Source organism: Loxodonta africana, chromosome 23 (genome assembly GCF_030014295.1).
Source record: "Loxodonta africana isolate mLoxAfr1 chromosome 23, mLoxAfr1.hap2, whole genome shotgun sequence".
NCBI lineage: Eukaryota > Metazoa > Chordata > Mammalia > Proboscidea > Elephantidae > Loxodonta > Loxodonta africana.
In genome coordinates, this window is record NC_087364.1 from 65,162,938 (window position 1) to 66,316,370 (window position 1,153,433).

Below are 1,153,433 nucleotides of genomic sequence, written 5' to 3' on the forward strand. Positions count from 1 at the left end.
CTTTTACTGAGCCTTTCATTATTATTTTTCTTCTTAACTTTGTATACTCATAATTTCCATTTGCAAGCTTTTTCCCTTTTTCCAATCTTCACACAAGTCTGATTTCCACATTTTCTGGATACATACACTAGCCATGAATTCATAATAAGGAACAGACTTTATCCATTTTAACCCCAAGTAAAGCGTTAAACTTATTCTTGATGAACATTTCTCTCTCATATTAGATTGAAAGCTACTGGAGACCAAAATCTCAATCTTTTTGCCCTCTGTGAAAATGTATAACATTGAGTTTGAATGTGGTAGCCTCTTCAAATATTTTTTGAGTTAAAATCTAGATAAGAAAATAATTTTTTAGTGTTATATACTTGATGACCAAAATAAAAGTAAATACATATGTATAAGTAATAACTTTCATATTAAAATATTTTTAAAAATTAGCAACATTAATGGAGTTCTAAATAAAGTATGGAGCCTGGTGGCAGAGTGATTTAGAGGTGAACTGCTAACTAAAAATTGGTTGTATGAATCCACCAACCACTCCTTGGAAACCCTATGGGGCAATTCTACTCTGTCCTGCAGGGTTGCTATGAGTTGGAATTGACTGAACTGCACCAGGTTTTTTTTTTATTATTATTAACATAGAAAAATTTTAGCTACAATTCCACCACTCAAATAAAAATGCTTTTATTAATTCATTTTTCCTTCCAAACCTTAAGTATAAAAACCAAACCCGTTGCTGTTGAATAGATTCTGACTCATAGCAACCCTGTAAGACAGAGTAGAAATGCCCCATAGAGTTTCCAAGGAGCACCTGGTGGATTCGAACTGCCAAGCTTTTGGCTAGCAGCTGTAGCTCTTAACCACTACGCCACCAGGGTTTCCAAACCTTAGCTATGAGGGCTTATAATTTCTACACAGTTATAATTATTGGTATATGCACACTGTTTGTTTTTAAAATCAGCTTTATTGAGGTGTAATTTACCTAAAATAAAATACACTCATTTTAAGTGTACATATTGAAGAGTTCTAACAGATTTATATACCTATGCAACCACCTCCACAATCAAGACGTAAAATATTTTATTACTGCGTTCCAATCAATCCCCCACAGCTCTGGAGCCTGGCAAACACTAATATGCTTTGTTTCTAGATATTAGCTTTGCCTTTCCTAGAGTTTCGTATCAATGCAAACATATAATATGCAGTCTTTTACACGTGGCTTCTTTTGCTCAGTATAATGTTGCCACTTATATTAGTAATTCATTCCTTTTTATTTCGGTGTAATATTCAGTTGTATGAATATACAACAATTTGTTTCTCTGTGTATTTATTGATAGACGTTTGGGTTGTTTCCAGTTTTGGGCTATTATTACTAAAGCTACTTTGACCATTGGAGTGCAAGTGTTTGTTGGATGTATGTTTTCATTTCCTTGGGGTAAATATTTAAGAGTGGAATTGCTGGTTCATATGGTACGTGTACATTTAACTTTATAGAATTTGCTTAGGGGTACCATTTTAATTTCTCACCAGCAATGTATAAGAGTACCAGTTTCTTGACATCCTCATATGGTATATAATTTTATTATTATTTAACATCATTTTATAATGCATCTTAGTCTTCACAATTTTTATACTTTGAATATATATGCGTATATATGTGTGCACATGTGTAGATACAGTTACAAATGTACATACAGACATAGAAATGGATATAAAACAAAAAGCCCGCTGCCTTTGAGTTGATTCCAACTCATAGTGACCCTGTAGGACAGAGTAGAACTGCCCCTACAGGGTTTCCTAGGCCTTAAATCATTACAGAAGTAGACCACCACTTCTTCCTCCCGCCCAATGGCTGCTGGGTTCAAACCACCAACCTTTTGTTTAGCAGCCCAGCACTTTAACCACAGCACCACCAGGGTTTCTTCCTCAGGTATAGGTATTTTTCTTATTCCATTGCTGTACAGTCGATTCCGACTCATAGCGACCCTATAGAACAGAGTAGAACTGCCCCATAGGGTTTCCAAAAACAGGCTGGCGGATTCAAACTGCTGACCTTTTGGTTAGCAGCTGAGCTCTTAACCACTGCACCACCAGGGCTCCAGATATAGATATATTTAATTAATGGAGAAAAAAGTGCTAGCTGGTAAAGGAATTACTCCTTTTCAAGTTATTGATACAAGGGTCTGTAGCCTTATTTGTATCTACAAATTTTCTGACTAGGACCGGCCCTTGATGAAATTGAGGAACAAGTAACGGTTTTGTTTCATATCTCATCTTTCCTCTTGGAGTACAACTCCGCTTCCTGTACCTCATCACCAAGGTGTCTGTCATTATAAGTTGCACCTCTATCTCAGTTTTTCATCCACTTTGGAACAAAAGTTATTTTTTTTTTTTATACTTTGCGCTCCTGATTTGTATCTAACATACTAAGCCTTTAAACCAAAAAACCAAACCCATTGCCATAGACTCGATTCCAACTCATAGCAACCCTACAGGACAGAGTAGAACTGCCCTACAAGATTTCCAAGGAGCACCTCACAGATTTGAACTGCCAACCTTTTGGTTAACAGCTGTAGCTCTTAACTACTATGCCACCAGGGTTTCCACTAAGCCTTTAGTGACGGAGATTTCAAGTTGTATATACAAATGGTCCTTATTCATGTGTTGTTTGAAGAATTATCTCTTCCATTGGTTAAGTTGGAAACCCTGGTGGTATAATGGTTAAGAGCTACCGCTGCGAACCAAAAAGGTTGGCAGTTCAAATCTGCCAGGCACTCTTTGGAAACTCTATGGGGGCAGTTCTACTCTGTTCTATAGGGTCGATATGAGTCAGAATGGACTCTACAGCAGTGGGTTTTAGTTTATTGGTTGTATCCCTGAGAATACATTTGTTCCTATCTAGATATTCTCTGGCTTTTGAAGGTGTCTAATTCCCACCATGCAAAAGAGTATGTGGAAGAACAAAGCATCCTTTGTGTGTTGTGTGTGTGTGTGTGTGTGTGTGTGCGTGCACGCACACGTTCTCCTCCATGTATGCACCAACATGTGTTTTACTGTCCTGGAAAGACAAGGTGTCTGTCTCTGATATCTTCATAATATTCCAGTATAGGGTGAGTTGGATACAAATTTCCCACTCTGAATTTTTCTAAATTCTCTAATCTTTATACAGTCCCTTCTTTGCCTGGCTGAGAAAACTGAGTATAAGCTTTCCTGCCTCAGTGAACTTATGTTCTCTCAGGTGGTTTGAATTAGATACTGCAGTCCTCAATCACTTAATCACAATTCTTAGTCACAGACTAGGTCACAGCCAGTCAGCCTCAGGGGGCGGTCAAATTCAAGATCGGCTTATTAGCATCAGCCTGACCATTTCTTTGTCTTTCTGTTCCCACAGTTGTGTGGAGAAAGTGCAGAATTCTGGCTACTTTACAAAACTTACTATTTCCCTCTTTAATTCCCCTTAGTTTTTGGCTATGGGGCAGCTAGAAAGGAATGGTCTTTGGAGTCAAACAGATCAATGTAGGTATGTATGTATGTATGAATCGATCTATCTACTGTCTTCCCCTCTTCCTCCCTCCCTACCTTCCTTCCTTCTTTATTTGTTCATATGTTACTGAAAAGGAAATGAAAGAGTGTGGCAAAATTTCAAACAAGACAAGAGAGTATACAATGGAAAGCAAGTATCCCCTCAACCTCAGGCCTCTAGACTCCTCCCACAAAGGCAACCAAGGCTAGCGTTATCTTATGTATCATTTTATAAATTTCCTATTTATAATCAAGCGTATGTTTGCAGGAGGCCTGCTGGCTCACTGGTTAGGAGCTCAGGCTGCTAACCAAAAGGCCAACAGTTCAAATCCACCAGCCGGTCCTTGGAAACTCTATGGGGCAGTTCTACTCTGTCCTGCAGGGTCGCTATGTGTCGGAAACTGGGCGGCAATGTTTTTTTTTTTTTTGATATTTGCAGATATTTATATTATTTTAAATAGCTCAGATAGAAACAACCTTTTTGGTATCTGGCATATTTTCACTTAAATTATGTCTTGAGTATTTTCCAAAACAGTACACACAAACCCACTTCATTCTTTTTAAAGACTGTGTTTGATGGCATAGCATTCTACCATCCAGATATAGGTTATTTCCAGTTTTGGAAAAAATTATTGTTTGTTATTAAAACAGTACTGCAGTGAGCATTTGTATAGATGCTTGAGGATAATCATAGGAGACACCTCTAAAGTGGATTGCTGAGTCTAAGCATTTACATTTTGATCCAAACCCAAACCGACTGTTGTTGAGTCAATTCCGACTTGTAGCACCCTCCCTCTAGGACAGAGAACTGCCCCACAGAGTTTCCAAGGAGTGCCTGATGAATTCGAACTGCCGACCTTTATCGTGAGCAGCCGTAGCTCTTAAACACTAAGCCACAAGGGTTTTACATTTTGATAGTTATTGCCAAATTGTCCTTCAATGAAGTTGTATTCACTTAGCCTCTACAGCAATGTTTGGAAGTGTCAGGTTTCAGACTATATGCAATCAAGCTTTTTGATCTTTACTTCCAAATGTATTTTTCTTCAATAAAGAGGAAGTAAACATTGTCTCTTCCTTTCTTCATTCCTCCACTACCTTTAATTTTTTTTTTAAACACAGAATAACATTCTAAAGGTGATAACTTATTAGAGTTAACCACAATTCCAAATGTTGACTATGTAATCCCTCCTTATAAGGAGGAAACCCTGGTGCCATAGTGGTTAAGTACTGTGACTGCTAACCAGAAGGCTGGCAGTTTGAATACCCCAGGCACTCCTTGGAAACTCCATGGGGCAGTTCTACTTTGTCCTATGGGGTCACCGTGAGTCGGAATTGACTCGATGACAACCGGTTTTAACCTTATAAGGAAGAAAGAGGTGTTTCTCTGGGCCTACATTCGATTTCCATGCTTCAATCGCTCTTTGCTTTAACTCTGCCCACATACTCGTAGGCAGAAGTTTTAATTGGGCGTTCTGCTTTTTGAATCTCACGTAGAATGTCCATCCGACTCATTTACCACAAAGTAAAAAAAAAAAAAAGAGAGTGAATGTGGCCATTAGAGTTATGAATAATTTGAGTCAAATGTAAATGTGGAAAGAAAAGAGGAAAACCCTGATTAAGTACACCTTGCCCTATGCCATGGAATACAATACACATTTACAGTGTTAATTATTTCCACTATCTATTTAAATGCTGTGAGATTGAAATATGAATATGTTAGGTATTTAAATACTAATTTACTTAAAAAACTGCACTTTATTAAAACATCATTATGCATATTTTAAAGCTAAAAGTCTGTGCTATGCAGACCTAGATGTAAAATTCTCATTCATTGTCCACTGAATGTGAGGGAAATTGGATTTGTCAGGAAGCTGATTGATATCTCGAAGTGTTTTGTTTTCAGTGACTGGCACTGCCGAGTTACAACCATCTATCATCTAACAGGTAATTAGTCAGATTTCTCATCATGAGCCTTCAATCCTGCTGTTTTATTATTGAAATACTGCAAACCAGTAGGCAGTTTGAATGCAGATAAAGTTCTCTGTCATGGTTTTAAGGACAAAGACAACATTTTGCAATTCAGCAAAGTGAGTTTGAATAAAAGTCACCGAAATGTACTTTTGGGTCTTACAAGGAAATAAATAGGAAAAACGTAGTTTGGTATCCCATTTGTCCTGTACAGGGACCACTGAGAAACTTGCTTTTTATAAAGACAACCTAATACCTAATACTCTCTGAAAAACTTGCTTTATTATAACATTTTACAAGTAGAAAGTTAAACAAAAGATTATAGATGGCACACACACCTTCCTCCATTTTCCAAGATATTTTGAGATGGTGAATAAAAGCAATTTATAATTAGCGGTAGCTTAAAAAAAAAAAAATTTTTTTTTTTTTTTTTTTAATATTATGAAGGAAACCCTGGTAGCATAGTGGCTAAGTGCTATGGCTTTAACCAAAGGGTCGGCAGTTTGAATCCAACAGGCACTCCTTGGAAACTCTGTGAGGCAGTTCTACTCTGTCCTATAGGGTCACTATGAGCTGGAATCGACTAGACGGCAATGGGTTTGGTTTGGTTTTTTTAATCACGAAAACCTTACTCTTCTTAGAAATATTTTTGCACAATGAAGTTTAGAAAATAAAATAATTGGAAACTCCAAAGATGAGTTATTTGTTTATTCTTGTACAGCTTTTCATTAAACAAGCTTGCTTCTGAAGTTGATGCTAAGATACTTTTGGGAGCTTTTTTTTTTTTTACACAGTTTATAGATCTAGGGAAGATTATTCATAATACTGACATCTCAGTAAGAATGGTAGCTTAATACCATCAAATATTATTTTCTTGACTTCATCCAAAATCATTTATCATTCAGAGAAATGGATCACAAAATAACTCTGTATTCCAAAAGTCACAGGACACCATAGTCATTACCTTTTAATGAGTTATGAACATCTCTCTTCCTTCAAACTTCCTGATGTGGGAAAGAATACATTTACATACTTTCTCAAATCTGAGTTAAATGATAATTTTCTTTAACCCAGAAAGTATTGTATATGCAGCACATAAAAATGATATTTGAATTTACCAGATCAAACCACTTTTTAAATTTTTTTCTTTATTGTGGTAAATATATATGTAATAAATCGTTTGTCATTTCAACATTCTTCACGTGAGCAATTCAGTGACATTGGCTATATTTGTCATGCTGTTCAATCATGGTGACCAGTTATTTCTCTCAGTGAATGATAGATTTTCCTAGAAAGAAACATTTTATGTAATTGACTTTGCTTTTAACATATGAACTACATTCTAGTTTTGTATGAGGATTAAATGTATAATTTTCATATGTCATGTATAATGTGGACATTCCATAATTTCTATGTAATATGTACAATATAATATCAAATATTGGCTATTTGCTTGAATGCTGATATTATAAATTTTTCTTTATTAAAGATACATGAATGCATACGTGTCTCTGTGTTTCTTTAAATAGAATAAGCTTTGGTGCTACCATTAACATTTCATAAAAAAATGAATACCAATTTATTAAAAACCATGATTGCTTACAGTATCTTATACACTGTTGTAAAAATATTTGTATAAATATTATCATACAGAGAATAAAAAGTTAAGCCAGTGGTTATAATACAAAATAAGCCATCTTGTTATGTAGATAAATAAAATATTACATACACTGTTCAAAACAGAGAATGTGTGGTAACTTGGATAAAACCACAAATCTCTATTCTCATACAAAATGCAAAGTTACGAATTTCTTGAGAATTTTGTTTAGATAATATTTATGCAACACTAAATGAACTCAAACTGAAGCCTTAAGTCAAATTCCAAGCTTTTATAAGCATTGAGATGGAACACATATATCCTGTTGGTGTGGCCCATCCTAACTGAGTGTATTGAATTTTACTTCTGGTTATAAGAGAATAGAAATTTTTAGATGTCCATACAGTTGACCACTTGACTACAGTGTTGTATAATAATAATTATTGTTAATAACCAAGATTTATTGGGTGTTAGTTTCATTTGCTCATTTAACGCCCCCATGAAGGAAGCACTAGTATCATTCCCATTTTGTGGGTGAGATACTGAGGCTTAGAGAGATTAAGTAATTTGTTTAATTTCAAATAGCTAGTAAGGTGGTGGAGATCGGATTTGAATTCAGGCACTTTGATACCTGTCTTAGGCACTTAGTCTCACTGTCTGCTAGTGCCAAAGCATAATATGACTCTCACGCTAAGCACTTCTCTGGTCACATATTTTGGAGAGACCAAGTCTATAAAAGTCTTCATGGCACCAATGAATGGCATGTGTTGCTGTTGTTAGGTACTGTCAAGTCGGTTCCTACTCATAGCGAGCCTATGCACAATAGAAGGAAACACTGCCCGGTCCTGCGCATTCCTTACAATCATTGTTATGCTTGAGCTCATTGTTCCAGCCACTGTGTCAATCCACCTCGTTGAGGGTCTTCCTCTTTTCCGCTGACCCTGTACTCTGCCAAGCGTGATGTCCTTCTCCGGGAACTGATCCTTCCTGACAACATGTCCAAAGTATGTAAGACGCAGTCTTGCCATCCTTGCCTCTAAGAAGCATTCTGGCCACACTTCTTCCAAGACAGATTTGTTCGTTCTTTTGGCAATCCATGTTATATTCAATATTCTTTGCCAACACCACAATTCAAAGGCATCAACTCTTCTTCGGTCTTTCTTATTCATTGTCCAGCTTTCACATGCATATGATGTGATTGAAAATACCATGGCTTGGGTCAGGCGCGCCTTAATCTTCAAGGTGACATCTTTTTGCCCTTCAACACTTTGAAGAGGTCCTTTGCAGATTTACCCAATGCAATGCGTCTTTTGATTTCTTGACTCCTGCTTCCATGGCTGTTGATTGTGGATCCAAGTAAAATGAAATCCTTGACAACTTTAATATTTTCTCCATTTAACATGATGTTGCTTTTTGGGCCAGTTGTGAGAATTTTTGTTTTCTTTATGTTGAGGTGTAACCCATAGTGAAGGCTGTGGTCTTTGATCTTCATTAGTAAGTGCTTCAAGTCCTTTTCACTTTCAGCAAGCAAGGTTGTGTCATCTCCATAATGCAGGTTATTAATGATTCTTCCTCCAACCCTGATGCCCCGTTCTTCTTCATATAGTCCAGCTTCTCGGATTATTTGGTCAGCATACAGGTTGAATAGGTATGGTGAAAGAATACAACCCTGACGCACACCTTTCCTGACTCTAGACCAATCAGTATCCCCTTGTTCTTTCCAAACAACTGCCTCTCGATCTATGTAAAGGCTCCTCATGAGCACAATTAAGTGTTCTGGAATTCCCATTCTTCGCGGTGTTATCCATAGTTGTTATGATCCAGACAGTCAATTGCCTTTGCATAATCAATAAAACACAGGTAAACATCCTTCTGGTATTCTCTGCTTTCAGCCAGGATCCATCTGACATCAGCCATGATATCCCTGGTTCCACGTCCTCTTCTGAAACCGGCCTGAATTTCTGGCAGTTCCCTGTCGATATACTGCTGCAGCCTTTTTTGAATGATCTTCAGCAGAATTTTGCTTGTGTGTGATATTAATGATATTGTTCTATAATTTCGCCAATGCCTTCAGAGCAGCTTGGACTTCTTCCTTCAGTACCATATGTTCCTGATCATATGCTACCTCTTGAAATGGTTGAACATCGACTAATTCTTTTTGGTATAATGACTCTGTGTATTCCTCCCATCTTCTTTTGATGCTTCCTCCATCATTTAATATTTTCCCCATGGAATCCTTCACTATTGCAACTTGAGGCTTAAATTTTTTCTTCAGTTCTTTCAGCTTGAGAAATGCCAAGCATGTTCGTCCCTTTTGGTTTCCCACCTCCAGCTCTTTGCACATGTCATTATAATACTTTATTCTGTCTTCTCAAGAGGCCCTTTGAAATCTTCTGTTTAGTTCTTTTACTTCAGGAATTCTTCCTTTTGCTTTAGCTGCTTGACGCTCAAGAGCAAGTTTCAGAGTCTCCTCTGACATCCACCTTGGTCTTTTCTTTCTTTCCTGTCTTTTCAGTGACCTCTTGCTTTCTTCTTGGATGATGTCCTTGATGTCATCCCACAACTCGTCCAGTCTTCGGTCACTAGTGTTCAATGCATCAAATCTATTCTTGAGATGGTCTCTAAATTCAGGTGGGATATACTCAAGGTCATATTTTGGCTCTCGTGGACTTGCTCTGATATTCTTCAGTTTCAGCTTGAACTTGCATATGAGCAATTGATGGTCTGTTCCACATTTGGCCCCTGGCCTTGTTCTGACTGATGATATTGAGCTTTTCCTTCGTCTCTTTCCACAGATGTAGTCAATTTGATTTCTGTGTGTTCCATCTGGCGAGGTCCATGTGTATAGTCACCGTTTATGTTGGTGAAAGAAGGTACTTGCAGTGAAGAAGTCGTTGGTCTTGCAAAATTCTATCATTTGATCTCCAGCATTGTTTCTATCGGCAAGGCCATATTTTCCAACTACTGATCCTTCTTTGTTTCCGACTTTCGCATTCCAATCGTCAGTAATTATCAATGCATCTTGATTGCATGTTCAATCAATTTTAGACTGCAGCAGCTGATAAAAATCTTCTATTTCTTCATCTTTGGCCCTAGTGGTTGGTGTGTAAATTTGAACAAGAGTCGTATTAACTGGTCTTCCTTGTAGGCGAATGGATATTTTCCTATCACTGACAGCGTTGTACTTCAGGATAGATCTTGAAACGTTCTTTTTGATGATGAATGCAACACCATTCCTTTTCGAGTTGTCATTCCCAGCATAGTAGACTATGATTGTCTGATTCAAAATGGCCAATACCAGTCCATTTCAGCTCACTAATGCCTAGGATATCGATGTTTATACATTCCATTTCATTTTTGACGATTTCCAATTTTCCTAGATTCATACTTTGTACATTCCAGGTTCCGATTATTAATGGATGTTTGCAGCTGTTTCTTCTCATTTTGAGTCATGCCACATCAGCAAATGAAGGTCCCGAAAGCTTTACTCCATCCACGTCAGTAAGGTTGAGTCTACTTTGAGGAGGCAGCTCTTCCGCAGTCATCTTTTGAGTACCTTCCAACCTGGGGGGCTCATCTTCCAGCACTACATCAGACAATGTTCTGCTGCTATTCATGAGGTTTTCACTGGCTAATGCTTTTCAGACGTAGACTGCCAGGTCCTTCTTCCCAGTCTGTCTTAGTCTAGAAGCTCAGCTGAAACCTATTCTCCATGGGTGACCCTGCTGGTATCTGAATACCAGAGGCATAGCTTCTAGCATCACAGCAACACACAAGCCCTCACAGTACGACAAATTGACAGACATGTGGGGGAATGGCATATAGAGTCATCCTTTTTTTTTTTTTTAATTAATTTTTATTAAGCTTCAAGTGAACATTTACCATTCCAATCAGTCTGTCACATGTAGGTTTACATACATCTTACTCCCTTCTCCCACTTGCTCTCCCCCTATTGAGTCAGCCCTTTCAGTCTCTCGTTTCCTGCCAATTTTGCCATCTTCCCTTTCTCTCTATCTTCCCATCCCCCCTCCAGTCAAGAGTTGCCAACACACTCTCCAGTGTCCACCTAATTTAATTGGCTCACTCTTCATCAGCATCTCTCTCCCCCCCGCTGACCAGTCCTTTTCATGCCTGCTGATTTGTCTTCGGGGATGGTTCCTGTCCTGTGCCATCAGAAGTTCTGGGGAGCATTGTCTCTGGGATTCCTCTAGTCGCAGTCATACCATTAGGTATGGTCTTTTCATGAGAATTTGGGGTCTGTATCCCATTGGTCTCCTGCTCCCTCAGGAGTTCTCTGTTGTGCTCCCTGACAGGGCAGACATCGATTGTGGCCGGGCACCAACTAGTTCTTCTGGTCTCAGGATAATGTAGGTCTCTGGTTCATGTGGCCCTTTCTGTCTCTTGGGTTCTTAGTTGTCGTGTGACCTTGGTGTTCTTCCTTTGCCTTTGCTCCAGGTGGGTTGAGATCAACTGATGTATCTTAGATGGCCGCTTGTTGGCATTTAGGACCCCAGGCGCCACATTTCAAAGTGGGATGCAGAGTGTTTTCATAATAGAATTATTTTGCCCATTGACTTAGAAGTCCCCTCAAACCAAGTTCCCCAGACCCCAGCCCCTGCTCCGCTGACCTTTGAAGCTTTCATTTTATCCTGGAAACCTCTTTGCTTTTAGTCCAGTCCAATTAGGCTGACCTTCCTTGTATTGAGTGTTGTCTTTCACTTCACCCAAAGCAGTTCTTATCTACAGATTGATCAATAAAAAGCCCTCTCCCTCCCTGCCTCCCTCCCCCCTTTGTAACCACAAAAGTATGTGTTCTTCTCTGTTTTTTCTATTTCTCAAGATCTTATAATAGTGGTCTTATACAATATTTGTCCTTTTGCAACTGACTCATTTCGCTCAGCATAATGCCTTCCAGATTCCTCCATGTTATGAAATGTTTCAGAGATTCGTCACTGTTCTTTATCGAGGCGTAGTATTCCATTGTGTGAATATACCACAATTTATTTACCCATTCATCCATTGACGGACATCTTGGTTGCTTCCAGCTTTTTGCTATTGTAAACAGAGCTGCAATAAACATGGGTGTGCATATATCTGTTTGTGTGAAGGCTCTTGTATCTCTAGGGTATATTGCGAGGAGTGGGATTTCTGGGTTGTATGGTAGTTCTATTTCTAACTGTTTAAGATAACACCAGATGGATTTCCAAAGTGGTTGTACCATTTTACAATCCCACCAGCAGTGTATGAGAGTTCCAATCTCTCCGTAGCCTCTCCAACATTTATTATTTTGTGTTTTTTGGATTAATGCCAGTCTAGTTGGTGTGAGATGGAATCTCATCGTAGTTTTAATTTGCATTTCTCTAATGGCTAATGATCGAGAGCATTTTCTCATGTATCTGTTGGCTGCCTGAATATCTTCTTTAGTGAAATGTGTGTTCATCTCCTTTGTCCACTTCTTGATTGGGTTGTTTGTCTTTTTGTGGTTGAGTTTTGACAGAATCATGTAGATTTTAGAGATCAGGCGCTGGTCTGAGATGTCATAGCTGAATATTCTTTCCCAGTCTGTAGGTGGTCTTTTTACTCTTTTGGTGAAGTCTTTAGATGAGCATAGGTGTTTGATTTTTAGGAGCTCCCAGTTATCTGGTTTCTCTTCATCATTTTTGGTAATGTTTTGTATTCTGTTTATGCCCTGTATTAGGGCTCCTAGGGTTGATCCTATTTTTTCTTCCATGATCTTTATCGTTTTAGTCTTTATGTTTAGGTCTTTGATCCACTTGGAGTTAGTTTTTGTGCATGGTGTGAGGTATGGGTCCTGTTTCATTCTTTTGCAAATGGATATCCAGTTATGCCAGCACCATTTGTTAAAAAGACTATCATTTCCCCAATTGACTGACACTGGTCCTTTGTCAAATATCAGCTGCTCATACGTGGATGGATTTATATCTGGGTTCTCAATTCTGTTCCATTGGTCTATGTGCCTGTTGTTGTACCAGTACCAGGCTGTTTTGACTACTGTAGCTGTATAATAGGTTCTGAAATCAGGTAGAGTGAGGCCTCCCACTTTGTTCTTCTTTTTCAGTAATGCTTTGCTTATCCGGGGGTTCTTTCCCTTCCATATGAAATTAGTGATTTGTTTCTCTGTCCCCTTAAAATATGACATTGGTATTTGGATTGGAATTGCGTTATATGTATAGATGGCTTTTGGTAGAATAGACATTTTTACTATGTTAAGTCTTCCTATCCATGAGCAGGGTATGTTTTTCCACTTAAGTATGTCCTTTTGAATTTCTTGTAGCAGAGTTTTATAGTTTTCTTTGTATAGGTCTTTTACATCCTTGGTAAGATTTATTCCTAAGTATCTTATCTTCTTGGGGGCTACTGTGAATGGTATTGATTTGGTTATTTCCTCTTCGGTGTTCTTTTTGTTGATGTAGAGGAATCCAAGTGATTTTTGTATGTTTATTTTATAACCTGAGACTCTTCCAAACTCTTCTATTAGTTTCAGTAGTTTTCTGGAGGATTCCTTAGGGTTTTCCATGTATACGATCATGTCATCTGCAAATAGTGATAGCTTTACTTCCTCCTTACCAATCTGGATACCCTTTATTTCTTTGTCTAGCCTAATTGCCCTGGCTAGGACTTCAAGTACGATGTTGAATAAGAGCGGTGATAAAGGGCATCCTTGTCTGGTTCCCGTTCTCAAGGGAAATGCTTTCAGGTTCTCTCCATTTAGAGTGATATTGGCTGTTGGCTTTGCATAGATGCCCTTTATTATGTTGAGGAATTTTCCTTCAATTCCTATTTTGGTAAGAGTTTTTATCATAAATGGGTGTTGAACTTTGTCAAATGCCTTTTCTGCATCTATTGATAAGATCATGTGGTTTTTGTCTTTTGTTTTATTTATGTGATGGATTACATTAACGGTTTTTCTGATATTAAACCAGCCTTGCATACCTGGTATAAATCCCACTTGATCAGGGTGAATTATTTTTTTGATGTGTTGTTGGATTCTATTGGCTAGAATTTTGTTGAGGATTTTTGCATCTATGTTCATGACGGATATAGGTCTAACATTTTCTTTTTTTTGTAATGTCTTTACTTGGTTTTGGTATCAGGGAGATGGTAGCTTCATAGAATGAGTTGGGTAGTATTCCGTCTTTTTCTATGCTTTGAAATACCTTCAATAGTAATGGTGTTAAGTCTTCTCTGAAGGTTTGGTAGAACTCTGCAGTGAAGCCGTCTGGGTTAGGACTTTTTTCTGTTGGAAGTTTTTTGATTACCGTTTCAATCTCTTTTTTTGTTATGGGTCTATTTAGTTGTTCTACTTCTGAATGTGTTAGTTTAGGTAGGTAGTATTGTTCCAAGAATTTATCCATTTCTTCTAGGTTTTCAAATTTGTTAGAGTACAATTTTATGTAGTAATCTGAAATGATTCTTTTAATTTCATTTGGCTCTGTTGTGATGTGGTCCTTCTTGTTTCTTATTCGGGTTATTTGTTTCCTTTCCTGTTTTTCTTTAGTCAGTCTAGCCAATGGTTTATCAATTTTGTTAATTTTTTCAAAGAACCAGCTTTTGGCTTTGTTAATTCTTTCAATTGTTCTTCTGTTCTCTAATTCATTTAGTTCAGCTCTAATTTTTATTATTTGTTTTCTTCTGGTGCCTGATGGGTTCTTTTGTTGCTCACTTTCTATTTGTTCAGGTTGTAGGGACAGTTCTCTGATTTTGTCTCTTTCTTCTTTTTGTATGTGTGCATTTATCGATATAAATTGGCCTCTGAGCACTGCTTTTGCTGTGTCCCAGAGGTTTTGATAGGAAGTATTTTCATTCTCGTTGCTTTCTAAGAATTTCCTTATTCCCTCCTTGATGTCTTCTATAACCCAGTCTTTTTTCAAGAGGGTATTGTTCATTTTCCAAGTATTTGATTTCTTTTCCCTAGTTTTTCTGTTACTGGTTTCTAGCTTCATTGCCTTGTGGTCTGAGAAGATACTTTGTAGTATTTCGATGTTTTGGATTCTGCAAAGATTTGTTTTATGACTTAATATGTGGTCTATTCTAGAGAATGTTCCACGTGCGCTAGAAAAAAAAGTATATTTTGCAGCAGTTGAGTGGAGAGTTCTGTATAAGTCAATGAGGTCAAGTTGGTTGATTGTTGTAAGTAGGTCTTCCGTGTCTCTATTGAGCTTCTTACTGGATGTCCTGTCCTTCTCCAAAAGTGGTGTGTTGAAGTCTCCTACTATAAATGTGGAGGTGTCTATCTCACTTTTCAATTCTGTTAAAATTTGATTTATGTATCTTGCAGCCCTGTCATTGGGTGCGTAAATATTTAATATGGTTATGTCTTCCTGATCAATTGTCCCTTTTATCATTATGTAGTGTCCTTCTTTATCCTTTGTGGCGGATTTAAGTCTAAAGTCTATTTTGTCAGAAATTAATATTGCTACTCCTCTTCTTTTTTGCTTATTGTTTGCTTGATATATTTTTTTCCATCCTTTGAGTTTTAGTTTGTTTGTGTCTCTAAGTCTAAGATGTGTCTCTTGTAGGCAGCATATAGATGGATCGTGTTTCTTTATTCAGTCCGTGACTCTCTGTCTCTTTATTGGTGCATTTAGTCCATTTACATTCAGCGTAATTATAGATAAATAAGTTTTTAGTGCTGTCATTTTGATGCCTTTTCATGTGTGTTGTTGGCCATTTCATTTTTCCACATGCTTTTTTGTGCTGAGACGTTTTTCTTAGTAGCTTGTGAGATCCTCATTTTCATAATGTTTAACTTTGTGTTTGTTGAGTCGTTACGTTTTTCTTGAGTTATGGAATTGATATTCCTTTTTGTGGTTACCTTATTATTTACCCCTATTTTTCTAAGTAAAAACCTAACTTGTATCCTTCTATATCGCCTTGTATCACTCTCCATCTGGCAGTTCAATGCCTCCTATATTTAGTCCCTCTTTTTGATTATTGTGATCTTTTATCTATTGATTTCCATGATTTCCTGTTATGTGTATTATTTTGTTTATTTATTTATTTTTTAGAATTAGTCTTAATTTGTTTGTTTTTGTGCTTTCCCTATTTGAGTTGCGTTGATATCAGGACGTTCTGTTTTGTGACCTTGTATTGTGCTGGTACCTGATATTATTGGTCATCAGGCCAAACAATCTCCTTTAGCATTTCTTGCAGTCTTGGTTTAGTTTTTGCAAATTCTCCAAACTTGTGTTTATCTGTAAATATCTTAATTTCTCCTTCATATTTCAGAGAGAGTTTTGCTGGATATATTATCCTTGGCTGGCAGTTTTTCTCCTTCAGTGCTCTGTATACATAGTCCCATTCCCTTCTTGCCTGCATGGTTTCTGCTGAGTAGTCTGAACTTATTCTTATTGATTCTCCCTTGAAGGAAACCTTTCTTTTCTCCCTGGCTGCTTTTAAAATTTTCTGTTTGTCTTTGGTTTTGGCGAGTTTGATGATAATATGTCTTGGTGTTTTTCTTTTTGGATCAATCTTAAATGGGGTTCGATGAGCATCTTGGATAGATATCCTTTCGTCTTTCATGATGTGAGGGAAGTTTTCTGTCAGGAGTTCTTCAACTATTTTCTCTGTGTTTTCTGTCCCCCCTCCCTGTTCTGGGACTCCAATCACTCGCAAGTTATCCTTCTTGATAGAGTCCCACATGATTCTTAGGGTTTCTTCATTTTTTTTTAATTCTTTTATCTGATTTTTTTTTCAGCTGTGTTGGTGTTGATTCCCTGGTCCTCCAGAAGTCCCAGTCTACATTCTAATTGCTCGAGTCTGCTCCTCTGACTTTCTATTGTGTTGTCAAATTCTGTAATTTTATTGTTAATCTTTTGGATTTCTACATGCTGTCTCTGTATGGATTCTTGCAATTTATTAATTTTTCCACTATGTTCTTGAATAATCTTTTTGAGTTCTTCAACAGTTTTATCAGTGTTTTCCTTGGCTTTTTCTGCATTTATCCTAATTTCATTTGTGATATCTTTAAGCATTCTGTAAATTAGTTTTTTATATTCTGTATCTGATAATTCCAGGATTGTATCTTCATTTGGGAAAGATTTTGATTCTTTTGTTTGGGGGGTTGGAGAAGCTGTCATGGTCTGTTTCTTTAAGTGGTTTGATATGGACTGCTGTCTCTGAGCCATCACTGGGAAACTAGATTTTCCAGGTAATCAGCTAAAAAAAATGCAGTCAGATCCCTATCTGAATTCTCCCTCTGGCTCCGGGTATTCGGATGTTAATGAAGCCGCCTGGGGAGGTGGGGGAGGGATCAGAGAGGTAGGAGTGTAGCACCACAGAATATAGAGCTGATCAGCGCGTTCATGCTCCGCCCCCATCCGCCAAAATCCGGGCGGGACGGCTCCCCAGTTGGGACGCTACTCTCCTCGCTCCGAGACCAGTCACTTCCTCCCGGGGACTTCTCCCTCCGGTGCACAGCACCGCTGGCGCAAACGGGGTGGGCGTCTCCCACACAAACGGGTGGTCCCGCCCCCAGGGTCTATTCAGGAGAATATAATTGGACCCCGCTCTCACACCCTGCCTGCTTTCGCCAAAATCCCAGCGGGATGGCTCCCCGGGTGGGACACTGCTCTCCCCGTTCCAAGACCAGTCACTTCCTCCCGGGGACTTCTCCCTCTGGTGTGTCGCGCCACAGGCGCGAACTGGGTGGGCCTCCCCCCGCACGAAGGTGTGGGCCCCGCCCCGGGGTCACTTTAGGGAAATATAGCTGACCCCCCCCCCCCCGCTCGCGCCCCACCCGCTTCCCGCCAAACTCCCTGTGGGCCGGCTCCCCGGCTGGGACGCTGTTCTCCCCGCTCCAAGATCAGTCACTGCCTCCCGGGTCCTTCTTCCTCCGGCTGCGCCGCTACGCCGCCCAGGCCAACCAGCTAGACTCTCTCCCGGGATGGGTTCGGGGGGGTAGGGCTGGGCCCCTTGTCTGTGCCGTCTGCCCCCCTGGGCTCTGCCCCAGATCGGGCTCCGAAGGTCACCTGCCTGGCACGCTGGCTCCTAGTTCTGAAAACGGTCGCTGTCTGCCCATATTTGTTTGTTTTCTGTGTCTAAGTCTGTGCTTGTTGTTCAGAGTTCGTAGATTGTTATGTATGTGATCGATTCACTTGTTTTTCCGAGTCTTTGTTGCAAGAGGGATCCACGGTAGCGTTCACCTAGTCCGCCATCTTGGCCCCGCCTCCTGAGTCATCCTTTTTGATGCCACCTGTTGGCCACTGCCTACTGGCCTTCCCTCTGAAGCTTCCTTTGGTCGGCAGTGTTATTTCTTCTCACACATTACTCTCATCAAGAGACACAAATTGTTTTTTTACCCATTAAATTACATTTTCTTTGGAGTATGTGGGAGGCAATGTGGTTTGTTGGAAAAAAGCATTCATTCTGGAGCCAAAAAGGTCTGGATTAAGTTTCAAGAAGGGTGTGTACTAGAATGAGTTACTTAACCAGTCTGAACCTCAGTATTTACCTCTATAAAAAGGGGATTGATAAGAACACCTGTTCTAGCTATTCTGTGTGTCCTGTGTGTGCAGGTGTTGAACAACCTGCTCTCTTCCCATATGCCACTGTTTCCTACGATTCGAAAGTTACATTACATCTTCTGGCTCATGTTTCAGTATGTTGAGACATACCACTAAAGAAAAAACAGGGGGAGAAAAAAAAAAAAAAACAGAAAACTTTATTCTCTTTGGTTTAATTTAACTGGGGTAATTTGTAGCTGGTAAATTTTTTATTATTATGTACCTAATAAAACCAAGATTTTTGATCTAACCCTCCTGTAAGAATGGTGGGTAAGGTGTCAGGATATATTTCTATAGTGTTTGGTCCTAGTATGTTTCCCCAGTGTTTCTTAATAATTGTATTTCTTGAAGTGTGCTCTATGGATCAGTTATAATCACTTGGGGTCCTGGGTAAAGACACAGATACCTGGGCCTTACCCCAGAGCTAGTGAATCACAATCTCTGAAGGAGGGGATCAGGAGTCAGGACTATGCAAGGAAATATATTATTGTCTTGGTTGATTATCTCTGCTTGACATGCTACAAGGTAAAAGGGATGTACCAAGATTCTAGATTTTGGAAGTTCGCAGTCTAATGGAAATGTCAGACACACAAATAAATTACAAAATAACACAGTAAGGGCTAAACCAGACGTGTATAAGATGTGTGCCAGAAAAACATAGAGAAAGAAATGACTAATTGAGCTGCCCAGGGAAATAAGAGAGGGTCGGTTACCTTTGGGACATGGCAATTGAGGTGACTTTTGAAAGACGGGTAAGATTTCACCAGGGAGAAAGTGAGGGTTGAGTACAAAGGGATACTCTAAGCAAAAAGCAAAAGGACTGGTATATTAAAAGAGACAAATATGAGAAGTGAATTTTGAAAGAGTACTCTTATACATTGTTCTTGGGAATATAAATTGTTATAGTCTTACTGGAGATCAAGTAGCTGGTAACTGCTAAAATGAATTGTACCAATCATTTGATCCTGGATTTCCACTTTTTGGTATCTACTCTAGGGAAACACCCAGCATATGCACACAGATGTGTACTTTGCAGGAAGCAATCTAATTGCCGCTCATCAAGGGAATGGATAAATAAGTCATAGTGCCTTGATTTCTATATATACCAAATATGTATTGATATTCATTATTATTGATATCTATGAGTAGCTGATGGAGTAGTGGTTAAGTGCTACGGCTGCTAACCAACAAGGTGGGCGTTCAAATCCACCAGGCGCTCCTTGGAAACTCTATGGGGCAGTTCTACTCTGTCCTATAGGTCACTATAAGTCAGAATCGACTCGATGGCAATGGGTGGTTTATGAGTAGCCAGGCACTGTTCTAGGCACTGAAGATACAACAATGAACAAAACAGACATCAATATCTGCCTTCAATGGACTTCCTTTATGGTGTGGAGGGGAGAGAGGTAAGAAACAATAAAAAAGTAAGGTATTGAGAATTTTAGATTGTGGTAAGTGTTACAGAGAAAAATAAAGCAGGGAATGGGATTGGAAGTGCAGGATTAGGGTAGGAACACGGAAAGGGTGGTTTGCAACTTTAAATGGTATAATTAGAAAGTCCTTAATGAGAAGGTTGCATTTGGACAGATATATGAAGGATGTGAGGGAGGGAACCAGGAGGATATTTGGTAGCGAGCATCTAGTCAAGGTTTGAATAAATGCAAAGACCCTGAGAGGGGCCTATGTGGGCATCAGGGATTGAATTGTGCCTCCCCAAAAATGTGCGTCAACTTGGTTAGGCTGTGATTCCCAGTATTGTGTGGTTGTCCTCCATTTTGTGACTCCAATTTTATGTTAAGAAGATTAGGGTGGGATTATAATGCCACCCTTACTCAGGCCACCTCTCTGATCCAGTGTAAAGGGAGTTTCCCTGGGGTATGACCTGCACCACCTTTTATTTCTCAAGAGATTAAAGGAAAGGGAAGCAAGCAGAGTGTTGAGAACCTCATACCACCAAGAAAGCAACTAGGAGCAGAATGCATCCTTTGGACATGGGGGTCCCTGCACCTGAGAAGCTCCTTGATGAGGGGAAGATTGAGGACAAGGACCTTCCTCCAGAGCTGACACAGAGAGAAAGCCTTCCCCTGGAGCCAGTGCCCTGATTTGGACTTGTAACCTACTAGACTGTGAGAAAATAAATTTCTCTTTGTTAAAAGCCATCCACTTGTGGTATTTCTGTTATGGCAGTACTAGATAACTTAGACAGTGGGATAGCAAGGAGGCCATGGGGCTAGAGCAGAGGCAACAAGCAGAGACTAGCAGAAGAGGAGTCTAGGTAGGTGGGTGAAGATGATTGTGTAGGTAGGTGTTGTAGGTATTGTGAGGACTTTGGCTTTGACTCTGAGTGAGGGAGAGCCATTGCAGAATTTCCCAGAGAGGAGTGACATGGTCTACTTTATGCTTTAGTAGGATCGCTCAGATGCTGTGTTGAGAACAGACTGAAGAGGGAAAGGGTGGAAGCTGGGAAATCAGTTTGGTGGCTACTGCAATAATCCAGATGAGAATAATTGTAGAGCTGTGGTAGTGATATAGTGAGAAGAGCTTGGATCCTGATGTATGTATGTGGACAATAGGGCCATCAGAATTTTCTAACAGATAGAATTTAGGGTGAGAGGGACAGAGTTGGAGTGGATTTGAAGGGCTTTAACCTGATCAGTAAGAAGGAGAGTGGAAAGAGTGGCTTGGTGGGAAGAAGGCCACGGGTACAGGTCTGAGATGTCTGTGACGTCCTATTAGAGACGGGGAGAAGGCAGTTTTACATATGAATCTGCAGTTCAAGGGAAAGGTCTAACCCAGAGACATAAACTTGAGAGCTGTCAGTGTGTAAGTGGCATTTAAAGTCATGATATGAAGGAGACCCCAGGAATTCCAGAATTTGGAATGATACTAAGAACTTAAAGAGAGCAGGGGAGATGGTAGCATCTGCTGACACTAATAAGCCAACACATAGAGTTTATATGTATCAGGCACTATTTTGAAGGATTTGCATTTACAAAATCCTATGAGGAAAGTAATGTTATTATTCCCATTTTCCAGATGAAAAGACTGAGACAAGGAGAAGGTAAAGTAACATGCCTGGAGTTACCCAGGTGGTACAAGGGTAGAGCTGGGACTTGACCTTAGACTGGTCTATTCTTAACCATAGACAGGATTAAGGTAAGTAAACTGCAGAATAATACTATAGCAAGTTACAAATGTTATAAAGCCCTCAAAAAATTGTTATTTATTCCTGGATATAAATGTATATGAAAATAATTGCAAAGGAAAGATCTGCACCTATATACATGTTACAGGAATTAAAGATTTGGTGTGGCTTGAGGAGACCTCAAATTCAAGTGTAGTAATAGTTACATGTTTTGGGAAATAAAGAACCACTTGAACTGCCTCAGTTTTCTGATCATAAATAGTGTTTGTTCCCAGTTACTTCATCACTCTTGAACCTAAGTAGATTCTCAGTTGAAAAGGCTTTTTGGATATGAATTAGAAAAACAATGCTTAAGGATATTGCTTTATGTCAGAAATATTATAATGAATGTATGCACAATAAGTGCCAACCAAGTCCCATATTTTTAATATAATTTTACCCCAAGAAAATTTGTCATGGATGGACTTGGCCTGTATAAGGTAGTGAGGTACTACTACTTGCTATCTACTCACTAATTTGAATTGGTAATCCCTGTCTAAGGTATATAAAGTGGATTTTTGGATTTCACTTCAATATGCTGTCTACTATGCTAATATTTTAAATGTCTTGCTAAGGGAAATACTAATTCAATCAAAGAAGACTCTACTGCTTAAAAAGCCTGTCCATGCAAACATCCTTGATTATTAATTCATTGAATCATAAATAAAATATAAGTTAAATTAATTTTGACTTTGCATTCGGTTTCATCTTAAGGCCACGTTCTGCCCTTTTGCGGACCAGCTGATATCCCCAGGAAAGATTTGCAGCTGTTTCCATAACCAGGGCTATAATGACTCACCTGCCAGACCTGAGCTGCACCCCTTGTGAGAACTCGTGGCAGGGTATTGATTTCTTTAAAGGCTATTAACATCCTCAATGATGGGGGTGTGAAGGATAAAGGAAAGAGAGACAGGAAGAAGAAGCCTTGGAAACATTCAGATAAGTTTTTGAAATGGGTGTGTGTGGAGAAGTTAATCTGCTAGGTTTCTGACCCCCACACCTAAGTAGAACACAAGATTGGTCTAAAAAAAATCTCTTAGTAGCAAAGTTTCTCCGCTATTTGGCAATTTCTGCCTGAGGCTAGAAATACTAGGCATGGTTTTCTCGCAACCACTTTCTTTCCAGTAAGACACGTGGAGTAGAATGCGTCATGAATGTCTCCATATTTGAATAAGAAAGTATGGTTAGAGCACGTGGACATAATACTGTACCACTGTCATCTACTCAGGAGTCCTGGTGGCACAAGTAGTTTGTGATTGGCTGCTAACTCGAAGGTTGGCAGTTTGAAATCATTCAGCGGCTCTGTAGGAAAAAAAAAAGTCCTGGCAATCTGCTTCCATAATGATTACAGCAGAGAAAACACATGGGGCCTCCCTGTGTTAGGGGCCACTTTAAGGCAGCTGACAACACCATCTACTCATCTCTAAATTGATGAATTGGATAAACATTTATTTAACACAGATATTAAGCACTATGCTTGATGCTGGGTATACAAGGGTGAATAAGGCCAGGTCCTCTCCCTCAAGGGATTCACGATCTGGGCTGAGAGACAAGAAACACAACATAAACATTTGAACACCATAAATGTGATACTGTCCTAACATGTGAATGAAGATGGGGGAATTCTAAAAGTAGTGACTAATCTCTTTCCTGAGGGAAGCACAGATGGAAGATTTCCAAAAGGAGCTGACATTTGGGCTAAGCTTTGAACCCTTAAAGCTTTTCAGCATGGGAATAACAGGATCACACTCTGTAGGAAAGATGGCTGTGATTGGCGTGTTGAGGAGGAATTGCAGCGGTTGAGAGATTGAAACATGTGGCTATTATAATTCAAGAGATGATGTGGGGCTGGATTTAGGGAGTGAGAAGTAGAAGGAACGCATGGATAGAAGACAGGTTTGGAGAAGACGTGGTGAGCAGCTGGGCTTTATTGTGGTGTTTGAGAGGAAAACCAGAAACCGGTCGCTGACTCACGGTGACCCTATAGGACAGAGTAGAACTGCCCCATAGGGTTTCCAAGCAGTAGCTGGTGGATTCAAACTGCTGATCTTTTGTTTAGCGGCCTGAGCTCTTAGCTCCACTTGAGGTGAAGGAGAAGGCAAAATCCAGGTTTATTTTCAAGTACCTAGTATAGGGGCCCTGGTGATATAATTGTTAAGAGCTCAGCTGCTAACTGAAAGAATGGTTGGTGGTTCTAACTCACCCAATGGCTCTGTGGGAGAAAGACCTGGCAGTCTGCTTCCATAAAGATTACAGCCAAGAAAACCCTACGGGGCAGTTCTACTTTATCACATGGGGTCACTATGAATTGAAATAGACTCAAAGGCACCCAACAACGGGAAGTGTAGATTACCAGAGGTTTTTTTAGGGGGGCTAGTGAAGTTTTTTTTTAGTGGAGGGAGTGAGTAAAAGTTCAGTTTGTGGATATTCAGTTGAGAAAGTGGGTCTGGAGCTTAGAAGGGAAGAGACAGGGAATTAATCACAATTTTGTTTTTCTTTAGGAGTTATCAGTATACAAGTGAAAGCTGAGGCCTCTTTGGCTGATGTTGCCCAGACAGTAGTTCTTTTTTGAGTAATCTTTCCAAGTCCCACTTTCTGAGGCTCAGTTGTTACAATTCACTGAATCTGTTTCTTAGCCTTAAAAAACAAATAGTAATAGTACCTCCATCATGAGTTGTTGGTGAGACGATTGATAAAACAGAGTATTTAAAACACAGAACATGGCACATAGTAAGTACGCAATCCATATTTGTTATTTATGTTGTTCTTATTTGCTCAGAAGCAGAGATAGTAGAGGGCTGAGAATGGTGAGTGTAAACCACTCCTCCAAAATGTTTATGATGAAAGGCATGAGAGATGTGGGGAAGTTCTTAGGGAGGAAAGCTTTTTCTTTCTTTCTTTTTTACCATGGGGAAACACCCAAACAAAACCCATTGCTCGCGTCTACTCTGACTCATAGCGACCCTATAGGACAGAATAGAACTACCCCATAGGGTTTCCAAGGACCAACTGGTGGATTTGAACTGCCGACCTTTTGGTTAGCAGCTGAGCTCTTAACTACTGTGCCACCAGGGAGAAATAAACATGTTTATAAGTCTATGTAAATGTGGGTGGATTGAAGATATGAGAAAGATGGAAAAACTTTTGGAGTTAGGCCAGGAAGAGCTTCTTTGGGCATGTTTTTAGGTTGTAATCTGGGGTCAGCACATTATGGGGACCAAAGAAATGTTTGTGGAATGAATGAAAGGATAACATCAGGTACACAATATCAAAGATGGAAGGAAAAGGGACAATGAGGGTGGTTTAAATTTGGAGGTAAAGGGAGCTCTGTTTTCTGGATGAGAATTGGGCACATGTGGTTGGGAGTTTGAAGGAAATGATGTTGTTGTTGTTAGGTGCCACCGAGTCAGTTCTGCCATGTAGTGACCTCATGTACAACAGAAGGACACGTTGCCTGGTCCTGCACCACCATCACAATCGTTATGTTTAAGCCCATTGTTGCAGCCACTGTGTCAATCCATCTCATTGAGGATCTTCCTCTTTTTTGCTGACCCTGTACTAAGCATACTGTCCCTCTCCAGGGATACTGTCCTTCTGATAACATGTCCAAAGTATGTGAGATGTAGTTGCGCCAACCTTGTTTCTGAGGAGCATTCTGGTTGTACTTCTTCCAAGACAGATTCGGTGGTTCTTTTGGCAGTCCATGGTATAGTCAATATTCTTCTCCAACACCACAATTCAAAGGCATCAAGGTAAAGGTTCAGAAACAGCTTCTGTGGGGAATGGGAAAAGAGGCTGGCCTGGGTGTTTTTTGTTTATTTTCTTTAATGTCCTATTGATTTTACCTGATAATTCTGCCTAGGACATAGATTTCTTCTCCTTTCATACCTTAGTTCAGACCTCTGATATCAGGCTCTCTACTCTTTAAAAAAAAAATTTTTTTTTTGTGCTTTAGGTGAAAGTTTACAGAGCAAATTAGCTCCTCACTCAGCAATTAATATACAAATTGTTTTGTGACATTGGTTGCAAACCCCACAATGTGTCAACACTCCCTTTCTCCATCCTGTGTTCCCTGTTTCCATTTGTCCCATTTTTCTGTCCCATCCTGCCTTCTCATCTTTGCTTTGGACAGGTGTACCCGTTTAATCTTGTATACATGATTGAACTAAGAAGCACCTTTCTCACTGGTATTGTTTGTTTTATAAACCTCTCTAATCTTTGCCTGAAGGGTAAACTTCGGGAGTGGCTTTAGTTCTGAGATACAGGGTGTCCGGGAGGCCATAGCCTCCAGGCTATATATTCTTGCCTTGCCTCCTAGTCCAGTTTCTAAAAAGCCAACCAGTCTTATCTTAAAATTGCACATATCCTGATATATCCCTAGTTTTATGCCTTTGCACTGCCTAAAGAAAGAAAAAAATCCTAATCCCTCACCGTGCTCCTTCGCTCTTGTTCGTCCTATCCCATATGTCCCAGGTTCCAGTAATTCTGAACTATGACAAGCTCTTTCATTAGGCTGACATATACTATAGTGTTCCAAAGATAACACCTTTGAGAGTTAAAGGGGCGCTATGAAATCATTGTCAGGACAACAGGCAAAAACTGGATCTCGGTGCATATGACCACCCTGATTTCTCATATTTGTGTCTTTTAATCTACTGTTCCTTTTGTTTCTAATCTCCTCTCTGTGCTCAACATCCATTTTCTCTTTGCTGAAATTCTATCCATCCTTCAAATCCATCTCAACTGCCATAGTCCAGAGGTAAGCAATCCCTCGGATTTCCCTGGATGTTTGTTTCAATTAGTCATTTTCCTCTCTGTGCTTTTTCAACACACATTTGATATACCTCTACATTAGCCCTTACTTTGTTTTGTAACTTTTTGTGTGTGTGTGTCTGGTCTTCCTATTAACTTCCAGAATCTAAACTCTTGGTGTATCCTTGACATCTGGTACAGTTTCAGGAAGAGAGAAGTCAGTCAACAATAAAATCATACGTTCGCCTGAATTGTAGTTGTCACGTCTGTCAATGTCCCTATTAGACTATAAACTCGTGGAGACTCTGATTGCTTCCAGTTCATCTTTCTTGTTCTCTTTATTACTAGCACTTTATCTGGTAACTAGAAGGTCCTGAGCCATATTTGTTGAACGGGAGAATAAGCAGATATTAAAAAATGCACTTCAGTTTCAGGCTATCGGTATATAATTCTAAAACCCTAATCGTGAAGGAATATTGTATTTGATAGATTCCTCACTTGCTAAATGATTCCCAACCTGAATTTTCAGCCCTTGGGTTACTTTTCCAAGGAGATTATTTTCTGGGTAATGGTGATTTAAACCTCATAATATGTTTAATGTTTGGACAAGCAAATCCTATTGGCATCAGTTGTACTTAAATGTGCAATTTCCTGTCATTGTACTCTCTGAATACCATGTATAACAACTGTATCTGGGGACTGCTCCAGTTTCCTGAGCTAGACTTTATTGTCTGTGTAGCGAGAGGTCGTGGTGAGAGAACTTTCTGTGAAGCAACTGAGGAATTATAATATTTTGTGGGAAGAACAGATGCTGTTTTGTAAACAACAGGCATAACAGTTGCTTTCCATGAGTTGTCATCCATGGAGAAACCACAAAGCAGCCCTCTCCTCCTGATGGAGAGACGAACTGCTTGGGTGTCTGCCTGAACATTTGGGAGCTTCCGAATGTTCTCTGATGGTGTTTTAGGGGGTTGGGCCTTTTAGCTCGTCTGCTCTCTGCTAGTTGCAAAATTCAGATAAAAGACACGGGGCAGGGTTTTTTACTTTGAAGCAGTTACTGCCAGAATCTTTCAACTATTTAAACTAGTTGTTGAGTGACACTTCATCATTTGAAAGAATCGATGCTGTCAAAGGCTGCAGCTGTCCTGGCCATAAGCAGTTACCACTCTGATGTGTCATAGACCAAGAGAATCAGGGTTTTTATTATTGGCTTTATTTTTAGCTTGTGTCAGTTAGTCATGCTGACTGAGAGCTGACACCAAGCCAGCATATAATGGGACATCATGATTTGTCACTTTTATGCATTCACCTTGGGGCAGTCATTATACCCAGTGAACAGCTCACGGCTTCTCGTCCTGTGGCTCTCCCTGCCATCTCTGGCTCCTGCTGTGCCAGCCATCATGTTTCTCTCTCTTACTGCCAGCACCATCTCTAGCCTGGCCTTTCCACCTGGACTTCTGTTATTGCTGATAGCTCCCCAGCTCCTGGGGCTCAACTAATGTCTGAAGCTGTAGGACGGTCTGTCACTGAAGTGTTGTTTTCCAGAGTGTAGCTGAGAGCTAGCTGTGCACGAGGTTATTGGGATAAGACACATCCCACTCTGTGTGCTCGTGTGTTCCTGCCTCCACTTGCAGACAACAAAGGTGCAGCCCATTTGTTGTTGTTGTTGTTAGCTGCTGTCAAGATGGCTACAGCTCAGAGTGACATGTACATGAACAACAGAACAAAACGTTGCGTGGTCCTGCACCATCTCCCCAATGGTGTGCTTGTTGTATGCTCAACTACATCATCGTGGCCGCTGTGTCTTTTTAGTGTTTTCCAACATAGGGGCTCACCTTGCAGCACTGTATCACACAATGTTCTGTTGTGATCCATGGAGTTCTCATTGGCTAAGCTTCAAAAGTAGATCAGCAGGCCTTTCTTCTTAGTCTGTCATAGTCTGGAAGCTCTGATGAAACCTGCACACCACGGGCGGCCCTGCTGGTATTTAAAGTACCAGTGGTATAGCTTCCAGCATCATAGCAACATGTAAGGCACCACAGTATGACAAACTGACAGGAGCTCATTACAGCTGGTCAAATGGGCGTTAAATAGATTGCAGTGTAGCTGTATAGCAATCTTCAGAGACAGGGCTCAAGAATACTGCCCAAATTTTAAAAAGAACTCTCAGGTTTAGAGAGGCCCATGATATTTTTGTCAAGTGACTTTTTGAAGCCACTATCTATTATTATTTTAATTGAGCCCCAAGTAGATTGAATATATTTTTAGTTCCTTATTTTGTGCTTAGATGATTGACAAAAATATTTTTCTGATGAAAATTATCACAATAATAAAATAAATGTGATGGTACCAAAGACTGTTTCTATTGTACCCCCCCCATCAATAGTAGAATCAATAAATAAATGTTTTTTGGCAATTACAAATAATGTTACAATGAACAGTCTTGTCCTTGTCTTTTGGCCTATGTGTATGCACACAGTTTTGGTATAAAACTTGGATTGAAATTATTGGGTCATAGGGTATATTGTATGTTCAGTTTTAGTAGATATTTCCTTTTTCATTTAACTTCCTATCATAATTACTTTTATTTATTGCTACATCCCAAACCAAACCCATTGCTGTCAAGTCGATTCTGACTCATAGCAACTCTACAGGACAGAGTAGAACTGTCCCATAGGGTTTCCAAGGAGCAGCTGATGGATTTGAACTGCCAGCCTTTCGGTTAGCAGCCAAACCCTTAACCGCTGTGCCACCAAAGCTCTAATATTGCTATGTAGTCCTTTAAAACTAATCTCTAATGATCACTCAATACTTCATCAGGTGGTCATAATACAGTTTCTTAATAATTTTTCTACTGGTTCAATATTTTGTTTGCAATTTCAGAACTCCTTAAAAAAGAGTTTGTGCCATCTTCATTAATTTTGGGTATAACTATTTTATTTGTGGAGTACCCAGGTGACACCCTAGAGAGGACATTCATAAGTCACTTTGTAAGGTGCTGTTCAGTTGATTCTGACTCACAGTGTCCCGATATGACAGAATAGGACTTCCTGTGCTGTAATCTTTATGGGAGCAGATCTCTGGGTCTTTATCCTGTGCAACTGCTGAGTGGGCTTGAACTGCCTAACTTTTGGTTACTTACCATTGCTTTGCACCACCAGGGCTCCTTTTCATAAGATACACATGCAGTTATTTATCTGCTAATGAGAACTAGGCACTGGGATAGGTGTTATGTTTATGATGACAAGAGGCATTCAGGTAAACTTACTACCACGTGGTCGAGTCAGAGTCTTGAGTGACTCTCACTCTCACCCGTGCCCTCACCCTCTCTCTCATCCTTTTTTAAGCACAACTCATAGAATACCGCCTGCTTGGCACTCCACCTAGATATTTCTCATTTAACGCTATATTTGGAGATTCTTCCCTATTAGCGCATATGGGTCTCCCTGATTCTTCGAAATGACTCACACCCTTTTAATTTGCTAAATAACTAATTAACGCAATTAAACGAATATACCATTAGGTTGAGAAATCAATAACCAACAACCAAGACAAAATCTGTAGATTTTGGTAGACCTTTCCACTATATGAAAGGCTTTTCAGACAGGAAGCCCCATGCTCAGTAAACATGACCTGACATATATAGTTCATTTCTGCAAAATGGCCAAAAATTAAATATTTAATTTATCTAATTTTTAACTAAGTGGTTGTGGTAACTTCTCTGTTTTTTTTTTTTTTAAACAAATGGGAGAACCAAAATTCTGATGTATTATTCAATTAAACCAAAGAAACACAGCAAGTGGTATAGAAGCCAGGATTACAGTTCAGGGGCTCTTCTGGTTCATGGACTGCTTATTAAGCCACGTTTCAATTAGTGCATCATTTCATATTCCCTGGTGCCTCATGTGAATGCAAAATGTTTAAGTTAAGGAGATTATGTTTTTAAGAACTCCAAATTGAATTTGAGCATAAATTCCAGGAAGCAGACTCACCTTCAGAATAAAAAAAGGATAGTATAAGGAGAGGGTCACACAGGAAGATAAACTCAGAAGGATCGCGCTTGCCCTTCTTCCCTGAGGGTACTTAGAAGGGCCTTGAGGTTCAGGTACATAGCTCAGTGTAAGAGAAACTCAACTGTGATCAGATGAGCTTGGAGAGTGTCTCAGAATTAGAAGTAATTTTTTTTTTTCTGTTTCTCTCTGGTGTTCTTTGCTGTGCTATTTAGGTGAACCTTCCTATAGCTATGGAATCTAAGCCAATTCAACCTACATAGCAGGTGTCTCATAAACACTGTATCAAAGTGACTTTTCATTTGATTTGTTTTTGCTTACCTGTTGCTATTTTTAAGGTTTCATCTCTTCAATATCTGTTGGCTTATTTGTCAAAAACAATTATAGAAATTACAATATTTCAAGACAAATGAGATACTTAATATTTAAACCAGTAGAGGTGTTAAATATTTGATGATCAACGTAACAATGCCTAAAGAAATCTTAGTGTGACCGTATTAGAATTTGTTCAGCTACTGCCTCAAACAAGTACAAAACTAAGTCATGTGATAAGAAAGGTTTTCTAATACATCCATGAGTAATACATGTATACATGATATATACTGCAATCTTGTAACTCTCAAAGGTACACAGTATGCTAACACTTGATTTCATAATTTCCTCTAATGATGATTATACCCTGCTGCTAAGAACAAAAATCTACTATAATCTGTTTTCTATTCATTTTCAACAGTGGGATGAAAACCAGCTTACCCACATACCCAATATTTACAGTATATTTGAGGATAAGTCAGTAGTTTCTAGATATCGGACAAAAAAATTATTTTGAGGTCCTCCTCCTTTTAAAACAAGGACAACAACCAAGCAGATCCATTATTTCTCTTGTTGATAACTAGAGAGTTTATTAAAAACAAATTACTTTATCTTACAACAAGTGACACATTTCTTCTACTACGATTGATGTAGAGTTCTGTTTTACTTTTCCTTTGGGAAAAAGAACTTTATTTAAGTCTTGAGTAAACTCTGTGAATAGGCTACATAACAACAAACTGCATCTTATCAATAGCACTGTAGAATTTTCTTAGCTACTTTTGTTGTCATTACAGTTAATTTTAGTATATTAAAGGGCATCTGGAGTAAAACTGAGACTCACTTCTAATGAATAAATATTTCCTTAGCAGAGTTAATTACTTCATTCTTTTCTAGTTAATCTAGTTAATCGGAAATGCCAAAAAAAGATATATACATCACAGTTAATCTTTTCACACTGATATTCTCTACTGAATGATATGCAGAGAAATACATTTCTTTCATTAAAAACAGAGAGAGACATGAAGTTTGATGATAATTCTGTGAATTTTAATATTTTACAAATTTGAAAGGAAAGAAATTTGGTGCTGTGTTTTTGCACCTACACATGCCACTCCTTAATATGCTGTTTATAACGTGATAGTTTTTTTCCAGACTGGTATGGTACAGTTCAAACAAATATTTGCTAGGGTTTAGTTTCTGGGACAGAATCCAGCCAGTCTAGTGAGTTTAATCACTAAGGATTTGTTAACACAGTTGCTATGGAGTCGATTCTGATTCATGGCGGCCCCATGTGCGTCAGAATTGAACTTCACTCTGTAGTTTTTTTTCCGTGGTTGATTGTTCCGGAGTAGGTTATTAGGCCTTTCTCCTGTGTGCCTCTGGGGGGACTCAAACCTCCAACCTTCCGGTTAGCATTAACTGCACTACTCCGGGAAGCTGACTCTTGGAGAGGGCCAAAGAGACAAACTCTACCTTGAGCTTTTAGGGACACCTGTAACTCCTGAACTGGGCTAATAAGGTCGCTGCTGATGTTGCCACGATCAGGAATCTGCCTGTTTCACTGGGAAGCTGCCGTAAGAGCCCCAACCTCCCTGCTGCTTCGGACATAATTTCTACCAGCAAAATGAATGTCGCATGTAGCTTTTCTCCCACTTAATTCAGAACCAATTCTAATCTTGGATGAGTACATATGATGACAGAATATCACATCTGGAAAGCCAAATGCAGAGGAATCTGGGAAGTTTAGTTTTTTGTACTTCAGCTTTCATAATACCTGAAGGTACCTTAGAAGGAGGTTGAGAAACATATTCAACGAATCGACTTACAGGATATGCCACAAAAAAGAATAATAACTAGAATGCACAGGTTAAATAACTGTGAATGGCTTAAATAATGTTAAATGTAGTTCAGTGGGACATTATCTTTTTATAATTTGGCAACAAAGATATTAATTCCTATTCACAATTCCCCTTGTCCTTGCGTTGAAATTCACATTCCTTATCCTCTTTTTGACGTTCAAAGTTTCCAAAAGTGGACATTTCCATAACCATGACTTCTTACCCTCATGAGTTCTTACCAATATTCATTTATTTCACTTCTCCAACACATACTATTACAGTTCTACCTCCATGCTCACCTGGTAATTGTCTTTCTAAAATTCTCTTCCTTTTTCCTTTTCTGGCCTCATTTAATTCTTATCTAGTTCTCAAGGGTCAACACAAGTTTTATTCCCTCAGTGAAGACCTTGCTGAGCATCCTTTTCACAACGATATTTTCTTGATTTGACTTGTAACAGCATTAATTCTCCAAATGACACATGACATCCTCTCTTCTGTACACTATTGGCATTATAGAATTCGTGGTTGCCAGAAATAGAAATAGACTCTATCTATTTTGTAGATGGAAATCATAGATTCATAGGGTCCTGGAAAGGTTGAAGGTCTAGCTAGAAAGTGAACAAGAAAAAAGGGCTAGGGAGCTTACACCACAGCAAATATTAAACCAGAGATATAGACCTTAGCATGCTCTCAGTATGTTGCAATAATAGTTGACCTCCAACCATCTCTATATTGTTACATTACTTGTTCAAGGCTTTAAGTCCCAGGGCAGGGGATAGCTTTTCTGATTGGGGGAACCTTAGACACATACGTGATCACTGGCAGGACAGGTACAGGAAGAAGGACATTCTGTTTCCTTGGAAGGGAGGTGGTGGCTACCTCGAAGACTACGCACAACAGGGGATTCTCCAGAAAGGAGTTTGGTTCACTGTTCGTGCATATTCTGATTCTCTAATGTGATTGCAAGGCCTTGCTTTGTGTGTCTTTCATTTCTTGCACAATAACCAGAAAATTTCTAGGTACATTGCAGCTCTCTGTATACACTTATTGAATTAATTTAAATAATAAAATACCATCTTTAAGTTTCTCAGCTTTTATGTTCACAAATATGAAAGAAAGAGGGGGAGGGGGAGAGGGAGGGTGAACTGAAAACTTCTCAATGTCTACTCCTACATGCTTTTAATGAGAAGAGAGATTAAGCAATTAACCTGTGTCCTGCCATTTCAGTTTTCAGCCCTCAGTTTTTATCCAGTTCTCTTCTCCTGCAATTCTCTTTTAAATTGATAGCTGGGTGCCATCGGAAAGAATGGTAGATTCACAGAGTTCTCCAAGCTTAATTCGCAGACAAAGTGTGGTGACTTCAGCAGATGACAATCCTATGAGAAATCTGGAGGATTGCAGAAGTTAAAACGTAGAACTATGGACCAGACTATGGGTGAAAAACTATCGATCTGCACCATGCTGGTAGTCCAGCTAATTGTCAACATGACACCTGTCTGTAAGAAGTTCCTAAAGGATCTCTGCTAGTTATAGATCAGTAGATTCCACTTTCCTAATGAAAAGATGGTAGTGTCTATACTTAAAGGTAGGTTTTATGAACAAATAAATATCTTGAAAGCATATTACGTTTCCTCAGTGGCTTTATTGCTACAATGTAGGCTATGCTCCCCCACATTAGGTGAACTGGGTCAGGGCGTTAAACAAAACTATTCCTCTGCCAGGGCTCTGTCATTATGGGATGTGGGATGGTCACAGAATGCTCCCCATCCCAACTGGCAGTCAGATGGCATGTCTGGTGCCCATAGAATGAGCCTCAATTTCTAACCACCCACATTCACTTCCAGGCAGGCAGCAGTTCTGACTGTGCTATATGACATTTTTGAAACTTCTCACATTTATTCCTCAATGTCAGAGCTTGAAGTTTGGGAGCAATTTTTTACCACTGTGATGAATGGATACATGAATTTCAACCTGGCATGAGGACTGAAGAACTGAACTGGCTGAGAAATTCTTTAGGGTACATCACAAATTAGGGACAGAATTAGAATGAAAATTCACAAGTACTGAGGTTCCAGTCTGTTGCTTAGTCACCAAATACTTCCTGTATTCAGCCTTCAGTCATGGTTCTCGCTTTAGACTGAAAGACAGGTTTACTTATGAAAGTTGGTACAGATAGTGTGACAGGGAAATGGGCAGGAGCAAGAATCCAAGTGACGTTTTTAAATGTGGTGTTTGTGGACACTGCCAAATGTAGGCAGTAAATATTATATTCATTAATTCATATTTATTTTTAACTTTAAAGAGGATATATGATTTTAAAAATTGGCATTATAGAAAAGGAAGAAGAAAAATTTATAAAAAGCTGCCCCATCATCCCAACAAAAGTTTTTAATATTAGCTGAATTTCCTTCTTTTAGCATACACATATATGTATTTCTTATTAAGTGTATTATGCTGTAATTTTGCCAGTCTTTAAACAATGCTTTGAAAATTAAAAAAAAGTAATCGTAGAAGAATATTTAACTAAATATTATTGTGAAGATCAGAATTCAATGGTTAGAGTTTTAAAGAACTGGACTCTACTCTGAAATTGTACATGCAAAATATGGTATAAATTCATGGCTTGCCATACAGTTCTATAGAAAATAAATATTTATTGAACAAATAAACATATATATGTATATATACACACATGCATATATATATATATCTGTGTGTATAACTTTATATGTAAGAACAAATGTTATTGGCTCGATTGGTTGTTAGGAGAACACAAAAAATAAAATATTCAATGGGATTTATTTCATAACATTATGCAACCATGTATTACGTACTTATTGCTCTATACATACCGTGCAGATATAAATTCTCTCCATATAACAACCAAGAAAAGCATCTCCATTTTACAGATGATGAAACTGATACTTAGAGAGTTTAAGTGACATGTACAATTTCACAAAGGTAGTAAGTCACTGAACTTGAACCGAGTCTCTGGGTGGTGCAAATGGTTTGCATTTGGCTACTAATGAAGGTTGGTGGCTGGAACACACCTAGTGATGTCATGGAAGAAAAACCTGGAAATATGCTTCAGTAAAGATTACAGCTATGGGACTCAGTTGCACTCTGTAACACATGAGTGGTAATTGACTGGAACACAATGGCTTTAGGTTTTTTTTTTTTTCTGATTCCAAAGCCATTCCACTTTGTATCAGTGTCTCTGTTACAAGAAAAACAAATTGAAATGATAAGAATGTACCTTTCAAACAGGAAAGCGGTGTAAACTAGTATTTTCCTCTATTACTCCTCATGATAACCTTTCTTAAATGAAATATATAAACCTTTGTCTTTGTATTTTCACGCATCTGCAAAAATGGAAACAAACAGGTCTTTGTGGAATTGCCTAGTTCATGGAGTTGCTGCTATTTGGATGCAACCAGAATGTGCAAGGCATGCTGACTTTGGTTTCTGAATCTTGATACTTTCACAAAAGATTAGATTCAATTAAAGGCCTATGTTGTCGTTGTTGCTGTTAGGTGCCATCGAGTTGCTTCCAACTCAGAGCGACCCTGTGTACAACAGAACAAAACACTGCCAAGTCCCGCGCCATCTTCACAATCGTTGTTATGCTTGAGCCCATTGTTGCAGCCACTGTTGTCAATCCATCTCATTGACAGTCTTCCTCTTTTTCGTTGACCTTCTACTTTACCAAGCATGATGTCCTTCTCCAGGGACTGATCCCTCCTGATAACATGTCCGAAGTATGTGAGATGTAGTAGTTTTATATAAATGAAATTATACCGTATGCATTCATTTTTGTCTGGGTTCTTTCAGCATAATTATTTTAAGAGTCATCTTTTTTTTTTTTTTTTTTTTAAATCACCAAATAGCATTTCATTGTACGTATTTACCACAATTTGTTTAACCATTCATCTGTTGCCAGACCTTTGGGCTGTTACCAATTTTGGGCTATTTCAAATAAAGCTGCTATGAACATTCCTGCACAAGTCATTTCATGGACTTCCACTTTTTTTTCTCTTGGGTAAATTCCTGGAAGTGGAATGACTGGATCATATTGTAAATACATGTTTAATTTTAAAAAGATATGGTCAAACTGCTTTCAAATGTTGTACCATTTTACATCCCTGTCAGTAACCCATGAGAGTTTCAATGTTTCCACATTCTTCCCTACATATGGAAAGGTCAATTTTTTTTTAAGCCATTCTGATCTACCTACCATTAAAAACAATGATATTAGTAAGTTAAACTATCATATAACTTTTTTGATGGCATCAACATACAGACTATAGGCATATTAGTTAGTAAATATTAAAAGGATAAAACTTCCTTTCATTTGCATTACATAATATAGTCATAATTTCATGCTTGATAGTGTCATGAATATTTATATTTTAGAATATTTCAATTAACATGACAACTCCTAGGATAGAGGAAATGTTAGTTATGGGTGTTTTTGTGGCTTCAGTGAAGTTTTTTATAACTTTCTTACAAAGTTCTTGTATTTTTTTCCTAGTCTAAGATATTTTGTGAGATTTTGTCATTTTTGTGAACGTGATTTTTAAAATTTTATCTCTTAAAAAGTTGTGATTGTTTATAGAAACAGCATCTTACCCAGCCTCTTTGATATACTCTTATTCCTTCCAATGGTTTATCTATAGATTCTTTTGAATTCTCTATGTAGACAATCATTTTGCTGGCAAATTACATCTTTTTTCCTTTTTTTCCAATGTTATACCTCTTATTTCTTTTTCATAACATAGTGCATTGAAATTAAACATTTTTTTCAAAATGACAAATTATTAAGGGCCTCTTCTAAGTGTTCATTTTGGATCAAACAGGTGTATGGTATGGTGCCCTTCAAAGACGTGAATTCTAGTCTGTGCTGTTTATTATCTGCATAACATTGAGTGCCTAATTTATTTACCTAAGTTTCAGTTTCCTCGTATGAAAATAAGGATATTAAAAATATTTGCTAATTGCTTTACTGGAATCCTGTGAGGATCAAATAAAATAAAATAAGTGAAAAGAATTTTTGAACTGTGAATTGGCGTGCAGGGATGACATTACATGCCTATTAGGGAAAAGCTATTGCATGCTTCATGGGCCTATTGCGAGGGAGCTATTTCCTTTATCAGTAAGTTTATAAAGAGGCATTGGCCTGTGTAAGAATGTCTGTTTTTGCTCAGTGATAGGCTCAGAGCCAGCCATAAAAAAGGTAGCATGTATTTATGAGAAATTAATATAAATCATGAGAAAATCATAACAGCTTGATGTTTCAGAAAAGTGGTGGGATTTTGAGAAAAAATGGGCTATGTTAATAAACGTGTTAGTATATGTTGGATGCATCTTAAGAATAAGAATTCCCTTTTTTTGGAAAATTTATCATATAAATACCTGAAATATAAAGTCTTGTCACTATAAATGACATATCTTAAACACAATGATCATCATTGCACTTATATTTTGATGGTTTGTAGAGTTCTAACCATGACATGATTTTTACATAGTTTTGCTCTCTCTTCCTTTCTTTTAGGAAGAAATCACATACTGTAGCTAAATGGACCGGTTAATACTGAATTACTCATCAGACTGATCATCAAGAAAAGTTCTGATCTTTGAAGTAAGACTTGCATTTTCATCATTGAACATTCACTCTTGTTGATCAAAGGCAAACCAGTTATCAAAAGAAGAAAGAAAAACCAGGTCAAAGGTGAAAAACAAAATGGGGAACAAACTGAAAGAAAGTATCTCTTGCCCTTAGCTCATTAGTTAATTGTATGGTGTTTTAAAAAATCATATTTTAAATATTTTATTTATTGCAAGATAAATGGATTATGTTAACTCGTTTTGTCAAGTGGATACAAGAAGAGAATTTATGGTAAACTATATTAACAGGAAACATAGATTTATATATTTGATAGTCAAAAGGAATAAATCATTTATAATAATGAAAAAGAAGGGATTTTTCCTACTATGAATCTACCCAGAATTTATAAATTATGGTATTTTCCAATGTTCACCAAAATGGATGAAATAATTATATAGTAACTTTATAATTATGCATATGTACCTAATGCCATGGTAGATAGTGTTCAAGCAAGAAAGATATAGTTCTGTCCTTGAGGACTAATAACCTTAATTTTTCCCTGAATTTGAGCTAGTTTTACTGAAAATGGATATGTGTGAGTGCATGTTGGGGGAGGAAGAGAGGAGAATGGAGGAAGGTGTATTGACAGGGAAATCATTGATCACGGAGAAGGCTATGGCTGATCATTGCATTGCCCTAAGTCTGAGCTATGGAGAAAGGTGTATAGTAATGGCTTGGATGTTGACCTGTGAGGCTTCTAAATCAGTGGGTATGTTGAAGCTATTTGTTGGAGAATGTTATTTTAGCGTTATCCTAAATAAAGGATCACTGTAATAAAACTATGGAATCCTGTGTATCTTCAACCTTTTCTATTATTTCTTCCAATTTACTGTAACCTGACTTTTCTCAGTCTTCCATCTATATTATTCCTACCATTTATTGGCTTTCAGTCCCATATCTCATCTACTTAAATGGTTTCTACACAAGGTTCAGCATTTTCTTATCCACTCTGCACGCTCATCACTGTCTCTGTGCTTCTTGTCCAACAATGGACTTGAATTTCCTATGTCACCTCAGTTTTGCTGAGTTGAATCTCCAATTTATTTCAGGCATGAATCAGCTATCATCCTCCCCTTAGATCATGCCAACATTTGGAAGATCTGAATATCTTAAAGTAACAACTCCCCTCACCATACTGTCCTTGATTTCACTTCTTCCACTCCTTCACTTCCACCATCCTGGACCTTCTGAAGGTGTTTGTCTCCCTCATTGTGACTTTTGATCTTGGACTCCTTAGTTGTCTATTACTACACCTACATGTTTGTTTCATGCCTTAGCTTTTACCAATGTTTCTGTTCAGAATATACTCCATCTATTGAAACATTCTTCATCTTTCAAAAACCATTCTGAACATTGTTTTTCTGAAGCATTTTCTGTTCTGTTCAGTTACAATCAACCAGTCTTAAATTTGATATTGCTTCACGATTTACAAGGTGCTTTATCCTACAACACTATATTTTCTTATTACCACACCTTATGAATTTTGCTGTCATTTCATCCATTTTAAAGAGAATTAGTAACTGGCAAAACTGGATCTTTAAATGTGGTTTTACTCCTTGTCCTTCTATCTGAGATTGCCAGGAGCAACTCCTCTGAATTTGATTAATATATCATTTGCATAATTCAATGATACTTAACATATTTTTTGTAATACCTATAAGAGTGCCTGCTTCTAAATTTTAAGCTCTAGAATGATGTCTTAATTTCTTTTGGCATCCTAGTGCATCTAGCTCAGCGCCTTAAACATAGAAGACGTTCAAAATCTAATTGTTGACTAGACGAACAAAGTAATTAAAGGACATTACAAAAGATAGAGTGTTGGGAGCCAGAGGCAGGATGTAGAGCAACATGCTTTGTGTAATACTATTTTGTAAGTAAAACAATTGTGGCTTAAAGAGGGCAAAGGGTTTCTTGGGGTCACGTCACAAATTAGGAACAGAAATAAAAAGAAAATGCCGAGGCCCTGAGGTTCCACTCTACTGCTTAGTCACTGAATCTGTCTTCTTTTCAGCTTTCAGTCATGGCTTTCCTTCTAGATTGAAAGGAAGATTCACTTATGGAAAATGGTGTGTGTAGGGTGACAGGAATGAGAGTCTGGCCCCATGACATTTCCACACGCCCTTAACAAGATCAGCTATGTTCAGCATCTTTCTTTATCAATTTTGCCTATTTCACAAGCTCTCAGGTTAAAATAGGTCCTCATTTCAATTTGTTCTCATAACTACATAGATGTTATGAAGATTAGTGATGCAAGACACATGCTATACTGCAAGCTGCAGAGAAGAAAGGTGTTACATAAATACAAAGCATGATTATTTCTGTTTTTTTAGTGACAAGATTAGCCTTATCAACACGTCATTGCCAGGTTGCTGAGCTACCAGTAGATGATATAAATCTTTTTTTCTTTACGTAGATTAAAGTGCAAATGATTTCCTTTGGGATACTTGGACCATTTGCTCCACTTAAGCTTTTTTTTTTGGGTACGAAGGATGAAGGGAGAAGGTTAGAGGTGAGATTAATTTTAGATTTTAAAATGCATAGGATGTCAAACAGGAAAACCATTATGAAGAAAGAAATACAAAAAGGAATATTAATGTGGAAAATGCAGCTTTTTTTGGGCCCTTGCTTGTATTTCTTGTGATGTTGAGTTTACTCTGAAATAAAGTTTTATCAATAGAGAAATGCTAGAATTTAGAGTTGATTCTAATAAACATTATTTTATGAAACTGGTGCTATCACTTAATTCGTGATTCACACCATTCATTTCTGGAAGGTATATGTTTCTATGTCTCAAAGATCAGGAAATAATACTAAGTCATAGAAAACTTTAGCTTCTCTTCTGTTTAATGTATGTGCTAGTATGTTGGCATTTTTATATGAAGTAACCTCATACCTCATGCTTAGGGGAACAGATTTTCTTCTACAGCCTGGTGACTTGGTGTTTTAGTTATCTAGTGCTGCTATAATACAAATACCACTAGTTAATGGCTTTAACAAAAAGAAATTTATTCTCTCACAGTTTAGGAGGCTAGAAGTCTGAATTCAGAGCACCCAATTTAGGGGAAGGCTTTCTTTCTTTGTTGGCTCTGGGGGACAGTCCTTGCCTCTTTTCAACATCTGTGGGCCCAGCGTTGCTTGGAGATGTCCACGTGTCTTGGCATCAATCTTCCTCTGATCTAGGAGTTTCTCGGCACAGGGCCGCCGGTTCCAAAGAACATGCTCCATTCCTTGCTCTTCTTACTTGGTGGTAATGAGGTCTCTCTTCTCTCTGCTCGCTTCTCTCTTTTATATCTCAAGAGATTGACTCAAGACACAACCAAATCCTGTAGATTGCTTCCTGCCTAATTTACATAACTTCCTGTAATCCTACATTATTAACATCACAGCAGTTAGGATTTACAATACATAGGATAATTCCATCAGATCACAAAATGGAGGACAGCCATACAATCAATACTGGGAATCATGGCGTAGCCAAGTTGACACATGTTTTTGGGAGACACAATTCAATCCATAACAGTTGGTTTGATGGGTTTGTAAAACAAATAACCCTAGAATTTACTGCCAAGAAGATTGATTCAACATAAACTAGGACAAAGTGAAACTCATTATCTTTGTCAGACATGCTCCTAAAATTAGAACAGTGAATACTAAGTATCTCTATATACCTAGTCCATGTGTTCAATGACCTGGGCATATATTTGTAGCTAACTCATTCTGGCAAGCAAATGGAAGAGCTACACTGCTCAGAATCATCTATCCCTTGGGAAGTGTTCCTGAGGTTTTTCTGTGGCTCATGTGGGCAACTGTGAAGTGTCTGCTTTGTAGAGTTCCCAGGCTGATATTAGACAAGTTCTGTGGTGTGGAAATCTAGGCTCTCAACTGAATATTTGTCTCGTTTCCAAAGGTGACCCACAATTGCTTCTTGAGGGAAGTCTTGGCTTTGCCTCCCTCCCATGAAGAGGTAGTTGGGCCTTCTGCAGGATGAAAATCCTGGACAGGCTTTTCAGGTATCATAAAAATCATAACAATTCTATCAGCTCATCTGGAATCCTAAGTATGCAGCTGCTTTTTCAAACACCGTATACATCATCCAGGCCCTCCTTTTTCAGTAATAAGTGATATTCCCCAGGCTATCCATCAGATGGCTTTTTATGTTTTGCCTCAAATCCTCACCTATATATTTCTGACAAGGAAACCAAAGCTTGGAGAAACGAAGCAAGTTGTCCGGAATCAAACATTTTGTCAAATCCAGATCTCCTTCATTCCAAAGCCTGTGATCTTTCCCATATATTATCCTTAATCCAAAGTCTGAAAACCCTGGTGGCATAGTGGTTAAGAGCTACGGCAGCTGCTCACCAAAATGTCAGAGTTTCAAATCCACCAGTTGCTCCTTGGAAACTCTATGGGGTAGTTCTGCTCGGTCCTGTAGGGTCGCTATGAGTTGGAATCGACTCCATGGCAATGGGCAATGGGTAATCCAAAGTCTGACTATGAGAAGTGATATTTTTGCGAGACGTTAGTCCAAGGACCTGTCCTCCATTAACCTCTCTGGATGCTCTTGGCTCCAGTTTAAAGACAGAATGGCAATAAGGTCATCTACATCAGCTTAGACCTGGGTGGAGTTGCTCTCTCTGCCTTCAGCTTCAATTAAAAGAGATTCCAAGAAGCAGCAACATTTGGTCTATTTTTTTCCCAGATTAAATGCCATGGGAGAATTTCTTTTAGAATAAAAACAAAAAAGCATTTGAATTGATTCCCAGTTATGGTGGCTCCAAGTGTGTCAGAGTAGAACTGTACTTCACGGGTTTTCAATGACTAATTTTTTGGAAGTAGTTTTCCAGGCCTCTCTTCTGAGGTGCCTCTGGGTGGACTTGAACCTCCAGCCTTTCGGTTAGCAGCTGACCATATTAATTGTTTGCACCACCCAAGGACTTTTAGAATTTAGAGCTTAAGAAACAGAATTTCCTTCTGTGAGGAATTAGTATACTTTCTGCTTTCAGTTAATAAAGGCTATATATGTCTCTCCAAGTTCCTTTTTTATGTTGGCTCTCATGAAGATCAGAGGCAAATGGAATATTTAGTCATATGAATGATATTAAGGCTTTTGGCTAAAATACTTGCTTTCTTCTCCTCCCTTTGGTTCTGGTTTTCTAATTTAATAACTGTATTTTGTATGTTAATTTGTTGCAACCATCTCAATTCTTGTCAATAAATGAGAGTAAGTGCCTTTGTAAAGAAAACAGAGCTTAATCCTTCGTTTACCTTTTGCTTTCTTATGCTCTCATCAAGAGATATTATATGCTATACAATGTGTTCTGTGATACAAGAGGATCTGATGTTTAGCTAAGGATACTAGGGAGAATGACCATGTTGAAGATAAAGGGTTCAATTATATTTATTCAATGCTTACTGAGTACAGACTGTGTGTTATGACACTGTGGAGTATTATAAGCATTAATATAAATATAGTCTATGACTTCTCCAGCTCACAAACTAGAAAAAAACAAAAGATAGCATACTTTACACTTAATTTCATAAAAAGATAAAAATGCCATAAGAAAAATGAAAAATCTTTAGAAGGTTTTCTATTAGGACAGTGATATTTTAAAACTTGAAACCATCTGTGATTAACCTGCTGAAACCCACTGCCTTTGAGTTGATTCCGATTCCTAGAGACCCTATAGGACAGAGTAGAACTGCCCCTAGGGTTTCCAAGCAGCGCCTGGTGGATTCCAACTGCCAACCTCTTGGTTAGCAGCCATAGCTCTTAACCACTAGGCGGCCAGGGTTTATCCATGATAATGACTTCAAACCTTTATTCTGGAGGTTATACCTGGATAGCTCAGCAACTCATTCTAATGTGTGCTTAACCTTGTGACCTGATACTCCTTATGCTCACCTTTTTATCCACTGCAGCAGGCATCATAATGGTGTTTTATTACTGTATTGATATTGTAGGCTGTGGATTAGGTATCACCTTTGGCATACCAGCCCACCTCCCTCTTGTCCATTCAAGAAAACAGATAGGAATGCAAGTGAAGGTGACATTATTTTAGGGATACTCTTCAATCTGTTCTCATTGTATGAATTGTCATCTATACAAACAGTGAATTACTCACAATCCACACACCTGATTATGACTATCAACATGCCAAGAGAATTGCTATGCTAAACCAAAAGAGTGAAAATCGATTGCTTTTAATTTGGTCCAATTAACACGTAGCACTTTATTGATACACCTCGATAGTGTCTTTGCTTTTCTAAACCCAAATATTTCAATTCCTTTTAACCATTTCTTATGTCTTATTTTTATTTATTTTTTTCTCTTGGGGTGACCAGATTCCTTACTGGGGTTCTCCACCAAATCCATATTCTTTTATTTATTTATTTATGTTGTGCTTTAGGTGAAAGTTTACAGAGCAAATTAGTTTCTCATTAAACAATTAATACACAAATTGTTTTGTGACATCATTTGCCAACCCTGAAATGTGTCAACATTCTCCCCTTCTTGACCTCCATTCATTCAGGTTTCCTGTCCCCTTCTGCTTTCTTGTCCTTGCCCCTGGGCTGGTGTGCCCATTTTGTCTCCTATACATGGTCGAACTACATGTATTATTGTTTGTTTTATAGACCTGTCTAATCTTTGGCTGAAGAGTAAACTTCAAGAGGAACTTCAGTACTGAGTTACAAGGGTGTCTGGGGGCCATACTCTCGGGGCTTCTCCAGTCTTTGTCAGACCAGTAACTCTGGTCTTTTTTTGAGAGTTTGAATTTTGTTCCACACTTTTCTCCCACTGTGTCTGGGACCCTCTATTTTGATCCCTGCCAGAAATATGTCTTATTTTTATTGTTAAACACCTCAGTGCCTAGTTACGTAATAGCTACTAATGGAAGACAAGACTTACTGGTATCTATGGACATGAGAGCTTTCATTCTGAACTGGACATGTTGCCTGCCTGCACAGTCAATTCATTGGAGGATATCAGGTCTCGTTTCATTCAATACTATGAATAGTAAGGAAGTCAGGGTTATGGCCCTTGAATATAGTAACTTCATAAGTCTGACAGAACTTTCACCTTTTGTGCCCCTCAGGATGTCTGAAATTTCTTAAACAATATAATATATATAATTTTTAATTACACCCATTAGAGAAAGGTAGGCAGGTATCTGATTTTGGTTGGGCTTTTGGAAAAGTTTTACCACAATGATAATACAAGAATGATCTACTAAGTTAGTCAGGATAGACCAGGTGATGCTGCAGTAACATACACCTTTTAAATCTCAGCAGTTTAAAACAAAAAAGATTTGTATTTCTATATGCAAACAAAAAAGGCCAAAAGGATATCTCTATGAGGCTAACAGTTTTTATGACTATAATTTTTAACGGTTGAAAGAGATCACATTTAGTGGATATAGCATGATTTTACTTATCCACTCTCCATTGTTGAGCATATTAATTGTTTAGCTTTGCTGGCTGTTGTGAAGGCTGACAGTTATAAGGCCTTCAACAGCTACAGGTCTTCAATTTGTAAAACAAGGATAATAATTCTCACTTCATAGATTTGTTGTCAATATGTATTAAATCTTGAATGTTAATTATCTGAAATAACTCCTGGAACAAAAGTTTCCTTCTTTCCCCTTGGATGATTTAATAAATTAAATGGACTCTTTCTTCTTTATTCTTGCTATCATTCTCACAACTTTGATTTTACATTTTTCTGAATCAAGTCCAGATTTGGTCTGCCATTTCAGGATGCCCCCAAGCTCCAGTCTGACTCTAGCCTAGTGGCTCTTAATTGGGGGCGATTTTTTCCACCAGAGGACATTTGTCAATGTCTGAAAACATTTCTGATTGTCACAAATGGTGGGGAAGTGGGTGGAGAGATGGCTAGTGGGTGTCTAGTTGGTAGAGGCCAGGGATGATGTTAAATATACTATAAGGGACAGAATAGCTCTCCTGACCAAGAAAGAATTATCCAGTCCAAAATGTCAATAGTGCTACTATAGAGAAACCCTGGCTAACCTAACTTCCTGGTTTTATCCCCAACTTCTCCGATATGGTGTTTGTGGTTTTGGCTTCTTCTTCTATTGTATATGTCTATATTCCTCTTATGGTCCTCATAGTTATCTTGCCTTGTCTACTTTCAGGAGAAGAATCATATTTATCTTAGCATTTTCCAAATCAGGTACTGGGTCTTGACTTAAGAGGCTATGAGTTGATATTTACTTAAATAATACAAGGTACTGGGTATTATTGTTGTTGTTAGGTGCTGTTGAGTCAGTTCTGACTCATAGCAACCACAAAAGAGGAAAACACTACCTAGTCCTGTGGCATCCTCACAATTGTTGTTATGTTTGAGCCCATTGTTGGAGCCACTGTGTCAACCCATCTCATTGAGGGTCTTCCTCTTTTTTGCTGATCCTCTACTTTACCAAGCATGATGTCCTTCTCCAGGGACTGATCCCTCCTGATTACATGTCTGAAGTATGTGAGACATAGTCTTGCCATCCTTGCTTCTAAGGTGCATTCTGGTTGTACTTCTTCCAAGACAGATTTGTTTGTTCTTTTGGCAGTCCATGGTACATTCAATATTCTTTTCCAACATCACAATTCAAAGCAGTCAATTCTTCTTCAGTCTTCTTTATTCATCATCCAGTTTTTGCATGCATATGAGGCGATTGAAAACACCATGACTCAGGTCAGGTGCACCTTAGTCTTCAAGGTAACGTCTTTTCTTTTCAACACTTGAAAGAGGTCTTTTGCAGCAGATTTGCCCAGTGCAATGTGTCTTTTGATTTCTTGACTGCTGCTTCCATGGCTGTTGATTGTGGATTCAAGCAGAAGGAAATTCTTGACAACTTCAATCTTTTCTCTATTTATCAGGATGTTGCTTATTGGTCCAGTTGTGAGAATTTCTGTTTTCTTTATGTTGAGTTGTAATGCATACTGAAGGCTGTGGTCTTTGATCTTTGTTAGTAAGTGCTTCAAGTCCTCTTTACTTTCAGCAAGCAAGGTTGTGTCATCTGCGTAACGAATGGTGTTAATGTGTTTTCCGCCAATCCTGATGCCCTGTTCTTCTTCATATACTCCAGCTTCTCGGATTATTTACTCAGCGTACAGATTGAATAAGTATGGTGAAAGGATAGAACACTGATGCACACCTTTGCTGACTTTAAACCACTCAGGGTCCCCTTGTTCAGTTTGAATGACTGCCTCTTGATCTACATACATGTTCCTCATGAGCACAATTAAGTGCTCAATAATTCCAATTTTTCACAATGTTATCTATAATTTGTTATGATCTACACAGTCGAATGCGTTTTCATAGTCAATAAAACACAGATAAACATCTTTCTGATATTCTCTGCTTTCAGCCAGGATTCACCTAACATCAGCAATGGTATCTCTGGTTCCATGTTCTGTTCAGAATCTGGCTTGAATTTCTGGCAGCTCCCTGTCTATATACTGTTGCAGCTGCTTTTGAATGATCTTCCCCCAAATTTTACTTGGATGTGATATTAATTATACTGTTTGATAATTTTTGCATTTGGTGGGATCACCTTTCTTGGGAATAGGCATAAATATGGATCTCTCCCATTCAGTTGGCCAGGTAGCTGGCTGCCTTTGAAGTTTCTTGGCATAGACAAGTGAGCACTTCCAGGGCTGCATCCATTTGTTAAAACATCTCAATGTAGTAATGGTAAAAATGCGGGAGCATGCCCATGAATGTCTTTATTTAAACAGGAAAAATAATCTTTTTTTTAAAAAGTGAATGTGGCACACACGTGAACCAAATGCAGCATGATTGAACAATCAAAGATTGTACTCCCTTTATATTATTTCACTAATATAAAAAATACAAATATTTACCTACGCTTTCTTTATTAAGTAATAACTAAGCACTTTTGTAATGTTAGTATACAGAATAGTAGCTTTCATTCATATGTAAATATGCTGACATCAAGATTTTATGCTTCATAACTTTATTCTGTGACCTTTATATTTCATTAAGCTATTTTGTGGCTATTCTATACACCAGTGAGAATTAAATCTGAGGATTTTAGCAGGTACACATGTATGTCGTTGTGTGCCATGGAGTGGATTCTGACTCATAGCGACCCTATAGGACAGAGTAGAACTGCCCCATAGGGTTTCCAAGGTGTGGCTGGTGGATTCAAACGGTTGATCTTTTGGTTAGAAGCCTGAGCTCGTAACCACTTCACCACCAGGGCTCCGTACACATGTATAAAAAAAAACCAACCCAGTGCCGTCGAGTCGATTCCGACTCATTGCGACCATATAGAACAGAGTAGAACTGCCCCACAGAGTTTTCAAGGAGCGCCTGGAGGATTCGAACTGCTGACCCTTTGGTTAGTAGCATAGCACTTAACCACTATGCCGCCAGGGTTTCCTCGTACACATGTATAGTACTTATAAATTTTATGCTCCAACTAGGAATCAACATTTTCACCAGCTTATTTCTTAAGTTCTGATTTTTCACTCCAGTGACTTTGTAGAGGACTTACAAAGTGATATTCCACAATAAGTAACTTCAGAATGGAAGATCTTATGAAAGCAACTTCTGTGCTGTGTTGTGGGTGGAAATCAGATTGGAAATGGTTGTAAACTGAGTGGGAAGTGAGGTAATGGGGACACCAATAATAAACAATTCTACTGAGAAATTTGGCTGCAGAGGAGAAGAAAGGATCTGAGAGTAGCTAGAAGGGAAGTGGGGTGGAGGAAGAATTTATTTTTTAATTGGGGAGAACCAATTATGTTTCCAAGCCACCAGTGTAAACATTTTTGATTCATTTCCCTCTTGTTGTGCCAACTAAAAACTTTTTCCATGTAAAATTCTTATGGGTTCCTCAACACTCCACTAAAATCAGAATGCAAATTATATGCATCACTCACACTCAACATTTCATAATTATTGAAAATGCAGCAAAAATATATCTTAAGTGATCCCAATATATGATACTTTTATTGTTATTACATAATTTCGGCCCATGATATAAGTTTTATTTCTCAACTTATAACTTTTAATAGACATGTTTCCATCTTATATTTATTAATGATGGTGTTCATTGAAGAAATTTTGTTGGGGACATAATCCCTTTTATCACAGAGTCTTCGTGATGAAGCACCATCAGAAAAAAATTTTTGCCAGGTATCAACTCCACAGAAAGTTCCATTTTTTCAGGTAAACTGCCTGTACATCTTGTGCCTGATTACATTTTCTTCTTGGCTCTTGCTGCTAGAAATCTTGGCATCAGAGCCGAATGTTGACTCACTTACAGCATTAACACAGGCACTTACCGTATGAATTTCTTGAGTACGGAATCTTCGGACTGGTCTCATCTTTGCTTTCTACCATTTTTCCATTTATTGTGTTTCTTGTTTTATAGTGTGTGTTCCAAACACTTTATTGGAAATATTTGGAGTAAAGTAATAAAGTGTAAATAAAATAATATTATTAAGATTAAATTTCTTTGTACGCCTATAGAACCTAATAACTCACACAAAGTCCTACTGATCAATAGGACTGAATATATTAAAAATGAGCAAATAAATAAACAAAACAACAACAACAAAATGTACCTCAATCTGGCCTCCCTTCTTAAATGTTCTGAAACCAATGTGGGACTTTCAAACCCCAGTTATGGTCTTCCTACAGGGAGTTAGGAGCTACAGACTGTTACCACGGTAAGTTTGCTTCAGTGACATCTTTCTCCGTCACTAAATTTTACAAAATGTGTATGGGTGAGGGGAAATCCTGAATATTCTCTTTTTGGAGTTTTTGTTTAGTTCCTTGTTAACTGAAGTGTGTTCCACAGACCACCAGCTTTGGCAGAATCAGGAGCTGGTAAGGAACACATATATTTTTTTTTTTGGTCCCACCTCTGACTCACTAAATCAGGGTCTTTGGTTTAATAATATTTCCAGGTGAATTTATGTACACATTAAAATTTGAGAAGCATTGATTTAGACTACAGAAGGCTGACCTTGACTGGTGTTAAGGGTATAATAATTTGAGAAATACAGGAGAATTAGTCTACTTCAACATTTATATTTATTGATTCTCTAGTTTAATTTCCCCAGGTTGTTTTGAATAGAGTAGGTTAACATTTTCAAATTATGGTTTTAAAACCGTTTAATTTTGCTAAATCCAAACACATTAGCAACCACTAAAAAACCCTATGAATACACACACATGCACATGCAATCGGCCTATATATTAATAGGCAGAACTTTGAGTAGGCTTATGATTAATATAGGAGTATATGTAGAGAATGGGAGCAGTGGTGCTTCAGTGGTAGAGTTCTCACCATCCATAAGGAAGCTTGGTTGGATGCACTGTCAAGGTACCTCGTGCACACCCACCACTTGTCTGTCAGTGGAGCAAGTGGAGGCTTGCGTGTTGTGATGATGCTGAACAGGTTTCATTGGAGCTTCCAGGCTAAGAAGGCCTAGGAAGATAGGCCCGGTGATTTACTTTAAAAAATCGGCCAATGAAATCCTATGGATCACAACGGTCTGTTATACAATGGTCATGGGGATGGTGCGGGCCCAGCAGTGTTCCATTCAGTTTGGCATGGGGTTGCTATGTGTCGAGGGCTGACTTCATGGCAGCTAACAACAACAACACCTGTAGAGAATAGTTTCAGTTATTAGTTTGCATTTGTTCTCTCCATGTTGCCATTGTTCTTAGAGGCCAGCGAGTTGGTTCCTACTCATAGCAACCCGATGCACAACAGTACTAAATACTGCTCAGTCCTGTGCCATCCTCACAATCACTGTTGTTTGCATCCATTATTGCAGACACTGTGTCAACCCATCTTGTTGAAGGTCTCCTTCTTTTTTGCTGATCCTCTACTTTACCCAGCATAAAGTCCTTTGTCAGGGATGGGTCTCTCCTGATAATATGTCCAAAGTACGTGAGATGAAGTTTTGCCATCCTCATTGTACTTCTTCTAAGACCACAGATTTGTTCTTTCTTCTGGCTGTCCATGTCCAATATTCTTCACCAACACCATGATTTAAAGGCATCGATTCTTCTTTGGTCTTCCTTATTCATTGTCCAGCTTTCACATGCATACGAGGTGATAGAAGATATCGTGATTTGGGTCAGGCACACTTTAGTCCTTAAAGGGACATCTTTGCTCTTTAACAGGGTAGAGAAGTCTTTTGCAGCAGATTCGTCCAATGCGATACGTTGTTTGATTTCTTGGCTCTTTCTTCCATGGGCGTTGATTGTTGAGCCAAATAAAATGAAATCCTGGACAACTTCAATACTTTTTGTGTTTATCATGATGTTGCTTATTGGTCCAGTTGTCAGGATTTTTGTTTTCTTTATGTTGACATGTAATCCATACTGAAGGCTGTAGCTTTGATTTTCATCAGTAAGTGTTTCAAGTCCTCTTCACTTTCAGCAAGCAAGATTGTGTCATTTGCATATTGCAGGTTGTTAAGGAGTCTTCTGGCAATCTTCATGCCATGTTCTTCTTCATATAGTCTGGCTTCTAGGATTATTTGCTCAGCATACGGATTGAATAAGTGTGGCGAAAGGGTACAACCCTCATGCACACTGTTACTGGTTTTAAAGCACACAGTATCCCCTTGTTCTGTTTGAATGACTGCCTATTGGTTTATGTACAGGTTCTTCATGAGTATAATTAAGTGTTCTGGAATTCCCATTCTTCACAATGTTATCCATAATTTGTTATGGTCCACAGAGCTGAACGCCTTTGCATAGTCAATAAAACACAGGTAAACATCCTTCTAGTATTCTCTGCTTTCAGCCATGAGCCATCTGACATCAGCAGTGATATCCCTTTTCCCACATCTTCCTCTGAATCTGGCTTGAATTTCTGGCAGTTCCCTGTTGACATACTGCTGCAACCATTTTTGAATGATCTTTAGCAAGATTTTACCTGCATGTGATATTAGTGATATTGTTCAATAATTTCCATATTCTATCAGTTCACCTTTCTTTGGAATGGGCACAAATATGGATCTTTTCCAGTTGGCTGGCCAGTTAGCTGTCTTCTGAATTTCTTGGCATAGATGGGTGAATGCATCCAGCGTTGCATCCGTTTGTTGAAATATCTCAACTGGTATTCCATCAATTTTTCCAGTATTGTTTTTTGCTAATGCCTTCAGTATAGCTTGGACTTCTTCCATCAGTACCATCAGTTCTTGATCATATACTACTTCCTGAAATGATTGAATGTTGACCAATTCTTTTTGGTATAGTGACTCTGCATTCTTTCTATCTTCTTTTGATGCTTCCAGTGCTCCTCAATATTTTGCTCATAAAATCCTTCGATATTGCAGCTCAAGGCTTGAATTTTTTTTCTCAGTTCTTTCAGCTTGAGAAATGACGAGTGTGTTCTTCCCTTTTGGCTTTCTAACTCCGGGTCTTTGCACATTTCATTACAATATTTTACTTTGTCTTCTCAAGCTGCCCTTTGAAATCTCCTGTTTAGCTCTTCTACTTCGTCATTTCTTCCATTAGCTTTAAACCAACCCACTGCCGTTGAGTGGATTCTGACTCATAGCGACCCTATAGAACAGAGTAGAACTGCCCCATAGAATTTCCAAGGAGCACCTGGCGGATTTGAACTGCCGACCTCTTGGTTGGCAGCTGTAGCACTTAACCACTACGCCATCAGGGTTTCCTCCCTTAGCTTTAGCTGCTCTTTATTGAAGAGCAAGTTTCAAAGTCTCTTTTGACATCTCCATGAGTTCACAAAATTTCAGGCACACATCTGCTTGTAAAAGGACAGTGAATTCCAGCTGATTACTTTATGGAATTAGTTCAATAAAAAGATTTTCTGTTATGATCTCTCTTCCTTTCTCTCACCATCCATCACTGACGAGTTTGTATTACAGTATCTGTATATATGGGTATACCAAACCAAAAACCACACCCAGTGCCGTCGAGTCGATTCCGACTCATAGCGACCCTATATAGCTGCATCTATATCTGCTCTATCTCAAAGGAATGACCTTGTGGCTAATTAGTCAATTCATAGACCATAGGAAATATACTGGAAATATGAAATATACATAGACTAGAAGGAATCTTATCACACTCGTCAGTTCAGTCCCTGATCTCTAGTGTAGGTCTAATTCCATCATTCCAAAATTTCCTCATTAAAAGCCAGCTGAGCCTTGTGTCCCAGCCTCTGTATATTAGCAAGCTCCCCATGTAATCTTTATGGATCAGGCAAGTTTAGGAAATGCTGAAATCAATGAGTAAGTATATGTATAAGTTATTCTCCTTTTAGAAACAAAGTTCAAGTGATATTGCAATTATTACTATATTTTCTAACTCAGATTTTTAACATGGATTTAAACTTAATGTGAAAACTCTGTACTATTTAACCCACTGCTGTTGACTTGTTTCCAACTCATAGCAACCCCATAGGGTTTCCAAGGCTATACATCTCTATGGAAGCAGACTGCCACATCTTTCTCCCACAGAGCCACTGGTGGTTTCAAACCACCAACCTTTTGGTTAGCAGTCGATCAATCGACTATACTGTTTAGTATTTTATATTTCAGAAGAATCTAAAATCCTTTGAGAAGTCAAAAAAATCCAGTGTTTTGTGGCTCATGTTCCGTTTGTTTTTTAGTAAGCTACAAAAGCAGGCCATGTTATTGTAAAAATGATTTTTTTTATGACTATGAAAGAATAAATTAACAAACCGTGTATTTTCAACATATGTTTTGGTGTACAGCAACATCATTAACTTTTTTTTTGTCTTGATGTTGATATTTGTGCAGTCTGAATTAGAATGCTGCAGGACCAGAGTATTTGGTCTATATCTGTGACCTTGGAAAGGACAGCTCAAGTCAGCAACTAAAAATAATAAATGCAAAACAAGGAAGAGTCTCCAACTGAGGTGGCTACTTAGAAAAACTAAACAATAATTATTTCTGGCAAGGTAGGTTTTCTCCTTTTCCTCATGGTTTGGGAGTCAAACGTACATTACCTGCAGTAATAGACTTTTCCAGGGCAAGAAACTATTCATATTCATGTCACAGGAAATATTTACAAGGCAGCAAAATGCTCAAGGATCAGAATCAATCAGTAACATTTCCGAGTTCATATTCCCATATGCTTCCTTGGCACAATAAAGAAGAAAAATTCTGATGTTGTATAGTACACTTTAATTAAAAACAAAACTTTTCTACAAATCATGGAAGTTCCCCAATCATGCAGACAAATGTATCATTTTGCCATATCGTAAACATGTATCATCACTAAGTGGAAACGAGGATAGAAACCATACTGTAGATATTGAGTATTTTTTTACCTCTGAAATACGAATTTATTTTGGATTATTCGGATTAGGTTTTAAAATATTGCCATGTCAGGCTACATCAGGAGAACTTAAACTGTTGGCTACGTGACACAAAGGCATCTAAAAACTTTTAATTCTTTTAAAAATTACTAGAGTTGAGGTTTTAGTCATTAATAAAACACCTAATCATTTGTTTTTACCAACTTATGTTAAGTTTCTCTTAATTAGAGACATATGACAGTTTATGCCAACAGGTGATGATATCACTATTCTTTAACATTTTATTTCACCGTTATTTTGGTTGCATTTTAATGAAGAAAGGTCAATAGTAGTGCATATAATTCAGAAAACTTTCAAAATAGGATCTGACTATGATAGGGAAATATTAGTCAATATGTTTGTGAGAACATAGCATTCCATTTTATGTGATGAATGATTCAATGCACATGTTCATTGTTTTTGAAAAAAGTCATTTAAATGATTCAGAAATACCCAGGCTAACCAATAGTTATTTATCATCATTTTTTTTTTTTTTTTGCAAAATACACTCGCTTAAATGTGGTAGAAATAACGATATCAATGTGTATTTTAAATTTGAAGTTTCAGGATTAAGGTATTAAATGGACTGTACTATTTTTTTTTTTTGTACTAAAGAGGTGACTCTTTGAACACTTCTTATTTACAAGGAAGTCATGATTGAATCAAACATCTGAACCTAAGATTTACTATAGTCATCAAACACTTCCCCCTGGCTGTTTGGATTAGAATAGTCCTGAATTTCCTGAAAAGGCCTGGAGAGCTACTAATTTCATGCAAAAATGATTAAAAAGATCTCTATTTGCAGACATACGTATTTTTAATAGTAATCGCAAATAAAGTAACAAAAATGAAATGAAGAATCAAACCTGTCTTCCCGTCTAAATAAGCTATGTCTTCATATTGAAAAGGGAACCCTGGTGGCGTAGTGGGTAAGTGCTACGGCTGCTAACCAAAAGGTCGGCAGTTGGAATCCACCAGGAGCTCCGTGGGAACTCTATGGGGCAGTTCTACTCTGTCCTGTAGGGTCGCTATGAGTCGGAATTGACTCACAGCAGTGGGTTTTTGGTTTTCATATTGAAGTCAGGCTCTTGGACTCTACAAGCAAAGGATAAACTAAGAAGAAAGTGGAATGGCAAAATCTAGAACATAACAAAATACCCAGCTTCTTGTTGCATGAATCCATAAGTAGTAAAACTTCATCTTCATGACTAGCTTGAACATGCTTTCTAAGTTAGCCAAGATCGAACATAATATAAAGTTTTGCATTTTTTTTTCCTCTACACTTCGAGTTGCACCTGGCTGTAAATAGCTAACTAAAGTAGACTAATGATACGCTCAGTGTCGACAACAGCCGTGGAGTAAGCATCTCCCCCTGTCTGGGTTCTCCGGTGAACTCTAAAACCGTTGGCTTTTAATTCAGGAACACACTCTGAGGAGCATGTCCCCTGCTCTTTATTGCATTCCAGGGGCAGCTCCATCAAAGCGTATCACCATCACTTAGCACAGCACTTACTCTCTCTAATAAAAATCCACTCCAGGTGCTATATTGAATGGATTATTATCAACAGAGGATTCCAAAATTTTGTTTATGCTCCACTCTTTCAAGATTCAGGGCAGCCTGGAGTCCCAGATGTGTTTTATGAATGTCGATACGACAACTGAAAAAGATCTGATGCATAAAGATGGTCAGGAGAGAGCTGTATTCTGACCCAACGTTCCATATTGTTGGCTTAGGAAACCATTTGCGGAGAATCAAAGATGGTTACTAAGCTCCTCAGTGAAAACAGCATCAAAGGCAGAAAGGTTGAGAAAGAAAAAAAGAAACAGCAACTGAGAGAAAGACAGGGAGAGAGGGAGGAAGGCAGGCAGGGAGGGAGATGTGAGAGAGAGAGAGAGCTGAACAACAGAACTGGGGAAATAATTCTTTAAACATTGTAGTTATTTTAGAAAGAATTCAAGAAATACCTTATTTCTTCCTAAAGGAAAAACAAAACAAAACAAAAAACCAAGGACTTAATGGATCTAAATGATGCTATCCATACTCCCTTCCACGACTGCCTAAGAAAAGCAGTTTAATACTAAACCCACCGTGCATACAATATTCAAATCCTGGTAGATTAAGCAGAATATACTCATTTGAATGATAAGTTTTTGTGTCAAAAGTAGATCTTTGTATATGTAGTAATTATATAAAGTCAAAGTCTAAACTCCACCATGGTATACAGTGGTCCCTCGCCTGTCCCCCTTTCCTCCTTCACCACCCTCCTCCTTTAAGTCTTCCTGCTCTCATATTTTTATGTTCTATTAGAACTAGAAGTCCTACTACTCTCCATGCATGCTCTTTTTTTTCTCATCTCTGTGGCTTTGCACATCATCTCTTCTGTCCTTTGGACTGCAACCCCCCTTTTATCCACCTAACTCAAGCTCATTATTAAGGCTCAGATCAAGGGTTGCTTCCTCCAAGAAGCCTTTCTTGGTGTCCTCACCTTCTCCTAACCCAGGTTTCTGTGCATTCTAAATACTCACTCATTTCTCAATTTTTTATAATTGTCTGTTTTTATGTCTTTCTCCTTTACCAGCTTCTTACTTGCTTGACTGCAGAAACTCAGTTGCATACATCGCTGTAACACGTGTTACTGGAACATGTTATTGTTGGCTGCTGTACAGCAGTCTCCAACTCACAGCCACCCCATGTACAACAGAATGAAATGTTGCCTGGTCCTGTGCCATCATCACAATTGTTGGCATGCTTGAGTCCATTGTTGCAGCCACTGTGTATTTTGAGCATCTTCCAACCTAGGGGCTTATCTTACAGCACTATATCCACAGGTTTTTATTGACTAATCTTCAAAAATATATCACCAGGCCTTTTTTCCTAGTCTGTCTTAGCCTGGGAGTCCCAGTGAAACCTGTCCACCCTGGGTGACCTGGCTGGTATTTGAAATATTGTTGGTATAACTTCCAGCATCATAGCAACATACAACCCGCCACAGTATGACAAACTGAGAGATGGGTAATAGTCTGAAACACAAACAAACAAACAAAAAAACTAACCCATTGCCATCAATTTGATTCTGACTCAAGTGACCGTATGACAGAGTAGAACTGCCCCCATAGGGTTTACAAGGAGCAGCTGGGGGATTTGAACTACCAAATTTTGGTCAGCAGCTGTCTTAGTTATCTAATGCTGCTACGACAGAAATACCACAAGTGAATGGCTTTAAAAAAGAGAAATTTCTTCTCTCACAGTCTAGGAGGCTAGAAGTCCAAAGTCAGGGTTCCAGCTCCAGGAAAGGCTTTTTCTCTCTGTTGGCTCTGGAGGAAGGTCCTTGTCATCAATCTTCTCCTGGACTAGGAGTTTCTCCATTCAGGAACTACAGGTCCAAAGACATGCTCTGCTCCTGGCGCTGCTTCCTTGGTGGTCTGATGTTCCCATGTCTCTCTGTTCGCTACTGTTTTATATCTCTAAAGAGATTGGCTGAAGACACAACCTAATCTTGTAGATTGAGTCCTGCCTCATTAACATTGCTGCCTCTAATCCCATCTCACTAACATTTTAGAGATAGGATTTACATCACATAGGAAAATCACATCAGATTACAAAAGTGGTAGACAATCACACAACACTGGGAATCATGGCCTAGCCAAGTTGACAGATATTTTTGGGGGACACAATTCAATCTACGACAGCAGCCAAGCTCTTAACCACTATGCCATCAGGACTCTGCCTGGAACATAGTAGTTGTTAAGTAAATAATTTTAGAAAATACAAATGAGTGAAAGTGTCTATTCAGTAAGGTGTATATCTATCCAATGGAAAAAATGACTTGAAACACTTTATAAAGTAAAATGTCTGGGTACCAGTTTTGTAATAATTGTAGGCTCCAGTTAAAAGCCTTTAATTGCTGACTAGAAAAAGCCCATGTAAGAAAAAAGTTTTGGTAGGCAGGGAGGCATTGAAATAACGATTGTTACAAAGCAGAATATTTGGGACATACTGCAATGAGTTACTCAGAAATTGTCATTTTTATTTCATTGAATATCTTTTTAAAAAATACAGTGGTTTCTGTCATTCATTCATTTATATATTTATTTTTGGGAATTTATCAGAGCTATGCAGTATATATTGGGAAACCCTGGTGATGTAGTGGTTAAGTGCTACACCTGCTGACCAAAAGATCGGCAGTTCAAATCCGCCAGGCACTCCTTGGAAACTCTACGGGGCAGTTCTACTCTGTCCTATAGGGTTGCTATGAGTCGGAATCGACTCAACAGCAGTGGGTTTTTTTGGTTTATGCACTATATTAGGCTCTGAGGAAACAAGGCTGTGTATGGCCCATGTTTTGTCTCCGAGTGCTCCTGGTTTGGTCAAAGGTAATATACTACAAGACCCTGGCCTAGCAGATGAAGAAAAATTCTCATAGAGAGAGAAACAGACAAGTAAAATGTGCAGACTGAACCAGAGTGGGTGGGGGAAACAGGATGCGGGAAGGTGGGGAAACAGAAGTTCCCAGGAAGCATCAAGGTGGGTAAGAGCTTAGACCTGCGTGGTTTATTTCCCTGGGAAAGACTTCCACGGAAGGAAGAGAAGGAAAGCAGTAGAAAAGGCTGCCGAAGATGGTGTGAAATGCAAGTAGGAGTGGTAGTAATAGTAGTAGCATCAGAACCTGTATAGCTTCGGGGGGAAAATGCAAATCAAAATCAGCTCAAGGCTGATTCCTATGAGGTGGAGGTCAGACATGTATTTCCACTCTCCAGACTTTTTACCGGTTCTGACACCTGCTGTCCTCACCAAGGCACTCTCTACTTCTCATCTGGGCTCGATAATCTGTTGCAATGGCCACACAGAACTTATAGACCATACTTATAGTTAAGTGGTTTATTAAGGAACAAGATACAACTTAGGATCAGGATCAGGAAGCATGCAGGCCGTCTCCCTTCTTCGTGCAGGACAGCTGTCTCAGTTCCTTTAGAGTGAGAAGGCCTCCCTTGGCCCCCTGAGTACAGGTTTCCTCTAGGCCCCCGGAGAACAGACCCCCTGTTGGTCCAGGAATGGCCTCGTCTCTACCCCCTGAGGACAGGCTTCTCTTGGCTCTGCTGTTGGACCCCATTTGGGCCTCTCACTGTCTTCAGTGTTACAGCCCTTGACCTGTGTTAACAGCTCTTTTAGGAGGTTCCTTGCTTTCTCTCTTTCTGCTTCTTCTTTCTTTTTTTGTCCTTTTGCTTCTTCCTGCTGCTTCTTTTCCTGCTTCCTTCTGTCTTTAAAACCTCTGGGTGGGGGGTGGCTGCTTAAATATACAAACTACTTGTCAATTTCAAGGCATGGCACTCCCACCAGCACCATGAACTGACCAATCCCCTTTCGATAGGCCACAGACATTTTGTTTGCATGGTATGCCGCAACTCACCTCATTTGCATAATGTATTGACCAATCCCTACAAGGTACATACCAATCACAGTGCAGGCTGCAGCCCAGGGCCAGGCAGAAAGTATCGAACCACGCTTGTTTACAGCTTAGTCAGGAAATGTCAACCGACATGGACAAAAGTAACAAACCCTCTGGGGTAGAAAACGAGGGCAAAGGCAACCGTCAGGGCTTAGGGGAAAAATCTCTCAAGTTGTTTTTCTAACGAACAAAGGAAAATGGCCACATAAAGGAACTCATTTCACCACAGAGGAATTACGGTCAAGGCTTAGAACTGGTTTGAACCCCTTCTCAGAATTTACATTTCCACCCCAGATATACTAAATCAGAATCTACATTTTAACAAGATTCCCAAATGATTTTTGTATATAATAATTTTCGAGAACCACTACTCTACTAGTGTTTCTCAGAATTGGTCCCCAGCCAGCAGCATCACCTGGGAACTTGTTAGAAATGCAAATTCTCAGCAGGGGTTCCAAATGAAACAAACCAGTTTATGGTGGAGGAGGTGGAAGGGCTACATCTCTGTTGTTTATTAGCTTGCAACATTGAGTTGAACTAAGCCTCATTTTCCACATCTGTAAAATGGGAATAGAGTAAAGATGAGTAAAGCACAAAATCTTGATCCAAAAGCAAAGTGAGAAGCAGACAAAAATTCTGTTTTCTTATTAGAAATCAAGGTAATTTCCAGCATGCTTTTGTACAGAGACTATGACAGCTCTCAAAAGCTGAAATGGATGTCCTTCTGCGGTAGCTGAGCTCTCCCTGACAGAAGACCCTCTGAGCAGCCTAGGCCAGGCAAAGCTGACTGAGCAAGGCAACACTGAGCTCCCGAGCTCAGCATTGCTTTCTCTTCTCTGCATTTGTAGCTCAAGGCGTTAACCTTTCATCATTATTTTAATGATGTTTTTATGTTTAATTTAACCGTAAATCACATTAACAGAGTTTTGACTGGTATGTCAGAGAGCTTAAGAGCTGAGTTAAAATCATTCCGAGAGCTAAAGAATTTGTCAGGTCTGACATGTTTAGTCAAGATGATCCAGTCAAGTGTGGAGATGTCAGAGAGATGCTGCAGGATAGTATTTAATTTGTTCAGGATTTGAGGGGTGGAAATGGACTTGTAGTAGAGCTTTTGCCCCATGTTAGTAACAGTTAAGAGGATAATTTATGGCTTTTACTGAGGACACTAACCAAGGCAAAAATGCCCCTCTAAAGCAATTAATTATATATTATGCTTAAATTGTTCTCCAAAGAATGTGATCATACTAGAACATTGTATAATTTAGGCAACATCAGTGAAGTGCTGTATTTTCCTTCTATAGGATAAATAGGCATTTGAAATGAAAGGCTGCTATTAATTTTTTTTGTTTCAAAATGTTATCTTTAAGGGTCAAAAATCCCATCTATGAGGTTTTCACTACTAAAGGCTTTTTTCTTAAAACTTTTATGTCACACACTAGGTATTTATTGTACAAAAATGTAAAATATAAAAACCAGTTGCTTAAAAAAAATTTTTTTTTATAGTTTGACATAAAAAATATATATATTTTATTTTATAGTTTGATATAGTTTTTTTTTTAACTCTGTTCTATGAATAATATTAGTTAAAAAAATAGATACTCTCTAAAATATAGGTGCTTAACACAGAAGTTTATTTCTTCTTCAAGAGGGGAATGCCAGAAATGGAGCCAGCAGCCCATGGTGCTCTGCTCCCTGTGGTCATTCAGGGCAGTGCTGTCATTAGCACCTGTAGCACCTGGTGCTGTGATTGTCCTGGGTGTCAACCTCCAGCCATGGGGAAGAGAGAGAGTATGGCAAGTAAGTTTGTATGTTTCAGATCACAAAACGGTGAACATCCTTCCTGCTCACGCTACGAAAAGTAGTCTAGCTGTGAGAACACCCAAAAGGGAAAACATTCTGATGTCAACGTTTGCCTTTTGCCATAGCACATATACTAACACATTCTGTAACGTTGTTTATTTACTTGGCCATATACCTCAAAATTCTTCCCTTGTTATTTATATCACCATCATTTCGTTATACCCTAACTTATTTGACTTGTTTAGTCAATTTCCTGTTAAATACGTTAGTTATTACCAGTTCTTATGAATATTTGCAACAGTCTGGTAACATTCTTGTATCTTTTTATTCTAGTGTAAGTCTTTAAAAAATTCCCACAGTGGAATTGCTGGGTCGAATGGTAGGTTCTTAAAGAAAAAAAGACAAATTGACAAATTACCCCCCGGAATTTATATTCCCACCATCAGTGAGTATACCAGTTGAAGGGCGTTTTACTCTTTGACAATGGGGTCTATAGGTGGAAGCTGAAAATCATACTTAGAGTACAGTATCCTTTTTATTTTAGTGTGAATTAAAGAATCATTCATTAATTACTTATTGAACATTTACTAAGTGACTGACTTGTGCTATATAGAATTCAAGAAAATTAATTGTTTTTCATTGAAGTATCTATTCAAGATATTTAATAGTAAAAAGGAGTTTTGGTTTCCTGCCTCTCCCCAGTTCAGTAAATGCTGCTTTGGTTTTTCCTGTGGTTATAGAGGAAGAAAGGAGCCCTGTTGGTGCAGTGGTTAAAGCACTTGGCTGCTAACCGAAAGGTCAGCAGTTCAAACCCACCAGCCGCTCCATGGGAGAAAGATGTGGGGTCTGCTTCCATAAAGATTTCAGTCTTGGGAACCCTATGGGGGCAGTTCTACTCTGTCCTATAGGGTTGCTGTGAGTCATAACGGACTCGACAGCAGTGGGTTTGGGGGTACAGAAGCAGAGGGTGGGGAGAAGTAAGAGTGCTTCTTAAAATTAGAGTAAGGTGCATAGTCTATGACAAATTCATACAAAAAATTAGGTATCTAAATTTATCCATAAGAATTATATTAGTGAGTTAAAAAGAATTTCCATCCAGTTCAGATGACTATAAGTTACAAAAGTAGTTAAAGGCAAAACAAATCCAGGGAATAATAAACACTAGTTTGAAGAAGATGATGAGGGATGACCTCAGGATCCTGCGGCAGTCTGGGCTTCATGTATTCCTTGAAGAGAAAGGACATATAAGTAGATAATTGTTATCTTAGTAAGCTTTGAATCCCTATGGCAGTAGTAGCCCAAGACAAGCTTAAATTTGATTTGAAACACTAAAGATGCTTTTAGACGTAGGGTTTTCAATGGCTCATTTTTCAGAAGTAGCTAACCAGACCTTTCTTCTGAAGGGCCTCTGGGTGGACTTGAACCTCCAACTTTGTGCTTAGCAGCCAAACGTATTAACCATTTGCACCATTTGAAAATAAAGATGTATTTTTTTCTCATCGGGGTATATGGAACCCCCCTGAATTCTATACATTCTTAAGTTGGGTTAAGAATCCTTCTGTATTCAAACTGATAACAGCAATTGGAAAGATTAGATTGGAACCCTAGGGGGCAGTGAATTTATGCTAGTGGGAAAGGAACAACTCGAAAAGGAGGCTGAGAATGATTTCTTAACCCAAAGAATGTAATCAATGTCACTCAATGATACATGTAGAAATTGTTGAATTGGTGTATGTTTTGCTGTGTATATTCTCAACAACAACAAAAACAAAATAAATAAAAAAAAGAATGCTTTTAGGGAGGAGTAATAAAATTGATACATTCCGTGAGCTAAGCTTTGCTCATTGTTTCGATGGTTATTTTCAATATAGTTAATGATCATTATATGCTCCTTTAAAAATGTAGTGTTTGGATATATTCTGAAATCATATAGATCACTTTAATGATAATCACTCTGCTCCCATCTATTATTTAAAATTACACTTAGGTTTAGTTTTATCTTAAATTTATATATGTCCCAAATTTAAATTTGCTGCCATGTTTATGTCTATATTAAATGAAGATAATTTTTTTTACCAAATTCATCAATTAGAGTCTTATTTGTTTTACTTGTAAGAGATATAATTTATGAGATATAAATTTCTAGTGAAAGTAAGACCTTGTGCCTTCCTGAAATATAGTATCTATGGAAAAATCTATTTTTCCAAAATTGAAATAAATATAGCCTTTGTTATTAGAAACATGAGTTATATAAAAAAACCAAACCAAACCCATTGCCATTGAGTAGATTCCAACTCATAGTGACCCTATAGGACAGAGTAGAACTGCCCCATAGAGTTTATAAGTAACGCCTGGTGGATTTGAACTGCCAACCTTTAGGTTAGCAGCCATAGCTCTTAACCACTATGCCACCAGGGTTCCCACATGAGTTATAGGTATGCATATATGCACTTCTGTGATATATATGCTTTTCTATGAACAGATATGTTGATGCATTTTACACTTACATGCAGAAATCTGAAACTTTTCAGACAGACACTCTGTTGTCTACATACTCAGAACAGCCCTGTTCAGGTTCAAAAATAATAGAGAGGTTTTCAAAATAAATGGCATAAATGCTAGAAGTTGAGGTAATAATAATTAGGGCAACAACAAAAAAAGCAAATAAATCACACAATAAAAGAATTCATATTCTTTTTACAATATTTAAACAGAATTCTTGAAGTATAAATTTGTCTCACAACTATTGTTAACTTTTAAGAGTTTTTTTTTTTTAAACTTGTACTTACCTGAGGCCACTCAATCAATTAATTCATTAAGCATACTTACACTAATGGGCATACCAACCCAGGGACAAAACAAGAAGGCGGGAGGGGACTGGAAACTGGTAACAGGGAGCCCAAGTTCAAGAAGGAAAGAGTGTTGACAAGTTGTGGGATTGGAAACCAATGTCACAAAACATATGTGTATTAATTGTTTAATGAGAAACTAAGTTGCTTTGTAAACCTTCATCTAAAGCACAATTAAAAAAAAAAAAGAATACATACTATAGGGTAATGCTATTCAGCTATATGCAACTCCTCTTAATGGAGTCAGTTTTCCTCTTCCAGGAAGCATGCTGGGGATGGACTCAGGCTAAGCTACAAGGCTGGGAGTGGTGTGACTGGGCTGGTGGCCAAGGCCAAGGAATGCCTTTGCAACAAGAAGGAAAACATCTGGGCCTGGACCTGAAGTCCCTGGGAAGGCTGACTGCCCAAGGACATGAGAGAAAAACAATGAGCCTCGGTCCCAGCTGGAACGGTGTATACACTTGTGTTCCCTGCTACGCAGTTGTGGAGTGCTAAACTGGTCCAGCCGCTGCCCTAGACTGACGGTCCCATAAGTAAGCTTCCTAATAAACCATATGTCATGATCATTGGTTCCAGGGTCTTAGGTTTCTTGGAGATATGGCTGACCTTGGGTTCAGGTGCCACTGAGTTGTTACACAACACATACAAAGTCAATTTTCCTCAAAACTTCGTAGTCCACTGGGGGAGACAGACTAGCAAATGGAGAACTACATTTCAAATGGTAAGTGGTCTTACAGAAGGAAATCCTAGGTACTCTGGGTACACACAAGGAAAAGAATCAATCTGGAATACCAAGGAAGGATTTCTGATGGAGAAAGAAGTCAGAGATGATTTGCATGGGTACTAGTCATCTCTTGAAGCATTCAATAACTTGTTTAGCTTTGAAAATTTCTAAGTGAGCTATTGCCAATAACAAAGACTGTTGATCACTCAAAGAGAAACATATCTAGCTTTTCAAGTATAAGGACTGTAGAAAGGACTGGAATGTGATCTATACTGAACGACAGGGTCTATTCAGCTTGTCATCTTTTTGCATCAATTGTTTTTGCTGTGACCATTCTAGACAATAGTATTTCCAAATGTTATTAAAGTATACACATCCTAGAACTTAGGAAAAATTCATATTTCATACATATTAATGATTATGATGAGGTGTGAGAAGTTTAATTAAGAGTTTACAGCCACTCCTGTAAGTTTACAAGTGTTCACAATCATGTTTGAATAGACTTGAAATGGCTGAGGCCAGTGGGGATTTGAAGAACTCGGAATGACCTGAAAGAACGTCAAATCAGACCAGAGACATCTGGAAGCAAGGAGGTAACCTAGGGTCGGAGTTTCCCTGCCATCAAGAAGACCTTCATTTTTAGGAAGGTGGAAGGTCTCTCTCTGTAAGAGGCTTCTAACAGCTGGGTTGTAAAAGGTACAGCTGGAGTAGTTGGAAGGGAGACCAGAAAGGCCTGAAACTGCAGAAGAATGAGGGTAAAATGAGATGTGACTTGCTCAGGGCAATAAAAGAAAAGCAGGAACAGCTGCAGGGTTTGGATCTGCGATGCACTGCAAGCCCAGTCTCAGAGAAAGCCTGAATGAACAGCGATGGGAAGAGTGTGAGGGTGTGTTTCTAACCTAGAAGGCACTGAGGATGCCCCTTTACCCATGTGGGTGCGATACGCTGCCCACCACTACCCTGCTAAAGCACCTTGAAAAGCAGCAAGCTCGTGATACCCCCAGGCCCTGCTTGCAATGCAGACCCAAAGGGGATGCAAGGCCAGGCTGGCGTCCTTGGTAAGAGGCAAGCCATGCGAGGTGGGGCAGCTGATGGGAGAAGAGGTGTGGGGTGTGTGTGTGTCTGAATTGAATTGAAACTGTTCATTGGACACTCATACCAACTGTATGTTCTAAGTGAGTTTGGTATATTGCAAGTTCTTAATAGCAACATTGAAAACATTCCCCAGCCTATTTATATACATGGACTAATAGGGAATCAATTTTTCTACCAGTAGTTTAAAAATGTTAAAACATTATATGTATTTACACACACTCACATATATCTGAAGATGCAGAAAACAAGGGCTTAGGAAGGACCAGGGTTTTGAAATGGTTCCTGGTTCAAATCCCTACTGAGAATTTGCATTTCTAACAGGTTCCCAGGAAGTTATACATAAGAATCACCTGAGGATCTTGTTAAACTGTAAATCCTGATTCAGTATATTGGGCCAGAAAATATAGATTCTGATTCAGTATATCTGGGGGGATGGAAATGGAAATTTTCAGCAGGGACTCTGTTAGAAATGCAAATTCTCAGCAGGGATTTGGACAGGAGTGAACTGGTTCAAAGCCCTGGGAAAGACTAATGTGCTTAGAAAATTCTAAATGATGAACTGGAGGAATGAAGATTAAAAGCCAGAGAGAACTGAATTGACAGACATGATTATGGTTTTAGGCTAGCAACATCTGTAAATACTGTGCTAAGAGATTCTTGGAACTCTTCACTGGCTAGTCAAACCAATTATGTTCTAAGGTTGGAATGTTGCAGGTTCTTAATTGGAATAGTTAAAACATTCCCCCAGTCTATTTATATATGGACTAATAGGAAATCAATCTAACTTACTGTACAAGTAGTTAAAAAAAAATGTTAAAACATTTCCATAATTTTGAGGTATTTCTCATCTTAATTATAACAGAGTACAGTAGTCAATTAATTTTATCCTTCATTATTAACAATGAGCTTTTATGAAATTGCTGCTTGGTATAAGAGCTGTTCTCTGTCTTTGGATCATTAGTTTTGCTGATATGAATTTTAAGGGAAAAAAGATATTAATCCCCCCAAAATGTCTTTTCTTCAAATTGTGTAGCATAATTTTTTTTTTTCACTTTTGCACTGCATAATATAGTCTGGCAAAAAGTAAGCGTGATCTTAATTGTTAGACTTGTTTATTCCAAGGAGGAACCAATGGAGCACTTAGAGTAATTAACATATTTTCTCTGGTCTTCTCATTTTGTTAATGATATTTTATTGAAGGCTGTGCAGTAATTACTGCCCACCGAGGTACATAGGCTGAAACAAATTAATGGCCAATGACCAATAATGATTACACTGGTAATTATCTATTGTGAAGTATAAGCAGAAAAAAAAAATTGAAGTTAAAAACAATGTTCTTTGGAGCTCAAATTAAACTGTATTGTTAAACTGTGCTAAAGATCGTATTAACAGCCCAACAGAGGAATGATATTCTAAATGTTTATCGTCATTTCCACCAGTTTTATATAAGTTAGAGAGGCTGTAATTCTTCAAGCGTTTCCGTTCCACCTTGTGGAATAGAGAAGTAAAAGTGAAAAGAATGGGACACATTTTATTTTTACTTTTAGGTCTGACTTTTAGGTATTGGTAGCACATTTACCTTAACGTGGCAACACCATTTTCAGTAATTTCAGGAAGTTTAACTAGTTTTCTACATTGGAAAACAGTATTTCCTTCTCTCTTCTTAAGAGGAGGTATTTTCCCAACTGCTTCTTACCATCTATACTTAAGAGATGCATAAAGAGTAATTTTCTCATAACATTGCCCACTATGATTTAGGAGAGAGGGGGATAACAGATGTTCGCAAAATTTTCATGGGATACGATTTGGTTTTGTGAAGTTGAGCAGTTGGAAATTCCTTTCTTTGTACTGCCCACTTCAGCTTATATATTAAAAAAAAAAAAAAAAAGTCATAAACCTTAGCTGAGAATTAATGTTGAAATTCGCTGGACCAGAATACAGGAAACTTGGACCCTAAGTCTGTGTCATTAATTAGCTGTGTGAATATTGACAAGGCACTTATTGTCTCTGGACCTTGGGGTTTTCTGATCTGAGAAATAGGAGCCCGGCGCTAGATCACCTCCACAACCACTCATGAGCTTTAATGTCTTATAAGAAGTGTTGTAATAGGGATCACCAAAAACAAAAACAAAAAAACCCAAGCCCATCGCGGTCAAGTCAATTCTGACTTGCAGTGACCCCACAGGACAGGGTAGAACGGCCCCACAGGGTTTCCAAGGAGCACCTGACGGATTTGAACTGCCAACCGTTTGGTTAGCAGCTGTAGCACTTAACTGCTACACCACCAGGGTTTTCAGCAGGGATCACAGGAGATTGGAATTATTTCTCTTTCTCTGGTTCAGTTCTCATGGGACAATAGCTTAAGATTTTTAGGTGATTTTAATTATTCGGAGTTTAGTTTAAAAAGTCAACTTTTGTTATCTTTAATACCCAGGCCCAATCAAATACTCAGGATATGGACTAGAATAATCAATTTTTGCTCACCTGGGTAGAAGAACTGATACTAGCTTCCAAATCTGAATAACTAGCCTAAGTATGTACTGTATTTTCAAATGAACTTTAAAGATAATTAAGTAAAATAATGTGATTTTCAGTTAAAAGTGTTAATAAAAGTTTAATGATTTTGCTTATTATATTTTGCTCCTTGTAAGAATTTGTACAAGATCAGATCAAAATTAAATTTCGTGGTATTTTTGTACCTTAACTCTTAGCACATGGAAGTGCTCAATAAACATTTGTTGAAAGAAAGAAAAATGAATGTCAAAATACCTTTATTTGTTCTTTGGTATTCCGTATGTTGCTATGTTGTTTAAAATTGTTTTCAAAGTCAAATATCTTCCTCTCACAAACAGGAAGTTGATTTATGATATGACAACTTAAATGGTTTATGATGAGGCAATTAGGACTTTGTTCTTTAAGTTAAGGCTCATTATTTTGTTGTGGCGATCACAATGGAATTGTGACCTTGATGTTGTGAATTGAATATCATCTCCAAATTACTCTTTTTACATATGAGAAAATTGAGCATAATGAAGTTGTAAATTGCTAGATTCTTGTTCACTGCCCCCAAGATTTTAGCCTATCTACTAAAGTGTATTGTCTTGGAAACCCTGGTGGTGCAGTGGTTAAGCGCTAAGGCTGCTAACCATAAAGGTCAGCAGTTCGAATCTACCAGGTGCTTCTTGGAAACTCAATAGGGCAGTTCTACTCTATCCTATAGGGTCGCTATGAGTTGGAATAGACTTGACGGCAATTTTTTTGGTATTAAAGTGTATTAATGTCTTCTCTAGAACCCACAAGCAAAAGATGGAATAAATTGTTATTCAGCTTTAAAAATTTTCAGGAACTGTGACTGGTTTTAATTTTTCTTTTCAGTTCATGGGAACTGGCCTGGTACGTCTGGCTGAAATTAGATTTTTGACAGTTTTTTATTTGTGCCCCATTTGGATGTTTTTCAAAATGTCCAGACTGTTCACATGATATGTGAAAAAACACTGCTCCAATGGCTTAATTCAAATTGTCTGGCATACCTCTAATTTGAATTGTTAATATTCGCAGATTATTCTTAATAAAATAGAGCTTTGTGGCTAGAGTTTACTAGGGAAATTACCAGAAATTACAAAGAAAATTTTTAAAAATTAAAAAAAAATTTTTTTATTGCCTCTGTTAGAAAAGCCTGGGTTGAAGTGAGAGGAGAAAGGACACAGTAGCCAAAATCACTCCCTCTTATGACATAATTCCCCATTGGAAATGATCTTGGAAGTCATCTATTAGTATATTTAGATTTAGCAACATTGGCAACTGAAGGTCATAGAGCTGTGCTTAGAGAATACCAAGCTGCTAGTCTTGCTACACCCATAATTAGCAGTAAATTTTAATTATGTTCAAATCCAGTATATGCTTGTGTATCTGTATTTTAGCAATTAAAAAGGCAGTTTGCTCCAATATTAAGTTATAAACTGTCTCCTATCTTCATCAGTAATGAATTCAAAACAAAACAAACAATGGGCTCTGAAGGAAATGATTAGCTAGAAGCGTAACAGAAAAATAAAATGCCCACTAAGTGGATATATGTTTCTAACTGTGAACTCAAAACATGCTTTTGCTTATTTTGCTCAAGATCATCTAAAGAAAGTTACTTAAAAAACAGATTAGAGCCTGAAATTTGTTTTATTTAAAAAAGGATGGCTTTACAAAGGGAAACTGTGGGCACTTACACTATAGCCTTGGCTCTCTAGCTGAGCCGCTCGTGAACCTGGGCTAACAGCTTTATCACTGGGGGGCTCTGTGTCTTCACCTGATGTTCTATGATTTCCTGTTGGAGTTATCACTGAAGTCCTTGTCTAAAGTTCTTTTAAAAACTATTTGCTGTGTTAATGATTTTAACTTATATCGATTTCATTATAAATTCTCTTAAAATTTATATGAGCATTAATTTTTTTTAAAGTTTTAAATGTGTGTATGTATATCTTATATGTGGAAAATAATCCAAAGGAGTAAATTATTTTCCTTATTTTGTTCACTTTTTAAAACAATACTTCCTACCACGCCATTTTGCCCATTAACGTGTATATTGGAATTATGGTCAAAAGCGTATTACATGTATTATTTTTTTTTTGGAAACATTTCAAATCTCTGTTCAAGGACTGACTGGATCGTGCTTTCAGAGGCTTTTCAAGGCATCTGTTCTTAGCCACAGCTGAGAATGGGGCCCATCGTGCAGACTGGAAGGATCCACCTAGAATTTGTGGAATTAAGTCCTTGCACCTGGATATAATTGTCGTGCTGCTGTGCTGGGGTTTTCTTAAGCTACTGGTAAAACAAATTAGCTCAATTTAAACTGGCATCCAGTAGGGAAGCAACAACTCACCTCATATAATGTTTTTCAAATAATTATTTTTGTATTGCCAGTTTTATCTCATGAATATTTTCCTGGGGGCTGGGTGAGAAAAAAAAAAAAAGTAGCTAAATCCGAGAAGTGATAAAAATTCTACTCGTGTTGTAGGCTTTGATATTGTTGCAGTATAATTAAGACATGGGTAAATGTGCGATTATAATTTCAGTTTGGTTGGATTTTCCCCCCACTGAACAAAACATAAATTCAGATATTTAGTTGTAAGATAGAGTTTAAAAAAAAAAAATCCTCCTATCCACATGCAAGTTTCATAAACCATTACCATATTTACTGTGGTAATGACATATCTATTTTCACAGCCAGGGAAGATGCATGCAAGAGTCATGATAGACAGTAGACAAAGATTCATTTATGTTTGTCAGCAGAACTCATCGATCCCGTAATGGTTATGCATTTTTGAGTCATTTATACTTGGCAACCAGATTCAACCAAGTGTTCTGGAAATCCAATAAATTCAAAACCTTAATGGCTGGTTAAGATTGGGACTGATGCTAGGGGGCTTATGGGGCTAACGCACGTGTGTGTTTCTGTGGTTATTCATTACTTATCTGTTTCGCACAAATTTCATGCGCACCAGTGAGGTGTCAAGCAGGATTCCCAGGACTAAGCACCCAGTCGGGAAGCATGGGAAGTTCCTGCCTTTCTCAACTTTATACTCTAGGTTTGGGAAACAAACAAAAAGAAAAGAAACAATGTAATTTCGGGGCTGAATTCTGGTAACTGGGCTGGCCTTGTGCTTACTGTTGGTGGCAAACATTGCAGCTGAGTTTATCAATAATAAGACTACTACTTCTTCAGGAAATAACAATTTATTCAGCTCTATCCAATGCCAGCTATTGGCAACTACATACATTGTCTGATCAAACCCAGTCAGTTATCTTACGAGACTGGTATTATCGATCCACTTTACAAATAAATGATCGAAACTCAGAGAATGTGAAAAGCCACCTGAAGTCACCAAGCTAGTCAGTTTGGAACAGATTTTAATAATGTGTGTACCAAGATATGCTTATGAAATTATAACATAAAATAGAAATAGTGTGAAATTCCAAATTAAAAATTTATGCTTTATATATGATGTGCGCATGTGTGTGTATGTGGCATACGACAGTCTGTGGTATATATGTATATTTACATATGTACACGTATATTGTCATATGTATAAATATTTGTGCATGTATTTAATGCTATTAATTTTGCCTCTGTAGCTCAAAATAATGGTGTCACATTATAAAGCTATCTATGAAGGTTCACCAAATATCATCACTTGTTTTTCAATTCACTGATTCTTTTGTTAGTACAGAAAAAAGCAGAAAACAAGTGCAGCAAAAACAAAAACAAACAAAAACCCTGCAACCTGAAAATCAGGAGAAATACAAGTTTTTAGAACGAAGCATTTTCAGAAAGATCAAAATAGCATATGTTCAAAATTAAGTAAGAGAACATTTTCATTTCCCCATGGGATGATGGAGATGAAGACTGGTCCTAACTGCTGGTAGTTCATTTCTGCTTTTGTCTCTCTAGGTATAGAGAAAATAGAACTCACCCAAGATGCTTTCCATGAGTTTAGGTACACAGATGGTGATTCTGTACAGACCCAAGTGAAGAGATGGCCTGGGTATAAATATAGGTGATATGAATAAAAATCTCATTTTGAAATGATTAAGCCATTCAGAGATTAGGAAAAAAACTAGAATATGTGTCTGTAGTTAATCGGTTCAACCTCAGTAATTACTGAATACAAGAAAAAAAAAAAAAACCCAGTTTGTATTCTTTGGGGTAAAACCTCCTCACAGACTGAATTGTACAAGTATACAGTTCTCAGAGTTAAAGGGAGACATTTTATAAGGATGTATCTATTTTCTTACTTTTTCTAGGGGGCACTTAGATCATTCTGTGAGATTGGAACCAGCCCGGGAGTAATCTCTCACAGAACTACATGTTGCCTTAGACAGGTCAGTGAAAGCAAATCTCTTATAGTTCTAAAATTTTTCTTAAATTAATATTGGCCCAAAATATGACAGGATTTTACATTTTCCAAATTATCTGATCTAATCTTAATGTCCCAAGTGCCCCTTAATGTAACAGAAGAGAAATTAAATTGTGTTTTGTTGAAAGATAGTGTTGTGAATACTTATTATAAGGCTCTAGAAGTTACCTGTCATAAAAGATTTGTTTTTATGGAGCTGGATGATGTATTGTCAATTTCATACAAAATCCTATGTTTTCAAATTTTTGATGTCCCAAATTTAATTTCACTAACTGATACCCATGGAGCAGTTATACTAATGTGATGAGGAGGTAGGTAATTGGAAATGAAGAGGTGAACATTAATCTAGTTGCTCCAGACAAAAACTAAGGAGGCATCTTTGATTTTTCCTACTTCATTACTGCCTTCTGCCTTCAAAATAAGTATTATGATTCTATTTATTTTTCTGTATCTCCACTTGTACTAACCAAGTCCAAGCCACCATCTTTGTCACCTGGAATATTGTGCTCGCTTCCCTACCCCTGGCCTCCCTTTTAAACTCGAAGCCAAACCCATTGCCAATGAGTTGATTCTGACTCATAGAAACACCCTAAAATCCATTCTCCATATAGAAGTTCTCTCTCTCTATTTTTTTAAAGTGTAAGTCAGATCATATCAATCCTTCTTTAAAAGCCTTCCAGGGCTTCATTCATAATGGCCAAGACAGGAAGCAACTCAAATACCCATCAAATGGTGAGCGACAAATTGCAGTACATCCATACAGTGGAATTCTTTCAGCAACAACGAACAACTGTTATATACAACAGCGTGGAGGAGTCTGAAATGCACTATGCTGAATCGAAGAAGCAAGACATAAAAGGCTACATGATTTCACTTACATGATATTCTGGAAAGACTGTATGGACGATCAGGCACGTGGGACACAAAGGAACTTTTTGGGGTTATGGAAATAATTTCTTGATTGTGACAGTGACATGATTTTTCACATTTGACTAAAGTTATCAAACGGTTATCTATAAAAGGGTGAATTTTACTGTCTTCATATACATATAGGATGACCCACATGTATATTGGTAGTCCCATTTCCATAGAATGAATGAAGGCATTCCCTTCTAGAAAAAAATAAGAGAATAAACATGTCCTCATAACAAAAAAAAAAAAAAAAAAATTTTTTTTTTTCATAATGAGCCTCCCTTTACCTGGGCGGATTGTACATTTGTACCACATAGTTTGTGAAGAGCTGCTACCTAAAACTACATATAACCCCCAGTGCCGTCGAGTCAATACCGACTCATAGCGACCCTATAGGACAGAGTAGAACTGCCCCGTAGAGTTTCCAAGGAGTGCCTGGTAGATTTGAACTGCCGACCCTTTGGTTAGCAGCCGTAGCACTTAACCACTACGCTACCAGGGTTTAAAATTACATATACATGAGGTAAATTAGACCTCAATAAATATGACTTAAAAAAAATTTTATGACCTCTCCCTATACTTAGAACAAAAATCCACACCCCTGACCACAGCCTCTAAGGACCTTTGTGAACTAGCTCCTGCCTGCCCTTCATTTCTTCCTCTGTCTTACAATATTCCAGGTTATTTTAGTGATCACCTATAAAAACATCTACATTATTGGCACTTAAGAATAATATTCAAAATTTATTAATGGAAATTTTAAATATAAAATTCTAGATTAAAAATTCTTTGACATAATATTATATTTTCTCATGTAAATGAAAAGTCCTATCTGTAAAAACTGTGTTCATCGTAAGATCCTGACTCTCTCTTAGTTTATGGTAAAGGAAGAGGAGAGACAGTTATTTTAAACATCTGAGATGAATCACGTTCAACTCATTCCATGGCCAGGTATTGTCTGTGAGTTCAACATGATGTAAGAAAAGATGAATTTATGTTGTATTCATTAATTAAACAAATTTTTTTACACATATTATGTAACAGGATATACAAAGTAGCCATTGTTTACTTCATAAAATACAAAAATTGAATTTTATTAAATAAAAAGCTCTCATTTACAAATAAAATTTATCGTACGAACTTCAATTACATGCGTTTCAGAAGTACATCTGTTTGAAATTTGAATGTGTGTCAGTGCTCAAACATATAGAGGGTAAAACATACACGGGGCAGAGAACTTGTGAGGGAAACACACACACACACATACACTTTATTCAGTTCTAAGAAAAATGTGCTATTGTAATAATGGGAACATAGAGAAGTAAAGATTATGTTCACTTTTGGTCTAAATTAGATTTACAAAGCTTCCATAAATGCATTAAAACAGATTCACATAAATCACTAAAATGTCATCTTAAAAAAGAAAATTCACATTTATTATCTGATAGTATACCTCATCACGATGATCACATTCAGATATTATGTACCCCAGGAATGTGTCAGAACTAGACACAATTTTCAGTTCATGTGAGAAATAGCAAAAATACAAGTTCATTCTATAGTGGGATCACGAGAACTCAATTTTTATGAGTTTTTCAATTGTCTCTTTCTTCTTCCCTCCTTTCCCCCTCCCTACCTCCCTCCCTTCCTGCTCCCCTCTCTCCCTCACTCCCCTCATCTCTTCCTGCTTTCCTCTCTTCTTTCTTTCCCACTTCTCAGTCTTCTTTAGCCTCCCTTTTCTTGTTACACTCACTGGAAAGATCATGGCCGTTAGGAGAAGTTTCCAGTTTATGGCTCTACAATATCTTCCATTTACCTGAAACTTGCCATTCAGCACGAAGATAGTCAACATACAGATTGCTTACTAGCCTGAGTTCCAGAATTTGTTTCTTGTTTTAAGATAATTCTCTTTTAAGGTGTCCAAGAACAGGATGACATTACTCAGGGGAACATCTTGCGCAATGATGCCACATCCCTCATTTGACCAAGAGCTTGTTTCCAGCTTTTATAAACCAGCGGGGTGACCTTGAGTTTCCAAGAGAGGGCCTCAAACTGATCGGGAAAAGCTCTAGGTCTTGAAAGAGCTGTTCAATGTTACAGACATTCAGGGGGTTGATTGATAGTTTCCTCACCTGTAAGATAGCTCCTGGGAAGTTCTAGGATGTGACTTTAAACTGGAACGACTCTTTGGAGTCAGATTTGATATAGCACAGTCTCAACACATTCCTAGTTGGAAGTTCTTCCAGAAAATCTGGTGAGTCCTAAAACTTCCCTGCAAATCAATCTGCTCAAAGACAGCACAAACAGGAAAATGTAGATAAGGGAAGTATCAAGGTCAAGGTCTTTCTTGGTGCCTTTTTTTTTTTTTTATGGGTGTACTATCACCTAGTGGTTAAAAGTCCTGGCTCAGGGTCCAAATCCTAGTTCCACCTCTGCTGACTGCATGATCAGAGCCTCAGTTTCTTTCTTTACAGTAATGTGGTTAGCTACCATTGAGTTGGCCCCCGTATCATGGTGACCTCAGACTAAATGCTTCCTGGTTCTAAGCCATCACCGTGATTTGTTGTGGATCAGACCATTGCGATTCATAGGGTTTTCACTGACTAATTTTCAGAAGTAGATCAGCAGGCTTTTCTTCCTTGCCTCTTTAGTCTGGAATCTCCACTGAAACCTATTCAGCATCATAGCAACATGCAAGCCTCCACTGACAGATGAGCAGTGGCTGTGCATAGGATACGTTGGATGGAAATCAGATCTGGGTCTTCTGCATGAAGGCAAGAATTCTACCACTGAACCACCACAGTACCATAAATTAATATAGGAGTCCCTGGGTGGCACAAATGGTTGTTCTCAACTACTAGCCAAAAGGTTGGTGGTTTGAACCCACCCAGAGGTACCTCTGAAGACAGGTGTGACAATCTGCTTCTTTAAGGTCACAGCCTTAAAACCCTATGGAGCAGTTCTACTCTGCACACATGGGGTAGCCTTGAGTTGGAATTGACTTGATGGCAACTAAAAACAACATAAACACATGGTTGTATATATAGTAACAGCGATAATGATGATAAGGATAATACACGTCTAATGAAATTGTTGTGAAGATGAAGTTAATACAGTGCTTAGTACAAAAGAAACTACTTACTAAATCTTAGCTATTCATATTGTTGCTATGCTATTGTTATCCCAAGCTTCAGTAGATAATTTGGCCATCGTTGAGTGAATACTAGGGGTTTTTGAGTTCTATCAATTATAAGCATAATTGATACAACACTTGCAATAAAATTTATATGTAGATAGATGAGCACATTGATAACTAGAGTTCAAAATGCAAGTGAATGCTGGTATTTAAAGTATTCACCATCAGTTCCTGTAGAGATGGGAAAATGTGTTTTGAGTCAATTTACATTATTAGTTCAGTTTTATGCACAAACCTTTCATTTTATTGATTTTGTAATTAGGAATAATATTTAATGGCATCAAAATATTACTTAAAGGAGGAGGCAGCTTAAGAAGTAAGCTAATATTTATTACATCTTTGAAGGGTCACATTTCTGTGAGAAATCAGATTACGGTGAGAAAAATGGAATCTCCTCTTTGAGTTCCTTCAGCATTTTGTAATGTTTCTGACACAAAATGCTAAAACCAAACAAAAATCCTGTTTATTGCATGTTATCACACGTTTTTCTTGGCCAATTCTACAGCAGGTCTAGGAAGCTAATTATTGAAAATTCATTTTCCAGCAAATAAACAGGCAAACACTGCCAGGTTGTTTTAATAAGGAAACTTAGATGAATTTGTAATAAAAATATTTAATATAATTTTTAGGATGCCTGTTTCATCTTCATCCTCTTTTTTCTCATTATTATTATTATAGTTGTAGTGCCCAGAAATGACACATTATTAAATGCCAATGAACAAAGGTCAAGCAAAGTTAATTTATGCAGCTAGAAATACGGGAAGACCTTTTTCTATTTTATACATTATCTGTACAGATTATTTTTTACCAGTTGGGTACTTCCAGATCCTCAAATGAATGTTATTCTCAACTATTTCTTCTCCTGTCTTAGCCAGGCTAAACCACAAAGGACAAGTAGCTCCAAGATTAGTGAGTGCTTCTCAGCTGTCCCAGAAAAGTGCTGTGCACAGGACTGAGGAGTTTCCCAGAAGGCCTGAAAAGACTCAGGAGCAGCATTGTTTAGCAGAAACATCCCAGGATTAATGTTTGTTTCGGAGGCATCTTCTGGCTTTGTGATCTTGGGCAAGTTCCTTATTTTCCCTCATTTCTTCACATACAAAATGAGAGGAGTAATACCTTTCTTACAAACGGTTTAATGAGAAACAAAGGAGATAATGTTTGAAAATATTTGCTAAACGTGAAGTGATTGTTCCAGCTAACAGTCCCACGTTAGTTAAAAGTGTGCAATTGATTCAAATCCTGGCTCTCAAATGGGAATAATAATTGTGTCTACTGCAGACTGTTGTTGGAGGGAAGTACTACACCTAAAATCCGTGGGGCAACTCTTGACACATATCAGGGACCAATTACCTAATAAGCAAGACACAAAGATGTGGTGAAACCCGCATGAAATTGTTCACTCCAGGTTAGTAAGCAAACACAAGTCAACCCATGTGTGCCTTGCTTACTGATGAATCTGCCCCTGCATGTGGTAATTATTATTAGTTTTTGTTATTAGTCCACTAATGCTTATTTTCGCTGAGAAGCAGATCAAATAGACATACTTAACATTTTAAAGGATGAAGTCTTTTTGAAATTTTTTGGTGATACCATGTTTTTTCACTAATGGAATGGATTCCAAATCATTGTTTGTTGATGGTTTTTTTATTATTCAAGAAAATGGGGAGCCAACTGTAAGAGGGCCATATTGGTACCATGGTCCATGAAGTATAGCACAAATGTAGTACATATCAGTCCCATGGCCCAGGAAGGGCATCACACTTCTTGGTTACACTTGAGCCATAAAATAGTTATCAGGGAGGTGAGCACTTTATAAAAGATGCCATCAGGGAGGTGACTAATGCAAACTGGTCATATCTATTCCATGTTCCATGAAGCACATTACGCGTGTGGTGTATGTCAGTCCCATGGCCTAGGAAGTGCATCACAAGCTGTTTTCACCCCCAAAATAGCTCATTTACTTGAAGATTCTGAATTCCAGTAACCATACCTTCCCAATAACACAAAAGAAATAGTAAACTTACTTGCAAGCCTTATCTCGCTGTACAGATGCCAAAAGACACAAGAGTTTCACACAATCACTCCTCTGGGAAAGCATCCCCTCATACAAATGGCTTTCAACACTCAGACCGACCTCCTTGTTTTTCAGGCAGTTGCACCAGTATCCACCATGATGCCAGCATGTACTAAAAGGGCTCACATATCTGCCAGGGGTGGAAAATGTGAGTAGTGCTTATAGATACCCATATACATGCAAGAACGACAGAGAGATGAAATTAATTTTTAAAAATGGAATGAAAAGTAGAACGACCACATATTGCTCACGAATATGTCATATTTAAGTTTGATGTTCTGTGCGGTGATAAAATCCTTTCAATTACAGAAATATTAACTGTTAGAAGGCATCTTGATCCTTTAGGTTTTTTGTGTTCCTTGGGCATCTCATGTGAACAGCAAATGAGATGGCTAGGGAGTTTGCTGTCCAATGACTGGCTTTGACTAAAAACAATGTTTCTAAATGGAAGATTCTTTGCATCATCTCATAGGATTTAGCTTTTCTAGTGTCCTTAGTAATTAGTGCAAGTAGCACTAACCAGGGCGTCCATGAACATTAAGAGCTGTCCTTCGTGATCTAAAGAAAGAAAGATAGTGTTTCGTGATACGTGTAAAATAGGTAAGCTCATACGCTTGTGAAGATGGGTGAAATGGAATGGCTTTGTTCTATATTAAATACTTTGGGCTAGTGGTTCCCAGATTTTAACAGGTGCAATGAGGGTAACAAAATCTACCAAAATGAAGATACTTCTCTGGTCAGGTTTGCTAAACAGTAGATTAACCAAAACTCTCAAATGAGGCTTTAATTGCAGCATTTCTCAGAACTTTTATTATATTAGCAGGTATTCAGGATCTCTAAGGGTGGTAGTGGTATGTTTACTATGTTTATTAATATTTGACCATTGAATCCTTTTCTTGAGGAACTATTAGAAATATGTTTTAGGAAATTCTAGACCAAAGATCATTTAGTTTTTTTCCTTCATTTTTAAAAGAGGGGGGACACAGTTTATTCACACCCCAAGACTGCATATGAGTTTAGAATTTTCCACCACATTCCCGCTTTGTTTGGCCAATTCCATAGGGGTAAGTCTTGCAAAGCGAGCTTATGAGGCAACTTCTAAGAACAAGGAACTGTGGATCTTGGCTTCTCCCCTTCTTCCTTCTCCCACTTAAAAGAGTGCATGTTATCCTACAGAATAAAAATCCAAAACCCAAACCCATTGCCATCAAGTTGATTTCGACTCATAGTGAGCCTACAGAACAGAGTAGAACTGCCCCATGGGGTTTCCAAGGAGAGCCTGGTGGATTCAAACTGCCAACCTTTTGGTTAGCAGCCATAACGGTTAACAGCTACGCCCCCAGGGTTTCCATCCTACAGGATAGGTCCAGAAAAACACTGGTTTTGCCTCCAAGAGGGTCTGATCCTGAGAATGGAGAACTGAAGCAAGGTTGCATTTATGATTTAAAGTATGAAAAAGAGACAATGCTCCAAATGAAAATTGACATCCACAAGAATAGCCTTGGCACTTTGAAATATTGTTTTGTAGGGGGAATTAGAGACATCAGTAAAATCAGGTCTTTGTTGATAACAGTTGTTATTAGTATCATGAGTTTTACTCATCCTACAGGGAAAAGGGAAACAATAGAAAAGAAATGCCAGTTACAAATTTTTTTGTGTGTATGTGGAATTTTGTTCGTGTTTTACACCCTTATCGCTACTGACATTTTGGGCCAGATAATTATTTGTTGAAGGCGGCTGTTCTGTGCACTGTAGGATGTTTGGCAGCATCCCTGGCCTCTACTAACCAGATGCCAGTGGCATCTCATTTGCTAGTTGTGACGACTAAAAATGTATCCAGAGATGGCCAAATGTCCCCAGGAGCAAAATTGCCCTCAGCCTACCTATTTCCTACAAATTTTCCCCATTTTGCTACTAAAAGATGGATATAAAAAATTGATACATGCCATGGTTAATCTTGTGTGAATAACACAATAAAACTGCAAGTAAGTTTAGGGAGAATAACAATTCTTTAATGGGTATTCTGTCATTTTTCAAAATCTCAGCCCAGAAGTACGAGATCACTTTCTAATTTTACTAGCTGACTTGTTTTTATCCTTCTGTCTTGACTGATTGCCATTTCCTTTTTAAAGAACATCAGCAAAGCTTTCACTTTCTGTCTTAACATGTTTAGAAAGGAAATTAGTAAAACTGTGACTTAAAAATATCTCCCGGTTGGGATAATCTTTCTGAAATTAACAAACACAAATCATTTGAAATAAAGTGAGTAGTTGCTAAATATTTTGGCTAAACCAAAAAGAATGGGAAGGCATACAATGCCTTGTCTAATTATAGTTTTACAGTCTTTCGGGTTATAACCTCACACCTATTTTTTTATTTCTCTCAATAATTTCAGTCTTGTGTATCAGCGTATGGAACTCTCTTACAAGACTAGGAATTGAGGTGGTTCATGATAAATTGAAAAATAAATTGTCTCAGAAAATGAGCTTGCAGTTTTCTGACACTATTAAGGCTAAAAATATGGATTGCAAAAATACTGTTTTAATTGTTATTTAATTATTTTGTTTATTTTTATGTTTTACCTTATTTATGTTTACTTTAGTCTTGAGTCTCCAGGACTGAATAGTCACCTCTGCAAAGGAAAATGGTAGATTTAAATTATTTCAATTCACACTGGTTTCAAGAAACAAACAAAAAAAGAAATAACTGAAGAAAGGAGACATGTATTATCTGACACTACTTAGAGCCTCAAAGCTGATGTAAGTGATATACTCATGGGATAATTTAACATTTTGACAATTTCTTCTGCTTAAGTCATATTCAAATATATCTCTTCCAGTTTAAAATAACCTATCTAATTACAGTACAGGTAAAAATGTGAGCCCAAAGCAATCTATATCATCATTGAATTGCAGGGACATTATTTTCTTTTTGCTTTCCGAAGGTTCTTATTTGAGTACAGAGTTTTTAAATGATACAAAATAGATTCACCACCCCGTTATTTTTTACAGCTTATGTTAGTCTTGAGTAATAAAAAGCTTAAAGCTCATTTTTCAATTTTATATATGATTACATTTAAGTTAATCTTAAAGAAGATTTGTTTTCCTTTTATAAAAAGACTCTGTTACCTCTGTCAGATTACATTAGAGGATTTAGATGACATTCTTGTACCAGAAAAACTACAAACACTTCTACAGGCTATGCATTTATGCAGACACAATAAGCATAATCCAATTTTTATAAAAAGCAAATATGACTACAAAATAAAAATACCTTCCTGAAATCAGACAGGTGATTTGCTTCAATTAAGAAAAAAAACTTAAAAGCTTGCTCCAAAAATTTAAACCAGACAAGTCAGCAGAATTCCTTTGCCAAAGGTCAAAAAGATTGCAGTAAAAATCCAAACAGAATATCAATTGGGAACTGACAAGACAAAGGAAGTGGACGAGCCAAATGAATTTCTTTTTGAATACACATTTGCTCATCTTTGTGCCAGGGTCAAAAACTCAGAATTATGCTGAGATAGAAATGGTGACTATGTGACCTGTTATTTAACACGTGTTTCTAAAGAGGTTTATAATTACCAAATTAATCTCTGAATATATTAAAAACCTATTTTCACAGGCTGTGTGCAAGTGAAAAACGGGCCAGACTGCTCTACCTGCATTGATACGAGGCATTTCATTAGAAGTATTTGTTTTTGTAGTTATTGTGGCTTTGGGAACAAGTAAATATAAACAGCAGGAGACATACATACAGAGGCGATGCAACTGGAGGTTGTCAGAGAGCAGTATGGCGGTTCTGAGAGCTGAATTCTGCTTGAAAGAAGCTTTGTCTCAGTATGCGTAAGAGGCTTTGCCACTGTATCCGCCCTCTGGGGAAACTACTCAGCAGGATAGGGATTACCCAGTGGTTTCCTATAGTTTGTGCTTCCCAGTTCATACAGAACTTGGTTCCCTGTCATACATTAACTCAATAAGTACTAACTTTCCATCTTTTTTTTTTTTTTTTTCATTTTGGGATTTTAAGTCTTTTGGCAAAAATGTGGTAGATGTTAATTCAGAATCTGAAAAATGTTTATGGAACAGGATTGAGAAAGATACCACATGTTTGACATGTACGGATAGCAATAAAGCATATCTACTGGTAATTTTGCAAGCTGAGTAATAGACATTTTCTGAAATTGATGTACCTTTTTTGTTGGTAGCCCTACCAAACATGTCCAAAGCACAAATGGGCCATATTTTCATATAACTGCTACTCAGTCAAGTAAAGTTCCAAATGTATTTCCATTCTAACAATGAGATGCATTCATTTCTTTCTTTCCTTTTTCTTTTCTCTTGAGGCTTGACAGGGTTAATTCTATTTAGCTGTGGGAAGACTGTGCTTTGGTGGAAACCCCGTGGTTATTCCAAACGCATGACCATCAAAAAGCCAGATTAGCTGAGCAAGGAGGTAAAGGAAACTGTGCACTTCCTGTCTCTTAAAAAAGCTAAGATTACAGAAGTATTTAATAACCATTGTGGGTTTTAATAGGAAATTGTATGAACACTTTTGGTTATTCGCTCAGTCTACGGTTGCCATTGAAGATTGTTTTTGTTTAAGCTGGTTTAGATATCTAGAAAATGTAAAACCAGGATCCTATGAAGCATAGCATTGCCAAGTAATCAACTATAAAAAGACATTAAAAGTTCTTTTTGGATATCTCATTTACACTGAGAAGAGTGAGTTGCACCACGGCTAAAGAAATAACAGTAATTGTTTTATAAGCACTGTGAAGGCAATAAAATGTGTATTCCTTATGTAGGTCCAAATGCAGCAGCTGGATTTGGCTTTATGAACCATGAAAAATAGTTCCCATCTGGAAGTCGATGTTGAATAAAGATGCAACAGTACGACAGCATTTTACATGAAACGTTTTATACGTGTCTAGCAGAATCATTGGCACTTTCTCGTTCTAAAATTGGAAAATATTAATTAGGATCAATGAGTTTAATGTCAAATACCCAAAACTCTCTTAATCTCAGCATAGTGTTTGTTTTGTTCATTAAAAACCAAACGAGGCAGCAGCAAAATTCTTTTTAAATTTTCTTAATATTTATTATTAAATAACATTTATTATACTAATAGTTTATTAATATTAATAGTATTAATTATTGATATTATCATTAACAGTTAATATATTAATTAACATTAATAGAAATAATAGTAATATTAACATTAATTAATAGTAACATTAACCAATATTGATATATAACTTACTAAAACTTATTTATATGTATATTTTTCAAAGTAACTTCTCTTTATGTGGAAAGTCCACCATATTACATTCACTTGGTTCAAATACTCTGTTTTCACACTTGTTATCTATCAGAATGGGCACAGAGTGGAGAAGACAAATGATCATCAAATCCTCACTACCTTGCCTCAGTGGCATCACTAGGGGTGGTGTCACCCAGTGCAGTAACTCATGGTATCACCTTGTGCTTGCCAATTACCGCAATATTATAGCTAAAACACCAGAAAATTTGACAAAATCAGCAGCGGCAACAATTCTTTGATGTCTGGGTTGTCCTGAGCATTTTAAGTTGTTTGGTAGCATATCTGGTCTCTACCCAGTACATGCGGAGCCCTAGTGCTGCAGTGGTTAAGAGCTCAGCTGCTACCAAATGGTCGGCAGTTCAAATCCACCAGTTGCTCCTTGGAAACCCTATGGGGCAGTTCTACTCTGTCCTATAGGGTCACTATGAGTCAGAATCCACTCGACATCAACTGGTTTGGTTTTGGTTTTTGATCCTCTATATGCACCACCCCTCCCCACCCTATTGTGAGAATGGAAAATATCTCCAGATGCTGTCAAATGTCCCCTGAGGGGCAAAATCATGCCTGGCTGAAAATCACTGGTGTAATGTTTTGTCAAGAGATAGAGAAGCAATAAGTATTTGTTGTGTGTCTATTACATGCAAACCTGTGAATTATGAGCTTGGAGATACAATATGTACTTTTACGAATATTTATAGGGTAAAAGATTATAGATACAAACTCATATAAATAATCACAAATTAATATATGATTGTTCAGGAAATAACATTACAACCCCAATTCTGTAAGTCATTGCTGATTTTGATTAGTAGCTGAACTCTTAACCACTGTGCCACCAGGGTTTCCCTGTCTAAGGATAATGGTTGTTGAAACTGCCAAGGAGTAGTTTTGAATACACCGTGAGATTTTTACTCATATTGTTCTTAGGTTTCTGTCCCCTCTTCCTCACATTCTGAGACTTGTGCCAGATCCCTGGGGAGAGGGCCTGTCATGAAGAATATGAAAAAGAAAGTCCTGTTTCTTGTTTTTGTAACACAATGCAACATTAGGTGGAGTGAGGGGAGGTCCAGTAATAAAATTCCCATCTGTGTGAATATTGGTGTATTATGCATTTTTTCCAAAATTTTGAGATCTCTGCTAATTTGAGAAGTTGAAATATCAGGACTCGACTTCTTAGTTTATATTTTAAATACCCTCTTATCTAATTTCTGGAATATCTTTCCTAACTCAATAAACAGAAATGCAAAGAAATTTTAGTAATGTCATGCAAGAAACCAGTTACAATTTCTGTGTTTGCATTCATATGTTTAAAAAAACATTCTCAGAATGTCTTTTCTTAGACAAGAACTTGTGAAAGCTTTAGTTTAGTAAATTAAGTATGTAATTTCTATTATGCAGCAGTTTTGAATTCCTAGATCTCTGTTATACTTTAGAAACATCATTATTTACTTTATAACAGATATTTAATCTATCTGTTATAAATATACTTTAAAATTTCTAGGAATAGACTTAAGTTATTGAGGCAGTTTGTGGTTATTAAGATATTGTCAACACCACCAACAACAAAAACAACTTATATGTCCTGTTCCGTAATACCATGATTTAAAAAAAATCATTTTTTAAAATAGTTTCTCTGAGAAGTAATCTCAAAAGCTGCCAGGCAGGAGGTCCATTTATCAGACCCCCGAATTTTATAACGACGCTCACATCCATTTCCCAAATCCCATTCAGTCTTCTTAGATTGTTGTTGTTGGGTGTTAGCTATCATCAATTTTCTCTTTCTTTTTCCTGGAATTCTTCCTTTCTCTAAACTTTAAATTTATTCTTACAAAACACCTATTGATATACTTGGAAAAATATTTTTGCACATTTCTTTCAGATAGCTTATTTCTCTTCTTCCCTCGTTATAATTCTATGTATGCTACCAATGCCCATTAAGTTGTCTTTGAAAATATTTGTCTCTGTTTTGAGCTTACTCTGAAAGAGAGAGACCAATGGAATAGCCGAAGTGGCACTTTGAAGTATGGCGCTATCATTTATCACTCTAGTTGGAGAATAGATACTACTGTTAAATTGTAAAAAGTAATCCCTTATTGCTTATACACGTGAAAATGACTCGCTAGTTTGCAAATCATCTGTCTTAATCCTAGTGAGCCTGGTTTGGCCCAGTCAAACAAAAATGTGAGTGCAGAAAAATAATGTGGACATTCAAAGTGCCCAATGGTTCTAGTCTTTCACAAGAGTCAGTATTTAGGGAATAGATGCAGAAGGAGGTAAAGGGTATTTAAAATGAAGGACTCAGAGAAAAGAGGAGAAGTATAAATATGATTCCTCTAAAAAATTTAAAGACCAACAAGTAGAAAACAAATGTAAATGATAGATAGTAAGCTAATCCCTAAGTTAACTTTCTTTTTTGTTTTTATTATGTAGAGGAACTTCCTGCCTCGAAATATTTTTTCTTTATGTGTGTAGCTCTCCAATGATATTGAGAACTCCCCAGCACAGGGATTGCATTTCATTCTTTAGTTCCCTGGGCTGATGAACTGAAGCAGCAAGTACGTTCGTTTGAGCCATCAGAAGAAATGACAAAAACTTGCATAAACTTAGTGGTGCTGGAAAATCATCCCTGAACTTTAAAAAATACTAAACATTTTTTTCAAAGTGTGGAAATTATATAATATACATGCATGTAGCCAGTATGCATGTAACAAATGTTGACGGTTTACCCTATTTGCTTCAAATTACTTTTAAAAGTTCCTCTTGTATTCTCTTCAATCACTTTCCTCTCCCACTCCTCTTGTAGGTAATCACGTTCTGAAATAGATGTGTTTGCTGTTTATATCCTTTCCAGGTTTTCTTTAATGCATTTTAAGATTTAATGTACATTGTGGATTTCAAGTGCATAAAATAGTGTCTCACTGTTATATTTTAATTTACACTTACATTTTCCTGGTTTCTGGTGAGATTGAGCAACATAATGTAGGTTTATTTGGCCTGCAAAGTTTCTCTTTTATGAATTTCCTGTTCATATCCTTTGCCCATTCTTCCGTTTTTATTTTATTAATTTTTTTAACAACAATTGCTCAAACCAATGAGTTACATGCATTGCCAATATCCTCTTCCTGTCTGATTTGTCTGGGTTTATAGTGTTTTTTTTTTTTTTGTAGAGGCATTTTGATTTTTAAGCAGACAAATTGATCCTTTTTTTTTCTGATATGAGCTGTTGTTGTTTTATTTAAACAACCTTTATATACCATTAACCACATAAACATTTTCACCATATTTTCCTCTTATTTAAACATTTAATCATTTGGAATTTATTTTGGTGTATAGAATTCGTTAGAGATCTTATTTCATTTTGTCCCATATGAATAGCTTATTTTACTGGCCCTTTTTCTTGAATTCCCTTACTCATTTATTTGTAATATCATTTACTGTCTTAGTCACCTAGTGCTGCTGTAACAGAGATACCACAAGTGGATGACTTTAACAAAAAAGTTTATTCTCTCACAGTCCAATAGGCTAGAAGTCTGGATTCAGGGCGCCAGCTCCAGGGGAAGGCATTCTCTCTGTTGGCTCTGGAGGAAGGTCCTTGTCATCAGTCTTCCCTTGGTTTGGGAGCATCTCAGCACAGGAACCTCTGATCCGAAGGATGCACTCTCCACCCAAGACTGCTTTCTTGATGGTATGAAGACCCCCTGTCTCTCTACTCGCTTCTCTCTTTTATATCTCAAAAGAGATTGGCTAAAGACACTATCTAATCTTGCAGGCTTCATCAGTATAACTGCTGCTAATCCATCTTATTACATCATGGTGATGGGATTTACAACACCTAGGAAAATCACATCAGGTAATAAAATGGTAGACAATCATACAGTCATATGAGGGAATCATGACCTAGCCAAGTTGACAGATTTTTGTGGGGGACACAATTCAATCCATGACATAGGCCGAGTGTCTGCATAGGCTGTTTGTTCTTTAGTCTCTGTCCTGTTTCACTCATCTATGTTTGCTCAAATGCCACATATCATTTTAATTACTATGCTTTTATATTATGCCTCAAGATGTGCTAGGGCAATTCCTACCTTTTTTTATACTGGCAATTCTTAGCCATTCGCTTTTTCATATGAAATTTAGGATGTTGGTCAAATTAAAACTTGGTATTTTTATTGGGTTTGTATTGAATTCAGACATCAATTATGGAGGAAATGGCATCTATGCATTTGAGTCTTTTTAACTCTGAACATTGTATATCCTTCCAGTTTCAAAAGGCTGTTTTATGTTCTTCCTTAAATTTTGATAATTTTCTCTATAAAGGCCTCAACATTCTATTGTTAGATTTATTTCCAACAACCTTATTCATTATGCTAGTATTGTAAATGGGATTTTTTCCCCTACTTTAGAATAGCGACCCATTAGGGCAGAGTAGGACTGCCCCAGAGGGTTTCCAAGGAGTGGTTGGTGGATTTGAACTGCAGACCTTTTGGTTAGCAGCTGAGCTCTTAACCACAGTACAACCACGGCTACTGTAGAATAGATAGTGTTTAAGAAGTCTGAGTTTTGGAACCAACTGCCTGAGTTCAAATCTGTCTCCACTACAGACTAGCTATGTCTCAGTTTATTTAGCTCTAAATTAGAAGTGATAATAACTCTTGCCCAATAGAGTTGTTGTGAAGGGTAATTGAGTTGATATGTGCACAGCATATAGCAAAATAAAGTTGACCTATTAGCACTATTCTGATTCCTATTACTCCTACTCCTTAGTTTTTGTTGTTATAAATGATACTATTGATTTTTGTATGTTGGTCTGTAGACATTCTTGGCTATTCTTGATAAAAAAAAAATCATATGATGCATGAATAATTGTTTTTTTTATGTTTTTAATTCTGCTCATTTCTTGTCTTATTGTGTTGGCTGGGACTTCTACTATAACATTGTATGTAGGCACATTGCCAATATCTTTACTTCAACAAATTAGCATTTAGAGAACATATATTCCAGTTTCTCCTTTTGCTAATGGTTAATTACCTTAAAAGTTGTAATCTACCTTCTGCTTGTTTTAGATATTTTGCAAAAACACATGGAACCACACATCATATTGTTCTATATGCCTAAAAGGTTATTCCTCTGTCACATTCATTTCCTTAACTCCTACACATCCTTCAAGACCCAGTCTGAATGCCACCTCATCCATGAAACCTGTGGTTTCTCCTAGGTGGAAGTAACATCTTCAGACTCTTAACTCCTTAACCCTTCCCAGAATTTCTCTTAATTATTCTCTATTTTAAATTATGGGGTTTATATGTGTTTTACTTTCCCCACTAAGTTCAGATTTTTGAGGTTAGGATCAGTGTCTATTTTGTTTTGGATTTCTTTTCCTGCTCCCAGTCACTGGAAAATTCATATTCAGTAAATAGGACATCAATAAGTAAATGCAAGAATAAATAATATTTAGAACAGAATGTCAAGAAGATCTAAAGTTTATTTGGGAAGAAGGCAAAAAAAGAAGCACGTTCTTATTCTCTCATGACAGCCTGTCGTCTTTCTTTAAAAAAAATGCATATGACCATGAGTACACCTATATGAGATTAACATTCTGCCACAAAGTAAGAATTTGACTACCAGTGTGATTTTTGATTAATTAATTTTACTAGAATATGTGACATGATAGAAAGATAGTACAAGAGCACCCTCATGGGAACAACCAGGATACACAAATAAATGTCATTCACTTCTTTTTAACTGAAAACTTAATCATCTATCCAGCTTTCTTCTCTCCAGTTTAATCCAGGCCATTTGAAAAGAGTTCTTTGGAGAGATATTTTTCAAAAAAGTAAAAGTAAGCTGACTCAGGTGTTTGTAAATATAACATGTTGATATTTCCTCCTGTCTTTTTTTGTTTGTTTGGACTGTACATGTTTTTAAAACCAGGAGAGGCAGTCCCTAATGGAAAATCTACTGTTGTGATAGCTATCATCAGTCACCCTTGGAACTTTTCATAGTCACTTTATCTTAAATGGGTTTTGCCCCCTCTGGGGTCTCTAAATTCTCAACATTTTGACCAGTCGTCATAGCAAATAGAAAATGTCTGGCATAAATAGTAGGTTTTCTTCTCCGAGAAGGAATAGAACCCACCATTTTTGTTTATGAGTCGCACATTAGCTTTGTACAAAACAGATTCAAACATGTAGATATCAAATGAAGTAAAGGTAATTTCCCAAGTTCATAATTTATGCTATGTCTGTTTTTAGGAACACAACGTTAGTTTTTCAAAATATACCTGCAGGGGCCTGCAGGGTTCTCCAGGCCAGCATCTGCTCCTAGAGGCTAGGCTTCCAGCTTGAACTGACTTTCAGGACCTTCCTTCAGGCAAACACCTGGAGGCAATCATCTGCAGATGCCAGTCTGCAAGCAGATGTTTATGGGTAGGACAGCAGCACTTTATGCCATTTGAACAGCTGGGAGGAGAGGAAAATGTACGAGCTCTCCTTTCCTTTGTGTCATTTGAAACTCCCTCAGGGCATTCTCACCTGGAACCCATTTTCCTTCTCTTCTGGCCTCAGCTTATTTTGATAAGGAAAGAAACTAGCCTCACTCACACTTCCAGTTTAAGAGGAAGTTTGCTCTTCTTGACATTAATCACATTGGCTGAGAATGTTGGTCAGCAAGCATTCCTCTACTTGTTGAAAATAAATTCTCTTTTCTAAAAAGTGAGCTTGTTGAAGGGATACTTCTAACTTTGTAATTATTCTTCTGTGTGGTGCCTACTACAAGTCTGAATACATGGAGACACTCACGAATACTTGTGATTTCCAATTCACTTCTCAGGTGTGGCAGTAAACAATGTGAATAATTTTATCCATCCTTTAAAAAATACATCCTCAGATATGGTTCACTGATGAGATTTACTTGGGGGAGAACAAAAAACTATCAGTTTGAAATAATGTTTGAGGGACATATGAAATTTTCTTGATTTTTAAATTTTTAATCAATTCAATATATTGACCAGTTAAAAAAAATCAAGTAGTAAATGATGACACGTAATAAAAAAATGCTCGTTTTTGCCCCATCCTTTGCTGATTTCAGTCTCACAACCTCTTCCAATTGCTTCTGTTTTAAGTTCCTCTCTTGCTTAGCTCCACAACACCAAATTTTATGCAGATACCTTTAATTTCTTGATTTGAGACACTAGCAGTTGACATCTTGTTATAAAAGATGAAAATTAGTTCACATTAACCCCATCTTTTCTTCTCTTTTTGTCCCAATTTTATTAGCTTTTTTATTATTTTTAATTCTTTTGTTGGATATATTATGTATCTTTACATAATATATTGATAACTCTATTATGCCATCAACTTTAATCAGTATCTCACATTGCCTGGGTGTAAGATACCACCAGTGATCCTGCCCCCCATCCACCACTTATCCCTAACTTTACCTCCCACTTTCTCTTTTCTTCTTTCTTGTCTGTGGCTCCAGCTTGAAATGGATAAAAGTGTGTCACCTTGGCTTTGGAGACTCCTTGCGTGTCAATTGCAGTCACTGGGTGTTGGAAATATTTAAGGTTCTTGGCTGCTAACCGATTGGTTCCCAGCCCACCCAGAAGTGCCTCAGAAGACAGGCTTGGCTGTCTACTTCTGAAAAATCAGCCATTGAAAGCCCTATGGAGTACAGTTCTACTCTGACACACAGGGAGCCACTATGAGTCAGAATCAACTCGATGGCAACTTTTTTTTTTTAATGTCAGTTTAGCCATAAACGTCACTCATGAGGCAGGAATCGTGCACATGAGACAGCTAGATGGCATTGTAAAGAAACTAGTAAAAAATCACTGTAGAAATACTGAGGATGATGCCTTTTAATTGTGAAATACTTAAAAAAAAAATTGAAAATGGAGTCATACATTTTCTGTCTTTAAAAATTGCCTGTCAAGTTAGTGATGAAGAAGTGTGAATGAAATAAGCTAATTTGTAAGTAACTGATTCAAAACAGGGTGTATAGGGCAATCAGATAGATGCTACTGTGGTCTAGCCATACATTTCACAAGTATAAAACTTAACACTTGCATTATTTTATTTATGTCAAAATTGTGTACCACGTCTGTAGGATTAAAAAAAAAAATTCTTATTAGACATCAGAATTTCCTAGACAAAATATGTATCAAGAAACTAATTTTAAAACTTCATGAAAAAATGAAAAAAAAACTTCATAAAATCAAATGTAGTAGGGCACTACACATATGAAAAGATGTTCAACTTTTTACAAAAGGAAAAAAATCAAATTAACAAAAAAATAATTTTGACTGTCAGTTTAGGAAAAAACAAGATAGATATTTTTCTTAAGATACGATATTAGCAAAGATGAAGCAAAATACACACTCTCCTGAACTGCAGGGAGCGTTATGAATAGATACAACCTTTGTGACAATCTATATCAAAATTTAACTTGGGTGTATCCTTTGATTCAACAAATTTACTCATTGAAATTTATTTTCAGGAAATGGCAAATGTACAAAGATGACTTAAAACATTGGAAAAACATTGTACTAGCTGGCAAATAGCCTAAATATCCACTAATTGGTCAAATAAATTATATATGTATCATTATTAATGTAAATCATATATTTATTCTATATAATAGAAACCTGTGGTAAATAGAAATGATATTTGTATATTCACATTTGTCGATAAGAAAAAGTCTCTATATAAATGTTTTTGAGTGAAACATGCAGGGTAAAATGCAGTATTATATGTCAAGTTCATGAAAAATTACATGTATATGTATCAAGTGATGTCTAGAATCATGTTCCCAAAATGTTGAGTGAGTCTTCCTTGGCAATGGGATTAGAGGTGATACATATAATGGTCTGTATAGCATTGACATTATACAATGAGTACATGTTTTAAAAGATCAGAAAAAAGAAAAACTACTCCTGTTATAATTTTGGGAAACTCTTTTTGAATGACGTAACAATATATACTTTATTTTCAGCATTAAATTTCATCAGAATTAAGATACTTATTCATTTGTTCCCCTTGCCTAGTTTCTGTAGGGATGCTAATTAGGCAGGCTATTTTTTTGTAGGAAACACTTGTGGTGTAGTGGTTAAGAGCTATGGCTGCTAACCAAAAGTTGAGCAGTTCAGACCCACTAGGATCTCCTTGGAAATCTTATGGGGTTGTTCTACTCTGTCGTATAGGGTTGCTGTGAGTCAGAATCAACTCAATAGCAATGGGTTTGGTTTTTTACCGGTATTTATTTGTAAAATTTTCTACAGGGCTTAAAAATTAATTTCATGTCAAGGATGATAGAAAGGGTAAATTGAATTGTAAAGATTGTTGCCTGTTTAGAATTTGTTCAGGAAATTGTTCAGGTAATTTATTCAGATAGTCAATATGCCATTTAAACATAGGTAGTATTGTACAGATAACTAATAGACAAGGGCCAGATTTTTCTTTTCTTCTTTAGTTCTCTGAAATTTAGTTTACCTTGGGAATTTAATTTTGATAAATAAAAAGCCGAATATTTCAAGTAATTCAAGTATGTAATTTAAGTTTTAGAAAATTATGAGCTAAAGTTATAAATAGAGCTTGTTTTGATCAAATGCTCCCAATAAAAGTCTAGTTTTAATAATAGAGTTGATGTGACAGATTTTAAAATATATGAACAGCTTGTAACAAAATGACAGTTGTAGTGGATTTCCCTGTTTTTCAGCTCAGAACCTTTCAGCTGTCTTATCTTTGCAAGCTTCAAAATTAAATTCTCACTATCTTGTAGAAATAAAATATGGCATGCTTCCACAGAAGTGGAATCATGATTTAAAGAATTTTTCTTAAGTAATTTTAAATCGACAATAAATGAAATCTACTACACAGAATAATAGTAGGTGTCATTCAATATGAATGAAATTATGATGCAAATTATAAAAGAATGCAAATTGTAAAAGTGTCATGGATAGACAAAGAACTCTGTACTTAGTGTGAGGCAAATAAGTACTGTTTAATTTTTTAGGGAAAAAAAGAAACATTCAGTAAACCCTTCATATTGTGCTTCATTTTTCTTTTTATTTAAACTTCTTAAAGAGAAATTTTACTCCAAAATGAAAACGAATGAATCTGATGTAGTATGTTACTCATTAGGTAATGACACTCTCAGATCACTTACCTTTTAATATTTCTGGACTGTATGGAAAATTTCTCATCTTTTGTTGATTAAACTAGGCCCCAATTTTTTTTTTTTCACTCAGGGCTTTTAGTATTTATTTCTGTGTTGATAATGCACTTTATTCAATTTATGACAATGTCATTTCTTTCTAAAGTGGTTGGACCCTTTGAAGTATGTCTTCAGTGAAAGGATTGAAAGGGATTCAATGCTAAGTATCTTATCTTAAAAAGTGAGGAGGGTTTTGGGTTATCTAAAACGTTTATCCAGTATCCAGTATGTCAATATATGGAGTGGTCATGTAAATTTTTTATTTCATTTTAATTTCTTTTAAATGTAAGAGAAAATGTCTTGTTGCATTTGGAAACCTGCAAATTTTCAACTGAAGTTTGATTTTACTTGGAAACAGAGATTGAAGGTTTTATGATGGAAATTGATGATAATGACATATACCAGGATGATTTAGAGTTGGTATGTGACTGAGAATCTTAGATCGTTATACATATTCTTTGAAGCTACTATGTATTCCATCTGGAGGCCTTGGGTTATATACTTTGTGGTTTCCTTCAAGAACGGTAATTGAATATTTTGAGACAAAAAGTTATCAGCAAGACTTCCGATCTACTTTTGGGCTTTTTTTTTTTTTTTTAAAACCACTGAGTTCCCTTTCTAGTTTTAGAGAAAAAAAAGAATAGTAGTTATGCCTATAAAGTAATTTTATATCTTCATTCATTCTTTTGGAAAACTATTTGAAGATGATGTTATCTTCTTCAAAAAGGAGTTTCTTCCCTTTCCTCTGGTTTATGGGAGCACCAGCAATCCATGACAACCATAATCCCACATTAGATCTTGATATATTCTGGGACATAGTGATGACTTGAAGCTAGGCAGCAGTTCATTGTAGAACTCCCTTACTTCACGTGTAATTTAACTCCTGAATAGTAGCTCTTGCAGTCCCAACCTAAAGTAGTGGTTAGTTTATTAAAATTTAGCCCTGGACCCTAACTTTTTTCTCTAGTCCTGACTGTGCATCAAAAGAGCAGCTCAGCTGATTTCTTGCCTCTTCATGATAGGGAAATACTTGCAGGGTAAAGACAACCCAAGAACCAGAGTTACTTCTCTGGATCTTGGGATGATAATTCCTGACTATATTGGAAGCTCTTTAATACTTTTTAACATATTTTAAAATACTTCACTAGTTTTTAAGTTGTCTTCAGTGTGAGAGTGTTTTCAAATTACTCTATCATTAACAGAAGAGGAAGTCCCATAATTTCTTTTAATTGTAACTATTCCCTCATTTGGAAACCCTGGTGGCATAGCAGTTAAGTGCTACGGCTGCTAACCAAAGGGTCAGCACTTCGAATCCACCAGGTGCTCCTTGGAAACTCTATGGGGCAGTTCTACTCTGTCCTATAGGATCACTATGAGTCGGAATTGCCTTGATGGCACTGGGTTTGGTTTTTGGTTTTGTATTCCCTCATTTATTCTTGTGTGTTCTTTCTTGTGAAAATATTATTGTTAATAATCATACACACATCAATATATGTGTGTGTGCAAATATTTTTCTAGTTGTTATCTAGCCCTAATAAAATCAAAATTAATGAGGGCAATGGGTTTTTTAGATATACAGTTTTTATTTCCTGACTCACATGAATGTGTATGCACTTTCGCGTCAGACAGACTTACATTTGACTTTTGTGGTCACCATTTACTGGCTATGTAACCTTGGGAAAGATAAGATAACTCAACTCTCTGAGCTTAGGTTTTCTTGTGTTGTAGAGAACAGAAACTCCAACCCTGCTGAAGTAAAAATCAGAGAGATTTACTGAAGCCAAAGCACCATTGCAATGGGAGATCATGAACCCTCAGGCTGAAGATCATAGATCTCAGAGGGAAAAACGCAAGTCACAGGTAGTTATAGTGATGAAAGGAAAAAACAAAACCACAATATTCTGATTGGTTTACAGTAATTAAGTTCAGTCAAATGCAGGACAAAATAAAGCATACTTTTTAACATTATTGGTTAATGAACACAGCTGGCATACATTCATTAGCTAAAAGTCATAATTGCAAGACATAGGTTCACCAAGGGGATTTCATGTTGGTTACAAAGTAATTACTTGATGGACATTTTCAGGAATGAGCTGTTAAAACTTACCTTGCTTAGAGTATCAATCTCTGGAGGAGATTGGGAATGAAGAGTTTTCATCTAGGAACAAATGAGTTTCCATGAGGTATTCACATTATTTTCCTTGACAGCAAAGAAAATAATTTCCTTAATGATAAGTAAGAGTTTGTTCCTATGCAACAGAGTTAGACTGTACAGGAAATGTTACATGGAGCTCCCAGGTAACACAGTTCAAATCTAGTTGAAAGGTTGCATGGAGCTCTTAGAGTTAGCTCAGTCATTTTAAAAAAGATCAGATGCCCCTGTTCTGATTCTATATCTCTTATCATTCCCTCCTTTTTATCAAGGATTTTGAAGAACATCCTTTGATCAACTTAAGAATCGGTATCTTCTGCATGGACTTGACTTGAAATTGTCATGAGTTTTACTACTCTTTAATGGCCACTTGAGCCAAAAAGTATTTAAGACCCCAGATGCCACATGATAGAAGTGGCTGGGCACTACTACATATTTTTACCTTGCTATGGTGGAGTTCTCATCTTCAGAGCTAGCTGGTCTTATGTGGCCCACAAACGAGTAACTCATTTTCTGCAAGGTTTTTCTGGAAGTTGAGCAGGATTGATTTTCTTCACCATGCTATTGCTGAACATTCATCTTCAGTGATCTTGGTGTGAACAATAGATAGGGTGTGGCTAAATTGGAGGAACAACTTGACCTACATTCTGAGTCATCTAAGCTTCTAATCTAAATCATGAAGCTTCTCTAGTTTGAGCTCTTGAATGCATTTTTGATATACATAATTCTCTGAGCATGAGATGAACCAGGGTTTCCAGTTCTTATCAGAGATGTACATCTTAGAACGTTTTATAATTCCAATAATAACTATTATTGCTAATATAATTAACCCAGTTTGCAACAGAGATTGTAACCAAGAATCTACACTGTTAAGTAGTCTACTGAAGATATCAAAAAATAATGGTAAAGTCATAAGGGGTATAGAATGTAACCAAACAGCTTTTTTGTGAGTCTTAGCAATATCCTGTTCAGCTTCTCCGGTGGTGTGAATTCAAGAGCAACATGAGTTGTTGACAACATACTCCTCATTGTTGCGGGGGGTGGGGGGGTAGAAGGAAGTTTAGAACTATTCTATGGTCCAGTACTACCTTTACCAAAGATTCTAAAGATTTTTGTTATGCAGCCATTCCACTGGCTAGATCATCAGCAATTTGAGCCACAGTGGCAGAGAGATTGCTAATGGACTGTTCTAATTCCACAATCCCAAACCATGGTACAGTACTGCGTAAAAAGGGCCAACCCTATTCTGGGGAATCAGTTGTGGCATCATTCAAGAGGACAAGTTCTCTCTTCTGTATGGACACAAGTTTCAAATCACTGTTCCATAGTACACTGTCATTGTATGAATGGATACTCATGGGAACTCCTACGGTTCCTAGGGTACATTGGCCTAGCATATTCCAATCATCTAAACCTGCAAAGCCCAAGTATAGGGTGAATCATCTGATTTATCCCTGAAGTAAGCTAATCCCCTACATAAGAAGCCATATCTAGATGGGCCATATAATACACCTGTCTTAGTTTGAATGTTAGGAAAAGGGATGGACTAGTTGGCCCTCTAAAGCCAGTTTCCAGTTAATGAGGCATTACAAATGAATAATACTCCAAAGTTTAGTGAAATAAGGCATTGGGCAAAAATGTCCCATATGATATTTGTTGGCTAATTCCACTGATTTAGCTTAGCCTACATGGTTATGTTTATGAATATCTTGAATCACTGGAAGGTGTAAGGAGCTAGGCTTCACTAACTTGTGCTTAGGGGGTGGTCCCTCCATAACAATCTGTGTTTCAATGTGGTCATCAATGCTCTTGCTTCCACATGCACTTTTCGCTTTTTGGAGACATAATTTGATGGCTTCTGAGGCAATGCCAAATAGTTCTTGTAGGGGTAATTTCCTCAACTAAAAAATCTTCATTATCTGCTGACTTGCATGGCAAACAGGCTTTAAAGGGACCATCTGCTACATTTCCAACCACGGTTGCTTGGACTAAGGAGGGAGAGTGTAATATTGGATTTTGGGGAGAATTCTCAAAATTGTAGTGAAACGCTTAAGCTACAGCTACTGAGCAGGTTGCCCCAAAATGTTGATTCAATCTGTGGATCGGGTCATTGGTCTCCATAGATCTGTAAATTTCCAGTAAAGCCTTGACCATAGGAACATGCAAGCACCTGGGAAGGGCCAGCCTCTGATGTGATCCAATCCACAGACCAGTAATATGGTCTTGAATACACCTGGACTGAGTCCAGGAGGTGGCTTAGTCTTCTGGGGCCAAGTTTAAGTAAGTGGCTAAGGAGTCCATAATTATTTCATCAAAATGTTCCATCATTCCCTCCTTTGGGGCCCGATTTTGTAGGGAGCCAGAAGCCACTTGCTTGGTCATGGCATCTGTCAAATTATTGCCTTTAGGCTCCTCAGTTTGGGGTAGGCTCTTTGGTTGATGAACTTGTACTTTAACTACTGCTGTTTCTGAGAGCAGCAGAAGGGCTTCTAAGGGGTCAGCAACTAAGGAGCCATTTTTAGTTTGGGTCCCAGGAGTTGTTATGAACCCCCTTTGCTTCCATCGCTTCCCCAAATCATGAACAACTCTGAAACGATACCTCAAGTTCATATAAATGGTTACTGTCTGTTCAGAAGCCAGTCTGCAAGCACAGGTGAGTATAATTAATTCAGCTTGCTGGGCTGAAGTAACCTCTGTAAGGGTGCCACTTTCCAAGATCTTGGTGGATTTCATGATGGTGTATACTCCCTAGTAATGAGAACTAGAAGGGTTTAGCTTAGGGTAAGATCCATCAACAAAAAAACTAAGGAAATATTAGGGAGAGGGGTTTCTTGTAAGTCTTGTCTGGGAGTTAACAGCAGGTCTGTTACATCAGGAAAATTGTGGAAATGATATCATCATCTGGAAGAGATAACAAAGTTGCAGGGTTCAAAGAGTTAACTGTCCATAACCTGACATTGGAAAAACAGCCAAAAGACGAAACTCATACGAGGTTATTCCACTGGCTGAGAGGTGTTGAGTTAGAGCAGAATTGAAAGTAGCTGACACTTCATGGGGGACATAAATATCCAGAAATTTCCAAGCACTATATTTGATGTAGCTACTGCTATTCTAGCTGTTGCTGTGACTGCTCGAAGGCAAACGGGGTATCTGTGAGTGACTGGGTATAACTGCAGGCTATGGTAACAAACAGATTGCTGTTGACCTCTGTGGGTTTGAGTAACAACACCCAGGGTATTCCCAGCTGTCTGTAGGGCATATAAGGAAAAATCTAAATCATAAATAAGAAAACCAAATCTGGGGTAGTGAGTAAGAACTCCTTTAACCTAGAGACAGCTTGAACGCCTTCTTCCGATGATTGAAAACGATTGGATGCAAGCCCCTTTAAAAACTGGTAAAAGGTTGGGCCATTAATAAAAAATTAGGAATCCATGCATGGCAGTAACCACATTGAACTAGAAATTCTTTTAATTGCTTCTTTGTCATGGGGACAAGAAAGGCCATAATGGCATCCTTTCTCTTGGGGCCCTAAATATTTCACTGCTGGTAAAGCTAGCTATAACTTTTCTCTGGACACTTTGTGCTCTCTAGCAGCCAAATGCTGTAACAGCAAAACACTATCCTCTATGTAAGCTTGCAATGAATTTGAACAGACTAAGAGATCATCCACATACTGTAATAATACAGCTCCCTTTATGAACTGTAGGGGCTGAAAATCAGCTTGCAAAATCTGAGAATAATAGGTGGGAGATTAAGTAAAAATCTGGGGCATGACACTCTAGGTATGTTGTTGACTATCCCAGGTGAATACAAACAGTTACTGACTGTCTGGATGCATTGCAATACTGCAAAAGGCACTGCAGAAATCTACTACCGTAAAATAAGTTGCATCTGGGGGTACATTAGGCAAAAGTAAATGGGGACTAGGCACAATGCAGAATCTTGGGATAACAATATGGTTAAGTGCCCTTAAATCTTGTACAAATTGCCAACTACTGCCACTAGGTGTCTTTACTGGAAACACAGGAGGGTTGCATGGGCTAGTGCAAGGAATAATGAGCCCTTTGGCCAGGAAATCTTTAATTATGGGGGCCATTCCATCCTGATCTCTCATTTTAAATGATATTGAGGAACTTTGGGTAAGGTTTAGATGCATCAATCTAGACTTTAATAGGTTCTGCTGACAGAACTCAGCCAACATTGTGGATGAGCTGGCCATAAAGTTTCTGGCACAGTAGAGAAGACAGTCTAAAGGTGCTGTAGCTTCTTGGGACTTAGAAACCTGCAAAAGAAGGGCAAGTGCCTGTAGGTGGCACAAGGCTTCCTCCGAGTCTACCTGTTTAGAAGGACCAGATAGATCTAAGCTAAATTTCTCCCTGGTCAGTAAATTTGTTGTGGCAATTTCGCTTTGGTAAAAAGTCTTCTCCCAGTAAATTAACAGGAGTATTTGAATTTAGTAAAAAAAAAGAATGCATATCTTCAATAGGTCCTAAAGAAATAGCTACCGGCTGAGAATGAGTTGAAGTTTGTTCACGATTTGAAACCCCAACAACCTGAGAGGTTTTAGTACTCCAGGGTAGTGGCTTTTGCAAATGTGTGGGGTTAATTGTGAGCAGTGTGGCTCCTGTATCAATTAAAAGTGTACTTGGTTCACCATTAATTTAAAAGCTGGTTTCCTCTGTGAATTTAGAACCACTGCTGGAAAAGCCTCTAATGTATCCCCGGAGCCCTGTCACTTGGGCTTGAGTGGGGCTGATGGCAAAACACCAGATTTATTTTTTAAATTTAAGACAGTCCTTCTTAAAATGTCCAGTCTTCTTAGAATAATAGCAAATCCCATGGACTCCAGAACAAGGACCTGTAGACCTATTTCTGAATTCAGGTTTAGATCTCTGATTACATCCAGGAGATTGTAATTGTAGACATAAGTTTGTTTTGCCGAGGCTTCATTTTTACCTTGGTTTTTTAGCCTTTTGTTCTAAAGTTTTAGGGATTCAACAAATACATTTAAAGTTTTTCTTCAACTCAAATGACAAAAGAAAACTAAATACTTATCTGTAAATAAGTGTTTCTAGCTCCTAAAAACTGCGTTTTGAACTATATATTACCTTTATTTTTTCCTATGTACCTAAAAGTCTTTATATCATTCTAGGCACACAGGTATTATTGAGTCTGATATCCACTTGACCTCTCTTCCTCCTTTCTGTTCTTTCTCTCTTTCTTCCTTCCTCCCTGTCTCCCTTCCTTCTTATATTTTTTATTTTTAAATGTAGCATACTGTCAGGAAAGTGCATTCAACATATACATATATTTAATGAAAAATTACTAAACACTCATGTAAGTACAATGCAGGTCAAGAAACAGAACCTTTGCATTTTGCTTCTTTTGCTCAGAAGTTGGTAAATTCATCCACGTTGTGGTGACTAGTTCTAGTCCATTTATTTTTATAGCTCAAAAGTATTTAATAATATATTTTTCTTATCCATTATTTGTTGATGGATATTGTTTCTATGTGGCTTTTTTGAATATTGCAGGTGTGAGCATTCTTGTATATGCCTCTCGATACATAGTTGGATTAATTTCTCTAGGGTATATAACCAGAATTTGAATTTCTGGATTATAAGAGATGGCATTTTTAACTTGAGTAGGTAATGCAAAACTGTCTTCAAAGTGGTTGTAGAATTTTACATTCTCATCATGATTTATGAGTGCTTCAGGTATTCCAAATTCTTTCGGTATTGCAGGCTTAAAATTTTTTGTAAATATGGTAGAGTAGTTGTATTTCATTGAGATTTTAATTTGCATTTCCGAAATCTTTGAGATCCTTTTCATGTTTTTAAAAACTATTTGGATTTTTTTTTTAATTTTGAGAAGTGCATATCTCTTATTCATTTAAAAACATTGTGTTTTCTACATGTTTCTTATTAACATGTGGAATTTCAGGCCTTTTCCTCTTAATTTTGTGCAGATATCTTCTCCCACTCTGAAGTTTGTTTTTCACTATCCTAATGATTTTTTTTTTGGTGAGTAGAAGATATTCATTTTAATGAAGTCAAATTTATTAATTTTATACTTTATGGCTAGTGCTTTTTTTGTCTTATTTGAGAAATTTTCCCCTATGCTGAGGTCGTGAAGATATTCTCATGTTTTAAATATCTTTTAATTTTTTTTTCAACTTTAGATCTTTAACCCACTTGGAATCAATTTTTTGTATGGTTTGATGCAGGAGCTCTATTTAATTTTTTTTTTTTTCCATGTGAATAGCCACCTTTTCCCCACTGCTTTGCTGTGGCACCTCTGTCATAAATCAATTGCCCATATATGTATGGTTCAGTTCTGAGCTGTCTGTCCTAGTTCGTTTTTTTCTATTTGTCTATCCCAAACAGAGCACAATTTAAAATGTTATAGTTTTATAATAAATATTTATATCTGGTAGAGAAAGTTCTCTAACTTTTTCTTCATGTGTATCATAATTATTCCTGGACTTTTGCATTTTCATACAATTTTAGAATCAAATCAAGTCCATCAAAAACCAAAACCAAACAATCCTTGTTGGAATTCTAATTGAAATTGTATTTAAACTGTAAATCAATTTGGAAGGAATAAACATCTTTACAATACCTAGTCTTTCAATCCCTGGACATGGAATAATTTATCTATTCTACAAGGTTATTAGAATGAGCAAATGTTAATAAATGAGCAAGTGTTAGTAACAGGTTTAAAACTTTATCTGGCACATAATGTTTACATATTTTATATAACCCATTGTATATATAATATGATATATTATATATAATATGATATATTCAATATATAATGTGAATATTATATGTATATATGTTAGATCATCATCATTATTACTAATAGGGGCATTATTATGGTATATCTCTCTATTTAAGCTTTCCTTATTGCTTCACAAAAATTTAATACTTAAAAAAATTTTTAATAATTTTTTCTGCAGAGATTTTTATAAGAAGTCTTGTTCAGTTTATTCCTAGGTACTTGATATTTATTATCTATTTTAAATTGTTTATGTATTTTATTTTATTAGTTGCTGGGACATAAAATTTTAAGTGATTTGTATATATTGATTTAAATCTAACAACTTGCCAAACTCTTTTATTGATTCTAGTAATTAGCCTATAGAATATTTTGGGTCTTCTATACATTTAATTTTATTGCCTATTAACGGTAACATTTTTTTCCCTTTTGAACCTAATGTTTCCTGTCTCCTTTTTTTTTTGTACTGAATGGCTAAGACCTGTAAATATTAAGTATATGTGCAGGCAGTAGACATTTTTATCTTTTCTCTCATCTCAAAAGGAAAGTTTTCAAAGCTTCACCATTTAATATAATGTTTGCTATAGGTTTTTGAAGGTATGCCTTATCAGGTTAAGAAAGTTCACTGCTGTTTGTAGTATGGTTCTAATTTTTGTCATCAATGGATTGGGAATATTATTAGTGCTCTTATAAAATGATAAACATGTTTATGAATTAATAATGTGTTTATCTCATTATCTGTTAATGTGATGAAATGTATTAATTGATATTTTAATGTTAAGCCAACATTTCATTATGGCATAAATTGGACTTGGTTGTAATATAATTTCCTTTTTATATATTAATAGATTTTATTTCATAACTTTTTAAAGAAAGATTTTCATATTCCAAGTGAGACAAGATTGGTTTTTAATCTTCCCTTCTCATACCCTCTTTCAGGCTTAGTATGAAGTTGAAGAGTATGACAAATTTCTCTGTTCTTCAGAAGAATTTGTATATGACTGGAATTTTTTCTTCAGTAATTATTTGGTAAACTTAACCATTAAACAGTCTAAACCTATATTGTAGTTTTCTTTGTGGGAAGATTTTTGATATTTGATTCAGTTTCTTTAAAGGGTTATTTGGGTTTTCTATTTCTTCTTGAGTCAATTTTTTTTAATGATACATTTCCTAGGAATTTATAAGTTTGTTCATAATATGCCCTTTTTTTCTGTTTCATGTCCACAGTATCTGCAATGATTTATCTTGTTCGTTCCTGATATTGTTTCTCTCTCTCCTTTTCTCTTGTTTAATCTTGCCAAAGGCTTTGTCTTTTTAAACAACCAATTTCAGCTTTTTGATTCTCTCTGTTTTATGTTTTTAGAACATCTTATTAATTTTTGCATTTATCTTTATTTTACTTATTCCACATTACTTTGGTTTTATTTTGTGATTATTTTCTAAGTACTTTAGATCGATGTTTTGTGTGCATATTTGATGAATTTTCAAACTTTCTCCTGAGACCATTTGCTTATACTTTAGTGGATAGTAACAATATAGGACCACCTTAAATCTTCAAAGCACTTTTTGGAACTTAAAGTTGCAAATCTGTGAAAAAAACAAACAAATGAAAAAAACATGCTGTTACTATAGCTTCTCAGGGATGAGATTTTAGGGTAGCAAAATTGTTATCCATTATGATATACTGCTTCCTTAAAAAATGATTTTGATACATGAAATGATGGGTTAGCAGAAGTTTTGTGGCAAGAGGGATTTCTCCTTAATGAGGAAGGCCTTGTCCCCCGAAGGTAGAAAACAAATCAAAACAAACAGTACATGTCTAATAATATAAATATTAATAATAGTAATAGCTCTATGTATTGAACACTTAGTCTATGTCAGGCACTGTTAAGTTTTTAACATACAATATCTTATTTAATTCTTACAGCAGTCTTGTGAGGTACTCACTATTACCCTCATTTTGTCATTAAATGAACAGACTCAGCAAAGTCAAGCAGTTTGCTCAAGATCACAAATTGGTTAACGGTACAGCTGAGATTTATCCTCAGGTTCTCAAAAACTCTAAAGTACCACACTGTGAGGCTGATCTACCTCCATTTTTATGAGGCAAAAAGAGACATATTCTGTATATTCACAGTATAACTTCTTTTTAGAAACATATGGGCAGAGAAAAGGGAAAAAATGAGGCCCATAGTATCATCTTTGGCATTTTTCCAAAAAGTACATTAGCATGTTAGTATAGAAACAGTTGTTGGCAAAGGAAACACCTAAGCCCTACCTTGCCTTGCTCTCTTACTTAGACAGTTAATTCATTTTATCCAGTCTTGAATAAATTCTCAGGGTGCCCTAAGCTACTTTTATGGAGGAAAGGTCATAAAATAGGTTTGAATACTTCTAGATTGAAAAAAAATTAAGGCACTCTTTTCTATTTGATTAATGTTGCTGCCTATAACATTTGAAATTGACGCAAAGGCCATTTTAAGAAAAGAGAAATTGAGAAAGAAAAACATAATTGTTTAATTTTTGTCAGCATTTAAGTGAAGAGTTTAATCAGTCGATTCTCAGTTTTAATGGTCATAAGAGCACATAAACAAGCCAACCAAAAAAAAAAAAAAAAAGGGAACAATCGGGAAAGGGACGATTTGTTAACAGATTCAGGTATTTATTAACTCAGGGTCTCTCTCTCTATTTGGGGAGGGGCAGGAAATACAGGTGTTTTGAAATCCTGAGAAATTTTCTTTATGTTGCTGCATTTAGTTCTATTAATGACACCTGAAGACAATGCTTTGCTAAACAAAATCAGAACTGCTTGCCTCTGTGCTTGGAAATTCAGGACTACTTTGCTCTGCTATGTGTCTTATAATTTCTTATGAACTTTTCTTATTTTCCTGGAGAATTTGTGACACTGAATTCAAATTATCCCTCCAAATTGTAAGTTAGACCACAGAGCTCCCTTGCTTAAATCCTTCAGCAGCCTTTCTTTGTCTAGAAGATAAAACAGAAATCCTACAGCTAGTATACAACGCTGTTTGTTTTCTGGCCTCTGGCTACCTATCCAGTATCTCTTCAAACCTTCTCTACAGTTCCTCTGCAGTTTAGTTACACCAAGTTATTTGTTATTTCTCAAGTGGGCCTTGCTAATTCAGTCCTCTGTGCGTCACACATGCTCTTCTGTCTGTCTGTAATTTCCTTTCTTCTTTGACTTCAGTCGTCTTTCATCCTTTACAACTCAGTTCATCTGTCATTCCCTCTCTAGGGCTCTCAGGCCCACTACAACAGAAAGATGCTATACCTTTAATCCTCTAAGCCTCCTGGAACCTTATCCTTGGTTCTGCTTTAGTACTTTTCCACTGCATTGTATTTATTTACATGCTTAGTACTTCTCTGGTTGACCTCAAGCCTGGCAAAACAGTGAAAGCAAACTATGCTTCGTTGAATGAAAAAGTACATAGCTGATACCTAGCTCACAAGATTGTAAAACAATATATGTGAAAACCCTTTGTAAGCTATCAGATACTCTTGAAGTCGTTATTTATATATCGATCTATTTCTTTACCTGAATGTTCATCACACAACCCAGACCAGACCATTCGATAAAGACATCTTAAGTAGGGTCAAAAATCTTGCATTTTCATGATTGAGTCTGTAAGATGCGCAAAGAATATGAAGATCACTTTCTGATACCAGAAAGCATATCATATATGTTGTGGGACAAGACATATAAAAACAAAGTCTTTGAACAGCAAATGAACCAAGACCATCTATGAAAGACTAGACATTTGATGCTGTAGGAGATTCTACTGAGTGTGGGGTAGGAAGGCCATTATGAGGAAGAAGATTTTGAATTAGATAGGGGAAATTTAGAAATGAATGATCGTGATCTTTTAATTGAAGGGTGCCATAGAGGGTCATAAAGGAGCTCTTCTTCTCTATTAAATTTCATATACTATGAATACAACTTCCTCTTTGAAATAGTCTCCTTCATGAAATTCTCTAGCGTTGGCTACATGATAAAATCTTGTTTATTCTGCAAGATTTAGCTCAACTGCTTCTAAAAACACTCAATGAAAGTATTCCTTTCTTTCCCTGAATTTCCAACAGTGTTATATAATTTATGATCAGGTTCAGCTTTATATAAGCCAGCCCTCCTTCCTCAAGCAATACAGATGTTTATTTATTTATTTATTTTCTGGCTCAGCAATCATCATGGACTCACATACTTTCTATTTTTCTTCTCTATTATCCTTTTTTTTTTTTTTTTATCCTTGTCACCTTTCTTCTTCCATTTTTAGAGTTATCTTATCATCCAAAATGGTTGCTGGTACTCTAGCTACCCTGTTCAAGTTTCAGGCATTAGGAAATAAGAATGAAAGAAAGGCAAAAGGGATGTGGCCCTATAAACAGCTTTCCAAATAATTTAACTCAACAACTTAAGCTTTTGTTTCATTAACCTGAGCATCACGTGACCACATCAGCTGCAAGTGAACTTAATAGCAAACCACAACTAACTACAATGGTGACTGAGATCATTGTGGCACAGAATAAAATTGGGGTTGGGCATTAGGAAGAAGGGAATCATGGATATTGTGTGGGTAGCTGTCAGTCTCTACCACAAGCACGTTCTTTTCTTGTTTCTTGGGACACTCAAGTTATTAATGGCAATGTTTATGTTCCCCACTGAATCCTGCCACCTTGATAACAAGGGTCATAGCCTATAAGTGAACTGGTAAAGGGAATTAGTTAAGTCTGTGAGGACAGAGAACTGGATGGGATCAGAGGGTGTGTACTGGGGGATAACTGAAGATAGACAATGTAGATTTGGGCCATATTATAAAAGTAAAAAAAAAAAAAACTATTATTAAAAGTTATAAGCATTTATCTCAGTTTCTATTAAGGATAATCATGGAAATGAATTTGGCCTAGAAGACCTTCTTATTTAGAAATTATCTCTGAAATGCTTTGAAAAATTTATGCTAACACAATGACAACTAGCAGTCCCATTTCCCATCCTCCTCAGAAGAATAAGTAGATATGATGTTGAGCTACCCAAAATAAATATGAGAATTCAGGAAAATTAGCTGAGGCAAAAACTGACAAACAGAAAGTCTACACAGAGAAATGGCTCTTCCACATGGGACATTTCCTCCAACAAGATAAAATGGAGAACAAGGAAAACAAGACATTTTGTACATTTGACATTTTATACAAAGTAGCTCTCTTTTCATAGAGATTTGCTTTCATTTTTGTTTGTTTCATTAAAATCATGTTTTGTTTTGTTATTTTTAATTCAAGTTCCTCACATTAAAAAGTCTTTCAAGAAATTTTTGGAATGTTGATCACTACTTTATCCACTGTGGACAAAGCAATGTGCTGTCCTAAATCAGTAGTCTCCAAGTTTTTTTGACATATGGGTAAAACATTTTTTGAGCTCTTCTCAATATATTAATATTTATTTATAACTTTTTAGTAAAATATGTTATGGCATTATAAAATATAAGCCAATATAGAAATTAAGTAAAGGATGACATGAAAAAAAAATCAATAGGAATTCTGCTGTTTTCCTCTTACCCTACAAGGGATCATCTTTCGTGCCCCCTGTGGTATTTGCATACTATTTTGGATAACACAGCAGAAACCATATCAATGCTGTCTTTGTATAGGAATAGCTCTGGAATGTTTTCCTCCTGAGAGCCTTTCCCACTAATATTAGTGTTAATTTTTAAGACTAAGTAAGGAAGAAAGGCAGAGAATGAGAAACCTTATATCGAGTGACAAACCTTATTCACTCGCATAATCACCTTCCTTACGTAACCCTGACCTTTTTCCCTTTCTCCTGGGGAGTTAGGAAGAATGTTGAGGTTAAACAGTGGTTTTCAAACTTTTTGAACTCAGGATCCCATTATATGCTTAAAAATAACTGAGGACCTATCAATTACACGGGCCCTATCTATCAATATTTACCATATTAGAAATTGACACAGGAGTTTTAAAACAATTGCGTATGATTCATTTAAAAATAACTGTAATAACAATTACATAAGTGAATAAATAATACTTTTATAAAAAGTAAGTATATGTCATAGATTGAATTATGCCCCTAATTTGGCTGTGCCATGATTCTTGTTATTGTGTGATTTTCCTGTATGTTGTAAATCCTGCCTCTATGATGTTAATGAGGGAGGATGGGTGGCAGTTGTGTTAGTGAGGCAGGACTCAATCTACAAGATTGGATTGTGTCTTGAGGCTATCTCTTGACATATAAAAGAGAGAGGGGAGAAGAGAGACAGGGAGACCTCATACTACTAAGAAAGCAGTGCTGGGAGCAGAGTGTTTCCTTTGGAACTGGAGTCCCTGAGCAGAGAAGCTCCTAGTCCAGGGGAACATTATTGAGAAGGCCGACAGAGTCAGAAAGCCTTCCCCTGGAGCTGACGCCCTGAATTTGGACCTTAGCTTATTGTACTGTGAGGAAATTAACTTCTCTTTGTTAAAGCCATCCACTTGTAGTATTTCTGTTATAGCAGCACTAGATGACTAAGACACTATATTTTCCAAAATTAAAAAAAAAATTAGCTAGAAGAATGAAATTGTTTTGTATTTTTGCAATCTCTTTAATGTCTGTTATAACTGAAAGCTGAGATTTACATATCTGCTTCTATTTTCAATCTGATGGGATAATGTTGATGAGGTTGAAGTACATGAAGGAAATCTGGTTTCACAGAAATATGTCTTTGGAAATGAGAAGACCTTGTGAACCCTTTGGAAGGATTTTAGACCTTGTGAACCCCCAGGAGTCCTACCACACTTTGAAAATTGCTGAGATAAGCCAATATTTATTTAAAAGTGTGACAAACCAATAAAGAGAAATCGAGTATGATTCCTTTTATTGTAAAGGGAAACACAATATTTGTATAAATAAATACCTTATTATTTTATTTTTACGAAAACTCAACTCTATCAGTAATATTTTGTTATATTGGCTATATTTTCTTCTGTTTAAAATGAGGATCCAGAATGTTTGCTTATATAATTCTGAGGAAAAAAATGTGTTCTGTCCATTTTCTTTCCCATTAAGTCTGCTAAACACCTATTGTATGCTTAATTTAGAAAAGAAAATGTCTTTACTTAAAAATCATTTCACATACAAATGAGATAATGAATGTGAAAAGGCTTAGTCTCCATCCTCCCTCTTCTCATTGCCACTCTGGAGTAGGTTCTTCAGAGAGACAATAACATTTTGAGGAAAAGTTTTCCTTAAGTTATTTAAAATATATGTAAATATACGTACACATATCCATACCCAAAAAATACCTTAGGAAAAATACATTGTATATTTAACTGAATATGTATTGGGTTTAAAGGACAATACGTGGGCCTGTTTTCACATTTGATTATGATCAATGTAGACTCTGCGGTTGAAGGGCGTAAAACAGAGCCTGACAGAGTCCACAAAGATTCACAAATCACTTGGAATGCTCCGTGGTTTCTTGGGTGCTGATGGTAACCTGCTAATTTTATGGCTCGGCCTTCAACTGTTTTACATGGACATGTGCTTTGCCTGGATATGTCAAATCACATTCTATATAGTAGAAATGAGGGAGTGTGGGATTCTTCCTTCCATTTCTTTACCTGGTTCCTGTCATTCTTTACAAAGGCATAGCAATGTCCCACCTAATGTATTAGTTTCCTGTTGCTGCTACAAAAAATTACCTCAAACTTAGTGACTTAAGCAATAAAAATTAATTTTCTTACAGTTTTATAGGTCAGAAGTCTGACACATATCTCACTGGGCTAAAATCAAATTGCTTAAGGGTCTGCATTCCTTTATGAAGACCCTAAAGGAGAATCAATGTCTTGCCTTTTCCAGCTTCTAGAGGTCACCTTGGCTCATGGCCCCCTTCCTCCATCTTCAAAACTAGCAAGGTAGCAACTCTCTGAGCCTTCTTCTGTCATCACATCCCTTTTGGACTTCAGTTGGTAGAGGTTCCTTGCTTTTAAAGACTCAAGGAACCCTGGTGGTGCAGTGGTTCAGCACTCATTTGCTAACAGGAAGGTTGGAGGTTGGAACCCACCAACTGTTCCACGGGTAAAAGATACAGCAGTGGCAGTTCGCTTCTGTAAAAATGACAGCCCTGGCAACCCTATGGGACAGTTCTATTCTGTCCTTAGTGTCCGTCCATATGAGTTGGAATCCACTGGAGTGCAACAGTTTTTTTTGTTTGTTTTAGTGATGAGGTTGGGCCCACCCAAATAACCTGGGATAATTCCTTCATCTTAAGGTTTGTACCGTTAATCACATCTGCAAAGTCTCTTTGCCTTATAAGGTAATATATTCACAGGTTCCAGGACTTAGGACACAGACATCATTGGGGGTCGTTATTCTGCCTGTGCATCCAATTTAAATAAACCTCACTGGCTTTGTTTTTGTTCACATTCATTTTTAAAGCAAAAACGGTAGGTTAAAAAGGGGAAGAAATGTATGGGAAAGTAATATTGATGTCATCAGCTACAGTTTGGAAAACAGATGTTTAAAAATCTATTATTCCACATGTATTTAGGTTAAGACAACAGAATTCCATTACAGATTGTGTTTATTACATACTCCATTTTACTGTAAGAAAGACTACTATCTTTACTTCGCAGTCAGCTAATGTATCATTTGATCCACTGTCTGCCATGGAGATCACTCATTCTAAGAGAATATTAGATAGCATATGGATCTACATAAGACAACGTGATATGAATGGGCATGAGTTCTGACGTCTAGTTTTTTATTCCTTAAAAAATGTCTTTCCTTTTATCTCTTTTTATCTGACCTCTTATCCCAGATTCTATTGCTTTATAGATCTTTTCAGCTGTTAGTTAGACTGACATATAAATTGTCTTTACACATTAAAATGACTCTAAGGGAAAGGAAACTCCATTCCTCGCTTTCGATCAAATTGTTTAAATCAATGTAAAGACAAGTATCTGAGCTAAATTTTCGTAGATTGCCCTAGGTGAATTATCATTATTTAGGGGCTGATTCAATCTGAAAAATATGTATTCTGAGTACGATGTATTTCATCGAATAGATCCATGTATTATATACAGCTCATCAATCTAAAAAAAAAAGTTAATTTTCTGGATGTATCAGGTGTAAAACATGCATAAATTATAAAACAATTATTATTTTATAAGTGCATTAAAAAAATTTATTGTTAGTGCAGAAATCTCCTGGGTCATTGCCATGTATTTTGAGGACTGTAGATTATCTAGATCATCTGAGTAGGGTTTTTAAAAAAATTATTATTATATAAGCATTCAGGTCAATCTAGCTTGGTTAAAAAGCCACTCATATATCTGTGAAAAGGGCAGGGATAGAGCTGGGCCTCAGAGAGAGCTAGACTGTGAGACTTGGATATTGCCAGGACTCTGTTCTCTCTGTTATGACTTCTTTTCTCTTTATGTCCACTCAGATCACAGATCTCTGACTTCCTCTACCTACCACCTGACACCTGCATGTCCAAGAAAGCTGATCTTTTCTTACACCTAATTCAGAAAAATCCCAGGAAAAGAATCTGACTGGCTTTGCATGGGCCAATATCCAAGGCTGTAATCTTTATGGAAGCAGACTGCCACATCTTTTTCTCAAGGACTGGCTGGTGGGTCCAAACCACCGACCTTTTGGTTATCAGCCTAGCGCTTGACAACTGTGCCATCAAGGCTTCCTCAGCATGACCAGTATGGCCATTTTCATGTATGGGAGTGGCCTTGAGCCAGGTAGACACCTCATTTGTTTTCTACACTTCCGTCAGTATCCAGACACTATTTGACTCATATCCTATTTTAGTCGACTGTCTCTGAACTTCTCTCTTCTTCATTAAATACATCTCATTACATTTGTCTATTTACCACAATATAGCACACTCCAACTTATCCTACTGGAGCATGTCTTTTAATTAACATAGAACTGCACACATGGATGTCACTTGAATCTGTGTCTTTGAGTTTCATACTTTCAATTTTTCACAGAATGCATTAGAATATATGGACTACTTTTGTTCTTTGTCTTCATCTTCATCACCTTCAACATTCAGTAAATTGATTTCACAAATATTTATAGAGGACATCTATCTCTCTATCAGCTCTATCTTTATCCTTTCCTCTGTTTCTGTATTTGCATCTGTCTCTCTCTGCCTCTCTGTCTCTCTTTCTGACTCTAGTCATAAGTAAATTATGGCCATTAATTTTGTTTGAAGAGAGCAGGGGTTATAAGTTCTACTGCCTATGACCAAGAACTATCATTCTGGGCTATACAGCACATTTATTTCTTTGGAAGCATGAACAATAGCTAGGTTCCTTCCTATCCTCTGTATTGACTTTTTCTGTTACATGATGATTATGGAGAGAAAACATGTATAGGGAGATGCTGTTTTGTTGGGTGCCAACGAGTTGGATGCGACTCATAGTGACCCCATGTGACAAAGTAGAACTATCCTATAGAGTTGTCTTGGCTGTAATCTTTATGAAAGCAGATCACTAGGTTTTGTCCTGTGGTCCTCTGGGTGGATTCAAACTTTTCGTTAGCAGCTGAGCACTTAACCATTGTTCCACCAGGGCTCCTATAGAGATAAATCTACATAAAAAGTGGATATGATCACAAAATAACTAATTTTTTAAATAATTTACTAGCATTGTTCTTGATTTAGAGTAAAAAGACTAACAAGGCAAAAATGAAACATTTTTGAGCACTTGATAGTTTGTCCTTAATCCATTATAAAAAGACAACTATGACACAAATTATGTTTATTGGGTATTTATTATGTCCCAGACACTGTTCTAATTTCTTTACTGGTATTAGTTTATTCAACTTATAATAATCTATGAGGTACTACCACTACTCCCTATTTACAGTTGAGGAAATTATAGTTTTTCAAATTTCTATGGATTCTGTAGCCAGTTGTATTAGAACCATGATTAGAACCCAGGTTTTCAGATTCCAGAGCCTGCACTCATAACCACTCATGGTGTAGCTTCAGAAAAATGAATTTTATCTTGTAATAAGGGGTACACAAACAATATGAAAAATGTATGTGACCATAGAGGAAGATATGATTTAGTCTATGCATGGTCAACTGTAGGTAGAGACCATGTTGAGGAAAGTTTCATGGAGGAGGGGATATTTAAGCTGCGCCTTAAATAATTGATAGGATATTGCCATGCAAAGAAAGAGAAGGATGTTATAGGAAGAGCCATTAACACAAACCAAGGCACAGAGTTTTGAAATTGCATGAGATGTTAGTCAAATAGAGAGTAACAGTAATTGGAATAGGGAGGATGAGGCTGGGAATGGCCTTGAACATGCTAGTAGAGTTAAAGCTTTATTTTCCTTCAAGAAAGAAATGACTTGAAGTCTATGCCAACAGTCTGGCTGGGAGATGGTAGGATTCTGCCCCCACCCCCAAACCTTCTCGAAAGAGGGGGCAGTGCAACTGGAGAGATGAAACCAGCAGGCTTAGCAGGTGATTAGTGAAAGAAAGCATTCTCAGAAAACATAACTTGAGGGACTGGATTGAATTTTGGCTCTATTAACCAAGAACAAAGACAAAATAAGTTTGAAGAGAAGGGAATGAGGAAAGCAGGTTGAGAGAGAAGCTATTGAGTTGTTTTGAACCTGTTTATTTTGGACAGTATCCAAATGGTAATATTCAATAGGAGGATAAATATATGTACTGGAGCCCTGGTGCACAGTGGTTATGAGCTATGGCTGCTAACCAAAAGGTCGGCAGTTCAAATCTACCAGCCGCTCCTTGGAAACCCTATGGGGCAGTTCTACTCTGTCCTATAGGATCACTATGAGTCAGAATCAACTGGATGACAATGGGTTGGGTATACCTCTATCTATATCTATAGATGTGGGGAGGGGGCTTTTAGGGAAGAGGACTGCGGAAGCGGTGATAATTGAATCCATGGGAGTGGATGAATAGCTCAGAGAGTGCAGGACAGTTACAATGGACAAGTCACATTTCCTGGTCCTGGAAGGCAGATTAATAAGGAAGTATTTGACTGGAATGCTCTTGCCACAGAGGTCTGCATAATTATGTTTGAAAGGTTCAATTGTATTGTTGTGAATAAACTTAATTTGCTTATTTTCATTTCTATATAGTGCCCCACTGCAAGGATATAGAAAAAACATTTAGTCTTACTACTCTTGATGAACACTGTGTATAAAGAGTGACTACTTAATGCCAAACTGTGTTCTAAAATGTTTGTGTCAATTACACTCACACCAGCAGTGTATGATAGCTTCTGTTGCTCCTTGCTAAAATTGGATATTGTTGGGCTTTTAATTTTTTTTCTAATCCAGTGGGTGTGTAATGTCCCTTAGTTTAAATTACCATATCCATGATTTCTCATTAGGTTGAGCAGTCTTTCTTTTGCTTTGTTATGTATATCTTATATTGTGAAGTGTGCTTTGCGGTCTTTCACCCACTTTTCTGTCTTTCTGTTTTCTTCTTTGGATTTGTACTTCTTTTTATATTCTGGATACGAGTTTTTGCCTGTTATATTTGTTGCAAATATCTTTTCCAATTCTGTCAGTTACCTCTTTGCTCTTTTAATAGTGTCTTTGAAAAACCCCTGGTGGCTTAGTGGTTAAGAGCTATGGCTGCTAAAAAAAAGGTTGGCAGTTTGAATCCATCAGGCGCTCTTTGGGAACTCTATGGGCAGTTCTACTCTGTCCTATAGGGTCATTACTATGAGTAATCAACTCGACAGCAGTGCGTTTTTTTTTTTTTTTTTAAAAAACAGAAGTTAATTTTAACAAAGTACAATTTCTCAATTTTTACTTTTGGGCTAGATTTTTCTTTTTTTTGTTGTATTTTCCTTAAGAAATCTTTCTCTATCTCAAGATCAAGTAGATGCCCTTTCTAATATGTCTAAACCCAAAAAAGCAGAACCATAAATCTTCTAGAAGATAATTAGGAAGAGCTTCTTTATGATCATGGGCAGAAAGAGTTTTCTTAAACAAGACATGAAGTGTCTATAACCTGAAATGGTTTTAATTTTCTGTACAATGTAAGGTTGGGGTCCAAACTGATTTTTTCTATATAACCTCTCAATTGTCATAAAATGATTTATTGAAGACTATTCCTTTCCTACTGCTCTACATACTACCTTTGTCATAATAACTCTGATTTGTTTTTTTGGTTTATTTGTGACAATTCCACACTTCATTAAGAATCGTTTCACCTTGTTTTTTTTGCCTAAAGAGTCTGTTGGATATACATAACTTTTAGCATTTGCATATAAATTTTAGAATTAGCTTGTCAAGATTCAAAAAATACCCTCTTGGTATTTGATTGAGAGTGTATTGAATCTGTAGAATAATTTGGAAAGAATTAGCATAGTTTTACAATTGAGTCTTACAATCTAGAACTATAGAAATATATTCACTTATGTGCGCCTTCTGTAATGTTTTGCAATGGCATTTTGTAATTTTTGTGTGGAAATCTTACACATCTTTTATGAGATTTATTGCTAAGTAGTTGGTGTTTTTGATGCTATTGGAAATGGTACTGTTTAAAATTTCTTTTGTTTGTAGCTGGTTTATAAAAATGCATTGATTTTATGTGCCAATTTTGTGTTCAGTGAACCTACTAACTGTAAAAATGTATACATAGATTCTGTTGGGTTTTCTACTTATATAATAATGTTATCTGAGAATAATAATAGTCTTGTTTGTTCCCTCTCAATCTTTCTTTTCTTGCCTTACTCCACTAGCTATGACTTAATTACAGTGTTGAATAAAAATGTGTAGACAGGACATCCTTGCTGTCTCAAAGTGAAAACTTGCAATGTTTCACCACTTCATTTGCTCTAGGTTTTTTGTAGATAATCTTACCCGTTGCGTTGTTGTTAAATGCCATCAAGTTGATTCTAACTAATAGTGACTGTGATAGATAATGTTATGTGTCAACTTGGCTAGTCCAGGATTCTCCGTATTATGTAATTATCCTCTATTTTGTGATCTGATGTAATTATTCTCTATTTTGTGATCTGGCATAATTATCCCCCATTTTGTCGTCTCCTATAAAGAATGTACTGTAATCACCTCCTTGGTATGATCTGATGTGATCAGCCAGTCGGTTGTAAGGGAAGTTTCCTCAGGGGTGTGGCCTGCACCGAATATGTATGTATATTCTGGAAAAGCTTGCTTGCTAGCTCGGAATTCTCCACCTGGCTCATCATCATCCGAACTGCGGTTCTTGGGATTTGAGCCAGCAGCCTGCTATATTGCCTAGCGATCTTGGGATTTATCAGCCTCCATAGGCTGTGAGCCAACAGCCTGCTGTATCACCTGCTGATCTTGAATTCATCAGCCTTTGCAGCTTGTGAGCCAGTGACCTGCCATCTGATCTGCTGATCTGGGGGTTTGTCAGCCTCCACAACCTATGAGCCAGGTGGCCTGCCCTCTGACCTGCTGATCTTGGGCTCATCAGCCCTTGCCACTGCTTGAGTCAGGAGAAGCCTCCGGCCTGATGCCTGACCCACTGACTTGGGACTTGCCAGCCTCTACAACTGTGTGAGCCATTTCCTTGAGATAAATATCTCTCTATATATGTGTTTCACCGATTTTGCTCCTCTTGAGAACCCAGCCTAAGAAAGTGACCCCATGTGACAGAGTAGAAGTTCCCCATAGGGTTTTCTTGGCTGTAATCTTTAAAGAAGTGTACTGCCAGGTCTTTCTCCTGCAGAGCAGCTGGGTGGATTTGAACTGCCAAACTTTCAGTTGTATTGTTTTGATTTTATGAAATTCCTTTCTATTTTGTCCAGCTAGTTTTTTTTTTTTAATCATGAACAGATGGTGAATTTTACCAAATATATTTTCTGCATCTATAAAAATGATTGCATGATTTTTATTTTTTAATCTGTTAATGTGGTAAATTACACTGAATAATGTTAAATCAGTTGTGCATTCCTGATATAAAACCAATTTCATCATGAAGCATTCTTATTTTTATACAATTATGGTTTCAGTTTGATAATATTTTGTTTAGGACGTATGTATACAGGTGTGATTAGCCTTTAATTTTCCTTTCTTGTCCTGTTCTTGTCAAGGTTTTGCTAATTCATCAAATCTTGGATCTAAAAAGATATCAGGGATCACCTAATTCACTTCTTAGGTTTTTCATGTAAGGAAACAGAAGTCCCAGAAAGAATAAGAAAAATGTGTTCTAAATTTTTAGGGAAAGGTTTTTAGGTAACTCTTTCTTCTTCGAACAGAGATCAAAAGTTCACTTCACGTATAGAATCATAATGTAATTGTTGGAAGATATTTCGAGACCATTTACACTAGAGGTCTTTAACCTGGGCTACATTTGTGGACTTCAGAGTCCACGAATCTCCTAGTATTCATCAAATATACTGTTTGAATAGGAACTAGTGCATTTTTCTGTGAAGCAGGTCTAGAGAATCAACTACCTCTCAACAGGATTGATGACTCTGAGAAGTTGCCTTCAGGCTGGGATTGTGTTTCTGATGAATATTTGAAGCTTTCGGCACCCCAGAGAATTAAAAAAAAAAATTATATCAAATCAAGACCCTTATGGTTTCCATAGAAATTTTAGATTTAACTTAGCAAGTTCCAAGGATAAGAAAATAAAGGCTCATTTATGGGGGAAAAATGGTCCAGATGATGTCCTTGGCGTATTTTGCTCCTTTCCTCTCCTCTCAGTCCTCTTTTTGGGAAGATGGGACTTTTTCAGACTGGACACTGAATACTTCTGGGACCCCTTACTATAGAGATTGTGGGTGGAATGGGAAAGTTTCTTTCATGATCAATGTTCGATGACAAAGCTTTTGAAGTGAGCCAGTTCCTTGAGATAAATCTCTCTCTCTGTATAAATATGTTTTACTGATAAATGCTAGGTTAAGGGTGAAAAGCCTTATGATCTTCGCTTACTTTCAGGTATTATAGTTGAAGAAGAACCCCAGACAGTAATTTCTAAATCCCTGACCCTTTATCTCTGAATCTTTTTGTTTTTTGTGTTGAATGGGTAACAAGCCTCTTCGAAATATTTTGTACTGGATTTTTCAAACATAGTTATTCGCTCATCCAGTCTAATATGTACCTTTTGACATGTTACCTTGACATAGAGCAGTCGAACACATATATGTGCAATAGTAGAGAAAAGTTTCGCTAGCAATCATGTGTCACATTTATGTCTAGGGCCTCTTATGATACAATTTTCAAAAGACAGCAGCCCAGGACAACAATAAAACAAATACCCGGATAGCATAGTGGTTAGGAGCTCAGCTGCTAACCAAAAGGTCAGCAGTTCGAATCCACCAGCCACTCCCTGGAAACCCTATGAGGCAGGTCTCCTTTGTTCTATAAAGTCGCTATGAGTTGGAATTGACTTGATGGCAACAGGCTTGGGGTTTTGTGGTATATATGAAGCAATGGCATTTCCAAAGATCATTTTTTTTTTTTTCCTAATGAAAACAACACACCAAATACAAGGGAGTTGATGTAATCCAATCCATCCATTTGTTGAAGGTTCTAATCAAATTTAAAAGCAAGTGTGTATGTTTCAGAGAATATAATGGGGGCTTCTGTGGTGCTAGTAATGTTTTGTTACTCGATCGCAAGTGCAATCATTTTGCAAAATCCCACAAGCTGTACACTTAATATTTGAATGTTTCAGTATGCATTTTATATTTCATTAAAAAGTTTGCAAAGAAAAAAAGAGTCCATGTTTTAAATGTCCATGACGTGGTTCTTATGCTTCCTTTTTTTTCCGGTACTTGTTCTGCACAGAAAGATTTGATCAGAAAGTCTATGTACTGTTATTTGTTTTCGTCTGTCGGATTTGCATGTGTTTTCAGGTAGTCACATAAAAACTGCATTACACCAAACAAACTGGCCTCAAAAAATACAGAATGTGCTCTATGTACGTCAGGTGACTTAAGGTTTTCCAAACAGTGTTCAGAGATTCCATTTATGTACCCAAATTGCGAACTAAGACTTAGAAAAATGCTTCCCTGAGGTGAAGTTAACTTGCCTGGGACAGAAGATGTTTTTAAGGATGCCAGCCTGCCCACTGTATGGCCCAACTGTTTATTCAGCTGAGGCTTGGATGAAAGCCACCACATCAATGTCACAGTCTCTCGGCACATGTGAGAGAAATACATGTGATACATAGCAAATTAGGTGTCATGCTTTGGGAAGGGTCGAATGGGAGTGATTTGCCACTTTTAGCAATGCTCTTTTTACTGTCAGCTGTGCCTTTGAGAAAAGCATTAGAGATTCTTGTCACAGATGTTTCTTTCATAAACTGTTGTGGGAGAATGACATTCTGCAAAAATGGTTTACTACTCTTCTTTCTTCTTTCGGGGAAACAAAGTACGCTCGTCACTCTGGTCAAATGGACTCAAGGAACGCTCTTCATTTATACCACAATAGTATTAAGGATCATGACATTTACAAAGTTGATTTTAGAACTTTGTTGGCAAATGTTCTGTGTTGAGGTGTTTATTCAAACGTGCGTGCTATTGAGGAGGGTTTGTAAGACTCATTATGGGGGTGGGTAGCAACCAGCTCTTTGGGTATTTTAAAACTGAAATTAAAAAATAAAAAGTTTGTACAATTTTTATTTAAGGATTCACAATCAATTAAGGTAATTCATCTTTAGAGCATATTACACTAGACACGAACTACTATTATGACAGAAATTTTTTTCTAGCTCAGCCATTTTTGTTTCTAAGATGATAAAGTCTGTGAGGAATGATAATATTTGTATGAAAAAACACGCTTTAATAGAATTGGGCCACCAGGGCTCAGCTTGATAGAATTATTTGCTGATAATTTTAAAAAGAAGGGACAAAAAGCTCCTCATCCACTGAGAATTTTAATTCATTGCTTCCATTTGGTATAATTTTCACTGAGAACTTGGTAAGTAAATGTAAAAGCATTCCGCACATAAGTAGTTTCCTGCTGAACAAAAATACAGTTACTATAGCAACCGCAACATCACATGGGATCTAAGAGATAGAAAGAATATTTTACAACAGGCATGTTATCTTTGTCTCATACTAATTTTCCTACTTTATATATGTACAAATCAGAATATTTTACTTTGATGCTGTATGAATTTCCAGTGTTTAACCCTTCATTAAAGATTGATTTTTTTCCTTTAAATGTTCCCTGTTACCTACAGAAGTTTTGTGTCTGTGTGTATTTTAAATACGTTACATCACACATATACATACCGAGGTATATAAATGTCACTTGCCTACGTAGCTATTGAAGGTTAAAATAGGGCAATTACCTACTTTTTAAAATGAGTTGGTTACCTTTTAAAATTTACGTGAAAAATAATGCCCTGTATCATTTTGAAGAAGAAGAAGAAGAAAACTGTCTTAGAGCGGGTCAGACTTGCTTACTGAAACATTTTTCTGCTCTTTTCCCCTAGGTTTGAAATATAGTCTTTAAATGTTTATTTTTACAAGACTTCCATTCCTTTTACTGACAGGGAAGTTAAAAAGTTTTATTATTACTATTATTATTAATTGAGTGTAAATGAATGAAAAATACATGGCAAAATTCCATTTTTCAGATGCATGAGTATAAAAGTTATATTTTCCTTAACTGTTTTTACTTTTTATTTTTTTAAAGCACAAATACTTCGCAATTTACTTCTCTCTGAGACAGAAAAATGTAGTGGAGCCCTACTCTAGAACTACATGGTAACACTGTATATCACACCATCCATTCTGGCTGTACTTTCGCATCTGTTTTTACAATGAAATGGTTGAGGAAGGGTATTTACCCCAAATCATCTTTTCTTCACCTGTTAGTTTTGTGAACCGTGCTGTTTTCTGGAAGTTTTGCTAGCTAAGAGGCTCATTGAACTGCTGTAGAAGTAGCCTCAAATTCTTTTTTTCATAACTTTCCTTGGTGAATTCCAGACTGAAGGCGCGGTTTTGAAATTGAAGGCGACCGAAGAGATACTAAGAGAACTCTTTGGAGTGTGTCTTCTCCCTTTCAACCTTAAAAAAAAAACAGTAATATTGTAGTTGATGGATATTCAGACTTGAATTATTGGAGCTACCAGGCTTTTTTTTTTTTTTTTTTTGGTGGGTGGCAATGCCTACAAGATAAACTGAGGGTGATTTTTGATGAAAAGTGTCATAAGGTTGTACAAACAATCCAAAGAATAAAAAAGCTTGCATGGTTTGCAAATATTTGTTGAATTGCATTTATATACATATGAATTTCAAAAACATGTTGATTCGTAGGCTAAAACTGTTGTTTTAAATTGTGGTTTAAAAGTTGGTTCCAGGTTTGACACCAGCAATGGTTCACAGTCAATTGCATGTACTCTGGAGGTTAACATTAAGAGACAGCATGCTTTTACTATGACTATCTTCTTCCCCAGTAGTAAAAAGGGACTTTTTCATTTGGTTGGTATTAGTAAATGAATTTTTTGTTTACAGGCTGCTTGATTGTTATGGGAAAGTGTCTTCTTCCACCTCTGCAGTGAATTGCTTAATATGGCCCTTCTAGCCATAGTCTTCATAACCTCCACCAAATGACGGGGTGAGGCTATGCAAATGAGGTGTATGGAACCCTCATAAGGGGATTGGACAGTTTTGCCATACAGCTAAGCTTAAAGGGAGACAGTAAGAGAGAGAGAGTAGGAGCTGTAACATGGAAGACAAAGAGGGAGAGCTGTAACACCAGAGGCGAGAAACAGTGGCAGACAAACGGCGGCAGCAGAACCAGGAGACTGGCAGGAGACAGAGCAGTGGGCTTCCCAGTCCATGGAGCAAGAAAGCTGAACGCCTTTGGGTAGGAGGCTTGATGGCACAGTTAGTTGCCTCCGGGCACTTAGTGGAGATAGATAGGCTTACTGGTGGAGTGAGGTGCCTCGGGGCACTTATCGGCATCTCAGCAGAGCTAGAAGAGCTTTGTAACACTTGCTGAAGCTGGGCAGAGGCCAGGCCAAGGGGCCGAGGGGCCAAGCACCAGGGAGAGATCTGGTTGTGGAATAGCTGAGAATACGTCCTGATGGAAGAACTGTATCCTGAGCACTCCTGAACCTGAATTGTAACGTATTGCTTCTCTGGTAAACCCTACAATCATGAGAATTATCTGTGAGTTCTGTGTGGTCATTGCATTATCAAACTCAGCAGAGAAGTAGAGGGTATCATAGGTGGGATGGTTCGTGTCAGAATTGGTAAAAAGTGCTGGGTAAAGGAAGTATGTCTGATCTTCGCCTTATAGGAATTCAGCCTTGGGCTGTTGATCTTGATTCTCCTCCCTGCTTGTAAAGTTAGAGGAGGTCAAACACTTCTGCCACACTTTTTTTACATCTCCCTACATTGTGTTTCTTACATGGTGTTGGTTATTTGCAATAAATCTTGGGTATTTAATTTGAAATAATGAGAAAATAGTAAGAACTTGGCACAAACTCCTCTTTCCCCACCATGCCATGAAATTGATCAAAATTGGGTTGAATCGGCCAGGCATTTTTGGGTACTTGCGATAAATCTTATGTATATTTTCCATTTCAAAGAATGATAAAATAGCAAGATCTTTGCACAAGCCTTTTCTCCCTCACCATGTGCCATACAGTTGATAAAAAATTTGGTTGAATTATCCAGACAAGCTGGTGGGGGCATTGTCAGGCCTTCAAGAGGCTAATCTTAACTTCCCCAAAGCTTTGTCACCAGGACTGTGTGCGTATGTATATTGACAGTAAAGCTAGTGGGTGGTGTGGACAAGGCAGAGGTATTTGTAAAGGTACCAAAGAAACAGATGGAAATCTGATGCCGAGCTTACTATTTTTACTGTTGGGAATCAATCAGAGCCATGAGTGGCTGGCAGTCATAAGGTAGCCACATGGTAGTCACGTGGAAGACTGAGCATATAGGTCTTCAAGGTTGGCTGGCATTGAAGATGAGTTTGTTTCTCTAAATGCCTTGTCTGCAAGATAAGGCACTAGCTCCTAGGTAAGGGTGGTGTCATATTATGGTGCATTTCCTTGTAACTTAGTCCCTCTCCAAACACAGATGCATGAGACACAGAAAATATTTATTAAAAAACCATGCATACTCTCTTTAGAAATATAATTTTTTATTAAAGTAAAGTAAAACTCAATCAATAAATAAGTACTCAAGAGATGGTTGATTTGAAGAAAATACAATTTGTAGAAGCCATGCAGAAATAAGAAACCCAGACATAGTTAATCTTTTTTCTTTTGAACCCTCTCAGGGAAGGCAAACTTACTCAAAACTAGTGCCAGCTCACGTCACTGCCTTTCTACAGTGGTTCTCCAGGACTTTCACTCTGTGGCAGGTCAAAGGAAGTTCACTTCTGTTGACTCTCAATGATCTCATTAGAAACATGCCTTGTCTTAGGTTTTGTCCTATCCATGCTACACTAGGGAAACCCTGGTGACGTAGTGGTTAAGCGCTACAGCTGCTAACCAAAGGGTCGGCAGTTCAAATCCACCAGGCACTCCTTGGAAACTCTACGGGGCAGTTCTACTCTGTCCTATAGGGTCGCTATGAGTTGGAATCGATTTGATGGTGCTGGGTTTGGTTTTTTTGGTATGCTACACTGGAGAAGCCCTGGTGGCACAATGGTTAAGCACTTGGCTGCTTACCTAAAGGCCCGTGGTTTAAACCCACCAGCTGCTCTGCGGGAGAAAGATGTGGCAGTCTGCTTCTGTAAAGATTTACAACCTTGGAAACCCTATGGGAGCAGCTCTACCCTGCTCTATAGGGTCCTATAAGTCAGAATCAACTTGACAGCAATGGGTTTTTTTCCTAGGATGAAGCAATCAATGCTTATTCTTCTTGAGTTGGGGCTTAGGCTGCTAGAACTGAGCTGCAATCATCAAAGAAGAAGATAGCTTTAATGCCACCAGTATCTTTACAATCAGAATTTCTTTCTCAATTAGAAGTGTCTGCTCTGCTCCTCCCCTTCTAACTCAACAGCTCAAGCCAATTAGCATACAATAAGGATTAGTACCTAAACTGACAGCCCAGAAGTTTTAAAACCACAGGCTTCAACGGTACTTTCCTCTCCACTGTTCCTCACTCTCCAATCTCTATACCTTCTTAAGCGGATCAGTTCTTGTACAAATTTTGAATGTTCACAAGAGTTTGTAAACTGTTTTAAGAAGTGACCTTCCAACCGGTAGTTACCTTTTTTTTTAAAAGAGCCAAGATTTCTCCAATTACTCTGACCCAACTTGTTCACTACTCCATTGCTGAATTCGATTCATGCTGAACTTTTTTTTTCCCTTAGAAATAGAAAACTAGAAAATTCTAGACTGATAAAGCAATTTTGCTTTGGGATTCTTCAAGCTGTTTATGAATTATTTTTGAAACTTTCCCACCAACTCTGAGTTGTCGAGAAAACAGATGGTCTTAGCGTGCAAACAGTAGACTGCAACACATATTTGTAAATTACAAGACTTCTTCCAAGTGAAATATTTTAATTATGTTTATAAAATATGGCAGTGAATACGTGCTTGATGTAAAATGATCAAATAATGCAAGCATTAAAGTAAAAATAGGTCACTCTTCACCCCTCTTTTGGTCCCATTCTCTTTCTCATAGAAAACCAATGTTAACAGCTTGGTAAGCGTCTTAAGCCATTTCTATGCATATGCACGTGAGCATACAGCTCTATAAAATATGCATATTGTTCTCTGCTTTTTTTCTCACTTAGCGCTATATCTTGGAGCTCTTTCCATGTCAGTACATATAAATATACTTCATTCTTTTTAACATGTATACAGTACAATAAATATTTTCTATTGCTAAACATTAATGTTTACTTAAAAATTTTAACATTATAAACAGGCCACAAATATATATTTTTGTCCGTGCATAAAGACTTCTGTGGAATACATTCCAAGGTGTTAAAATGAAAATGTAGTTTAAAGAAATTGTAAGTAATGTAATTTTATAATGATTCTTAGCTTAGGCTATTAGAATTTTAATGTATTTTGCTCAGTCATTACAATTTAAGAGAAATATAGAGAGATTTAAGAAAGTGGTTTAGAGAAGATAATGACAGTAATTAAATAAATGAAAAATGAGATCTCTGGAGTTAAGCTGGGAGTAGGGGCAGTGTAGCCACAGATGAAAAAGCTGATTTAGAAATCTGCCTAGTTATTTCCCTCTCCTGAAGCTTGTAATGGATTTGCATTCTAGCAATTTAATTCAGCCAAATATTATAAAGACTTTGTTGTTATATATTAGCTCATATGCTAGGACTGAGTATAAATGGCAATTCTAAAACCTCTAATCTTTGAGGTCTTAAAATTGGACACCAGTGTGATGGTGAATGTATGTGTCAACTTGGCAAGGCTGTGATTCTCAGTGGTTTGGCAGACACTAAGTAATCACCTTCCATTTTGCGATGTGAAGTGAATGGCCTATCCGTTGGAAGGGGAGTTTCTTGGGGGCAGTCTACATTCAGTATATAAATGTATGCTCTGGCAAAGCTTTCTGTCTCTGTCTCTCTCTTCACCCCGCAGACTTCTCGTCAGTCTCCAGTTCTTGGGACATAAGGCAGCTGAGGCCTTCAGCCTGTCACCTGACCTGCAGATTTTGGGTTTGTCAGCCCCTGCAACCATGTGAGCCAGTAGAAGTCTTCAGCCTGTTGTCTTTGGATTTTGGGATTTGCCAGCTCCACAATTGTGTGAGACATTTTCTCACAATTGAGGGAGCCATTTCCTTGAATTAAATTTCTTTCTCTCTCCATCTATATGCCTTTCAGTGGTTTTGCTCCTCTAGAGAACCCAGACTAAGACAACGAGTAGGCAATTGGCACGTAGTTCCTCCCAGCTCACAGTGACCCCATGTGTATCAGAGTAGACGTGTGCTCCACGGGTTCTCAATAGCTGATTTTTTGAAAGTAGATCCAGGCCTTTCTTCTGAGGTGACTCTGGGTGGTCTTGAACCTCCAACCTTTTGGTTAGCAGCTGAGCATGTGAACCATTTGTACCACCCAGGGACTTCTGAAACTAAATAGGCATCTGTATTTTTAAAATGATTTATGTAAAAACCTCTCTAGATTCAGTGCTATAAAAATATCCTTGAGTTGATTTTTTCCCATTTAGGTTCCCACTGCTTAATTGGTTAAATAATAGTATTAATTTTGAACATAAATCTCATCCGTATAAGAATTTTCATTTCTTTACAGAGAAAAATCTCGTTGCTGGTAATGTTAGGTGCTGTTGAGACAGTTCCAACTCCTAGCGACCTGTGTACAACAGAACAAAACACTGCCTGGCCCTGAGCCATGCTCATAATCTTTATGCTTGAGGCCATTGTTGTAGCCACTGTGTCAATCCATCTCGTTGAGAGTCTTCCTCTTTTTTGATGACCCTCTACCAAGCATGTTGTCCTTCTTCAGGGACCGATCCCTCCTGATAACATATCCAATGTATGTGAGACGTAATCTTGCCATCCTTGCTTCTAAGGAGCATTCTGGCTGTACTTCTTCCAAGACAGATTTTTTCATCCTTTTGCCAGTCAATATTCTTTGCCAACACCATAATTCAAAGGCATCATTCTTCTTCGGTCTTGCTTATTCATAAGAAAAATATAAGACTTTATATTACCTTCTAGAAACAATGGCTCTGGTTAGTACCATTCACATGACACTGATCAAAAATCACCTCCAGTGAATTTATTTGTCCACTTTCTGGTATTCCTTAAGAGATTTTAGGCTTAGTGACAGGGCAAATTTTTTGTTTATCTTTGTATCCTGTTGAACATTCAGCATAGTTTCTTATGCACAAATGATGTTCAATAAATATTTCTATGAATAAAGGGTGATTTTTTTTTTTTTTTAGGAGACGTCTTTGCTTCTGGGGACAGGTTGCTTAGGAAAAAACTAACAGTGCTATAAGAAAGGTAATTACAAAAAAATATATTACTGAGTTTTTGGTTTAAGTTTACACGGGAAATTAGGTTCCCATTTGTCATGGATTGAATTATGTCCCCCCCAAAACGTGTGTATCAACTTGGTTAGGCCGTGATTCCCAGTATTGTGTGGTTGTCCACCATTTTGTGATTGTAATTTTATGTTAACAGGATTAGGGTGGGATTGTAACACTCTTACCAGGTCACATCCCTGATTCAAAGAAAAGGGAGTTTCCCTGGGGTGTGGCCAGCACCACCTTTTATCTTACAAGAGATAAAAGGAAAGGGAAGCAAGCAGAGAGTTGGGAACTTCATACCACGAAGAAAGCAGCACTAGGAGCAGAGAGTGTCCTTTGGACATGGGGTTCCTGTGCCTGAGAAGCTCCCCACAACAGGGGAAGATTGAGGACAAGGGCCTTCCTTCAGAGCAAACAGAGACAGCCTTCCCCTGGGGCCAACGCCTCGAATTAGGACTTTTAGCCTACTTTACTCTGAGGAAGTAGATTTCTCTTTCTTGAAGCCATCCACTTGTGGTATTTCTGTTATAGCAGTACTAGGTGACTAAGACACCATTTAACAATTTCTACACATATCGTTCAGCAACATTGATTACATTTTCCACACTGTATCAACATTTTCATTATTTCCATTCTGGTTGGTCCGTTTTCATTATTCTTGCTTCCTTGCTCCCTCCTCCCCCTTTTGGTCTCAAATAGATGATTTTTTCTTTTTAATACAAAAGGATCATAGTACTCACTGGTAATATTGTTGATTTTATGAGCCAATCTTCCAGGACAATATTGAATAAGAGTGGTGATAGTAGGCATCTTTTTCTCATTCCCATTCTTAAGGGGAATGTTCTCAGTCTTTCAGCGTTTAGAATAATGTTGGTTGTTGGTTTTGCATATAGGCCCTTAATTATGTTGAGGAATTTCCCTTCTGTTGCTATTTTGCTGAGAGTCTTTTTTTTTTTTTTTTAAATCAGGAAAAAGTGTTTGATTTTATCAAATGGCTTTTCTGCATTAACTGAGATGATCATACGATTCTTTTTCTTTCCTTTATGTGGTGAATTACATTGATTTTTTAAATGTCAAACTATCTTTCCATTCCTGATATGAATCCCACCTGATTATGATGTATGACTTTTTTGATATGCTGTTTAGTTCTGTTGGCTAGAATTTTGTTGAGAATTTTCGTGTCTATATTTATGACGGATATTGGTTTGTATATTTCTTTTTTTGTGGTGTCTTTTTTTTTTTTTCCCCTGGCTTTGGTATCAGTGTGATGCTGGCTTTATAGAATGAGTTGGGAAATATTCCTCCTTTTTCTATGTTTTGGAAGAATTTCAGTAGAATTGATGTCAACTCTTCTCTGAATGTTTGGTGAAATTCCTGATGGAAGTCATCTGGACTGGAATTTCTTTGTTGTGAGTTAAGCAAGGTAATTTAAGGAAAGTCCAAATGATAGAGACTTAGAGTTGTCATTCCTACATAGGAAGGGCAATACCTGTCATGGACTGAATTATGTCCCCTCCATAATGTGTATATCAACTTGGCTTGGCCATGATTCCCAGTATTGTGGGCTTGTCCTCTATTTTGTGATTGCATTTTTATGTTAAAGAGGATTAGGGTGGGAATATAACACCCTTACTAAGGTCACATCACTGATCCAATGTAAAGGGAGTTTCCCTGAGGTGTGGTCTGCACCATCTTTTTTATCTTATAAGAGATAAAAGGAAAGGGAAGCAAGCAGAGAGTTGGTGACTTCATACCACCAAGAAAGAAGCACCGGGAGCAGAGTCCATCCTTTAGACCTGGGCTTCCTGTGCAGAGAAGCTCCTAGTCCAGGGGGAAGATTGACAAGAAGGATCTTCCTCCAGAGCTGACAGAGAGAGAAAGACTTCCTCTGGAGCCGACGCCCTGTATTTGGACTTCCAACTTACTAGACTGTGAGAAAATAAATTTCTCTTTGTTGAAGACATCCACTTGTGGTATTTCTGTTATAGCAGCGCTAGATGACTAAAATAATGCCTTTTTATAAGAACCACATTTTGTATTATTTCAGAGAAGCAATATCTGTATAGAAAATCATAATGAAAAAATTATAAATGAGCTTCTCCAGAAATACTACTGCATTTGGATGTACAAAATATATAAGTTGTGGGATGTTATAGTCGAAATTCTGGGTTTCTTTTATTTGATATTATGTAATGTGAGTTTTTGATGTTTGCCAAAATATTTTTAAAAAGCAATTATTTGGAAGAAAAATTTAAGAGTAATCGTGCTCTAAAGGAGGAACATGGTGTACTAGAAAGCTAAGTTAAAGCATGAAAATAAGGGGATAATGTAACATAGAGACTACCCTTACATCATCTAACAGATACCAACCACCAAAAGTATGAGAACATTAGTATTAGCAGCATAGAGTAGGAAGTTGGAGACAGAAATAGAATTCCATAGACATTTGTAGCAACTTTTTTTTTGTTTCCACCTTAAGAAATATTTTTTCTTATCTATTATTGGGCTATCAGGAGAATTTACTGTAAAAGGGTTTGATATTACAACATTTTATGACAGTATTATTTGACACTGTAAAAGTAAAATATTCTTTTCTGCCTGACTCCAGAAGGAGGTGACTATTATACTGACAGACAGAAATAAAAAAATTGATTAAAAAAAATCTTAGGCTGTTTTAAAAAATGGAACAATTCAACTTAAAAGCATTCCAAGTAGTAAGGGCTTCTACTCTCTCAAAAAAAGGCACAGTTTTATTGTAATTTGCTTGCTTCACATAAATTAGTCATCGTCTGGGTGTAACTTTGACTTAATTCTTTATACTCTTTGGTCAGTTAAATGGGGACACCTTCTGTAACTTCTACTACAAACGGATGATGCAGGGTTGGTGGGATTTCCGGAAGCACCACGGGTCTCTTTACCTTGTAACTTTTATAAAATAATGGATCTCAAAGAGTTGGGGGTCTAAGATGGGCCAGATTAGTATCCAGAATTGATTGGTGAATTGTAAAAAATTCCTTCAGAATTCTTGATGTTTTGTATCAATTAAAGTGACAAAGGAAATGGGTCAATTGTAGGCAGTAAATTCTGAGAGGCACCATACATTTTTTTGTGTTCATATATTCATAGTTTTGCTACTTTATTTTTGGTATACCCATGTGAAGACAGGATAAATTAACAAAACACAGAAGAAAATTTCTTTAAAACTCAATTTTAGTAATATCAATTATTGCAAAAATCACCAATGACATTTTGGATATAGGAGAGGTGGAGTACATAATAATTTTATACTTTGTAATCTTATTGCTTTCTAATGCATTGGCCTGGATTGCATCCAATAAAAGCTTTCTGCCTAGACAAAATTTGCTCAGCTTTTGGTGAATAGGATTTTCCCAGAGTGAAACTAGGAGCACTCAAATTACAGTAATTTATTTTTTTTATTAGAATATGATCCTATAAGACACATAAAACTATTTTCCAGTGCTACATTTATTTCCATCGCTTCTTTCTTTGCCAACTATGAATCATTTAAGTATTCAGTAGTATTCTGTCTAGAAATAATTGGATGACCACATAGATGAGTCCTGTATTTTTGGAACCGTTTATGACATGACTCTGGAAGATAATTTTCTTATGTTTTATACTGTGTAACTGGACTGAGGCTCACTGAAGGAATAAGCCATCCTATTTACGTAATGTAGAAATACACTCATTATGTAAATGGTACTAGTTGAAATGTAGATGGTAAAGTTTTCTTCTGCTACTTTTCAGTAACATTCAAATCAGTAAACCTTGGGAGGAAGGGAGGGAGGGAGGGACGGAGGGACGGAGGGAGGGAGAGACAGAGTACCCTGGTGGTACAGTGGTTAAGAGCTGCTGCTGCTAACCAAAAGGTCAGCAGTTCGAATCCACCAGCCACTCCCTTGGAAACCCTATGGGGCAGTTCTACTCTGTCCTGTAGGGTCACTGTGAGTCAGAATCCACTCGATGGCAATGGGTTTGGTTTTCTGGTATATATATATAATACACACACAGTGGCTCTTAGCCTGGTGGCGATGATTAGATTCACAGGCTCAAAGAGATGGAAACCATTTAGAGCAGTGTGGTGGAGAAAGCTAGCTCTTGGGTAATCTTAGAAAAAAGGGTGCAGAATGTCTCAATGAAGAAAAAAATGCTGTGATAGGCTTTTAAGTTTTATGCTACATGTTTGACTTTCTATGAGTTTGTCTTGGGCATTGGGAACAGATATTCCAGTATTCTAATTCTCTTGGCTGTGTAGTGAATTATGTTCCAAACAACAGTGCTTCTGATGACATCTGGCAATGCAGATTGTGGTGTTCTTTAAGGCCAAAATTTCTGTGCAGGCCAATTTTTCAATGCTGAAGTTGCCTCCTCGTGGCCACCTGCTTTTTAATAGAATATTTTCCCCCAGTGCAAACAAAAAGCCATCTCTAAACACTTAGCTACCAGCTTAAAGCCACGGGGCAACCCTTGCTAGTTTTCTATATTCAACACCTCTGTGTTTTGATTAATAATTCTAAAATAAGCAGAAGAGATTGTAATGGACAGGGAACTGTTTTTCTACAAGTTTCCCTGCTATCATTTCACTGACGTTAAACTCCGAGGGGCCAGCAGATGAGTTATTCACCTGATGCAGGGAAGAAATGTCATTTACTCTTTGTCCCCCCTGGAGACTTTTACAGATTTTACCAAAACATTTTGTAAACTTCTATTTTTATTTTTTTGCTTAAAAATATGGAAGACCTGGACAAAATGGATAGGGCTCCTTCAAGAGTCAAAAAAAAACAAAAAACAAAAAAATTCAATTTCATTGCTCAGCATGTATCATTTTTTCTCTGTTTCAAATTATTTTGTGAAAGTAGATCACCGTGCCTTTTTAATACAGAAATTTAGTATTGTGTATTGAAAAAATCATGTAATAGAAGAGTCCAGCCTTCTGTGATTATCTTTTTATAGTTAAAAAAAGGAAACTTTCCTAATGTTTATTAGTAAAATATTTTTCCATTCGTTTCATAAGAAACGTAACATTTAAAATAATATTTGTTCCTTGACTATGAGGAATAAGGAATATACAAAAATACAAAGAAATTAGAAAGCAATGTTTTTGGTCTTATATACTAAAACACTGTTTTGCAAAGAATGCTTTCAGGACAACTCCAAAGGTTAAGTGGAGTTGCTGAAATATTTATCTGAGGCCTGATAGGAAAACTGTTGGAAAACAGCAGCAAGCCAGGAAGAAGTCTTATAAAAACCACAATTTCCTTTAGAGAAGATTTCCAGTAATGCACTGATCACGGTATTGTGTATATGAAACAAGCAAAGAGTTCTTTTGCATTTGGTGATAGGTAATATCTGATACACATGTCTAAGTCAATTTGTTGGGGCTAGAGCATTTAATCAGTCAGTTGTTACGTTCATATGTATCCAGAATATGATTTCAAGCCCACATTATCGTAAACTACCAATAGAAAGGCTTATACCAAAAAAAACCAAACCCAGTGCCATTGAGTCGATTGTGACTCATAGCGACCCTATAGGATAGAGTAGAAATGCCCCATAGAGTTTCCAAGGAGCACCTGGCAGATTCGAACTGCCGACTCTTTGGTTAGCAGCTGCATCACTTAACCACTATTCCACCAGGGTTTCCTAGAAAGGCTTATATCCAATACAATTCTTATAATTTTAATTTTTAAAGTGAAAATGAGTTTGAATAATTGCTAAAGACAAAGGCAGCTCAAGAAAGTGGAAAAGGCTGTTGGTTTTATGAAAATAATAGCTCTGATAGCTAACGTGATTGAGCCTTTGCTATGTGGTAGGCATTGTACTAAAGATTTCACATGTTATTTTTACAGTTAATCCTAACAAGGACTTCGAGGTGGAGACAACTGTATGAGGGGTAGCCCTTTTTTATAGACAGGGCAATTAAGCGAAGAATGTTACCTGAGAAGACACAGTGCTGTCAACGCTGGGATTGCCTACCCAATGTTCATTTCTGCCACCAGAATCCCAAGGGTAGCAACATGTCCATCTGCATGTGACCGATTATTACTAGTGAAAACCAACGGTAGGCAAACTTTTTCTACAAGGGTCAGATAGGAAATAATTTAGGCCTCGTGGACCAGGCAATTTCTGTTGCAATTACTAAACTCTGCTGTAGGAGCACGAAAGCATCCATAATTAAACCCTGGTGGCCTAATGGTCAAGTGCTACAGCTACTAACCAAAGGGTCGGCAGTTCAAATCCACCAGGTGCTCCTTGGAAACTCTATGGGGTAGTTCTACTCTGTCCCATAGGGTCGCTATGAGTTGGAATCGACTCAATGGCAGTGGGTTTGGGTTTTTTGGTATGGCTGTATTCAAAGGAGCCCTGGTGGTGCAGTGGTTAAGCACTTGCCTGCTAACCAAAAGGTCTGGTGTTCAAACCCACCAACCTTTCCGTGGGAAAAAGATGTGGTGGTCTGCTTCCACAGAGATTTACAGCCTAGGAAACCCTGTGGGGCAGTTCCACTCCGTCCTATAGGGTCGCTGTGAGATGGAATCGACTCATCCACAACGGGTTTGGTTTGGTTTGGCGTGGTTGTAAAACTTTATTTACCAATCAGACAGCAGGGAGCACTGGGCCTGTGGAGTTTAGTTTGCTGACCTGTAGCCTAAACTATTGATGGTCATCCCATTTCTCACTCTTTGAGCTGCTTCTCCTGTGATATTGTGCTACTACTCAGATGAATGAAGTTGAAGTAGAAACATGTTGTGGGGGGCAGATTTGAGACCTCTATGGTTGGCTCTGTTTTTCCTTCTTCCTCTTTTCTTTCTGCTTTAATACTTTGCTGGAGTACAAGCTGTCAACTTGTGGCTAAGAGGTGACAAGAATGGAAGAACAGACAGAGGAGTCGCCCATAGCAATTTTCAGCAGCTGGACCATTGCTTGTCACTGCCTATCTCTACACTAGAGAAAAAGAAACCATTATTATTATTTTTAAAAATCATTTGGTTTTGTTGTTGTTAGTGCAGATGGAGGGAATCCTAACTGATATGTCTCTCTAGAAATTTAAACATAAAGGCATAATCATAGAGTTAAAATTATTCAATGTTGCAATATTTCAATATACAATGGTATTTTTGTGTTTAAAAATTTGGCCATCTATGTTTAGGGCAAACTTGAATCTATGCTAGTTTAAGAGACTATGAATTTATTCTTTACTACAAGTTATTTTTTTTTTATTCTTTTATAGACCTCAATATTTTCTGGGAACTCACGTAAGTCTCCTTTCTTATCGTTTGCCTCACTGGTGGTTCTCAAACGTTAGTTTCTCACTCAAATATGCAAACTACTTCAGAGCTGGTTGAATGTTCAGCTCCCTGAACCCCACTGCAAAAGTCTCTGACGTAGCCGTGTCATACGTAAGCTAGCATTTTAAATATTCGCCTCAGGTGAATATGAAACAGGTGGTCTTGAGAAATGCTGCTTTAAAGTCTAGACTAATTTAACTGGGTAACGGGGACCAGTGTGGTGGTAGCTTTATGAATACGTGCATTGACAAAAATTGTGAATCTAAGACTTCTCTCCTTTTACCCCAACAACCAAACATCTGTCTCACAGTAATAGCTTTTTAAACAGAATTTCTGCTCTGTGGGCTGGTAATTTGCTTCAGTGACATGCTTGATTTCTCTTTTTTTTTTTGGCTGAATGGTGTTATCCAGTAGATTTAGGGTTGGGGCATTCAGAGTTGGTTAGGTTGTAAGTACATGGTTGTATTTTTCTGGCTTTAAAAAGGAAGACTGTGTGGATGGTACCCAGTATTTCAACCACAGTAGGTATGCAGTAAATATTTGTTGAACAGGTGGTAGCTTTTTAGAATTGGCTGAGATATAAGTTGTGACAGTGTTTGATCCTAAAATTTTTTTTTTGTACTCATGAGCAGTAAATCATTATGTATGAAAGGCACCTTATGAAGTCCAGGTGTATCCAGTGGTGCTTAAGATCATGTGCTTTGGAACCAGAAGGTCTAGGTTCAAACCTTGACTCTACCACGGAGTGCCCTTGAGTAAGTTATTTAGCCTTTCTGTACCTCAGCTTTCTCATCTGTTAATTGGGTATGCTTCTCAATTCCCCACTTCATCCCGTTACTGTGAGGATTAAATGAATTAATACATGTAAAACAATTAGAACAGGGCATGGTATATATGTCTTAGTTATCTAATGCTGCCATAACAGAAATATCACAAGTGGGCAGATTTAACAACATAAATTTATTTTCTCACAGTTTTAGGAGGCTAGAAGTCTGAATTTAGGGCACTAGCTATAGGGAAGGCTCTCTATCTATGTTGGTTCTGGGGGAAGACCTTTGTTTCTTTCACTTTCTGGTCCTCAGTTCCTTGACGATCTTCAGGTTGCATCTATCACTGGCATTTGTCCTTGTTTCTGTGCCTAACCTGCTCCTTTTGGCTCTCAAAAGTGTCTGGTTTAAGACATACCGTACACAGGTATGGCCTCATTAGCATAACAAAGAAAACCTTATTCCCAAATGGGATTATATCCACATACACAGGGATTAGGATTTACAACACTTATTTTGAGCAAACACAATTTAATTCATAACAATACACGTAATCCCTGTTTTATGACGGGGTTCAGTTCCAATGACTCTGTCAAAGTAGGTTTTCATTATTATTGCCTTTCATGATCAGTATCTTATAAATTCTATTTTTATTTGTCTTTAGGGGTTGCCATGAGAATGATAACATCAGCAAATTATGCATTGCGACATTGTATGTACAAGTAGTCCCCAGTTTATGACATACTTGAGTTACCACGAACAGCACTTACAACCACAATCGACTTATAACTGAGTAGTCATTAGAACGGAACCCTGTCGTAAGTCTGGGACTACCTGTTTTACATATTAATAATGAAAAGATGTACCAAAAAAAGAAAAAACCAAGTGATTGTAAGTGCGGTTCATCATAACTTGAATACGTTGTAAGTCAGGGACTCTTTGTATATCCTTAGTAAAAGTTAGGAAATACTAGATTTATATAAACACAGGCATTACATTCAGGCAGCCAGTAGGCAAGCTGAACTTAGGTAAATACCGTGTTTTTCAAAGTTTGAGTTGGAATATTTTTAGACGCAAAATGTATTGTCTAGCTTGTCAAAGACCCCATCACTCTCTTTTAATTGTCCCTGGACCTCTCACACATTTACATTAACTTCCCAGGAACCAAAGACTTTAGAATTGTGATCTTTGCTCACAAATTATTGTTATGTTTATAATTAATGTTAAAAATATAATGGAAAACTTGATTGACCTTCTTGCAGAGATGGAATTAGAGTCAGGAATAAGCTAAAACATCCAAGATTTAGGATACATGTGGCCCCAAAAATGAGGTATTGCAATGGCAAATTGTAATGAAAAGTCTTCAGTGGGACTTTCCTACGTGGATTAACCAGCTAAATCTTGCTTGAATTTAAGGAGAAGAAGCATCGGGCCCCAATGACAATTCTGATTCTAGCACCTGGAGTTAGTTTACATTTCTGTCTCCAGAATACCTTTCAGAGTCTCTCCCTTGCACACAGCATTTACTTAGGTTAGACGGTTCAATTTGCTGTTTCTGCCACTGGCAACTTTACCCAAGAGCATTCTTCCTACAGTGCTTCAGGGTCTTCCCCTATGATGCTGTCAAAACTCTTCCTTCTCTCACACCCTATAGCCTGGATCTGTAGGTTTTAAATGTTCCTTACTGCTTTCTACCATGAGACTACACATGTGGAAAGATTATAGGCTTTTAAGACAGAGAGTCCAAGGTTAGAATTCTCTCTCATTTGTTTGTGGGCTGACCTTGGACAAGTTACTCTCTCTGAGACTCAGGTTGCTCATGTATAATGGGATAACACTACCAACCTTTCAGAGTTGTAGTAAGCATTAGAGATAGTGTGTGGTGCTAGAAGGAGACTCCTCTCCCTGGTGACCCTGGTTTTGCTGCTGCCTCTACAGTCATTGCTGTAGTTGATCCAGGAACTGCAAAGGCTCTACTCCACCACTGAAGTCATGAAATGAGACACAGGAGACTTCTAACTTTGAGTTATTCCAACGCTTGATTTATTCTCATACCACAGTGTCAGTTCAAGGTAGGAGATGAACAGACTGCATGAGAAACTGTGGTTCTCAAAAAATGCAATTCAGAGAGAGGCATTAAACACACGCCTCACACTTGCCTTCTGATTGATTCCCTTGTGCTCTCCCTCCAAGCAGATGTCCTGGCAGGGCAGGGAGCCTGGCCTGAGCTACAAATGGCTTTTATAACATTGCTGCTTTATTGCCTCTTTTTCTGTATTAGGAAATCTCCAAATAGAAAGAAGGAAAAAGAAATGAAATTATCAGTAGGGTCAACGATAGGCTGGCTGCTGGGGGTTTGGCCTTTAAACTCCTGCTCACCTCGCCAGTAAGTGCTATACTTCACATCTAGTCTCAGTCTTGTGTGTCTATGGTAAAGCGCAGTGATGACACATGATGGGTGTCCAGTAATGAGTGCCGGTTACCAGTACCAATTCTCATCTCCTAGAGGGAGTTGCTGTTGTTCATTTCTTTATTTCTCAGTATCTAATATATTGCCTTAACTGTAGCAGGTGCTTACTGCACTCGTTAACTAACTAAATAAAAGTCTTGTAAGATATCAGGAATACAAGAAGACACCGAGAATGTGGAGGTCAAAGAATGCAACTGGGGAGAATAGAGGATGAGAAAGGGGAACAAGAGGGTGAAAAGGCAAATTTTACTGATTTACAATTTTGATGCAGAATATACTTAATCTAATGTGTTTGGAGTTGGAAAGCCTGGTGGTGTAGTGGTTAAGTGCTACAGCTGCTAACCCAAAGGTCAGCAATTCGAATCTGCCAGGTGCTCCTTGGAAACTATATGGGGCAGTTCTACTCTGCCCTATAGGGTCACTATGAGTTGGAATCGACTCTACAGCAGCAGGGTTTTTGGTTTTAATGTGTGTGGACTCGAAGCTGAGAACAAAGGTACTTCATGTTCTGCTGTTGTTGCACAATGGTTGTTAGGGTCATTGTTAGTGCCATACTTTATCCAGTTTATTCAACCATCCAGTTAGAAATATTTGCTGAGCACCTGTCCCTTGCCAAGCCCTGTGCCAGGTGCTGTATATACAACCTGAGCAAAACCAGACAAGATCCTTAAGTTCATGAAGACTACAATCTTCTGGCAGAATCAGAGATTAATTAAATAATTTCTTTAAAATATAGAATGATTATTCTTTAAAATGCTAGAAGAAATTGTGTATTGTTCTATGGAGGGAAAAATAAGAAGGACTGACATCATGTACGATCAAAAAATGCCTTTCTTATAGAAATGATACTTGACATGAGATGTGAAGAATGCATAGGTGTTAAGAAGGGAGAGGGCGGAGTAAGGTAGAGAAGAACACTTTCAACTGAGAGAATATTAGGTGTCAAGGACTTGCTGAAGGAGCACATCACATTTGAGAAATGTGAAGCAAACTCAGTGTGGCTGGACCACTCAGAAGAAATGGGAGATGAATCTGCAAGTGACCTCCGGGCTTGAAGACTTGGATTTTATTCTGAGAGCAATGGGAAACCATTAAAGTATTTTGAGCAGAAAGGACATAAGATTTCCATTAAAAAAAATTGCTCTGCCTGAAGTAGCATGCAGATTGGAAGGGTTGAGAATGAATGTGACTCGATCAGGCAGGTTCTTTGTTGTAGGCCAGGTGAGAGGTGAGGACAGCTTCGTGGAAAAAGGGGTGAATGAATTTATGAGGATCTCAGGAAGTAAAATGATGAGAAACTGATAATGGATAGGATACAGGCAGAAGAAAGGGAAGTGCCATGGATAGATTATGCAAAGAGATGGTGATATACATTGAGGCTAGCAATGCTGGACAAGAATCAAGTTTGGAAAAGATCATGAATAATTTTGGGGAGGCAGGTGGTTATGCGGGAAAGCCATATTATACTGGCTTTCCAAATGCCTTTCTTATCAGTACCTAGATGTTTTTTCTAGAGATGACTTAAGAAAGACTTCTCAAGGCTAAAAAAAAAACAATACACAATCTATTGTGTGTTATCTGTAAGTATCGTTCATCTCTAAACTTAGGGAAGAGTAACCCATACTGAAAATGTGAAGGGGAGAAGGTATTGATATATTGCCATAGGCAATTATGGGCACCAGGTATATTTCTGGCTGTTGATCACCATAAAGAAAAAAAATCAAGAAAGAGAAAAATAGTCATAACCCTGTCATCTCAGCATATCATTGTCATTTTTCCATTTTCTATTTTGTATTCATGTCCTTATTTATTCATACTTGTCTACAGTTGTAATCAAAGTATACATTCCACTTTGAGAAGCAGCATGGTGTAGTAGGAAAGGATACACTTTGGCAACAGATGGACTTGGGTAAAAATTCCTGCATCGCTTCTTTCTAGCTGCGTGATCTTTAGCAAAAATGTTAACTCTCTAAACCTAAACTCCTTCATCTGGAAAATGGAAGAAGGTATAACTGTGCTCTCCACTTATTGTTATGGTAATGATGAAAAAAGTAATATTTTGTATAAAATATTTAGTGTTTGGTGCCTAGTAGGTGCTTAGTAAATGTTAGATACTTTCTTTCCCTTTCTCTTTGTAGGCTGCTTTTTCCACATGGCATCATACTGTAAACATTTTGAAAGACTGGTATTTTTATTTATTTTATTTTTGTAGTTATACTTTGATTTGCTTCATAACATCTCAATGAGTCTGTGTTCCATAATTTTCTTGAACCAGTTTTTTATTGTTGAATTAGCGAAGTTATTTTGATCTTATTCCTTAGGGTTAAATGTCTCATACTAGGGTCGTATTATGGCCATATTAGGATGATTTGTATGTTTTGAGGATGCAAGGTACTTGTACCGCTCCTCAGAGTTACAAATGTGTGCACATGCCATCCATATCAAAACCTTGCTCTGATGTAACATGAGCTTCAAAGATGGGGCTGGGTGTTGGGAACAGTAACAGCCCAGTGAAGAAGAGCAGAGTTTCTGGAGTCAGTCTGTGTGGGTGGAAAATCTCATATCCTCCATTTATATGTGACTTTGGGCGATTACCTAACCTCTATTTTCCTGTCTCTAAAAATGGAGACAATAGCATCTTCCTTTAGGGTTTCTTTGAGAAGTAAATCAGAATAAATATAGTGCCTACACCTAGATCTGTTGCTATCAAGTTGATTCTGACTCAATAGTGACACTATAGAACTGCCCCTTATGGTTTCTAAGGAGTGGCTGGTGGATTCGAACTGCCAACCTTTTGCTTAGCAGCCAAGCTGTTAACTAATATGCCACCAGGGCTCCAATGTTGTGTCTAAAAAAAAAAAAAAAAAAAAAGGTCTAGTATATAATAAACACTGTAAATGTTAGTTTTAAGTTGCTACTTATTGTAATATCTAGTGTATAGTTTAAACTGTTACAACAAATATACTAACTTAATATGATACCTGTCCTGATACCTGTTTCATGATAGAAATTTGTTTCCCTCTTACAAAACAGTCCAAAGCCAGAAAGATGTCTGAAACAGATTGGCGTCTTTGCTCTATAGACTCATCCAGGGACCCAGGTTCCTTCTACATTGTTGATCTGCTATCCCATGGGGGTGATGCCTTTGTCTGCATTGTCGGTGTTGGCTCACCAGTACCATGGCAAGGGCATAAAAGAGTGGAGTCAGAATGGAGGATTATCAGTTTCCTTTTTAAGGATGAGACTCAGAACTTGGAATCAATATTTAAATTCTCATCACAGAATTTACCTTATTTTGTTAAATTGAATGTCATTGGAAACCCTGGCGGTGTAGTGGTTAAGAGATACAGCTGCTAACCAAAAGTTCGGCAGTTCAAATCCACCAGAGGCTCCTTGGAAACCAAATGGGGCAGTTCTACTCTGTCCTATAGGGTCACTATGGGTTGGAATCGACGTGAGGGCGATAGGCTTGCTTGTTTTTTTTTTTTTTTAAATATGGGATTAATTGTAAGACAAATCATTATTTTACATATTTAGTGATTTCTTATTTTTTGTATTTTATACTTGTGTAAAGAGTTCTTTTTGATCTAGTTAGACATAGTTTTAAAAATATTATATTTTATCTTTCTTACATACATAAACAGAAAAATAAAAGAGCAATACATTTATTAAGGTATTCCCAAAACTTCTTTACGTCTGAATGTAGACCACTAAATCATTTTTTGACTCAGAATTGTTAATTGATGTGTGCAGACTAGTGCAGTGCAATGAATTACTTAATATGGCCCTTCTAGCCATGATCTTTGTGACTCACACAATGATTAAGTGGGATTATACAAAAATGGTATATGGAACCTGTGATGGTTGGGTTATGTGTCAACTTGGCTAGGCCATGATTTCCAGTATTGTATGGTTGTCCCCCATTTTATGTGTTGTGGATCCTGACCTCTACTTGTTGATGAGGCAGGATTGGTGTAGGGTGTGTCTTGGGTTGAAGACTTGCAGGAAATCATGACTTAAGTCCACCCTTACTCAAGTTATGCCCTTCCCAGGGGTGTGGCCTGCATGCAGGATATGAGTGTGTCCTGACAAGTCTCTCTCTCTCTCTACATCTGGATCCTGTATCTGGTTTGTGATTGATTGACCTCTGATTCTTGGAACTTGAGCCAGAGGCCTGCTGTCTGACCTGCTGATTTGGGGATTTGCTGGCCTCCATCATCTGACCTGATTTGCCAGCTTCTGCAGCCTTGTGAGACAGCAGCCTGTGGTCTCAGCTTCTGGTTTGAGTTCATCAGCCCATGTAGCCACACGGGCCTGGAGAAGCCGACCCCTGATCCACGAATTTGGAACTCGCCAGCCTCCAGCTGTGTGACCCATTTCCTTTATACGGTTCGTGAATTCTGTGAAGCGTTGCAGTGAATTAGGGAACTCAAAGACGAGAGGGAGTGCTGAGCGGAGAGGGAGTAGTTGATGTGAGAGATGATGGAGTGGTACAGCAGTTTGGAAGGTTGGACATTTGGGATATATTTAACTTCCACCTCATAGGAACCAGATTTGTGTTAATCCTTATAAATTATTCTTTTATGTAGAAATGCCCCATAGGGTTTTCAAGGCTGAAACATTTTGGGAGTAGATTGCCAGGCATGTCTTCCAAGGTGCCTCTGGATGGTTAGTAGTCGAGCACCATTTGTGCCAGCCAGAATTGTTAATGTCTGTGTTAATTTGAACATTATTGTTCTTCATGCCATCAAGATTATTTGTGATATGGCCTTTCTTAAAAGAGTGCTCCACTACTGTCTCCAGGATTTTACTTCAACCACTGACACCCCTTCTGTAATTTTGACACTTTCTTATTTGAAGAAACTCATATATTTATCTTTCATCAATGAAATTACATGTCACTGGAAGTTAAGCAGCTTCTTTTCTAAGTCAGCAGGAGGTTTATGACAAATTGATGATCAATACCTCAACGACAGTTCTGTGCAGTGCGTGAATTATTCACATCAACTTCTAGTAGCTTTCCATTTCCCCCCACCCTTTCTGAAGGATTTGCTTTTAGTTGCTTTGTTTGCTTTGTAGAAGTAACAACAATGCATACAATTAGGTAAGTGATGACAATAGTGACAGTTATGGCAAATACCTTTTTTCAAAATAACAGAATTCTTAGCTGCACACATGCCAGCCCAGAATAAGAAATTCATTTTCAAGCCTCTTTTGCAGCTAATTGTCAGGACTGGGATTTTATTTAATTTTACTTAAAAGTCAATAAATCAGAATGTTATTGTTCATGAGTACTGGCAGAAAACATGAGACTCCTGGGTCAGAGACAAAGGATTTTAATACTTATAACATAGTAAGCAGCATAAGAACCAGCAATTTCCATTGGTTTTCCTTGCCCCCTAGTTCCATGGGGACAAGTCATTGGAGCCCAGGTGGATGCTACACATGCAGTGCGTTTGTGTCACTGCTGAGGAATTTGAACAATCCATTGCTGTTATTGCAAACAGTAAGCACTAAAAGTAAGTAATTTGTCCCAAAGGGAGAAATTACCTTATCCCTTAAAGTTGCTTGATGTAAGCACAATTATGAGAAGTAGCTCAGGTAAAGAGTGGTCCAGGCTTGAACTACTGGCATACCCCAAAAGATGCATAGAAGCATAAGGCAACCGTGGAGAATTGTGTCCTAACACTAAATATCATCATGAGACTAAATTCTGGCCAACAGGACACAACTTGAGATGTTCTGTGGCAATTTCTGTGAACTTTTTTCAAAGAAACACGTTTCCTTTTTTTTTTTAGTGTACTTTAGAGTAATGTTTACAGAAAAAACTAGATTCTTATTAAACAGTTAGTACACATATTGTTTTATGACATTGGTTAACAACCCCATGACAAGTCAACGCTCTCCCTTCTTGAACTTGCATTCCTTATTAAGAGCTTTCCTGTCCCCTCCTGCCTTTTGGTCCTTGCCCCTGGGCTGGTGTGCCCCTTTAGTCTCCTTTTGTTTTATAGGCCTGTGTAATTTCTGGATGAAGAGTGAACCTCAGGAGTGACTTCATTACTGAGCTAAAAGGGTGTTTGGGGGCCATACTCTCAGCATTTCTCCAGTCTCTGTCAGGCCAGGAAGTCTGGTCTTCTTTTGTGAGTTACAATTTTGTCCTGCATTTTTCTCCAGGTCTGTCCGGGACCCTCTGTTGTGATCCCTGCCGGAGCAGTCAGCGTTGGTAGCCAGGTACCATCTAGTTGTACTGGACTTAGTCTGGTGGTGTCCATTAGTCCTTTGGACTAATCTTTCTTTGGTATCTTTCTTTTTCTTCATTCTCCCTTGCTCCCGAAGGGGTGAGACCAGTGGAGTATCTTAGCCACTCACAGGCTTCTAAGACCCCAGGCGCTACTCACCAAAGTGGAATGTAGAACATTTTCTTCATAAACTATGTTATGCCAGTTAAACTAGATGTTCCCCGAAACCATGTCCCCATAGCCCTCAGTCCAGCAATTCAGTTCTGGAGGGAGTTTGTATGTGCCTATGGAGCTTCCAAGACCTTGGAAACATGGCCACTTTTTTTGTTCTTGTTCTTTATCCTTCTGTCTGGGAAGGAGAGGTTTGCTGGAGCAATGGTTAAAGCTATGGACTGATAACCAAAAGTTCAATGGTTTGAACCCACCAGCTGCTGTGCTTCAGTAAAGATTTACAGCCTTGGAAGCCCTATGGGGCAGTTATGTTCTCTCCTATAATGTCGTTATGAGTCGACAGTAGTGGTTTTTTTTCCCTGTGTGGGATATGAATGATACCGTCTTGGACCATGAGGAAGACGACAACTCATTAAAGATGTTGAAGTCATGAACTGAAAACAAAATAAAACAATCAAAAAAACATTTGAATCTTGAAGATTTGGGGAGCATAGATACTGAAAAATCTCTTCTGGTTATTTATTGTTGCATAATAAGTCACCCCAAACCTAGTGACATAAAACTTCTATCATTTGTTATTATTATCTTCCACTGATCTAGGAGTTGAAAGGATTCAGTTATGTGGTTTTTGCTCAGAGTTTCTATGCAGTTGCAGTCTGACAAAATCATCTCAAAGACTTCCTCACACATCTCACTGTTGATACTTGTGAATCTTCTCCACATGGTCTAGGCCTCCTGCAGCACGGAGGCTGAGTCCAAGATTGAGCATCCCAAGAGAAAGCCAGGTGAAAGCCATAATTTTTTTTTTCTATCCTAGCCTCAGAAGTCACAGATGTCATGTCTTCTGCATTCTCTTTGTTAGAAGTAAATCACTAATACCAACCCATATTCAAGGGGAAGGAAATTTCACCCCACTTTTTGTTGTGTCAAAGAATTTTTGGGCTTATGTTAGAATCACCAGATTAGCCCCAGATTACTTATCTGCAAATCCTTCATACATGAGGGTAAGAATATATTTCTATCTTGTTGAAGCCAAATGTTTTTGGATATTTATTTCTCAAAGCCAAATTCAATATGAACTGATATCCCTTAAAAACATGTCAATTTCTTATCTTATTATAAAAAGCTAAGGGATCTGATTAGTTTATGTCCATATTATAAACGGAGTTTCAAGAATTAGACTGATTTTCTCACTCACCCAAAGTAGTTCACAAAAGTGGTTCCTGAGATTCAAAGTGAAAGGAAAGCTTTTAAAACACACCCGTGTCCAACTCTCTTCTTAGTCCAATTAGACCAGAGTCCTTAGTGGTGGGGCTTGATCATTTGTGCTTTTGAAAAGGTCCCTGGGTGATTCTAATGTGCAGCTAGTTTTGAGAATTATTGCTATATTTTATTTATTTATCTATAATTTCAAGTTGTCAACATTTCAACCTAAAATAACATCAAAAGAATACATATGCATGTACGCTGTACAGGTGAACCAAGAATATCTTCATGTATCATAGTCTCAAGTCTCAAGACCCGTTTTAGTCTCTATTGTTTAAAAGTGTTGTACTTCTACCATAGTAATCACCTTGTCTCCCATTTATTAAATGACACCAAGTATATTGAATAAATTATCGTGGCAATCAGTACATGAGAGAATGTGACAAGAGAAGGGGTCAATATCATTAATTAAACAAAACCCAGGATGATTCCAACATGTATGTAAGGAGTGTGCAGGTATGTAGGAGGTGTGCAAACAAAAGAAAAAAGAACTGGACAGGAAATATCAAATAGTCATGTGGATCATCTAGATGTACTAATATTTGGAAAACCCTTAGCTTTATGTGTGTGGCATTCTCAAACTACCTAGCCTAGGGGAAATTATTGTCAAAGTGTAACAATAACAATAATTCTGTAAGGAGAGAAATGAGTTTTATTGTCGGATTTGTTACAGCCAAAGCTGGGCTAGCACTTGCTAAAATACCAAGTGCTACGAAGTCAGGAAGGGAAGAGAGATTTTTATAGGGAGGGCTGGGGGTTACGCTTGAATCACAAGTAAACTTTTCACAATATCAGTTACACAGACTTTGTCTAAGCAATTTCCTGAGAACGATTTTACATAGATATCTATTTAGGGGACAGGTTTGTTATTTTCTTTCTGGAACATTCATATCATTTGCTCAACTGTAAACCACAACTTTGTTGTGCATTAATTATCAGTATTCTTTCTGAGAACAGGACAATTTTATCAGTTTTAAGTAAGCATAACCATGTAGTTGCTCATACAAGGGGGGTGCACATATTTTGAAAGCAGAAGCAGGGATTTAGGGCAAAAAGGAGAGTTCGATTCAAATCTGCATCAGTCACTTAGTCATGCCAGGTGCCTCAGTTTTAAGGTGTCCTTACATATTATCAAAACAATTTTCTGTGTAAAGTCACTTCATTTCTGAAGTTGTTTTCAAAATGAAAAAATTACCATAGCCAACTATAAGTTATTACAATTGATCAGTGAATGAAATTCTAAAAACTGGCTTTCAGAAGCAGAGTTGGGGAGATTTACAAACTAAAATACAGTTTGATGGTTTTTCTTTTGATAGAGGTCTATTTTTCCACTGGAAATTTAACTAATATCCTTTCTTTTTTCTTTTATTATCTCTTTTATTCTTAAAAAAATGTTTTGGGGGTGATTTGCAGAGCTACGTGCACTTCAACAACATAAAAGATAAATAAGGGAGGAAATTTGAAAAAAGCAAAGTCAAGGGTAGGAAGTCACAGTTTTTACTATTAGTATAATATATGCCATTCACAGATATTAAGAGATGGTAGTAAAATATTAGTGCATTTTATTTATTTATTTTATTGCAATTAAAATAAACAAATTATCCTCTTTACATTCAACCATTGTTGAGTACTATGATAGAACTCTTTGGAGAGCAGCCTTTTAGTTAGCCATACTTTGTTACAGGTTTCAGAAGGCATGAGAGGTTCTATAAAAACCTGCCTTTATGACATATTGTAGGTCTTTTTCTTTTCATGATGGGCATATTTGGATTTCATGGAATAAGATGTATTAACTGCATGAGAATATACCCAAGTTTATTGCTATGTTCAAATTTGTAGTACCCGTTTGTTATATTATTGTCTTCCAAGTTGAATAACACTTTTTGATCATGCATACCTATTATTTGCAGTTATTTATCCTGAAGTGTTTCACTTTTACCCATTTCCAGTCTTTGCCTCTCTGCCTGTTTTTATTGCTGTAGAATTTCATTTTGGTCTTGTAGTTTATTTGATTTTTTTTCCTTCTAAAATTAGTATTGGTTATATGGTTTTCTAAAGTTTGAGAGTTCAGTTCCTTTCATAATTCTACAACTTTGATGAATTAAATAAATTCTTAAACACTCATACTGTTATTAATAACTCATTTATATACTTCTTTAATTAAGTTGGTAACACATAATTTTACATGTTGACCATTTATATCCTTAATTTATTCTTATAGATGTTAAGTAAATAATAAGAAATACATAGGATTCTTATAAACAATTTAATAAAACTTTATTAGCCCATTGTCATTGAGTCAATTCTGACTCTTAGGGACCCTATAAGACAGAGTAGAACTGCCCCATGGGGTCTCCAAATCTGTGAATCTTTATGGAAGCAGACTGCTATGTCTTTCTCCTGTGGAGTGCCTGGGGTTTGAACTGCTGACCTTTCGGTTATCAGCCAAGCCCTTAGCCACTACGCCACTAAAAAAACCCACTGCCGTGGAGTCAATTCCGACTCATAGTTACCCTATAGGGCAGAGTAGAACTGCCCCATAGAGTTTCCAAAGAACACCTGGCAGATTCGAATTGCTGATCTTTTGATTAACAGCCGTAGCACTTAACTGCTAAGCCATCAGGGTTTCCAATGTGGCACTAGGGCTCCTTAAACAATTAATATTCCATGTCATTTGTATGGGCCAACATTTATAAATTATCAGACTTCGTTTTCATTCCATCATTGAATGTTTGTCTCTTCATTGACTAAAGTGATGACCTCATTAAAAAAAAAAAAACTATTCCAAGATCAATTTTAAGGGCATTCCTAAGTGTTTCACGTAGATGGATATATCAATTTTCAGGTGTGTATATTTATGTACTAGAAATACACAAAATAGTGTTGGTAATCTGGAATAGCAAATTCTATTTTTTTTCTTTTTGCTACATTGTGATGAGGTTACTATGAAATATTATGTAAAGAAAATAAGAAATCCTCAGATCTATTATTTATCTGCGATAATTTTATATCACTTGATATATAAAATAAGAACCTTAGCACACTGTAATTTCATTTTCTTCCTTCTATCTTTGTGCTATTGCTGTCAGAAATTTTTTTTTTTTTACTTCTGTACTACAATATAATCCACAAAATACATTTTTTCCTACCACTAAGCCAACTTAAAAATTGTTTTTTTATTATTATTGTTAAATTTACTCTCACTGGTACAATTTCCATTCCTTTGTGTGTATGTGTCTTCTTTTTTTTAAGATCTGATTCTCCATCTGGGATCATATTTCTTATGTCCTGAGAATATTCTTCAATATTTCTTGTGATGTAGGTCTGTTGGCAATGTATTCTCTTGGCTTTACTGTATTTGAAATAACCCTTACTTTGCATTTATTTTTGAAAGATATTTTCACTAGATACAGAACTTTCGGTTGACTTTTTTTTTCCTTTTATTACTTTAAAGATGTTTCTTCATTGTTCTCTGGCTTGCATAGAATTCTAACAAGTAGTCTGCTGATTTTTTTTTTTAATCTCTTTTCTTTGTCTGAAATTTTTTTTCTCTCTGCTTTATGATCAAGAAAAAAAATGTGTCTGGGTGACTGTGTATGTGTCTGTGTGAGAGAGAGAGAGAGGGAGAGAGAGAGAGAGAAGGAGGGAGAGAGAGGCCATTATCTTTTCAAATGATTCTTCTGCTTTTGGGACTCCAATTGCACTTATATTAGACTGTTGTCTGTTGTCCTACAGCTCTTGGATGCTTTGTTAATTTTCATTCTTTTGTCTCGGTTTGGATAATTTTTACTAATCCCCCTTCAAGCTCCTCAACTGTGTCCAGCCTGCTGAAAAGGTCTTCAAAGGAATTTCTAATCTCTGATATCATAATTGTTATATCTAGGATTTTCATTCAAAAACTGTATATATATATATTTCACCTCTCTAATAAAATTCACCTTCTGTTCATGAAGTTGTACATATTGTCTACTACGTCCTTTGACATTAATTGTAATTACTTTCGAGTCACCTGTATTTTTCCAACATCAGTATTATTATTATTTTTTGCCTCTTTGTGTGTCTCATAAGTTTTGACTGAATGTCAGACATTGGGTGCTAGAATAGTAGAGCCAGAGATAAATATTAATTACTGTCAGAAATGGGAATGCCTTATTTTTTCTCAGGCCATAATGTGGGGATTTGAGTCTCTCTTGTTACTGTCTGAACTGGATGAAGATTTTGCAACTGTAGCCTTCAATATACCACAGGCTTCACATACCTCCAGCTGCTGATACATTATGTTTAGTATAGAGTGTGGATGTCAAATTTTTTTTTTCAGTATTCCTGTTATATCCTCCATTTCCAGCATTCTCTGTATCCCCAAGTCATAGTGAAAGTCTCTCTCCACATTCTTGCTCCTCCCTCAGAGATAGCTGCTATTGTTTGTTACTTGATACTGGGTTTGGGTTTGGGGGTAGAGAGTTTTCAGTTCTCCTTGTCTGGCGTCATTCTAGGTAGAGCCTGTGCATCTGGGGTTCAGGAGAAGAAACTTCTCAGAGATTCTATCCCTCCATGACCTTGGCAATTGGTTCTGTCTTGTTTCAGTGTTTTGCCCTGGGCAGGAGAGAGTTTCCTACCCTCCCACCACCACCTCCTGTGGTAGCCAACTTCTGCTTTGTATCATATGGTTTCCTGTACCTAAGGAGTTTTCCTGCTTTTTCCTCAGGGACAGAGGTATTTTCAGTTTACCTTTTCTGCTGAACAGTGTTTTCCTGGCTCCCAGAAGCTTAAAGGTTTTGCTTTGTATGAGAAAAGGATCCACAATAGGAGGTAGTGTTTCATGCCTGTTATATGGTCACCATCAATAAACCTGTGCTATCAAAAGAAGCTCTCCTGTCAGCTGCTCTGTCCCCAATCATTTTTATGAACCCATGAAAAAGAGCTTGGGAATGGGAACTCTCCTGGGGCTGTGGCTATCAGTTGTTCTAAATTGACACAAAGTGATATATACTCTGCCTTTAAGAATGTCTTAAAATATTAGAACTTCTTAACCCACTTTTATGGAGACTACTCTTCCTTCAGTACTTTACTAAAACTGAAATCCATGACAACTTCAATCTTTTCTCCATTATCATCATGTTGCTTATTGGTCCAGTTGTGAGGATTTTTGTTTTCTTTATGTTGAGTCATAATCCACATGGAAGGCTGTGATTTTTGATCTTTATCAATAAGGGCTTCAAGTCCTCTTCACTTTTAGCAAGCAAGATTGTGTCATCTGCATAACACAGGTTGTTAATGAGTCTTTCGACAATCCTGATGCCCCATTCTTCTTCATACAGTCCAGCTTCTCGGATTATTTGCTCAGCATACAGATTGAGTAAGTATGGTGAAAGGATACAACACTGATGCATACCTATCCTGACTTTAAGCCATGGAATATCCCCTTGTTCTGTCTGAAAGGTTGCCTCTTGGTCTAAGTACACTTTCCTCATGAGCACAGTCAAGTGTTCTGCTATTCCCATTCATTGGAATGTTATCTGTAATTTGTTATGATTCACACAGTTGAAAGGCTTTGCATAGTCAATAAAACACAGGTAAACATCTTTCTGGTATTCTCTGTTGTCAGCCAAGATCCATCTGACATAGCAAGGATATCCCTTGTTGCATGCCCTCTTCAGAATCTGGCTTGAATTCCTGGTTGTTACCTGTCAATGTACTGTTGTAACTGCTTTTGAATGATCTTCAGCAAAATTTTACTTGTGTGTGACATTAATGATATTGTTCAATAATTTCCACATTCTGTTGGATCTCCTTTCTTTGGAATGGGCACAAACATGGACTTCTTCCATTTGGTTGGCGAGGTAGCTGTCTTCCAAATTTCTTAGTATAGGAGAGTGAGCACTTCCAGTGCTGTATCTGTTTGTTGAAACATCTTAATTGGTACTCCATCAATTTCTGGAGCCTTGTTTTTTGCCAATGCCTTCAGTGCAGCTTGCACCTCTTCCTTCAATACCATCAGTTCTTGGTCATATGCTACCTACTGAAATGGTTGAACATCGACCAATTCATTTTGGTATGCTACTCTGTGTTTTCCTTCCATCTTCTTTTGATGCTTCCTGCATTATTTAATATTTTCCCCATAGAATTCTTCCATATTGCAACTCTAGGCTTGAATTTTTTCTTCAGTTCTTTCAGTTTGAGAAATGCTGAGCATGTTCTTCTCTTTTGGTTTTCTATCTCCAGATCTTTGCACATGTCATTATAATACTTTACATTGTCTTCTTAAGCCACCCCTTGAAATCTTCTGTTCAGAATGGGAGGTTGTTATTTTTATAAAATTATAATAAGTAGTATAAAATTACAAACACTACAATAATGTCAGCCCCTTATAAATTTTCACATTTTGGAAACAAACATTCTTCGGTAATGTTTGGTCAACCCTGAGAAACGTGGTGATTATGAATCACATGCACATTGCCTAGAACTGGGTAAAACATAAAACTCCTTGCAAGAATGTATATGATTAGGAGTTCTAGAGTTTTGGTCATCCATTCACATGTGGTTATCCTACTGGCAATAATTCATCTAGAAACAAAGAACAACCCTCAAGACACTAGCTAGGTCAGTTGTTCTTGACAGATGGCTGAAGGTTAGAATCATCTGAGGAACTTTTAAAGAATATCAATGCCCAAAACTCCATCCCCAAAGATTCTGATCTAATTGGTTTGGTATAGAGCCCCAGCATTGACATTTTGAAAACAATTTTTATTGAAGTATAACATAAAGTTATGTTACTTACATAACAAAAGTACTTACAGTTTGATACATTTTCATGAACTAAAAAGACCCATTATCTAGCACCCAGATCAAGACACAGACTATTACCAGATCCCAGAAGTCCCTCTCATAGCAGACAGGATTGAGAAATACTAATCTGGCTGATGACCATGTAATGTTGTGGAACTTTAAAGAAAGAAATGATCCTTTCAAGGTGGGATGGAGGCATGAAGAGAAAATATTTGTTCGTCCCATGGAGGATGCGACATCTAAGATTGGGCTTGAAAGATGGCAGAATTTGGAGATGTGGGTTTTCAGGAAGGTTATAAATAGACTAATGTGAGCAAAAGAAGACAGGAAATGAGTATGATATTTGGGGAAAGAGGAATGTTTCAACTTGGTTGCACAGGAGAATGTGTGAGATGGAGTAGAGCAAAACAAGGTGGAGAGTTGAATATTTGTAAATAGAGCCCAACTTAATATGGTAGAGAACATGACATAACAGTAAATAGTGTGTTGAATAAAGGTAAATTGTACCCTAGCATTTTTATGGTGTTAGGAATTTGCATTCCGAACTGTGCATTTAACAATCTAAGAAAAAGCTATGGTTACTTAAAATATACATGTGCCCAGTCACATTCGCTTGATAATACATTATATGGTTTAACATTTTTATTCATTTACTTATTCTGAATAATTTTCATCTACGAGTTTAAAAAAAAACTATTAATGTTAATTCCCTTTTTTGAAAAAGATCCTCCCATTCTTAAACTATAGGCAATATTTTTAGATCTTCCAGGAGCTTAAGAAGAAAATGAAAACCATTATTGCAAGTATAGATAATCTTTTATTTCAGGTGAATATGTATGCTGAATACAAAATTCATCATAATATAAATAATTAGTCCTGTCATTTAAAAATGATAATTATCTCATTTACATGTCTATGACTTTTAAAATGCATCATACTTGTTCAATAAATTACATTCTGGATCATATCAGTATCTCTTCAAGAAAATGAAGTTAAATCTTTGTAGTAACCAGGAGTTTAATTTTCATTAGGCCAGCTATTTGGTAATTAGTCATGCACCATAAATCAAATCCCCAAGTCTTCTCCTGGTTTCTTAATTGAAAATTATTGTTTCTTGGCTCTCTAGTTGGAAGTGCAGCAAGCATGATTGTGATCGATGTGGAATCTGGCGCAAACAGTTTGAGACAGTCAGAACTTGATAGATCATTGCCCTGAAGGCGCTGGTAATGGTGGGTAGGCAGAAATCTCCAAATTAAAGATTTGCTTTTAAAATTGCAAGAGAAAAGATAGCTCTGGCATACCAATCTCATCTTGATATTTTGGGCACTTTTTTTTTTTTTTTTTTTTTGATGCCTGTTAGAATTCACCCATTTGCACCAGTAACTATGGAGACAAAATTGGGAAATCCAACTTTTTGTTTGGGATAAATGTATGAAAACATTTCCCATTGATGTCATGAACAAATATTGAATTTGTTGGTATTTTAGAGCAATTTGAAAACATTGACTAAAAACACTCTACTCATCTGACAGCTAATCTGAGAGAACAGATGGCTACCCAAGTATTGCCCCCAGTCATAAAATCATTTCAAATATGATACTGTTGAGGCTAAATAAAAGACTTTGCAAGTAATAAGGAAAATATTGCTTCATTGAATGGCTGCAGCTTGTTACCATTTTTCTTCTGACAATCTAGGAAGATTTCCAGGGAACTTTGGTCGTGTTTGCAGTTCTTTAGTTAAGAACAGCCACAGGGTTTTCCAGCATTCATTTCTTGTTTCCTAGTGGCCTGGCAGCCAGGACATGATGAGGCACACAGCAGGGAGTACTGTGAAAGGCATCATGCGTTTCAGTGTGGAAAGTAAAAGAAGCTAAAAAAAAAAAAAATCTGGGCACAAGAGCCATGGTTGGAGTTTGAAAATCACCTAGGCCAATGGACCCTGAAATGAATGCAGCATTTTACCCATTTCATGTGTCAAGTGAAATGGTGGTGAAAGGTGGGTGTCTTGCAAAAAGTTCAGAAAGACTAATGTCAGTATTATTTAATCCAGAATAATCACAGTATTATTACATGACTTGTTGTTGTTGTTGTTAGGTGCCGTCAAGTCAGTTCCGACTCATAGTGACCCCGTGAACAACAGAATGAAACACTGCCCAGTCGTGCACCAGCGTCATAATCGTTGTTATGCTTGAGCCCACTGTTGCAGCCGCTGTGTCAATTCATCTCATCCAGCGTCTTCCTCTTTTTCACTGACTCTCTGCATAACCAAGCACGATGTCCTTCTCCAGGGACTGGTCACTCCTGATAACATGTTCGAGGTACGCGATATGATGTCTTACCATCCTCACTTTTAACGAGCATTCTGGGTGTACTTCTTCCAAGACAAATTTGTTCCTTCTTCTGGCCAAAACCAAACCCAGTGCAGTTGAGTTGATTCTGACTCATAACAACGCTACAGGACAGTGTAGAACTGCCCCATAGAGTTTCCAAGGAGTGCCTGGTGGATTCAAACTGCTGACCCTTTGGTTAGCAGCCATATCACTTAACCACTATGCCACCAAGGTCCGTGGGATGTTCAATATTCTTCACCAAGACCATAATTCAAATGCATCAATTCTTCTTTGCCTGCATCTGAGGCAATTGAAAATACCATGGCTGGGGTCAGGCATACCTTAGCCCTCAAGCTGACATCTTTGTTTTTAAAAACTTTAAAGAGGTCTTTTGCAGCAGATTTGCCCAATGCAATGTGTCTTTTGATATCCTGACTGCTGTTTCCACGGGTGTTGATTGTGGATCCAAGGAAATGAAACCCTTGACAACCTCAATCTTTTTCCCATTTACCATAATGTTGTTTAGTGATCCAGTGGTGAGGATTTTTATTTTCTTTATGTTGAAGTGTAATCCATAGAGAAGACCGTAGTCTTCGATCTTCATCAGTAAGTGCTTCAAATTCTCTTTGCTTTCATCTTCCTTCAATCCTGATACTGTGTTCTTCATATAGTCCAGCTTCTTGGATTATTTGCTCAGCATACAGATTGAATAAGTATAGTGAAAGCATGAAACCCTGCTGCACACCTTTCCTGATTTTTAAACCATGCAGTATCCCCTTGTGCTGTTTGAAAGCTTACCTCTTGTTCTAAGTACAGGTTCCTCATGAGCACAATTAAATGTTCTGGAATTCTCATTTTTTGCAATGTTATACAAAATTTGTTATGATCCACACAGTTGAATGGCTTTGCATAGTCAATAAAACAGAGGTAAACATCTTTCTGGTATTTTCTGCTTTCAGCCAAGATCCACTTGACATCAGCAATGATATCTCTTGTTCCATGTCTTCTTTTGAATCCAGTTTGAATTTCTGACCTTAGTTACATGAAAACTTCTACATGGCACATTGAAATAATTTTGGCTGGTTTTATGAAAATAATTTAAATAAAGCTCTTTAAATTATGGTTTGGATTTAAATAAGAATTAGCTAGAAAGCTTGTGGAGATATGATATATAACTTTGAATTAAAAGGCTCTCACTATCCTTCAAAGAAAATCCCCAAATTAATTATATATGTACATCTTACTATCTTTACGATTTTGAACACATTGTTAAAACTCTTTTGACATAAGTTATCTCATCTATAAATAATGGTGTTATAATAACTGATCTCTGATATTCTTATTCTTTTCTAATCTAACACTGTGATTATGTGGAAAATTAGTGTATGAGTCTAAATTACTCATTCTTGATCATATTATGTTTTTGCCTAGAAACAATAATTAAAATCCATACTCAATTGCATATGGTGTGTGTACACGTGTGGGTGCATGCGCTTGTCTGTAGATGTGTGTGTGTGTGTGTGTGTGTATGTATGTTAGGGCATGTGTAAACAGGTTTATAAACCAACTGGATGCAGGCCTGATTCTATTAGCAGGTGTGCTTTGTTTGGACAACATAGTGTTTAAAAAAAATCTTGAATGTCATCAAAATTTCAAAATCTGGAAATGTCACATAAAAATCTGGATTTCTGACTTCTCTTAAAAAATGGAAAATAAAGAAATACACCTTTTCACAGGAATGTAATTGCCTAGGGCTTAATAGTGGTTTCTTTCTTCCATTTACAATAATCCCCTAACCCCAGTTCTTGTTTATGCTGAGGCTGGGTGTCAGTTACCATTTATTGGTGTTCTTGCCCTATTAAACACTTTGTTCTATATGGTCTTCTTACTGGTTTATGTTATGTATTGTGTTGTTCATGGCCAAGCTTTCTGCAATGAAATCTCCAGTAGGCTTAATGATAATACAGGATGCAATAAGTAAACATGTAACTGAAGTGCATTAATTTTTTCTTTTTTGGTAATTAGGTAAATCCTTGAGTACTGACATGCTTTTCTCTCATCCCCCAGGTCAGCCATTCAAATAAAAAAAAAAAGCGAACCTAAGCTTCTCTGATCTGTCCAGCTCTTCATTCTATGAGTGCTGCTAACCTTATTAAAATTTGGACAAAACTTTGAGGATTCAGGAGGCAATGGGAACTGCATGTGCTGAATTATACTCTTTTTGTTTTTCTCATCTGTTAATTTTTTCCCTCTTTTCCTGCATTCTTTCAGATTAATTGTGTAGGTTTTGATATTGTTGTTGTTGGTTGCCATTGAGTCAGTTATGGTTCTGGAGATCCCATGTGTGAAGAGTAAAATTGCTCCAAAGGGTTTTCAAGGCTCTGATCTTTCAGAAGCACATCGCCAAGCCTGTCTTCTGAGGTGCCTCTGGGTGGATTCAAACTGCCAATCTTTCAGCCAGTAGTCTAGTTCTTAATGGTTTGCACCTCTCAGGGTCTAAATTATACTCTCGACCTGATGATCCATCCTTTTAACCACTTATTTCATGGAACAATGGCAAACTGAAATCAAAGCGACTTCAATGGAGTCTGAGTCATGGTTCAAGCCAATCTCTGAGCCTAGACCCATCAATGACAATTGGTCCAACTCATATAGTTGGCTAGTGTTCTAAATAAGCTGAATTATACTCCATGTGTGACCCTGTCTTCCAATCTATCTTCCAACCTGGATTACTCCTGGCATTGTATTAGAGATGCTAATAATAGTCTCCTCCATGCTACTGCTTCATGCTTCTTTCTCCCCAACTCTAGTAGTCTGAGAAGAGAAAACTGTACCAACTAACTCCCCCTGGGCACTGACTACAGCAGCTGACTTGATCAGGCCAATCAGATTAATTCTCCCAGGAAATGGGACTAAGACATGAAGACTGAGACATTTAGCTGTGGAGAAAGATCCTAGAAGACCCTGAAGATCCTAGAATGATACTGCCATTAAAAAAAAAAAAAAAAAAAAAGCTGTGATAAAATAAATACCTGTATAACAAAAATTGAAATTTTAATATTTTTTAAGTGTGCATTTCAGTGCCATTAAATTTATTCCCTGTGCTGTGCAATTATTGTCACTATCTATTCCCACCACTCATCAGTCAGTTTTTCATATGGTGGTGGCTTGTGTGTTGCTGTGACACTGGAATTTATACCACTGGTATTTCAAATACCAGCTGGGTCACTCATGGTAGACAGGTTTCAGTGGAGCTTACAGACTAAGACAGGCTAGGAAGAAGGACCTGACTATCTACTTTTTTGAAATTGGCCAGTGAAAACCTTATGAATAGCAGTGGATTGTTGTCAGATGTAGTGCTGTAAGATGAGCCTGTCGGGTTGGAAGACAGGGTCACTCGTGGAGCCCCCCAGGTTGGAAGGCACTCAAAAGACAACTGGGGAAGAACTGCCTCCTCAAAATAGACTCGACCTTAATGACACGGATGGAGTCAAGCTTCCGGGACCTTCATTTGCTGACGTGGCGCCACTCAAAATGAGAAGAAATGGCTGCAAATATCCATTAATAACAGGAACCTGGAAAGTACAAAGTAAGAATCTAGGAAAATTGGAAATCATCAAAGATGAAATGGAATGCATAAACATTGATATCTGAGGCATTAGTGAGCTGAAATGAACTAGTGTTGGCTATTTTGAATCAGACAATAGTATATAGTTACTATGCCGGAAATGACAACTTGAAGAGGAATCGTGTTGCATTCATCATCAAAAAGAACATTTAAAGATCTATTCTGAAGTACAATGCTGTCAGTGATAGGATAATATCCACATGCCTATGAGGAAGACCAGTTAATATGACTAGTATTCAAATTTACGAACCAACCGCTAAGGTTAAAGATGAAGAAATTGAAGATTTTTATCAGCTGCTGCAGTCTGAAATTGATTGAACATACAATCAGGATGCATTCATAATTACTGGTGATTGGAATGTGAAAGTTGGAAAAAAAAGAGGGATCAGTAGTTGGAAAATATGGCCTTAGTTAATAGAAAAAATGCTGGAGAGTGAATGATGGAATTTTGCAAGACCAACGACTTCTTTTTTTTTTTTTTTTTTAATTCTATTAACTTTTACTGAGCTTCAAGTGAACGTTTACAAATCAAGTCAGACTGTCACATAAAAGTTTGTATACACCTTACTCCATACTCCCACTTGCTCTCCCCCTAATGAGTCAGCCCTTCCAGTCTCTCCGTTTGTGACAATTTTGCCAGCTTCCAACTCTCTCTATCCTCCCATCCCCCCTTCAGACAGGAGATGCCAACACAGTCTCAAGTGTCCACCTGATATAATTAGCTCACTCTTCATCAGCATCTCTTTCCTACCCACTGTCCAGTCCCTTTCATGTCTGCTGAGTCTTCGGGAATTGTTCCTGTCCTGGGCCAACAGAAGGTCTGGGGACCATGGCTGCCCGGATTCCTCTAGTCTCAGTTAGACCATTAAGTATGGTCTTTTTGTGAGAATTTGGGGTCTGCATCCCACTGATCTCCTGCTCCCTCAGGGGTTCTCTGTTGTGCTCCCTGTCAGGGCAGTCATCGGATGTGGCCGGGCACCATCTAGTTCTTCTGGTCTCAGGATGATGTAGGTCTCTGGTTCATGTGGCCCTTTCTGTCTCTTGGGCTCAGTTATCGTGTGACCTTGGTGTTCTTCATTCTCCTTTGATTCACGTGGGATGAGACCAATTGATGCATCTTAGATGGCCACTTGTTAGCATTTAAGACCCCAGACGCCACATTTCAAAGTGGGATGCAGGATGTTTTCATAATAGAATTTATTTTGCCAATTGACTTAGAAGTCCCCTTAAGCCATAATCCCCAAACCCTCGCCCTTGCTCCGCTGACCTTTGAAGCATTCATTTTAACCCGGAAACTTCCTTGCTTTTGGTCCAGTCCAGTTGAGCTGACCTTCCATGTATTGAGCATTGTCCTTGCCTTCACCTAAAGAAGTTCTTATCTATAATTAATCAGTAAAAAACCCTCTCCCACTCTCCCTCCCTCCCCGCCTCGTAACCACAAAAGTATGTGTTCTTCTCAGTTTATACTATTTCTCAAGATCTTATAATAGTGGTCTTATACAATATTTGTCCTTTTGCCTCTGACTAATTTCGCTCAGCATAATGCCTTCCAGGTTCCTCCATGTTATGAAATGTTTCACAGATTTGTCACTGTTCTTTATCGATGCATAGTATTCCATTGTGTGAATATACCACAATGTATTTAACCATTTATCCGTTAATGGACACCTTGGCTGCTTCCAACTTTTTGCTATTGTAAACAGAGCTGCAATAAACATGGGTGTGCATATATCTGTTTGTGTGAAGGCTCTTATTTCTCTAGGGTATATTCCGAGGAGTGGGATTTCTGGGTTGTATGGTAGTTCTATTTCTAACTGTTTAAGATAACGCCAGATAGATTTCCAAAGTGGTTGTACCATTTTACATTCCCACCAGCAGTGTATAAGAGTTCCAATCTCTCCGTAGCCTCTCCAACATTTATTATTTTGTGTTTTTTGGATTAATGCCAGCCTTGAAGACCAACGACTTCTTAATTGCAAATACCTTCTTTCACCGATGTAAACTGTGACTATACACATGGACCTCGCCAGATGGAATGCACAGGAATCAAATTGACTACATCTGTGGAAAGAGACAATGGAAAAGCTCAATATCATCTGTCAGAACAAGGCCAGGGCCTGACTGTGAAACAGACCATCAATTCCTCATAAGCAAGTTCAAGCTGAAACTGAAAAAAAATCAGAGCAAGTTCACAAAAGCCAAAATGTGACCTTGAGTATATCCCACCTGAATTCAGAGACCATTTCAAGAATAGATCTGATGCCTTGTACACTAGTGACAGAAGACCAGATGAGTTGTGGAATGACATCAAGAACATCATACAAGAAAAAAGCGAGAGGTCATTGAAAAGACAGGAAAGAAAGAAAAGACCAAGATGGATGTCAGAGGAGAGTCTGAAACTTGCTCACAAACATCGAGCAGCTAAAGCAAAAGGAAGAAATGATAAAGTAAAAGAACTGAATAGAAGATTTCAAAGGGCGGCTCAAGAAGACAAAGTAATGTAAAGCAAAGAGCTGGAGATAGAAAACCAAAAGGGAAGAACATGCTCGGCATTTCTCAGGCTGAAAGAACTGAAGAAAAAATTCAGACCTCGAATTGCAATAGTGAAGGGTTCTATGGGGAAAATACTAAACAACGCAGGAAGTATCAAAAGAAGCTGGAAGGAATACACAGAGACATCGTACCAAAAAGAATTAGTCAACGTTTAACCATTTCAAAAGGTAGCATATGATCAGGAACCAATGGTACTGAAGGAAGAGTTCCAAGCTACACTGAAGGCACTGGCGAAAAACAAGGCTCCAGGAATTCATGGAATATCAATTGAGCTGTTTCAACAAATGGATGCAGCACTGGAGTTGCTCACTCATCTATACCAAGAAATATAGAAGATAGCTTCCTGGCCAAATGACTGGAAGAGATCCATATTTATGCCTATTCCCAAGAAAGGTGATCCAACCGAATGTGAAAATTATAGAACAATATCATTAATATCACACACAAGCAAAATTTTTCTGAAAGTCATTCAAAAATGGCTGCAGCAGGATATCTACAGAGACCTGCCAGAAATTCAGGCCAGATTCAGAAGAGGTCGTGGAACCAGGGATATCATTGCTGATGTCAGATGGATCCTGGCTGAGAGCAGAGAATACCAGAAGGGTGTTTAACTGTGCTTTATTGATTAGCAAAGGCATTCCACTGGGTGGATCATAACAAATCATGGATAACTTTGCAAAGAATGAGAATTCCGGAACACTTAATTGTGCTCATGAGGAACCTTTACATAGATCAAGAGGCAGTTGTTCAGACAGAACAAGGGGATACTGATTGGTTTAAAGTCAGGAAAAGTGTGCATCAGTGTTGTATTCTTTCACCATACCTATTCAATCTGTATGCTGAGCAAATAATACGAGAAGCTGGACTATATGAAGTAGAACGGGGCATCAGGATTGGAGGAAGACTCATTAACAACCTGCATTATGCAGATGACACAACCTTGATTTCTGAAAGTGAAAAGGACTTGAAGCATTTACTAATGAAAATCAAAGACCACATCCTTCACTACGAATTGCACAACAATTCCCACAACTGGACCAATGAGCAACATCATGATAAACAGAGAAAAGGTTGAAGTTGTCAAGGATTTCATTTTACTTGGATCCAGAAATCAACACCCATGGAAGCAGCAGTCAAGAAATCAAATGACACGTTGCATTAGGCAAATCTGCTGCAAAGGACCTCTTTAAAGAGTTGAAAAGTAAAGTTGTCTCCTTGAAAACTAAGGTGTGCCTGACCCAAGCCATGGTATCTTCAATCACATCATATGCATGTGAAAGCTGGACAATGAATAAGGAAGACAGAAGAAGAATTAATGCCTTTGAATTGTGGTGTTGGTGAAGAATAGTGAATACACCACAGACTGCCGAAAGAATGAACAAATATTGTCTTGAAAGAAGTACAACCAGAATGCTCCTTAGAAGCAAGGATGGCGAGACTGCGTCTTACATACTTTGGACATGTTGTCAGGAGGGATCAGTGCCTGGAGAAGGACATTATGCTTGACAAAGTACAGTGTCAGTAGAAAACAGGAAGACCCTCAACGAGGTGGATTGACACAGTGGCTGCAACAATGAGTTCAAGCATAAAAATGATTGTAAGGATGTTGCAGGACTGGCAGTGTTTCATTCTGTTATGCATGGGGTCGCTATGAGTTGGAATGAACTCAACGGGACCCAACAACAAGAACAAAAAAGAAAATGCAAGAAATGATGGAGTAAAAGAGCTGAACAGAAAATTTCAAAGGGCGGCTTGAGAAGACAAAGTAAAGTGCTATAATGAATTGTGCAACGACCTGGAGTTAGAACACCAAAATGAAAGAACATAATTGGCATTTATTAAGCTGATAGAACTGAAGTAAAAATTCAAGCCTCAAGTTGCAATATTGAAAGTGTCTATGGGCAAAATATTGAATGATGCAGGAAGTATCAAGAGGAGATGTAAGGAATACGCAGAATCACTGTACCAAAAAGAATTGGTTGATGTTCAACCATTTCAGGAGGTAGCATATGATCAGGAACTGATGGCACTCAAGCAAGAAATCCAAGCTGTTCTGAAAGCATTGGTGAAAAACAAGGCTCCAGGAATTGACGGAATACCACTTGAGATGTTTCAACAAATGAATGTAATGCTGGAAGAGCTCACTCGTCTATGCCAAGAAATTTGGAAGACAGCTACCTGGCCAACCAACTCGAAGAAATATATATTTGTAACCACTCCAAAGAAAGGTGATCCAACAGAATGTGGAAATTATTGAACAGTATCATTAATATCACAAAATAAAATTTTTTCTAAAGATAATTCAAAATGTTTGCAGCAGTACATCGATTGACATAGGAACTGCCAGAAATTCAAACCAGATTCTGAAGAGAACGAGAACAAAGGATATCATTGGTGGTATCAGATGGATCGTGACTGAAAGCAGAGAATACCAGAAAGATGTTTACCTGTGTTTTATTGATGCAAAGACATTCGACTGTACGGATTATAACAAATTGTGGATATAGTTGTAAAGAATGGGAATTCCAGAACACTTAGTTGTGCTCATGTGGAATCTGTACAAAGACCAAAAGGGATTTATTTGAACAGAATGAGGGGATAATGCATGGTTTAAAATCAGGAAGTGTGCACCAGGGTTGAATCCTTTCACTATACTTATTCAGTCTGTATACCGAGCAATTCAAGAAGCTGGATTATATGAAGAAGAATGTGGCTTCAGGATTGGAGGAAGACTCATTAACAACCTGCAATATGCAGATGACACAACCTTGCTTGTTGAAAGTAAAGAGAACTTGAGGCCCTTACTGACGAAGATCAAAGATGATAGCCTTCAGTATGCATTGCACCTCAACATAAAGAAAACAGAAATCCTCACAACTGAATCAATAGGCAATATCACAATAAATGAAGAAAATATTGAAGTTGTCAAGGATTTCATTTTCCTTGGATCCATGATCAACATGCTTGAAAGCAGCAGTCAGGAAACTAAAAGACACATTGTACTGGGCAAATCTGCTGCAAAAGACCTTTTCACAGTGTTAAAAAGCAAAAATGTCACTTTGAGAGCTTATGTGCACCTGACCTAAGCCGTGGAATTTTCAATTGCCTCATATGCATACAAAAGCTGAACAATGAGCAAAGACGACTGAGGAAGAAATTGATGCCTTTGAATTATGGTGTTAGTGAAGAGTATTGAATATACCATAGACTACCAGAAGAACAAATAAACCTGTCTTGGAAGAAATACAGTCAGAGTGCTTCTTAGAAGCGAGGTTCTGTCTCAAGCAGTCTGGGCATGTTATCAGGAGGCATCAGTCCCTGGAGAAGAAAATCATGCTTAGTAAAGAGGGTCAGTGAAAAAGAGGAAGATTCTTAAGGTGGATTAACATAGTGGCTGCAATAATGTGCTCAAACAGGAACAATTGTGAGGATTGCTCAGGACTGGGCACTGTTTTGTTCTGTCGTACATAGGGTTGCCATGAGTCAGAACCAGCTCGTTGGGCTCTAATAACAACAACATCTATTTCCAAAAGTTTTCATCACTCTGAACAGAAATTTAGTGACCTTTAAGCAATAACGCCCTATTATTTCCTTCTCCTATGCCATGGTACCCACTAAAAAACTTTTGTCTTTATGCATTTTCCTGTTCTAGATATTGCATATTACCGGTATCATATGGTATTTGTCCCTGCGTGTCTGACTTATTTCTCTTAGCATAATGTTTCCAAGACTTATTCATGTCATTGCATATATCAGAGCTTCATTTTGTTTAATGGCTGAATGAATACTCCCTTGTATGTGTATGCCACATTTTGTTGATTCTTTCATTTGTTGATGAGCATTTGCGTTGTTTCCTCCTTTTTGTTGTTGTGAATAATGCTACAGTGAACATTGGTGTACAAGCATCTGTTTGAGTTGCTGCTTTCAAGCCTTTTGGGTATATACCTAGAAGTGAAATTGCTGGGTCATATGGTAATTCTGGAGCCCTGGTGGCGTAGTGGTTAAGAGCTTACTTAGCTGCCAGCCAAAAGGTCAGCAGTTCGAATCTACCAGTTGCTCCTTGGAAACCCTATGAGGAAGTTCTACTCCATCCTGTAGGGTGCTTATGAGTTGGAATTGATTGTATGGCAATAGGTTTTTGGTTTTGGTATGGCAATTCTACTTTTCAATTTTTGAGGAGCTACCAAACTCTTTTCCACAGCATCTGCAACAGTTTATGTTCCCAGCAGCAACGGATGAGGGTTGCAATTTCTCCACATCCTTGTCAACACTTGTTATTTTCAGTTTTTCTGAAAAATAGCCTTTCTAATAGTGTGAAGTAGTATCTCATTGTGGCTTTGACTTGCATTTACCTAAAGACTAATGAGGAACCCTGGTAGCATAGTGGTTAAATCCTCAGCTGCTAACCAAAACGTCAGTGGTTTGAATCTACCTGCCATGGGGAGAAGATGTGGCAGTCTGCTTCCATAAAGACTTACAGCCTGGGAAACCCTATGAGGCAGTCCTATTCTCTCCTATAAGGTCACTACGAAATGGAATTAACTTGATGGCAATTTTTTTTTTTTTAATGACTAATGTTGTTGAACATCTTCTCATGTGCTTACTGGCTGTTTCTACATCTTCTTTGAAAAAAGATGTCTATTTGAGTCCTTTGCCCATTTTTTAATTATGGGCATACCTCAGCGATATTGTGGGTTTGGTTCTAGACAACCCCAATAAAGCAAATATTGCAATAAAGCGAATCACACAAATTTTTTGGTTTTCCATTGCATGTAAAAGTTGTGTTTATATTTCACTGTAGTCTATTAAGTGGACGGCAAGTAACATCATGTCTAAAAAAATATACATACCTTAGTTAAAGAATACTTTATTGCTAAAAAATTCTAAGCATCATCTGAGCCTTCTACGCGTCATACCCTTTTTGCTGGTATAGGGTCTTGCGTCAATGTTGATGGCCCCTGACTGATCAGGGTAGTGGTTACTGAAGGTTGGGGTGGCAGTGGCAATTTCTTAAAATAAGACAACAAAAATGAAGTTTGCCACACCGGTTGATTCTTTCTTTCACAAAAGATTTCTCTGTAGCATGCAGTGCTGTTTTATGACATTTTATCCACAGTAGAACTTCTCTCATTAGTACAGTTAAGAGATGTCATACAACAGACACAGAGACCTAGAGAGAAAATAGATGCTGAGTGGGGATACCTTGCCTACTGAAGTCCACAAGTAAGTAGAAAAGATGTACCTGGTCTGCTCACGCAGTGCCTTGAACCTCTGCCCATCAGGGGCTCCCCTCTGCGAAGCCTTTCCCTGGGTGTGCTGAATTACTGTGGCTGAAATGAAGGCCGAAATGAAGGGCCCTGGGGAATCGACCAGGTAGGCCAGGTCTCTCCTATTGGCTCAATATGTTGTGACCCGGCCCCATCAGAAGCTCCGCCCACTGCTCCCGGAGGCTGTCTCCATGGTGATGTAAACGAGCCTTAGCCCCACGCACCGACCTTCACTTGGCTTACCTCTCAAGCCCTGCGACTGCTTTATCTACTAAGTTTATACAATATTCTAAATGCTTTGTTGTCATTTCAACAATGTTCACAGCATCTTCACCAGGAGTAGGTTCCATCTCAAGAAACCACTTTCTTTTCTCATCCATAAAAAGCAACCCCTCATACGTTAAAGTTTTATCATGAGACTGGAGCAATTCAGTCACATCTTCAAGCTCCACTTCTAATTTTAGTTCTCTTGTTATTTCCACCACATCTGCCTTAACTCCCTCCACTGAAGTCTGGACCCCTCAAGGTCATCTGTGAAAGTTGGAATCAACTTCTTCGTAATTCCTATTAATGTTGATATTTTGACCTCCTTCCACGAATCATGAATGTTCTTATCGGCATCCAGAATGGTGAATCCTTTTCAGAAGGTTTTAAATTTACTTTGCCCAGATCCATCAAAAGGATCACTATCTACGGCAGCTATAGCTTTGTGAAATGTATTTCTTAAATAATAAGACTTGAAAGTTGAAATTACTCCTTGATCCATGGGCTGCAGAATGGATGTTGTGTTAGCAGACATGAAAACATTTATCTCCTTGTACATGTCCATCAGAGCTCTTGGGTGACCAGGTGCATTGTCAATAAGCAGTAATATTTTGAAAAGAATCTTTTTTTTTTTTTTCTGGGCAGTAAATCTCAGTGGTGGGCTTAAAATATTCAGTCAACCACGGTGCAAACAGATGTGCTGTTATTCAGGCTTTGTTGCACCATTTATAGAGCACAGGCAGAGTAGAGTTAGCATAATTCTTAAGGGCCCTAGGATTTTTGGAATGGGAAATGACCTTTGGCTTAAACTTAAAGTCACCAGCTGCATTAACCCCTAATAAGAGAGTTAGCCTGTCCTTTGAAGCTTTGAAGTCAGGCATTGATTTCTTCTTTCTAGCTATGAAAGTCCTGGGTGATATCTTCTTCCAATATAAGGCTGTTTCGTCTACATTGAAAATCTGTTGTTTAGTGTAGCCACTTTCGTCAATTATCTTAGCTAGATCTTCTGGATAACTTGCTGCAGCTTCTACATCAACAGTGCTTCATCTTGCACTTTTATGTTATGAAGATGGCTTCTTCCCTTGATCCTGATGAATCAACCTCTGCTAGTTTTAAGCTTTTTTTCTGAAGCTTTCTCACCTCTCTCAGCCTTCATAGAATTGAAGAGAGTTAGGGCTTGCTCTGGATTAGACTTTGGCTTAAAGGAGTGTTGTGGCTGGTTTGATTTTCTGTCTAGGCCACTAAAACTGCCTCCATATCAGCAATAAGGCTGTTTTGCTTTCTTATCATTCATGTGTCCCCTAGAGGAGCAGTTTTAATTTCCTTTAAGAACTTTTCCTTTGAATTCACAACTTTGCTGTTTGGTCCAAAGGCCTAACTTTTGGCCTGTCTCAGCTTTCAACATGGCTTCCTCACTAAGTTTAATCATTTCTAGATTTTGATTTAAAGTGAGAGATGTTCATTGTAAGGCTATTCATTGGCCTAATTTCAATATTGTCACATCTCTGGGAATAGGGAGGCCTGAGGAGAGGGAGAGAGAGATGGGGGAATGGTTGGTTGATGTAACAGCCAACACACACACATTTATCCATTAAATTTGTTGTCTTATATGGGTGCGGTTCATGGCACCCCACAACAATTACAATAGTAGCATGAAAAATCACTGATCACAGATCACTGTAACAGATATAATAATAATGAAAAAGTTTGAAATATTGGAAGAATTACCAAAATGTGACACGGGGACATGAAGTGAGCTGTTGGAAAAATGGCACCAATAGACTTGCTGCATACAGGGTTGCCGCAAGCCTTCAATTTATAAAAAATGCGGTACCTGCAAAGTGCAATGAAATGAGGTATGACTGTAGTTTGTTTTTTTTTTGTTGTTGTTGAAATACTGCCGTTTTGGGGAGGTATTGATGTGGCGATGAGACAGTAGTGGTGCAGGCACAGAGAAAGACAGAGATAAGACACAGCTGGGCTCAGTGAACCTTGCATGTCTTTCCAGCAACTGTGTTTTAGGAGATTTCTTCTGATCAACTTTCATTTGACTTGCAAACAAATGATCCCTGACTAGATAGATACACTGAGATTTTCTTAGATAAATTTATGTAAATGTAATCAATAGAACAGAAGGTATGCTTCTTTTTAAGGCCCTTGATATTTCTAAATCATTCTTTGGTAATGCTGAACTCAGTTATGCTCCTATAAACGGTATAGGAGAGTAACCATTTCTCTGTACTGAAAATTGGCTTCTCAGGAAATTGATATGGAGTTGCTGCCCACTTCCAGTTACTACATTGTACATTAAATCTTTCCAATAATAAATATTCAAGATTTTCACACATAGTAAAAATTTCTTTACTCCAGTATTGTTCTGGTGATAAAAATTATATGAAAAACCCTGTAACTTCTCGAGCTCTGCTACATCTTTATATAAAATATGATACAAGTATATCCAATTAAGCATGGGAAACTAAACACATGTATTTGCCACAATTCTTTCCTCAACTGCAATGTGAAGCATATAGAATTTACAAAGCCAAAAGGCAAAGAGTGTGGGAGAAGAAATAACAGAGAGGATGTTAGCAGGTTTTTTAGAAGGTGGAGAGCAGATGTATAGGTAATAACTGATTTATCAGAGTAGAAAGATTTGAAACTTAAATGCCTGCAGAAAAAGACGCCAATTAGAAGTAAGACAATTTGCCGTTCAGAACCTTGGGAAGGTTCTGAACTTGGAGATACCGGACATCACAAAGAGGGCAGTGAGACTTGAGATATAAGGCACAGAGCAAGATGTGGGTGAGGGAAATAAGAGAACTGGGGGCATCCCCAACTGAATTACCTCAGCTGGCCCCCAGAGTTTTAGTACCAAGGCTACTATTCACTAGTGAGGTGACTGGCAATAACTGAAAATATCCACCCAAACATACATTGATCTAATATGTTAGGGTTTCCCACAATATAAGAAATCTGCTTTCACTAATCATTAAGCCCTTCCCACCTAGGCAGAATCTCTAGTCAACTTTTTGGTGACTCACTCTTAAAAATGCTAATGAAGAGCCAACCAGATGCAGACATTTGAAGAAAGGCAGAGATTAAAACAAAAAATGAAAAAAGAACTAGAAAGAAATACAGAAAATTCAGTGAACAGAAGAAAAAGAAAGCTAATTGATATCATCAACAGATAAAAGAAGTTTGGTCCCATTAAACAAGAGTAGAATGTCATAAAAAGGGACTAGGGACTTAGAACAAACTCTTGGGAATTAAATAGATCGATAGATTAGCAGATTGGTAGAGATCGATAGATTGTAGAGATTGGCAGATTGGTACATTGATAGATCGATAGATCAGTGTATCTGTAAATCGATAGATAAAGTGGGGAAAATAAAAGACAAAAGATGGTTACTAGAAAAAAAAAATGAAGATTTTCCATGAAGTCCAACATCAAGATGAATAGGAGTTTTAGAAAGAGAAAACAGAGAACTACTACTGGAAAATCGCCTAGAATTTAAGGACATGAGTTGACAGATTGAAAAAATCTACCCGGTAGTTAAGCAAATCAAATTTAATGAAAATGATTTTCAATCTAAAAATCTATCCCCATCCAAACTCTTGTTCAAGTAGGAATAAAAGCATTTTCAGACACAGAGGTTTCAGCAAATTATCTTCCACGTGCTTATTCTCAGTAAGATACTGCAGGAAACGCTCCATTAGAATAGAAGTTAACCGGGAAAGAGCTGCAACAATGGGCTCAAGCATAACAACGATTGTGAGGATGGTGCAGGACCAGGCAGTGTTTTGTTTTGTTGAACATGGGGTCACTATGAGTAAGAACTGACTCCACGGCACCTAATAATAACAACAACAACAACAACAGGAGAGGGAAAGACATGAGCTCTGTTTCAGATGAAAAACGAAAGGAAGTTCCAAAATAATGGCTCTGTAATGCACCTAGAGAGCCACCAGATCAGATTTCACAGCAAATCAGAGAACCCAAAGAGAAGGATTTCCGGGGGACTCAATGGACCTGATTCATTCTGACCATGTGAAAAATAGTATTGAGATAGTTATTACAATTCTGTTGAAAAGTTAGAGGAGGAATTAACTACAGACAAATAGTACAGCAAACAATAATACACTAACTTCAAAAGGCAAATATTGACTTACGAAACATAACAAGTAATGCAGGAAAGGAAAAATAATCACAGTACACTATTTGACTCAGCAGGGAACAATGTTTATATAACCATAAATATATATGTAATATATATATATTTTTTTATATATAATCACAAAAGAGGAGATTTAGGAAGTGTTTGCCTAAAACAGTACTTATAATAAATGGAAGTTAACAGGCAATATAGAAAATTGATGTATCATGAAATATAAGTGCACGGTGTTTATTTAGAGATATGGAAGCAAAAGAGGAAATTTTAAAATCAAGTAGCTGTCCTTGGGGAAAAGAATCTGGTAAATTAGGAGATTTGAGTCAGAAAATTATTTTTTTTTTGTTTGTTTTTCTTAAGGCTTTCAAAACTGAATGCATTAATTTGATTAAATAAAGCATTTAAAAAACAGGTAAAAATTCAAAACAGTGCAAAAATTTTTCTTCCACTTCTGAAACTATTTCTCCATGTCAACATCTCTCATCCCAGAGGCAACCACCATTACCACTGAGTTTTTTTTTTCAGTCCTTCCAAAAATAATCTAAATAATTTCAAGCACATGAATGTGTATATTGACGTTGTTGTTGTTAGGTGCCGCTGCCAAGTCGATTTTGACTCATACTGACCCTGTGTGACAGAGTAGAACCGTTCCATAGGGTTTTCTTTGCTGTAATCTTTATGGGAGCAGATCAGCAAGCCGTTCTTCCAATGCACCTCTGGGTGGGTTCCAATCTCCAACCTTTTGGTTAAATATTCGTGCCACCTAGGGACTCTCTGCCTATATGCGGACATTGCCAAAACTTCAAGTTTGTTGGACAATGACATTGTACTATCCGGGAATTTTAGTTGCTAATAGTATTCAGATGAGATATTAATCACAAGTTTTCTTCCATGTTCCTATGTGTTTCTTTGTATTGACTGAAGATTTTTTTTCCCTCTATCTGAGCCATCTTTCCTTTATTTATGTATTCTAACACTAGGGACTGTTTGTATTGTTCTATGGCAAAATACCCCTGGTGGACTCACTGAGACTTGAACCAGGACCTAGGAACCACACTACTTCAACAGCAACATGGCACAAATGGAAAGGTAAAAATGGATCTGCTTAAGTTTGTATGCTCTGCCTCCATTTTCAGTAGCATGAGGTCTCTGGGCATCATTTTGCCTTCTGTTAGATACTTAATCCATCAATAATCGTTTCTTCTTACTTCCAACATTACATGGACTAAAATACACTTTCAGCCTCTTATCTATTAGTGCCAAATGCAACACAACATAAAAATAGTGATAATTAAAAAAAATTAATATTTTGTAGTTTTTTTGTTGAAAGTATACACAGCAAAGCAGGTTCCCTTTCAACAATCTCTACACATAATATTTAGTGACAACGGCTACATTCTTCAGTTTGTGTCAACATTCTTGTTATTTATGTTCTAGTTGTTCCACTTCCATTAATTTAGCCTCACTGACCCCAAAATGTTCATTTATGCTTTAGAGTAACTCTTGTCTATTTGGTCTCACATGGATAATTTTTAAAAGAGCGCAGTTCTCAAGAGTGAAATTCCTTACTTTTGGAACTAAGCTGCTATTTAGTTAAAAGGTGTTTCAGGGGATAGTTTCTGTTCAAGGTTTAAAGAGTGTCTCAGGGTAATAGCCTCTGAGGTTTCTCCAATCCCAGAGAGCCCAGTAAATCTTGATTTTTTGAGAATTTGAAGCACTCTTTCACTGTTTTCCCCCTTTCTATCAGGATCCATTTATTGTGACCCCGATCTGAATGTTTGATAGTGGTAGCCGGGCACCATCTAGTTCTGGTCTCAAGGTAGAAGAGGCCATGGCTCATGGAGACAATTGACCCTCTCTTCCGGTTCCTTCTCTGATTCTTGGATTTTCTTCATTCCTTTTTTCTCCAATAATTGTACCTTAGATGGCCGCTCTCAAATTTTTAAGACCCCAGCTGCTACTCACCAAACTAGGATGTAGAAGATGAACTTTATAAACTATGTTATGCCAGTTGATTGAGTTGACCCATAAAACTATAACCCTAAATGTTCAAATCAAGAAAACTAATCCAGTGAGGTGACTGGTTACATCTAAGAAATATCCATTTCTATGCTCCTATTTGATTTATCTTATCTACCTACCTACCTATCTAGTTTTTATTTTTTTTTGATTGTTGTTGCAAAAAAGATGATATCTTAAATGCAAAAATAATACAGAAAATAATATGCCTTTGTAATCTATATTCGATATTTATGTGAGGGATCTAAGGGTAAATATGTATATGATATCAAAGAGGCTATTACATATTAAAATTTTTTGTTAATATTAGATTTCATAGTGAGCATTCTTCAAGCGTCTTTCACACAAAACCTCTGTACTGAGCAATAAACGTATTAATGAAATGCATTGTTTAGCCTGTTGTGATGCAGTGATAACTTCTGTAGATACTTTACACATGGGTTTTCCTTTGAAAATTTATGACAACACATGCAGCAAAAGCTGGGTATGATTTTTAAGGTAAGACTGCTTGGTTGTTCTAGGGGTCTACCTGTTCTAAGGGAGAATGTTCCCCAAACTCAATGAGAGATTATCCTCATTTTTGTCCACAATTCCTAGAAAAGTTCACCCTTTGCCATTATACAAAAATAAACATATGTTGAAATACTAATTCTTAATAACTAATGGTATGAAGGTGGGGACACTTGGTCATTTATTATTCAACCTGGAACATACCAGGGTATTAAGTAGAAGTGAACAGTGTTTTAGGGTCTTGGATTCTATAGTAACCCAGTAGCAGAAGGGGATCACTCCCTTACTCTATACTATTGACACAGGGCACTTAAAATGAGCCTGAGAATGAAAAATGAAACCTAACACCAATGTCTTTCTCAGTACTCTGCATAATCTACCGTACTTAAGCTCTTCCTGTAAAATCCTGCTGCTTCTCTGTTGTTTGATACTCTGACCATTTGTGAACCCTTGAACTCTGACAGAGAGGAGGGACTTGGAGAGATTGTCATCTGATCTATGTTAGGAGGCGAAAGGAATAGCTTTCTGTCTAATAGCACTTCTTTCTACTTAACAGTTGGTGGGAGATTAAAATGATCTAGGTGGATAAGGCTGGTTAAAGGTCTGGGGACATCATTTTTTTGAGAAGGCTGTGTACATGTCAAAAAACAGGCAAGTTATTAGAAGAGAAGGATTTTTTTTCTCCCCTTCTTTCTTGTCTATATGTTAATAGTATTTTAAAAAAAAACTGCTTATTTATTCATTTTTATAATTTACTCCAAGTCTTGAAGGAGAACGAGTTCCCGCTATGCTACTGTCCAGCCAGGATCATGGTTAGACGCTGACATTCTGAGTTTCAGCCATATTAATTGCTGAATAAAGGCTATAATCCCTCTCTCTTTGAAGCCCAAGGCTGATTTTTAGGCAACACTTCAAAAGCCGAGCACAACTGAAGAGGAATATTTCCTACCAGCACTGAATTACTGTGATTGACTCAGCTTGCATTAGTTTACATGTGCCTTACATATTTGGCTATCCAACAAAAGTTACTGGCTTTTTATATTAGAGAGGAAACGAAAAGAACTTCTGTGATCCAAAAACTGATCTATAACTCCTCGTGAGATGTTTAGATGGTTGTTTCAGCCACCTTCAAAACAGAGACACCTAAACCATTCTTTTCTGACGGTAGAAAGTATCCTGTTTGAAAGTTTTCTCTCTTTTTTTCCCCTCTCTTCTTTTGGCTCAGCATCATATAAAGCCATCAGTCCGAGTCCACTATGATTAATGACAGAAGTCTATGTAAATAAGGCATTTCAGACATTCTCCAAGTATCACAACCTTTGGAAGCCTTTTACAAAATAATAATTTTCAGCTTCGGCTAACTGAAATTCATACCCGATACATGTAAAGCTGTCGTAACGACAATTCTAAAATAAGGAAGCGTGTTGCATGTGTTCTACCAAAAACTAAATAAAAATGACAGCCACCAAAAAAAAAGAAAAAAGTAAAAGAAAAGCAAGCAAAAGGAAATTTATGACCGATATGGAACTTTTTATCGGTGTCTATTTCACTGACAGGTTTTTATCTCTGCATCTGTACTATACTATAGGGACTTTCTCATACGGGATTTGCCAAGTAGACTTAGCGTGCTATGTTTGAGAAAGATTAACAGTATTTCAGATCAAAGGAGGATCCTGCTGCACGGTCTTACGGGATTGTCATTCACTCCCATTATGGCTCATTTGCACAAGATTTTCATGTAATATAAGCCATTGTTTTGATGGCAGTGATTTGACATAAAGACAGGGCCGAACTGCATCTCAGCGTCCTCCTTCGTCAGGCTGGGGGGTATTCTGGTCCCAAAGAACTTGCCAATCATAAAAGGCAACTGTTACTCAGCTATGGATCGGTCCCTTCTTTCCTACAATCCTCCCCCGTCACCCCCTGGTTTTTAAGGTGGAAAAGTACTTGAATGTGCGTGGATACCATAAAAATCAGACAATGCCTATTTGTGCTAGATTAGATACAGTTTAGTCAGACAAAGTTTCAGATACCCTATTCAAAGAGCAAGTTATGAGCTATTTTAGTGACCTGCTTTTTCATCTTGTGCTTTTTGCCATGCTTATTTTGATTTGGAAATAACTCGGAGTGGTGAAAAGTTATGCCTGAGCTACATTCAAAACTTTTCCTTAAGCTATATTTGTGTTTTTCTAGTGATTTCGTTTCACGGCTCTGCATAGAATACATATTTATATATACTAGTCACTAACTTTCTCTTCCTCTTTCTGCAAGTTAGCTTAAAAAAAAAAACAAAACAAAGAAAGGCGAAATTGCTGCTTTGATGGTGCTTGACAATATAAATGAATAAAAAATATTGAGTCAAAAACCTGAATGATTCTGTGGTTTTATTTAACTAGAAAGTCTTCATATTAACTCTCACATTTCTCGCAAGGTAAACCTTAATTTAGATGTATTAAATACACAAATATCAGCGAAAGGAAAATATTGAAATGGTTTATTCCAATTATTAAATTAAATGTAAAGAATTAAGAATGAAAACTACATTAGAATACAACCTATTTTTAGTGCCTGGTTTGAGTTTTCAAAATTAGAGCACTTTTTAAATCCACAATTGTAACTCTTTTACAGCTTTTGAGAGTACTGACAAGGTGCTGGTTAGTTTTGCCTAACCTTTGTTCAGTGGATTAGATACAATGATGCATCCCAATTTTTAGGTTTCTTAAATTGATTTTGGAAGTTTCTTGTCTAGATTTTGTGTTTAGGACAAAATTGATTTGAATTTGTTTTGGGATTTTTACTTTATTTTTAAATTCTTTACAGCACACATAGTGTCATAGAAAAAAAAGAAAAGTGAACTCATATGATTTCATGACACTAGAGGAAAATGCCCATTTTTAAAATTTTTATAGAGGGATGAATATAAATTTTTCTTTTAAAATTACCTTCTTTCGATTCAACCTCAAGCAGTTAATGAAAGAAATGATGTATTTGTTATGTAATCTGGAGAGAGTTTTATACTTCAGGGCTGCATTCAAAGCTATTGTAAGGAAGCTAGTATACTCAATGAAATAGCTTTTAAAATACACATTTACTTAGAAAAATAATTCACAAAAATAACCAAAGAAATTGAAAATCAGATAAAGACATGGAATATTTTCCCTCAATTTTTATTTTGAAAAATTTCAGACTTACAGAACAATTGAAACCCTAATACAAAAAACACTTACCTTCCTCCACCCAGAATCAACAACTATCACCATTTGCAACATTTTGCCTTATTTTTTTCTCCTAAATCGTTTGTTTGAAAGTAATGACACCCCTAAAATTTTCAGTAGGCATTTTCTAAGCACAGGGCCGTTCTTTTACATCACCGTAATGCCAGAAAAATTAATATATTTCTACTAAAACAAGTATCAGAGTGTTTAAAATGAGTTATAGATTAATTAGAACTGAGGGATAATTAAAAATACATATATACTTAATAAGAACTGGAACAACTTTAATGATCTATTACATAATCCCATTTTAAACTAATTTCAGTATAAATTCAGACTTTATGTGTTAATACTTCCGTTGGAATTTATGGATAGGTTTTGAAAAACAAGCACTGAACTTAGCTGAATGTGTTTTGCTTTCTGATACACATTCAAAATACATGAACAACAGCGCCCTCTACATTTGGATAGCTTGCGATGAAAAAGATTTTACTGGTTCAGAAAAAGAGCATTTTAACAATAATCACTGTGGGTTTGGGGACAGATGATGTGATTTAATACATTACAAAATTATATGGTAATCTCTCATATGAGTTTATAGTATTTTAAACCATCGGTTTAGTATGGGAAACGAAAAGCTGGAGACTCAGTATTGCCCCATTCTGCAAACAAACTGACAGAAATAGTAATGATGACAAAAGAGCAGGCTCTCCAGGAAAGTATATAAGCCTGTTTCAAAAATCACTGTAATCATATTATTTAGCAGATATTCAGAAAATCAGTTGTAAGTAGTTAAAATTATATTATTTGCCTTTCACGCTTATATAAATGGGACCTTAAATGTTTTCAAATTTGGAAATGATCTCAGGCTTTTAAAAAATGCTTTATGGTTTTCAGTATTTAACTATTGGAGAAAACACAGATTTAGGATCTAACATTTAATATGTTTGCATGAAATAAAAAAATTAATTGGCATGTAAGTACATTTTTTTAAAATTCTGTTATTTATGAAATTATAGACATAAAAATGTAATCATTTTATATGCAAACTCTCATGCCTCTAATTAATTAGCAAAATTATCCCCTAAACAATGAGCATATCATCCCTTAAACAATTGGGAAAAGAAAAACTGCAGAAAGATTTTATAGGTTAAAAAAAAAAAACAGATTTTTATAGCATGGAACAAAAACTTTAAATATGTATTTGTAATTCCTTTTTTAAATTATGAAGACTTTACCTTATGACAATTAAAATGTAGTTTGTCTGAATAGTCAGCTTCGTTAAAAAAAAATGTGTTAACAGCAATACAATCAATTCAAAGTACTGGCACTTGAAAGGCTTCGTTGTCTGTGTAACTTTTTTTTTTCAGTAAAACTTTTCACTTCAGATAAATAATTCTTGTTTTAAAAATATTATTTAGCCTAAATGTATTCTTTTAAATTTGTTTCAATCTTGCCTCACTAGTAAGTTTTGAGGGCAACTTAAATACTTTAGCCCAAAGTTAAAATCATTTAGTAAATTATTTGTAAAGCTGTCAGTGGTCAAAGATTGGATTAAGATAGTTAAAAACTGGAAACTTGTGTTATTTCTTATCGATTCAATACAAGAGCTTCAAGCAAAAACTTGCATTTTTATATTATTAAAAATAGTCAACCACTAAAATGCATGAAAGCCCTGCAGACCACGTTGTAGATTTTAAGGTACAGCAAACCTGAATAATAAAATAGTTTGTGGGGAAGAGAATAATGCTCTTTGAAATTCTCCCTTTAGTCTTTTCCTTTGCTTTCAGTGCCATGAAAAATCCTAGAGCAGGCTCTAAATTTACGAAGACAAAGTGCCAGTGACTCTGGGATCATCTTGTTCATTTCTAGAGCAAATTAAAACAGTGAAAGAATGGTGCAAATAATTGTTTCATATGTTCTTTGCTTGTGAGTGCTGTAATCATCGGGCCTGATTTACAAATGCAGACGTGAAGGTCTCTCAGCTCCCTGCAGGGTAGAAGACTGTTACTTTGGCACTCACCCTCTCGCCCTTGTAATCACCACTCAAAACTCTGCCCTGGTACTTCCAATTCCCAGTCTCTTGATTGAACACCTCATTCTGTGCTAACAAGGTGTCCAAGGTATTTGAACAGGGGCTCCAGTTGGAAAATTGTTAATGGTTTTGCTCATTAAGAGTTGCTGCACTAGTTCGGGTAATTTGATAACTGTCTAAATTACAAGTTGATTTTTTTTTCCCCCTTCAGCTTAAAGAAAGATGCTAAATTTAAGACAGTAACAGTAATAGTTCTGTTTCAAAATTGACAAGGGAGTAGAGTGCTGTCTGGGTCATTATGCAATAGTTTTCACGGGATTAATGAAATTATCTTGAATGTCTAGATTTATTCTCCGGTTATTTTCAAGATCTGATTAAAGAAGAACCAAATAAAGTTAGAGACAAGAAAAATCTTCACAGAATGCACTTAAAGACTAGCTAAGATTTCCTGGAAGTTTAAGAGATGAAGAGAAAGCGACAAAAACGATTTCTTTAAAAATGTGAGGAAAAAAAGAGTTATAACTGTATTTTAAACGCTTTCTGTTAAAATCATATTGATTGATTCTGTTTGTCACCTATTCTGGTTCTACAAATATACATTTAAATAAATATACAGCTGCTTTATTTTATAAAAGTTATAGATAATATTGACTTACTTTAAGAGTAATTTAGAATGACTTTTTATGATCGATAATTGCAAAGTGTCTTTTCATTCAGAGACAATTTTAACAGATCTGTTATGCTGAATGGTTACTTAGAAAAAAATTTCATATGTGGTCTGAATGCTTCAAATTGATTTTTAAAAATATACATACAAATCCTAAAAACATTTTTAATGAGTGAAATCATTTGCCTCTGCTCAAATGACCTTGACAATGCCAAATTATTTTATTTGCATCATTTACTTCTTTCTCTTTCTATACTTTATCAAAGATGTATTTCCCAAGTGGAATTAAGAAAGCTGAATTAAGCAAAACTCAGTATCTGGAGATTGTTTGGTGCAGTTTAAAATCTGTGATCTTCTTTATCAATTCAGATTTAAAAGGGAGAATGTTTCTGAACAGAGTTGTTCTTGCATGTTCTCTGTCTATGTCGTTTCTTTCTTAATCACGGAAGGCTATTACGAAGTTTGACAGCCACATCTCCAGGGATTTATTTTAAATTATTTTTAGTGATTTGGACAGTGGCCATTTCATCATAGAGATGAAAAGGTGGGACATGAGATTCGGTGGAGGATGGAAGTTTCTCCCCTGTACCGAGCAAAGGGCTATTTTAAAGTGATTTATGTGGCAGTTTTCCTCTGTGTCACTATTATGTTCCTACTGCCTGAGTGTGACAACACGGTGCTTGCTAACATTTTGGTAATAATTTATTGGGATGAGATTTTTTTGCCTGGAGTTCAGCCGGCAAGCCTTTTAACATTCTGCTAAAAGCCGTAAGTTCTCTCCAGGCTTATTTATTTTTCACTTTGGAACGGCGCACCCACACAAAAACCTGCCTACATAAATCTGCAACTTTTCTTTCTGAATTGGAAGTTGAATACAGACCATGACTTGTGCATATAAAAAAATGCAGAAATAATGCCCCCTACTGTGTAAGTATTTTTGTTTTTCATGAATCAAGCCCAAAGTTATTTAAATTAATTCTGGTCTCATCATGATAATAGAACATCATTTTTTTTTTTTTTCCCTCTTAAAAATACTGATGCATGGACGTAATTTTACTGGTTATTTGTCCAAGTTTCTCAGGCATTTTTTAATTTTAAGTGAAACAGGAAAAACCAGATGGCTATAGTTTCGTGTTAACAGGCTTTAATCAATCCACATGAAAATACAATTTTTGATGTTTACGAATCATTATATTTTTCATTATACCTTTGAAAATCTAGACAATGAAGTATTTATTTATTTATTGTTTTCTTTCCCTGTGTTTGCATTGAAAGCTGTGGAATTGATTAATCAATCCAGATCTCTGAAATTTTGCTCTTTGAAGTTGGGTGTTATGATTCAGAAATTCTCTCACTCACGTAAGCCAGACACATTTGTTTGAAAATAATGGCCCTGACTTCTCTGTGTTTGGCCGTAAGCACAGGTAGATTGATAATATAAGTTTTGTGACAGCCTTGGGAAAGTAGTGAAAAATAAGCTAGTTTTTTTTTTCTTTTTAAATCTTAAAATCTTCAACACCTAATTTGATGGATCTTCCCAGCTGTTTGTCACCACAGAGACTTCAATGTACCCATGACTGCATTAGGGTGAATTTTGGAATATTTTTTTTAATGGAAAGTAGTTGAAGACTGGATTTTTTTCCCTCCACCTTGGGAGCGATTCAACAGATTCCTGCTTGGGAAATCTGATTGATTTCATAGTTACATATCTGTAATTAGGATATGACGAAGCCATAAATTGAAGTGATAAATATTAACTAATGAGAATTTTAACCTTTTCCAAAGACTTTTGGAGTTTTCTATTGGTTCTGCGATTTTCTTGACAAAACTATGTAATGCCACTGAAGAGAGGAGAAAATTGTTTTATGAGGCTTTGGCTACATGATTTCAATGCATGTAGTCAATTTTGGTAATTGGCTTTTGCACCTAGAAACTGCTGGTCCTGGAAATCACTCAAAATTTAGTTATATTTATTGCATGGACAAAATCCTTTTGAAACACAATAAAAGAAACTATCATATACCTAGATTTTAAAAATGTTTTGACAAGACGTTTTAGTATTGATTCACTTTATATCGATTTTATTTTATTCACAAACTCAGCATTATAAAACAGGGTTGACTCTGTAAAGTGAAGGGTCACTTTTTTTTTTTTTTTTTTTAATGAAAGCCTAAGTTTGCATGTGGTTCAGTGCTTAATGTGTTATTTGCTTTTAGTGATTATTGAGAGGCATGCTCATAGTTAACACTCTACCTTCTACAAGAAGATAATGTATTGAATACTTTGAAAGCCAGAATCTCACAGTAAAGGGACAATGAGCATTTAAATACTTATTTGTATCAGCCTGTGTGCTTGTTATTACAAATGATGATATAGCTATTGCTCGGATGTCCTAGGTCTTAAGTCGTGATTATCATAAGAAATCTAATGATGTAGCTCTATAAGTTAACCTACAGAGAGGAAAAAATGTTTACAATGATATAGTAGCAATAGGAATTATTTTTTAAGTGACTAAAATATGATGAATTGCTAGGCCTGAACATATTTGGCCTAGTGTGAAATTGTTCTAGGGTCTGAGAAAGCTGGCTTCACACTGATTTCAGAAGAATGCACACTTTCTTTACCTTGTCTATTATAATTATCCAAACTCAAAAACTGAAGTTGATATTGAAAGGGACATTAAAGGTCAGTTTAGAGGTGGGAAAGATGAAATACAGAATTAAGGTAAATTTGCACATAATTTCTCATATAGACCTTGAAGTTTAGTCAACCATCCTTTCAATCCCTCTCCCACCTTGGTCACATCAAAGTTAATACCTGCTTGATGGTTATATTGAATGGAATGATCGCAGTTGTGCTGGTTTAGATTCGCTGAACTATTGAAGATGACTTGGTCCTATTCATCATGCATTACCAAACTCATTGCTGTAGAGTCGATTCCAACTCATAGTGACGCTATAGGACAGTGTAGAGCTGCCCCATAGGGTTTCCAAGGAATGCCTGGTGGACTCAAACTGCCGATCTTTTGGTCAGCAGCCTAGCTCTTAGTGATTGTGCCACGAGGGCTCCATTATGCCTTAGTTACTTGTTAAGCAAAGTCATGATGAACGGAGAAAAGACTGAAGTTGTCAAGGATTTCATTTTACTTGGATCCACAATCAACACCAACGGAAGCAGCAGTCAAGAAATCAAAAGACTCATTGCATGGGGCAAATCTGCTGCAAAGGACCTCTTTAAAGTATTGAAAAGCAAATATGTGACCTTGAGGACTAAGGTGCTGCTGACCCAAGCCATGGTGTTTTCAGTCGCCTCATATGCATGTGAAAGCTGGACTGAAGAAGAATTGATGTCTTTGAATTGTGGTGTTGGTGAAGAATATTGAATATACCATGGACTGCCAAAAGAACAAACAAATTTGTCTTGGAAGAAGTGTAACCAGAGTACTCCTTAGAAGCAAGAACTGCGAGACTATGTCTCACATACTTTGGACATGTTATCAGGAGAGATCAGCCACTGGAGAAGGGCATCGTGCTTGGTAAAGTACAGGGTCGGCGAAAAAGAGGAAGACCCTCAACTGGATGGATTGAAAGAGTGGCATAGCAACAATCGTGAGGATGGCGCAAGACCGGCAAGTATTTCCTTCTGTTGTGCACAGGGTGCTATGAGTCAGAACCAACTCGATGGCACCTAACAACAGCAATTTGTTAAAACAGCTTTAAGTCATTCTTAATGCAGGGTCCAAAGGTCAGAAACAGGATCACAAGATAAAATTCTGCTAAATTATTAGCAAATTCGTGAAGGCAGATTACTTCAATAAACTGAAGTTATATAGAATATGGGAAAATATTGAAAGAAGGAAAAATTTTTATAGGCTTGAGAATGGTTTGGTTTTCATGGTATTTTTATGCCACTGCAGATGACACACCATATTTCAGAAGAAAGATCTAAGTGTATTTGTGTGTAGGTACATGTGTGTAGTTCGGTAGCGGATATAGGGTCCATCTACTGTCTAGAAACAACCCACACAAGCCATGATTGAGGGAGGCAAGGAGACAGTTTTAGGAAACAAATTTCTGGGATCTAGCCAACCAGGTGTGGCGTGTTAGTAGCACATGATGAATGTTTTGTGTAGGTATAGTCTAAGGGGAATGGAGATAAAAGAGCAATTGTGCAATCAGAGGTGGTCTTGAGAGGCTTCACAGAGGAGGTGGCTTTTTACATAAGTTTTGAGGGATAAATAGGAGATCATTATATGAACAAGGAGTATGGATTAGGCTATAATAATGGAAATCCACCCTGTGATCTAGCCTACTGGGATATCCTCTTGTTTCATACCTGTGTGAATTTTCTTAAGTTCCTCCTTCTCCCTTGAATATACTTTTTTCCTCTTTGTCTACTTGGAAAATGCCCATTCATCCTTCCAAATCTGAGTGGAGTGATACTATAGTTCTTTAGCTTTCCTGGACTTTTTCTTTTGCCCCAAGCACAGTTAAATTCCCTCTAACATACTGCATATCATATTGTGTTCCAAGTTACAAGAGTAATAAATGCTGACTTAGAAAATAAGCATTCAGGATCCAACAAGCAAGGAAAATGGTGTTAACATTTTAACACCCTATTTTCACACACAATCCACACACATGCACATATGTACTTCCTATATACACCTTCCATATTTTCATATAGCCGAGATGGTATTATTCAGACAATTTTTTTTATCCTGCTTTGTTTACTTTATATAATATTGTGAGTGTTTGCTCTTAGAACTGCATCTTCCTTATTTTGGTAACTCAATTCTCGTTGAGTTGAATTGAACAGATGTAGGTTTTAGAAAGGAAACTGGGGGTGGTGGGGAAGACAGATTGTAACCAGTTATTAAAATGTCCCAGCAGAGAGACAATAAAGGGCAGGGCCGGGGCAAAGGGAGTGAGGAGCAGAGCCGGGTAAAGGCACAGCAGTGCAGGATGTGGTAGAGAGAGGTCAAGTGGGGCAAGGATCTTAAAGGGACACCTGAACTTTGCAATTACTAATTTTTTAGTGATGTTGCAATCGTTTGGTGGAAGTAGAGAAGCAGAAGCAAGATGACCGGGATAGAGAAATAAATGAAAAGTAAGACATTAGATGCCTCAAGTATGAATTGTTTCCCAAGAATTTTTTTCAAAAGAGAAAGAGATAAGGTAGGAGCTTAAGGAGGAAGCAGAGGCCAGAGAAGTTTTTGTTGTGGTTTAAGAGAAAAATAAACACATTTTGATTCCAAGTGAGAGAAACCAGTGGAGAGAGAAGCAGATGAAGATACAAAGGAGAGAGGGTAATTCTCAGAATAACACCCCAAGGAGACAGGAGGTAGAACACAGAAGAAATTTGCCTAGTGTTTTTAATGCTTGCAGTTTGGCATTTCAGAGTTTAGAAATTAAATGTATGTAAAAGATGTTTGACATGGTTTTGTTTTGTTTTTTTTAATGTGAACAAGGACTATGTGATTTTTTTGATCAGAGTCCTATGTCTCTGTGATTTGGAGCTAGTTTACATTTCTTGAGTGCTTCCTTTACAGGGTTGCAATAATTCAGTCCTCACAACAACCTAATAAGATAGGCACTATCACCATTCCCAGAGTCCCTTGGTGGCATAAACGGTTATGCCCTTGGCTACTAGCCAAAAGCTTGGTAGCTCAAGTCTACCCAGAGCACCCCGGAAGAAAGGCCTGGCATTCCACTTCCATGAAATCACAGCTTTGAAAACCCTACATGGAGTGCAGCTCTGAACCCCGTGGGGTTACTGTGAGTTGGAATCAACTTGATGGCAACTAGTTTATCACTATCCCCATTTTATAGATGAGAAAACTGAGGCAAAGAAAGGTTAAATTACATGCCCAGTGTCACACAGCTAACAAAAGATAGAGTCTGGCTTCAAATTCAGACAGTCTGATAACAGATTCCAAATTCCTGTATTGTCTCCCTGTGCTTCTAACCCAATAGGCCCATAGAGAGGCGTTCCAGTGGGTCTTCACTCGGTGTTAATTTTGATGGCTCCTGGTTGGTGGAATATGGCATGCTTTTTTACTTTTCTCTTTGAACTTGGTAATATTTCTTGGGTTTATTTTAAAGAGCAGAGTTCTCCTTTTTGTGCCTGTCTTTCCTATGTTGGGTGTTGACTTTTTCTTGATGTGTACACGGTAGAGTGTTCCAAGGCTTGATCCTGTACCCTGCTCTTCTCTCTCTCTCTTTTCTACTGATCTCAGCTGGTTTCATGACTTTAAATATCATTTAGATGCCATTGATTACCACTGTAGGGCTGCAGTATGGATTTCTCCTCCAAATGATTGACATCATCATTCAGATGTCTCATACCAAAACCAAAAAATCCGTTGCCGTCTAGTCGATTCTGCCTCACAGCAGCCCTACGGAACAGAGTAGAATTGCTCCACAGGGTTTTCTAGGCTGTAATGTTTGCGGAAACAAACTGCCACATCTTCCTCCTGCTGAGTGGCTGGTGGATTCGAACTGCCAGATTTTCGGTTAGCAGCCACCGGAAAAAAAAAAAAAAAAGAAAACCAAATCCATTGCCATGGAGTCAATTCTGACTCATAGCAACCCTATGATTGGTTAGCAGCCAAGCTCTTCCACTGCACCACCAGGGCTCCTTAAATCTCCTTTGCCTACTTTCTTTTCCTTGAAGAAATAGAGCTTATTTTAGGAGATCTTTTAAAAATTCTAGTTAGTAGCCTCATACAAGTCAGAATTTTTTTAACTCCCAACTAGAAAAAAGTGGTCTAAGATACGATTAACAAGAAAATAAAAGAGTGCTTCCAGAAATAAAAATGCAATTAAGTACAGAAATATAAAATTTGGTAAAAAGGGTGGCTTATAAAGGCAAGGACATTTCTAAAGACGTGGAGGAAAAAAAAATCTTAGAGAATAATTACAGTCATGGGAATGCTAGTGCAAAGGCTCTGTCTTGACTCAGCCTGTCATGTTGAAGGAAGAGCAAGGAAGCCAGTGTGACAGAAACATAGTGAGTATGGACATAATAATAGGAAGAGATGAGGCAGAGAGGACCACATCTGGTAGTACAGTGAGGCTAATTTCCTCACTCTACATAGTAGACAGTTAGGAGATGTCACCTAAAACTTTATGAGAAGAATAGAAGTTCTGTGATGGCTTTCATGTCGCTGTGATGCTAGAAGCTATGCCACCATTACTTCGAATACCAATAAGGTCACTCATGGTGAACAGGTTTTAGCAGTGCTTCTATACTAAGACAAACTAGGAAGAAGGACCTGGCTATCTACTTCTAAAAAAATTCGTCTGTGAAAATCTTATGAATAACAACAAAATATAGTCTGATATAGTGCCAGAAGATGAGCCCCTCAGGTTGGAAGGCACTCACAATATGACTGGGGAAGAACTGCCTCCTCAAAGTAGAGTTGACCTTCATGACATGAATGGGGTAAAGCTTTTGGAAATGCCATTTGCTGTTGTGGCATGACTAAAAATGAGAACAGCTGCAAACATGCATTAATAATTGGAATATGGAATGTACGAAGTATGAATCTAGGAAAATTGGAAGTAGTCAAAAATGAAATGGAATGCTTGAGGGTAGGTATCCTAGGCCTTAGTGAGCTGAAATGGATTGGTATTGGCCATTCTGAATCAGACAATCATATGGTCTATACTATGCTGGAATTGATAAATTGAAGAGGAATGGCATAGCATTCATTGTCAAAAAGAACATTTCAAGATCTATCCTGAAGTACAATGCTGTCAGTGATAGGATAATACTCATACCCTTATAAGGAAAACCAGTCAATACAACTATTATTCAAATTTATGCACCAACCACTAATGCCAAAGATGAAGAGATTGAAGATTTTAGCCAACTTTTACTGTCTGAAATTGATCAAACATGCAGTCAAGATGCTTTGATAATTACTGGTGATTGCAATGCAAAAGTTTGAAAAGAGGAAAAAGGACCTATAATTGGAAAATATGGCCTTGGTGATGGAAACAACAGCAAAGATTGCATGATAGAATTTTGCAAGACCAATGAATTATTCATTGGAAATTCCTTTTTTGAATCACATAAACGACTACTAGTTTTTGTTTTTTTATATACTCGGACCTCACCAGATGGAACATGCAGGAATTAAATCGACAACATCTGTGGAAAGAGATGAAAAAGCTTAACATCACCAGTCAGAACAAGGTCAGGGGCTGATGGTAGAACAGACCACCAATTACTCCTATGCAAGTTCAAGTTGAAGCTGAAGAAAATTAAAACAAGTCCATGAGAGCCCAAGTTTGAGTATATCTCACCTGAATTTAGAGACCATTCCTAGATTAGATTTGATGCATTGAACATAATGACCGAAGACGAGATGAGTTGTGGGATGACATCGAGGGGCATTGTACATGATAAAAGTGAAAGGTCATTGAAAAGACAGGAAAGAAAGAAAAGATCAAAATGCCTGTCAGAAGAACTTGCTTTTGAAAGTAAAGCAAATGGAATAAATGAAGTAAAAGAGCTGAACAGAAGATTTCAAAGGGTGGTTTGAGAAAACAAAGTAAAGTAATATAATGAAATATGGAAAGACTTGGAGTTAGAAAAACAAAAACGAAGAACGTGCTTGGCATTTCTCAAGCTGAAAAAAACTGATGAAAAAAATTCAAGCCTCCAGTTGCAATGTTGAAAGATTATATGAGCAAAATATTGAATGATGTAGGAAGCATCAAAAGAAGATGGAATGAATAAAGAGTCACTGTACCAAAAAGAATTGGTTGACATTCAACCATTTCAGGAGGTAGCAAAAGATCAAGAACCAATGATATTGAAGGAAGAGGCCCAAGCTGCACTGAAGGCCTTGGTGGAAAACAAGGCTCCAGGAATTGACAGAATACCAGTTGAGATGTTTCAACAAATTGGGGGCAACACTGGAAGTGCTCACTCATCTATGCCAAGAAACCTGGAAGGCAGCTACTTGGACAACCAACTGGAAGCGATCCATATCTATGCCCATTCCAAAGAAAGGAGATGCAACAGAAAGTGGAAATTATTGAACAGTCGCATGAATATCACACACAAGTAAAATTTTGCTGAAGATAATTCAAGAAATGTTGCAGTAATACATGGACAGGGTACTGCCAGAAATTCAAGCCAGATTCAGAGGAGGGTGTAGAATGAGGGATATCATTGCTGATGTCAGATAGATCTTGGCCGAAAGAAGAGAATAGGAGAAAGATGTTTACCTGTGTTTTACTGACTATGCAAAGCATTCAACGTTGTGGATCATAACAAATTATGAATAACATTTTGAAGAATGGGAATTCCAGAACACTTAATTGTGCTCATGCAGCAACTGTACATAAACCAAGCAGCAGTCCTTCGAACATAACAAGGGTATATGATATGGCTTAAAATCAGGAATGGTGTGCATCAAGGCTGTATCCTTTCACCATACTTATTCAGTCTGTATGCTGTGCAAATAGTCCGAGAAACTGGACTACACGAAGAAGAACATGGCATCAGCATTGAAGAAAGACTCATTAACAACCTCCGATACGCAGATGACACAACCTTTCTTGCTGAAAGTGAAGGGGACTTGAACCACTTACTGGTAAAGATCAAAGACTACAGCCTTCAGTATGGATTACGCATGAACGTAAAGAAAGCAAAAACCCTCACAATCGGACCAATAAGCAACATCACGATAAATGGAGCAAATATTGACATTGTCAAAAGTTTCGTTTTACTTGGATTCACAATCAACCCCGGTGGAAGCAGCAGTCAAAGGATCAAATGACATATTGCATTGGGCAAATCTGCTGCAGAAGACCTCTTTAAAGTGCTAAAAAGCAAAGATGTCCCTTTGAGGGCTAAGGTGCACCTGACCAAAGTCATAGTATTTTCTAACACCTTATACGCATGTGAAAGCTGGACAATGAATAAGGAAGATTGAGGAAGAACTGATGCCTTTGAATTACAGTGTTGATGAAGGATGTTGAGTATCCTATGTACTGCTGAAAGAACGAACAAATCTGTCCTGGAAGAAGTAGAGCCAGAATAATCCTTAGAAGGGAGATGGTGAGACTTTGTCTCATGTAGTTCGAACATGTTATCAGGAGGGACCAGTCCCTGGAGAAGACATCATACTTAGTAAGGTAGAGGTTAGCGAAAGAGAGGAAGATGCTGGATGAAATGGATTTACAGTGACTGCAAGCATGGGTTCAAACATAGCAAGGATCATGAGGACGGCACAGAATCGGGCAATGTTTCGTTTTGCTTTAGATAGGGTCACTGTGAGTCATAACTCACTCAATGGCACCTAACATCAACAACATAAAGCTTATTTACTAATTATATTATGTAAATAATGTTAAATTCAAAAGTAAATAATAGAGATTAAAATTAATATAACAAACATTGCTTAGAAGAGAAACTAAGATAAAGCTATTTTCCTTATCTTTCAAGCAGATTCTATACATATATGTAAAATAGTAAATTTAGAAAAAGAGTTATAACCATGTTATTTAGACTTACGATTTTAACTAATCGAAAAAAGAATAACAAAGTATTAAAATGTTTAATTCTATGGAGTGAAAGTGGCATAGTGAAGAATACTCCTGCATTTCATTTAGTACTGTTCTTTTGTATTTGAATTAATTTATCATGTGCAAACATGCCTTATAATACTAGAATTTGTAGAACAGGTAAATGAATTGAACATGGGTAATGGCCATAGTAGCATGTTTTACCGTTCAAACTTGTTCCTCAGAGTTCGGGCTCAGGTGTGTCAGAGGTTACTCCAGGGGTTCAGGGTGGCTCAGATATCATGAGCTGCACTTCCTACCCTTGACCTCAGCAGAGCAGTTGTGCTTTTGTCAGTTTTTACGACAATTGTCATATTAGATTTCATTTCAATGAAGGGTTTTATTTCTCATTCTCTCTCCTTTCCATTCCTTTCTTCCCTCCTTTCTTCTTTTTTTAAAAACCACTTCTGAAGTGCTAAGTACGTAAATTTCAGATTCAGAATAGGCTTACATTTTGATCTGTGACTTATTGGTTGGGTGATCTTGATGTCATTTTATTTATTTATTGAAGATTTAATACATTTAATGATTTCCTTCCATTTATGCTATCATATATTATAAAGTGGAAACCCTGGTGGCGTAGTGGTTAAGTGCTACGGCTGCTAACCAAAGGGTCGGCAGTTCGAATCTGCCAGGCACTCCTTGGAAACTCTATGGGGCAGTTCTACTCCGTACTATAGGGTCGTTATGAGTCGGAATCAACTAGAGGGCACTGGGTAGGTTTATATTATATTGTTCTCTTCACAAAATAAAACAATTTCCAGACTATTTTTTGACAGTATCAAGAAATATATAAGCGACAACAAACAAATCTGGACAGTTAGGAAGAATAGTGATAGGAAGGACCAAGTAGAAACTTTTTGACTCCCAGCTGCCAATGCAGTTTATCCCCACAGCCCTGGGACTTTCCAGGACAATTGCACTCCTCCTTACAGCTCCACTAAACATGCACAGGAATTCTCCTCTGGTCACCCCAAAGTAAGACTAGGTGAGAAATTACGTGGGCTATCTCAGATAATTATAGCAAAAGATATTGCAGTTTAATTAAAAAGAAAATCTAGATTTTCAATTTCTTAAATATTTAACCTATGTTACAAAATAAAGAAATCTTGGTGTGAAAAGCACATGCTAAGATAAATATAATCGTAATTTAATTTTGAACCTCTCAGGGACTCAATCCTCACATATAAAATGAGACAATATTGGTTTTGCAGAACTATTTAAGGTATGTTATTTTTGTTAGGTGCCAACCAGTCAATTTTGATTCAAAATGACCCCATGTGACAAAGTAGAACTGCTTTTATGTTTTTTAGGCTGTAATTTTACAGGAGCAGATTGTCAGGTATTTCTCCCACCAAGCCACTGGGAGGATTTGAACTGCCAACCTTTCAATTAGCAGTTGAGCACTTAACTGTTGTGCCACCAGGGCTCCTTAAAGTATAGTCAATTCTGACTCATAGTGACCCTATAGGACAGAGTAGAACTGCACCATAGAGTTTCCAAGGAGCACCTGGCGGATTCGAACTGCCCGCCTCTTGGTTAGCAGACAGCACTTAACCACTAAGCCACGAGGGTTTTCCATTAAAGTATAATACAGGGTAATTCATATAAATTATTCAAATGAGGGAAAAAACATAGAGTCTTCTCCACTGATGTCAAAAAGACAAGATCACAAAACTTAATATTCATTTTTGACAATAATTTCTTAGTAAAATAGGAATAGATAGATATTTTTAATATGATAAAAATATTCAGATTTCAAGCCAAAAGCTTAATGGCAAAATCAAAACCAAACCAAACCCAGTGCCGTCGAGTCGATTCCAACTGATAGCGACCCTGTAGGACAGAGTAGAACCGTCCCACAGAGTTTCCAAGGAGCGCCTGGCAGATTAGAACTGCTGACCCTTTGGTTAGCAGTGGTAGCACTTAACCACTACACCACCAAGGTTCCCAATGGCGGAACACAAGAACATTAATCCCACCACTATTATTTAACATTTTTGTGGAATTAATAGCCAATGCAATTAAGGAAAGAAAGAAAAAAATACCCATGAAATTAAAATATTGGTAAGAAATTGAAAAAATTATCTTTTGCAGGTAATAGATATAATAATATAATAAAACAATTCTAGATAATAAAATGAAAAATTAGAAAAATAAGAGAATGTCATACCATTTTTATGATTAAAATAATGCTATTTTAATCATAGAGCTTCTGCTCGGGAATGTTTTTTCTCCATGAGTGTTTATTCGTACTACTCTTTTTACCAGGGTTGTAATTATGACTCTTCCATTTAAAATTACATTTTACATAAAATAAGAGAATGCCTAGCCCCAGAGGGACTCTTGGGCAATAATTATGGAAGTAGGTAGAAAAAGATCTGGCAAAAGAGACCAATAGGAACAATCAGAGGAGCAGAAAGAATGTCACAGAATTTAGGGTTATAGAAAAGCAGACAACAGTTGGAAGAAAGAGAGCATGGGAAATAGAAAAAAAAATAGCTTGAAAAAGCGAAACATAAAGAATACTATGGAGATGGTGCTAGGTATAACATTTAGAAAGTCAGTGGTCATGTTTAGCTGAGTAATTTCAGTAGAGTGAGGAGGCTGATATTAGATTGAAATGAGTTGAGTAAAGATTGTATAGTAAGAAATCGAGGTAGAGAGGTCTAGAATGGCAATTTAAGAAAGAGGAAAGACCAAATAGTTATTATGATGTTTTTACACTGGGGATTTTTGTAGGCAAAAGGAAGGAGGAAAGTTTTAAGATGATACAGTATCTTGGAGAAAGTGAAATAAAAGCAATTAATAGTAAAAATAGAGGAATTAGTCTTGGTCATCTTTGAGAACAATTTCCCCATAAAGACTGGCATCAAGAAGGCCAGAAAGTAGATATATGACTGAAATGTTTGAGGTGGAGAGGAGCAAAGTGGTGGACCCACTAGTCAGATGGTCACAGTCTTCAAAGTCAAGTAAAAGGAAGATCATCTGCAGAATGTTGGGTGCAGCCATGGAATTAGGTAGTTAAAGAGAGTAGAGGAAGTTTGGTAGATGTGTGTAGGGCATGTCATACAGTAACAAATATGAAAAGAATTACAAAACTTGTGAGCAAGGTAAGAACCTAGTAGAGGCTAAAAAAGAAGGCAATAATATGAAGGAAACCTAATCAGCTCCCTTCTGGACCTCAAAGAAGTTATTCAAGATAATCTGGCCTTTTTTGTCCTGTCATCTTTATTTGAGCATCAGAAATTGTGCCCTGAATCACCATTTGCAAACTCACTTCCATTTTTCAGACCTATTCCAGTTTAGTTAAAATAAAGAAGGAAAATCATTTATCATTTAAAAATAACTTTCATTATCTCTCTCGGAAATTCTCCTCTCAAGTTCATACCATTGTTATGATTAAAATATGTATGCTTGGATTCTAGAATGTTTTCTATCCATTAATGTTTATTTATACCACTCTTCTTACCAAGAATGCAATTATGACTCATCCATTTAAAATTGCATTTTACATAAAAGCCTCTTCATTCTGAAAGTGTTATTGTGTGTGACTCCTTTCAGTTTGATTTTTGTCCCATCCAAGAACCACTTCAGGGTAAAATACTAGTTTTAAATTTTTGGCATTTGGATTGTCTTGAGGGCTACTCACAAATCTGAGATTCCTTTGAGGTATTCCAAACGTTATATTTTTATGTAAATCCCTATATATTTTAGCATAAATTCTTCTATTGCTTTGGCCATGGAAAGGGCGAGCTTCCACTAGCCTCTGGACAGACACTTTACTCATTCTGCACTGAGGTTGTGGAGTTGAAATTGACTCGAGGGCAGCTAACGACAATGGTTAAGAGAGTTTCCAGGGTGGTGCAGATGGTTAAGGAGCTTGCTAACCTAAAGGTTGGCAGTTGGTGTCCACCCAGAGGGGTATCCGAAGAAAACGCTGGCCATCTACTTCCGAAAAATCAGCCTCTGAAAATCCCACGAAACACAGTTCTACTCTGACCCAAGTGGGGTCACCATGATTTGGAGACAACTCAACGGCAACCAGCAATGTTTATAAAGATCTACACCTGAATTCTGGTTTTATCACTGACTGACTATTTAACCTCACTGAATCTCAGTTGTCGTTCCTGCCAGTCTGGAATGACTTTTTCTTTCCACTCAGAAATTTCACTGGAAGCCTGTATTAGTTCCTATCACTGCTGTAATAAATTACCACGAACTCAGTGGTTTAAAACAACACAAACAATACAAAACTATTACCTTATAGTCCTGGAGGTCAGACGTCTGAAATGGATATTACAGGGCTAAAATCAGGGTGCCAGCAGGGCTGCATTCTTCTGGAGGTTCTGTGGAAGGATCTGTTCCCCTGTCATTTCCAGCTTCTAGAGTCTGCCCACATTCCTTGGCTGTGGCCTCCCATCCACCTTGAAAGCCAAAAACCACATCGGTCTGATCTCTGCTTCCATCCTCACATTTCCTTTTCTGACTCTTCTGCCATCCTCTTTCCCTTATAAGGACCCTTGTGATTACCGTGAAGGTTGGCAGTTCAAATCTTCCAGGTGCTCCTTGGAAACTCTATGGGGCAGTTGAACTCTGTTCTATAGGCTTGCTATGAGCTGGAATCGACAGCAGTGAGCTTTTTTGTTGTTGTTGTTTTTGCGTGTGTGATTATTTTACTCAGATAATCCAGGATGATCTCCACACCTCAAAATCTTCAATCGCATCTACAAAGTCCATTTTGCCACTTAAGGCACCATATTAGAAGGTTCCAAGGATTAGGGCCTTTAAAATGCCTGCAAAAAGAGCAGAAAGTGTACTCTATAGATTACCACTCTCTGCCTTATGACTACCAAGAGAAAGTACCACTTTTACGGAAATTCTTCACATGGGTGAGGAAAATACGTGGGTCTTTTTTTTTTTTTCCCTGAGTTTATTCGTATAATGAATGATCTCTCTCAAAATGCTAAAGTGGAAGGGTTTTATTAGCATGCTTGAGCACTAATTAACAAGGACACTTGTTCTTATTTCATTTGACTTTCATAGGTCCATCTGCAGCTACACTGTGGAAATGATGCTTCTCTCCTGCTGTAACGTCCTCCTTGTATCACCCGTGTACGGCTTCATGCTAGCCGAAAGGTCAGATGTTACCATTATTTATGCTAATCTCAATTTGCTTTTCTGCTGTCGACAGTACAAATAAAGCTGCGGCGATTGATTACACATCCCTGGCAGTAGAAGGACCACGCAGTTTCATCAATGAAAACATTGAGTCATGTAACAGCTCAATAGTTATATGCAGCCTCATGAGAACAACAATCAAAACCAAGTCATAATGATATGAATATTTATTGGGTACCTCATCCTGGTTTGGTAATTTTAATAATCTGTAAAAATAAATAACTTTAAAGGGGAGCCTTTTAGTTCTTTACTGAATACTCTTTTGGTACAGCATCTTCATATTTGGGATTTTGAGTAATTTGATATTGGTTTTATTGTCTTTATGTTTTATTATTTTGCAGTCATTTGATTTAATTCTAAAAATGGATAAATGCCATATTTATATATCTGTATTAGTAAACACATTTCTGTGTCTGACTCAGGTCTTTGTCTTAATTAGATACTGTTTTGGTAAATTAGGCTGAGGAAGAGTTGAAAATGGCATAAATGTGTAAAAATGATTTCTTAACCAAGAGTTAAAATACGTACATGTAAAATTTGATCATCGGAATCATTGTTTAAGGCTCTTTAGTACATTACTAAAAGAGTAAGTAGATAAAGAACGTGTAACTTTCAAACTGTTAGAGGGGTAGGTAGTCAACGAAAATATGCCAAATGTACTTATTTATTCATGAAATATTTAATGCATGTCTTCTACAGATCAGGAATTTTTCTCGGAAAAGTAATCCAAATAAATTAGTAAGCACAACAAGTGTAAATAGAGTAAAATCATCTATTAAATATCAAAGGCTTTCAGGTCGTATACACTGGTTTTTAAAGCTGCAGTTATGTATAAATGACACACCTAAGCCTTGAAATATCTAAAGTAAAAGATCAGACTTACAAGGTAAAACCAACAAATGCACGATCACAGTGGGACTATTTTTAATTTCTCTTTCTGAAACCAGTGGATCAAGCACACCTAAATTTAGTGAAGACACACAAAAAATTCTAACATATAGACTGGATGTTAAAAATTAAAAAAAAAAAAGGTTACTTTAAACATTAGTAGTACAGGTACATCTTTTTTTTTTTTTTCTAGTTTTCATTGACTAGATTGCCAGACCCTCCGATAAATCTACTCAATTACAAGACAAAATCTTAATAAAATCTTCTGGGTCTGAAACTAAAATCCTGTGTGCCGTTGTTCTGTGCCATTGAGTCGATTTCAACTCATAGCGACCCTGTATACAGTTGGTTAATAAGCTTTAACGGAACCTGCTTTCTTCTTCTCCTTGTTCTTTGCTTTTCTATGGAGAAGGTATTGAAGAGTATGATACATCTGTCCTCAAAAGAAGGAGGAGCTTTCAGTGACTTTGAGGTTGAAGAGATCCTGGCCAGGCCATGGGCTTCACACTCACCCCTTTGATCCAGAAACTCCTCAATAAAATGGTTTGAACCCCTCAAAGAAAGAGAACACGTATGAGAAAGTATACACTCACTAAAGCATCCTCTAGGAGTGAGGGAAATTATACCAGCATATCTAATCCTGTAGGATATAGATACACTTTGCATCTTTAACACACTGAGATTGCCTACACGAATGAGGAAATACACAGAAAGTTTAAAATTCCACAACTCTGCATTCTTGTTGCCAGGAAGAAAATCACAAATGTGGGCATTCTAAATTTATTTTGGTAAGTAATCTTAATGAGGAAATCTTGTTAATAATAAATAAATTCAGATGCAATATGAAAAACCTATGATATTCAAAAGCCTTCTTGGTTGTTTAAATTGGGCTACATTTTGTTCTGAAGCGTGGTAGATAATGTGGTACTATGTCATTTGGATTCCTTTTTAGTGAAGCACAGATTGGATATTTTAATACAAAGAATGGTTACAAAACCCAGTTATATCATGTCTTCTTGACTTAAGGATGTTCTTTTTTGGGTATGATAACTAGTGAATGCACCAGCTTATATCCACAACGAAATGAAACCGTAGCCTAATGTTCACCATCTATCAAACGTTGGATCATCCTTTCACATGGGAATAATAATATTGATCAGATCAATCAGAAAAGACAAAAATATGAAATGAATATCTCAAATTATTGTTTTTAGTGTTTTGGTCTGCATTTTATTACTAACTGGTTCTTCTGGCTGTTATGTGTTATCTCTCTGAAAAGTATTTCTGATAAAACAAACAAACAAACAAAAAACTGACAGCATTGTTGGATTGGAGCAGCTGCCACCTTTTGGTTAGCAGCCTAGCTCTTAACCGCTGCACCACCAGGGTTCCAGCGTTACTGATGCTGTCGTTGTTGTTAGGTGCTGTTGAGTCAGTTACGACTCATAGCGACCCTACCTACAACAGAAGGAATCACTCACTGCCCGGTCCTGCACCATCCTCATGATCGTTATGCTTGAGCCCATTGTTGCAGCCAGTGTCAATATTCCTCTTTTTTGCTTTCCCTCTACCAAGCATGATGTCCTTCTCCAGGGACTGATTCCTCCTGATAACATGTCCAAAGTATGTGAGCTGAAGGAACATTATGGCTGTAATTCTTCCAAGACAGATTTGTTTGTTCTTTTTTTTTTTTTTTTTAAATAATTTTTATTGTGCTTTAAGTGAAAGTTTACAAATCAAGTCAGTCTGTCACATATAAGCTTAAATACACCTTACTACATACTCCCATTTACTCTCCCCCTAATAAGTCAGCCCGCTCCCTCCTTCCAGTCTCTCCTTTCGTGACCATTTTCCCAGTTTCTAACCCTCTCTAGCGTCCCATCTCCCCTCCAGACAGGAGATGCCAATACAGTCTCAAGTGTCCACCTGATACAAGTAGCTCACTCTTCATCAGCATCTCTCTCCAACCCATTGTCTAGTCCCTTCCATGTCTGATGAGAAGTCTTCGGGAATGGTTCCTGTCCTGGGCCAACAGAAGGTTTGGGGAACTGGAATGCCAGGATTCTTCTAGTCTCAGTCAGACCATTAAGTCTGGTCTTTTTATGAGAATTTGGGGTCTGCATTCCACTGTTCTCCTGCTCCCTCAGGAGTTCTCTGTTGTGCTCCCTGTCAGGGCAGTCATTGGTCGTGGCCGGGCACCATCTAGTTCTTCTGGTCTCAGGATGATGTAAGTCTCTAGTTCATGTGGCCCTTTCTGTCTCAGGCTCATAGTTATCGTGTGACCTTGGTGTTCTTCATTCTCCTTTGATTCACGTGGGTTGAGACCAATTGATGCATCTTAGATGGCCGCTTGTTAGCATTTAAGACCCCAGACGCCACACTTCAAAGTGGGATGCAGAATGTTTTCATAATAGAATTTATTATGCCAATTGACTTAGAAGTCCCCTTAAGCCATAGTCCCCAAACCCCCGCCCTTGCTCTGCTGACCTTCGAAGCATTCATTTTATCCCGGAAACTTCTTTGCTTTTGGTCCAGTCCAGTCAAGCTGACCTTCCTTGTATTGAGTATTGTCCTTCACTTCACCTAAAGTAGTTCTTATCTACTAACTAATCAGTAAATAGCCCTCTCCCACCCTCCTTGCCTCCTCTCGTAACCACAAAAGTATGTGTTCTTCTCAGTTTATACTATTTCTCAAGAACTTATAATAGTGGTCTTATACAATATTTGTCCTTTTGAATCTGACTAATTTCACTCAGCATAATGCCTTCCAGGTTCCTCCATGTTATGAAATGTTTCACAGATTTGTCACTGTTCTTTATCGATGCGTAGTATTCCATTGTGTGAATATACCATAATTTATTTAACCATTCATCCGTTGATGGACACCGTGGTTGCTTCCAGCTTTTTGCTATTGTAAATAGTGCTGCAATAAACATGAGTGTGCATGTATCTGTTCGTGTAAAGGCTCTTATTTCTCTAGGGTATATTCCGAGGAGTGGGATTTCTGGGTTGTACGGTAGTTCTATTTCTAACTTTTTAAGAAAACGCCAGATAGATTTCCAAAGTGGTTGTACCATTTTATATTCCCACCATGTTCGTTCTTTTGCCAGTCCATGGTATATTCAAAGGAGTCCTGATGGCGCAGTGGTTAAGAGCTATGGCTGCTAACCAAAAGGTTGGCAGTTCGAATACACCAGCCACTCCTTGGAAACCCTATGGGGTAGTTCTACTCTGTCCTACAGGTTCTCTATGAGTCAGAATCTACTCAGCGCAATGGTTTTGGGTTTTTTTTTGGTTGGCATATTCAATATTTTTCACCAATGCTACAATTCAAAGGAGTCAATTCTTCTTCAGTCTTCCTTATTCATTGTCCAGTTTTCTCATTCATATGAGGCAATTAAAAACGCCATGGATTGGGTTGGGCACACCTTAGTCCTTAAAGTGACATCTTTGCCTATTAACACTTTAAAGAGGTTTTTTTGCAGCAGATTTGTCCAATGCAATGCATTGTTTTATTTCTTGACTGCTGCTTCCATGGGTGTTGATTGTGGAACCAAGTAAAATAACGTTCTTAACAATTTCAATCTTTTCTCTGTTTATCATGACATTGCTTATTGGTCCATTTGTGAGGATTTTTGTTTTCTTCATGTTGGGTTGTCACTTAGTTATCTAGTGCTGCCATAACAGAAATACCACAAGTGGATGGCGTTCACAAGGAGAAATTTATTTCCTCACAGTAAAATAGGCTGAAAGTCCAAATTCAAGGCGTCAGCTCCAGGGGAAGGCTTTCTCTCTCTGTCTGGTCTGGAGGAAGGTCCTTGTCCTCAATCTTCCCACAGTCGAGAAGCTTCTCAGGCACAGGGACCCCAGGTCCAAAGGGCGCATTCTGCTCCTGGTGCTGCTTTCTTGGTGGTATGAGGTCACCAACTCTCTGCTTGCTTCCCTTTCCTTTTATCTCTTGAGAGATAAAAGGTGATGCAGGCTACACCCTAGGGAAATTCCTTTTACACTGGATCTAAGTACGGGTGGTATTACAATCTCACCCTAAATCCCTCAACATAAAATTATACTCACAAAATGGAGGACAACCACAGGATACTGGGAATCATGGACTAACCAAGTTATTACATATACATTTTTGGGAGGGCATAATTCAGTCCATGACAGGGTGTAGTTCATACTGACGGCTGTAGTCTTTGATCTTCATCAGTAAGTGCTTACTGATAGTATACAGAAAATGAGATGTAGTCTCCAAAACATTGTTAACCTAAGAAAAATTATTTTTTGGCTTAAAAGGATTGCCCTTCACTGCTGTTTTTGTTGTTAGTTGCTGTTGAGTCAGTTCTACAAAATTGTTCCACAGGGCTTTCAAGGCTGTGACCTTTTGGAGGCAGATTGCCAGGTCTGTCTGCTACCAACTTTTCTGTTCATAGATGAGCACTTAACTGTCTGTGACACCCAGGGAGTCCTTGCTCTTCACTACACACCCCTAAACCTAGCACACTTCGCTAGCCTCAGGACTTTTAACATTTTTGGTGATTGATTATTCTATTGGCCTCAGATGAGAAGGGCACCTTTGGATAGCTCCAGAATCCCCGACCTGAGAACTAAGAATAAAAATCAGGAATAGAATCTCTTTCCCTGTTTAGGGATTTGTTATTCTTTCTGTTTAGTATTCTTTATTCTTATTTGCTATTCCTATTCTTTATTACAATATTTTTAAAAATTAAACTTTCACTACTGGTTAATTTTTTTCCCCTGAGTTTCTTTCTGTCTTCTATTACACGTGATTACATGTTCAAAGATGAAGGAATTGAACAAAGTTGAACAAGGGAGAGTTGAAGTGAGCCATTGGTGAGTCAATGAACTATTTTGGTTAAAGTTTTCCACTTATTGCAACAATAAACTTGTTCGAATGAGTTTGGATTTTTCAGCATTAACTAGCTGGATCCATATTTTCCAATAAGCGCCGTATGGAAATCTTCTAAGAGTTTTCTCAACATTAGTGGAAAATATAATGCCACTTTATTTATTTTTTAAAGGTAACATTTACACTTGTAAGCTGTTATGTTTACCTGCAGGTATAAATTCCGCCTTAAATATATGTTTCTTGTCCAACAACATAGACCTGTTAGTTGTTGTTAATTGCCGTGGAGGTAGCTTGCAGTCATAGTGACCTAAAGTATAAAAGAACAAAACGTTGCCCGGACCTGCACCACCTTCATGATTGTTGGTATGTTTGGATCCATTGTTGTGGCTATTGTGTCAGTCCATCTCACTGAGGGGTTCCTTATGTTTGTTGACCCTCTACTTAACCAAAAATGATGTCCTTTTGTAGGGATTGGTCTTTCCTGATGATGCTTCCTAAGTAAGTGAGCGGAAGTCTTGCCATCCCCTTGCTTCTAAGTAACATTCTGGTTGTTATTTCTTCTAAAACAGATTCGTTCACTCTTCTTGTAGTCCATGGTATATTTAATATTCTTCATCAACACCACAATTTGAATGCATCAATTCTTTTTCTGTCTTCCTTTTTTATTGTCCAGGTTTTGAATGCATATGAAGCAACTGAAAAGACCATGGCTTGGGTCACGTGTGCCTTAGTCATCAAAGTGATTATCATTGCTTTTTAACACTTTAAAGAGGTCTTTTGCAGCAGATTTGTCCAATGCAATACACATCATTTGATTTCTTGACTGCTGCTTCCTAGAGTGTTGATTGTTGATCCAATGAAATCACTGACATCTTCAATTTTTTCTCTATCATTTTGTTGTGTTTGGGTCCAGTTTTGAGGATTTTTGTTTTCTTCACATTCAGGTGTAATCCATAGAGAGGGCTGTAGGCTTTGGCCTTCATCAGTAAGTGCTTCAAGTTGTCTTCATTTTCAGCAAGCCAGATTGTGTCATCTGTATATCACAGTTGTTAATGAATCTTCCTTCAACCCTAATGCTGCATTCTTCTTCATATAATCCAGCTTCTTGTATTATTTGTTCAGCATACAGATTGAATAAGTAAGGTGAAAGGGTATAACCCTGCCGCACACCTTTTCCAATTTTAAACCACTCAGTATCCCCTTGTTCTGCTTGAACGACTGCCTCTTGATCCTTGTATGGGATTCATATGAAGTGTTCTGAAATTCCGATACTTGGTAATGTTTGCCGTAATTTGTTTCTATCCACATAATAAAATGCCTTCACATAATCAATAAAACGTAGGTAAACATCTTTCTCATATTCTCTGCTTTTGGCCAAGATCTATCTGACATCAATAATGAAATCCCTCATTCCCCTTCCTCTTCTGAATTCAGCTAGAATTTCTAACATTTCCTTGTGGATGTAGAGCTGAGGTTGTGTTTGAGTTATCTTCAGAAAAATTTTGTGAGCGTGTGATATTAATGTTATTATTTGATAAGTTCTGCACTGTGTTGGATCACCTCTCCTTGGAATGGGCATGAATATGAATCTCTTTCAGTCGATCGGCCAGTTAGCTGTCTTCCAGATTTCTTGGCATAGAAGAGTTAGAGCATCTCAACTGGTATTCCATCAGTTCCTGCAGCCTTGTTTTTCACCAATGCCTTCAGTGCAGCTTGAGCTTCTTCCTGTAGTACCAGTGGTTCTTGATCATCTACAACCTCCTGATATGGTTAGACCAATTCTTTTTTGCAGAGTTAATTCAAGATTCTTTGACTGTAGGTTGGCCTCCCAGAAAACAATTGCTGTCCTGAAAAACTCCATAAAATTTGGCTATGACCCTGTGGTTAAGTCACTCAATCCTGGTGTGGCAGTTTGCAAATCTGTCCCAAACTCTTTGACTTTTCTGCCATCAAGTCATTGGGTTTAGATCCTATACCTTTGAATTTGGGTGGTCCCATGGCTGCTTTTTACTTCTAGAGTACAGCAGATGTGACACCATGTGCCTTCCAAGGCTGGTGCATTAAAAGGCATGCAGTTTTGTCCTTATTTGATGGTGCAGTTATGCTTGGAGCCCTCAGCTGCCATGTAAAAAGTCTGTCTACCCTGAGGCTGCCATGCTGCCCACGTGGAGACATCACGTTTGGGTGTTCTGGTTGATATAATCGGCCCAGCCCTGCCTTCTAGCTTTCCTTGCTATGACACCAGGCTTGTGAGTGAATAAAAGCCCTGTAAGATCCTCCAGACCAAACTTCCACCAGCTGAGTACAACTCAACCTCCATCAATACCACAGTAAACAGAAGAATCCCACAGCTGAGACTAATCTGAATTTCTAACCCATAAAGTCATGAGGTATAATAATATAATTGTTAAGAAACTTAGATTTGAGATTGTTTGTTATACAGTAAAATAATCACTTGGTCATCTGTGAGGCTTGGACTCCGCATCCCTCCCTTCATGCTAGGGGTGAAGCTCTTGCTTCCCTAGTTGGTAAGCCTGATATGGCAAATACCATCACTATCTTGCACTGTACCAGAAAGAAATAGGTGCTGAAGGACCTGCACCTGTGTGTCTGCTCCTGTCTCTGTTGTTTTTCCTGGTGAATACTGTCCCAGCAGACCTGGAGTGTGTATGGTTTGACTATTGGCCCTAGTTTGCACAATATATAGGTTTTTCAAGGTTCCATGAGGTACTTTGAGACTGTACTAGAGAATCTAGATATAAATTGGATATCAAAACACTAGAGAAAAAAGATACTCAAAAGCAGGGTACTGATCGCACTCTACCATCTTGAATTTTCTGGGACAGTCCTAATTCTAAATGTTCTATCTTTATCATCAAAAATTATTGAGGTATCTTAGAATTTCATACATTTTTGTGTCTAAATTATTTATTCCAGACACTTTCACTGGGAGAAGCACAGAATCTTTTGTCAGACTACATGTCCCAATTTTGTGTTCAGAAAATAGGCCAATATACTTTTAACTTGAGGTTACAGTGCAAAAAATTTGGCACCTCAGGTAAGAACATAGAGGCTGAAGGCCTGCTGAACACAGTAATAAAGGGGTAAGTGGAAAAAAACACTTTCTATATAAAGTCTATATTTAGATCATAATACAGATATCCTGAAAAAAGTAATAATTTAGCTTATTTTTTAAATAGCTGTAAAAATGATCCTTATAAATTAACCTGGTAGGTTTGCGTTACTTCATATTTTCTTGTGAATTTTTCAAGACGTATTTTTAGTATTATATGAGAAAAAAATTTAACTCAGAAAGAAGCTACTAAAATTCTTTAACCTAGTTTTGTGCTTGTCTTTTTTTTCCTAGTAACTTATGATGTTTTTTAAAATATTCATTGGTATCATGAAAACTGTCTGTTCTTCATCCGGTAGATTAGGAGTGAGAGGAAAGCCAAAAAAATCTCGTGGTACCATAACTCGAATGGGCTTTGAGTATTCCACAAAGGATGATTATGGGGTTAACATTGCATTGATGTGTAGCTTGCTATTGTTGTTTTTAGCTGCCATGGAGTTGGCCCCCAACTCACGGTGACCCCATGCACAATAGATCAGACCATTGTGATTCACAGGGTTTTTCACTGGCTGATTTTTCACAGGTACATCACTAGGCCTTCCTTCCTCGTCTGTTTTAGTCTGGAAGCTCTGCTGAAACCCATTCAGTATCATATCAACACACAAGCTTCCACTGACAAATGGGGGATGACAGCACATTGAGTACACTGGCTGGAAATGGGAACCGGGTCTCCCGCATGGAACGTAGAAATCGTACTACTGAACCACTATGGCCCTCTAAGTAGCTGCTTGCCATAGCTGAACCTACATGAGGCACCACGTTTCTCGAGATCACTAACCAAGGCTTCACGTACTAGCCCATATAATGACAGTCAAAAGGTAAGAGATTAAATCAGTAGAGACAACCTAAGTCTTTCCCCTTTCTTCCAGGATGTGAACGAATCTAAGTAATTCCAGCATTGTTGGTGCACATGATTAAGAAATTAAAAAAAAATTGTAGCCCCCACATTTTGAATTATACCTGTAATTATACCATGGAGTAAATTTTACTACTATGCTATCTTGGTGTCTTTTCTCTAATTCATCACTACGTTATTCTTTAAAGCTACTTTTATTACCTGCCTAAACTAGATTGTCTTTTTGATCAGTAGTAGTCTATAAGACAAGAAGATATACCTGTACCCTTTTCCTTTTTTTAAAAAAGATGCCATAATAGTTAAAAGAGACATGACTAGCAGGTAAAATTTTAAGATCATTTATAAAGAAACAACAAAATAACTAGATTCAAAAACATTTTGATAGTGTTTATTTTGTTTAAAAGTGTTTCTTAAAGGGGATGGCCACTCTAAGAAATAAGAAAGGGTGCCAGCAGAAGGCAGAAAACAAAAATGAAGGCCTTGGTCAATGAGTAATTCAAATAATTGAATTAAAAAAAAAAAAAAACTTATCATGTCTTAGGTGAAAGTCTACAACTCAAGTTAGTTTCTTGTTCAACAATTCATACACATGTTGTTTTGTAACATTGATTGCATGAATATCGTTAAAGGAAGAAAGGAAAAGGTGATTAAATGAATGAGTTATTTAGTTGTCTGGCTTCCTCATTGAAAGTAACTTGAAAGCGGTTGAATACAATTTACATGGGTCAGATGCAAATAGTTGAACTGTGTCTCCATATTTTCTGTTTCTGATTGGAAAAAAGAGAGAAGATCTGGAAACTGAGAAAATGGTGAAAAAAGCAGTTGGAGGCCTGCCTCCAGATCAGCCAGGCAGCTCTTTTTCAAGAGCATCGCAGCTTAATTAAAGCTGTGTAACCATGAGGAAGTTATCAGTGCTTCTAAATTAAAGCCTAGAATAGGGGAAAGTACTCTAAGGAATTTAGGAACTTTGCAGCTCAAGCAGCAGGTGGCTTGCCAGAAGTCATGGAAAGGAAAGGAAAACAGAATATTTCAACTCCTGGGAGCTCTGTATTGAATGCAAAGGCACACCGGGAATGGAAGGGAGCCCAGCTTTTAGAGAGTGATTGGTAAAAGTTCGGTAAGGTAAAACTCTAAATGGAAGAATTTGTATTTATTTAGCTGATAGCTTCGTGGTGTGCCTTGAATATAATGTGCATGGTTTAATGGGGAGCTCAGGAAACCCTGGTGGTGTAGTAAAGTGCTACAGCTGCTAACCAAAAGGTCAGGTGTTCGAATCCACCAGGTGCTCCTTGGAAACTTTATGGGGCAGTTCTACTCTGTCCTATGGGGTTGCTATGAGTCAGAATCAACTCGAAGGGAATGGGTTAATGGAGAGCTCATGGGATCACAATGGGATGTCCTAATTCTCTTCCTTATCAGTAGTGTGATTTGTAAAATGAAGATGATATGGTTATTGTAAGAGACATATGAGATAAATTCTTTATAATTTGCATGGAACAATAACTTTTATGTATGCTTTGTCCTTACTTTATTGAGTTAAGGCATTAGAAGGGGAAACATTAGCTGGGGTATAGATTTGTCTTATAGTCTCACCTACTTATGCCTGGAAAGTAAGGGGCTGAAAGGAAATAATATTTTTGAGCACCGACTCTGGGTCAGGCATGGTGGTAGGCACTTGATTACTCAGTTCCTGGGAAGACTATGAGATGAATAATCTTATATTTTACAGATGAAGAAATTGAGCTTCAAAGAGATTCAAGTTTATGTGTTCGATGGAGTCCAACATAGATCTGTATGTCTTAAAAGATCATGTTCTTTCTATTCTCTGACCTTCTGGATGAAACTCTATGATTTCATAGGCATCAATGATGTATCTTCAAATTGTAGGCATAAGGCCCAGGAGGGGGAAAAAAAAAGCTTCTTTGGCTATGAAAGGAGAAACCTACCAAATGACAGATAATAACACTCATGTGGGGTGGTTCTTCAATTCCTCCAGCATTTTTATTCATGGCTGTTTCAGGGGTCAGCATTCTTATCCCCTCTTGACCCTGCAGTACCCACAGATTTGATAATAATTAAAAATCAGTATAAATTTCAGTTGGTGTGATTAACTCTTCCATCATTATTTCTGATAAAGGCAATATGTTGAAAAGCTAAACTGTATTAAAAGGGACACAGCAAAAGCTTATTTTGGGCCTGTTGCTGGGCATCGTTTCATTGAAACCTCCTGATAAACCCACGAGGTGATTTATGATTATCACCCCATCTTACAGGTATTAGGATCAGGACATGAGACGTCGCCCACATTCAGACAGCTAGTAAGTGGTGGAGCCAGAATTTCTAATGCCAAAGGCCTTGCTCCTGGGCACTGAGCTCCCCTGCTGGATGCAGGTGGGGAATCCATACGCTCTGTGACCATCATCACTGACTTGGTGTTCAGGAAATACGGGGAACACTTTACAGACAGAAACTTTCCCAGGGCCCTTGAAAACATTTTTTTAATGTTGACTCAACTGGTCACAGAATGTAAAGTCTCACACACACACCCACACTCACACACATACCTCACAATATTTAGGGAAAGAATAGGTGAGGCAAGTGACTTCAGAACTCATTTTGTGAAATGATTTTCAGGGCTAATTGAATGGGGCTTGAATATTTCCATTTCCACTTGAGATACATGGTTTGGAAACCACATCCTCAGTCGAAATCTAACTTCCGTTTCAGCGAAGAAAAGAACATCCTACGTGAACAGCTTGGTGTTGTGTGCCGTCGAGTCGATTCTGACTCACAGCGACCCTACAGGACAGAGTAGAACTGCCCCATAGGGTTTCCAAAGAGAGGCAGGTGGCTTCAAACTGCTGACCTTTTTTTTGGCCAGCAGCCTGAGCTCTTAACCACTTTGCCACCAGGGCTTCAAATTTATGGGTAAGAAAATATCATTTTTTGTCACCGCACTTAGAATGATGCCATGTGTCTGCAGGCACATTTCTGAATTCAACATTCCTCATGATCTCTGAATTTTCTTACTAAAGACTGGCTTTCAATATCTAGCCACACCCTAGGGTGGATGTCAGATACATTTTTGTTGTTGCTGTTTTTAACAAAACATCTGGAACTTATTGACGGTATGCATCAGTGATGGTTTTCAGTAAAATTGAAGCCAAAATCTTGGTGGAGTGTGAGTGCATCATGTTTATGTCATTCTTTATGTGTCAAATTCAAAGTCCAAATGTTGGTTCTTACCTACGGTGGCAGGAGTCCCTGGTAGGCGCGAACGGTTAAGCATTTGGCTACAAATCGAAAGGTTGGCAGTTTGAATCCATCCAGAGGTGGCTTGGAAGAGCAGCCTGGTGATCTGCTTCCAAACAGTTACAGAAATTGACTTGACAACAACTAGTTTTTACCTACTCTGGCATCTGAAAACATAATTAAGCACCATCATGTGATTTGAGGGATTTCAGCTAAAGACGATACACAGTATCCAGGTGAAATAGCAGGTTAATAATTCAGCAATATTAATATTACTGTTAAATAAATTTCTAAATGCTTAGGAAAAGCTACTCCACAAACATGCATCCTTAAATATATATATTTCATACAATTAGAAAGAGACATATTCTGATTCGGATTCTCAAAATGCAAGCATATTCTCTCATGATCTAGATAATAAAATGAGAAGATAAAACTGGATGATCCTCAAACCTTGTTGCAGTAGTGGAGCGGGGTCCCCTGGGGGTTGCAGGGCAATTCTGAGGCTCTTGACCTGCTCTCAACAGCTGTTTGGTGGAAGTCTCTACAGAGTTCATTAGCAGAACTCCTGGTTGGGACCATGCTAACTGGATCCCTTTACCATCGTCACCACACTCCCTTTTATCATATCCCTCCATTATCACTTGTCCCCCTTCCCGGCTTGTTCCATTAGCACTTCTACTCTCCTGAGAGGAATGAACTAACTCTCTGTCTCTAATTCTCTCTCCTCTCTTTCGCTTTTCCTTCCTTCCTTGTCGTGGCTGTTTCTCTCAAGCAGACGCGTGGGTTTCTGGGTACATTTCTTTTTCTCCCTCCATCAAGCAACTGCTCTTGACTAGTTTCAGTTCCTGTAATGAATAGAACTACCTGAATACCTTATATCCTCTGATGGAGGTGTGTCCTCTTCCTCTGTGTGGAGGCAGGGAACAGAATTGGTTAAGAACACAGACTTTGATGTTAGACTAGAACTGGATTGAAATCTCAGTTCTGACATGCTGTGGAATGCAGTTCACACTACTTAATCTCCTTTGGTTATCATTTACACATCTGTGAAATGAGGAGAATGGTATCTACCTAATGGATATTATAGACATTATGGAAACCATTGTTTGAAAGGCACTTTATGCAGTGCCTGGAACAGAGCAAGGACAAAATAAAGAGCAGCTCCTTTTCCAATGGTAAGATATCTGTTGGTCAGGTAAGACTGGTCTCAAATCTTTGGCTTTACTAAACTCCATTTAAGTCATTCCTCATGACCGTCCTGGTGAGGCTGTCCACCCTGTAGGCACTTCTTTCTTCCATTCACGTGTTCATTCTGGGCCCTACTTAGAACATACATTATAGCTTATCCCCAGGTACTTCCTGCCCATCTGCCGCAGTCACAAGATTAATCTCTGGGAAATTACCATCTGATAAACTTTAAGGCATTATTTATTCCTTCCAGCCACTGTGTGTGCACTGTAATGACCCCGGAGCGGCGAGGGGGAAATAGGGATGGAAGGAGGGTGGTGAGGGAGAGCAGGGAGTCCCTTTAACATCTTGTAGCTATTGTTGGGTACCACACAGTCTATTTTCTACTCACAATGACCCCATGTGACAGAGTAGAACTGCTCCATAGGGTTTTTAAGGCTGTAATCTTTATGGAAGCAGATTGCCAGGCCTTTTCCCCATGGAGCCACTGGGTGGGTTCGAACCGTCAATGTATCAACCAAGCGCTTAACTATTGCACCACCAAGGCACCTTTTATTTTGGTTTTGTTTTTCTTTTTAACATCTTAAAGGTCTTCTATTCCCAAGGGTAGAATTCTTGGCAATGGACCAGTTGTTCGGTCAGAGGAGCTATTCTGGGTCAGCACCTTCCCTGCCTGCTCACTGGCAAGCCTATTTCCAAACCCTCCCTGGCTTCTTGACTGCAAATAGCTGCTGTGTTTATTGCATATATGCTGAGTGGGAAGAGTATCAGGAAAACCACTATGAGCCTGACACCATGCTAAATATATTTAATTTTTTGTGAATCATTTGCAATCTTATTTCCTTCTCGAAATATTTGAACCAAAAAAAACCAAACCTATTCCTGTTGGGTCGATTCCAACTTATCGTGACCCTATAGGGCAGAGCAGAACTGCCCCATAGGGTTTCCAAGGAGTGGCTGGCGGATTTTAACTCCTGACCTTTTGGTTAGCAGCCGAGCTCTTAACCACTGTACCATTAAGCCTCCATAAATATTTGAGGTAGGTATTTTTATCCCCATTTTACAGAGGAGAACACTGACCTTCAGAGAAGTTAAACAGCTTGCCTTAAATCGCTCAGCTAGGAGATGACTGAGGTCATTGCTGCCTGAAATCTGGCTTCACTTGGTACATCATTCTCATACTGCCTGTCTCTTGAGGAATTCTGAAAAATGACAACTCTCTACATCTTTTTTCCCTCAACAGCATTTCATTCATGTTCAGAGACGGAGTTTTTTTTAAAGGACCAGACAGTAGTAGTGCCTAAGTAGTGCCTAGGGATCACTGTTTCTTCATTACCAAAACTTGGAAAACCAAACCCATTGCCATAGAGTCAGTTCGGACTCATGGCGAACCTATGTGTCAGAGTAGAACTGAGTTCCATAGGGTTTTCTTAGCTGTAAACTTTTCTAAGTAGATTGCCAGGCCTTTCTTTCACAGAGCTGCTGGGTAGGTTTGAATCACTAACCTTTCAGTTAGTAGTAAAGACCAAACCATTTTTGCCACCCAGGGACCTTGTTTCTTCATTAGGAAGGAGGAAAAGCTAGAAGGAAGAGCTAGGTGCCTTCTGCACAGAGGTCCATGCAAATGACTTCTGATCTACCAAATAGTCATAACGATTTCTTCGACTTCTGTTTGGGCGGTGATGCCCTGTCCTGGTCCTCTTTTTGTTTAAACAAAGAAGTAAGGATGTTTATTTTCATTGTATTTGGCTTTCCTTGTAGCATGATTTTTTCTAGAATTCGCCTGCTTTCATTTAGATACAAGTTTTCCACCAGAGTTTATATCAGAGTTTTTTGAAGCTAAAGGCAAAATGAGCACTGGCTTATGTTCCTGTAGAATAATATGTACTTGTTGAACACTTAAAAATGGGTAAGAAAGGGGTTAGTTACAACTGGTAACTTTCAAATACTGCCCCTTTTTGCTTGGACACATGAATATCTACCATTTTACTTGGTAAAAAGAGTTCAACTCACCTTCAGGGCATAAAATTCACTTTCGTGGCATAAATTCTGCAATGTTTTGTGTAATTCTCCATTGTTTTGTGAACTGATGAAATTTCAACAGCCGTAAAACACTGATTTTTCCACTTAGTACTGTTTATGGTCAAAAAAGAAATCACACGGAGAGGAAAAAATGAAGATTTTGAGTTAAATTTTGCAAACAAATGGCCTGCAAGCTGAATCACACTCATAGATATTTCTGGTTTGGCTCTCCCAGTATTTCGGCTCTGGAGTTTGTTTCACTTAAATTAGTTGCCAACATTTAGAAATTAATAGATTTCATATACAAATCCAAGTGTCTAGTATCCCTGGAAAGATCAGAAAACTGGATTTGGGGTAGCAACTTTCTGCTTTTGTGGGGCTCACATGTGCTCCGTTTTGCTCCAGTTCTCTTCTGGCTGACTTATTTATTCGATTTGCTTAGCTCCTGAAGGCATTTGAGTTTCTCGTCCCAGGTTTAAGGAATAGCGTTCAGGTTATATTTCAAACAAATTAATTTTTTATCTGCTTCCTAATCACCTCTCTTACCACCTGTCGCCTCCATTTTTTCTGAGTGGATGCTCAAAAGATCAGACTAGCGCCCAGAATTGACTTCTAGCCACCAGGCAACCACTAACTAGAACAGACTTAGGCCACCACAGAGCAATGGCAGGGACTAGAGGTCTCCTGCTGTGCCAGGTTTTCACTGTTTTGTTTCTAAGTCATGGGAGGATCCAGAGGCATCTTAGGGAGGAGCTTCGGTAGTCAAGACCATAGCCACCACTCCAGTATGGAAACGCTTCAACATTTAAACCAGCTGTACTGCTGTGCTGGGCCTAACCATGGAGAATCAGCTCTGCCTTTGTTTGAGGAGAAGTAGATGGTGTTCCTGCCTTTGCACACGCCCTGTACTAGTCTGGCTCTGTACTTTTGACGTGCTTCTCTGCATTAGCCCTGTGTACGTGTGTGGGGGGGTGGGGAGGGTGGTGGGTGGGTGCATGGATCGCATTTTCTTACTAGATTTTAGCTTTACAAAGGTAACACTTTGCTGTGTATAAGGTTCCAGTTGCTGTCAAGTCAGTCCTGACTCATGGCGACCCCATGTGTGTCCGAGCAGAGCTATGCCCCACAGGGTTTTCGAGTGCTGATTTTTTGGACATAGATCGCCAGGACTGTCTTCCAAGGTGCCTCTGGTTGGCCTCCATTCTCCAACATTTTGGCTAGCGGTCTATACAAGCCAGACAGCCCATAAGTATATATTAGATGGAAAGGAATTATTTACTCCAAGTCTCTGTAATATCCATAGTCATATGATAAGTGAAACCATGTTTGGTTTCTTTATGCGTGTTTGATTTTCAGACAGGAATATTTCATACCAAGAAGTAATCCAGTCAGCACTGTCCTATAGAAACCTATCTGACCAACACATAAAGCATCTTAAACCAACTAATCTTTAACCTTTAAAATTCAAACATAAACAGAAGAAGAATTCATGGATTTGCTAATTGTCTTATCCTGCTGTGGCCTCTAAGAGGTATTTTGTCTTTAGCTACTACCTACAATAATTAAAGCAGAACCTAAGAAAATCAGACAAAAAGTATAAAGGTCATTTTTGGATCACTAGATATTGATAGTGCTTTTTATTTTGTCCTCTACTATAATTTTAAGCTTTGAAAAATTGTAATACAGCTGAAAACAATAAGAAGAAATAATTGCTAGAGGAAATATTTCCATTAAAGTGGCAGATTAGGGAGAAAGTCAAAATTTCTGGCTGAATACAAATTTTCTATGTTTAATTATAGAATGTTCTTAAAAAATGGTAGAGGATTTTTCTAGTAAAATCCATTAAAGGAGGGTGTATTAATAGAGAAGATTTGGCTCAAATGTTCCATGTGTTCCCCTGAAATACTTTCTAAATGAGACTTTTTGAGAAGCTTTATCATAGAGTCAAGGAATTTCATTCTGTTTAGACAGTACAGTGAATATTAATTTATACTTACCAGGGTTTAAGAGACTATTTCTCTTTGAAACAATGGATTTTCTTCTAACCCTGCCACCTTTTGTAAAAAAGATGTCTTTGGAGATACTGGTAAGGCACACACAGTGACTAAATTGACTTTATTAAATGAATCTGCTCTGTTATTTTGCACCAAAAAAAGAAAGAAAAAGGGTTATATGTATTTTGAGATCAGATGACTTAAAATTCATTTTAAGAGAAAACACTAGTAATTGATGAAAACATTTTTCTTTCCAATCTCAAAAGATTTCATTTCCAGGTAACTATGCATGCAAACGGAGCTGTGGGGGTGCAGTGTTTAGGAGATCGGCTGCTAGCCAAAATGTTGGCAGTTCGAATCCACTAGATGCTTCTTGGAAACCCTATGGGGCAGTTCTACTCTGTCCTATATGATCACTATGAGCTTGTTATGGACTGGACGGCAACGGGTATACACGCAAACTTTCATTTTATCATAATGTCAAGATTATTATAATTACTTTGTTAAAGCGATCTATAATATCAAAGTTTAGATTACACAAAGAATGGCTAGTCAATTCCATTTTCAAAACAACTCTACTGAGGCACAATAATGTTAAAAAAGAAATTCTAGCCAAACTAGAATCCTATCAGTAGAGGGCAAGATAAGGGCTGTGCTCTGGTTGCATTGGCCTGGTTTGCCTGCCTCTTCTCATCCTCTCCAGAATTCTGGGCTAAGTCCAGGGTCTTCAGCTGGCAGAGCTTAGCGAAGGCTGTCAGCACCAAGATGATAGCAGCAAAGCTGAAACTAGGGGCTGCCTGCAGTCAGATGCTGAGTCACACAGCAGGAGATACTGGAATAGAGTCAGGCTACTGGAGAGGAATCCAAAATCAGTAGGCTCTGTTGTGGGAGGACATCTTTTGAAGACCCACAGAGTTTACCAGTCTTAAAGGTGCAGTGCTTTGTAACAGGGACATGACAAATAGCTCCAGCAGTATGGGCCTTTTATCTTCAGTAGAAGATTAAAAGTGTCTCCTTATTTCTTCATGCCTTACAAGCTGATTGACCATAACTTCTTGTGAGCTTGCGTGACCAAGCCCAGTCAAGGACTGCCATTAATTGTTTTGCCCTAGTTTACTAAGACTTCTGGGTTAAGCTGACCCTTCAGTTGAGTTTTCTGGGGAACTTTAAAGGGTCACCTTAATACTATGGTAAGTCTTCGACACATCTTCTCAACCTCTTTGCATTTTCTGTTGATGTCAAGATATCTTTTCTGCTAAAAAGGCAATTGTCTAAGCCACAGGATTAAATCCTAGAGGCACAATTTGAGCAACTCATGGAGTGCCAACATTCAACTGAGCGTAGTTCTTCAGAGAAGGTCAAGTTGTTTGGTATGACTGAATTATTTGCTCCTAAAACTTGAGTCTAATATTAGTGAAAACAACATGGGCCTCAGTCAGAAGACCTGGGAACTTTTATTAACTTGATGACTTGGGTGCCAAACATAACTTTCTCCCCTTGAAAATAATTTCTAACTTATAGGCTTGTAAGAATTAATAACATGGTGCCTATGTCATTTTTTTTTTTTTTATGTCATAGTTTTGGAAACCCTGGTGGCGTAGTGGCTAAGTGCTATGGCTGCTAACCAAAAGGTCGGCAGTTCGAATCCACCAGGTGTTCTTGGAAACTCTATGAGGCAGTTCTCCTCTGTCCTATAGGGTCTCTATGAGTCGGAATCTATTCGACGGCACTGGGGTTGGGGAGTGACGTAGTTTTAAATAAAACACTACACAATTTGTTGAATAATTGTGGTTGTTTTTTTTTTAATACTTTGCATATAGGTGAGGTCAAGCAACAATGGGAAGCCAACTTGATAATATGAATCTCTTATAGGGTTGTTCTGAATCAGAATTGATTCAATGGCAGTGGGTTTTTTTTTTTTTTCCTTTGGTTTGGTTTTAACAAGAAAATTTGTTTTCTTTTTATATTTCTGTTCTGAATCATTGAATTATCTACCTATATGAAATATATGGTTATTTTCTAAAGATCTCAAATTATAGAAACACAGGTGGTGGCCGTATTTACAATATAAGTGTATTCTCCCTTAGTCCTTCTCCCTTGATGCCCAGTACTTCTTTATTTCCTTCCATGGGTCCTTTTTCTTTTACTGTTTCTTCTGGTTCTCTAGTTTTTCTCTCATTACAATTTTATTACATACCATGAATTTAATGACAGCTTATATAACCAAAATTCCTCAACCTGCATTTTTAGCTCTGAAATTTCACCTGAACTCTAGAGTAATGCACACCTAGGTAGTCAACAGATATCTGAGCTGTGCCCTCTCTAATCCCAAGCTTTTAAACTTGCTTCTTTTTCTATATTCCATTCTTCGGACACACTCCACCCAAATCCATTCTCCTCTGGAGCTAGGATTACCTTCCTTAAATGCCAATCTGATTATATTATGCCCTAAAACCCTTCTAATTACTTTCCAAAAGGCAGTGGTAGTTTAGTGGTAGAGTTCTCATCTTCCACATGGGCGACCCAGGTTCAATTCTTAGCCAATGCACCTCACGTGCAGCCAACACCTATCTGTCAGTGGGGGCTTGCATGCTGTTATGATGCTGAACAGATTTCAGCAGAGCTTGCAGACTATGTTTAAAAGGCATAGTTTTTAATAGTATACGTCAAAGACACAAACTAAGTTTTCCATGTACACTCACGGGAAGAAAATCCTCGCAATCTACTTCTGAAAATCAGCCAATGAAAACCCCATGTATCACAACGGTCTGATCCGCAACCAATCATGGGGATGGTCCAGAATTGGGCAGCATTTTGTTTGGTTGTGTGTGGAGTTGTCATGAGTCAGGGGCTGACTTGATAGCACCTAACCAACTGCTTCCTATTACCTTTATACATGACATTAATATCTGTTTATTTCTCCAAACTCAACTCTCATGCTTCTCACCTCACAGAGTTGATTTGTGATTTCCCAAGTGTGTTAGGCAGCTTCTTGCCTTCACGCTACTATTATGCTGCTCTCTCTGCCTAGAATGACTTTTCTGGCTTTACCTGCCTCGCAAGTTCCTATTTAACAGTCAAATAATCAAAACATCTTTTGTAATATCTGTCACCATATCCTCTAAGAAATCTCTCCTGCCTGCCCTCACTTCCAAGGAGAGTTAATTGCTTCTATTATTGTACCTAGTAGGCTGTATTGCAATTATTCGTTTATGTGTCTGTCATGGACTGAACTGTGTTCCCCAAAAATATGTGTATCAATTTGGCTAGGCGATGATTCCCAGTATTGTGTGATTGTCCACCATTTTGTCATCTGATGGGATTTTCCAATGAGTTGTAAATCCTACCTCTATGATGTTAATTAGGTGGGATAGGCAGCAGTAATGCTAATGAGGCAGGACTCAATCTACAGGATTGGATTGTTTCTTGAGGCAATCTCTTTTGATATATAAAAGAAAGAGGTGAGCAGAGAGACAAGGGGATTTCACACCACCAAGAAAGCAGCACCAGGAGCAAAGCGCATCCTTTGGACCCGGGATTCCTGTGTAGAGAAGCTCCTAGTCCAGGGGAATATTGATGACAAGGACCTGCCTCCAGAGCTGACAGAGAAAGCCTTCCCCTGGAGCTGACGCCCTGACTTTGGCCTTCTAGCCTACTAGACTGTGAAAGAATAAACTGCTGTTTGTTAAAACCATCCATGTGTGGTATTCTGTGATATCATCACTAGATAACTAAGACAGAGGGAGAGAGAGAAAAAGCAAGGAAGGAAGAAAACCAAAAGCACATATTTTATTAACAGAACGGAAGCAATTACCTTATTTTTCCAAAGATCTCGATTCTTCTTTTCTTCCTCCAAGCCCCACCTTCCCTCCTTATTATCTTCCAACTTTAAAATGTTTTATGGGGTAAAAAGTAAAGATAAATACAAACACCAAAATGTTTGTGGAAGAGCTGGATTACAGGCCATGACAAATATTGGGAATAGTTACCGTATGTACTGTGCAGACAGAGTAAGCAAATGCTGCCATTTTGTTAAGGTTAATTGGAATGCCAAGTACAGAAAATCAGTGTGTTCTACAATAACACCACCCTGTTAACCTGTGTTTTGGTCAAAGTAATTTTTAAATAGTATGTTCTGCTAAATTCTTGTATCCTTGTCTTCTCGGTCAGAGTGGATATATACGTGCGGCTTGTGTAAATGTAGTTCTTCAAAGTTTAGTTGATCTGGTGGCTATACTACTCAAGCATGTGTCACATATTTTTCACTCAAATGGACAACTTGCAATTTTCAGCCATTCCAGGGCAATAGTAACTTCTACTCCGTTCTTTTTGACGATTCTTTCAAAGCCCTTTGATGATTATGCACATCATATGACTTAGAGCTATGTCTGCCCATTTTCCAGCTTCCCAGTTACACATATTATAGTTGTTTGATGCTAAAGAGTTATAGTGCATAACCACATGGAGAATGAAAACAGAATTTTAATGGATTTCAAACAAGAATAGGAGCATACACCTAGAGGGAAGTACTCTATACTTCCCTTGAGTAATGATAGCACCATTTACGTGAGTACAAGCCAACTCTTTCTTCTCGTCTAAAAGGCCTAGTTTTTAATAGTATATGTCTGGGACGCAAACTAAGTTTTGCATGTACACTCACAGGGGAGCTTTACACTCCTGGAGTAATGATTAATGAAGTTTCCTCAGTAGACTTTTAGTCACAGTCATATGGATTTTATTTTCTCCTTCATTTAGTCACAGATTTACTTATTTGTCTTTATGGGCAGCTTCTGACCTTGGAATCTATGCAAGCACACTTAGGCAAAAGTACAAGAACAATAGTTCTGGAAAATGCAGGCCAGTGTTACTGGGAACTCTTGTCAGAAATTAACTGTAGTTAAAGAGATCTGACTATTTTCAAGCCTTTCATTTTCCATCCTTCCCTATCAATCCCGTAGCACTGCAGATGAAAGCTCACCATGGAATTTTGAATTTGTGCCTGTGACACATTTAAAGAAAGTTCTTTAAATTTTCTTCTATCATTTCATACTAAACTCAAGAGTTATGCTATGTCAGGGGTTGGTGACCTTTGGTATGTGTGCAAAAAATGGACTGGTAGATGATTTTGAGGGACAACATCTTAGGTACATTCCTTCTTCCTGACATGAATAGTCCTTTCCTTCCTCTACATGTCCCTCCTCTTAGCTCCAGGAGGACTTTACACCCACCAAAACCCTTATCCCATTTCTCTTTTAGTTTGGTTTCTACTTGCTAAAGGCAACCTTAAAGGAGACATGAGGAGACAGAGGAGTCTTAAGAGTTTTAAGGCTGGAAGGAGGGGGGATTGAGGGATAATATCATATTTATAGCTGGGCAGCTAGATTCACTGCAGCCGAGATCATAAGATCATAAGTAAAAAAAAAAAAAAAAAAAAATTTTTTAATAAGTAGACAGTTACAAATTGCTTCCTCAGTCCAAACTTCATTTTTAAAACTCATTTCTTTTATTCATAGTTTCAACAAAGAGAATCTTAGATATTTGTTATAAAATTTTACAAATATTCTTATAGTTTCATTCCTCAGTCATCCTGTTTTTTTTTTTTTAACTATTTAATTCCTATCAAAATTTCTTTTTATAGACACCTTTTCTAATCCTGTGACCAATGTCACTGCTTCCTTCTGAATTGTATCCAAGTTATCTTCTCTTAGGTTGCCAATAACCAGATGTATCACAACAGTAATGTCCAACATTCCTACATGCTATGCTGTTATTGGAAACCCTGGTGGCGTAGTGGTTAACAGCTACAGCTGCTAATCAAAAGGTTGGCAATTCGAATCCACCTGGAGCTCCTTGGAAACCCTATGGGGCAGTTCTACTCTGTACTATAGGGTCACTATGAATTGGAACTGACTTGATGGCAACAAGTTTTTGGGTTTTTTATGCTGTTATATATATATATATATATATATATATATATATATATATATATATATATACGTATCCCTTTTAAATTCATTTCATTAATTGCAAAGATGAGGCTACGGATGAATTTGAAACTATTCCTTTGTGTGTATCTGAGTTCAACAATTGCTTTGGGGGATAAAAAAAAAAAGTAGATTGAAATATTCCGGTCTCTTGCTCATTTTGCAGCCCCAGTCTGAGCACCAGACTTAAATTTATTTATAACCATGAACAATAGTTTTCTCCTTACATTTAAATAGTTTAATTTAACTCTTAAATTATACCACTTAAATTATGGCTCTTGAGATTACTTTTTTTCCTGAATGCTTTTCCAACTTAGTTAGATTTCCTTGAATCTGAATCAAATTTTCCAAGGGATAAGCAAAATCTCCTTTCAGGATTTCATGCTTAAAATGAATAAGAACGATCCCCCTTTCATTATCCAAGTCAAGGATAAACTGTATGAAATCTATGGCCTTAGTACCATCCAGGAGGTTCCTCTTTGTTGGTGTTCCAGAATGTGTAAATTAGAAACAATATTTCTCTACTGCTTGGCCATAGCCATCACAGTCTGGGAAATGAACACTGAATTCCCAAGCTGTTTGCTAAACTTGGGTATCTCATATTACTGAGAAAGAGTTAGGTAGGAGAGCACAGATGGTTGTCCTCGGCAATGCTGTTGAGACATTAGAGTTTTTTTGGGGGGAGGGGCTAAGGAGGGGGCCTTGAGGTGGACATGGGTTGGGGAAGGAAAACTCCTGGAAGACAAGAGCCCTGTTCAATATATAATGAATTCAGAATAGTCAGCTCATTGCCTCATGTGATATTTGAAAAACTGCTCAACATTAATTGTAGGCATTGTTTCTGAGTATAAAACAGTAATTTATTTTTTAAGGCATGTATCAGAATTGGTTTTGCATGTGTAACATGTATGTGTATGAGAGACAGAGGGAGAGAGAGAGAATTTAAAAGTGATAAATGACAAACAGATCCATCTTACCATTCTTTAGGGATTAGCCAGGGCTGAACCCGTGTTTACTAAGTCATAGGCTAATGTTCTTTTCCACTTGCCATCACCCACACATAAATATCCTAAACAAAACAGCAACAGGTGATTCTGTTATGGTTGAAGCTTACCTATCTGAATTTTATCTCTTCCTCGTAATGAATTATGGCCTTTGCTACGACCTGATAAAATTTTTATCAAAATTAGCAATCCATTTCCATTGATTGCATCACTCATCTTTAGCACCTTTCATATTTTATTTATACATATCTGACTTTTTTCAGTGACTTAGTAAATAAATTTAATGATAAAAGAAGATATTCTGCATATGCTTAAATCAGGAGATTGTAATATTTCAGCTGTTTTATTAGAAAGTTCTAAAACCTTTCAAATCTAAATTACAGATAAAATGTTGAATTCTAGCTTTATCAATTACAACCAAGAGAGAAAAAAAATGTATGCTACAGAGGTCTGTCTTTACAGATTTTATTCCTTCTTTAAATAATTTTCTTTATAAATTAAGTATGTATTTAACAAGAAAAAAAGGTATATGGTGTGTGTATAGTTGTGAGCCCTTAAATATTGTGTATGTGCTTCACAGAACTTTGGATTTGACTAGGCGTCAAGAATATCCTAATTCTCTGCTAATAATTTTTTATGTCTTATAATCAGAAGGATTTTCCAGAGACTAACTTCTGGCTCTTATTTCTTCACTGAAACCCAGTACTTCCAGCACCGGGCACCACAGGATCTATTCATATCACAATGCAATCTCTGACTCTGCACCTTAGGCCACTGTACTGAGTGAGTCAGCCCAGTGGGCAGTGAAATATTTATAGAAGCCATTGCTACATCTGTATAGCTAACAATAACTTCACTATACATGGAAGTGACAATAAGCCTCATAAATATATCCTGCTAAGCCAAAATAAATGTATCGCCCACTCAACTTCCCCTTAGCTGGATCCTGAATATGCTTACAGTTCCAGTACAATAACAAGCTGGTAAATGTTTAACAGCTGGTCTCCACTATACAGTGTATGTACATATAAATGTACAGATGGTTATTTTAGATTTTGTTGACATAAGGGTATGTAGCACACAATTTACAAATAATAAAAGTATACAATACTCTAAATCCCATACAGTCAATTCATTCTTAACAGAATGTTTTCATTGAACAGCAATAAAAAACAACCAACCAACAAGTAGACAAAACTTGAACAGAATAGAATAGAATGATAGCCATTGAAAAATGTTTATTCCTATCCCTTTTCCTTCGTTTTCAAGCCTTGAGGTAGTCCCTATTAACAGTTTCCTTCCAGGCATTTTTAATGGAAACAACAAGATGTATTGATTAAGAGCCCAAATACCTGGGATCCAATTCTGGCTGTGCCATCTACTCTTTATGTGATCTCAGGCAAGTTACTTTACCTTTCAATTCTTCATTTGAAATTAGGAACAATAAAAGTACTTACCTCAGAAGGTTTGTGTGAGGATTAAATTGGTTCGTATGGAGAATTTAACAGTTAATTAACAGTTAATTAGGATTAAAGATTATATGTATATACATATATATGTAGTAACACATAACTTTACATATAAATAAATCTACAAATTAAAGAAGGAAACACTGCAAACTGACTTGAATTTTGGAAATATACACCTAGTATGAAAAAGGTTATCACCCCCTTTAGTTTATGTTCATTGAGTCATACAGTCACACATTTAACAAGTGTTTATTAATCAGGTAATAGGTATAAGATATTGTACTAAGCATAATAGGCATATTTAAGCACGAATAGTCATATTCTCGAGCCCTGGTAGTGCAGCGGTTAAGAGCTACAGCTACTAACCAGAAGGTTGACAGTTCAAATCCACCAGCTACTCCTTGGAAACCCTATGGGGCACTTCTTTTCTGACTATAGGATCGCTATCAGTTGGTATTGACTCAATGGCAATGGATTTGGTTTCTTTGGTTTTAGCTATATTCTATTCTCAAGGAGCTTAAATTTTAGTAATCAAATACATGTATCTCCTGGGTGACACAAATGGGTTATGCTTGACTATTAGCCTAAAAACCGGTTTGAACCCACCCAGTTTCATCTCAGAAAGAAGGTCTGGCGATCTGCTTTTGTAAAGAATATAGCCAAGAAAACTCTGTGGAGAGGTTCTACCCTGCAACATGTCGGGCCGTCACAAGTCGTAACTGACTCTGCAGCAACAAGTTAGTTTAGTTTATATACATATACATATATGTATACGTGTGTGCATTTATGTGTGTATTATAGGATACATATATATATACAAAAGTACTTGTATATATACATATATATATATATATATATGGCGCTCTGGTGGCACAGTGGTTAAGTGCTCATCTGCTAACAAAAAGGTCGGAGGTTCGAATCCACCAGCCACTCCTTGAAAACCCTATGGGGCAGTTCTACTCTATCCTATAGGGTTGCTATGAGTCAGAATCAACTTGATGGCAACATTTTTTTAATTTTTTAATATTATATATATATAGGAAACCCTGGTGGTGTAGTGGTTAAGAGCTACAGCTGCTAACCAAAAGGCTGGCAGTTCAAACCCACCAGGTATTCCTTGGGAACTCTGTGGGGCAGTTCTACTCTGTCCTATAGGGTCGCTATGAGTCGGAATCAACTCGACCACGGTGGATTTGGTTTTTGGATATATATATATGAGCATATACAAGCATTAAAGAAAGAAGATATCTGTTGAGTGTATGAACAGAATCAAAGTATAGAGCTTTGGGTTCCCAGATAGAAGAGATAGCTCCTAACCAGTGTTGTGTGCAGTGGCATCAGGATCTGGAAAAGGAATCATAGCAGTGGAAGATTTAGTCTGATTCATGCAAACAGGTGCCAAGTGGTGAGTTAAAGGCTGAATTGCCACCAGGTTAAAACACACAGTGTTTTAAAGGTTTTTTTTTTTGCCACGATTTAAAAATTGGAGTCCCCCCCCATAATAGTCTGTATTATTGGCGCTCCTGGAATGATCTGGCAGCATTTAATCTTTGTTTCAAAATTGCAACAATCATTTGGAGCCGAGTAGTGGAAAGAGCTTCTACTCTGTGGTTGACCTTGTCTGGTTCTTTGAGGGCCTTGGTTTAGGGAGGGCCACTACAGACAGAAGAAAGAAAGAGAGAGAGAAAGAAAGAAAGAAGGACGGAAGAAAGGAAGGAAAAAAGGAAGAAGGGAGGGAGAGAGGGAGAGAGGTAGGGAGAGAAGGAAAGATGAAAGAAAGGAAGAAAGAAGGAAAGAAAGAAAGAGAAAAACATTGCAATAGTTCAAAAGAGGTTAAAAAAAGATTAGAATCAACAGTCGTAGAAGTGAAAAAGAAAGGCTAGATATGAGGGAAAAAAAAGTAAAAGTAGAAGCAATATCTTTGAGTGCCTAATTGGATTTAGGGGGCAAAAACCAAACAAAAAAACACCCCAAACAAAAGACAAAAGTGGAAGAGGCAAAGATTACTTTCCAACAAAGGCGACTGAAAAAATGCCAAAAAAATGCGGTCTTAGATTGGAGACTGCATTGAAGAAAAGATCTCAACATCATTTTTATATAAAATGAATTAAAATTGCTGAGAGACAATCCAGATAGACGTAGTCAGATTGTGTTTGGAAGTGTGGTATCAAAATTCAGTGAAGTGGATTGAACTGAAAACACAGCTTTGATAATTGAAGGAGTGTCTACAGGTGGGTTTGGTAGGAGAAAGAGTCATGGGAGAAGAAAATGAAGGTAGATTCAGAACCAGTGTATGTCAACAGAAAGAATTGTCAGTCAGTTTTCTGCTGTAAAACCATATCTAGATAGTGGCAGTGCGGTGTTATGGAAAAATCACAGTTGGGGGGGCAGGCATTTTTTCTCCTCAGTCAACATGCCTTTACAGCTGGCTACATGGTCTATATTAGGGAGATGAGAAAGCCCTGACCCACATTGTCCCATGGAGGAGAGAAGGCCACTAATCTCCCTATGGTAAAAAAAAAAAAATGGTAGGTAATGAGAAATACAGGGAATTTGTTCATGGTAGGAGGAGGCATTGGCGATAAGAAGCTAAGAAGTAGATTAAAAAAAAAAATTCTACCTCTGTTTCATCCAAAAAAAAAACCCAGACCCATTGCCATCAATTTGATTCTGACTCATAGCAACTCTATAGAACTGAGTAGAACAGCCCCATAAGTCTCCATGAAGCAGCTCTCCTAAATTCTAGTTCCTGTACATACTGAGCCCTTGTATATCCCACCTGCACCTAAAATTCAATATGCATCAGAAATACCAAGTGTTTGGACTTTGTAATCAGAAAGATTTCTTTTTGAACCCAGCTTTGCCAGTTATTAGCAGTAAGATTTGGGCAAGCACTTAAGCTCTCAAAGCCTCAGCTTGCTTACTTCTCAAAAGGAGATAATAATATACATCTCATTAGGACTCCTGAAAGTATTGATTGAAATAATACATGCAAAACATCTAGTGTCTGACAACTAATTAATATTTCAAAATGGTGGTTAACATGAGGCAGAAGCAAGACACTATAAAAAGTTGTCCCAGGAACCCACTGCCGTCGAGTCGATTTTGACTCATAGTGACCCTATAGGGCAGAGTAGAACTGCCCCATAGAGTTTCCAAGGAGAGCCTGGTGGATTTGAACTGCCGACCTCTTGGTTAGCAGTCGTAGCACTTAACCACTACGCATGGAAAAGACAGAAATACAGTTATTGAACTGAGTCACAGACAGGTGGTTGTATGTAAATTAAAAGACAAGAGCTCAAGGTATAAGGCAAAAGGAACACAGCCCAGCCAGCTTGGTTTGAGGCTAGCCTGTTAAGTTCCTGTTTGCTTTGGACAGTATTTGTCCTAGAGTCTTATGAGATCTGAAATTATATCTGGGCTTCAATAGGAGAGTGTGATTGGGGCAGGTGGCCAAGTCGATTACTTCAGAGTGAGCAAAGAAATGCTGTCAGGAAAAGCAAAGTTCTGGCTAAGGAGGAAAGTGGATGATGCCTTTGTGGATAGCAGAAAAATTTAGGGAAAAATTTTCACAATCCATAAGGCACAATATAAGGTCTTGGCAGGCAATGGGTGTCTGGAGTGAGGAACGACTGAACTAGAAGAGGTTCTGCGTTTGGAGAGGACAGCCAAGGAAAGGGTTTGCACTGTGGTGATAAGTGTGGGCAGGAAAGACATTTTTAGGCATGAACGAAGGGAAGAGGTGACAGGCAAACTCTGAGTAGTTTGTAAGGAGAACCAGACAACACATTAGAAATAGGTTATTGATGAGGGTATCACGGGCCTTGTATATGAGATCTTTACTGCAGGCTTGCTCAAAGTAAGTTTGTCCAAGTAGCACCAAGTCTCAGCTCTTGATAAATGCTTGCCTTTTAATATGTTTGAACTGGGCTGAAGTAGGAAATGAAGAGGTTAGCCGTGGATAAGAACCTGGACCCCCTCAACTACTTCTATATGTATTAAAGGACAATCTATTATATGGCATCTGTTTAAATTAAATTGTTTAACGATTCTTGAAGCCTATTACATTCAACAGACATGCCTGAGTATCAGATGGTGCCAAAGTTGCCTCAACAACAGCATATTAGCCTATCGTGTGTTAAACTATACCCAGTGATAGTGGTAGTGATATATTCCAAAGTGTGAACTGGATTCCAAATTTTAGTCACTGAAAAATCCATGGCATACACAGATTAAAGACTTCCTTGCCTTCCATGTGGGAGACTGGGTTCGACTCCCGAACAAGGCATCTCCTGTGCAGCCACACACCCATCTGTCAGTGGCGGCTTTCGTGTTGCTACGATGCTGAACAGGCTCCAGTGGAGCTTCCGGATTAAGATGGACTAGCAAAAAAAGTCCCGGATATCTACTTCTGAAAATCAGCCAATGAAAACCCTGTGGATCACAATGTTCGATCTGCAACCGATCATGGGGGTGGTGCAGAACTGGGCGACATTTTGTTCTGTTGTACTTGGGGCTGCCATGACTCAACTGCTGACTCAACAGTAGCTAACAACAAAAATCCGGGTTAAATATTGCTTGTTGCTTAGTTACTGCACTATTTTTTTTTTTTTTTAGTTACTGGCAATTAGAGTTCTTCCTCCACCTGTTATGCTTTTTTTTTTGAGAGACAGAAATATACCCAATAATGATATGTCACATAATTAAACTCATGGATCAGTCCCATCTTGCATTGTTCCAATCAGGACCGGCTGTATCTTTCTAGAGTCTGTACCACATGCCGGAAGGATTGAAGCCCAAACTATCATGACCACCTCTGAACTGTTCTCCTTTTTCCCACGTGCCCATGTCTTTACAGTCATGTGTTCTTCTGTGCCCTCCCTGAAATAGAAACTTCCTTCCGTGTGGCATGTTTGACGTCCACCTTAAGATATGGCCACTAAAGAAGAATTAAGGTATGTATCAGAGTGAAATCTAACTTCAGAATTTCACAAGACTAGGAAAAGATTTGTATAATATACGTTTTTGCTGGGCAAGTGGAAAGTCCTAATTCCTTTTCTTCGAAGGAGAAGATTTTTGATTCCTTCTAGCCGAGGAGACTTAATAGATGTAACAAGACTGGAGACTTGAGCTTGAGGAATTATATAATTTTAATACCTAGCATAAAACATCTGAGACAAACATACTTGAAAATTCTATATGACACACGAGGAGGAAATCGGGAATAAAGAACCAGCTAAAGTGAATCTCTTGCCTGGGGTTAAAAGGAGGCCTGGGGAACTATTTCCATGACTGTGCTTTCCGAACTATGAAGTTAATACATTAATAGAGATGGTGCTAACTATAGCTTTTAAATAAGTTCATATTCAGCTTAGATGCTTAGTCTAGAAACTAGGGAATCTACAGCTGTAAGAGGATGTGGCTGCTCTAGGAGAGGAAAGGGTTAGGGGACACCATGACCGATTCAGTTCAGGAGACCGACAGTGGAGGAACTGGTTGGCAAAGCTTTACCCAGGGTGTCCCACTGTTGGAGAACTAAATACTTTGCAGATAAGGGAAATTTCCCTGTATTTAGGAGAGAGCTTAAGACAAATTTCAGTTAACCATGTTGCTGTCAAGGTAATTCCGACTCAAAGCAACTCTATAGGACAGAGTAGAACTGCCCCATAGGATTTCCGAGGCTGTTCAGAAGCAGGCTGCCACATCTTTCTCCCACGGATTGGAACCACTGGCCTTCCAGCTAGCAGCCAAGCGCTTAACTACTGTGTCACCAGGGCTCCATCAATTTCACTTAAATTAGTATGAAAGCCATTCTGTTTTCCCAACTTCAAGAGGCCTGAATGTCACAATGCAATTTATAGGTATGCCACTGAGTGAACTTTTACCGGAGAGTTTGGCCAACAGTTTATGTTTTACTTTTGGAAAAACTGAATGCTCTGGTGTTAAGAGTCACACCCCATGGGAGCTGGGGGCTATGGAACTCTGAAAGAGAGCTGTCTGCTCCCAACTGGGATCCACGCAGCAAGCATCCCAGTGGGGCCATTAATATTCCTACTCCAAGAAGATAAACCACGGTGATCTTTACCATCCTTCTGCTCCAGTGTTTTGAGGACCCTGCTTACAGTGCCCAGGTATGGCTCAGATTCCTTTAGAGTTGTCAATGTATTGTTTTACTAACTCTAGATTGGGATGGCTTGTTGACTTACCACTGTCATTTTATGTTATTTTTTTTCCAGTTAAATTTTTGCAGATCTTAATAAGTTTTTTTTTTTTAAATTTCTGCAGTTAGGTTTTAATACAAATTCATTCTCCCCAAACTTGGTTGATCCAGGTGCTGTGAGGTTATCTTACCACTTTCATCTGCCTTCATACTATTTGTCAAGGTAGCATCCACCTAGTTTAGTTGCAAGATGAAGTACCTTTGCTCACAGGAGACAATTAATTCAGTGAACCCTCATAATACCTGTTACTTAGCCAGAGAAATGAACCTTTATAACAAAATGTGTTCTTGTCTTTAATCTGCAGGTCTCTTCGTGTTCTCATGCTACACATGTGCCTGTGTTTTAAAAGTAGATTAGAATTGACAACAAATAGTCACGTGTCCGAATTTTTGACGGAAAATAAAATGAGCCCCTATGAACAGAAAGGCTAAAATTCATCTCTTCTTGGCCTAAGGTTTTCTTTCCTCAATATCAGTTATCAGTTTAATATAACATGGTTGACTTAACAATGATATATTTCAGGCTGAAGGCAGAAATGAATTTTGCATTATAAATTGTTTTGAGATGGACTCAAAGAGTATTTCATTATATAAGAAGGGCAGCAATGAAACACGTGTGGTGGTCTTTCCATCATTACTACCTGTGGCCCATTTGCGGAGATGACATTTTTCAGTGTGACAGGGAATATTAAGCAAGTGATAGACAGTTATTAGCTGAAGTCCTGATATATTTACACCATGGGAAAATGCACTTGGTATTTTCTTTCTGGCAACTGGTCTGCCGTTCATAATTTGATGGAAAATTGATTAATCACACATTTAACTCAATGCAAGATCTTCTGCACTGTAATAAATTATGGCCATTAATCAATAAGTACAAAGTAATTCCAGGAGTCTGGAGACATGCTGGTTTCTAATAGAAAAACTTGCACTTAGGCCTTCCTGCCAGTGACCACTTCATCTGAGGTATTTTGCACCTGCCTCAATCCAATTAGATGACATAATTAATGAACCTCAATGCCCTTGATAATTTGTTATACAAAAGAAAGAATGTTTTGGCACATCCATTAAAACCTGATGTACAATATTTTGCAGAAAAGGGGAAAAAGAATTGGTGAACCAATGCAACAGAGGAGCTTACGCGGAGAATCTTGGCGTTCCGGTGTAAATGTGGGAAGCAGCAGTCTTAACGTTGGGTGAAGATTCGGTTGCATTTGTTAAAAGAATTCACTGGGTTCTTTTTTTTTCCATCAGAAAAGTGAACTCAGCCTGTGTGCAAAAAGTTGCATGCCATCTTGTTTCTTTTATGACAAATTAAATGGTGTGATTAGAATAAGTATTCAGGAAGTATTGTTTCAGAGGCAATCTAATAAATGTTTCCTTGGTTAAGTATCAGTTACAGTTTTACATATCACAGTCATTCTGCACCTGTTTTGTGCAACTAACAATAGGCTCTCAATAGATTTTTGTGAGGGAAAGCCCGGGAAGATAAAAAGAAACCCTGTTTACTGCTAATTCTGTCACTAGAAAACGCCAGGAGTAGACTGTGTTTAGAGACTTTGAAAAACAATTAGCTATGGATTATAGGACTGAATGGCCTTTCCTAACTGTACCTGGAAAATGCTTTGCCCGTTTAATGCCTTCTAAGCTGTCACCAAGCTTGAACTTCAGTCCCAGTGATTAATGAAAAGCTGCAGGGCACAGCTAGAAGCTAAAGTCTCAATTATGAAAAAGCAGTAACTAGTTTAATGTGCTGATGCTTTCATACTTAAAGTGACAGCTATGAAAAATGGCAATATTTCCAATCACACTTTAGTAATTTATCATTCATTTATTGGCATGTCCAATGTGCTTTTCTCCCGCTGGTCCTTTTCTCTTTCTAGGCTTCTGGCACTACGACACTGAAGAATACAACGTGCTCTGGTTCTTTACAAAGCAGACCTTCCGTTTTGGAAGCTAGGGCCTACCACCATAAAGTTTTATGTACGTGCGTGTGCGTGCATAATTTACAATTAGCGTCATCATATAGCAATGAAGTTACAGATGTCTTGGAAAGAGCCTAGTTCAGGGACCCCTGTCTACTTCCAAGTCACAAACTGCTACCCTAATCCCTGACAGACATCTTGAATTATATGCTTTTGATTACAAAATGAAATAGACAAGGGTGGGTGGAGGAATCAGGCTAAGCCTACACGTACCAAGGGGAAATCAATCTAAATGTGTAGGCAGTAGACAAGTCTAAGCAACTTAAGGAGCAGTAAGTGAGGTAGGGGAAGACAGACATATTTTCCGTGGCAGTGACAGCAAGATATCTTGTAAAATTATTTAGTTTTAATTTTAGTGATACATTGCTTGGTCAATAGGTATGTTCATGTCTCTTGATACAGTTTTAGTACATTGTGTTAGGCTTTGTTTACTGTGGTATGTGGAGGGCTTAGCATAGTAACTGGCACAGCACCTGGTGAGTGGACAAATGAACAAAAAGTGAATCCATGAAGCCAGGGGCTTTCATTTTCATTAAACTTCTCAAATATGTTTGGGTGTCCACTGGCTGCTAACCGAAAGATTGGCAGTTAAAATCCACCAGCTGCTCCTTGGAAACCCTGTGGGGCAGTTCTACTCGGAATTGACTCAACGGCAAAGGGTTTGGCTTTTTATGTTGATTGGGTGTTACAGTACTTCTGTTCTCCTTAATGGGAATGAAGGCACAAATAAATGTAATTAATAGTTCTTAAATTGCAACTGTCTAGGATTTTGTTGAATTTAGCTTTAAAAAATACTATGGGTTATTAATACTCATGAAATTCTTATAAATATTACAGGTAATATTTAAAAGGTGTCTTAGGTTCATTTGTTCTCTGGATTTTTTTTCATTAAAATTATTTTTCTTTAATTACACAACATGTTTTAAAGTTAAAACTGATATTTATATATCATAACACATAACTTCTCAATAAAACAAATGGTAGGAACTATTTTAGGAGCGTAGAAAGAAAAGATACAATTAAAAAAAGATCTTACTTAACTATCTATACAGGACCCAATTGGGAATAGCAACTTGAAAGATTAATAGGAGGCTTAGCGGACAGTAAGTTTACGTCACTAGGGGAGGAACAATTTGGAAAATTGAGAATGGTTGTATAACTTGAAGAATGTAATCAATGTCACTGAATTGTACATGCAGAAATCGTTGAATTGGTGTATGTTTTCCTGTGTATATTTTCAACAACAACAACAAAAAGATCTTACTTATAATCTGTTAGTGGGCAACATATTTTGTTTTCTTCAATGGTGTCATCAATAATGGGAGATACCATGTTGCCTAGGTTTCAGATCTCAAATTTATAAATGACCATTTCTACAAATGAGGCCCTAAAACTCAAGCTTCAAAGCAGGTGGCAGTTTTGCCAGTAAAATATGCAAGAGACCGTTTTCAACAAAATGGGCTTAATGCACTTCCTACTTGTTTGTCCTGGTGGAAGGTCAATTTTGAACCATACAGCGGTTGGTACTGCGCCCAAAACCACATGGATCTTGGTTTTTGATGAGCTAATAAAACATCATATAAGCCCAGCAGTAAGAGTGGTCTGCACCTCATTCCTCTGGTAAATAAGAAAGTGGGTTTGATCTGCTCCTGTAAATAAAGCAGAGCAATGACAAGCTGTTCACATGGGCTTGAGCCTACCAAAACTGCAAACATAAAACTGGAGACTAGATTGAAAACCTAATTTTAAGTCCAACAGACTATTTTTCTTTACATAAAAAGACCAAAGGCAGAATTTTTATTTTGCAGATCAGGGTCTTTAATGCATTTGGAAAAAAGCAATGCAACAATGTAACTACATGGAAAAATTATGTCCCTTTTGGGCAATCATATTTAGCCGTATTAAAAAGTAGATGGCTTTGGTTAATTTTCTCTGTGATGTTTTTTGTCTGTGAAGGGTTATGTAAAAGAGCATGGTCCACGTTTATTCTATTGCCTCTGAGTCAATGCAAATAACTAGTAAGGCTGTTTTAACTTTACATGCCGTTGGTTCCTTAAACAGTACATTGTCACTCTCATTTCAGTTTTCATATCTGTTGATTTTTATTTTTTTAATGACACTATTGTCTTCTCATACTATTTAACTTACTTAAGAAGTTTCTTCTCAAAATGCTTCCAATCATTTTCCAGAATTTAATCTTAAATTTAAAGCTGATCATACTCTATATTTAAGCCTTTATTACGGTTCTGATCTATTTCTTGAGCATGATCTGGGTGGGGGCTTTGACGACAAGCCGTAGTTTTCTACACATTTTACCAAACATCTGTGAATTCGCTAGCGCACTTTGAAATGTAGCGTGGGGTATTGTCCTGTAACTCTCTGTAGATACTGATCCAAGCCTCTGTCCACAGACATGTCTTTACTCACATATTTGGGTGCACACACATACCACTCTCAAACACATACACAAATATCATGTGAACACATACACACAACACATGCACACACACATACATCTCATGCAAACACACATATACCGCACACGCAAACACATCTCATGCAAACACACACAACACACACAAACACACATACATCTCATGCATACAACAGATCTATCTCACACATACACACATGTATATCTCATGCATGCACACACATGCCACTCACACGCAACACTCTACTCTGGGTATGAATAGAATTTCAGTTCTTTAATCAAGGCTATCAAACTCTAGTCCCCTTTAGTTTAGTCCCAAACAGAACTTTTCTTTTTACTTAAACTATATACATATATATACACATAATACACATATATTTGTATATATATATATAGACACACATATATACATATATATGCATATATATATATATGATTCTCTAAATAGTTTTATTGAGAGAAGGGAAGAAAAAGTGGTTAAGTCAATTTTAACTATCTGTTGTAACCAGGTGGTAGAAATACTGTATGTTGTTGTTAGGTGCTGTTGAGTTGGCTCTAACTCATAGTGACCCAATGTACAGCAGAATGAAACACTGCCCAGTCTTCTGCCATCCTCACAATCGTTGCTATGTTTGAGCCCATTGTTGCAGCCACTGTGTCACTCCATCCCATTGAGTGTCCTCCTCTTTTTTGCTAACCCTCTACCTTACCAAGCATAATGTCCTTCTGCAGGGACTGGTCCCTCCTGATAACATACCCAAAGTACTTGAGATCAAGTTTCGCCATCTTTGCTTCTAAGGAGCACTCTGGCTGTACTTCTTCCAAGACAGACTTGTTCATTCTTCTGGAGTCCATTGTATATTCTATATTCTTCACCAACACCATAATTCAAAGGCATCAATTCTTTTTTGGCCTTCCCTATTCATTGTCCAGCTTTCTCATGCATACGAGGTGATTCAATATATCATGACGTGGGTCAGGTGTACCTTAGTTCTTGTTATGGATTGAATTAGGTTGTATCGTGAGCCAATCTCTTTCGAGATATAAAAGAGAGAACTAAGCAGAGAGATGGGGGACCTCATGCCATCAAGAATAAAGAACCAGGAGGCGAACATGTCCTTTGGACCAGGGACCCTGAGCTAAGAAGCTCCTAGACCAGAAGAAGGCTGATGACAACAGAGAGAGAAAACCTTCCCCCAGCTGGCACCCTGAATTCGGACTTCTAGCCTCTTAGACTGTGAGAGAATAAATTTCTGTTTGTTAAAGCCATCCACTTGCAGTATTTCTATTATAGCAGCACTAGATACCTAACATCTTTACTTTGTAACACTTTAAAGAGGTCTTTTGCAGCAAATTTGCCCAATGCAATACGTCATTTGATTTCTTAACTGCTGCTTTCCATGGTTGTTAATTGTGGATCCGAGTAAAACAAAATCCTTGACAACTTCAATATTTTCTCCATTTATCATGATGTTGCTTATTAGCCCAGTTGTGAGCATTTTTGTTTTCTTTATGTTGAGGTGTAATCTATACTGAAGACTGTAGTCGTTGGTCTTCATCAGTAAGTTCTTCAAGTCTTCTTCACTTTCAGCAAACAAGATTGTGTCATCTACATAACAAAAGTTGTTAATGAGTCTTGCTCCAACCCTAATGAATGTTCTTCTTCATATAGTCCAGCTTCTTGGATTATTTGATCAGCATAGAGATTGAATAACTATGGTGAAAGGATACTTTATATTGGTGTGCTATTTCACATCTCTTCCAAACTCTGTGTTCAGTGATGTCATGGAGGTAGCTTGAAATTAGCTAAGGTAGGAATATTTACACCACAGAAATTAATAGACTCTAGAAATGAAGGCACCCTCCAACCTTCCCACCCCACCACTGTCTAGAGCTGGTTCTTAAACATTTGCTAGTATACCATTGGCTTTCATAAACATCAAATTAATATAATGTGATTTTACCACAATATAAAATTGATATTTTGATGTTCATCATAAATATTAACAGGAGGTTATTCAAATGCTATGATCAGGAGTTTTTTTTTCTTTTTAAAATTAGAACCAGTAATTAGAATTACTAGATAAACTGAATGTTTAAGGTCAATTGACGGATAAACAGTCAACAAATATTACTAAGTCTCTGAGTGTAGCCAAGAGTCCTTTAGAAACTGGTATATGAAAGTTTCCTATTGTTGTATTATGGTTTTTAGGATGTTGTCCATAACTATTATCTAAGGAACTCGTTTTGAAGGACCAAATGAGTCTGGAGATACTTCTCTCAGACTTAAATGACTGATAGAGCTTTCTTTTCTTTAGCCTGTGGACAGTTTTGCGTTACAGAAGTGGTGAATCTTATAGATGATTATGTCTGCGTCTTTAGCTTGACTGTTATGAAGTTCAGAGACAAATATGCAGCCTCCTTTAATGATTGCTCAGGACTTTCTGATATGCATTTTTCTGTGTCAGTGTTAACACTGGCTTTATTTCACTGTTCAGTCTTGATTTTCTCTTTATTCTGTACTTTACTTTTAGTGGACATATATGGAACTGTCCAATCAGTATGCCTTATCTGGGAATTTCACCATCTCTGTTGCCTCAAGGGTCTACTTAACCTGGCTTAACCTGACTCTTGGCCGCAGTTGATTGGTCCCTGACCAGTTGTTGGCCAAATGAGTCTCTTTCTTTTGGTTTGGACTTGCGGCAGAGAGACGCAATTCAGTCTCTCTTCAGAGACCTCTAATAAAATGAAAAGTTGGTGTTCTTGGGTGAACCTGTGTTATTCATGGACCAAAGCCAGAGGAAGGCAGTCAGTAGTGAAAGAGTAGAATGGAGCAGATTTTGGGCAAGAGCACAGTTAAGAAACACGTAGGGAGTGTGCTGACCACATTTGATTTCTTGTGTCCAGTTGTTACTGAGGCAGAGCTGTGTTCCTGTTTTTGAATTCCCTGAGCCATCCTCACAGTCTTAAAATAATTCCCCTTTAGGTTGGTACTTCTATTTGATTTTTGTTATTTGCAAGCAAAAGTTTCTTGACAAATGCATTACTTTTTATTCCATTGTACAATATTTTTGTAAAATAACACAGCCTATTTATTGGTAATAAGGCAATATGTAAATAAATAAAATATTTATAATCACTACTATATTATTCTAATATTTTATGTTGACTAAGTTTTCTAGGTGATATTAAGAGAAGTGCCTTATAAAGAAGAACCATGAAGATTGTCCATGGCACTTCCCAATTAAGTACATGGAAAAAAATTGTTTATTTTTCATTTACAGTGGAGAAGAAAATGCTTCTGCAATTTTTCTTTGTGGCTCAAAATTTTACTACCTCCACCTCATCCCTTCTTCCCATAATTCTTTTCCTCCTCCTTCTACTCCCCTGTCTCCTCTTTGTCCCCCTCTTCTTTTGTCTTTTCGTACTTCTACTTTCATTTATTTTCTCTCCCTGTGGTCATTAATAATTAAACTTAGGTATGAACTCTTACACATTTTATTCTTCATCACATTTTGTTATCTAGTCTATGCTCTAACTTTTTGCATTAGTTGGTGTCATAGATTGAATTGTGCCCCACCAAAATATGTGTCAACTTGGCCTAGCCATGATTCCCAGTATTGTGGGGTTGTCCTCTATGTAGTTGTAATTGTCCTTATGTATTGTAAATCCTAATCTCTGGTTGTGGCTAATGAGGCAAGATTAGGTTATGTTAAAGAAGATTAGGGTGGGATGCAGCACCCTTACTCAGGTCACAGCCCTGATCCAATGTAAAGTGAGTTTCCTTAGGGTGTGGTCTGTATCACCTTTTATCTTACAGGAGATAAAAGGAGAGAGAAGTGAGCAGAGGGAAGGGGACCTCCTATTGCCAAGAAAGAAGAGCCTGGAAAGGAGTGTATCCTTTGAACCCAGCGTTCCTGAGCTGAGAAATTCCTAGAGCTAGAGGAAGACCAGACAGAGGAGAATGCCTTCCCCTAGATTTGGCTCCCTGATTTGGGACTTCTCGTCTTCTAAACTGTGAGAGAAGAAATTTGTTTGTTAAAGCCATCTACTTGTGGTATTTCTGTTATAGCAGCATTAGATAACGAAGATAGTTGGTATTATAACAAATTACCAAAACCTTAGTGTATCAAAAGAACATAAATGTATTTTTTTTTATAGTACTGTACATCAAAGAGGAGCCCTGGTGGCTCAGTGTTTAAACCATTTGGCTGCTAAACAAAAGGTCGGTGGTTCAAACCCACCAGCCACTCCATGAGAGAAAGATGTGGCAGTCTACCTCTGTAAAGATTTACAGCCTTGGAAACCCTATGGGGGCAGTTCTATTCTGCCCTATAGGGTTGCTATGAGTTGGAAACAACTTGACAACGGTAGGTTTGGATTTTTGGTATTTCAGAAGTCAGAGTCCCACAAGACTAAAACCAAGATATCTCAGGGCTGTGTTCCTTTCAGGAGGCTTTAGGGGAGAATCTGTTTCCTGCTCATTTGTATTGTTGGCAAAATTCAGTTCATTGTGTTTTTAGGACTGAGGTCCGATTCCTTTGCTGGTTGTCAGCTGAAGGCCATTCCCAGCTTTTAGAGTTTATCCTTATTTCATGGCCTATGGTCCCCTTACTTCATTTTCATAGCAAGCAATGGCTGGTGGAGTTCTCACATTGCATCTATCTCCTGCCTTTCTCTTCTACTTTTAAGGACTTATGTGATTAAATTGGACCCACCAAGGTAATTCAGGATAATCTTCCCATCTTAAATAAAGCCCTTAACCTTAATCATATTTGCAAAGTCCCTTTTGCCATGTCAGGTAATATATTTACAGGATCTGGGGGTGAGGGCATGGACATCTTTAGGGGCCATTATTTGTCCTGCCACACTTGTCATTGGGCTTCTCCCTTCCCATACTTCTGAGTTATGATGTAGTTTTTTGTTTCATACGTGTGTAAGACTCCCCTTATAGGCAATCCTGGCAGTCTACAATTGACATAATATACCATTTTACCCAACAGAGCTCATTTTACCAGTGATAGGCTTCATCAGGAGACCTGGTGGTACAGTGGTTAAGAGCTATGGCTGCTAATCAAAAGGCTGGGAGTTCAAATCCACCAGTTACTCCTTGGAAACCCTATGGGGCAGTTCTACTCTGTCCTATAGGGTCGCTACGAGTCCAAATCGACTAGAAGGCAAAGGGCTGCTTCATCAAGAGAAATCAGTTGCTGAGGGAGGACAATATGTTTGGTGAAGTAGCAGGCCAGTGAGGGTGAGGCAGAACCTCAGTAAACTGGATTGGCACAATGGCCACAAGATAGACTCAAACATGCTGGTGAATATGAGGATGATGCAGGACCAGGCAACATTTTGTTCTGTTGTACATCAGGTCGATATGAGTTACAGTTGACTCAGTGGCAGCTATATATCTATTACTATCAACTCTCTCTCTCATCTGTCTATCCATCCTTTCTTCATTTGCCTGTCCTTCTGTATTTCCAGAAGTGGTTATTGGCACTAAAATCTACCCACTCACCCAAACTGGAGGTTATCCTTGACTTCGCCTTACCACTGTTTTCTAATTTGCAACTTGCTAAGTCCTTTTGATTTGTCATCCATCACCTCTTTCAAACCTGTTCCTTCCTCTTCATTTTCTCTATGTCAGTGCACCCCCTCATCGCCTCTCTCCCGATCTATTGAAGCATTCATAATAATTCACAGAGGTTCATATTTGTTTCCTTCCCATTGCTCTCCAATGCATTCACAGCTATTTTTCTTAAATACATCTCTGATCATGTCTCTTTTTTTTTTTTTTTACGTATCTCGATGGCTCTTCATAAGCACTGAAATGGTCCATGACCTGGCTTCCAGCTTTCTTTTTCTTATCTTTGTTAGTCCCTCTTCCATACCCAGTCCTTCTATACAGTTCCCTGTTTTACGTGGGAACTTAATGCTCCCTTTCCCTTCAAATTATTTGGTTTTTTTCTCCCTTTTCCAAGACCCTGCCATTGACCCGGTAAACTGGTCTTCACCAGTTAAGACTTAATTCAAGCCTTCTATGCAAATGGTTAACATGCTTGGCTACCAACCAAAAGGATGATTGTTTGAGCCCACCCAGAGGAACCTCAGAAGAAAAGTCTAGTGATCTACTTCCGAAAATTCAGCCACCGAAAACCCCATGAAGCACAGTTCTACTCTGACACACATGGGTCACTGTGAGTTGGAATCAACTCGAAGGCAGCTGATGTGGTAGCACATAACTGGCAGAGTGGTGCATGCCCTCCTCTGAGCCTTCTTTGGACTTCGTTTGTCCCTCTTTTCATTGTTCTGCAGTAGATATTTTACTTTTATATATATGTGTGTGTGATTCTCCTTTGTATTTTCTCTCCTTGGAGCCAGCTGCCATGTCTCTGTCATCTTTGTCTACCAAAGGGCCTACTATAGTGCCTTACACACAGAAGACACACAATAGCACTGACTCAAAGGACCCTACTTTGCAAAGGTAACAAGACTTTTTTTTTTAAATGTCTGTAATATATATTTTAAATCCAATTTTTTAAGCTGCTTAAAATCAGTGCTGGCCTAGAAAACACAGCAACTGAAATCAGCAATTGAAAAGATGTTATCTATTTCTTGGATAGAGGTTTGACCACCAAATGATGTTGGGGCTCCCGAAGACTTTTAAATTACTGAATAAACAAGTTACCACCAGTAAAGAGTTTTAGATATTCACAGGAAGCCCATTTGGTAAGCATGTTTCAAGATCATTTTTAATGCTTTTTCATTATATCAACGATAATTAAACTACTTCATATATGTAATTATGTGACCTAGTAATCGAGACAATATATTATGGAACTCTGTAAAACAAGTCTTAGAGATTTGTACTTCTTCAGGGCTCGGTTAGTACTTAATCTGTTTCTGGCCACCCGCTGAGCTGGCCTGGAAGAAACTGCCCTTTGATTTCTTTTATGAAATGGCCTTTGAGGGCAAAAATAGATGAGAATAAATCTTAAAAGGTTTGTTATAAATATTCTGTTTGGCATCATGTATCATTCCAAAATGCCAGAATAAAACACTTAACTAAAAAGGGTAACTTTGATGTCTTAGACAAATAAGACTAAACCCACCATTATAGGCTGTTTATAATATGCGCTCCTCAACAGATTTGCACCGAGTCCCAGATAGTTCCCTTGTCCAGTCGGTAGTGGCAAGCAAAAATGAGGAAAACACTTCCACATTTACAATTCGGGAGCTGTTTATATATATACCCTTTGCCGTAGTCAATTCCAGCTGACAGAGACCCTATAGGACAGGGTACAACTGCTCCATAGGGTTTCCAAGGCTGTAAATCAGAAGTTGACTGCCACCTCTTTCTCCCACGGAGAGGCTCATAGGTTTCAACCACTGACTTTTAGGTTAGCAGCCAAGCGCTTAACCATTGCACCACCTGGGTGCACTCTCTCTCCCTTTTTCCTCCCTATTTTTCTTTGTCTCTTCCTTTGTCCCCCCCCCTTTCTCTATATAATTGCAGCTTCCCTTTCCCCATGTAGTCCTCAGTTTTTGCAGTCTGTGTGACCAGCCAATGCTTCCATCTCTCATCAGAACAAATGTACTCAGAAGGGAGGAACAGGTCATCGATGATGCCATCCTGTTCTGTCCTTTAATCACAAAAGGCTTATTTAAAGCCTGTGAGAAGCCCGAGGGTGAAAACAGCGTACAGCTACCATGGAATGGGTTCTAAGGCTCTCGAAATCTTTATTTTCTTAAGAGTCAATACAAGAACAATGACTGTGATAAAACAACTTAGATTTCTCTTCCAAAACAAAAAAAAAAGGAGGGAAGGATTCCTTCTCTCTTTTTACCTGTGAATCAGATTAACCAGTTCACTCTCTATCACTTATTTACTCATTCAGCTAACATTGACTGGCTGCTCACTTTGTGAAAGGCACTGGTTGTTAGAACTAGAATAAGGGTCTAAAACTAATTTATGCTTTGTGTTCTTACTGTTACAGGTCTAACTTTCTGAAATTTTTACCATGCCCAGCTGCTGAATTTTCATTGCGTATTTCATTTTTAACTTTTTTTGCCAGAAACTTGTTTATTTTGACCAACTACCACCTGTTTTATTGTGAAGGGGCCTACAAGATACAGATTTTTTGATAGCATCGTGTCAGAGAACGCTACTTTCCTGAGGTCTTTGCGGAAAGGGTTATGTGGAACCCCAAACAGTAAGAACAGCCTTGTTAAAATGGAAGAGTCCAAAGAAATTGTGTTGGAATATGCGTCTTGGGTTGAAGACACCTTGATCAGGCAGACAGTTAACATGATATATTAAAGGGACAATAAAGATCAGAAGTGTTTGAAATGACTTAAATTTCTGAGCAAGTTAACATGATATATTAAGGGGACAATAAAGATCAGAAGTGTTTGAAATGACTTAAATTTCTGAGCAAGGAAATCAGAGAGAAAATGGGGCTGTAGAATAAATTAATTATTTAGAATATAAGAGATAAATGGCAAGATGAATTCTGAGAGAGAATATAGATTTATAGAAATAATAAAGAAAAAATTAAAGCCTAATCTAAGAAAAATAGGATAAGATAACCGAAACTCCAAGAAAAGTTATAGGCCCCCTTTGCTCAGTTGTGTGCTTGCTTTGACCCATGCAAGCTCTCTCTCCCTCGGAAGAAAGACATACCAAGGAGGAAGGCTTATATGATTGAACGAATGAGCAACTGAATAGGCTGAGGAAGAAATGAAAATAGAGTTCAAGAGTGAGAAAAATGAAGAGATAAAATGTTTGATAAGCAAGTGTGAAGACAGAAATTCTTGGTTTTTAAAAAAAGTAGTTAAAACTTTGAAACTATAAGATACCTCTCTATAGAAAGAAGCACATCAGTCCATTATTTTCCCATCAAAAAACAAAAGGAGTTTACATTTTCTTGTTAGGGTGCTAGAGCAGCACAGCAAACATACACACAATCAAATCTGTTACCAAATTGGCTCTGACTTTTCATGGCCACATCATGTGCCTGGAGTAGAACGTTAGAACTGTATTCCATAGGGCTCTAAATGGCTGTTATCTTATGAAAGTAGATGGCCTGAACTTCCCTCTGTGGCACTGTTGGGTGGATTTGAACCTCCAACCTTTTGGTTAGTAGCTATGTGGGAGCTGTTCACACATGCACACACAGGGACAAAAGAAGTAAATTTAGAGAAGAACTATTTAAAATATTTTTATGCCTTTATGTTAAATGAATAGATTACAGTGTGTTAGTTTCTGAAACACTAAAGGTGAAAAATTTTATAAAATTTTAAAACTATCTTAAAACATATTATCCTAAATTAAAATTTATAATAACAGATTTAAAATAACACTTCTGAAAAAGAGAAATAATTATTATTTTTAACCTGCAAATTTAATAGATAGGGTATACATATGTTACTTTAAATTCATTTATTTTTAATATAAATGACACATTATTTTTTGAATAATAAGTATCAGAGATCTTACCACTATAATTTTTGGTAATAATTTATGATGCCATTATTCTTTTACGTATATGTACATGCACTTGAATAATTTGTGCAGGTTACAAAGGAAAGATATGTCTAAGCTTTAATTTCCTGTGGCAGTAAACCTATATTCTGCAGAAGATTAAAGGTAGCCTCTAAGCGTTTATTTATTCATCATGTCGGATGGGTGAAAAAGGATAGTGGCATGTTAAAAAAAATGTATCACACAGGCTATTTATTACTTGTAATTCTATCTTGCACAGATAACTATCCCTAGCATTTTAATATCTATTCTTTTATCATACCTTACAATACACATCGTCTGGTAATTTGCTTTTCCACTCAGTATGTCATGGATATCTTTCAATATCAGCAAATAAAATAATGATTGAATATGTTCTGTATTTTTAAATGTGTCATAATTTATTAAAGTCATGAGGACTCTCTAGTCTACGTCATATATATATATATATATACATAAATATATATATACACACATGTGTCTGTGTATGTACGTGAGCAATGGTTAAGAGCTTGGCTGCTAACCAAAATGTCAGCGGTTTGAATCCACCAGTTGCTCCTTGGAAACCCTATGGGGTGGTTCTACTTTGTCCTGTAGGGTAGCTGAGTCAGAATTGACTTGACAGCAACCGGTTTGGTTTGGTTGGTATATATATATATCTATATAGGAATTTCCTTCCTTGTTTCCTGATGAATCATTGGGCCAATATAATACATGTTCAAAATTTTGTTACATATTTCTAAAAGTTGCTAAAAAAGACTGTACTCACACTTTTAAACCCGTTGTTGTCCAGTTGATTCCAACTCACAGTGATCCTATAGGACAGAGTAGAACTGCCTCGTGGGGTTTCCAAGAAGTGCCTGGTGGATTCAAACTGCCGACCTTTTGGTTAGCAGCTGTAGCTTTTAACCACTAGGCCACCAGGGTTTCTGAACTTATACTTTTATCAGCAGTATATAAGAGTTCATGTCTCAAACACTAGACAATACAAGTTATTTCCTTTATTTTTAATGTTTGCCAATATAATTTTGGGGAAAAAAGGCATTTTCCATTAAAATATCAAACTTGCATTTTTAATTAGTGGAAAAGTTGAATATCATTTTATTTCTATTAATGTATATTGGCACATTACATTTCTTGTTTTGTGAATTATCTTTTCAGTTTTAGCTCTTTTTTTTTTTTTACTGAGGTGTTGGTCTAGTTTTTCTTGATTTGTAAGAACCTTTTTTTATATATTAGCAATTTTGTCTCTATTACATGTTTGAAAAATCTTCCCCCAGTTCAGCATCCAAATAGAACAATTTAAAAATTCTTTTATTTCCATGAACAAAATAAGTCCAAGCACTGGACGATAGAAAAGACTGTTGCTTTTCACTTTAAATTCAAGTAGAAGAAAAAATACTGAAGAAGCTGTTGCTGCATTCTATTTTAAAATAGATTTCTGCAGCAATTTAGGTTAATTCATCATTTCCAAGATACATTTACTCATGAGGGTGTTTGAATCCCAGTATTACTGTAATTACTTATGCCAATGTTAAATAATAAACTGTTAAAAATTATTGGCTATTTTAAGAGAATCCTGGACAGAGCAGGAGAAAAATGTAAAACAAAATTCAAAATCACGAAAAAAGACCAGACTTACCAGACTGTTAGAGACTGGAGGAACCCCCAAAACTATGTCCCCTGGGCATTCTGCTAACTCAGAAGTAAACCTCTCCTGAAGGCCACTTTTCAGGTAAAGGTGAGACAGGCTACAAAACAAACAATAACACGTTTGAGAAACGTACTTCTTAGTTCAATCAATATACAAGATCAAATGGGCAGCTCCTGCCCAAAAGCAAGACAAGAAGGCTGGCGGGGACAAGAACTGGACAAATGAACACAGGGAGCCTGGGGTGGAAAGGGGGAGTGTGCTGTCACATTGTGGGGATTGCCACTAATGTCACAAAACAATATGTGTATAAATTTTTAAGGAGAAATAAACTTGAGCTGTAAACTTTCACCTCAAGCACAATTAAAAAAAAAAAAAGATGATTGGCTATTTTAGAAGAAATATTGAAACATCGGATGAAATCAAAATGACTAGCGTTCAACATTGGAAAGACTTAGTTTGCGATCTCATATTATGACTTGTCTGATATTGGATATAGAAAGAAAACCTTGATCCTTAGAGACCTACCCACAGGTTGAAATGGCTGCCAGTTGTCCTTTCCCCAGGACGCCCGGAGTCCATATTCAGTCACATCACTGTCATCTGTGTGGTTCCTGTGTAAGATCTTATTTGACTTCTTTCAATGAACAGTCTTTCCATTCTGTTTTTATTTGCCAACAGTAGAAAATATGTCTACAGTTCACTCACATAATGAATGGGGTGGGAAATTAATTCTGTGGGGACTGAGATTGTTTGGTTTGTCATGAGACATGCTCGACATTTACTGCTTGTTCCCTTTTGTGCTATTGTAGTACACTGTTAAAAGATTGTGCCATAAATCCAAAAGCATGTTTTGCAAAGTTCATATCTGCATTTGCTACCTTTAATATTAATAGGAGTGTATCTTTAAAGTGAGTAAATTGAGAAAGTGGCTGAAACTATAGTTTATAAAAGAAGATTAGTGGGTTTAATATGCGCTGGAGAGTAAAAGAAAAATCTTATTACTGTATGGAGCAATTACCTCATAAAGAAGCTAATACAGCAGGCTAGGGAGTCATTTTTAACAAGGTTTTTATGATGTGCAAGTGTAGGCAAGTTAATGAACTTATCTTTCGGGTTATTTTCAGATTGTAACATCTCTTCTTTTCCAGTTCTTGTGCTTTAAAAAGTAAAATACATTTAATCACCGACAATAAAACTAATTCATTACTTTAATAAATCAAGGACAATCTTATAAGGTAGGCTTCGATGTTGTTGCAATAATGCTGGAAACCAGATCAGGTGCTAATGTTTAGCACAGAACAGAGCAGAAGGTAACCAGGAAGCTTATTTATTATTTAAATTAAAGTGTCTCATTCTGACAGTGCATAGTCATTTCGGGAAGATTTGACCCCCTTTGCAGCTACTGGATGCAGGAAGTGGAAACAAAAGAATGAGACAATCCTTTTTTTTAAAAATAATCGCCCAGCTTGCTGCAGCATGATCATTTGACAGTGGCACAAAAATTTCTGGAGAATCTTGTATTTCACATAACAAAAACGGGGGGGGGGGACCCTGGAAATCCAGGGTACCCACCTGCGTGCAACTTGCAGAAAGCCTTCGGGATTATTTAGGAAGAGAATGCGTGCACTTTTCGGCTCAAGGACAACAGACACGGCTGAATCTTCATGCTAATTCGGAGATGCTTTCTGTTCAAGAAATGTGATAAATTTGTCCACACAAAGTGGCTGAAGAGGTAAATGGATGAAGAAGTGATGTGAAAATAAATCCCTTCATAATACCAAGCCCAAACTGGACTCTCGGGAACAAGTTCAGTACCCATCACGTGAAATTATGGTGACAAACCCAAGGAAGCCTGGTGGTGCAGCGGTTGAAGCACTCGGCTGCGAACACAAAGGTCCGCAGTCCAAACCTACCAGCCGCTCCACTGAAGAAAACCGTGGCAGTCTCCTCCCTTAGAGATTTACAGTCTTAGAAATCACATGGGGGCAGTTCTACTCTGTTCTATAGGGTCTGTATGAGTTGACTGGCAATGGTTTGGTTTTTGGTTTTAAGGAACAAACACACACACAAAATAAATAAATACCTGATTTTAATTTAACTTTTCTTCGACATTAGAATACCAAAGACGATAACTGGAATTAGAATGGCCGGTGTAAAACCCTACACGGACTACGCATCTAGGAACAGTACTGTCGCTGTTGTTAGTCGCCATGGAGTTGATTTGACTTTTGACAGCCCCCAGAAAAGAACTGCTCCGTAGAGTTTTCAAGGCTGTGACCTTTTGGAAGCAGATTACCAGGACTGTCTTCTCAGGCCCCTCCAGGTGGGTTTGAACTGCCAACCTTTTATAGTAGGGTGCTTAACTGTTCGTGTCAGGCTGGAACTCCTGAACCGGTAGTAGACACAGGTATAACTGTGAACTAGGGGCTCATTCTCTCCAGATTTTATCAACCTGATAAGACAGCCTTTCAGAGCACCATTTAGGGTCCAAGGGCCCTGCAGCCAGACTCTGGTGGCTAAGGTCCCTTGAAATGTCTGTGCTGAGTGTCTCTGTTTGCTAGACTTTCCCTATTTCCTTTTACTGTCTTTACTTTTTCTGTCTTCTGCTATTCTGTGGGCACCTTCTCTGCTAATCACAGTGGGTCATATTGAATTTAAGTGGTTCATGCTACTATGCTAGCCAGCTGATAGAATACACCATTTACAGATGGTAAAATGCCTGTTTCTTCAGATTACTCATGTAGAATGCCGATCATAGAAAATTGAGGCACGATAGCAGGCTGGTGGAGAGGTACTGTACTGTCATCAGCGTTCTTTGTTGCTGTTGTTAGCTGCTGTCCCGTCAGCCCAGCTCATGGTGACTCCATATACAATGGAATGAAACACTGCCCAGTCCTACACCATTCCTATGATCCATTGTGGATCAGACCATTGTGATCCATAGGCTTTTCACTTGCTGATTTTTGGAAGTAGATTGCCAGGCCTTTTTTCCTAGTCTTAGACTGGAAGCTCTGCTGAAACCCGTTCATCATTATAGCAGCACACAACCTACCACTGACAGACAGGTGGCAGGTGTCCTTAAATTACCCTGTACAAGTAGCTGCCTACTCGGAGTTTCTCTGAAGTTGACTTTGCCTGGCAATTGATGTTAGATAATAATAGTATATTCTTGTGCTTGGAAAAGTGTTTTGCTCAGCACAAATTAATTAAAAAACACTTTATATCCTTTAATATATGTTTCCAGTATGTACCGTTATTTAGATTTTTGCCCGAAACAAACATAGGCAGTACAAGCTTGGGCATACTTAGTATACATCGTTAAGAAGTCACTGTATGTGTTCTGTCTTGGGGACTGGTTTCTGAGTTACAGAAATTAGATATCTTAAAATGATTTTCAAATAATGGCAACTCATCCAACCCAGTTTTCAAAGGTAACAAACCAGTATAAGGACAGAATTTCTTGACGCTGAAACAGTTTTTGTTATGATCAAATAAGTGTATACTCGTGTGTTCTTCCATATTGACAGGTTTTACTCCCAAAATAAGAGTGCCTGGGTGGCACAGATGGCTAAGTGCTTGACTACTAGCTGTAAGGTTGGTGGTTCAAAACCATCCAGACGTGCCTTGGAAAATAGGCTTGGTCACAGCCTTGAAAGCACTATGGAGCAATTCTACTCTGCATACATGGGGTTTCAATTGAGTTGGAATCAACTCGAGGGCAACTAACAAGAGCAAGAATAACTCACAAAATAATTAATTATTGGCTGTAGGAAAAAGTCTGATGGATTATTATGTGTTTTTTTCTTTTTCCCCAAATTCACAGGAGAAAGGGCTGGTGATATGCTTCAGTAAAGATTACAGCCAAGAAAACTCTATGAAGAAGTTCTGCTCTGTCATATGGGGTAGCCATGAGTAGGTTTGGTTTGGTTTTTTGTTTCTTCCAAGGTCTTGGCAGAGAAGTCATTAGTAAGGAAAGCAACACCCAGCAACCTAGAAGGCAGTCCGGAATGCTTAAGCTCACTCTGGAGATTTAGTTGGATGTTGGATAAAGTCTTACACTCAGCACTGGACTGAGGTCTTCATATGTAATATCCGTCTTTATGCTCCAAACCATTCTTGTCACTTTCTCTCCTCACATCACTCCTCTCCAAATCTTCATGTGCATTGCTGCTATTCTTAAGCTTCAAGGGGATGAATACTTCTGGGATGTTCTTCTAGGTCAGGCCAATAAGACTCCTCATGAGAGGTAAGGTGTGTAAGATGGGACAATGGGAAGAAAGTGGAGGGAACATTGAAGAGTTAGTAGGCGTGTGCTCCAGACCTCAGCATCTGTGGCATGGACATGGAGTTGATCACTGTGGTTTTGGCAATGAGGGTTGGGGCCGGGATGGGTCTTGGGTAGAATAGACAAAGGCATTGGGTGGTGAGGTTTGATTAAGATAATCCACAGTCATGCCAGCTAGGATGCACGGTCCAAAGCTTCCAGATTTCAGAGAGGTGACCAGTTGGCAGAGCCCAAATGCGTAATGCAACTGTGGGACTTGCTTAGTAGCTAATTTAGCTCTTACATAAACTTGTAACTTTTATTCTTTCTTCGTTAATGCAAAAGAAATTAATTCCTTAATTTTGGTATTTAGACTTTTAAAATTTTTCATTCCTTTCTTCCTTGCTCCTTAGCTCCCTCCCTTCCTTCCTTGCCTATTTTCTACCTTTCTTTCACCCTATTATAAGCAGCACCATAATTGCCACCTAGGATGAAGTTCTAGAAATAGAACCACTGGATCAAAAATATATTAAAAAATCAGAGGCTTTTAGTATTTCCAAAAAAGTTACAAATATTCTACCTACTTCCCCACCCTCCAGAAATATGAGACTTTATTTCTCCACCACTCACCTTCGGCAGATATTATCACTTAACTTTTCTTTTTGGTTGCTGCTTATTCAATAGACATAAGCTTCCTATCGGACATAGGACTCATCAGAACTCGATGTTCCCCAGAAAATGGACCACAACTTTCCAAGATGACCTTTCTAAGGAATAATTTTACATTCTATCCCCTTGAACTATCCTTTTTTACTGAAATAGTTCATCTAGCTTCCCTATCTGTTTACATAACAAAAACAATCTCAGTGTAAGAATTATAATTTGCTGGTTCCCTAGTCGTTAAAAAATTCCTGATCTTGGGTCACATTCTGGCCTTAAGACTAGCTAATTGGTTTTAGAAATGCCCTTTCTTTTATGCTTTTCCTAGAACAATGGAGTCGTCAGAGGCCCCTAGATTTTTTCTTGTCCTTTTCTTGACGGTGTTCTACAGGCAGTCAATTTAAAAGTTGGTCACAAGTGCAACTGGGTGTAAGGACTTAGTCAGCTGATGTTATCATTAGTGACCATCCACAAAGACAGCAAACATCTCAGGAGTAGTCCACTCACAGTAATGGCATTCGGGGCAAAGTGCATGCGTATATGTATGGATCTATATGCATATTTTTGCTGGAGGTGGACGGTAGCAAATAAACATAAAAATAAGTACAAGTAAATAAATGATTGTGCGGATGAAAGATTCAATGTGAAGTGGCATTTTCCTGAAAAATAAAAGTGTGTGCTGTTATTTTTTTTGCGATCGTAGAAGAACATATAATAAGCAAAGAACGCATCCATGATGACCTTCCATTCTTTGGAAACAGGATTTTAGCAGATTCTGTAGCTTTATCAGCTAGTTCAGCTTAAAATATGTGTCATTTCAGTCCTATGCCAGTTGAATATTGCAAAGCCCACATGCTTCTCTAGTCCCTCTTTGTCTAGAAGCTCAGTTAGCAGCCCGCTGAGCATATAGATTCATGGACATGTGGTAGATGTTACCTGTCTTGTTTTTGTTAACACATTCCACATGCCTCTGGCCCGTTTTATGAAATACTTCCCATTCTCTATTCTATGTATCTCAATTTCCTGCTGTTCAGAATACAGCCATTCTCTTTCATGTTTTTTGCCACTGAGAATATTTAATATAAATGTTTTCTGTTCATAAATTTATTTTACATATAAATAATGATTCTTTCAATGTAGTTCAAGACCACAGAGGGCTAATCCTCTCTAAACCATGTGGTATAAATATTTTAACTTTAAATACAGACTTTAAAGACAGGGATTCAATTGGCAGGGAAACAGTCTATTTAAAATCTGTTGCTCAGATAGACATCAAGTAGAACATCACACATTCTCATTTGCTATTAGCTGTTTGTTATTTGGAAAACCTTTTACATGGATAATCAACCATGTAAGAGTTGCGAAGCACTTTACAAATGCATTTATTAAAGCCGATTTGCTTAGAGTGTCTCTGGACAGACGGCAAATAGATGTATTCATACACAAAAATGGAGACACCGAGCTCTTGACTATAATACACGCTGGAGCCCACCTTTCATCTGATAAATGAATGAGACCTGCTAATCCGAATCTCTCCTGATTCATTATCAGGCCTGCAATATAACGTACCCTCTTAATCACACATGGGGGCCGAACACTCTCCCTCCACATCCTCTCTGAAATCCGAGGTTTATGTCTAATTAGGACTGGGAATCACTCAGCCAGAGCTGTCAGCCTCCAGGGTCACTGACTGAAGCAGCTTCCCAAGCAGCTTTCAAAACTGCTGAGAAATCTGTCAGCGAAGATGCAGCTGAAGAACCTCCACACAAGGCCAAGCTCTCCTTACCACGCTCAGGACTCGTCGCGTGGGCTTGATGGCATTTCTGTGCTCTGCTCCAATTCCTCAGGAATATGGTACATTCTCTTCCTCTATCTGTGGGCCACAGTCTGGTACAGAAAGAGTTTTGGCCTAAGAATTAGGAAGGGCCTGGTGGTAGCCTTGGCTTTGCCATGAACTAAAGGCAACTCACTCAGTCTCTCATTTTCTACAATAGCCAAGTGGACAGTAACTCTTATCTGGTCTGATTCCTAAGAATATTATAGCAATTAAATTAGATAAAGGGCACAAAAATATTTCAGAAGGCTCAGTGTTGTTCTTCATCTTTGTACTTTTCTGATTTTAGATTTTTCTGCTATAAACGTATAATACTCTAAGTACGAAAGAATCATATATACTATTTTTTAAAAAGGTGTACTTACATATGGTATAGGAGCCCTGGTATCACAGAGATTAAGAGCTCAGCTGCTAACCAAAAGGTTGGCAGTTCGAATTCACCATCTACTCCTTGGAAACCCTATGGGGCAGTTCTACTCTGTCCTATAGGGTTGCTATGAGTCGGAATCAGCTGGATGGCAATGGGTTATATGTGGTATGAACACGTTTTAGGGAATGCTTGCAAATTAAAATAACAAGAATTAATAGTGGCAGAAAAGGTCAACATGGGCAAAAGTGTGCATAAAGTAGAACCCTAGTATGAGGTGAGTACGTAGTTAAAGGCTTGAGAAATAAATCAGTACAAATATACACTTTCTGAATCATAACATCATACTCAAAGCAATCTCAAATATAACACAGAAGCTTGTCCTGAATCCAGCCCCTGGTGTTACTTAAGAATCAGCTGTAGCAATGAGGCTATCAGGAATTTAGGGGCTTAAGAAAGATCTTCAACAAGGTCTTACTTTATGGTGATCAACCCTTTACCAAGCAGAGTAATAAGATTTGTGGCACCTCAGTAATTTAAGGGTGACTTTTCTTTTCTTTTTGTACTAGGGTCTAGGGTTACTATGGGTTGTAATTGGCTCAATGGCAACAGGTTTGGTTAAGGTTTTTTTGCACTGTTCTTGGTGAGGCCATAAAAAGAGGAAGAACAGAAAGTAGGAGCTTTCTTTGTCTTCTGAGAACTTGCTTCCAGTCTTATGAATAGTTAATCTCTTTCAATAGTTGATCCCCAGTTCACTCCTGACCATCAGAGCACCAGTCCTTTCCTCGAAATGTCCATAAGACGATTCCATTCGCATATCTTGCCTTCATTACATTCCCTACATCCCCCAAATCACACTGCTATTCCATCTGGAAATGATACCATCGTGTCAGTGGAAAAGTAGACATTTAAAAAATAATTTTTGATGTATCTATATTTCCTAAAAGAAATTATAGGAAACCAGTAAAAAAAAAAAAAATTTTTTTTTTTTTTAGTAGTTTGGTTAGTGGCTGCTAGAGAGCATGTACAAGAGGGGAAAGAACCTGTCATCCTCTAGCCAAACGATAAACCTATTTAAGTGATATGTTGGTTACATTTTTAATGATGTGTTAAATTGGCCCTTAGGTAACCAGGTCACAAGGTTAGTGGAGGGCAGTATTAGTTGGGGAGGAGTTTTGAATCTCCTGAAGCAATAATCTCCTTCCTTCCCTGCTGATGGCAGTAACAAAGGCTCATATGCTCAACTGTCTAATTTAAAAACTATACACACAGACATATACGTGCACACACATATACATATATAATTTTTTTTTTAAGTGTATTTTAGCCTCATTTCTTGGACTATGACAGTTGCTTTACATTTTCACTTCAATACTTAAACTCACATTCTGGTCATTTCTGCTGTTAAAACCACCTTAAATCTTATTGGCATTGGAAAGAACAAAGGACATTTCATGTTATAGAGCCTGTAAACTTTTCACTTCTAGAAAGAAAATAGGGAGGTAAATATCATTTCTTCTTGCTATGTAGGAAAGAGCTTAGTTTGGGAACAAAACAAAATAATGAAAGTGGTCCCACAAGCAATGAGGATAAATCCATTACATAAGATACGTTACTTAAAGGTCACAGTTGTAGAGAGTGACAGGAGCGTGTTCATTTCACAGTCTTCAAGTCAGTATTCTCAGCACCTAACCCTAAAGTTGCTAAAAAAAAAAAAGTTGCTAGGAGACCTGAAATAAAATACCTAATTCCTGTTTCCATACCTTGAAATCCTCTCGCCTACCCATCATGGTTCGAAACACCAGCAAAATTTCTGATTTATACTTTATTTCTTCTCCATAGCCAGTTGGTTTTCAAGTGGCCTTGATTTCCTCTTTGAAATATCTTTGATCACACTGATTTCTATTCTTTATCATTCATTGGCATTAATACATTGCTCCAGACGAAACCTTTCTTGTTTCAAATATCAATTACTAAAGCAGTCTACTTAATTAAATAACTGTATAATGGTATGTGTTGAGAGATTATTGCTCTATCACAGAATAGAAATATTAAAAATAATCACAAAAACCAAATTACGTAATTATGACAGGGAAGCCAAAGCAAATATGAAAATGAAAATATTTCAGAACAAAACTACTTATTTCAGCAACTGTGATGTGTTCAGGTATATTAATGGGGTAGCTTACAAAACTGAGTGGTACGTTTTCATAGTAGTCCCAAAGGTGGTACATGTAGGCACTTCCTATGTCACTTATGGTAAATATTTGTGATCAGTCGGAACAGAGGGAACTATATGGTCTTGGAAATGCAATACATTTTATTTGTTATGAATAATAATAATGTAATTTTATTTTGGAGAACCTGTATTCAATTTCAGTTATTCTTTTCTATACTGTCTTAGCATTCTACCACTGGAATTGAAGAGTCAAGTGTGTACATGATTTTGAAAGAGGTATAGTATTTAGTGTTTTTTTTTTTTTTTTTTAGTAGTTTTAGCAAAAGGTAAATTGGGGGAGAAGGTGAGAAAATAAATAGCAAAAATTCGTTGAGAAGACATTAGGTGAATGCCTATGAAATTGGGTATTGGCTATGCTATCGTAAAAGGGTATAATCATTTGAAAATTATAAACTACCTTTTTTCTTTTGCTTTATCTCAGTAGAACGTCTTCACTCTAATCAGTTACGCATCCATCTGGCTGGGATCCATTAGACATGGGGAGATTAGACATGTTACAGAAAGCATACAAATAGAAGGAGCAAATGCAAAGTTGAATTATGCACCAAGACAATAGCTTAATAAACCAAATTATTGCATTGAAAAAGGATTTTCCAAATTACTTATTCTTCTCAGTTAGCATATACAAGCTCAGCATTGAGTACATAACACCTGGAATTTTCTATATAGAAAAGATTCTCTTTGGACCAGAGAAGGCGAAGCCAGGAGACTTGCTGCTACAGAGCCAAAACCAACCAACCAACCAACCAACCAACCAAAGAAACATACCAAACCTGTTGTCCTTGAATTGATTCTGACTCATAGGGACCCTATGGAATGGAGCAGAACTGCCCCATAGGGTCTGCCAGGCTATAAATCTTTAGAGTTCCACGACTTTCTCTCACAGAGCTTCTGGTGGGTTCCGACTGCTGACTTGTAGGTTAACAGCTGAGCTGTTTAGCCATTTTGCAACCAGTGCTTCTGAAGTTGTAGTTTAGGGTATGTTATTTTTTTTATTAAAGAATAACTTATCCACCTTAGAGGAAATGGGATAGAGGAGAGAGAAGGAAGGAAAAGAGAGTCAGGCAGTTGTGAACCTGAGATCTTGGCTCAGAGAAGAGCAGCATGAGACAAGCAGCATGCTAAATAAGACAGTGTAACTCCAAGGGCAAAAGCGTGTTGGGAAGATGATCTGGCAAATATCCCAGTTGAATCTATTTAGCCTTATGCAAAGAAAAAATTGCCACCAATTTTTGTTTACACCAATAGGACTTTAGATTGTGTAAAGATGTGTATGTAGATATTAGTACCTAGTATAGTCCCTGGTATGTGGTAGATGCTCAAAAATGTTTGAGGACTTAAGGAATAATTAGATAATCTCTTGCACTAGGACCCAACTGTCCTTTATATGTCAATGGTAATTTTCCTTGGTCTCTGAAGTGAAAAAAAAATGCAATATTTCCTTTTGTTATGTTGGTTTGGTAATTTCTCTCAGAACAAAATATGTATAGTAGAAAGGGTATTTATAGATTAGCTCTAAATAATAACTAAAACAGAAGCACAAATTAAAAAAAATACTGTATGGAGGATTTAAAAGATTATTTTTAGGGAAAGAGGGTGTCTTAAGCTGGGTTCTCTAGAGAGGCAAAACCAGTAAAGCATTCAAGTACATATATACAGAGATTTATATCAAGGAAATGGCTCAAGTGGTTGTAGAGGCTGGAATGTCCCAAGTTCTTGGGTCAAGATAGAGGCCTCTCCTGATTCACGTAGCTCTGGGGGCTGGCCAACCCAAGACTGGCAGGTCAGAGAGCAGAGCTTTTACTCCCAGGCTGTGAAGATCAACGAATCCCAAGATCAACAGGCAAGACTGCAGGTAAGCTACTAGCTCAAGTTTCAAGAACCAGAGTTCAGACAAACAGGAGCCAGCTGCAGGATCCTCAAGCCTTGCCAGAATGTCCACCTATATTTAATGAAGGCCACTTGCCCAAGGAAACTCTCTTTCAACTGATTGGCTACTCATAGCACATCCCAACATGGCGGTGATCACATATCAAATTTTGTCATACATCACAACATCATACAAGACTGCCAAACCACAGAGAATCCTGGCCCAGCCAAGGTGACACACAACCTTAACCATCACAGTGGGGGATATTTTCTCTTGAAATGTAGGAAGCATCTGAAGAAAAAGCCAACGTGCAACAGTTTGTTACTATTCTCAGATGATGTCCGTTCCCATGCCCAGGCATTCATGTCCTTGCCAAAAGCTGTGAGCTGCACAAATGTGGGGAATTGCATGGCACACAGTGGGCCACTGCACAGGTGTGTGTCTCATGAGCCCTTAGTGATAGCCAGCTTCCCAGGTGCAGGAAGAGAATGGACTAGAGCAGAAGTTTAACGCAATTCAGTGGCGTAGGGCACTACAAGAATAAAATGAAAAACAAGCAGAAATACTATCAAGGAGATTTTCAGGGGGTTAGCTTAATGAATGAGGTGATACTGGCAGTACGAGTGCTCTTTCTATTTAAGTTTTTTTTTCTTTCTTTCTTTCTTCTTGTCCCCTCTTCTTTTTTCTAGTTCTGATGCAACAGGACATAGTGACACAGGGGACTGCACTGCAAAGCGAAGCAAGGCTAGAACGGAAGGAAGTGTTAAAGGTTTCTTTATAAAATTCATCAGACATTCACGCCCAACTTTACAAATCAGGGCATGCAGTCCTTCAATCAAGGAAGTGAGGAAATGCATTAATGGGTGTCAGAAAACAGATTAGTAGGGCATCATCCTGGAACCAGCAGTCCTGTGAAATGGCAAAATTCAACTGTGAAAGGTGGTTCTTGGCAATTCGTGTTGTTTGCTTCTAAACATTTTTCACTGTAAATGACTGCATAAGTTATCAGCGTTTCATTACTTATTCCTCAGTTCACAATATGTTATTGTTGTTATTATTATTTGTAACAGATTCACAGATAAATAGTGAGATAAAGGAAAGTTGGGATTTTAAGTTCTTCATTTAAGTTCGAGACTATCAGAATAGCTGATTAAGGTGGAAGGAAAGCAATGTTAAATTTAAATTATGTGTGGGCTTTATATGCAGCAAAAGAGAATTGGGGGTGGGGGAACTATGTGAAAATTAGAGACGAGAATGAAACCCAAAGCCCATATCATTAATTGCATGGTTCGGTCTCTGCCTACTTCTCCTACCTCATCTTCCTCCTTGCACGGCTGGCTTCGTGGGCCCATGACCTGGGCAGTTTCACAGTCCCCCAGCTCAGAAGGGACCCGTGCTTGCTTTAATGCTCTGCTGTTGCTGTCTTGAAAGTCTTGATAATTTTGTTTTTGAATTTCTGCTTTGTAAGTGAGAGAATGGATCATGCCCATGAGCAAGGTAGATAAGCGAAGTGCAATGTGTGAGTCCACTGTTTCTTTATGCTCTAGTTGTCTATGCCCCATAACCACAAAATTGCATGGACTCATAACTTGTAGAAATTCAGTAAGCCTCACAGCGAGTACAAGGTAAGTGTATTACAGCTACAAATTCATAAGTAGGCTAACAGCCCCAGAAGCTATATACTCCTTTTGAACCAGACCATGCTTCAGATGCGGAAATAAGATAACGCATTTTCAGAAATATGAACAACCAAGCAACCCTACTGTATTCTCTCTTACTCTTACTTTCCTTTATCAGTCAACCACTTACATTGAAAATGATGACATAGAAGGAAAGAGAAAGACAGGGCCACTCACTTTCCACTTCCAAACCCAAACCAAATCCTTTGCCATTGAGTTGGCTCCTACTCATAGTGACCCTGTGAGTAAAAGTAGAACTGCCCCATAGGGTTTCCAAAGAGTGGCTGGTGAATCTGAACTTCCGACCTTTTGGTTAACAGCCAAGCTCTTAACAATTGTGCCACCAGGGCTCCTTCTTTATTTGTCTGTAAGCTGAAGGTAGAGAGCGTTGGTAAAATGCGTATGTATCAAAAAGTGGAAAAAAAAAAACAACTGAGTTAGCATTTCCACTGTTCTGCTGTCGTTAGTTTCTTTTGAGTTGGTTCTGATTCATGGTGACCTTATATTCAAAGAGAATGAAACATTGCTGGTCCCGTGCCATCTTCATGACCATTGGTACGTTTGAGCGCATTGTTGTGGCCATTGTGTCAATCTGTCTCATTGAGGGTTTCCCTCGTCTTCACTGACCCTCCACTGTTTTATCATCCGTGATGTTCTTTTCTAGCACGTTCAAAGTGAGTGAGCCAAAGTCTCACTAGTCTCGCTTCTGAGGAGCATTCTTGTTGTGTTTCTTCTAAGACTGATTTGTTCATTCTTTTAGCAGTCCAGTGTATATTCAGTAATGCTCACTGACACCCCAATTCAAACGCATCAATTCTTTTTCTTTGTCTAGCTTTTGAAGGTATAAAAGGCAACTGAAAAGACCATGGCTTGAGTCAGGTGCACCTTAGTCATCAGAGTGACATCTTTGTTTTGTAAGAGTTAAAGAGGTCTTTTGCAGCAGATTTACCCAAGGAAATAGGTGCTTTGATTTCTTAACTCCTGTTTCTATGAACGTTGATTATTGATCCAAGTAGGATGAAATCATTCACAACTTCAGTATCTTCTTTATTTATCATAATGATGTTTATTGATCCAGTTGTGGAGATTTTTTATTTTCTTCACATTCAGGCATAATCTGTACTGAAGACTGTAGTCTTTGACCTTCACCACTAAGTGCCTCAAGTTGTCTCCATTTTCGGCAAGCAAGGTTGTGTCATCTGCATATGGCAGGTTGCTAATAAGGTTTTCTCCTATTCTGATGCCAAGTTCTTCTTCATATAGTCCAGTTTCTCCGATTATTTGTTTAGCATACAGATTGATTAAGTAAGGTGGAAGGATATAAGATCTATAAAATACAAACTGTGATTCTGGTGATTTTGCATAGAAGATAAATGCTCATATATTTGCATTTAAATCTGGCGTTGCACAATATAAAGATGAATGGTAAAATTCATGCTAATAATTTAATGTTTTAATTTTTTTAGCTTAGAATGAACACCATTAGAAAAAGGCTTTATATTTTAGCACTCTTAATGGCACATTTTTCCTGCTTTTTGTACAAGGCGCCCACATTTTCATTTTACACTGGACCCTGCAAATTATGTTGCTGATCCTGCTGCCACTCTTCCCCTTGACCACTACACTCCAGCTGAATTTTTTTCTTTTTTGCAAACTCCGTAGGTCTTTCCCATCTTCATCTTCCACCAAACACTTCTGTCTGCCGGTAGGACTTCTACTGTTCTTCAGCTGGCTGTCTTCCTTTATGTCTTAGTGAAATATCATATTCAAGGAGCTGACGTCCTCATTGGTCTATATCACTACTCCTTGCTTATCTCCTAGCGCTTTTCTCTCCCCCCGCTCTCTCTTTTATTGATGTGAAGAATATATAACATCATATTTGACATTTTGGCCATTTTTAAGTGTATAATTCAGCAAAATTAATGACAGTCACAAGACTGTGCAACTGTCACCTTTATTTCCAAAATTTTTCATTATACCAATAGAAACTGAGTACCCATTAAGCAATAACTCCCCATCCTTCCTCCCCCTAGCCCCTAGAAATCACTAAGATACTTTTTTATCTCTGTGCATTTGCCTATTCCAGATACCTCTTATATGTGGGACCATACGACTTTTGCTTTTTTGTGTCTGACTTATTTCACTTAGCATAATAACCTAACTCATTTCAAGATTCATCCATGTGGTAGAAGGTACCCAAGCTTCATTTCTCTTTATGGTTAAACAAACTATTCCATTATACACACACACACACACACAAGTATATATATGCCAAATTTTATCCATTCATCTGCTGATGGACACTTGGGTTGTTTCCATGTTTTGACTATAATACTGCAATGAACACTGGGGTACTAGCATTTGTTTGAGTACTTGCTTTCAATTCTTTTGGGTACCTACCTAGAAGTGGAATTGCTGGGTCATGTGATAATTCTATGTTTAACTTTTTGAGAACCAAATGGTTTTGCACAGTGGCTGCAGTGTTTTACAGTCCCATCAGTAACAACAAGGGCTTCCAATTTCTTCACATTCTCACCAACACATGTTATTTTATTTTTTGATTATAGCCATTCTAGTGAGCATGACAGGTCACTGGGTGGTGTGAACGATTTGCACTGGCCTGATAATCTAAAGATGGATGGTTCAAACCTAACCAGCAGAAGAAACTTCAGTGACCTGTAAAGATCATCGTTATCCATAAAGATTACAACCAAGGAAACCCTGTGGAGCAGTCCTACTCTATAATACATGGGGTGGCCAGGAGCCAGAATCAACTCAATGGCAACAGATTTGACTTGTATTTTTGGTAGTGAGTGTAAAGTGGTATCTCATTGTGGTTTTGATTTGCATTTCCTTAATGACTAGTTAATGCGTCAACTACTAATGCCAAAGATGAGGAAACTGAAGATTTTTTACAAAACTCTGCAGTCTGAAATTGATAATTACTGGTGATTAGAATGGCAAAGTTGGAAACAAAGAAGAAGAATCTGTAGTTGGAAAATATGGCCTTGGTGATAGAAGTGATGCCAGAGTTCACATGATAGAATTTTGCAAGACCAATGACTTATTCATTGCAAAAACCTGTTTTAACAACACAAACTGCAACTATACATGTGGACCTCACTGATGGAAAACACAGAAATTAACAACATCTGTGGAAAGAGAGGATGGAGAAGCTCAATATCATCAGCCAGAACAAATCCAAGGGCCAACTACAAGACAGATCATCTATTGCACATATGCAAATTCAAGATGAAGCTGAAGAAAATTTTTAAAAGTCCACAAGAACAAAAATATGACCTTGAGTATATTACACCTGAATTTGGAGATCACCTCAAGAATAGCTTTGATGCATTGAACACTAATGACTGAAGACCGGGCGAGTTGTAGGATGACATCAAGAACATCATATGTGAAGAAACCAAAAGGTCATTAAAAAGACAAGAAAGAAAGAAAAAACCAAAACGAATGTCAGAAAAGACTCAGAAACTTGCTCTTGGACATCGAGTAGCTAAAGTGAATGGAAGAAACTATGAAGTAAAAGAGTTGAACAGAAGATTTCAAAAGGCAGCTCGAGAACACAAAGTAAAATATTATGATGAAATGTGCAAGGACATGGAGTTAGGGAAAAAAAAAAGGGAAGAACATGCTCGGCATTTCTCAAACTGAAAGAACTGAAGAAAAAATTCAAGCCTCGAGTGCAATATTGAAGGATTCTATGGGCAAAATACTGAATGACACAGGAAGCATCAAAAAAAGATGAAAAGAATATACAGAGTCACTATGTCAAAAAGAAGTGGTTGGCATTCAACCATTTCAGGAGGTAGCATGTGATCAAGGACCAGTGGTATTGAAGGAAGAAGTCCAAGCTGCACTGAAGGCATTGGTGAAAAACAAGGCTTCAGGAATTAATGGAATACCAATTGAGATGTTTCAAAACATGGATGCAGCCTTGGAAGCTCTCACTCATCTATGCCAAGAAATTTGGAAGACAGCTGCCTGGCCCACTGACTAGAAGAGATCCATATTTGCACCCATTCTGAAGAAAGATGATCCAATGGAATACGGAAATTATTGAACAATATCATTAATATCACATGCAAGTAAAATTTTGCTGAAGATAGTTCAAAAATGATTGCAGCAGTACATCAACAGGGAACTGCCAGAAATTCAACCCGAATTCGGAAGAGGACATGCAACAAGAAATATCATGGCTAATGTCAGATGAAAACTCTGGTGGCATAGTGACAAGTGCTACAGCTACTAATCAAAGGGTCAGCAGTTTGAATCCACCAGGCACTCCTTGGAAACTCTATGGGGCAGTTCTACTCTGTCCTGTAGGGTCTCTGTGAGTCAGAATTGACTCGACGGCAATGGGTTTGGTTTTTTTTGTGTTTTGGTTTAATGTCAGATGGGTCTTGTTTGAAAGCAGAGAATACCAGAAAGATGTTTACCTGTTTTTTATCAAGTGTGAAAAGGCATTTGACTTTGTGGATTATACAAGTTATGGATAACATTGCTAAGAACGGGAATTTCAGAACACGTAATTGTGCTCATAAGGAACCTGTACAAATACCAAGAGGCAGTCATTCAAACAGAACAAGGGAAAACGACATGGCTTAAAATCAGAAAGGTTGTCCATCAGGGTTGTATCCTTCCACCATATTATTCAATCTGTATGCTGAGCAAATAATCTGAGAATCTGGACTATGTGAAGAAGAACAAGGGATCAAGATTGGAGGAAGACTTATTAAGAACTTGCATTATGCAGATGACACAATCCTGCTTACTGAAAGTGAAGAGGATTTGAAGCACTTACTGATGAAGATCAAAGACCACAACCTTCAGTAAAAAAAACAAAAATCGTCACAACTGGACCAATAGGCAACATCATGATAAATGGAGAAAAGATTGAAGTTGTCAAGTATTTCATTTTACTTGAATCCACAATAAATGTCCATGGAAGCAGCAGTCAAGAAATCAAATGACATATTACATTGGGCAAATCTGCTACCAAAGACTTTTTAAAGTGTTGAAAAGCAAAGATATCACTTTGAGGACTAAGGTGTGCCTGTCCCAAACCATGGTATTTTTAATCACCTCATATGCAAGTGAAAGCTGGACAATGAGTAAGGACAACTGAAAAGGAACTGATGCCTTTGAATTATGGTGTTAGCAAAGAATATACAATATACCATGGGCTGCTAGAATAACAAACAAGTCTATCTTGGAAGAAGTACAGCCAGAGTGCTCCTTGAAAATGTATATGGAGAGACTTTGTCTCATGTACTTTGGGCATGTTATCACTAAGAACCAGTCCTTGGAGAAGGACATTATGCTTGGTAAGGTAGAGAGTCAGTGAAAAAGAGGAAGATGCTTGACACAGTGGCAGCGACAACAGGCTCAGACGTAGAAGAGATTGTGAGGATGGCTCAGGACTGGGTAATATTTTGTTGTGTTATACATAGGGTTGTTATGAGTCGGAACCAACTGGGCAACACCTAACAACAACACAACAATGACTAATGATGTTGAGTGTCTTTTCATGTGCTTATTGGTCATTTGTATATCTCGTTGTAATAATGTCTATTCAAGTTCTTTGCCCAATTTCTCACTGGGTTGCTCACCTTTTTTTTTTTTTTGCTGTTGTTGTTATTGTTTTCTAATAGTTATTTATATGTTCTGTATATTAAATCCTTATCAAATGTATGGTTTCCAAATATTTTTCCCCATTCTGTAAGTTGTCTTTTTACTTGATAACGTCCTTTCATGTCCAAAAGTTTTTAATTTTGATGACATCCAATTTATCTCTCTTGTCTTTTCTCTGTCATATCTAAGCATCCATCGCCAAAAAAAATTAAAAAAAGGTCTTGAAGATTTACCCCTATGTTTTCTTCAAAGCTTTTGTATAGTTTAAATTCTTACATTTACTTTTTTGTTCCATTTTGAGTCAATTTTCCTATATGGTGTGAGGTATGGGTCCAACTTCATTCTTTTGGATGTGGAGATTCTGTTTTCCCAGTACCACTGTTGTTGAAGAGACATCTAGTGGATTTGGCATTCTCATCAATAATCAATTAACCATAGATTTATAGGTTAATTTCTAGACACTCAATTCTATTCCATGGGTCTATCTGTCTATTCTTATACAAGTAAAACACTGTTTTGACTATTGTCACTTTGTAGTATGCTTTGGAACTGGGAAGTGTGACTCCTTCTACCTTCTTCTTTTTTAAGCTTTTTTTGGTGATTTGGGACCTCTTAAAATTTCATATGAATTTGAGGATCAACTTTTCCATTTCTACAAAGAAAGCTATTAGAATTTTGATAGGGATTGCAATGAATCTGTAAATTACTTTGGATAGTATTGACATGTTAACAATATTAAGCTTTCTAGCCCATAAACATGTGATGTCTTTCTGTTTATTTAGGTCTTCATTTTTTTTCAGCAATGTGTTATAGTTTTTAGTGTACAAGTCTTTCGCCTCCCTGGTTAAATTTACTCCCAGAAATTTTATTCTTGTATATACTATTGTAAATGGCATTGTTTTGCATTTATTCTTTATAATTATTTATTAATTGTGTAATCTACCCTTCAAAAAAATCCATCTTCCCAATCACATTGTAAGCACCTCAGGAAAGGAACTGTATCTGTTTACTCACCAAAGTGCACTAGTATGGACAGAGTAAGCAGCCAACCAATATTCATTGAATGAATTAATGGAATTTCATTAGAAGAAATTTTGTATCCAAATAATAAAGAAAGCAACTCATCATACCAGAGAAATGTTATTTCAAAACCTGAATGTCCCTAAGTAGGCTGGCCAGACAAAGGCTACCCAATTAAATTTGAAAACAACTTATACTTTTTTCTGTATTCAGAAATACAGTGAACTTTTTTTTTTTTTACTATATGTATGCCCCATGTAATATTTGTTTATCTGAAATTAAAAGTTAACCGGACACCCTGCATTTTTATTTGCTAAATCTCACAGCCTTATTCTCAGGAATCATTGCAAAAAGATTTGAATCCTTCAATAAAATGTGAGTATGAAAAGAGCACAGTGCAGTAGCTTGACCCCTGTTTCAGTTGTGAACCCCCGTGAAGAGTCTAATAAAAATCTCTCCAGAAATGTGCACATAACCATATGTAGTTCCCTTTCTGGGAGAGGATTTACAGATTCTTCAGCCCATTTGATTCCCTTTGCTCTCACAATTCCACATCTAATTGATCTTTGAATCTGCTACTCATACTCAAATCTACCCCCTTGTTTCCATTCTCAGGACCACTTAATTCAGTCATCTGTCATTTGGATTAATATGGTGACTTCCTTACTGGTCCTTCCTTTAGTCCCTATACCCTTTAGTTCACTTTCATATAGTCTGTACACTAGAGTTCTCTCCCTAAACATACATTGGATCTTTTCTCTTTCCTATTTAATATCTTTACATTACCTACAGAATAAGTCTTTACGATGGCATAGTAAATTTTGGTTCATGCCTGCTTGGTGGTAACTTGTCTCCTCCCATTTCATTAGTACTGAACTATTTGCATATTCCCAAATCTAACTCTGCTGTTTTTCACCCCCATTTGTTGTGCTTACCATCCTCTTGGTCTAGTATGTGCTCTCACCCCATCCGTTGTCTGCCATGCAGCTGCTCTTCTGTGATGTCTTGCCTAAACCTCCTCCTCATCCCTACCTCCACCTAAGGCAAAGTGGGTGACTGTCAGTCTTCCACACCCTCATTCCTTGTATATACACCATACTCAAAGTAAATTATGCATAATTCTAGGGTAGTGGCTGTTTCACTCATGGTTGTAACTGTAGTCCTTGCATAATATCTGACACATAGTAGATACTCTATAAAGTTTTGACAAATGAATAGATGTTCATGTGTTTCAATAATTATTGCCGTTACACACACTTCTTTCTTTCTTTTTTTTGTCAACAAATCAAAAAGTAAAGGGAAGATTGCAGAGGTACTGGTGTGGGTCGTTATCTTTTTTATGCAGTGTTGCTGTAACAGAAGTACCACAAAGGGGTGGCTTTAACAAACAGAAGTTTATTCTCGCACAGCTTAGAAGACTAAAAGTCCAAATTCAGGGTGCAGCTCCAGGGAAAGGCTTTTTCTTTCTGTGGGCTCTGGAGGAAGGTCCTTATCTCTTTTAACGTGGTCCTGGGAGATCTTCGTATGGCTTGGCATCTCTCTTCCCCCATCTCTGCTTGCTCACTTGCATATTTTAATCTCTTTATCTCAAAAGAGATTGACTCAGGATACATCATACTAATCCTGTATCATTAACATAGCAAAGACAACCCATCCCCAAATGGAATTATAACCACTGGGATAGAAGCTAGGATTTACAACATATATTTTCAGTAGACACAATTCAATCTGTAACATTCACGGTGGCCCTGAAGGATTTATTTTAGTAAGGGACCCTGCAAGATAATAGTGTGAACAGCTCTTAGTGCTTTTCTGAGGACTAAGCTAATCAATGGAGCCCTGGTGGTACAGTGGTAAAGAGCTCAGCTGCTAATCAAATCCACCAGTTCAAATCCACCAGCCACTCCTTGGAAACCCTATGGGACAGCTCTACTCTGTTCTATAGGGTCACTATGAGTCAGAATCGACTCGAAGGCAACAGGTTTTGTTTTGTTTTGTTTAAGCCTATCAATATTTGTGAAGATCACCTGTGAAGTTATGACCAGAATGATGTCCTCATGTAAAAACTAAGTAAATAAATACGTTTTCAGAATGAAAAATGGAAATTTTTACATTACTGTGTAAAAAATTTAGGCAAATGTGTATTTTTTCTTTTTCTGTTTAGTTTTTTAAATGCGAAATTTCACATGAAGCATGATAATCTAACGAAATTGTTCTATTTGGTTTATCACAAAAAATAAATACAACTAAAAAAAAATGGGAAATACGTGTGAAGCCAGTTGTTTTAAACTACAGCAGGTTGAAGTACAAACGTAATGGCATCTTTTATCAGTATTGCCTGCCTTGTTCAAGTAGACTGTTCATTAAGTCGAGCTATAAACTTTCAGTCATAAGGGATATGTGTTCTTTTCTAATTAACAATTGTTTTTTTTGTACCTAAGTAGCTTATGACTGCATTCTTATTATAAAATGCAAATGCTACATTTGTACACATAGAATTGAATGTGAAAAATCTCCCCTTGGAGAAATACCCTCACACCCTCAATTCACACTGCCCTCCCAAGAGATAACCATTGCTGATTCGATTCCTGACTTGAAGTCTTTCTACTGTTTTGCACATATATTTGTATCTCTCTAAATACAGGCTTTTTTTTACATAAATAAAATTATATTACATATACTTAGCTGTAAAATTCTCACTTAATGAAATCTGCAGTGGACATTTAGAGTATACCATCCTTTTCTGGCTACAAGTAAATCTAATTGTTTGTTGGGAAACCCACCATAGCCCCTCCCTCACATACACTCTGAGTTTGGCTGCATTGACATAGCTAATCAGCAGATCCCTCTTCCAGGCTACACCAACTGGCTTCTGAGTTGGGGGGGTGGGGGTGTCAGAGCCAATGAGAAAGGAGAGGCACGATTAGGACTCCTGGGAAGGTGTTAGATGCTTTGCAAAGTCAGGGAGTCCCTTCTCCAGGTCAGACTTAATTTTTATTTCTTTAAAAATAAGTAATGAGGCATGAATTTTAGGGCATCATTGTTCCAACAGATCTGTGAAAATGTTACAAGCCTGCTCCGATGTTCTCTATTGAAAATAATTTTACACAATGTTAAGACATTACTATATGCTAGGTTTAAAAAAAAAAAATTTAGTGTGTTGCCTGTGAGATTTTCTGTTTTTTAGTATTTCTAAGCAGGGCTGGCTACCATCATCCCTAAACACACATAAACATTTTGGCAGGTATCCTGGGCTTCTACTTCATGGGAAAAGGGTTTTTCAAGCCCTCATATAATACCTTATAAGGTAAAAATGATTGGCAGGGATGCTATCCGTCAAAATATGACCTAATTGGAAATAAGTTTAATGAGTCAGGTCCTTCTCAGGCCTCAAGAACAACATTAAACAGCAAGCTGAGACAATTATTAGATAAATATTTACTCTAGGAATTATAGTTAATTTATTATGCGCATATGAATTGATTTTTTTTTCCCCCCAGAAATGTACCCACAAATCTTGGGGTGACTTTTTTGAGAATTACGGTCATATTTTTTCCTCCACCATTTCTGAAGCTAGAGAGAGGAAAAACATTACTAAATTTAAGGAGACTGTTAAGGGAACTTCCAGCTTACAAAGAATATGACCAAATGTTGCTTGGACAAGACAGAAAATCAACTTATTTCATTACAGTTGCCAGAAGCAACACCTTTTGTCCTTAGAAATGAACAAAGACGAGGGAGGGTGTGATCTGGTTGCTGCTGGAGTTGCATGAAACGATCCCCCTCACCCTCACAGGGCTTTAAAAACATTTTTTACTTAAGCAGTTTGAAATGAGTTTTCATCATTTGCAGCTAAGGGTTCTGACTAATGGAGAGTCTGTGATACAAAGTTAAGACGTGGTTTCTTATCCTTAAGGAGTTTATAATAATGGAGCCACAATGCAGAGTTAGAGGTATACATGCATAATGGACTTCTGAAAGACCCAGGAGGTCTTTGCTGAGGAGCAAATGCCTGAATCTGAATTCCAAATAGACACTAGTGTTAGATGAATGAAAGGTAAATGGACATTTCAGGCCAAGATAAAGATGTGAAAATGCATGGGGGTGAGAAAGAGCATAGTGAGGTCAGGAATGTGCAGAAGGTTCTTTTTCATTCAAAATATATAAAATGAAAAATGCCTGTACTATAGGGATAAAAAAAAAATGATTAAAACAGATGAAGTTGTTGCCTTCAAGGATCTTACATTCTAGGAGTGGGAAACAGACAATAATCAGTAACATAAGCTGTTGGTAAGAACTATAAAGAAAAATAAAGCATATTGAAGAGAATGGTAGCGTAAGAGGGAAGTGTTATTTTCATTAGGTAGGTCAGGGAGGGCCTCCCTGATGAGGTAATGTGACAAAACCCAATAATTGTCTCCCAAGATCCATGTTTACTTTTTCTTTGGTTATAGGACACTTGAGTTTTAGCTGGTCACAACTAATTTCCCAGCCTTACTTGGAGTTGGTTATTCAGCTCTGGCCAACGGTATAAAAGTAGAAGTGATGTATGCCCTGAGGCTGTCCTCCCCTTGTCTTTTTTTCCTGACTCTAGGTGGTACAAATGGTTAACAGACTCGACAGCTAACCGAAAGGTTGGAGATTCAGGTCCCCACAGATGTTACCCAAAGCAGGCTTTGCTCAGTGTGGCTTCTCATCAGTAAAGACACACTGAGGTGAGGAGGGAGAAAGAATGTTTATTGCAAGTGTGCAGGCAAGGAGCAAGGAGGTGTATACCTCAATTCAAGCTCTGTGAACAAAGGGAGGCAGAATATTTTATACTGTCTCTCACAAGGAAGTAGGTGCAAACATTATGGACTACATAGGTTATCACGGCAAGCAGGCGCAGTAAGGCAAATTGCATTTTTTCGTTTACATGTGGGCTCGTAAACTGGGTTTGACTGGCTTGAGCCACACCCAGGACTTTGAGGACAATGGACAGGAGGGGGCAAGCTCCAGCTGATCTGAGTAGCTCTCAATTGAGCCACACCCAGTGTTATCACTTAAGGCTTTCTATGAGTCAGAATCAACTTGACAGTAACTGGTTTTGGTTTGGAAGCATCTCCTGTCTGCTTTGGTTATCACAGAGGCAGCTCAGAAGAAAGGCCTGGTGATATAGTTCTGCAAAATCAGCCATTATGAACCCTATCAAGTGCAGTTCTACTCATACAAATGGGATTGCCATAAGTCGAAGTTGACTGAATGGCAAGTGGTTAATATCTGAAAGGTGAACACGGTAGAGGGAGATGTCACAGTTGCCCTAGACTGTGACGGAAGTTGCATTTTGAGGCTGGCTAAGGAACATGATTGAAGATGCCTGAGTTCTTAGACTGCTTATGCTCAGATTGATACATGAAATAGAAAATTCTACCTTGCTTACACCATTGTTATTTCAGCATTTGTTACTGCAGCCAAATCTGTATCCAAATGAACATAGGCAACACTTGATCAGTGTTTGAAACAAGTAAAGAATCATGAAGATATCTGGGCAAAATCTTTCCTGGTAAAGGGAATAGCAAGCATTCCTGGTAAAGGCACGGGCCCTAATGTGGATCATGTCTGGAATATTCTTATTACAGCAAGGAGACCAGTGTGACTGAAGCAGAGTAAACAAGAAGGAGAGTGTTAGGAGCTCAAGTCAAGAAGTTCACAGAGGCAAAATCTCCTGCGGACTTGTAGTCCATCGTAAGGGCTTTACATTTACTTACTCTGAGTGATATTGGGAGACACTGGGGAGCTTTTAATTAGAGTGATATAATCTGTGTTTTACAGGGCCATACTGGCTGTGAGGTGCGGAATATTTGTGGGGGCAAGAGTGGAAGTAGTTAGACCAGTTTGTGCTGTATCAACAATCCAGAGAGAGAAGATGTGGCTTGGAAAATATGGGAAGCTAAATGGTAACATTTAACTATATATAGATATTTTAAAGAGTCAATAGGATATGGAGAAAGTTTGTGGGAAGGCAGATTTAGGCGCTAGGAAATGAAGTGTTTGGTTTTGGACACAATGCACTTGGGATGCCTGTTAGACAAGCAAATAGAGAACAGGTAGTTGAAAAGATAAGTTTGGAGTTTCAGAAAGAGGCCTGGACTGCCGAGATACTTTTGGGAGACGTTAGCCTATAGATGGAATTTAAAGCTATCAAGCAGATGAGATCACCAAGAAATTGTGTGTAAATAGAGAAGAAAAGAGTTCTGGGGACTGAGCCCTGGAGCACTCGATGACACTTAGGGGTTGGGAAGATGAGTAGGAATTAGCAAATGAAATTGAGAAGGAATAGCCAAATAGGGAAAAGGTGAACCAGGAGAGAGTGGTGTCAGAGTGGACAAGGAAAGGAAGGGTTTCAAGGAGTTACCAACTGTGCCAAATGTTGCGAATAGGTCAATAAGATGAGATCTAAACACTGACTATTGGATTTAGCATGTAAAGGTCATTAATGACCTTGAGAAGAGCAGTTTCGGTGTACCTCGGGACAAAAACTCAAATGAGTGGGTTGAAGCAAGAATGGGCAAGTTGGAGGGGGATCTGGGTTTCAGGGGCTTTTTTTTAATAGAAATTGTTAGGAATTATTTCTGATGGAAATTAGTGTAGAAATTATTACTATTATTATTCAGTTTTGATGGGAATTGTATGCTGATGGAAAAACAACCAGACGGGGAAAACAAATGATTCAGGAAAAGAGGAGATCTCTATAGGAGTGTGGTCTTTGATTACGGGACCGGGGCTGTATCCAGCCTACAAATAGTGGAGTTGGCCTACCATCTCAAATTTAATTGGTAAAAAAGGCCTAAACATTCTACTTCATCAATATATTATCTTAGCATAATTTATGTTTCTGATATCTGAAGTGTATATCTTTGCAAATAAAATGAGTTCATACATTTTCTTTGGACATTGTCTTAATAATAATTAATAATAATTCTTAGTGTTCTCTAAATTATATTTGTTGTTATTGTGTTATAATGTTTTTCTTCTTCCACAGGTTTTGTTTTCATTTTCTCAGATTTTTAAAAAATGAATTCTCCTACTCTTCCACCAATTCCATCTTTTTGTATGTTGTTTCTTGTCCTTACCATAAAATATTTATCTATTGACTATATAGGAAACCCTGGTGGCGTAGTGATTAAGTGCTATGGCTGGTAACCAAAGGGTCAGCAGTTCAAATCCGCCAGGCGCTCCTTGGAAACTCTATGGGGCAGTTCTACTCTGTCCTATAGGGTCACTATGAGTCAGAATCCACTTGATGGCACTGGGTTTGGTTTTTTTTTGGTTTATTGACTGTATGCTAATATACTCAAAACTCAAACCTATTACTGTTGAGTCAATTCTGACTCATAGCAACCCTACAGAACACAGTAGAACTGACCCTTAGGGTTTCCAAAGAGTGGTTGGTGGATTCAAACTGCTGATCTTTTGGTTAGCAGCCAAGCTCTTAACCACTGCTCCACCAAAACCCAAAATGTGTACTAGATATCAGGAATGTTAGGCTTTGTTAGTGTTTCTGAGTATTGACCTTCCATTTTGGAAATGGGTCCTGTGTTTGGATATCCTGCTAGCCCTCACATTTGAATAGTGAGTCAAATAGCCTTATGAATAATTGGATCATTTTTTGCAATTAGAACTTTTTCCTGTTTTTATAATTTATGGTATGGTTGAATTGAGCAACCTATAATGAGTCATTTTACTGAGGCTTTTAAGGAAGTTATTTCTGAAGCTCTGCCCTAAGAGGCTAAGATATGTCTGAATTAAAGAGAATGACAGGCTGCAATCAGGACTATGAAATAAAGGTGCTCAGTAAGCAGCCTTATTATAATCAGAAAGTGAAGGAAACGGATCTGTCTTGTGTGCAAAGACAGAGGAAATGATGAATACCTTAGGTAACTCATTCTGTGCAAAATCAATCTTTCACTGTCAATTTTAAATGAACTAATTTGTTCACAAATCTGCTCAGTCAGTTTGGAAGCATACTCTGTTCCTTCATATTAGCAAATCCTTTAATCTTGACTAGTCCACTGAGTAAGAAATCTAGAAACGTGTTAATATGATTGGACATATGTAGTAGGATAAGAATTGATTCTTTTAATTAGTGTCTGCTCAAGTTAGAGTCCCTTTCTTGGCTGAACTATTGACCTACTAATATATCAAGAGATTATGTTACGACTAACATATATCCAAAGTCCAATTTAACTCTTTCATTATCAGTCTATATTACAGCAAACTTTCTGGAGACTAATTCCTTTATTTTTTATCTATGAAATTTTAGATTTAGGTGCTATAATATGGAAAGCAACAAATACATAGATTTCTGAACATTACCTCTTTACTCCACAACATAGGTAGGAATTGTATCTTGACACAGTTCTCACTACTTGGGGAATCCAAATTTTTCATGAATTTAATTGTCATTTATTAAAATAAAATGATGTCCATTTGCATTTCTTGCATGAGCCTGGTTTTTAAATAATTAGAATCCGAAAGCAGATTTCTCTCCACGGTTATAGAATAATGTGAGAAGGAAATCCAGGAAGTACTGTGTGAATATAAATTTTGTCATGCCACATGGAAATGAGGTATTCTAAGTATTGTGACTCTTCGTGTTATTTTACATAAATTGGTAGTTACTGAGTAGACGTGTGCATTTTGATTCAGAAAGGGAGAAATATGGAAATTATGTGTAAAATGGATGGCTATAAAGCCTCAAGATATATTTCAAATGTATTTGATTTTTTGTTTATGTATTTTTTAAATATGTCTAAGTGAATTACTTGAGTCTATGTTAAAAGAACAACTATAGATGAAAATGTTAAGAATCATTATATACATATTCTGTAGTATTTTTTGTTCATATTGAAGACATAAACTCATAAATATTATCGGTTTAGCTGTTTTATCAGTTTTTAGGGGATTTGCCCCTCAATTTAAATACTTAGAGAATAAACATAGTATCTAACAGTGAATTTGAGTGGGGCTCTGTTCACACATTTCACAGACACCACAGTAAGGATTGTGAGGATTGGGGGGCATTTAATTCCCTCAGCAAACCTTCCTTTTCCATCCCCTATGTGCAATGTCCTGTACTAGACATTTTGTGGCATTTCAAAAGGCATCAGACATTGTCCCTGACTTAAAGGAACTTAAAACTTTAATTTCTGAAACTATGCATTATTTTAATCCCAAAGCTGGGCTACATGTCGCCCAAAACTGGTAGCACCCTCAAGATGGTTCTACTTCTGTGTGTCTCAGCTCCCTTGAGGGCAACTCCATTCTTCCAGTTAATCAGGCCCAAAACTTCTGGCACCATCTTTAACTCCTCTCATTCCCTGTCACCCCGTATTTGGTCTGGCAGGAAATACTTTAACCCTTTTGTGCCCAGCAGTACATACAGTGACCATGAAATTTTCAGCCTCCGGGGTTTATTGGGAAGCTGCCACACCGTTGACAGTGTGTGTTGCTGCAAGGCAGGGGCCTTTATGGCTATCTGAAACCAAAGGTACGGACATGTGCCACAAAGTACTGTTTTTACAGGGTATTGTATGAGGTGTCTGAATTTTGGGTACAAAAAAATAGAAATTTTGAACATTTTTATTTGTTACACATAGGTAACAATACACCCCAGTGCGGGCTCTGGGGTATAATTAGTAGTATTTCATAGGTACCACTAAACACTTAGGGTAGGCTTGTGGGAGGGGGCAAGAAAAAAAAATCCATACCACCTACCAAAAATTCAGACACACTCAAAGATTCAGCATGCTTCCATTAATGAAAACACACAGTATCAACAAAAAAATTCAAAGCAAAAAGTGATTGGGTCACCAAAGGGTTAAAGAATATTCAGAATCTCAACGTTTCTCCTCCATGGTTTTCTGGTTTGTCCCAGCCAAGCCCAACTCCCTCTTGGAATACTGTAACAGCTTCTTAACTGGTATCCTTGTGTCTAGCTTTATCGCTCCCCTCAACCACTCTATGCTTTATTCTCAGCCCAGCTCAGAGTGATCCCGGTAAAACTGATGTCAGATCCTATCTTTATCGCCTCTCAGAACCTTTCAATGACTCTTTGTTTCACTTATCACAACTGGCTAAATACTTACAATGGTTTATAAGACCCTATAGGAACCCGCTCCTTCTTATTTCAATGACTTCTTCTCCTAATTTTCCACTCACTGTGAACACTGGTGGCGTAGTGGTTAAGTGCTACCACTGCTAACCTAAAAGGTCAGGAGTTCAAATCTACCAGGTGCTCCTTGGAAACTCTATGGGGCAGTTCTATTCTGTCCTTCCTATAGGGTCACTATGAGTTGGAATTGACTCAATGGCAACAGGTTTGGGTTTTTGGTTTGGTGTTCCAGGTATGTTCTCCTCCTTGCTATTACCTGAGCACCTAGCTCACAGTGCCGCCTTAGGGGATGGGCCCCTGTTCCCTCTGCTTGGGAGGTTCTTCACCCAAATATCCACCTGGCTAATACTTGCACCTCCTTCAGTCCTGCTCAAATGTCACATTCTCAGTGAGGCAATTGCAAGCTCCACTTCCACAATCCACATTCTTCTTGCTTAACGTTGTTACTCTTTTTTCTTAGCGCTTTCCAATTTCTAATGTATTACACAGCTTAATTATTTATTATGTCTATTTTTCCTTGTCCATCTCCCCAGAATCACTGTTTTTTGTGCTAAAGTTATTCTAAGCACCTAAAATAATGTTTGGCACATGTTAATGTTCAATAAATATTAAGAGTTGAAATTTACTCTAAATTATGGTTTGAGTGTCAAAGATTTACAGTTCTCAAGTGACTCGCTTGCCCTATGTTATATTATTGCATTATTTAGTTTCTCTTTTCATTTCTAAAGACATCGTATGTGTTTCCCTATAAAGCATTGATATTTGACTCTGCTGATGTCTACACTGACTTGTAATCGTGATAGAATGAACCAAAAACTAAATATCAGTCTCACTAGTTTTACCTGTTGGTGTCTTGAGCTCTTGATTTGTGGTTGCAAATTCAGTGAGCTCTGCTCTATGTATCTTTTGGTTTGTTCGTTTAATGATAGCTGATGCTATTATGTCCTACTTGGAATTAGTCCTGAAATAAAAGCTCTTGAATAATCTCATATTCACATGTCCAGATTTCCTATTTGTTCCAGATATATGATGAAAGACCTCTGTTTTGTTTTTAATTTATTTTAACATCTTAGTCCCCAACTATACTTAACTACTGTAAAAACTGGTACCCGTTGCCATTGAGTCAATTCCAACTCATAGCGACCCCATAGGAAAGAGGAGAGCTGCCCCTTATGGTTTCCAAAGAGTGGGTGGTGGATTCAAACTGCTGACCTTTTGGTTAGCAGCCAAACTCTTAACCACTGTGCCACCAGGGCTTATTCATGGTTACTATTCTTAATGTTTGGATACTTTAAAGTGATCAATAAATGCTTGTTTATTAACTGATTGAATTTAAAGTCTATTTTTTTTTTTTTTTTTTGGTGGGGCAGAGGGAGTGCTAAAAAAATTCTTTTGGTATATTGAGAGAAATCAACTGGAAGAATGGCCTTATCTGGTTATTGGCAATGCCTTGTGAAAATGGACTTCACTGTATAAGCTAACTTTAATATAAGACATAAATAAGCCTCAGATTTTTCAAGATCAAGAGTGCTAATTATGTGAAATGGTTTATCTGTTTTGAAAATTTCAAATTATGTTTGTCAACACATTCTGTTGTTGAGGCTCTGGAGAAGCAGAAACACTACTCCCTCTTGCACACTATTGGTGGGAATGCAAAATGAAGCAATCCCTAGGCAGGGGAATTTGGCAATAACTAGCACAATTCACCTAACAACAACAACAGCAGCACAATTCCATACACTTGGAATCTTGGGCCTAGTTCTCCAAATGAAGACCCTTCAATGAGGATTCATGTACAAATGAACCATTTATTAGGTGCTCCTAGGTGACTCTGATGAGGTGGTCAGGGCAAGGAGGAGGAAGAAGAAACCTTGCAAGGGTTCAATTTCAGGAAAAATCCTCAGAAAAGAACTTTAGCTTAATCTCACAGGGATACCTGAGGCAAAAGAACTGGACTGTCACACGTTGATGTTAGTCCCTCCTTTGCTAAAGCCTACTCTGTGTAAATGTAAATTCATAGGTGCTCCTAGCAATCTGTGCATGCAGGACTAAGCTGCTCTAATGCACTGAGAGCAGTCCTCTAGTTGCAGCTGCAGGCCATTAGAAGCTAAGGCTCACAGAAGCTGGGGGGAAGTGCACAGAAATGGGAAGAAGGGAGATCCCGAAAGAGCAGACTGTGCCTGCTATATTCAGCAACCTCATCTCTAAGAATATGTTCCAAAGACTTACCGGCGAAAATAGGAAATGGTGAATGCACAAAGCTATTTATGGCGGCATTACTTATTACACCGAAGGATAAAACCAGCTCACATGTCAATCAATAAGAGACGCCTTGGTACATTCACATAATGGAGAATCTTACAATTGCAAAGTTAATTAGGAAGATACCTATCTACTAACATAGAGTTTTATCCAGAGTCAATCATTTAGTAAAAAGCAAGTATGCTAACTTTTATGTAATGAAGTAGTGGAAATATGAATATTTATATTATTAATTGCTTATATTTTCAATTATAAATAATATAAAAAGGAAAAAATAACAATGATTACTTTCATGGGAGCAAAGGATCAGTGTGATAGTTATGGTTTTGTGTCAGCTTGGCTACGCCATGATTCTCGGTGGTTTGGGCAGTCATATGATATTGTGATCACCTCCATGATGGGACCTGTTGTGAATAGCCAATTGGTTGAAAGGGAGCTTCCTTGAGTGTGTGGCCTTCATTGAATATAAGTGGACTTTCTGGCAAGGCTCATGGCCTTTTGCTTGCTCTGGATCCTGCAGCTGGCTCCTGTTCATCTGACCTTCAGTTCTTGGGACTTGAGCTAGCAGCTTACCTATGGTCTTGCCAGCTGGTCTTGGGATTCCTTCATCTTTGCAGCCTGGGAGCAAGAGCCCTGCTCTCTGACCACCCAATCCTGGGTTTGTCAACCCCTGTGGCAATATGAATCAGGAGAAGCCTCTTTCTTAACCTATAGACTTGGAACATCCCAACCTCTACAACTGCATGAGCCATTTCCTCGATAGAAATCTTTCTATATATATATACTTTACTGGTTTTGCTTCTCTAGAGAGCCCAGCCTAAGACAATCAGAATGGAGGGGAGAGGGATGGAAGCATGACTTTTGTGAGTGTACCTTGTAGTGAAAATATGTAATTGTTTAACATGATTGAAACACAAATTTAAATGTGAAAATTCCCTAAAAATTGAAAAACAGTTGAAACGAGTAAACCTAACTATATATCATTTTGAAGGAATAACCACACAGAGAAGAGAAAATTAATTTAAGTGACTTTGAAATTCATTATTTTGATTGGCTATCTCTAGTGTATTACATTCAGGGCTTCGAACAAGTTCTGTCCAGTTCAGTCCTTGCCCAAGAAGCGAAACTCAAATGGACCTGAATTTCTAAAATGTAGGAGTACCAGAATTATCACCAGAAATGGAAAAATTATGGATTGAAGCCCTGCTAGAAATTTAATCTCCTCTATGAGTCGGAATTGACTCGATGGCACTGGGTTTTTTTTGTTTGTTTGTTTGCTTGTTTTTTTGGAAAACAAGGCAGCATATGCATTGTATAGCAAACAAATCTCTTGACCAACAGAGCCAGAAACAGTGGTGCCTCACTCAAAGGTGGTGGCCAACCATTCTGATCTGAATATGCATCACTCTCCATAGTCTTGGCTATAATCCAATCTCCTGAATCAGGCTCCTAAAAGGGCTCATTATGCCTTTCCCAATATGCCCGTTCCAGGGTTTTAACCTGTAATTTTTCCCATTTCCATTATTGTTACACTTTAACCAAATTAAAAAAAAAATTCAAGTCTATTCAGATTTCACTTAGTCTGCCATGACTGAACCAGTTTGAACTGGTTCAAAAATCCTGATTATATTCAAAGGAAAAAAAAAAAAACTGTAAAGAAATCTTAAACTCTATTTGACATTTTTTTGTAGTAAGCACACATGTAACAAAATATTTGCCACTTCAACAATTTTCACATGTACAATTCAGTGAAATTAATATCTTTACCATGCTGTGCAAGTATCACCACTACTTGCACAACATGATAAAATTGTTTCCGAATTTTTCCTTCATCCTTAACAGAATTTCAATTAATATTCTTAATTTAATGATAATATTAATATTTTTATTTTGAAATAATTATAGGTGCATTAAAGAATAAAGAAAATAATTATGTTAATATTGTCAAAAACCATGATTTTTTAAAGAAATTTATAAAGTCAGAGGTAAAGAAAATTATAAAGTCAGAGAAGCTAAGTAAATCTCTATAATCTCAAATAAAAAATATCAGTATTAATTCAAATTTTATTTTTCTTTTTGAAATATCTTTATTTCCTCACTTTGTGTACTGGAAAAGAAGTCATGAAAACTCTGAAGCAATGAGCATCACTATTGCCCAGGTTATGATCTCTAAATAGCACCTCCTGCTGAAAAGAATCAAGGCTCCTCGAAGAAATGGCTGACTCCAGAGCTGAGCCGGGAAATGTCCAAACAAGGACTGAACATTTTTTTTATACCAGAAAGCAAGGAAGACCTCTAAGATTATCAAGTAAATATGTGGCAAAAGGATATAGAAGCCAATTTGAAAGAGCTCCAATTGGCCTAAAATTGGACGGTTTGGACATGAAAAGAAATTATGACTGAAATTGATAAAACATATCAAATATAGAAAACTCTATAAGCTTTTTAATGCAATCCCTAACAAAATTCCTGTCAAAATCCCAGCTGCCTTTTGTTCGTTTGTTTCAGAAACTGACAAACGAATCTTAAAATTCCTTTGGAAAACAAGGTTACCTAGAAAAGGAAAAACAATCTTAAGAAAGAAGAGCAAAGCTGGTGGACTCATACTTGCCAATTTCAAAACTTCCTACAAAATTACGGTAGTGAAAACAAGGTGCTACTGGCATCAGGATAGACATTTTTGCTCAATGGAATAGACTTGTGAGTCCAGGCATAATCTTAACATTTATGATTGATTGATTTTCTACAAAGGGGTCAAGAAAAAATTTAGTGGGGAAAGAATGTCTTTTCAACAAATGATTCTGGGACAACTGGGTAACCACATGCAAAGAAATGAATTTGGGTCCCTACCTCACACCATAGACAAAAAATTAGCCCAAAGCACATCATAAAGAAAAGTATAAAAGCTAAAACTATAAAACTTTTAGAAGAAAATAAAGGAATGAATCTTCATGATCTTGTATTAGCCAATAACTTGTTAGATACAGTAGCAAAAACATAAGCTATAAAAGGGAAGATTGAAAAGTTGGACTTCATAAAAATTTAAAACTTTATGCTTCCAATAACACCATCAGAGAGTGAAAAGACAACACACAGGCTGAGAGAAAACATTTGAAAATCATTCTTCTGATAAAAGACTTGTATCCAGAATTTATAAAGAACTCTTACAACTCAGTGATGAAAAGACAAATAATCCAACTTTAAAAATGGACAAAACATTTGACTAAACATTTCACTAAAGAATATATATAAACAGCCAATAAATATGTGGAAAAGTTCTCAACATCATTAGTCATTTGAAAAATGCAAATAGAAACACAATGAGATAGTATTTTGGCTGTAGTCAAAAGGACATACAAGATAAAGTGTTGGCAAGGATGTGGAGAAATTGGAAACCTAATTCATTACTGGTAGGAATGTAAAATAGGCAGCCACTTTGGAAGACAATTTGGCAGTTCTTCAAAATGTTAAACATAGAGCTACCATATGACCCAGCAATCCCACAACTAATTGCATACCCAAGAAAAATGGAACTATGTGTCCAAACAAAAACTTAGACATTAATATTCATAGTATCATTATTCATAATAACAATGGAAACAATCCAAATTCCCATCATCTAATGAGTGCATAAACAAAATGAGTGGATAAACAAAATGTGGTACAGTACTAAAAACCACTGAATTGAACACTTTAAAAAATACATCTATAAGCTTAAAATAATACCTCAAAAACATGCATGTGTGTGCTCATGGTGTGCACACACAAACACACTGTCATGATTGTTGATGGCTAAAGCACAACCTTACTATTCTGAATACTGATAAAACAAAAGAATAAAAAATCACATTTGTCAAATTGTCCATTTAATATAAGCAATATTTATAATGTTGTTTCAATTAGATACAATTTGAAAACATATTATACAAAGCCCAATACGTTAAAAAGTAGCAGGTTAAAAATTTGACAGTATACCTCATAGTGCATAGAGCTAGAAATCAATAATGCAACAAAGTTTATGCTTTATATATATGTTTGGATTCTAACATTGTAAATAATATTAACATTTTTTAGAGATTTATTTACTTTTCTTTCCTGGAGCTTTCTTCTTGTGGAAGAAATACTTGGCCTACTGAAAAAAAATTAGAATGCTGACAAAATGAATGTATTTTGAGTTATCATATACGTGTGTGTGCGCGTGTGTGTATGTAACTCATACAACAGTTCCCTCCCCTTCCCCTTAGGGATAGTATGAATTTTGCAAATGACTACTTTTAGACCTTAAGCTTTCAGCAAGACACTTTCTAAAGGCCATGAAAATCAATCAAAACCAGCAAAATACCATCATGTCATTAGCACAGACATACATTAGATGAAAGCCAAAATAAATTTCAATTTATACTAGAAGTGGAGAAAACCAATAGAACAACGATCTAAATGACTTGTTTGATGTTGAAGAAAAATGAACAGAAATTAGAGCTCAATGGACCCTCTCACCCTTATACTTTGCTCATAGATATAATAGCTTTGACATTGTAACAGTGTTTTGCAAGACTTTATACACCGTCTTGCAAAACATTATTACAATGTGTATTTATATATATATATATAAATGTTCAGTTGTACTTATCACCCTTATTGGACTTCCAGAACCAGTCCTAATTTTTACATCTTGAGGCTGCAAAAACCCAGTTCTGTCTTGCAGTAACAGGAGCACCTCACGAGCTAAGGACTGGCAAGAAGGGAAACTGGTCAGAGCATCTGCCATCTCCATGTGCTGTCTTGGTGAGACTTGTCAGTCCTCCCTGCCTTGTGCACTGATGCCGAAGGCTCCCTCCTGACCAGATCCTACTCATTTGCCAGGCTCTCCCCATCATGGGGAGTTACACCGGCAACCGATCCTCATGCTCACCCCGCTGTCAAAGCATTCCAATTTTTAATCGCTACATGACTTGTCAGATTGAATATGAACCACATGGCTTCAATTAAAACCTCTCTAATAATGAGAAAACCAGGAAGGAAAAAACGTCAACTATATCTTGGGTCACCATTCAGATTTTGAAACTAATTCAAGAACATATAGCAAGTGAAATGTATGTTTACCTGTGGAAAAAAGCAATTGTTAATTCCTCAATTTTTACAACAAACCGATTCATTATCAAAAGCGTGTGTCTGCACTCACTATACACTCTACTCACTGACTAAGGTCCCAATTGACTTCTCACAGAGTCTGTTTCCACTATGGAAAGGAATCCATCTCCCATGACTAGAGAGGAGACCTGCCAGAGTCCAGTTCCAGAACTATATACCATGCCTGGCACTTCCTTACCTACATTCTCTTTGTAGCTCTATTTAGTGGGAAAAATCAAAGCATATTTTAAGAACTTTTCTTGAAACTTAGGATAATGAACTTTATTTTTCTGAGAATGTTACCTGAATCATAGTCTTGGTGGTTTTTCCTCTCAGAGTTCAAAATTTTAAATTACCACAGGATTGAGAATTGAAATGAAAATGGAAGGTGATTTTTTTTCTTATTAATTAAAAATCGAATTTAATTTACTTGCATGTATGTGTGAGTATTAATCTATCTTTTAGGACACGTATAGAAGAGTCATGTCCAGTATTATTTCCTGAGTTCTGCCAAGGTTTTTTTCTATGAAGGTGAAAGTCACATCAACTAAGAGGCACATCAGACAAAAGTTTGTAGAAAAGAGCTAATTGTATGTAGGATTTTTGTAAACAATCGAGTGCAATGTTGCAGCGTACCCCCACCATTTTAAGAACATGGGGTTGTTGTTGTTATGTTGTTAGGTGCCAACGAGTCTATTCTGACTCATAGCAACCCTAAGCACAACAGAATGAAACAATGCCAGGTCCTGCGCCATTCTCACAATTGTTGCTATGCTTGAGCCCATTGTTGTCAATCCATTTCATTGAGGGTCTTCTTCTTTTTTGCTGACCCTCTACTTTACCAAGCCTGATGTCCTTCTCCAGACAACATATCCAAAGTATGTGAGATGCAGTCTCTCCATCCTTGCTTCTAAGGAGTATTCTGGTTGCACCTCTTCCAAGACAGATTTGTTCATTCTTTTGGCAGCCCATGGTATATTCAATATTTTTCTCCAGCACCACAATTCAAAGGTGTCAACTCTTCAGTCTTCCTTATTCATTGTCCAGCTTTCGCACGCATATGAGGCTATTGAAAATACCATGAGTTGGGTCAGGCATAATTTACTGCTTAAGGTGGCATCTTTGCTTTTCAACACTTTAAAGGGGTCTTTTGCAGCAGATTTGCCCAACGCAATGCGTCTTTTGATTTCTCGCATGCCGTTTCCATGGGTGTTGATTGTAGATCCAAGTAAAATGAAATCCTTGACAACCGCAATCTTTTCTCCATTCATCATGAAGTTGCTTATTGGTCCAGTTGTGAGGATTTTTGTTTTATGTTGAGATGTAATCCATACCGAAGGCTGTAGTCTTTGATCTTCATCAGTATGTACTTCAACTCCTCTTCACTTTCAGCAAGCAAGGTTGTGCCATCTGCATAATGCAGGTTGTTAATGAGTTTTCCTCCTATCCTGATGCTCCTGTTCTTCATGTAGTCCAGCTTCTTGGATTATTTGCGCAGCATACAGATTGAATAGGTATTCAATCAAAATTAATCAAAGGTGACGCACACCTTTCCTGACTTTAAACCATGCAGTATTCCCTTGTTCTATTCGAATGACTGCCTCTTGATTCATGCACAGATTCCTCACAAGCACAAGTAAGAGTTCCAGAATTCTCATTCTGTGCAATGTTACCCATAATTTGTTATGATCCACACAGTCAAATTATGAATCTAGGAAAGTTGGGAATCATCAAAAATGAAATGAAATGCATAAAGATAGATATCCTAGGCATTAATGAGCTGAAATGTACTGGTATTGGTCATTTTGAATTGAACCAACATATGGTCTATATATGGTCTATATGTTGGGAAAATATCTTAGCAGTAAAAAAATTCTATATTTGGCTTAATTCACAAAAAATGTCAACTTCTGTCCTGATGTCTCTGATCTTGTTTCCAGAATATTCATTTGGTTGTCTTTTTAGTTTTTTTTTGTTGTTGTTCTGAATGTCAACAAGAAGCAAAAAGTTGTAATGAGTTAATTGATGGTTTTGTTCTTAAAACAGCACCCGATCAAGAATTTTATCATGGAAAGTGAGGGCTAAACAAATAGCAAATCCTGGAGAAAGTACTAACTGTGTAAAAGTCCCCATTTACCAGGTCTGCATTGTTGGCATGTGCCACGATCCCTCAAACTGGAGAACATTTTAATGGTTCAGAGGCCACAATCCCATTAATCTTCTTTGGAAACATGAAGCACAGCATGTCTCATCTGCATACAAAAGCTCAGCTCTCCATTTATCTTTTCATCAGGAAATCAAGAGATCCATTCTACCTACCTTTTTCTTTTCTATCTGACTTAGGCCAATGCTGGACCAAAGAATATTTTGACAGAGGACATCGAAACACTTTTTTTAAATATCAAAATTAATTTCCAACTTCAGAGTTTATCCAGTAGAAATATTTATGAGTGCCACGTACAACAAAAAGCCCTGGTGGCACAGTGGTTAAGAGCTACAGCCACTAACCAAAGAGTTGACAGAATCTACCAGGTGCTCCTTGGGAACTCTATGGGACAGTTCTGCTCTGTTCTATAGAGTCGCTATGAGTTGAAATCGACTTGATGGCAACAGGTTTTTTTTTTTTTTTTTTAAATGTACAATAACACAAGACTGTAGGTCCTCCTCAACAGACTTTGGTTTCTTGGGTGCATCATCATGTTTTATTAATCCTGGCATCCACAGTAGAAATAGAGTTCCTGGTCATGCATGCTGTGAGTGGATTCCAGCTCATAGGGACCCTATAGGACAGAGTAGAATTGCCCCATAGGGTTTTTAAGGAGCAGCTGGTAGATTTGAACCACTGGCCTTATGGTTAGTAGCCAAGATCTTAACCACTATACCACAAAGCTGCTTATGCCACAAAGCTGCTTATGAAGACAGGAACTAATTTCTATTAAGTTAATAGAGAATGCTCATCCCAAAAAATTGTCATCCATAACGACTTTCAAATTAAATACATAGAAAGAATCATATGCTTAGAATTTTTAGCCTTATACTTTGTTACAAACACTGGGATTGAATATTATTTAATTCCATGCTGACCCTTACATTTTCTACCCACTACACAAGTGTAAGCTACACATAGTTGCAGTGTCTAGTCAATTTATCAAGAGAAAATGGAAATGTCTCAGGTCCAGTGAATGGAAAATTCCAGAATGTTTCCCGTTTAAGCTGTTCACTTCAGTTGACACTTTTAAAGTTGGAAGAAGTTGGAGAAATTGGACAATGCCTTAACCAAGAAATCTAAATTAATATCACACAAAACAGGCAAATGAAAATCATGTGCCTCCAGATGGGATACTCTGAAAAGTATGTCTCATCAGTAGGTAGTATTTCAGCCCAACATACTTAAAAATTAATTTAATCCTGAGGAAACACCAGAGAACTCAAATCAAAGGGCATTCCATACAATGGTCATGATATTGTAGTGGTTAAGCCCTATGGCTGCTAACCAAAAGGTCAGCAGTTCAAATCCGCCAGTCGCTCCTTGGAAACTCTACGGGCCAGTTCTCCTCTGTCCTGTAGAGTCACTATGAGTGGGAATCAACTTTGACGGCAATGGGTTTGGTTTGGATTTTTATGGCATGAAAATCAAAGGAAGATTGAGGAACTGGTCCAGATTAAATAGACTGAAAGAAGCATTTAGTTAATGCTTGTACAATTCTGTACTAAATCCTGTAGCAGGAAAAAATGTTACAGAAGACACTGTTGGACCACTGGTGAAACCGGAACTGGAATGTGTTACAGAACATGTGGGAGGGTTATGTCCCTGCCCCCCCCCCCCCCGCCCCAGGATCTCTAGGCTTCAGGGACAAACCACTGCCCCACTGAAGCCTGAGGTTCTACCCAGATAACTAGCAAGGATAAAGAGAGAACATTTTACCTGGCCCCCAAATGTCTAATCATACCCTCCTTGGGTTGTCTGGTGGAAAAATCTGCATTGTTCTCAGTGCGATGAGTAATGTGCCCCTTGGAGTATAGAACTGCCTGGGGGAGTGACTTTGAGGTCTCTCTACTATGGTGCAAAGTGGGAGCACGAGGTGGAAGAGTCTTTGTCTCTGTGTGTAGAGCTTGACGAGCCAGGGAAACTGCTCACCGTAGAAAGGTTCCTGTTTGCTATCTGTTTTCTGGGAGTAATTAAAAGACTTTCATTAGCCAACACTATATATCTTGCGTGTACGTCTTGATCAGACTAGGTGGATGTAGGATCTGTGGAAGGGTAGTTGGGGACCTCATCCTAATAGTCTTGTGGCTCCCTAGGATCATGGGACTGCCTCTGAGATAACCTGTGTATGCAACACAACAGGCTTGTATCAATGTTAACTTTCCTGAATTTGAATGTTCTTGGTCCTAGGAAATTCACATAGAAGTATCATGGGGTAATGGAGAATGAATGGAGCTTATGCAATCTATGCTCAAACTGTTGAGAAAAAATAACAGTGTGTGTATACACATATGCACGCTAATTAAAGGTGCTGCAGTGTTTTCAAATCTGGCAAAAGCAATGATTTTTGAATTATGAATCTCACAAATGTGAGGACGTTAATTATAATCATAAGGGCTAGACCTCTTCTTATTTCTGCAAAATACCTTCTTTGTGAACATGCTTATTCTCCTAATTTTGGCTCTCATCTCTGGAGGGATAACAGCCTGGATCTCCTTAGTTCCAGACCCATATTTCTAACTGCCTTCTGGAATTTTCCTTAAGCTTTACCTTAGGCTTCCTGTGTCCAAAACTAAACTCATGTTTTTTCCCCGAAAACTGATTCTTTACATCTTTTTCATATCTAATCAAGGTGATAAATAACATGGCTAATTTAAAAAATTGACTGATAGAAACAGTTTATTTATCATGAATTGCATAACTCAGTCTTCCACTCTTCTTGGAAACTGGGGCATGGAGTAATATGTCAAAAGGAGAAGAAAAGTGTCACGTCTGTTTTGTTTTGTTTTACTATTTTTTGACTTTATACCTGATTGAGGAAGTAGTGATTAAACATTTATGGAGTAGCTTAAAAAACCAAACAATGCTTTCATAACGTCTATTTAAATCTCACTAAATGCTTTTTGAGGTTGAAATTTTAACAATTACCTTAGCATTTTTTTTTTAAATGCTAAGGTAATTGTTAAAATTTCAACCTCAAAATTAAAATATTCAACATTTTATGTTTGAACTCGACCTGAAATTGAACAAGTGGAATTACTTTGACTTCTTTTGACACTAGATTTGCTAGGACCAGCTCCAGTGTAACCCCAAAAAACTTTTTTTTTATAGTTAAGTAGATTATGAGATGGCAATACTATCCAACAAATCAATTCTAACTTAAAAACAAGATAAGACTGAGTTCAATATTTTTATTTGTGTGGGAGTAGGAGGAAGTGGTAGAGGAAGAGAGAGAAGTGAGCGGTGCCAGGTTGAATGTTTCTCTAGGAAAAATAGAAAATCTGGATTTTTTTTTTTTCTGGTACTATGTACCAGAATGTTAGTTGGCTATTAACTCCCTGCTTATTCTTCTTTGAATTGTTGGAACCAAAGCCATGTGACATTTACTCTATAGCTTCTTTGTATGTTACATTTTTTATTTTCTTTGGACAAAAGCCCATGGCAACTTACTTGATTGGGGCAACAGATACGTAAGCTTTAGAATCTTAGAATTTATCAAATGCAAAGAAAGGGACCAGATCATTTCAGCATTAAATTGAAATAACGTGCGTTTTTAACAGAAGCACTATTTAAAATCTTTTACTCTGGGGTCATGTTAAAATAGGCTTCTCTGAGAGATTGCTGTAATTTTTTTTATATGTATCTTCAAGATTTGTAAACACATCTATGGACAATAGAAATTTTCCTTCTCCAGAGCTGTGGTATAAGCTTCGCTTCTACTTAGAGATTTTTAGAAGTCTTAGATCTGCTCCTTTTATCTTCACAAGTAATTTTAATTTCTTAATTCCCCATCACATTAAAATATTAACCTCTGCTCAGCACCCAGGATTCTGCAGTGTTACTCAATGAAATCTGATTTCCCATCTTATCCTTGTTCCAGGATCTGGTACTACTAACATTTGTGAAATCACTTCAAAACGGCAGAAACTATAGGGAACAAAACAGCCATAGTTTTGAATATCCAAACAGATCCACCAAAAAATTCCCATTCACAAAATAACGGTGCTCTGTAACTTAAGTTCACTTGATTATGGAAATTTGGGAAATGTATTACTCCTTTGGTCATTTCAAAATCCAGGATTTAAAAACAAAACAAAACAAATATGGTGTGAGTTGTAATTCTAATTAAAAACCAGACAAGTCCTTAGGTGGGAGTCACAGTGAGCTGCCCTGAGTTTTTTCCCAAGCCTAACAAAAGAGGGAAGGACTTGCCACTGCTTGTGCCTGCCAACCGCGTATTGTGAAAGGAATCAAAATAAAGAGGCAGAGGGGTCAAGGGTTACGAGCTCATATTTCCACTCTACATGACCCCATCTCAGTGCTGGGAGTGCTCCTGTCATGTGTTTCTGAAGGTCTCTCAACACAAGACTCCCTTCCACCCCTTCCCGGAGACTCCTGTGTAGACTATGCTGGTGATTAATGAAAAGCGCTCACAGGAGACCTTCTTAAAATGCTTTGTAGAAAAGGGTCCCCAGCACTAAGGCTTCAGAAGAATACCTGCAGACATAAACTATCTTGAGAATATAGTGGAAATAGGAGCCCCGGTGACACAGTGGTTAAAGTGCTCTGCTGCTGACTGAAAAGGCCGGCAGTTTAAATCCACCAGCGGCTCCGTGGGAGAAAGATGTGGCAGGCTGCTCCTGCAGAAATTACAGCTTTGGAAACCCTATGGGGCAGTTCCGCTCTGTCCTGTAGGGTCGCTATGAGTCGGAATCCACTCTGCGACACACAACAACAGCTGTGCTTCCCACCGATTGCGCCTTTTTACACATATTAAATAACTTGGTTAATGGTATGCCACTTTCTATTCTTGTTACAGGCTGTCACTACAATACTTGCTCCAACTTTCTTACTTTTGGAAGCTGTGAGATAATTGGCTGGTTTTCGTTATTTTCATTACTCCTAAGTAGGAGTAGGTGACTGTTGGGTCGCATTGGGACATTTCACTTAGTCCACAAACAGTGGAAAACTATACCCATGTTCTACCAAATACAACTGAGACGTAAAAGACAGACTTCTTAAAAATCAAAATCTGACAGATTACAGCATAAATGATGAATCTTTTCCTCGTGATATTGTGGATGCCAGAATAAAAAAGCATACAAAAACACACTTCATTAAAACCCAGAACTTGTAATCATCACATGCTCATTGGCTGCCTTGCTAGAGATTTCTCAAGAGATCATTAAGCATATTAAGGAACATCCAAGAAGAATTTAGAAATATATTTTCCCCAAATCCTCATATAACAGTGAAATTAAACACGCGGTGGCTGTTATTTTTCCAGTGGTTTAGGACAGTGAAAGAAGACATAGACTCCAGCCCTAAGAGCTATCAGGGGTCCAATTTCTGGAAACCCTAACACCTAATGTCTAACCTACCACTTTACTCATTAGGACAGCATCTCACCAATTCTACACTGTTTGCGCTAATGAGACTATAGAAAACTAGGAATTATCAGTTAAAGCTGCTGTTAAGCTGCTCTCTTCGCAGTAGATCAGCTACACGACTTTTCTTACTATCCTACAATTCAATACAGCATCTCTTGAAATATCTGTTTCCAGTTAATAGAGGAATTTGTTGTGCAGAATGAAAGGAAAGGAGAGGCCATATTTGCTTATGACTATTAGTGTAAAATACACCCCCCTTCAAAGCTGTGATTTTAAGTAGTGCATTCTATCAAATATCATCTCTTCACTCTGCCTTGATGAGATGTTCCAGAAATAACTTTACCAAATGTTTCTTTTCCTCTCATTTTCTGTGCTTATAGCTCTCCAAGGCAAAAGGAGTTCTGATTGCCCAGCCACTGAAGAGCAAACAGGGGTGGATTAACCAGTAAGCAAGGTAGGTGTCTTAGTCATCGCGTGCTGCCATAACAGAAATACCACAGATGGATGGCTTTAACAAAGAGAAATTTATTTTCTCACAGCCTAGTAGTTTACAAGTCTAAATTCAGGGCCTCGGACCCAGGGGGGAGGCTTTCTCTCTCTGTCAGCTCTGGAGGAAGGTCCTTGTCCTCAATCTTCCCCTGGTTAAGGAGCTTCTCAGGCACAGGGACCCTGGGTCCATAGGATGCACTCTGCTTCTGGTGCTGCTTTCTTGGTGGTATGAGGTCCCCAACTCTCTGCTTGCTTCCCTTTCCTTTTATCTCTTGAGAGCTGAAAAGGTAGTGCAGACTGCACCCCAGGGAAACTTGCTTTACACTGGATCGGGGAGGTGGCCCGAGTAAGGGTGGTGTTACAATCCCACCCTAATCCTCTCAACATAAAATTATAATCACAAAGTGGAGGACAACCACACAATACTGGGAATCATGGCCTAACCAAGTTGATACACAGATTTTGGGGGGGGGGGGGGTGCATATTTCAATCCATGACAGTAGGCATGGGCTTAATTGTGTTTTTTTACTAATCTGTAGTGCACAGTTTCACGTGGGTTTAAGATGTGGTGAAAAACAGATTAGTAAGTAAGCACAAGTAAGCCTGTATGTCCCTCACTTATTGAGTAATCTGTCTCTGAGTGCGAACCACAACTATAAGACCATGAGGCAACTCCAACCAAATTGAAGAGAAAAAAAAAAAAAATCCCCTTTTAGTAAATTTGCCCAGATAGCTAAGAACAAAGCAGTTTCCCCTGGTTTTATCAAAGTATTTAACTTCTAAAATAGCTGTTGATCTGAAGGAATGATGTATATATTTTGGAGAGTACAATAACACTTTCTGGATAAACTGAATTACAATTACAGAATAGCCTTAGTTTAACAGAGATGTACTGCAAATTTCAAGTTGCTAAAAAGCTGGTAAAATAGGAAGGGTTAACACAATACAACACTATATACAAGTAGAGGAAAATAAATGAAAAAAAAAATCTTTTTTTTTCCCCACAAATTGTTTATAATGGCTTTTTGCTTATTTTCCAGGGACCATTTGATCAAGTTTGAGCTTCAGGTTCCAACTCGTATTCTACCTTTCCTCTGAAATGGTTCTTTGATCATACCCAGCTAAATGCTCTTTCTGCCTTCGCTGACACCCTCTACCTTCCCCACCTTCTCCCCCTCAACCTGTGTCTTTTTATCTTCTGTTTTTTATTGTAGGTTAGGTAAGTGACAGTGTGGTGTGATGAGTAAGAACATGGATGTTGGTCTACCATGACCACCACCAGACTGAGTCCAGTACAACTAGATGGTGCATGGCTACCATTACTGACTGCTCTGACAGGGATCACAATACAGGGTCCCAGACAGAGCTGGAGAAAAATATAGAACAAAATTCTAACTCAAAAAGAAAGACCAGACTTGCTGGCCTGACAGAGACTGGAGAAATCCTGAGAGAATGGCCCCCGGACACTCAGCTCAATAATGAAGTCACTCCTGAGATTCCCCCCTCTGCCAAAGATTGGACAGGCCAATAAAACAAAACAACACTAAAGGGACACACCAGCCCTGGGGCAAGGACTAGAAGGCAGGGGGGACAGGAAAGCTGCTAACAGGAAACCTAAGGTTGAGAAGGGAGAGCAGTTACATGTCGTGGGGTCATAAACCAATGTCATAAAACAACATGTGTACTAACTGTTTAATGAGAAACTAGTTTGTTCTGTAAACCTTCATCTAAAGTACAATAACCCACTGCCGTCTCACAGCGACCCGATAGGACGGAGTAGAACTGCCCCATAGAGTTTCCAAGGAGTGCCTGGTGGATAAAAAAGTACAATAAAAAAAGAACATGGATACATAAATTGTCAATTTATGTAAAACACTTAGAACCGTGCATGGAACAGAGAAAGCACCTCATTACTATTAGAGCCATTTGGACATTGTTTCCCATACAAGCTTCTTAGAAGGGAGGGATCAGAGTTTCCTTTTCCTTTTTTTAATTCTCTGCATTATTTTGTTTAGTGTCCATTAATAGTAATGAATACCCTCATGAAGGAAAGAATAAAAAGTGAATATGTCTCTGTGGTTAGGAGTTTTGTCATTTAACAACCTGTCTTAGTTGGAGAGAATTTTGACCCCCTCCCCCCCTTCTATGAGATGTCTTTGCTTCCATTTCTCCAGGGCCTCTACCTAGAATATGCTTAGCAACTTGTTTTCAGCCTCAGCATTGAAGCTGGAGCACAACTTTTGAAGTTAATAGTACCTTCTAGAGAGAGGAGAAGCATAAGAGGGAATTTACCTCAGTAATATATGTCCCAGGGAGCCCTGGTGGCGCAATGATTATTAGCGCTCTGCTGCTAGCTCAAAGGTTGGTGGTTTGAACCCACCCAGCAAAAGACCCGGTGATCTGCTCCCATAAAGATTGAGACAAGAAAATGGTATGGGTAGTTTTGCTCTGTCACATTGGGTCACTATGAGTCAAAATCGAATGGACGGCACCCAACAACAACAACGATGTATGTCCCAGTATATTTCAATATGTATCTCAAAATGAAAACTTGCAATGTTTTCAAGATTGGGAAACTGTCTTAGTTATCTAGCGCTACTATATAACACAAATACCAGAAGTGAGTGGCTTTAACAAACAGAAATTTATTTTCTCACAGTTAGGAGGCTAGAAGTGCGAATTCGGGGTGCTCACTCTAGAGAAAGGCTTTCTCTGTTGGCTTCGGAGGAAGGTCCTTATCTCTTTTGAGCTTCTGTTCCTGAGCCATTTTCATGTGACTTCACATCTCTCTTCCCCCCTCTGCCTGCTTCCTTGCTTGTTTTAATCTCTTTGATATCTCAAAAGAGATTGACTCAAGACATTTCCTACACTAATCCTGATCATTAACATAACAAAGGCAACACATTCCCCAATGGGATTATAACTACAGTACAGAGGTTAGGATTTACAACACATATTCTGGGGGACACATTTCAAAATCCGTAATAGGAATCAATTCTCTGCAATACAGACTTTTATTTTAAAATGCACTTTAAATTTGCAAAGTAAATGACTTGTTTATTGAGGAGAAAGAATTGAAACTTTGTAGAGATCTGGGGCCAACAGCTTTCTACCTCTAGAGATGATCTCTCTAATTCTGCTAGGGCAGTGATTATACAGGTAAGTTAAAATCCGCATATAAACGTAACACCAGGCACAGATATTCTTTGTGTGGGGTGCTTCTGTTGGCATTAACTCCTGTCATTGTTATCAGTGAATCCTGTCATATTTATGTGTTATAATCCCTGCCTTGACAGAATTAGATAAGCACCAGTAGAGATTTTAAAAAGGAAATTTGCTCGCTTTATCTGCAAATTGTCAGCACCTTTGCTTTTCAGTGTTCTTGCTTTGCACAATATAGGTTACTAGTTTGAAGATTTGAATTAATGGGATGTTAAAAATGTGGAGGTGGAGAGCTAAATGTCAGTAACCAAACTAAAGAAATGAATCATTTTAATTGCACTGGGTAGGGCTGGCGCAGTGGTCAAGAGCTCAGCTGCTAACCAAAATGTTGGCAGTTCAAATCCACCAGCCACTCCTTGGGAACCCTATGGGGCAGTTCTACCCTGTCCTATCGGTTGCTAAGGCAAGGGGTTAAGTAAGGCTGGCTGCGACTGGCCAAAGGAGTTAGCAAATGAATTTGTTCTTAGAGATTTTTTTCCAATTTGAAATGCAGGCCCGGCAAAATCCCTAATTTCACTTATGAATGACAAGATATGTCAACAATTAAGGAAGACCGTGTTAATTATTTGACCAACTACCTGGCTTATTTGAGGTGTAAAAAAAATACCTTTCATGAACTCCAGATACAGTTTCTCATTTGCTTATATTAGCCCCTGTTTACTTGTTAGCCTTTATGACATAAACATTGCTGTATCGTACTATATAAAGGAGCTCTCCACTCAGGAAACCCAAGGTAATATCATCTAACATTTTGGCATTCTCAGGAAGAATTAGTGCCTGGGGAAGGCAAAACAAAATATTAGTGAGGATTAATAGAATTTTTGAGTAAGCTTTCTTCTTCCCTCTTCTCTTGGTCCCACCTTTTATGTGCTAACCTTCAAATTATTTTAGCATGTTTTTTTATGTGCTGAATTATTAAAAGTGGTGTGTTTTTCAGTAGCCAGCTAGTAGATTGTTTACAGTGGTTTCACTTTTTACCTAAAGCCACACCATATTTAGATCTCTGTCAGGTACTTTAATACTGGTGTGGTTTAAGTTCCAGATAAAAAGTTTTTTAAAAAATAATCTAAGCCTTCCTAAATATGTATTTTCTCCTGGCACATGGATTTAGTGGCTTTGCTGTTTGATAAATTTCTTTGTCAGAGAGCAGTTAAGCCATTGTCAAACATCTCTGGGAGTTGATAAGAGAGTTTAAGAAACTCTTACAAAGAAGTCTCTGTCACCTCACAAACTGTTATGTTTTGCAAGTTGCTTACTCTCTGGACTTCGAGTCTTGGTCTAAAAACTCATCGTCCAGATGATTTTGTGACTTGTTTCCACAGTGAAGCCATGTTATGCATGGCTGTTGGACAGGAAACCCGAGGCCCTAACTCTTGCAGTTTACTGAAGCTCTGTAATTGAAATTGGAAGGAAGGATGGGCCTGAGAGTGAAGCATTTTCCTGACAGAAAGCACTCTGTGAAGGCCATCAGATATAAAATAAACCTGCAAACCACATAGTCTCCAATGACGTTACTGTCTCCCACAATACATCTGTTTTTTAAATTGCCATCTGTAGGTTCAAGCGCTACAATTCAAGAAGAGCTCATGCAAAGTGGCCATAAAGGGGATCAAATAGGCATGCTCTGGATTCATTTTTAAGGATTAGGTAGGATAAAATCATTGCCATTTCCCGGACTTTCGCTGAAATAAATAAATCTTTATTTCTTACCTGCTAAAAAAAAAAAAAAAAAAATTTTTTTTTTTTTTTTTTTTTAATCTGGTCACATGCTGAAGGTACTTCCTTTGGTTTAAAATTGCTCAGAAAATCGGTGATATACCAAACCATTAACAAATTCCTGTCTAAATATACCATCTATTGCCCTTAGTTAACAGTTCTGTCTGTTATCTCCCTGCCTTCTCTCACCCTAATGAGACTGATAGAATCTTTTTCTTGATTTAATTCAACAAAGCCACTTCCAATGCAATCGTCTGATTCCCAAGTCTTTCAGCTAGCTGCAGAACCAAAATTCTTGGTTAAGTCAAAACTATTATACACATAAGTTGTCATAAATAACGATTCATTGAGAAGAATGCGGGTCATAAACGTAAAGAATATAATATAAAAGACAGTTTCAAACATATGTTGCTTCATTTCTGTTCAAATAGTCTGGATAGCCTGTTAAGATGCTCCAACTTCCTGTAATAGAGAGTGAAATGAACATTTTTCTATAAAATGTGTCCCTCTTGGTTTTTTAATGTAGCAGAACAATAGCAAAATAAAATACCAGCAGAATATCTGATAATTTTTTATTGAGGAAACAGGGAAGTTAGGATGAAATGTAGGACTCTTCAAGTTAACAGGAAAATACACTTAGAGCTTTCAGGCCTACCTCAACATACTCTACCATTTATCAAATAATCTCTTCAGTTTTCAAAAGCCCTCTAAGGACCTCCTGGGACTATAAACAAAGGCCATATTGTATCCTTGGCTGCAGCTTGTTAAGTGGCTCATGAATAATACTAAATGCATCCTCTCCATAAATCTCCTTGCTGTAGGACTACTGTTATCCAGCCACAAATTTCACTGGCATTCATCATAAACTCAGAAATGGGAGACTTGCCACATGCACCCAAATAACTGCTTCTAACGCACCATCCCTGTGATTCTCTGGAAAACTGGAAGTCAGAGGAAAGAGAAATGTTGTTTTTTTTTTTGCTGTTGTCTTCAGTGCAATGAGTTGAACATACTTCTAAAACCCTTTGGGCTGATCTTTCAGGACAGTGATTCAAGGGGATGGATCATTGAAGCTCACGTTTGCAACAGCATTTCATTCCAAGTAACCGGAAAGAACTGAGTGTTGGGAAGACGATTTCAGAGATTTGGGGCATTTTAATCCTTGTTTTTTAAGGGGAACCACGAATAATATTTTTAGATGCCTACATAAGTTGGCAACAGCTTTCAGGTGTTCTTTCTAATGAACAACCTGTTTCTGACAGATCTGTGTTTGGCAAAAGGAAATGGATGGCAAATAGAACCTGGTGTAACCTACTGATGCTTCCTGTGGGGAGGAAGAGGAAGCCTGAGAAGCAATTCCCAGTTCAGAGTCCCTCTGTGATTAATGGAATTTAGTAGTAAGTCCAATGTCACTTGCAGGAACCATTACTTGTCTTTTTTCTTTAAAGTATATTTATCATGGAAAGCTGTATAATTTCAACAGAGAAAGGATTTATTTAACGTCTCAGAACCTACTCTTGAATTTCAGGATAAACATAAGCAATGTACCGGTACCACACCATAAGCATTGCCGTCGAGTCGATTCCCACTCATAGCGACCCCACAGCAAAGAGTAGAACTGCCCCATAGGGTTTCCAAGGAGTACCTGGTGGATTTGAGCTGCCAACCTTTTGGTTAGCAGCCCTAGCCCCTAATTACTACACCATCACGGTTTCCATAAGCAACATAATTAATTAAAAAAAAATTAGGACACTTTAATTGGTCAAAGAAGTAAAAGACCATAGGAAATGTTTTTCATCCACTGCCCTGTGATTTAGATCTACTAGAAATATCTCTAAAGAGCTGAATATTTTTAGTACATACAGTAGTACCTCATCATTGCTCTTTCCAGGAACTATGGATAAAGTTAAATTCGCTGTTCAGGCTTTTAATTCTTACATAGAAAATGGGAATTACTGTATGCCTTAGTCTTCGTACCTCTTCACAGTGAATATAAATCAAACTATGGCTATTTATTTAGACAGGTGCATATCAGCTTCCAGTTGTATATGCATATAAATTTTGTTTAATTCTTCTAGGAGTCAGACAACATAGCTTGTCTGCATGTTGATGTAACATAGGCCAACTACAATATTTTGGAATAAAACAAAGAAGCCTTCAAAATTTAGCATATTCTCATCGTAACAACTTAAAATGACAATTAATATGTTTATTAGTATTGACCCAGAATATTAGATTAACCAGCGATGAGTTCTTTTATTGCTGGTAAATTTCCAGATTTGGGGGTAGGGAAGTTTTGGTGGATTTATTTAATAACACATTTGAAATATGGGAACTTTATTATTCTTCATCAAGAAAATTTATGGATGCTAAAAGCTAAATACAGTGTTTAATTGAATAAGTGGTTGCATAAAAGAATATTCTGAGTGCAACAGAAAATAATTCTCAGGTGTTTTCCCTCACACTGATCATGCATTAAGTGCTTGGCTGTTAACCAAAAGCTCTGCGGTTGGAACCCACCAGGTGCTCTGAGGGAGGAAGACCTGGTGACCTGCTCCTGTGAAGATTAAACTCATTGCTGAGTCGAGTGGATTTCAACTCATAGCGACCCCATAGGACAGAACAGAACTGCCCCGTAGGGTTTCTGAGGCTGTAACTTTTATGGAAGCAGACTGCCAAATCTTTCTCCTGCGGAGCAGCTGATTGGTTCAAACTACCCATCTTTTTCAGTTAGCAACCTAATGCTTAACCACTGCACCAACAGGGATCCTTCCTGTAAAGATTACAGCCTAGGAAACCCTATGGGGCAGTTCTGGTCTGTCCTGTAGGGTCATGATGAGTCGGAATCTACTCCACGGCAACGGGTTTGGTTTTTTGTTATTTGGTAATCTTTATGGAAGTGGATTGCCAGGCCTTTCTTTCATGGTCTTGGGAGAAGATACGTATAATAATCTATCAGACTTTTTCCAACAGCCAAAGTTATTTTGGGCGTTGTTGTTGCTGTTGAGTTGATGCCGACTCATCGCTACCCCAAGTGTGCAGAGTAAAACTGCACCACAGGGTGTTCAAGGCTGTGACCTTTTGGAAACAGATTGTCTGTCTTTCCAGGCACCTCTGGGTAGGTCTGAACCGCCAACCTTTTCTGTTGATGGTTGAGTACTTATCTGTTTATGCTACCCAGGGACTCTGTTTAGTGTTTACATGACTGTATAGTAAAAGAAAATACATGTTTTACAAAAAGATTGAATACTTTTGTGTTCAATCAAATATCTTGCAGAATCGCAAATTAAAGAAGTATAATTATACCCTCCCCACCCAAATTCTATTCATAGGAAGTGTTCCATGCTCGTGCTCACGGCCAGTGGAGGTCGTATTTTGCATCATTGGTTAAGTATGTCAAACTTGACATGAAATGTCAGCTGTGTTCAGAAAGAAAAGAATATTGAGTTGATACAGCTGTAGCAGGATATGCTCTTCTTCCTACAGAAGCAATTGTTTCTTTATTGAAAATAACCAAGCTGTGGGAGATGACCTCCCCAACAAACTTTAGGCATATCCCATGCATATGTAAATAACATGTTAGCAGAAAAGAACTTATGTGCTTACTGCATTTGTCTTCTTCATATCTTGCGTGAATATATGTGCACATGTATCTCTGTGTGTGTCTATGTGCATGGTAACCTTTGGTAAGTTATTTGCCTTAAAGTGGTAATGAAGTCATTTGCATCTCTATAACTAGAAAGTGCTTGTTTCTCATTAATAATAGTTAACAACTGACACTTAAAAAGTCTGTTTTATTCTAAAGCAAAGGATAGCCTTTTTTTTTTTTTTTTTTTTCTGTAAAGGACCAGATAGAAAATATTTTAGGCTTTTGGGAACCATACAGCCTCTATCATGACTTCTGAACTATGTTTTAGCAAAAACGAGCTGTAGACAATATGTAAAGGAATGAGCGTTGTTCTATTCCAACAAAACTTTACTTACGGACACTAAAATTTTAATTTCATACAATTTTTATGTATCACAAGTTATTATTCTTCTTTCAATTTTTTTTCCAATTGTTTGAAAATATAAAAACCGTTCTTAGATGGTGGGGTGTGTCATTTGCCAGCTTGTGTCCTAGAGGGCTGTTTGGGCAGAAAATTACTCCATAATTTTGTTCACTGTATTTTAATTTTGATGTAACATTTTGTTCCTTTTAAAGAATCAGGTTTATAAGTTTGTACACACTTATGCTAGAAAATGAAGAACAAAGACCACAGCCTTCAGTATGAATTACACCTCAACATAAAGAAAACAAAAGTCCTCACAACTGGACCAACAAGCCACATCATGATAAATGGAGAAAAGAATGAAGTTGTCAAGAATTTCGTTTTACTTGGATCCGCAATCAACACCCATGGAAGCAATAGTCAGGAAATTAAAAAAATGCATTACATTGAGCAAATCTGGTATAAAAGGTCTCTTTAAAGTGTTGAAAAGCAAAGGTGCCACCTTGAAGACTAAGGTGCACCTGACCCAAGCCATGGTGTTTTCAATAGCCTCATAAGTATGTGGAAGCTGGACAGTGAATAAAGAATACCTAAGAAGAATCGACACCTTTGAATTGTGTTGGTGAAGAATATTGAATATACCATGGACCGCCAGAAGAAAGAACAAATCTGTCTTGAAAGAAGTACAGCCAGAATGTTCCTTAGAAGCAAGGATGGCAAGACTAAGTCTCACATGCTTTGGACATGTTATCAGGAGGGATCAATCCCTGGAGAAGGGCATCATGCTTGGTAAAGTACAGGGTCAGAGAAAAAGAGGAAGACCCTCAACAAGATGGACTGACACAGTGTCTGCAACAATGGCCTCAAGCATAACAACGATTGTGAGGATGGTGCAGGACTGGGCAGTGTTTTGTTCTGTTGTGCTTAGAGTCAGAACCCACTGGATGGCACCTAACAACACAACAACAATGCTGGAAATTAATAATTTTGTTGTTGGTGGTGACAGGTGAATGCTGGAGGCAAATAGGGAAGAAGAGGTGAAAGAAAGTAAGTGCTTTGCATTAAAAAAACAAGAACACAAAGCAGAGGCCTAACTGTGGACAAGTGGACGCAGGTAGGGCACATGCCCTGGGCACCGCCTGAGGCGGGTGCCAACTAGCAGTTTCTATTGGCCATTGCACTTTCCATCACCAGCTGTGAGAGATCATTCAGCAATTTAACCTTAATTGCCCTAGATGCTATTTTCCAGAGTTAGGCCCCTGAAGCAGTCACCTAAATTTTTGTTTTGCCAAGGAAAACTGTTTTTTGATATTTGGCAACCTTGCAATAATAGTGGTGCAACTTTGAGACAGTCTGGAGAAACGAAAAAATAACACCTTTCCAAAAATGTTTGTTACTTTGTAACTTTTGACAAGAAAATTAACATAATCTGAACAAAACCCAGAAGAGCCATGCAGCATATTATTTCTAAAACTGTAAAACTGAAGCAACAAGTTTTTTCCCCCAACATACTATTAAAATGGGATAAATGTTGATAAGAAAGTGTTCTTAACTAAATATGTATAATCATAATGAGCACTGATATTAACACTGGCAGAAATTCTTAATAACTTATTGTTTTAGCTTGATATCCTCAAAAATTCAGTACCCACTGACTGAATATGCATCTTCTGAAGAATTCATATTATTTTTCAAGGGTATGATAATGTTTAGTGGTGAAGTTGATAAGATGGACCTTATATTTCAGAGATATATAGTAAAATATGGATGCAATAACATGTTAGCAAAGCAAAAATGAACTTATTGGCTTACTGCATTTATCTTCTTCATGTTTTGTGAGTATATGTATACCTGCATGCATGCCTGTTTGTGTGTGTGTGTGAGTCTGTGTCTATTTGCATTATAACCTTTCATGGGGATTTGGGGGTTTACTTTTCAATAATTTCAGGTGTGGGGATTTGTAGGTATATAGTTGAAACCATAAAATGATAATTATTGGGGGGCGGAGCCAAGATGGCGGACTAGGCAGACGCTACCTCGGATCCCTCTTACAACAAAGACACGGAAAAACAAGTGAATCGATCACATACATAACAATCTATGAACCCTGAACAACAAACACAGATTTAGAGACGGAGAACGAACTAATACGGGGAAGCAGCGATTGTTTCCAGAGCCTGGAGCCAGCGCACCAGTCAGGTACGGCACAAGCACAGAGAGCTGCTCCACCCCCCGAACTAACCCCGGGAGGGGGACCAGCCGGTTCCACGGGCGGCGTGGGATGCGGCCGGTAGGAGAAGTCCCCGGGAGGCAGTGACTGGTCTTGGAGCAGAAAGAGCAGCATCCGAGCCGGGGAACCATCCCGCAGGGCTTTGGACTGGACGCAGCGGATTTTCTGGAAAAACTAGTCTCCCAGTGATGGCTCGGAGACAACAATCCATATCAAACCACTTAAAGAAGCAGACCATGACAGCTTCTCCAACCCCCCAAACAAAAGAATCAAAATCTTTCCCAAATGAAGATACAATATTGGAATTTCCAGATACAGAATATAAAAAACTAATTTACAGAATGCTTAATGATATCACAAATGAAATTAGGATAACTGCAGAAAAAGCCAAGGAACACACTGATAAAACTGTTGAAGAACTCAAAAAGATTATTCAAGAACATAGTGGAAAAATTAATAAGTTGCAAGAATCCATAGAGAGGCAACATGTAGAAATCCAAAAGATTAACAATAAAATAACAGAATTAGACAACACACTAGGAAGTCAGAGGAGCAGACTCGAGCAATTAGAATGCAGACTGGGACATCTGGAGGACCAGGGAATCAACACCAACATAGCTGAAAAAAAATCAGATAAAAGAATTAAAAAAAATGAAGAAACCCTAAGAATTATGTGGGACTCTATCAAGAAGGATAACCTGCGGGTGATTGGAGTCCCAGAAAAGGGAGGGGGGACAGAAAACACAGAGAAAATAGTTGAAGAACTCCTGACAGAAAACTTCCCTGACATCATGAAAGACGAAAGGATATCTATCCAAGATGCTCATCGAACCCCATTTAAGATTGATCCAAAAAGAAAAACACCAAGACATATTATCATCAAACTCACCAAAACCAAAGATAAACAGAAAATTTTAAAAGCAGCCAGGGAGAAAAGAAAGGTTTCCTTCAAGGGAGAATCAATAAGAATATGTTCTGACTACTCAGCAGAAACCATGCAGGCAAGAAGGGAATGGGACGACATATACAGAACACTGAAGGAGAAAAACTGCCAGCCAAGGATTATATATCCAGCAAAACTCTCTCTGAAATATGAAGGCGAAATTAAGATATTTACAGACAAACACAAGTTTAGAGAATTTGCAAAAACCAAACCAAAGCTACAAGAAATACTAAAGGATATTGTTTGGTCAGAGAACCAATAATATCAGATACCAGCACAACACAAGGTCACAAAACAGAACGTCCTGATATCAACTCAAATAGGGAAATCACAAAAACAAACAAATTAAGATTAATTAAAAAAAAAATACACATAAAGGGAACCATGGAAGTCAATACATAAAAGATCACAATAATCAAAAAGAGGGACTAAATACAGGAGGCATTGAACTGCCATATGGAGAGTGATACAAGGCGATATAGAACAATACAAGTTAGGTTTTTACTTAGAAAAATAGGGGTAAATAATAAGGTAACCACAAAAAGGTATAACAACTCTATAACTCAAGATAAAAACCAAGAAAAACGTAACGACTCAACTAACATAAAGTCAAGCACTATGAAAATGAGGATCTCACAATTTATTAAGAAAAACGCCTCAGCACAAAAAAGTATGTGGAAAAATGAAATTGTCAACAACACACATAAAAAGGCATCAAAATGACAGCACTAAAAACTTATCTGTAATTACTCTGAATGTAAATGGACTAAATGCACCAATAAAGAGACAGAGAGTCACAGACCGGATAAAGAAACACGATCCATCTATATGCTGCCTACAAGAGACACACCTTAGACTTAGAGACACAAACAAACTAAAACTCAAAGGATGGAAAAAAGTATATCAAGCAAACAATAAGCAAAAAAGAAGAGGAGTAGCAATATTAGTTTCTGACAAAATAGACTTTAGACTTAAATCCACCACAAAGGATAAAGAAGGACACTATATAATGATAAAAGGGACAATTGATCAGGAAGACATAACCATATTAAATATTTATGCACCCAATGACGGGGCTGCAAGATACATAAATCAAATTTTAACAGAATTGAAAAGCGAGATAGATACCTCCACAATTATAGTAGGAGACTTCAACACACCACTTTCGGAGAAGGACAGGACATCCAGTAAGAAGCTCAACAGAGACACGGAAGATCTAGTTACAACAATCAACCAACTTGACCTCATTGACTTATACAGAACTCTCCACCCAACTGCTGCAAAATATACTTTTTTTTCTAGCGCACATGGAACATTCTCTAGAATAGACCACATATTAGGTCATAAAACAAACCTTTGCAGAGTCCAAAACATCGAAATATTACAAAGCATCTTCTCAGACCACAAGGCAATAAAACTAGAGATCAATAACAGAAAAACTAGGGAAAAGAAATCAAATACTTGGAAACTGAACAATACCCTCCTGAAAAAAGACTGGGTTATAGAAGACATCAAGGAGGGAATAAGGAAATTCATAGAAAGCAACGAGAATGAAAATACTTCCTATCAAAACCTCTGGGACACAGCAAAAGCAGTGCTCAGAGGCCAATTTATATCAATAAATGCACACATACAAAAAGAAGAAAGAGCCAAAACCAGAGAACTGTCCCTACAACTTGAACAAATAGAAACTGAGCAACAAAAGAATCCATCAGGCGCCAGAAGAAAACAAATAATAAAAATTAGAACTGAACTAAATGAATTAGAGAACAGAAAAACAATTGAAAAAATTAACAAAGCCAAAAGCTGGTTCTTTGAAAAAATTAACAAAATTGATAAACCATTGGCTAGACTGACTAAAGAAATACAGGAAAGGAAACAAATAACCCGAATAAGAAATGAGAAGGACCACATCACAACAGAACCAAATAAAATTAAAAGAATCATTTCAGATTATTATGAAAAATTGTACTCTAACAAATTTGAAAACCTAGAAGAAATGGATGAATTCCTGGAAAAACACTACCTACCTAAACTAACACATTCAGAAGTAGAACAACTAAATAGACCCATAACAAAAAAAGAGATTGAAACGGTAATCAAAAAACTCCCAACAAAAAAAAGCCCTGGCCCGGACGGCTTCACTGCAGAGTTCTACCAAACTTTCAGAGAAGAGTTAACACCACTACTACTAAAGGTATTCCAAAGCATAGAAAATGACAGAATACTACCCAACTCATTCTATGAAGCCACCATCTCCCTGATACCAAAACCAGGTAAAGACATTACAAAAAAAGAAAATTATAGACCTATATCCCTCATGAACATAGATGCAAAAATCCTCAACAAAATTCTAGCCAATAGAATCCAACAACACATCAAAAAAATAATTCACCCTGATCAAGTGGGATTTATACCAGGTATGCAAGGCTGGTTTAATATCAGAAAAACCATTAATGTAATCCATCACATAAATAAAACAAAAGACAAAAACCACATGATCTTATCAATTGATGCAGAAAAGGCATTTGACAAAGTCCAACACCCATTCATGATAAAAACTCTTACCAAAATAGGAATTGAAGGAAAATTCCTCAACATAATAAAGGGCATCTAAAAAAAAAATTTTTTTTTTATTTTTTATGCAAAGCCAACAGCCAATATCACTCTAAATGGAGAGAACCTGAAAGCATTTCCCTTGAGAACGGGAACCAGACAAGGATGCCCTTTATCACCGCTCTTATTCAACACCGTGTTGGAAGTCTAAGCCAGAGCAATTAGGCTAGACAAAGAAATAAAAGGTATCTGGATTGGCAAGGAAGAAGTAAAGTTATCACTATTTGCAGATGACATGATTACATACACAGAAAACCCTAAGGAATCCTCCAGAAAACTCCTGAAACTAATAGAAGAGTTTGGCAGAGTCTCAGGTTATAAAATAAACATACAAAAATCACTTGGATTCCTCTACATCAACAAAAAGAACACCGAAAAGGAAATCACCAAATCAATACCATTCACAGTAGCCCCCAAGAAGATAAGATACTTAGGAATAAATCTTACCAAGGATGTAAAAGACCTATACAAAGAAAACTAAAGCTCTACTACAAGAAATTCAAAAGGACATGCTTAAGTGGAAAAACATACCCTGCTCATGGACAGGAAGACTTAACATAGTAAAAATGTCTATTCTACCAAAAGCCATCTATACATTTAACGCACTTCCGATCCAAATTCCAATGTCATATTTTAAGGGGATAGAGAAACAAATCACCAATTTCATATGGAAGGGAAAGAAGCCCCGGATAAGCAAAGCACTACTGAAAAAGAAGAAGAAAGTGGGAGGCCTCACCTTACCTGACTTCAGAACCTATTATACAGCCACAGTAGTCAAAACAGCCTGGTATTGGTACAACAACAGACACATAGACCAATGGAACAGAATTGAGAACCCAGACATAGATCCATCCACGTATGAGCAGCTGATATTTGACAAAGGACCAGTGTCAATTAACTGGGGAAAAGATAGCCTTTTTAACAAATGGTGCTGGCATAACTGGATATCCATTTGCAAAAGAATGAAACAGGACCCATACCTCACATCATGCACAAAAACTAACTCCAAGTGGATCAAAGACCTAAACATAAAGACTAAAACGATAAAGATCATGGAAGAAAAAATTGGGACAACCCTAGGAGCCCTAATACAAGGTATAAACAGAATACAAAACATTATCAAAAATGATGAAGAGAAACCCGATAACTGGGAGCTCCTAAAAATCAAACACCTATGCTCATCTAAAGACTTCTCCAAAAGAGTAAAAAGACCACCTACAGATTGGGAAAGAATTTTCAGCTATGACATCTCCGACCAGCGCCTGATCTCTAAAATCTACATGATTCTGTCAAAACTCAACCACAAAAAGACAAACAACCCAATCAAGAAGTGGGCAAAGGATATGAACACACATTTCACTAAAGAAGATATTCAGGCAGCCAACAGATACATGAGAAAATGCTCTCGATCATTAGCCATTAGAGAAATGCAAATTAAAACTACCATGAGATTCCATCTCACACCAGCAAGGCTGGCATTAATCCAAAAAACACAAAATAATAAATGTTGGAGAGGCTGTGGAGAGATTGGAACTCTCATACACTGCTGGTGGGAATGTAAAATGGTACAACCACTTTGGAAATCTATCTGGCGTTATCTTAAACAGTTAGAAATAGAACTACCATACAACCCAGAAATCCCACTCCTAGGAATATACCCTAGAGATACAAGAGCCTTCATACAAACAGATATATGCACACCCATGTTTATTGCAGCTCTGTTTACAATAGCAAAAAGTTGGAAGCAACCAAGGTGTCCATCAACGGATGAATGGGTAAATAAATTGTGGTATATTCACACAATGGAATACTACGCATCGATAAAGAACAGTGACGAATCTCTGAAACATTTCATAACATGGAGGAACCTGGAAGGCATTATGCTGAGCGAAATTAGTCAGAGGCAAAAGGACAAATATTGTATAAGACCACTATTATAAGATCTTGAGAAATAGTAAACCTGAGAAGAACACATACTTTTGTGGTTACGAGGAGGGGAGGGAGGGAGGGTGGGAGAGGGTTTTTTATTGATTATTCAGTAGATAAGAAATGCTTTAGGTGAAGGGAAAGACAACACTCAATACATGGAAGGTCAGCTCAATTGGACTGGACCAAAAGCAAAGAAGTTTCCGGGATAAAATGAATGCTTCAAAGGTCAGCGGAGCAAGCGCGGGGGTCTGGGGAACATGGTTTGAGGGGACTTCTAAGTCAATTGGCAAAATAATTCTATTATGAAATCATTCTGCATCCCACTTTGAAATGTGGCATCTGGGGTCTTAAATGCTAACAAGCGGCCATCTAAGATGCATCAATTGGTCTCAACCCACCTGGAGCAAAGGAAAATGAAGAACACCAAGGCCACAGGACAACTAAGAGCCCATGAGACAGAAAGGGCCACATGAACCAGAGACCTACATCATCCTGAGACCAGAAGAACTAGTTGGTGCCCGGCCACAATCGATGACTGCCCTGACAGGGAGCACAGCAGAGGACCCCTGAGGGAGCAGGAGATCAGTGGGATACAGACCCCAAATTCTCATAAAAAGACCAAACTTAATGGTCTGACTGAGACTGGAGGAATCCCGGCGGCCATGCTCCCCAGACCTTCTGTTGACACAGGACAGGAACCATCCCTGAAGACAACTCATCAGAAATGAAAGGGACTGGTCAGCGGGTGGGAGAGAGACGCTGATGAAGAGTGAGCTAATTATATCAGGTGGACACCTGAGATTGTGTTGGCAACTCTTGTCTGGAGAGGGGATGGGAGGATAGAGAGAGAGGGAAGCAGGCAAAATTGTCAAGAAAGGAGAGACTGAAAGGGCTGACTCAAGAGGGGGAGAGCAAGTGGGAGTAGGGAGTGAGATGTATGTAAACTTATATGTGACAGACTGATTGGATTTGTAAACATTCACTTGAAGCTTAATAAAAGTTATTAAAAAAATGATAATTATTGAGGAAGTTGGGTAATGGGTACATGGGATTTCATTACAGTATTCTCTGGTGCTTCAGTCTAAGCTGTATATATCCAATCCCTCAAGTTTTGTTTGTTTTTTCCCCTAGAAAGTTTAATAATAAAGTTTAGCCTGGCTTTGCTTTTAGTATTAGTGAGGCAGAATAGTTTATTGAGATATTGATTTGTGTTTTGTTCTCAGGGCTGTGGGTGTGCCCCTCACCCTTCTCCTAAAGAGGTGTCTTAGCTATCTAGTGCTGCTATAAGAGAAATACCACACGTGGATGGCTTTAACAAAGAGAAATTTATTCTCCTGCAGTCTAGGAGGCTAGAAGTCTGTATTCAGTGTGCCAGCTCCAGGGGAACACTCTCTCTCTGCTGGCTCTGGGGGAAGATCGTTGTCATCAATCTTCCACTGATCTAGGAGCTTCTCCTCGCAGGAACCCCAGGTCCAAAGGACATGCTCTGCTCTTGGCACAACTTTCTTGGTGGTATGGGGTCTCCTTTTCTCTCTGCTAGCTTCTGTCTTTTATATCTCAAAAGAGACTGGCTTAAAACAAAACCTAATTTTGTAGATTGAGTCCTGCCTCATTAACATAATCCCACCTCATTAACATCATAGAGATGGATTTACAACACATAGGAAAATCACATCAGATGACAAAATGGTGGACAGTTGCACAATACTGGGAATCATGGTCTAGCTAAGTTGACACACATTTTGGGGACACAAAATATTCAATCCATAACAGAGTTGGACTGCCAGGGGTTTAGATTTTTTAGGGACTTTTGAAGCCCCATTAGAAGAAATTCATCCTATGGGAACAAAGAGAACAAACATACGATGGATTTGTCATTCCCTGACGTTAAAAAAAAAAAAAAATGTCATCGAGTCAATTTCAACTCATAGTGACCCTATAGGACTGAGTAGAACTGCCCCGTGCAGTTCTCTGGTGGATTTGAACACCCAGCCTTTTGCTTAACAGCTGCAGCTCTTAACCACTATGCCACCAGGGTTTCCTTTCCTGACATAGAAAGCTAAAAGTAAAGGTACACGGTTCATATTCTCTTCCTTTACTGACTACTGCATTCCATTTCTTCTTCTGGTTCCTTCTGCCCCAACAAATGCATCATTCACCACTAACATGCCTGAGTCAGAACTACAATGAATGGAGGACGTAGCTGTAATCTGTTTGAGATTCTGAGAGCACAGAACTCAAACCATTCAGTACACTGAAATTCTAAGAGAGATCGATGTCACTCTGGCATGAAATGCATCATTGCTTCAGAACAAGGAAGGTCACATAATAACAAATACGGTCTTGGCATATACATCATGGATTAGGAGCATCTATGGCTTGGGACCCAGTGCCCAATACTGTTCTGGTGGTGCAACTTAGTTTCCACGGCTGTTTCATCTTCTGTAAAGGTAGCACTCTCAGCAATAAACGTTGGCAGCTTTGATGCAGACCTTGGCAAGCATACCTGACTTCTGGAGCAGCTTCACCACCTTGAGCATCCTTGGCAACAAATCATGAGGCAGATTTCAAATTCAAGCAAGAATGGATTATAATGCCAGCTGAGACACAGGGGATGCCCTTTGGGGGAACTCCAAAAATAAATGAATGGAGGTTTTGTAGGGAGTGTAAGAACTCCATAGAGCAATACCGTTTATTTTCCATTAATTCGGTGTATATATTTATAACCCCTGGCTGGTACATCTTCGAGAAACACAAGTTATATTTTAAAATAAAACCATTCCTGTGTATTTAGATTGGGTCTACCCAATGCATGCAAATGATGTCAGATTTGCAATACTTTGTGTTTGAAATTCTCTTTCACTGTTTTCAAAGTGTACCTGCATTCCATTGCTGGGGTCTCTTTACTTCTGTGGACTAGCCTCATCTGCATAGATGTAAGGTTGGAATGGCTTTTACAGCAGATTCACTCTTTATAGCCACACGGGTCATTGTCTATTTCATTAGCTTGTCTCAAATATTTAAATATAAGTTATGCAGAATATTGACTAAAGCTTATATTTACGTTTCATATGCCACTATTATGTCCAGAAAATCACATAGATCCAGATTTGCAATACCTATTTCATCATAAAATACAGTAAACATCCAGATATAAACCAATGGACTATTAAGTGGAAAGTTACAAGCTACAGATGATACACAGAACTGCGTAATCAATGGCATTTTTTAAATTTGAAAGAATATTTGTGCACCGTGCCTTTTATAACTATGCTTGAAAATGGAAGAAGGCTAGAAAAGCCATGAGAATGTGAAATTCATGAGAATTTCTGTTTAGAAAAATAACCATCAATAATTGATAGGCCAGTTTTCCAGAAATAAACATAGTGCTAAGCATAGCTTACAAAAACAACAGAAATTTTCCACAGTTCAGACTTCAGGGTGTCACTGTGCTTATACCAGAGGCAGACAGAGGAGTGCTCCAAGAAGCCTGGGGACCAGTAGCCCGTAAAGATTTGGCTGGTGTTGATGAAAATTAAAGTGATATGATGCACAGATGAAAAAAGCAAATGGTTTCTTTTTTTTTTTTTTTACTTGATGAAAACACTGCAATCTGAAATTATGCATAGCAGGTACAGACCGAAGATTCTGCACAGATTTCAAAAGAACACACTTAGTTTTTATGCTGAGACATTTGTTTTATTCCTTCCCCTCACAGTCTTTTTTCTGGGAAGAGAAAGAGCAAAAGGTGAGCATTTGAGTCTAAATAAGAAGACCTGATCTCATGGGTAAAGGTAAATGATAAGAGGACAATCATGAAGCATGCTGTGGACTCTTCATTCACCCATTTATTAGCCAAATATTATTGAGTCTTGTTATAGATTGAATTACGTATTGAAGTCTTGGCCCTCTGTACGTGTGAATGGGATCCTGTTTGGAAATAGGGTTTTCCTTTTGTATGTTAATGAGGTCATACCAGAGTAGGGTAGGTCCTAAATGAAGTCACTTCCAAGTTACAGGAAGAGCAGAATAAACATAGAGATACACACAAGGGAAAAGAGATGCCAAGGAACATCAAGGAACACTGAGGAACTTCAAGGAATTCCTAGGGTTACTGATAAAGAAGGACCTCCTCCTAGAAGCACACCCTAAATGCGGACTTCCAGCCTCCTGAACTGTGAGAAAATGAATATCTGTTCTTTCAAGACGCCCACTTGTGATATTTCTGTTACAGCAGCCTCAGGTAACTGAGACAAGTCCCAACTATGTGCGGATGCCTCTGTCAAGCAGGTCCCTCCTCTTCCCCAGTTGCCTGACATGGAATTGCAGAATCAGGGTCATCGCAAGGCTGTATTGTGAAGCAAGTGGATTTCCTATAGATTTCACTCTTCTCTCTCTGAGACTCTGTTTGTTCCATTACAAGACTTAACATTCTTTCCATCTTCTAGCACTTTACTCTCTCCTAGAAACTATAATTCTGTTTTAAGCATCAGCTTATGAAGGCTTAAGACTTTGGAATCTAATGCCAACATAAGCAATAAAAGAGTGTGTGTTTGTGTGTGTGTGTGTAGAAAGGGATTTTGAAGGCAGAGTTCTGCGTGGAGCCTTGCAAATCACGTGACACTGGCACTGCCTTCTTACTTCCTAAATCAAACTTTAGAATGGGCAATGTGTGAGCAGCAGCAGCAGTGCCTAGCTGACTGCCCTTCTGTCTCTTGTGCTGTATCAGATGATTGGGAACACAGCTATAGCTTTTTTGGTGTTACAGCCATAGATTTAATCCTCTTGAAATCTTTGGGGACAGATACCATTTCTACTTCTTTGCTATTTCTCTCCATTGTAGATAATCAATCATTTCCAGCATGAGTTGAACTTTTTATCTGTTCATATATTCAATACTTGAGTATTTACTGTGTGTTGTTCTAGGAGTTTGGTATACAGGCATGAACACACTAGACGAATAAATCCCTGCACTCTTGGAGGGTATGTGGGGGTAAGATGACCATAAAAATAAACATCATAAATAAGTAAATTATATAATATGTAAAAATGTAACAATATCCAAGAGAAAAAAAAATAGAGCAACAAAAGGGTAATTGGGAGTGCTGAGGGGAGGGGGTGTTGCAATTTTAAGTAGGTGGTCCGGGAAGGCCTCATGGAAAAGGTAACACTTGAGCAAATACTTGAAGAAGGTGAGGAAATTAACCAGTCAGCTATTTGAGGTAGAGAGTTCTAGGCAGAGGTAAAGTTTGTGCACTGGCCCTGAGGTGAAAGACTGTATGTTATGTTCCAGGATCAGCAAGTATAGCTGGCTCAGGGTGAGCAAAGGGAAGAGGAATAGGTGATAAGCTCACAAGAACCATATTGTGTAGAGCCTTGGAAGACACTGAAAAAATGTGGGTTTTACTCTAACGAAAATAGGGAGCCATTGGAAGGCTTTGAGCAGAGGAGTGCTATGACCTGATTTATTGTTAAAGGGTTCCTCTGACTACTGCGTGGCGCACAGGGAAGGTAAGATGAAAAGTAAGTAACTGAAGAGCAAGTAGGTTTCTTTATTTTGTTGGCTTGAAACAGCTGACTTTGACTCCCTCCCATAGAATCTCTCCATCTCAACTAGACTCCACAGGCAGAAAATTTTTATTTATTCGTAGGCATCAAATCGATGACTCTTGTGCTTGAGGGCAGTGGAGGCATCCATCTTAATGGAAAGGATGAACGGGAGAGGGCTGTTCAGGTTGTAACCATTTCTGTACTTAGCTTCTTCAGGGTTCTTACTTTAGAAGTATGTGAGATCCCAAACAAACACACCACAATAATGATAATAATTCCTGGGCCTCAACCTAAATTAAATCAGAATCCTGGGCTCGAGGCTCAGCCACCAGTGTATTTTAAAGACACTCCAGGTGATCCTAATGTGCGACCAAGTATCCAAGTTCCCAGGATACATCTTCAAAGCTCTAGAAATCGATTTCTGGTACAATGCCTTATAACGTAATAAGTGCCCAATACATTTTTTGAAGGATTCTCTGTATCATAATCAATGGCTAGATAGAAATTGGTACATTTTGACTTGAATTCACTTTGCTGTAGAAGACACAGGCCCAAGCTTCAATGTAGTTACCAGGATAAGGATGGCTTTTATGAGACAAGTTAAGAGATAGCCTTGCATGCCATAGTTGGTGCTATCAGCAGTGACTGAGAGCAAATAAAAGAGTGTTTTTGCATGATCATACCGTGAGGCCAACAGTAGGGGTCACACATTTTGTTTTTCCTCTAGGCATGTTCACACATTGTTAGCAATCGGAAAGAACATTTTAGAATACAGGACTATGCAGTCAATACAGAGGACATGGTAGCAGAAAGTACAAGACTTTTGAAGTCTGAGAATCTAGTTTCCAGTCCTAGATATGAAGCATGGTCCGTGGGATCATAGGGAAACTTATTTAATCTCTCCAGGTTTAGTCATAAGAGTTTGAAAGTATTGCCATGGCGAGTAAGTGGGTCATTTACGTGAAAGTACTTAGTAAATTTAAAAATGCTCCTCAGATGCCAGTTGTTGTTGCTAGTATTATTACCATTGTCATTGTTCCTATTATTAATCAGAGAATTAAACCAATTTATTCTTGTTGGGAATGGAAGAACGCTTTTACAAGTTAAGGTGAAGGACGAATCGTTGTAACAATGGAGATGCTAAAATGCCTTGACTCAGACAAGACAGACCTTTATTCCTCTCTCCCCAGCAGTTCAGGATGGGTGGGAGAACTGTACCCCAGGAAGGCAGTTTGGAAACTTAGCTATCTGGGCAATTCTGCCATCCTCTACACATGGTTTCCAAGGTGACTCCAGCCATTTCCATTGATTTCTACCTAATGCAAAGGAAAAGGGAACATGTCCCAAGGCTAACGTCTTTTAAACAAGTGGCAGAAGTTGCACACCTTACTTTCGTTAGCATTTCACTGGTGAAGAATGAATCTTATGGCCATTCCTAGCCACAGGACAGACTGGGAAATATAGTTGAGCTAGGCGTCCATGCAGGGGCCTAACTATGGAAAATAGCACCTAGGGCAATTAGTGTTAAGTTAGTGAATGATCTCTCACAGCTGGAGATAGAAAATGTGATGGCCAATAGAAACTGCTAATTGGAGCCCTGCCTCAAGCAGCACCCAAGGCATACACACTACCTGCCCCCCTCTCCATCCCAGTTAGGCCTCTGCATCCATATCCTCATGAAGAAGGAGACAATGGATTTTGTGTGTGTTTTGGTGTGGGGATGGCAAACAAGAGTGTCTGCCATATTACCATACTACCACAAAGAGATAGATAGGTTTGGGAAAAACTTTGTGTAGGTTACTTTTCTTTTGGAACTATAAACCTAAACCAGCCATTTTCAGATGAAAACTGAAGCCTGAAAAACCAAGAAGCTGAAGCAATTGAATTATGAAGAGTTTTCTTCCTTATTCAAACTGTATCAAAGTAACACTTGAAGATAACTACAGTTCACTATAGAGGCAGTCAGTCCAACAGATCAAGGGGATAGTGCATGGTTTAAAGTCAGGAAAGGTGTGCACCATACTTATTCAATCTGTATGCTGAGCAAATAATCCGAGAAGCTGGACTATATGAAGAAGAATGAGGCATCAGGATTGGAGGAAGACTCATTAACAACCTCGTTATGCAGATGACACAACCTTGCTTACTGAAAGTGAAGAGGATTTGAAGCACTTACTGATGAAGATCAAAGGCCAAGCAACAGCATGATAAATAAAGATTGAGGTTATCAAGGATTTCATTTTACTTGGCTCTACAGCCAAAACCCATGGAAGCAGCAAGGTTGCTGAAATCAAGAAATCAAACGACGCATTGCATTGGGCAGATATGCCATAAAAGACCTCTTCAAAGTGTTAAAAAGCAAAGATGTCCCTCTAAGGACTAAGATGTGCCTGACCCAACCCATGGTACATTCGATTGCCTTATATGCGTGTGAAAGCTGGGCAATGAATAAGGAAGAATGAAGAAGAATTGATGCCTTTGAATTATGGTGTTGGCGAAGAATGTCGAATATACCATGGACTGCCAAAAGAATGAACAGATCTGTCTTGGAAGAAGTGCAGCCAGAATGATCTTTAGAAATGAGGATGGTGAGGCTTTGTCTCACATACTTTGGACATGTTATCAGGAAGGACCAGTCCCTGGAGAAGGACATCACGCTTGGTACAGTAGAGGGTCAGTGAAAAACAGGAAAACCCTTGATGAGATGTACTGACAACAGTGGCTGCAACAATGGGCTCAAGCATGACAACTATTGTGAGGATGGTGCAGGACTGAGCAGAGTTTTCTTCTGTTGTGCATAGGGTAGTTATGAGTCAGAACCAACTCGATGGCATCTAACAACAACAACAATTGACTATGAACATAAGAATGCAACCTAAGAATTGTCTCAATGAGTTGTTTCCATAGTTTCTATTTTGACGCTGATAGAAAAAATCTGGGGTATGAGAGGGAAGGGAGGGGACATGTCATAGGATATTGTCCTGCCATGGTGGTAACTTTGGACTGTTAAAGACATACCCTGGTTTGCTGCAAGGCACAGTGGTTAAGCACTAGACAGGTAACTGAAAGGCAGCAGTTTGAACCCACCAGCGCTCGCTAGGAGAAAGATGTAGTGGTCACAATCTGTAAAGATTAACCTCACTGCTGTACAGTTGATTCCAACTCATAGCCACCCCATAGGGTTTCTGAGGCTGTCAATCTCTGTGGAAGCATACTGCCACATCTTTCTCCCAAGGAGCTGCTGGTAGACTTGAACAGCTGATCTTTCAGTAAGCAGTTGATTGCTATAACTGCCGCACCAGAAAACGAAAACCAAACCATTGCTGTCAAGGCAATTCTGACTCATACCGACCCTATAGGACAGAGTAGAAACTGCCCCATAGAGCTTCTGAGACTGAAATCTTTATGGAAGCCGATTGCCACATCTTTTCCTCTTGGAAGGGCTGGCGGGTTTGAGCCGCTGCCCTTTTGGTTAGCAGCGAGTGTTTAACCACTGCCCTACCAGAGCTCCTCTGTAAAGATTACAGCCTTGGAAACCCTATGGGGTAGTTCTAGCCTGTCCTATAGCGTCGCTATGCGTCAGAATTGACTCTACGGTAATGAGTTTGATTTTTTTTTTTTTTTGGTTTGATCTTCTGGCACTCTCTTCTGCTTCAGAGTCGATGTTGTGGACTTTCTTAAATGCAGTAGGTTTGTTTAAAATGGAGAATCAGGGTCTGAAACAGGAAGTGTTATGCAGGAAGGCTGGAGATCTCATGCAGGATCACTGGATGTGCTAACAGTCCTATTGGCAAGAGAATTGGATGCTGGCACATGGGGGCCGTGCTGGGTGAATAATGGTGCCCCGTACATTTGCCCCCACAGAGCAAACAGAAAGCACCACTCTGCAGAAAACAGTGAGGGAGCAGAAGAAGGAAGAATAGAAAAAGAAAAACAAGTTTTCATTTTGGAGATAGCCAACTTGAGGTACAGGCATCTGAGAAAAAGCCTGCTCCTATCAACGCACAATGATTATACAGTTAAGGACAAACAAATCCCACAATCCTAATCTCACAGCTGCTTCTTTTGAATTTATGATTGTAACAATTGTTCTCTTAATCAGAGAGATTCATTAACTTTCCCAAGGTCACACAGATTCATCTCCAAGACTGGCACCTTCAGACATTGCCTTTTAATCTTTGCTTGATTGGATTGATTTTGTTATCTAACTTTGCCTGGTTCTACAACTTCTCTTTCCAACTATACATTAAGTTGCAAAAATACAAGAACCCCGAGTATTACTTCTAAATAATACTTTTTATATAATGTGCTCAAAGAAGGTTCATTAATTAAATGCATCTAATTGGACAATGTGAAGATGTTCCATTCATCTGCATACCAACCAGCCTATAGCCTTGAAAATCTCACACAATTTTTAAAGGCCAGCATACCAAATTGTGGGAACTTCTAAGAAATGTTCCCACCCCCATCACCAAGTAGTCAGGTTATCTCCCTTGGGTTCATTGCTTCAGCAAATATTTTCCCAACGATTCAGAATCCCATAAAAGTAACATCGCTTATCTTCAGCTGGATGAAAAATCAGCTTGATTAGAACGAAATGGGTGCAGTTCTTCTAATGTGACTGTGTACAACATCTGCTGTCATCTATTTTTCTTATTAAATTGTAACAGGTGAGCCACACTGGCAGCTGAGTGGTAGCATTACTGCACAGAGGACTGCCAATTCCCAGTCTAAATGCCAAACAACACAGGGAGTGGAAAAGCTAAGTTAAGCTTTAGGATCTCAAATGGATATTATGCTAGCCTCTGCCACTGGTCAGCTCAAGTAATAGACAGGGAAACATAGCTATGGTGTCTTGGGATATTTTCTGCCCATTAAGGTATAGACTTTTGTGGGGGAGCTGTTCCGGAGTTCTTGTCTCAGATGGATTAAGAATAAATTCAAATGGAAGAATAGGTGGCAGGGGTGTGGGTATGTTGAGGATTTTTGTTTATTATTACATTTTTTTCACTGCTATACCTTGTATTAGTTTCTTTGGGCTTCCAGAACAAACTGGGGTGCTTATAAGAACAGAAATGTATTGTTTCACAGTTCTGGAGGCTAGTAATCTGAATTTAGGGTGTTGGCAAGGCCATCTTATCTCCAAAGGGTCTAGGGAAGATCCTTTCTTGTCCCTTCCAGTTTCTGGTGGCCCTAGATATTTTTTGACTTGCAACTGGAGCATAACTCTGTCCTTACATGGCCATCTTCCCTCTGTCTCTCTGTGTCTTTTCTCTTGTATAGGACACCATTCAGATTGGATTAGGACCTACCCTATTCCAGTATGACCTCATGGTAACTTAACTGACAACAACATCTTCAAAGGCCCTATTTCAAAACAAGGTCATGTTGAGAGGTACTGGGAGTTACACTTCAACATATTTTTTGGGGGGACACAAATCAATCCATTACAACCTTCAACACATAGAATAGTAGCTGGAACATAGTAGGTGCTCTGTAAGTATCTGATTAAGTGCTCAAATCCCATGTGGCTCACTTCTGTCTATATGGAAGGGTCTTAGAGGGTGGAGTTGGGAAAGTGCAGCAGGATGTTTGTGGTTTAGGTTGGGGACCGAGAATTTAAACATTTCCAGGCCATACCATCTATCTGGGATTGATGTCACCTTGTGACATCCACTTTTCCTAAGTTCCAGTGACACCTATTCGTCCTTTATGTTCAGATAGAATCCCCCATTTCTAATGACGCAGTTCCTAAAATTTCTTCACCAGAATATGATCTTGGTCTCTTGAGTTCTTTTAGGAGTTATGCCCTTTGGAGAACATAGCATCGACACCTTTTATTCTTGGCATCAGCGTCCCTGGTGGAGCAGTGGCTAATGCTTAGCTGCAAACCTAAATGTCGGCAGTTCAAACTCACCAGGTGCTCCAAGAGAGAAAGACGTGGCAGTCTGCTTCTGTAAAGATTTACAGGCTGGGAAACCCTATGGGGCAATTCTACTCTGTCCTATAAGGTCAATAAGAGTCAGAGTCAACTCCCTGGCCATAGGTTTAGTTTTTTTACTTTATTCTTGGCTTCTTTTTCTGTCTTTTATTCTTATATCCCTAGCTTAACATGATGCCTATACCCACACTCTTATACCTATTCAGAGTGTATTAAACCCTTACATAGAGTTTATTAAACCTTCGCACAGATGATTACTCATGGTAGAAAATATTAAAAAAAAAAACTATTTAGGGCCAGGAGAATACATGTAATAAAATAATGGAATTACCAGGGCTTTCACTGCTTAACAATATTTCTCTAGACAAAACTAAGCCAAAAAAATCTATCATGTAAAAGGAATTTCTCAGAGAAAAGAGACTAAAATTTCAAAAAGCAAATGTTAGGAAATTAAAGGTTATCTTGGACTCTACACTCTGTGTTCTGATTGAGAAAGCCACCAATGAGAAGAGAAGAGAGAGACGAGGGGAAAGAGAGAGTGTGATAGAAGGAACAAGCCAGGGAGAGAGAGACATAAGAGATAAGAGCCAGAGCGAGAGCGAGGGAGCAAGACAGAGAGAAGAGAAGCATAGGGCAAAGCCACTTTGGTTATTTTTGGAATGAGGAGACTGCTTGGAAGATAAAAGAATCCTGTAAAATTTTATCATTTAAAATATTATAATAAAGGGAGTTGTGAATTTTATTAAGGTAATTGATAAGCATTGTTTTGTTTGGTTTTAAAGGCGAAATAAAAGCAAAACTTATCAATTGCCTTAATAAAATTCACAAACCCCTTTACTAGAATATTTTAAATGATCAAGTTTTACAGAATTCTTCTTTGAAGGTGAAAGAGAAATCACATTTTACCCATAACCTTCATGTATACCATGTTAATTAAAAAATTTCTCCTTAGTGTTCTATTGGTTCTTTTATTAATTTCTATCAAACCCAATTTGTGAAGTTGTATGAAATCTTTCAGATGGAAAGATACAATGTTAAACGCACATACCAAGTCCCAGTCCTTCTGGGTTAGTGGAGTCCCTTTTCATTGGCTCAACTTATTCTACATTAACCATCTTGTACAGATATGTACCTAGAGCAGAAAATATTCAATCAGAAAGGTATTAGCTGTATGTAGAAGTGTGTGACTTTTAAATCATCAATCAATGACCTTATCTGTAAAACCAATTTTGTGTATCAAAGTTTTCATCTGGTTTTATAGATTAGACACTTTACACTAGGAAATAAAATACTGCATGAAAAAAATCTCATGTCCCTGACAACTGTGAGTCCTGTCCTTTAGAAAAGGACTAAGTGATGCCATGCTGATACCTGGACAAAAGTATTAAAATACGATGCCAATATTTTTTTCATTGCCAATCTAAATCTGTCCTGTATTCTTCTGAAACTGCATCAGATATTTGGTCATGGAAGCATAATAAAAATATCATAAAGCTTTGCATACGGTATCTGGACTAGTGATCTACAAACTCACACGTTTGTATAAATGTTCAGTTGTATACTCCCAACATTTCTATTTTTAAAAATTAGATAAAGTACACGTACTTTTAAATTGAAGAAGCCATATACCTTATAAAGCAGAAACAAAACTGAAAAAGATGAAGTAGAACTTATATTGTATCATTTTTACCTAAAATAATTGACTTGCCCAGACTCTAGGTTGAATCTACCCCACTTTTGGAAACCAACGATGTACAGATTGTTATATACATAATAGCAAATGTGTGTTGTTATTGTGTGCTGCAGACAACAGAGCAGAACTAAGCCATAGGGTTTCCTCAACTGAAATCTTTACCAAAGCAGATTACAAGGTCTTTTCCCCTTGTGGGGCCACTGGTGGGCTCAAACTGCCGACTTTTCGGTTAGCAGCCAGGCACTTAACAATTGTGCCACCAGGGCTGCTTAACAATGTATATAAAGGACCAAAAATATAGGTGAGTACCTCTAGTGAAAAGAGTGATCTTAGCAATATCAAAGAAGATCACACTTGTACTGCCCTGAGGAACGTTGGCAGTAATAGCTCCCGAAAAATGGAGACAGAATAGCGGTGTGATAACTAACATTACATGAGCCTAAGAAGTACTCGCAGGGTTTTTTATCCTGCCTCATCAAAATGATAACCAGATCACATGGGGTGTATGTGTCTGCATGGGTGTGTGTTTTCATAACAGTAGAATGAACGAAAGGCTATTACGTGATAAATTTTTGTAAGATCATCTAATTTAAAGTTTAGTTCTGAAATAGTGGCCAAGTTCTATAGTAAAGGCTGATTCTCTTCTCATGACAAGATGAGAAACTAAGTGAGTTTGGCAGACTCCTTTTGCCTTTTGAGCCCTTCTAGTGCTTCACCCCATAATTGAAGTAAAGCTTTGGCTGAGAATTTTCTCATTTATTTTTCAAAAGCCATGTTTAAAAAAAAAAAAATGCTTCCAAGAACATCATAAATCATTTATCACTATACTGAGATACTTAACTAAATCCAGAGGCATTCTTGCTTTGCAAGTAAGTATGAATTCCATCTTGTTTAAATATGTACTCAGAATTAGTACTATAAATTCTTCTGCCTTTTTCACTAAATACATACATGCATACACACATACACATTTCGATATGGCTATTATTTTAGAAAATGACTGTAACCAAATACTCTAGCACTTTAAGAGGAGATTTTTAGAAAATGAATGGATTGTAGGAATTTCTCTCAAGTCACCAAAGACCACACTATCAATACAATGCCAAGTGGGAAACTGCCTTTTGTACACACATTGGAAAGGCAAAATAAATGTTTTTAAAATAAAATCAAATACTTTTAATTTCCTAAGGTTAGTAACAAGAGAATTCTCTTTTATTCACGAATATCCACACACATTCCTGTTTTGAAATAGAGGTCCAGCAGCCGATGGAAGCTACTCTTTGGATGCCTCACATTTAATTATCTTCAGGGGTGGGGCATTATTGCCCCTGAGAAGACAGTTCTGAAACAGGTCAACCTCTAACAGGCACCTGGGCATTATGGGGGTACCAGAGTGTCACTCCAGCCCTGAGAAATATCCTAGGAATATCTGAACACCAGGGGATGGGACTTTTTTTTTAAGTGACCAAAAAAAAAAAAAAAAAAATCTTCTTCTTAAGCTTCTTGATCCTCCTATATCATCATCCCAGTGACATGACCAATTGTCATTTTACTTTCTGTCTACGTAACCTCATGCACAGCTAGAAAATCATGATTTAGGAGGCGAAATCCAAAATATGATGGTGTTTCTTGTTCTTTTTTTTTCATTCCTCATTTTACTCAACACCCCTGCAGAGTTGATGCAAGTCCCGAGCTCCCTTTGAAGTCGGCTGGCATCATCTTTGATGGAGTATAAAGCAAAAGGAGATACTGGCTGCAGTTTCGAGCACCTCAAGTCTCATCTCAGACAATGCTGATACATTTGTCATTAAACGTGTGGCATGAATAAAGCCTTGGAGGAATTGCCAAGCAGTTAAAACCGGCAGGTATAAGCTACATATTTCTACTATAAAAGGATAGGAAAGAAGAAGCATTAACCTGTTTTTTAAAGTAATTTATTCCATGTTACAGGTAGGTTATTTTTACATGTATGGGTGATTTTTTTTTTTTTATCATGTATATTCTTGTTACTTGGTTAATTTTCCCAAATATTGTAGATGCTTTTTGAAGTTACACTAAACAGATATATTTAGATGCTTAAAAATATTTGAAATCTTGAAGGATGATGTTCTTCGTTTAAGCAATGGAAAAATAAATCAGTATCTGTGGGTAAACAATGGTACTGTTGGCTTTTGGCACACTTTGCTCTTGGCCACAGTCGTATGCCCCAGAGCAAAGATGAGAGCAATTTGGAAATAAAAGGAAGAGCAAGGCATTTGATTATGAAATCCTTCATGCTTTTGTGGTAGGCATTATTATTGTTCCCCAATCTTTGGTTCTCACTGCTAGTAGATGCAGGGCTAAATCGAACTTTCCTGCACCCTGGATATTATGTTTTAACCACATGACACGTTTTAGCCAATGTGCTGTGAGTAGAGGGCCTGTGTGAAGCATTTAATTACTTGAACTCTCCTTCTGCTCATCTTCTGCAGAGGTCATCCTGGGAGCATTTGTGCCATAAGATCAAAGCAAGCTGGAATGCTGAGCAAGCATGTGAAGTACAGTGGCTACAGACAGTGACCAAGACCTGCAGTGGACTTGGCTGATCAAAATTCAACTTTTGTTGTGTTAAACCATTGAGAATTTGGGGTTGTTTCATTACCACAGCACAACTCTGTCTATCCAGACTAATTGGGACTATATATATTTTTTGTTGTTGTGTGCCATCGAACCAATTCCAACTCATAGAGACCCTTTAGGACAGAGTAGAACTGCCTCATAGGGCTTCCAAGGCTGTAATCTTTATAGGAGTAGATCACCCTGTCTTTTCTCCTCCAGAGTGTCTGGTGGGTTTGAACTACCTACCTTTCAGTTAGCAGCAGCAGCAGCGCTTAAGCACTGCACCATTAGGGCTTGTGCTCTCTCTCTGTATGTGTATGTGTGTGTGTGTGTATATATATACACACACACACACACACACAAACTTAAAAAACATTCGGTAATTAAAACAACAAAAAGGACACCAAAAATCTGTGAAATATTTTACTACATTTTTATGATTCCCGTAGGCTTTTGTGGAATATATTGTATACAGCACTTGTCTTAGTTATGTAGTGCTGCTATAACAGAAATACCACAAGTGGATGGCTTCAATAAACAGAAGTTTATTCTCTCACAGTTCAGGAGGCTAGAAGTCAGAATTCAGGGTGCCATCTCCAGGGGAAGACTTTCTCTGTTGGCTCTGGGGGAAGGTCTTTGTCATCAATCTTCCCCTGGTCTACAAGCTTCTCACCAGCAGGGCCCCAGATCTTAAGGATGCATTCCGCTCCCTGCTCTGCTTTCTTGGTGGTGGGTTATCCTTCTCTTCTCTGTTTGATTTTCTCTTTTATATCTCAAAAGAGATTAACTCAACATACAACATAATCCTGTAGATTGAGTCCTGCCAAATTAATATAACTGCCTCTAATCCTGCCTTATTAACATCACAGAGGTTAGGAGAACCACATCGGATCACAAACTGGTTGACAACCACACAATACAGGGAATCATCACCTAGCCAAGTTGACACATATTTTACGGGGACACAATTCAACCCATAGCTGTGTTGCACAGATGTCTCTAAGCTTTCTCTAAGCACTCAGTGTCTACTCTTATTAGGAAAATCACATTGTTTCTATTACTTATACCTTCCTGAAATTGGAGCCTTCAAAATCACTAGATATTTTTCATAACAATTTAGAGTAAATTTTGATTGTTGAGAAAAAGAATTTCAGAGGGGAAAAACCAGCCAGTAACAACTTCATAAGGCTTTTGAAGAGCACAGTTTATTTCAAAGGAGGTCTAGTTGCTCCGGGTGGCTGGATCACAGGTTATGTGGAGGTCTGGCACAGAGAGGAGGATTGTGGCAGAAAATGCAGGTGGATAATTCTTTCCTGTGCTATATTACATCTATGTATCACAACAGCAGATTGCATTCTATTAAGTTCTATAATATTGCCATTAAAAACACAATCTGAATCCTAAGAGGAAAATCCTGGCTACTAGAAACCTAAGATTCCCCAAAGACTTAGCAAACTCTATGCTAAATTGCAGAAAGCCATGTGAGTTTCCTTAAAATCAATACCTTAAATCTTTCCCCTTATTTTTCTCCATCTAGTTTCTAGTAGGTCACACTCAAGTCAAAATTTAATTTTCTGTGGTTGAAGTGGTAGAGCCAAAACAAAATTGGATGCTGTAGGGGGAAAAAAATTTAACTGACTTTTAATAGCCCCTCTGAAAGATACTTTGAAGGTATGACTTACTCTCATAGTATGTTGACTATCTGAAGAATGAATTATTATATCCTTGTCAAATTTTAAGTATCATGCTGTTAAAAATATTAGTCACACAGGGGGCTGTTTGACAGTAATGTCACAGAAAAGCTCTGGTCTATATGAACAGGCAGAGTTTGCAACTTAATATCAGGGATCCACGGAGCTCTGCCTTCCACGGGCTTTCACTGGGGGCTGGGGGGGTGGGATGGGAAATGTCTTCAAGTTTCCTTGGAACACTGGCACGACTCTGCCAGCTGATGCATGGGGCTTCTATTCCAGCCAGCCAAGGGGGCCTGGTCTCTTCTGCCTGCTGTCCTCTCCGGGCAGAGCATTAGAGGGGAGTCTAAAGGAAAAGAGCAAGCCATCATTTCAAGTGAAGAAGTTTTTTTTTTTTTTTAAATACATCCAAGAAATGTGAGTTGAGAGCTAGAATGTGAGATTCTGGGAGAGAGATAGAGGTTGTAAAGAAAATGATCCAAAGAATTTCTTTTAAAAGGCAGGATTTTTCTTTTCTTTTCTTTTTTTTTAAAGCCTAAAAAATAAGATGAGAAACTGCTTGGATGAGCCCAACTGTGATTAAAAAAATAAACCTTTTATAGTTAAGTCAAGATTTTTTCCCCCACCTTTTTGTTCTTTGACTTTTCCTTGCAGGGAAAGAGGCAATCCTTACCTAATCAGAGCGAAGAAAGAATCACTGAGGCAACGGAAGCATCCTCCGGGTGAAGGTCAGGCCAATTTTCACCCAAGTAATGCTGTTTTATCACTCATGGAACAAAGAGAAGGGCCTTTCTCTCTTGATCCTTTTGTGCTTTTCCCTATTACTTTAACAGATCTGAACAAACCCAGGATTCTTCTTCCAAAAGTTCCATTTAGCTACCCTTATTTCAAATCCTTCAAATTCCTTGTGTCTCAATGTTATAGGAACTTCAGGATGATACAAAATCCACATGGTCAGGCAAGAAGGCAAAGTTACCTAAAAACAGAATTAACAGAGAACACAATGACTGTTTTCATTGGGATTCAGCCATTTGGTGCTGGGCTTCATGTCAACCTATTAATCCAGCCACCTTTTCAATTTTAAGAGTTTCTGTCTTCTCTATGCCTACAAAACATGAATGTTGTTGGTGACACATTGAATTACAAATTGGATGATGTTACACTGGGCAACTTGGATAAGGGACAGGCTGAGAAGCCAAGACTCTATAAAACAAAGACTCACTGAGGGAGGTGTGGTGGCCTAAATGTATTATGCAGTTGCCTCTGAGTAACTGTTAAAATGCTCTAACATGCCAGTTCACATCCTGCCATTCTGGTTTTCTTTCGTGGAAGGACCTGTTGGGTTTTTCACAATAAAGCAATCAATATGAAGAAATAAGAGAAGACGTTATTTTGCAAAGATGATGAAGTTAAGAATTAGTTTAATGATTTAAAAAAACCATAATCTTAATTTAAAAGGTACTATTGTGATTTACAAGGTGCTGCTTCCTACACGGAACAGCTTGGGCTCAGTGTTCCCGTATTTGAGTGACTGTAAATTAGCCTTGCCTGCTTATCTTTGTCCTCCCCTCTTCCCTTCCCTTTTCCATTGATCTTCTTTTCTCACATCTTTACTTGCCAATTATTTCACTCTCTTTTTTCCCTCTCTTCCCGGCCCAGAGCCCAGGTTGGGGGATAGCCGCTTTCAGATTGAGGGACTGTCACTTAAAATCTCTTGAAGCAGGTGTTTAAAGCTCAAAATTGCAAAGCTGCGTGGGCATTACTGAAAATACAATTTTGAGAATTATTTAATGAATCTCTAAATACCAGCAATCAGAATTCTTTAGAGATAATTAAATTAGGGATTCTACCTCTTTTATTCCTAAAAATATGCCCAAACTCGACTTCTTCTCTGTTGCTATAATATAGTAAGGAAAGCTCTGTATAATTGAATTATTTTTATTCTTTGAACTAATAGTAAAAATCTAAAAGGGCATGCCTCCCATTCATGTTTTCACCTCTGAGGATAGATACATGGTATTCTAACATACTGAAAAAAGAAGTAGTGTGGAGAATAGGGCGTGCACATAGCTGTAGGCAGGAAAAGAAGATACTGCCCTTGCTAGGGAGTTTCTGATAATCCCTTCCTTATGGTATCCCTAAGCACCGCCTTCTCCTATTCATTTCACCAGCCAGCTCTCACCCAGGTCCTGACTATCTAATGCTCAGGTATATATTACAGCCTCCTGACTGGTCTCCCAGAAACCCTGGTGGTGTAGTGGCTAAGTGTTATGGCTGCTAACCAAAAGGTTAGCAGTTTGAATTCACCAGGTGCTCCTTGGAAACTCTGTGGGGCAGTTCTACTCTGTCCTACATGGTCTCTATGAGTTAGAATCAACCTGATGGCAATGGGTTTTTTTAATGGGACTTGTTTCCCTGCCTCCATTCCCTCCCCCCTCCACTTCTTATGTCTGAAATACAATGACACCACAACCATGCTGTTGTTGTTGTTAGGTGTCGTCGAGTTGGTTCCGACTCAGAGCAACCCTATGCACAACAGAACGGAACACTGTCCGGTTCTAAGCCATCCTTACAATCATTGTTATGCTTGAGCTCATTGTTGCAGCCACTGTGTCAATCCACCTCGTTGAGGGTCTTCCTCTTTTCCACTTACCTTGTACTTTGCCAAGCATGATGTCCTTCTTTAGGGACTGATCCCTCCTGACAACATGTCCAAACTATGTCAGACGCAGTCTCGCCATCCTTGCTTCTAAGGAGCATTCTGGTTGTGCTTCGTCTAAGACAGATTTGTTCGTTCTTTTGGCAGTCCCTGGTATATTCAATATTCTTTGCCAGCGCCACAATTCAAAGGCATCAATTCTTCTTTGGTCTTCCTTATTCATTGTCCATCTTTCGCATGCATATAATGAGATTGAAAATACCATGGCTTGGGCCAGGTGCACCTTAGTCTTCAAGGTGACATCTTTGCTTTTCAACACTTTAAAGAGGTCGTTTGCAGCAGATTTACCCAATGCAATGCGTCTTTTGATTTCTTGACTGCTGCTTCCATGGCTGTTGATTGTGGATCCAAGTAAAATGAAATCCTTGACAACTTCGATCTTTTCTCTGTTTATCATGATGTTACTCATTGGTCCAGTTGTGAGGATTTTTGTTTTCTTTATGTTGAGGTGTAGTCCATACTGAAGGCTGTGGTCTTTGATCTTCATTAGTAAGTGCTTCAAGTCCTCTTCACTTTCAGCAAGCAAGGTTGTGTCATCTGCATAATGCAGGTTGTTAATGAGTCTTCCTCCAATCCTGATGCCCTGTTCTTCTTCATATAGTCCAGCTTCTCGTATCATCCACAACCATGGATCTTTAAATTCCACTTTGGACACTCTCCTTTGATACAGTAAATTTCATGTTTATTTACTTAGGATTTGGGGTGGAAAGAACTAGCAGAACTAGCCGAAGGATTACATAACCCTCCACAGCAACAACAGTATCTTCTTTCTGTTGTCTACAGATGTGAAAATGGTTTACCTTTCACTTTATTTCCATTCTTAAGTCCCTTATGTTTCCACTGTCTTGCAACAAAACAATGAAGGGGGTGGGGGAGGGCAATGAATAGTGCAAATAAGATTAATAAAGGAGTAGAGGAGAGTTGTTTCCCCTGCAAGAGAACAAACTCCTTTTAAGCTCTTACATAACAAGAATAAAAATTAGTGTTTAATTGTGTTGTTATGATGCTGTTCAGTGCTGTCCAGTCACTTCTAATTCATAGTGATCCTATGTACGAGAGAACGAAACCCTACCCAATCTTGCACCATCCACGCAATCATTACTATGTTTTAGCCCACTTTTGCAGCCACTGTGTCATCCCATTACGTTGAGGGTTTTCCTCTTTTTTGCTAATCTTCTACTTCACCAAGCATGATGTCCTTCTTCAGGAATTGGTCCCTCCTGATAATAGTCCAAATTATGTGAGATGAAGTCTCACCATCCTTGCTTCTAAGGAGCGTTCTGGATGTATTTCTTCCAAGACAGATTTGTTTGTTATTCTGGCAGTTCATGGTATATTCAATGTTCTTTGGCAACCCCATCAATTCTTCTTCGGTCTTCTTTATTCATTGTCCAGCTTTTATATGCATATGCGGCAACTGAAAACACCATGGCTTGGGGCAGGTGCACCTTAGTCTTTAAGATGACATCTTTGCTTTTTTTTTTTTTTTTTAAAACTTTAAAGAGTTCGTTTGCAGTAGATTTGCCCAACGCAATACATCTTTTAAGACTAGGGTGCGCCTGCCCCAAGCCATGGTATTTTCAATTTCACCGTATGCCTGTGAAAGCTGGACAATGAATAAAGAAGACCAAAGAAGAATTGACCCCTTTGAATTGTGGTGTTGGCAAAGAATATTGAATATATCATGGACTGCCAAAAGAACGAACAAATCTGTCTTAGAAGAAGCACAACCAGAATGCTCCTTAGAAGCAAGGATGGCGAGACTGTGTCTTACATAGTTTGGACATGTTGTCAGGAGGGATCAGTCCCTAGAGAAGGACATCATGCTTGGCAGAGTACAGAGTCGGCAGAAAAGAGGCAGACTCTCAATGAGGTGGACTGACACAGTGGCTGCAACAATGAGCTCAAGCATAACAACTATTGTAAGGAAGATGGTGCAGGACCGGGCAGTGTTTCTTTCTGTTGTGCATAGGGTCGCTATGAATTGGAACTGACTCAGTGGCACCTAAGAATGACAACAACAACAATACGTCTTCTGATTTCTTGACTGCTGCTTCCACAGGTGTTGATTGTGGATCCAAGTAAAATGAAATCTCTGACTTCAGTATTTTCTCCATTTATCATGCTGTTGCATATTGGTCCAGTTGTGAGGATTTTTGTTTTCCTTGTGTTTCTTTAAGATGTCTGAAGGCTGTCATCTTAGATCTTCATCAGTAAGTGCTTCAAGTCCTCTTCACTTTCAGCAAGCAAGGTTGTGTCATCTGCATATTGCTAGTTGTTAATGGGCGTTCCTCCAATCCTGATGCCCTGTTCTTCTTCATACAGTCCAGCTTCTTAGATTATTTGTTCAGCATACAGATTGAATAATTATAGTGAAAGGATACAAGACTGAGGTACACCTTTCGGGATTTAATTATATATACTTTGTATTTATTATATCAAAAAACAAAAACAAACCCTTTGCTTTGGTGTCGATTCTGACTCACAGCAACCGTATAGGACAGACAGAGCAGAGCTGCCCCATAGGGCTTCCAAGCATGTAATCTTTACGGAAGCAGGCACCACATCTTTCTCCCACAGAATGGCAAAATCCAGAATTATTTGTTGGCCTTTTATTACAAGTCAGTTCATATTACTTTCTGTATCTTAAAAATTTTGTATCTAAAGTATCAACAATATTTCCTTTACTTTGAAATATACTTTCTGCCATCCATTTCAAATCAGTAAAATTTCACTCTACATTTTCTCCCTATTCTTCAATGTTCCATTTATCTTCAAATGGGACAATTTTAAACCACATTTTTTGCTTTATTATTAAGATAATCCAATGACTTCCAATTCTGTTACACATACAGCTAAGATAAAAATGCTTACTTGGTAGCTTTCTATGTGATTCAAGAAGCAGTTTTCAGAAACAAGCGACTCACGTTTCCCTATCTGGCACTGTGGCCAACAGAACGTTTTTTAATCTGCTCAGCTGATGTTCGTTTGCTCAGTTCAACCTTTGGATGTTATGTCTTTTTAAAGGGTTGCAGAAATTTAAATACAGTAAATACTCTATGACAGTGCTGTGTTGTGGAGTCAATTCATTTCCCTGAATAAAAGATCAGTTCACAATTACCTCAGGGCAGTCCATACAGACCTTCTTAGCCGGCCATTAATTAAGCAATAAGACATGACAGGCAATATATTTCTGGCCCATTTAACATATCTCTTGAGGGATTTTTAAAGCAAGAGGCTAAAGGTCAAGTGACTTTAACGACTTGAAAAGTTCACTGCCAGGAATTTTCTATTGCTACAAAGGAAATTCAAATATGAATTACTGAAACTAAGATAAACACAGTTTTTTGTTTTGTTTTTTTTTAGTGTTTAGTTAGGAAATCAAACCAAAACAAATTTAAAAAGAATTTACAGAGTGCTGTATTTTTTTTTTTGTATAGCGTACTATATACCACCTCATTTAATTCCAGTTAATTCTCCCAACAATCTTGTGAAATGCCTAGTATCCCATGATGTAGTCGAGGAATCTATAGCTCAGAGAAGTTTTATGGCTTTATCGTTTTAAGAGTAGAGAATCCCCGTGAGATTAAAATGCTTGGCCTTATGATGGAAACCCTGGTGGCATAGTGGTTAAGTGCTATGGCTGCTAACCAAAGGGTCAGCGGTTTGAATCCTCCAGGCGCTCCTTGGAAACTCTATGGGGGCAGTTCTCCTCTGTCGTATAGGATCACTATGAGTCGGAATCGACTCGATGGCACTGGGTTGGGCATTATGATTTACAATTTTGAAATTAGATATTTACTGGATTACAAACTTTCAGTGTAGCTAGACTGAAAGCATTTTTCTTCCGCATTAAAATCTCAACTTCATTTGACGAAAGCAAAGATCTTTTTAGAAAACATGGCTGCCCCATGGGCTCTTGTAATATCACCTCTCCAGACTTCATGGCTGTTTTAGTGAGCTTTGCCAGAAAGTAAAACAGATATTTATTAACTAAATTATTAATTCCAGAAATAAGAGATGTAACAGTAGACAATGTATAAATAAAAACATCTGGAAGAAACATTTGGGCTTCACTGAAGACATGTAAGGTTTGCACAGAATCTACTCCACCATGCTGACATCCTTAAAAGCAACCACCTCTTTTTGCACATTTTTTCATTTCCCTTGACCCAGAGGGAAACCCTGGTGGTGTAGTGGTTAAGAGCTATGGGCACTAACCAAAAGGTCAGCAGTTTGAATCCACCAGGCTCTCCTTGGAAACCCTTTGGGGCAGTTCTACCCTGCCCTATAGGGTCACTATCAGTCAGAATTGACTTGATGGCACTGGGTTTGGTTTTTGGGTTTTTTTTGGTTTTGTTTTTGACCCTGACACTGTCCATAACTGCCTCTTAGATGCTCTGCTCTGTATTGTCACATTCTCTTAATTCCCTTCATTGTTATTAATTTCTAAGAGAATTGTGAAAGGAACACGGTCAACTCCCTTTTAGAGTCAACTGGACTACTTTCCCTATCTACCTACTGAACCCACACCCACAGCACCAGATGCTTATGATGTAACCCCTCATTTCTACCCATCTTTTCTGAGTTTTTCCTACTCTACTTATTCCCACTTTTCCCTACTCATTGTTTTCAGTAAAGAAACACTAATTTCATTCCAGATTGCAAGTACTTATTGTGGTATCAGAAATATATTATGCTGTGCTCAATAATCATTTGATTGACTTAACCAATGTATTAATAATTTTATGCAATCCAAAATTTCATAGTTTTCAAACTGTAGTCAACCTGGGAAAGACGGACCCTGTGTAAGATGGAAACCCGTCAGAGAAGGAAAACTCAGATATTTTCCACTAAAATGACCAATGGCAAAGTGTCAAAGGCAGAAAAATTTCAAGACCCAGAAAAACAAGGCAGTTCTGTCAGGTTCTGGCTCTCACAAGTCTCACGAAATATTGACCAGTGCACAATGTTCTATAAAATTAAATTTGAGTTTTCTCCCAGGTTGTTGTTTTCCTGAACTCTTTTTCACGTTTAATACACCCAGAGTATTAACTAGATTTCATTTCTTTGTCTTATTGAAACAATGTCTTATCAGCATCCATAACATACCACTCTCCTTGTTTCATTCTATCTAATCACTTTGTATATTCACTTATTTAATATATATTGAGGATCTACTATGCTCTTCCTACCTTTTTACATATTATCAAGGCTAGCATTTTAGCAGGACTAAATCCAGCTTCAATAGCTTTATACTTAGTTAAAATTGTTCCCAGAGTCTGACCCTAGGTTCTTTCAGAGTCTGATACTAGTTTAGCACTCAGTCTTAGTTTCTAAAATTGCAACAGTTTGTCGTGTGTGTGTGTGTGTGCGTGCGTGTTTGTGTGAACTTGCGCACATGTATTTGTGTGTTTGTGTATTCTAAGATACATTACAAGTCAGAATTTATTGAGTCAGTAGTTATTATGTATATAGCATTTTAAACCAGAAGAATGTCCTTTGGTCGTTCTCTTGGTCGAACTCCTAGGAAACCAATGTGCATGGTTTCCTGTTGTCTCCATTCACTAAAACGAAAGGGAACTCCTGGAAATCTGGTCATGTATGTTTCATAATTTCAATCTAGGTTTTTTGGAAGGGGTTTTGATTTGAAATGTTGGAAAAGGTTGTAGCTATTTCCATAGACGTGTTTGTAAGGATGTGTGCAATCCTGGAGACACTGGCAAACTTTTTATTGCTCTGAAAGTGGTGCCCATTCAAGAGTGTAGCACCTGAAGAGAAGGCCTGAGGGGTGGAGAGAAGGGCGATGACTTCCGATGGCATCTTTGAGCCTCTGGATCCAGTTTTGCCCTAAACTAGTTCTGCCTTATTAGCATTGTCAACCAACGACGATTCTGCCTAAACATTTTTTAAAACCAGTTTGAGTTTTAAAAGTTTATTTAATATTTTGTCATTTGAAACTGATGAGATATATGAAATGCTCATAAAATTTTTGATATAGTAAGGACAAATTACAAATCTCAAAGGAATTACCTTCTACGAATTCTATTATCCAAAATACTGCCCCAATACTTAGGTTTATCTCTAAGAAATGAAGTTTTCTTTTGAAAATACTGCTTCTTGTTAAGTGCACTGTTAAATGTTTGGGTCATCCAGATTTTGGAATCTCTGCCCATATTTTCAATCATTTAGACTCCGGTAGGTCCTAGAGAATTGCATATAATTAAATTTGTGAAGAAGAAGATTATTTTCAATATTCAGTATTATTCTACCCTCAATGATGAGGGTATAAATCACCACAAGTATGTTGAATCTAGATCAAGTGTAGCTCTCCAAATATAAATTTATGGCAGAAATAGACATCTACCAGTTTCCTCAGTGTGGATAATTGGAATGATCCTTATGTATCTTTCATGATTTTACTGTTAAAGAAGACTTTCAGCAGTCAAGTTATGTTGTCATATAGTAATTCCCTCAACAAAGTCTTCTTGTGAAAATCTCAGACAAAACAGCGTTCTAATGATAAGCTGTTTTAGTCATATTTCCAGTTTCAATGAAGCTCCATGGAGACCATGAGTTTTGAGGTCCAACATTGAGGCCAAACATCAAGAAGTATTTTGTTAATCATTTTCTAGACATCTGTGGTCTCCACAGATATTAAGGTTTTACCTTTAGAATGCTTTTCAGACCGTTGTCAGGGAGACTTGATCTGCTATATCACTGCAGATGGTTGTCTCTAATACACCAATAGTTATTAACAGCTCAAATCATGGGTTCTTAGATTTCCTCCCATTTTTTCTTTTTTTTTATTTGTAAAAGGCTTTTATCAGAATTACTGTACATGCACAAAAAGGCCCCATTTAGAAAATAGTTTGTGAATCCACATTCTGTACGGTAATGGTCCATATAACTGTATTAAGTCAGTTCCTTTAATAGGGAGAGTGCCTTTTTAGTTTGTAAGAAATCTGCCCCTGCTGAGATTTGAACCAGGTACTCTTGGATCTAAAAGCATTTACTTTACTCTTTAGATAAAGTGAAATCTTCTATTAAAAAAAATGGGGGGTGGGAGATGTGGGAGGTCTCTTTGACTTTGGTGTCATGTCGTAGAAAATTTTATTTTTCTTTCTGACTTGCTTTATCAGTCTCTTCTCTCTGCCCTTTGTTTTATCTGTTCTGGGGTATTTTTTTATTTGATCATTTGGCAGTTTTGGCCTTTGGAAATATAAATATGGATCTCTGCTTCTAAGACCAGTATCTAATATCTAATTATAGCAACGTTGTCCTAATACATAATCTGTAAATGCCAGGCCCCAAGCATGACCCGGAAAATCTTTAAGATCTCTTTCAGCTCTTAAGAGTTCATGAGTCTAAGTTATTTGTATGAAGTTAAAAATGGAAATTTTTTTTTTGCTGTGGAGGAAAAATGATAATGTGATACTTTGAATTGGATACTCTCTGTATAATGCTTGATGTGACCATACTGCCAACGAAGCTCTTAGAATCCTATCCTTAAAAAACATATTTAGTAATGAAAGTAAAGTTTAATTTCCTGTATCTCCTCAGAGTCTCATTATATATCCACTAACCACATTCTAATGGTCCTCCAATTCATGATGTAACACTCCATCATTCTTTACAAACGTTATCACGTCCTCTGAGGTTTAACAAGAGAATTACAGATGCGTACAAGCTTTTGTAGAATGAACTAATTCTATTCTCGAAACTGGATCGTCTTCAAAGTGTTTTCCAAAGGAAATAGAGTGTGAGAATCTCTGATAAATAGGACAGATGGGATAAAAGGCTATAATATTGCAGCAACAAAAGTGATTTTTCCTCCTCCTTTGTCATAGCAGAGTTCCATTTGGATTACAACAGCCACAGGAAACCAGGGTTTAGTTCCTTTGTAGTTGCCATTGTTTCACCATTAAACACTTCTTAAATGCTCACAATATGCCAGGTGCTTTATGGAACACATAAAGACTAGTTCTTGCATAGAGAAAAAACTTTATTCAAGGATGACATTGGACACATTGTAATTACTCCCACTGGAACCATATGTATAACAAAAAGAGTTTTTGGTGACAATAAAGGGAATTTAGTGTTTTTATTTTTTTTTAGCAAGGCATGTTGTCTTTCTATTGCAATGCCAGCCCCAATTCTTCACTCATAATTCTGAGTAACTAGTAACAATTCAGCACAGAATTTGGTGATTTATTCAATCTCAGAAAGTGCCATAACTCTGTTACTTAACAGGAACTTTGAAAACTAGAACCCTTGTGTGAATTCTTTCTTGAACAGTCTCAACTGCCATCCTGGCCTAAATTGTGGAGTCACCTTATATTTGTCCTTGAGTGAACTCACCACAATAGCTAGGACCTTAAAGGTCAAAAGTAACCTGAAATCTGGTTGAGCATACTAGTTTTTGTTGTGAGCTGCCATCCAATCAGCCCCCAACTCATGATGACCTTATGTACAATGGGATTGGACTGTTGTGATCCATAGAGTTTTCACTGGCTGCTTCTTAGGAAGTAGATCACCAGGCCTTTCTTCCTGGTCTGTTTTAGTCTGGAAGCTCAGCATCACAGCAACATGTAAACCTTCACTGAGGAACAGGTGGTGGCTGTGTTTGAGATGCATTGGCCCAAAATCAAACTTGGGTCTCCTGCGTGGAAGAAAAGAATTCCACCACTGGACCACCACTGGCTTTCTTTGTCAGAGAGTAACACCAGGTCTATACTAGATCAGAAGACAAAGCCTATTCATTTGTCCATGGCCTCTTTAGTACCAGATCTTGGTTTATTTCACAACACCTATGCAATGAATGGAAACCCTAGTGGCACAGTGGTTATGAGCTAAAGCTGCCAACCAAAAGACTGGCAGTTTGAATCCAGCAGGCACTCCTTGGAAACCATATGGAGCAGTTCCACTCTGTCCTACAGGGTAGTTATGAGTTGGAATCAACTCCACAGTAACAGGGTTTTTTTTTTTTTTTTTGTAAGCAATGAATATCCAGCAAAGTGCTCACAACATAGCAAGTATTCAATAAATATTTGCTGAGCAAAAGAAGTTCCAAGACTGTTAAAGAGTGTAAGAAAATATGATTCTTGATCCCTGGCCATAAGAAAATGACATTAATATTTGCAAACCAACTATATAGATTGATAATTGTGATGTGTGCAGTCTGAATTTATGTTTTCCTGACCTAGTTCTTTATACATTACAAAATGTCAAAAACAGCTATCCTTTCAGGGCCACCATTAGAAATGAATAAATTTTAGAGGCAACAAAGAAAGTTTCAATGAATCCTCCTCCAATAATTTCCTTCTTCTCAACTGTTTTCTGATTTTTTTTTTTTTTAAGAGGGAGAGAGTTCACAATTTCACTATTAGAGATAGAGGGCTTAAGTGCTTTGTTTCATTAACTGAAGAGAGATAATAAAAAGTTTTCCTATTCTCTTTCTTGTTTTTCTGTTTTTGTTATTGTTGAATGGACTCTGACCCACGGTGACCTTCTATATAACAGAGTGAAAACTTGTCCAGTCCTGTACCATCTCCATGATCATTGGTATGTTTGAACCCATTGTTGTGGCCATTATGTCATTCATCTCATTGAGGGTTTCCTTCATTTCCGTTAACCATCTATGTTACCAAACACGATGTTCTTTTCTAGAGATTGATCTTCCTTAATTAACGCGTCCAAAGTAAGCAAGACAAGGTTTTGCAATTCTCACTTCTAAGGAGCATTCCGGTTGTAGTTCTTGTTTCTGTATTTTTGTTGTGAGCCATTAAGTTGATTTCAACTCATAATGACCCTATAGCAATCCCACAGGACAGTGTAGAACTGCCCCATAGGGTTTCCTAGGCTATAATCATTATGGAAGCAGATCACCAGGATTATCCCCCCATGGAGCAGCTGGTGGTGTTTGAAACACTGACTTTTTAGTTAGCATCTGAGCACTTAACCATTGCACCATCAAGCCTCTGTTTGTTTCTCTAGCATACGGCTATTAGAAAGGATAAAGGCACTGGGTGCCAAAAATGAGTAGACTAAATATCACTGAAATGGTATAAAAGCACAGAAAGGGAAGAATAAAGATTTAAACATTAAATTTTAAAGAAAGACTTCTTACCTTTGCTGGAAAAAGTCAACATAGAAGTTTGTATAGTTATACAATAAGTACCCCAGTTGAGAAATGTGGTTGTTTTTATACGATTGCCCTTCCCTATTAGGTATCATAAACATCAGAAGGACAATTCTCTCTAGGCATTGATTATTGCTTCCCCAAATAGAACTCAATAGAGTCAATATATATATATTTGTTCTAACTTAAATTCTTTATTAAAGAAGCAGAATTATGAGCAGGCATGTTCTCCCAAAAGATAAGGAAATATGACTGTCTGTGTGAGGAGTAGCCAAGGGTCAACAAAATTGTGCCAGCCAAATTAGGATTTGTACATAATGGAATAAATGTAGGGTTAATTATTCAATAATTATAAAATCATTGAGTGTCATAGGATCTTTGCATTAATTCTATAAAGTCATTTTATGTAACTATTGACTTAAGCAATGTATTTTCAACAATAATTAAAAAAAAAAGTCATATTTTGATCTCCTTTGAACATAAACCAAACACAAACAAACAAACCTGGTGCCTTCTAGTGGATTCTGACTCATAGTGACTCCATAGGACAGAGTAGAACTTCCCCCACAGGGCTTCCAAGGAGCTGCTTGTGGATTCGAACTGCCGATTTAACCACCGCACCCCCAGCGCTCCCTTTGAACTTTAGTAGCTTTTTATTATAGTTTCCTTTGAGAAGCTGACAATATCCTGAAAAATGTATTTTTTTTTTTTTTTTAGGGATACTGAAAAGTGTATCAGAGTAAATACATGACTTGAGAATTTATATAGGCCCTTTTCTACTTTGAACATTTTTTAAATATTAAATTCCACTCTGTCTCTTCAAAAATGGTGTACTAATTTTTGTTGTCATGTATTTCTAGCACATGGCATGAAGGTTTTGTCGGGGGCCAGGTGCTTTAACGAAGGAAACATTCTCATACACATCACCTGAGTTCTAAAGAAAACATTTGGACATTGGAGCTTTATTTGATTTTAAATTTCAGAAGCGTTTTCATGGAGGTAACATTTACTTTTGAGGTGTGTAATATGGGCTCAGCATGCTGCATTCCTCTAGCCTTTGATGTTCACCAAGTTTGTTTATGAAGTGTGCTAGAGGTGGCAATCCAATAGCTTCCACAAAAATTCTGAGACACACAGGACATCTTTTTCTGCTGTATTCATAATAGTGTCTTTACATCCAAAATACAACCAAGGATCTGTTAGAAATGTAAATAAGATTGCTTCTGCACACCAGACACAATGCGATTGGTGTACCAATGTCCAAATCCAGTACATTTTGTATAACAAACTGTGTTCCAGTGTGGACCATATCCTGGAACACTTCTAAAGCTGCTGGAAGTAGAACCAAAGCAGTGAGTGTAAAGAATGTGAGTGATTTGTGCACACTAACATGCTTTCAAAATGTTTGTTTGTTGGCTTTTTGCAGCCTGTGTGTTTCTGCTAGGTTTTGTGAGAGCTGCTGAAACACCATATTGCAATTTTTGAGAGCTGTGCTTTTGATGGCTTGCAATAAACCACACAGGATATTCCCACTGGGGGAAAGAAGTGGTAAGCTGTCACGAATATCACAATTTACATGATTTGGAGTGTGGGGATCTCTTGTTGAGATTTTTAACTCCAGCTAATCACAGGCTTTTTTTGTGTGTTGAAAACAACGATTTGAATGTAAACCAACTCAAAGAGGCACAATAAGGTAATTCCAACAAGCTAATTAATTTCCATTAAAAAAAAGGGAGAGAAATTTCACAAGCTTGGAATTTCTTTTTAAGAATGGCTCAAGAATCAGTCAAAACCGGTTCTGCTAATAAACACACAGTAGAACTCCACTGTCCGTGTCTAAAGATGACATCCAGCCAGGTAGCACAGTGATAATATATTAACACTCACCCAAAAGAAGCAATTAGGAAGTGTCAGATGAAAACACTACAGTAGAAAAAAAAAAAAAAAATATCCACTATAGACAAGAAAGGGATTTTCATTTTCATAAAACTATTAATTTAGCATTTTAAATGATAGACTTACCAACTCTGTTATGTTCAAAGAAGACAGAATAATGGCAAATCTCAAACTCCTTTCATTCATTTTTTTCCCCCAAAGATTTTCTTCTTGAATTTTCTGCAAATGGTCACCATCTTGTCAGGATCACTTTAGAATGGATGTACGTGTTTCAAGAGTAAATAAACCACATGAACAATCTGGGGCATTTTGTAAAAGTAAATTTAACCTGTGTTTTTTATGAATAAATGTTCTATAAGCTTTAGTTGATAAAAGTGGAAACGCACCCAGTACCCACCCAGTGCCCTCGAGTCAATTCCGACGCAGCGACCCTATAGGACAGAGTAGAACTGCCCCACAGAGTTTCCAAGGAGTGCCTGGCAGATTCGAACTGCCGGCCCTTTGGTTAGCAGCCGTAGGACTTAACCACTACGCCACCAGGGTTTGTGGAAACGTACACTTAGGGAGATTCCCAAAGAATCTATATCTCAGAAATCTTTGTATATATTTTTTCAGTTATGAAGAAACAATGTTATATTTTAAATAAAATGTAAACTATCTTTGTTGAGCAGAAAACCCTTCACTGTTTATTAGTTTAACAAATATTTATTAAGGACCAGAAGCCAATCACTTCTCTCGATCCTGACGCTGAGATGATCCACTTCCGGTTGGAGTCACCATCTCACCCGGATGATTTCACTAGGCTCCGAAGGATCTCCCAGCTTCTGCCCTTGCTCTCTTAAAGAGCGGCCAGAATGATCCTGTTAAAGTAAGCCACCTGTCCAAAGTCTTGAAGCATCTCATTTCATTAAGAGTAAAATCCAAAACCTTTCTCCTGGCTCCACAGACTCTAAATGATCTGTCCCCACTCTCCACCCTCACCTTTTCTCTCTGGTGGCATCTCCCACCTATTCTCTCCGTTGCTATGCTATTCAAGACCCTTACCAACTTTTGCCATTCTTAGAATGCTTCGGATGAATTCCTGCCTCAGGACATTTGCATTTCCTGTTGCCTCTGCCTGGACTGCTCTTTACCAGTTATCTCCAGGATTTATTGTCTCACTTCAGGTTTTGACTCAAATGGCGTCCTCTCAGTGAGGACATTCATGGCCATCCTAAAGTTGAGACATCTCCTTACCTCCGTCCACATATTCATGGATCCCACCAATTTCCCTTGCTTGTTTTTTTTTTTTTTTATCCTTAGCACTTCTGTATTTCTCTTATTAATCTTATTTGTTGCATGTCTCTCTCACTGGGATATAAAGTCCATGAAAGAAAGATTTTTTGTTGTTGTTTTGTTTGCTCCTTTAGCCCTAGCACATGGAACAGTGCCTGATACAAAATATACTAGGACAGGTACTGTTGTCCGTCCTGGGGGTCCAGGAATGAACAGGCTAGACAAGTCCTACTCTCATGATGATAACTTTCTATTGGGAAAGCAGATACTAACCAAGTGAACAGATAAGCAAGATAGTATCATGTTAGGGACAAATGCTATGAAGAATAACACTGCGAGGAAACCTCATGCAGAGTAACCAGTGGTCGTGGTCAGGGAGTACTTTACCCTGAGTGGTCAGAGAAGACATTCCTGGGGGGTAACATTTAAACTGGCCTGCAGGACAAGAAGCAGAACAGATAGCCATGTGTCAAAGGTTAAGTGACAAAACATATGAGAGAGCATAATTTTATGGTTCATTATATTCATTATCGATCAACAAGGATTTATTTCTCATCTGTGTGCTAATTAGTATGCTGGTTTCTAAAGAACTTAAAATATGATGTTTATTAGAAAGGTGCTTTTTATATACCTGGAGACACAAGACTCACTAATGTGAGGCAACAAATAATAAAAGGTGGAGTTTCACTAATGAGACATGAGATATGAATGAGGCTGGAATGGTTAGGGTTAGAGAACAAGGGAATTGAGCTGAGCACCAGTGGCTGGGTGATATTTAGCTAGGAGAGTGAAGACTGGAAAATCTGCATAAACTGATAGAGGCAGGACTCACTACTGTATGTGAAAACCATCATGAGAAAATGTGCTTTACTGTAACAGCAGTTTTGTGATGGAAAGAGAGAGAGAACTTGGGGTATATGTAGAAAGGGAGGCGCTTTCCTTGAAGACCAAATGAGTTTAGCACTCATTTGCCAGGAACCATGGAGGCCATGTTTGAATCTTCTGTTTCACTCACCCTTACATCCAGTTCATTGGTAAGACAGGCAGCTCTGCCTCCTAAAGATATCCCAAACCATCCATCTCTCCAGATACTACTTTATCCAATCCACCATATTCTCTTGCCTGAACTAATAGAGTCCTCACCATTTTTCCTGCTTCCATCCTTGTCCCCTCATATCACATTCTCCACACAACATCTGGGTAATCTTTTACAATATAAATCAGATTGTGTCACACCCCTGCTCAAAACATTTCAGTAACTCCCCATTGAAGTTGGAATAAAATCCCAACTACAAGTCTGGCATAATGTATCCCTCCCCTACCTCTCTATCCCAACTTTTTACAAGGACTTCTCAGTCTCACCAAACTACAGTCACACTGGCTTTCTTTATGATTCTCATCGCCACGGGGGCTGATTGGGCTTTATGAATATAGCTGTTGGTATACCCTCTGCTTCAAATATTTTTTATCCCATCTTCACATCCCTGTCTCCTTCTCAGTGTTTAAGACTCACTTTAAATGTCAAGTCTATATGGAGGCCCTCCTTGACCATCTTATCTAAAACACCCCCCACCTTATTCTCTATAACATCATCTGATTGTCTTGTCTTCCACATTTTAATCTTTACTTGAAAATACCTTATTTATTTATCTGTTCATTATTTGTCTCCCTCTATTTTTTTTTTTTTTACCAGGGCACTGGGTTACCAGGATGTAGGAAACTCTGGTAGTATAGTGGTTAAGAGCTACATCTGCTAAGCAAGAGGTCGTGTCCACCAGGCACCCCTTGGAAACTATGGGGTAGTTCCTATAGGGTCACTATGAGTTGGAATTGACTCGACGGCAATGGATTTGGCCTTTTTTTTTTTTTTTTTTTCTGGCTTTCACCAGAATGTAGAAGCCCTGGTAGTGCAGTGGTTAAGAGCTTGGCTGCTAACCAAAAGGTCAGCAATTCAAATCCACCAACCGCTCCTTGGAAACTATATCGGATAGTTCTACTCTATCCTACAGGGTTGCTGTGAATGAGAATTGGCTAGACAGTGACAGGATTGATTTTTGGTCACCAGGACATAAGCTCTGTGAGAGCAGAGATTCTGTTTGTCTTGTCCATCATCATGTGAACAGAGTCTATAAGCCATTTTTCGAGGCATTCCTTGAACATATTTGAGAGGTAACATGTTTAGTTGAAGGAATTAAACAGGGAAACATTGAGCCTTTTAACCTATTTATATGACATTGGAAAAGCATATCTCTGATTATCCTGGCAAGCAGATATTCGAGTACCTGGACTGAAAATGGAGAGGCATTGACAGCTGTGAGATACTTTCCCTAAAAGAAATCAATGGGGGATTGCAATGAAATCTAAGGAGGATACAGCAAAGGCGAGAAAACATCGGTGAATGAGTCAAAAATAATTTTGAAAAATCTTCCAGTGGTAAATCAAACAGTTAAAATGGGATATTAGCAATTAGCAAAGGTTACTCCATGGGTTAGAATATTTCTGTGAGAACTTTTTTTTTAAATCCTGGCATATTTTGGTTGCTTTCACTATTACTCATTTATTTGCAATCCTGGGCCCATAATGAGCTGTGAACTGTTCCCCTGGAGTAAATTAGGCACTTTTGAAAAGTTCTGCCATATCTTTGGAGCCATCAGGGTACTCTTGAATAAGATACTACTTGCAGCCCTCCCCCCCATTACCCCACACCTACCTTCCTCATGATCCTCTAGCCTTAAGGAAAAATCTTTGAATTGCATTTTTCTTTCCCAGCTCCTTTGTATAGAACAAATGTTAGCCATCAAATTTCCTAACATCTGGTTTATCTTCAATGGTTTCTTTGGACAATTGACTTATCAGCACACCTCAGCACCACTTTACAGTCTTAAAAATTATTGAGGACTCCGAGGGACTCTGGTTTAGGTGGGTTATCAATACTCACTGTGTTGGAAATTAAAACTGAGAATCTTAAAAATATTATTTGTTAATTGTTTTAAAAAGGAAAAAATACGTGTTAACATAAATAGTATTTTTAATAAGAAATATTTTTAAACAAAAAAATTATCAAGAAGCGTGACATAGATATGCTTCTGCGTTCAATCTGTTATGAGCTCATATGTGATGTAGTCTCTGGAAAACTATACTTGCAAGAGAATGAGAGTGAAAAATTGCTATGAAAATAGTTTTGACTTTAGGGACTCCTCGAAAGGGAGTTCCCAGACCACAGTGAGAGAACTGCTAGTATAGAATGATAAGTAGTATTTACATAAATCTAGTTGAGCTGTCATTTGCTTGTTTGGGAGAAAAAAAAAAAGCCAAGTCTCAGTATTTCTGTATATAAAACCATTTGCTGTTGTTACTTTTTAGGGTTACCATATTTTTATGCAAATAACACATGCCTTCTATGTTTGCCAATTGTACCCTCCCCCTGTGAGATATTTTTGTAAGGATGCTATGCTAATTTTTTTTTTCAGTATGTTAAAAAAAAAAGGCATAGTATGCTTATGAAAATACCTCTTGGGGAGGGCAAGGTTGGTATGAGGATCAATTGCAGCAAAGCAAAAGGTTTGTATAACTAAGTATAAAATGTTATATATGTGTAGGAACTAATTTTAGAGCTAAAAATAACAACCTTGAAGACTAAGGTGTGTCTGACCCCAGTCATGGTGTTTTCAATTGCCTCATTTGCATGTGAAAGCTGGACAATGAATAAGAAAGACAAAAGAAGAATTGACGCCTTTGAATTGTGGTGTTGGAAAAGAAAACAAATCTGTCCTGGAAGAAGTAAGACCAGAGTTCTCCTTAGAAGCAAGGATGTCACTATGAGTCAGAACTGACTCGACAGCACCTAACAAACAAAAACAATTTCTAATAAAAGTGTAGTTTTTAAGAATATGACATGTTTCATTGACTTCTGAGTTTTCTGCTTCCTATCTTTGTGAACTATGGATGATTTTTTTTTTTTTTTAAACCGTACCTAGGGCTCTACTGTTTAGCTAAGAGCATGAAATGGTCTGGAATACATACTAAAAAAATTTATTAGTGTGTTAAAACTATGGTTTATACTTCATTCTCAGACTTCGGTTGTATGTTATGGAATAAAAAAATTTTCAGTTTGTACCTTCTTTGTAAAGTGCAGGATAGAATGGGTAATCTCAAACACATAACTGAGAGTGACAATTCAATTGCATATTTCTCAAAAAAAGTTTGAGTGTTAAAGGGATTAATACTGCTATGAATCATAATATTTAAAAATTATAATATTTAAAAGTTTACAATGTTCTCTCACATTCATGGTATCTTTTTGTCTTCACAAAATTTTGTGAGATTATAAATTATTTTTGATATCTTCATCTTACAGAAGAAAAAAAGAGGAGGTTTAGGACAGGTACAGTAAAACCTGAGAGAGCTGGAACCTGTGTAAGGCAGAAACCTGTCAGAGAAGGAAAATTCAAATATTTTCCACTAAGATGAGCAATGGAAAAATAAGTCTGCACCCTGTCAAAAGTGGAAAACTTCTAAGACCCAGAAAAACCAGGCAGTCCCATTGATTTCTGGATGTCACAGGTATCACTGTATTATCTTTCTAAGTTACATAGTGACCTGAAGCAACACAAATTTATCATCTTAGAGTTCTGTATGAAATGGGTCTCACTGAGCTAAAACCAAGGTGTTTGCAGGGCTGTGTTCCCTTCTGGAAGCTCTAGGGGAGAATTTGTTTATTTGCCCTTTCCAGCTTCTAGAGACTACTCCTATTCCTTGGCTCATGACCCTCTTCCTCCATCTTCAAGCCAGCAACTTTAGGTTGCATCGTTTTCATGCTGCCATGTCTCAGGTTATCTTTCCTGATTCCCTCTTCCATTTTTAAGGACCTTATGATCTGCTTCCGAAAGGTCAGAGCCTTGAAAACCCTATGGAGCAGCTCTACTCTGCACACGTGGAGTTGCCACGAGTTGAAATTGACTAGACTTTAACCAACAACAACAACAACAATGATTATAATGGGCCTGGGTAATTTTCACAGGGTAATCTCCCTGTTTTAAGATCAATTGATTAACAACCTTAATTCTCTTTTGCCATGTAACCTAATATATTCACAGGTTGCAGGGATTAGGATATAGATATCTTTGCTGGTGGGGATAACTTGGGACACCATGCCTACCACAAAGAGAATAAGCAATCAGCCAAGCTCACCAAGCATAGAAGAGTGAAGCTTGGACTCAGTTATGGCTCTCTGGCTCCCTTGTTCTTCTGGGACACACTGTTCATTCTCTATTTCCTTTTACTGTGATATGAAGGACAGCTGAAACAGCTGGAGAGGAATTAGTGGTGGAGAGAAATGGGACAAGAAATTCTAAACCACTCGAGAGATTTGGGACCTTTAAGGAGAAGATGTTGGGTGGAGAAAGAGTTGTTTGCTGAAGAAAGCAAGAAATTACATTTTTCCTCTTTTTCACTCCATGCCTAAAATTCTTGTCTTTATTAATCTGTGCTTTTCATCTTCCTTTTATTTCTATAAATCATCATTATGTCAAGATATGTAATATATATGACAGAGTAGAGCTGTCCCATAGGGTTTCCAAGGAGTGGCTAGTGGATTTGAACTGCCAGCCTTTTTGTTAGCAGCTCAACTCTTAACCACTGCACCACCAGGGCTCCATAATATATAATATAAATGTGTTATTTTTAAAATACATTGTTAATAGCTGTTCTCAATTTTTATTCTCTCTTTTTAAGCTGTTAAATTAAAAATTGAATCCAAAACAAAGTGTGCTCCAATTCTTTAAGCCAAAGTCTGTATTAGACAAACTTTTGTTTGGGGTGTATAAAATGAATTTTACTTGTTTGAGTCAGTAGTTTTTATAGGAAAAAAAAGGTGTTCATTTACCTCTTTTTAAAATACTGACAGTCATTATTTGAGACAAACACATTATATTGGAAAGATAATACATTAAGCTAAGTGGAGTGGCATGAATTTCTTTAGTCAATTAATTATATAGTAGGGTAGGTTCTGGGAACATGAAACACCTAAGTTAAGGATGAAAAGAGATGTGTAAAGAGAGAGGAGAGAGGTGCCACCATAGTAACGAGGCTCCTGGGAAGACAAGATGAGAATTTCTGCTGGTGGGAAATTTCTGAAAGTTATTTAATTTCTCAGTGCCATAATTTCTTCATTTATAAAATGAGAGTTATGATAGTATTTTATATTAAGGGTTGTTGTGAAAATTAAATGAGTTAATTTACATAAAGAGCTTAGAACTTGCTTGGAGTTTTGTGTATTTTAACTTTATGTTAATATTTTTATAATTATAATGATAAAAGTAATAATTTTTCTTAGAGACATAGCCCTAAAATGAGAATTAAAAAAGTAAAAAGAAAACTGAAAGAAAAACACTCTACTTAATTCACAATTTTCCCGATAGTTGAGCCTATCTAGACCTTTAGACTTTTGAGGTTTGTGTATACATGTTGAAAATGAGAAAAATCCCTTCCAAATGTTTCCCTCTTCCTGTGAGTGAACACACCTATCAACGTAAAAATCTCTAGATATCCTAAAATAAAAAATCTTCACTTCAGCATGAGACCTCTTGTAATCAGGACGTTGTTCCCGTTCTATTTCTTGGTGCCAAATATCTCCATCCAGAAGGTGACTTTACTGTCCTCATGCCCTTACCATGTATCCTCTTATCAATCATCTACAATCTAGTCTTAGCTGCTATTGGGTGGTGCAAACAGTTAATGGGCTTGGCTGCTGGCTGAAAGGTTGGAGGTTCAAGTTCACCAAGAGGTGCTTCAGAATAAAGGCCCGGAAATTTACTTTTGGAAAGAGCAGCCATTTAAAACCTTATGGAGAACAGACCTGCTGTCACACACTTGGGCTTGCCATGAGTCAGAATCGACTTAATGACAACTGATTTATCAACATCAAACCCTTCTCAAAGGGGGCTACGCAGGCAATATTGGAAGAGAGCCAAGATCTGAAATCCACAAAGGCTTAGGTTAAAACCTTCCCGAGTCACTTAATACACTGGGCTTCAATTCCCTTCTTTTCTAAATGGGAATAATCGGGGATGAAGAACACTCAACGCGGTTCCTGTCACTCAGCAAGCACTAAATGAATGGACTTCATTTTATAGATCATCTTACGTGCATTTTGAAATAAGTGAGAAAATTATGAATCTCATTTTGTGCACCAAATTTGAAAAATTGTCAAGAATTACATAATTTTCAAGGGGCAGTTGGAGTGAAAACGTAAATTGTACTCCTATCGTTACATGACAGGTTCACTTTCTGGCAAACAGAAATATAAAATAGACAACATTGTTGGTCATAGTCTACATGTATCAGAACTTCTGTAATTAATTTTGCTAAATTATTAAATTAAAAAAATATTTTTTAATCCTATAACAATGTTGCTCAAGTTCTCTTTAAGTTGTGGTGCTAACACTGTTGCTGCAAATATGGAAAACTTTGGAAAGACATTTGATGTGATAAACGCATTTTGAAGAAGATCTAGAATCCCTGTAATACCTAACTAAAACCAAACCCGTTGCCGTCAAGACAATTCTGACTCATAGTGACCCTATAGGGCAGAGTACAACTGCCCCATAGGGTTTCCAAGGCTGTCATCTTTATGGAAGCAGACGGCCACACCTTCCTCCCAAGGAGCAGCTGGTGGCTTTGAATCACCAGCTTTTCAGTCAGCAGCCGAGCACTTAACCACTGCACTACCAAGGCTCCTCCTGCAACACCATGTGTTATTAATTTAGAAAAGGGTATTGGTGAAGTTTTATGGAACGTGTTGAGAAAAATAAAAATCACCTTTGGTTTGCACAGTTTATCCTATAAACAGGGGAAGACATTGGCAAAAAAAAAAAAAAAGAGGAAAGAAAAATACGTGTGACATGACAAGGTTGTAAGATAAAAAAAAAAAAACAAAAACAAGGTCAAGTTCCCCTAAGCCACACTGGCTAGAGATGAATGCATTAAAAAAAAAAAAAAAAAAAATTTCCATATATTCCTCTGGGAGAATTCATCTGAAATCATGTGTGTTTTGAATTAGGCGAGGTCTTTTCAGGGACACATCCCTTTCCTGATACTAGACCACCCCGCAGCTTAAGTTCAAGTCCCACTTCAGTCACTGTGTGCTGGTGGAGTGTTTGAACAATTTGTTCAAATAAATACTCCTGTAAAGCTTGCGTCTATAAACGGATGACTTATTTTTTTTTAAATACCTCTGATATGTGATTCTAAATGAACAAAGAATGTATCCTGTGGTGAAGAAGCGCACTTCACTTCTCTGCAGGCCCAGGGAGTGGTCTCAGGACCCCCTTGCCAAGCTGCAGGAAATTCCCTTACCTGTCCTTCACCCGTCTGGTCTGCGTTAGACATGCTAGTTTGGCAGAGTCCAGCAGATTGTCTGACACTCCTTAGGTGTGTTGTCTTGGTTACCTAGTGCTGCCATAACAGAAAGATCACAAGTGGATGGCTTTCACAAAGAAAAATGTACTCTCTCACAGCCTAGGAGGTCAGAAGTCTGAATTCAGGGCACCAGCTCCAGGGAAAGGCTTTCTCTCTCTGTCAGCTCTGGGGGAAAGTCCTTGTCATCAATCTTCCCCTGGTCTAGTAACTTCTCAGTGTAGGGACCCTGGGTCCAAGGGAAACTCTCTCTTCCTGGTTCCTCATTCTTGGTGGCAGGAGGTCCCTCTGTCTCTCTGCCAGCTCCTCTCTTTTACAACCTAATCTTGTAGATTGAGTCCTGCCTCATTAATTTAACTGCCTCTAATTTTGTCTCATTAACATCATAGAGGTAGGATTTACAACACATGGGAAAATCCCATCAGATGACACACTGGTAGACAATCGCAGAACACTGGGAGTCCTGGCCTAGCCAAGTTGATAGACATTTTTGGGGGACACAATACAACCATAACAGGTATATGTAAGTGACAGATCAGGGCACCACATCGACCTCAGCTGTGACACCTGTGAGGCCAAGGATACTTCTTGTTTTGCTAATAGAGCCTGTGGGAGATTTTTCCTACCTCCATCAATTCTCTATGCCTTTGATCCTCAAATACCTCCACCAGAGGCAGTAAACTCTTATTTCATTTTTCCTAGAAACATTGAGGGAGCCCTGATGGCAAAGTGGCTAAGAGCTTGGCTACTTACCAAAAAGTTCAGCAGTTGGAATCCACCAGCTGCTCCCTGGAAACCCTATGAAGCAGTTCTACTCTGTTCTATAGGGTCACTATGAGCCGGAATTGACAGCAACAGGTTTGGTTTTAGAGACGTCGAGGAATAGAGAAAATGTGCATGAGATTCTGTCCACTTGACAACACTGTGGTCCTTAGAATCATGTAGTTGGTCTGTGACAGTCTCTGCTCCTGGTCCCCAAAGTTAGCAGAGGGTGGCAGCTCTAGGGCAGGCTGAACAGGACACCCACCTGAAGTCCTAGAGATGGATAGAGCCTATACACAGCTGACTCTTCCTGTCAGTATATTGATCAATCAAAACACTGTTCTATCTAAAAATACTATTTATAAATACATTTGCAAAAGCAACAACAAGAAGACAAAAGAAAATGGAAAGACTCCCATGCCGTTTGGACATAATTTGCTCTCACTTTAAATACAAGCTACTACCTTCATGAAAACTTGGAAACGGTGAATATTCCAAATGCAAGCTATGTCTGCCAAATACTACAGACATAATATGTGAGAAAGGTTTTCTCAGATCGCTCAGTATATATGCTCAGTGTATACTTCCTACTATCAAGGCTGCCAATCTAACTGTTTAAATAAATACTGCTTGGGGACTTTATATGAATAAGAGCTTTATTATCTAAGCTGCTTATTTTATAAAGTCCCTCTCTTTCTCAAGGCGTACTGCAAATATACAGCTTTCTCGCCTGTTCTCCAGCTCCTGCCACTAGGTTCGTGAACCACGTTAATAGACATAAAAGAATCAACACAGGTTTTGTTAAGTTTATTTCTACATTTCAGTTCTCAGATCCATTTGAATGCACAAATGAATGGAAACTATAGAAATTGGACAAAGGTATCATTTCTCTACCTGATTTTTACTTGTACTCTTAGAATTAAATACATCTTTCTTATCACAACAGCAGTTATTAATCTCTTAAAAACGGGCAGAATAGTTTTTTTAAAGTGAGGTGGGAAAAAATACTAACTTTTTCCTATAAAGTTTCTAAATATCCCACTGCCTTCTAGTCCGTTCCAACATATAGCGACCCTATAGGACAGGGTAGAACTGCCCCATAGGGTTCCCAAGGCTATAAATCTTTATGGAAGCAGACTGCCACATCTTTTTCTCCAGGTGGGTTCAAACTGCTGATCTTTTGGTTAACAGCAGAACACTTTAGCCGCTGCACAACCAGGGCTCCCTAAAAGTTCTAAATAGGAACCAACGTATGAAAACAAAAGTTTAATGTCCTTAGTATCATGAGTGATATTAAAAATATGTAATAAATCTTAAGGGCATGGCCACCAAGGAAACAGAAGAGAATATTATATATTGACCAGTCGGGGTTGTCTCTTACATAGCTGTGATACCAGCTGCAATATAGCCCTGCAAGTTCCTTCTTATTTCATGAGTTACATGGTTTTTTCCAGAGGGGAGGCACAAGAAAGAAAGAAAGTGATCATGGACAGTTTTTATTTTTCCACTTAACTCTCTGTAAGACAAAATACTTCGTTGATAAATTGGGGCCTGCAATGCAACTAACAGGATTTCTAAGGAATAGAAATTTTGAATTAAATCAACCACGAAAATGTATTTACTGAGTATATGAATTCGTTCAAATTCTTTCAGTGCATGAGATATTGTGCTGGGCAGAACACGGTGACATACAAGAACAAGCTTAAAAATGCAAAATTGTTCCAAGGAGCTACGCCGACCGCAGAATTTTAGATTACTGCAGCTAGACACACTAGCTCAGGATCCACTACCTAAATGAATAGCCCATTTTTTCCTCAAGGAGAAAATAGTCATATTGGTCATCTACTGCCTGTTAGACATTGCCAGGGACATTTTACATACCTTACATCAAAGCTGCGTCTTCTGTGAGTTTAGATTCTAAAGTCACCTGATGGAATCAGATTTGTTAATATCGAAGTTATCCTTGGAAATCTTTTACAAAGACATCACCATGGAGACTGAGATTCTGTCTCTTAATAAATCCCGAACCAGTTTTTTCCTTCGGCTTTGGGACAGATTGCTATTTCTTTCTTTAATTCGCAGATTAAATAGCTTGCACTGAAAGAGAAATGTTTATCTCAAAACACTGTAAAAATAACTGGAGATGGCAAGATGCTCACACTACAGGAGACGCAAGGACCTGACACTGACTGAAGGAAACATGGGTTCACACTTCTCAGCTAATGCTCATGAGGGAATGGATCAGTTCTTTGACCGTAAAAGGAATCTCCTACATCTTTTTTTTTTTTTTTTTAATATTTAGTGTGTTTTGGGTGAAAGTTTACAGAGCAAATTAGTTTCTCATTCAACAAATTGTAAACAAAGTGTTCTGTGACATTGGTTGCAATCCCTACACTGCACCAGAGCTCTCCCCATTTTCCCCCTGGGTTCTCCATTTCCTTGCATCTGCTTTTTCTACCCCTTCCTGCCTTCTTATCTTTACTTTTGGGCAAATGTTGCCCTTTTGGCTTTGTATAATTATTCTACAGAGCATGTTCTTTTTCGTCTGTCTATTGCTTGGCTAGAAGGTGGTTTCCGGGAATGGCTGAAGTTCCAAGTCAGAGGGGTGACTTAGGGCCGAAGTCTCGGGAGATCACCCAGCCTCTATCAGGCCAGTAAGTTTGGTCTTTTTTTATGAATTTGATTTTTTGTTCTAAATTTTTCTCTTGCTCTGTCTGGGACCCTCTATTGTGAGCCCCACCAGAGCGGTCAGTACTATCTAGTTCTTCTGGTCTTGGGTCGTGTAGGCTGTGGTGTATGTGGTCCATTAGTCCTTTGGACTAATTTTTCCCTTGAGTCTTTGGTTTTCTTCACTTTCCCTTACTCTGGATGGGAAGAGACCACTAGTTGTATCTTAGGGTGCTGCTCGCAAGCTTTTAAGACCCCAGATATAGATATCCCTCTAGTCTATGGTATTTAGCCTTTAAGCCTAGTATCTTCATCCTAAGGAGTGTTTGGTTGGCGTAAGACGTTTCCATGACTGGAATCTCCTGTATCTCTTAAAAGTGTTATTTCTCTTACTTTCTCCACCCTACTCCTGAGGTCCATGTGTGTATCGTGGAATTTGCTTTACCAGCGGTTGAATTTACACATTATGTTATTCTCCTAAATCTATAATACTTGCAACAATCCTGCAAGGTAGAGTCTTTATTCTCACTTAAAAGATTAAGAAACTGAGGCTCAGAGAGGTTAAAGGACAGTCAAGATCACACCTGGCAGAGCTGAGTTTGAAGAGAGCAGTAGCTGGCTCCAAGGACATCATGATTCCACTGGTACATACAACCCCCTGAGCTTCTGCTCTGGTGCCATATCATTGGCAGAAGCTCTGTCAAGGCCCTTTCCCAATCCCTGAGAGCCTCATCTTTCAGACATCCTGCCCCTAGATACTCGATTTATAGTCCGGAAACACTGTTTAGGCACCTCTCTGACCTGTGGAGTGAAAGGATTCTATCTTGTCTCTGGACTCAAAGTCTGAAAAGAATCCTGGGTCTTAGAGAATTCAGGCTCAGAGAAATTATAAATTTGAAATAATGATTTAAAATAATATCCTAGCTCTGAAAATTCTATTTGCTCTTAGTCTCAGGGTTATCAGCTATTAGGTCAAACTGTGTGAAATTGCCATTTTTATGGGTAAAACATGTTGATTATTGGTAATATAATGGGGTCCAACAAAAATTTATCACCATGACTTTCATAGTAGAAAAAGGCTTGTGAAGTGATGTAAAATATTTTCTGGTTACCTTATAAAACATAGCCTACCAAAACAAACAGACAAAAGTCAACTCGACCTTGAGCTTATAGGACAAAGTAGGACTGCCTCACAGGGTTTCCAAGGCTGTAAGATTTATGGAAGCAGACTCCATATCTTTCTCCAGCTAAGTGGGTTCACACCACTGACCTGAGAGCAGCTGAGTGCTTTGATCCCTGCACCACCCAACATCAACCCCAGTCCCCTACCCCTCAATGCTTCATTATTGTTGTCTGCCGGAGACTCTATTCCAACTCGTAGTGACCCTGAGGGACCCTATAGGAACTGCCCCATAGAATTCCCTAGGCTGAAATCTTTATAGGAGCAGATCGCAGGGTCTTTTCTCCCACAGAGCAGCTGGTGGGTTTGAACTGCTGACCTTTTGGTTAGCAGCCAAGTGCTTAACTATTGTGCTACCAGGGCTTCTGCAACCCTTCATAGCCCTTATCAAAATCTAGAGTTGTCTAGTATTTTTTTTTTCACTTGTTTATCCTCAGTCACCACCCCCGTTCCCCTGCCCCAGTAGAATTTAAGCTCACCAGTACCTAGAAAAAAGTACCTGGAACATAATAGCACTCAACAAACATTTGTTGAATAAAATAAGCTAGATGGGTTGAAAATATCTGTCTAAAAGGTTGAAATATTAGATATATTTTCTATTTGGAGTGTTGCTATAAAACACACTTCCAATTCCCCAATGCCCCTTTGAAAAAAATAAATTAATTCATGTCATTAGTGATATTGTATTGCCTGTGGCATGACTTGTCAAGTGTGGCTACAATAGACTAATGATTAGATAACAAGAGTTTATTTATCATAAAACCAATTTTTGCTGCTGAAATGAAGTATAAATAATGGTATTTCAGTATTTCCATTATAAATACTGTTTTAGAGTTTGTTAGTGAGTCATAAAAATTCTCCTTAGGCTGAAACAGCTAGTGGGTAAACATTGCATAGACCACATATAATACATCAAAATAAGAGAGCGGTAGTCCTTTCTTAGGCAAAGAACAAATCATTGCATACAAAACTATTTTTTATACAATGAGAGCGAAGCTATTGAAGAACACCAATCTGTCCTTTCTATCGTTTACATTTCTTGATACCCAGCACTTTGGAAATAATAATAAGAGTAAAATAATTTTGAAGAGTTGAAGATGAGGACCAATATGAGAAAGATGAAATTTGACTAGACTATACATTCGGAGAAGAAATTAGATTTCTCAGATAGCATAAAGGGGCAAAATTGACTTAATAACTAGATTGGAAAAAAATGGAAGCACAAAGGGAGTTTCTGAGAAATACACCTCTGACTGCTAACATTGCATCATGGTGGCACTCCTGATGAAGTTCCACGTGACCTCTCACAGGTATAAGAGATTGATTTTTGTCAACCTTCTGTATAAGTCATTCCTTTTGGAAAAAATGCAGTTTGGCTACAAAAGGCTCTCTCATATTCAAAAACTTTTTTTTAAAACACAGTAGCTTGGTTAACTGAGACTACTTGGAGGTCCTTCCATTCTTCTTCCTCAGACCTTGGAGGTGCCAATCAACTGACTTCCCTGATGGGCCCAAAGTGGTTAAAGACATTACTGTTATAAACCAAGTTAGTGAGAAGCCTGAAAATTCTATGCTTTTGGTTGCTAAAGGTAGGCAGATTTTGCAAACACCCAGCTTCAGGTAATAATGGTGATCTGTTTTAGAACCAGTAAGCATGCTGTTCTAATTACTTACCTAAAATATTTTGAATTTTCTCTGGAGTGACTAGCTTCGTTCCACTTTAGGGGTTTTGTACACATTGTTTTTTCTGCCTAAAATGTCCCTCCCTTGCTTAACACCTACTTATCCTTCCAGGATCGTTTTAATATGATTTTCTCTGAAAGATCTCCCACAGAGATGTCCTTATTTTATTTTTCAAAGCACCTTCTGCATTTCCACCATAACACCTTAATATACTTATGCATGTTCCCTAAAAGGGCAGGTATGTCTTTTCAGTTTATGCTGCGTAGCCAGAACCTAGCAGAGTACCTGGAAGATGCTTAATACATATTGCTGGATGTTTGACTCTTCCAAATTTTTTTTTTTCAATTCCTCTGTAGTTGTCTTTGAACTACACAGTTTACAACAGATACAAATGATATGTTCCTTGTGTGACTACCTTGTTTAGTTTCAAGGCTTGAACTTTACACTCCCCCCAAACTAAATATTTCTCATCTCTGTTAGATTGCTTGATGGCTCCCAAATGCAGGTACTGCTCTGGGATTGGCTGTCCTATAAGATCCATGGCTGAGGCAAGTTTCTTAAGCTTCACCATTTTAGTTCTGTTCAATGAACATGTATTGAGACTTTCCAATTTGCCAGACATTGTGCTAAGAACTTAAATATAAAATGAAGAAGATGCAATTTTACCTTTGAGGAATTTTGAGTCAAGGGATGCCTAGAGAAACACATGGATAGATCAATGCAGCAACATGTGCTAAGTGCAATGACCCTGCCACACTGAGGTGCTATAGGATTTAACCTAGACAGGAGGGAAGGAATTTCCTTACTGCTTGTGACTTGTTGACTAGCCAGGGTCCCTGGTACTTATACATTCAGTGATTTTCTCATGAGAAGCAAGTGCTCGACAGATTGAATCATGGGTATATGAGATAGTGATACAAGTTTATAAATACCCATTCCCGTCCAGTTGATTCCGACTCATAGTGACCCTACAGAACAGAGTAGAACTACCCCATAGAGCTTCCATGGGATGCCCGATGGGTTTGAACTGCCGACCTTTTGGTTAGCAGCTGTAGCTCTTAATCACTGTACCACCAGGGTTTCCAGTTCATAAACAGCCTTTATAAAAATTTTGGGAAAAGGGGACTTCATAGACCCCATTCTTAGTTTAGGATTCATTTAAATGAAGAGTTCTAAACTCTCACCTCAGAAATCCTGATTCAGTAGGTTTCTTTTTAACAAGTGTTGTAGGTATTTCTGATGCAGGTGGGCCACGGACCTAGCCCTTTCTTCAGAAGCAACATCAACATTAACCTGTTTGGTTGGTAGAGGTTGTACTCAGTCACCTGTAAAAAATGCCCACTGTTGCTGAGTTGATTCTGACTCATAGCAATCCTATAAGACACAATAGAACTGCTCCATAGGGTTTCCAAGAAGCAGGGGGTGGATTCAAACTGCTGACCTTTTGGTTAGCAGCTGAGCTCTTAACCGCTGCACCACCAGTGCTCCCAACTTAGCCACAACCTTCATGTTTACCCTTTTCTGTCTAGTTTGCATAAAATTTAGTTTACTTTCATGGATAGAAATCACTCTCACTTTGAAGATATTCTTAATTTTAACCACAGGAAGAAATAGTCATATTTTATGGAATGTACAGCTTCTAAGCAAAGGCACTCTACTGTTCTAGGTAAAGGATGGAAATGCAAAGTCAGCTGTATGATCAGGTGAATTGCATGCTGTTATCTAGGGTTAAGGGCCGTTCCTTTGAAATGCCCACACACAGGGGATTGGAGTTGTTAATAGAAGTTTTGGGAAACAATGGTCATTGGTTTTCAGCCATATAGTCTCTAAGCATCCCATTGTGGGAATCTGTGCCAGTTCCATTAGGTTCCTTTCAGCTCTGTTTGAGAAAGCAACTGCTATTAAAATAGAAAAAATTACTCCAGTTGGATTTAATTCTTTTTTCTGCGGATTTTTTTTTTTTTGTACTTTCCCTATGTCTATTATACTTACTTCATTCTTTCTTGGAATATAGTCTGTTGGAAGACAGAATGTAAGGTCTGAAAGGAACCTCACGTGTGCTGTGGGGAAGGATTGAGAGAACTCAAGTTAGCTGTGTTAGCTGGAAACCATGAGTCACCTCCAGTAAAGTACAACTCATGTTTGTGTAACACTCCACACATTCAAATACATGTTTCACACATTATCTTACTTAGTTCTTAAACTTTCCTTGTAATTAATTGTTAGTAACCCCATTTTACAGATAAGAAAATAGAGTTCAGAAGAAGTCAAGTGACCGGTTCAAGGTCACTGAGCAAGTGGCAGAAAACAGCAGTCAAAACTGGGACCACAGCCTTCAAATTCTGCGATCTGTATACATCCTTCCAATGCACTGTCTCTCCTTTCAGGCTGTGTCCTCTCTTCCAGGCCAAAGATTTTATTTATCTTTATACCACATGGCTCTCTACCTGGTATAAAAAAACCCAACCCGTTGCCATTAAGTCCATTCCAACTGGTAGAGACCCTATAGAAGGCAGCAGAACTGCCCCATAGGGTTTCCAAGGAGTGGCTGGTGGATTCAAACTGCCAGAGTTTGGGTTAGCAGCCAAACGCTTAACCACTGTACCACCAGGGCTCCACCTGGTATTGAGTGGACTTTAATATGTACATTTTTTGTGGTGGAACGAATTAGTTCTTTGCACAAGATTTTGTTTAGAGGTTGTTCTAGTTTCCTAAAAAAAAAAAAAGGTATTTTATAAACTTATTTTCAAAGTCCAAAAAGAAAAAAAAGAACAAAAAACTAAACCAACAAAACCAAACTAACATTTCCTCTACAAAGAATGCGATGACATTTAAGCTTCAACAACACTTCTCCCTGCTCTACAAGCAGCCCCGCCAGGTCCCAAGGCCTCTTGCTGATTGAGAGCACATTTTGAGTTCCCCCATTGTTCCTGGCAACACTGCTCCCGTGTAGCAAGCAGGATATTCAACTTGACAAGCCTCTTTCTTTCTGGATCAGGGAGGGAGCAAGGTTCTTGTCAGTTTGAATCATGAGCCCACACTTGGCAGAGCTGAGTGGACAGGCACAGTGGGGGTAGGTGCCATGTGCAAGCCATCCATGCACGAGTCATGTGGGCCTGGCTCCCGATCACCCAGATAACGCGGCTTGACTGGCTTCAAGCTACCCAGCTCAGAGACGGCCTCTTTACTCTTTGGCCAGTTGATTTGCTTCTGACGCTGAATCTCTTTATCCAGCTTTTAAAATTCTACTTTAAGGCTTCATTTCTCTACTCATATATACAGTGTATATATTTTTACTTCAGAGCTGCATCTGAAAATACCCAGTTCTGCAGTGCCCAAGGTTTTAATGTTTTAAAACACACATTTCTAAGGATAAAAATGTCTTTTTTGGAGTTCACATCAAAAGGCTTTTAGAAGTTATCAAAGAACACTGAAAACCCAGTATATGTTGCTCTAAAAATAGTTCATCTTTATTATTATTATTATTTTAAATTCAGCTTTAAAAGATTGACAAATAGAATCCATGAAGATGAGGTGTGGAAATTCTGCTTATGTAATGAAGAAAATGAAAACACCTGATCATTTCATCTCTCGGCTCCTAAAAGTTCACATTTTAGTTGTGTTTGTTTTAAGAGGGAAAAAAAAGAAGAACAAACATTTTTTGGTTAAGTATACTAAAATAGTCTAAATAGTGAGTAACCTGGCCTCATTGTTCCTTTCATAGGCATTGAGGACAATATTTTTTGTTATCCTATGACTGTGCAATTTTGTTCTTTGCTCTTTTTGTTTCTTTATCATGAAATGGCAGTAAAGGTATTTTTTAAAAAAACAATATGTTTAGAACTTTCATTAGACTATTTTTACGGCACTAGACTCCATCACTAGCTGTTTATGACTTAATGATAGAATTCTGTGATATTGACTATCCAATCAACTTGCTAAATGTTTTTGTTTCATTATCATGAAATGGCAGTAAAGGTATTTTTTTTTTTTAAATATGTTTAGAACTTTCATTAGAGTATTTTTACTGCACCAGACCCCATCACTAGATATTTATGACTTAATGATAGAATTCTGTGATGTTGACTATCCAGTCAACTTGCTAAATATATCAACAGACCAGGCAATTAAGAGGGAGAAAAAGAAAATAACTAATAATGTTAAATTCAGTCAAAACAGTTATCATGGGCTTTTCATAATCCTTTTCAATAATATTTTCAGCCGAATCTAACACTCAAATTAGAAATGTAACACTTTGCATAATAATCTTGTTTTAGTCTAGTTACCTAATAATAAATGAAACCTCACCACACTTGTAAATATAAATGTACACGGTCATTTAAATTTCTAGTGGGTAATAACTATGAAAACATTGATCTTTGGGGCTGCTGACCATATCTTTTTTTCTATTTTAGCTTCCATGTTCTACTTAAATCCTGTGGCCAGAATATAGCTGTATAGAAAGTTATTCGAGACAACGTGTTATTATTATTTCCTATACTAACAAAGCTCCACTGTGGACATAGCTCTTTGTCACTGGAGTGCCTTTATGCACTGCTCTGTGTACTAAATTATCGCTAACGTTATTCACCGATAACTGTTTTTTGAGTATTTACTAAGGAAACCCCAGTGTCGTAGTGATTAAGAGCTACGGCTGCTAACCAAAAGGTCGGCACTTTGAATCCACCAGGCACTCCTTGGAAATCTGTCCTATAGGGTCACTATGAGTCGAAATCAACTCAACGGTAATGGGTTTGTGTTTTTGGGTTTATAGTACTTAATGGAGCCCTGGTAGCACTTGGTGGCTAACTGAAAGGTCAGTGGTTTGAACCCGCCAGCCACTCTGTTGGAGATAGATGTGGCAGTCTGCTTCCATAAATATTACAACCTAGGAAACCCTATCGGGCAGTTTTACTCTGTCTTATATGGTCAATTTGAGTTGAAATCCACTTGACAGCAATGGGTTTTTGGTTTATAGTACACCAAACAAAAAAATTATAATTATTTTTTTGTTTTGTTTTGGGTTTACCTAATAGGACTCTGTGATGCTGTATCTGTACTTTCTGTTATAATTTCTGCCCTAAATGATTTTTGCAATATAAATCTAGTAATATAGACTAGGACCAAGTTTGACTGGTTATTCACAAAATTTGGAAAAAAACTCAAACATATACATACATGTACTTTACCATTTAAAATTGGAGCCACATGGTATTTGGAATAAAGGTTAATTGAGAGTTCAGCAAATAGATAAGAACCAGAACAGTGAAGCAGAAATTAAAGTGCAAAACAGAAAAACTTAGAGAGCAGAAGTTGGTTGGTGGGTTGGTTTTTGGCCCCCTCCCTCCACCCAGGATTTTAGGTTAAGGAAGATCCCTCCTGCTATAAACACATGCTCAGGGAAATTATTCATAAATTATTTAGGGTCGTGGAGGTATCTGTACCCAACGGATGAATGATGAGAAAGAATTGCTTAAAACCTATGTTGTCTCTCACCTACGACTACGTGGTCTGACGATTTGATTCTACTTTCTGAGGCATTCTCACCCTCTCTTTTGAGAAGGAAGTGAGAAGGGACACCTATGGTAGGTTGGCATCACCTGGTACTACTGGATGTATCGGGTAGCAGGGGCTACCAGTTTACCAGGACCTTAAGGAGACCCCACCTCATTGAATGATAGCAGGACAGCTGGGGGTGAGGCAGTGATAGGGTATGAGGGGAAACCCCTGAAATCTCATTACCCAATTCAGTTAACGGATTTCCCAAGTGCAAATAAAGTTGATGCAACGCAAAGTTTGGCTAAAATGTTGATTTCACTCTTCTTTGATTTATTAGTTTAATTGTAATATGTAGCTATGTGGTGTCATAAAAATGTGAAAAAAAATAAAAATGTTTAGATATGATCCACCAGACCATTTGCAGTAAAGGCAATAAGTACATTTTAAAATGAATATAAACTCACCTGTAGAAGGCTAGACTGCGTATATTAACATGTGTTACAAGTTAGTGGGTTTATGATTTTTGAATTACGCCACCGTACATAATAGAGCGTTGTTTGATAAACCTCACTAAGTGGCTTGGCGTTACACCAGATCTGTCATCTAGAGGAGTGCAAGGCAATTCCAATTTCATCTGAATAAGCTCCTATTAAAATAAAGAACAAATTTGACACAGCTGCTGTAGCCTGGCCGAGTTAAAATGCTTACATGTATTTTATGTCTGTAATATAAGACAGCTTACTAATGGGAGAATCTGATGTGTAAAAGAATGCCAGTTGCCTTTGATATAAGTTGGTAATAAAAATCCTGTAAGGTTAGTATTTATGATCCCTGTAGGTTATAATAACATGCTTCCTGAGTTATTACTTTAACAGACACCAAGGAAAATCTATACGATGTGGACACTTTCCTTAAATAGCATGTAGGACACGTGTCCAATCAACTAGGATATTGAATCAACCGTTTACAGGACCTCGTTTCGTACTTTGGAAGCTATACCTTATATAAGCATGTGCCTATTCTTTCTTGCAGAGAATGTCACACGTGCTCTGGACCATGCTACTTTCCACTGCCTTACAAATATGGAAATATGTAAAATTAATAAATGTCTTGTTTTAGTCAATACCACACAGTGCTCTTTAGATGGGACGAAAAATAATATAACCGAGTTAAGGCAATATAATGAATGGCTAAATTCTGAGATTGATGAAGGAAAGGCACCTTATTTATTATTCAAAGTTAAGGAATTTCCCCTTAGGGGAAAAGCAAATGCAACATAACTCTACTGATGTATTTGAAAGGAAAAAATAAGCTACTGAAAGGAATGGTAATTTTCCCATTGTCTCAAATGTGCATTGGTAATTTGGAAATATGAGAATAACCTGGATCATCAGATGGAGGGAAGACCATCAGATGAAGGGCAGGTCATCAGGTCAAGGGAAGAGTACACTGGTATTTTGGTTTTACATAGTTGACATAGGATTTTAAACATAATTCTTTAATGAATATTACTGTATGAGACACATATGTATGGAATCTTATAATGCTAATCCAGAAGAATTTAGATGCTCCTGTAGAAGAGTGTTTTCAACATTGAATTTGATCAACCCCTTCCAACCCCTCCTAACCAGCTCACTCACTTACAGGCGATTAACTGGGTATGCTTCTAGACATAAATCCCGGACAGTGACTCTACTGATGGTAATATCAGGTTTTATCCCAAGCCTGGCAAAATCTTTTTAAGCAGGTGTGGTCCTATGGCATCTGTTTAACCAAACTGCATATATAGGCACCTATTCTATCTCCATACCGGAATGGTCCATCAACAAAATTCCGTTTCAGAAAATTTTCTTTAAGTGTTTTGATGGAAATAAATGAGAGTTTCATCTACTCCATGTTTAAGGCTAAACTTAGTAATTAAATAGAAAAGTGATATAGTTTAGGGTCAGATATGCAAAAATTAAAATAGCATGGTAGGCAGAATTCTAAGATGTCCCCTAGGATTCCTGCCCTTAGACATACATGCCCTTTCTAATTCCCCCTCCTATCATGTGGGTGGGACCTGTGAATGTCACTGGATATTACTCCCATGATGAGGTTACATTTTATGGCAAAGTTGAAGCAATTTTTCAGGTGTAGCTGAGTTCCCTAATAACATCACTTTGTGTTAATCAAAAGAGGGATTACCCTGGGTGGGCCTCACCTAATCAGGTGAGCCCTTTTAAAGAAGCACCAGTAGACTCGCTTCTTTTGGCCTTGAAGGAGAAAATTGCCATGTTGTGAAGGGAACCATGTGGCATGGAACGGGCCTTAGTCCTACAGCTGCAAGAAACTAAATTCTGCGGACAACCAGTGAAGCTGGAAGACCCCTTGATGAAGTGAGAGTGCAGCCCTGGCCAACACCTCGATTACAGTCTTCTGGGACTCTGAGAAAAGGACTCAGCTAAGTCATGCTCAGACTCCTGACCCACAGAAACTGTGATGTAATAAATGTGTGTTGTTTCAAGCCACTAAGGTTGGAGTAATTTGTTTCACAGCACAGAAAACTAATACGGAGAGCCTACCACACCCTTTGGAAACCCTGGTGGGGTAGTGGTTAAGTGCTACAGCTGCTAACCAAAAGGTCGGCAGCTCGAATCCACCAGGCTCTCCTTGGAAACCCTATGGGGCAGTTCTGCTCTGTCTTATAGGGTCGCTATGAGTCAGAATCGACTTGATGGCAATGGTTTTTTTTTTTTTTTTTTTTTTTTTGTACCATCCTTTTTGTCAGGCTTAGTTGCCCTTACTCCCAGAAAAGGCCATGTTGTTTAGTTCTGTCTTTTAAAAAGTCATAGTTGGAAAAGCCTATCTTTGTAATAATTTAGTAACCTTTTTTTTTTTAGTCTAAGCACCAAGAAATCTGGATTCTCTTAACCTTAACATATAAACTTTTAATTTCTGATTTTTTTTAACATTCCTATGATTCTTTTTTTTGTTTGTTTGTTTTTTGGTCACGGGTGGTACAAGTGATTTGCAATCAGCTCCTAACTTAAAGGTTGAAAGTTTGAGCCCCCCACCCCCAGGGGCTGCATGGAAGAAAGTCCTAGATAACGGTTTCCTTAAAAATTGTTATTGTTGTTGTTAGGTGCCATCGTGTTGGTTCCAACTCAGAGCGACTCCATGTACAACACAACGAAACACTGCCCAGTCCTGTGCCATCCTCACAATCATTGTTATGCTTGAGCCCATTGTTGCAGCCACTGTCAATCCATCTCGTTGGGGGTCTCCCTCTTTTTTTCTGACTTTCTACTTTACCAAGCGTGATGTCCTTCTTCAGGGACTGGCCCCTCCTGATAACATGTCCAAAGTATGTGAGAGGAAGTCTCACCATGCTCCCTTCTAAGGAGAATTCTAGATATTCTTCTTCCAAATCATATTAGTAAGTTTTTCTGGCACTCCATGGTATATTCAATATTCTTCACCAACACCCTGTCAATTATTCCTCAGTGTTCCTTATTCGTTGTCTAGCTTTCACAAGCATATGAGGTGATTGAAAACACCGTGGTTTGGGTCAGGTGCACCTTAGTCTTCAAAGTGACATCTTTATTTTTTAACACTTGTAATGGGTCTTTAGCAGCCCAATGCAGTACGTCATTTAATTTGTTAAAGATTACAGCCTAGAAAAACCTGTGGAGCAGTTCTACTCTGTAACACGTGGAGTTGCCATGAGTCAGGGACTGACTCAACAGCAACTTACAACAATGACAACATTTTTAGTTCCTAGGATGTTTCTTTCTGGACATTCTTCAGTTTCCTCGCATATCCTGTATTGACCCAAACTGAATTCAAGATCCTATAAAGAACTTGCTACTGGTGATAGAATAGAGATGCTAATTTTTGGCCTTATATATAATACATTTTTATCCGCATATAGGAGAATATCCTATTATTTGAACTCTGTGTCTGTTTGCTGGAAATCATTAATTCAAATTCAATTTGGGAGTCCAATATGACTCATGTTTCTTTTCTGTGTCATTTGAGACAGAGCATAGTTTTTACAGTATTTCCCAATTTGTGACTTAGTCTTTTGTTTTGGGACTAATAGAACCAGGCAGGTGTTGATAACTTCTTGTTGTTGTTGTTATTTTTTAAATTGTGACGTTTACTTGAATCATTATCTTATTTACATAATGTTATATAATTTGTTTGATCATCTCCCCCAAATTCCCTGAATTGTTTATAAGTAAACTGTTTTTATTTTTTAATTTCTTTTCTTTGTGGGGCGTGTGTGTGTGTGTGAGAAAGAGAGATAGAGAGAGAGAGAGAAGTCCACTCAGGCTGTTATAGAAACAGGAAAATGATGGAGAATTATCAATTTGTGACTTAGTTCATAGCATTAGAAGGCACACATTTCCTGTAATCATTCTAATTATGTATTTAAGTCCTGTGGACTTAACCTCAGCATTACACTGGTTCAAGATGGATAGATGGTTGCACTGATTTACCCCTCTTCATTTCCAAATAGCTTTGGAATAAAAGATAAAATCTAAAAATAAATATATGGCAGCAAAGGAAAATCAGGAGGTTTTCCCCCAGCTGACTGTAACAGTAAGTAGTTTCAGGGAAATTTAAAGCAGATGAAAATGGATTACTGACCAAATGCAATGAATTTGAAGAGCCCACAGATTCATTAGGGCAAAAGACATTAGATCTCTACAGAAAAAAATTTTCTAACAAAACATCAAGGTTGGAGGCTTGGAGAAGATGAAGTTCATGGATAATTGGTTGAGTAATTAATTAAAGGACAGTAGAATGGCTACACCAGTGCCTTCCCCCTGAACTTTCTGAGAGGCTGATTCAGGCTTCCATCATCTGACTAAAGCTGTGAGGATAGCTCTCTAAATTAGGAATTTAGGCATTTGAGATTCCTAGAGTGAGTCTGGGGGCCAAAGAAACAGAGCAAGGATCCATATAGTTTAGAGCTGCTGTGGGGGATAAGTATCATAGCACTTGGTTGACAAGCACTCTCATACCTTAAAAAAAAAAAAAAAAAGCCTGCTTTGCTGTAAGTGCTCATTTCTCCCTTCTAGAGCCAGAGCTACATCATCAGACTCTGTACTTACTATCAGACACAAAGGTACTCTCGTTTGGCTAAGAAAATGCACTTTATATACCCTACCTGCTGATCCACATCTCATCTACAAATATGAATGAGAAAAAAGAAGAAGCGCTGGGATGAAAAAATGGGAAGAGCTAATGTGAACGGAAGAGAGTTAAAAGAGAAGACAGAAGAAAATATTGAAATAGGTTTAATTAGTATCTTCATGGAAATTTTAGAGGATAATATTATATCCACTAAAACAATTTATGCATGAGAAAGTTGGACAATGAATAAAGACTGAAGAATTGATGCCTTTGAACTATGGTGTTGGCCAAGAATGCTAAATATACCATGGACTGCTACAAGAACGAATAAATCTGTCTTAGAAGAAGTACAGCCAGAATGCTCCTTAGAAGTGAGGAAGGCAGGCAAGACTTCACCCCAAGTACTTTGGACATATTATCGGGGGGACCAGTCTCTGAAGAAGGACATCATGCTTGGTGAAGCAGAAGATTGGTGAAAAAGAGGAAGACCCTCAAGGAAATGGATTGATACAGCGACTGCAACAGTGGGCTCACACAGGAATGATTGTGAGGATGGTGCAATCCCAGACAGTGTTTTGTTCTGTCGTACATAAGGTCGCTATGAGTCAGAACCTAGTAACAATAACAAAAACTATTTAACAGCAAAAACTAAAACGCACTTAAAAATTTTTAGAAGTTAACCTTAATTCTCTGTACGTCGCTTTTCATCTTTTGTTTAATAAACTGGTTATACTAACCCAAAGGTTTTCAAAGTGTGGTCCCTGGACCTGCAGTGTTGGCATTACCTGAGAACTTGTTTGGCACCTACATTCTTGAGTTCCAACCTGAGTTACTGAATTAGAAACTTTAGAGATGGGACCCAACAATCTGTGTTTTATTCAGCCCTTCGGGTGATTATGATGCTTGCTAAAGTTTGAGAACCACTCCTTGACTGCACATTGAAATCGTCTAAGAAGCTTTAAGAAATACTGGTGTCCTCTCCCACTCCGAGAAATTCTAATTTAATAGATTTGGGGAGTTTTAAAAGCTCCCCAGGTGATTGTAATGTGCAGCCAAAGTTAAGAACCAATGATCTGTGTCAGCCTCGCTCAAACAGTTAGCTCCATCTTTAGATCTGGTTAAAAGATTGGTTTCCAAACTTGACTGTCCATTAAAATAATCTGGGAGACTTTGAAAACTACTGTGCCATGTAACACCCCCAGAGGCTGTGATTTAATTGGTCTAGGATGTGACTTGGGCTTTTAATTTAAAAAATAAAAACAGATGATACTAATAGACAAGTTTGGGAAACACTAGATTAAGGATTAAATTTTTAGCTCTCAAGCAGATACTAAATTTGCAACCTTGGTATAGAAAATACAGACTCTTTAGATATGAGTATAGCTAAAGTAAGATTTAACTTCCTTTCACCATTCCTAAACAAAATGGAGTTTTTTTTTTTTTTTTTTTTTTAAGAGTGATCCATAGTCCAAGAGCCATGCTTCTCAACCTTGGAAAAAGCACTAAAATCCCATGGGAACTTTTAACACTTCTAATGTTTAGATTTTGCCCCAGACCAATTAAATCAGAACCTCTGGCTGTAACTGAGGTCTCAGTATTGTTTAAATTAAATCAGAACATCTCAGAGTAATCAAGGGTTCAGTATCATTTAAATCCCTCCAGAAGGTATTAAAGAGCATTTGAGGCTGAGAACAGTGGGTCGAAGTATAGCATCACTTCAGGTGAGAAGGAGATGGATTCATTCTAGCATTCTTACAGGTCAGGAAGGAGCTGGACCTGCCCTGTGTACTCAGGGGAGGAATGACAAATTTACCAGCAAGGGTAATGGTTGGGTACCAACTGATACCCCAGGCTGCTCTGCAGAGAAATATAGGACCTTTTTCTAACATGTGATTATGAAACACTTTTGATTCTTATTGAGAATGGCTTGGGGTTTGGTGGATGAATGCCCCCTCTACTAGTCACCTGCCAACTCCTTAAATTTACATTATTACTAAAAGTAAAATGTTCAGCCTAATTAAAACTGCTGCTATAAAAATAAGTTGCAATAAAGCTTATGTTATTACAGTGGTTCTCATTCAGGGGTGATTTTTACCCTACAAGGGACATTTGTCAATATCTCGAGACATTTTGGTTGTGCCAACTGTGTGCTGAGGCAGTGTTTCCGTTGGTATTACTTTATGGATAGAGGCCAGGGATGCTGCTAAACATTCTACAACGCATAGAGCAGCCTCGCACAACAAAGAGTTATCCAATCTATGCAAAGGCATTCGACTATGTGGATCATAACAAATTATGGATAACATTACGAAGAATGGGAATTCCAGAACTCTTAATTGTGCTCATGTGGAACCTATACATAGACCAAGAGGCAGTTCTTTCAACAGAACAAGGGGAAAGATGTGTGTCAGGGTTGTGTCCTTTCACCACACTTATTCAATCTGTGTGCTGAACAAATAATCTGAGAAGCTGGACTCTATGAAGAAGAATGGAGCATCAGAATTGGAGGAAGACTCATTGACAACCTGCAATATGCAAATGATACAACCTTGTTTGCTGAAAGTGATAAAGATCAAAGACCATAGCCTTCAGTGTGGATTACACCTCAACAGAAAGAAAACAAAAATCCACAACTAGACTAATAAGCAACATCATGATAAGTGGAGAAAATATTGAATTTGTCAGGGATTTCATTTTACTTGAATCCACAATCAACACCCATGGAAGCGGCAGTCAAGCAATCAAAGGACATATTACAATGGGCAAATCTACTGCACAAGGTCTCTTTAAAGTGTTAAAAAGCAAAGATGCCACTTTGAGGACTGAAATGAGCCTGACCCAAGCCATGGTGTCATGGTGTCATACGCATGCAAAGGACTGAAGAAGAATTGAAGTCTTTGAATTATGGCGTTGGTGAAGAATATTGAATATATTATGGACCACCAGAAGAACAAACGAATCTGTCCTGGAAGAAGTACAGCCAGGAGGCTCATTAGAAGCAAGGATGGCAAGACTTCATCTTACATACTTTGGACATGTTATCAGGAGGGACTAGCCCCCGGAGAAGGACATCATGCATGGTAAAGTAGATGGTAAGTGGAAAAGACGAACTCTCCACAAGATGGACTGACACTGTGGCTGCAACAGTGGCCTCAAACATAGCACTGATTGTGAGGATGGCACAGGACAGGTCAGTGTTTTGTTCTGTTGTGCATAGGATCTCCATGAGTCAGAACCAACTCGACAGCACCTAACAACAACAAAGTGTCAATAGTGTCAAGGTTGAAAAACCCTGCTTTTGTGTAAAGCCTGTAGGCTTCAACTATTTTAGGAGAAAATGTAGACCAAAAAGAGCAAGTCCATTACAAAGAAGAACTTAGGGGGGAAGAGGGTCTAGAGGATCTCCAGAACTTCCTGGAGAAACTAAATACTTTGAAGACCATTCCTTGTTTGCAAGAAAAGAAGAAGCTCAGGTACATAATTGTTTGAGTTGGCAAGTAACTGTTATCACAGCCCCTTCGCTTCTCAAACTAGCTTCAAGCATGCAATATCAAAGGCATTCTAATAACAGAACACCATTTCTGTGTAAGTATATTTCAACCTACCAATCAAGCACCTAAAGGATTTCTTGCTTCTCTGCTTTTGCTTCTTCATTCCAGAGAGTTCTTCTGTCTTCTAGCAGGCTAGCCCAAGTTCATTTTACAAGTGTCAGTTGAGGAGTCAAATCCTCCAGAAATCTTTTCTTGGCTAAGGCTCCCATGCTAGAAGATGTGTTCCTCCTTCATGTTCTCATGATACCCTATGCACATTTCTATCCTAGTGCTTACAAAAAGCAAAACTTATAGTAAAACCTGTATCTGACCACTCCAATGAACTCTATTTCTTGAACGTAGAGTTTTAGCCCTGTAGCTCCAGGACCCAGCAAAACCCTTGGCACATTGTAGGTACCCACATTTTTGTTAACCGAACAAATGATGATACATTTGCATCATTAGTCATTCCTTATGAAATGCTAGGAAAACAACCATTTTGGATTAACTGTTATGTAAGAAACTTGTTCAAAACATTTAGGTCTATCATATCAAAAATAGTTTTGAAGTCCACTCAACCACAAAAGTCCACATTTACACTTACACTCGCATATCAGTGCTACTTCTTGGTCTTCTAGTTATTTTCAACCCTCGTTTTTACAGATCAAAGTCACTGAGCACAAATAATCCAGTTTCTACTCCCTTAAAGAAAATACTGTGGATACCTAACCAGAATGGATTAGTAAGAAATCATGAAGTATGTGTGTGTGTGTTTTTCAGGCTCACTGTTTTTTAAAAAGCCTTCATGGAAATGCATTTTGACTCTTTTTAAATGTCTTTATGAGGGAAAAAAAAAAACGGGAGCTTGAAATTTTGACCTTCTGAGGATATATTTTCTAGCCCTTTCTGGCTGTATCTGCCAAAATCCTAGTTTTAGGCACTTGTAGGAATTGAAAAGAAAAATAATTTGTGCCTATTATTTTGATTAAAGGAAATGGAGGGAAAAAGAAAGTGAGCCCTTCCAGAAAAGGCTGCAGAAAGTATGTCATTAACATTTTCTCCCGCCAAATTTAGTCATCAACTTAATTGCTAAGATTTAATTGTTCTCATGAGGTTTTCACAGTGACTGCTTCATTGACCATCTTGTTCTCCAAAGAAATTATATGTACAGGCTCTGGAGTTTTATATCATTTCTGGGGAAAGATCAGCATTTTTTTTTTTTTTTGATAGAGAAAGCAAATCTATTTCGCTCAAAATATGTATTTGTGAGAGTTTTGGAGAATAGTCACTGCAATTCTAAGAACACTTTGCTTTCCACCAGTACTTGACAGCTGAAGAGCTCAATGCAGGGTTTCAGGCATGTCAGAGTCAGCAGCTAGTCAACAAACCTTTAATAAAACCTTCTTTCCCTTGTCTTATATTTAACAAAAATAGAAAGACCATTGAAATGCAGACTAAAGAAGAAACAAGACTCTGAACTGTAAGTCTGACTCATGAAGGATTTTTTTTGTCTTCCTGGTGCTGAATCTCAATTGTTTATGTACTTTGGCTGCATTTCTGGAGTGCTCTTCCTGTTCTCCTGAGATAATTTTGTACTGAGAAGGAGGAAGGAATGGAGTTTTGTGTTTTAGAGCTGAGAGTCAGGACTCCTATATATGTACCTTAATATTGCCTCTGACTTGTACTGTACAATTAACATCCATATAGAACTCTATTCTCTGTATTGCCCATAAATCACCAGATACAGGTTAAGTCTAAGAAAAAAAGCCCTCAAGTCTTACTTCATCTCATTATACCTACCACAACTGTATTTGTGTTTGTGTATAAATATATATTTTTATGTGCATTGTTCCACAGGCCAAATTTAAGAGTGCTAAACCCAAAAAAAACCAAAACCAAACCCAGTGCCCAACTCATGGCAACCCTATACGACAGAGTAGAACTGCCCCATAGAGTTTCCAAGGAGTGCCTGGGGGATTTGAACTGCCAACCCTTTGGTTAGCAGCAGTAGTACTTAACCACTATGCTACCAGGGTTCCCAAACCACTAATTTTGTAATATGATAGAGGTCACAGAAAGAAAACTGTAGGATGCATTTTCAAAGTTATATATACCCACACAGATATGCATGTGGGAGTGTGTTTACTGGGTATAGAAAAGTGTTAAATGTGAAACTTGGTTGGGAGTGGCATTGGGCCACATGTGTTTGCGTGGTGGCAAGACATGTACGCATGAGGAAAAATATAAATATATATCTTACCCCCCTACAATGTAGGTGAGTCAATGACCTGTGAATTAAGATGTTGAGCTAGATTACATAAGAGAGCTCTTCTTTCTATACATTTTTAGATTCTATGAATTTGTTTTTTGAAAGCAAGGCGTATGTCCACCAAACTTTTCATCTGATGATGAAAGTTGGAACCTTGTGGTCTTTCCCAGTGTATTCAGATTTTTTTTAAACTTTGTTTTATTGTGGTGCAGATATACACAACAAAACAGTCACCAATTCCATGGTTTCTACGTGCACAATTCAATGTCTTTGATTAGATTCTTCATGTTGCACTTCCTTTATCCCTAACTTTTTTCCTAATTATTTTACCTCCATTAACTTAAGCTCAGAGTCCCTCTAAGCACAGACTCCTGCTATCCCCACCCTGGTGACCACAGGTAACCACCCTAGTAACCACTAGCTTTGGTTTCTATATATTTGATTATTGCATCTAAGTAAGGTCAGGGAGTAACTGTTCTCTTGTGGCTGACTTATTTTGCACAGCATAACGTTTTTAAGGTTCAATCACGATGCGGCATGCATCAGAACTTCATTTTTCTTTATGGCTGAGTCATATTCCATGGCATATATATACCACAATTTGTTTATGCATTCATCCATTGATGGACATTTAGGTTGTTTCTACCCTCTGGTTATTGTGAAAAGTGCTGCAATAAACACTGAGTTTTTTTTTCTTAAACAGAAATCTGGACCCCACTCTTTTTCATTTTTCTGCTCACTTGACAGCTCGTTCTGCACATTCTCTATGAGTCATCCATGGAACCACTGGAGATTGTGCTTAAATTATAATGCTGTATTCCCACTTTACACTGTATCAGTCATGGTTCTTAATTGCAGACAACAGAATCTACTCTAGTAAGCTTAAGCTGTAGTGGATTTATTAAGAAATGTTAGAAATGTAATAGAGCCTTTGGAAGAGCTGAGGAAACAGGTTCTAGATTGAGCTTACTGTAATAATTCTAATAATCACACTGCTAAACTGCTATTGCCAACAGTAGAACCTCAGTGCTTTAACCAAAGTTACGCTCTTTCTGCTACCAATGCCAGAACCGTGCTACTTCTTCCATGACAGAAGTGCCACCATTGCCAAAAATCTCAGATACTCACCATCTCTGCCACTGCACACCTGATGGCCTGGCTCTTCATCACATATCTTGTTCCAAAATAAAGTCTCATACAAGTGCATCTGATTAGTAGAAAATGCCCTTGCTGCAATGGAGGAATGTCTAGGTTTTAAAAATCCCACCTTCAAAAGGTAAGAGGAACAATGTGGGGGGCTACCAAAATGGGAGAATGAAGTTCAGAAGATTTGAGCTAGCCACAGATGACAGATGACTACTCTACAAACTCTTTATTAAGCAACAAACAAACAAAACAAAGCAAAATACCGAGTGCTGTCATGATAACTTTATAACAATTTTACTATTATTGTGGTCCCAGTTGGGGTCTGAAAGTCAGAATAAGGAGAACCAGGAAGTTAAGTGGCTTGCCAGCATTGAAATAATACAGTAAAGAAGTCAGGCATTATTGATTACCCTGTGCTAAATTATTTGTCCAGTAAACATTTTAGGCTGCCTTGATAGGGCATCAAATTCCATTTCAATGTGAAAAGTCTCATATTGAAATCAGCTCAGGGCCATTTTAGCAAAAATTAGATCCCTCAGTCACTAATGTCAGCCCAGATCAAGCTGACAGAAATCCGAGTGTCTCAGTTCACATAAATTTTGGACAGCTAAAATTTCCAACTTATTTTGAAATGGTTTTCTACAGAGAGCGCCTGTTGGCATGATCAATCCAGTATGACCATCTGATAGGCACAGTCTTAATTTTTCCTAGTTAATGACTAGCTGGTTATCCATTCCTAACCTAGGAAGCTTCTTCCAAACCCATTTTGTACTGATAAGAATACAGAAATTTGAGTGTTAAATGGAATTTATTCTTACACTTCACAAATGAAAAATATCATCCACCTTTGTGATTTATAGCATATGAAAGCAATATAAAGGAATATTTGAAGATTTAACTCAGTTTTACCAGCTTCTCTTTTCTTTGGATCAAGCATGTGTAGTAAACATTTTATACAAATAACAGCATGTGCTCAAGGTTCAGACAAGCACATAATTGCTTAATGAAAACAATTAGTACCAGTAGAAATCACTTATCTTGATGTTTTCGTTTTCCATGCCCATGAATGGATCTTCGTGGGAAATACTCATATGCATTTATGGTGATTCCAATATTCCTTTCACAAGTTATATCCTGCACAATATTTTCTAGGGCTTAACCTCATCTTTACTCCAAGGGAAATTTTTCTGTATAGAACAAATTTCCTCCATCTCTACCCCTTTCCTTGTTATTTATGGCTACAACTGCTTTTGTCTTTTGATTTTTGTTGTTGCTTCTGTTGGGTCTGCTGCTTTCTATTTCTTGCTTTTTCTCTATGTTTATATTCCTTTTTAAAGCAACTTACATATACTGCTCTTGCATATAAACTCAGATGGGCTGTTTACTCAATATACTTTTAGTCTACTGTATCTGACTTATTTAGTATATAATATCAGCACAGTGTTTCCAAGGTGTACCATGTTGTAGTATGTATCAGGACTTCATTTCTCTCTATGGTGGAATAATATTCTACTGTATGAATACATGCCACATTTTGTTGACCCTTTCATCTGTTGATTGCTACTTGGGTTGTTTTCACCGTTTAGCTATTGTGAGTAATGCTATAATGAACATTGGTGTACAAATATTTGAATATTTCATTTGAATGAACTTACTGGGTATATTTTAAGTTTGAATGCCTTTGCATAGTCAATAAAACACAGTTAAATCTTTCTAGTATTCTGTTTTCAGCCAGAATTCATCTGACATCAGCAATGACAACCCTCCTTTGACACCCTCTTCTGAATCCAGCTTGAATTTCTCGCAGTTCCCTGTCAATACTGCTGTAACTGCTTTTGAATGATCTTCAGCAAAATTTTACTTGTGTGTGATATTAATGGTAAAAATGATATTGTTCGGTAATTTCTGCATTCTGTTGGATCACCGTTCTTTGGAATGTGTACAAATATGCATCTCTTCCAGGTGGTTGGCCAGGTAGTTGTCTTCCAAGTTTCTTGGCATATAAGAGTGAGCTCTTCCAGTGTTCCACCCATTTGTGAAGCATCTCAATTGGTATTTTGTCATTTCCTGGAGTCTTGTTTTCATCTTCAGTGCAGCTTGGACCTATTCCTTCAGTACTATCAATTCTTGGTCATATGCTACCTCCTGAATGGGAATTCCAGAACACTTAATTGTGCTTATCCGGAACCTGTACATAGACCAAGAGGCAGTCTTTCCAATAGAACAAGGGGATACTTCATGGTTTAAAGTCAGGAAAGGTGTTTGTCAGGCTTATATCCTTTCACCATATTTATTCAATTTGTATACTGAGCAAATAATCCAAGAAGCTGGACTATATAAAGAACAAGACTTCAGGATTGGAGCAAGACTCATTAACAACCTGCGTTAGACAGAGGACACAACCTTCCTTGCTGAAAGTGAAGAGGATTTGAAGCACTTACTGATGAAGATTAAAAACCATAGCATTCGGTATGCATTACATCTCAACACAAAGAAAACAAAAATCCTCACAACTGGACCAATAAGCAACACCACGATAAATGGGGAAAAGATTGAAGTTGTCAAGGATTTCATTTTACTTGGATCCACAATCAATGCCCATGGAAGTAGCAGTCAAGAAATCAAATGACTCATTGCATTGGGCAAATCTGCTGCAAAAGAACACTTTGATGTGTTAAAAAGCAAAAGTGTCATTTTAAGGAGTAAGGTATGCCTGATCCAAGCCATTGTGTTTTCAATCACCTCATATGGGTATGAAAGCTGGACAATGAATAAGGGAACCAAAGAAGAACTGATGCCTTTGAATTATGGTGTTGGCAAAGAATACTGAATATACCATGGACTGCTAGAAAAACTAACAAATCTGTCTTGAAAGAAGTACAGCCAGAATGTTCATTAAAAGCAATGATGGGGAGACTTTGTCTCACATACTTTGGACATATTATCAGGAGGGACCAGTCCTTGGAGAAAGACATCATGCTTGAAAAGAGTAGAAGGTCATCAAAAAAGAGGAAGACCCTCAAGGAGATGGATTGATACTGTCACCAAGTGGAAACTCCAGGTTCTTACTCAGCATAACTCCTGAGACCTAGGTGGCAGAACAAGAAAGGCGTATTTATTTCATTGTACAAGGAAATGGAGTCAGTTGGAGCTACTGTTGCCAAGACTGCTCACCAAGGGCAGGCAGGTAAATTACTTTTAAAGGGATTTACAAGTAGGGAGTTCATACAAGTTACATCAGCAACATTCTTAATCACACTATGCAGGCACAATGAGGTTTACTTATAACCTCTAAACAAACCACCAAAGCCAAAAAAAAAAAAAAAAGCAGCATTCAAATGCAAAGCTAGGGGTGGGTGGTGGGGACAGCCCAGCAAAGAAAATGATTTTGCAATACAACACTGTAGAGAAGGAAGCCAGGTAAAGAGCACAGCACTGTGGGGGTTCTGTCAACATAGTGATTACAACAACTGGCTCCAGCATAGGAGGACTGTGAGGATGGCTTAGGACCTGGCAGTGTTTCATTCTTAATACACAGGGTTGCTATGAGTTGGAACTGCCTTGAAGGCACCTAACGACAACAACATGATAAGTTTATGTTTAACTTTTTTGAGGAATCACCAAACTGTTCTGATTAATTGATTTATGATAGGATAGTTTTTGGCAGTTTAACTCATCTGGCAAAGAATATGAAATTGCCTTTATCTCCAGATAGCTTCCCCAAAAGTTTCAGGAGCAAGACAGACCCAGGAGAGTGAGAGCGAGTACCTACTGTATTTTTATGCAAACAGTGCATGCCTTCTACATTTGTTTGCCAATACTCCCTTCCCCTGGGAGGCATTTTCATAAGCACACTATGCTAATTTTTTTTACAGTAACATGTAAAAGTCTCGACACTAATGAAAATACTTCTCAAGTCAAGGGAACATCTGGCAAGCAAACATAGAAGGCCTGTGTTAAAAAAAAAAAAAAATAAAAATATGGTCCTCATGTACTCTGCAACTTTCAGGTTGCAAGGAGAAATAAGGCATAACTGCCTTTGGGGCTTTATTCCAACAGGGAATCAGTCCTATGGGAGGGAGTGATTTATTCTGTCTCAAGGATCAAGGAATTCATCGCAGAAGAGTCATTACCGAACTTGACTTTTAAAGCAGTACTTCTCAAAGTATAGAGCATTAGTTCTCATTTCTTGCTTGATATTAGAAAAAAATCACCTGGGAAGTATTTAAACCACACCACTGTTTAGCCATCTTGTAGTGTCCCCCCTCCACAAAGCCCAGGTTATTCTAATGTGCCAATTGGGTTGAAAAATTGTTTGCGCAAGTTGTCCACTATTTATATCAGAAACACTGGGTTCTAGGTGTGTGAGTTACTTTTGAACAAGTACCTCAAATGATGCTTACACATATGGATGTTTGAAAACCATCGCTTTAAATGATTGGCAAAATTTTATTAGGTAGATGGAGCATGGTGGGAGAAGAGAATGTAGGAACAGCAGCTTGCATAAAACTATGGAAATGTGAAGCTGTTTGGTGGATAATGAAACTGGAGATTAAAAGAAGGGACCCATTATGGACTGTTTAGTATGCCAACTAGAGAACCTGTCTTTTGCCAAGTAGGTGAGGAGAGCCACTGAGGGATTTAAAGGTGGGGAGTGGCATGCTTAGAGATGAATTTTAAAAGATCACTCTGGTGGGAGTATGTATGAAGGAATGAAGAAAAAAAGGCCAATATGGAGGCTACTGAAAAAGTCCAGGTGACCGCAGAACTATGATGAGAAAGCAAAAGATCTGATATACATTTAAGAAGTAAGATTACTAGAACTTGGAGATGGATTGAGAAAAACAAGTCTAGGAGGACTTCTATGTTTTTCGTTTTGTTTCATTATTTTTGTTTTTGAGTGGCAGCTGCAGCACTTGGGTTTTCTACTTTATTATAATTTGAAGGGGGTAATATACACGTAATATGTGTATATTATGGGTTTTTTTTTAATAATTGTTAAATAAAAATACATGGGCTCAGAGAAACATACCGAGTTTACAGGTAGAAAAAAGGAAACACTATCCATCGATGAATGAAATTCCCCTAGGTGCTAACAAGAAATATAGTTCAACTGCTGGCGAACCTCAGGGCTAAGAGCTGAATGCAATATAAACTAAATTGGGATACAGCTTGGAGAACACATTTTTGAAAAGTCAGATGTAGCATGGTGAGCCTGAAAGGTAAAATCACTTCTTTTCTGACCATTCCAGGTTTTATAAAACTGACTTAGAACTGCTTGGAAACAGCTCTGATTGGGAAGCCGGACCTCCCAGGGCTTCTTGTATTAAATCAGATTCTTTCTAGAGCTAGACTTGAGGCAACTTTATTTTTGAGTGTTTTTGTTTGGTTAGATTGTATTTCATAATTTAATAACAATATATGGGAAATGACTAATAAAATTGTTTTAAGGAATGCTGCGAACGTAAAATATGAACAAACACATAATAACGTGCTAAATGAACTATGAAATGAAAGGGTAGATTAATATCCTGTGAAACTTTAGCAAGTTAATTACGATACAGTAAGAGGCAAAGGCATATGTATTTTGTTTTGGTCTGTGTGGGGAGGGAATTTCACATACCCCTAGCTCATAGGTGATCACTGGGTGTGCTGAATCACAGAAAGAAAAAAGGGCAAGGTGTTCATGAACGGCCAAATGGGGAAATTAAAAATGAAACAATTATAGCAGTTGGCATGTGCTGTTTTCAAGTTTCCATCGTTTACTTAAATAGTCTGAAGACTTCCAGGTGATGTATATGATTTGCAATAAAATTATCTAAAAATGAGCAAAGTCATTCTTTTGGAGAGTTACAAGTACACAAAATGATGAAGCCAATGGAAACTGGAAAGCTTTCATGGAAATTAGCAAAATAAATAGTGTGTAAATAAGTCAGTTCATAAAGGGATTAGCTCATCCATTACTTAGTTAAATAAAATGATTTTAATGAAGAGTCTTGTCTCCTTTTTTAATTATAAGAACAATTCACACTCATTGCGAACAATCAAAAAACATGGAACTTTATGAAGAAGAAAATCAAGATCATCTGTTTTCCCACTACTCAGAGTTAGAGATAGATAGCTGTCAAAGAGTCCACTTGAACTCAGAGTGACCTTATGTACAAAGGAACGAAACTTCATGTGGTCCTGCGTCATCCTTTACAATCACCCGCAGGTTTGAATCCATCGTTTCAGCTACTGTGCCAGTCCGTTTCACCAAGAGTCTCCCTTGCCCTTACTGGCCCTCTACTTCACCTTTAGCAATTGATTGCTCCAGATAACGTGTCTAAAGCAAGCAAGTCAGACAATGTTCTATTGAGCTCCATGAGGTTTTCATCAGCTAATTTCCAGAAATAAGGACTTTCTTCTCAATTTGTCTTAGCCTGGAAGCTCCACTGAAAGCTTTCCACCATGGGCGACCCTGCTGATATTTGGAATACAAATGGCTTAGCCCCTAGCATCACAGCAACACGCAAGTCGCCACAGGATGACAATCTGACAGACCAAACGTGAGCCCAGAGAGAACCACAATTCATATTTTGGTGTATATCCATAGAAGATAATCTGTGGGGGGAGGGGTATCTACCTTAAGCTATTTATAACCTGCTTGTTTTCTCTTGGAGCCCTGGCAGTGCAGTGGTTAAGAGCTCAGCTGCTAACCAAAAAGTCAGCAGTTGGAATCCACCAACTGCTCCTTGGAAACTCCATGGGGGCAGTTCTACTCGGTCCAATAGGGTCCCTATGAATTGAAATCTATTCTATGGCAGTAGTTTTTCTTTGGTTTTGTTTTCTTTTAATGTGTTATGTACACTTTATTATCAACCATTTAAAATACTTGTAAACTATTTATTTTTGCACATTAAATTTTTACCATTAAAAAATAAACAAAATGGCAATAAGCATCTTTGTGCATATACCTTCACATACACACCTAATTGCTTAGAATAACTATCCAAACTACTAACAGCAAATATAAATTACCAAAATGACTTCCAGAAAGGTAGGAATCAATGTACAACTCAAATCCACATTGATACTGAAAATTTTAATGTTTAAATCTTAACTGGTTTCATAGGTTAAAAAAAAAAAAGCCTAAATATCTTTTAATATGCTTTTTGCACATTTATACATATTTTTATAATCTTGCTTATTAGTATATTTTATATTGTTTTACTATGCATTAGACATTTTTTATATAATTCAATCTGTTATTTTCCTTAGAAAGTTATTCCCAACCCAGAATTATAAATATAACTTCCTACATAGTTTTGATTTTATGATTACTTTTCTTACATTTAAATCATTAACTCATGTGAGATTTTTGCCATAAGGTGTGAAGAATGGATATGGGTTTTTTAAATGGGAATCCAAGTACCTAAATGTCATTTATTCTTTAATTCATTCTTTCCCACTGATTATATTTTTATAATAGATTTCTAATACCTAGTAGAGTGAATCGTTCCCGTTTTCCCTTATTTAAAAAAATAACCCCATATATATGATACATTTATTATTTTAATGGACTTTAAAACATATTAAAGGTATCCCCAGTCCAATTGGAGTATTAATTAGGACTCATTATATTTGTAGGTTTAGTTTTATACAGCTGATTTCTCTATAATACTGAGTTTCACCAACCTAGAACACAGTATGTGACTCTCAACTTCAGGCTGTTTTTAACCCTTTAAATGAGCTTTAAAGTTTTCTTTATGCAATTACTGCTTAAGTATTTCATATTTTATGTTTCTGTTTGCTTTTGTTATTACAGCTATTTCTATTGTGAATGGATTTGTTTGCATAATATATTTACTTAATAATTTTGCATATCTATTTTGGAATTGACTTACTGGCTTTTTAATGTTTCTAAAGATTTTCCTTCAATTCTGCTGGATTTTCATTGTATCATATAACTTGTAAACGATTCTACTTGGATCCTACTCTTTCCATATTTATGAAATCTATCATAGGATAGTTCTTCTGAAACTTTATTAAAAATGTGATACTTTTTCTATTTTTTTTTTTACTAATAGATAGTATGCTACTATAAATTGTCTATTGAAATGATCCCTGACTTTAATGGAATCATCTGCTGTGTTTTGTTGTTAAGCATAAAGCTGGCTATAGATGGACCCACATACACACACAACGTTGAATTTTAACAAAAGCCTTTTTTGTAATCAATTAATATAACTATATGATTTTTTCTTTCTTTTTTTTTTTTTGAACTGTTAACCTGATGGACAACATAGATTTTCTAATATTGATCCAGTCCTACATACCTGGAATAAACATTAGCTGGCTATTGGATATTATTCTCTTAATATACGGTAGAATTAACTTTGCCAACATTTTAGTTAGATTACTTGTTTCTGTATTAATAAGTGACATAGGTTTGCTGTTTTCGTTTTATAACTTGGTCAAGTCTGGTATTTGGTAACACAAGTCTTTTGTAGAAAATGTCTTTTTTTTTTAGGCACAATTTTGAGATCTCAGAAAGGAATTAGAGTAGAGGGAAGAAACTACTCCAACCTGAAACAATGGTTCTTAGAAGTTAATTAGCCATTACCTATCTTACAGGGACATTCTCATTGGCCATGTCCCTCCATAGATCAGCATCCTGTCATGTTCTGAGGGCCACCACCTCTCTAAGACCTTCCTCCCTTCTAGTCTTCCAAGATCTGAATCCTAGTCTCAGGCAGCAGCATATAATGATAAAATTCCTGTTTATTCAGCACAGCAATTTAACTTCAGCTTTCCCCCTTTGTCTGTGTTTAAAACCAGTGATCTCCAGATTTGGATGGTACATTCTGGTAAGTGACAGAAAAGATGTTAAACTTCTATTTTACTAATTTATATAATTTTAAAACAACTGTATAATGTATTAGTAGAACATTATGTAATTTTTAAATAAACACAAACTGGATTTCTGTACTAACATTTTTAACCTGCACTCATATTATTTTCCTTGGTGAAATTACGCTATTTTCTGAGGTCAATCATCTCAAATGACAGTTGATTTTTACAGTTACAATATTTTTCTTTTACTCACACTGATTTCATTGATGCTATGATACCTGGCACATGAACATCCACAAAATTAAATTTTATATGGAAACTCTGGTGGTGCAGTGGTTAAGTGCTACGGCTGCTAACCAAAGGTATGGCAGTTCAAATCCGCCAGGCACTCCTTGGAAACTCTGTGCGGCGGATCTACTCTGTCCAATAAGGTCACTATGAGTCAGAATCGACTAGACAGCACTGGGTTTGGTTTTTGGTTTGGTACCTATTATGAATTAAAAAATGCTCTCATGCTCCAATTTAAGATTTTGACTTCAAAAAAAGACAGAAGAAATTCATAGAGTCACTGTACCAAGAAGAACTCGTCAAAATTCAGCGTTTTCAGGAGGTAGCATATGGTCAAGAACCATTGGTATTGAAGGAAGAAGTCCAAGCTGCACTGAAGGCACTGGCAAAAAACAAGGTTCCAGGAATTGACAGAATACTAACTGAAATGTTTCAACAAATTGATGCAATGCTGGAAGCGCTCACTTGTCCATGCCAAGAAATTTGAAAGACAGCTACCTGGTCAACTGACTGGAAGAGATCCATATTTGCACCCATTGCAAAGAAAAGTGATCTAATAGAACGCAAAAAATTATTGTTGTTAATATCACACACAAGTAAAATTTTGCTGAAGATAATTCAAAAACGGTTGCAGCAGTACATCAATAGGGAACTGCCAGATATTCAAGCCAGATTCCGAAGAGGACTTGGAACAAGGGATATCATTGCTGATGACAGATGGCTCCTGGATGAAGCAGAGAATACCAGAAAGAGGTTTACTTGTGTTTTATTGACTATGCACAGCCATTTGACTCATAATTTTAGTTGTTTTAGTGTTCTGGTATTCTGTGTACGTTGCCAATGCTAGGGTTACCTATTTAACTTCAAGTGTTATGTCTAAGGATCCCCTGTGGCACAGTGGTTAAAGTGCTTGGCTGTTAACAGAAAGGTCAGTGGATTTGAACACACCAGCCACTCCACAGGAGAAAGATGTGGTAGTCTGCTTTGGTAAAGATTTACAGCCTTGGAAATCTTATGGGGACAGTTCTACTGTGTACTATAGGGTTGACAATGAGTCAGAATCAACTCAATGGCAGAGAGTTTGGTGGGTTTTAGTAGGTTATGTCTAGGTCTACATTTACACAGACATAAGAGGAGTGTGAATTTTTTAATATTGTGAAGTGTGTCTTAGCTGCCATGTGCAAATACTATAAATACTGCACTGTGTTGTGAGTGCCTCTGAAACCAAGAATTAGAACATGAAGTAAAGCAAGAAAATAGTTGGCACTATTGGGAAACACATTTTCATTATGCAAGAAATGTTACATTCATACTATCCGAGGTGAAAGATTTTACAAGTTAATTAATTTGCATTTTCTTAAATGTTCCTGCTGTTAAATTCCTCCTTGAGCTGTGAATGTCCATCTCTGAAGGTACAACAGGCAAGCCCTAAAGGCATTTGGGTGCATTGGCATTATGTTTGGAGAACATAGGATAAGAGCTGTTCCTCCTAAGAGTCCATGTTTGGGTTGTGAGGTGCTGGCCCTGAGTATTGAATTCTTTGTGACAAAAAAAAAAAAAACGCCGTTGCTGTAGGGTCAGTTCTGTATCTGCTTTAATGAATTTACTTTTATGTGTTTCTGAAATACAAGATATATAAGACCCCATTAAGTATGGGGCCCAGGGCAGGAATTCCTCTTTCCTGGGCCTGTACTGGTCACTGGTGAAGGGAGTAGTGGCAATAAAGCCTCACAGAATCTTTCTACTTTTCCTATGACTCACTCTTGCTTCTTTCCCTGCCTCAACTCTTCAGCCTGAGTCTGAGGTGCAGAATTGTCTCACCAGGGGTTAAAGAGTTCAAATGCTAACCAACAGGTTGGTTGTTGGAACCCACCAGTTGCTCTGTCAAAGAAAGAAGTGGCAGTCTGCTTCGGAAAAGATTTACAGCCTTGGCAACTCTATGGGGCAATTCTACTCTGTCCTATAGTGTCACTTTGAGTCAGGATGGATTCGACCACAGTGCATTAGAGATTAAATTTAAAACAAAAAGCTGTATATTCAAACTCTATGTCCTCTATTAATTTGATTCAAAGTTCATTATATTCTTCAGAAGATATGTGTGTGTTACTTGCCATTTTCAAGTTTTATTATGGATGCAGTGATTCTAATTTTAGTTCCTTTTATTAATTTTGGTGTGTGTTTAAGATAGGAAGAGAAAGACACGCATCCTTTTGGATTATAAAACTTTATATCATAAAGTAAAATAACAATGTATTTAGACCTTTGAAACAACAAATTATTTGGAGCTCCTTTTTTTTTTTTTGTATTTTAGATTATGGATGAAACATTTAAATAATTAAAATAATAGTAGAATTCTATAAAATCCACTGTCATCAAGTCAATTCCAACTCATAGCGATGCTATAGGACAGAGTAGAACTGCCCCATAGAGTTTCCAAGGAGCAGCTGGTGGATTTGAACGGCCGACCTTTTGGTTAGCAGCTGAGCTCTTCACCACTATGCCACCAGGGCGCCAATAATAGAATTAAGACTAGAAAAAATTAACTGGAAATGAAAGTGCATGCCTTTTCTATGAGAGCTGGAAATTCCCACCCAGACACTGTTCAGATGTATTAATGATATTATGACAGAAGACAGTCTCTTCAGGTTGGGTGTGCAAGTGACATATTAACAAAGACAAACTTGTTTCATTTAGTTAGTGTTAATTAGTGCCTCTTATTTATTTCTTGACATCTGGTCTGGTTTTTACTTGCTTTTTGCGGAGAAATCAAACCTCTATTTTGGCAAAGATAACAAAAATGGTCTTCAACTTAAGGAATGGTGGGGTTCAGAAAAATATATAGGCTTTGGGTATAGTATCAAAATAAACTGATAATTAGTCAACAGAGCCCAAGAAATGAGGATAAGGAACATAAGGAAAAGCAATTAATTTGTATTTATATCCAGTAGAACCTTTGTAGACCATGATCCAGGAGCTCAAAGAAGAAGATTCTGGGAAGTGTGCCTGTAGATTCATTTTGTTTCAATTAAAAAAAAAGTATCTGTGTTTGTGTGTGTGTGTATATATATATATATAAAACACAACTTGGCAACTTGGTTAATTGAAAGCAAAAAAAGAAGCATATCAGTTCTGAGAAAGCAGATATCAAGTTACTGGAATTTTCTGGTTGATTAAATATTAGTTTGAAATAGATTCTTGTTCCATTCTTATTGGTTAGACGGTCTTCTAAAATGCACATACTTTACTTTCTTTCAACCTTGTAATTGCCATGCAGATATTTTCTGGAGTTTGGAGATTATACAATACCACTGGGTAATTATGTATAAGTTTGGTACTATACAGACATGTTGATAGATAAAAACATCTGGAGGGACTGCAGCACAAACCCCAGTAGTTGTTCTTTTGGATAAACTCTGCCTCTTTTATTGCCATTTAATTTTTTTCCCAAGAGCCTAGCGTAGACAGTTAAATATGCATATATCTAATAAATATTTTTGCTATGAAGTTTCATTATCTTTCACCTACTCAAGAAAATCTGCCTGACAGTTCATTCTCTCTCTTTTACATATTAAAATTTCCCACAACTGGGTCATTCTCAGTAATATACAAATATACTATTATTTCTCTTATTCAAAAATATCTTCTCATGACTACCCTGACAGGGAACACAACAGAGAACCCCTGACGGAGCAGGAGAGCAGTGGGATGCAGACCTCAAATTCTCTTAAAAAGACTAGACTTAATGGTCTGACTGAGACTAGAAGGACCCCGGAGGTCATGGTCCCAGGCCTTCTGTTAGCCCAGGACAGGAACCATTTCCAAAGCCAACTCTTCAGACAGGGGTTGGACTGGACTATGGGGTAGAAAATGATACTGGTGAGAAGTGAGCTTCTTGGATCAAGTAGACACATGAGACTATGTGGGCAGTTCCCGTCTGGAGGGGAGATGAGAGGGCAGAGGGAGTCAGAAGTTGGCAGAATGGACATGAAAATAGAGAGTGCAGAGAAGGAGTGTGCTGTCTCATTAGGGGGAGACCAACTAGGAGTATATAGCAAGGGGTATATAAATTTTTGAATGGAAAGACTGACTTGATTTGTAAACTTTCACTTAAAGCACAATAAAACTTAAAAAAAAAAAAAAACTTCTCAAACTGAATTCCCTGACAGTTGTCTCCTCAATCTCTGAGCACTTTTTAGGAAACCTTCTGGAAATAATGGTGTATATCTTCTGCCTTCAACCTCTCCCCTCCCATTCCCAATTAATCTATTCCAATCATGCTCTTGTGCCCACGACATCACTGGAACTCACTCTTCAGAGTTACCTTCATGTTGCTAAATTCGGTAGTCACGTTCTTAGTCTTCATCTGACTAGACCCTTCAGTAGCATTTGCCCAAGTGATTATTCCCTCCTCCTTGATACACTTTGTTTCCATTGGCTTTCAAGACACCACACTTTCTTGGTTATCTTCTAACCTCAATGCTTCCTTCTTTCCAATCTTCTTTCGTCCAATTTTTTTCTTCTGTGAGCCTTTAATACTGGAATTTTTCTCTATTCATACTTATCCTCTTGATGATCTTATCCAGACTCAAGTTTCTAAACATCATTTAAAAAAAAAAAAAACTTTTTTTTTTTTTAACATCATTTATAGGCCAACAATTCCCAAAATTAATGTCTCCAGTCCATACCACTCTTCTGAACTCCAGACATGTATATCCAACCACCTGCTCAACATCTGCACTAAGGAAATCTAATAAGGAACTCACACTTAACATGTCTAAAACTGGAGTCTTGCTCTTCCTACAAAAATCTATCTTACTTTCAGCCTCGGAGAATGACAACACCTTTTTTCAAGTTCCTAGGGTAACCAACTGTCCCAGTTTGCTCCAGACTGAGGGATTTCCAGAACTCATGACTTTTACTGCTGAAACTGGGAAAATGCTGGTAAACTGGAATGCATTGGTGATCCCACTGGTTGAGCAGGCCAAAAACTTTAGAGCCATGCTTGATTTTTTTCTTCTCACATCTCATATCTAGTTTACTAGAAAATCCTGTTTGTTCTATATGTAAACTGACTAGTTCTCATCACCTCTATTGCTACCACCTACTGAAGTCACCCTCTTCTCTCATCTGGATTACTGAAGTATCATCCCAACTGGCCTTTCTGCTTCCAACCCTTCCTTCCCTGTTACCTATTTCAGCACAGCAGCCGAGAACAATCTTTTAAAAATATAAACCAGATCATGACAGTTCTTATTCCTCAAATTATTTAATCCCCCCCTATTTCAACCAGAGTAAAAGTCAAATTACTTAAAATGGATTGTAAAACTTACATAACTCCAACCCTTGCCTACATCGCCCCACTCCCAGTTTATCTACTGTTTCAATTCCTCTAGTAATTTCCCTTGTTCCCTCTGCTCTAGCCACATTAGTTTCTGTGCTGTTTCTCTTTCCTACAGACAGAGTATTGTCTTAGGGCCTTTGCATTGGCTATTCATTCTAATGGAGCACTGGCGTTGCAGAGGTTAAGAGTTACAGCTGCTAACCAAAAGGCTGGCAGTTCAAATCCACCAGCTGCTCCTTGGAAACCCTGTGGGGCAGCTCTACTCTGTCCTATGGGGTTGCTATGAGTTGGAATCAACTCAATGGCAATGGGTTTTTTCATTCCTTCTGATTGGGGCACTCCTCAGATAGCTTCAAGTTTTTCCTGAAATGTCACCCTATCCACAATGATTACACTATCAATAATTACACTTTCCTCCATTACCAAGGAGACCTGTTGGCCCAAATATTAAGAGCTTGGTTGCTAACCAAAGGTTGATGGTTTGAACTCACCTAGCTGCTCCACAGAAGAGAGATCTGGCTATCTGCTTCCATAAAGACTGTATCCAAGAAAACACTATGAAGCAGTTCTACTCTGTCACATCTGACCACTATGAGTGAAAAACGACTCAATGGCACCCAACTACAACAACCTCCATTAACAGTCTCTTACTGAACTCTACTTTTCCTCAAAATTCTTTTAATCTTTTAACATTTTAAATAATTTACATATTTTCTATATTCATTTTTGTGTGTCCACCCCTGTTAGAATATAAGCTCCACCAAGGCAAAAGTATTTTTTTTTTTATCTTTCTCAGCTGATAAGCACCAAGTTCCTAGACTAATACCTGACATAGAAAGTACTCAATAAATATTTGTTGAATGAATAAGGGTATTTATTCAACTTCTACTCATTAAAAAAATAAAAAATTAGGTACCTCTAAATCCCCCTTGTGTCTATAGCTCCTTCCCAGGTGCTTATAGAAGATTTCAAAGATAAAAAATGACACGGTCCTTCAGTTTGAAGAACTTACCATCTATGTGGTGACTTGAGATATGATGTAATTATTATAGATGCAGTTAAGTATTACTATATGCGGTGACAGCTACAAGCCTTGCAAACATGAGAAAGCCTGAGTTTCCTTACCTTAAAAATTAATTGTTTACACTATGGCTTATCCAGAGAACCCTTTGACATAAAAATTACAATATTTTATGATTTTCTAAGTTATGAATGTAAAGAAACTGCAGAATACAGAATGGTGTGGCTAAAATAATAAAAGGGTCTGCACAAAACCAACAGGTATGTGGGTGGCAGAGTCTGGGAGTGATATCGCACACCCTGCAAACCAAGATGGAAAGACCATTGCCAACATATATTTCCAAGGGGAGAAGATGGTTACCCTGAGTAGAAAGAAACCTGAGTGGATAGATCTGAAAACATCAGGGGGAAAGTCCTCACAGCCTGCAAGGTGAAGATGAGTTCAGAATAAACTTGTGTGTGGACAAAAGAAAATGACAGAGGGTTGGACAGTCTAGGTTTCAGGAATTAATAAAGTATCTGTAACTCCTACCACCCCACCCCCTTTGACCTTCCAGAAGGGCAAATACTCTGTCTGAGAAAAACTGAATGGGAACAAAATGACTAAGAGAAATAAAAAAAAATAGAGGTAGAAAAATTAGGTAATGGGAAGGGATAGAGAGGAAGAAACAGTTTCCAGAAAGTATTTTATCAGCAAGATATAGTATCTAAAGCTGAAAGGAGAGCCCTGGTGGCATACTGGTGAAGAGCTCAGGTTGCTAACCAAAAGGTCGGCAGTTTGAATCCACCAGCTGCTCCTTGGAAACCCTATGGGGCAGTTCTACTCAGTTCTACAGGGTCACTATGAGTTAGAATTGACTCAAAGGCAATGGATATGGAGTAAAAGCTGGAAGCACTATAGGGAAGGCAAGGCCTGTAGAATTCATGGATACATATAGGGCTTAAGGTTGAAAGCCTTCTGAATTGACTTAGATATATATTGATAAACCACATTTTGAGCCCTTTTAGTAGCAAAAGAAGAGGAAACTCTCAAGCTATAATATTGGGAAAGCTATACCATGACCTACTCACCCTCTAAGGAACCTCATTCAAATAGCCTAGGAAAATCCATCTCATTTAAGAATGAGAAGAAATGCAATCTAACCTCATCAAAAGCTAATGCCAAAAAGAGGGATAAAAATTCACATGATAATGTCCCAATACACAATGAGAATAATCACAAAAAAAATGTAATATCAGAACAGATGGGAACCTTACATAGTAAGTTACAATAAATTAAGAAAACGCTAGAAGCTTTGAAAGAAGAGCATGAAAAAGAAATTAAAAATGTCAGAAGTGATACAACTAGATGATGGGAAGATATGAAGGAAGCATTGACAAAAGCCAAGAATGAATAAGAAAAGAGAGAAGAATAATATTCAGAAATAAAAACTAAAATAAAAGGAACACAAGTGTGAATAGACACCAAGAAAAGCACTGTAAAGGAAATGAGATGGATAATAAATGAAAACAAAACACAGCAGACATAAAGAACAGTATTAAAATAATTTGAAAAATTGGTGGTAAAAATTGGCAAATGTGATCAAATATGCATTTGATAGTTATTCCTAAAGATGAATACTGAAGCAATGGAATACCGAAAAAAAAAAAAAAAAAATTAAAACCACATTTCAATAAACCGTTATGGGAAAAAAAAAAAAATTGATTCTAGACTAAGTTCACACTCTCCATGTACATGGAGCCGGAACAGTTAAGAGCACGCATACTTATAAAACATAGTACTCTGCAATTAAAACCAAAACCAAACATATTAGCTTATAAATACCTGTTAATGGGCTCAACTTACATAACATAAGAAAAAGATTTTCAGATTAGCTAAGAAGGTGAAATTCAACTTTCTGGTCTATGCAAAAGATACAACTAAAATAAAGTGGATTGAAAAGGCTAAAGATAAAAGCATGGACAAAAATATACCAAACAAAAGCCAGTAAGAAGAAAGCAGGGGCCGTGATCTCCATCTAAAACAAGGTTGAATTCAGGCCAAGAAGAATTAAACAATACAAAATAGGACACTCTACAATGCTGAAGGTTGCAATTCACAGTGAAGATATTAATCTTTTCAACAAATGCCGGTAGCAACTTCCATAGAGCAGAAACTACATGGGATGAAAGGGGAAATAGACACACATTAAAAATAGGGTACTTTAACACACATACCTCAGATCTAGATCCATAAAGGAGATAAAATGTTAGTAAGAACATAGAAGACCTGAAAACCATAGCAAGATAGTCTACAGATATATAATAAGCACTGTATCCTGGTAATAAGGAGTATGTATCCTATGACAATTAGCTATATATTAGGCTACAAATATTTTAAAAATAATAAATTCACAAACATTATCTGACCACAATGTGATAAACCCTTAATGAGTAACAATAATAACAAAAAGGCCCTTACGCCAGAGAATTAAAATTATATATATATATATATAAACAACACTTGAATCAAAGGAAAAATATGTACCAAAATTGTGTAATTTATAGAAAAGAATAAAAATGAAAGCACAGTTTATTAGAATCTAGTGAAAGAAAGAATGCTATAAAAGGACTGGTAGAGCTTGTGTTTGGGAAAACCTTTCTAAGCATGTTAAGATGTTGTTAGGTGCCATTGAGTCGGTTTTGATTCATAGTGGCCCTATAGAACACAGTAGAACTGTCCTGCAGGGTTTCCAAAGAGGGGCTGGTGGATTTGAACGGCTGACCTTTTTGTTAGCAGCCAAGCTCTTAACCTCTGCTCCACTAGGGCTCCTTTCTAAGCATAAGGGACTGAAAAGAACCATATTTTAAAATCACTGCCGCCACTGTGCGGAGAATGGATAGACAGGAAGTAGAAGCTGAGAGACCAGGTAAGTTAGATTAGAATGGCTGCAGTGGAGAGAGAAAAGTGAGCAATTTTAGATTTTTTTGGAGGCATACTTGAGAGAACTTGGAAAACAATTGGATTTCAGTGGTAAGGGCAAGAAAGATGCAAGAAGAGTCATGAGTGTCTTACATAGGACCTGGACGGATGGAAGTACCATTTCCCGAGATAGGAAGACTGAGAGAAGATTTTAGGTGTGGTACTGGAAACTAGTTATCAATTGATTCCCACTTCCAGGCATTACAACTTACTAGTTATCATCTAAACCCATTGTCTGGCGTCGATTCCAACTCATAGCCACCCTATAGGACAGAGTACAACTGCCCCATAGGGTTTCCAAGGAGTGGTTGGTGGATTTGTGTTGCCAACCTTTTGGTTAGCAGCTGTAGCTCATTGTAGCTCTTATCTACTATTTCAAAGCCGCAATGGAATTATCAGCATTACCAGATGTGTCCTTGGCGTGTATACATCCTATGTTCACCCTCAACTACTTTTGGTCTGAAGTTTTTCTATTTCAGTATCATTTTATGTGGCTTTGGACAGGTTATTAGGAGGCACGTGTCCCTGGAGAAGTACACTGTGCTTGGTAAGGTCAGCAAAAGACAGGAAGACCCTCAATAAGGTGGATTGGCACAGTGGCTGCAACGATGGGCTCAAACACAACAACAGTTGTAAGGATGGCACAATACTGTTTTATTCTGCTGTACATAGGGTCTCTGTGAGTTGGAACCCACTAGACAACACCTAATAACAACAACAACAATATATGGCTGGGGAAACTGACACATTTCCTGGAAAATATATGGAGGAGAGGTATAGATGATTATTTTATGAAATAAGTCTTCAGCTGAGACTATCACTTATTTTTAAATTAAACGTAAATATTTAAAATAAATCATCTATGGATACATAGTTACATAGCTCTTATAGACCTAGACTTATAGATAATAAAAATTTATTAATAGATTAATAAGTAAAAATTTGTTAATGAATAATCTATTAATAAATGCCATGGGATAAAGATGTAGCAATCTACTTCCATAAAGATTACAGCCTTGGAAACACTATGGGACAGTTCTACTCTGTCCTATAGGGTTGCTATGAGTCAGAATCAACTCGACAGCGGTGGGTTTTTTGGTATTAGCAAATAATAAGGTTTCAAAGTTATTCAATGAGTCATACTTATTTATATCAATAATCTCATATCCCCACTCTTTTATCCTTCAGGATTATCATTCTCTGGGATCATTCCAGCAGAAAATAAATTATCCTGTTTTATGAAGTCCAGGTTTTTATTGGGTTCCCCTCAATGACAATTTCTGAGAATATCAGGGGAATGTTTTGCATGTTCCACAAATCTGTCCTGGTTGTTGTTGTTCAAGTCAATCATTCAGCTCACCCTGAACCACCCCTACAATACCTTTTATTTCTTTACAACTGCTTCTGCAGGCTCCAAGTGTAAGTAGGAGTATTCCTTAATTTCCCAAAATACAGCAAAAACCAAGATATAACCACATGATTAAGCAAGTGGCTAACACTCTCGGCTGTTGACCAGAAGATTGGAGGTATGAGTCCCCAGAGTACCTCTGAAGGAAGGCCTGGTGATCTGCTTCCAAAAGATAAGCCATTGAAAACCCTGTGAAGGATAGCTCCAACACCATAATTCAAAGGCATCAATCCTTCTTTAGCCTTCCTTATTCACTGTCCAGCTTTTGCGTGCATATGAGGCAATTGAAAACACCATGGCTTCAGTGAGGTGCACCTTAGTCTTCAAGGTGACATCTTTGCTTTTTAACATACATATATATATGAGTGTATATGTATGTGTATATACATATGTGTGTGTGTGTGTATGTATGTGTATATATATATATTAGGCCATGTATCCCTTAATGCCCGCGATACGTTCTGTGAAATAGGACATTATGTGATTTGGACCTTATGCAAACATGCCTCAACGGTGAGCAATAACATTCACTGATTTTCTACCTTCATGTTGTTTAATAACCTGTTGTTTCACTTCCAAATTGGTACTTTTCTTTGCCTCTTGCTGCTGCTATCACTAGCACTGGGTTTTGCTGTGTTTGGGAGCCATGATGTACTGCATGATAATATTTTCAAAAGAAAATTAGAGAGAGGATGCTACAACACTCCAGAGACATGTGATATATGAGATTGGATGCTTTTGCCTACAAGTTGAAGCATAGGCTGTTATATGGTAAACTTTTTATTTGTAAGAAGGGAAAATTCACGTTAAAATAACAACAGAAAGTACAGTACAGTATACAGTAAGCTAGTAACATAGCTGTTTATTGTAAGACGTATGTATTATATGCTATATAAAAAAAAAATTTTTTTATGTACTGTACCATCCTATGCCTGGCAGTACAATTGCTCTGTATATGAGAGACATGAGATACACGTATACATGCAGAAAGCTGTTATGCTCACTATATCTCTTTACCTCTGATACGTCCTGTTCTCCAATGGAGATTTCTGAACTCTATTGTAACCTCATGGGACCACTGTTTGCATGTGTGGTCAGACGTTGCCCAAAAGGACATTACGAGGCACGTGACTGTATATATGTCTGTATAAGACAATGAGAATATGCAAATGTTTTAACAGTTATTCCCTCTGCCTGGTGAGATCCTGGGTACATTTTAAGATTTCTTTCTGTGCATATCAAATTCTCTGCACTTTTATAAATCATAATAAGAGAAAGAAAGTTTACAAAATTTATGATGTGTAACAGTTGTCAATGAAATATTTCTGCTTCAGAAGAAAAAGAAAAATTAAAACATTTAAAATACAATCTCATCTAATTTATTAATACCCCAAGTCCATTGCTATCGAGTGGATTCTGACTCATAGTGACTCTATAGGACAGAGTAGAACTACTCCATAGGATTTCCAAGGTTGTAAATCTTTATGGACGCATACTGCCACATCTTTCTCTCACAGAGTGGCTGTTGGGTTCGAACCACTGACCTTTCATTTAGCAGAAAGTGTTTTAACAGTTGTGCCACCAGGGCTCCTGATCTATAAATAAAAAAAATTGTAGGTTCCTGATACGCAAATGATCATAACTGTAACTAACAGCAGGTTAGGATTCTTGAATTGTGTTTAAAAGTAAAAGATTTACCCTCTTCAGAATGCTTGTTTAGTAAACTTCCAGTTCAGAGGCCTCTGAATTCTCTCTTGGGTGCCGGACTCTGCAAGCTGACAACACAGGGAATTCTGCTTTTCCACATTACATGTTGTTAATGTTAATATATGTACCTTGTAGTGTCTTTGCAAATTTATTTTGAATTTCTTTATATTTGTACTTCCTTTTTCTCCTGTGAAAGCAACCTTTTCCTGTTTTTTTCAGTGGCGCTTACTAAAATACCTCAAGGGCGTAGGATGCAGTTGGCAAACAAATGTAGAAGGCACATGTTATTTGTATAAAAATATGGTATTTGTATGTATGTATAAATTATATATTTATGTGCATATATAAATTCACATATAAAATATACAAACTATATATACATATTTGTAAGTGTGTGTGGCTACAGCAGCAGAGAAATCATGGCCACAGTAGCAGAGAAATCAGTGCTATGGATCTTTGAATCAATATTAATATGTATGCTGTTGGCTTTTTTTTCTCAATTAAAACTAACACAGTTATTATAAAATATATTAGTATATAAAGAATAATTTTAATATGTTCATAAAACTGTTCCTTCCATTAGGTTTCTTTGGATTTCATGTGACCAGAAAATCATCCAAAAGTGGCATAATAAGGCAAAGTAATTTATTGGATCATGTAGTTGAAAAGTCTAGGGGGAGATCTGGCTTTACACATAGCTTGTTTTAGGGGCACAATCAGTATCATTAGGATCTTGTTTTTTCCATCTCTCCACTCAGCTCTCTGAAGTGCTAACTCCATTATCAGATAGTTTCTGTCCTCCAGAGGGCAGCCATCTTTGATTTAATTCACCCAGGATGGATCTCTTTCAGTAATTCTATCAATGTATCATTGCATCTCCCTGGCACTGATTAGGATACTTGTCCATCCCTAAACTGTTACTAGGGAAATGCAATGCACTGGTTGGCCAAGTCCGACTGACATCTCACACCAAGAGTGGCTGAGGAGAGAGCATAGTGCCTCAGAGTAAAATCATAGTACATTGAAATGTGAAGGATCAGTTAGTGGGCATCAACGTCAGCACACTTATAGGCTAAAAGAGTTCTCACTCATAGACTCTTACTGAAAGAAATACTAAAGTATCCGTTTTAACAAGAAGAAAATCTGCTCAGAAAAAAGGATATTGTTGTTGTTGACTGTTGAATCAATTTTGACTCATAGCAACCCGATAGGACAGTGTAGAACTGCCCAAGAGGGTGTCCTTGGCTGTAATCTTTATGAGAGCAGATCACCGGGTCTTTTCTCCTGAAGAGTTGCTGGATGGGTCTGAACTGCAGACCTTTTGGTTAGCACCCAAGTGCTCAACCATTGTGCCACCAGGGCGTTTAGGAAAAAAACATGGAATACAAGAAACAATATGGAGCATTGAAGAGGATAAAATATTTTACCAAATTTAAGAAACAACTTGAGGTAGACAGGGTAATTGCTCCCCCAAAGATGTCCACATCCTAATCCCAGAACCTCTGACTATGTTGCATTCAAAAGAAACTTTGTGGATATGATTAAGTACATCTTGAGATGGGGATTATCCTGAATTATTCAGGTGAATGGGTTGCTGTCACAATGGTTCTTCATAAGAATGAGACAAGAGGGCTGAGAAGAGAGAAGATGAGAGGCAACTGGCTTTGAAGATGGAAGTAGGGACCATGAACCAAAGAAAGTAGGTAGCCTATAGAATCTGCCCTAGGCAAGGAAATTGATTTTCTCCTGAAGACCTCAGAAGGAATTGATTTTGCACCTTGATTTTAGACCCCTGGCCTCCAGAAGTATAAAAGAATACATTTGTGTTGTTTTAAGCCATTAAAGTTGTGATAATTTTCCTATAGCACCAATAAATCAATATACCACCAATTGTAAAACCTAGCTTGCTAGATTTAGTAAATAAACACGTGGATTAAATAATTTGTTGTTTATCTGAAATTCAAATTAAACTGGGCTTTCTACGTTTCATCTGACAACATCAGAAAAAAACATAACCTTCAAGAATTTTTTAAATTATGTTGATAAGAAAATTATCATGCAAAAAACTTACAGCAAACAGTAATAAAATGAAAGGAGGTATTTCATTTTATTACTGTTTGCTGTAAGTTTTTTGCACGATAATTTTCTTATCAACATAATTTAAAAAATTACTTTGACAGCTGAAGTGACAATGTAAGTATTAGTAGAATTCCCAATGCTTCTGGTAAAATGGCAGTTTTATTTTATGGGATGAAGTGGATTTGTGTAGAGTGGAAGAGATCTTTCCTCCATTCAAAAGAAATTCAGAAAAAAGATTCCCTGAAGTGATGCATAATCTGGTAAGTGAAGAGTGATAAAGATGTAGATTTACAATGAGGGAATTTATTTAGTCTCAGTTGTAGTTTCCTCATCTGTAAAATTATTGTTGTTGTTAGGTGTCATCAAGTCAGTTTCAACTCATAGCCACCCTACAAGACAGAGTAGAACTTTCCCAAAGGGTTTCCAAGGAGCTATTGGTGGATTTGAATTGTTGATCTTTTGGTTAGCAGCCGAGCTCTTAACCGTTGTGCCACCAGGGCTCCATCTGGTAAAATAGGGACAAAAATAATACTTCCATTCCTTATTGGGATGCTGTGGTGATTAATAAGGAAATGTGTATAAAGTGAACTACTGCTGAGTCAATGATAATCACTAAATAAACGCTTAGCTGTTATTATCATGACATCTACAAGCAGACAGTGACACAATTATGTCTATAAACACAATACCTTCTTTATCTGGGCCACTGATAATTCCTAATATGTTTCGACCAATTATGTTTAATTGACCCGTGTTTTTTTTTTTTTTTTTAGACAACATAGGCAATTTTTCTTCCTTGGTCTCAATGTTCTGCATACTTTCTCTTGGATTTCACTCAAAGATCATTTTATATTAAGAAAAGGATTATCTTATATTTAAATGCTACTTTCCACACATATATAAACCCCTTCTATTCCCCCTCCATTGAAAATCAAATAAAATTGTGCCCTGAGTTACCTACTCCCAGGATTAACTACATTGCAGACAGCTGTGTATCTCACTTTTAGCATTATTGTAATAGGTGTATTTCCTCAAAATGACATCATTACTTGAAAGGTAAAGTAATTTTATTATTTTACTGTTTTATTAATTTCAATAATGTTTTTATTTTACCAATATACTGCCAAAAAAGAGATTACTGAGGTTTTATTTATTTATTTATTTCTAAAACTGGAATGATTAAGCCCATGGATTGTATTGGTGTCATAAATTCGGCATTTAAAAAAATTTTTTTTTTAATTATTAGTTTCAACGGTGAAGTATCTAAGTTCAGTGTAAGTAAGATAGTATGTCTCTACCTGAAAAATCATAACATAAGCTTTTTTATGATCTGGTAAAGAATCTGAACTGGCATATTTTTCTTGAAGATGTCATTGCTATTATTTATGTTCTGTGCAGCTACTCTTACACACAGCTTGGTGGGAGCAAGGCTGCTGAGCTGAATGATCACAGAAACACGGTTCTTCATGATTTATTAATTTATTTTAATAGCACTGCTAACTCTGCTATGAAATTTATTTGTTTTAGAAGACTTACTCATTAATGTATTATTCTAATTTACTAAAAGTATAAACATTTGGAGTATATTCTTCTTTCATTAAAATAAAGGAATCTTTATTTTTGAGTAATTATAGAGCAAAAAAGTGAATTAATAGTGGCTCCAACTCTCCCATTTTGTAGTTAAAGAAACCAAGCCACTGGTAGATGAGGAAGCTTTACTCATTTGCAATGTGATTCTTGGCGAGTCACATTTAAAGATGTAGCATTTTCATCTACATTAGTTCTATGTTGAATAGATTTTTGAGTTTTGCTGATGATTAATTTTATTTAAACAATTTAAATGTGTTAAAGTATGCCACAAACCATTAAGGTTGTTTTACTTTCTAAAATGTATATCATTATCATAAACATGTATCATTTATATTATATTACAAAAGGTACTATATAAGACATATATCAGTATAATTATTACCTTCCCTTTTCCTTGAATATCTGTGACATTTTCTGCCTTTTTAACATGTCTTTATAAATTCTAAAGGGAAAGGATACACCGACTGTATATATTTTTATACAGATTTTATAGTCAAAAAATATTTCTATAGCTTTCTCTGGCTCTATTTTTATTTTTTATGTTGAGACAATGACCAATTCTGGAATCAGATACAAGAACATATTTAAAGTGAATCTGAGCCTTCAACACATGAGTAAAGACCAGCTGGCCTCTAAGAACAACATGAAATGTGTGTGTGTACATTCAGCCCATGTGTGTAATATATATACATGTAACATATTATTTATAATACGTACATAATTTTCTAAATTCAATGATTCTACAGAGTCAAGAAAAGGAAGCTTGACTTACTTCACATTAATGCATGTTTTCTAGCTTCATGGGGGCTTAGATTATTTTCTATTGGGCTTTCTTGTCCACTGCATTAAAAGAAAAAAAAATCAGGGACTAATTTGCTAAGCCACAAAGCCTGACCCTACTCAACACATTTTAAGCTGTGGATATGCTGCATATGAAAGAAAGACATGAATGAAGATGTGAACACTTCCTTTGGGTTATAAAACTCCTGGTAGAATGTAGATTCCTTTCTTGAAATGAATGCTATTATGTATGTAGGTGTGTAAACATTATACACACAAATGTCTGTATAATAGACTTGTACAGAGCTTAGTGTGTGCATTTTACCATGCATTTTTATATGGTCTAACGGTAATTCTTTCTATCATAACCTGTTATTATATTTGAAATCATTGTTTGCCTTGAGCACCTGGTTAATCTTTTGCTTAAATTCTCCATCAGCCAGGTGTCCTCTTTCGGACCACATAAAGATTGGACCTCGTTTAAGTGTGGAATAATCCTGTTGCTTCTATCTGAGAGTGAATGAGCTCAGGATTAGATCAGATAAAACACACTCAAGCTAAAGTGCACAAGGTGGATTATGCAAGAAAAGAGGATTTAGTGAAGAACGGATCCACAACTTTTTGTTAACACAGAGAATGGTGGCTTTTGTAAGCAACATTTGTGGAAACTCAACTGGAGCTTTAAAAGCTATGTCTTTTGTTGTACATTTCTCTGCATACATTTGCTTTGTGGTTGGGAGTGCTAACTTTGGAAGCCATGCTGGGCTGAGACTCATGCTCATTTTGCCTAATGAAAGGCTAAGGTTGTACTTTTACTTATACATTCTTGTTTTGTCTTCTTTGAAGTTTATTAAGCTCTCCTGAAAGATGTGAAGTTCATTAGGTTGTTATTATCATGCCCACAAATTAAATATCAGTTCCCTGGGGAGTGATAAGCTTCAAGTATAAGCTATACTTAACTATAACATTTACTTAATTTTTAACATATTGCTTCTTGTTCTTAATAATTAAAAAAAAAAGGTAACACCCAAAAAAAGGTCTACTAGGATACATTCTGAATTCAATTTCATACTTGTTCAATTATTGTTCTATTGCATCTTCCCAAAGTTACAAGTAATATATTTACAGCTGTCAGGTACATATAGGCAAGGGATTTCTTTAAGTATTAAGGTAAGGGTTTGCACTAGAGCTTCTAAATATTGTAATACTGTGCAATTCTCTGAGCTAAAGTTGTTTCTACACTCAGTTGCATGTTCTCTCACCTCCCAGCTGCCAGGCATTATGCTGAAATGATCCTATGTGTTCATAGGTGACATCTTTAGTCCCAACATTTTTATTTTAATGTATGAACCTTCCAAATGGGAAGGAAAAAAGACTTTTTATTCCATCCATTGGTTTTAGTTACTGATAGAACCTATCACCGGCAACCCTAGTTTAGGCATTAAAAGATGATCAAGTCCATCCCACTCAGTTATTTCTACTTTACTATAATTAATTTTTAACTATGTGTTCTCTCATCAATCAATTTATGAAATATTGAACGTCAGTGAGTACAACTCATACCTGCTTTTATCTATAAACCATGTGTTAAGCTTACTGAGTGTTTTTGTTAATGCTGTACTTAAAACTGGTGATTAAGTAGATGTGGCCAGAAAGCAGACAATGCTTGAAGTCTGGAAATAAAAAATTATTTGGATTAATCAATTTTTGGTTGAAAGTATATTTTAATATAAATGAGTTCTCAAGAATGAGCCTAGCAACCATGTCTTTTCTTCGTATTTCATTCCCAATGAAGAACTGGAAAAGCATATTTACGATTCCATGGACGTAACACATGCTCAGACGTAGGAACAGAGGTAGCCTTACTCTTATCATAATATGATATGATTTAAGGTATAAAGAAAGGTCTGTTTACTTCAAAATACCTCCCCCCAGAACACCACAGATCTTCAGTTTTTACCAAGAGAACCTTTTATTAGATATGCAAAGTCTGGTGAGTCTTCTCTTAAAACATCTTAAAATTGGAGTCATAAATGAAAAAAACTAACAAATTGTAGTAGTGGAGGGTGATAATAGATTAATAATTCATTGAATGTTTATAATTTATTATATGCAATATTGTATTAAACCAAAAACCAAATGCACTGCTGTCGAGTCGATTCCAACTTATAGCGATCCTATAGGACAGAGTAGAACTGCCCCATTGAGTTTCCAAGGAGCACCTGGCAGATTTGAACTGCCAACCTCTTGCTTAGCAGCTGGAGCACTTAACCACTACACCACCAGGGTTTAGGTGATGAATAAACATAAAATAGCTCAACTACTGTAGGAGAATATGGGAGAATGTTTTTGTCCTCAGTGAAAGGGATAGGCTACTGGCACACTTATTTGGATTTTGGATAATTCACTGGGTGGCTTTTCCAGGTAAATACTACCATGGTTTTGATTAGTTACCAGGAAATATGAGCCAAATTTATAGTCTAGGTCTTTAACGCTATAGGAACATTTAACATGCATTTTTTTTGCGAGCTATATTTTTCCTTCAACCAGATTCCTCTAGCTATTTACTTTAGTTTTTTGTATTGTAAGTATTTACGTAAGGTCCTTTAAATCCTCTGTGGAATTGAACAGGAAATAAATACAAAAACAATGCTATAAATTCTCAATATCTCTATTGATTTATTTTATTTGCTCTTGATACTTAAAGTTTTTACTACATTTTACTAAGTGCGATTTGTGTGTATTTTTCCTCTTGACTTTAAATATACGGCAGTTCATCCAGAGAGTTGAATAAGCTTTTATATACACTTGCTGAAATTTAACCACGGTTTATATTGGTGGCTCTCGAAGAATAGTTAGTTGCTTAAGTGGTTCACAAGTTTGTCTGCTTATGAAGAAAAATTGGTTGTACAATTTTGTTCACATACATTTCAGAAAACTGAATAAAAAAATTGATTAGCATTATTAGAACAGTCCTAAACCAGTGCCGTCGAGTATAACAGTCCCAGCGCCTACTAAATAACTTTTACTTTGTTGAAGGTTGTGAGTGTAGTGCAAAGAATGTGTTTATCAGTTTATCTCAGCTTCATGTATTTATCAGGAAGCAGCTCTTGGTTAAATTTTTTCCATATTGTTTTATATTATTTTTCACATATGTTACGTTTGTATTTTTTATTGTAACTATTAGGTTAAATCATATTCCCAATTGATATATTTTTAAAAAGTATCAATTACACAAAAGTGGCCCACTGAAGAGTAAATGTCATGAAAATCAAATAGCAGTATTCGGAATAATGTCATAATTTAAAATATTGAACAATAGCCCAGTGAAATTATAAAATGTAAAACTATTCATGTGTAGGAAAGAAGCCATGGCAATGCAATGGTTAAACTTTTACCTGCTAGAGCCCACCAAGTGGCTTTGTGGTAGAAAGACCTGGTGGTCTGCTCGCATAAAAATTGCAACCTACAAAACTCTATGGGGCAGTTCTACTTTGTCAGATGGGGTCACTAAACCAAAACCAAACCCACTGCCGTCGAGTCGATTCAGACTCATAGTGACCCTATAGGACAGAGTAGAACTGCCTGATAGAGATTCCAAGGAGCGCCCAGTGGATTCGAACTGCTGACCTCTATGGTTAGCAGCCATAGCACTTAACCACTACGCCACCAGGGTTTCTATGAGTCAAAAATAGTCTCAACAGCACCCAATAACAACAGAACATGTATGTAGGAACAAGAGAATGTATCATGAAGTCTTTGAAGAAACCAGATCAGGAAATGTGGCCTGTAATATCTGAAAACTGGATTTCATCCACTTAGCTGGGAATGATCCTAATATCTGCTATGAATCGTGATCAAATAGTGTCAAAAAGCTATGAAGATTTTTATGCCATTTACAAAAGCACAATGACCCCTCTGGTAAAACAGTCAAGTTTCTCCAGAGTGATAACCAAATCATGCTCTTCTCTATGAAATTGAGGAATTTTTCTGCTAAAAGAGAAAATGATCAAAATTTACTCTTGCCTTACAGCAAAACCATTTGTAAGTCACACGTCACCAAGGAGCTTATAAAACCATCTGCAAAGTGACGAGTATTATGCTCAGAAGAAAGTAAGGTGAATTTCTTTGACCAAATGACACTGTTGGACTTTGTATATCAATAGCACACAATGGGAGGAGAAATACTACCTTGGGTGGGCATGATGAGATTTTGACTTAGAGTTGGATGAATCCTCTCTGTACAGGGTGAGAATCTGCTCTTAATATATGTGCAGGGAAAGACATATACTCAGTATTTAGAAAATTCAATATTCATCTCTGAACATTTACAGAAGAAGGAGTTTTTTTTGTATGAGCCATGATTAGATTGAGGAGGGTGCATTGGTTCAGTTTGGAGGGAGTACTGCAATCTGTGCATGGAGAAAGGGCATTGCTCGATGAATAAAGCAGCATTGCCAATCAACATTCTGCTTTGCCCACATACTGCTTTATTCACAGAGACCAAGTGGTGGTTAACAAAATGCCTCCTGATTTCGATTTAGTGCTGAAGGAAATGGTGATGATTGTGGTATAATGATGCTAGACATTTAAGAAACCCTGTTAAAAGCCAGATTTTTATACTGCCTCATCAGAATTATTTCTGGAACCTTCCTAATTAGTTTACAAAATCATTCTTGACTCACCGTAATATGAGAATCATCACACTTTTCCTCCAAGTGACTCAATAATAAATACTTCAGCTTTGTGGGAAGTAAGTTCTCTGTCACAACTAATCATCTCTGTCGTTGTAGCAGGAAAGCAGCCATAGACAATACATAAACAAATAAACATGTCTGTGTTCCAATAACACTTTATTTACAAAGATAGGTGGTGGGCCAGATTTGGCTCATGGGCTATATATATACATACAGTCTGCGAACTCCTGCTCAATCTGCTACTTCTTCCAGGGAGATTAACGTGATGTGAAAGTTTAATCACAGCATATCTCTATTTAAAATCCTTCAAAAGTTTCTTACTTTTTCATTTTAAGGCTTAAACTTTTGAAGAGAACTTCAAAGATCTGCAGAAGGTGCCCTCGAGTCCTTGGCTGAGTACCAATCAGTGCATGTGTGTGAGGTAACAACCTGAGATGTAGGAAAGAACTGTACTCAAAAGGACTAGAGGAAAAAATCCATAGAGATCACAAAGGCTGGGGAGAGTGCCTGTACCCATCAGAAATATGAGTGAAAAATTCTAAGTTATAGGGCATTGGGTAGCATACTCAGAAGGATTGGCCTCAATAATGAGGCAAAACTATCCTCAAATTCAAACTTGTTCTAGTACTGCATAACAAAAGCAAAAGCAAAACCTGTAAGAATTAAGCTATTCCCAAGTAACTTCCCATAACAAACCTTAACAACAGAGTAGTATTTATAACATCTGGTATTAAAAAAAAAAAAAAAAATCAGGCATTCAAAGAAAACAAATATGACCCATAATTAGGAGAAATATCAATGAATTAAAATTTACAGAGAAATGACAGAGATGATATAATTAGTAACCAAGGATATTAAATCAGCTATTATCATTGAATTACATACTCAAGAAGCTATTTGAGAGACTTAACATGTTAAGTAGAGACATATAGGGAAGATCCAGTTGATCTATAGAGAAAAAAACTACAATGTGTGAGATGAAATATACGCTGTACAAGTTTAAGAGTAAATTAGACATTGTAGGAAAAAATTAACGAATTTGAAGACACAGTATCAAAGGGAAATAAAAACAAAGCTCTGAGAGATAAAAGACCAAAAGAAGAGCAATGTGACAGTCACCTGTACATACATCAGGAATTCTAATATACATATAATTGGAGTATCCTAAAAAAAAGGAAGGAGAGGTGAGAACAGAATAAATATTTGAAAACATAATGGCAGAAAAATTTCCAAATATAATGAAAACTATAAACCCGTAAATCAAAAAGTCCAAAGAATTCCAAGCATGAGAAACATGAACACTACACCAAAGCACATTTTAGCCAAATTGCTTAAAACTAACAGTAAAGTGAAAATCTTAAAAGCAGAGGGAGTAAAAAGACATTATGTACATAGGGACAAAAAAATATGACAGCAGATTTCAATTTGGAAACAATGCAAGTCAGAAGACAATGGAGCAATGTACTGAATGGGGGAAAAATATATGAGAAAACAAAATTGTGAAACTAGAGTTCTTGGCCCAGTTCAAATATCTTTCTAAACAAAGGTGAGATAAAAACATTCTCAGACATGCACAAGCTAAAAGAATCTATCACCAGCAGACTTGAACTACAAGAAATGTTAAGAGTTGTCCTTCAAGCAGAAGGAAAATTATACTAGATAGAAATCTGAATATAAACAAAGAGCACCAAAAAATGGTAATTATGTGACTAGATATAAATACTTTTTTCATTATTAGTTAAATCTCTTTAAAGCAAAAATAATAACAAGGTCTTGTTGGATGTATGACATATATAGAAGTAAAACAAATAGCAAGTTAGCACAAAGGCTGACAGAAGCGGAGAAATGCTGTTGTGAGGTTCTTATATGTACTTTTGTGAGGTTTTTATGTTATATGTGAAGTGGTATGAATTGGCTGGAAATTTTTCAAAATTAAAGACATATACCAAACCACAGATCCAGGAAATTCAGAAAATGTCAAGTAAGAGAGATACCAAAAAACCGACACCTAGACATATAATATTGCGAAAATCAAAACAGAGAAAATCTTGAAAGAAAAAGATAAACAAAACAAAATCCTTACCTACAGGGGAACATCATGAATAAGAATGATATTGAACTTCTCTTCAGAAATCATATATTGTGGGTTGAATTGTGTCCCCCAAAGGCATATTTTAAAGTCCTGTTCATAGTGGTTAAGAGTTCAGCTGCTAACCAAAAAGTTGGAGGTTTGAATCCACCAGGTGCTCCTTGGAAACCCTGTGGGGCAGTTCTACGCTGCCCTATAGGGTTGCTATGAGTCAGAATTGACCGGATGGCAGCAGATTTTGGAATTACTGGTACTTGTGAATGTGACCTTATTTGAAAATATAATCTTTACAAATGTAACAAGTTAAGACAAAGTCATAATGGATTAGGGTTGGCCCTTATCCAATCACTGGGGTCCTTATAAGATGACAGAAACTTGGAAACGGACAGAGACACAGGGAGAACACCATGTGATAATGGAGGCCAAGAATGGTGTCATGTCTTCATAACCAAAGGGCTGCCAAGGATTGCCTGTAACAACCCAGGCTAAGAAGAGGCAAGGACAGATCCTCCCTTAGAAACTTCACAGAGAATATGGCCCTTCTTATACCTTGTTTTCAGACTTCTGGTCCCCAAAACTGTTCTTGTTGCTGTTCTTAGGTGCTATCGAGTTGGTTGTGACTCATATCGACCCTACAGGACAGAGTAGAACTGCCCCCTAGGGTTTCCAAGGAGAGGCTGTTAGATTTGAAGTGCTGACCTTTTGGGTAGCAGCTGAGCTCTTAACCACTAGACCACCAGGGCTCTTCCAGAACTAAATGAATAATTTGTTTTATAAGAATCAGCACAAAGCTGGTTCCTATGAAGTGCTGGTTAAAGATGTCCAAATGTCCAACATTTCCAAGCTGCTGTATCACTCCATCATCTCTAACATTGACTACTCCTTGTCCCCTAAGTACTCCCTCTCCGATCTTTGGGTTCCCTAGTTCAATGCAACATCTCGCAGAACTTATGAACCATGTAAAGAAATTGGCTCACACATGGTTGTAGAGGCTGGCAAGTCTCAAATTCACACATCAGGCATAGGCTACTCCCTGGCCTCAGTCTCTGCCCTAAAGCTCACTGCGCCATCTCCTGTGGGTCTCTCCTTCCTTGGTGGTGGTGAGCTTTTCTCTCTGCTTGGGAATTGACTCTCTTTTAAGGCAAAACTGACCAGTCCCCTTGGTGGGCCACAATTATCTCATTTGCACAGTCCCATCCAATCACCTGGGTGGGAGTTATAAGACTATGGGGAGAAAAACCATATTAAGTAATTCACTATACCACAAGGACTGTGAGAGAATAGATTTTTATTGTTTTAAACCACCAACTTTATGGTAATTTGTCACAATAGCCCAGCAAGCTACGATACCAAGCTAGCAAGAAGAGAATAGAGTAAAATCTTTAGCACTGAAAGAAAGAAAAACAAAATAAAACTCACCAACCTAGAGTTCTGTATCCAGTGAAATTATCCTTTTAAAATGAAGGAAAAATAAAGACTTCACTCAGACAAAAATTTAGGGAATTTTTGACCACTAAACCTGAGTTGAAAGAAATCATTTAACACTTGAAATTCACTAAATACAACTCATCGTATTAACAGACAAAACAAAAACCACATGATCATCTCAGTAGGTGCAGAGAAATGATTTGACATAATCCATCATCCATTCCTGATTCTAAAAAGTAAAAAGACTCTCAGCAAATTAAGACTATGCCTTCAACCTGATAAGATTTACATAAAACCTGCAATTAACACCATACTGAATGATGTTTGCCATAATCAGGAACAAGGCAAGGATGTCCACTTTTACCACCTTTTTTCACTATTGTACTGAATGTTGGATCCAAGGCAGTAAGTCATCCAAACCGGAAAGGAAGAAACAGATTGTCTTTATTCATATATTTCCGGACCATCTGTGCAGAAAATCTGGTGGAATCTACAGTAAAAATTAATAGAACCAATAAGCGAGTTTAACAAAGTGAAAGGTACAAGATCAATATGCTGTTAGGTGCTGTTTTGGTTCTGACTCAAAGAGACCTCAAGTACAATAGAAAGAAATGCTTCCCTGTCTTGCGCCATCCTCACAATTGTCGCTATATTTGAGCCCGTTGTTGTGGCCGCTCTGTCAATCCATCTCCTTGAAGGTCTTTCTTTTTTTCACTGACCCTCTACTTTACCAAGCATGATGTCCTTCTCTGGGAACTGATCCCTCCTGATAACATGTCCAAAGTACATGAGATGAAGTGTCACCATCCTAGCTTCTAAGGACCATTCTGGCTGCACTTCTTCTAAGATAGATTTGTTCATTCTTCTGGCAGTCTGTGGTAAATTCAATATTCTTCGCCAACATCATAATTCAAAGGCATCAATTTTTGGTGGTCTTCCTTATCCACTGTTCAGCTTTTGCATGCATATGAGGCAACTGAAAATACAATGGCTTGTGTTAGGTGCACCTTAGTCCTCAAAGTGACATCCTTGTTTTTTTTAATATTTTTAAAAAAGCTTTTATTTTTTTGCAGCAGATTCATCCAGTGCAATACATCATTTGATTTCTTGATTGTGGTGTTGATTGTGGATCCAAGTAAAACGAAATCCTTGACAATCTCAATCTTTCCCCATTTATCAGAAGACACTCGGAAACTTGCTCTTGAATGTAGAGTAGCTAAAGCAAATGGAAGAAATTATTAATTAAAAGAGCTGAACAGATTTCAAAGCATGACTTGAGAAAACAAAGTAGTATAATAAAACGTGCAAAGACCTGGAGTTAGGAAATCCAAAGAGAAGAACACACTTGGCATTACTCAGGTTGAAAGAACTGAAGAAAAAATTCAAGCTCTAGTTGCAATATCGAAGGATTTTATCGGAGAAATATTGAATGACACAGAAAGCGTCAAAAGAAGATGGAAGGAATACACAGAGTTGTTATACCACAAAGAATTTGCTGATGTTCCACCACAACAGGAGTTAGCATATGATCAGTATCTGATGGTGTTGGAAGAAGTCCAAACTGCACTGAAGGCGCTGTCTAAAAATAGGGTTACATGAATTGATGGGATACCAACTGAGATGTTTCAACAAACAGATGCAGCTCTGGACGTTCTCACTCGTCTATGCCAAGAAATTTGGAAGACAGCTACCTGGCCAACCCACTGGAAGAGATCCATATTTGTGCCCAGTCCAAAGAAAGGTGATCCAGCAGAATGTGGAAATTATCAAACAATATCACTAATATCACATGCAGGTAAATTTTGCTGAAGATAATTCAAAAATGGTTGTAGCAGTATATCGACAGGGAACTGCCAGAAATTCAAGCTGAATTCAGAAGAGGGTGTGGAACAAGGGATATCATTGCCTATGTTAGATGGGTCTTGGCTGAAAGCAGAGAATACCAGAAAGATGTTTACCTGTGTTTTATTGACTATGCAAAGGCATTCGACTGTGTGAATCATAACAAATTATGGGTAACATTGCGAAGAATGGGAATTTTAGAACACTTTATTGTTCTCATGAGGAACCTGAACATAGACCAAGAGACAGTCTTTTGAAGAGAACAAGAGGATGCTGCATGGTTTAAAATCAGAAAAAGTGTGCATTGGGGTTGTATCCTTTCAAAATATTTATTATATCTGTATGATGAGCAAATAATTTGAGAAGCTAGGCTATATGACAAAGAATGTGGCATCAGGATTGGAGACAGACTCATTAACAACCTTCGATATGCAGATGACACAGCCTTGCTTTCTGAAAGTGAAGGGGACTTGAAGCACATACAGATGAAGATGGAAGACTACAGCCTTCAGTATGGATTACATGTCAACATAAAGAAAACAAAAATCGTCACAAATGGACTAATAAAAATCAATGTACACAATTTAATTGAATTTCCATATACTAAAAACCAAAAATTAAAAAATTGAAATAGAAAGAACCATGACACTTGAAATAGTGTGAAAAATACATAGGGATGAATCTGACAAAAGGTGTGGAATACCTGTATACATTGAAACCTATAAAAAAAATTACTGAAATTAAGTAAAGATTACCTAAATAATGAAAAGACATACTGTGTTAATTCATCAGAAAATTCAATGGTTATTAAGATGGAAATCATTCCCAAATTATTATTTAAATTTAATGCAATCCCCCCCAAAAATGCCAGCATGGCTATTTTGTAGAATTCGACAAGCTTATTTCAATATTCATATTGAAATGAAAAAAACTCAGAATAGGCAAAACAACTTTAAAAAAGCTTCTTAAAACTAAACAACAGGTTAGCTTAACTAGTAAAGAGCGCCTTGAGCACTGTGTTCTTTAAAGATCTGGCATCAAACTGACAACAGCAACTCTAAAGATAAGAAGCTTAGGGGGTACTGAGTTTGTCTTAATGGGGGAGAAACAACTCAGAAGGGGTGAGAATAGTTGCACAACGTGAAGAATGTAATCAACGTCACTGAGTTTTGGATGCAGAAATTGTTGAATTGGCGTGTGTACTAATATGTATATTCTCAACAGCAACAACAAAAATAAAATAAATTAAAAAAAAGAGAAGTTGGAGAACTAACAGTACCTGATTTCAAGGCTTCTTATAAAGCTACAGTTTTTAACATAGTCGTGAAGATAGACAAATAGACGAATGGAACAGAAAGGAGAGTCCAAGATACCCCCATACACATAGAATCAGTAGATTTCATTTCTGGTGCAAAAACCATTCAGTGGAGAAAGAACAGTCTTTCAGCCAATGAAAACTGGAAACTTGGATTTCTATAAGCAAAATAATGAACTTGAATCCATATTTCATGCCTCATAAAATTTTAACTCAAATTGAATAACAGACCTTGATGTATATACTAAAATTATAAAAGTTCTAGAAGAAAATATAGGATAAATCTTCGTGACCTTAATTTATACATTTTCTTAGACAAAACAATAAAGGCATGATCCATAAAAGAAAAAAAATAAGAATTTCATCAAAATTTAAGTCATCTTTTCTTTGAAATACACTGCTAAGAGAATTTAAAAAAGGCAAGTCACAGACCGAGAGAAGATGTATTCAAATTACATATTTGATCATGGATTTTTATTCAGAATAGATGATGAAACCTCAAAACTCAATAAGAAAACAAACAATTAAATTATAAAAAACACTCATATATGTTAACAGATACTACACCAAAGAAGATATATGCATGGTAAATAAGAACATTAAAAAAAAAAATGCATCATTTTCACTACGGAAATGTTAATTAAAACCGTAATGAGATATCACTATACATCCACCAGAATGTCTAAAATTAAAAAGATGAATCATACTTAGTATTGATTGGTATGAATGTGGAGCAGCTGGCACACTCATTCACTGCTAGTTGGAATGAAAAATGGTACAACCACTTTGGAAAACTTTTTGGAAATTTCTTAAAAAGTTACACGTAACCTACCATATGACACAGCCCTTCCGCTACTATTTACCGAAGAGAAATGAAAGCCTACGTTCATTCGAAGACTTGCACATGAATATTCGTATCAGCGTTGTCTGCAGGAACTCCAAACTGAAAACAACCTAAATGTCCATCAGCATGTGACTAGATAAACAAATAGGGTTTATCCACAGAGTGAATATTGCACAGCAATAGGAATGAGCTAGTAATACATAACATAACAGGCATGAAGCTCAAAATAATTAAACAGAATATACTGTATAATTCCATTTCTATAAAATTCTTCAAAATGCAAACTATTCAATAGTGACAGGAAGCAGGGTAGTGATTGCCTATTTAGGGTGGAGGCATAGAAGGACAGTAGGGGGAATTAACAACGGAGTTAGACAAAATTACCCTAATGGCATAGTGGTTAAGAGCTACATCTGTTAACCAAAATGTTGGCAGTTCAAATCCACCAGGCACTCCTTGGAAACCTTATGGGGGCAGATCTACTCTGTCCTTTAGGGTTGCTATGAGTTGAGTCGACTCGATGGCAACGGGCCAGAATTTTGGGGGGTGATGGATATGTTCATTATCTTGATTGTGGTTTGGGTTTCATAGGTACATTCTGGTGATAAAACTTATCGAAGAGCACTCTTTAAATATCCACGATTTATTGTATGTCAGTTATACTACAATTAATCTATTAGAAGAAAAAAAGAAAGCGAGAAAAAGGAAAGAAGAAAGTCCCTGTTCTCAAGGAGCTTTCAATTTTGACTTTTTTGGGGAGCGGTTATACGGCTTTGCAATGGTTTCTGAGCAAAGACATTGTAATTAAATAACTGCATTTTTTAATGGCAAATAAAAGCATTTGTCAGTTTGACAGACAGAGATCCCTTTTTGTTTAGTTATGCACACTCTCTGTCAAAGCCTCTCACATGTCTGGTATTTCTAATGAAAACGTAGTTGGCCTTCTGAGAAGATAAACATATACACACAAACATGATATGTTCAAACTATCGCCCCGAGGTAGATTTTGACCTTTCCCTAGTAGATAAAGTTCTGTAGGTCTCACCTGCTACAAACTTCATGTCAGGTATAAGAATTTAGCATTTGAGACTTTACCAGAGAATCAAATCTGACGTCATAGTATGTTGAATTCAAGATATATTTTGTTTTTTCTACTTTATAAGTCTTTCCAGTGAGAGGTGATTTGTATCACTGTTGTAAGTCTTTCCAGTGAGAGGTGATTTGTATCACTGTTGTGGCTTTTAGATACTATGTGGAACAGAGCTAACCCTACGAAGGGTTGTAAGTTATTTATTCACTTCACTTATTTTATTTTACTTTTTTCATTTGCACATTGACTCATTTATTTCCTCAATAAACTCATGAGAGAAGGTTACTGTTCTAATGCTCCCATCTTCCTTTGCTATTTTTACTCTCGCTGCAACTTCTATTCTCCTCCTCTGATGTTCTTATCTCATTGTTTATGTAATGTTGATCCCAAAGCTATCCAAACTAGAAAAAAGGAAGCTTCAAATGCTTCACAGGGTTGAAAAGAATCTATCCCTTTCCTTCCTCCCTTTCCCCGGTGCACACTTGGGTTGTCATAACTATCTATGCTTTCTTCAGTACCCAAAAAATGGCCAGCTCTCAGAGCGACTCCACTATCTCCTTCAAGGAAAAAATGGTTATAGGGCAGAAATGTCCCAAGAGGAAGCATAACCCCAAAGCTCAGGCAGAAAATAGGCTCTGCCTAGTGGGGTCATGGAAACCCTAGTGGTGTAGTTGTTAAGAGCTATGTCTGCTAACCGAGAGGTTGGCAGTTGGAATCCAGCATGCGCTCCTTGGAAACACTATGGGGTAGTTCTACTCTGTCCTTTAGGGTCACTATGAGTCGGAATTGACTCGACGGCAACGGGTTTGGTTTGGGTTTTTTTAGTGGGATTATAGTAGATCCAAGACCATTCACTGATTTGCTGATGGCTTGAACTGCCCAAGTAACCTAGACCAAGAGAAGAAACTGTTTTCAGAGACAGCAGTTTGGTATTGGTCATTATTCCTGCTGAATCCAGGTTGTTGGCCATAGGTCAGGAAAAAGCATAGTGGACTTGATCTTGTAGATTTTGATGGCCTACTTACTCTCCCCCCAACAGGTAAATATGGGATGCAAAAAAAAAACAACCAAACCCATTGCTATTGAGTTGATTTTGACCATAATGACACTATAGGATGCAGTGACTGGAAATTAGTATTTCAAAAGGCCTGGGCCAAGGGAATTCAAGCTGCTGGGAAAGAGAGCACTTGTGAAAGATGAAAGAAAATGGTGAATTATAGAAGCTATTCGAGTTTCAAAATTTCTCTTTAAACCATAAAAAACTGAGAAACTAGCAAAATACATACTGATGGCAGGGCTTTTAATGTAAACTGTCCAGTTCCCTGCTAATGAGCTTTCTGTATTATATAAAACAAAACCACATTCGGAGAGAAAGCTCTCAAAATTTCCGTTGTTCCTTTGGATCAGGAGGCAAGTTTAACAATTTCTTCACAAGCACAATCAAGACATATCATCAATATTGTACTCATGGAGGGATTTCTTTTTTAATCCTCGCTTCCAATTCTACTATTTCAAATTTATTTCTATTACATCTCCTTGAAAACGAGAGGGTCTTTTGTCCTGTGCAAGGCTGACGAGATGTTGGTGCAAATATATAGGCCCAAATTGTAATTAGTAAGGCAGTGATTATATTCAAATTCCTACATTGGCTAATAAGACTCAGCTTTGTGCCAAAATCCTTTGTGTATCAATAAAAACAAGTAGGTAGAGAAATTGCAGGAAAAATTAATTATATCTACATAGAAGCATCTGCTTGTTTTTTCTAATTAGCCTGAGCAGGGGAGTTCTTGCAGATGAGTAGTGCTATCTTCCAGGAATTGACTATCTTTTGGGAAAATGACAGTGTAGGAAAACAGACAAAAAAAAAAAAAGATTTTTATCTTGCCAAACTGTAGATCCTTCATATTTAGAAAGCTCTCATAGCACACCTTGCCAAAAGTTTCCTTTATCTTGGCTAAAACCTGATTCTTTCCAATGCAACCTGCTAAAGCATTTGTTTCCTTTTCTGTTTTCTTGTGTCCTTAAAAAACCCAGGGCTAACAAGGCATCAAAAATGCTAGAGAAACAGCTTGCTAAGTATTTTGGGAAGCTTCAGGACAAAAAGTACTCTGTTAAAAATATAATTATTAGTAATATATCCTGATGTACACTCACATAGATTTCATTTATATATTATAGATACTGTTATTACTAATATATACCTAATATATTACTAAACCCACTCACTGCCATCGAGTCATTTCTGACTCATAGCAACCCTATAGGACAGAGTAGAACTGCCCTGTAGAGTTTCCAAGGAGTGCCTGGTGGATTCAAACTGCAGACCTTTTGGTTAGCAGCCGTAGCACTTAACCACTATGCCACCAGGGTTTCCATATATTACCAATGCATCATTAATAATATATAACATATACATATGTATATACATTTATAAGCTTCAGGTGTGTTGTTCCTTCCCCCCACTCACCTTCACCACCCACTTCTTTCACAGTATTTCAGAGAAAGTAGAGCCAGTCCTTTAAAGATAAGTTTTGAGTCAAAGCTTATTTCTAGGACCCGTGTGTATCACATAGGTCTTCTCCGAAATGTGCAACTCAGATCCTTTGACAAGTAATGGCTATTTGGTTTCATAGACAAAAATATAAAGCCTGAGAATATATTTGTATAATAATACAGTATAAGTGCAAAACCCTTTTTATAATTTGAAGCTACTGATTTGTGTGTTCTGTGCAGCCTTAGATCTTAAGTGGATATCACATATTTTATTGATATATATGTACACTCAAATGTATATATATATATATATATATATATATATATGAATCTGTCTCTTCTCCCAGGGTTAAAACTTTTGCAAAGCTTTTTCCCTTAACACCTATTTCCAATCAGATCTGACAACTACTACACGTTGATTGTAAACATTCCCACAAAGTTAATATAATATTTAAAATGCAATTTTTAAAGGTTAAAATCAAGCCACTGGATATTGAATAACAAATATGAAATGATCTTAAGAATACATATACTTAGGCACCACATTTTAATTTAAGCTTCTGTTATTACAGTAACTCGTCACAAAATGGCTCCCTATTTATGCAATATGTTAGCTGTAATGTTACTTAAGCTGAACAGACGAGTGCCTACTAATAATGTATGTTTACTTCATGAACTTGTGGGCAATTAGATTGTAATTATGTCTTTGTAGGTGCTTTTTACTGACATATAGAGTGCCAGTGCTTTTTAAATGTAATTGCAGTTCTCTGTACCATTTAGCAAAGCTGAAAATTGTTAAAGGTTTGTAAATTACCTACATTTAGACCATAGGCAACTAGGCAAATTACGTGACACTGTCAGTAATGTTACAACATAAATTGGTACCAAGTATAAATTCAAGGTAGACTTTCTTTTCTAAATTAGAATGTTGTTTATAGAGTGCCTTCTAAAAAAAAAAAAAAAAAGGTGCACGCTGCTCATTGACAGGATAGATCAGCCTTTCGATGCACATGAAAAACAGTGAGTGTTCTGGATTAATGTTTTAAAATTGTAAAGCTGTTTAAAATTATGAATTTGGATAGGTATTACAGTACTCAAAGGGCTGTTTGCCCCCGTCATGGCTCCGGACGTTTCGTCTCCAGAAACTACGCAGCAAAGGGCTGGGGAGGGGCCGGGGGGAACTAGCATTCAGAGTTTGTTTATTTTTTCTAATCTAATCTCTATGGCCTTGTTCAAGTTATTTAATTCTTGAGTTTCAGTTTTTTTAATCTTTAAAACGAAAAGAATAATAGCCAGCTTCAAAGGGCTACTGTGAGGATTAAAATGGAATAACGAATACCTTTTAAACTCTCAAAAAATGTGAGTTTCCTTAATCTTATATTCTTCTGATACGTGGTTTCATCTGCTATTTAAAAACAAAACTTTTTTTTTTTCTCTAGGTTTGACAAAGAATAAGCTTCTCTGAGGCTGTGTTGAATCAGCCAGGGACAGCAAAAAACAGCAAAATTCACACAGATTTACCTCACCCGGTGGGACTGAAGAGAACTAGCCACAATTGTCTACTGAAAAATGTTCACTTTTGCGTCTGCAGCAATGTCCCACAGAGGAGACCAGTCTCCAAAGACCAGCAACGCCAGTTAAGGAAATTAATTTTGAAAGTATTACTCTGTCACTTCGTGCCTTCAGGCCAGTCACTTATTGATGGCAAGGGTTTAGGTTCGAATAAAACCATTTCACCCATGCAAGCCCTGTCCATTAAACGGAAACGAGCATCTGAGCTTCTCAGCTCAGGGGGCTCCACAGTGCAGAAAGCCATTCATAGAGGGTCGTTTTACTTAAGTGTAAGATTAGAGACAGAGTTCGAGGGAAGACCATTTTCTTAAAGTACAAATAATGAACTAATAATATGATAAAATGCATAAATTTTTTAAAAATCCCCAAATTAATGTTTTAAACTGGGAAATCCTGTAGCTGTGAAGACAGGTACCTAAGAAAGCATCACATGACCTATGTTTAATAGAGGTTTTACTTCTTACTCATTAGGTGACCTCAGGCGTGTCACTTAGCCAGTCACAATTTCCTTTATTTAAAAAAAAAAAGTAACAATAATTAAGAGCTGTCTTCCCTCCATACAGTTTTAAGTTTATATACAAAATATGAGGAAAGCCTTTATACCTTATTTGATGACTTATTGACTTTTCTTAGACGTTTGGGTCTAGAAACTTAAAACTTAGATATTATATTTCTCTTTTCTGTAATTTTACCATTTTTTAATCTTGTCTAGAGATATAATTGAATTTTTTTTTTTTTGTAGAAGGAAGATCAAAGACAGAAGGACCATCACATTAGTACAAGAAAAAGAAGTTTTGTGGAAGTCCTGTAACATGTTGCATGGATTTCCCTACAGCTGAAACTAACAGAGGTTTCTCCTTAGAAAGAATTAAGCTGAACTCAGTTGTTTGGGATTTATGGGAGTTATAGACTTTTTGTTCTGATGGGTCCCTTGGCTACCTCTGAATTTTACTTTGACTCTTAAATCAGATTAATCCTGGAACATCTAATTAACCACATTCAAAATAATATAAATTACTGCCTGTTTTACTCAGTATTCAGAACAAGGTGCAGATATCGTTATATTTTACATGACTGACAATTAGGCCAGCTTTCTCCTGCTCACAGGTAGATTGGAATAAGAATCTTTGATTGATCAGGTCCAGATTAAAGCATCGAGCAGGTTTTGACTCATAGTGACCCTATAAGACAGAACCTCCCAGTATAGTTTCTAAGGCTATAAATCTTTATGAAAGCAGACTGCCACATCTTTCTTCTGCTGGCTGGCTGGTGAGTTTGAACCACTGACCTTCCCATTAGCAGCCGAGCACTTAACCACTATTCCATCAGGGCTCCTATCCTGTGAAAAGATGGAGAAAAACTGGTCAGTAGAAGGTTGAGGGAAGGGTTAAGTGAGCGGTTAACACATGTATATCCCAGCCTACTAATTATTGAGTGTTTCCTGTGTGGTCTTGGCATTCAGATATAGCTGTGAACAAGACAGGAATGTATCTCCCTTCAGGGACTTACATTCTAATATGAGCTCTCGTTCTAGTAAGATTCAGATACACCCACAGACATCTACAATATATCACAAAGTGCTATACTGGAAGCAAGCAGAGGGTTATATTGGCTCACAAAAGAGAAGCCTCCAACCTAGATTCTAGAATTTGTTCAGAAAGCATTGGGAGATACTGTGAAGCAGGATAATGACAATGGGAGTACTGTGGAATCAGTATGGAGAAGATATTAATGGACTGAGGGAACCAGAAGTGTGGAAACAAGTAAGGAAGCTGGGGCAGTTACCCAAGGAGTTGTAGTCACCCAAACAATGACATTGGAAGGAAGAAAGAGAAATGTCCAGGGATATTGAGGAGGTAGAGTTGAGAGCTGCTAGAGACTGATAAGTTGTAGGGACAGAAGGAGATGGAATGCAAAATTTCTGTATTGTTCCTGATTTGGACAACTGAATGGATGGAGGAATGTTCACATAGAGAGTTCAGCAAGAGGTTTAAAGTTTCAGAGATAAGTTTAGGACATTAAATGTGAGATGTCTCTGGAACAACCATGGAGAGATGGCTAAAGTGCAGGACTAGCGCTTAAGAAGGAAATTTGGGGTCAGAGTCACAGATCCGATGGCATTCCACATGTCGGTGTGGTACTAGCCGCGGGGTGGTTGGGGTTAAGCATAGAGTATATAGAAGTGAGAAGAGAAGTGGAATAAGGAAAGCCCCCTCGGCAACACCAATATTTAACAACATCTAGAGAAAGGAACACTGTGAAGAAACCTGAGAAGAGATAGTAAAACATGAGGAAAATGAAGGAAAAAGAGAGTGCTGGGAGTCAAGGGCAGAAAGAGTCATCAGAAGAGTGTGAGATGAACTCTGACAAATGTTACAGAGAAAGTTACAAAAAAAAAAAAAGGCTATTACACTCTAAAAGAAGGCATTCGTATGCTTGTTTTATTTCATTTTCCTCAATGATAGAAGCAGCAATGAGGAGCTGCCAGCATCACCTTCCAATCTCAAGGAACCTGGGTGTGAAAGACTCATCAATCTCCACTTGAGGTGTACAGTGTGCTGTAGCAAGTTTGAATTAAGGTTGGGAGTGGGCAGAATCTCTCAGGCAGTAGAGGAGCTGTTTAGAATGTATAGAAGATTCCATAAGTCTCAGAAGAAGGAGTTATTAGGTCAGGGAACACACATTAGCATGGGGTGGAGGCAATACCAGAAGAAAGGTTACAGGAGACACTAATGAGCTAAGTATGACAAGGACTAGTAACTCCATGAAGTTAACTGGCCTTGATATTCCTGGCCAATGAGAAGACCTCAGTTTTCTTCAGAGACTGGATGAGGCCAGAAGTCTGTGTTGTGATCTGAAGTATTTGATCTAGCTCAAAGTGACACAAGGTGTTTCAAAACCTCTGTCCAGATGGTAGAGACAAGGATGAAAGTTCTCTCCGGATGAGATGGGAAGTTTTCTTCATAGGTCTGACTGTAACAGAAGGCCACTAACATTGGAGAAGCAATGTAGGAGGGAAAGAGAGTCAATCTACCAGGAAGTAGCATGAGAGAACAGACAACTATGGGTAAGAGGTAATTCAGATAGAGAAGGTTTTCTAGCATATTCATTGCCTATTTCCCATTATTTTTTTCTCCCCAGGGATGGCTTTTTAAGACAAATTTCTAGAGTGGGAGTGATTTTGTTGTAAATGCTTCTGCTGTATGTTGAGTGTGATCAATAGAAAATATGTTGGTGAGGAAAATAAAGTCCATTTGAACAACAGTTTAAACTTTATAAAGCACTCTTACATGTATCTGTTCCTACTGATAATAACTGTGGGATAGATTCAGCATGTATTTGAGCCCACATTTACAGAGGGGGAAATCCAGATTGAGAAAAGACAAGTGACTTGAAAATGGACACGGAGATCATTGGGGGAGATTTGGGATTAAAGGGTGGCTGTCCTTAATTCAGGTGCCTCTTTCAATGTTCCTGCCTCTCAATCCCAGAATAACCTGAACTGTGGTCCAGTAGTGATAAGGAGGTACCATGATGGCTTGAGTGGCAAGCAGAAGCTGTGATACAGAAAGGACCCTGAGGGCTGGAGCCTCAGAAACCTGGGAAAATCAAATTTGTGGCAGAGACAACTGCTCACACACACACAAACTAGAAGAAAAGGTTTCTTTATTTCTCTTTTTCTTATTGTAAGAAAGATAGGCAGCTTGATGTGTCAGCATTATTTATTAAATAAAGCATATGTTTCCCCTAAACCAGATGAGGGAATCTGGGGGTGGCACAACAATTAATGCACTCAGCTGCTAACTGAAAGGCTAGAGGTTCCAGTCCACCCAGAGGCAGCTTGGAAGAAAGTCCTAATGATCTATGTCCAAAAAAATCAACCATTGAAAGTCCTAGGGAGCACGGCCTTACTCTGACACACATGGGGTCATCATGAGTCAGAGCTGACTTGATTGCAACTAGAAAAACCAGATAACCAACTAACTTCAAAATAACAATGATACTAGCTAACATTTATTGAACACTTAGTGTATCCCAAGACAGTTCTAAGGTCTTCATATGCATAAACTTCTTTAACCCTCAAATGATGAAAGTGTTATTATTACCATTGTATGTATGAGGAAATGGAGGCATGAAGAGTTTAAGCAATTAGTCTGACATTATATAGCTAGAATGTGGAAAAGACAGGACTCAAACTCAAGAGGTCCAGTTCTGAAGCCCACACTCTTAACCACAATGTGATAAAAGTAGGAACAAAAACTAGCCATGTATTTACCAAGAAAATCATGACTTTATGTTAATAAAACTATAACATCTTATTAATGTATCTAAAAGATCTAAGTAGTTAGAACACACATTGTCTTCCTAGAGGGGGTTTTTTAGTGAATGCTTAATCTGTCTTTAAGGCTCAATGCAGAGCAGATAGCCTTTAACCAAAGCGGTAATGTTGTTCGTGATCAGATGTTGGTCATAACTGATTCCTGTCTTATTTTTCAGGCATGGGTAAAAATCACCCCTGAGCTGAAATACAGAAACATTTCTTATATTCATTACCTCCTATCCCTTCCCACTGGTACAACTTGATTTAGGCTCTTACCACTTCACCTGTGGGTTACTACCTCAGTCTCTTGGCTGGTCTATTTGTGTCCAATCTTCTCTTTATTCCATGTCCCACCCAAGGTCTTCAGTGTGACTTATATCACATATACTTTCAATGCTCTGTACTTCTTTTCACATTGAATCTGTCCTTCTTTGTCTGGCATGCTAGCTTCCAGACACTCTTTCCTGTTACCTTATCTAACCAACCGTACTTCTGACTTTTTTTGTCACCCACACTTTATTCCATAAAGCATGTCTTCTTCACTTCCACCTTGGTAATTTTCTCTCCCTAAATCACCTGCCATCTTCCTTTTCCTATTCAAACCTATCCTTTGCTCAAGGTTTAGCTTATGCCTTCCCTTCATTGTGAAGACTTTCCTGATGACTAAGTCCCCACTGAGTTTCTGCCCCTCTGAACTCCTGTATCATATATTGTCAGTATCGTTCAGTAGGTACTTAACTACGTATTATATCATGTTTATTATTATTCTGAGGTAGAATTCTTATCTAGCTAACTTAGTCATAACCTCCTGAGGAAAATGATACTTTCTTTGCTGTCTCCCAATAACATAGTCATAGTCTATTGTCCTGTCTATTGTCAATCCATTAGTTATCTCTAGGGAATGCATTTGGCTGCAGGCACCAGAGATCTAACTATAGTGACTTAAACACTTAGTTTTTTGTTTGTTTTATGGAATGAATAATCTGGAAGGAGAAGACAGCTGATATTGGTTCAGAAGCTCAAGTGTCCAAACTGAGATCTCTGCAATTCTTCTTGGTCTTTCCCTCATGGTCTAATATGGGTGCTGAGGCACTAACCATCATGTCAGTGTTCTAAGCAGGTAGAAGGAGGGAGGGGAGAGAGAATCACACTTTAAAGAACTTTCCCTAAAGCCCCACCTAACTGCTCTTTGTATCCCATTGATATTTCATGGAAAGCCCCCACATAAAAAAGGTGTTACTAAGGAAAAAGGAGACACAGATATTGGGGAAGCAACCACCAGTCTCTTCCACTCCCTCCTTCACTCAAGTTTTTCCCCTCTGATTCATGTGCAACACATCACCAGATTTATTCTTTTTATGCATGTATCTGGCTTTGAAAAAGTCAGTGTGTTACTACATTATTTAGAAAACCTCAGCCTGACCTTTAATGCCCTCTCATAACTTTCCCCAACTCTAACAAAAACCAAACCCATTGTTATCAAGTCGATTCTGACTCACAGTGACCTTATAAGGCAGAGTATAACTGCCCCATAGGGCAGTCCAACAATACTTGCCCTGATTTTACCTACAAATACCTTATTTATATACAAGGTTTTCTCTTCCTGTGCACCTCAGTCCTGCTTCTGAGTTTACCCTAATGTGTAATTCTTTCTGCCTAAAATATTCTGATACTTGACCATCCTATCTTTCCTGTGACCCGTACTTGATGTGACACGTAGAGTCCCTTCAGGGTGCTGCCGGCAGATTTAGTTCTTAGCCCTCTTTACAGATTGCCTCAGCTGAAGAGAGAGAGTTTTCCCAAAGCCTTGCTTCCAACCCAGGGTAGCCTACATCTAGTGACAGAAGCGGAGATAAAAAGGCCTGGCCTTCTTGCCCCAATATGGAACAGCTTTGAATGGTGGTTCCATCTTCTGGATTCCCCAGAATTGACTGAGGTCCTCTGTGAGACTGAATTCCTCCTCAGCCTGACTTGTCCTTCTGTCTCTCTTGCCTTCCCTTCTTCAGATGTTGATTCCAAAAGCACCCATGATAAAACTCCTTTACATTAATTACCTTCTCAGTGTCTGCTTCCTATGGAACCAAACTTCCAAGATTTCCCATTCATGTCCTTCTTAAAAAATGGCATCTTCACTGCCCCCATGTCCACCCCGACTACCTTCTTACACGATTTGGTGAATTATGCCATCTCTTCCACAAAGCCTTCTCTGCCGCTTCACTTCACACAATTTCCCTCCACCATAAAGTCTTAGCGTCTGTATTGTAATGATGATGACACTAAGAAAAAAGAGGAAGTAACTGCATTTATCATCAGGGCATAATTTTGTGGATATGTGGTCTGTAATTACTAACATTGTACTTTTATCTTTCCAAAATATATGTAAGATGATTAATGTGGTACATAGTAAGCATTCAAGATACAGAAAAACAGGGAATGTGTTTTTTTTCTTTTTCCAGCGTAAATAAAATCTATCTTCACAGTAGGAAAATCACTTGTTGACTAATAGTTGAAGCTCAAAAATTGTTGGTTATTAAGCTTCAAATCTGAACCATCCTACAATCATCAGGCCTCCCTACATGTGGAGCAGTGGTCTCTGAAATGTTATAAAGAAGAGAAATTCTCCATGCTTGGTTGACTAATCCCCTTGCCATCCTTCTTTCTCATTAATCTTTCCTTCTTCCTTCACCAACCTTTGCTTCCCAGATCTTCTAAAATTATATAAGCTCCAATTTGTGCTAAAACCCTTAATTGAAATTGTCAGAATGACTTCTGTTTTTCTTTTTTTTTCTTTACCCTGACTGGTACAGGAGGTGAATGACCAGTATCCATTACGATCACCTTAAACCCACCCACCCACTGCTGTTGAGTCAATTCTAACTCATAGCAGCCCTATAGGACCAGGTAGAACTGCCCCATAGAGTTTCCAAGGAGAGCCTGCCTGGTGGATTTGAACTGCCAATGTCTTGGTTAGCAGCCATAGCACTTAACCACTATGCCACAATCACCTTAGTCATCATTATTACTGTATAGAAAGTTTGCCACACTAGTGTTATTTTGTGTTGATTTCATTTATCTGTTACTATTTCACCATTGACAAACATTGCCTATAATTGCAAGAAAAAAATCTGGAATCCAGAGTTCAGCAGACTTTTTTTGGAAATATATTTTGATAAAATTTGTTTAAGAATGTCACAAAGCAGAAGACAGCACAAGATGGTGGCTTAGTTACACACTTCATGCCATCTGCCTACAGAAAAGAACTGAGAAAACAAGTGAAACATACAGATGACAATCTGGGAATCCAGAACAGCAAACAGAAGGATGAAGAATTATATCAAACACCGAAGAGAAGGAGAAACTGAATTAAAACAGTAAATGAGGAGACTTACAGAATATAGGTGCCCTACCAGCCAGCCTGGTCCAGCATGGCCATCCTGAGACAAAGAGAGCTGTGATACTGGGTGAGGGAGCACAGGAAGGCAACTTCATGGAAATCCCAAATAGGAGCCAGAGATACTGTGTAGACAAATCTGGAGAGAAGAATGGTGAGCAGAACATTAACTGGATCTAAGGAAGGAAAGTGCAGGAAGGTGGTCAAAAGCCCCAAGAATCCAGGTGACCATAGAGGGGGGAGGGGGCCAGAAAATAGGTACAGAACTACTTACCAGCAGCAGTCCTTGATCATTTGGGTGGGTGGCTCTTACAGAGTGGAGGATCCTTGGAGTGGCAGCTAGAGATCCCTCATCCAGCCAGACTCTGGACCTGCCCACCCCCTCACATTTGGTTGGGGCTGGGTGCTGTTAATAGGCTGCACCTTGCAGTGAGTGCCCCAGCACCCATGCCAGACACTGGGGGAACATGCTTTCCCCTACCCCTCTGTCCCCCCAGACCAGTGTTGTGCTACCTCCACCCCCACCACCAATACACGGTGTGCACTCACATGTAGCCAGACCAGTGATCAGAATCTCATGTCTGCTCCATCCACACCCTCAGTGTCCTCTCTGCCTGGCATCTGCAGCATGTACTCTTGCTGCCAGACAGGTGACCAGAAGTGCAAGACCCCACATTCCCCTGCCTCTGCCACACCATCCTCCTGGCAACCAGTGGTACAAATGACTGTGCCACCCGCCTGGTGACCAGTGACCCATGCACCCTCATCCTGACTACTCTGCAACCAGCAGTGCACACACACTGTGCCCAACAACCCAGCAACTGGCAAGAACACTCCCTGTACCCACATCCAGTGACAGGCCTGACAGACACATCACCTCATCAGCAATGCCAATTACAGCCTGACAGGTGCCATCTGCACCTCTGCCAATGATGAGCAGAAGATCTTAGTGCCCTCATCCAACATCCGCTTGGCTGCAATATAACGAATTCTATACCCAAACTGTTCATGCAACCCAACTGCACATGCACTGAAACCCCTTGATACCCCATCACCTACTGAGACGTCTCTTCGTGCATGCACAGCTGGCCTACCCTGTCCATTTGGGTAGAACTCTCTCACAGCAGGTACAGAGATATACTTCCCTGACCTCCAGAAAACACATTAACTGCTAGCACCAACCTGGAATGATCTAATGGTCCCACAAGGGCTGTGGAGGGACCCCGACCACTCAACACTTGTCACCCAATATCAGGGAAAGAACCTGCTTTCCCATTTCCACTCAATCCAGTAAGGGAAGACATACCAGCCTACCCGTAGAGGACTTGCATGTGGGTATGACCCACTGTATCCACTAAGGAGAGGAAATCATGCCCATCCAACAGACACCACCAAAGTAAAACATATAGGCCAAAACCACAAACAACAACAATTAAAATAACATAAAGGAAGAAAGACATTCTAAAAGGAAAGAGAAAGAGAAGAAACAGAGCTCCTGATACATCAGACAAAACAATATAAAAAATCAGCACAAAACAAGCACGCATGCAATCAATTAATAAATTAAAATCTTAATGTCTCAAAGACAGCAGACAATAACACATCACATGAAAAAACAGGATAAGATGGCTCAAACAAGTGAGCAAAATATAAGGGCAGAAAACCTTCCTGAGAAAGAAAAGGTCATAGACTTATCTAATAACAAATTAAAAAGACTCATATATACAATCCTCAGAGAGATCAAGTAAAACACAGACAAAACCCTAGAAGAATTCAGAAAAACAATACAAGAACAAAATTACAAAAAAATAGATAATTAAGACTCATACAAAAACAACTAGAAATCCATAACATTAACAATAAAATATCAGAAATATATAACTCAATAGAAGCACAAAAAAAAAAAAAAAAAAAAAAACCCGTTGCTGTCGAGTCGATCTGACTCATAGCAACCCTATAGGATAGAGTAGAACTTCCCCATAGGGTTTCCAAGAAGTGCCTGGTAGATTCCATGCTGACCAGTTTTGGTTAGCAGGCAAGCTCTTATTCACTGTGCCACCAGGGCTCCAAATGGAAAGACATAGTAGATTTGAATTAATGGAAGACAGAATCAATGAAATAGAGGACAAATCTCTTGATACCAATTTCTCTGAGGAACAATCCAAAAAAAAAAAAAAAAATGAAGAAAGCCTAAGAGATGTGGGATGCCATCCAGAGGAATAACTTACATGTAATGGGGATTCCAGGAGAGGAGGAGGCAAAAAAATACAGAAAATTTTTGAAGATTTATTGGCAGAAAATTTCCCTAATGTCATGAAAGATGAGAAGGGTTCTAATACAAGAGTTCAACAAACCCCATATGGGATAGACCTCAAAACAAAGTCACCAAGACATATCATAATCAAACTTTATGAAACCAAAGACAAAGAAAAAATTCTGAGAACAGCTTGTGAAAAACAAAATATCCCTTACAAAGGGGCACTGATAAGACTAAACGTTGGTTTATCAGCACAAAACATGCACACAAGAAGGCAATGGGATGACACATATAAAACCCTGAAAGAAAATAATCGCCAACCAAGAATCATATATCTAGCAAAATTGTCTGTCAAATATGATGGTGAAACTAGGACATTTCAGACAAACAGAAATTAAGGGAATTTGTAAAATTAAACAAGTCTTATAAGAAAAATTAAAGGGAGTCCGGACAGAAAATCAATGACATCAGACAACAACCTGAGATTAAGACACACGACGGCATCACCCAGATACCAACAGAGTTAAAGAGTTCTCAAAAGTAAAATGAAGCCGTGAAACTGAAAAGAGAGAACCAGAGATGTCACTCTGTGAATGACAGCTTAAAAATAAAAAGGAGGACTAAATGGTGTAGTTATAGAACTTCCATATGGAGAGGAAGTCAAGGTGATATCAAGATAAATAGGCTGTTCTAAACTTAGGAAGATAAAAGGTAAATTTCAAAGTAACCACAAAGAAAATTAATAAATCTACTCACCAAAATAAAGAAGAAAATCAAAAAGACTCAGTAAACATAAAATCAACGACAACAAAGGGTAGAAAAGAAAATCCATAAGCAAAAGGAGTCAGCACAGAAAATTAAGTGGAAGAAAGAAACTCATAACACCACACACACACACACAAACCATAACAAAATGGCAGCAGTAAATTCATACCTATTGACAACCACACTGATTATAAATGAATTAAATGGACTAGTCAAGAGACGGAAAAAAAAAAACGGGGAAAAAAAAAGATCCATCAGTATGTTGCCTATAAGAGACACACCTTAGCCACAAAAACATAAATAGGTTAAAAATCAAAGGATGGGAAATATATATACACATATCAAGAAAATAGTAACCAAAAGAGAGCAGGAGTGGCACTGTATATTTCTCTTTTCAATACTGTTAGATTTTGTTTTATGTATCTTGGAGCTCTGTCATTGGGTGCATAAATATTTGTTATGGTTATGTCCTCTTGGTGGATTGATTCTTTAATCATTATATAACGCCCTTCTTTGTCTCTTATAATGGATTCTGATTTAAAGTCTATTTTATCAGTCCTACAATAATAGTAGAAGTCTTTAGCACACTACTTTTGATAATAAATAGAACGACTAGAAGGAAACTCAACAAAGGTACAGAAGATCTAAATAGCACAATCAACCAACTCAACCTCATAGACATATACAGAACACACTACCCAACAGCAGCACAGTACACATTCTTCTTCAATGCACATGGATCATTCTCCAGAATAGACCATATTTTAGGCCACAAAGAAACCCTCAATAAATTAAAAAACATCAGAATAATACAAAGTATCTTCTCTGGTTGTAATGCTATAAAATTAGAAATCAATAATAGAAAGAACAAGGAAAAATGGAAGCTGAATAACACCTTGGTTAAAAGCTATTGGATAACAGAAGAAACTAAAAAATGAAATTAAAAAATTCAATGGGAATGAAAACACAACATGCCAAAACCTTTGGGACACGGGAAAAGCAGTGCTCAGAGGTGAATTTATAGCAATAAATGCACACATCGAAAAAGGAGAAAGAGCCAAAATCAATAGCTTAACCCTACAACTCAAACAGAAAAGGAGCAGCAAAAGAAGACCACAGTTACCAGAAGAAAGGAAATAATAAAGATCAGAGTAGAAATAAATGAAATAGAAAACGGAAAAACAATAGAAAGAACCAACAAGACTAGAAGTTTGTTCTTTGAGAGGACCAATAAAACTGACAAACCAATGGCCAAATTGACAAAGGGAACAAAAAGTTGAAGATGCAAATAACCAAAGTAAGAAATGATGGGTGACATTACATCAGAACCTACTAAGATAAAAAGAATCATAACAGAATATTATGAAAAATTGTATTCCAACAAATTTGAAAACCTAGAAGAAATGGACAAATTTCTAGAAACATGTTACCTACTAAACCGACACAAATAGAGGTAGAAAATTTGAACAGACTATTAAGAAAAGAAGAAATTGAAGATGTCGTAAAAAAAAAAAAAAATCCCAACAACAACAACAAAAACAAAAGACCTGGCCCAGATAACTTCACTGAAGAATTCTACCACACATTCAGAGAAGAGTTGATACCAATTCTACACAAACTATCCCAAAACATAGAAAAGGAGAGACTATTTCCTAATTCTTTCTATGAAACCAGCATAACCCTGATACCAAAGCCAGGTGAAGACACCACGAAAAAAGAAAATTATGGATCAATATCCCTCATGAATGTAGACACAGAAAAATTCTCAACAAAATTCTGGGCAACAGAATTCAACAGCATATCAATAAAAGAAATAGGAAAAAAGAAAACAACGCATCATGATCGAGTGGGATTCATACCAGGGATACAAGGATGGTTCAACATTAGAAAATCAAGCAAAGTAATTCACCATATAAATAAAACATGATCATCTCATGAAAATAATCACATGATCATTTCAGCTGATGCAGAAAAAGCTTTTGATAAAATCCAATACTGCTTCCTGATAAAAACTCTCAGCAAAATAGGAATAGAAGGGAAATTTCTCAACATAATTAAGGGCATATATGCAAAAACAACAGTTAACACTATTTTAAATGATCAAAGACTTAGAGTATACCTCTTGAGAAGGGGAGCCCTTTATTACCACTCTGACTCAATATTGTACTAGAAGTTCTAGCTAGAGCAATAAGGCAAGAAAGGGAAATAAAAGGTATACGAATTGGAAAGAAAGAAGTAAAACAATCCATATTTGCAGATGACATGATTCTATACACAGAAAATCCCAGAGACACCACAAGAAAATTACTGGAACTAATAGAAGTATTCAACAAAGTGGCAGAATACAAAATCTACACACAAAAATCAGTTGATTTCCTCTACATTAACAAGGAGGACTCCGAAAAGGAAAACAATAAAACAATACCATTTAAAATAGCCCCCCAAAGGGTTAAATACCCAGGAATAAACCTAACCAAGGACGTAAAAGACTTACACAAGGAAAACTATAAAACGCTACTGCATGAAACTAAGAAGGATCTACGTAAATGGAAAAACATTCCATGCTCATGTATCTGAAGACAACATTGTAAGACTGTCAATACTACCAAAAGCAATCTACAGATATAATGCCATTCTGATCCAAATCCCAACAACATTCTTTAATGAAATGGAAAAACTAATCTCAAACTTTATATTAGAAGGAAGGAGACCCCAGCCCCGGAAAGCTAAAGCAATGTTGAAGACAAAAAACAAAGTAGGAGTCTTCACACTTCTTGATCTCAAAAAGTACTGTACAGTCACAGCAATCAAAACAGCCTGTTACCGGTTCAATGACAGACACATAGACCAATGGAATAAAACTGAGAACTCAGAAATAAATCCATTCATCTACGGGGAGCTGATCTTCAACAAAGGTTCAAAGTCCACTCAGTGGGGAAGGAACCATCTCTATAACATATGGTGCTTGCAAAACTCAATATCCGTGTGCAGAAAAATGAACCAGGATCCATAGCTCACAGCATGCACAAAAACTAACTCAAAATGAATCAAAGACCTAAAAGTTAAAGAGAAAACTATAAGGTTCCTGGAAGATAACATAGGGCCAAAACTAGGGATCCTGAATTTCAGCATAAATAGCCTATCAAACAAAATTTAAAATGTACAAATGACAGAAGATAAATTAGATAACTAGGACCTCCTAAAAATTAAATACTTATGGTCATCAAAAGACTTTACCAAGACAGTAAAAAGAGAACCTACAAACTAGGAAAAAAGTCTTTGGCAACAACATACCTGATAAGGGTCCAATCTCTAAAATAATAGAAAATGTCAACAACTCAAAAACAAAAAGACAAACAATCCAATTAAAAAATGGGTGAAGGACTTGAACAGACACTTCATCAAAGAGAACATTCAGGCAGCCAACAAATACACGGAAAGATGCTCATGACGCAAATCAAAACTACAATGAGATAAACTGTTACCCCTGCAAAAATGGCAGTGATCAAAAAAACTAAAAACAACAAATGCTGGTAAGATTGTTGGGGGATTAGAACCCTTATACACTGCTGGTGAGATTTTAAAATGTACAATCACTATTGAAAACAGTATGGCGCTTCCTCAAAAAGCTAGAAATAGAAATACCTTATGATCCAGCAATCCCACTCCTAAGTGTATATCCTAGAGATATAACGGCAGTGATATGAATAGACATAAACACACCTATGTTCATTGCAGCATTATTCACAATAGCAAAAAATGGAAACACATGCGTGCCAATCGATGGATGAATGGATAAACAAATTGTTGTATATGCATACAGTGGAATATTACACAACTATAGAGAATCATGAGGAGTCCTTGAGACATAATATGGATGAATCTGAAGGACTTTATGTTGAGTGAAATAAGTCAATCAGAAAAAGACACATATTGTATGGCCCTGCTATAATAAAGGAGTACTGTAAAGAGTCGGAAACGACTCGATGGCACTAGTTTTTTTTTTTTTTTTTTGTACATATGGTACAGGGGTTAAGAGCTTGGCTGCTAACCAAAAGGTCAGCAGTTTGATTCCACCAACTGTACTTGGAAACTCTATGGGCACTTCTACTCTGTCCTATAGGGTTGCTATGAGTAGGAATCCTTCCTAAACATATCCAAACAGCTCACAGGATTGATTTACTGAGTCAAAAGGCTTGGGACCATAGTCTTGGGGGACAACTTAGTCAATTGGCATAACATAGTTAACAAAGATAATGTTTTACAACCTAGTTTGGTGAGTCGTGTCTGGTGTCTTAAAAAAAACTGACGAGCGGCCATCAAAGATACAACTACTGGTACCTACTCATATGGAGCAAAAGAGAATGAAGAAAATCAAAGGCTCAAGAAGAAACTAGTCCCTGGGACAAATAGCTCACACGAACCACAGCCTCTTCTAACCTGAGCGCAGAAGAACTAGATGGTGCCCAGCTACCACTACCGAATCATTCTAACCAGCAACACAATAGAATGTCCCAGGTAGAATGGGAAAAAAGTGCAGAACAAAAGTAAGATTCCTAAAAAAAAGGGCCAGACCTACTGGACCAACACAGACTAGAGGAACCCCCAAAAGTATCACCCTAAGATACTCTTTGAACTTGAAATTGAAGATATTTCTGCAGGTCACCTTTTAGCCAAATAATAGATTGGCTTATAAAATATCACCCATGAGTAATGTGCTCCCTTAAAAAAATGAACCATATGAGACCAAACAGTCAGCATTTACCCAAAAGCAAAAAGAAGAAGGCAAGAATGGGAAGGGATGCTAAATCAATGGAAACCAAACAAACAGAATGGAAATAATCTGAAAGCTGACACATTGTTAAAATTGTAGCCAGTGGCGTGAAATAATTTCTATACAACTTTTTAAAGGGGAACTCACTTTGCATGTAAACTTTAACCTAAAACACAATAAAATATTATTTTAAAAAAGAATGTTACAAAGCAGAAAACGGAAGGTAACAATTAAATTTTGATATCTACTTCTTCGTATAGGTACAGAACAAACACCGATTTACATCACGACTGCTCATAAAAAAATGCTGTGCAGGAACTTGGGCTTTCAGCAAATCTGATAACCTGTTTCCGTCTCACCATTTCTCCCTTAAATTGAACTCTCTGAATTATTCATGAAGGCTATTTTAATGGGATAATTTTTTCTTGCAAACATTGACACTAATACTAAGGAATATCTCTAGGTATTCATCTTGGATAAATAAGACTCCTGGTAACTAGTTTTCTTGATGCTTCACCTTATTCAAATGAACATATATGGAAGTAACTAATGTAGACTATTTTTTTTTTAACACTTAATGTTTTCAATATGTTTCTCTCCGTATATGTACAGTCAAACATATGTTTACCCAGGAATTAGCCAGGATGTGGAATTCAATGATAGTAAAACAGAAAGTTAAGCAATTCTCTGGTGAACCCAGGCAGGGCATTAAGAGGAAATTTAAAGTCCACATTTTCCAGCTGTGATGACAGCTCAGAATGACTTTGGGACTTGCCCATCCCTCCATAGTACTTTGGTCACATGCAGAAGAGATCATTCACTTGAATAGGTATACTAGGGGATCTTAACCCAGGACAGTAAGGATTTTAGAGGGTTGGTGAATCCCCTATAATGGTATACCAAATTTTCTGTGTATGATTTTTTTTTTTTTCTGGGAAATAAAGTCCAAAGCATTCATCGAATTCTCAAAGGTGTTCATGACTACTTCTCTCCCATCATCTGTAAAACGTTAAGAATTCTCGTTTTATACAGATCCAACAACTGAAACATGACTTTAACAGTCAAGATTCTCTTTAGATTTACGTGTGTGTGTGGAAGGGTATTTATCTCTCTTTAGAAATTTCTAGTAGAAAACAAAAACAAAAAACCCTTGCCATCGAGTCGATTCCAACTCATAGCTACCCTATAGGACAGAGTAGAACCGCACCCTAGGGTTTCCAAGGAGCAGTTAGTGGATTCAAACTGCCGACCTTTTGGGTAACAGATGAGCTCTTAACCAGGGCTTACTTGTACTGGGAGGAAATTGTATTTTGTGTCCTTTCATTATCTTATTACAGACTATTTTTTACAAATGTCTTAGAAGTCTGTCCATGTAGCTTTCCAAATATTACTTACCCCAAATCACTTTGTATTTTTAGTACTGGCACATGTTAATTAAAAGCCAAAAAAAAAAAGAAAGAGATGATTATCTTTTACCTCTTCCATTAAAAAGGATGGAGCTCAGTACGTAGTAATCAGATTGCTTGAAGATGTAACAGTACACAAAAACAATTCTGGCTTGTATTAATGTTGGTGACACTCTGCCTCTTGGGGTAATACAACTATTTTTATTTTGATCACGGTGTAAAATACAGACTTATTTTACCTTTTAAAGGAATGAAATTCTGAGAAAACACTCCTTCTCCCCCGGCCCCCACACAGCTTCTGACATTTCTAACGGTTCTGTAATAAATCCAGGAGCATTTTTAAGACACTGAGGTGACTGTCACTGCTGGAATGTGTCCTGGAGGCTTTTTCTGTCAGAGACGACAGTGACTCTTCCCATGCAGATTAAGCTGGTGTTTACAGATTTGCCCTGGGTGTGCGTTTTTATCCCGCTGTGATCAGTAACACTGGTTGAGGAGTGCCAGACAGATCTCTTGATAAGAAAGGCTTGGCTGTGTCTTCACTTTGCAAAGGGTGCAGCCCTAATCTGTAGCCCTTGGCAAAGATCAGTTTCTTGTTTTGCTTCGCAATACTGCTATGTCTGCTTTATCTTCGCTTCTTCCATTCCACTCTGGGTGCAGCATTGGGAAAAAGTGCCAAAGGTTCAACAGCGAATTCTCTGCCGAAACTCAGGTTGGGAATTGAAATAAATGCAAGGAAAAAAAATGTAAGCAAAAAAAAAAAAAAAAAGATCAGAATTGGGGTTCGATTCTTGGAGAGATGATAGAAGGCTCGTGTTGCCCAATAGAAGAAATCTAGGTTATGGTAATTTGAAAAATTGTGTTCCTTCTCACACTGCAGAGTTTTCACGGACAAAACCAGCCAGAGAGGAAATCCTATTCTGGGCAAAAGCTAATCAGGGCACAGATGCTGTGAGCGTAAAATACGTGATGGTAGAGCCGGAGCTAGCTGCCAGCAGCCACCCCTGAGCCCCAGGCCCTACACTGTCCTGTCTTTTCATCCTGAAAGCAAGCGTATTTGATATCCGTGAAGGAAAACTGGCCGTTGTGATCAGATATTAAAACCCAGCACTCTACATTTTGATTTTTTTACTTCATTACAATTTTTAAAAAATATTTGCTCTTTCACTGATTCAGACTCACATGATCCCATGTGTGTCAGAGTAGAACTGTGCTCCACAGGGTTGTCAATGGCTGATTTTTCAGAAGTAGGTCGCCAGGTATTTCTCCCAAGGCATTTCTGAGTGGCCTCTAACCTCCGACCTTTTGGTTAGCAGTTGAGCCTGTTAACTGTTTACACCACCCAGGGACTCCAGACCAGAACACCCATTAAATGGAAGAGAAACAATGATGGTTGCATCCCTTCCGCATAGCCCACCCTCAGCAATTATCTGTCTTCACCGTAGTCTCGTTTCATACTCAAAACAAGCAAAATGAGGTAGTCATCACTACCTCCGTTTAACAGGAAAGGAGGCTGAGCCTCAAAGAGATTACTTACATGCCCCGAGCCACACAGCTGGTGAAGGTGCAGGGGTCTATTGGACTCCGGAGTCTGGACACGTTCTTCATTATTGTTCCATCTTTAATAAGCACCATGTGTTTCTCTTCAGAAGCAACATCTATTTTCCTAACTTTGCCCCAGATACGCCTGTGTGCATGTTTCAGAATTAGGTTAGGATTTCATTTAGCTGAATTTTTTCCCTAAGTTAGTGATTCATTGACTTAAGTTTATCCATTCTTTAACTTTCCTTCCTTTTTCTTTTTTTCAAATGTAGGCACTGTCTTGTACAGCGTTCCCGGAGATGCCAGCATTCTGACAAGGATTTGAGTAAAGAAGTTTATTTGGAAAGTGGTCCCAGAAAACACCTGTGAGGTTGTAGGGGAATACAATAAGGGATGGAAGGAAGGCAATACAGAGCGCATGAATGAGCAAGTCACTGCTGTGGGTTGCTGGGGAATCCTGGGAGACACGATAGAGCATGTCTCAGAGTCGCCCACCTGAGTGGTAAGGAAGCTGGGCTATTTCTTGACCAACTCCCAAACGTCATTGCCAAGGGCTGCCTCCAAGGGTTATTAGCTCCCAGCCCCAGCATCTCCGCCTGCACTACACATGGCTTCCCATTCTCCTGCCACCAGATAAAGCCCCAGGGAGCGGATTGTAGGTGTTTGCAATAAGAAACTATCAGTATGGTCAGGGAAGGTGAGTGTGGAGGTGATATGTGTGGAGTACCTACAGCCACTGCTTCAGGCACTGTCTGAGATTCCGTTCTGTGGTAGGAGGAGACCGTTATCTGGTGTATGTTGTTTCAACAGATTTAGTTGAACAATGAAAATGAACAACAAACATGCCACCATCAGAGAATATCTGACCTTTTTCTGTAGAGAAAAATACATGCCCACTAGGTGGAGAATAATGGGTCTGGCCTGACCAAGATTGGGAGGAATTTAAAAGTCTGTCCCCTGGGAAGGGAGGTCTTACAGTGTTCAGAGTAGCTAGGATGAGCTGAGAAAGCTTTTCACCTCTTTCAAGAGCGTTATAAAATGAACTGTAGCTTTCGAAAAGTACCTGTGAGACCAGAGTTAGCAAGAATGAAAAAAGAGCTGAGTTATGAAGCAAATCATTAGCTAACTAGAGTTTTTAATAGTTAAGTAGTAAAAATGAAATTCCTAGAATTTTATCTTGCTTTAGACTCACAGTCTGTAAAATGTTTTAAGCTACATACCAAAAAAAAAAAAAAAACCCAAACCGGTTGCCCTTGCGCTGATTCAGACTCATAGTGGTCCCACAGGACAGAGTAGAATTGCCCCCTTAGGGTTTCTGAGGAGCAGCTGGTGAACTCAAACTGCTGACCTTTTGGTTAGCAGCCAAGCTCTTAACCAGTGCACCACCGGGGCTCCTTTAAGTACATGGAAAGGAAAATTTAAGATTATACATGTTGGATAATAGAGAATTTTTTTTTTTTCTTTTTTTTAGTGGGGGGTGGGAGAACAGTTAAAAAACCAGAGCTTTGAACTGATTCAAACAGGTTCAGTCATGGCCAACAAAGCAAACCAGAACAGGCCCAAATTTTAAAAATTTGGGTAATATAGAACCATAACCAGAGTGGGAGAAATTACAGGTTGAAGCCCTGGAATGGGAGACTTGGAAGAGGCATAATGAGCCCTTTCAGGAGCCTGTTGCCTGAGATTAGATTATTGCCAGGACTGAGGACAGCCACACACATTCAAAGCGCATGGTTGGCCGCCATCTTTGAGTGGGGCACCGCTGTTTCCGACTCTGCAAGATCCAACAGGTAAGAAATTTCGTTGTTATGCTCTAAGAAGGAGATTAATTTTCTAGCAGGGCTTCAACCTGTAATTTTTTCAGTTCTGGTTATGGTTACAGTTCACCCAAATAGTGACAATTTGGGTCTGTTCCAGTGTCACTTCCTTGGCCGTGATTGAATGGGAAGAATCTGTTCGGAGCACTGGAAAAAAACGTTGCATGCATTGACAAGAGTAATTCATCCTTGGTGTAAGTTCAAAAGCTGAGTTCATGTTACCCCTATCCTTGTATCTTTTCTCTGAGACGTCCCCTAATTAGGAGCCTGGTCTTTAGAGGGAATGAATTCACCTCCAAAAGTTACACTTTATGCACCTTCTCAATCAGTGATTAAAAAAGTCACAGTCCATCTACATGCTTACAGTTTTGGTCAAGCAACATAGGTCAATATTGCCTCAGAATGAAATACATAACAAACAATAACAAAATCTGAGTGCATGTAATAATATCTATTTATTTACATCATGAGTTAGTAGGTTGGCTGGCAGTTGACTGAACTAGGCGTGGATTGGCTAGAGTCAGCAAGGATCTCATCAACCAGCTGAAAGTCAGCTGATCTAGGCTGAGCTTGATTGGAGGTTGCTTCGCCACACTAGATCAAACATGTTTGCCCATGATGGCATGATGGCAGACACAAGAGTTCAAACCCAATCTCACAAGCATTTTTCAAGCCTAAGCTTGAGTCATGTCTACTAATCTCCCATTGGCCAAAATAATAAATGTCCAAACCCAGAATCAAAGATGGGGGAAACACTCTGCCCACGGACGCAGAGGCAAGAGACCAAATATTTTGAAAAATAGTCCACCACACAAGGTAAGAGAGAAGAAATACATAACTTGTTCTGTTTTATTTTGTGGAAAGAAGCTTTGTCTAGCAAGAGAAAACATATCTCTCCCTGTCCTTCCTTTCCTTTACAATTAAGTTAAACTTCCACTGTTTGTATCCTTTTCCATTCTACAATCTACCATGTAAAAAAATAAAAATTCAGTCAGAGGGTGGTACAGTGGTTCAAGCTGACATGTCATTTGTTATCCATGCCCTCCAAGAAGGGAGCCCTGGTGGCGCAGGGGTTAAGTGCTTGACTGCTAACTGAAAAGTTGGTGGTTTAAACTCACCAACCTCTCCTTGGGAGAAGGGTGTGGCAGTCAGCTTCCATAAAGATTACAGACTTGTAAACCCTGTGGGGCAGTTCTCCTCTGTCCTATAGGGTCACGGTGAGTTGGAATTGAGTTTGATTCTGTTTTGTTTCTGTTCTCCAAGAAGTCAAAGGGGTATGATAGCAGACAATCATAATTAATTATAATTGTAACATAAGAATCTGAAAATGGATATTAAGGAATTGTAATCGTAATTACAATGTAATTATGTCTGTCTTAGTTTATTAGTGTTGCTGTTACAGAAATACCACAAGTGGGTGGCTTTAAAGGACAGAAATTTATTTTCTCACAGTTCTGGAGGCTAAAAATCCAAATTAGGATCTCAGCCATATTGATTCCAATTCCGTCTATGAACCTCTCTCCTGGTTCAGGTGTTTGATGACAATTTTTGGCATTCTTTTGCTTGTCGATAGGTCTTCACGTGGCATCTGTCTTCCCCCTGATTTTCAATACCATCTACGATCTACTCCTATCAAATTTATTCTCTAATCCAAACCCCAACTAAGCTCCAAAATTTTAAACCCTGCTACTCATATGATCTCCCCAACTAGGTACCTCACAAGTACCTTAAACCATTGTCCCATGTCTGATCTTTAGCAATGGCCTCCTACCTGGTCTCCCCACTTACATTCTTAATTCCTTCTATTCTTCTGGCAGCAGCCAAAGTGACTTTTTAGACTTATGAAAGGGATAATGTCACTACCACTACTTAAACTTCCTCAGAAGAAATCCCTATTGAACTTAAAAAACAAAGTCCCTAACAGAACCTATAGGACCCACAGGACCTGGTCTTTGCCTTCTCTCCAGCCTTGTGGCACTGTTGTTCTACTCTAGATGCACTGGCCTTCACTTAATTCCTGAAATGCTCCACCTGTTCATGTATCTCAGAACCTTTAAACTAGTTCTTTCTGGCTACAACTCCCCAGTCTTAGCCTGGCAAATTTTTATGCACACGTCAGGTCTTACCTTAAATGGAAGAACTTCATAGAGAATTTTTGAAATCAACTTTTCTTCCAATCTAAATTAGGTCTTCCTTAGCATTCACTCTCAGGGCACTCTGTTCTTTGTCTTTATCACACTTACTATTATTTGTAATTAAGTATTTGTATATTTGTTTGTGTGTGAACTTTAGATCTCTGATTTGTCCACTAAAATATAACCTCCTGTGTTAGTTATCTGGAGCCCTGGGGGCTCAGTGGTTGAGTGTTAGGCTGCTAACCAAAAGGTTGGCAGCTTGAGTCCACCAGCTGCTCCTTGGAAACCCTGTGGGGCAGTTCTACTGTGTCCTATAGGGTCGCCATGGGTTGGAATCAATTCAACGACAGTGGGTTTGGTTTTAGTTTTTGTCTTAGTTGCCTAGTCCTGCTATAACTGAAATACCACAAATGGGTGGCTTTAACAAACAGAAATTTGTATTCTCACAGTTTAGGACGTTAGCAGTGTGAATTCAGAGTGCCAGCTCTAGGGGAAGGCTTTCTCTCTGTTTAGACTCTGGAGGAAGGTCCTTGTCTCTTTCAAACTTCTGCTCCTGGGCAATCTTCATATGGCTTGCTTTCGCTCTTCCCCCATCTCTGCTTCTTGCTTGCTTAATCCCATGTTGGGAGCCTGCTGGCTGTGGTAACTGGCAATCACATTCGTTGCTGAACCTTCTAGTTGCCTCTCTGCACTGAAGGAGTAGAGAGCTAACAGGCTTCCTTGCATCCAGGCTTTGGTGTGTGAATTATATTTGAACTACAAAATGAACTCATGTAAAATTTAGACAAGAGATGGAGTACAACTTTCAACTGCTTTGGGCAGTTTTCTACTGTCAAGCAAGGTAATGGAGACATGCTTTTTTTCTGCAGCAACAGTCTAGTGTCCCGTCTCCAGGGTGGTGGGTGTCCAGAAACAGGTGCTGCAGAGCACAGACATCGTTTTATGGAGGTTAAGAAGTAGTTGTGGCAGTGGCTTCTGCCTCCAATGTGAAGCAACTGTCATGAAATATTGGACTCAATCATTCCTGGGTGGCCCCCTCACACCCCTCCTTTCTGACTTTCATAATCCCTGGTGAGACCCTTCTATGAAGTCCTGTGAGGTCTAGATTAGAACCCACTGCTCCAGCCTTTTCAATAATTTTGTAAACCCCTCAGCAATATGTTAAACCCTTTTCTGTTTATGAGAGGTTTCTGTTCCCTGTGCTGGACCCACATTAATGCAACCATTGACAGTGTTTGCTTTGTTCCCCGGTCTCTAACCAGTGCCTAGAACAGGGTAAGTCAAACTGTAGTTGCTGATTGAAAGGATATGTAATTGAAGCACTCAGCAATTTTTAGCTATTATGCCTTCAAAAGTGTAACAAGCTTTAAATTATGGTCAGTTCTAGAAACTCCAGCTCCTCTCTTCCAGTTAGATGTGTTTTCCTCCCCAATCTTGTGATAGATTTTTCCATTCACAAAGGGTTTTGTTTAACACTTTTAATTTTTAAAAGTATTTGCTTATAGCCTTTAAAAAAGATACATTTATAAAAGCTTCTTCAAATAAATACCGAAAATGTGTCTGCATGTGATTTATATTTATTTTTTATTATACTAGGCTCTTCTCTAAGCAAATATACAGGCCATAAAATAAATCAAATCAGTATGTTTTAACACTTGCCAAGGATGCACTATCTTGCTGACTGTGATTCTTTGCAATTTTATGATATTCTGAAGCCTCTGGCAGGATTATTTATATATTAAAATTTAGTTATGAGCTTTGCTTACAATTATTATTATTTTTTTAACTCAAAACACTCATAAACATAAGGTTTCTGGTAAGAAATGCACTATCCCCAAACAACAAAGTGTTCTGCATTATAGTATCAGGAGTAAAAAATTTTAGTTGGAGGAAGGATTTGGGGGTTGAAGAGAAGGAAATTTGAGGTTATCTCTTTGACTACCTTCTTTTCATTTCCCATCTCACTGTGTGACCATCAGTAGTGTATTTGGCACTGCTTCCTATACTGACCCTTTATCAATATAGTCATGTTGTTGTTGTTGTTAGGTGCCGACGAGTCAGTTCCGACTCATAGTGACCTTATGCACAACAGAACGAAACACTGCCCTGTCCTGAGCCATCCTTATAATCGTTGTTATGCTTGAGCCCATTGTTGCAGCCACTGTGTCAGTGCACCTCATTGAGAGTCTTTTCCACTGACCCTGTACTTTTGATGTCCTTCTCCAGGAACTTATCCGTCCTGAGAACATGTCCAAAGTATGTAAGACACAGTCTTACCATCCTTGCTTCTAAGGAGCATTCTGGTTGTACTTCTTCCAAGACAGATTTGGTCCTTCTTTTGGCAGTCCATGGTATAGTCATAAGTACCCTGTAAACATGTTTCTCATAAAAACACTGTAGGAAAACTCCCTGAGGTGTGTGGGAAGTCTTCTTATGCTTCCCCTCAAGAAACATTTCTGCCTCCAAATTAGAATAGACATTGGTATATGTTACAATGAGCTGGAGTGTTTACTAAATTGATTCTTTTGGAATTAGAAAGCATGGGTACAAATCTTGCACCTACCATTACAGAATCATGTAACTTGGACAAATTATGTCTCCAGATGTAACCACCATGCCACCAGGGCTCCTACGTATCTTTAGGAGAGGGGTAATTACAGTTCTCATTTGATTACCATGTTGTGGTACACAAAGCAATCAAAAAATTGTAGCTATGGCTATTTATTATTATTATAACACAATTTATATAGCAGAGTCTCTGGTGGTGCAAATGATTACCATGCTCAGCTGCTAGCTGAAATGTGTGAAGTTCGAGTCCATCCAGAGGCTCAATGGCCAAAAGATCAGCCGTTGAAATCCCCATGGAGCGCAGTTCTACCCTGACACACATGGAGCCTCCAGGAGTCAGAACTGACTTGACAACAACTGGAACTGGATTTACATGGCAAATTTTTATTAATAATTTATATTTTTATTATTCATTTAAACAAAATTAAAATAATATACTAGAAAACTCATAATAATGTTTTAAGTCCTTTGATTTTTAAATCAGTTTCCTAAAAAATAAGAATGGTATTAAAATTTCTTAAAGAACAGCTAAAATTAGAGAATTTGAATAGTGACTTCGTAAAAACCCAATGCGAGGTATTTGAAGCAAACATGTTCAGTTTTACTTCATCAGTCACACTAGGTAATATGTAAACAATATGGAACTTGAAGTTTCAAAAAAAAAGACTACATGATTACATTGGAGAAATTGTGTGCCTGGTCCTCAAATAGCAACCTAACACAATTTTCTCTAAGTTTAACTTTTTTCATTGGTTTTTCTGAATTCGAACGATAATATACAGAAAACATATCACGTCAACGTATGGCTCATTTAGGAGATTTTTAGATTCATTTAGACATTCTGGATAAAGAAGAGTGTAAGTTTTAGAACTGAAAGGAAATTAGTTCAAGAAAGAGAGCTGGTTGGCTTAAATTTGGGGACATATGTCCTGATTATTTTTTATGAAACACATAGAAAATAATGGGACTGGTGTAAGAAAATAATAGGGTGGGTTTAAGAAAATAACAGGCTGGGTTTAAAGAATTAACCTTCATGTGTAACTGTGTGTGTGTTCTGATTATAACAGGAATCTTTTCATACTGTAAATGATTTGTAAAATGGAGAAAACACAATGCGAACAGTCCATACTCTGGCCCCTGCCTGCCTCTAATTTTGTACTCCTCTTCTTTCGTCCACAGTGTTCCAGCCATACTGGTCTCCATTCAGTTCTGGAGGGTTTTCACGTACGGCATTCTTCTGTCTAGAATGTCCTTCTCACTGTTCCTCCCAGGGCTGACTTTAAGATTCAGATTAAGTGTCCTTTCTCTAAGAAGCCTTTCCTGAATACTCCATGTGAAGTAGTTCTATTATGGCGCTTATCTCCATTGTAATTACGTGTTTATTTTCTCATTTGCTTGTTTATTTCTAGAGTGGAAGCTCAATGAAGGTAAAAAAAATCCATTTAATTGACTGACCTATTTGAGATGCTCTGGCTGGATTAGTTTTCACTCTTCTTTCCCACAAACAATGATAGGAAAGAAAAAAAAAAAAAAGAAAAACTATATCCTTGCAGAAGGAGTTGCTTGGACTTCTACTACCCTTCCACTCTGACCATGCAAGATTGCTTTAGGACTCACCATTATTATGTCTTTGGTCCTTCCTTTGTCCCCATGAAGGGAAGTGTCACATTTCATAAAAGGTAATAAATTTAGTTGGTGTACTTTTAATTCTAAATTATAAAACACTCTAAAATTATTTAAACATCTGACTTGATATCAAGAGATAAGACAGTTCCAAGTAACGATTAATTCATCAGTTCATTTCATGGCCCAGCTTCACCTCCCCCAACTCATTAACCCACATTGTTAACCACTGGAAAGATATTTCGTACTTTATGCCTTTACATATTCTGTACCCTGTCTGGAGAGCATCAGCAATAATTTCAACATTTGTTGAACATTTACTGCGTCAGGTGCTACACCAATCATTTCCCCTTCATTATTTAATCCTGATAAGGTAGACATTATTATTCTGTTTTTTTTTTTTTTTTTTTCTGATGGGCTAGATAACCAAAGCCACGTAGCCAGAAGGTAGAGAAGCTAGGAGGTAAATTCAGGTCACCTGACTCTAGGACTCTACTTCATAAACTAAGTACTTGACCCACTCCCTCCAGAATCAGCTTAAACAATATTTCACCAACAGCTTCCTGTTTTTATTTCTACAGTCTTCCAATTCACCATTTTCAGTCTTTCAAAAAATCACTTTGTGCTAATCTCTGTTGGCACTCTTAGCTTACAATGTTGTAATTTTCTTTTTCACGTGAATCTTCTCCAAGATAGTCTATATAGCACAAGAACCACATTTTTTTGTTTGTTCGTTTTTAATTCCAAGAACCTAATAAGCTACCTGATTTTACACTACATGTTCAATAATGGCTGGTTAAATGATAAAATCAAAAACCAAATCGTTGCTGTTGAGTCAATCTCACCTCGTAGGGACCCTATAGGACAGAGCCGCATAGGGTTTCCAAGGAGTGGCTGGTGGATTTGAAATGCCGACCTTTTTGGTTTAGCAGCTGTAGCTCTTAACCACTGCTCAGCCAGGGCTCCAGAGTTAAATGCTAGAGTGAATTAATTATTATTCTGATTGAACTTTCCATCTAAAACGTATCAAAAGGATCTCATAAAGATACATTTTTGAATGTAATGATGAATCTTAGGCATAAATCTTGGGTATAAATTGCTGTCCCTGTGATGAAAAGCCAGAATCTGGTCAAATAAACCATCACCATATTAAAAATACCATTTGAAAACAAAATTTTATTTTTTTGTTAAAACAAGAAGTCACAGCATGTAGCATTGCTCTTAAGTAAAAATTAAATAAAATAGTTAGTTCAGCTGGTTAGAAAATGTGCTTCAAGTTTAAAATCACATATCATTGTTTATACAGATGATTACTTGGGAAGGACTTCAATAGAATCATACTTTGCTAGCAGAGAAGAAGGCTTTGGCAATAGCACACAGTGATCAGCAAGAGGGACTCATATTTTCCAGCTGAGATCAATGGACCTTAATCCATGAAGACAACCTAAATATCACCTGATAGGAAGAAATGACTGGAAGTGTGGATAAGAAAATTATGGAGTCTTCAGATTTAAGAAACTAGTTTCATATTTTAATCCCTTTTCCTACTCTACAGGAAAGTAGTATAATTTTGGATTTTCAATTAGTTTACCCTAGGTATTAAATGAAAAATGTCTTTTTGAGTAATGAATATTATTTTCGTTCACCTACTTCAAGCTGCTCTTTGCAGAATTCGATTTTTATAAATCCTTGACAGTATCTTAGCAATAAGTCATTTTAAAATGTCAACAAATAGCTTCATTTTGGATGGATTATTATCACTCTAGTAGATCAGATGCCTGCTAGATGTTTATATATTAAAGGGTAAGCTCGCAAATTAACCACAAAACAATGTGCAACTATATTGAACTACAAATAAACAATTCAAATATCCAGAGGAGAAATGGATTTGATAATAAGATGTGATAGTGCTCTTTAGTTTAAAAATGAGGTTCGGAATTTGTTGTTCTCAAGTTTATCACAGTATTTTTAAGTATGCACTGACTAATAGAATCATTTTATTGATACATTTAAATTTATTGTGTTGCCCCCATTGAATTGTATATTGTATCAATGTAGATTGAGAAAGCTGGGAGTTATTCTTTAGCTCCATAGCATGCAGCCTAGTGATTTCCTTTCTCCTTGTTCTTTCTTTACTTGGATATCTTTTTCTTATGTTTTCTTACTTTTTAGAACTCTTTATTTCTTTGTTTTTCTCACTATATCTTAGATTTATAAGCCTCTTGAGGATGGAGACCATACTTTGTTTTTCTTTGAGTCCCAGGGCTCAGTTATAGTATGGATTATGTTCCAAATAAATATTTCTTGAAAAATTGCATGAGTGGTGATGAATGACAGATTGACAGTTATAGGATTAGATAACTTCACAGTGAGCCTCACTGAAAATAACTGGATGAACCCTGACTTAGAGTATCATCAGTGGAAGTGACTCAATAGAGGCATTTTGCCACATCATACTTCTAACTGCCAGCAGTTTGGACCTCTAATAGTCTTCTTCTAGACAGTGGAACGGTGATATGAAGGCAGTTATACAACTTTGCAAGTGACATTAAAGTGGACCCAGATAAATGGAGAGGTTTGCTCTTTTCCTGGATAGAAAGTTCTAGAAAGTGTCAATTCTCCACAAATTAATAAATTTAATGCACTTCTAAAAGTTTACAGCATTATGTTTAATTTTTGGAACTTTAAGGACAAATTTTATAGCTGATAGGGGAAATGCAGTTGCTAAGGACATTTTGAAAGAAAAAAAAAAGAATAAAAGTAGAACAATGAGTTGAATTTAACTCCTGAATAGCTTAAGACATCATATAGAACCATTAAGTTAAAACAATAAAATATTGCCATGGGAATGAATCAACAATCAACAAGAACAGAGAGACCAGAAACACACCCATTTGTTAAGACGATGCCGTAGATGATAAAAATAGTCTCCAGGTATGGCTATAGGACAGTTAGATGTTAATATAAGGAAAAGATAGACTCATGTTCTACATTCGATGTAAAAAATAAATGTATTATCAAGTTCAGTATTAAATACAAAACTTTTTCATAAAAACCATATGAACCTATTTTATATAATCAATGGGAGAGTCTCCTAAGGAAGCTGGAAAAAAAATAACCAGAAAACCTAAACCAGAATACTGAGAAGTGTGTACTACATAAAAATCAAACATGTCTGTATTACAAAAATATTATAAACATTTAAAATAAAATAAGCACAATATAGTATAAATATAAAAACATAAAAATAATAAATAACGACAATATTGAAAGGGCTACTATAAATCAATGAGAGGTTAAGAATAGAAGAGGCAGAAAATTTGGTCACAAATTTGAACACAAAAATACAAATAATTAGGAAAATAACAAGATGTTTCTAGTTACTGGGAATCATGCAAATGGAAATTGTCACAAAGTGCAATATTCTTCTCATGAGATGGACAAAAATTTAAAGCCTGATAATATCTTGCAACGTCAAGGGCATGCATACATACAAAATCTGCTAATATTGCCCTAGGATTATAAATCTCTTCCCAACTTTTTTAAAGGAAATTCAACATTATATATAAAAGTTAAATATTCTGTGTTCAATGATATTTATTATTTACCTTTTGCCAGAACAATATCAAGCATTGGGGGCTAAATGGTGAACATATACATAAAGAGATACATTTAATGCCCTCAGGGAGCTCACATTCTAGTGAGAGAGAAAATAAGCAAGGTAACGGGCAAATATGTAAAATAATTTTTGGTAGTGGTATGTGCTTTGAAAAGATAAATAAAGCAGAGTAAGGAGTTAATGAGTGATCAAGAGTGGGGAAGGTTTTAGGTAGAGTGGCCAGGGGAAGCCTTTGATAGCATGACATCTGAGTGGAGAATCAGAATGAAGCCAGAGGATGAGCCATCTGTTGGTCTGGGGAAAGAGCATTCCAGACAGAGGGAGTAGCAGTGCCAAAGAGCAAAAAGTTTTGGCAAGCCCTGGGAACAGCAAGAACACCAGTGAGACTTGAGCCAGTGAGCATGAAATAAGTGTCAGGAAATAAGATCTGAGACAAAGGCCTGGACAAGATCATCTGGGGCTTTGAAGGCACGGTGACTTGGATTTAAATCTGGACAGAGGAGAGGCATGATCTCATCCACGTTTTTTAGAAGATCACACTAGCTACTTTATGGAGAAATGCTGTAGGAAAATCAAGAGTGGAAAAAGAAAGAACATTTAGGGAACCACTACATTGGCTCACCTTAGTGACCTCTCTCTGAGCCCCCATATCCTTACAAATTAGTCCATTTCTTTTTGTGCTTCTGCCACTTATTGTTTCATATATTTTGAAGCCATATTATTAAATGCATGTAAGTTCATGACTATTATGTTTTTCTTTTTATTAATATGTTTTTTATTCGACTTAATCTTTTTTTGTTAAATTCTGTTTTTACTGATATTAATATTGCTGTACTACTGTTTGGTTAACATTTGCAAGACGTAACCATTTGCTTCTCATTATATTCAGCCTTTCTGTGTGGCTTTAATTTGGAAGTGCTTTTCTGTTTTTTGTTTTTTTTTAATAAGCACAATGCAGTAGGTTTTGATTTTTTTTCTCAATAAATTGATAATCTCTGTCTTCAATGGAAAAGTTTTTTTTTTTATCAATTTACCTTTATTGTGCTTTGCACAGATTGGAGTTATTCTTACCATATTTTATCATCCTTTGTATATATATATATATCATAAAATATTATATATTATATATAATATGTTCATATATATATTCAGCATAAGAATTATATAAGTTCTCATGCTGAATTGTAAACTAGAGTTTTTTTTTTTAATTGTGGTAAAAATTGCTGAATTCAGCAATTTCTATGTATTAGGAAACTGTATACCACGTTTTTGTAAATTTGTCATGCTGTGGTGCCTTGAGTGTTGCTGTGATACTGGAAGCTCTGCCAGCAGGGTCATTCATGGAGGACAAGATTCACTGGAGCCAAGACTAAGACAGACTGGGAAGAAGGACGTGGCAATCTACTTCTGAAAAAAATTGGCCAGTGAAAGCCTTATGAATAGCAGTGAAACATTGTCTGATGTATTGCCATAAGCTGAGCTCTTCAGGTTGGAAGGCACCCAAATATGACTGGGAAAGAGCTGCCTCTTCAAAGCAGAGTAAACCTTAATGTCGCGGATGGAGTCAAGCTTTTAGGACCTTTATTTGCTGATGTGGCATGACTCAAAATGAGAAGAAACAGCTGCAAACATCCATTAATAATCGGAATGTGCAATGTACGAGTATGAATCTAGGAAAATTGGAAGTTGTCAAAAATGAAATAGGCTGCAAGAAAGATCGATATCCTCGGCATTAGTGAGTTGAAATGGACTGGTATTGGCCATTTTGAGTCAGACAGTCGTATGGTCTAGTATCCTAGAAATGACAACTTGAAGAGGAATGGCGTTGCATTCATCATCAAAAAGAACATTTCAAGATCTATCCTGAAGTACAGTGCTGTAGTGATAGAATAATACCCATACACCTGCAAGGAAGGTCAGTTTACTACTACCATTCAAGTTTATGCATGAACCACTAATTCCAAAGACAAGGAAATTGAAATTGATCAAACATACAATCAAGATGCATTGATAATTAATAGTGATTGGATGTGAACTAAAGAAGAAAGATTGGTAGTTGGAAAATACGGCCTTAGTGACAGAAACAATGTCAGAGATCACATAATAGAATTTTTCGAGACTAATGACTTCTTCGTTGCAAATACCTTTTTTCAACAATATAAATGGTGACTATATACAAGGACCTCACTGGATGGAAAACACAGGAATCAAATTGACTACATCTGTGGAAAGAGACGATGGAGAAGCTCTATATCATCAGTTGGAAGAAAGTCAGGGGCTGACTGCAGAACAGACCATCGATTGCTCATATGCAAGTTCAAGTTGAAGCTGAAGAAAAAAGAAGTCCACAAGAGCCAAAATATGACCTTAAGTATATCCTACCTGAAGTGAGAGTCTATCTCAAAAATAGATTTGATGCATTGAACACTAATGACCAAAGACCAGATGATTTGTGGGATGGCATCAAGGACATCATACATGAAGAAAGCAAGAGGACTTTAAAATGAGAGGAAAGAAAGAAAAGACTAAAACAGATGTCAGAAGAGACTCTGAAAGTTGCTCTTGAACGTAGAGTAGCTAAAGTAAAAAGGAAAAAATGACGAAGTAAAAAAGTTGAACAGAAGATTTCAAAGGGCAGCTCAATAAGACAAAGTAAAGTATTATAATGAAATGTGCAAAGACGTGGAGATAGAAAACCAAAAAGGAATAACACACTAGGCATTTCTACTGCTGAAAGAACTGAAAAAATTCAAGCCTCAAGTTGCAACTTTGAAGGATTCTAAGGGCAAAATATTGAAGGATGAAGGAAGCATCAAAAGAAGATGGAAGGAATACACAGAGTCACTGTACCAAAAAGAATCATTCAACTTTCAACCATTTCAGGAGGTAGCATATGATCAATAACCAATGGTATTGAAGGATGAAGGCCAGACTGCAATGAAGGCATTGTAGAAAAACAAGGCTCCAGGAATTGGCAGAATGCCAATTGAGATGTTTCCACAAACAAACTCAGTGCTGGAGGTGCTCACTCATCTCTGCCAAGAAATACCTGGCCGATCGACTGGAAGACTTCCATACTTATGCCTGTTCCAAAGAAAGGTGATCCAACAAAATGCGGATATTATCTAACAGTATCATTAATATCACGCAAAAGTAAAAGTTTGCTGAAGATAATTCAAAAAGAGTTACAACAGTACATTGACAGGGACCTGCCAGAAATTCAGATAGATTCCGAAGAGGATGTGGTACAAGGGGTATCATTGCTGATGTCAGATCAGTCTTGGCTGAAAGCAAAGAATATCAGAAAGATGTGTACCTGTGTTTTATCGACTATGCAAAGACATTATAACAAATTATAACATTGCAAAGAATGAGAATTCCAGAACCCTTAATTGTGCTCATGTGCAACCTGTGCACATACCAAGAGGCAGTCGTTTGAACAGAACAAGGGGATACTGCCTGGTTTAAAATCAGGAAAGGTGTGTGTCACTATACTTACTCAATCTGTATGCTGACCAAATAATCCAAGAAGCTGGACTATATAAAGTAGGACATGGAATCAGGTGGAAGTCTCATTAACAACTTGCAATATGCAGATGACACAACCTTGCTTGCTGAAAGTGAAGGGGACGCGAAGCATTTACTGATGAAGATCAAAGACCACAGCCTTTAGTATGGATTACATCTCAACATAAAGCAAAAATTTTCACAATTGGACCAATAAGCAATATCATGATAAACGGAGAAAAGATTGAAGTTGTCAAGGTTTTTTTCTTCAATCCACAATCAATGCCCACGGAAGCAGCAGTGAAGAAATCAAACGATATATTGCATTGGGCAAATCTGCTGCAAAAAATCTATTAAAAATGTTGAAAAGCAAAGATGTCATTTTGAGGACTAAGGTGTCCCTGACCCAAGCCATGGTATTTTCAATAGCTTAAGACGCATGCAAAAGTTGGACAATGAATAAAGAAAACAAAAGAAGCATTGATGTCTTTGCTATATGGAGTTGGCGAAGAATACTAAATATACCACGGGCTGCCAGAAGAAACAACAAGCCTGTCTTGGGAGAAGTAGAGCCAGAGTGCTCCTTGGAAACATGAGTGATGAGACTTCATCTCCTGTACTTTGGACATACTATCTGAAGGGACCAGTCCCTGGAGAAGGACATCATGCTTGGTATAGTGGAGGATCTACAAAAAAGAGGAAGACCAGGACGAGATGGATTGACAGAGTGGCTGCAACAATGGGCTCAAACTTAGCAACAAGTGTGAGGATAGTGCAGGACTGGGCCGTATTTCCTTCTGTTGTACCTTGGCTTGTTATGAGTTGAAATTGACAGCACCTAAACCCAACAACAAGGAAACTATAGAGTTTTATTTATATTCTTTTGGAGATCAGCCTTAGATTAATATATATGTATGTTCAATATTTATCTATCCTACAATCCATAGTAAAACTTTTAGCTTCCCTCCATTCTCATTGAATAACCTTCACCCCTATCATATTAATGCTGTTTAGAAGTGGTTTATTTTTCCCTCTTTTAATCAAGCAGAATATGATTTAACATTAGTTTCTATAATGAATAATTAATAAGTTTCAGGCATATTACGTCTATTTTAATGCTCACTGTTATTTCACATATTTAACACCTTTCCTCTGTGTTTACTTTTATTTTATGTGAAGTGCATTCCTTAATAATTATTTGAATGACAGCCTGTGAATGGGCTTCTTCATTTATCTTTATTTGTTTGTAAATATTTTTTTGCCTTACTCTAAAAATAGAATTGGACTGGGAATAGACTTCTTTGTTGACAGATATTTTCCCTCTACCACTAAAGATAAAGATTTATGAAGATATAAATCTACTAACTTCCAGCATGAATTGATACCAGAGAATTCTGGCAAAGAATTTCACAGTTACTTTAAAGTCATTTTTTTGTAAGCAAAATACCATTTTTTTCTCTGTCAATCTTTAAAGGATCTGTTTATTTTTGTTGATCCAAGGTACCATCATAATGTACCTAGACTAGAGTTAATTTTAAGATACCTAGGTAAGAATTTCATTATTATTTTATCTGCTTGTGTTTGTAGTGTAATTTCAGTTCGGGAAAGTTGTCAGTAATTACCTCTTCAAATACTGATTTTTTGCCACGCCCTATAGTGTGTTCTTTCGGAACTATTTATTATTATTATTGTTTTATTACGGTAAACATATATAAAACAAAACTTTTACTGATTCATCATTTTTTACATACAAAATTCCATGACATTGATTACAACCATCATATTGAACAACCATCTCCACTATCTGTTTCCAAATTATTCCATCATCATTAACCATTGTGCCACCATGGCTCCCGCAGAAACTCAGTGCCCCCCAACAATGATTTCCCCTTTTCCCCTCTTTATATATTGTGGATGTTAAACCTTTATCAGATATATGGTTCCCCCTATCTTTTTCCCCAATCTGTAGGTTGTCTCTTCACTTTGTTGATAAAGTCCTTTGATGCACAAAAGTTTTTAATTTTGACGAAGTCCAAATTATCTATTTTGTAGTTTATTGCTCATGCTGCAACTCTTATTAGATCAATATTGAAGCATTTCTTAATTGCTCTTGATACCTTTACTTACCTGGAGTACCATATGCCAGTTTACTAATTTTCTTTTCAGCCATATTCAGTCTAAAGTTTAACCTAATCATTGCATTTTTTTTTTAATTTTAATGATTATACTTTTAATTTTCAAGAATTTAAGCAAAGCTTTTTTATCTTCCTTTGTTTTTCCTTTTGACCATATATTTTTTTTTCTTATGAATTCTCATTCTTTTTAAAGGAAGTGAAGCCCTCTTTTATTTTTTTTGTAATCCATAACATATTTATTTTAATGATTTTGTGAGACTGTTCTAAAAAATCTAAATTTATCTGCAAGGAATTCCTCTTCCAATTGTTGATTTTGTCCTGTGTGTCTTAAGCCAATCTGTTTTGAGATATAAAAGAGAGAAGCAAGCAGGGAGACTTGGGGACCTCATACCACCAAGAAAGCTGGGAGCAGAGCGTGTCCTTTGGACCTGGGGTTCCTGCAAAGTGAAGCTCCTAGACCAAGGGAAGATCGATGACAAGGACCTTCCTCCAGAACTGACAGAGAGACAAAGCCTTGCCTTAGAGCTGGCACTCTGAATTTCGACTTCTAAGCCTCCTAAACTGTGAGAGAATGAATTTCTTTGTTAAAGCCATCCACTTGTGGTATTTCTGTTATAGCAGCACTAGATGACTAAGACAGAGGGAAAAAAAGAAGTATATCATTTTAGTCAAGGGAAGATCTGATTATCTTAGAAAAAATAAGAAGTTAGACAAGCCTAAGGAACCCTGGTGGTGTAGTGGTTAAAGCCCTTAGCTGCTGGCCAAAATGTTGGCAGTTCAAACCCACCAGCAGCTCAGTGGGAGAAAGATGTGACAGTCTGCTTCTGTAAAGATTTATAGCCTTGAAAAACCTACGGGGAAGTTCTACTGTGTCCTATGGGGTCACTATGAGTCACAATTGACTCAGTGGCACTGAATTTGGGCTGGGCTTAGACAAGGCTAGTTGCAAAAAGTTCTCTGGTGGGAAACAAGAGACAATGCTCCTTTAGATAGGTACAGACACAGAATGTGTCTTCCACTGTGCCCTCAAATTCTTCACTGAAGGGCAAAACCAGGTTCATTGCTTTGGGGAGCCATGAGCAATTACAAGTACCTTCCTACCATCTCTGCCACTTAATTCCACCACGCCGTCACTGTGAAAAGGCATTGTCTGTAAAAGTTGACGTGTGTGTTTACTGACTTTGTAATCTTGAACAGAATAACAGGTTTTGGAAATGATTCAGAATTGCCTCCTGTTAACAGTCATGACTGATGTTATTTAACAGTCATGACTGATGTTATTTAACAGTCGTGACTGATGTTATTAGTTTATTTTCCCGATTACTGATTTGGTTATGATTCATGCCAAGAATTTGGCAGAAAATCTACAACCACAAGCCATTCGCTTTTTTCTGTTAAATTTCACAGACTACTTGGGCTGATTCTAATGAAATGCGTGGAGAAGGGAGAACCCAAGAAACCTTCCCTCTGTATTTATTTCCTGAGGATAAACTGGTAAACGAGTGAAATCGTTTCTGATGACATGGCTTTCTTTATTTACATGGAAACTGGGCCTAGACCTGGTTCTCATCAAGAACATCCAAGCATTTAGAGACTGGGCTGTCCAATCCTTAAAAAAATATATTACTAAAATCTGTATTGCACTTTTTTATTTCAAACAGACCTGCAAAATAATTACTTGCCTCAGCCCACTTTGCAGTCAAGGCCTGTAGAATGTAACTCTTTTAGGGTAGTAATTAAAGATAGAATTTTCATTAAAAATGTGGCATTGGGGAGGTGGGACCACACACAGGATGATCTTAGAGATTCCTTATAATATAATTTTCACAATGATTCTACCTGGAAGATACCTGTTCCTATACTTAACTGCTGGTCTGCGTCATGTCCACCACTCAAGTTGGATGTATGTTATTGCTTATTTTTTCACACGTTGTCTCATATCACTAATTATATTGTAACAGCCATGAGCCTAGAGTCTATAACACAAAGTCCCAAACATTAAAATTTGCCTTTTTTTTTAGGTGCCATCAAGTAAATTTCAACTCTTAGCGATCCCATGTGATAGAGTAGAACTGCCCCATAATCTTCTTGGTTGTAATGTTTACAGGAGCAAGTAGCCAGGTTTCAGGCGAGTTTCCAGAGTAAGAACAGGAAGAAAGGACTGAATATCTACTTCAAAAATCAGCCAAGGAAACCTTATGAATCACAAACGGAATGTTGTCTAACTCTTGCTTTGGACATATTATCAGGAGGGATCAGTCACTGGAGAAGGACTTCATATTTGGGAAGTAGAGGATGAGTAAAATGAGGCAGACCCTCAGTGAGATGGATTGGCACAATAGCTACAGCGATGGACTTAAACATGCAAGTGATCATGAAGATGATGCAGTACTGGGCAACGTTTCATTCTATTGTACACAAGCTTGCCATGAAGTGGAGTTGATTCAACAGCATCCACCCACCTTCCCACCTATCCACCCACCCGCCCACCCACCCGTTCGTCCTTCTGTCCGTCCATCCATCCATCTAATGTGGTATACTTATAAAAACACACACAAAATATAACAAAAAATATATAAATCATGACTTGAATATATGGAAGTTATGTTTTTCTCTCATCCCAATAGATCATCTTATGTACCCTATATTCCCTGTATGAAGACCACTGACCTGTAGATGTGAAGGCTGTTATTTTCAGGTCTCATGACCTGCTGCAATAAAACATATTTAGCAGTACAATGTTCTTTTTACTCTACAAAACTTTCCCTCTAGTTAATAGGTTATTGTTCTAGAACTATATTTTTGAGTAATGTACACTTTTTATTATAAGAACAAGATATAAATCCCTTACCCTTCTAGTTCTTACACAACAATAAAACCAAAAATGAATTTACATATCAAATATGATCCAAACTGCAAAATCAATGAAAACTGAACCCACAAGCATAAATTGATTGTGATGGATTTTGTTGCTTTGGTGAAATTGAGTTACCAAGTGTATTAATTAGGAATGATTTCATGTATGTGTAACAGCAAACAAGATTTACAAAGGTTTAGAGAAATAGTGGTTTGTTTTTCTCACATAGCAAGAAGTCTGCAGCTAGGCAGTCGCTGGCATTGGCTCAGGGCGTCAACAATGTCAAGGCTGTGGCATGTGGAAATTTTGTTGTCTTTTCCCTCATGGTTGTACTGTAATGAAAAACAAAAGTTGCCATTTAGTCGATTCCTACTCATAGTGACCCATGTGTGTCAAAGTAGAACTGTGCTCCACAGGGTTTTTAGCGGATGAGTTTTTAGAAGTAGATCACCAGACTTTTCTTCCAAGGTGCCTCTGAGTTGACCCAAACCTCAAACTTTTTGATTTGCACCTGAGAGCGTGAACCTTTTGCTCCACCTAGAGACTCCATGAGCTAAAGCTCAAACCATCAAGTTTACTCTATAGGCTGAAAAAAGGAGGAAGAGCAAATTGGTGGGTGGCAGCATTTATTGACCCCCATTCAACCGGAAAGGTATAAACTTTCCCAGAATTCCCCACTCACTTCCGTTCTCCTAAATCGTGTCACATAAATGTTCCTAATTGTGAACGTTGCTGGCAAAGTGAGAATTTAGTCAGGCACTTGACACCTCTAAAAAAATTAGTTTTCTATTGGCAGGAAAAGAAAAGGAAACACACATTGCCTTAATTAATGTTATACTTAATGGTTGTTGTTGTTGTTAGGTGCCGTCAAGTCGGTTCCGACCCATAGCAACCCTACACACAACAGAACGAAAGACTGCCTGAATCAGTGTCCGGTCCTGTGCCATCCTCACAATTGCCACTATGCTTGAGCCCATTGTTGCAGCCACTGTGTCAATCCATCTCGTTGAGGGTCTTCCTCTTTTCCACTGACCCTGTACTTTACCATGCATGATGTCCTTCTCCAGGGCCTGATCACTCCTGACAGCATACTTAATGGTAGAAAAAAAAATTTGAACTTTTCAAATGTTGCTCACCTCAAATGAGACCTCATTCTTTAATTTGGAGTATGATAGAGTATCATTTGAGTACTGCTCCCTATTATTGTACTTATGTTCATTTCTTAAAAACATATTTCAACCACTGATTCATTAATGAGCTATTCAATATAATAGTGTATTACAACATACAAAATTAAAAAAAAATTTCTATTCACAACTAACTTCTCTGCTAACCTATTGATTCAAGCTGATATATATAAGACTTTTCCTACTGGCATTTTCATTATTTCAAATCAAAGACTAAATTTTGTATTAACTCAAGACTGGGCAGCCTGAGAGAGTGGTAGTGTTGAATGTAAAGGATAAGAAGCATTGAAGACAAACTCTTTCTTGTTTGCAATATGTGCTTAGGAATATCCCAGTCTAGAATTCATTCTTTTAAGCGTGTATTCAGGGTCTATATACAGCTGTGATTGTGTCTTTATATGTTACTAGCAAATGAAGTACGTATTTGTGAACTAGTGTGTGATTGTATATGGATGGGTTGGCCTGTCATGGGAAAGGAGCAAAAACACTGAGACTAAGGGAAGAATATGTGCAGGTGCCTTGAAGGAGACCTGTGCAGATGGGGAAGAGAAGGAGATGGCCACAGAGATGTCAGGGACCACATCATGTAATTTTAATGACTTTGAATTTTATTCTCAGTGAAGTGAGGAGCCCTTTGAAGGATTTCGAACAAGGAAGTGACATGATCTGAAATAGGTTTGGAGAAGTTAAGTAAATGTCCGCACATCACACAGCTTAAAGTAGTGAAGCTGTGAGTCAAACCCAGGCCTATTCTACTACAAAGACTGAGCCTTTAACAAACTATACTACAGAGTGTCGCCTGACCCAAGCCATGGTGTTTTCAGTCACCTCATATGCATGTAAAAGTTGGACAATGAATAAAGAAGACTGAAAAAGAATTGATGCCGTTGAATACTGGTGTTGGCAAAGAACATTGAATATACCATGGACTGCCAAAAGAACGAACAAATCTGTCTTGGAAGAAATACAGCCAGAATGCTTCCTAGAAGCAAGGAAGGCAAGACTACATCTCACGTACTTTGGATGGGTTATCAGGAGGGATCAGTCCCTGGAGAAGGACATCATGCATGGTAAAGTAGAGGGCCAGTGAAAAAGAAGAAGACCTTCAAGGAGGTGGATTGACACAGTGGCTGCAACAATGGGCTCAAGCATAACAACGATTGTGAGGATGGCCCAGGACTGGGCAGTGTTGTACATAGGGTTGCTATGAGTTGGAACCAACTAGACGGCAACTAACAACTACATCACCTTCTGATATTGTCCAAATGAAATCCTAAACTCAAAGTTTGGGTTTCTATCAAAGTTTATCTTTGCTTAAAGAGAATCTGTTTCATCAGTAATAACATATTTTGACCCTAAAATACAAACATGAAGAGACAGGAAAAAGATATAATGGAAAACAACTCTTGATTGAAAAATGTATTGAAAGGCTTTATTTTATTAAAATAATTTCAGCAAAATGGCATCACAGAGTAATTCAGAAATTGCTTTATTTTAGCTGGATTTATGTGCCATGAATTATAATGTGAGTTATCAGATCAAAACACATACCTTTTATTTCAGAAATTTTGTATAAAATAAAAATTTAGCTGAGCATACTATGTACATAAATTCTTAATGACTTTTTCATATATTTCTTTTCTTCTAGATTGCCACCAAATATAGGATTAGATATGTCAAAATCCATGAGAAAGGCTCGTGTTGCATTTTCCTCCTGATTGGAAGAAAGCCCAGGAGAGAATCTATTCCCTGTTCTAGCACAATTTGCAGTCTCAAGAAGATTGGATAATTTGAAGCAAAGCCTCATTTCGTTTTGAAATTCTTCCATTGTTTATTCTGAAGTCATATTATGGCATTCTCCTTTTTGCCTCTATCTTCTGAGAAAGCTAAGACTGGACAGCTTTATGGAGGGAAGTAACTATCTCAAAGCAAAATTACACATTTATTTATTCAGTCAGATGATTTCTCATATTGATGGTCCCTAACTTTCTGTGCTGCTTTATTTTTCTATGGAGCAATGAAAATAAAACTTCCTGAGTGGATCAGATAGTACATCAGGGCCGCATAGACTATTAATTTGTTTTATGTGGCCTTTAAAAAAGCCTACAGATTAGCTTGATAACTGCTGAGTTTATTCTTTTCTCCTATCTAGACCTGTATTTGGCCAATTCTTCGTGTAAGTGGTTCTGTTTTGTCATGAGAACCATGTCAGTGTGAGGTAAGAGCGAGATCCCTTATTTTCTTTTACTTTCTTCGCTTAGTATTTTGAGGACAATTTTTCATGCTAATAAATATACCCCATAGCATTGTCATTTTTAACAACTTCAAAATTTTTCATTGTATGGATGTACTAAAATTTGTTTACAGAAACCTTACCATTGTATATTTAGGCTTTTTTCTTTTTTTTTTAATTTTTCACTACTGTTAAAAAATACTGTGAAGAAACTAATTTTATTCCTTTAATAAATACTCGACTATCCCTTTTCTCCCACATAGCCAAAGGGATCTTTTCCAAAGACAATTCTGCCCATGTTTTAAGTCTTTTATTTACATTGTCTTTCTAGTTATAGCGGCCTTCTGTCAGCTTCTGGTATTCACATGCTTCTTTCTACCTCAGGATCTTTATACATTTCTATTTCTCTGCTTCTCTGTCTGAGGCTTTCTTTTTTCCCTCTTCTGGAGAGCTCCTTCCCATCATTCAACTCTCAGAGGCCCTTCCTGAGAGAAGCCATCTTTGACCTTTTTCACTTGGTTAAATGCTTTTATTAAAGGCTCTCATATCTCCTTTTCATAGCATTTGCCACAGTAGCACATGTTTGTATGATTTTCTAATTACCATCTCCATGACTAAACTGTAAGTTTTTGAGGGCAGGGGCCAGTCACCATTGTATACCCACCATTTAGCACATTGACTCACACAAGTACGTGTGTGTATAAATAAAATATTTATGTGCCAAGTACTGTGTTAATTTATGTATATATATGAAATTTCTTAAATAGGTCCTTATGATACATTTCCAGAAGTGGAAGCAGTTTAGTCAAAGTGTATGTGCATTTTGTATGTTTTGAATACACATTGCCAATTTGCTTTCAAGAAAAATTAAACCTGTAGTTGTTAAGTTATGTGTCAACTTGGCTAGGCCATGATTCTCAGTGGCTTGGCAGATATTATGTAATCATCCCCCATTTTGTGATCGGATGTGAGCAGCCAATCAGTTGAAAGGGGAGTTCCTTATGGGTGTGGCCTGCATCCAATACCTACGGATACTGTGGTAAAACTTACCCTCTCTGAATCCTGCATCCAACTTGTCATCCTCTGACCTCTGATTCTTGGGACATGAGTCAGCAGCCTACCACCTGAGCTGCCGATTTGGGGTTTGTCAGTCTCTACAACCACGTAAGTCAGGAGAAGCCTCCAGCTTGATCCATGGATTTGGGACTTTCCAGCCTCCACAATTGCGTGAGCCATTTCCTTGAAATCTGTGTGTGTTTGTGTGTGTGTGTGTACATATATATCATGGATTGAATTATGTCCTCCCCCAAAATGTGTGTATTAACTTGGTTAGACCATGATTCCCAGTATTCTGTGGTTGTCCTCCATTTTGTGATTGTAATTTTATGTTAAAGAGGATTAGGGTGGGATTTTAACACCCTTACCAGGTCACATTTCTGATCCAATATAAAGGGAGTTTCCCTGGGGTGTGGCCTGCACTGCCTTTTATCTCTCAAGAAATAAAAAGAAAGGGAAGCAAGCAAAGAGTTGGGGACCTTAGCAGTGCCAGGAGCAGAGCACATCCTTTGGCCCTGAGGTTCCTGTGCTGAGATGCTCCCAGACCAAGGGAAGGCTTATGACAAGGACCTTCCTCCAGAGCTGACAGAGAAAGCCTTCCCCTGGAGCCGGTGCCCTGAATTTGGACTTCTAGCCTACTGGACTGTGAGAGAATAAGCTTCCCTTTGTTAAAGCCATCAACTTGTGGTATTTCTGTTATAGCAGCACTAGATGACTAAGATTATATATATATATATATATGTGTATATATATATATATATATACATGCAAACGGTGGTGGCATAGTGGTTAAGAGCAACAGCTGCTAACCAAAATGTCATCAGTTTGAATCCACCAGCTGCTCCTTGGAAACCCGATGGGGCAGTTCCACTCTGTCCTTAGGGTCACTATGGGTCAGAATAGATTCGACAGCAATAGGTTTGGTTTTGATTTTTTTATGTGTATATATGTATATGTAAATATATATATACATATGTACAAATATATATATATATACTATTCTCTAGTTTTTCTTCTCTAAAGAAACCAACCTAAGTTATAATGCCAAGAAGAGCGTGTGAGAAAAATCTTTTCCCTGAACCTCCAATGATTTGTTTAAACATTTGTTTAGGTTTAGTGATCATTGGTATTTGTTATAGGGTAAATTCTCAGATTAAAATCCTTCAGCAACATTTTCCAAATAAAGAATCATAGCTTCCTGAGATTCCGCAAATATCTTCTTAGAGATTTGCAATACTTTTCAAATTCTGTGGTTTCATTTGTATAAAATTATAAAAAGAACACAGGTATGTTCTGGACCATCTGGAGAACCACCTTGTGAACAATGATTTTAGTGCCAGTGTTTAGTACCAGTGTTTGCATATGATGAAAACAATCCACATAATACAAGTTTACTTGTCAATAATGAGAAAAGGACAGAGGCCAACTTAATAATGATGCAAAACTTATCATTTTATATGACATTAAAGCAGCCAAATGTATACTTTTATTTGCTATTAGGAAAATTCAAATTAAAAAACATAAGGACACACCATATAACACTTGTAACATTGAGAAAATGGTAAAGTTTGAAAAGACCAAGCTTAGTTGAGCATGTGGACTGTAGTGAACTCTTACCCCAGTTGAGGCATCAATGCTACTCCTAGTAAAAAAAAAAAAAAAAATTTTTAAATTTTTTTTAGTCATACCCTAAAAAAGAATGCTACATATGTAGAAGAGATAAAGAAATGACTTCCTTTCTATTATTACTGGTAATAGCAAAATTTAAATTATCTGAATATCCATTAATAAGAAAATGGATACACTCTGCTAACTCATAACCGAAACCACTCCCAAAGCCCACTTTTCAAAGATTAGACAGGCCTATAAAACAAACAATAACACACATGAGAAACGTACTCCCTAGTTCAATCATTATACGAGACCGAATTTGTAGCACCTGCCCAAAAGCAAGGACAAGAAAGCGGGAAGTGACAAGAGAACTGGATGAAGGGACTCAGGGAACCCAGGGTGGAAAGGGGAGGGTGCTGTCACATTGCGGGGATTGCAACCTACGTCACAAAACAAAGTGTATAAATTTTTGAATGAGAAACTAAAGAGCTATCAACTTTCACCTAAAGCACAATGAAATTAAAAAGAAATGGATAAATCGTAGTAAATAAAACATTGTCATAAACCAAAAAAACCAAACCCATTGCCGTGGAATAGATTACAGCTCGTAGTGACCCTACAGGACAGAGTAGAATTGCCCTATAAGGTTTCAAAGGAGTGGCCAGTGGATTCAAACAGCCCACCTTTTAGTTAGAAGCCAAACTCTTGACCCCCGCGCCACCAGGGCTCCCCCAGAGAACCATTTCCTCCCTCTTTTTCTGCCTTCCAAATCTCGCTGGAATGCCTCTTATTAGAAACCTGTTACCCAGAGCCATGTGGACAGAGGGGTGCTGTGAAATGTCGTGCTTAATTTCTCCTTTGCAATGCAGAGGAGATCTGAAAAGGGATGGCAGTGCTGTCACGTTGACTACAATCCAGCCCAATACTGTCCCTGGATAAAAATATTCAGAACATTTAAAAAAATAAGCTTGAGAATGATGGAAACCCTGGTGGTGGTGTGGTTAAGAGCTATGTCTGCTAACCAAAAGAAAGGTGGTTTGAATCCACCAGACGCTCCTTGAAAACTATAGAGCAGTTCTCAGTGATAAACACCACACACGGGATAGTGAGCAGAAAGATTTTCAAAGAAAAAGCTGAGTAAAGTGAAGTGAACAAACAATGGAAGTCTTAAAAAAGAGCCTGTGACCTGATTCAGCCCCTAATGTGTACACATTATAAATTGACTGGTTCACTTATCATCTAAGTCTGATTGGACTGGTTTTTATGTCTTGAGTTTATCCAGATAAGAAAAGTTTTCTAATTGTCCAGATTCTCTGGTGAAGAAGATAGATTACTTACAGTCTGATGTATTTAGCACCAGTGACTCAGCCTGCGGTGGCGGAGGTTCAGGGTAACTTAACTCTGCAGAAGATGAGAAGAATCAACATATAACTAGAAGGACCAGAGGGCAGTGTGTGCACAGCATGAGTACCACTCGGGGAAGTTGTAGCCTGATCTGTACAACCATAGATTGAACAGGAAAGCCTCACAATTTCCTACTTGGTGTTGGTCAAAGTTAACTTGATTCATCTTTTCAAGTATCCTGTATATTTTCATAAAAAAAAAAAATTTAAGTAGCAATGTAGTACTATTGATCTTGTGAAAACCCTATGAGGAATAATTTTTAATCACAGGGAAATACTTTTTACATTTTTATATCAAGTGTCAATGGGAAGCTGCAGTAGTTAAACCTTTGGCTGCTAACCGAAAGGTTGGCAGTTGGACCCCACCGACCACTCCACAGGAGAAAGAGGGGGAGTCTGCTTCCATAAAGATTTACAGCCTTGGAAAGCGTATGGGAAAGTTCTACTCTATCCCTAGGGTCACTAGGAGTCAGAATCGGCTTGATGGCATTGGATTTGGCTTGGTTTTATCAGGTGTAATTTAATCCAAAAGTAGCCCTTCCATCCTGAATTTGATCTCCTAATTATTAGACAACTCCCTCATAGTGTTTACATTCTGGCCTCTGACATGGATTACTTTGTTTTAAAGGAATAATTTCTAGTACCTGTTAAGACACATTTAAAATAATTTTATATTAGATTTTAAACATTTTAGAAACTTGACACATCTTAACATGCCTAGAACACATATATAAAATATTTATGATATACATACGTACTTTCGTCTATGCCTGTATGTATAGCTTTCTACTCCAAGAATTTACTCTAACGAAAGAGTAAATTACCACGGTAGTATTATTCAGAAATAAAAAATGTAACAGCAATTTTACAACTGTTGCTTTCTGCTAGTGTGAATGTTCAAAGAGATTGTGATGCAAACTGTTCAAAAGATGGGTTGAAAATCAGTAATCTTTAACAGAAGGCAAGAGAAGCGAATCATTTTAGCTTTGTACTAAATGGTTCTACTACAGATGCCGACAGAGGAGCAAGTGACTAAAAAACAAACAGCGACAAAGGGATTCATACTGCTGTCCAACAGCGAACATGTGCCAATTCTTCCATGACCAGACAAAAGCCAGTCACAGAAACTACGGGGCTGGACAGTTGCCATGTTTTTTCAAGAGTGTTTGTGGTTGTAGTTTGCAGCGAATGAGAGTCAGACTGACAAAAGGACCTAGCTAAAGATTCTTCTTCAGAGCTGGCAGTCAACAGCTGGAGAGATTAAGATAAGTGAACTAGTTACCTAATTAAAGCCTGTGATAACTCCTACAGCTCACTTAGTAATAACTAACCTGGGATTTACAGTTTGTGAAGTGTTTTCACATTTAACTACTTCCAGAGAAAGTGCTTGAGCAAGGACACTCAATTAGAATAATGTATTGAGCCCTTAAATTTAGTGAGTATTTATTTATTCAAAAGTTCGTGTTCTCTCTGCTCCGTTCAACACAAAAGAAAACAATAAACAAAAAGACAACCGAAAATCTCTCCATAAAAACTGACTTTTGGTAACTAATTAAGACTTTTGGTAACTAATAGGTGGACTAGACAGACCAATAGGAGGACAAATATACTTAAGAGCATAAACTTAAACCCTAGAACCTTAAAATTGGACATGGTTAATCTCACAAAACACCTGCCTCAGTGCCCCCTATAAATCCTGCATTCCCTAGCAATCAGTTGAAAGACAGGCTGTAAAACATCCGCTTAATGATAATCAGTTGATACATAAGGCAATTGAGTACACATTTAAAAAGTTTTATTGTAGTAAAATACATATGTAACAAAAAAATTGCCATTTCAACAATTTTTAAGAATACGATTCAGTGGCATTAATTACATTCACATACACTCCCTGAGCGGTTCAAATGGTTAAATGCCCAACTACTAGCTGAAAGCTTGGCAGGTTGAACCCACCAAGAGACACCTCGGAAGATAGGTCTGGCCACCTGCTTCCAGTAGATCAGAACCTTGAAAACTCTACGGAGCAGTTCTGCTCGTGCAGACAAGGGGTCGCCATGAGTGGGAATCAACTCAACGGCGACTAACAGCAACAATTGCATTCATGAGGTTGTACAATTAGCAGCACCATCTATTTCCAAAACTTTTCATCACCCCAAAGAGAAATTCAGTACCTGTTAAGTAATAAGCCCCCATTCTCCCCTTCCCCCACTAATGAATGTTAGTCTGTATGCATTTGACTATTCTGGATCCTTCATATAACTGGAATCATACACTATCTGTCCTTTCGTGTTAGACTTATTTCACTTAGCATAATGTTTTCAAGGTTCATCGATGTCATAACATGTATCAAAACTTCTTTTGTCTTTATGACTGAATACTGTTCCATTTTGTTTATCCACTCATCTGTTCATGGGCACTTGGGTTGTTTCTACCTTTTGGCTGTTGTGAATAATGTCGCAATGATTACTGGTGCACAAGTATCTGTTTGAGTCCCTGTTTTAAAGTCATTGGAGGTATGTACCTAAGAGTGAGTCACGTGGTAATTTTATGTTTAAATTTTGAGGAACTGTCAAACTTTCCCATAGCAGCTGCGTCATTTTACATTCTCACCAGCGCTGCATAAGGGGAACATAAATTTTATATTGCATTTTTGACGTTCAGACTGATGTCTATACCTGTTATGGAGATACAGACAACACAAGAGTTGAGTTCAAGAAACGCATTTAATGTGGCTCACGTGGCTCTTTTGAATTGTGCTCTGAGAGTCAGAGGCTTCAGGGACCATTCTGTCTCCCACCACACTGCACTCTGTGATGTTATAATAAAGAAAAAGTAGGGACTTTCCAAAGTTAGATGGGTTCTATAATTTATTCCATGGTCTTCTGCTTCCACAGTATCCATGCTTCAGACAAACTGACTGAGGGCTGACTAGGTTCGACTGTGAACCAGGAATAAAAAGTACATTAGTTTCCTGGGTCTGCCATAACTAAGTACTACAAACTGTGTGGCTTATGAAAAGAGAAATTTACTGTCCCTCACAGTTCTGGAGGCTAAGACTCTGAAATCACAACGTCCACCATGTTTTTGGAGCTCCGAGGGAGAATTTGTTCTATGTTTCTCTCTCAGCTTCTGGAGATGTTCTGTGATCATTGCCATACCTTGGCTTGTAGCTCCAACACTCCAGTCTCTGCCTCTGTCTTCACATGCTTGTCTTCCCTCTGTGAGTCTTTCAATACCTCTTCTCTTTTCTGAGAACACAACTCAGATTGAATTAGGACCTACTCCAGTATTGTCTCATGTTAAGTAAACTGAAAAACATCTTCGAAGACCCTATTTCCAAACAAGGTCACATTCACAGGTACCAGTGGTTAGGACTTCAATGTCTCTTTCTGTGGGACACAATTTAATTGATAACATAAGGCTTTAGAAGAGCCTTCTAACCGTCTGGCTCCCTATGGTCTCCTATCATTGGGGGGCAAGCCTGGGCTTTGTCACATGGAGTCACAGGGTTCTAAAAAGCAGTGAGAGAATGCAAGCCCCAGTGCGCCAGGGCTTTTCAAGTCTCTACTTGTATTTGCTACATCCCATCAGCAAAGCAAGTCACAAAGCTGTTACCAAACCCAGGAAGGTGGGTCCTTGTCCAACGCACTCAGACTTGCCAATTATCTGGACGCTGGTCTTTGAGAAAGAACAAGTAACTTCATTGCAATTCAAGGATCAAGAAGCCGGGAGGAAATTCCTCAGATCCAACTCACAGGGCTTATATGTGATTTCAGCAGCAAGATGGTAGTTGTGCAGCCGTATTGAGGAGGGAAAATTCTAGAAGGCAGCAAGGAAACAGGAGGTAACATGGTTCTTGTTGGACTTTTTACTTCAGAATAGGGTCCAAGTGATGATTTTCCTTCTGATTCCTTCCTCGTGTTGCTGTGTCCTGTGCTGGGGTCAATTAGCAGTATAATAGCTGGCCCTTCTGTGCATACGGGGCAGGCCAAATCTGGATGGGGCTAGTTTAAGAATTAATGGAAATTTACTGGCATTCAGAGTCAGGTTACAAAGCCAAGTACTGATTCAAGAGTGGAAAGATGGATTTCATGGAAGGAGATGGTAAAAAAATACCACTTTTTTTTTTTTTTTTTAAGTCTACAACCCAGAAAGTTTCATTTAAACGAAACTGGATTGAAAGCAAATACATCTAAGATACTTCTGTACATAACAAAAAAATTGGAATAATTTGTATTGTTTCTTAGGAAGTCTGCAGACTAGAGCAAGTGATGCATATCTCAATACCTAACCATGCTGGTTGAGAGCCCTTAGTAGCACAGTGGTTAAAGTGCTCAGCTGCCAACCAAAAGGTTGACAGTTTGAACCCACCAGCTGATCCGAAGGAGAAAGATGTGGCAGTCGGCTTCCATAAAGATTTATAGTTTTGGAAACCCTATGGGCAGTTCTACTCTGTCCCTTAGGGTCATTGTGAGCTGGAATCCATTCAATAGCAATGTGTTTGGTTTGGTTTGGTTTAATCATAGTACTAAACTGAAAAATAATTTAGTGCTAGATGAAAGCCTACTTATGTAAATCATAAACTATGTTTGTAGGAGCCCAGAGCCTTGTTTGTACTGACTGTGGTAATCAGAGAAATTTTCAGGGATGAAATGATAAATATACTGGGCCTAAAAGATGAATTTTTAGGTGAAGAGATAATGAAAAGGCATTTTGGATGGAGAGTATTAAAATCATAGTGCGAAAGTGCTTGTGATGATTAATAAAAATTATATTTCCCACAGATTTTGAACTTGTCACCAGGCTGATTTCTTTCCTATCTAAATCAATTAGGAGTGATTTCAGTGCAAGTAAGACAGCATGTAATTATAGTGGCTTAAACAAATAGAGATTTATTTTACCCTAAAGTGTCTGGAAGTATGTTGCTTTTGGATTTTTTTTCAGTCCTTCTGCTTTATCATTTTTAGCATATTGATTTTCTTTTTCAGGTTCATTGTTTCATGATTGTAAGATGGCTGCTGTATCTTCAGACACTGTGTCTATATTCAAGCCAGAAAGAAGAAGGGGAAGCTGTGCCAGCCACCTGTGTTTCCTTATATCAGGAAAGCAATCTTTTTTCCAAAACTTCCTCACAGATTTCTCGCATCTCACTGGGTCACACAGACTCCCCTCACTGCACAGAAGACTGGGAAATTGAAGATCTTTTTTTTTAATTTGGCTTGAAACAATGATTCATCGTGGTGCAATGGTTAAGAGATCAGGCTGCTAACGAAAAAGGTCAGCAGTTTGAATCCACCAGCCACTCCTTGGAAATCCTGCGGGACAGTTCTTCTCTGTCCTGTGGGGTCTCTATGAGTCAAAATCAACTGGATGGCAATGGGTTTGGTAAGGCTTGGCAAAAGGAGCCCTGGTGGTGCAGCAGTTAAGAAATCATCTGCTAGCCAAAATGTTGGCAGTTCGAACTCACCAGCCGCTCCGTGGGAGAAAGACGTGGCAGTCTGCTTCCATTAAGATTTACAGCCTTGGAAACCCTATGGGACAGTTCTACTCTGCCCTATAGGATCGATATGAGTTGGGATGGACTTGATGGCAATGGATAAGGCTTGGCAGATGACTGTCCTCAACAACAAGAGAAAATGATTCTGTTAGTGAAGAAGAAGGGGAGTAGCAATACTTGTCATATTATCCCATGCTATGCTATGCTTAGTCCTGTCTCTATACCTATGTCCATGTTATTTCTCTAGAATGGAATGAGCTTTCCTTTCTCCATCACTCTACAAGGACTGGCTAAAGTGCCAATTCCTTTTGTCTTTCTTATGTAATCTATCCCTAATGTACTGGTACTCTTCTTTGACCCATATCACTTAAGGTAGTCATTAATTCCATTCTGTCTTCAATTTCCTGCTGATTTTTATATGTGTAAAATTTCTCACTCAATGAAAATGTAATGATTCTGAATGGAGATAGAGACTGTAAAATTATATTTTTATGTTCCCTTTAATATGCAGAATAGTGTTGGGCACATACAATATATGGATGATTAATAAAAAATAATTGCTGTCTTAGTTGTTCTATTGTAGTTTCTCTTCATGAATGCTTAGTTTCTCAGAGTTGATTAATTCATCCTTTCTCTACTTCCTTTACGTAGTAACAATGTTCATGGAAAAAAGAAGCTTTAATGACATGGGGCATTTATTGTCCATTCCAGTTCTTAAGCAAAAAAAATGACCTTTCTCCTACCCAGGTTTGGATGCTCCTTCCCCCACCACAACCTCTGTGCTTTCTGGAAGGACACAGATCCAAGTCATGAACAATCATCCCTTGATCTCAATTATTGATTTAGCGATGGGCGTCAGACCAAAGGCAGGCCAATGAGGTCAATTAAAATATTTTTGATCAAAACATTGGAAAAGAGAGACATTCTCTTACTACTGGACTTGAAGCTGGTAGGCTTGAAACTGTGTCTTCCATAAAAGAATTTCACGCACCCAACATCTGTTTGTTTTGTTTTTTTCCCATCTTTCTGCTTTACCATTCTTGGCAAAGTCAAAAACGAAGCCAATCCAGAGGAGCATAGAGCCAAGGGAGGGAAAGAAGAAAACTGAGTATTGATTATATCTGTTCATCCCTGAAGTCTGAGTATTTCAGTTAAACAATAGATTTCCTTTGATAATTCATTCCCAGCCTAACAATAAATTCCATGTTTGATGATAACAATTCCTTTTTGACTTAAGCCACTTTGAGTTGGCTTTCTGGCACTTGCAACTAAGCATGACATGTTGACTGGAGCTTCTCCTTTTTCACTGTGAATCTGCTTATTGGTACCAGCAACTCAGCACAGCCTGACGGGATAGAAACAGCATTGTACTTGGAATCAAAATTCTTCTCTAGTTTTGGATCCGTCACTGTCTAGCGATGCAGGCTTAGACTAGTCTGTTAGATTGTGTTTTGTCAACTTGACACTACCACTCGTGATTAAGGATGAGAATTACATTTTCCAGCAAAAGAGGAATTTGCACGAGATTTGGAAGGTAGAAATGTAACAAAAGCCATTGCTCTTAGTGTTACTGGGAACTCTGGCACTGCTGGGTGTGACTCCATCCAGGTTCCAAATAAGACAGAGACTGAGTTGGGGGGATGAAAGGTAAGTTTTATTAGTTGGCCAAACAAGGAGACAGTCGGGGCTGCATGCCATCTAAGACTGCCTCCCCGAAGGGCCTACAGGGGAGGGCTTTATGGGACTAAAGGCAGGGAGTGGGCTACAGGGGAGGGCTTTATGGGATTAAGGGCAGGGAGTGGGCATACGTCTCTGTTTCAAGGGCTGGGACTCTAGAGATTTTGATTTAAAGGGCCAGGGCAACTTTATTCTCTCTACAGGAGCACCAGATGGAAGATGGTTTAGTGCTGGTTGGACTTCTCACTCTCTAAGTAGGTCCCTGCTGTCTTTTATTTCTTCTGAAAAAGGTTTCATCTTCTTCCAGATCAGGAAGAGGGCCACCTAAGTTATTGAGGGAAAAAAAAAAAAAAAATTATTATTTTTTTAAGGAACTGGTTCCAGCTGGTTTCTTTTGTCACCTAGTTCAAGGAAGTCTCTGCAAAGAAAACAACTTCAGGAAACAGGGCGGAGACAGAATAGGAACTATCTTGTGAGCCTGGTCTTATTAGAAGGCCGTGGTGGTCAGTTATGGTGAGAGACAGATACAACGATCCCCGTTGATTCCCAGCTGGTCGGTCATTGTTCTCCTCCTGCTCCCAGTGCATTTCGTCTTTCTGATTGCTGGCCCTGCTGACCCACATGGCCCCAAGTCCACAAAAGCTTCAAGCCCATCAGAGTCCCAAGCTCACCACCACATGCTTGGCCATGACCTTACAGAAGCAATGCATTTCCCAGAGGGGAGAGTTTCCACAGATACCCATACAAGATTTTCCTTTGTAGTACAACCTTGGTGTAGTGGTTAAGTGCTACAGCTGCTAACCAAAGGGTCGGCAGTTACAAGTCTGCCAGGCCCTCCCTGGAAACTCTATGGGGCAGTTCCACTCTGTCCTATAGGGTCGCTATGAGTCAGAATCAAATCGATGGCACTGGGTTTTCACTGGGAGTAAAACCTGAGCTATCAGATGAACATGGCCCCTCAAATTTTTCCTGAGTGTTAACTTGCTTTCTGGGCCACTGCTTTATGTGGACCTAGTTTGTGATTGTATTTACATCCTCTTTTCCCTCCTTGGAGACCTTCACTTAAATAGCTCCTTCCACATTGTAAAAGGGCTAACTTCTATATTAGATCCCCTATCCCCATAATATTTGTAGTGGCTTTTTATGACCCCTGACTATAAGGTCAGAGTCGGAATGGACTGGATGTCAATGAATGGGTGGGGATCTACTCTCTTAAGTCTTCGTTTCTCTGCCTGTAAGAAATGGTTTATCCTGCCTGATTCACAGAGCTGTGGTGAGAAGCCAGCGATGCTGGCACGGTATATAAACTGTAATGTATGGTATTTATTTGCAGCAGAGATGTTGGTCCTCTAGAGCAAATACCTTTGCTCCAGCACAGAGGCCTTTACTACTTTTTATTGTGTACACAAGCTCTCAGAAGAGAAAAACAGAAGCAAGGCAGTTTTTAATCTCAATACAGCAAGGAGTGCAGATCTTAGAAGTCAAAATGTAAAAATGCAACTGAAGTTAAAAGTCTATCTCAAGAGTATCTATTTCTTGATCCTTTATTTTTTTCTCCTTTTCATTCCTACAAAGAATATGGAAGTTCCTTTATTAATCAGCAATTAACATTCAAATATTCCAACTAGATCCCACAACTCTACCTCCTAGCATTTCAGACCTGTTGGACTCCGTGCCTATTGATTTGTGTAGAAGATACAAGGAGATTGAGTAGCTATTTAAAATGTTTTTAGAGATTTATCAGTGGACTCAAAGTTGTCATTTTGATCTACTTCAGGCTCTTTGTTGAAGTTTACACACACACATATATATTTTCACCCAAAGCTAGTTACCACCTAGTTTTACTTCTTAATTAAAGCTCTTTCGTTAGTTGAGAAATCTTAAACTGAACAGAAGTGTTTTGGAAGAAGACAGATTTTAACATGAGTGTCTACTTGATGTTGAGCATTGTGTTAGGAAGTAACCTCCTTTGGCTTGTAATAAAGTATAAAATGGGCATTCTGCAGTGAGTGCACCCTTCCTACACAGTCATTCCATCAATGTATAATTAAAAGTGGATTTCCTTTTCCTTTTTGGTTGGTGGGAGGGTGGGGCTGGTAAACCTGGTTAAAGAAGGGAGAACAAAGAGAACCTTCATGAGTTCCCCTGCAAACAGTCTATCAGTTACAATTCCTAGTGTTTGAATAGCTGCACCATTCTAAAGAAGTTCTGGAATAAAAAAAGTCAAGCAGGGGGTCCAAGGAAAATTCAACCCGCATGCCAACGAAGGGAAAGAAAGAAAAAGGCAGGAGGAAAAACCCTATCTTTTGTTGTAAAAAGAACTAATGAAGCTGCTGTTAGAACCGTCCACAGTGACACAACAAGCCTGTACACCCACACACATTGTTAAAATGCCAGTCATTCCCCATAACAGGAAAAGGAAAAGCTGCGATTTAAAGCCGGTGGTGGCACACACTGCGTTTAGAATGTAGCTTTGGAAATCTCAGTCAGGGTACACTTTGGCCAGTGTTAGCTCCCGGAAGTTAGTGCAAAAATGCATGAGGTTGTCTACTTCTGCCTTAAAGAAGAGATGGACTGGTGGGGGGTAAAATCCCATTGTCATTATAAATTGCTAATTAAATAATTATCAATTAGTTGGGCAGAGAGAACTCATTCCAGTGTATTCCTTAGAGGGCCGTCAATAAAGAAAAACAGTAATTTTGATTTTTTCCCTCTACAGTATTCTTGCCTAGAGGTGCTAAATAGAGATAATATATGATATAGTCTATCTTAGATGTTTCACATAGGACATTATGCATTATTGACTAAAGATAAACACCAATTATAGCAAGCAAACTTGAATTTTCATTATTCTAGGTGCCTGACATTCATTTCGGCTTAATGACTAATTGATTGGGTCATTTTTCAATGAACAAGGCAATATACTATTTGTTTTCCAGTAAGGAAAACGATTGCAACTCTAAATTTTCTAAGACATCATAAAAAAAAAAAAAAAAAAAACAGCACTGTCTAGTCATATAGAAAATATTTTGGAAACAAAGATGTCAAATAACATTATGTTTGAAATCAGAGGCTGTGTCTATGAATTTTTTATTTCAAAAGAGTTTCATTTAAAATTTCTAAGTAAAACGTATTCATTAAAATGAAGTCATTAATTTTAAAATGCTCAGTCATTTAAAAAAATAATTAGTAGAAAGTAAAAATACTCGGAAGTAAAGAAATATATATGTATGTGTGCGTGTATATATATACTTATACGTATATATAATATATAAAGTAAATATATATTCTGTAATATAGAAGAAAAATGGTGTGTGTGTGTGTGTGTTCCCTTTTTTTTTTTTTATCAGTTTAGGACTTAAGGATAAGTATTGATCAGATCCTCGTATTTTGCAAGTGGTAAACCATTGTTTGGCTTTCGAGGTATGTGTTTTCTGAAGCCAAGATAAAGACACTCAGTAGAAACAAAATTGAAAGACTATCAGATCTAGAAAGATGGAAATTGAATTCCTAAGGAATTCAGTTGCGTTTAAATATGAATGGATGTATAGCTGTCTCATATATGTAGATCATTTCTGCATTTGTAGAGAAATATGAAGCATTGAATCTCTGTAGTTGTCCTCCTTGTTGACTGGGAATTTGAAAAGTATCCTTAAGTTGGCTACAAAGTTTAGAAAATTCTGTAGCATGTTATGGAAAAAAGCTAGTAAGTACAATAAATTTATTTTGTAGCTAGTGAAACAAATTTTTTTTTTTTTTAAAACAAAGGTTCCCCAATGGTATTTTCTACTGTAAATTTGCATAAAGATGAATTTTGTTATGAAACTAATAACACATTAAGATTTGATTTTAAAATCACTTATTTACATAGGACAGCCATCTTGAATACAAAAACCCAGTACTCCTTATTGTATTTATTAATTACCTCACAATAGACAAAATTAGAAGTTATCTCTTGTAAGAGCCTGAAGCTCCTTCTACACAACAGTTTACTTTTGGGAACTTGGAATCAATTGACAACTCAAAATCTTAAAAAAAAGTTTCATTATGGTAGGGTCCTTAATTTGATTTACTTTGAGGAATACTTAATGGCTAAAGGTCCTTACTGTGTTGTTTTATTGAATTCTTGTTCATGGCTCAGGATTGATCCACTTCAGCCTTTCAGCAGGGAGTAGTTTTCCAGAGAGGTCCAGCAGGACTCCAAATCAATAAGGTTAATAGATGTGGGGCCACGCAGTCAGAGGTGATATGGCTGGCATTCCTGATGCCAATGACGACAAGTTCTGATGTCACTGTTGTGCTGGCAGCAATGGTACCTTGATTACCCGGGGCATACAGTCATTATATGTTAACAGGACTGTGAGTGGCCCATTAATCTGAATTATTTTACAGGAACTCGTTCAGTTTTTCTTTTCTTCTTCTTTTTTACTCTTCTATAAACTATTGGTCTCCATGATTTCTGAAATATCACCTGCTCCCTTTCTGTAAAAAACAGCAATATTTAGCTGTTCCTTATAGTTTTATAACACTCAACAAAAGATCATGACTTGATAAAATGTTGGTCCCCAAAATTGGGGAAGTTTTGTCTGAAAAAATGTGTTTCTTGTATGAAAGGAACCCATCTTGGTTCTCTCTAGAGAACGATTGTAAATAACATAATCTGAGAGAGGCAAGAACTCAACGATAAAAAAAAAAAAAAAATTTTTTTTTTTTTTTATATTTATCTACTATTCTGCATAAAGTGACATGAAATAATAAACTAGTTAAGGAAAAGGTTGGGCAAGTTCTGTTTCTCCTGTCGTTTAATAAATTGAATCCTCTCTTTTCAAGTCAATAGTAAGATGGCAGTCGTCTTCCCAAGTCTATCTAAATGTACCGTTTATAGACAACCCAAAGGACGAAAGAAGTGACTCCAGAACCAACGCATTCGTCTCTTCCAATGTTTCACATAAATATCTAAGTAAATAAACAGATGTAGCAAGGAGGTATTAGTAAGTAGTGATTTGGAAAATTTGCCTATCTGTCCTTGAAAAAAGGCTTGACAGTGTGCATTAAACAATTTCAAATAATTGATGCTGATTTTTTTGCACAAGATAAAGGAATGATACCTTGCATCATATCATTCACTGAAGGGTCTGTTTGACTGTTTTCTACTTTTAAGAAACCCTTATTTGTTTGTTTCTTAATATAGCAAACAAAACCCGATAAATAATCTAAACTCTTTAAAAAAAAAAAAAGAAATTTTTTTTTTTTTTTTAGCACTCCAAAATTTCCTTGACAGAATCTATGGTATCGATATATCTATCCTGGATTCATCCAATCTCATGTTTCATCATTGGGTGATTTGCTGTATTCTTAAAATAAACATTTATGATTGCCAAATTTGGAAACAGCAGATAGTAATTATTATTCCACTTAGACAAATTTTTCCGGTGGAGACAGGGTATACCTTGGTAAAGTAAAGCAGCAGATTGAATTACGGTGTTCTTCTTATTGTCTCCCATACTCATTAAACCCTTTAAATACTACAACATATTAGGTTAACTTGTAAATGCTTCAAGTCTGAAGGAGGTCAGTTTTTTTTTGTTTTTTTAATTGCACTGGAAGAGTCTCTGTTAACTGAGCTGTAATTAGTTGGTATTGATCATTAGCCTTTCCTTTATGATAAGGACGTTAATGGTGATGGTGGTGACGACGTGATGTAATGTGCGCTCAAAACGATAGAGATTTCTTCTATTAATCTGAAGAGGATTTTTTTTCTTTTTTCTGCCAGATGTATGTAAGTTTACATGGTGGTCTTGTAGTAGCCAAGAAAAAAGTAGGGGCAAACATTCTAGGCTTTAAACTAACCCGAAAGGGGGAAATTGTTCTTAACTTTAGTTTTTTTTTTTTTTAGTTTACCTTTTCAATTTTGAAATGCTAGCCAAGGGTGCCCTGGAATTGAAATTGTTTGCTGAGGAAAAATACTATTCTTTTTTTTTTTTAATGTCTATTATATGTATCTTTCAGGAGGAAAGCAATTCTTTTGCCAGTTCCACATTTTTAAAAAATCTTGTCTAATTTGAATAAATTAACATATTTTGTCATCAAAAATTAATTCTAAAAAAGGAATGAGAACTGGGAAAGCCCTTTAAATTGTGTACTTTACTAAAAGAAAGAAAGAAAAAACTTAGTCATTCGCGGGGCAGCTCAGTTAATTTGACAGGCTTTCATGTGAATTCGGAGTTGCTTTTTTTTTTTTTTTTTTAATTTCAAAACATATTTTTTCCACTTAATAAGGGAGACAAAAGGAACTTTCAACCAGCATCTCCAGTTTGTTATCTCGGAATGTTTTGGCTTCCAAATGTGAGAACATGATTGTTTTTATTTCCAGGAGGAGATAATAACACTGAAGCAATAAAAAAGAGTCAAGGCAGCTTGCAAGGCACAGGAAGTTCACAGCCAGAGACTTAATTTCTCACACAATGCACTGTGCAATGGGTCCATTAACATAGATGAATAGGCTCTTTAAAGGTTTTTTTTCTTTTTTTTTTCCTTCTTCTTCTTCTTCCAGATATGCAGCTGGCCCTGAATGGTGATATGTTAATAAGGCACTCACTTGCCTATTCTTCAGGTACTCCTGCATTCTCTACCTAAGGTAATCTCCATATAGGAAAAGCTATTAGGGGGTTGTATCTGCTACCACACCTTCAATTATATTAACACCTGCACTGATATTCCACGTAAGGTACACTGGTAGGGGGCCTATGGCCTTCGTCCACCGCTTTTCTCCCCATAAAGTTACATCTGAGGGGGGCAAAAAAAAAAGAAGAAAAATAAAGGAAAGTCACTTTTATTACATATCAGTGGGAACCTTCTGAAAAAGCTTTCATGCCTAGGAAATTGTTATTTCTTCAAACAGCTGACAGCCTGCAGAGGAAACTCTTAATGGAAACCCAGTTCCTGCATTGTCATGCACGGCCCTCATGTAGATTCAGGGGGGTGGATTAAGTTCGCTTCCAAAGGGCCTATTGTGTGTTGCATTAATTTGCAGGACTCTCGATATTTGAGTTTGAAGGTTTACAACCTCAGTGTTTACTTAGATGAACTTCCATCCTAGGTTTGTTTATTTCTGTCTGCAGCCTCTTTTTTCCCAGCAAATGTTGCATTTATATTTGTTAACAGCGAGAATGTTGCCATCAGTCTGGAAGAAATAATTACACATGCTTACATTCATTCATTTTAAAGCCTTGATCCTGGTCCTCCAGGGTCACCCTTCTCTGGTATGTTTATAAAAGATTATACAGAATAAATGCCTTTCTCTAGAACATTTGTGCCACCAAGTTAAAGACTACTGTGAAGACAATATACTTTGAAATGAATATTTAATTATAGCTTTCCTCAAAGTGGTAATTGTCTGCAAAATTAACATACTTGCCCCGTGTTGTGTTGCTTTCATAAAGCCACGTTATAAATACATGCCGACCAAAATCTATGCCTTTTACTTCAAGATGAGCAAATGTACAATAGAATTGATCATCACTTTCTTTCATTACTGGCCAGTTGCAATTTTGCAATTGTGAATATTTTTTTAAATGTTTCCAAATTGTTATTTGCAAGCAACTCTGGTGTTTTTGGTATGGGGACCCTACAAAAGTCTCATCTTCCAAGATTAAATTGCAAACTTTCATTCTGAAGCTTGTTCAGCCCCAAACCTAACCCCACTGCCTCCTTTTCCTCACTGGATTGTAAAGACCTTTGCTAACATGAATTAAAAATTCAGTATGAATGGCTGGAAAAAAAAAAAGTGCCCATTGGAACTAACTCTGGTCTTAATCTGGATTTAGGAGCTCAATTGAATAGAAGTACATTATGCTTGAACAATTCAAGATTCTATTATTTTGAAACCTTTTTTGATAGAAAGCAACATCGATAGCATGTTGAATATTTTATCACACATTTTTCTGCTTTTTGTCAACATTTTTGATGTCTTACAGATAATTTAAAATGTAGTTGTTAATGGAATTATCCATGTTAGCATTTATGTTAAATAGGTGTTGTGATGCAATAGTGAGATCATTTCTTAGACATCAAAGAGCAGGGCCTTAGTTCTGACTTCACGTGACCTCTGAACTCTGGCCTCTGAACTCCTTTGGGCCTTATTTTTCATCTGTAAAAATTACAGTGAATGTCTGATTTTTAAGGTCTCCAGTGGCACAGTGGTTACGAGCTTGGTTGCCAACCAAATGGTCAGCAGTTCGAATCTGCCAGCTGCTCCTTAGAAATTCTGTGGGGCAGTTCTACTCTATCCTATAGGGTCACACTGATTCCGAATAGACAAGATGGTAATAGGTTTTGCTTTGGAAGCCATAAAGTTCTATGATTCACTCCTAAATATACTACTTCTTTCTTACAGAAGGACCTCTCACTAAAGGTGATATATCTAGACCTTCCCTACTCTCAATAATCAAATTTGTCAATCTTTATATTATTCCAAGGGTTGTATATTTATTACTGTTGTTCATAGCTGTCACTATTTTTTCACCTGCTATCCATTTTTTTTTTTTTTTTATCCATTATCCCTTCTCATTTTTGGGGACAACCGTTGACTACTGACTTGGAGTAAACACTGACACACCAGTTGAAGCCTACCGGCTCACAGTGGTGACATCTTGAAGCAAACGTTTGAGAACCGATTATACTTAGGCTGACAAGATGGCTTTTATTACCACTGGATTGTTTGTTTGATTGTTTTCATCATGCGGTTCTCAAGACTGTTCCTTCTGTGTATACTGAAGGCATCCATCCAAAAATACCATTTAGTAGATTGATTCGGCTAATATTTCTTGAGTACCTGCCATATGCCAGGCACTCGGCTAACCACTGAGGGTACAGCTGTATTCAAGAAAGAAGTGGTCCCTGCCCTGTGTAGCTTATTTTGGGGGACATTGGGTATCATACTGTGGACACATGATATGTGTTTGCTGAATGAATGAAGGTATGTATGTATGCACATGTTTTTCTGTGTATGAAATAAGTATACTCTGAATGGATTTATGGCCTGCTTGAGGCAAACAAGACACGTAGATTCAGATTAGCTCATTTTAGCAGTAATTTATTGAACCTAATAAGTTGGGTTTAGCCCTGGAAATTCATATTAGGGAAATCAAATACCAGTAAAAGTTGATATAGCAAAGCAAGAACTGTCTGTGGTTATATTCTCTTAAATACTTGCTTATAGAGATCAATTCCAAGAGCTATACCATGCACTGGAAGAGCTGGCTCCTGAGAGTTTCATTTAGTACAGTTTTGAGTTTGATCTTAAAGTTGTTACGGAAGTTGTTGCATAAAGTTATTGTAGTTAGTGTAGGGAGAACTTTCTAAGTAACAAAACAATACAAGAACCATAAGAAAATACTAGGACGTCGAATGCTACTCATAAACTGAATAAAAGACTCCATGGCTCTAGAATTGAATCTCTTTTCTAGATGCCCAAGCTGTGCCAAAAGGAGGAAAGGGAAATTTTTAGTGACTACACAGTGATGATAATGACAACAGCTGTCTTTTGTAGTGGACTTCCAAACGAAAACCCAAACCCTTTGCTGTCGAGTTAATTCCAACTCAAAGCGACCCTATAGGACATTGTAGAACTGCCCCATAGGGTTTCCAAGGAGCAGCTGGTGGATTCGAACTGCCCACCTTTTGATTAGCAGCTCCATAGTAGACTTACTAAATACCAAATTCTGCCCTGAATGTTCTGCATTCAATATCTAATTAAATCTTCCCAATAGCCCTTTGAGATGAGCATTATTATCCCCGTTTTACAGATGAAGAAACTGAGGTTTAGAAGAATGTGGTAACTTGCCCAAGTCACAAAGGTCGCAAATGGTAGAGCTGAAATTTTAAGTCATGTTTCCCTTCCTCTCCAGTCTCTCCTCTGAATCGCTGCATCACTGGAACCCTGTCTTTATGGTCAAAGCTCTCTAGCTATCTCAGGTCTGCTAGTTGTTAACTTTGTTCTTTCCGCAATTCCTTAGGAGACCGCTGGGTGCAAACACTAATTGCAGCATAGTACAAGAACAGCTTTCAGGACTGCAGTCCTTCAAAGAGAATTTTATTAAGCCCTTGTCCAAAGTCTAGAAATGTGACTTTTCTTCATGGCAATAGCTGCAGCAATTTTAGAGATTTCTAATAGAATATCAAATATAAGTGCCTACTTCTTAAAAGAAAATGTGTATGTGTGTGTGTGTATATATATATATATATCCATATATCTATCTATCTACCTAGTTGGCCCTCCGTATCCATGGGTTCCCCATCCACACATCCAACCAACCACAGATCAAAAATATTCAGACAAAAAAAGAGTTCCAAAAAAGGAAAGCAATACAGCATAACAATTATTTCATAGCATTTATGCTGTATTAGTTATTATAAATAATCTAGAGTGATTTAAAGCATACAGAAGGATGTGCAGAGATTGTATGCAAATATGTATGCAAATACTACACTGTTACATTTTCTTCTCTGAGGAGGTTCCTGGAACGAATGCCCCATGGACACTGAGGGACAACTGTACATACGTATGCGTATATGATATCACTGAAGGGCTAAGACAAAGAAGGTGGTCATGACTAAACAGTGGCTTTGTGGAACTTGCCTACTGACTTATGTAGAGAATGACACCTGCGTGTCATCATCACAGACAGAAGTATACAAGTTTCTAAATTGGAATGAGAAACATAAGGGAACACGTAATTTTTTAATTCTCCCAAAAGGCAAATAATACAGGGAAGGAAGGATGGAGAAAAGCAGCTGCAAGCAAACTGGGATTAGGTGTCTGATCCACTACTTTGACAACTGTAAAAACATATTTGATCACTGATGTCATTTTTGGAAAGGCTGACATAATGCTTTGTGTTTGCAGACAACACAGCTTCTCTAGCCTTCTAGAATTGCCATTTCTTGTTTCTTTTCCTACCAGGAACTTGCTATCACACTTTGTTTGCATTACTGTTGCATGTTAGTAAATTGGTATGCATGCAAAGAAAAATCAGTCCTAGTTTTAGTTACAAATTTTAAAGATAGTAACCTGAGTTTAGAATTTTCCTTTAATCACTGATAAAACAAGTGGGTAAATGTTCTCAAAAGGGAGATAGAAGGAATAATTTTTCTTTAATCATTTCAGGTGCAAGTGCAACAGAATAACAGAACTGGTATATATATCTGTGAAGTTTAACGAAAGAGTGTATTTTCTCCATATATAATAGAATTTCAAGGCAGGCTTTTGATTTGTTTTTTGTTTTACCTCAATGTGTTTTAGTTGATAGAGGAGGTGGCTTGGAGCCAGAGAGCTCTAGAGACAAATCCTTGCTATCACAGTTATTGTGTGGCCTTAAGGCAGCAGCTTAACCATTGGGTCTCTGTCTTCTTCTGTGCAAACTGGGGGTGATAACGTCCACCTTTCAGGATTGTAGGAAGAGTTCAAGAGAATGCATGCGAAGCATCAAACTAATGACCAGATAGATGCCTGGGAAATCAAGACATCAGAAGAATGAGAAAGAATGATCTTTGTCAGAGAAGAGACAACACGATTGAGGAAAAGATGATCAACAATGGTCACACTGGGAAAGGGAAAAAAACAGGTCACAAAGTCAAAATATTAAAAGATGCGGACACTTAACAGAAAAGTTTGTTCACGCAGTCCTATTCTGACTTTTTGCCTTGCCTTTTCACGAATAAACATAATGCCCCAGAAAAAGAGAAAAACAAAACCAAACAAAAACAATACAAACATGGGGGAAATGAAACAAAAACAAGCAAATTAGATTAAATATGAAACTTTTGTCAAAGACCAGTTGAACAAGGAAAAGAGAACACAAACCCTGGGAAGTCCAGAGAGGAAGACAAAAGAAAAACAAAGAAACAAGGGAAAGACAGAAAAAAACAAAACAAAGCAAAAAATAAAAAAAATAAAAGATTGAAATATGCACATATTCAAGTCAGTAGAACACACACAACTCTGCTTTTAATTTTAACAGCAAAGAGATAACACGAATTGAGCTGATTTTCAATGGGAAAAGGGCGTATGCTATGTTGGAAAGCAACAATTTTTAAAAAAATTCTCAAGTCTATGTTTAAGCATGCGATGTGTGCCTGTGTTTTAAAAATGCGTATGGGATTTTGGGTTTGGGTAGTGGAGAAACCACTTGATTTCATTATAAATTTACCCATCTGGATGCTAGAAAGGAAAAACTTGATTGTTTCCTCATCCATCCAATTAGAAAATATAGATTTTTCGAATTACAATTGCATCAACAGATACAGTAGAGACCTTATCTAATTAAAGAAACGTCCGTAAGTATTTTGCTGATTGGAGAAATCAACAACAAATATTTCCATCCAGACATCAAGGCACCTAAAAATTCTTTGGGGATCCATTCCTGCCCTTTTATAGTAAACTCACACATGTATACCTACTACAAATCTACAGGCAAATAGACTGGTTCCTGTTCACTTGTTATTGCAATGAAGCATCTGCTCACTATTTTGTTGTTGTTGTTTATTTATTTTTTCTGAATGCTCCAATTCAAAAACATCACCCTACCACCTTTTCTTAGTTGTTAAATAAATCTCCCTGTGCTTGTGGCTACATCTGTGTGCACCAGAGAAACGATCTCATTAACGAGACTAGTCCTGTGCGTCCTTAACACGGAGGCCCCTTGCCTGCAGCTGGAGGCAGCTTTCTGCTCAGCCTGCAGTGCAGAGTGACACAGGCAGGCGACACCGTCACCAAGCACTAACTTCGGCTGCACCCAGGCAGACGGCGAAAACCATCTCAGAACCGTGGCCAGGCACAAGAGAGCCAAAGGTAAGCCTTCTGTTTCCATCTGCAGTTTTTGCAAGAATCAAATATTTCCACCAGGAAGAGGCGACTTGGCGAAAGAGGGCGGGTGGGGAGGGTTGAGCATCAAAACTGATCAGCCAGGACAGAAATTCACCAATCAGCTAGGAAATAAATTGCAAGCACAGAAAGAAAAGACCCTTTGACTTTTTTTTTTTTTTTTAATGAAATAGTATCACAGGAAAGGAAAGAAATGTTTTTAGAAATAAAAGGGTGATGTGCTGGTGAAGGGTTTGTTACGTGGGTAAGTCAACTGCAGGCTAATATCTAGTAGTGTCAGCAAGAGTTTTTGTCTTACCAAAATCTCCAAGTTGGACAGGACTTTAGAAACCATCTAGTCTGTCATAAATGATCACATCTAATAATTGTCTTTTTTTCAAGGGTAATCTGCAAAGTTTTGGACAAGACGTCTGCAGGCAACTGGAAGCACAGTGGACCCAGGTGGTGGGTCTCGTCTGTGGCAATATATTTTTCTGTCTGTCCAATTGCATATGGCTGTAAAGGGAATAAAACCCCATGTAATCTCCAGCAGTGACAATTTAATCAGTTAGAGGAGGGGTAGAGAAGCAGAGTCTCCTCATTTTCATATTTGCATATTTGATTTTTGCATTGGGGGATAGAGCTTATGTTTTTCTATTACTTCCCATTCAATCCTCATATTTAAGGCTGTTGTGAAGAAATTTTTACGGTGGTAGGAAATATCAGGTCAAAGTGGTCTAAAAGAGAAAGGGAAAACCCCATGTCTGAGAAAGCGTTGGATGCAGAGTACTTTTTTGCAATTTTTTTCTCTACAAAGACTGGATGTGCCAAACATGGCTTGCATTCTCCACGTGATACATCTGCTATTAACATTCAGAGATCCACCCTGTAAATGAAGACAAATGTTTGGAGAACAATGCAAAATGATGAATAGTACGCCATAACATGCTCTGCCTCCTTTTTTTGTTGTTAGTATTTCTTAAAATGGTAAATCTTTAATTAACTGCATCTATTTCTAAAGAAATAAGGTTTCTAAAATACCTTTTACGCAGAGGTCAGATTTTGTGAGGTTATAGAGCAGCAATAAATACGGCTAAATTAATAAAGCTCCATGGTTTTGACAATTGACAGAATGACATTATTGCTCATAATGTATTAGCAGATTGTGGGATAGATTTTTAGATAAATAAGATGCAGGTAATTTGAACTCATCTTCAATTACCCTTGTGTGACTCCCATGAGTATGTTAAAAATCTGCTCAAAATGGTGCTGGACTTGAATTACTGGAACATGGTTAGCTGTTTCTTTTATGCATGAATGCATGTTAGCCTTCACTTGTGAAAGGACCAAGACTATGTTGGGTAATTTAAAAAATAAAATAAATAAGGATAGCATTGAACTTGCTTATTGATTTAGAATTTCTTTTATAAAAGGTAGACTCTGAAGATTACATTTTACTGGGAAGAGAAGATATAATAATTTTGGTTCTATGTAATTTTACAAAAAAAGAAAAACAAAGACTGGACAAAAGTTTTCCAATATTATGAGTAGTAAATTAAATCAGTGTGTGTATTCACATGTGCATATATTTGCATGTGGGTGTGTGTGTATATCTATAAAAACATGGCCTGTAGTGGTGCTGATTAAGTTTTTTTGAAAAATAAATTCAGAAGTATGAAAAGATAAGCCATAGTTTTTAATTAAAAAATCATCTTTTTTCATTAGGTCCATGAATAGTGCGCCAGAAGGAGTATAAAGGTGTGCAGTCATTAGCTGACAGGTATCAAATTCTTAGGGGTGGGCAGGAATTCACATTAAAATCAAGCAGATAATATGTTAACTTTTGAATATGTTTTTGTTTATTTAAATCTACATTCCGAACACTCTTTCAAAGAGGTTGCATATATATGAATATGTGAGCCAGTGATTACATATTCAAATGAACCAGTTTCTTTGAATATGGTCTAATGATTGAATGATTCCCCAAACCCTGTAGCTCCTCAGGGAAATAAGCTGATGCCTCAGCACATTTTCTCAAGGCCTAGAGAGTACTAGATGTGCCAAGGAGTGCCTTCAAGCATGGAAGCTCTGCTCTACCTAAACACTAGTCCTAGGCTTTAATCACAATGGCTAGGTTCACACTAAAGCAATTAACCATATGATTGCTTTAGCAGGAGTCCAACCTCATCAGTTTCTTTCCTTCAGGCAAACTAACAATGCTGAATACAGTTGACGACTCAAGTGGATTTGATTATCTAAGAGGTCCAAGTCTGAGCACTCAGTCCCATATGCCGAGTAGGAGTATTCACCCTTAATCTATTTTTTAGAAGATGCTATTTCACAGTTAACACTTTCGATGATTAGGATCCAGTTTAATTCTTCCATCACACAATTAAGAGTTGACAAAAATCGGAATGAAGGTAGAGATCGAACCATAATTATCTCTTTTATTCATTGTTTTTTGTTTTGTTTTTTGGAGTTGGGGAGTTGGTTTATTTGTTTTTGGCAGAGGGTGGAGGTAGGCTGTTAATAGTTCTCAAAGGTTAAAATAAGATTTTACTTTGAGAATTGGAAGGCAGTTAAAAGGCTGGGAAGTAATTTGTGCTTGGAAGGTATATATGTATATGCCTGTGTATAGATACATATATGTGTGGAACCTTATCTAACCTTGTGACTTTACCAGTCATTGTTGGACTTGGCGACGTAGCAACTGTAAACTTGAATCTTTCTAACATCCTCTTTTTGGTATCCTGATAGGAAGTTTCTGCATCTTGTGAACAGGATTTTTGCTTATTGTCCTTAAGAGTGAAGACTCCAAAAGTAAACTATTAAAGGATTAACAATTTTTTTTCAATATAAAAGCTGAATATGGATGTGAGATCTGTGCAATAGAAGTGTCCCCATAGGATTCTCATTTCTTAGCACCCTTTCATATAATCTTAAATATTTCTCAAATTCAATCAAAATGCAAGTGAGAACTAGAGACATAACCCCCCCAAAAAGCTAAGAAATTTGTGTTTCTGGTATATGTTAGCTAGAAATCAGGGAGGTTGTGTGAATTTGATGAGCTTCAATGGGACTTTATTTCATTCTGGAATGCCAATAGGCATACGACTATGAACAACTTGAAATCAGGAGATTGGCTTCCAGAAAGATGTCCATAATTTGGAATCCAACGTTTAATTTTATGATCATTAATAAAAGAAATTACACTCACAGAATTTTAGTCTTGATAATGTTTGGAGCCTCTTAAGTAAAAACAATTAAAATGGAGATTTTTTAAAAAGGTGTTAGAATGCATTTGTTTTGAAAGAATCAGAGGACTTTTTAACAAACTTAGCAAAAATGTTTTCTTGAATCGTCTTTTTAAGCACCCAAATTCAGTGCTTTCTTATGCTCAAATATTTAGATGAAAGACAAAGCAGTTTATCCCGGGATTTGACCAATTGTCTAAGCCAAGGTTCGCAATCATCCTGACTTCCCACCCTCAAAGCAGAACGTTCTGAGAATCTAGAAGACCTGCTAAGTGTGTCTGGGGCCCTGAAGGTAAGGCACTTATGGAACTGAGGGAAAAAAGAAAATGTCCAGGACACCAGACTTCTCTTATCATCCCTGAGAGAACAAACCTGATAGAGATCAAAACGTATTTGTTCCCTAGTTCAACACAGTCTATCCCTTTTTTTTCCCCTCACGTTCTTAAAGAAAAAATAGACATCTGTAAATAAATCTAAAGGCAGTAGTTGTGTGTGGGAGGGGGGAACTTTTGGCAATATGAAGTATAATTACAGCCTGCTCCAAGGATGATTGAAAGATGAGTGCGGCTGCACTCCCTCCATTGGCTGGTTGGGGCAGTAGGGCGGGCTGCCTCCCCACAGCCCCGGTGCACACAGTTCACTCTCCTCCTTCAGTCTATTCTTGGCTGTGGATTCCCTTGTGCCCTTTGTGCACTTTAAGTTTAATTTTGCATTTAAAAACTCAATTGGCTCATCTGTTAAGCATTAAGCAGCTCCCTTTTGAGCCACAGGGGGAGCCCTGGGAAAACCCACAGCTGCTGGAACATGGAAAATGGGTTTAAAAAAACAAAACCATTTTGAAACTTGAAAGCATTTTAGCAGCCGTGGATTTCCCAATCCTCACCCCTCAAATGGTTCATCTGTTTAACTTTTATCTGATATTGGAAAACACAAACCAGAGCATTAAATAGCCCTCAGATGACTTTTTTGTTTAATACAAAATGAAAGTAAAAGCTAAGCAAGTCATGTGGGACAAGCTTGGAGAGAGCCATGGCCTGGAATACCTGCAAGTGGCTTCTCCCTCCAGTTTCTGAAACCATTCTGAAAGTCTGTCACCTCTGCTGGAGCCCCAACCTTTAGCTCACTCAACTTAGGTGACTCCTGCCCCCACCAACAGGAAAGAAAATACATCCAATACAAGTTCAAATCCCACCTTATGAGATGACAATAAAATTGATGGAAAAGTTAATCGCCTGGGGATATTAATGGAAAATGTTCAATCAAGACTTTAAGTTTCATAATGATTTGTCATTGACTAAAATTTCGTGATTACAGTCGAGTAGGCTCTATGTAAACTTAAATTATCTTTTTTTTTCCATTCCCCTCAAATATTCCTCCATCTAACCTGATATCTGCGTGAGATAGGGACCCCAAGTCCCACTGTTAGATAGCTATTCTTTGACTCCTGCTAACACACGGCTACTAAAATGAAAAGATCCTTTGGAAGGGTGACAATCGTAAGCCAGTTACTTACTATTGACAGCTAATAGAGATTGTAGTCCACGTGGCAGGATGCAATAGTGTAAGACTCTGAGTAAATTAAGAAAGGTGAAAAGAGATGTTTGAATCATGTGATGCTGCCCAAGGGAATTTCTTTGGTGTGGGTGGGCCCACCGTGAGAAACCCAGTGCAGCCAAGGGGTAGTGGGCAATAGGCAATGGAGCATGGAGGTGAGAAGAGTTTAACATAGTGAGTCCCTTCTAAGAGCTAGGCTAACAGAAGGCAAGAAAGAGATCCACGCGGTGGGAGAGAAGTGCTGACAAGGAAAATGGAAAGACACAGAAGAAATTCTTCACATAACTTCTTTGCATGGCTCTAGCCCTGCTCAGAATTACTGAATCCCGATATAAAAAAAAAAAAAAAAATTCTTATATATATTTTTTAACCCATAGCAGCTATGATAGCCCCAATCAGAAGAATAAAAGAGGTCCACAATGTGGTTCACCCAATATCATTCACCCTGTTGTTCAATGTCAGAGTCAGGAATAAAATGAATAATTCTTGACTACCAGTCAAATTATTATCTGGGGATAACTCCTTTGAGATGTCAAATGTTGCTTGGGGTGGGGGAGGTATGGTTACTCAGTGAAAAATACATTCATGGAGAATTTTCTACTATGTTTCATTAAATAAATTTTGTATTTTCAAAGAGCTTCACTTCAGTTTCGTTTTATAGTCTCTCTTTCTGTCTCCGTGGTAGGCACGAATATATTCGGTATATTACTCAAACATTATGACACTCGTGTAACAGAATTTTAAGTAATTAAAGAGTGGGTATTTATGAAATGGGAAAATAATATTTGTAGCGGATACTGAAAAAAAGCCATTGCCATCAAGTCCAACTCAGAGCGACCTACAGGACAGAGTAGAACTGCCCCATAGAGTTTTGAAGGAGCACCGGGTGGATTCAAACTGCCAACCTTTTGGGTAGCAGCCATAGCACTTAACCACTATGCCACCAGGGTTTCCATAGTGAATGCAGTTAGTTAACGTATATATAAAAAAAAAAAAAAGTATACTTAAAATTGTAATATACACTGACGCATTGCAAAATTAGAAAGAAAGAATTTAAATAGCATCTTCAATTTGTAAGGACCAGAATCTTTTCCAAACCATATCTCTAAACTCAAATTTTAAAGTTTCAGACTGAGATAGAGACTAACAGTAATACTATGTGTACATGTTGGAGAGGGGGACTATTCTTTTTTTTTTTTCTGTAGTATCTTAAAAAATTCTTACCAAGGAGAATAAATCTGTATTATGTGCTGGGCACAATACTAGTTGGTTAATACGTGATTCATATGACCAAGGATAATGCCAGGGACCTATTTTCATATGGTTTAATTGAAAATGTCTAAGTCCTGCTTGCTCTCTGTCCCTTCAGCTGCTGTTGCTGTTCTGAGTTGGAAGAAGGAATGTTTAAGACCAATACATCCTAGAAGAATAACTACTATGTAAAATAGAGACTAACTAAATGGTAGCTCGTAATCTACCATAAAATACTTACTATTCTCTGTAAGCAATGAAATCCAGCTTAATGCAGCTAAACAGTGACTACCTGGACTGTAGTGAGAACTGTGAGAGCTGGAACTCGATGGGCTGCCTTGTTTTTCAGAGTCTGCCAAGTTTTCCCCCTTTGACAGAGTGCAGTCTTACCACTTTTCTATCTCTCTATTACTGGAAACTATTTGAGTTTTCCTTTTCTGACAGGTTTTCACCTTACACAGGTTCCAGCTTTCACAGGTTTACTATGCTAGCCCAGTGGTGGTTGGTGGTTTGAACCCACCCAGAAGAACCTCAGACTGTGTATAGGTCTGGTGATCTGCTTCTGAGAAATCACAGCCTTGAAAACCCTACGGAGCAGTTCTACTCTGTACACACGGGGTCGCTGTGAGTTGGAATTGACTCCCCAGCAACTAAGAACAATATCAAGCCCAAAAGGAAGCTCTGCTCATGTCACTGGGAAAGCAGAGATTCTTGGGGTTACCAGAAGTCTTCTTTCTTTGCATTTCTCATTTTAGTCTTTCTGTGGATTACCATCACGTTCTCTCAGCTCAGAAAGCTTCCACGGTATCATAGTGGTGAAGGGTGGAGGTGAGATCATAGCAAGTTAAGCAGTTCCAGAGGGAAGGTGATCTTCCTCCTGGAGGTAATAGAAATAATCCTAGGGAAAGACTCTGAATGTCTGGCTCAGGTAACATGCCTTATTCCTGGACCAAGCACAGTGGCCAAGGGCCCTGTCACTATGCTGGTCACACCACAGTCATTGCACACTGCTAGGCACTGTGATTGGCAGCCTCACCAGGATAAATTGGATGGAGTGGAGAAAAATCAATGATCCAAGGAAAAGAGATGCACTATCAGAAAAAGGTGCTAAGTAGATGAAAACCAAAAAGGTCTGTTATAAATTCCAAGGTAGTTGTGGGTATCTTCTTCACTCTTGCCATGTATATACCCATACACATACACACACTCACTAAAAGCCGTAGACTTTTAGAGTTAAAAGTAATCATTTACCTTATCAAAATCTTCCATTTTAAATATGTGAGTAGCCCCAAGGATAAATGCCGCAAAGTCTGTTCTGTAGCTCTGATCTCTGGATTCTTCCTCTTTATGTGGTCTCATGGTCGAATATATATAGTGTCTGTATACATAATATTTTGGTTAGCAGCTGAGCACTTAACCATTGTGCTACCAGGGCTCCAACATATAGTATGTTGTTGTTAGGTGCAGCTGAGTCAGTTCCAACTCATAGCGACCCTATGCGCAGCAGTACTAAATGCTGCCCCATCCTGCACCATCCTCACAATTGTTGCTGTGTTTCAACCCATTGCAGTCACTGTGTCAATCCATCCCCTTGAAGGTCTTCCTTTTTTTTTGCTGACCGTCTACTTTACCAAGCATAAGGTCCTTCTCCAGAGACTGGTCATTCTTGATAACATGTCCAAAGTAGGTGAGATGCTGATGTCTCTCCATCGTAGCTTCTAAGGAGCATTCTGGCTGTACTTCTTACAAGACAGATTTGTTCGTTCTTTTGGTAGCCCGTGGCATATTCCATATTTTTTGCCAACATCATAATTCAAAGGCATCAATTCCTTTACGGTCTTCCTTTTTTTGTTGTCCAGCTTTTGCATGCATTTAAGGCAATTGAAAATACCATGGCTTGAGTCAGGCTCACCTTTGCCCTCAAAATGATACCTTTGCTTTTTAACACTTTTGCAACAGATCTGTCCAATGCAATACACTGTTTGCTTTCTTGTTTGCTGCTTCCATGGACATTGATTGTAGATCTAAATAAAATGAAATCTTTGACAGCTTCAATCTTTTCTCCGTTTATCATGATGTTGCTTATTGGTCCAGTTGTGAGGATTTTTGCTTTCTTTATGGAGATGTAATCCATACTGAAGGCTGTAGTCTTTGATCTCCATGAGTAAGTGCTTCATGTCCTCTTTGCTTTTAGGAAGCAAAGTTGTATCATCTGCACATCACAGGTTGTTAATGAGTCTCCCTCCAAACCCGATGCTCCATTCTTCTTCATATATTCCAGCTTCTTAGATTATTCATTCATAATACAGACTGAATAAGTATGGTGAGAAGATACAACCCTGATGCTGTCTTTTCTGATTTTAAGCCATGCAATATCCTCTTGCTCTGTTTGTATGACTGCCTCTTGGTCCATGTACAGGTCTATGTACAGGTTCTGCATGAGCACAGTTAAGTGTTCTGGAATTCCCATTCTTTGTAATGTTATCTATAATTTGTTATGATCCCCACAGTCAAGTGCCTTTGCATAGTCAATTAAACACAGGCAAACATCTTTCTGGTATTCTCTGCTTTCAGCCAAGATCCATCTGACATCAGCAATGTTGTCCCCTGTTCCATGTCCTCTTCTGAATTCAGCTTGGATTTCTGGCAGTTTCCTGTCAATGTACTGCTGCAACCACTTTTTAATTATCTTCGAATTATTTTCTTTTGAGTTATCTTCATATATATATATAGTATACCTATACGTATTCATGGAAACCCTGGTGGCGTAGTGGTTAAGTGCTATGGCTGCTAACCAAAGGATCGGCAGTTCGAATTTGCCAGGCGCTCCTTGGAAACTCTTTGGGGCAGTCCTACTCTGTCCTATAGGGTCACCATGAGTCGGAATCGACTCAATGGCACAGGGTTTGGTTTTTTTGTTTTGGTTTATATACATAATCATGGGGCCCTGGTGGCACAATGGATTAAGTGTTTGGCTGTTAACCAAATGTTGGCAGTTCAAATCCACCAGCTGCTCCTTGAAAACTCTCTGGGACAGTTCTACTCTGTCCTGTAGGGTTACTATGAGTCAGAATTGACTGGACTGCAATGGATTTTATACAGAATCATGCTTACATATACATGTTTATATGTAATCTTATTATGGCATGTCTGGACATACATATCTGAAACCAAACCCAGTGCCGTCGAGTCGATTCCGACTCATAGCGATCCTATAGGACAGAGTAGAACTGCCCCATAGAGTTTCCAAGGAGCGCCTGGAGGATCAGAACTGCTGACCCTTTGGTTGGCAGCCGTGGCACTTAACCACTACGCCACCAGGGTTTCCATATATACATATATAATCTGTTCTGTATGTTTTATACACATCAATAGAAAACATTTAAAATTTCTGAAGGGTTGAATCATATTTAACCAAAAATTCCATTAAATTTGAGAATTAAAGAATTCGTAATACAATTGTATTTAATTATCTGTTCATAATCAAATTTTCATCCGTGGGTTTATTTTAAATATTTTTACCTTTAATTCTAATTTTGAGACTCATCCATTTATTAACAAGAATATATTTAATGCTGCAGCATGTGTGTGTGGGGAGAGGGGAATGGGAGGCTTGTTGTTGTTGACTACCCAGTATTCAAATCCGTTTTAACGAAGTTACCCATTGTGTAGGCATTAACAAGAGGTGCAAACCTACTTCTCATTATGAAAGATAAAGAGAAGCAGTTTTCCCCATTTCCACCTCAAATTAAAAAAAAAAAAATTTTCCTGAAGGTCAAGTGGAAACTTGTCACATAGTCTTGACCACAAAAATGTCCCTGCACTGCACATGCAGGTTACCTCAGAGGCGGTTCCGCAATCCCAAGTAGCCACAAGGCTACTAGGATAAGGACCCCAACCAATAGTGGTAATCCCACCAAGGGTGCTCTGTCCATCTAGTCCAATTAAGTCACACGCATGAGACACTGACACCCTGTTGGCAAGGGGAAAGCAGTTCATTATTCACCGAAAGCAGACAGCAAACAACGGGAACAGGTTCACGGTGAGTCAGTCCCTTCTGGGTTCAAGAGGCTGTCTAGATAGGATGCAGGTACCTCTGTGTGTGCCCCACCCACATTGCACTGTAGGAGAGGGACCCTGAAGTCCCCCACCCAGCCAATTTTATACTTTGGGGTTCACATGACTCACTGAGTTAAACATTACAGATTTTCTAGCTTGACAAACCTGAGGAACTTTAAGGTCTTTGCAATCACACATGTAAGCACCAGCCGGAGCTCCTCAGATGAGCTTGATCTCGCCAATTCTACTGAATATCTGGGCAGAACTTCAGGCTTAAGGGTGAGCTGTGGTTTTTTTCTGAAGCTTAAGGACATCAGAAGGGCAAGGAACAGTGAGAACTATAGCCTTTGAGCTGTCAGAGGACTGACCCCTTTCCAGTTTCTTTTAAGATACAATTATTCAACTTTGTACTCTTACTTAAATGCCTTTTAAAACAGCACATGTGCTAACCACTTAAAATCTTCCCTGGGATGTACAAAAATCAGAAAATGACTCACGATCATTTAAACAGGGGAAGCTTTGGGGATACATTGCTATATACTGGACAGAAAGGTCAAGGAGCCAGGCTATAGCAATGGGTAGGAACTGAGAGAGAGAGACCAGCAGATGAGAACACAGCCCAGGTCAGAGCACCACGTGAGCCTGATCAGAATGTTACTGCCCACCCCTTGTCACTGGTGTGACCACCATCAGTACCTCACCACTGTCAGCCGCTTACCACCACAGAGAATATTCTCTTTGCATGCTTATTCTCCATTTCCTCTTCTCTGTCTCTGGAAAGTCTTTTGGTGGTAAGTTAGAACTTTGATCGCCTGTGACTTTTTTCTTTGTCCCTTTGCCATTGGATTCTACATTTTGGAAGAATACTTCAGTTTTATTTTAACAAGCCTTCAGATGCATTTTTTTCTTTAATCATATTTTCAATATCCAAGAACTTCTTTATTCTATATTCCCTTTTCATAGCACCCTATTCTTGCTTTGTGGGTGTAAAATGGTCTGAAATTTTGCTGAAGATACTAATTAGAGTACTCATTACTCTGAATTGTTTCTTTGTTTCATAATCATTTGTATGTATGTATCTTGTTGTATTTTGTTTTTCAGGCATCTTTTAGGTGTCAGGTGATTCTTGGTTGTTGATTCACATTTGAACATACGGCAAGAGAAAGTCTGTAGCTTGTTAAGTGCATGGCCGAGGCTCTGCAATTGGTAGGGTTTGGTTTAGGGGGAGTAGGCTGAGACCTAGCAGTTATGTTGTGGGACACCTAAACTCTAAATTATGTATCTTGATTTAATTCACAACAGAAATTTTATCTAATTCCTTTACAGAACAGCTTGTACTTTCTCCGTTGGGAAGGTCATCTGATTACTGGAGGGCAGCGAGAGGAAGATATTTTGGCATGCATACAACCCAACAATTGCACAACTGGGCATTTATCCCAGAGAAATGACAACTGACATCCACATAAACACCTATACACAAATGTTCGTATCAGCTGTATTTGTAATTACCAAAAGCTAGAACTCATAATCTCTGTTGACATCTCCTCTCTCCTTCCCCCAAAACATGTGGGGAATGAATTAGTTTACCTGACGAGAAAGTAAAGCCAGCAATAAGGTTCTCAAAATATCTCTATTGCTTACTTGCTTGCAGGTGTTTCTGTAACTTTCAAGATATCCAAATATTCATTTAATTATTAATATTTAATAAAATTGTTTTTTCCTCACCCTGATTCATTTCTATCAGAGTCATACTCCTTCAATGAATTATTCTTAAAACGTTTCTGTAATTTTTTGCTTGACTCAGAGCAAAATAGCTCGATAAACCAAACCCATCGCCATTGAGTCTATTCCTACTCATAGTGGCCCTATTGGACAAAGTAGAACTGCTTTATAGGGTTTCTAAGGAGCGGCTGGTAGACTCTAACTGCCAACATTTAGGTGAGCAGTGGAGCTCTTAACAACTATACCACCAGGGCTCCAAAATAGCTAAATATAGAGGGGAAAATATATTTTCCACAAGAAATGTATTTGATTTTTTTCTTCTCCTGCCTGTCTGCCCACCCAATATTTTGTTTTATAGATGCCTTTTCCCTACCCTTAATATTCTCCTCAAGTTCTTCAGCCTTTCTATTCTTCTCCTCCTTCCTCTGTATATTCTGATTCTCCAAATCCCAAAAGATGATACAGTACAAGAGCCTAAGATTTCTCAGAATGGGGAGGAGACATTAGAAAGGAGAGGAGGAACATGGGAGAGGATGGGAATGTGAGATCTGCAGGGAGGATATGATAGGTAATCTTTTATCCCTTCATGCAGGATTTTGATGCCAAGGGATGAGAGTATTTCAAGAAGGAAGGAGGGTCCTTCTCAGCTGGCTGTTGCTGAGACACCTCTAAGAGAAACATTGCAAAATGGCCTTTGAATCTGGTGACTTTAGCAAGAGCTGTTTTGGTAGCTTGATGTTGATAGAAGCTGGTCCGAGTGAGTTAAAGAGGGAGAGGTAGGTGAGGAAATGGACCTAGGAGACTAGGTCATCCACTCCAGAAGTTTGGCTTTGTAGGAGAAAAAGGGAGTAAAGGCTTGAACTGTTGGCACTGTGAAAGTTGGGCAGAATTGGTTATGGTTTTGAAATGGGCAAGAACGGTGCTGGAAAGGATCTATTTCATTAAATCTTGTTGCTGTTAGTTGCCATGGAGTCTGTCCCCAACTTATGGCGACCCCATTCACAAGGGAACGAAACGCTGTCTTGTCCTGTGCTATCACCATGATCAGTTAGGGATCAGACCATTGTGATCCATACTGCTTTCCTTGGCTGATTTTTTGGACATAGATCGCCAGGTCTTTCTTCTTAGTCTGTTTTAGTCTGGACACTCCACTGAAATCTGCTCAGCGTCACAGCAACATGCAAGCCTCTGCTGACAGAGGGGTGGTGGCTGCTGTGCAAGGTACATTGGGCAAGAATCCAACCCAGGTCCTCTGCACAAAAGGTGAGAAGTCTACCACTGAACCACACATGCCTCACTTTGACTTTATAGAGGAGAAAAAAGAAAAGAAATCCTCAGCGTGCATTTCCGCATGAAACAGCAGGGAGTGGGATCCAAAGCACAGGTGGAGGAATCGTCTTTGGACTGTTTCAAGACCACTTGAAGACAGGCTCTGTATCAAAACAAGAAGGAAGGAGGAGAACATGCATATAAATGAAAAACTTGTTGTTTCCCTGATTTCAGAAATTTTAAAACGGTGTAGATAATTTTGATCGCTTTGTTGCTACCATTATTGCGTTTATCATCCTTGTTCTTACATGCTAGCTTTGAAAATCTTAGTCTGTAATTAGAAAGACAGGACTGTCATTCCAATGCTTTTATGTAACATGGAAAATAATAGTTTGACTAACTATTTCTTGTAATAATAAAGACCAGAAGCAAAAACCCAAGGCCAGGCTCCTAGAGTCTTTCATGTTGACCTCTGTTCTATTATGAACTTTAAAATCTGTTTTACATCAGTCACTGTGGGAAATAGGAGAGCAGAACATGGGAAAGGAACTGATACTCCTAAGGTTGCCTAAGTCCAGGGGAACTGGTGATGTTACCAAAGAGAAACAAACAGCAGTTGATGAGTGTTTTCAATACAAGTAAAAATGCTTTGATGTCAGTTGACTTAAGAAAAAGAAAGAAAGATACAGATTTTTGGCCAGAAAATATCAAAACAAACCCAAATTGACCAAAATAACATCCAAGAGGGAAAGTTGCAAGGGAGTGAAGATGTGAGAGTGAAGCTCCAGAGCAAAGCAAGTATTTATACGTCTGTTATTAGGGTTCCTGGTAATCATTAAAAAAAAAACCAAAAACAGAAAAACTTTAGGTGAAATTTTTAATTAAACATCCTTATTAAAAAAAAATTGAATGTGTGGTAGATTTAAAGGAATAAGCTATGATAAATTGTTTAGTTTCCTTTAGGGCGATTATTCTGTATTTCATTAAATTTTCAAATAAGCTTTCTCCTTTTGCTGTACAAAAAACATCTAGCATGTTATTATGGCTTTTCTAGTTTCTATCTCCCTTCTACTCCCGTCAAAGCTGTTATTAGTCTGATGGTATTTACCCTTTCCTGACAAGGTTAAAAGCACTGTTAATTGACCACTGGTTTCAAATGGATGTGGCATAGTAGTAATTACAATAATGAGTAAACAACTGTACAACTGCAAATACAATGCCAGCAGAACCTATCTGTTTGAACTGACATTTAACGTACTCTAGTGGAAACAATTCTTACATGCGATACTATACTCAATGTAAGGGTCAAGTCTAGGAGGCCAAAGTACACGCCCAAAACAATTTACTCCACATAATACGTATTTCTTGTCCCTTAGTTTCAGAAAGCCTAATCTTCCCTCTTTGACTTGTAGGAATCACATTAGTGAGATGGGAAACAAAATGCAGACAATCTCATTGCCCACCTGGTAAACACCAGCACTCCTTTCAAGGTTCAACTCAGGCCATGTGAATTCTATGGGATCTTCCCGAATCTCTCAACCTCTAGTAGAACTGATTTCTCTCCCCCAAGCATTTCCAATCTGGGGAAAGGAAAAGGGAGAACGCATCCAAACTACTCCATTAATTAATTGAATTATAATTTTAATTATTATTATTTTTTTATTCTTTGCCAGGATAAGGCTCATTTCACTGCATTACGGTTTCATAATAATCAAAATTGTATTTGGGAGAATGCTATAAAATCAGCGATTATAAATTGAATAGAATTTGACTAGAGATTTTTAAATTTGTGGAAAAACATGTAGCTCAAATCGCGATAAAATAGACCTAACCATTTCTGTTGTTGTCAGTTGCCACGGGGTAGATTACAACTCTTGGCGACCCCATGTGTGCAGTGTAGAACTGCTCCCTAGGGCTTTGAAGGGTGTGACCTTTCAGAAGCAGATCTACAGGCCTGTCTTCTGAGACACTTTGGGTGGGTTTGAAACACCCTTTCCACTTGTAGTCAAGTACTTAACCATTTGCACAACCCAGGAGCTCCTAATCACCTTTACGTGAATTTCAAAGAAGTATACATTGGTTGTGTTTTCCTGAAATCATCCTAAATTTGCTACTGAAGAAAAAATACGACAATAAGAAGAAAATAGGAAAACAGGGAGAAGGAAAGCAACAATGTTCTTGAAAAACTGTTTTATTTCTTTTAACAAATTCAAACCTTAAAAAACCCAATGTACAGCTGATTTTGAAAAATGATCATTTTTCGTATTAGAAAAGTTTAAATCGCCTGTTTAAGCCTGTTAAAAATATTTTTATTGCATTCTTAGTAATTTCCCATGGAAGCACTTCTAAAGTCTCAGCAAAACATTTACAATTTTATAAAACCTTTTAAATTAATTTATAACTTAGCTATAAGCCTCTTTTTGGGAGACTCAAAACAGTAGGTGACCTTATATCCGTAATGTGTATGCTTAAATGTTTTATTACAACAGAGTGAATTAGGACGGGATTATTTAACTTTAGCTATCACATTTCATTTCACTGCAATTTGTTTGGCCCTTTGCATAAACCAATTTAATTCTCATTTTATACTATTGCAACTCCACTTTTGCAAGTTCTAACTTTTTAATTTTGTTTTCAATGGTAGAATGGGAAAAGTGAGAAAATATTCAGATTGGGAAAGTGAGAAAATATTGACCGACTTCAGTAATTATCATTGACATTCTGTGCCATCAGATGTTTCAGAATATTGCTGTTTTCTCATAATTTTGATTAATGCCATATAGTGTCACGGACTTCTTGTGCAACCAGTCTCACATCCCCTTGGTCCACCTTTTCACCTCAGATGTTGCTATGGCAACCAACTGTGTGCAGGTGCAACCTGACAGCACGTTGTTGCAACTGTACGTATCTTTCACTTTCTGTCCCAGAGTATATTTACATTTATTTTCAGTTCTATTTGTTTTCAAATAAATGCTTTAAGGGCTGTACCTTTTCCTTTATGTAGCGTTTCTATGATAGTCACATGATGAGCTATATAGTGCTCTCAGTGCTCATTTCTAATTAGACTAATTTTAGCTCTGATCTCCCAAGTTAACCCAGAGGTTACTAAGGGAAGTCCTCTTAACATCTGAGTAAATATTTGTTTTTGTTTTCAAAGTTGGATTGCATTGTTGCTTGAAAATGCAACCTGAGTGATTTCTGATTTGGGGTCTTCATTGAGGTTTTCTTTGTTATGAAGAAAAGAATTTCACTTTACCCAAAGGATTTGAACTTTGTCCTTGTGGGAGATAACTTCTAGAATCTTGGAATCTCCCCAATAACTGAAGCATCTTTGATTAGAACTCCAGACCACACCTGAGGGCTGGGTGGGGCTGACTATTTCAGAAAGACCCATCTTGTGTTATCTACCTGGTGATACCTGCCTCCTGACTGATCTCCTAATATCAACCTTCGTGTCAACCTGTTATATAACCACACCCCAGGGGAGGGCTGAGAGTTTGAATGACATAATGAGACCTCCAATAAAAGCTCTGGATACTGAAACTCCATGAACATTCTAGTTGGAGAAAGACAGAGTGTGACATGCCGTCTTTGAAACAGGGAAGCTCCATGTTGAAAACCTTCCCAGACTCTCTTGATGTATCTTCTCTTTATATTGATCCTGAGTTGTACTCTTATATTTAAGTTGTATTTTTAAGTGCTTTCTGTGAGTTCTGTGAGTCATTCTAGTGAATTATTGAGCCAAAGGGAGTAGTGGGAGCCAGGAGGCCACAAACGAGGGTGTCGTGGGGACTCCCAAGCTTGTGGTTGGCGTCTGGAGTCTTGGGCAGACTTGGAAGTCTGAAGGACAGTGTCCTTTAGCTTTTGAGCTCTGACACGGCTCTAGGTATATAGTGTCAGAGGAAGAAGGGCTGCAGGTGTCAAAACAGAAGTGAAACAATTGAATTGAATCGATTTGATTGATACAGCACTCGTGTAAAAGATTGCATGGTCATTTTAATGACATCTTCATGGATACTGAAAAAAATCTATGTAACACAGTATTATATTGTGTCTCTTTCTACCACAGGTTTGACTGAGATCACAAAAATTCAGTGGTAAGTGTTTTCACAATCTACTGCTAGTGGCCCCACCAAGTTATGTCAGTTTTGGAAGGGAGGGCCTAAAGATCAGTTTTGCAACCCTTGCCCATCAACCACCTCCAGCCATGTAAACTGCTGACTCAGATTTCAGCTAAACGTAAATTAATGAAGAAAGAGAGAAGTTTTCTAGAGAGAAAATTGTTGATGGACATTGAGGACCACCCATGCCTCTGGGAAGCTGAAGAGTACTTCACATTCACCTCAAGTCTAGTGTGGAGGAGACTTCACTGAGCTCACACAGGAAGCTTAACAGGTGTCTCTTGGAGTACCAGGCACACTTTTGAAAAATCTTAATAGTATAAATTGAGTGAAGATCTTTGTATAATCAGAGTAGAGAGTTATGTTGTTGTTAAGTACCATCGAGTTGGTTCCAACTCATAGTGACCCTCTGTGCAACAGAACAAAACACTGCCCAGTTCTGCGCCATCCTCACAATCATTGCTTTGCTTGAGCACATCATTGTAGACACTGTGTCGGTTCATCTTGTTGAGAGTCTTTCTCTCTTTTGCTGAGCTGACCCTCTACCAAGGATGATGTTTTTCTGCATGGACTAGTTCTGTGTTATCAGGAGGAACTAGTCCATGCAGAAGAACATCATACACAGTGACTTTATATATTCATTCTATCTTCTTTTGATGCTTCCTACCTTGTTCAATATTTTGCCCATAAAATCCTTCAATATTGCAACTCAAGGCTTAAATTTTTTCCTCAGTTGTTTCAGCTTGAGAATGGCTGAGTGTGTTCTTCCCTTTTGGTTTTCTAACTCCAGGTCTTTGCACATTTCATTATAACAATTTACTTTGTCTTCTCCGATGGCCCTTTGAAATCTTCTGTTCAGCTCTTTTACTTCATCATTTCTTTCATTCACTTTAGCTGCTCTATGTTCAAGAGCAAGTTTCAGAGTCTCTTCCGACATCCATTCTGGTTTTTTCTTTTTTTCCTGTCTTTTTAGTGACCTTTTGCCTTCTTCATGTACGATGTACTTGATGTCATCCCACAACTCATCAGTTTAATAGTAAGAGTATTTCTACTGACTGAGGGTCTAAGATATGCATTTCCTGTTGTCAAAGCTACATTGCTGGGAGTGGTGTAAGACCGATATTAAGCTTGTTATATTCAATCACTGACTCTGATAAAACATGTGAAAACCAATCAAATATAACTTTGCACATTTCTTTCAATTGTTATGAAATTATAAACCCAAAAAGAGGTTAAATATAAAACTATTCAATGAATTCAGACTAGATTCTATTAATGCAGGAAACCAAAAGCACTGTTGCCGAGTTATAGCAACACTATAGCATAGAGTAGAATTGCCCCATAGAGTTTCCAAGGGTGTTATCTTTATGGAAGCAGACTGCTGCATCTTTCTCCCGTGGATTGGCTGGTGGGTTCGAACCATCAACCTTTTGGTCACCAGCTGAGTGCTTAACCAAGTGGCATCAGAACTCCTATTTTTAATACACAAATGATACAAGTATTATAGAATCACTGTAAGTTGGAATCGACAGAAATGGGTAGTGATAAAAATACTGAGAACATCTAAGTGTCTTCTTTTCTCAACATTACCATAGGCCATTACTATGGATTGGATTCAGTACAAAGACGCATCAGAACAGGATCTAGAGTCTATGAGCAGACTTCAAGTGCTGGGGGAACAAAGGGAAAGCTATGGCCCTACAGCTGGAGAAAGTGTCTTTGAACTATGAAATCTGAAGGTTTTTCTCATCTGTAGTGAGTACTCTTTTTCTGTAATGGTTTTCCCTAGGAGTATGCTTGCCGTTCACATCCTTGCTCTAATTGGCTATATTTAAAGTATCTAATCCTAATTTAATCCTAATATGTTATTTATTTATAGATATACTACTATATAGATGCTCATTTGACTACTCTTGCCCATGATACCATAGGTTTTACAGATGTGAAAATTGAGTAAGCTTCACTCTATTGAAGTTGTCAAGGATTTCATTTAACTTGGATCCACAATCAACTACCATGGAAGGAACAGTCAAGAAATCAAACAATGCATTGCATTGGGCAAATCTGCTGCAAAAGACCTCTTTAAAGTGTTAAAAAGCAAAGGTGTCACTTCGAGGACTAAGATTTGCCTGATGTGAGTCATGGTATTTTCAATTGCCTCATATGTATGTGAAAGCTGGACAATGAATAAGGAAGACCCAAGAAGAATTGAAGACTTTGAGTTATGATGTTGATGAAGAATGTTGAATATCCCATGGACCGTCAAAAGAATGAACAAATCTGTCTTGGAAGAAGTACAGCTGGAATGCTCCTCAGAAGTGAGGATGGCGAGACTTCATCTCACATATTTTCGATATATTATCAAGAGGGACCAGTCCTTGGAGAAGGACACCATGCTTTGTAAAGTGGAGGGTCAGTGAAAAAGAGGAAAATGCTCAAAGAGATGGACTAACAGGCAGTGTTTCCTTCTGTTGTACATTGTGTCGCTATGAGTCAGAACTGACTCGATGACAACTAACAACAATAACATTCATTGATGCATACAAGAGGCTGTGGCCATGATTGGAATTTAGCATCACAATTCATGCAGTTTTTAAACCCAATGACCAGGTGAAAATCATAAGAAAGATCCATTAGGATCATTTTAGAAATAGCTCAAGATGGCCCCCCGGGTGGGAGTGGAGTGACCTCTGTGTAAGAGATAAAAGGCATATCAGGACGCCAGGCTGGATCAAAAGTTACCAACAGGAGGAACTATTTTCAATTGCAATAAGGGAAACAGTGGTAGAAACTACAAAATATTCATGAAAGAAGGAATAAGTTTTAATAACTCCCATGGCCAGAGGCATACCAACAGCAATGAAATAAACCTGCCCCTATTTCTTTACCTTTCTTCTCTTCCCTGTTTCAACATAGAAGCAAAATCCACCCACTGAGCGGGAGGGAGAAGGAATAGAATCACATGCTCAGAAAATACTGCAGAAGACAACCACTCTTTCCGCTTTCCCATTGCAGGCTTTCCATCCAGACTGGAGAGGGACTGGAGCAAGGCAGGAGCTTTAAATGAATTTCAGAGTTTCAACTAGTGCAGGACTGGACATATTAATTATTGACAAAAGTGATTTGAAGCGACTGAAAGACTTTTCAGTTTCCGAAAGAGGTAAAAAGAAAATCAAGATTTCATTCAAGAATGAGTGGGAAAGACTAGCCTCGCAGAGTGGTGGTTTGGAGTGAGAGTGGTAATTTTCTGATTGTATTCTATAAGTCCCATTTCTTCAATGATGTCAAATAAAAAAACCAAATCCAGACTTAAATAGGGAGAGACCATAATCAGAAAGAAAGATTACTGCAAGGAGGAAAAGAAACTATTACAATAGGGAGACAGCTCTGATCATAAAATCAACAAACGTCTTAAGAATTGGGGAAAAAAGGGTTTTCTTTTATAGAGATGAGAGTAAACAAGCTAGGAAAACAACAAGCATGTAGATTTTTTATGCTGGGCCAACCTGTTCTCTGGGAGGGGTGCTTAAGGAGGGGTTGTATGTTGGCTCAGGTTGAGAATGGCACAAAGTTCAGTGCCTTGGGGGAAGGAGGGAAGCGTAACCAAACTTTGGTTAACAGGTATTTTGTTTCAATTGATTAGTGGAGACAAGCAGTTCTGCTAATCATTTATGAGACAAAGAGTGAGAATTGGGAGCATTGTGTCTGGCCTTGTCATAGGTAAACAAGAAAGCATCCATGAGTATGTGGCAAGAGTGGTCATATGAGTTAAGCCCTTTCCCATGAACACAAAAGGTGGGGGGATTTGTTCTTTCCAGGATCATAAGATTCAGGTAAAATTCAATATTGTCAATGGTTAACTTACATATTGATAGACAAATTTCATTTGTTGTGTTCCAAATCATTTCTATCAGGGGTTGGCAACTACCATCCATGGGCCAAATCTGGCCTATTGCTTGTTTTTTGTAAATAAAGTTTTACTGAAACACAGCCCTGCCATTTATTTATGTATCATCTATGCCTGCTTTACGGAGCCCTGGTTGCACAGTAGTTAAGAACTTGGCCGCCAACCAAAAGATCAGCAGTTCCAATCCACCTTGGAAACCCTATGGTTCAGTTCTACTCTGTCTTATAGGGTTGCTTTGAGTCAGAATTGACTCAATGCCAACAGGCTTATGGCTGCTTTGGAAGCAGCGGTGGTTCACTGGTAGAATTCTCACCTTCCCTGCAGGGACCCAGGTTCAGTATCTGGCTAAGTCATCCCATTTGTAGGCACTGCCCATCTATTGGTCTTTCAAGGGGGCCTTGCACATTGCTGTGATGCAGAACAGGTTTCAAGGGAATTTTCAGACTAGGAAGACAGGCCTGGCAATCTACTTCCTGAAAAAAACCACCCAATGAAAATCCTATGGATCATAATGGCCTGATCTGTAACTGATCAGAGGGATGCCGCAGGACATGACGGCATTTCATTCCCTTGTGTGTAGGGTTGCCATGAGTACAGCTATTCTGAAGGTAGCTAACAACAAATGATTGCTTTAATGCTGCAACCGCAGAGTAGTTGTGATGACAAGTCTAAAATAATTACAGAAAAAGTTTTCTATCCTTGATGCATGTCTTAACTTTTAGTCACCTAATTTCTTGATCTCTGAGAGTGGTGTGTCAATGGCTCCACTATGATTGTGAAATGGTTCATTGCCTCTGGTGTTTGTCTCAGTTTTTACTTTTAAAAAAATTTCCAAAGCTGTGTGACAAAGTTTTATGACTGCTGTATCTTCTTGCTGCCTTGTAACTTTTATCAGTTTGTAATATCCCTCCTTTTCCATTTCAATGTGCTTTGTTTTGGATTCTGTTTTGTCCAATCTTAATATCGCTATAACTGCTTTCTTTGGGTTAGGACTTGCCCAGTGTAACTTTATCCATTGCTTACTTTTCAGTCTTCTACAAAATTACTTTTAAGACACTTATCTTAAAAAAATCGAAAGCATACAACTGCATTTTTTTTTGTAAAAAAAGATTGCCGTAGGAAATTAATCCATTCATTGTTATTGTGAATTCTAAAATGTCTGAATTTTTCCTGCCATGTTATTTTGTCTTGTATCAGTCATACTCTTGTGTTCTTAGCACTATATTTTCCTTACCTGCCTTTAAGGTGATCCCTCAGAATTACTAGGTTTTTTTTTTTTTTTTTTTCTATTTGGGGATTGAAGGTGTGATTCCTATCTGCCTCATGTATATTCTTAAAATCAAAACATTAATTTTTTCGACTCATTTTTCTGCTGTTATTTCAAGTTAACCATATCAATTTGCTCCTTTCCACAAGATGAGAACCTTACCTAGCCTCTTCACTTCCTCACTTGTCACCACTACCAAGCTGAAAGAATTTGGAATGCTATGAGCAAAATATTATTTTTAAAGGTTATCAGTGATTATTAGAATGTAATCATTCTACATTTTTTTTTCTCACCACTCCATCTTTCCTCCTACATATTCCCCTTTGGGGGCCATAACTTGATTTGCTAATGTACATTCTCAATTTTTTTTTTCAGAGAGCATTGGTAATGATAAACTTTACAAATCTTTGCATGTATAAAATAATACTTATTTTGATCTCTCATTTGAATGCTTCCACATCTCAAGCAAGTGTTCCTTTAAACCTGTTAACTCTGCTGTAAATCGTCCTTTGAACTTTCTTCAATGAAAAATTTAGAGTGTGTTGTCTGTTTTCTGCCAGGATCCTGACTGCAACAGATCTTGTATATTGAAAACCAAAGAGACTAGGATACACGCTATCTCCCACTATCATTTTAGTAAGTTGTCTGAACGTTAATAAATATCCAAGGAAAGAGACAGAGCATGTACATGTGCAAGTGGGAGCGTAAGTGCAAAATACGTTAATTGACAAAAATCTGTAACATACCTACAAAATAAGTTGGCCATGAAAGAAAACGGACCTGAGAGAAGTATAAACTTTCATAAGTAAATACATTTTTTTTTTTTGAGGAACAAGAAACATGATCTAAAAAAAGAAAAACTCCTGGATGATGAATCAGTTAGTAGGCATTTGGTTGCAAATAACAGAAAAAGTATCTTAGAAAGACAGAAACAGTTAAGGAGTGCTTGAAATCTGGTCCTTGACAGACATCATTATTAGCATCACCTGAGATCTAGTTAGAAATACAAATTCTCGAAGCCAGCCCAAGAACTAATAAATTGGAATCTCAGGAGATGAGTCCTAGAAGTTTGTGTTCTTACAAACCTTCTAGGTAGCTTTTTTTTTTTTCTTCAGTGTCACCTCTGATGGGCTTGAACTGCCAATCTTTTGGTTAGCATTTGTTCTAAAGTTTGAAAGGCTTAAATGAAGGGGGTTTATTGGCTCACAAACTGGAAGTTCAGAGATAAGGATGATTAAGGGTTGGGTGGAAACCCTGGTGGTGTAGTGGTTAAGTGCTGTGGCTGCTAACCAAAGGGTCGACAATTCGAATCTGCCAGGCGCTCCTTGGAAACTCTATGGGGCAGTTCTACTCTGTCCTATAGGATCCCTATGAGTCGGAATCGACTTGACGACAATGGGTTATGGGTAATATATAATAAAGGTGGTATTGAATTCCATGTTGATTTGATAAATGAGTTTGTCACAATTTATGTAAAAAGTAGATCATTTTGTTACATCATTTACAAAGATAAATTCTAGGTGGATAAAAGATATAAATGCAAAATACACACGATTACTAGCAAAACAGGAGAATATTTGTAAACTTATGTGGTGAGGGGGATCTTCAGAAGCCATACAGAAAGCCATACAGGACAAGATTAATAGATTTGATCGCAAAAGAATTTAAACTATCTGCATGGGAAAATAGAATATTAACAATGTCAAAGGACAGATAAGATGGAAGGAGAATATTTGCAATGTATATAAAAAAAAAAAGTATATAGTAACAACAAATAAGTTGATAAGAAGTGCACAAACAATCCAATAAAATTTGGCAGTGATGTAAAACAACAAGTCATAGAAATGGAAATGCCAATGAGCAATACATATTAATATATGAAAAGATGTTTAACATCACTAACAATCAGGAAAATGTAAAAATTAAACAATAGTGACAGACAACTTTTTTTTTTTAACCCATGAGATGGGCAAAAACATGTGTGTTTTTATGTTTACTATATAATTCCCAGTGCTGATGAGTGTATGAGGAAACAGGAAGTGCTGCAGGAGTAGGAAATGCTATGACCCACCCCTCTGGAACAGATTTGGTAGTATATATTAAAATGAGGCACCCAGATTGCATAGTGGTTAAGAGCTTGCCTGCTAATCAAAAGGTCAGCTGTTCAAAGCCACCAGCTGCACCTTGGAAACCCTGCGGGGCAGTTCTACTCTGTCCCATAGGGTCACTATGAGTCAGAACTGACTCTACGGCACCTAACAACAATGACCACATTAAATAAGGAGCCCTGGTGGTGCAGTGTTTAACCATTCAGCTGCTAACCAAAAGGTTGGTGGTTTGAATCCACCAGCAGCTACTTGGAAACCCTGTGGGGCAGTTCTACTCTGTCCTATAGGGTCACTGTGAGTCAGAATTGATGTGATGGCAGTGAAAATTTTTTTTTTTTTATTAAGATGAAACACACATACACATTCTCTCTTTAACCAAGTCATCTCAGTTTGGAGAATTTATCAAATAGAAATAAAACGACAGGTGTATAAGGAAATATGTACAGGAAAGTGTATTATAACTTTATTTAAGTGGCAAAAATATATCAGCAAAACATAATGTCAGTTAATAGGAGACAGGATGAAAAAATTAAGGTACACCCATGCTGGGAAATGCTATGTAAACTATAAAAAAGGAATGAGCTTATTCATTATTCATCCAACAAACACTTAACGTATACCTACAGTGTTCATGCCCTGTTTTAAGTGTTGACATCAAAGAAAGTATGGAAGGAAAAATGGGTCTTTCGCGGCCCTTACATTCTGCTGGGGATGGGAAATAGACAAGGAAATAAATAAATAAACGACAATTTCAGAGAGTGATTAAGTAGTAAGACTAAAAATGGGGCAATATGACAGAAAATGATAGGGAAATAAGCTGAGACCTAAAGAAACTTAAAGAATCAGCCTTGCAAAGATAATGGAAAGGAATATTTTAGGCAGAACAAACGTCTTATAGCCCTATGAATGGATCCTGAGGGATGCTCAGATTATATTTTAAAAGAATATTAAGGAAAACTATTCATAGTATGATCTCATTTTTGTAAACAAAATTAGGAAATCTCCCCCTGAATGTGTTTTTATATATGTTTTCTTTGTGTGTGTGAGCCTGGAGAAAATGTGGAAGCATACACCTCAACATGTTAATACTAGTTAACTCAAGCGATGGTAGCGGAGTGGGGAGTAGGAGACATGTAGTTAGTTTCCTTTTTTTTTTTTTTGGTAGGCTTCTATATTGTTTGGCTCATAAGAGCAAGTAGATTTTGATTTTATAGTTTTTGGGAAAAAAACTCCAATTCCAATTTTAAATTATTTAAAAAAATTTAATATGTGGGTCATTTCTACTTTGAGATTCATTTCTTCAGAAATAAGAAATATTAATTTATTTCTTTGGTTATTTCCCCCCCATCTTTCTAACAGTTCTTTATGCAACTCCTCTGAATTGGTAGTTAGAATCAACCAGCCTAGTTACTCTGAATTCAGTTTCCAATTAACTACCCTAGAATCTAGTAGGGCTGGTTCCTGCCGTGTGTGGATTTTTAAAGCTTAAACTGCTTCTACCTCTACAGCTGTTGTGGGCAGATATTTTTGGCTATAGTTATTTTTTTACCCTGCTATCTTTCAGGATGTGTCCTCAAAAGTCACTTCTCTTTTTCTTTCCCTCAGGGTCACTTTTCTGTTTTGAAAGAACTTAAAGTCTCACAGAACTTTGGGCTGGGGAAGGGAATATGCTCAATCTTTTATTCAATCTTCTTTCCTATTCCTTCTGCCACCTTGGAATTTACACATCAGCCTTGCAGGATAAAACCAAACCAAACCCAGTGCCCTTGAGTCGATTCCGACTCATAGCGACCCTATAGAACAGCGTAGAACTGCCCCACAGAATTTCCAAGGAGCACCTGGCGGATTCAAACTGCCGACCTTTCTGTTAGCAGCTGTAGCAGTTAACCACTACACCACCAGGGTTTGCAATAAATGTGAGCACTTGAAAGACTAAATTATTTTGGAACACAAACAATTCCTTACATTTACTGAGTTCAGAGTATTTATATTAGTTCTCAGAGCTTCAGCCTATTGCAGTTTTTATTTTCCAGTCTTTGTGTTTCCCTCATAAATGTCTAGACCACTAGTTTTGAGCTTAGGCAACCATGATTGCTGAGTGCACAGTTCCTGCAGCTACGGTGTTGAGTCTTTCATTCCCATTTCTACCAGTTCCATTTAGTTTTGTTTTTTTTTTTAATAATTTTTATTGAGCTTTAAGTGAACTTTTACAAATCAAGTCAGTCTGTCACATATAAGCTTATGTACACCTTACTCCATACTCCTACTTACTCTCCCCCTAATGAGTCAGCCCTTCCAGTCTCTCCTTTCGTGACAATTTTGCCAGTTTCTAACCCTCTCTACCCTCCCATCTCCCCTCCAGACAGGAGATGCCAACACAGTCTCAAGTGTCTACCTGATACAAGTAGCTCACTCTTCATCAGCATCTCTCTCCTACCCCTTGTCCAGTCCCTTCCATGTCAGATCCATTTAGTTTTTATCTATTTTAGATTTTATGCATCTTTTCTGCCTTAAAAAAGGGGGTGTGCATGGATGCATGGATCATTTTAAAAAAGTTGGATCACCATCTTTAAGAAGGCCCCCCCCCAAAAAAAGGCAGACAATCTTTGCTTCCTTCCCAATACTGTCCTTGATCTTCTCTCATCCAGTCTCTGCATGAACTGCCTTCCAGATGTCTACAACCGCATGTTGTCCTCAGAGTCCAAAACTCATTCAGATTCAGCCTTCAGACTCAGCCTTCCAATAGTTATGACCAAATAACCCAAAATAATCTTCCCTGTTCCCCCAATAAAAACAGAAATTCCACCAGTGCATCAGATCTTATTAAGATTTTACAGGATTGTATAGTCAAAGCCATTGACTGCTAAACAAAAGGTTAGTGGTTGCAAACCACCAGTGGATCTGTGGGAGAAATATAAGGTAGTCTGCTTCCACAGAGATTGACAGTTTTAAAAACCATGCAGGGCCGCTGTAAGTCAGAATCAACTGGATAGCAGTGGGTTTTGATTTTTTGGTTTTGGTATGAAAAGTGGATAGTAAATCCCCAGTTATGTAGGTTGCATTTTAAAATCAGATTGTATTATCCTAACTTCTCTCTTATTGGTAGATGATATCCAGCTGTGTCTGTGTCATTTCTGTCCCTCCTTCTTACCTGTTAAGTGATTCAACACATTCTTCATATAGAAAGAATAGGACACATAACACCACAAACCCTGTTCATGTGCCAACTGGGTGGTTCTCGAATTAATGAAGCTCTTGATGAATTTTTCACTCGTCTCTGCCATAAGGAGAAAAAGAAGGTACAGTATTTTTATAAAGCCAAACTGATTGCATTTTCAGCATAGTAATTTATTCTGTGGTTTTTGTCCTTTTTAATGAAACGATCATTGTAGTGGGAAGTAGCTTTATTTTGAATGTCCTGATCTTGACAAAGTGGGGCTCCTTAATTATAGAACTACGAATTAAAAAAAAAAATCCATATAATGCCAAAGCTTTGCAATCCAATATATCCTGAGCTCTTTGTGGAGAAAGGACCTTGTCTTATCATGTACTATATCCCTACCTCATACCAAACCCAAAAAACCACTGTGTTGGAGTCAATTCTGATTCATACTGACCCTACAGGATGGAGTAGAACTGCCCATAGATTTTCCAAGGCTGTAAATCTTTATGGAAGCAGACTGCCATATTTTTCTCCCACAGAGTGGCTGATCGGTTCTAACTACCAAGCTCTTGGTTAGCAACTGAGCACTTTAACCACTGCACCACCAGAGCCCTTCCGTACCTTATATTGTTGTTAGGTGCCCTCAAGTTGATTCTGACTCACAGTGGCCCTATGTACAACAGAACTAAACATTGCCTGGTCCTACCCTATCCTCACAATCATTGCTATGCTTAAGCCCATTGTTACGGCCACTGTGTCAATCCATCTCTAGTTGAGGGTTTTCCTCTTTTTCGATAACTCTCTACTTTACCAAGCATGATGTCCTTCTCCAGGGACTGACCCCTCCTGATAACATGTCCAAAGTATGTGAGACGTAGTCTAGCCATACTTACTTCTAAGGAACATGCTGGTCATACTTTTTCCAAGACAGATTTGTTCTTTTGGCAATCCATGGTATATTCAATACTCTTCTCCAACACCACAATTCAAAGGCGTCAATTCTTCTTTGGTGGTCTTCCTCATTCATTGCCCAGCATTCACATGCATATGAGGCCATTGAAAACACCATGGCTTCGCTTAGGTCAGGCTCACCTTAGTCCTTAAGGTGACATTTTTGCTTTTCAACACTTTAAAGAGATCTTTTGCAGATTCGCCCACAGCAATGCATCTTTTGATTTCTCAACTGCTGCTTCCATGAGTGTTGATCATAGATCCAAGTAAAATGCAATTCTTGACAACTTCAAACTTTTCACTGTTTATTATGATATTTTTATTGGTCCAGTTATGAGGCTTTTTGTTTTATTTATGTTGAGGTCTTTAAGTCTGTGGTCTTTGATCTTTATCAGTAAGTACTTCAAGTCCTCCTCGCTTTGAGTAAGCGAGGTTGTGTCATCTGCATATTGCAGGCTATTAATGAGTCTTCCTCCAATCCTGATGCCCTGTTCTTCTCCTAGAGTACAGCTTCTTGGATTATTTGCTCAGCATAAAGATTGAATAGATATGGTGAAAGGATGCACCCCTGAGGCACACCTTTCCTGACTTTAAACCAATCAGTATACCCTTGTTCTGTCCGAACAACTGCCTCTTGATCTATGTAAAAGTTCCTCATGAGCACAATCAAGTGTTCTGGAATTCCCATTCTTCACAATGTTATCCATAATTTGTTATGATCCAGATAGTCGAATGCCTTTGCATAGTCAATAAAACACAAGTAAACATCTTTCTGGTATTCTTAGCTTTCAGCCAGGATCCACCTGACATAAGCAATGATATCCCTAGTACCACATCCTTTTCTGAATCTTTCAGTCTCTTCTGACATCTATTTTGGCCTTTTCTTTCTCATCTTTTTAATAACCTCTTGCTTTCTTCTTGATGTCCTTGATGTTATTCCACAACTTTTCTGGTCTTTAGCGTTCAATGCGTCAAATCTATTGTTGAGGTGGCCTTTAAATTTAGGTAGGATATACTCAAGGTTGTACTTTGGCTGTTGTGGGCTTCTAATTTTCTTAGAATTGATGGTCTGTTCCACAGTTAGTCCCCAGCCTTGTTCCGACTGATGATATTGAGTTTTTCCATTGTCTCTCCTTTCACAGATGTAGTCAATTTGATTCCTGTGTATTCTATCTGGTGACACTCATGTGTATAGTCGCTGTTTAAGTTGGTGAAAAAAGGTATTTGCAATGAAGAAGTCATTGGTCTTGCAAAATTTTATCATGTGATCTCCGGCATCGTTTCTAACACCAAGGCCATAGTTGCCAACTACTGATCCTTCTTTTTTTCTAACTTTGAAATTACAATCACCAGTAATTATCAATGCATCCTGATTACATGTTCAATCAATTTCAGACAGCAGAAGTTGGTAAAAATCTTCGGTTTCTTCATCTTTAGCCTTAGTGGTTGGTGTGTAAATTTAATAAAAGTCATATTAAGTGGTGTTCCTTGTAGGTATTTGGACATTATCCTATCACTGACAGCTCTGTACTTCAGGATAGATCTGGAAAAGTTCTTTTTGATGATGAATGCAATGCCATTCCTCTTCAAATTGTCATTCCTGGCACAGTAGATTATATGATTGTCTGATTCAAAATGGCCAATACCAGTCCATTTCAGTTCACTAATACCTAGGATATCGATGTGTATATGTTCCATTTCATTTTTGACCTGTTCAATTTTTCCTAGATTCATACTTCATACATTCCATGTTCTGATTAGTGATGGATGTTTGCAGCTGTTTCTTCTCATTTTGAGTCTTGCCAGGTCAGCAAATGGAGGTCCTGGAAGCTTGACTCGATTTACTTCATTAAGGTTGACTCTACTTTGAGGAGGCAGCTCTTCCCCAAGTGATCTCTTGAGTGGCTTCCAACCTGAGGGCTCATCTTCCAGCAGTGTATCAGACAATGTTGCATTGCTATTCATAAGATTTTCACTGGCTAATTCTTTTCAGAAGCAGACTGCAGGTCCTTCTTCCTAGTCTGTCTTAGTCTGAAACTTGAAGTTCAGCTGAAACTTGTCCTCCACAGGTGACACTGCTGGTGTTTGAATACCGGTGGCATAGCTTCCTGCATCATAGCAAGACTTAAGCCACCACAGTATGAGAAACTGACAGACATGTGGAAGCCCTAACTTATAGCAGGGTGTATACCATACTATACAAAAAAAAAAAAAAAAAGCCATCAAGTTGATTTCGACTTACAGAGATTCAATAGGATAAAGTAGAATTGCCCCATAGGGTTTCCAATGAGCAGCTAGTGGATTTGAACTGCCGTCATTTTGGTTAGCAGCCAAGCTATTAACCACTGCACTACCAGGACTCCATACCATATTTTAGTGCCCACTATTTAGTGAACTGAATTAAAGCCTTTTAGTGTTAGTTATCCTTTTTTTTTTTTTCATCCTTAGGGTTTACGCTGTAGTTGATCTGTATTAGTAGAATGCCTTTCAAACTGACAAGTGATAAACCTTACTTCATAGAAACCCCATGCTGTGGTGTAAGGTCTGATTTCCACCAGCGTTGTGTGATTTCCACCAGCACTCTGTTTCCAGCTGGAATTTTGCGAGGAGTTTATTTTTCTGGTCCCAGAGAATTAGCAATATGGTCCAAGTTTTCAGCCTTACCGCTTCTCCATATCTTCCTCTCTAAAAAACAATGCCTTAAGGTATGTTTAAAACTTCCCACCATCTTTTTAAAACATGCTCCCAGCCATCAAAACTGTGTGCCCTCATAAGCACTCCAGCTGACTAGTTTCTTATCTACCCTTATATGTAAATTGTGCTAAATTTAACTAAGTAGACGAGAGTGCCAATTTAAAATTCCTGTGGCTCATTAGTTGTATCCCATAGCATTGGAAGCACTTTTCAGGCAATGTTTTCCAGTCTTGGAGAGTTGAAAATACACAACCTGTCTTGTTAGCAATTTTTTCTCCCTGAAACTTAGCTAGTGACCTGAAGAAATGTCCCTCTGTATGTATATCTACGTCTTATATCTTACTCTGTATTTATTACACTTTTGCATTTTCTGAAATGTAATGATTATTTCCCTAGAGTTTAACTTTTGCCAACTGAGCTTGCTTAGCAATCCCCTCCAAAAGAAAACTTTATTCCATTCAGTTAGAACCTAGACCCCATAACATACGCTTTTCTCTCCTTTGTGATCATTGAAGTACCTGGCTCAGTGATTAAGAACTCAGGCTACTAACCAAAAGGTCAGCAGTTCGGATCCATCAGCCGCTCCTTGGAAACCCTATGGGGAAGTTCTACTCTGTCCTGTAGGGTCACCATGAGTCGGAATTGACTCAACAGCAATGGGTTCGTTTTGGTTTCTCCATTCGAACTAGTTTCATCCTGTAACAGAGGAACAAGAAATTCTCACTGCTGGATTCCCCATAATCCTAGTCATTATCTTCTGTCCTTTGCTCAGTCTGTTTGTAGTCACCTCCTAGTGAAAACAAGACTTTTATCCTCCTAGTACCTCTCCCCAACTCCCGTGAGAGTACATGGCAGTGATAAAGATAAATGTGGCCTGTCAGTACAGACGAAGTGGACAGAATAAAACTGTGGAAATTAAGATAGTGGCAGATATATCTAGTTTATTTATACCAATGCATTCATGAATGGCAAAGATATTTAGCATAGGTCAATATCAGTGAATAAAATATTGTAGGTTCAGCCATGTCTTTTTTGTCAGTCTCAGTTTAATAAAAATGCACATATGCAAATTCCTGACATTAGTGTAGTTGGCTTTTGACCATTAGTGACAAAAAAAGCAGGGACTACAGCATGGATGGTCACAGGAAAGGATGCTGTCTTGGCAGCCTTAAACACAGTCAAAAGACCTTGAGAGTTAAGACCTTGAGATTGACAGTCCTTCAGTTTCAAGGGACTTCCCAGTATATGGGCCCAAGCTACAAATGAAGCTCTTTATTGTTCTTACACTATTACACATGTTGCCCTTGATATTATTGATGATTACCAAGTCTTCATTATACTCTTGTCTTTTGTACTTCTTGACCAGGAGGATATAGTTTAGATTTATGCCCAATCTGTGCTATTATAAACATCCATCACTGGTGCTATACCATCATGGCCACATTTTAAACACGTGCCTTTCATTTTGTGTAATATACAGTCTCTGGAGCCCTGGTGGCACAGTGATTAAGAGCTCAGACTGCTAACCAAAAGGTCAGCAGTTTGAATCCACTGACCATTCCTTGGAAACCCTATGGGACAGTTCTATTCTGTCCTACAGGGTTGCTATGACTCGGAATCAACTCAACAGCAATAAGTTAATATACATTCTCTCTCTTTTTTTTTTTTTTTGTTTTATCCAGTAAGGATATTTACCACTTTATTTTATGGGCCACTTAAATATTTTCTTTCCTGAAATTCCGAAATTTTATTGTAGGGTTTAATAACATCTGTACTATTAAACTATTAAATATTAAAAAAAAAAACTATTAAATTGTTATGGCAAACTTATGAAAACCTGGCATATTCACATAAATAGTGAAAATAGCAAGTAACTTCACAATGGTAAAAATATCATGGAGCTACTTAATTAAAACACTTTTTTGCCAGTTACGATGCTTTAGCAATAGATTGCTTACTGTTGTCAATTTCCAAAAACTGAGCAGATCATTCTTTCTTTGAATAAAATATTAGAAGATAATTTTCTAAAAAAAGATAAAATCATGACTTTCATATGATATAAAATGAGTATGTGTAAAAGATTTTTGTTTAATTCATTAGTTAATGAGGGAAAACAACGAGCTCAAAGTAAACTCAGAATGCCCCAGGTTTATAGTCAGGTAATAAATGCTGAAATGAATTTATAAATGGACATATAACTGGCAAAATTGGCCAATATATGAACAGGACTATAATCAAGTGCATTTCACCAGATGCAATTTACGTTTCTATAGACAGAAATGATTTGCAGAACTACCATTTTTAACAAGTTTATGTCTAACTTTACAGAGTTGTAAAAGACCTCTTTAAAGTGTTAAAAAAACAAAAATGTGACCTTGAGGAATAAAGTGCGCCTGACCCAAGCCATAATATTTTCAATCACCTCATATGCATGTGAAAGTTGGACAATGAATAAGGAAGACTGAAGAAGAATTGACGCCTTTGAATTATGGTGTTGGCAAGGAATATTGAATATACCATGGACTGCCAGAAGAACATACAAATCTGTCTTGGAAGAAGTCCAGCCAGAATGCTCCTTAGAAGCAAGGATTGCAAGACTTTCTCTCATGTACTTTGGACACGTTATCAGGAGGGACCAGTCGCCGGAGAAGGACATCATGATTGGTAAAGCAGAGGGTCAGTGAAAAAGAGGAAAACCCTCAACGAGATGGATTGACACAGTGGCTGCAATGATGGGCTCAAACATAGCAACGATTGTGAGGATGGTGCAGGACCAGACAGTGTTTCACTCTGTTGTACTTAGGGCACTATGAATCAGAATCGACTCAAAGGCACCTAAGAACAACGTGTATATACATCTATAAATCTATATATGTTCCTCTGGAGACCTCTGACTGATACAACACTCTACTGTTGTCTAATATCATTAGGCAAAGCGCTGCCAGGATTCTGACAACTACAGGAAAGCTCACATGAATTTTTTCATAAGAGATGTTTTGTTTTCCTGGTTGTTTTTGTGTAACCATCACCACCGTATGCTTTCACAGTATTTTCAGTACTCCAAATAGAAACTCTGTACCCACTCAGCTCTCAGACACCTTTCCCTCCATCCTACAACCCATGGTAACCACCAGTCTATTTTGTCTCTATGTATTTGCATATCCTAGAAAGGCAAAGACATGGGATCTTTGCTATGTAGGCAGATCACACAGGAAGTAAAAAATAATGCCTTCGTAAATAAAGGCAGATAATATGTCTTTGATAAATATTAGCATTTTTCATTTCTCACGGTATCATTAGACAACAGCTAAGCCATAATTGAAGTCATTTTGCTGTTATAATTTTGAAAGCTGAGAGTTTGGAACAAAATAAAATACTTTTTGAGTGTTGATCTTGAAAAATTAATAAAATAATAGTAAAATAATAATAAAAGTGTACTGAATATCTCAGCAGTAGCAAATTTGAATGAGCAACATCATGATAAATGGAGAAAAGATTGAAGTTGTCAAGGATTTCATTTTACTTGGATCCATAATCAACAGCCATGGAAGCAGCAGTCAGGAAATCAAAAGACGCATTGCACTGGGTAAATCTGCTGCAAAAGACCTCTTTAAAGTGTTGAAAAGCAAAGATGTCACCTTGAAGACTAAGGCGCGCCTGACCCAAAGCCATGGTATTTTCAATCGCATCACATGCATGTGAAAGCTGGACAATGAATAAGGAAGACTGAAGAAGAATTGACACCTTTGAATTGTGGTGTTGGCGAAGAATATTGAATATACCATGGACTGCCAAAAGAATGAACAAATCCGTCTTGGAGGAAGTACAACCAGAATGCTCCTTAGAAGCAAGGATGGCGAGACTGTGTCTTACATACTTTGGACATATTGTCAGAACAGATCAGTCTCTGGAGGACATCATGCTTGGCAGAGTACAGGGTCAGTGAAAAAGAGGAAGACCCTCAATGAGGTGGATTGATACAGTGGCTGCAACAATGAGCTTAAGCATAACAACAATTGTAAGGATGGCTCAGGACTGGGCAGTGTTTCGTTCTGTTGTGCATAGGGTCGCTGAGTCGGAACCAACACGACGACACCTAGCAACAATAACAACAGCAAATTTGAATACCGAAGGTAGACCATAAACTAATACTAGATGGAAATTCAACAGAAATTTGGTGATAGAAAGGTTTTACATTATCTTCAGTGCATGGAGTAAAGGGATAAAAAACAACCAGTTCATTGTGATTTTGATACGCAAGGGATAGGCATTCTTTCTGCCTGCCCAGCATCTGTTCTCCTTTTCTTTTGGAAAATATTGGGTATAGTGACAGTGAGAAAGTCAGCCAAGGTGCCCCACCTTTCCCTAGATGATGAATGGACACACACACCGCGTTAAAACAAACAAACAAAACCCATTGACAGTGAGTCGATTCCGACTCATAGCAACCCTCTAGGACAGAACAGAACTATCCCATAGGTTTTCCAAGGATCAGCTGGTAGATTCCAATTGTGGACCTTTTGGTTAGCAGCTGAGCTCTTAACCACTGTACCACCAGGGTTCCTAGACTGCTTATAATCTCTTTCACATAAATTCATTCTGGAATAGAGGGATAAACCAAATCAAACTCTATGCGGATGCATCAATTCCAACTCGTGGAGACACCATGTGTTAAAGAGTAGAACTACTACATTGGGTTTCCTTGGTTGTAATCTTTACGGAAGCAGATCACCGGTCCTTTCTTCTGTAAGGATGGGTTTGAATTTCTAACCTTTATATTAGTAGCTGTAGTAGCTGTTAGTAGTCCAAACCATTTGTACCACCCAGGGACCTTGAATAGAGTGATCAAAGGTGGAAATGGCTGGACTTGATTCATCTTGAAAGTGGGATCTTAAGGGACTACATCTCTGCCTTACAGTGCTCCTCCCTCAGTTTGTTGCTCAGTGTTTTCTTCAACCTTGTGAGCTTCTTCTTATCATTTTACTGGATTCCGAATTTTGTGTAACCCAAACAAAGACAAGTTACACTGCTTGCACATAGTACTTGGCAGTAGATGCACCTTGCATATATTTTTTAGTGTTAGCCAGTATTTTCCAGTTCAATAGCAAATCTGTTTGAAAATGCTTATAGGGGCTGAAATCTATCTACTAGCTCTCAAGTTCAAAACCATATACATATGTTCCATCTTTATTTTCTAACATTGGCACCAAAGGACATCTTATGGAAAATTACCAGAGCAGGGATTCATGGATCAAATAAACTCTGACATACCTTCTATCTCTATAAAGCCTGGGATTCTATTGTCTATTAACCGTCTTGCCATTTCCGCATATGTCATTCATGAATTTTTCCTTGACAAAATTCATTGAAACCATTAGACCAAAGTATCACTCCAAATAAGAGGTTAAGAGCTCTGCTGCTAACCAAAAGGTCTACAATTCGAATCCACCAGCTGCTCCTTAGATACTCTATGGGGTAGTCCTGCTCTGTCCTATAGGGCCACTATGAGTCAAAATTGACTCGATGGTAATGGGTTTTTGGGTAGTGGAGCACTTCAAGGACAATATGGGCAAACAGGGAGTGATTTTTGTGTGTGTGTGTGTGAAAATCATGCTGGACTATCCTCCTAAATTCTATCTTATTTCTTCAGTTCCCAAGGTACTTTAATATGCAAAGTGCCAATTTCTGGCTTTAGTCAGAAATAGCTTTTAGTGACTCACTGTGAACCTCTATTACTGACACACTACATTTCTGAATTCTCTGTAACGATCAGGCCTCTGGGGTTACATATGTGATCAAACAAATAGTCAGACACATTTGGCCCTGACTTTTTTCTCTATTCAGCAAGGAGGGTCACCTCACAGGGTTGGACTAGGCATGGTGGCCTCATAACTTCAGTCTATTTGTGAGATGACACATGTAAACTTGATCCGCCTGTGATAATATTTAAAGAATTCCATTTTCCTTTGTGAATAACATATGATGTCCTCTTAATTATTTCAAGATTTTATGTTTTGTCAAATGTTCCTGAGACACTTTGTTCTGTCTAGCGTAGATTTTCTCAACTTCAGCATTGTCGACATTTTGGATTGGGTAATTCATTCTTGGCTGTTGGGAGCTGTTCTATGAATTGTGGGATGTTCAGCAGCAGCCCTGGATTCTACCCCCTAGCTTCCAGTGTCACTCCCTAATTTGTGACAATCAAAAATGTCCTCTCGGGGGCAAAATTGCCCTAGTTGAGAATCACAGGTTGTATACTTTGTTTTAAATCACAATTGCTGTTACTAGCTAAGTCATCTTGAGCAGGATGCTTAACTATTCTGAACTTCAGTATCTTCAGCTGTAAAATGGGCATAATATTACTTCTAATATGAATAATGATTAAAGAGCTATATGAGATGATGTGTTTCAAGTCCTGAAAGCAATGTTTTATAGATGGTAGGTACTCAAATAAATGAAAGCTCTTATTATTTTATTGTTGATTGTAGAATGTTAAGTGAAAAATAATAGTCAAAATAAACATTTGTATGCCACTTTGAAACACAGTGTTATTCCATAGACAACTGTTTAGGGTAACTAAACACAAGTAACCATTTTCCTAGAAAACCTACCTAAATCATTTTGTTGACGTATTCTCATCGAAGTCTAAGAAGTCATTAAAAAAAAAAAAAAAACCCAACACTTTCTGAAGTCTGCATTCTAGGATGCTTTAAAATGATAATTGATGTGCAGATTTGTCATTAAAATACTCTCATGAACTTCTGAGTGAGTAAGAAGCCATTGTGTATTTCCCAATAGTTAAATATGCTTCCATGATAGCAGAGGCAAGTTCTATGGAGCAGATGCTGTGGCTTATTTATTTTCTATACAGTACACAAAACACTATATGACTTTCAATGAGCTCAGTTCTAGTAGTGTGCCCTTGTTTCAGAGAATCTTTCAGAATTGACATTAACTCTTGGAGAGCTCTAGTTTCTTATTTAAATTACTCCAGATTATTGTTATTGTTGGTGCTAAGTGCCATCGAGTCAGTTCCAACTCATAAGGACCCTATGTACCACAGAACTAAACACTGCCCGGTCCTGCACCATGCTCACAATCATTGTGATGATCGAGCCCATTGTTGCAGCCACCGTGTCAATCCGTCTCGTTGAGGATCTTCATATTTTTCACTGACCCTCTGACAGACACGCAGGAGATACAGACACTCTAGATAGCTAAAGAAAATCAATAAGCTTCAGCACAGGTTTTTAGAAATGAAGTTTGCTGAAAGATCTTCTTACTGAAAAATAATACTATTTTCAGAGGGTCTCTGTTTAAATTAAAATAGATTTTCCCGTTAACTATATTAATATTTTAACCTAGTGAGGAGTACAGAATTAGGATGTAGGGCAGGTTGGTAACAAGGGTGCACGAAGGGGAGATGGATGAAGTTAAACCATCTGTCTAGGAAGAGCAGACCCCAACCATTCAAACCAGTAGAACCAATTGGAAACTCTCATTTCCCATTAGTTTTGTCTGATATGTCTCCTGGGCATGGTGGGAGGGCTGGAAGTATTCTAGTCCCTGGGGCTCTGGGGTCCAGGCTGGGCATAGGGCACTCTTAGCATACAACAGAGTTGTAGACAGATTCTGGGAGAAAAGGAGACATTTCCAGAATTGGTATCATGTCAGAATTTTAGGTTACTGTGAGATAAATGGTAAGGAGAGAGATTTCTAAACTCAGATAAAGGAAGCAAGGAAGGATCAGTCACGTGTCAATGCCAAGAGCTTCAGAATCCAAGGCAGCTAGTGCTGAGGAGGATTGAAGCGGAGGCCTGGAGTAATTCTCAAGAGTAGGGTATTTGCCTTGGGTTTTCTCTTGCAGAGCCACATATCCTGGTAGAGGCTGGAGTTGGGGATTCCACTTCATTCAACATTTAACAAATTTGCATTGCATAGGCTAATATCTGTCAGGCAATTTTTTAGGTACTAGTGATACACATGGGGTTGTCATAAGTAGAAATCTACTTGAGAGCAACTGGTTGGTTGGTTAATGATATAATGGCAAGCAAATTCAGACTACATCCTTGCCCTCAGTAGCTCTCAAGCGAGTAATATTTATTAGTTGTTATATTAATATACAATTACGTGCTGAATTACTTGCTCCTCATGAAAAGAAAATTATTCTATTACAATGGATAATAAAGAAACCTGAGCCTGGTGGTGGTTGTCTTAGCCATCTAGTGCTGCCATAACAGAAATACCACAAATGGATGGCTTTAGCAAAGAGAAGTTTATTCTCTCACAGTCCAGTAGGCTAGAAGTCCGAATTCAGGGTGCCGGCCCTAAAGGGAGCCTTCCTCTCTTTTTTGGCTCTGGAGGAAGGTCCTTCTCATCAGTCTTCCCTTGGTCTGGGAGCATCTCAGCTCAGGAACCTCAGGTCAAAAGGATGTGCTCTGCTCCTGGCAATGCTTTCTTGGTGCCATGAGGTTCCCATGTCTCTCTGCTTGCCTCTCTCTTTTATATCTCAAAAGAGATTGGCTTACGATACTACCTAATCTGATAGACCTCATCAGTATAACTGCCACTAATCCATTTTATTATGTCATAGTGATAAGATCTACAACATAGGGAAATCACATCAAAAGATAAAATGGTAGACACAATCATACAAGGGAATCACAACCTAGACAAGCTGATAGATATTTTGGAGGGACGCAATTCAATCCATGAGAGTGGGGGTGGGGGGAGGAAACCCAGGAAGGCTTTTCCAAGGAAGTGACTTTTTGTTGAGAGTCCATGAGTATGTGTGAGTAAGCAGCACTCCAAATAGAAGGAATTCAGGACCACAGAGACTGGGTGGGAAGAAGTATGGCAGCCCTCAGTAAGTGAAAGAAGGCTAGTGTGGATGGAGCATGGAGATTAAGGAGGACAGATTTGTGAAATGGAAAAGTAAGCAGAACCAGACTACGCAGGGTCTTGTAAGCCATGGGAAGAATCTGGGTTTGTATCAGCAGAAAATCCCTTTGGCAACTCTGCTATTATTGGATTATAGGGTGAAAAGAATGGTTATAGGGAGATTTTAAGGAGACTATTACAGAACTTTATTATAGAACTTTAGCTATGAGATGGTGGTAACTTGTATTAGAATGACAGAATTCATATAGAAAGCCATAGGCTAACTTGAGAGATATTTAAGAGGCAGGATTTGATGATGGATGGGATATGGGTATGGGAGAAAGAAAAGGGCCAGGGTTGACTCTTAAAGCACTCACTTAGAGAACTGAATGGGTGGTGATGCCACTTGCTAGGCCTAATAGGGAAAACTTACAAATACACTTTGATGTCTTTGAGATACCCAAGTGGAGGTATCTAAAAGGCAGGTATGGTGTGGAGGTATAAATCTGAATTGTTTCTCTATAGATGTCAACTGAAGCCATGGGTTTGAATGAGTTTTCTTAGAGAGGGACAATATAGTTAGAAGAAAAGCAATCTAAGACTGAACATTCCCACTTAAATTCCCACCTTTAATAACTAAGTAGAGGAAGATGAGGAGGGAAAAGAGAATAAAAAAGAATAATCAGAGAGACTGGAGAAAGACAAAGTATGGGACCACCAAAGACAGGAGAAGGGTGCTTTGAATAAAGAGAGAAGCAGCAGAATGAACTATGCTCAAAAGTTAGGAAAGACAAGAATTTATTTTGATATTAAGACCGTTGTGAACCTTAGGTAGTTCTTAGCAAGAGATGTTTTGAAGGAATGATGAAGGTAAAGACCAGTTTTCTGAGGGTTTCTAGGTCAGAGGGAGTCAGAAACTGCCAGTTTGGCCTTGAAGAGCATTAGGGTAATACGTGGAGAGGGATGGAAGTAATAAGGAAACTATTCCTTAAAAAAAAATTAAGCTTGCAGAGACTTGAGCACATTTAAACATGAATAAAAAAGAATCATCTGAGAGGAAGAGCTAGAATACAAGTAGGGGATAACTGAGAAGAAGAATTATTTAGAACACTCTTGGAAGATCATTTGGGATCAGACATGGATTACTGTGAATAGCTAAGGTTTGTATGGGCCCATTTATTTATGGTATATGTCAGCTTTTTCATAGCGACTCATGGCGACCCTACAGGACGAAGTAGAACTGCCCCATGAAGTTTCCAAGGAGCACCTTAACTACTATTCCACCTATCGGTTGGAATCTACTCAATAGCAATGGGTTTTTTTTTTTTTTTTGGTCATTTTTTGAAAATTTTTAATATATTGTGATTTTTTTCTCATTACCAATACATATCCACATTTTTACTTTTATATTCATAATTTTATGTAATTTTTCTTAAAGAGAGGACCTCACCTAGTTATGTAAACATGAGGCCATACATACCATTGTTCCATCCTTTTTGCAATTCAATTTTTAATCAATTTAATCATATTTTTTCCATAAAGCTTAATAAATAATAGAATTTAGAGTCTAAAGGAATATTTTTCTATTGTGATTTCTAGGATCTGTTTTCCTCATCATAATGATCTGTTGTTTTTATTTGGGTAACCTTCCCTTTGAGTAGAATTAACTACAGTATTTTATAGGAATCCTCCAGAGGACAGTTTTCCTGGCAGTTTTAACATACAATGACAATTCTTTAAGCTTAGCCAGAGCTTTGAAAGTAAAAGAGCTGGGCCCCAGTTCAATGGTTTCAGAACCAAGAAATCCATAGACTATCATCCCTGGTGGTGCAGTAGTTAAGAATCAGCTGCTGACCAAAAGATCGGCAGTTCAAATCCACCAGCTGCTCCTTGGAAACCCTACAGGGCAGTTCTACTCTGTCCTTTAGGGTCACTATGAGTTGGAATCAATGGCAGTGGGTTTGGTTTTTTTTTTTTTTTTGAAGCAGCAGAAGGAGCCCTGGTGGCACAGTGGTTATAGTTCTGCTGCTAACCAAAAGATCAGCAGTTCAAATCCACCAGCTGCTCCTTGGAAACCCTATGGGGCAGTTGTATTCTGTCCTATAGGGTTGCTATGAGTTGGAATCAACTTAACGGCAATGGGTTGAGCTCATCAGGCAGGCAAGGAGGAACCTGTAAGAGTGCTCCAAAACGTTGGCTGATGTTTTCAAACTGAAAATGTCAGCAAAGATCTGCTGTGTCATCGTCATCTATTTAATTTGTAAATTCAATAGATCACCTTATACTGGGGACTAAGCTCAATGATCTGCAAAGTAATGTCAGTAAGTCCTTTAGTCCTTTACACTGGAGAAACAGATGTTTCCAAACATATCAGATATGTCAGAGCAATACTGCTTCAATCTCCAGGTGCCTTTCAGAGTTGAGTCAGTTCCTCCATGCAAAACTGCAGCAGGGATGGCTCAGAGAAACCTTCCACATCTATCCACCTTGTTAACATTACCCTCTCTCCATGTTTTATCCACCTTGGACCTTTCTCAGCCTTTACCATGTTCAATCAAAGAAAGGAGGAAATGGTAAGTGTTTTCATTGAAGCTTCCCTTTGGAATGTGGCTGTATTTGCAAATGATTTAAGGTTTCAATAAAGTATTTTTATTTTTAAATTACTTGGGAAGTTGGGGGGAAGAGCCATTACTAGAATATCTAGAAAGAAAACACAACAATGTGTTTAAAATTTATCTATCAAATAGACAAATTATCTATCCATCCATCATCTATCTATGTATCATGTATCCATCATCCATCCATCCATCCATCCATCCATCCATCCATCCATCCATCCATCCATCCATCCATCCATCTATCATCTATCTGTCTATCTGTCTGTCCATCATCTATCTATCTGTCATAATCAAGGCACATACCTAGGGTCAGCATTTGGGTAAGACTTCCTCAGTCCTTGGCCTTCCCTCTCCTGTCTTCATGATGCTAGGTTACACTCTTTCTGCACTGTCAACAGTCTCTACCTTATCTTTATACCTGCAATGTCACACAGTGTTAAATATGCTTAACCAAGTAAATGAATAACTCTTAAAACCAATTTTTTATATCTAATAAACAACACTGCTACATAAAATGCCTCTAATGTATTTTTGATGAAACATTATATGTTTTATAATATTATAATCTCAAAAAACATTGAATATACCTTTTTTCTCTTTGTTAAATGAAATAAGTTCTCTCCCTCCCCAAGATGTACCTATACGCAGGAATTCCAAACATACAAACATGAATACACATGATTTAAATTTTGAAGTATTGTATAAATTTTTTAAGTTCAGTTTTTTTTTTTAGTTTAATTTTAGTTAAGTTTTTTAGTTTAGTTCTGATACCCACCAAACCCACTGCTGTCGAATCGATTCCAACTCATAGCGACCTTATAGGACAGAGTAGAACTGCCCCATAGAGTTTCCAAGGAGCGCCTGGTGGACTTGAACTGCTGACCTTTTGGTTAGCAGACATAGCACTTAACCACTACGCCACAAGGGTTTCATTAGTTCTGATAAATATTGAAGCATTATTAGATGTATTAGTAAGAATTCTTTTGGGTCCTTAATTCAAATCAACTAAATAAAAAGGATTTAAAATCTCACGTAATTAAAATTCTAGGGGACAATCAGGGCTACTTCAGACACTCCTGAATCCAGGGTGTCAAATTTGTCATTCCCTGTAACTCCTGCCCTCCCCTCTCTTCTCTCTTTCCTTTTTCCTCCTCTTATCCTATTCCTTGGTTCTGATGCATCTTGTGTGTTGGTCTTGTTCTTGCTAAAGATTATTTCCTTTAAGTATATGTAGTATTGTACATTTTATAGAAACATTTCTACCCTATCTGGCATTGTATTCTAAGTTAATTAAAATTACATTATGAGAATTTCTTCATACCACTAAGTATTCTGGGAAAATTGAAAAAAAAAAACTAGATCCATTTTATAAATTCTTATTTTATAAATATACTACTACTACTACCCATTGTCATCCAGTTGATCTGACCCATAGTGACCCTATAGGACAGAACAGAACAGCCCCACTGGGTTTCTAAGGAGTGGCTGGTGGATTCGAACTGCTGACCTTTTGGTTGGCAGCCGAGTTCCTAACCACTGCACCACCAGGGCTCCATCTTATTAATATAATACTTTACAATTTTTTCCTACATTGCTGGAGAAACACTACTTTTTAAATTAAAGTTTGCTATCTTCTTTTTGGCTTAGTTTTGAAATTTAAGAAGAATGTACAAGCTGCAGAGTAATAATATGCTATTCTTTGTATATGAAAATGGCGGCACTGACCTGCCATTAGTGGGGGCACTTATGCCTGTGATAGATTTTTCTGGATCCATCCGCCTTTCCAAGCACCCCAGGCTTCTCAGAATGAAAAGCGTAATCGGTGGCCTCAGAAAAGAGCAACGCTAATGAGGATGACCCTGGCCTCATGAGAATAGTGTTCTGATCCCCTCATACAAAAGAGAATCGAAAAGCTTGAAGAGTACAATTAAGAATAATTTTGGTATTACTTCTATGAGTATAAAGATAAATGAGAAAATAAATTCTATTCAAAAGTAGTGATACATAATTGTGTGATATTTAAAACGTAAACTTTAAGCCTCAAACTATTACACTCGTAAATTGTATTACACTATTATTCCTTTTAACTAACATCAGAATTGCCTTTTCTTTAATATTTCTTCCGTTAATAAGAACCAAATCTCGTTATAATAATTAAGGCTACTAAAAATGCTTTAAGCCTTTTTCTCCTTAAAAGATCCATTCATTACCTATTTATTAGGCTTATTTGAAATACATACTGAAATTGTACTGTTGTTAGAAATTTTGAAATACTGTTTTTTATCGATTGAAATGTATTTAGATTATGACTGGGTAGTGTCAAAGAATACTTTTCCTCTAGATATTGTGAAGGTCATCTTCAATCTGTAATTAAACATGTACCACACAGTGTATCTGTATGAATACAGATAATTCTGTATTATTATCTAGAATCGTTGTTACTACATCCTTTGTACAATAAATTCACTAATGTTTTAATTACCTGATGGTGTATGGAAACTCTACTAACATCAAAACATTTAAAATGTTCTATCCTTAGACACATGGAATTACATGAAAAGATTCAGAAAAGATCAGGGTTCATTTCCAGATAAATCATAGGCATTGAGATGCAGTGTATTCTTTGGTCTTTGACATAAGGAAGAAGACTATGAGCTGATCTGGAGTAAAACCAACGAACCAACATAATCCTTTTTGTTTTTTTTTTCCTTTTAAAAGATAAAACAACAACTGCTCCAGTGAGCCCTGGTTGCACCAATCCAGTGCTTGTCCAGACTACTAGTGACTCTTCCAAAAATGGCAGCTTTAGCTCTTTGTTGCCTAACAGTGTATGAAAGCAAGGCACTTTTTGACCCTAGGCATCAGCTTTCAGATGAGACATAAAACCAGAGTCCTGGTACTTTCTGGAAGAACGAAGGCATTAGCTCCAGTGTCCTGGACAAATTTCAATCTGGGTAATTGCATTTTCCTGCTTTTAAAGGCCCCTGGTTGGTTCAGTTTGATAAGGAACTCTTCACTTCCTGCCTGAATAGTTACAGAATGTGGCTATGCTCTGAGAAATGGTTGCTGTGTTTGCTCTTTAGACGGGCAAATGTCAACTGTGCAACACACGATTATTGGGTGGTGAATTAAAATCTCCACATGAAATGTGTGCTTTTGCACACCTCTACATTTTCATAAAACCAGATCCCATTTTATCCCTGATACCGTGGAAATGGGGTCCCTTTTGTCAGTATACAAAAATATTCCAGTTACTGAAGGAGACAATAATTATTTGATTTTAAAGATTCATTTACATTATGAAGAAAGCCCTAATACATAAAATAAAAGAACAACTTACTAGACGAGAAGGAATGGCATGTTGGATGCCCCATCTTGTGGCTCTAGGGAAGGCCCAATTGATAGACACATTACTGAGACTTACATTAAGAAAGTTTTGACACATGTGCAACAATTTTTTAAGGAGATTTCCAGCAACCTCTAACTACTCCGGGTTACTCTACACAATGAGAAGAGCAGAATTTAAGAACTCTCCCTAAAGAGAGTAATAGCAGGATTTAGTTCCTAGTGGATTACAGTCTACATTATGAAACTACTGCACATTTGGCACAATTATACACCCCTGGCAGCCTTTTCTCAAAGGAAGCCTCATGGTAAATGAACACTTAGAATCATTTTGGAACTCATGCATCTTGCAGCTAACACCGTGCTAAGTAGCTAACACTGTGCCCATCTGGTAGAGAGGATATCAGGGCTGCGATATCATCGGTCCTTTCCCCTTAAAAGCTATGATTTCATTAAAGATGACCCATCAAAGTGCTTTAGAAAATGAGATACTCTACAAAATGTGCTGAATAGGATGGGGGGGAGCATTCAGTACGTAAATTACTGTCTTGCCCATTGTTGTTTTTAAGATTTCCCAGGGTAGGATGGTTGGATGATTTTCTGCTTTGGTGTGCTATGAAGTCAATCTAGAAGATACTCAGCAGGCACTGAGGGGTTGAGCAATGCACCTTTGCAATAAGATGGACTGGGCCATTACTTTCCAGCGTGTAGTTGGGATGGGAGATTTTAGAAGAGTTTGGAACCCATGGAAAAGAAATGCCAACTCCAGTTCCCATCCAGAATGAAATATTTGTGGAACTGAATTTCCAAGGATGAATACAGGTTTATTTCATATCATCACCACTCTGGCCACATAAATGTGCTATAAAAAGCCTGCCTCAAATATTTTACAAAAAAATATAATCATATGACAACATATCACGAACTATAGCCTCAGCCCCCTCACGGTAATACCTGTTAGGAAAATGGTACAAAGCATGATTCAGGCAAATAAGACCCCTGCAAAGAAAGCCAATTTGGCAAAGTTTAAATTGACTTTTACTTATGAAAAAGCCTCTGGAGCTTCCGCTCAGAGGTGGTTTACTTTATTTATCGTTTTGAAATGATTTATTTTTACTTAACTCACAATGCCCTAGACCAAGTTATCCAGCCTCTAAGGCAAAATTAGAAGCGGCAAAGTACAACAAGGGCTTACAGCACCAAGTACGTTTAGTGGAAAGTGAGAGCCAATTGACAGCAAGGTAGGAATTTGGGGGAAAACAGGTGATAGGAGGACACACAATTTAAAAAACTGCAGCAGCCTTTTAGTTTCATTTTTTTTTTTTTTTTGCCTTTAGTAGATTCCAAGAGGAGATGAAGTAAAATACTCTTGGCCACCGTAATTGTTAGCTTTATTCTTAGGCGCATGTATATGTCCATGTGTATCAAAATACACAGTTGGAATTGCCATGCAGATTTCCATATGTGGCACTCAGAACTTTGCTTTACGAATCTCTGGGTTGTCAGTCTTTGTTTCTCTGTTCCCTTAACTATTGAATTAGGAGAGTAATACCTATTTCAAAGAAATCAGTAAAGGGAAAAGTTGAACTTCATATTTCACCAGACCCTAAAATGATTATTATATAACAGCATTTCATTTTTATTTACCTAGAGTAAAATAAAACTAATGGTCCTAACTTAGCAAGGCTACATTTAAAAAATCAGGAGATTGTTTATATTTTAGAAACATATTCATTTGAATTAGTTAAAACAAAAAAATTGTTGATAATTTTATGGTGAATTTTCTACTGTTCTAAGAATGAGCTTAACCAGAAATTTGTAGTCCTCAAGCTTTCTAAATAGCTTAAATAATGTCCTGTAAAATATTTCGGTTTCATATATTTCTCATTCCTTTAGTAGATTCCAAAAAAAAAAAAAGAAATTCCATGGCTGTCAAGTCGATTCCAAGTCATAGCAACCCTATAGGACAGAGTAGAGCTGGGTTTCCAAGGAGCAGCTGGTGGATTTGAACTGCCGAATTTTTGTTTAGCAGTTGAGCTCTTAACCACAGTGTCACCAGGGTTCCAAGTAGATTCCAGGAGAGTATAAAGTGAAAGAACTAAACAACCAAAAGCAAACAAAAAATATGGACACAATAGTAATTACTTTTTTCTTTCAGATTAATGTCTTAATTTTCAAAAGACAGACCTGGAATTGTAGTTTTAATTTATATTGTAGTCATAATATATTTATGTTGTAATTTATTTATGCTGTATTCATCACTTTAATTTCAAATCTTTGTATTTGGATTATCAATCTTATTGTTTTGCCTTATGGATTTCTCATTTAATCTCATTTTATAAATTAAATTGCATAGTTATATTATTGCAATTTCAAAATTAATCCACAAATGCATGCTTATTATATAAATTTCAACTATTAAAATGTTAACAAAATATTAAATAAAAGTCTTTTTAACTCCTCTGATCCCCATAAAAAGCCATGTTGGCATTTGGAATTCATATACGTTTGCATATGTTATTTTATATTCATAGATACATACATGCACATTTTTACATTAATGAGCTTATACTCAAGGTTTTGCAACTTTAAATTGCTTTGGAAAGTCCATATTACTGCATATACATCAAATTCATTTTTAAAACCATTGCAGAGTATTAGTTTTATGTGTAAAGTATATGCATAAATGTAATTTTTTATTACCTTATGATAGACATCTAAATTTTTAATAATTACTAAACTGCCCTCCTCAAACTTATGCCAATTAGTACTTCCACCTGCAGTATATGAAGATGCAAGTTTTCTCACCAATTGGCCAACTAAATAGAATTAATCTTTTAAATTTTCTCTAAATTGATAGTCAAAAAATGGAGATTTTGATTTAGTTATTCCTTTATTACTAAACTTTTATAGTGCACATATTTTCATAGGCTATATATATTTCTTTGAATTGCTTATTCATATCCATTTAAAGTTATGTTTTTATGTAAGCACTTAACCAACAACCCATTGCTGTTGGCTCAATTCTGACTCATAGTGAGCCCCTAAGACAGAGTAGAACTGCCCCACAGGGTTTCCAAGGAGTGGCTGATGGATTCGAACTGCTAACCTTCTGGTTTAGCAGCCAAGCTCTGAATCACTGCACCACCAGAGCTCCTAAATAAACACTGGGTATGCATATAGACAAATATCTAGTATACTTTCACTCCCTCTGCCCCTTAATTCAATTTCCATTAAGTAAAAATGACTGTCAAAATACAGATAATTTTTACTTACTAATGCTCAATTATTCTTTTGGCTTAATACTATATTCTTAATATAAGAAGTATGTATTTCAATTTATTTTCCTTGAGAAAAAGATAAATGACAATGTTAAGGCCATGGTAATTGCTCAATCAAATATTATGGTTTGAGTGTTCAATCAGAAGGATATAAGTCAATATTTAGACAATATATATATATGTATGCACACAGGTAAAAAATTTCCTCTTATTATTAAAATACCATATCACTGACTCATCTTTGAATTTTGCATATTCATGAGTCTAAAAATGTTTTCTCCATCTGGAAAAGGGAAATGAAAGTTAGGTTATAAGAACATATTAAGAAGTAAAAGAGAAGAAAAAAAAAATCATGAACAGGATAAGAAATAAAAGGAGAATGAGACAAAACAGAATAGTCCATAGAATGAAAAGGAAATATTAAAGCAAAGTAAAAAAAAAAAAAATTTATTGTTCCTTCAAAGACTGGGCTTAGAATTAGGAAACCTGGTAAACTAAGATGTTTTTGATCAAAGTTGAAATATTTTCCAAAAATAATTCAACAATATTTCCATTTCCACATGCTCTTTTAGAACTTTACAATTCCCCTCTCCTTGAAACTGAGAAAGGTTTGTGACTATCTCAATGAACGCAATGCAGCAGAAGTAACACTGTAAGACAAATGCAAAATGTAACTTAGCTTTTGCTTGGCTCTCTCTCTCTTAGGAACCCTGAATCAACAAGGAAGAAGTCAGGATACTTGGAAGCCACCATAATGTACAAACCACATAGAGATAGAAATACCCAGGAAGCCTTGCTCTTCAATCACCAAGAAACAGGCATGTGATGGATGACCTTTAGAAGAAGCTGCCTCAGTTGAAGATGAGTTCAGGAAAAGTGTGTTGTCCACACAGGGCTTTGTTAAAATTGCAGATTGTGAGGAAAATGAATGGTGTGGTTTTAAGCCATCAAGTTTAAGGATGGCTTGTTATACAGCAATAAAAGTAATAAATTTTTCAAATAAGACGTGGCTTTAACAAAAAAACCTAAAACATGTAAGAGTGTCTTTGGAACAAGGCAATGGGTGAAAGCTGGATGAACTTGAGGCAACTATTATTAGAAGCCTAAAGGGCCGCAAAGAAATGGTTAATAGAAGCCTGATGACCCTCAAGAAGGCTATCAGTGAAGGCTTGAAGGAAAGTGAGGAAAACGTAAATGGAAAACTAGAAAAGGACCTCTGTTTTATGTAGTGGCAGGAAGCTTAGCAATGCTGTCACCTGAGAAAATGTTGAACATAGAAAATGTGCCTAATGAACTGGAAGATAAAGCTAAGGAGATTTCCATATAAAGTGTTAATGGGGTCTCATCGGCTCCTCTAGATGCCTATGGAAAAGTTGTGAGAAGAGAAAGATAAGTCAAAAAAAAAAAAGAGTTCCTAAGTATAAAGGAACTTAAACTTGCTGGATTTGAAAATAAAACTGTTTCTCATTCCTAAGGTCTCTACCGGTGAGGTGGGAGGTGGGGGGGGGGGGCGGGGAGGAGAGGCTGCTAAAGTTAATGAAAGGCCCTGGACAGAGATCAAGTAAACGGAACTTCCAGGAAAACATGGTCTAAATATGAATCAAAGAGTGTGACTGCAAAACCTTTTGTTAAAACCTCAGAAAGATTTCAGGTAACACCTCAATCAGGATAAGATCCCACTAAGGATCTTAAGCAGATCTTCCAGACTAAGACAGACCAGGAAGAAAGGCCTGGAAGTCTGTTGCCAAAAAAAAAGCCAATGAAAAACTATGGATCACAACAGCCCGGTCCCGTTGTGCATAGCATTGCCAAGAGTTGGGGACCAACTCAACCGTAGCTAACAGCAAACAACAAGGATATTAAATGTGTCCTTCACAGATACTCTTTTTTAAACAATTTTTTATTTTAAGAATTTTAAGTGTGTTGCCCCACTGAAGCTTTATAGGAAGCTCAAAGTTGAGAAAGAAACCCTGGTGGCATAGTGGCTAGGAGCTACAGCTGCTAACCAAAAGGTCAGCAGTTCAAATCCACCAGGTGCTCCTTGGAAACCCTATGGGGCAGTTCCACTCTGTCCTTTAGGGTTGCTATGAGTTGGAATCGACTCTATGACAAGGGGTTTGGTTTTTTTTTTAAAGTTGAGACAGACTTATCCCAATGATGTGGGTGTACAACGCATTTGTCTAAAGGATTAAACCCCAAAGAGATTCATAAGAAACCCACACAGCTTTTAAGAAAATTGTATGGTTGAAAACCTTGTCCCCTTGAATCAACAGAGACAGAGAAATTAGGAAATTCAAACAAGCCTTTGGAACTCTGATCACTATGACTGAAAAATCAAAACCAAACCAAACCCACTGCCAACTCATAGCAACCTTATAAAAGCAGACTGAAAAACTACTCACCCATTCATTGTAGAAAATGGTGATGCCCCAGGTGTTGCAACCAAGGTCCTAGAGAGAAGAGCTTAAAATTATAAAGAATGATTTCTAGACAGTAGAGGTGAACCTAAATCAATGGACTATCAACATGTGCACACGTGAATTTCAGAGTTGTCATGAACCAGTGATTACCGTGTGCCTCTCCTTTCCTCATTTTTCAAAAAGCAGTGTTTATAGTGATCGTCCTACATGTTTACTGCCTTTGTACCTTGGATGTGTTGGGAGTTGTTAACTTTTCTCCTTAGTTCACAGGTTCTTGAATTGCAAAGAACTGTATTCAAGGAACTGTTGCTTAAGAACCACACACTGAACAGCCTCTATGTAATTAAAGATGATTTAGATTTTAGCCTGAGCTAAAAGAATGATGTGGTTTTAAGACATCAAGTTTAATTTTAAAATTTAGATTTTAGCCTGAGCCTGAAATTATATTGGGAAGGGACTTTGGGGGGCCTTTTAAAGAGCATGTGTGATGAATTGACATTTTTGTAGCCAGAGGGTAAATTGCAGCAGGTTGTCTTCTATAAAGTCAGCCACTGCAATAGTTCTGGCCACACAAGATTGTCCAGAACCTTGCCCTTCCCCTATCAAGAGTTAGTCTATTTCCTCACCCTTTGAAAATGGATCAGACATTGTGGCTGCTTTGATTTAGTAAAATGTGGTATAAATGATGTTAGATGACTTAAAGCATAAAGCAATATGGAGTCCACCTGGATTTCTCCTTCTTGGGATACTCACCTTCAGACAACAAACACAATTTGTGAGGAACCCTAGTCCACATCAAGAGATCATGTGTAGGTGTTCTGCCTGACAGCCCCAAATAACATCCCAACTGACAGATAGCGACATTTGTCAGACCTGGAGGTGAACAATCCTTCATATGACTTCAACTCCCTGCAAGTAACAATCCATGCTGATGTTGAGCTGAGGAGAGAAAAGCTGTACCCATCTGTGTGCATGCATAAATTACAGATAGACTTGTGAGCAAAATAAATGTTGTTTTTTAAAGCCATTATTTTTAGTGGTGTTTTGTTACACAAAGATACTGAGACTAGACTCCAGGCTATTTTAGATAGCTGGTAAGAGTAGAATGAAAATAACTCTGAGCAAACTTGCTGTGGCTCCACTAGGATTACCTATACTGTTTATCTGTTGTTTAAATTTTAGTAATGTAGTTTTGGAGAGTTGGACTAATGACTTTGATCCTTTTATTGGGTCCAGAGGAAGAGAGTAGGGCAGACTAGTGTGTGTGTGTGTGTGTCTGTGTGTCTGTGGTGTGTGTAGGGGTGGAGTTTCCCTAGAAGGAAATGTGTACTGTGAAGACAACAGTGCTGGGGCCAATTAAGACCCAAGATGTGAATAAGTAGAAAAGAAAACCTTCTTCCTTCCTTGAGTGCCAAGAGTTGCTTTGGCCCAAGCTGAAGGACAGAGATGCTTGGAGCTCTACTGGTGGTGGTAGTCTTGCAGGTAAGCTGCTCTTCCAGAGAACGAAGTTGAGCTTCCCCTTCTCGTGGTGGGGGTGAGCTGTTCCTGGCTTCTTGGAATCAGGGCTATTTCAGTGACAGCCCCTGGGCTTTTGAGTTTATGCATCATTTTTCTGCTGTTCTCAGTTTTGAACATCCCTTTCATTATTTCCTCACCTTCAGCAAAGTTTCATGAAAAGCAATCTCCTGATATTTGGTCAGCTGAGACTGTTGTAAATTAAGGAAAAAAACTTCCTCTGTGCTTGAAAACAAGTAGAAGAAGATAGTAGTGTTCGATACCAGACAGGAGATGGCAATAGCAGTCTCTGGTGAGAAGCAGTACCTAGTATAGCAGCCTTCTCATGACGTTTACCAGAGGCAGAGGAAGCATCGTGGCATCATAATGCAAAGAATGGAACTGAATAATCACAGTGTCCTATAATCAAGTATGATTAGGCAACACTGGGAAATACTAATTTACGTCAATAAAACTCATTACCATTGAGTTGATTCTGATTCATAGCAACCTTATAAGACGGAGTAGAACTTCCCCATAGGGTTTCCAAGGAGAGGCTGGTGGATTTGAACTGTTGATCTTTTGGTTAGCAGCCAAGTATTTAACCACTGTACCACCAGGGCTCCTACATCAATAAATCTATGGGGAATTTTTTTATGCTATTATGGATTATACCAGATAGAAACATCAATTCTTAGATGTTTGACTGTGTGTAATAACAGTGTCTCTCCGTCTCTCAGTTTTCTTAACTGTTAGGAATAGTGATATCTATCTCACAGAACCGATGTGGTAGTTAAATGAAATAGTGTAAATGCATTTGACCCAGTGAGAGTCTTCTCTTCTAATAGAAGCTGAAATAAATCCCATAAATAAGTTAGATTTAACAACACAATGAAACAATTAAAATAAAGTATAGGTAAGTGTATTAGAACTCGCCAGAGAAACAGAATTAACTGGATATTTCTTAGGAGAGAGAGATTTATTCTAAGAATATGGCTCATATGATTATTGGGGTGGCAAGTCCAAAATTCTTAGGCCAGGCAGCAGGCTGGAAACTCCAGGAGGATATCTATGTTATGAAGACTCCTTCTCTCTCCAGGAAATCGCAGGTTTTGCTCTTAAGGGCTTTAATTTATTGGATGAGACTCATCCACGTTATAGAGGATAATGTGCTTTACCTAAGGCCAATGACTGTAAATGTTAATCACATGTAAATACCTTTGTGGTAACATTTAGACTAGTGTTTGACCAAACGACTAGACACCAGGACTTTGCCAAGTTGATAGCTAAAATTAACCATCACAAAAAGTGTATGTGTGTGTGTGTATTTTCTCTCTAATTGTGGGTTTGTGAAACATTTTTTAAGTATAATGGCAAAGGAAAACTCTAGTTAGGGGGTAGGTTGATTTGACTTCTACCAAATTAAAAAAAAAAAAAAAACTTGCTTAAAATAAAAAAGTAAAAATAAAAGCATAAAAACACCACCAAGAAAAGGGATGAGAGTTGGGTATCTATAATCTACTTAAAAATCCAATTCACTTGAAATTCAATAAAATAAAAATTTTGCCTCACTAATAAGCAGGTAGAAACATGGCGGTTAAGAGTTCGGCTGCTAACCAAAATGTCAAAATGTCAGCAGTTCAAATCCACCAGGTGCTTCTTGGAAACCCTATGGGCCAGTTCTATTCTGTCCTATAGGGTCTCCATGAGTAGGAATCAACAGGTTTTGGTATAATAAGCAAAAAACATATATCAAAATTATGCCAATGAAACTCATATTAGTAAATCCCAATGGCAAAAAGATTATGATGATATTTGGAGCTTTTTTACTTTGCTGGAAGAAGCACAAATAAGTGTGAACACTCCAGACTCTAGAATTATTCTAGAATAGAGATTAATTTGGTTATATATAACAGAAACTTGAAAATGACACACTGGTTGATCAACCCTTCCCCTTATAAGTATATGTTGTAAGGAAATAATCAGAAATGTAGAAGAATATTTATATACAATGATCTTAAAATAGTGTAAAATAACCAAAACATTGAAGGATCAGTACAAGTTCAAGTACATAATGAATACACCAGTATTACTGCTTATGTAGTATTACACTGTTACTATAAATGTTATTTATATTATTTATAGAGATAAGATAAACTTTTAAGCAACAGATTCCCAAGGGAATGAATAAGTGGCAACAAGAGGAAAAATAAGGAACATTTCTAAAATATGCATGGAAGAAAGTAAAGTGCTTCAGAATAATGAAGAGTGATAGATTTCTGGGTAATTTTAATTTTTTTTCTTTAACATTTCTATATTTTACAAACTTTTTACAAAGAACTTATATCACTTCTTATAATCATGAGAATTTAAATATTAGAATTAATAAACATGTTGAAATAAAACACAGAAAATAAAAATTTTTAATTTTCTATTGCAAATACTTTGATTTATAGATTAAATTGTTATTTAAGTGCATTGAAACTTGCTCAGCTGTGATCATTGAAAGCCTTATTGTATAGTTGACATATGCCAAGTAAAATTACAATCCAAAGGATCCAACTCATGAATAAGAAAAAAATAGGGGGCATTTAGCTGATAAATTTCCACAGGCAATAAGAGATCTAACTTTTAGTATCAAAGTATATCTGAAAACTGCTGAACTAAAAGGTTACCTGAGTAGAAGAAGTCAGGGTTTGAGAGCATTAATTTTGTTCCAGTTGCCAAGACAACGATTTCCTTTCACTATGTGCTCAGATGGTGGCTCGTTTGAAACCTGCCTTTTAAAGTGTCTGAATTACTTCCTCCTTGTGCCCGCCCCCCATAGCAGAGGAATGGCAAAGTAAAAGGAATAAAACTGACAAATATTGATATGTATATCAGATTAATTTTGTATTAATCTGTATCTCTGGCAGAAAGTTAATATCAAACCATGAGTATTGAATAGCAGTTAAAGTTTCAATCTTATGCATATAAAATTGAAACATTAACATTTAAATACGTATGTGTATATTTATAGATTTTGAAAAATCAATTTTCATTGATTTAAAAAATGTAATTTAAATTAAATAATTATTAAATTATACACATTTTAAATGTCCAAAATTTCTTTTATATATGCATTTAGTTTAATATGTTCCAATTATTTTTACATTTCATAATCTCCAAATAAAAACTCAAATTAAAAACTTTTTAGAAATTTAAAGGTGAACACCATAAGTCTGTAATGTGGTTGTGATTACTTCAAAGTACATTTTCCAATTGTAAATATAATCTTAGTTACGTATCTAATATATATACGTTGTTGTTTTTAGGTACCATTGAGTCAGTTCTGACTCACAGGGACCCTATGTACAACAGAATGAAACACTGGACAGTCCTGCACCATCCTCACAATACTTGCCCTGCTTGAGCCCATTATTGCAGCCACTATTTCAATCCATCTTACTGAGGGTCTTCCTCTCCTTTGCTGCCCATCTAGCCTAACAAGCATGATGTCCTTCTCCAGGGACTGATCCCTGAAAACATGTCCAAAGTATGTGAGACATAGTATATATGCACATATATATACCCATTGCCATCGAGTCAGTTCTGACACATAGCTACCCTATAGGACAGAACAGAACTGCCTCACAGGGTTTCCAAAGAGTGGCTGGTGGATTCCAACTTCCATCCTTTTGGTTAGCAGCCATAAGCAAAAAACCAAAACCAAACCCATTGACATTGAGTCAATTCTGACTCATAGTGACCCTATAGGAAAGGGTAGAACTGCCCTATCGGGTTTCCAAGGAGCACCTGGTAGATATGAACTGCCAATCTTTTTGGTTAGCTGCCCTTTGAAATCTTCTGTTCAGCCCTTTTATATCATCATTTCTTTCTTTTGCTTTAGCTACTTGATGTTCAAGAGCAAGTTTCAGAGTCTCTTGTGACATCCATTTTGGTCTTCTCTTCCTTTCCCATCTTTTTTTTTTTTTCAACTGTTTTTACATGTATAATTCAGTGACACTGATCACATTCTTTGAGTTGTGCAACCATTCTCCCCCTCCTTTTCTGAGCTGTTCCTCCCCCATTAACATAATCTCACTGCCCTCTAAAGTTCCTATCTTTCGAGATGCTGTTGTCAATTTGATCCCATATAGTTTTTTTTATTAACTTTTATTAAGCTTCAAGTGAACGTTTACAAATCAAGTCAAACCATCACATATAAGTTTATATACACCTTACTCTGTACTCCCACTTGCTCTCCCCCTAATGAGTCAGCCCTTCCAGTCTCTCCTTTCATGACAAATTTGCCCGCTTCCAACTCTCTCTATCCTCCCATCCCTCCTCCAGACAGGAGATGCCAACACAGTCTCAAGTGTCCATCTGATACAAATAGCTCACTCTTCATCAGCATCTCTTTCCTACCCACTGTCCAGTCCCTTTCATGTCTGATGAGTTGTCTTCGGGAATGGTTCCTGTCCTGGGCCAACAGAAGGTTTGGGGACCATGACTGCCGGGATTCCTCTAGTCTCAGTTGGGCCATTAAGTATGGTCTTTTTGTGAGAATTTGGGGTCTGCATCCCACTGATCTCCTGTTCCCTCAGGGGTTCTCTGTTGTGCTCCCTGTCAGGGCAGCTTTCCCGTCTTTTTAACGACCTCTTTCTTTCTTCATGTATGATGTCCTTGATGTCATTCCACAAATGGGCTGGTCTTCGATCATTAGTGTTTAATGTGTTAAATCTATTCTTGAGATGGTCTCTAAATTCAGGTGGGATATACTCAAGGTCTTACTCTGGCTTTTGTGGACTTGTTCTAATTTTCTTGAGTTTCAACTTGAACTTGCATGGGAATGATTGATGGCCAAAATTAAAACATTAGCTGTACAGCTCAAACAATTAGAAAGAGAGCAGCCAAAGGAGCCCATGGCACTAGAAGAAAGGAATTAATAAAGATGAGAGCAGAAATAAATGAAACAGAGAATAGAAAAACAGTAGAAAGAATCAACAAGACCAAAAGTTGGTTCTCTGAAAAGATCAACAAATTGATAAACCACTGGCCAAGCTGATGAAAGAAAACTAGGAGAGGAAGCAAATAACCCAAATAAGAAATGAGATGGGGGACATTATAATAGATGCAACTGAAATAAAAAGGATCGTAACAGAATACTACAGAAAATTGTGCTCCAACAAATTTGAGAACCTAGAGGAAATGGACAAATTTCTTGAAACACACTACTTACTTAAACTTAACACAAATTGAGATAGAAAATCTGAACAGACCCATAACAAGTCAAGAGATTGAAAAGATTAAAAAAAAAAAAGCTCCCAACAAAAAAAGCTCTGGCCTGAATGTTTTCACTGGAGAATTCTACCAAACATTCAGATGAGGGCTCATACCAGTACTACTCAAATTGTTACAGAACAAAGAAAAGGAAGGAATACTCCCAAATTCATTTTGTAAAGCCAGCATAACCCTGATACCAAAGCCAGACAAAGACACCATAAAAAAAGAAAATTACAGACCAATATCTCTCATGAATACAGATGCAAAAATTCTCAACAAATTTTAGTCAACAGAATTCAGCAACATATTAAAAAAAAAAAAGAAAAAAAACACCATGACCAAGAAGGAATCATACTAGGTATGGAAGGAAAAAATCCTCACAACTGGACCAATAAGCAGTATCATAATAAACAAAGATTGAAGTTGTCAACGATTTCTTTTTACTTGGATCCACAATCAATACCCATGGAATCAGCAGTTAAGAAATCAAACAATGCATTGCTTTAGACAAATCTGCTGCAAAAGGCCTCTTTAAAGTGTTAAAAAGCAAACTTGTCACCTTGAAGACTAAGGTGTACCTGACCCAAGCCACGGTATTTTCAATTGCCTCATATGCATGCAAAAGCTGCATTATGAATAAGGAAGACTGAAGAAAACTTGACATCTTTAAATTGTGGTGTTGGTGAAGAATACTGAATATACCATGGACCTGCCAAAAGAACAAACAAATCTGTCTTGGAAGAAGTACAACCAGAACGACCCTTAGAAGCAAGGATTGTAAGACTACATCTCACATACTTTGGACATGTTATCAAGAGGAATCAGTCTCTGGAGAAGGACATCATGCTTGGCAAAGTACAGGGTCAGTGAAAAAGATGAAGAACCTCAACGAGATGGATTGACACAGTGGCTTCAACAATGGGCTCAAGCATAAAAATGGTTGTGAGGATGGTGCAGGACCAGGCAGTGTTTAGTTCTGTTGTACATAGGGTTGCTATGGATCGAAACCAACTCAATGGCACCTAACAACAACAACAACAACATGCAAGGATGTTTCAATCTTAGAAAATCACTCAACGTAACCCACCACATAAAAAGAACAAAAGAAAAGAATCATATGATCATCTCAATCAATTCAGAAAAGGCATCTGATAAAGTCCAACACCCATTCCTGATAAAAACTCTCAATAAAATAGGAATAGAAGGGAAATTCCTCAACATAATAAAGGGCATCTATATAAAACCAACAGCCAACATTATTCTCAATGGAGGATGAAAGCATTCTCCCTGAGAATGAGAACAAGACAAAGATGCCCTTTATTACCATTCCTATTTAACATTGTGCTGGAAGTCCTTACAAAACAAGAAAAAGAAACAAAGAGTATCCAATTCGGAAAGGAAAAAGTAAAACTATCCCTATTCATGGATGATATGATGCTATACATAGAGAACCTCAAAGATTCCACAAGATAATTATGGGAACTAATAGAAAGACTCAGCAGAGCAACAAGTTACACGATAAACATACAAAAATCAGTTAGATTCCTACACGCCAACAAAGAGAACTTCAAAAAGGAAATCAGGGAAACAATATCACTTATAACAGCCCCTAAAAAGATAAAATACTAGGCAATAAATCTAACCAGGGACATAAAAGACCTATACAAAGAACACTATAAAGCACTATTGCAAGAAATCAAAAGAGACCTACATAAATGGAAAAATATACCATGCTCATGGATAGGAGGACTCAGCATTGTGAAAATGTCAATACTACCCAAAATGATCTACAGATATAATCCAATCCCAATTCAAATACAAACAGCATTCTTTAAAGGCAATGGAAAAGTGAATCACTAACTTTATATGGAAAAGAAAGGAGCCCTGGATATGAAAAGCATCATTGAAGAAAAAGAACAAAGTAGGAGGCCTCATTGTACGTGATGTCAGAACCTACTATACAGTCACAATAGTCAAAACAGCCTGGTACTGGTACAATGACAAACACATAAAGCAATGTAACAGACTCAAGAATCCAGATGTAAATTCATCCACCTATGGTCAGCTGATCTTTGACAAATGACCAAAGTCCATTAAATGGGGGAAAGGACAGTCTTTTTTAACAAATGGCACTGACAAAACTGGATTTCCAGTGGTAAAAAAATGGAACAGGACCCATGCCTCACACCACACACAAAGACTAACTCAAAATGGATCAAAGACCTAATTATGAAACCTAAAATGATCAAGATTAGGGAAGAAAAATTGGGATAGCACTAGAGGCCCTAATATGTGGCATAAAAAGAATAGAAACCATAACTAACAATGCACAAACACCAGAAGATAAACTAGGTAACTGGGAGCTCCTAAATATTATGCTCACAAAAAGATTTCACCAAAAGAATAAAAAGAGAACCTACAGACTGGGAAAAAAGCTTAGGCTAGGCATGTCTGATGAGGGTGTAATCTCTAAGATGTATAGAATATTTCAACACCTGAACAACAAAATGATAAATAAATAATCCAATTAAAAAATGGGCAAAGGATATGAACAGACACTTCACCAAAGAAGACATTCAGGAAGCTAATAGACACAGGAGGAAATGCTTGTGATCATTAGCCATTAGAGAACTGTAAATCGAAACTACAGAGATAATGTCCCACCCCAACATTACTGGTACTAATCCAACAAACAGAAAATAACAAATGTTGGAGAGGTTGCTGGGAGATTGGAATTCTTATTGCACTGCTGGTGGAAATGTAAAATGATACCACCACTATGGAAAATGGTATGGCACCTCCTTAAAAATCTAGAAATAAAAATACCATATTATCCAGCAATCCTAATCCTAGGAATACATCCTAGAGAAATAAGAGCCATCACATTAACAGACATATGCACACCCATATTCATTGTAGCATTATACACAATAGCAGAAGGATGGAAACAACTTAAGTATCCATCAACAGATGAATGGATTAACAAATTAGGGTACATATGCACAATGGAATCCTATGCAACAATAAAGAACATCTATAAATCCACAAAACATCACACAACAGGGATGAATCCGTAGGGCATTAAGCTGACTGAAATAAGTCAATCACAGCAGGACAAATATTGTAAGAGACCACTATGATAAAAATCCAAGAAAAAGTTTACACACAGGAAAAAAAAAAAACAATCTTTGTTGGCTACAAGAGAGGTGAAGTGTGGGGAAGGAAAATCACTCACTAGGTGGTAGACTAGTGTTAATTTTGGTGAAGGGAAAGACAACACACAATGTAGGAGAAGTCAGCACAACTTGACCAAGGCAAAGTCATAGAAGCTTCTTAGACACATCTGAACACCTTGAGGAATCAAGCTACTGGGGCTAAGGGCTGAGGACCATGGTCTAGGGTGACATCTAAGTCAGTTGGCATAACATAGTTCATAAAGAAAATGTTCCGCAACCTACTTTGGTGAGTAGCATCTGGGGCCTGAAAAGCTTATGAGTGGCTATCTAATATACATCTATTGGTCCCACCATGTGCAGAGGAAAGGAGAATGAAGAAAACAACAGACAAAAAAAAAAAAAATAATAGTCAATGGACTAGTGGACCACATGAACTACACTCTCAGCCAGCCTGAGCCCAGAACAACTAGATGATGCCCAGTTACCACCACTGACCACTTTGACAGGAATCACAACAGAGGGTCCCAGAGAGCAGGAGAAAAATGTAGAACAAAATTCAAATTCACAAAAATAGACCAGACCTGACAGATACTGGATTAACTTCTAAGACTATGGCCCCTGGACACCCTGCTAACTCAGAACTGAAGCCACTCCTGAAGTCCTCCTTTCAGTTTAAGATTAGACAGGCCTATAAAACTAACAATGACACACGTGAGGAATGAGTTTCTTAGTTCTGTCTAGTATTTGAGACCAAATGGGCAACACTTGCCCAGAAGCAGACGAGAGGGCAGGAAGGAAGAGGACAACTGATGAATGGACACGGAGAACTCAGGATATAAAGGGAAAGTGGGGAGAGTGCTGACACATTGCAGGGATTGCAACCAATGTCACAAAACAATTTGTGTATAAGTTTTTGAATAAGAAACGAATTTGTGTTGTAAACTTTCACCTAAAACACAATAAAATAAATAAAACCAATAAATCCAACATAAAAAAAAAAAATCTACTGTCTGACTATTTTGCACATTTATGACGCATGCCTGGCAATAATGAACACTAAGGTGGGAGGTGAGAGTAATGCTGGCTTTTATGGTTAAGGTTATGTGTGAACTTGACTGGGCCATGATTCTCAGTGGTTTAACTATTATGTAATGATGTAATTTGGCAGTTATGTAATGAGGCAGTTTGGTCTTTACGTAATGATGTAATCCGGAAGTTATGTAACAATGTAGTCATCCTTCATTTTGTGATCTGATGTGGTCATTCTCCATTTTCATATAACTCTAATTTCACACACTGACCTGGTCTTTGGAATCTAACCGTGTCAATAAGTGAGAAGTGGGTGTATGTATGTGTATAGGCACAAGGGTGTAGTTTTTACTTTCTTATTTATAAGATATTTTTTATCAGATATCCAAGATATTATAGAATGTATAGAAAAAGATAAAAAATTTTTTAATTATTTGTTTATTTTTTAACATAGCTGTAATAAATTCTGCAACTGTGCTGTGAGTTAGATGTAAATATATGTATATATGTATATATGTATATATATATTTTTTTATATATAGTTATTTTGGATTCCATTAGTTGGAATTGTTAGTGATCAGGTGGGATTGGAAAACTTCATCAGCTTGAAAGCCAGTAACTTCTTCCCAAACCAGGTTTATCAGGAAGGAAAAACTAAACCCAATGAAAGACTTTTATTACATATATTAAACCCCGCTGGCATAGTGGTCAAGTGCTACTACTGCTAATCAAAAGGTCGGCAGTTTGAATCCACCAGGAGCTCCTTGGAAACTCCATGGGGCAGCCTACTCTGTCCTATAGGGTCGCTATGAGTCAGAATTGACTCGACAGCAATGGGCTTGGTTTTTTGGTTTGGTATTTATAATATTGAAAAATATGATTTATATCTGTAGGCTAATGAAATACCTAATACCATACCCCAGAATTAAACAAGGACAGCTTCACCATGTTAAAACTTATGGCATGGAGGAACACCACCACATTTTAGCTGACTGTGGGTAACTCCTCCAACTTTGCAAACTTATCGTCAGATAAGCCACTCCTTCTTCAAGAAGGGTGAGTGAATGGCAGGGATTGGGGAAGCTGGCCAGCCATGTTGTACTAGTGAGCCTTCCTGCACATGGGTAAGAATATTGCAAGTGTGGAAGAAGTGTTACCACCTGTTATGGATTGAATAGTGTCATCCAAAAATACATGTTGTAATTCCTAAACCCTATACCTGTGGATGTAATCCCATTTGGGAATAGAATTTTGTTGCTTTTGAGATATAAAAGGACAAGATTAAACATGCAAGCAAGCACAAATTGGGGAAGATGGGTGCAGTGCCACGTGAAGATCACAAAGGAACCCAGGAATAGAAGCTGCAAAAAGATAAGGACCTTCCCTGAAACAGGACCGAGAGAGCCTTCTCCTAGAGCCAATGTCCTGAATTTGGAGTTGCAGCCTCTTAAACAGCGAGAACATACATTTCTGTTTGTTAAAGCCATCCACTTGTGCGGTGTTTCTGTTGTAGCAGCATTAAGAAACGAAGACACCATGGTATGGGTCTCGTAGGCTTGGATTAAAACTCCAGCTTTTCCATTTCCTGGTTGAATGAACTTACGGAAAATTATTTGTCCTTCTGTGCTTCATTTTTAACATTCGTATTATATACATGGACCTTTGGTGGCATAGTGGTTAAGAGCTTGGCTGCTAACCAAAAGGTCAGCAGTTCAAATCCACCAGCCACTTCTTGGAAATTCTATAGAGCAGTTCTACTCTGTCCTATAGTGTCACTATGAGTCGGAACTACTCGAAGGCACCTGACAACAACAACAACGTTATATACATAAGAATAGATTCAATTGTTATTAGAACAATTAATTAGGTATCTAGAATTGCTCAGCACTGGTATATTTAAATGTTTCCATCTGTTTTATTGCAACCACCACTGCCACCACTAATGACTAGTTCCTGGGTGGCACAGTTAAGCACTTGACTATTATCCTAAACGTCAGCAGTTTTAATCCACTTAGGGGTGCCTCAGAAGAGATTCCTGGTGATATACTTCTGAGAGGTCACAGCTACGGAAAATCCTATGGAACACAACTGCCCTCTCAACACATGGGGTCGTCATCAATTGAAATTGATTCCACAGCACCTGCTGCTGGTATCACTACTAATAAGTAAAAGCATTAGACAGACAAAATAACGTAGTTACAGACATTTTGTCTACTTGCTCAAACATTTCAGCAGCATGGATTTCAAATAACTAATAAAATAACAATAAATGGTGCATATCTATTTTTTAATTTTTAATAGCCAGTCAGGAAAAAAAAAAAAAAACTGACTCTTAGTTTCACTTTATTAAAATGTGTTTGTATATCCAGAATAATAGGATGTCAGCTGAGGAGGAGAAATGCACAATATTTCTTTGAAAAGGAGAGTCCCAATTTGTGAAATAACACATTTCTGACAGAGGCGTTCTGCTTTCACGGTGTGTGGATTTTACTACCATAGTGATCTAAGTACCTATCGCTGAAGAGTAAGGAAAAAAAAAAAAAACTGAAACAAGTTTTTACAAAAGCAATTTTTGTGATTAAGGAAAATAGAAGGTTAAAAAAGTGATAAAATAGAAGTATAATTGAAAGGAGGAAAACGATGAAAGAGATTTAGGAGGCTTTGTATATAACAATTTTGAAAGATTCTAGATCCTGTATCGGTTGCGGATTGTATTTTGACCTCCTAGAACCCCTGACCTCTGCTTTCTGAGAGAATTTTTTTTCCACCCCCCCCATCTACCGTACCATGTGTTCATCAACATTGATTTAAGATACCATCATCTAAAGGATGTGAGAAGTTGGTGTTTATATCTGTCAAGGGACCAAGGGGATGAAAGCTAGGCATCACCAAAAGGTGTAATTTTAGGTTGTTGGATACCCCTGCATTTTTCTTAATTATTTCTGACATTTTATCTATTTCACCATGAGCTTCCTTGGAGGATACAGATAAAGAAAAAAATGTTCTTCATGACCCAGAAGAAGAAATATATCTTCTCTTAATAAATCCCACCTGAAATCACACACACCTGAAATCACACACACAGGAAAGAAGGAATAACAGTTAACATTTATCACTGGTGCTGTTTCATTGCGAAACTCTCCTTGGCACCTGAAAGAGAGTTTCTTTTCAGCATGAAGGAGATTTCAAGTAAAAGGTGAGCGCTTGAGAGAAGTTTTGGATAGCTACATGAAGATAGATCCAAGGGGAAACTGAAATGCGGAAATCACATGCTGTTCCCATCCTAAGCTTACTGAAGATAAAACAGCATCTTGTTAATTGTTGAGTCCCTAGCAGTTAGCATGTTATATGGCACATGGTAGGTATTCAGTAAGTATGCCTTAAATTACTTTGAGTTTCAGATGGCAGGTTAATTAACACACCCTGAATTTTTCTAGAACTCAACATGCTAAACCAGAAGAACAGCAACAAGTATAAAAAGATGGCCCCAAAGAGGAAGAAACGGTAACTTTCACACTGGGCACAAATAGGTGTGGTATGTGGTAATAGGTAGGTGGTTGCTGACACCACCGTTTAGAAATTAAAAGTGCTGAGCAAATATTAAGAGACACAGACTAAAATGCATGTCTTGTAGATGGTTTGAGGTAAGCCAAAACTTTGCCTGTTTTTTTGGCTTGAGGGGCTATGAAAAACGGCGCGCCCTTTTCAAAGGCTGCCTGTAATGAACCATATCTCTGCGTATTAACATCTTTGTGTAGGCTCCTCCTCTGATGAATCTAGGCAGACCCTGTATAACCAACATAATGCATTGGAAGTGACTCTGTGTGACTTTTTAAGGATAAATCATCAGAAATCCTGCAGCTTCTACACTGCTTTCTGAGAAAGACCAGACACGCGGAACCTAGTCACCCTGTAAGGAGACTGGGCATTCTGGGACTGCCATGCTGTAAGTCCAAACTAGACACATGGAGAAGCTGTAAGGAGAGAGACAGATGCTCAGCCAGTCCCCAGCCATTCCAGCCTTGCCAGCTGAGGCACCAGGCATGAGAGGGAAGAAGCCGTCTTGCACATGCAGCCCAGCTGAGCCTCAGCTAACTCCATTCCCAGCCACCAGCTGACTGTAACCTCGTGAGAGACCTCAGGCAGGAGCCATATAGCTCATCTCAGTGAATTCACAGAACTAAGTTTTGGGATGGTTTGTTTACGTAGCAATAGAAACCAGAATAATTTCTTAGAAGATTATCAGAGTGTTTAGAGTTCATTTATTGGAGTTGCTGGGTGGTACAAATGGCTAACTTCTTCACTGCTAAAAGGAAGGTTGGTGGTTGGAGTCCGCTCTGAGACAACTTGGAAGAAGTGCCTGGGGATCTACACTCTAAAAGTCAGATGTTGAAAACCCTATGGAGCACAGTTCTACTCTGACACCCATGGGCTTGTCATGAGTCAGGTCAACTGGACTGCAACTGGTTTATCATTTATTAGAGAAGATCTCAGCAATGTGTGGACCGGTTATATGAGTTTAACATAATGAACTAAGCCAAATATATGGACAGTTATGCTTACACTTGGAATCCATTAACAAACCTGCTGAAGCTTGGAATGGGAAGGATGAGTATTAAAGGGATAGCTTAAAGGAGATACAATTACCATGAAAGCAAATACTCTCATTACCATGCTCCTTAGACCCAACAATATACGTGAGTGCAATACATCAACAGAACTTATACAGGCATAGATAATGGTAAGCTTAGGTATGACTACGGAAGTGTCTATAACTATATTTAATATTTTAAAGTGGTGTCTTAACTTTAATTATTTTCTATTCCCATATGCCATCTTCAGATTTCAATTTACTTTAAATTACTAAAAACCTCTTTGTATAGGTTTATGCTAAGAGTGTGTGTTTGCTGTTTAATAGGGTGTTTTTTATTCTAGTATACTTCTTGGGAAAACAGGTCAATTTGGTTTACAACATCCACTGTACTCTTTCTGACAAGGTTACATGAAAGGAGACCAAAGTGATGCCATATGTATTAGTAACTAATATTCTTAATTACATCTTTGTTTAGAGGTTAAGAATAAACATGATGACAAGTGGTCTCAGTAACATATTTAAAGACTGATAAGAATCAGAAGAAAGAGAGAAATTTATTGGAGAACATATTTTTCAGACTAATTTGTTGGGTTCCTATTATCTGGTACAAAGTGTACAAGATATAACTAGAAGGAAGACAGAGAAAGTCTTTCAAGGAGATTATAGTCTAGTGGGCGGGGGGTGGGAAATAAGGGCAAATGGGAGACAAGCAAGTAATCAGAAAGTCAACACAAATTGCCTTCAAGATGTCAAATACTGAGGTACTTTGGAAATTTTAAGTTATCCTCACACACCTGTTGAGGAATGTGAGCCTGCAGGTGGCACCTAATAATTGGCATAGAGTATGTAATCCTGGAAAAATTTATTCCATAGCAGTTGAATGTTGTTGTTGTTAGGTGCCATCAAGTCAGTTCTGACCCATAGTGACCCTATGTACAACAGAACAAAACACTGCCCAGTCCTATGCCATCCTCACAATCGCTGTTATACGTGAGCCCTTTGCTGCAGCCACTGTGTCAATCCATCTCATTGAAGGTCTTCCTCTTTTTCGTTGACTGTCTAACAAGCATGATGTCCTTCTCCAGGACTAGTCCCTCATGATAACTTGTCCCAAGTATGTGAGATGAAGTCTCGCCATCCTTGCTTCTAAGGAACATTCTGGCTGTACTTCGTCCAAGATGGAATCAGTTGACAAGTGAAGGCAATTTATTCTGAAAACAAACACTGTGGTGTCTATGTATATTTAGATCTATAATACATATGCATATTCACACATAATATTCATATATGCATCTGTTTATATGTGTATATTAGATTCATGGAGACTATCACACATTTCCCAAGCCTTGGCCTTCTGTTTGGATCCAAATTTTAGCTTAATTTCATCTCCAGAATGGCAGGTAACAAAATGTAACAGTTTCTAATATGTAACTTGACTTTATAAGGCTTTAGTGATAAATCCTGAAAATCTAAATTTATGAAATGCTGTGCCTTGTTCTCTAGTTTAGTTTCTTGCATGGTCATTAATTGTCTTAATGACCCCCAATGTCATTTCTAAATATTCAAAAATATCTCTGGATGCCTTTAAGTGGTACCACACTCTCAACTGTTCCCTAGCCAATCTCATCATTTTCACTTTTAAATCAAATTCTCAATATGACTTCCTCCTTTCAGTGAAAAGATTGCTAAGACTCCAATCTCTTAGCCTGAAGACCTCAAAAAACCAAATCCCCTGCTGTCGAGTCAATTCCGACTCATAGTGACCCTATAGGACTGAGTAGAACTGCCCCATAGGGTTTCCAAGGAGCGGGTGGTGGATTCAAACTGCTGATTTTTTGGTTAGCAGCTGTAGCTCACCATAGCCCCTAACCACTGCGCCATCAGGGTTCCTAAAACTTCAAAGCCTTGTTTAATTTTTCTGTGTTTATATCAGATCAGTGGCTAACTCCCTCCCAGACACAATTACCTGTGTCTTGAATTGATGTTATTTTTTCTATGCTTACTAAAGCAGTTATCATCCACTGGACTGCAATATATGGTGATTCCTTGTGAGTCAGAGTAGATCTATGCTCCATAGGGTTTTCAATGGATGATTTTTTTCAGATCACCAGGCCTTTCTTCTGAGGTGTCCCTGGGTAGACTTGAACCTCCAACCTTTTGATTAGCAGTTCTGTGTGCTAACCATTTGGACCATCCAGAGACTCCTTTAAAAAATGCCTTAAAAAAGACTTTAAAAAAAGATCTCTGAGAAGCTAAATTTTGTGTTACTGCTTCTTCACGACGGTTCTTGCCTCGGGAGGCTCGTGTATGGAGCCAGATGATGTCAAACCTTAACTAAGTTACAGATGAACGTTTTGTGAATACTTACTTTACGTCCAATGAGGCTGGTGATTTCTCAGGCATCATGTCTGAAAAGTTTTATGCTGAAATAAAACATAGAGAAAAGTGTTCAAAATAATAATTCATGACTCACAAAGCAAACGCCCTCATAATCACCATAAAACAGAACATTGCTTGTATCCTTGTACCTCTCTCCAATCATTAGTTCCCCAGGGAAACCTCCCCCCCCACAGGTAAACCTTATAGTTTATTATTTTAAATGTTTATTTTGCATTCCATTAAAAAGCAATCCATGTTCATGCCATACATTTGAAAAAAATAAAAAGAAGCTAAATTATTGAGATGCACTTTGCTGTTAATACTTAATGTTGCTGGTTCTAATCTCTTTTTTACTTCTTTTGTAGTACTTTTTTGGTAACAACTTTATTGAGATATAATTCACTCTTTTATTTTGTGGTTAGTTCTTTCGTGTCCTGCTTAACTAAATTTTCTTTACGGTCATGAAGATAGTCTCCTTTTCTCTGTCCTAAGTTGTTTTTTTTTTTAATCTTCAATCTATCTGGAAATTATATTTATAAATAATGTGTAATAGGAGTCAAGTTTCTTTTTGTTTTTTCTTTATGCATATTCAATTCATCCAGCACAATTTATGGAAAATAATATTCTTTCTCCAGGACTTTGCAGGGTCACTTTTGTTGTAAACTTTGTGTCCATATAGATGAGGGTCTGTTTCTGGACTCCTTGTTGTTTTCCATTGTCCCATTTTTCCATCCCTGCCTCAATTCCATACTCTCTTATTTCTGTATTTTTATAAAAATTCGTGACATTTATTTTGAATCTGCAGCAGAGCAAGTTCTCTCACCTTCTTTTTCTTACAAGAATATTGGGTATTTTGGGAGCTTTGAATGCCATATATATCTTAGAATGAGTTTATATGTATCCATGAAAATTCAAATGTCTTGGCATTGAAATGAGCACATTGATGAGCTTGGAGGAAAAGCCTGTTGGATAGACTCTTCAGGGGCATGCTCTCGGATGAATAAGATCCAAACATTTTTAGTCGTTGGGTCTCGCTGCTCAAAATACTTGTTTTGCCTTGGAGCCCCCTTAAACAAGGATAATTACTACTCAGCATATTTTTACATAACCGGTTATAGGTACCTTCTTTGTTTCAGGCACTGTGTTTTGTGCCTTATATTATTGCAACAACTCTGCAAGGTAAAATATAATTTCCATGCTATGCAGAATTTTAATATCTTCCCTAGAGTCAGGAAATTATGAATAATATTAGTCTCACTTTGAGAGGAAAAAATAGGCTTAAAGAGCTTGAATAATGCCCCTAAAACCAGAGGACCAATAAACGACCAATCAGGATTGCCACTTGGATTTCAAAATCTTTTTTATGATACATTGTGTCTTTTAATTTGGGGACAACCAATTTTTATGAATTCAGAAATAAAAGTTAAAATAAAAAAAAAGCTTTTCCTTTTACCTTAAAAGTATGATATAAACTTGACATCAAGCATGCTGCTGTGTTCATTTTGTCACTTCATCTTCAGGATAGAGATTTGTATTGGGTTCTATCTGTCCCTTGGCAATGTCCGTGATAAAGAAAAAAGTATGATACACAATAAAATAGTGGGCAAATCTGTGTATTCCAGAGAACAGCTTTAAACCATACTGCTGGAACTCAGGAGAATAAGATCCACTATGAATATGGAATAATGTAACCTTTGATTAGTAAAAGTAAGTCATTATAAGTTCATTAACAGAGAAAAAAAAATTTTTAAACACTTGGACAGGTCTCTTTAAGGAAATTTCTAGATTAAAAATATATGTTATTATTTTAGCTGAAAGAAAATCTTTCTAAAATCACAGGTATTGCATAGCCAATAAGTAGTACTGATTACCATTTCTGCTAGAAATTCCCAAAAGCCAAACTAATATTCTCTAGCCAAGCTTAGAAGAATTTGGGATACATTTGAATGGTTACCTTCTCTGGGCCCAGTTCTTAAATATTCTTCAAAAATCTCCTGATCCATTAACTGAGTATTCTTTTTATTTCCCATTTTTTTTCCATTAACAATGCAGTAAATTTAGGCAACTGATAATTCAATAAATAATTTACGTATACCTAATTTATTTGTCATTTTGTTTACAAATGCTTGAAAATCACCAAATCAAAATCCTAAGCATGACATCTTGTCTCCTTTTAGCTCCAGCCATGAATTTATGCTTATATAATTTTCTAAAAAATTCCCAGGTTCAATGCTTTATTTTAGCATATTATTGAGTGTTAATAATTTCAATTTTAGCATTTCTTTTAGTCATATTTTAAGGTTACCCATCCCATAGAGTATTATAATATATTAAAATATTCTTTTTAAAATTATAGTATATCGAGACTCTCTATTGGGTAGTTACACACATTAAATCTCTTTTCAAAATCTGTAACTACAAAGTATAGAATGTCAGTGTGCAATTAGATTTAAGTGCTTTTTCCACTAAGGTAAATAATAAAACATGCCTAGACTGCATAAGAACGTGAAACTAAACTATTAAATGCAGAGTTACTTGATAAGGATATATTGATTTGAAAATTATTAATAAGGCCTTCTGTGAAATAAAGTAACTACTAGCAATTGGGACCAATAGTTATGAAAAGATAGGAAGGTACTTGACTGGAACAAGCCTGAGAAAGTTCTCCTGGGCAGCCTAGGTGTATCTTGATGGTATATTTTGTGTGGGGCAAGTAACGGCCTGAAGAATGGGTCACAGAGAAAGATGGAAGGAGGAGTACACCATAACCCTCCAGGCAAGCCCAGGAAAGGAATCTGACCCGCATGTCTGAGGATGAAACACCCGAACTTTACATGCTGAGGTAGCCCTGGAATTCTCTTTAAATATAGCCAAATGTTGTATATTTGATTTTTGTGTAATCTAGTATTTTATGTTCATTCAGTTTCTTTGTAATGCTTTCATAATGTCTTGGTAAAAGAGCTATTTTTCTGTATTTCAGGAGATAGTGAATTTCCTGTCTAGCAATACTGTTGTTGTTATAGCTGGTTGCTGTCAAGTTAATTCCTACTCATGGCGACCCCATGTGCACAGGGCAGAACTCCTCCATAGGGCTTTCAAGGCTGTGAACTTTTGGAAACAGATTGCCAGGCTTGTCTTCTGAGGTGTCTCTGGGTGGATTCAAACTGTCAACTTTTCAGTTAGTAGTCAAGCCATTAATCATTTGCATCACCCAGGCAATCCCTAGAAATATTACCTGAGACTAGTTAACATGGGTCTTAGTGTTTCTTATTACTATTACATTATTGCATTTATGATATCTCTTCATTCTCACAATTCCTCCCCAAGGGATATATTATTAACCTCCTTGCAAAGACACCTGTTTGGTAAGGTGGCATTTCCTGAGTCAATATGTTAGCAGAACCATTTACTAAATCTAGACGTTTTTGACCAAAGCATATCTTCTTTGCAGCTCACTGTGATGCAAAAAATACTCTGCTTCCCAAAAGCCGAGAATATTTTCAAGCAAAGTGCTATTTTCTGTACATAAAGATTGTGTAGACAATCCACCATCACTGTAAAGTTAACACCCTTTTAGTTTTCTCCTTCGGCATTGGCTACGGATTTCCTTTATTTTATATCTAATATCTTGTTTCTCATGGTGCATTTGCAAAATGGCTGAGTGGGGTACAATGTATACATAAGAAAAAAAAAATTTTTTTTATATGGGTGAAATTGTCTTTAAAAAAACAAACGAACCCATTGCCATTGAGTCGATTCCAACTCATAGCGACTCTATAGGACAGAGTAGAACTGCCCCATAGAGTTTCCAAGGAACCCCTGGTGGATTCAAACTTCTGCTCTTTTGGTTAGCAGCCATGGCTCTTAACCACTACGCCACCAGGGTTTCCAGAAATTGTGTCATGGGACATCAAATCTGTAAGCTGCACCTCTGGTAACATCACGTTCTGATTTTAATGGTGCTACTTTTATGCCCTAAATCATTTCAACTTTTATGCCCCAAATCATTTCAAGTACTTTCGACTACCACAGAATGATTGAGTTTGAATAGCCCTAGGAAAAATTGTATCTTTGGACTGCCACATTTTTGCAGTATTTTCATGCTTCTTCATTTCTCTTTCTCTCTTTCTACTATTTCATTCAGGGCCACATTTTTTCATAGTTTTGCTGTCATTTTTTTTTTAAAGTGTTAACTGATCATATTTAAAATAAAATATGATTTTATTTAAAATTTAGTGGAATGGAATTATAACTTTAAAACATTAAGTGATATTAGATTTCAGATGCTCTCCTTTGTTCGCCCTCAAAGCACATTACAGAAGTGGTTGCCTACTCATCTACACTAAATTTCTTGGGGAAAGGAATGTAAGTGTATTTGTTTTCATATAAATCTATATGGGTGTGTGTATCGTGTGTGTGTGTGTGTGTGAATGTATATATATTTACATACATATGCATATATATACACATATAAAAAAAAATTTTTTTCTAAATGCATAGAAGACTACCTCCGTGGCTACCTTTACACATAAACCAGTAGGTGCTCGAAAAGTTTTTGAATAAAAACATTATTCTTTCTCCTAACTAGTACTCCCTAGTCTCTCTCCTCTGACTACTTATAAAACAAGCCCTTACTGGAAAACAATTTTAGTAGAACTTTGAGAACACAGTCAAGCATTTAACCCTTTTATTACACAAAACAAGTACTTAATTGACGCAGAGAAATATCAGAATAAAATTTACAGGAAGATATCAGAAATTGAATAATCATAGATTCTTCAGCCAGTTCCATATACATTTAAGATTTTTTTTTAAGCTAGGTTTTACTCAGGGGTCGTTTTTATGCTATTACTGCTAGAGTTAGCTGTACCATCGAAATGAAAGATGATTAAATTTTTTGCTAGAGCAATTTGTTAAGAGCACTCCTGAATAAAAATTATACAGACTGACAAAAGTCAGTGCTTTCTTTTGTTATTTCAAAGCTAGTCACCAACAGGAGGTTTAAAAAAAAAGAAAGAAAGAAAGAAAAACATACAAATGGGAAAACTGTACTAACTACTATATTTAAATGAAATCTATTTACCTTTTATCCAGTCTGAATAGATGCTTTTTAATTATTGCTAATTGTTTAAGATGACTTTGCATCCCCAGAAGATTTAGTCTGAATAAATTTAATTCCTTTAAATTCTCCTTCAGTTACAGGCAAATACAGAAAGAAGCCCCATAGGTACGGCAGTAAAATAATCATAAAGGCAGAGCACTGAAATGAGTGGTGCGAGGAAGTTGTCCCCAAAAGAGGCAGAGAAGCTATATGGTTTGGAGAGGCAAGAACCAAACATGAAACACACAGTTGAAACATTTAAGATGACTGTGAAAAAAGGTCTATGTTCGCTTGTTAAAGAATGCGCCAGGGCAGACTAAAGCATATGAATAGTTCTTTCACAGGTCACAGCATTCATTCAGCCCTTGGACATTGTTATTATCCAACAGAAATAGATGGACCTAATTAATATTCTGAACATACCTGGGAGAACATTCTTAAGGAAATCGTCCTCTGGTGGTTTGGAAATTAAAAAAAGAAAGAAAGAAAACTTAACAGTAAGCATTAAAAATTGGATCTAGATAACAAAGTCAACTGCTCTACAAGTTTAACGCCAGCTACAAACAGGAGCCTTGTTTGTGTACATTTCTAAGTGTAAGTGGTTGTGCTTTGGGAAATAAAGTTGAATAAAAAAAAAGTTGAATAGTAGGTTTCAATTCACTGGTAATTATATTCTTGCCATTTCTTTGGGTAACAGGCAAAAATCAGCTCACAGAAAGTTTGTCAGAGGGAACCCTTGCCAAGTCATTGAGTAATAGTGTGGCATTTTATCAGCTAGGAATTTATAAAGTGTAAAATGTATATAGTGAAAGTGCAATATCAGAAAAAAATTAGTTTTGTTTTTTTTTTAATGAAAAAGAGAGCATGGCTGGAATTGATTGGAGGAACAGTCAACCACTGACAAAGAATATTTAAGGAATTTCAAAATGTTTTCTGCATAAATGGTTAGCTTAAATTTTATTTTCAGTACACAAGAAAATCTAAATTTCTCCTAAACAGCTGTGATAGAGTAGCTATGGACTTTTCAATTTTTCTTTATTTTGAACATTTTACATTCACAGTAACATTTATGCAGGATGAATTATCACTGTCTTTGAAAAGAATTCACTGCTGCAAATAGGATCAAACACCATAAATTCACTTAGAAATAGAACAAAAAAATAGGGTAGAGGATAAATTTTGGGGACCACTTTAATATTTCTAAGCATACAAGCAAATATTAATAAAAGAGAAACTATAAAACACTTAATACAAGATAAAAGTACTTACTAAAACATTAATGATTAAAGTGCCTTTCCTATGTAAACACCTGCATTTAACAAGTAATTCATTCTGAAATGGGAGTCAAGTGTTTAGTGCCCAAACGTAATACAGTACGTATAAGACAAAATCCCTATTGAGATAAATGGAGCCATTCATTTCTGAGACACAAAAAGCTGGCCTTTCTTTGTCTGGTTACTTTAAAGTCTCTGGATAGCATTTTTCCTCTTTTATGGTGCTTTAGGTATAGATGTTTCTCTGCTTAAATTTCATGAAAAAACGGCAAGTAGCAAATACCTAAATATATAACAGATGTATAAGTGCTCCTTGGGATAAATAGATTATGGACAATTAACTGTCATCATACCCCTCTCTGTTTCCACCCGCTCCTGTAGTGTACACCTGTGGCTTATTAGCAAAATAACTGAAACGGTAACACAAATAACAGGTTCAAAGGTACCTAGGAAAATCTGCTTTCTTACTTCTTGAGTGTTCCTTAGAAAAAGAACGATAAGCCGTGCAGAAACAAAATAGTAGGTACGTGTTATTCAGGAGACCACTTTTAAAGAAACTCATCTGGTATCTTTGTCTGGTTCTAAGTATATGTCGAATTGAATGATCAAAGGAGGATTTGACACCACTTCAGAAGGTGTAGGAGCCGTGGTGGCACAGTAATTAAGTGTTCAGCTACTAACCAAAAGGTCGGCAGTTCGAACTCACCAGCTGCTGTGCAGGAGAAAGATGTGGCAGTCTGCTTCTGTAAAGATTACAGCCTTGAAAACCCTATGGGGCAGTTCCACTCTCTCCTTTAGGGTTACTATGAGTCGGAATCAATGGGATGGCAACTGACTTGGTTTGGTTTTTCAGAAGCTATTAAATGCAATAGGCAGTCCATGTTTGGACTCTGATTCAAACGAACCAAACTGTAAAAATATTTTATGAAAAAAAGTCAAAGAAATTTGAACACTAATTGGCTATTTGATACTATTAAGGAATTACGGTGAATTTTATTTTGTGTGAAAATGATATTGTGGTTTTGTTTTTAAAAAGCCTTTATCTTTTAGAGACATATACTGACAGATTTATAGATGAAATGGTATGTTGTCTGAAAATTTCTTCTAAAAAATTGGCGTGGCAGGTGGGAAGTGGGTGAGAGTATTGAAGTAATTTAAGAATATGCCCAAAAATTCTTTGATAGTCCTCTCTTAGAAAAGTGGAGACTATTTCCCCTCCCCTTGAGTGTGGGCTATACTTAGTGAGTCACTGTTAACAAATAGAATATGGCAGAAGAGGCAGCCTGTGATTTCCAAATCAACGGGTAACTGAACGCTGCTCAAGTTCTTGTCCTGTCCTATTCGCTGATGGAAATAAGACAGACACTAATTGCAAGGGAAACAGGAAGTGGCAAGTTTATTGTCTGTGCAGACAAGGAACAAGGTGGAGTCTAATGACCATAAGACCACGTGCTCCCTGCCTGAGAGGGGTGGGAAGTTTTTTATTTCCAATGGCCTCCGGGGCTTGGGGTTGGTGCCCGGAACTCTCCGCCTTTAGCCCTCCCATGTCCACATTTGGAGGTCCGGATGTGAATCATCTTCCACCGGACATCCATTTGGTGGAACCTCTTGCTTCTCAAATGGGCTCAAGTGAAACCGTGGACTGGGAAATATTTTCCTTTTATGTGGCAATCGGGTCCCGGGTCGGGTGAAGGACTCAATCTCAATCTGGGCATGCCCCAAGGTCTAGCTTGGGCAGGTTTAGTGGACAGAACCACTACCTGCTGGAACTTCTGGAAAAATGTTGCTCAAAACAAGCTTGTGGTTAGCAAGACAAAGAAAGGAGGGGAAGGGGTGTTGATTGGGGGTTTCAAATGGATTTTAAGTCATACAAGGCATTGTTGCTTCCTCTTCGTCCTCTCTTTTGTATCTCTTGCTTTGGGGGAAAACAGCAGCCATGTCATGGGCACCTTCCAGCAGCCCTATGGGGGGTTCCATGTGGTGAGGGACTGAGCGCTGCTATCAACAACCAGTAAGGATCTGAGGCTTTGTACCAACAGCCATGTGAGTGAGTCATCTTGGCAGTGGACACCTCAACCCCGGTAATGTACCAGATGACTGAAGCCTCAGCCAGCATCTTGACTGCAACCTCATGAGTGACCCTCAGCCAGAACCACCCATCTAAGGTGCTCCTAAGTTTCTGACCCCCAGAGGCTAAACCGTGTTATCATCAAGTTGATTGTGACTCATAACAACCCTATAGGACAGATTGGAACTGCCCCATAGGGTTTACAAGTAGCAGCTAGTGGATTCAAACCTCTGACCTTTTGGTTAGCAGCTGAGCTCTTAACCAAGGCACCACTAGGGCTCCATATTTTATATATATATATATATATAAAAAGATTACTTTTAAACATATGACTACCTAAATATCTAAAATGAATGTAATCAATGAATATATATTTACTAGCCCTGAAGTAAACGTTAAGTGAAGTCGAAATACATTTTATTCTAAAGGAAAAGGTTTTTTTTTTCCTCATAGCAGTGAGTTCTAAAGGGATTAATTTTTGAAATCTTAAGTCTTCTCTTAAAAATATAAGTTCTGCAAGTCATATTACACGGGGGTGCACATATATGTGTATGCTTTCTATTATCAACAGGTCAGGCATTGATAAAGGAGAAAAATGTTTATCAGGAACATAAATGTATATGTTCTGTGCATTTTTTCCTATTATTATATTGAGTTCTCATATTTTCCCTGTGAGTTATTTATTTTTCTCATTTATAGAGGAAGGAAAAAATTTTTGGAGAAGTGAGTTAAAAAAAAAAAGAAGGAAAAAATTTTTGGAGAAGTGAGTTATATTGCTTAAAAAAAAAACCCAAGCCCATTGCTGTCAATTCCAACTCACAGCATCCCTATAGGACAAAGTAGAACTGCCCCATAGGGTTTCCAAGGAATGTCTGGTGGATTTGAACTGCTGACCTTTTGGTTAGTAGCTGTCTTAGTCATCTAGTGCTGCTGTAACAGAAACACCACAAGTGGATTGCTTTAAAAAGAGAAATTTATTTACTCACAGTCTAGTAGGTTACAAGTCCAAATTCAGGGTGTCGCCTGCAGGGAAAGGCTTTTTCTCTCTGTGGGCTCTGGAGGAAGGTCTGAGTCCTCAATCTTCCCCTGGTTGAGGAGCTTCTTAGGCGAGGGATGCCGTGTCCAAAGGACAGGCTCTGCTCCTCGTGCTGCTTCCTTGATGGTATGAGGTCACAAAGTCTCTGCTTGCTTCCCTTTCCTTTTATCCCTTGAGAGATAACAGGTGGTGCAGGCCATACCCCAGGGAAAACCCCTTTACACTGGATCAGGGATGTGGCCTGAGCAAGGGTGTTACATCCCACCCTAATCTTTTTAACCGCAGGCAGAGATTATTATTTATAACGCTCAGGAAAATCACAAAATGGAGGACAACCACACATGACTTAACGAAGTTCTCACGTATTTTGGGGGGACACAATTCAATTACAGCAGCCATAGCTCTTAACCACTACACCACCAGGGTTTCTTTATCTTGCTTAAAAACCAAAAACCTGTTGCCATCAAGTAGATTCCAACTTACAGCAACTCTATAGGGCAGAGTAGAACTGTCCCATAGAGTTTCCAGAGGGCACCTGGTGGATTCAAACTGCCGACCTTTTGGTTAGCAGCCATAACACTTAACCACTACGCCATCAAAGTTTCCTGTCTTGTTTAGGATTACAAAATTAGAAATTCGTGGTTCTTGATTTCAGATCTGAATTTCCCTCAGTCTAAACCCCCAAGGCATTTGGATTATCAGTGCGTTCTTTCCAAGGTGCACTGTTCTGGCCAGACAGAAGACTACAATGTAGCCTCTACCCTCAATTCATATTTACAATTTGAGGAAACAAAACACATTAAATGGAAAATATTAGGCCATGAAAACATTAGTGGTATATTACATGGAAACGTTATAACTGAAATAAAAATTTACAGGAAATAGAGATTTGTGCGGTCAGCAGAAGATGCCGAGGTTTTCATGGAAGAGGTGAGATTTCAGGTACGCTTTGAAATGCAAGTATAGTTTAGATATAAAGAAGGAAGACATGGACATTGTTGGGTGACTTAATCCCATTCCCAGCCACTTTTTGGTTGGAGGAGTTTCATGTAGCACCATTCTGAAAATGACGTGTGAGTGAAAGTCTGCTGCGGGTTTCCTGGAAACCTGTTGCTTTCCTAAGGCAGGTAATGCCCCTTTCTTTTTTTGCTGCTTCTTGCTTGAATGCAGACGTGATAACTGAAGCTGGCTGAGAGAACATCCGAAGCCTTAGAATGACTTCATTGAGCTGTTCAGCCAGTTCCAACAATTGCTCATCTTCAGACTTCTTGTCTGTGACAAAAACAAATCCTTACCTGTTTAAGCTCTGCAGTTGAGTCAATAAAACACCCTATAGTATGGAAGAATGTGCAATATTCCAAGTTAGAGAACTACCGTGGAAAAAAGCTATACACACATTTTGGGCATACAAATGTTTAAGCTTCCATAACTGGTAGCATTTTAAGTATAACTTAGTGTGATCCCAAAGTTCAGGCTCTGAGCAATAAATCCTGATAGTTCTGACTCAAGGCCACTGTTTCTTTTAAGATCACACAACTTTAATCTTTTCCTTAGGAAAGTATCTGAGAATATCCACTGACAATAGTGTAGAATGAAGATTATGAGATTGTTTAGAGAGAAGAAGTCCTCTATGGGAATGTGAACGGAGTCCTGTGAAATGAAATAAAAGGATGGGTAAGTAACCATGACAGTCAGTTTGAAGTTAGTAAACTAGTCTCTCTTTAGGTTCGATAATTAAATTCTCTGCTCAACTGTGGTGATTATCTTCAGATTAGGTTGTGTATTTTTTTTCTTATTTGTGATGCATTTGGAAAGAATACATGATAACTTTAAAATGAGTTTTATATAAGATGACAAACAACCATGATATGGGCTTTCTGTTTTAAGAGATTGATAACGCTAATCTCTCTGACTGAAATGAGGGTATTTAGATGGAGTGTTAAGTTTTGAGTGTTGAAAGATAATCCCTCTCAATGCTTTTGAGTTCCCTTCATATGGAATTGTCTTATAAACTGCTAAGAACAGGGCCTGAGATAGAGGCAGTGAGTCATGAATGGAGTTCTATATATAGAAGTAACCAGGAAAAAAAAAAAAAAAAGGCTACAAAGGTGGATGATTTCATGAAACCACTAAGCTTAAATTGCAGGTATCAGCACAGAAATGCAAGTTTGGGTTTTTTTGGTGGGGTTTATAACAGGAAGGGAGCAGTGTAGGCAGGCCATGAATTGGGATAGAGAGAAAAAGTTAGAAGGTAAAGTGTCCTGGAAGCCAGGGGAGACTGGTTTGAGGATTAGGAAACCAAGACAGTCAAATGCAGGACTAGAATTTAGGAAAGAGCCCTGTGTAAGAAGGCACTGGGAACCTGTAGGAAAGGAATCTGGTGGTGGTGGAGAGCCTACCCTCTAGCAATGTAGTAAATAGCAATGTAGTAAAATAGAAGGAGAGAGAAAAGGGGAAGTTTAGCAGAAATAGAGTGAAAATTTCTAGCTCTGCCCCAGTAAAAAGCTAACCCCCAATGGCTCATGTGATTGATCGACATGAAGTTTCCAGAGGTTAGAAGAGATTTTTTCTTATGGTGGCTTTTGGAGAATGCAAACAATGTCATAAAAGCAGAAGCTTTTTATGGCTTAACATTTCAAAAGAATTTCTTCAAAATCCTTTGCTTTGTTTCACTATGATAATTGGTTTGGCACTCTTGAAAATATTGTGTGAATATTTTTGAATTATATAAATATATTTTAATGCTTTTCCCCACTTTATAATAATTGACCTGAATGCCTTAAAACACAGAAAGTTGCAAGTATTTAGTTCTTAATGAAAAAGTTTCTGCATACTTTTAAATCTCAAATAAAAATTTTGACAATATAATTCAGCAGAAAATGTCTTTTGATTATTAAAAAAAAGCATATTTTACTTATGCTTCTGTGTCCAGTTTTATGAAATATAGTTATTCTTTGCTACCTACGTCTTTTTTATTATCATGTGGCATCAGAAAGCTACAAACCCACATGTGATTTTCATGGCTCCCATCAAAATAGCCTTTATAGGGTTATATGCAATAATTTGATTATGCCACTACATTCACCTAAGATCTATGTAGGTAATAATCATGAACAAAATATTTCTACACTAAAAATTAAAATAAAGAGAAATAATAAAACTAAAAAAAATGGTAGCAGGCTTTATGTTATTTATGTCTGTTACTTAAGATTCACATGATTAATTCCTCTTAGGAGGCTGATGCTAAAAAAAAAAACAGATAAAAGAAAAAAGTAAAATCATTAAGACAATGATAAAACATGTGTATTTTAGATTTGAATTTACTAAGCAAAGTTAAAATGGAGACAAAGTCTCTTATTGCTAAATGAGAGCTCTGTAAAACCGTCTTGTTACTTGCAGTCTTGGCTCTCAGGCAGCTCGGACAGACATTTTGTTGCAACAGCTTTCAATAGATTAGTTCCCTCTGGCATAATTATTTCTATACTATGTCTTTACTACTTGGATTTTCTCTTCTTTCTCACCCTTTATCGGTTTACTATTCTATGACATGGTTTTAATGTCATCAGTTTTATTACATCCTTTTAGTAAGTAAAAGCACAACACAAATCATAAATGAATGAATGATGTTGCTGTTGTTAGGTGCCATTGAGTCAGTTCCCACTCACAGCGACCCTATGGACAACAGAGTGAACCCTGCCGGATTCTGTGCAGTCCTCACAACTGTTGCTATGTCTGAGCCCCTTGTCACAACCATTGTGACAATCCATCTCCTTGAAGGTCTTCTCTTTTTTGGTGATCCTCTACTTTACCAAGCATGATGTCCTTCTTCAGGGACTGGTCCTTCCTGGTAACACTTTCAAAGTATGTGAGACAAAGTCCCGCCATTCTTGTTTCTAAGGAGCATTCTGGTTGTATATCTTCTAAGACAGATTTGTTCGTTCTTCCAGCAGTCCATGGTATAGTCAATATTCTTCACCAACACCACAAATCAAAGGTATCGATTCTTCTTTAGTCTTAGTCATTATCCAGCTTTCATGTGTATATGAGGTGATTGAAAATGCCCTGGCTTGGGTCAGGTGCACCTTAGTTCTTAAAGTGATATTTTTGCTTTTTAACACTTCAAAGAGGTATTTTGCAGCAGATTTGCCCAGTCCAATACACAGTTTTGTTTCTTGACTTCTGCTTCCATGGGCACTAGCTGTAGATCCAAGTAAAATGAAATCTTTGACAACTCCAGTATTTTCTTCGTTTATCCTGATGTTGCTTATTGGTTCAGTTGTGAGAATTTTTGTTTTCTTTATGTTGAAGTGCAGTCCTTACTGAAGGCTATGGTCTTTGATCTTCATCAGTAAGTACTTCATGAATTATATCATTACTAAATCAATAAATAAATTGCATCTAAGGAAAATAATAAGTTAAAGAAGAATTAACTAGCCTGAAGTTAAAATTACAGACTTTAATACCATGAATATTGAAATTAGTTTTATTAATGGAAACTATTTGCATCACCTTAAAAATAATCTATGGAAGAAAAGAGAACAATAGAATAAATTATTAACAAAAAATGCTTTAGAATGTATAAAGCATGATATGAAAACAATTTCTATTAAGAGTAAGAAAAATTTCCCTGCTCTGGGAAACTGAAAATCCATTCCCTTACTCTGACAATGTCATTGACAATTTAGCCGACCTCGACCAAGTCTTAACCTTTTTAGATTTTACTTTTATCTTCTTTAAAATGAACAAATTTGACTTACTAATAAGATTCCTTCCAACTCTAAAACTTCTTTTCCTAGAATGTTTTTTCAAAGTCTTTCTATTTCAGACACACTATTTGTTTACTTACTTGATTTGTTTACTTACTTACCTACTTATTTACCTACTTGCCTACTTACTTGATATAGCAATAGGGAAGTAATACAAATGACATAGAAAGCAATACAAGAAAAATGAGCATAACTATCTCTACTTTTCTGTGTTTCTTTTAAAAGAATATGCTTATTACATTTTAATAAGTGTAAATCGTGAATGTTTAACATCTAGAAGTTAATAAAATTATAAATAATAATGAGCAATAGTTAAAACAAGTTGTATCTTGCCATAAAAGATGGAGGTTGGTAGTCTTTTAGGAGCACTTATGACTTTGACATCTTCCCAAGTTGTCTTTTGACTTGCAGAGTTCTGTGGATGATGTGACTATGAACACAATTTTTTTCAGAATTTCAACACATCTCACCCCAGCAGGAGTCAGGAAAAGAGAGTTTCATGGAAATAAAAACTACATATTTTTAACTTCACTTTTTCTCTCAGCTTCCAAAAGGTTTGATTCTAATTTGATTTGCTTTTGGTTGACTTGGGGGTGAGTAGAGCTGGCTCGCCCATCTCCATTTCAGATTGACAGCTGGAGGGCATTCAACAACCACAGGCCTAAGGCAGCAAAAGAGGACTACAATTGGATGGAAACCAAGGAATCTGCAACAGTACAATTTCCACTTTGTTTTACCAGCTGGCCTGGCTTCTCTTTTATGTCTTTTTAGAAGTGTTTGAGTATTTTTGCTTTTTGTGTGTTTTATAAGCTTTGTGCATGTTTGGAATAGTTTGATCTATCTCTGGCAAGGAGTGGAATTCAAAGAGCAATATCATTTGGCCTAATAACTAAAGAGAGCTGGCAAAATCAACAAGTTTTGTAATATCTCCTTGACACCATCACACTGTGAGGCCTTTTCTTAATAACATTGTAAATCTAATTATAATATCTCAGCTTTATTAACATTATTTACTGTCCTCTAACCTATTGACATAGTGGTGGAGAGGCTGATTGGTGCTTAATAGGGGAAGAAAATCACCACTCGAAAACACTAATAAAGATGTTAGGCCAGTTCTTTAAGTAATCTTCACTCAGTTTCTACAGCTGCAAAATTGATGTTCTCCCAGTGCTAAATTAATTTATATAACAGCTGCCCAAAATTTCCTTCTGGACTTTCCTTATGTTTCTGGGACAAAGATATAATGCTACCACCGCCATCCCAAAGATGATTGTTTAATGGGTCCATGTCAGTCTGGAAGGAGGTCTTTAATGATGACTACCCAACTGTGCAGTCTGCTCAGTGGACCTGATGCTTGACTGCTTCAGTTCTTATGAAAGATCAAATGTATAGGTTGATCAACAGCCCTATGACTCCCTAGCCACCAACCTTGGCCAAGTAACTTAAGCCTTAGTTTCCTCATTTGTTAAATTAAAACAATTTTAATTGGAAACCCTGGTGGCGCAGTGGTTAAGTACTACGGCTGCTAACCAAGAGGTCAGCAGTTCGAATCCACTGGGTGCTCCTTGGACACTCTATGGGGCAGCTCTACTCTGTCCTATAGGGTAGCTATGAGTCGGAATTGACTCGACGGCAGTGGGTTTGGTTTTTGTTTTTTTTTTCCTCATTTGTTAAATTAAAACAATACCAGAGCTTACTGCATGGCATTGGTTTTGATGATGAAATGAAATAATGCATATTTACTATTTTAACATAGTGCTTGGAACATAAAAAGCACTTAACAAATGTCACCTATATTAACATATGGAGCCCTGGTGGCACAAGTGGCTGTGTTTGGCTGCTAGCCAAAAGGTTAGCGGTTCAAATCCACCAGCTGCTCCTTGGAAACCCAATGGGGCAGCTCTGCTCTGTCCTATAGGGCTGCTATGAGTCAGAATTTACTTGATGGCAGTGGAAATATTAACATATAATAATTATAGGTACATAATTATTAAGGATAAAAATAATTGTTTTAATTGCTCTTATTAACACTGTCTCAGTCAATATTTTTATTAACAACTTGGATGAAGGTATGGAAGACTTGGTTATTAATTGTATGGATGACACAAAGTCTGAAGCAATCACTAATATGTTGGATGGAAGAATCAAGATTTAAATAACATACTGAAACAGCATCATACAATTGGAGCTAAAGTAAAAAGTTTACGCTGAAATTTAAAATATTAGCTGTGTAGGAAACCTAGTTTAACAAGTATAAATGTATGAAGATTTGATGGTTTGGTAACCAACATGCTCCAGAGACTCCAACAGTATCATAAAAGCTAATGCAACCTTTGGCTTCATTAATTGACGTGAAGAATCCATACCAAGGAAAGCATTAGTTTCACCTTGTTCTACACTAGTACAGACACCATCCGAAGGGTTGTGTTCATATCTGGACAGCACACTTGAAGAAGTTTTTTTTTTAATAAACTGGGACATGTTGAAAGCAAACCAAAAAACCAAACTCATTGTCATCAAGTCTACACTGACTCAGATCTACCCAATAGGACAGAGTAGAGCTGCTCCATAAGGTTTACAAGGAGCAGCTGGTGGATTTGAACTGCCCACCTTTTGTTCAGCAGCCGAGCTCTTAACCATTGCACCACCACGGTTCCAGAACATGTTAAAAGTAGGGTAAAATATGATTTTTCTAAGCCTGGAATTCTGGTACAGGAAGATGATTGAAAATATTAAGGATGACTATTTTGGAAAAACAAATAAACATGATTTTGTGAAAGCAGTATCAACTTTTTATGTGTAAAAGCTCATTTTGTGAGAGATTATTTATGTGACTCCAGAGGTCTGATAAGCAACATGGGTGAATAGAATAAGGAAAAAAAGAGATGTAATATCATAAGGAAAACCCTACAGTTCTTCACTGAACTCACATCTGGTACTTTATGCAGTATGAGCTTCCTATCACTGGAAATAGTCCAGCTGTGGCCTTAGGATGCCTGTCAGGGGTGGTATAGTTGTTAAGCCTGGAACTTTGGAGGAACCAGGTGCAAATATACCATCTGTATCTGTGTGACCTTGGCCAATTACATACCCTTGATTTTTTTTAAGCATTCTTTTTTTTTTCTTAGTAAAATTAGATAAAGATAGCTACATTACAACTTCATGAGATTTTTTTAAAGCACTTATATAAAAGACAAGGAGCCCTGGTGGTACAGTGGTTAAGCACTTGGCTGCTAACCAAAAGGTTGGCTGTTCAAACCCACCAGCCACTCTGCAGGAGAAAGATGTGGCAGTCTGTTTCCATGAAGATTTATGCCTAGAAAGCCCTATGGGGCAGTTCTACTCTGTCTCACAGGGTCACTATGGGTCAGAGCTGACTCAATGGCAGTGGTTTTATAAAAGACAGAGTCTGGCGCCTCATTCAGTAACACTCAGCGAATATCAGCTCTTATTATTATTGTTTCAACCATGCATATAAAGTGTTCTCTAAGATTGTGTCTAGACTGATGACATACTCAGACAATTGAAAGGAAAAACTACCCTGCCAACAGAGGCAGCACTGCTTTCATCTTTCGTGGTAATCAGCTTATTCATGTGTTTGCAATTATTCTGAACAAGCTCCTTCCCTCTGGGGAATGAGAAGGAACAGAGAATTTACCTTAAAAATTCCCCTCCTAAATGGAACAGTCTCTGAACTGCAGATTATTCAAATCTGAGTCATAGGTGTGCAAATACAAAACGTTGACTATATTTAGAAGAATTACACTGGTTTACAATGAGCAATTTCAGGACTTCTGTGACAGACATTTAAAGCCATCTCTTAAATATTTCATTGTCTTCCCAGTTGTTTGTTAAATGTAATTATATGAAATCTGTAAAAATCTATCAAGAGACTGTCCTCAGATGTCAACTGTGTATATTCACTTGTAGACTGTTGGAGTATTTTAAGATTTTCAGGAATGCCACCAGTATATCAAGAGATGCCGCTATTCTTTCTAGCGCACACTTCCTATTGCTGTCTCTCCCTTTCCTCCTTTATTTTCTTGTCCTTTCATCACCTTAGCCACCATTAGAACATTTCAATGCACGGTTGCTTTTATCATTGATTTCTCTTTATGATCTTCTAGTTTGAATAGTGAATTTTAGAAGCAAATCTTATCCTATTTTATTACTTACTTTCTAGTATTGTAAGAGTTAGTATTTATTTTGCTATACATGTTTGTAAAAGATCCAGAAGCATGGGAATGGTGTTGCTAGAAACAGAATGTGATTTTCTACTTGCAAGAATCAGTTATACAGCCTCTTTTGATCTGGGCTCCTAATCAGGGAATCATGAGAGAATTTATATTGCAAAGTTTCTTTTCACATTTTTGTCATCACACTCTTTTCTACTGCTTTAATGTAAGAGGTTCTTAAATTTCTCTTTTTTTCATTATTTTCCGTATAAGAATTTCTTTCCGTCTCTATTCTGGACAAGTTATAATGATCTGGGTCTCTTACCTACTACAGCAAGTCTACATTTGAATACAGACCAGAAAAATAATCTTCATAGTCCAGCACCTGCTACGATGCCTCAGAAAGAATACATGTTAATTGACTGTTAATAACTATAAATATTTGACTTGAACACATCCTCTGATTCTCAGAATTGGCTTCCCAACATATTAAAAAAAAAAAAAAGTTGCCATCAGGTTGATTCCGACTCGTAGCGACCGTATAGAACAGAGTAGAACTGCCCCATAGGGTTTCCAAGGAGCAGCTGGTGGGTTTGAACAGCCAGCCTTTTGGTTAGCAGCCAAATGTTTAACCACTGCACCATGGGGGCTCAACATATTAATAATCAGTATATTCCTAATAACTGTGGATATCGATTATGGTGTACCATTGATACTGAAAGAGTTTCAAAGATGTGTTTCCTCTAATTTTAATGAACTTGCTTAAAAACAAAAATACAGCTAGATTAAGAGACAAATTTAATTTTTCCAAAGAAATAAATGCCATTGTTTAATTCTTTGAGCCATAAACTAGGTCAATACTGAAAAACATTAAAAGAGGCCACTAGAGAACATAAACAAAATTCAAAAGTGAAGGGATACTATTATAATTGCTATGTAATTTTCTTTTGAAAGGCAAAAAAAAAAAAAAAAAAGTTAATTTCAGAAGTGACAGAGCAGTCTAGGCAGGTAACTTAGCAAAAGTTCCAAAGAGATGAACAGTATATAAATATACTTGCAAAGCAGGTGTAGTAGAAAAATAAAGGATTCCTCAGAAGTCTGTATTATAGCAATTTCTATTAGTTTATTCCAGTTACAGCAAAAAATGGGTATCTTAAGGTTACTGCATTTGAGGGAACTTCTACCCTAGCCTTCCTTGCTAGGAGATGAGCTGAGTGACCATCTGGCCAGTTGTCAACCGTTCGACTGTGACTCATGGTGACCCCATGTTTGTCAGAGTGTAACGATGCTCCATAGGGTTTTTAATGGCTGTTTTTTTAGAAATGCGCTGCCAGGCCTTTTTTCCTGAGGTGACTCTGAGTGGACAAGAACCTCCAACCTTTCAGTTAGCAACCAAATGCGTTAACAGCTTGCACCACCCAGGGACTCTGAGAGATCAACATGACCTGGTAATTTGGAACAGAAATGACAAGGATTGGTAGGTTCCTCAATTCCTCTCCTTGTAGGAAGAAAACTCACTGCAGAGATTGGATGAAGCAGGCAGGTGTCTTCCTGATGAAAATCTCTCCCCAGTGAGTAATCAGAGATTGGGGGTCAGAGAGATGGGGGCTGGACCTACGAAAATGTTTCTTCCTCAAGGGCGCCTAAGAATCACCAGTGGTTTCAGGTGATGCTTGTAAGATCCTTGCCTGGCTGGGGAGTTACGGTGGGAGAGGTGTCCTGAGGGGAAAGCATACAATATCTAAATAGTTGAGCTAAAAATGACCTTAAAGTAATCTCATCAAACCCATTAAGAGAAAAGAGGCAGGTTAATCCATGGAACTGATAAGGTCACCCTCCCAAAAGTACCATTTTGTATCTCTACATTTATCCAAGGGGAGTGTACAAGAGTGGAAAACAGTTTCTTAGGGCAAGGAGAGCTAGAGCACTGCCCTCTAAGGAGAGGAAGTTCTAGTATCTGCTCATACTGAGCATATTGTAAGTAGAAGGTACACAAGTTTAGAGGTGAAGTTCAGAGAAAGCAAAATTGTTCTGTATTAGAAGGGAGTGAGGCATGAGAGGCCAAGGATAAATTTTAATGTGGAGAGCCAGAAACTCGGGAGGCCTAGACCAAACTGAGGAGGGGGAGTAAAATGGGAGCCGCTGGTAAGAAAAGAGGGGAATAGGTGTGGAGGTAATTGCTGGGACTTTTCAGTTGACTCTGCCCCAACCCTCTGTTTGAAGAAAATCTCCACACGCATATCGCTGCTGAGTTGATTCCAACTCATAGCGACCCTGTAGGGCAGAGTAAAACTGCCCCATAGGGTTTCCAAGGACCCCATTATAAATGTCAGGCAAATCTGCGGGTGGATTCGAACTGCCAACCTTTTGGTTAGCAGCTGAGCTGTTAACTACTGAACCACCAGGGCTCCTCCACACACATATAGAGGAGAGAATGAATGCCTTGATGTGAGTGGGCTTATTTTGCAGGCTACAAAGAGGTGTTGAGCCCATTGGCAAGGTTGTTGCAGGCAAAAATAGAGACTGCTCTGAGGGACAGCCCAGCACTGGACAGGCCAGGATTATTTAGGCGTTGTAGTGGGTTTTTAAAGGGATTATATAGCAAATTAGTGAGGCATGGGTTTGGCCAGGAGGGACTGAGAAAACTATAAGTGTCAGACAAATATGTGGCTTTACTCTACATGGAGGGTCTCCGATTAAGTCTAGGTGAGATTCAGACATGACGTTAGACATTGGCATAAAAATGGAGGGGCTTCTCAGCAAATTCAACTTGCAGGTGTGGGCTCAAACAGTGGGAGAGCCTTAGTTGTCCAAAGCAACATTGTAACCTCAGTTGGATGCCACTCCTGTGGCAGGTCTCAAGGAAATCATTGGCCAGTATCGTGGGAAACATTAGTAGTCTCAGTGATCTAAAACAAAATTTTTACTCTCTTCCAATCTTTGCCTACCTGAAAAAATAAAGCCATTGTGGGGAAGGCAGTATTGTTAATCGTCCCTCTGGGGCTGTAGTGCATACCTGTCTTTACTGTAGACCTGTGTACAGGCTTGGGCTTGTAGCAGCGGTAGGACATGAGTGATAGTACCCAGCAGAGGCCAGTATCCAACAGTCATGGTGCCTGTCTGCACTGCAGAGACTCCCATGTCCTTCAAAGCAGCACTGGCCCCCAGCAGGAGAGTAAGGTTACAGGGAAGAGACAATGGAGCACGGCTAATTTGAGGATGAGTGTGTTTACAGCACAGCATCTGGTTTCAGGTGGTGCCCACTGGAACTGTGAGGTTTCCAGGCCCTAGGGCATGGCGGAGCAAGAGAAATGCTCATTGGAGAAATACAAATCAGAGCAGGGTTGCAGCCTCAGAGGGAGTCAACTTGTTTCAAGCAAGAGTGGAACACCCTCTGGGGACTCCAGGAAGTACTTGGGTGGGGTGTGTGCTTTGCAAGGGGCTTAGGTCCTATGTAAATATATTTGGGGCCATGAGGCAGTGAGATCTCAGTTGTTAAAGCTAATGTGATCTCATTTGCTTCCGCAGGCTGAAGTGGCCTGGGGAAATTTTGGTTTTATTGTGTGTAATGGGAGAGCTTCTGACTTTTGAAAGAAGAGGAGCGACATAATGAAAGTAGTGTGTTAGAAAGATTAAATTCCAATTTGTGTGGAAAGAGAAATGGCTTTAGCGGTAGGAAAAAACGTTAGTTACATTGCTTTAAAAACTGAGAAAAAAATTCACTGTAGGTTTTAAACAAAATTTTTTTTTATCCCATTTAACATTTTTTTTATCCCATTTAACATGCTGATTTACATATATGCCTCAAATAAAAAGAGAAAATGCCCCAAATTTTGGAATAACTCACAAAAGTCACTGAAACTATCATTAATTAAGGTTCCTGAAAGTTTTTTAGCCTGAAGCAAAGCTAGCTGACTTGGTTTTTAGTCTCTGCTGCCTAACACCTGTGAAGAATGGCTACCATTTTGTCTTCATGTATATTGCCAACTTCATGTCCCTGACTTGGTTTCTGAGACTTTCTGTTTACACATATTTAAAAGGCACCTCTATACACTGTATAAACCGAAGAAAATGACTTTGGACCAATTTTCCTCTGGATACGAAAACCAAAACCAAACCCGTTGCCATTGAGTCCAGTCCAACTCATAGTGATCCTATAGAACAGTAGGACTACCCTATAGGGTTTCCAAGGAGCCCCAAAACCCAGTGCCATCGAGTCGATTACGACTCAGAGCAACTCTATAGGACAGAGTAGAACTGCCCCATTGAGTTTCCAGGGAGCACCTGGCGGATTCAAACTGCCGACCCTTTGGTTAGCAACTGTAGCACTTAACCACTACGCCACCAGGGTTTCCTTCCAAGAAGCAGCTGGTGGATATAAACTGTCGACCTTTTGGTTCCAGGACAAATAAAATGATTGCTGACTAAATCATTTAGTCAGGCCAAAATAAATCTGTTTAAGTTTCTATCTTAGACAAGTTACTTATTCTCTCTTTGTCATGACTCCTTCCTGTGTAAAATGAGAAGGTACAGCTAATCTCTAAGCCCTTTTCAACCTTAAAATTTTATGAACTAGAGAAATAACTATGTATTTGCCCCAGAATAACTTAATTTTCCTGTATTGACTAAATTTCCATGTACTTTCTCTCTGGCCTTGTAGAAAAGATTCAGAATTTCTCTTTAAGCAGAATCACTCTTCCTCTCCAAAAAGCAGGCCAAAACTTTTGCTTTTAGAAGAGAGAGCAGTAACGAAGCCAGGAGGAGTAACTTCTGCCTAAACGAAGCTTCATTAGGAAAAATGAACTAATCAGCGTCCTCTGAGAAAAATTCATCTGTTCAGAAGGGCATAGCCTCTGCTGCTACAATGCTTAATATAATTTATACTACTATTAAAATTACTACATAAATATGTAGACATATATATTTACATACTTGGAATGCAGCTAATGGACCATATTTTACAGCTTAGTATCATTTCTATCAGGAATTCTAGCTATTGTGATATTACATTTGAATATGGATGAGATAACACATTCAAGAAACTATAGTGTACGCTGTGGTCCTAGAAATGTGAAATAAACTTGTTAGATAGAACCTTCTCGAAAGCATTACATTCTGTGATGAGTCCATCAGCACATAATAGCAAAGTTGAAAGATCAGTCCAAGTCTCATCCCATAGTGATTCTTTTTATTAAAAAAATATATATATATATTCAAAGTACTGTCCATTCATCTAAGACATACCTGGGGGAAGCCTGGGTGTCATAGTGGTTAAGAGCTACAGCCTCACCGAAAGGTAAGGAGTTCGAATCCAGAAGCCGCTCTTTGCAAACTCAATGGGGATAGTTCTTCTTTCTCCTATAGAGTCACTATAAGTCAGAACTGACTCGATGGCTGTGGGTTAAGACATATCTGAAGAAAAATTCAGCGACTTCAGCAGACATGGCTGTGGCACCCTGCTTGTCCATTTTCCCATTCTTGGCTATTCTGTAATATTTTCTTGGACTCAGGCAGACATGGCTATGGCAGCATGCTTGTCCGCTTCCCATTTTTGCCTTTTTGAATATATGCCAAATAAAACTTCCTTTTTGCTTAAAAAAATGTAATAATTCAGTATGCAGAAGTTGAAATTCAAAGTATTTATGCATAATTATTTGGTTCATCAAATACCTGAAATTAAATCTTAAATAGGACAAGATAGCACAGAATCTCAGGTGGTATGATTTTTTTTTTTTTTAAGGAAAAAAAAGGGGAGAAAGGAAAGAAAAAGGCAGGAGTGGTTATGAAAGCGGTGCCTGTCAAGAAACATCAGAGTGGCAGCATGAAAGAAGCAATTAAATAGCTACTTAATAGTTGATAAACTTTACAGAGTACAGAAAATGATCTTCTAAGTAAGTTCTTATAATTTTATGATGAAGAAGAAAAGGAAGTAAAAGAGAACTAGAATACATTAAAATCTACTATGGACTTGGCCCTGTTTAACCCTCACAACAACCCAACGATGTAAGTATTTTAATTACCTTAGAATGAAACGCAAGAGACTGTCATACGATAAAAATTATAAGAAACTCCACTTTAGGACCAGAGAGAAATGGATACCTGTGGACATATGTAAGAAAAACAGATTGCTTACAAATGAAGAACACAACAATTAAAATATTACGTTAAGTATTTTTTCCCCTCCCACAAAATTAAGAAGTATTATAGACAATTAAAAGCAAGCAGAAGACCCTGGTGTTAAAAAAAAAAAAAAAAAGACTTTGTTGAAGCAACACAAAGCTTTTATGTAAAGAGAGATAATGATAAGGTACCTGGGTAAGATCAAGTAAATATCTTTCAGTGAAAAAGGGGAGGGAATCAATAACTTCTTTTAAGTCTTCATGCCCCACCCCCATTATTTTCTCTGTCCTTTTTTTTTTTTTATATACAACATGATCTTTTGTTGTTTGAATAATTAAATAAAGATCAATGGCAATGTGGAAGCCAATAGACCAGGCCCATTTCAAAACAAGACAACAGAAATCTGAAGAACTGCTTTCAAAGGCTTCAAAGCATTAATGATTCAAACATTTAGAGTCAATTACATCAGTAATGGAGCCCTGGTGGCCCAGTGGTAAAGAGCTCAGCTGCTAACCCAAAGGTCAGCAGTTTGGATCCACCAGCCACTCCTTGGAAACCATATGGGGAATTTCTATTCTGTCCTATAGGGTCACTATGAGTCTGAATCAACTTGATGGCAATGGGCTTTTTATATCAGTAATAGTGGAAGCAAAAACATACAGTCCCAGCAAAAATTTGCATGTAGAATAAAATTTACATCACACACATGCACACACAAGAGAAAAAGCAAAGCCCTAAAAGAGGAGAAAAGAAAGGATGGTTTCATTTCACTCAAAAGGGTTTCTGTTAATTAGGCCATTTGTTTTATTACACGTATTAGACTGACAATCTGGTTTATTTCTAGCAGCTCTTTCCTGATAATAAAATTATTAATGTTTTGCTTTTTTATGTTACTATTTTTCTTATTACTTTGGAAATATTGCATAACACATCATCAAGTACCAAAACCAAAAACCAAACCCAGTGCCATCGAGTTGATTCCTACTCACAGTGACCCTGTAGGACAGAGTAGAACTGCCCCCACAGAGTTTCCAAGGAGCGACTGGTGGATTCGAACTGCCGACCCTTTGGTTAGCAGCCGTAGCACTCAACCACTATGCCACCAGGGTTTCCTTGTCAAGCACAGACAGGTACAAATGGGTATATATTTACTTCCGTTGTTATTCTTTGGTGCTGTCGTGTCAGTTCTGACTCACAGTGAAACACTGCCCCGTTCTGTGCCGTCATCACAATCATTGCTATGATTGAGCCCATTGTTGCAGCTACTGTGTCAGTTCCTCTCTTATGCTGACCCTCTGCTTTACCAAGTATGATGTCCTTCTCCAAGGACTGATCTCTCCTGATAACATGTCCAAATTACATGAGATGAAGCTTCACCATCCTTCCTTCTAAGGAGGATTCTGGCTGTACTTCTTCCTGGACAGATTTGTGCATTATACTGGCGTTCAAGGTGTATTCAATATTCTTCACCAACACCATAATTCAAAGGCATCAATTCTTCTTTGATCTTCCTTGTCCAACTTTTGCATGCATATGAGGCAATTGAAAATACCATGGTTTGGGTCAGGTGCATCTTAGTTGTCAAAGTGACATCTTTGCTTTTTAACACTTTGAAGAGGTCTTTTGCAGTACATTTGCCCAATTCAATATGTCGTTTGATTTCTTGACTTGCTTTGGTGGGCATTGATTGTAGATCCAAGTAAAATGAAATACTTGACAACTTCAATATTTTCTCCATTTATCATGATGTTATTTACCGGTCTAGTTGTGAGGATTTTTGTTTCCTTTATGTTGAGGTGTAATCCGGACTGAAGGCTATAGTTTTGATCTTCTTCAGTAAGTGCTTCAAGTCCTCTTTGCTTTCAACAAGGTTGTGTCATCTGCATATCGCAGACTATTAATGAGTTGTTCTCCAATTCTAATGCTGAGTTCTTCTTCATATAGTCCAGCTTCTATGGTTATTTGCTCAGCATACAGATCGAGTAAATGCAGTGAAAGGATACAAAACTGATGCATGCCTTTCCTAATTTTAAACCTCACAGTATCACCTTGTTCTGTTCCAATGACTGCCTCTTGGTATCTGTACGGGTTCTGCATGAGCACATTCCAGTGTTCTGGAATACATGTTCTTCACAATGTTTTCTGTAATTATGATCTGCACAGTCTAATGCCTTTGCATAGTCAATAAAACACAGGTAAACATTTTTCTAGTATTCTCTGCTTTCAGCCAAGGTCCATCTGACATCAGCAGTGATATCCTTCTTTCTACTTCCTCTTCTGAATCAGGTTTCAATTTCTGGGGGCTTCCCTGTTGAGGTACTACTGTAACCATTTTGGATTATTTTCAGAAAAACTTTACTTGTGTGTGATATTAATAATATTGTTTTGATAATTTCTGAATTCTTTTGGATCACCTTTCTTTGGGATGGGCATGAATATGGATCTCTTCCAATCAGATAGCTGTCTTCCACATTTCTTGGCATGGACAAGTGAGTGCTTTCAGCATTGCATCCCTTTGTTGAAACATCTCAATTGGTATTCCATTAATTCCTGCAGCCTTTTTTTTTTGTCAACACCTTCAGTGCAGCTTGGACTTCTTCCTTCGATACCATTTGTTTTTGATCATATGCTACCTCCTGGAATGGTTAATTGTTGACCAATTATTTTGGGTACAGTGACTCAGTGTATTCTTTCCATCTTCTTTTGATGCTTCCTGCATCATTCAGTATTTTGTTCACAGAATCCTTCAAAATTGCAACCAGAGGCTTGAATTTTTTCTTCAGTTCTTTCAGCTTGAGAAATGCCAAGCGTGTTCTTTCCTTTTGGTGTTCTAACTCCAGGTCTTTGCACATTTCATTATAATGCTTTGTCTTCTGGAGTTGCCCCTTTGAAGTCTTCTGTTCAGCTCTTTTACGTCATCATTTCTTCCATTTGCTTTAGCTACTGGACGTTCAAGAAAGAGCAAGTTTCAGGGTCTCTTCTGACATTCATTTTGGTCTTTTCTTTCTTTACTGTCTTTTTAATGACTTTCATTTTCTTCATGTATGATTTCCTTGATGTCATTCCACAACTCATCTGGTCTTTGGTCATTAGTGTTCAATGTGTCAAATCTGTTGTTCAGATGGTCTCTAAATTCATGTGAGATATACTCAAGGATGTATTTTGATTCGCGTGGACTTCTTTTAATTTTCTTCAGCTTCAGCTTGAACTTGCATACGAGCAATTGATGGCGTGTTCCACAGTCAGCCCCTGGCCTTATTCTAACTGATGATATTGAGTTTCTCCTTCGTCTCTTTCCACAGATGTAATCAATTTGATTCCCATATATTCTATTTGGTGAGTTGTATAGTATACAGTTGCCATTTATGTTATTGAAAAAAAGGTATTTGCAATGAATAAGTCATTAGTCTTGCAAAATTCTGTCATGGATCTCCTAATCATTTCTATCACCAAGGCCATTTTTTCCAACTACGAACCCTTCTTTTTTGTTACCAACGTTCACATTCTGATCACCAGTAATTATCAATGTATCTTGATTGCATGTTTGTTCAATTTCAGACTGCAGAAGTTGATTAAAAATCTTCAATTTCTTCATCTTTGGCATTAGTGGTTGGTGTATTAATTTGAATGACAGTCATATTAACTGGTCTTCCTTGTAGGCGTATGGATATTATCTTATCACTGACAGTGTTGTACTTCAGGACAGATCTTGAAATGTTCTTTTTGTCAGTGAATGTGATGCCATTCCTCTTCATCATTCCTGGCATATGATTATCTGATTCAAAATGGTCAATACCAGTCCATTTCAGCTCATTAATGCCTAGGATATCGATCTTTATGAGGTCCATTTCATTTTTGATGACTTCCAATTTTCCTAGATTCATACTTCATATAGTCTACATTTTGAATATTAATGGATGTTTGCAGTTGTCTCTTCCCATTTGAGTAGGGCCACATCAGTAAATGAAGGTTTCATCATCACTAAGGTCGACACCATTAGCCTGTCATTTTGTCATATGTGTTGACTTGCATGTTGCTCTGCTGCTGGAAGCTATGCCGTCAGTATTTCAAATACCAGCAGGGTCACCCATGGTGGACAGGTTTCAGCAGAGCTTCCAGACTAAGACAGACTAGGAAGAGGGACCTGCCCATCTGCTTCTAAAAAAATCAGACAGTGAAAACCTTTTTAGTAATAGTGGAACATTACCTGACATAGTGTTGGAAGATTAGACCCTCAGGATGGAAGGCACTGAGAATACGACTGGAGAAGAGCTTCCCCCTCAAAGTAGAGTTGACCTTAGTGACATGGATATATTAACTAAAACTAGGTTAGGCTTAATTGTATGGTAACAACAACAACAACAACAAAAGAACCCAAGTCTAAGGGGGTTAACACAAAAATAAATTTTGAGATTTCTTCCTCACACATTGTCCATCCTGAGTTTCCTTGGAAGTCATGTGACTACACCTCACTTCAAGGAGGAGGGGAAGATGAAATTCTATTATGTACCTGCAAAGAGGAATACTGGAATATTGATGAATACCCCCGATGGCTACCACAAAGTATGTAATTTTCTATTGTATCATATAGCCTTTATAACTAATCTAATAATGCTATGATAAAGATTATTATATAAAACTTTCCAGAATGTATTCTTCCATCATGAATTCCACAAGAGAAATTTTAGAAGTGGAATAGATGTATTAAACTGTTTGGATCATTTTGAGCCTTTTATTGTGTCTTAGCAAATTTTCTTCTTAGAAAACATAGTACAATCATCCCGATTCCTTAAATGCTTGTGAACATTAGACATTATTATTCAATAAGAAGATGAGGTAGAGAACAAGAAAAAGAGTTAAAGAAAACCTTTACCATTCTGTTAAATAATGCTAGTTCATTTCCTTTATATATTTTTCTTTTACCTTACTATGTATTTTTCTTTTATTACCAACAAAATTTACTATTATTATTATTTTTTTCTTGCATGTGCTTTAAAGACATGGAAAATTTAATCACTATTATGGTTAATTTTTTTCTCAGAAGCATTTGCCACCCAATTACAGGCATCTTATCCATTCAACCTGAGTTTTGTACACCCTGCATCATCTTTAAAGTCTTTTCCAATTCTAGAATTCTTTGACGCCTGTAAGTTTTTTTTTGACAGATAAATACATGGCAAATGACTCTTTATCTGAAATCTAAGCTACTCAGAGTTGGAGAAGTGGTGGTTCAGTGACAGAATTCTCATCTTTCATGTAGAAGTTCCAAGTTCAATTCCCGGCCAGTGTACCACATGGGCAGCCACCATCTATCTGTGAGTGGAGGCTCCTGTATTACTGTGATACTGAACAGGTTTCAGCAGAGCCCCCAGGCTAAGATGGACTAACAAGAAGGCCTGGCAACCTACTTTGGAAAATCAACCTACTTCCAAACACTCTGTTGATCCCAGTAGTCTGGTCCGTAACTGATCATGGGCATGGCCCAGGATTGGGCAGAGTTACTTCTGTTGTGCATGGGGTCACCACTGGTTGTTACATGACAGCTACCACCACCAACAAATTATTCATTGCTTTGAGGAAGTACTCTAACTTCTAATACATACAAAAGTTTTTGACGATATGTTGCCTAAAGATTCCACACAAGGAACAGTTATTTAGCAGCACTTTGTCGTGACAAAGTCCCAAAGATCAAGATTAAAAACTAGAATTAATGTTGTCTTTCTCTGAGCATGTCCTTATCATAAACTCAGGAATTCACATGCCAAGGTCTGAAAGCAGCAAACCGTAATATCAGAAAGAATCCAACCCTTTTCCAAGAAGAGTATTAGAATCTGACAGCTGAACTAAAGCACCTCTGATCTCCACCATTGCCTCTTCTTTATCTCACCAGAGAGTGGCATTCAAGGTTTATGGCCCCTGATGAACACACAAGTCCACAAATCCACCAAGTGTTGAACTTCTTCCCGGTCCTCCTGTGCCCAGTAGTCTTCAGCTGGGTGTTAGCTCTTGCCTCAAGCTATTTACACCACTATCAGGCTAGTAATTAGCAAAATGTTTAATATAATATAGAAGCAATTAGGAGGTGATAACATGCAATTAAGATGTGTTTTCAGATTAAAGATTTTATAGTGCTCTTTTTCTTGAAAAGATAAAGTGCCTATCTCAAAATGTCAAACTGCAGTGATTTAATCTGAATTATTTTCAATTAATATGCATGTATTCTTGCGATGTGTTCACCGTTGTTATTGACATTGATAAATTAAGCTCATCCCAGCTGAATTTATCCTTGAGTCGCTCTATATTTCCTGAATGTCAGCTCTTCATTCGTTTTTTTTTTTTCTTTGCCTACAAGCTGTGCGTGATCTAACTCTAAATCCCTTGATTCATCCCTGGGATTACAGTGATGTGTCATTCTGGAGAAACAATAATCTGAAAGGGCATTGTTATAAATAGAGTGTTAGAATATAATTGTTTGTCATGTCATTTCCCCCCTTTAAATTCCCCGGAGTCCTGTTGAAGTAATTTAGACAGCTAAGATGACAAGAGTCTTGAGACTGTATTTATAGAGTTGTCCAACACATCTTTAGCCTGTTCTGCCTTTTGAGACCATCTCATCTGCAAAGTAGGAAATGCAAACATCAAATGAGTTTTGACTACAGAGTGGATTTAATTTGAGTGTTTACACAGGCCACTTTGTACAATGCAAGCGTTATGACTTTTAATTCATCTGTAGTTGTTGGGGCAATGGCTATTAAATGCCATTTAAAATTAATTAGAATTTGTCAGGAATGAGTACAGCAGCTACTGCAAGTTAGAGGAACTAAATATTTAACATGTAGGAGTTTTTATTGTAAAGGCAGTGTGCAAATGAATGGATGGGGGGAATACTTAATATTTAGCTAAAAGATCTGGGAAAAGTTATTCATGACATCTCAATTTAGCCATTTGTAAATTGATAATAATGACTATAATAGCAATATATACCATATAATATGGTAATAAAATTAGGAATGAATTTACTATTTCTTTCTTAATAGAATGTACAGAAACACCCCAAATTTGAGAATTATTAGTTTATTAAGCAGCACTTAAATTTACAGTGCTCTTACCAATTGAAATTGTATCTTTACAAGCTGTGAACAAATGTAATTTATCTAGTTAACCGTTTATAAGGTATTGAGTATGCCTTGTGCTCTGATGGATTTATAAATACATTTATTGGACACAGTAAATAGACACTTATTTTAGATTTGACTTGATTTATTTTACCTTTCCAAGGTCACTAAAATGAATAAATTTAGTATTTTGACAGTAATTGCTGTATTTTATAAAGAAGAGCTTAACAGTCATTTACCTGGAAGACTTTGTGAGTCACATCCACAGCTTCACACCCATTGATTCTGCACTGAGGCAGGAGCACACTTCTTGAAGCTTGGTGAGATAATTTCTACTAGTGGCTGTGTAAATCCTTACAGATCAAATCTAGAAGGACAGATATGACATTGTTGAAGACTGTGGCCAGTGGTCTTTGAGGTGGGAGCCCATCAACCTGGATAAGCCAGGTGATCCCTAGAGGCATGAAAACAAAAAAGCCAAACTTTAATTTACACTAGTATTTTATCCAAAAATAAAAAATATACCAAACTTTACTAATGTTGAGTGTATAATTGACATCGCCGTCCTCACATCAGAAACCCTGGGGGTGTAGTGGTTAAGTGCTACGGCTGCTAACCAAAAGGTCGGAAGTTCAAATCCACCAGGCGCTCCTTGGAAACCCTATGGGGCAGTTCTACCCTGTCCTATAGGGTTGCTATGCGTCAGAATTAGCTCAATCACAGCAAGTTTTTTGGTTTGGTCCTCACTCTGTGTTACGTCAGCAGGCCACCCAGAGGCCACATCACAGACAATGTGCAATATGTCCTGGGTCACAGAGGGCATTCAAAACAGGGAGGCATCATCAAGGCATTTGTTTGCTTTCCCTGCATTTCAATATAAAAAAAAAAAAAAACCCGGTGCTGTCGAGTCAATTCCAACTCATAGCAATCCTACAGAACAGAGTAGAACTGTCCATAAGGGTTTCCAAGGAATGGCTTGTGGATTTGAACTGCCACCCTTTTTGGCTAGCAGCTTAACTCTTAACCACTGTGCCACCAGGGCTCTGTATTTCAGTATAGGGCATAGTTAAGTGGATTTGCAGATTATGGCATTTTGTGTTAATTAAGCTAGCCCTCACAAAAATTAATATGTGATTCTTGCAAAGAAAATGCAGCTGAAGGTGCTTATCATGCAAGTAGAAGTGAATTTCAACAGAAAGCTTTGCATCCTTGGAGATGGAATTGAAAAATTAGCATCCTGATTTGTAAGAAGGATCCATGATGTACTTCTCTCATTTGGGTCTACTTCTCTTTGGCCTTGGTGGCTGGTGGGTAAATTTGAATAATAGTCGCATTAACTGGTCTTCCTTGTAGGCATATGGGTATTATCCTAACACTGACAGCGTTGTACTTCAGGATAGATCTTGAGATGCAACTTTTTCAGCTGTGACAGCCATCAAGCAGGCTTCAAAATAAATACAACTTAAAACTACAACTTTAAATAAATATCTACATTTCCATTGTTAAATTAGACATTTTTAAAAAGTGAATAATAATTAGTGACATTGCTTTCATCAAAAATAGTTTGAGTGATATAGGTAAGAATTGTAACATGAATAAATACAATAAATATTTTTAATTTTGTTAATTCTAGACTTACGCTAATTTTAGGAGTAGACTATAAATGCATACACTGTACATACATACGTTCCAATAGCATGTATTAGTCAATTAGACATATTTATATTTTGCAAGCCCTGGGCCAAATCAAGCAAAGTGATGCTTGCTCAAAAAGGCTTAGCGACTTAGCCCATTTATTACTCTGTGGTTTGTGAAATCTGTGTATGTAGGCTTAACACACACACAGACACATGCGTGTAAAAAGTGCACTACTGAACCTATATGTAAGCACACATAGACATGCACTTTCACTCACTACCTTTATTAAACATTGGGGTACAGTACTACACTAATCATGGAGCCCTTGTGGCACAGTGGTTGAGAGCTATGGTGAGCTACTGCTGCTAACCATGAAGGTGGGCAGTTAGAATCCACCACCTCCTCCTTGGAAACTCTATGGGGCAGCTCTACTCTGTCCTATAAGGTCACTATGAGTCAGAATTGACTCGATGGCAATGGTTTTTTTTTTTTTTTTTTTTGGTACTAAGATTAGGATAAAAAATGTGTGGGGTTTTTTTTTTTTTTGGACTTCAAACTGACTACAGTGAGAAATTCCCTTATGTTTGCACCAAAATTATTTGAAAGAAACATATGGCGGAGAGAAGGTTGTTATAATAACCCATTGCCGTCAAGTCAATTCCGACTCATGGTGATCTATAAAAAAAGACAGATTAAAACTGTCCCACAGGGTTTCCAAGGAGTGCCTGGTGGATTTGAACTGCCAAACTTTTGGTTAGCAGATATAGGACTTAACCACTATACCACCAGGGTTTCCATTGTTGGTGGAAATTAAAGTCTTAGAAAAATTCTGATAATTATCCTGTGTTAGGAAGTAGAACATTTATTTTTCTCTGTCTAAATTATAATAACAGAAATCATCGTGACTATAAAATACCTTTATTATTATAAGCATATTTGCATGAGCATGAATATAGTTGAACTCTATGCAATTACCATCCTCATAGCTCAGAAAGGGGCATATATTGATGATTTATGTTCACTAAATGTCCTGGAACAAAAGTTGTCTCGGTTTTATATAACCCCTATTTCTTTGTAAAACTACAAATGCCTAGAACAGTGTCTGACTCACTATAAGTGCACAATAAATATTTGTTGAATAAACACTACTCTTAGCAGCTAATTTCTCACACAGTATTATTACCCAGCCATGACAGTGGCTTTCTCTCTCTCTAATATCCTTTTCTTAAAGAAGCAGCTCCTTCTGGGCCAGTTGATGGACCGCTGACAAACTAGCCCAGCCTAACTCTCTTTCTCTCCAAAGTGAGAAACTGGCAGTCCAGAATGGTCAGGGGGAAAGCATTTAATTAAACTTGGTGAGGTCTCTTGGGGCCAGGTTGACGTTGTGAAGGATTAAGTAAATACATCATATTAGAATAACTAAGCACCTATTTTTGAAAATGCTGCTTTGAGCATGCTGATGAATAGTGGTCTGGGTCAACCAGTTCCCATAAACATTGGCTGCAGGCTTTGCATTGGACTAAGTGCACTCTGGGAGTCCAGGGACCAAGGATATGAATTAAGACTGGCCGTTTGCTTTCCGAACATCAGTGAATGGGATGCTGGTATAAGGATGCATGTCTCCATGGTTGGTCAAATCAGAAGTTACCTAATACTTTGATTAAGCTAGTTTTCTAGTTTCAGAAATTTCTTTATCTTTACTGTTTGAGGGGATGTGGGTACTGTGTCCTAACGTATGAATTCAATCTTTCAGTTTTTTCTGATTCCATGAATTGCTTAACGTTAGCCTTATAAAGACATACGAATCAACAAATCATGTTGGCAAAATGTTAGAGTATTAACTTATTTGAAAGGTACCCCTTAAGTAGATGTATTTACAAATCAACTTTATTTAAAAAGAATCAGCATTCAAAAAAACTAATATTAAAATTTTGTGCAAGTGATAAAATAATCTGAATTCAGATTGATAAAGCATTATTTTTAAATTGTTTTAATATTAAAGGTTTTATAGAGTTATGAAAACAAAATATTATTTTCAGTTTAATTCCGTCAACTAAACATGAATGCGACGTGTGCAAATCATTTAACACATTTAGAAGTTTTGTATTTTCTATAGAAGCTTCAATAGAATTTAATTTTTTCCCATCATGTTATTATAAAGCCGGAAAGCATGTTCTGGGCTAATTTTTAGGAAATATCCTGCAAGGTTCATTTTTGGCAATTTCCAACATATAATATTGTGAGGAAATTGCCATTATTTTTATCAGAGAACCAGCCAGCCTCAAAAACTAAAACCAAAGTTTGTAATGTCTGTATAATTTGAAAAGAAACTCTCAGCCACCCCCTTGCTGTGGTCGATCATTAAAAAAGATGAATTCTTGCCCTTTCACTAGCGTTCTAAATATTCTCAACATCACAGATAATTTGCTGGTATGCAGAAGAGACTAACAATTTTAAACTTATGCTTATTTATTTATTTAGGGTCTTTTAACCAGTTGACAAGGAACGAAGATACCACACCAGTCAGTGTTTGTAGCTCATTGTGGTTAATACAAAAGGTGAGGCAATAACAATACTCCCTCTCACAAAAACAAATTATTCCTCAAAAAAAAAAATCTATATACATTCATAAATATTTGAGAAATGCAGTTTTTTAAACCCATCAATTGTTTCAGTTCGTCAGTCACTAAGCTAAGACTCCACGACAGAGCCTTTTAAAATCTTCCTGATCAAATTTAATTCTATTGGGTGCTAGAAAGGACCTATTTACATTTCCAACCCTTGAAGGAAAATGGAAAGAAGAGTTTTAACAACTGTGCAGTTTAGTTACAATTGTTTGCTAATAAAAGACTGCTTTTATTCCAGAGCAAGTAAAAATGACCGATAGCCGCAATGCCCCAACTCACACACAGGTTTCATTTTGTATGCATGTGTTTATAAAGTGTGGGCTCTCTGCTTTGCAATAGGTAGAATAACGAACTAATTTGAAAATCCGATCTTAAAACCTAATTCAAGGGGGAAACCTCTCAACCTAACAAAAGGAATTATTGCCGGAGATTAAACTGCTTGATGTTCCTCATTGTTCTAATTGAGTCAGAAGGGAATATTAATTGGGATGTGCCATGGATTCTGGTGTGTGTTCCACAGTGGTTCACAGGTTTCCTGGTGGTCCTTCCAACAGGAGTAGCATAAATGAGTGGAATAAGACGGATCATTCTGAACCACAGTAGTTAAGCCATTGTTCTGTTTGGCACAAAAGGTAATGGTTGGTTGATTTGCTTTATTTCTGTGCTGTTCTGATTTTTCCCCCATCCACCCCTAATCTCTACCACTTCCTCTGTGAGTCATCAGCAGCTGGACCGAGGGAGACCACGGGAACTGGCTCCTGAAAAAGAGCCCTAATGGACCTATTACTCAAGTTCAATTCTCTGTAAGTCTGGTAAGAACAGCAGTCACAAGGAGATAGAAAAAATAATGATTATATTGTAGGCTTTGAAGATCCTCCAAATGGTGCTGACCTATTTATATTAACAGTCAGACACCTGATAGATATATTTACCTCGATAGTTCTTATGAGTAAATACAATTTATATAATAAAGTAAGAATACTTTGCATGGTTACCAACAACCGTTTCATTATTTCTGCTGGGTTTCTGTTTTTGTTGTTTATTGGTTTATTTCAGAGAACTTTATTTTCTTTTGCAAACAACAAAGCGATGTTTTGGTACTTTTTTTTCTCACACAGAGTCCATCCAACAGTGTTTGCTCGTCTATGTCTGATACAGTTACGATTATAACCTCCATTAGGCATAAACATCTCTATTTTGTCACCACACAAGGGGATCTTGAATTAGATTCAAAAAGAGCAGTTTGATTTATACTTGCCTCCTCGCCATCCTATTTGAAAAAAGCTTTGATGTGTGGGAGCTTTTCAGGCTGCTGGCAAAATCTCGCTGGTCACATATCAAAGCTAGAGATTTTACTGAAGAGGGAATGATGGGTGCACCTGAAACTGTCTGTGGTGCTGGGCAACTTAACAAGACTCCAAATTTACAGCCAAAACCTCAGGATTCTACTGTTACATAACATCTCATGTGGTGTCTCAGACTCCTTCCACAAAAACAAGCTATTTTAAACTGCTAAAAATTATTAAAAAAGGCTTATTGAATACATTTGTCCTGCAGGCTGTATATAGGACATTTTCAGGAAAGTACAACAACCATAAACGATGGTATCTCCACTGGCTTCACTCTGGTTGCTGTCACCCAGTGCGGTAACTCATGGTGTCAAACCCCCCACCACCCTCACACCCCCACACCTCACTCACCTGCCCATGGTGGGCCCCTCTTGCCCCTCCCCACAGCTCCTCTCCTCTACTATTGGCCAAGGCAGAGACCCTCCTCTCTGTCCAGTTGTGGGCACTCTGACCTGGCCCTCTGCACCCTGACTGGCAGATGACCCTTCTCCTTGGAGGTCCCTCCTCTGGTGGGCACCAGCCCACCTCTGCCATTGCTGCCGCTGAGGTCCCTGGGGTCATTTTGGTGTCACCCCTTCTGACAGTGTCAGGGAGTGCAGTACACAGCCCCCCACCCCCAGTCCCCTAGTGACACCACTGGCTCTCTTTGTTGACTAGAAGTATACTGGAAATAAGATCTCTGACAGCAATTAGGCAAAGTGGAAGTTTGTGGTGCTTGAAGCCCCTCTCCTCACTATGCCCTCACTACCCATACAGATTTAAATTTTCTTCCCTTAGTCACCCCCTTAAGGCACTGGGTGCCTCTTTGTTGCCAGGCCTCCATGTCTCTCTTCCCATCTTAACATGTGTTGACCAAGAGGCTTTTTCCACTGGACCCAACCCATCTTTCATCTCCTGAGGTGCCTGTTTCTTGAGACTCTTTAAGCATCCCTTTCTCCCCTCTGACAAAACCAGTTGCTTTTGGTCAATTCCAACTCATGGCAACCCTAGATGTGTGAGAGGAGAAAAATCAATGGCTGAGTTTTCAGAAGTAGATCACCAGACCTCTCTTCCAAGGTATCTCTAGGTAGACTAGAACTTTCAACCTTTTGTTTAGCAGCTTGGGGTGTTAACCATTTGTATCACTCAAGGACTCCCTCTGCTTCCATACCCGTAAGGATTGTTGAAAAACGCCTAATGATTTATCCTACTTAGAAGTATTTTCAGGTAAGAAGTGACTCCAGGAGTTTTAAAAAGGGCAGTACAACGGCCTTATATATGTACGTTTAAAATCTATTTCCCCTGAAGGGGATTAAGTCTAAATCATTGTGTTGGTCTGAGATTACTTTTTTAGCCTTAGCTATATTAAGAATTGGGAAGTTTTTAAAATGTAGTATCAGTTTGCATTAATTCATTCCAAAAAATGTATTTTCAGTACCACAGAAATACTGACCAAAAATGTAAGGTTAGTCTGCTAGAGAATTTTAATTACCTCCCCCTGAATTTAAAGATAATCTTTGAGGAGTTGAGAAATATTAAGGGATTTAAAGGCTCAGTGCTGATTAATTCCACAGCAGACTTCAAAAAAGTAGGTAGCTTTCACAGCAGTCACCCCAAGTCTTGAAACTAGGCCCCTCCCCTTTTTTTCATATGTATGCTTTACAATTTACGGTGTTGATAGATATTTTAGAGTCATGATTCCATACGAGAAAATTTTGCTATACCTATTCAGGTTGTTATTCATCCTTAAAATAGGCAAGGTGGTAGACAAAGTTCCATCGTCTCAAATGTAAATTAATTTTTGGTTAGGAAGAAAATAATTAAGATTTACTCATGTGTTTTGGAGAAATTCACTAAGTTTTATAGCATTCTATTGTAAATTAATCCGTGATTAATGCTCATTTGCTTTCATGAATGATCTCTGGTCTAGGAATGCAATACTCTCCCCCATATGTTTTAGCTTTGATTCATACAGCATGTATTAGTTTTACATAATAAAACATCTAACAATTTTCCAATCTTTAGATACATGAGGTTGGGATAAGCCTGAAAGTCCTTCCAGTTACACCCAATTATAACAGATGTATTTGTTTTTACAATGGAAATGGGGTTTTCCTTTAAAATTTTTGGATCTATTTACAACTCCTTGATTTCTTATGCTATCATTATTATTCATGGTAACATTTGAAATACTCTAGAAACATAAGGTGACCAAGGACCTTCTTTGTTTGTGAAAAATAAAATAGATCCCACCTAGTAATTCCAAAAGAGATGTATATTTTATGTCCTGATGACTGATGGTGATAGAAAACAAATGTATATTGATCACTAATTTCCTCTTTTCATTACTTACTTATTTTCTCTACAAAGATTTGATAAGCCTTTTTAATAAAGCATTGTGCTAGATACTTTTTGTTTAAACTACAAGTAGATTATCCTTCATCTTTACAAAAATTTATCAGCAGTAAGAGAATAATCTCCTTCACATTAGCTTTATAAATCTTTCAATGTCCTTTTTATCCTCTTGAATAAGTTTCCAAATATTTCATTTCATGGACTCTTTTTACTCCAGAAGAAAAGAATTGAAAACTCTTCTCGATATCTTCTCTAAGCTTTTCCACCTCGATGCTTTTGCCCACGAAAGGTTTTTCTTAACTAAAATGTCTTACCCCTTCCTCCATTTCTTTGCATCTTAGCAACAGACAGTGTGAGAGAAATAGGTTGCATTCCCTTTAGTCACTCATGATCAAAATCAAGTATAAACCAAAAATGGAAAATAAAAGAGACAGTAAGAAGTCATGTTTCTCCTGGTGTGTTGCTCTATTTATCTCAGCAAAGTTGGGATGAAGATCAACGAAGCGAGTCTTTGAAATACATGCTCTTCATTATCTCTTCCACTGAGAACCAGGTATTGGCTCAAGCTGTAGACAAGTGGTTTGGGGATGGGTTTGAGGAGATGTTTGGGGGGTTAGTGTAGAAAATTAGAGCTGAAAATTTGAGTAATGGGGGAAAGAGTGCTAGGCAACTTTCAGGCTACCACTAATGGAAAGTTCTTACCACCATCATCCCTAAGGGCCTACTTTGGTTGGCACCAGTTGTATCTTTGTGATACTCAGGAATACTGTAATAAATGTGAATCTAAAAATAACTTTGTCAATAAGGGTTTTTGAGACCGAATAGATGTCAGAGGACAGTCTTCCTATGGAAAACTTCATGAACAATAACTCAGAATACAGAATAAATTCATGGAGGGAATTTTATATTTATGGCATCTTAGAAGGAATACAGCTGCTCCCAAAACATACTGAGATCCATTGCTGGGAAAGAATCATTCCACATTGTGAAAAAAGTTCATCACACCCACTCTGCACTTAAAACTAGGATGATGATGTGCAACATGGAAGTACTATTAATGAGACTACAAACTTTGGCTTGTACTGGTCTATAAAAAATACCAGTATACATGAAATCATATTTTCAAATCAGGTACATCAGAGAAGGCTTCATGCAGGAAGGAGCATTTGAAAAGTAGCACTAACAACATAGCTTAAAGCAGGTAGAACTGGGTTTAAATCCTAACTCCACCTTTATTAGAAATATTAGCTTGGGCATGTTACTCCACTTCTCTAAGCTTCAGTAGTCTCATTGGTGCAATGGGAACAAAATTAGTACCAGACGCAAAGGGGGTAGTGACTGTTCAGTGCATTAACACAATGCCTAGAATAAAGTGTCCAGCAGCACAGACTAATTGTTATTACTCCTTCTCAGAATCACCACCATAATTTCCTAGTAGCATATCAATGTCTACATTGCATTATATTTATTTACATATTTTGCTGAAGGAAACAGATATGCATCTGTTTCATCTTTGGGCTACCTCATTGCTTCTAACATTACCTTTCGATGAAGACTTGTTTGGTAATTTTTTGCATTTTTAAAAAATCTGACTCTTTTCAAAAAGAATTAGCAGGGACATGAAGAAAAATTGAATACAATGTGATTTAAAGAGCAGTGTTTCTACTCATATCAAACCAAAACCAAACCCACTGCTGCCAAGTTGATTCCAACTCATTGCAACTCTATGGGACAAACTAGGACTGCCTCATAGGGTTTCCAACGCTGTAAATCTTTATGGAAGCAGTGTCATATCTTTCTCCTGTGGAGTGGCTGGTGAGTTCAAACTATGAACTTTCAGTTAGCAGTTGAGCGCTTTAACCATTGAGCCACCAGGGGTGTTCAATTAATATCTATCTAATAAAGTAATTCAGCAAGCAAGATATACAACCTTGCTTGCTGAAAGCAAAGAGAACTTGCAACATTTACTGATGAAGATCAAAGACTACAGCCTTCAGTATGGAATATAATCTATTCAGCATAAAGAAAACAAAAATTATCACAACTAGACCAATAAGCAATATCATAATAAACAGAGAATATACTGAAGTTGTCAGAGATTTCATTTTACTTGGATCCACAATCAATGCCCACAGAAGCAGCAGTCAAGAATTCAAATGACATATTGCATTGGGCAAATCTGCTCCAAAAAAAAACCCCCAAAAGACCTCTTTAAAGGGTTAACAAGCAAAGATGTCGCTTTGTGGACTAACGCGTGCCTGACCCAAACCATGGTATTTTCTATCATATCATACGGGTCATATGCATGTGAAACCTAGAAAATGAAAAATGAAGACTGAAGAAGAATTGAGGCCTTCAATACATACGTTGACTATACCCTGAACCGCCAGAAGAATGAACAAATCTGTCTTAGGAGAAGTACATTCAGAAGGTTCCTTAGAAGCAAGGATGGAGAGGCTTTGTCTCACTTACTTCAGACATGTTATCAGTCCCTGGAGAAAGGCATCATGCTTCGTAAGGTAGAGCATGAGTGAAGAAGAGGAAGACCCTCAACAAGATGAATCGACACAGTGGTTGCAAAAATTGGCTCAAACAGCAACGATTGTGAGTATAGTGCAGGACTGGGCAGCATTTTGTTCTGTTGTACATAGGGCCACTATGAGCAAGAACCAACTCAATGGAACCTAACAACAATAAAATAATAGTTAATACTTGACTGACTTAGCTAATAATTTTTTTTTAAGGCTTCGGTTAGAGGTGAGAACACCTAATTTTAGTCCAGGTGCTACCTCTTATTTAAAGTGTTTGGGGAAAGGCTTTATCCTTCTTGAAACTCATAAATAATTGAAATTTCAATGAGCTGTCCCCTATGAAAGCAATAACCACAGTGTCTGGTAAACCAGTGACCCTCAGGAAAATTTTAATCATACCACCTTTAAAGGAACACACAGTAAAACCTCAAAATTATCTTACTAATTTTTTTTTCAGTTTTAAAGTTTCATCCCCCTCCCCAAAACTATTTATCCATGAAATAATCTTCAAAGCTTTATACAAATAGTTTGAAACTAGTTCTGGAAGCAGTACAGGAAAATGGAAAATTCTCAAAAAATTCGAATATATAAAATAGCATTTTTTAGATCCATCGCATTTCCACCGAAGTAAATCTATTCTTTATCTACTGATAATAATATTCTAATACATTTAAAATGAGGGCTTTAACATGAAAATGTAGTTTTATCCTATGATTTTGTTCATCAACTATTTATTGGGCACTTGTAGCGGCTAAGTGCAATGACTGCTGACCAAAGGGTTGGCAGTTCTTATCTGCCAGGTGCTCCTCAGAAACTCTATGGGACAGTTCTACTCTGTCCTGTAGGGTTGCTTTGAGTTGGGATCCACTCGATGGCAATGGGTTTGGTTTTGTATTATGGTATATGCTCCTGGATGGTACAAATGGTTAAAACCCTCTGGAGTACCATAAATTCTAATCCATTCAAGGGCAACTGAACTGCTTTTTCAAAATTATATGTTATATGTTACATGTTACTTGTTATATGTTTTATAGGTTATATGTTATATGCTATATGTTTTATGTTAGGTCACCCATTGTGGACAAGTTTCAGTGGAACATTCAGACTAAGGCAGACTAAGAAGAAAGGCCTGGTGACCTACTTCCAGAAATTAGCCAATGAAAACCCTATGGATCACAACAATATTGTTCTAATAGTGCTGGGAGATGAGCTCCCTAGGTTGGAAGACACTCAAAATACACAGTGGCTGCAACAATGGATGCAAACATACCAACAATTATGAAGATGGCACAAGACCAGACTTCATTTTGTTCTGTCGTACATGGGGTTGTCCTGAGTTGGAGCCAACTCTCTGGCAACTAACAAACACAACATTATATTACAGGCAATTTTCAAGCTCCTGAGGACACAACAGTAAAAGAGACAAAGGAAAGAAGCCTGGTAATGGATGGACAAAACATTCATTTTTGCTTTGAGAAAAGATATTTTACACTCCGTATCTGTATACGGAGTTTTTTTTTTTTTTTATCTGTATAGGAGTTCCTCAATGTGTAGTTTCTGCACTGCAGCCATTTCTCACTTTTTCAATATACAGGTGTGGACCCTTGATAATTCAGCTTCCTAGCAGACAGATGTGTGCATTCTATGGAAATGTTTTCTGTTGCATGTTTGACTTAATAAGTGATTTGTCCAACAATAGGCAAAATCTAAAAAAGTATTAAGAAGATGTATCCAGAACATCCCTTGGTATCTTTTTAGCGGTTGTGGAAACTCAACCCATCTTATTATTCTGATTGCATCACAACATTTGCTAGACAGCAATAATGGTGTGCACAGCCTCCAATTATAGAATTAGGCATGGTCCCGACTGAGTTGACATGTTGTCAAATTGGACAAAGATGTGATGCAAATAAACATTAGGAAATGGGTAAAAACAGGCAAGAGAACTCAATGAGTATTTCCATTACTGTTTGCTTAGAGTATCACTTATAAATGTTGCAATTTTGAGAGTAAAATAGGGAAAAAATGGAAAAAAACAGTTGTTTTGAAAAAAGTAGTAAGAGGCTTCTTTGAATATTTCAAGCAATACAGGAGAAACAAAGAAAAAGTTAATTTCTCCTCCACTATCTACAAATCCTGTGACATGTTTAGTGTGTTTATTATACAATTACATGTATGTATGTGTAATTTGTTTTATTAAAAAATTAGATATATGTATATATATATATATATACCTAATTTGCAACTTTTTTTTTTTACTAGCAGTTCTGTCACACACTGAGAGTGTTATATTAATAATATCCAATGATTGTGTATCTATTTCTCCTATTAAATCTGTTCATTTTTGTTTTTCATATTTTGAAGCTATGTTATTAGGTGCATACATATTTAAGATTGTTGTATGTTCTCAGTAGATTAACACTTTTATTATATAAAATACTCCTCTTTAGTTCTAGTAAAACTTATTGTCTTAAAATCTACTTTGTTTGATATTAAGAAAAAAAAGAAAAACTAAACCAGCTTTCTTTTGGTTAGCATTTGCATGTTATATCTTTTTATCACCCTATTTCTTTTAAACCTTCTGTTTTCTTCTATTTGAGGACGTCTATTGTAAGCAATGTAATCAGCGGAGTTCCTGGGTGGTACAGACACTTAACATGTCACTGTTAGCCAAAAGGCTGGTTGTTGGAGTCCACCCAGAGGCTCCTTGGAAGAAAACCTTGGTGACCTACTTCTGAAAGATCAGCCAGTGAAAACCCAGTGGATTACAGTTCTACTCTGGCATACATAATGGTTGTCATGAGTTGAAATCCGTGGTAACTGTTTTTTTGTTTTGTTTTGTTGTTTTTGTTGAAAGCAGTATATGAATGAGTTTTGTTTTTCTTTTATCCTCTTTGTAATATTTTTTTAATAGAGTATTATGTATTTAAGGTAGTAATTATAGAGGGTCAGCAAAAAAGAAGGATCTCAACGAGATGGATTGACACAGTAGCTGCAACAATGGGCTCAAGCATAACACGATTGTGAGGATGGCACAGGACTGGGCAGTGTTTGTTCTGTTGTACATGGGGTCACTATGAGTTGGAACTGACTCAACAGCACCTAACAATAACAACAACAACAATGTAATAATTAATAACAGGATTAATTAGACCATTTGAATATTTGCTTTGTGTTTGTCCCATTTGCTTTATTTTAAGCCTATGATTTTTTCTTTTTAATCCAACATTTCATTTTGAGGTAATTATAATCATTATGCAGTTGTGAGAAGTAAGACAGCAAGATTTCATGTACCCTATATGCAGTTTCCCCCATCTTGTAAAACTATAGTACAATATAACACCAGGATATTAACATCAATACAGTCAAGACACGAGACATTTCCGTCTTCAAGAATCCCTTATGTTACCCTTTTATAACCACACAAACTCTTCCTTAATCCCTGATAACCGCTGACCAGTTCTCCATTTCTATGATTTTGTTATATCAAGAATGTTATGTAAATGAAATCATACAATACTTAAGCTTTCTGAATTGGTCTTTTTTTTTTTTCATTCAGTATAATTATCTGGAGATTTATGCAGGTTATTGCATATATCAATAGTTCATTCTTTTTTATTGTTGATTAATGTTCCATAAGGAAGCCCTGGTGGCACAATGGTTATGCACTCAGCTGCTAAACAAAAGGCTGGTGATTAGAACCCACCAACCACTTTGTGGAAGCAAAAGACCTGGCAACCTGTTCGCATAAAGGTTACAGCCTAGGAAACCCTATGTGACAGTTCTACCCTGTCATATATGGTCCCTGTGAGTTGGAATCGACTCGATGGCACATAACAACAACAACAACAATGTTCTATAGTATGGATATACCTCAGTTTGTTTAACCATTCACCTGTTGAAGAACACTGGGTTGTTTTCAGTTTGAGGTTATAAACATATACTAGTCTTTATGTGACCCTAAGAAAATTAGAACAAGTCCATGAGAACCAAAGTATGACCTTGAGTATAACCCACCTAAATTTGGAGACCATCTCAAGAATAGATATGATTTGTTGAACACTAACGACCAAAGACCAAATGAGTTGTGGAATGACATCAGGGACATCACACATGAAGAAAACAAGAGGTCATTGAAAAGACAGGAAAGAAAGAAAAGACCAAAAAGGATGTTAGAAGAGACTCTGAAACTTGCTCTTTCTTGAACATCCAATAGCTAAAGCAAATGTAAGAAATGATAAAATAAAAGAAGTGAACAGAAGATTTCAAAGGGTGGCTGGAGAAGACAAAGTAAAGTATTAAAATGACATGTGCAAAGGGCTGGAGATAGAAAACCAAAGGAGAGAAACAAACTTGACATTTCTCAAACTGAAAGAGCTGAAGAAAAAATTCAAGCCTCAAGTTGCGATACTGCAGGATTCTTCAGGGAAAATATTGAATGCTGCAGGAAGCGTCAAAAGAAGATGGAAGGAATACACAGAGTCACTAAACCAAAAAGAACTGGTCAATAGCCAACCATTTCAGGGGGCAGCATATGATCAGAAACTGATGGTACTGAAGCAAGAAGTCCAAGGTGCACTGAAAGCTTTGGTGAAAAACAAGGTTCCAGGAATTGATGGAAAATCAATTGAGATGTTTCAACAAATGGATGCAGCCCTGGAAGTGCTCACTTGTCTATGCCAAGAAATATGGATGAGAGCTACCTGTCCAACCGACTGGAAGAGATCCGTATTTATGCCTATTCACAGAAAGGTGATCCAACCGAATCTAGAAATTATCGAACAATATCATTAATATCATATGCAAGTCAAATTTTGTTGAAGACCATTCAAAAGTGGCTGCAGCAGTATATTGACAGGGAACTGCAAGAAATTAAAGCCAGATTCAGAATATATGGAACCAGGGATATCATTACTGATGTCAGAGGGATCCTAGCTAAAAGCAGAGAATACCAGAAAGATGTTTATTTGCGTTTCATTGACTATGCAAAGACTTTCGACTGTGTGGATCATAACAAATTATGGATAACATTGCGAAGAATGGGAATTTCAGAACACTTAATTGTGCTCATGAGGAACCTGTACCTAGATCAAGAGGCAGTCTTTCGAGCAAAACAAGGGGATACTGCCTGGTTTAAAGTCAGGAAAGGCGTGCCTCAGGATTGCATCCTTTCATCATACCTATTCAATCTGTACGCTGAGCAAATAATCTGAGAAGCTGGACTCTATGAAGAAGAATGGAGCATCAATATTGGAGGAAGACTCAATAACCTCCATTATGCTGATGATACAACCTTGCTTGCTGAAAGTGAAGAGGATTTGAAGCACTTAGTAATGAAGATCAAAGAACATAGCCTTCAGTACGAATCACACCTCAACATAAAGAAAACAAAAATCCTCACAACTGGGTCAATAAGAAACATCATGATAAATGGAGAAAAGACTGAAGTTGTCAAGGATTTCATTTTACTTGGATCCACAATCAACACCCATGGAAGCAGCAATCAAGAAATCAAAAGACACATTGCATTAGGCAATTCTGCTGCAAAAGACCTTTTTAAAGTGTTGAAAAGCAAAGACGTCACCTTGAAGACTAAGGTGCACCTGATTCAAGCCATGGTGTTTTCAATCGCCTCATATTCATGTGAAAGCTGAGCAATGCAATAAGGAAGACCAAAAAACAACTGATGCCTTTGAATTGTGATGTTGGTGAAGAATATTGAATATACCATGGACTGCTAAAAGAATGAAAAATCTGTATTGGAAGAAGTATAACCAGAATGCTGTTTATTAGCAAAGATGGTGAGACTATGTCTCACATACTTTGGACATGTTAAGAAGAGGGACCAGTCCCTGGAGAAGGACATCATGCTTGGTAAAGTAGAGGACCAGCGGAAAAGAGGAAGACCCTCAATGAGATGGACCGACACAGTGGCTGTAGCAATGGGCTCAAGCTTAAAAATGTGAGGATGGTGCAGGATAAGGCGGTGTTTTATTGTGTTGCACATAAAGTCCCTATGAGTCGAAGTCTACTCGATGGTACCTAACTACAACAAGTTTTCGTATCTCTGGGTTAAATGCCCAGGAGCGAGGTTGCTGAATTGTATAATAGTCGTATGTTTACTTTAGTGTTTGTTTTTAAGAAACGATCAAACTCTTTTCCATGGTGGTCATCCTATTTTAAATTCCCTCCAATAATCCAGTGATTCAGTTCGTCCACATCTTCACCACCATTTTGTGTTGTCGCTATTTTTTATTTTGCCCTTATTAATAGATATGTAGCGCTATCTCATTGTGGTTTTAGTTTGCATTTCCCTGTTGGTTAATGATGTTGAACATGTTTTCATGTGTTTATTTGCATTAGTATATCTTCTTGGGTGAAATGTCTCTTTATGTTTTTTGTCCAATGTCTAATTGAATTGTTTGTTTTAAACATTAAGTTTTAAGAGTTCTATATATATTTTAGATACTAATGTTTTGTTGGATATACAGTTTGCTAATATTTCCACCCACTCTATAGTTTGTTTTTTGTTTCAATTAATTGATAGAGTTTTTCACAGAACAAGGATGATGTCCAATTTATCAATTTTTTTTTGAATGAATCATACTTTTGGCATCAAGACTAAGATACAAGCCACTCAATCTCAGCTGGAAGCAGAGCTATCTGTATATATACCTTTCGTAGATATTTCCATAATGCTTTCCCAAAATATTTTCTAACATAAATATTGAAAATAATTTTCTGAAGGTTATTAATTATATTTTGACTTTGTCTAACTTTTGTATAACTTGACATTTGCCATATATGTACATACATATTAATTTGGAAAGTAATAGATATATGACTTTACAGCTCTGCATTTGTCTATTGTACTTAAGAAATTCTCCCAACCCAAGTTTATAGAGACATTCACATAAGGGTTCATATAATATTTTGCTGCTTTACTTTTATATTTAGATATGTGATTCATTTAGAATTTATATATACATATCATGGGAAATTGATGTCCTAACTTTGATATTTCCCACTAAACTGAAATGCCACTTTGGATATTTTAAGTTCCCACATGTACCCAGTTTTTTTCTGAGCTCTCAATTCTGTTCCATTGATCTGCTTTTGTCTATTTGTACTCCGATATATCCAGTTTAATTATCATAGTGAACAGAAGGCAACTTAAAAAAAAATCCTATGGCTATTCTCTCAACATTTCTTATGCAGAAATGGAATGTGCCTGAGCTATATTAATAAGGTATAATAAATAGGACTGGAGAACTATTGGATGTGTGGGGAGGGAGAAGTAAGGAAGGAGACAAGGCTGATTCCCACAGTCCTGGACCAAGTGATTGAACAGATAGAGGAATCAGCGATTCGTAAAGTCTGATAAGCAGTTACGGTGCAGAACAATTCATATTTGCGTATGTTGAGTTTTAAACGCCTGTGAGAAATTCAAGTGCATACAGTTACTATGGACAATGCTGCTATGAACACTTTACAGTAATACCCTGGTGCATATGTGAATTAATTTTGTTGGGTTATAAGGATTGCTAGTTGAAGATGTATCTTCAGCTTTATTATATGCTACCAAAATAATTCTTCCAAAGTGGTTTATATTACATTTTTATTACCACCAGCACTGTTTGAGAGTTGGCATTGCTCCAGTTTTCTTTCCAATAATGTTTTAGTCTCATAAACAAGCCAATTTTGTAGTATGGTTTTTATTTGTACTTCTCTTATTGACAAATAAGGCAAAGCACCTTTTCATATGTTCACTAGTTATTTGGATTTTCCCTTTTGTGAAATGCCCGTTCAAGTATCTTGCCCATTTTTTTTTTAAACTAGGTTGCCTTTTTCCTATTGATTAGTAAGATTTCTTTACATAGTCTAAAAATATTCCAAATAACTTTCCCACTCAGAAGCTAGTCTTTTCATTCTCAGGTTATCTGATAATGAATAGAAGTTTTAATTTTAATGTAGTCCATTGATCAATACTTTCTTTTATGGCTAGTGTTTTCTGTGTCCTCTTTAGAATTTCTTATTATTTTCATGTTGAGATTCAACTATATTCTCTTTTGAGTGCTTCATTGTTTTGCCATTTATGTTTAGTTTTACTATCTTCCCAGAATTCTTTTCTGGGCATGGTGTGAGAATACAAATTTTATTTTATTCTATTTTATTTATTTATTTTTTACTGACAACAAACACATATGGAACCATATAACTTATTTTGATTTGGAACAGTCTGAGAGTGAAAAGAGATGCAATAGATAATAACATTGGAACAAAAGGTGTAAAATGGAATTGTCTTAGGCAAATGGGACATATAATTATTTTAGCAATTGTCCCATCATCATATAATGAAAAGATTCTCCTTTCTCATTATTTAGAAGCACCACCTTTGTCATAAATAAAGTGTCTGTACATGTACAATTTTGGTTCATATCTATTTATATATCCTTGTTTCACTATCATGCCACATATTAATATTACTTTATAATAGGTTTTAATATACTGTAGAACTAGCACTTTTACCTTCTTTTTCAAGTGTGTCTTGGCTATTCTTGGCTCTTTGCATGTATATTGTACAATTAGTTGTCTAACTTCCACAAAAAAAAAAATCCTTCTGAAATTTTGTGAGGTGCACTAATTTTCTAGATCAATTTTGGAAAACTTACATCTGTAGTATGTTAAGACTTCTGATTTATGAAAGTTGTTTATAACCTTGTTTGTTTGTTGTTGTTGTATGTCATCAAGTCAGATCAAACTCATAGTGACCCTATACACAACAGAACAAAACACTGCCTTGTCCTGCATCATCCTCCTGACTGTTGTTATGCTTAAGCCCATTGTTGCACCCATTGTGTCAATCCATTCATTGAGGGTCTTCCTGTTTTACTCTGGCCCTCTACTTTATCAAGCATAATGTCCTTCTCCAGGGACTGGTCCCTCCTGATAACATATTAAAGTGTGTGAGATAAAGTTTTGCCATCCTTGCTCCTAAGGAGTATTCTGGTTGTACTTCTTCCAAGATGGATTCATTTATTGTTCTGGAAGTACATGGAATATTCAATATTCTTTGCCAACAGCATAGTTCAAAGGCATCAATTTTTCTTCAGTCCTCCTTTTTCATTGTAGAGCTTTCGCTTGCAGATGAGGTGATTGAAAAAACACCATGGCTTGGGTTAGGCACACCTTAGTCCTCAAAGTGACATCTTTGCTTTTTAACATTTAAAGAAGCTTTTTTTTGCAGCAGATTTGCCCAATGCAAAAAGTCATGACATACGGAAATGAAATTAGTGTTCAGAATTAGAAATCAAAGATATTTTTTAATCAAATGATTTATTTTGAGGAAATTGTAGAGTCACATTCAGTCATAAGAAATAACTCAGTGAGACAGGGAGATCCTGTGTACCCTTAACCCAGTTTCCCTCAGTTACAACATCTTGCAAAACTATAGTACAATATCACATCCAAGATACTAACATTGGTACAATCCACCTTTCTTCAGATTCATGAGTTTTACTTGTACTCGTGAATGGGTATGTATGTGTGTATAGTTCTATGTGATTTCATCATGGGCTTATGTACCATCACAGTTAAGATACTTAGAATAAACCCATCACCACCAGGATCCCCCATGTTGCCCTTTTATAATCGATCACGTACACTTTTTCCTTCCTTTCCTACTCCTCCCCTCTTTCCTGTCCCTAACCCCTGGCAATCAGTAATCTGTTCTCCATTTCACTAATTGTGCCATTTTAAATATGTTATATAAATGGAATTATATAGTTTGTTACAAACTGGAGCACATCCATACTATGGTATACTACTCTGCAATTAAAAGGAGTAAACTATTGGTTCATACAACAACTTGAAAGACTCTCAGGGGTATTATGCTGAGAAAAAAGAAAACAAAAACAGCCAATTCCAAAACACAGAGTTTTAAAGTTGGCTCTGTCACTTTTTACGGTTGATATTGGATAAGTTATTTAACTTCTCTAAGCCTCAGTTTTTCTGCACCACAATTAGGGAGTGAAAAGTATATAGCTCTCAGGGTTGTTGTAAGAATGAGACAAGGTAATAGGTCTGTCATAGTTACAATGTAGCAAACACACATCAGGTGCTTAACATTTGTCTCTCTTCTTCTACCTCCAGTGCTAGTTTTGCAAATTAGAAGCTACACAGTATACGCATCTTTTAAGACTGTCAAAATGTACCCTCTAGGTCTTCTCGACAGCCTCAGTTTCTTCAACAATTTCTTCCATGACATAGTTCCAAGTTTACATTACTATTCCTTTATAATTTTGTGGCTATCATTTTACTATAAATTTCTTTTGCCTTTTTTTAGTTATCTTTTTACTATAAATGTCATGTTTTAAATCACTGTGGTCAAAAAATGGGGCCTATTTGATGTATGCTTTTTAAAAATTTGAAGTTTTATTTGTATTTCAAAATAATGAAACCCTCTATTCATGTTAAATCAAGCTGATTATTTGCATTCCAATTTACATCAACCTTACATATTTTTGTTTAGTTTGACAATTGCTGGAAGACATGAATTTAGCTCTCATGTATTGACTGAGAATTTGTCAATTTCTCCATGTCTTTGTCTTCGTTTTTTTATAATTTTTATTGTGCTTTAAGTGAAAGTTTACAAATCAAGTCAATTTCTCACACAGAACTTATATACACCTTGCTGCATACTCCCAATTACTCTCCCCCTAATGAGAAGCCCACTCTCTCCCTCCACTCTCTCTTTTTGTGTCTATTTTGTCAGCTTCTAACCCCCTCCACCCTCTCATCTCCCTTCCAGGCAGGAGATGCCAACATAGTCTCATGTGTCCACCTGATCCAAGAAGCTCATGCCTCACCAGCATCCTTCTCCAATCCATTGTCCAGTCCAAGCCCTGTCTGAAGAGTTGGCTTCAGGAATGGTTCCTGTCCTGGGCCAACAGAAGGACTGGGGGCCATGACCACCGGTGTCCTTTTAGTTTCAGTCAGACCATTAAGTCTGGTCTTTTTATGAGAATTTGGGGTCTGCATCCCACTGCTCTTCTGCTCCCTCAGGGGTTCTCTGTTGTGTTCCCTGTCAGGGCAGTCATTGGTTGTATCCGGGGCACCATCTAGTTCTTCTGGTCTCAGGCTGATGTAGTCTCTGGTTCATGTGGTCCTTTCTGTCTCGTGGGCTCGTAATTACCTTGTGTCCTTGATGCTCTTCATTCTCCTTTGATCCAGGTGGCTTTAGACTCATTGATGCATCTCAGATGGCTGCTTGCTAGCGTTTAAGACCCCAGACGCCACTCTTCAAAGTGGGATGCAGAATGTTTTCTTAATAGATTTTATTATGCCAATTGACTTAGATGTCCCCTGAAACCATGGTCCCCAGACCCCTGCCCCTGCTATGCTGGTCTTTGAAGCATTTAGTTTATTCAGGAAACTGCTTTTGGTTTAGTCCAGTTGTGCTGACCTCTCCTATATTGTGTGTTGTCTTTCCTTTCACCTAAAGTAGTTCTTATCTACTATCTAAATAGTGAATACCCCTCTCCCACTGTCCTCCCTCCCTCCCCCCCTCATAACCACAAAAGAATGTTTTCATCTCAGTTTAAACTATTTCTCGAGTTCTTATGATAGTGGTCTTATACAATATTTGTCCTTTTGCAACTAACTAATTTCACTCAGCTTAATGCCTTCTGTCTTCTTTTTTTTTTAAACCAGTTTGGATTTATATATTTTGATTAGATATACCATATTTTTATCCAAATAAGGCATGTGTTACATGTTTTTTGCCAACTGTGCAACCGCTTTAAAAAAAAAAACCTTTGCCATAGAGTCGATTCCAACTCGTAGCAACCCTATAGGGCAGAGAATTGCCCTGTGGGGTTTCCAAGGAGCACCTGGTGGATCCCAACTGCGAACCTTTTATTTAGCAGCCATAGCTCTTAACCACTATAGCACCAGGGTTTCCGTGCAACCCCTTAGGGCATTATTTTCTCAGGCTCTGTGCGTGTTATATGTGTGGGTGCATTATTTGTGAGAAAATACTGTAGTTGGTGTTTATTAAATGTTTAGCTTATGTAAGATCCAGGATTGTTGCATACTTTTGGGTGTATATGCCTTCAATAAACTTGGATAGCCTTCATTCCCATTTAATATTTTGTGTATGTGTGTGGGGGGGGGCGTCTATCTTGGATTATTTTAATGTTTCTATCCCTAAAGTTTGTCAGTCTTTTCTAGCTGTCTTTCTTTTTTTTCTTTTACTTTCTCTATTTTTAGCCTTTAGATGTAATAGTATTTTAGTTTTGTTTCTTGTACTTAGTTAATTTTTAAAGCCTATTCCAAAAGTTTGTAAAAATTTTCTTGTGTGTTTGTCAAGATAACAATATATTTTTCTCTTTTGACATGCTATATTGAAAAAAGAAGTGTGAATAATATTAATTAATTCCTCAATCTGGAATTACTCTTGCATTTCTTAAACAGACCCAACTAGATGTTGAAGCAATGGTCTTTTAATAGATTGCTGATTCCAGATGATTTACTTAGTATCCAGCGACATACTGAACAATAGCTTTTCAGTAGGTTATCTTGATTTCCTAGGCAGAAAATGAAATTGTTGGTGATAAAAAGTGTTACTCCCTATATTAATATGTATGTATGTTCTTTGTTTTCCTAAATAATTTCATTAGTTAGAAGCTTCAGAAAATATTACATAATAGTAGATATAAAGGTAGAATTTTTTGTCCTATAGTGAGAATGACTTCATACGTATTCATTTAATTTGTATGTTTATTTGTATGCAAACTTACCCTACAGTGTTTTTAAACTATCTTCCTTATATTTCATCAGTTTAGTTCTGAAAGTAAATGTTGAAGTTTTAAGTCACAAAACTTCTCACATTTGCTCAGTGTGTATGTGGTTCTCCACAGATATTCTACTCTATTGGAATATCTAAGTGTCTCTTTCTTAGATTATAGAGAGAAGGTTCCATCTAGCTGTGCTCTTCCTGGGGAAGCTGTGGCGCTGCTGTCATATTAGTGTTTTCCCTTGGTGTCAGTAGCTGAAAAGTGGCAAAAATAAATAAACAAATAAAAGCAGTAATATTACACAAAATACAAAAGTCAGTAGGACAACAACTGATGGGTCCTACAACCAAAATGAGGAATCATGGTAAAAGGTAGCAGGCTAGGTTAGGAATTAATCAATTGTAAAAGAAGGCTTGTGTTGTGACTGACATATTTAGTCTTCTGAGCTCTATTTTCTTTTAATTTGATCTGAAACTGTAATCCTTGTGTTGAAATACCAAATAAGTGCTTGTCTTTATGAATTTTGCTGCATGCAGTCATATTTCAGAAGCTATAATTTGACAAGCAGTGCTTCTGAGAAAGTTTAATCATGACCTCTATTTTATTGAGTAATAAAAGCAATGATGTAATTGTGTTTGCAATTCTTATGAGGCCAGTATTAACAATAAAAGTATCTGTTGTTTCTATTCCCCTTTTCTCTCTGTGGAGCAGATTTTTCGTTACTTATAGGAGGAACCTAAGAGCTTGGAGCCCAAGGCCCTCCAAGAGCTGTCAACTGGAGGTGCTGAGCCTTTGAACAGTCATCAGGCTGAGAGAGAAACAGGCACTTCCTCAGCTGGACAAAATCTGAAAGTATCTGAATGTTGAACAGAAAGAAACACTGACTCATCTCTTGTGGGCTAAGGTTATTGTGGATAGGAATTAGAGCTAAGAGAACTCACCTCTGCCTGTGTGCTTTATCCCAGATCCCAAATTTCATCCTCAAAATACAAATACAACTATGCAACCAGAAGAGACCAAGTCCATGTATAGATAAAACCACACACACACAAAGGTACATATGTTACCACTTATTGGGTTAAGAACAGTAAACATGCTTGCCATCTCAATTTAGATAGCTGACTCTCACATGAATACAACTCATAGTTTATTAACATCTATGTAATTCTATTTACCCCCTTCAAACTTACCCAGATTCTATAATAAAATGGGCTGCTTATTCGGCTTCTAAAAATGATGGCAAAACATGGCCTAGGAAGATAAAAGATCAAGACTAATTTTGAATCCTAATGGAAAAGATAAATACTGTGGCCAGCAGTCCCAGGGGTTAGCACAGGCACATTAGGGTTCTGATATTCTGAGCTAGAGTAAATGATTATAAGGATGGACATCTGAAAACATGTTTGCCAAACAAATAAAGAAATCAATGTGCTTCCCTGTCTTCGTCCAATTAAGATGAGTTTATTTTAGTTTAATTAACATTTTTGATATGATAATTGCAATGAAAAGATAGATAACAGATTAGGTGGGGGAATCATTTTTGGGATGTGGCTATTTTCTTAATTGGCAAAATATTTCTGGAATCCTTGCTAGCTGTATCCAAAGCAAATGTAACAAAGATCGTGTTTATTAAAAGTCCCTTTGGTTTATCCCAGATTACTTTTCAAGATCTAGTACTTTATTCCCCTTATTATTTCCTCTTCACCGTGTTTTCCCTCATTTTAAATTCTCCATTGAGACTGCTTACCAAGTCGATTATCCCCAAACTCTCACTTTATAAGTTAAAAAACATAGTATATTCAATAACCCTAGAACAAATATAATTTATAAGAAAATAATTTGCAGTGCCAGCTCTTTGGAGGGAATTTTTTTCCCTCCTCTGTGAATGTCTCTAATGAGAGAAAGTGTATCAAGAGGGGAATATACCATTTGGGTTCCCAGATTGCTTGCCCTATTTAGCATTATTATTTTTTTTTAAGTTGCAATTAGTATTAGCCTTAAGAAATGAATGAAAATTGGCGATGAATGAAAAGTTAATAGATGTTAGTAGTGTAATTAGCAAGGGTCTGATCTTGCAGGAGCAGTTTCACCACTGCAGTCTTTGGAGGACATTCAAGTCTCCAGCCTGTCTGCCTGGAGCTTTGCACCGCAATGTGAGGGAAGGGTTTTCATTGGAGAAATCTTCAATTGCCTTCCTCTTGCTTCCACCCCCCAATCTTGGGGAAGCAAGGGAACCATGTGAGGTCTGAGCCTCATTGAGCATCATAAACATAATCCATTTTTTATCCCAGATAAGTGAGAACAGAAAACAATAGAAGTTTAAATGGGCTGTGGGAATGGACACAATGCAATTGAGATGATGTTTTTATCTCAATATAGGAAAAAAAAAAAAGTGAAGCTGTTAAATTGGAGAATGGAAGCATCTAGATGTTTTGCTGGGATAGAGTGATCACTTTACTTGGAAAGGTAGCAATATGATTTCTCTTTGTGCAATTTGGCTACCATTTGCACATAAGATACCTTTCTCCTTGCAATGATTCCTTTGTCTGAGAGGTACAGATGACAAAATCAGTTTAGAGTTAAAAGTACTAGAAAAGAAGTGCAGAGAAAAAGATACAAAGAACTGAGAATAAATAACATAAATAGTTTTGGCTGTAAATGTGAGCATAAAAGTTTATAATTGGAAATATGTATATTTAAAACCAATGATATGCGGCATTAGTCATGGTGCCAAGAAATGATATCTCTCATATACTGCTTGTGGGCATGTACAGTAGTATAATAATCATGGAGAGAATTTGGGGGCAGGATTATAAATGCAAAGTATTAAAGATAATAATGCACTTTGACCCTGTAATTGTAGTGTAAAATAATCTACTATAAAAAAATTCAGCAAAGGGAAGAGTGACACACAATATGGGGAATTCAGCACAACTGGACCAAAGCAAAAGCATAGAAGTTTCCTAGACACATCCAAACACTTTGTGGGACTGAGTAGCTGGGGCTGTGGCCTGGGGACCATAGTTTTGGGGGACAGCTAGGTCAATGGTATAACAAAGTTCATAAAGAAAATGTCCTACATCCTACTTTGGTGAGTAGCTTCTGGGGTCTTAAAAGCTTTCAAGTGGCCATCTAAGATACATCTATTGGTCACATCAGGTTCAGAGCAAAGGAGAATGAAGAAAACCAAAGACACAAGAAAAACATCAGCCCAAAGGACTAAGGGACCACACGAACAAGAGACTCCACCAGCCTGAGACCAGAAGAATTAGGTGGTGCCAGGCTACCACCAACTACCAGGATCACAGCAGGGATCACAACAGAGTCCTGGACAGAGCAGGAGACAAATGTAGAACAGAATTAAAATTCACATAAAAAGACCAGCCTTACTAGTCTGACAGACTGGAGCAACCCCCAAAACTATGGCCCCCGGAGACTCTGCTAAACCAGAACTGAAGCCATTCCTGAAGCCCACTTTTCAGACAAAGATTAGACAGGTCTATAAAACAAAAAACAACACATGTGAAGAACGTGTTTCATAGTTCAATCAAATATATGAGACCAAATGGGCAGCTCCCGTCCAAAAGCAGAACGAGAAGGCAAGAAGGGACAGGAGCTAGACAAATGGACACAGGTGACCAGGAGTGGAAAGGGGGAGTGGGTTGTGACATTTTGGGGATTGCAACCAATGTCACAAAATAATATGTGTATATACGAAAAGAAGAAAGAGCCAAAATCAGAGAACTGTCCCTACAACTTGAACAAATAGAAACTGAGCAACAAAAGAATCCATCAGGCACCAGAAGAAAACAAATAATAAAAATTAGAGCTGAACTAAATGAATTAGAGAACAGAAAAACAATTGAAAGAATTAACAAAGCCAAAAGCTGGTTCTTTGAAAAAATTAACAAAATTGATAAACCATTGGCTAGACTGACTAAAGAGATACAGGAAAGGAAACAAATAACCCGAATAAGAAATGAGAAGGACCACATCACAACAGAACCAAATGAAATTAAAAGAATCATTTCAGATTATTATGAAAAATTGTACTCTAACAAATTTGAAAACCTAGAAGAAATAGATGAATTCCTGGAAAAACACTACCTACCTAAACTAACACATTCAGAAGTAGAACAACTAAATAGACCCATAACAAAAAAAGAGATTGAAACGGTAATCAAAAAACTCCCATCAAAAAAAAGCCCTGGCCCGGACGGCTTCACTGCAGAGTTCTACCAAACTTTCAGAGAAGAGTTAACACCACTACTACTAAAGGTATTCCAAAGCATAGAAAATGACGGAATACTACCCAACTCATTCTATGAAGCCACCATCTCCCTGATACCAAAACCAGGTAAAGACATTACAAAAAAAAGAAAATTATAGACCTATATCCCTCATGAACATAGATGCAAAAATCCTCAACAAAATTCTAGCCAATAGAATCCAACAACACATCAAAAAAATAATTCACCCTGATCAAGTGGGATTTATACCAGGTATGCAAGGCTGGTTTAATATCAGAAAAACCATTAATGTAATCCATCACATAAATAAAACAAAAGACAAAAACCACATGATCTTATCAATTGATGCAGAAAAGGCATTTGACAAAGTCCAACACCCATTCATGATAAAAACTCTTACCAAAATAGGAATTGAAGGAAAATTCCTCAACATAATAAAGGGCATCTATGCAAAGCCAACAGCCAATATCACTCTAAATGGAGAGAACCTGAAAGCATTTCCCTTGAGAACGGGAACCAGACAAGGATGCCCTTTATCACCGCTCTTATTCAACATCGTGTTGGAAGTCTTAGCCAGAGCAATTAGGCTAGACAAAGAAATAAAAGGTATCCGGATTGGCAATGAAGAAGTAAAGTTATCACTATTTGCAGATGACATGATTATATACACAGAAAACCCTAAGGAATCCTCCAGAAAACTACTGAAACTAATAGAAGAGTTTGGCAGAGTCTCAGGTTATAAAATAAACATACAAAAATCTCTTGGATTCCTCTACATCAACAAAAAGAACACCGAAGAGGAAATAACCAAATCAATGCCATTCACAGTAGCCCCCAAGAAGATAAGATACTTAGGAATAAATCTTACCAAGGATGTAAAAGACCTATACAAAGAAAACTACAAAGCTCTACTACAAGAAATTCAAAGGGACATGCTTAAGTGGAAAAACATACCCTGCTCATGGATAGGAAGACTTAACATAGTAAAAATGTCTATTCTACCAAAAGCCATCTATACATTTAACGCACTTCCGATCCAAATTCCAATGTCATATTTTAAGGGGACAGAGAAACAAATCACCAATTTCATATGGAAGGGAAAGAAGCCCCGGATAAGCAAAGCACTACTGAAAAAGAAGAAGAAAGTGGGATGCCTCACCTTACCTGACTTCAGAACCTATTATACAGCCACAGTAGTCAAAACAGCCTGGTATTGGTACAACAACAGACACATAGACCAATGGAACAGAATTGAGAACCCAGACATAGATCCATCCACGTATGAGCAGCTGATATTTGACAAAGGACCAGTGTCAATTAATTGGGGAAAAGATAGCCTTTTTAACAAATGGTGCTGGCATAACTGGATATCCATTTGCAAAAAAATGAAACAGGACCCATACCTCACACCATGCACAAAAACTAACTCCAAGTGGATCAAAGACCTAAACATAAAGACTAAAACGATAAAAATCATGGAAGAAAAAATTGGGACAACCCTAGGAGCCCTAATACAAGGTATAAACAGAATACAAAACATTACCAAAAATGATGAAGAGAAACCCGATAACTGGGAGCTCCTAAAAATCAAACACCTATGCTCATCTAAAGACTTCTCCAAAAGAGTAAAAAGACCACCTACAGACTGGGAAAGAATTTTCAGCTATGACATCTCCGACCAGCGCCTGATCTCTAAAATCTATATGATTCTGTCAAAACTCAACCACAAAAAGACAAACAACCCAATCAAGAAGTGGGCAAAGGATATGAACACACATTTCACTAAAGAAGATATTCAGGCAGCCAACAGATACATGAGAAAATGCTCTCGATCATTAGCCATTAGAGAAATGCAAATTAAAACTACGATGAGATTCCATCTCACACCAGCAAGGCTGGCATTAATCCAAAAAACACAAAATAATAAATGTTGGAGAGGCTGCGGAGAGATTGGAACTCTCATACACTGCTGGTGGGAATGTAAAATGGTACAACCACTTTGGAAATCCATCTGGCGTTATCTTAAACAGTTAGAAATAGAACTACCATACAACCCAGAAATCCCACTTCTAGGAATATACCCTAGAGATACAAGAGCCTTCATACAAACAGATATATGCACACCCATGTTTATTGCAGCTCTGTTTACAATAGCAAAAAGTTGGAAGCAACCAAGGTGTCCATCAACGGATGAATGGGTAAATAAATTGTGGTATATTCACACAATGGAATACTACGCATCGATAAAGAACAGTGACGAATCTCTGAAACATTTCATAACATGGAGGAACCTGGAAGGCATTATGCTGAGCGAAATTAGTCAGAGGCAAAAGGACAAATATTGTATAAGACCACTATTATAAGATCTTGAGAAATAGTAAACCTGAGAAGAACACATACTTTTGTGGTTACGGGGGGGGGGGGGAGGGAGGGTGGGAGAGGGTTTTTTATTGATTAATCAGTAGATAAGAACTGCTTTAGGTGAAGGGAAAGACAACACTCAATAGATGGAAGGTCAGCTCAATTGGACTGGACCAAAAGCAAAGAAGTTTCCGGGATAAAATGAATGCTTCAAAGGTCAGCGGAGCAAGCGCGGGGGTCTGGGGAACATGGTTTGCGGGGACTTCTAAGTCAATTGGCAAAATAATTCTATTATGAAATCATTCTGCATCCCACTTTGAAATGTGGCGTCTGGGGTCTTAAATGCTAACAAGCGGCCATCTAAGATGCAGCAATTGGTCTCAACCCACCTGGAGTAAAGGAAAATGAAGAACACCAAGGACACACGACAACTAAGAGCCCAAGAGACAGAAAGGGCCACATGAACCAGAGACCTACATCATCCTGAGACCAGAAGAACTAGTTGGTGCCCAGCCACAATCGATGACTGCCCTGACAGGAAGCACAGCAGAGGACCCCTGAGGGAGCAGGAGATCAGTGGGATACGGACGCCAAATTCTCATAAAAAGACCAAACTTAATGGTCTGACTGAGACTGGAGGAATCCCGGTGGCCATGCTCCCCAGACCTTCTGTTGACACAGGACAGGAACCATCCCCGAAGACAACTCATCAGAAATGAAAGGGACTGGTCAGCGGGTGGGAGAGAGACGCTGATGAAGAGTGAGCTAATTATATCAGGTGGTCACTTGAGAGTGTGTTGGCAACTCTTGTCTGGAGGGGGGATGGGAGGGTAGAGAGAGAGGGAAGCAGGCAAAATTGTCAAGAAAGGAGAGACTGAAAGGGCTGACTCAAGAGGGGGAGAGCAAGTGGGAGTAGGGAGTGAGATGTATGTAAACTTATATGTGACAGACTGATTGGATTTGTAAATGTTCACTTGAAGCTTAATAAAAGTTATTTAAAAAAATAATAATATGTGTATAAATTTTTGAATGAGAATTAACATGAGCTGTAAACTTTCACCTAAAGCACAATAAAAAAAAGAAAAAAAAAAAGATTAATGTGAAACTTAATTTAATTAAATGGAGGTACTAACTAAAAAAAAGAAAACGGAAATGCGTAAACCAACATGTGTAAAATATCTGGATGTTCTTTATGACACTACCTAAGAAGCCCCAGTGGAGCAGTGGTCGAGCTCTCGGCTGCTAACTGAAAAGTCAGTGGCTAGAACCCACCATCCACTCCATGGGAGAAAGATGTGGCAGTCTGCTTCTGCAAAGATTTACAGCTTGGAAACATTACTGGGCACTTCTACTCTGTCCTATAGGGTCACTAGGAGTCAGAATCCACTTGATGGCACAGAGTTTGTTATGACACTGCTAGAATAACGACAAAATAGAACCAAATTAAATAATCAATGATAAGGGATAAACCTGTTGCCCCCAAGTAAATTCCAACTGATAGCAACTCTATAGGACAAAATAGACCTGCTCCATAGGATTTGGTGGATTTGAACTGTCAAACTTTTGGTTAGCCGCTGTATTACCTAACCACTACACCACCAGGGATAGGCTAAACAAATTATGATGGATTGATGGGATGGGATATTATGCACTATTTTTTATAAAGGATGCTTAAATAAAGGAAAAATTGTGTAAAGTAATAAAAATAAAAATCAGAGTAGGAAAGCCTTTCTAAGTAAGTCACAAAGCCCAGAAATCATGAAGGAAAATGTTGCTAACTTTCACTACCTTAAAATTAAATTATTTTCCTGTATAAAGTAGAAATGAACAAAGTCAAAACAGAAATGGCAATCTGGGGAAGACTATTTGCAACAAAATATTTGCATGCAAAATATTGATACACTTAATGTGTAAGAAGCTAGTATAAACCAATAAGACAACAAACACCCAATAGCAAAATGAGAAAAGTTCATGAACAGGCAATTTTCAGAAACAAACACAAGTGGACTGTATGGTTTCTTAACTTTAATCATGATTTTAAAATTCTAGCTAAAACAATGAAGTATCAATTTTCCCTTATCATATTGGCAGAGAATTAAAAAAAAAATTACTAGTTACACTGTGATAAGGGTGAAGGAATAATAGGTGTTTTTATTTCATATTTCTGGGCATGGAAACCCATAACATATTTGTAGATCCACATAGTAATATCTGTAAAAATTTTAAATGCATATATAGTTTCACCTCACAATTTTACTTCTATATATTTATCTTGCAGATATACTTGCATATATTTTACATTTATTTGCAAGAATACCTGTTGAAGCATCCTGGTAAAGCCAAAGATGGAAAGTAAGTTAAAAAAATCCACCTAAATAAATTGTAATTCGCCCTTTCAGTAGAATACTATACTGTTATCGAAAGAATGAAGTAGATATGTATTGCTGATATAGAATGTTCTCTAAATAAATGCATTAGCCCATTGCCACTGAGTTGATTATAACTCATAGCGACCCTGTAGACAGGGTAGAACTACCTCATAGGGTTTCTAAGAAGCAGCTGGTGGATTCAAACTGCTAACATATTGGTTGGCAGCCAAGCTCTTAATCACCGTGCCGTTAAAACGATAAAAGAGGCATCTTCAATTCAATTTTTCTTTGTTTTTAAGTACTGTGATTTATTTTTCCTGTTGAAACTACTATTTTCCAACAAGGGCTTTTAGTTTTCATTTTGTAACTTTATTAAATATGATTCTATTGCTGTTATATGCACATAAGTTTATCAAAACATTTTCTCAAGTTCCCAGAACTTCTGCTGATTTTACCCTATCTTTAGAGTCTATCAATTATATTTGTGATGATATGGGGAGGGGCCAGTTAAATGCCCAAGTTAGTTAATAATGTTATAGACCTTATATCTATAGTTTTGTTCAAAGGAGGATGCTGAACTTCATTTATGAATTTCTATTTGTGTAACCTCTTATGATAACTAGTTGAGACAGTAAATAATTTTTTTCTAAACAACTCTATGTTTTCTCATTTTAATAAGAAAACAAAAAAGTTAGTGAAAAGCCCAGGAAATAACATTTTAGTCTAAACAAAGGAGTTAAGACTAAAATGTCTGGAGGATTTCTTGTTCAGCCCATAACCTTACTTTGAGGTTCATTCCAAAAGAGAGTTCCCAAATTTTTAATTGCTAGAATAATTATGGAAATAAACATATATCGTTTTGAGATTACTCTCTTTACCAGTAGCAGTTATGAGGGTTTTTATGTTTAAATATGCATATAAAATTAATCTCCATATTCTACAGTCACACCTCAAGTAAAATTATACAGAGAACAAATTATTTAATACTCACTGAATCAGATTCTCTCAGTGCAGGCACTATTCAGTGTTTCAGTGGACTGAATAGAACTCTACTTGCCTGAGAGAGTTATTCAGCTTCCAAAAGTGCTTGGCTTCCTCCCAGAAAGTAGTTTACACAGTGACACTTTATGGGTGATAAAGTGATATGAAGAGGTACTTATATATCCACAAGAGCAAGCATCTGCTAATAACTGGAATTGCCCTCAGAGCCCACAGCAACTACTTCCGAAAGTCCTCACTAGTGACAAATCTTCCTCTTTTTAGGGCAGGCTTGCTTTTTGATCTAGTCATATAAAGGAACTTATCCAGTAGCATCTTACACATTCCAAAACTAACAGAAAACGTTCTAGTAAACTAAAATTAAGCATATTTTTTTAATGCCATATAGCCCATTGTAACTTTAAGACATTATCGAACGTGCAAATAAGGAAACCTTAGACATCTTAGAATATACAGTAAATAACTCTTTGTATTTGAATACATTTCTAAAATACGATACATTATTTTAAATTAATGTCATAATAATAATAAAAGTATTATGTGCATCTTTTCTGTTAATGAGTTTTAGTATCTTATGGACACATAAATTGTAATCAGTCACAATTAATATACATTTTAATTGAAAACAATCAGGAAGGAGGCATATTCATGTTTGTATTTACCTTCTTTTTATTTTTTTGTTTCTTTCAGTAGGACGTTGCATCTTTTCTCTTTTAAAAGGATACTTGTTGACTTTTACTTCTGAAATCTTGAATCTTCTATTATTACTGCTGTTTTAAAATTATCTTAAATTTTTTCTCTTGACTGGGTCTTTATCATCCTATTCTACATGTATAGTTGTCCTCTCTCTTGAAGTAACTTCATTTGCCTTACGTTCTTCCTTGAAGAGCGACCTGCCTAATCTCTTTTGGGATTGTAGACAGGTAGGCAAGAGACAAATCATTTCAAGCCTTGTAGGCTATATTTAATATTTCAGTCATTATTATAAGAATAATTGAATCACTTAAAAAAGGATTGAGATGGAGAGGAAAGCAGAAGGAGCTACAGGATGAATTCCGGGTTTTGAACAATTCATTCTTCCCATAATATAGAGAATAAGTTTGGCAGCAGGGAAAGTGAATGCTTTGAGAGATATTTAGAAACTAAAATTGGCAGAACTTAGTAATGGATTGGAGATGGGGTGACTCCCAGGTATCTTGCCTAGGAAACTAGATAGATAGCATATCTAAGAAATTGGGAAACTAAGTAAGATTCCATAAAATGCCATGACTCAGGAGTACTTTGGAGACACACAGGTAGTCCTGTAGGGTAGATAGTTGTGCTTAAGGGACTGAAACTCCAAGGTAAAGTCTAGTATAAAGATAAGCATTTAGAGTTTATTCGGGAATAAAGTGTAGACATGAGTAAGATTGCATGGGAAGATACTGGAGATGATATGAGAATAGGGTCCATGACCAATTTTATACCAGCGAATGGTCAAGACAGTAAGGCAAGTCTGTGTAAGAGACTTATGAGTAACCAAAGAGTTCAGAAAATAGAAACCTTGGGGTAAATCAAAGCCAAGGAAAGAGAATTTTCCAAGGAAAAATTGGTCAGCAGTGTCAAGTGAAGCTGAGAGTTCAAGCAAAGTAACAAAAACAAAACGTTCATTGAATTTAACAACATGGAGGCCCCTGTGGATCTCAGCTACAGTTGTTTTGGTGGAGTGATAGAAACTTTCTGAACACTCACTCACTCTTTAATCCTCTGTAGATGGATTTATGCTACTATTCAAAAATTATATTCATGTGGGTTAGCAATGGCCTACTGGTCAAAACTAATTCCCTGTCTTCAGTATTATTTTTTCTTGAACTCTTCTTTTTGATGATGTTAATTTCCACTCTTCCATGGTTATTATTTCTGTTTAGTGCCATAGTTCACTTCTTACACTTCTTTCCTTGAGTAATTTCTGCTTCTTATCTAGGGTTTGCTTCTCTGTTTGGCTTTTTCTTCCACTCTTTATTCTCTTTATTTTGCTTTGTAGTTGCCAAGATACTTTGAAGACCATAATAATTGCCTAGAATAATACCGTCTCTGCTGGAAAAGCACATATAAGTGGCAGAGCATGCCACCTGATACTGATAATGCTCTGAACATTTTTATTTTACCCTCATTGTGTTGCTCATGTATAAATAATTTATGGTTGAAGCTGAAGCACGTAAGTTGTTTTAGTAAAAATTTTGATAATCTAGGAGTCTAACTTTAAGAAGGTCTGGAGCATTCTAATGTACAAGATAATCTACAATTAGAACTACTGATTTAAGCGGAATTTTTCATTAGATTTTCAATCATATAATGACAATAAAGCTTGAAAACAGGAGAAATTTTTAATTTAAAGGGAATATGAACAGAAAGAGTAATATTGAGTTCCTAATCTATAGAAGACATTGTGCAATCTATTCTGTTTTCTCATTTAATCTTTACAGCCTCTCCTTCAAGTAAGTTCTATTATCTTTATTTTGTTTTAGTTCAGGAAATTGAGGCTGGTTAATCATTTTTACTGATGATATAAAACTAATAAATTGTAGAAACAGGATTCAAATCCAGGTTATTGAAACTTCTAATGACATGCTTTTCTCACTATTATGCCCAGTAATGTTTTTCAAAGTTGTACAATATCTCCAAAGACAAGTTAGCATAAATGATCACATTCAGAGCCTAATGCTTTATTCAAAAATTGAACTATAAAAGAACTTCCTTGGATCATAACTGTTCATTATTTTGTTTTGTTATATTTGAAAAGAAAAGGCATGTTTTCCTTTCAAGGGCACTGCTATCCATGGGGTTCATTGAGTTTTAAATAAAATAAAGTCATGCATTAAACTTTAACTATAAAGTCATCAATGCAAATGATTCTATAAATAACCTTCTCTAGTCACCAAACTCTAAACATAGTTTTTAACCTTTCAATTTCAAAATGATAGACTCTCCAAAGACAAACCCTTCAGTTGCATTCATTATAATAGCTGGTACATTCATAAAAAAAAAAATCATAGTGACTAATAATACCGTCTTTTAATACACAGCACATAAAAAGAAGGAGCCCTGGTGGCACAGTAGTTAAGAGCTACAGCGAGCTATGGCTGCTAACCAAAAGGTCGGCAGTTTGAATCCACCAGCTACTCCTTGGAAGCCCTATGGGGCAGTTCTACTCTGTCCTATACGGTGGAATCCTCTGTCCCGCAATGGGTTTTTTTTTGGTTTCATAAAATAAATGCTTCTAATGTCAAATTTCCTTATTTCAAGATGCTTTTGTTACATCAAGATTTAATACAACCGTAAATCGTTATTATTATGTGAACAACTATTTCTAAAAATCAGATATCTTACAAAAACATGACAAATTCAACTTATCCCTTGAGTAAGGAGGAAAAAAAACAAAAAAGACGAAACATGTCCTAAAAATGTATGATTATTTTCAAGTTCACTTAGATCACAATATTGAGTTGATTTTTTTTTTCTTCCTGTAATAAGTTTTAAAATTGTGTTTAAAGCAAAATCCCGTTGCCTTGGAGTCCATTCGTATTCATAGAGTGGAACTGCCCCATCGGGTTTCCAAGGAATGGCTATTGAACTCCAACTGCTGACCTTTTGGTTGCACCCAAGCTCTAAACCACTGCGCCACCATTTTACCTTAGAAAACAAAACAAAAGAGACTGATATGATTGCATTTCTTTATAAAAGACAGTACGTGCATATTTGGACTTTTTGATTATTCTGAGGGGCTCTTGCCTTTGCTTCAAAACTTTGGTGATTCCAGACTTAGGAAGTTTCATGGTAACAGTATGTATTTAGATTTATCATATTTGATGAAAAATAACTGTCTTCTGAATTTAACAAATGCAGGATTTAAAGTAGAAGTCCATCTATTTAGTTTAAAATTTAAAATAGTAGACTAAATACTGAATTTAGTAACAATGCTCCCATAAATAAGATCTAGGTGACATTCCTGACACTAACAACTTTTAATAGCAATGGATCATTTAATTGTTTTTGTCATTGGGATTTTGGATAATTTACAGTTTTTTGATCAGAAAACACAAGTAGTTGCCTAACAATGTATAAAAAATGCTGTTTCCTTAGTGATGAACAATAATCATGTGTTCAAAGCACATTGTAAACTATTAGGAAAGTTTTAAAAATACACTTAGTTTCCATTTTTGCCATTTCAAAGTGGAACTATGTCTTTCAGGTTAAGAAGTGATTTTACATTTTAGGTCTACTACAATTTATGACTTCCCCCACCTCATTGTTTTGCTTTTCTGTTCCCCAGTTGCTTTAAGGAATGTGAATCTCAGAGAGTTACATTTATTTTGAAATAAAAATATAGTTCAAAACAAGTCCTGTTGCCATTGGGTATTTTCTAAAGGTGTCTGTATTTTTCTAAGACGCCGTGATTTATTTACACATTCCCTCTCTGTAAGCCTCTCTGTTTTATCATAATAAAACCATCAACTAAAGGATCTGATCTATGGAGCAATATTGATATAATACTAAGAGAACAAACCCAATACTTGTTTGTTAAGAGAGTTCCCAAAGATTATTCCCATGTAAAAATATAATGCTTAATAGCAATTACCGCTATGTGCTTGAAACTTTGAAAATATTCATGGGAGATTAAAATAATACAGATTTGGTTTTCTGTTTTCTGTTTCTGAGAGAAACTAGAAATTTCTTTTGTATGTGTTGGTGATCTTAAAAAATAACCTGGCTTGCTACCTAATGCTGAACGTAATTATTTTCTTATGGAATTGGCTTCTTAAAGCATCCAGACCATTCTCACTTACCCCGATATTTGAATTTTATTTTCTGAATTGAAGAAGTTATCCTAGACCTATTTCACCCTCAAATGTAAATCAGATATACCTAATTACATATATATATAAATATAAATATATATGTTTGTCTATATTCAAGACCTGAGTGGTTACTTATTTCTATCCTAAACCAGAAAATAATATCATGGCCATTCATTTTAATGTGGAGAACGTAAAAAGGAATATTTCTTTGTAGAGTTACTAATTTATAAATATAATTTTGGGCCCATCCAACTTAAATAGTTATTCTTTTTATTATGTTGCATAACACTACCCAGCATGACTGTTGCTGAATAAACTAATATCTTTTCCATTGTGCTATTTGCACGAACTCATTCGAAGATCAAAGACTAGGTGCTCAGTGAAGGGGGCAGGAAAAATATAAATTCATCATTATGAACATGAAATGTAGCTGAAATGTGGAAACGTGAGAGCTTTTTGAAAAACAAAACAAAACAAAGCTTTGTTCGGAATGTGCAAACTTCTAAATAGCCTTGGTAAAATATAAACAAGGAGAAGTTGAAAATAAATTTAACATGTAGAAGCACCTAACACATGTATCTGGAATATAGTAGGAACTCAATAAACGTTTGTTGAATTAATTGAAAGAGAGAAATACTTATATGTATTTTAAATATAGAGTAATTTGATATAGTTTTAATCTGCATTTTTAGGGCTTCAGTAAAGAGGATTTCCTTCATTTAACTTACTTTAATTGATTTTTCATGGTGGAAGTGATTACCTGGGTGTCAATTCTGAATCATGCTATGCTTAATTTTTGAAAAATCAACTAGCTTTGGCAAATGCGTGAATCTAGCAAAAAAAAAAAAACCTATTTTCTTTAGACATGTATCTAAATACTGTAAGATTTTCTATTGCTAATTTAAAATTAGACATTTAAAAAACAGCTTTAGAATACTGTTATAGCATTTCTTTGTCATATAATCCTCAAAAATACAGTTCAAATTATTAGTTAAGACAATATTCAGGACAGCTGATTGACACTGAAATATGTTCTAATTACACTGACCTGAAATGTAAACATTTTCCAGGTTGAATTGTGTCCCAAAGGAGATTTTTTTTCTGTTCTTTTTTGCTTTGTTTGTTTGCTTGTTTTGGTATTCTCATGTACATTCCCCCACTTGATTCAGTAAAAGGTGATAATTCATTATATTATGTGCTAAGAAACATGAGTAACAGTGATAACAAAGAAATATAAAAAGCTTTATAGCTTATAAAGTGCTTTGTAAAAACAAGAAAACAGCAGAGAGGCTTTCCCAAGCATTATCTAATTTAGCCTTCAATCATTGGTAGTGGTTAAGAGCTTAGCTGCTAACCAAAAGGTCGGCGGTTCAAATCCACAAACCACTCCTTGGAAAAACCCCACGTGGCAGTTCTACTCTGTCCTATAGGTTCACTATGAGTCAGAATCAACTTGGTGGTAATGGGTTTGGTATACTAGATTACTGGAGCCAGATCCTAATGGCCCGCAAGAGACAATCACTAAATTTCCAGAAACATTGCAAGTTGGGTTGCTGAACACAATCATTACTAAAAATATAAAAATTAGCATTAAACGAATTATACTAAAAACTAAAGGCAATAAGTACCCCAAAATCCATCAATTCCTAATTATTTTACAAGATTTTACTAATATATTTGCTTTTGAGATTTTAAGCAGTTATGGAGTCTGTATGGTAGAAGCAATATATAGAATAGAATAATATAATATGAAATGCTATATTATATAGTAATTTGGGAATACACAACTCTTTGCAACTCTGTGTTGGTACTGTGAAAATGGCAATGGTGGCAGGATTTATACCAAGGATATCAGCAAATGCTGTAAATCAAATAGGTGTACATATTTCATGACAGACTACAAACCTCATGGATTACTCAAAGATATAAAATACTTTAAAAAGTGTAAATTAATTGCTTTGCCCAAGCCATTCATTTTATAAGTGTTAGAACACAAATGTTCTACCTCTTTTTTTTTTTTTTCCAGTGACGCTTTATTGCCTAGCAAAATACTAACATCATCAGAATGGCCAACCTTATTTAGCTTTTGCTAGTTGCCAGTTTCCCATATAAGTGCTAAATATGCCTTATCTTAATTTTCACAGAGTAGGTATAACCATATTTCTACTTTGCAAAAGAATAAAACGCGGCTTTTAAAATTTATTTGCCTTTTCTAGAGCACTGGGTTCTGGTTGGGTTAGAGTCAGGATTTGAACTCAGACCTCTCTGTTTTTCAAATAAACTTCAAATTGAGTGAGGAAGCTATACACACAGGAAGAAACTTTCTAGTTTACTGGGACCAAACCTGATAGTCTACTTTCCTTTTGACTTTAATACTTACCTATTTTTAAAAAATATTTTAAAGTTCTAGAAATTTATCTATTCTTTTTGCTTCTTTTTATAGTGATAGAAAAATGCTTCCTGTCACCCACCACTCTGTAAGGACAAAGATCTCTTCTTAGGATTTTCTAAGAGAGGAGTCTTATTTCAGGGAGCATTTTCAGGTGACAAAATATTGTTATATAGAAGATATTTTAGCTCCTTTCAAAGCTATTTAAAGTAGTAGCATTAAATATCAAGTTTCAATAATAAGAATGACTAAAATATGAAATGATTGATATTGTTATTAAAGAAATAGCATACTTAACAGGACAGTCAAGGGTTTGGTAAAAGAGAGACATTTAGGGAAATGAGGGTGATAAAATGCAGTGAAAGAAGGAGCCCTAAATATCATAAACTAAATTAGCTTTTGCAAGCAAAAAAATAGAAAGGGAATTAAAAGAAGCTCTGTCTGGTAAAAGCAAAGAACTGAACATAGTGTCATTATACTTTCCAAAATGGCTCCCATCCAATGAAGATGTTACCATTTTAGATTAGCATATTATTTTCTAAATTGCATATAAATTTGTCTCTATATGAGCTGTATTCAAATATGTTCCAAGGATAGATATTTACTCTTGTTGTTACCAAATTCCTTGCCTTTTATTTTATTTTATTTTTACACCAAGTCACGTCAATAGAAAAATTTGCCTTTAAAGATAACTTAAATATCCCAAATTAACAATTTTTATTCAACTGATAGCCAGTGTTTGAAAGTGACAGGATAATTATCTGATGGAATATGTATTTTGCCTATTGATATCACTTTATATTCTGAGTCCATATAATTTTTACAGTTACAATTCAAATTACAGACTTCTGATTTTTCTATTCATTAAATAATTGTTTTATTCAGGGAATCATTAAAAGAAAAATATGTTGTTGATTTTTTACCCCAAAGCTGATAAGAAAAGTCTTCATAAATGAGCTGAGAAATCTCTATAAATGTTTCATTTTAACCAAGACTGTACTAAAAATGGTTTTTAGAATAATATGGAATACTCAAAACATTCAGAAAGTTATTAATACTAAAAGAGAAACAAGTTGTCCTTTTATAACATGTACGTCTGACTTACCTGCAACCCGTAGTTATGAACCAACCTGTCAAGCCTGCTGTATTAAAAATTCAAGGTACATACAGTGGTTTGTAATAATAAACAGATGCTACTTTGTGGCATGCATCAAAACTTTATTATTATTACTGTATTATTACGTTAAAGATGTTTTCGTGTATCTGGAAAAGTTTCTTTAATTTTTGTATGCATAGAAAAATTAAAAAAAAAACAAACCCATTGCCGCCAAGTCGATTCAGACTCATAGTGACCCTATAGGACAGAGTAGAACTGCCCCATAGGGTTTTCAAGAAGCGGGTGGTGAATTCAAACTGCTGACCTTTTGATTAGCAGCCTGAGCTCTTAACCACTTCATCACCAGGTCTCCATGCATAGAGAGGTAGGCTGTATACTCTATACTAAGGGAAATGTTTGACTCACTGACCTTAGACACGAACCATACGTGTTCTGACTAATGTACTAATTCAACTTAAAAGATATATTTAGGAACGGAACTGGTTCCTAAACCTGGAACTGCCTGCATTGCAATTTTGTAACAAAAATGAATGATATTGATACTTGAAGCTCAAGAAGAAACAGTTAAATAAAATCCATTTCTCTTCTATTCACGGATCAAACAATACATTCAGACACTACACTGAGAATGGAAAAAGCATACATCTATTCACGTTTCCTAGGCTAAGCCAAGCTGTTTTGTGTGTTTTTTAGATAGTACAAACCAAGGCAGAGTGATCGAGGCTCAGTCTTTTTAAGATGGAATATGATAAGAGGGAATATGATAGAGAACTGAAATTCTTAGCGTTTTTTTTTAAACATTCAAACATTGTGGTTTATATGAATCCATTTTAGTTTAGAATCATTAAGTCTAAACATGGCAGATGATACATTCAGAATTAGAAATATTTCTTTGATTGCAAAGTTAACTTCATCAACATTTCCAGAGTTAAAATTTTGGTTTTTAAATTTTTCCCTAAAAACTTTAAAAAAGAAATAGTTAATGTTATGACTAAATCGTTCTTAAAGTATATCATCTCCTCATTAGGTTTATTATTTATATATGTTTTCGTGTGCAAGTCCACAATATGCTGGTTTTGTAAAACTGAAGACCTTATTACTATTGAAAATGGCAAGCTGTGAAGCAAATTCAAAGGACATGTTTTATTTTGACTTTACAATCATTATTTTTTCTCTTACATTACTTGCTGGTTTAAAAGCATTTGATGGTGGAAGTTATTTGTATAACTTAAAATATGAAAAATCAAGAATTATAACTTCAAGAACTAAAACATGACTTGTTAATTAGGGATTTTAATTACATCATAATACCCTACTCATTTTTCAATATTTTCACGGTATTGACAGAAATAATGTGTGTAGATGTCAAGAACTGATAAGAGAATATGCTGAGTGTCATCTTTTCAATGTATCTACTATCAGAACACTTCTCTTTATCTTTTTTTTATCATTATAGAATTTATTTCCCTTATGCCACAATTTTTATTTTTTAATAAAAAAATTATTCACCTTTTAAAAACTGGTTCTATTGGGGTAAACTATTTTAATTTTAATTTATAGCTCAGTCAAACTGACTATTTGACTGAACTATAAATAGAATTTAGGCAAATATCATACAATTTTATATTCATAAATGGGAAGTAACACCTAAAAATATATTGAAAACTATTCAGTAGGGTAGATAAACAGAAGAGAGAGAGAGGAATCTATCATCTCATCAATCCAAAATTTTACTAAGCTGTTTTATGTGCCTTATTTGGCTCAAAACATTTCCTCAGAAGGAAATAATTGGGCTTCTTGATTCATCTGCAGACATATCTGAAGATGACCACACTCGATAAAGAATTACTGTATTCCTTAAGATGGAAGCAAATTTTGCCATATAGAAATAATCCACCAGAGCCAGCTGTTTGATAATGAATTTAGATATCACGCAATGGCTCTAAACAAGAATAGGAAGGATGGTTTAAGAATCCGGAAGCAGAAAGGAAGAGTAGAAGAGAAGGGAATAATATTCTCCTCTGCTTCTTTTGGTTTTAGTAACAACATATCAAATAAGTGAATTATTTACCAAAGATATGGTTTTTTAGTATAAAAACTTCATTTTCATTGGTGGGTTTCCATTGTTGTTGTTTTACTATTTCTTGAATGCAAAAGAGTAGTTAAAAATCTAGGATGATATATAAAAAAATCCAGGGTGATATATAAATAGCCTTGATAAATTAACTTTGTCTCACTTTGAACAACTATTTTGCCACTCATTTGTCGAAAGTCAAAAGACTACAGTACTTAGAAAACACAGCTGCCTGGATTCTTAATTTTTTTTTTTTTTTTTACAGTAAACCTTAAAGAGATCTGTATATTTGGTTGCATATTAATCTTACCATGAAACGCTTGTAATTTCCATTATTTTTTTAATAATAAAAATAGTTACTTTCAAAACACTAGATGTTTTTAGAAAATAGAAATCTTATTATGATTTTTTAAACCATATTTAAGAGCAGGAAGAGGCCTTAGAATTTATCTAATCCCGTCCCTGTGTTTTCCAGGAGATGAAACTAAGGCCAGAGGAACTAAATAATTTACCCAAATTCCATAAGGAGTTAGAGGCATTTAGAGAATTTTTAGCCCACAAAATTTAGAAAAAGAATTGATACCTGCAGCATTCATTTTCTTTTCTCTTTAGAATCATTCTGAATTTTTGAAAAGCTACAAAAGATCTAGGTTAAAAAGGATGTTTTCTTCTTGAGGTTACAGTAGTAAGGCTTTACATAGAAAAATGTGTGTATTGTACCTTTGGAAGTCAATGGACTTCTTCAAGATGTTTTGCAGCCACCTTATCTATAGCTCTAAATACACATGACAAATACTGTTTTTTATTGGCTTATTTTGAAGCTTAATATACTTTTCACTAGAGATTTTTAAAACATTTTTTCAGATAATTCTATATCTAGAATAATATAAGAAATAAGAGGTTAAAATATAGAAAGGAAGCAAATATTCAGTATGTCCAATAATAGTTCAGTGCCTCAGAATCCTGCTTTAGCTATTCTAAAGGACTGTGTTTTGAAAAAAGAAAAATTATCTCAGAGCGACATGGTAAAACTTCATTGTATATTGTGATTCCCCTGTTGTAACCATCGCTGATGCCAACACATGTTTTACATAAATAAAGAAACACAAATTGAACTCAAAATGCCCCGAGAGTATTGTCCTTCATAACACCCTGGTGTCCCGTGTGTGGCTGAATGAATAACAAATGACCCAGCTATTAAGATACTAAACAAAAGTCATCTAGGCCCATGATATTGATGTAACAGCATCTCAAATACTGTATTTGTTTTCACTAGTTTTTGTAGAATAAATCTTTCTGCCTTAAAGAAAAAAGAATGAAGAAGAAAAACACACACACAGCTTTGTGGTGCTTTGCTCCAGGAATTTCTAAAATAGGGAATTCAGCCGTAGCTCTTTTGAGAAGTTGCCTATGTTTGATATTACAACTCTGTGACTGTACGACTTCCAGTTTTGTTTGTTTTTTGTTGTTGTTGTTTGTGTTTACAGTGTCCAGTTCTAGAGGTTGGCCTCTATACGTACGAGCTTCTTCACCATAAACTGCGAATTTACAACTAAAATGGAACCTGGAATCCACCCAATAGCATTTGTGACTCTACACCCAGACTTCTTTTCAGCATGATGAGCACCAGCTTTTCAGACTGATTTGTGGAAAGGCAGGAATTAAGGGATGTAAAACTTTAACATATTAAGGAAAAAAAAAAAATTAAAAGGAAGTTTATCATTTTCATTCTGAATGTGAATTCATGTCAAAATGCTGTGTACAGACAGGCTTGTGTGTTACATGAGAAGTTATGTTCACAAGGATATTGGAAAATGTCAAGACTGGTATTGCCCAGCTTCCGTTCAGATCTCACACATACTCAAATTATCGAGACTAGTAAATCGCAAATATTCTGCCATTGCCCAACATTTATAACTGTGCCTCTAAGCAGAAATATAGTGTGCCTCCCTACCATGAATATATTTTTATAAAATAGTATTTTAGATGGATCAATATGACCAGATTCCCGAAGCCCCCAGGTTGCTTCGTCAATTTACACAGCGCAGGCAGATGTGAGGTAAGCGCCCCATCATTCCCGCGCATTTTATCTATTTTCCAATCACCCTCTAGGTTAGAAGTAGCACCCTAGTCTTAATATGATTTAATTATTACTTAGAACCCAGTTTCACTCTTAAGAAATATTTTTGTAAAGGGAAAATTTGTTTCCCCCAAATTAACACAGATATAAAATAGAAAGACTAAGGCGTAGAAAGGCCACGGGCTGCATTTTGCAGGGGCTAGGTTCTGGTTGAATGAGATCTGGGATGTGTGCCAAATTAATAGAAAAAAATCCTGTTCTTCCTCTCCAATAGCCACAATGCTCATTATTAAGAAAAGCATATGAACCACAGGATTTGATTTTAATAACCCCAATGTCTTCATTAATCTGTACGTTCCATTTAGCCTCATTATTGCCCAGATGCTGAATTAATGCAGTACCCGTTATGGTTGGACTTCCCTTGCAAATCCACCCTTCCCTCTTTTATCATTCATTCAAGGACCATCAGGTGTGCGCGCCATGTTTTTAACCGAGGCCCTCGATTGCTGTTTTCTTACCTCAGGTCTGGGAGGAGACTTGAGGCTTAGGGTATCTACAAAAAGGTGTGGGAAATGGAACGGCAGATTCTGATTCAAAACCGTAATTATTTTTTTCTGTCATTTTAATGCTCTCAGGTCAAGGAGGCCTCTCTGTCACCTGCAACTGAGATGATATTTCCTTGATGGTCTCGGGCCTCCTTCTAAATCAAGAGTGGTGATAGCCAACACTGCTTTGTATCTGCAGAACAAATAGTGGCCTTTGTCCAGCACAAGTCCCTAAACAAACTTAATCTCTCTAACACTGTGACAGATGACATTTAGATGTCCTTGTTACCCTTAAAATGAGTTTTATTGACAATCAGAGAACAAAAAGAAGGCCCAGATAAAGCCCAATGTTTTATAGGCTTGCTAACAACATCTCAGTGCAGACGGTGAGGGGAAAGCCTGAAGTTGCCCCCATTTTCCCCTGCTTTGCTATATCACCATGACAACAGATATAGAAATCACTTAGTGACTCCTAGAAAGAAAACACAGTGACACAGTACCCCTTGTATGGCGAATCAAACTAAAGCCTTCATTCAAATGGCTATTCAGCTTGGGCATTCATGTAGAGGCTAGGGTGGATTTTACACAGGTAACTACAAGAGAAAGGCCAGCAAGCACTCCAGCCATAGCATATGGCAAAGTCTCTGTCTAATTAATGCATCCTCCATAGAATTTATCCATTTTAAATTTGTTTTCTTTTACTTGAAACATCATTAATGTAAAGGGCAACATTAATCAACAGCGTGGAACTTAAAAGGGCATTAAAGAGTGATCTTTTCCCCTATGCCACAAGAATCTTTTCAAGTAGCTGTGTTAACTGCAGTGGATTCAAGACTCAGAGTTCTGACTCAGAAGGCAAATCTAGAGGGGCCTCTGCTGGCAAGTCTCTCTCTGTGCAGTTGTCAGCGTGAAACCGTCCTGGAAAAGCAAGCAGGAGGATGACATTCAGCTTTTATTGGCGAGTTGCACCCAAGACGGATCACTGGCGAACACGGTGCACAAAACATTGAGTAATTGCATTGCCATTTTTGAAGTTGTCACGTCTGACTGCATTTTTTAGGTAATAAAAGGATCAGAAAGCTCTAATGTATGAGCTCCTTGAATACTTTGAGAGATTTTAAGATTATTCAGCAAGGAAGTAACAGGTAATCATTTTTTTCCCCCTTTGTACCTAAGTCTCCCATGCAAGTTTAAGACTTAAAATCATATTAATAAGACATCGCATTTCCTGACATTGTATATGGGGTTGGGGCATGGGACTTGATGTACACACACACACATCTCCCTCAACTAGCAAGAAAACAAAATCTTTAGATAAAGCTACCAGATCCAAAAATCACTTTTTGATTAATAGGAAAACAAAATTTCACTGCCAACATTTCCTAGTTATAAGACCAACTATAACCCTTTCAAGCAAGACTGAACATGAAAATTCATTGTTATCATTGTAGCATTCTTTTTAAATCAAATTAAGCCAAAAATTGTCTCATGGCTTCTTAAAGTGACTTTGCAGGAAAAAGAAAAAGCAGATTTTATTTTTGTACCAGTTGAAAAATTATTTAATATTTCCTATGTGGAGGACCTTTATGATCCGTTTCTGCTTAAGGGAAGCTTTTTTTTTTTAATCTTCTGAAATGAATTGATTCTGTGTCATTGTTCAAGTGTGGAATAGTAAGGCGAGACTACATTTAACTTTGAAGTTTTTCAAAAGGCAAGAGCGTAATTCTTCTGTTTTCTGACACTTATATTTTTTATTCAACATTCTTTGAGATCTGCTCATACCCAGATATTATTTAAATTGACTTTTAGTTTATTACGTCTTTCCAAATTCCCATGAGTTATTTTTTGTTGGCATGACTGGTATCTTTTCCCCTAGGATCCCTCCCCAGAATATTTTCAGTAGGATCGTTTCTCATTTCGAAATGTTTCATGTTTATTTGAGATAAAATTTTAGTAAAGCAATTTTTCATAGGGTTTATAGGTTGGTTTGGTTAGCATAGCTCAGTAAATTACCTTCTGGATTACACAGGTAATGCAAGAGCTTCTTTCTGTGAGATGTCTTGGGATCACTACCTTATAGTCCCAATAGTGACACCTACTGGTAGAAAAAGAACCAAAATAGTTTTAGTTTTCTTTCTGCTGTTGTTTTGGAGAATGTTAGCAGGCACTCTGTCGTTGTTAATGTACCTTACTTACAATTAATATTTCATGTCTTTTAAACAGAGAAGTCAACATTCTCAACACTTTATAAGTGAGGGTAAAAACACAAAACAGTGGAATGCAAATATTTAATTATGGAAAAGAAAAAAATTCTTAGCATAGGAATGTGGTCTAAATTAACAGCAAATAGATATGTAGTTACAATCTTTTGGGTTCTGATACAGCATAGAAAATAAGAAGCCAAAATTTAGCAGTAATCTTTCTGAAAGTGCCATATTTCACCATGAGAACTGATGGATAGACTATCAAAATGCTTAATAAAAATACTTAACATTTCTCTAAAGTTTCTACAGAGGTTTATTAAATGTTTTGTTTTTAAGAAAGGGCAAAATTGATTCAGTGGCCAAAACAAGAATATATACTTCATAGTAAGCCAACTGTCCACATTCTGTGTGGTCTTTATGCTGATTTATCTGGCAATAGTCTTCCAGACATAGATGTATCACATAAAATAAAGGAACATTGGAATGGCATTGGGAAGTCATAATTTCTCAACTGAGCTAGAAGCACATGGTCCACAGAACATTGGGTACAATGGGGACAGACTCCGTATGTCAAAGTATGGATACAGGGTACAATAAGAGCATTGACAACAAACACAGCTACTGAGAAGAGGTATGGTCTTCACTTCTCCTGGAGGCTTCAGTGAATCTCCCCTCTAAATCCTATTTGTTTTTAATTTACAATATTATCATATAACAACACATCAGAGAATTTCCAGTTTTTGAGGAATCACATGAAGACTTTTATAAGAAACGGCCTCAGATAATTATCTGAAGACCCATGTGACACCTGTATGAAGTATATTTTGGATCGATGAACACTTCACTTGTTAAATTACAAAGCATAGTATCAATCATTTTGGAGTTCTACAGTCAAGCGAGATAAAATGGTTAGAAAGAAATTCGCTTCAATTCTGGTCGCACTGGAGTGGCTATGACAATGCAAATTGTGACTGATACTTCTTTCAGAAACTCTGGGTCTTTATTGATATTTCAGTGTACAAAGGAAATATGGCTATTGGGACCCCAAAAAGATGGTTTTGCCTTGGGGATTGTGATCAGGCATATGGCAAGCCAGCGAATCATTTAATCCATGATACACATTTATGACCACTTTTGTGATATCACTGTGAGCGGACTTGCGAAAATGTCTCACAAATTATTTGGTAGACAGTTGTATTGTGTCTTTGAAACCATCTTTGGCTCTGCTGTGTGCCTTTGTTTGTACAATTTGGGGACATGCTTCAAAATGTCATCCAGATTAGAAGCATGCAGAGAACGGAGTATTGCTTCTGTATCAATATCAGAAGCAAACTACTTTCATTTCATTAAATCATTTATCTGCCAACTGGCACCTGGTAAAAAAAAAAAAAAATCACGAAATTCCATCTTTGTATTTCTTCCAAGAGACATTTTATATGTTGTAATTTATTATCTAAGAAAAAGTCTCCGAGACTTATTCATGATAATGAATATGGGGAAACAAATGACTTTTTAAAATTACATAAATCACATCCCCCCAAAATAACAAAAGCACAACGACTTTACAAAATCATTTGGCCAACACTCTGGCAATTAAGTTGGAATACAATGTGTGCAGGGTGAAAACAAGAGCCGAAATAACAACAAAATAGCCACAAAGATTAGGAAAGTTTTGGTTTGGGTTTCCCTGAGTACCTGAACAAGCAATTCAGTGGATCTTTAAACACAACCATAAAGACCCTGTTTGGCTTTTAGAGAGTTCATCCAGAGATTGCACAAGGGATTTGCACAGAAGAAAGCTTCACAAAACCCAAGAACTGTCAGAGGGAAGTGATATCCAGGAGGACAGGGCAGGCCAAGCATCTCTTCAACAGCAAAGCCACACAAGAGAGCCAGAGGCAGGGCTGCGGCTGCCAACACAACTGCCTACCACGTCTGCCAAGGAGCCAGAAGCCGCTTGTGGGAAAATACCACTTACCCTTAGCATCTGGGGCCTGTGATTGTTATCCAAAGAGACAGAGTGGTAAGATACAGTGGGATAAACAGCATCCCATTAAACACACACACATACACAGAGGACATTCTCTGTGTGTACAGAGAGAGAGAGAAGCCACACAGGGTCTATAATTAGCCCTTCTGCAATTGGAATTCTTTTAAAAGAGGTTTACTCTTAGTTCTATATTCATACTTCCTAGTAAGATGAGCTTTAGTGGTTACTTTTCACCAATAGCTTTGGTCTGTGAAAGCCAGGATTTTAGTTGTATTTGTGGATTGGCATATGTGTAGAGTCCAACTATGAAATTTTATTCCTTTGGAATAGCTGGTTGTAGCTGGCTGATAGAATTATTTAAAAATTGAATCTGGGTCATGGTACACAAATTAAAATACACTTGGATGTTAAACTTTTTTTTTTTGGTATGGTATTATTTTTAAGAAGCCAAGTTTCAAAATGTATGCACGTTAAATAATTGATAAATTCTTATTTGACACGACCAATTCCACATATAAAATGTAATATGTATGTATAATTATGTAATATACATAAAACTGGCTTATATGTAATGTTACATGTTGTTACATATATAAAGTTACATATATGTGTGTGTGTGTATGTACATGTATATATGTATTTTTTTAAGTTTGGTGAAGTTCCTTCTAAAGTATACACTTTGAATTTACATCTGAAAGAGTATTTTTGAAGTTTCCAAATGGGACATGTGATCATATCGGTTCACTCTGTATTGAAATATGGGGATGGCGTGGGGGAAGGGAATCTAGAGAATTTAAAGATTGGAGACACCTTGTGGTTAGCGAAAAGGCCTTAAATTTTTAGCAATATGTGCGTTCTTTTTTGAAGAATTTGATCGAGTGCTGATATTATAGACAGCAAGCAATAACCTTTTGTTTTTGAGCTCTCACTAAAATGGTAGGAAAAGTCTTTTTCATTTTAAATATCCTGCCCTGATAGCCAAGAGATGAGAAGGGTGTCTTAAGCATCAATGGCAACACACTGTACCAAAAAAGAATTGTTACATTGTGGTTTGCTGAAAAAAAAAAAGTACGGGCATTTATTTTCAATATAGTTTTTCATATTTAAATTTGTAACAAGTTGATTCTATGATACAGGTTGATGAAGAACATTTAGAAATAACAATCCTACTTACCGATGCAGAGAATTTATTATTAAGACTTTTTACTTTGCACGAATGAAGTTCAAATTTTGGTGGCCTTTGGGTAGCTATAAAAATATGTATTTCAAGGCCATAATATCCAGTTGCTTATTATGTATATTATGTGAAATAATGCATATGGGTCAGTGTAGGGTATAATAAACATAAAAACACACATGTAATTACTTGTAAACATATTCCACAAGTGCATAAGCTACATTATATGGGCATTTGATTTTTGTTTGTATAGATAGCAAAGTAATTACGGAATGTCTGTCATCTAATGTTAACATAGAATCCATAACCAAGAAGATGAAATCTTGTGGAAATACAAAAACCATACAGGAAGCAAACCATTGGTGTGTTTTTAATTGTTTATTTTTGTTGCTTTTCATTACGTACACACAAAAGGAAATTTAATTCTGATAGAGTCTTCTGATGAATAGATTATTTCTTTTTTACTACCAAGTAATTCTGAAAATCATTCAGATTTAGACCTGAATTTACAGCATTTATATGCAAACTAGAAAACCATAATGAAAAATGTTTCTTAGTTTTATAATGTGTATCTGTTTAGTGGCAGAAAGACTGTGAATTCAAAACAAGCCTCAGTTATGGGAATGAGGGAGAAGTTATGTGGAGATATAATAGACATGAAATATTTTATTTCACTTAAACATTTCAAATGTTTAACTGAAACATGTAGTGCTCCAATTTTTGTAAATTTGTAAAATAAAGTAGGAATGAATGCTAAAGATGAAGAATTTATGAAAAAAAAACAACTTTTTTTTTTTGTCTTCTGTGTTGTTTCATTTTCCATAAAGGAAACAAATAAGCACGAAAAGAAGTTCAAAAAATAAGACCTACTTTCTCTACGGCACTTAAATCATTAGACTCGACAACTATCGCCTTAGAAAGCAAGAATTGCATTTTGATTTTATGGCAAAATTACTTCTACACATTTGGTATTTTTGTGGTTTCTTTTCCTTGAAGTTTGTGTTTGTTTGCTATCCTCATTGACTTTTTTCTTTTTTTTTCCTCCTTGTGTTTCTGATCGCTGTGATTTGCTTTGAAGAGTTTCATTTTCCATTCTAGTAATTAAATTTATACCATGCCTTGAAAAACATACATATATTTTAAAGTTCAGCTGGTTTCTTAACCTGCCCATTTTACCAGGTATTCTTCAATGTCGCATAATATGTGCCTAGGAGGTCGGGTTACACAGAAAAGCATTACCTCGAAATTTTCGTGTATTAAAATTACTGAATTTCAACTTACTATAATTGGCTGTGGCAGAGCCATTTAACCCTTGATGATCTTAATATTTTAAATTGTGGAAAGGGGGATCACACTCATTTCCTGAAGCCAGCACCATTTACATCCTTAACTAAATACATAGAGGTCGTTTCCAGGGATTGTTTTTTTTCCCCCTGTCAGCTGAAGCTTCAGCGGACGAGCAAGCCTCCCATTCTCTGTGATCATCTTGCATTCTTTACAACTGTCCAAATTGTATTAGAATTTGCTTATAATGATGTTATATGATGTCCTTGTTGTGATACCTGCATTTGTGGAGAATTTAATATTGATTTACTGTGTATTTTGCCCACCTTTGAGCAGCCTGGATAGCAATTACAGCTGTTGGTGGGATCTATTTTGTCTTTTCATAATTGTCACTTCTTGTTCTACTTAAGATTAAAATATGAAAATTGTACCACGTGCATATCAACAGTGCATTAGCCAAGTTATCGGCAGTATCTGTGAAGAACCATCATTCTAACGGTGGTTCTTTACTTGGCTCTTCATTTTATTTATGAAAACTGCGTGCTGCAGTATCAACTTGAACAAGGAAGACATTCCAAGGTGAGCTTCCCAGACATCTGGATCATGACTGTCTCCCTAAGAAATGGCTGGGGCTTTCCCAGTACTTGCCTGCCTTTGCCAAAAGCTTTCTGCCCCTCAGATTGGGGTAGCTGACAAGCCGTGCTGCTTTGTTATTTTGCAACTGTTACTTCAAAGAGCCTTTCCACTTTCTGAGCTCTCTCTACGACTCTCATTCCAATCCATATGCCATAAAGAATATGATATGAATATGATATTTTTCAAGGAAGCTCTTTTTTTTTTTTAAAACAGCTGACTTGGAATGAGCTTTTCCTAATCACAAATAAGTCTACCAGGTCAAGATTTCTTCAAAGCATTTGTTAAGAGCTGTTTCAAAATTCAGAAATGTCTCATTTGAAGACCAAAAACACTTATGTGGGGGGAAATGACACTGCTGGGCACCTCTTAGGAAACTGATCAAACAGAAGCTATAAAAATAATTTTTTAAATGGTGGGGCAAGGAAATGCTTTTTTTTTGGCAACTAATTTGGGATTTTTTTCTGGTCAGTTTATATAAAACACACAGCTGAAATAACTGAGGCATTTTTTGATTTCTATCTTGACAAACCTTGAACTGCCCAAGAAGGATTTTATTTGTGTTGTACAATGGAAATAAATATTCTACTTCCAGATGAAACTGAATAAATGCCTTATTTGAACGCCTTCCCCCAAAACACACACATACACATGCATACACACACACGCACACACACACACACACATGCATACACACATGCATACTTCCCCACCAGCCGACTAAATCCAGCAAGTTCCTGGAAGGTGTTTATTTTAAGAATCACTATTGTTCTATTTTACCACATCTGTTTGGAGACTTTTTAAAAATGAGTATGTTCAAGAAAATAAGTACATCTGCAATCTCTAGCAGAGGCTCCTCCTTCCGAGACTGTGTAGGGCATTTGTGGGTGTTGTTATTGTCGTTGTTGCAATCTAGCTAATAAAGGCTTTCTCTTACACAAGAGAATTTTGACAGGGTTGACTCCAGACAGCTTTCCAGCTGAGGTCTGGGGCCTTGCTGAACCTTCAAAATTTTCCCATTTGAGCTGCATCAAAGTGAAGGAAATTCAAGGATCACTAACGTCTCAGATGGTAGCACTTGCCCTAACAACGAAGGTTCAGGAATTCTTTGGAGCAGGCTGAGGTCATTTTTCTCCCCTTTTCTCCTAATGCTTTTCTCTATTAATCAGAGCTCAGAGCTCAGATTGGTCTTCAACTTCCTCCCAATCCTTGCTAAGCCTGTCATTTCTAGCTATTATTTACTTTAATGGACTTTGGCTGATCCCTTATGAAGCTTTGGATCTGAGAATAATAAGGCTGGAGAGTAACGGGCATAGACATGGGTGTGGGTTTGCCTGCAGATTAACCGAGGCAGATGGGCTTTATGGCGGTTTCCTGTGTACTGAGTGTTGATTGAGAGGGTATAATGAGAGAGGTGGTGTCTACACAATGGTCACAGCCACTTCATTGCACTTTGCGTCTAAACAACCCCATTTTTCTAAATCTTTGGCTTGTGAAATTTTAGGAAGTCAGAGCACAAGAACAAGTACAAAAACAACTGTAAATAACCATGAATGTTAATCCAACACTAATTGGCCCCTTCTTTCAATATGAGTCCATTTTGCTCAGTTTTTTAAAATTCTGGGTAAATTAATGCCAAAGATGGTTAAACACAATGTTCTTGGTTTGGGATGAAATGGTGAGCAACATGCATTTGCTCTGTGTGTGTGTGCGTGTGTGTGTTGCTGTTGTTGTTTGCTCAGAGTTTTTGCTTTAGCTTTTTGCTAAATATATGCTCTATTCTGTTATTACCACAGACAACAAATGCTTCAGTTGTAATTATTTTCATGTGCTTTGGGAGTTATGTTGGGGATATTTTTTTTTCTCTGAATTAAATTATCTATCAACGAGAGAATCTAATAAAAGGGTAACATCAGGCCAATTGTTTTCTCTCTAGCATACTGAATCAAAGATTTAGTATCTTTATTTCCTTGCTTTTGATGCAAGTGTCTGCTCAGTTGCAACTGGCCGGGCATTTAGAACATTTTTGTTATAGGTGCTATCTAAAGGTCTTTTACACATTCCTCATTTTTAAGATTTTACTTAATTCCTCCCTTTCACCACTGGACTGAATCACAGCTATTGATTCCTTTCTTCCTTTGGGGCTTTACCCATCTGTCTTAACTCTTTCATCCTACACCCCTTGGTCTCAGAGGGGTGTTCTGAAAATGAACCGCCAAAACCTGGAGGAGACTGTAGGTCAAGTTTGTGTACAAGAGTTTAAATTTTTAGTGACAGTCCACTCTCACGGCCGCCTGAAAGTTTCCACACAGCGCTGCACAAGCGAGCACCACCAATTATCCTCCTCCTTTGAAAACCATTATCAAGTTTTTCAAAACTTCTTTCATTTCACTGTTGTCATTCAGTGAAAAGGAAACTAACCACCATGTCAAGACAACTCAGCTGCCTAGCAACGCAGGCCACATTTTAATTCGGACTTGCTTCTGGTCTTGGCTGATAGAAAGTGACTATGTTAAGCCAGTCACAGGAGTTGTTTGTCACTTCTGAAATGCAAACAAAACTATATTGTGTTCCAAAGTATTGGGTGTGATTGATGTAAAGATTTACAGTAACATCATTCATTTTCCCTTGTGTTTTAGTAGGATTGATGTCATATCTTTTCATGCTTTATTAAATGCTTTAAAAGAGCTCAAAAACATGACGCTTTTTGTCCTTTAAAGAGTCTAAAGAGGGTTTTTTTTTTCCAGTGAACTAGACTTCAACAACTTGTGAAATTTAATGAATCTATTCAATCAGTGTCAGCCACATCAATAAATAATTTAATAAGAAACCATCATCCATGAAGGAGAATGCAATTCAAACAATTGGAGAGGAACAGACCAGACCAAGGTCAACATTATGGGGTGGGGGGAGGAGAAGTTATCCTTTTAAGTCATGAGCTTTGGAGTTTGATGTATCAAATTTTCCCACAGCACTGTGTTCTTGGCTTTTGGTATGGAAAGCTGCAGGTTGCTACTGGTGCAATTTTAATTGTAAATCTATCCAGGCACCTTTTAAAGTGTAGCATATTTTAAAAACCCCAAATTCATGTAAAAGTGTTATTCATCTTGAGAAATCATAGCTGTGCTAAAAACTAGTTCTGCTGCAACTGACTGGTAGTCAATTAATGAAGTAGAAAGGCATTGCTATTATATTTCAAATGCTGTCTAGCACAAACTGATATTTCTATTATTTTATGTCAACATATAGTTGAACTTCATTTATTATATACATTAAAATATGCCAACTTGTCCAATTTGAATATATATGGTCTAGAAAAAGCTGACATTCTTCAAAATAATATAAGATCTTTTATAAAGGATAAATCACAAACATTAATTATAAATTTTTATGATGTTTTAATATTCTTAGTAATGCAATAATAAAATCATTTAAACAAAATTTTTATAAAAACTATAGCATTGAAAGGTCAGAGTCACACACACAAATACTAAGATAGATGTCAGCATTATGGAAACAGCGTACTTTTTTTTTTCTTTTTAGTTCTGATCTGCTTTTCTGTAAAATCTTAACTCAAATGCTGAAATGCAATCTAGTTAAGAAAGACAAAAGGACTTTTTAAAAAAACTTTTAAAAAATGGCTTAAAACATCAAAGACATCATTCGAAAGAATTTTAAAAGAATTAATTCTGTAGCGTGATTATGTCCAACTAGCCTCTATCTATATTGAATATAAACTCCAAAGACATAAGTTTTAATTGATAAAGGAGTGATTTAGGTTTTGTTTAAAAAGAAAATCTTTGAAATGATTATCTTATCATAGCACCATGATACACTGAAATACATCTGACCTTAGTCAGTATTTCTAGGAGAGAGCCCCACCTTTCTACTCATCAAACAAGGGCAAATTACTTACCCTCCTGGAGCCTCAGTTTCTTCATCTACAAATGAGGAGTCTAATGTATTTTTCATAGCTATTGGAGTGGTGAATGAGTGTGTGGCTCACTGAAGGGCTCAACATTAAGTAGGAATAGTAGCAGCAATAGAACGTGTTGCTTAAAAGCCCAGACTCAGGAATTAGTCTGCCTGGATTTAAATTTTACTTATTAGCTACGAGACCTTCAGAAATGGCCTGCATTTTCTGACAATCAGTAAATTCATTGTATAAAATGAGGCTGCTAGTAGTACCTATATCTTAAGATATTCGTGGGCATTGAACAAAATATTGCATATAAAGCAATGAAAACTTCCCATTATGGTTAAGTGCTCCATAAACAAATGTTAGTTATTAGTGTTCTAGTTAGCGTGGTTAATGTTCTCTCTCCTCAAATATTAAAACAAAAATAACTATTTGACTCCTTCTATTTTTTGGTGATAAAATGAAAGGATTTGTTTCCAGATTGGTATAAATAGACTACTTAAGCTAACAAGGTCCATTCCATAGCAGAACAAATGGGAAGATAAAAGAAAGGTTTTTTGTTTTTTTTTTTTTAAACATATTGATTATCTATCTGTCAACATGAGCTAGAAGAAAGCATCATTGTAGCATGTCCTTGCAATCCTCTTAGTATTCTAGCCCCAAATCAAAGGTGTTTTTTCAGCTATCGAAGTCTAAATTATTTTATCCAACCAATCACCAGGTGGTACCAGTAAGAGCAGGAGGCAACAGTAGGCACAAAATCTGACATTTTGAAGCACAACCTTGGTTTTCTTAAATTTCTAACAGAAGAGCATACTCACAAGCCAAATGCCACCTGGGGACATATTTTGTTTATCTTACATAGATTTTTAGAAAAATTATTTTCTTGGATGACAGCATTTGAAATTTAGATTTTGCATAAATGTCTAGATTTCTAGGTTCTCTTAAAATAGCAGAGTCTACAAGAGTGAGCAGCCACTGTGTGGCTGTGGTTCCTTTGAATGAAGTCTGAGCTCTTGTACCCAATGCTTTCTCATATTACATCCTTTTGGATTCATATATTTAACTAGGTTCCTGGTGCCCAGAAACAGTTTGAAATCCCTAATCTATAAAGAGATTTTTAGCAGAAGAACTCAGATGAGAAATCATGACTAATTCTTTAGTTGAATCCAACATTACCTATAACAACTCTGGATCCACTGTACTTTGTCAATTGATTACTTTTCCTCCAGTATCTTCATGGGATATTTGGATTAGTGCCCCTGAAAAGTGTTTAAAGACAACTTCTCTCCAGACTTGAAAGTAAAATACCCTTTTCTCTGCCACTGTGTGTAGTTTCTCTCATGGTTAGATGAGAAGACATTAAGTTCCCCAGTAAGGAGGTGCAGAGGGACCCTGGTGGCTCAGTGGTGAAGCACTATGACTGCTAACTCAAAGTTTGGTGGTTCAAACCCACCAGCTACTCCATGGTGGTTTGTTTTAATAAAGATTAACCCCAGTAAAAACCCAGTGTTGTCGAGTCGATTCCAACCTTGGAAATCATATGGAGCAGTTGTTCTCTGTCCTATAGGGTCACTATGAGTCGGAATCAATTGGATGGCAATGGGCTTGATTTTTTTTTTTTTATTATTTAGGAGATGCAGGCAGATTGTAAACAGCACAGTGCTCTGAGGCCTGTCTCTTGGAGCTTGTGACAGCTTGCCCAGAACAGCAACAGCGGCCCTCAGGAGGCTGACGATTTTTCTGGTTCCTGGCTCCGCCACACCACACACCTTATGCCAAACATGCAGCAGCTGTGCCGTGTAAAATCTCACCAGCAGCTCTTAGAGGCTCCCACTGAAGGTAGCCTGCTTCCCCGATAGGCGCAAAGTTGGGCACCTGAAATTATCTTCAAGATGCATGTGTGTATTTACGCAATCACATTTTTTTTTAACATTTTGGTAATTTTTTTAGGCTGCGTTACAATTGTAGTGATTAAAATAAGCATAATAAAATCACTTAAATAATACCACTAAACTTCTTTTGAATGTATGTTCTTTTCTACATACTTTCATTTACATTCTTTGTGTCATCTTATTTATCCCTGTTGTTTAAAAATGAGGAAAAATGGGCTATGAGAAAGTAAGCACATTGGAGTTTCAGCTCTTTCTTCATGTGAGATCATCAAATCCCATTTCCAATAAGGTCAGTTTAAGTAACCTGTTAATTAAATAACAAACTAACTGCATGAATAAAGGGATAATACGAAAGTAGAAATTTATATCTGAATATCTTACTAACGTCGGTACAAAGCAGACTTTTGGAAACCCTGGTGGTGCAGTAGTTAAGAGCTCGGCTGATAACCAAAAGGTCGACAATTTGAATCCACCAGGTGCTCCTTGGAAACTCTATGAGGGCAGGTCTACTCTGTGCTATAGGGTCGCTATGAGTTGGAATGGACTTGACAGGAACGGTTTTTTTTTTTTTTTTTTTTTAAGTGGGTGTTGCCTACTTGGAGCCCTGGTGGTGCAGTGGCTAAGAGGTTGGCTGCTATCCAACAGGTCTGCAGTTAGAATCCACTAGGCGCTTCTTGGAAACCCTGTGGGGCAGTTCTGCACTGTCCTATAGGATCGCTATGGGTCCGAGTAAACTCAAGGACAAGGGGTTTGGTTTGGTTTTTTTGGATTGCAGGGATGAGCTGCTGAGGCCATGCAAGTGTGTTTGGTATAGCTGAGTGGAATTTGGGGTGGTGCTAATGGCCTTAGAGTGGGCTTGTGTCTTCATCTTCCACTTGAAATAGTAATCTCTGCCTTATTTGCGCTGGACTCTGAGCATTACACCAAATTATCTGGCTTACATTAGGTCGTGTGTTAAATAGTTCCTTACATCTTTAAATTTAGACATTCTGGTCATATGAAAACTTGAGTTTTCACAACTCAAAAAAAAAAAAAAAAACAAGACGTTAATAAAAACAATTTGCAGTAAAAATAAATTCTGTTTTAACCATGGTATGTTTGCTATGCTGTATTTCAAATTCTTCTTATGTAATTGTCTACAGTGTTTTATATTTACCAAGATGTTGAAAGTATCTACTGAAGGGTATTTCTTCATAGGAAAGTATAGCAAATTTTCATATAATGTCCTGCTTTGTATTTTTTTTAATACTCTGTTCATTTCCTGTCACAAGATGGTAACATCAAAGGAACATTTGGTATCACTAGAATAAAAGATTTTTTAAATCCTTTTCAAACCACAGACACTGTTTTGTTTTTGTTTTTGATATTTGTGCCAGCTAAATTCCATTGCTTGAATATTTAATCATACTTGTCATGACAGATATCAATACAGGGAAAAAAAAAATCTTGATATAAGAAAAGAAAGTTTCGATATCTAGTCAATAACTTGGCTGTTGAAGCTTATGCCTAGCTTTAGATATACAATTCCTAGTCCCGAATTGAATCTAGACTGTCCTTTCAAATGCAACACAATGGGGTTTGGTTAACTTTTCAACTGGAAGAATAAACAATAAAACACACTACAGTACCTGTAAACAAGATGATTAATTCTAGGTCCAGGCGTTTTGTGCATAAATAAATGGTTACGTGGGTTCCCAGATTCTAGATTTGGAAGGAGTTGGAGACCTTGTAGGGCGGCTTCACATACAATGGGCAAACATGTCTCCGAAGCATCCTCTACCCCGTGGGCTGCCTTCTGGCTCATTCCAATAATAGGAAGCTCCCTTCTTTTTGAAGAATCCTGTTTCATTGGACTATTACAATTCTATTTTGGAGTGAACCAAAATTGTCTTTCTCTGCCTTCCTAGGTCTCTTCAAAAATACACCCCAGAAAGCAAGTGAAGCAAAGATGTGTACAGAGCCATTGATCAAAGCCATCATCATGGTGTTTTGCGCACAATACTATTCGAAAGTAACAGGTGAGCATTAACACATTAATTTATATTATTCTGTATCTGGGACTTACTTTGTTTAAGGTAACCATAATTGTGTCACCACCCCTCCACATGCCCCACTTTTTGCCAAAGGAAGAGTGTTGTTAAGGGAACCAAAAATCAAACCAAACCCGTTGCCATCGAGTAGATTCCGACTCACAGTGACCCTATTTGACAGAGTAGAACTGCCCCACAGGGTTTCCAAGGAGCGCCTGGTGGATTCAGCTGTCAATATTTTGGTTAGCAGCCTAACTCTTAACCACTACACTGCCAGGGTTTCCTGTCAAGGGAAGGACAGGGTAATTATAAAAAGAAATATTAAATCCACATTCAACCACTGGTCTGCCTCTTCTTCCTTTTGCTCTAAATCTAACCCCATCCCTTATGCACACACCGAGTTGAATCCAATTTAGTTTCCTTTTTGGGTGAGCCTATCTGTGTGTTGTGTCCATTCACAGTGGTGGCGGGAAGGAGAAAGAAGATTACATGCCGATCCTGTCTTCTCATCCTTTAAAGTGTCACTAAAGTCACAGGAGTTGGCTGAGCCCTGCACAGCCCAGGTCAGGACTTGCTGATTGTAGCCGATTCCTTGTTTTTGTTTACTCTGTTTTTATTTTTCCTTATCTCTTTGTTATTATGTCCTCAGGTCATTATTTATTTTAATCAGCATTTCCAGAAAGCTACAACTTGTCAAGCACTTTATCAAGTACTAAAAACCAAAACCAAACCTGTTGTCTTTGAGTCGATTCAGACTCATGGAGACCCTATAGGAGAGAGTAGAAAAATAAACAATAAAACACACTGCAAGTATCTGTAAACAAGATGATGATTGGGTTTCCAAGGAGTGGCTGGTGATTCGAACTACTGACATTTTGGTTAGCAACTGAGCTCTTAACCACTAAGCCACTTGGGGATCCTTATTAAGTACTGGAAAAACAAAAATCAATAAGTCATAGACTTCCACCCTCAAGTGACTCATAACCTATTGAGAAAGGCAGACATAGGAACAAGTCTTTGAATTGAAAGAGCCCCTAATAGAGCTGAGCACATGGAGCTGTCTAAATAGGACACAGGGCAGCAAATAACTATCACTTATGATTTACATGAAGGCTCCAAAGGCAATTGATCTTTTAGTAGTAGACTGACCTGAGTACAATTTTTTGACCGTTAGGAGGAACTGCTTCTGCAAAGGCCTGACGGCACTTAAGAAGATAGGACATGCTGGAGGAATAGTAAGTGAGCTGCCTGGCTGAAGCAAAGAGCACGACTGAAAAACAGGACAGGGATAATGGAAATTAGCTTAGATTGGAAAGATAGCTTAGTGGTATTAAATATTAACACAACCTGATGGCTTCCATTGGCAATATTTTATCTGAACTGTAAATGTACTTAAAAAAAAAAAAAGATGAATTAATCAAAGAGGTCTGTTATATTTGCTATTTCCATGAATATACTTTTGCCCAAACAAGTTTTTTTTTTACATGTGGAAGAGTGACAATGCTAGATTAACTCACTGGTAACAGGGAGCCCTGGTGGTGCAGGGTTTAAAAGCTCAGCTGCTAACCAAAAATTCAGCAGTTCAATTCCACCAGCCGCTCCTTGGAAACCCTATGGGGCAGTTCTACTCTGTCCTGTAGGGTCTCTATGAGTCGGAATCAACTCGATGACAATAGGTTTACGCTTTATACAAATTTTAGCTAAATAGATGAACTTTGCAATGTTTTTTAATAGAAACAAAAATTTGGGAACTATCTGTTTATCATTAATAGGGGATTCGTGAAATGAATTTTGGATTATCTACACTATGGAATACTATGGATCCAAGAAAATGAAGTTGTAGAAGAATATTGGATTATATAAAACTGATAGTTATTATACAGATTTTTAGAAAAATTAAAACAGGTTTCAAAATAGACAATAAGATTCCAATTTTATTTTAAAAACACATCTATATACATAGAAGCATATATTGAAAGGTATAGGCAAAAGTATTAATGGCGGTTACCTCAGGGTGGTAGGGTTATGGATGATTTGAACTTTATTCTCCTTAATTTATGTCTAATTTTTCTACAATAAGCATATGTTACTTTCGATATAAGAAAAAGCAATGGTTAATGCCCGGGGCGGGGAGGGGGGAGAACCCTTCAGTTGTAACAAGGACAGTTTTCAAACATTCATTCCAAGTTTAGTCTTCATATGCAGATAAAGAAGTAGAATAATGTCAAGGTGTTTCAGTTAGTCCTTGGACCCAATATGGCTCTCTTCATGGTGGCATAACCAAGTATGACTCAGTCCAAATAAAATCATAAAGATAATCCTGTCCCAAAAGTGTTTGTCTAGTTAGATGAATTTGGACTACAAAAAGAAAAGAAAAAAAAAGGTTGAAATAATTTTGTAACTCTTCTACTATCTACTATGCCTGATATACATATATATATTATATATGTGTGTTTATATACACACGCACATACAAATACCATTTTAGATGTGACTTATTCTTTAATAATTCTCTATTTCATAATTATGTGAATGAATAATATATACTTTACACATTTATCATTATTGTGATATTGCTTGCTGTCATCCATGCTTTTGCTTGGAAGAGTTGGCCAATATTTTTCTTTGGCTTTAATTTGCCTAATTTTGTTTAGGTTGTATGTATTCTAAACATTTCACAGTACACACTTAGCCACTGACTCAAAAAATCAAGGACTCAGAAATTTAATTACTGTATTATATAAATGCAAAATCTTGTTTTAAATTGATTTTAAAATATTACTAATCAAAAAATTTTTTTTCACTAGATTAAAAAAAGCTTATCTGAAATCAACTTTAAAAGGAATCCTTGCAGCTACTTCCGTAACAGTTTTAGAAAAAATGAAAGTTAATTTTTAAGATAATAAGATTACTCATGTTTTATTGGTATCTGGGACTATTTTTCTTTTCCATGTAGGGCCCAGAATTGTACCTGACATAATATCCTCACTTCCATTCTGACTTTTTAATAACAAAGTATATATATATATAAATTAGAATATACGTTTGTTTTTCAGGTTTTCTCCTCAAAATGTAATACTTGTCTATTTCTTGACCATTTGACAAGCATAGAGATGCTCCTTTCTTTATTACTGCCAGTGATTATCTGGTTCTTTCAAATATTATGAAGTAGGTTGGTTCAACTAAAACAACCAAATCCATTGCCATCGAGTCAATTCTGACTCATAGCAACCCTATCGGAAAGAGTAGAACTGCCCCATATGGTTTCCAAGGAGCACCAGGTGGATTTGAACTGCTGACCTTTTGGTTAGCAGCTATAGCTCTTAACCACTACACCACCAGGGTTTCCGTAGGTGGGTTATTATTGTTTAATATTATTTTTTAACTTTTGATACAATGCTTGTATAAGATAGAAGGAAAGACAAAAGAAACAAGAGGCTCTTACAATTCTCCTAGAAATTTAACTAAAAAAGAACCCCTTTGCTCACATGGGTTAATATTTACTCTCTGAGCCTCAACTATATGGTATGCCCTTGGCTAGGTACCCTGTCTTTCTGTCTGTGTCTCTGTTTCTCTCTTTCTCTCTGTGTACATACAGATTTGTAAGTTTTGCAATGACTCTGGGCAGGAGGTGTTATTGACTCCATTTTAAAAATGAGGAAGCTGAGGCTCAGGTAGCTTTGCAAGTTTTGCAAACTCAATTGGCTACTAAATTGATGAAAAAGGATGAAAATCCAAATGCCTTTGACTTGAAGTTGATTTTCCACTGGCCGAAAAGTCTTTACCTATGGAGATGATGGAAATAGTGAACCCAAAATTGATGAGCAGATAAAAGTGAAATATGATTTACTCTAATAAATGTGCTAGAATTTCTTACTCTGGGGCTTGAAACTACCACACAACTTAATTTGTACTGCAGTCATTTTATGTAACATTAGAAAATAAAATATAGGCAGCTATATATATTTCAGACTTAAATCTATGGTTATTGTATCTCCAACAGCTGGATAAAAAAGGTTTGTGATTATTATTTTATTACATATTGGGAAATAATATAAGAGGAGAACTAGGAAATGACTAATTACAAAGGGTTCAAAGTTATACATTATTTCCAGTTCATTTCCCAGAACTCTGTGAGGAAAAAAAAAAAATCTTTATACATTGGCAGAAGAAAACAGACTTTGTTTATAAACAATGGTTATTTAAAGAAGCATCAAGACTGATAAGTGAGAGCCCAAATGAGCCACTACCTAACATCTGTGCCATACTCTTCATTATACAAAGATGACTAAACTTTAAGCTTCCTGGCATAATAATAACACATTCGATTTCAAGTTTTCTTGAAAGTAAGTGTCAACATTAGGTACGGCCAGGACTATTAAATGTCACTTCCCTTTGAGTAAGGAATGCTTTTTTAGACATTTATCCAAAAGGCAGCCATAAATCATTATATTCCTTTGTAAGCAAAAAGTAAATTCAATGCATACAGCTTGTACATCAGCAGTTCCTTCTTCCCTTCACGTTGTGGCAGATTAATACCAGCTTAGCCCAAACATCCAAAGTTATGCTGTTAGCCATGTAGCCATCTGCTTTTAATGAATATCTGGGGTCTATTTTTCAGTTAAGCTTCTCTTATTGTGTGTATATGTTGCTTTTTCAGAGCTATCTGCATAATTGCTTAAAGATTTTACTGCAAAATTAATATCCTTGCTGAGAACAAGGGAAAAGGGCAAAAACCAGGAGGACAGAGCCTGCGAAGAGGTGAAAAGCAAATTCAGTTTTTCCTGGCACCATAGAAACCTCGTCAGGACTAGCTTTATCTGGTAATCCACATTTAAACTTTAACCTGTAGGGGGCTCTTTGTGTTAGATAATATACGCATAAAAGGAGGCTGAATCACTAATCAGGTTAATCATATTTTATAAGCCTCAAAAGCTTCATTAGAAGGACCTGGTATCCAAGTTACACATTGTTGTGGTGGTGATGGTGGTTGTTAGCAGGAAAGAAGGAGTTTATCATTAAAATTAAAAAAAAGAAGAATGACATGGAAATGCTCAAACATCTGAAACTTTTAATGAACCGATAACAGACAAGATAGAAAGGCCAACATCAAGCCTAAATTCATAGAATTTCTTTACATCACCTCACAATGAGCACATATATTACCTATTTCTTTATATTTTAATATGAAAAGGGAATTTTGGAAAGAGGTAGTGGTTGTTACTGTAACTTTTTTCCTCTTTTGAGCAGTAGCCTTTTTTAATGTAATAGTATTGTATTCATTTATAAATTATACAAATTATATAAAAATGTATTTCATCTCATATATAGACTTTCAGTTGATGATTTATGACTTCTTAGTAATTTCTCAAAAGCTTTTTGTAAAGTTGGCTACTCAATTACAGGGGGAAATAAGCAATGGGAAGGGGGTCTTTCACAAAAGCAAAGGGAAAAGGGAGGACCTTTGTAGGTCTGGTATTTTATAAAATTCAATACAAGGGAACACAGTCACAAAATTCTTGTTGAAAAAGAGGGGAGAAAAAAATGTTACTAAACTTTTGCAAGCAAAGCAAACTTTCCAAATCTTTCAAAAAAGGAGCAAATGAGTCCTGTGGTTGGCAGTCTGTAGCATGACTAGGTAATTGTGGGGAAAATGAAATTGCGTGTGTCACTTCACACACACCAAAATCTCCCCCTTGGAAGCCCAGCCCTTGTACTTTAAGTCAATAAATCCTTTCCAGCGTATGGTATCTTCCACTACTGCTTCCTAACGAAACTACTCCAGTAATCATCTCGATGGAAAAGTATGCCGAGAAATAGCTACTGAAAATTGTTTCATGCCACTGCTCATGAAGGATGCCATATACTTGGATGTCTAATTAGGAGTATAAAAACATTACATGGGTTCATTTTTCTCAATACAATATATATCATCCTAAGGAATGATCTATTTATGAGATTACACATTCCCTTCTGTGTAACGCTAGATCTTAAAGTCAACTACGCAAAATTGCTAATCAAAATACAGAGGCCTTTATGGCCAAGTCATTTCAGATGAGGAAACTCAACTAAATGAAATGGCAGTAGGTTAACAACAACAAATACAAACAAAAAACAGAAGTAACGTCAAGAACTTTCTTAATATGTAACAAGACCACGTATAACATTTTAACGATTGAATATTTTAAGTTATATTGTGCAAGATCCAAGTCTACCAAAAAATCTGTAGTTTGTATATTTGAAATAATAATGTCTGGATACAACACTGCTAAGTTTGATGCATGCTGTCTCAGCATTATAGAAATATAACTGCTTGAAATATTAGAATTGTCTAAACTGAGATTTGTTGCATTTATAGATATAGGTGTCCATGATTTATTATTCATAATAATAAACAGTATCTCTAAATCATTCTCAATATTTCAATAGAGCCCTTTTCCATGAAATATAGATACAACATTTAGTCACATGAGGCAGAACAATGGACAGTTAGGCTCTTTTCTGCAGAGCTGGAATTTGTCTGGCTTGTGCTTTTCTCCTTTTATCCCATAAGAAGGGGGATAAACATTCAAAACACCTACTCTTAAAAACTTTTGTATATAAATTCTGTTTTTCATTTACCAAATACCTGTTAACTATGATTTTGAATGACAAAGATCTTCACTATTACATTAATGCCTATAAAGAAGTAGACTAAGAATTTGCTTTACAAAAGTGTTTTAACCATCTCCTTTCAGAATGAAACAAAACAAGCAAACAACAAAACATACACACCAAAAAAATAAAATAAAGAAGATAACAGTGAACCTTTATTCTGTTTAGTATCTCTAACATCAGGGCATAACTTCTGGTCTTCAGCAATGTTAACCACTGGTGACCTTTAGTCAATGTGGGGCAATGAATATGATGTGGATGACTTGTTCATTGGAACACTTGGCATCTGGCTCTTTCAGAGCTTTGGGCTAGGTCTACGATTTTGTGAAAGTCACGTTAGGGTCCCAGTTGTCAGTTTGTTATCGATAAAATGGCAGAAATGACCGTAGTTTTCTCTGTAAGGCTCCTTTCAGTCTGCATATTCAATGATGCTAAGTGTTGGCTATAGAGATATTTGAAGGAAAGGCTTATCATACAAAAATGTAAACATTTAGCAGTTTTCTAGAGTGATGCAGACAAAAACATCCCCGACGTACCTCCAGCTCACTCTATTGAATGATGTGGTCACCTCCACCAACACAAAGAAAATCAGAAACTTCATAAGTCTGGTGGAGGTACAGAATTTAAGCAGCAATTTGAATCATTTGTTCCGCCCAAGCTCCCCCCCAAAAAAAGCCCCAAGCTGTTCTCAAATGGGCAATTTTGCCTACACTAGGCATTTGTTCGATTGATTTTTTTTTTTCTCTTTCTGCCTTGAATGAATTGTGACGGATTTTACCTAGCCTCAGCATATCAACTCAGTCCTGGAAACAGGAGGCAGGAGATCAACTCCTGGGTGATTATAGTTCTTGGAGCTCCAGGTTGCAAAACATTTAGCAGGATTTAAAGAATAAGCAGTAATACAGCTAGTACTTTCTTTTCAGATCTTTCTTGAGGTGTTTTTCATGGCCATCTTTCAGGGAAAATCTTTTTTTTTTTCCAAGGGAGAGAAAAATCTTTACAATGCTTTGAATAGAAACAAAAAAAAAAAAAGAAAAAAAAAACGTTACATGACTGCTTCCAAGGGAAAAAAAAAATCCCCCTTGGAATAGAGAGCAGCTGTGGAGACATCTGTGGACTGAGCAGAGTCCTGAAAGAACAATTGCGCATACATCTGTGGAGATAAAATAACTGATGGATAAAATGTGAATGCAGAGCTCACATTCTGTAGATACTATTATAAATGTATAAGAATAAAATGAGGCTCATAAAACATCTTTTTTACCTCACTATCAACTCTCTGGTGAATTAAGACACATTCATAAGACAGCAAAATAAGAAAGGTCAGCTGGGAGGGCACCTGGCCATTCAGTGTTTTCCTTTTGCAGGGGACACCTAATACCGTATATTTTCATCTGACCATTCTGTATGGAAGGAAATTTCAGTGGTAGCCACCGTATCCCATGGATTTTGGACCACAATGCATTCGCTCACCAGTAACCTGAAATATTTTTTCAAACCTTTACAATGTAGTTATGTAAAATATGAAGTGGACTGTAAGACACTGAGCAAATCAAATATTTTGTAGCATCACATGAAAAAGGCGTCCTTAAAAAAGAAAAAAGCTCTTTTTTTTTTTTTCTTTTTTAGGTATCATCAATTTCTACCTTAATTTCCAAATAAAATACTCAAGTCCAGAGCAGCAACGAGGCTTGGTCAAAATTATATGGATGGTGGCAGAACTTGAACAAGAATTTAGGTATTCCGGCTTTCAGTCTAATGTTCTCTACGTTATACTCCTAGTTAGTTATCTTGCAAATATTTCACAAGTTTTCTGAAATAACTTTATGTCTGTAGACGTAATTTGAATTCTAATTAGGTTATAAACACCTTGAGATCAGAGACCGTGCACATATTATTGAGTATAGCTATATTGTAACTTAATATTCTGATAATTTATTAAGCTATTAAAATTGAAATTGTTTCAGGTCATAGGAAAAGATGAAAATCTTTTTCATACATTTAGTTTTCTATCAAACCCCTCTTGTTCAAAGCCAAATAAGATATCACATAAACATAAAGGGCATGAAACTATCACACTTATGCATGAGGTTACAAAACCCTTCGGTAAAATATTAGCAAATCAAATTAAGCAGTATACGTATAACACAATAGGAAGATTTTATTTCAAGAATTTAAGGACAGTTAATCCAAAGGAGAAAAGTTATATGATCTTTTTTATAGATTAATTTGATAAAATTCAATATTCATCTTTTTTAAACTTTTCATAAGCCAGAAATCAAAAAATACTTTGTTCACATGATAAAGACTATCTCAGAACAACAGCCAACATGATTTTTAATGGTAAACCTCTGGAGTCGCTTCCATTACTCAATGTTTATGAATACTCTAATTGTTAAAATACAAATATATTATCGGTGTAATTATTACAAAGAAAGAGACAAAAATAGGAGTACTTACACTTCATAAGCTTTGTAATTGGAAAGGCCAAGGAAATCACCTGAATTAATTGAAATATAATGAACAATAATACAATACATAAAATCACAAAACAGTCATGAATTAACAGCTAAATAAAAATTTCAATTTAAATTTGTTACAGGCAAAAAATCCTGTTCAAAATAGCAAAGTTATATACATATGTATACACCAAAACGAAACCAAACCAAACCCAGTGCCGTGGAGGCGATTCTGACTCATGGTGACCCTATAGGACAGAGTAGAACTGCCCCAGAGAGTTTCCAAGGAGTGCCTGGCAGATTCGAACTGCCAACCTTTTGTTAGCAGCTGTAGCACTTAACCACTACGCCACCAGGGCTTCCATACACACACACACACGCACACACACACACACACACATATATATATACAGGGAAAAAATATTAACCACAGTACTAAATTAACTACTGAATATTAAGAGATTTACCAAGGTAGTAAATGAAGACTCAAACATAGACAGTTACTATAACTCTGGATTAAACTATTGAGTAGCATAAAAAGATTTTTTTCTTAGAATTAATCTATAAATTTAAAACAATTTTATTCAATATAACAAAGAGATTTTTCTTGAGAATTTTGAAAAGTGATACTAATATTAATTTGGAGTAAAATAGCAAAAATAGACAAGAATTACAAAAATATCTTGAGAAAGATAATCAGAAGGCCTAGCTGTACAAAATACTAATTTACATTCTAGAGATACAGCAATTAAAATAGTATGATAGAGACATAGCCTTCAATGTAACAAGATATAAAAGTCAGAAACATGCCCAGGAACATGTATTATATACATATTAAAGTAAGTATCTCAAGTAAGTTAGGAAAGTAATATAATTTTTTAAAATGTCATTGTAAAATATATATAACAAAATTACAAGTTTAAGCATTTTTAAGTGTACAATAGAGTAGCTTTGATTTATATCCACAATGTTGGGCAACCATCATCACTAGCCATTTCCAGAAATTTTTCATCACCCCGAACAGGCACTCTATGCATTGAGCAATAACTCTCCATTGCCCCTTCCCTCTGCCTTTGGTAACCGTTAATTTACTTTACGTCTCCGTGATTTCAACCAGTCTAGACATTTTCTGTAAATGGAATCACACAATTGTCCTTTTGCATCTGACTTACGTCACTTAGCGTAATGTTTTCTAGGTTCATCCACATTGTAACATGTATGAGAACTTCATTCTTTTTATGGGTGAATAATATTCCATTGTATTCCATTGTGTATAAATATATATGTATATACATATACCACATTTTGTTTATCCATTCATCTGTTGATGGGTGCTTGATTTGTTTCTACATTTTGATTATATAAATAATACTGCAATAAACATTGGCATACAATTATCTGTTTGAGTCCCTGCTCTCAAGATTTTTGGGTATATACCTTGGAGTGGAATTGCTGGGTCACATGGTGTATGGTCGCTGTGAGTCAGAATTGACTTGACGGCAGTGGGTTTGGCTTTTGGTTTTTTTTATGGTAATTCTATGTTTAGCTTTTTGAAAAGCTGCCAAACCATTTTCTATAGAAGCTGTACCATTTTACACTTCCACCAGCAGTGCATTACAATTTTAGTTTCTTTATACCCTCGCCAACTAGAATTTTTAATAAATGGTATTGCTGCAACTGGCTACACATTTGGAAAATAATGGTAGATCTTTATTACAGCAAATGATAAATTTAATTCCTAATGAATTAAGGAGTTAAGGTTAAAATTGAGCTAATGAAAGTACTATGATAAAATGTTGGCTGAAGTTTTTATAAACATGGATTGAGGGTGATTTTCTAAACTTGCTGCTAAATGTAGAACTTTACAGGAAAAAATTAATACTGCTACCTCCCCAACCAAGACCTTTCATATAAGATGGTTCCCAAAATTGGTGTTGTTAAGACCTTCTGGCAGTTAAATTGGGAAAAAGGCAGTAGGTACCTGAGGACTTGAGAGAAAACACTAAGATGGTGGGAAAAGTGTTCAGAAAAGAGGGTGGAAGTTTTCCAGTGAAAATATTTTATAATTTTGTGTCCATAAAATGCAACCCAAAACCAAACCAAACCCATTGCCATGGAGTCAATTCCGACTCATAGTGACCCTATAGGACAGAGTAGAACTGCCCCATAGGGTTTCCAAGACTGTAATCCCCATGGAAGCAGACTGCCACATCTTTCTCCCACGGATTGACTAGTGAGTTCGAAACTCTGAACATGAATTAGTAGCTAAGTGTTTAACCACTGCGCCATCAGGGATCCTTATAAAATGCAAAGATAGTATAAAATGACAATTAACCAGTGTAATAAATATAATGATAATTATTATTTTAAATAATCATCAATGTCATTATCTTTATTTTTTCTACACAAAGTTTCACTTCTGTCATGATTTAGAGATCAGGCTGCTAGTACTTTTGTTCAGCTGCATTATGTTAAATTGAGTTTTTTCAAGTGATCTGAAAACTTAACAGCTAAAACCTAAAACCAAATGCTAAGCATTTGGGTCTGTGGGAAAATTCATTTTATTTTTCATGTGACTGGTTTTTAAGTAGACCTTGAAAATGCAAACTATTAATGAAGCACGAAATGCTAAAATTCTTTGGGAATGATAACTCTTTTTTTTTTTTTTTCCTCCCTTTTTGAACCAGAATGTCTATAACTGGTTTCTGATGCTGTCTCTCCATTGTATTTTGGGAATGGATAGAAAGAATCGTGCCTCAATACAGCTTATGAACAGAGCCACACCCACACCTTGTTTAGATGATCTAGATAATGAGATTTGGAACTTCTGAGCTGATAAGACAGGTGAGAATTTGGACTTGAGTTGATGCTGTTGAGAACTTTGGGAGCTTTGGGATGGGGTGAAAGTGTGCTGCGTGTGGAGTGACTATAAACCTGTGCGGGTCAGAGGCTGGGCTGTGGTGGGCAGAATAATGCCCCCTTCAAAGATGTCTGCATGCTAATCCCCAGCACCTGTGAATGTCTTAGGCTACATGGCAAAGGAGGATGAAGGTTGCAAATGAAATTAAGATTTCTAGATGGCTGATTTTGAAAGTGAAATATTACCTTGAATTATCCACATGGGCCTAATAAAATGACAAGGGTCTTTGTAAGTAGAATAGTGGGACAAAAGAGAAAGAACCAGAGAGATAGCAGTGTGAAAAGGATTCTGAAGGATTCTGCAAAGGATTGCTGACTTTGAAGATGGAGGAAAAGCAACACAATCATGGAACGTGGTAGCCTCCAGAAGTTAGAAGGGCCAAGGAAGGGTTGCTCTCCTAGATTCTCCAGGAAGGAGCACGACCCTGACAACATCTTGATTTTAGCCCACTGAGCCTCATTTTGGACTTCTGACCTCCAGAACTATAGCATGTTGTTGTTAGGTGCCGTCGAGTTGGTTCCGACTCATAGCGACCCTATGCACAATAGAACGAAACACTGCCCGGTCCTGTGCCATCCTTATAATCGTTGCTATGCTTGAGCTCATTGTTGCAGCCACTGTGTCAATCCACCTCGTTGAGGGTCTTCCTCTTTTCCGCTGACCCTGTACTTTGTGTTTTGTTTTAAACCACTAAACTTGTGGTAATTTGTTACAGCTACAATAGGAAACTAATGCAGATTTAAATATATTTCAAAGGTTCAATTTACATTTGCCGCAATATTGACCTTAGGAATTAGCATTTAGAAAAAGAAATAAATTGCTTACCCATTCAATAGAAAAAAAAATGTTATCTATAAATGTTTTCTACCTCTAGATGAGAATTTTTGGTCATAATCCTTTTTATTATCTAAATGTGGTAGATTATCAGAGTTTTCACATTTAAAATAAAATATAAGTTTAATGTATGTCATATCCAGGCAAAAAATAACTTTTCTATTTACCTGGCTTTGGCTTTTCTGGGTCCAGGTATTTTGACTTTCATCTATTCAACAAATATTTACTGGGCACTTAGTAATACTATTTATATACTATATATGTACACGTATGTAGAGAGTATATACGTATACACATACATTAAAAAAACCAAACCCAGTGCCCTCGAGTCTATTCGGATTCATAGGACACTATAGGACAGAGTAGAACTGCCCGATAGAGTTTCCAAGGAGTGCCTGGCGGATTCGAACTGCCGGCCTCTTGGTAACCACTACGACACCAGGGCTTCCATACATATATATTACATATTTTACATATATATATATATATATATATATATATATATATATATATGGAAACCCTGGTGGCGTAGTGGTTAAGAGCTGCTAACCAAAAGGTCGGCAGTTTGAATTCACCAGGTGCTCCTTGGAAACCCTAAAGGGCAGTTCTACTCTGTACTATAGGGTCTCTATGAGTCAGAACCAACTCGACGGATACATACATAAAAACCAAACCTAGTGCCGTGGAGCTGATTCTGACTCATGGCGACCCTATAGGACAGAGTAGAACTGCCCCATAGAGTTACCAAGGAGGGGCTGGCAGATTTGAACTGCCAACCCTTTGGTTAGCAGCTGTAGCACTTAACCACTATGCCACCAGGGTTTCCACATACATACATATATATATACATTTATTGTACAAACACATACAAAATATATCCAGTGGTTATTAATACATGTTGACAATTAGAGAGGGGTTATCAGTCACACTAACAGGAAAAGCCTCTTCTTAAATGGGGTCTAAACTTAAAATAGCTCTGTAGCTTGGGCAGCACCACAACCCTGTGTAACATCATTCACACCCAGGCAATTTTGGATTCAGATACTGAGTTTGAGTCACTTCACGACACAGAATGGAAAGTGGAATAAAGAAATTATCCATCAGTCACACTGGTGGCCACTAGTCAAGACAGAACATTGAAGACCATCATTTGAAAAAGGATTGTCTTTTTAACCCAAAGTTGCTTGAAGTAGACCTTCTGGGAAACCAGAAAAAGTTTGCAGAAAAGGCTTTTTGTATAAATCCTAGGTCCAATCTTTGCCAATATGAAGAGAGTGACAGTAGCATCAGTGTGTTGGCTTGGCTTGCTTGCTCCAACAGCATCTCTCTTGTCCTCTTTTCGATCTCCAGGGTGGATATTTCAGATTTCTGCTTCTCCACTTCCTTGGCTCTGAGTTTATGGCTCTTTTGACCCCCAAATCATCATACTACAAGATGCCTGAAATATGCAACTTGTTAATAAAACTGTAATAATGATCTCCTTGGAATCATGGTATCTGTCTGGACTCAAAGTTAACAGCTAAAATAGAGAAAAAAACAGCCGAACAATGGAATCATGGTCTAAGGAAAGATAAAAGCTGTACTTGTACTTGGGTAAGGGCTACCTAGCCAAGAGCCCCGCTGAGTTTGGTGTTAAAAGACATATATATATATATATTTTCTTGTGTTAAAGTTTTAGCACAAGATTTGGAGCAAGAGATGACATATCAGGGTTATAACCTGTGGATAAAAATATACATGACTCAGATTGCAATATCCAAAGTAGGCATCAAAGACAGAATGACAAAACTCTGGTCTATAATTTAATTAACAGACTTCAGGTTTTTTTTTTTCTTTTTACTTTCCATGGTCCGTCTTTCGAAGAGCTTGGAGAGATGGTCTGTGACATGCCAGGCATTAAAGAGACAAGGGTCAGAAAGATAATCAGGGTAATGTTTTTGTGAGGTGATGAATCACTTCCTAAAAAGCAATTGGGCTTTTGGCCTTGGTTTCTGAGAGCCAAACCATGCCTGAGGCTAATGAGTGGGAGGGCTGCCCAGATCAAGAGGGACCGCCTGGGGACCTGAGGTTGACTAAGCCTAAGGAGGCATGATGTAACCTATCACTGCATGACCATGTGGGGAGGCCGATAAGAGCCCTGAGCTCAAGTGCTGTGATGAGCTTCCTGGTTAGTGACCATGAACTTCCTAGTTTGGGAAATGGAAGCTGTGCATTGGGATCCCCCTCAGACCTTACCCTATGTGACTTTTCTTGCAACCTCTTTGGCTGTAATAAATCTGTAGCTGTAAGTATGATGTATTCTCTGTGAGAGTCTGTCAGTTATTTGAGAGAATTAATGAACCCACAGGGGCAGTGAGACCCAGCAGGGGCTGACTCTGCTTATTTGTCAGTCTGAAATACACTGTCCTTCTAACTTGTGGGCTCTGACCCAGCTCCATGTGGCTAGGGTAGGATAGAGTGCCCCTTGGGCAGCTGGCAACAAGGACGGAGAAGTGGGGAGATAAAGACAGGATCCGTTCCCACATTTTGGGAATTGGGTTCATGCTGATCTTTACCACACAGTTAGCAACGAAGGTGGGATTTGCCCACTTTGCCCTTATTTAATGCAGTTCTTAAGTCACAACCAACTAGCTTCTTTAGTCCGCTACTTCTCTGAGTGTTAAGTATCAGGAGTGGGCTGGAAGCCTCATTCTACTGAAAGCAAGATGATGATGAATTAAAGCAATATGTCACCCAAATAAGCATTATGGAAAGAATCATGATTGCAAATGCCAGAACACTGAATTATACTTAACTGAAACATTATAGCTACAGAACACATAGTCATTGTAGAAACCACATTTTCTGTGAAATAGTTGCTAATACTTTCTTCTGTAGCATAAAACTCTGTAAACTGAAAATTTGTTTAATGAGTTATTTTAAGCTGATAGAAGTAGTATGGCTGCAATATCCCATTTAAAAAAAATTCAAAACTTGTGTAGAAGGGGGAATTCCTTAATTTGAAGTGAATGGTAAGATTATTATTGACATTATTGGTAGCTTAATTAAGAAGCCTGTTGTTGACTGTGTTAATAAATTGCCACAATTTCAACTCAGAATTGCAATGTCCAAGGAAAGGCAATTCCCTCTCTCTCTAAAGATACATATATATCTTTAAAATTAAAAAAAAAATGTTAAAATCATCTATTATTCAGGCACAATATATGGATTTTCTGCAAGAGTTATCATGAAAGGTCTATGAAAGTGTATCATGGATTACCGGTGGATAAAAGATGTCTCCTTGGGACAGCATTGTCTCCTCTTGGTGACTGAATCCTGTATATAGGGTCATACGTTATGACCAAAATTCTTAAGAGTCTATTTACTTGTATTTCTATTTGGCATAAAATGCCACTTTCACTTGCATAAGAGTAGTGCTAAAATTATATTCGTCAAAGCTGAAACTGAAAACCTTGGGGTTGTTGTTGTCGCTATTGTTGTTAGGTGCCGTCCAGTCAGTTCTGACTCACAGTGACCCTATACACAACAGAACGAAACACTGCCTGGGGTCCTGTGCCATCTTCACAATTGTTAGGCTTGAGCCCATTGTTGCAGCCGCTGTGTTGATCCATCTCATTGAGGGTCTTTCTCTTTTTCACTGACCCTCTAATTTACCCAACATGTTGTCCTTCTCCAGGGACTGATCCCTCCTGATAACATGTCCAAAGCATGGAAGACGAAGTCTTGCCATCCTTGCTTGTAAGAAGTATTTTGGCTGTACTTCTTCCAAGACAGATTTTTTCATTCTTTTGGCAGTCCATGGTATATTCAATATTCTTCACCAACACCATAATTCCAAGGTGTAAATTCTTCAGTCCTCCTTATTTATTATCTAGCTTTTGCATGCATATGAGGCAACTGAAAACACCACGGCTTGGGTCAGGCACACCTTAATCTTCAAGGTGATATCTTTGCTTTTTAAGACTTTAAAGAGATCTGTTGCAGCAGATTTGCCCAATACAATTCATCTTTTGATTTCTTGAACACTGCTTCCATGGGTGTTGATTGTGGATCCAAGTAAAATGAAGTCCTTGACAACTTCAATATTTTCTCCATTTATCATGACACTGCTTGATACTGCCCAGCTGTTAGGATTTTTGTTTTCTTTATTTTGAGATGTAATCCATACTGAAGGCTGTGATCTTTGCTCTTCATCAGTGTTTCAAGTCGTCTTCACTTTTTACAAGCAAGGTTGTGTCATCTGTGTATTGCAGGTTGTTAACGAGTTTTCCTCCAATCCTGATGTCCGGTTCTTCTTCACATAGTACAGCTTCTCAGATTATTTGCTCAGCAAACAGATTAAGTGTGGTGAAAGGATACAACCCGGAAGCACACCTTTCCTGATGTTAAACCACACGGTATGGCCTTGTTCTGTTCAAATGACTTCTTCTTGATCTAGGTACAAGTTCCTCATGAGCACAACTAAGTGTTCAAAATTCCTTCTTTGCAGTGTTATCCGTAATTTGTTAAGGTCCTATGCAAATGCCTTTGCATAGTCAGTAAAACACAGGTAGACATCTTTCCTGTATTCTCTGATTTCAGCCATGATCCACCTGACATTAGCAATGATATCCCTTGTTCCGAGTCTATTCCTGAATCTGGCTTGAATTTCTGGCAGTTTTCTGTCGATGTACTTCCGCGGCCACTTTTGAATGATCTTCAGTAAAACTTTACTTGCATGTGATATTAATGATATTTTTGACAATTTCCACATTCTTTTGGGTCACTTTTCTTTGGAATTGGCTCGACGGCAATGGGTTTGGTTTTTTTTTTTTTTTTTTTGGTTTTACAGCCTGTTGGCCAGGTAGCTGTCTTCCAAATTTCTTGGCATAGATGAGAGAGCTCTTCCAATGCTACATCCGTTTGTTGAAACATCTCCATTGGTATTTTGTCAATTCCTAGAGCCTTGCTTTTCACCAGTGCTTTTAGTGCAGTTTGGACCTCTTCCTTCAGTACCATTGGCACCCCTGATCATATGTTGCCACTGAAATGGCTGAATGATGACCAGTTCTTTTTGGTATAAAAAAGTATAGTGACTGTGAATTCCTTCCATCTTCTTTTGATGCTTTCTGCATCATTTAATATTTTCCCCATTCTTTTTAAGGATGAATGCAATGCCATTTCTCTTCAAGTTGTCATTGCCAGCATAGTAGACCATATGATTGTCTGATTCAAAATGGCCCATACCAGCCCATTTCCACTCATTAATGTCTAGGATATCGATGTTTATGTGTTCCATTTCATTTTTGATAATGTCCAGTTTTCATAGATTTATACTTTGTACATTCCATATTCCGATTATTAATGGATATTTGCAGCTGTTTCTTATTTTGAGTCATGCCACATCAGCAAATGAAGGTCCTGAAAGCTTGGCTCCACCTACATCATTAAGGTCAACTCTACTTTGAGGAGGCAGCTCTTCCCCAGTCATCTTTTGAGCATCTTCCAGCCTGAGGGGCTCATCTTTCAGCATGATATCAGACAATGTTCTGCTGCTATGAATAAGGTTTTCAGTGGCCAATTCTTTTCAGAAGTAGATTGCCAGGTCCTTTTCCCTACTCTATCTTAGTGTGGAAGCTCAGCTGAAATCTGTCCTCCATGGGTGACCCTGCTGGTATTTGAACACAGTGGCATAGCTTCCAGCATCACAGAAACATGCAAGCTCCACAGTATGACAAACTGAGAGATGCATGGGGGCAACTTAGGCTTGCAGAAGTTTGAAATTCACTTCAGAGTCTCAAATCTCAGACCTGAACATGAGCTCAACATCTACGTTGTTCAAGGGCCCTCAGAGGAGAAAATTGAGACTCAGAGATGTGAAAAGAGTTACCCAGCAGCTATGGCCATTTAGCACAAAGTGAAGAAAATTGCAACAAAATGGACCACCCTCAAATATCCTCTGTGTTATCCCGGGACACTGAGCACAGGAAAGACTTGTCATAGGAAGAGGACGTTGCTCTAAAGCAGCCATTTTAATCATTTTGCTAAAGTTGAAATAGCCGCTTAAAGCATTACTAATAAAAATGGTTAAAACACACATGTACTTCTAGTAACAAATTTATTTTTAAGATTTGAATTTATATAAATACACGATGAGGAATTAAGGAAATGTAGTAGTCTCAAATTGTAAACAAATAAATTATAGGTCATTTATTTCTTTCTCTCCTTCTCCTCTTCCTCCTTCTTCTTTTGTTATTGCGGTGATTTGTAAAATGTCCACAAATTCTTTGACACTGTTCCGTTATAAAGATGGTGCAGCCAGACTTCCCTCCCCTTTAGTGTGTAATGGACTTAGTGGTTCACTTGTAATGAACAGAATATGAGAAACTTACCATGTGTAACTTCTGAAACCAAGTCATAAAAAGTATTGCAACTTCCTTCCTGCTCTCATTGTTTTTTTTTAAATTGTAGTAAAAATATACAAACAACATACAGCAGTTCAACAATTTCCACCTGTACAATTCACTGACATTGATATTTTTCATGTTTTGCAACCATTTTTGCTACCTTTTTCGAAATTATCCCATCAGCACACTGCTCTCATTCTTGGATAGTTGCTCTGAAAGAAGCCAATAGCCACACCAAGAGGATGTTCAAACAAAATGATGAAGACGCTCATGTGGTGAAAAACTGAGGCCTCTGCCAATGGCTGTGTGTGGGAACTATCTTTGAAATGGATTTCCCAGCCCCACTCCAGCCCCACTCAAGACTGCAACCATAGTCAACATCTGTCTGCATAACGGGCCCTGAGCCAGAGCCACACAGAGAAACAGAACTACTCCTGAATTCCTAATCCACAGAGACTGTGAGAAGACAAACGTTCACTCTCCTGAGCCTCTAAGTTTTGAGATATTTTTTATAAAACAGTAGGTAACTAATACAGGTACGCTACCTTTATCATGTCAGATTTTGTGGCAGGCTTCCTAAAATTAATTGGGAGACTTTCTTAAAAAATTACACAAGTGTCACATATTTCCTGTATAAAAATAGATACTTCTAATAAATAGACATGAACAAGAAACATTTGTAAATGGAGTATTCCAGACAACAATTATTCACATTTTAGCTAGATCTTTGAAGATTTTTGCTAAGCATTAAATTAAGTTTTAAAAGGCTATCACCTATGTCCACAGTTAGAGATTAAGAACATAAAGTCTGCAACCAGACTCCCTGGGTTTAAATCCTGGCCCCACCACTAACTAGCTATGTAACCTTGAGTAAGTTACTTAACTTCATTTTGCCTCAATTTCCACATCTATAAAAAAGAACCAAACCAAAACCCACTGCTGTCGAGTTGATTCTGACTCATAGCGACCCTATAAAAAAGATAATAATATTATATCTGGCTCCCAGGCTTGTTGTGTCATTTAAATGAATTGAATTAATATACATGAAAGTATTTGAGTTTCACCTAAACCATAGAAAGCATTCTATACATTTGTGGTGTGATTAAAGGAGCCCTGGTGGTGCAATGGGTTAAGCACTGGGCTGCTAACCGAAAGGTTAGTGGTTCAAGCCCACCATCTGTTCCATGGAAGAAAGATGTGGCAGTCTGCTTCTGTAAAGATTTATAGCCTTGGAAACCCTATGGGACAGTTCTACTCTGTCCTATAGGATTGCTATGAGTTGAAATGGACTCGACAGCCATGGGTTGGGTTTTGGTGGTATAATTGTTATTATGTTGTCAAATCCGATGGACCCCTTTCCATTTTAATTTTAATTCAAACAGTTTTTGACATTGCCTCTCACTCCCTCCTTGAAACATCTCCTCCGTTATCACTTAGAGAGCCCTGGTGGCAGAGTGGTTAAGTGCTAGGTAGCTAACCCAAAGGATGGTAGTTTGAACCCACCAGCTTTTCCGTGGGAGAAAGATGTGGCAGCTTGCTTCCATAAAGATTTATAGCCTTGGAAACTCTATGAGGTCTCTGTAAGCTGGAATCAGCTCCATGGCAGTAGAATTGATGACCATTTGAATTTCTTCCTAGCTAACTAACTCTTCCTTATCAGTTGTCTTTCCTGGCTTCTCTTCTTAGTCTAAAATCTGGAGGACTCCAGTGCCTGTCTTTGGAATTTATCTTTTCTCTTCCCAGGCTTTCTGTCTAGATCTCTTTTAGTCCCATGGTCTTACTCACCAAGGTTCTACATGGTCTGGTTCCCATCTCATCTTGAGTCAGTCTTTCCCTCACTCACTAGACACCAGCCACATGTGCTCCTTTTTGTTCCCCAAACATACCAAGCCCTCAGTGCCTCTGTTGTTGGGTGTCATCGAACTGATCCCGACTCATAACAACCCTACAGGACAGAGGAGGACTGCCCTATAGGGTTTCCAAGGAGCAGCTGGTGGATTCTAATTGCCAGCCTTTTGATTAGCAGTTGAACTCTTAACCACTGCTCAACCAGGGCCCCTCAGCCCCTCTAAGCATCTCCAATTAGTGTGCCTATAATAGCCTTTCTCCAGTTCTCTACATGGCTTCTTTTCATTTTTCATCTCAGAAAGACCTTCCTGACCATCTCTTGTTACTCACCTGTTTATTCCTTTTATACTTATCACAGTCTAGTTATGTTCTTTTATTTATTTGTGTATTCATGCCACACACTCACAGTTTTAAATAACTACTACGTGCAAAACAATGTCCTAGGTACTGACATCAGTGAAGGAAACAGTCAACAAACAATCCCTGCCTTTGTAGAGCTTACATTCTAGTTTGGATAGATAAGCAGTAAACAAAAGACACAATAAACATGTAAATTGCTATGGTAAAGGTGACAAGTACCACAGTAAAAAGAAAAGCAGGGTAAGGGGTTACAGGAGTGGTGGGCTGAGTAGGGGGACAGCGTTTACAGTATGAAATATGGTGAGATTTGAGCAAATTCTTGAAGGTGGTTAAGGGACTAAATCATATGCATATTTGAGGGAGATTGTTCTGGAAAGGGAACAGGCAGCACAAAGATTGTAATGTGAGATCATGCCTGATTGTTCAACAACCTACACCGCCAGGGGTCCTCTTAAGTGGTATTCTATTTTGATTTTATGTTGCACAATAATTTCCTTATTGCTTTTGTTTTTGATTGTCTATCCTTCAATAGGAAACCCAGGTGGTACAGTGGTGAAGAGCTGCAGCTGCTAACCAAAAGTTCAGCAATTCAAATCCACCAGGTGCTCCTTGGGAACCCCATGGGACAGTTCTACCCTGTCCTATAGGGTCACTATGAGTGGGAATCCACTCGATGCCAGTGGGTTTGTTTTTGTTTTGTTTTGTTTATCCTTCAGTTAAGAACATTCTATTTATGCTTGTTATTTCACAAAACTTCCCTTGAGTGGATTCCCTTCATCACTCTCCAATGAGAAAGTAAATGCTGTCAGACCTGTCTCCTATCTTTACTGCCAGGTTTGGTAAACTTAAGTGTCCATTACCAGGCCAGTGATCTACAACTAAATGAGGACACAAACTTCAAAAATGCACTTCCGGATCTGGGTTTCACAAAACTGTGGTACTACCAACACCTTAACTCCTGTGGTTTTCTTTCTGACACAGCCCCACTCCAGGAATGTGGTCCACCATTCTCTAGCTTATTCACTGTCGCATTCTTCTCACTATATCTGGGAAAAGATCCACCAGGATGTGTAAAACTCCTGGAATTTCTCACCTGGGTGACTGTGACAGCTTGTGGCTCTCTGGCACGGCAGTGGATCTGCAAGGGTAGAAGATCTCATCAGTGAAGTGTATGCAGTAGCTCACTGTTGGCACCATTCTCTTTAAGCCCTTCAAATCTGGACTGTTTCCTCAGGGAACTACTCTCTGCTTTCTCATAAGGGAAAGCCACTGCTAATTTTTGAAGCCATGTGTTCATCTGGTCTCATACAGTGGGCCCCTTCACCCTATAATAGTTGACAAAGTTAGATAGGAAAGAAGCTTTGCTTCCAAGAGTCCACATATAGAGCAGGTGAAGAAGTAGTTCTGCACCTCCTTTTCTCTTTCATACGGTTCAAAATCTCCTGACAGGGAAAGCGTACAGCACACTTTCTTCTTTGCACTTTGACCTTTTCCCTACCATTTCCATGATGTCCAGAAAACCATTTATCCTTTTCTCTCATTATGCTCTAAAAAAAGCTCCTAGAAAAACACCCAACACAACTTGGGATATGGAGGAAAAACTTTACTGTGCCACTGAGAACTGATTTCTAGCCCAAGATTTGCATTAAATCTAGTTAGTTCTAGATCACTACATCTGAAACAAATCAAAAAGGAACCATAGACTACCCCTCACACTGCTCTCTGGCTATCTAGATCCCACAGTTCATCTTGAGGCAAGTCAATAAAATTCAAGCAGAAGTTGGGCTGAGATTTCAGTTAGTAGATATTCTGTAGACTTAGTATTTTTGTTTCCAGTTTTACAGTATTTATTCTTTATTGCTAAGAAAAAGAAAAGGCGAAAGGAGTTCATGCAGGATATATAATTGCCATAAATAGTAAGAAGAAATTCACAACGTACGTTAAACTTAAATCAACTTTGAAGAGTTGGAAAGCTCATGAAGCCAATGCATTAAGGAGCTGTACTGATGCAGGATTCCAATGGCTCTGTCATGGCTAAGAGTATTTCAATAACAATAAATTAATGACATTTTGTATTTGCCTGAACCCCAACTATTTGACAACTGATACAATTGAGACAAGAAGCAAACCATTTTGTCCATCCGCAATTGCATTAAATTTTTGGCCTTAATGATAGTTTTTATCAGCGGTTAGCTTTATGAAGAAAATGCATCTTGTTTTATTTCAGCTGTGTGTTTACAGTTTGTATAAAATGATTATGTCATCGATGTTAGCTTACAGCATTGATGCTTATGCATCATTAATGTCATACCCTGTCCTTTGTCACCGTGTTTAACCGAAATACTGTAAGGCATATATCCCTCCTCTCCTCTTCCCGTTATACTGCATGCCATTAAAAGTGAAAAGAAATGCTATATTTATCTTGATCTATATTAAAAAATAATGAAGAAGATAATTATCAAGGCTGCATTGCAATTTCACGGCACTGCTGTCAGTTACAAACTGCTTGATCCACACTCTTTTAGTTCCTAATGTCAGAAGAAAAAAAGTCTTGTGATTGAAATACAGTCATTTAATTAATTTCTCTCTATTGTTACTTTACAGTGCTACACTTGTGGTATGGGCTTAGTGATGGGAAACTCAAGTTTGGAAAAATGGAGACTTCAAAGCTAGTCAATTCATTTTTGTTTTATTTGAACATTTAACCTCTCCGTAGCAAGGATAATGAAGTGCTACAGAGTTCAAAATATTCAACTTATAGTTAGGCAGGTGTTAATAAATGGCTCTTGGTAGTTTGATGGGATGGCTTTGCAACCACTGGCTCTTAACTACAGAAGCTGCTTGGTTCATGACCTTCACTTTGACATCACGTGACAAATACTGATGAGCAATCGTGGAGCCATGAGTATACCACGTCACCATATCTCAGGCAAAGTTTTTCATTACGATGACTTTTATTACACAGGAAAAACAAGATTTTTTTTCCTTTTTCTCTGATATATCAAAAAAAATAACCACATACTGAGAGATATGACTGCCAGAAATACTGATCATAGCTGAGTGTGCTACTAGATAAATGAAGCACTCCAATAATAGTTTAAAGTAATTACCAAACATAGTCCTCTGACCTCTCTCATAATGAAGAATGTTTGCATCTGCAGTTTTCAAACTTTTGATGCAAGGGGAATTTTCCAGTGTAGTTATGTATGGTAAGAATGTTGATGTAAATGTGTAAATGGTTGGACAGAAAGGAGTATAACGGTTTATAGTCAAGGATCTATACAAAAGAGATCCACAGAAAAATAATTTATGATCGTTCAAATTTACAGGAGAAATAATGAGTTTGAATGAGTGGAATAATAACATTTTTTTCTCTCCTTTTCATTGTTTTGCTCTACCTAGCTGTTAGTTAAGTTCAATTTGCCTTAGATTTATCTGCACTATTTTTGTAAATTACTACTAATGTGATTCATTTTAACTTGAATCTCTACAATTTTTTATCCCTGAAATATTTGTATTTTCTCTATTGATGAACTGAAGTACTAGATTGAAGTCTCCTGAGGGCAGAGATGGAATGAAATATTTTGTATGTGTGTGTGTATACATATAAATCTTTAATAATATGGCTAGAGAACATTCTCTGTTTTTCAACAGTCAAAAGGTTAATGGAAGATAAGTGCAGCCAACAAGGGAAAATGGTGCCAGAGGTTTTAAGTAGTTTGCCATGTGCCTTTCTGTTTTACATACGATGTCACATTAGATTATTGATAGGTAAAGTCAGGACAGTAAAGGGAGTCCACAAGGAGGAAGAAAAAAAAAAGAGGGAAACAGAAAAGTTTCAGGCCTTATATTATCAAAAGCTTTAACAGAATAATGGAGGAAATGCCAATATGATATCCTCAATAACTTGATTACTGATAACAAAGGGAACCTAAAAGTAACCCAGGGGCTTTACAAAAAGTTGCTGATACAGACAGGATTTGGTATTATCAGCTGCCATACTGGCTCTGATTTACTTTGTTATATTAGTTTGGAAAGGGGACAACTTGTATCTCCTTCACTTCTCACTCTACACCCCATCTACAGGTATGAAAAACTGACCATTAATATTTTCTTATTTATTTATCTATGATGTTTGTGGTACCTGAAACCAAAGATTTCAAGAATCACTCAACCATTGTCACTAACAGGGCTTCTCCTCTTCAGAGTTTTGAAAGGTAAAGTAATTTATTTTCCCTTCCACATGCTGACTTTGAAACTTAAAATATTCCAATATCAAATAGGATTATCATGGTTTCCTTTTGCCTAATATCTCACCACATATGACCAAAGATTTTTTTCCTGAATAAAGCCATATGAACATAATTTTAAGCGTATCTTGAATAGTCTACTTGATTTTTTAAGGCAGATTTACATCATTTTTAACACAAAAATATAAAGGAGATTAAATAGTAGCAAGTTTTGTGAAACCAGGAGCGGTGAAGGGAGAGAATAAGATTTTATTATCAGCTAGAAGTGAGAGCCCCACAGTAACCTCAAACATGCAGCAGGAATTATTTGAGACTTGAATTAGTCATAACATTGACCCAGTTTTCTCAGAATCTTTTTCAACATGGAATTCACTCATTCTTTCAACAAATATCTTTTGAGTGAGTATTACTGGCTAGGCACTATAATAGACACTGGAAAGAAAATGATGAACAAAAACGGACAGAGCACCTGCTCTCGGGGGATTCACAATTAGTCGGAGAGAAAAGCATCAGATTATCACACAGGTGATTGTGTAATTACGTTTGTCTTAGTTGTTCAAAGTAAAGGGACATGATTCCCTAAAGCTGTATAACAAAGAATTCTATACTAGATAGGAAGGCCTCCTGAGGAAGTAAGGCTTAAGCCAAATGAGGTATGAAGGAGGTGAATGTAGAGGTTGAATAGGCTAAGAGGGCATGGAAGAGTGTCCCAGTGAGGGTACAGCATGTGCAAATAGCTTATAATGACAGTACAAAAACCCACATGTATATGAGAAAGTACTTGTATTAGTTATCTAGTGCTGTTATAACAGAAATACCACAAGTGGTTGGCTTTAACAAAGAGAAATTTATTCTCTCACAGTCTACGAGGCTGGAAGTCAGAATTCAAGGTGTTAGCTCCAGGGGAAGGATTTCTTTCTTTTTCAGTTCTGGGGGAAAGTCCTTGTCATCAATCTTCCCCTGGTCTAGGAGCTTCTCTGCACAGGAACCCTGGATCCAAATGATGTGCTCTGCTCCCAGTGCTGCTTTCTTGTTGGTATGAGGTTCCTCCGTATCTCTCTGCTCTCTTCTCTATTTTATACCTCAAAAGAGATTGATTTAAGACACAACCTAATTTTGTAGATTGAGTCCTGCCTCATTAACATAACTGCGGCTAATCCCACCTCATTTACATCATAGAAGTAAGATTTACAACACATACGAAAATCACATCAGATGACAAAATGATGGACAATCACACAATACTGGGGATCATGGACAAGCCAGCACACTTTTTGGGGGGCAGGATTCAATCCAGAACAGCATATAGGATGTGCAAATGGCAGATAATGACAGTAGAAAAACCCACATGTATATGTGAAGATGTTTTATATATTTGGCAAAACAAATCAAATGGATAAAGGCTGCAGTGTTTAATACAATACACGGTTTAGCAAATTATGGACCATAGACCGAATCCCAACCCACTGCCTGATTTTGCAAACACCATTTTATTGGAACACAACTATGCCCATTCATTTACATATTGTCTAGAGCTGCTTTGGTGACAGAGACCATATGTACCAAAAGCCTAAAATATTTACTATCTGTTGCTTTACAGACCATGGTGTTAAAGAAACTGGTTTGCTATTTGGAGAAAAATACAGGTGGACCTTTAAGTTACCTGACATACAAAGGTGCCTTGCATATGTGAGTGATACAATTTGTAATCTAATGGAAAAAACTATAATACTTTTGTGTCTTAGTTGTGAAGAAAGACCTCTTTAACAAATTCAGAAATTACAAACCACAGGCAAAAATTTGATGGTTTTAATACTTCCCAAAATTAACGATTTCTATTCAACAACAGGAAACCCCGGTGACTTAGTGGTTAAGAGCTACGGCTGCTAACCAAAAGCTTGGCAGTTCGAATCCACCTTGGAAACCATAGGGAGCAGTTCTACTTTGTCCTATAGGGTCACTATGAGTTGGAATCGACTCAACGGCAATGGGTTTATTCAACAATGTACTCCCCATAGAAGTTACTGAGTGGATGATTACCTGAAGATGCTTTAATGTCTAAAATCAGCAAGGGCTTATAGGTAGAATGCCCATTCCAGAAAAATGCCCATACCCAGTACAAAAATTGAGCAAAAAAAAAAAAAAATCAAAGGGCAATTCGCAGAAAACGAAGCCTGGGTGAGTGAAATGTACACAGAGATAAGCTCAAACTAAGAAGAAATCAGAGAAACTAACAGTGAAAATAAATCTCAGATTGGCAAACAATTAGAAAAGAATACAATACTAAGTGTTTGCAAATCACAAGATGCACTGCATTGGGCAAATCTGCTGCAAAAGTCCTCTTTAAAGCGTTTTAAAGCAAAGATGTCACCTTGAAGACTAAGGTGCACTTGACCCAAGCCGTGGTATTTTCAGTCCCCTTATATGCATGCGAAAGCTGGACAATGAATAAGGAAGACTAAAGAAGAATTGATGCCTTTGATTTGTGGTGTTGGTGAAGAATATTGAATATACCATGGACTGCCAGAAAAATGGACAAATTCGTCTTGGAAGTACAGCCAGAATGCTCCCAGGAAGCAAAATTGGCGAGACTACATTTCACACACTTTGGACATATTGTCAGGAGGGATCAGTCCCTGGAGAAAGACATCATGCTTGGTAAAGTAAATCCCATGAAAGGATTGGCTGGGACTATGCAAATTGAGTGACTATGGTCTGTTAAGGAGATTGGTTAGTTTGTGGTCCTGGTAGGAGAACCATACCGTGAAATGACAAGGAGTAGGCCTACATAAGGGCCAATCCCACACAGGTTTGGGGGAATCTCACTACCACCCAGAAGAAGAGTCTGCTGCAGGGCGCATCCTTTGGACAAGGGTCTGGGGTTCCTGTGCTGAGAACTTCCTAGATCCAGAAGAAAGAGCAAAGACTGAAGATAGTGCAAAATGGCCAAAGAGAGTCATAGTGGGCTTGCCAGCCCATGGAGTGAGAGCTGAGCCCCTTCAGGCATGAGGCCTGCCTGTGGAACTAAAAGAGTTGTAACACTTCCTTTTGCAGGGTAAGAGCAGCCAGAATTTGCCTTGTGTAGGGGTTCATGCCTCCCACCCTGGGCAACAGGCAACTAGGTAGCATGGCAGCAAGAGAGCCCCACAAGCCTGGGTAGCGTGGTGAGAGCCAGCAGCAGGGGCCAGTGAGATCCAAAAGCATAGCAGAAACCTCAGAAGCTATGCAGGCCCCCCCAAGCGGAGTGATGGTAGCTGTAGGCAGCAGTGATGCGAACACCGCATCTGACCTGAACCATGGTGTGCCTGTGACATAAGAATCAATGTGGGCAATTTGGGAAAGGGTAAGTGGTTCTCCTTTTGAGTATCTGTTATTGTTTACTGTTCTCTTTCTATAAATAATTGCAACGGCTTTTACTTTGCTAACACCGAGTAAGTGTCTCGTGTTTTCGGCTAGATCTCAGATGAATGTAGCACCCATAGAATGATTGATGTCAGTGAGTGTATGTATCTCATTCCTAGCAGTCTATGGCTGCCTGGAAGTTTGAGGCACAGCTTGTTTGAATGAATTTGCACTAAGGAATTTCTATATTTGTAGACAAATAGAGGAGAATGATTCTGCAAAGGAGATTAAGAAAAAGTAGTCAAAGGAAAACTAAATAGTGTGATATCAGAGAAGCCAAAAAATAATGAATCTGGGATGATGGAATATCCAACAGTGTCAACAACTGATGATAGGAGGCCAAGTAAGACAAAGACTGAAAAAGATTCTCATTTGATAGAACCCAAAAGTGTCCAGCGAAGACGCTAGAAAAAAGTGAGTTGGGTGGTGACTAGTAAGTGAAGAACCTTGGACAATGTGAAGACAAGTACTTCCAAAAAGGTTGTGATGAGAGAAAGATAGAAAGTGGTGATGGCTGAAAGTCTGGTAAAAGTATTTTGAAAGTGATAATGCCAAATGTTGGTTAGGATGTGACAGAACTGGAAATTTCATACATTGATGATACAACCACAATAGTTAAACATATGCCTACCCTATAACCCAGCAATTCTACTTTTAGGGAAATACCCACAGAATAAGTGATATGTATACAAAAGACATGGGCAGAGGTGTTCATAGCAACACTGTTCATAATCACTCCAAACTAGAAACAACTAAAATGACCATCAGTTTTGGAAAGAATAAAAAAAGAAAATACAGTGTATGCATACAAGGAAATGATACATAGCAGTAAAAATATATTACATGCAACAACATGAACAAATCTTAAAAACATCTTATTGAGCAAAAGAAGCCAGGTACAAGAGTACATACCATCTGACTACATCTATATAAAGTTCAAAACAGACAAAACTAATCAATGGTGTTATAAGTCAGTTGAGTGTAGCCTTTCGGACATGGGAGGGAGTGACTGGGAAGAAACCTGGGGCACTGATAATGCTCTGTATTTTAACCTTGCTGGTGGTCACATAGGTGTGTTCATCTTTTGGAAACTGATTTTTTTCGTACTTTCTGTATTCAGATTATACTTCAGTAAATATTTACTTTGAAAATCAATAATATCTACAACTTTGTTCCCATCCATCACAAATTGTTTCTTATTCTAATATATTTATTTAGGAAGTAAAAGAAGTTGATTTGCAATTAAGCATGGCATAGTAAACGTGAATTTACCTTTGATTTCTTCCAGAACCCACAAAAATTATGATAAAGATTTTTTTTTCTAAGTTTTTATCTCATACCAAAACAGGAACATACGAGTGAAAGCCTATATAATGAAGAAGAAATTCCTCATCTTCCTGAACGAACTCTGTTCCAGGAATACTAACAATCAGGCGTGTATCCCTTAGATTGGCGATTGGAGAACACTTGACAACTTGACCACTTTGACCTTTCTTCCCACCACCACCCAGTTTCCAATCAGCTCTATTTCTAAATTCCAAGGACACTAAACATGTAAGAAAATCTTCTAACCTGAAATATAAAGTGGAAAATAAACCAAAAGAAGAAAGAAGCCTGTAAATGACAGAGAGAGTGGAGGAAGCAAAAGGAAAAAATAATGTAACCTAAAATTCACTTCCACAGATAGAAAAGAAAAATGTTCATGAAACAAGAATGAAATACTGTAAAAAAGAAAGAAAACATTGAGAGCAAAATAAAATCTCTTATAATTAATATGACAGCAGATTAAAAAAAATTTCCAGAGGTGGGGCCAAGATGGCGGACTAGGTAGACGCTACCTCGGATCCCTCTTGCAACAAAGACTCGGAAAAACAAGTGAATCGATCACGTACATAACAATCTATGAACCCTGAACAACAAACACAGATTTAGAGACGGAAAACGAACAAATACGGGGAAGCAGCGATTGTTTTCAGAGCCTGGAGCCAGCGTCCCAGTCAGGTAACCTTTGGCGCCCGATTTAGGGCAGGGCCCAGGAGAGCTGACGGCGCAAACAAGGGGCCCAGCCCTACCCCCCGAACTCACCCCGGGAGGGGGCCCAGCCGGTTCGCGCGGGTGGCGTGGTGACCCGGCTGGCGGGATGAGAAGTCCCCAGGAGGCAGCGACTGATTTTGGAGCCGGGAGTAAAGCGTCCCAGCAGGGGAACCTTGACGCTAGGATTTGGACTAGCAGCGGGTGGCTTCAGAGGGCCAGAACCCCAGGGGCAATCTCCACACAGCCAGCACACATAGGCGACGCCCCCCGTGGGAATCTCGGATATAATAGTCATTCCAAGCAAGAAAAGCAACTCTGGCTATATTCTCAGGTGCTACTCTCCTATCTCTCTGATCCCTCCCCCACCCTCCCCAGGCGGCCTCATTAACATTGGAATTGCCTGAGCCAGAGGGAGAACGGCTCTGGCTCTGCGGCGGCTTTGCTTCCCCCCCTTTTTTTTTTCCTTTTGGTCTTTTCCTAACCCACTCTTTCGGCCTGAGAGAAGGAACAACAACAACAACAACAACAACAAAAACCCAGGGACCAAAAATCCACCCCTAATTGGACTAAAAACACAGAACCAGCTACAGCCAAGCATATATGATCCAAATCTCAGACTTTCATCCTTACAGGGAACAAGGTGGTAGTTATAATCCAAAGGCAATTCTGATAGGGATCTGACTGCATTTTTTTTAGCGGATTTTCTGGAAAAACTAGTTTCTCAGTGATGGCTCGGAGACAGCAGTCCATATCAAACCACATAAAGAAGCAGACCATGACAGCGTCTACAACCCCCCAAACAAAAGAATCAAAATCTTTCCCAAATGAAGATACAATCCTGGAATTATCAGATACAGAATATAAAAAAACTAATTTACACAATGCTTCAAGACATCAGAAACGAAATAAGGCAAACTGCAGAAAAAGCCAAGGAACACACTGATAAAACTGTTGAAGAACTCAAAAAGATTATTCAAGAACATAGTGGCAAAATTAATAAGTTGCAAGAATCCATAGAGAGACAGCATGTAGAAATCCAAAAGATTAACAATAAAATTACAGAATTAGACAATGCAATAGGAAGTCAGAGGAGCAGACTCGAGCAATTAGAATGCAGACGGGGATATCTGGAGGACCAGGGAATTAACACCAACATAGCTGAAAAAAAAATCAGATAAAAGAATTAAAAAAAAATGAAGAAACCCTAAGAATCATGTGGGACTCTATCAAGAAGGATAACTTGCATGTGATTGGAGTCCCAGAACAGGGAGGGAGGACAGAAAACACAAAGAAAATAGCTGAAGAACTCCTGACAGAAAACTTCCCTGACATCATGAAAGATGAAAGGATATCTATCCAAGATGCTCATCGAACCCCATTTAAGATTGATCCAAAAAGAAAAACACCAAGACATATTATCATCAAACTCGCCAAAACCAAAGATAAAGAGAAAATTTTAAAAGCAGCCAGGGAGAAAAGAAAGGTCTCCTTCAAGAGAGAATCAATAAGAATAAGTTCAGACTACTCAGCAGAAACCATGCAGGCAAGAAGGGAATGAGATGACATGTACAGAGCACTGAAGGAGAAAAACTGCCAGCCAAGGATCATATATCCAGCAAAACTCTCTCTGAAATATGAAGGCAAAATTAAGATATTTACAGATAAACACAAGTTTAGAGAATTTGCAAAAACCAAACCAAAGCTACAAGAAATACTAAAGGATATCGTTTGATCAGAAAACCAATAACATCAGACACCAGCACAACACAAGGTCACAAAACAGAACATCCTGATATCAACTCAAATAGGGAAATCACAAAAACAAATTAAGATTAATTAAAAAAAAAAATGCTCATAACAGGGAATCATGGAAGTCAATATGTAAAAGATCACAATAATCAAAAAGAGGGACTAAATACAGGAGGCATAGAACTGCCATATGGAGAGTGATACAAGGCGACATAGAACAATACAAGTTAGGTTTTTACTTAGAAAAATAGGGGTAAATAATAAGGTAATCACAAAGAGGTATAACAACTCCATAACTGAAGATAAAAGCCAAGAAAAACGTAACGACTCAACAAACATAAAGTCAAACACTACGAAAATGAGGATCTCACGATTTACTAAGAAAAACATCTCAGCACAAAAAAGTATGTGGAAAAATGAAATTGTCAACAACACACATAAAAAGGCATCAAAATGACAACACTAAACACTTATTTGTCTATAATTATGCTGAAGGTAAATGGACTAAATGCACCAATAAAGAGACAGAGAGTCTTGCACTGGATAAAGAAACATGATCCGTCTATATGCTGCCTACAAGAGACACACCTTAGACTTAGAGACACAAACAAACTAAAACTCAAAGGATGGAAAAAAATATATCAAGCAAACAATAAGCAAAAAAGAAGAGGAGTAGCAATATTAATTTCTGACAAAATAGACTTTAGACTTAAATCCACCACAAAGGATAAAGAAGGACACTACATAATGATAAAAGGGACAATTGATCAGGAAGACATAACCATATTAAATATTTATGCATCCAATGACAGGGCTGCAAGATACATAAATCAAATTTTAACAGAATTGAAAAGTGAGATAGACACCTCCACAATTACAGTAGGAGACTTCAACACACCACTTTCGGAGAAGGACAGGACATCCAGTAAGAAGCTCAACAGAGACATGGAAGACCTAATTACAACAATCAACCAACTTGACCTCATTGACTTATACAGAACTCTCCACCCAAATGCTGCAAAGTATACTTTTTTTTCTAGCGCACATGGAACATTCTCTAGAATAGACCACATATTAGGTCATAAAACAAACCTTTGCAGAGTCCAAGACATCGAAATATTACAAAGCATCTTCTCAGACCACAAGGCAATAAAACTAGAAATCAATAACAGAAAAACTAGGGAAAAGAAATCAAATACTTGGAAACTGAACAATACCCTCCTGAAAAAAGACTGGGTTATAGAAGACATCAAGGAGGGAATAAGGAAATTCATAGAATGCAACGAGAATGAAAATACTTCCTATCAAAACCTCTGGGACACAGCAAAAGCAGTGCTCAGAGGCCAATTTATATCGATAAATGCACACATACAAAAAGAAGAAAGAGCCAAAATCAGAGAACTGTCCCTACAACTTGAACAAATAGAAAGTGAGCAACAAAAGAATCCATCAGGCACCAGAAGAAAACAAATAATAAAAATTAGAGCTGAACTAAATGAATTAGACAACAGAAAAACAATTGAAAGAATTAACAAAGCCAAAAGCTGGTTCTTTGAAAAAATTAAGAAAATTGATAAACCTTTGGCTAGACTGACTAAACAAATACAGGAAAAGAAACAAATAACCCGAATAAGAAACGAGAAGGACCACATCACAACAGAACCAACTGAAATTAAAAGAATCATATCAGATTAGTATGAAAAATTGTATTCTAACAAATTTGCAAACCTAGAAGAAATGGCTGAATTCCTGGAAAAACACTACCTACCTAAACTAACACATTCAGAAGTAGAACAACCAAATAGACCCATAACAAAAAAAGAGATTGAAACGGTAATCAAAAAACTCCCAACAAAAAAAAAGCCCAGGCCCGGACGGCTTCACTGCAGAGTTCTACTAAACTTTCAGAGAAGAGTTAACACCACTACTACTGAAGGTATTTCAAAGCATAGAAAATGACAGAATATTACCCAACTCATTCTATGAAGCCACCATCTCCCTGATACCAAAACCAGGTAAAGACATTACAAAGAAAGAAAATTACAGACCTATATCCCTCATGAACATAGATGCAAAAATCCTCAACAAAATTCTAGCTAATAGAATTCAACAACATATCAAAAAAATAATTGACCACGATCAAGTGGGATTTATACCAGGTATGCAAGGCTGGTTTAATATCAGAAAAACCATTAATGTAATCCATCACATAAATAAAACAAAGGACAAAAACCACATGATCTTATCAATTGAAGCAGAAAAGGCATTTGACAAAGTTCAACACCCATTTATGATAAAAACTCTCACCAAAATAGGAATTGAAGGAAAATTCCTCAACATAATAAAGGGCATCTATGCAAAGCCAACAGCCAATATCACTCTAAATGGAGAGAACCTGAAAGCATTTCCCTTGAGAACAGGAACCAGACAAGGATGCCTTTTATCACCGCTCTTATTCAACATCGTGCTAGAAGTCCTAGCCAGGGCAATTAGGCTAGACAAAGAAAGAAAAAGCATCCAGATTGGCAAGGAGGAAGTAAAATTATCTCTATTTGCAGATGACATGATCTTATACACAGAAAACCCTAAGGAATCCTCCAGAAAACTCCTGAAACTAATAGAAGAGTTTGGCAGAGTCTCAGGTTATAAAATAAACATACAAAAATCACTTGGATTCCTCTACATCAACAAAAAGAACACCGAAGAGGAAATAACCAAATCAATACCATTCACAGTAGCCCCCAAGAAGATAAAATACTTAGGAATAAATCTTACCAAGGATGTAAAAGACCTATACGAAGAAAACTACAAAGCTCTACTACAAGAAATTCAAAAGGACATACTTAAGTGGAAAAACATACCTTGCTCATGGATAGGAAGACTTAACATAGTAAAAATGTCTATTCTACCAAAAGCCACCTATACATATAACGCACTTTCGATCCAAATTCCAATGTCATTTTTTAAGGTGATTGAGAAACAAATCACCAATTTCATATGGAAGGGAAAGAACCCCCGGATAAGCAAAGCATTACTGAAAAGGAAGAAGAAAGTGGGAGGCCTCACTCTACCTGATTTCAGAAGCTATTATACAGCCACAGTAGTCAAAACAGCCTGGTACTGGTACAACAACAGGCACATAGACCAATGGAACAGAATTGAGAACCCAGATATAAATCCATCTACGTATGAGCAGCTGATATTTGACAAAGGACCAGTGTCAGTTAAGTGGGGAAAAGATAGCCTTTTTAACAAATGGTGCTGGCATAACTGGATATCCATTTGCAAAAAAATGAAACAGGACCCATACCTCACACCATGCACAAAAACTAACTCCAAGTGGATCAAAGACCTAAACATAAAGACTAAAACGATAAAGATCATGGAAGAAAAAATTGGGACAACCATAGGAGCCCTAATACAAGGCATAAACAGAATACAAAACATTACCAAAAATGATGAAGAGAAACCCGATAACTGGGAGCTCCTAAAAATCAAACACCTATGCTCATCTAAAGACTTCACCAAAAGAGTAAAAAGACCACCTACAGACTGGGAAAGAATTTTCAGCTATGACATCTCCGACCAGCGCCTGATCTCTAAAATCTACATGATTCTGTCAAAACTCAACCACAAAAAGACAAACAACCCAATCAAGAAGTGGGCAAAGGATATGAACACACACTTCACTAAAGAAGATATTCAGGCAGCTAACAGATACATGAGAAAATGCTCTCGATCATTAGCCATTAGAGAAATGCAGATTAAAACTACGATGAGATTCCATCTCACTCCAACAAGGCTGGCATTAATCCAAAAAACACAAAATAATAAATGTTGGAGAGGCTGCGGAGAGATTGGAACTCTTATACACTGCTGGTGGGAATGTAAAATGGTACAACCACTTTGGAAATCTATCTGGCGTTATCTTAAACAGTTAGAAATAGAACTACCATACAACCCAGAAATCCCCCTCCTCGGAATATACCCTAGAGAAACAAGAGCCTTCACACAAACAGATATATGCACACCCATGTTTATTGCAGCTCTGTTTACAATAGCAAAAAGCTGGAAGCAAACAAGGTGTCCATCAACGGATGAATGGGTAAATAAATTGTGGTATATTCACACAATGGAATACTACCCATTGATAAAGAATAGTGACGAATCTGTGAAACATTTCATAACATGGAGGAACCTGGAAGGCATTATGCTGAGCGAAATTAGTCAGAGGCAAAAGGACAAATATTGTATAAGACCACTATTATAAGATCTTGAGAAATAGTAAACCTGAGAAGAACACATACTTTTGTGGTTATGAGGGGGGGAGGGAGGGAGGGAGGGAGAGGGTTTTTTATTGATTAATTAGTAGATAAGAACTGCTTTAGGTGAAGGGAAGGACAACACTCAATACATGGAAGGTCAGCTCAATTGGACTGGACCAAAAGCAAAGAAGTTTCCGGGATAAAATGAATGCTTCAAAGGTCAGCGGAGCAAGGGCGGGGGTTTGGGGACCATGGTTTAAGGGGACTTCTAAGTCAATTGGCAAAATAATTCTATTATGAAATCATTCTGCATCCCACTTTGAAATGTGGCGTCTGGGGTCTTAAATGCTAACAAGCGGCCATCTAAGATGCATCAATTGGTCTCAACCCACCCGGAGCAAAGGAGAATAAAGAACACCAAGGTCACACGACAACTAAGAGCCCAAGAGACAGAAAGGGCCACATGAACCAGAGACCTACATCATCCTGAGACCAGAAGAACTAGTTGGTGCCCAGCCACAATCGATGACTGCCCTGACAGGGAGCACAACAGAGAACCCCTGAGGGAGCAGGAGATCAGTGGGATGCAGACCCCAAATTCTCATAAAAAGACCATACTTAATGGTCTGACTGAGACTAGAGGAATCCCGGCAGCCATGGTCCCCAGACCTTCTGTTGGCACAGGACAAGAACCATCCCCGAAGACAACTCATCAGACATGAAAGGGACTGGACAGTGGGTGGGAGAGAGATGCCGATGAAGAGTGAGCTAATTATATCAGGTGGACACTTGAGACTGTGTTGGCATCTCCTGTCTGGAGGGGGGATGGGAGGATAGAGAGAGTGGGAAGCTGGCAAAATTGTCACGAAAGGAGAGACTGGAAGGGCTGACTCATTAGGGGGAGAGCAAGTGGGAGTACGGAGTAAGATGTATGTAAACTTATATGTGACAGACTGACTGGATTTGTAAACGTTCACTTGAAGCTCAATAAAAGTTAATGAAAAAAAAATATTTCCATAGAATGTTTGGAAAACAAATTTTATAGAAAACTATTACAGGGTTGTTTGATGAAGTATAAACACTTGAAAAATAGACAACCAAGTAAGAGAAAGAAAAATTATAATAAGAGCAAAATAGTCAAGAAATAACACAGAGAAAATTCCATATCTAAAGAAAGTGAGTTTCCATGTTGACAGGACCTGAAAAGAGCACATCAAAATGGATTTTAAAGCTCCCCACGAAGGCAAATTCATCATGAAATTTTAGAACACTGAAAATACAGCAAGGAGCTAAACACTTCAAACAGGAGCAATCAGATTTCCGGCAAAGAGAGTAAGAATGGCATCAAAGTCCTGAACAGCATCGTTGAACACCCTCAAAATTCTGAGAAATGCGATTTCCAATCTATAATTTCATACTTTTCCAAACGAGTGTTAGGTGATGACAAAAACATTTCCAAATAATCAAGGTCTCAAAACATTTACCTCTCAGCTTCCTTTTCTTGTTAATATCCTGGAGGGAATCATCCAGAAGGAAAGAAAACAAAGGATACAGGAAAAGGGTTTCCAACCCAGGATAAATTCAGAGGAAAGGCTCAGAAAATTGGTGGAGGAAATGTTGGAAAACAGCCATGTAGCACAGAGGGCAACCAGTTCAGTTTGGATTAGGGAGACTGAGGGCTCTGGAAGATATGTATTTAAAGAAAATATGAATGTGATAGAATACCTGATGTGATTAAATGTATGGAGAGGAGACTTCACATCAGAGGAAACTTTGTCAATAAATTAGTGACCCACACAAAGAAACCTAAGCAAATTGGATGGTAGACAATGACTGTATCCAGGGAAGACAAAAAATGTGCAAGAAATGTACTGTTGCCAGTGATATTTACATAATCAAGGTATACTTAAACACAGAGTATTAATTTAACACCAAATTTTATTCTGATTATATCGGGAAGGTGAGAGAAAAATAAGTGTGGTCATATATGTATGTGTGCAAAGAGGCAGGGAGGTAGTATAAGACACTTTTCATAATAGGAAGGCAATAGTCAATAACTAAACAGAAAATTAAAGACATGAGATTTAGAAATATGGGCTAATGTCCCAGGAAAAACAGCTAAAAGTGTTGAAACTGTCTTTTAGAAATAGTCATCTCAAGTGAGGTGGGGAGGTGGAGAAGGAAAGATGGTGTTTTACTTGATAATCATGGAAAAATTATTTGATTTTTCAATTACGTGCATGTATTACTTTGATTTAAAAAAAAAAAAAAGCAAAGTGAAAAAAGAAAAAATTTGTAACACAGAAAAAATTTAGCTCAATCTCAGTTCACATAATGAGCAGCTGGAGCCACCCCAAGGAAGCAGCTGGTCCTCATGCCCTTGAAGCCTCTGTAGTGACTCCAGCCTCCACCTGCCTTGGACCCTGAGAGCACCGATTGGTCCTGCTGAGGTTGAGTGACTTCCTCTAACCCTACCAGTTTTGCTACAGCAGCGTGTGGGAGGATCTGGTCCACTCTTCTTCCATAGTAGGAGGCAATACACTTCCTCTACCAAGACTGCAGAAAGGATCAACGAGGCTACTAACAGAAAGAAAGCAGTGCCTGTGGTGCAAAAGGTTTGTACTCTTGGCTGCTAGCTGAAAGGTTGGAGGTTCAAGTCCACCCAGAGGTGCCTTGGAAAAAAGACCCCCTGGTCTACTTCTGAAAAATCAGCCATTGAAAACCCTGTGAAGCATAGTTCTATTCAGACACACATGGGGTTGCCATGAGTTTGAGTCAACTCTATGGCAACTGTTTTTGGGGGGTATTTGTGTGTGTGTGTATGTGTGTTTAATAGAAAGAGAAGCAGAGAGGAGGCAGAATGCTGAGCAGAGGGAAAATAGTCAAATTTCCACCATAGTTATGGTTAAAAATTATGTGAAAGAGTAATTTGGGTATCATAATTATGTTCATTTAAAATTTTTAAAGATCTGATTTTGGGGAACATTCTCAAGGGATTGAGTAAATAGGACACTTTGTTAGTGAAGTACAAGGTAAAATACAATCAGTGGTTAGTGAGGCTGCCCTTGGCTACGAATGTGAGGGTTTGAACCTAACTCTACCCTTCACTAACATGTAAATTTCTTAAATGTCTCTACACCTCAATTTCTTCATCTTCAAAGTGGAGAAAAATAATATCTACCTCAGAGGGTTCTTCTGAAGATTAAATGAAGGAAACATATTACATACATATTTTTTAAAATATATAAATGCAGTTTGAAAATAACAGAAAACACAGAAAAAATAGAATAAAATATTGAAATTTAGAAAAAAAATCTAAATTGATATACAGAAAGCAAATGTTTCATATGACCATAGATACAAAAGGTCATAAAAAGCATCATTTGAGAATATTTTGCAAACCTGGATTAAATGGCTGAATTTTAGCAAACATCTTACCAAAATTGAGTCTAAATAAATAAATAAATAAATAAATAAAATCCTGATCAAAGCAGTAACCAAAGAAGAAACAAAGAAATACGTCAAAGACAATCATTCTCTATCCTCCAAAAAAGGTCAAATCTGGAGGATTTCACAGGTGATTTTCTTTTTTGTATCTCCAAGGAAAATATACTTGTATCGTTATTCAAAATTATTGAGATCATGACCCAACAGGGAAAACTTGTACATTATTTTTAAGAAACCAGAATAATTCTGAATGACATAAAGACAACATAGACAAAAGTACCACATTTATTATTTCTGAATATTGATGCAAAATGTTAACTCTTGAAAAGTAGAATTCAGTAGTAAAATAAAATAATAACACAGCATTGCTTATAAGCTAGAAATTGGAAACAGCATAACTACATATAGTTCTGCATTTTTATTTGTATATATATGTATAGATATCTAGTATAAAAATGTACTGACCAACCCAATCCAATATGTTAAGTCATTAATTCTGAGTGTTATGATTCAAGGGAATGGCTTCCTTCATTCTTTACTATTTTATTATTCTTAAATTTGATTTATTTCTTTATTTTATATGGATTCTAAACTTGGAAGATACTAGTATCACACTAGCTTATAAATACTAAACTATGTTCTGTCCTTACATAAGTACATACATTTTTTTTTAATTAAAATCATTTACTTTTATTAACATGTGTTGGTCCAAACATTTGAGTCAGTAGCTCTGTGGAATTAAAATCTTAGTCAAACACTTTATTCAAAAAGGTATAACTAGCTTTAATTTAGAACATGATATGTAGTTTTATTCAATAATTATTTGTTCTAAAAATACAGTACTATCCCTCATGAAAATCGTGATAATCAGATACAACAGTAATCTCTATATCCCGGGTATCTTTATGGAAAAAAGATTTTTTAGTCTTATTAAATATAATATCCCCTGAAGTCTTCTTAAAACTAAACTATAGATTATTAGCTTAACTAGTAAAAAATGCCTGTCTTCAGCATTATGCTCTTTTAAGAACTATCTACATATCTGGGATCAAATTGAAAACAGCAACTTGAAAGATTAGACAGGAACCTTAGGAGTCAGTGAGTTTATGTTAATGCGGGAGGAACAACTCAGTAAAGGAGGGTGAGAATGGTTGCACAACTCGAAGAATGTAGTCAAAGTCACTACATTGTACATGCGGAAACTGTTGGTGTATGTTTTGCTGTGTTGAACGAATAATTTCTTTTATAAGGATTAGCACAAAGCTGGTTCCTATGAGGTGGAGGCTAAAGATGTCCCAAACATCCAACTTTTCCAAGCTGTTGTACTACTCTATCATCTCTAATATCAACTACTCCCTCTCCCCTCAGTACTTTCCCTACCGCCTTTGAGTTCCCTAATTCACTGGAACGTTTCACAGAACTCACCAACTGTAGAAAGGAAATGGCTCATGAGGTTGTGGAGGCTGGCAAGGCCCAAATTCATGGGTCAGGCATAGGCTTCTCCCGTCCCACTTGCCTGGGGGGGTTGACGAACCCAAACCGGCAGTCCAGACTACAGGCTGCTGGCTCCCAAGGCTCCTAAAGCTGTTGAATCAGAGCACGACGTGGAGGCCAGTGAATCCCAGAATCAACAGATCAGACAGCAAACCTCTGGCTCGAGGCCCGAGAACCTGACGCAGGATCCAGATGCAGAGAGAGAGAACTCCACCAGGACACACACGTAGATCTTAGATGCAGGCCCCACCCCAGGCAAGGGCATAACAGTAAGGGTAGGACTTGAGTCATGGCCCTCCTGCAAGGCTGTGACCCAAGACACACCCTACGCCAATCCTGCCTCATCAACATGTAGAGGTCAGGATCCATAACACTAAAAATGGAGGACAACCGTACGCTATTGGGAACCATAGCCTATCCAAGTTGACACATAACCCCAATCATCACAGGTCCCATATACCTTATTTGCACAGTCCCACTCAGTCATTGTGTGTGTGAGTCACAAAGACCATGGCTAGAAGGGCCATATTAAACAATTCATCAAACCGCGGGTATGTATTCTCAACAGCAACAAAACAAATGAAATATTAAAATAAATAAATAAAATGGAATGATTTTATCTTAGTCACCTAGAATAAAACTAATCATTTGAACCATTTGAAAATTAAATAACTTCATCAGTGTTTTCATTTAGAGAAAATCTAAAACAATCTAAGATGTAAGAAAAGTGGTCATTGCTATTCCTTATGCTCAAATTTCATGAATTCTTTCTAGTGGTTCAGTTGTTTATGTTTTATTTGTATCTTATTTTTATGGACTAGATCCAAGAGTAAAAGCTGCTCCAAATTTTCAAGAAGACATTCTTTTCCATCATGGATGCTTTGCACAAAAGCTCCAAAAAGGGAGAAAAATATTCTGCGAAGATTTTGATCTTTGCCTGAAAAGCCATTTTCTTAATTCTGAAATCTTACTTTAAAGTTACTTTTCTGTGGAGATGAAAGAGAGCATATATATACCACTCACAGCAGAGAAGGAATTTGTATTTGTATTACGTAAGTATGAAGCATTTTGGACTTTCCTCTAAAGTGAGATCAGATTTACTTGATGCAGTGATCATATAAAAAAAAATTTTTTTTTAACATTTATTTTTCTGAAAGGCACACCCATCATAGAGTTTTTATCTTGGTAATTATATTGACACTTGAATGTGTTATAGGACTATATACAGAGACTATGTCTACCAACTCTTTGCTTTAGTTTGTCTTAATCCAAAACAACCTGCTTTAGCCTTTTCATTTTATCCCATGGATTTTGGACAGAATATTTTGGAGAGTTAGTTATAAAACCCCAAAATGAAACCCAGTGGCTTTGAGTTGATTCCGACTCATAGCGACCCTATAGGACAGAGTAGAACTGCCCCATAGAGTTTCAATGAGTGCCTAGTAGATTCAAACTGCAGACCTTTTAGTTAGCAGCCCTAGGTCTTAACCACAATGCCACCAGGGTTTCCAGAGTTAGTTATGGTAGGTTTCAGTTCTAGAACCTAGTTATCTCTTCTTCTCTTTTCAGTGTCTAGTGAAAAACTACTGTTGCTTCCGAGTTTCTCTACCTTTATAACTGGAGAAACACCACCGACATGACTCACTGGGCTGTGGTGACAGTTTTTTTCCTTAATTAGTGAAAATGTGCAATGTGCTAATTACTTGATACAGTAGTAAAAAAAAAAAAAATCATTAAATAAAAATCACATTTGACTGGTTTTAGCATATTAGGGCATATATTTTTTATTTAAATGCAGAGAGCATCTGAATGTTAACTAAGCCACAAAATATGTTCCTGGTGAAACTAATTAACACTACAACACTAAGTACAATTCCCTTATGGGTTAATTTCTCAATGAAACTCAAAGATACTTTTTGACCTACTATAATGCTCCTTCTGCCAAGGTTAAGAGAAAGATATCACCATAATTGGAGCATGTGAGTCCGTATTAACCTGATTTAGGTTGGGGAATCAAGGATTTGCACAAGGAAGAGATTCATAATAATTAGGGTGTAAAACATGCAAGCATAGGGGCTGAAACACAGCATGAATTAATTATTCAGTGTTGTTCAGTCCATTTGGACTTATAAATTACCAAAGGTCATAGAGAGAAGACTGTAACCCTTATTCTCTTTCCAGTCTAACAGCCTAAGACTTCTTAAACCTCAGTCCTTGAAAGCATGGACAAACATATTTGAAATTATGAAATAATAATGCACAATGGGAAAAAGACACATAGGTACTTACAATATATGCTGGGGGCAAAGAAAAATGATGTGCCCTTGTTAGGTAATCCTAGAAATCAAGATTGCTTGGCTTTCACATATCACTCAAGTAGTTATCATTTCCTTTTTTGTAATCAATATTTTAATAAATTAAAACAAAATTTTTTCATTACTTGATTTTGTTGACATTTTCTTTATTTGGTGATATAAGTTTCAGTATATTAATGATTTCATAATACCTATGGATGATTCTTAATGGAGAAAACAAACACAAAATAACAAAAAACGAAAAAATCTTGTGGACTGTGGTAGCCTGAATAATGGCCCCCCAAAATGACTGTGTCCTAATCTCAAACACCTTATACGGCAAAAGGGACTTTGCAGATGTGATTAAGTTAAGGATCTTAAAATGGGGGAAATAATTCTGGGTTATGTGGATGGGTCCAATGTAATCAAAAGTGTCCTTATAAGAGAAAGATAAGAGAGTCAAAGACAGAAGGTTGTGTGACAAAGAAAGTGGAGGGAGAAAGGCTGTGTAATATGGGGCCATAAGTTAAAGAATGTGAGTGGCCTCTACAAGCTAGAAATGGCAAGGAATGGCTTCTTTCCTATAGACACCAGAAGAAACACAGTCTGGCTGACTCCTCTGGACTTCTGACATCCAGAACTGTAAAATAATAAATCTGTGTTGTTTTAAACTGCTAAGCTTATAGTAATTTTTTGCAGCAACAACAGGAAAATAATATTCAGCCTATAAGAAGCCTCCAAAACCTAAGACACTCCTGAAGATCTGACTGGATTAGGATATGATGATACCATCCCCCCAAATAAAGTAAGAAGTGTGCATGTCCGAACAGGAGACACAACATAGATTCCATGGAACTGGATATTAAGAATGCCATCAGGCCACTTGGGGCTCCTCATGCCTCCGAATCAACAGGCAAAGACGGGTATTGCCATATTGGCTGGTGTAATCTATCTTGATTGTTGCTGTTGTTAGGTGCCATCAAGTAGATTCTGACTTATAGCAACCCTATGCCCAACAGAACAAAACACTGCCTGGTCCTGTGCCTTTGTCACAATCATTGTTATGCTTGAGCTCATTTTTGCAGCCACTGCGTCATCCATCTCGTTGAGGGTCTTCCACTTTTTTGCTGACCCCCACAGTATGACAAAATGACAGACACATGGGGGACATCCTGATTAGTAATAGTTTATACAATAGTCTGCCCATACAGGCATACCTCATTTTACTGTGCTTCACAAATATTGCATTTTATACAAATTGAAGGCTTGTGGCAATCCTGGGTCAAGCAAGTCTTTTGGTCCCATTTTTCCAGCAACAGGTTTCCACTTCGTGTCTCTGTGTCACATTTGGTAATTCTTACAATATTTCAAACCTTTTCATTATTATTATATCTTTTATGGTACGTGTGATCAGTCATCTTCGATGTTACTCTTTTAATTGTCTTGGGGCACCATGAACCGTGCCCACATAAGACAGCAAACAATAAATGTCGTGTGTGTTCTGACTGTTCCACCCACCAGCCATTGTTGCCCATCTCTCTCCCACTCTTCGGGCCTTCCTATTTCCTGAGACATGACAATATTGCAATTAGGCCAAATTAATAACCCTACAATGACCTCTAAGTGTTCAAGTGAAAGGAAGAGTCATACGTCTCTGACTTTAAATCAAAAGCTAGAGATGATCAAGCTTAATGAGGAAGGTATGTTGAAAGCAAAGATAGGCCAAAAGCTAGGCTTCTTGTGCCAAACAGCCAAGTTGTGAATGCAAAGGGAAAGTTCTCAAAGGAAATTAAAAGTGCTACCACAGTGAATACATGAAAGGATAAGAAAGCAAAACAGCCTTATTGCTGTTATGGAGAAAGTTTTAGTGGTCTGAATAGAAGACCAAACCAATCACAACATTTCCTTAAGCCAAAACCTAATCCAGAGGAAGGCCCTAACTCTCTTCAATTCTATGACAGCTGAGAGAGGTGAGGAAACTGCAGAAGAAAACCGTGAAGCTAGCAGAGGTTGGTTCATGAGGTTTAAGGAAAGAAGCTCTCTCCATAGCACAAAAGTGCAAAGTGCTGATGGAGAAGCTGCAGCAAGTTATCCTGAAGATGTAGCTAAGATAATTGATGAAAGTGGCTACACTAGATAACAGATTTTCAATGTAGACTAAATAGCCTTATATTGGAAGAAAATGTCATCTAGGACTTTCACAGCTAGAGAGGAGTCAATCCCTGGCTTCAAAACTTCAAAGAGCAGGCTGACTCTCTTGTTAGCGGCTAATGCAGCTGATGATTTTAAGTTGAAGCCAATGCTCATTTACCATTCCAAAAATCCTAGGACCCTTGACAATTATGCTAAATCTACTCTGCCTGTGCTCTATAAATGGAACAAGAAAGGCTGGATGACAGCGCCTCTGTTTACAACATGGTTTACTGAATATTTTAAGCCCACTGTTGAGACCTACAGCTCAGAAAATAAAGATTTCTTTCAAAATATTTCTGCTCATTGATAATGCACCTTGGTCCCCCAAGAGCTCTGATGGGGATGTACAAGGAGATTGATGATGTTTTCATGCCTGCTAACAAAATATCCTTTCTGCATCCCATGATTAAGAAGTAAGTTTGACTTTCAAGTCTTATTAGCTAAGAAATACATTTTGTAAGGCTATAGCTGGCATAGATAATGATTCTTCTGATGGATCTCGGCAAAGTAAATCGAAAACCCTCTGGAAAGGACTCACCATCCTAGATGCCATTAAGACCATTCCTGATTCATGGGAAGAGGTCAAAATATCAACATTAACAGGACTTTGGAAGAAGATGATTCCAACCATCGTGGATGACTTTGAGGGGTTCAAGATGTCAGTGGAGGAAAGTAACTGTAGATGTGGTGGAAGTAGCAAGAGAACTAGAATTAGAAGTGGACCCTGAAGAGATGACTGTATTGCTCCAATCTCGTGATAAAACTTTAATGGATGAGGAGTTGCTTCTTAGGAATGAGCAAAGAAAGTAGTCTCTACTCCTGGTGGAATCTGCTCCTGGTGAAGATGCTATGAACATTGCTGAAACAACAACAAAGGATTTAGGATATTACAGAAACTTAGTTGATAAAACAGGATCAGGAATTGAGAGGATAGACTCCCATTTTGAAAGCAGTTTTGCTGTGGGTAAAATGCTATCTCACAGCATTGCATGCTACACGGAAGTCTTTCATGAAAGGAAGAGCCAATAGATGCGGCAAATTTTGTTGCTGTCTTATTTTAAGAAATTGCCACAGCCACCCCAACCTTCAGCAGCCACCACCCTGATCAGTCAGTAGCCATCAACATCGAGGCAAGACTCTCCACGAGCAAAAAAATTATGACTCGCTGAAGGCTCAGATGATGGTTAGCATTTTTTAGCAATAAAGCATTTTTGAACTAAGGTATGGTATGTACATTCTTTTTTTAGACATAATGCTATTGCACACTTAATAGACTACAGTATAGTGTAAACCTAACTTTTATATGTACTGGGAAACCAAAAAACTTGTGTGACTTGCAATACATGCTTTATTGAGGTGGTCTAGAACCCAACACACAGTATCTCTGAGGTTTGCTTATAGTTCATTAAAATATTCCCCTGTTGATGGACATTTAGATATGTAGGTTATTTTCTTTCCCTCTCTTCTTCCTTCCCTTTCCTCTTATTATTATTATTTTTTACTATTAACACAATATTATAATATTTGTACATGGCTCTATGTATTAGAGCTGAGAGGAACAACTGTTGGCTTAAAGAATATAAACATTTACATTTTCACAGATATTGCCTTAATGTTGTAGTTACTGCTTGCTGTCCAGTCGATTCTAACTTATGGCAATCCCAAGTGTGCACAGTAGAACTATACGCCATAGGGTTTGCAAGGCTGTGACCTTTTGGAAGCAGATTGCCAGGCCTTACTTCTGAAGTGTCTCTGGGTAGGTTTGAACCACCAACGTTTCAATTAGTAGTCCAATGCTTAAAAATTTGTGCCACCCAGGGATTCCAATTTTGCCTTAACACCCTAAAAAAAAGTCTGTATCAAATTATATCTCCACCAGCCATGTATAAGAATGTTAATTCCTCCACAACCCTAGCAACACTTAATATTTTAAGCACCCGATAGGCACCTCGTTGTTGTCTAAATTTGATCTGCCCTCATGAATAGTAAAGCTGAGTATATTTTCATATGTTTATTGGCCATTTTGCACTTCCTTGACACTGTATAAATATTAAATAAATGAATGATTAAATTACTGAATGAAGCAATGCATTCAAAGTGCTAGAGAAATGAGGATTAATCACTGACATCCAGGAAAATAAAATGTTTCCCTGGCATTATGCTTACAATCTTATTATGCCAGATACTGAAATTAAATAGAGCTCTTTTGTTTTTATTATGCACAGGGAAGTCATGTATGATTCCTGGTTAACAACTGGGCTACATTTAATATGAGTTTACAGGTCTACTAGGTATCAAAACCCATCTCAGTTATATTTATTTTCTCGTGTGTGTGTGTAGCATTCTGGGTTTAACATCTGTAGATCAATACAGTGTATTATACCACTATTTATTATTTTGAGTTATAAATTAGAAGTGTGTGTGTGTGTTCGAATGCTAACTTTTTTATTATCTTTGTACAAAATTGTGTGAAATTTTGGAGTTCTCTGGTACTGCCACCATCTCACAATTTCCCATCTCCTTGTCTGCTCTTGACGACTGTTTTCTCTTATCTTTTCACATCTCCATTACATGCTTCCAGAATCTTCGTTTACACTGAGGACTTAAGAGTGTTACTTCTGCCAATAGGAATTCTAAAAGGAATTGAAGTCTGAAGCTAAATGACAGAAGTTCCAAGTGACAGAATATCTCAAATCAGCCAATTCAAGAAGTGGGTATAATTCTGATCAGTGGGGACAGTCCTGAAGCTAGTACCTAAAACATTTCATAAACTTATCCAGGATTGAATTAATTGGATTTAGCAGAGCTAACTTGCTACGTGTAGGGTACTGTATTAAACTCCTTAAATGCCTTTTGTATTTAGTCCTCATTCCCCCCTTTAAGAGATTAGAAAGCTGAGGCTTCAGCACCTACATACCGAAAAAATATATGGAAATACACATTTTATGACTAATGGAGAGCCAATTTCAAGGCTAATCTTTGTTAATGATAATAAATAACATTAAGATACTGCAGACAGTCCTGAGAACACAGAAACCTTTTAAACACTCCTGAACATTAAAAGTGTTCCAACTGCCAGTAGACATACCAACAAGTAGAATAAAGGCGATTTTCATATGTAAGTGCTTTTATTTTAGCACATTTATTGAGTTCTTTGGGCATTGCATTAAAGCAAAATAAACAAAAGCATAATATAGAAACCAACAACACACTAAATTGGGAGGATCTTGATCTTGAAGGCTCCAGCAGAGAAAAAGAAAATGCCTTAAAGCGTGGGGCATAGCTGATGTCAAATTTCTTCATATAAGGGCACTGCAATAAAATGTAAATATCTTCAAAGGATTAACCCTTCCACGTCATGAAAATATGCACATTTTCAAAGGGGGTGAGGTATTTTCTAATCTGAACATCTTTAAAGGGGGGAAATCAATAAATGGCATGAAAAACTTCAAAGCAGGACCTCCTGTCAATGACAGAAGTGCCTCAGCTATGCGGAGGCTTTGAAGGAGGACTCCCAGTGCTGGGAACCCTTTGAAGTGACTGAAAACAGACATTTATAATTATGGAAAGGTGCAGTGTCCAGCAGGGTTAGTACAAAGACGCGTCTGAGGTAGGTGCAGACGGAGATGGGAAGGTGGCAGGAACACTGACCTTGCAGCCTCCCAACCTAAAAGCCTTTCAGGTCAACTCAATAATCACATGTAAAATGGCAAGTGTGGAGTGAGAACACTGGAGAGAGGCTAGAAACCAGATTATTTTAGATCTCACATTTCAAAAAAAAAAAAAAGTCCTCAGCACCCCCAAAGCGGATCTTAATACATACCGCCTGTGCAGGGTTCTTTTGGAGCTGCCTGATCTATTAAGCTGTTATCAACCTTCGGCTTTCTCCAAACAAGTGTTCTACAAGTGTGAAAAAGTCTCACAATCAGCTCATTTAGGCCCCTTGGTCCCCCAGTGGATGACACTGAAGCCTTTTTTTAAATGTAGTTCTATAAATCAGGCTATGTTCTGAAAAAAGTAAATGTAATTAAAACCTGCGAATTGTTTCATCTGAACCCAAACTATCCTGGGCCAATAATTTGGTGTCTGCTTCCATAACTCAATTGAGGATCTTAATAGGTGGGAATAACAATAGGTTGTGTGCCAAAGGTCTCCTACGCAAAGTCAGAGGAGGTCAATTTTATTGTTTTATACACTAAATTATATATATATGTGTATATATATATATATATACTCATATATATACATTTAATGCCTTACTTTGCCTGTTACCGAAGGGCCTAGTGACCTAGTGACATCCTTTTGCTTCATGGAGCCACCCATTATGGAGTCTGTTCTCCCCAAAAGGCTCTTTACCTGTTGAGCATAAAAATGTCCCAAACTCTAATCTGGACACCTGAGGTTCAGTGCCGTGCACAGGCACTCCCTGCCCTCATGGAGATGGCAGTCATGGAGTGACACAGCCATTAACCAATAACCAAACAGAGAAATGTGAAATTACACTGTGATGGGAGCTTTAAAGGAAAGTTATGGGAAGGACCGACGTGTTCTGAAGGATCAGGCAGACTTCCCTGAGGAAGTGACACTTACGCTGAAACCTGAAGTTGGCCAAGAGACCTTGGGGGTCTGAGGGTACATCTGGGAATTATGTCAGGCAGAGGGAGCAGCAAGCATAAAAGCCATGTAATGGGAGGACAGGATGAATGACACTTATGGAGAAGGAATGGGTTAGATAGGCAGGGGCCAGATGATGCAGACCTTGTTAAGGACCTTGGTCTTAATCCTAAAATCAATCAGAAGCCTTTGAACGATTTTAAGCACGTGTCTGATAGGAACAGACTTGCATATTGAATAGATTATTTTGACTTCAGTGTGAAACAGTTATGTTAATGAGGCAGGACTCAATCATGAGATTAGGTTGTGTCTTGAGTCAATCTCTTTTGAGGTGTAAAAGAGAAGCCAGCAGAGAGACATGGGGACCTCATATCTTCAATAAAGTAGGGCCAGGAGAAGAGCGCATTCTTTGGACCTGGGCTCCCTGCGCTGAGAAGCTCCTAGTCCAGGGGAAGATTGATGACAAGGACCTTCCTCCAGAGCCAACAGAGAGAGAAAGCTTTTCCCTGGAGCAGGCACCCTGCATTTGGACTTCTAGCCTACTAGACTGTGAGAGAATAAAATTCTGCTTGTTGAAGCCAACCGCTTCTGGTATTTCTGTCACAGCAGCACTAGACAACTAAGACAGATAGGGAAAAGTATAAGCACGTCTGAAGGTAAACTTATTAGGAGGCTATGGCAGTGTCCAGACAAGAGATAAAGGTAGCTTGAACTAGAGTGGTGGCAATGATGATGGAGAGAAACGTAAAGATTTGAGGGACATTTTGGGTGTAAAACTGATAGACTCATTGTTGGCATGAATGTGAGAAAGATGGAGGAGCTAAGGATGATGCTGATATTTCTGCATGGTTTGTGGGTCTGTTCACTGAGAAAGAAATCCTAGAAAGAGACTAGATTCAGGAATAGAATAATGAGTTCAATTTTGGTTACGTAGAACTTTAGGCACAGATACTTTTGAGTCACACAGGTGGGCCTGTCAAGTAGCCATTTTTGGAGGTGAAATCTTGGCTGGAGGCAAACACATTTGAATCTATCAATTATGTTGATAATTAAGGACAGATAGACTTGCGTAAGGAGAAGTGCTGGAAATGGGAAGAGGATTATAAGGGATCCTTAAGGAAGAACTCCAACATTAAAGACTGTAGATTTCTTGGATGAATTCTGGTTTTCCTTACAGATTCCTATAGGTTTCATATTTAAAAAATTTGCCTACTATTACATACATGATAAAATATGTTATTCTAGTCCAAGATCTTTGAAATGATGAGAAAAACAGTCCAGAATTTTTATTATTCCATCAGTTTGCATAAGTATATTTTTATTTTTTCTGGAACTTTACATATATAAATGAATTTTTCAAAAATCGTCCCTTATAATTAGTATTTTACTGTTTATAGATCTTGTTTCCAAATGATTGAAATTAAAGTGAACAACTTCAAATATTTGTATCAGTTCTTAATTCTCACAATAAATTACCACATACACCCACTTGTTTGTTGCCTGTCTTTGGCCTAGACTCTTCCAATTCACCCTCTTCTCTTCAGAAATATTCCTAACATTGTAATCAGCTTATGTTACCTTTCTGCACAAAATTCTCCAGTGTTTTCTCATTGTCTGTACAAGCAGGCTCCCTCAGTGTCCCGTGGTGTCTTAGATGCCTGGTGCTGCTGTAAGGGCAATATCAAAAGTGGGTGGCTTTAAAGAACAGAAATTTACTGTCTCACAGTTCAGAAGGCTAGATGTCCAAAATCAGGGCATCGGGTGGAGGGAAGCGTCCTTCTTGGTCTCTTTCAGCTTCTAGGTGCTGCTGGCAATTCTTGATGTTCCTAGTCACATGATGTTTGTCTTCCTCCTGTGTGTGTGTCTCTCCATCTGTCTTACCTTATTATACGATACTACCCAGAAATGATTAGATTTAGGAGTCACCTTACACTGGTATGATCTCCTTAACATACCAAAAGAAAACCCCTATTTCCAAACAAGGTCACATTCACAGGGACAGGGGTTAAGACTTCACCTTATCTTTTAAGGATACAAAATTCAATCCATAAAGGATGGTTTACAAGTTTTTCATGCTCTCTACCTTGATGTCTTGTCCAATCTCATCTCCTACTATTCTTATCTCATCATGACCCTCAAGCTGTGTTCGACTATTTGCTATTCCAGAGAATGGCATATTCTAGAATATTTATGTGAGTTTTCATGTATACCTGAGCTGTGCTCTGCTTAATGATTTAACAGTTATTAATTCAATAAATCTTTAATGAGACACAGCGGTTTGACAGACACTATTAGGACTTTGGGATACTGAGTGAACAAAACAAATATCCTGAAGTTTATATTGTAATGCGGGTAGAGGGAAGGTAAAACCTTCAAAAAAAAAAAAAAAGATTTTAAAAATAAATAAATTTTAGAGTTGTATTGAGTACCTACTGTTACTGCAATTTGGCGAGTTAGAGCCACCTGCTGCAAACAGCCAATTCTTGAGACGGGGGTGAAGTAAGTAGCAAGAACTTTATTGTGTATTGATACACAGGAGACAGAGCAGAATGATCTCTAAAGCCTGTCTCCCCCCAGTTGGAGACTGGCTGAAAGCTTTGTAGGGCAAAATCATGGGTTTCAAGGACTTGTGGAATGTCATTCTCTCCTGGGGCGGTTTTGTGATCATGGTCCCAAGGTATTATCTCATCTGATCAGGGGGTGACTGGTGTTCTGGGGTGGTTTCAGTGGTCATAAGACTTTCTTAGATCATATCATTTGTTTTCCACAGTCTAAAAAGGACATTAGTCATCAGTAAAAATTTAACGAGGAAAAGGAACTGGGAAGTCAAGAGTGAGTTTAGAAGAGAGAAAAATGGCGTAGGTCCAGTTCATGTCATGGCCGAGCAGCCTGTTCCACCACTGTGTGCCAAGAAGTTCTAGACACTTGGGATATATCAGTGAAATAGACAGACAAAATTCTCCCAAATATCTGCCCTCATGGAGCTTACTGTTGGGGGGGGGAACAGATACTAAGGGAAAACATAATAAGTAAGTAATTATGTTGTATGTAACCATGACACCACCAGGGCTCCTACTTCATGTTAGAAGATGATATGTGTTACGGGGAAAATGTGGTCATAAGTGTGCTGGTACATGTGGATTACAATTTCACATGATGATTACTGAGGTTATATTTGAACAAAAAGTTGAAAAAGATGAGGGAGGAAAGCCTTTCTATCCAGAGGGCCAAGCTGCGCTGGATGCTCACAGAGGAGTTGGTGTCTCTCAGGAACACCAATTTTCCCAGTGTGACCAGGGTAGAGTGAACGATGGTTAGAGTAGTAGGAAATCAGTTCAGAGAGAGGAAGCAAGAGGCAGGTAAGCTGGGGCCTTGTAGACCATTACAAGGGTTTTGGAGTTTACTCTGCTTGGATGGGAGGGTTATTTGGGGATGTTGATATGAAATGACATGATCTGATTTACATTTTGAAAAGATCATGGACTTGAATAGCAACCCTGAAAAAGTCCAAATCAGAATGATTGCATGACCTTGTTTCACATGCCAATTCTGTTGGCACTCTTACGCATTTCTCAGCATAGTGAGGGGGGAGATAACTCTCATTCTAGTGGAGAAAATTCGAAGTGCCCTTTCTGCCATATATTTCTAAAAATTTTCTCCAAGTCCCATCTAAACCAAGGCTACAACCTGGAATGTCATCTAATCTTAGAAATACTTTGACACGCCCTATTTAACAAAATTAGACCCTGAACTCCAGAGTGATTAAGTGACCTTTCTCATGTCATACAGCTACATGGCCATAAGCAGGGACCCACTCCTGACTCCTACTACAAACTATGAAAATTATTTCCTCATTTGAAAGTTGTTTTGCTGTGTCTGATGTCATGAATCTTTGCCTGTAGTTATTGTAAAATAAATGCTTTTTTTTTAAAGACATTCCAAAGCAACATTTTATGTTGACATATATATATATCATACATATCTTTTTAGTTTGAATTCAATTTTCTGTAAGGTATGTTTACGGTCAATACTCCTACCCAGACCCAAATCAGCTAGTGCCTCAACCATTGCAATAGCTTCCAACCTGGTGCTGCCCCTTTTATCTCTCCCTATGCCAATTCAGTCTTCCACCTTCTGCCGCCTTAATCTCTCCAAGATCTTCATCATGTAATACATTTTTAATACATTTTAAAAGCAAAACACCACATGTATTGCTGGAGTCCCAAATACTCTAGGTTATAAACTGTGTTTTATAATCTTTTCAAACTCGAGGATTCAGGGATGGGCACAGATTAAACCAAAAAAAAAAAAAAAAAAACCAAACCCATTGACATCGAGTTGATTCTTACTCATAGTGACCTTATAGGACAGAATAGAACTGCCCCATACGGTTTCCAAGGAGAGCCTGGTGGATTCTAACTGCTAACCTTTTGGTTAGCGGCCATAGGTCTTATCCACTACACCACCAGGGTTTCCAGGCACAGATTAGGTACTCAATAAATGCTGAGTAACAACAGGCATGCTATCTGATTCCAGCCCTGACTCTGTCCCTTAGTAGCTGTGTGCACCTACTGCCTAAGTCATAGAAACTTCAATGTCCTCCTTCCATAAATGGAGACAATAACAATATTTATTTCATAGGGTTATTCTGAGAATTAAATTGATAATTTATATGAAATGCTTAGCACAGTAGCCGATACATCAAAAATTGTGAATTTTGCTGTAGACTGATTGCTGCTACTGTTAACAGTAACAAACCCCCTACTCCCTTCCACTAATACATGCCCATATAGACCGTAATCTCTTCATGTCTCCTGGTTCTCATGAGGACACTGTGGGTGGAAGAAGAGTGGGATGACCGTGAAAAGAGACAGAGGCTGTGATAGAAAGAGGTAATTAAGGGAGAGGAGGCGTAGGAGAATGGAAGGGTATGGAATATTAGTTGTTCCCAACTGAATCTCTTGGGTAGGTTTTCTTCCCATTTTGGACAGAGAATTCACAGGCAGAAGCAGACAAGTCTATTCAAGAGGGATTTTATAGGACAGAGGAATAAGGTTTGGCAGAGTTGAAAGATAGGAGTATCCTAATCCCTGTCAAAAAAATACACATACTGCCTACCACTAGTTGTCTGAATGAGCTCAGACCATTGAACTGGAAATACATGTATTTTAATGTGAAAATTTCCAGTGTTTAATTTGGCAAGTAATATGTAAAATTATGTGAAGCCAAAAATATATGTCTCCCCCTGCATGTTCATCTCTAGTTTCATGGTGAAGATCTGATGGTTTTGCAGGCCATGGAAGTGGATAAGTGGGAGCCACAACAGGATAGACAATATGTGATAACAGTAGCAGACGGGTTTGCAAAAGCCATTGGACCAGTTCCTTTGAAATTCCTGTTAAGTAACCACTCTAGATATAAGGGAAGTGGAGTTGGAGGGTGTCACGGATTGAATTGTGTTCCACCATATATGTGTCAACTTAGCTAGATGGTGATTACTGGTGTTGTGTGGTTGTACTCCATTTTGTGACACCCTTACTTAAGTCACACACTTACTCAAGTCACATCTTTGCTTGAGTCCCATCTTTTATCTTAAAAGAGCTAAAAGGAGAGAGAAAGGGGCAGAGAAGGGTGGGACCTCATTACCACCAAGAAAGAAGAGCTGGGAGTGGAGCATGTCCTTTGGATCTGGGGTCCCTGAGCTAAGAATCTCTTAGACTCAGGGGAAAATTGGTGCCAAGACACAGGGATATCTTCAGTGAATGCTGGAGCCTCAGATGTGGAAAGGAGACAAGGACTTTCCCCCAGACCCGACAGAGGGAGAAAGCCTTCCCCTGGAGCTAACGTCCTGAATTCTGACTTCTAGCCTTCTAAACTGTAAGAGAATAAATTTCTGTTTGCTAAAGCCATCCACTTACGGTATTTCTGTTATAGCAGTACTAGATAACTAGGACAGAGGGTTTATTACATTTACCAGTATTTGGGATATAGTTCTCATTCTTCTTATTATTAATACCATTATTACTTTTATTGATATGATTATTTTCCAGATCCATTCACGATAGACATGGAAGTGTTATTAAATAACCTGAAAAGCAAAGCATTATGGCCAGACTTGAATACCGTTCCCTGATTTAAAAAAAGATGAGAAGATACATTTATCCAGTTTATAGCTCATTTATACCTGATCAATAATTTCTAAACAGGTTTTACATCTTGTAAAATTTTGTATTCACTTAAAACAAAATAGTGAAAGATTTCCATTTTATGTGTATAGTCGTGTGTTCTCATCAATAGGTATTTTTCAGCTAAATACCTCAAAGAATACCTCGGACTACAGGTATCCAGAAAACTTGTGTCTATTCTGCCCAAAAATGCTCACAGTTCACACCTCAAGGGCACACACAATAAAGCATGTTATACAATTTAATTGACATATATTTAAAATGTTAATGATCATTAAGAATAATACTTATTTTATCAACCACAACTATTTTTCTTCAAAAATGTGATTAAAAAATAGTATCTAAAAATGTAATATAGACAAAAGCATACTGATAGTTACTAATGATATTTATAAATAGCTATTCATTTGTATGGAGCCCTGGTGGTGCAGTGGTTAAGAGCTTGGCTACTAATCAAAGGTCAGCAGTTCAAATCCACTAGCTCCTCCTTGGAAACCCTATGGGGCAGTTCTCCTCTGTCCTGTAGGGTCGCTATGAGTTGGAATGGACTCTACGGCAATGACTTTGGTTTGGTTTCGGTTTATTCATTTGGATATTGGTTTATTTATTTGAATATCTTAAGAATATAGTATCCTTTCTACAGACAAAGAAATATAAAATGGATTGAAAACAACTATGAGATGGTAAACTAGGACTGACCTACAGTTCTATCTATGAGACTTTCAAAAAGCAAAATCCACCACATCCCACACTCTTAAAAGCACCATTTATTTAAAAAAAAAAAAAAAAATTCAAACCTGTTGCCGTACAGTCTATTCGGACTCTTATTATTTAGGTGTTCACAAATACTTTACCAAGATGGGGAAGCAGTTGAGATCAAAATCCTTTTTGACAGCAAGACACAAAAGAAAAATAAATAAAGTCCAATTTATAAAGATCTAACAAATACAAGTCAACTAGATTATTACCATAATTAAATATTTTCAAAATATTTTTTAGCCATCTCTTATTTTATGCCCAATCTTGAAAACACAGGTGGCCTTTTGCGCTCTGTACTTCTTCCCTAGTTGTAGGAGAATCTTTGTTTTATTCCACGCAATGCTCTTTCCTGATACAACATCCCCACCTGGTGAACATAGGCCTTTGCAGCCAAACCTCATTAGGGTTGGAGTCACTCGTTGAAGTGGTAGACATAAACAGAGTTACTCCAGAATAAAATCACATAACAGTAACACTACTTCCAAAAGATCGCTTTGAAAGGGTTTGGTTTAAAGAAATCACTCTAGGGCGCTGTTGTTATTTTGTTATGGAGGGGACGCTAGGGAAGTTTCAAGAAACAGAAGAATAAATAGTGAGGGGCTTCCAGGTATAATTAGAATGGGTTAAGCGGGGAATTTATTTCAATCCTCCATCAGTCGGCAAGCAGGAATTCTGAGACATGGTATCTGTGGGATAATTTTCTTTGTTATAAACAAGGACAGGGAAAGGCCTCATAGCAAATACTTACACATGAGAACTTTTGGATGTTTTATCGCTTCTTAATATTTCTAAGAGAGAAAGAAAGCAAATACAAATCAATCAATTCATCACTGTCTCGAATCTCAAAGAACAAGGAGTGAGTGAGCCAGAACACTAAAAATCTGGTTTTTCAGAGACATTTCGGTTACAGTTATCCATGTCCTAGCTGCTCCTATTACTAGAGCCAATGAACAGTTGGTTATTACATATGCTAAAAAGCAAAAACAAAGCAAACATGCTTAATTGTTCTTCAACTCTAGCTTATATTTGGATATGTATTTTGTGGAAAATATCCCAGCATTATCATAATATAAATAAAAATTTCTAAGCTGTTTTCTTAGTTTTTAAAAATCATTCCTTCTAGAATATGTAAAAATGTCCTTCATCAGTCTAATTTTTCTGTCCTAGAAACGCACTGGGGGAGATGGGGAGTTGATGGAGATTAGGAGACAGAGGAAGTGGGTAAGTCCATTATGGAGAGATCCAATAAAATATCTCTGAGTTAATATACCAAGAAAAATAACTCTTAGTATCTGCCTTGGTTATCTAGTGCTGCTATAACAAAATACCACGAGTGGGTGCTTTTAACAAACAGAAATTTATTTTCTCACAGTTAGGAGACTAGAAATTCAAATACAGAGTGCCGGCCCTAGAGGAAGGCTTTCTCTCTCTCAGTCACCTCTGGGGGAAGGCCCTTGTCCTTGTTTCTTCACCTTCTAGTCCTTGGCTCCTTGGTGATCTTCACGTGGCTTGGCATCTATCTTTCCCTATCTTTGCTTCCTTTCTTGTTTGTTTAACCTCTTTTATATCTCAAAGAGATTGACTTAAGATATACCCTATGCTAACACTGTCTCATTAACATAACAAAGAAAACTCACTGCCAAATGGGATCATAACCATTACAGGGGTTAGGATTTACAACGCGTATTTTTGGGGACAAAATTCAATTCGTAACAGTGTCCCGGATTTCTCCTATTATTTATATACATGTATATCTGCTTACTTATTTCTGCTCCTCCTATGTCCAAAGGTGATTTGAGGTCAATTAAATTTAAATACGGGGTCACTTTAACCATCAAATAATTGACTGCACATTTGTATACACACATATACAAAAATACACGGTATGTGGCTGGGGAAAACTGAGTAATGGATTTGACTAAAAGCTGGTAGATCTTTAGACCATTTAAGCTCCAGTCAATTGATGATTAGGTTAGTTTAGGGTTGCTATGGTCAAGATTCAACTCTGAGGCAATGGATTTAGTTGAGTATTCATAGCCAACAGTGCTATTAGATACTATGATCGCTCTCATTCTCTGCCTCTCTGTCTTTTTTTATTTAAAGCTTAGTGTCTGAGTCACGCTATAGGAAAGAGTGCAATTTTTGTTCTTGTAAAAATTGCTTTCTGATCTTTTTGTATGGCAGTCACTAATTTATGAAACCCCTTTGTCTGGTTAGCAGCTCAACTTTATTTTTATTCCATTGAGGTTTTGCAAGAGTTTGACGTTGTTACTGTTCACAGCGTAGGAGAAAAAAATAACACAAATTCGAAAAAAAGTTTTCTAAAAGGACTGAAATAATGGCTGATTTTAGAAATAACAGAAGGCTTCCTGGTGGGGGGGGAGGGAATGTATATAATACAACTGGTATAAATTAAATACAAAGAGCATATTTAAAATAGGTGGCAATCTTGGAAAGCACCACTGTCAAATTAAAAGCAATGCATTGTACAGTTTTAGAAGTTCTTGGTTCTAAAACATACTAACATAATTTTCCCCCAGACTCTCATACATCTTCAACAAGCAGAATGCATATGGCTATTCCTCCTCTTCTCTGGTTTTCAGCTGCCAGCTCCTCTCCATTTTTTCATAATCACCAAATATTAGATGATCTCTTTAAAGCTAGAACTCATAAATATCCACAGCCATCAGTCCAGGCAGCTTGATTCTTAGGTGGCTGCATAACATAATGGTTAAGATCATGGGCTCTGAGTTTGAATCCTAAATCTGTCACGTACTAGCAGTGCAACTTTAGGCAATAGATTGACCTCACTGTGCCTCAGTTTACTCATTTGAAAAATAGGATTTTACATGTCGTAGACTAGAACTCATAGGGTTGTATGAGAGTTAAATTATTAAATACAAAGAACAGTACCTGCCACCTGGCCTGTGCTCAATACACTTTAGTTATTATATTGGCCTGGAAAGAAAATTGTTAAATCACCAATTCCGAGTTTTCAGGGATTGTCTTTATCAGTCACTTTGCCTACCTTTTGTAAGTGCCTTTTGTAAGCAAAACCAAAACCAAACAAATGTGGTGCCACCAAGTTCATTCTGACTGGTGGCGACCCCATGTTTTATAGAGTAGAACTGAGCTACATAGGATTTTCTTGGCTCTAAACTTTACGGATGTAGATCTCCAGGCCTTTCTTCTATGGTGCTGCTGGGTGGATTCTAACAGCCAACCCTTTGGTTAGCAGTTGAGCACAAACCATTTGAACCACCCAGGGACCATTGCATAAGAAAAAGCTTGGTAAATAATTATTATGATGCTGGTAAAGAAAATTATCATCATTCAAGTCTAATAATTAAGAAATTGATTTAAGCCACAGAACAATGTATAGTGAAATGATAACTCTTAATATTTGAAGCAGAGTGCGTTCTCGCAGGTTGTTTTTTCTTCCCTGTTAAAGTTTCCATTTAGAAAACTGTTTCACACGTTTTTTTCAAACTGGTACATATTTTCAGTGAAACTATGGCTGTTATCTCCACTTTAATAGGTAACTCTTTTATTTATCACGTGTTAGTGTCGACATAATGGTAATTTTGAAAGAAAATCTTCTAGTAACCTCTTAAGAAATATAATATTAAAACTGAAATTACTAAAGGCTACAAATGAAAAAAAAAAATGTATTCAAGTCCCAAAACTGAGATAAGATAGACAGTCAATGATTTCAGGAAAAGCATGGACTGGGAAAAGACCACTGAGCCACCGTTCGAAAGTACACAACTTGTTTTATTGAATAAATCACCTATTGCTTTGAAGTTTAAATTGCACCATGTTAGAAACAGTTTGAAAAATTGAATACTTTCAAAGTGTTTCAGGTCATTTTGCATTTTTATTCCTGAAAGCAAACATAAAAACTGTTATTAAAAGATGTTAGCAAAGGGTTGAGATTAATTTTTTTAGATTAAGTGCGTAGGGAAAGTAAGAGAAAAAAAACCTTTTCTAGTGTATCAAACTGCGATTTTTCTTCAAGAGTATTAAAGGTTTTCACTAGGAAGTCTCCAGCTCAATGATATCTAAATTACCAGAAAAATATATGTAGAGTCACTGCAGGACTTTGAAAGCAAAGATAGGAGACACAAACCCATCTTAAGCCTGTTGGTGGCCTGAGGGTTTTTAAAGCATTATCCAGCAAATGTTTAGCATTTCATCATATCAGAGTTCTCTTATCTAGAAAATGTTTTTACAGTGAAAATTACACATTCAAAAGAGGACTATAACTATACACAAATATGGTTGGATTAACTTTTTACTGACTTTAAAATTCCCAAACTCTAACCATTATATGATTTAAAAGTAGAGATATCTATCTCCACAAGTCACAAAAGTAGTGAAGATAAAGCCTTGAAAAACACTTCCTTAGAGTTTGGAGATACATGTTGGGGCTGAGATCCAGCAGTTATGAATGATATCCCTTCACGTCTTTTCCTCATTCCAGGAAATTTGCCAGAGTGAACCACAGTCCTAACCTTTAGGAAGACACTCAGTTCCTTGAGAATGAATCGCTGCCTCTCACACATAACCTAATGCTCGTGCGTGAGATGTTAATGACTGCTCCAAGACTAAGGAGTCTCTTGCTGGGGGAGTGGCTGTGGGGGAGTATTGAGGGGCTACACCGCCAAATTGAACAAGACCATGTAAAAGAAAGGGAACTCACAAATCAAAGATGGCTTCCAAACCAAACGCGTTGCCAGTTGAGTCGATTATACCACCAGGATTTCCAAATATGGCTTAGGGGTGGGTGGATAGAGGCTTGGAAGAACATGAAGGGGAGATATTAGGATGGTGAAGGTTTAACTGAAACATATAATGGTAATTAAAGTCAATATCTTTTTTCTCAAATTAAATATTTGGGTGAGGAGGCGAATTGGGTGTGGGAGTCTCATGTTTGTACTAATATGCAGTAATCAGCATATTTAATCTACTTAATCTGTTCTTGTGGAGAGTTTGAAAAGTGAAGCAACTGTATAAACAAGCACATTAAGAGATTTGGGAGATTTATAATAGTGTGATTTTAAAGATAGATCAAATCAGATTTCACGAAATGGTATGTTATGACTGCTTATGTTTATCAGCTCTACAAGCTTATAGTGTTAGTATTATGGATTTTGAACTTCAATGAGACCTCCATCTATTTCTGGGACATTTCATCTTGAGGGAAACAGTGAGAAAGAGCAACTTAGGGGATGGACAGAAGTGACTGCAGAGAGGAAGCTTATGAATAACAAAGAGTGAGGAACTGAACTCAGGTAATAGCTGGACAGTTTACAAGATTAGATGCAATCTTTCAAGTAAGATTGATAGGAACTAATGATTGCCTGTGTGTAGGAAATAAGGGTGTCAACAGAGTCAAGTAAGATTTCAGGATTCTAGTTTGGATGAAAATATAGTTGATTGAACTATTATATTAATAGGAAAAGAACTGGAAGGTAGGGAAAAAAAAACCTGTTGCCGTTAAGTCGATTCCAACTCATAGCGACCCTATAGATGAGAGTAGAACTGACCCATACAGTTTGCAAGGAGAGCCTGGTGGATTCAAACTGCTGACCTTTTGGTTAGCAGCTGTAGCTCTTAACCACTATGCCACCAGGGTTTCCTCCAGAAGGTAAGGAAGATATGATAAATTGATTTTGGGCATGATGTTTTTGAAGAAATTATCACTTCTGATTGGAGGTGGCTAGTGGAAAATAGGATATATGGGTCTAGAATAGTTTTAAAGGAACATGTTTTGTAATGAGAGTTGAGCATGCATAGAAAGCAGCAAAATTACCTATTGCTTCAAGTTTAGTGGCAGAGGAAATTAAGAAAGGGAGATATAAAGAAAAAGCTTTGTATTTTTCCTTTGTTTATTTGTTTTGACTTGGGTGCTGTGGAAGTCAGAATTCTAAGATGGCTCCCAAGTCCCATTTCTTTTGTATAATCCCCTCCCACCTAAGTTTGAGTAGAATCTGTAAATATGATGAGAGGTCACTCCAGGGATTATGGTACCTTATATGGTAAAAGGAAACCCTGGTGGCATAATGGTTAAGAGCTAGGGCTGCTAACCAAAAGATTGGCAGTTGGAATCCATCAGGTGCTTCTTGGAAACCCTATGGGGCAGTTCTACTCTATCTTTTAGGGTCGATATGAGTCGGAGTTGACTTGATGGCAACAGGTATATGGCAAAACGGAGCCTATCCTGAGTGGGTCCAATCTAATTTGGTAAGCCCTTTGACCTTTTTTACCCCCTGGTTTCAAAAGAGGAAGTCAGGGGTATGTGCTCCAAATGGCCTGGAAGAAAGCAAACATCCATGTTGTGAATTGCCTATGGGGACTACATTACAAGAAACTGAAGGCAGCCTCTAGAAGCTGAGAGTAGCCCTCAACTGAGGCCAGCAAGAAAACAGGGACCTCAGTCCTACAGCCTCAAGGAACTAAATATTATTGCCAACAGCATCAATGAGCTTGGTAGAGTACCCAGAGCCTCAGATGAAATAGCAGCCCTGGCCAACGCCTTGATTTTCGCCTTGTGAGACCCTAAGCAGAGAATCTAGTCATGCTGTGCTGGGCTCCTGACCCACCCTGTACCTGTTGTCATAAAACCCACTCTGACACATAGCGACCATGTAGGACAGAGTAAAACTGTCCCACAGATCTTCCAAGGCTGTAAGCTTTCTGGAAATACACTGCCACATCCTTCTCCTGAGGAGAAGCTGGCAGGTTCCAATCACCCACTTTCAGTCACCAGGCCAAGCACTCTGACTACTATGCCACTAGGGCTCCTTATCCTGACCCACAGCAACTGTGAAATAATAAATGTATGTTTAAAGCTTCTGAGTTTGTGGTAATTTGTTATGCAGAAATAGAAAACTAATACCAAAGTTTATGTTTGCTTTATTTTTCACCCATGGAGGAAAGTGAAGGAAGGCTCAGAAGACAGAGATTAAAGAGGTTGAGGAAAAATAATGGGCATTGTAAAGCAATTAACCTGGAGATGGGTCAGCCTTTGAGGAGATAAGGGATGGAAATTTTCACGTGTAGGACTGGAAGTTGAAGGGTGGGAGACTGAAGAGAATTCTGGTGGCATCTATTTTTTCTATCAAGTATGAAGGAAGACTATATGGTTATGATTGGGAATTTATAGCAGACTGAGAAATGACCTTTGACATCAGGTCTCTTATTTCTATGGAGTCAGCCAACCCTTTTTTTAGAAGAAATCCTGTGCAAAGGCCTCATTTCTCCATTCTGAAAGAAGGATGTTGCGGGACTGAGGATTCTGGGTCTTAGGTCCTGACCACATGGCTACGGTCCATGTTGGCGGCTTATCTTAAGAAGCCATAGTGGATGAATATTAGCACATTCTGGGTCCTATTTTTTTGTTTTTTTCCTCAAACTTTCAAGCACTGAACTTCACAGAGAAAAAGAACAAAGAAAAATTATTGTTAAGGCTTTGAGTGTTCTCCTTGTAACTTTGCTGACCTTCATTTACATTTTCTATTAGACAGGATATGTTTGGGGAAAGATTATCTCTCTTCTGAATATTTGGTAAAACATGTCCATAAAAATTGTCTGACTGTGGTATTTTCTTTGCGGGGGCGGGGGGCATTATAACTACTAATTCAATTTTTAGGGATTGTTGATATATTCTGGTTTTTGACTTTTTATTGATTCAATCTTGGTTATTTATGGATACCTATAAAATTATCCAAGGAGCCCTGGTGGTGCAGTGGTTAAGTGCATGGCTGCTAACCAAAAGGTCAGTTGTTTGAACACACCAGCCACTCCCCAGGAGAAAGATGCAGCAGTCTGCTTCTGTGAGGATTTCCAGCCTTTGAAACCCTATGGGGCAGTTCTACTCTGCAAAAGTTCCCAGTTTACAGCCATTAAATTATTGACCGTATTATGGCTTTTTTTGTTTAATATTTTCATTCTATGTGATTGTATCCCAATTTTTCTACCTAGTGTTATTTATGTGTGCCTTTGATATTATTTTCTAGATTGATCTTGTCTGATATTTTAATATTGTATTATTCTTTTTAAAGGAAACTATTTTTCTTTTTTGGAGCTTTTCTTATTGTGTTTTTTGTTTTGTTGGCTTCTGCTCCTTCTTTTATTTTCTTTAGATTTACTTTGTTTTCCCAAGTTAACCCACCCCTGAGCTACTAGATGCGACTACATTTATTTTCAAGTAGTTTAGGAGTTTCTTAGGTTTCCAAACATAAGGGAGAGAAAGATTTGGCTATACTTTATTGATTTCTTAAATTATTGCATCATAGTCAATTAATGTAGCCTACTCATAGCTGTTCTTTGGAACTTCTCATGATTTCTTACGTGGCCTAAAAAGGTGTTCAATATTTTAAATGTTCCATGTGTATTTGACAAAAATGGGCATTTTCTATTTGTGAGATGGAGGGTTTATTTTAGAAGATTTGAACAACATCAAATCTGTTGTGTCCACTTGACTCTGTCAATTTCTGAAAACAGTACACTAAAATGTCACACTGAAGCTAGATTTGATAATATTTTAAATCTGGCAGGTTTTGCTTTATGTATTTAAACTAAGTTATTGGGTACTGAAAAGTTCATCTTTATTAGATCTTCTTGCAAATTTGTTTATCAGTAAAAAATGTTCCTTATGGCCATTACTGATGGTTTTTCCCTTAAATTCTATTTTCTTAATAAACAATATTGCTACATAATGTTTATTTTTATGAGAATTGTTTGTTGCACATTTTTCCATTCATTTCTTTTCTTATTATTCACTGTGATTTTTTCCTTTAGATGTGTCTCTTGGAAACACACTTAACTTAAAATTAAAAAAAAAAATAGAATCTATGAGTCATTTTTAATAATAAGTGAATCCAACTGCTATTTTCTCTGCATATTTTCTGTTTTTTTGAATGAGATTTTATTCTATTGATAATATTATTTATTAATATAATTTGAGGGTCATATTTTTATCATAAAAGTGTGGCTAATTAATGCAAAATTATTCTTTTAATTGGCAAATTAATTCATTTTTTCAAAGATTTTTTTGAGCTTTTATTATATTCTAGGCCCTCCTCTGGAAACCCTGGGGGAGTAGTGGTTAAGAGCTACAGATGCTAACCAAAAGGTCGGCAGTTCAAATGTATCAGGTGCTCCTTGGAACCTCTATGAGGCAGATCTACTCTGTCTTATAGGGTCACTATGAATCAGAATTGATTCGACGGCAGTGGGTAGGCACTCTTCTAGGTGTTTGGAATACATCAGTGAACAATTCAGGTGAAAAATCTCTGCCCCCATGTGGGTTATGTTCTACTACCTTGTATTACACCTCATTCTAAGTACTTTATATATCCTACCTCCTCCATTCCTCACAAGAAAGCTTTGAGAGATTTTCAGACAGGGAAACAGTAACATAGTTACTACCCTAAATGGAACAGTCCATACTGAAACCACCATGGAATCTGATTTCCCAGCCTGTCCCCTTAATCACTGTGTTTGCTAGTACTTAAGGTTGGGTGGTTTTGCCACCAGTATGTTTCTTTTATTTCATTGATTTAATATATTGCCCAAAGCAAACAAACTTTAAAAAAAAAAATCATATTAAAAAAAAAAAAGGAACCCTATACTAAAATCATGTAATAATTCAACTTAAACTTATTGGAAGGGAAGGAAGCAACTTTGGTCCTGTTCTAAGCACTGCTCTAATAAGTGCCTACTGTGTATATGTTGAGTTACTAACTATAACACATTAAACTATTTAAATATATACAGTCATCCCAAGGTATTGGATGGGGATTGGTTCCAGGACCCCCAAGGATACCAACATCCAAGGATGCTCAAGTCCCTTACATAAAATGGCTTGTATTTGCATATAACATACTTACATCATTGCACATACTTTAAATCATCTCTAGGTTACTTATAACACATAATACAACCTAAATGCTATGTAAATAGTCATTGTATTGTATTGTCTAGGGGATAATGACAAGAAATGAGGTGAACAATGCTCAAACAACAAATGCTGGAGAGAGAGACAGGATCTGTGAAATGGCGGGAGGCTACAGCAGGGGCTGTCTACACATCATGTCATTTGTGTGGATCCAGCATAGTACTCAATGCATGGAAAATTTAAGTTTTCCTTTTTTTTTTTGTTCTTCTGAATCTGTGGTTGGTTGAATGCACAGATGCTTATTTTATAAAGAATTAAGAAGAACAAATAAAAGTCACAGATGTTCCTCTTTGTTTATTTTAGTGACACAGTATTTCATGTTAACATCTTATTTCGAGCCTTTGAAAAGTAACCATTCATGTATATTCTAGTAAGTTTTCAATTTCCAAAATATTTTGTGAATCAGTGAAACCAGCAAGAAAATTATTTTCAACATGTAAAGCCATCATTAAAGGTTAACCAGTCAGCAAAGCTTAAAAAAACAGGTCAAGTTCATGATATCTCTATTTTTTGTTAAGTGTCCCCATCTCTCATCTTCTACTAGTAGTTGACAAAGACAGAGGACATCAAACATTACCAAATAGAACCTGGCACATCAAACTCAGGAAGAAGAAAATTAGTAGCATTCCAACGTTATGCCTTTAAAACAAATATTTTAGGGGTTCATAATGCAGTCAATTGCTAGAGATACAGGCCGCTTACAAGGTGGAATTACAGTGACATAATTCAGAGTGGGTATGGACCTCTTACAAGAGAGACGAGAGAAAAAAAGTCAAAGTACAAAAAAACACCCTCTGGGGAAGCTTTCACACATTTCGGCATGTTGTCTGGTGAGAGTAGGCCCAAACTTGATACTTTTATTTCCAACCTTTGACCCTGGACATCTGGAAACCCAATTTGAGTCAAACAGAAGGAAATTTTCTTTTCTTTTTAAAAAAATTCCTAGGAAAGAAAAGAGCACTTTAAAGAACCTAGCATCAATTCGACTAGCAAAAAAGACTAATATTTGCACTTGTAGAGAGATTTAAAATACGAAATATTTGGTGGGAAATGGATGTCTCCAAACCTTGGTAATACTAGCGCATCGTCCATTTTCAGATACAAATTTAGGCAACAGTTTGAGACTGGCAGAAATAGCCAAGTACTTTGACGTTCTTTAATGTCATAATTTAATAGACATTTTAATTCCAGAAATTAAAATATGCAGAAGCTTCTACATCAGATCACACACGCATACGTGTTTGGTGTCATGTGCATGTTAAAGGAGTTTTTACGTCAATAAATGTTTTAATTATTAACGTACATTGAAAAATATAACAAAGCAGTCAATACAAGCTGTAATTTCTCATTGTCACTTTCATTACTTGCTTATGTTAGAATCAAGAAGTTATATTGCAAGTAACTTATGTGAGAAACCCTGGTGGCGTAGTGGTTAAATGCTATGGCTACTAGCCAAAGGGTTACCAGTTTGAATCCGCCAGGCGCTCCTCGGAAACTCTGTGGGGCGGTTCTACTCTGTTCCATAGGGTCGCTATGAATTGGAATCAACTGGATGGCACTGGGTTTGGTTTTTTATGTGAGAAATAGTACTTTTTCTTTTTTACATAATTTATTTGTTGTGGCATATTCTATCTGAGTTTGGCCACCTCTAAAAGAGACTGAATCAATTTTCTTGACTACAAGATAAGCTTTTACCCACATCAAGTAGACAGCACGGTGAATGGAAGAAAGCACAAGCTTTAGGGCCGTAGATACTTGGCCTCAGACTTTCTAGTTGTGAGTGCTTGGAGAAGTTACTTAGCTTTTCTGAGCCACAGTTTCCTCATCTGTAATAAGCATTTTGTTACGGTAGAAAGCTGGGTAATTGTGAGAAAGAACAGTGATCTGTGTAGAGCAGAGTGTAGGCCCTTAAAAAATGCCATCCGCGTGATTATTCTTATCAACTTTATTATTAAAATGTTGGAAAATCTGTATAGTGAGGCTAGATAAGTTCTAGAATTATTAATTACCCAGGCAGATCTCAGTAGTGGCTGTGATCTTAATAATTTTTACAGCCCCGGGGGTCATGGCGGCAATGTGAAAGAGAAACTATCTTCCCTTTGTATGCAGAAACCACACACAGGGATAATTGGATGCTGGTCAGTTAAAAAACACAGATGGGAAATTCTTACGGCATTTGATTAAATTATATTGCAGAAACCATATCTATCTCTATTATGATTTATGTAGAAAATGTTAATCATTAGTAAGGAGTCTATTCATGACTTACACTAAAAACTATTCTTTCAGTACATAGTTTTAAAAGACATTATATTCACAAGCAGTTTGCCAAAATGAATTGACTTGGAAGAAAAGCAATTTCTATTTGTAGTCTATTTATTGCCTTTTATGAGACTCACTCAGTATTTTCTGGGCTTTTGTTTTTGTTCTTCTTTGCCAAGATTTCTTTGCAGGTTTTTCATCCATGCTAGGAATTGGTATTTAGCTATGCAGCAAGAACTCAAAATATTTACACATTCCCAAAATTTTATGTACTTCAAAGAACTATCATCCTTATGTCTTTGAGTTTTTAATTTACCTTTTTTTTTTAATAGGAACTAGTTTGTATTCTTATCAAGTAGTGCCCAAAATTATAATACTAAAAATATTTGGATACTCTCCACTGTTTTTATTTGAAGTATATTTTGATTTATAAATGCCTATCATAGACTGTATTTTATAGTTTCCACACAGAAAAAAAAAGCCAGTTCATATTTATACAGTTACATTAATTCCAGAATTTATAATTATAATATTTTTAAATCATTGAAAATAAATAACTAAAAAGAGAAAAATAATTTCAACACCCCCATGCAACATACCTACTGTTTTATGGAAGCAAATGAATAGCTAAACTACCAGTTGCCAAATATGCTATTGAATCTGGGCTTACACATAGGTGGGAGGGTACGTAACCACAGTTAGTTTCTTTAAAAAGTGCACGCTTTCATTTCCAACAGCCACAGTTTTTATTATCACCGTAGGAATACAGAAGCAAAATGTTTGCCGTTTCTTTCTTTCTTCTTGCTCTTTTTATTTTTAAATCTCATGCCTGCATTTTCTTTTCCTTAGCAGTTCCCACAGCATAGTGCTTCCTGAAAATATACAAGCAATTCCCATTGTCCGTAATGGAACTTGCATACGTCAAAGAGAGAACAGAGCCCACTCCATAGCATCTGTTTTTTGTGGTATCGTGAGCACCTGGTGTACCTTCGGCATTGACTCGACGGCAGTGGGTTTGGGTCTACCTTCTAACTCAGTCCCTTGACTAGTTCTCTGGACACTTTGTTTACCATCAAGCAAGTCCATCCACATCTTGGGCATATAGAAAAAGGCCCCATCCAGATGACCACCTGTTTTTCCACATGGCCAAAACATAAGATTTGCCTTTTCTCATTTAGACTAATGTTTTTATAAACGTTCTTGATTGTGCTGGATGGAGGATTTCAAACATGGATAAAAAGCAATTGGTCTACTTACTAATGCGAAAGAAAATGCCGTAGTATGTACATAGTTGATGGTTTTTCTAGTACTCATCATTGATTGAGAACAATCATTTTGTCAAATTTAGAACCCAATTAGATCTTCCACTCTAAGTTTAGAGCCAGCTTCTTGCCTCTGGGGTTCTGTTTCCAAGATTCAATATCGGATTTACTGCATTTATCGCAGAAGTTACGAAGCAATAGGCATGACTGCATTCTACGCTGTGTATGGTACCATATTTGCGCAGATTTATAGTTATATTTGACAACAAGGAACCTGATGCACACTGTTTTAGAACTACTTAAATAAATACTTATAGCCACACATACTGATGGCATAACCTGTTCCAATTTATTGGTGAAAATCAGATCCTCTTATCTGGCTGTTCATTGATAAGTACAAATTGATCTGGTGAAGGAGATTCAAACCAAGATTCTCGTAACAGCTTTGCCCTTCTAAACTGTTTATGGCTTAGACCTGGGGAAAGAGAAGAGATGCATGGACTATCAAGTCTTTTCTACTTTTTCCATCGTAGGCTACCCATTTTTAACTTTCTTCAGAGACATACACCGATAACGTAGAATTTTGAATTTTACTCAGAGAGGTATCTAAGATATTCAAAAGCACACCTTAAAAAATGGAAAAAATAAAATTGTATTTCATAACAGCAGACACATAGAACAAACTTATTAAAGTCAGTAACAAGGACACCAGTCACATAAAATCCAAACTCGCCAATGCTGCTCAGAATTTCACTCTGTGGTAGTCAAAATTCTTTCCTAAACAAGTTCTAAACAACACCAAAAAAAAAAAAAAAGAAAGAAGGAAAGGAAGTTGGAGGTCAGGAGGGAGAGAGTAAGGGAGGAGGAAAACCAATGGTACTTTAACAAAACATGGGTAAAGCTGAAATCAACTAAGCCTACATTGTTCAATGCTCATTTTAGGAAAACTGACTAGGAATTCTCAGCGAATCTAATACTCACACTTATCAATCCAGTGCATATAGAAAGGACGTAGGAGAACATGAACATTTTGTTAGCCAACGCTATGAACATTAGAATTATAATAACATGATGCCTTGTGTCTTTATCATTGTTAATTTTTAGACTTTGGCCCTCTTCATTGATCTAGATATATATTAGTATACATATATAATATATCAATTATATATATAGACATAAATACACAGTAGAGAGAAGATTTAGTAATTTACTGAGCAGACACTATGTACTCAATAATAAGCAAGGCACTGAAGATGCAACAGTGAGTCGGAGAGATGGTCTCTGTCCATAGGGATTTTACAATCCAGTAGGAAATACAGAAAAACTAAAAGAAATCACATCACAATGGGAGAAAATAACTGTGATTAGAAACTTGGAGTGTATTAGGAAGCACAGAAGAGGCATAGCTACTCTGATTTGGAGCATCAAGAAAGAAAGTATAAGAAGTAATAAGCAGATGTTAGGCTGGCAGAGTGGAAGGGAAGCGTGTTGAGGCAAGTTTCATCAACAGTGATGAGCTCAATATTCCAAGTCCGAATTCTCTCCTTTTTTTGTTGAGAAGCTCTGCATTATCAATGAATGGCTTCTATTCACTTTGCATGTGGAAATTCAGTCTTTGTATTTGTGTGCTTAACTCTAATACATTTTATTTTTTCCTTAAAGAAACTTCCTATTTAAATGTCCAAAAGTTGGCATGATGTTATCATTCTGTCATTTGCAACCCCATCCACAGAACACTATCAACGATGTAGGCCAATGGAAAGGAACAAAAGAAATGATTATGCAGACATAATTTATGTTTCATTTTGGAGTGCAGCCAGGTAAACACAGTCGAATATACTCTACATTTTCATAGCATCCCTGTCTCTGCACTGTTGACTAGAAGGAGGAAATAGAGAAGTGAGACCAGCCTCACTCAAACTGTTCTTTTTGAGGTATTAATCCACATTCTAGCAAAACAAACACATAAACAAACAAACAAGACCATAAGACTGCCTAAAGCTAGTGACATTGTTTTTCCAAAACGTATCATATGGTGGGTTCAAAAAATTATATAAATTTAGGTATAGTTATTTTTATGGAGGAACCCTGGTTGCGCAGTGCTTAAGAGCTATGGCTGCTATAGAGGCAGTTTGTATCCACCAGCTGCTCCTTGAAAACTCTATGTGGCAGTTCTACTCTGTCCTATAGAGTCCCTGTGAATCAGAATCAACTTGATGAAAACAGGTTTGTTTGGTTTTTGTTTTTCAGGTTTTTTTTTTTTTCTGTATTTTTTATGCAAAAGTTGCCTTTAACAATTATGCTATATCAGAGAAGGCAAGAAAATCACAGGCATTCAGACTTCCCAGCTACCCATAGTTAAAACATTCCAATAACCAACTCCTTGTCTTCGATCTTTTGAATGATTGGTGATCCACATTGTGTATTTATGATATACCAGGTTGTTGACTTTTCACGGGAGTTTCCTTGGAGGTGTGGTCTGCATCCTATGTAGGCGGACTGTCTGCCAAGGTTAGGGCTTTTGCTTGTTCTGGATCCTGCCACTAGCTCCGGTTTGCCTGACCTCCTGTTCTTGGGACTTGAGCTAGCAGCATACCTGCCATTTTGCCTGCCAATCTTGGGATTCGTTGATCTTCGCAGCCTGTGAGCAACAGCCTTGTTGTCTGACCTGCTGATCTTGGGTTCACCAGCCTCTGAGGCTACATGAATCAGGAGAAACCTCCAGCCTGGCCCAAAGACTTAGGATGTTCCAGCCTGTACAACTGCATGAGCCATTTCCTTGATATAAATGTATATGCTTCACTGGTTTTGTTTCTCTAAAGAACTCAGCCTAAGACGATTGGCAACGCTGATTTCTTTTAAGGACTCTGAAAGAGGACCTATATCATGGTTGTCTCTTAGTCTCTGGTGCCTGCTGGCAGTTTTTGGCTTTTCTTGGCTTGCGGAGAGATCCTCACATGGTGTGCTCCCCCGTGTATGATTTCATTTCCGTGTCTTTTCTAAGACACAAGTCATATACATTTAAGACCCATTCTACTCCAGTAAGGAAACCCTGGTGGCATAGTGGTTAAGAGCTACGTCCGCTAACCAAAATGTTGGCAGTTTGAATCCACCAAATACTCCTTGGAAACTGTATGGGGCAGTTCTACTCTGTCCTATAAAAAAAACCAGTGCCGTCGAGTTGATTCTGTCCTATAGGGTTGCTCTAAGTCGGAATCAACTCAATGGCAACTGGCTTGTTTGTTTGTTTTTGTTCTACTCCAGTATGATATCATTAACTGGTAACATGGGCAAAAATATCCCTATTTCCCCAAACAATACCACATTCGCAGGTACAGGGGTTAGGACCTCAATGTATCTTTTTTGGAACACAGTCTATCCGTAACACATGTATTGATTGTATGTTAAAAATATAAATTGAATTGAATGTCACTCATGAAGCTATTAGTGTTTCCTGAGACAACTTTTTACTTTCTCCATTACACAAGCAGGTATTAGAGCTCAGGGGTCCCTGGTGCTTGGCAAACAAGTGATAACTGAAAATGTTCCTAGGTTCAAATAAGTAGAAAATGCTGCTGCTGAATAACTCGAATGAAAATATTACACTGGTAGACAATTGCAGTTTGAGAATAGGAATCAAGAGTCTCATCACTAAATCTGTCAATGAAATATGCTCATCAAATATTGCTATTTTTATTAGATGTGAGACTATAAATCTTTTTTTCTTTCATGTGAAACAACACTTAAGTGATTTATGTAATAAAAATGAAAGATCTAATTAACCATGTACATGGGCAGATGTATAAAGACTTTCTACTCTTTCTTTCCTGTTTGAAATGGGCACATTTCTAAAACTTGAGACCCCATTTGGAATCTTACAAAATGGTGGTCTTTCTCTACTAAAATAGGGAAATTAGAAAACAGAATACACCTTATGACACTCTCATTGCTATATATTAATAGGTTATTAATCTATATTACATGATAAAATAAATATACGATGCTATTACAGAAAGGTCGGCAGTTTGTATCCACCAGCCGCTCCTTAAAAACAGTGTTACCACAGTGCCTGGCATATTATCAGCATTTGGTAACTGTTGAATGAATGAATGAAACAAAGGAATGAAGTAGAAAACTGCAGGAATTTGAGGAAAAGATGAGAAATGCTATTCCTGAATTTATTCTTCTCTGTAATGCAGAGACCATAGAAGGAAGTGTGGTGATGTTGAGTTGGCAACCAAGCATTCACTCAATCATGTTGAACAACCAGTATTTATATATCTGCAAATATATATAAAATATCAATTAGGAAATTTTCATTGAATTAAGGATTGATATACTTAGCATATGTTGTTGTTGTTAGGTGCTGTCGAGTAGGTTCTGACTCATGGCGACCCCCGATGTAAAACAGAAGGAAACACTGCCTGGCCCTGCACCATCCTCTGTGGCCTCTATCCCGTCTATCCCCTATGGACTTAGACTATATAAAAAAAAATTAGTGGCAATAAATTCTTTCATTCAGAAATAAAGTAGAAAATGTATAAGGAAAACACAGGCACTTATTCATATTTTAAAATGAATCTCTTCAAGGGTAATTAAACTACAGAAGTCATAGTAGCTTCCCTAGTTATGGCTCCTTGGACATCACTAGGTGCACGCTCCAGCATAGAACTAATCCATTGGGGTGATTAATGTTTGTCCCTCTGTGGATGGGTCACAGGCTTTTTTGTTTGCCAAAGTCCTCCCTCAGCTCTATTATTTGTCTCCTTCCCTTGTAACTCTATCTCCCTGGCTCTTGAGGCATTTGAATTGATCCCTGATTTACAGGTTCATTGAGGAAAACACAACTACTAGCAATAAAAAAAAAAAAATCCTACTCAAGCTGGAAAGATAGTCTTCTGCTATTAGCCAGCAGGTTTAAAAGACACTTGCAAGGGGCAGTGATGAGGGAAGACACACTTTATTCAAGACAGCCAGATTGGCCAAAGCATCTTAGGCAATCAGTGTGATATCCTAGGCAGATCTCACAATCCAGATTATTTTTACAACCTCCTTCATATCGTAAACAGAGACTGCTCCCTGTTTAAGAAGAAAAAGAAATTTAACTACCACATCCAGATATGTAATTACAGACTCTGATCCGGAAAAGACAGTAACACCTAACTTCTAATTATTATTCTTGAGCATCTTGTGTTCACCATATCTCAGAGCACCAAGAAAATAAACTTCTATTTTTCTCTCTTCTAACACAGACTGGCTTAATGTTATGATAAATCAAATTGCACTAAAATTAATAACTATCAGGTGCAGAGTATTATTATAGTAATTTATAACACAATATGATTCTTCCAGCATGATGAATTATCTTCCTAATGACGGCTCTCCCATAGTATATCAACCAGTAGATACTCACAAGTTCATAGAGTAATATGCCTCAAACTTACATGGTTTTTATTGCAGAGAATTACATTAAGAAAAGCATTTTTGTATTCTTTTTCTATTCTATTCTTATCTTTTTAATGTGTATAGCATTGTTGTATTCTATAATTATTACCCAGTTTGGGGTCTTCAATAAAAATACCAATGAGTAAAAAAAGATTAAGAATGATCTTTGCAAGTCAGAAGTCCAGACTCCTGGACAACCTTAATATTACTGTTGCAGACAGATTTTAAGAAGACTTCAGTGTTTCCTACTTCCTGATGTTCACCTCTTGTACAATGGCCTCCTCTTGAATGTGGATTGGATTTGCTTTCAACGAATAGAATATGGCAAAGATAATGGGATGTCACTCTGGTAATTATGTTATGTTATATGGCCAAGGCCATGTAATGTCTCTTCAGTGACTGCAATGTGTCAAGACTTCCTTGCTGGCCAACTCAAACTAGAGGCTCCCTCCAGTGCTGGCTCTGGAGAAACAAGCTTCCGTGAATCATAGAGTCACAAGTAAAAGCCAGCAACCTGAGGGAGAGGAGCTTGGAAGTGGATCCTTTCCCATTTGGACCTCTGATGAAAACAACGGAACCCTGACTGCAACCTCATGAGACCCTCCTGAAGCAAAGAATCCAGCTGTGTCATACTCTAACTGTGAGACAATGTGTTGTTTTAAGTCACTAAATGTGTCTGTCAGTACAGGCTTGTGTGTTGTTATGATTCTGAGCAAGGAGCCCTGGTGCTGCAACCAAGAGGTTGGCAGTTCAAACCCACCTGGTGGCTCTGCGGGAGAAAAGACCGCGCAATCTGCTCCCGTAAAGATCATGGCCTAGGAAACCTTATGGGGCAGTTCTATTCTGTCACATGGGGTCCCTACGTGTCAAAAATTGACTTGATGTCACCTAACAACAACAACATAATGCTGGACATTTTTCAGTGGAGCTTCTAGGCTTAGACAATCTAAGAAAGGCCTGATGATCTACCCCTGAAAATCAGCCAGTGCAAACCATGTGGGCCACAATGGTCCCACCTGCCACAAATCTGTAGGACCTGGCAGTGTTTTCTTCAGTTGTACATAATATTAGCTTCCCTGGTAGAAAACTGAAAGTCATACTTTAGACAAAAGTGAACTTCAGGTGGTCAGTAAACCCTGTAAAATAATAAATATCTTTTTCTTGGAAAAAAAGTCAATTCTAACTCATAGCAACCCTACGTATAGCAGAAGGAAACACTACCCGGTCCTGTGCCATCCTCGCAATCATTGTTGTTTGAGCCCATTGTTGCAGCCACTGTGTCAGTCCATCTCCTTGAGGGTCTTCCTCTTTTTCTATGACCCTCCACTTTACCAAGTATGATGTCCTACTCCAGGGACTAGTCCCTCCTGTTAACATGCCCAAAGTACGTGACACAACTTTTTGCCATCCTCGCTTCTAAGGAGTATTCTGGCTGTACTTCTAAGACAGTTGATTTGTTCTTCTGGTAGTCCACAATATATTCAATATTCTTCAACAACACCATAATTCAAAGGCCTCAGTTTTTCTTCGATCTTCCTTATTCATGGTCCAGTTTTCGCATGCTTATGCCACGATTGAAAATACCATGGTTTGGGTCGGGAACACCTTAGTCCTCAAAATGACATCTTTGCTTTTTAATACTTTAAAGAGGTCTTTTGCAGCAGACTTGCCCAATGCAATATGTCATTTGATTTCTTGATTGCTGCCTCCATCAGTGTTGATTGTGAATCCAAGTAAAATGATATCCTTAACAAGTCAATCTTTTCTCCTTTATCATGATGTTGCTTATGGATCCAGTCGTGAGGATTTTTGTTTCCTTTATATGGACTACACTGAAGGCTGCAGTCTTTGATCTGCATCAGTAAGTGCTTCCAGTCCTCTTCACTTTCAACAAGGAAGCTTGTATCATCTGCACATTGCAGGTTGTTAACAAGTCTTCTCCAATCCTGATGCCATGTTCTTCTTCGTATAGTCCAGGTTCTAGGACTATTTGCTCAGCATACGGATTTAATAAGTATGGTGAAATGATACAACCTTGATGCACACTTTTCCTGGCTTTAAACCATGTAGTATCCCCTTGTTCTGTTCAGTTGACTGCCTCTTGGTCTATGTACAGGTTCTTCATGTGCACAATTAAGTGTTCTGGAGTTCCCAATCTTCTCAATGTGGAGCAAGGACTCTAGATCTGGACAACTCTGGATTCACTTTTAGTTCTATTACCTGCTGCCCGTGTGAACATAAAGAAATTTATGCACTTTTTCTTTTATCACCTGATGTCTGTGTAAGTATAAAAAAGTGTGTTGATGTCTCTGAGCCTTTATTTTCCTCATTTGCAAAATAGGAATAAGCACCCTGCCATGTTTTGTGAGGATTAGAAAGGGCAGAGGCAAAGTTGAAACTCAAAATATGGCACTTCTTAACAAAACAATAAAAATAATGCTAGGAAATAGACATAAGCATTGTGCTTCCGTCCAACAATATTGCAATTATTCAACTCAGAAATCCATTAATGTGAGCTTATAAATTCTCTTATTAATGCCTCTTGACAATAGCAATGAGATTCTAAATCAGCTACCACTGTAGGAAAGCAACCTGTATTCTCAAACTGAACCTCCAAATCATGAAGTATTTTGATTTTCCTTCTGGAATTTTGACACTGTTAGTACAACACCTCACATGTTAGCTACTGTGGAGATAGCGTCAGCATTAGTTAGATGATTTTGCTCCAAACCTCTCAATGACAGCCCTCATTTTAAGGCCCTGATGAAGAAATCAATGATGCCTGATTTAGGAAATCCTTTTCAAAATTCATTCTCAATCTTATAAAGCTCGATTTATAAAACTTAATTGGCTCTTTGATCATGTTCACTAATCCAGTTTGAAGTCCCCCCAGGTGACCCTTAATTAATGGCTAATATGAACGCACAAACGCACATTTGGACTGTATCTGGAAGTTAACAAATGCATCTCTGTCTTGGGATTTGGTAATGACCTTACTTCCACGGACAACTGATGGAGACATGACATATAATAGTTATTTACAAAACTCAAATAATCCTGAGAGGTCAGACTGATCTCACTAGCTTCTTCCCTTTAACTTTTTCTTTATTGATTCCTGTTCTTCAGAATATTTTGGGGATGGGGATGAGGAAAGAGCCACAACATAATAATAAAAGAGCCATGAGTGAAGTGTGTCTATCAACACTTCTACAATTCCTAAAGTATAGTCAACTTACCATTTTAGGAAAAACAATTAGCTTATTAAAGACCAGAGTAGGAAATATTTCTCAAGTAAAAATTCTTCCCAAGATTTTTAAATTGAGAATATATTTTGCCTATTGTTAAGGTATAGCGATATAAATAAAACTTCCTCCCATTCTATTTGTTTGCTGCTGCTTCTTGATTCATTTTAATGGTCATATGATCTATCATTGGTTATACATAGGACATCTTTCCAAAAGCAGCAATTGGGACATTAGATTTTGCCAAATAAATTTGGAAAAGAAAGTGCAGAATGAATTAATCACAAATATCTGAATAATCTGTACTAATAAAGTGAGAGAGAGGTTCAATAGAAATGTGTTTTTTTTTAAGGATTAAAATATCTTAATAATATGTGTCTACCTGTTGATATTGATAACCCAATAGCCATTCTCCTAGAGGAGGGTGCTGCCCAACAGTGAGATACTATCCCCAGGTGGAAATTTAAATTTAAGGTAAATAAACTTACCTGTTGTTCCTTAGTTGTACGAGTCACATTTCCAGTGCTCAATAGTTACACGTGTCTCCGTATCAGACAGTGTAAATACGAAATAGATCCCTGGCGGCAGGAAGTTCGTAGGACAGAGCTGCTTTAGAGGGGTCCTCTCCGTTGACTTTGTTTCTGTGAAAAATAAGGCATAGCGTCATTTTTAAATGTGGTAGTATTAAATTACTTCAACTTCTCCTTGTTGCTTCCTATAACCGATTCTCTTTCAAATGTGCTTCTCAAACTGCACATGGCAGAAATGAGCCCAGAAATTAGAGCTTCAATGATCTTGCAGAAAACATAAAGGTTTCCTAGTAGTGTATAAAGTAATATTAAGCCACCTACAGTGATTCAAATGCCCTCAGTAAATGTATGTAAAAACTATCCATGGAGGTAATTGCTGTACCTTTCCCTTATAGCATCAGGCTTTTTCCTATACTTGTTCTTTTGGTACTATCTTTTCAGGAAAAAAAAACAAAAAAACTACTAACAAAACCCCCTTTGTCTTTACCCATTATCACTAAAAATAAATAAATGATATGATTTTTTTTTTTTTTTACTGGTTTAGAAGTAGAGCCAGAAATTATGTGAAGTTGGGACTCTTGAATTATTCATGTATTCTGATTGAATGGGATCATTATCTCTGGCCTTACAAGCTAATAAATTTAATGCCTAGATACTGTTTTGATGTAATAGTGTCAGGAAAAAGAAAAAAAAAAAAACTGACTCCTTTGCAGGCTTGAGCCTAAATTAGTGAGGCACTCTCTGACGGGCTCATTGCAAGAAGTGTCTCTGTCTGTGCGCTCGTGTGTGTGTGAGCGTGTGTGCGTGCATGTGTGGACATGTGGACACATACGAGTGTGAATGTCCGCGTGTGTCTCTACACATACAGGAAATATTTTAGACTACCCCGTTAACTGGTCTTCTCTTGATCTTTCTAGAGACATTTTACCTAGACATACAACTAAAGAGTTGCAGGATAGCTCAGTTGTCTGGAGATTGCTTGTAACTTTTTCTCCTTCCTCCATTACCATCTACCCTACGGTATGTAAAAGTATTTCAGAAAATGCAGATTGAGGCTCAGTAAATGATTGTGCTATCTAATCGCTTGCCAGTGAGCAGTCAAATAATCATAAAGTAGACTAGTGTTTTTTTCTTTTTCCCCCCCAGATTGATTTCAACAAGCAAATTTGCCTGAGTTTAATATCACCATAAACCAGAAGCAGTGGAGAAAGCCCGAATTAAGGGTGTGCCCTTAAAGGCAATCACAATAAGACGTACATTTGTAGAAGGTTGGAATGCCCAGAGATAAATATATTTGACAGTTGGTTTCAAAGAAAGTAAAATGAGGGCTGGACTCTGTTATAAAATATCTTTTTAGGCTAATAGAGGAATGTTGCAGAATCGGTTAGGCATCAAAGAAAAATGTCACTATTGACTCTGCTGATTTGTTTAACATAATATGCCCTGTCTTTTCTTCCATTAGGACACTGCTTTTTTTTTTTTTTTAACAAATGATGTGGAGGGTATTAAAAGCATAAGAACATCCAACAAAGAGCCCGTTAGCAATTCAGTAGTTGGCAAAATTTACACCAGACCCAAAGTCTCTCCTCTGAGACAGCTGGCTCAGCCTTACACAGAATGCACAGGTTTTCCAGAGTGCTTTTCTCAACATCTAACACAAGCTAATAAATTACGCAGTTTAATTAAGTTCGTAACAGGAATTAAAGTGTGTGAACCATCTACTAGAATGAGTGTGAATACTACTTTAGCAGATGGGAAGAAGTGGAGAGCAAGTGAGGTTCTCATTTATTTTATTTTTTTTAAGTAAACATCCTTTATTAGCTGGTATAGTTTACTTTTACTTGTGATTTCATGGTATTTTTTTTATAAATGACCATGGAATTTTATTCTGAGATTAAAGCAAACGAATATGAGTTTGGTATGCAAATAACATGTCAGCAGTAGGGAAACTATAGTACTTTATTTATGACTAAATGCAACTTTTTTTATTTCTTCCATGGCCTTTTAGAAATAGAAAGTGCTCCTCAAAAAGGGGAGAATAAGGCATTTCACGCCTTTGCCTCCCGGAAGACACAAACTGCCAACTCTTCTCTGGTGCTTTCTACCTGTCAGCACACTAGGTGTGGACCTGACAGTCCACCCATGCTCTAATTCCACAAGGCCGGCATGATTGACAGGACATTCACAATGTGCCTGTCCCCAAACAGGGCCTTTGGCGCTCAGCTCCCCTGTTCGTTTGCACTGTGACAGGCTGCACACGAGACAGATATGGGGATCAAAGGCAGTACCTGTGGCTACACTCAGCAGGATCGAAGGAGCATTACCAGTGTTCTCAATAATTTGCTATTAGTATCGCAGAAAAAGTGAGGAGTGTACTATTGAGTGATAAACACACATTTTATGAAGAAAATATACACAATATATACTTTCGACGTGGGTAACACAGAGCTATAGAAGAGCATGGAAGAAAGGAAGCAGCAAGCCTGAGTTGGTGAACTTCCAGATCACTTCACATAAATAGTTTAGCTCAGTAATGAACTTTGAAGTATGATGGATGGAAATGGGGGGAAAAAAAAAGATTGGTTCAAAGCAAGACAAGAAAGGACATAGCTCTGCCCTAAATCTTGTCATAAATCTCATGGAATTTTACATTAGTCTTTGTTCTTCTCTTAGGATATGGAAATGTGGTGGACTGTTTATCATTAGAGCTCCAATCTTATGTAGGATATTTTCTATCATGAGGCCTTGGGGAAATATAAGATAGCTCATGTTCAAGTAGCATTGCCCCCTCCCCACACATCTGCACATACAAACCTTTACTAGTCAGCCCTCTTCTAGGTTCTCAGAAAAATGGTGTAGAAAGTGATACACACGTGTATTTAACATGTGTACATTTACAGTTGAAAGTTAAATTTATAGAGGGATATATAAAGTGAGAACCATGCCCAGACTCAATGATGCCTGGGTCTACCCCACCTGGCTGGAATAACTTAGGGGCTTGCTTTTTCTTGGGTATTTTACCATCATATCTTTGATCTCTGTAATGAACTCCATTTACACAACCCACTTTTTCCAAGTTTATGATTTGATGATCCCTCAGCTTAGCACTCCACTTCCTCTCCCATCAGGACCCACGTCAGTGCAGCCTCATCTAGGTACACCCTTCTCCCATGGCACACGATGGCCTAAGTGTAGGGTACGAGAGGAATAGAATTACCAATAGCACTGCCAAATTTTTTCTCTTACTATTCTTTGCCCTCTGCTACTAACCAACTCCCTAAGTTTCCTTTTTGATCATTTATCTGATCTCAAGGAGGAATTAGTCAAACTAACTTTGGCATAAGCACATAATAGATACAATGCAAAAAATAAAAATGTAGATCAATATCAGTATGAAAACACGTTCACAACCTAAATGAACAATCCAGATTACAAAACAGTGCGTTCAGTTTAAACCTACCTTTTATCAAAATATATGTGTATTTGTCTATAGAACAGTCTAAAAGGACATACATGAAAGCGATGAATATATTTATACACACACATATATATGTATAAACCAAAAAAAAACCATTGCTGTCCAGTTGATTCCGACTCATGGCGACCTTATAGGACAGAGTAGAACTGCCCCACAGGGTTTCCAAGGAGCGCCTGGTGGATTCGAACTACTAACCTTTTGGTTAGCAGCCCTAGCTCTTGTGTCTGAGTAGTGAGATTATGGTTGTTTTTCAGTTTACCTTTTTGTTTATTTATATTATTGAATTTTCCAGCAATGAATAAGAATTGTTTTTGTAATATAGTCAAAATATTTAATTTTTTTTCAAAATGTAGGAATGTATCAAACTTCTTCATTATCATCTGTGTGGCATAAGTTCGTAGCCATGTATGAAAAAAATCAACCTTTATGTGTGGGAAAATTTATTATTCATCATTAATTTGAAGATATTCAGGAGTCACTTGAGGTTCTGATAAATGCATGCAGCTTAATGGGGAAATCGAGATTCAAGCCCCATCTTTAACTATTTGCATAGCCTTCACAAAGTTGCATAAAATCTCAGGCAGGAGAGAGCTGGACTGGAGATTAAGAATGTCTCTTAAATTTTGAATCTCTGTGATTACTGAATGTTGCATGTAACATTTGAATTCACCAAATAGGTAGTCTGTAAGATCTTATTATTTGGGGGAAATAATTCTTCTAACAGATAATAGGGCCACTAACTTGCATGCATTAAAAACTATAATCTTTATTAACATGAAAGTATATATATTATTTATTATACTTCAGGAAACCCTGGTGGCATAGTGGTTAAGTGCTACAGCTGCTGACCAAAAGGTTGGCAGTTCAAATCCACAAGGCGCTCCTTGGAAACTCTATGGGGCAGTTCTACTCTGTCCTATAGGGTCGCTATGAGTCGGAATCGACCAGACGGCAACTGGTTTGGTTCTTTATTATACTTCAGGCATTATTTAAAATATTTTACGTGATTTAACTTTTTTAATCCTCCAAACGAACCTAGGAATTACCTTATAATTATTTTCCCCATTTTGCAGGTAAAACCAGCCCCCATGAGCGTTAGAGGCTATTATTATCTCTATCCAAGAAGACAAAAAGGATAAAACTAAGTCAAAGAAAACAGGTAGGGAATTCCTCTTTCCAAGAGGTTGATTTTACACAAAGCATTTATGAAAGACAGAAATTCTAAAGTTTTGCTTTACTTCGTATCCACATACAGCTATTAGGATATAATTCAATGAAAGCTGTGTGCAAACCCTCTAGCTCCAACATTATGTGATTATTTAGGATCATATTTAGAAGGTGCATGAGAAAGAACGATACTATGTAGTAGGTTGAGAACTGTAAGAAAGGAAGCTGGTGGGGTCTATTTTCACTTCAGCTATCTCAGATCTTCCCTTCTTCTAGACCAGCCCTTTAATCACTGTCCAGTGTCCTTCCCTGCAATGGCCACTAGATGTCAGGCATAATGTCTAACCAAAACCAAACCCACTGCCGTCGAGTGGATTCCCACTTGCAAAAACGAACATGTTTATTGACTTTTTTATTTCTGACACCATTGACAACTCCCTGCAATCCTTCTCACTCTACCTTATGACCAATGGCATTACAGATAAAATGTCATGTATAACCCACGCACTGCCAGATCTTCCACTTGGTGGACTCCTCAAAACAAAACAAAAAAAAAACCCTAACTCGTCGTCAAGTCGGTTCTGACTCCTAACGACTCTATAGGACGGAGCAGAACAGCCCCCTAGGGTTTCCAAGGAGCACCTGGTGAATTCAAACTGCTGACCTTTTGGTTAGCAGCCAAACTTTTACCCACTACACTACCAGGTGTTTCCTCAATAGTAAGGAACAAATCTTCATATCCTCCACACAGAGAATGGTGTGCATTTGACTAAAGGGTCCAAGAAATCTTTGTCGTTTCATTGCTGAAAGGCTTCTTTGTGGATTTTAGATCAATTATTGGGGGAATTTACTTAGATTCTGAACTTGCATAATTTTAGACAGCCTCATTGGGTTAACCTAAGGCAGACACATAGAGGTGGTGCAATGGTTGCTGACCAAAAGGTCAGCAGTTCAAATCCATCAGGGGCTCCTTAGTAACCCTATGGAGCAGTTCTACTCTGGCCTACAGGGTCACTATGAGTCAGAATCGACTTGACGCCAACCAGTTTGGTTTTTTTTTTTTTTGGTTGTAATGGAAAAGGAGCCCTGGTGATGAAGTGGTTAAAGAGTTTGGCTGCTAATCAAAAGTCAGCAGTTCGAATTCACCAGCTGCTCCTTGGAAACCCTATGGGGCAGTTCTACTCTGTCTTATTGGGTTGCCATAGGATCATTAGAGTCGGAATCAACTCCATGGCACTGGGTTTGGTTTTGGTTTTAACGGAACACCTATGCTAATCACGTTCGTTGTATGTATGCATGCGTAAGAAATTGGAAATAGCTGTGATTTTCTCTTCCTTAGTTCCCTCTCTTTAGGAAAGGGGAAATAGTAACTACATCTTTCCCTACCACTTGGCTATTGAGAGTAGAAGCACAATTAGCTGCTTCCTACTCTTCCAAAGAAAAGATAATTCAATATTCTAACGGACAAAATTCTGAAATGAGAGGCTATCTTTAAATTAGAATTCATTTTAAGATTAGAGGTCAGGTCATACGGCCTATATCAGAGGAAGACTCAGAGATGAATAAAGATCTACCACTGTAGGCCATAGCCTCAGGGTAGAGCCAATAGGAGGTGTTTAGGTAAGACTGATAATCAAAAAGCGTATGATAAAAATTTAAAGAAATATACCTAGGCAGGATGTTAGCCTTATAAAGGACTGCCATGTATATCTGAGAACCAGCTTTGAGCTCTGAAGCTGGAAGACCAGTCTCCAGACTCCAGAAGAACTAAACCAAAACCAAAAAACCCATTGCTGTTGAGTCGATTCTGACTCACAGCAACCCCAGAACTAGTAGGAACTAAAATGGGTTCCTGGTCCAGGAGAAACAGGACCAACAAAGCAGTCAGGTTGGAGTCAACACTAATAAAGGGGTATGTGCACAAGCAACCAACCAGGCAGCAGTTTAGTATTTAGAACCAAGTACACAGAGCAGGATATCAGCTAAAAGCCTGAGCAAAGGGTTTGGCTATCAAACTATCTAATTATTAACCTAGACCACAGGGGTTCCTTCTCGAAAGGAATATGCTTGATCCCACAGCATGGGACAGGGGTAATCTGTAGTAAACGGCCTACAGATGTGAATATTGGAAGAAAGTGGAGTTAGGAAACTAGACATCCTTAAAATTTAGCAAGAACCCTCTCCCTTGCTAGGCATGATGTTAAATTCACTCACAGCAGAAAGAATGATTCCTGACTTCAAATAAAAGCAGTTAGATAGGTAAAATGTTTTAAAGTATTTTACCCTGGTTGAAAATTATAATAGCTTCTTTTAAACGATATTTCTTATGGTGCTAATTTCTGAGGAACATCACAATGACATGGTCAGAAAGAAATATACTGAGGTCTAGCCTCTTATATACATAGATGTCACTATAGTACTAACATATTCAGATTTCTTTCAGAGGTCTCATAATGAAAAGGGAGAAACAATCTTCCTTAAACTAAGTATGGGCTCTAGTTTGAAAAATGTAGCTGCATAATAGTTTTCAATTATTTTCTATTGAGAAGCAAACTAATATGTTAGAATGTGCACGGATTAGATAGACATAGGTTTTAATGATGAATTTATCACTTAGTAGATGGAATCATTGGAATTTATCTTTCTGAGATCCACATTTCTCAACCATAAAATAGAGACAACTGTTATCTAATATGAAGGATTATTAAGAGAGTTAAAAGTTACCCAGGCACATAAAAAAACCAAACCAAACCCCTTGCCGTCGAGTCGATTCCAACTCTTAGCAACCCTGTAGAACAGGGTAGAACTGCCCCCTAGAGTTTCCAAGGAATGCCTGGTGGATTTGAACTGCTGACCTTTTGGTTAGCAGCCATAGCATTTAACTGCTACACCACCAGGGTTTTCACCCAAGCACATAATAATCTAGTGGGGATTGCTATTATTCCACTGAGTTCACACACGCCTCACATTCGTATGCATGTAGTATACCCACGCCTATTGTTAGGAATTGGAGGAATTATATTAAGCGAGTTTAATGAGCTCAAGTTTCTTCTTGTGAACTTCCCTCCCCCGCTCCTTAGGATAGGTCTGTTGGAGATGTCACAGAAATGGCAAGTTGAAGAGGAGTATTTTAAAAATTAGCTGGAACTCCACTTTTCCACAGAACAATACAGACTCTCTAAAATAAACCATTTAGAAGCCACAAAGGGCCCCAATACATCTGGTGTGTTGCCGGGCATATTGCCAGCCACAAGTTCAGGACCTCTCCAGGCACCACAGTTGAAACTGAAGAAAATAACCTGGTGCCCACAGGTTGCCCCTTTGCCTCAAGACTGCTCACATCCAACTAAACAAACCCACCAGCCACTGAGCAATTATGTATGTAAAGTAGATGGAAAACCCTTCTAAATGAAGAGTGTTGACTCAGCAGGATACTGAAAGTTATCCTGAAATATAAATCAGGCTAAAAAATCAAAGTTACTCCATGCGCAAATAACCATGGTGACCTAGAATTGATCCCTCATTATCATTCTGAGCTTCAATCAATACACATGGGGAGAACCAGAATGCTTTAGTCTTCCATATTCTGGTTCTTACATTATGAGGAAAGGATAGGCATTGAGGATAATATTTGTGAGACTAGGTTCCTCAAGGAGTTGTCAATAGTTTTTTGAAAAAGCTAACAATTAACTTACAATGCGTGTTATGGGTTGAATTGTTCGCCCCCAAAATTTGTGTTGTAAGTCCTAGCCTCTATGCCTGTGGTTACAATCCTGTTTGGGAATCGTTTGTATTTGTTATGTGAATGAGGTAGGATTAGTGGAGGGTGTGTCTTGAGACAATGTTCTTTTGAGATATAAAGAAGATTAAACAAGCAAGTGAGAAAAGAGGAGATGGGATAAGATAGGCTCCAAGACACGTGGAGATCTCCAAGGAACCAGGAAGCAGAAGCTGAAGAGACAAGGACCTTCCTCCAGAGCTGATAGACAGAATGCCTTCCCCTTGAGCCAGGATCCTGAATTTGAACTTTTAACCTCCTAAACTGTGAGAAAACAAATTTCTGTTTGTTAAAGCCATCCACTTGCGGTATTTCTGTTATAGCAAAAAACTTGTTGCCATCAAGTCGATTCTGACTCATGGAGACCCTATAGGGCAGAGTAGAACTGCCCCATTGGTTTTCCAAGGAGCAGCTGGTGGATTCAAACTTCCAACCTTTTGCTTAGCAGCCAAACAGTTAAACCACTGCATGGCTAGGGCTCCTCTGTTATAGCAGCACCAGATAACTAAGACAATGTGTTTGTTAATTTATGTATCATAACGCTTTAGAAATTTCTGGAAATTATGCAGTGAAACTCAAAATAAACTGAAAGTAAATGATGGGGTTATTTTTATAGCACCACTATCCTCAAACACATACACATGGACTTACCTTTCAGCTCTCACACAAGCACATCATATACCTTCCAACAACCACAAAATCACTGTCAATTGTTGGCCAAGTGGCATTGCTTGCATTCATCTGGGAAAAATGCAAAGTTTTCATAGTTGACATGAAATATCTAAATTTTAAAACTTATCACCCGTGTGAAAAATGAAGTCTGAAAAGACATTATTTCAAACAGATTCTACAGGCAGGTGAATTTACATTTCTTTTATTCATCTCTAAGTAACTATTTCGGAAACCCTGGTGGCGTAGTGGTTAGGTGCTACAGCTGCTAATCAAAGGGTCGGCAGTTCAAATCTGCCAGGCACTCCTTGGAAACTCTATGGGGCAGTTCTACTCTGTCCTATAGGGTCGCTATGAGTCAGAATCGACTCTACAGCACTGGGTGTTTTTTTTTTTTAGGTAACTATTTCAGTCCCTACAGCTTTTATTTCAAAATGTCTCACTCTCTTCAGATTCCAGCCACTGCCACAGACTGTCCATGCTTCTAAAAGTGCTAGTCCTCTCTCATTACTGAAACTGCTCAAAGTAATTCCTTTAACTTTCTTGTTCTTGGCTTTAGAAAATCTCTATAGCTTCATTCACTATGAGGATGAGATGATCCTTCTCCATACAAAGGCTAACCACACCACCATACACTAGTTTATTCTATCTTATTTTATCTGTTTCTTCTCCATCAACTTTCCCACACAGAATAGATAAGTGGCAGGTCTACCTGACCAGGTGTGGATTAGGGTGGAATTTGAACAACTGGATTTCTGAAACTTATCCTCTTCTCTACCCTCAAATATGTGCTTTTCCCATATTCCTTTTCTTGGTGAATAGCACCATTGCATCCACTGATTTATCAGTAGAGAAGCCTGGAAGCTCCCCAAATATCTCTGTCATATGGTGCTTACTACATACTGGATAATATTCAAAGCATTTTACCTCGATTATCTCATTTTATTGGATCCCTGGTGGTACAGAGGTTAAGAGTTTGGCAGTTCGAATCTACCAGCCACTCCTTGGAAGCCCTATGGGGCAATTTTACTCTTTTATAGGGTCACCATGAGTCGGAATTGACTCAACCACAGCGGGTTTGGTTTAACTCACTTTATTCTTTCCATAACACTATTGGGTAAAAAAAAAAAAAAAATTTATTCGGTAGATATTGTTAATACATCAATTTTACAGGAAAAAAAAAAAATGAGACACAGAGAAATGATATAACTTTCCCAAGGTCATAAAGGCAGTGAGTCAGTCTGTTGTTGGAGACTTTGCTTATAATTGCTGCAGTTGCTCAATGTGTGACCCTTTCCCTTCCTTCGTCATTGTAACCAACTACAAATTCCCAATTGTTCTATCTCCACATATGTGTCTTTTCATCTCCATTCTCACTCCCATAAGCCAGCTCCTTCGTTTTCAACTTTTAACTGATTTCTCTGCCTCTCATTTTTTAGTTTCTCAGCTCTCTGGTCAATTTCCAAAAAAAAAAAAAAACCCAAAAACACAACTCTAGTTCTTTCGTTGCACTTCTTAATACTAACCAAGAGTTTCCTTCTGAATTAAATATACCTCCTCAGCCTGGCATTCAATGTTCTTAGCATAATGACCCTTATATGCCTGTTTCAGACTTATCATCTCCCAAACTGGAGTTCCCTTTTTCCGTGAGTTTTCGGTCACATGCTCTACTTTCTCCTTAGCACTGGCCCCATACCAACTATGTAGAACACACTGCACTTCTCCTAAACTGGGAAAAATATTCTCCTAAATGTTCTTGTCCTAAGCCAAAGCCAAAGCCTAGTCCAAAAAAAAAAACCAAACCCATTAACGTTGAGCACATTCCAACTCATAGCAACCCTATTGGACAGAGTAGAACTGCCCCACAGGGCTTCCAAGGCTGTAAATGTTTATGGAAGCAGATTGCCACCTCTTTCTCTGATGGTGCAACGGTTAAGCACTTGGCTGCTAACTGAAATGTGGACCGTTTGAACCCACCAGCAGTTCGGCGCCATGGAGGAAAGCCTAGTAGTGGATGGAAATTTCAAATCCAGCCCCAAATAGAATTCTTGGCAGCTGTGGAGATGACTAATTTTCTTTGCCATATAGCAGCTCAAATTCATAATACTGCTGACCATGTCTGGTCTAGGCAGACAGATATGCATTTGTCCTCCCTCCCCTTGTTCCTATCAGTCCCTAAATCCCAGGGTGGAAAGAACATGAATTCCATTCTGATTCCCCTGCCTTTTTCTGATTCAACACTTGTAATTCTTAGTTTAGTCCTCAATTCTCCCATTATCTCCTCTTCATGCTACCCAAACCATACCCTCTTTCACTTCTTCTGATATGAATCTCTTTGGACCACTAGTGCATTACTTAGGCCTAGAACCTTTCTCCTTGTCCACAGTTGGTCTTGTACTGTTCAGTTATCTGGCAGAGAATTCTGACTTGACTCCGCTTTCTCTTAGGTTTCACTATTTCCCTCTCTCTCAGCTCTGTCTTTCCTTTGCTCTTAACACATCACTCAGGTGGATGGTCCATGACAACCATCTTTTTGGGGATTAATTTTGACAATTCTGCACATAACCTTGAGCATGACTGTCCCTTTACCCACCTCAGCCAGGTAAACCTAATGATACTGTACTCATATTTCAAGGTCCATCTCATTTGCTGTCCAATTTAGACTATTTAATAAATCCTGTTTTTTGAACGTTTAACTGTATGCTAGACACTATGTACTTTATGTGCATTGCACATTTAATCCTTACAAAGAGAAGGTCGGCATGATTAGGTTCATTCTTTTAGATTTAGAAATTGAGGTCTAAGGAAGTTAAGTGGCACACTAAGGGTCATATAGGTAGGTAGGTACAGAGTTAGGAACAAACTCAGGTGTATAGGTGACTTTTGCCTCCTATACAGTAATTTACAGAATGTCCTGTTTTATATAGTTATTTGCATGCTAGAGTTATCGCATCCCGTTTCATTATTTATGGACCCCATAAAGGCAGGTACCACATCTTCCTCAGTTTTGTACTGACCTGTAGCAGTTAACAGAATGCCTTGAACATAGGAGGAGCTCAATAAATATTTATTGAATTGAATGATTGACAATAAACACTTTGAGAATTATGAGGAATAGAAGGTCACTCTTTACACTCATGTAAGTTTTCAGACTTTATTTTCCTCAGATCCATAAACAGAACAATATGCATTCTTGCATTCTCTCTCTCTCTAAGGCATTGGATTTAGAGTTGGATGCATTTGACAGATGAAGGGAGATGTGCCAAGACAGGGCTCAAGTTCCTCCAATTTTTATGTCCCTAGTCAATCTTAGCCAACACGGTTGGAACTCTATATTTCTTTACTTTTACAAATCTTTGGAGGACTAGAGGCAAAAGAGGAGAGGGTAGGGATAAAAATAGAAGATAAATAGTCCAAGTTCTCTTTACCTAATTTAGAATTTATAGAAATCCAGATGGAGAAAAAAACTAGGGCTAAAGTTTCTATTTTTTTTTTCTCTTGATAAAAAGTAAAATAATAAGGCAAGGAAGACTAGTTTAACTGGGCAAATCAACAACACAAGCCACGTTGAACAGCAGTGTTTTTCTCACTACACATGAACTCAAGTACTTTGGGAGCATCTTCCCAAATTCAAGTGGCTGGTTAAAATTTAAGGAGAACCTTGGGTTGATACGACTGATGCTCTACTTTTCCAATTACAAATGATTTTCTCGTGCTCATTAAAGCCGGGCTTCTATACGACTCTTGGATTCAATTCCAGTTCAATTAAATACATATTTATTGAGTGTCTATGTCGCGCCCAGACTGGGACACAGTGTTCAGTACTTAGTTCAATTACCTATATGTCCCGGGCAAAAACAAAACTGTGTATCTTCCAAAGATCCTGTAAGTCAGAGGTTCACACATCTTAACTGGCCTTCACATCAATGAGTCTAAATTGGTAGCATTTTTTTTGGAGGTTCGAGGAAGTGAGGTTGAGGAACTTGTGCAAACCATAACAGAAACCAATGAACTACTGAGATGTCTGATGGGGAGAAGAGCACCCACTCCCCTACTTGCCTTTTGGGCCTCTGTGGAAGTCTTAGCTTGTTAGCACGTTGTTTGATTTTTGCACAAAGACACAACCACTCCAGTGCAGCAGTAAACTAGATCAATAAAAAACAGGCCAAGGATTAATGTGGCATTGTGCCAAAATCCACTTATTTTATAATATATTAAATATGGGGCTTAGATTTACTGAAATCCCTGTGAGCTGCTACCTGTTAACAAGCAGATTTAATAGGTGGAACTGTCAGAGAAACTTTTAAGAAAAAGAGCCATGAGTTGCCTGTGCAGTTCCTTGATTTAAAAGGAATATATTTTAGATAGATCTTGACTATTGTATTCATACAAGTGGGGCATAGGAGATTAAAATAAACATAAACATACAACTGGTTAGCCACTTTCCAGAAAAATAACTAAACTCTGGGAATTTACTCTTTCATAGCTCAGAACTCGGAAAGTCTGCACAAATAGAATAACTTTGAATAATCACTATTGTTGCCAGGTCTCTTTTAAACTATTGTGTGTAACCGCTATGGAAATGTGAAAATGCCATTTTTTTTTTTTTTCCTTCTCAAATAGCACATGACCACCCATTCAGTCTCTCACAAGTTTGCTGCAAAGGATGCCAGTCAAAGCATCCAATGAGACCCTCAGACATTAGTGCATTAGCCATTATCTGTTATACTTCTGGACTGAAATAACAAATAATATGCCTGGAGGTGCTGCTATTTGTGACTGCTAGTTTCCCTGTGTGGCATATGCCTAGAGAGTCTCAGATGAGGGGTGATTGCACAAAACTGTGATTGTGAGATGACTTAGCAGAACCTGTGATGATGTCCTAATGGCCTCCCGCTGAGGGGAACAGGAGTAATTATTTATCAGGGGAGGAAAACACATCTGTAAGAAGGCATCATCAGCAAAGCTAACAGCCACGTGGAAAGGGAAGGTGAGAAACATAGTGCAGGGAGCCAACAGTGGGGAAAATGCAGAGGTGAACCCCAGTAAAGCAGTAGCTACAAGGGGCAGGAACGGAGCCAGAGAGGGGCTGGCTGAGGAAGATGGAAGTTGTGTGCTTTGGAAAACCAAGACCAACATTATTTAAAAATGAAATGCCTGCCTGCTAAGGTTACTGATTTCTTCTCGCAACCTTGATCCTAACGATGATGTGAAATGCTGCAATGCTAGGGGAGGAATTAGAATATCCAGCAGAGAGAAAGCTTGCATAATTGTAAATCTAGGCATGTTTTCCAAGCTCAGGCCTGTCTTTCGACAGGAGTCCTTTCAATGTTATATTTTACATCCACTAGTTTCCTTTGTTCATTGCTTACCGTGGTGATCTAAAATGAGCCACTAGTCTTTAAAGCCATACTTTTAAAATCAAGGCAAAGCTGTTGAATTTACATGCTTTACAAACATCAGTGTCAGATCGTACAACTGAAGCATACTCATAGCCCTGTTTGTTGTCTCACTAAGCGTCCTCCATTTGATCAGAAATAAGTGAGGGCAAGTAAGCTAACTAATACTGCAAAATGCTAATCCTTTCCACCTTTTATCCTGTGCCTAAATTATGATTTTATCTAATTTCGGAGGAATTAAAATGCCCATGCCAATGGAGTCTGTCATTATTAAAATATAAATCAATGTATAAAAGCATATTGGCCTATGGGAAAGACTGTAAAAAAAAATTTAATGCCCTCCACAAACAGCTGTGCTCCTGACCCAGCGGTTTTCTTTTTTTTTTTGTCTGCTTTCCTGACAGGTACCAGATTGTGCCTATTTTAGTACTTCTACCACATCTGAAGCTGTGTCCAGCAACACAGGTTTTAAACTACGGAATTTTATAATAAAATTTCTGTAATTAAAATAAAATAGATTTGAGGCAAATAGTCATGCCTTCTCATTGCTCAAGTCCACAATCAGCTGTTAAACGTGAGCTGAAAAGCAACTGGATGGTAAGGCTTTAGAATAGTGTTAGAATAGTTTTTAGAATAGGTGTAGAACAAACAGTGTTAAGCAATTTTTATTTCAATACGAGGCCTGCGAAATTTGGAGAGGCACTGTTTATGTGAAAGAACATGAAATAAGCACCTCCTGTTTCTGTTACTTGGAAGGCTTTCAGCCATCAACAGCCATTTTAAATCAGTGGCATCAGTAATTATCATGGTGGTCCGACACGCAGGTGGATTCAGGGAAGGTGAGAAAATGGAGGGGGATGACGAGAAGGAGGAAAGAGCCCCACGCTTGTATCATTTAAGAAAGCAAACTCAAAATCGGGGTGAGGAATAGGGTTTTAGCATTGAATGTGGGGTCTTCAATGCTAAAACAGGGAACCTCCTGGGCAAGGTGGTACCCTATGAATTATGATTTCACATAGAGCCCATGTAATATAGACCTCTCATCAAAATGCAACATAGTCCTTCATTGCTTTATAATTTCTTCCGAATTTCTGGTTTCCATAGTTTGCCTTAACTAAAATTTCTCACGCCTTTGCTGCTTCCTACTCCAATACCTAAACATCTCCTTATAGTATCACTCATCTATTTATATCTGTTGACCCCAATACAACTAACGCAGCATCCATGGCCCAAGTTTCAAAATATCGTCTTCTACTGCTTTTTTTTCTCTTAATTTTAAATCCACCAGAAAGAATAATACTTTTGTAGTTGCAGTTGGCCATACTGTTTTGAGTATAGCTGTGGCCTGGAGACCCAAAACAAGAGAGGCTTGTCCTTTCCATGGTGGATCGTCGCAAGCAAGCTATTACTGTAGTAAACGAACACGTCTTTCTAGCCCGAGTGTACCTATTAGACCACAGATAACTAAATTATATTTGCTTTATTAGGAATAAGAGACTCAATTAAGGAAATTATAACAAACATTTGAATAGGCAAATACTACAACCACCCACAAAAGCTATGCTGCCTTCCTCCTACCCCTGTTTATCAGCTTTTTCTTGATCACGATAATACATATGAAATACAAACACTCTACAAAGGTCAGTGTGATCTGAGTCTACTGACAAAGTTGGCCCCACTTTCCTGTTCAGCTGGGGCATTGTTTCTCTATGCTGTATTTTAAAATAGGTATTGAGATTGACTAACTGGTATGTTTAAGCACAAGTCAGCATCTGGGCTTGAACGGTGGATGCAATCCATTCACCAAAGCATCCCCACGGCCTCAAAGATAGTTTCAATTGGCTTCATGACACATGTTTGAAACATCCGTGTAAGGAAGGATTCATACAAGGACTTGAAGAATCTGTAAGAACAGAAGAAAACCTAAAATGTCTTCTTGATAGAAGCACACATATACTCTCTTATTAAACATGGCCTCTAACACACTTTGAGACCCCATAAGTAGAAAAGCATGTTACCCACTTTTTCGAAGTTCAAAGCATTCCACTTCTCCTTCAGAACGAGCAACAGATGCTTTCTTACAGGCCATCCATTCATTCTGACTTTTGGCTGCTCTGTTTAAATCTAGATCAAGATCTTATCTTGGTATTAGACGAGCAACATGGATGGATCACTTGTGACAGACCCGCCAGCTCCAGCTCGCATTCGCTGAGGACTTTGCTTCCAGATTAATCTCACTAAAATACTGTTTTCCTCAGGTCCCTCCATGCCACTGCATACAGAATGAAGTCCAGGCTCCTCATGCTCACAGTCGACCTGATCCCAAACTACTTTCACAATGTTGTCCATTTAAATAACTTCCTTCATTGTAAAAGTAAATTGCAGAAGTCCTGGAAAATAAATCTTTCTCTGATGAATGCTTATATCCTTGATAGCTCCCTTCTCTGAGCAGCATAAACATAGCCCTGAGCTGAACAGTGATACTTGATGCTCTGGGTACGCGTGGCTTTGTCCCTCTGCCGTAGGTCACAGTGGATGGCTAGATAAGCAATAGATGCTCAAAAGGAATGCTCATATGTTTATCTCCCACTGCTTCTATAACTTAGCTTTACTTGGTGCACATTAATTGTTTTACATTTTCATTTTCATCAAATATGCTACAGGAATACAGATTCTGAACCCTGTCGGGTTATCCCTTGCAAGCATGCATGTAGATTCTCAAAAAAAAAACAACCATTTTCCTCTAGCTTAAAAATTTCACCTAGCCTTACCATCCAGGACTTGATTTATCAGAAGAAACCAAGAACATTGAATAATCATAATAATGTCAATGTCTTTGAAGATTCACTTACTATAGCATTGTAAGATGATGCCAGTTAGAAATGGAAGATATTTTATGGTTTTGGCCTCTAGGAAAATGGTTGATGAGTAATATATATATATATTTTTAACCAACCATTAAGACCACTAAAAGCAGTAAAAATTAGTGACTTGAAATGTAAATAAAGGCCTCGCATATACCTCCAGTTCCTGTGTGGTGCAAATAGTTAATGTGCTTGGCTGCCAACCGAAAGGTTGGAGGCTCCAGTTCACCTGGTGATGCCTCAGAAGAAAGGTCTAGCAATCTACTTCCAAAAAGTCAGCCATCGAAAACCCTATGGAGCACAGTTCTACTCTGACTCACATGGGGCTGCCATGAGTCAGAACCAACCTGACAGCAACTAGTGCTGCTACACACACACACACACACACACAGACGTTCTTTTCACACTCTTTATCTAGTTTGTTCTCCCCAAAAGCTTCATTAGCAGAACAAGGATTTTTAGTCATATAAAAATGAGGAATATGAAGCCAAGAGGCATTTAAAAAATTGCTAAATATCACAAAGTAAATAGTAAAACCAGGGGAATGAAATTAATATACGTTAACAAATAAGGGTCTGTATTGAATAAAAAAAAAAAATTTTTTTTTTTTTTTTTTATTCAGTACATGAGAAATTTGTCTTTTTAACAGGTAACACCTGTATAGAAGGACCTGAAGAAAGTGACTTAGTGGATATAATATGTACTCTTCCATCCATGCATAAATTGCATCAGCAATTATTTATGGACTGGCAATCCTGCCCCTTGGATTTGTCAGTGAACATGGCCCAGCCCTTGCCTTTAAGTTACCTACAGTCTAGTGAAATAGACAGGTAAAGAGGCCATTACAGTGGAACATAATAACTACACTCAAGCTAGAATGCACAAGTACAGGGTCTCCTGGCCCTGTCTTAGGAAGTCAAAGAAGCCATACTTCCTTTCAACACCGATTCATAGAGCTCCTACTGTGTGCCTGACACTTTGCTGGCAATAGGCATATGTTGGTGAAAAGCAAAATCAGAGTAAACCTCTCAAAACATTGATGTTATTGTTGTTGTTGAGTGCTGTCCAGTAGATTCCAACTCCTAGCAACCCCATGTGACAAAGTAGGACTGCCTGCAGGGTCTTTTTGGCTGTAATTTCTACAGAAGCAGACCACCAGGTCTTTCTTCCATGTAGAAGAAAGGGTTCAAACCGCCAACCTTTCGGTTAGCAGCCAGGTGCTTAATCTTTGTGCGATCAACCAAAACCAAACTCATTCCCGTCGAGTCAGTTCCGACTCACAGTGACCCTATATCACACAGGAGAACTGCTCCATATAGTTTCCAAGCAATGATTGGTGTATTTGAACAGCCCACCTTTTGGTTAGCAGCCAAGCTCTTAACCACTGAGCCATCAGAGCTCCTCACGCCACCAGAGCTCCTTAAAACATTGATAATGATTTGTAAATCTCCAGTGAACATCCATTGGTGTGAGAAGATGTGTTTGATACCACACTCCTCAGTCTATGAGGTTTTAGATGTTTGATTCCCTTCCTTAAAGCAATTCTTCTAGTCCTAATGTCAGCCTTTATGTTTGGAAACCACCACCTAGGATCAAAATGAAAAAATAAGAAATGACTACAGTTCCTGTACAACCTCACCTCTGTTACCACAATTTCATGAGTAATAGCCACCTGCCACAAACAGCCAATGCTTGAAACGCGGTGAGGTGGGTAACAAGAGCTTTATTAGATATACTGGTATATGGAGACAGAGGGGAACGATCTCCTCCTAAAGCTGTCTATCTCCAGGAACTGCAGTCCAGCTGGGGTTTTACAGGGAAAAGGGGACCTGGGTGTTAGGAAATTGTGGACTGTCCATTCTCTCTCTGTGTGGCTTAGGTGATCACATCTCAAGCATGTTGATCTTTCCCTGCCATTATCCCATCAGCCCAGGAGGTGACTGGCACCACCCTGATGAGCATCGTCCTGTTTGACAGGCTTAGATAGGTATCACTTGTTTTACCATAGTCCTAGGGAAAACATTGGTTGACATTTAACTTTTAGAGGAGTTAACAACAAAATCATACTTGGAGACAGAGACAGGCTAGGGAAAAGAAAAATGGAGCAGGTTCTGTTCAAGGTATGGTTGAGCAGCCTGTTCCACCTCCACCCATTTATTTAAGGAGCCACCATTTCTAATATTCTCCGCCAACAGTTTGGCATGCTTTGTAAGCTTCTAACCATTCACCATGCTTTTGACTATTTTGTGCTGTAACTGGGTCAGTACAATGTTTTTGATGATGGATCCAAAACAGAAGTGTTCAAGTCCTGGCATTAAGAGTTTTAAAAGGCAGCAGGAACAAAAGTGCAGATGGCTTACCATTCAGCGTCATAGGCAGATGTATAAACGGAACAAAGCTTCTCATCCTATTGTAAGATCTGCGTGGTCTGGCAGCCAGAAACCTTACCCAGCACTCCTAGGAGTTGCCGAGACATTTGCTGCACAGTTGCAGGATGAAATGTTTGTTTATTCTTGTGAAGGGAAATCCCTGCCATAGGCCAACCACAGGTACTATTCATAGGTTTTCTTAAGCATCTCAGAGAAGACCAAGACCTACTGGGGCACCAGTGAGGCCCCAGCTCAGTCCCAAATGGGCAATCTCCGATCATATGTATGCTTGGTATTATGGATTGAATTGTGTCCCCCCAAAAATACTTGTCAACTTGATTAGGTCATGATTCATTTTGTGATTGTAATTTTCCTATGTGTTGTAAATCCTAATCTCTACCTGTGGTTAGTGAGGCAAGATTAGATCATGTTAAAGGGGATTAGGATGAGATTGTAAAACCCTTAGTAAGGTTACATCCCTGATCCAATGTAAAGAGAGTTTCCCTGGGGTATGGCCTGCACCGCCTTTTATCTGATAAGAGATAAAAGGAAAGAGAATTGAACAGAGAGTGGGGGACCTCATACCACCAAGAAAGCAGCCCCGGGAGCAGTGTGCATCCTTTGGACCTGGGGTTCCTGTGCGGAGAAACTCCTAGTTTAGGGGAAGATTGACGAGAAGGCACTTGCTCCAGAGCTGACAGAGAAAGACTTCCGCTGAAGATGATGCCCTGAATTTGGACTTACTAGACTGTGAGAAAATAAATTTCTCTTTGTTAAAGACATCCACTTGTGGTATTTCTGTTATAGCAGCACAGATGACTAAGAGACTGGCTGTAGCCAGCCAGCTTCCATTGTGTCACCTAGACCTGGGGGACTCAGGCCCTGACCCATCACCACCAATGTCTACACTCTGAGAATATGAATTGGCTCCACAAATTTCCAGTTTTGTCTTTTGTGTGATTCCGGGTGAGGCGTTCAGCTAGTACTACTAAGATTACTCCCTGGAATGGCAGTGAGTACCGGGATGCTGGAGTAAATTCATTTTTATTCTGTTTCTCACCCTCCAACCCTCTTACCCCACAATGTTTGGCATGTGAATATATTATGGTCAAATTTGAAACTTAGAGAAATAAATGAAGCATTACCATTTATTAAGGATGGCTAATAACTTCAAGTTAATTGCAAGCCAGAGACAGGTTTTGCAGGTGGGTTTAACTTTCCTCTAAAAAGGGTTGGCTACTAATACCTACAACTTGCATGAATCTCAAAGATATAATCCTGAACGAAGGAAACCAGTCTCAAAAGGTTGCATAGTGTGTGATTCCTTTCTAAGACAGGCTAAGCCATAGGGATGGAGAAACAATCATTGGTTGCTAGGGGTGGGTGTAAGGGGGGACTCTAAGTTGGTATCACGAGTGAGTGTTTGGAGTGATAGAATGGTTCTGTACCCTGATTGTAGTGGCGGTTACACGAATCTATGCATATCTTACAATCTTATAGGGCTATACACCGAAAAAAAAAAAAAATAGAGTACATATAAAAATTGGTAAAATATGTGTAGTTTAGTTACTAATGTTGTACCAATGTCAATTTTCTGGTCTTGATAATTGTACTATGGTTATATGTTATTCGTGGAGAAAGCTGGGTGTAGGGTGCGTGAGAATTCTCTGCACTGTTTTTACAGTTTCTATGAGAGGTTAAAATTGTTTCAAAATGAAACGTTAAGCAAATGGGAAATAGAAATTACACTAGAAACAGCCTCGTTTCCAGTGATTAAATATTTGCGGTTTTATTTTGTAAGAGAAAATACAATCAAAACTCTTAAATAGAGGTGACTCCTGGAGGCATAATTAACCTTGTGGAAATGCTAACAATTATCTTCTGTCTTTGCCTGGGCTATGTTGGGCCTTGATCTTTCAGACAGTCATTCCTACTATTAATCAGTGACCATCAAGTTGATTCCGACTCACAGCGCCTCCACGTGTGCAGAGTGGAACTGCTCCACAGGGTTTTCAAGGCTGTGATCTTTTGGGAGCAGATCGCCATGCCTTTCTGGGTGGACTTGAACCTCTAAACGTTTGGTTGGTAGTTGAGTACTTAGCCATTTGCACAGCCCAGGGACTCCTATCCCTATGATAGCTTATAATAACATAAATAATTATCATTTCTGCTTATGATTTGGGCTTTTCCATTACTAATTCAGTTCATATCCTTGAGTGTCAGACTTGTCCATCCAACTGCCTACTGGGCACTCAACCTGTAAAGTCAGCCAGGTCAAAACTTTACCAATTATTACTATTCCTACACCATTATTGCCCCTCACCTTCCTACCATCACAGCTGTACTTTTCTTTTTTTCTGCCTCAGATGGTAGGTAACAAATCCAAGACAAAGTCCTGAGAGTGATCCTCAACAACTCTTTACCCCCCAGCGTCTAATTAGAACTAAGTCTTTCTGATTTTACCTCCTATGTATGTGGTAAGTCCTCACTCTTCACCCTGACTGCCAATGTAAAGCATTTCTTCAACTGTCCTACTGTAATAGCCTAGGAGCTAGTATCCTTAATTTCAAATATGTAACACTCAAGTTTACCAGGGTGATCTTTTAACATGCAAACCTGATTCGACTGCCAAGAACCCTGTCACCTACTAAATTCTAACCTACCTTGCACGTGAGACAGACCCTCAAAACCCTTCCCTTGTCTACCTTTCCAGCCTAATATTTCATCATTTTTCTTCTGAAATGTATGTTTCAGAAATACTGAACTACTTATTGTACCCTAAAAGAAACTTGGAGTTCTGGTTCACAAGTTGTTTCTTCTGCCTGAAGTTCTGCCTTATATTATGCTCTTCTCTCCCTCTTTTTCATGTAGAACTACTCATTTTTTCCTGAGCCTGAAACAGTCATGGCTTTCTCTCCAATCCCATGGTAAGTACCTTGTATATATTTCTGTGACTAAACAGATATTTTGTTTGTATGTCTGCCTCTTTTCTTTCATCTGGGCTCTGAATATAAACCATGACTTATTTAGCTTTTAATTCCGGGCGGTTAGTACCAAATACAGTAAGTCGCAATAAACTGTTGAATAAATAAATAAATGATTAATGACTACATTAATCAGTGATTACATGAAGCTTTACAGCTATGTATTCACCAATTATATAAATGAACCCCCCCCCCCAAAAAAAGAAAAAACCCATTCCCCATTGAATTGATGCTAACTCAGAGCAACCCTATGGGACAGAGTAGAACTGTCCCATAGGGTTTCCAAGGCTGTAATCTTTTATGGAAGGCTGGGATCTCCCTCAGAGCAGCTACTGGGTTCGAAACAGCAACCTTTTGGTTAGCTGTCAAGTGCTTCAACCACAGTAGCACGAGGTTTCCTCCATATCAATGAAAGTTATATAATAAAATTGCCCCCTACAATTTGATATTCTTAACCACTAGCACCAGTTGCTCTCAAGTCAATTCCAACTTATGGAGACCACGTATGTGTAAGAGTAGAACTGGGCTGTATAGCATTTCCAGTGGCTTATTTTTCAGAAGTAGATCACCAAGCCTGTCTTCTTGGGTGCCCTTGGGTGGTCTCGAACCTCCGATCTTTCTATCAGCAGCTGAGTACTTTAACCATTTGCACCACACAGAGTCTCCACTCTAACTTAAAGGAACTGTTCAATCCTTTTATAGCTAAAAATGTAAGTAAGATGTCATATAACTTTATAGTTTTTAAACCAGCTCTTCTTTAGAAAAGAGGATTTTTTTTTCCAGCTTTTTATGTAACAGGAGATCTTTACATAGAAAAAGAAAAGTAGTTACCTATCTTGGGCGTTCATTGGGTTGCATCTGTTTTGAAGAAGTCACATCTGCCTTCAACCCATCCCTGTTGCTGGGAAATGAAGCAAGGTGTGCTGATAATGAATCAATAGTATGTTGATGCTGTGCTTGGGGATTAATCAAGAGCCCTCATTCTCTTTTCAGGACAATTTCAATCTGCCAGTAATCAGCAGAGGCATGCGGGCTGGAGGGCAAGGCAAGCACACACTTGAGAGGACAATCAGGCTGCTCAAACCAATCTCAGTAGAGAGATATTCAGAAAGAGCCGTCTCAGACCCAACGATAGAAATGCACACAATCGTCTGTGAAATACCAATCCCCTCAATTCTCTCTTTGGGTCAGCTAGTATACATTCCAATTACTTCACCCTGAGTTGCATCTTCTGTAATGAAGGCACTAACCCACCTTTTCCTTTAATACTTGAGGGGAATATCAAATTAAAATAAAAATCCCTCCCTCCCCTATTTGGATATAAATGCTTAATTCCTGTGGCTGACCATTTTATCACTTCTTGCTCCCTCATTATATAGAGAGTAAATATCAACTTCATAGAAGAGAGTAAACCATTACAGCTCTGATTAAAGTGACCCTAACAATCTTGTTTTGATTGCCTCCTTCAGGGAGAATTCATTGATAAATAATAATATAAGGACACAAAAGATGCTGTTTTAGCTGCTCTTCTGGAAAATAATACTTAGAATTAAGGCAATATAAAGACTGATGAAAAAGTTTGTTCCTGTTTTTATTTTCTCATTTAAAATTATACGAGAAAAAACAATTAATTCTCTTACAATTTTACACGTGAAGAAATGTAAAACTAGACAAGTTAAAGGGACTGTCCTACTGCTACCAGGTTAGTTGTTTATAGAACTTTGATTCCGTTCAACCACCCGTACTCACAAAATCTGTCTGCATCTCTGTGACTTTTCTGTTGACTAAACTCCAGACCCGATTCCCTGTCTGGATTGGCAGTACTCTCACTCTGTACTACATGTTCCTTCGGCCTGAAATAATGGATTGCACAGACCTCTGGTCCCAGCTGGAAAAGATTTTCAGTCCTGGCCTCTCCCATCCTATGGTCACTGGCAGCTAGCATCCTGTGGGATATTTACCAAGTGAGCAGAACATCTTCTATATTCTCTTGCAGGTCCACTTTCTTGTAGGTCCCATTCTCTCCCCTTTCTCTGTGCCCCAGAATGCTGATCAATATGGATTATATCTATGAGCTCCTTTGTCTTCTGATTTCTGGTTGGATTTAGCCAATTGGAGGTACCCACAGGAGAAAGGACGAGAGTGAAATAAGGCATTCATTCTCCCAACTCCCTCCCTACAAGATCAACTCCTTCAGCCCAAGGTCAAAGCCCATTGGGTCTTTCTCGCTAAGTAAAAAAAAAAGGCTCCCATTATTACTGGCTGCACTATCTATCACTTGTAGTTTCCTTATACCATGTTTACATCTTTATAAATAATCTCTTTGTAAATAAATTCTCCTCGAATTACCCATTTTCTTTCCTGTTGGTCCCAGCCTGATACACGAAAGGAAGAAAAAGAAGAAGTAGACTAGAAAGCATTGGAAAAATAAAATTAAATTTGCTTGGCTCATTACCAACTCATTCTTATTCTTATCTGATTTTCCAAAATTACATTTACTGGCAATGCAAACTCTGAACATAGAAACTTTATTATTGTACTCTATGCTGTTCTCATTAAAATCTTCTAAAAAAAAAATGTACCTGTTAACCCAAGCAATAAATCATCACGTTTATCTTTCCACACCTTACAGTTGCAATGCACATCAAATGTTTTTACTTAGCTCTCTTATGATAATACTTAGCTCCTAAAGTATTAATATGTGGAGGTACTGGTCAAGGTAACTTTAATTTGTTACTTCCACATGGAGTAAATTCCTATAGAGCATGCTAATATTCTGACTACGTATCAGCAATAAAAGTCTAATTAGTTAAAAAATGGATTAGTAACATAAAATTTGATCAGGCTATTCTGAAAGAACATTATTTCTCCCTAAATTTACAAGTTAAACTGTGAAAACCCTCATGCAAGAACACACTTATTATAGAGGTGTTAAAGCATAACTTTCAAAAAATTCAAAACATGCCTCTCATATAAATATGGAATAAACACCTATCAAAGATCATATTAGTTATTGAATAAGAGAACCAGTAAGATGGTAAGGGTGGTTCAAAGGAGATTTTGAGGAACAGGGATTTATGTGTCAGTACAAATCAGCCAAAGAAATTTATTTATATTTGTATATCAGTATTGGTCAATCAATTGGTCAATCAAAGAAGGAAATGCTGAAATAGATTTTCTAATAAATACAAAAGTGCTTAATGTCATATAGAGACCTAAAACTGTAGCATAGGAGATTTTTCTAACTGCCAGAAACACACAAGTTAGCATGTAAATAAGAAATACGAAAAATGATTAAATAATCGTTAAGGCAATACAGGCACCTTCTCCTATAAAATTAAATAATTTCTTTAACGTACTGGAAAAACTAGTCTTCAACTTTATGTGGAAAGGAAGGGGGCCCTGAATAGCTGAAACAACATTGCAGAAAAAGAACACTTCCCAATCACAAAACTTAGTGTGCAGCCATGGTAATTAAAACAGCCTGGTACTCGTTCAATGCCAGACACATAGACCAATGGAATAAAATTGAGAACCCAAAAGTAAATTCACCCGCCTTCAGGCAGCTGATGTTCCACAAAGAGTCAAAGTCCATTCAACTGGGAAGAAATTGACTCTTTAACAAATGGTGCTGGCAGAACTGGATACCCATATGTAGACAAATGAAATAGGATCCACACCTCACAGCAAGCACAAAAACTAACTCAAAAGGGATCCAAGACCTAACGTTAAGGCTAAAACTATAAAGTTCCTGGAAGATAACATAGGCTCAAAACTAGGAGGCCTAATTTTAAGTATAAATAACCTATCAAACAAAACTAAAAATGCACAAATGACAGGAGATAAATTAGAAAACTGGGACTTCCTAAAAATTAAAGTCTTATGCTCATCAAAAGACTTTTTGTCAAGAGAGTAAAAAGAGAACCTACAGACTGGGAAAAATCTTTTGCGATGAAATATCTGATAAGAGTCCAATCTTTAAAATATATAGAAGACTTCAACAACTGAACAACAACAACAACAACAACAAAAATCTAATCAAAAAATGGGCAAATGACACTTCACCAAAGAGGATTTTCAGGCAGCCAACAAATACATGAAAATATGCTCATGATCATCAGCCATTACCCGTACTCATTGCCATCGAGTTGATTCCAACTCATAGCAACCCTACAGGACAGAGTAGAACTGCCCTGTAGAGTCTCCAAGGAGTGCCTGGCAGATTCAAACTGCTGACCTTTTGGTTAGCAGCCATAGCACTTAACCACTGCACTGGCAGAGTTTCCCCTGCAAAAATGGCAATGATCAAAAAAACAGAAAATAACTAATGCTGGTGAGATTGTGGGGGCATTGAAACTCTTAGGCATTGCAGGTGGGATTGTAAAATGGTACAATCACTATGGAAAACAGTATAGCAGTTCCTCGAAAATCTAGAAACAGAAATACCTGATGATCCAGCAATCCTGCTCCTAGGTATATATCCTAGAGGTATAAGAGCAGTGACACAAATAGACATACGCACACCTATGTTCATTGCATTATTACTCACAATAGCAAAAAGATGGAAACGACCTAAATGCTCATCAATGGATAATGGATAAAAATATTGTGTTACATACACACAATGGAATACCACACAACTATAAAGAATAAGGAGTCCATGAAACATTTTATAATGTGGATGAACCTGGAAGTCGTTATACTGAATGAAATAAGTCAATCACAGAAGGAGAAATAGGCTATGGCCCCACTATTATAAAAAGTCAAGAATAGATATACACAGAGAAAGTAAAGTTTTTTGAGGGTTACTAGGGATGGGAGAGGAGGTAATCACTTTCTAGATAGTGGACACTTGTTACTTTTCATGATGGGAAAGGCAATCTGAAATATGGGGGAAGTCAGCACAACCTGACCAAGGTGAATAAAGACATTAAGAAGTACACAAGAAAAAGGGCCAATTTCAGTAAATTGCAACGACAGTAAAAACAACTTTGCAACAACAGTAAAAACAACCAAAAACCTGTGTGTGGTTACGTAGGTAGATACAGATGTGTACTCGTGTATAGGAAGGCATATGGGAGTAAATGCACAAACATGTATATGTGTATCTGTAGGCATGTATACATATATGCGTTTGTGTGTGCTGCATATATATCCACATACATAACAAACCACATAGGGGGCACAGTTATGGAGCCTTCCTAGACAGATCCAAACAGCTCAGGGGGTTGGCTTACTGGGTTAAAAGACTTGGGACCATAGTCTCGGGGACAACTTAGTCAATTGCCATAACATAGTTCAGGAAGATAATGTTGTACATCCTAGTTGGGTGAGTAGTGTCTGGTGTCTTAAAAGCTTGCAGGTGGCTGTCTACTTGTTCTCTCTACTTGTATGGAACAAAAGAGAATGGAGAAAATCAAAGGCTCAAAGAAGAAACTGGTCCATGGGACAAATAGCCCAAGTGAACCATAGCCTCTTCTAACCTGAGACTGAAGAACTAAATGTTACCCAGCACCTACTACTGATCATTCTGACCATGGTCACAACAGAAGGTCCTGGGTAGAATGGGATAAAAGTCTGGAACAAAATTCAAATTCCTAAAAAAGTCCAGATTTCTGGACCAATAGATACTAGAGGAACCCCCAAGACAATTGCCTTAAGATACCCTTTGAACTTGGCACTGATTCTACTCCTAGAAGTCACCTGTCAGTCAAATAGTAGATTGGCTTATAAAATAAACAATGTCATACATGAGTAATATGTTCCTTAAACAATCAACTACATGAGACCAAACAGTCAACATTTACCCAAAAGCAAAGATGAGATGGCAAGGAGGGGAAGGGAAGCTAATCAATGGAAACAGAACAAACAGAATGGAAATATGAGAATGCCAAGACATTGTAAAAATTATAACCACTGGCAAGGAAAGATTTGTATAAAAATTGTTAAGCGGGAACCTAATTTGTTGTGTAAACTTTCACCTAAAACACAATAAAACGTTATTTTTAAAAATTAAATAATTCTTGGGCAAATCTGTTAAACAATAACATTGAAGAAGGCTTTTAGTCATCCTCTTGCTTTATTTCCAAGTTTTGAACGATTTTTCTTAACCAAAGCTATTAACACTTTATAGAACATGAGGCTGGATTGGAGAAGGCTATTAGCCATCCCCCAAATTTTTCATTTATTGAAATAAATACTAAGACAAAACCCTACAGAAGCGTATCATAGTAAAATCTCCTGTGATATTTTATGAAATTAAAGAAATGCTTCTCTGTAGCATCTCTTTAGGATTCTGTAGGATTCCTTATGCTCTCCTACTTCTTCGTCTATCCCATATCGAGATGAACAATGTCATGAAGTTCATAAGACTTGCGTGTCAATCTAATCTTAATGAATTTCGTTTAGATATACCCTCAGGAATCCCTAAGTTATCAGAGAATACAGCTTTTCTTCCATCTATGCTGACTGTACAGCTTTTTCTCACACACGGCAAATTAAATTTTTTAAAAATTGATTTCACTAGACGCTGACTTTCAAAACTACTACCTGCTTCTAGAAACAGTTTTAAGGTTCCTTCTTACTCAGAGCAGTCTTAAGAGTTTCCACATATTTTTCCCCTTTTTGAGTCTTTTTGACTACTTTTAGCATAACATGACAAAGCAATTTACAACCACAGTGTTTTCCTTCAAAAGCAAAAGTACTAAAACTCAAAAAACATGGATAACCAAAGTCATAAAGGCAAAAAAAAAAAAAAGAGAGAGAGAAAATAACTCACAGAAAAGAAGTAATAACTATGAGAAATACTTGATACACGTCAAGAACTGTGTTGTGTCCAATTCGTATCATAATAGCTTCCCCTCAGAAGAGCTCAGCAACCGGCGGCTTCATGAGGTAAAAGAAGCAAATCCAAACTAATGCAGTGAAAAAGTACACGGAGGATGTGGACCCCAATCGACGCCTTTTTATTACACCAGGATGCCTTCCTAAGAAACAGTATATTCTATGCTTTATAGTTATAAATTATAATGGTATCCAAACAGAATGACTAATTGATTTACACATATCAGTTGATTCTTAAATGTAAAACCTTCTCTATCTTGTCAATTCTGGCCATACTTTTCTCATGAAAATAATATGAGAATGGGATATATATTTCACTAAAAAGAAAAACAGGATATTAGAGCACAATCATCCATATCTTTTTTTTTTTTTACAAGTACATCATTGAAAATGTGATTGTAGCAAAAATAACAAACTTGAAAGGTTCTACTTTACAAAAAAAAAAAAAGCAGCTCTTTGTTTCTTCTAAAATTTTGATGTCAAAATCTAAAATGTTTTTGCTTTCCTGCAAAAGCGTGCTTTCTTTCGGTTTTCACCTGCTGTGAGAATTATTCCTACGTTATAATTAGTTCAGATAAATGAATGGCAAGATTGCTCTTCAGGTTTTACTTTTTAAAAGCTCATTTACATGATGGTCTATGATGACATGGTTATTAACAGTTTTGGGGCAATTAATTAGGGTAGTTGGTAGAGTTGTTACTACAAAATGAAACTGAGAGTTTATTTTAGTGAATGCTCGTGCTCACGAGGCATGATAGTAGCCATTAATTCACACTAACCGAATGAATGGCACCATTATTCCTCTCACAGTACTTTACTTGGCTAAGCACTGCGTTATTTGGTAGATCTTTAAAAAAAATTATTTCAGTGTGTGAGGCTTTGGTGCATTGCCTTGGAACGACAGCACCATACCTCTTGTTCACCTCCAAGCTAAGGATCCCTGCCTATGCACCTGCTGCCTTCTCTGTCTCAAGCAGCTCTTCCTTTGGTCTATTACAGGTTTCACCCTACCTAAGCCTATCATAGTAAAATTTCCAGTGACTCTCTTTAGTACAATAAAGAAATGCCTTTCTGTGGTTTAGGACCCTTCCATAAATTGTCCTTCTATTTTCTAAATACCGGAAACCCTGGTGGCATAGTAGTTAAGAGCTCAGCTGCTAATCAAAAAGTTGGCAGTTTGAATCCACCAGGAGCTCCTTGGAAACCCTCTGGGGCAGCTCTGGTCTGTCCTATAGGGTCGCTATCAGTCAGAATTGACTTGACAGCAATGGGTTTGATTTTTCTAAATACTTGTCTAGAGTTTCCCAATATCAGTTGTCAGGTCCTTCCTGGAGCCCAGCCCTTTGATGTTAGGTGGGACCTGAGGCTAGTGGCTCTGTACAATCAGATGTTAATGGAAGCGACATGTGGCATTTTTATGCTGTGACAATGAAAATCCTCTGCCAAGTATTCCACGCTTTTTACCCCTGCCACAGCAACCCAGGAAGAGGCCACAATTCACCAAGGTTCCACAAGGAGGTTGGTAGTTGTTCTAAAGTGTCATCCAGACTCACAGAGGGCTTTGCCTTAGTGAGAAATAAGTTTTGCTGTGTTAAACCAAAAAAAAAAAAAAAAAAAAAAAACCCAAACCCTGTTGCTGTCAAGTCAATTCCGACTCATAGTAACTCTGTAGGACAGAGTAGAGCTGCCCCGTATGATTTCCAAGTAGCAGCTGGTGGATTCAAACTGTCGACCAATTGGTTAAAAGCCGGAGCTCTTAACCACTGCATCACCCTGGAATTTTTTGATATTGCAGAAAGTTTAGTTTACCCTATTAATGCACCTTGAAAAGACTTGAAACAAGAAGCTTCTGGAACCTGTGCATTCTTGGCTTATTTATCCAGGACTCCCTTATCCACTTATATTTCCTGTACTCAAAATTGGTGCCTGGAAGGCTCAGTGGTTAAGAGATAGCTGCTAACCAAAAGATCAGTAGTTCGAATCCACCAGCTGCTCCTTGGAACCCCTATGGGGCAGTTCTACTCTGTCCTATAGGGTTTCTATGAGTAGCAATCGACTCAAAGACAACAGATTTTCTTTTGTTGTTTTTTAAATACTCAGAACAGTGTGTACAGGCCTCCAAGATTTATTACAATTGAGATAAATGGCAATAAATATTTTTAAGTAAAATTTATGGATAACAAATGTAGAGTAGAGGAAAAAACATTAATTTTTTAAAAGTTGGCTGCAGTTTGACCTAGCTGCACCAACAGAGCTGGGGAAAATTCTTTTTAAGAAAGAAGTAGCTTCACAGGCCTTTTTGTTTTGAAAGGCAAGCACCCACCACTAAACTCTCTTACACACACATATGTATATATACACCAATATGCACAATTTGAATAGAAGGTATATAAATTACTTTGCTTAAAAAGTAGCTGTAATTTTGAATTCCCCTTTCACAAGATCCAGAAAGTAAAGACTTGGCGGGGGCAGAGAGATAAGGTATTTTAGTGAAAACGGCATAGAGACAAGCCCAGTGAGAAGACAGCAGGCCTGTGAGAAATTCTATGTGGAAACAAGAGATGAGGAATATCAGAATAGTTAGCTCCTTAGGACATGTTCTATTTCAAGTTGTTGCCTGTTCTATGTTGGGCTGTGATCCCCCTTAATGGTCCCAAACTTCAGAAGGAGTCCATTTTTATTAAAACAATGTACCTAGCTTAAAACAATCTAACGTCTATGGAATGTTTCGATGATGTCCATAATTTTGGTGGTAGTAGACAGCTATTGTTTGTGCCTGCCCATCTCCCAGGTTCTATTTTCTGAGACGCGTACAAGCCAGAAAGCCTTTGATGTATTTTTAATGGATTCAATATAAATAATAAGCAAAGAGGCATCGAAGGCTACAGCTACTGTGAGCCTCTTAACCTTCTCATCCCACTTCTCCAGGCATTTGTGGATGAATAATTTTTTTAATTAATTATTCAATCAGTGAGCCTCCCAATTATCAATTCTAATTTTTCTTTCACTAAACTACACTAAACCCACTGCCATGGAGTTGATTCCAACTCATAGTGACCCCATAGGGTTTCCAAGGCTATGAATCTCTAAGGAAGCATACTGCCACATCTGTCTCCCAGGGAGCCACTGGTGGTTGCTAACAGCAGACCTTTCAGTTAGCAGTTGATGGCTTTAACCACTGCGCCACTGGGACTCCTTTATATAACACTTAAAAAAAAAAAAAAAAACCAAACTCATTATCATTGAGTTGATTCTGACTCGTAGTGACCATATAGGACAAGGTAGAACTGCCCCATAGAATTTCCAAAGAGTACCTGGTGGATTTGAACTACTGACCCTTTGGTTAACAGCCGTAGCACTTAACCACTACACCACCGGGGTTTCCTTTATATGATGCTACTAGAGGTAAATTAATGCTTTGTTGTGAAGTATTAAAGGTCAAGAAAGTGGCAAATTGGGCTTAAAATATACATTCTTTCCTCTAGGAACTGATTATGATTGAATTCCGCTTTGCCCACTCTAAGTCTGTGCAGCATACAACTATAGGAAGTCAGAAAGGCCAAAAATAAATCACTGGTGTTGAATTACAGCACCCTCTGTCACCTATAGAAGTTATCTTCCCATGTATATTTAAATCTATTTTTAAATAGTTTACGGACTTGAACTTTTTGTCAGAGGTGACGCAGAAAAAAAATAAAGAGGGAAAAGAAAAATAATCTTTACTAATGAGTAGTGAAGTTTGGTTAGAAATGCCCATCTCGTAGCAGGCCTAACCTAAGTAGCACACAGTGTAGATCTTCAGAATGCTTTTGGCCTAACAATTTTATACCATTTCCAGGTCCCTCCCAGTAGGGTTGTGGTTTGGGCGGTTAAGCTGCATCCTGCCACCTTTCTGGTACCGTCAGTACAAAGCCCAGCAGTGGGCAACACAGCATAAACAGCTACTTATTTTTATTTTTCAAATATGCTGCAAACACCTTTCATTTACAACATCCCATGACATTTCATAAAGTTAAATATACTCTGAAAACATTGCACATAAATATTTATTTGCAATTGCATAATCGTCAAACACTAAGAGTAAATAAAAGAAAAAATAATTCTTTATAATACCATAACCTTGCCACGAGAATCCTTTCTTTTGCAATGAAATTCTTATTTAGATGCATAGAAAAAAGATATGCCTTATAAAATGTGAGGCTACCTCCTCCCACAGCAGGTCAATTCATAAAATCTCTCCCCTTTTATAGGCATGTCCATGCAAGTACACATGCAGACATCTCCATGCGTTTACTTTACATGGAAATTATTTTAAATCATGAATTATTGGCACAATATACTTCCATTTTTTGCAAGATGTTGTCACTAGAGAAAAATATTCATAGTTATGCTACACAAAAATTGAATTTTTTTCAACCCCCAGTAATGATTTACTCTTTTGGATTTCATCGCTTTAATATTTGGCATTTCTGGGGCTTAAAAAGACGAGAATCATTTAAGATTTAATGAAGAGCTATTTACCTCCTAAATCTTTTTCCCTTGAGTAATGAAATAATTACCCTTCCATAATCATGGAAACATGAAACTTGAATCTCAAATTGAGCTGTTGTGAGAAGGGTTAGTGATGCTGCATGGGTGATCACCATGGTAACGTTTGGAAATGGCACTGATGTCAAGCCAAGAGCTCAGTATTTCTATTCCCACAAGAGCCCAACCAGGGACTGAAGATAAACTCTTGCATGGTCCCAGGAAAATGACTGAAAGCTAACATTTACTAGGTCTCCCACTGGACTACACACATCTCCATTTTATATCATTCTCAGGGAAAGATGATTTTAAAATACAACAACAGCATAGTCTCAGTAGTTCTAATTAAAAGTACTGTGTACTGTTACATCACTAAAGTGTGTGTGTGTGTGTGTGTGTATGCGTGTAACTTGCTATACATTCAAATGAGGCTTATCCCTAAGGAAGAACATGAAGATGTTAAGGAGGGAATTCACCAAGCTTTATTCATGTAACGCAGATAATTAAATAATTAGACATTCTCTAAAATATCAGAGCAAGTTAATCCATTTTTAACAGCATGGATTAGGAAGGTGATTCCATAAATTCTAAGGAGAATACGATTTACTTGGAATTGGGGAGGAATAATTAGTGTTACTCTAACCCTGGTGTGTGTGTGTGTGTGTGTGTGTGTGTGATATCCTATTTTACTTTAAGGGTATACAGGAACACTAACTTGGACTGAATGTGGAAAAGACCAGCCAAAATAAATAAAAACTAATATAAAATATGTACATAAAACTTAGCGCCATAATTTTCAAGCACACAGAGTAACTTACATTAAGGTTACTTACAGTGCTTCCAAAAGAAAGGTTTCATGTAATAATGGATAATTACTAGTTGTAATTGGCATATTAAATGTTTGTATGTAACTGAGTGCTTATAAAGTGCTTGCAGTTTGTTCACTTAAGTAGATAAACTTTGCCCTTGTAATCTTGCTTATATTTCATTTAACAAATATTTTTCTGCAGCTATTGAAAAGGTAAATTTCATCCCATCGTACCAATTCATTTATTCAGTTGATCAACAATTACTGAGCACCTACTAAGTGTCAGGTGGTCAAAGCCCACTCTTGTCACCAACTGCACTAATAAACAAGGGGTAAAGTGAGCAAACTGACCTTTATTCTAACTTCCTGGTCAGGATCAGCATAAATCCATTTCCCACCTTGAAGAAAACCTAGTCCTTACCTTCCTACATTTTTGTCCTTGACTCCAGCCACTCCAATTGTCTCTCTCTATGATTCTCAGCGCCTGTGGTCAAGTCATCTAATTCCTGGCCACCAGGGCCAGATCATCTCATCCCTGGCTGCCTGGAGCCAGGTCAAGAGGTACTGGCCTAAAGCTTGGGGGTCTCCAGCCCACTAACTCCTGAACTGCCAGCCCCTTCTCTCCAGAATGGCTGCCCGTACGTACAGCCTTCTCTGATCCCAGCCACCCGAACGTGTCAGAATACATAAGGTAAAAGGACTGCCAAATAGACACCAGCCCTTGCTGACTCTCATTTGCTCCTCTGTGGGTTCATTAATCCCTTGGAACAGCTCACAAAATTCACAGAGAATATCTATACTTACAGTTACCCATTTATTATAACTAGAAAGCATACAAATGAAGAGACCCACAGGGCATGGCCTGGGAGAGGTCATGCAAGAGATTTCCATTGTCCGCAGGGATAAGCCACCCTCCCAAAAGCACATGCTGTCACCAATCCAGGAAGCCCCCAAACTTCTGTGTTCAAAGCCTTTTATTGGCATCATTGCATAGTCGTGATAGGGGCCTTGTTGCATAGTCACGATTGGCTGAATATATATGATTGAACTATGCCTCCCTCCCTTATTATGGTTGGTTGCCAAGTGTGACCTTTGTCGTCTCCCACTCATTTGCACACCTTCTCAGGGGCCCTCCAGAGGTTTTACATAATAAAGGCACCTCCATTGCTGAGGAACTCCAAGGGCTATCTTTAAGGAAGGAGCCCTGATGGCGCAATGGTTAAGAGCTTGGCTGCTAATCGAAAAAATTGGTGGTTCTGCAGGAGAAAAGACCTGGCAGTCTAGGAAACCCCATGGGGCAGCTCTACTCTGTCATATAGAATTGCTACGAGTCAAAATTGGCTCAGCTGCACATAACAGCAACATCTTTAAAGAGCGAAAGACAAAGGCCAAATAGTTTTTTTTTTTTTTGCATCACAGATGCTGTGTTAAGTGTTGTGAATATCCAGAAAAACAGTTTCCATTCTTTTGGAGCCTATGATCCACTGGGGAAAAGGGCAGTAATCAAATATTCACACAACTAAATGTAAAGCCATAATCGTGGCAAGTTTTTATCAAAGAAAAGTAAATGAGGATCCACAGACAACTATAACAGGGGGATATGGCCCTCTGAGAAGAGGTCAGAACAAACACCCCTAAGAAAGTGAAAAATGAACTCCCACCTGAATAGGCAGTAAAAGGCAAACGAAATACAGTAGAACAACCCCACAGGATTTCCAAGGAGTGGCTGGTAGATTTGAACTGCCGACCTTTTGGTTAGCTGTCAAGTTCTTAACCACTGTGCCACCAGGGCTCCAAAGGAAGTATACGAATATAATATTTTTTACCTTACTTTGTGGAGTAAAGTATGTGGCCCTTATGATAGTGGTTAATTTACATATCTTTTTCTACTAGTTGAGGTTGAACACTTTTTTATAGGTTTTTTTTTAATGAGTCAAACCTTATAAATTATTATTTTTTTAAATAATTTTTATTGTGTTTTAAGGGAAAGTTTGCAAATCAAGTCAGTCTCTCACATATAACCTTATATACACCTTACTCCATACTCCCATTTACTCTCCCCCTAATGAGTCAGCCCGCTCCCTCCTTCCGGTCTCTCCTTTCTTGACGATTTTGTCAGTTTCTAACCCTCTCTACCCTTCTATCTCTCCTCCAGACAGGAGATGCCAACACTGTCTCAAGTGTCCACTTGATACAAGTAGCTCACTCTTCGTCAGCATCTCTCTCCAACCCATTGTCCAGTCCCTGCCATGTCTGATGAGTTGTCTTTGGGAATGGTTCCTGTCCTGGGCCAACAGAAGGTTTGGGGACCATGACCGCTGGGATTCCTCTAGTCTCAGTCAGACCATTAAGTCTGGTCTTTTTATGAGAGTCTTATATATTATTTTGTGAATTTTCTGATAATGTCATTTTCCCATTTGTCTACCTGGGTCAATGTTTCTTTTGTAAACTTAGTGAAAATGCATCTAGCAAAATTTCATGCTTGTTGATTCTTTTCACAAATATTTGTTAATTACCTCCTGTAAGTCAGGCACTGTTCTAGGCACTTATGTGATTAGCTGACACTGCAAGAAATACAATGACATAAAAAGTACAGCCCTTGCCTCAAAGAAGCTTCCTATATGTATGTATATGAACCACCCGAGGATAATGCATCACCCATTGCTTTTTGGTTTCATAAATAAAAAATTACTAGTTGTATAATGTAACAAACTACACATTGAAGATACTTAAACTTGGGTAGGGATCCTGTGGGACATAGATCTTAAGATCTGTAAATCTAAACAAGAACTCAAATGATGCCTCATATATGACTCGGTCTCTCCCATGAGAAATAAGCAGATTTAGAGCAGAATGGTTAACTACATCAACATCTAGCAAAAATCATGTGCAATTAAAGGAGTTCATACATCACAGTGTATGGAGAGGTTTAGTCAGTTACAGACCTCCTTGCTTCTAGAGTTTGAGGTCAAACACTTTAGGTTCTATAAATAATGGTATGGTAATTTAATTGATAATCCCATTTTAATATATTACATTGAAATAATGGACTATAATGGACATGACATGGGAGTAGACATAATAAAGTATGGTAATTTATAATGTAAATAAAGGCAGTGAGTGGCATACACAGTGGGCCAAAATCTGTTATTAGATGAACACACCAGGGTCCTCTCAACTTTAGAATGCTCATGCTCACTCATATGCATTAGATGACTCTCAAAAACAGTTTTTTTTTTTTTCTGTATGTCTGATAGAGGTTTATATAGCTTACGTGCATACGTTGTTGTTGTTAGGTGCCGTCAAGTTGGTTCTGACTCATAGCACAATAAAACAAAATATTGCCCGTTCCTGTGCCATCTTTATAATCGCTATGCTTGAGCCCATTGTTGCAGCCACGGTGTCAGTCCAGCTCATTGAGGGTCTTCCTCTTTTCCACTGACCCTGTACTTTACCAAACATAATGTCCTTCCCAGGGACTGACCCCTCCTGACAACATTTTCAAAGTATGTAAGACACAGTCTCTCCATACTTGCTTCTAAGGAGCATGCTGGTTGTACTTTTTCCAAGACAGATTTGTTTGTTCTTTTGGCAGTCCATGGTATATTCAAAATTCTTCTGCAACACAGCAATTCAAAGGTGTCAATTCTTCTTCAGACTATCTTATTCATTGTCCTGCTTTCACATGCATATGATGCGATTGAAAATACCATGGCTTGGGTCAGGTGCACCTTAGTCTTCAAGGTGACATTTTAAACATTTTAAAGAGTTCTTTGCAGCAGATTTGCCCAATGCAATGCATCTTTTGATTTCTTGACTGCTGCTTCCATGGGTATTGATTGTGGATCCAAGTAAAATGAGATCCTTGACAAATTCAATCCTTTCTTCATTTATCATGATGCTGCTTATTGGTCCAGTTGTGAGTATTTTTCTTTTCTTTGTGTTGAGGTGTAATCCATACTGAAGGCTGTGGTCTTTGATCTTCATTAGTAAGTGCTTCAAGTCCTCTTCACTTTCAGCAAGCAAGGTTGTGTCACCTGCATAACGCAGGTTGTTAATGAGACTTCCTCCAATCCTGATGCTCCATTCTTCTTCATATAGTCCAGCTTCTCAGATTATTTGCTCAGCGTGCATATATCCTGCACAATTTTATACTAGTTATTAGTCGTTAGTGGGCTGAAATGGACTCATATGGGTCATTTTGAATCAGACAATCATATGGTCTACCGCACTGGCAATAACAAATTGAAAGGGATGGCATTCCATTAGTCATCAAAAAGAATGTTTCAAGACCTATGCTGAAGTACATGGCTGTCAGTGATAGGATAATATCCAGATGCCCATAAAGAAAACCAGTTAATATAACTATTATTCAAATTTATACACTAACCGCTAATAGCAAAGATGAAGAAATTGAAGATTTTTACCAGCATCTGCAATTTATATTGGTCAAACATGCAATCAAGATGAACTGATAATTACTGGTGATTGGAACACCAAAGTCAGAAACAAAGAAGAAGAATTGGGAGTTGGACAATATGGCCTTGGTGATAGAAACGATACTGGGGATCTCATGACAGAATTTTGCAAGACCAACAACTTCTTCTTTAGAAATATCTTTTCTTCAGCAGCGTAAACAGCGACTATACATGTGGACCTCTCCAGATGGAATAGACAGGAATAAAATCGACCGTACCTGTGGAAGAAGAAGATGGAGAACCTCAATATTATCAGTCAGAATGAGGCCAGGGACCAACTGTGGAAAAACCATCAATTGCTCATATGCAAGTTCAGGCTGAAGCTGAAGAAAATTAAAGCAAGTCCACCAGAACCAAAATATGGCTGTGAGTATATCCCACTGGAAACTATGGCTGTGAGTATATCCCACCTGAATTTAGAGACCACTTTTTTCAAGAATAGATATGGTGCGTTGAACACTAATGACTGAAGACCAGAGAAAGTGTGGGATGATATCAAGGACATCATACATGAAGAAAGCAAAAAGTCATTAAAAAAGAAAAGGAAAGAAAGTTAAGACCAAAATCGATGTCAGAAGAGACTCTGAAACTTGCTCTTGAACACAGAGTAGCTAAAGCAAATGGAAGCAATGATGAAGTAAAAAGAGCTGAACAGCAGATTTCAAAGGACAGCTTGAGAAGACAAAGTATATTACAAAGAAATGTGCAACGACCTGCAGTTAGAAAACCAAAAAAGAAAAACACGCTCAGCATTTCTCAAGCTCAAAGAACTGAAGAAAAAATTCTAGCCTCAAGTTGCAATATTGAAGGTTTCTATGGGCAAAATATTGAATGACACAGGAAACATCAAAAAAAGATGCAAGGAATACACAAAGTCACAGTACCAAAAAGAATTGATTGACATTCAACCAATTCAGGAAGTGACTGATGGTACTGAAAGAAGTACAAGCTGGACTGAAAACATTGGTGAAAAGCAAGGCTCCAGGAATTGACAGAATACTAATTGAGATGTTTCACCAAAAGGATGCAAGTGCTGGCAGGGCTCACTTGTCTGTGCCAAGAAATTTGGAAGACAGCTACGTGGCCAACCAAACTAGAAGAGATCCATTATTTGTGCTCATTCTAAAGAAAAGTGCTCCAACAGAATGTGGAAATTAGCAAACAATAGCATTAACATCACGAGCAAGTAAAATTATACTGCAGATAGTACAAAAATGGGTGCAGCAGTACATTGACAGGGAACTGCCAGAAATTCATGCCAGATTCACAAGACAGGTATCATTGCTGATGTCAGATGGATCTTGGCTGAAAGCAGAGAATAACAGAAAGATGCTTACCTGTGTTTTATTGACTATGCAAAGGCATTATACTGTGTGAATCATAAGAAATTTTGTATTACATTGAGAAGAATGGGAATTCCAGAACAATTAAGTGTTGTTAATTCATTGTGCTTGCATGGAACCTGTACACAGATCAAGAGGCAGTCATTGGAACAGAATAAGGTAATACCGTGTGGTTTAAAATCAGAAAAAAGTATGTGTCAGGGTTGTATTCTTTCAACAAATGTATTCATTCCGCATGCTGAGCAAATGATCTGAGAAGCTAGACTAAATGAAGAAGAACTTGGCATCAAGAGTGGAGGAAGACTCATTTACAACCTGCGATATGCAGATGACACGACCTTGCTTGTTGAAAGGGAGGACTTGAAATCAAAGACTACAACCTTCAGTAGGGACTATAACTCAACATAGAGAAACAAAAATCCTCACAACTCGACCAATAAGCAACATCATGATAAATGAAGAAAACATTGAAGCTGTCTAGGATTTCATTTTGCTTGGATCCACAATCAATCAATGCTCATGGAAGCAGCAGTCAAGAAATTAAGCAACGTATTGCATTAAGCAAATCTGCTACAAAAGACCTTTTTAGAGTGTTAAAAAGCAGACGTTACTTTTGAGAAATAAACTGTGCCTGACCCAAGCCATGGTTTTTTCAGTCACCTTATATACATGTGAAAGAGAATTGATGCCTTTGAATTACAGCTTTCGTGGAGAATATTGAATATACCACAGACTGCCATAAGAACGAACAAATCTGTGTTGGAAGTACAGCCAGAATGCTCTTTAGAAGGGAAGATGGTGAGACTTCCTCTTACATACTTTGGAAAACCCTAAGGAAGATGGATTGACACAGTGCCTGCAACCATGCGCTCCTACTTAGCAATGATTGTGAGGATGGGGCAGGACTGGGCAGTGTTTCATTCTGTTGTACAGAGTCTCTATGAGTCAGAACCGCTTGACCATACCTAACAACAGGAACAACAATGCCTGGAATTACTGAATTAGTTCGTATCTATTATTAGCTCTTTTTTTTTGTTTTTGTTTTTATTGGCTTTTGGGTAGATTGCAAAATAATGGCCATGCATTAGGGGATCAGTTTGATGTGATCCATAGTATTTACACTGGCTGATTTTAAGAAGCAGATTGTTAGCCCTTTCTTCCTAGTCCACGTTAGTCTGGAAGCTTTACTGAAACTTGTTCAACATCACAGCAACATGGTGTGTGGTGACTGTGCTTGAGGTGGATTGGCTGGGAATCAAACCCAGTCTCCCACAAGAAGGTGGGAATTCTACCACTGAACCATCAATGCCTTCAGAAACTTGAATAGCACTTGCTTATTGGGGATTACCCATTCTTACTGCTAGGAAGATTTCTGCCACAATCTAATGAAGTCCAGCCTATTGGATTGAGAGACCAAATAGAGAGAAAAGCCCTAGCCTTTCTAGACATTCCAGCTGAGACTTTAGACCATCCAGCCCCAATCAAGCCTACCCAGACCAGTCAGCCTATAACATGAGAAATAATCAACTTTTATTATTTTAGTCAGTAAGTATTGAGATAGTTTGCTACGCAGTGAAACGAATATATATGGCTCTAAGAATCACTAGTTGTAATATTAACGGAGTGTGTATTAGGTATTAAGTATTTTGCTAGGCATTTTGCATATTATTTCTATAGTTTCAACTCCAATATACTTAATATTATCTTCAGTTTATCAGCAAGGAAACTTAACCAAACATTAAAAAAAAAAAAATTACAGAGAGTTAATGAACTGAGTGAGGTTTTAAACTCAGGTCTGTCAGACTCCAAAATAAAAGCTGTTTTGGCATTGTTTCTTCTTAAAGAATTGATTTAGACCCTCTATGGAACCCGGGTGGCACAGTGGTTAAGTGTCCAGCTGTTAACCAAAAGGTCGGCAGTTTGAATCCACCAACCCCTCTTTGGAAACGCTATAGGGTATTTCTACTCTGTCCTATAGGGTCACTATGAATCAGAATTGACTTGACAGCAATGAGGCTGGTTTTGGTTTTAGTATGATGCATATACTTATCTAGTTTTGAAGAAGTTCCTTGGTTGCCATGCCAATAATTATCCACATTATTAACTCATATTCGCCTTTCTATTTTGGTCTATTCATTCCATGAGTAAGAAATTTTCTTTAATCTTGGGCTATTCATTTTGGATCCTTGTGTTCAGAGATAATAAGAATCTGGCTTAAAAAATGAGATTCTCAGCAAAACTGGGGTATGTCAAAGTAGAGTACTGGCTTTAATTTAAGGAACTGCTAGGAGAGCCAGCCATCTTCTTCTGATGGCATATGGTATAAAACAAAGTGATGGGTTCTTGATGACTATGGATAATTGGATTTATAGATTGGGATAAGATTATAAATTATTCTAAAGCAGACAATGAAAATATTAACCAGTGACGGAACACTTACAATTTTGGTGAAGATATAAGAAGCTGAAGCAATATACTCATCTATCACCCTGTATGAAGAGACCCTCTGAGAACAAAACTGAAAGAGATCAGTAAACAAGGGATGAGAGAGAGAAATGGAGAGAGAGACAAAGAGAATGAGAGCGAGAGAGAGGCAATGCTAATCTAAGAAACAGAACATTTGGCTGTTCAGGATTCATCCCTTTTAGGGTTAAATCATTTGCCTTCGAGTTGATCCTGACTCATGACAACCCCGCTTGCATCAGAGTAGAACTGTGCTCCATAAGGTTTCCAATGGCTGATTTTCCAGAAGTAGATTGCCAGATCTTTCTTCTAAGGCAACTCTGAGCAGATTTGAACCTCTAACCTCTGGGTTACCAGCCAAGTGTGTCAACTGTTTGTACCTTCTGGGAACTCCCTAGTGAGAGTTCAGAGAATAAAAATAGAGAAACTTTTGGTATTGACGGGGAGCCCTGACGGCAGAGTAGTTAATCGCTAGGCTGCTAATCAAAGGGACCACTATTCAAACCCACCAGCCGCTCTGCAGGAGAAAGACGTGGCAGTCTGCTTCGGTAAAGATTTATAGCCTTGGAAACCCTATGGAGGTAGTTCTACTCTGTCCTATGGGGCCAATATGAGTCAAAATCGACTCAACAGTAACGTATTTGTGTGTGTGTGTTTGTATTTACACAGCCAATCACAAATTAAGTTGCTGAGAGACGTAAGGAAGAGGGAGGAATGCAAAGTACCTCAGACAAATCAGGCAGTCTCTTTCCAGGTGAGAGTGTGCTCTAATCAACGGACTCTGGTCTCGGCAATAGTAACTGACAGGGAAGGCCATGGCTTGAGTCCAGATGTAGTTAGAAAAGGCAGAAAACCTTGTTTTATGTTTTCTTTTAATTGAAAGTCATAGTATCACAAAGAACTAACATTTGTTGAATATTTACTATAATTTTTTTTTTTTTTTAACCAGGCACAGTTCTAAGTGCTTTTTATGTATCCTCTCATATAATTATCAAAACAGTCCTATAGGTAGTTTTTCAGTTTTAAATAGTTATGGTAACAGAGTTAATTGAATTCACATACTAAAAGGTAGAAGCAGGATAATACTGTTCATCTCTTTCAATCAAATGCACCAAGCCATCAAATGATACAAATCATTCCTGTACTTCAACTCACTCTTATTGACACCACATTCCTTCATTTCTCATGTATTTATCCAGTACCTGCTGTGTGCCCCTCACTCTCCTTGGCTCTGGGGATTCAGCAGTGCACGAGGTAGAAAAGCGCCACGTTCTCCAGTGCAGCTTACATTCTAATGGGGTGGTACAGACGATAAACACATAATTAAATACGCAGGAAAAGTTTTCAGGAAGTGGTAAGGGCTAAGCAGAAAATAAAAGTAGGGTGGTGACACAGAGTGATTGATGGCGTGGCTCTGGATAAGATGATCCTGGAAGGCCTCTCCGAGGAGAGACTCTTAAGCTGAAATCTGAAAGAGGAGTCAAGCATTTAAAGGTCAGGTGTGAGAGCATTCTAAGCATGGAGAGCAACTAGTGTGAAGGTCCTGCTTCAGAAATGCTACTGGTGTGTCTGGTGGAACAGCAAAAAGGTTAGGGAGACAAGAGTGGTATGAATGAGTCTTCTCTTGTGGTGAGTTCATGCTTAGCAAACCAACGAGAATGTTTCCAACTACAAATATCGGAAAATTCATCTCAAATTAGTTTAAACGATAAGACATTTAATTGGCTTACGTATCTAGGATAGAGGTAGAATGCAGTTCCAATTCTGTTTTCACAGGATCCTCACAGTTAAGTGTTTCCTTGTGTATTGTCTTAATCCCCAGGCTGGAATAACAGGATAAGATGAATTTAGCAGAAAGAGGCACCTAACATCCAATCACGACAACACGCAGAGGAAGAAAGAGTCAACTCCATATGGCCACCCTGAATAGTGTGGAAGAACACTCTTCTCCAGTATTAGTGTTCCCAGTGAGTTCTATCCCCATTCCTGAGTCAATCATTGGCAAGGAAGCTGTGATAAAACAGTTATGCCCATCCCTGTATCTGGGAGTGCCAGTCATAGGGAAGCAAAAGTGAAGAGTAGTAGGTACCTATTAAGGAGGATTAAGAGGTGACTGGATGCTAAATAGACATCCACAATGTCCATTACATTCACTAAGCAACATTTTGGTCTTAAAAACATGAGGACCAGTTTCTGGGCCCGCATGCATCTCTCAAATTAATGATACTCTGTGTGTACCAACCTGGCCCCAGTCATCTTTCATGTATAATGTTTTCTTTACACAACTCGTTTTATTTTTCAGCTTAACAAATGTTTCTTGAGAACTACCATCAAATAGGCACTCACTGTGATAGTACAAAGATGAATCACAGTCTCTGACATTGCGGTGCTCACAATCTAGTGTAGGAGGCTGGCAGGTATGCAGACAAATATAGTGGGGGTGTCCTGAGAGGCATATGCACAGGTTATCATGAGAGCAGAGAAATGGTACTTGACATAAGTCAGGAGTAATTAAAGGCTTCTTAACCAAAAGCCAAACCCAAACCCATTGCTGTCAAGTCTATTCCAACTCATAGCAACCATATAGGACAGAGTAGAACTGCCCCATAGGGCTTCCAAGGAGCGGTTGGTAGATTTGAACTGCCAACCTTTTGTTAGCAGCTGTGCTCTTAACCACTGCACCACTAGGGCTCCCAAAGACTTCTTAACCAAAACCGAACCAAACCGATTGCTGCCAAGTCGATTCTGACTCATAGCGACCCTATAGGACAGAGGAGAACTGCCCCATAGAGTTTCCAAGGAGCGCCTGGTGGATTCGAACTGCTGACCTTTTGGTTAGCAGCCTTAGCACTTAACCACTACATCACCAGGGTTTCCAAAGACTTTCTTACAAGAGGTGATATCAAAACGATCTTTTAAGGAATGATTAAGCAGGCAAAGAAGGTATGGATGGGAATGGCAAAGGGCACTTCAGGCTGAGGGAAGAACAGAAGTTTTTACCCGTGATTTTGAAAATAGTTTGGAATTAATGCAGAGCAAAGTCATCAAAGTCAGAAGCTGGAGATGAGACTAGAGAAGAAAGCACTGGCAGAGACAGAGCTGGGTGGCTTGTATATCAGGTTACAGGGGCTGAGCTAGATCCTCATGCTATGGGGGAGCCATCCATATACTGTGTAGGGAGGAACAACACCCAGGATTACAGAGCAGTGAGAGGTATGGCAATACCTGCAAGACTCTAGAACGGGGGTAGATTAAAGAAACAACTTAAATGAAGGAATTAATGGTCAATTGGTCCGACTAAAAAAGGGGGAAGGAATCAAGGATCCTTCCCAGAATCCTCTCTGTGTCCTGGGCAGATGGTGCTGTCACCAACAGTGGAAGAGAATACAGGAAGAGGAGTCAATTTAGGGAAGAAATGGTGAATTCGGTTCGGGACGTGTTGCCCAAATGTCCCTGGGGATGTATTCAGGAGAGGAAAATGAATCTCTGAGCTCAAGAGAGAGATCTGAACTAGAGGCATAGGTTTTGAAGGCAAGTGTTTTTGAAATCATAATATGGTTAAGATCATAAAGGGACTTTGTGACATAAAAAGAGCAATGAGAAGAAAAAAAGAAAAAGATCCTATGGAGGGTTTAAAATGAGAAAGATGATATTATTAAAGAATCAGAAAAACATTGACTATAATAACAGACAAAGTTTTTATAGAACTTGCTATGTATTTTGCACTGGTCTCAGCAGATATTAACCCACTTAATATTCACACGAGTCTATGAGGTAGTAGTTATATTACTACTATCATCATCATCCTCATTTTACAGACATGGAGATTAAGGCTACAACAGATAGTAAACTGCAAAGCTGAGATGCAAATCCAGGAAGTTTTGGGCTCGAAGTCCACCCTCTTTACCATATTTAATAGACTGGTCAGAAAATGAACAAAACCGGAAATACAAATTTCTGGTGAATTTTTGGAAAAAGTTACCTTCACTAGCAATCAAATAAATGTAAGCAGACATAAGATAAACATTTTCATTTTAATATTTGGCACGGTTATTTTAAAATATAATGCCTAGAGCTGGAAAGGCTTCAATGAAAAGTGAATTATCTTGCACTGTTCTTGGAAAATAATTTCATCTAATAATTTACTTCAGGAGCTATATATATTAAAAAAAATTACTCCTGAGTTAATTTGGATTAATAGTGACCCTATAGGACAAAGTATAACTGCCCCATAGGGTTTCCAAGGAGCAGCTGGTGGATTCGAACTGCCAACCTTATGGTTAGCAGCCGAACAATTAACTACTGCATCACCAGGGCTCCAGGAACTATACAAGTTGGTAAATGTCTAAAATACAAAAAAAAAAAGTTTATTGCAAGATCACTGAGAGTAGAAAAATTAGAAACAGTCTAAATTTCCAACAATGAGTGAATCAGTAAGTAAATCATGGTGCATGAGTATAATACATTCATTAAAATGTTGGCCGTATGTCATGGACTTAGTTGGGTCTCTCCAAGAGATACATTGAAGTTTTACCCAACATGTCTGTGAATGTAATTCTGTTGGGAAATAGGGTTTTTGAAGTTGTTATCAGTTAGGTAAACGTGAGGCCATGGAGTAGAGTGGATCTTAGTCCTATAAGACTGGTGGCCTTATAAAAGAGGGGAAAATACACAGAAACAGGGAGACAGAAGAACAGCCATGTGAAGATGCATCTCCAAGTCAAGGAATCCCAAGAAATGCCTGTAACTACCAGAAGCTGAAAGAGACGAAGAAAGATCTTCGCCTAGAGTCGACAGATAGAGAGGATGGCCCAGACAACATGTTGACCTGGACTTGTAGCCTCCAGAATAGTGAGACAATAAAATTCTGTTCTTTAAAGGCACCCACTTTATGATACTTTGTTATAATAGCCCTAGGAAACCAAGACAGTATGCGATGCTTTTAGTAACATAAGAAAATACTAATTAAGATAATAATGTATTTTAAAATTGTATGGTTACTATCATTTAAACAATAAAAAATACACATAGAAGACAGGCAAAAATAATTTCAAAATATTAACAACGTTTACCTCTCGGTGGTGAGATTAGGGGGGACTTTTTTAAAAAATTGATTCTATTTTATTATCATTTCTCCACAAGCATGGAGATCCTGTGTCTCCTCTCTAGTGTAAAGCTCTAGGACACTAGAAGGTATTAGGACTTTCCTCTCTAATGGACAGGATTGAAGAGAGCGAGGACACCGGTACAGTAACTTCTTGCTGGCCAAGGGGGGTTCTACTGCAATTATGGGCAAGTTACTATCCACTGAGCCCTCATTAGATTGGTCAAAAGCAAGTGCAAGGCAGTCTTCTTTCTCCCCAAACTTCTGCTCTTCTTCATAGGAGGAAATGGGTCCTGAGTCTCAGACTGCCTATGCCCCAGGCTCTGCCAGAAGCAGAAGCAGCCCCTACTACTTGACATCCCATTTCTTGTGCCACGTGTTCCCAGAAACCACGTAATAACTAAATGAATGAATGAATGACTTAAAAAGGAGAGAATCCAGAAGGATAGGGCAGTGCCAGGGAATCATCTGGTCTCCACGACTGTCCTTTAAGTTGAGGACAGTAAAAGTTGAGGGAAGGGAGAATCATGAATTCCTTCAGCCCAGGAATGGGGTTCTCTGTATGATATAATTGTGGCCCCTTGAACTACTGAGATTTGCTCCACATTAACTCTAAAACCATCTGACTAATTTTATCAGTCATTAACCCATTCTCTACCAAAGACCCTTTGCAATTTCTCTCCTATTTAGAGAAGTATTTCTGACCCAGGATATAGCCCTGGTCACTTCCTCGCTTTTGGGTTACCCTCCCAATTGGCCAGATCCTAAAACTCTATTTTCTTAAGGAACATTCAATAAATCTTAACACTATAACAGAACCACCTTGGGTCCTGCTACGGCCCATCATCAAGGCTAACAGCACTTCCCACTTCAGGTCTCTGCCTGCAACTTCCAGCCTGCTAAGTCTGGTACACTCCTTATACCACTGCGGAGTGAAGGGGATCCAGGCCTAGCTCACTGCTGCCCTCTAGCCATTCCAGTTTCCCCTGAAGAGATTCAAGTTAGGTGGATCTGAGGCCTCTGGCCATCCAAGATCTTCCCTATTTTGGGATTTGAGGGCTGTGATCACCCTGGGCACAGAATAAATGGGGCCAGAGAATATAATGACATTGGTCAAAGGAAGAACTGTGTTGTCTGCCCAATGTCTGAGCCAGCTGAGTCAATCTCATTCCAACCCTGGGGAGAGGGGTGCACGGAGGAGGTTTCTAGCTATGGCCTCAGAGATTAGGAGATTGTCAGGGGTGTGCTCATGAGAGTCACCGCAGGAAGAGCCTTCTCAAGGTCAGGTTTTCTGAGGCCCACACACGTGCAGTCACTGGCCTCCAGGGACTCTGGTCTTTATGAAGGGCTTAGACTCCTTGAAGGAGAAGCACCAAATCAGAGGCTGTCTCCACAGTTATGGCTGTTGTGCGTTTCCTTCAGCCATAAGAGAGTAAATGAGCAATCCCTGTTACCGACTTCATTTTTGCTCCTAAAGCAAGACGATTGCCTTGAAGAGTTAGGTCATCCTCCTATGCAGGGCGGAGTCCTTGCCACCCTCCCCATCATATCTCATTTTCTTAGTGTTCTTCTATAAGCTAATGTTATAATGGATCATAGAATGCATTTCCTTACTAGGATATCAACTCCTCCAATAGAATATAATTGTTCTCACTTTAATTTTAACTATAGGAAGGCAGGAATTTTGTCTATTTTATTTATTCTTGTATCCTTAACGGCTAGAACAGTGTCTGCTGTAAAACAGGTACCCTTATTTACAGAATGATTGATGAAAAAGAAATCATTTTTCAAAAAAGAGCTACTTGGAACAACACACTAACTTTATGATATATATAGGTAGAAAGTTTTAATAAAATTATAAAAGTGCAATATTAATTCTTGGTGAATATTCATTGACTGCAATGAATCAAATATTAATCATAAACTTTATGTTTACCTAAGTAAAATAAGCAATGTGCTTAAAAAAATTTTTTTTAGGATATTCACAAATGGCTAATGCAACGGACAGTTCAGTTACAAGAAATTTTCAGACTGGCATGATATTAGAAGATTTTATTTATTTGAGCAACTTTTATGGTTTTCAGGGGAGGATACCTTTCTTATCCCTGTGTGTCTATCAAGTGGGCTAGGATGGATGGAGCCCTTTGGATGAGTGTCTCCTTTGCCACCATGCTGTCTCCTCTTAGTTTTCACTCTCATCTTCAGGACAAAGGATGTGGAACCTGCAACACCACTAGGACTGTCAGAGATACTTTGTGATATCATAAACCATCATCTGGTAGAACACCTGGTGCTGATTGCAGCCTAGAGAAATACACAGCTGTGATGACCAGCAACTCGCATGGCAATTGCTTCAATTCTTTAACCACACATGGACAAAGTGTCTCGTGCTAGTTTTCAAAATGCATTACTTGAGCGTCTAAGTGCATATAAACAGGGTATTTCTCATGCATGCTGCGATAAGCACTGAAGCATATCACTTGTAGTCACAGAGGAAAAGTTATTACCATGTCCTATATTCATCTGACCAGTAAGTCAAAATTCAAACCCTGTTGACATTGAGTCAATTCTGACTCATAGTAACCCTATAGAACACATTAGAATTGCCCCATAGGGTTTCCAAGGCTGAAAAAAAAAAAAAAAAAAAATCTTTACATAGGAGCCTTGATGGTGCAGTGGTTAAAGCGCTCGACTGCTAAGGTTGACCATTCAAATCTACCAGGAGCTCCACAGGCGAAAAATGTAGCAGTCTGCTTCTGTAAAGACTTACAACCTTGGAAACCCTTTGGGCAATTCTACTCTATCCTATAGGGTCACTATGAGTCGAAATCGACTAGACAGCAATGGGTTTGGGGTTTTTTTTTTTTTTTTGGTTAATCTTTACAGACTGCCACATCTTTGGTGCATTCGAACTGTCAACCTTTTTAGGTTAACAGCAGAGGGCTTAACAACTGCACCATCAGGGCTCCTTATCTGATTAGCAGTGCATGTCAATTACATTGGTGTTTTGCCTCAAAGTCAGGATGAAATTTTACGATTGCTGTGGAGTGGCAAACATATTTTCCCTTGGGTGACCACAGGAAAAATGCCAAGAAGTGCATGTTGATTAGTATGTTGTATCCATGGACTTGTCTTCCAAGGCTTTCACTTCCTTTAAGTGAACTGCTAACATCTTGTGTAAGTGTGTTTTTGCAACACTAATAACATTATTTTTATCTTTGGCCATGTTTTATCTTCAATGACTGCATTTGCATTTTAACATTTAATTTAGAACAAAGCTGAAGATATTCAATCAAAACAGATTGAGAGAGTAGAAAAAAGGAATTGGAGACTATCTGTCACATATGTGTCGATTATTTCAAGTTTACACAAAACAATGCTAAATCAGTTTGCCAACAATGAGTTTTACTTAGCTCACTCTAAAAAGGTAGTCACTGAGTTCCTAAAACATAGGTCATAACTTGATATCTATTCATTCAACAAATATTTGTTAGTGGTTGCGGCACGCAGGCAAGCAAGACACTCGATTCAAAGATGAAGAAAACATACTCTCAAAGAGCATGCAATTTTTGAGGGGTAAGGAAAAAATACATTTCTCTAGGGAATGACAGTGAAAGTCTACTTTTCCTGCAAAATTATGCCCTGTGGTTACCTTGTTATTTGAAAACTGAGTTAAATCAGCATCTTAAATATTGCATTTCAATTAAAATTTACAAACACACATTTATTCACCAACTTTTGATGTTTTTTTGATGTAGAACCAAGACCTTTCCTCTTAGTGTATATTTTGTGATCAGACTAGTAAAGTTCTGTTAACAACCTGAAAACACTTAAGAAGTCAAAACTTCAAAATGTTTATAAAGAAATCTGAGCACAGAATCCTTTTAGATTTTTATACTCCCCCTGACTTCCTCACCAAAAATCGTCTTTTACAGTTGTTTTCAATACACCTAACTTCAAAACAAAATTTTTAGCAATTTATCTTTATGGACTTTCCAGGGCACTCTAATTAGTTTTCATAAGACCAAATTTGTTCATATTTTGTTCCTATGAAAAATACATATATGTATGTAACATTTAATCATATTTTGTAATTATTATAAAAGCATGACAGGCTGACATATACAGGTTTGGAATCACACAGATATGACTCATGCAATTCAGTTAGTAGAAATAGAAATGCAGGCATATTTTTGAGAATAACCTATTAGAATGCAGTTGTTGTTAGGTGCCCTAGAGTCGGTTCCGACTCATAGCTACGTACAACAGGAGGAAACACTGCCCAGTCCTGTACCATTCTCACAATCATTGTTATGCTTGAGCCCATGGTTGCAGCAACTGTGGCAGTCCATTTCTTTGAAGTTCTTCCTCCCTTTTTTTTTTTTTTTTGGCCGTCTACTTTACCAAGCACGATATCCTTCTCCACGGACTGATTCCTCCTGATAACATGCCCAAAATACATGGGACAAGTCTTGCCATCCTTGCTTCTAAGGAGCATTCTAGCTGTACTTCTTCCAAGCCAGACCAGTTCGTTCTTCTGGCAGTCCATGGTATATTCAATATTCCTCACCAACACCATAATTCAAAGACATCAATTCCTCTTCTGTCTTCCTTGTTCATCGTCCAGCTTTGGAATGCACATGAGGTGATTGAAAATACTATGGCCTGGGTCAGGCACAGCTTAGTCCTTAGTGACATCTTTGCTTTTTAACACTTTAAAGAGGTCTTTTGCAGCAGATTTGCCCAATGCATCGTTTGATATCTTGTCTGCTCTTCCATGTGCGTTGATGGTGGATCCAAGAATGCAGAGGCATAGCTTAATACGTTTTACGGAGGAAATAGACAGCATTGGGCCAGGCTGCCATTTGCTAGTGTGACGAATTGTGTCCCCTCAAAATAAGTGCTGTAAATCCTAACTCCAATACCTGCAGATGTAATACCATTTGGAAATAGGGTTTCCTTTGATATGTTAATGAGACCATGTCAGTGTTCTTGGTAGTTGTCATGGAGTCTGTCCTGACCAGTGGAGACCCCATGTGTGCAGAGTAGAACTGCTTCATAGAGTTTTCAAGGCTATGGCCTTCTGGGAGCAGATCACTAGACCTCTCTTGTGAGGAGCCTCTGGGTGGGTTCCAGTTGCCAACCTTTTGGCTAGTAGTTGAGCACTTAAAGGTTTGTTCCATCCAAGGACTCTTATATCAGTGTACGGTGTGTCATAAACCTAACAATTTCTGATATATAAAAGAAGCAAATTAGGAACAGAAACAGATAAACATAAAGAGGAAGTTATACACCACACGGAGATTGCCAAGGAATCAAGAAATGCCGGGTCTACAGAAACAGGAAGAGATTGTACTCCAGAGCCACAGTCTTTTTCTAGAGTCAGTACCCTGAGTTTAAGCTTCTAGCTTTCTCAACTATGAGAAAATAAATTTCTGTTTGTTAAGTTCACCCACTTGTGGTATTTCTGTTATAGTAGCATTAGATAACTAAGGCACTAGGATATAACCCAAAAGAATCAAGCATCAGGGGGACTAGAATAAGATTTCTTTTGGAATCATTGTCTATAAAAAGAAATCATTTTCATATTGGTAAAAGCTAGGGAAATTTTGAAAATATCTCCAGTCTTTTTAGATGGGCTATAGAATCAAAATCAATACTGAAACAAATGTGCATGAAACCACAGACCTAATGGTTTTGCCAAACAGCTACAAAATAGAATGTTTTACCTTCAAAATAATAAAAATGTTGGCATTTATAGAGATGGTGCTCATCTAAAAGCAACAGACAGACACAAAACACTGGATTACTTTACACAGCTGGAACACTGTCCCTTTTAAGAGAACAAAAATATAACATATCTGCCATGGCAGTTAGTGTCCTAACTGGAGAATATTAGAATCACACAAAAAAATTTGATGGCCAACTGAATGATGCAACTTATGTTTATTAGACTGTGAGGGCTCATCATTGTACTGGGAGCTTCTTAAGATTCAGTGTCCTATTTCCTCCCTCTTTGTATTTCCAGTGCATAGGACACTGCCTTGCACATATGGACCCTCAAATAAAATGTCAGGATGAATGTACTGAAGAGCATTCCAGTGCTGCCGTAGCAGAGTTGTTCCTCATGCATTCCGTATGCCATTACCTTACTCTGATTTTAACAAAATTGAAAAGTTCCTTCAAGATATTTGATTTAAAATAAATTCAAACTCATTTTTCTAACAGGTACTCAGTTTAGATTTACACCTCTCTTCTTTTTTTTTTTTTTTTTTTGTGGCTTATAACCCACCAGTTATTTTTCTGTGTTCATTTAAATGTCTTTTGATATTATTTATAATAATTTTTGTGTATACATTTGGACTCCAAAAGTTTAAACTTATTTTTTGTGGACTGTAACTATCAATCTCTAAGCCCAATTAATTACCAGTATAGAACTCTTGATTCTCAGGTCATTGTCAAGAACTGTGAAGAGTATGAGGTTTACCCTACTAACAAGCTTAAAAAGCCTACCAAAGTTTCACAAATGCAAGCAGAAGACACAAAATTCCTGGCTTAGAGAAAAACAACTTTATTATTCACATCACAGTAGGCGGCATGAGCTTCATATTCACACCAATCCCCCCTTGCTACCCAAGTCCCACTGGGGTTATAAAGAGCAGTCCAGGTGGATGCTGAATATTTACTGGGCTTGTTGTGGCTAAGAAACCCCAAGTTCAGGATACTGCAATCTTTGATAATGGGCTGCAAACAAAACTTCCCAAGCTTTCCCCTAAAGGAAGACATTACCTTAATTATAGTGGGCAGCAAACAAACCTACCTTCTGCTCCAAAGGGAGACGCTATCTCTATCTTCCAAGGCTATTCGCTATACAAACAACCTTGAATAGAGAGTCCAGAAGAAAAGCAAGTCAGTGCCTCGGCTCATGTAATATGCAGAAGCATGAACAACCCTTTAGGAATTGTCTCCAATCAGTAGCCCTGATATATAAATTTCTATTTGGGGACAGAAGTTAGTGGGAAAGGGTTTTGAGTTCATTCTGTCTGTTTCTCCCTTTGTTCAAAAGATTCTTAAAATTCAAATTCTTCAAATGAGATTTTGTTTCTATAATATGAATCTAGACATTCAAAATATTATTTCATATTTATCTCATCTTTTTTAATTTATATTTTTGTGCATATATTATTAAGCATATATTAATGATAGTACCTATATTGAATTTAAAAAGAAATGTTACCCCTCCAAAAAAGTTTTACTCATAAAAGTGTAATATCAATAAAAGTTTTAAGATCACTATTTTAACAAACTATTAGGTTGAAAAACAATTTGGAATGAGGAATGGGGTTTAATTTTACTGGACTCCAGATTCCTGGCTTTCATGGAAGTTAGGGGACACCCACCCAGGCCATTGCCCTTAGATGTCCTTTTGAACTTTGAGCCTTGAAGAAACTGATCTCCTAAAAGTCACCTTTTAAGTCAAAGGATGGTTCAGATAAGTCATTGGGGACGTTTTAGCCTTAGGCATTAGGCGTTTTTGAGAACTAATCCATGTGCAATCAGTTTCCAGGAACAGAAACTCCAAGGTCAGACTAGAAGCTGTGTTTTAGGGTAAATTGTTATTATATGAGCCCTGTTTTGGCCCTGTTTCCATGACAATGTTGATAATATAAGGTATAAGAATCTTTGGAAGGTCCTTAATCTTCTTAACATTTTTGACTTTCTAGTTGAAATTTTAGCCTGGCATGCAAACTCTATATTCAATAAACTTCAATCGATTTTTATTATTGGCTTAATATGATTTTTATTTTAACTGAAGGCAAATGACTGAAGCCCTCATCAATGAGACACAATAAAATAGGGGACATAGGCTTTGGAATTAAGTAGACCTAGGTTTCAATCTCAGTCCTCTCTAACAAAGACAGGTAAATTAATTTCACTATGTCTCAGTTGGAAACCCTTGTGGCTTAGTGGTTAAGTGCTACGGCTGCTAATCAAAGGGTCAGCAGTTTCGATCTGCCAGGTGCTCCTTGGAAACTCTGTGGGGCAGTTCTACTCTGTCCTTTAGGGTCACTATGAGTCGGAATCAACTCGATGGCACTGGGTTTTTGGTTGGTTTATGTCTCAGTTACTGTAATCTCTGAAAAAAATAATAATCCTTTCTGAAATGCATCTACTACTGCTGTTAAAACAAGGTAGCATGTTAATACTTTTAATGGTAAAACAGAATTGTAAATGTAGTCTGTGAGACAAAGAACTTGATTTGGCCTTTATCTTTGGTTACTGAAAGATAACCTCTGGAATTTCCTGAGTCACCAAGATGTTTTTGTTATCTTAAACAGCCAGGAAACGCTTTAAAATTTATGCAAATAAGTAGAGGCTGGCCAAGTCAAGGGCACTGAGTTTTTTGGGCCAAGTCCCAAAGACCACTCCTGGTCAGTTAACTACAGGAAGATAGGGGGCATAGTGCAATCAATTATGCATAGTTAACCGCTCAACCCATCATGACTACCCATTGAGGCCCCAATCATTACTGCACAATGAAGTCAACAAACGGTCTTGAACAGGGAAGTTCCTTAGGCTTCCTCATTGATAAAAGACCTTGATACACGTGGGAGGGTGGTGCATCCATTAGGACATGAAAGCTTTATGTCCTATGTGTCTCTTCATTTATATCCTTTTGTAGTTGTATCAAAATTGTTATAGTAAGTATAGCCTTTTCCATGAGTTCTATGAGCCTTTCTAGCAAATTATCGAATGCATAGGGGCAGTGAGAGCCAGCAGAGGCTGGTGTCTGACTTGTGAACTTTGAGTGGATGGAGGTTAGAGAACGGATGCTCTCAGGCAGATGATCTGAAGGACAGTATCCTTTTAACTTGTGAAATCTGACTTAGCCTCCTGTGCCTGGAATCTGGGAGGAAGTACTGCTTGGGTGGTTGGTATCAGAGATGGAGAAGTGAGAAAGTGTGAATATGAATAATCTTCACATGTTGGGGATTGGCCTTATTGATTTTTATTTATGTATAATTTTTTTTATAGACAAGTAAAATTATTAGAAAAATATTAGTTGTAATTTTATATAAATACTCTTCTAATTAAAAGAAAATACAGTTCATATATTCTGCATGTCTGTGATTTCTAAAAGTAGCAAAAGGAAATTTCCAAAAGTGGCACAGGGAAAATAGAATCTTCACAGAATATATGAGAGATTTAAAAAAAAATGTTAAACACAATAGAACAAGAACAGGGCATCAGGATTTGAGGAAGACTCATTAACAACCTGTGTTATGCGAAGGATACAACTTTGCTTGCTGAAAGTGAAGAGGACTTGAAGTACTCACTGATGAAGATTAAAGACTACAGCCTTCAGTATGGATTACACCTCAACATAAAGAAAACAAAAATCCTCACAACTGGACCAATAAGTAACATCATGATAAACAGAGAAAAGACTGATGTCAAACATTTCATTTTACTTGGATCCACAATCAACACCCATGGAAGCAGCAGTCAAGAGATCAAACCACTTATAGCATTGGGCGAATCTGCTGCAAAAGACCTCTTTTAAGTGTTGATAATCAAAGATGTCACCTTGAAGACTAAGGTGCACCTGACCCAAGCCATGGTGTTTTCAATCTCTTCCTGTGCGTGTGAAAGCTGGACAGTAAATAAGGAAGAATGAAGAAGAATTGATGCATTTGAATTATGGCGTTTGCAAACAATATTGAATATAACATGGACTACCAAAAGAATGAACAAGTATGTCTCAGAAGAAGTACAGCCAGAACACTCCTTAGAAGCAAGGATGGAGAGACTTGTCTTCTGTATTTTCGACATGTTATTAGGAAGGACCAATCCCTAGAGAAGGACATCATGCTTGGTAAAGTAGAGGGTCACTGAAAAACAGAAAGACCCTCAATGAAATGTATTGACACAGTGGCTGCAATGATGGGCTCAAACATAGCAAGCCTTGTGAGGATGGCCCCGGACCCGGCAGTTTCATTCTGTTGTACATAGTGTCACCATAAGTCAGAGCCAATTGGATGTCTCCTAACAATTTCTAGTTGCTGATTGTCAGTCTCATATGCCCCATGCTTGTGACATCACAAACCTCTCCCGCTATGGGAAGTCTTAATCAAATGCGCTGTGAGGTTTCAAGAATAAATAGTCATTCTAAGGGCCCCTTTAAATACAAGAGAAAATAAAATACATTGTGCATAAATGAATATATTATAGATAAAAGACGAGAGGGAATCTATAAAGGGCAGATAATACCTTCCCTTTTCTGATGACTAGTGTTACTGCAATCAAATTTTGTTTAACATTTCTTATGAATAATAATGAATACATTAAATATTGCTGTGTCACCAATGGCACCAATAAACACTCTGTTGATAAATTCTCAATTCACTGATGTTCCTAGGGTTGGGTTTGGAGTCATCAGTTATTAGATTCTTTTGAAAAAGTCTGTACAGGAATACTTTTCCTTTAGTAATGATAAATATTATAAGTATGACATGAAATTTTTGTCAACTAATTTGGTAAAATTCAACTTGACTGATTATGTTTAAGTTTTACGCCTTAAGGTAAATAACCCAGTTATAACCAGAAAAGCAGATAGCAGTTCCCTCCAGCTAAATCATCGTTAAAATCACCTCACGATCCCACCCGTCTGAGAAAAAGACTGTTTAGGAACATCACTGCAATTTTGCAAGACATTCATTCTTATTTATTTGTTACAGTGTTGGATTTTGATAATTATAAATAAAATGAGCATTCTCTCAAATGACTTATTTGCTAAAGGGCCTTTTTTTTTTTTTTTTTTTTAATTTTGGGTTCCAGGCAGGTAGGAGGACTGCAATGTCATCATTCATTTTGCCGCTCTTTTGTTAATCCTCGGCTCTGTGTATCTGTGTACAGTGTGAAAGGCTCTAGATCTAAAGATAATCAAGGTCACGTGACTGAAGAGTGGGCCAATTGCACGCAGATCCAGGATCCATCAGTGGAAAACTAATGTCCTCCTGGGTGAAAGCATATAATCATTTTGAAGTATCTTCTTCTTTTTTTTTTTTTCTTTTAAGAGAATGTCAAAAAAGCAGAGTCTAATTTTATATGCCTGGGAGTAGCTATCTAAGCTTCAGGCAATACAAACGCTGCTATTACTTGGAGTAAAAGCTCTGCATAATTAACAAACATCATCAGCCTTACAGTTCTTGTTGAAGGCGGTAAGTTCCTTGCCTGAAGGCTGCTCTCATCCTGGTAAGTCTGTTTACCCTGACCAAGATTAGATTAGTTTAATTATTATGAAAAAGACTGCTAAGATCTTACAGCCTAATTATGCAAATGTTTCTAAATGTTCACAAAAGTAATTTATTTATTTGGAGATAAATGAATCTGTTTTGTCATAAAACAGATTGTAGTCCTGGCAATGTACAAGCAGGGTTATGTAGCCTTGAGCAAATCTTGCACCACAAATATCAGTGGGATCCCTAGACTACTACATTTAAAAATAAATAAATTTTTTTTTAGCAAGCTTTTATTGTTTTTGTAAATTATAGCAACCCCAGAAAGAACGATCACCGGTTTAATACTCACCAACCTTGTTATGAAAACATGGTTTCTCAGCGGAAGCATTTAAAAGATGCTAACAGCTAAAACATTCCTGGTAGACCTATTAAGGTACACCTGTTCTATTATGCTTCAGAGCAGATATCTTCACAATACTCTCTCTCTCTCTATCTCTCCTTGTAGCATCATAGTTTAAGTAATCCTTAAAAGAAAATACTGGAAACAGAGGGTAAACTGCATGTATAGTTCATAGTCTCTCTCTATGTTTTACCTGTAAAAATAGTATTATAATTTAAGGGAGCTAAACTAATTATTCTATCTGGAAATTATTTCTAAATCAGTTTCTAAATAAGAATAACTTGACAAATAATTTAGCTGAAGCTTGACAACTTGGGAACAGACACTCTGTACATCGAGTTATTAAATCTAATAAGTTTACAGTATCCTTAAATATTCATGTCTTAAATTAGTTGAAGTCAGTTTTCCAGAAATTCAAACTTTAACATGAGAAAACTTTGGTAAAATTTGCACAAGTTTAAGAATCTTTAGCATAAACAAATATTCAGAGAGCTGATAAGGGAACTGTAGTTGATGTAGGTTGTTCTAGATTTTTCTGCATCTGTTAGAAATAGAGCCCATTTTTGCTTTGGGGTAACCTGTTCTCTAGATGTGATGGGCCGGTTGTACTGCCAACTCCATTCCTTCCTATCACAGAAGTGGTCACATGACCTGAATCAAGCCATTCCCGAGATTTGCCTGCCAGAAGTTACCAGAGAGTGATGATGATGACAGAATAATAATGAGGCGAAATACAAACAGCCATAATTTATGGAATACTCCCTGTGTGTGGAATACTGATCAAATTCTCACATGCATAATCTCATTGAATCCTCAATCCCCTTTCCACTGAGACTGCTAAATCCTTAGGATGTGAGACTTAGGGTATCAACAGCCTGGTGCCCACTATATGGTGAGAGCCTCCTTAAAGAGATAGAGCTTTGATGACATTGTTTGAAGACAAAGAGCATACGCCTGAACTAGAATTGTCACTTGCCATTAGGAATCATGAATGGTGTGTTGCGAATAACAGACCCTAATGTAGGGATTGTGTTATTAGCCATTGGTAGCCATGTCATGAGAAGCCATGACCTTACCTAAGGACAGGATGCACATAAGCCAGAGAAATCCTACTTGGAGACAGATGTAGAATTTGAATAGTACTCCAGAGAAGGAATGCATACCTTTCAGAGTCTACATGATAGGTGCTAAGTATTATATACTTAAAAGTTTGTATGTAAGAAAAAAAAAAGAAGAAGGGGCACCTATATGCCAGGTAACACAAGTGAAATGTAAGGGTGTCTGTTGTTTCGGGGTGCCCAGCATCCATTCCTGCTTCTTTTGGTAAACGAAAGCTTGCTTTCATGTTGGGGCACATATTCGCTTTTGGCTCAGAAGAAATTTTCCCATTTCCCTCCACCTTTGCACACAGAGGAGCACACGCCCTCATTTACGCCAGCTGAATTCTTCACCAGGAGCTAGCTCTCTGCCAGATCAAACAGTGAGGAAACCATTTTTCTGCTGAGGTTGTTAAACTGGCTTGAGGCGGATTTGGGCTGTCAGAGTGCTCTATGGCCAGCTTGCCCGTTATGAGACACCCTGACTGGAAGAGAAGCAAGTGGTAGAGTGTTGAGCCCATGTGCCTAGCCAAGGCTGAAAACATGTCTCACCCTGGACTTTTCAGATATTTGGGTCAAAAAATTCCCTTTTCTCTTGAGCAAGTTAGAGTTTGATTTCTCTCACTTGTAGCCAGAGTCCTGCTGAGAAGCGGAAGTTTGAAGTTCAAATGAAATGAACTAGAAATCACCATCATTTTTTCCCTGAATTTATATTTTTAACCATTGGTATTAGATTTAGTTATTTTTAGAAGTATGAGTCATGTTCACCTCAACTAAAAGCCCTGAAAATAAAAATTGTGTCAACTTTGCCGATATCCTCTAGCATCTTTTTGCTTTGGAACCTGGAGAACATGGTGGCAGCCGGTGGGTAGGACCTTGGTCAGAGACTTTTACTGCCTATCTTCCCCATTCCCTGTGCCTTTCAATCACTAATAATGTCATAGGTTTGGGGGGATAAATCTCAAAGCAAAAGGATAACTCCTATGTAAATATACAGAACTCTTTCAGCCAGGGTTTTTATTACAAGAGAATAAAGCTTATGAGAAAGAGATACATTATAAATAATGGAGTTTTGACTTTCGTGCGTGTGTGTTTAAATTAACTGCTATTTAAAGAAGAAGGACAATGGGTCTATGCGGAGATCCCAGCGGAAGTTCTGTCGTGTATTAATGAATGGCATGAATGATGAGTTTAACAGGCTTCTCTGATATCACTATTATCTTGGTTATTGAAGCCATTAGAAGCTGTTTGCTGTCAGTTAAATGATCATATCTCAAGTGCACCTGCTTTATAATTATTCATTTGGAGCAAAATCGTTAACATATTCCTTAAGTCATTTACAGGCAATTTGACTCAACATTAACAATTTTTTTTTATTCTTTATAACAAATTAATGAGATATATAAATACGTGGTGCACAGAAATTCCATACAATTCGAATAATTAGGGTACAGAAGGTCTACAATTTGTGCGACTTGCTTATCTTTGTATAAGTAGTGGGTGAGACTCAGTAGCAGTTATAATATTTAAGAAGCCTCTGAAATACTGTAAAAATAATTCCAGTGGAGATATTAACGCAGGCTCCTTTTTCAGTTCAAGCAATCAACAGAATACTTTGAAACAACCAGTCAGATATTTATTGTATAATAATAAGGACATCTAGTTAATAGACCCCCAAGGATTAAGTGAAATTACAGGGTTTAGCATATTGCCTGGAACATACTAAGCACTCAATAAATGGTTATAATATTAGCAGTGATATGCTCAGTTCTATGGGGGTATAGAATATAAAATGTAATTTTTGCCCCCACAGAATTTATAAGCAAGTAGCAAAAACATATCAAAAGGAATTCAATAATATAAATAATTTATATAACTATTGCCAATATGCTTTAAAAAACCCATTGCTGTTGGGTCTGTTCCAACTCATAGTGACCCTATAGGACAGAGTAGAACTGCCTCATAGGGTTTCCAAGGGGCATCTGGTGGAATCGAACTGCTGACCTCTCGGTTAGCAGCCATAGCTCTTAACCACTGTGCCACCAGGCTTTTCTATGCAGTTGGGACTTATTATGATGTCAGACGTTGTTTTAAGTGTTTCGTATATGTTGTTAATTTAATCCTCGTAACACACCTAAAAGGTTAGTACTGTTAATATCTCCATTTCTCCTTCAACACAGAGAAGTTAAGTAACACAGTTAAAGTCACACAGCTAGAAAGAAGCAAAGCCAGGATTTGACTTGTAGCAATTGACTCAAGTGCAGTTAACAACTTCACTGCTGCCTCAAAGGTTAGAGACCACCTGTCTAAGGCAGTGGTTCTAAACTTAAGTGAGCATCAGAATTAAAAAGAAAAAAAAAAAAGAATTAAAGGAGGGATTATTTCAACACAAGTCAGTGGGCCCAATCTCCAGAGTTTCTGATTCAGCAGGTCTGGAGTGAGGCCAAACCTCTGCTTTCCTAACAAGGTTCCAGGTGATGCAGGTGTTGCTTGTCCTGGAAATACACTTTGAGAATCACTGACTTAAGGTAATGTAGCAGGAAGAGAACAGAAGTTCATTGTCAAGGGGCTTGAGATCTCCTCTGGTGCAGTTTAAGCTGCTGACACCTGGACTAATGAGACCTTGGCAGCTGCCACCCATTCCCATTGCCATCAAGTTGAATTCCAACTCATAGCTACTCTCTAGGACAAAGTAGAACTGCCCCACATGGTTTCCAAGGCTGTAATCTTTATGGAAGCAGACTGCCACATCTTTCTTCCAAGGAGAGGCTGGTGGCTTTGAACCACCAGCCTTTTGGTTAGCAGCCTGGTGCTTAACTGCTCTGCCACCAGGGCTTCTCCTTTGGCAGGTACCAAGGAGTCTTCAAATTGGAAAAGGCAATCTCTCCTCCTTCCAGCTCAATGTCTATTTTTGTTTTTCCCTAGACTTGAATGCCTATTCTAAGCTTATAGCAAAACAAAAACTGTGGCTTTTATGAGATGATTTATTTGATAAGGAGGGGGTTGTAATTATGATTCAGGAACACAAATTTGAAAACATGGGTTTGTGTGTGTTTACAGAAGGGATGAAATGGATAATCAGTTAGTTAGTGATTGAAAGCATGGAAGCTGCTCCGTGAGACCATTTCCAAAGTAGAATTTAAGTGTTTATTTATCCGTTCATGATTCAACAGATATTTCTATGAGTCGGAATCGACTCGATGGCACTGGGTTTGGTTTTTTTTGTTTGTTTGTTTACCCTGTACTAGATTTCCCTAGCTAATAAAACAAATGTCCTGTTCCCATGGAATTTACATTTTATAGGGAGAAAGGGAGCAAACAAATATAAATTTAAAATATGTTGGATGATGAGTCTTATGCTATGGAAAAAAAAAAAAAAAAGCCAGGGGAGAGGAATGAGATTGCACTTAAAACAGAAAATCAGAGAAAACTTCCCTTTTGAGATAACTTTTGAGCATAGACCTAAATGAGTAGGGGAGAGAGCCACACAGACAGCTAGGAATAAGAACTTTCTAGTAACAGTATCCTAAAAAAAAGATAGTTGGCCTCTTAGAGAATAAGCAAGGAGGCAAAGGTAAAACAGAAAAGTTATGATTGGAGAATTGGGGTAACAGGAAACATGCCTTATAGGCCACAGTAAGAATTTTGCATTTTATTTAGAGTGATAGCAGGTACCACTGGAATATTTCAAGTGGATCAGGATCCCTCTGCCTTTGATATGGAGAAGAAACCTTAGAGAGGGAAGGAGGAAGCAGAAAGACTGAGTAGGGGGCAATTGCAAAAATTCAGGCAAGAGATGATGACTTGGACAAGGGTGACAGCTGAGAAAGTGGTTTAAGAAGTATTTGAAAGTATTTCAATGTCAGAGCCAACAGAATTTATTGATGAGTTGCATGTTGGGTACTAAGAAAAATCATGCAGAAGTTGAAAATAAAGCAAAAGGTGGATGGCACATCCTTTCAATGCCATGGAGGCAAAGACCCACACAGAGTTTTTCTAGGTGAAGGTACTTTGGATTTAAGGCACCAGGCTTAATAAAGTTACATGCTAACTTGTAGATTTCTGTGTGTTAGAGATGCAAATAATTGTCCAGTGGCAAAGATCATAATTTTTGCTCTATAGGAGTATAGGAGCCCTGGTGGCACGGTGGTTAAGAGCTCGGCTGCTAACCAAAAGGTCGGCAGTTTGAATCTACCAGCCACTCCTTGGAAACCCTATTAAGGCAGTTCTACTCTGCCCTGTAGGATTGCAATGAGTCAGAATCAGGTCAATGGCAATTGACTTTTTTTTTTTTTTTTTTTGGTTTATAAGAGTGTAGCCATATTTATACTAACGCAACAATCTCTTCCTAATATTTCTTTATTGAATTGCTGCTAAACATATTTTACTGGTTCCCTCATTAATTAATGATTTGAATAAAGTATTTGACATGTTTATTTTATAGATATATGAGAGCTATACTTTTAACTTTAGAAATTATACTTTACATGAGTGAGAAAGAAAGAAGACAAAGATGATGCTGTTGTTATTGTTTGAACATTCAAAAGAATGTAGTTATAATTTTCTGAGTTTTGAAAATCCACCAGTGGTGCAGGGTGAAGCAGGAAGTGAAAACTGAGAATTTGATTTTAAGCATTTGAATTTCTATACAAGAGTCATTTAATAGGCAGAGTCAGATACGTGAGAGCCAATGCCTTCAGTGTAGCTTGGATCTTTTCCTTCAGCATCTTCGGTTCTTGATCATATGCTACCTCCTGAAATGATTGAATGTCAACCAATTCTTTTTGGTACAGTGACTCTGTGTATTTCTTCCACCTTCTTTTGATGCTTCATTTAGTATTTTCCACATAGAAACCTTCTCTATTGCAACTCGAGGCAATATTGTAAAGAGGTGTTGATAATGGTAGACAAGAGATTCCAAGTTTGTTAAGAGTTAAAAGGTGGTAGAGTCAATGGATTCAAGGTCCTGGTAGATAAAAGAATAAAGACCAAATCAAACAGCACAATTAGAAACTATAACATTGGATCAATATTTGTCATCAAATACTGATTCAAGAATGTAAAAATTAGAGTACAGCTTTGTATAATTTCCTTGTCTTCTTTGAACCTACCGTTTGTTTGTTTTTTTTTCATCCATCCCATCCTGAAGCAGGCAAAATTGAATAAAGGGGGAAAAAAAACTCATTAAAAGGAGTTCCTGAAGTCCCATGGACTCAGACTAACACAGTTCATCCTTTGGATGAAATAAGAGGAGCTATTCGTCTCAGGCAGCATGTAAGTCTTGACCATTGCTCTCCTGGGTGGCCATTGAGATTTTCTTTCTTGCGACTCCCCACAGTACCTAGTACGGTGCTCATTATCATTAATAGCTTATTAACCAACAAAGGGCAGAATGAAGAAGGAAAAAGGTTTGCTGAGGTCCTCTTCTTATTAAAAAAATGTGTTCCGGCCACAATTTGTTCAAACAAGGGCCAGGAACAGGGTCTAGAATTTCCAATTACAGCACAAGCTCTCTATACTCTGTACTCTGGGCCAGTTTCTTTAGAAAGTGATATCTTAGCGATAGGAAAATGAGGTACATATATTTGTCCTATTAAATTAAATAATGTTAGCACTATATATAGCATTCAGTAGGATCTTTTCCAGCATTGTTATTCAAAAGAATTACCTGCTGGCTAATATTTTAACCCTGATGCTTTCAGAATCACAGAAGATCACAATTTAGGAAACTACAAAATATTTTATTACTGTATCAAGCAATGAAAATACTCACAAAAACAAAGGTAGACTTAGCCTATGTCTGAAGATGGCTCTTATAGCGACAGGTTTCTCATTAAGTTAGAGAGTGTGGGAGGGGGAGGAAACTCCACAAATAATGTTTTAAAATGTAGTTTGTTTTTCTTATTTCTACAGAGCAATACTGTCTTAATGGGAATAGTATATCGACGGTATTTTCAAGTGCCTCATACGCACGCGAAAGTTAGACAATGAATAAAGAAGACAAAAGAAGAGTTGATGCCTCTGAATGATAGTGTTGGTGAAGAATATTGAATATATCATGGACTGCCAAAAGAACGAACAAATCTGTTTTGGAATAAGTACAGCCAGAATGCTTTGTCTCACTTACTTGGGACATGTTATCCAGAGGGACCAGCCCCTGAAGAAGGACATCATACTTGGTAAAGTGGAGGGTCAGCAAAAGAGGAAGACCCTCAATGAAATGGATTGACACAGTGGCTGCAGCAATGTGCTCAAGCATAGCAACGATTATGAGTATGGCGCAGGACCAGGCAGAGTTTCTTTCTGTTTTACGTGGAGTCGCCATGAGTAGGAACTGATTCAATGGCACCTAACAACAACAACATATCAGTAGTGGAACAAACATTTTGGGACAGTCATCTCACTCTTTCTCAGCTGGAACCACATCACTTAGAATTGTTCCTGAACCTCCAAACCCCTGCCTATTCTTTCCACACTGAGCTATATGGTAGCCTCATTTCTGGAGATCCTTTGGGATTAAATTTTTCCTCATGGCTTTAGATCAGGGTAAGATGGCACTTTTCCAAGAGTTCTCTTTCTCATACCTCCTGCAAGATGTGGTCACCCACTTGAGTGCCTCCAGAGCAGCAGCCAAATCTCTGAAAAAGCAAAAAGCACTAAAGACTAAATTCTGCAGACCATGTCATGGGCCCTGAAAGCTTGACAGCAGACAAGTCACCAGGGGTCTGAGGCTGAGCTATGACCAACCAAACCAAAAAAACCCAAACCTATTGCCATTGAGTCAATTCTGACTCATAGTGGCCCTATGGGACAGGATAGAACTGCCCCATATAGTTTCCAAGAAGTGCCTGGTGGATTTGAACTGCCAATCTTTTGGTTAGCAGAATAGCTCTAACAACTATGCCACCAGCATTTCTGAGCTATGACCAGTCTACATTTAAGTGGAGCCTAGACCTTACTGGAGTACTTGGGCGGTGCAAGCAGTTAAGCACTCAATTATTAGCCAAAAGGTAGGTGGTTTGAATCCACCTGGAGGCCTGGCAATCTGCTTCCAAAAAGTCACAGCTTTGAAAATGTTATGGAGAAGTTCTACTCTGACACACATGAGGTGGCTACGAGTCAGAATCGACTTAACGGCAACTGGTTAGAATGGACCTTATACTAGCAATATTCAAAGCACGTGGGAAAAGAAACATGTTATAAAGTGAAGAAAAAATGAAAGATTTTCTTATAATAATGTGCTTCTAAAAGTTTGGAGAAATGTATTAACTCTTCTTAGAAAAATGGTACTTATTGAAAAAAATGAGAAAATAGCATAAAGAAAAAAAAAAAATTTCATAATTTACCACCAAGAGATAAGTGTGTGTGTTTTAACAGTGGGATTATTTAATAGCCATAGCCATGTTTGATCCTGTTTTTGTAACTTCGTATATTTTAAATGACATTTCAATGTGTCATTCATCTGCAATATGAATGAGTTGAGCCAGCAGTGGTTCAGAAAGATTCATGTTTCATAATGTATTTCACAATCCTTAATGATATCCTGGAAACCCTGGTGGCATAGTGGTTAAGTGCTACGGCTGCTAACCAAGAGGTCAGCAGTTCAAATCTGCCAGATGCTCCTTGGAAACTCTATGGGGCAGTTCTACTCTGATATCCTATTTTCTAAGTTTTGCAGTTTGGTAGGCATAAACTGACATTTAACCAGTGTTGTAATTTGTATTGTTTTATTACTAGTGAATTGAAACCTCTCTTTATATTCTTGTTAGCCATTACATTCCCTCTTTCTGTGAATTGCCAATTCATTCCTTTGCCCATTTCTTCTATTGTGTGTCTTCTTGATTTACAGATGTACTTTTGTATATTTTAGATAATTAACCTCTTCTTGTTTTTTGACATTGTTGATACCTTTTCCCTGTCTGTAACTATCTGTTAAATTTGTTAAGACGTCTTTCATTGAACGTAGGTCTTTAATTTGATATGGTTAAATCCGCTATTTTTTTTTCTGAAGGCTTTTACTTTTGCAACCTTCTGTAAAATGTCTTTCTTCACCTCAAAGTTGTGAGAATATTCTCCTACATTTTCTTCCATTAATTTTATACTTTTCTTTTTTCAGATTTAGGTCTTCAATTCACATGGAATGTTCCTTTGTATATAATGTAAGAAATGGATTCAAACTCTTCCTCCCATATAGTGTACCAGTTTTTCCAACAATAACTTCTAAGTAATTTATTCTTTCCCCATAGGTTTGTGTTGCCGCCTTTACATATGAATTCCCATATGTGTGGGTTTGTTTCTGAGTCCTATTTCTTCAAATCATCTTCCCATAAATGTTTGATGCATTGTCTTGCCATTGTAAATGATAAATTGTCTACTATATTTCCTAGCTAGTTATTGCCATTATTATTATTGCCAAGGAGAAGGTTATTGATTTTTGTTAGTTGATCTAGTATCCAGCAAACTTAGACAATTTTCTCACTAGAACTAATAGATTTCCTGTTGGTCTCTTGGATTATCTACAAAACTGATCATATCACCTGTGAATAATGAGACTTTTTAACCTTTTCCCTTTAAATCTTTATGCCTCTCATTTTTCTTTTTCCAGTTTTATATTACTGGCATTGCTATAATAAATATTCTGAAAGCTAAATGCTTGAGCACAATCTCAATCGTTTTCTCGGAATACAGTCATACCAGTGAACTTCTTGGGTCAAACCAAAAGTTTGTATATTTTAACTTTCAAATATATTGTTTTTTAGTAAGTTATACACTAAATTTATACCAAAATGTGTTCCAATAATAGTTTATTAAGGTTACCATTTTTTGGAATCCTCATCAATATCTGAATTTACCAATTTTTAATCTTTCTAATTGATAATATTAAAGGGTATTTCCTTTTAATTTGCTTTTGTATTATCAAAAAGGTTGAATTTATTTTCTTTTTTTCCAGTTGAAACCTTATTTCTCTCTTTGTTAATTGTCTTATTCATATATTTTTGCCAATTTTCTACTGGCATATTTATCCATTGAAGAAATGTGAAATAAAATAACATTCTTTGTAAAATTACAGGGAAAAAATATCTTGCCTTAGTATTAATTGTATTTTTTGTTTGGTGATTTGAAATAGATTATCCTTTTATACAAATGATATCACTGATGCATCATATTTTAAACATGAACAATGATGTAACACCAAGACTATAAACAGCACTGTACTCTACTTAGAAATGAACTTTTGAATAATACCTTGACCTACTTTTGGCATAAGGTATAGAATGAGTGCAATGAAATAGAATAGGAAATACATTTCTTTTCCATTTTTTACAATTTTGTGAAGATATTAAATAAGACAGTAAACATATGTGAAAGATCAGATGCATACACACGATTTTCCATTCTCTAAACACATGAATAGTCTTCATCCCACTTTTTAATTTATTGAATGTCTGCTTTGTTTGTGGTAAGCATAGTACACTGTAGTTAGGGATCAAGACATACAAGCCCTAATAGCCAAAACATTCTTGGAAAAGAAGAATAAAGTAGGAGGACTCTCACTTTCCAACTTCAAAATGTACTACAAAGTCACAGTAACCAAAACAGTGTGCTGCTGAATGCTGTTGTGTGCTCTCGAGTTGTTTCTGACTCGTAGAGACCCTCTAGGACAAAGTAGAATTGCCCCATAAGGTTTCTAAGGCTGTAATCTTTATAGAAGCAGGCTCCCAAATCTTTCTCCCACAGGGCAACTAGTGGATTTGAACTGCTGACCTTTTGTTTAGCAGCCTGACACTTAACCACTGAGCCACCAGGGCTCCTTGCTGCTGATATAAGGATAGATATATAGACCAATGGAATAGAATTGAGATTCCAGAAATAAACATGTACGTTTATGACAAACTGATTTTTGACAAAGGTGCCAAGTTCATTCAATGGGAAAAAAAATAGTCTCTTCAACAAATAATTCTGGGATACCTGGATTTCTAGATGCAGAAGAATGAAATTGAATTCCTGCCTCACACCATAAGTGAAAATTAACTCAAAATAGATCACTGACCTAAATAAAAGAGCTAAAAACATAAAATGATTGTAACAAAACATAGGGGTAAATCTTCAGAACCTTGTATTTGTCAACGGATTCTTAGATATGACACCAAAGCACAAGAAACAAACAAACAAACAAACAAAAAAACCCAGCACTTCATCAAATTTAAAGGACATTATCAAGAAAGTGGAAAGACAACCTACTGAATGGGAGAAAATACTTGGAAATCATATCTGATAAGGATTTCATATCTAGAATATATAAACAACTCTTACAATTCAACAGTAAAAAAACAAACAACTCGATTTAAAAATAGGCAAAAGATTTGAATAGACATTTCTCCAAAGAAGATAAACAAATGAACAGTAAGTACATTAAAATATTGTAAGACTTAAGTAGTTATAACAGGTGGTAGAAAGTGATATTTGTCACAGGAAACCCACGAATAAATTCTATGGTACGTTAGAAGAGCAAACCACATAAAAGAGAGTTTTACAGAATTTAATAGGCACTGGAAGACAGTTGAAGAATTTTGAGTAGGGAAACAGAATGATCAGTTACTTTTAAGAGATACTGATATGTCGGTGGTATTTAGGATATATTGAGGAAGGTCATAAAAGTGGCGTAAAGGCTGATCAGGAGATTGATAGAATATCTAGACCAGGTAATAAACAACTAGGGACTAAACCAAGGAAATATTACAGAAATTCAAATGGGGAAGATGAGATATTAAGAGGATTTAACATTGATTAGATTTGGGGCCCAAAGAATAGGGAATGGCTCAACTTTTTTTTAGCTTGGGTCATTGGGAAGACAGTAGAGCCATTAACACAAATGGGATAGAAACTCAGAGAAACATCCATGTGATCTGCATAGCTGGAAAAACAATATGTCTCATATTTAGCCAGAAGCTAAGTGTGCACAGTTCAGAATAAAGATACTGATTTGGAGTCTTCTGCTTAGTGCTTGCAAAAATTCTATGACTGATATATCTTAGAGAAAAGATAGACCAATAAGAAAAGGAGAGTGAAGGCAGTGACACGTCTTGCAGGTTTATAAGTACAGAATTGATAGAGAAGTCTGTAAAGAGGAGAGAACCGTTCAGAGAGATAGGGAGAGAATTCCGGAGTCATGAAAGCCAAAGGAGAAGAGAAGTAGGGCTTAGTCAAAGGTGTCAAATGTCACAAATGGTTCCAGGACAGTGAGGACCAAGAACAGTTTTGGATCTGGTGCTTCAGGGGCAACAGTGACCTTCAAAGAAGCAAGTGCGGTGCCAGTTGCTCAAGGAATCCATCAGCCATGACAAAAAGCAAGGAGTGACTGACTGGTCAAGCATTCTATCTAGATGTTTAGATGACACAAAAAACAGTACCTCAAAAGAGGTACAGAAAAAGTCTTGTTAGGGAAAGGGAAAACTGAAAATGTTTACAGGTAGAGTAAATGGAAATTGTGAAGAGGAAAATGTTAAAAATACAAAAGAAGGAACATAATTAATGGAGCAAAGCCTTTAGGGATGTAGGAGATATCAGTGAAGAATTGCTTTGAATAAGGAGAAGGGGCACATTTAGTTCAAACAGCAGAGAAATTTTGTGCGAATAAGTCACCTTTGACAAGTAGATCTAACGGTATTTCTAAAGGGTAAAGGAGATCAACTGAATTGCAACCTATAGAATTTAAGACTAAGAGCATCCTGGAGTTGATCCATTCTCTTCTCAGATATATCGGTAAAGTAAATAGTAGTTTTGAAAAGTGTCAATGGTAAAAGATGCCTTCATAATAGGTCATGGTCATGTATGTAAAACACAAAAAATCATGGTGATTTTCCCTTCTATTAGAACCATTTACATTTATAATATTATTAATTTTGCTACATATTTGAGTCAGGGGATTACTAGTGAATAATTAATTCAGGATGCATCCTTCTATAATTCTGTTTCTTAATCAAGTGAAAAAGGCTTTATGGCAGTCACTGGGGGGGGAAAAAAACCCTCCACCAGTGACAGAATTCTATGATCTCCTACGTTGTAAATTGCTTCAGATTAAAAAAACAAGCCACTGCATCCTCCTGTTCCCTAAGGCTCTTTCTTTCGTGGTAGTCCATCCATCCTTGTTGCAACCTGTAATCCTAAAGGATCAATATTTGACTTCACATTCCATATCAGTTAATGATCTGCCCAGTTGTGAAACCACAGATGGGAGAAGCCATTTGGACTACACTGTGCTATTACTCTCCTTGAGTATTCACAAAACACTACACTTTGCAGAAGATGAAGGTATTAGCTAGTCAACCATTCTGACTCCATTAATTCTTTGATCCACTGGGAAGAGTTGGTTCACTTGCTAATACAACCAAAGAAGAAGTGGTTGAAGACAACTGGAGCACTGACAGGAAGTGCAGCTTCTTCTCTGAGGCACTCTGGAAGGCAGAGCTAGCAAACAAGTTGATGCCCAGCACGATGCCCACAACAAGATGTTGTCGTTGCTGTCAGATGCCATTGAGTTGGTTTCGAATCATAGTGACCCAGTGTACAACAGAACAAAATGTTGCCTGGTCCTGCGCCATCCTCACAACAGTTGCTGTGTTTGAGTTCATTGTTATAGCTACTGCATCAGTCCACTGGTGGAGGGTCCTCCTCTTTTTCTCTGATCCTCTACTTTATCAGGCATGATGTCTTGCTCCAGGGACTGGTCTTCCTGTGGTCCATTCACAACATGATGATGTTGTTGGTGTTGTTGTTGGGTGCGGTCAAGTCAATTCCGACTCATAGAAACCCCATGTACAACAGAACTAAACACTGCCTGGTCCTGCCCCATCCTCACAATCGTTGTTTGCTTAAGCCCATTGCCACAATGTGCTAACGCAAACCATTGCCATTGAGGTGATCCTGATTCATAGCGATCCTATGATCAATCCGAACCGAATCCATTGTCGCGGAGTCAATTCTGACTCATAGCGATCCTACAGGACAGAGTAGAACTGCCCCACAGGGTTTCCAAGAAGCGCCTGGCAGATTCAAACTGCTGACCTTTTGGTTAGCAGCTGTAGCACTTGACTACTACGCCACCAGGGTTTCCAACCCAAAGATAAAAAAATAATTAAGTGAAGCAAGGACTAGAGGACAAAAGAAATCACTGAGAAGAAAACAATGTATTTAACACTTCCTTAAGAGTTTATGGTAGGGTTAAAGGCTATTGTTAGTATTTATAAAAGACATGTTTTCACACACATAAGTTCATAAACTCTTTCAATGGAATGAAAATTAAGTAACGGTTTATCAGCACTGGGATTTGTAAACTTAGAAGTATTCAGTCATAGGAGGAAACCCTCGTGGTGTAGCGATTAAGTGCTGTGGCTGCTAACCACAAGATTGGCAGTTTGAATCCACTGGGTGCTCCTTGGAAACTCTATAGGGCAGTTCTACTCTGTCCTTTAGGGTCGCTATGAGTCGGAATCGACTCAACGGCAACAGGTTTGGTTTTAACGGTTCAGTAACAGGATAAAACCAAAAAAAAAAAAAAAATTGTTGTCAAGTTGTACCCAACTCATGGTGACCCTGTCCTTTCGGACAGCGTCGAACTGTCCCATTCGTTTTCCAAGGCTGCAAATCTCTGTCAAAGCAGACTGCCACGCTTCTCCCGCTGAGTCACTGGTGGAACCACCAATCTTTCAGTTAGTAGCCCAGTGCTTTAACCACTGCGCCACCAGGGCTCCTTAATAGGATCGTATATTCCAATTCCATGGCTCTAAAATGTGAGAGTCTGTGCTTTTCTTTTATCTAACTTTACATGCTCTCAGGTATTTAATATTCACAAGATAAAGCTTCTTGTTTCTTACCTGGATACATCTGGTGTAAGAGCAGATGGTACCATGCCTTCAACTGCTTTTAAACTCTTGGTTGATTTATAACATGAAACTTGTCTTGGCTCTAAATGTTGCTACATCTTCTGGCCTCCCTTCTGCTTCTTTAGTTTCTGTAATCTACTGCCCTGCATTGCATCGAATTTTGAAGCTTGTGATTGAAAGGAGCAATCGCAAAATAGAGAAGTAATGGAAATTTTTAAAGGATTATAATAAAACATTACGAGAACTTATTTCTCTGTGATGGGATTATTGGTGATGTATTCACTTCTTCGTGCTTCCCTGAAATATTCCCAAAATGAATATATCATTTTTGTAATAAGAAAAAATGCTATTTACATTTTGAAAAAAAAAATGTGATTAATTGTAAACTCTATAACTGAATCACTTTTTTTTTTTCCTCCATGACAGTATGGAAGCAGGTTTGAATAAAGCTAGAAGCACCTCACACTTTTAACTCCTACTTTTAAAAGATTCATAAACGTTGCCTCTTTTGTGTAATTAATTTAAAATACATGTATGTGTGTAGTTCTACAAACATATATTTCTGCATTTCCTGATTCCAAATGAAATTGAAGGTAAAGAAAATCAAATTTAGCCTACTCCTGAGATTTACGGTAAGCAATTTGTTTTCGACCCATGCTAATCTCCACGCAAACACATCAGTGAACCTTCTTCTGATTTTATGTTTTCCAGAGTGAGAAGTATTGTGGTCAGCATTTGACTTCATGAAAAAAAAAAAAAAACGGACATTACCCAGAGCAACATAGCTCTTACTCTAATTTAAACTATTGTTGATTTTCTTATAGCAAAATTCACTTTAATTAAAAAAAAGAAAAGAAAAGCATTCAAATACAGGACAAACACATTTTGTGACAAGTTCTTTCCCTCTCCCCCACCATAATCGCTGAGGGCCGTTTTTAAAGTCCCTTGCACAGAAATATATTCCACTTTTTGCCAAGTCCACACAATCGAGCAGTTTTCGAACTTGGCTATTCAACTCTTTCTGGAGACATAGATTACAGGTTTTCCCTTTCCTTATATTGTATTTCAGGAGAAATGTTTATCAATGTTGCTGCACACTGAGAAGTAACCTAAGGGGGAACCTGTCCAGATAGGATTAATCTTCAACTCCAGGAAAGTCTCTATCTTTTAGAAAAAAAATGCCTCAAAGGAGTAGAGTTGGCAGAGAAAGAGGGTATTATGATGATAAATCAATTATATATTATCCCCTGGAAAGCAATGCCTCTGACCACCTTACTGCCTACCTCACAGGATTACTGTGAAGACAAAATGACCCTTTAGGTGAAGGCGTTTTGTAAACCCACACAAATGTTAGTTATTGTTCTTTCTGAATGACTTACAGGTTCACGGTATAAAAATAGACCAGTTGCCTAACAACCCAAGTTAAATGTTCTCTTAAGCTGAGTAAATGGATCCCAATTAGAAATACACTGATTGTAAAATTCTTTCATTATTTTTAAATTAAAATTCAAGCAATGGGTTACAAATGAGATGATAAAAAGACATTAACCTGAATTTATTAGCAGGAAATAGGGCAGTTCCTAGGGAAAAAAGATATGATAATATGACTAAATTTCTACTACCCTTCTACCTTACTCCCCCAGGTTGTTCCGCTTCTCCAATGAATTTACTGCTTTTCTGTTTCTCTTCTCCACTTGTATTTGATATGTATTATTCAGATATCATTGCTCATATTTGATGGGTCTTGACTGAAAGCAGAGAATACCAGAAAAGTGTTTACCTTAGTTTTATAGACTATGCAAAGGCATTCAACTGTGTGGATCATAACACTGCAAAAAAACAGAAATTCCAGAAAGCTTAATTGTGCTCATGTAGAACCTGTGCACAGACCAAGAAATGGTCATTCGAAGAGAACAAGGGGACACTGCGTGGTTTAAAATCTGGAAGTGTGTGTCAGGGTTGTATCCTTCCACTGTACTTATTTAATCTGTATGCTGAGAAAATACTATGAGAAGCTGAGCTGTATGAAGAATGTGACATCAGGATTGGAGGAAGACTCATTAACAACCAGTGATATACAGTTGGCACAACCTTGCTTGCTAAATGAGAAGAGGGCTTGAAGCACTTACTGATGAAGATCAAAGACCACAGCCTTCAGTATGGATTACACCTCAACAAAGAAAATAGAAATCCTCACAAGTGAACCAATAAGCAACATCACTGTAAACCAAGAAAAGATTGAAGTTGTCAAGGATTTCGTTGTACCTGGATGCACAATCAATGCCCATAGAAGCAGCAGTCAGGAAATCAAATGACATATTGCATTGGGCAAATCTACTGCAAAAGACCTCTTTAAAGTGTTAAAAAGCAAAGAAGTCACTTTGAGAAATAAGGTGTGTCTGACCCAAGTCCCGGTATTTTCAGTCAGCTCATATACATGCCTAAGTTGGATGGTGAATAAGGAAGACTGAAAAAGAATTAATGCTTCTCAATTATGATGTTGGTGAAGAATATTGAATACACCATGGACTTCCAGAAGAACAAATAAATCTGTCTTTGAAGAAGTAGAGCCAGAATGCTCCTTAGCATTCTTAGCAAGGACCTAGAGATATCATGTACTTTGGACATGTTATCAGGAGGGTAGAGTCCCCAGAGAAGGACATCATGCTTGGTAAGGTAGAGGGTCAGCAAAAGAGAGGAAGACTCTCAAGGAGATAGATTGACACAGTGGCTGCAACAAATGAGCTCAAACATAGCAATGATAGTGAGGATGGCACAAGACCAAGCAGTGTTTTGCTCTGTTGTACATAGGGTCTGTATGAGTCAGAACTGACTGGATGGCACCTAACAACAACAACAACAACATAACAACGACATTTGGATTGCATTTTTAATCAACATATTACATTCCCAGTTGGCCGACTTACCGACAAGATAGAAGATATTTATCCTTCTTTATTTTAAGAAAATATTAGCATTATACTAATTGTGCTTAAATTGAAACAATACATGCAGTTTTCCAGGTTTAAGATTTTAAGGGTTAGAGAAACGTTCCCCACTTTCATGGACAACAGCAGTGCTGATTACAGGTCATTCAGACAAATGTTCTCTGATTTGGCTATTATAACCACGTCTGTCTGTGCTAAGGGGGTGGGGGGGGGGAACGGAAATAAAGCAAGTGATATAATTTCCTATGTGTTGAAACCTTTTAGCTGGGAACAGCTTTTTAATGGCTTTTTTTGCAGTCAGCAAGAAATGTACATTTATTCAACTGGAAGCAACAACGATGATAAGGAGAAAAAAAATGTTTCCAACTCTTGTTTCACTACATGATTTTCAAGATGGTTTTGTAAAGTTTCATTTACAGTCTCTAACAAAGCAAATCAAGAGATACATATATTATCTGTGTATAGAACACAATAAAAGTATGAAGAGAAATAAAATGACTTCATCAGATGGTATGGCAGTGTATCTATCAGACAGGGCCTATTTTGTTCCTAATCATAAAGAATTGGCTGGCAAATGTTAGGTATTTGTTCACCTTAAAAAAAAACTTCCCGGTTCAATTCAGTATAATAAGTCACCTAATGATCACAGCCCTTATAACAGAAGAACTAACAGAATGTTGCAAATACGTTAGGGCAGAACAGGGAAAAACATTACTAAGCTCATCTGCAAGTTGGCATCTTTCTAATTAGATGGCTGCAAGGATCTGAACCAAGGTCTAATCTCCATCACCAGCATCAGGGGATATCTTAACACAGTGTGCTGGTTGTCCAATTTACTTATATCCAGAGACTATATTGGTGTTGGCTTTCATAGGGTTTAACCACTTCTTCTGAGTGGGGCATTTTATGAAATATTTGAAATTGGTCCTGTGCAACACTGTGAGGAGGGATGTGCATTGAAACAGGCATCGGGTTCTATACTTAGCAGGTAAGACAAAGTCTGGTAGAGTCAAAATTACCATTGAAAAACCCTTCGACTGCCTTTTGACCTTCAGGCCTTTGGTCCTTGTAAAGTCAAACATCAAGAGTTACCTTCTTTTGTTCTTCTTTCAGTTTTATTTGTCAATCATGGAGGTCATGATTTGATTCTGGGAAAATCCCTTGAGGTCTCTTTCTTTCTGTTATCGCAGCGCCTACATATTTGGATTCATGGACATTAAATGAGTAGATGCTATTGAACTATCCTGAATCTTACTATGCTATGCTGAATATTTAAATACATCATTTTTTCTTTAGTTTATTAGGGAAGTAATAGGTTACAATTCAGCTTCAGGAACACTTAGGATATAGTTCTTCCATCAGGAATGCTTCTTTCCAGCTGTGCCACAGGCATGTCTCTCTCTGGCCCCTTGGCCTCTGCTCTGCTTGGACAAGGGTTACAAAGCTCTTTTAGCTCTACCAATAAGTGCTCAGAGGCACCCCACTCTGCCAGTAAGCCTCAGCCCAAAGGCACTCAGCTTTATTGCTCCATGAGCTGGGAAGCCCACTGTTCCATCTCCTGCTGGTCTCTCCTGCTGCCATTTCTCTGCCATCACTTCTCACCTAGTGTTACAGCTCTCTCTCTCTCTGTGTCTCTCAGTTTCCTGGTCATAGGAGCATCACAGCGCAGGGATCCTGGTCCAAAGGACACGTTCCATCCTTTGTTCTTCTTCCTTCATGGTGGTGAGATCCTCTCCTAAGCCTAGCAGGATGGCAAAACTGACCACTCCATTCGTGAAGGTTCCATATACATTACTAGCATGATCCCACTCAATCATTTGGTGGGAGTTACAAGACCATGGTGAGAAAGGCCACACAAAAGTGATCTATAGCACCACAAAAGCACCTGTCAAAGAAAATTACACTGGAAAATGTTAAAACAGGACAAGATGACTTTATTCGAGGAGTTATTTAAAAAAAGGGGGGAGGTGACATCTGAAGTTTTCTTAAAACCAAACAATAGCTTAGCTTATCTAGTACAGAAAGTCTGCCTTGAGCATTGTGCTCTTTTAAGACCTATCTGTATAGGATCAAATTGACAACAGGAGCTCAAAAGACTAGATAGAAACCTTGGGGGCAGTAAGCTTATGTTAATGAAGAAGAAAAACTCAGAAAAGGGAGGTGCGAATGGATGCACAATTGGAAGAATGTACAATATTTTTATGCGAATAATGCGTGCCTTCTACGTTTGATTGCCAGCCATACCTTTCCCCTGTGAAGTATTTTCGTAAGCACGCCATGCTAATTTTTTTACAGCAACATGTAAAAAGAAAAAAAAAAAAACTTGACATAGCAGCACTTACGAAAATTCCTCATGAGGGGAGGGCACAGTTGGTAAACGTAGAAGGCACATGTTATTCGCTTAAAAATATGATAATCAATGTCACTGAATTACACATGCAGAAATGGCTGAATTGGTTTATGTTCTGCTGTGTATGTTACCAACAAGAGCAGCAAAAATAAAAGAAATTATGAGAAAAAAAAAAGGAGGGGTGGATGGGGGCGGGATGATTATTGCCATGTTGCCATAGGGGAGAAGACTAGAACTAGGACAGATCTCAACTCTAGTGAACCAAAAGATTGCAAGGTTTTTAAAAAGAAGTTAAGTGAGGGTTGATCATAGGGATGAGCAAGTAATTTACTCAATTTTGCATTAGGGCCATTTGACTCAGAATATTTCCTTTGCTAGGGATAAGTCTGTCTGGATCCCAGGAGACCTGAAGGGAAGGATAGGGAGATAAGGGATTCTCTGGTTTAAAGACTGAGAGAGAGGAAGATTAGGGAGAAAAAGCAGGAAGAAGCCTGTCTAAAGTTTATTTACATAGGAGATTACTGAGGCCATCTTGGTCAGCTCTTTGCAGAACACAAAAGGGAGGGAGGATTGCTTTAATCACGATTGCTTTGCAGAATCATTGCTGTTGTTGTTAGTTACCATTAAGACGATTCCGAATTGTGACAACCCCACGCGTGCAGAGTAGAACTGTTTCATGGGGTTTTCAAGTATGTGACCTTTCGGAGGCAGATCACCAGGCCTATCTTTTGAGGTGTCTCTGGGTGGTTTTGAAATAGAGCTCTGGTAAAATTTAACTTTGTCACGTCTATCCATTGAAATTCATTTCCTGTTTCAACTTCTCATCACATATTCTCATTGCTGTCAAGCCAATTTCTTGTTTCCTCTTACTCCTAATGTTGCCTACAAATGGTTGTAGAATACTGAAAGTATCTAATCATTTTGTATTTTTTTCATATTCCCACCCTCACTTCAGTCTTTCTATCCAGAAGAGCATGAGTTTAAAAGTATCTTTAGATTAATTGTAGTAGGAAAGATTATTGCATATATTTTGCCATTTTGTCTGTAGTGTTTTACTCTTTTACATTCAGTGTTCTCTTCATTCCCTTCTTGCCCAAAATCTCATTCACCACTGAAGACTTAGCTATCTTTAAAGTCTTGTCTCAAGACCACGTGCCTCCGTGAAGCCTCTTATATAGGCAGTCTCTGGGTTACAAACGAGATCCGTTCCTAAATCTGTCTTTAAGTCCAATTTGTAGGTAAGTTAGAATAGGTATGTAAGGTTCTTATTTAGCTCCAGTTAGTCACTTTTTTTTTTTGTCACATGTTTGTCTTAACATATATATTTTAACTGTCTGTGCATATAAAACACTTAAGAAACATTTCATGAGCATCACAAAGGAGTGCACACATTTGTATTTAACTCAAATTTTTAATACAATAAGCTTTATGGCAGTCCATTCTTAAGTACGAGTTATCTGTCAGTTGGGCATTCTTAACTCAAGGACTTGATGTTTTTCTCTTGTATGAGCTTCTGTGTGGTTGCCTTTCCCTCATTAGAAACTTGAAAATGTCCAATATTTCTTTATCTCTAACACCACCTAGAAGAATTCTGAGCATTTGAATATGACCTACTGATAACAACCTACTTAGAAAAATTTGCCATGGAAATAATAAATGGAAGATTTAGATTGAATATTTAATCAGCCTTATGGAAATCTTATTGGAACACAACAAAAGCAAATAGTGCTGTCCAATAGAAATATAATGTGAGTCACGTATGTAATTTCAAATTTTCTAGCAGGCGAATTTGAAAACGTAATAAACAAAAACAACAACAACAATAACAAAATAACTGCATTAGTCTCCTTTTGATGCAATAACAAATTACCACAAAAGGTGGTTTAAAAAACACAAATTTATTTTCTTACAGTTCTGCCGGACAGAAATAAGCCTTACAAGGCGAAAATCAAGGTGCCTCCAGGGCTGATTCTCTCAGTAGGATTTAGGGGAGAATCTCTTCCCTGCTTTTTCAGCTTCTGGAAGCCACCTGCATTCCTTGGTTTCTGGCCTCTTCTTCATATCAGTCCAACTTCTTGCTTTCATTGTTACATCTTCTAGTGCTCACTGTCTTCCACTTTCTTATAATTCCATTGAGTTCATCTGGATAACCCAGGATAATCTCCCCATCTCAAGATCCTTAACTTAATCACATCTGAACAACTCTTCTACCACATAAAGTAACATCCACAAATTCCTGGGATTAGGGCATGGACATCATCTGGAGATCATTATTCAAGCTACCAACACTAATTTTAATATTTTATTTAACACAACATTAAATAAAATATAATGCAACCATATCCAAAATATTACCATTTCAACTTGTAATCAAAAAAAAAAAAAAAGTCACACTGCTCCCATTTTAAAATTGAAGTTAATTAAAATGAAATAAAATTAGAAGTCCACCTCCTCAGTTGCATTATCCACATTTTGAGTGCTCAGTAGCTACACTTGACTAATGGTTACCATGTATGGATGATCAATATTTTCTGTCTAACAACTGATTTGATGAAATTCTCTTTACTTAATTGGCTATTTTGACAACATATAGAAACAGCAAATGAAAATCTATCATGTGTTATTTCAATGCATAGCTAACTATCAAATGGATACTTACCCAGTAAACAATTACCCCATATTTTCATTCAAATACAAAGAATCGTCCCTTTAGGTAGTTTAGGGATGTCTAAATAAATCTGCTTGTTATCCTCAGTCATAGCTTTGCTTCTGTTTCTCAGAGTGTCTAATTCACACTCCTGGACATAAAATAGATATCTTTTTGTTTTAATTAACAAGACAGTGTCCCATTCTGTATTTACGTCCCTTTTTTAGGGTCACTGTGGAAACCCTGGTGGCGTAGTGGTTAAGTGCTACAGCTGCTAACCAAAGGGTTGGCAGTTCTAATCTGCCAGATGCTCCTTGGAAACTCTATGGGGCAGTTCTACTCTGTCCTATAGGGTCGCTATGAGTCGGAATCGACTCGACCACACTGGGTTTGGTTTTGGAGCCCCGGTGGTCCAGTGGTTAATCATTTGGCTGCTAATCAAAAGGTTGGCAGTTGGAATCCACCAGTTGCTCCTGGAAACATTATGGGGCAGTTCTACTCTTCTACAGGGTCACTGAGTCAGAATCCACTGATGGCAATGGGTTTGGAGGGTCACCATGAGTCGGGATCGACTCAGTGGCAACCAGTTTGTTTAGCATAGTGGTTAAGAGCTAAGGTTGCTAACCAAAAGGTTGGCAATTCGAATCTACCAGGCACTCCTTGGAAACTGTATGGGGCAGTTCTACTCCATCCTATTGGGTTGCTATGAGTCAGAACTGACTCAATGGCAATGGGTTTGGTTTGGGGTTTTTTTGTTTTTTGTTTTTTAACCTAAAGGTAATACAGTAATACAGTTTTAGTGTATCTGGAAGTGTTTCTTTAATTTTTTTATGCATAGAAATGTACACTATATACTATATTTTAAGACAAACTTTTACTGAACTGACATTAGATATGAACCATACCTAACCATTATGTACAAATTCGACTTAAAGACAGATTTAGGTACAGAACTCATTCATAATCCGGGGACTGCCTCTTTATTTGCCATCCTCAATATAATCATTGTGACTCAGTAGGAATACTAAACCACCAGTTATTATCACAATTTGCATATGACTGGAAACTCTGTCTTTCTAGGCTTCAAACTTCTTATACAGGAGGCAAACTACAGTGATTTCTGCTTCTTCCAAGTCTGGTTTTAAAATGTGGAAATAGCCACCTTGTGCATGGTACAAACCATTAAAATTATGCTTATATTGATTTAAAAAAAGAAAAGGAAAAGTGATTTATATCTTTCTTCCACAAGTAATGATAATACCAAGTATAGGTACCTTATGAGTACCAAGTTCTTTAAAGACATCTTTTTATGAGGTGATATAATAATGAGAAAAAAGAAAAGAACCAAAACCCAGTGTCGTCGAGTAGATTCCAACTCATAGCAACCCTATAGGACAGAGTAGAACTGCCCCCATAGAGTTTCCAAGGAGTGCCTGGTGGATTCAAACTCCCGACCCTTTGGTTAGCAGCCATAGCACTTAACCACTACTCCACCAGGGTAGCCACTGTTTATTGAGTGAAATGCACATTATATAAGTCAGCTCTTATCATCCTTAGAACAATCTTCCAAAGAATGTGGCAACTTACCTCCAAGATGACTACTGTCAAGTTTTCCCCCCACATATATTCATGCCATTCCTTCACTGAGTGACAGAATCTATTCTCCTTCTTCTCTTGAAAAATAGGGTGGCCTTGGTGACTTGCTTAAACAATAGAATCTGGTGGAAGTAATATTCTAAAGTCCAAGGATAGGCCATTAGAAGTCTTGTAGCTTCAAGTAGGACTTCTTAGAAGGTTCTCTTTGATGTGAGCTAGACACCATTGAATATATCTGACTACCTCCCTGAGACTGCCATGCTGTGAAGAATCCCAGACAAACCCTGTGGAGAGACTATGTGGAAAGTGTGGCCAGCTCCCGCTGCTCTAGCCATCCTAGCCCAAGCGCCAGGCATGTGAGTGAAGAAGCCATCTTGGCTCCACCTCCAGTAGATGAGACATAGAAAAGAATGAAGGAACACAGCCAACAGTCAAAACAAAGTCTCCTGATATATGGCCTCAATCATGCTGCCCCAGCCATCTCCAGACATTCAAGCATCTTTAGCTGTGGCCCCAGTAATCATGGATCAGAGGAGGAGTCATCCCTCCTGTACCCTGCCCAAATCCTGAACCACAAAATAGAGTAATGAGATGGTTGTTGTTTTACAGGACTAAGTGTTGGGTTGGCTTGTTAATTAGAAATAAACAGAGCAGAGAAGGTATTGCTAGACCCCTTGTACAGATGAGAAAACTGAGACTCAGGTCAATTTATTTTTCCCAAGGACTCAGAGCCAGTAAGTGGTAAAGCTGGGATTTACAACTAGGTCTTGACTCCTAAGACTATGATCCTAATTACTATACAAACTTTACTCCAAATTTGTGCGAAGCTAAGAGTAGAATTTACTATTCATGGTAGTAAATTGAAGCTTCAAAAGTTCAAAAGGCTTTAGATCTTTTGTCTAGTTGATGGAAGATCCAGAACTGAACCTTGGTATTTTTTACTCCAAGTCCAGGGGGCTTCCTTTTCTCTCCCTTTTTTTTTACCCCTGCTGTAAAATATCACTGTTGCCATGTAACCACATATACAGTATTTTTTCTGCATGCATCCATAAAAAATTTACTCAACCTGTCAGATCTGAGATTCCACAAAATTCACCCAACTTAAACACAGAAAAGCAGATTAGTTGCTTAAGTGAGCTAATCTTAAATCCAGTGTTTGGAAAAGTAAGAAGAGATGAACATTTAAAATGGTACTAACTCTGCCCTAACTAAGACTTATAATTGAAATGTCTGAAGTGTGATTCAGAAGGGAATTGTGCTAATTCAGATGAGATGAATTTATTTAAAAAGGATAAAAGGTAAATTCTAGTAATGTCCAAAGTAAAGTAGAAGTCATTGAAAAATAAAATGTATTGGGTACTTTTTTTAAATGACTATTGAGATGAAGCAGATTTCTATTAAAAGTGAACAATAGCCACAGGACAGTTTCTTATAAGGTAGATCTATATATTTATTACATTTAATATAAAATGATTTGTATTACATGGCATTAAATTTGCATGCAAAGAAGAGGAAAGCTTCTGGTTTTGAGAGGAACTTTATATAAAGACCATAAACGGTGGTTGATACATAATGAGAAATTAGGAAATGTTTGAATTATTTGTGGAAAGAACAAATGAAGGACATCCGTGGATTTAATTTAAATACTATAGGTTAGAGCAGTTAGAATTGTTCCCTGGCAATAAGAGTAAGACTAAGATTTTCCACACCAAGAAAACTCTTCTTTTAGGACACTGAGTGGCTCTGTGTGGCTTACATTTATATTTAGTTTTTTTATTGGGAGTACTCTTGGGAAGGGGACACTGAGAAGTGAATTTCCTTCCCACTTGTTCCTCTGCTCTCTTCAAACCAGCTACAATCTTCCTGGAACGTACCAGCTGATGTCCTGATCCCACACCTGCTGTTCCTTCACCCTCGAATCCTCTTACCCTAGATGTCCACATGGGTCACTCACTCAGAAATGTGAGTTTCTTCTCAAATGCCTCCTTCTCAGAGAAGCCTCACTGCCTACCTAAAATGCATCCTTTCACTGTTCCCTTACTTTACTTAATTTTTCTCCATGTTTTTGTTGTATTAGGTGCCATCGGGTCGGTTCTGACCCATAGTGACCCCAAGCACAAGAGATGAAACCCTGCTCAGTCCTGCACCATCCTCACAATCGTCGTTATGCTTGAGTCCACTGTTGCAGCCACTGTGTCAATCCACCTCATTGAGGGTCTTCCTCTTTTTCACTGCCCCTCTTTATAATATATATAATTTTTCTTCATATCTGTTACCAATGTCTGACACTATTTTACATACTTACTTGTCTGTTGGGGGCATTGGTGGTTCAGTGTTAGAATTCTCATCTTCCATTCGGGAGACCTGGGTTCAATTTCCAACCAGCGTACTGCATATGCAACCACCACTCATCTGTTAGTATTGCTATGATGAGGAACAGATTCCAGCAGAGCTTCCAGACTAAGACTAGGGAGAAAAGACTGGTGATCTACTTCCAAAAAGTAGTCAGTGGAAATCCTATGGGTCACAGTGGTCCGATCTGTAACCTATCTTGGGGCTGCAGCAGGACTGGGCAGAGTTTTGTTCCATTGTGCATGAGGTCACCATGAGCTGAAGGCTGACTTGATGGCAGCTAATAATAATAATTTGTTTGTTTATTGTATTTATTGTCATGAAGGTATGGACTCTCTTACTCTTGCTCACTACTGTCTGCTTCACCGGAACTCTAAAACAGTTCCTGGTACATCAGAGTATTCTTTAATATTTGTTAAATGACTAAATGTATTAAATCAGGAAGGTGTTAAATGAAGTAAGACAGCAAGGCAAATCAACATTGCTGAGAAAAATCTGCAGTTAGTCTTCATTTAAAATCTCTCCTGCTTAAACAGGAAGAATGGCACTCTGAGATTTTCAGAATTACTATAGACAATTTACATTCTATCCTTCAATATGGAGGGTTGGCCCTGGTATTCATTTGAATAGGAATTCAATCTCATGCATGGGAATTTAATTCAGTGCCCTTTGCATTATTTGTAAAACAATCAAATGCCAATCAAGCCATTTTGAATAAAACAAACTAAATCAAATAAAAGTTAAATGTAGACATCAATATACTGTTAAATTTAAGATACTGTTAAAACTAAAAAGAATGGAAATAGCTTAAAATTAGCCTGAAAATTAAGCAAAACAGCAAAACTGAGTTGTTAAATAGGACCATTAAGGAGACAAAGTACTGCTCAGGCTATTTTCTAACCAAATAACAATTTGTTAATATAAGCACATTGGCTGCAAATTAATTCCTTATAATGTAAAATGGGCACCATTTTCATTCTCTGAACTGATGCAAATGCCTACCCTCTACAAGCTAACATAAAAGGAAACAGAAAAAACAGAAATGCATTTTTGTTGTTTTGCAAATCCTTGGTTGTGACTTTTGTTTTTGTCGTTTTGTAAAATCAAGGGGATCTCATTATAGAGAGGGGAAAACATTTTCAGAGTCGTGCAGTTTTGCACCTCTCTATTACTGTAGATTTGACCTTGTCGCTATGGCCGTAAACAGCAATAGGTATTTCATCCAATCTACTGGTGAATATTTCTAGTGATGGCAACTTAGCGACCTTTTCTCAGCAAATTATTCCAAAATCTAATCAACCCTACATTTCAAAACGCTTTCCTAATGTCTAACCTAATGGTCTAGTTTCAGGCTGTTACACCTCGTTATACTACCCTTAACAACTTTAAAGAATTCCTCTTCCTCTTGGGTGTTATTATCTCCCAAGTCTCTATACTCTATCTTGGCCATTTGTACAATCTATTATCTAAGCAGAAATGGGCAAATCACGTTCCCTTAACCTCACTACAAAGACCATGCCCTGCAAATCCCTTATCATCCTTCTTATTCTGGTGTAGATTCCAGCCCTCCCGGGCTTTGCATTGTAAAGTGTCCAAGTAATGATATACCATTTCCTTTCTGGTATTGGGAAAAGATATTCCCTAAATTTGTTCATCTTCACAATGGAAATTAATCTGCTAATTTAGTAATATTAAAAAAAAAAAAAAAGTAATATTAGCCACTATAAAACACTGAGAAATTTGAGCCATGGTAAAATTTAGACAAAAGGGGCTTTTACAGTACTGGTAATGTCACGTGTGAAAAAGAGCGTCTAACTTTGGGAGAATTCATTGAGCTGTACTTTTATATTGGTGCACTTTTTCTGTATGTATGTTGAACTTCAGTTATGTAAAACTGTAGTTTGGATCCTAGCTCTATTATTTATAATGTTAGGGTCTTGGCACTGTTTACTTAAATCCTCTGAGCTTCAGTGTATTAATTTCTTAGGACTGCCATAACAAAGTACCACCTATAAGAGTGGCTTATAAGAAGAACAGAAATTTTTTATCTCACAGTTCTGGAGGCTAGGAGTCCTAAATCAGGGTATCAGCCATGTTGATTCCTCCTGGGACCTCTGAGATGAATCCATTCTATGCCTCTCTCCTAGCTTCTGGTGAAAGCTGGTAATCTTTGATGTTCTGTGGCTTGTAGATCACTCCAATCTCTGCCTTTATCTTCACATACCTGCCTTCCCTTTGTATTTCTTTGTTTCTCTTCTTTTTTTTTTTTTTATAAGGACACTAGTCATATTGGATTAGGGCCCATCCTATTCCAGTATGGCCTCATGTTAACAATTATATCTGCAAAGAACCTATTTTCAGGTAAAGTCACATTCACAGCTACTGGAGGTTAGGATTTCAACATATCTTATAAGGGGACACAATTCAGTTCATAACGGTTTACCCTCTGACCCCCCAAAATTCATGTCTGTCTCACATGCAAAAATCTTTACCCCATCCCAGCATACTCAAAAATCTTAACCCATTCCAGCATCAACTTTAATTCCAAATCTCATCTTCTAAATCAGGTGTGAGTGAGACTTTGAGTATAATTTCCCCTGGTGAGACCAGGGGTGGAACAGCAGGGATTTTCATGAGGGAACATCATGAGCCTTGAGCAAACAGCAGAACACCACACCCTGGAAAAGAACCTACTATCAGCAGTATTAATCAGGGCTTGCTTAGCTCACTTAACCGCAAGGCTGCTCTTCTCGAGCAACCAGGTGCCAAACATGTGTCGTGAAGAAGGAGATGACTGCTGTATGGCCCTCCACTAGAGACAGGAGTGAGCAAAAGTCCCTCACAGGGAATTAAACTACAATCTTAACAAAAGGACCTCAACTGGGCATGTGCAAAAGTGACATAGCAGGCGCTATGCTGAATAAGAGCGATTCCATCTTGAAAGATATATGTGCATGCACCTCATTATAACTAACTGCATCCCTTCCTAGAAGACCACGACTATTCCCAGAAAACCATGAATAAAGATGACACGATTATCCTACCCTAAACTAAAAAAAAACTAAAACCTCCTTGACTCTGGTAAGTCAGTCTTTCATAGAGGCTTAGTCCCCCACTGACTCCTTTTACTTGTCAAAAGTAAAATAAACTTGCCAAAGTTATGACCAACTCTGTCTCCCTTGTGTATTCTTACTCAGGGAAAGACAAGAACTCTTTGTGTTAATTAGGTATCAATAACACTGGGGCAAAACTCCTCTCCATCTTTGGACCTCTGAAATCTAGAATACAAGTTATCCGCTTCCAAAATACAATAGTGGAACAGGCATAGGATAGACATTCCCACTCCAAAAGGGAAAAATCAGAGGTAAAAAGCAGGCCATGAGTCCCAAGAAAATCTGAAAACTTTCAGGGCAAATTCCATTGAATTTCAAGGCTTAAAAATAATCCTCTGTCCTCTGGAACCATTGGAGTGACAGCTCCATCCTATTGGCTTGTCGGGTCAGTGACACCAACCTATTGGTCCATCCTGCCCCATCAGTCCCAGGTAGCAGCCCCTGGAATCAAAAGATGTCTCCATCCTATGGAACCAAGGAGGTAGTGTCCCCAACCCATGGCCCTGTGCCCTCTGAGCTTGTGCTGAACTGCCCTAAGGGGCCATTCTTTTTTTTTTTTTTTCCTTAAAGGATAACAGGTTCACAGCCAAACAGCTCTATTGGATCATTTCCTTCCTATGTAATTCCTGAAGTACAACAGCCTTTCCTTCATTTCATCTTGTCTCTGTGCTCTTCAAACTAAACTTGCAGCGTTTCTGCTGAGATAGTGAGTTAGATTTACAAATTTCAGGGCTAATCTCTCTAGCAAACAGTTTTCCAGCCACACCTCTGGTGTTCTCTTCAGTGCACACTTTCTCAATTTTTTTCAATATGGATAAACTGAAAGTTTTCCAAACCTTCAAGCTCTGGTTTTTGTTTTGCATAGGTCATTCCTTAATCTATCTCTTTCTTCTCACATTTTATTATAAGCAGCATGGAGAAACTAGGCTGCACTTTCCACATTTTGCTTAGAAATCTCCTCAGCTAAATATTCATTTGTCATTTACAAGTTTTACATTCCACAAAATATTCAAACAAATTCAACCATGTTTTTGCCACTTTATAACAAGGATCAGCTTTCCCTCACTGTCCAATAACATATTCATCATTTCCTTTTTAAGACCTTACCAGCAGCACATTTAATGTCCATATTTTTAGCAACTTTCTGTTCATGGTGATATAGATATTCTCAAGACAATAGAGGCTTTCTCCACAGCTCTCCTCTCTACTTTCTGATCCCTCACCAGTATGGCATTTAACATCTATAATTTTACCAACAGTCTTTCCAAGGAAATCTAGGCTTTTACTATTAAGTACCTCAAAACTCTTCCAACCTGTACCCATTTCCCAATTCTAAAGCCAATTCCACATTTTTATGTATTTGTTATATCAGCACCCCACTTTTCAGTACTAAAATCTGCATTAGTTTCCTAGGGTTGCCAAAAAAAGTACAGCATGTTGAGTGGCTTATAAGAGCACAGCCACCCAACATGTGGTACTTCATAGTTCTAGAGGCTAGAAATGTTAATATCAGTGTATTGGCCACATTAATTCCTTCTGAGGGCTCTGAGGAAGAATTGGTTCCATGTTGCTCTCTAAGCTTCTGGGCGTGACCAGTGATCCTTGGCATTTCTTGGTTTGTAAATCCTTCTCATGTCTGCCTCCATCTTCACATGGCTATGTTCCCTTTGTGTGTGTCCCTGTGTTTCTGCTCTTTCGTAAGGACACCACTCATGACGGCAATGGGTCTACTCCAATATGACCTTGTGTTAATTGATAATGTCTTCAAAGATCCTATTTCCAAACAAATTCACAGTCACAGATACTGGGCCTAAGGACTTCAATATTTTTTTTTTTTTGACGGCCACAATTCAATCCATAACACTTGTTTTTTTTTTTTTACTAGCTTAAAAGGGGACAATAACATGCACCTCTTTGGGTAGAGTGCTGTGTCCTGCTTGATTCAGTGTCTAGTGTCTAAAACCCAAAAAACAAACCTGTTGCCATCAAGTTGATTCCAACTCATAGCAACCCCATAGGACAGAGTATAACTGCCCCATAAGGTTTCCAAGGAGTGGCTAGTGGATTCAAATTGCCAACCTTTTTGTTAGCAGCCTAGTTCTTAACCACTGCTCCACCAAGGCTCCATCTAGTGTCTAAACCCCAAAACTCACTGTTGTCTTGTCGACTCCAATTCATAGCAACCCTATAAGGTTTCTGAGGGTGTAAATCTCTATGGAAGCAGACTGCCACATCTTTCTCCAGTTGAGCATCTAGTGGTTTCAAACAGCTGACCTTTTGGTAAGCAGTCGATCTCTTTAACCACTGCACCACCGGGGCTCCTTATCTAGTAGTCAGAAAATGATACCTTTCTCTACTATTCATTGTTTTTAAACAGTCCTTTATAGTAATTAGCGAAAAGTCAGTGGAATGAAAATAAGTCTGTTTCAGCAGTCTTCCAATCATCAAGGTGTTTATTCTACTTTTCTCTACAGCTTTTTAGATTGACACATAATTATTATCTTAATTCATTTGTCTATGGATAGCAGAGAATCTTGAATAGCTTATAATACAAAAATGTATAAATATAATCTAGTTTTCAAGTCCTGTCATAATCTAGTTTTTAATTAGTTTTATAAACTTATTGATGAATATCCTACATTTAGCTCTAATTCAGACAAACTAATTGTTCCTAATCACTGCCTTCCTCCCCCACCAAATATATCTTACATACTTTAATTTTATCGATCATTCACAAATTAAATCAATATTTTTAGTTACATGCCAGACACTGTTCTAAGAGATGGTAATATGGTGGTAATGAGACAAAGTCCTTACATTTTGGAACTTATTTTAGAGGTTAAAAAAAAAAAAAAAACTCATTGTCGGAGTTGATTCTGACTCATAGCGACCCTATAGGACAGAGTAGAACTGCCCCATAAAGTTTCCAAGGAGTGCCTGGTGGATTTGAACTGCCAACCTTTTGGTTAGCAGCCATAGCTCTTAACCACTATGCCACTGGATTTTCCAAAAAAATAAATAAATAAATCATTACTAATTTCACTGTTATAAAGAAATAAAAATGATTAAAAAAAAAAAAAAGGCTATGGGATGGGGCAAAAGGCTGATTAGGAAAAGTTTCAAAGGAAAATTAGTGCAGAGACTTAAATAATGAAAAACAAACAACAACAAAAATGAAGCTTGAAAATACCTAAGGCAAAGTGGTTCCAGATAGAGGCATGAGCCAGGGTCAAAATTCTGAAACAAGGCAAAAACTTTGGGACTGTGGTGTAACCAGCAAGGCAGAGAGTCACAAATGATGGGGTCTGAGGCAGGCAGGGGCTAGATCAGAGAGGACTGTGATCTTTGCAGAGTTTTATGTTGTTGTAGGGTTTTATCCAGGAGAGGAGGCAATCTGATTTAAGTTTTTAAAATGCTCTGTGGTAATAACCCTGCAGGAGAAGTGGAGAGTGGAACAAGAGTGCAGACAGGGAGTGTAGTTAGAAGACTGTTACGGTAACCCAGACAAAAGATGAAGGTAGCTTTTTCTAGAGTGGTAATGGGTAAGATAATGAAAACTGGTCAGATTCCAGATGTACTTTGTAGGGAGATTCAACAGGATTTGATGAGGATTGAACGTTGCAATTTGGATAAAAAAGAAATGATTGTCCCCTAGCTTTTGGTCTAAGCAAAAGGATGAAGGGTACTACAATTAAATGAGTTGGGGGAGGGATGAGATTGAAGGCATAAAATTTAGAGCATAGTTTGAGATGTTTATTGATTACCTTTTCTTTTCCCTTTTTGCCTAATCTTGCCTATTCTTCTACATTCAGGTCAGAAATACCCTCTTTCCCTATACAGCTTGAATGTAGTTATAATTTAAATTTGTATAGACATGTGAAAGCTGGACAATGAAGCAGGAAGACAGAAGAACTGATGCATTCAAATGGTGATGTTGGTGAAGAATATTGAATATACTGTGAATTGCCAGAAGAACAACCAAATCAGTCTTAGAAGAAATACAACCAGAATGCTCCTTAGAATCGAGAATGGCAAGACTTGACTCTGTTACTTTGGACATATCATTAAGAAAGACCATTCTCTAGAAAAGGGCATCACGTTTGGTAAAAAGTAGAAGGGCAGTGAAAATGAGGGGAAATCTCCATGAGCTGGGCTGACACAATGGCTGCAACAATGAGCTCAAACATAGCCAACAAATTGTGAGGATGGCTCAGGACTGTTCAGGGTTTCATTCTATTATGCATAAGGTCACCATGAGTTGCAGCCAACTCAATGACAACTAACAACAAACAGCACTTAGAATTTGTATTGTTCAGTTGTTAGTCTCTGTGGTTAATTTTATACATCCACATATATTATAGCTATATTACAAAACCTTTGAAGCCAAGATTAAGTCTATTCACATATTTTAATATTTCATTATGGTAAATTAAAAAATATACCAAAGTAGACAAAATGTTAAATAACCTCCATATTACCGTCATCTCACTTCAACAATTAGCAATTTATTACCAATTTTGTTTCATCTATGTTGCCATTTATTTCTCCCCTGACCCCCTGGATTATTTTGAGGTAAATACCAGATATATAATTTCTTCTGTAAAAAATGTAATATATATTTTTAAAAGGTAATGGCTCTTTTAATAAAAGTAATCACAATACTATCACAAGACCTTAACAAATTAGCAATAATTGTTTATATTAAATATGTTTTTTTATTGTGTCATGAATAATTTCTTCATATATTTATGTATTTGAATTATCATCCAAATAACACCCACACTATGGCATTTGTTGATATGTCTCTCGATATTACTGGGAAACTCCCTCTCAGATTTCCAAAAGCAGGGATGCTACAGCCAAGTGAAACAGCTACTGCCCTCTAAGAAAGACAGCTGTTTTATCATACATCCTCAAGAAATATTAAAATCAGAACAGCCTGGGTTCTTGAATTCTCACCATGCACAAATCATTACATACCTGGGGCAATTGGGAGAATCACTATTAACAAATTTCATTTGCAGGTGATTAGTCTCTACCAAAAAAACCACCTGTTTTAACATAGAACAATAAAAGCAAATTGTTCACTAGGTCCAATTATTATTTCTTTGATTGACAAAGGCAGGTTTATCTGTTTTATCCAGATAGTGTTCTTTCATAGATGTATAAGAGAGAAGCAGACGGAATGGTTGAAACGAAGGCAATCTAGGGTTGTCCTTCCCTAAAATTGTCCCACACATGATTATTCGTAATTCGACAACTTTACTAGGGGTGAAAAAGCAAAGATGTCGCTTCGAGGACTAAGGTGTGCCTGAGCCAAGCCATGGTATTTTCAATCACCTCATATGCATGTGAAAATTGGACAACGAGTAAGGAAGACTGAAGAACTGATGCATTGAATTAAGGTGTTGGCAAAGAATATTAATACTACGAACTGCCAAAAGAATGAACAAATCTGTCTCGGAAGGACAGCCAGAATGCTCCTTAGAAGGGAGGATGGTGAGACTTCATCTCCTGTACTTTGGACATGTTATCAGGAGGGACAAGTCCCTAGAGAAGGACATCATTCTCAGTAAAGTAGATGGTCAGTGAAAAAGAAGAAGACGCTCAACGAGATGGATTGACAGAGTGGCTACTACAATAGGCTCGAACACAGCAACGATTATGAGGATGGCGCAGGACTGGGCACCGTTTTGTTTTGTTGTACATGGGGTCACTATGAATTGGAATCAACTTGGCAGCACCTAACAACAACAATAACTAAGTGTTATGGGTTGAGTTGTGGCTCCCACCCCAAGATATGTGTTGGAATCCTAACGCCTATATCTGTGGATGTGATCTTATTTAGAAATAGGGTTTTCTTTGTTATGTTACTTAGACCATATCATTGTAAGATGTGTCCTAAACCTAATCACTTCTGAGTTATAATGAGCAGCATAAACACAAAGACAAGGAGGCATAAATGGGGGAAGATAGATACCACATGAAGATCCCAAGGAACCGAGGAGTGCTGTGGTTACAGAAGCTGAGACAAGTATCTTCCCTCAGAGTCGACAGAGCAGTCAGCTTCCCCTAGAGCCAGTGCTCTGAATTCAGACTTCTAGCCCCCTAAACCGTAAGAAGATAAATCGCTGTTTTTTAAAGCCACCCACTAATGGTTCTTCTATCACAGCAACATGATGAAACTAAGAAACTAGGGGAGAAATCTGCTTTTTTTCATTTGTGTGTTTAGTTGGTTGGTTCTGCTTTTTTCTGCATGCTTCCCTTCCTCAGGTTACGTTTTCTCTTTACTTCCCTGAACACATGTGAGGACCCTTTAAAGTCATTTCCGGTCAGGGTTTACTTCAACCTTTCTCTGCCTTACCTTCTCATCTTTGTTAGTGAAACAAATCTATTTCCACTGTCAGGAAAGGTGTTTCAAAAAGAAAACACAGAAGCCAGTTGGTAAGAAGAAACAGGGAAAACAAAATGTGTAAAGACATGTTGTCAGAAGACCATACTGAAAAGAAAATATGAAAAAAAAAAATTTCAAGAGAAAATCATAGGAAAAGTACAAGAGGACAAAAAAAGGGACTTTGCTTGCTTAATAAGCTCTGGTTTATAAAAAACCTTGTCCCACAGGAATGAAAAGTAATCTCTCTCCTGTTTTCCAGAGAGTTAGAACTAACATATTCTAAGTAACAGACATGTCAGAGAGCTGTTAATTAGTCCTACACTCTACCAACTTTCCTCCTCCTCTTCCACCATTTTTAACGGAATTAACACCCACGTTGTCCATCCATCTACTCTGCAAAACCTGACATTCCTCCCTCAGCTTGCTCACTCCACTTTCTCTGTCTCCCTGACTGGCAGTCCTTCTCCTGTGGTACACCTATTATTAATACCAACAGAAAGAACTACTCTTACAAAATGTCCAAGTATAATTAATTATACTTGAGTCGTTTCCTTTAAAAAAAAAATAGGGCAATTGACTTTGACTTTTCTTCCAACTACATTCTTGAATAAACAAAGCTTTTCTTGGTAGTCCTCAATATAATATAGTGCATAATGCATATTTTCTATGATTAGTGAACACTTTGCTTTAATTCCAAGTCAAATATATTTGGCCCCAACCTTGGGAAATTTAAGTATTTATTAAAAAAATACGAAATAAATGGCATCAAAATCAAACCTAAGTTGGACAAAAATACAGGGTGCTTAGGATAATTAACTTAATGAACTGACATTCCAGTTAATGTTTGTTTCACAGGTGTGCCACAAAACATCTTTTATATAACTATTTTTGCAATTTTGTTAGGTATTGATGCTGTTTAAGTTTCTCTATCTCTCTCTCCTTCCTCCCTCCCTGTCATTCCCCCTCTTTGTCCCTCCTTCCACCCCACCCTCAAAGTTCTATCAGGAAGTTCTCCTCATAATTTGCAGGGCCCAGTGCAAAATGAAAATGAAAAGCCCCTTGCTCAAAAATCAGAAAAAAAGTGTCATTAAAGGTATTAAAACATAAAGTTTTTTTCCTTTAAAAATATTTTATTACTTATGCACACCTATTGTTCATTGCAGGATTAGTCACAATAGCAAATGATGGAAACAAACTAAGTGACCATCAAAGGATGAATGGATAAACAAATTGTAGTACATACATACAATGGAATACTACACAAATATAAAGAATAAAAGTATTAAGAGGCCATGAAAAGTAATATGTCTGAATCTGGAGGACATTATGTTAAGTGAAATAAGTCAATCACAAAAAAGACAAATACTGTATGGTCTCACTATTATAAAACATCAAGAAAATGTATATACACAGAAAGTAAAGTTCTTTGATGGTTACCAGGAATGGGAGGGAGATGGAGGAGGAATCGCTTTCTAGACAGCACACTTTTATTACTTTTGGTGATGGGAAAGGCAATCCTAAATATGGGTGAAGTCAACACAACCTGATGAAGATAAAGACACTAAGAAGTACACAAGAAAAAGGGACAATTTTTATAATTGCTATAACATGCCATATTTTTATGCAAATAACGTGCACTTTCTACATCTGTTCATCAACCATGCCCTCCCCCTGTGAGATATTTTTGTAAGTGCTGCTATGTCAATTTTTTTTTTTTTTTTTTACATTTGCTGTAAAAAACTAGCATAGCGTGCTTACAAAAATACCTTGTAGGGGGAGGGCAAGGTTAGCAAACAAACCCAGAAGGTGGTAAAAATACAATATAATTTTGCAACAACAGTGAAAACAACCAAAACATATGTATGTGTTTACATAGGTAGATATGGGTGCATATATGTGTGTAGGAAGTCATGTGGGAGTAAATGCACATGCAAGTATAGGTGTACCTACAGGCACACACGTTTCTATGTGCTGCATATATATCCACATATATAACAAATCACACAGGAGGCACAGTTACAGAGGCTTCCTAGACATATCCAAACAACTCACAGGACTGGTTTACTGGGTCAAAGAATTGGAACCATAGTCTCAGGGGACAACTTAGTCAATTGGCATAACATAGTTCATGAAGATAATATTCTACATCTTAGTCGGGTGAGTAGCATCTGGGGTCTTAAAATCTTGCAAGTGGTTCTCTAAGATACAACTATTGGTCTCTACTCATAAGAGCAAAAGAGAATGAAGGAAATCAAAAGCTCAATGAAGAAACTTGTCCATGGGACTAATAGCCCCCACAAATCATACCTCTTCTAACCTGAGATCAGACGAGCTACGTGGTTACAGTTACCACTACCAACCGTTCTAACCAGGGGCACAAAAGAAGGTCCCAGACAGAATGGGAGAAAAATGTAGAACATAACTCAAATTCCTAAAAAAGTCCAGACCTACTGAACCAATAGAGACCAGAGGAACCCCTGAGACTATCATCCTAAGATACCATTTGAACTTGGAATTGAAGCTCTTTCTGCAGGTTACCTTTTAGTCAAATAATAGATTGACTTATAAAATGAACAGTATCACCCATGAGTAATGTTTTCCCTTAAACAATTAAACATATGAGACCAATGGTCCGTGGTTACCCAAAAGCAAAGATGAGATAGCAAGGAGGGGAAGAGATTGCAAGATCAATGGAAACAGAACAAACAGAATGGAAATAATGAGAATGCTAACCCATTTGAAAAACTTTAACCAGTGGAAAAGAGTGATTTATATAAAAAATGTTGAAGGGGAACCTAATTTGCTGTGTAAACTTTTACCTTAAACACAATAAATATTATTAGAAAATAATATTTTATTACTTATGTAACAAAGTAATAGTGATACTCGTGTTCCCATGCCTGGAGGTGACCACGAATGAGTGATTATAGCAATCAAGGCCTGAGAAAGGAAGAGTACCCAGAGGTTAAGGCCCCTAAGGGATTAAGGCCCATGTATTCACTGGACACAAACCTGGACCAAAAGAAATGCTGGCTGAGGATTGAATAAAGATTGAGATGATGAGATGATGAATATTGTTACAAATTATGGCCTAGGGACCAACTGCATCAGTAGGCACAACCACATCCCCAGTTTTGTTTTCTATCTTTTTTTAGAACATGTTATTTCTGAAATAACAACCAGCTATCACCTTGAAGAATCAGTGATCAAACAGCGAAATTAAAGTGGAGTCTGACATACTTAATGGTCTGACTGAGACTAGAGGAATCCTGGCCGTCATGGTCCCCAAACCTTCTGTTGGCCCAGGACAGGAACCATTCCCAAAGACAACTCATCAGACATGAAAGGGACTGGACAATGGGTAGGAGAGAGATGCTGATGAAGAGTGAGCTAATGATATCAGGTGGACACCTGAGACTGTGTTGGCATCTCCTGTCTGGAGGGGGGATGGGAAGATAGAGAGAGTTGGAAGCTTGCAAAATTGTCATGAAAGGAGAGACTGGAAGGGCTGACTCAATAGGGGGAGAGCAAGTGGCAGAACAGAGTAAGGTGTATATAAACTTATATGTGACAGTCTGACTTGATTTGTAAACGTTCACTTGAAGCTCAATAAAAGTTAATATAAATAAATAAAGTGGAGTCTGAGGACATATGAGGGGCTCAAGAAATGGACCACAGCAAATCCTGTCATTGTCTTGCCCATTTCCCCTCAGTACTTACTATTCCCACACAGCTTCATGATGCAAGAGCCCAAGGCCTTGTGTATGTTCAGGAGCATACTCAGCCAGAATGGGGGCAGACTGGACGTGCTGGGAAGTTAATGCTCCCAGGAGCAGTTTTCAGCTACCTATGCATGGGAGTTAAAGGATAAATACCCAACTTCCTAGTTCCACTAGTGGGCAACTCTCAGGCATGAATCCCATAGGCTTGAACTTTGGTTGACAATAGCAGCAATCAGCTCACAAATACTTCCTTTCTTTGCTTTCTTCCCTTCTCTGACTTACTTCTGTACTCTCCTACTAGTGTTTTACTGAAATCCTTATCTCAAGTTCTGTTTCTGTGGAAAGCCAACCTAAGACACCCCTGCAGAAGCATGGGAGAATGGTTAACGACATAAAAATCAATGAAAGGATATGTACCAGAAAGATGTTTTTTTCCTTAAAGAAACAAGAAAATAATTTCTATAAATTTGATTATTAAACATAGAAAGGGAAATATCAAATTCTGTAAATAATCATACAAGAGCTTTTGTTCCAATATGTAGAGAGTTAAAAATGGGACTAGAATCAGAAGAAAGCCATGTAATCTTTACTGAAATGATCTAAGTGAAATGAAATACTAGATGTGTTTACAGTAGGAGAGCTCTTGCCTGGAAAAAAAGTGCATGTTTTAGTTAAATATCTGATTTGCATCTTATTCTTTTGTCAAATCAAGCAAATTAATGGTCCGGATAATTGCCGATGAGACAGAAATTATTGGCATTAATTATTGACACAATATATTTCTAAGACTTGTTATAAAGCATTTTTCTGTGTCACCTATAACCAACATGTTGGACATAAAATAATGGCATGAGTTGGGCACTGTTGAATGGTGTCTGGTTAGAAAACTCACTATTTATTCCCTGGTCATTTATGGGTTTCTTGAAAGAACTGTACACCTAAGAGGCTGATGCTAGTCCATCTGGTAAAGCTGGATTGCAGCATTTGTAGCCTTGCCTTAGATTCACCATCTAAGACAGGCTTTCTGCCCTCTAAACCCAAATGCATATTTATCATCATTCTGATAGTTTGTCAGAAAGGATGGGCATGCTGAAACACACACATAAAGCGAAACAAAGGAATATTCAGTAAAGTGGAAAAGAAAATAGAAAAATACTGGAAACAAAATGATTATGGAAGGCAAAATGATTATTATTATTTTTCTCTAAATTTTTATTTAATTTCTTACAGCTCAATCCTCTCGTGGAAAGGAAAGAATTTGAAGATGAACGAGTCAATTACATTTTTTTTTTTTAAGCAACAATTAATCCTCAGAACAGCAAACAAAAGATCTGTGACACATTATCTTTGGAAAGACCTTTTGCAAATTTTTCTTCTAAAAAAAAGAAAACTATAATTCTCTCACATACCAGATACGTTTCTTTCAAAAGACTATCCAAGGCAGCTAAATTTTATTCACAAATGCCCTAAGTTGCAGCTTCAATGCTGTAAGTAGATAAAATCCACGAAGTCTCCTTACTAACCTGTGTTGCACGTCTTCCCACTGAGAGCATCATTGCTTCCCTATCCTACATACAAAATCGTTGTGTTGACTAGATAGCTGGCACATTATTCCACAGTAATTAAAGAAAAATCTATATTATTTTAAAGATAGACCAGTGATCTTAATTTATCAACTGGACAATTTATTCTTATTTAATCAATTCTAATAATACGAAAATTTGGCTTTCCTCTAAAGTTATAAGAAAACAAAAAATATATAATGCAATATAATATAGTATAAAATAATATGATATAATATAATACAATACAATACAGTATAATATGTAATGGTAATAAATTTAAAAAAAGGCAACCTGCTCAGGTATTATCCAAAAAGAAAAAATTAAAATGAGATTTGGGACTCATATATACACTCCAAAGTGGGTGTGCAATACATATTGTTATAAGTATTCAGAGATGTACAAAATAAATAAAAGTATTCAAAGATATCATATAAGACAACTTGCTTGAAAAAAAATGCACTTACAGACTGAAAGAGCAAAATATATCACAGAAACTATGATGTAAAAACATCTTAACATCATGACATATCCTGAAATCAAAGGTCACGGAATAGGCAGTCAGGGAAGAATATTTAATCTACGAGAAGCTAATAAATAGTAGGTATGTTTCACAAAAGGAGCCCTGGTGGCACAGTGGTTAAGTGCTTGGCTGCTAACCCAAAGGTTGGTGGTTCAAACCCACCAGCCACTCGACGGGAAAAAGATGTGGTAGTCTGCTTCCATAAAGATTACAACCTTGAAAACTCTATAGGGCATTTTTGTTCTGTCCAATAAGGTCACTGTGAGTCAGAACTGACTTGACAGCAATGGGTTATGTTTCACACACCCCTATAGAAATACTCCATGCTACAAGATTATTGAGTAAAGTCAGATGAAGGAAGGTATCAACAATTTTATAGCTATGCAGGTTGTTTTTGAAGTATTAAAATAAAAACCTGTGATTTTAATACATATGAACTCAGATAAATACTTCTCCTGAGCATTTTTTGAAAACAAAACTTATGAATTCCACCTAAGGAACCAATGGATAAATCAGTTAAGATCATCCATAGACACACAGAGTATACACTCATATACACTCATATACACTGTTAGTAATAGAACTAAATTTAAACAACTGTTGGGATAAAAATTACACAAGATAAAAATAACTCAAGAATGTGTTATAAGCCCCAAAGTGGTTATATATATATATATATATAACCCTGTGTCTAAGGCTTAGAAAGGGATTCAATAAAAAAAAATTACTCTTAATATTAAATCATCACACCGAGATACCTGTACATAAGTGCTCATAATAGCACTGTTCATGTACCCCAAAATGAATACTATCAAAATGCCCAGCAACAGTGGGATAAATAAATAGTGATATATTCACACAACGGTATATAGGATAGCAATGAGAATAGATAACCCACCAAAAAACCAAACCCACTGCCGTCGAGTCGATTCCGACTCATAGCGACCCTATAGGACAGAGTAGAGCTGCCCCATAGAGTTTCCAAGGACCACCTGGCAGATTCAAACTGCCGACCTTTTGGTTAGAAGTAGTAGCAATTAATCACTACGCCGCCAGGGTTAGTTTACTACAAAAACCCAAAAAACAAACCCATTGCCATCGAGTCGATCCCAACTCATAGCAACCCTATACGAAGAGTAGAACTACCCCATAGGGTTTCCAAGGAATGGCTGGTGGATTCAGGCTACCAACTTTTTTGGTTAGCAGCTGAGCTCTTAACCACTGTGCCACCAGGGCTCCAGGTTACTACAAACAACAGTATAAATAAACTTCACAAATATAATACCAATAAATGAAGCCAGATGCAAGATTGCTATATTATTTCATTTATATAAAGTTCAAAATTAGGCAAAATGAATTTATGTGTTAGAAATCAGGATAAAGGTTAGTGCTGAGAGTTGACGCAACGTGTATCTCCTGAGGTGTTGGTAATGTTCTATTTCTAGATCTGAGTGCTGGTTACATGGGTGTACTAACTTTATGACACTTTATTGACATGCACACATTTTTTGTGTATGTTACACTTAAAAGAAAAGTTCAAAGAAATCAAATTACTAAAAGCAGTCTAGAGCACCTGTTCAGTATTTAGCAGACACAGTCTTACAACAATCAAAAACAAGATAAGGGCTGATAAAACTTAGGTATGTAAGCGTAAGCTAGATAATATTCTTTTTTGTAACCCTATTTTCAAGTCTGGTAAAAATCTTGGGATAAAGAATAAACTATTTTTGGCCGTATATTCCCAATCACATTTTCACTTTGGAAACCAGAAGAACAAGAATTGATAAAAGCAGAAGTTACCACAGAGTCAATCCGGAAGACGTGAAACTAAAGCCTGAGGATAGAGGACATGGGAGGAAGGAAGCATACCAGAAGAAATTTGAGTCCCTGAAAAAGTCAAACTTCCCTGGAAAGGAGTGATTCAGGGGACTACTTACAGACTAAAATATCAAAGAGGCTGCTGTAGACTCTCGGATGGAACCTTCAGCTAAAAGGATTGACTTCATGAGATGGTTGTAAGTTAAGAGTTGGAAGTTTTAATAACATGAAAGACCCAATCCAGCACTAAGACCTGTTTTTCTATATCCTGGAAACCTTTCCAACCTCCTTGTTTCTCTCTGCCCCCAAGGTCTCTATCCTGGCCCAGGGCAAATGCACCTGAATTATTGTATACTTCTGGGTTTTTTTTTTTTCCAGTCTTTGGGCTTATGGTCTTTCAAATTCTTCTCCATGGTATAACCAAAGTGATCCTTCTCAAACCTGATGATTTTAAAATTTACCTAGGCCCTGTGCAACTGAAAAACAGATTTTTAAGAAACCTATCTCCTCCCTTCTTTCTGTTCTCGGATATGACTTACTTAAATGAAGCTTCTCTCCTTTCCCCAGGCCTCTGAACGCTGACCTACCTTCAGCATGAGCCAGTATATAACCCCTTCTTACAGGCCCCTACCAGGAACAAGCTGACCTCAGGGTGAAACAGTCTCTGATCTACTGTCCAATCAACCCCCCTCCACCGTTCATCCCACTTCGCCACATCCATTCAAATGTCCCCCTCTGGTTCCTTCTATCCTTATTCATTCCTCTCTATAAAAGTAAACCCTATTTCTGCCTACCTTTGGACACTTGGAAACCCTGGTGGCATAGTGGTTAAGTGCTATGGCTACTAACCAGTTCAAATCCACCAGGCGCTGCTTGGAAATCCCCCAGCTGTTCCTTGGAAACCGTATGGGGCCATTCTACTCTGTCCTATAGGGTCGCTATGAGTCAGAATTGACTCAACGGCGATGGGTTATGGGTTGAGACACTTAAGAAGCCCTAGTGGAGCAGTGGTTAAGCAATGGGCTGCTGAAAGGTCAACCATTTGAACCCACCAGTCACTCAATGGGAGAAAGAATTGGCAATCTGTTTCCATAAAGATTACAGCCTTAGAAACCCTGTGGGACAGTTCTATGCTCTCCTATAGGGTCTCTGTGGGTTTGAATCGATTCAACAGCATGGTGTTTAGTTTGGTTTTGAGACACTTGCACAGCTCATGGCTGAAGCACTCTTCCTATTGCAGTAGTCTTCCTTCCCTACCCGAATAGTCCACCTACCTTATTGCAATGATCTTTTTGAATAAAGCCTCTCCTTACCTAAGTCTGAATTTGTTTTTATTAGGTAAGCCAAAAACCTGATCACGTCACTACCACTGCTTCTTAAAACCTGATTGGCTTTCACTTCATTTTTAAAATAAACCCCAAATTCCCCTTTGTTATAACACCCTTCATAGGTTAATTTACCGCACACCTACACCTTTCTAGTCCCACCTTTTTTCACTCCTCAACCACCTCCCTCTGCTATGCCCCTTTCTTTAAATTCAAGCTACCCTGGACATCTTGGCAGTTCCTTAAATTAACATATTTTCACTGGAATTAGGCCTTTCCATTCTTCCCCTAGAGCCCTGGTGGCGCAGTGGTTAAGAGATTGGCTGTTAACCAAAAGGTCAGCAGTTTGAATCCGCCAGCCGCTCCTTGGAAACCCAATGGGGCAGTTCTACTCTGTCCTATAGCGTTGCTATGAGTCGTAACTGACTCGACAGCAATGGATTTGGTTTGGTGTTGTCCCCTATTCACCTTGCCCTCAGCCTTTCTGGTCTTTTTTACCTATTTCTCAGGCATCGGCTTTAATGTTTCTTCACTCAGGAGACCTCCTTGAACCTCCCATTTAAAGACTTAATCTCCTTTTAAGTCTTTCTAAAAATATTCTCTACCCTTCCTTTGGGAACCCTGGTGGCTTGGTGCTAACCAAAAGGCTGGAAGTTCAAATCTACCAGCCACTCCTTGGAAACCCTATGGGGCAATTCTATTCTGTCCTATAGGGTCTTCCTTTTATACTGTTATGGTAACTGCTTCTTTAATGATCTTCTCTATCATCAGATTCTCAGCCCCGAGAAGAAAGAAAGCATAAGTTTCTCATTGTTGCATCAGTAGGATCTATCACAGTGCCTGGCACATGGAAGAGATTCGATAAATATATATGTGTCAGTACAATCGCATTAATAGAATGAAAGGGTGAGTTGATTGCTTAGACACAGGAGAAGCAGAGATCAAAATAGAATCTGATTGCAGGAAAGAGAAGTTTATGAGAATTATTTTGGTTGAACTAACTCAGGTATTTAAAAAAAAAAGGTTATGATTATTCCTTTCATAAGAAAATTAAGGTAAAGGGCATGTGGATTAATTAGGACTCTCTCAATCTCATGTTTCAGGAAACACAACTCAACTTACTTTAGCTAAATTATGTAGGGGTAGTTTAGCTTTAGGTGATGCTTATCCGGAGTGTTCAAATGGTGATCCAAGATCTGTTCTCTCAGTGTCTCTGGTCTCTTACTGCTCTCATCCATGTAAAAGCTTCCATCTTAGGCCCCACTGGATGGTAAGATGGGAGCAACGGAACTCTCTACCCTCATAACTCCAAGGTCAGCTACCAGAGCAGCCTTGGTTTCTATCCCCCATTCGGTGGTTCCTATTAAAGTTCTGAACTCCACTGAGTTATCTGGACTAGACCGTGTGTCCACGCTGAACCAATCGTTGTAAAGAGAGGAATGTGTCCCAGTGTTTGGTTTAAGCTTATTTTACACAAGCACCCTTGCTTGAGGGGGTGGAGCCTTACTTACTTAGACCTCAGATGTGAAAATTGGAGAAGGCTAGATCTCCATCACAATATAGGTGCTGCTGCCAGAGGGACAACTCTATGGGGCAGTTCTACTCTTTCCTTTGGGGTCACTATGAATTGGAATCAACTCGATGGCAGCGAGGTTTGTATTTCTTTTTTTCTTTTTGGCCAGAGGGACAGGAAGTAGAGGCAAAGGAAAAAATGGACTCTATAGATGGTTGAAGAGCTGACCTATGTAAACCTAGAGTCTGCATACCCTCAGGGCGTGCTTTCTCCACCTGTGTACCCCTTCTGCATTTTTGCTTCCTCCAAGAGAATGAAGCCATGGCTCAAAATCACTTCTCTTCCTTTCAGATCAGAAAAACATGAGTACTTGTTAAGATTTTTAAAAAATAAAATATATATATATATTAAGCAATTCATTCCCTTTTTATAATAAATAAAAAACATTCAATTGCATTTCTCCACAGACACTTTAAGAAATACTAAGCTTGCTGCAGTATTTACAAGACAATCATAAGAAATAAATGCCCAAATCCAATTAGTGTGCTATTAAACATTCGTCACACAAGGCAAGAATAATAACTACGGCATATTATCCTAGAGGAAATACAAAAACCTAGAGGTAGTCACAGTGTCCCAATGCATTGTAGAGAAAATCTGCCACATAAATTTCTTAGTAATGCCCAATATACTACCCTGAAGAAGTAAGAAAAAGTAATAGAATCCTTCAAGCAATGCATGGTACTATTGATACTGTTTTTCAAAGTTGATCTATCTATTCCCCAAACCCTTTCTAATTCTGAGTTTATGGGAGCTTTTTCCCTACCCTTTCCTTACCTTTCCAAGTGCACGAAAGAATTCCCTGCAAATAGATTTTAATTGCACTTAACAACAAATTAACCCTTATTTCTAGATAGTCTACATTGTCTCATGAAGCCAGGAAACAATTCAAACCTAGCCCAACTGACTGGAAGCCCCATTTTTAAAAAGCGTTCCAAACATCAGGAAGGCCTCCAATAGGTGAGAGTAACTAAGGTAATTTAAATACGAGTGAACACAGTAACAAATTCCCAGGCTCTGTTACTCTCTTTGTTGAAACCCATTCTTTTGGAAAATCATTTTCTTTAGCCATTGGACAACAAAATGCGTTGTCAAGAAATTTTATAGCAATAATTATAAAAGATGTCCATTTGAACCCATTGAGGTCTCACTGATTTTATAACACCCAACAGACCTCCCGGCAGGAGAACACTATATTTATGTGAGCAATATATGCGAGAATTGAGATCGTAAAATTAAATGACCACATAGAACTGTCATTTATATGATGAGCGCCCCTACATATGTGAAGGCTGGTTTATTTTGCAGCATTGGGTTGCGTTAAATGGTCCACTCTCAGCGAACGTTTTTAATCACGCATTTCTTCACTCTTTCTGCAATATTACACTTGAAGGACTGGTAAGCAGTTTGCTGTGAAATGCTAAATGGTTCCTGGCACTTCTATTCTGACAGAAGAGCTCACTAAAAGAGAAGTACAGTACATATTGTATGCAATTGTTTTATGAGAGGCGTTATGGTTACTAGAATAACATTTCACCATTACCAACTGCTGAGAGAAAAGTCATTAAGATATTTGGCAAGCTGGGGCAATTTTTCAACAGAGCTATAGTACAAGACCTAGGAATAGCTTCCATAGAAGGAGGCTGGCTGTCTCACAAGGAAGAAAAATAAAAAGAAAGAAAGAAACAGCAAGGCTCAGGTCTTCTGCGTTGTCTTATTTATAGAGGTTTATTTTCAAAGCCCAGTGAGGAAGTTGCAGTAAATGACAGGAGGATCAGGAGAACAATAGGGAATGCTTGTATGAAATATATGAGTGTGTGCGTGTATGTGTGTGTGTGTGTGTGTAAAAATAAAAGATTAACCTCTTATCATCAATTTTATCATAACGTCAATGTGTTTAAACTCGCCTTTTTTCTGGAGAACTGCATTTGCCCACAGATTAACACGTAATTTTTACAGTAATTTTTTTCTTTTAATATATAAATGAAAAGACATTCATGGATGGAGAAAGGTTGAGGGCGAGAATCGGTTTGAAAACACTTTACCCAAATGAAGGACAGTAAAATAAATAGCTTCCTGTCAGCATTTAACTTTTCCTGTCATGTTTACTGATGGTTAAAAAGTGCTAACAGTTTTACAACGGTTTTGTAAACACACACACACATACACACAAACACACACATATAAAATATCTACCAGACAGACAGCCATTTGGATTGTAAAACTGACAAAGTTTACCACCTGCTCTTGCCAACAACATTTTCTTATTCTATTTCTTTCTATCTCACTGTGTCAGGAAAGTACACCAAATTCACCAAAAGCAAATATGCTCTGGGCTGTGTCTCTATAACAACAAAAACAAACCAAATCAGAATTATTGTTTAGTTGGATATATGAATGTGTGTGAATAAGCCATTTTAGGAGCCCTGCTGGCACAGTGGTTAAGAGCTCGGATGCTAACCAAAATGTCAGCAGTTCAAATCCAATAACTGCTCCTTGGAAATTCTATGGGGTAGTTCTACTCTGTCCTATAGGGTTGCTATGAGTCGAAATTGTCTCCACAGCAATGAGTTTTTTTGGCTTAAGCCATCTTATCCTTGTCACTGCTGTAGTCCCCTTGGTGAATGGTATATTACCTTACTCAGAGCTCCCTGTCGGTAACTATTAGTTTACTGAATATTCAAAAGAAAGAACACTGAAGATCTTTTAATAAATAATAGTGTTAAATAGATACTTAAAACTACCCAGAAAACTGGATTCCATCCCTGTTAATTAAAGATTTTGGACTCCAAGTGCATAAAAGGAAGATCTAGAGTTTCTCACAAAAGTATAAAGGCGGGGGGGAGGGGGACAAATATTCAGTCAATTCAGTTAAAAAATCAAACCAGTAAATTAATTGAATTTTTCATTCTTGGACGTTTTGATGCTTATGGAAACGTCCAAATTATATGTTTGAGAATATGTTTCTGGCTATTGTGTCACTTCATCTCACGGAGTGTTTCCCTCATTTTCCCCAACCCTCTACTTTACTAAACATGTTGTTTTCTAGTGATTGGTCTTTCCTGATGACATGTCCAAAGTAAGCAGTTGAAGCCTCATCAACATTGCTTCTAAGGAGCATTCTGGCTGTATTTCTGTTAAGACAGGTTTGTTCTCTGGCAGTTCACAGTATATTCAATATTCTTTGCCAACACCACAGCTGAAAAGCATCACTTCTTTGCCTTTATTTTTCACGGTCCAGCTTTTGCATGCATACGATGTGATTGAAAAGACAATGACTTTGGTTAGGTGCATGCCAGTCATCAAAGTGACATTTTTGCTTTTAAAACTCTTAAAGAGGTCTTTTGCAGCAGAGTTGCCCAATGCAATATGTCATTTCATTTCTTGCCTGTTGTTTCCATGGAGGTTGAATTGCTGATCAAAGTAGAATGAAATCATTGACATCCATATCTTTTTCATTTATCTTGATATTTTTTATCAGTCCAGTTATTAAGATTTTTGATTGCTTCACATTAAGATGTAATCCATACTGAAGACTGTAGCCTTGGACCTTCATCAGTAAGTGCTACAAGTTGCCTTCATTTTTGACAAGCAAGGTTGTGTCATCTACATTTCGAAGGTTGTTAATGAGACTTCTGCCAATCCTGATGCCACGTTCTTCTTCATACAGTCCAGTTTCTTGGATTATTTGCTCAGCATACAGATTGAATAAGTAACGTGAAATGATACAATCCTGCTGCACACCTCCTCTAACTTCAAACCATGCAGTATTCCCTTATCTGTTCGAATGACATATTATAATGACCTATTTTCTTTAACAAGGTTCTCTCTTTAGCTACTCTTAGATGTCCCACCATAGCTGTATTTATTCCCAGCCACAGCCAATGGAATCATCCAGTCCCTAAGTTTCTATGCTTAGAAATTGAGATTCTGGGGTGGAATGGAGGAGCTGAAAAGCATTCTCGTTTAGCTCTACTTCTCTGCATCTATCTGAGACTTAACCAGGGTCCAAACATATTTTTGTATGTTTTGTTTTTTCAAAGTTTTCAGGGTGGTGACCCTGGGGAAAGCTTAAATAAACTCAAAGCTTAATCAGTCTGTAATAATTCTAAAATATGTACACATAGTCCATTCTATTATGTTATGGAATCAAGAAGGAGTTAACTCCACTCTAAAGAGATGTATCTAAGCAACAGTTCACTTTTTTTTTTTTTAATCCTTCTAGTATTTTTCAGCATCATAAGTGGCACCTGGTAGGTTGTGTTTAAATAAATAGGTAAGTTAATGAATATATATATGAATGAATCAATTATTGGTTAGAATAAATGAAGAAATAGTTTGCAATTATTTCCTATATTAAGCACATGATTTGTTTATCTTGTAGTGGCAAATATTTCTAAGAATGTTATTATATATTTTTCATATACAGATATTGAAGGTATAATTCACACTTGATAAGGAAAAATATCAGCAGAGTGCAGAAAATTTGAGAGACATATTTAAGCCCAGAAGTCTCTGTCTTTGCCAAACTATTAAAGATTTTATTTTTTATGAAACGGCAGATACCTTTAGAAGGCTGAACAGCAGCTCTTGAAAAAAGATTTTAGCAAAATACATACTTCGATTTCCAGAGAGCTGTGAAAACCTGCCTGATAAACAGAATCACTTCATTTTTTCAAAGTTTTCCAGGCAGCGACCCGGGGGAATGCTTAATTAAACTCAATGAAGAAAAAAATTAAATCATAAAAGTTGAATAAGTCAAAATATAAAATATTCAATTATTATTGCCTGCAGGGTTTGTTTTGTAAATATTTTATCCACAGTCCACACTCGGCTTCCTCTCCTCCCATCTTTTAAGGGCTGTCTGGGGAATAAACCCACTCCTCCCCACTCACTCACTTCGCTTTCTTTTAGTCTTCTTATAATTTATTCAATGATGTTTTTTGAAACAATAAGTACTTCAAGTTTTCCTTCTCACTGCTTTGCATGTTGTTGCTCTCATCCATGGAATTGCTACAATTAGAGATGTAAAAAGGACCCACTACAGTGTCAGTCCATCCGCTGGGGTTTTAGCCACAGTTGTTTCCTTCATGCAATTTGCCTCCGGTCCTGCTCCACATACACCATGATACTTGTCCCAGTATGAGATAACTCTCCCAATATGGAGGGGATTTCTTTCTTTCAATATGCTCACCCCTAGGTATCTGCAGAAGATTGGTTCCAGGACCCCTTTGTACACAAAATTTGAGGATGCTCAAGACCCTTATATAAAATGGCAAAGTATTTGCATATAACCTCCGCGTATCCTCCCATATACCCATATACTTTAAATCATCTCTAGATTATTTATAATAGGGTCACTGTGGGTCAGAATCAATTTGACTGCAACAGGTTTGGTTTTGTTTGGATTTTAGTGCAGTGTTAATAGTTGTTTCATTACAACCAAAGACTTGCTCTGCAAGGCACCCTTTCTCTTCTGTGAAGAAAGGTGTGCATCAGGGTTGTATCTTTTCACCATACTTAATCTGTATGCTGATTGACCTGTGACACACAGATGACACAACCTAGTTTGCTGAAAGTGGAGAGGACTTGAAGCACTTACTGATGAAGATCAAAGACTACAGTCTTCAGTATGGATTATACCTCAACATTAAAAAAAAAAACAAAAAACCTCACAATCAGACCAATAAGCAACATCACGATAAATGGAAAACAGTCAGACATTGTCAAGGATTTCATTTTACTTGGATCCATAATCAATGCCCATGGAAGCAGCTGTCAGGAAATCAAATGATGAATTACATGGGGCAAATCTACTGCAAAAGACCTCTTTAAAGTGTTAAAAAGCAAAGATGTCACTTTGAGGAGGACATATATATCTTTACTTATTTTAAACCATTTATTATTCTGTTACATGAATGTACAATATTTTATTTTCTCTAATTGACATACATTTTAATTATTCCTATTTTTTGCCATTATGAGTTGGTTGCAATGGCCATTCTTGTACATGTCTCCTTATTAATTTTTACAAGAATTTCTCCATAGTATTGACATCTAATATAATGGTGGAATTTCGGTGTCATGAGATAAGCCAGATTTACTATGTATTACTTACTGATCTCCAAAGCATTTGGACTATTTAATGCTCCCACAATGGCCATCTGAGAATTTGTGTTTCTCCAACACTTGCTATCATCACATTTTCTTCTATCTTTACGAGTGGCAAGGGTAAAAAGTCTTTTTATGGTTTAATTTGCATTTTCCTGATTAGTAGTGACGTTGAACATCTTTTTATTCATTTTTTGGCCATTTTTACTTCTGTGAATTAGTACTCATAGCCTTTGTGTATTTTCATTGGGCAGTTGGTATTTCGTTTGTCACTTATTTGTGTGGCAAGTATCTTCTATCTATCATTAGTCTTTCACTTGTTTCTAGCTCCTTTCCATGGAAAAAGTTTTTGTTATAATGTAGAAAATATATCAAATTTTCTTTAATAATTTGTGCTTTTTGTGTCTGGACAAAAAAAAAATCCTTTCCTACTTGAAGGTCATAAGAACATTATTCTTTAGTTTCCTCAAAAAGTTTTAAAGGATGGAATTTATCTTTTTTCCATATGGATAAACAATTGTCCCCACACCATTCTCTAATGTCTGTTCTTTTCTCCATTTATTAGTAATGCCGAATATGTCATCCATCATTGATCTATATGAGTGGGTCGTTTTCTAACCACTTGATATGGAGTCAACCTCTACTTTACTCCATGTATGCTAGACCGATGTATGTTAGAGTAGAGCTGTGATTCCTCGAGTTTTCAGGGGCTCATCTCTCAGAAGTAGATCACCAGACCTTTTTTCTGAGGCACCTGTGGGTGGACCGAAACCTCCAACCTTTTGGTTAACAGCCAAGTGCATTAATCATTTGTACTACTCAGGGACTCTAGGTCAGTTTCTAGGCTCTTTATATGCCATCGGTCTATTTGTATACTCTTGCGCTAATATCTTTGTTACTCCTTTTAAAAATTCCTGATACCTAGTAGGTCAAGTATTATCCTAGTTCTTCAAACTTTTTAAGTTATTTTTGGCCATATACTCTTACAAAGGAACGTCTCAAGCTCCATGAAAAACCCTGTAAAGATTACACTTGGCATTGCTTTAGATTTATTGATTAATTTGGGGTGAATCATATAACATTGGGTCTTACCAACTATGAACAGAATATACCTTGCCATTTATGGAGGTCTTCTTTTAAAAATCTCTATCGATTTTTCTCCATCAATCTAGCACTCCATATAATGTTTGTACTTTATTAGTTATTATATCACTAGTAATCTTATTGAATTTGTATGTTGATTAGTTCTAAAATCTTGTCTATAGATTTTTCTGGATTCTTCATGTAGGTAATCATATCTTCAGCAGAGGAAGGACATTTTTATCTCTTCCTTTGTAATTGCTATTATTTCTCTAATGTTTTCTTTTCTTTCTACCTGTAATTATTTTTGGACATTGTATTGACCATTACCCATATTGTTGAATGGAAGCCATGAAAGTAGACATCTTTTTTTGTCCCTGATTTACTGTATTTTTACACAAATAATGTGTGCCTTCTATACTTGTTTGCCAACCGCTCCCTCTCCCCTCAAGGTATTTTCATAAGCTCACTATGCTAAATTTTTTTACAGTAACATGTAAATATATATATATATATATGTTTGGAGGTATGTATGTTTGGGTGGAGTCCTGGTGATGTAATGGTTAAGTGCTTGAGTGCTAAACAAAAGGATGACAGTTTGAACCCACCCAGCAGCTATGCAGAAGAAACGAACTGGGGCTCAGCTCCCCTAAAGATTACAGCATAGAAAACCTTATGGGGCAGCTCTATTCTGTTACACCGGGGTCACTGTGAGTCTAAACAGACTCGACGACACCCAACAACACTTTTGTGTACCTATACAGAGAGGGAGAGACATAGAGAGAGTACATTACACAGATTTTTTTTCTAATTTTCTCTTTGTACTGTTATCAGATTCTGGTCTCGATTTGTTCATCCCTGACCTGTTTCTCTAAATGCTGCATCGCAGTTGCTCCCTTTGTTTGAATTTGAGTTATAATTCTGATTGATTAACCCACTGAAAGGTAGTCAGCAGAAAGAGCCTAACCTCCTCATTCTAACAACAACAATGTACCTTAACAATAACAATCTGTCAACACAATTTCTAAATAATATCAAATAAAAAGAGCATGGAGCTCTTTCTCCTTGTAATTTGTGGAAATTGCTAGTTTATAAAATCAAGTGTTTGATACTAACTGAAAAAAGAACAAGGGAGGCATGAAAACTCACCTGATGTAACATGTAAAAATTTCATAGTAAATTAACAAATCAGGGAACACAGCTAGGCTGGTACCCAACAGAAAAAGGAAAGAACTAGAAAGCAGGACTATTAAAATTTATACTTAAAATAACCTGAAAAATCTTCATGGAGCATAGCATAACTATATAAAATGTAACAAATTATTTATAAATTAAAGGTACTACCTCATCTGTGAGTATGTATGAAGTGCCTATTATCTGCCAGATTCATGTATCAAAATTATATGTAAGAAGGTATACTGGTTTTGGTCATATAAGTCTGTTTTAAAAGATCGTATGTGTGTAGGAGGGGAGATGCAAAGTAAATGCAAATTTCCTCAAGAATCAGCCAATCAGTAGATTATTTCTATGCAGTCATTTGTGTCTCAACCTTTGGCTTATGGATTGACCAAGGGCTAATTTCATTAGTGATTGATAAGGCATCACAATCTGATGAGTATTAAACTATATAAGGGCTTCTTATCTGTTCCTAATGCTATTCTGTGGGTGTTTTGTCTTTTTTAAATATCCCTCTGTGTAGTAAAAGTACAAGTCTTCTCTCAGGACTGTACCCTGAGTCATTATCTTATGAATATATGCACCAACAGAGGCTTAGCGACTTATTTCAATTATCATGGAGAGACATTAGTCAATTTGCCTTCATCTTTACCATAGCAGAAGTGCTATTTCTCTGCCTCACCTGCTGGACCATACCAGCTGGTTGGATACCAAATCTCTAAAAGTACCAATTAAAATAAAAATAGCTAAATCTGTAATAAGTAACAAAGTGTGCCTTTGGAACAGTGTGAAAGCCTATAAGTGATCATTATCAACACCTGCAGTCTACTGTGCATTGCCTATAATGACTCATTGACAAGAGGCTGGTGGCAGCACAAAAGGCTGAAAAGTGAAAACAGATAACTTCAACTTTCTTAGTGATGATGAAACTCAATTGCCCACCAGCTTGTTTTTTTTTTAAGCAAACTCATTTAAGATACATTGATATCAAACTGTATCAGCATATCTAGCCTGAAAATTTTCCATTTTCCAACAGTAATGCCCTGTGATTGTATTTCGGAGAAAGAAGTTTATTAAAAGAAAAAATCGATAACAAGGTCCTTGTCAAATCAATTTATTCATCTGTAAAATGAGGAAATGTGTCTAGATCAGGACATCAGAGAGATTGCCACTCTCAACTCCCACAACCAAAGTGAACATCAATCACGATGTTCTTTCATAGACCAGGTTATTGACAGTCTTCTCTATTAGGCTTTGATGTAGATTACCTCGTTTGTGGAATCTAGGCCTGAAAGCATAACTATCTACCCCATCATGACCACACACTCAGTGTATAATGGTGTAATGGGTACAGAATAATAACTGCAGTAAAGATTATCACTTAGAAAAGGAAACGATGGAAGAAACAGAGCACTTAGTGGTCCACGGCAATGCAAGATTTCTCTAGGGTCAAAGATAGTGAAGGTCCACCAACCCGGAGAATTTTCATGATGAAGGCTGGAGTCTACTCTCTTGAATATGAAACCTTGTCCACTATGCATTATAGCTCTTGTCTTGCCCTCTACAAGTTTTCTTCCCTTTTTTTAACTATCTTGCTTAGACATATTTGAGATAGATACTGGCAAATATCTCCTCTTTGGTGCGATACAGACCTTACAGCCCATTTTCTGCTTCTGCAATGGTAGTCGAATGTAGTTTTGAGTCAAATAGTCGATAGGGAAAGTTTCTCTTTATATAAATATTCCAACTAGTAAGTGGAAAAAGCTGAATTCTGTTATACCCATTTTGGAATTGACTAGATGGCAACGGGTTTGGTTTTAATCTGTTAATGGGCTTAAGCAATGATTAATTCCTGTTAATTTTGCTGTTTAACAAATTATTCCTTAGTGAATTCAGATAACTATTTTGCTCATAATTTTGTAGGTCAGGAACTCAGGAAGGACTTGGCTGAGCATTTCTCACTTGAGGTCTCACATAGATTTGCAAACAAAGGTCAACTGAGGATACAGTAATCTGAAGACTCAGTTAGGCTGGATGCTCAAAATAGCTCACTCATAAGGCTGAGAGTTGATACTGGCTGTCAGTTGAGAGCTCTGATGGAGCCTCAACTCGAGTACCTACAAGTAGATTCTCCAGGCTGGCAGTCTCAAAGTAGTCAGACTTCTTACTTGGTAGCTGGCTTCCCTTAAAGCAGGATCTCTCAACCTGGGTGCTATAGACAATTTGGACTGGATGGTTCTTTGTTGAAAGGAGCTTTCCTATGCATTGTGTGATGTTTAGCACCATCTCCATCCTCCACCCACTGTATATCCACTCATCCCCCATTGTTAACAACCAACAATGTCTCCAGAGATTACCTAATATCCCTGGAAGGGAGAGAGGTAAAAATGTCCCTGGTAATTTCTCATCATTGTCCTAGAATGAGCACCCAAAAAAGAGCCAGGTGGAATCTACATGGTCTTTTCTCATCTAGCCTCAAAAGTCTCACAACATTACTTCCATTGCATTCTATCAGTTTCAAGAAGATCGCTAAGGTCATCTGAGATTCAAAGGAAGAATATATGGACTTCACCTCTTGATGGAGGAAATGTCAAAGAATTTTGAACATGTTTTAAGATAGCCACAAATGGGTATAAATATAAAGAAAAAAGACTAATCTGAATCTGATAAACCTTTTCGTTCTATCCAAGCAGTTTATACAAAACACGTGGAATACACTATATGACACACCGGGTTTCAATGAGCAAAACCCAGATGATGGGGAGCTCTAAAAGTAAAAATATTCACTTTGTCCTACAAATAAGGAGCCCTGGTGGCTCAGTGGTTAAGCGCTTGGCTGCTAACCGAAAGGTTGACAGTTCAACCCACAAGCTGCTCTATGGGAGAAAGATGTGGTGGCCTGGCTCCGTAAATATTACAGCATTGGAAACCCTATGTGGCAGTTCTACTCTGTCCTAGAGGTCACTATGGGTTAGAAGGAATCTACTCGATGGCAACCAGTTTGGTTTTTCTTGGTCTAAAATAAAATATATGTACAAAAATGATTGAAAAGAAGCCTGTAGATTAAAAGGGACCTATCAACCATTGCAATATATATGCGCCTTATTTTTTATTTGAGTTCTGACTTGAGCAACGTAAGAAAAATTAGGACAAGGGAATTTGAATACTGACTGGAAATGTGATAATGTTAAGAAATTATTTTTAAATATTTAGCTATGAAAATGATATTGTGTTGTGTTTTTCCAGAAAATATCCAAATACTTTAGAAATATACCCTCAAGTAGTTAAAATTGAAATAATATGGCGTCTAGGGTTTCTTTCAAAATCATCTACGTCTGCAGCAAAGAGAGGCAGTCGTTTCTAATTCTTAGAAAACCTTGTAGGACTAGGAATCGTCACTCATCATATTCAGGCGATGGTCACAAGCTTATTCATTTCTAGAGCAATCATTTTTTCCAAATTTTTAAATATACATATCCAGTAAAATCTCAAAACATTACTTTTTAAAAAGAGATTTTTAAATTTTTATTCGAATTATAAAATATGTGCTTATACTAGAAAGTTCTGAGAATACAAGGATCTCTACAGATACAAAAGCAATAATCTAAACGACAGAGGACACCAATGTTAGATTCTCGTGTGTTTCCTTTTGGTCATATTTCTCTGCATAGGCATAATGCAAGTGTAATTAGGGTCGCATGTATTTACCACTTTCTCAGTCAGCATTATATTATTGCCCTGTATAATTTGAAATTCCTCAAAAACAAATATGAATGTCTACATAATCTTTTAATATACAGCTGTATCTTAGCTTATTTAGTCATGTTATCATCGCCAGTCTTTTTTGATATTCAGTTCTCATTGTCATAAATAACTCCATGATGAACATCCATGTATGTTGTCTGTATCTCCAAGGTTTGTCATAGAAGTTATTCCCATGTGAAAGTACTGGATCAAAAAATCTGACACTTTCTGAGGATTTTTTTTTAACACATTGAAGATTTCTGGCTAAAATGTTTATTACAATATTTTAGTCTTACCTGCATATAGGATAATGTCCTTCTCATGAGAGCCTCACCAACACTAATTTTTATTTAAAAAATTAACTACATATATTCATAACAGTACACTGGGTAAAAAATGTTATCCCATTGCTTTAGTTTCATGTATTTATTTAATTACCAAGAATGAGAATTCCAGGGCACTTAATTGCACTCATAAACCTGTACACAGACCAAAGGCAGTCGTTTGAACAGAGCAAGTAGATACTTCATGGTTTAAAGTCAGGGAAGGTGTACGGCAGAGTTGTATCCTTTCACCATACTTATTCAATCTGCATGCTGAGCAAATAATCCAAGAGGCTGGACTGTGTGAAGAAGAACACAGCATCAGGATTAGGGGAAGAGTCATTAACAACCTGTGATACACAGATGGCACAACCTTGCTTCCTAAAAGTGAGGAAGACTTGAAGCACTTACCATGAAAATCAAAGACCACAGGCTTCGGTAGGGATTACACTTCAATATAAAGAAAACAAAAATCCTCACAGCTGGACCAATAAGCAACATTATGATGAATGAAGAAAAGACTGAGGTTGTCAAGGATTTCATTTTACTTGGCTCCACAATCAACTCCCAAGGAAGCAGCAGTCAGGAAATCAACATATTGCACTGAGCAAATCTGCTGCAAAAGACCTCTTTTAAGTGTTAAAAAGCAAAAATGTCACTTTGAGGACTAAGGTGAGCCTGATCCAAGCCATGGTATCTTCAATCACCTCATATACATGCGGAAGTTGGCTGTGAATAAGGAAGACCAGAGAAGAACTGATGCCTTCGAATTACAGTGTTGGTAAAGAATACTGAATATACCATCGACTGCCAGAAGAAGGAACAAATCTGTCTCAGAAGAAGTAGAGCCAGAGTGCTCCTTAGAAGGGAGGATAGCAAGACTTTGTCTTACATACTTCAGACATGCCATCAGGAAGGAGCAGTCCCTGGAGAAGGACATCATGCTCGGTAAAGTAGAAGGTCAGCAAAAAAAAAAAGGAAGATCCTCAACAAGGTGGATTGACACAGTGGTTGCAACAAAGACTCAAACATAGCACAGATTGTGAGAATGGCACAGGACCCAGCAGGGTTTCATTCTGTTGTACACAGTGTCACTATGAATAGGAACTGACCGGAGGGCGCCTAACAACAACATTCGTTTAATTTTCTTTTCTCTTCAATATAGGCTAAAATTTTTTAACAGTTTGTGAAACAGTAATTTTTTTTTTTTCTGTGAAAGGTCTTACCTTTTGTCCATTTTTTACACTTACATGTCAGTATATCTATTATCAGTTTTGAAACCTGGTGGCCTAGTGGACCCACTACAGCTGCTAATCAAAAGGTTGGCAGTTCAAATCCACCAGGAGCTCCTTGGAAACTCTATGGGGCAGTTCTACTCTGTCCTATAGAATCGCTATGAGTTGAAATCAACTCCATGGCAACCGGTTTTATCATCAGTTTATATCAAAATATTTATTCAGGAAATTAGCCATTTAGGCAAGCATAAGTGAATACTTTTTCTGTGTTTTGTTTGATTTGAAATTTTGACTAATGACCTTTAATATTTAAAAAAAATACAGTACCGTATTTTTATACAAATAATGCATGTGTAATACATTTTTTTTACCAACTGCATCCTCCCCTGTGAGGTATTTTATTAAGCGCACTACACTAATTTTTTTTTTTTTAAGCAACAGGTAAAAAAAATAGCATAATGAGCTTACAAAAATTCCTCACGGGGGAGGGCACAGTTGGCAAAAAACATATAACACGCATGTTATTTGTGTAAAAATATGGTAAATATCTGTCTTTTCCAAGGTGCTTCTACCTTTGCACCTATGATTAGAATGTCTTCAACTTCCACGAACAGCTAAAATTTGGCTATACTATGTTCTAAAAGTCTGGAACTACTCAGATTTTTTTCTTTTAATCTAACTTTTTAAAGCTTATATGAAATATATTTGATAATATGTTATGAGGTGAGTTAACAATTTGGATTTTCCCAAAATAGTCAGTTTTCCCAACACCATTTTTGTATTTGTCAAATATTCTTCATTTTATATTGAATACTTATATTTGGCAGATTTTCTTTTAAAGGTATCTACATAGCTAATTAATTTACCTTTAAATACGTATAGTAAATAAATATATGGGTGGGGACAATTATTTATTCTTTTCTCTGTTTTTTTCTTACCTTCCTTTACCTGCTTATTTTCCCAGAGAAACACATTAATATTGTAGGAAAAAAATTAAATGGTATTTTGATTGGAATCATAATAATTAAAAAAAAAATAAATTGGAAGAAATAGTCACCTTCAGAGCAACCAGTCTTTCCATGTAGGAAAATGATATGCATGTATGTTTACTCAGGTATTCTTGCATTGCCATCAATAAATTTTTACAGTTCTAGTTACATAGGTCCTAAACAAACAAGGTAATTCCAAGGCCATTTTCAAATATTTTAAAAATATTATTATAAATGGAAACTTTTTTTCATTGTGTATACCCATTGTCTATGAGTAGTATAAGTTTAAAAATACTTTTTAAAGCTCACCTCATTTTAGATGCTTTCAATTGTTTCACTTGGATTTTCTAAGTACAAATCATAAGTAATTTTTTTTCACTTCTCATTGATTATACCTCATATTTCTGTTCCATTCTTTTTGTACTGGGAAAATTTCCAACAAAGTGTTAGACAACAATGGTGTTAGCCAGAAAAAACTTAAAAAAAAAAAAATAGTTCTCTAAAATTTCTTTAATAATAACAAATATTATAAATTGAATGCTTCCAAACTCAAGATGTCACTTCGGTTTTCTTCAGTCCTCCAGCAATCTGAGTCTCTGATCCAGAATAGCACCAAGAATTCTGGCATAATGTGGGTCATCTCTGTCCACAGGATCAGATCTAACTTAATCTTAATAATTGGGTCCATTCCAGCAGAATTTCAGCATGATCCCACAGGTTTTAAGTTTGGAAAATCTTTGGAGTTCATTGTAATGATTGCCATAAATGATGTGGAGATGAAGAACTGAAATGAATTCAGAGACTGAGCCCAAGGCTTAAGATATAACTATAACATCCCATAACACAACCCCAACCAAGATTTTAAATGATGGGCATTTGAAAACAGTTTCTTATCCTGAGGTCAGTTGGCAAAGAAAAACAGTTATACACTGAATAAATGATGAACTCCATAGAGGCAATAGCTCTGGAACACAAATTACCTATTCTGGGCAGCGAGGTCTGTAGCCAGCCAGGGGCACATGTACAGTAGAGGCAGATGGCACTTTGCACCTCATTAAAGGCAAAAGAACAGCCACCATACGGGCCCTCATACTTTCTTTTGTCAGTCAAAGAAATACTTCCACAACAATGAAAAGAATCAGTTAGTATCTACCAGCCATTTTTGACTGCCAGGTATTTGAATATTGAATGAAGTATCATTTTTTTTTTTTTTATTTTATTTGTCTGATGGAAAAAAGAAGCTAAAAGCAGATATTATAAAAGCTGTTATACTCATTCTGGCTCTATTAGCATTAGAAAAACTGAACCAGAAAAGCAATTACAGACTATCTCTTTTGGCAAAACGGGGTCTGGTTCTGGTACCAATGAGTAAGTTTGCGATCTTTCTATTTTTCGTTTTCTTTTATATCATGTCCTACTAAGACTATAAAGAAAAAAAAAATCCTGGGCTGATTATGAAAATGTTTATAATACTCGAACTCCCAGTCATTGGAGGTGTCTAAATAGGTTCTGGATGATGACTGACTGGCAATTTAGTTTAGAGGGGATTCAAAGATCAGAAGGCTGATTGAATATTATGACCTATAGTGTCATACATGATACCTATTATCTGTTATTCTATAAAGTCATAAAGTAAGTTTTCTTGAAATGCTACCTTGTTCCTGTTACCTATTATAGAATAACAAACACTCCAAAACATAGTGATTTAAAACAACCATTTTATTATGTCAGTGGACTTTGTGGATCAGGAACTCACTTTTCTATCCCAGGAAATTTGGAAGACAGCTACCTGGCCAACCTCTTGGAAGGAGATCCATATTTACACCCATTCCAAAGAAAGGTGATCCAACAGAATGTGGAAATTATCAAATGATATCACACAAGTAAAATTTTGCTGAAGATAATACAAAAATGGTTGCAGTAGTACATTGACAGGGAACTGCCAGAAATTCAAGCTGGACTTGGAAGAGGTCATGGATGACCGTGGTGAAAGCAGAGAATACCAGAAAGATGTTTACTTATCTTTTATTGACTGTGCAAAGGCATTCAACTGTGTGGATCATAACAAATTACAGATAACATTGAGAAGAATGTGAATTCCAGAACACTTAATTGTGTTCATGAGGAACCTGTACATAGATCAAAAGGCAGTTGTTCAAACAGAACAAGGGGATATTGCATGGTTTAAAGTCAGGAAAGGTGTGCAACAGGGTTGTACCCTTTCACCATACCTATTCAATCTGTATGTTGAAAAAATAATCTGAGAATCTGCACTATATGAAGAAGAACAGGGCATCAGGATTGGAGGAAGACTCATTAACAACCTGTAGTATGCAGATGACACAACCTTGCTTGCTGAAAGTAAAGAGAACTTGAAACACTTATCGATGAAGACAAAAGACCACAGGCTTCAGGATGGATTACAAATCAACTAAACAAAACAAAAAATCCTCACAGCTGGACAAATAAGCAACATCGTGTTAAACAGAGAAAAGATTGACGTTGTCAAGGATTTCATTTTACTTGGATTCACAATCAACTTCCATGGAAACAACAGTCAAGAAATCAAAAGGCCCATTGCATCGATCAAATCTGCTGCAAGAGATTTCTTTAAAGTGTTAAAAACAAGGACTGACCCAAGCCATGGTATTTGCAGTGCCTCATATACATGCAAAAGCTGGACAATGAATAAGAAATACTGAAAATGAATTGATGCATTTGAATTATGGTGTTGGTGAAGAATACTGAAAACACCATGGACTGTCAGAAGAGTGAAATAATCCGTCTTAGAAGATGTATAGCCAGAATGCCCCTTCCAATCGAGGATAATGGGGCTTCCTCTTATGTACATCGGACATTTGATAACGATGGACCAGTCCCTGGAGAAGGAAATCATGCTTGGTAGAGGTTCCGTGAAAAAAAGGAAGACCCTCAACAAGATCAATTGACCCAGTGGATGTAACAAGGGACTCAAGGATAGCAAAGATTGTGAGAATGGCGCAGGATGAGGCAGCGTTTCATTCTGTTGTACAGGGTTCGCTATGAGTCGGAGCTGACTCGAGGTTCCTAACAACAACACAACATCTACATAAAAGCACTAGGCCCAGATCGTTTCACACTGGAATCTTACAAAACCTTTAGAGAGAAGATAACTCTAGTGCACCTTGAATTGCTTCAGAGCGCAGACCATGTTAAACCTCTTAATTTTTATGAACCAAGCGGAACATTGGTATCTAAATCTGAAATGATTTCACACACACAAAAAATCTACATACCAGTCTCATGGAATAATACTACAAAATAATCTTGTGGGAATGGATTGTTATGTCTGACTGATCGAGGTCAATAAAAATTTTGAAACATGTTCATTTTATCTTTTAAAATTATTCTAGAATAGCCTGCAGGTCTTCCACAGAGAAGCCCAATTACAGATAACTTGCACTACCAGATATAAACCACATGGGCTGCTAAGGCAATGGAACGTATTTCCTCGGCTTTCAGAGTGTTTCCCAAGCAGCAGTAGAAGTTTAGCTTATTAATTCTGTTTCTCTCATTTTTTCGTCTGTACTGAATTTCTGTTTTTGATTTTGTTTCTGATTTGCACTTTACTGCTAAGTTATTCTCAATAAAGGCAGCAAAGATTGAGAATTTGGTTCTATGGTCTAGCATGACAGTAAATATTTTAGGTTTGGAAATATTTTAAGGCCTCTTGCAACTACTCAGCTCTCCCATTTTAGTGAAAAAGCTGTCATAGACAGTAAGTAATGAATATGCATGACTGGGTTCAATAAAGCTATGTAGGCACTACAATGTGAATTTTATAAATTTTTACGAGTCACAAAACATTAGTATTATTATTTTTACTATTTAAAACGTAAAATATATTCTTTGTGGGTAAATCAAAAACAAGCAGTGTCCCAGATTTGGCCCCTAGATTGTAGTTTGCCAACCCCTGGTCTAATCATTTAGTGATTATGGTTGATGAATGGCAGATATCTATTCTCTGTTAGATGACAGATGATAAGAATAGAGTTTGCTAGTCTTTTTGATTGTCTATTTTGAGCTCAGATTGATTAAAATTTCTGTAACCACTGGGAAGGAGAAAAGTTCTTTGATATGTGGAAAATATGTTTCTGTGTTTGTGTTTTCATCTGACCTGTGACAGAAGTTTTAACACTGAAGATATATGCTGTGTGTGTCTGTCTTTATGCCTCCTTGTCTGTACTTAAGCAATGCTTTTGCCTCCCATTGCTTTCCTACGTCTTGCTGCTATGAAAAAATTTTAATACTTTGTCTCTGATATTCAAAGAGCTCTACTGAGATTGCTTGGTAGAGATAAGCAAGTACTTGCATAAATAAAATATTTCTACAATTCCTAGAAAATAAGGGAATTAAACTTCTGTTATCTTAATGAGCTAGACTTACAAAAAAGCACTTCTTATGGAAATTGCTAGGACAGAAATATTTCAAGAATTCAGGTTCACATATTTAAGGTAAATCTTTGGCAAATGAAACACATTTAAAATGTTTTATTTAAAAATAAGCAATATGCCTTTTCTGTAATTTATCAGTGTTAAGGATTATGGAAACATACATTTTGTTTTACTTGGCTCTTGTTTTTGTTTTTTAAATCACATAGAGAATGTTAATCTGAAAATCTCAAACTCATACAGATTTACAGATCAAGTAAGCTGATGTCACTTCTACATAATACTGATACTACGGACTGTGTAAATCTGTTTAACTAAATTGAGTGGTTATGTGACAGATTTTTTTATATACAGTAATTTATAGTGTGTCAATTTCAATATAATCTCTAAAGCCTTGGATTAATGTTAAATTGAGCTAACTAATAAGTAATTCTTGGATATGTATTTTATAAGTGAGATAGACTACGGAAACATTGGTTTTAAGTCTAATTTTATTTTTATATATTTTTGCTTCTTATTTTTATATACTATAGAGAGTGGATGAAGGTCCCTAGGGGGCACAAACAGTTTAAGTTCGACCACTAGTTGAAAGGTTGGTGGTTGGAATCCACCAATGGTGCTGTCAGGTGCTGTAGACTCAGTTCTGACTCATAGAGACCCTGTGTACTACAGAATGAAACACTGCCTGGCCCTGCACCATGCTCACAATTGTCATGTTTGAGCCCATTCTTGCAGCCACTGTGTCAATCCATCTCATTGAGGATCTTCTTCTTCTCTGACCCTGTACTTTACCAAGCATGATGTCCTTCTCCAGGGACTGATGCCTCCTGAAAACATGTCCCAAGTTTATAAGACATAGTCTCACCACCCTTGCTTCTCAAGAGCATTCTGGTTGCAATTCTTCCAAGACAGTTTTGTTTGTTCTTTTGGCAGTCCATGCTATATTCAATATTCTTCACCAATACCAAAATTCAGAGGCTTCAATTCTTCTTCAGGCTTCCTTATTCATTGTCCAGCTTTCACATGCATATGATGCATTTGAAAATACCATGGCTTGAGTCAGGCGTACCTTAGTCTTCAAGGTGACATCTTTGCTTTTCAAGACTTTAACGAGGTCTTTCACAGCAGGTTTGCCCCATACAATGTGTCTTTTGATTTCTTGACTGCTGCTTCCATGAGTGTTGATTGTGGATCCAAGTAAAATGATATCCTTGACAAATACAATCTTTTCTCTGTTCTTCATGATGTTGCTTGCTGGTCCAGTTGTGAGCATTTTTGTTTTCTTTATGTTGAGGTGTAATCCATACTGAAGCCTGTGGTCTTTGATCTACATCATTAAGTGCTTAAGTCCTTTTCACTTTCAGCAAGCAAGGTTGTGTCATCTGCATAACGCAGGTTGTTAATGAGTCTTCCTCCAATTTTGACGCCCCTTTCTTCTTCGTACAGTCCAGATTCTCAGATTATTTGCTCAACGTACAGATTGAATAGGTACGGTGAAAGGGTACAACGCTGAAACACACCTTTCCTAACTTTAAACCATGCAGTATCCCCTTGTTCTGTTTGAACAACTGCCTCTTGATTTATGTACAGGTTCCTCGTGAGCACAATTAAGTGCTCTGGAATTCTCATTCTTTGTTACGATCCACAGAGTTGAATGCCTTTGCATAGGTAAACATCTTTCCAGTATTCTCTTCTTTCAGCCAGGATTCATCTGACATCAGCAATGATAACCCTGGTTCCAGGTTCTCTTCTGAATCTGGCCTGAATTTCTGGCAATTCCCTGTCGATATTGTGCTGCAGCAAAATTTTACTTGTGTGTGATATTAATGATATTGTTTGATAATTTCCACATTCTGTTGGGTCACCTTTCTTGGGAATAGGCACAAATATGGCTCTCTTCCAGTCAGTTGGTAAGCTAGCTGTCTTCCAAATTTCTTGGCATAAACAAGTGAGCACTTCCAGCACTGTATCTCTTTGTTGAAACATCTTAATTGATATTCCATCAATTTCTGGAGGCTTGTTTTTTGCCAGTGCCTTCAGTGCAGTTGGACTTCTTCCTTCAGTACCATTGGTTCCTGATCATATGCTACCTCTTGAAATGGTTGAATGTCTACCAGTTCTTTTTGTTATAATGACTCTGTGTATTCCTTCCAACTTCTTTTGGTGCTTCCTGTGTTGTTTAATATTTTCCCCCATGGAATCCTTCACTATTGCAACTCGAGGCTTGAATTTTTTCTTCAGTTCTTTCATCTTGAGAAATGCCCAGCATGTTCTTCCCTTTTGGCTTTCTATCTCCAGCTCTTTGCACATGTCATTATAATACTTTGTCTTCTTGAGCTGCCCTTGGAAATCTTTTGTTCAGCTCATTTACTTCATCATTTCTTCCTTTTGCTTTAGCTACTCAATGCTCAAGAGCAAGTTTCAGAGTCTCCTCTGACATCCATTTTGGTCTTTTCCTTCTTTCTTGTCTTTTCAATGACCTCCTGCTTTCTTGATGTCGTTCCACAACTCATCTGGTCTTGGGTCATCAGTGGCCTGGTGGCGTAGTGGTTAAGAGCTACAGCTGCTAACCAAAAGGTCAAAAGTTTGAATCCACCAGGTGCTATTTGGAAACCCTATGGGGTAATTCTACTCTGTCCTATAGGGTCACTAGGAGTCAGAATCAACAGGATGGCTACAGGTCCCCCCCCCCACCAGTGGTACAGTGGGGAAAAAAGCCTAATGATCTGCTTCCATTAAGAATACAGCCAAGAAAATACTCTGGAACAGTTCTCCGTTGCAACGCATGGGGTTGCCGTGAGCTATAATCGACTGGAAGGCACCTCACAAGAACAAGAATGTATGTATTTTTGAGTCATGATTTTATTTGCCTTGATTTATAATACCTGAGTCTGAAAAGAAGCTATGAAACGTGTTACAATTGCAGCAACTTTCACTTTGAAATGAGCTTGCTTCCTTGGCCTTCTGACTAATGCCTTTAGTTAGAACAGGGGTCAGCAAATTATGTCCCATGGGCTGCATCTGACCAGTCGTTTGTTTTGGTAACTAAAGTTTTACTGTAACACAGCCACATCCATTCATTGACCTATAGTCTGTGGTTACTTTCGAGCTACAACCGCAGAGTGAGTAGTTTCGAAAGAGATCATATGGCTGCCAAAGCCTAAAATTCTTACCATCAGGCAGTCTGGAGAGACAGACTGCAAACTGCTGATCTAAAATATGAAAGGCTCTTCTTTCTCTTCTATGTAGTCTGCAGAGATGGCAGAGATTCTGTCTTCCTAGAATACTGTTCTGTACTTTGTATTGACTTTATCGTGGCCATGACTATCAACAAAAAAGGAACAAAATCTCAGTCTTTGTGAAAGAGCTAAAGTTCCTTACAATAATGTCCCCTCCTTCTATGTTTATTTTTAAATGTCGTAGTGTCACTTTGATTAAATAGGTAAGTGTTGTTTCTCAGAGACTCAAGGTCTTTTCTATCTTAATCAAATGCCGGGTGCCCTAGGATTTACTTTTCCAAGATCTGATCGTCAGCTTAGACCATATATTTTAATGAGTTCCACGATGTAAGAGCTGTATGGGAAGAGTTACCAGACCAGAACAGACACTCCACCTTTCCTGGGGTAAGTTTGCACTGTTTATAAGAAAGCCCAGAAGATTTCTCAATGTTCTCCCAGAACGTGACATTTTTGCTCTCAGGGGAAACACTGATCAAACCCTTTATAAGACAGATATTTAGTATACCAATTAGAGAATATTACTCTTCTCTGCTCTGATACTCTTGTTGCAGGTATAAATGACCCACAGCCATTAAGTCTTTGTCATCTACAGATAGGTTTTTATTTACTCTGCTGCTTGCTTGAAGGCTTTGATGTAAGATAGAGAACCGAGTTTTTGTCTTCAAAAAGGGCAGTCTGAGATTCTTGCGGAAAGGAATGTACCAGCTACTCTAAACTATTGATACTGCAAAGAATAGACTCTGGTGTACAAGCTTCTGAGCTGACATTCCTTAGATAAATTTCAGACCATATGATTTGACTGAATCAATATTTTCAGGATTATTTTTAGTTCAGAAGTAGAAGGCTTCATGAAATTAGATTCCTGACCCCATATCCAGCAGAACAAGATTTAATTAAGTAGGACTCATTGAACTGGTAAAGAAAATTTTCTCATTATTGTTTATTTGGGATATTGTTAATGCTGTTTTAGTGCTCTATTTTTTTTTAATGACAATATAAGGAAATCCTTTCTTTTTCTTCTTTAACTATCTCTAATCCTTAATTTAATAGACTGGTTTTATAAGCTGAAAAGAAAGATTTTAAGGTGATATCTTGTTCTCACTGGACGCCCCCAAATTCAGAAACTCTTACTGAGTCTCCTTTCTTTTCATGGCAATATAGTCATTTGCATAGATTCAAGTAGAATTTGACCTCTTTTTTATCCAGATATAATTGAGCAAATCAATTATGCAGACAAGACTTTACTCTTAGTGCCATATTTGAGACTAAATGAGTAATTTTTTTTTTTTAAATAAGGATCAGCATGAAGCTGGTGCCTATGAGGCAGAGGTTAAAGATATCCCAAATGTCTAACTTTTCCAAGCTGCTGTACCACTCCATCATCTCTAATATCAACTACTCCCTCTCCTCTCAGCACTCTCCCTCCTGTCTTTGGGTTCCCTAATTCACTGCAATGTCTCGCAGAACTCACGAACCGTATAAAGGAAATGGCTCACGCAGTTGTGGAGGCCAGCAAGTTACAAATTTGTGGATCAGGCATAGACTTCTCCCTGGCCCTCAGTCTCTACCCAAAGGCACTCAACTTTCTCGCTCTGCTGGCCAGAGAGTCCACTGCCTTTGCTGCAGGTCTCTCCTTCTTTGGTTGTGGTGAGTTCTCCTCTCAGCTCTGGAATTGACTCTCTTTAAAGGCAAAACTGACCAATTCCCCTCATTGGGCCATCATTATCTTATTTGCATAGCCCTACCCAATCGCCTGGGTGGGACTTACATGACCATGGCTAGAAAGGTCACACACAAAAGTAATTAATCATGTCACAGACACTGATTCTCAATCAGTTGTGACAAGCCACTATTAAAGAACAAGGTTAATTTATACATGGAGCCACTATCTAAAATGACCTCCCAGGAATGATGGTCTAGTAGCTGACTAACAGGACCCTAGCTTTACAGGCAGTAGGGAAGGTCGGCTTCTGCCAGATTAGCCTTAGGAAATTTTGTAAACTTCAAGAAGAGACAAACTGCCCCCCAAGTTTGTAGGTGCTACAGATGAAATCCAACGTAGAAGATTTTCTGGAGCATAGTGTACTAGCTTGTGATAACAAAAATAGAAGCTTTCAAAAGTACAAAATGAGATTCCTAATGAAAATGTCCAAACATACGTTAATTCTGTGGCCTTAGTAGTTGCTCAGTATTGCATGGCTCTTTGGCAAAGCAACTCAAGGAAGCTTATATAGTTAATTAGTATTCTTCCTGAATCTCTGCAAATAATCATGTGAAACTTAAATGGGACCAGCCTTTTTGTGAATAATAGTAATAATCTTGAAAGAGAGATTATTTATAATCATGGGGTTTAGGGGGGCATTTCTTTGTGCACATTTTATTTTCTTTAGCCAGTTTATTTCTCTGTAGAGATTTAACTAGTTTAGGGATGATGGAATTGCAAGTATTTCCTGTCCATAGTACTGCAAATGGTTTCTGTTCATGGCAATGCAATGAAGCTTGTCAAATGGAGATTAGGTTAGATTAACAGATTAAAACCTGTAAAAAAAAAAAAAAACATTCCAACTCATAGTGACCCTACAGGACAGTGTAGATCTGCCCCATAGGGTTTCCAAGGAGCAGCTTCTGGTAGGTTCAAACTGCTGACATTTTGGTTAGTAGCTGAGTTCCTAACCACGGAGCCACCAGGGCTCCTAACAGATATGAGAATCTATTAATTCAATGCAACAGGATAATGGATTAAACAAAGTATACGATCTTCTCAATACATGCTCAAAAAACATTAATAAAATTCAACAATCATTTCTTATAAAAAGTCTTTGCAAACTAGAAATAAGAAAAGAATTTCTTAATCCAAAAGAGTACCTACGAACCCTGTGGTAAATGTCATACTTAGTGGTGAAATGTTAAAAATTAAAATCAGAAACAAGTAAAGGATGCATGCTCTCTCCATTTTTATTCAGCATTGTACTTAGTGTAAGTATAATAAAATAATAAGAGGAAATCAGATTAGAATCATCGGAAAGAAAGAATCAAAAGTCATTATTCAAAGATGTTATGACTGTCTGCATAGAACATCAGAAGACTCTACAGACAAACTATTAGATTTAATGAGAGAGTTTAGGAAAGTTGCTGGCTATACAACGGTCACATTTTATGCAGCAGCAACAAATGGCTAGAAAGTACAATTTAAAATAATATGTGTTTTATAAAAGATGTAAATCTTTTCAGAAGAAAACAAAACACTTAAATTCATATTCATGAATAGGAAAATTTAATATCATAAAGATTTTAATTCTCTCCAGATTGAACTACAGAATTTCAGTAAAAATCACAAAAGTTGTTTTATCTATGTAACCTCACAAGTTGTTCAAATTTTAGATTATCAAGCAAAAAGATAAGTTTACCCAAAATATTCTTGAAGAAGTACTAGATGGGGGAGTTGTGCCAACAGAGATCAAGACTTAGTATAAAATCATTATACTAACTAACACACTGTGGTATTGGCCTAAAAATAGGAAAACAGAGCAAAAGAACAGAATATGGGACCCCAAAATTAGCCTGTGCATATATAAAACAGAAAAGGGCTGAAATTCAGGTCGGTGCCTGGCAGGGGCATGGGGGAGTGACGAACTATTCAATAAATGGTGCTGAGATTCTGGTTTCCCAAATGAAATAAATAATAGTAACTAAAATGAATCTTACCTCACACAATCCACAAAAATCTATTTTAAGTGGATTGAAGGTCTTAACTATTAAAGGAAAATCTCTAAAGCTTTCAAAAGAGAATACAGAAGAGAATATTTATGACTTCAGTTGGGTCAATTTCAACTCATAGCAACTCTATAGGACAGAGTAGAACTGCCCCACAGGGTTTCCAAGGCCGTAAATCTTTATGGAAGCAGACTGTCACATCTTTCTCCTGCAGAGCTGCTGGTGGGTACGAACCACCCACCTTTTGATTAGCAGCTGAGTGCTTAACCACTGTGCCACCAGGGTCCCCTGTTCTCTCAATAGTACCCAGTATTTTTTTTTTTAATTTTTGTTGTGCTTTAAGTGAAAGTTTACAAATCAAGTCAGTCTCTCATGCAAAAATTTATATACACCTACATACTCCTGGAAACCCTGGTGGCATAGTGGTTAATTGTTACAGCTGCTAAACAAAGGGTTGGCAGCTCGAATCCACCAGGTGCTCCTTGGAAACTCTATGGGGCAGTTCTACTCTGTCCTATAGCGTCACTATGAGTCGGAATAGACTCGACGGCACTGGGTTTGGTTTGGGTTTTGGATATACTCCTAGTTGCTGTCCCTCTAATGAGACAGGCTGCTCCTTCCCTCTACTCTCTCTTTTCATGTCCATCTGGCCAGGTTCTGGCCCCCTCTGCCCTCTCGTCTCCACTCCAGACAGGAGCTGCCCACATAGTCTCATGTGTCTACTTGACCCAAGAAGCTCACTTTTCACCAGTATCATTTTCTATCCCATAGTCCAGTCCAATCCGTGTCTGAAGAGTTGACCTTGGGAATGGTTCCTGTCTGGGGCTAACAGAAGGTCGGGGGCCATGACCTCTGGGGTCCTTCTAGTCTCAGTCAGACCATTAAGTCTGGTCTTTTTATAAGAATTTGAGAGTACCCAATATTTTCCTACAGTCAATTTAAAAACAAAAAATAAGGAGTCACGAACTTAAAAAATTAAAAGAAAATTCCCCTGAGACATATCATATTAATGGAATTATTCCAAATAATTTGGTCTGAATTACAAGCAAACTCTTAAATATGTCAAACTAAATATTTTAAAAGAGCAACACAGACCGCCCAGAGATTAATTTAGCAAAGTATTAGGTCTAAATTATTTTCCTCCACTGACCCCAGAAAGGGGCTTATTTTTGTGATTAGAAGTTATAAGAAGCTCAGAAATGCTAATCATTCCGTTTGGAAATTAAAATCCTAAACTGCTAGATTAATGAATGTTTCCCATCAGCGTTCACAGGCAGAATAGTAAAGACGTTGGGAACTTGTTTTGACAAAAATTATTAGAATTTTTAACATTTTCAGTACTGAAATTGAAGAAATCAGACACCATGCAGTATAATTTAGTAATATACCAATCTTTATAAAAACATGGAAGGCAGGCTAAGTTGATTATATGATGCTACCAAGTGCAGGGATTCAACGTTTTTTTCACAAGTTTGACATCTTAAAATAGCACTTTAATCCATTGATCTGGTTTTCCTCTTAAGACACATTTTTAAATTGCTAGCTTTTCTACCAGCTTAGGATACATAAACAGTAAAACGTGGGGACGTTGTGTGGAAGTTTTTTTTTTTTTTTTACCTTTGTTAAAATTATGAGATAACCTGTACTCCTATAGCAGTCATAAGGAGCCCTGGTGGTGCAGTGGTTAAGAGCTCGGCTGCTGACCAAAAGGCTGGTAGTTTGAACCTACCAGCTGTTCCTCGAAAGATGTGGCAGTCTGCTTCCATAAACATTTACAGCCTTTGAAACCTTTTGGGGCAGTTCTACTCTGTCCTGTAGGATCCCTATGAGTTGCAATAAACTCCAAGGGCAACAAATTTGGTTTTTGGTTTTTTGTATTAGTCAACCAAATAATTGTTTATGTTTCATATAGGACTATCATCCACTTACTAAATGAGAATAGTGCAAATCATTTGGCTTTTAAAACATTTTTAAATTTTGATAACCACTTAGAACCTCAAGTGGAACTATCATTTTTTCTCTTCAACTGCGATTATATGGAAACCCTGGTTAAGAGCTATATAGCGGTTAAGAACTGTAGTTCTAACCAAAAGGTCAGTAGTTCAAATCCACCAGGGACTCCTTGGAAACCCTTTGGGGTAGTTTTACTCTATCCTATAGGGTGGCTATCAGTCGGAATCGACTTGATGGCAATGAGTTTTCGGATTTTTTACAATTATACATGTGGGTTCGGGTACATAAAGAAGAAATCTTATTCTACTTACGCTCTATATATATTTTAAAGTTCCATACGTGTCATAGTTTTGCAGCCTGAGGGATGAAACTACACCAGGTTCCTCCCCTAATGATCTCAGTCTAGTAGTGGGGAAAAAGAGATATTATTAGATAATTGAGTGTAATCATGATGAGTACAACTGAGGAGAAATATGGGTGCCTGGGGTTGCCAGTAGTCAGACTCAACTTAATTGACAGCAACAGGTTTGATTTTTTTTTTCTTCCATACTATGTTGTTGTTGTTGTTAAGTGCTGTCGACTTGGTTCTGACTCATAACGTCCCTATGCACAACAGAATGAAACATTGCCCAGTCCTGCGCCATCCTTACAATCGCTGTTATGCTTGAACTCATTGTTGCAGTCACTGTGTCAATCCACCTCGCTGAGGGTCTTCCTCTTTTCCACTGACCCTGTACTCTGCCAAGCATGATGTCCTTCTCCAGGGACTGATTCCTCCTGACAACATGTCCAAAGTCTGTAAGACGCAGTCTCGCCATCCTTGCCTCTAAGGAGCATTCTGGCCGCACTTCCTCCAAGAGAGATTTGTTTGTTCTTTTGGCAGTCCACAGTGTACTCAATATTCTTCGCCAACACCACAATTCAAATGCATCAACTCTTCTTCGGTCTTCCTTATTCATTGTCCAGCTTTCACCTGCATATGGTGTGATTGAAAACACCACGGCTTGGGTCAGGCGCACCTTAGTCTTCAGGGTGACGTCTTTGCTCTTCAACACTTTGAAGAGGTCCTTTGCAGCAGATTTGCCCAATGCAATGCGTCTTTTGATTTCTTGACTGCTGCTTCCATGGCTGTTGACTGTGGATCCAAGTAAAATGAAATCCTTGACAACTTCAATCTTTTCTCCATTTATCAAGATGTTGCTCATTGGTCCAGTTGTGAGGATTTTTATTTTCTTTATGTTGGGGTGTAATCCATACTGAAGGCTGTGGTCTTTGATCTTCATTAGTAAGTGCTTCAAGTCCTCTTCACTTTCAGCAAGCAAGGTTGTGTCATCTGCATAATGCAGGTTGTTAATGAATCTTGCTCCAAACCTGATGACCCATTCTTCATATAGTCCAGCTTCTCGTATTATTTGTTCAGCATACAGATTAAATAGGTATGGTGAAAGAATACAACCCTGACGCACACCCTTCCTGACTTTAAACCAATCAGTGCCCCCTTGTTCTGTCCAAACAACTGCCTCTTGATCTGTATAAAGGTTCCTCATGAGCACAATGAAGTGATCTGGAATTCCCATTCTTCGCAATGTTATCCATAGTTTGTTATGATCCACACAGTCCAATGCCTTTGCATAGTCAATAAAACACAGGTAAACATCCTTCTGGTATTCTCTGCTTTCAGCCAGGATCCATCTGACATCGGCCATGATATTCCTGGTTCCACGTCCTCTTCTGAAACCAGCCTGAATTTCTGGCAGTTCCCTGTCAATATACTGCTGCAGCCATTTTTGAATGATCTTCAGCAAAATTTTGCTTGCGTGTGATATTAATGTTATTGTTCTATAATTTCCACATTTGGTTGGATCACCTTTTTTTTGAATAGGCATAAATATGGATCTCTTCCATTCAGCTGGCCAGAAAGCTGGCTTCCATATTTCTTGGCATAGACGAGTGAGCACCTCCAGTGCCGCATCTGTTTGTTGAAACATCTCAATTGATATCCCATCAATTCCTGGAGCCTTGTTTTTTGCCGATGCCTTCAGAGCAGCTTGGACGTCTGCCTTCAGTACCATCAGTTCCTGATCATATGCCACCTCTTGAAATGGTTGAATATCGACTAATTCTTTTTGGTATAATGACTCTGTGTATTCCTTTCCATCTTCTTTTGATGCTTCCTGCATTATTTAATATTTTCCCCATGGAATCCTTCACTCTTGCAACTCGAGGCTTGAATTTTTTCTTCAGTTCTTTCAGCTTGAGAAACGCTGAGCGTGTTCTTCCCTTTTGGTTTTCCATCTCCAGCTCTTTGCACATGTCATTATAATACTTTGTCTTCTCGAGACGCCTTTTGAAATCTTTTGTTCAGTTCTTTTACTTCATCAATTCTTCCTTTTGCTTTAGCTGCTCGATGCTCAAGAGCAAGTTTCAGAGTCTCCTCTGACATCTGTCTTGGTCTTTTCTTTCTTTCCTGTCTTTTCAATGACTTCTTGCTTTCTTCATGGATGATACCCTTGATGTCATTCCACAACTCATCTGGTCTTCAGTCACTAGTGTTCAATGTGTCAAATCTGTTCTTCAGATGGTCTCTAAATTCAGGTGGGATATACTCAAGGTCATATTTTGGCTCTTGTGGACTTGCTCTGATTTTTTTCAGTTTCAGCTTGAACTTCCATATGAGCAACTAATGGTCTGTCCCACAGTCTGCCCCTGGCCTTGTTCTGACTGATGATATTGTGCTTTTCCACCGTCTCTTTCCACAGATGTAGTCAATTTGATTTCTGTGTGTTCCATCTGCTGAGGTCCATGTGTATAGTCGCCTTTTATGTTGGGGAAAGAAGGTATTTGCAATGAAGAAGTCGTTGGTCTTGCAAAATTCTATCATTCGATCTCCAGCATTGTTTCTATCACCAAGGCCATATTTTCCGACTACTGATCCTTCTTCTTTGTTTCCAACTTTCACATTCCAATCGCCAGTAATTATCAATGCATCTTGATTGCATGTTCGATCAGTTTCAGACTACAGCAGCTGATAAAAATTTTCTATTTCTTCATCTTTGGCCCTAGTGGTTGGTGTGTGAATTTGAATAATAGTCGTATTAACTGGTCTTCCTTGTAGGCGTATGGATATTATCCTATCACTGACAGCGTTGTACTTCAGGATAGATCTTGAAACGTTCTTTTTGACAATGAATGCAACACCATTCCTCTTCAAGTTGTCATTCCCAGCATAGTAGGCTATATGATCGTCTGATTCAAAATGGCTGATACCAGTCCATTTCAGCTCACTAATGCCTAGGATATTGATGTTTATGTGTTCCATTTAATTTTTGATGATCTCCAATTTTCCTAGATTCATACTTCCTACATTCCAGGTTCTGATTATTAATGGATGTTTACAGCTGTTTCTTCTCATTTTGAGTCGTGCCACATCAGCAAATGAAGGTCCCAAAAGCTTTATTCCATCCACGTCATTAAGGTCAATTCTACTTTGAGGAGGCAGCACTTCCCCATTCATCTTTTGAGTGCCTTCCAACCTGGGGGGATTCATCTTCCAGCACTATATCAGACAATGTTCCGCTGTTATTCGTAAGGTTTCCACTGGCTAATGCTTTTCAGAAGTAGACTTCCGGGTCCTTCTGCCTAGTCTGTCTTAGTCTGGAAGCTCAGCTGAAACCTGTCCTCCATGGGTGACCCTGCTGGTATCTGAATACCGGTGGCATAGCTTCCAGCATCACTGCAACACACAAGCCCCCACAGTACAACAAACTGACAGACACGTGGAGGTCCATACCATTTAATGCTATAATTGAGGTTGGGCAACTTAGCCTGGGGAATCCAGGAAGACTGTGCAGAGGAAATGAGCAGCAAAAAGGAAGGAAGGAACAGGGAGCAGAATGGAATGGGCCTAAGGTAGGAAGCAGCATGGTCTTCTAGAACCTGAAGGATATCCTTTAATTGAGAGACAGGGAGCTGTGGGAATGAATTGGAAGTGGTGTGTGTGGGGAGAGTGGAATTTTTTTCTGTCATGGACTGAAATGTATGTATCTATTTGGCTGGGCCCCATATTGTGTGGTTGTCCTCTATTTTGTGATTGTAATTTTATCCTAGAGAGGACTAGGATGGAATTTTAATTTTAATCTTAAAAAGGATCCGGCTGGGATTGTAACACCATTACCAGGTCACATCCCAGATCCAAAGTAAAGGGAGTTTCCCTGGGGTCTGGCCTGCACCACCTTTAATCTCTCAAGAGACAAAAGGAAAGGGAAGCAAGCAGAGAGTGGGAACCTCATACCACCAAGAAAGCAATGCTAGGAGCAGAGCGTGTCCTTTGGACCTGCAGTTTCTGTGCTGAGTTGCCCCCAGACCAAGGGAAGACTGATGACAAAGACCTTCCTCCAGAGCCAACACAGAGAGCCTTCCCCTGGAACCAGGGCCCTAAATTCAGACTTCTAGCCTACTAGACTGTAAGAGAATAAACTTGTCTTTATTAAAGCCATCCACTTGTGGTATTTCTGTTAGAGCAGCGCTAGATGACTAAGACAATTTCCTTTCCCCATTTTCAGTTACTGTCCTGGACAGACTCAAATCACCTGTCCCTTGAGTACTGTACGCACCACCTGCAAATATCTCTGCTTAAATCCAAACCACTCACAATGATTTTTCTTAGGCTCATTGTCATTGTGATGGTACGTTACAGTACACATCGTCACATATGTAACAGACACTGCAAGCCTATGCAGTAAGTCCTTAGTCATCTGCTTCATCTTGCCTCTGTGTCCCGCCTCCCCCATCTCAGCCATCTCTCTGAACTCATCTCCTCCTGGTTCTCCAGGCACTCACTGTGCTCCAGCCACACTGGCTCCTTGCTCCACATTTAGGGCCTTCAAAGTCATTGCTTGCTCTGACTTGAGCAAGGTCTTCCAGGTCTTCACAGGGTTCACTCCCTCTCTTCATGCACTCAATCCAACGTCACTGAAACACACTGTCTAAACTGGACCCTCCTCCATCCCTCCTCTCCCTGCTTTCTTTTTCCTTCATAGCACTTAACACCACCCAACATGTTTTTGAGGCTCAGTGCAAGCTATTCTACTTCTCATACTAACTGAATGCAGAAATTCAGTTCCAATTCAATGTTATTCAACTCAATTATTTTCCACTTCCATCTGCACATCCAGTAATTCTTTCTCTGACCCTAACTACCCAAAGCTAAGTCAGACATCACAAGTTAAAGGTCATAGTCTTTCCCTTCAAGTATAGTTATGTATGTACTGGGGGATATAGAGAAGAAATCCTATTCTACTTATTATACATGAAAAAAATAAATAAATAAAACCCTTTGCCGTCAAGGTGATTCTGACTCATGGTGACCCTATAGGACAGAGTAGAACTACCCCATAGAGTTTCCAAGGAGCAGCTGGTGGATTTGAACTGCTGACCTTTTGGTTAGCAGTCCATCTCTTAACCACTGCTTTACCAAGGCTCTGTATTATATATGTATAAAATATATACATACATATATTTATCTTTTCATAAAGTTTCATACGTGTAATAGATTTGGGGCCTCAGGGGTCTCACAGTCTAATAGGGCCCCCGTCACTTCTAACGTACCAGCTACAAGTTTTATGGTTCCCTCTACCCCCTCAGAATGTAAACCTTTATTTAACTTTGGGACTTCTCTCTTGTATTTTCATCTTCCAAACTAGACTTTACATTTGCTGAGCGTAGTAACTGGAATTGTCTCCTTCATGGTCTTTCTGGTAGACAGCACAATGTCTTGTGCATAGAAAACAAAATAACAGTATAACAATTGCTTTCGTTTATTTGTTGTTGTTTTTAAACAGGGTAATGGTTTCTACACATTTCAGCCTTAACCTTGATAGTAAGTGAATTCATTTCTTTTAAGAGTTTGAGGAAAATTCTGTTAGTTCAAGGAGAAGCAAATGGAATGAGTAGAAAGCACATCAAAGAAATAAATAAAACACAAAACTATACAGACTAAAACATAGAAATACACTTTAAAACATAGAAGTGATGTAATTCACAATTGTATCTATTCAGGGTTCGTTTCTTATTCATCTTCATATACTCTCAATACCTGATACTTCATGCTCAATGAAATGGTTGTCGTATTAATTATTTAGGTTTAGCACAAAAACTTTCAGAATACTGTGTTTATCCAACATTGACAAAACATTAATTGCTACAAGACCGATCTTGAAATCCTGCTTTCTTCATGCAGTTTCTCTGCTCTGGAATATGTAATAACTTCAATTTGTCTACTAAAAATCTATGAACTCACATGTCTAGAACTGAAAATCAGTAATCCGCCAGGCCCCCCCCCACACACTTCACCTTTCCATTTCCTCATGTTCCCTTAAAAAAAAAAAAAAAGCCCGCAAAAGTAGATAAAGCTACCATAGACTCCCAGCATTTATTCTTAAGACTAGTGGATTCTTACATAATTCTTACCTTCCTCTCTACCTTAACTATTACCATTTTAAAAATCTCTATTCCACATTCAAGCTGCAGTTCATCACTGTATTTCTGTTTCCCTTTAAAATAAAAGTGGTTTATCCCCATTAACACCAATTCCTTTACTCCCATTATCACTTGAAACCATGCCAATCAGCATTTTACTCCTACCACTCCACCAAGACACCTCCAGCCAAGGTCACTAATGGCACCCACACTGTTAAATACAAGGAGCACTAGTTGGTCCTCACTATAACTGATCTTTCAGTAGCGGTTGACTCCATTGGTCACTCTCTATTTCTTGAAGCATTGTATTCTTTTGGCTCCCAGGAGAATACTCTCTCTCTTTTTGCTTGTTCTCCTCCAATCAACCTGTCCTTTGTATTTTCATTCCTTTGTTTCTGGCAGAAGAATGACAAGAACCGACAAGTGTTCACATGTTAGTCTGGCTGCTCTATGATAATGTAGTATAGGGACAAGGACAGAAGCACTTAGAAGGCCGTGCAGTGATCCAGGGGAGAGGAGACAGTGGCATGGAGGAAGGTGGGAACAAGTAGCAAGAACTTGTTGGATTCTGAGTATATTTTGAAGGTACATCTGCAAATTGGAAGGATTTTATGTAGGTATGAAAGAAAGAGAGTTTTGGATCTAGGGCAAATAAAACAAATGGGGAAGACTGACGGAGTTGGAGATTTGAGGGGGAATCTTAAGTTCAACCTGTTTACACGTCCACTGGAAATCTCCAGTAAAGCTCCATCTCATTCAGAATAAAATTCAAGAATTTTACTTTGGCCTGCAAGGCTCCATGTGATTTGTCTCCTCATCCCTAACTCTCCCTCACATCTCTCACTACACCCAGCCTCACTTAACCTCCTCACTCTTTGTGGGTCACCTCAGCTATGCTCTCACCTTAGGTCCTTCACACTTGCTGTTCCGTCAGCCTGAAATACACAATCCCCCATGTTTATGCTTCCTTTAGATCTTTCTGTTTAAAAAGCAACTTATTTGTGAGGCCATCCCTTTGCAAAATATAGAATGATAGCCCTCCCCCAGCTCTGCCCCCTTCCTACTTCTATTGTCTTTCTACTGTTTATTAATGAATAAGAAAACCTTAAAATGGGGGCTGCTTGGCATGATTGAAATGGTTAATTGCAGACTTAAATTGAAATTCTATTTTAAATCAAGCTGCAGCTAGATTTGAAGCCTGCCTCTGCCTTCTACAAAAGACAAATTGGCTTCCTGCGAAAGTTTTCATTGCTTGTGATGCAAAGAGTGTAGAGATCCAGGCCTTAGCTTATGTAAATAATTGTGCTATCTTAACTACTCTCAGTAAATGCCTAGGCACTATCTCACTCTGTTTCAGCCAGATGGGCAATGTTTACATTTCAAAAGGCTTTATGTTGAAGCCAATCTAATCTCCTTCCTAACCAAATGGTAGACTTTTAAATCTCAAGGTCTCCTATTAGGGTTAACCCAACCTACAGTCAATCACTAAATCCCCACTTCAGGGATGTTTACACTGCTTGCTTTAGAAATATTGCCTTAGTCAATTTATATCAGGAAATGTCTTAGTTATCTAGTGTTGCTATAACAGAAATACCACAAGTGGATGGCTTTAACAAAGAAAAATTTATTCTCACACAGTCTAGGAGACCATAGTCCAAATTCAGGGTGCCAGCTCCAGTGGAAGGCTTTCTCTCTCTGTTGGCTCTGGGGGGGAGTTTCCTTGTCATCAATCTTCCCCAGTCGAGGAGCTTCTCAGAACAGGAACCCCAGTTCCAAAGCATGCTCTATTCTTCTGGCACTTCTTCCGTGGTGGTATGAGTTCCTCCTGTCTCTCTTTTCTATCTCTAAAGAGATTCACTTAAAACACAACCTAATCTTGTAGATTGAGTCCTGTCTCATTGACATAACTGCCTCTAATCCTGCCTCACTGGCATCATAGAGGTAGGATTTACAACACACAGGAAAATCACATCAAATGACAAAATGGTGGACTGTTACACAGTACTGGGAATCACGGCCTAGCCAAGTTGACACATATTTTGGGGGGACACAATTCAATCCATGACAGGACGTATTAGGCTAGAAATTGGTGTTATGGAAATTTGTAGCTTGACAATCCCTTGTACATTTTCCTTACTTCCTCTATACTCCCCTTTGATGTGAAACCACTTTGCCTTTGTTGCTGTGCCTACTATATACCTCACTGCTTTCCCTGCAAGACAGAGCACTAGCTGTAGCCTCTTGTTTGAGTGTCCATGGGTCTCTCTATTTCTCGGAATGATTTTAATTGTCTTTTTCCTTCAATAAAACTCTTGCTTTAATTTCTAACAGAGCAACATCTACTGTTTTCACTAGGACATTGCCATCAGATGTATCTTTGACTTACTTGTTCATTTGTTTACTGTCTTTTCTCATAGAGAGTAAGCTACATGAGGACAGGGATATGTTTATTTAGTTCATGGGCTTATCTCCAATGCATAAAAGAATATAGAGTGAAACCTAGGAGAGCCAGAACTCAACAGGACTGCCTTTTTTTTCTGGGTCTCACAAGTTTTCCACTTTTGACAGGGTGCAGTGTTATCACTTTTCTATGGCTCATTTTAGTGGAAAATATTTGAGTTTTCCTTCTCTGACTGTTTTTTTTCTTTACATGGGTTCTGGCTTTCACATGTTTTACTATATAATATATAATAGCTCCTCTATTTTTGAATGAATGAAGCCTTTTTGGCCCACTGTAGATATGTGTTCAGAGCTGATTGTTCCCTGCTTTTAATTTCTAATAAAATAAGAATTGGGACTGCCCTGTTTGCCTCTCCACTGTTTTCTTTAATTATTTAACTGTAGTCCTAAACAGATTCTATTAGCAATATCACACCTTGAGCAACATCAATTATTCAATCAGTGTTTACATTCCCAGTGATCTTAATGTAGTTTTTTTTTTTTTTTTTTTTACAGTTTGTTTGAATCAGGAGCCAAAAAAGGCCCTCACAGTGAGGTTGGTTGATAGGACTTTTAAGTCTCTTTGAATCTTTTAATTGTGTCTTTTATTTATTTCTGGCTTACAATTTAGCTCATGGATTTTTTGCTGAATAAACTGGAGTTTTCCTACAGTGTTTCCCACAGCCTGGATTTCACTGATTACACCCCTCCCCTTCCCCCTCCCCCCCCCCGCCACACACACACACAAAAACCAAACCCATTGCCATGGAGTCCATCCTGACTCATAGAAACCCTATAGGACAGAGTAGAACTGCCCATAGAGTTTCCAAGAAGCACCTGGTGGATTTGAACTGCCAACCTTTTGGTTAGCAGCTATAGCACTTAACCACTATGCCATCAGGGTTTCCTATATCTCTCCAGTGAGGTTTAAAATATTCCTCTGTCCTCACTGTATTCTATAAATGTTTTGTTGGGTCTCAAGGCTTAGTCAGAATCAGATTCTCTTCTGATTGTTTTTTCTTTCTTTTTCTTTTTTTTGGCAGCACTACCTCTGAGGTGGTGCTGTATTCATCCATTAGCAGGTACTTCATGTCTGGTTGTTTCACTTTCTAGAACAGACCTTTTTGTTGAAGAAAGAAAATATCAAAGATTCAGTTGATATGTTCTTTTTACCCCTTCTTAATTCCTTACCGATTTTTTTCTTTAGCAAGTTCATATTCTTTTTAAGCATATTTTTATGCCTTTACTATGCATCCATAGTTTATTTCATATTAACATAATAGCATATTTATGTTGACATAAATGGTGTCATCTTTTGCCTGATTCTGAAACTTACTTTTCTAACTCAATCATTTTTTCTCATCTTTCCAGTTAAAATGTGTATCTGTTTAACTTATCTTTATAGGCATCTAGTATTTTTTTTTTTTTTTTTTAGTATTCTATACTGTAAGTATGCTGTGATATATGTACTTACAATTAAATTAAGGCTATTATATTTTGTGTGCCCATGTGAACAACTATAAATATAATTCTTCACTCCTATAGCAGGTATGGAAACCCTGGTGGTGTAGTGGTTAAAAGCTACTCTGCTAACCAAAAGGTCAACAGTTCGAATTCACCAGGTGCTCCTTGGAAACCCTGTGGGGCAGTTCTACTCTGTGCTATAGGGTGGCTAAGAGTCAGAATCAACTCGAAAGCAATGGGTTTTTATAGCAGGTATATTTTAAAGTATACAGGACCTTGACAAATTGTTTCCAAAGCCCTGATACTAATTGAAACTTCCACTCAGCAGTGTGTGAGAGTTCCAAGGTTTCTCAAATTTATACCAATTCTTAGCATTCTCAGACTTCAGTTTTTTGCTAATCTAATACTTATGAAATGGTTTATCATTTTTTATTTAATTTGTATTTCCATACTAATGAAATTGTGCATCTTGATATGTTTGCTGGAAATTCAAGGATCTTCATTTGTGAGTGAACTCTTCGCATTGTTTTAGCCAGTTTTTGTCTATCGAGTTTAAATTTTTATCTTTTTCTTATTAATGTATAGTAGTACTTTATTTATACTGAAAAACATCCTTTGTCAACTATGCCATTAAAAAATATCTCCTCCTAGCCTTTAACTTGTCTTTTCATTGTGTTTATATTGTCTGGAAACCCTGTGGTGTAGTGGTTAAGTGCTACATCTGCTAACCAAAGGGTCAGCAGTTTGAATCCGCCAGGTGCTCCTTGGAAACTCTATGGGGTGGTTCTACTCTGTCCTATAGGGTCGCTATGAGTTGGAATCGACTTGATGGCACTGGGTTTGGTTTTGGTTATGTTGTCTTTCATCAAAGCATCATGTTACTTATCCCTTAAAATTTGAACTTTTGTAGCTTTTATAAGAGATCCATATCTCCCTTAAAATCATAAAAATAGTCTCCTAAATTTTTCTTAAAGGTTTCAAGTTCTTTTATTCAAGTTTCAGCCTTTAGTCAATTCTAATTTTTTTCTATGGTGTGACATACGAATCTTCTTTCATTCTCTTTTGTCCATATAGATAAACAAATTATCCCCAAACAGACAACTGAACAGACCTTTCTTTCTTCACTGATTTATAACGCCACCTCTGTGGTTTACCATTTTCCCGTATAATGGTGAGTCAGTTGTCTGGGGTCTCTATTGCATTCCTTTCATCTAATTGTCCATCCTTTCATACAGGCGCTATTTACAATTTGGGATGAACAGTTCATAAAGAAGAAATTTTTTAACCAAGAAAAGACTCAGCCAAACGTTAATGGCCCTATCATAGCAGATTTCTGTATTTCAACCATCTCCAATAAGTGATTCCAGTTTTCACAGATTACTTCATCCATTTGTGTGCCCCAGTGCACTTGCCAAAATTCTGGAATTACTGCAAGCAAACACATTGTATATTTCCTCTCTCTTGGAAACATGCCCCACCTACCGTTCTCTCCCTTCCCCCTCCTCCTGGCCCAGCCAGCCCCCCTTACATATTCATGGCTCTATGAGCCCTACAAATGTCACAGTTCGCCAGCTTCCTTGGATTATTCAGTTGGTTTCTTCCCCCGTGAACATTTTTTTTTTCCTGTTGCCTTGTGAACTCTGAAATACGTGTTACGACTGAAGAAACAATGAACATAATATTCACAAGCCTGGAAGTACTTATTGAAGGGCATATCTGATAAACATTGAACATTTGTAGTTCAAAAATTATACCTTAGTCAAAGAGTGAAGACAATTTGCCTACTTATTTTAAATAAAAAAAAAAAACTAGCAGAAATGAAGATTACTATAAATATTTCTTTTCTGCACATTTTAGATGTGTCTGTTTGACTTCCTTTCTCTTCTCTGACATTTTTTTGGCCAACTTGGTGCTGATATGCCATCAGTCAAACCAGCCAAAAACAAGGAAATCCTATCGTAGGGGAAAAAAAAAAAATTAAAGGCTTTAAAATATTGTTGATGGAAGAACATAGAAAACATCATTTAAAAGTCTTTTAAATTACCATTCCCTCCATTCCTGCTAACTTTCCCTTTGTCTCATTTCATGCAGCTGGTCTGAATGATGACAGAGTGGTTTGTGATTATGTGGATGACATTAGGTGCCAGCAGAAATGGACACTAAAGGAAGGCTCCAGCACCCTGCTTTTACAAGTCCTGCCACATTTGGCACTGCACCAACTTTACAAACATGCAGTCTCCCTCCCCCCTCTTTTTTTTTTTTCCTTCTGTAAATCCCATGGCCAATGAATGCTGCCATGGCAACGAAAGCAGAAGGGGAGGGGAGCCAGGAGGGTCTTGCCTATAAAGAGTTTTTAGAACATCATGGTAACTGGGAACCTAGTGGCAGACTCTCAGGCCACCGTAGGCTGTTACACATCTTGTCTTACTGAGCAAACATTTCCACCAAATTTATTTACCTGTGTTGTAGGATCCCTTGCTACAAAATTCTAAAGACTATGCTATGATAGTTTTCATTTTCAGTTATTGGATGGTTCATTCAAATCACACAGGTACATTTTCACCAGTGATAAGGAGCTTCCTAAAATAGACTTCCAGAAACGGAGCACAGCTGTCAAAATAATGTTATCGTCTCTAAGAATCTGTTTCGAAGATAGTTATTCCAAAGAAATTTAGAAGTTATATTCCTATATTAGCACACTAAGTAGTTCATACCAGTTTAGTAAATCAAATATTCCATACTGCTAGCTTAATAAGATGGGGATTCATGCATGAAATGACTGCCAGGTTAATGACATAGGGAGCCACGCGTGGCATGTATTTGCATATAATAGCACAGAATGTTCTCCTAAATCCTTTAAATTACTCATCAATTCTTAAACAGGCATTTAACTAAATCCTCATTCAGAATCATGAAGAAAGTTTAAAAAAAAAAAAAAAAAACCTACATACCCAAAGGGATTCGATAGGAGCTAAACAAAACCTAAAGGATTATTTTTGGTCGGAAATTCTAGCCTGGGGGAAAAAGTTACAGATCTAAATGAAGAAACAACTACATCTCCTGGGCCAGGGTAGAGCCTATGGCAGTATCAAGCCAGTTCCCCGGCATTGTCTCTCTTGTATACACAGTAGGCACAAACTAGAAGTTTCACTTCTGGCCTTCAGAAATAAAGATATATATCTGAAGATGCTTCCCAAGATACAAATTAAATCTAGAATTGTTTACTGTGTGCTGGGTTTCATGGGCCCAATTCTGAATGAAATGAACAGATGTTCTTAAACTTGGCAACCTGTAAACTCAAAGTGTTAAGGAACTTTAACCCCCCCAAAATTCCCCTTGTGTGTAACTGGTTGTGTAACCTCTACACAAACAGACCAGGCTGCTACACTCTTGACAGTTATAAACCCCAGCTGCTGCTCAGAAGAAATCAAACAATACCCATGTCCCACAAAGGCTGTTTTTGCTATTTGAGAGCGATGATTTACAGAGCTTCATCAATTTTCACAAATATTCCTTGCTAAATGGGATGTACAAATAGCTCTAAAACCAAAGCCTGTACAATGAAGAAAAGAAATGAAAAAAAAAAGTGAAGATTTAGAGAATTGATCTCTTTCTGCCATGTCTAATAATGACGGCAGCTAAGTGTTGAGCACGTATTCCATGCTCATTGCATCACCTACATTATCAGTAAAAGACTTATTGCCGTTGAGACAATCCCAAGTCACTGCTCCATAGGGTTTCCAAGGAGCGGCTGGTGGATTCCAACAGCTGGCCTTTTCATTAGCAGCTGAGCTCTTAACCACTGCACCACCAGGTCTCCACATTACCCATAGTCTTTGTAATAATCTTCAGTGTGGGTACCATTATCTCCATTTTACATTTAGGGAAACTGAGACTTAAAGTAATTTGCTCAAGTAATGCTTAAAATCAGGATTTAAATTCTCTTCTGTCTCCATTTAAACCCCATTCCCTTTCCATTGCACTACACTATCTCTCAAGGTGCATTTATTAACAAAGAATAAATATGTCTTGAGATAATATGGGGAAACAAACTCAAGGAATTTTTGAAGAGTGTTCTATGTTTACTAGGTTTCTTACATTGCCATCCTTTATATTCAGTGCCAGTATGGAAATGAGGAAAACCCCAATACCAATCACTTCTCAGGGGGTACAGTTAATGCACTAACCAAATTTTGGAAGTTTGAGTTCACCCATTGGTGTCTTGGAAGAAAGCTGGGTGATCTACTTCCAAAAGTCAGACATTGAAAATCCTATGGGGCACAGTTTCATTCTGACATACACAGAGTCCCCATGAGTTGGAATCCACTCAAGGGTAACCAGTTTTCTGGAAATTTTGGTTGTTTTTAACTGACTAAGATTATAAGCTAAATTGGCAATGGGGTGTGTTCTGTTGCTAATTAATATCTTTGAGCAATTCTAAATCATGGTTCCAGAAATATAAAGCAAAATTCTACCCATTAATAACAGAGGCAGAAAGTGTCTATGTAAACATTTACGTATGCTCAGTTAAAAAAAAAAAAATCGTTTGAGATAAACTCCATGAAGCAATGTATACTTTCAAGTACAGCAGTCCCTTAAGTGTTAATTATGTCTGATTGGAAAATCAGCCCTTTTCTAGTGAGATGGGCAGCCTTGTTGTCAGATAAAACAGTAGCCATGGCTATAGCATGTGTATCTCTGACTAAGGTGGGTTTGGCAGTCAGCTGCTGAAACATAAGTGGTTTGCAGCACTTATTTAACATTCACCCAATATTCATGGCTGGAATCTTTTCTGAAAAAGGTGGAAAATACAGCAACATAAAAGAACAGGCGAAAACTGTGAGAGCCGGAAATTGACGGGACTTGTTTTTCTGGGTCTCGAAAGTTTTCCGCCTTTGACAGGGTGCAGTCTTACCATTTTTCTACCCCTTTCTATCAGTGGAAAATATTTGAGCTTTCCTTCTCTGACAGGTTTCTAATATTTGATATGAAGTCAAATGAAGAAGATAACAAAAAATGAATGAAACATTGTTTTCCACCCTGAGGGAGGTCATAGCCTAAAGGGGAAAAACACTAGAAATTATTTAATCTTCTAGAATCTACCTTCTGAAACATTTAATCTCTACGATATATAGAGAAATTGGAGCCAAGAGATGAATTTGGCCCAGGGAGGGATGGGTGGTAGGGAGGTTGAGAAGGTTTTCCCAGGTAACATTTAACTTGAAAATGACAGAATACAAAGGACACAGTCAGGCACCTATGAAGGGAGGAGTGTAACATGTCAGTCAGCCATTGCAGTGAAATCCAGCAAGGGAAGCCAGAGTGGGAATTACACACAGATCGGGGATGCCTGGTACAGCGATGGTCATGTCAAGACCCAGGTGGTTTTTACCTTTAGAAGCTCTATGATGGCATAAATGTCAAAAATGAGGCTTAGTTCTATTAAATGTAGGAGCCTTGGTAGTGCAATGGTTAAGCGTTTGGCTGTTAACAGAAAAGTCAGCAGTTAAAATCCAGCTGCTGTACAGGGAGAAAGCTGTGGCAGTCTGCTTTCGTAAAGATTACAGCCTAAGAAACCCTATGGGGCAGTTCTACTCCGTCCTGTAAGGTCACTATGAGTCGGAATCAACTTGAGGGTAATGGGTTTGTTCTGTTAGATATAGTTAACCAGTAACCCATTCCCATCGAGTCGATTTGTATTTACAGAAGATATATTTTGACCAAAACTATTAGAATAAGTTAGCTGACAAGACTGGTTGCGTACCGTGGGAGGAATTGTTGAGGTCTAATTTTCTCAAATACTCTGCATTCCATTCAAAAGAAAGTAAATTTAAGCTGAGTTAGACAACAATTTACACCTAATCTCTTCCTTTAGTAGTCTAGAGATATTCATTTCTTGGTGGTTTAATCTTGGTTTCTTTTTTTGGACCCCAGGTACACAAAACTGGATTACTCATGATCCCTGATTCATACCCACTTATAACTGGTCTATGCATGTCCTGCTTTTTTTTCTTTCTTTAATGTATTTAGTCATTTTTTGAAACATAAACAGTGCAAATGTTCTACCCCAAAATAAAAGCTGTGACCTACGTAATCTACAACTAATCTTATTGTACCCCTCACAACCAACATATCACCTCAAAAAAAACATTGCCGTGGAGTCAATTTCAACTCATAGTGACCCTAAAGTAGGACTGCCCCATAGAATTTCCAAGGAGGGCCTGGTGGATTCGAACTGCTGACCTTTCAGTTAGCAGCCACAGCAATTAATCACTATGACACCAGGGTTTTCTATCACCGCAAACAAGGTAACAATCATCCTGAATCCTACTCATTACCCGCTTCTGCTAATATATATAGTTTCATTGCCTCTATGAGAAATATATTTTTTTATGAGAAATATATATGTAGTATATATATTACTGGGAGCCCTGGTGAACCAGTGGTTACAGTGCTGGGCTTCTAACAGAAAGGTCCTTGGTTTGAACCCACCAGCCACTCTGGGGCAGAAGGACGTCCAGTCTGCTTCTGTAAAGATTTACAGCCTTTGAAATCCGATGGGGCAGCTCTGCTCTGTCCTATAGGGTCACTATGAGTCATAATCAACTCAACAGCAGTGGGTTTTGGCTTGGGTATATATATTATTATGTATATGTGTGTATATACTAAACTTCATTACACCAAAAAGAATTAGTCAATATTCAGCCATTTCAAGAGGTGGCATATGATCAGGAACTGATGGTACTGAACGAAGAAGTCCCAGCTGCTCTGAAGGCATTGGGGAAAAACAAGGCTCCAGGAATTGATGGAGTATCAATTGAGATGTTTCAACAAACAGATGCAGCACCGGCGGTACTCACTCGTCTATGCCAAGAAATATGGAAGACAGCTTCCTGTCCAACTGACTGGAAGAGATCCATATTTATGTCTATTCCCAAGAAAGGTGATCCAACTGAATGTGGAAATTATCGAACAATATCATTAATATCACACGCAAGCAAAATTTTGCTGAAGATCATCCAAAAACGGCTGCAGCAATATACCAACGAAGAACTGCCAGAAATTCAGGCCAGTTTCAGAAGAGGACGTGGAACCAGGGATATCACTGCTGATGTCAGATGGATCCTGGCTGAAAGCAGAGAATACCAGAAGGGTGTTTACCTGTGCTTTATTGACTGTGCAAAGGCATTCGACTGTGGATCATAACAAACTATGGATAACTCTGCCAAGAATGGGAATTCCAGAACACGTAATTGTGCTCATGAGGAACCTTTACATAGATCAAGAGGCAGTTGTTCGGACTGAACAAGGGGATACTGATTGGTTTAAAGTCAGGAAAGGTGTGTGTCAGGGTTGTATTCTTTCACCGTACCTATTTAATGTGTATGCTGAACAAATAAGAGAAGCTGGACTATATGAAGAAGAACGGGGCAACAGGATTGGAGGAAGACTCATTAACAACCTGCGATATGCAGATGACACAACCTTGCTTGCTGAAAGTGAAGAGGACTTGAAGCACTTACTAATGAAGATCAAAGACCACAGCCTTCAGTATAGATTACACAACATAAAGAAAACGAAAATCCTCACAACTAGATCAACGAGAAACATCATGATAAACGGAGAAAAGGTTGAAGTTGTCAAGGATTTCATTTTACTTGGACCCACAATCAACAGCTATGGAAGCAGCAGTCAATAAAGCAAAAGACGCATTACATTGGGTAAATCTGCGGCAAAGGACCTCTTCAAAGTGTTGAAGAGCAAAGATGTCACCCTGAAGACTAAGGTGCACCCGACCCAAGCCATGGTATTTTCAATCCCATCATATGCATGTGAAAGCTGGACAGTGAATAAGGAAGACCGAAGAAGAGTTGACGCCTTTGAATTGTGGTGTTGGCGAAGAATATTGAATATACCATAGACTGCCAAAAGAACAAACAAATCTCTCTTGGAGGAAGTGCGGTCAGAATGCTCCTTAGAGGCAAGGATGGTGAGACTGCATCTTACAGACTTTGGACATGTTGTCAGGAGGAATCAGTCCCTGGAGAAGGACCTCATGCTTCGCAGAGTACAGGGTCAGTGGAAAAGAGGAAGACCCTCAACGATGTGGATTGACACAGTGGCTGCAACAATGAGCTCAAGCATAACAACGATTGTAAAGACGACGCAGGACCGGGCAGTGTTTCATTCTGTTGTGCATAGGGTCGCTATGAGTCGGAACCGACTTGATGGCACCTAACAACAACATAGTAAACTTAAATTATTTTTATCTTTATAAAAAGGATAGTTGTCCTACATAATCCTTCTTTTGAAAATCATTTTTCACTTAATGTTATATATGGCTAAGATTTATCTGTAACTGGTTCCTGTCATTCATTCATTTTGACCACTGCTATCATTTTATTGGGTGTGAATATACCACAATTAATTCTTTCTGTGTTTTACTATTCTTTCCAAGTTTTTGCAATTGTAGATCATACTGCTATGGACAACATTTACCTGTTTCTGGTTAGGCATGTGAACAATTATTGCAGTTACTCTTGGTTGTTTACTTAGGTGTGGAATTGCTGGGTCCTGGGGTGAGTAAATCTACACTTTAGTAATGTTGAGCCCTTATGTGAACTGCATCAAGTCACACTTTCCACAAGCTTTCCAACACTTGATATTATCAGACTCTATAATTTTTGCCAGTCAAATGGGTAACCGAATGTACCGTATTGTCTAGTCGCTTTGCATTTCCCTGATGAGATCACTCAGATGCTTTCCTTATGTTTTATTGGCCTCATGTATGTCTTCTTTGGTGAAACATCTCCTACCCATGTTATACTGGATTGGGCTCTTATTTGCATTAAGAAATCTCTATGTTTTTTCCATACTAAATTTTTAAGAATAGTGTGTATGGTGAATACATTGTCCTAGTTTCAACAGTCTTTTCATTTTCTTTAAGTTTTTTCCTATGGCCAAAAGGTCTTATTTTTAATAGAGTCACATTTACTAATTTCTCTTTTATAATCAATGTTTTCCCTGTCTTGTTTTAGAAACCTCCCTCTGCCCTAAGGTCTGGAAGAAGTCATCTCTATTCTTCTTTTTAATAAAGCTTTTTAAAGTATGGAGTTGATTTTTGTATATGGTTGGAGGTAGGAATCCAATTTTTTTTTTTCTGTATTAAAAAAACAAACCAAACCTGTTGCCGTCGAGTTGATTCTGACTCATGGTGACCCTATAGGACAGAGTAGAAGTGTCCTATAGAATTTCCAAAGAGCGCCTGGTGGATTCGAACTGCTGAACTTTTGGTGAGTAGCTGCAACACTTAACCACTAAGCCACTAGAGTTTCCTTTTTTTTTTTTTCTGTATAATGAACATTTATTGAAGTCTCCCCTTTCCCATGTTTCAGAAATGATAACCCTTTTATACACCAAAATCCCATACATGTGTGGGGTTATTTCTGAGCTGTCAATTCTATTCCAATTCTAATTGCCTGTCTCTGCAACCGTAACACACTGTCATTACCATAGCTTTATAATAATCCCTGCTAGTTAGAATGGCAAGTCCCTCCTCCGTGTATGATTTCTCAGCACTCTTCTAGCAATTCTTGGTTTTTCATCTTCCATATAAATTCTGTAACTGTGTTATCAAGTTCCATGGAAAACCAGTCTTCAGATTTTACTATGATTTGCCTTAAAACTATACATTAACTTGGGGAAATTTTGGTATTTCTAAGGTAGTAAGATATATGAGGATCATAATTTATCTCCTTGTTGATTTCAGTCTTGTTTTAACAGTCATAATTTTACTATAGAGATCTTAACATCTTTTTCAGATTTATTTCTATGTCCTTGTTATTCTTCTTGGTTGGTTTTGTCTTTTCCAAATCTATAATCTTTGTCTTTGATGTTCTTTGTTGATACAAAACCCTTTTATTTTGACTTGATCAAAGTAATCTGTTTTTCACCTTTAGGTTTATGCTTTGGGAGCTGTGTTAAAAAATTGCTCTCTAACCTCATATCACGTAGATATTTTCCTACATTATATTACATTTGCTTTATAAGTTTACATTTCATATGAACCATTAATCTACCTGTGTTTGCATATAGTGTTAAGTATAAATCAAGTTTTATTTTTTTTCCACCTAGTGATCTATTAAACCATCTATATTTTCCATGTGGCTATGTGGTGACACCTTAGTCACATATTAGATTCCCATACATTGAACAATACAGTCACACTGATTTAATTGAATTTATCTTCTTTACATTTTTGTAGCTGTTTTCCGATTGGCTGCAGACTTGAACTGATTGACACATGCCTAAATACAAATTTTAAAGACATTCTTTCTAGGATAGTCATCTATAGTTACAATGCACGTCCTTGTTTATGACTGTGGTCCCAGATAAATTAATATTAATACCTCTGTTTATGAATATAACTTCATTTTGGGCCACCAAGTACTCCTCTACTGTGGCCAGTGCTACTGGAGGGGAAACTCAGTGACAGATGGACAATGGGGAAGGTACCAGTAAAATATTTTTGACAGTATTGAGGGAGAATTAACTTTGTATCTAGAGCTCCATACTTCCCCAAACCATCATTTAAGAGTAGGGACAAAATAGAAACCTATCAGACATACAGAGATTCAAGCATTTGATGAAACTAAGTATTAGTGGAGGGGGTGGGGAAAAAAACTAAGCTATAAAGAAAAGAATCCATCAAAGAACAAATAAACCCAGGAGGAACAAGTAGGAGATAAAAAGAAATGCTGGCCAAATAAATCGGCACATAAAACAATTAAGAGTAAACGTTTACTGAGTACTTACCATGTCCAAACGATTTCCTAAGCACTTTGAATGACTTGACTCATTTAATCTTTATGTTACCCTAAGATCCACAGCCAACGAGTCAATTCCGACTCATAGGAACTCTACAGGACAGGGTAAAACTGTCCCACAGGGCTTCCAAGGCTGTGATCTTTACGGAAGCAGACTGCCACATCTTTCCCCCATGGAGTGACTGGTGGATTTGAACCACCTTCCTTTCGGTTAGCAGCCTAGCACTTAACCAGTGCTCCACCAAGGCTCCTTCCCACCCTAAGAAACAGGTGGTATTACTATTATTCTCAATGTTCTATATCTTACCTTACAGATATAGAAACTGAAATACAGAGAGGCCAAACAACTTTTTTCTAGGTCACACATCTAGTAAATGGTGAAACTTGGATATGAATCAAGAGCCTTCGCCCTTAACCAGTCTGCTTTATGACATCTCAGTAAGTATTGATCATAGAAACACTATAATAATTAGTAATAACAATAAGAGTACTTATAGAACTTTCTACTACAGCTCCAGAAAATAAAACATGGAAACTGGGTAGACAAGGGAGGAGAAGGAAAGGGAGTGAAGGGAAGTAAAGCATGCTTCTTATCTTGGGGAAAGAGTATCCAGATACTGATTAACTCTAACCTACATTAGAAAAAGTATAACTTCGAGGCAACATTTTAAAGCCTTGTGAAAAATCAACCAAAATTATAAACAGAATGCATGATTCAGTTGCATATATTTACCTTTCTTTATTAGTATTGTTGGCTATCCAGCAACTTAATCCCCTTCTTACATGTGACAGTAGTCCCTGCCGTACGTGTCTAGATGGAGGACAAGCTCCTCTCCCACCACAGAAGTTGAATTGGTCACATTACTGCTTTTTCAGGCCCTCTAGGTGTTATGACACAGACACAAGACCTAAGCATGTGATCTCACCCAGGCCTTTGAATCTGTGAAAAGCAACACAATGAAGCAGAGATAACAAGAGCTAGATCCATTTTACAGGGCAACAATGGCAGTGATAGAAAGTAGCAGCATTCAGCATTGAGGTTTATTAACTATGACAATGTAAACCATTGGTCAGGGTGCTAAGGGGATACTGGTTGCTGCCAAGTTGATTCCAACTCATGGCAACTCCGTGTGTAGTTGTGTCCTAAAGGAAATCAATCTAGGACATGGTTTAGCTATATTCTTGGCTGTCCTGCATCCCTTTGTCCTGCTTCATTTACTACATTAATTTGCCAGCCTTCTCAACACTTTTAGGAGCTACTCAATATGTTTTTATCATTAATGCCTTTTCTTCTTAGATGAGCTAAAGTTCATTTCTATTGCATGCTACTAATAACCCTAACTACTCTACCGAGTAATCTTAACTAATGCAACTTGGAGCCTTGGTCACGCAGTAGTTAAGAGCTCAGCTGCTAACAAAAAAGCCAACAGTTCAAATCCACCAGCTGCTCCTTGGAAACCCTATGGAGCAGTTCTACTCTGTCCTATAGGGTGCTATTAGTTAGAATCAACTCAATGGCAATGGGTTGGCTGGTTGGTTGCTAGTGCAGCTTACAAAAATGTAGAGGAAAAATTATGACAAAAATAAAACTTGAATCCAAAAGAAGGTAGAGAATAAAAGGGGGGGGGGGGAGGAACAATAACCAGAAAACATAAAATAATATAGAATATAGAATAAATATGTCTAAATACATAGGTAAGCACAATAAATGTGAATGGGTTAATCCTAGCTATTAAAAATCTAAGACTTGCAGATAGAATTTTAAAATATTCAAGTTTATGCTATTTTTACTTACAAGATTTCAACAAAATATGAAATAACACATAAAGTTTAAAGATAAAAAATGGAAAATTTCAGAAAAACTATAGAAGTTCAGCATTAATACTTGCTTTCTAAAAGCAACTACTAAACTTGTATTCCTTCCCTTTTCATCTTTACCTATACTTTTGCACTCTGTGTTAAATTATGATCCCATTATTTATATCCAGTAAAGAGGCTTCTTGTTCTGTTAAGAGGGGTAAGAATATTTTTACTCCTAAATTTCCCTAACATCACATAGAGAACATACAATATTAATAAGGGAGAATCTTAAAGGAGTGAGCCTATGCTGAGCTCTGGTTTCTCTTATCTTAGACATTCCATCTTGGAATGGAGGCAAAAGAGAGTTGATATTACATTAATAAAGCATAGGGAAACAGATATGGACTTTGAAAGTAGACAGAACTGGGTTTGAATCCAAACTCTGCCACTGATTGGGTAGGTGACACTGAATATGGGGTCTTTGATTTTGCTGAACTATCATCAAACACTGTAAGAGCCTGTGGGATCTGGCCTACACATGTCTATTGCCTACAGACAATAAAAATCAATATTACTGCCTAAACAGTCAGGATATAAAATTACTAGATGGCTAAGTTTAGAAAAACCTTATAATGGAAATGAAAGATAAAGTAAGTAAGGAAAAAAACTTGTTATTCTAAAGAAAGGAGCCCTACTGGTACCGTGGTTAAGTGCTTAACTTCTTATCAAAAGATAAACCAAAAATACCAAACCCATTGCTATCAAGTCGATTCTGACTCATAGCAACCCTATAGGACACAGTAGAGCTGCCCCATAGAGTTTCCAAGGAGCGCCTGATGGATTTGAACTGCCAACCTTTTGGTTAGCAGCCATAGCACTTAACCACTACACCACCAGGCTTTCCGACCACGAAGTAGGTGGTTCCAATTCACTAGCCGCTCCACGGGAGGAAGATGTGCCAGTCTGCTTCTGCAAAGATTTACGGTCTTGGAAACGCTGTGGGGCAGTTCTACTGTGTCCTACAGGGTTGCTATGGGTCAGAGTCCACTCAACGGCAATGGGTTTATTCTAAAGAAATATAATTTGATGCCTAATGTAAATTATTAATAAAGATGTAGGTGCTTTGCCATATTATTAAGAGCCCCCATAATATTAAATACACAGTATATGAGTTTTCTGTGTGAATATTAATAGTATACCACATATATCACATTAATTGCATGCCATTTAATCAGCATTATTGATATGATGCTTTATAATGTGGTCCATTCACTGTCTCTAGTGAGATATTCTGAGATAGAAGAATGTGCACATCATTTTCAAGTTAATAGTGATGTAATGATTCATGTACTTCTGAAACTCTATTTCATAAAATAGCAATACTGCTTTTTGAGGGAGACGGGCAGAGTGAATCGTAATGTTCTTTTCTTCACTGAGAGACAGGCATTCAGTAATATGGATAGTCCACGAGATATCACATGATTTCAAAAGGCCACATGAATTCAAAATCTCTGGGCCCTGGAGTGGTCAAGGAAATCTTCCTGGAGAAGGCAGGATTAAAATTATTTTGAAGGCAGCAAATCATTTAAATGGGAAAGGAAATGGAGTTGGAATTCCATGCAATAGAACAAAGTGATTAAAAGTAATCTGGAAAAAGCTATAGGAAGGAAATTATAAGGAGATCAGATTAGCTGGAGCTGGAATCATTTAAGGAAAGAGTGGTAGATGGGTTTGGAAAATTGGAATAGGACCAGATAGAGGAGGATTTTGAATAAAAGGCTCAAAAGATTCAGTTTTACCCTGGTTGCCAGTTAGGAACCGATATCACCTGGGGTAGATATAGTTAAGCTGGGACTACAAACAAATTCTTAGTGACTTAAAACAAAGGAAAAATTTTATCTTGGGCTCCTACTACATAGCCATCTCAGATAAGTGAAGCCTCTGCTTCAATGCTGTCCTCATCTAGGAATGCAGGCTGACAGGGCCTTCGCCATTTAAAATGTCACTATTAAGGGACCACAGCCTCACCTACCTTGAGACCAGAAGAACTAGATGGTGCTCAGCTACCACTACCAACAGTTCCAACCAGGGACACAACAGATAGTCTTGGAAAGAATGGGAAAAAATGTAGAACAAAACTCAAACTTTTATAAAAAGCTAGACTTACTAGACTGATAGACACTGGAGGAGCCCCCAAGACTATCGCCCTGGGATACCCTTTAAATTTGAAACTCAAACCATTCCCAGAGGTCACCTATCAGCCAAAAAAGACAAGAGTGGCTCATAAAATAAATAATATCAACTGTGAGTACTGTGTTCCTCTAAACAGTAGTCTAAATGAGACCTAATAGTCAAAATTTACCCTAAACCAAAGATGAGACGGTAAGAGGGAACGAGGAAACTAGTCTAATGAAAATAGAACAACCAGGATGGAAATAATGAGAATGTTGACACACTGTGAAAAGCATAACCAATGTCACTGAATAATATGTATAGAAATTGTTACATTAGAACCTAATTTGCTATGTAAATTTTCTCCAAAATCACAAAAAAGTATTGGAAAAAAAAAAAAGTCACTATGAAGGAGCCTACACACACACACTCCTTTCAGGCTCCCACCTGGAAGTGACCTCTGTTTCACCCACATTTCATTGGCCAAAGCAAGTTTTGTGGTATTGTCTGATTTTAAGAAAGTCGAAAGGGCAATCCTACACTGAGCACAGAGATAGGAAAATTGGAAATATTGGTGAACAGCACTAATGACTATTAGGGTACTCGAGAGTTTTGATCAGGTACATTATATTATATAATGAGAAATCTGTTTAGGAAGAATGCTTGGCTGTAGAGTACAAAATAAATGGGAAGGACAGAATTAGAGATCCTACCTAAAAAACCCATGGTGGCCAATTATTATAGCTGTCCAGGTGTAGCAATAAAAATTGGAACTGCGGAAAAACAAAGGAAGTATATAAATGTGAGAGACAATGTGAACCAATAAATGGAAAAAAAAAAAAAAAGGAAATCTTGAAAATGATTAAGAAATTTTAAGCCTAGATAAACGATGCTTACCTTAAACGGGAAAGGAAAAAGAAAATATATCAAGGAAGAGACAGCTATGAGGAAAAGCTGAGCTCAGGTTTTTATGCATATTTTCAGGTGGAAGTTAGCAAGGAAGTACAAATAGGCAGACGGAAATCCTAAGTACAACGCAGTGTCACTGGAAACTTTAGCTGACCCTATGGAAGTTCTGAAGACCAGATGGCTGGCCCTCCAGAGCTGTCCTAAGTGGAGGCAAGTGAGCTGGATCTTTAAACCCACAAACGGGTTTGGCCACAGGCAAGGTGGCTTTCTTCAGTTGACACAACTCCTGAAGAGGCTAGAGTGCTAAGTCCTTCATTCCCGACACATCACAGCATCCACCACAGTCGCAAGCGCCTACATTTATTTAGTGTATGTGAAGATGGGACATGAGTCTGCAGAAAAAAAGATACGATTTGCACACCAAAATAAAAGACAAAGTATTTTGTAAGGTGAATCATTTTCTTAGGATTTGTATTCCCAAAAGTGAAACTTTCACGGATCCAAGGTGACCCTATGTGTAACCCACAAGCATGGCATCCCTCAGGGAAATATCATAGACCATGGCCTCCACGTCAAGCAGCTTTAGAAGTATATGGGGATTCAAGCTATCAGGCTTTCTTGTTATTTTAATAGCTCACTCAGGTTTCACCTCTGAGATTTTCATCAAGCACCTGCAAGATCTGAAGAATAACAGACCAGTCATATTAAAACCTGGGGGAGATGTTTCCATTTCTTGATAGTGATTTAAATACTAAGCCCATTGCCGCTGGGTCCATTCCAACTCACAGCGACAGTACCTGGCATTTAACATGAATTGGAAATGCAGGCAACAAGGTGTTGGTAAAAGCAATGAGGAATCTTTGGCATGATTGTTCAGATATTAGGTGGCTCCACCCTCCATCATTCTCCAAAGGTGGGATCCAAACGACCGGAAGGAGGCATTGGCTAAAGAACGAGGGCAAAACATGTGTTAGGTTAATTGCTGAATTAAGAAATATGCATATAAACAAAATAGAAATATATACATATATTCCAAAACTAAAACGAACCCAGCTTGTATTATTTGTACCAATTTCTGAAAAAATGTTTGATTGTGTATCAAATTAGAAAAAATACAGATGAATATCTACTGATAAGTAGGGTTATTCATGATGAAGTAGGTGAATTCATGATGAAATAGGTGAATGAAAGCAAAATCAAGTAGCAAGGAAATCTATATGTTATGCTATCATTCTGGAAACCCTGGTGGCATAGTAGTTAAGAGCTATGGCTGCTAACCAAAAGGTGGGCAGTTCAAATCCACCAGGCACTCCTTGGAAACAGTATGGGGGCAGTTCTATTCTATCCTCTAGGATCGCTATGAGTCTGAATCGACTCGACAGCAACAGGTTTGCTGTCATTCTGCAAATAAAACAACCAATCAATAAAACACTACTTTTTATTTTTGGAATTAATGTCCTTGTATATGCTTGTGTGAGCAATTAGGAAAGTATAGTTGGTTTCCTTATGAGAATGGAGTGAAAAAGGTGCTTGATAATTGGCATTTTTAATCACATCTTTGCAGTATATTGTTTTGCTAGTTGCAAGGGAGCATAAGCTTTCTAAGTTGAAACACATCATATAAAGGAATTCACATAAGTGTAAAAGAGAGAGAACTATACCTGAATTCCATTCTGAAAGTTGAATTTTAGAGCAAGGTAATAAAAGCCAACTCAGGAGCCATTTGGAAGAACCAAAGCACCTCTCACGAGCTTGACATGCAGGAGAAAACAAGCATATACAGCACTGGAATAAATAAGGGCTATTTTGTCAACGCAAGAAATGCGATATTGGCCTAAGGTAGCAATCTGAGCTATTCAGTCTGCCTATCCATATAGGACCATTCAGAGTAGACGAAATATTCACCAAAGATGGTACCATGACCAAAGAAAAATAACTAAAGATTGATCTCATGAATTGCTAGGGTTTGTTTTGATAGAAAGTATTTGTTCTAGATTTTGCTTTGTAAAGAACTTTGGTTCAGTAAGTGTTGCTCTCTAAGAGATGTTTAAAGATTTTTGAAAGCAAGTAAGGTGGTTATTACCAAAATAAGGAGAAGCAGCTTTTTTGCATGGGAAGCTAAGAGGATGAAAATTATAATCAGAAGTGGAAAAGGAAAGATATTGGACTAACTGACGATTTACAGTAGAAAAACTGAGTATAAGAAAGGTTCCTAGACTTATGAATAATAACAAAATCCTTAAATTTATTAGAATAAATTAAAACCATAATTAAATGAGCCATTACATAAAGACTCCACTGCATTTTCAGTGCTCAGAAAAGTTAAACTTTGTAATATTTTTAAATGTCCCCAAATGTCACTTTTTATTGTTCACAGCTTAATTCAGTGTGAAAGATTTCTTTCAAAAGTGAATTGTGCATAATCATGTCCCACAGAGCTTTCTATATAAAAAATATCTACTAAACTCAGTGCTGTCTTATTTTTCTGGCTACTACATAGCCAGACCTCCAGTTGGTCTGGATGGATTTAGTGTACAAGTAAATCTATTTTCTTAAAAATGAGGCCAATACATAAGAAGAAAATTCTATTAGGGAAAAGCACCTATAATCTTAGCAGAATGATCTAAAAAAAAATTACATCCACTTTTCATGAAATGAAAACCACAGGACTTCATAAATTCTTCTTTTGTAGAGGACAACTTAGTGTATCCGAAAGCATGATCCATCTGTACAATATATAAAAACAGCTCGAACAGACTGAGCAAGTCAGCCAAGGCAAGGAGAGATCCCACTGTGCAAACCTAAATCCCGCGCAGACAATTCCAAGATTATTTATTGCGCCTTGGAGTTGCAGGGAATGAAGGCAACTACCGTATTTTTACACAAATAATGTGTGTGTTCCATGTTTGTTTGACAGCTGTGTCCTCCCCCTCTAGGTATTTTCTTAAGCACCTCTATGCCAATTTTTTTTTTTTTTTTTTTTTACCTGTTGCTGTAAAAAAAAAATTAACGTAGCACACTTATGAAAATACCTCATGAGAGGAGGGTGCTGCTGGCAAACAAGCGTGGCACGCAGGCATTATTTGTGTAAAAATTTGGTAATTGTGCTTAATCACTTTTCAAATGCCTTCCATATAAAAAAAAAGACTAATAAATTTAGCACTGTATGATTTTTCTGGCTCCCAACCTATCCAAGCGTTTAGTTTATGTTGATTTATCTTCCACGTAACCTGCTGAGTCCTGCAATGTACCAAGCACCTTACTGGGCACTCTCACACAGGATAGGAAACAACGTTTTTTTTTCTAGATGCGTCACAAGCGGTCGACATCGTGAAGTAAAAAAAAAAAAATTCTGTTGAATTAAAATTTTAACCTTTGTGGTACACCAAATTCATGTACACCCTGGAATTTCTTTCTGAAGCCTTCGTATCTTGCTGTTTAAGATCCCATTTTAACCAAAAAGCACGTGTGGTACCAATTTTCCTGCTAATTTTATCCCTGATAAAACATAAATTGAGAGTAAGATGGCATAAGTGAGAACATATGTGTCCCATAGCGATTTTATCAGCTTTAGGGCTAATAGGATGATATTGTATACAAACATAATTTGTTAATCAGTAATACCAAGCTACAGTACCAGATGTGATCTATGATGGTGAGACAAATACGTGGGAGAGAGGCAGTCATGATACACGGTTTTATATCAGAAGGTGAACACAGTACAAAGTGTAATGTAGAGAGGAAACTTTGGAGGAAGAGGGTCTGACATAGCCCTTGAAGTGAAATTACATTAATACCAGAACTTAGGAGCTCTGGATATCTTAGCACCTAAATAGATTCCCTTAATTTTGTTGATACAAGAAAAATAAGAATACTTTATGATGATAACATCACAGCTAATAACATATCAATGAAAAATGCATAATTCAAAAGTAATAGACAGTGATTGTCCAATTCTTCGCATGTTGATCTTAAACATATTTGCCCATATTTTTATCAACAATGATATTACCTTAAAAATACTATTTTATAACATTTAAAAAAGAATGAACTCAAGCCGGTATAGGGATCTCTCTGAATGGTAAGACAGCTAATTTCCACCCATTTATACACGTAAAATTCCTACAATACATGGGGATAGGAGAGGATGGGACCCAAGTTTTGTTTGTGTTTTTTTTTTTTTTTCCTTTTTCATTTGTGATGTGTGAAGAGTGGTGGTATAGGTACTCCATCATTGCACCATTAATAGATCTCACCAGAACAAGGTTTCATTAGTGTAGATATTGGATAAGACCCTGCCAGAGGGCCTCCAATACCCTAAGGATTAGATGTGCTAAGTCCCCAAATTAGGTACAGCGGTCTTTGGGCAAGAATTTGAGCTTTGCAGGGGTTTTTATGGTGGGGTCTGAGAAGCCTTGATCAAGGTATTTCCCTAGGGTGACAAACCGATAATTGCACTTATCAGCTTTAGGCTGTCTTGATTAATGCCACCTTCTGTGATTTATCACCCAGAATATTGTTACACAGGTGCTGTCCACATTGAATAGACCAGAGTTGTTCAGGAATGAAAATACAGGCTTCTTTAGTTTATTTCTTCTAAGAAATTTACTGAGAACCCATTACAAGCATAACTATCTGGTCATTTTGAAAAGAACTGAGTTATTTGGTGCCAGATAGTGATGCTTTTCATCTAGTCTTCTTGATGATTGTGTTACTCCGGTACCCTCACAGACTTATTCTGGCATTCAAAGAATACTGCCTTGGATTCCAGATCTTATCATTGGAGAATTTCTCAGATTCAGGCAAGTTCTCCAGTGAGTAAGAATCAAAATGTAGCATTCCAGAGAGGCTTGATAGAAAACACACACACACACACACACACACACGTGCACAAGTGCGAGCATGACATTGACCATCTTTTTTTACCCTTTAGAAAACATCTGGAAAGGTCTGGAAACATTGTCACTTACCACAGCTGGGGTGATGCTACTGGCATCTCGTAGGTGGAGGCCAGGAATGCTGCTAAACATCCCATAATGTACAGGATACCTTCCCACAACAAAAAATGGTCTGGTTCAAGTTTTCAGTAGGTCAAGGTTGAGAAACTCTGGTATGGGGCATGATGAATTTTCTCCTTTTTTCCATCTCATGTCATGGGCTACAGCTGAAGAGGAATCAGGAGAACTGCAAAAGATGAGGTACCAACTAAATGCAAACTTACGTGCATACAAGATTCAGGAAGCATATTAATAAAGTTATGGAAATAAGACATAATTCACAGAGAGACAGAGCATACACAGAGAGAAGGTAGTGTCTTTGTTTAAAGAAATCATTAAGGGTTTGGCAGAGAAGAACAGATAAGGGAAAACAAGGGTGGTTCAGTCGTAGAAGTCTCCCTTCCATTTGGGAGAGCCCAGTTCAATTCCCAGTCCATGAACCTCACACACAGTCACCACCCATCCATCAGTGGTTTATTTTGTGTTGCTATGATGCTAAACAAGGACCCCTGGTGGAGCAACGTTTAAGAGCTGAGTTGCTAACCAAACGGTTGGTGACTCAAACCCACCCAACGGCTTTGTGGGAGAAAGAGCTGGTGATCTGTTCCCATAATGACTATGGCCTAGAAAACCCTATAGGGAAGTTCTGCTCTGTCACATGGAGTCACCATGAGTGGTAATCTATTCAATGGCACCTAACAACAATAATCATGATGCTGCACAGGTTTCATTGGAGCTTTCTGACTGAGACGGACTAGGAAGAAAGGCCTAGTAATCCACTTCCAAAATTCTGCCAGTGAAAACTCTAGCAATCACAACAGTCTGATCTGCAAACAATCAGGGGGATGGAGGAGGACCAGAACCATTTTCTTCCATTGTGCTTGGGGTTGCCATGAGTCTGGGCTTCATGGTAGCTAATAACAAAAACAGTAGCAGCAGCAAGGAGTTTGAAAAGAACCTAACATGGCAGACCCTAAATGCAATGTTAAGAATTTGAGTTTAATTCTGTTGGCTAATGACTCCCTAACCTGGCAGGGTATCAGAAACTTTTGGAAAGCTTCTTATAAAGACAATTACATGAGCCTCCACCCAGATCTAGAGAGTCAGTAGCTCCAAGGATGTGGCCCTTAAATATATATTTTGAAAAAGTTCCCTTAATAGTTCTTATACACAACCATACTTGGGAATCAAGAACCAGTTTTTTTTTTTTTTGCAATAGTTTTGAATTTACAGAAAAGTCACAAAATAGTCTACTCTTCACCCAGGTTCCCCCAATGTTCACATCCTACATAATAACCATGACGCATCTCATCTGTCAAAACCAAAAAATTGACACTGGTAAATTACTGTTAACTAAACTCCAGATTGTTTCAGATTTCTCCAGTTTTTCCACCGATGTCCTTTCTTTTCTCTTCCAGGATCCAATCAAGTATACCACGCTGCTTTCATTCTTCATGGTCTCCAGTCTGTAACAATTTCTCAGTCTTCCCTTCTTTTTCATGACCTCAAGAGTGTTGAAGAGTGCTGCTCAGGTAATTTGTAGAATATCCTCAACAGAGATTCTCTGACATTTTCTCATGTTTAGACCTGGGTTATGGGTTTTGGGAACAAGTACCACAGAAGTTGAGTGCACTTCTCATCACATGATACCAGGGGTACCTGATGTCAGCATAGCTTACCATTGGTGATATTAACTGTGACCACTTGGTTAAGGCAGTGTCTGTCAGATTACTTTACTGTGAAATTACTATGTTTCCATTTCCCTATTCTGTTCTTTGGAGTGAATCACTATATCCAGTCAATGGAATTAAGCTCCGCCTCCTGGAGTATCAGTGCAGCTTATTGACCAAAGCTATATTTGCACTTTATTAAGGTTCAATAGAGGGAAAGAGAGAGTTAACTGGGAGATAAGTTACAAAATTCAAAGTCAAGAAAGATGAAGACCTGAACTAAAGCAGTGGCGTTGTTGAAGAAGAGCATACACCTAAAAATATTGTGGAGAAGCAAGAATCATAGTTGCTGATTGGAAATGGGGGAAATGAAAAGCCTGAGATAATATTGAGAATTTTACCCTGATTAACTGGAAGAGGGTTGAAATAGAAGAGAAGAGGGGTGACTTGGGAGAGGAGGTCATTTGGTTGGGACACTCAGCATTTGGAGTTCCTCTGGACATCCAGGTGGACGTGTTGAGGCAGAAGATAGAACCGGAAATGCAAAACAGTTTACCTCCTTGGGAAATTCTCTACCTTGCAGGACTCGTTCCCTGGCACAATACAGCTCCTTCCGGCTCTCCAATCACACTTCCAGGAAAACTGTTCACATCTAGAGGGAAGGCTTAAGTTACAGTTGGTGGGAGGGAATACTCTCAAAGAATAGTTTTGGGTCATTCCTTCTATCCTATAAACAAATCATAGCATTTGCTCAATTACTGCCACCCCACTGTAGAAATGCTCTACCTTCATCTTGGAAATTTCTGGCCTGTAATTAATGAGTACGTTTACCTTATGCATAGAACATCCAGCGTTTTTCATTACCTATGTGAAGAGATAATCTGCAGGTATTTGTGATCTAGCATCTCTCAGCTTGGAAACTGGTGATAGACAAGGAAGCCCTCATTAGCATTTTCATTTTGCATTTCAAATGGAAGGGGTGTGTGTTAAACACCAAAACCAAGCCTGCTCAAGCTGTAAAGCATTTCTTAATTATATGTTTGGTAATGCTTGAAGGGCAGAGGGCTCCCAGAGAAAAAGGAAGGGTTTGGACTTAATATCTGCACATTGTGAGGGTGGATGAGTAGAATATGAGGAATCTGAAAATCTCAGGGTGAAAGGCAGTTGCAAAGGTGATTTTTTTTTTTTCCATTCATGGCTGAAGGTGAGACGGAGGCAAAGGCAAGGGGAGGCAGAAAGCTATGAAGACAGTCCCAGGGTGATGGAGCTCTGTCCTCTTTTAATTGGTGACTTGTAGGACCTACAGTATCCCAACCAATTTTCATGGCTCAGAAATTCTTTGGGAAGGGAGCGACCTGATTTTAACATGTAGGTAGGGGATTTTTTAAATGTGTGAAACTCAAAAATCCTGAGTGGGAGCCTCATTTTTGTGTAGACTGAGCATTGTCTTAGGTGATGCCTCCAGGATGTGTCAATTTTCTAACTTTTAACAAGTTTGCCTTTATTTCTGTGAGATAAGCCTCCTCAGTATGTTTCCCACTTACTATGTTCTCATGAGAATGTACTTATGGAGGGCATTGTGCTGAGTGAAATAAGTCAATCACAAGAATAAGCTATTGCCAGTTTTCATTCAGCCATAGTGGCCATTTTCTCCTTTATTTTCAGGTGTTACTGGCTGCCTTCTTTTCTAGGTTCTCAACGGTAAATAATGCCTTTCCAATAATGAATAATGGATTGCAGTGGTACTTTTCAAGATACTCGAACTCCTAGAAGTTATTCTTACCACACATTCATTCACTCACAGAGGTATGATTCACTACGTCCTGGAGTCCCCTGGGACATATGTCATGCCAAATAATGGGTATCACAGAGTCCTCTGGGACATATATGATTCATTATCCCAGATATCAGTATCAAAATCCGTAACTCGTAACAAAAATGCTGAATTGGTCCTTTAATCTGCATGCCTTCCATTAGTGAAAATATATGAAAGAAAAATTCAAAGTAGAAAATAATTGAGTCACCAAAGGGTTAAATGCCATATTATTAAAAGACCCCCTAGCTGGAATTGCTGGGTAGCACTAACAGTTAAGCGCTCACTACTAGCCGAAAAGTTAGCAGTTCGAACCCACTCAGATCTGCTTCCAAAAGGTCACCGTCTCAGAAACCCTATGGAGCAGTTCTGCTCTGCACACACGGGGTCACCATGAGTTGGAATCATCTCAGTGACAGTTAACAACAACAAAGCCTTCCTGGCAGGCTGATCTCTAAAATTCATTTCTCTCATTTCACCTAAATGTCTCAGAATTTACGATCCGTTCCTTTTCCACAATTAATGATAAACCACTCATAAAGAGGAATTTAATTTCTAAAAATACAGCGCAAAATCTGAGATGGAACTATTAGGTATGCAGACATTGAGAAATGTTTTCTTATTTCTTTCTATTCGTTCTTTCTGTTTTGCAGAAACTTCTTTTGCTTCTTTCCTCTGCCTTTTTCCTCATTTATTATCTTACTTCTCATTTACAGTATTCTGTTTGCATTAATAGTAGAATAATATCAACTTCAAAGCCCTTAGGAATAATTTTTTTGTGAATCTGTAAATTAAAGTAGGTTTACTGGTTAGCTTTATCCTGCAAATATGTAATATTAGAGTACTTTTTGCTATTACAAACTTTTCCTGTAAATTGCCCAGTTTAAAAACAAATGAGAAAGCCTTCCTGAGAAAATTGTCTTGATTGTGTTATATCCTATAAGCAACCTGTGGCCACTGGCCACCCACATTCTCTTACTCTTACCAGCCTGCCACTGTTTCCCATTCTTCATTGTTCTCTCACCTTCATTCTGCTCAACACTACCTTCTCATCCAGCCCCCACCAGACAGCTAAACCACAGCAACGTCCTCCACGTTCCCTCTCCAACATATGGAATATCACATTTTATGTTTTGTTCATGCCTCTCATTTCCATTTTCACTAGTTATTAGCTTTTACCTCTCTCTGATTCTTTCTGGGGTGAGGATTATTCAAGCATGAATCTATCCTGCAGTTACAGCTACGGAGTGTAACTCACCACCCACTACTCCAAAAATAGAATAAACTAAATTATGATTAAAAAGAAATTTAAAAAATTAAAAAGAGATTGCCTGAAAGATATACAGTCCTTTTAACCTAGACCTGTGATCATTAATTCTTTTGTGGTCATAGACCCCTTTGAGAATCTTCTAAAAACTAGAAACGTCTCTTCAGAAAAATGGACACAATTATGTACATATACAAATCTGGGTATGTGGATTCTCTGGCACAAGCTTAAGAATTTATTTTCCAGGAGAGCTAATTTTATCTTGGATTAAGTCAGCCATTGAGAAATCGCTGTCCCTGAGCACCAGCATTTGGGCTGACTCTAGAATGATTCTTACTGCTAAATCCATGAGGCCACATTGGAAACACTTTAAGAACAAGACCAAAGAAACTCATTATCGTATTTAAGGAAGAGACAATGTTAAGGAGTTTGTCCACTAACTCACATCCCATTCACCTTCAGAAATTTCCCCGTGTTTTTAGTACCAAGAAACCTGTGCCAGGCAGATTGCCATGGGCTGTTTCTGTAGTCATTTATGCAGTAGGCCTTCCATGATCACCTCCATTTAAAGTTGCAAGTCTGCCCATCCCCAGCACCATTTTCTCGTCCTTGCTTTATTATTTCTTATAAAACAAAACTGTTGCCATCAAGCCAATTTTCCAACTCATAGCAACTCTATAGGACAGAGTAGGGTTTCCAAGGAGCGGCTGGTAGATTCGAACTGCTGACCTTTCGGTTGGCAGCTGAGCTCTTAAGCCACTGCACCACCAGAGCTCCACTTTTTCTTATAGAGCTTTTCAAATCTCGTACACTCTGTATTTTACTTGATTATTTTGTTTCTTGTCTGTCTCCTCCCACTGGAATGGAAGCTATAGAAGAGCAGGGATGTCTTCCTGTTTTGTTCACTGATCTCTCCCCTTCCCTAGAACAGCACTTGCCACAGAGAAGGTGCTCAGATATTTGTTCAATAAGTAAATGGATGAATAGATGAACGTATCTCTCTTTGCATTGTCTACCAGAAAGCTGGGGATATAATTTTCAGTCAGTGACTATGACATATGAAGAACTTTGTAGTATATATATTTTTGTATTCACCTCTGCACAGAGAAATTTTTATTGCTTAGCTTAAATGAAAAAAAATTTCATACTTCCCAATATTCTAGTCAAAATGAGCATCCAAAGGCTTTCCCTCCTTCTCATGTGACTTGTTGAGGAGTGTTTCTAAAATGTCTCCACCAAAGTACCCAGAATGACAGCAAGAGAGAGTGAATGTAGGATGTTTTGTTTCCTTTAAAACTTGTATATTCTCTTAAGGTGTCCCTGGGTAGTGAAAATGGTGAAAGCACTCAGCTGCTAACTGAAAGGCTGGTGCTTTGATTTCAACCAGAACTCTTCTAAAGAAAGTCCTGGCCATCTACTTCTCAGAAATCAGCCACTGAAAAACACCACAGAGCACAGTTCTACTCTGATACTCATGAGGTCACCGTGAGTCAGAGCTGACTCCATAAAAAAAAAAAAGTAACTGTATTTTTTAATTTTCTCTTAAAATTACATATGAATTTGGTTTTCTACTCCATTTGAAATAAAAATAGTATTGCAAATTACTTACCATTGCGAGAAATGAATTATCCATGAATATGCACCAGTAGGTGCAGGACTTGCATTATCGTCCCAGCACACTGCTAGAGGATGAACCCTAACCCAACCTATTGCTGTCAGATTGATTCCGACTCATAGCAACTCTATAGGACAGAGTAGAACTGCTCCATAGGGTTTCCAAGGAGCAGCTGGTGGATTCGAACTGCCGACCTTTTGGTTAGCAGCTGCAGCTTGCAGTAACTCTTAACCACTACACCACCAGGGCTCCAGAGTGCGAACCCCAGGGCTTATGAATTCTGCAGAAATTTAGAAGCTCAGCAATAGAGGACTTACTGCCTGTTCCGACTCTTGTTTTTAAGGCTCTAAAATACTTCTGCTACTATTTGAAAATATTTATTGAAACTTTAATTTAACTTGAAAGTTTCTGCATGACAAAATCCTGCTAGGTCAAGCACAAATGTTGCCTCTTCGATGACCATTAGCCATTCTCTAATTACCACAACAACAAGTAATTATTCCCTCCCCAGAAAATCAAATGAACTAATAGTCACTGAGATCTGGATATGAAGCATGGGAACTAGCATTTATCAGATTCCCATAACATACCAGCATGTTCATAAATTCCCTTATTCAATGCTTGCACCAATTCCTTCAGATTTCTGCTGTTCTTCTAAAATGAGGAAACACAGGGTAGATGTTGAATAATGTCTTAGGCATCTAGTGCTGCTATAACAGAAATACCACTAGTAGATGGCTTCAACAAAAAGAAATTTATTCATTCACAGTCTAGTAGGCTAAAAGTCCAAATTCAGGGCATCGGCTCCAGGAGCAACCTTTCTTTGTTGGCTCTGGAGGAAGGTCCTGTCATCAATCTTCCCCTAGTCTAGGACCTTCTCCATGCAGGAACTTCAGGTCCAAAGGACGGGTTCTGCTCCCGGTGCTGCTTTCTTGGTGGTATGAGGTCCCTGACTCTCTGCTAGCTTGTAAGATAAAAGGTGGTACAGGCCACGCCCCAGGGAAGCACCCTTTACATTGCATCAGGGATTTGTCCTGAGCAAGGGTGTTACATCCCACCCTAATCCTCTTCAACCACAGGCAGAGATCATGATTTATAACATGTAGGAAAATCACAAAATGGAGGACTACCACTGAATACTGGGAATCATGGTCTAACCAAGTTGACACATATTTTGGGGGGACACAATTCAATCCATGACAAATAACTTGTCCTAACTCACGCTGCTGTTGTTGTAGATTCTGACTTGCAGTGTGACAAGGCTCCACAGGGTTCTCCTGGCTGTAATCTTTACAGAAGTAGATTGTCATGTCTTTCTCCCATTGGGTGGGTTCAAACAGTCAACCTTTCTTAGCAGCTGTGTACTTGACCATTAAGCCACCAGGGCTTTTTACTCATGTTGCTAGAAAGTGGGAAAGATAGCTTGAAATTTGAGTGTATTTGTTTCTAAAATCCATGACTTTTTACTACATGTAGGTCACTGTTTGGCATCTCTAGTATTTTCCCCCAATAAGGAGAAAAACAAATATGCCTACTGCCTTCTAAAAAATAGAAATGCTAATCAATATTGATATTGATTTTATACTTCAATATATTTTATCAATGCAGAAATCACTTTGCAAGCCAGTTGTTACTTATGTACAACAATTTTCTTCTATGCTTGTTTTCCATCCATCACAAAGTATCATCATATCACTGAAGAATGAAAATGCAAGAAACTGCTGCTTCACAAAAGACCCCCTTGGTAGCCCCAGAGTTACTGCCAGGGACCCTAAATCTAGGGATGTGTAGACAATCTAGGATTGTCTGCGAGTTGAGAGAAGTGTCTCATGAAATCATATTATTAATTTTTATATTATTTCTCAACTTCATGAAGGGAATGTTCCTAGCTATAAATACAACTTCAACTAAACACATTACTAAATTCAGAGTAACTTTTGGCCCTTGACTATTTCCTCATTCAATGGATACCTAAAATATAACCGATAACGCACACACATCCGAGGATTTTATTTTAGAAAGGGGTTTTAGGCCTGGTAAAGGACAAGGGACTCCTAGAATTTAAAAGAAATAAAAATAAAAAAATTTTTTTTGGTTCCATATGCTTTTCAGAAGTAAACAAAATTGCCTTTTGCACTGCACTGCACTTTAACTATCCCTGGAAACATTTTGAAGTACATGGTGGATCCAAACCCATTAATCTTTGGAAATATGATGAGTGGTTCAGTTTCTGATTTTCGTAATCAGCTCTTCTAGCTGTAAGATATTATTGCCTTATAGGGACATCTGCTGGTAGATAAATAAAGGTCTGGAACAATCAAATATTGTCTTCTCAGGGTTTGTCAGGACATCACTCTGAGGCCGCAGCCTCGTATGCATCTGCTTCAGAGAGTGCACGGATGTTAAAGTGCTAAATATTGTATCATTTCACGGTCCAGTCCTTCTCAGGTCACATAAAACTTGCATTCATTACACACGTGGCTTGTTCCCACAACAGAGCCGCACGTGTATTTATTTATTTATTTTTCCAGACTGATCATATATTATCCTGAAAAATTTCATGCCTTCTGGAAGCCTATGCACGTTGGGGCAGATGGCATGAGAATGCCAGCACTTGGAGCACACGGACTCGCCACAATAAGCTGTCACCTCTTCTGTGAACCTGGCATGATTTTCAGATCAGAGTGATTGTCGGAAACATCGGGAAAAAAAAAAAAAAAAAAAAAGGCCACTCTCTTTTACTTCACAAATGACAGGAATGAAAGTAAAATAAATTTTATAATGTCATAAACTTCTTAATAGCAAGGTCTTTATTATCCTATGGGGCAGCTCTACTCTGCCCTACAGGGTTCCTATGAGATAGAATCAACTTGACGGCAACTTTTTTTTTTTTGGAGTTGCTTTTAATTTTTTCACAAAAAGGGAAAATCCTCTTAATCTTTTCCTTAAGTACAAATGTTTCCCTTCCATTATCCTGCAGTAATATTTTCCTGCAGCTAATGACCCCTTTCGCTTGAAAAAATGATTACCTCGTGATAGTAAGGCGACCAGTAGTACTATTTCTACTAACTCTTACCATCACCAGAAGGATGAAATCATTTATTTTCTTTCGGTGTTTCATGGAACAAGGATTGCCTTCATACTCCATCTTTGGAAAAGCAGCATGGTGTTAAATCATATATTGTAGATTTAAAATCAAATTGCCCATAAAAGTCAATATTATCAACAGTAGAGTGTAGCACCTTATCCATGGCACTTTTTTAAACTCACCGCACCTTAACGTGCTAAGGTGATGGAAACTAAAGAACTACCACGTGCCTTCTCAGTGCCTTTTCTCCCCATGGTTTATCTATGTATATTTTTAAAGCAAGCAAAAGATTGTTTCATCAGCCAAGGCACTCCCTGCCAAAAGAAACGATATCATCATTAACTAATTACAACTAAATAATAGCATTGCACATTTTGACAGGTTAACACACATTCTGCTAAGAGTTGAAAGCTCAAGAAAGAGAAAAACAAAGCTACTTCTCTCACAAAATCCTCAAATGCCAATCCGGGAAATAAAACTTTCAGGGTTTCCACTTGCTCTCCTTGTCTCAAAAGCATTTACTTGCATTTGTAGTAACATTATAAACTGTTTCACTGAGCATTCAACTTAGTTTTACCAACTTTGTCCAATCATAAATCATACAGTCTACTGAGATTGATAGTTTCAACATGTTGAAGTCATCATTTTTTGGCAGCTTTCCCCTCCCTTTCCCAGTGAAGCAGCAAGATACACATGGTGACTCTCAGATGTGAAAAGAATAAAGAAAACCAAGTGGAGAGAGAAAAAAACAGGGTTTTCCAGCATAATCTAGTTCCTTCAAAAAGCCAAAAGCAAAACACAAAGACGTGCCTGAAATGGCATGTTACCAATATTGTCTCCATAGCTGGATGGAATAATAATTTTGGGAGGATTAATACAAAATTAAATTGTCTATTGTATTATTCCTCATTCACAACAGCTCAGATAAGTTTGGCTACTGCAGAGCGTCTTACTGTGCCTAATCTTCTCACACGTATTCCACCAAAATTCTTCTGAAATGAAAAGAATGTAAAAATTAGCGACCTCTTTTCTAAACTCCATTCTTTAGCATGCACAAAAAAGAACAATTAAAAAATTTGTTCTCTAGCCTTGTAGATCCTGTAGCCTGTTAAAGCCCATACAACAGCCAGTACAACATACAAAGCTGCTGAAGGAATTCCTACTTGTCAAACACCAGGAATGTATAGAAGATCTAGCTTTTTCTTAGTTTCCTTATAGTACCTCGAGAATATTTCCCCCTTTAATTCTACTCTCATGAAAATTCAGGTTAAAAGATTTACGATGTTGAGCATATGTTTTTTCTTGGTGGAGACAAATGAATCATAGCTTATCATACACCAAAAAGGAACCAAAAAGTTTAGCACAGAAGGTGGGAGAACTTCTGTGTTACTGCCTATAATGGGATCAGTCCATTAAAAGGTGCTATTAGTATAAAAAAAAAATTATAGCAAACCACAAAAAAAAAACATAGAAAAAGCTTAAATTATTTACCTTTCTTGTTCAGCACAAATGTCCTACAGCTCATTATCATGAGATATGGCCTGGAAATTAACCAGTCATGTTGTGTTTCTATCTCCAGATTTACAATTAGTAATGCTATTAACGTGGTTCCTGTACTTAGCGTTACTAATTATATTGCTATGAACTAATGGTGTTAAAAATAGCAATAGCCATCAACTACCAATTAATGCTTAATGAGAGCATATAAACCCTGGCATTGTAATGAATTTCAAAATTATTGTTGCTTGTGTTCCTCTTGTAATCGTGCAAAAATGGGTGTAACCAGTAACCAGTGAAGTAGGGCATTGATTGAAAGCATAGTTGCCACATAGTTGCAGGAAATCCAGAGAAGAAATAAATGGCTCTTTGAAGAAAACTATATTCCACTTTAATCTTAGAATTCAACACATGGGTTTTAGAGAAGATTCTTTTCTCATTACTCAATACAAAAAATGAAACTCAATTTGTAAAAACATTTCAAATTCATGAATAAAAAAGGAAATGTTAAGAAAATTCGGAAGAGGTTTTTTTTTTTTTTACCCCCATGGAAAGAACAGTAATCAAATCATTTCTCCTATAGTTTATATAAGATAGAAGATCCCAGGATTTCAGCTGTAAAATAAGAATACCTGTATTAGCTAGGTTAAGTTAGGTTATGCTTCATCAACAAACATCATTTGTGGCTTAACATACCATAGTTTATTTCTTGTTTACACTACACGTTCAGCACAGTCGCTTAGGGGCTACTGCTCACTACGGTTACTCAGGAATCCAGGCTGAAGGTAATTCCATCTGGTCATCTGATTCTTTTATCTTCAGAGGAAACTTGGCAAATAGTGCCCTGGCTATTACTTCTATCCAGATGGCATTTCACTGGGGGGCAGGGAGGACAAAAAAAGTCACACTCATGTGTCTACTTTGAAGTGATGGGGAATTGTATCCAGGAAGAGGATAATTGAAATATTAGGGAATAATCACTTATGTTTTAGTACTTTGAATGGTTTTAATCACCATAGCAAGGAGACTTTGTCTGAAATGGAGCACTTCACTGGAGAACTGCCTAGAAGTGGGGCAATGCTGGTAGAAAACCAATTCATTCTCTTTGAGTTTCTAGACTTATATTTTTTGACCCTGTCACTAAAAAAGCCATTTCCTAGAATTGGCTAGTGTTATTTACCTAGTAGTCCACAAAGTTTCAGTTTATTAATTCAAGCTTATCTTTTCAACTTCAAAAATGTACTTTATTATTTTATCTTAGGAGCAGGCTTTTCAACTCTCTTGCTCTTGGTCCTAGTCAAAACCATAGTACACGTCAAGAATAGAAATGAGAAGTCAAAATAGAATGGAGTAAACAAAGACGTAACATAGCCAATAAACTGATTTGTGTGTGTGTGTGTGTGTGTGCATCCTCAAACCAGGACAAGGGGGAAAAAAAAATACTGAGACATCCTTACTAACAATGGCAATCAGATACTAAAGAAGATGCAAAACCACAATGCTTACAAATCTACAGCTTATTGCAGGAGACGTATACAGCGTAGCATCTGTAAAGATGGGTATCACAGCCAAAGGCTGACTCTCAGCACGAGGTCCAGAGAGACTGATTGTGGGCTCCAACTGTCTTTCCTCTGCAAGGCCACTACCGATGCACTTTCTCGATTCGAGAATCATCAAAATGTGCATGGAACACCCTGGAAATAGGAGCCCAGATGGAGTCTTCATTAGGTCTGCTAATACATTATTGGTATGTGACCAGCCCTAATGGCACAGCCCTCCAAGGGTCATACCAAAACCAGGCACAAGCCATCAATCTTGCTGTTATCAATAAAAAAAAAAAAAAAAATTTTTTTTTTTTTATAGCTTATATTAAAAACTAGCACAAATTGTCCCAAAACTTATCTTGGAAACATGGTTCTAAAACAACACTATTAATCATGCCTTGCTTCATGCCTTGGCCAAGATCAGGGTTGTGAAGGTACAGCTCTTACAAAACAACTCAGGCCAATTCTATGCCTGCTGAAAATAACTACACAGGACGACATTAAAATGAATTTGATAAAATGCTAAACATATGACCTTATAAGGACATCTGTTATTGATTGATGACTTCTTAATGATAGAGCATGTGACATATCTAAATTACCTGCGGGTATTTTCAAACTGTACCGCAGTCTTAGCCCAGCTCCTTGTGCAACCTGACTGTCATTGCTGTGCTCAGGAATCATACTGAGGAGGGTAAGTTTTAGGCATATTTGCTCTTCCAGTTACTATCCCTGTGTGTAACATATTGCCCCAAAGTGTAGAGGTTTCAAACAACCATCTCATTAGACTCACCCAGTTTATGCTCCAGGAACCCAGGAAGAGAAGAGGAGTGGCTGGTGTCTATTCTGCTATGGTTGGGGCTCAGCTGGAAGGAATAGAAAACTGGAGACTGGAGACTGGAGTCATCTCAAAGGCTCCTTCACTCACATGTCTTATGGTCAATGCCGGGCTTACGAAATGGTAACTGAATTTCCATTAGTTCTTCTAGAGAGAATTTGGAGTTAGACACTTGAGTTATTTTCACTGACTCCTATGTATTTTTTAGAAGTCTTAGTATCCTGAATGGGATGAAGGTTTTCCAAGGGTGACATTTGTCTCCTCATTGACTTCCAGGATTTATTCCAATGAACTGATTGGCTATGAGTTAGCATCTTTTTTTTCTTCCACGTTTCTTGTGCCTATCTTCAACTCTTGGTAGTTGGATGATGGGCCATCCCACCCAAATAAAGAGCTCGAATCTTTGGGTAAAGGCATGTGTATACCTGTTCTAGAGTGTTTCTTTCTTTTTATTTTTCCTTAAATTTAAGTCAAAGCATTTAACACTTTTCAAGACAGAAGAAAACGCCATATTCTTATGCAAGGTATTTATAACACTACAATGAGATGTTGATAAGATAAGGTGCTCTAACTTAAAATAAAATATTGAACCTAGGAAATAGGAGAAAAATCTATTCTGATAAACAAAATATCAAAACTTCAGAAAAGTTTCATGAAAACAAGGTATAGGGTCTATTAGAAAAAAATTGTATTAAAGATTATATATTATAATTTTATAATCAACTTATATGATTACTTTATTATTATATATTATATACCTATTGCAGTCGAGTGGAGTCCCACTCATAGTGACCCTACAGGACAGAATAAAACTGCCCCATAGGGTTTCCCAGGAGCAGCTGGTGGATTCGAACTGCCAACCGTTTAGTTAGCAGCCCTAGCTCACATAGCTCTTAACCACTGTGCCACCAGGGCTCCATATACTATATAGTATTATGTTACTAATTATGCATATTATAATATCAATAATATATTATACTTAATATGTAATTATAGGTAAGCATAACTTAACATCAGCAATACGTTCTGTGAAATAGGATGTTATATGATTTGGCCCTTGTGTGAACTTCATATTACATACAGGAGACATTCATAACTGTCACCAATCAGCCCAGGCCTACCCCCAGGCACCCAAAACCCCCCAAAAAACCATTGCTGTTGAGCTGATTCCAACTCATAGCAGCCCTATAGGACAGAGTAGAACTGCCCCACAAGGTTTCCAAGGAGCATCTGGTGGATTTGAACTGCCAACCTTGACCTTTTGGTTAGCATCTATAGCTCTTAGCCACTAGGCCACCAGGGTTTCCCAAGGATTTAATGAAAACTTTGTTTCCCCCGCCGCCAATCCCGCTCAGTAGGCCATCAGGTCTCTAAGCCAAGCCTGGCTCCCGCTCACCAGCCCGCTGGGTCACACACTTGCCATCCTGTAGGCACCCCCCTAGTTCCTCCACTCTGCTGGCTCCCATTTCTTCCTTCCTCCCTGCCTGCCTTCCGCTTCTCCCCTGAACTCTTTAAACTCTTCCAGCCACAGCCTGGACTGCTAGGCTGCCACCACCGTGGGAAGAGCCATGGTCTTGTGTGAATTGACCTCATTTCACACATTGTCGTACAGATGACTGAGGAATGCACTCTGGTCGTTTTGGAAGTTCTCAGGAGGATTTAAAACCACTGTAAATGTGGAACAGGGAGAGGTTAGCACCCCACAGCATCTTCATCCCACACAGGTGGTTTCATCCACAGCTGACTTTCCCAAGGAGGGACCCCCAGAAGCAATGACTCCCTCCTGGAGTGTGCTGTGTTATACAGCTCTGTGTCAGCTCTACTCCGTCTCTGCCAAGGGTATCTACAGACTAGACTATTACAGCAATGTTATGTCTTTGCAGTGTATCTGTTGGGTATCATTCAGTCAACCACAATACTGTCTTATTGTAACAATCATGCATATAGGCAGTGAATTTTTAAGAAAATATAAACAACATGGTTTAGTTTCTAAGAAAGGGGAAAAAATTAGCCTTTTTTTTTTTTTTTTTAAATGGTTTGTTTCCTAAGGCTAGTGATTGACTGGGAAAATTCTTGTTTCCATGAGCATGAGCCTATAAAATTATATTTACAACTAGGATGATAACCAAAATATTTAACAGCCGCCGTGAGGTTGGCCATCCATAACAACTGGTACTGGTGGTAGCAGTTGAATACCAGTCCTGTTTACATCTATCCCTGAATAATGAGTGCAAAAATGAAAAAATAAAAGCCTGCAACAATCACTCGCTGGAATATAAGTGTTGCTGGCAGATTTTCAAATATTCAAAAGATATTACTAAAATAAATAATAAAAAAATAAATTAAAAAAATATGTCAAAGTGTCCTGTCTTCTCCTTCAGAATTTCCCATACAAATAGAATTTATGATGATAAACATTGGCAGGAGGCTGAGAGAAATACAGCCACATTGATGCACTTAAAATTAGAAATTCCAACATCACCAAATCTAGTTGTTGGTTTCTAAAAGTATTTATTTATAGTTCACCTTGTTTTATGCAAACTTTGAGTACAATATGATTAATCAGAAGCTCACTGACTCTGCACTTCGTATATCTTGAAAACATATTGAGTGAAAAAACATGGCATAACTTGGGACAATACTTCTGTATTATATTAAGAAATGCACACTACTGAGTACTATATTGATAAATGATCTTTTACAAGTATTCATTTTAAACTAATTCAATGACATTCAGAAATAAAACACCTTTACAAGTATTCCATAATTTTCTCTCTTCACTCAGTCAAACCATCCATACCTTTTTCTTTTAATCTATATTACTTTGCTGTACATGTAGCAAAAATTTAAACACAAGTCCATTTATTTCAAAAAAGGTAAAAATATGATCAACTATGTTCTTACTTCTGTTTTCCCAAAAGTAAAAGTTGAAGATCCCAGTTTGATGTCTGTGGCCACATAAACCTTAACCTCTTTATTCAGCACATCAACACTGGTGCTAATTAAAACAAAGCGTGTTTGTTTGTCTGTTTGTTTTTTAATGTAACAAATTCCACCTAGCTCCCAAATCATGGAATAATAGTTTGCAGCATATGAGGAAGAGATTTCATCACTGGGTTGGTCTGTATAGTTGAACATTTTTACTGCATTTATTTAGAAAATATAACTATTAGCTATATTTTAAGTCCCATGAATGGTGTGGCAAATTAGCTACATTATTAAATATTTCTGTCCCTCACCAATGTTCCAACTTTATCTTAATAAATTTGAGTTTACGGTTACAATTTATTTTCTTTTGTTTTTTCATGTCTACAACCGTAATTTCTAACCTTTCTATTGATATTTCTGACAATTTCTACATTCTTTTGCAATTCATTTCAATTCATCTCCGAGCTTGGTATATTCATTACCTGTATAGATGTTTGTGGTCAAATTAAGTCATTAAAATATCATGGTTAAATACTTGTTGCTTTCGTTGATTAAAACAACTATTTATTATGAAATTACATTGATCGTCTATGTCCACGCACACGAACAGACATAAAAGACACACACTATCATACTGGATTACTTTCGCATGACAGCTGTGTTGAATTTAACCTTTGGATTCAAAGATCTGTTCCCATTATAATCCTTATGTATGGATGTGTCAACAATTGTTCATGATCGGAGAAAATATTCTGTATATTATATTCTCATTGCACATTTACGTTTCAGATAGATCATGCATAAAGGAAGGACAATAACATGAATAAATAAAACATCTACATAATAATATTAAATATTCATCTACGCCAATAGCTCCTATCTCTATCCCACCAAATCCTCCCCCAAATTGTTAACAAGCAGCAAAATGGACAGACTTAAGGGTCACACCCTTGCCTTGCCCAAGCTCTAGAGGAAGTGTTAATGAGCACAGAATTAGCTAAAAGTTGGCAGCAGTTGGAAGGAAGAGAAGCAGGGGGCCTGTGGACAACTCGCAAACTAATCAGCTTCTGAGTAATTGGAGCTGGGCCACCATTATTTTAAACTTAGTTACATTCCAGTATGTGATTCTTCCCATGAGCACCTTTGCTAAGCATTGCATAATATCTATTTCCAATCCTGCTATGCAAATATGTTCAGACGCTAAGCCTGAAAGAGAATACAACAATTTAAACAAAGGAGCGAATACTACAAAAATTCAAAACCACGCTCCTATAATACCTACTGTATAACAGGGCATATCCAAGGCTCTAGGGATACTGTGATGAACGAGATTAATGTTCTTTCTTCATGGCAACAATAAGTAAAGACGTGGTCCCTCACAGATGGTTCTAATCGCAAAGCCATGCTAATTGGAAATGGTGGTTATGGAAGCCACATTGAGCTGACCGAGGAGAAAACGGGAGATGCGTAATAAATAGAGACAATGAGTACACATACTTCATTCCACAAGCTTAGAGTTGAGATTAGACGGAGGTTTCTTGTTCTAACCCTACATCCAACACAATATTTTCTCTACAATTTCTTCCCTGTATGTTTTTCACCTGATTGCAACTATTTTTTCCTCGGTCTCTTCCATCCTTGCCTTAAAAAAAAAAAAAATCACTTACTGCCGTCAAGTCGATTTCCAACTCATAACACCCGTATAGGGCAGAGTAGAATAGCTCCATAGAGTTTCCAAGGCTGTAAACTTTACAGAAGCAGACTGCCACATCTTCTTCCCAAGGATAGTGGGCTCGAACCAACAACATTTTGGCTAGTAGCCACATGCTTTAACCACTACACCACCAGGGCTCCTTGCCTACTAGAGAAATTTTCCTAAAATGTCATTTAAATATGCAGTGGTCCTGCTCTGTAATCTATCACAGAAAGAATCAGCTAATTTCTGTTTTCTGGCCCCAAATCTCCCACTCATATTACTATGAAACACACATCACTGGCTCATCAGACAAACCCTCTTGTCTTTCCCTGGTTTCTTTCGCTGAACCCTGCCCTCTGTTTATTTCAGTCCAACACATTTTTGGACAACCAGCCTGAGCACCAGCTCCAGCTTTCCTTATCAAGGTAACACAGAAGAAAGAACATAATCCTTGGCTTAAAGTTCCCATGGTGTGACAAGCCACTTAGCCTCTCTGATATTTCATTTCCTCATCTATAAAATGGAGTGAAATAATTCCTACCTCACAGAGATATCGTGAAAAGAATACTCAGTCCACACTAATATTAGGCACTAATGTTGCTTTTCTTTTTATTCCTCTTGCATTTATTGACCTAACACTTTTATCTTTATTTTATAACAATAATATTTGTTAATTCTAGCACCCAAACAAAATTGCAAACTCCCTGAGAACATAGACAATGTGTCATGGATTGAAATGTGTCCCCCCAAAATATGTGTCAACTTGGTTAGGCCATGATTCCCAGTATTGTGTGGCTGTCCTCTATTTTGTGATTGATGTTATTTTCTTATGTGTTGTAAATCCTAATCTCTGCCTGTGGTTACTGAAGCAAGATTAGATTATGTTGAAGAGGGTTAGGGTGGGATGTGTAACACCCTCACTCGGATCACATCCCCGAATCAATATAAAGGGAGTTTCCCTGGGGTGTGCCCTGCACAACCTCTTATCTTATAAGAGATAAAAGGAAAGGGAAGCGAGCAGAGAGTTGAGGGACCTCATACCACCAAGAAAGCAGCACTGGGAGCAGAGTACGTTCTTGGGACATGGGGTTCCTGTGTTGAGACACTTCTAGTCCAGGAGAAGATTAATGAGAAGGACTTTCCTCCAGAGCCAACAGAGAAAAACCCTCCACCTGGAGCTGACGCCCTGAATTTGGACTTCTAGCCAACTAGACTGTGAGAGAATCAACTTCTGTTTGTTAAAGCCATTCACTTCTTGTATTTCTGTTATAGAAGCACTAGATGACCAAGACACAATGTTTCTTGCTTCTTTTGTGTTCCCTTCTGCAATGCAAGGCACACTGTAAGTGGTCAAAAAATATGTACTAGTACATTGATTGATTGATCAGATAACTGATTTCAAATAAGCAAAGAGGAATAACTGAAGAACTAATCTATGTTTGGGATATAGCAAAAAACAACTTCATCATAAGCATGACTGCCTAACCATAAAATCTAGCTATACCTAGGGGCAAGAGACAAGAAGGCAGGAGGGGACAGGATAGTTGGACTAATGGAAATGGGGAACCCCAAGTCAAAAAAGGGAGAGTGCTGAGATGTCACAGGGTTGGCAACCAATGTCACAAAATACTATGTTTATTAATTGTTTAATGAGAAACTAATTTCCTGTGTAAACTTTCACCTAAACTACAATTAAAAAAAAAATAGACAATTTACTACTTAAACAAAAAAAAAAAAAAAAAGAGAGAGAGAGAAGGAAACTCAAAAATCAGAGAAGGAACTGGACTACAGGACTAACCGTCCCCATGAACCACTGCCTTCTATACCTTGAAACCAGAAGAAATAGATGGTGCCTGGCTACCACTACTAAACTTTCTGATCAGGGACACAATAGATGAATCCTGATTTTAAAAAAGGAGAAAAAATAGAACAGTATTCTAAATTCTTAAAGAATCCAGACTTACTGACCTTTTGAGGCTAGAGGATTCCCTGAAAATTTGCCCTGAGTTATTCATCAAAATTTGAATTGAAGCTACCTCCTGAAGTCACCTATAAACTAAGTAACACATTAGTTCAAAAAGTAAAGATTGTCACCCTTGAGTATTGCTTTTTTTTTTTTAATTACCTATGTAAGACCTTGGAAACCCTGGTGTCGTAGTGATTAAGAGCTACGGCTGCTAACCAGGAGGTCAGCAGTTTGAATCCACCAGGTGCTCCCTGGAAACCATATGGGGCAGTTCTACCCTGTCTTATAGGGTCGCTATGAGTTGGAATCAACTTGACGGCAATGGATTTGGTTGGGTTTATATAAGACCAAAGGGTCAACAGCTATTTTAAAGCATAGATGAGAAGATTGGGGAGGGGGGCAGGGGCTTTAAATGGAAGTGAAACAGGAAGGACAGAAATAACGAGAATATAGAACAACGTGAGTAACGTAACCAACGTCACCGCTCATTATGTCTAGAAACTGTGGAATGGGAGCAGTTTTGCCGTGTGTATTTTCACCAAAAATAAAATTAAAAAATATTTTTTAAAAATTCAGCTATAAGAGAACATAAAAAAATAATTAATAAGTTGAATGAGACATTTTGCCAGAAATTTTGATAAAACCAAACCAAACCTATTGCCGTTGCATAGATTTGGACTCATAGCAACCCTGTAGAACGAAGTCGAACTGCCCCATACGGTTTTGTAAAAATGGCATGGAAGGAGTGTCTGATCTCCTCTAACTACACTAGGTGGGCGGAGAATCAAGATCAATAACCCAAGGCTTCCTCCTATGAGGCAGAGGTCATACTTGCCTCCACCCTCCAACCTTGTTACCAATTCTGACAACAATCGTCTCTCCCATGGCACTCTTCTCTGCTGGGTTTAATAATTCATTGCAATGGCCACACAGAACTCACAGGCAACATTCATGATTATAGAGTTTGTTAGGGAAGTAACAGGTTACAATTCAGGTTCAGGAACACTCAGGATACAGTTCTTCCATCAGAATAGCCTCTTCTCCTACGTGCTCACAGGCATGTCTCTCCCTGGCCCCTCGGCCTCTGTCCTGCTCCGCAAGTATTACAAAGCTCTTTTAGTTCTCCCAGTAGTGCCTGGAGACACCTCACTCTGCCAGTAAGCCTCAACCTGAAGGCATTCAGCTCTTCCACTCTGTGAGTCAGTGAGCCTAACTCCACCGCCAAGTGCCTGGATGCACCCAGTTCTGCCAGGCAGCCTACTGCCAGAAAGCACTCAGCAGCCTTGCTCTGTGGGTCAGCATGTCCACTGTAACCACTTCGTTCCATGGGCCAGGGAGTCCACCACACCTCCTCTTGCCAATCTCCTGGGTCACCTGCCTCTGCTGCCATCATTTCTCTGCTGTTGCCTTTCACTGTCACTTTTTGTCTCCAATGTTACAGCTCTCTCTCTCTGTCTCCTAAGCATAGGAGGTCTCAGCGCAGGGAACCCAGGTTCAATGGATGAGCCCCACTGCTGGCTCTTCTATCTTAGTGGTTGTGAGATCCTGCCTTCCCGCTTCTGGAATGGCTCATTTTAAGCCTAGTGGGATTGCAACAGAGGCCAATCTCCTTGTCAGGGTCCTATACCTATTTGCATGGTCCCACCCTACAAGGGTGCCATGCACCTTATTTACATTATTAGCAAGCTATCCAATCCCTTTGGTGGGCTACTAGTACCTCATTTGCATAGTCCCACCCAGTCATTTGGTGGGAGTTACAAAACTATGGTTAGAAGGGCCAGATTAAACAATTCACTGCACTGCAGGCTTCCAAGACTATAAACCTTTGTGGAAGCCAACTGCTACATCTTTCTCCCACAAAGCAACTGGTGGGTTTAAACCTCCAAACTTTTAGTTAGCAGCTGAGTGTTTAACCACTGGGCCACCAGGGCTCCTGGAAATTTTTATATGCTGTAAGATTTTGCTGTCAGACATTCAGGAAGAAGGAAAGTGTTCATAAAAGAAGCATAAGAAAAAGAAGTTTCAAAACAGTAAGACATTAGCTATTTGATGTGAAGCTACACTAATTCAGTATCAAATCCCCACACTTAACCACAGGAATATGGATTACAGCTGCTTGAAAATAATACGGTTTCCCTGCACTGAAAATTTAGAAAATCAGGTATCAAGGCTTTGTGTTTACACATTTAGGAAAAAAAAAAAAAACTAACAAAGAGAAAAACAACATTCAAAAAAACGTAGGACTTGCTGGCTTCCAAAAGGGAGGGAATACATGTTTTATGTTAAATTAAGTATAAAAACTTCCATCTTCCAAAGTAAAAGTTGATGTGAAACACCCACCCTCCCCATCATGCCGGGATAATCCAAAACTGTTTGGTATTTAGTAATTAAACACAAGCACTATCTGGTGAATTTCTTTGATATCTTACTCAAATTGTGTTTCAGAGAAGCATGTAGACCAACACAAAGGCATGGCTGGAGATTTCTGCACATCCTCAAATACCCAACTGCATAATCAGGGGATCTGCTTTGTCTCTACTTAAGTTAGATATCACTTGATGAATATTTATCTGATTTTGAGATGAAATTCTACTTCATTTGTTCTGGGATCCACTTCACTGTATATCAAAGAAATGTATACTCAGTTTAAACGAATTCATGTGGAACGTTCTGCTTTTGGTGACCTCCTCACCTGAGCTCTGATAACATTTTCCACCACACTCTTAAAATACAACGTTGGGTTTAAAATAACGACTTATAGAAAATTCAATTGAGCATGCTCATCAGTTTTTTTTGGCATGTATGAGGACTTAAGTTCAAATCCTCATTTCTCTACTTGCCAGTTGTATTTACTTTGAAGAAGTTATTTTTATCATTTGTTGAATGGAGTTAATGATAGAACCTCACAGGTAGAAAAATTTAATGCTCAATATGTACTACCAACTCTTATAATTAACTGCTTTCTGTAAACCTGAAGAGTGTGGAGACAGTTTTTTTTTATACTTGCCACAGTACCTGGCAGAGTGCCTGACATTTAATAAATATGTATGGAATAAATTAAGGCAATTGAAAGTCAAATGCGAAATATTGCTTTATGCCCATATACTTGCCAGGTGCCATCCTAAAAAGCTTTTCGGGATACTATATTAAGTCATTTGGTCAGGGTGGCAAGAGAAAAAGAGTTAATGAGATGAGGGATTTTACTGTGATTTTATTTTGGAAATTTGGACGAGATTGTACTGAATTTCAAATCTATTCAGAGAGATTTCAAATCTAATTACAGAGATGCACAGAAACCTCCCTATGTTTTCCTAATGAAACCAATAAGTAAATTTACTTGCTTTTCAGAATTTATCCAGGATATAAAAGCAAAAACTTAAAAAAAAAATTTTTTTCATGAGATTAAAGGACAGAAAATGAGAGTAGGAGAGAAGCAAAACTATCTCAGTAACAATTTAGATGATTAAAAAAAAATCTCACATAGATGAGTTACTACTGAGCTCTCAAGTTTTACTTGAAATAAGACATAAAATGTGAAACTGAAATCTTTAGTCATTTCCCACACGAAAATACAGAAATCATTTAGCACATCAAGTTGAAATAAATTGCCATTTATTTATTCAACAGATATTTTGCTGTTGCCCATTCAATAGCCATTAGCCACAGGTGACTATTTAAATTTAGGTTTAAGTGAAGTTATAGTAAACGTTTGGTTTCTCAGTCACACGGGCTGATTTCAAGTGCTCAACAGCCACGTGTGGCTAGTGGCTACCATGTTGAACAGTGCAGAAGACATTTCCACCACCGAAAAAGTTCCATTGTACAGCACCATTCTAGACGGTTTGGGGTCACAAAAAGGGGTTGAGATCAGATCCTCGTGACCAAAGAATGGCAGATCTGTTGGAGGAGATAAGACATGAGCAAAAACCACTTTAATACAAAACAGTTTTGATTTGACAAAACCAAGCGCCATTGGAATACCGAGAACGGACGTAAATGGAAGTTCTAGCTGGGGTAATCACTGAAGTGTTTATATCAAGATTTGAGTTGAATTTGGAAGCCTGAGCAAGATTCCATTTACATCAATTGGGTGACTTTAAATTTTCCATTTTATGCAAAAGAAAAAAAAATCTGTAGAGCAGTGATTTTAGGAAAGTGAAGGTTTGTTATGCTATTTGACTAATGTTTCTTCTTACTTAATAAACACTTTCTTGTTTTTACCAGGCACATTTAAGGTGATTTTATTTTCATCTTAAGAGAGTTGATATACAGTGGCTTTCTAAACCAAATAACTCTTATTTGTTGAATGCTCAGGAAATAATGCACTTTTAAGTTATTTCAAATCCGAAATTGCTTCGTTGAGACTTCATATTTAACCTAGTTCAAGTTAAGACAATGCAATGACTATAATGTATTCAAGACAACACCAACTTGTAATCAGAGCTATGGATTTTACTTACAGCATTCTTTTCTGATATACCAGAAGTATTTATATTAAAGGGCACACTAATATTTTTTGTTTTGTCTGATTCATCATCTCTATGCATTTTTTTCTTTATCCACCTTGGAACATAAACACAGCTCGCATATATGGCTAAGAATTTAAAATGGCATAGAGAAGCTATAAAACGCTTGTCTGTTTTACTCAGGAGCGTTACTGAAAAGCTCTCTTTCAACAATGGAAAAGGCCTCCCTTAGGTGTCCCCGGAAAGTGTGATAACTTACCAACACAAGGTGGTGCTCTGTTCTTATGAAACAGCCGCCTTTGATTTGGTTCTAGGAAGAGAGGTCAAACATCCTTAAAGCTTGACCAATTTTTTTTTTTTTTGAAGGTTTTTAAAACTGTTGATGTAAAATTCTCACTTGAAAACCTCATCCTAACTATTTAAAAATCATTCTTAGATAGCCATCCTAATCATAATTCAAAACCACCACTTGGGGAGGAGTCAATTTATCTCATTATCCTCAACAGGCCTGATTCTGATGGCAGTAGGCCTTGGATTTCTCGCTGATTGCTTCTTTTCATTTTCTCTGTTTGTGATTCCCTTTGAGCGGAGGATAGCTCTTACACTTTTCTTTGGGTCTCCTCAAGCCTATGGTTTCTGCGACTTGAACAGCCTTTCTCCAGATCCAGTCTTCCAAGTTGACCTCCAATCGGTTTGGATAACATTGACTCTCCTTCGATCAATTGACGAATGAATCGTCTCTTTATCTCGTTCTTCTTTTTACACAGTATGAGCATATATAGTGGCCATATGTTGTGCATATTTATCTATTCACCTAACGACAAATCTCTCCACCTCCACTTTCCCTCCAGAGAAACTCTGACAGTGTAAATTGAAGACATGTGACTTACACTGAGTTAATCACATTTAAAAACAAATGCCCTTGCTGCGGCAGAGAGAGCAGACCAATGCCATATTCCTTTTAACAAAAATTGTTCCTCTACTGGAGAATAATTAGACATGGCTTCAATTTCCAGCTTTGGTAATCACTGGACTATCAGGAAGTTTACAAAATATAAGCACCTTGAAAGAAATAAAGGATGATTCTAGCATTACCCAAGTCAGCTTATGCCAAATGTGCTAACGAAATGGAAACTGCTACCCTATGCTTCCAAACCCTATTGCTGTTGAGTCAATCCTCACCCATAGCCACTCTATAGGATAGAGTAAAACTGCCCCACAGGGTTTCCAAGGAGCAGCTGGTGGGTTCGAACTGTTGACCTTTTGGTTAGCAGCTGAACATTTAACCACTGCGCTACCAGGGCTCCAGGTAGGCATATAGTTATTTTCAATATTTCTCAAGGAAACTTTCCACAACTGCTTTAAATTTCTGGGAATTTCTCTCAAATAAATAAATAAATAGCCTATATTCTTCTATTCTGAATGTTATGAAATCATTTATCTTGCTTAAAAGAGAATGGTTAAAAATCCTCTCAAGAAATCAGACTGGGAGACGTTCCACATTTCTCAGCTGTTTTTTAAAAATCACAAAAGAGAAATTCAAGAAAAGAAGTGAGAGAAGGCACCAGTTGTTTTGAAATTGTGTTCCCCTTCTATAATCACATCCCTAATGAAAGTTTGCTGATGCCATGACAATGTCCTAGCTTCAGCCATTCCAAGAACATGTTGTCTGGTTACTATAGCATTTCTATATCTGGGATAATTAGAAACGGAAATGTGGATAGCATTAGCTTTGAAATTAAATGAGCCCCCTCATGGGGAAGCTAATTACTGAATTCATACTGATGGTCTGTTTTTGAATTGAACAATATGTACTCAGGACTAGAAATGGAAATCACACATCCATGGACAGCACAGTGGAGCCAGTGGCTCTTGCGGAGACAGACCTGATATTAGCCTTTTGTTAGAGAGCGTTATTATTGTTAATATTGTCACCTTTGTGACAAAGGTTCTCATACGAAGAATACTTGGAATTCTAAAAAGCTTCCGTTAGTCTATTCAATACTCTACTTCTGACTTCCATTAATGTATCTTTCCCACTGCGTGATTAGGCGGCTCCTCCGGAAGCTATAATCCATATGTGTTAGGGAAGATTTAGGATGGAAACTTCCAGAAGCTTGAAACGAAAAATGGTAACTTATCTGGGCTTCCGTATAAAAATATTTTTTTTCCTTGAGGTTTCATTTCCCAAACAGAAATTTGTAGTGAACAAAGGCTATATTCAGAGCAGTGCACTCTTCAAGCTCTAGGGTCTAGCCCACACCACATACACAACCACACTGATGAAAATTGCAGGAGGGGGGTGATGGTTTGGGAAAATTCAGCTGTCTTTGTATATGAGGGCATGTATAGCAATTTATTATTATTTTTTTTTTTTAGCAATAATGAAGGAGCCAGTTTTCAGGCTTACATCAGCTATGCAGTGCTTATGACTAAAGACTGATGATAGAGATCTTTTAATCACTTTTGGAATGAAGATCCAAGCCATGTCCCTAAATCTTAATTTAAGAGGACAATGTGTGGAGAATGCTGGCCTAGAAGGCTCTTGATGTTAGAAAGCAGATATTCAATGTTTTAAACAGAGTTTTGTGCTAAAGACATGGAGTCTCCCAGCTACTTCAGAATCATCTCAATTACACACTCTCTCCGCTATGGCCCCAGTTGGAATAATCTCTAGAATCCTCCCCAAACTTTTATAATCTTTGCTCATTCATTTTTTGCTTGTTTCAAAAACTTACATGAATTCGATGACCGTAGAAGTTAGACATCTAATAGATTTACTGGGCATTATATTTCTACTTTAGTTATGCCTTTTCTTGCACTTTGCTCAGTTTTTTTCTCTTTGGTTGTCTACAATTTCCTTATGTGATTTATGAAAGGTCTTTAAATGCAAAGGGAATTAACTTCTTAGTAGAAAATAATTGTTTGGCTTCCCAGCAAACAAATACCCATTCTGATTTGGGAGCATCCCACCCTGCTGCCCCACTGGAGACGAAATGGAAAATAACTTTCTCCCTCTACCCTTTCTCTGGCAGCTAAATCTGGGTCACAGGCTCTAAGAACGGTCATTCAGTTGGTCTTGCTGGGGTTGTTGGTTTAGGGGAAGTGATGCAAAGACGGAGAGTTAGAGTTAATCTGAGGTGGCTGTGGTATAGAGTGGGAAACTTTGAGGGCTCTGAAAATAGTGTGGAAAATGCAGATACACATTTTGTGACTTTACCGTAATTTATCTCTTTTCTTTTCATCTTAACATTTAAGGCCCACAATAAACCTGAGGAAACCAACATATAGCAATCTATGCAAAGGCAATCTCAGTTGAAAAGCAAGATTTGCTTATTTTTTCACCTTCTCCAAGGACAGTGGGTCAAAAAATAACAATTTCTAGCAAACGAGCCATGGTCATACCCTCTCTCTTCCACTCCTACCATCACAGACCTGCAGGGAAGAAGGGGCTTCCCTCTTTCCAACATGGTCTCCTAATCAGACAATTTACTGAGGTTTGATGGAAATTTCTCCACTTATTTATCACAACAATGCACTAATCTCCTAAAAAAAAGAAACTGAGTACCAGTTCCCAGAGTCATTTTTAAAATTGCTGTAAATATCTGGAAGAAATGTTTGGAAGTTTAATAGGCAAGAGTTGTTTTTATTTCCTATTTCAATGTTGATGATATTTTAGTCCCACAATTCTTTCTTGTTTAATCATTTTACCAGATTCTAGGAGTGAGGAAAGGGAATTCTAAGGCAATACTTGTGGCTCCATCTTTCTGAAAAAGCTTTCATTTAATTCTTCACATCTGTTTTGCTCACCATTTTGGTTATCTATCACAGTCGAGGAACTCATCTGTCATCAAGAAAGCAGATCTCTCTTCCCTCAGCAAAGGGGAGAGTATCTAGATATTTTATGGTAAAGAATTGCAACTAAGACTAATGAGATAATTAGAACGCATATTATCATAAGCCACAGATTTTTTAAAGAGATAATGGACACTGGATAAGGATGTAATCTACCTCTTTTATTGAAAATCAATTCTGCCTCTCTACTTCTAAGATTGCGTGGTAGCAGTTCTGGCAAATTGAGAATTGTTTTCAATAGGAAACCTAGTGAGGAAATTGTTCTGCTGTGAATGGTACCAAATTAAAGCTACAAATTAACAGGAATGCACAGGAAATATTGAGTATCACTTTAACTTCATCATTTAGCCAGAAGTCTTCCAAGTTACACGGGATTTACAATAGAAATAGGACTATAACCACCAGCACACATGTTGTTGGGTTTTTAATATTAGAAAGAAGAAATTGAGAACCTGGCTTTTGTAATATTTCTTCACAAAATGAGCTATCAGGGTCTTTACCTAAGCTCATTTTTAAAAAGGAATGTTCATCTATTGAAACAAAATCTCATTGTTTTTTAAATAAATGGTTCTTCAAGGATTTTCAAATTTAGAACACCAAAATCAAATATTTTACATTCTTGTTTTAAATATCCACCTTTTATTTTTTTGTGACCTTCCACAGCCCGTTCGCCAAACACATGCAAATCAAATGCTGCTATTATTTCACTACATGAAATGTATGTACATTTCTGCAATGACAGATATTAAAATTTGTAAAACGCATTTTGCATTTTTTTAATGTCTCTACAACCATAAACAAAAGAATGTTTTGGTGCAAAATTTCCATGTGTTTGATAACCATATATGCCATATGGTAACATAAATTTACTCTTAAACGAAGGGTTTTTGTTTGTTTCCTTTCCAACCTAAAAGCAAATAATAACCAACATATTTAATAGAAATGCTATATATAATGCCGTAAATACTTATATAATAAAAGACTCAAGACTGTACCAATGCAATTTATTTCTCCAGTCAAACTTACTTGCTGTGTTTTCACACCTCTAAATGTGTATATATATGGCTGTTCTACTTGGTCAATCCTCTTCTCTTTTTGGTATACACATATTAATGGCTAATAATTTGTTTCAACTTTTAAGTTTTGACTATGCATGTAATTAATAGATTATAACTTTACTAATGGTGGCACAGGGGTTAAGAGGTTGGCTGGTAACTAATAGTTCAGCAGTTCAAATCTACCAGCTACTCCTTGGAAACCCTAAGGGGAGTTCTCCTCTGTCCTATAGAGTCACTATGGCTGTGACCTTCCACAGCCCGTTCACCAAACACATGCAAATCAAATGCTGCTATTATTTCACTACATGAAATGTATGTACATTTCTGCAATGACAGATACTAAAATTTGTAAAACACATTTTGCATTTTTGTTTGTTTCTTTTAAGGTCCCCAACATTTGAGTTTATATTTCTGTTATCAAAGTTAATTGTTTAAGTAAGGAGTAGTCCTCTTCTAATTACAGGGCTTAGGTAAAGGCAAGTGATTAGTATTTCACAGGTTTTAAATTTCATCCAGGAAGCCATGTTAACACCTTTGATCTAGGTATTCCAATGGCATGCCAGCAGGGCTCCTTGATCCAGGGAGAAGACCTTAATAAAAGAAAGTGAATGAAAGGGAGGGAATACTAGAGCAAGGACAACAAGAAACAAGCTATTACAATAGTCTAAACAATTGATAGCCCCTGGGTGGTCCAAATGGTTAAGTGCTGAACTACTACTAACTGAAAGGTTGTTCAAAACTACCACAGGCACCTCCCAAGTAAGGCCTGGTGATCTGCTTCTGAAAGGTCACAGCCTTGGAAACCCGATGGAGTGCAATTCTACTCTGCACATATGGGACCACCATGAGTCAGAATCAATTACACAGCAACTGACAACATCAAGTCAACTGATGATACACTTCTAAGCAAAGGCAGTGGCAGAGGGCCTACAAAGGAGCAGGTAATTACAAGCAACCTTCTTGGGTAGAATCAACAGGACTTGGTGTTTGATGAGATAGAAAAAGTGGAGGAGAACGAGTCTAGTATGATACCCAGGTTTCTAACTTAAGCAACTAGGTGGGGCTGCATTATTAAGGGAGATTGAAAATATGAGAGGAATATTAGGTTTAGGAAGGATGGTGTTAACTTTATTACAGATCTTATTGAACTTGAAGCAAATTCCAGTTAAAGAATTCCAATCAGCAGTTTGATACACAGCTTTAGAGTTAAAGAGACGGATCTGAGATAGCGATAAAATAGGGACTTCATGGGGATGTATGTGGTCATTGACACCGTTGAGAAAGTTGAGCTTGCCAAGGTGAAGAGGAAGGGATTAAAAGAGAATAGGATGAAGAGAAATCCTATGTAAAATGGGCTACAGAGGAAGACAGACCAGTGAATCAAATTGAGAAGCAACAGCCAAAACGGTAGGATAAAAAACAGGAAGTTGTGGTATAACAGAATCCAAGGTGAGAAAGAGTGTCAGGAGAGAAACAGGAATAGGTAATGATAGTTGCTGCAGAAAGCAGGGAAAGATGAAGGCTATGGGCTTTGGCAAGTAAGACAGCATAGGTGACCACAGTTAAGAGAAGCTTCAGGAAAAAGAGGGGAAGTTTCTACATTCCAGGAGGCTAAAACCTAAATAGGAACTGAAGGAAGTAAATAGTGAATGAATAGTGGTTTTTTTTTTTTTTCCCGTAAGCTTGATAATAAAGGAAAGGTGAAAGGGTAAACAAATTTTTCAATAAAACATTGGTGCAATGTTAATAATGGTGTTCTCTTTGCCTCCATCCCCAAAAGGCACAATCTTATGGACACACCGAAACCAAAACCAAACCTGTTGCCATCGAGTCAATTCTGACTCATAGTGACCCTATAAGACAGAGTGGAACTGCCCCATAGGGTTTCCAAGGACTGGCTGACCGATTCAAACTGCTGACCTTTTAGTTAGCAGTCAAGCTGTTAACCACTGAGCCACCAGGGCTCCTATGGACACACAGGCTATAATAATCATTTTCCTGATAAAGGCATGAATAATAATGCACTATAGGCCATTATTTGTGGTACAATAATGAAAAGTATATAATACACATACAGACCAAACAAATGAAAATTTATATTTTAAGGTAATATATAATGTGAAGTTAGAGGAAGAATATATAACCACTCCCTAGTCTAAAGCTCTCACACAATAAAGGCAAAATAGAAATAAAGATCTAATATATTAACAGAGAACTGTGGAAAATTCAAACAAGCAATTTTGAGAATACGAGGCAAGCCCGGACTTTTCCTTTTTTTATTTAACTTCAGCTTCCCAAATAGATCATCAAGATGGCCCTATGCTTAGGACTTTTTACCAGGGACAACATTGTTATACAATAAAAAAGTAGATATTTAAATTGTTTATTAAAATATTTGGATATTGAAGGCCTAAGGGATTTTTATTTACAAAAAGAGATAAGAAGAGAAAGAAAGGGAAAAAAAAAACAACCCTTAAAGTTATTAAACTACATTTGGAAAATGAGATTTTGCCAAGTTTAGAACCCATCTGACCTCTTTGAACTGCCCTGAATCTTTGGGGAATTACATTTATCCTTAGAAAAGTATGACTTCCTGTTTAAGAAAAAAGCTTCAAAAAGCCAAAGCACTTCTTGAACATCAGGTAGTTAGTGCCATAAGCAACTCTGTTCATGAGCTTTGCAAGAACTATTTATAAACATATGGATTTTATTTTTTCTCAAAGGGCAAATTGTTTTCTGACTTTTTTTTAATAAGAGAAAACATCAACAAAAGGCCTTTTAAGTTTACTACGAGTAACAACTGCATAGAAGTTTTAGAAATAAGATATATTTTATAACTTGAAAATAGAATGTGACGTGCATTGAATGATTGTTATTCTACAACTACTATCCTATACTAGGATTATCCAGCATTCTTACAGCACTGAATTTACAGGGAGTTCACTAGGCTTGTGGTATTTGAGGATTCGACACTGAGTTTCTACTTTTTTCCACTATCCTGAAAGTTCAATGACATACTGTAATCATTAGTTGTGCTAAGGCATGAGAGTGAATCAGGAAAAAAATTCCTGGTATCTACATCTCCATTTAACTTTGTGATTTTCTACTCATCTTATGGCAGTAAAATTCATAAAAATATTTGGCCCTTTGACAAAAGTGTCGAGGAAAAAAGACAAACATCAGCTTAAAAAAATCAAAAAATGAATAGGTAGTGAAATGCACAGTAAACAGAAGACTAGACAAAAGGGGCTGAAAAAGCTAGGAAACATTTTCAAACGTTTCCACATTTGCAAATTTGGAAACAGATATACTTAGGAAGAGTTGCTCTTGAAAGTCCATGGTCCTCTTAAATTCAATATTTCCTTCACATCGACTAAATGATATTGGAATTTCAAAATGGAAGAAATGAATTCAAAAGATTGCTGTTTAAAATGGGTCCTTTTACCAAGGGATAATGGCAATACAGTAAGAGCTAATATTTACTGGAAGCTTGCTGTAATCCCCATAACATTGCAATGAGATAGGACTATTAGTACCCTCAGTATACACTCAGGAAGACCGAGGTTTTTCTTTCTAGGAGGTTCTGGGTGGACTTGAACCTCCAACGCTTTGGTTAGCATTAACCGTTTGTCCTACCCAAGGATGTAAGACCCTTAAAACAGTGCGTGGTACATAGTCAGGATTCAGTTATACTAGCTGTTGTTACATGCACCGTATCTCTGTGACTATAGTCTTTTCTGGAGCCCCGGTAGGGCAGTGGTTAAGAGCTGTTAACCAAAAGGTCGGCAGTTCGAATCTACCAGCCCTCCTTGGAAACCCTATGGTGCAGTTCTACGCTGTCCTATAGGGTTGCTATGAGTTGGGATTGACTTATCAGCAATGGGCTTGGTTTGGTTTTATAGTCCTTTTTATGTAACCTTCTTTCATTCTTTACGATTTTTTTTTCTTCTCTCTCCCCAAAATTTGGTCAATATTGTCAGATACACTAACCAATAAATTAATAACTATTTTGTTGGATTATGGACTTTATACAGACATATGCTTTTAAAAGTTCTAATTGTAGTTTTGACTACCTATTTGTCACAAATATTTTTGTATTTGTATCAGTGACAATGGTATATTTATTTGGAAAATTCAACATGAGATTATCTAGGAAAATAAGTGAGTTTTAAAGAAGCCTCATCAACAATAAGTTTGTGTGAATATAATGTAATATAAAATATAATATATTGTCTGAGAAGAACTGGAACCAAATCTTTGCATTCCATAAAGGAAGAGCCACTTGAAATGATGCAATCTGAATTAAGCAATTTAAATTCTTTTAAAAACGGCATTTAACTAGCAGAGAGAAAAACAAAGAAGCTGAAACAACTTAGAAACTTCCTGCATTTTGCAGCAATGATGTTGTGATCCTTCAAGTACAGGGAGATGGGTTTGATGCCATTTTGAGCTCACTGTGCATCACAGCATAAAAGGAAGAGATAGATGAGAGCAAAGCTGAACTAGAAGCCGACCGGAATGAGGCTCGGCAGGTGGCCAGTGGAGCGGTTAGACAGATGGATGGATGAAAAGACACAGAAAGCTGTTCCATGATGATGCAGCTAAGAAGAAGGAAAAGGTTATGATATGACCCAATTACCACAAATAACCGAAGACATAATATCTGAGAATAGGACACAAAAAGAGAGATTAAGTGCTCATTCTGAGAGGTCCTAGAGTTCCTTTTCAGACTAAGTCAGCCAACTATAATCACCTTAATTGATCTGCCAGTTCTTCACTGGGGTTCATGTATCTCAATTAAACACAAAAACTATATATGTATATAATTTTTGTTTTGTTTTGTTTTCCAATGGGTGACAAGGTTATAAAAGGCTAAACTTGTATCTTCTGCTTCAGTAGTTTTCCACGCTGACAATCTGTTTTAAAACGCTGTTACTTAATCGTCACTAAGAGGCAAGTAACAGACTTCAAGTATTGACCAAGTTTTTTTCATTATCGGGCGTTAATTGGGTTGGATGCAAAGATAAAGGGAAGTCATTAGGGATTTGGACATTGGTAAGGATATCTGCATATTTTGGAGACTGCCTTTCAGAATTCACAGTAGACAGTCGCATTTTAATAATGACTATCATTACATAGAATATCAACTTGAGATTTTGGAAAAGTTTACCTTGTCAATTCATAAAATTATAATTAAACAATAATCAAATATCTCTCACTTAAAAACAAAAAAAAAATGTGTATTTATACATTTGCACATTAACCAGTTGACAAACAATACTTGGACTCCCTGAATATATAATGAATCTTATGCCAAGTTACAGGAGTTCCTGCGTGGTGCAAATATTAAGATCTTGACTACTAATCAAAAGGGTGGCAGTTCAAACCCACCTCAGAAGAAAGGCCTGGAAATCTACTTCCAATAGGTCCAAGCCTTGAAAACACTCTGGAGTGCTGTTCTAGTCTGCAACACAAGACTCACCATGAGTCAGAATTGATTTAATGGTCACTGGTTGATTATGCCAAAGTGCTTATGACTCCATGATTAAGACTCAACTTTTGCTGTGTTTTAAGATTTTGTTATACAAAGAAAATACAAATGGATGGAAATTCACTCCAAAAGACCCATATCGGGTTTATATAATTATTGTTGTACTTATTATATCATGTAATTTATTACTTTTTGTGTGCTTGTCTCCAATAATAGATAATGTGATTCCTTGGAGAGGAAATGATTTTATTATTTCTGTATTTGCAATCAGTAGCACATGATCTAGCATGTAATGGTATTCAAAAATTTGTTAGAAGGAAAAGAAGGAAGAAAGGAACAAAGGAACGGAGAGAGGGCAGGAGGGGGACGGAGGGACAGAATGAAGTCAGGTGTTGCGTGAGCAAGAGAAAATGAATAATGTTATCACAACCAGCTTTCATATTTTATTTTAAGCAATTATTTTGTGGGACAGGATTCCAATGGACTCTGTCCCATGAGGAGTCAAACAACAAAAATTTTGTCTTGCACGAGTACAGCACTTTATAATTTCCACAATTCTTTCATGTGTGTTATTTGTATGATCTTCACAGTAACTCCTGGAGACAGAACTCATTTCCTGCCATCTCTTACCAAAAAAAAAAAAAATGAAGCTCAAAGAATTTAAATGGCTCTCCCAAGTACACTCAGATAATAAATGGCAGAGCTAGATTAAACAAATATCTTCAAAGTCTATGAACTTTTCAAGAAGATAGTTTGTGCCTAGTTTTATTAAATTAATTGTATGCAACATTATGCATTCCTGAAGAAGAGGCCTAATATTTGTTTTACACTAAAATCAAGGTGTTGTGCAAACTTTCTCCTATATACTAGGCAATAATAATAATATAAACAAACAAACAAAAAAAAACTGTCACCATCAAGTCGATTCCTCCTCATAAAAAAAAATTATCCTCCTCATAGCTAATATATATTGACTGCTTGCTACTTGCTAGTTCTAAAGGTTTATGTGTGTTAGCCTGTCTAGTCTTCACAACAACCCTATAAAAGAGGTACCATTATTATCTTTGTTTTATATGTGAGAAAAGTGAGTGGATACAAGATGAAATAACTTACCTAAGGTCAAATGGTTATGGTAAAACCAATATCTAGGCATTACTAATTTCTATTAAAATGTTTCTGATCTTGATACAGTGCAAATACGCAAATAAAAGGAGAGAAATCTCAGTTATCTAATCTAATAATGTCACACCGGTCTCTGAAGCCAGTTAGCTGTGTTCTCTGGCAAAGCACTGAGCCTGATAACCCTCAAGCTACCCCTAAGGTCTAAAAATCTAGGATCAAAATCTCTCTACAATCTTGACAGCACTGTAATTGTAGACCAGGAAAGAAGAAATCAGATAGTAAAAGTCAGCTTATCAATTAAGAAAATGAGTCAAGAAGAGGATTAAGCATCAAAAACAAAATACATGTTCTACAATTATTTTAATGGTCGATATTTATCCTTTATAACTGTGTATGGGTACCAGGGGTAAACTTGTTTTGAAGACATTTTGTTCGTAATACTTTATTTCAACCCTGAATGATTCTAGAACTTTGGAGATGGGGCTTAGAATGGAAGAGTAAGTTACAATTATAAAGTCTCAGAATGAGGTGGAATAGAGCAATTGGGGAGGCCCAAGAAACTCTCAGTAGCCTCTTCAAAACAGCTTTTCTGCCTTGGCTTTTGGAATACTATATTATTCAATTTTCATCTTTCCTTTCAACTCCTGTGATTCTTCAGTTGATTTCTCTCTTCTATTTGCTCAATTTTTTAAATCTCATTTTTCAAACATGAGAATCCTCTAAAGCCTAGTTCTTGACCCATTGTCCTCCTATTGCTTAGCTGTACCTTGGGAAACTTGCACAATGCAAATGGCTTTAACTAGAATTTTATGAGATGATGAGCCAGCTCACTCCTCGCCTATTGTTCTTGTTGTTGTTCTTAGGTGCCGTCAATCAGTTCCAACTCACAGTGACCCTGTGTACGATAGTATGAAACACTGCCTGGTCCTGGGCCTTCCTCACAATCCTTGCTATGTTTGAGTCCATTGTTGCAGCCACTGCGTCAGTCCATCTTGCTGAGGGTCTTCCTCTTTTTCGCTGGTCCTCTACTTTACCAAGCATGAGGTCCTTCTCCAGGGACTAGTCCCTCCTGATAACATGTTCAACGTATGTGAGACAAAGTCTTGCCATCCTCGCCTCTGAGGAGCATTCTGCCTGTGTTTCTTCCAAGACAGATTTGTTTACTCTTCTGTCATTCCATGGTGTATCCAATATTCTTTGCCAATACCATAATTCAAAGGCATCAATTCTTCTTCGGTCTTCCTTATTCCTGCCTATTAGTCCATTTCAGTTAGACATCCCAGCATCACTGCAAGTTAAATACATAGAAAGTCTGAAACAACACATTTTCTCCAAACCAATGCTGTATCTGCAACGTCCTATATGACTCTGTGGATTCATCTTTAATTTCTTCCTCTTCCTTCCACAACCTACTGTCTTAATCTTTTTTTTTTAATAACAGCCTTCAATGAATAAACCACACGAACACTATTTTTTATGTTGTGTTCTATTTTTGAGTTAATTATTTCCAAATTCTTTGAATAAAGAGACGTGAAATAAGACCTGATTTTATTCTTACAAAACAAAGGTTTAAAATTAGTAAATAAGAAAAAGAAGTAGTCAGAAGAACAGGTGAGGTGTGAGTTCCAATTTGTACCTTCTCTCTGAGCTCGAAGTGTCTTCTACACCCATGTTCACAGTCTAATAAAGGGGAGAAAAATATATATCCTATTGGTCAAAAGCCACTTTTAGAAGAAATTGAAAACAACATCTATCTCTATCTATGTCTCTATCTCCCTGTATCTATCATCCATATCTATTTATTTACATATATATGTCTGCCTGTCTACCTATCTTCTGATCTCTGTAGCTGCATGACTAGACTATCCCAACTACTGCTTCATGTATTTTTAGAGTTATGGCTAGCAAAAAATATTGAACCTTAAGTGATGGACATAAAATCACTTTAATGAAATGCGGTTTGAGTAGTGTTCACCATCTCAAACCAAACCCATTGTCATCAAGCCAATCCCAACTCACAGTGACCCTATTGGACAGAGTAGAACTCCCCCATAGGGTTTCTAAGGCTGCACATATTTATGGACTAGGACTACCACATCTTTTTCCTGCAGAGGGTGAGTTCAAAATGCTGACATTTCAGTCAGCAGCTGAGCACTTAACCGTTGTGCCACCAGGACTCCTTCACCATTTCAATTCCTGTCAAACTGCTGGCATCAGATTGAGCCCTGAGCCCCGAAACTCCTGGGAAGGTTTTATAGTTGGAAGCATACAACTTAATGGATCAGGCACTAATTGCAAGATAGTCCACAAGCAAGCTGAATGACTTGAAAAAAAGTACTAAATTCATGGAGTTTTCGTGTTCTCATCTACAAACTGGGGTGTGAAGCAAAACAAGTCCTGTATTTACTAGTTCATGGGATGCCCTGCTTCTCAGCCTTGTTCTTAGACTGGTGTCACTCAAGAGACCAGTGAACGAGTAGGAATAAAAGACGCAGACATTAATTTGAAAAGCCATTTTTTAAAAGTCTAAAACATAAGTTATAAATGTAGAGATCTTTGGTGCCCCTCCAGAAAAGACATTGGATAGATCAGGTAAAATACATTGTTATTGGTAGTCTTGGGAGATTGGTCTCAGCTACTTTTAGAACTGTTCTTGAGTACGCAGTGGGGGGAAAGTACTTCTGTATATTTTAAAATTTGTCATCAACTTGAGGATATCTTCAATTAAGATGTCATGTCTCATCTCAAGTGGAAAAACAAAGGTAAAAAGCCTATTGGTACAATAGCATTTAACAGCTGATAATAGTGTTTCTGCCTGATTTGGTATAATTACCCCGATTGAATAGGCTCAGCTTCAGAATTATAGGCAACCATTAATTATCTGTTCCCTATCCCAAAGTGTACGTATTTCTTGTGGGCTTTTAGGGTTAAGAGTCAAAAGGAAGTACAGCAGTTTTTTTTTTATTTAAACTTTTGATTTATGGTATATTTTTTACAAGGGTTTTGGGAGACAGGTAATTTATAATGCAACTAACTTTAGAGCTCCTGTGGAATAAAAATGAAACAGGTAGGCTTATCATCACCAACTGTGTGGAATTCAATGATTTCTGCAAATAAGGTTTTTTTTCTTAAATCCCACTTTAATATAACTTTTTCTCATCTTCACTCTACCTGTAAATAAGCTAATGCCTATTAAAATGTGATGCCTTAAACAAATGGTACAGAATTTCCTCCACCCCCACCCACCCACGAGTATGAGATATTGAAAAAGAAAAACATAAAGAAAAAAAAAATGTAAGAAGTTTTGCTGTATGACTGCAATCCCTTTTAGCATTTTCTCTAAATACTGCAGTAAAGATTGAAATTGCCGTTCAATTATTGTAAATGCCAGATTCATATTTCATTGAATGCAATAATAAGCCAAGCCACGATAACTTGGCTTTATGCAAATAACACAAAAGTTTTATGTTTCACTGGTTTGTGTCGCTCTGGATCTTTTGGGATACCATATATCCCAAGGTGCATCCTCTTTTACTGCCTTCAACCCAGGGTCTCCAAGTACAATTGTGCACGTGCCCTGCTAAGGTAGCATGAAGTGGAGGCTTAAGTCATCTTGACTTGAGCTCTCTCCTGAGGGATAAGGGAGCCCAGGTGGCTTAGTGGTTAAGAGCTCGACCTTTGGGTTAGCAGAAAGGCTGATGGTTCAAACCCACGAGCTGCTCCATGGGAGAAAGATGTGGCAGTCTGCTTCCATAAAGATTACATCCTTGGAAACCCTGCAGGGCAGTTCTAGTCTGTCCTATAGGGTTGCTATGAGTCAGAATCGACTCAACAGAAATGACTTTTTTTTTTTTTATGGTTTACCATGGCATAAGGATCGCACTCCGCCATCCTACAAGGAACAGCTTTTTCTAACTTCTTTGCTCAGAGAAGATGTGCACTAAGTAGCTGTATGAGTAAGCAAAGAGCCTTGCTTCTTTTTTTCTCTAGCATAATTCTTCCTCTACCTAAAATTTTATGAAATTATATGCTGTATGATAAAAGAGATGGTGTCTTACTTGTCTTATTTCCGTACCATCTAGCGCAGTCTCAGGTTCCTAGTAGATACTTCATAAATGTTTGTTGGATTAATGGAATCTGGAGATCATGAAGTGAGGTAACTTAGTTCAAGGCTAAGGCTCTACATGGCCGCAGGGCATGCCATTTCCATGGAACGATATGGAAAAGAAACCCCCTAGCGTTGCACAACACTGCTGTATAGCTTTAGATGCACTCTTAATTTTATAATGGTGCAGGGTGTATATAAAGAACAGTTTTTCAAAGAATGGTTATCACAATTAACAGATAACAAACTACTTGTATGCATGATATTTCATTTAGTCTTTGCAGTCAACAACTGAAGGCTTTTATCATTATATTTCATATAAATTAACAGACTCACAAATCAAAATCACTCCCTGCCTAAGAAGATCACACAGTATCTTTCAAAGCCTACACTTAAACACAGGTCTGTCTGATGTCATGCCATTTGAACTTATAAATTATCTTCTTTTACATAAAGATTTGAGACAATTTTATGATTTTAGAGTTACAGAGCTCTATATATGATTGAGGAGCCCTGGTGGCACAACATTTAAGTCCTCGGCTGCTAACCAAAAGGTAGGTGGTTTGAACTCACCCAGTGGCTCAGCAGGAAAATGACCTAGCCATCTGCTCCCATAAACACTACAGCCTAGAAAACCCTATGGAGCAGTTCTGCTCCATAACATGGGGTCACTGTGATTCGGAATCGACTCAACGCACCTTACAACAATATATGATCGAGTCCTAAGGAAAGAGATTTTTCACGACAGTAACTGTAATAACATCAGTAACGGATTTAAGTAATCTTTCAACTGGTAAGATTCAATGTCATCTTATATTGTGACACACAAAAATAAATACCAGTATATTTTGACTCTGACTTTGGGTGAAATAACAAAGTTCTGGAATATGCATTAAAGTTAGTTATTAACATGAAGCCCACACAAATAAACAAAAACAAAACAAATGACTACCAAAGGGCCATCTGTTATTAGCTTGGTGGCCAGTCATTTAGGTAAAGATTCCAAAAGGAGGAGAAAACACAAGAGATTCTGTTATTTTGTTATTGTAACCAGTTGTACAATATTTACAAAATACTTTTTCCACATTGTCTCATTTGTTTCCATTTTAAAGATGGTGGAAAGACTCAAAGAAGATTAGTTATCCCTAAAAGGTGGTGACACAAGTAAAAGGAAATTGATATTAAGACTTATCAAGATTCTTCTGATTCTACTCAAAAGCAATATCTATTTTACCAAGGATATTTTCCGCTGCTACTGACAATTGATATGACTAAGCAAATGAAATACGTTTTCCAATAAAGATTGCATTTTAATAGCAACGCTTCCTACCAAAAATTAAGGAAGTTTACCTATTATGATTGTAGCTGGAAATCTTATATTGATCAAAGCCAAAAAAAAAAAGCAACTGTTATTAAGTTATCTTGTTGACTTTTCATGTTCTAGGAGACAGTGGAAGTAACAAAATATTACTGTTCCTGTAGACTTAATTATAACCAAGCAGATTTTATTGGTGAAATGAAAGTGGGAGGAAGTTTAGAAAAAAATACCTTGTCACGTTAGCCAAGGAAGAGAACACTAGATCCGATCTCATAAGCATCTTAAATTTACGGGTAACTGATTTCCAGAAGTTTAGGGGAAAAGAAAGATTATTGCTTGGGATGGTTAATTTTCTTTGTCAGCTTGAGTAGGCTATGGTACCCAGTTGTTTGCGCAAATACTAGTCTAGTTGCTTCTATGAAGTAATTACACATGATTAAATCAGTTGGCCTCAAGTATGGCAGATTACTGCCATAATCTGGATGGGCCTCAACCAGTAAGAGCAAGAAGGGAGTTTCTCTAGGGCATGCTCTGTCTCCAGACTATAAATAGTCATTTTGCCAGAACTCCCTCACTCTTCACTCTTCCTGTTGCCTGACCTACAGATTTTGAGACACAAGCCTTCAAGACTCTCCAGTCTGTCAACTGATGCGTGGATTTTGGACTTGCCAGCCTCCCATATTCCTTGAAGTAATCCAATCTCTCTTTCCATCCATCTCTCTATCTTCTAATCTCCCTATCTATCTGTCTGTCTATCATTGATTACATTTCTCTAGAGAACTCGAAGACACTGCCATTATCAGATACACTCAGAGACAAGATACTTCAATTCGAGATAATATATTAATGATTATGTATGATCCTAATAAAGAGAAGCCGTAGGGAAGACGATACCTAAAATCCAGATCCCCAGGAGGTCTTTGATGATCTCAGATACAAGACCTATGAATAAGTGGAGGGAGGTACACATGAGCAAACAAATACAAGTTCATGATTGAGTTATTGAAAGATATAGAAAGGCTAGTTGTTAATGAGTTCAGCTTGATATAGAACTGTTGACTCAAACAACAATATAAAGAACTTTTACAAATATATTTAAAGCTAGAAAAAGTAGGGGAAAAATAACATGTCTCCAATATTGGCAGAAGGCAATGTAACACCAAGCTTCTATTAGTATTTTCTAGTCATCATTGTAATGTATGTGACATATATTATGTCCACTGGTAGAATGAGAATATAATGGTGGGTAATGGAAAATAAGCATTGCTTCTAAACTCTTTCATGTCTCTGGATTCTTTATTAAGAACAACCTTAAATCAAAACTGGCACCATCAACTGGATTAATGAGGGGCAGAATTTTAAGTTAAGTAAGGCTAACAAGTGAAGGAAGTAACCTGTTCTGAATATGACAATTACGTCTAAATCCTGATACTTCTACTTATGAGTTTAGAAGAGATCTCGAATAACTCATTGACACTCTATGTATAGAGCTTCCTCTTCTGTAAAATGAATGGCATCAACTCCTGATCCCGTGAGGAAAAAAAAAGAGCATCTTGTAGGCAAACACTATGTAGTCCTTGTATACACGCAACAATAAATTACTTGAACTATTATTATTATTATGAGACTTGAAGCCCTTGATAACAAAATCTGTGTTCAGTTAATTATTATACCTCCATTCCCAACTCCAAACAAACATTTAGAAATTAAATAAATATCTGAAGAACAAACAAAACATCGAAATAATACAACAGCACTGAGCTGCTTTAATTGAATTCAAGATTCTGGACTTGAACTAATCAAACTTCGGTATGATGGATTGAACTGTGACCCACCCCCCCAAAAAATGTGTGGAAATCCTAATCCCTGTACCGTTAAACGTGACTCTGTTTGGAAAAAGTTTTTTTTTGTTATGTTGGTGAGGTCATACAAGAGTAGAGCTGATCCTAAACCTAATTACTTCTGAGTTACAAAAAGAGCTGAATAGACACAGAGACACATTTTAGGGGAAAACAGACACCAAACAGCATCATGGAATGCCAAGGAATTCCAAGGAACTTACAGGGCTGCAGACAAGGAAGGACCTTCCCTTATAGCTGATGCCCTGATTTGGACTTCTAGCCTCTAAAATTATGAGATAGTAAATTTCTCTTCTTTATGTCGTATATTTTGTTACAGAAGCACTAGGTAACTAAGACACTCAGGAAAAAAAAATTGGCATGTATAATTCACGGAACCACTGTTGGTAATCATTGAAGAATTTTGACAAACAGGAGAAATTCCATAAATCTAGGATAAGGAAGACCAAAGAAGAATTGTTACCTTAAAATTATGGTGTTCAAGATAAATACTGAATATACCATGGACTGATAGCAGAACGAACAAATCTGTCTTGGAAGAAGTACAGCCAAGATGCTAATTAGAAGGAAGGATGGCAAGACGTCCCCTCACACACTTTGGACATGTTACCAGGAGGGACCAGTCTCTGGAGAAGGACATCATGCTTGGTAAAGTGAGGGCCAGTGAAAAAGAGGAAGACCCTTGGCAAGATGGGTTGACACAGTGGCTGCAACAATGGACTCAAGCATAACAACGATTGTGAGGATGGCGCAGACCCGGCAGTGTTTTGTTCTGTTGTACACAGGGTCGCTATGAGTTGGAACTGACTTGAAGGCACCTAACAACAACAGCAAGGATAAGAAGACGTTCCAATTTTTTAAATGAGAAGGAAGCTAGAGTCCAGAAACCACTGGTTGGCAATTTAGAGGTTGATTCACAGCATAATTGAAGAGTGAAGCACTGAATGCAAGTCTCACAAACATTTAGAATAGGAAACTATTTTCTCTTAAGCTAAGCACTTATTGTAATAGAAAAGGGCAAAAAAAGAAAAAGCATATAATTGAATTTTAACAAGCAATGTGATAATGTCTTATATCTCTATACCAAACCAAAAAAGCCCAGACAGGACAATAGACGTAATAAGTACTTTTGTGTTCTTGAATAACAATAAATAAACAGTGTTCGTTATTAGTCGGATCTGGAAAGAGGTTTCTCACTTGCACAGTATCAGTGCTGCTTCTGATTCTCAGCCTTAAAAGAGGTTTTTATCAACGACTAGAGCTTTAAAAAGATGGAAGCCATATATATGAGAGATTTTAATTACTTTTCCTATCAAGCTCTGTCCTGTTTTGATGAAATTTTCTATGCCATAAGTGTAATCCCACTGTTCTAGGCCACGACTGTTACGACACTCTACTTACTCATAGACCAAGTAGGCCCTAAGAGGCATAGAGGGTACTCACCAGTACCTGGCTTTCCATTTACCAAAACATTGATTACTTTCTACAAATTGTTCAACTACTATGCATAATATAAATGGGACAAAAAAGATCCAGAGGCAAGGGGTTATCCTTAAGCCATGTGAGTCTAAAATAGTGGTCCATTCTAGGGACACTAAGCCTAGATATAGCATGCAGATTATGTTGCAGTTGGTCTGTTAATGTCATTTTGTTTATTTTTTTTTTAATTAAAATCTATTTCGACAACTGAGGGTAAATTGACCCTATGACAGAAAAAGAGTGTAATATCCTGAATTATTCAGTTGGCTGAAGCTGAACAAAATGACCTCTTTTGGAGGAGGTATGTACTCTTCAATTTGCCAGACAAGCTCTCTTTACAAGCCTGGTCATTTTAATCTCTAATCACAGTTAATAACCAAATGAAAGAAGTTATGGGGAAACAAATTTCATTTTGTTATGAAGAAGAATTATCACTAAGAGGTATTCAAAATTTATAAGACTTCAGGTTTCAAGGTGGAATCTGAGCCTACATGTTTACCTTCATCTTTATAAAGTGCCATAAACACAGTTATATAAAAATAAATATGAATGGACTATGTTTTGAGGTGATAATCTCCTTGCTAATCAATCTTAAAGATTAGCAAATATGTGTCAGGATGCTATAGAAAGTCTTTCAGAATTGGATAAAAATTTGAATTAGATAACCTATATTTCTTCAAAATAAAAATTCTGTTATTTCTAAAAAACAGAAAAGATTGTGTATCTAAATTGGTCAACCATAAATATTTATTGACTATATATCCTATGTACATGGCTGTAGGTATTAGTGTGGTATACTGTATTATTCTTCACAAAAATTGCCATCTCTTACCCTATTGATACTATTGATATCAGAGTTGGCCAAGTGAATTACTTCAGCCTATTTTTTTTTTTTTTTATAAAATGTTAGTATAAGGAACGTGTGTCATTTTCAAGCCGAAGCTTTAAGAGCTAGCACTTGGTTCACTATGTCTTTTTTACCTTCCCCTTAAGAGTGGCAATATCCCAGTTAGAGGCCGGTAAGTCAACATGGGTCCTGGAATGAAAATGACTAACGATGGGCTTGTAACGTGAGCAAGACATAAATCTTTGTTGCTGTAAACTGCTGAGATTTTGAGGTTGTCTGTTGCTGTCACATAACTTATCCTAAACTGACCGATACGTATGAAACAAGTCAAAGGATTGAGGAGGACAAGCAACTGAGACGCTAGAGTGGTGATTGTGTCTTCCACATGGATACTGAAGTCACTCTATCAGGCCTTGGGGTAAGGAAAATAGCTGAGACTAGCTGCTGAGGTCCTCAGTGATTAGAGGGAGTGCATGAGAAGTCAGTGGATGTCAGCAATGGGGAGCACTGGGAGGTTGTTTAGGCAAATGGCATGAGTCTCAGAGGAGTGCGGGTTATAACAGTAGAGTGGAAGCAGCACAGGAGAGGAGTGCACTGATGGCATTAGTTATGATTACGTTTGGTGGTAAGTGACAAAAATAATAACATTGGCTGAAACAAGAGAGGTATTTACTTCTCTCAAACTGTTGTTTTTAGTTGCTGTCAAGTCAGCTCCAATTCATAGTGACCCATGTATAACAGAAGAAAACTTTGCCTCGTCCTGCATCGTCTTCGTAACCATTTGAGTCCATTGTTGTGATCATTGTGTCAATCCATCTCATTAAGGGTTTCCCTTACCTTCATTATTCCTCCAATTTACCAAACATAATGTCCTTCTCCAGCGATTGTTCCCTCCTGATGACCCATCCAAAGTAAGTGAGTCGAAGACTCTGACAATATTATGTGATTCATAGGGTTTTCATTGGCTAATTTTTAGAAGTAGATTTCCAGGCCTTTCTTCCTATTCTATCTTAGTCTGGAAGCTCCATTGAAACCTGTCCACCATGGGTGACCACGCTGGCATTTGAAATACTAGTGGCATAGCTTCCAGCATTCTAGCAACACAAAAGCCACCACAGCACAACAAACTGATAGATGTGTGGTAGTCTCACTTAAATAACCAGTTGCTGTTGAATTAATTGATTCATGGTGATCCCCTATGTGTCAGAGTGGAACTGTGCTCCATAGGGTTTTCAATGGTTGATTTTTCAGAAGCAGGTTGCCAGGTCTTTCTTCTGAGGTACCCCCGCATAGATTTGAACCTCCAACCTTTCAGCCAAGCATGTTAACTGCACCACCCAGGGACTCTGTCTCTTAAATAGGAGTCTAAAATTAAGTGGTCTGATGTAGTTAGAATACTCCAGTGTATTAGAGATCAAAGCTTGTTCCTTCCTATTGATCTCATTTGTAACCTCCATTCCATAGTGACAGCCATTGCAGCTCCACCATCATATCCACCAATAGAAAGGAGGAATGGAAAGAAGGGCTTTCCCTTACCTTTTTCAGACACTTTAGGAAGTTAAATACAAGACTCCTTCCAATATCCTACTAGCCAGAGCTTAGTCACATGGCCACCCAATTGCAAGGGATTCTGGGAAATATTCTTACTCAAGACAGCACTGATTCAGTTAGAAACTGAGCATTCTTATTACCATAGAAGAAGGGAATGAATATCCAGCAACAACCAGCAGCCTCTGGCCATAGGCCAGAACCACAGACCAGAATGTAAATAGGGATTGGGAGAATGACAGACTTCGGAATTCAAAGAATGGCTCAAAAAGACAAAGTAAAGTATTATAATGAAATGTGTAAAGACCTGAAGTTAGAAAACCAAAACGGAAGAAAATGCTCAGCATTTCTCAAGCTGAAAGAACTGAGGAAAAAATTCAAGCCTCAAGTTGCAATATTGAAGGGTTCTACAGGCAAAAAAGTGAATGACGTAGGAAACATCAAAAGAAGATGCAAGGAATACATAGAATCTCTGTACCAAAAAGAACTGGTCAACATTTAGCAATTTTAGGAGGTAGCATATGATCAAGAACTGAAAGAAGTCCAAGAGGCACTGAAGACCTTGGTGAAAAACAAAGTTCCAGGAAATGAGGGAATACCGATAAAGATGTTTCAACAAATGGAAGGAACACTGCAAGCATTCACTCATCTATGTCAAGAAATTTGGAAGACAGCTACCTGGTCAGCCTACTGGAAGAGATCCATATTTGCGTCCATTCCAAAGAAAGGTGATTTGATGGAATGCAGAAATTATTGAACAATATCATTAATATCACATGCAAGTAAAATTATGTCAAAGATAATTCAAAAACAGTTGCAGCAGTACATTGACAGGTGTCGTGGATTGAATTGTGTCCACCAAATATGTCTGTCAACTTGGCTAGTACATGATTCCCAATATTGTGTGATTGTTCACCATTTTGTCATCTGATGTGATTTTGCTGTGTGCTGTAAATCCTATCTCTATGATGTTGATGAGATGGGATTAGCTTCAGTTATGTAATGAGGCAGAACTCAATCTACAAGATAAGGTTTTGTCTAAAACCAATCTCTTTTGAGGTATAAAAGAAAGAAGTGAACAGAGAGACAAGGAGGCCTCAAACCACCAAGAAAGCAGTGTCAGGAGCAGAGCATGTCCTTTGGACCTTAGGTTCCTGCACAGAGAAGCTCCTAGACCAGGGGAAGATTGATGGCAAGGACCTTCCCCCAGAACTGACAGAAAGAGAAAGGCTTCCCCTGGAGCTGGTGCCCTGAATTTGGACTTCTAGCCTCCTAGAGTGTGAGAGAATAAATTTTTCTTTGTTAAAGTCATCCACTTGTGGTATTTGTTATAACAGCACTAGATAACCAGGACAACAGGGAACTGCCAGAAACTCAAGTTGGATTCAGAGGAGGACATGGAACGAGGGATACCATTGCTGATGTCAGATGGATCTTGCCTGAAAGCAAAGAATACCAGAAAGAGGTTTACCTGTGTTTTATTGACTATGCTAAGACATTTGACTGTTTGGATCATAACAAATTATAGATAACATTGTGAAGAATGGGAATTCCAGAACACTTCACTGTGCTCATTCAGAACCTCTCCACAGGCCAAGGGGCAGTCATTAGAACAGAATAAGGGGATACTGAATGGTTTAAAGTCAGGAAAGGTGTACATCAGGGCTGTATCCTTTCACCATAATGACCTGATCTTTGGAACCCAACCATGTTGTTAAGTGAGGAGACAGAATATCATGGACTGCCAGAAGAACAAACAAATCTTAATGGAAGAGATACAACGAGAACATTTCTTAGAAGCAAGGATAGTGAGACTTCGTCTGGCTTACTTTGGTCACGTTATAAGGAGGGACTAGTCCCTGGAGAAGGACATCATGCCTGGTAAAGTGGAGGGTCAGCAAAAAAGAGGCAGACCCTCAATGAGATGGATCGATACAGAGGCTGCAACAATGGGCTCAAACAAAGCAATAGTTGTGAGGATGGTGCAGGACTGGGTAGTATTTCGTTCTGTTATACATGGGGTCCCTATGAGTCAGAACTGACTCACCGGCACCTAACCACAGCAAATGTATAAGCAGATCTAGATGGAAGCATGTGGGTACCCCTAAGGAGGCTAACAATTTGCTGTCCCTTTTTTAACACATACTGTGTAGATATTTGAAATTATTTAATTAGAGATTAGAGTGAGGGCCTTATATCAGAAAGCCCAAATGTGGGCTACTGGTAGCAGAACTCCAACTTTTCATCTTTCTTGCTCTTTGCTCTTCTGTCACTCTGCTTTTTGGCAAACATGTACCTTCCACTGGGGACCACTAAATGTCTAAAAAAAAAAACACACACACAACAAAACTATGTCCCTTAGAAGGCAATTTATTTGTCACCTAGGATCACTTGAGCATATTCATTGAAACTGAGGTCTCACAGAAGACCCCAGGGACCCATCCAAGTATCCTTTCTCACAGAATGCAATGGTCTTTCTAAGAAGAAGTCAGATAAATACATTTTCTGTATCTTGCTACATTTCCAGTAACATCCGAGCCTTATTACTTGCCATGTAGACAGCCTCTTGATTTGCCTCTGTATTGGAGCTTAAGTTGGGTTCTAGAAATACAAGGAATTGTGCATGGTCCCCGTTCTCAGAGAATTCACAGGTATTCCAACATAGACTTTGAGATTATTTCTCACCATAGAAATAAAGCAATACACACATTTACTTTTTTTTGTCTGTTTCTTTAACCTCTCTTTAAAAACTGTTGTTCTTTAAACTAATTCTTTAAAATAATGATTTATAGACATCATGCTAAATTGTACGAGGCCAGTTTTACTATTCGACTCCATAATTTCTGATTTGCTCATCTGCCTTCAGGCTCAGTATATTTTCCCTTCTCCACATTTCCCTACAACATCCTGCGCTGCTTTTCTCTTCATTCTTGCACTCCATTTTTCTCTTCAGAATATTATCTGCAGGTTTTGCATCAACTACCCTAATTTTAATCTTCCCCTTTCACTCCCAATGAGATATTTTGTCATCTGGAAGATCACTCAGGAAACTCTGTGGACCCCAGAGAGAAATTTCTCCCTTTGGAAAGCAGAGCTTTTCCACATGAGTAAAAATGATATTAGCAAGAATCTTCCAGAAAACACTGTATCTGTGATGGGTAGCCCTTGTAGAATTCAGACAGAGCAAAATCTTGCTAAACTCCTCAAAGGCAACTTTCCAGAATGAATTTGTTTATTCTAAATATATGAAACAAAAACAATGTCATCTCTCACCTACTTGGTGAGAAAGAGAGAGAGAAAGGTCTTGTTTATAGTTATAATGAGTTGAAACTAACTCTGTTTCTTTATTTCTAGGTTGCCATATCCAGTCTCATTGTTAGGGTATGTGCACCCTTCTAGACACACTGCTTTGAGTAAGATCTGAGTGGGATAAGTCTCAGTTCACAGCCTATAGAATCCATTTGCATCTCCAAGGACATAATTGTTTACTACTCTGTTGACATTTGTCCAGAGCACAACACAGAAGTAAATTCTCATCAACATTCAGAGCCCTTGTAGCCTCCCGAGTCTCCCTGTGTGACTGTGTGCCATTTAGCTCTAAATCTGTATTCCCGTATAGATTTAAATAAGAGAGTCAGGACAATTTTGAAGTCTTTTGCTCTCAGTCACAGTAATATTTAAATAGTCCACTGGGCATGCAAGTATTGCCGACATCTGTATTACTTTGTTATAGTCTACCACAAAAAGGCCCACTTTAGGGAAACACAACCCGGATTTGTTTTTTTCATTTCAGTTTTGGAAAAATCCTTACCTCTACCCTCACTGGCTTAGTGATAAATCACTTCTGTTTCTTAAATTCACACGAGGTCAGGCATATGTATTTTCAACACTAAGGTTATATCCTCCACTTCTACGCTCAGACCAGTGTTCATAAATTTATTTGGCAAGTGTAATCAAGTTAAACCTGCACTTGCTTATTTCTTCTTTTAATTAAACACCACACAGTTTTTGGTATACCTATAATTATTTTGTGAGATACATATATATATATATATATAATGAGTTGTCATGATCATAATATTAGGGAGAAAAAAAATCTACAGTATACATCAGGTCAAGCAGAAGCAAGGGTTTCCCTAAAAGTTAGCATTCTACACATGCGTGTTATTGAAAGCGTATATTCAGCAAACTCCACAGATCGTGAATGTGAAGGTAGAGATTTACTCTGCTCTCATAATGAGAGGGACAGTTATAGAATTTTTCTTTCTTTCCTTCATTGTGTCGTACATTCAGTTTATACACATAACTGCAAAAATTTTTATTTCAATAGATACATTCTTTAAAATTCCAAATTCCTCAAAATGTATACCTAACAACTTCTTACTTGGAAAATAGTAGGCTAGAGGTAAAACTAAAGGAAATAGACTTAAAATTTAATGGGATAATATAAAGAAATAATTCCTTGGGATAAAGTAATTAAAGCACGGGGCTAGATACCAACGGAAGCTCTTAAAAAAGGACTTGTGCCATTTGCCTAGAAGAGTTTACAGCCTTCAAATCTAAAAATATGTGTGTGGGGCAGGGGGGAACAAGTGAGTGAGAAAGAAAAAGAAATAATCTATTTTAACATAATCTTTCCAATATACATTAAAGCTTCCAGTTCCAGTCTAGACAAAGTGGTATATTTCACCCTGTCTTTCCTACTGAACACAACTAAAAATCTTGGACAGATGTGTTGAGCAGCTATCTGAAGACTCTGAAAAGTTAAATGGTAGCAGGTAGAACTGAGAAAGGAAGCCAGAACTCAACAGAAGACCATCACAGCGGTGAGTTTCTTTTTGTTTTTCCTCCAGTGTTACCCATCCTGGACTAAAAAACAGCACAAAACCCAGAATTGTGCACTGAGTGTAGACAGGAAGGGTTCCAAGAATAGATTTCTCTTGTTGATCTGAACAGCTAGAAACGGGGCCTGATGCTGAACAGGTTTCAGCTGAGCTTCCAGACTAAGGCGGACCAAGAAGAAAGGCCTATTAATCTACTTCCAAAAGCTAGACAATTTTTCACACCAAAATTTCTTTTGTTAAGGTCAAGTGTGACCATGTTGGCTCACTACTTTGAAAGAAAAAAAAGTCTGATCAATTAAAAAACTTATTTTACATATTCTATTCATCTATATTCAGAAGTAAAATGGCAGGTAAAATTTTTCAGCCAAAAATTATTTTATTAAATGAATGAAACCAATACATGATCAAGTGATTAACATGTCTAATCATGCAATTTACTAATTATTAAGACACAATAAGAGTGAGGAACCTGAAGCAGAAAATGAGAGATACATTTTTATGTAAATCTGTTTTTCCACCTGAACCATTATATTTCTTTGATAAATTATTTGAGGGTAACTAACAACATGACAGATTCTAGCAACCCCAAATACAGAGCAAATTATGGTTGCATTTGAACTGCTGTTATTTGAGAGAAATTCTGGTAAAAGCCAATTCTATCTCAATTATATGGAGCTAAGAGTACACAAACCAAATGTACCCAGTCATTGCTCTGTTGCTTTTAAAGCAGTAATTTTTTGATATAAAATAACTGAATTACTTACAATTTGTCATTTTCACTAATCAGCAAAGCATAAAAATCCTTTCCTGTTGTTATTTAATAGTTCTATCCATTTTGCTCTAAACCAAAGGAGATTGTTAGCGAACCAGTAAATAACTTATTTTAAGAGCACATCCTACCTACCAAGTTAATTCAGGTCAACCTCAAAAGACCAGACCGAATTTCTGATATAAATTTAACCCTTCTACAAACTCATATTCTGAATTAAAGCATCAGAATAAATGGAAACGTTCTCAGTCTGGAAAAGGACAGCTACCAAAAGCTTGCAGTAAACATCATGCTATTAATAGTGAATAATTAAAAACATTCCAGCTAAGAAAAAAGTCTAGGCTGTTCACCATCACCACTTCTGTCCCAAAGTACTTCAGAAGTTTAAAAAAACTGTAAATATTGTCCAAGAAAAAAGGTCCCTGTTTATAGATAACATGTTAATCTACTTGAGAATCCAAGGGAAACAACCTAAAATTAATATAAATTAGAGAATTCTGTAATATGACCAAATATAAAATCAATATACAAAATGTAATCATATTCTATTATCAAGCAAGGAAAGAATTCTAAATGTAATGGATTTGGGGAGTCTACTCATAATTTTAAAAACTTACCCAGGAATAAAGCTACAGGAGATAAGAAAATCTACATAAAACCATTCAAACTTTAAGGAAGACTGTGATGAGTAGAGAAACACACATTTCAAGATGGACAGATTCAGCAGTATAAAAATAGCCGTCCCTCATATCAATCAATAAATTCAGTGCAGTTACAATCAGGATACCAAAATACTTTCTTATAGATATTAATTGGCCGGTGGCATAGTGGTTAAGTGTTCAGCTGCTAACCAAAAGGTTGGCAGTTCGAATCAACCAGCTGCTCCCTGGAAACCCTATGGGGCAGTTCTACTCTGTCCTATAGGGTTACTACGAATTGTAATTGACTCGACAGCAACGAGTTTTTTAAAAGGTGATAAAATATGAAAAAAGAGTGAAGGTATTTTTGCAAAATCAGAATAATACAAAAGAAACTGACCTCTTCCATAATTTACTACAACTTGCAATGAATTATCAAAATTAAAAAAGGTAATATTGGCATAAAAAAAAGCACAGAAATAGACAAATGGAGCACTGAGAAAGAAATAATTCAGAAATAAAATTTTGTGTATTGCAATTTTCTTTATGATAAAAGTGTGTTTAAGATCACTACAATATGAATTAAAGAATAAAGAGTGAAGGAAAAATTGCTATTGTGCTTTTTTAGTATCCCTTTCCTCCTAATTCCCTTGAAAAGGGCCCCATGCCTAAGGGCATTGGCAAAAACAGTGAAGATCTTGGTAAACAGCAGTAAAGAGAGGCTGTTAGCTCTGATACAAGCCTAGCAACAGGGCAACCAGAAGCTTAACAGAACCAGGTGGAAGAGACAGCCAAGAAGAGCCCTTCTGGGATCAGAGAATTCTGAGGGGCAGGAAGTTTGTGCGCACGTGCTAGGCTGCTTCCAATCGGGAGCAGTCCATGCAACCAAGCTGTACATAGATCAACAACACAACAAAAGAGGCTCACCAACATAAGAATCTTACACAAAACCTGTGAGCAAACACTGACTGAACAATAAGCTACTCTGACCCAGCAGTGACTCCTGGCAATCCAGCCTTAAAAATAATATCATATTCATTGTTGACAGTCTGGACGACTGTGTGCATGTCCAAGACTGCACCCTATCCAGAGTGATCAGTGAGGGAAAATCCAAGCTACTAGTCCCTTGCTGTTGTGGGGTAAAAAATAAAACAAAACGTAAACTCCTGGAACTTTGATGGCAGCCTCCAAACCATGCACACGTGCAACAGTAAAGGGTAAGTATCTAACTGACTAGGGAGGCTCAAACACAACCTTAGATCCGTAAGTGTCTTATACTGAAGCAGCGGTGACACCTAGATGCTGGGCTAAAGGATAAAAACAAGGAAAAATGGTCTGAGCGGGAACCTCAGAGGCTGCACACTGTGTGAGAAATGGACTTCATGGAATTAGGTGAGCCAAGCTACTAAACAGATAAATAAATGACCAAGTAATAACAACAACAACAACCGCCTCTGTGTATGTGTGTGTGTGTTGATCAGTATATAGAGTTGCTACAATGTATTATCTAAAATGTTCAATTTTCAACAAAATTTGCAAAGGAACAGGAGGTTGTGACCCATATACAGGAAAAAATAAAACAAGCAATATAAACTGGCTTTGAAGTGCCTCAAATGGTGGACTTAGTAAAAATTTATATATGTATGTAATAAACCCAAACCTGTTGCCTTTGAGTCGATTCCAACTCATAGCAACCCTATAGGACAGAGTAGAACTGCCCCATAGGGTTTTCAAGGAGTGGCTGATACATTCGAACTGAGGACCTTTTGGTAAGCAGCCTGAGCTCTTAACCACTGTGATATATACACACACACACACAAATATATATATATATACACACACACACACACACAAATATATATATATATACACACACACACACACACACAAATATATATATATACACACACACATATATGTGTGTATACACACACACACATATATATAAATGGAGAGAGAGACATTTATCTCAAGGAAATGGCTCGCGCAGTTGTGGAGGCTGGCAAGTCCCAAATCCATGAGTCAGGGGTCAGGCTGGGGACTTCTGACTCACATGGTTGCAGGGGATGATGAATCCCAAACTGACAAGTCAGACTGCAGGCTTTCGGCTCTTGGGGCTCTGGAAGCTGGTAAATCCCAAAATCTGCAGGTCAGGTGGCAGCTGTTCACTCATGTCCCCAGAACTGGAGGTCAGAGGATGACAAGTCAAATGCAGGATCAAGAGCAAGCAAGAGTGCTTTGCCAAAATGTCTATGTGTATGCAATGTAAGCCACATCCCAGAGGAAACTCCTTTTACAACTGATTGGCTGACCACATAAGATCACATTATGGAGATGATTACATTTATATACGTTATGGAAAAAGAGTAAGTCCAAAGTCTGCCCAGCCACTGAGAATCATAACCTCATCAAGTTGACACGTAACATTAACCATCACAAGGTGTCAACTTGGCACCTACACACGTCCTTAAATCATACATAATCTCTAAACAAAGACAATTATAAAGTCATACTTGCACCTAACACAATATAACTAACATGCGTACAACTGAAAGCACACTAGCACTGTTTACATCTTATATTTATAAGTAATAGAATAAGGAAGTGAAGAAAAAAATATTTGCTGCATACACAAACACACATACATGTACAGTAAAACAAGGAAGAAACATTCATAACAATTACAGTCGTCATTTCTACAACCAGTCACGAGCCGTAACTGGTATTTAGAGCTACCTTCTTCCACCACCCATTGCCCTTTGCCCTCAGCAAGCATCTCAGCTGGTCACGGTTCTTTGTCTGGTGGGATAACCCAAAGCCTTATTCCTAATGGGGTCTGGGCCATTCGTAGTCATGTCAGAATTGGGTCGCTATAGTTTTTCATTGACTTTAACCACAGGACATGGTAGTAGTGAGACACCCTGAGAGATCTCCTGCATTCTAAACATACTTTTTTTTACTTCCATTATGTAGTATCAATTCAATTTCCCCTTGGTAATCAGGGTCAATCACACCAGCCAATATGGGAAGTGCCTTCTTTGCCTGTTGATCCAGAGGCTGAGAAGCCCAAAGTGGTTGGATGGCATTCTTAATTTCCAGTTCTACTGAATCAGTGTTGTGTCTCCAGGTGGGAACATTCCTCCCTTTGAAACTAAGACCTATAGACCCGTAAAGCATAGGGCCACAGGACAAGAAACAAAAATTTTGTGAGTGGTCACTAGAGGTAATAATGAATGAAGCCACTTCCATTTCCACCCCTTGATTCCTGGCTATGGAAGAAACAGCACCATATATTAGATGATTATTTAGAGGATATATAGCCTCCTGGTGTACATTTCCCCAACACGGCAAAGTATCACCACTTAGCTGGAGCCACAATTGTGTCCTTAGAAGGCCATTTCACCATTATATAAAGCCAGTTGCTTCAGAATGATGGGAAAGATGGTATGACCAATGAATTCCATGAGCACGGACCTATTGATGCACTTCATTTTCTGTGAAGTGAGTCCCTTGATCCAAGGCAATGATATGTGAGATATCATGATAGTGGATAAGACATTCTATAAGTCCACGGATGGTAGTTTTGGCGGAAGCATTGCGTGCAGGAAGGCAAATCCGTATCCAGAGTTAGTGTCTATGCCAGCAAGAACAAAATGCTGCCCTTTCCATGATGGAACTAGTCCAATCAACCTGCCAGCAGGTACTGGCTAATTGTCCTTAGGAATGGTTCCATATCAGGCACTCAGTTCGGTCTCCGCTGCTGGCAGACTGGGCACTCAGCAGTGGCTGAAGCCAAGTTGGCCTTGGTAAACCCAAGCTCATGTTGCTGATCCCATGCATAATCTTTTCTGCCAGTAAGAACATAATCTCTTCTGCTACTGCGTTCGTGAGCCCACTGGGCAATGATATAAGTACAGGCGAAAGAGGCTGACTTATATCCACAGAATACATCATTCTATCCATTTGATTGTTAAAATATTCCTCTGCAGAGGTCACCAGATTCACAGGAGATATAATCTTCATGTCTTTGGCCCATTCAGAAAGGTTTATCCAGAAGCCTCTTCTCCATACCTCCTTGTCACCAATTTTCCAATCATGTTCCTTCCAAGTCTGACCATCCAGCCAAACCATTGCCCCCAGACCATGACTCAGTCAACAATCACACATCTGGCCATATCTCCTTCCAAGGAAAATGAACAACCAGGTGTACTGCTCGAAGTTCTGACCACTGGGAGGATTTCCCTTCATCACTGTCCTTCAGGGAAGTCCCAGAAAGTGGCTACAGTGCTGGCCATGATGGGCAGCTAAGTCCACATACTGACTTGGTGGCCCATGGTTAAGACCTAGTACAGAATAAGTATCAATGATTCTAAACTTATTAAAACATTTGCCTGCTACCAAAACAAAAACAAAAACAAAACCGATTGCTGTTGAGTCGATTTCGACTCATAGTGACCCTATAGAACAGAGTAGAACTACCTACCCCACAGGGTTTCCAAGGAGTGGCTGGTAGATTTGAACTGCTGACCTTTTGATTAGCAGCCAAGCTCTTAACCACCCTGTGGGGTGGTTGTACTCTGACCTATAGGGTCACTATGAGTCAGAACCGACTTGACAGCAACGAGTTTGGTATGGTTTTTACAGAGAGAGAGAGAATCTCAAGGAAATAGCTCATGAAGTTGTAGAAGCTGCCCAGTTCCAAATCTGTGGGTCAGGTGTCAGGCTGGAGGCTTCTCCTGACTTGCATGGTTGCAGGGGCTGACAAAACCAAAACTAGCCGGTCAGATGGTAGGCTGCTGACTCACTGGGCTACCAAACCAAAACCAAGTTCATTGCCATTGAGTCAATTCCAACTTGTAACAACCTTATAGGACAAAGTAGAACTGCTCTCATAGGGTTTCCAAGGAGCTGTTGGTGAGTTCAAACTTCCTACCTTCTGGTTAACAGCTAAGCTCTTAACCACTGAACCATGGGAGCTGACAAATTCCAAAATCTGCAGGTCAGTCAGTGGCTGCTGGCACATGTCCCCAGAACCAGAGACCAGACGATGATGAGCGGAATACAGGATCGAAAGCAAGCAAACAAGCTTTGCCAGAATGTCCACATATACTGGATGCAGACCATGCCCCTGAAGAAACTCTCTTATAGCTGATTGGCTGATCATATCAGATCGCATCATGGAGATGATTATTGAAAAGCAATCAATTCAATGTCTGCCAGACCACTGAGAATCATAACCTAATCAAATTGGCACATGACATTAACCATCACAGCAGCTATTATAAATATGTTCAAAGAACTAAAGGAAACCATACTTATAAAATTAGAGAGAGGTAATGGAGCCCTGGTGGTGTAGTGATTAAGAGCTTGGCTGCTAAACAAGAAGTCATCAGTTCAAATCCACCAGCTGCTCTTTGGAAATCTATGGGGTAGTTCTACTCTGTCCTATAGGGTCATGATGAGCTGGAATCAACTTGACAGCAATAGGTTTTTTTTTTTTGGTTTTATAATGACAATGCCTCATCAAGTAGAGAATATCAATGAAGAGATAGAAATTACAAAAATGAACCAAATGGAAATTCTGGAGTTGAAAACTACAATAACTAAAATTAAGTCTTCATCACTAGATTAGATGGTGGAGATGGCTGCCCTACCACGTTAACATACAAAAAACATTGAATTATACACTTTAAATGGGTGAATTTTGGTACGCTAATTATATCTTAATAAAGCTGTCTTAAAGTATGTTCATTGTTCCTCTGTAAAAATATGTGAATAAACTAAATTTCGGTCCCCTGCAAACTATGAACTTCTATAAACCTCTAAATTACGTCCTTTGCTTTCAACTTCTAACTGTAATAGAGCTTGTCTGCTATCAGAATCACCTCAAATTCTAAGTCATTCAAGTCAAAATTGATGTAATGATAGTAAAAGATACCCCTGTTAATTTTAAAATTAACATATAGAATAGAAATAACATATGTTTAATAGTCAAGCCACAAAAGAGAACACGGAAATGGTATTTAACAACAATAACAACAAAAATCTTAAGCAGCGTTTTCGTATGGTAATTTCTGCCATGTAACCAGGCAACCAATATTTTACATAAAAACTGCTAATATGAAAATTATTTGTGGTGAAGACTTCTGGGAAAAGGAAAAAATAAAAAGGAATCTAGAGTACAGTAAGGAGCCCTGGTGGTACAGTGGTTAAGCACTGGGCTGCTTAAAAAAGTCAGCAGTTCAAAGCCACCAGCCGCTCCTTGGGGGAAATATGTGGCAGTCTACTCCTGTAAAGATTTTCAGCCTTGGAAATCCTATGGGACAGTTTGACTCTGTCTTGTAGGATAGCTAGCAGTTGGTATTGACTTGACGACAAGGGGTGAGAGTACAGAATAAAAGTCTAATAACGTCAACCACTCTGGTACGCCACCATAGAGTAGGCACCCAGTATGTGCAGCTGACTTTGGCTTTTGGGATGAATTGAATCTCATAAATGATACAAGCTTTCTTTGATTCTATGAGCGACATTAGCAAGCACCATTCCCACAGAATGATAATGAATGAAGTAAATATTGACCATCCAATGACAACGTTTATAGATAAGAAAACAGGGATTTACCCCATTAAAGATTAAGGAGTTTTACAAAATTCAGAGAGCTAGGTCATGAAAGGGCTTGGTGTAAAATCAAGGTTCCCGAATATTTGTCTGATGTTCTTCCAACCAGTCTGCTGCCTAATTTGTCACGTTCACTGGGTGAAAAAGGAATGTAACTAAACCTTAGCATAACTTTAGAATTGACCCTGTCAGCTATTTTTTCATTGTGTGCAGCTGTTTCAATGTATTGTCTTCAGCAAAAAGCAATGGAAGTAATTGCATAGCATAAAAGTAAATGTTAAATTATAATTAAATTATTCTGCAAGCCTATCACACTAAGTTTACAGCCATTTCATGATATTGCAGCAACACACGGAACAACAATTAGAGAGAAAGAAACGTTGTAAATTAAGATCTCAACTTTCTGAGAGCTCGTCTCCTTGAAGGCAGACCCTAACGTTGTTTATATCATTCCTTTTCATTTTAGTTTTTCAACTGTCAGCTTTTCTTTTATATATACACTTACTGTGATCTTTTTTCCTTCAGCAGCTAGCCAAACCCTGGAAGATTCCAAATTAAATGCCTCTTAGTTTGACGTAGTACAGAAAGGCCCTGATTTATTAGTCAAGGTTTACCTAGTGCTTTTTCTTCTCTTGGATTTTGGAGTCATTTATTAGCTTTTCCTGAGGACTCTGCTGTGAAGGTCACTTTTAGCATGTTGATTTGACAGATGTGAACACAGACCTTAAGTGAGAAAATGATTTTGACTGAGGTGGCAGAATGAGGTTAGTTTAGAGTACAAAATAAAAACAGTCAAGGTCAGGTTAGTACATTTAGTTCTATTTTTTCTCATCTATCCCATCTTTATCAGAGAAGCAGGAGCTACTCATTTTGGCAACCCCTTGTTCTCTCAGCTCTTCTCACAGTAGCAACTTTTACAGGGGCCAACGCTGTCTGTACACTTTGACTTAACTCGTAGAAATCACTAAGAGACACAAATCTCTAAAAGGTATTTGTTAGCATAAAAAAAAACAACCCCAAAACCAAACCCGTTGCCGTCAAGCCAATTCCGACTCACAGCGACCCTATAGGACAGAGTAGAACTGCCCCATAGAGTTTCCAAGGAGCTCCTGGTGGATTTGAACCGTCAACCTTTGGGTTAGCAGCTGCAGCACTTAAACCACTGTGCCATAAGCCTCACACAATTGTGACAGTCATAACAATTGCCTAGAAAGTATTGGTATATATGTGCTTACATGTGTATAGGTAAAAGGAGTGATTTATTAAAACTGTATTTATTCAAAAATTATTTTGTTGTGCAGGTACAGTGCTAGGCTCTGAAGATACTAAGGTAAATAAGACAGAGACCCTGCCTCGAAGAAGCTCAAAATTTACTGAGGGAAACAAAAATTAAACAATAAGCAGACCATTATTATAAGCAACAACAACATGAAAGCCTTAAGCCAAAACCAAGCCCATTGCTGTTGAGTCGCTTCTGACTCACAGCGACCCTACAGGACAGGGTAGAACTGCCCTATAGAGTTTCCAAGGAGCAGCTGGTGGATTCGAACTGCCCACCTTTTGGTTAGCAGCCTGAGCTCTTAACCACTGCACTACCAGGGTTCCATGAATGTATTGGTGACATTAAAATGTTCAGGATGTTTAGGAGAGCTCCAAGAGGGAAATAATTCAGAAATCAGTAGCATCTTCCAGAAGAAGAGGGGATATCTGTGATAGCTTGATACTGATACATTTCGTAAGCAAAAACTACGGGAGGGAAGTAGCTAAAAGTTAATTTCTCCACATGTATCTCCCCTCTTGCTACTGTGCACTAGCACCATGAAAGGCTGGGGAATACAAAAGGCAAGCACTGTGCCCACCCGAATTATCAAGATAATTGAGAAGATGGTCAGTCTTTTCTACCACTGTCACCACTGACCACAGAAAGAGCAAGTGACTTCTTAGAAATTCATTTTGTCTGTAAAATGGAATCCTTCGTACCACTGAATATCATGATAGAAATAAATGACAAGAATATAGTGCCTGTGAACTACTTGGCACAATAGGGTTTCCAAGGAGCAGCTGGTGGATTCGAACAGCCGACCTTCTGGTTAGTAGCCATAGCTCTTAACCACTGTGCCACCAGGGCTCCAGCACAATGGTAGCACAAGGTAATTGTTTAATATTTAAATATTGGCTACTTCCAGCTATAAATTTTTCTCTCAGCTAATTGAATACCTAACTCTTTTCAAATGTACTTCTTGTTACCATCTTGGGAGAACGAGTCGAGTGAGAAGAAAATAAGAAAACCAATTAGAAAATGTTGGCCTCGTTGTTTTAAATGGAAAAAAAAATAACATGGGAAGGAATTCATCATTTATTGCGCCCTATTTTTTTGTGTTATTCATTAAGCTAGACAAATATGCCTTATTTTATTACTTCTCACAACAATGCAGTGGGTAGGGAGGTGGACAACTCCATTTTATGACTAAGAAAAATATGGGCTAAATAAGTTTGAATAACTTTGCAAGGTCATATAGCTCGTAAAAGATGGCACCAGACCTGAATCATTGCTCCTGACTCCAATCTTGCCATTTTTATACAACTGCTTAAGTGAAATCTCCAGCTTTTCAAATTCAGAAAATGGTAAAACCATGGTTTTATTCAGCAAATATTTGCTAAGTTACTACCATGTGCCAGGCACTATGCATAAGATACTGTAGAAAGGATAATGGCACTTCAGATAGGTCCCTGACTTTATGTGGCCGAAAAGACAGAGGGAGGTGGACAGGCAAAGAGGTAATCGCAATAGCAGAAACACAGGGCGCTGGAGGAGCATATGGTAGAAGCGCTTAACTCATGGAAGGTTGGTGAAGATTCTCAGAAGTGACATCTAAGCTGAGACATGAAGCATGAGTATAAACTAGCATAGTGAAGTGCAGGGAGATGAATGATGTAGGTACAGTGAGTCGCCTATAAGAAGGCTCAGAGGCAAAACAGGGAACGAGGATTTTGAGAGTAAGGCTGTATTCCACGGTAGGATGGTACTGTGGGATGGACAAGTGATGAAGAGCCCTTGAAGGCCATGGTGAAATGTGTTGGCTTTATCCTAACTTTAGCATATGAAGCCTATGACAAGTCTTAAACAAGGCAGTGAAGTAATTAGATTTGTATCTTAGAAAGAACCTTCTTAGTAAAGGAATAAACCAGGAAAGAAAAGACATTCACATCTTTTCCTGAATTGGCTTTTATAAAAGCGAATAAACCTGTGGAAATAATTAGCAGCCGAATGGCCCAACGGTGAGACACAGACGGGCCAGTGAAGACTGCTATGACTTATGTGATCTTCAAAGCGAAACAGGCTTGGCCTGACAAGATGTTCTGGTGAAGTTAACTGTGCAAGGCCATCTGTTTAGTGATCGTTGAGGAGATTTGAAAGAAAAACATGCATTTAGCACTCGGTTGGAATTATGTGGCAGGTTGCTTGCCATGGTTTTCTACTTGTAAAAGAAGCTTTACGACAGGGGAGGTAGCTGAGGTACCATCATTTACTGAGAATCATGAAACTGGTTCCATTCCAATAAAGGGGGCAGTGCCATTTTTTTTTTTAAACAATTTCAGACTTTTATTTCTGTTATGAAGCTCCTGATCTAATATCTTATCTTCGGCACATGATCTTTGCTTCTAATTCATAGAGACATAAGGCCAACTGCACAATATGAATTTCCCTACCACATAAAAACCATCTATTCCTGTCCCCCATCCCAAATTATCCTATTAAACTTGAAACAGAAGATAATCCTGCCTCTTGGTCAGGTCTATTCTCCTTCCATTCTCTCATTCTTGGATCACAGCCTCTCTAAACCAAGTTTTCCTTTCTTTCTCATGTCTTCTGCTGTTGTTAGTTGCCACTGAGTCAGCTCCAACTCATAGCATGTACAACAGAACAAGACATTGCTAAGTCCTGTGTCATTCTCATGATCACTGTCGTGCCTGAGCCCATTGTTGCCTTCTGACCCAGAGACTCGTCTTCCAGAACTATATTAGATAATGTTCTGTTGTGATCCATAGGGTTTTCATTGGCTAATTTTTGGACATAGATTGCCGGGTCTTTCTTCCTAGTCTGTTTTAATCTGGAAGCCCCACTGAAACCTGTGCACCATGGGTGACCTGGTGGTATTTGAAATACTGGTGGCATAGCTTCCAGCAAGGTAACAACATGGAAGCCACCACAGTATGACAAACTGACAGACAGATGGTGGTCCTGTCTTCTGCTTCTGCCATTTTGCTTTAACTTTCCCCTAAAGCTATTAATATGGTCAAGTCTTTCTAATCAACAAAAAAAAAAAAAGAAAAATGTTTCCTTACATACTGATGGACATGCCAGCTTGAGTCCAATTTTGCAGAATTCAGGATTGTACCAACCAGAATTAGGGTAAGAGGGAAAGGAGATGAAGAGGAAGGGAGAACATGGCTCCATTGACCCCATGCATCCCTACTATACTACTTCCTTCACCTTCCCTCTTTAATTCTTCTTGGTTATGTTCTACATTTTCTGCTACCATTGCCCCATCATCCATTCTTCCCACCAAAATCTTAATTCTACCCTCGCCATAGTTACTTCTCTGGCAAAGCTTATTGCAGGAGTCCCACCCAGTGGACATTTTTGGATCTTCCTCTTACTTTGTAGCACTGCTGTGTTTGGCAGGGTGAGACACTCTCCTTCTTGAAGCCCTCTCTTCCCATCATTTCCATGACTTATCTCCTGTGGCTTTCCTGTTACCTCTCTGCCTATTCTGTTCACTATCCTCTATTAGAGTCTCTATTCCCCCATCATTCTCTAGACATCCAAGCTCCTCAGGGCTCAGATGTCAGCCTTTTGTTCTTAGCCCATACAATCTCTCTGAAAGATCTCTTCCAAACCAATGATTTGAACCGTGTCTTTATGCTAATGACTCAGTGATCTTTTATGCTAACTCTAGATTCTCTCCTGAATGTTAAACTTATATATCCAACTGTCCAGAGGATACCTTCCTTTATGGGAAGCCCATAGGAACTTTAAACTCAACATGAATAAAACCAAATATTTCATCTACCATCAATCTGAACCATCTACTCCTCCCTTATTCTAACTGGCATCCCAGCACCTGTTTCCCACCTTGTGTTTTATGGAAAAGGTTACAAACCTATAAAATGCTTTTAACAATACTTACACACATAATTTTTTTGCTTAGAAAGTTCTTACCATTCTTTTCTATCTGGATAACTTCTACTCATCCTTCAAACCCCAGTCAGGACTGGCTCTTCTAAAAAGACTTCCCTAAGCACTCTGTCCACTTCTATAACATAGCTACCATTTCTTTCTCTTTGTTACACCTGTACCTTGCCCACAGTTCAGTTGCTTCATTCATCACACTGTATTTTAAGTCTTACTTTCTTTCTTACTTCTTTGGATCTCAGATACAGAAAATTGATGGAGTCATAGCATATACCATTTTTAGTTCAGGCAAAGCCCTTCCTGCTGAATTTTATTTCTTTCCCACTTCTTTTTACATCTTCACTCTCATGCCTTTTCCCACCTCAGACATATCCCTATCACATGTTTGTTATGTGTCCTTAAATATGCAAATAGCAATAAATATTTAACATTATTTTAGGTTTTTTTTAATTTTTTATATTAACAACTCTGTGCAATAAATCTGTTTCCAAATTCACCATTCCATTTTCTACGTTTCTTTCTTAATTCTATTTTAAGATATGTCAATAGTGCTGAATATAAATAAAGTTCATTGCTTTTTGTTGCTGCATAGTATTCCGTTTAAGCATTCGCCACATTTTGATCATACATTTCTCTATAATAGACATCTTGGTTGCCTCCAACTTTCTGTTGTCACTAATAGTACTACAATAAACACCTTTGTGTATATCCACTTAGATGGAAATATATCTGGAATATAAACTCAGGAGTGAAATTACTGGATGGTAGGGAACACACATGTTTAGTTTTGTAAAATTCTGTCATCTGCTTTCCAGAATAGTGATACCAATTATATTTATTCTATTATTGTTTTCATTCTGTTGTTTTATGGTGTGTCTTAATGTTTAATAGGGTTTTCCCTCTGTCCCCCTCTCTTGTTTATCAATTCCTTTGCTAGTCCTAAGAATTTATTCTTTCAAATTATTTTAGAATCGAGTCATTAAGTTCTCAGAACATCCAGCTACAATTACTGCTTTAAAATATTTTGTAGATTTCTTTACAATAAAAACTGAAAATTGAATAAGACCTATGTTTGATCTCTCCTTTTGATCAAGTCTTCCTTTATGCCCTTCAACAGAAGTTAAAAATTTTTTCATTAAAATGTCTTTTGCCTTCTTTTTAGTTTTGTTTATTACTATATCATTTTTTTGACCTATTGTGTATAGTATCTTATTTTCCATTAGATTGATTTTTGGCTGCTAATATAAAGGTAAGTACTGGTTTTCATAAATTGATTTATATCTGCTACTTTTACAGACTTTTTATACGTTCTAATAGTTTTTTACATTGAATTTTCCATTGAGAAGATATCATCTACCGATATTTTTATTTCCTTTTAAACTTTAGTTTTTATTTCTTATTATCATGCATTTGAATTTTATTATCATGCGTTTGAACTGTGGTATTGGTGGAGAATATTGAATAAATCATGAACTGCCAGAAAGACAAGCCAATCAATGTTAGAAAAAATAAACTGAGCCTCAGGAATCAGTAAGACAATAACAAAAGGTCTGGACAAAAGATTGATATCATCAAAGTCTCAAAAGGATGTGAGAAACACAGGGAGACTGAAAGAGTATTCGAAGAAATAATGACCAAAAACAACTCAAATTTGATGAAAAACAGCTGGTGAGAATATAAAACGGTATAGTCACTCAAAAATATTTTGGCAATTACTTTCAAAACTAAAAATAGACTTTTCATATTACCCAATAATTACACAGGTGGGCATTTACTCCAGAAAAATGAGAAGTTATGTCCACACAAAAATCTGTATGTGAATGTCATAGTAGCTTGATTTGTAATAGGCAAAAACTGGAAACAATAGTTAAATAGCTAAAAAAGTTGTGGTGGAGCCCTGGTGGCAAAGTGGTTAAGAGCTCGGCTGCTAACCAAAAGGTTGGCAGTTTGAATCCACCAGCTGCTCTTTGGAAATCCTGTGGGACAGTTCTACTCTGTCCTACAGGGTTGCTGTGAGTGAGAATTGACTCAATGGCAGCAAGTTTTTTTTTTTTTTTTTTTTTTTGTGGTATAGCCATACCATGCAATACTATCTATCAATAAAAAAAGAACAAATTACTGATACAACAACCTGGATGAATCTTCAGAGAATTATGCTGAGCGAAAAAAGCCAATCCCAAAGGATACATGCTGAATCAATCAATTTATGTAACATTCATAAAATAATATAACCATAGAAATGAAGGACAGATTTGTGATTGGTAGCGTTTACACATGGGGAAGGAGTGGAGGGATATGATTATAAATAAGTAACATAAGAGAGACTTGTGTTGGTGATACAGTTGGGTATCTTGATTGTGGTATTGATCGCTCAAAGTTAAACATTTGATAAAATTATATAGAGCTACACACACACACACACAAATGAGTAGTGAAATTTAAATAATCTCTATAGATTATAACAATATCAGTTTCTTGATTTTAATAGTGTAGGATAGTTGTCTAAGACATTAACATTGGGGGATACTGGGATACTTTCCAATACATTTCCTTGCAACCTCCTGTAAATTTATAATAGCATCAAAATAATTTTTAAATGAATAAATAGAAAAGGAAAATTGTATCAGAAATGTGGGAACCAACAATTTTAAACAGCTTCATAAAACATAATTTATTCTAGACTTCCAGATTTGGGACAGAATTGAACAAACAAGATGAATTTGGTGCTTTGGAAATTATGAAAGCTGCTGGTGAGTTCTATCAGAAGCAGCAGAAGTTAATACTTTGCTGAAGATACAGAACTTGCCAACACATCATATTATGAATGATTTAGCTGATCAAGATGACTGCATATAAGAAAAATACCAAGGTTATTCAAGGAGTGAAAATGGAACCTCAAATCATTTTGAGACAAATTTTTTCCTGGCAATGCATGCCTTTAATTAGTTATGGGGAGAAAATTTGAAATAGAAAACTTTAGCGATATCTATTGGGAAAATAGACTTTGGCTTTATAACAATAACATTGGATGAAGAGTTCCATTAACTTATCAAAGAATGCAGATAGACACGATGTTTACCTTGTGCAAAAAGATCTGATGGTTTTCAAACTACAGTTCAGTTAAAATTTCCAGAGTTCCTAGTATTACCTGTTGTTAAAATTAGCCTTAAGAGTATGTATTTTGATGCTGCTGTATCACCTGCGTTGTAACTACTCTGCACATCCATCATGGAGTTCCTGTCCGTCTATTACGGACATGCCCACCGGAAATAACTACAGTGGAGATAAGATTGGGTTAGCAAACCACTGGCCAAACTGATAAAAGAAAAGCAGGAGAGGAAGCAAATAACCCGAATGAGAAACGAGATGGGCCATATTACAACAGACCCAACTGAAATTAAAAGAATCATATCAGATTACTATGAAAAACTATACTCAAACAAATTTGAAAACCTGGAAGAAATGGATGAATTCCTAGAAACACACTACCTACCTAAACTAACACAAACAGAGGTAGAACAACCAAATAGACCCATAACAAAAGAAGAGATTGAAAAGGTAATCGAAAAACTCCCAACAAAAAAAAAAGCCCTGGTCCGGACAGCTTCACTGCAGAGTTCTACCAGACTTTCAGAGAAGAGGTAACACCACTATTACTAAAGGTATTTCAGAGCATAGAAAAGGACGGAATACTACCAAACTCATTCTATGAAGCCACCATATCCCTGATACCAAAAACAGGTAAAGACACCACAAGAAAAGAAAATTATACACCTATATCCCTCATGAACGTAGATGCAAAAATCCTCAACAAAATTCTAGCCAATAGAATTCAACAACATATCAAAAAAATAATTCACCATGACCAAGTGGGATTCATACCAGGTATGCAGGGATGGTTCGACATTAGAAAAACAATTAATGTAATCCACCACATAAACAAAACAAAAGACAAGAATCACATGATTTTATCAATTGATGCAGAAAAGGCATTTGACAAAGTTCAACACTCATTCATGATAAAAAAACTCTCAGCAAAATAGGAATAGAAGGGAAATTTCTCAAGATAATAAAGGGCATTTATACAAAGTCAACAGCCAACATCACCCTAAATGGAGAGAGCCTGAAAACATTCCCATTGAGATTGGGAACCAGACAAGGATGCCCTTTATCACCACTCTTATTCAACATTGTGCTGGAAGTCCTAGCCAGAGCAATTAGGCTAGATAAAGAAATAAAGGGCATTCAGATTGGCAAGGAAGAAGTAAAATTATCTCTATTTGCAGATGACATGATCTTATACACAGAAAACCCTAAGGAATCCTCCAGAAAACTACTGAAACTAATAGAAGAGTTCAGCAGAATATCGGGATACAAGATAAACATACAAAAATCAGTTGGATTCCTCTACACCAACAAAAAGAACATCGAAGAGGAAATCACCAAAACAATGCCATTTACAGTAGCCCCCAAGAAGACAAAATACTTAGGAATAAATCTTACCAGAGATGTAAAATACTTATACAAAGAAAACTACAGTACACTTCTGGAAGAAACCAAAGGAGACTTAACTTACATAAGTGGAAGAACATACCTTGCTCGTGGATAGGAAGACTTAACATTATAAAAACATCTGTTCTACCAAAAGTGATTTATACATTTAATGCAATTCCGATCCAAATTCCAACGACATTCTTCAATGAGATGGAGAAACAAATCACCAATTTCATATGGAAGGGAAAGAGGCCCCGGATAAATAAGGCATTACTGAAAAAGAAGAACAAAGTAGGAGGCCTTACTTTACCTGATTTTAGAACCTATTATACTGCCACAGTAGTCAAAACAGCCTGGTACTGGTACAACAACAGATACATGGACCAATGGAACAGAATTGAGAATCCAGACATAAATCCATCCACATACGAGCAGCTGATATTTGACAAAGGCCCCAAAACAGTTAAATGGGGAAAAGACAGTCTTTTTAACAAATGGTGCTGGCAGAACTGGATATCCATTTGCAAAAAAAATGAAACAAGACCCATACCTCACTCCATGCACAAAAACTAACTCAAAATGGATCAAAGACCTAAATATAAAATCTAAAATGATAAAGATCATGGAAGAAAAAATAGGGACAATGTTAGGAGCCCTAATACATGTCATAAACAGTATAGAAAACATTATAAAGAATGTAGAAGAAAAACTAGATAACTGGGAGTTCCTAAAAATCAAACACTTGTGCTTATCCAAAGACTTCACCAAAAGAGTAAAAAGACTACCTACAGACTGGGAAAAAGTTTTTAGCTATGACATTTCTGATCAGCACCTGATCTCTAAAATCTACATAATACTGCAAAAACTCAACTGCAAAAAAACAAATAACCCAATTAAAAAATGGGCAAAAGATATGAATAGACACTTCACTAAAGAAGACATTCAGGTAGCTAACAGATATATGAGGAAATGTTCACAATCATTAGCCGTTAGAGAAATGCAGGCCAAAACTACAATGAGATTTCATCTCACTCCAACAAGGCTGGCATTAATCCAAAAAACACAAAATAATAAATGTTGAAGAGGCTGTGGAGAGATTGGAACACTTCTACACTGCTGGAGGGAATGTCAAATGGTACAACCACTTTGGAAATCGATTTGGCACTTCCTTAAAAAGCTAGAAATAGAACTACCATACTATCCAGCAATCCCACTCCTTGGAATATATCTTAGAGAAATAAGAGCCTTTACACGAACAGATATATGCACACCCATGTTTATTGCAGCACTGTTTACAATACCAAAAAGATGGAAGCAACCAAGATGCCCATCACTGGATGAATGGATAAATAAATTATGGTATACTCACACAGTGGAATACTACGCATCGATAAAGAACAGTGAGGAATCTGTGGAACATTTCATAACATGGAGGAACCTGGAAGGCATTATGCTGAGTGAAATTAGTCAGTTGCAAAAGGACAAATATTATATAAGACCACTATTATAAGAACTTGAGAATTAGTTTAAACTGAGAAGAAAACATTCTTTTGTGGTTACGAGAGGGGGGAGGGAGGGAGGGTGAGAGACGGATATTCACTAATTAGATAGTAGATGAGAATTACTTTGGGTAAAGGGAAGGACAGCACACAGTACAGGGGAGGTCAGCACAATTGGACTAAACCAAAAGCAAACAAGTTTCCTCAATGAACTGAATGCTTAGAGGGCCAGCGTAGCGGGGGCAGGGGTCTGGGGACCATGGTTTCAAGGGACATCTAAGTCAATTGGCATAATAAAATCTATTAAGAAAACATTCTGCATCCCACTTTGAAAAGTGGCATCTGGGGTCTTAAACGCTAGCAAGCAGCCATCTAAGATGCATCAATTGGTCTCAATCCACCTGGATCAAAGGAGAATGAAGAACACCAAGGACGCAAGGTGATTACGAGCCCAAGAGACAGAAAGGGCCACAAAAACCAGTGATTACATCATCCTGAGACCAGAAGAACTAGATGGTGCCCGGCTACAACCGATGACTGCCCTGACAGGCAACACAACAGAGAACCCCTGAGGGAGCAGGAGAGCAGTGGGATGCAGACCCGAAATTCTCATAGGACCAGACTTAATGGTCTGACTGAGACTGGAAGGACCCCGGTGGTCATGGCCCCCAGACCTTCTGTTCGCCCAGGACAGGAACCATTCCCGAAGTCAACTCTTCAGACATGGATTGGACTGGACGATGGGTTGGAGAGGGATACTGGTGAGGAATGATGTTCTTGGATCAGGTGGACACTCAAGTGTGCATCTCCTATGTTGGCATCTCCTGCCTGGGGGGGAGATGAGAGGGTGGAGGGGATTAGAAGCTGGCGAAAAGGACACGAAAAGATAGAGTGGAGGGAGAGAGCAGGTTGTCTCATTAGGGGGAGAGTAATTGGGAGTGTGTGGCAAGGTGTATATGGGTTTTTGTGTGAGAGGCTGACTTGATTTGTAAACTTTCCCTTAAAGCACAATAAAAATTATTTAAAAAAAAAAAGATTTGGTTAGCAGTATGATGTCTTAAGATATACGATATTATTTTAATTTTGCCATATACTCCTTGATTACTGCTGTTTTATACAAATGAAGCAACAACCTTAGTCCAAAATAAATGACAGTTAAATAATGATAATAAAACACATTTCAAAAAATGTGCAAAACAAAACTTATCCTGTCTAGGAATACATCTATAAATAGTAAAATTCTCAAGATATGTATGGAAAGATGCCCACCAAATTCAGAATACTGGGAGAAATTTGATTTGGGGTGGGCACGCAAGTACTTCCACTGGAAATACAGTGATTTATTATTTCATAACCTGAGGAGTAGATACATGTTTATTATTATTATTGTTCATGTTTGTATGCCACAAAATACCAAAAAAAATTGAATAAAATCCCACGTTCAAATATTTTTTTGTTGACAATTGCAAACCTCTTGCTTCCACTGTCACTGCCGAGAATTCTGAGGTTAACCTAAGTCTTTTTCCTTTGAGGGTCTGCTTTCTCTAGAAGCTTTTAGAATTTTCTCAGTGTAGTCCATGTTCTTAAATTTCACCATACTGTGTCTACATGTAAGTTCTCCTTATTTATTTTATTTGGCAATCTAGGAGCTTTTTCAATATGCTTTATTTATTTTTTTTAATTCAACTTTGCTTTATCTCTGAGAGATTGTGCATGATTATTTCTTCAATAATTTCCTCTCCATCTGTTTTTTCCTTTCCTTTGTCTCTTAATATTTAGATTTTTTAAGTGCTCATCAACAGGCAAATGGATAAATAAATTTTGGTACATGCACACGATGGAACACTATGTTACAATAAAGAGCAATGATGAATCACAAAACATCTCACAATATGGATAAATCTGGAGGGCATTATGCTGCATCAAATGAGTCAATTGCAAAAGGACAAATATTGTATGAGACCACTATTGTAAAAATTCAAGTAAAGGTTTACACACAGGGAAAAAAAACCTTTGATGGTTACAAGGGACGGGAGGGGTGAGGAGGGGAAATCACTAACTAGATAGTAGACAAGTGCTGAAGCCCTGGTGACACAGTAGTTAAGCGTTCGGCTGCTAACCAAAAGGTTGGCAGTTTGAATCTACCAGTCGCTCCTTGGAAACGCTATGGGACAGTTCTACTCTGTTCTATAGGGTTGCTATGAGTCGGAATCAACTTGACAGCAAAGGTTTTTTTTTTAAAGACAAGTGCTAACTTTGGTGAAAGGAAAGACAACACACAATATGGGGGAAGTCAGTACAACTTGACCAAGGCAAAGCCATAGAAGCTTCCTAGACGCATCCAAACCTCTTGAGGGTTCGAGTTACTGGAGATGAGGGCAGGGGACCATGGTCTCAGGGGACATCTATGTCAGCTGGCATAACCTAGTTCATAAAGAAAATGTTCTACATTTTACTTTGGTGCGTTGCATCTGGGGTCTTAAACACCTGTGAGTGGCCTTCTAAAATACATCTATTGGTCCCTTCACGTTCGGAGCAGAGGAGAATGAAGAAAACCAAAGACGCAAGGAAAATATCTGTCCAAAAGACTCATGGACCACTTGAACCACAGTCTCTGCCAGCCTGAGCCCAGAACAAATAGATAGTGCCCAGCTACCACCACTGACTGCTCTGGCAGGAATCACAATAGAATGTTTCAGACAGAGTGGGAGAAAAATGTAGAACAAAATTCAAATTCACAAAAAAAGACGAGAATTACTGGTCTGACAGAGACTGGAGGAACCACTGAGACTATGGCACCCGACACCCTGCTAACCCAGAACTGAAGCCACTCCTGAAGTCCACCTGTCAACCACAGATTGAACAGTCCTATAAAAAAAAAACAATAACACACATGGAGAGCATGCTCTTTACTTTAGTCAACTATATGAGACCAAATTGGGCAACACCTGCCCAAAAGCAAAGACGAAAAGGTAGAAAGGGACGGGAAACCTGGAGGAATGGACACGGCGAACCTTGGGTATAAAGGGAAAGGGGGAGAGTGCTGACATACTGTGGAGATTGCAACCATTGTCACAAAACAATTTGTGTATAAATTTTTGAATGAGAAACTAAAAAAAAAAAAAAATAGATTTTGATGTGGCTACTTCTAAATTTCACATATCTTAACTTTTATAATTTCTCTCTAATTATTCCTCTTAATTCATTCTATGAGAGTTTCCTGACCTGATCTTCTGGTTTACTCATTTTTTGTTGTACTCACTTTGGTTTTTTTAAATTCTATCTATTATTTAATTTTAATTAGCATCTTTTTATACTCAATTTTCCCACTTGGTGTTTCTTAACAATGTTGTGCTTTTTCTTCATGTTACCATTAGTCTATCATATGTTGGATGATTTTTTAAAAATATTCTAATACATGATATTGTATCATGCACTGGAGGATATTTTTGTTTTTATTTCTTGATCTGCTGATTTCATTTAGCCTATTTCATCCAGTCTTATTTGCTCATTTTATTGACTCTTCCTTTATCATGATTGTGACCCTGATATCTGGCTCCATTTGCCAGTAAGCTCATCTGCCCCTGGAGATATCCGATATCTTGCTTGGCAATGGGTACAGATAGAATTCTCACCTTCTATTTTTTTTTTTTTTTTTTTATGCAGGAGACCTGGGTTAATTCCCAGCAAGTGCATCTCATGCGCAGCCACCGCCCCTTTGTCAATGGAGGTTTGCGTGTTACTTTGATGCTGAACAGGTTTCAGGGGAGCTTCCGGCTAAGATGGGTTAGGAAGAAAGGCCAGATGATCTGCTCCCAAAAATCAGTTAATAAAAACCCCATCAATCACAAAGGTCTGATTCATAACCAATCCTGGCAGTGTGAGTCAGGGGCAATGTGTCAGCAGCTAACAACAACAATATGTACAGGATAGAACAGCTTGTGTGACTCTTAGCTTATTTAAATGTGGGAAGACTGTATCCCAGGGCAGCGGCTAAGGAGCCACAGTCTGGGCTTGATCCTCCCTCCTCCCTCCACTCCTTCATGAAGCTTCTCAACAGGTGGCACTGCCCCTCAGGGAACCCTCTGTACTGACGCTGCTCTCTTGCTGTTCCTTTTCACCATTTCTACATGCCCTTGAGCCTCTTTGACATCACCCTGTTGACCCCAGTGTCCTGAGCAGGCATAGCCGACCCTCTGTCAGCAGTAGGGGAGCAGATGAGCATCTCCACAGGGCAGTGTGGTGCAGTAAGAAGGGAGCACAACTCCAACGCTCTTATTCTCAGCTAATCTCCACGCTGTTCGTGCAGATCTGTTCATCTTTGCCAGTTGTTGCCCTCCAGCTCCGAGTCAACTCTGCCCAGCGTTTTCTCTCAGTCCTGATGTCGGCTCCTCAGATTCACACTTTTTTTTTTTTTTTTTTTAAACTTCTGCATCATTTCTAGGGTAGAACTGGAGGGAGTAAGGTAAGTAGACCACAAGGTCTGATCAGGATTCAAACACACATAAGCAAAATGACTTGGACTTGGCTCAATCTGTTTCGCTAAAACTCACTGCTAAATCTGCAACCTATGATCTATTTCTATGGTGGCAGAGACCCTAATTCTTTTTCTCTCCCATTTTGGTGTTCCTTACCAGCCACTAAAGGGCAGAAGTCCTATGTATTTCTGTATCTTCAATAACGTGCACAATGTGAACATCCAATAAACACTGGTTTTTGTTATTACTGTTTTGTTGTTTATGAGTGAGTGGAAGGACGTAATGGTTTAACGTGATAAGGGTTAAATAGTTGATATCATAATTAGCAAATAAGAAGTTTATCTGTGGGGCAGTTCACATCTGGGGTTTCAATCTTGAGTGAATTTTACCCCAGAGTTAGGAAGGGAGGATGTTCAACAAGGGCAAGAGGACTTCAGGGGTCACAGCAATTTAGGAGCATGGAAGAAATCAATAAAAGAAACATTCGGTCTGTTGCCACAGTTCTACGTAAAAGTGATAGAAAAAGGCAGAATCCGTTTAACTCAGGTCAGTTAATAGAATTGTGGGACCTCAGCAGATTGACTCGATGCAGAAAAAAGAAAAATGTAATACAACAAAACAAAACCTGTCCCAGCAACATCTGAGGTCACCCTGGTCCTCTCTTTTATCCAGACTGCATCTGGACAATCCCTGAGCGGGTAGACCTCTTCCCTGAAGGAGGTGAGAGCAGCACCAACAACATCACAGAGACTGTTGAGAAGAAAGCCTGTCTTCATGCACCACCATCTTCCCAGCCAGTTCCTCTACAGGCCTCCAGAGGTTGGAAATGATGAAGCAGTCGCCCCAATAATGTCTTTGGAACAGGGCAGGGTAATCTCTCCCTTAATCCCAAAGTACATAAGAAAATATTTCCCATGCAATGTTAGAAAGCTTTCCAATCCCTAAAATTCTGTATCCACACTCAAATGTCATTTAACGAGGCTATTAACTAAAACTGCTTCATGTTTGAGAGTTGTTTTTAAGACACACATTAAAAAATAAATTAAATGATTGGTATACTCAATCAAGTAGAAGGTCATTACCCTCATTTGAACTACCAATATGCAGCAATTAATGGAGACTTCTCAGTTTAGAAATATTTTTAAAGAGCAAGAGTGAATTACTAAGGGAAATACAAAAAGTTAATTTTGACTTGTACTGGGCTGGATCGTTATGCAATTTTTTGAGGTCATCTTTAGAAACAGGATAAACATGTGCCAAGGTGCTAAGCCCATCTGGTTATTCTTGGGGCTCTAATTAACTTCCATGCTAGTTTGATTAACACTGGCTTTTGTTTCTTTCCTGGTGGAAGGCAGCCTCTGTGGGGAAGAGCTTAAGTGAGTCATCTTTTTTAGCAGGCATGGAAGCACAGGGTTTTTTCCCTTGGTGGTGTCAAGATTTTTCTTTGTGGACTCTCAGATACCTGACTTTTTTTAGTTGTAAAGAGTTCTATGAAAGTGTACTCTCTTTTATTTCTTCTCAAAAGATCAAGAGGAACCATTACTTTGTTTCCATAAAGAAAGGTATAAGAAACCGCATAAAAAATGGGTCATTTTATTTGTACTCAGTTCATTACGTTTTAATATTAAAATGGCCAGCATATTTTACACTTCCAGTGTTCCTCTGGATAGCTTATGCAACACAGTGATTTCTCACTTCCTTGACCTGTCTCCAAGATCCTTCTCTCTTTGTCTCAGTCATCTAATAGCCCCAACTTGGATATCACTTATATATGTGCTCCACTAAGTACCACCCTCTATGACCTCAGCAGCCTTCTCCCCTTCCAGCGAGAGACACAATCAGTGTGGCTAGTGGTGCTTAGAGTGAGCTGGAAAGGACCAAAGATCATTTTAAAGGCCACTTGAGTGGTACGAAAGAGAAAAAATGGGATTCTGAACCAAGGTTGTAGTGATGAGAAGGGAAAGATAAGAGTAAGAAATATTATACAGGCAGAAAAGACAGAGGTTGGTTGGAGAGCCAACGTGGAGATTGAAGGAAGTGTATTAGTTTTCCATTGGTGCATAACATTACCTCAAACACAGTGACTTAAAACAAGACACATTCATTTTACAATTTATTTATTTATTTTACAATTTCTGTAGGTCAGAAGTTTGGACATGGCTTGCCTGGATTTTCTGCTCATGGTTTCCACAAGGCTGAAATCAAGGTGTTGGCTGGGATGCATTCTCACCAGGAGGCTTGACTGGGGAAGGATCCACTTCCAAGTTTCCTCTGAATGTTGGTTGGATTTACTTCTTTGCAACTGAAGAATTCACGGTAGCTTGATTCTTCAAAACCAGCAACTTAGGGAGTGTCTCTGCTGCTTCTAGTCTCTTATTTCAGGAAAGTCCTGGACCTACTTTTAAAGGGCTCATGTAATTAAGTCAGGCCTATCCAGGGTTATCTCCTTCTTAATTAACTCAGGTCAACTGGTTAGGCACCTTAATTACATCTGCAAAATCCCTTTGTCATATCCTATTGATAAGAAACAAGTCACAGGTAAGGGGAGGGAATTTTACAAAGGTGTGCATTTCATTGGGAAGGAATCACAGGAGTCATCTTAAAATTCTGCCTACCACAGAATAAAATAAAGTACAAAGCTAAAGATTTGGTCTCAGATGACTGAGGAAATGGTAGGACTAATAAACTGAGACCAAAAAATCAATAAATTAAACAGTTTGGGATAGCAGATGAGTTCAGTTTTGTTCATACTTCTATTGAGATGCCAAAACCTTAAGAAAAGTTGCCAAGAGGAAATTGGTGAATATATAAGCTGGAACAAAAGCTGGAGGTCCAAATTAGGATATTAATTGACAAAGGTTAATGTTAAAGTCATCAGACTGGATTACCTTATTAAAGGACAGAATAAAGAAATGAAAGTACCTTGAAGAATATGTATTATTTGTGGTTCCCTTTCTCTATCACAAAGAATAGGGAAAAGGAATTAAAACGCTAAAAGTAGAATAATATAGCACTGTGTTTGAACAAAAATGACTAGGAGAACAAGAGAAAATGGAAGAAAGCAGGTGGTATACAGGATCGGGGCCAATGGGTCTTAGGCTTGAGTGTGCATAAAGATTCCTGGTAGAGCTTCTGTAAGATGCACATTCCTAGGCCCCACTTCTAGAAACGCTGTAGTGAATGGAGGCAATTAATCTGCTTTGTTGACAAGCACAACACCAGGTTCCTGGTTAACACTTTCAGAAATACTGTTCCAGAGGGGTTGGTAAAATTGAACCAGCATAAAATGAAAGGGTAAAGTCTTTTTGGAGAGTGTATCGCAGAGTCACACTCTAAGTGCCCTCTACAAAAGACATCAAAGGGGTTTTTTTAATTCAAATTCTTGGACTTTTGACCTTCTTCGGACCGGGCAAGCCTGGGCAGCGTTTCGTTTTGTTGTACATAGGGTCGTTATGAGTTGGAACCAACTCAACGGCATCTAACAACAACAACAACTTCAGATAGGCTAACTCTGAATCTGCATTTTATAATAAGCTTCATATGAGATTTTTATGCCCAGTCATTTTGAGACCAAAGTCTCAACGTCTCTCATCTGGTAAAGAACTGTCTGTTACTGGTAAGTACAGATGTTGAAAGTAAACACTAAGAAACTTTTATAGCAATTCAACATTGTTTTGACATCTAGATGTATGATTAGTAGTTTTGTCTCGTTGAGCAGGGCACAGACCAGACGGGATGCTGAAATACTCACATGGTGAGTCATATGTGGCACAGCCTTACAATGTGTGACATTTTAACGCTAATTCATCAACTGTAACCAAAAATATATTACAATATAAGGGAGATAATCTTTCAAATTTTTATCACCATTTAAATAATAACTTTAATTTTTAAACAAGTCTGATTTAAAGTTTATAGTTTAACATTATTAACTAAATTAGGAAAATAAAATGACTATTTATTTTTAACCCTAATTTATTGAAGGCGAAATAAGCTTCATTGGACTTTCTTGTCAAGAAAAGGCATACCTTTTCTAAACGCAGTTGTAGCAGCAGATCAAATGAAATGGAGGAGATTTCAAATAAATGAAGATCAACAGAATTCATACTAGTTTCACCATGAAGTATATACAATTTCTTGGGTACAGAATTTAGCCTTGTCATTGTAATCGATGGCTAAGTGCTAAAACCAATGCATATTATTTCAGAGGTGTACTGGTTAATGGCGTCCTCGTGGTGCAGTGGTTAAGAACCTGGCTGCTAACCAAAAGGTCGGCAGTTGGAATCCACCAGCTACTCCCTGGAAACCCTATGAGGCAGTTCTATTATGTCCTACAGTGTCACTATAAGTTGGAATCAACTCGACAGCAACGGGTTTGGTTTTTTGGGTTTGGTACTGGCTAATTAATCAATAAAACCATAAAGAATCATAAAGAAATAAATTCAAACCAGAAGAATAATTCAAAAGACAGAGTGTTAAATAATACTCATTTAAATATTAGTTTTTGAAGGCTTGCTATAAAGTAGCACTTTGGTTTGCTAAGACTAGAAATCTGCGTTTATTCACAAACTATAAGTTAAAGACTTCATCAAAGACGTTTGCTTGAAAAGGTTGGGTGAACCTCTAGCAAAGGTGGTAGCTCAAGTACCACTTTCCAAAGACACCGTAGCTCAAAAATTGGAACCTTAATGGTAAGAAGAACCAATACATAGAACAAATAAAGCTAGAGAAGCAAGGGAAGCATTTTTAATTGCAATTTTTTGAATGCACAGCTATCGCTAATAAGGCAATTATTTTAGTATGTCCTCTATTGAAATGATATTGAAAAGAAATAGATATTCCTATTTTTCAGATTCATTGTCCACAAATACAACTAGCTCTGAAATGTATAGAAGCAAAATGATGAAAGATTACTTTGTCAGCAAACGTGGTTTGAAACTTGAGCTTTGCATAGCAGTATATTCTGATAGCACATTGCACAGTTGCAGAGACAGGAAAACATTCTGGGATCATTGGTCATATTTCAGAGCTTGAGTCAAAAGTATAAATCAATACACATCTTCTTCATTGCTATGAGAAAATTGTCAGCTGAGCTAAACAGAAAGCTTTGGTGTCATACCGAAAAGTGCGATTATCTAAGGCTAATGTGTTAAATTTAAGATTGTTCTCTATTAGTTTATAATATGAAAGTTGATCATAAAAAAAAGTTATGCATGAGGTTTATTGAGGAGAAAAGTTTGCTGCAAATGTTTGAACGAGAGAACAAACTGTTAGTGCATGCCCAAGAGAAGAAACCAGGTTGGTCCCAGTTTTCCAAAGATGTGACTTTTATAGCCAGCTTGATTACTTGTCTAAGACCTTTGGTATTTTTAATGATGTTAATACTGCCATTAAAGGAAGGAACAGGACATATTTTTTCAATGGAAGATTAGATCAAAGGGGAAAAAATGAAATTGAGAAGCTTGAAAGAACAGAATTTCCACAGGTCGTTACACTATGTTCCATGGTGTAAGAATAATTATCATTGAAAACAGTGATTATCTTGATATAGCTCATCTCTGAAAAGTTATCCCCAAAGACCTTTTCCATCTGATAGAACATTGTGAGTTTCAACAGCCATCAAAGCGAGGATGCAGAAAATTTTCATACATCTGAAATTTATGGTTCCAGAATCTAAATATAACACACATTTAACTAACAGCTTTATTAAAATCAATGACTGATGAAGGATTAAAGATAAATTTTGAAAATAGAGTGTCATGTACTTCATTTTGGATTAAGCTTTAAAACAAATTCTGAAAGCTTGCTGAAGTTACTTTAAATATCTTCTCCCATTCTTGCCAACATATCTTTTTGAGACCAGTTTCTCTACTATCAATGCTACAATCGCACAACATAGAAATCATTAGATATACGACATCTCCTGCAGATACACGGTCATCAATACATCCTAGATTAGGTAAACTAACAAGCTCGTTTTCACATTAAAAATTTTAAAATTAACGTTTATGGTGTTTCTTCAAAGAAAACATAGAGAAGGTTTAATATGGAGAGTTTTTTTTTTCCTGTGCATCCTTTTGTTCTTGTATATAGTTATGATTGTAGAACATTTCAAAGCTATGAGTAAAATAACTCTTCTCCATATTAATCACCCACATATACACTTTTAATGTATTATGCATATTTTTGTAATTCTCTCATTTTATCCTATTTGTTTGTTTTGATTATATTTATTTGAACATAATTTTATGTCTATTGAATCTGAAATAAAACTGTCACCTCATATTTCACATGTTAGTTTTTTTTTAATTTTCTGTTACCAAACAATTTGTATTTATTCTATTTTACTGAAGTATCTATCCACAGCAGATTAGAAAATAAAATCTGGTCCTTCAGCACATAGTTTGAGAAGCAGTTCTCTAGAGCATTAATAAGGACTCTGTTCATGTTGTTAGGTGCTGTGGAGTCCAATCCAACTCACAGCGACCCTGTGTACAATAGGAGGAAGCACCGCCAAGTTCTGCACCATTCTCACAACCTTTGCTATGCTCGAGCCCATCGCTGCAGCCACTGTGTCATTCCGTCTCATTGAGGGCCTTCTTCTCCTTTGCTGACGCTCTACTTTGCTAAGCATGATGTCCTTTTTCAGGGTCTGGTTGCTCCTGATAACATGTCCAAAGTAAAGGAGATGAAGTCTCGCCATCCTTGCTTCTAAGGAGCATACTGGCTGTACTTCTTCCAAAACAGATTTGTTCATTCTTCTGGCAGTCCATGGTATATTCAGTATTCTTCACCCACACCATAATTTGAAGGCATCAGTTCCTCTCCGGTCTTCCTTATTCATTGTCCAGCTTTTGCATGCATATAAGGCAACTGAAAATACCATGGCTTGAGAAGGTTAGAGATACAAAGTCAGGATGAAAGTGAAGAAAAGGCTTATGAAAAAATAAATCAAAAACACCCAAACCCGTTGTTGTTGAGTCTATTTCTACTCCTAGCGACCCTAGAGGACAGAGCTGAACACCCCCATTGGGTTTCCAAAGAGTGCCTGGTAGATTCAAACTGCCAACCTTTTAGTTAGCAGCCGTAGCTCTTAACCACTATACCAACAGGGTTTCCTGAAAGAATATGGAAAGTGGAAAAGGAAGAAGGGTACAGTCACAAAGTGGAAGCTTGGAGTTTGTCATCTATAATGTAGTCTTTTCCAAGGAATTTCAAGGTTTCAAGTATTGTCATACTTAAGGAAAGCTATGAAAGAATGATAATGAAGTCCACTGATGTTGAAGGTAAAGTCAGTTTGGTGGATGTGGCAAAAACATGGGCAATTCTTGTCCCTGAATAAACTAATCCTTGCAAATCATAAAAACAAAATGATAAAGAAAATGAGGAATATGGAAGAGTCGGCCTTGAAGCAAGCAGATCATACCAAGAATGGAGATGAAAAAGTAACAACCAGATGTCATCAATTTTAAAGGAGGAGGGATTGTTAAACGGTGGTGGTGGAATAAATGGTTTTGAAGAGGCAGGAAGGAATAAGAAGCAGGCTTCCCCTCCTTGCACCTTGAGTGGGTGAAATAGAAAAAGGATTGGCTTCCACTGGAAGGTCTTCTGACGAAAATGGCACCTCCAGAAGAAAACTGCTTCGGTTTCAGAGGGCTAAAGAGCACTAGAAGAAAAATATGCAAGTTGAAGAAGTTTGTTCAAGAACTAACGTTTTCGCCTGTCATGGGAAATTGTTTCATTAGTTGCCATCAAGTCTCTGGCAGAGTAGAACTTCCATAAGTTTTTTAAAGCCGTGATCTTACTGAAGCAGATCACCAGGCTGTCCTCAGAGGTGCCTCTGAGCGTGTTCAAATCTCCAAACTTTAGGCTAGCACTCAGGCACTTAACCATTTGCACCACTCAGGGACTCTTCTCATAGGAGGAGGGTTAGGAAAGGCCCAAAGTTTATAAAGTAGGTGTGCTGGAGGAGGTTAGATAAGTTGCATTCTTCGAAAATATCTTCATGTATATTCAAAGATGGTGTCTTAGTTATCTAGTGCGCTAGAAAAGAATACCACAAGTGGGTGGCTTTAACAAAGACAAATTTATTCTCTCACTGTCTAGGAGGCTAGAAGTCTGAATTCACTGTGTCAGCTCCAGGGGAAGGCTTTCTTTCTCTTTCAGCTCTGGGGAAGGTCCTTGTTATCAATCTTCCCTGGTCAAGGAGATTCTCAGTGCAGGGACCCTGGGTCCAAAGGACGTGCTATGCTCTTGGCTCTTGTTTCTTGGTAGTATGAGGTTCCTCTGTCTCTCTGCTGGCTTCTCTCTTTTATATCTCAAAAGACATTGGCTTAAATTATAGACTAATTTTGTAGATTGAGTTTACATAACTGCTGCTAATCCCATTTCACTGACATCATAGAGATAGGATTTACAACACCTAGAGAAATTGCAACAGATGACAAAATGGTGGACAATCATACAATACTGGGAATCATGACCTAGCCAAGTTGACAGATATTTTTGGAAGACACAATTCAATCCATGACAGACAAGTTACTATATAGATGTAAACTTTATAGATGTAAATGCTGGAGTTCAAACCAAAAACAAAACCAAACCCAGTGCCATTGAGTCGATTCCGACTCATAGCGACCCTATAGGACAGAGCAGAACTGCCCCATAGAGTTTCCAAGGAGCACCTGGTGGATTTGAACTGCCGACCCTTTGGTTAGCAGCCACAGCACTTAACCACTACGCCACCAGGGTTTCCGCTGGAGTTCAGGAGAGGTAAAAAATCACGGGAAATGTTGCTGAAGGGAAAGGTGAGTAACAAAAATTTTATTATCAGGTAATTTTGAGTCACCCAGCAGTGTATGGTAAGCAGAATAATGGTCCCCCCAAAGATGCCCACATCCTAATTCCCAAACCCATGAATATGGTACTTATGTGACAGAAGGGACATTGCTGATATGGTTAAAGATTCTGACATGGAAAGATTATTCTGGATTATCCAGTTGGGCCCACTGTAATCAACAGTTTCCTTATAAGAGGAAGGCAAGAGGATTCAGAGTCAGAGAAGGAGGTGTGATAACAGCATCAGAGGTCAGAGTGAGATGGTTGCTGGCTTGGAAGATGCAGGAAGGTGACATGAACCAAGGAAATCAGGTGGCTTCCAGAAGATGTAAAAGGTAAGGAAAAAGATTCTCCCTTAGAACCTCCAAAGGAATGCAGTCCTATCCACACCTTGCTTTTAGCCCAATGAAACCATTTTGGACTTCTGACTTCCAGAACTGTAAAATCATAAGTGTGTTGTTTTAATCCACTAAGTTTGTTGTAATGTGTTATAGCAACAATAGGAAACTAATACATAGCTACAATATTTTAATGAAAAAGTCCCATGGTGATAAAACCATGACCCACTTGTATACGCACACCACACACACACACACACACAATGCACAAAATAAACACCCATAAGATTTGCAAAAATCCTGCATTGCAACCAAGAAGTGAGCCAGAGTAAAAATAAGCTATTTTCCTTACTAGTTTCCGCCTAACTTACAAGTTTTGCATAAAACTGATAGCTTAGAAAATTGACTTCTATATAATTAATCTAAATATATCGGAAAATAATAATCAAAAGATGGACCCAAAGCAAATATAATCAATCTCCTAATCTTAAGAGAATTGCTAAGATAAAAGTGTCGTTGTTGTCAGGTGCCATAGAGTTGGTTCCGACTCGTAGCAACGCGAAGTACAACAGAACGAAACACTGCCTGGCCCTACACCGTCCTCACAGTCCTTGCTATGTCGGAGCCCATCTTTGCAGCCTCTGCGTCAATCCATCTTCTTGAGGGCCTTCCTCTGTTTCATTGATCCTGTACTTTACCAAGCATGATGTCCTTCTCCTGATAACATGTCTGAAGTATGTGAGACAAATTCTTGCCATTCTTGCTTCCAAGGAGCATTCCGGCTGTATTTCTTCCAAGACAGACCTGTTCGTTCTTCTGGCAGTCTGTGGTATATTCAGTATTTTTCGACAGCACCATAATTCGAAGGCATCAATTCTTCTTTGGTCTTCCTTATTCATTGTCCAGCGTTCGCATGCAAATGAGGAGACTGAAAATATCATGGCTTGGGTCAGACTCACCTTAGTCCTTAAAGTGACATCTTCGCTTTTTAATGCTTTAAAAGTAAACTTTTAAGGGTAAAAGTGAAAGGTACTCAAAATTACCATGTAAAAGAGAAGTCTTACAGGGTAGATAATTTCCATATAATTACTTCTAAAAAATTGCATAAGGATATGGGTTGTAAAAATAAAAATGGAAAAAGTAATTACTGAGAACTTTAAGTTCTTCGTAAGTTATCAATTTCAAAAAACTAACAGCAATGTCACTATTAAGAGCAAAACCCAAGAGGCTTTGCACAGATGTCTGTTTCTACCAGCCTTGGTGCATAGCAAAACCTGCAGTGGAAATGCCCACCAACAGTTGAAAAGTCATTACCCATGTACTGTTTTCATCTCTGCCCTAAGGAAGTTAGAGATCAACCCAGTACTTTTTCATTTATAGGCTTATTAAAGTCACACAGGTAAAGCATTTCCAAATGTGTTTTCCGAACACGTTTTATTTTAGTGCTTTCAAATGTTTTGAGGATAACGGTTAGAGGGATGAAAAAAAAAATAGAGAGAGGTGCTCAGTCTGAGAAGAAAAATCTGTTTTGGCATTTTAGTGTCTAAAGACTTGAGAAGTGCCAAATGTTTGCTCATTAAGAAACAGTAGAAATTCCCCATCAGTTGCCCCAATATAAAACAATTCTATTCACTGTAAAAATATGTTTACTGCATTTACTTACCGGCTGTTTAGCACAAATGTTTTTTTGTCCCAAAGTGGAAAAGCTGGTAATCTTTTAATTTCCAAAGTACTCACAGACTGCAGCTGTAGATGTACAAGGCGTTTGTTAATAGCGGATCCAGGTACCATTTGCTTCCGTTTTTGTCCATCCCTCCTTTATTTGAAGACAACAGAAGCCCTTCTCCTTTTCCCGCTGGCACAGTTTGTAGTTATTGTCTTCTCACAGAGAGCACAAGGCACCAAGGCATGGCTGCCTTTGCTTTGAACCTATTCAGATGCAATCTTGATGTGTTTTTTCCTTTTTTCATTTCATATGTTTTGCTTTCTAATGTACCATAGTCTTCTGTAACAGCCCCGAGTGTTGCATTTGGGATTCATCACGATAAAATTATCTGCTACCTAGAGTAAAATTCCAGCAATAACTACAGTTTTTAACAGCTGAAAGCACTACACACCTTACACTTGAAGGACTCTGATCATCCTTTTGAAGCAGCGATTTCTTTAGTTAAACCGTAATCTCGCCTCTCTTATTGGATTTCAAATTTCCTTTAAGCATGGCTCTTAAGGAATTCGTGGATTTAGCTTCTTCTAAGGTTCCTAAAGGAAACCCTGGTGGTGTAGTGGTTAAGTACTACAGCTGCTAACCACAGGGTCGGCAGTTTGAATCCGCCAGGCGCTCCTTAGAAACTCTGTGGGGCAGTTCTACTCTGTCCTATAGGGTCACTATGAATCGGAATCAACTTGACGGCACTGGGTTTGGTTTTTTTGGTTTTTAAGGTTCCTAAAAACCAAAAAATAAAAATAAAAAAGGGTCCCTAGCCGCTAACCACTCCTTTGAAACACTACGAGTTAGTTCTACTCTGTCCTATGGGGTCGCTATGAGTCGCAATTGACTCAATGGCAGTGGATTTGATTTGGTTTGGGGGGGGTCCCTGGGAAACAGCCCTGGTGGTGCAACACTTAAGCACTCACACATCGGGTCACTATGAGTCAAAAATCAACTCAGTGGCACACCTAACAACAACAAAGTCTCTGGGAGGCACAAATGATTTGTGCTTATATACCAACCTAAAAGTTGGTGATTCTAACCCACCCAGTGACATGGTGAAAGAAGGTCCTGGTCATCTGCTTCATAAAAGATTACAGCCAAGGAAACCTCAGGGAGCAGTTCTACTTCCTAACACCTCAGGTTGCCATGAGTTAACACGAACTCTATGGCAACTTTTCTTGTTTGTTTTGCTTTGTTTTTTGTTCTTTCTAATATGGGGACACAGTCCCTGGATGGTACAAACAGTTAATGTGCTCAGCTGTTAGCTGAAAGGTTGGAGATATAAGTTCACCTAGAGACATCTCAGAAGAAAGGCGTGGCAATCTCCTTCTGAAAAATTAGCCTTTGAAAACCCTATGGAGAACAGTTTTACTCTGATGCAAGTGAGATTGCTATGAGGTAGAGCTGACTAGCTGGTAACCAGTAAAACTGGGGATATAGAGGCAGCACATACACAAAGTATGATAACTAACACTTGCTGATATGATCTCACTCTCACAATGAATGTATATTAACCAGCAAAGAGGTTAACTTTAATACGTAGAAATAATGACTCCAGGAATCCATAAAATTACTCTGTTGCCCACAAAATTAAACCAGGATTATAGTTGCCTTAACTTCTGTTTCGGAACAAGGGCATAAACAGTTGAAAAGAAAGAAAAAAAAAATAGTAAAAGAGTAAGACTTTTTGGCTGTCCCAACATTCAATAAATATCATTTGTATATGCAACTGTCTTAGAAGGAGGCTGTCATGGACTGAATTGTGTTCCCCAAAATATATGTATCAATTTGTCTAGACAATGGTTCCCAGCATTGTGTGATTGTCCATCATTCTGTCATCTGATGTGATTTTCCTATGTGTTGTAAATTCTACTTCTACGATGTTAATGAGGTAAAATAGGTGGCAGTTATGTGAATGAGGCAGGACTCAATCTATAGGATTGGATTGTGTCTTGAGCCAATCTCTTTTGAGATACAAAAGAGAGAAGGGAGCAGAGAGACAGAGCAACCTCATGCCACCAAGAAAGCAGTGCCAGGAGCACAGCACATCCTTTGGACCTGGGGTTCCTGTGCAGAGAAGCTCCTAGTCCAGGGGAAGACTGATGACAAGGATCTTCCCCCAGAGCTGACAGAGCAAGTCATCCCCTGGAGCTGACGCCCTGAATTCGAACTTCTACTACACTGTGAGAAAATAAATTTCTCTTTGTTAAAGCCATCCACTGTGAAATTTTCTGTTATAGCAGCACTAGATGACTAAGAGAATCAAATGATAAGAAAGGGAACTTAAAGGGTTACTTACGTCTATAAGTACACTTTTGGTGGTATAAGGATGAGAATATAAATCACAGGAGCACCATCTCTTATTTGGGGTTCAGTTTGCCAGCCAAGAAGACACTCGATAAATAGATGTTGAGGGTTTCTTCACATGAAAGGAACTTTCTCAGAAACCCACACTTTTTAGCTTCTACTAATTTGGTGCTCTTTACTCACATACTGCTACCACCTTTTCTTAAAAGGCTTCAGAAGAAACCACCAAAACAACCGCTATAGAAGTCTCAGGGTTTGTTACCTAGATGAAGTACTGGGTTCATCTGAAATAGAATAATAAGCTCATATATCTGATTAGTAATATTCCTCTGAGTAAAATGCAAAGTTGAAAAAGATGCTTGATGGACCAGGTATTTTACATACTTATTTCTAAGGCCACTTTAAACTTCACTAAAACACTCTAAGGGAAATAAAATTCCCATTAAAGGCTTAATTAAGTTAAAAAGTACTCTAACAGGAAAACATAAAAGCCACAGGGTAGCTGCGGACTCCAAGCCTCAAGACCAATAAAAGAATATCTATAAGCAGAGGTGAGTCGGAAGCAGGTATGTATGGATTTAAATTTCTTCTTCCAAGCTGCATTTCCAGCCATGAGGCCGGTGCAAACCTACAGACTCTAGAACATTCAGGAGCATTAATCATCAATGACAAAAACTAAACCACTTGTCGTCAAGTCTATTCTGACTCATGGTGACCCCATGTGTGTTGGAGTAGAACTCTGCTCCACGGGGTTTTTATTGGCTGGTTGTCCAGAAGTAGATCTCCAGGACTTTCTTTCCAGGCACCGTTGGGTGGATTAGAATCAGCAACCTTTCGGTTAGCAGTCGAGCAACGATTTGTACACCCAAGGACTCCTAATCAGCAATGTGCTGCAAATATTATTTCCTATCACTTTTTTTCTTATAGGCCTCGAACCTTTACCATTCCTTTAGGTCACAGGAAGTGATGAGGTAAATCAGCTCAGCACTACAGCTCGGTAAGGAAGAAGTTTCAAAATTAAATGCGGTATACGTTAACATGGTCCAAGAGGTGTGTATCATGAAGAAAACCAAACTAAACCAAACCCACTATTGTTGAGTCAATTCTGACTCATAGTGACCCTGTAAAACAGAGAAGAAGTCCCCCCTAGGGTTTCCAAGGCTGTAAATCTTTAGAGGTCCAGACTGCCCCATCTTTCTCCCATGGAGTGGGTGATGGGACGGAACCACTGACCTTTCGGTTAGCGGCCGAGTGCTTTAACCACTGCACCACCAGGGCTATCATGAAGAAGGCACATATAAATTCAACGATCCCTTAACTTTCTGACTTCTTTTTTTCCTCAACTTTCCTTAAGGTTAGTCAACAAAACAAATTTTTAAAAAATCAACATCATATTGAAGAACCAAATTCGAGCAGAGCCCAAACTCGGTCTTCAAAGTGTGTGTGTGTTTGTGTGTGTGTGTGTGATGGAAGAACAGAGAGAGGTAGAAGAAAACACCAAAGAGTGGGATATGAAGTCTTGTTGTGATAAGAGTTAGACACCTGATGTGTTCTGCCATTTAGCCTTCCAACTGACAGATCAAATGAGAAACTGTTTTGCTCTGTTTCAGACCTGATTGACATTTTAATTATTCTACAGCTGGAAGTGTTAATCACACCAGAGAATGAGGGAATAATTCCCAGTTGGTAAAACTTCACACAATAGCTTGGCAGGCACCAACATGCAGATAGTTTAAATCATTTGTTAAAGGAAAAGAAAAAAAAAAATCAGTATTTAAAATTCCTTTACGAATTAACCCAGCCACAATAGATCTATACATAAAAATATCCTCAGCTATTATCCACCCATCCTATTTTTGACCCTCCAAAAGTCAAAACACTTTATGAACCTGAGGAAATTACAAATTTAAATATAACTAATTTAGTAAATAGCATGGAATGATTAAAACAAAATAGGATAATTGAATTTAGTTTTACTTATGGAAATATAAACTTTATTACTGTTCAAACACTATTGTGTTATTATAATTCAACCCTGTCTCTTAGCAAGTCCATGTCATCTTTTACTGATTAAAAATCTCAAAAGACAGAGTTAACTTGGAAGAAATATTTGTAGAAGTCAATGTGTTTCACATACTTGTCTGATCGTAAGAATCACCTAAAGTGTTGTTTTCAAACACGTATTCCCTCTCTTGGAGATTCCTATTTGATAAGTCTGGGGCAAGACCTTGGAATCTAGGTTATCAAAAAGGACTCTGAGTGTAGCTTAAAAATCAGACAAGCTTGGACAGTACTGAAATGCATATTTGGATTTTTAAACGAAACATTATTTAGCTCTATTTGTATATGGAAAACTATATTTCTCAAGTACTAAAACATAGCAACAAATATCAAAATTAACTGAAGTACAAAATTTCTGGCTGTTAGCCCAGGTGATGAAAAATAGATTTGAAATACTTTTCCACAAATTCTAATAAATGTCTAGTTTTCACATTTAATAAAACTTTTGAAGACAGTCAAATATTGTTGACTGTTTAACTTAGATATAAATCCTGAAAACGTGAACGTGTTTTCATTTTAACAAGGTAGTCTCCAATTTTCAACGGAAAACATACTCTAAGCGGAATACTGCAAACTTAGATTTTAACATTTTGTCTTCAAAGCAAATTGTTCTCAAGATTTTTACTAATCTCTATGAGAGTCAAATAATTATAAAAATGTTTTGAATCTATGTGAAATACATAGCAACAGGGGTATGTCAGTGTCCTTGATTAATTAGGGAAAGTCTTCAAACAGAGGGTTGAACTGTCCCATGCTTAACCCTAAATATTAAATTTATATATAGCAAGCCACTATGTGCCAAGTTTTATTCCGAGTAAAAAAAAAAAACCTGAGATAGCTATTAATATTATTATTTTCATAATACAGATTTTATTGAAGCATAGTAAAAGTAAATAACTCATCCAAGGCCACACATTTATTGAGTTATTAGAGGCAGATCTGGGACTTGAACCCATAAAGTCCAACTCAGGAAAAAAAAAAAAATCTGTGTTTCTTACCTCTATGCTATACTGCATCTTCATTTTTGAAGTTATAGCTAAATATATTAATAAAATGCAGATATCATTAAGTGGGTATGTTTCTAAATCAGGTAGACTTTTTCCCCCCAATTTGGGGGAATGGAAGGTAATCCAGAAAAATTGACAATGACTGTTCGACAGGTGGAGGAGCCCTGTCAGGGTAGAGGTTGTCTGGGACATAGAGCAAGGTGCTCGGCCATAGAGCAAATGAAGCTGGCTGGTTGATTTTCCAGAGATTCCCTTAACTAAATTGAGGAAGCAGGGACTTGACTGGTGGTGATCTCCTTACTTGAAACCAATCACCTTCCCATCTCACACTCGTTTTCTCTTTCCTATCTCTTGGCTTCAGGTTTTAGCAACAATCAGGAAGGAGTCCCTTCTGGTTCTGCCATCTAGCTCTCAAAGTCAAAAATGATTACATGTATATATGTATATATAAACATCATCACTCTGTCTTTAAAACCTGGGTTGTTTCATTTCAAGACAGAAGTAAGCCTAATCTTATTTTTAGAATACGACTTTACAAAGACAAGAGTCCTCTATAAGAGTGTTGTACATTCTGAATTTTTTTTTTTTTTTAAGAAAATTGTTGCAAAGAATTACTCTGCCTCTGCTCCAGGTTGCGAAGCACTTAGGCCCTTGGGTTGCTGATTTATTTACAGGCTTGATGTCAACATGCTGTATCTTTCCATGTCTTGGTCTGTGACGCAATTATGCAGGGCTCTTAAGCTATTAAGGCATCGTCATTGACGTTGCAATTTGTGTGTATGTTTTATACCTCATTAAATTCTCATCTTTCCAGCCTACAGCCATAGGCTTCTGGTCTAGGCTACAGCTTAATCTCATAACGTAATGAAAAATGTAAAATCTCCACAGAGAAATTTGATGGTTGAAATCTTTACCACCCAGGCAGATGATTGTTCGGTGTATACGGCCTTACGGTCACATAGAAATTTGTCCGTGGCACAATTCAGGTAATTTCCAAAGGCAGGTGTTTCAGCATCTAGGACAGTAAACCTTTCTGTTTCAAAATGATCCCGAATAAATGACACATGGAATAACATTATAGCCTGTTTCTCTACAAAATGATCAAATTTTAGATCATCTATTAGAGAAATTTGTAATTGATGTCGCTTTCCCACTTTTGCAGATTATAATTCAGCAAGGCAATTCTTCCTTCTCGATCTTATGATGTGATCATGAGGCAGTGTCTCCTGTGACTCCAGACACTAACAATTGTTTCGAATCATCCCTGACCAGGTAATTAATCTTGTTGGCTGAAAATAGCCCATTCATTTAACTGAATTAACTGTTACCTAAAATAAAAACTCACTGGCCAAAGGCCGCAGCAGGAGAGAACAATTAAGAGATCCATTAATTGTCCTGCGTACTTCTGTTTACAAAGCTATTCATTAGTTTAAGTCTTCTATTTAAAAAAAAAAAAAGAAGACTTAAACTAATGAATATAAGAATGGTAATCTTGCAAAATATCAAAACATTATGCAAAGTGAAAAAGTTGAGTTTTCATTACTAAAAACAGTACTGAATTTCTTTTACACATAAAATCACAAATGTTGATAGCAGACATATACAGATAAATCTGTTATTCTCTAAGAGAATATGTCTCCAATCTGGCTAGAAGTTTTTGTCCCAAGTTTTTGACTTCCTAGTTCCTAATGCCAACTATGACAATCACTTAAATTATGTTCAGACTATACAGAATCTGTAAGATGCTACCTACAGCTTATGTATAAATTATTATATGTATCAGGCCTAAGAAGCTAACAAACCTACAGATATGGTTTACCTGACCCTCATTGGCCACAAAGGCAGCAGTGGTGGTTCAGTGGTAGAACTCTCCCCTTCATGCAGGAGACCCAGGTTCTATTCCCAGCCGGGTCACCTCATGCACAGCACCCACCCATCTGTCAGTGGAGCCTTGCGTGTTGCCATGATGCTGAACAGGTTTCAGCAGATCTTCCAGACTAAGACAGACTAGGAAGAAAGGTCTGGCAATATACTTCCAAAAATCAGCCAGTGAAAAAAAGGCCTATGATCATGGGGATGGTGCAGGATTGGGCAATGTTTCTTCCAGTTGTATATGTGGCTGTACATGAGTCGGGGCTGATTCCATTACAGCTAACAACAACAACATCCGCCTCAAGATATTGACTCAATCTTAATGATAGTGGGGAGAGAAGTGAAGTTGAAGAAAATATGTCTTAGGAGCTGAAAAGCCATATTCCCAGGGACTCAACCTTAAATCCATCTTGCTTCAATGCCTACCACATAAAAAATAGAATATGTAGGAAATAAATAATGGAGTAACCCAGTACCCAGTGCCGTCGAGTCGATTCCGACTCATAGTGACCCTATAGGACAGAGTAGAATTGCCCCATAGATTTTCCAAAGAGTGCCTGGCGGATTCGAACTGCTGACCCTTTGGTTGGCATCCGTAGCACTTAACCACTACACCACCAGGGTTAAATAATGGAGTATGTTGACAAAAATAATAACATTAGGCAAAGAATAAGCCAATGGCAGTGTGTCTTTCTAAATTCTCAGCCTCAGATAAATAGACTGAATCTGGGACAAAAAGAGAAAGAAAAAATAAGGAATTCTTTGCAGAACAGTTCTTTATGAAAAATGCTTTTCTCATTTATTGTCTTCTCTTTTGCTCCTAACCTAGATTTTTGCAACTAGTTTCAGACAAGAATCAGAGGTAAGGGACCAAAAAGGACATGGTTGTTAGTGTTAGGAGTCACTGAGTGGTTCCAACTCATAGTGACCCTATGTACAACAGAACGAAATACTGCCTGGTCCTGCACCATCCTCGCAATTGTTTCTATGCTTAAACTCATTGTTGCAGCCACTGTGTCAATCCATCTCATTGAGGGTCTTCCTCTTATTCGCTGACCCTCTACTTTACCAAGCATGATGTCCTTCTCCAGGGACTGGTACCTTCTGACAACATGTCCAAAAAGGGATACTAGTTGTCTGCAAATAAAACACCTGTGATCCCTTCACATCCAGGATCAATCCTGGAGCCCCTACTGCCTAGTGCAACTTCAAGGACATAGTAGCCAATCAATGCACACTTGTAAAATTAAAAATGTAATCGTGGTGAGGAAGAATGCCTTTTATCTTTCATCAAGGTGATCAGAGAGGCAACAGGACTGGCACTAAAGTATTATCTACCCATAAGTCTTGTGGAATTTACGTTAGCACATAAATTTTATCAGTGTTTCTTAGTAAGAGAAAATTTAGTTCACACATTCATTTATTCTGCCTTGATAACCAGGGGTATTTCAAAAAGGCCACATCAGCCAGAGAGAATTTGTGTGTGTGTGTGTGTGTGTGTTTGTACTTGTATATGAACAATTTAAAACCTTGTTTTTCTTATAAAGGGGAATAATCTCTTTCCTAGAGAAAACAATTTTATTATACACATTATAATGTTAAAAAAAAAAAAAAAAAAACAGGTGGGACCTCCCCTCTGAAAAGTCCATATGACACAGAATATAGACACCCGCCGAACATGAGTCTGATAACTCTTGGTCCATGGATCTCAGTAACAGTCATGATTGAAAGGTAAGACCACTCTTTTTTTGTATTTCTTGATCACGCAAGTTGCTGCTATTTGTACAGCTATTAAAAAAATAATAATAATTTTTTTTTTTAATATACTACATCTTACGATGCAGGAGTTAAGGTACCCTTAAAATACTGTGTTAATATTGCATATAATTACAGAAACAGCCACCGTAAATTGAACTGATTCTTTAATTTAAAGAAAAAATGAAGGATCAGCTGGTATTTGCAGTTTCCCTGCCTGCAGTTCTCATCTTGGACCGTGTGCAAACGAAGCCTGAGTTATGAGCCACGTGGAAGCTAGGACTTCATGTTCTGGATAGAGGGAACACCGCTCCTGGAACCGATGTTAATAATAAAAGAATGAAGAAATCCCACAATCTGCATCTGGCAAAAGTGACCGGGAAGGAAGAGATACCCAGGGATATGTTTTATATCCAAGGCAGGGTTTTGGGAAGAGGGATGAGAAGCCTGAGCCCCCATTTTTCTGGAGCAGTATGTTTTTGAGTGCTTGGACAAGAATAGACATGGAAGGGTTTACTACAGAGAAGCAAGCCCCGGGTCTGGAGGAATTCCTGAGATGCTGCCCTGCACCAAGTTTCCATAAATGCAGTACAAGTGAATGAACTGAATTCATAAAAAGGAAAGCATCGCCTTTTCTAGAAGTGAAACAAAAAGAGTCAAATCAGAGGCAAAACTGATTCAATGGCAAGTCTGAGAACTCAGTTACAAATATGTAAACTTCCCTGTATTAAAATTAGGAGCCCCAGTGGCCCGGTGGTTAAGAGTTCAGCTGCTAACCAAAAGGTCAGCAGTTTGAATCCACCAGCCACTCCTTGGAAACCCTATGGGACAGTTCTCTATCCTGTAGAGTCACTATGAGTCAGAATGGATTTAACAGCAACGGGTTTGATTTTTTGTTGTTGTTTTTCTGGTATTGAAGATGGAGTCTCTGGGTGGTGCAAATAGTTAACACGCTCAGCTGCAAGCTTAAAGTTTGGAGGTTTCAGCCCACCCAGGGATAACTCTAAAGAAAGGCCTGGGAATCTACTGAAAAATCAACTACTGAAAACCCCGTGGAGCACAGTTCTACTCTGACACACACAGGGTCACCACGAGTCATTCAGACTCATGGTAACCGTTTTTTGTTGTTGTTGCTGTTCGAATTGAAGTTAGATTGACTCCAGATTCTAGAGGAGAACTGACCATTCATGTACTCTAATTTTAGGGGGACAATGAATTAGTAGATGACTATAGAAATGCTGATATTGTGATACCACTACCTCTGAATGACTTATCGGAATTCAAGCACCTTTAAGAAAATAGGGTCGCTATGAGTTGCAATCGACTTGACCGCAACAGGTTTAAGAACATAAAAATCAGATTTTTTTTAATATACGGACAGCATTTAAAAATCTGCATCCATTATTCAGTGAATATTTATTGAGGGAAGAGCATTGTGCTGGGCACAGAGAGAAAGCGATGAGTTAAATAGTTGTGGTTTCTGACCGTAGGAAGTTTACAATCTAACAGGGCAAGTCAACAAACAAAAGAGAGAGTTGCAACTATGATGACAGGAAAGGCAAAGTCCTATGGGGACAGGGCAGGACCCCTTCTCTGTGGAAAGTCTTGGCTAGCCACAAGTAAAGGAAGTATGAGGATGAAGAGGCGAGGAGGCAGTGAAGGGTACTCCAAGCAGAGGAGATGCTGTGTGGAGGCCAAGAATCAAGACAGCAATTGACACACTGGAAGAACTGAAAAATCAGCCTATCTAGAATTTAGAACACCAAGCAGGTGTTGGGAGGGTCCAGGTAAGGCTACAGAAGTAGGTGGGGCCAATCATACTCTCACTCAAAAGCAGATTCAAATAATTAAAGAATTGAGCATCTATTCTTCACAAACTTTTCCTGCCATGAAATTATTTCTTCAAAGGTTTAAACCCATTGCTCAGTGCATCTGACTGCCAGCTACCTTTACTACAGGTCTGTCTGGGCCTTGATGAGCAGATCTAAGGAGCTGCTGGGACTGAGCTTCTAGCTGGTGTTTCAGCCACTGTGGTCCCTAAAGTTCCTAAGATTTCTTGCTCACATATCCCCAAGTCCCACCCACACCATTTTAACAAGCCTCCCCAGCTGCGGGTTGCTAATGGGTCACTTTTTGAAGCACTGACTTAAATATTTGCAATTGGTCATGGCTATTTGATACCTTTAAAAGCACTGTTTATTTCTTAGACACGTTCATTGTTCCTTACGTATATTTTCTTTGAGCTAAAAATGCAGATGGAAAAAAGTAAATACGGGAATATGAAATGTTAAGATTTTCTTTCTTTATCTTGAAGACACAAAGCTCTCCTGAAGAAAATTATTTCTAGATCTTTCCCTGTAAGGGAGCTATAGTAATAGCCTTCAAATGTTTAGCAAATATTTTCAATAACAAAAAAATTGTAAAATATTTGTTTTTACCCTTTTCCAAATGTCCTTGTTCAAGATCGTGAAAATACTTCATCCACTCAGGGGATTAATTTCATGTAAAGATTTATGTCTGAAAACAGAATTCATTTTTTTCACTGGCATTGAACACAACAACATCTGCAAGCTATTAAAAGGAAATTCCTTTGGAACGCACTGTGGTCCGACTCTCCCGCATAACATCCCTTGGAATAAAGTCATTCATGAGCTTCATTATATTTCAAAAGCAGCTATGAACTGAATTAATAGGAATAAATTTTATGTTAGTCAATATTTAATTATAATCATGGTTTACAAATGTTCCCATACACAGTGTGCTTTGGAACAGACCTGGGGACTTTCATTTTTATATTAAAATGATTATTTTATCATTGTTATGAAGTTTATCATTAGAACATTATAAAACAGTAAAGGGATTTTTTGGAAACACTAATCACCTCTCATGTCACTTGCTATAAAAAATATTTGGGATAATATCATCCCATCATTTTCCACAATAAAACCCATTTTACACAGACGGTGCCTTGACAAGGAGCACATACCACAAATTCTGTTTCCCCACGTATTTCAGTACTAATTTCAGAGTTGCGTAGATTGTAAATATACACACATACACTCACTTAGATATAAATATGTTCCCAGAATATGTGAAGAGTCATGTATCTAAAAGTCCAATGTTCACGTAGCCTGTATAAAATTAATTCTTTGAAAAAATAGAAAACATTAAGTAAAAAAAAAAAAATTGATCAATATTTTTATATTTTTCTTTTGAACAAAAAGGAAATGGTACTAAAATGAATTGTTCGAATGTATCATTCTTGTTTTTTAATATCAAATGATAGTCTTTATATCCCTAAACACATGCTTATACCTGAATTTTGTGAGAAGAAGCTGAAAAAAATAAAGAGACTTGAGGAGAAAATGAATTATCCTCCTTTCTACAACAGCAGAAGTATGTGGCACTCCAGGAAATCACTCAGTTGTTCTACAGGAAATTGCTTCACTTTAGGAAACATTAAGAAATGATCTAAATGAAAAACGTGCTTACTTGCACAGTGCTTAGACATTCTGAAGTCTTTCTTGACATGCTCTGCAGTCTTTGACTTGTACCCACTTCACTGCCCAGTCAGGAAATAACACACATTTTAATTTAACACAAGGCAATGTGTGGTCAAATGTTCCCATAGCCTCTGTCAGAAATTTCTCTCGTAGTAATACAGTCAAACAAGAATATGCCATCCTCAGAATATGTTAATTAATTTTTTAATAATTAGAGTCCATTTTAGCCATCTTTTAGAGTGCTGATAGTGGTGGATCTAGAAAGATGACCGTTGCTCCTTCACCAATACTGAGTAGCAAATAAAGAAGAAGGAAAAAATATATGTACACACACATACATAAATATGAGTCAGAATAGATGGCTAAAGTATATATATACATATGTATGTTAAATATACAAATGTGTGTATATAAAAAGGAAAAAAAACTTGTTGCTGTCCAGTGGAGTCCAACTTACAGTGACCCTATAGGACACGGTAGAGCTGTCCCATAGGGTTTCCAAAGCTGTAATCTTTACGGAAGCAGATTGACACACCTTTCCTCTACAGAGCAGCTGGTATATTTGAATGATCAACCTTTTGGCTAGCTGCCCAGTGCTTAACCATCGCACCACCAGGGCTCCTTTGTGTGTATATATGTGTATTTCAAATACCAGCAGGGTCAGCCATGGTGGACAGGTTTGAGCAGAGCCTCCAGACTAAGACAGACTAAGAAGAAGAACCTGGCAATTGACTTCTAAAAATAATTGGCCAGTGAAAACCTTATGAATAACAGCAGAGCACTGTCTGTTATAGTGCCAGAAGATCAGTCCCTCAGGTTGGAAGGCACTCAAAATAAGGCCGGGGAAGAGCTGCTTCCCCGAAGTAGAGTCGACTTCAATGACGTAGATGGAGTAAACTTTTATTTCCTGATGTGGCACAACTCTAAAAGAAGAAACAGTTGCAAACATCCATTAATAATTGGAATGTGGAATGTACAAATCATGAATCTAGGAAAATTGGAAGTTGTCAAAAATGAAAAGCAACACAAAAAGATTGATATCCTAGGCATTAGTGAGCTAAAATGGAACTGGTATTGGCCATTTTGAATTGGACAATCGTATGGTCTACTATGCCAAAAATGACAAATTGAAGAATGGCATTGCGTTCATTGTCAAAAAGAACATTTCAAGATCTATCCTGAAGTACTGTCAGTGATAGGATAATAGTCATATGCCTAAAAGGAAGACCAGTTAATTCAACTATTATTCAAATTTACACTCCAACCAGTAAAGCCAGAGATGAAGAAATTGAAGTTTTTTACCAACTGAAATTGATCAAACATGCAACCAAGATGCATTGATAATTACTGGTGAGTGGGATGTGAAAGTTGGAAACAAAGAAGGATCTGTAGCTGGAAAATACGGCCTGGGTGACAGAAATAAAACATTAGATCTCATGATAGAATTCTGGATGACCAACGACTTCTTCATTGCAAATACCTTTTTTTTAACAACATATATGGTGATTATACATGTGGACCTCACTGGTTGGAATACACAGGAATAAAACTGACTATATTTTTATATCAGTGGAAAGAGATGATGAAGAAGCTCGGTATCATCAGTCAGGACAAGGCTAGGGCTGACGGTGGAACAGACCATCAGTTGCTCATATGCAAGTTCAAGTTGAAACTGAAGAAAATTAAAACAAATCCACAAGAGCCAAACTACAACCTTGAGTATATCCTACCTGAATTTAGAAACGATCTCAACAACCGATTTGACACATTGAATGCTAATGACCGAAGACCACACAAATGATATCAAGGATATCTTACATGAAGAAAAAAAGATGGTTAAAAAAGACAAGAAAGAAAGAAAAGACCAATACAGATGTCAGAAGAGACTCTGAAACTTACTCTTGAATGTAGAGTAGCTAAAGTGAAAGGAAGAGATGAGAAAGTAAAAGAGCTGAACAGAAGATTTCAGAGGACAGCTGGAGAAGGCAAAATATTATGATGAAATGTGCAGACTTGGAAAAGCAAAAAAGAACACACTCGGCATTTCTCAAGCTTAAAGAAAAAAATTCAAGCCTCAGGTTGCAATGGGCAAAATATAGAATGATGTAGGAAACATCAAAAGAAAATGGATGGAATACATAATCACTGTACCAAAAAGAATTGGTTAACGTTCAACCATTTCAGGAGGTAGCATATTATCAAGAACCTATAGTACTGAATCATCAGTACTCGCTATGAGTCAGAATTAACTCGATGGCACTGGGTTTACCGGGTTTATAGTACTGAAGGAAGAAGTCCAAGCAGCACTGAAGGCACTGGTGAGAAACAAGGCTCCAGGAATCGATGGAATACCTGGCAGTTTTTTGTTCTGTTGTACGTAGGGTCGCTACGAGTAGGAAGTGACTCAACGGCACATAACAATAATATATATATACACACACATCACCGATTATGGAAAAGAAATAACCCTTCTACCATAGACCAACCTTGACCAATGTTCTTATAAAAGTTTTAATTCTCACCTAATCCCTCTGGAGAGAAGAGTTACTGGGCACACTTTCTCTTCTTTATGTTTTAAGGGAGAGAAGAATACATTTTCTATAAGTAAAAAAAAAATTGTTTTATTTTACCCAAGAAGTCCTGTTTTTTTACAGCAATACCACCACCTGCTGGAATTTAAGAATATTGTTGCTAAAAGCTTTGGAAACCCCGGGTTGCATTTTTACAACAATTGGCCTAAGGTGGTATTTATTGTATATTTTTAAACAACACTAAGTGACTATTTAGAAAACAAAAAATGTTTACAACAGGACCAATAAGCAACATCATGATAAATGGAGAAAAGATTGTGGTTGTCAAGGATTTCATTTAACTTGGATCCACAATCAACACCCATGGAAACAGTCAAGAAATCAAAAGATGCATTCATTACATTGGGCAAATCGGCAGCAAGAGATCTCTTTAAAGTGTTAAAACGCAAAGATGTCACCCTGAGGACTAAGGTGTTCCTGACCCAAGCTCTGTTTTTTTCAATCACCTCATATGCATGTGAAAGTTGGACAATGAATAAGGAAGACTGAAGAAGAATTGACACCTTTGAACTGTGGTGTTGGCGAAGAATATTGAAGATACCATGGACTGCCAAAAGAACGAACTAATCTGTCTTGAAAGAATTACAACTAGAATGCTCCCTGGAAGCAAGGATGGAGAGACTGCGTCTCACATACTTTGGACATGTTGTCAAGAGGGATCAGTCCCTGGAGAAGGACATCATGCTTTGTAAAGCAAAGGGTCAGCGAGAAAGAGAAAGACCCTCAATGAGATGAACTGACACAGTGGTTGCAACAAAGGGCTCAAGCATAGCAACAATTGTGAGGATGGTGCAGGACCGGGCAGTATTTTGGTCTGTTGTGCATGGAGTCGCTATGAGTTGGAACCAACTTGAAGGCGCCTAACAACAACAAGTGACTATTTACAAAGTGGACTTTATTTGTAGTTGCAATCCCTCACCAAAAGTCACATATAATGTGAAAAAATAAGACATCTTTAACTCCTCCCTTTCCCGGAGCTCAATTAACTTTTTCTTAAACTCCTATTTATAACTTATTCATTCAACAAAAATCCACTATTAACTACATGCTAAGAAACATGCTAAGCATTAAGAACATAAAGTTAAATATGATATTGGTCCCCAGAATCTTGGTCTAGTAGAATGCCCAGACCTATAAGTAAGCACTGTACTACCATGTGGAAAGGGCCATCCTAGAAATCTGTGGTCAGTTCTTTGAGGCTGGACCAAGGAGGCTTATCCTTCTCCAGGTGAGGGTGGCACCTGGGTGTAAATATTGAGAGAAGGGTGTTTTACTAAGGAGATGATGCACATCTTGAGTCTCGGAATTTTTCAGGCAGACAAAACAAGGACAAATAAATTTTGGAGAGCTCGAAATTTAAGATTTGGGAAGAAATCTTTCACACTACAGCCCCCGTTCTATATTCATGACTTCACTTACTTATCCTTCCATTCATTCACTGATGATTTTGGACATCACCAAGGTCAGGAAAAGCCAAAAAAACAAACCGCTTGCCATCCATCTAGTCGATTCCAACTCATAGTGACCCTATAGGGCAGAGTAGAGCTGCCACATAGAGTTTCCAAGGAGTGCCTGGTGGATTCGAACTGACAACATTTTTGTTATAAGCCTCTTAAGCACTACACCACCAGGGTTTCCGAGGTCAGGAAAGAGAATGTAAAATCAATAATTAAACACTATATGTGTGCTAAGAGTTTGTATAGTAATAACATTCATTCACTTATTCAGCTATAACTCAGGAAATGTGCGAGGCACTGGAGATAATAACAAGATGTCATTGTGTCTACTAAACAGTCACATAAAATACATCTAAATCTATACAAAGCAAAAACATGTCAGAGTTTGGAAGGGTCAAGGGAGGGTCCATGAAGGGATGGTTAGCTATAAAGATTTTCAGAAATAAGCTTGCATTCACTAGTTAAATAAGATAGGATGATAGAAGGTTATAAGCTTGAGATCTGCAGCCAAACAGGCAGGGACTGAATCCAAGTTCCAATACTTACTGGTTGTACTACGTGGGCAAGTTTATTAACCTCTCAGAGCCTTGGTTTACTATATTGTTAAATGAGGATAACATTAATACCTGTCTCATAGGGTAATTGTGAGGTTAAATGAATTAACGAATGTAAAGTGCTCAGCACAATGCCTGACACTTAGTTGGCCCTTGATAAATGTTGATTATTTATCTTTCTTTACCTACTCTTCTTTTTCTAATGTTAACAATTTAGCTAGTCAGAGTACTGACCAGAAAGAATGCATAAGCAAAGCACCCCACCAGCTGTTGAGTTCAGCTTATGGCTCCCCCAAGTGTGTCAGAGTAGAGCTGTGCTCCAAAGAGTTTTCAGTGGTTGATTTTTCAGAAGGCGATCACCAGCCTTTCTTCTGAGGTGCCTATGGGTGGACTCAAACCTCCAATCTTTCAGATAGCAGCCAAGCACATTAACTGTTTGTACCACGCAGGGACTCCAAGCGAAGCATAGAGGTTTGAACTAACCCAACACACTAGCCTGGTTAGGGAACTGCAGCCAGTTAGAGATCCACTCAGATGGTCTTTCAATTAGCCAGTCAACAAAATCTGCCAATTTGTGTATTAAGCACAACCTCAGGAGCTCTAATGTATTCAGGATACAGAGAGAGCCCAGATAATTTTTTGGCCAATTCTGTGTGGTTAGGACTTTGCAGAAAAGGTCTTTATAGACAAGGTAACATTTGGGCCACCTTGACAGAGGAGTTGAGCGTTCAGCCCATTGTCAGTGCTGGGGATTGAAAAGCAGAAAGAGGAAGCAGGCATGCAGGACAACTTAGCTTGTAAAATATAGCCTGGGTACATGGATCTCAGAGAACCTATGAATTAAATATAGTGAAAAGCTCTATTCCTTGGCTTAGTATGTGAAGAGCAGTTTAAGAAGTTAATATCAGATGTTGTAAAGAAGACAAACTCTGGAAGCCTGGAAGCCACTTAATAGGGTAGTAATAAAATGGAATATCCTGCTCATGGGTAGCCTCTCCCCGTTACAAGAAGTAAAGACCTACATTAGATGGATTTTGATATACCATGGGTCAAATTGGATCTTCTGAAATAAAACAGCTACCTATACAAATTTTAATAAAAGATATAATCCTGCTGATATATCAAGTTGTCATTGCCAGCCCTGGGGTCCTTTCACAGGTAGGTTATATAAAGTATGCAGGAATGTTGAATCAAATTGTAAATTTTATTTCTAAATATATCCCCTAAGGCACTCTCTCAATAAAAATGAACTTAATTCTATCTAAAAAAAAAAATATGCAGAAAGACTGAAATTTGACATCACATGTATCTCTGTGAATATCTTCCTTTTATGAGAATCTTTTATTCTAGCCAGCACTCACATTTCTGGAAAACAGTGGGGAAAGTCAATGCGGACTCTGATTTGAATCACACACATAAAACAATAACTCTTCATAATCACCTGACATAATCCCGGGACCAAGAAGCTAAGGAAGATTACAATCCAAGAAAGGTTATTCAAGTCTCCCTGTAGAAGACAGGTTCAAAACAATTGAAACGACTGGAGAGCCGTTCAAAATGGAGAAGTACGTTGGTTTTTTCCAACAGCTTTCCTTTAAGCACGTGTCTGCACTTCAGGCCTTGAAGAAACTTGCATATCTCCTTCCGTCTTGCCATTGCAACCCTGGGTCCCTTTTTCTTTTCTGATCCTCTGTGAGTGGGAATTTCCTGTGAGTTTGCATCTAGGGCCCGTTGGGCATTGTCAGGGTTAGGAGCAAGGAAGTGGGAAGGTAGAAGCCTCTTTGTGGTGGTGGCTGACTTGAACTCCAGGGAAGAGAAAGGCTCAAATCACCCCGCTCCAGGGAAGAGAAAGGCTCAAATCACCCCGCTCCAGGGAAGAGAAAGGCTTTGACATCACCCCGCTCAACTTTTATCATTTCAACAACAGCAGTTAAAGGAAGTTTGCCATTATCCACTCCTTTTCTTCACCGTGGTGCAGCAAATATTAGAGGCCTCTGAGGCAAAATTCAGACCAGTAATAAATTAACTAGGCTCTCGCTACAGAGAAAAATAAGACAATAAATAGGAAATAAATGGCTGAAAGGGTTTTCTCAAGCAGCAGAAATCAAAGAAGACAGGATGCACAAAAGAGGAACATAAAGAAGAGAGAGACAAAGAAAATATACGGGGCGCCATGGAGGGGGCCTGTGAAATAAAGTCTTTAAAAAAATACAAAGAAGACCAAAGAATGAATTAATGACATGAAGGACTCTGGAGAAAAAAGCACCTAATCAGAAAGGAAAAGTATAAAAACTGAAAGCGAGAAAGGCGACATTAAAAGATAACATAGGTCTTATGTGAACCCACAGCACCAGAAAGCCCTGTATGTTGCCAAGACTTAGAAAACATGAAAAAGCTCAAAACATGTTGTCATTATGTATTGGATTAGAGTTCCAGAGACCTTTCAGATAGTCATGCTGTTAAATATCATGAAGAATTATGCAACTATGACGCAGATTGGGATGTTTTGGCCTTCAAGAAATCAATAACTCAAAAACTATGAGCATGAGCCTAATCCACATAAGAGTTTCAAAGTTTGATTCTGAAAGGATTTGGACCATCGACAAGAAAGGTATGCCCAGCAACTATTTCCCTTGGCTCATAACGAAAACGGAGTGGCTTTAGCACACACTTGCATACACGGCGCCTGATATCTCAACTGAACGTTTTGTGCTAAACTGTCAGATGAATTATTCGTGAATTTTCAAAAGTTTGCTTTTTTTTTTATTGTAAATATTCTGTCAAGGCTCTGGAGTCATCAGCTCCATGATGATATCTCATGGATGATATCCATTTCTTGGCCCAATGTTGTTGTAAATCTTAAGCCAGCTCATTGAAGAAAGGAGCAAGAGTTTTTAAACCAACATCTAGAATATGACCAGCCTTTTTTTTTTTCTAATATGCTGATGTGTTGATATAAAGAAAACATGGTGACATGTAGTAGTTATTTTGCAGTTCCTATTTCTACTCAAAATATTTTCTTCCAGACTTAAATAGAGCTAAGCTATTGCCAAGTGATGTACAAGGCAACTGCAACATTTATGTGAGATGTTTAGATTCTAAATCTGACATTTGAAATTGCTTCTAATTGAAGAGCTGCAAGTTGTAGTTTAAATAATAAACCTTTTCTATGCATAATTGAACTCCTTTCTTGGAAAGCTAGCAAAGGAAAGGTATTCTTTTAACCCAAAATTAACCACTTTGTTTTTTTTTTTATATCAACGGCACTGGGTTTGGTTTTTTGGTTTATCTATTGGGATGGAAACCCTGGTGGCATAGTGGTTAAGTGCTTCGGCTGCTAACTAAGAAGTCTGCAGTTCAAATCCTCCAGGCGCTCCTTGGAAACTCTATGGAGCAGTTCTACTCTGTCCTTTAGTGTCGCTATGAGTCAGAATCGACTTGACGGCAGTGGGTTTGTTTTGGGTGGGTATCTGTGAGGATAACAGCATTCTAATCTAATTTATGTTGCGTTTTAAAGACAGGACTCACAACTATTGGTTAAAAAAAAAAAAAAAACTTTTTTTAACCAATAGTTGTGAGTCCTGTCGTTAAGGAACCTCCTTAAATTCCTTGGAGGTCATTCAGCTAGAATCAAGGCACAGTCGGTAGCCTTATTTCAAAACCATAGGCATAGGCATAGACTAATAAAGACATTGTAAATTCGCCTTACAATATATTTTTAAAATATCTGTTCTTAAAGCAGTTTCTCTTCCCTTACTCTCCCAGACATAAGTCTCTCGGTTTAACTGCTTGAGTGCAGGTATGGTGATTTTCTCTGTATCTCAATTTCCAGCAGTTAAAATTCCATTTAACTAGGGCATTTTGTGGAAACCCTGCTGGTGTAGTGGTTAAGTGCTATGGCTGCTAACCAAAGGGTTGGCAGTTCAAATCTGCCAGGCTGCTCCTTGGAAACTCTACAGGGCAGCTCTGTCCTACAGGGTCGCTGTGAGTCAGAATCGACTCGACGGCACTGGGTTTAGGGCATTTTAAACTGCTTTGCTGCAACTGCATTACAGAAATTATGCACTAAGGATAAATGATTAAAATTGATATTTGACTTAATTACAGGGTACAGTACATGGATATTTGAATGTAACTTAAGAAAACACAACGCTTTATTTGCAGTGATTTTCAAAGCTTTTTTACTTGCAGAAAACTCACTTGTCAGTAGCTGTTGGGCCAAGCCTCAAGCTGCTGAGTCTTTTCGGGAGGAATATGCAAGAATGTGAAGTGAATGATGTAGCTATACAGCTAAATACTTGACATTTTAAGATATTTCCATCTAAATAGAGCCTTTCTCAATAAACCATCTTAACTGATACATTTCAATGAAGTAAATATTTAAGTAGTCAGCTGACAATTTTCATGTTTTTTATACATTAAATAGGGAATAGACCACTTATTATGTAAAATACGTAGTATTTTGACTGATAACAAAGGAGTGGAAGGGCATGACTACATGAAGGAAAAGTATATATTCCCATATTTCATATGGGTTTTTCAGTTGACAAGTATACCTAGGAAGCATTCTTTTTCCTATGGATTTTCTACGACTACAATTATTTATCTTTTTTGCAAAACCACCTTTCAAAGTAGTATTTTAAATTTAATACAGCATTTTAAAATCAGGTTAAATGTTCATATTTAAGGTCATTGCCTCAAATGTATGCTTCTAAAACATTTGCTGTTTTAAAGAGCTAGGGAATTGTGAAGAGTAATTTGATTTACAGTTACAAATTCTGCTATTATTTCACTAAAATGCACACATTCCAGTTGTCCTAAGTTTTGGGGGCGCCGATGCAATAATGAACACATTTTCAATATTTTTAAATATGGATTTATCTACTAATACCCAAAGCATTGATTCAAAAGTTGATAATATAACTCTTGCTAATTTAAAAGAATAGGAAAAGCTTAAATGTAGTTAAATATATGAAAACAGTAACAGCAAGAAGCAAATTTATTCAGTAGGGGTTGCAATTCCTATGTAACTTATACTCTAGATGTATTCAAATTCACTCTTTCAAAAATCACTTATCCAGCAACTTCAACTATAATAATCCATCTGAGAAAGCATCTGAAGAACCTAAAGAGATATTACAAGATCCATTGACCCTTGCTGGTAACTTTTATTTTTTTACAGAGTTCTAATAAGTGTATTCATCTGGTCTATCAGATGGCCCCACTCAAAATTAGCTATCTTCTGAGTCACTCAATAAATAGGTTTAAGCTGTGTGAGTGTGGAATGTTCTCTCTTTGAAATCCAAAGAGGCCTACCAAACACTATGCCGCTTTCTCAGTGATACCATAACAACAACAACAAAAAAACCTGTTGCCGTCAAGTTGATTCTGACTTACAGTGACCCTATAGGACAGAGTACAACTGCCCCACAGGTTTTCCAAGGTCTAGCTGGTAGATTCAAACTGCTGACCTTTTTGGTTTGCAGCCAAGCTCTTAACCACTGCACCAGCAGGGCTCCTTCTTAGTGATAATAATAAATAATAAATAAATAGGAGGTGCAAAATGTAATGATTTGAACTTTACCTTGGAGGATATGTCTCAGCATGACCCATGTTGCCTGATCTCTAAAATCTTACTCAGAATGGCACATCCTCTGAATTTTTATTGTTTTTTTTTTCCTCCCATACTCTGCAGATTACTTGCCACTTCCTGGTCACCAGATTTGATTCATATGATTCATCAATATATTGGACCAGGGGAATATTCTGTGGAATGCCCAGATGATCAAGGTCCCTTCAGACTATAATGTGATAGAGAGCAGGAGAGTTAATATAGCCTCGAGGTAAGATCATGAATATATACTGCTGCCCATTCCCAGTGAATGTGAGCTATTTCTGACCCTTCCTCCTTATTAGGATTGAAAGGGTACATTTATAAGATGAAGAGCTACATACCAAGTGATACAGTGCGTGTTGATTTGTCCAGTGAAGAAACACACCCTATACAGCAGCTAAAGTTGGAGCTACCTAACTTTACAATTGCCTATCATTGTATGCCACAATTTATCCGGATCTGGTTTTTTTTTTTTTTTCAAGAACAACAAGGAAAACCCTATGGAGTAGTTGTACTCTGCACACATAGTGTTGTCATGAGTCTGAATCAACTCCACATCAACTGACAGCAACAACATATAGGTTTATTTAATAGGAATATGACGAGGATTACCCCCAAACAGACATCCTTGAAGTCACTGAGTCTGGCACTAACATCTGCCTTATACTTAGCATGCACTCAGGATGGCTTATTCTTTATGAAATACTGCTTCAGCCTAGGGGATGGGCATTTATAGGAGCTTCCAGTTGGACTTTCCTACAATTATATCTCTTACTCCTCAGATCAGGTAAACACTGCGAGAATTCTTCCAGCTGCTAAGTATATTTATCTCAATTAGGCATTCAGGTACTAAGGAAATGGCCATAGCATGAGGCCCCAGACAGATCCACATTGTATCTACTGTGAAACAGACTTGGATCTTTTATCACTTGTCCTAATACATCCACACTCTAATAAGGGTGCCATGATGACATTTTGAGTTCACTAAAGAAGAATGTGGCATCAAGATTGGAGGAAGACTCATTAACAACCTGCGTTATGCAGATGACACAACCTTGCCTGCTGAAAGTGAAGATGACTTGAAGTACTTACTAATGAAGATCAAAGACTGCACTCTTCAGTATGGAATACACCTCAACATAAAGAAAACAAAAAAATCTCACAACTGGACTCATAAGCAACATCATGATAAATGGAGAAAATATTGAAGATGTCAAGGATTTCATTTTACTTGGATCCACAATCAATACCCATGGTAGCAGCAGTTGAGACATCAAACAACATATTGCATTGAGTGAATCTGCTGCAAAAGACCTCTTTACGTGTTAAAAAAAAGCAAAGGTGTCACTTTAAAGACTAAGGTGAGCCAGATACAAGCCTTGGTATTTTCAACCAGCTCACATTCACGTGAAAGCTAAACAATGAGCAAGGAAGACCAAAAGAGAATCAATGCCTTTGAATTATGGGGTGGGGGAAGAATATTGAATAGACCATGAACTGTCAGAAGAACAAACAAATCTGCCTCGGAAGAAGTATAGCCAGAATGCTTCTTAGAAGCAAGGATGGTGAGACTTCATCTCACATGCTTTGGACATGTTATCAGGAAGGATCAGTCCCTGGAAAAGGACATCATGCTTGGTACAGTAGAGGGTCAGCGAAAAAAAGGATGACCTTCGATAAGATGGATTGACACAGTGGCTGCAACAATGGTCTCGGACATGGCAATGATTGTGAAAATGACACGGGACTGGACAACATTTCGTTCTGTTGTACAGAAGGTCACTATGAGTGGGAACTGACTTTGTGGCACCTGACAACAACGATGCAATTAAAGAAAGGGGCTCATCCCAACTGACTGTATGACATATGATTTGGATTACTTCTATTTTGGGAGGAAATGTCTAAACTTACAGTGTTTTGGAGAGCCCGCTATAGTAAGGAGGCCGAATTCTTTGTATTATTAAACTCAAAGAACTCTCTGGTTTATAGGATCAAAACTGACAATGAAAAGTAAAACAAAAGAGATATTTTTACAGAATTAATGGTTATGCTTAAAGAACTTTATTACCCTTTGCTCTCATGAAATTATTAAGAGAAAATATTGCTAATTCAACCCATAATCTAGTTATATAATAAACTCAGGTTAAAATTTTAGCTCTGTCACTTAATAACTATAGGATTTTGCCAAACCTCAATTTTTTAACCTGAAATAGAAAACATTATCTTCCTCATAAGCTTGTTTTTGGGATTTAAATGAGATAGCATATATGAAGAGCATAGCAATGCTGGCTTAAGAAGAGAACCATATGTGATAGCATTATATTACCGTAAGGCCAAAAGGAACATAAACTTTTTTTTTTTTTTCAGTTGAAACAGAATTTAAGTTCTCTCTCAAACTGGAGAAACAGAATTTAATTATCTCCTGAATAAATTAAGTTTAAATCATCTTTCTTCAAGCTTTAGATTGCTGTCAGCTGCCTTTGAATTGATTCCAACTTATGGTGACCCCATGTGTACTGGGTAGAACTGTGCTCCATAGGCTTTTCAAGGCTGTGACCTATCAGAAGTAGATCACCAGGCCTGTTTTTCGAGTTGATTCTGGGTGGGTTCAGAAAACAAAGATGTCACTTTAAGGACTAAAGTGTGCCTGACCCAAGCCATATTTTCAACCACCTCATATGCATGCAAAACCTAGACAATGAATAAAGAAGACGGAAGAAGAATAAATATCTTTGAGTTACGGTGTTGGCAAAGAATATTGAATATACCATGGACTGCCAGAAGAACAAACAAGTCTGTCTTGGAAGAAGTACAGCCAGAGTGCTCCTTGGAAGCAAGATGGCAAGACTTTGTCTCACATATTTTGATACGTCATCAGGAGGGACTAGTCCCTGGAGAAGGACATCAAGCTTGGTAAGGTAGAGGGTCAGGGAAAAAGAGGAAGACCCTTGACAGGATGGATTGACACAGTGGCTGCAACAGTGGGCTCAAACACAGCAACAATTGTGAAGATGGCTCAGGAACGGGCAGTGTTTTGTTCTGTTGTACACATGGTCGCTATAAGTCAGAGCCAACTCGATGGCACCTAACAACAACAACATAACCTTGTACCAATGTACAAAACATGACAATATGAAAAGGAAAAATTAGAGACTAACCTCACTTATGAACATAGATGCAAAAGTTCTAAATGAAATACCAAAAAGCCGAGTGATATATTAAAAGGATAATTCATCATAAAAAGTTAGGTTTATTCTAGGAATACAAGTTTGGTTTAATTAGAAGTCAATCAATGTAATCGTTGATTTAACAGATTTTAAAAATATATATAATCCTCTCAGTATATTCAGAAAAATTATCTAATGAAATTCAAAATACACACACATACACAAATCATATACATATAAACACTTAGCAAACCTGGAATAGAAGGAAATGTCTTAAATATGATAAATGAAATCTACAAAATAACCCACAGGGCACATTTTAATTACTGAATCATTGAAACATCTTTGCTATCTACAACAATACTTCCATTCACAAATATCTCTACAGCACAACAGCAAAAACGAAATAAAGTATCAGCAAAAATCAAACTCTCATTATTCTCAGAGTACATCGCTGGGTATGTAAAATATCTGAAAGTATAGGTAAAATTTTAGATTTAATAAGAGAGTTCAGTAACAGTGCTGATAAGAAAATCAATATAAAAGATCAATTTTTGAATATACACAAAACTAAAACAACAAAATTTAAAAAAGGAAATATTTACAAAAGTTTCAAATATACCTCCTACCCAGGAAGCAATTTTTAAAATGTATAAAACTTATAAAGGGTAAAATACACAAATTTAAAGAAGGATATTAAGGAAGCCCTAAATAAATTGAAACACTATATTTATAAATTGGAAGACTCAGTATTGTAAACACATCAATTCTTAAAAAAAAAAAAAATGCTTCTCAAACAAATCGATAAGATAATTCTAAAGTTTACATGAAAACGCAAAGGGACAAAATTAGACAAGACAATCTTAAAATAAATGAACCTACCATCAGGTATCAAGACTAAAGTATTAAGACCTTTTGGTACTAGTGCAAAGACAGAAATAAAAATAAACCATTGGAAGAGAACAGACACCAAGAAACTCACCCACAGATGCACAGACATGTGATTTACCAAAGAAGTATCAACGCAATGATGTAGGTATAATTTTAAAACTAAAAAGAGAGTTTAGCAAAACTGCTAGTCACAAAATCAGTATAAAAGATCAATGAAGAAAAGGTCTTTTCAATAAAAATGCTGCATCACTTGGCAATAAATTGGTGGGGAAAATGGAATTCACCCACCCCTACTTCATGCCTTATAAAAGAATTCCAGGTGGATTATTGCTCTAAATACAAATAGTAGAACAATAAAACTTTTATAAGACAAGAGGATATCTTTATGATCTTGAAGTGATGGAAGTTTCCTTAACCAAAACAATAAAAATGTCCTAAACAAGTTGACAAAAGATTGGTATATTGGTTTTCATTAAAATTCTGAATGTCTATTCATCATAAGAAACAACATTGAGTTATAAGACAAGTGACAGAATGGAAGAAGACACTTGCAACATACGTAAATGACAATGATTTCATCCATAACTTCTCAACATCAAACAGAAAGACATATGACCCAATGTGAAAATGGGCACTTCTCAAAAGAAGGAATTTTAATGGCCAATACATGTTAAAAAAAAAAAAAAAAATGCTTAGGGAAATGCAAATTAAAACCACAGTGAAATACCCTATTGCTGTTGTGTGCCTTTGAATTGATTCATAGCAACCCTGCAGGACCCAGTAGAACTGCACCATAAGTTTTCTTCCCTAGTCTCTAATCTTTATAGATTCATACTTTGTATATTCCACATGTTGATTATTAATGAATGTTTGCAGCTGTTCCTTCTAAGGTGTGCCACATCAGCAAATGAAGGTCCCGAAAGCTTGATTCCATTCACGTCATTAAGGTCAACTCTATTTTCAGGAGGCAGCTTTTCCCCAGTTGTCTTTTGTGTGCCTTCCAACCCGAGGGACTCATCTTCCAGCACTATATCAGACAATGTTCTGCTGCTATTCATAAGATTTTCACTGGCTAGTTTTTTTTCAGAAGTAGATCCCCAGGTCCTTCTTCTTTGTCTTAGTCTGAAAGCTCAGCTGAAACCTGTATACCATGGGTGACCCCACTGGTATTTGAATACCAGTGGCATAGCTTCCAGTATCACAGCAACATGCACAGTACGACAAACTGAGAGACAAATGGTCTACTATGCCAGGAATGACAAATTGATGAGGAATGGCATTGCATTTTATCATCAAAAAGAACATTTCAAGATCTATCCTGAAGTACAACACTGTCAGTGGTACGGTAGTAGCCATATGCCTATAAGGAAGGCTGGTTAATACCACTATTATTCAAATTCACACGCTAACCACTAAGGCCAAAGATGAAGAAACTGAAGATTTTTACCAACTTCTGCAGTCTGAAAGTGATCAAACATGTAATCAAGATGCACTGATAATTACTGGTGATTGAAATAAAAAAGTTAGAAACAAAAAGAATCAGCACTTGGGAAATACGGCCTTGGTGACAGAAACTATACTGGAGATCACATGATAGAATTTTGCAAGACCAACGATTTCTTTATTGCAATTGCCTTTTTTTGACAACATAAATGTCAACTATACACGTGGACCTCACCAGATAGAAACACAGGAATCAAATCAAGGACATCCGTGGAAAGAGACAATGGAAAAGCTCAATATCATCACTAAGAACAAGGCCAGCGGATAACTGCAGAACAGACCATCAATTGCTCATATGCAAGTTCCAGTTGAAGCTGAAAAAAATTAGAGCAAGTCCATGAGAACCAAATACAACCTTGAGTATATACCACCTGAATTTAGGGAGCATCTCAAGAAGAGATTTGACACATTGTAACACTAATGACTGAAGAACAGGCAAGTTGTGGAATGACATCAAGGACATCATACATGAAGAAAACAATAGGTCATAAAAAAGAAAATGGAAGAAAGAAAAGACCAAAATGGATGTCAGAAGAGACTCTGAAACTTGCTCTTGAATGTCAAGTAGCTAAAGCATACAGAAGAAATGATGAAGTAAAAGATTTCAAAGGGGAGCTCAAGAAGACAAAGTAAAGTATCATAATGAAATGTGCAAAGACCTGGAGTTAGAAAATCAAAAGGGAAGAACACACTTAGCATTTCTTAAGCTGAAAGAACTGAAGAAAAAATTCTTGCTTTAAGTTGCAACAGTGAAGGATTCTATGGTCAAAATACTGAAAACCACAGGAAGCATCAACCATATACAAAAATTATTTTGTCCCATCTCTGGAAGTCCTGTGAGATTCCCTAGAAGTCTTTAACAACTTCACATGTGTATATTTATAGTACAATTTTTAGGGGCTTTGGTTTCTCCTGGTGAACTTGTGGCAAAGTCTTGATATAGCCCAATTGTTTCTGCCATAGATATCTTCCATCCAGAGGCTTTTCTATAGAATCATTAAAACTTAAACATGAAAATCTTCACTTACATGAGCCCATTCTAAGGCCTAGGGAGGAGCAGTAGAAATGTGTTTAGTGATTAAGTTTTGTTTTGTTTTGTTTTGTTTACAGAAATAAAATACTTTGACCATAACATTGTTCTCACTCTCCACACCACCTTTCCAATCTTCAACTTTCCCTTCATTTCACACAGTATTCATGGACGTTTTTGGGATCCAGATCAGGGAAAGTTGTATTGGAAATACATGTAGTTTGTGTTCCATATATATTTAAATCATTGCTTGCCATCTTACTGAAGGAATGGCTTCATGAATACCTACACTGCATACCATGCTAACTCATCAGACATCATGATACGAAGGTGCAGAACCAGAAGTCAAACCAAGATGTAAATATGAACTATGACATCTAGCACAAGAAATACGTGTGCAACATTGTAATGTACAGAGCCAGAATCTAGTTTATGGAAAATTCTTTCAATCATTAGGCAAGTAAAATAGTAAATGAAGGATTCAGTTCTCATCTATATTTAATCAAAACCACCAGTAAAAAAGAAAAAAAGATCAACCATGTTAAAGGAAAGACTAAATTATCTTTATATTAGCTCAATAGAAGATAATATTTAAAAATCATTGTCACAAAGAGGTAACACAAAATTGGTAGAGATATGTAAGTTTTAACACCATGATTAACAAAATTGGAGGATATGCATTTTTTAAAGTATACACAGAATATTTACCAAAAGAAACAATATGCTAGGTCATAAGGCAAGTCTCAAAAAAATTCAAAGGACTGAAATAATCTACAGTATATTCTCTGGCTACAGTGGAATTAAGCTACAAATCGACAAGGAAAGGATAACTAAAACATTCACCTAAATGTGTGGAAATTAAGCAATACATATATAATCATGGATTAAAAAAAAGAACTTGCAGTGGTAATTAGAAAACATTTTGAAATGACTAAAGAAAATACAACAAATCAAAATTTCTCAAATGCAGCCAAAGCAGTGCTTAGAGGGAAATATATAGCCTTAAAATGACTATTTTCACTTTGAAAAAGATTGTCAAGATATACATTTAAGATCTCTGCACTTTATTGTTTATATATTAAGCTTTCATTTTAAAAGTTTAGACAAAAAAAATCATCTGATTTAACAAGTGCACATGAAAATATGAATAAGGGGTAATATTCAACTATACTTACCTTTTAAGAAAGATTTATCTAAGTAAAAAAATGGTTTTTGTCACATTTTCAAGCAGAATATCATTAGAAAATGGGAAATTTCAGGTGATCAATGCAGAAGTGTTAAGGAGCCTTCCTAATGGACCTAAGACCAACTCATCAAGCAGGGAGGTTATATCAAAATTGTATTTTAGGAACACATTTATGAGAGTGTGGAAAGTAAGATATTGATGTACAATAAAAGGAAGAAAAGAATAGGAAAAATAATACCCTGGTATACAGTTAGTTTCTGACTTAAGATGTAGTCTTTTTTTTTATACACATCTTATCATTAGTGATATGTACTACGCACAATGTTGCAGAAAATAATTTGCTGATGTTATCATTCTCAGATGTTCACTCACAGATGTTCAATGTTATGATTTACTGTTCAAAACACTGCTGTAGAGCAGGCTATGAAAATGAAAAAAAAAAAAGAGGTATTTGACTTACATCAGATTAGACTTTATAGCAGCTGTCAGAACAGAACCCAACTGTAAGTCAGGAATGACCTGCATTTTCACAGGTTCAGACTTAAATATGGCAAATAGAGAACTATGGAGCTCTTGCCTGATATCAGTTGCACAGCTTCCAGACTAATCCATGGAAAGGATCCCTTCAACTCTCATTTGCCTTCCAATTTATAATCTCAAATTGATTCCTCTGTAATACCACAATTCTTACCCTGACTCTTTCCACCACTGGGTTCTCATCACTTTGAAGTTCATCTTAATAGACTCAGTAAAATATCATTAGTATTTGTTACTGTGATGCCACATACGTAATTAACTAACAAAACTGTTTGTTATTGAACACGATATATACTTCTTTAGTGCATTCCAGAGTCAAATCTAAATAGGTTCAAATGCATCTCATTGGTCCTTGATCTTCAAGTACATTGATACGTGAACTGTCATTTAATCTAAAATATGTTACTAACCCCCCTAAGCTAAGAGAAATAAAAACCTTCATATAATTTGAGAGCTGTCCTTTCAGTTTAGCTTCTACTGCATTGTACTCACCAAGAAATTTTCTCCTCCTCCTCCTCCTTTTTCCATTAATGATTATTACTTGTTCTCCTGCTTTTCCACCTAATAATTTAGAATAAGGATAATTGCCTTATTGCCTACAACCACAGGAACTAGTAGAACAGGAACTAAGAAGCGTATCATTCAAGAACTATAGATACAAGTAGATCATCATGTTCACTCAAAATGATATTTAGTCTCATTTTGGATGTAAAAGAGAGCAATTTCTTAACTTCGAATTTGAGTTGCTATTCATAGATGTGAGAGAACTCTAATCAACCTGAAACAAAGCCTCTAATAGTTTGTGAACAAGAAAGCAGAAATCTTGTAAAACACAACCGGAGGTGAAAACACTAGTCATCTGAAAGACAAATTCTCTCATTTTGGGGCTGCTGAGTTTCTGGTGTACTCGGAATCAACTGGATGGTTTACACACAGACCGTATATGAACCATTTTGCATTTCTGGGAAATGCACGCTGACTGCTCTCAGTGAAAAAAACAGTTCTGCATCCAATAGGAAAAAAAGCATCTCTAAAAATTTGGAAAATTTCTCTACTGTTCTCACGTAGTGTTGACTTAGATTTTTCTTTCTAAAATACAGCTTAATAGTTTTTTATGTTAAAAAAGTATTATATCCCCATTTTAATAAACAATTTAGAGACTAAAGAAAAGTAGAAAAGCTAACCACACATAGTCCATCATCTAGACACAGGTACTATTATAAGTTTTATTGATATTCTTTTCTGTTTATTATTATTTTAGAGGGGGTTCTTTTTTATTATATAATTATGATTGGATTATTTAAATCTTTTTTGCTATTTTATCACTTATGTTTTTCCACGTTAGTATGTAGTTTTTCATAAACTTTATGTGGCTTCATATGTCACAATTTACTTAAGCATTTTGCTATTGTTAAATTTTTTCTTTGTTTCTAATGTCCTTTTCATGCCTTATATATTTTTAATATATTTATAGTTTTGCCTTAAGATAGATTTTTTTAGAAATACAGTAAGTGAATCGAAGGCTACAAACATCTTTAATACTCTTATTTTCTGTTATGAATTTGATTTTGATAAAGTTGGTACCAATTTATGCAATTAGCAGCAACAAATGTGAGTATCACTCTTGATCATCCCCTCACTAGAGTTATTTTTAATATTTGCTAATTCGGTAGTGAAATTAGTGTTTTGCTAATATATTCTGGCTTCTTACAAAACCGCTTTTCAAAGCTTTTAGGTTTATTTTTAATATGTGCTAATTTGGTAGAGAAATCTAGTTAGATGATAGTGCTATGCCTCACTTGGCTTTAGGAACTACTTCCTATTAAAGTAAAAAAGCACTGAGAAAATGCCTAATCATTTGATAACAGACTACTTCTACAGCACATAAGTTCAATGCCCTTTCTAGAATTTGCTCAGAGGTTGTGGACTGCCCTCAGTTAACCCGTTGCCGTCAAGTCAATTCCAACTCATAGCGACCATATAGGACAGAGTAGAACTGCCCTATAGGGTTTCCAAGGAGCACCTGGTGGATTCGAACTGCTGACCTTTTGGTTAGCACCCGTAGCTCTTAACCACTACTTACACCTTCCAAATAATCCAGATCCTTAACTTCCCTTTGCATTTCAGTTGTTCAGGTAAGTTTATTTAAAAATTTAAAGCACTGACAGGAAAACACTTATGGTCTTGGTTTCCAACTACAAAAACCAATATAAATTATATTGGGAGCAACTCTTCTGCTCCAGAAGTGTTGATATTGAAACGCTTATTTATATGCTTATTTATAACAATTTTTTTATTCATTTGTATTATACCTACCAATTATTTTAAAATATATATGTTTCAACACCTAATTCAAAGCAATGTGAAGTTTCTATTGTTCCTAAGTGGCATCCTGTAGGGAAGATAACTATCTTATTCTGTAGCCAAACAGCACATTATGCAGTTAGCACAATAACACACAACTCAAAAATACTCTTTGAAATATTAGTCATAGAATCAGTTTGTCTCCATTTAGTGCCCACACACCTGTCTTCATTTGTTTAGTTGCCAAAAAAAAAAAACTCACATAATAGCATACTTCCAAATGAGATAGAAATGGTTAAACTCTTCCTTTTATAATTGAAACTTGCCATCTTTATGTGCCTAAATGTAATTACAGAAGAAAAGAAATTTCCTTAATATTTTATTGTAATACTTAGTCACCGTGAATTGAAATGAGTTTATGTGTGTCACGTGGGTGGCCAGCATGCATGTTAATCCTATTTCCTGTATAAACAGCGATTCACATTCTATGTCAAGGAGGCAATATTTCTGTAGTGCTACCCAAGTACAGTGCATGTTGTTCACAAAACGTCCTCTGTCACTTGCCCTTCTTGGAAGGGTTGCAGCTCCTCCTTGCCTCATTAAAACTCAGAGAACATGCTGATGTAATTTTCACTCACTCACTGGAGCTTACCATTCTTAATTGAATCACAGCACTTGAACTTTTTGAAATTTTAAGATTTTTTTTCCCTGCATTTCCAGGCTTATTTTTCTTAGTTATTCCTGCATTTTCCTATGTGATCTATCTTTAAAGGAACAATTTGGTTTGGGGATTAACGTAAGTATTAGTTTTCATAGCTGAGCCTCTGCATGGAGGAAAAAGAAAGGTGAGGGAAAAGGAGATGTGAACAGGAATATTGCTTTATTCTTGAACATTTTTTACATGCTCCCTAACAGCGTAGGAGCCCTAGGGAAAGTGGTCCACTCTTTTTTCATGGTGTCTTTGTGTTTATTTGCTTTACTTCTATTATTACTATTATACTTATCATTTTTATTACTACCGAAGATGGAACAAATAGAAACAAAAATTATGAAATATGCCTAGGATATAAAGCACAATATTACAACGGATACTCGCCTCTTACCCAGTTTTAGAAATAAAATATTAACATCATTTTGAAGACTCCCGAGTGTTCCTTCCTGATCCTACCTACGTTTCTGCTCCTTCATAAATAACCACTTCCCTGAATTTTCAGTTACCATGGCCTTATTCTTCTGTATAATTTTACCATGTGTACCACAGGTTATGGACTGAATTGTGTCCTCCAAAAGATATGCTGAAATCCTGACTTCTGGTACCTGTGAGAAGAGCCATGGTGGTGCAGTGGTTAAATGCTCAGCTGCGAACTGAAAGGTCAGTGGTTTGAACCTGCCACCTGCTCCAGGGGAGAAAGATGTGGCAGTCTGCTTCCATAAAGATTTACAGCCTTGGAAACCCTACAGGGCAGTTCTACTCTGCCATATAGGGTCACCACAAGTCAGAATTGACTTGAGGACAACAGGTATCTGTGAAGTGACCTTGTTTGGAAATAGGGTCTTTGAAGATGTTCTCAGTTAATATGAGGTCATACTGGAATAGGGTGAATTCTAATCCAATCCAAGTCGTGTCCTTATAAAAGAAGAAAAGAGAAACAGAGGAAAGACAGCCACGTGATGATGCATCTACAAGCCAAGGAATTCGTGAGGTTACCTGAAGTTGAGAGAGACAAGAAAGAATCTTCTTTTGGAGACTTCGGAGAGAGCATGACATGGCCAACGATTTGGGACTGTGATTTGGACTGTGAGACAATCAATTTCTTCCTTATAAGCTACCCAGTTTGCTGTACTTTGTTTCAGCAGCCAAAGGAAACTGATATACCACATATATTTATTTCCTTCAATAATAATATATTCTTTGATACTTAGTAATATCTGTACTTATTATGCTTTTTCTTGCGATCATCTGCCTTGCTTTTTCCACTAATCATTATATTTCTCAGATTTATGCATTTGTGTTTATCTGGAGTTCATTTATGTCACTGCTAAATAGAATTCTATTATGTGACTATACATTCATTTATACCTTCTATTATTAATAGCCACCACTCATCTGTCAGTTTGTTGTACTGTGATGGCTTTCATCTTGCTGTGATGCTGGAAACTATGTCATTAGTATTTCAAATACCAGCAAGGTCACCCATGGTGGACAGGTTTCAGCAGAGCTTCCAGACTAAAACAGACTAGGGTGAAGGACCTGGAAATCTACTTCAAAAAAAAATTGGCCAGAGAAAACATTATGAATAGCAGCAAAACACTGTCTGATATAGTGCTAGAAGATGAGTCCCCGAGGTTGGAAGACACAAAAAATGTGACTGGGGAAAAGTTAAACTTTAATGATATGGATGGAGTCAAGCTTTTGGGACCTTCATTTGCTGATGTGGCACAAGACAAAATGAAGAAGAAGAAGAAAAAAAAAAAACAGCTGCAAACACCCATTAATAACCTAATTCTAGACAATAATATGAATAATCTATTGTCCAATTCTAGACAATAATCGTATGAATCTAGGAAAACTGGAAGTTGACAAAAATGAAATGGAACACATAAAGATCATAGCCTAGGCATTAGTGAGCTGAAATAGACAGGTATTGGCAACTTTGAATCTAACAATCATATGATCTACTATGCTGGGAATGACAAGTTGAAGAGGAATGGCGTTGCATTCATCATCAAAAACAACATTTCAAGATCTGTCCTGAAGTAAAATGTTGTCAGTGATAGGATAATATCCATATGCCTAAAAGGAAGACCAGTTAATGCAACTATTATTCAAATTTATACACAAACCACTAATGCCAAAGATGAAGAAATTGAAGATTTTTACTAACTTCTGCACTCTGAAATTGATAAAGTAAAGTATCAAAGCACATTGATAATTACTGGTGATTTCAGTGTGAAAGTTGGAAACAAAGAAGGACCAGTAGTTGGAAAATATGGCCTTGGTGATAGAAACAATGCCAGAAACCACAAGATAGAATTTTGCAAGACCAACAACTTATTCATTGCAAATATCTTTTTTCAACAACATAATTGGTGACTATATACGTTGACCTTGCTGGATGGAATACACAGGAATCAAATCGAGTACATCTGTGAAACAGGTGATGGAGAAGATCAATATCATCAGTCAAAACAAGAAGACTTGAAGCACTTACTGATGAAGATCAAAGACTACAGCCTTCAATATGAATTACACTTCAACATAAAGAAAACAAAAATCCTCACAACTGAACCAATAAGCAACATCATGATAAGCAGAGAAAAGACTGAAGTTGTCAAGGATTTCATTTTACCTGACAATCAACGCTCATGGAAGCAACAGTCAAGAAATCAAAGACGTGTTGCAATGAGCAAATCTGCTGCAAAAGATCTCTTCAAAGTGTTGAAATGCTAAGATTAGATTAGACAGACCCATAAAACAAAATAAGACTAAAGGGACACAACATCTCAGGGGCAAGGATTAAAAGGCAAGAGGGAACAGGAAAGTTGGTAATAGGGAACCCAGGGTCAAGAAGGGAGAGCGTCAACATGTCATGGGGTTGTTAACCAATGTCATAAAACAATAAGTGTACTGTTCAATGAGAAACTAGTTTGTTCTGTAAACCATCATCTAAAGTACAATAATAATAAAAAAAAAAAAAAGCAAAGATGTCACATTGAGGACTAAAATGCACCTGTCCCAAGCCATGGTATTTTCAATTGTCTCATATGCATGCAAAATCTGGACAATGAGTAAGGAAGACTGAAGAAGAATTGATGCATTTGAATTATGTGTTGGAGAAGAATATTCAATATACCATGGACTGCCAGAAGAACAAATCAATCTGTTTTAGAAGAAGTACAGCCATACTCCCTGGAAGCAAGTATGGTAAAACTTCATCTCATGTACTTTGAACATGTTATTAGGAAGGACCAGTCCCTGGAGAAGGACGTCATGTTTGGTAGAGGCTCAGAAAAAAGAAGACCCTCAACGTGATGGATTGACACAGTGGCTGCAACAACGGGCTTGAATATAGCAAAGATTGTGAGGATGACGCAGGACTGGGCAGTGTTTCCTTCTGTTGTACGTAGGGTTGCTATGAGTCTCAACCAACTCAGCAGCACCTAACAACAAAAAATTATTAATAGATATTTGGGTTGTTATCAGTATTTTGTTATTATAAACAGAGCTACTATGAACATTTTGTGCATGTTTTCTGGTACACATTTGAAGACCTTTCTCTAGTGCAGTAATTCTCACACTTTAGCTCTATCAGAATCACCTGGAGGACTTGTTAAATCACAGCTTGTGGTGCCCCATCCCAGAGTTTCTGATTCAATGAGTCTAGGTTGGGGCCTGATATTTTGCATTTTTAACAAGTTCCCAGGTGATCCTGATGCTGCAGGTCCAGAGATCAACTTTGAGAACAACTGTTCTAGAGTATGGAGCCCTGGTGGCACAGTGGTTAAGTGCTATGGCTGCTAACCAAAAGGTCGGCAGTTTGAATCCACCAGCTGCTCCTTGGAAACCCTATGGGGCAGTTCTACTCTGTCCTATAGGGTTGCTGTGAGCCAGAATCGACTGGACAGCAATGGGTTCTGAGTTTGGTTCTACAGTATATAGGTAGGAGTGGAATTGGTACATCATGGGAGAACAGCAATTTCAAATTTATTATATAATGACAAATTGTTTTCCAACATGTTTTTACCAACATACACGTCCAACAGCAATGTGTGTAAATGTTTTCATCTCTTCCTATCTGTCTTAGTTATCTGGTGCTGCTATAATAGAAACACCACAAGTGGATGGCTTTAACAAAGAGAAATTTATTTTCTCACAGTCTAGTATCTAGAAGTTCAAATTCAGGGCATCAGCTACAGGGGAAGGCTTTCTCTGTGGGCTCTGGAGAAAGGTCCTTGTCATCAATCTTCCCCTGTACTAGGAGCTTCTCCATGCAGGAACCCCGGGTCCAAAGGACACACTCTGCTCCCATCACTTTCTTGGTGGTATGAGGTCCCCAACTTTCTCTGCTTGATTCTCTTTCCTTTTATCTCTTGTAAGATAAAAGGTGGTGCAGGCCACACCCAAGGGGGAAGTCCCTTTACATTGGATCAGGGATGTGGCCTGAGCAAGGGTGTTACAGATAGAGATTCTATGGGAACTAATCTTTGAATTTCAGCCAATTAGGTGAAATGGTATCTGCTGAGGTTTTAATTTGCATTTCCCTGATTAAACAATAAGGTTGAGCATATTTTCATGTTTATTAACCATACAGTCTTCCTCTTAGTTCCTTTTCTCCATTTTTCTATTGAGTTGCTTATTTTTTTCTTACCAATTATAAGAGTTCCTGTGTTACCTCTTTATGAAGACTCATACTTCACTATTTTTAATACTTGCTAAATTTGTCTTTCAGGGTTTAGGAGAAAATCATTTCTACTCTTTATGTCTTTTTGCCTCATGGTTCTTCTGTCATTATTTAAAACAGACTTGATGATAACAATAGAACGAATAAAAACTTCTCCATATCAAGTACTATATTATCTGAAAACAACTAATTTGCTCCAATACTAATCCCAAGTCAAAGCCAGAGGTTTCCCTCTCTCTCTGTCTTTTAACCCCTATGTTAGCCTCCCTTTCAAATCCTGCCCACCCCCTATACTCAGTTGCCTTACTTTTACCCCTGCCTTCCTATAGGTTATTCCCCACTCAACAGCCAGAATAATCTTTGAAAAGCACAGATCAAATCAAATCCTTCTCTGGGTAAATCCCTCCAATGGTTTCCCATGATTACACTTAAGATAAAATCTCAACTCCTTATCATGGCCAAAAAAGCCTAGGAAATAAGTCTCCACTCTCATCTCTGCCACTCTCCCCTTTACTTACCAAACTGCAACCACTTTTGCCTTGTGGCTGTTCCTGCAATACTCCAACGTTGTTCCTCCCTCAGGAATGTCCTTCCCCCAGACCTTCTCAGAAAGGCATCCCAGAATGTTGTTAGCCACCGTTGAGTCAGTTCTGACTCATAGTGACCGTCTGTACAACAGAACGAAACACTGCCAGGTCCCATGCCATTCTCACAATCATTGCTATGTTTGAGCCCATTGTTGCAGTCACTGTGTCAATCCATCTCTTCGAGGATCTTCCTCTTTTTCACTGACCCTTTACCCTACCTAGCATGGTGTCCTCCTCCAGGGACTGGTCCCTCCTGATAACGTGTTCAAAATACACGAGACGAAGTCTTGCCATCCTCACTTCCAAGGAGCATTCTGGCTGTACTTCTTCCAAGACAGACTGATTAGTTCTTCTGGCAGTCCATGGCATATTCAATATTCTTTGCAAACACCATAATCCAAAGGCATCCATTCTTCTTTGATCTTCCTTATTCATTATCCAGCTTTCACATACATATGACGTGATTGAAAATATCAGGGCTTGGGTCAGGTGTACCTTACTCCTCAAAGTGACAACTTTGCTTTTCAACACCTTAACGAGGTCTATTGCAACAGATTTGCCCAATGCAGTACATCATTTGATTTCTTGACTGTAGCTTCCATGGGAGTTAATCATGGATTCAAGTAAAATGAAATTCTTGCCATCTTCAATATTTTCCCCATTTGTCATGATGTTGCTTATTAGTCTAGTTGTGAAGATTTTTGTTTTCTTTATGTTGAGGTGTAATCCATACTGAAAAGCTGTAGTATTTAATCTTCATCAGTAAGAGCTTCAAGTTGCCTTCACTTTCAGCAAGCAAGATTGTGTCATCTGCATATCAGAGGGTGTTAATAAGTCTTCCACCAATTCTGATACTGCATTCTTCTTAATATAGTCCAGGTTCTTAGATTATTTGCTTAGCATCCAGATCGAATATGAATGGTAAAAGTATACAATGCTGATGCATACCATTCCTGATTTTAAACCACGTAGCATCCCCTTGTTCTGTTCAAACAACTGCCTCTTGGTCTACGTAGAGGTTCCACATGACCACAATTAAGTGTTCTGGAAATCTCGTTCTTTGCAATTGTAAAAACTGTGTGGGCGCTGTGTCTGACCTCCTCCAACCCCACAAGGGGGAAGGAGAACCAAGATCAACAGCCCAAGACTCATTCCTATGAGGCAGGAATCAGACATGCCTCCTCTTTCTGCCGTCTTTACTAATCCTGACACCATCCATCCCTCACACAGTGCTATTTCTCTGCTGGGTACAATAATTCATTGCAATGAACACACAGAACTCACAGACCATACTTAGAATCATCGGGTTTATTAGGGAAGTAACAGATTACAATTCAGGGCCAGGAACACTCAGGATACAGTTCTTCCATCAGGATAGCCTCTTCCCAACTGGGCTCACAGGCATGCCTCTCCCTAGCCCTCTGCCTCTGTCCAAAGGCACTCAGCTTTTTCTCTCCATAGGCTGGGAAGCCTACATCACAACCTCCTGCTGCCGGGTCTCTGCTGCTGGGTCTTTCCTGCTTGTCTCTCCTTCCTTGGTAGTGGTGGGTCCCTCCTCTCTGCTCTGAAATTATCTCGCTTTTAAAGCAAAACTAACCAATCCCCTTGGTAGGCCATGTTTACCCCATCACACAGTCCCGCCCAGTCACTTGGGTGGGATTTGTAAGACCGTGGCTAGAAAGGCCACACACAAAAGTAATTAATCCACCACAGCAATATTATCCATAATTTGATATGATCCACAGAGTCAAATGCCTTTGCATAGTCAATAAAATACAAGTAAACGTCTTTCTCGCTCCAGACTATCCTACGTCTTTTCTTCACACTCACATGCTCCCTATCTCCACTCCTGATTTCTCTGTCTTCACAGTATTTATCAGTACCTGATATTATATTATATGCTTATTTCTCACTCATCTATCTTTGTCCCCTACTAAAATGTAATCCCCATAGGGTGGTTTGTTCATCTCAATATCCCCCATGCCTAGGAGAGTGCCTAATAACAATTTTCTCTCTAAAAATATTTATTAAATAAATGTATGAATTCCTCTCATATAATATTCACAGCCCTCTTAGCTATATAATCCACATTTTGCTTTGGTAAACTCATTGAATTTGGGGAATTCATTGGAAAAAAGCTAGGAAAAAAATAAAGCAATAGTTTAGCAAATGTTAAAAGATACCTAAGAGATAATTTGTGAGTGAGAGCAAAAGAAAAAAATATATAATAAAAATATAATTAAAATGTTGAAGAATGGCAGAGATGTGGTATTGAAAGTAATGGTGGACAGTAAAGTTAATGGAACTTAAAATTAGGTCTAAGATTGCTCTTAGAACAGAAAAAAAAGTTTCCCCCCAAAAATCTACAGATGAAAGAGGATCTTTTTAAAAATTAACAAATCTAAATCCAGAGGTCATTTGGAAAAAAATCTTAGAGTTGATAGGAAGAAGGAATGATGAAAACTATGCCAAATTTATCATCTTATCCACAGGGAAGATGTGCAGGCCCTGAGCCCATCTACTCTCTAATCCTTACCTAGCTCTTACCTTGGTCTGCTCTGTCTTGTAGGGAGCTATTGCTACAGATTGCGTTTCTGGTTGGATTCAGCCAATTAAAGATACTAAGAAGAAATTGAAGGGTGGATGAAAGGAAAAGCCAGGACTTTCTTCCCTTTTCACTCTGCCTGAACTGACATCTCCTACAGCAGCTGAATCCCCTCCAGAGTTGCGACTTCCACCAAACAGGTCTGTTCTGATACCAGCTCAGGCCACATGATTCAGGTGAAGATAAAAATTTATTACAGGAAACAGAAGGTGAGTCATGCTGTCTTCCAAAATGCAATTATCTAGATGAAAAATGCTACAACTCTAGATATTACATCAAAAAAGTTATTCATATTATTATTAAAAAATCAATATTTTTAGTAGATTTATTGCTGGCATTTTATAAAAGCCCTCATCTCTCACTCTTATAGAGTCTTAGATATTTGTCTTTTACCACAAGATGTGTCATATTTCATGTTTTCACATTGAATTAATCATTTCTCTATTAATATTTGTTAATTTCTTTTAGTCCTTGATATTTGGCACTATGAAAAATAATGCATAATAATGCAATGCATATCTTTGAACGTGTGTGTGTATGCGTGTGCAAGTGCACAAATCTGCACAGATAACTTTATTTTAAGGAACGTATTTCCAAGATTGGAACTCTTGTGTCAAAAGATAGGTAGACTTTAAAGTTTAACAGACATGCCAGATCACTTTTCCAAAAATGGCTGAGACGTTTCACATTACCACCAGCAATAAATGAGATTATTCCACTCTTTGTATCCCTGCCAGCACTAGGCATCACTGTGCTTTTCAGCTTTCACCAGCCCTTATGGGTATAAAGAGATATCCAATTTTCACTTCAATTTTTATCTCTGTGGTTACTAAAGATGTCTGGGGTGTTTTTATATGGGCAATTTGGATAGGCAGTTCTAATTGTCTTCCGTATTCTTTTCCCATTTTCTATTGATCTACTTGTCTTTTTCATGATAGTTCACAAGAGCTCTTTGTATATTATAGAACAGGGCTTGCTTCCCAATGTATTTCACTTCATGACGACTCAGAAAATTATATGTGTACCTCATCATGGGTTTAAATCAACTATGAAGCTTCCAGTGACTAGGTTGGACTGGCCTAAGGATTCTAGCTCCCTTCCTGCTGAAAGCAGCCATGGTGGTGCAGTGGTTGAGAGTTATGCCTGCTAACCAAAACGTCGGCAGTTGGAATCCACCAGCAACTCCTTGGAAACCATATGGAGCAGTTCTACTCTATCCTGTAGGGTTGCTATAAGTCAGAATCAACTTGACAGTCATGGGTTTGTTTTGTTTTTTCTTCCCCCTGCCGAAAGGAGGCCTAAAAGGATCAACATCTTCACATATCTGATCCAGTCTCAAGAATTGATCTTATTTAAAAAATTCCAACTTTATCATTTCTGTATTGATTTTGATCTTTCCCACACATTCTTTACGTTGTCTAAAATTTTTTGTTTTGTGTTATAACTTCTAGATTTCATGTCTTTTAAGACGCTCCCCTCCATTCTAGATTTTACTGTAGTTTTTCTAGATATTCATGCAAATTTTGTAAATATATGCTATAAAACATTGACAATATTCTTCTGGCCTATGAACATATTAGAAGACACCAAAGTAAACAAAAAACAAAAACATAAGATTGATCAAGTATAGACATTTGTGCTGGCTAAAGCAAGACGAAAATGAAAAAATTCTCTGACATACTTTGGGTTAAACAATATTTTTACGGTGTTTTTCAAGAAAAAGAACATGATGTCATCCAAAAATCCCTGCCCCTGGAATTAGGAAATCTTTGTTCTAAATGTGGCTCAGTCCTACTTTGGAAAATCAGCTTCTCGGGATCTCAAAGTTGGCATCTTTTAAGAGGTGTGTTGGATTAATAACGCTAGAGACATTTCTTTCTACTCTAACATTCTACAACTATTTTGCTCATTTATGATAATTATTCAGAAGAAACCAAAGGAAATATAATTTTCAGGATATTGGTGGCACTTCCTGATGAAGAGAGTTCCCAGTGTTAGAAAGTTAAATTTCTTTTTTCCACCTTCTTTATGAGAAAACAAAAATATCTTGATGATGTAAGGCTCTTAAAGACTACTTAAGTTCATTGTTGAAGTAAGTAATATTATGGTCTTGCCCACAGAGATTTGATAATTTACAAAAATTACTACCCAGGGATATGTGTTATAAAAGGAATTCAGAAGAAAGACTTGATTTATGGAAAACTAGGCAACCTTTAGAAAAATTTTGTCAGTTATCTCCATGTTATAAAACAGAGTTTCATGAGTCAAGGTCAGGGTTCTAAATAAAATGAGACATTAAAGTCACACAAGTATAATTAAAGGGTTACTGGAACTTGGGTTAATTATTTAAAAAATAAAATAAAAGACTAAGACTTCTACACTGACCAGAATCCAATCCTCTCAGATAATGTCCCATTAATCTTCCATGAGCTTATTAACCCAAATATTTCAGCTATTTTGTTGAAAGCTTGAATTTATTATTTTTATTATATGACCTAGAGAAAAGGTAAATGGGACATTACTCCTAAGATAAAAATCTGCAATATTCCCATTTATATTAGCTTCTGAACAAAGTCTTCTGGCTGCAATTACAGATGAGAATTGCATGTCTTATCTGCTTCTGAAGAATCTTCCTGTGATATCTCTTCAAATGAAATTCATTTAAATAAGGTCACATGAATGAACACAGGAGAAAAATTAACGATATCTACTTTTCAGAGTCAAGATCTAGCCTCTACTCTCTACCTCCAGAAATCCCTCCCAGATTACCCATGTCACAGTATTTTCCCTCTCCTCTGTATTCATGAAACTCTGTTTCCATATTACTTATTTGGAAACTAATCACAGACTCTTGTTTTCATATTTATTTTTATTTAAGGCTTAAATTAATATTTAATTTTCCAACTTTTTTTTTTTCCCCAAGTTGTCTCTAAGGTAGTTGAGGACAGAACTTTTTTTGCAACTATCAAACTCAGCTCCAATTAGTTTGAATGGTATCAGAGCAACAGGAAGGGCAGGTGGATCTGGCCTCATGGGCACTGGAAGCTGGAATTTGGAAAATATCAGGGCTCCTTTCCTCCATCTGGAAACCCTGATGGTGTAGTGGTTAAGTGCTACGGCTGCTAACCAAAAGGTGGGCAGTTTGAATCCACCAGGCACTCCTCGCAAACTCTATGGGGCAGCTCTATTCTGTCCAATAGAGTTGCTATGAGTCAGATGGCAATGGGTTTGGGGTTTTTTTGTTTTGTTTTTTTGGTTCCGCCACCTGTTATCTCTCCTATCTTCAGCTGATTTTAATTCTCTCCTATGGCAGAAAGCTGAAATAGGGAGAGAACTTTAGGAGGGAAAAAATAGCTGCCGATATTTCCAGGCTTCCTTTTTTTTTTTTTTTTAGCAAATCAACCAAAGATAAAACATATCTTGCCCTCCCGTTATAATTATAAAAAATCCTTGGACAGAACACTGATTGGTCGATCTTGGGTCACATTCTCAACGCTGTGAAACACCATGGACCAGTCCACCTGATGGCTCAGCTCCAATGTCCACTGATGCTTAGGGGAGAGGAGTTGACCCATTCAGCCTCTATGATATGGTTGGAAAGGAACAATTTCCTAGAGAATGTTACTGCTCTGCACAAAAAGGGTAATACTTGTTCAGCAATATTTGATACTTAAAAACCAGCTGTCATCACGTGGGTTCTGACTCACAGGGACCCCATGTCTGTGCCCCACAGAGTTTTCAATAGCTAATTTTTTGGAAGTAGATCACCAGTACTTCCTTCCATGCACCCATGGGTGGTCTTGAACCACCAACTTTTCAGTTAACAGCTAGGGGTATTAACCATTTGCTCCATCCATAACACTAACATTTTTCACACAAGAGATGTTTAAAAAATGAAATAAGGAAAAAATATTACTTATTGTTGTCCTACTATGACTACAGGACTAACTGTCCCCATGAACCACGGCCTCCTCTAATTGAGACCGGAAGAATTAAATGGTGCCCGATTACCACTATCAAACATTCTGATCAGAGTACAATAAATGGATCTTGATAGAAAGGGGGGAATATGTGGACCAGAACTATAAATCCACAAGGAATCCAGACTTACTAGGCCCATTGAGACTAGAGAAATTCTTGAAACTATTGTCCTGAGATACTCTTTAATCCTTGAACAGAAACTGTCCCCTGAAATCACCTTTTAACTAAATAGCTGGTTAGCTCTAAAAGTAAAGAATTTCACCCTTGAGAACTGAGCTCTTTTACAAAATTACTCATATAATACCAATAGACAACAGTTACTCTAAAGCATAGATGAGAATTTTAGGAGTAAGTGAAACTTATTGGGAGTGGGACAACTAGAATGGAAATAATGAGAATGTTGACACAAATTGAACAATGTAACTAATGTTACTGAACATTATGTGTAGAAATTGTTGAATGGGAACCTGTCTTGCTGTGTATACTGTCACCAAAAATACAAAATATATTTAAAAATGTTAATTGCTGCAATGTGCCTGTAACAATAATAATAATAATAATAAACCAATTGCCATCACGTCAGTTCTGACTCATGCTGACCTCATATGTGTCAGAGTAGAACTGTGGAGTTTTCAGTAGATAATTTTTAGGAAATAGATAGCCAGGACTTTTTTTTTTTTTTTTTTTTTGAAGCACCTCTGGCTGGACTCAAGCCTCTAATTTTCCAGTTAGCAGCTGAGCGCTTAAACATTTGCACCACCCTGTGTCTCCATAACAATAATAGCTAACAATAGTAAGCTAACATAGCTTACTATGTGCCAAGCGCTATGTAAGCACTTCAAAATATTACTTTATGCCCACTAGATGGGCATCATTGTGTCATCATTTCACAGATAAGAAACTGAAGCAAGAATATGAGCTCTTAAACATTGATACCTACAGCAGTCCTCCCAGCCAGAAGCCCAAGGACATATGCATATGAATGAGAAGAAGTTAGTCTGCTGGTTCCACCCAGTCCAAGGCTGAGTTATAGTCTCAGGAATGCAGAAGCAGAAGTGAAGTCAGGCCTACACCTGAGCCAGCCACCCTGGGCATGCCAGGTACCTCAGCTTTGGTACCCTTGCACATTCCCTCCTTCGGATCAAGAGTTTCAAAAAAAATTCTTTGATCGTTTCATTGACCATTAATAAAAAGACTGCCTTCTTCTGCATGGGCTTCAGGTGGTTGTTTTGGATGGATGCTTGGTTAACAAGCCTTTAAGACCCCAAACACTATAGACATGAAAAGTAGCCAGAAACCATCTGATGTCTTTGCTATGCTATCATTTTAGCATCTTGCTTCTTGTGGTCCAGTCATTAGAGTCTGTGGGGGGGTTAGCTACATTGGAGGGATAATTTGGTGTCTAAGGGCTTGTTCAGGGGGTAAATTTGACTCCATTTGGAACATGAGCACTTTCGGTGTGCATTATTCTTTTCATAGGCATTAAATTGGTGTTCTAAGTAATAGCATTAGTCATACACTTCATGCAACATTTGATTAGTCTAATAGTGATTATTACAGCAAAAATTATTAGTAGACCAGTACATAATATGGATCAAATCCATGATCCGGCACCTTTAGGTAACCAGCTAAAGATATCAAGAAAGGGTAAATCAGACAGAGGGGATATATAAAGTCAGGTTGCCTTTTGGCTTACCTGCTTAAGGTCCTGTCATACTTCTCTGATGGTGGGAGCTAAATAAAATCAATTTGCCATTCAAACATAGGTCCTGAAGGCAGAGGTACCTTCTGGGTGGACATTTATAGGGTTTATGTGAGTTAAATTGGGCGTAAATAGGGAAATAGGATGCCATATAATCCAGAGCTTCATAAAAATCTCCCGCCAATACTTTAAGAGTTTCATCACTTTGTCTGTTACCAAATGGGTGTTTGCATGTAATGCTTCTAGCACAAGGATTTGTAAAGATTTGGGGAAAACTAAATTCTCATTGGGACTTGTTCATATTTCGGAGGTGGAACCCTAGGAGCAACCCAATCTTTTACATTTCTCTATTTCTTCATATGGGCCTGATTTCTGGTGCTCAAGTAAATCTTTAGGAGCAATTCCTAGGAAAAGAAAAATTCCCTATAAGCATATTAAAAGTTGTTTATCATATAAAACAATGCCCCCCCACCCCCCGCCACATAGGATGAAATGTTATGGGGGCTAATACAGTAAGAGGATAATCAAAACTATGAAAAAGGACATGGTACATTGCAGCAGAAAAATTTCTCCAGCAGTAATTTTCCAAAGCCTAGATTAGGCATCTGCTTTAACCTCTATACTGTCATGTAAAAAAATCTGAACCATAGGGACACGCAGGCAGTCAGGTAAAACAGGTTTATTATTAGTCCCAGTCCACAAACAAGTGGTTGGGTCTTGATGACATCCAGCCTGATTCCATTCTCTAATTTCTTCTTTTGGAGTCAACTGTTGCTGTTTTTTGAGTAAGCATGTTCCAAAGTTCTATAATACAGTTGTCAAAAGCATTATACTAGCATTTACCCATTCCTTCTCATCCTGATCACAAGTGAGGCCATCACAGTCATGAATGAGGGCATTATTGTTATTTAAGTGCAGCCAGGAAGTGGCCTACTTACCTCCTCTAAAAGCCAAGTCATTCCCCCTAATTTCCTCTGTTTGAGGAAATCTTTTTGCTTGGTGGGTCTGGATATTAATTATAGCAATCTCAGAGGGGAGCAAAAGGGCTTCTAAGAGGTCTACTACTAAGAGGTCATTTTTAATTTGGGTCCCAGAGGAGGTTAAGAACCCTCTCTGCTTCCATAACATACAAAAATCATGAACCACCTCAAGTCCATGTAAATATTTACCAACTGTCCAGAAGTCTATTTACAAACCATCATGAATGCAATCAGTTCAGCTTGTTGAGCAGTGCCATTTTTGAGGACTTTGGCGGATGTGGTCACAGCATAACCTCCTGGTAATGAGAGCTAGTAGGTTCAGGTTTTAAATATGATCCACCAATAAATGAAACCAAGTCAGGATTTGGAAGTGGGTTCTCTTGTAAATCTTGTCTGGAGGAAAACAGTTGTTCAGGAAGATTTAAACAGTCATGGGCAGGGTAATAATCATTAAGTGGGGGAAATAAAGTAGCTGGGTTTAATGAGGTTACAGCATGGAACCAATTATTAGGAACAGCTAAAAGAACTTCCTAGAAAGTTAGTCTATTAGCTGATAAATTCTGGGTCAAAGTTAAATTTAAAATGGCTGACACCGCATGGGGAACATAGATATCTAAAAAATTTCCCAAAACCATGTCTGCTGTACTTTCAACCAGTTTAGCAGTTGCAGCAACTACCCTGAGGCAAGGGTGGTAGCACCTGTCTACAGGACCTAATTGAATACTGTAATACCCAATGGGTCTTTGTTATCCTCCATATTTTTGAGTAAGGACTCCTAAGGCACCGCCTGACACTTCATGTCCAAACAGTGAAAAGTCTAGATAATAATTAGGAAATCCTAAGGTAGGAGTATTAGTTAAAGATTCTTTTATTTGTTGGATAGGCTTCTTACCATCAACTGACAATTAGAAAGAATCAGGTTCAGAGGCTTTTTAATGTTTATATAGTGGCTGAACGAATAAAGAAAAATTTGGCATCCAGGGTCAGCAGTATCTGCACAGCCCAAGAAGCCCCCTCAGTTGTTTTTTTGGTATTAGGAATAGGGTAGGCTAGGATAGCTTCCTTTCTCTTTGGGCCTATGGTAATTCATTTTGCAGAAATAATGTGGCCCAAATATTTAACCGAAGGTTGGGGGTCAACTGCAATTTTTCTTTGGATGCTTTGTGCCTTCCAGTGGCCAAAAGTTGTAATAGGAGGATACTGTCCTCTCAGTAAGAATGGGAGTTAGAACAGACCAAACAGGTCACCCACATATTGTAACTAAATAGACCTTTTAGTAACCTATACAGGCTGCAAGTCAGCATGCAAAATTTGTGAAAAATAAGGGGGATTTGGTGAAGCCCTGAGGCATCACAATCCAAGTATAGTGTTGGTCCTCCCAAGTAAATATGAACAAATATTGCTATCTGGGTGTACAGGAATGCTAAAGAATGCACTGCAAAGGTCAACCACTGTAAAGTGAGTGGCATGAGGGGGAACATTGGAAAGAAGTAAATGGGGATTAGGAACTAATGGATATCTAAGGATCACAATGCAATTTATAGCATGTAGATCTGGGACAAACCTCCATCCCCAATTATGTGTCATTTTAGCTGGGAAAACAGGGGTGTTATAAGAACTAGTAAATGGGATGATTAAACCTTTAGCAAGGAAAAGTTGAATTATAGGAGCAATTTGTTCTTTAGCTTCCTGCCTCAAAGGATATTGAGAGATTTATGGGAAAGGTTTAGAAGCATCAATCTGAATTTGGATTAGGTCCACTGACAGCACCCAGCCAACATCAATAGATGTAGTAGACCATAAGTTTTCAGGAATTGTGGATAAAAAGCCTGAGGAGGAGAAGTCAGGTGCTGAGGGGTTACCTTCCTTTGGAGGCAAATGGAGTGCCTGTAAACAAAGAGCTTCTTTCTCATTTCAGGCTGCTCCTGTTCAGGAATCATTGTGTAATTTGGTTTCAGACAAATCTATTAATATTTCTTCTTGGTCAGTAAACTTTAAATGGCACTTCCATTTAGATAAAAAGTCTCTCCCAAGCAAATTAATGGGAGTGTCTGAACTAAATAGGACAAGTGCATATCCTCAATAAGATGCAAAAACAGGTAAAGAATGAGTTAAAATTTTTTCATGGTTACCCCAACAACTTTAGAGGTCTTTGTACTCTGGGGTAGAAGCTTTTGCAATCATGTGGGGCTAATAGTTGAGAGGGTGGTGCCTGTGTCAATTAAAAATTTACAAAAACCCCAATCTGTGGTGATCAAGTTGATTCTGACTCATAGTGACCTTATAGAACAGAGTAGAATTGACCCATAGGGTTTCAAGGGGCGGCTGGTAGATTCTCATGGCTAACCTTTTGGATAGCAGCCGAACGCTTAACCATTACACCACCAGAGTTCCAAAATTTTCCAGATTCTCCACTAATCCAAAGAATAGCTTCCCCGTGGGAGTCTAATGCCACCATTGGAAAAGCCCCTAAATGGTTCCGAGAGCACCCTCATTCAGGCTTGGCCTGAGAGGTATTAAAGGGTGGAGCACCCATTTTGTTCTTTAGCTTTATACAATCCTTTTTGAAACATCCAGGTTTCTTGCAATAATAACAAACCTTAGGGATATCGTTCTGGGATTTGGACCCCACATAGGCCTTGAATTTGTTATAATTAAGAGATTGCAGCTGTTGTAGCTGCAAGGCCATTAACTTTTGTTTAGCCTTACTTCTTTGATCTATTTCTTTAGCTTTTTGTTCTAAAGTTTGGCCCAATTTATAAGCTAAGGTAGTTAGCTCTGGTGTGGGAACATTTTCCCAATCTAGTCTATGGCATTTGACCACTTCAGCCAAATTAGGGTGGAGCCCGTTAAGAAAAATGAAGTTAAAAGCTATACCATCTTTCTAGTTCTTCTAAATTCAATCCAAAATGTTTTATAAAAAGCTTGGTGAAATGGTCTCTGTACTGTAAACATTTTCATCTTTCTCTTGTTTACAGTCCTGAACTTAGCCTGATGTATTTTCCAAAGAAAAACCCTGGGGATAGTATAAGGCTGGTGACAATAGCCTTGGTCTAGTTTAGTAATTCAATGCCAGAGACATGTGCCTGGGTTGCAAAAATTTTTCTGAGTTTTCCATTTACCTTCTTCCATCCATCTTTGGGCATCTCCTGGTCCCAGTAACATATGTGTTAGATTATATAAATAAGATGGACCAGGTTCACAAGTCTCAGCCAAAATTCTAAATTCATGGGTAAATTTTTGTGGATCTTTGCAAGGGTTAGGAAATCTCTTTACCACTGCATGAAGTTCTGCTTTTGACCAGGGAGTAAAGGTAACTTCAGGAGGTTTCTGAAGATTGCTGGGGTACTTGATTTTAAAGGGATTCTCAGAAACTGCCTTACTGTCTTCTAAGAATCCTTAGGGTAGTAAGGGGACTCAGATGAAGTATTTTCAAAGGAAAAGGAAAGTAGAGATGGGTAAAGGGAAGAAACCACCAGAGGAGTGGATGGAGAGACAGAGGTTGTATGTAAAAGATCGGCCGACGAGGTGGTAGAACTCTGGCTTTGTAACTCTTTAATTTATCTAGCTTGCTTAGAAACCATTTCTTGTAATTAGGCAAATTTACTATCTTGATGTCTTTTAGAGGCCTCTAGACACCAATTAAAATAGGAGTTCCATTGAACTTGTTTTACCTTTATTTTCTAATTTGCTGTGCTGAAAAATGAGATTGCCTAGGTCAAATGAGTCGCACAAAGGCCACTGATGCTCTAGATTGTTCTAACTAAGGGGATGCCACCGGTTAATGTACAAAACAGTATTGGGACCATAATGCTTAACCATATAAGTTGTAAGACTCCCTGAAGGGGGCCCTGCTTGATCTTTTGACATGACATTCCCCATCTTACTAAGTAACTCATACATGAAAACTTTAAGAGAACACAAAAGCATGTAGGTGTAGGGTCGCTATGAGTCAGAACCGACTCGATGGCACTGGGTTTGGTTTGCTTAGTGAAAACAAAAATGAGTTCAGATCTCCCATGATCAGACAATCTCTCATCTTGGGTGTATCACTAGATGTCAGCTTTTTAAAACTTACACCACAGCAGACTCACCAAAACGTTCAGATCACAAACAGAAAAAGGAAGTAAAAACAAGAAGGTAGCAGTAAATCTCTCAAAAAGCCATTTTTGCAATACAGCAAAGACTCGATTTGACAGGGCTTACCTCAAGTGATCCCTGAGAGTCCATGGAGATGGATGAGCACAAAGGGCTCAAGCTGGTACTGGGCTCCAGTCTTTGACTTCTCTGGATTCACGAAAGATAAGATGCCTTTGAGTCCTGTCAGCTATACCAAAAAATGTCATTGAGTGACAATGCATACTCTGTTTAAAATGAAAGTAAAGAGCTTTATTGAGAGCAAAGGCAGTTTGAGATAGGGACAGGCTGGACCTCATAAAGTGAAAAATAGTGCTCTGAAAAGCTGCAGTCACACAAGCATAGTCATAGAGTTGCATTAGGTACTCAGCTTACAATATACTGATTGGTACGCAAGCAATCAGTAAAATGGAAGGCGGGATATATTGAAGTGGGGTTTTGGTTGGGATTGGTTGGTTAACAGAGTATATGTGGGTTAAGGTGACTGGATACACTTACATGATTGCAGAAGTATGTGCTCGCGAGAGGGTCACAAGATGATTGATGGGGGCCAGGGCTGCTGGACAATGAATAAGGAAGACCGAAGAAGAATTGGCACCTTTGAATTGTGGTGTTGGTGAAGAATATTGAATATACCATGGACTGCCAAAAGAACAAACAAACCTGTCTTGGAAAAAGTACAACCAGAATGCTCCTTAGAGGCAAGAATGGTGAGACTGCGTCTTACATACTTTGGACATATTGTCAGGAGGAATGAGTCCCTGGAGAAGGACATCATGCTTGGCAGAGTACAGGGTCAGCGGAAAAGAGGAAGACCCTCAACAAAGTGGATTGACACAGTGGTTGCAAGAATGAGCTCAAGCATAATAATGATTGTAAGGATGGTGCAGGACCAGGCAGCATTTCATTCTGTTGTGCATAGGGTCGCTAGGAGTCGGAATCGACTCGACGGCACCCAACGACAACAACATGGCTGCTGGCTCTACCCAGTCAGAGGCCCAAGGTAGTATGCATATGAATGAGAAGAAGTTAATCTGCTGGTTCCACCTAGTCAGAGGCCCAAGGCCATATGCATATAAAGAAGTTGAGATTACATTCTCAGAAATGCAGAAGCAGAAGTCACAAAATGGAGTCAATCCTACACCTGAGCCAGCCACCATGGGCATGCCAGTTTTGGAATCCTTGCACAATCCACTCAGATCACTTTGAAAAATAACCTGTTACTGTATCAATAATCATAAACCTCACTCTACGAAGGCTTTATTTCTTTTAATCATGAAGAATGACTAGAACTATCTACAAGAAGATTCTTATAAATGTATACAATGTTCTTCCTAGATGGAACTATCAAGAAAAAAAACTCTGGCTTGAAAATCAGAAGACATGCTGATATTATGCCTTCTGAGCATCACATATTAAAATTATCTCAAACTTGTTTTAATGATAGTAATAATAACTAGAAGACAGTGATGGTTCAAAGACAGAATTCTTGACTTCTAGGCAGGAGACCCAGGTTTGATTCCTGGTCAATGTACTTTATGCAAAGCCACCATCCATCAGTCAGTGAAGGCTTGCATGTTGCTCTGATGCTCAACAGGTTTCAATGGAACTTTCAGACTAAGACAAGCTAGGAAGAAAATCATGGAGATCTATTTCCAAATATCAGCCAATGGAGAAACCCAGTGGATCACAATGGTCAGTTCTGCAACCGATCGTGAGGATGGCATAGGACAGAGAAGCTTTTCATTCTGTTGTGCATGGTGTTGTCATGAGTTATGGGCCAACTTGATGGCAGCTAATAACAACAACGATAATAACCCAACACTCTATTCAACATACAACTACTAGATAAACTGTCCGCCATGTTTTCAATACTGGTTAGAAAAGTATGTGTTGTTGTTTAGCCAATAAGCCCAAATTTCTCTAAGATATTTGAGAATATGATGAGTAACTACTCTATTTCCAAAAGAACAAAGATTCTGGGGACAGCATGGTTCAACATGCTTTACATCTCCCAGTTACAAAAAGTAGCTATAACAAACTTCTGATTACCCAAGATGGGGGCGGGGGGGGTTGTTTTGTTTTGTGGATTCTAAAGGATAAAAATGATTCTTTAAAAATTTTTTTATATATGTAATTTTACATCAACTGGATCACATCACCTCTATGGTATTATTTTAACTTCTTAAATTAAAAAAGCTTAAATATATTATTCTTATTTTTCCTCTACTCCCCTCCTTTTCTAAAACATGAGAAATTCCCATCCAAGAAAATCCATGTTGATATTGTGCATTTATTATTTTTGTTCTTGCTTTATTCCATATTAACATAAACAAATAAATATCCATGTGTATATATGCACACACATATATATGCACATAAATATCTTCACACATTTATGTTGTTGTTGTTAGGTGTCGTTGAGTCAGTTCTGACTTATAGCAACCCTGCGCACAACAGAATGAAACACTGCCCAGTCCTGTGCCATCCTCACAATTGTTGCTATGCTTGAGTCCATTGTTGCAGCCACCATGTCAGTCCATCTTGTTGAGGGTCTTCTCCTTTTTTCTGACCCTGTACTCTGCCAAGCATGATGTCCTTCTCCAGGGACTGATCCCTCCTGATAACATGTCCAAAGTATGTAAGATGCAGTCTTGCCATCCTTGCTTCTAAGGAGCATTCTGGTTGTACTTTTTCCAAGACAGGTTTGTTTGTTCTTTTGGTAGTCCACGGTACCTTCAATATTCTTCGCCTACACCAAAATTCAAAGGCATCAATTCTTCTTCTGTCTTTCGTATTCATTGTCCGGCATGCATATGAAGTGATTGAAAACAGTATGGCTTGGGTCAGGCGCATCTTAGTCCTCAAGGTGGCATCTTTCCTTTTTACACTTTTTTATACTTTAAGGAGGTCTTTAGCAGCCGATTTGCCCAAAGCAATGGGTCTTTGATTTCTTTACTGCTGCTTCCATGGCTGTTGATTGTGGACCCAAGTAATACGAAATCCTTAATATCCACAATCTTTTCTCCTTCTATCATGATGTTGCTTATAGGACCAGTATCGAGGATTTTTGTTTTCTTTAAGTTGAGGTGTAATCCATACTGAAGGTTGTGGTCTTTGACCTTCATCAGTAAATGCTTCAAATCCTCTTCACTTTCAGCAAACGAGGTTGTGTCATCTGCATAACGCAGGTTGTTAATGAGTCTTCCTCCAATTCTGATGCCCTGGTCTTCTTCATGTAGTCTAGCTTCTCAGATTATTTGCTTAGTATTCAGATTGAATAGGTGTGGTGAAAGGATACAGCCCTGATGCACACCTTTCCTGACTCTAAACCATGCAGTATTCCCTTGTACTGTTTGAACAACTGCCTCTTGATCCACGTACAGATTCCTCATAAGCACAATTAAGTGTCCCGGAATTCCCATTCTTTCATATGATATCCATAATTTGTTATGATCCATACAGTCGAATGCCTTAGCATAGCCAATAAAACACAGGTAAACATCCTTCTGGTATTCTCTGCTTTCAGCCAGGATCCATTTAACATCAGCAATGGTATCCCTGATTCCACATACTCTTCTAAATCTGGCTTGAATTTCTGGCAGTTCCCTGTAGATATACTTGCTGCAGCTACTTTTGAATGATCTTCAGCAAAATTTTGCTTGCATGTGATAATAATGATATTGTTCTATAATTTCTGCATTTGGTTGGATCACCTTTCTTGGGAATAGGCATAAATATGGATCTCTTCCAGTTAGTTGGCCAGGTAGCTGTCTTCCAAACTTCTTGGCATAGGTGAGTGAGCACTTCCAGTGCTGCATCTGTTTGTTGAAAAATCTCAACTGATATTCTGTCAATTCCTGGAGACTTGTTTTTTGCCAATGCCTTTGGTGCAGCTTGGACTTCTTCCTTCAGTACCATAGGTTCCTGATCGTATGTTTCTTCCTGAAATTGTTGAACGTCAAACAATTCTTTTTGGTATAGTAACTCTGTGTATTCCTTCCAAATTCTTCTTATGCTTCCTGCATCATTTAATATTTTCCCTGTAGAATCCTTCAGAATTGCAACTTGAGGCTTGAATTTTTTCTTCAGTTCTTTCAGCTTAAGAAATGCTGAGCGCGTTCTTCCCTTTTGGTTTTCTATCTCCAAGTCTTTGCCCATGCTATCGTAATACTTTGCCTTCTCAAGGCACCCTTTGAAATCTGTTCAGCTCTTTTACTTCATAATTTTTTTTCCTTTTGCTTTAGCTACTTGACGTTCAAGAGCAAGTTTCAGAGTCTCTTTGGACATCCATTTAGGTCTTTTCTTTCTCTCCTGTCTTTTTAATGACCTCCTGCTTTCTTCATGTATGATGTCCTTGATATCATTCTACAGCTCTTCTGGTCTTCGGTCATTAGTGTTCAACATGTCAAATCTATTCTTTAGATGGTCTCTAAATTCAGGTGGGATATACTTAAGGTGGTACTTTGGCTCTTATGGACTTGTTCTATCTTTCCTCAGTTTCAACTTGAACTTGCACATAAGTAACTGATGGTCTGATCCAAACTCGGCCCTTGGCCTTGTTCTGATTGATGATGTTGCAATTTTCTATCATCTCTTTCCACAGATGTAGTTCCTGAGTATTCCATCTGGCAAGGTCCATATGTATAATTGCCATTATTGTTGGTGAAAAATGGTATTTGCAATGAAGAAGTCATGGGTCTTGCAAAATTCAATCGTGTAGACTCAGCATTGTTTCTATCACCAAGAACATATTTTCCAATCACCGATCCTTCTTCTGTTTCCAACTTTCACATTCCAGTCACCGGTAATTATCAGTACATCTCGATTGCATGTTCGATCAATTTCAGACTGCAGAAGCTGGTAAAATCTTCAATTTCTTTGTCTTTAGCCTTAGTGGTTGCTGGGTAAATTTGAATAATAGTCATATTAACTGGTCTTACTTGTAGGTGTATGGATATTATCCTATCACTGACAGCACTGTACTTCAGTATAGATCTTGAAATGCTCTTTTTGACAATGATTGCAACGCCATTCCTCTTTGAGTTGTCATTGCTGGCTTAGTAGACCATATGATTGCCCGATTCAAAATGCCCAATACCAGTCCATTCCAGCTCACTAATGCCCATGTGTTCCATTTAATTTTTGATGATTTCCAATTTTCCTAGATTAATACTTCATACATTCCAGGTTCCGATTATTAATGGGTGTTTGCAGCTGTTTCTTCTCATTTTGAGTCATACCACATTAGCAAATGAAGGCCCTTAAAGTTTGACTCCATCCATGTCATTAAGGTCGACTCTACTTTGAGGAGGCAGCTCTTCTCCAGTTGTCTTTTTAAGTACCTTCCAACATGAGGGGCTCATCTTCTGGCACTATATCAGACAATGTTCCACTGCTATTCATAAGGTTTTCACTGGCTAATTATTTTCGGAAGTAGACCACTGGGTCCTTCTTCATAGTCTGTCTTAGTCCGGAAGCTCAGCTGAAACCTGTCTGTCATGGGTGACCCTGCTGGTATTTGAATACTGGTGGCATAGCTTCCAGCATCACAGCAACATACAAGCCCCCACAGTAAGACAAACTAACAGATGCATGGGGGTCACACATTTATAGATACACACTTTTGTCCTTGTTTTTGTATAAATTTTTCTGGGAATTTATTTCCTTTACCCAATTTTGCCACTAGGAAAAATGTTGTCATACATACCTTTGAATACACACATTCTTATGTTTTGCTGCTTCTATTTCCTAGGCTTAAGGTTGCCTGGTCAAAGGGGTATGTGTATTTTTCCTTTTAATAGGCATTATCTAATTGCTTTCCAAAAAAAGACTGGAAATTTTCACATTTTACCTTTTTTTCAGTATTATTGTGGGAAATGGGTATTTCAGGCTTGAAATTTTTTCCAGTCTGATAAACATCCAAGAATATCCCATTATTAATTTAATTTTCATTTCCTTAACTAGCAACGGGGCTATCTTTTCATATGTTTGTTGGCCATTTGGATTTGCTCTTTTTTGAACTGACACTTCGTATTCTTTGAAATTTTTCTGTTGGCTTGTATCATTTTCTTGAGAATTCTTAAAATCAGTTGTATAAATTATTAATCATTTGTCATCGATTTTGAAAACTTTTTTCTGAATCTATCATTTCTCTATTGACTTTGTTCACCTTTCAAGTGTTTTTTGTTGTGGTTGTTTTGTTTTGTTTTGTTTTGCCAACTATTTTTTTTAATACCTCCTGAATTTCTTATCTTGGTTAAGATCTCCCTAACCTCGAGATTATACACCAACCTCCTAGATTTTTTTTCTAATATATTCATTTTTTAATGTTAAATTTAAATACTAACCCATCTGGAAGGTGTTTTTGGAAATGATATAAAGCATGCTTTTTTTTTATATAGAAAACATTTTTTTTTTTCATATAGAAGCTACTTTTGCCACATCATTTGTGCCGGTGCCATCCCACTCAATGGAATTCCACCTTTGTCATATTTGAATCTCATTTAAGTGTGGATCTATTTCTAGATTCTCTATTTCCTTCTACTGATATATTTTGTTTATTTCCATGGACTACCATATTGATTTGATTACAAAGGTTTAATAATATAATCTGGATCTATAAAGAAAGGTGCACCCTTAGTCTTCTTTTTTACAAGCTTCTTGGCTATTGATGACTTTATTATTCTCTATGGAATTTAGGACTGTTTTATTCATTTCTTTTAAAAAAATCTTATTGATATTTCAATAGGATTTATTGAGAATGAGCAATTTTATTACACAAATTCTTCAGGAAGGTAGTATTATCTTACACTTAGTTTTATTTTTCTTATGCTCACTGGAAGAACTCATGCAAACTGGCCTACAGGGAGATGTCTTTATTTGAAGTATGAAGTGTAATATAAATCTTTGGAATAATTCTGGCAATGTGACATTTATTCCTCTGTGTACACACAGAAAACAGAAGCTTAAGTTTCCATAGAAAACAAAAAGGGAACCATTGAATTTATTACTCCCTTGTGTCTCAAGAGAACAATTCTTTGCAATGTTTTGGGGTCAATACTGGAGATGCAGAAGAAGAAAATATATTTTTTCCTTATTTTCATAATTGACGTGTATATTATCTAACATCCTTTTTTTGGTCTGTGGTCTGGCATAATGATGCACAACTTGGAAATATTTCAACCTGGGACACTGGCCCTGTACTTGTACAAAGGAGATCATATAATTCAACACATCTGTTCTGATAGTAATGAAGAATATATTTTCTAATTTTCGTATGTGTATGCACACACATTTCTTTATTTTGCAAATAGCTTTTAAACCTGGTGATCCTTTGGGTCTTTGAAAAATACTAAACTTAATTGCAATGAAGAATATCATTTTATGGTTTAATGGAAAGATCACAGGTGTGGCACTTTACAGACATGGCTTCAAATGCCGACTCAGCTGTGTGACTTTGAGCAAGTTATGCAGCCGTTTTTATCCTCAGGTTCTTCATCTATAAAGTAATACTAACTTTTGAGACCTTTTGAGTTATTGCAAGGAGTAAATGAGACTAAAGGATCTAGCACAGTGCCTGGCAAACATGAGAGTCTAAATACTATTACTTTTGTTATTAGTAGGAAATAGGTAAGACTTTATTTATAACAATTATGTTGTGCACCATCGAGACAATTTTGACTCACGGTGACCCTATATGACAATGTAGAACTTCCCCATAGGGTCTTCTAGGCTAGGCTGTAATCTTTACAGGAGCAGATCATCAGGTCTTTTCTCCTATGAAGCAGCTGGTGGGTTCAAACCACTGACCTTCATTTAGCAGACAAGTGTGTAACCATTCATCACCAGGGAGATAGATTTATATAGAGAGAGAGATATATACACACACATATATGTGTGTGTGTATATATCCCTATATCTATACCTATATATTTATATATTTATCTATATCTATCTGCCTGGTGACATAATGTGTGTGTGTATATATATATATATATATCCCACTGCCATGGAGTTGATCTGACTCATGTTGACCCCACAGGGTTTCTGAAGGTGTAAATCTCTATGGAAGCAGACTGCCACATCTTTCTTCCATGGAGGCACCAGTGGTTCCAAACTGCCAACCTTTCAGTAAGTAGTCAATTCTATATATATATATATATATATATATCAAATAGGAAAATAGATTTATTTATTTCTTCCTAATTGGTTATATAATTTAATTTTTTTTAAATCTTTAATTGTTTCGATCAAGGTAAATATGCTGAGAATCTGACTAAGAGTCATGCACCATCCTGGGCACTAATGATATAGAAGTAAATTAGACAGGTGGGCTCCCTTCCTTGGTGAAACTTACACTTAAGGAGGAAAGCTATACAAATAAACAATGCAAATAATGACAGAATGTAAAAAGCATCATGAAAAATAAACAGTGGGACATAATAGAGTAACTCAGTAGCATATAACATTTACATGTTTCAAAGTTCCATCTGAACAATTTAAAAGGTTTCATAATATATGTGTTTTTTTTAAATGTGAAATGAACAAATATTTGCTTATTTTACAAAGTGACAATGTAATTTTTTTAATCAGGGATAAAGATCTTTTTTAAATGAATTGATTAAATAGTTTGTAATTAGTGCATTAATTATTTAATGGATAGTTAAATTCACAAAATATTTTTGGGGCTCTACTATTTTGTAATTATTGGTTAGGTGGTAGAAATGCAATGATTTATAAAACTCAGTCTATGTCCTAATATAAATAACTATAACAATGTGATTAAGACTATATTAAATATTTGCATAAAGGGATAAAGGATCCCAGAGGAGAGTGCTTGAAAATGTTTTGTCTTTGATAAACTAGTATGTACAACAATCTTATTAACACTTATGGAATTTAATAAAAATTTTGCTCATAGTGAGATAGTAATACCTATACTTAAGTACCAAACCCCTGAATCCTTGGTGTAGGACTTAATGAAGTTCAATAGCACGCCTTCACATTTTTATATGACTTTTCAAATACATGTTGTATATCACTGTATTTCTTCTCTCACACTAATCAAGTGAACAAATTTGTTTGAAAATAAACTCTTGGAAGAAACCTTGACTTCAGGGCACATTTCACCTTCACTCAGGAAAATGAGAAGAGAAAGTTGGTTGCCCTCAACAAGTCCAAAAAGGACTCATTACCTGATCCAAATCTACTCCTGCTCACATATTCTCTATTTTAATGAGGGAGTCAACACTCAATCATTTACTCAAACCAAAAGTCATACTTGAGTTTCCTTTTCTGCCGCCACTCCCCACATCCCATCATCCACCAGTGTCACCTGGGTCCCATTCTTCTTCATTCTCATGCAACTGCCTTAGATTACATTCTTACCATCCTTATCCAGAGCTATAGCAATGGTGCCTAATTAGTCACTCACATTTTCTATCCATTATAACCATTCTGTTAATAATGCTTATCAAGTTGGCATTAAAAATGAGTAAATAAATATCTGAAAGAATTGCCTGAATGAAAAAAAAAAAAAAAAAAACCCTAACTCCTTTTTGGCCTTATATCTAGACACACTAACCCCTCCTGCTTTATGATCTAGCCATAAACCGTTTACTATTATTCCAGAAACCCCAGACTTCTTCACTTCTAGATGGAATGTTCTTGATTCTCTCAGCCACCTGAAGAACTCGGACCTCCAACTGAGTTCAAACATCACCTCCTTTGGCATGTCTTCCTCACAGTCCCAAGCAGAGAAGGGCTGCTCCTTCTGCACTCACGTTGTAGCACATCATAGCACATTGACTTATGAGTATTTTCTCTGGATTGATCTCTTGACCGGGAGCTCCTCAAAAATGGCAACTGTGCCCTAGTCATCCAGGTACTGAGCATAGTATTGTTAGAAAGGAAATTTTCCTGAGGCCTCAGCCAACTTGAAAGTCCATTCCAATATGAAAATAAACACAGAGGCAACTCATACTCTGGCCGTTGGAGCTAGTCATTGGTATGGTTACCAAGAGGAAGAGAAAAATAGCTCTTATTAAGTTTTGTTCCTGACAAGGAAGACTGTAACTTTTGTCACCACTAGCAAAAACAGAATTGGTAAAGCAAGCCTTCTGGATTTGAGATTACATCTGCAATATGAAGTGGCCAATAGACTGTAACACACAGTAAGATGAAAATGGGCTTTTGTAATAAACTACAAATTTCTGAAATGGAGCTTCGATGCAAAATCACGTTTAAAGGAATCAACCCCCTTAACATTATATCATTTCTGAATATTCAAGAACAGCCTCCTACTGACTTTACAGATCTGGTCAAATTCCATATATTTTCATTCCTGTTGAGATAGGTTCTTTCTAGCAAGAACTTATATGAAAAGATTTCTGCAAGGTCTTAGACCAAAAATCACTCTTGCTAGAATGTATGTTGAATTATTACCAAGGAATTGCCTCACTGGTTCACATTCAAAGGAAGGGGAATCGGTTGTTTATGCCCTTTTCATGACATTAGCCTCAGGGGAAAATGAAAAAACATAGAAGTTCTCGTAAGTCTACATCTCAAGCCCATCACAAATATTGTAGTAGGAGGAGGATTTCTCAGGAAAAAAAAAAGTTATGAAACGTTAAATAAAGCAAATACAATAAGAAAACATATTTTAGCATGCCTATTTTTTTATTATATCTTATATCCCAGAACTTGAATGTTCTTATTTAAGAGAAACTGAGTATTGTGCCTTAGTTATCTAGTGCTGCTATAACAGAAATACCACAAATAATGGTTTTAACAAAGAGAAATTTATTCTGTCAGAGTCTAGGAGGCTAGAAGTCCAAATTCAAGGTGCCGGCTCCAGAGGAAGACTTTCTTTCTCTGTTGGCTCTGGGAGAAGGTCCTCATCATCAAACTTCCTCTGGTATAGCAGCTTCTCAGCGTAGGGACCCGGGGTCCAAAGAACGCATTTCCCTTCTGGTTCTTCATTCTTGGTGGCATGAGGTCTCTCTCTTTCTGCTCCCTTCTCTCTCCTTTAATCTCTTATAAGAGAAAAGATGATGCAGGCCAAACCCAGGGAAACTCCCCTTATATTGAATCAAGGATGTGATCTGTGTAAGGGTGTTGCATCCCACCCTAATCCTCTTTAACATAACCTAGTCTTGCCTCATTAACCACAGGCAGAGATTAGGATTTACAACACACAGGAAAATTACATCAAATCATAAAATGGAGGACAACCATACAATACTAGGAATCATGGTCTAACCAAGTTGACGTATTTTGGGGGCACCTAACAACAATCTAAATTAGTTTATTGCAGAGAAATTTTTAAACAGGGGCATGGAGTGGAGATTCTGAAATATATTTCTCATTTGGATTTTTATGTAAATTGCATTTATTTTAATCACATGATTGACCTAGACTTCTACTACATTTGATTCTTGTTTAATTTTAAGTATTAATAACTTAAAATTTTTTTCAAATAATTCTTAGGATAAATAATAATTGCTGGATCGGACATTGCAGCAAAAAAAAAGAGACTATATTTGGTTTTCTGAAATATTTATACTTTTAAGTCAAAGCATCAGTGAAAAGAATAAAATTGAAATGTTATTAAAATGCTAACCTTTGAGAATTTTCAGCTTTAACTTCAGCATAGTTTCTCTAAAATATGTTTTTATATCATGTCGTGGTTAACATCGTGTGTCAACTTGGCTGGACCACGGTTCTTGGCGGTTTGGCAGTTATGCAGTTTGGCAGCTACATAATTATGTAATCACTTCCATAATGAACTCTGATATAATGTAATCACCTCCATGATGAGGTCTGCTACGAGCAGCCAATCAGTTGAAAGGAGTTTCCTTGAGGGTGTGGCCTGCATCCAATATATGTGGACTTTCGGGCAAAGCTCCCTGGCTTTTCCTTGTTCTGGATCCTGCAGCTGGTTCCTGTTCATCTGACCTTTGGTTCTTGGTACCTGAGCTAGCAGACTACCTGCTGATTTTGAGATTAGTCAGCCTCCACGGCCTGTGAGCCCGCTGACTGCTGTCTTACCTGCTGATCTTTGGTTCACCAGCCCCTGCAGCTATGTGAGTCAGGGAAGCCTCCAGCCTGACGCATAGACTTGGGACTCTCCAGCCTCTACAACTGTGTGCGCCATTTCTTTGGTATAAATCTCTCTCTCTCTATACACATACATACATATACACACACAAACATACACTTCACTGGTTTTGCTTCTCTAGAGAGCCCAGCCTAAGACATATCATACTTTCCTCTTTAGTTATAAGAAGAATAATTATTTTCTCACATTGATCTCCTGAATGATCAAATTTAACAAACATGCACTGATACCTACCTATGCGAGGAAGTTTCTGACACTTCTTTTGTGTGTGTGATTTGAAATATTCTGTGAAAGGACTTGAGTTAACAAAATACAAATCAGTCCAGCTCAAAATGAGTTATTTCTAGTTTACAATTTTAATCAGAGCTAAGTTAGCGAAAATTACTATGTGGGTCTGAAGTTTGAAAACGAGTTAGTAAAGGGAATATAATTTGAGAGGATTGAGATTCTTGGGCTGATCCTCATTAGAAGCAATGTTCTATGTATTATTATGTTAGAGCTATAACTTGAGTGATTTAGAGTGGTTTGTTCCAACAGTTTACCACTTGATATTGAAATAAAAAATAAAACAAAAAGCTCCATCCTCTTACTTTCTTATTCCTCAGTACAGCGTATGTGAGCTTATGTCTGTATATATGTTGTGTATGTATTTATTCAGTGTTGTTCTTGAGTAAAATTAGCACCTATTAACTACCAGAATAGACACCTTTGAACTGTGACACTGGCGAAGAATATTGAATAAACCATGGACTGCCGAAAGAACGAACTAATCTCTCTTGGAAGAAGTATAGCCAGAATGCTGCTTAGAAGCAAGGATGGTGAGACTGCCTGTCATATACTTTGGACATGTTGTCAGGAAGGATCAGTCCCTGGAGAAGGACATCATGCTTGGCAAAGTACAGGGTCAGCGGAAAAGAGAAAGACCCTCAAAGAGGTGGACTGACACAGGGGTTGCAACAATGAGCTCAAGCATAACGACTGTAAGGATGGCTCAGGACTGGGCAGTGTTTCGTTCTGTTGTGCAGAGGGTCGCTGTGAGTCGGAACCAACTCAACGGCACCTGACAACAACAACAACTACCAGAAACTGTATCAGAGCGACCCTATAGAAACCGCATTAGGAAGTGGAAAATAAAGACGATGAAACAGTGGGAAAACTGGCAAAGCAAATTTGAAATGTACATCGTTGCACTCTTCACATCACAGCTTCAATGGATAGAGTTGGTTGCACGTGCCTTTTTATTCAAGGCCAATTGAATAATAACAGCAAAATCACCTGCCTCCATAAATTCCTTTGACTAAACAGGAAACCAAAAGCCCAGTTATACACATACTACTTCTGCATCTTCAAATCACGACTAGCCTATTTCCAGGACCAAGTTATGGTGAAAAAAGGAGAATATAGCTTCTCTTTATGACAATATAGTAGTTTAGATTCCTGAAAACCCTCAAATAATGAAGCATTTAAAAATTCTGGAAAAGTATAAAAGTAATCCCTTTAAAGGAATGATTGATCTATAAAAGAACATAAGCCAAATCATCCCTAGGGGTTAATATCAAAGAGGGAAGTAAACACTAGAGTGATGAGAAAGAACTAACTCTGGGAAAATCCTGAGGAGGGAGCAGATGATCTCAGTAGCAAATGGTCTGGAAAAGGGATGAGACCTTAGGTCCAAGCAATGCACAGAACTGGAGCAAACTCCCACATAATGTGGGACCCTCCAGGAACTACAGCCTCACACTGAAAAAGTAGATAGATAGACAGATTGATTGATTGATAGGTGATAAATAGGAAGGGAGGGAGGGAGAATGATAGACAGCTAGATGGGGATGGATGGATGGATGGATGGATGGATGGATGGATGGATGGATGGATGGATGGATGGATGATGGAGGATGGATGGATGGATGGATGGATGGATGGATGAGGGGTGGGAGGTGGGGGGGCTGGTGGATGAATGGATGGATGATGGATGGATGGATGGATGGATGGATGGATGGATGGATGGATGGGTGGATGATAGGTCAGTCAATCAGTCTACCCACACAGAGAGATAAGAAGGGGGTTTGTTTCCCTCAGTCTAGGCCATGGGTATAGATAGAGTCTCTCCTGAGCATTGATTAGTAACAATGCAGTTTAGGGTAAGGAAATTAATAAACCTGTGGGGAAAGCGAAACAAGCACTGACTGACTAAACTTCAACAATAATAATAAAACAAGTTAGCAATATTTGCATGGAACAGGAACCATAAATGTGAAAATTAAATTATATTTTATGTATTTAGAAGACAGTACAGAATGGTATCTGCATGTCCAATGGGAGGGGCTGCAAAATGTGCAAATCACAGAGGACATGATTGATGAATTTTTTTACATGAAAATTTAAATTTTCTGTTATTAAAAAAATACCATGAAGAGAGTGAAAAGACAAGTAACAAATCTGGAGAATCAGTTCGCAAACCACATAACTTATAAAATTTTGGTGTCCAGAATATTTATTTGACATCAGTACAGATCACTAAAAAAAAAAAAAAAGCAATAGAAAAGTGGGTGAAAGGCTTGATCAGACATTTCACGGAAGAGAAAAACAATTCCATAAACATGTGAAACATCCACCTCAGTAATTATCAGGGAAATAAATGTGAATTAAGACACAATTAAAAGATGTTTTCCCACAGAGGAGGTTGGCAGTAGTTTAAAAAGTTAGCATCTAGTCTTGGTGAGAATGAAACAATGTGAAAGGAATACAAACTGATGAAAGGACCTTTGGGAAACAATTTAGCATTATCCAATAAAATATGAAACGTGTATCCCTTATGACTCAGAAATTCTATTCCTAGTATAAAGTTAAGACTCTAGGGCCCAGAGAAACTCTTGCCTGTGTGCGCAATTAGACACACGAGTTCGCAGTGTTTCTGCTTTTAAGAGCAAGCACGTATCCATTAACAGTTGAATGAACTGTGGCAAAGTCATAGGCTAGAATATCATACAGCTATCTGCAGCAATCCTTGTGATTTTAAAAAATAAAAAGTTACACTCCCTTTCAGGAAGGCACATAGTATGTTTTCATTTCTATGAAGGTCAAAAAAGAATGTAGAAACTACAAAGAAAGGTAAGGAAATGAAAAACAGAAACTTCAGGATAGGGTTTTGATGTGAAGGCACGGAGGAATAGGTGTGGGCGGGAAGGCAACCATTTGAGATAATAGCAATATTCCTGTTTCTTGAAATGGGAGGTGGTTACAATGTGTTTCTTATAAGATTATACATCCGAAACCAAACCCACCATTGTCAAGTCAATTTTGACTCATGCCAACCCCACAGGGTTTCCAAGGCTGTAAATCCTCACAGGAGCAGACTGCCACATCTCCCTCCCAGGAGCTGCTGGTGGGTTTGAAGTGCTGGTCTTTCGCTTAGCAGGAGAGTGCTTTAACCACTGTGACACCAGGGCTCCAAGATTATACATAATGCCTTATAAATATGTGGTGATATCTACTCAACCGTTAATATAAGCAATTTTTAAAGTGTCAAACATAACAATGATGCATATTATAAAAATAAGAAATGATAAATTTAAAAATAGAGAAAATATTTCAAAAGAAGGAAAAAAAGGAGACATAAAGAAATTTAATATAACCCAAAACTAGTTCACTGCAAACTTTAATTAGAAAAAATTTCAGTCAAGGTAAGATATTTAAAAAAAAAAAAAAAAAGACAGAAGGCAAAAATATGTAATATTGGGAAAAGAGAAAAGGACATAATTATAAATAAGCAGAAAAGAATAATGTATACAAATTTCTTTGCCAAACCCGCTAACATGTTTCAAAATTTAGATAAAATAGGCAACTCCTAGAAAATATAACTTAGTATTTATACTCCAGACGAAGGAGTTTAAAATCTAAATCAATAATCAAAAACCTTCCACTAAAAGAAAACCCTGGGCTTAGACAATTCTACAGGTGAATGTGCCAAACTTTCAAGGAATAGATAGATATTCCTTATTTTATCAGTTCATTCTGGTTAATTGACACCTGGGGAAATATCCTCCAACTCATTTTATGAAGTTGATAAAACCTTGACACCAAACTAGACAAATACAGGATGACAAATGAATCAACAATCTCACTGATTAACATGGATGTCATTATACTACATCAAATATTATCAAACTAAATCCAACGATGGATGTAAAAAGCCATTGGTCAGAACCAAATTAGGTTCATCCCAATAATATAAAGACAGTTTATCATTAGAAAAATGATGAATGGAATTCACCACATTCATAGATTACAAAAGGGAAAAATGATAATTTCAACAGATTCTGAAAAATGCATTTAATAAAATTTAGCATCTATTCATCATGTTTAATTTCCAGCAAGCAAGAATCAAAAAGGTAACCACCCAAAAAAAACCATAGCAAAGTGATCCATTATGGTGAAATGCTGGAATCATTCTCTTTTAAGTAAGGGAAGGGGTAAGGCAGTCCATTTTCTTCCTTTATTCCTCATTGTTCAAGAGATCCAAGATACAATGACTGGGATTTTGAATGATGAGACTGAAAGGGTATTCCCTATATATGGACAGCATTGGGCGAAGGCATAAATACGTGAAAAAGTACAGAGTCGTTTCAGTGTGGCTGGAGCATAAAATATAAGGTGGAGAAGAAGGCAATGGGCAGAACAAGACTGGAAATGTAGGCAGGAACCTGGCTGTACAAAGCTTTGTGTATGGCTATCATGATCTTACAAATGATGAAGAGCCATTTCAAGCCAGAGAAATGGAGAGAGATAAACAGTTGTTGGTGATAGTAAAAGCTAGCATCTATAGGACTCGATGGTGGAGGGTGATATAAAGTATGAATCCAAGATGACCCCATATGCTCTGCTTCGGGTGATGGTAGAGTCATGATTGACAGAGGAAATAAAGTAGAAGAATTGATTTGAGGCATGAAAGAGTGGTTCCATTTCTAACAGAGTGCGTTTGACGTGGTTGTGGGATATCCAGAGGAAGGAGTTCCAGGAAAGTTGGAAACATATCTCTGAAATGAAGGAAAGAAGTCTAGGCTAAAGATATACATATTTATACATGTTCTGCAATTACTTCAGGGTCCCAGATCAGCAATTCTGGATGCTAGAAAAGATGAAATTCTCTGATATAAAGTAAAAATCTCTGCCTTTCCCTTCAGGGAAAAATGTTCCACATTGCTTACAGAGAAATGTCAGCACATTTGGGTTTTGTTGCTGTATGGGGTTTTGTTTTGTTTCTATAGTGGTTTGGTTTGGGTTTTAGCAGACCCGACTACCGCCCTCCTCCCAAAATATCTACAGCAGTATAGAAGATTCCATACAAAAATATTCTTGCCTGAAGTCATTCAACGATCTTACTGAAATTCAACCACTACCTAATCTGAGTAGCAGAAGCTGACCATAGCACTAAGGCATAACTGAGCTATTGGCATATTGTATTTGTGCTGTGAAAACAAATGCCACCAATATTGATGGGACCCATTTTAATTTTCCAAAGCTCTCTGTGAAATACTTTCACAACTTTTCCTCAGATATCTTGGAACCTACAAGCTCACTTGATACTGAAGCACTTTTGTCAAATCCCTTATCTTAGAGCAGTTGTTTGGAATTGGAAAATTAAAAATGAGAATAAGCTTCCTTGAGGAGGAAAAAGGGTGTGCAGTATCTGAAACATAAGGTTTTCTCAAGTAAACCAATGTATCTATTAAGAAATATGACTGCCCTGACAGGCAACACAACAGAGAACCCCTGAGGGAGCAGGAGAGCAGTGGGATGCAGACCCCAGATTCTCATAAAAAGAAAAGACTTAATGGTCTGACTGAGACTAGAAGGACCCCGGTGGTCATGGCCCCCAGACCTTCTGTTGGCCCAGGACAGGAACCATTCCCAAAGCCAACTCTTCAGACAGGGATTGGACTGGACAATGGGTTGGAAAGGGATGCTGGTAAGGAGTGAGCTTCTCGGTTCAGGTGGACACTTGAGACTATGTTGGCATCTCCTCCCTGGAGGGAAGATAAAAGGGCAGAGGGGGTTAGAAGCTGGTGAAATGGACACAAAAAGGGAGAGCAGAGAGAGGGAGCGGGCTGTCTCATTAGGGGGAGAGCAATTGGGAGTATGTAGCAAGGTGTATATAAGTTTTTGTGTGAGAGACTGACTTGATTTGTAAACTTTCACTTAAAGCACAATAAAAATTAAAAAAAAAAAAATATGAGAGGAACTGAGTAAAACTTGACCACCCTGAGTGAGTGGTTCTATGTCGGCCTGTTCATTCTTCTACCATTTTTTTCCTTCATCTCCCTTGCCAAGCATCACATATCTAATTGAGTTCTTAAGTGATTCTCCGTGTAATCAAGGAGATCATTCTGTGATGGAGTTTCTCTTCACTTCACTTACTGTAATGGCTAATCAGGACTGTAGGTGTTTGAAACTGGCTCTATTCAATACAGTTACATGAGATGTTGCTGTCTGTGATAACAGGGGTGATGTCAACAAACGCTTTGAGAATTACTCTTCCATTCTGCATAGACATTCAGTCCAATCCACTTTGTACAACTTTTGTAAATCTACTTTCCCCAAATTTATCATCTGTGAACTCTCCATCTTAGGTCATGAAATTAGGTTAACTCATGCTGACATTCGTTTTTTGTATCTTTTTAATTTTTATCTTTATGTTAGTTTTCCCAGAGGCCTTATTACAATTAATATATCACTCTTTCTTCTGCCCCTCTCCATTTAGCAGCTTAAGTTAAAAAAAAAAAAGGCAAGAAAATATTTTAGCATAACTATATACACACGCAAGTGGGAAAATAAACATTTCTCATGATTGAACTAGAATTCACCATCCAAATAAACAGTTATGTCCAAAGTTCATTGAGAGTTGTTTGTCACTGACCATTTGAAAGGTCAAGTCTAAAGCAGAATAACTGTCATCTAACAGTTGTTGATACTGAACAATGTAAGACATAAAAACCTACTTATGGTTAGTTACATAGGGCTTACTAGGAAATTATTTAGGCACTTGACGTCCACACTAGTTTTAGGGAATACAAAAATTGCTACCGGATATAAAGGACAATAAGGCACTAACATGGAAAACTTCTGAACATACACAGAAGAAAACTGAAGTGGTAATTAATAGTTACATCCAGGGATGTGGGAGGGTCATGACAGGGAAGAAGACAACAGGAGAGAGAAGGAGAGTGAGGCAGGTGGTGTCGGGCAGTTTGAATGAAAGAATGAAAATAAATCTGAGTAAAAGATACTAAAACTTGGTAGCTTTAGTATAGAAGAAGAAATGTGTTACCTGATCAAATGAAAATAAAAAAATGGAAAAGATAAAAAAGGACATAAATGATATAAAAGCATATTAATATAAACCAAAAACCAAACCCATTGCCTTCAAGTCAATTCTGACCCTATGTTGTTGTTAGGTGCTGTTGAGTCAGTTCCCACTCAGCAGAACAAAACACTGCCCGGTCCTGTGCCATCCTTACAATCGTTGTTATGCTTGAGCCCATTGTTGCAGCCACTGTGTCATTCTATCTCGTTGAGGGTCTTCCTCTTTTCCGCTGACCCTGTACTTTACCAAGTACGATGTCCTTCCCTAGGGACTGATCCCTCCTGACATGTCCGAAGTATGTTAGATGCAGTCTCGCCATCCTTGCTTCTGAGGAGCATCCTGGTCCAACCCTATAGGACAGAGTGGAACTGCCCCAAAGAGTTTCCAAGGAGTGGCCGCAGGATTCAAAGTGCTGACCTTTTTGGTTAGCAGCCGAGTTCTTAACCATTGCGCCACCAGGGCTAACCTATATTTATGGTAAAATCTGAAGTTACCCAAAGCCATTCAGAACCTTCCTGGTAGTCAATGATGAACCACCATTTTAGGATAAAATGGAATGCAGGATTAAGTACAAGGAGAGGAGTGATAAGATGATAGATGACTGTTAACAGCCATTTGATTTCTCACTTAAATTTCATTTGAAATGTCCTAGTAAAATGCCAGAGACAGCGTGAAAGTAAGACCACGAAACAAAGATCTCAGCCTTTAACACTAAATAAAAAAAATAAATAAATAAACAAGCATTTTAATAACTAAAATAGATTCTAATGTATATTGTCTAAAGTGATAAAATAGTGAAAAAAATTGCTTGTAAAGCACATAAATATGCAATGTTTGTTCATTAGGCATTCGTGTTTTAAATTAGCAGGAAACAATCATTAACATCAAAATCTGGATTATTCCAACAGACTTATATCGCCTCCTTGCCTCAGCAGATGTCCCTCCTCCAGTCTGCTGTGAGCTTTGGAAGCCTAAGTGAGTTCGTGTCATCCGTCTACTTAAAAGTTGCCAACATAAAAGGCAAGGCCCTTCGTGGCCCTTCGGGGTCCACAGCCTCTGGTCCTCTGTGGCCTAACACCTTCCTCTTCCCCACCTTACTCCCTTCCCAGCTACACCAGCCACAGTTGGTTCTCAAACACCCCATCCACATTCTCACTTGAGGCCTGTGCACCTACTAGTCCTTTATCTAGAACAATCTTCTCCCAGATATATTTTCCAGAGAGTCCTTCCCTGACCACCCTGTTTAAAATACCAATTCCTCCCTTACTATCCTTGCCTGTTCCAATTTGTCCACAGATAGCACTGCCACTGCCACATCGAGTCGATTCCAACTCATAGCAACACTATAGGACAGAGTAGAGCTGCCCTGTGGAGTTTCCGAGACTGTAATCTTTATGGAAGCAGGCTGTCACGTCTTTCTCCCACAGAGCAGCTGGTGGGTTTGAATTGCTGAACATTTCATTATCAGCCCAGTGCTTAACCACTGTACCACCAGGGTTCAGATAGTACATAAGTCACGTAAGTCATATTTTATTGGTTTATTGGTGTATTTTACCTGATGGGACTTTTATCTATGTTGTTCACTGTTTGTGATGGTTAAGGTTGTGTGTCAACTTGGCTTGGCCATGGTTCTCAGCGGCTTTGGCAGCCATATGATGTTGTGATGACTTCCATGATGGGATCTGCTATAAGTAGCTGTCATGGATTGAATTGTGTCTTCCAAAAATGTGTGTATCAATTTGGCTGGCCATGATTCCCAATATTGTGTGATTGTCTACCATTTTTGTCATCTGATGTCACTTTCCTATGTGTTGTAAATCCTGCCTCTGTGATGTTAATGAGGAGGGATGGGCAGCAGTTGTGTTGATAAGGCAGTACTCAATCTACAGGATTGGATTGTGTCTTCAGCAGGTTTCTCTTGGGGACTTCATACTCCCAAGAAAGCAGTGCCGGGAACACTGGACCTGGGGTTCCTGTGAGGAGAAGCTCCTAGTCCAGGAGAAGATTGATGAGGAGGACCTTCCTCCAGAACCAACAAGAGAGAAAATTTTCCCCCGGAGCTGATGCCCTGAATTTGGACTTTTAGCCTACTTTACTGTGAGGAAATAAATTTCTCTTTGTTAAAGCCATCCACTTGTGGCATTTCTGTTATAGCAGCACTAGATAACTAAGACAGTAGATAATCAGTTGAAAACAAGTTTCACTGGGTGTGTGGTCTGCACTGAATTTAAGTGGACATTCTGGCAAGGCTAGTGGGCTTTTTCCTCATGTTGAATTCTGCAGCTGGCTGTTATTCATCTGACCTCCAGTTTTTGGAACATGAGCTAGCAGTTTACATGTGATCTTGCCTCCTGATCTTGGGCTTCACTGATCTTCACAGCCTGTGAGCAACAGCCCTGCTCTCTGACCTGCCGATTTTGGGTTCTCCAGTCCCTGTGGCTATGTGAGTCAGGAGAAGCCTCTATTCTGACCCATGGACTTGGGATGTACCAGTCTCTACAGCCATGTGAACCATTTTCTTGATATGAATTTCTTTCTATATATATTTATATACTTGTTGCATTTCTTTAGAGAACCCAGCCTAAAACACTGCCATATCTCTGGAACCTAAAATAGTGCCTATCACATGGTGGATACTTGATAAATATTTTCTTGAATGAGTAAATATTCTACACAACTGCCCACCCTTATAAAAAAAAATACTGCCATAATTTACGTAAGTACCGCATGCTTTCTGCTCTTGTTTGTCATGAGGGAAGGTGTGGCCAGCAAATGCAGAATGTGTGCATTTTTTGCATAAAAATATGGCACTTGTTATATGCCAGGCCTGACCTAAGTGCTTTTTGCAGATATTAACTCATTTAATCCTCACAACAATCCTATGGGGTAGGGTTTTATTATAAGCATTAATTTTTTATCTCTGCCTTTTTTTTAAATACACCTAGTGCTGCAAATATTTAAGTGCACAGCTACTAGCTGAAAGATTGATGGTTTAATACCACCTAGAGGCTCCTTGGAAGAAAGGCCTGGTAATCTACTTCTGAAAGATCACAGCTATTGAAAACCCCATGGAGTGCATTTCTACTCTGACACACACGAGGTCACCAAGAGTCAGAATCTACTTGATGGCAACTGATTTGTTTTGTTTTGTTTTTACACTATTAACTAGTGTAAAACTAAACTCATTTTGTAGTCAAGGAAACTGAGGCGCAAAGATGTTAAGTATCTTGCCGTAAGTCAAACAGCTAGTATGTAGTATTGGCGGGATTCCAACCCATGTAGTCAGACAGAAAGTTCTATGCTCTTAACCACTGAGCCCTACTGCCTCTCCATGAAAGAATGGATAGATCAATCAAAAACACCTGACATTTATTCAATGCCTTATACTTTTCAAAATCTCTTCATATACATAATCCAATATGCTATACAGAGCCCTTGTTATTTTATCAGTAGAAACAGTATGTTTTCTCTTTTTGATAAATTCAGCACAAATTTAAAAAATCTTCATTTAGTATTTAGGAAGTATTTAGTACATAAGCGGTGCCAAGTCAGTCTCTGAAGGAAGAGAAAGATAGGAATTTATGAAACTGAGTTCTGTCCTTAAAATGCTTACATTCTGTTGGGTAAAATAGAAAAGTTAACACATAAATTAATATAAGTTGCTCTAACAGAAGTTTATACAGTGTTCTATGGCATGATAATAGCTAATCCTGCCTTAAGATACTGAAGAAGACTATAAGGAGGGAAGGGGTATTAGAGTTGAGAGGATGAATAGAAATTTGTTCTGCAGAGAAGAAAACAAACAAGGCATTCCTGGCAGAGGGCCTAGTGTGAGCCATGCATGAAAGGATGAAAGTCAGAGCATGGTGTGAGTGGATATAAAGCGGACAGTACTGTATGGGGATTCAGTATGAGATAGCAGCAAGAGAGAACACCAAAAGCAGACCGGGGCCTGCTTACGAAGGAGCTGAAAACCTATCTAAATAAGAGCATAAAGTCACTTTTAAAGAGATAGAAGATTGGAGTGAGGCAAGATCCAAGGAAGAACTTAAAAATTCTCTGCAATTTTTGGAAGATCCCAGGTAGAAAAGAACCCTGATGAGTATCAGTAAGGAAGCCCAGGGCCACCATCGGAAGTTTCTTTGCTTTTGTGTGGAGCGGGCTTCACAAAAACTTGGAAAAACAAAACAAACCCCAGAGTGTGGTGTGAAAGGGAAGTGCAGAGGAAACTACAAGCCATCTATGATGATACAGGCCAAAGTAAACTATGCGACCCCAGGGGACCTGGGGACCCCAAGGGGAACTCAGCAGCTGTCCTTTTGTAAATGGTCCAAAGAAAGTGATGATCTTTTCCTTTAAGCATTAAGTTTGGGCCTTTGCTTTGTTCCTCTTCCATATGCACGCTAGTAACCAGAATGGAAACTAAACTTTTTAGTAATTCTTTGAGAAAAAGACTCCTAAATTATGTGGCTAGGAACCACGTTGGACAATCAAACAATGATTCTGCATTTTATTCTGACCTACAGCCATTTAAGTCAACCCATTTGCTCAAAATTATTGGTTTGTTAGCATCATGCATTGAGGTATGCTGTTAGCCTGATATAGTTGTTGTTAGGTGCCATTGAGGCAGTTCCAACTCATAGTGACCTTATGTACAACAGAACGAGACACTGCACAGTCCTGTGCTGTCCTTATTAGAATCATTGCTATGTTTGAGCCCACTGTTGCTGACACTGTGTCAATCCATCTCATTGAGGGTCTTCCACTTTTTCGCTGACCCTCTACCTTACCAAGAATGATGTTCTCTAGGGACTGGTCCCTTCTGATAACATGTCCAAAGTATGTGAGATGAAGTCTCACCATCCCCACTTCCAAGGAGCACTCTGGTTGTACTTCTTCCAAAACAGACTTGTTCATTCCACTAGCCGTCCACACTATATTCAGTATTCTTCATGAACACCGTTATTCAAAGGCATCAAATCTTCTTTGATCTTCCTTATTCATTGTCCAGCTTTTGTATGCAAATGAAGACACTGGTGGAAAAACAAGGCTCCAGGAGTTGACAGAATACCAACTGAGATGTTTCAATAAACAGACACAGAGCTGGAAGTGCTTACTCGTCCATGAGAAGAAATTTGGAAGACAGCTACCAGGTCAACCAGCTGGAAGAGATCCATATTCATGGTCATTCCATTAGCCTGACAGAGCACTCCAAACCAGGAGAAAAGGCAGCAATGAATCTACAGTTGGCCAATAAATCTCTACTGCTTTGATACTATTTCCAGAATAGAATCTGTATTTCCAGAATAAGGTGGTTATTCTTTTCTGAATGCTACTAGAAAACAAAATTAAAGGATAATAATAATGTCCTAAGATTTATGTATCAAATTTCCTCTTAAAATTTTTTCATTCACTTCATCTTGTTTAACCCTCAGAATAACTCCATGAGGGAAGTAGGACAAGCATTATCAGAACTGCTTTGCCAATGAGAAAACTTCTGATTTTAGAATTCTTTCAGCTTGTACTTGAAAATCATTTTCTAAAGGCTGAAGTTATTTTATTTTATAGAAAACAATAACAATACATCTTCCTATTATGCTATGTGATTCAGATTCATTACTAACTCAGACCGATTTTCAGAGGTTTAAATGATTTCCCCAGTCACAAAACTGGGAGGGATAAAAATTCCTGTCTTTTTGAGTCTAAGCTGGCTATTTTTCTCCTATATCGTAATGTCTCAGAGAAAGCCACCAAATTTACTCCTAATTCAAGCCAGTCCCAAAACCAATAACAGATAATACCTCACAATGATATTTTAACAATTATTATTAAATAGCAATATATACCCATGGCCGTCAAATCTACTGCAACTCATAGAGGCCCTAGAGGACAGAGTAAAACTGCCCCACAGAGTTTCCAAGGAGCAGCTGGTGGATTCGAACTGCCAACCCTTTGGTTAGCAGCCATAGCTCTTAACCACTGGGCTCCTTTTAAAATAGTAATTACTGTGTATATATGTATACATAAAAAAATATATATATATATGGAGATTATTATTTTAAAAAGAGCCCTGGTTGCAAAGTGGTTAAGAACTTGGCTTTGAAGCCAAAAGGCTGGCAGTTCAAATCCACCAACCACTCCTTGGAAACCCTGTGGGGCAGCTCTACTCTGTCCTCTAGGGTCACTATGAGTGGGAATTGACTCAAGGGCAGTGGGTTATTATTTAAAATGTTGATTTTTTTTAATCTCGTTATATTAAGGTGGCATCAATTATTTAATACCTAGAGCTAGTCTGGACTAAGCTTTACTTTTTTTAATTATTGGAAAGGTAATTTTTCTTAATTCAGTTGTTATAATAAAAAGGTAAATTAAATAAGACTTTTCTGTCTTATTGTCCAAATAGAGTTCCACATCCTCAGAAATTTAGGTAATTCCTGTCTTCTGTTGTAGTAAAGGCAATGTTGTCCGTGAAGCTTTTAGCAATTCCTGTGATTTCACTTTTCTCCGAGTTCCTGTAGCATATAAAATGATAAATCATTTCGTATTCTTAGCTGTTTCCTATAGAAACTTCCCAATCACATTTTCTGCTCCTGGAGAGAAAGGAAGATGTGATTGCTGTAGTTTTTCACTGGAATTCTTTACAGCCCAACTGGGTACAAAGTTGACATTTACTTCAGGTTTGTTGAATTCTTAGCAAATGCAGGAGGGTCAGCTGATCACCAATGCAAGTTACAAATTATCTATTTACTTAGTAAGAAAATAATCCAAAAAAAAAAAAAAACAGCTGTTCTTGGAAATAGTTGTCTGACTGCAGAAGTTATTTTATTTCACTGTAAAGTAATAAAACCACATTTTCTCATCATAATATATGATTCAGATTTACAACTAATTCAGATGGGCCTTGGATCTAATTAGTAGGTTTTATTATGTTTTTTTTCCTAACATATGTACAGCAAAATTCAAAAGAAGTGTCTTTTTATTTTTTACATTCATTTAAACTATTCTCTGCACATCACTGAACTCAGCATCTTGTAATTCTTGTAACTATTATGGAGCGTGCAATTGCCTGCTTTTATGAAGAACTGAAAACAAAGAGTTACCCTATTGAAATAAAGACTTGAAACTCTGGAGAAAGTCCTGTCATTGCTTTCTGTTTCACTTAATGTCTTTATGTTGCGGTGATGAGGTTGTTTGAAAACTTCCAAATCAACATAAAGAGACCAGAACACCCTGTGTCCTGTCAGACACTCAAAATGTCTCCCTGATTTAAATTGTACAACCTGAGGGCAGAAATGGAAGTTTCCTATCCTGGATGAAATATAACTCAGACACCAAATAATATAATAACAGCACTTCCTCATCTCATCTGTTAGTGTTTGAAACAACATCAGGGAGACAGTGTCTTGGGGATTTTTTTGATGTTCATTTGTCTTGAAACATATTGTGCTCTCCCTTCAGAACATTTTATGTATATTTTTGTTCAATTTGAGAAAATACTGTTACAGTATATCTAAAATTAGAAACCACTTGGGAAATATGACCTTTAGATAGATTAGCTTACTTATTTCCAAGGTCTTTTTGTTTCCCCTTTTTAAAATGGTGCTAGATAAAACCAAAACCTACTGCCATCAAGCCAGTTCTGACTCACACCAACCCTACAGGACAGAGTAGAACTGCCCCATAGGGTTTCCAAGGAGCAACTGGTAGGTTTGAACTTCCAACCTTTTGCTTAGCAGCCTGAGCTCTTAACCACTGGGCAACCAGTGGGGGAACTGTACATCTCTGTCCAGCCTCTGACAGTATCCCCCTACCTAACACGACTGCAGCCTTATCTTGGAGGAATAGTGTTCTGTTACTGTTTGTTACTATTGTTAACAAATTAACCCCAAATGTAATGGTATAAATTAACAACCATTTTATTACCTTCACAGATCTTATGGGTTTGGGGCAGGGCCCAGCGAGATGGCTTGGCTTTGCTCCATGTTTGGGACTAGGAAGAACCCAAGGCTAGTCTGATGGTTGATTTTATGTGTCGATTTGCCTAAACTGTGGTGTCCAGTTGCTTGGAAAAACACTAGCCTAGTTGCAATTACCAAGTAGTTGTATGTGATTAAATCAGTTAGTCCAAGTAAAAAAGATTACCTTTCCATAATGTGGGTGGGCCTCATTCAATTTGTTGAAGGCCATAAGAGGAAAAAAAGGAGTTTCCCTAGGGTGTGCTCTGCCTCCAAACTATACACAGACATTTTGCCAGAACACTATTACACTTCACTCTTCTTGCCCGGCCTGTGGATTTGGGGATATAAGCCTACAGGAGTCTTCAGCCTATTTCCTGACCAACAGATCTTGGACTTGCCAGCCTCCCACAATTGTGTGAGCCAATTCCTTGAACTAAATCTCTCACTAGATAGAGATAGATAAATGATAGATAGACGGACAGTCAGTCAGTCAGACAGACAGACAGACATAGATCCAGGAAAACCTGGTGGGGTAGTGGTTAAGTGCTACAGCTGCTAACCAAAAGGTCGGTAGATTGAGTCCCCCAGCTGTTCCCTGGAAACCCTATGGGGCAATTCTACTCTGTCCTACAGGGTCACTATGACGGCAACAGGTTTGGTTTTTTTGGTTTATAGATAGGCATATTGCTTTGCAGATATATAAATATAGAGAGAGTCCCTGGGTAGTTATAGTTGTCGTTATGTGCAATCGAGTTGGCTCTGACTCATAGTGACCCCATGTACAACAGAATGAGACACTGCCCAGTCTTGCGTCATCCTCACAATCGTTGTTATGTTTGAACCCATTTTTGTAGCCACTGTGTCAACCCATCTCATTGAGGGTTGTCCTCTTTTTCGCTGACCCTCCATTTTACCAAGCATGATGTCCTTCTTCAGGGACTCGTCCCTCCTGATAACATGTCCAAACTATGTGAGACTAAGCCTCACCATCTTTGCTTCTAAGGAGAATTCTGGCTGTACTTCTTCCAAGATGGATTTATTCATTCTTCTGGCAGTCCGTGGTATATTCAATAATCTTTGCCAACACCACAGTTCAAAGGCATCAATTCTTCTTCATTCTTCCTTATTCAGTGTCCAGCTTTCACATCCATATAAGGCATTGAAAACACCATGGCCTGGGTCAGGTGCCTCTTAGTCCTTAAGGAACATCTTTGCTTTTTAACACTTTCAAGTGATCTTTTGCAGTATATTTGCTCAATGCAGTGGATCATTTGATTTCTTTACTATCCTGGATAGTGCAAATGGTTAAGGTGCTTGGCTGCTAACTGAAAGGTTGGAGGTTCGAGTTCACCCCAGTGTGCCTTGGAAGAGAGGCCTGATGATATACTTTCAAACCATCAGTCATTGAAAACCCTATGGAACATAGTTCTACTCTGACATGTATGGGGTCACCAGTGTCAGAATCAACTTAATGGCATCTGGTTTTTATCTATGTTCATCTATCCATTTATCTATCTACCTACCTACCTAACTCTGGTTCTCTTTTTGTAGAGAACCCTGAAATTACTAGAGACTCAAGATGGCTGGAGACCGTAACCATCTGGGGGTTCATTATCTCAGCATCTCTGGTACCTGAGCTAGGATAACTTGAATATTATGACTTGTCAACCCCATTGCTTACAAGAAGTCTCTCTATGTGGTTTGAATTTCTCACAGCATGGCCACCTTAGGGTTGTTGGATTTCTTATTTGGCAGCTTATGGTGCCAAGAGATGGAGTTCCAGAAAACAAAGTGAAAGCTGCTTAGCCTTTTACAACTTCTCAGAAGTCACCACAGAATCGCTTCTGCTGTCTTCTATCGGTCAAAACAGTCACAAGCCCAACCGGATCAAGGGGAGGGGAATTAGACTCTAGCTGATGATAGGGTCGCTATTAGTTGGAATCAACTCGATGGCAACAGGTTGGAAACCCTGGTGGCGTAGTGGTTAAGTGCTACGACTGCTAACCAAAAGGTCGGCAGTTCGAATCCGCCAGGGGCTCCTTAGAAACTCTATGGGGCAGTTCTACTCTGTCCTATAGGGTCGCTATCAGTCGGAATCAACTCCACGGCAGTGGGTTTGGTTTCGTTTTATTGATGGGGGACTGGCAAGGTCACATTATGGAAGAGCTTAAGCGCAGAAGATATGGATGTGACCATCTTTGGGAAACGCAAGCTACCACAAGTGGATTCAGTCGTCATGTCTGTCTCTGCTGTCTGCATGAGTGAAATTTGCATGATGAAGGGGTCTTGCTTGACTCAGGTGCCTTTTTGTCTCTGATTATCAATTAGCACTTGTTATATGTGGCACTCAACAAATGTTTGTTGAAAATGAATTTGAATTAATCCCATTAGTTATTTCAGTGAGGTCCCAGGAAACTTCCATTTAATGTCACAAGATTGGATACTTTTTGTGACATTATGAAAATAATAAACCCATACCAAATTAAACCGATTGCTGTTTAGTCGATTCTGACTCCTAGCAACCCTATAGGACAGAGAGGAGCTACCCCATAGGGTTTCCAAAGAGTGGCTGGTAGATTCGAACTGCCAGCATCTTGGTTAGCAGCTGAGCTCTTAATCACTGTGCCTCCAGGGTTCCAATGAAAATAATAGTGAATATTAATTCTCTAGTCAACTTGTTGCAGACAAAAAATTATACTAGGTTTATTTATCAGTTTCCTAAAAGGCAGTAAGGCTTAGTAGATAATAGCACAGACTCTCAGGTCAAACATGCTTGTTGTTCATTGCCTGGTGTCCCACCGACAAATGTGTTTCCTTAAGCAAGTTAATCAAATCCACTGAGTTTTGGTTTACTCATTAGTAATGAATAAGACCCTTGCTGACTCACAGGAACAGGAATATAGCCCAGTATGATAGTAGAGCCCAGTTGGAAAAGTCAAGGCAAAGGCCAGAGAGGAGTTGATTGATAAGTGACAACTAAAACACTTGCGTAGATTAACTCCAACTTTCAGTGACCCTTGATGTGCAGTTCTACTCTGTCTTATAGGGTCTCTATGAGTTGGAATTGACTTGATGGCAGTGGGTTTGGTGGTGGTTTTAAATGTGCAGAGTAGAATTGCACTCCATAGGTTTTTCATAGCTGTGATCTCCAGAAGCAGATCACCAAGCCTTTTTCCAAGCACCTCTAAACCCACTGCCATTGAGTTGCTTCTGACTCAGTGACCCAAGCACCTCTGGGTGAGTTCAAACGGTCAGCTTTTCAGTTAGTAATCTAGTGCTTAACTATTTGTGCTACCAAGATAACCATAAATGGCAACTAAAACCAAGGGGGAAAAAAAAAATACTGTCATCAAGTCGATTCTGACTCATAGCAACCTCACAGGTTTTCCAAGGCTGTAAATCTCTACGGAAGTGGATTGCCACATCTTTCTTCCTTGGAGCCACTGGTGGTTCCAAATCACTGACCTTTCAGTTAGCAGTCAATCACTTTAACTAAATGCCAACTAGGGATTGGAAAAAGAGGCTGTCTTTTTGTCGTTTGTCCTTCTAGAAGGGATGTTTTTTCTAATTTATACAAAAGTATTGTATGTGCTAATGGAGGCCTTGATGGTAGCTTAAAAAAAAAAAAAAAAAACACTAATATAAAGATGAGTGTTAAGTGCACCAGAATCTACCCATTTTGCCTCCATTTCACCAGTCCAAATATCAATGAGGTCTGCAGGTAGTAAAAACTCAAATTTTGCCTGTATTACACTGAGGTTCCTGAGTTACATTATCAACAGTCACCATTCAATTATATTAAATATGCCTTCTACTATGTTAAGTTCTACTATGTTAAGTTTTTTTGGTACTATGTTAAACTATGTAGATTATTTAGAAGTGCACCATAGTGCTCACTTAGGTGCAAAAAAAAAAAAGTGATATACACCTTGGAATTTGTCTCAAAACCTTGAGGTAAATGGAATGGAAGCGTCCAACTAGACTTTCGACAAATGAGTTGGTAAGTCTTCACAGTGAATTTGCCTCTTTTAGGCCAGGGCAGCATTTTTCACAGATGTTCAAGCTCCAGAGATGGGAACTTCAGACACTCTCTGGAGCTTCCAGAAGAACGCACAGCCTGCCCTATATTCCACTCAGCCAGTGTTCAGAGGCAGCTGGCTTGGATTATTCTATTCGCACTGGTATTAAACATAAAACTTGATCAGAACTCAAAATGGGTCCTTTCAGTGCCTATTAGAGAGCTCCAGTGCAGCTTGAAATCATCACCTAATAGAACAAAAAGCATTCTGAGTCTTAGGGTTATTACCGAACTGTCTCAGGTGTATCTTTAAGGGTTTACTCAAAAGGAATTACAAGCGGCCATTTTCCGGAGGTAGGCTCTCACACAGACACACATATAAGCTGGAATCTGCTTTTGCTCAACCTAAGGAGCTTGTTAGTGCAACTTTGCTAAATAGTATTTCCTTCTTATGCATCAGCAAACAGCTCTGCCTAATGTTTATCTTGCTAAAATGTCTAAAATGCAAATTAACATTAAATTATCAAGTTAGCTTAAGTCAGCAGAAATGCAATCTTTTATTTCCTATGCTTAAAGTAAAAGTATTTCCAATAAGAATTGACATACACTCTGTCTTCTCCCATAGGAGTTGTGATTAAGAAGGCAACCCTCCACTACCTCCACTGTAACCTTGCCTTAGTTATCATAGGCCTGCTGTAACAGATACCACAAGTGGGTGGCTTTAACAAACAGAGCACAGTTTAGGGGGCTAGAAGTCTGAATTTAGGGTGCCTGCTCTACAGGAAGGCTTTCTCTCTCCATCAACTATGGAGAAAAGTCCTTGTCTCTTCAGCCTCTGCTTCCTGGTTCCTTGGAGATCTCCTGTGTTTTGGCATCTACCTTACCCCTTCTCTCTCTCTCTTTGCTAGCCTGTTTAATCTCTTTTTACACCCCAAAACAGATTGACTCAAGATACATTTTATACTAATCCTGCTTTATTACCGTAACAAAGACAACCCATTCCCAAATGGGATTATAACCACAGGCATAGAGGTTAGGTTTTACAGCACATATTTTTGGGGGGACATAATTCAATCCGTAACAAACCTTTTCACCAAATTTCCTACCTTAAAGGTATATTTCCATCTTAGTATCTGGTCTATAATGGCCTACGTCCCTGGGGTTCTGAAAGCTTTTTCTAAGTTATGTGCATAGCCCATTTATAAAGACATGAATGCTTTCTGGTTAATATACTTCAACTCCCTCTTCCCCCCGCCCCTAAAATTTAATGTTTTTATCATCATTTTGTTTTTTGTTTTTTTTTTTTTAGTGATTAATAGTTGTTCATTTATTTTGCTGCCCCTCTCTAACCACAGGTCATCGGAGAAATAAAGGCAGAGAGATATTTCTGAGGTGACAATGCCTAACCCAGGTTTATAGCTGGGCCTCTGTTTCTTCAGCCGTCTAGATGACAAGCATTCACCGCTCTTCTTTCCCTGACCTATTTTGGTGGAGGAAAAATCAGGACAAAGTAGCCTCTCTCTGTCCCAAATTCCACCTCACCACTTCTTATTTGGATGGCAAGCACTGGACACCAAGGGAGATTTAGACTGTTCTTAACTAAAGTATTGTGTCAAGTGTTGGAAACCTACAGACTCTGGTGGAGAGAAGACCATGCCTATCTAGTTTAGCCAACTAACTCCTTTGAACCAGTCAAGAGTCATGGCTGGCTTCTTATCCCATGTGTCCTCCATTGTCATACAACTGCGCTGTTTCCTCCCCCTCCCCAAAGTCCTACCCATGAAGCCCTTCCAAGTCCTTTCCTTCTTGTGATGCAACACCCTTGCCCACAGGATTGTAAAGGTCCTTCCTCCAGCACTAACTTGGGCTCACAAATGCGTTTTTCTAGATGCCTGTCTTAGGCAGGTTTCTCTAGAGAAACAGATAAGAGAGAGAGACAGAGAAAGGTATTTAGTCCATGGAATTGGCTTATGCATTTGTGGGGACTGGCAAGTCCAGAATCCTCACAGGCAACAGGCTGGACACTCCTACAGACTTGTGTTTCAAGTTCCGTAGGTCAAGCGAGGTAACTTGTGCAGTGTGAAGAGAGAGAGCAAGTTCTGCCAAAATGTCTATTTATAGTCTGCAGATAGAACACACCCTATGGAAACCCCCTCTTCCCTGATTAATTACATAACATTATATTACATTCTATAAGATGATAATTACAGAACAGCAATGAGACTAGCATTCGGCCAAATCACTCAGAACTTTAGTCTAGCCAAGTTGGCACATAAAATTAACCATCACATAGTCATAGTTCTCTTCTCCTCTTGGTAGGAGAGGTGTGAGCTCTGTGTTGGAAGGGGCGGAGGAGGAGAAAAGAAATATGGTGGTGTACTTTTACTCCAGGTCATGACTGATTTTCTTCTAAAGTGTCTGAAATCAAACATAGCTTGGCACTATGGGGATTAATTTCCACCAAAGAGCATCTTATTAGACTTAAATTTGTATTTTCTATTAATAATAACCTTGACCTTATTCTTTATGAAATAAAACCTAGCCCTGTACTCTTTTTATATTCTGAGTTTTCTTACAAAGTATTTCTATATTTAATGAAAATGCCTCTTTCTGAGTCATACAAACAAATGGCCCATACACAAATCAAACTCTCTAGTCCGCCAGGTTTCTTGCATTAACTAGAAGAAATTTTAGGAAAATGCTGTTTAATTATATATGTATGATTTGATTCTCAGTTTTAATGGGTGGAGCAATGGTAAAAAACAACTAACATGTTTTTGAGCTTTTACCATGTGTTTGGCACCGTTTTAGGCACTTGAAATGAATTAACTCATTATATCCTCACAGCAACATCACGGGACAAGAATTATTATTACTTGTTTTTAAGGAGAAATTGTGAAATTGCTGAAGACACAAGATGCCTTTCAGAGTAGCAGGCCAAAAAACTGTGGCTGCTGGACAACAGTTTACAAAACAACTTGAACTTTATGGAAAAGATACTACAAGAATTTCCAGTTTCCCCCAATGGTAAAATCTTGCAAAATTATTAAAAAAAAAAAAAAAGTTGCTGTCCAGTCAATTCTGACTCATATCGACCCTATAGGACAGAGTAAAACTGCCCCACAGGGTTTACAAGGAGCGGCTGGTGGATTTGAACTGCCAAGCTTTTAGTTAGCAGCCAAGGTTTTAACCACTGTGCCACCAGAGCTAAACTATAATGACAAATAAAATAACCAGAAGATAACATTGTTCGAGATATAGAACAATTCCATCACCATAAGGAATGCTCAAGCTGCCCTTTTATCTACATATCCACTCTCCATTCCCATCTTGAACACCTGGAATCCACTGATCTGTCCCCTAGTCCTAAAACATTGTCATTTCAAAATATTATATAAATTGATTCATATAGTACATAAGTTTTTTAGGATTGGCATTTTTCACTCAACATAATTCTCTGGAGATTTATCCAGGTTGTTCAATGTATCAATAGTTCACTTCTTTTCATTGCTGAGTAGTATTCTATGGTATGGATGTACCAGTTTGTTTACCCATTCATCTTTTTAAGTGGGTTTTTTTAGTGGATTTAGCAGATTACAAGACCAAGTGAACTGCAAATAGAGATAGTTATACGTCTTCCTTCCCAATCTAGATACCTTTGATGATTGGTTGATTGATTGATTGATTTTGTCTAATTGTCCTGGCTAGAACCTGCAGAACCTGTACACCCATTGTCTTAGAGTTGATTCTGACTCTTGGCGACCCTAGAGGACCCTGCCTCATAGGGTTTTCAGGGCTGTAAATCTATACATCTTTACAGAAGCAGACTGCCACCTCTTTCTCTTGCAGGACAGATGGTGGGTTGCAGCTGCTGACCTTTCAGTTAGCAGCTCAGTGCTTAACCACTGTGCCACCTGGGCTCCTTCAGAACCTGCAGAACAATGTTAAATAGAAGTGGCAAGAGCAGACATCTTTGTCATGTTCTTGATTTTAGAGTGAAAGTTTTCAGTCTTTCATCATTAAGTATAATGTTATTTTTTTTTTTAATTGATGCCTTTATTAGAGTGAGAATTTCCCTTCTATTCCTACTTTGTTGAGTGTTTTTATCATTACAGGGTGTTGAATTTTGCCAAATGTTTTTTCTGAATCTATTGTAATGGTTATGTGGTTTTGTCCTTTTTTCTGTTGATATGGTGTATTACATTGATTGATTTTCATATGTTGAACAAACATTGCATTCCTAGGATAAATTCACTTTGCCATAGTGTATAATCCTTTATATATGTAATTTCTAGAATCAGTTTGCTGGTATTTTCTTGTGTCTTTTTTTTTATATTCGTAAGAGATAATGATCTGTAGTTTTCTTGTTTTGTGATTTCTTTCATCAGGTTTTGGTATCAGGGTAATCCTGGCCTCATATAATAAGTTGGGAAATGTTTCCTCTTCTTCTATTTTTAAAAGAATATGTGAAGAATTGGTATTAATTCTTCTTTAAAAGTTTGATAAAATTCAACAGGGGTGCCATATAGTCCTGAATTTTACTTTTTGGTACATTTTAAATTACTATTTTAATCTCATTATTTGTTACGGGTCTATTTTCTCTTTCTTCTTGAGTCAGTTTCAGTAGTTTGTGTCTGTCTAGAAACCCGTTTATTTTATCTGCTGTCTAATTTTTTTGGTGCAGTTTTTCACAGTGTTCTATTATACTCATTTTTATTTCTGTGAGGTTGGTAATAATGTTCCCTCTTTCATTCCTGGTTTTAGTAATTTAAATTTTCTCTCTTTTATTCTTGGTCAGTCCAACTAAAGTTTGTCAATTTTGTTGATCTTTTCACAAAGAATCAAATTTTGTCTTTGTTGATTTTCTGTATTGCCTTTCTGTTCTTTTTCATTAATTTCCATTCTAATCTTTATTATCTCCTTCCTTTTGTTTGATTTAGGTTTAATTTTCTTTTCCAGTGTCATAAAGTTGAAGATAAGGTTATTCGTTTGAGATCTTTCTTTTTTTTTTACCATAGGTGTTTATAAATATAAATTTCCCTCCAAGCACTGGTTTCTCTATAGTCTGTAAGTTTTGGTGTGTTTTGTCTTTATTTTCATGCATCTCAAAGCATTTTATAATATCCCTTGTGATTTATTCTTGACTTACTTGTTACTCAGGAATGTGTTATTTAACTTCCACATATTTATGTATTTCCCAAATTCCTCTCTGTTGTTGATTTCTAATTTTTTTCCATCGTGATTTAAGAGCATAGTTCATATTATTTCAATCTTTTTAAATTTATTGAGTTTTTTTTATGACCTAGAATATTTTTTTTTTTTTTGTTAAAGAATATAGTCTATTCTGGAAAATGTTCAGTGTGTACTTGAGAATAAGATGTATTCCCCTGTTTTGAGGCAGAAATCTCTATTGATATGATAGGTCTAGTTGGTTTATACTGTTGTTCAAGTCTTTTATTCCCTTGTTGATCTTCTGCCTAGTTGTTCTGTCCAATGTTGAAAGTGGGGTGTTGAAGTCCCTAATTCTTATTGTTGAATTGTCTGTTTCTTACTCCAATTCTGTTAGTTTTTGCTTCAAGTGTTTTCGAACTCTGTTTTTAGGTGCACGTATGTTTATAATTGTTATATCTCCCTGATGGATTGACCCTTTTATCATTATAAAACGTCTTTCTATATCTGCAATAACATTTTTTTTGCTTTAAAGTATAACTTAAATTACTAGAGCCACTCCAGTTTTCTTGTAGCTTATTTGACATATCTTTTTCCATTCTTTTTTTCCCAACCTATCTGTGTTTTTAAATCTAAAGTTTGATCTTGCTTTTTTTTTTTTAGTTCAGTCTGAGAATCTCTGCCTTTTGATTGAATTATTTAACCTATTCACGTTTAATGTTATTACTGATCATTGAATTTACACTGGATATTTTACTTTTTATTTTCTATATTTACATGTCTTTTTCCCCTCTGCTCTCTAAATCATCAAGCGAATTTTTTTTTAAATCATCAAGTGAATATTGTCCAGTATAATATTTTAATTCTTTTAATGTTCTTTCACTATCTTTTTAAGTTATTTTCTTGGTGATTTAGGGTTTACTATATACCTCTTGGTTAAGTGCTACAGCTACTAAACAAAAGGTCAGCAGTTCAAATCCACCAGGCGCTCCTTGGAAACTCTATGAGGCAGTTCTACTCTGCCCTATAGGGTGGATATGAGTCAGAATCAACTCCATGGCAATGGGTTTTTTGGTTTTACATACATCTTAATTTATCTTATCCACTTCAATTTTATACTGATTTAATTCCAGTGAAATACAGAGATATTAGTACTATACAGATCTATTTTTTATTTCCTCTTTTTGTGCCCTTATTGTTACACATATTACACCTATATGCATTACATTATAAAGCCAACAATACATTGCTATAATTTTTACTTTATATAATTTATGTCTTTCAAGGAAGCTGATAGAAAAAAGGAACACAGGTTCTCTTCACTTCTTCCTGTGGATCTGAGGTACTATCTTATGTCATTTCATTATGCCATTATAGCTTTTCTCCCACCTACCTCCTTTACACGTTGAGAAGAAGCCAAACAAAACCAAAACATGGTAACATTTTAGAAGACAAACCTGGAAAAAGCAATCAGTTCTTAAATAAGGCAATTTGGATTCACACATTTTCTATTAACTCTTTTGATTATTGCAAGCGATCTTCAAAGTGCGTGACATATGTTTTGTTTTGCTTTGTTACGCTGAGCCATAAATTTGACCACCCACTCAGAAAGGCTAGTGCATATGGGTGAATCGCTAAACCTGGCTTAACTTAGTGGTTTCTAGATTTCACGATTCTACAAACCAGCTTCTTCTTCTTCTTCTTTTTTTTAATAGAGAAGCTAGGCAAGCTAAGGACTACTCTTATTTTGCCAAATAATCACCTTAATATATATATATAACTGCCACCTACTACCTCTATACTTTCTGAACTGAAAGGCCATAAACCATTCAAATGCGAAAAGGCTTTCTACCAAGAAAAGGATATTTCTTCATTTTCCCCCCTCATGACTGGCAAAATCTGTATTTTAGCCTCACACTGGTCCCCAGTGCTGTGGTGGGTTGATTGTCCAGCCATCTAAGTATAACTCATAGTCTCCCAGCCTCCGTATCACAGTGTACTCTGTTCCCTACAATTTGCCATGGCACAGAAATCCCTGAGAAGTATTACAACTGCATTCCATTGAGGGAAAGAGCCATTGAACAAGAGGTAACATTTTCAAGAATGTTGAAAAAAACTTAAAAAGTGATGTGGTATATAAGTCAGCAAAAGTAACTGTCTATGGAAATGTTTCAAGTATCTCAACCAAATGTGAACGTCCTTCCACATCTAAGGAGTTCTCCACCAGGCATTAAATTTTTCCATTTTAATTAGTAATGAAAATCTTATTAGATGATTGTCATTCTCAATAATTATTCAGGAAAAAAAAAAAAACAAACAAACCTGTTGCCATTGAGTCAATTCTGACTCATAGCGACCCTATAGACCTGTAGGGCTTCCGAGGAGTGCCTGGTGGATTTGAACTGCTGGCCTTTTGGTTAGCAGCCATAGCTCTTAACCACTATGCCACCAGGGTTTCCATAGTAATTATTATATGGCCTTAAATATATGTGGTTAATACAATTGTCATGGAATGAATTATGTCCCCCCAAAAATGTGTGTATCAACTGGGCTGGGGCATGATTCCTGATATTGTGTGATTTTCCTATATGATGTTAATAAGGGAGGATGGGCAGCAATTGCGTTAGTGAGGAAGGACTCAAGCTACAAGATTGGATTGTGTCTTGAGGCAATCTCTTGAGATATACAAGATAGAACCAAGTAGAGAGACCGGGGGGCCTCATACCACCAAGAAAGCAGCACCAGGAGCAGAGAGCATCCTTTGGACCAGGGCTCTCTGTGCCTGAGAAGCTCCTCAACCAGGGGAAGGTAGAGGACAAGGACCTTCCTCCAGAGCTGACAGAAAGAAGAAAGACTTCCCCTGGAGCTGATGCCCTGAATTCAGACTTTTTGCCTACTGGACTGTGAGAAAATAAATTTCTCTTTGTTAACGCTATCCACTTGTGGTATTTCTGTTATAGCAGCACTAGATAACTAAGAATAAAGTAAAAATGACAAAATGGGAAGAATGTCATTAATATCAGACCATTTGATAATTTCTCAATCCTTATTCTGTATGCCTAGTACACTGGAAAGTCTGCTTCACGTTCCTTTCTCTTAACACAGGCTCCTACTTAGCTAGAAGCGTTTTACATGTAGTGCTGTTGTTTTTGTTTTCCAAATAATCACCCATTATTAAATGTGATCCCCTGAATACAAGAAATGAATTTATGATCTTCATCCCAGCATCCAAGAATGGAAACTAATTAATGTCAAACATGTTATACTTAAAAGGATTATTATTTATTTATTTTGCAATTTTAGGTCACAACTTCCAGAAAGGGATCAAAGTTCAAACACTCAGTAAGAAATTAAATAGCTATTTATGCTAAAAATTGTCAAAACATGTAATCCAATAAAAGATAACTCTCCCCCCTCCACCACCACGCACGCACACACACACACATCGATCTTATTTATGGATTAAGCTGGAAAGAACACCCTGAGTGGGCTTTGATGTGAGTGACATGTCGCTTTAGTCATACAATTTCAGAAACTTTTCTGAATGGGAAAAACATTATAAAAATCCTATTCAAATACCAGTAGCATAAATGACAGCATAACATTTCAAAAAGTAGGCTTAACATATTATAAAGTTATTTGATACTACGTTATCCCAAAATTCACTTGGGATTTAATACTACAAAAGTTAAAACAAAGTTTTGTTTTTTTATAAAAAGGTTGACAACTTAAACAAGAAATTTTATCATTTATTTTGAAAGAACTATACAATGTTTTAAAACATGGATGTTGTTGTGTGCTATGGAGTCGATGCCAACTCATAGGGACCCTATAGGACAGATTAGAACTGCCCAACAAGGTTTCCTAGTTTGTAATCTTCACAGGAGCGGATTGCCAGGTCTTTTCTCCCTGGGAACCACTGGTGGGTTCAAACCTTTCGGCTAGCAGCCAAGCACATAACTATTGTACCACCAGGGCTCCTTATAAAATACAGGAAGCCAAGTAAATATTCTGCATCTCTGGCAGGATTCTACTGCATTATTGTAAATGAAAAAATATCCAGGCTCAAGTAGTGAGTGCTTTTCATTTTATCTTCAATCCAACCCTGTGTCATATAATTAGTTCCATTTTACAGATGAGGAAAACTGTGGTGTCAAACAGGTGAGTAATGTTTAAAATTCACACAGATTTTTTCTGGTGTCTCATTTGTTCTCTCTTATTATTTATTTGCAGTTTACTGAAGAGCTGCGTAGAGATATGTAATTAAGATCATATCTACAGGGCCCAGCTGGAACTTCAAATCCAGGCCTTTTTCACCCTATTCTCAGCCTCCAAATATGGTTTCATATTTACAGAATAAGCCAAAAAGAATACCTTATTTTCTAAGGTTAACTACCAACCACTTCAAGCAAACAAATTACAATTGCACTCAATGTAGGTTAAAATGATAAATGTCATGTACTGAAAAAAATTCATAGTATTTGAAATAAGAAAATAGGTGTTTCAATTCTTTATCCAATACCTAGTAGGTAAGAAATTTTACAAAAATCCTTTGGCTTTTCTGAAATTTGCCCTTCTTTATTTATAAAGTGGGGAAACCCTGGTGGCATAGTGGTTAAGCGCTATGGCTGCTAACCAAAAGGTCAGGAGTTCGAATCTACCAGATGCTCCTTGGAAACTCTATGGGGCAGTTTTAGTCTGTCCTATAGGGTCGTTATGAGTCAGAATCAACTCGACATCTATGAGTTTGGTTTTTTATAAAGCTGAGATGATAATAATAAAATTCCTGATGTTACTACCTAACAAGGTTGTTTAGAGGAACAAAAGACATATATTAAATTTCTTTGCATGTTGTAAAGAATTATAACGCACCAAATTTATATATTCACATAATTTATCCAGAGAATACCTAGCTCTCTCTCTTTGTCTTTCTCTCCATGAAGCATTCAAAATTTTACTAACAGTAGTCCCAACAGACCCAGTTCAGATAAACCATATAATCCGAAATGTTAGTCATACTATAGAATTTTATTAAAGTGAATAATTGAAATCCACTTGGTATTTGCTCATTATAAGGTACAATTAAAGTGCAATATCCACATGACATGTGTACAGACTACTTAAAAGAGTTCACAACTCTTTACTGAGCATCTCTTATTAAATAAATGACTTGATACTGGTGCTTGATTACACAAGTAACAATCTGATTTTACAAAGGTGAATAAAATACAGCCTCTAACTTTGAGAAGATAGCAACCTAGTGGATAAGACAGACAAAGCAATGGTGGACAACGTGAGTAGTGCTAAAACCTGTACATGAAACGGAAAATTCACTGGCCTGAAGCAGGCCTGAATCTTCTTTCATTTCGTATTCATTTCTGGAGTCATTTGGCCTGATCCCTTCTCCGAGGCCCTTATCTCTGTAACCACTACTTATTGATTTCCAAACAAATGCAGAAGCTAATCCAGTGTACGCAAGTGGATGCAGAATTCATTCAAAGAAACATCGTCTAACGGAAGCTAATGGTTATTAGCTGTGACTGACAACAATTGACAGGAAAATTGAATTTCCTAGCAGCTGGGTGATTTAGAATGGCTCAGAGTCACCAGGCTTGAGCTGTATTTCCTCCTACCTTTCACACATCATGGTGCAGTGGTTAGGAGCTCAGGCTGCTAACCGAAAGGACGGGAGTTCAAATCCACCAGCTGCTCCTTGGAAAACCTATGGAACGGTTCTACTGTGTCCTATAGGGTTGCTATGAGTCAGAATCAACTCAATGGCAACAGGTTTTGTTTCCCCCTCCCCACACACATTGTAAATCCTGTAGGTCACACCTGTAATATCTCAGACTCAAAAACTCCCTGAAGCATTTATGTACCTGGGGTTATAAAATGCCCTGAAAGCTGGATGGAGATTTTCAACAGGGCCAGATAGTTCCTTCAGTTAAAAAAAAAAAGCTTCATACAGTAACCACCACGTTAAGGGCACAAAACAAAGGCTGGGACATTCTGCAAGGCAACCATCCATTCAAGCCAGGGAGATTTTCAGCGTAGATTTGCAATGGTATTCTATCATATACAAAGGTTAGAAAAATAAAGACTTAAAATAAGAATGTTTTTATCTAATTTATCTGCCATTGGAGCACAAATGCTCTGTCTGCATGAGAAAATTGAAGAAATAAATCAGGATTCTTTCTCTTAATGGCTGTTTTCATTGGCCAGCTTTGATAATATGACTCAAGGCCCAGATTGAATTTCACTTGTGGGCAACTTCATTTATCATGATTCCAAAGGCAGGTACTGCTGTCATTTGGTTTTGGCACAAATGAGAAATTACTAGTCAAATGTGATTTGGATTATTTTCGTGTGTGGAAGGAGAAAAATCATGAGAGGGTAACTCTTCTAGGAAAGGCACTTCAATCAGATTTTTGAATTAGTGGTAAAATGTTTGGCCAGATATTGCAGGTCATAAAAAATGGGATGTTTCAAAATACATTAATTGATTCAATACCAATATTTCTGATCCATCATGCTGGTCACGACACACCAAATCCATATTCATGAGTGATAAAGAAAAAAAAAAAAAACTTTCTTCAATAACATTTGAGTGAAAAACTCATTGTTTTTTAAACGGTACATCGTTTGCTGTGTATATTTCCACAAAATTAAATTAAAAAAAATTCTTTGTTTTATTCTGCTTTGAAACTTTACATTTTGGAAGTACTCAGCATATATTGAATGCCTTCTCTGTGCCAGGCATTGTGCTAGGTGCTAGAAATATAAAAATGAATAAGACAAAATGCTGGACTTCATGGGCTATATTGTATAGATGATTAAGAAGACAGAAGTAAACTGCACATAATATGACTGATAACATAGAAAGGGAGTGAAATGGATAAAGTATTACACAGATTTCCCCCCAGCCCCCAGTAGCCTTGGTCCTTTATGTGACTCAGAAACCACTGGATGTCTTTGAGGGTCTCCAGGTTGTCCTGGTCTCTCATACCAAAAACCAAACCAAATTCATGGCGGTCAAATTGATTTCGACTCATAGTGACCCTATAGGACAGAGTAGAACTGCTACATAGGGTTTCCAGGGAGTGGCTGGTGAATTTGAACTGGCGACCTTTTGGTTAGCAGCCGAATGCTTATCCACTGCGCCACCAGGGCTCCTGTCTCTCATTAGCAATTATCAATTTCAGTGAGGATTGGAGGATAAATTTTTGCATTGGGGGCCCAGAATCTCAACTTACTGTGTGATTTGGTGCAGTACCTTCCACTTCAACCTTCTGGGCTTCGATTTATATCTGAAAGTTAGATATGGACAGCCTTCATCTCTACTGGGTAGTTGTGAGGATGAAATGAGATGATGTATCAGGAAATGCAAAAGGGCAGGCAGGATGGACTGTAAACCAACAGACAAATGCGCTTTGTTGTGCTTATTGTTATTATTAATGACTCCACCGGGCCAAATAAACCCTTTATAAAAAAGTGAGCTGTGTTAAAGGAAAAGAAGCCATAAATCATGTAACGCAGAGCTTCCTGCCTGCCTTCCCATGAGAAAACGCTATCTGAACACAGTTTCTGTTTATCCCTGACCATGTAAAGGCAAACAGACCTGACCCAATTAGAAAATTCTCCGTTATAAAACTGGGGAAGCCTCTGTACCAGGTCTTCTCTTTATGAGTTGGGGTGTGTTTTTCAAGCTCTTTAAATCTCAGTCTCCATGGCCAGAATATAGGAGTAAAAAGTACTGTACGTACCTACAGAGTTGTAGGGAGACCAGCTGAAAAGGGGGGCGGGGGGGTGCAAAAGCATGAAGCACTGTGCTAGGTAGGCCCTCCATAAACGTTAATCACCACAACAATAAAGGTTCCGAAATTATCATTAACTCTAATTTAATTAACCAATTACCCTTTACTATTGATGAGTTTTACACAAGTCAACTCAATCAGCATTTGCATTTTGACACTTTTCTCACTAATTACATATAATTTGCTCCCTGATAAAGGAATTTCAGGCATCAGCAAGGAGATCAGGAGATTACTTTCCTCTCCAGGCACAGAAGATCTGGTCAGAAAGCTGCTTCTGAAGTCATATTTCTTTCTTTCTTTTAGTGTGGCTTCCAGAAGGGTAGGCAGGGTGTGAGGATACTCAGCTGGGACCCCTGTGCTTGTTGTAGGTTTATTTCTAGAATGTAATTCTTTTTTTAATCATAGCATAACTGTGCCCTTATTGTCACTCATTTCTTCTAGATCTTGGAACCATGTGCTCTTGCTGGGGGCCTTTCCCTAGTTCTCTTTCCTTCCCCCGAAGTAACCCCACCTCCTAATCTTAGCTCAACCCCTGCTTTTCTTTCTCAGCTCAAGAACCTCAGGTTTCTATTTATATATTTGAGAATATTTTACAATATTTCTTTGTTTTTCATCCAGTAACCCTATGTTGGCTAAGGTTCAGTTGAAGATATCAGAACCACTCTAATTAAAGCACAGGATTTATCACCATGGGTGGTACAAACAGTTAAGAAATGAGCTGAACAGGATAGACTGCCAACCAAAAACCTAGAGTTGATAGTCTACCCAGAAATGCCTCAGATAAAAGGCTTAGCAATCCATTTCCAAAAATCCAGCCATGGAAAACTCTGTGGAGCACAGTTCTCCTCTGACATATACAGGATCGCAATCCATTTGACAACTGGTTGTGTCTGGTTACTGGTGGGATTGCAGGAACAGGCTCTAGGGGTAACCTTCCAGGTGACTTCGCATCTTCAGAATCACACCACATCTTCTGGGATTGGGGAAAACAACCCTGCTGCAGCAGAAGGCCACAACTGTGCCACGAAATGGATGCCTTACTCCTGGCTTCCCTCTGTACTTAACTCAGACCTGAATCCAAGTCTTGTCAGAATGTACCTGATGGCAGAATGTAAGCACATTCAGAAATCTACCCACAAGGGGATCTTAGAAATGCACTTTTTAGCTTTCTGGCCTCTGTAGAATAGGAAGAAAATTAGACACGAGGTAGAAGTATGTAAGTTAGCCCATTCTAAGTATCTGCCATGAATATGGGAGAATATTTAACTATGCATCGATGTTTTTCTTCCTTTTTTTCTAGCAAAAAAAAAAGTCAGTTTGCCACTAGAACATATCCTCTTTGCTAATAATGGAGCACAATTAACAGCCATGAACTTGAAGTCAACGACCTAGAGTCTAGGGCTTGCTTTGCCACTAATTAGTTGTTTGAACTTGAGTACATTCATACACTTTTCAGAACCCTCCTTTTCGCATGTGCAAAATGAGACTCGGTGATTACTGGAGAAACATCATTTTTATAATATGCTAATGTCTATAGCTTTGTTGCTGGCATAAATGAGTAACTTTATACTTGATTAAAAGTGATACGCAGGCTCCTGGTTTTTTTTTTTTTTTTTTTATCAAAACAATGTCATTCCAATTAATTCTAATTGGGTTGTCTACAGGAGCAGATAAGAACAAGCAGTGTTTTTTCCTGTGCTCAAGAGTTCTATAGACTCAGCAGCTCAACTAAAGGACCCCTTGAAAAATCTTTTTTTTTTTTTCCATTTCTAATTTTCCCAAGGCCCTTTGAAAAAAATAATCAGCTCATTTTTCCCTCTCTAACTCCCCCCGAACTCCCCCAGCGGATACTGAGATACTAAAGGGAAGCATTTTACTGAATTTCAGGGTGTTTGGGAAGCCAGGAAGTGGCACCAAATGGGCCGTCTCTCCCGGCAGGTCCTCACAGTACGGGCACAGGCCTCGGAAAGAGTAAGGCACCAGGCCTGGGCAGCTGCAAGACAGGTTTCCATGGTAACTCCAATTTTTCACCCTGTCCTGTAGACTCTCTTATGAATTCTTAAAGTATCATAACATCCATTGTCCTCTTTCTATTAACACAATACAAAGCCTTCTGTGCCAATATAATTTAAAATAGATTACATCATTGTAAACAAATTTATTTATCCCTTAAAACAAAAAAAAAAAAACCAAACCCATTACCGTCGAGTCAATTCCAACTCATGGCGACCATATAGAACACAGTAGAACTGACCCATAGGGTTTCCAAGGAGCTCCTGGTGGATTCAAACTGCCAACCTTTTAGTTAGCAGCCGTAGCTCTTAACCACTACACCACCAGCATTTCCTTAGATGGATTTTAAAAAGCAGTACACCTAACCTCTCTTGACACTGACACCACTTAAGGCAAAAAACTCTGATCATTTGAAAGAAAATCAGATTATAGATAACAAAATACCATTTCTCAGTACATTTATCTGGATTATGTATTCATTTACATTCCCTCTTATCATCATTGCAAACAAGAACTCCTAATCAAGCCCTTCAAGACAATGAAAGTACAGTTGAAAGTGAGTAGCTTTCCTTTGCAATGAATTATCCGTGCTCCTGAGGTATCCAGACACTTAAAGAGCTACTGTTATATTTCTAGAATATAACCACTCATCACTCTTCGACATGGTTAGTTTCCAAAGACCAGGTCATTACTCAAAAGCTGGCATTATCTGAAAATGGAGAATGACCACATCAGGTCACAAAATGGAGGATGACTACATCATTACACAACTGCTAAATTATATCATTAAATAACTGCCAAGCCACTGAGAATCACAGTCCAGCCAAGTTGACACATAACCCTAACCATCACAGCCAGCGTTACTCTCGCTTCATGCCTCAGCATTCTTTACTGCCAGACGCACATCATTATTGTATAAAATAGTAGGATAAGTAGCTTTTTTTACTACTGTGGTGGATGCAAAATATTGGATAGAAAGATAGTCGATAAGTAAGGAGTAGGTGTAATAAGAATACACTGGTTAAATTATCCCAGATTAAACACATTTAGGATAAAATTCTTAATGGAGTCTCTCAGAAAACACTCTTCTCCCATTTTTATGAAATTATTTGGTTAAACTCAGAACAGCATAAGTCATGACATCTTCAGATTTTTTAGAATAAAATTTTGGTTTATGCCGTTCTAGATACTTGCTCTCCAAACCCAGTAAAATTATCTCCCGTTTGGAGACCAAAGCTGATATACATATGAATTTTTTTCTTAAGTTTTATATATATATATATATGTATACACTTACACACACATATATACATACACACACATATATATACACACTTAGTAATGAAGATCAAAGACCACAGCCTTCAGAATGGATTACACTTCAACGTAAAGAGAACAAAAATTCCCACAACGAGACCAATAAGCAACATCACGATAAATGGAGAAAAGACTGAAGTTGTTAAGGATTTCATCTTACCTAGATCCACAATCAGCACCCAGGGAAGCAGCAGTCAAGGAATCAAAAGATGCATTGCACTGGGCAAATCTGCTGCAAAAGACTTTTTTAAAGTGTTAAGAAGAAAGATGTGCCTTTAAGGGCTAAGATGCACCTGACCCAAGCCTTGGTGTTTTCAACCCCCGCACAGGCATGTGAAAACTGGACAGTGAATAAGGAAGACCAAAGAAAAATTGATGCCTTTGAATTATGGCTTTGGTGAAAAATATTGAATATACCATGAACAGCCAGAAGAACGAACAAATCTGTCTCGGAAGAAGTAAAGCCAAAATGCTCATTAGAAACATGGATGGTGAGACTTCATCTCACATACTTTGGACCTGTTATCAGAAGAGACCCTGGAGAAGGACATGATGCTTGGTAAAGTACAGGGTCAGCAAAAACGAGGAAGACCCTACACAAAATGGATTGACGGTGACTGAAACAATGGGCTCAAACATAGCAACAATTGTGAGGACGGCGCAGAACCAGGCAGTGTTTGATTCTATTGTACATAGGGTCACGATGAATTAGGATCAACTCAATGCATATATACATAAATAATTTTTTTTTATATTTGAAATAACTGTAGATTCACAATCAGTAGGAAGAAATAATACTGAGAGAACTCATATACCCTTTACCCAGTTTTCCCCAACAGTAAAATCTTCAAAACTACAGTATAATATCACAACAAGGATATTGACATCAATACAGTCAGCATACAGAAACATTCCATTACCACAGGGATTATTTCTGTGGCCCTTCTAGAGCAGCACCAACTTCCAGTTTGCACCCTGCCACTGCCCTTAACCTGTTCTTCATTTCTACAAATTTGACATTTCAAGAATGTTATATAAATGGAGGAGCCCTGGTGGCACAGTGGTTAAGAGTTCAGCTGCTAACTAAAAGGTTGGCAGTTCTAATCCACCAGCTGCTCCTTGGAAACCCCAGGGGCATTTCTATTCTGTCCTATAATGTTGCTATGAGTTGGAATCAACTCAACGGCAATGGGTTTGGTTTGGTTTTTTTTATATATAAATGGAATCCTACACAGTATGTAACCTTTTGGTATTGGCTTTTTTCACTCCGTGTAATACCCTGGAAACCCATCCAAGTTGTTGAATGTATCAGTAAACCAAACCAAAACAAACCCACTGCCATCAAGTCGATTCTGACTCATAGTGACTCTACAGGACAGAGTAGAACTGCCCCATAGAGTGTCCAAGGAGTGCCTGGTGGATTTGAACTGCTGACCTCTTGGTTAACAGCTGTAGCACTTAACCACTATGCCACCAAGGTTTCCCAATAGTTTCTTTTTATTCCTGACTAATATTCCATGGTATGGATACACCAGAGTTTGTTCAAGCATTCATCTGTTGAAGGGCCTTTGGGATGTTTCTACCATTAGTTATTACAAATAAAGCTGTTGTGAACATTCATATGCAGGTTTTTGTGTAAACATATACTTTCATTTTTCTAGGATAAATATAGTTACTGGGTCATATCGTAGTTTCACGTTCAATTTATTAAGAAACTGCTCAACTGTTTTCCGGAGTGGTTGTAGCATTTCACAGTGCCACCAGCAATGGATAAGTAAACCAGTTTCTCCACATTTTCACCAGCATTTGCTGTTGTCATTCTTTAGTATTTTAGCCATTCTGATTGATAGCTGTGTAGCAATATCTCATTGTGTCTTAAATTTCATTTCCCTAACGGCTAGTGGGAGCCCTGGTAGTACCGTGGATAAGCGACTGGCTGTTAACTAAAAAGTCGGCAGTTCAGACCCAACAGCCACTCCTGGGCTTGTACTCTATCCTATAGGGTCGCTATGAGTCAGAATCAACTCAAAGGCAATGGGTTTGTTTTTTTTTTTGCGGTAATGGCTAGTGATGTTGAACATCTTTTCATGTACCTATTTGCAGTCTATATACCCTCTTTGGTGAAATGTTTCTTCATGTCTTTTGCCCATTTTCTGATTTTTTTTTTTACTGTTGAGCTTTGAGAGTTCTTTATTTATTCTACATATTAATCCTTTGCCAGATATGTGATTTGCAAGTATTTTTTCCCAGCCTATAGCTTGCCTTTTCATTCTTTTCATAGGGCTTTTCACAAACCAAGCTTCTAATTTTGATGAGGCCCAATTTATAATTTTTCCTATTATGGATCGTGCTTTTAGGGTCAACTCTAACAAATCTTTGCCTAGTCCTAGGTCCCCAAGAGTTTCTCCAATGTTTTTTCCTAAAAGTTTTACAGTTTTGCATTTAAGTCAATGATTGACTTTAATTTTTGCATAAAGTGTGAAGTTTAGATCAAGGTTCATTTTTTGCCTGCGAATGTCCAGTTGCTCCAGCAATTCGTGATAAGGCAATACTTCCTCCAGTGAATTGCTTTTGAAACTTGGTCAAAAATCATTTGGAGATATTTGTGTGGGTATAAATCTGGCTTCTCTGTTCTGTTCCACTGATTTATTCCTTTGCCAATACCACACAGTCTTGATTACTGTACCCGTATAATAAGATTGGAGCCTGGTGGTGCAGTGGTTAAGCATTTGTCTGCTCACCGAAAGGCTGGCTGTTCAAATCCATCAGCTTCTCCTTGGAAATCCTACTGGGCAGTTGTACTGTCTATAGGGTCACTATGACTCAGAGTTGACTTGATGGCAATGTCTTGTTTGTTTTTTTAGTAGTCAGCCTCAGTATCAGGTAGAGTTATCCCTCCCACATTATTCCTTTTTTACAATTGTTTTAGTTATTATAGATCTTTTGCATTTTCATATATATTTTAGATTAAGATTGTCCATATCTACAAAAAGCTTTGCTGGGATTTCGATAGCAGTTGCATTAATCCATAGATCAAGCTCAGAAGAATTGACATCGTTAGTAAGTTTAGTCCTCCGATTCATGAACACGGGATGCCTCTTTTTTTATTTAGGCCTTTGATTTCTCTCATCAGCATTTCTGTATTCAGCTTACAGATTCTGTACATGCTTTGTTATTTCATACTTAAGTATTTCATTTTTGGGGGAACAGATGTAAATGATATTGTTTTAATTTTGGTTTCCATATGTTTGTTGTTAGTATATAGAACTGTGGTTGATTTTTTTTTTTTTTTTTGTATTGACCTTGTATCCTGCAACCCTGTTGAATTAACTTATTCTAGGAGGGTTTTTTGGTTTTGTGTTTTGTAGACTTCTTAGGGCTTTCTACCATAAAATCACGTCATCTTCAAATAGGAAAGGCTTTTTTGTGCTTATATACCTTTATAGACAATTTTCTTCCATTTTGATATTTTCCATTATATGTTGTTTTCTATAATTTTTGAGTAGATTAATGATTTTTAAAATAACTCATTTATGTCAATAGACCAAAGTATTGTTGGGTACAGGAGTCCTTGAGGCACTTCCAGTGGGTCAGCAAAGTCAAAGCTTTGTTCAAAATAGTACTAAGATGCTGTTTGTCTTTCGCAGTGGAGTTTTCCAGAGGCTACATGACATGTGCTATCACAACAGATACAGGAATCTATCAGGCTTCTGTTACGCCACACAATGAAGAGATTCACAAAAATATAAAATAATGCCAACGTTTTTTCTTTTGAAAGAGAGTTACCACATGCATGTTAACATGTAATGCATTTATTTTAAAAATGAATTATTAAATATTTTAAATTTCCTCAGTTTTAATTTGTAATATGATAGTCATTGATAGATGTAACCCTCATAAGGAAAATATCTTTGGGGTCCTTAACAATTTTTAAGAGTTTAAAAAAGGGGTCCTGAAATCAAAAAGTTTGAGAATCTCTAATATAGGTCAATTCTATTAAAATGAACTCTCTGAGTTGCTACGAATTCATTCACCTAACATTGCCTGGCTTTAATTTAAGCGGATCGTAAGAGAGTATATTTTTATTTTGTTTACTTGTTTATGGCAGAGGAGGTGGTTTCTCTGGCAGCTTTACAAGCCTTTCTTTAAGTGGAATCTTACACGAATGGCCAATATTTAAAAGTGAGAACAGTGGCACCGTTCCTTGTAGAGCCTGGACAGGCTAGAAGCTCAAGCTGTTTGAATTTCTATCCCCACACCACAGGGGCCACACTAGGACAGATCCTAGAGATCCTTGGAGGATAATTTGAAAAGAGTGATTGTAGGGAATCAATTACAAAGCTATATAAACAAGGCCCCGTTGCTACGGAGCATCATCACCAACACATAAATCCAGACCCTTGTTTGGTGCCCGGTACCGAGTTGGGCTGAGGAAATGCATGTTGCATAGATGAAGTCATGCTGGATGTGCACATAGCTTCAGATCATCTTTTCAAGTGTAGACACTGAAGTGAAACTTCATCAATAGGAAAAAGCAAAAAAACAAGCTTTATTTCTTTGGGGCCATAGCCATTAACGCATTTCATGCCCATCTATGCATATTCAGACAAATATCTAAGTAGCACATAACTGAGAAATGAATGCATGGGGAAAACGTAGTTAGGCAAGAAGTCAATGTTGGTGCCGTGTTTCTGGGGACCCGGGGGAATATCTGGAAAGTAAGACAAGGGCTGATTTAATTGTTGAAGGTAGGGAAAGCAACCAGCTAAGAACAGCTTTTAACAGCATTCTCTGTATCGCATGAATTATGCCAAATTATTATCACTTTAAATTTTCTCGCTCACGCCGTGAAGCACATCCAAACGCTAAGTGACGATGTTTGCAGAGCAGGGAACTATTATAAACATGAGAATCATCCACCAGGCTAGACCGTCACTGAAAAAAACCACATGTGTTTTTCCTAAGGCTATTCCAGAAATGAAAAAGAATGAGATGATTATATTAAAGGACAAACACTACAATTAAAAAAAAAAAAAAAAAACTTGACAGGATTTTTTTTTAAGGCAGTTGCTTATTCAGCCAGGAGGCCTTCTGCATACTCTGGCTTGACCCATTGCTTATTCTTACGGCGTTCTACATGCCGTGACATTGGACCTGGTCAGCTGCAGCAGGAGCGGTTTCCAGCATCTTGCCTTAGCTAGGGACAAGGCTACATGCAAACAAACTAAGGCGGGCATGCCACCTAGGACCCTCCCGTTTCCCACAGGCAGCAGGAAACACATTCTTCATAAGAGTGCTATTTTTATTTATAAAAAAATGTAGAGCTGTTTGTTGTATCATCATTAAAACAGTCAGAGGATAAGGAAAAATTGATGGATAACTTCCTGATATAAATGAATGTCTTTTTTTCTCTCTAAGTCCCCTAAGATTAGAGGTCATAAACACACTCTAACGCAGTAACACAGATCTGAGTCCTTATAAGAGGAAAGCTCGCCAATAAATCTAAGCTTGGTAAGAGTTCCATGCAAGCCAAGCAGAGGAAAAGTGGAGAAGCAGTGTACTTTTACCCAGAGATGAGCTACGTGTTCTTGTTAAATATTTGTCCATGTCAGTAGAAGTGTCCCTTACCCGTAGCTATAATTCCAAAAGATACTTTCCCATACCAGGAATTCTTATCCCCAGAGCAAGAGAAGCCCCCAATACGTTGTGGATTTCCAAGCCTACCCGCCCCATAGTAGACGTAGTATATTATTAGTTGTTTATTTTTCTTTCCCTTTAACTAGGGAAAAAAAAAAAAATTTTAACTAGAAGATTCAAAAAAAAAAAAAAACAAATAAACAAATCCATTGCCATTGAGTCGATTCCAACTCATGGCAACTTACTAGGAGAGAGTAGAACTGCCTCAGAGGGTTTCCAAGGAGCAGCTGGTAGATTTGAACTGCTGACCTTTTGGTTAGCAGCCATAGCTCTTCACCATGAACCATGAAAGCAAAGATTTCTGACTTTTTCTTGACCACTATAAACCAAGTGCACAAAAGCTTTCAATATTTGTTGGAAGTATGCATAGCTATGTAAGCTTCAACAAATGAATCTCCTTTCTGGGCTGTATCACTCCTTTATAAGCTGAAAAAGGAGATTCATAACCAAAAGGCAATGAAACAGAAGTCAATAGCAGAGACTGCCAAGGAAAAGTTACCAAGAAGTGTGCTGAAAATTCCCTGTAACAGTGACTTGGACACAAATTTACAGCAATTATGTCTCCAACAACATTCCAATATGCAGGATAAATATCAGAAATTAGACACCAAATTTAGTAAAATTTAAAGATTTCTGGTAGCCTATATAGCAATAGTTCTCAACCTTTTTGGTCTCAGAACCCCTTTCGCTCTTAAAAATTATTAAGAACACCAAAGAGTTTTGTGTTTATCTGTAGATATTTACCATATTGCCACACTAGAACTTAAACCAAAAAAAAAAAAAAATCCATTGCTGTCGAGTCAATTCCAACTTATAGCGGCCCTATTCTGATTCGTAGCAACCCTATAGGGTGGGGCAGAATTGCCCCCTAGAGTTTCCATGGAGCACCTGATGGATTTGAGCTGCAGACCCTTTGGTTAGAAGCCCTAGCACTTAGCCACTATGTCACCGAGGTTTTCCATTAGAAATTAAGATAGATAAAATTTTAAAACATTTCTTTATCAATTCATTTAAAATGACATGGCCAGGCCATAACATATCTTTATAAACAATTACTATGTTTTCCCAAACAAAATAAATTAGCAAAAGAGTAGCATTGTTTTACAATTTTACAAATCTGTTTAATGTCTGACTTAATAGAAGATGGCTGGATTCTCATATCTACTTCTGCATTCAATTCTACTTCATGGCAATATCATGTACCATATAGCCTCTGGATGCTCATGAGGGAATGAGAGTGAAAAAGACAAATAATGTCTTAATGTTATTACAGTGTTATCTCAGCAACTGTTAGGGATCCTTGGACCACACCTTGCAAACCACTGACCTTTTGCAAATCACTGGCCTATAGCATGGAAATTTATTACCCTGATACTAGTGTACAAAAGGGATTCATTCCATTACATTATTGAGCAAAGAACTTTTCAATCTAAAATTAATTAACACTTTGAGACAAAATAGTAAGCAACAGGACAAGAGAATCCCATTGCAATTAATATACCTTTGAAGGTGAATTTCATTATGTTTTAAGCCTGATTTTAGTACTTCTAAATTATCTTTGAAAAATATGTCCGGAGACTTCTGCTTCTGGGAAGTTTAAATCGAAGTACTTTTCTCTACTCCTTCCTATGACTAAGTACAACTAAGTACACCTAAAAACCGTGGACGCAATATATAAAACAAACACAAGAAGACTCTGGAAGGTGGACAAAAGATGGCAGATGAAAATCTGTGAGATGTAGCTATAGCAGGGTTGAGAAGGATATTTATGGCGCCACCTGCAAACCCTAGGAAAGGGTAACCATCTCAAATTAATGTTTTAAGCTTCCAACTTAAGAACCTATTAAGTGAGAGAGTAAAATAAACCCAAACCAAAGAGAAGGGAGGAAATAATAAAACTAAGATCAGAAAACAAAAAAGTTGCTCAACAACAATAATAAAATTTAAAAAGTAAATAAAATAAGATTCTAGTCCTATTAACCATCACCCATCTGTCAGTTTGTCATACTGTAGTAGTTGGCATGTTGCTGTGATGCTGGAAGCTACGTCACTGGTATTTCAAATACCAGCAGGTCACCCATGGTGGACAGGTTTCAGTGGAACTTCCAGACTAAGACAGATTATGAAGAAGGACCTGGCGATCTACTTCTAAAAAAAAAAAAAATTGGCCAGAGGAGACTTTATGAATAGCAGTAGGACATTGTCTGAAAAATTTTGCTGGAAGATGAACCCCACAGTTTGGAAGGCACTCAAAATACCACTGGGGAAAAGCTGCCTCCTCAAAGTAGACTCGACCTTAATGATGTGGATGGAGCAGATTCAAAACGAAAAGAAACAGCTGCAAACATCCATTAATAATCAGAATGTGGAATGTACAAAGTATGAATCTAGGAAAATTGGAAGTCATCAAAAATGAAGTGAAACACATAAACATTGGTATCTTAGGCATTAGTGAGCCAAAACGGACTGGCATTGGCCATTCTGAACCAGACAATCACATGGTCTACTACGCTGGGAATGACAAATTGAAGAGGAATGACTTTCACATTCATTGTCAGAAAGAACATTCCAAGACCTATCCTGAAGTACAATACTGTCAGTGATAATATAGTACCCTATTCAAATTTACACACCAATCACTAACGTCAAAGGTGAAGGAAGTGAAGATTTTTTACCAGCTTCTGCAGTCTGAAACGGACATTCATGCCATCAAGATGCATTGATAATTACTGGTGATTGGAATGTGAAAGTTGGAAACAAATAATGGATTGGTAGTTGAAAAATATGACCTTGGTGATAGAATGATGCCAGAGATCGCGTGATAGAATTTTGCAAGACCAACAATTTTTTTCTTGGAAATACATCTTTTCAACAACATAAATAATGACATATATGTGCCAGAAATTCAAGCCAGATTCAGAAGGGGATGTGGAAAGAGGGATATCATTGCTAATGTCAGACCGATCTTGGCTGAAAGCAGAGAATTCCAGAAAGATGTTTACTTGCATTTTATTGACTATGAAAAGGCATTCGACTGTGTGGCTTATAACAAATTATGGATCATATTGTGAAGCATACGATTTCCAGAACACTTAATTGTGCTCATTTGGAATCTGTACATAGACCAAAAGGCAGCTGTTCGAACACAACAAGGGGTTACTGCATATTTTAAAATCAGAAAAAGTGTGCGTCAGGGTTGTATCCTTTCACCATACCTATTCAATCTGTATGCTGAACAAATAATCTGAGAAGCTGAGCTATATTCAGAAAAACGTGATGTCAGGATTGGAGGAGGACTCATTAACAATCTGCGGTATGCAGATGACACAACGTTGCTTGACGAAACTGAAGAGGACTTGAAGCACTTACTAATGAAGGTCATAGACCAGAGCCTTTAGTATGGATTGCACCTCAAAATAAAGACAACAAAAACCCTCACAACTGGACCAATAAGCAGCATCATGGTAAACAGAGAAAAGATTGCAGTTGTCAAGGATTTCATTTTACTTGGATCCACAATCAACAGCCATGGAAGCAGCAGTCAAGAAATCAAACGATATATTTCTTTGGGCAAATCTGCTACAAAAGGTGTTTTTAAAGTGTCGAAAAGCGAAGATATCACTCTGAGGACTAAGCTGTGCCTGACCCAAGTCATGGTATTTTCAGTCACCTCATATGCCTGCAAAAGCTGGATAATGAATAAGGAAGACTGAAGAAGAACTGATGCCTTTGAATTATGGTGTTCATGAAGAATACTGAATATACCATGAACTGGCAGAAGAACAAAGAAATCTGTCTTGGAAGAAATACAGCCAGAATGCTTCTTAGAAGCGAGGATGGTGAGACTTTGTCTCACGTACTTTGGACTGGTTATCAGGAGGGACTAGTCCCTGGAGAAGGACACCATGCTCGGTAAAGTAGAGGGTCAGTGAAAAAGAGGAAGACACTCGATGACACAGACTGACACAATGGCTGCAACAATGAGCTCAAACATAGCAATGTTTTTGAGGATGGCGCAGGACTGGGCAGTGTTTCATTCTATCGCACACAGGGTCACTATGAGCTGGAACTGGCACCTAACAACAGCAACTGACCTATTAACAGGCAAAAAAAAAAAAAAAAAAACAGAAAGTAATAAAGTTTAAACCAGAAAAACAACAGAGAAACTTAACTGAAACAAAGAACTGGTTCTTTGAAAGAATCAATAAAATTTGCAAACCTGCAGCAAGACTACAAAGAAAGGAGAGAATACACAATTACAAACATCAGGAATGAAACAGGGGCTATCACGACAGATCCTGCATACATTAAAAAGATAATAATGAAAACGATCTACATACATAAATTTGTTAGCTTAGGTGAAATGGACCAGTTCCTCAAAAACTACAAACTACCACAACTATCTAATATGAAATAGATAATTTGACTAACACTCTGACTTTCAAAGAAACTGAATCTATAATTTAAAAACTCCCCCCAAAGAAATCTTGAGGCCCAGATGATTTCATTATCAAATTCTACCATATATTTAAAGAAAAATTAATACCAGTGCTAAATAATCTCTTTCAGAAGATAGAAGAGGAGTGAACACCTCTGAATTCATTTTATGATGCTAATATTAACCTATTACCAAAACCAAAGACAGGACAAAAACAAAAAAACTATAGCCCAATATTCATTATGAATATAAATACAAAAATCTTTAATGAGATACTATCAAACAGACTTGAGGAATATACAAAAAGAATTATACACCATGACCAAATGGGGTTTATCCTAGAGATGCAAGGCTGGTTCAGTATTCAAAAATCACTGCATATAATCTACCTTATTAAAAGGCTAAAGAGGAAAAATTACATGATCGTATCAATTAATAAAATTTTGACAAAATTTAGCACATAGTCATGATAAACACACTCAGAAAACCAGGAATAGAAGAAAGATTTCCTCAACTTGATAAAGAACATCCGTATAAAACCCTCTAGCTAACATTATACTTAAGGGTTAAACAGTGAATGTCTTCCTGCTAAGATTGGGTACAAGGCGAAGATGTTCATTCTCACCACTCTTATTCAACATAGTACTGGAAGTTTAAGACAGTACAATAGGTTAAAAGAGAGAAAGCCTATAGATCTGAGGGCAAGAAATAAAACTGGCTCTATTTGCAAATGGCGTAACTGTCTACATAGAAAATCCCAAGGAATTTATAAACCAAAACAAACCCACAAAATCTGTTAGAACTAATAAGTGAGTTCAGCAAGGTGACAGGATACAAGATCAAGATTTAAAATCTGTTTTATTTCTATATACTAGCAACTAACACGTGGACATCAAAGTTAAAAATGCAATACCACTTAAATCATTCAAGGTATTAAATTAGCTGTAAATCTAACAAAACCAGGACTTGTAGGCTTACAAGTATAAAATAGGATGAAAGATCTAAATAATTGTTTATGGATTGGAAGACTCAACATAGTAAAGATGTCAATTCTTCCCAAATTGATACATAGGTTTAACATAATTTCTATCGAAATACCAGCAAAAAATTTTTGTACATAAAGATGAGATAGTTCTAAAACATATATGGAATGGAAAAGGGCTTATAATAGCTAAAACAATTTGAAACAGAAGATGAAGTGGAAGGAATCTTACCATAATCAATTCTGACTCACAGCAACCTTACAGGACAGAGTAGAACTAGCAATTGTACCCTTGGGGGATTATCTCCGAGAAATAAAAACTTACGTTCACACAAACTTGATGTAAATGTTTATAGAAGCTTTATTCATAATAGCCAAAACCTGGAAACAACCCAGAGATCCTTCAATGTCTTAAACAAACTGTGGTAGATCTATACCGTGGATCACTACTCAGTAACAAAAAGGAACGAACTATTGATACACCACAACTTAGCTGGATTTCAAGGGAATTATGCTGAATGGAGAAAACAATCTGACAAGGTTAAATACTGGTTTCGTTTATGTAATTCTTGAAAAAGCATAACTATGGAGATGGAAGATGGACTAGTGGTTGCCAAGGATTAGGGAGGGAGAAGAGGAACCCTGGTGGCCCAGTGGTTAAGAACTAACTATGGCTGCTAACGAAAAGATTGGCAGTTTGAATCCACCAGGCGCTCCTTGGAAACCTTATGGGACAGTTCTACTCTGTCCTGTAGGGTCACCATGAGTTGGAATTGACTCCATGGCAATTATTATTTATTTTTTTTAACAAAGGGGAAGCATGAGGGAGTTTAGCAGTGATGAATCAGTTCTGAATGTTGATTGGCATGGTGGCTCTACAAGTCTAAAAAAAAAACAAGTGATCAAATTACACAGAACTGTACACACAAATGAGTGCATATCAAACTGGTGAAATCTTCATGAGCTCTGTGGATTGTACCAGTATTACTTTCCTGGTGTTGATATTATCCTATCGTTAGGCAAGTTTTTATTTTGGGGAAAAACTGGGTGAAAAGCACGTGGGATCTCCCTGTATATTTTTGGTACTTTCTGTGAACCTATGAATATTTCAAAATAGAAAGTGACCAAAACAAAACTACTACCCTGATGCACGCTTTCAAAGTAGAGACCATATAAAACATAGGTAAAGAACAAAATCTCCCAGTCTGTGAGTAGCTGAGAAAACGGGTTATGCCAATGCAGTCCTGTGGGCCAAGGCAAGGATAAAACACTATCAACAGATGAAGCACAAACATAAAGGGACTGAACAAACTCACCAACAGAAAATAAGCATGTAAATTGGTAGTTAGATTCACTTTATTCGTCACCTCTCGTCCCAGCCTACTAGAGGCAATTTCTTTAACTTCCAAAAAGATTTGGTCCATTTCACGTTGACCTTAGTGTACAGTTTGCATTCCTAGTTTCCAGGTCATGAATGTGATGTCACCACTTAACACAAAAGGTTTGGTGTCTTTTAAAATTCATCACTCAAATGGGCAATGGCTGACCTTTTGGTTGGCAGCCAGAGCACTTAACCACTACGCCACCAGGGTTCCCACTAGGATACGGTAATATGTAAAAACTTTTAAATGCTGGAAACCAACTTTAAATTAATTTCGATAAATCAAATATCATTTTAGAAACTATTGCGAGGCCAGCCCACTTAACATTATGGGTTCTCAGCCTGGTAAACTACAATTTAGTAGCATTCCTGGAGATGCAGAATTTGCTTCCACTTCACGGGAATAACTGGCTGGGACATGCATTTGATCAAAAAAAAAAAAATGCATTAAAGATTTGTTTCGTCTGAGGGAACTGACATCTAGGAACTAAGCTATTAGTTTCTTCTTTTTCTTTCTACCAAAGGACTGCAGAAATGCAAAAATGTCAGTAACCGTTCAACAAAATGATGGTGCTAGCCCCAAAAAGACAAGATGAAATTTTTCAGTTGTGTCTTCTTACTGTCTGTTTGACTGGTGTTATGGAAATTACCAGTCTTTTCTGCTATTTTAATGAAGTCTGCTTTTATAAAGGACAAGTAACTAGTAACCCACATAGTTTACGAAGAGTTTCTTTGCACTGTTTTAATTTTCAATGCAGTTTAAAGTTTGGATTTTGAGGTTTACATATCCGTAGATATTTCTGCACTCATATACAAGCACACTGGTAAAGAAATACGCCACATTTAGACATAAATATAAGTAACGAACCTGAGAAAACCACACCATAACTGATATTAAGTGATATCTCGATATGAAGGCACTGCTTACAAAATGCCATGATCTCAGACCACCCCAGGAGCCTCTGTGATGGAGGGTGCATTTGGGATTAGAGCATATCTTCTATCAGTTTTAACAAGAGTGTTTGGATTTTTTTTTTTATCCTTTAGCCTCTGACTTTGAACACATGTTGATCAACTTATCCCAACATTCTGATAGTGAAAACCCTGTCATACAGTGTTACAGAACCTTTCTCTCAAAAGCAATTGAGTTCAACCAAAAGCCTGTGTGAACATAGCTAACAACATGCTAGATGCTGGAGTAGTGACAAAGAACTAAAGGACCAGCCCCCTCCCTTGAAAAGTTTACAGCTTTTGAGTTGACGATGTAATATAATCAACTCCTTTTTTTTTTTTTTCCTAAGTAACCATAATACAAGCAATGCCTAGATAACCAGTTGTCTAGTCGATTCCAACTCATGCTGACCCCACGTGTTTCAGAGTAGGACTGTGCTCCATAGTGTTTTTCAGTGACTGTGCTCTTTTGGGAGCAGACTGCCAGGCCTTTTTTCTCAGGCAGTCTGCAGAGACGCAAACTGCCAATCTTTTGATTAGCAGCCAAGTGCGTTAACTGTTGGTACCACCCAGGGACTCCTAACTCTTTAGGTACCAAAAACACTAGTTGCTGTTGAGTTGACTCTGACTCACGGTGACCCCATCAGGTTTTCAAGCCTGTAAATCTCTATGGAGGCAGTCAGACTGCCACATCTTTCTCCCACGGGTGGTTTCCAACTGCCACCTTTTGGTTAATAGTCGATTGCCTCTTATAGTGAGGTAAACCCATTGCCATCTAGTCAATTCTGGCTCATAGCTACCCTATAGGACAGAGCAGAACTGCCCGATAGGGTTTCCAAGGAGCAGCTGATGGATTCAAACTGCCGACCTTCAGTTAGCAGCCAAGCTCTTAACCACTATACCATCAGGGCTCCCACAGTAAGGCAATTAAAAAGAAAAAATCTGTTGTTGTAGGGTCAATTCCAACCCATAGCAACACTAAAGAATAGAGTAGAACTGTCCCATAGTGTTTCCAAGGAGCAGCTGGTGGATTTGACCTGCCAACCTCTTGGTCAGCAGCCGTAGCTCTTAACAACTAGGCCACCAGAGCTCCCACAGTGAGATAGTAGGGTACAAATGGTTTGCTGCAGCACCAAAAATCCTGGATTGAATCTCACCTCTGGTTTACTTTCATGGCCATCTCTATGGAGCAAATGTCCAGATAGTCAAACAAATAAATATTAGAAAATAATTTACTTTTATTTTACCAAAACTAAAAGTCAGATTGCATTCAAGGTGATATGTGCAAGTGTTTATAAAACTTTAATCAAGATCCCGTCTGAGAAACCTCACCCTTTTTATTATCACCTGCTAACAAAGGTCACGCGTAATCGCCAAACGCCAAAAGCTTCACCCGATGGATTGCTATGTGCCCAGCGCTAGTTATTTCCCTTGTCACTTCTAATGCAAAACCCCATTCGCCATAAAGGAAAGGTGATTAGACAAAGTCTCCCCACGCTACGTGGAGGTGCGAGTAAATGCAGAGAGTGAAATAAACGTAGCAGAACGCGGGCTTAGAAGCCGTAATGGTTGCTTGGCAGTAAACTATGCATGTGCAATAATGACGACGCTGCATTATCTTCAAGAGCAATGAGATTCCTATCCACAGGAAAAAGGAATGCATTAAAGCGCCAAGAAAGCCACCCTGGCAGCCTTGATGAGGCCCCTCATCCCGTTCTGTCCATCAGCCAGGCAGAGGCAAGCCCCATCCCTGCACCTGCCATTGACTTCTTAGAACCGGGCTGGCGGGCATTGCTGACTCCACGGGCAGCAGCACTGTGATGTATTCTTTGGGAACTACTGCAGCATTCAGTGTGAAGAATGTGGGTTCCCTTCATCTAAAAGAGTCTGGAGAGATCTGGTTTGTTAATATAATAATATTTTTATTCATAAGATACATGATTATTACATTATTTTGCAATTTGCACTCATCAGGAAATTGCATAACATTTACTTTACAGGCATTCTTTTTCTTCTTTTTTGACCAGGGTTTCTTTTTCTTACAAAGAAATAAAGGAAGGGAGGAGTGGAAGGAAACGTGACTTTTGATTAAGGTATGTATAACCTCTTCTGAACTTGTATTAGTAAAAGGCTCAATGGGCCTAGCTTTCACTGTTGACAATGTGAACTTGGAAGTCATCAGACTAAAATGTGACTTCAGGCAGCCCTTTAATTAAATATGGAGGATATAATTCCACTTTGATGTTTTTAGGGTTTCCAAATCACTCCAGAAAAAAGGAAAGTAGTCAATAAAGCTGCCCAAATAAAAGCTGCTTTTGGTGAAATTCTCCAAGCACTGAAGAAGAGAGTGTTTTTCCCAAATTTTCTAGCAAACCAAACCCACTGCTGCCAAGTCGTTTCCAACTCATAGCGACCCTACAGGACAGAGTAGAACTGCCCCATAGAGTTTCCAAGGAGCGCCTAGTGGATTCCAACTTCTGGCCCTTTGGTTAGCAGCCGTAGCTCTTAACCACTACACCACCAGGGTTTCCAAATTTTCTAGAATGAACATTAAATGCAACAGGGGAAAAAGCATAAAAAAAAATAATCGATGCTTTTTTCCATAACAATTTAACATGAACCTCAGTTCACCAGAGTTTTTAAGACATTCATTTGCTGTAAAAAAAAAAAAAAAACCAAACCCAGTGCCGTCGAGTCGATTCCGACTCATAGCGACCCTACAGGAGAGAGTAGAACTGCCCCATAGAGTTTCCAAGGAGCGCCTGGAGGATTCCAACCGCCGACCCTTTGGTTGGCAGCCGTAGCACTTAACCACTATGCCACCAGGGTTTCCATGTGATATATTAAAAAAAAAAAAAAATATATATATATATATATATATATAGCACATAATGTCAGTTTTCCTAGCAAATATATCCCATCATGCATCCCTGGAAAAGATTATCTCTATACTTATTCCAAATTTCTTTTTTAAGGTGGACCTCTGCCCTCACAGATAAAGCTAGATCAATAAAAGTATTTTCTCAGAAGCAACTAAGAATTTTTTTACCACGTATACGTCTGGCAAATGAATGAATGTCATTGATAAAGCTTAAATTTAAATTTAATTAAACCATGATAGGTGATTGCTGTAGGTTGAATGATGACCACCCCAAAATATAAAGTTTTAATCCTTGGAATTCGTAAATACTATTTTATTTGGAAAAAGGGTCTTTGTAGATATCCTTAAATTAAGAATTTTGAAATGAGGAGATGACCCTGGATTATGGAGTGGGCCCTACATGCCATCAGAAATATTCTTACAAGATAGCGGCAGGGGGAGATTTCACACAGACAGATGGGGGAGAAGGCCATGTGAAGTGGGAGGTGGAGATTGGAGGGTTGCAGCCACAAGCCCAGGAATGGTGGGGCAGCCCCAGGAACAATTCTTTGCTGAAGTCCCCAGAGGGTGCTTGGCCTGTCAGATGTTGGGCTTCTGGCCTCCACAATTGTGAGAGAATCAATGCCCGTGTTTGAAGCCATCAAGTTTATTTTTACAGCCTCTAGGCACCAATACAGTGATTAATTAATCAACAACCACATATTGTGCTAGATTAAATATTCAAAAACAGAATTATCTCCAAACATAATTTGAAAAGAGATTAAAACTGCTTTGAAAGAATAATAGATCATAGGAAAAATACGCCAAGAAGTAGGAAATATAAGAAATGGACAGGGCTAAAAGAGAATTGAAAAGGTAGAAAATATTTAAACAAGTGTTCAGACTAACATTACAGTCACAGCGCCCTTCCCAGACCTGCCCTTCCCAGCTTTGAGTTTTGGCTACAATAGATCGCAGCTGCTCCTGTCTCCAGAGAATTATGCTGGACCAAGAGGAGATACCTCTCCTAGAGATGTCCTTGAGGTTATAGGAGTCCCTTGGGAGAAATGTTGTTGTTAGTGTCAGTTTAAACTCATGTAGACCCCACGTAGAGCTGCTCCATAGGGTCTTCAGGGCTGTGACCTTCTCAGAAGCAGATCACCAGGTCTGTCTTCCAAGGGACCTCTGGGTGAGCTCAAAAACCACCACCCTTAGCTAACACTTGAGTGCTTAACTGTTTCTGCTATCAGGGATCTCAGGAGGAATAGCCCAGAGCCAGTAATTGACTGATCCAGGAGTACAACACAAAATCTGCCTCAACGGCACAGCTCTGGGTTATCATTCACACTCTCTAGAGTGCCACCAGGGATCAGGCTGAACCTAGAATTCACTTAGAAGAACATCCTTGCTTAGCTTCTTTGCCTGCCCAGTCCAGCTTCTCTCACTTCCTTACAGACTTCTTCTGAGAGCATTCTCTCAAAAAAAAAAAAAATGACTTGCACAGGAATCCCCAAATCAGTCTCTGTTCTAAGAAAACTGACCTAATGACAACCAAGCAATTTGATATTTTAGTGTAAGGTGTTTTCAACTATGAAAAAAATATATATATATTTATTTATTTATTTTTTTTATGAAATGACTTGTGTAATTCCTAATTTTTTGTTTGTTTTTTTTTTTTTTACTCTTTTGCTCCAATGAAATTCTATCTTATGTGCCTCTGGGAATCCCTGATATCAAATTGGTCAGATAATGCTAATGTCAGTGGTTCAAAATTAATTTCCTTTAATATTCACATTTGAGGTGTATTTGGATGGATACAAGGGCTGAAGATGCTGGAGGGTTTATTTGCTTTGATTTTGCTTTCCTTTTTAAAATGAACACATAATCCAATGAGAATGTCTACACAATACAATCAATTTAGAACCATGTACTGATTTGCTTTGCCATATTTAACTACATTAAAAGCTTATCACTGTTACAATTTAATGTTTACCAGCTCACTTTATTGCATATTAAATGCAAAAATCTATGTTAATGTAATGTTAGAGTTGTATATTTGGAATTTAGACAAAAAAATAGAGAGAGATTAGATTCCCTTAGCAAGGATGGATTTTCTCCATGGGTTGAAGGATTTATATAAAATAAGCAAAATAATTCATATCATGAAAGCAAAAAAAGATAAGGTCCGTTTACCACTTTACTTGTCTATCCGTGTATATGGTGGTGTTGTGTGTGTGCATATATGTAGTGCCTTTTCTTCATCTCATATGCATTCGAAAGCTGGACAATGAATAAGGAAGATCAAAGAAGAATTGATGCCTTTGAATTATGATGTCTGCAAAGTATATTGAATATACCATGGCCTCCCAGAAGACTGAACAAACCTGTCTGGAAAAAGGACAGCCAGAATGCTCCTTAGAGCAAGGATGGCGAGACTTCGTCTCATGTACTTCGAACATGTTATCAGGAGGGACCAGTCCCTGGAGAAGAACATCATGCCTGGTAAAGTAGAGGGTCAGCAAAAAAGAGGAAGACCCTCAACGATGGGCTCAAACATAGCAAAGATTGTGAGGATGGTGCAGGACTGGGCAGTGTCTTGTTCTGTTTTGCATAGGGTCGCTATGAGTTGGAACCAACTTTATGGCAACTAACAACTACAACAAGGGTCTTTTCTATCTCAATGAAATTTCAGTTGTAAAGAACCTTACTTGAATAATTTTAAGCAATTTATCAATTTCTGTTACATAAGTATACTGAAATGTTAAGTAAGATACTATTTCATTTTTTAATTAATAAGTTTGTCCAGAAAGTTACAATAATGAAGAAGTAAGAATCGATGTTCCAAAGGGAGTCTTTTGGAAGCTGTTAAAACTTAAAACTACAAGTTCGAAGTGAACAAATTGAAACACCTGACAGATAAAGGTGACAATTTTTGCTGAAAAATTTACCAATGCATGGAGTAAGATGATGATTCAGGCATGAAGAGATATAAGATATCAAGAAGTAGACTTTCTGTCCTCAAAGTCTCTCTATTCTATTTAGAAAGTCAATCAATGTATGTGTAATGAGAGAATTCAAACAAAATTGGTTAATTTAATGATGTATCAGTTACCTACAGTGACAATAATACTGCATAACTAGCAACGAGAAAACCTCGGTGACATGCAACAACTGATACTTACTGCTCCCGCGTTTGAGCTGGTTATCAGGAGGCTCACTTAGTCATCTAGGAGTTGGCTGGCTTCCAGCTGAACTAAGTTGGACGACCTCACTCATATACCTGTGGTTTGGCTGGCTTGCTTTCTTATCTATGGGTTGATTCTGTTTCACGTCTCTTGCCTTCCATCAGGCTAGCCCAGGAGTGTTCTTAAAGCAATGGCCAAAGGGTGGAATGAGGACCCTCTGCTTTTATCATATCTTTTAACATCCCATTGGCCAAAGCAAACCACTTTGCTGAGCCTGGAGTCCAAGTGAGAGGACACCAAAATGCGACATGACAAAGGGCATTGACAACGATACCAGACAATGGCACCGATAATTCAATCAGTCTATCACAGGGATATTTCTTGAAGGATTTCACTACTCTCAGTACTTGTTGGGGAAAAATCTTTTAATCATTTATGCTGATATGGCAAACCATGGGATCACACTGAGTTGGAACTGACTCAACAGCAATGAGTTTATTTTGCTTTTGTTTTTGTTTTACACCGATATACTACTAACAAGAAAGCAACAGGAAGACTGTGTATGGCAGCCTAGCTATATAGTTGTAGATTCAGGCTATTCATCCCCATTCACTTTCTTTCTTCCTTTTTTTTTAAAAAAAAAATCATTTATAAGCTCAGATATGTCATCGTTTGTAAGATCAGGATTGTTTTGAAGCTTAATTTTGTCCTGTAAAAAAAGATTTTTCTAGTGAAAAAAATGTAAAAAAACAAATTTATGAGTATTCATAGCCTACTTAAGAAGGCAAACTACTTTCATCACTTTGTAACACCTACTACAAATGAGGGATTGAATTATTTCTCCCTCTTTCTTAATCAGCTCCCTCAAAAACACTAAGCTGTAATCCATCATTTATTACTACTGAGATTACTATACCCGCTAACCCGCTCGCTATATGCACTTAAAAACTACATTTTTTAGTTGCTTTTCTTTTTCCAAAACTAAAATCTTCATTTATTAAGATTTTTTGCCTTTTACCACTTTGGGATGGAATTAGTGATTTTTTTTATGAAATAAGAAACGAGAGAAATTTAAATTTTTTGGAACTGAATGAAAATGAAAACACAACATATCTAAATTGTGGACATAAGCAAAAGCACTGGGTTTGAGGAAAATTATTATTGTTGAAAAGAAGAAAGGATTGAAATTTGAAAAGAAAAAAGGATTGAAATAACTTATAGTTCCACCTTATGAAACTAGTAGAAGAAGAAATTAGAACCAAAGAGAAGGAAGGAAATAATGTAAAAGATGAAGTCAATAAAATAAAAAACGGAAAAGAAATGGTATAGAAAAACAATATTTAAAAAAGCTAGATGTTTAGAAAGATCAATAAAATTGATAAACCTCTAGCTAGACTAATTAGGAAAGAGAAGACACAAATTTCTAACATCAGAAATAAAAGAAACATTACTAAAGAGATCCTACAGACATCAAAAGGATAATAAAATAAAATTATGAAAAGCTTTATCCTAATAAATTTGACAATCTGAAAGTAGTTTGAAAGACAAAAAGTACAAAAACTCACTGAAGAGGAAATATATAAACTGCATAACACTACCCTGTTAAAGAAATTCTATTCAAACTTTTCAAAATTCCTTCAATGATAAATCTAATCCCAAATGATTTTACTGATGAATTTTATCAAACATTTAAAGAAGAGTAATGCCAAATCTACATTAAATCTCCCAGAAACTAGAAAACCGGGGCGGGGCGGGGGGGGACTTCCCTACTCATTTTATGAGGCCAATATTACCCTGATGCCAAAAGCAGACAGACGTTACAAGAAAACTACAAATAAATATTCCTCATGAACAGTCACAAAAATTCTTTAAAAAGTTGAAGCAACTAGAATTCATAAATACATAAAAAGTGCAACTTATTGTGTTGAATTGGGTTTTATCTCAGAAATGTACTGTTGGTTTCACTTTCAAAGATCAATCAGTGTAATTCACAATGTTATGGAGTCCCTGGGTGATGCAAATGGTTACGTGCTTGACTAATGTAACGCCTATAAGGTTGGTGGTTCCAATCCACCCTGAAGCACATGAGACCCAGTGATCGGCTTCCAAAAAGTCATAGCCTTGAAAACACTATAAAGCAGTTCTACTGGGAGGAGGCACTCCTTTGGAAGTCCCAGTAACTATAGTTCCTCCCTCTGCTGGAATCCTTAGACTCTGAGAAATACAGTAGCCCACCCTGAAAGCTCCTATGTTGTCAAATAAGCAACAGGGATAAAGAGATATAATCCCAGGCTGGGCCCAATTGTCAAGCCAGACCCCTCCTCGGGTGGTCAGGCTGGAAAATCTGATGGCGCTCCATGCGGTGAGTCATGTAACCCCTGGAGTACAAAATTGGCTGGGGGAGGGACTTCAAAATCCCCCTCCTTCAGTGCAGAGTAGGAGTTGTCTCCATTCGCCTAGACAGCCTCTTTCAAGCTCGTGATGGAACCGTTCCCATTGTTTGCTGCCTGTTTTCTGTGAGTAATTAAATGACTTTATGTACAACTCAATCAGACTAGACAGACATGGTACCCATAGAGGGGTGGATACTACTGGCTGGGGTCCTCATCCTAGTAGTCTTGTGGCTGGGCAGATCTGAAGACTGTCTTTGAGACAACCTACAGAACATCTAACTCTGCTCATGTGGGGTTGCCGTGAGCCAGAATCGACTTGACAGCACAAAAACAAGTCACTGTATTAACAGACAGAAAAGAAAAAATATACTATGTCATTTCCACCATGGTCACGTGGCACATCCCCACTGTGTGCCTGTTTCTCTGTGTCTGTACTCCCTTTTATAAGATAGCACTCAGAAAGGATTAGGTTTAGGACTCACCCTACTCTTGTATGATCTTCTTAACACAACAAATGATAATCCTTATTACCCACCAGGATTACATTCACAGCTACAGGGGTTAGGACTTCAATATGTATTTGGGGGGACACAATTCAAACCATAACAATGACCATCTTGATAAATATAGGAAAAACATTTAACAAAATTCAACATATATTCATGATCAAAACTGAAGATGTCATGATAAAAACATAAATTCCTAGAAAACTAGGAGTAGAAGGAAACTTCCTCAACATCATAAGAGGCATTTACAAAACAGCTACATTGGAAACAAGGCAAGGATGCCCGCTCTTACCACTTCTGTTCACTATTGTGCTCTAGCTCCCCTCAAGTGCAATAAAGCAAGAAAAAGAAATTAAAGGTATATAAATTGGAAAGGAGGAGGTAAAACTATCTTTGTTTGCAGATGACATAACTTCCTATGTAGAAAATCCTAAGGAATCTATTAAAAAAAAATACTAGAGCAAAAAAGTGAGGTTAGCAGGATTATAAGACAAGTACAACTTATGAATGCCAATTGTGTTTCTTTATACCAGCAATAGGTGATCTTAAATTGAAATTAAAAAAAAAAAATTCATAATAGCACCCACAAATACTAAACACTAACGGATAAATTTAATAGAACATGAAAGACCTGCACACTGAAAACCACAAAACATTGCTAACAGAAATTAAAGACCTAAAAAATGGAGAGAGATGAAGTGTCTATATATGAAGAGACTCAATATTTTAAGATGTTGTCAAAGAGTAAGAATATTCACTCTGTTAAAGAAGGCAGAGAGATTAATTAACTGAGAGTAACAGAATTCTCAGACTGAGGAAACACTAGGGCAGAGAGGAATCTACCACGTGCTCTGAGCATGGAGGGAGAAGTGTCCTTTTACGGTCACGATGGGGAAAAACAGTGTATGATGGTTGCATAGTTAGCAACTCTATCTTCAACTACCTTCTTCCTAGAACATCTTCTACAATCATATTCTTCCCTTCCACCCTCATTTACTAAAACACGGTTACCAGGTGGAAATTCCAGGTTCTTCCTCAGCATGACTCCTATTGGCCTATAAACAAGAGATGGAGGTGGGAGAACAGCTAGGACACCTTTATTTCATTGTACAAAGAAAAGAGTCAGTCAGAGCTGCTGCCTCGGAGACTGCTCGCCAAGGGCAGGCCGGCAAGTACGAGTAGAGAGTTCATACAAGTTAAGTCAGCAACATTCTTCATCACGTTATGCAGGCGCAATGAGGTTTACATACAACCTCCAAGCAAAAGCAGGATTCAAATACAAAGCTGGGGTGGAGAGGAAGGTGGGGAGGGGGGATGCCCAGCAAAGGAAACAGCATTTTTCAATGCAACACTGTAGGAGAGAAAGCCAGGCAAAGAAAACATGATTTTTAACACGACACTGTGGGGGCTCTGTCTAAAACCAACCAAGCCTAACCCGCTGCCATCGAGTCAATTCTGACTCATAGTAGGACAGAGTGGAACTGCCCCACTGAGTTTCCAAGAAACGCTGATGGATTTGAACTGTCAACCTTTCATTTAGCAGTCAGCTCTTAACCACTATGCCACCAGGGTTTCCAAAGAACTGCTAAACCACATTCCTGACCCCCACCCTTATTTACTTAAGAGTGGTTTAGGGCAAGAGCCAGGCCAGTTAAACAAGATGATTGATAGGGGGCAGGGTTCTGGTCCCACCCAGCCAGAGACCCAAGGCCATTTGAACATGAATGGGAAGAAGCCAAGGTTACATTCTCAGGAATCCAGAAGCAGGAGCTTGTAACAAAACAGAGTCTTGATTCAGAGCTCATGTCAGGCATTTTGTTGCGCCAAGCACCAAGTTTTAGAGATTTGCTAGCACATCTTGAACCATATGCAAAAATGAACTCAAAAAGAACCATAGATATAAACCTAAGAGCTAAAACTATAAAATTTCTAGAAGCAAAAGTGAAAAAAATCTCTAACTTTGGGTTAGGTAAATATTTCGAACAAATATTTCATAGTTTAGAATTCATCAAGATGAAAACCTTTGCACTTCAAAAGACATTGATAAGAAAATGAAAAGGCAAGCCACAGGCTGGGATAAAATATATTTCCTGAAAGACTATGTACAGAATGTGTGTGCAGAACTCTATGCAGAATCTGTAAAACACACCTGACAAAGGCCTATATCCAGTATATACAAAGAACTCTTACACCTCAAAAAAAATAAACCAACTTAATCAAGAAGTAAGCAGACAAACACATGAAGGATGCTCAGTACCATTAAAAAAAAAAAAAAAATACCATTAGTCATTAAAAAAAATTTTTTTTTTTTTTGTCATTACGGAAATGCAAATTAAAACCACAATGAAGAAACAATATATGCCCACTAGATCAATTACAGTTTAAAAGGCTGACAATACCAAGGGTTGGTGAGTATGTGGAGAAAGTGGAACACTCATCTATTACTGGAAGAAAAGAAAAATAATACAGCAATTTTGGAAAACATTTTAACACTTCCTTTAAAAGTTAACTATGCATTTACCATACAACCCAGCAATCCCAATCCTAGGTTTTTAACCAAGAAAATGAAACTATATATCCGTACAAAGACTTGTACTTGAATGTTCATAGCAAAGTAGCTGAATTCATAATAGCTTAAAACTTGAAATAACCCGATGGTCCATCAACTGGCGAATGGATACACACAGTATGGTTTATTCATTCATAAATGAAAGTACTGATGACCAATAAAAAGTAAATAACTACTGTACATGGATGAACCTTAAACTCATTATGCTAAGTGAAAGAAGCCAGACACGGAAGATTATGTACCATATTATTCCACTTATATTAAATTCCAGAAACGGCCAAAAAAAAAAAAAAAAAAAAACCCAGGAAAGACAGAAAGTAATCAGTGGTTGCCAGTCAGGGGCTTGGGGTAGGGGAGAGATTGACTGAAAAGGAGCCCAAGGAAGCTTTCTCGGGTGATAGAAATATCCTATACTACAATTCTGATGGTGGTTACACGACAATACATATTTGTTGTGTAATCAAATTGTACACTTAAAATTGGTGGACAAAAATAATTGTGTGTATTTTACACCTCAATAAAAAATTACAAACAAAAATAAATTGCATTTACAGCAATGACAAAAGAGAGAACACGTCTAGGAATAAACATAAGAGGAGACTTTAATACATGGAAAGTCATCTTAGGCTCTTGAATAGGAAGAGTCGATTACAGTAGTTAAAGTTTATAATACAGTGAGAGTGATAGGCTGTTCTAAACCCTTCATATATATCAACTCATTTAATCTTCACAAGACCCTAAAATGTAAGTACTATTATCATCCTTCTTTTCTCATCCAGGCAAAGACAGGAAAAGTAATTCATGAGACCACAAAGCTAGTAAATGGTAGAGCCTGAACTTAGAAATAGGCAGTCTGGTAGAGTCTGGTGCTACATACCTATTAAAGGTTCTTCTGCCTCCGAATACCTAACAAGATCAATTTCTTCAACATTAACTTATAAGCTTCATGATTTCAATAAACATATAATGAACTCTAATCTCAGAAAGGGAAACTTATTCCTACATTCATATGGAAAAATAAGCAAACAACAATAACCAGAAGAATTCTGAAAATAAAAATAAGTGTAATATAAAAAAGGCTAAAATCAATGGAACAAAATTGATATTCTGGGAATGAACCTAAATTCCAGATAAATTTATTTGTATTGTGTTTTTTTTTTTTTTTTTTTTTTTGATTCCTAACTTATTTTAGACCGAAATAAATTTCAGGTACGTTGAGATTTTGAATGTGAAAAAAAGAAGCCATAAAAGTATAAAACATCAGAGAATTTATTTATAAACCTAGAGTACAAGTATGAAACAGAACCAAGAAGCCGTAAAAGAAAAGATTGACCATTTCAACTGTTTGTAAGTTAGAAGTGTCTGCATACCAAAAACACCAATGCTGAATGCTGAAAGGCATATGAAAAAATGGGGCAATATTGGCAAGTCATTTATTAAATTATGAGCATTTTTTACAAATAAATCACAGTGGTTGAGAGCTACGACTGCTAATCAAAAGGTCAGCAGTTAAAATCCACCAGCCACTCCTGCAAGCAACGGGGTTGGTTTAGTTTATAAATAAATCAACAACCCAACAGCAAAATGAACAATGGGCAGACTATTTAAAGGATAAAAATTCTATTATCTCTTAAGCATGTAAAAATATGCTCAACTCCTTTCTTTGAACGAGGTGTGTAAATTAAAACTAAAAACAGATCACTCATTTTTTACCTATCCAATTGTCAAAGATAAATAAGCATGTATACTATGTTACCAGAGCATGGAGAAATAAGCACTCTTATATTTTTGGCTGGTGTGTAAATTGGTGCAACATCTATGGCTAGCAATTTGGTATATCCATTATAATTGAAGGAGCCCTAGCAGTGCAGTTGTTAAGAGTTTGGCTGCTAACCAAAAGGTTGGCAGTTTGAATTCACCAGCCACTCCTCGGAAACCATATGGGGCAGTTCTACTCTGTCCTACAGGGTTGCTATGAGCCAGAATTGACTTGACTGCCACAGGTATTATAACTGAAAATCTATATACATTTGAAAAAACAATTCCACTTTTACAAATTTGTCTTCTACACACGCATGTTCAAACTTGTTTGTACATGAGTACTTATTGTACAAATATTTGTAATAGCAAAAGAGTTGACATGAACTAAAGTTCATCAATTATGGACTAGTTTAATCAATTAAGATATCTCCAGATGACAGAATACTATGCAGATATTCCACGTGTGCATGTTAAAATAATGTATGAATATATTATATGTGTGTGTATATATATATGTACATATAACCATAAGTGCTCATATAATTGTATCTATGTATGTGTGTGTGTTCATTTCAGATCCATGACCAACCAATCAATCCATTAGCCATGGTTCATGAATCAGGTAGTTGTATACATCAGGCCATTTTTCCTTCCAGAGTAAGTGTTCAACCACACGTACCAGCCAAAGTTCTGCCCACTATGGGGATTTCTTGTCTTTTAGGGCCACCTCTGAGTGGGCTTGTAGTTCAATAGCTGTCACCTTCTGGATCGTGCCAGTTCTAATAGCACAAGACAGAAAGACGCAGAGTCCTACTCTCCCGACTTGTATGCTCCAAATCTATCCAGATCACAAGATCCCTTCTAAAATGCCTGCCAGGTTTATTTAAAAAAATAACAAAGAACACACACACCACTACGGACACGTGTAAGCCGCACCAGCTTTGATCCTGAGCTCTTGTTTCAAAAGCATCTTCCCTCAGGCAGGGGGGCTTTTTCTGTAGCACTAGGCGCCAACTAGAAATTAAACTCTCCACAGCATTAGAAAAGGGCAGCAAAAACATTCTTTTAGTAGCACGGATAAAAAAATGTAAACATGGCTTTAGAACTACATCAGTACCCTGCTCCCACGTCCATTGTAAGTGAATGTACTCTTACTGGAAAGGATAAAACTGATGGTAGGAAAAGCAAACACCTCCCACTCATGTAAACAGTCTCATCTGTAATTCATTAACCTTGCTACTCTCAGCCTCCTAGAGAAAATGTCCCATTTATTAGCTTCCAATCCCAAATCAGCCGCTGCATGGGAGAAAGATGTAGCAGGCTGCTTCCGTAAAGATTTGCAGCCTTGGGACCCTATGGGGGCAGTTCTACTCTGTCCTATAAGGGTCACTATGAGTCGAAATTGACTTGACAGCAATGGGAGAATTCCAATTTCACGTTTGTCTTTCACTTCTGGGGCATTACTGGATAGTAAAGAACAAAGATGCTCTATTATGGATGACATCTCTTACATGGTGAGGCCAATCTTACATTGATGGCACACGTTATATGAACCAATTTCACTTCTGCCAGATTATCTACATCACTCTCGCCATTATTTGTATTTTCTGCCCACTGAAGAGTCAGACAAACTCGTATCATTGAGGACCTCCCACATTCTTATTCTCTCATCTAAAACAGAAGTGCGAACTCAAATAGCAAGAGCAGCAATGCCTTCCAAAAGGTGGAACATTATTGGTATTTGAGATGATAGTGAGTCAGAATCAACTTGACCGCAACTGGTTAGTTGGTAGGTTGGTTGATGGGTAGGTGGTAAGCAAGACATTATTAGGTGGTACTCTGACCTGGTAAATATTAAAAATCATAATGACAAAGTTATTTCCTTTATCTTTTCCTTCAATCCTTTTAACTCCATCAAGGAGAAAGTCTCAGTTTGGGGCTAGCCCTTAGCACCTAATACCAACCAGTCTCTGCTTTAACACAGAGCAAGCTTCTTGCTCAAAACCTTTGTTGGGCAACAGCATCTCCCTAGACTCTATTAATGTTATCATGTTTTTATTTATTTATGGCAGATGATACTGATTGTGCAATAGGGATGAGTTATCCCTTTTGATATATTTACTTAAGTTTAAAATGTAAGTTGTTTTAAAGAAAGTTATTTATGCAAATCATAGTACAGAGGATACATGCATACAAGGAAAATCTCAAAATGGGAACAAAACGGACAGAAATGTTGAAACCACTGCAAGAAAAAAAAGAGATCATAGTTATTTATGCAATTTAGCGTTCACCCAGTAGTCGGTGTGCGTTCGTGTATGTCTGTTTTATGTGCGTTTAGGAGAGTGGAGGGATCTGAACTTTCTTCTATGTCCTGTTTCCACATGATAAAAAAATTATATTATTGTCACATTTCAATGGTGACATAAATATAAAAATTTTTTTTCAGCAATGGTTGGTGACATCAGCTCCCAATGTTGCTATAATTCTATTTTTTTAAAAAAAAAAACTAGATGTGTGTATGCATATGTATGCATCATTTTTTTAACTTTTCACAATCATATTTAATCCTGAAGGTTCCTCCTAAGATATTAGTAATTTCCTTCAATTAAATATATGATACACTGTTTAATGAACATTATGTCCTTGAACATTTTCTGTTTATTTGCTCTCTGGATTTAGAAACAAATCTTAATAAATTCATTTTATTGAAGCAAATATGCCTAGGGCTTTTGTTCTTCAGAAAGGAGAGAGGCAATTGGGATTTCATGGATAGGAACAGAAGAGCCTTATTTAAACTTCATTAGTCTTATTTCAGCTGAGATTCATGGTTAAAATTATATTTTGTTGTAATGTTAGTATTTCTCTTTTACACAGTCAGATGCAAATTGTTATTTGTTAATTTCACATAAAACAACTACGATGTAGACAGATCTAGCTGAACAGCTTATACCTCTGTGGAAAAATTTGTTTTTCATTCACTACTGTCAAACATTTCTTTCACAGAGTTGAAATCTATAACAGAATGGTGTCATTTAAGGATCGGCACTTTGTTTATTTTTTCTCTTTTTGGCATTCCACTTTTCCAGCAATTATCAGTGCCCTTCCCACTGGATATGTTCCTAATAGGTCACTAAACCCTTCAAGTATCCCAGATATTTCCTAAGGCACACCATGTGCTTTTGCTTCCTTGGATTCTTGGATTGGAGCTAAAACCGCTGTGGTTTTTGAACATAAGTTACCCTGTAAATAGCCGCCTTTCGGAGTCGTTTTTGGATTCTTGAGTCTGAGTTCAGTTTTTACTCATTCTCATGAAAAACTAAACGACAGTTTTACCATATCTGCATAAATTCAGAAGGGATACTGGAAACTCTGAGAAAGATTAGTAAGTACTGTAGAATCAACAGATGTACACTCTAGCAAATATTAAACTTTTTAAGAAAAAAACATGTAAGAAACCATTTGGATTGTGTTGGTCAAGCTTATTTCCATGATCAAATCTTTTACTCTTTGGTACAAAGTGCATTTCGTAAAGCATTTTTTAAAACATAATAAATGTGTTTTGATACTGAGTCTGTGTTTAGAGTCTTAGAGCTATAACACCCTGGGACTCAGAATTACTTTCTTGCTCATCGTGTAGATATTTCTTGAAAAACACTCAGCAGCTACAATAAAAAAAACACAGAGATGCAGACTTTTGTCCATGTTGTCTCTTGACGTACGTTTTTTCACTTAAAGGACAATTGGCATACGGCAAAATCACATCATTCAAAGTATGCTTCGCATCTAAAATACAGCTAGACCTTTTAAAGATAGTCTCTCTTAAAGAACAAATTACTTTAAGTCCCCCCTCCCCTTTTTTTACAACATTCTACGTAAATTTTGCATTTACTTTAAAATCCAGTCTCTTTCAAAGGAGTCTGGGTGGTGTAAGTGGTTTGCCATCGGCTGCTAACCCAAAGATTGGCAATTCGAATCCACCAGCGGCTCCGTGGAAAAAAGGCCAGGTGCACTGCTTCCGTAAAGACTAGCGCCAAGAAAACCTTATGCAGCAGTTTTACTCTGTAACACATTGGGTCGCCACAAGTTGGGCCGACTTGATGGCAGCTAACAACAACAACGTGGGATAACATTATTTAATAAAGAAATACAGCCTGAGCCCACAGGTCACAGATGGTGCACAGCTAACACCAAAATCCAGTCTTTCCATTACACGTCAATTTATGACCTACTTTTGGTTTCCGGAGAGTTTGCAAGTTAAAAAAAAAGAAAAAACCCATTGCGGTGGAGTCAATTCCAACTCATAGCAACCCTATAGGTCAGGGTAGAACTGCCGCATAGGGTTTCCAAGGAGCAGCTGGTGGATTTAAACTGCTAACCTTTTGGTTAACAGCAGACCTTTTAACCACTGTGCCACCAGGCCACCAAGGCTCCCGTTTAGGACTCACAAATATTTTGAGGAACAAAAAAATATTGCTTTGTAGTAGCTGATGAAGCCATGAGAAAGTGCTGTTTTTACATAAAAAAAGACATAAGAAAGTCAGAGTCACACAGACATTAAATATATCTGAATACTCTCAAAGTCTGTTATTTTATCTCCAGAAAGATGTTTGACATTAAGATAAAGTTGGAGAGAAATTAAATAAAGAGAAGAAAAAGTGTCCTTGAGGCTGTATATCAGCCAAGAGTTTGAGGCCTTTATAGTTGGGACAACAGATTTCCTAGGAAGAAATATAATATTATAATCAACCTGACATCCAGATAGCTTCCACGACACTTTTGCTCTGAAATCTTGTCATTAAATTAAAGTGAATTGCAAGGCAAATTATCAGTTAAAATGAAGAAAAACCTGAAGGGACTGCAATTGGCTCAACTTATGTTATTGTTGGGTTTTGCTGTGCTATTTTTTTTCAAATGTGAGAAAATAATTTTTTCAGAGATGGCAGAAGACAGAGCATTTTGTTTTACATTATTTATTCCCTGTTGAAAAGAAGATTTATCCAGGCAGATTACGAAGACAATTGTAAAGAAAGGATCGTGCCAATACGAATTATTGTTCCAGCCATTTAAAATTGTATTTGGGGGAAAGAAACCTTTACTTATTTTGTCCTAGAAAAGAAAGCTTCGATACAGAAATGTAGCTGGAAGAACGTGAAGGAGGCTAAGCAAGTGTTAGAGATTATGCTAATCTAAAATGCCATTTGATGTGGAGTCCACTTGTGAATGTGTATTGTCAGGCTGCTCTTTGTAATCATTGCCTGTCTCCTTGTCCGTATCAAAAGCAGGTTTATTCATTTTCTTTTTCATTTTTCATCTTTGTATGTGCTGCTAGTTAACATCCTAACAGCTCAAAGTCAGGTTATGTGTTTCCAGTTCAAAAAGCAGGCATCGAGCCCACACATTTCTCTCTCTTCCATTACAAAATTTGATTAAAATAAAAAATAATAACAATAGCTAATTTCTACTGCTGCTATTCATAAGGTTTTCACTGGGTAATGCTTTTCAGAAGTAGACTGCCGGGTCCTTCCCAGTCTGTCTTAGTCTGGAAGCTCAGCTGAAACCTGTCCTCCATGGGTGATCCTGCTGGTATCTGAATAACAGTAGCATAGCTTCCAGCATCACAGCAACACACAAGCCCCCACAGTACGACAAACTGACAGACACGTCAAGATCAAAGACCTAATGAAGATCAAAGACAACAGCCTTCAGAATGGATTGCACCTCAACATAAAACAAAAATCCTCACAACTGGACCAATGAGCAACATGATGATAAACAGAGAAAAGATTGAAGTTGTCAAGGATTTCATTTTACTTGGATCCACAAACAACAGCCATGGCAGCAGCAGTCAAGAAATCAAAAGACGCGTTGCATTGGGTAAATCTGATGCAAAGGACCTCTTTAAAGTGTTGAGGAGCAAGACATCACCTTGAACACTAAGGTGCGCCTGACCCAAGCCATGGTATTTTCAATCGCATCATATACATGTGAAAGCTGGACAATGAATAAGGAAGACCAAAGAAGAATTGACGCCTTTGAATGGTGGTGTTGGTGAAAAATATTGACTACACCATGGACTGCCAAAAGAACAAACAAATCTGTCTTGGAAGAAGTACAACCAGAATGCTTCTTGGAAGCAAGGCTGGCTAGACTGCGTCCTACATACTTTGGACATGTTGTCAGGAGAGATCAGTCCCTGGACAAGGACATCATGCTTGGCAGAGTACAGGGTCAGCAGAAAAGAGGAAGACCCTCAACAAGGTGGATTGACACAGTGGCTGCAGCAATGGGCTCAAGCATAGCAACAATTGTGGGGATGGCTCAGGACCGGGCAGTGTTTCGTTTTGTTGTGCACAGGGTCGCTATGAGTCAGAACCGACTCGATGGCACCTAACAACAACAACTATTTCTACTGACCACCTACTATGCCAGGCTCTGTCTGAAATATAATTAGGTATCATTTAATCCTCAACCAACTTCCATTTTACAGATGAAGAAATGGAGGCACAAGAAAGCTAAGAACTTGTGGTGAGTCACAAAACCAGTTAATTCATGGAGACAGGGTTTCAATCCAGGGCCCATTGAGGGGAGCCCCTACGCTACGTTACAGGTAAGGATATGAGATAAAAAAAAAAAAAAAAGAAGAAGAATAAATCAACAAAATTGATGAAAATAAGAAACAGTCCTTTCAGCAGCCTGAAAATATTTAGAATTTCTGGAAGATAGAAAACAGAGTGATGGAGGAAGCACAATTATAAGAGCAGTGGATTGTGGAACAGTTTTCACAGGATATTTAATTTATGAAATGTCTGCAATACACCTGGGTTAATCAGCCCTTTGTTCTCCCCAAATACGCCTTGTGGCTGCAGACTCTGTCCTCACCCCAAAGCAGGCTACCAAGTATTTACAACAGAGGGGATTTAGCACAGAGAATGGATTACACACGGGATGGTGTTGCCAAGAAGCCATACCGGGGATAGAGGGGCAAATACAGGAAATAAAGTAAAGGTAGTATTCCCAAGGGCAAAGGATCCAGGCACTCAGCAGAAGCTGGAGGCAGCCTGTCCAGGGGAAGCTGAGGCTACTGGTAGCAGACAGACAGAGAGAGGGAGGAGAGAAACGCCCTTTCATCTTCTTCCCCATTTCCTTATCTGTTGCCTCTGTATTCCATTGGCTAAATCCAGCCAGAACCATCTTAGGTGAGACCCAGAAAACACAGACTGCCTGAGTCAGCCTTCCTGTGATACAGAGCAGAGCAGAACAGACGAAGGGTAGGAAATGAATCTGCGTACTCAGGCTCGGACCAGCACAGATATTTCTAAATAAAGTGAAAGACCTTCTTGGCAAGCAGTCCCAACATGGGTGTTAGGGCCAGAAATAAACAAAATAGAGCCTGACATAACCCTGGACTCCTAACTTCATCAGTCATGGGAGCCCAAGCTTACCTGCCATGCACTCTACTGGGAAGCCCTTAGTTAGCCTCCCCCACTCCAGAAAGATGTTCTGGGTTAGTTGGCCCATACACTTGCATAGGAGCCCAGATATTAGCTGTCCAGGATTATCCAACTAGTTCTTTCATAAATATGAAAGGACAACCTAGAATCAGCAAGCATCCAGGAAAAATAAACAGCATGAAGAAGAACCATGATGAATGAATAGAGCCCCTAAACCTGGAGGAGTCTGAAATACTGCAGAAGATAAATTTTAAATAATTCTAAATCAACTTCAGAGAAATTAGACAAAACCCTGCAGCCAAAAAACTGGAATATACTTCCACAAAAAAGGAGTAATCAAAGAAAAAGGAACTGTCCTTGGGAAGTAGGTCATAATGTTATCACTAAACAAAAGTTTCAAACAGGCTGAATCTCAGAATGTACATTGCTGAAGATGGAACTACTGACATGGAAGGTAAGGTTGAATAAATCTCCTAGAACAAAAACAAAATCATAGAAATGGAAAACATAAGAGAAAAGGTAAATTCCAGATAGACAAAACAGGGCTCCAGGCGGTAAGAAAATAATTAAAGTAATACTAGTAGAAGAAAACTTTTCAGGTTTAAACTTGACAGAAAACAACTCAAGTTGGAAGTAAGGAACAAAGAAAAAAGAAAAGAAGCCAGCTGTGAGGGACTAGGTGCCGCTACTGGGATTTTAAAAATAAGTGTTGGGAAGAGGAAGGGAGGTGATAAAACATGTAGTTGGGTGCCTCTCAAGTTGGAGGGGAGGATATTTTCTTATCACTTTTTAGAGTGCATCCCAGAAAAAACTGCAACTCCTAAGTGGATCTTCATCTTTAATGTAATACTAAACCACATGGCACCACCCAGGCAATAGCCTAAGAATGATCAAGGAAGGTTGCAGGCAAAGTGGTCTGGGCTAGTATCCCAGGCTGCACATGCCGTTGTTAGGTGCCATACAGTCGGGTCTGACTCATAGCGACCCTATGCACAACTGAATGAAACACTGCCCGGTCCTGTGCCATCCTCATAATCATTGCTATGCTTGCACTCATTGTTGCAGCCACCGTGGCAGTCCACCTTGTTGAGGGTCTTACTCTTTCCCACTGACCCTGTACTTTGCCAAGCACAATGTCCTTCTCCAGGGACTGATCCCTCCTGACAACATGTCCAAAGTATGTAAGATGCAGTCTCGCCAGCCCTGCTTCTAAAGAGCATTCTGGTTGTACTTCTTCCAAGACAGATTTGTTTGTTCTTTTGGCAGTCCATGGTATATTCAACATTCTTCGCTAAGACCACAATTCAAAGGCATAAAATCCAGAAATTTCCATGGACCTTAGTGAAGGTGGGGGTTAGTCCTGAAAGTTCTGAGGGAACTAAAGCCTAAAAGAGTCCTGGGATTAAGAAGGCTACAGATTTCAGCAAGGGTGTGGACTGAGGCTTGGTAAAGGCTGAACTTCCAGATATGAGTCAGTGGATATCAGTGCTAATGTCAAACCACACCACATTGCAGATAAGTGAGGAACAAGGTTTCTACAGCTGCATGATATAAAGATGTAAGGAGAGTCTTGCATTCATTTGCAGGTTTGGGGGGGGGGGCGGGAAGGAGGTAAACTGCCTTAGAAATAAGAAACAGTCTTAACAGAGAATTTAGCTTAAAATTGACTTGCATATTTACGCCTAAGATACACCAAAGGTTTACCTCTAAGAGCCATAAACTGTTTTAAACCAGGAGAATTCAGTACAGCCTGAGATAAAATTTTTTTAACTCAACAGCAATGGAATCTTGGGAGAAAGATGAGATTGATTTTGGATAATAAAGGTACCCATTTGGAGGGAGAATTATTAGGCATTTAGAAACTTGATTAGAAGGCTAGGGAGATGGGCTTGGAAACAGGCTGGAACCAGAAGAGGTCCTAAAGGCCAAGAATCAGGAAGGGCAAGAACTGGCCTGTAGCAGGTGCAGCCCGAAGACGACATCACTCCTGGAAATTAACGTTAGTTGCCATGGAGTCAGCTCTGACTCACGGCAACCCCATGTGCAACAGAAGGAAGCACTGCCTGGCCTTGAACCACCTTCCTGTTAGTTGGTACGCTCAAGTCCATTGTTGCAGCTAATGTGTCAATGCCTTCCAACCTAGGGGGCTCATCTTCCAACACTAATTCAGACCATAGTCTGTTGTGAACCAGAAGGTTTTCGCTGGCTAATTTTCAGAAGTAGATTGCCAAGCCTTTCTTCCTAGTCTGTCTTAGTTGGAATGCTCCGGTGAAACCTATCCACCATGGGTGACCCTTCTGGTATTTGCAATGCTGGTGGCATAGCTTCCAGCATCACAGCAACATGCAAGCCCCCACAGTATGACAAACTGACGAAAGGGTGGTGGGGAAATTAATGAAAATCCATCATTTTCAGCCTTTGTATACTGGAAAGGAGCACCTGATAGGTTGAGTGTGGTCAAGGGCCCTTCCCTAACTTCATTAACTGTTACTCCAGATTGTGAGGAAGGGGTGACCCCAAACAGGAAGCTGTGGAGCCCTGTTAAAAAAGAGAAAATGTATGCTAACGTTAAAAAAAATCACAATTATCTGCCTCACCAGGGAAAAAACACCTAAGGCTTTAAGAAGCGAGGAGTTTCTCTTGTCTTGGATCCACCTTTCATGTGTTCATGTCATACTACAGGATTAACAAGGAGTCAATATCCACTGCCTTCAAGAGAACGGTTCATGGTCTTGTACTTTGCCTTCCATTCTCTCATCAAACCATTAGAACACCGTATCCAGAATCACTTTATTTCTCAAAGTCTGGATTATTGCATCTTGGACAACAAGCCAAGGCCTAAGAAAAGGCTAGTCTTAAATAGTGTTCACACAGCCACCATATCCTACAGTCAACTGATCATAAAGAAAAATGAACCATCAGAATGTCCTGCTTATAAAAATATTTTCCTCGATATTCGTTCTATAGAACTGAGCTACACAAAAACATAGACACAAGAAAAGATAAACCCAATTTATATTATCCGATACAATACAAATGCCTCATCTGAAATATCTCCATTTAGCCACTTCCCATAAGTCAGGTCTTCCCAAACAACCATGATTGAATACTGGCTTTAAATACACATAAATATAAAACTCAAGTAAGTGCTTCTTTTTTTATCTCAGAAAAAATTGCCAATTTGTCCCAAAGGTAAATTAACTTTTCCCGTCTCAAAACTATTTACCTGACAAGCAGAGGGCGTTGCACCAAATAAATGTAGAATGTGCATTCTTTTCAAGTATACAGAAAACATTTACCAAAATTAACCATACACTGTGCATAAAGAATTAGCAAATTTCAGAAAATTGAAACAAAAGATGTTTTCTGACCATATTAAAACCAAGCTAGAAATAAATAATAAAAAGGAACTAGCAATCCACTCCTGATGGTCAACTATACAAAAAAAAAAAAAATCCAGACTTAGAGAGGGAGACATTTTATTTAGGAAAAAAAAAAAAAGGAAAGGAACTATTCCAATAGGGAGAGGGGTCTATTGCAATAGGGAGAACACTCCAACCATAAGATCTGCAAACTTCTCAAAGAATTGGGGGGGCTGGGGGTGGGAGGAATTTTTCTTTTATAGAAACTGAAAGTAAACAAAGCTACAAAAAATCCAGGTATGGGGAAGTGGAATGAAAGGGTGATGTCATCAGATAGTATAGCCATGTTTTAGAATCTTTTACGGTGAGGTCAGCTATTCTCTGGAGGGGCCCTTAAAGAGGGGTAGCATGTTGGTTCAAGTTGAGGGTAGGCCAAAGTTCAGGGATTGGGGGAAAGAGAGAAGCATAACCAAAATTTGGTTAACAAGCATTTTGTTTCTGACTGATCAGAGGGTACAAGTAATTCAGTTATTCATTTATGAAGCAAGGAATGGGAATTCGGAGGGTCCATGTCTGGCCTTCTCATGGGTAAACACAGGGGCATCCCTGAGTCTTATCTAAGTAATATGATTATTTGCAGTAAGTAGTTCCCCTGTATACAAAGGGTGGGGGATTTCTTTAACGGTCACTGTTTTCCAGTATGACAGGGTTCAGATAAAATTCAAAATTAAGCAATGTACATCTAAATAGGAAACCCTGGTGGCGTAATGGTTAAGTGCTACTGCTTGTAACCAAAAGGCTGGCAGTTCAAATTCACCAGGCTCTTCTTGGAAACTCTATGGGGCAGTTCTACTCTGTCCTATAGGGTTGCTATGAGTCAGAATCGACTCGATGGCACTGGTTTTGTTTTTTGTTTTGTTTTGTTTTACCTCTAAATAACCCAGGGATCAAAGAAGAAATTGCAATGAAAATTAGAAAATACTTTAAATCTAATGATAACAAAAATTGTATAAACCAAAATTAGTGAGAGGAGTAAAAACTGGCTTCAAAGGGACATTTGTGGCCTTAAATACATGTATTAGAAAAGAAAAGAAGTTGAAAATAATTATCTAAGCATCTATCTCGAAGAGAAAGCAAATTAAATCAGAAGTAAGTAGGAGAAAGGAGAAAAGAAAATGGAAAGTAGAAACAAATGAATTAAAAAAAAAAATACATCAGATCGGAAAGGCCAAATATTGGTTCTTTGAAAGATAAATAAAATTAATAAAAAGACAAAAAGAAAGAAAGCACAAATTATCAGCATCAGGAACGAAAAAAGTTAAATCACTACAGACCTTATAGACATTATAAAGGCCATGATAGGAGACGGTATGAACAACTCCATGCCAATAAATATTAAAATGTAGACAATAAACAAATTTATCATAAATAAATAACTGACATAAGAAGTAATGGAAACTGTGAATATATCTATATCTAATTTAAAAATTAAAATGATTATTAAAATCCTTCACACAAAGAAAATTCAAGGGACAGATGTCTTGTGAATTCTAAACCAAAAAAAAAAAAAACCAAACCCAGCGCCGTAGAGTCGATTCCGACTCATAGCGACCCTATAGGACAGAGTAGAACTGCCCCATGGAGTTTCCAAGGAGTGCCTGGCAGATTCGAACCGCCAACCCTTTGGCTAGCAGCTGTAGCACTTAACCACTACGCCATCAGGGTTTCCTTGTGAATTCTACCAGACATTTAAGAAAGAAATGTTATTGTTGCTAGTTGACTTCAAGGCCTAGCAACTTTATGTGTAACAGAAGGAATCATTGCTCGGTCCTGCACTACCTCCAAGATCTTTGATGAACGTTTGAGTGCATTATTGTGTTGATTCATCTCATTGAGGATTTTCCTCATTTTATACAGACTCTACTAGAAGATAGTAAAAGAAATGATGATTGACATAATTCTCTACATAGACAATTCAAAAGAATATAGAATATATAAAGTTTAGAAGTAATAACTGAATTTAGCAAGGGCACTGGATTCAAAATCAATATAAAAATTCCTTTTATTTCTATAAATCAGCCACAATAAATTGAAAATAAAATTTTAAAAGTAACCATTTACAATAGCATCAAAAGCTTCAAATACTTAGAGATTAATATAACAAAGTTCTCTACACAAAATAAAAAAGCTGTAAAACAGACCACAAAAAACTTAAAGCATCATTAAAAAAAACAATACTTGAGTAAATACAAAAACACATTAATACTAGGCTCTTGTACTAAGAGACTCAAGATTGTAAAAATATGAGTTTTTCCTCAATTAATCTTTAGGTTCAATGCAATCCAAATAAAAATTTCAGCAGATTTTTTGTCAGTCTAACTCTAAAATGTGGATGAATTAAAGGTTCAAGAATAGCTAGAAACAATCTTGAAGAAGAAACAAGTTGGAGGACTATTCTAACCTATTTATGGGACATCAGGACTGATAATTAAGCTATAGTAATCACGACAGTTTTTATTGGTGCAAAAATGAACAACTATAGATCAATGCAACAGAGCAGAAATTCAGACACAGATCCACACATTTGTGGAAATTTGATTTATGACCAGGGTAGCAGTGTAGAGCAGCGGGTAAAAGCCGATCCTTCAACAAATGGTGCTGGAAAAATTAGATAACCGTGTGGGAAAAAAAAAAAATGAAACTAGACCTCTTCCTCATACCACACAGAAAAATCAATTCCAGATGGATTGCAGATCTAAAGATAAAAGGATAACAATAAAGTTTGAAGAAGGCAACATCAGGGAATAGGTTATGACCTTAGTCAACGAAGACTACTTAAGTAGGACATAAAGAGAGCACTAACCATAAAAAAATGTTGATTACATGAAAATTAAAAACTTTTTAACAAAATATTTTTATTAGGTGGGTAAACAAGCAAGCCGTAAAGATAAAAAAAAAAAAAGATGGAGAAGATAATTATCGCAGATATAATCACAAAGGGCTTGTATCCCAAATATATAAAGAACTCCTGCAAATCATAAGAAAAAGGCAAGAAAGTTAAAATATAGGCAAGTAACTGTTTTTAACAGACACTTCACAAGTGGTTATCCAAATGGCCAATAAACATATTAAATCAATCTCATTACTCATCAAGGAAGAGCAAACTGTATCCAAAATATCTATCACTGTACACTCAACAGAATGGGTAAAATTTTTAAAAGACTAACTGAACCAAGTGATAGTGAGAATGTAGGACAACTGGAATGCTCATACCCTGCTAGTAGAAGTGTAAACCGGTGGTATAAACTGGTACTGTTTGGAAAATTGTTTGGCAGTATCTCGTGAAGCTGAATGAACATAGGCATACCCTTGGACCCAGAAATTCCATCCCTACATATATATACCCAACAGAAAAGGCACATATATGCACCAAAAGATGTGGATGTTCTCAGCAGCATTAATTCTAATAGCCAAAAACTGGAAAGAATTCAAAAGTCCATCAATGGCAAAAGGGATAAAAAATTAAATAATCCATGGTGTAGTCACATGATAGAATACAATACAAAATGGCAATAAAGAACTACTTCCACAAAGTACACAAATGATTCTACAAACATCCGTTGAGTGAATGCAGCCAGACTCAAACATTGTTATTCTAGTAGGTAAAATTGTAAAACGCTCAAGACTAATCTGGTATTAGAAGCCAGGATAGTGTCACCTTCAGGGAGGAGGGAGGATATGTTATTGGGAGGGGACAAGGGCTTCTAGGGTGTCAACAAAGTTGTATTTCTTGAATTGGGTGGTAGTTATGTGGGTGTGTTTGCTTTGTGATCATTCATTAAGCAATACACTTACCACACCTGCACTTTTCTATAGTATAGTAAAAATGTTTCTTTAAAAAAAAAAAATACTTGCAACTTTTAAATACTTTTTTCTAGTATCTCTTCATTACAAAGCAATCATAAGATCTATACACTCTCAAGGTCATCATTATTTTAAAAAGGTACTAGTTATATTTAAATGTTAACTTGAGATGGTTAGAACAGCTCAACACCAGAAAAGAAAATCCCAAGTATATTAAGATATTGGTAAATGAAACAGCAAACTTACATAATAGTTGATTACGTAATTGATTACATAATGGTTGATTATCCCCAAAACACTTTATTAACTTGCCGAGAAAAATAAATGTGATACTCTCCACACAGACATAGAAGCTCATGTATTAAAAACCCCTTAGATTGACTTGGATCATTTCAACGCATTCCTATTTTACTGAAGGAGGCAGCCATGAAGGAAAATGTGTGCAAGAAATAAAATAATGAACAACAGTTGGACGCTGACATAAAAAATAAAACTAATGCGAAATGAAAATGAGGGATTTTTATAATTCTGTTATTGTATAAAAAATTTTTCCACTGATAAAAAAGAGAGAATATGGGAAAGGCTGAAAACAGAGTAACTCGAAATGAAGAATTTAAGCATTTGCTTTGAAATAGTGCAAATTTGTTCCTGGTATACAATAACATATGAGATGAAAATTTAATTACCCCTCCTCAAAAGTAAACAATTTCAGACATAATTATCCTTTACCTGCAGACCATTCTTAGTTTAAATATTTTCAGTACTCTCCAAGTGGAAGTGTACGCAGGAAATGCTCACACTGTTTTCAGGATATTTTGATGAACTGAAGAGCCGCCATTGGTGTTAATCAGGCAAAGCCCGAATCCCTGCTGTAGGCAATGCACATAGTAAAGAATCAGGACGGAACATGAATTTCTTCAAGCTGACTTACCCCACAGAAACGTTTAGGGTAAAAGGGAGAAATACTTTACGTGACATTTCATTTTGTTTTATTTTTGAAGTTTGAAGGTTTTGGTTTTGTTTTGGTACACTTTCGTATACAAAAGGTTTAGGAAGAAGGTTCGGCTTGCTGAGAACTGGAGTCCAGCTTTCACTTTTTTGGTTGATTTTTCCTGGGTGTCTACATTCAGTCAAAATCTAATGAAATAATAAGTTTTTTCCCGGTTCCCCTATTTGGAAGAAAGTGGATAAATCCATGTGATTTACAGTAGACTGGGTTTGGGGTTAATTCCTTAATGATTCTGGCACTTTCCAATTGCTAGATTTATCTTCGAACCACTTTGAGTGTACTTCTGAAACGGCATTTTCTTATGTTAGGACTTTGCTTTAAAGATCTTACTGCTATGTTTTGGTTGACTATGGGGAAATAATGAACATAAGTCCATATGGTGCTTAACAATGTGAATTATGTCTATCCATAAGCCTACTACTGGTCAGTGTTCACACTCAGCCATTCCCAGGAAGCCTGGTGAATGTAGTGGTAAATTTTCACTCCATCTTTAGTGTTTTTCTTGCCTTGCTTTATGTCACGTATAACTTGTTTTACTGGAACGTCTTGAACAGTGTAACTTGTTTTTTAGGACATCTTGGACAGCAAGTGTACTGGCAGGACATCATTAAAAAGGCGGTGGTCCCAATGGTATGTAAATGGGGAGATGAAAAGGAAGACACGAAGTAGCCAATGGGGGAAGATGAGAGGAAGATGTTAGATGACAATTAAAATGTAAGCGACAACAGGAGAGGACTCAGCTTGGAGCTAGTTTAGCTCTAACACTAACCCCAGTGCCTGGCACATGGTAGGTGTTTAGTAGTATCATTTGAATTCATGAATGATCCGCCAAACAAAACATGGTGACAAGACTGAGGCCTAGGGCCAGCTTGACTAATTACCATACGTATGACCCTGGGCAGCTTTTTAAGGAGCCTGGGTGGTGCAGTGCTTAAGCACTTGGCTGGGCTGCTAAGTAAAAGGTCAGTGGTTCCAACCCACCAGCAGCTCCACAGGAGAAAGATGTGACGGTCTGCTTCTGTAAAGATTACAGCCCTGGAAACCCTATGGGGCAGTTCTATCTGACCTATAGGGTCACAATGAGTTGGAATTGACTCGACAACAACGGGTATGTTTTTGTTTTTGTTTGATTTGGGCAGCTTTCTTGATCTTCCGAGGCTCTGTTTTTCACCAAGAGAAATTAAAACATACGTCCACACAAAAACATCTAAACAAATGTCCCTAGCAGGATTACTCATGGAAGCCTAAAAATGGGAACAGACTTTTTTTCTAAGTGGTCATGTGCATGGCTAAAAGTTGAGCTTTCTAACGTTAAGACCGAAAAAAAAAATCTTGAAGGACAACTGCAACAATCACTGATCTAAACCAGGAACTCTTGAGAGCAGGAATTCCTAGCATCCTGAGACTTAGTCACAGAGTGTGACAGGTGATAAGTGCTCAATAAATGCACAGTGAATGACTGAAAGAACCAGCTACATCCAAGAACACAGGGATCAAGTCTTCTTCCACCATTCAGTGCAAATACTTGGTTGGCTCATGTACGGGCTATTGTTTCCCAGTAGCCAAAGAGAGCGCTCACTTTATTTCCTGGTGTTCATCATCTCTTAAGCCTGTTTTCCCCGTCCTCATAACACCTCCTTCGTCCATGTCATTTTAAAATAATTGCTTACATGCCCTGACACTTTCCTATGGGGACATCCAGCCCAGAGAACACCACTTTAGCATGGCTTTTCTTCAGCAGCTGATTACCACATCTTCTATTTTTATATTAAGTTTGAATTCCTTAGAGTGTCCAGTTAGTGTTCCTGGAAAGAATACAATACAGTCACATGACATAAATGCCTATGCTCAGTAGAACAATTCTTAGGAAGATAAAAATTATCATCAGATGGGTACAAAGGCTGTGTCATGTTTAGTCGATGCCTTAAGAGAAAACTCACCAGTGTGACCAACATAAACATTATTTATTTTCAGTTAATTTTGTTATTATATTTGTAATACCAATGAGAATGGTGGTTAATGTCAAGCCATGATAGTATTGATCGGCACAAATGATTATAAATCACACTTAATTTTACATTTGTTTACCGCAAAGTTCTCTTACCGCAGGCAAAATTAGTTTATGACAATACACAATATAACTGGACACATGAGTGTAATGAACAATAATGAGTACTTCAAACACTGAAAGGAGGATAAACATCCAGAGGATCGTCAATTAGTTTGTAAAAACAGCTAGACGAGCCTTGGGCACCATCTAATCCACCCCTTCATCTTGGAGATAAACTAAGTGAAGCCGAGAGGGCCGCGCATCTGGTTAGTGGTCCGATTGTGTTTTGGTCAGTTTCTTTATGCTGCAAGGAACAGACCATCACTCAAATGAGTTCAAGAAGCAGGGTTATCAATGGAACATGTGGCATGATGGAAGAAACTGAAACATGTCTGGACCTCAGACACACAGCACTGGAAAGGGTTGGGGCCAAGCAGGACCAAGATGCTCAGCAGGAGTTCTGGTACTTTATATTTCAGCAGCAACGTTGCTCAGCTGTACTCTGGGATCTGCTTCCTTTTGCCTCAATACTAACTGACAAAGTCTCACCCTTTCCTCTGTATGTCTTACAGCCTCTTAGCCTTCGCTGACTTGTAATTTGTGCTTTCTCAGAAATTAGGTTTGTTGGGCCCCTGGGTAATACCTGTTTATTTTTAGAATCCATCATTGATTCCTTTGTCTGGTATTTAAAATTTTTAAATTTCCCAAGAAAAGGATTCTGGCTTGCCTGGCTCATTTCCTTCATGCTAGGCCAAATTCTGGATCCTTGGACCACATATGTCCCTGAGCCGGGTGCTCAACGCTAATCCTATCAGCTGTGGTCAAGGGGAGGGCAGCTTCCCAGGTAGTATCAAACATGGCCACTCATTGCTGTCCTTAAGTGGAGGTGTGGGAATGGCAGCATGCACTTAGAAACGACTACAAGGCACCTCAGGAGTTGTTACTGGCATGACTAGGACAAGAACAGAGGTGAAAACCCACACAATCCAGTGCTCCTTCCACTACACCACAGAGCTCCTCCAATGTTTGAACAGACATCAACCTTCTAATGGTAAACATTCCCTTTAATGACGTTAAAGATGAGCAAACTAACTGTAAGACAGCAGGAATCGCTAAAAGCCCCAAAAGGTAGGAGCAAAAAGCACCAGGCCAGTCAAGGATAAGAAGACAATCTCCAAGGGGCAGACCTTGTCAAGGCTGGTTGTTAAAATGTTTGCTACTTCTGTACCAATTGTTAAATATTATAAGTTATTGAAACCACAATTCTTAATATTGTTACTGAACATGGTACATGTCACATTAATAACCCTGCTTAATGTCTGGTAGCCACAGAGGAAGTTATGTTGTTGTTGTTAGGTGCCTTCGAGTTGGTTCTGACTTGCAGCAACCCTATGTACAATAGAACAAAACATTGCCTGGTTCTGCACCGTCCTCACAATCATACTATGTTTGATCGTTGCAGCCACTGTGTCAATCCATCTTATTCAAGATCTTCCTCTATTTCACTGATCCTCTACTTTACCAGCATGATGTCCTTCTCCAGGGACTGGTGCTTCTTGATAATGTGTCCAATGTACATGAGACAAAGTCTTTCCATTTTCCTTTCTAAGGAGCATCCTGACTATACTTCTTCCAAGACAAATTTGTTTGTTCTTTCTACAATCCACGGAATAGTCAATATTCTTCACCAACGCCGTGATGCATCAATTCTTCTTCAGTCTTCCTTACTCATTATTTAGTTTTTGCACACAGATGAGGTGCTTGAAAATATCATGGCTTGGGTCAGGCACACCTTAGTCCCCAAGGTGATATCTTTGCTTTTTAACACTTTAAAGAGGTCTTTTGCAGCAGATTCACCTATTGCAATACGTCATTTGATTTCTGGGCTGCTGCTTCCATGGGCATTGATAGTGGATTCAAGTAAAATGAAATCCTTGACAACTTCAATCTTTTCTCCATTTATCATGATGTTACTTACTGGTCCAGTCGTGAGGATTTTTTTTTTTTTTTTTTATGTTCTGGTGTAATCCATACTGAAAGTTGCAGTCTTTGGCCTTCATCAGTAAATGCTTCAAGTCCTTTTCACTTTCAGGAAGGAAGGTTGTGTCATCTGCATAACGCAGGTTGTTAAATGAGTCTTCCTCCAATCCTGATGATGGCTTTTTCTTCATATAGTCCGGCTTCCCGAGTTATTTGCTCAGCATACAGGTTGAAAAAATATAGTGAAAGGATATAACCCTAGTGCACACCTTTTCTGATTTTAAACCACACAGTATCTCCTTGTTCTTTTCAAACAATTGCCTCTTGCTCTATGTACAGGTTCTGCATGAGCACAATTAAGTATTCTGCAATTTCCATTCTTTGCAATGTTATCCATAATTTGTTATGATTCACACAGTCGAATGCCTTTGCATAGTCAATAAAACACAGGTAAACATCTTTCTGGTATTCTCTGCTCTCAGCCAAGATCCATCTAACATCAGCAATGGTATTCCTCGTTCCACGTCCTCTTCTGAATCCAGCTTGAGTTTCTGGCAGTTCCCTGTCAACATACTGCTGCAACTGTTTTTTTTTTATTATTATTATTATTTATCTTCAGCATAATTATATTCCATGTAATATTAATGATATTGTTCAATAAATTCTGCATTCTATTGGATCGCCTTTCTTTGAAATGGGCACAAAAATGAATTTCTTCCAGTAGGTTGGCCAGGTAGCTGTCTTCCAAATTTCTTGGCATAGACAAGTGAGTGCTTGCAGCATTGCATCCATTTATGGAAACATTTCAATTGGTATTCCATCAATTCCTGAAGCCTTGTTTTTCAGCAATATCTTCAATGCTGCTTGAACCTCTTTCCTTAACATTGGTTCTTGATCATATGCTACCTATCTCCCGAAACAGTTGAAATGTCAACCAATTCCTTTTGGTATAGTGACTCTGTGTATTCCTTCCATCTTCTTTTGATACTGCCTGTATCATTTAATTTTTTGCCCAGAGAATCCTTCACTATTGACACAGCCAAAGTAGTCTCTAACACATGAGCGATTTTACAAAAGTAGAAGGTTCTAAACTTGCCAGTTTTTTGGGTTCTATTAAAAACACCTCTTCCTCATATAGCCCAAAAAAAAAAGTTTTGTAGGATTACTATATATTATATATATATATACACACACATATATATTCCTAATACATGTGTATTCCTTAAAGCCTTAATAATTTTATGTTTAAAAAATAATTTGGAAAAATATCACAAAATAACAAATTGAAAGTATCTTCCAACACCATTATGAAGAGTAACACGCAGTATCTTAAACACTGTCTAACTTTAAAAAAAAATTAGCTTCTTTATTAATCATCACTCTTTTGGATGCAAGTGAAAGAAATTCCACTTAAAACAATTTAAATTAAAACGTAAATGGAAGGGGCACAAATCTATTGATGAGGGATGGGTAGATTTAGAGGCTGAAAGGCAGCCACAGGGACACAGTTTCTCTCTTCTCCTCCTGTCTCTGCTTGTTCATGAGTTGGCTTCATTCTCAGACATATTCCCTCTCCCCTGGCAGTTGTGAACTTATATTTGACCAACTTCACAACCTCAGTCTTTAGACAACTCTTCCCCAATAGTCCCAGGAAATACCTTGGAACTGACTTTTATTGGATTAGCTGGGATAACACGTCCATCAGTGGATTAATCACTGTGCCCTAAGGGTGGCATATGCTGATGTGTCAGGCCTGTGTCGTTAGACTTTTCTAGAGCCAATGATTGAGGTCACTTCACTACAACCACCTGGGCTGAGTTAACGGCAAAGATATTTTTCCCAAATAAAATCAAAAAAGAAAATAGTTGTTGAGCAAGTAAGAACAACAGATGTCCAACATGACTTCGTAAACAAAAATGATAATTTGTCTGTCCTTTATTTGTGTTGCAAGGGTGGGTATTTATCAGGCAACTGTTAGGTGCATTGAGTTGATTCCGACTCATAGCCACACTATAGGGCAGAGTAGAACTGCCCCATAGGATTTCCCAGGCTCTAATTTTTACCAGAGCAGATCACCAGGTCTTTTCTCCCACAGAGCAGCTGGTGGGTTCAAATCTCCAACCTTTCAGTTAGCAGCTGAGCATTTAACCACTGCGCTACCAGAGCCCCCACATAATTGGTCTGGCTGGGACTATAGATGTCTTTAATGTTTTAAGTTGAGACCCACGTATACCTCTGCACCTTCGCTGCAAAATCCTTATAATTCACTACACGAAGGCATAAAAATCACAACCTGGAAGGACCTCAAGTTCATTTGTTCCAAATCCCATGCCTTGTAAATAAAAAAGTTAACAGAGAGAGAGAGACTGACTCATCACAGTCACGTAGATCATGGCACAGAGAGGACTAAAATCCAGCTTCCTCCAAGCCTCTGAGTGAGTTAAATGGCATTTAGTAGGAACTCAAATCACTGTAATACAATGATGAAAACAGCAAGTGCCATTAGGAGGTACAAATAAAATGCTATGAGAATTCAAATACAGTAATCATCTTTGGGAAGGAGACAGGTCATGCATATTATCTAGATAGCTAAAACTTACCCCTTTGGATGCTCAAACCTATTTTTTATATCATTTTATGTAAATTTTTGAAAACTGCATTAAATTCTTCCCCGCCTTTTTAAAATAGCAGCTGCTGAACATAATTTTGCCTTTTTGATAACAGTGCCATCGCTATGAATCACTATCACTGCGTTACTCCATAACGCACACACACAGTTCGGAGGCTTTCTCAATTTTCTGCTTCCTCCTTCCTTTTCTAACAACTGTAACTTTACTGCTACCAGTTTGCCTGTCTCTAATATTCCCTGATTCTTTTCTAATTTGTTACTTCAAATCCACACTGAACTGGGAAACCAGAAAACCCACAATAATTTTGACCTCGGTTAAATAAGAATAAACAATCTCTAAAGTGAAAGCCTAACAAACTTTTCTTAACAAGGCAAGTCCATGGCGTTAGTCCGGGGACATGCAAACTATTTTGGGTATTCAAGGGCCTTCTTTGCTTATTTCTGAGTTTGCATTCCAGGAAACAGAGGGCGCTGGGATTCTGAAGTCTGGTCAAGTGGGATATTACTTTGGATAAACATCGCGCAAATCTAGCAACTCAGGGCTTCCCAAAGGACTCCAGATACCAGACTGCCAGGCGAGTGTGGCTAGTGCGGCAACAAGCCACAAGCACCGCCCCCCCGAACACACTCCAAGGAAGTTTCTAGAATATGGCCCAGGCTTTAGGCCTTGTTTAGCTGTTTCTACTTCCAAGAACATAACTCTACATCCTGGTCTCTTACAGTGCTAAGTCATTGACAGTTTCTGAGGTTAAAGTGAGGAGTTACTTCCTACCACAAGGGTCATTCAAAATGCCTGCAAACCAGTGTCGCTGTTGTAGGACCACAAGACTTCAAGCCAGGCCAAATTTTCCAGTTCGTTCTACCTCAAAAATATAAACATCTGCTTAAGCATTTTGTAGTTTTGTGAAAGAATGGGATCAACTAAATTTGTAGCTCACGTTTCGCAGGCTGTTGCCACTGACTGCAGATTCAAAACCTCCAGCTTCCTAAAAACTTCCCAACATGTATTTGTAGGAATCCCCAAGGGGTGCCTCAGAAGCAAGAATGTTCTTATGGGGTACCACACTCTCTAACGAGCTGTGATACTGTCTTCCCTCTTCCACCAAAAGCTGAAACTGCCACCAAATGTTCCCACTGGTCAGTGTCTCCAAAGCAGTAGGGTCCCTACGTGGCCCATGAGCTCAGTGGTCAGGGAGCGTGTACCCATCTTTCCTTCCTGCCTCACTACATTAGGGGGAATAAAAGTTGCTGTGGAGTCCGACTTACGGCGACCCCATGTGTTGCAGAGTAGAACTGCACTCCACAGGGTTTTCAATGGCTGTAATCTTTTGGAAGTAGACTACCTGGGCTTTCTTTTGAGGTGTTTCTGGATGGATTCAAACAACCACCCTTCCCGTTAGTGGCCAAGTGCTTAACCGTTTACACCACCCAGGGACTCCAAGCATCTCTAAAGCTGTGCGATTTGTGTTTCAATGATTTACGAAGTTTTCAGGGAAACAGGTGTTCCTTGTCGCTGTTCTAATCAGCAGAAGACTCACTTGTGAGTCAGGAGTAAGGACGCTTGCAACTGAAGGCACACCTGAGGAGCAGGTACTGTGTTCTACTCAAAAAGACTTTCTCAGGCATTCGAGCTTTTGGTCCAGAGGCCTTTTTCCTCAAGGTAAATGCCTTCCTAGGAGAATCCTCAGCCCCTGTACAAAAAGCCTTCTGGTGAACTTGTCCCGTTCATTTGCCATGTATTCCCCCAAAATGTCTGAATTCCTCTCAATTTAGCTGTGGAGGTTGGAAGGGGAGAAGGATGTATGGAAATCAATCTTTTCCTTCCTTTATCTTTATTGTATAGTCTGTTGGTGGTGCAAACGGTTAAATGCTTCGCTGTTGACCAAGAGGTTGGTGGTTCGAACCCACCCAGCAGCACTGCAGAAAAAATGCCTGCTTATCTTTCATAAAGATTACAGCCAAGAAAAACTGATGAAACTCAGGTCTACTCTGTAACACATGGAGTTGCATTGAGCTGGGATTGGCTTGAAAATTGACTTTTTTTTGCTTTTTCCCTTTATCGTCATTGATCTTCACTCCCAACTGTGGCCCTTAAATTTTATTTTTAAATTTCTTCCTTTCTGTCATCTGTGTCAAATTAAATCAATGACCATTGCATGTGTGTGAAGGTTGACTTTTAAAAGAATTCCTTAATGAACTGATTTATATAGCGAAGAATTACTTTACTATCGGCTATTTACCCAGTATGTTGCTTCAAGCTCATCTAGTTTCACCATCCATTTTCTAAAAATGGCAACCTCATGTATACGGGGTCTCTACTGCTGCTTTGAGTCCCAGTGAGGCAAAAACAAGTAAATGATTGAATGAAAAATATTTGTTCCCTGGGGAAATGTGTACAAGCTGCATGTTGTAAATTCTTCATATTTTCCTGAAAAGTACATTCTTATCAAAAAGATAAGTCTGTTCAGATATAATCCCCATTAATTTTCATGCTTTTAAAGCAGATAAATCATTTTCCCTGTTCTGGCTACAAGAAACAGTGCCCTCCCAGGAAGAGGCAGGGACAAGGTAAACAAAACAGCTGTGTCACATGGCTGAAAACCGAGCTATCTCAGGTAATGAAATTCTTTTATAACAAAGTTGGGAACATGGTGCAAACATCCTCCTAATTTTGGAGACTGGATCGCCAAATAGCTTGGTGGGGGTTGAGGGGAGGAATGTGAAAAGACATTTTCTCAGCCTGGGTATGTGGTAAACCCCACAGGCCTGTCCTATCCACAGTCTTCTCAGAGAATACAGAGCCCAGTCCATTGGGCCATTGAGGCCCCTGACACCCTAGGGTGAGGTGACCTCTCAGCATTCTGGGAGAGGAAGCCAAGGGCTGGAACAACTATGCCAAGACGGCATATGAACTTGCATGGGGGTTCGAGTGTACCCTCATGTACACATAACCTGTAGTAAACACGTTGTGGTCAAGTCGACCCTGACCCATGGTAACCCCATAGGATACACAAGAACTGCCCCATAGGGTTTCCAAGGAGCGGCTGGTGGATTCGAACTGCCGACCTTTTGGTTAGCAGCCTGAGCTCTTACCCACTGTGCCACCAGAGCTCCGATGTACACATAGGTGAGTCCATAAATGTTACTGTTAGTTGGCATAAAGTCGCCTCTGACTCACGGTGGCCCCATGCACAAAAAATGTAACAGTGCCCAGTCCTGTGTCATCCCTGTGATGGGTTCCAGTTCGAACTGCTGTGACCCACAGAGTTTTCATTGGCTGATTTTCAGAAGTAGATTGCCAGGCCTTTTATCGAGTCTGTCTTAGTCTTAGAAGTTCCTCTGCAATCTGTTCAGCATCGCAGCAACACGCAAGCCCCCACTGACAAATGGGTGGTGGCCACACGTGAGGTGCATTGGTCTGGGATTGAACCCAGGTCTCCCACATGGAAGGCGAGAACTCCACCACTGAACCACCATTGTCCCCCATGCATGCACACACACATATCGTTTTACTACTTAAAAGACACTTTCATGCACGTGATTCTAGGTGAACGTGTTGGCCTTCTCCCTCTCTGTTTCTTCTCTTCCTCCTCCACTGCTGTCTCTCTTTCTCTTCCTCTCCTTCTTCCTCCTTCCCTGCTTTTCCTTCCTCTCTGCTTCCTTTCCCTTCAGGCATGCCTCTCCCTCCCCTTTCCTCCATATTCCTTATCACTTTCTCTCTCTTTAGCTTCTGAGGTGCTGTGGGGGCAATGTCCTGAATACGTAGGGGTGCTTCTGTGGGCTTCTTATATTCATGCTATGACTGACAGCAAAGTTTCTCAAAACCAAGGATGCTGCTGGAGCTCAGCCTTTATGAATAGCAGTGTTATTGCCTTGAGTCAAAAGAGAAAACAAGAGGAGATACTAGGTGCGCCTGGTCACCCAGGGTCCCTTCCAGACACTAGCTGGCTCAGCCTCCCTGGGAACTGAGTGTCTTTAGCTTATCACAGCCTTCAGGCAACTGCCCTTTCCTGAGGAAGCCAGGTTATACCTGGTGCCAGAGCCATGTTATGATTTCACACATTTCTACGACTGCTTTATCCCTGTGTCAACACAAGATATTTTTCATCAGCCTCTTGCTGTTTTAATCGGCACTTCAAGGAAGAGAGAGACATATAGAAAGCTCTGTTTGGAGAACAGCTAGCAATTTAGTTCTGTGCTGCCGGGGATCAGGTGAGCCTAAAATGTTCAGTTGTCACCCCCATAAACTACTGACATTATTCTACCGAAAAATCTATCCGAATGTTTGAAAAATCTGGTCAAAATCTATCTTTGAATATCTGAACTCTGCACCACTTCTCACACATACAAAAGGCATGCAAGATTCCTTAAAAAACATGCCCCTTTGCTTCCATTTTTTAGTCCTTAAACTGCATGTTCTTTCATGCAGTACTCTTATTCCCCTTCTGAGAATAGGAAAATGGGAGCCACTTTCAGGGATTTTTTTTTTTTTTTTTTCAATTAAAATGAGTTGCAGAAAACTAAGAAATGTAACACTTCATTAAAGCAGGCATTTAATTCCCTAGCTTTTTATTTTTAAGGAAATTAAAAAACCGTATGCTCTCTGGTACCATTTGTGTTTCTCAATGGCGGTATACATTATAACATAGAACAGGGATTTTTTGATAAATATGAGGTATTAACAAAAGACTTCCACCAGAATTACTAACTGAGATTGCTGTCATTTAATGCCGATGAGTGTAACTTGTTTTTGGTCCAGGAAGCAAGAAGAATGATTTCAAAGTGTATATTAGAAACTGCACATACTACAGATGCAATATTTTAAGCATGTCAACTTAAAATGGTGGATGTCAAACTAGACTTATTCTTTTAAAGTAGTTCTAGTAAATGAAATGCTTTTGTAATAATATCCTCTATATTAAAAAATGCTGACCCATCATGAAACATTTTGCTTTTCAATACCATTTTCAGAGATCAGAACGTGATGCAGTAAGTTTCTCATACATTCAGAATGGCAGGAGACAGTTAATTTAATGTTTTTATTAGCTGAGCGATTTTATACATATCGTATACATATTAGGAATTTTCTCAGAATTCAAATCCAGTCAAAATATGTTTTACACTAAGGCCGCCCTGAAGCCAATTTTAATTTTTTTATGATGAAGATTCAAACATCATTTGAAAGTCTGGTAGTATGTGGGTTATTGCTATTGGTACAGCCGTTTTCATTACACAGTAATCAAAACCCCAACCAAACCTGTCGTTGATTCTGTCTCACAGCGACCCTGTAGGATACAGCACAACTGTCCCACAGGGTTTCCAAGGAGTGGCTGGTGGATTTGAACTGTTGACCTGAGTCACCAGGGCCTGATTGCACAGTACCTACACACTTCAATTCTGTCTACTGGGCATTTTACTGAATTCAAACTGTTTAAATTCTGCATAAAGGGAAGCTTTACATAAATTCAAATTGCACAACACAAATGAAAATGCTTGCTGGCTTTTGGATATCAAACCACTGTCCCAACATCAGGTGTGTAAGAAACAGCCCCATAAGAAGAGTGAAAGCTGCATCTCAGAGACTATAATACATTATTGTGGAATGAAATATTGCCACAGAATCCAGCCCTTTTTTCTCACTTCTTTTTCCATCGTCCGGATGGTTTTCTTCTGTTTGGACCAGACCAAAATTCTAGTACAGTCTATCTGTATTTTCATGTTTGAATGAGACCTGAAAGTATTGACAACTTTTTATATGTGGCATTATTTTAGCCAGATGTGGGCCTGTTTAATTCCTGATCCAAGTAAACCACTTACACACGATTTCAAAGGCTTCCTGTAACCGCTTCAATGCTTCATTGAGACCCCTTTCAAATGTGGCTTTCAAAATTACTTTTAATAAAAAAAAAAAAAAAATCTAGAACTCATCTATAGGTCACATTAGACAGAGTTCAGCTTTTTTTTCTTCTTCTCCATTTTTTTCTTCGTGTGTGTGTGTGTGTGTGTGTGTGTGTGTGTGTATGTTGCCAGGAGAATTCCTAGCTTCTATTGGAGACTCTGGTGCTGTAGTGGCTAAGTGCTAAAGCTGCTAACCAAGGGTCAGCAGTTCGAATCCGCCGGCGCTCCTTGGAAACTCTATGGAGCAGTCTAGTCTGTCCTATAGGGTCGCTATGAGTCGGAATCAACTTGACGGCACTGGGTTTGGTTTTTTTTCTGGATCAACTCATTCACCATCTAGGATTCCTCTACTGCCAAAGATTTTGAAATACACATTCTAGAAACCATCACAGGTCTTTTACTCAATGTTTCCTGCCTTTACTTCCTTTAAATATTTTCCATTTCATGAGTCTAAGCAAATATAATGAGCAATTTGTGACAAAAGGGTGACAATTTAGAGTGAGAATCTATGCATTTTACATGCTGACTACAAAAAAGATGGAAATTTCGGCCGAGCTCTCTTTATCTGCCACTTACCATTCTTAGAATAATGGCTGATAATGGTAGAAATCACACTGGCTAATAGCACTATTAACATCTTCCGCGTTACCTTACACTTTCTATATACATGTTCCTTTTGTAAATTTTTCATGTTCGATCTGAATTTTCTATACGAAAAAAGGAAACATGGGGAATTTAATTCATAAGCCACAAACGTTCACAAGCTTACGAGTTGCCCTCCATCTTTACTCTTCTTTTGTTAAAGCCCAAAGACCCTGTCTTCATTTTCAACTTATGAATTTGTTTTTTGCAATTCTTTAAACCTGACCTATGACAGGTCTTATGAATGTAGTGGGTCATTCAGTGGTACAGAAATCATTAAATCATTAGATGTATTTATTTTTCTGAACCAATGGGAGGCCAAGAAACAGCATGATGGTGATGCCTACGGGCTTTCATAGACTCTGTATATTGTCAGTCCAGTACTGACGTGAATACACATGCATTTTTATTAAAGATGCTTGACTATGATGAACAAAACGTCAAGTTAAAGTTTCGTTTTGCTTTTTGTGTATGTACGAATGATTTTTGAAAGGACACAATTAACTTATAGAGAGAACACTGGAAAATTGAATCCACGATTAGTTATATAGCTCTTTTCCCTGAACAATCTTTGTACAATTTATTTTGGCCAGTTTCTGTTTCTTATGATGAATCATAGGGCCTTTGCTGGAAAAACCACCTAGTTCTCTGGAGCCAAGATGATTACAGCTGAAAAGAATGAACTGAGTTCTTGAAGATGGGGAAAATAAAGCATAGTCGCCCAGGGCTTGACCAGAAAGGGATCTCTGCCTAAGACATATGGCATTTTGCCTTCTGCCGTGTAACTGTGGCAAGAATAATCCATTGGAAGCAACGGTTCTCCAGTTATTATTTATAAACCATCTTCAATTTAAATCAAAAGAATAAGTTCCAAAAGTACATTTGTAACTCAGTTATTGGGCACTCAGAGACTATTTTCTTACAGATGAAATGCAAGCAAAGCGAGCCCACAAAACTTATTTCATACATTCCATCGCCAGAGCATGTGTTTATCAAGCACCAATCAGGCCTGGGCTGAGAAGGTGGGGATGGGAGTGTGTAGATAAGGCTCTTCTCCCCCAGAAGCTCAGATCAGGGTAATCCAGAGTTTTCGAGTGTCCTATATGAACAAAATGAACAAAAAACCACTTCTGGGCAAATCATTTAACTTTAAAAAAAAAAAAGCATACAATCAAGTATATTGGTCTTCTATTACTACAGAAATTGATCTGTTTCTTTGCATGGTACTCATGCAACAGTGAAGCAAGGGGAGTTGCAGGCAGATTTTTAGGTGCTGCAGGCTTTCCAGAGTTTGTGTCGTCTTAGTTATTGGAGCTCAAAACTCTCAATCAAGCGGAAGCCCCAGGCACCCAGGCTTCCCCTGGCCTGCAGGACAGTCAGGGTGCAGTGGGAGAGCAAGTGCTAGCATTCCAGGCAATTGTGGTCCAGCGGTAGAATTCTCACCTTCCACGCGGGAGACCTTGGTTTGATTCCCAGCCAATGCACCTCATATACAGCCACCAACCGTCTGGCAGAGGAGGCTTGCGTGTTGTTATGATGAGGAACAGGTTTCAGCAGGGCTTCCAGACTAAGACGGACTAGGAAGAAAGGCCTGCCAATCTACTCCCAAAAACCAGCCAATGAAAACCCTAGAGATCACAACAGTCTGATCCACAACCCATCATGGGGATGGCGCAGGATCAGGCAGTGTTTTGTTCTGTTGTGTTCAGTCAGGGCTGACCCGACGGCAGCTAACCACAACAACATAGGGCTCCTACTCCTGTTAATCTTGGGGTCACAGGGTGATTGAGTTTTATGCAGTGGAGGCATGCATTCCTGAAGGCACCTCTGTCATTGAAAGCTGGATTTATTCAAGATTAATTTTCCCAGTGGGATGAGTAGAAAGTATGGGGAATACATCCTGATCTTTTTTTATTTTCTCAGCATTATCTCTGATGTTTTGCAGAGTGCTTTCTCCTAAATTAGCACGGCAGTAGTTTGGCTTCTTCATAGTGTTTCATGACATCTAACTGGTTCCAAAGTTACTGACTTCTCAGGTGAGTTTTCCAGCACTAGTTCTAGCTCCACTACTTAGTGTGTGCTCATGATATCGTTCAAGGATATTTTTAAAGATTCCAAAGTATAATAACCATGAAGGTTAAAAGAATAGTAAAACAGTTACCAGAATCACCCCCAGAAGTATCGTTCTATGTAAGAGAGTGTCCACAAGATAGTGACAAAGGTTAGCAGTCGTTTCTGTTTACTAACTAGAAACTCATTGCCGTCGAGTTGATTCCAACTCATAGCGACCCTATAGGGCAGAGCAGAATTGCCCTATAGGGTTTCCAAGGAGTGTCTGGCAGGTTCGAACTGCCAATCTTTTGGTTAGCAGCCAGCCTCTCAACCACTGTGCCACCAGGGCTCCAATTTGCAATTTACTGGGTTTGCCAGTGTTGAAATTATCCAACTCCTGATTTTGCTTTTAGTTTTCTTTTTTCTTTTAAGAATTTGGAGCACAAGGAAAAACTTTTTTGATCTTGATTTCAGCATAAATGCAGAACGTGAAACCAGGGCCTCAGGATCCTCCTAACCTTCTGGGTTGTTAGAAAGAGGTGTCAGAAGAGTTACCACAGGGATGTTGTTTGATTTCCTATTTGACATGGCAGTTAGATCTCAATATTTCACGTTGTCATAGTTCAAATTTGCATAAGATATGATCAACTCCAGTTCCCGGAAGTCCTCACAGAGCACGTACCCTATTCTTACTGCCTGTGTCACGGCCTGAGAAATGAGGGTTACTCATTGATTTCACATTAGAAAAGAAACTAGCTCTACACGATGTGGGCAGGAAGTTAGTTCTGAAGGAGGAGGAAGCGGAAGTGAGAACAAGGGTCAAGGGAACAAAAAGATTTGGTCCCTCAAGCCTGATGTGTTTCGACAAGTGTCTCATGCAGGCCTCTGCCCAGTGAGCTGGAGCTGAAGCTGACTCTTGTTCCTACAAGCCTGGGCAATGAGGGAACCTGGCCCCAATGAGAGAGGGAACAGGAAAATCATCAACAGGATAATAAACATATAAATTCAGAACCGCCACGCATAGTCCTTAAGGATAAAGGCTTAAGAGTTTCTTCTATTCAGGACCCAGTGAAGTCCGTCTTGGAGAAAAATGCAACGTTCAAATTATTAAAATATAAACACTGAAGAAAGGGTCTTTATAAAAATACCGGAAGTTTGAAAATGTGATTTATAAAAAAAGCCATCCCTAGAAAAGTACAGAATCGCAACCTAAATTTTTCTTTGAGCCTTGCCCATGACTGGTACCCTTTCTTGTATCTCTTTGTCTATTTTTGGTAAACCTTAAATTTCATCATTTTGATATTGTACTCTGTTTTTGTAAGCTGTATGTTCTCTCTACTTTTAAAGTGGCTTTCTGCATTTAACCCCCGTGACATTTTTAACATCCTTTCATAATTCCCTCTCTTTAAGCCTAACGCTTTTTATTAGTGCCTCCTGGAATTATTTAGGGGGTTAATTAACATGAAAACCTATGTTGAACCTTTTATGTGGTTTCCTACCCAGGTTTTTTTCCTCTTAAATGTTTTACAGCATATGGCCACTCACAACACATTCCTTTTGAACTTCATTTCTTAGGATCATTGCCTTATATTTCTATATATTGAATTATATGTACCACTTATCTATATAGGCTCTTCCTGGCCAACCAGTTCCCTCAGTTTTAGCTCATCCTTTATGCTCCACCACTGCTTCATGTCATTTGCACATTTCATCAAATAAATTCATGTTTTATTTTGCAAGTGATCACTCTATTTATATATTTTTTAAATTGTCTTTCATTCTTCTTGTGAGCTTCAGCAAGATGCTTTCATAAAGCACAAATTAAAATTTTAACTAGTCAAAATTTTCATGTTTATATCTCTTCTGTGGTATTTTCCATTCCCATATAAAATACATCAAAGTCTCCTGAAAGTGTTATATTGGTGTCTGTGGCTTTTTAGACAACTTATAATGATGAAGAACATTTTTGGTAACTAAGCCTCTTCACATTTTTGCTCAATATACATCTACTTTACATGGAATTCGATCCTGGCAAAAAGTAAATACATAACCACTGTATTTAGAACATAGATTTATTCAATTATGTTTAGAATCCTAAGATGACAAATTACATAATTACTCATAACTTTTCTATGTTGAGTCTTCTTCTAAAATTATCACTATTCAGTTTTTCCTCTGTATTTTAAAACAGTTCTAAATTGCGTTATGGCGTTTTCCTGTTTTCAATCACCTGCAATTCTGTAATGATATTGATTTCTGAAACTTTTATCACACTGACGTTCCAAACCAGGCCACAAAAACAAAATTGTCATTTTTCCAACTTCTCATTTCCTTTGTTCATAAGTCCCGGCTTTATTCTGTGATTATATTTCTAAGTTTTGCAATTAAAAGATAGCACTGTGAGATCTCATTAGACTGGACTCCTAGAGGGAAGAGACTCTGTCTTATTTATCTTTGTAACTCTGGTACCCTTTTGGAAAATAACCCTGCTAGTAACATAAAATATATCTGTCAAATTGGCTTTTGAAAGGCATTATTTTTCCCCCACCAGTTTCAGTGCATCCCTAATCTCCGGCTAAGTTAACTGATGTCTTCAGGTTCTCCTCATTCTGTTCTTCCATCACATTTTGTATCTCATTCTCTGTTGTAGAATCAGATATATATGGGTATTTTAATTAAATTTTATTACACAATATATGTTCAAATAAGGAGCTCCGGTGGTGCATTGGTTAAAGCATTTTTCTGCTAACCAAAAAGTCAGCAGTTCGAACCCTCCACCTGCTCAGAGGGAGAAAGACATGACAGCCTGCTTCCATAAAGATTTACAGGCTTGGAAACCCTTCGAGGCAGTTCTACTCTGTCCTATAGGGTTGCTCCTTGATGGCAGTAGATTTGTCTTTGGAGCCCTGGTGGTGCAGTGGTTAAGAACTATGACACTTGACAGCTGCTAACCAAAAGGTCAGCAGTTCAAATCCACCAGCCACTTTCTGGCAACCCTATGGAGCAATTCCACTCTGTCCTATAGGGTCGCTAGGAGTTGGAATCAACTCGATGGCAAAGGGTTTGTTTGTTTTTTAAATATATGTTCAAGGTAGAAAATTTGGAAAGACAAAATCAAGATTACCTGAATTCTCACTCACAACAGTCATGACGAATATTTTAGTGGATGTAATTCAAACCATTTCTCTCGGCTTTCAAACGTAACAAAGACACGCGATACGTACTCGGTAAAAATTGGAGTCAAACTGCAGATACTACTCTGAAACATCTTTACATGTCTAATCATAAACCTAGAGCATCATTCTGAGTGATGTATCCTGTTTCACTACAGACTTTCATATAATTTATTTTAGGATAAACAATAGGAAAATGGCAGCCATTGTCTCAATTACAATTGCATTTAGTTTTGCCTACAGATAATGCTAAAAATCGGAAAGTATCCTACAAAAATATGGACTTTTCAGTTTATTTTGATAAACAAAAACTCTGGCAACACTGTGCCAATACCCCCAGGAAGTATCCATCAGCCAAAGCTACGTGTGGGGTTTGCCACACTCCCCCACTGGCCACTACTCCCTATTGTCCTACACCCAACCTAATTCAATCATTTTCAGCCATCTTTCATTTGAGTTATGAACTCTAATTAAATAACTTCCTGTCTGGGAGGATTTTTCTCTATCATAAACACTCTGTGGTGAATAACCATTTTTATGCATTCATCATTGCACATTCTTCTGATTTTTTCCTTAGAAAAAGTTTTTGGAAGTAGAATTGCTGAGCCAAAGAGTATTTTTAAGTCTCTTGACATATACCACCAAATTACTCTCCAGAACATTTACAACTGTACACTCCTACCCGCAGGGCCTGTGAGCCTTCCCATTTCCACAGCCCTACCCTCCTCTCCTGTGCCCTTGTGGGCCATGGTCACTCTACTTACACTTTATTGATCCAGAAAGGATACACAGAATGACAATACTCACTGTTGGCAAGGGCGAGGCAGAAGTGGGACATCCTATAAATCAGTATTTCTTTGAAAGATTGTCTGAAATGTAATTCTTTACATATTTCTCCGCTGTTACAGTTCCTAAAATTTTGTTAGATATGGAATTGACAGCCTACTCATTGTTGTTAATAATGTGAAACTTACACTTTGTCCCAGGATCCCCTGGCTGCACTTCTATTCTGTTAACGTTCTTACATAACTGAGGAAGATTAAAAAAGGAGAACCTAAGAGTATTTTGCCCTTTAATCCCTTAACTTATATGGGTAAACAATAATGTCACTTTAAGACAGAAATTCAGTTTATGTGTTACTGTCTTTTGAGAGAAGAGTTATGAATCCCGTGGGTCATGTGGATTTCTACACATTGTTCGCTATTAAAAGAGTTCTAACAAAGGAGAAGAAACACTGAGGGAAAAGTATTACAAATGTTAGATTCTGATTTTTTTTTCATACAAATTATAGGAGGCCCCATAATTAAGCCCAATTCTAAATTGTCATTTTCTGAGGGACTGACAGCCTTAAGATTCTTTTTGTGTTTTGCTCCAATACCACCAGTATTCATCTTCCAGATTTATAGGTGATGTACAATATGCATTGGCAAAATCCAATTACTCTCACGATTAAATAAATCAGTTCTCTTTAAAGGAGAACCTTCCTGGAATTTTATCCAGCTTTCCCCTCCATGATATTCAAGCTTGTATTTGCCCATGTGTTCCATCAATTCAGAATCTCATGACACAAAAAAAGATTTCAGTTTTGAAATAACAAAAAAAAAAAAGGATGCATATGTGTGATACTGTTCTTTAGTTTTAAAAACACAGTACCTTATAGTTAATGTGGTTTTAATACAATCATTTTACCAGCTATATATATAAACTTAAGGCCTACTCAGACCTACAGCACATTCTGAGCTTTTGCAGACTGGGCTATTTGTAAGAGATTATCAGAAGTAACCAATAAATAGCTCAAATATATATCACATTCTTACATCTATGAAAATCCCTAAAGGGAGGAACTCCCCATTGACAAAATATATCTTGGGGACAATCACATTTTCTCCTTCCTCACTAAAATCTTGGAAGCCATAGCAACATCCAAACCTCCAGTGAGACAGCTGAAGAAATAATTCACTTTTCTGCCCTAAGAAGGTACTGCTGAGCGGTGCTAACATCGGCACAGATTGCAGCATTATCACCAACGAAACTTTTTTTTTCCCCCACAAGAAATAATAGAAATAGAGATGAGCTAGGGTTACTTCATAAATCATATTTTGAATGGTGAATTTTTTCAGGTGACTAAACTGAAGGATAGAAGATGGTAAGCCATTTGCCATTTAATCCATTCCATTTAAAGGATCACTAGCTATATTTAATGACATCCAAAAATAAATTCTTCGGAAGCTGAAACACTAGGCTGGGAAGGCAAGAGTTGGAAGCAGGAAGGTTATTCTAGTTTTATTCCATTTTTCCTGAAGGGCAAAGGCACCTTCTCATGCATACGAAGAAGCTGACCCCAAACAGACAGAAGAGAAAACACTATTCCAGGCCTGTGGGACCTGAGTTGACAATTGATACTTATCCACGATAGCAGCAAATTGTTTCCTTCTACAGGAATTCAAGATAGAATCTCTGCGTCTTATACAGGTAGAAATGATAAAGTGGTTATTAATTCACCTAAATAATGTAAGGAAGTTTTATGTGTCAAAGTATAAGCAACCCAAGTGCTTCATTTCATGCATGCAGGTCTTAGTGACTGCATAATGCACACTTTTCAAAAGACTTGAGACTCACCAGGGACCTATTTTGTTGAACACGTCCAAAACCCATTGTAATTGGGCCTTTTTATTCAACAGTAGCTCAAGCAAATTTACTTTGGAAAATTGGATAAGAACATTAAGTTCTGAAACTTTCTCCTTGTATTTTTTTTATCTTGAATTTGCATATTAGTATCTTCCCTTTTTTATATTTTGTTTTAGGTACAAAAACTCCCCCATAGATAATATCTGTCAAAAAGCTGTCTTTAGTAATTAGGTAGCTTTGCACAATTGGGTGGCTTAGCAAGAATTGGTATATAATACTTTTAAAACAATTGTTTAATAGCAAATAGCTGACTCTGTTGCAACCCTGTGAATATTTCTCCATCTTTTCTCCTCTCTAGAGCCCTTGCATTCTAAACGATTGAGATCTCTGACTTACCTATGTGCGCCCCATTCAACCCTACTTAGGCAGTAGTGGAATATGGAAATCAATCATTAGCAGTGGGATGCAGGATAGAGACATGGCCTGCCAAAGACAGTCCTATCAGCATCATCTTTGTCAAGCTGCACGTAGACACCCTTCACTGGAGGTTTGGAATTGTTTCCCCTGGCAGGTGAGGGTGGGAGAGAATGGTACACTGCACCTGTTGAAAATAAGTACCAAAATGAGCCACTATTGTTAACTGCAAATATGTGGTATCCCTTAGTTAAGTTGGCACAGAAAAAAGTTGTGAACTTCTCTTCTAAGCTCCCTCCCCCCTCACCACCACCCGCAAAGATATACTGATGGCTGTAGCCCTCTTTAGGCACCGTGCCTGATATATAATAAGTGCTCAGGAAATACTGTCGACTAAGTTTGGCTGCTGGAGCCCTGGGGGCACAATGGTTAAGAGCCCAGCTGCTAACTAAAAGGTGGGCAGTTCGAATCTACCAGATGCTCCTTGGAAACCCTATGGGGCAGTTCTGGGCTAAGAGGTTTTAAGAAGCAGATGTGCCTTCTTCTCTATTTTCCAAAGCAACGTTCCTCTTTTGCCATCTGGGAGACAAAGGCTTAAAAGATGGAAGAACCGCAAGACGGAAGGAGCCTGGATCCTGACTCACTGTACAGACACAGAAGAAAGACACCCATCAATCAGGTACATTTTCACTGGCCTCCTACATGAATAAGAAATAAATGCACAGTCTGCGAAGCCACAGGAAGTTGGGATTTATTTGTTCCACAGCGGCAAGAATTATACTAATGAGTACAGTTCCCTGCCTACTACACTTTACAATTCAGCAATCACAACCTAGGTGCAATTTCCCAGGTCAACTATGCTGTTTCATGTGTTTGCACGTGCTGGTTCTTCAGCTTATAATACCTAATTTTCTCTACCTGTCTCTCTCCTTTCTGGTCCTTTGTCTTTAGCCAACTCTTAGGAGTCCTTGAAAGTCCAGCTCCCAACCTTCTCTGCATTACTCTGCCAATGGGCTCCATTCCCATGATGTACTTTTCTGTTTTTTTCATAATTCCACTTCTAGATATGTCACAACATTTTAAGATTCTCTGTTTATAAATATGTCAACGTCACTACATACACATTTGCTCTCTAACTTCCAAAGTTCCTAGAAGAGTGGCGATACATAAGAGATGGTTTATGACTATATGCTAGGTTCCTATCTAATTAGGATTTTGTTTACTTTCAGTTAATCTGATCAATAAAGGACCAGAAAACTGAGAATCTGTCAAGCATTAAAAGACAGCCATGAAGGGCATCCTGATGTGTGCTGTCAATTACTCACCGAATGACTAAAAGCAAGCTTGCAATAAGAAAACAAAGGAAAAGATGTGCACTTCTATAGATTTATGGAATTGGCAGAGGTTCCAGGGAAACACAAATCCTGATGCTGGGGGCAAGGTCTTATTCCCCAGATAAAAGCCAGTGGTTCAACAGAAGTGTTTGTATTCTAATACAAATGGGTTTTATTTTAAAAGCTATGGCCCCACTTTTTGCTAGAACTTTCAAGAGAATTAAATGAGATAATTCATAAAAAGCACCTAGAATAGGGCCTGGCACATAATGGATGCTCAACAAATGATCAAAGTGGGGGTACTTCGGGGTAGAATTCTTGCTTTCCACGAGGGAGGCCTGGGTTTGATTCCTGGCAGCTCATCTCACATGCAGCCACCACCCATCTGTCAGTGGAGGCTTGGGTATTGCTATGATGGGTTTCCGTCGATCTTCCAGACTAAGGTGGACTAGGAAGAAAAGCTTGGCGATCTCCTTCCAAAAATCAGCCAGTGAAAACCCTATAGAACACAATGGTCCGATTTACAACAGATAATGGGGATGGCACAGGATAGGTCAGCATTTTGTTCTGTTGTGCATGGGGTCGCCATAAGTTGGGGCCAGCTTGACAGCTGCTAACAACAAAAATGCACATATAGAATAATGTCAATGAGACCAAAACTCTATTTTTTTTTAAACCAGGTCTATATGGTTTTCATATCGTAGGTGCTGACTCATTTTTCATCCTCTTATTCCTTTCTTTGAGGCAGGATACGAGGGTGGTATATGGGAGGAGAACAGGAGACACTATAGGTAAAGCCATAAAGTATTAGGAGATGAGAGGGCATATCTACAAACTTCTCTGGGTCCTTCATTTGGTGCAAATTTGAGACAGGTTGTTTTTCAATTTAGAAAAAGAATCTCTCATTGAATTTTTCTTTTTAAATTATATTTTATTCTACTGACTAGTTTTATACTGGCTCCCATAAAATGTACATTACAAAAAAAAATACAAAGCCTCATTTGATAAGCCTATTACCTTATGTTCATGGCTTCTAGCTTTATTCTATTGAATTCAAATTTGCCTGTGGCAGTGCTTTGTATCTAATTTGTGACTTTTACAAGGTGAACCTTGCCTCGTTTTCCTTTGCCTCTGCTTTTATTTATCTAAATGAAAACAGTTTCTCTTGATGCATACGTTTGCTTGATAAGCCATTAATACCACAGATGGGCCCTGAAATGCTCATAAAAAAAAAAAAGCATCACAATAAATATTTATTGTTGCTTCACCCAGACACACAAACCCTGGATATCTTTAATATGGTTGGCTACTTGGTTTCTCTTTTAATAGGGCTTATTTACTTGATTTCATTTTCTCAAATAATTGTTCTTCCACTGAAGGTTATTTGAGGGGAAGGGGCAGTTGAAGGAGGGGAATGAATACTGAAACGTGAGAGGGAGGCTGGCGATACATTTAAAATGATTAGAAGACAAAAAAGAAATGAGGGTCAAGTGTTTTGCGCTCCAGTGGATGAACTTGTATGGAATTTCTCTAACTCAGAAAAATATCTGTGTCAAACATCGCATTTCATAAACACAGCTGAGGGGAAAAAACAAACAGAATTCTTGGCTTCCTAAATTTCAAAAAGAATGATTCTCAAAGGGGAAAACAAATCTTAGAGAAGCTCGTGGTGTTTTCTTTTAGCTTCTATAGCCTTCATGGTTAGTGTCCGGCATACATGTAAATCATATTCACATTCCAAATGACTTCTGAAATATCATGAGAAATATTTGCTCAAACTCAAAATATCCTTAAGAGCTATTTAAAACAATAAATTTCATTAAACAAAACCTTAATGAATTAAAAAAAAAAAAATCCCACTCTCGTTGGTAGACCTGTGAAGGGCACCTCACTAGACATAGGGTCATGAGGAGACCAGAATTCAAGGTCTAAAGGAAAAAGACACATGTAAATAAATGTGTTAGGGACAAAAAGAGGGGGAATCTGGCCTTGTCTGGGTATCAGGAAGTCTTTGAACAAGAGGGCAGTGAACAGGATTTAAAGAATAGGAGGCTGCCTAGGAGCTAGCGGGCACAAAAGGAAGTGAAGAAAAGGAACTCTGACAGAGGCAAAAACATGAAACAAGTTTCTCAGGTGTGAAAGAATATAACATGCAAGGGATGGTAAAACTATTTCTTTACTGCTAGAGCATTTTTGAACTTCTTTTTCTTAATGGCATTTAAAGACACTGATTTTCTTATTTTTGTTTTTATTGTGCTTTAAATGAAAGTTTACAAATCACATTAGTCTCTCATACAAAAATTTATACACACCTTGCTATATATACTCCTAGTTGCTCTTCCCCTAATGAGACAGCACACTCCTCTCTCCAACCTGGATTTCCCTGTCCATTCAGCCAGCTTCTGACCCCCTCTGCCTTCTCATCTCCCTTCTAGACAGGAGCTGCCCACATAGTCTCATGAGTCTACTTGCGCCAGGAAGCTCACTCCTCACCAGTAACATTTTCTATCTTACAGTGCAGCCCAATCCCTGCCTGAAGAGTTGGCTTTGGGAACGGTTCTGGGCTTGGGTTAACAGAAGGTCTGGGGACGATAACCGCCGGGGTACTTCTAGACTCAGTCAGACCACTAAGTGTGGTCTTTTTATGAGAATTTGGGGTCTGCATCCCACTGTTCTCCTGCTCCCTCATGGGCTCTCTGTTGTGTTCCCTGTCAGGGCTGCCCTCGGTTGTAGCTGGGCACCATCTAATTCTTCTGGTCTCAGGCTGATGTAGTCTCTGATTTATGTTGGCCTTTCTGTCTCTTGGGCTCATAATTACCTTGTGTCTTTAGTATTCTTCATTCTCCTTTGTTCCAGGTAGGTTGAGGCCAGTTGATGCCTCTTGGACGGCTGCTTGCTAGTGTTTAAGACCCCAGATGCCACTCTCCAAAGTGGGATGTAGAATGTTTTCTTAATAGATTTTATTATGCCAATTGACCTAGATGTCCCCTGAAACCATGGTCCCCAGGTCCCTGCTACTCTGGCCTTCAAAGCATTCGGTTTATTCAGGAAACTTCTTTGCTTTTGGTTTAGTCCAGTTGTGCTGACCTCTCCTGTATTGTATATTGTCTTTCTCTTCACCTAAAATAGTTCTTGTCTACTATCTAATTAGTGAATACCCCTCTCCTTCCCTCCCCACTCTTGTAACCATCAAAGAATATTTTCTTCTGTGTTTAAATTATTTCTTGAGTTATTATACTGGTCTCACATAATATTTGTCCTTTTGCAACTGACTAATCTCACTCAGCGTAATGCCTTCCAGATTCCTCCATGTTATGAAATGTTTCACAGATTCATCATTGTTCTTTATCGATGTGTACTATTCCATTGTGTGAATATAACATTATTTATCCATTCATCCATTGATGGGCACCTTGGTTGCTTCCATTTTTTGCTATTGTAAACAGTGCTGCAGTGAACATGGGTGTGCGTATATCTGTGCACACAAAGGCTCTTATTTCTCTAGGATATATTCCAAGGAGTAGGATTGCTGGATCGTACGGTAGTTCTATTTCTAGATTTTTAAGGAAGCACCAAATCGATTTCCAAAGTGGTTGTACCATTTGACATTCCCAGCAGCAGTGTAGAAGTGTTCCAATCTCTCCACAGCCTCTCCAACATTTATTCTTTTGTGTTTTTTGGATTAATGCCAGCTTTGTTGGAGTGAAATGATATCTCATTGTAGTTTTGATCTGCATTTCTCTAATGGCTAATGATCGTGAGCACTTCCTCATGTATGTGTTAGCTACCTGAATGTAAAGCACTGATCTTAGGAATTGTATCTATTTCATTACTGGTTCTTTAAAAAAAAAAAACAGTTGCTGTAAAATAAATTCCAACTCGCGACGACCCCGTGTGTGTTAAAGTAGAGCTGCGCTCCATAAGGTTTTCAAAGGCTGATTTTCTAGCAGATTGCCCAGACTTTCTTCCGAGGGACTTTGAATGGACATGAACCTCTAACCTTTCAGTTAGGAGTTGAGCGTTTTATCCGTTTCCATCACCCGGGAACTTCACTGGTTCTTAAGCTAGTGGCTTATTTCGTTAGACTGTTGTTGTTGTTGTTTTAAGTACACATAGTTTTGAGGATGGAAACATGGGATGCTCTTTCTCATGTCCCTTGTAACAGTGAAACTACAGACATTTGTATGTGTGTGTATACTGTATATACATAAACATGAATCTGAGGCATTTAAGGTGGAAAACATGATCGGCTATGAAAGCCATGAAAAGAAAAAGGAGCATGTTTTAAAACTCAGGTTTCCTTTTTACAAAATGATTATAAAAACTAAGGAAATATTTTTTCAAAAACTTAGAAGCATTTTACTCTTTTTTGTACTTAAGAAAGGACTTGGGTGACTGAAGAAGCCTTATTTAAGAGAACGATGACTTTAAAGATAATTATTTGAAGAGACTGTAAATAAAAGTAAATTTAATCTATGTAAGCTTAGATTTAAGAAATCCCTGGTGCATCGTTTGAGCCAAATGAAAATTACCTCCTATAGATTCTTCCAGATATTTTCCTGAAAATAATTATCTCCTGGGATCCAAAAGAGATATGACTAATATTGGGGAAACATACCCCTAATCTACAGGGAAAATTTAGTTTGTATTTCCATGGGGTTTTCCTTGCTGTTTGTATAATATTTACTTATTAACAGAAGACATTCATTTCTTATTTTCTTATTTTTAACTCACTCAGTTCGAGGAGTTATATGCATTTTGCATTTATTCTAATTCCTAGCCAGTGATTGTATGTGGCTTCTTTAATTAAAGCTTTTTTTAAACTGAAAGAGTAAATAATTTACATCTTGTCAGAGGAATTGAACCTGCAGAGGTTCTAGTTTTACAGGTGGAACATGGTTCTGTTGTTAGGTGCCATTGAGTCGGTTCCAATTCACAGCAACCCTATATACCACAGAACAAAACACTGCCCTATCCTGCTCCGTGCTCACAACCACTGTTATGCTTGAGCCCACTGTTGCAGCCACTGTGTCGATCCATCTTGTTGAGGATCTTCCTCTTTTTTCATTGACCCTGTACTTTACCAAGCGTGATGTCCTTCTCCGGGGACTGACTCCTCTTGATAACAAGTCCAAAGTATGCAAGATGTAGTCTCGCCTTCTTTGCTTCCAAGGAGCAATCTGTTTGTCCTTCTTCCAAGACACATTTGTTTGTTCTTTTGTCAGTCCATGGTATATTCAATATTCTTCGCCAACACCACAATTCAAAGGCATCAACTCTTCTTCGGTCTTCCTTATTCATTGTCCAGCTTTCGCATGCATATGATATGATTGCAAATACTATGGCTTGGGTCTGGTACACATTAGTTTTTAAGGTGACATCTTTGCTTTTCAACACTTTAAAGAGGTCCTTTGCATCAGATTTGCCCAACGCAATGCATCTTTTGATTTCTTGACTGCTGCTTCCATGGCTGTTGATTGTGGATCCAAGTAAAATGAAATCCTTGACAACTTCAATCTTTTCTCTGTTTATCATGATGTTGTGTATTGGTCCAGTTGAGAGGATTTTTGTTTTCTTTATCCTGAGGTCTAATCCATACTAAAGGCTTTGCTCTTCATCAGTAAGTGCTCTAAGTTCTCTTCACAGTGCTAGGAACAGCATTAATCTTGCACAAGCAGATTTCCAAAATCTCATTTTTCTGTATTGGGGGAACTTAAAAATATTCAGAAACTTCTATTCTGATGAACTGTCATAGGCCATCTACGTACTTAACATGTTTCATATGTATTAATATTGAGTCCATAGTTGGATGGTGACTACCTTGAAGGCAGGAATTATTATACCATGTGTCATCTCAGAAACAGATTTTCTTCAGGAAAATCCATATTTTCACATTTTGTTATTTGTCAACAAATGATGCTGTCCAGTTATTTTTTTAACTTCATAATGATCTGGAGATCATTCCATGAATTAGGTGACTAATTCTCCAACACAGGCTGAAAATTGATTGACTAAAGGAGAGGCCAGGATCCCCTAAGAAAGGACTCTGCAACACCATGGCCAATGTGACCTATAGCCATTTACTCAGGTGACTGTACTGAGGAAAGAGGAGTGCTTGTTGGATTCAGGGTCCAAGTTGATGCCGACACTCAGGCACCCAAAACACCATTATGGCCGTTAATTTAACAATTAAGCACACATGAGTGTCAGGTAATAATTGGAGTCCTAGCCCAGATCTGTTTCACAGAGAGTCCACGGATCCACCTTTTTGTCATTATACTACTTTTCAAATAAATAACTGGACTGGGTATATTTAGCACTGGTAGATCTCACAATGATTCTTTGACGTGTAGCATGAAAGTTATTAGGGTAAGAAGGACCAAGTAGAGTTTCCAAGAAGCCTTTGAGACTTCCCTTTTACTCCACCAAGATAGTGAATCAAAAACAACATTGGAACTGGACGAATGGCAAAAATTAATGCCAAAGGACAGAGGGATTAAGGCTGCCATCATAGCTGTTGTCGTTAGTTGTGGCTGAGTCAATTCTGACTCATGGCAACCCCAGGTGTTACAGAGTAGAACTTCCCTATGGGGTTTTCTAGGCTGTAGTTTTAACTGAAGCAGATTGCCAGGTCTTTCTTCACAGCACCACTGGGTGGGTCTGAACAGCCAATCTTTAAGCTAGCAGTCAAGTGCAAACCATTTGTGCCACCTAAGGACTTCAAGGTCCCCATCATATCACCATTTAATTCACCAATCCGGCCTTTGCAAGATCTGGATATATCATGGTGGGTGGCAGTAGACTACCACAAACTTAACCAAGTTGTAGCTCCATTTGCAACTGCCGTGCTGAATTTGGTATATTTATTGAAAGGGATTAACACAGCCTCGGGTACATGATACGCAGCTATTGATATGATCAATGCTTTTTCCATATCTATCAGAAAAGGAAGCAAGCAGAGAGTGGGGGACTTATACCACCAAGAAAGCAGTGCCTGGAGCAGAGTGCTTCCTTTGGACTCGGGGTTTCTGCTTGAGAAGCTCCTCAACCAGGGGAAGGTTGATGACAAGGACCTTCCTCCAGAGCCGACAGAGAGAGAAATCCTTTCCCTGGAGCTGACACATTGTATCTGGACTTGTATCCTACCAGACTGTGAGAGAATAAATTTCTCTTTGATAAAGCCATCCACTTGTGGTGTTTCTGTTATAGCAGCAGTAGATGACTAAAACAGTGCCCGATCTAGATCCCCTTCCTGGATGATGCACTTCTCCGCCAGTTGTTGCGAGTGTTGGCTGCTAATGGATCACAGCTGCCCCCTTCTGGAAGTCTCATGACCCTTGAAACTAGTACTCACCTCCACATCCAGGGATTGGGACCTCGGCTGGTAACTGACCAACAGGGAACACAAAAGGCCAGCCCCTCACTTGAAGGTGGACCAGCTCTGTAGTGTGATTTACTCCAGACCTTCCTTATGCAGTCAAACCCAAAGCTGGGCTCTTGAGGCCACATCCTTACTTCGCTTTTTCTCCTGACCTAGCCTACTTCCCTCACTCTTTTTCTGACAATGTTCTCCCAGTAAATTACGTGGACAAAAATTCCTGTCTCAGGCTCTACTTCCAGGGAGCACAATGTAAATTATCATTTATACACATGTACATCAACAATACACATTTTCAAGAACATACATAAATAAAAGGAAACATATCAAACACATGAGAACTATTGCCTTGGTGGAGAATGGTTATAAAAGAGAGCAAATAAATAAAGAGAGGAGGCTTGCATGAACCAATGAAGATATTGTGACCTGAAATGAGGACTATGATTAACTCTGCCTGTACACCTGAAGTCCAAAAACAAGCAAAGAGGTAGTTAGATGATCCCTTTTCAGCAAATTCTTGTCTCAAACTATGTAAATGCTTTCAGGAAGGGCTCAAATTATCCTTTTCTTAACACCTATTATTCAAGCCTTTTTTTTTTTAATTCTCCTGAGAGGTCATCCTGAAAAGACTGGTAAAATCTGAACTGGTTCTTATGGTCTGAGCCAGCCCTATTTCCGATATTCTAAATAGGAAATTTGTAAATAGGTAGAGAAGTTATTACTTTAGCCAGGTCCTACTTTTTCCTCTTCCTGCTTTATCCCAGTGGCCCCTCACCCCTGCCCTTCACCATGAATAATCTGAGAATTTACAATCAGCAGTGATGCTACCAGAAGCATTTCAACCTGAGTTCTGTCGGTTTAGCAAGTCCTAAGAGTATGTGGAAACCCTGGTGGTATAGTGGTTAAGTGCTATCGCTGCTAACCAAAAGGTCGGCAGTTCAAATCCACCAGGTGCTCCTTGGAAACTCTATGGGGCAGTCCTACTCTGTCCTACAGGGTCGCTGTGAGTCGGGATCAACTCTACAGCAATGGGTTTTTAAGAGTATGTTGTGACATCACAAACACAGAAGAAAAGAGAAATACAAATTTAACATACCCAGTACCCAGTGCCGTTGACATAGGAACTGAATAGTGGATTTCCTTCAGAACTGAGAATTTTGTCTTCTGTGTTTTTGAACTTCCATAATACTAGGCACAATAATATGCACTCTGTTTTATTTAATTGAGAAACCCTTGTGGCTTAGTGGTTAAGTGCTACGGCTACTAACCAAAGGTCAGCAGTTCAAATTCACCAGGCGCTCCTTGGAAACTCTGTCAGGATGTTCTTCTCTGTCCTGTAGGGTCACTATGAGTCGGAATCAACTTGAGGGCAATGGGTTTGGTTTGGTTAGTTTTTTATTTAATTGCATTGGCCACTACACATTTTTCTAATTTAATTAAGTTGAGCTAATAATTATTGATTAAAGATCACAATTCTTGGTTGCAGCAAAATCATTAAGACACACTCTACCTCTTTAAGAAGTTCGTAACAAATGTTGGAGGAAAATATTTGCTTTCTTCAAATTTTCTAAGGGAAAATGTTCACATTTTTAAATTTCAAAAATATTCTCATTTCCATACTTTTAATATTATCTCCATGCGTTGCCCTACAAAGAGTTAAAATTATTTTGCGATACAATCTTGCTTTTCAAATCTGCCTCGTAAACATTTTATATTATCCCTAATCTTTTCCATGCCCTGGGACAGCAATGTTTTATTTCTTTCCCCCATTGGCTTGTTAAACTACTCAGCAAAGACCTTTATAGATTCTCAAATGTCCATAACAACAGTGCAGTGATAGCTACTCTTTGTCTTGACAGCAGAAGTGGGTTGAATCTGTTGAGATTGCCAATGATT